Source organism: Polypterus senegalus, chromosome 5, assembly GCF_016835505.1.
Source record: "Polypterus senegalus isolate Bchr_013 chromosome 5, ASM1683550v1, whole genome shotgun sequence".
Lineage (NCBI taxonomy): Eukaryota > Metazoa > Chordata > Cladistia > Polypteriformes > Polypteridae > Polypterus > Polypterus senegalus.
Genome location: NC_053158.1, coordinates 67,904,794 through 69,058,226, shown reverse-complemented (window position 1 = coordinate 69,058,226; position 1,153,433 = coordinate 67,904,794). Strand labels below are relative to the sequence as shown.

The following is a 1,153,433-nucleotide window of genomic DNA, read 5'->3' as shown; positions in this document are numbered from 1 at the left end:
AACTTCTTTTTCATTTCAGGCACTGTGCGACATTGTGAACTTGAGCGTTCAAGTTTCTCCAACACTCTATGTCAGTCGATCAACTTCCTTTTGTTGTTTATACCACTGTTTAAACCAACAAATAGTAAGTTTTTCCTTGCCTGCATTTGGTATTCGCGGAAATTCTTCTATTTTCCCCTGTGCTTTTGCCATTACCTTTTCACAGAACGCTGAATTTAAGGGCTATTTATATTGATTTGCATATTCAAAGAGGCATAATTCTGGGTAGAGTTGGGGTGGGGCAGCAGGCACGTGCATGTGCACTACTTTTCACGCTGACCAAGATTTATGGTGCGGAAGAACGTGGAAGTTGCCGTTCGCACAGATTTATGCATCAGGACTTTTTTGTGCGTACGCACATTTCCGTTTTTGTCCGTAGGCCATGTGTTAGTGTGAATTCTACGTATGGCGTTATGCATGAGGCCCCTGGTGTTTTCCCACTCTGAAGTGAGTTTACAGCATCTGGTAATTCTGATAGTGTCAGAGGTTTATCCAATTCCTCTGCACTTAGAGTATGTAACTGTGGTATCCTTAATGTATCAGAAAATGCATTAGATTGTGTCTTGTATTCTTTAAACTGAGTAGAATATAAGGACTTATAGTGCTCTCTAAATGTGTGAATTATTTTTTTATTGTCAATGATTTTATCTATATCTGTGTTGGTGATTACTGATATTGCATTGCGAACTTCCTGCTTTTGGATTTGTTGAGCTAACATCTTATTAGCCTTCTCTCAATGTTCATAGTATTAATGTCATGATTTAAAAATGAGCTGTTCCGTTTCCTTTGTTGTCAAGAGGTTGAGTTTTGATTGCAAAGACTGCCTTTTCCTAAAAAGTTCTTCATTTGGAGACCTAGCGTGTTCTATACTTATTCTGGTAATTTCGCTGATTAACTCAGACGTGTTCTTGGTGTTCGATATATTTTTGTGGGACAGAAATGAGATAATCTGTCCTCTTAAAAATGTCTTTAGAGTTTCCCAGAGTATTTCTGCAGAAACCACTGAGAATGTATTTTTCTCTGAAAAAAAAAAATCAATTTGCTTGGATTCTGTACAGTTCTTGTTGACTAATAAGAGAGGGTTAAGATGCTAGCTATTAAATGAATATGTGGGGAATAGTAATTTGAGCTCCATGATTAGAGGGGCATGGTTGGAGATAACAATAGCATTGTCTTTGTATCTATAAAGAAATAATAAATTCTTGAATAGCAATGATGTACTGGTGAGAAGAAAAATGCTTTTAAGAATGGATTTGGTAATCTCCATGGGTCTAATAAGTTATGATCAATTAAAAACTGTGTGAGTATTTTTGCAGTATTAGATCTTATCACCCCTGTAGTTGAAGACCTATCCAGGTCTTGATTTAAAATACAATTAAAGTCTATGGCCATTATAATTTTATGAGTGCTCAAGTTAGGAATAGATGCAAATACGTTTTGGATAAAGTCTCTGTCATCTACATTGGATGGGTAAATTTTTATCAAAATCACTGTACAATAAAATAAATTAACCATCACCATCACTTATCACCCTTAAAGATCAGATAGTACATCCGATACTGCAGATGAAATTATTCTCTGAATTAAGATTCTCACACCTTTAGTTTTGTTTTTATAGCTGTACAGTTTTGGCCAGCTGCAAGAATACTTCTTCCTCTTTAATTCATGATTAGACCTTTGACATTCCAGCTCACGATGTTCACTGTTTGGTCATAGAGAGATTGCTTCTGAACTTTTGTTGTCATGTTATAGTCTTAAATTAAAGTAATACATTATTATATATGATTGCTTTAACCTTAATTTCCAATAGTGCCAGGAGTTATGACTATGAAGCCTATTGTGTTGACACTTAAAATTGTGGAGATAAAAAGGAGGGATCTTTCTCTCCTCACCCAGACCCCACATTTAGCCTCCTCAAGTAGGGCTAGACCACACTTCCTGAAGTCCCAATCATCTGATATAGAGTCATAGCACATCCATAACAAAACAAGCCCCAAGCAGCGGTATAGAAGGAATATAAGTAGAGATATCTGTTGGCAGTACAGTCCAAATACTATAAACTTAGAATATAATTTTCAACAGGACTGAAAGAATAAACCCAGGATATGATAACGTATGATAGTACAATCCTAGTACAATAGACCAAGGGTGTGATTTTAAACAGTCCCATTTAGGGAAAAGAAAAAAAAATGATACTACATAAATATAATTATAACTAGCAAAATACCCGCGCTTCGCAGCGGAGAAGTAGTGTGTTAAAGAAGCAATGAAAAAGAAAAGGAAACATTTTGAAAATAATGTAACATGATTGTCAATGTAATTGTTTTGTCACTGTTGTGAGTGATGAGTGTTGCTGTCATATATATATATATATATATATATATATATATATATATATATATATATATATATACATACACACATACATACATACACACACATATATACACAGAAATACATATATATATATATACATACACACACACATATATAAACATATATACACATATACATACATATCTACATATATACACACACAGCTATTTCGTATCAGTGCAATACGCTGTTTGTTAAAACGGATGACTCCCGCTCTTACGTGCAAGTCTGCGTGGATATTATGAACTATCAGATTTGTTCAAGTTCTATTTAAATTTTAAATAGAAGGAATTTTTATTTAGTCGACAGAAATATCTTTGGTAGGAATGGTAAAAACAGACAGGAATATTATTCCTGAATAAATCAACTCAAACCTTAAACTTATAATATTTTGCTCTCCATAAAAATATATCCTGTCTAAATTATACAAGTTAGAAATAAAGTAAACATTAAAAGAACAAACATTCAAATTTCTTTACTCTTATGTAATTTTATATTTTATAAAAAATAAACTAAGATTTTAAATATCCCAAAAGATTTTGCTCTCCATAAAAATATATCCTGTCAAAATTATACAAATTCAAATATGAACATGCTGCATAACAAAACCTGGAAATATAAATAAAATGTGTTCCTTTCAGCAATAACAAATCAAATCATTCAGTTGTCTTTGCTCATATGTCATTTTAGAGCTGGACGCCTGGCATCTTTTTTTGGCCACAGGTTCGTTTCTGTTTGGTGTGAGGTTCTGTGTTGTGGAGATTCTCAGGATGGATTGCAGGTGCTCATCAGTGAGGCGACTCCTGTGTGCTGTTTTGTTAGTCTTTATCACTGAGAAGAGCTTCTCACACAGATATGTGCTACCAAACATGCACAAGGTTCGAGCCGCATGTAGACGGACTTTTTGTTCTTCAAAGTCACCAAAGCGCCGTGCAAACTCAGTGCGCTCAGTTTATCAGCAAAGTGCGTATTTGGGAACACCGTAGTGACGACTTGGTTTAACATTACTTGGCAACAGGAAAAGTGGGGCAAGTGGTTTATTTCTCCCATAAAAGCAGCCTCAATTGAAATCACTTTGTGATTGTGCACGGGTAAAAACGTCCGCTGAAGTGTCAGATTCTTATTTAATTCTTCTGCTTTCTGTATCTTCTGCATTGCATTCAGGTCTTTCAGGTTACCCTGATGTTTTGTTTTATAGTGCCGTCTTAGATTAAATTCTGTAATTACAGCCACAATAGCTCCACAAATGAGACACACGGGTTCAGTAAACATATACTCAGCCTCCCATCGGTTTTTAAAGGCTCTATTTTCAGAATCAACTTTTCTCTTCAGCATCGTGTGAGCTAGCGTTGCATTATGGGATCTGTAGTTTATTGTGTTACCAGCGCTTCATATACCCGGGCTTTAATAACAATAATACAGTATATAAAATGATCTTGCGGGCCGGATATAATTACGCCGGGCGGATGTGGCCCGCTGCCCTTGAGTTTGACACATATGGACTAAATAGAACTTGAAAAGATATATTTTTTCAAATGTGATCGCAATTCAGATAGAGTTGACGCGCACTACAGCCTGCATGCCTCAATTAGTCATCCACCCCTCGCCCTTACTTTTTACCGTTCATCTAATGAATACACTGAGTATGGCTTTACCAAAACAATCATTGATGGCGAATAAAGTATCCATTATTCGAGTATGTAGATCGGGATATATATATATACATATATATATACCCGCGTATCGCAGCGGAGAAGTAGTGTGTTAAAAAAGCTAGAAAAGAAAAGGGAACATTTTAAAAATAACGTAACATGACTGTCAATATACAGTATTTGTTTTGTGAGTGTTACTGAGTGTTGCTGTCATCAAGGATTTGATTATCATTATTTCTTTCAATCAGGTTCGTATTTGTAGGATGTGTTGTGTTCAAGTTACATTCCGTGTTTGTCAATCGTTGTAAAGATGACAGGTTTCATTCATCGATTCGTTTCTTACTGCATCAATAAACAGCTCGTCTTCTTCTTTATCTGAGACCTGACACACTGCATGCACGGGTTTTTTTTACACTGTCTTCCTTTAGCGGGACATTGACTTTTTCCAACATGTGCTTTGTTTCCGCAGTAGTTGGATTTATGAATATGCTTGTATGTATGAGACGCTTCATATTTTTTGCTGCCTTTTCAATTGTGTAATTCGGTTTTGTTCAGCTCTTTGGAACTGTTGCCTTTTATCTGTGCACTGCGTCAGTTCACGTGAGCCTCGGTGTACATGCATCGAAGGTTCCCAGCTGTGCTGGTGCCATCTCCTGCTATGTCCATGGCTGTATTTAATGTTACCTTAGTCCTGGCACTTAAAACTTTCTCTCGCAGTTTCGCTGAGTTTGTGTCAAACACCACCCTGACCATCTCATCTTCCTCTCCATAAGCACAGTCCTTCACCCGTGAATATTTACCCGTGGCAGTTTGCTATTGGATTGCCGCTGACGGACGGCCTTATATGGGCAGGCACTAAATTACAAACGCCAGCGCAGCCTGTCTATGAACTTAATTTAAAGTGTAGGTTTACATCGTGCTTTGTTTCCGAAGTAGCAGAACTCATGAATATGGTTGTATATGTCACTCGCTCGCTTCTTATTGTTTCGCTGCCTTCTCAATTATATAATGCATGTTTTCTTGAGCGCTTTTTTGAGGTCTTCCTGGTTTTCTATGTACTGCGTGATTACGTGGGAGGCGTGATGATGTCACACGAAACTCCGCCCCACGGCGTTGAAGCTCATCTCCATTACAGTAAATGGAGAAAAACTGCTTCCAGTTATGACCATTACGCGTAGAATTTCGATATAAAACCTGCCCAACTTTTGTAAGGAAGCTGTAAGGAATGAACCTGCCAAATTTCAGCCTTCCACCCACACGGGAAGTTGGAGAATTAGTGATGAGTCAGTGAGTGAGTCAGTGAGTGAGTGAGTGAGTGAGGGCTTTGCCTTTTATTAGTATAGATTGTAATTAAAATATTAAAGTAGAAGGGAAGGAAATGTAATGAATAACAGCAAAAGTCTCATTGTAGAATGGCCAAATTGCAGGTAAAATCTTCTTTGCCTTGCCAGGACACGATGCGACTCATGATTGTATTTCACAAAGTGTCGGGATCGATTTTTTTAGCTCTTTTTCAATCAATTGTAAATGTGAAACAAACACTAGAAATAAAATTCTCACATGTTCAAACCCCAAAATAGACTAACTTCCAAGTATTAACTGTGACTAATTCTTCACTAATGATGGTCAAGTATGGAGGTTACAAAATACATTAAAGTGGATGACTGTAGAAATCGACATCTGATGTAAATAAATAATATAATTTGGGCAACAGTTGAAGACTGATGCAAAAAGGAGAAAAAGTTACAGAATTGTGATAATTGATACATGAGTGACATAAGAGTGTAAAAGCATCTTGTGCCAGTGGGATGACATAAAATAGGGAAGTATCACAGATGGCAGAAAAAATGGAGTGAGAAGTTGTATGGGATAAAGATTACATAAGTGGTCATTATGAAGTGTGCATGTGGTCTAAATTATTATTAATGACTAAGACCTGTTGTGAAGCTTGAGACTTCCCAAGCACCTTCAAAAAGGCAATACCAAAAGCAAACAAAGTCACATATCCAAAGAAAAGTCAAAATACAGATCACATAGGTCAGAAATTCAGTAAATTCGCAGTAAGCACAGAAAAATTACAAAAGAGCTCCCAAGCACATTAGACTGAAATACAAGAACTGTGGCATGCTCCCACCTTTATAGGGCAGAAGGCAGTCCTTTGCAGTGATGGGCAGATAGCCTGGCTTCTTGGGGACCACCAATAAAACACAAATAAACTGGCATTTGAACCCTGGCCAAGGGAGGAACCTTGGCTAAAATTCAACAAGGGGTGCTGTGTTTGTAAGGAGCATCTGTGTTGAACCGTGATGCCATCTAACGGATGTTGGCAGTGGTAACTACAGAGAGAAGTGACATACAACTGGTGCTGCGTTTGGGGAAAATGGTTGGGGAAGGATGCTGTCTTTTTAAGTCGAGTCTCTGTTCAAACGTGCTTGCATATAACGGACGCTGGCGAATGAAATACAGCACAGGTGTGTCAGGCGGTCACGTGTACTGGGTCATTCACATTTTACATCCATACGGCAGTTCCTCTTCTCCCGATCAAAGCAGTTGGCCTTCTCATACTTGGACACTTCCACCATCTCTTGGCAATTTAAAGAAACATGGGTAAAGAGCGACGCAAAGAGACCAAAGCTGCTGCTAGATGGCGTCACAGTGAACGTCTGTTGTAACGTGCCGTCATCTTGTCGATGATAAGTATATATTAGATATACAGTATGTGAACACACGGATGCCCTCAAGACATTACCAATAGATCAGAAGTATTACTAATAAACTGACTGATGGAGTTGGACTCCATATATATATATATTTTTTTTTTTTTTTCATTTGACAAACTAAATAACCTCCTAGCTGTAAATGGGAATACTAAGGAGATACTGATTGATTTGGAAATTGTAGAGGGAGAAGTAAAGCTCAGATTAAATTGGCTGAAATGAAACAAATCTCAAAAAACATAGAATATTTACCACAGAGTTCTTAAAGAGGTTAGCAAGTAATTATATAAACCCTTGACACAATTTTAGGAATTCGCTACACACTGAGGGAAATTCCAAAGGACTGAAAAATGACAAATATCCCATTGTATAAATAGGGTCCAAGCAACTATAGGCCAGGTTAACATGCATCATGGGAAAATTAATGGAAGGAATTATTAAGGCTAAGATTGAGCAGCATATGGCAAGTACTGTATACAAGTTTATCTGAACAGTTAGCATGGGTTCAGAAGAGGGAGGTCATATTTTACTAACATGCTGGAATTGTATGACAAAGCAAAAAAATGGTATAATCAAAGTGGAGCTTATAATATTATTTATCTGGACTTTCAGAAAGTGTTAGAAAAGGTGCCACATGAGAGGTTGGGCATCAAACTTAAAGAAGTGGGAGTTCAAGGAGATGCTTTTAGATGGGTGTTGAATTTGCTCAGATACAGGAAGCACAGTATTACAGTGCAAGTAACATTATCAGAATCGGCTAATTTTAATAGTGGTGCTCCACAGGGGTCAATGCTATGGCCGATACTATTTTTAATACATTTAATGATTTGGATAGGAATATAAGTAACATGCTGGTTAAGTATGCACACGATACCAAGGTAGGTGGATTGGCATTGCCAGAATCTTTGGATGGGGAGAGGAAAGTCTGGGCTCAACTGCTTGGCCTGCAGTTGCCACAACCCTCACCATGAAAAGTAGCTTGAGATGAGGTGAAGAAGTTTTCCAGTATTACCAATAGTTATGTATTAGGTGCAACAATAAATATATTAAAGTTTGTTAATACATAATCTGTAATTACTTTTTTACTTTGCCACTCTTTCACCCTGGCAAGATAGTGATTAATATACTAGCCACGTTATCTGTCAAAGACAGGTAATAGAATAAATTTAAAAATACTTTGTATGTCGTTCACTGCATGTACTTTAAGGTACTTAGCTCTCTTGACTGCTGCACCCTCTATTGAGTGCATTCTTACAAAGCCTGCCTCTCAGATTTTGTCATTTTGAGGCACCTTGCTCATCTCCTGTCCATTTTTATACTTCCCATTTTTGAAGGCAAATATCAGCATGCCACTTATGCCTTTACTCCTCCTTCTGTGTCTCACACTTCCTCTTCATAGGAAGCTAGCTATGTGGAACCTTTATATATAGTAGACCAACACTACACAACTATGAAAAGCATCAATAATGGAGTTAAATTTAAATAAAATGACTCCTGTATTTTATTTCTAAGACACATGACAAACTCTAAGACATTTGGTATACTTTTATGGGTTTAAGGGAAGCTGACAGATAGAATAAATTATCTTTCTTAAAATTCTAAATAAAGAGCAAAGAGAAAATGGCACTTGCTTACATACAAGGCCAAGAAAGGGCATCTGATTTTCCTTATTGCTAGACAGTGAGGCAACAACATAGCAAGGGGATGGAACAAAAGTGCAGAAGTGCTTTTATTAAAAATCCAACAATCAAAACAAAGTGTTCCAATTAAATAGGAGCAGTGCATTCAAAAATAGTCAATACATAAATAATCCAATAAAAGCAAGTGAAAACGTGGAGGTTAAAAACAATAGAAAAAAGTCTTCTTAAAACAACAAGGTTAAAATATAACAGGAAACATTCTTTTAAAAACCAACAACAAGAAGCCCGGTGCCTTAATACCTGCGACTCCCCTACTACCCCCCGTCTGGCTTCTCAATAGGGGAGTCGCCCTACTTGCAGCTGACCTTCTCTGCGCTTACTTCTGCTGTTAGGATTGCCTTCCCGATCCCTGGCTCCGGTCGGACAGCGACTTGGAATTCCCCCAAACGACCAGGACTCCCATGCTGGGGACACCACGTCCCAAGTCCCGACTCCCGCTGCCTTCCACGGCCTTACGCGAAGAGTCCTCCGCCTTCCAGTCACTCCTGCCCTCCAAAGTAAACTCTGCGGGAGCGACCACAACTACTACTCCCCTGGGTATCGGCCAAACACCCAGGCTGCCTGCTCAGCTGCCGTGAGCCTGCTTTCGCTCGTTTGTTCTCCCGCACTGGTTTTCTCTTTTTCACTGCTTCCTGCTTTCCTCTACAACCTCTTTCTTTCTTTCTTTCTTTCTTTCTTTCCGTGTCCTTAACCATCTCAGGCTTCTCTTTATAATGGACGTGTGGCAATCAACGGTTCCCGGAAACAACCACTGTGGACTTAGGTGAGAAATACTCACACCGCAAATCACCCCGAGAACTGCTTCAACCACACTACCACGCAACCTCGCTCAACCACAAGCACGGTGATTATTTATTTAAAAAGCTCCTCTTTAAGTGAGCTGTGGACCCGCTACACCACACTCTTTGACCTTTTTATTATTTCTACTTTATTTTCAATGGTGATGGTTTTTCTCTTCTTTACTGTATCACCAGCACTTGAATCAGATTTGTGTTTCAGAGACGTTCTTGAAGGGTGAAGACAAAAGGTTAAGATGAGCTCTTCTGCACAGCACTGTACACACAATCGCAGCAGGAAGGCACCCGTCATTAACACGTCTGATGCACTGACAAGAGACAACTTCCTGCTATGTGCGTAACAGTACAAGCAAGCTTGCTATTGAGAATGAATGGGGCGGCGAGGGGCGGTTCACTACCCACCCACCACACAGTCACTTCCACTACAGTATGCTGTCTGCAGCGTACGCCTACCGAGAATGAACACGGTGCGGCCAAAGGCGGGTAGTGAATCGCCCACCATTCAACAGGCCTCCACCCTATAATGTTACCCCCCGCCACCCTGTTCACCCTTAATGGCCTCCGTTCAGCCACAACTGGGTCACCGCTTGCAGCATTACCACACACAGCTGCCCCGTTCGTTCTCGCTAGGATGAGGAAGTAAAATGCCCCCTTCTGCTCCATCCAGCCTGCGTCCAGTCAGGAGCAGTAGCTGTGATGGCATAGTGGGCGGGCAGTGAACCGCCCCATCAAGCCTCTGTTCTGCACACGAGCAATAGATGTGGCCTTGGTGACTATGGACCACTGGTCACGGCTTTCCGCCGGGAGCCACCCAAGGGATACTACACTGCGCGAGCAGCAAAATTGCCCCCCTCCAGCCTCTGTCCAGCCACCGCTTGCAGTGTCCCCGGGCCGGAGATAACAGAGCAGCAATTACTGAGGCGCATGCGTCGCAGCTGCAGCCCCATTCATAACTCATAGGTCAGATGTCTGTAACCTGGGAACTACCTGTACTGTCATGCATAAAAATTAAAATGGAATTCTTACTTGCATGTGCAACCAACAAGCAACAAACACATCAACAATTTTTGGCTCTATAAACAAGACTGTATTGAAATACATAACTAGTTTACCTGATGTATTTCTTCCTGTCTCTTTGTTCCCACTACCTGAATATGCTCCGTTAGTGATACATTGCTTAGTTGTTGCCAAATCACAACCCCAAAAACCCAAGATGAAATCCTGCCCTGGTTACAGGTCACATTTTCTCCTGATTTTTTGTGAAGAATTTCTTTCCAAGCTCCAATTCTCTCTCATATTCCAAGCATAGCAGATTAGGTTACTAGCTGTCTCTAAATTAGTCTTGTATGAGTATGTGTGCCCTGTAAAGGATTGGTTTCCCATCCATGGTTTGATGATTTTGGGACATTCAATAGAAAACACAAGACCAGAAGAATAATGAATCTTCAGCATTGGAAAGGAGAAAAACAAAAGCTCCAAGTTGATTAAAAATATGGAAAAGTACAGTTCTAGTGGTCTCATCGCCCCAGAAAACCCTGCATGATCAAGGCAGCTTTCCAGACATTTCCCATGAACTCATTTTCCTGTGCAGTATTTTGGAGTGCAGTATATATGTTAAATAATTTAAAACTTTTAAATGTTTTAAAAATTTTAAAATAATTCTAAATTGCCTAAACATGCCAATCCAAAGGATTTAGAATAGGTCCATTTGACAATATATATTTAGAAATGTATTTCTGATTTTTTTCTGTGGAATATCTCTTTTATATTTGTGAGAAATGTCTCACAGACAACTAACTGAAAAAAAAATCCATCGAATAATTACTGACACCGGTACTAAGTGGGGTGCCAGTCCATCACAGGCCACAGTCGTGCATGCACCCAGTATCACTTATACCAGGATAATACACCTAACATGTATGACTTAGAGATTTGGGAGGAAAGCTGTTGTATCCTGAGAGAAACGCCCCACAGACATGGGAAAATATGCAAACCTCATATGGACAATGTCAAGGTGTGGACTCCATTTTACACACCAAACTGAAAAGTTCCAGTATAAATAAGTTACAAGTCATTTTATATTATTTTAAACATAATGGCAAAATATATTCTCTAAAATATAGTATCACACACAAAAACATCCAAACGGAAATAATTACACAACTTAAAATATTGTTCAGCTAATTTTTTTGTTTGCTTCTACTCATTTTCTCTGACAAGTACTTGTATGCTTGAGTATGAAATCTCTCGTTTAACAGCAATAAAGAAATGACTTTGTGCAAAGCCTTTGTACGCATCAGTGGTTAGGCCCAGGATTTATTGATTCTCTATGTCCTGAAATGATGTGCATTGCACTTTTTCCATAAGTGAAGTCAGATTGTGGTGTGTGCTGAAACAGAATTTTTCCCAGATTTCTTTTCAAATATCTACACTACGCTTTGATGTGGAATGTTGCATTATTATGACCGCAGCTTCAAGAAACAACAGATGGCCCCAAGCCTCACCCTTGGTTGTAGAATGTATATAAATAAAGCTGGAGAACTGTTTCTTTGCCAGAGAAGTTTACTTTTAAGTATACCCACAAAGCTGCCAAAAAACTGGTATCCACGCCTCATGAAAAATAAATGACAGCATGGAAAGACAGAGTCTTATGAGTAAAGCTCATGCCATCCTTAAAAACTTGTCTGTTTTACGTATTATGTCTGCATGACAGTCTGAAGAAGAAGGAATTACTTGAAAACAAGGCGGTGAAATATATCATTTTCAGCTCTTATTGCCATAAGGACATCGTTTTATAAGTCTTGCTGTTTATGCCAGTGCTCTTACAAAAGGAAAAAAAAATGTAAATTATTCAAATGTGATTTTGTTTTTCAATTAACTGCATCATAATTTTGGGGATATAAACAGCTTTGATTTGTAAATCGAAGGAGAATTTTTTCCCTTAACCTCCTTGGTCCCCAGATCCTTGGCTATTAAAACTGAATACAGTAAAAGCCCATACTTTGTTCCTTATTGATTGGAAATTCTGTCAAATATCTGCACCTTTGGAAATGGCCCTGGTTACCTTTTGTAATCTCTCATGCTAATAATTCTTCTTGGTAATATTTATCACAGAGAAGTGCTTCCCAATCCCGATACCGACGGAAGACCATAGCTGCTGGTTTTCATTCCAAAGAACTGGCTGCTCCATAGCCAGATTCTACCTTAAAATAAATCTGTGTTTAATTTACCTCTTTTTTCTGACAGTTTTTAAATTCATAAATACCTGTTTTTAGTTTAGTAAATACTGTATGTGTCATATGAGTACAATTTTACTTTTATTTACTAAATCATTATTTGCTAAATTTCACTTTTGAGAATGGCCACTATAAAGAATGTAGTTTTTTTTATTCATTCATTTCTTCTCATTTACAAATATGTGTTTGCTTTATGTATACAGTAGAAATATAACTTTATATTTCTGTCTATGCTGTCTTGTCAGTGCCACACACAGACTGACTGTTTTTTTACTTCCAAGTAAATGAAAGATGGTGTTGGAGTCAAAATTCTGGTATTAAATTAAATTCTGATTCTGATTCTGTGATGTTCAAAATGCTTAGAAAAGTCGATCGTAGCATGGTGTGTATGGAAAGTCAAAACTGATTTTCATATCTTAATGTTACAGATTTCATCAGAAAAATATGCATTTTTGTTTTGTGCAGAGCTCCTGAATGAATACATCCCAGTAGAGATACAAAAATGTAAAACAAATGATTTATGAATGCTGAGAAAAAAACGTACAACAATATATCCTGAAGCGATGGACATATCTTTTCAAACAAGTTGCATTGTATATGTCTTGTTGCAGGCTCCAGGGCTATTCTATTTTGGGCCAGTTTGGTCCAGCACTTACTCTCATGTCCTTCAAAAAATTGTGTGACCTGTGTCCAATGATAATTGCTGAGGAAATTGTTCAATTTAAGTGGGATTTTTGTACTCTGCTCAATTTAGTCAGGAGATCAGGCCTATTGATTTATAAACTTTTTGCATGGGTAGTTTTTGAGATACATAATTTAAAAATACATGTCCAGATTTACCTCTTGGGTCTGCGTATGGTGGCTTTGGAATGAACTGATGACCAGTCCAGGGTGGGTATTTTCTGAATCGGAGTAAGTGTATTTGAGTTTGTTATATTAAAAGGTTTAATAGCAATACACTTTTTCAGTTGTAGTTCAGCTGTAGTTCAAGTTCTTAAAAAGTTAAATATATGATGGAGTGTTTCCAAGTATTTTGCAAGGAACATTGACAGGGAGTTGAATAGCCTGAGAAAATCTGATTTAAGAAACTGTTATAAATATATAGTTAATATTCATTGATTTTTTTCTGGCCTGTCAGCATTTTCTCTCATATCCCAAACAAATGCATGCCAGATTAATGGTCAACTGTAAATTAGTATGAGGGAATGTGTGGGGGGCGCCCTGCCTGGGGTTTGTTTCCTGCCTTGTGCCCTGTGTTGGGTGGGATTAGGTCCAGCAGACCCCCATGACCCTGTAGTTGTGATATAGCTGGTTGGAGGATGGATGAATGGAATGTGTGGGTGCATGTGCATGGGATGTGGCCTCCAGTGGACTCTAGCATGCCAACCAGACATGATTCCTTTCTTAAATCTAGAAGGGACTCTACTAAACACAACAAATTGGATACAGTGAGTTTGAGATTTAATTGATGAATGGATAGATCGTCAGGTAGATGGAAATATACAATGCCTCTAAAAAGTAATCACCCCATTGGAAGTTCATTCATTCCCCACTGCTTATCTGAGATCGGGTCTTAGCAGGGAGGTTTCAAATCAGTCGTCTGGGCAAAGCTGATCAACTGTGAGATATATTTTTTTTGTTTCGCCTTATAATTTCTTGTATTAGGAATTTGTTAGTGTTCACATACCCCTTGGGGTCAGAGCGCAGGGTCAGTCATTGTACAGTGCCCCTGGAGCAATTTAAGGTTAAGGGCCTTACTCAAGGGCCCAGCAGAGTAGGATATCTTTTGGCAGTGATGGGGATTCAAACCAGCAACCTTCGGGATACCAGCACAGATCCTTAGCCTCAGAGCCACCACTCTGCCCCTAAAGTATCATGATTATCCCATGGTAATGGTCACCAACTTGTGCCAAGTTATATTGTACAACAGGATGGAAGAATTGAGAGTGAAAAGTTAACCTAGATTGTATAGACAAAATAAGAAATACATGCTTGAGGAAATGGTTGCACATCTTGTGTAAGTAATGGAACTTTTACAAGTATAATGGTAATTTTTTATTTGAACTCTCTTAATCCGGTTCATTAAATGCAACACAGGAATGAACCCTGAACAGGGAGTCACTCCATTGACACAGATGTTGCATATAAACATACTTATTAGAGATAAGGGAAAGCAAAGTTTTATAGAATTTTTTAAATTATGGAAAAAAACCCTTGCAATTTTTTCTTCATATACGAGCTGCATTTGCACCTAAACTTTGAGGTAAACTACTGAATCAGAAACAAAGTAAAATACCTCAAATCCTGATTAGTGCCAAGCAATAAAAATTGTAAAAGCATAATGCTTCATTGTTTATTTGTATATTGCATACACACCTTCTGTTGTTTCCTTTATATGAAGCTCCGGTATCAACAGTGGAAACTGTAGAGAAGAAGGTCAGTGCTCACCCTAGAAGATGGCTGAGCAGCATCATACTCTTTGGCCATAAACATTTTCTGTAATTTCCACTCAGATCCTTAGAAGAATTCAAGGTGACAAGAACCTGTGAAGTGTTGCTGTATAGTGTGTCAAATGACCCAAGAGTTACTAAAGCTGGAATTGAAGTGAGGAATGGAACGAAATGGTGAGTAAAGGAAGTGGTACAGCTAGCAGAGACTAAGTTGCACCAGAGAAAGCTGGTAGAAGTGGGGAGAGTAGCCATTCATGGTAGAGCTGGGCTTGTATCTTTCCCAAATTCCAAGATAGACACCATCTTAGGGAAGAAGAGGTATGACTTGGTCCAGATGCAAATGAGAGCAGTAATGGAGGAGGAAAGGTCCTACAGAATGATTGCAATGAGGTTACAGGGCTCTTGGACCAGATGGGACAATGCACGAGAGAGAAAGCTGAAATGGCCAGAACTTTGGAAAGGTGTGCTCCACTGGATCCAGTTCCTTGTTTGTGTATGATTTGCTTCTTAGCCCGGCAGATCATCACACATAGGGGTAAAGCAGAGACACCAGCAAGCCTGTTGTGTTCAAAATGTGAGGCCTTGGAGCATATCCTAAGTTGTTGCTGCAAAGCTTTTACAGAGGGGACATATTGCTGGTGACATGATCAAGTTGTGAAGGCGGTGGCAAAAACCATCAATGAAAGAATTGAGTGGAGTAAGCAGTATTGATCCACAAAAAATGAATCACCTTTATTGGAGCCAGGGAGAAGTCTAGGCCCACAGGAAAAACATCTGCTGGAATCATAGCCTCTGAAAGAGATTGGCAGCTACTGGCAGAACTAGAGAAGCAGCTCAGGTTTCCACAGCACATTGTGGTCATCACCTCGGGACCAGATATCCTCCTTGTGTCTGAATTCACAAATCAAGTTATCTTGCTGGAGTTAACAATTCTCTAGGTAGATCTCCTGCATGAAGTCTTTGAAATGAAACGTGCCAAATATGAGGGACTAGTGAGTATGGTGAAGGTACTTGTACGTTGATGGAAAGATACTACCTGACAGAAGTCAGTTGCAGGTTGCTTCACAGCACAATCTTTGGCCAGAGCTTTTAAAGCATTTGGGATAAAAAGACAAAAGAGTTCAAGTTCAAAGTTTATTTTCTTATGCACAGTAAGGAAACATGTTTCCCTGTACAATGAAATGCTTTCTTTGCTGTCCACACCAAATGACAAAACCAACGTATAAAGATAAACATAAATAATAAGTAGCAGATAGATAATAAGTAACAGAGGCAGCATAAAGTATAAAAACAGAATAGAAGTATAAAGTGTAATTGTGCAGGTAGGTGTGTGATGGACAAGTCAAATACAGTTGTGTGAGGTAGACAGAATGAGGTGAACCATGGTTATAAACTCCAGTCAGTTATTTAGGAGACTAATGGCCTTGGGAAAGAAAGAGTTTTTTAGCCTGGAAGTCCTGCATTTCATACTTCTATACCTCCTGCCTGAGGGTAGAAGTGTGAACAGTTTGTGTTGGGGGTGGGTTGGGTCAATAAGGATCAAGGCAGTTCTCCTGTGGACTCTGCAGTTGTCAATGCTCTGAAGAGAGGGCAATGGGGTCCTGGTGATCTTCTCAGCAGTCTTTACCACTCTCTGCTGGTGTTTGTGGTCCATAGCAGTAGTGTTGCCGTACCACACAGTGATGCAGCTGGTCAAGATGCTCTCAACAATGCAGCTGTAAAAGTTGCAGAGGATCTTAGTCAACATACCAAACTTCCTCAGCCTCCTCAGAAAGTACAGCCGCTGTTGAGCCTTCTTGACCAGCTGTATGGTGTTAAGTGTCCAAGTGAGGTCCTCACTGATGTAGACGCCCACATATTTAATGCTGCTCACCAACTCTACTTCAAGCCCTCGGATGAACAGTGGCCAGTGAGGTCTCCTCTCCTCCCTCATGTCCACTATCATCTCCTTCATCTTGTCTGTGTTGAGGGTGAGGTTGTCTGCAATACCACCAAAGAGGCAGACAGAGCCTGTAGAAGGCTGTGGCTCAAAAGAGGAGAATCACATGATAATGTAGTCAGCTACCCATATGGACACAAACTGAGCTAAAAATTGATCATCCTCAGCTGGGTCTCATGGAAGAGGGTGTATAATGTTGAAAGACCTGAAAAACCCAATGATTCCTGGAACATCACTCAGGATGTGTCCAAAAGCATCCACAGATATATTTGCTTACCTTATGGTTTACTATCACTCGTAATTATAGTATACTAACTTTTTTGTACATGCTTTTAATTATATTTTCTGTCTGTGTACTCAATGATACCTGTCGTTGAGATAGTGTTATGGTACTGTAATGGTTATTTTTACCACTAGTATATACCTTGCAGGTTGTATGACTATCTTTATGTAAGATATTCAACTCTGTAATTACCTCTCTCCATATAATCTGTAATTAAGTAAAACTGGCCACAAAAAAGGGGTGTTGCTGTGAACAAGCATCCAATATTTGAAGCAGGTAAACACAAGATTCATTCCAAATCATATGTAGGGGTTTCACAGTAAGCTAAATGCAGATTATCTGACAGATTTTCATTAGATTATATGCATGATTACATCTAACACAGGTGTTTAGGAAAGGCTCACCCTTTTACCTAAAGTGTATCTTGAGAGAGTTGGTTTGAAAACACGCTGAATTCCCAAAGACATTGTTTTCTTTCAGCTTTCAGTTAAAAACTTCAATGATCATTTTGGTAAGATTCGCCTTCTTGATGCAGTCACTTGTATTTCCCAGCTGTTTTTAAAATATACTAGAAATAAATAGTAATATTGTATTGTAAAACATGTTTTCTGACGTTTTTGAATCACAAGAGAAACAGCTCTTTTACAAACCTCAATAAAGGATGTTAAATTTTTAATTAAAATGAAACAAATACAAGATTGTTTGATAACTGGGTGTTTTTACAACGTGAATCCACTCCATTGGCATCCTGCACTTTTTCATAGGCACACTGCCACTAATATTCTTGGGCAGGCACTGTTTAAATGGTTGCAGATTTTAACATTTTTGTGTCTGGAATGTTTTCAGAACAGTTGGTGCACTTCACAACGTATAATTAGTTAAATTGTATTATGTTTGTCAGTGTTTATAGTGTGTCAGGGCTACCATTCTTGTTATCCCCATTTTTGGGAAATCAATGCAGAAATGTACTGTGCAAAGTTATACGCTTCAAAGAATTCCACTAATGTAAAATCCAAACCATTTGATGTTACTTTTAATTATAATTGAGGTTTTCAATTTCAGTCTTGGTATACTCTTGTGGCTGTAGGTTTTTATTTTAGCCAGTTTCTCAAATCAATGAGTCACACTAATTTCAAACTGGGTTGTCTAATTAGCTTTCCTTTTCCTCTTCTCTTATTTAGTGTTCAGAAAAGTATGCTGGTATGATATTTAGCTTTAGTAAGCCTTTCTTTACTATTTAGCACAAACTGGAGCATTCTGTGTCATTTGCACCTCTGTACTGTCTGTACTGCTCATCACTAATTGTTAGTAATTAAATATAACTTCACAGAAAAAAGTAGGAAAAAGAACACAGTAAGAGAAAGGTTGGCATTTAAACCTATAATAAAAAAAAAATCTGAATTTCTTCTAAATGAACATGAAGCTACAGATTTTCCATATCCTATTTAATTTAAAACATATCATAAAAACAACAAAATACATTGTGCTAATGGGATGGAGGGATATAGTTATTGAAGAAATAAATGATAAAATATGATAATAAGCCTATAGAAGGGTATTATCTTTAAAGCATTAAAACAAAATGTTTACATTTTACTGGACAGTGAAAAAAAATGGCTAATTCATTGAAAGATGCATGGTTATCGTAATATAGCAAAAACAAAAAACAGTACATGTCATTGCAGAATTTTGAAAACATATGGAAAGTTAGAAATTATGTGCAGTTAACATAAATAATCTACAAAACTTGCTACTGTATATTATAGGTCAAAAACATACTCAATATAAAAGAAATCTTTCTTTTAAATGTTAGAAAAGTTGCATTTATCAATTTGTAAATAATTGCAATATGCATAAGAATGTAAGAAGTGATTTGAAACAAGTTGACCATTCTTAACATTGCTTGTCTGTTCCTATTAAATTAATTTAGATTACCTAAGGGGGGCACGGTGGCGCAGTGGGTAGTGCTGCTGCCTCGCAGTTAGGGGACCCGAGTTCGCTTCCCGGGACCTCCCTGCATGGAGTTTGCATGTTGTCTGCGTGGGTTTCCTCCGGGTTCTCCATTTTCCTCCCACAGTCCAAAGACATGCAGGTTAGGTGCATTGGCGATTCTAAATTGTCCCTAGTGTGTGTTTGTGTGTGTGCGCACCCTGAGGTGGGCTGGTGCCCTGCCTGGGGTATGTTTCCTGCCTTGTGCCCTGTGTTGGCTGGGATTGGCTCCAGCACACCCCTGTGACCCTGTAGTTAGGATATAGCGGGTTGGATAATGGATGGACGGATGGATAGTTCACCTACTATACATATGAACACATTCATGTATCTACTGTTCTCCATGTGAAGAAGTGGTACCATAATTTTAAACATTAATTTTTGGTTCACACATTAAAATTCTCCAATCAATTTTCATGTCAATTTGAATGTATTCATCTTATATTCTGCATGTATGAAATATGTTTCTATCCTCTTAGTTTTATCTAGTTTTGCTTTTTGTTCTCATATTATGGAAGCTAAATCTGCTTGATGTGTTCCAGATGTAGCCTTGCTAGTTCATTAATCACCTCTTTAACTCGGCACAGTGTGCAGTATTACCCAGTATTCCTATTACCCATTTAGTCATTTCTGTACATTGAGGAAATATTGTAGCACTCAGCATTACTTCGAGCTGAGTTTCAGACAGCCTAATGGCATGCAAAATGAACTTATTGAAATAACTGGAACCTTAAATCACAGTAATAAGAATGAATTTCATTTCTTACACAAAATGTACACATAATAATAACTATAATGATCCTGCAACATAAATTTTAATTCCTCATATTAAGTAGAACGTGTTATACTGATAGCAAAATGTTACGTAATCTAAATCTTTGACTTGATCAGTCCCTAACAGAATATTTTAGAAGTGATTTCTTATAGGATTTAAGTATTCCTGACTTTTGGAATCATTCAATAAATGGTTGTTTGCCACCATTAGATATAATGATTACTGTTCTATACCATCATTTTCTTCCCCAATTTAAAATCACTACGATTTCCTTACATTTTAAACTGTCTACAGATGTCAAACAGCCACAGTGTTCATTTTAGCTAAGTGTTTAGCAGTATGCTGTAGGCTTTATTTTAATTAAATGAAAACATTATGCTCAATTCTTCAAAGTACCTTACAATAAAACTTGTTTAACATCACAAACCTATGTGAACTTGTGATTAATGAATGCTACTAAAAATCTAAGTGGTGCTATTTTTGTTGATGTCACCATAATTAACTTTCACAGTATCATTTGCTACTTCCATCAGGAATGCACAAACAAACGGCAAAGTGTGAGTTATTTTTTTCTTACAATAGTCTGCATGTTTTTTTTTTTTTCATTCAGTATTATTTGTGATAATAAACAGCAAGGAAAAGGCCACTGCGATCCATATATTTAAAATAGAAGATATATTATCATTATTTAAATAAACTTCATATTTTCATTGATTTAAGCTGTTGAACGACTTGGCTTTGAAGGTAATGGAATTCTACTAACAGTTTGCTAACAGTGGTTGGTCTATAATATAGGGAACACTTAGTACAGCATGTGGAGTAATAAACCATCCCATTATAAATGATTTCCAATGCTACACTTTTAGCACATTAACTAATCTTGATCTAATGGAAGAATCCTAAGGCACTCTCCATAACCCAATGGAAAAACAATGTTATATTAAGCAAAACTGGATAAAATCCATCTTTCTTTATGTGGAACTGTAGAGAGTTCCTTTAGAAGTATTTAATGTTGCTCTAAAATAAGTCTGCTGGGCTTGTGCTAGTGTCTCAGCTTTAATCAATAAGAGGAAGTATAATTTAATGGATTTTCACCACGAATTAGCTCTGTGCATTGGATAAATGAGTGGATTTCAGTGGCATTTGACAGTTTCTGTGATTTAATTAATTGATTTTGTTATTGAATGGAATGGTTTCTCCCCCCTTTTGTTCATAGCAATGAGTATTTTGACTGTTGTATTTTAACCGTTTTACTCTACTGCAAAGATCTAGGCAAAAAAAATTTCAAGGTGCAAAAGCAGTAAAAACACCTTTAAATCCATTTACTGTCAGAAATACATCTAAAGTAGGATTAACTAGTTTTCTATTTGTTTGTCAGGTGCAGTTCTTACATGAAGGAGTCTCTTTATGAATGATACACCATCTAATAATGAGGAATGATTTTCTCAGAAGAAAATTAATTTTTTCAGGAATGAACATAACAAGATATCTAACATTTTTAGTCCAGTGTGTTTTCTAACAATTGTTAATTATCAAATGAAAATGTCTTCTCAGAGTAGCTTGTTAGGAGTCAACCCACTGATGCTTGACTTTTGTAAGATCTGGGGAGATAAAGACATTAAGCTGAATTCATTGTCTGCTTACTTGAACCACTCTAGGACTTTCTGAAGACGTTCATCAGGATACACTATTGACATCAAGGGATATCCCTGATCAACAAATGTTTCTAGCCATTATTTGCTAGAAACCATAAGCCACATCATTACACAGTCAACAAGATCTTGTGTGTTTCTGAAATGTACTGTGTAACGTTTTCATTAAAGTGGCTCTATAAAGTGACAAGCTATATAAAGTGTAAAGCTATCCTTGGAAAATTACTTTGATGTGTTTAATGTACAGTATTCATCACTTAACAGGCATGAAAACATAGACAACAGAAGACTCTGTTTTTGAAGATTATTCAATTTGCTCATTTTCTTCTTTAAAGTCATGGTGTAGTACTTATGCTTGCTGCGATTAGCTGTCTGAATGGGCAGTACAGTGTTAATCTTGTTGAAGAAATGAAATATATCATTAATGACAAAATAATTATTTCATTAACTAAGACTAAAATAAAAATGAAAAAATGTCTGGAAACTAGAACTAAACAAAAATGAGAAAATAAAAACAAAAGCTAAACTAGCTTCTGGGTCCGTGTACTTTTTGGTATTTGAAATTTCATTTTAGAAGCAAAAATGAAAAATCGAAAATTAAAGGAATTTTCAGATTTTGATTTTTGATTAAAGAATAAAATGAGGGAAAATAAGGTATTTTTAAATTCTATGGTAACAAACAGCAGTCATAAACTTACAATTACATATACTTTTCTGGATTTATTTGTGATTCAGATAATGAAAGTGTAATAGCTCAAAAACAACAAAACAGATGCATTTTTGTGGTCGGAAACCGTAAGTATTTCTTCTTCCGCGCGATTTTTGATGATACGTGCAAACAGTCCTAACATCTGTACATACAGTTTGGTTATTTTTATATATTTTAAGCCCTTATAAACTCTCCCACATTGTTAACATTATTAGAGCCCTCTAGACATGAAATAACACCTTTTAGTCAAAAGTTTAAACTGTGCTCCATGACAAGACAGAGATGGCAGTTCTTTCTCACAGTTAAAAGAATGCAAACATATCTGCTCTTCAAAGGAGCGCCGTCAGGAGCAGAGAATGTCAGAGAGAGAGAGAGAGCGTGACAGAAAAGCAAACAATCAAAAAATCAATACTTGCTATTGGGCTTTTAAGTATGCGCACTGCGATAAAGCAGCCACAAAGAAGGCAGCAATGTGAAGGTAGTCTTTCAGCATATTTTAGAGTAGCGTCCGTATCTTCTAGGCAATTATCCTCTGTGCAAACAGCCCCTCTGCTCACACCCCCTCCATCAGGCGCAGAGCATGTCAAAGAGAGTGAGAGAGGACGAGAAAAGCAAACAATCAAGCACCGCTCGGAAAGCACATCGTATATCATTGAGGAGTTTTATTTAATAAGTAATACGTGCTCTGGGTAACTTCTAAGCTATCCGCCAATAGCGTCCCTTGTATGAAATCAACTGGGCAAACAAATTTAGGAAGCATGTACCATAAATTAAAAGACCCATTGTCCGCAGAAATCTGCAAACCAGTGAAAAATCCGTGATACATATTTAGATATGCTTACATTTAAAATCCGCGATGGAGTGAAGCCGCGAAAGTCGAAGCGCAATATAGCGAGGGATCACTGTATTCAGTATTTAATGTAAATTGTATGCTTGTAGAAATGCTGTATATACATAGGAAATTTTTCATCTCTATTTCTTTTGTTACCGTTATTAACACAAATCAATTCAAGCAGTAATTCCAACAGTATTTTAAAAAAATAACCAAAGCAAGAAAAAATACATGTTCAGAGTTTTGAAACTATAACTAAATAGAAAAAAAAATCAAAAATTAAAAGTACAAAAACAATGTGTGGTATTGCGTAAAAACAGTATTAGTAGAGGTGGTAAAATGGAATTGTTTAAACTTTTTTAACCAAAAGGTATTTTTTAACAAATAACTGCTTAGTTGCGCACACAGGTGCCTCTGTTATCTGTAAAATACACTTGTTAAGCTCTTCTCAAATAGATTTGAGACGAGGTATTCAAAAGTACAGCTTCTTTCTCACTCACTGTCTTGTTCCACATGTAGCGGTCCGGTGCCTCTAAGATTGATGATGGTGATTTTTTTTTTTTTCGGTTGAGATTCCAGGGATGCAGCCAGCCTTGGCACGACCTGCACACACTCCCTCACAGAGACAAAAAAGCAACCTGTAATAAAACAACAATTAAAGAATGTATTAAACAATAATAAATGAAATATAGGCAAACTACAACTATCCTCTCCAGTTCCCCTTACAGCGATGTACAATAAACACAAATAAAACAATAATAAACCACTAACAAAAACCACACACTATTAAGTCCATGAAAACGGCAACTGATGAAATGAAATGATGGTAGTCCAGAGATCAGCACGCTGTATTTGAATGTAAAGGTCAGTCTTACTGGTATTTCCTGAAGAGATGATGGTGTATGAATGGGATCAGGAGCGCTCCTTTCTTCGCAAGATGACAACAATTCAGCAGGAAGACACCAGACAGTCCATACACCCAAAACAGGAGACAATCCAGGACAAAACAAGAATCCACAAGTATCAACTGGGAAGACAAACAGACAGGCAACTCCTGACATGAAAACAAAAGACTTCCTCCTTTTTGTATCACTGGTCCTTTTGTAAATGTTGGGGCATCCTCCTTGCACCCAGCAGCCCCTGCACCCTCAGCCGACGACCAATCAGAGCCACTGCAGGGACTGCTGGGTGTTGAAGTTTCAATCTCCAGTAGCAGAGCTACACACTGCCACAGACAAAAAAACACAGTGACAAGGATCTCATTACCGACCTCCTGATATAAAGGAGCTCAGCTGAACAACATCGGATTGCATGTATATACATACGATTTACAAAAACCAAGAAGGGTCTTGCTACAGCCTGCTGCATTACATGACACTATCAATACATGACAGATGCCTACTTGATAGTCATCATAACTCCTGAGTAAGATAAACCTCCCACAACCCTAATCTTAACCATAGTGTAAAAATAGGTGTGGTCTGCCTTGAAATTGGCATGTTGAAAAAGATGGAAATGAATGGGTGTAATGTGACAGCTAAACTTTACTGGATGTGTAAAATTTGATTGGTTCATCAAAGGAGCAGAGCTGTGTAGGTCTGCACCTGAATACAGCACAAAACACAGCCTCTTCCTATCCTGTCTTCTTGTTGGCATTGATTCACCAATCAGGTTGAACTGCACGGCACTATGGGTAATATTTTTTAAGGGACGGCTCATTTATAATGTGCAGTTCACATTCAAGTCAAAACACAAAGACATTACTTTTAAGACACTTACACATTGACATAAAAATTAAACTTCCCATATCCTCTTCCATGTACATAATTGAATATTTTGTGTTGTGTTTAAATGTTTTTCAAATGATGGCCTAGTTACTGTTTGTGAGTAGTCTGCATGTTATTTCCCTATCCAAACCCATCCAAATGTCATTCCTGCTTTTAATTCAGTACTTCTTAAGTGGACACTGCTTGACTAAAACTGAATTTGTTACAGTTAGATGATGGATGGATGGATGTACGGATGGACTGAGAATAAACAGCCTATCCATCTACTTTTAGAGTACATTTTAGTTTGACCTACCCTAACTTGGGACCAGGCAGGGTTTGGCATATGCATTGGATGTTGGAAAAAAGATGGAGTAACCAGAGAAACACCCAGTCGTACACTGGAAGGGCTTGTAAACTCACAAACGAGGTATTTGTCAAAATTCTAGAATAGCTTAACAATGCTGTCCTGGAAAAATAATGAAAACAACAATTAAAAAAGGATTTTAAAACAATCACAGAATTTCTAAGCGGGAAAGGTACAAGATTTAAATGCTAACACTTTAACATACTCCAGTCATACCTCTGTTTCGTGCTGCAATGGGCTATATGAATATACTGGTCAGCTAGCGGTAGTGTAACGTTTACCTTTTTCAGCACCATTTTCATTCTGGATGTCATGTTTGGGATCGATAAGCCTGGTGCATGATTTTTAATGTGCTAACAGAATACATCTTAGGCTGGATTTTATTCTGCCGTATCTTCATGTTTCCAGACATACAGTGCTGAAAAAAGGCTGTGGGACAACTGCTTATGAAGGTTTGTGTCTGGTTTGGTATTCTGTTGAACTATGAAGAGGCGATAAAACCGTTGTATGAATGACCACCTGCTAGGGGCAGCATCCCAGCTCACCAATGTATTCATTAATGGGGGACACCAGGGTTTTAAACCCATTTCTCCAGCTGTCCATATATTTAAAATGCTTAAAAAGTGTGTTTTCCAGAATGAGGCTTTTATTATGTCATGCTCATAAGGCATAGTAGGAGCATCCTCCATGTATGTAGTATGTTTAATTACTCACCTTTCTCCTTTATAGCACTTTGTTTGGGACTGAGCTTATTTTGGGGTATAACAACAACAGCAACATTTATTTATATAGCACATTTTCATACAAACAATATAGCTCAAATACATCAATACAATCTTAAAAATCAGATGAATATCAAGAAGAAAAGTAGCATCATTATACACAATAACATGGTGATAAAGTCAGATGGGTTGGAAGACAGAAAAAAACAAAATCATTATATCTAACATAAATTTCCCTGTCTCAGGCTCTCTCTAAATTACTTCTTTCACACTTGCAAAGTTGAATGCATTTATATAAACAAAGCAAAGCCAAGAATCCCAGGCATTTTCCTAGATTAAATCCTAGTTTAAATCACATTCATTTCCTGGTTTGCAATATGTGTGAATAAAAGCAGAAACCTGTTGTGGAAAACATTCAAAAAGTTATAATGAGCACATTTACAGCAACCTAATGTTGAGGCCAGTGTACTAGTCATAAGACATTTGGTCAATGGTGAATATAAACCTGGCTGCATCTTTTAGCAGAGTTTTAGTTATATTAGGTTAACTGAGGTTCTGTAAATTGGAAGGATTTTGAAATGGAGGTGGGGCAGAAAAGGTAAAAGGAGTAAAATACAAGGACTATAAAATCTTTACGCAATAATACACAATATGAAAACTCCATCCATTATCCAACCCACTATATCCTAAGTACAGGGTCATGAGGGTCTGCTGGAGCCAATCCCAGGCAGGATGCCAGCCCACCACAGGACAATTTAGGATCGCCAATCCACTTAACCTGCATGTCTTTGGGAGGAAACCCACACAGACATGCAAACTCCACGCAGGGAGGACCCAGGTCTCCTAACTACGAGGCAGCAGCGCTACCATATACAAACTCTTGATCTGAAAAAAAAAATGTAATGTCCTGACTCCTTAAATTGATTTTTACTAGTTAAAGTTATGACAAAGAATTGCCATTACAAAAGTTTGTCATACAATCTTGGATACCAGGACTACCACAATGCCATTTTAAATACCATCTCCGTGATCATGTTACATGCTGCAGCTTCTGGGCATCTTGAGGTAGCAACAGGACACCATTTCGAACAACAAAGACATTGAATCCACTCAAGATGGTGGAACCTGCAGTAAATGTTGTGGTGGTGTAACAACAACACAATATCACCATCGTCATTATTTATAGCTTTTTTAATGGCCATTTTCTGGGATTTACTGTTTTTGTTTGACCAATATGTTTTTCACCGACTGTATGCAGTCCTGGTGATCCTTTTGTATGAGACCCATATTTTTATTTCACCTTTCACCACCACCACCATCCACATCTTCTTTGGTCTCCCTCTGGGCTTCATCACCGCTAGCTCCATCTTAGTGCACATCTTAACTTTTTCCTTTTGTTCAACCTCCCCAGAAAATAAGTCCACTTCTCCTTAGCACATCACCTATCATCTTCACATTTTTTTAATAACAAGATCAAAACGATCAACTAAATACAAGTTAATAGCAAAAACAAATTCTATATGGTCCAAAACCTTTCAATGATACAGAAGGAGCCATGCACTTCCTTTACTGACATTGTTTGCCACCATGGTTTACCAACATCATTGCAAGGGAGCTACGAAGCTGTACTGAAAAAATATGGAGCAGGTTGTTGTGAGTCCGATGTGTTTTTCAGTTTCTGTTGATATTATTACTTATAACAAATTCATCTTTGCAATTCAAGGACAGTATAAGGTGTGAAATAATCACAACAAACTTAGAAATCATCCAAGGCTGCTACTAAATGTATTTTCATTTACACAAGGGAAAAGTAAAACTATAGATTTTGCAAGCGTTCCTGGAATGAGAGGTTAATGTGTGGACCCTATTGTCTCAGTGTGGTCCTGATATGTTTAATGAATAAAACCCAACAAATGTTTGGAATGGCCAACTTAGGAGTTTCCCAGGTCACAGGTGATGAGAGGCTTTCTCAGTCTCTTACTTTGTGTGCCTCTGTTTGTCATACCTGTCAACTCCTGAGATATCCAACAAATTCCTTGTATGTTCATGGAGAAGAGCAGTACTTTCCCAAAACTTTTTATTGGTCATACTGTTATCTGAATCATTCCTGTTTGGAGTAAAACAAAGCCTTCTCCTGGATTATTTTGAGTCTCTATGTGCCCCACCATCAGATGAAGCGAGGAAGTCTTACTCTAATCAGTCTCATACACATTGTAAGCTATGGTACTAAAGTAAGGCCCAGAACGTCTTCTCAAAAAAAGTCATGTCCAAATTTAAACAATCCATCAGGGACTAGAAAATGAAGGCTTCATTAATAACTAGCCTGCTTTGAAATCTCCACCTGCTGAGCACAGGTAAAGGGTAACAAACTTTGCATTATCTTTTCGATAGCTCAGAGTGTGACTTTCTGAAAATTACAGATGAGGACTATTCGATTGCATACTGTACGTTACTTGTCATGCTGTGGTTATATGAATAGTGCCTCATAGTTATATTTATAACAATATTTGATCTTACACATGCTTTTGTAAATTGAATATGGGGTGAGCTTAAACAGTCAAACCTTTCTAAACCTAATTTGAACAGAATTTTTAATGATCCACTGACATTACCGAGCATCCTGGTAGTGATTATGTCTGAACATCAACAACAACAACAACAACATTTATTTATATAGCACATTTTCATACAAACATTAGCTCAAAGAGCTTTACATAATAAAGAATAGAAAAATAAAAGACACAATAAGAAAACTAAATGAATCAACATTAATTAACATCGAATAAGAGTAAGGTTCAATGGCCAGGGGACAGAAAAACAAAAACTCCAGACGGCTGGAGAAAAAATAAAATCTGTAGGGATTCCAGACCATGAGACCGCCCAGTCCCCTCTGGGCATTCTACCTAACATAAATGAAACATTCCTCTTTGGATTTAGGGTTCTCACGGAAAGGCTTGATGATGATGGTCACGTAGACTTCTGCCTTTTAATCCATCCATCATTGTAGGAGCATCATGAAGCTTTGAGTAGGTGGAGGTGGCGCAGGCCACCACCACAAAGAAACCGGAAAAAGAAACAGAAAAGAGAGTAGGGGTCAGTACGGATTTTAGAGCCACCATGAATAGTTATTATGATGAATTGAACATACAGAGTATCAGGATTAAGTTAAATTAAGTTAAATGAAGTTATAAAAGGCCATGTTAAAGTAATGTGTTTTCAGCAGTGTTTTAAAGTGCTCTACTGTATCAGCCTGGCAAATTCCTATTGGCAGGTATTCCAGATTTTAGGTGCATAGCAGCAGAAGGCCGCCTCACCACTTCTTTTAAGTTTTGTTCTTGGAATTCTAAGGAGACACTCATTTGAGGATCTGAGGTTACGATTTGGAATATAAGGTGTCAGACATTCCGATATATAAGATGGGCAGATTATTTAAGGCTTTATAAACCATAAGCAGAATTTTAAAGTCAATCCTGAATGACACAGGTAACCAGTGTAGTGACATTAAAACTGGAGAAATGTGTTTGATTTTCTTTTCCTAGTTAGGATTCTAGCAGCTGCATTCTGCACTAGTTGCAAGCGATTTATGTTTTTGGGTAGTCCTGAGAGGAGTGCGTTACAGTAATCTAGTCGACTGAAAACAAACGCGTGAACTAATTTCTCAGCATCTTTCAGTGATATAAGAGGTCTAACTTTACTTATGTTTCTTAAGTGAAAAATGCTGTCCTAATGATCTGATTAATATGTGATTTAAAATTCAGATTACAGTCAACAATCACCCCTAAGCTTTTTACCTCCGTCTTGACTTTTAATCCTAATGTATCCAGTTTATTTCTAATAGCCTCATTGTATCCATTATTGCTAATCACTAAAATTTCAGTTTTCTCTTTATTTAACTTGAGAAAATTACTATTCATCCATTCTGAGATACAAGTCAGACATTGTGTTAGTGAATCAATAGAATCGGGTCATCAGGTGCTATTGATAAGTACAGCTGTGTGTCATCAGCATAGCTGTGGTAGCTCACGTTGTGCCCTGAGATAATCTGACCTAACGGAAGCATGTAGATTGAGAATAACAGCGGACCCAGGATAGAGCCTTGTGGAACACCATATTGGATATCATGTGTCTTGAGTTGTAATTCCCACAACTAACAAAAATTTTCTCCCTGTCAGGTAGGATTCAAACCAATTTAAGACACTGCCAGAGAGGCCCACCCATTGACTAAGGCGATTTCTAAGAATGTTGTGATCAATGGTGTCAAATGCAGCACTCAGATCTAAGAGGATGAGAACAGATAAATGGCCTCTGTCTGCATTCACTCGCAAATCATTTACTACTTTAACGAGTGCAGTTTCTGTGCTGTGATTTGTTCTAAAACCGACTGAAATTTATCAAGAATAGCATGTTTATTGAGGTGGTCATTTAACTGCATAATGACTGCCTTCTCCAGAACTTTACTTAAGAAGGCAGGTTAGAGATGGGTCTAAAATTTTCAAGAGCAGGGGTCAAGATTATGTTTCTTAAGTAGGGGTTTAACTACAGCAGTCTTAAGACAGTCTGGGAAGACCCCGTATCTAATGACAATTTACTATGTCAGAACATTATCAATTAGCACGCCTGATACTTCTTTGAAAAACCTTGTTGGTATCGGGTCAAGGACAGGTGGAGGTTTTAATTGAGAGATTATTTTTGTAAATCAGGTAAATCTATCCTAGTGAAAGAGTTTAATTTGTTTATAACAGGATGCTGGGGTTTAGGAGGATCCTTAGTGTTGGGGAGATATACTATGTTATTTCTAATATCATTAATTTTTGATTGAAAAATACAGCGACAGCCTCACAGGTTTCACTGGAAGCACTTAGGAGGCATTCCTTTGAGTTACCTGGGTTTAGTAGGCGATCAATTGTAGAAAATAAGACTCTGGGATTACTAGCATTGTTATTTATAATCTTGGAGAAATAGCAGCGTCTCTCAAGACGGACAGTGTTATTGTATTCTGTTATTTTGACTTTTAATATTTTATGGTGGATAGTAAGTTTAGTCTTCCTCCATTGACGCTCAGCTCTACGGCATGTTCTCTTTAAATCAGACACTCTTTGGGTCTTCCATGGTATAACAATGCTAGAAGATTTTTTCACTGTCTTTTCAGGTGCAACTATGTCAACAGCAGCTCTCACTTTAGTATTAAATCTTTCCACCTTACTATTTACATTATCCTCGCTATTATAGCTGGCACTATAAAGGACTGATTGCTTAAAATGTTTGTAAGTTTTAAAGCTGCTGCGAGTCAAAGAAGCGTTTTTAACAATATGCTTCTCATGAGTGTTTTTATCATTATTTCTATATTAAAAAGTAGAAGAAAATGGTCTGATAGACCAATATCAATGATCTGTTTTATATCAACTTTCAGTCCTTTAGTAATCACTAAGTCTAACGTATGACCTGCTTTATGTGTAGGCTGATTTATGAGTTGTCTCAAATCAAAAGAATCCAGGAGGTTCATAAATTCTTTTACTTTTAGATCACACTGATTATCTGTATGAAAATTAAAGTCGCCAACTATTAGGAGCGTGTCATAGTTAGTAATTAAAATTGACATTAAGTCAGAGAATTCCTCAAAAAAAGACGCGTTATATTTAGGAGGTCTATACACGGATAATACTAGAACTTGAGAATCTCCATGAACAACAACGGCGAGATACTCAAAGGACTTGAACTTACCAAAACTGACATCTTTACATTTTAATCGGCTCGAGTAAATGTTAGCCAATCCGCCTCCCTTTTTCCCTGGCGGTCTGCACGAGTAAAACTGTAATCCGGAGGCGCAGATTTGATTAAAACAGCCGTGCCGTCTGAGCTAAGCTAACATGTGACATTACTACTATTACAGTGATAGTGATAATGAAAATGGAGTAGAATGTGAATATCAGACCACATAAACCAGGACTTGATGCTTTAGGCCTAGTCCACACTAATTTGGATACATTTGTAAATATATGTTTTTTTAAATAGTTTTGGCTTTCTATCCTTACTGAAATGGTGTTTTTGACTATCAAAAATGTGTTGTTTTGAAAGCTGTCTAAAGTGTGTAAATCTGAAAACACCAGGCCTAATGTAGCAGTGTGAATGGGGAAAACAAAAGATATTTAAAAAAAAAACTTAAATATACAGTAAATGTCTTCGAATCAGGTTCTGTTCTGATAATTCCCTGCGTGATCTAATTTTTTCTATCATTCCCTAACATTGTATCAACCAATGGATAGTATCTAAGCCTTGAAAAGCTCAAATATTTTGCTGTATTTATTTTGACTGGAGTCCCAGTCTATATTTTCCAAGGCTTTGGCAACCTTATACTGGCTGGTGAGCTTTAAAAGCAATTGTGTTTTATCATCTGTCCAGACAAAGAAGACAATTTTGTTTTTCCCTCATTCTTTTGCCATTTTGATTTACTCGGGTTTTTTCCTTATACAAATGGGATCATTGGCTGATAAACTGCCAAATTGGTAAGGTTTACATGTTGTTGCTGTTTTCAGTGTGGGTGACAAACTATTTTTAAAAACAATCTGAAAACACTAGTGTGGACAGAAACTTTTGAAATGAAAATAGTGTTTTCAAATGTATTCATGTTAGTGTGGATTAACCCTTTATTTGTGTTCAAAGGAATGAAAGGGTTTGTTCCCAAAGAATGTGAAAATCACCCCTCACTACTTTCCCAACTACCATTGCAACCACAAATTCAATAAAATCTATTCCTAGGACTTAAGCCATTTCTTGTCTTCTTTCCCTTAAAGTAAGGAAAGGGGGCTTTCCACAAACCAACCCCCTTTTTCTCACATCAAATCCATACTAACAAACACCTTCACTATATACTAAATAAATGCTCATTAGTTAACCCAACTTAGAACAGTGGTTCTCAAGTTCAGTCCTGGGAATCTTCTGTAGCTGCAAGTTTTTGTTCCAACCAATTTCACACCCCATCAGTCACCTTTTAATTGGTATCTTTATTTAAATATGTTTTTAAACATCTTCCTTCTCTTATTTTGCATTTGGGATGTGCAGTAGTGTGAGATTTACAGTATACTTATAAATGTAGAGAAAAGCCAAGCAAAATGACACTGAGTTGCCTTGAAAGCTTGCATATTGTAATCCTTTTAGTTAGGCAATAAAAGGTGTAATTTTGCTTGGCTTTTCTCTACATTCATAATGGCTAACACGGTACAACACCCTAGTACTACAGGACACTTATAAGAAACTTAAAAATGTTTTGTAATTTTGTCATATCATTAAAAGCTTAGGTCTGTGTACCTTTTGGCATTTGAAATTTCATTTTAGAAGCAAAAATGAAAAAACGAAAATGAAAGGAATTTTCAGATTTTGATTTTTGATTAAAGAATAAAATGAGGGAAAATATTTTTTAATTCTATGGTAACAAATAGCAGCCATAAACTTAAAATTACACATACTTTTCTGGATTTGTTTGTGATTCAAATAATGAAAGTGTAATAACTCAAAAACAACAAAACAGATGCATTTATAGCTTTTGTTACCTCTATCTCGAATGTGTGTCAGGGAGTCGACAGCCCGAGATTTGCTCAGTACAAATCTTTTTTGCAGAAAACCCTCTCTCTTCTCCGTGTTCATATGACAGACGCTCGGATATAATTTTCGATGACAGGCCTTGTTTTGCCATCTCTAAAATCATGTCTGAGTACTGTTCCAACGTCATGATGATGGTCCAGTCTATACACCAGTACCAGTGTTTGCTGCAAGTGGCGCATTACCTGACCAGGTTGTTGACCTACAAAAACGTCTGGTTCAGATAAAATAAATAAAGGGCGTTTTCTCATTCTCGTTTCTTGCATTTTTCTTTTCTGATGTGCGAAAGAACAAAAGGAAAAAAGTAATTGTGTTGTGTTGCTCATTTTTTCCCTTTTAAGTTGAAAATCAAATAAGTGTCTGTTTTTCTTTTTTAAATGATATTTTCTGAAACAAAAATTCAAACACCAAAAAGTACACAGACCAGCTTAACTCACCTTTGTCATTTTCTTATAATTTGCCTTTTCAGTGGAGTTTATTCTTTTAATTGTATCTGAATATTGAAAGTTAACAACAAGGAGAGCAGACACCACTGTAAACAATGCAGGATGCCAAGATGCAGCTGTTGCAGTTTTAGCCACTTATGTGCCTATTAATAAATAATGGCTTAAATAACTGGAATATTAAAAAAGATAAAAGAAATTTAAAAAGTAAAAGAATGAATTCTTAACCATTTAACATCCATAAATTCCTGGATCATTTGGTAACCAGTTTGTATTTTCTGGATTGATACACAAATATTGGAACTGGGAAACAGGAGCTTTTTTAAGTAACATAGAAGTCAATTAAAAGAAGGCACTGGTAGGAACAAAAGCCAGCAGCCACACAGGTGCCCCAGCACTGAACTTGAGAACCATTGACTTAGAAGAGCTCTGCCATGCACTATTTATATCTTAAATCTTTTCTGTATGTAGCAGCATGTGTGTCTCTCCTGAACTCAATTTATAAGTTACTCTACTCCTTTAAAGCATCTGCAGAGACTTCTGTCCTCTTATCAGAATGCTTAAATTATTTATTTCATTTTTTATGTAACTACACATGCTGTGCATCCATGGCTAAGCAAATCATTTAAACATAAGTATGATCATTGAAGGCCTAAATAATTACTGACTTAGAATACCCTTTTTTGACCTTGAAACCATCTGGGCGTAAGAGTACTGAAGCCTTGACCCTTGTCTTTATTTGGGGTCAGACATCTAAGTGTCAGTGAAAGACAGAGAAGGCTGCGTACTGTCAGCAGCAGCTAATTACTGGCTGATAATTTGAAAGGCTGTAAACTGCAGCCATAAATGGAATGTATAATGAGCTCCTGTGGGTAACATACCCAATCTACTGAGGAGATGAAAAACACAAGGTTGCAGGAAGAAAATTCCTCTTCCTGGGGTCACTTTTCATCATTGTACAACTGGTCACCTGCTTTCTCCCACTGCAATGTCCTTGAGTAGCAGGTAGCTTTGCAAAACACTAAGTCAAATCAATTTGTGCTACACTGAAAATGGCAAAGTAGCACTTTAGATTTAGTATTACAATTGTAGTAGTGTTACACTCAGATTCACACTATATTTTATTCACGCAAACCACCTTGTCAACCTTACCTTGAGTACAATGTATTAGTGAGCTCTCAAAGTAGAAGGATTTTTTCATTAAAAACTATAAAAATTTTATAAAAAAACAGAAAGACATTAAGAAATACTAAAACTTAAAAGTAAGAGAAAAGAAAAATGTTATATAACATCTATACACTTAGAAAGTATTGGCCATCTTGGCTTATTACTTACTTTCCTGCATTTAAATATGAACAGCTTTTCATGAGTAAATTCTAAATTGAAGTTGGAGACCATGACAACACAATATGCTAGATTCTTATTTCAAGCTGCTTGGGTCTGAAGTGGCTGATCTCTTGATATTCTCTCTGTCTGGGTGTTGTTGTGGCTGATTATGTGTTCTCTAAAACAGGGAGGACTCACTGTGGTCAACCATAGATTCCACACACAGTGTTATTGGTGAGACTTACATATGTTTGGGTGAGCAATACAAGAAGGGAATGTCCCTTAAATGCCTGTTAAGTAGTCGTTGCATTCTACAAAATATTATCTGATTAATACTTTGGACTTTCAATTATTTGTTTTTGATTTTTTTTGGATTGTTTTTTTAAGAGGAACAGTCTCATGCCTGTCTCAAAATAACCCATGTGATAAAATTATTCTGCTGTCCTCAAATAGAAGATGCACACCAACAAATCAATACAGTACAAATTAAAAGCATAAGGACAGAACACCCAACACGATGCAGTCCTTATGTCATTTTTATTAAAACTATAAGGTGTCATATAGTATAACCTGCTTTTAAATTTCTAATTGATTTGTTTTTAATTTCAATAATAGATCTAGACCCAGTGCTGTCACAACAAGGCCTGAGTCATTATAATTTCATGTCAATGGACACCATCCAACCTCTGCTCCTTAGTGACAAGCTGACAGAGATGGGAGTAGATTCATACCTGGTGGCATGGATCATGGACTATCTTAAAGACAGACCTCAGTATGTGCGTTTCGAGAACTCCAGATCTGACATCGTGCTCAGCAACACAGGAGCGCCGCAGGGGACTGTACTTTCTCCAGTCCTGTTCAGCCTATATACATCAGACTTTCAATACAACTCGGAGTCCTGCCACGTGCAAAGGTTCGCTAATGACACAGCTATCGTGGGCTGCATCAGGAATGGGCAGGAGGAGGAGTATAGGAACCTAATCAAGGACTTTGTTAAATGGTGCGACTCAAACCACTTAGACCTGAACACCAGCAAAACCATGGAGCTGGTGGTGGATTTTAGGAGGACCAGGCCCCTCCTGGACCCCGTGATCATCAGAGGTGACTGTGTGCAGAGGGTGCAGACCTATAAATACCTGGAAGTACAGCTGGATGATAAATTGGACTGGACTGCCAATACTGATGTAAGAAAAGACAGAGCCGACTATACTTACTTAGAAGGCTGGCGTCCTTCAACATCTGCAATAAGATGTTACAGATGTTCTATCAGACGGTTGTGGCGAGTGCCCTCTTCTACACGGTGGTGTGCTGGGGAGACAGCATAAAGAAGAAGGATGCCTCACACCTGGACAAACTGGTGAGGAAGACAGGCTCTATTGTAGGCACAGAGCTGGACAATTTGACATCCGTGGCAGAGTGACGGGCACTGAGCAGGCTCCTGTCAATCATGGAGAATCCACTGCATCCACTGAACAGTATCTTCTCCAGACAGAGGAGCAGCTTCAGTGACAGACTGCTGTCACTGCTCTGCTCCACTGACAGACTGAGGAGATCGTTCCTCCCCCACACTATGCGACTCTTCAATTCAACCCAGGAGGGTAAATGTTAATATTATACAAAGTTATTGATCTATCTATCTATCTATCTAAGTTTGGTTAGGTGGTCAAAAATGCACTATTGAATTAAGTTCGGATTCTCATTCTATGATGGTCAAAACATTGTAAAAGCATGGTGTCTGTATATGTGTGTCTGTAGAAAATCAGAATTGATTTTCGCATCTTAAAATTACACTTCTCCTTGGAAGATTATGCTTTTCTTTGGGTTGTGTAGTGCTCCTGGATGACTACATCTTAGCAAAGATAGATTGGTATAGACAGATATTTGCCCTGAACACAGAGACCTATATACAATGATAACTTCCAACAAGATTGACCTATCTTCTTCAAATTTGTTGTATAGTGTATCCAAAAAGTATTCACAGCACATCACTTATTCCACATTTTGTTATGTTACAGCCTTATACCAAAATGGATTAAACTCATTTTTTTTCCTCAGAATTCTACACACAACACCCCATAATGACAATGTGAAAAAAGTTTATTTGAGGTTTTTGCAAATTTATTAAAAATAAAAAAAATTGAGAAAGCACATGTACATAAGTATCCACAGCCTTTGCCATGATGCTCAGAATTGAGCTCAGGTACATCCTGTTTCTCCTGATCATCCTTGAGATGTTTCTACAGCTTAATTGGAGTCCACCTGTGGTAAATTCAGTTGATTGGACATGATTTGGAAAGGCACACACCTGTCTATATAAGGTCCAACAGTTGACAGTTCATGTCAGAGCACAAACCAAGCATGAAGTCAAAGGAATTGTTTGTAGACCTCCGAGACAGGATTGTCTCGAGGCACAAATCTGGGAAAGGTTACAGAAAAATTTCTGCTGCTTTGAAGGTCCCAATGAGCACAGTGGCCTCCATCATCTGTAAGTGGAAGAAGTTCGAAACCACCAGGACTCTTCCTAGAGCTGGCCGACCATCTAAACTGAGCGATTGGGGAGAAGGGCCTTAGTCAGGGAGATAACCAAGAACTCGATGGTCACTCTGTCAGAACTCCAGAGGTCCTCTGTGGAGAGAGGAGAACCTTCCAGAAGGACAACCATCTCTGCAGCAATCCACCAATCAGCCCTGTATGGTAGAGTGGCCAGACGGAAGCCACTCCTTAGTAAAAGGCACATGGCAGCCCACCTGGAGTTTGCCAAAAGGCACCTGAAGGACTCTCAGACCATGAGAAACAAAATTCTCTGGTCTGATAAGACAAAGATTGAACTCTTTGGTGTGAATGCCAGGCGTCACGTTTGGAGGAAACCAGGCACCGCTCATCACCAGGCCAATAACATCCCTACAGTGAAGCATGGTGGTGGCAGCATCATGCTGTGGGATGTTTTTCAGCTGCAGGAACTGGGAGACTAGTCAGGATAAAGGGAAAGGTGGCTGCAGCAATGTACAGAGGCATCCTGGATGAAAACCTGCTCCAGAGCACTCTTGACCTCAGACTGGGGCGACGGTTCATCTTTCAGCAGGACAATGACCCTAAGCACACAGCCAAGATTTTAAAGGAGTGGCTTCAGAACAACTCTGTAGATGTCCTTGAGTGGCCCAGCCAGAGCCCAGACTTGAATCCGATTGAACATTTCTGGAGAGATTTTAAAATAATGGCTGTGCACCGATGCTTCCCATCCAACCTGATGGAGCTTGAGAGGTGCTGCAAAGAGGAATGGGCGAAACTGGCCAAGGATAGGTGTGCCAAGCTTGTGACATCATATTCAAAAAGTATTGAGGCTGTAATTGCTGCCAAAAGTGCATCGACAAAGTATTGAGCAAAGGCTGTGAATACTTATGTACATGTGATTTCTCAGTTTTTTAATTTTTAATAAATTTGCAAAACCTCAAGTAAACTTTTTTCACATTGTCATTATGGGGTGTTGTGTGTAGAATTCCGAGGAAAAAAATGAATTTAATCCATTTTGGATAAGGCTGTAACATAACAAAATGTGGAAAAAGTGATGCGCTGTGAATACCTTCCGGATGCACTGTATTATGTTTGTTATGTTACAGGCTCCAAGCCTATTGTTTTGGTCCTGTTTCATCCAGTACATATCTCATATTTAGAAATGGATTAATTTAACTGGGATCTGATCCATTTGGTGATATGACTAGGCCTATTGATTTGCAAAATTTGTGCACTAATAGATTTTCAGATACATAGTTTATTTAAATATATATATGTATGCACACACATAGAAGGACGGATAAAGTATGTACACTCACACACTTGCATACTGAAAGAAATTTATACTGTAGGTGTAGGTTATGCTTGTATGTCCTACCACAGTACCTGCTTGATGATGAAAAGAAAGAAATGAATACACACACATACACACACCTAGATCTATAAAGGGCGATGTACACAGACACTCTAAGCCACCCCTGTACCAAGCTGTCTGTCTATACAGCATTTTATAACATTTGACCTAATGGGTTTAGTTTCAAATTAGATGTTATTGACGTTTTTCATTTGATTCAATTTGCTGTTCATTTCCCTCTAGTTAATGTACTTGATTGTATATTGTATTACAGTACATTTGGTATAAAACCTGCAATTGAATGAGTTCCTGCAGTTTCACTGAATAGACCATTCCATACCAATTTTATTAGATAGATAGATAGATAGATAGATAGATAGATAGATAGATAGATAGATAGATAGATGATACTTTATTAATCCCAAGGGGAAATTCACATAGTTTCCAGTCACAACTCTGGACACAAACAGTAGTGGTTCCCACAGTTTATCCATCCATCATCCAACCTGCTATATCCTAACTACAGGGTCACGGGGTCTGCTGGAGCTAATCCTAGCCAACATAGGGCACAAGGCAGGAAACATACCCCGGGCAGGGCGACAGCCCACCGCAGGGTGCACACACACACCAAGCACAATTTAGAATTGCCAGTGCACCTAACCTGCATGTCTTTGGACTATGGGAGGAAACCGGAGCACTTGGAGGAAACCCACACAGACACGGGGAGAACATGCAAACTCCACACAGGGAGGACCCGAGAAGCGAACCTGGGTCTCCTAACTGTGAGGCGGCAGCGCTACCGTGCCACCTGCTCCCACGGTTTAGCACAACTCAAATAGATTCCTGGCTGAAAAATAATTTCTAAATGATTATGTTTATAGATTTTAAGTTTTGTTTAGAAATAGGTTGAAATCTAAGATATCAACATAGACTTCAACATTAATATTTGCAGTGCAACATGCATTGCATATGTCTCTGTTATACGTTGCTTGCTGTGGGATTCGTTAAAGTAGTGTTAATGTTTGTGATGTGCCATCTTTTGGAATGACAAAAATATAGCAAATGAACAGACTCACAATTTTAATAAGGGTTATTCTCTGGTTGTATTATTGAGCTGCATATCATTACAGAGGTTTTTGAGGAATCTGATGAAATTATTTATTGTTTGATTCAAAGTTTTGTTTTAAAGTTCATTTCTGATTTGGGCTGCTTTCACTGTCATTTTCTTTTTTGTTCAGCTGTGGTAAATTGCCAGGTTTTGCCCAGTTAGTGGTGTGGCTTCAAAGGTCACGATCCTGTCATTTATTACTCATCTGGATAAAAGGGTCAGGCTAGGTTCACTTCCTTATCTGACCACTCTGATTCCAAAACCCTTCTTTTCTTTAATTTTGTTAATTATTGTTTGAAATCTTACTGATTTTGAACTCTGTAATCGTTTCTGAGTGTGATCTTGTCTTTGGTGTTTTTCTTGTTCTCTTGGTTCAGATCCTCGCTTTGTTTGCATTTTTTTCTTTATATTGTCAGGGATGCCAGGGGCGACGACCCGGGCGGGACGCCTTGAGGGACCGGAAGAGGGTGTGCGCCCATCTGGGATCACGTGGGGGCCACCACCCTGGTTGCTTTGGGGGCCACGGGTTGGGGACTTGGAAGCCCAACCCTGTAGGGGCCCGTGGTCACCGCCAGGGGGCGCCCCGATGCCGTGGGAACCCTGGACCTCAGTACTTCCGCCACACCAGGAAGTGCTGGGGGGCAGAGGAGCAGGGACACCCGGAATGCTTCCGGGAGTACAGCCAGCACTTCCGCCACACAGGGGTGTGTCGGCGGGTGATTGCCGGGGAGCACCTGGAGCATATCCAGGTGAGGATAAAAGGGGCTGCCTCCCTTCATTCGAGGTTGGAGTCGGGTGGAAGAAGGACTAAGCAGGAGAAGAGAGTGTGGAGGCGGTCTGAAGAAGGCATTGTGTTGTATTGGCCAGGACTGTGGGTACTTTGAGGGGTTTGTGTGCACTGCCTTTGTAAATAGTTGTTTGTAAATAAACGTGTGGTGGTGGAAACCAACATGTCTGCCTGTCTGTGCCCAGGTAACGTTCATAATATCTTTTCTTCCATTCATTCTCATTTTACTTTAGGCAGAATAGTTAGTCGGATCATTAAAAGTGACACCTAGATTAGGTGTCTCATTCTCAATGTTAGGGTAGTTCAGGAGGAGGTTAAGGTATAGAAAATTTCATACAGCAGTTACAGGGTGCATTAAATACTATTGCTGCAAGCATGGATGCATCCGCTAGTACCCCTGTTGTGGCCACTGCCGTTGCTGCTTCTAGTACCCCACAAAGAACCTGTGATTCTGCTCCCAACTAAGTATATGGGAGATCTAAATGAGTGTTGTGTTTTTTTTTCATTAATGGCGTAGTTCTTGAGGCACAACCTTAGGTGTATCTAGATGATTACACCCGTATTGTGTTTATTATGTCACTACTTAAAAAAAAGAAATTACAGTGGGCATCCACAATGTATTACACAAATAATCCATGTTGCTGCTCATTGGATCTTTTCGTTAAAGAATTTAGAAAATTCTTTGATTTGCCTGTAAGATCCGAAACTGCAGCTATTTGAGTGTTTATGTGTTGTCTGGTAACAAAAAGTATTGTATTTTGTATTTTGACTGTGTTTGCCTTGGATTGACTCTCCGTTAGACAACCCCTTTTGTACTCCACAGAGCGTCTTGGGCTACTGAGCATTTTTTGTTAAAAATAAATCTTTTCTCTTTTATTAAGGTTCTTTAAGACCCTGTTCATTTGTAGTTAGGTGTTTGACAGTAACTCGCCCCCAGTGGGCAATTTTGGAAGTATTTAAGGGACTTGAGTGTTTTTTGGAATACCGGTTTACAACAGACACACAGACACCTATCCTTTTATTAAGTTGGATGATCTTTATAATTTTACTAAGAAGGAAAACATAGCATGGAGGTGCAGTGGTGGACGCTGTGGGACTCAAAATTGACTCACTAATTCACACTCTCTGTGTAAAGTCTATGCACTTTCCCTGTTACTGTGCAGGTTTCCCCACCTACAATATTTTCCCCAACATCCAAAAATATGCTTGTAAAGATAACTGGCCTGTTAGGACTAAGTTTGGGTGCTTGTATGAGTGTGCAATTTAATAAAGTGGCATTCCATCTGGGTTTGTTTCCTGTCCTGCAATTACTGCTGCTGGGATAGGTGCCTGCTAACCAAGACCTTTATTTTGGATTAAGCATATTATTGAAGTGAACAAAGTGATTTAACAAAAATCAAAACTTAAAATGGTCTTGAGAGGCAGTTAAAGTAAGATATTATGTCAAGGAGTGACTTGCACCCATAGCTTGCCACTCATATGAATGAGAAGTATCAGTAAAGCCTGCAATGGTTCCCACCCAAGATTATTAGTTAAACATAGATACAATACCAAAGGATCCTGAAAAGGTAGATCTTTTGACAGTATCTATCACTTCTAAGCATGATTATGAGGACAGAAAATCAGCAATGACTGTGTCTTGTTTGACTTTTAAAGTTGTCCTCCACCTACATAAAGATGTAGATGGTCTGGTCCCAGGCATGATTCATGTTGCATGTGAGCAATTTGTTCATTGGTGAACTTTGGAATTGATGGCAAAAGTACTTCTACTTTTGTAATGAAAATTAAACTAAACAGTTGTTTTCCTGACTGGTCAGTACCGTGGCCCATCGGACAAATTCAGGGACACCATATTGTAGGTCGGCTCAGCTCAGAGTATGAAATGTTCATTGTAGCCTATCAGTAACTGTCCAACCAGGACGGATTGAACACACAGGATCAGTGTGAAATTTTGAGTGCTTTTACAAAGGCACATACAGACAACCTAGCTGAAGCAGCAGTGCCAATTTTGCATTGCTGTTTTTAAGTTTCTCATTACAGATGTTTACAGGTTTCAGTGTTACATTATAGGTGGTGCCTTGCTATCCTTAAGATAAATTTCGTCATGAAAAACGTTAAGTTCTGAAATCCTCAAGTAATTTTGAAACTGAATGACTTCTCTAGCTAAATTATGTTAATGCCAGAAAAAGTAACATGAGGTTCATATTTTTATTAGCCCAGAAAAGACATAAAATTTGAAAAATAGTGTGGCTACCACAGAGTCACTTTTTAAAAATTCAAGGCCCCTTGGTATTTTTTCCTGTTCCTATGCCAAAATATGGGGCAACTTGACAGATTATGATATATGTTTTTGTTAAAAAGTGCAAAAATAAAACACGCTTATTGACATATTTATTTTGGAGTCATCATTTCACTTTAAAGATCATAGGAACAAGCATTTTTAGGCAGTAATGAGCACAGGGCAGGAATCAACCAAGTCCATCATTCATACATGCCCAGTTTAGAGTGTCCAATTAACCCAAAATATACATCTTTGGAATGTGAACGGAAACCAAAATATGTGGAGAATACTTGAGCAAAAATGTGCAAACACCACACAATAAGTCATCGAGCAGCACAAACCACAGCACCACCTCATTTCATATTAAGTGAGCACAGTCCAGGTACTTTTTCCTTTCCTTTGAAATATCTTGTCCAAGTATAAATTTGTTACTATGATTATTCATCCATCTCCCTTATCCAGGGCAGGGATTCCATGATTATTGTTTATTAATTTTTGTGAGTTTTTCATAAACTGTATGTTTCAAGTACCGGTAAATTTTCCATTTTTTTACAGTTATTAACCTAGTTTTAATTCAGAGAGATAAATATATGTAATAAATCACTTTTATTGTTAAATTATATTTAATGTTCAAAAGATATTAAAATGTCTTCAGCAAGATAAACATAATAATATGAAGGTAAATTAAAAAGTAAAACCAATTTGAAAATTACATGGTAACGGCAATGAATAGAAGATGATGCAATGCAGCACATTTGCAGTGGCTTATGGAAAATTTCAAACATACACACTTTGTACATAACATAGATAGAACTTTATTTGTCCGACTTTTTACAGAAGCTCTTTAAATAAATAATTACATAAATATGTATATAAGTAAGTAAATAAATAAATATACACATAGTTTTGTCAGAACACACACTGGTGTAAATATAAAGCAAGACAAATTCTTAAGAAAGAAAAGTTCTGACTTGGCTGTCATAGTCACAGTGAGCTATTATGGATTGCTATTGGTGTAAAAGAGCCCTGGTAGAGTTTCTCAACACACTTCTGCTCAATAGTATGTTGGCTGAAAGTCTTCAATGTTAGTGTATCAGAGAGAGGATGTGCTGCATTGTTCATAATGGCACTCAGTTTTGTTTTACTTCTCTCCAGGTGGTCCAGAGTGTATCCTATAACTGAGCTTGCCCTTTTAATTAGCTTGTTGATTTGGTAGGCCTCTCATGAAGTGATGTTTCCAGCCCAACACACCATAGTGTAGAAAATCGCACTGGCCATCACAGAGTTATAGAAGATGTGGAGAATGTCGACTTCCAACAATAAAGGATGCAGTTTCCCAAGGAAAAAGAGCCTGCTCTGCCCTTTCTTATATAGTTTCTCTGTTCCGAGACCAGTCCAACTTGTCATTAATACTAGAATCCCTGTAGCCTATGTAAAAACTCATAATCCCGAGCCACCTTAAATTCCTTCACACCTCTCCATCAGCGTCTTTTGTTTAACAAATGTGTTGATCAGCACAAGCAGCAAGCAACCTGCTATCCCAACCCCCACCAATGGAGCACGACTCAGGCAAAAGGTTTTCCCAGCTCAAGTTTGTTTATCTACGTGTGAGGTGCCTGGTATTGTATAAGGTAAATAATATATCGTTATTTGGAATACATATATTTCATGTGTGTTCCATGCCTACAAGAATATAACCAAAGAAGAACAAATCATTCAATTTACATGTTGCAGTCAATGAGTTAAAAACCCAAGCTCAAATGTCAATCGACAGAAAGTTATATACTGTATATGTATTATTGGATGGTGCAGAGGTAAGAACTGCTGCCTTATAACCAAAAGGTTCCGGGTTCAAGACTGGGCACTTTAGTATTGCTCATGTACTAAAGTGACTATAGCTGCAGGTGGAAATCCCATTTTACTTATGGTTCCCAGCAGAGTTGCATTACGGTGCAGCAGTCTTTCAGCCAGCGAAAGCGCTGTGAAGAAGCTGTCTGTTGTTACGGTTCTGCCTTTCTCCAGAAACTGCTCCATAAGCTTTATAACCACAAACTCAAAAAGTCTTGGGTTGTAACTCAAACCACAGTTGTCAACAAAACGTTGCCAGATGTCCAAAATCGTAGCAAACCTGTTGTTTTTCACTCGTTCTGCATGGGTGTCTTTGTTCTCAAAGCTTAAATGCTGCATAATAGTCTGATAGCAGTCACTGGAAACCGCTGCTCTTGTGAAAAGAATGGAGATAAACGCCATCAACTCAGAGGGAGAGGCAAGTTTGTTGTACCATGTGAACGTCAATAACAGAATAAAACGGAATAATAAAAAAAAAGCACTAAGTTTTACAAGTAGCCAAACTTTTCACCGGCTGTTACAGACTGAAATCAAAAGTATGTTTTTATTACATTGTAGAAATAATAATAATAATAGCAGGTCACTACTCAAAACGCAGAAAACCCGGTTTTGAACCCAGAACCATGTGGTTATAAGGCAGCAGTTCTTACCTCTGCAGTATCCCAAAAACACCTATCAACTTTTTGTCAACTGGCATTTGAACTTGGGTTTTTAACTCATTGAGAGCAACATATAAATTTAATTTTTTTTTACTTTGGTTATATTCTTGAATAAAAGCGCATGTGTTTATTTGATATTTGGACTAAAGTCTTCACACTTTATACACTTCACATTATTATTAGTATAACATGGAAAATGTTTCTGCTTTAGGTACAGTATGTGTTCAGCATTTCTTGCTTTGAATTTAATTTAATCTTACACTTACACAGATCATTGTAGACATGGGACACACATGTTCCAAATAATGATATATTATTTACCTTATACAACTCCAGGCACCTCACATGCAGATAAACACACTTGAGCTGGGAGAACTGTTTGCCCGAGTTGATCTGCGGTGGTGGGGGGTTGAGACAGCAGGTTGCTTCCTGCTTGAGCTGATCGACACATTTACAAAAAAAAAAAAGATGCTAATGGAGAGATTTTAGGTGGCCAGGTATTATGATTTTTTTCCTAAGCTTCAGGGATTCTAGTGTTAATGTGCACCCCCTAATACTTGTAGGAGTGGACCATCTCTACATTCACTCCTTGAATAGTATTCAGACATAGAGGCTGTTTGGTGTGGCAAAAGTCAATTACCAGTCGCTTAGTATTGCTAATGTTAAGATGCAGACAATTCTCTTACACCAAAAAACAAACTTTCCCACCTGACTCCTATACAGTCATCCCCTTTATCAATGCACCCCATAATTACAGAATCATCTGAGAATTTCTGCAAGTGACATGACCTGCTGTTTTTTTATAGTCTGAGGTCTACAGTGTAAAGAGAAAATGAGAAGCATGTTCCTTATGGTGCACCAGTGTCGCTCACATCCATATGAGAGATACAGTCCTAGAGTCTCAAAAACTGAGGTCTGCCCGGAAAATTGTCCATTTTCCAGGACACCATAGGCTCATTCACCAGCATATCTATGAGCTTACTCCTTAACAAAGATAGCTGGATGATATTGAAGGCACTGGAGAAATCAAAAAACAAAATCCTCACAGTGCTGCCAGCATTGTCCAGGTAAGAATAAGCCTAGTGGAGCAGATAGATAATTGCATCCTCCACTCCAGTCTTTGTTCAATAGGTAAACTGTAGTGGGTCCAGATGGTCTTCCACAAGAGGGTGCATATAGTACAGGACCAGTCACTCAAAGGTCTTCATGATATGAGACATAAGTGCCACTGGTCTGCAGTCAATAGGTGAAAAGGCACCTGCCTAATTTGCTACTGGAACAAGGATGTTTTCCACAGCAGTAGCACTTTCTGAAGCCTTAGGAACAGACTAAACTGGTGACAGAGGACATCACAAAATTGGTCAGCACAGGCCTTAAGAACTCGAGGCCTGACTCCAGCTCGTCCTGCAGATTTTCCTGTCTCCTATCTTGGCCTTCAGTTTTGAATGGTCCACCCTGATGGTCAGAGGTGGAATGGTCACTTGCCATTCCAGTTGGCATGGTAAGAGTTGTTAATGTAGTAAGGATGGTGTGGGATGACTGATTATTGGAAGAAGGTGGCATTGAGAGGGAAAATCTAGTAAAAAATTGGTTCAGGGCATTAGCTTTGTCCACATCCCCTTCTAGCACCTGAGCCCTGATTTGCTTGGTCCAGTAATTATACTCAGTCCATTCCAGACATCCTTCATGATATTCTGAGTGAGTTTGTTTTCTATTTTAGCATTGTAATCATTATTTTTTTTGCTCAGCTTTTTCTTTAGCACATGCTGTACTTCCGTCAGAGCCTATTTCTCACTGGATATTATTTTCTCTTTATCTCATTCAGGAGACCTTTAAACTCCTTACTAAACCAGGGCTTGTTGTTTGGAAAGCAATGCACTGTTCTTGTGGGTACCACTGTGTTGACACAGAAATTAATACAGAAAATCATCTTCAACATTTTCTCTCTGCAGCCTTTTAAGTGCAAGGGTTCCTTTATTATATATGCAGTAACATGTTCTAAAGTTTTGGCAAGAACGGGAAAACTGGAAATAGGACAATAATTTCTGAAATTGTTGGGATTACTACCAGCATTTTTGATAACAGGGTTGATGGCAGCAATTTTAAAACAAGTAGTGACTTCACCAGAGGAAAGGGAAGAGTAAAAAACAGCATTCAAAAGAGGACTGAGGGGAAGTAAACAAGCTGTGCTCTGAGCAAGTACATGTGCAGACTACCTTGAACTCTGGAATGCAGATACAATGGGGTGGAGTGAGGTGGTTTGCGCAGGTACATTACTAGTCATTTTAATTTTTGGCTGAGGTTATTGTTATTGTTGGACTTCTTAAAGTTTGATGTCATTTAATGGTAAAGAGTTATTTTTTGTTTGAGTTTTCTTTTTTTTTTAATACTTTTATTGATTTTATTGAAATCATACAACATTCCATTAAAAACAGGATTGAATACAAATAAACCCTCACCCTGAGAAAGAGAGCATGGGCAGCAGAATAAAAATTAAAGCTAGTAAAAATAAGTAAATAGATGCATTAATAAGTGAATAAAGATAAATGGAGAAGAAAAAGAAATGGGAAGAGAATCTTCTTCCTCACTGCTTTAAAAGCTTATTATAAAATTTTATTGATTAGATCCTGCCAGGTTTTGAAAAATTTCTGCACAGATCCTCTAAGTGAGAATTGCCTAAGCGGACACTCCATCCTTTTCCGGCTGAGGACCATGTTCTCTGATTTGGAGGTGCTGATTCTCATCCCAGCTTCACACTCAGCTGTGAACCGATTCAGAGAGAGCTGAAGATCACGGTCTGATGAAGCAAACAGGACAACATCATCTGCAAAAAGCAGTGACCCAATCCTGAGTCCACCACACCGGACCCCCTCAACACCCTGGCTGCGCCTAGAAATTCTGTCCATAAAAGTTATGAACAGAATCGGTGACAAAGGGCAGCCCTTGTCGGAGTCCAACTCTCACTGGAAACGGGTTTGACTTACTGCCGGCAATGCAGACCAAGCTCTGACACCGGTTGTACAGGGTCCGAACAGCCCTTATCAGGGGGTCCGGTACACCATACTCCCGGAGCACCCCCCACAGGATTCCCCGAGGGACACGGTCAAACGCCTTTTCCAAGTCCACAAAACACATGTAGAATGGTTGGGCAAACTCCTATGCAGCCTCCAGGACCCTGCTAAGGGTGTAGAGCTGGTCCACTGTTCCGTGGCCAGGACGAAAACCACACTGTTGCTCCTGAATCTGAGGTTCAACTATCTGACGGACCCTCCTCTCCAGAACCCCTGAATAGACTTTTCCAGGGAGGCTGAGAAGTGTGATCCCTCTGTAGTTGGAACACACCCTCCGGTCCCCCTTTTAAAGAGGGGCCACCACCCCGGTCTACCAATCCAGAGGCACTGTCCCCAATGTCCATGCGATGCTGCAGAGATGTGTCAACCAAGACAGTCCTACAACATCCAGAGCCTTGAGGAACGGGCGTATCTCATCCACCCACCCCCGGGGCCCTGCCACCAAGGAGTTTTTTGACCACCTTGGTGACCTCAGCCCCAGAGATGGTGGAGCCCACCTCCGAGTCCCCAGGCTCTGCTTCCTCATTGGAAGGCATATTAGTGGGATTGAGGAGGTCTTCGAAGTACTCCCCCCACCGACCCACAACGTCTCGAGTCGAGGTCAGCAGCGCACCATTCCCCACCATATACGGTGTTGACACTGCACTGTTTCCCTTCCTGAGACGCCGGAGGGTGGACCAGAATCTCCTCGAAGCCGTCCGAAAGTTGTTCTCCATGGCCTACCCAAACTCCTCCCATACCCGAGTTTTTACCTCAGCAACCACCGAAGTCGCATTCCGCTTGGCCTGTCGGTACCTATTAGCTGCCTCCAGAGTCCCACAGGACAAAAGGATCCGGTAGGATTCCCCCTTCAGTTTGACGGCATTCCTCACCGCCGGTGTCCACCAATGGGTTCGGGGATTGCTGCCACGACAGGCACTGACCACCTTACAGCCACAGCTCCGGTCAGCTGCCTCAACAATAGAGGTACAGAACATGGCCCATTCGGACTCAATGTCCCCCACCTCCCTTGGGATGTGGTCGAAGTTGGAGGTGGGAGTTGAAGCTACTTCTGACAGGGGACTCTGCCAGACGTTTCCAGCAGACCCTCACAACACGTTTGGGCCTACCAGGCCTAACCGGCATCCTCCCCCACCATCGAAGCCAACTCACCACCAGGTGGTGATCAGTTGACAGCTCCGCCCCTCTCTTCACCCGAGTGTCCAAGACATGTGGCCGCAAGTCCAACAACACAACCACAAAGTCGATCATCGAACTGAGGCCTAGGGTGTCCTGGTGCAAAGTGCACATATGAACACCCCTATGCTTGAACATGGTGTTCGTTATGGACAATCCGTGACGAGCACAGAAGTCCAATAACAAAACACCGCTCGGGTTCAAGTCGGGCGGGGCCATTCCTTCCAACCACGTCCTTCCAGGTCTCACTGTCATTGCCCACGTAAGCACTAAAGTCTGCCAGCAGCCCTCTAACACACCCTCCAGTGACTCTAAAAGGGTGGGTACTCCAAACTGCCATTCGGCCCATGTGCACAAACAACAGTCAGGACCCATCCCCCCAACCGAAGGCGGAGGGAGGCTACCCTCTCGTCTACCGGGGTAAACCCCAATGTACAGGCTCTAAGTTAGGAGGCATTAAGTATGCTCACACCCGCTCGGCGCCTCTCACCGGTAGCAACTCCAGAGTGATACAGAGTCCAGCCCCTCTCAAGGAGATTGGTTCCAGAGTCCAAGCTGTGCGTTGAGGTGAGCCCGACTATATCTAGCCGGAACCTCTCGACCTCGCACACTAGCTCAGGCTCCTTCCCTTTCAGAGAGGTGACATTCCACATCCCAAGAACCAGCTTCTGTAGCCGAGGATCGGACCGCCAAGGTCCCCGCCTTCGGCCACCACCCAACTCACACTGCACCTGACCTCCTTGGCCCCTCCCATAGGTGGTGAGCCCATGAGAAGGGGGACCCACGTTGCCTCTTTGGGCTGTGCCTGGCCGAGCCCCATGGGTGCAGGCCCGGCCACCAGGTGCTCACCATCGAGCCCCACCTCCAGGCCTGGCTCCAGAGGGGGCCCCGGTGACCAGCATCTGGGTGAGGGAAAACACCGTCCAAATTTTTTATTTGTCATAGAAGGTCTGTTGAACCGCTATTTGTCTCCTCCCTCATCTAGGACCAGTTTGCCTTGGGTGGCCCTACCAGGGGCATAAAGCCCGGAACAACAGAGCTCCTAAGAACATTGGGACATGCAAACCCCTCCACCACAATAAGGTAGCGGTTCGAGGAGGGATACAGTACCATATCATCTGCATATAGAGAAATTTTCTGTTCAAGTCCTTCTCTGATAATCCCCTTTATCTCATAAACATTTTGACAGTGAACTGCCGGTGGCTCAATGGCGATTGCAAAAAGTAGTGGTGACAAGGGGCATCCTTGTCTGGTACTCCGTTCTAGTTTAAAGTAGTCTGAGTTAATGTTGTTAATACAAACTAAAGCTTCAGGATTGGTATACAGTAGTTTGATCCATGCACAAATGTTCGAGCCAAACCCAAATTTCTCCAATGTAGTGAAAAGGTAGTTCCCATTCAATCATATCAAATGCTTTTTCTGCATCAAAGGATAATAATATCTCTGGGATGTTTGACTTTGCGGGTGAATATATTACATTAAACAGGTGTCGAAGATTGGACACTAAGTGTCAGCCTTTAATAAACTTTGATCTTGTGATATTACCAAAGGCAGCACATTCTCCATCCTTCTAGCTAGAACTTTGGACAGTATCTTAACATCATTATTCAGAAGTGAAATTGGTGTGTATGATGTACATTGTAATACATCCTTATTTTGTTTAGGAAAGTCGGTGATTAATGCTTGGTGGAAAGTCTGAGGTAGAATTTTATTGTCTCTAGCTTCTGTGAATGTTGCTAATAAAAGGGGACCTAGCTGAGTGGAGAACTTGTTATAAAATTTGGCAGGGTAGCCATCGGGGCCTGCTGCTTTCCCACTCTGAAGTAACTTTATAGCATCTAGTAATTCTGATAGTGCCAACGGTTTATCCAATTCCTCTGCACTAAGAGTATCTATTTGTGGTATCAGTAATGCATCCAGAAATACATTATATTGTGTGTTGTCTTCTTTAAACTCAGTAGAATATAAGGATTTATACTAGTCTCTAAATTATATTTTTATGGTCAATGATTTTGTCTCCATTTGCGTTGATAATTGCTGGGATTGCATTGCAAACTTCTTGCTTGTGGATTTGTTGAGCTAAGAGTTCATTAGCTTTCTCTCCATGTTCATAGTAATGATGCCTTGATTTAAAAATGAGTTGTTCAGTTTCTTTAATTGTCAAGAGGTTGAGTTCTGAAGAGCCTCACTTGAACACCTGGCATGTTCTATTCTAGTAATTTCGCTGGTTAGCTTTGATACCTTCTTGGTTTCCAATTTATTTTTGTAGGAAAAATATGAGATAATCTATCCTTTTAAGAAGGCCTTCAGGGTTTCCCAGAGTATTCCTGCAGAGACCTCTGAGGATGTATTTGTCTCTAGAAAAAAACTGATTTGTTTTGATATAAATTCTGTACAGTTCTCATCTGCTAATAAAAGTGGGTTAAGACACCATCTGTGGGATGAGTATGTGGGGCATAATGATTTTAGCCCCAAGATCAGAGGGGTATGGTCAGAAATAACAATAGCGTCGTGCTTGCATGATTTAATCATAGGCAAGAAATTATTATCTACAAAGAAATAATCAATTCTTGAGTAGCAACGATGCACTGGTGAATAGAAGGAATATGCTGTTGAGTTTGGGTTTAGAAATCTCCAGGGTCTGATAAGTTGTGGTCAGTTAAAAACTGTGTAATTGTCTTTGCAGTGTTAGATGTCATCACCCCTGTCGCAGGAGACCTGTCTAGGTCTGGATTTAAAACACAATTAAAGTCCCCAGCCATTATAATTTTAGGAGTTTTCACATTGGGAATGGATGCAAATACATTTTGAATGAAGTCCCTATCATCCACATTGGGTGCATAAACATTTATCAAAATCACTTTACAGTTAAATAAATTACCCATGACAATCACATATCTCCCTTCACTATCAGATACAACATCTGATACTACAAATGAAACCTTTCTATGGATAAGAATTCCCACACCTCTTGTTTTTTTTTTGCAAAGCTGGAATGGATTGTTTGAGTTTTCTTTATTTTTATTAATCCAAGTTGTGTTTCATTATGTTTTGTACTTGCTCCAAAGGTTCCTTCAGGTGGAAATGGTGGATCCCTAGGGGAGGGATGTTTGGTGACTATAACTGGACTTCTTTTAAAAGGGATGGAGAACATATTAGGGGGAGGTACAATTTTGTTTGTCGTTGTTGGTTGATTAATGATTTGAGAGGAAGATTGTGAAAGCGGGCTAGGCACTTGTTGTGGAAAATAGCTCTTGTTAGCTTTATGTTTTTGAATATTCAAAGTATAGGAGCATTGTATCTGAGAGGGTTGAATCAGATCTCATGCTTTTCATTATTTTTTAAAGCAGTGATATTATCCATGGACAGGATTTGAATCAGGATATAACCCTTGAATTTTTGTTTTGATTATATTTGTTTATTGTCATACTGCATGGGAAGAAAAATGTGTTTTTTGTGTGTATTTGTCACTGTAAGTTTTTTTCACATGTAACTGTATATTGCAAAAAGAACTGTGAGTTCTTTTTAATAACAGTGGAATAAATAGACATTTGTTAAATAGATCTGCCACTCTTATTGTCTCATTTTGACACCCTTTCTGGTCAGTCACATCATAATTTGTCTATGGCCAGCAACACATGGAAAATGGCATCATTCACAAACAAAAAACAAATGGCGACTTGGTACTATTACTGTCACAATAATAAAATATTTAAAGACCATAAATTATACCACACATCCAAAATTCCAAATTTGAGGTAAAAAAGGATTCTAAAAAGTTAAAATTTGGAATTCATGATGGTCCAGATGTTCAGGTTGAACAATTAATTCTAAATCTGAAGCTGGTGTCTACTAAACTACTGCATTCATAATTTTAGGCAATTTAGTTATGTCACTCAGAAACTGACATATATTTCAAAAACAGGCCTGTAGTCCAAGCAAGCCTAAAAAATACAAGTAAATCTCAATATCACAAAGTAAGCCTGATCCTCAAACTAAAAAAGCAGGCCTGCAGCCTGCACATTTAAACAAGGACAAAACTTATGAATTCTAAAGAGATAGGGGAACAGTGAAGACTTTGGTTCAAATAATAAAACAAACACAATAAACAAAAAGACTCAAAAGGGCAAAGATAAAATAGAATCAACCCCAAAATCAGAAGCAAAAATGCAAAAACCTTAAATAAGAAAAAGTCCAAAAACCACAGAATCAAAACCTCAAAAGATGGGGCCGACTGGTGTGGCTGGCCGTCTGCACGTCTCTCTAGTCTATGTTTTAACTTTGGTTTTATATTTTATTTCATCCCAACAATCACTGTCCTATGATCGGGAGCCTTTACTTAACATATTTTCTGGCCTACTTTCCTCTCAATTTTCATCTTCTGATTGGATTTTTTGTGAACCTCCACCTTTGTTTTATTCATCTCCTGACTTCTTCACCTGGACGCCGGTGTTCACCTGTATCAGTCAGTTGAATGCTCCTCGGAGACGCAAACGCACTCGCCGCCATCGTGGGAAAAGAGCCGGAATGCTGTTAAACAACACCGACTCAAGTCCCAGAGCTTTGTTTCCCAATGCCTGCGAGTTGTCTATGACCCATCTTCTCCTGCTCAGGAATCCATCACTGATTCATGGGCGCTGGACACCGGATTTAATTTCTCCATTTCAAGGCAGTATCACTCTTCCTCGGTGTGCAATCGGGCAGTAAATGATGCTAATCTTCGCACACTCACCCATGCTCATCCTGCAACGAGCTCTTCTACTTCTATCAAGGCTGCTTTCCTGAACGTGAGATCAGTATCTAATAAAACTTTTATTCTGCAAGACTTTATTACATCAAGTAATCTGGATTTCTTCTTCATCACTGAGACTGAGTTTAAATGGTGACTCTTCATGTTTTAATGACTTGGTTCACTCAGGTTATTCATTTTTAAACTCTCCTCGTTTGACTCGTCATGGGGGTGGGCATTGCCACTGTTTTTAAAAGTATGTTCTTGTGTCGAGCCTTACAAGAGATCCGTTTAGCAGCTTTGAACTTCAACTTTTCGAAGTGTGCAGCTCCCCTTCTTTGTTGTTTGCCATGGTTTATAGACATCCTGTAATTAATGATACTTTCATTTCTGAATTCTCTGATCTCCTGGCTAATATCACCCTCTCCCATGACAAAATATTTATTGTTGGTGATTTCAACATTCACATTTGTTGTCAATCGAAACCTTTGGTCAAAGATTTTTTATCACTATTGGACTCATTTGATTTAATACAGCATATTAATACGCCATCTCACTCTCTCGGTCACACCCTTGATCTCGTTCTTACTCATGATATTTCAGTGAATAGTAATGATTTATGTGATGTTTCATTCACTGATCACTTTTCTGTAATGATGGATCTGCATATTACTGTTGATCTCCCGACTAATAGCCTTCCACCACGCTGCTTGCGCTTTTTAAATTCTTCTATTATATCTGATTTTAAAACCATTTTCTCTAGTCTTTATATGCATGACCAAAATAATGATATTGATGACTCTGTTGTAAAATTGAATTCCTCCTGTGAAACGGTTTTAGACGCAATTGCTCCGCCCAAGATACGCAGTAATAAGGTAAGACCTGCTCCCTGGCTAAATGAAACTACGCGATCACTGCGCCGCGCCTGTCGAACTGCTGAACGGCGTTGGAAAAAAGATGGACTGACTATCTCTAAACAGATTTTCAGGACTTCTCTTTTCAATTTCCAGGCTGAAGTTAAGAAATCGAAACATGACTTCTTTGCCGATTTAGTATCCGCCATTCAAACAATCCTAGGGTTTTATTTAATTCAATTAATGCGGCCATTCACCCTCATTCTATGATGGGATTAAATAGCACTGTTCATTCATGTGAGCAGTTTCTATCATTCTTTGTCAGCAAAATTGATACTATCCGCCGTGGCATTGTTCAAACTGGCTATGAACTTCCTACTGTTAATCATGACATTGTTCTAGATTCCTTTGATCAAGTCTCACTTTCAATGCTAAAAAGAACTATTGACACCCTTAAACCAGCTTCCAGCCCCCTCGATATTGTACCACCACGTCTCTTAGTGGAAGCCTTTGATGTGTTGGGCCCATTTTTACTAGCCATTATAAATGATTCTATTAGTTCGGGGTTGTGCCCTCATTTTTTAAACATGCTGCAGTCCGTCCCCATCTAAAAAAGGCAGGATTAGATCCTGGAGTTTTAACCAACTTTCGTCCAATTTCCCAGCTCCCATTTCTGGCTAAAATTCTAGAAAAAATTATTTATAATCAATTGGTCGATCACCTTAACTCCAATAATTTGAGACCTACGAATCTGGTTTTAGGTATTATGGTGTTGAAACGGCACTCCTGAATGTGTTCAATGACATCTCTCTTATTACTGACTCAGGTGATGCGGCAGTCCTTGTCCTCCTTGACCTGTCCGCTGCCTTTGACACCATTGACCATGAAATATTGCTGATGCGGCTCGAACATCTTGTTGGGATTAAAGGGGCTGCTCTTAACTGGTTCAGGTCATATTTAACTGGTAGACACTTTTCAGTGACTTTAAATTCCTCATTTTCATCTACTGCTCCTCTTAAATATGGTGTTCCTCAGGGATCCATTTTGGGTCCTATTTTATTCTCTATATACCTTCACCCTATTGGAGCGATTTTTAGGAAATTTAACATTTCTTTTCACTGCTATGCTGATGATACTCAGGTTTATATTCCCGTCTGCAACTCTGCAACAAATCAACTCCACAACTGTCTGTCTGAAATAAGATCCTGGATGGCCAATAATTTTCTTGATCTAAATCAAAATAAAACGGAGGTGCTTATAGTGGGTCCATCAGCTAAAGCCCAAATTGGTCTTGGACTTCTCGGCTCTTTCTCTGCCTTTTCCAAACCTCAAGTCCGCAATCTTGGTGTTACCTTTGATAGTAACCTCTCTTTTGAGAAACAAGTAAATTCTGTAGTCAAGAGTTGCTTTTTCCAACTTTGTCTATTAGGTAAGATAAAGCCTTTTTTATCTTCTAAAGATCTTGAGAAAGCTACTCATGCCTTTATTTTTTCTTGCCTCGATTATTGCAATTCGCTGTATTCGGGATTAGCAAATCTCTGATACACAGGCTACAGCTGGTCCAAAATGCTGCCGCTCACTTTCTGGTTGGGGCAAGAAAGTATGACTCTGTTTCTCCAATATTAGCTTCTTTACACTGGCTGCCTGTCAGTTTTCGAATTGATTTTAAAATCTTGCTGCTAGTTTTTAAATCTTTACATGGGCTTGCTCCTGCCTATTTATCTGAATTGTGTGTTTTACACCAGCCATCTAGAGTGCTTAGATCTTCTGGTCAGTTGTCTCTTGTTGTCCCTCGTACCAAATGTAAAACCAAGGGGGACAGGGCCTTTGCAGCTGCTGCCCCTCGCCTGTGGAGCTCTTTACCTCATCATATAAAGGAGTCGTCTACAATTGAACAGTTCAAAACAAGATTAAAAACTCACTTCTTTACACTTGCATTCAGTGACCTTCAGTAATACTGTTGGTTTTCCTCTTTGTGATCATATAACATTATTTCTATTTATTATCTATCTTATTTTATGTTCATATATTTTATTACTATTTATGTTTTATTGTTTATTGTTTATTGTTTTAGTTTTTTCTTTTATTCTATTATTGTAAAGCACTTTGGCCGCAGCATTACTATGTTGTTTTAAATGTGCTATATAAATAAATTGACATTGACATTTACATTGACAAAAACTGAACTTATAAAATCCAAATAAAATTTAGGACACTTAGCGGAACAATGTAAACAGCAGAGCTAATACCTCAGTAATGAACTGTGGCAAACAGAAGGAATATGTAAGGTATTTTAGGTTACACCAAAGATGCAACCTTATCATAAACATTGGGGAAGCAAAAATAATCATAGGCTGCAACGTAAATAATAGTAATTCAATTTGGTTATATTTAACAGTCTACTGTTGTTAAGACATATTGCTTATTTTAGGGGTACATGATATTGGCAAAAAATTATATCTCCATATTTTCTGGGACTTTGATGATAACGATAATTAGACAATATTTTGCATCCTTTAAAGAGTCTTATTGATCTGACTTTGTCTTGTTAATAGGATTTTAATTGTAGCTTACTAATGAGATTAATGGAAACAACAGTTAAGGAAAACAGTTCTTATTTGTTTACTTAAAACTAAAGTAAAATACTGTCCACAAAAACATTAAAATCACCATTCAAAGTAGTACTGGGATCAAACAGTGCAAGTATGAATAAAGCATTTCAAAGTGGCCAACAGGATTTACACAAACAATTGAGCTAATACCAACAAAACTATTAGAATGAGAGCATTTCAAACAGATACCTTAATGTAAACAAGAGATGTATTCAAAGGGAATAAAATAATAATCATAATTGAAATACAAGGCAAAGAAGATTATTGTCTGGATAAACATAAACTGCTCTGCTGTAGGGTGAATTGTGCAGCATACAAGCAAGAACAAAAACCTAAAATACTGCACTATAGTGTAAAAATTCAAAGTTCTGCCAAATACTGCAGGGGAAAAAAAAACTATAGCATTAGTAAACAAGTTGTATCATTTTTTGCCCAAAGATACAAAAATAAAACAAATCTATAACATTTTTAAACAAATTCACGTTATGTCCAATATTGCAGAAAGATATCAGAAAAAATAAAATAATTGTAAAATTTGACTGAGGAAACTTCATGGTGTGTGACAGAAACACCAGTCTGTCCACAGTTACATATTACAACATTTCCTCCCATGCTGAAAGCCCTCTCAGAAGGGTTACTTGAAGCAGGGATGCACATATTTTTTGCAAGTTTCCCCAATTTGGGGGAAATGTACTTGCTGTGTTTCCCACCACTGAAGTCGATTTACATCACTGTCCACCTCAGGTATCAGGTAGCTCTTGATCTGTTTTTTTAATGGCAGTGTGTACAGACTTGCCTTCACTGAATTCCTGTTTTCTTGTTTTTTTTTTTTTAAATAGCTGCTAAAAGACTTTTTTCTGTTGTGCTGCCTCCCTTGTGTCATCACCTCCTCCAATTTCTGCAGACATAGGAGCAGGATGGAGCAAGGTGAGGGTGCAGTGATCTGTGCAAGTGTTTTAAATAAAGAAAGAAAAGAAGTGCTTTAGAATCGAGGACCTCCAACCAAGATGGCTTGCAAAATAGGCATATGCTTCTTACTAAAATGAAAACAATCTATTTAAACAAACTATGTAATTTGCTTAAATGGACTAATAATTTGCCTAAACAAATTTTGCCTGACACCTGCAGGGCTTCATACTAGATAAATTTCACATAAGTTGCATTGTACCATGGGTGATTTAGACCTGTCATGGACAGCTGACTCCTGAAGCTTTTCGTATTCTTCATATTCTATGCGGTGGATAGTTTGCAGATGTTTAAATGAGTTAGAAGTCGAGCTGTCATTAATAGTAACTGATCTCTCACAGTTTGCAGATTGATGTTTTTTAAGCAACATCAGCCTCCACATGAGTGAGGATGGTCCACATCTTGCAGTTCAATCTAACGATGTAGATTGTGAGTCTGTTTTATCCCATGGTGCTGTTTGCACACTCATTTTTAGGCAGTTTTGCTAGCCTAACCTGCTTACTGTGCATGTCCATGTGTTCGCTTTGCGCAGTAGTCCATCTGATTAGGTTGCATGAAATAGTGAATGAGTGGACTCTGAATGTGTTATTTTGATTGTTTTTTGACACAGTTGATAATTTCAGCTCACACACCGTTAAACAAACAGTTAAGATATTATCGTAGATGATACATATTTCACATTCCTAGTTTGTTGAGCTTGGAGATTTGTCATTAGTATTGATAGATTAAGCAGCAGAGGACTGCAGTAAACCTTTTATTCAAAGGAATCATTAAAAACTCGTGTTTCAGGAGCCTAGTCTTTGAAACGTGAGAGAATGATATTTTGAATACTTGTTAAAAGCCAATAAATGCTGTGTTGGAGGTTATTTTTATTGTATTTATTTAATGTTCATGCTATTTGGAATTGTTTTGCTTGAAACTTCCATTTGTATTGTTTCATTTATCATAAAAGAACAACCGAAACAACACCAATAATGATAGTAATAATAATCCTCCAACTGGAATCGCAAAATAAAAGTAAATGGCCAACAGGACTGCGAATTTAGGTTTTGAATATACTGCTACGTAGTGATTTAATTCAGAGTATCAGCATTTCCCAAATCAGCTTACATTAAAGTAAGTTCTAAAACCTGGTCAATATCATCTTCAGCAATTCACTACCATGATCGATGATGGCATTATTCATATTCGATCCTGGCTTGTTAAAAAGTTTGCCATAGTCAGTTTGTTATGCAAACAATAATTTGAATATTTAAAGATGATTATTATACTTTGAATGAACTGAATTTTGTGATTATATTGGACTAGTCAGTTTATTTATGGGACGTTATTAAATTTATTAATTTAGAGTTTATGGAGCTGACTTGATATGATTTTGCTGTCACTGTAAATTGCTTTTAGGTTGGTGGTTTCAGCACAGATTTGTCTCTCTCTAAAGCCATGTTTACACTGTAGCTCATTTCACATTCTTGTTTTATGACTTTTTAAATTATCGGTTATTTTTTTATATTAATGTTACTTTTGCTATTTATTTACATTATTTCTTGTTTTTGATTTTGTGTATGGATGTAAGCCATTGTTCTGTGCCATGTGTTTCGTGGGTTCTTCCCTAAGTGGTGGGGCTGCCTGCCCATCAACGCAAGGTACTACCCTCAGTCCTATGAAGGTGTATTGTTTACCAGCTCCTGGCAGTTCATTTGAATGCAGTAGCGGTGTGTTGAATCTCCCATGTGTTTTCTGTGTTTTGTTTACTAATGTGATTTTTCTGTATTTTGCTCAATTCTTCAGCCACTCTTTTTAGATCTCTTCCTTGGATTGGCTTATGGGCAACTCGTTTTTTACCTTTGTGCTTTACAAATCTCTTTTGTAAAACAGCAATTTTGAATAATAAATATTTCATTTTTAAAGATCCTGTATTTGTCCTATTACTACCCCATTAGTGGGCATTTTTGAGGTTATCTGGGACTCTTGCTCTCTTAAAAGGCCCAGGCCAATTCACTGCTGCTAATGTGTAATGCATTGACAAACACCAAAAGAAAACAGTTGCCCATCCTCTCCAAGGGCAGAAACCAGTGTAACGCTATCTGTTTTTTCTAAGTTAGCACTGAACTCATCAATTTGCAAAAAGACAACATCTCAATCAAGGAATAAGAAAAAACCTCCCACACCTAAAGAAACCTACACCATTGTGGTCAGGTTCTTACTTTACATGGCACTTAGCTCAATCTTCTAGCCTTGTCTCACTCCAATTCTCACTCCAGTTTGCTGTATAAAATGCAGGTCTCTTGCACCACTCCTACATTTGGGTCCACCTGCTGCACTTTACGATGTTAGCCAGAGTCTTCTTCTCAATTTCAATAAAACACATTCCATGTGCAACACCAAAGTTGTGCAGTTTTCAAATCAAAACACATGATAAAATCTTGAAAGTTCCAAAAAAGCATTGAAAATTATTAAAATAATCAATTTGTTCTTAACTTAATTTTTCTCTTTGTAAAAACTTGATTGCTTTGTATGGATTGTAATAAAATTAATAAAAAATAAATAAAAAATGTAAAAATATTATCAAAATAAGAAAAAAATTATAAAAGGTCTTAAACCACAAGGCAGCTGCACTTCCCTTTCTTTCTGCTCCCACTTGCCCAGCCCCCTGTTTTCTGTTTCTCTTCTCTCTTCCCTCTAACCTCCAGCTCAGTTGTTATTTATCACCCTAATGTAACTTCACTTGAAAGAAATGAAATATCAACCCATTGCCAAATATCACTTAAGAAAAAAAAAAACAATTAGCCATTTTGTCATGAAACAGAGCCTTCATAAAAGCAGAATGGACATGAGGCCTCCAATAATAAGACACAAATAATAAGCCAGGATCCAGATAAACCACCTGCTGACTTCAAATCGGAGCAGGACCCAAAAATGGAGAGTTGGCAAAACAGCATATCTGTGAAGAAATCTATCAAAGGGCCCCACAAAATGGATGATAACTTTTAACCCATGGCTTGTGACCAGAAAAAGCATCAATTGGCAAAAATAATAAAAAAAAGGCAAAATGCACAACATAGGCAAATATGTTCAAAACCAACATCCAAAACATGCAATAATTTCACAATTAACAGAAATACAAACAGAAACAGCAATACACACAGAACTCCACAATGAATGAAATGGTCACCTACTCCTGAGCCTTTTCAGCTGATTTAAATAGCCATAGGGTGGACTCAGGACTCGGGGGGGGCCCGGCACCTGGGGCTACAGCCACATAGGACAAGGAACAGAGGTACATTAAGAAGACAGTACATAATAGTAGACTTATTAGAAAATACATAAAAATATATGACACATAACTCAAGCATTAAAAATAATAAAATACATATTAATAATAATATTATATTAATAATAATATATTCATTATTACATTAATAGTATAATATAATAATTTAATATTCTTAAAACAATGTAAACAATTCAAATTCTAATTAAAAAATAAATATTTCTAATACATTTTACACATTTGTCATTTTTTATATTGTAACATGTACTGTGAAGTCCTAAGCCTCCCATTGTGCATTCAAATCTAACATTTTTACTTCCTACATGTAATACTTTATATTCACTTCCTTTAAAATTCAACTGCCACAAATCAGCCCAAGTGCCTAAAGGTAGGATATTTAATTGGATAATAAAGCTTTTATGTTGGAAAATACTGACTGCACAATGGTGCACTCTATAATGATGTGGAATTTGAATTCATGGATTCCTCATGTCCTGGTAATTCTTGGTTTGGGTGATCTCTGTTTATAGTTTATATATGCTCTGAATTTGGAAGGATTTCCTCAAGTACAGTAGCTACTACATTTCAAAAACATTTGTTCCTAACTTCCTGACCCTATGCTTAGTTCTGGTTCCTACTTTATATCTTTTGCTGCTGTAATACAGAAAATGGGTGTATGGATGAGGTAAAGTAGGCAAAACATTAATCAAAAAAATTAATGTTTCTCTTCCTCTCTGGTGTACAGCATATCAAAATGAAGACAACAGTTTAGCAAAACCCCATCAAAACAACATATTTACTTAACACTTAAATGTTACAGACCATTGGATGCACATTTTTTTAGGGTTCCTAATTAATTAAGAAAATATATTTCAAAAAGAGTAGATGTCAGTTTTTGCATTTAAAAAATTCAGTAGGTCTCACCAGTTGTTCATTACATGCAGTGTGTATGTTATAGTTTACTTTGGCGTCATGACTTCAATTTTATCTTGGGATAATGAGTGCCGACATTTGTATTACAGAACAAAGCAAACGTAAACCAAATAAAATACACTGAAGTCCTGAATCCAGGCCAACAACATTTATAGAGAATGTGTTTCAGGTCTGAAATCTCAGTTTCTGGCCAAACTTAATTATTCATTGAAATATGACACATAAACCACTAGAATGCTAAGTGCACTTTAGCCAAATGCTTTTGGAAGCTGATACTGAACGCAGCAGCCTGAATTAAAAAGTAGCACAAAAAAGGTTTAGAGTAGTTACCAAGGAAACTATTAAACATTCTTAATTAGGAAATATCTTTTTACAAATATCTTCCATTTTACAAGCTTCTTCGCGTGGCAAACTTTATTATGCCATGAACTACAGGGGAATCCATGCTTGGCGATATAGATCATTGTGTTCCATAACAGAAGGATTATTATTTTATCCAAGGCTTTCTTTAGCTAAAATACAAGTTTGAGCTGAATTATTGATTCCATTGAGTCCATCATCGTTCAAAATCAGTAAAAACTGAATTCATCACCCAACACAATATACCCTTGCAGTGAATTGAGTTAGCTCTTTAAAGGTTCCCCAGGGCTCATGGGTTCATGAACACCAGGAGCTTCTAGAGAAAGTTGTTTAACTAATAAGGGCTTCCACTTACCACGAACATTACCCCGGGATGAAGTGTAATTGTTGTTTCAAGCCAGACATGTATTCAGTCTGGAGTGAAAGCTAACTGTTGGATCTATAGCTATACATTGTAAGCCTAGTCCACACTAACATGATACATTTGAAAATGGATATTGTTTTATTAGTTCTGGCCTTCTGGCCATACTGAAAAGCATTTTCGACCACCAAAAACTAACTTTTTTGAAAATGCTCTCTAAAGTATATATAGTTTAAAACTCTGGGCCTTGTGTAGTAGTGTGGATGAGAAAAATGGATGCATTTGAAAACACTGATGCTCTGACTTTGTTTTGACACGTTAATGCCATTTGTAATCATATCATTACTGCTGGGATAGTCCTTTCCTAACTTCTTTGCACCACCTGACGGGTAGTATGACTTTAAGCACTTAAATATTCAATTGTTTTGATTGTAGCAGGACTCCTTTTCTGTAATTTCCATGGCTTTGCCAACCTTATAATTATTTGTAACCGTCATTGCCTGGATTGTTTTTTCCTCATTCTTTGGCCATTTCAATTAACTTAGGGTTTGCTCTATAAACAAGCATTGTTCCTGGCTGGCAAATTGAGCATGTACAATGACAATAGAACTGAAAAAAAACAAAATAAACAGAAGTCAGGCAATAAACCATGGCTGTAACATGACAAGCATGTATTAAATAATCAGTGAGAGGAAGCTGACTTCCTTTTAGGAAATTAGTGTAGGGCTGCATCAGTGTGCTTTTGCAAAGGAAAAACATTAAAGGCTATTTCCACACTGAAAAGGATAGAAATTTAAAGACATGCCATTTTAACTGTATAGCCTTCAAGAGGTGTTCAAGTGAAAAGGAAAAAAAGTAGGTAACATATATAGAAGGGAATAAAGCCAGGACAGATGAAAGAGGAAAAGTGAGAGTGAGAAGAAGTTACCATTAGAGATAAAGGGAGACCTTAAAAAGTTAGTCAGTCATTAAGACCTGAAGAAATGTGTAATCCCAGGATGTTAATGAACTTAGCTCCTTCTTTTATTTTGAAAAATATCTTTAAAGCCCTGTGAATGAACACAACAAGAAAGATCAATCTGGCTGTGATCAAAGGATGTGAAGTATTCTATAACAGGCTTTGTTAGGGCTTTGATTTTAATAGCTTGAACATACTCCCTGATTCTAGCTGCTTCCCTGTTTCACCTATGTAGATGGTTTGACACTTCCTACAAGAAATGCAATAAAAAAGATTTTTAGAACAGCAAGAGGCTTGTTGTTCAATGTTGAATTCACCAGAGGGACCAGATACAAGGGTATTGCTAATTACTTATTTGCAAGTGACACCATGGCTCCTGTTATAGCTCAAAGTACTGTACCTGGTTGAAAATGTGCCTCTTGTGAAAGAATTTGACAGACAGCCACCCGTATACTTGAATTAGGCTGCCAAAGATGAAGGTTTGATTCCATGAACAATAGGTCTCAACAGACGTCAGTCCAACAATAGAACAAAATGACAGGCAAACATGGCGGTTTGACAGGGGAAGTGATGTCATCGGGGCAGGAACCAGAAGTGATGTCATCAGGCCCGGAACCAGAAGTGATATCAATGGACCCAGAAACATAAGTGATGTCCTTGGGCCAGGGCCAGAAGTGACATCCTCATTTCCAGGTGAAATTCCCCATGGTTGGTCGGCAGATGAAAAAGAGGAAGGATTAGTGCATTCTGCCACCCTGTCATCTGACATGGAATTACAGTATTCCTTTGTGAGCCATTCAGCTGCCTCCCATACGCATGTGTGTGATACTTTCCTCTATGAAGTGAACTGCAGAAGAGAAGCTTGCATAGGTTACTGTAAGTGGTTGATGGAAGAAGATCTAGGGACGATTAGAAAAAAATGCCCCCTGTGGAAAGAAATGGTCTGCAAATTTGGAAAGTTTTTTTGATGACCTATGGGAGAGTGTTAGGGTGGAATTCCTGGTCCAGTTGGATGCAAGTTTTCTTATTGGGGCTCCTCTTTGAGTGAATGTTACAAGTTCTGCTCCTGGCTTGATTGAGGGCCTTGTCTACAACATGAAAATTCATCTTCTGTAAATGAAGAAACTCCTCATTCTGAGAGCTTTGTAACAGAAGTCAACTTCATCACTGCAGGTGCAGTGGAGTCTTAGGAATTGTGAAAGATGTATATTGCATTTAGTATGCCAGGGATGGAAGGAGCTGTACAGAAGGTAACTATGTGAGCCAGTTGGCTTGTAAAAGACAAAGGTTTTAAGTCCTGGAAAGATGATAGATAGAATATCTAAAAAGTTGAAAGATGTGGTGGAATATCAAATTCAAAATTAAATTCAGCAAGAAATATTGCATAATATTTGCTGAAAAGATGGCCTCCATTCCAAACAGAAATTTCATAGAAAAGAGCCCTGCCTAACAAGAGTAGTAATATAGTAATTTTAGCCTTATTGGTTGGACACATCAATATTTTAAAGTTGATTACAAGGTTAAAAATTTTCAGAAAGACTTCTCTCACATGTTTAAAGAAGAGGAACACACAGTGTTTTTTTCTTATTGGGAGCTGAATTTACAGACAAACTTTTGCCCTGGAGACCGGACAGTAGAAGAACATCCATTCATTGCTACATGGAGCCATAGTTTGAGGCAGCAGTATTAGACATAAGCAGAAACCAAACTTGGACAGGGTACCAGTCAATCACAGAACACAGCGACACACCACACCAGCCCAATATAGAGTCACCAATTAAAATACTATGCAGTAGGATGAAAAGCATAATACCCATCAAAGAACTTAAACAACCATGGAGGATGCACAATCTGGACATATACAGTGAGTGCCACTGGAGTTATGAGTCAGTAGTGCTATTGATTGTGCCACTATATCATCCTCTGAAGAAAGTGTAATTCTACACAAGTAATTCTAATCAAGTGGATCAGATTTTCTCAAATGCACTGCATACAAATTCAGCAGTCTCAGTGTGCGTGTTCAGTTTCCTTCTCAGTTAGGTCAAACATGAGTTATTAAAACCCACGATTCAGGGACTCCCTGCTTGATGGATTTTAATATGTAGTGAGTGACTCAATTTTAAAATCTTGCATTACAACGTGGGATGAAAATCCTGCTACTATGTGAGGGTGTGAATTCAAAATAAACTACAGAACAAATGCTTTTTAAAGAGCATCTTAATTTGGGTTGCAAGCATCTTTAGTCAAGACAGGCAAGAAAAAGACATATGGACTACACTAAAGGACAAATAGGAGGTCAATAGCCCAATGTTGGGTACAAAAAAAAGAAATACCTGAACGTGACATGCAAAGATGAAGCAGTTAGAAACTAAATGAAGTTTGCTTTAAATATTACACTGATTAGTAACCTCTTAGGTTACTAGTAACTAGAGATATCAAAAAGGAATAAAGAATTGTGCATGGCCAGTTGAGTCTTCAGTATATATAAATACTAACGTACACATGCCAGCCACTGGCCTAATGGGTAGTATAACAATCTAGTCACTATGTGCTTACTGCAGTTCCTATCTGGATAGATTCCAAAAGAAAATAAAATAGTTTTTTTATTAATGTAGTTTAATCACAGCAAATATTGTATGACTCCATATTTAATGTAAAATTCTTGAAAAACTAATTTCTCTACTTTTAATTCATACTTCAGGAATCAAAGATTTCCTTATCTTACAGCTAGTCACCATCAATCACTTAGGGCCTTCTTTGAAGTAACAAAAAGAGTGGGTTGTACTGATTTTTCTTTTCAGTAGATACATTGTTCTGTTTAGTTAATGATTAAACACACACAAGCATATATCACAGGACCACAGGGACAAGTAAGACAGATAGGCTGATCAAGAAAGATGCTTTGTAAATCAGTTAATCTTTGATCAAGAGCATATCCATGATGGGAGAGAAAGGGCTACAGCAGGGTTACCTATTCATTCCTTGCTATTTAAATTGTATATTAACAGCATAAAAGCAGAGCGTGAAAACATTTTGCATTAGAGCACAACTGCATTCAAATCTAACCAGCAACTCAATGCTATACAGTCTTTTCAAATATAAAAAGTGTATAAAATAGTTTTTTAGATTAAATTGAGTATTACAAAGTAATCTATATAATGGACTGTCTGTTCGGTAGTTTGTGTGACTCAAGGACTGTGTCTCTGATCAGAGCAACACTTGAACAGTCCTGTCTCCCTTTTTTTTACACTGTATATCTCACACTATAAATACAGCATCAGGACATGTCACTTGCCAGTTTCAGATGATTTTCCACTTATGGGGTGTATTGATAAGGGGGATGCATCAGATGGAGAACTTTGTTTCTTGGTGCAGAAAGAAATGCAATCCAAGTAACTGGTTGTTGGCTTTTGCCACATCCAAGAGCCTCTTGGAAGATGTTCAAGGCTAAATAGCACAGAGACCTGAAGGAATGGACTAACTAACCAGTCGGAGATGTGATTACAGGAATTTTTCTGGACTTTCCCATACTAGAGGAAAAGAGCAAAAAAAAGTATGGGTCCCCAGTGTATTGTTTAAATTTGCTTCTGTGGGACTCTTGATATGCTGCTGCATAGGACATAGTTTTTGCGATGTGTGAAGAAAAAACAATTGTTTCGCATATGAGCATCAGGTGTGTCTCAGGGGTTTGGGTTCATCTAGAAATACAGGGAAGGAATTGGATGTGACACTGCCTTTAGGGCAATAACCATTTGGTTTAGAATGTAGGAGAACTTGCTGGATGTTATTCTGCCTTACAAATCCTCACCACAGGAAGATTGCCATCATTTCAGACCTTGTTTTTGACTGAGAAGGAGCTCAACAGGAAGAAGTCATTTATAGGCTGTAGCAAGCCCTAAAATCAGCACAAGTCACATATTGTTTATTTACCTTTACATTTTTGAGCATATCATCACAGGACATTAAATGAAGAAATCAGTGGTGCACTAAACCTTTCTCTGTGTATTGCTTATTCTGTAATGCCAAACATAATGTTTAATTTTTAACTAACCATTTAAAATATTTATAATTTTATATCTCTTTTACTATTTTATCTATCATTTATTTGTATTGTATTTATATTTATATTTCTGTAGCACTGTTATTTTTCATGTACCTTATTCTTTATATAAATTTTGCATGGTGACTATTAAATGAGTTATGTCAATGCATATTTTACAGTGGCATGGTGGTACAGTGATTAGGTCTGCAGCTTCACAGATCAAGTGCCCTGTGTTTAAATCCTGGGTTTGGAGGTTGTCTTTGTGTAGTTTGCATTATCTAACCTTGTCTGTCCAGAGCACCACAACAAAAGAATATAAAAAACAGTTCAAAAGAACAACTTGAATTGTGATATTATTCAGATATTTAATGTACACATAGAAACATACATTCTCAAAGTCACTTAATTCAATTTGGCTTATTCATATTGAACATTTAGCACTAGTTGGAATAATAAAAAAATGCAAACAACATAAATTGTGTACAGGTACAGTATATCCTAAGTGCTTGCACCATAGTTGTAACTTATTTTGCAGGCCGATGTTAATAAGAATGTTGGAAAAGAGCTCAAAAGACTGTTAATGATAAGCTGTCTTATGATATCAGCATTGTCTTTCTATAACTTTCAGTGATTGTCACAAAACCAAAGGTTTTCTACAACATTATGCATGAAAATGTGAAGTGAGTATTAAGCACTTGCTAAGCAATTGCTGTTTCTCTTAACATCCATATTTCTCCTTGTGCATGTAGTCAGTGTGGCCTAATGACTACGGTATTGGATTTTAAACCACAAAGCTTCTAATTTAATCCATGCTAACAACTTAATTTGTGATCCAGAATAATTCCTTTTATCTGCCTGTGCTCCAACTGCAAATCAGATATGGAAATAATTATACTACTCCATGTGATGGACTGGTTCCTGACTTGTGTCCAGTGCTGCCAACATAGGTTTATAGCCTCCACATCACCATACTTGGATTAACTGGCTTCAGAAAAATTAAATAAATATTTCTAAGGATCGCACTTTACTATTCGCTATTGGTCTCTATGTTTGGTAACACACTGGCAAAGAAAATTTTCTCTTACTGTCATTGTGGATTTTATTTTCTTATGAAAATTTTCTATTGGATAGACCATTATTCTGAGCTACCTTACCCTGGGCATCTCATGATAGCTGGGTCACTGTTCTCAGTTTATATACCAAAGCGTAATTTGCAGTCATAAGATAATATCTCCATTAATAAGTTACAATGGGAGCAAACTCCTTGGATTTGATGTTCAACTGCCGTGCCTTGTTTATGTCAAATCCTTCCTTTAGTGCAGCGTTTCTCAACCTTTAAGTTTTTGCGACCCGAGTTTTCATAACAGTTTTAATCGCGCCCCCTCTAACATTTTTTTGAAATGTAGATGCATATTTTATTATATCTACTTAACTTTTATCGACATTTATCTAACTCTATATTTATTGTTCTAATATCAGAATGTACAGTAGTTTAAGTTCATTTGTTTTGGTTTCAACAGATTTTTTTTCATATTTTTGATTCTTGTTTTCTTTTTTTCACATCTTTGCACTCCCCTTTTTGTTACTTCGCGCCCCCCTAGAGGGGCCCGCCCCACAGATTGAGAACCACTGCTTTAGCAGTATGATTAGTGATTTGTTTACATTTTTGGATGTTGCTGTCTATTTGCCACTTTTTTTTAACTTAACTGTTTTTTGTCTTCCAGCCCTTGTTGTTGACCTTCTGCTTGTTTTAGGAATGTACAATAATATAATTGTTTTCTTCATTTATCAGCACATTGTCTTTTCAGTCATTTTTTACTTATTGGTTACTTGTTACTGGAGCAATAAATAGTTTTGTTACATTGATGCCACATCAAAGTCTCCAAAATGGAGATGCAGGCCAAATAAAAAATCAAGCTTCCTCTTTTCAAGGATCTGAGCACATATAATAAACTTTGTCCTGGCAGCCTAGCCCTAAACTCAAAAGACAAGCTTTTGGCTTGCACCGGTCCAAAATTGGATCTAAGGTTTTAAACAGCAAAATCTCAAAATATTGCAATCCAACATTTCCAAAATCTAAAGAAAACAATGGGGGAAGCCTCAAAATAATAGCAAGATCTGAACTCCACAAATCTGAACCAAAGACTAGTCCTCACCACCTTAGGCAGCCAGGCCCCAAAGTCACATGGCAGGCTTCCAGCCTGCACAGCTCCCAAAAGTCTTTTGAACTCTAAAAAATCTCAAAGAGACAAAGGAAAAAAAAACTTTAAGTCAACCATTAAAATTAAGCAAAAAAAAAAAATCCTTTAAAATGCATGCATTTATTGAAAAAATAAGTAAATAAAAAGCAATAACAAAAAGGCAAAGCAAAAAAGAACAAATATACGTTTTGCCTAAATAAAAGACCTGAAAACAAATCAATCCAAAAATTACCAAACTAATAACAGTACCTTATGATTATATCAGAGATTAAAAATAGAAAATCCACACAAAACAAGAATTACAAATGAAAATTAAGGATCATAAGACAAGTAATTTCAAAGTCAGAACCCCAGCTACTATATAATTAGATAACCTCACCTCCTTGGGCTCCACATGCAGGAGAAACTGCAGATAACACAAAAAACTAATATATATATACTGTATATATATATATATATATATATATATATATATATATATATATATATACTAACAGAATACCAGCGCTTCGAAGCGGAGAAGTAGTGTGTTATTGAAGTTATGAAAAAGAAAAGGAAAACTTTTAAAAATAACGTAACATGATTGTTAATGTAATTGTTTTGTCATTGATATGAGTGTTGTCATATCTATCTATCTATATACAGTATATATATATATATATACTGTGTATATATATATATATATATATATATATATATATATACTCACCTAAAGGATTTTAGGAACACCTGTTCAATTTCTCATTAATGCAATTATCTAATCAACCAATCACATGGCAGTTGCTTCAATGCATTTAAGGGTGTGGTCCTGGTCAAGACAATCTCCTGAACTCCAAACTGAATGTCAGAATGGGAAAGAAAGGTGATTTAAGCAATTTTGAGCGTGGCATGGTTGTTGGTGCCAGACGGGCCTGTCTGAGTATTTCACAATCTGCTCAGTTACTGGGATTTTCACGCACAACCATTTCTAGGGTTTACAAAGAATGGTGTGAAAAGGGAAAAAACATCCAGTATGTGGCAGTCCTGTGGGCGAAAATGCCTTGTTGATGCTAGAGGTCAGAGGAGAATGGGCCGACTGATTCAAGCTGATAGAAGAGCAACTTTGACTAAAATAACCACTCGTTACAACCGAGGTATGCAGCAAAGCATTTGTCAAGCCACAACATGCACAACCTTGAGGCGGATGGGCTACAACAGCAGAAGACCCCACCGGGTACCACTCATCTCCACTACAAATAGGAAAAAGAGGCTATAATTTGCACGAGCTCACCAAAATTGGACAGTTGAAGACTGGAAAAATATTGCCTGGTCTGATGAGTCTAAATTTCTGTTGAGACATTAAAATGGTAGAATCAGAATTTGGCGTAAACAGAATGAGAACATGGATCCATCATGCCTTGTTACCACTGTGCAGGCTGGTGGTGGTGTAATGGTGTGGGGGATGTTTTCTTGGCACACTTTAGGCCCCTTAGTGCCAATTGGGCATCATTTAAATGCCACGGGCTACCTGAGCATTGTTTCTGACCATGTCCATCCCTTCATTACCACCATCCTCTGATGGCTACTTCCAGCAGGATAATGCACCATGTCACAAAGCTCAAATCATTTCAAATTAGTTTCTTGAACATGACAATGAGTTCACTGTACTAAAATGGCCCCCACAGTCACCAGATCTCAACCCAATAGAGCATCTTTGGGATGTGGTGGAACGGGAGCTTCGTGCCCTGGATGCGCATCCCACAAATCTCCATCAACTGCAAGATGCTATCCTATCAATATGGGCCAACATTTCTAAAGAATGCTTTCAGCACCTTGTTGAATCAATGCCACGTAGAATTAAGGCAGTTCTGAAGGCGAAAGGGGGTCAAACACCGTATTAGTATGGTGTTCCTAATAATCCTTTAGGTGAGTGTATGTATATGTATATATATATATATATATATATATATCAAAATACCCGGAATATATAAAGTCAAAACCTGAATATATAAAGTCAGCGTCGGAATATATAAAGTCAGCGCTGGAATATATAAAGTCAAAACCTGAATATATAAAGTCAGCATCGGAATTTATAAAGTCATTCCTGATTATATAAAGTCAACATCGGAGTATATAAACTCACTCCTGAATATATAAAGTCAAAGTCAAAATCTATTGATTGAAAAGACCCTGAACTGAACTAAGTTAACAAAACGTATTCAGAAAAATAAATTAAAAAAACACTGTTCGGTTAATGTTTTGAAAATGATGCATGTGCACTGCCCAGGATTGTTTCCTGCCTTGCGCCCAGTGTTGGCTGGGATTGGCTCCAGCAGACCCCGTGACCCTGTGGTCGGATTCAACGGGTTGGGAAATGGATGGATATTCCAGTGCTGACTTTGTATATTCCGACGCTGACTTTATATATTGAAGTTTTGACTTTATATATTGCAGCGCTTACTTTATATGTTCCGAAATATTCCAACGCTGTCTTTATATACTCAGGTTTTGACTTTATATATTTGGGAATGACTTTATATACTCAAGTTTTGACTTTATATATTCCAGCGCTGACTTTATATATTCAGAAACAAGTTTTGACTTTATATATACCGACGCTGACTTTATATATTCAGGTTTTGACTTTATTTATTCCGACAGTGACTTTATATAATATATATATTATATATAATATATATATTTGGGAATGACTTTATATATACAAGTTTTGACTTTACATAGTTAAATGTAGTCATCATTGCATAACTTTTTCTTTACCATAGAAATTTAAAGACTAAATTCAACTTCCATTCCTAACAAAGATATTTCTGGCGACTAAATAGAACCTACTCATATCCAAATTCGAGCTATTGAGCTGTCGCCTGCCTGCCTGAATAAGTCACCCTCACATCACTCTTACTTTTTTACCGCTCATTTAATCATGGCTAGTGGCGGGAAAAATTACAAAATGGAAGGAGGATTACACTGAGTATGGCTTTACCAAAACAATTATTGATAGCGTATCGATTATTCATAAAGCTTCAATTGGTAATTTGTTTTTCTGTGTTAACCTCATATTTTTTCATACTTGTTCTCAAACCAAGGGGGTGCGAGGGTAAAATGAATCGGGAAGCACTGATCAATGTAATCGGTGTACCAGGAAATCATGCATTGACAGAAGTTCCCCTTTGTTTGTATTGCAAAGTGTGATTAAATGTGTGATTTTTTAACGCGTTATGGAGCACATGCATCGAAGCTTCTCAGCTGTGCTTGTGCTAAGAAAAGGAAACATTTTAAAAATAACGTAACACGATTGTCAATGTAACCTTTTGTAAGTAGTGCCTGGAGGATTCAGTGTGGAGAAACTGTAGAGACAGCGTGTGTATTAACTTGTGGATTTTTCTGTGAGTATTTGGTGGCAGAGTCACAAAGTCGCTTCCGTAACACTGTGTTAGCTGCGGAGCTCATCTCAGAGCGAAATGAGGTGAATGGGAGGGGAGATGATGATGTGACTCCTCCACCCGCCTTAACTGTCAATCTCCCACAGACACAGTCTCTCGGAATTTACATAAGCACAGCCCTTCACCTGCAATTTTAACTTAGTTACAAAGTGATCAAAACTCTCGTTTATATCCTGAATCCTCTCATTAAACGTGTATCCCACATTACCCGTGGGCATGACAAACGCCAGCAGCAGCCTGTCTATGAACTTAATTTAAACTTTAGGTTTACACCGTGCTTTGTTTCCGAAGTAGCAGGACTCATAAATATGGTTGTATATGTCACTCGCTCGCTTCTTATTGTTTCGCTGCCTTCTCAATTATATAATGCATGTTTTCTTCAGCGCTTTTTGGAGCTCTTTCTGGTTTTCTACGTACTGTGTTGACAGTCAGTTCACGTGATTACATGGGAGGCGTGATGATGTCACACGAAACTCCACCCCCCACGGCTTTCGCTCAACTCCATTACAGTATATGGAAAAATAGCTTCCAGTTATGACCATTACGTGTAGAATTTCGAAATGAAACCTGCCCAACTTTTGTAAGGAAGCTGTAAGGAATGAACCTGCCAAATTTCAGCCTTCTACCTACACGGGAAGTTGGAGAATTAGTGATGAGTCAGTGAGTGGGTCAGTCAGTCAGTGAGGGCTTTGCCTTTTATTAGTATAGATATATATAGAGAGAGAGAAAATTGTAAGAGCCAATCTTAGGAAGTTAATGTTTAATGTTAAATTCATATAGGTGTTTGCTTAATTTTATAGAACATCAGTTTCTTATAGAGAGAGAGAGAGAGTTTAGGAGCACATGGTGAAACAGCACATTGCTGCACCCACCACATGATAAACCAACTCAGGATCCCAGATTAGGACCCGAGTGCGGCCATGCTGTGGGTGACACACCTTAGCACCACACTAGTTCAGATGTATTAGAACCAGTGTGAGGTTTTTTTTTTTTGGGTGGTTGGAGTGCCAATTCTGCCACCAACCCCCAGGTTTTTCCCTGTGTTTTACCCCCTTGTAAGTTAACATGAGATAGAATTTTCTTGGCTATATCTGTAGAACAGAGTGTTAATTAACCCAGAGAGGAAAATGTCCTACTGCTAGCATGGAATGTTTGCTGTTATTGCAAATAGAATAGAAGATGGCATATAGTTTTCTGACTGTGTTTTAACTCGCCAAATATGTTTAACTTGTTTAATGTGCCTCAAGCACGACTGTGTGACAAAACTTAAACAGTGAAACAAGCTATATAAGCCTTAGACTGTACTTTTCTTTTCTTTAATACCAATTTTTTCTTTATTTTTATGTGAACAGTTTTGCCTTGAAATTTACTAAAATTTAAAAAAAGAAGTTTTGGTCTATGGAATTATTTGAACACGCATCACACTGGTGCTTGAATCATCCTATGAAGCAGACTAAGAGCTGCAGAACTGTGGTAAATATGGAAAAACTCAGCTACAATAATTTTAATGTAATACAGCTGTGACAAATAAAAATAAATAACACCATTTACAACAAATAAAATATCATCAGAGCAAAACCAAAACCAGAATTAATAACAAAAGCCAGGAAAAGAATACTGACTGAAACGTAACAAAAAATTCCCTGAAACACAGGAAAGGAAAACCATTTGTCCAAGGGCACACAAGCAAAATTCTTTTATATATAAAGGATTTATCTTAGTAAACCTACATGAGCACAGAAAAAGTAAGGTATGTATAAAAAAGCAGCAAAAATTGGTAAAATAAAGTCCAAAAAATCCCAAATCAGAAACAGCTTTTAAGACTGCATGGATCAAAAGCTAGGAAAACCAAATATTGAAAGAATCATAAATCTAATGCAGGATTCACAAAACAAACACACCATGCCAACCCTGCTATTACAACTATAGCTTCTCCATTTATAATGCTGGAGAAGGGTCAGTCCTCCAGCTGGAGTATCAGGTGACCCATAAAACAGGCAGGGCAGAAAACTACTATATAATATAAATATAATACATCATGGCTAAATAGTAAATGAACAATTCATATTACATAAATTCAACACAAACACAACAAAACCAAAAACATAACATAATATAAAAAATAGTATTTTAAATATAACAAGCAGATTAAATAAACAAAGAATAAATGACGGTCGCTTTTAAAATTGGTTTACATGCTAAATTTGTGTTAGAAGTTTATTTTACACCACTATAAATATAGAATCAGACTTAAATCCAATTCAGCCATCTGTTTTTTCATCCTGCTTTTCCATTACAGGGTTGTGGGAGCTGGAGCCTATCCCAGCAGTTCAGATTCTGGAAGCAATCAACCAAAGAGGGAATCTCAGTACATCAAATTTGGGATTATTGTCATGTGCTCATAGCACAATCAAATTCTTACTTGTATTTATTTTTAGAACAGTAACCACGACAATACAACAAAGATGTAAGTACAATGCAAAACATTTATGTAATTACTGTATGTACAATATAAACAATATTACCAAACATTCAGTATCAGACTGGATATTCTAAGCATAGTGGCAACAATGGGACTTTACACACCTTTTTAGGTATATTGCATGACACACTAGTATATACACCAGTATTTGCACTCATCAGGTACATTTACATTTGCTTAGTAATCTTAGAAGCATGCCTTTTGATATGAGAGGGCATTAGAGCTCTTGCAAAAAACATATGCAAATACAGGATGAACATACAAATGCCGTACAACCAGTGATTAGACCAGGAATCAAATCCAGACCCTCGGAGCTGTGAAGCAGCAGTGCTAATGACTGCACCGTAGTGCCACCTCAGACTGTTAAAATCTGTTCTTTTAAATGAATATTAGGTCATAACAGATGGTGTCTTTAACATTGCTGCCTGAGGAACAAAATAAAAACACAGTTTTTGCAAGTGTTATCTTTCTCATAGTCATTTGAAAAGAAAATGAAGACTTGGAACTGATTTCTGTGGCAACATATGTTTCTTTTAAAATAGCAATCTATTTTAGGAGAAAAGTCAAGAATTACAATCAATTAAACACAGCTTAATAAAAAAAAATAATTATACTTATTTTATTCCTTCTTTATCATCTGCAGTACTGAAAAGGCTGTATTATCTCACTGTATAATTATTATTATTCAAAGAGTTTAACTGTAGCACCATAATGACATTTGTGCAATCATGATAGCTTTTTGCAGGCGTGGAATGTAGATCACCACCAATGAGATGTGTAACAGATCAGGTGAATGCTGGCTATGAGCCTCAGCTCCAAGGACCAGGCCTTTCTGATGAACCCCAGGTTGCATGTTGTCTCCTCCAAATAATACAGCAGGGTTACCTGCACTTTTTCTAGTTAGCAACAAGAGGACATTTTGCAGTTTTTAGGTAAGTGAATTTATGGCAGCCTGAATGCATTCCAGAGGTGGCCCTATGCATCACACTGAAAAATACTCATAACCCACTGAGTGTAGAATAGGAGACGAGTAAAGGCAAGCAATTAACAGGTGAAGTAAAGAGAGGATGGAAAGAAAGAAAAAAAGCCAGTAGTTGGGAGGTCATACTTTGAGGTGAGTAACTGAGGATGTTTATTGTTTTTTTCTTCCTTTTTATTTGCCATCTTCTTGTCCTGTCCTTATGGCCATCCATGTTCTTTTTTGATTAATAAATGCATCCATTTTGATACTTGAGGCCTTCTTGAGATTATGCTGGGTTTGGGGGTTGCTACAATAGTGCTCTCTAGTGTTCGCAGTTATAATGTAACTGTTTTTGCTGTGTGACAAAGTGGTTTGCTTCAGGACAGAACAAGTACCCAGAAAGATATCAGTGCAGTTACAAAGTATATTTTCCTAAATTGTGGGCTGTTGGTCTAGTGCTTACAGCTAAGAGCAGAAGCATCATCTAATTGAAATGAATTCAACAGAGTGTAACTATAAACCCCAATATCTACAATATCGCTCATGACATGCTCATTCAAGGTTATCATTCTTGACACACCTCTCCCAAGGCATTAGTTGCATGTTCTAATAAAACGCATTGTATTTTTCATTCCAACAGATGGCATATACAACCAACACTACAACCTAATAAATGAAACTTTGAATACAAAAAAATATCATGGGTAATAAAAAGGGCTGATAGAGAAAGTACTAACTACACTGCAACTCAATAATTTGGTTAAATGAGTTTAAAAAACTAATGGGTGGATGGTAAATGTCTATGTGCCACACAAATATGCAAAATAAGAAATTGTGAGAACTGTTTCCATCAAGCCTTTTGTCATCCATGAAGTGATCTATGCATCGGCAGATGGATGTGATTAGACTAAAAGAGGAACTACAATGTCTATAGCACTCACTCTTATATTAACAAATATAAAAATGATAACAGGAAGCATTTAAGTTAAAAGTTGGTATGCAATGCATTTTTTATTGCATCTCTGTTTATTTTTCTATTTCTTCCAGTAAAACACCAGTAAGGACAACACATTGGAGGTGATAATAAATGCAGTAAAGCTGGATAAGTATGAGCAATCTCCTTATTTAATGACTAAAGGAAGTCTGGAACAGTTTAGATGTTTGTAGAAAATCTCATTGTGCTTTGTAGAAATAATCAAGGTGTGCCAGGATTGTCTGTCCACCACATTATGCACAGTGAAGATGGAAGTCTGAGTTGTGTACCCTGGTACATTTCTGTACACTTTACCAGGTACATCCTTCCCTGTCTGACCATAACCAGCATTAATTTATCACATTGCTCTTTATAATGAAACAATGATTAACAGTTTCAACATGCATAACATTATAGTAGACACTATGGCCTTTTCTAAACTTTTTTTTTTTAAAGATTGATTAGCAAATGACAGCTAAATTCTGTAACTGATTTATTTGTCACTAAGCAAATCACAAAATCATATGCTTCTTGTCTACGTACAGTACCCCTAGCACCACTGAATCACATTTAGGTCACCAGGTAAAAACTATAAAGTTAATTTTGTAGGTGATTTTCAGAAAGATGCTGAAACAACATTAGTGGATCAACAAAACAAAAATGCACAGACCAGAGCAACTGTTATATTTTAGATTTTAACTTCCAAAACCTGATTTCACTAAAAATACTTTTTCAAGCTTATTAATACAAAAAGCTTAAAGTAGTGAACAATAAATTAGATATTTTCATGAAAACTGAAGACCTAGCAGTTCAACGGAAAACTGAAATAAGAACATGACTCACTTATTGGAAATGATCATAGGAAAAATGCAACACACACATATACATCCACATATCCTTGAACTTTAAATTATATTGCCTTGTTGCAGTGCAGGCAGTTTAAATGTTTCTCCAACAGTGGTCAGAAACCCGCAATGCATTTAATACAAATACTTTGTGTTTATTAAATTCAGTCTTTTTTGTCTACACTCAGTAAAATGTTGAACCCTTGCAGAAAATGTTGGTTGATGGGTTTACTGCAGATGCTGTTCTGATTCTGATTAAATAAATCAATCATGTAAAAATAAATCAAATTCCTAAAACTTTTTCGAAGCATGGCAAGAACATTGTCATGTTTTGAATGTGTTTTAACAAATCAGTATCCATATGTGTGCTAATTCTGTATATAGTAATTAGTATCATCTATACTTATATAGATTAATTTATTTTCAACGCTTTCCCCCTGCACTCAGTGAAGAGCAAAATGCAAAAATAAGTTGAATTGTATTGTTTACTTTTGGTAAGAGGCTGAATGCTAAGTTCTTTTCTTTGGACTAATTTTGAAGGAACACAGAAAAAGGTTTGACTTGGCCACCCCGTATACTTGAAGAATTCTGGCAGATTAAGGCAAAACAAACATTATTATGTCTTTACAGACGTGAGTCCAAAATATAACTGAGAAATTGGAGGTAAGATGACTGTTATATAGGTGGTAAACAGTAAGAGGTGGGCACATTGAGACGGGAGGTGGAAATGATGTCTTTGATAGGTAGTTCATGGAGACCGGATGCGGAAGTGATGTGCTGTAGCAGGTGGTTTCTTCAAATTGGTCTGCAGAGGACAAAAGAGTGAGTGTTACAATACAAACCCGTAAACTGTCTTGCACATGTGTATGACAATTGTTATGTTCGCAAATAAATAAAATCTATTATTTAAAGAACAAATTAATGACTATGTACAGTGGTAAGAAAAAGTATGTGAGCCCTTTGCAGTTACCTGGTTTTCTACATTAACTGGTCATGAAATGTGTGGTGTGAATGCCTCTCTTGAGGTCATTGGGATAAGGCCTAAGCTCTGACTGGGCCACTCCATATGTCAGATTTTCTTTTTTAAAACTCATTCTTTAGCAGATTTACTTCTATGTTTAGGGCCACTGTCCTTCTTTAAAGCTACCCTGACATTAAATTGTAAGATACTTTGATAAAGTTGGGAATTCAGTTTCCCCTCTATGGTGGCAAGCTGTGGAGGCCCCAAGGCCACAACCCAGCTTCACATTATGATGCTCATTCCACTGTACTTCACTGTTGGGATGATGTTTTTTTTGCTGTTGGTATGTGGTGCTCTTTTTACACCATATGTACTTCTGTGTATTTTTCCTGAATAATTCAAACTTAGTTTTATTAGTCCATAAGATGTGCAGTGACATTTTTATGGAGAGCTTCATCCTTGGTGTCCATGCCTGTTCAACATTTTACATATGTTAGGTTTCCTTCAAACTGTTACACTAAGTTTCTTTTTCACCATATTGAGCATTCCACATTGTGAGTTAAATTTGTACACAGTTTGTGTAACTCTGGACTGATGAACATCTGCGCCCTTTGAAATGACTTTCCAGCTTTATTGAAATGAACAATTCTTGATATTTATTTATTTATGATGTGGCATGTTTCACATCAGCAGATACTTCTTGTGAATAGCAAACTCAAAATGTCTGAATCTTTTTTATAGGTCAGAACATCTCTAAACCACACCTCCAGTCTTGTTTCATTGATTGGACTCCAGGTTTGCCAACTCCGCATTCCAATTATATTTTGTTAATGTCCTTAGCTTAGGGTTAGCATACCCCTTCCAGCCTACTGTGATTGTGTGAATGATGTATTCAATATGCACAAGATTGATTTAAAAACTTGTATGTTATTAGTTAAAACAGATTGTGTTTGTTCGTTATTGTAACTTAGATGAAGGTCAAACCAAATTTTAAGATCCATTTATATATTAATGTGGCTGTTTCCATAGCAGTCCCATTTTTTTCGTGCTACTAAACACTGCAGTAAAAGAGTATTTGTCCCATTCTTGATTTAGTCTATTATTGCAAATGCTTGATACTGAATATTTTCTGGGATTCATCCAAAATCTAAAATTAGATAAAAGACACCTGATTAAACAAATAACACTTTTGTAAAACACAGTTTATTTATCTAAATAACAACATTATCCAGCACCAATGAGCACTGTGTGAAAAAGTAATTGCCCCCTGTTAAGGGTTATAATCAGCTGACTGGAAACAATCAGGTTTGATAAACAGCCAGCTCTGATTAATACAATCTTTACTTATTTTGACCTTATCATCACAGTCAAGTAGCCAGTATAAAGATTTAACAAGTATGATCAAAGAATTTAGTAAGACATTAGTAAAACTTGTTCACGTCATTCAATTTGAAGGGATGCAACAAACAGCCTCATGTGTACTTTCCATCAATAGCCATTTGTTCCTGTTATGCTCTATTTACCATTTGAAGACTAATAAAGCAAAGCAGCTGTTTTCTCAGTAAAGCATTCCCAGCAAGTGATAATTCCATAAGACTAAATTGATAAATGTAAAAGTCAAAAAAAAAGTACAATTCCGGACATCAACTGAATGCTTCAGATACATTTTTTGCATTTGATTTTATTTGTCGATAAACTAGAAGATTGATGAATAAACAGAAGATAAAAAGCACTTCCTAATCTGGATAGAAACAGAATGTAACTGTCCACTGCCAAATGACTTTTCTTCTGCTGCAGCTAGAACATCAATGCAGCAGATGTTGAGAAGTTGAAAAATAAATCTACTATTTCAGATGAAATGAGGTTTTCAAATAAAATGAACAAAAAATTCAAAGAAATTATTGGACCCTTTGTGTATGTGCTTTCATTAGCAAAAGCTGGTGTTGCTGCTTAGCTGGTGGCAAGATATTTCTTAAAAAAACATTTTATGAAAGTTGAATGGCTATAATGATATTATGATCTTGTGACACCTCACACCTTGATGTAACTGGTTGCATTCATAGCTTCACTAATATTTGAAGCTTAATACCCAATAGTACTCTTTTATTTAGCCTTGTCCTATTAATTGTGGCTAAGTTAGCATACTTATTAACTGCCTTTAAATCTTAGATAAACCTACAAACTCAGTGTGTTTTATGATGATCTGGATGCTTCCTATGGACAATTTAAAAACCCTATCACATTTAAATTTACTTACAACACTGGATGCTGAGATTATTGCTGACTTTAAATACAGGTAAAATAAGAAGTATCTTCTAAACTCACTTAATAGCTTTTTAGAATTGCAGGGAGCCAGTACCGATTGCAGCAGAAATGATGAATGGATCACTCATTATGGTAGAATCTATTGAAAACATTTTCAGATATTATAGTTTAACTGTGTAATGCTTAATAAGATGTTTATTTAGGTGTAATACTGAAGGCCTTTGCTTTTCCCAGAGAGATATTTTAATCTTGAAATCATGTTCCTTCCCACAAAATACCAGAAAACTGAAGGATCAAGAAGCCTTATATTTACATGTATTTAGTTCTTTAAACTTCCATTTTATTTATGAAGTTTGCTTTCAGTCTGCTGTCAGGCATATGTGCCTGAGGACCACCTTCCTGACTCTGCTGAATAGTATGTGGTACTACAAAGACAAGAGAGGGCAACTGACCCAAAGCAGCACCCAGACCTTGCCCTATCTTTCTGGTCAGGGTTCTATAAAACTCGACAGTTCCTAGAGGAGGTTGTCTGACTTTGGACTCAATAACTGATCTGGAGCAAGCTCCTGCACTACACTGAAAAAAATGGCATGTCAGATTAAAATAAAAAAAAAAAATGTACATCGGCTGCACATAATAAAATTGTTTTTATCAAAAATAATTTAATTATGCTTAATGCACTAAATTATTATATTCTGAAACAACATGATATTTTTATATAAAATGAATTAAACTTTTTCATTCTCTGTTAAATTAATTATGTTTTTTTAAACATGGCTCATGTCAATGAGACAACTCCACGCAGGGAGGACACGGGAAGTGAACCCGGTTCTCCTTACAACGGGGCAGCAGCATTACTACTGCACCACCATGCCGACCTTGATAAAACCTTAAAAGAGAATACAAGAAAAAACACAAAATGGAGTAACGTTAGTCTGTGTGATGATGTATTTTAAATGAATATCTGAATATTTCTCGTTGTGTGTTTGTGTTTTATTTTTTTAACTTTTATTTCAACCTTTTGCTCTTAACCAGCGACAATAACTCAAACGAACAACCCGTTGCTTCTTTGAAAGTCACATGACTTTACCGCCAAGTTATCCAACCTCTGTTGATGATAAATCCTTGGTGCGTATTAATTTCTGGTGAGGACTAAATATAACTATTTTGATTTCTACCTAAATGACTGAAATTAGTTTATTGCACATCCCACAAGATTCAATAAATTAAACATGATCGAGTTATGTTCAAAAGTGGAACATAAACAATACATGTACTATAAAGTAAATACATTCTTGTAAATGTAACAACCTGGCATTTCCCTTTTTTTCACTGTATTAACGAGCCTCTCTAAGAGGAATCCTTCTATTTTGAGCTGGTTAACGTGCCATAATGATCTGTTGCTTTTACCTTTGAAAACATTTTTTGTTTGTTGTTTTGTCCCAGGGCGGCACGGTGGCGCAGTGGTAGCGCTGCTGCCTCGCAGTTAGGAGACCCAGGTTTGCATGTTCTCCCCGTGTCTGCCTGGGTTTCCTCTGGGCGCTCCGGTTTCCTCCCACAGTCCGAAGACATGCAGGTTAGGTGGATTGGCGATTCTAAATTGGCCCTAGTGTGGGTTTGTTTGTGTGTGTCCTGCGGGGGGTTGGTACCCTGCCCAGGATTGGTTCCTGCCTTGTTGGCTGGGATTGGCTCCATCAGACCCCTGTGACCCTGTATTCGGATTCAGCGGGTTAGAAAATGGATGGATGGATGTTTTGTCCCAATTAAATGGGGACACCTGGTTGGTTCCCCAACATTTCAAAGCAGCTTGTACTATTCTGTCCAGTTAGTTACACTGCATAATGTATACTGTAAACTTGAACCATAGCTTTGTCACAGATATGAGGTGTCAGTAACAGCCGGTAATGACTGCCTTATATCACTGCTGTTTTTACATATTAATTTGTCCTCAGTTCCTTTTTTTGTATGAATATGTGCTATATAAATAAATGTTGATTGATTGATTGAAATATTTCAGAAATAAACACTCCATACACAGCCCAAGGTAGTGCAGGAAATTTTTAATACATAAAATTATTTATTTATTCATCTTCAATTTAGAATTGTGGAGAAAAAAAACAGATTATATAGTATCTACACAAATAATTTGCTGATAGCTTCTGAGCTGACAAGGTGGTGTCTGTGTTTCTAAACAGAGTTAAGGTAGGTAGTGATGCTAAGGCACTTATTTGCTTCATTGTCTCATCCCATCTTTGTTTTTTTCACTGCTGGAAAGGCTGCCGAGTACCTTACTAAAAAAGAACAACAATTCTACCATGTAAAAAAAGAATATGCTCTTTTTTAGAAAAGTGTGATTTTCTTTTACGGTATGTATCCAACATTTTCTTTTGGGTCCATTTTAGAAACCATAACAATAGGTGAACATGTTTGTGCCTATTATTATGTTTGTCTTAATTAATTATTAAATAGTGATGTTATTATTTTCACTTCATATCAATTTATATACAGTAAATGTACACATTTCATCCCACTGGTGGACCAAAACATCACCATATCAGGCAAGAATTGCCAATTGATTGTTTTTCAAATGACTTACAATGCCATTTGCACACAACTTCAGGGAGGAGTTAACAAAGTGGCATTTTCATACTCGCTTTTAGTGTGGCTGATTAAGAGGGAAACACACACACAAGTCACATGTATGTTATGTATTTGAATCTTAAAGTTGCTCTTTAATCGCTAGAATTCATCAGCAGCACAGAGGGATTTCATGACAGTCACATGGGAGAGATTTAAGAAGTCACAAGTTTATCCTAGTCATGCTTAGATAAGGTACTCAGCATTTTACAGCATGTCCAATAGAGTCTGTCTACAGAAATCTGGTGGCAGACCCCTCTGTGTCTGCTCTAACCACAGGACCCTGTGATGTCATACAGGGCCTGTGGGTGGAGATGTGACATGCACTCTTGGCACAAGGCTGTTCTTGAAAATGTGTTGTTCAGTTGGTCCCAAGGACTAAAACATTGGTTTACTGGATAAAAATGTATTTACAGGTAAAGGCAGATATGAGTGTTAAGTATAAGCAAATATATTAAGTGTAGCTGCTTTTCACCAGAGACAGATTGGGAGAGTATGGGGGGTCATGAGGTCGCTGGAAAGGGGTGTGTGGCGCTCCCGATATCTATGCAAAAGGACGAAGGTCCAAGTCTTTAGAGTTCTGGTGCTTCCTGTCTTGCTATATGGTTGTGAGACATGGACGCTATCCAGTGACCTGATGTGAAGATTGGACTCCTTTGGTACTGTGTCTCTCTGGAAAATCCTTGGGTACCGTTGGTTTGACTTTGTGTCCAATGAGATGTTGCTCATGGAGTCCCGAATAAGGCACATTACCTGCATTGTGAGGGAGCGTCAGTTACGGCACTACAGCCATGTGGCTCATTTCCCAAGGGTGATCCGGCTTGTAAGATCCCCATTGTTGGGGACCCAAGTGGCTGGACCAGGCCAAGGGGTCGCCCACGTAACACCTGGCTGCGGCAGATGGAGGGTCATTTCTGGAGGGTAGGACTGGACTGCGTGTCTGCCTAGAGGGTTGCAAGTTCTTTCGCCGTAATATTTTTCATAACACACACACACACACACAAGAAACGATTGATATATGCTATTGCAAACTTTATAACAACAACAAAAAAAGTTAATAGACTCTGCCTGTAGACATAAAACGACAGACCCTTCTATGGTTGCTCCATCCACTGGATTATAGTATTGTAGCAGTAAACTTACAGTTGGCTTCTGCTATAGGTCTCTCAATAATGTTACAGGGTCCTGTGGCTGGAGCAGACACAGAGGAGTCTGCCACAGGAGGTCAGCAGCTTGACTCTTCTCAACATGTCTGTTAATGCTAATAATGAAATTGTTCTTCATTTGCAGTTCTATAGTTCTTAATACTGTAATTCTGAATTACAAAAGGCCAGCAGAAATAAGATGCTTTGCCTATACCAAGTGTAAGCAGAAGTTTGATTCTGGCTTATTGCTCCATTTCAAAACTAATGACATATTTTTTTTTCATTTGAAGTATTAAACAATAGCTTCATACTACTGTGTACCACAGCAAAAAGAAAAAGTTGAATTCTGACTAACCCCATATAGAAATTATACAGATAAGAAGGAGATTATAATTGTCTACCATGTAATTAGTGTTGGATGATCAGGAAGTGTAAATTCCAAGAAGAATTTTATGTAGAATCAGTAAACTTGAACGTGAGCTCCCCAACTTCAAGTTCTCACTTTTTTTACCAAAGTACATGAAGAAACACACATTTTTTTGTCACCTCAATATCTGTTAAACCTAAGGAGGGGAAACAACTTTTTAACTGCAAGAAGATCAATTCTTAAAATTCTGTTCAGATTCTGAAATGTTCTCCTAACCAGATGTACCATCTGTGACTGCTGAGAAAGAAATGGGTTTGGGTACTTGAAAATTTTAGAGAAAGTGTAATAGCAGTTCTGTTCCAGATGGTCTATCACCACACTTCTTACTAACATTTTGGGATTATTTTATCACCCCGCTCAATATTTGTAATTACTAAATTATTAACCACGTGTGACTGAGCCATCCACACTTAACGCTTTTTTTTTTGGTAAGCATATATTATGCTTGTGGACTTCAAAACAATGTAAATTTCCAATAAATGTATGTATTGTGGCACAATTCCCAAAGCAAGCAATTTGTTATGTCAGCCAGGCTCCCTTATGTTGAGCTACATGGACAACTGAGTTATTAAAATACTTTATATATATTCCTGTGCATGCTTCTTCCTAAGTAATGATTCTTTTCTAACAGCATTATTGATAATAAAAATAATGATGCAAACAAACAAAGCACATTCTGCGATGGTTGAGCATTCATCAGTTTTTAAGTTCTGATCAGTTTATTTCACTTTGTCACATGTATGAGTTGGAATACTTTCCATATATATTTGCCTAATTTTAAGTGCTTGCAATGACAAATTACAGAATTAATTATATATACTAACTTATACTAATATCTTAAAGTAGAAAAAAGTCTGTAGATAAAAAAAGAAACTGTGATGACATATACTGATAATGTGTGTAACTGAAGCTTGGAGGCTCGTCTTTGAAAAACAATTACAACTTTGAAACTATTGTCTCATTACAATGTGTATAATTTTCCCTTCATCATCTTCAAGATGACCCTTTTATTACTGATACTTATGCTTTTTGCATAATGTATATTACTGATACTATAGACACTATAGATTTCTTTATAGAAATAAAGTCTGCTTCTTTCACTATTCTCATACATAATTTAACTTTCCTATACACTTTTAAACTTTATTTTCAGGTAGCAAGCATGCATCTAGTGTGACCTCAGTGCATAGTAGTGTCATCAGCTCATTATTACACAAATTATTCCCTTTAAATTACATCATTAATGAAGCCCACACAAAGAACAGTGGATACTGCAATATTTATAATCTAGGAATATTTGGCATTCATGTTGGAAAAGACTACGGTTACAATGAATATGTTTTTCATTAATATCAATTGTCAGAGCCAATCTTTTGTTCAAATTAGATTGGGCTCATTTCAGCTATACTGAATGTAGCCAAAAAAGTTTTATTTAAAGTATAATATATATTAGAAAGTTTTTGCTCTAATTTAACTTTTGGACTTTTTTCATTGATTTATAAAACAGTCGCAAACCATTTTATCCTCCCTTTAAAAGTTGATGGCCTGCATCCGCATGACATATTAATAATGGATAATAAGTGCTTTAAAAAAAACTCTAAATGATAATCAGTTCACACCTGAATCCTAAAAACTTGTCTTTAAGTTGAATGATTTAATTAACTAAAGGCACTCTTGACTTTGTAGGATGAAGAACCTTAACCTGCCAAAATGTCATAAATTTATGATAATGCATTGTAGTCTTACTAGCTTTTGATCCACCTTATGGTGGTGTATGCTGTTAATATTGTTGTATAATATAAAGAGAGTTGCATACTTTTAAAGATAAATATGAGTATTAAAGTTGTACTCCTGCTCAGGCTTTATATAGAATGTTTACTTTAAAAATTGTAATAAATTATACAAACAAATAAATACATTAGAAATTAAAATACCTGTAGCTTCATTAGTAAGAATGCAAAAACTTTGGAAAATTCCAGATCATTTGCTAGACTGAGGAGTAAGGAGGGCATCCCACTCCTCCCTCATGCCTGTCTTTCAATGCCCACGTGTCCTAGTAAAGCACTAAAATATCCGTGGAAGTTCACTTACAGGATTAAAAAATATATTTTAATGTGTTTATAGTTGACACATTAAATATATACATATTAAATATTTATAGATTTCAATACATTAAATTAGACATCACTCTATATTTGAAGAGATTTAAATAAAAATGCACTTATAACTAAAACTTTAACATACTTCAATGTTCTGATTTATTTTAAAACTTTATATATTTAGAATATAATTAATATAATTTTAATTTTGTCCCCCTAAAATAATAATAATACAGTTAAATGAAACATGTAACAAGTATTTTTTTTAATTTCTTGTTTTGTTATTTTTCTTGCCTGAAACTGAATGTTATAATGAATAAATAAAGAAATATTATAACTGAAAAATCAGGATCTTTGTAAAATTGTTCTAATTACAAGTTTTATCTAACATAAAACGATCAAAGTTCAGACAATGAAATCTTTCCAGAATTTCACAACTCATCCAGAACCACATATTAGTGTCTCTGACTCCTTACTCCATTATTCTACCACCAGTTATTTTCTTTAATTAATAAGCAGTAAGAAGACACCAACATCTAAACATAGAAGGAAATTTGATGGTTTAAAGAATGATATTAAAGAACAATGAGAACGCGGGTCACCTCTCTCTTTTCTCTAGCATGTCACCTTGTCAACATTCAGTTTGATCAGCTTCCTAAATCATAAAGCACTTCTTTTAGCAATTCAATTTATGATGAGCACATATTATAATGTAATTATGTGAAATGTGTTTATTTGGCTTGAAAATTCTAACAATTATTATCACTCAATCTGACTTTAAGAACCAAACTGAAATCTGAAGTATGCAGGTTCTGAAACTGTACAGATATACAGTATAAACATCTCAAAAATGTGTTCTTCTGTTGTTAAAAGTAAATTGCACTTCATAGTACAATATGAATAAAACGGTAGTAGATATGAGCTTTTGTATTTTGTGTAAGTATGAGTTTTGCATATTTTGTATAGTCTGATAATTGAGAAAAAATAGCAAATAATAGATGAAGAGAAGGAGGCTCAACACAGTTTTGTGCGATATGTTAACCTTGAAAATGTGATGATTTTTCATTTAATTTAGAATTTTACTAACAATCCAACAAATAATTACATTGACTGTACAGTTGACATTAACATGTGTTTTATTTAAAAAGTTATTCATTTAAAATTTCAGAAACTAACATTTACTGAAGGGCAGCACAGTCTGCCTGTTCTGAGTTTATATATTTCCTGGGATTCCTTTACATACCCTAATTTCCTCACACATCACAATAGCACATACAGATTGTATTGATTGATGGCTTTAAATGGCGGCAGTGAATGTATTGTACCTGTGCATGCAGGAGTGGGTGAGACCCGTTTTGGACTTTGGCTCCTAATCCGGTTGTTTTTATGACTTGTATTTGATGCTGCTGGAATAGGCTCTGACTCCATGGAACCTGGTAAAGGATTAGGCAGGAACTGGATATAAAGGTGAATTGGAAGAATAGCTTCTTTGCAAGTAGTTTTCTCTGTGCTTCTTGTTCTTGTCTCACGTGGTGATTCATTGATTTGTAACTCTATAAACAGGTGTAAAATTTTTAGATATAATGTGTGCGGAGCAAGCAAGTAAATTCTTATTAAATGGAATGTTATTGTATTAAAAATTTCTCTAATTACAAGAATTCTAGTAAAAAAGACAAATGCAATATAAAAGCAGACACACCAAATCAAAGCCATAATGAAGTGGAACACTTTCAAAATGTCCTGATGATAATAACACAAAGCAAAAATATCATAAAAGTTACAAGAACTATGAGATTACAAACTATTTTGATAGAAACACTATTTCTTATCCTACTGTAGCATGTGATGTGCTTTGTTTGCCTAGTAATGAATCCTGGGAGGCAATAGCTATTCAGTGCTTACCGTTTGCTAAAAGCAATACTTGAGGGGGCCGTTTTCACTTACCAGTACTCAATCGTCATTATTCCTCGTATTTATATTCTGTGTTTTCAGTCATGTTTTGATGTTTTAAAACTTATCTCCAAGCACTTGGGTCATTAACTGCCTGTCTGCTCATGGACCAAGTCTTTGTTGTCTTCAGGCTTTCTAACTGCTGTTACATCCATGTTAACTCAGTCAGGTTTTGTTTGTCATCAAGTACAGCTACTTGTTAATGGTACCGATGTACTCAACCAAAAGTGCAGGTTATTGTTATATCAAAAAAAGTAAACACGTGGAAAAAAAAGAAACTTGTCTTATTGATAGCAAAACAAACAAAAAAAAAAAGGTTATGGCACTGTAGAGTATACGTGCAGTGCTCATGAAAATCAAGGACCTGCTATATCTAAGTGAACATTATTGCTGTACCATCAACTTCATATTCACTTGATTAGAATTCATCATTTCTCTTGAGGCTGCTGCGACCCTTTGTGGAGAAACAACTTGTATAATTTATAACTGTTTTTGTGAACAACATAGCTGTTTCATTTTTAAGGGATAATGCAACTATTCAAATAAAGGAAGTTTGGGGTCAACATACTACATAATCATAATCCTCCTCGGCAATGCTGAACATAAACAGACGGCACAAAGCTAGTTCAACTCGAACACTTAAGGGAGTACAGTAGGTGACCCAGTTGTATTTCAAAGCAATGGCTATGACTGCGTTTAAGCTGGCAGCAACAGCATCAGCGGTGGTAAAAGGAAGATAGTTAACACATGGGACAGAATCTTTGATGTGGCTCTGAGGAATGAATACTGAAAGTCCTCGGGGAATAAAAAAAGAAGAAGGCCTCTTTCCTCTGCTGAGACTGAAGTGGCAGAGACAGGAAAGGAACTCTGTCTCCCCAGTGAACGTATGGGAAGAGCAGGAAAGAATTTGCTTTCATAGCTCTGACAGCAAAGCTGGGGCATTTGTTTTCAATTCAGCAGGAATGAGTGTATGGCTAGAACAATTCTTTCGGGGTTCCTGGCAGAGGCACATAACTCATCTCATCTGGCCTCGTCGAGAGATCAAATGACAGAAAAGGCTGCTCTGCGAGTGCAGGGTGTCCTCCTGGCAGCCAGGGCTTTTGCACATCTTCAGAAATACATCATTCTTACTAGTGAAGCATCTAGGATCTGTGTGCTGTGTGAAAACTGCTTACAAAACAACGTTATTATTGCCAGATGTTAGTTTTGTTGGCTCTCTTTATCTAAATCCTACATTCCTTCTGCCAGAGACCAAGAAGTGTTTTACTCTCTTCTGGAACAGTTTTTGCTACAATTAAAAGATGAAAAAATATTATTATTCAAACAGCTCTGAGCTGAAAAAAATACAAGGTTTTAATTTGTGACATGCTAAGTAAAAATTAGTTACAGCATAAGAAGATTTCTTGGAAAACCTAAAATTACATTTTGACCCAATAAACATTTTTTGTTATATTTACAAAGTAATATTTTACTGGGTGGTATTTTAAGTTCTTCTGCAGTGCTTCAATGTGTCTGCATCTTCTTCTGCAATTCTATTTACTTTTTACAAAAGTCACACTGGGGTCACTGTGAGTCAGCCCCAGGGCTTGCACAGCCTGTCCCCACACATTGCATCAGTTAAGGAAAGCAGGCTGCATGTCGACTGACTGAAGGAAAAAAGTCATGGTTGAAAGAATTCAACAGGGATTTTGGAAAAAACAAAACAAAAACAAAGTGTCTCTGCCCATTTTCAGACCTGGAGATAAGGTGCTGTGAGGGCTGTCTCTTCCTGGATAATACAACTGAATAATTTGTTTAGATTGTTCTAAATTCACTTTAGTATAATGTAATGGGATATAATCTTTTCAAAAAACATTTTTTTTAATTTACCCATGTAGATGTTAGTCAGATGAGAGTGCTGGGAATGTCTTTGGAAAAAAAGCCTGATCCTAAATTTTCTACATGTATAGAATATACCATACCAGTTAATAATAGTCAAACATGGCTTCACCTTCTCTATGGTATTAACACGAATCTAATATATACAAGGGGGCTTCACCTTCTCTTCGCGTCTCTGATGCTTGCAAACTACAAAACATTTAATTACTGTGGATAGGCCTCTTCTTCGGGAAGAAACACTACTTTTCCCTGATGGCAACACAAATTAGACGATCTACAAGTATCTGACTTAAAGTTCAAAGCCAAACAATATCTACATACTTCTGTCAAATCACCTATGTCCATATATTCGATCTCTATTCGATTTTACCTTTTTGTCAGTATTGCATTGAATTTTGATTCCGTGTTTGGAATTGCATTGTGACAATGCAATATATAACTGCCCGTGAGTGAATATCGTTTCTTTCTCTCTGCATTAACTGTGTCTGACAATAGCATTCACACAAATGAGAAATGATTGAACTGTGTGCGTGGATGTAAATGCTTTAGATGTGGGCAAATCTTTTACAAATCTCTTTGCATAACGTTTCCCCTCGCGGGATTTCACTATCACCAAACAAACAATCTTTTAATTCTCGCGGATACGGCTCTTCATTGGGAAGAAACACTACTTTTCCCTGATGACAACACAAATTAGACGATCTACAAGTCTCTGACTTAAAGTTCAAATCTGAACAATATATTAAATCTCTTTTCGCTGTTCTGTTATTTCACCGAATAAAAATTTCTGTTTGTTTGCACTAATGTGATCTTTACTATAATTTTTTTGAGACTTTCGAATTTTTGAAATTCCATTATCTCTAACCTACTCTGCATGTGTATTGCACCAGCGTTTTTGAATTCTTTATGATGTTCTACTTTGTCTTTTGTTTCCGGCCCTGGGTGCGGTTAAATCTCTTGGCCCAATGTCTTCTCTCGCGGGACGTGAAAGTGTCTATCTTCAAAAGATCACATCTCGTTGCAGGATAAAAAGTCTTGTCTCCAAGATTTTTTTATTATAATAGAGAGATATATTGTAATAAGAAGAAATCACATGAATAACTTCAAGAAGAGTTAGGGAATTACCCCGTATAATGTACATTGAACTAAGTGCAAAAGAAATGAAATTTGGATCAAAAAACCAAGTCATTTGACAGAGTGTAATCATTTACATGGTGTTTTTATACAAAATGATGTCAGAAAATGACTTGGTAGGAAATGACAACAAAGCAGATCGACGGAAGTGATGTCATTATGGAGGGGCCGGAAGCGGCATCAACATCAGGGTCCGGAAGTGACGTCATCATGTTCGGAGCCGGAAGTGATGTCATCAATGGCATTCTGGGATGTATGGTGGCCATTTTGGAAAGCCAGAAGTACTATAAGTAAGTGAATGTTTGGATTATTTGTCTTCTTTGGTTCTGTAGAAATAGAGAGAGAGTGATTAGAACACACAACCCTTTGCCTCATGTACTTACACCTTAGGGCTTGCTGGCTCTCTCCTAAACGCACGTGTGTGACTATATATATATATATATATATATATATATATATATATATATATACACAAAGGTGGGTAGTAACGAGTTACATTTACTCCGTTACATTTACTTGAGTATCTTTTTAAATAAATTGTACTTCTAAGAGTAGTTTTACTGCACCATACTTTTTACATTTACTTGAGTACATTTGTGAAGAAAAAACGCTTCTCTTACTCCGCTACATTGGGCAACACTCGAATCGTTACTTTTTTTCCATTAGATACATTACGCTATATTTTTGCCAGAGAGGATCTGCCAGTGGATCTACTGCATGACTGTTTCACCAATCAGACATAGCAACAATAATCACAAGACTCCGTTTAACCAATTAGACGTAGCAACAATAATCACATGGCTCCGTTTCACAAATCACACATAGTCATGCAGTCACATGACCACACACAAATTGTCGCGTCCTAGTGGCACAAATTCCTGACAGATAGCGGACAGGGAAAGAAAGAATACTGTACATGAAAAATGAGAGCCAACTCCTGCTGCAGTTTAACTATCACTTCACTGAGTGAAGAACAAGCACGTTTTAACTAAACATGCACAGACACAAACAGTCAAGGCAAAGTGAGACTTCTTGTATGTACACAAGCTGCCTTGTTCTAATGTTATTTTCTACCAGCTGTGGTATTTGGAGGGCAAGTGAATATGCAATATTATACTGTCAGTGTACAGCAGGGGTGCCCACACTGTTTTCAGCTTGCGAGGTACTTTTAAAATGACCAGGTCAAAATGATCTACCTACATTAAAAATGTTTATACAGTATATATATATATATATATATATATATATATATATATATATATATATATATATATATTGTCACAAGAATGAGACATACTCAGATAAAGGTTTGGGGCAGCCACCCAAATAATCTGGTATCCTGGCTGCAAAGTCGTTTTTTATAGAAATACAGAGCACTGAAGTGCATACAACTGAGTCCAAAACAAGACTGAGGGAAAAGGGAAAAAGGGCAGGCTTTTAAAGGGGAAGACAGGAAGTGAGGTCATAAGGATCGGGCACGTGTTCATCAATCATTGGATCAAGCCCGGACGTGACATCAGAGGGGCCGGAACTGGTAAGGTCTATTTCCATTGGTTAGGTCCCGGAAGTGACGTCAAGAGAGCCAGGTGGAATCTCCCGGGAATGGTCTACAGGGAAGGGAGAAAAAGAGTCAGTGCACTCTGCCACATCCCGGCATGCCTCAGAACTGCCTTCACTCAAGCCCTTTAGCTGCCTCCCATGTGCATGTGTGTGACAATATATATATATTGCCCACTGGCAGGGCCCCTACAAAGTTAAGGAGAGGAAGGGACTGGTCGACTATTTGGTGAGTCAACCCAATCGTTGGACAAAGGAGCGGGTTTATCATGTGAACCTGCTGAAACCGTGAAAGGACAGGGACCCCGATCCCTCCTCCGGCCAGCCCCGCTCACTCTTCGTTTACACACATGACCTTAACTTCGGCACAGACTTAAGTCCCAGACAGCGGCAGGAGCTAGAAACAGTTATCCAGACCGTTCGGGAGGTAGTCAGTGAGAACCCCGGAAGGACCTCTCTGATTGAGCACAACATCGCGACAGAGCCCGGGGTTGTTGTCCAAGAACGCCCGTATCATCTTCCCGAGGCAAAAAAGGCTGAAGTGGAGCTTGAGATCAAGCGCATGCTGGAACTAGGTGTAATTGAGGAAAGTTATACTCTCTGGTCCAGTCCCATTGTGCTCGTCGGTAAGCCAGACGGTAGTTGGAGGTTCTGCAATGACTTCCGTCAGCTTAACCAGGTCTCCCAATTTGATGCCTATCCAATGCCACGCGTGGACGACCTCCTCGAGAGGCTTGGACAGGCTCAATATCTGACCACACTTGACATGACAAAAGGATACTGGCAGGTTCCTTTAATGGACTCCGCAAAGGAAAAAACTGCGTTTAGTACCCCTAGCGGACACTGGCAGTATCGTGTCCTTCCATTTGGTTTACATGGGGCTCCAGCAACCTTTCAGCGTCTGGTGGACAAAGTGCTTCAGCCTCATAACTCATACAGTGCTGCCTACCTGGATGACGTGGTCATCTATTCCAGCACATGGAAGGAACACCTACAGCATGTCCAAGCGGTATTACGGACACTTGGTGTGGCCAGGCTCCGGATTAATTCCAAGAAATGTTTCTTTGGATTAAGTGAGGCCAAATATTTAGGCTACTTGGTGGGTCGGGGTACCGTAAGGCCACAGTGCTCCAAAATTGATGCCATTCTGAAATGGCCCCGTCCGCAAACCAAACAGCAGGTCCAAGCCTTTCTCGGGTTAGCCGGGTACTACCGCCGGTTTGTACCCCGATTTTCGGAGAAGCGCGCCTTGACTGATTTAACAAAGAAGAGGGCCCGAACATTGTGGTATGGACTGAAAAAACAGGCGCTGCATTTGGTGACTTAAAGCAGGCCCTTACGTCCGCACCTATTTTGATGGCACCTAACTTTTCTTTGCCTTTCATCCTCCAGACAGACGCTTCGGACACAGGCCTGGGCGCCGTGCTGAGCCAAAGCGTCGATGGTGTGGAGCACCCCATCATGTTCCTGAGCCGGAAACTGTTGTACCGGGAGACCAGGTATGCTGCGGTGGAAAGGGAGGCTCTGGCGATTAAATGGGCGATTACTCAGCTTAGGTACTACCTGTTGGGCCGGGAATTCACCCTTGTCACGGATCATGCACCTCTACAGTGGATGGCCCTCCACAAGGAGTCGAATCCGCGGGTCACCCAGTGGTTTCTTGACCTACAGCCGTACAAGTTTTCGCTCGTTCATCGTCGGGGCGCTCTCCACGCCAACGCTGATGCTCTTTCTCGGGTTCACGACCTCTCGGTTAGGGTCACCCGACCCGACGGGTCTGGGCTAAGGGGGGGGCCTTGTCACACACATGCGCATGGGAAGCAGCTAAAGGGCTTGAGTGAAGGCAGCTCGGAGGCATGCTGGGGTGTGGCAGAATGCACTGACTCTTTTTCTCCCTTGCCTGTAGACCATCCCCGGGGGATTTCACCAGGCTCTCCTGACATCACTTCCGGGACTGAGCCAATGGAAGTCGGCCACACCAGCTCCAGTCCCTCTGATGTCACGTCCGGCTATGAACCAATGGTGGAAGACCACGTGCCGGATCCATATGACCTCACTTCCTGTCTCCCCCTTTAAAACCTGCCCCTTTTCCTTTGTTTCCTCAGTCTTGTTCTGGACTCAGTTGAATGCACTTCAGTGCTGATTATTTGATAAAAACGACCTTTTGCAGCCAGGATACCACATTATACGGGTGGCTGCCCCAACCCTTTATCTGTCCATGTCTCGTTCTTGTGACTATATATATATATATATATATATATTCATTGCATTCGTAGTCCCGACCTGATTGTCTGGGTGGTTACCTACCAGGTAACGCATGTGGTTGGTCTGCCATTCGGCAAACATCTGCCACAGGGCCCTCTTTCAGTTGCGATAAGCAGATCATGGAAATATATATATATATATCTTGTCACGCTTGGGTCACAGATTTGCACAGAGACACAGGTGGTTGTAGAAAACAGGAATTTTATTCAAACACTGCAAACAAACATTTGTTTCTTTTTCAAAAGCTTAAATGTCAGAGATGACAGTTCCACTAGGAGCAGAGAATGTCAGAGAGAGAGAGATAGAGAGAGATAAAAGCAAACAATCAATTCCAAAACTGACAGGCGCTGCACAAGACTTTTAAGTTAGCGGAGTATCGCGCAAAGCTTGTATTACGCGTTATAGCGCAAGTAAGAAGGTAAGGAGCAATGTGATGGTAGTCTGTGTTTCAGGGGTTGGGGTTTTCCCAGGGGTGTCTGTATCTTATTGGGGTGCGATCAGCCCTCCAGCTCACACCCACCTCCTCAGCTTTATTCACATTCCCGTGAATCAAGCGACTCTCTGTACCAGGTTCATATAGTCGTGATAATACGTCTGCGTGGATGTGTTCAGAACCTGGTCGATGTTTTACTGTGAAACTGTAAGGTTGTAAGCCCAGAAACCATCTCATGAGGAGAGAGTTTGTATCTTTCTGTTGGTATAACCATTGAAGTGGAGCATGATCAGTTACCAAAGTGAAGTTTCGTTCCCATAAGTAATAGCGAAGCGCTTCCACAGCCCACCTAATTGCCAAGCATTCTTTCTCAATTGTAGAATAATTACGTTCCCTAGGAAATAATTTCCTACTAAAGTATGTGATTGGATGTTCTTCTCCATCAAAAATCTGTGACAGGACTGCGCCCACACCAAATGCACTTGCGTCTGTTTGCAAGATAAAATCTTTTGTGAAATCCGGTTTCCTTAGAACCGGGTAAGAAGGCAATGCTTTTTTTAAATCACTGAAAGAACGTTCGCAATTTTCTGTCCACAAGATAGGTCGTTTTTTTCTGCCTCTAGTAAGTTCTGTAAGAGGAGCAGCTCTATGTGCAAAATTTGGAATGAATCTTCTATAATAACCAGCAAGCCCCAGAAAAGCGCGTACTTGTTTCTGTGTCTCAGGTCTCGGGTAAACAAGCATTTCTTCTATTTTCCTTAACTGTGGCCTAAGTAAATCCTTGCCCATAGAATAGCCTAAGTAATGAGTCTCGGACATGCCCAGTTTACATTTCTTAGGGTAAGGCCAGCCTGTCTCAAGCTTTCAAGAATGGCTTGAAGCCGCTCTAAGTGTGTTTTCCAATCATTGCTACAAATCATGACATCGTCAAGGTATGCCCCGGAATATTCAGAATAAGGACGCAGGATCTGATCCATCATACGCTGAAAAGTTAGAGGTGCCCCGTGAAGACCAAACGGGACTCTTGTAAATTCATAAAGTCCAACAGGAGTCGCGAATGCTGTTTTCTCACAACTGCTAGCCTCTAAAGGCACCTGCCAATAGTCTTTCTTGAGATCTAGCATGGAGATATAGCTCGCCTGACCCAGTTTTTCCAACAGTTCATCGACACGGGGCATGGGATAAGCATCGAATTTAGAGACCTTATTCAAGAGTCTGAAATCGATACAGAAGCGAACCAAACCGTCTTGCTTTGGGACTAATACGACCGGGCTGCACCAGTCACTTTTACTTTCACGAATTACAGCCAATGTCAGCATCTTTTTTACCTCTTCACGCACAATATTTCGCCGCGCTTCCGGTATCCGGAATGGCCAAATCTGTACGCGAACATCAGGTTAAGTAGTGATTTTATGTTTTGTAATGTTAGTCTTGCCTGGTAAATCTGAAAAGACATCAGTGTTCCGATAACAGTTCTGTCTTTTGTGTGTCAGTAAGATCGTTACCAATGGTAACATTAGTCTGAGAAACAGCAGCCAAGGAAGTGTTAACCTCTTGCCGGTCATGCCATTCCTTCAAGAGGTTAATGTGTAAAATCTGGAATGGTTTGCGCCGGCCTGGTATTCTAACCTTGTAATTTACCGGACTCATACGCTCCTCAATAATGGCGGGCCCCGCCATTTAGCTAAGAATTTGTGTGGGTCGGACGGACCCAGTACCAAAACATGATCACCAGGTTTAAATTCACGGAGCTTACTGCGCCTATTGTAGAGACACTTCTGAGTTTCCTGTTCTCGTTGTTGATGCTCCACAGCAGTAGAGGAAAGCATAGAAATTCTGTCTTGCAATGAAATTAGCCGATTTGCAAAGCTTGGTCCTTGAGCTGCTCTCTCGTTTCCTATCCATTCCTCTCGTACAACATCCAGGATGCCTCGCAGCCGCCTACTGGATTACAACTCAAACGGACTCAAGCCAGTGGATACCTGTGGTGATTCTCGTACCGCGTGCAAAACAAAAGGCAGGACAGTGTCCCAGGTTGTAGGATCTTTATGAGCGACTCACCTGATTATCTGTTTCAAAGTTTTGTTAAATAGCTCAGTCAAACCATTCGTTTGTGGATGGTAAACAGTGGTATTCAATTTCTTAATAGCAAAGCTGTCACACAATTGTCTCATCACACGAGAAGTAAAAGGTGTGCCTTGATCAGTTAAGATTTCTCTAGGGATACCAATACGAGTAAAAATATCACACAGAGCTTTGGCTACAGCTGAGGAGTTGGCCTTTTTCAGGGCCATCACTTCAGGATATCGTGTTGCATAGTCAACCAACACCAGCAAATATTGGTACCCATTCTTAGTCTTAGGTAAAGGGCCTAAAATATCTAATAATACCCGCTAAAAGGGAACTTCTAAAATGGGCATAGGACAAAGGGGAGCCCGAGGAGGCTTATAAGCAGAGATGATCTGGCAGTCTGGACATGAAGTACAAAACCGTTCAACATCTTTTCCCATAATAATACAATAAAATAGTTTTGATAACCCTCCCAAGATGTGAGAATGTGCCAGATGGAAAACATTTTCCCTATGTGCTTCAGGTACAACCAGTTGTTCAATAAATTCCCCGTTTAAATGATCTGAGATCACCCTGAAAAGGCAACCGTCCTTTTCTATGAAGTGCAGGGTTTTCACACCCACGGAATCACACTCTTGGTAATAAGAGTCATTGGCAGAGCGAGCCTTTTTTTTAATGCATATTCTAATGAGCTATCAGTGTGCTGCAAACGCACAAAATCTAATTGTTCGTTAATGCTCGGTTTGTGTTCGGAGGCGTTTGCAATCTGGGAAGATGTAGAAGGACAATTCTGGAAAATTGTTGGGGGTGACCTCCGTCTCACTGGAGAGATCGGGTTCAATATCTAAGTTGGGCTTTAGATTTTCCCTGGCCGCTACCAGTTCTTGGTTTTCTTCTTCTCCCACCCCACTAAGTTCAATATTGGACTGGACTACTGGTCCCTGACATTTATTAATCAATTTAATTACCCCACTTCTAGTACCACTTGTCACGCTTGGGTCACAGATTTGCACAGAGACACAGGTGGTTGTAGAAAACAGGAAATTTATTCAAACACTGTTGTTTCTTTTTCAAAAGCTTAAACGTGCTCCATGACAAGACAGAGATGACAGTTCCGCTAGGAGCAGAGAATGTCAGAGAGAGAGAGAGATAAAAGCAAACAATCAATTCCAAAACTGACAGGCGTTGCACTAGTCTTTTAAGTTAGTGGAGTATCGCGCGAGGCTTGTATTATGCGTTATAGCGCAAGTGAGAAGGTAAGGAGCAATATGAGGGTAGTCTGTGTTTCAGGGGTTGGGGTTTTCCCAGGGGTGTCTGTATCTTCTTGGGGTGTGATCAGCCCTCCAGCTCACAATATATACATACTGAGTATACTTTATACATAAAATATATGTTGTCATACCTTGCATAACTGAATAACCCTTATGGCACAATAACAATTCAATACATTTATGGTCACTACAGTATTTGGATTTAATAATCTTCATGTGGGAAAAGGCTGACTCGCATAAACAAGTAGAGCCGAATAATGCAGTCAAGGAGGTAGCACATTTCCTCATGTTTGGGTACTTTTGCTCTGTGAGTAAGTTCCAAAACTGTCCATGAGCCCCATACTTCAGCTGAATATCATCATGTAGTTTCAAACTCTCATCCTCCACTGTAAAGGAGTTTTAGGTGAAACAGTGTTGCAATTTTTGATGCGGATGAATCACCCTCAACATCTTCCCTAAATGGATAGCACTTAAATGTAGTGATTGGCTCAAGTAAAGCTGAGTCTTGAAACCGTCTGTCAATCTGCTCTGTGTAGTGTATGCTGTCAAGTTGCACACGCACTTTCCATTGCGTCTCCAGCTCTGACGTGAGGTTTGGGATGTTCCCCAAATCAAGGCGCTGCAGCTTTGAGGACAGATGCTGCATTTTTCGTTTGAAAGCATTAACTGAGCTAATCATATTGACCATGTTTTTCTCTTTTACTTCCATTTAGATCTGTTAACATCAAATGTAAACGTGGAAAACAATTTAGATCAGCTAACATCACATTATACTGTGACCTTGAGAGATGCTCTGGACACAGTGGCTCCCCTTAAAACAAAAGTGATCAAAGCACATAGAAACTCTCCCTGGTTTAATAAAAACACTCGAGCTCTTAAATTAGAGTGTCGAAAATTGGAGTGCAGATGGAGAACAACAAAGCTACATGTCTTTCAAATTGCATGGACAGAGAGTGTTAGAAAATATAGAAAAAAACTCTCTTTAAAGCTCGCTCAGAATACTATTCTACAATAATATATAGTAATAATAAAAATCCTCGGGTACTGTTTAGAACAGTGGCTAAATTAACAAATGGGAATTTAGATCTACAGTGCAAAATACCAACAGATATTAGCAGTACAGACTTTATGAACTTCTTCAATGAAAAAATTAAAAATATAAGATCCCCAGATCTCAGCATCAGAGTACAAACCAAATACTAGCTTAGCAGACCCTGTCTCACATTGCATTCAGCACTTGAGTAATTTTAATCCTGTAACTGAGCAGGAAGTCTTAACTTTAATTTCTAAAATGAAGCCCACTACTTGTTGCCTAGATCCAGTGCCAACAAAACTAGTAAAAAGTGCAATGGATGTCCTTGCAGCGTCTATTCTAACCGTTATCAATAGTTCATTATTGCATGTCACAGTACCTGATGCACTAAAAGTGTCAGTCATTAAACCATTACTTTCGCATTGGTCATAGTACAGAAATGGCACTAACACGGGTTGTAAATGACATTCTGATATACTCTGATGAAGGAAACTCCACTGTAATTATGTTGTTAGACTTAAGTGCAGAGTTTGACACCATTGACCATTCTATTTTACTGCAGAGGCTAGAAAATGATGTTGGGCTTACAGGTACCGTGCTTGCTTGGTTTAGTTCTTATTTAACAAATCGATTCCAATATGTACAGAAATGTGCTGACGGTACTCCATCATTATACACAGAAGTTCAATATGGTGTCCCGCAGGGCTCAGTACTGGGACCTTTCTATTCTCAATTTACATGCTTCCACTGGGATCTATCATTAGGAAACATAATGTTAATTTTCACTCGTATGCAGATGACACCCAGTTATACCTTTCATTTAGATCAAATTAAGTTTCTCCGATGTTGTCTTTAATTAGTTGTGTTATGAATTAAAGGAGTGGATGGATGAGAACTACTTGTCTTTAAGCATAGATAAAACAGAGATGTTAATTGTTGAAGGGAATGACGCAGATCACAACAATATTTTGTCATCATTTAACTCAGTTGGAATCACCATTAATTTTACTGAATCAGCCCGCAATCTAGAAGTTATCTTTGACTCTAGCATGTCATTTAAAGCGCATATTACAAAGTTGTCCAAATCATGTTTCTTGAAAAATGTTGGGAAATTAAGGCACTTTGTAAATAAACATGATTCTGAGAAATTAATTCATGCATTTATTTCTAGTAGGATTGACTGCTGCAATGCGGTGTTCACTGGATGTTCAAACTATGCTTTATACAGCCTCCAGTTAATCCAAAATGCTGCTGCAAGAATTATTACAAGAACAAGAAAATACGAACACATCTCTCCAGTTATTAAATCCTTACACTGGCTTCCAGTTAAGTTTAGGGCAGATTTCAAAATCCTCCTTTTAACATATAAAGCAGTAAATGGGCAAGGTCTGGCTTACTTGTCTGAACTTATCATGACTTACAAACCAGAGCGCACATTAAGATCTCAAGATGTCGGTCTGCTTAGGATTCCAAGGATTAATAAAATAACAGTGGGAGGTCAAGCTTTTAGTTACAGGGCCCCTAAACTGTGGAATGGTCTGCCTGCTACTATAAGAGATGCCCCTTCGGTCTCAACTTTTAAATCCCAGCTGAAGACTCACTACTTCAGTTTAGCATATCCTGACTTGAGCTGCTGATTAACTGTACAGACTGCATCTCTGCTGTCAGTCATTAGCACTAAAACATTAGTAACATGATAGTTATAATATGATACTAACCCTCACCTATTCTGTTTCTCTCCTCAGTACTCAAATGTAGCACTTGGTGCCACAGCCCACCTACCAAGTTGTTTTGCCTGCCTAAGGTAAAGTCATCCCTGATGGAGGATCGCAGGAATCATGGGGTATAGGGGTCCTTTTATCGGATTGGCTGGCTCAGTGCTGTTTCAGTTATGGAATGACCAAATGGGGAAGGCAGCTTGATGGCTGACGTCTCCAGGACTCTACACAAATCCAAATCATATTATGTGATATCATCCATCCATCCATCATCCAACCCGCTGAATCCAAACACAGGGTCACGGGGGTCTGCCAGAGTCAATCCCAGCCAACACAGGGCACAAGGCAGGAACCAATCCTGGGCAGGGTGCCAACCCACCACAGGACACACACAAACACACCCACACACCAAGCACACACTAGGGCCAATTTAGAATCACCAATCCACCTAACCTGCATGTCTTTGGACCGTGGGAGGAAACCGGAGCGCCTATGTGATATCATCTACTGTTAAATTCTACTCCGTACTTGTGAAATTTTTATTTTTATACTGTATTGAGGATTTGTTCTGTTCTGTGTATTGTATTGTATTGTATTGTATTGACCCTCTTCTTTTTGACACCCACTGCACACCTAACCTATCTGGAAAGGGGTCTCTCTTTGAACTGCCTTTCCTGAGGTTTCTTCCATTTTTTCCCTAAAAGGTTTTTTTTGGGAGTTTTTCCTTGTCTTCTTAGACGGTCAAAGCTGGGGTTTGTCAAGAGGCAGGGCCTGTTAAAGCCCAATGCGGCACTTCTTGTGTGATTTTGGGCTATACAAAAATAAATTGTATTGTATTGTATTCTGACCTGACAATGGATATGACCTCAGAGTGGTGGTCTGTAGCCTGCCCCTTCTCATGATAAAAGGCATACGCTGACTGCATTATTGAACCAAAATAATATGATGCCATTTTTTCAGTTATATATGCAGTATACACGTATATCACTGGAATTGTTCATGTGATTAATTAATTTCATAATTACCATTTTAGTTTGGCACAAATTTTATTCCATATTAGATACCTGTAAGTCTAATTTTATTTTCATAGAATTTTGCTGAATTTTATTAATTTAAATTTACATTCAATTTATTAAAGACCACATAAAAAAATCAAGAAATGTGTGAATTAAGTAAGATACTCCTGCTTCCTCTGTCAGCTTCCTCTTGAGCTCAATTAATGAGCAACTCTAAATTGGTCCGCTACAGTATGAGTGGATGTGACTGTGTGCACTTTGTCAGGTTAGACTTCTGACTTTTGCCTATTACTGCTAGAACAAGCTCAGGCAGATGCATGAATAAACTAATTATAGCAAAGACAAGCCAGATACTATAAATTGAATGCAACTAAATTTATCTTTATATAGGTTAAAACACTTCAGCAATTATTAACGTAGTTGCAATCATTGTAATAACACTTTAAAAAAGCAAAGCGTCAATCAATAAAATTAAAAATCAATGTAATCAAAAACACAAATACACACACCTATCTGTCTATCTATCTATATAAACTCTATATATTTGATTTTATGGAATGGAGTTAGTGTAGGGCTACAAAGGAAAAAAGGTTAAAAGTTGTTTCCATGGTGAAAAGGTAAAATACTCAACATTTCAGTTGTATAGCTTTCATCAGGTGCATATACAGTATAAACTTAATGCTGGCTATGAGAGAAATGTGTCAGTACAAACAGTGGATCTCAACCTGCTGTGCTTAGAGTAGTGTAGACGCAGACTGGTCAGAGTGCCCAAGTTAACCCCTGACTACAGCACCTACTATGGGCACAAGTGTCAGAACTGAACCATGGAGCAATTAAAGAAGGTAGCCTGGTCTAATGAATGACATTTTCTGCAGACAGCCAGGTACGGGTATATCATTTACCAAAGGAAGAGTTGGCAGCAGGATGTACTATGGGGAAAAGGCAAGCCAGCGGAGGCAGTGTGATGTTCTGGAAAATGTTGTGTTTGAAAAGCTTGGGTCCTTACATTCATGTGGATGTTACTTTGACACGTATCACCTACCTAAATTTTATTGCAGACAATGTACATCCTTTTGTGGCAACAGTATTTCCTGAAAGGAGTGGCCTCTTTCAGCAGAGTAAATTGCCCTGCCATACTGCAAAAATTGTTCATGAATAGTTGACAAAAAGTTCAAGGTTTTGACTTGGCCTCCAAATTCTTCGGTTTTCAATCCAAATGAGCATCTGTGGGATATGCTGGAAAAAAGACAGGTCTGATCCCGGGAGGCCCCAACTTGCAATTTACAGGGATGAAAAGATCTGTAGCAAATGTCATACAGCACACCTTCACAGATTTTGAGGAGTGAATGCCTTGTCTAGTCAGAGGTGTTTTGGTGAAACTAGGGGGACCTACACAATATTAGGCAGGTGGTTTTAATGTTGTGGCTCATTGGTGTACATATATATATTTTAATTTTATTTGTAGATTAGAAGCAACAGCTCCTACTTTTATGAATTTCTGATTTTTTTAAGTATATTATAGCAAAGTTGTGGAGTTTTTGCCCAGTTTAAATATTTTCATGTTCCTCCAAATTATTTTGCATCCTTTGTATATTGAAAACCTTATGATGAAAAGGATTTCTAGTCACCTGCACAGTGTAAGTAGCATATTTAAGACTACTTGAAGTTAATGTTATATTTTGATAATGGGTGGCACGGGTTTATGACAAAATAACATTTTTATAACAATTATTAGTTTGATAGAATTTAATCTATACCCTATGATTGGCTCATTTCTCTGTTTTCCTTAAGCCACCCCACTTCTGACATGCTGGAGTGTTAACTGCATGCAAATGTAGTAACTCACATAAATGCTGCACTTCTTTTATGCAAAATTCAACTTGAAAATAGAATCAAGAAAAGCAAAGGATTATGCAGATCAAAGCAATATGTAGATCAAAGGTTTGTGCAATTTCTAGAGACAGATAACCTCTTGCAAGGGAGGTAATGCATAAAGTACATGTCTGCCAGGTGGCATTACAGAGCCTCCCTGATTTTCCCAGTAGTGTGCAGACAAAACTGTCCAGACAAGTGTACACACTGTGGTGATAATGCACTGAGTGATGGAACAGATGCTCCCATATAATTACTTTGTAATGGCACACTTTCTGACACCTGCTGTCAGGTCATGTCTCATAGCATATGGAAGTTGATTGTCCAAAGCTTGAAGTGAAGACTAGATGTCCAAGAAGTTAGTCAAAGCAAAGTTGTGACAACCATTTCTTTAATGATAGACTAGACAAACAAATGTACAAGAAACAGTAATACATTATGCATCATCACAATAGTAGATCTTGTAGGTGCAGTAAGCTAAGCGGAAATATATAAATGTGACACTTATTGTAACAGGTCACTCCTAACTCCTAACTCTTTACAGTTCTTCAAGTTATTCAACCTGTGCTGTTTTTGGCATAATCTGACTCAGGTCAGATTGGCAAATACTCAGGTCTAGTGGGGTGTCCTTGACCCATGTAGAGAAGAGGGGTGAAAGTGACATAATAGGTGAACCTTTAGGGTCCCAAATTGATTATATCCAGCCATTTTCTAAATCTGTTTTTTTCTGTTTGAGAATTGTGTAATGTTGGTAGTTACAGGAGTTAGCAGAGGGAACAAGACAGGAATTAGTCCTAAATGTGACAGCAAGCCATTGCTGAACACAGTCACACACATCCACATGCAATCATCCTCATACTGTATGTAGTAGAGTCTCTTTTTACTTCTCATTAGAAACACATGAAAAAGTATTTTTTTTATTGGTCCATTTTATTTTACATGAATGAATGAATTTATTAATCTTTATTACCAGAGTACACAATTGCTAGGAAATTGTCTTGGTGTGACAAAACTAGACATAACAATAGTAACATATAAAACTAGTTATATGTAAAACATGCTTTCCAGCCTATGACTCTTTAATAATATTAATATAATATAGTAGATTTCAAAAAAAGAAATACTAATCAAGTCAGGTCAGGTTAGGGAGCATGCGCTGCTACAGCATGTTGCTGCACCCACCACACAATGAAACAGCTTGGGATCCTGGTTGGCAACTCCCCAGGTAGACACATGGTCCGGTCCATGCGGAAATGACCCTCTATCTGCCACAACCAGGTGTTACGTGGGAGTCTCCTTAGCCTGGTCTGGCTACTCGGGTTCTCAAAAATGAGTATCCTGTGAGCTGGATCACCTTCTGGGAATTGCGCCACATGGTCATACTGTCATAACTGACACCCCCTCACAATGCAGGTAATATGCCTCATTTAGGACTCCATGAACAACTATTTGTTCGAGGCAAGGTCAAACCAGCGGTACCCAAGGATTCTCCAAAGAAACACAGTACCAAAAGAGTCCAATCTTCATGTCAGGTCACTGGATAGAGTCCATGTCTTGCAACCATATAGCAAGACAGGAAGCACCAGGACTCTAAAGACTTGGACCTTCTTCCTTTTGCATAGGTATCAGGAGCGCCGCACACCCTTTTCCAGCGACCTCATGAGCCCCCATGCTCTCCCAATCTGTCTACTAACTTCAAAGGAAGAGTCACCAGAGACATGAATGTCACTGCCAAGGTAAGTAAATATCTCGACAAGGTCAACACTCTCTCCACAGTCAGACACACTGCTGATGGCTGTGCCTAAGAGGTCATTAAATGCCTGAATCTTGTTTTTTATCCCGGACACTTGCAAGGCCAGACACTCAGACTCCTAGCTTAATTTCTCAAGAGCCCCCGATCACAGCCTTCATCGACTCTGAAAAATTATTAATTTTTCATGCATTTAAGCCTGTTGCATGGGGGGGTCATGAGGTCGCTGGAAAGAGGTGTGTGGCGCTTCCAATATCTCCGCAAAAGGACAAAGATCCAATTCTTTAGAGTCCTGCTGCCCCCTGTTTTGCTATATGGTTGCGAGACATGAACTCTATCCAGTGACCTGACATGAACATTGGACTCCTTCAGTTCTGTGACTCTTCAGAGAATCATTGGGTACTGCTGGTTTGACCTTATGTCGAACAAACAGTTGTTCATGGAGTTCTTAATGAGGCATATTATCTGCATTGTGAGGGAGTGTCAATTATGACACTACAGCCATGTGGCGCGCTTACCCCGAGGGTGATCCAGGTTGCAAGATCCTCGTTGCTGAGAACCTGACCAGCTGGACCAGGCCAAGGGGATGCCCACAAAACACCTGGCTGTGGCAAATAGATGGTCAGTTCTGGAGGGTGGGACTGGACCATGTGTCTCCCTGTAGGGTTGCCAACTGGAATCCTGAGCTGTTTCGTTCTGTGGTGGTTGCGGCAATGCACGTTACCAATGCATGCTTTCCAACCTTACATGACCTAACCTGTATACCACAGGCTACCAAAGATCTGTAACCCTACTTCCATTCTGGAAACATGTAAGAATTGGAATAGTTAGTTTTGCAGACAAAGTACAAAAAAATCATCTAAACACATGATATTATTTTGACATAAACTAGTGATATATTGGAAATTCTCACATGGAAATGTGCTCTTCAAAATGTCGACGTTAAGAAGTTATTAGTATATTAAGACTGACTGAGCAGTATGTCCACACAAAAGGTGCCTGTGAACAAATCACACAGGCAAACATTAATGTTGAATGTCCGTGGCTGTAAATTACAAGTGACATTCTTCTAGATGATGATAACAGCATAGAAAGGAAAATAGCAACCCCATGAGGAGTTTTGCAATTAGCATGTCTTAGGGAGGCAGAGCTGATAATGCTTTTCCCTTTTGATATGGCATTACACTTAATTTGTTTAGTGACACAAAGCCTATCCCTTATAGTACTGCATGTCAAAAAGGAAACACTTGAATGGGAAAACAGTGCACACCATCACTCAAACTGCATTAGAAACTAGACTACCCAGGAGTTCACTTTTGAGAACAAAAGACATCATGACTTCATGACCCTGATTACATTTTGTAGTTTTCTGATACTAACACTAAGGCTGCATCACAAACATAATTAAAATGATAAACATATTCAAAGTATTAGTATAAGAAGAAGAAAATCATAATAAGGTAGGATATTATGCTTAAACTGATATAATTGTTGCCACTTTGCAACAATGTAAAGAATAATACTTGTAAGTAATAATAATAATAATAATAATAATAGTAATAATAATAGTAATAAGTGTGCGAGATTGATGACCAAGACACACACACACTGAATGAGAGATAATCACCAAATCCATCCATCCATCCATTTTCTAACCCGCTGAATCCGAATACAGGGTCACGGGGGTCTGCTGGAGCCAATCCCAGCCAACACAGGGCACAAGGCAGGAACCAATCCTGGGCAGGGTGCCAACCCACCGCAGGACACACACAAACACACCCACACACCAAGCACACACTAGGGCCAATTTAGAACCACCAATCCACCTAACCTGCATGTCTTTGGATTGTGGGAGGAAACCGGAGTGCCCGGAGGAAACCCGCGAACACGGGAGAACATGCAAACTCCACGCAGGGAGGACCTGGGAAGCGAACCCGGGTCTCCTAACTGCGAGGCAGCAGCGCTACCACTGCGCCACCGTGCCGCCCATCACCAAATCAGGCATGGTTATTTAACAATGAATGCTCCAGGGATTATTCTTGCCTTCTATGCATGCTGGGATAGGCACATGCTTTCCTGTGACCCTGTTCCGTATAAGCAAGCTTAGAAAATGGATGGATGGATGGATAGATGATAGGATGATCCATAGCTGTACTTTCAGGTGAATTAAATTCCTACTGTTACAGCCATGGGAAACCCCTCATAAAGTAACAGTTACTGAAATCTGCGCATTACCTCATGTGTTGTAAGGGCTCTTAAACTTTAATTCAGAATTTGAGAAATGGCTGGTTGTGACATATCCATATCAGTGTTATTGCAAATCTTTATTTTACAACTAATATTACCAACACTTTCATTTTGTCTGACACCACCTGGCTTCTCTGTATAGATGGAGCAATCGCATAATGTCAAACGTTTGTTATGAATATTATTCCACCTCTGTCAAATCAGTATCTTTTTTACTACTTCTAACTCTTGATCTCTCCTAAATCCTGGTGAAGTAATGTGTAGTTTCCTAAATTATGAGAATTTATAAAATGCTTTTATTCATACTCTTAGGAGTCAGACGAAATTAGCAAGCCACATCCTCTGATTTTATTAAACCATCTGCTAGTGTTATTATATTACAGTACATGCTACCAAATATTCACCATTCATATACACAAGGCCTGTAGTGTGTTATTACAAATTATATGCCTTTTATTTATTTGGATGTTTCTAAATTCTGGATAAGTGCAGAATCTCTGCTTAAGATTCACCTAATTAAATTAGGCAGGGGAGGGAATTTGAGTTATGGTTGGAACACTTTTTTTTGCTCCTTTTTTACACTGAATTCTGTCATATGTTTTGATTTTGTTCACTGACCATTTTGATCACCATTGTCTGTAATTTTCACTACTCTTAGCTTAAGTTCTTGTTTGTTCTTAATCTTCCATTTTGTCCTTTTTAGTACCAATCGAATGATACCTTGGTTATAATAAAACAGACATAGGGTCTAAATCAAAGAGTCAGTATTTAACCTAAAAGATTACAAACAACTTCATGTTATAAAAGAAAGCTTTTTTTCTGCAGGAATACTCTGGGAAACTCTGAAGGCCTCTTTAAGAGGACAGATTATCTCATATCTTTCCCACAGAAATAAATTAGAAACCAAGAAAGTAGCAATGCTAAAAAGTGAAATTAATAGAATAGATGAAGAACATGTCAGGCTTCCAAGTGAGGCTCTACATAGGAAAAGGCAGACTCTGCATTCAGAACTAAACCTCTTGAGAACTAAAGAAACTGAACAACTAATTTATAAATCCAGACATCATTACTATGAATATGGAGAGAAAGCTAATAAGCTTTAAACTCAACAAATTCATAAGCAAGAAGTCTGCAACGCAATCCTAGTAATCACCAACACGAACAGAGACAAAATCATCGACCACAAAAATATAATGCACACATTTAGAGACTACTATAAATCCTTATATTCTACTGAGTTTAAAGAAGACAACACACAATCTAATGCATTTCTGGATACATTACAGATACCAGAAATAGATACTCTTAGTGTGGAGGAACTGGATAAATCTCTAGCGTTATCAGAATTACTAGATGCTATAAAATCACTTCAAGGCAGGAAAGCAGCAGGCCCTGATGGCTACCCTGCAGAATTTTATAAGAAATTCTTTGCTCAGCTAGCTCCCTCCTATTAGCAACATTTACAGAAGCCAGAGACAATCAAACTCTTCCTCAAACTTTTCGCCAAGCATTAATCACCATTTTTCCTAAACAAAATAAGGACTTATTACAATGTGCATCATACAGACCAATTTCACTTTTGAATAATGACGTTAAGGTACTCTCAAAATTCATAGCTAGAAGGATGGAGAAAAAGCTCCCTTCAGTAATATCACAAGATCAAACTGGATTTATCAAGGGTCGACACTTATCTTCAAATCTTACCCTGTTTAATGTAATATACTCACCAACTAAGTCAAACACCCCAGAAATATTATTATCATTGGATGCAGAAAAAGCATTTGACATGATTGAATGGAAATACCTTTTTACTACATTGGAGAAATTTGGGTTTGGCCCGAACATTTGTGCATGGATCAAATTACTGTATACCAATCCAGAAGCTTCAATTTGTATCAACAACATTTGTTCAGACTACTTTAAACTAGAATGTGGTACCAGGCAAGGAGGCCCCTTGTCACTGCTGCTGTTTGCAATCGCCATTGAACCACTGGCAATACATTGTTGAAATACTGAACAGATAAAGGGGATTATCAGAGAAGGTCTGGAACAGAAAATTTCTCTATATGCAGATGATATGGTACTGTATATATCAGACCCACAAAATTCTGTGCCTGCAGTCTTAACAGCACTCACAGAATTTCAAAAGATCTCTGGTCTCAGAATTAATCTGAATAAAAGTGTACTCTTTCCAGTGAATTCTCAAGCATATAATATTAGATTAGACACCCTACCTTGTATCATTGCAGAACAGTTTAAATACCTAGGTGTAAACATCACAAGTAAACATAAAGCTCTATATCAACAAAATTTGCGTCTGCATGGAAAAAATTAAGCAAGACTTGCATAGATGGTCAACCCTTCATCTCACTCTAGCTGGAAGAATTAACACTGTTAAGATGAATATTCTTCCTAAGCTCCTTTTTTATTTCAAAACATTCCAATATACATCAATAAATCATTTTTAAGCAATTAGATTCAACAATAACCTCATTTATTTGGAACTCAAAACATCCACGCATCCAAAGAGCGACCCTACAAAGACAAAAGGCAGAAGGTGGCATGGCTCTACCTAACTTCCAGTTTTATTACTGGGCAGCAAACATACAAGCTATAAAACCTGGACACAAATAGATGAACATACACAGGCTGGTCCGCAATAGAAGTAAAATCCTGCAGTACTTTTTTATATTCCCTGCTCTGTGCCCCAAGAAATGCAAGGTATCGGAAATATACTAATAACCCAATTGTGCTTCACTCACTCAGAATATGGAACCAATGTAGAAAGCATTTTAAGATGGAGAAGCTTTTATCTGTGGCACCTCTGCAAGAGAACCACCTCTTTCAACCTTCGCAAACATATGCAGTTTTAATATCTGGAAAAAATTTTGGATTAATTTGCTAAGAAATCTTTATATAGACAACGTCTTTGCATCCTATGAACAATTACATTCCAAATTTAACATTCCAGCTACACATTTCTTTCACTATCTTCAAATTAGGAACTTTGTTAAACAGAACCTTCAATTTTCCTCATCTTGCACCCTCATCCATGCTGGAAAAATATTGCTCAATCTCAAGGACTCAGACAATCTCTGCAATATATAAAATTATTTTACAGTCCCTCCCTTTCAAAGATCCAAGAGGACACTGGGAAAAAGATCTCTCAATTAATATATCAGAAAAGGAGTGGAAAATAGCAATGCAGAGAATTCACTCGAGCTCCATATGCGCAAAGCATACAATTATTCAACTCAAAATTATATATCGAGCACATCTGTCTCGCCTAAAACTCTCCAAAATGTTTCCAGGGCAAGATCCAACCTGCGAACGCTGCAATCAAGTCCCAGCCTCACTGGGTCACATGTTTTGGGCCTGCACCAAATTAACATCATTCTGGACCAAAATTTTAATTACCTTTTAGACAGCCTTGGTCTCACAATCCCTTCTAAACCATTAACAACTGTGTTTGGGGTTCTTCCAGATGGGTTTAAAGTGGAGAAGACAAACAAACTGTGATTGCATTCACTACACTTTTGGCACGTAGACTTATTTTGCTTAACTGGAAGAATCCTAACTCTCCTCTTTTAAGTCAGTGGGAAACTGATGTTTTATATACCATTTGAAATTGGAAAAAATAAAATACTCAGAGGATCTGCACAGATTTTTTTCAAAACATGGCAGGATCTAATCAGTAATATTTTAGAATAAGCTCTTAAAGCACAGAGGAAGCAATTATTTCTGCATTTCTTTTTCTTCTCCATTCATCTCTAGTGCTTATCAAACTTATCAATTTAGGTATGTTTACAAGTCTTAAGTTTTTCTCCGTTGCCCATGCTCTCTCTCTCGGAGTGGGGGTCAACTTTTTCTCAATCCTACTTTTTGTAAAACTTGATTGATTTGTATGGAATGATTACAATAAAATTAATAAAATTAAAAAAAAAAAAGCCTTTTATTTAGAATCTGAAGTTTTTACTTACTCACTGCAGACTTTCTGGCTTGTCCTTTAAATTAAAGTTCTATATAGGATTGTAATCCTCTGTTACAGAAGACATCTAGTAATACCATTTTGCTATTTCATTATTTTTATAATTTGTAAAGTGCCATCCAAATTCCAAATCAGATCTCTAATTAAGATTCTGACATTTGGAAGCTCAGCAGTCGAAAGGTGCAAGTCAAAGTAACGCCCATGCTTACATAATAATGAAAACCAGATAAAGAAAAAAAATTGTTAACTACAGGTGGGCTTTTATTCGTTTGTAATTTTATAAATATATTATTTGTTTTCTGAACATCAATAATATAACCATGATTTATTATAAACATTCTTTGTGACACTATGTGTGTTGCCTACTTATTGCTCCAAAATCCTGGGTTCAGGTACTAACCAAGACACTGCCTGCATCGAGTATGCATGTCCTTTCAGTGTTCATGCTCAGTTTTCTCTATGTTTTAGGTTACTAAAGAAGACTCTCAATGAGTGTGGGTATTTGCTTGTGTACGTTCTATTAGATTGGCACCTAATCTAATTCCTTGCATTCTATGCTGCCAAGGTAGACATGACACCCTCCCCACCCATTACCCTATATTACAACTAATGGGTTCTGAAACAAAAAAGAATGAAAGAAGAAAAATTAAGTACATTAAAAAAGTAGGAAGCATCATATTTAGTAACAGCAAAATTATGTAAGATGCAAAAAAAGTACATGTGCAGTAACATACTGCATGTAAGTGTTTTCTAGTATAAAAGTGACGGTATTTAAATTGTTTTGTCTCCCACATGTCTACCAAGCAATGTATATTTTGCATAACCTTTAATAAAATTAAGGCGTAATTTAATTCCTATCAATTCAGATTACTCTTATACACACTTCAATTTATGAGCCCAGTATTCTACTCAATAATTACAAAGGTATGGAAAAAGAAGCATGGCCTTTTTATTTATTTTTCACTGATGGGTTTGAATAATCACATTCATCATTATAAATATTTTTCTTCTCTTTGCTAGAACCATGGGATATAACATAAAAAAATTCTAGGTTTCCCTAAAAATACAGAAAATGTGGAATTTGATCTTGTGAAAAGGAAAACCAAGAGATAATACTGTGTGATATGTTTAAACATAGCTGGTGGCAGACGATTGATAGACCAAGTATAATTTACTGTGGTCAATAATGAGTGTGAGATCAGAACAGAAAATTATAAGGTAGGCAGCTGTTGGCACTCCCTAGTTTGGCTCAGCTTAAAAACATACACATATACTTAGAAAATGTTAGTTGAAAACTGAGCTTCCATGTGTTGATTATTCATGACAGGCCACAGTTATTTTTTTCATACAGTCTTGGAATCATTGCCGAAACCAAATTAATTTTTTTTTTATTGTATGTCCGGCCATGTCCTTCAGCGCTTTGTAATTATATCACAGAAGACAGATTGCATAGTTTATTCAATTAATTGTTTTTTAAATTGTAACTTGTACAGTGGATGACTCAATAACCTGCAAAGGATGAGACAGTGGTGGTGTGCCGGCTACCTTAATTACTTAATGAAGTAGATTTCCCCATGACCCTCAACTCTCATTTAAATTCAGCTTTTTATTTCCCTTGTTATTCTTTTTCCTGCCAATAAGCCATTGCCTCATACGACGTAAATTCATACTCAGTGGCAATGGCTAACCAGTAATAACCCTTACAGACTATCATATTACTTTTGGTTAAAGGTCAGTTAGAAATCACTTAGGCTGCTTTATGCCGCTGCCTATTTGAGCCTCCAGCTGATATCACCCCTCCAAGTGTAAACCATAAAGGACAGAAAATTCCAGTAACCTTTAATCTTTTTGGATTTCTTATTCCTATATCATAGAAAGATGGTGGGTGAAATAATGAGCTTGAAAAATTTTAGTGCTCTGAAAATCTCATTGTAATGTGCTTATATAACTTCAGTCTTTTTAGATGAGTATTCGAAGGTACTGCATACATGAGGAGTGGATTACAAAAGAGTAATAATTGACATAAAAATAATAAACAAGTATACTGCAGTTGTGTCAGATATTTGCAATATTAAAATGTGCCCTGGGCAGCATGGTGGTGCAGTGATAGTGCTGCTGCCTCGCAGTTAGGAGACCCGGATTCACTTCCCAGGTCTTCCCTGTGTGGAATTTGCATGTTCTCCCTGTGTCTGCATTGATTTCCTCCGGGTACTCCGGTTTCCTCCCACAGTCCAAAGACATGCAGGATAGGTGTATTGGTGATCCTAAATTGTCCCTAGTGTGTGTGTGTCCTGTAGTGGGCTGGCACCCTGCCCAGGATTTGTTCCTGCCTTGTGCCCTGTGTTGGCTGAGATTGGCTTCAGCAGACCCCCCGTGACCCTGTTTTAGGATATAGTGGGTTGGAGAATGACTGACTGACTAAAATGTGTACTTTCATTAAAATTCTGAACATTCTCGGTTGTAATTCGCCATCTGATACAGGTCCATTGAGGGTTGGATGTCTAGTAATGGATCATAAATAACATCATATTCCTAAACACTGACCATGAAAAAGCCTAAAATGATACCCTACATGCTTATGTTTGAAATTTGTCGTTCTAAACATTCTGGGAGTGGTCTTAGAGGGCAAGGACCACCAGTAAAGAATCATATATCAAAAATATCATATTCATGATTAGGAACAATGAGATAGCAAAAAACAACACTCCATATGCCTATATTACCAATCCCCATTTTTTCAAAATTCTGTGAAAAGCAGTAACTTTAATCCCTAATATCTCATTAGGGGTGAACCTCTGGGGTCCATTGATGTGGCATGCCCAACCTGAAGTCCTTCTGATCATTTTTCCTGATGATACATATTGGTTTCCACTTTATCATGACTGTGTATTTTTCTGCTCAAAATATGGTGTCAAAAATCACTTGAAAATGAGGGTGTTTTGGGTCAAGAGGGCCAAAAATAGGAGACCTCAAAGACCTTGAGATCCTACATAACTAAACATAAAGACAATTCAAATGGTTTATCATATGTGGGATTTTCTCATACCGGTGAGTAAGGAGGTACCAGACATTGAATAAAAAACATAAGTAATTTCAAAGTGTTCATAAGTAATTCTTATGAATACAATAATATATGCAATTTGTAAACAAAACTAAAACATAATAATAAATAATGATTTTAAAGAATGTTCAGAGAATTTTCAGATATACTGTAACAAAATTCAATGATTATAAATAACAATACACCCATAATGCATGAATTAGACACGCTTGTCAATGTAACTTTAATGGGGAGGCAAACGTTGAGGTTTGCTTCCTGGAACACCCAACCTTCTCTGTTTTAGACGTTCCACCATATTCTCCCTTTCTGAACCTCATTGAGGAGTTCTTTTCCTAATATCAATCAAATACAGTAAGAGGCATTAGACTGAAATAAAAAAAGAATTAACCATCAAGTGTCAGAAGAGGGGAATGATCCCATAACTTCCAGGGTCACAAGGCCAACCATTTTTACAGTATTTTGACCACTAGGCTACAAGAACTGCTACTACCACCTCACTACCACAACAGAATGTATCTTTGGAGTGTATATATACAGTATAAGGGGAAAAGGCACACAATGGATGAATTAGACACGCATGTCAGATAGGGTTCAACCAATAAGTTTCCACATTGTTACTCCACTTGAGCAGTCAACTGAATATAAAGGAAACTGAAGAGGATTCTTTATATTTAGTTGACTGCTACACAACGGAGCACCATTGAGGCAACCGACGGTGTCAGACAGGAAGGGGAGAGGAGAGAGGCAGAGAGGCAAAGGAAATGCTATTTTGGTAACAGCGGGATTTTTGAAATCCATTCAGTGGTGAGATTCAAATACTGGTTGTGCCTCTTTTGAAATTTGCATGTTTTCCCGGTGTCACTTTTCTCCAGATTCTCTGGTTTCTTCTCACAGTCCATAGACATGCAGGTTCGTTGAACTGTTGATGCTAAATCGTTCTTTAATGTGTGTCCTCATTGGGAATAGCTGGTGCCTTGTTCAGTGATTGTTCCTTGTTCCCATTACTTCTGTGGATACAAACCATCTTCTCTGAATCCATGTTTCTGGATAAGTAGGGTTAGAAGAAGAATTTCTAATTTCTGACAATTAAATTAAACTGTAAACCCTTTCAAGTTCTACTGTAGCATATCAATGATTCCATCAGCTTCATACTTAACATCCCAAGTACTCAATCTGCACATATTGTGGTCTACTCTGCTTTTTGAACTATAAGAGATATTATTGATGATTGGTTCTGGTGGCTGCTCACTGTGAATACCATGATTGTGCTGATAAATGTGGATGGTCTACTTTGAGCTAACGAGAACCACATTGTGATTGTGGAAGTCATTGAGCCGTGAGTGTAAAATGAGGCTTATTCAAGTGATATTTACACAGCTAAATGTGTATCATGGGAAAAAGTACCAGACATGGTGTGGACTAATGGAAGGTACATTTGTTATTAAAAAGAAATTGGTCTGTATTACATTGGAATTGAACTCACGCTTCCCAGTTGATAACCATTTATACTAACCACTACACTACCATAACTGGTCTGGGTTTCTGTCTGAGTTGATACGGTACATCAGACTATCTTACTTGAATAAAGAACAAGAGATTGAAGTGGCAGCTAATTGTTTAACTTTACCTCATATTTGTGTTGAGTTCTTTCCTCACTTTTAGTCTATTTGGATGCAGATGGAGGCCATTTAATGATTGACAAAAATTTGAAAGTTCTAAAGTTGGTGTAGTGAGTAGGGTACCTGCCCTTAAAGCAGTGGTAATGGGTTCAGTTCCCAGCCATGTAAAACTTGTTTCTGTTTATATTTATTATTGTTTATATTATCAGTGGATGGGGCCTAATCTATCAGCAGGAGCAGGTATGAGGTGTCAGTGTGAAAGTATCATTGTAATCCTTTGGACACCAAGTAACTGATTGATTTTTATCACTTGGATTTTAAATAGATTGGCTGTGATCCTGGGCTGTTCCCAAGCTGCAGACTATAAAATGGAATGTGTGCTCTCATGTGTGATGTGCTTATATAGAAATGACATTAAATATACTTAATAGAGAAATGGTGAAAAACCATACATTGCCAAGTATTTTTACAGTATTTTGACCACTAAGCTATGGCTACTGCTGCTACAACCCCGCTATCACAACAGATTGTATCTTTGATGTGTACATGTATGGTATAAGGGGAAAAGGCACACAATGGATGAATCAGACATGCTTGTCAGATAGGGTTCAACCAATGAGTTTCCACATTGTTACTCCACATGAGTAGTCAGATTAATATAAAGGAAACTGAAGAGGCCTCTGTGACTACCTGCTACCCTATGTAGCACCATGGAGGCAAGTGGGGTGGGGTTCATGGATAGAGCAAGAGGAAGGGCTCTTTGAATGAGATAAAGTGTGTGAATTGAGATACAGGCAAGACTAGCTGTCCATGTCATCAACCATGACCTGGGGCCTCATGTATAAACAGTGCGTATGCACAGAAAGGTTGCGTAAGAACTTTTCCACGTTCAAATCGTGATGTATAAAACTTACACTTGGCGTAAAGCCACGCACTTTTCCACGGTACCTCATACCTTGTCGTACGCAAGTTTTCCGCTCGGTTTTGCAGACTGGCGGCACCCAGCGTTAAAGCAGTGCTACTATTCTTGTGTGGTTACACCTTATTTTCCTGACGAGGCTTTATAAATACACTGAAACTAACCGCATATTGTTTATTAGTGTAACGCGTCTGATTGTAATTAACTTGTAACAATATAATGGTCCATGGAATAGCCATAGTATTCCAAATACCAAAACTGCTTTAGCGTTGTTACTCTAACTGCACCTTCTTCTTCTTCTTTCAGCTGCTCCCGTTAGGAGTTGCCACAGCGGATCATCTTTTTCCATATTACTCTCACTGCACCACTCGGAGTATTTATATCACTGTATCTGAGTGTGAATCACAGCAGCAACTGATCAGAAAGAGAATTATCAGTATACAGCTTTAAGGACACGCTGTCTCAGCCACGGCAAAACGTTTCAAAACCTTTCTTGTACGGACCTCGCGGTTCAGTAACAGTTTCATCCCAATAACTTTAAATGCACTCAATCAATTGCACCTTGTAGAACTGTTTGTACTTATAAGTACAATCACCCCACTGTAAACTTGCACTACAGTTATAATATTACACAACCTGAGCCACTTTATAAAGCGTGTATTTACATATGATGATGATATCATTTTTAAGATGAAATGCAGCAAAATATGTTTATCTATACTAATAAAAGGCAAAGCCCTCACTGACTGACTCACTGACTGACTCACTGACTCATTACTAATTCTCCAAGTTCCCGTGTAGGTAGAAGGCAGAAATTTGGCAGACTCATTCCTTACAGCTTCCTTACAAAAGTTGGGCAGGTTTCATTTCGAAATTCTACGTGTAATGGTCATAACTGGAACCTATTTTTCTCCATTTACTGTAATGGAGTTGAGCTCGAAAGCCGTGGGGGGCGGAGTTTCGTGTGACATCATCACGCCTCCCACGTAATCACGTGAACTGACTGTCAACGCAATGCGTAGAAAACCAGGAAGAGCTCCAAAAAGTGCTGAAGAAAACATGCATTATACAATTGAGAAGGCAGCGAAACAATAAGAAGCAAGCGAATGACATATACAACCATATTCATGAGTGCTGCTACTTCAGAAACAAAGCAAGGTGTAAAGGCTGCCGCTGGCGTTTGTCATGCCCACAGGTAATGCGGGATACAAGTTTAATGAAAGGATGCAGGATATAAACGAGAGTTTTGATCACTTTGTAACTAAGTTAAAATTGCACGTGAAGGGCTGTGCTTATGCAAATTCCGAGAGACTGTGTTTGTGGGGATTGATAGTTAAAGGCGGGTGGGGAGTCACGTCATCATCTCCCCTCCCATTCACCTCATTTCGCTCTGAGCTGAGCTCCGCAGCTAACACACGCAGTGTTACGGTAGCAACTTTGTGACGCTGCCACCAAATACTCACAGAAGAATCCACAAGTTAATACACACGCTGTCTCTACAGTTTCTCCACACTGAATCCTCCAGGCACTACTTACAAAAGGTTACATTGACAATCGTGTTACGTTATTTTTAAAATGTTTCCTTTTCTTAGCACAAGCAGAGCTGAGAAGCTTCGATGCATGTGCTCCATAACACGTTAAAAAATCACGCATTTAATCACAGTTTGCAATACAAGCAAAGGGGAACTTATGTCAATGCATGATTTCCTGGTACACCGATTACATTGATCAGCGCTTCCTGATTCATTTTACCCTCGCACACCCTTGGTTTGAGAAGAAGTATGAAAAAATATGACGTTAACACAGAAAAACAGATCACCAATTGAAGCTTTATGAATAATCGATTCGCCATCAATAATTGTTTTGGTAAAGCCATACTCAGTGTAATCCTCCTTCCATTTTATAATTTTTCCGCCACTAGCCATGATTAAATGAACGGTAAAAAAGTGAGAGTGAAGCGAGGATGACTTATTCAGGGAGGCAGACGACAGCTCAATAGCTCGAATTTGGATATAAGTAGGTTCTATTAAGTCGACAGAAATATCTTTGTTAGGAATGGAAGTTGAATTTAGTCTTTAAATTTCTATGGTAAAAAAAAAGTTATGTAATGATGACTACATTTAACTATATAAAGTCAAAACTTGATTATATAAAGTCACTGTCGGAATAAATAAAGTCAAAACTTGAATATATAAAGTCAGCGTTGGAATATTTCGGAATATATAAAGTAAGCGCTAGAATATATAAAGTCAAAACTTAAATATATAAAGTCAGCGTCAGAATATATAAAGTAAGTGCTGGAATATCCATCCATTTCCCAACCCTTTGAATCCGACCACAGGGTCACGGGGGTCTACTGGAGCCAATCCCAGCCAACACTGGGCACAAGGCAGGAACCAATCCTGGACAGGGCACATGCATCATTTTCAAAACATTAACCGAACAGTGTTTTTTTAATTTATTTTTCTGAATACGTTTTTGTTCACTTAGTTCAGTTCAAAGTCGTTTCAATCAATAGATTTTGACTTTGACTTTATATATTCAGGAATGAGTTTATATACTCCGATGTTAACTTTATATAATCAGGAATGACTTTATAAATTCTGACGCTGACTTTATATATTCAGGTTTTGACTTTATATATTCAGAAACAAGTTTAACTTTATATATTCTGATGCTGACTTTATATATTCAAGTTTTCACTTTATATATTCCAGCGATGACTTTATATATTCATAAAATCAATTTATTTGCCTGTTTGGCTCCCATAGTAAATGTGTGTGTGTATATATGTACACATGTATGTATATATATATATATATATATATATATGCCAGCAACACTCATGACAATGACAAAACAATTACATTGTCAATCATGTTACGTTATTATTAAAATGTTTCCTTTTCTTTTTACTTCTCCACTGCCAATCGCGGGTATTTTGCTATATATATATATACTAGCAGGATACCAGCGCTTCGCAGCGGAGAAGTAGTGTGTTAAAGAAGGTACGAAAAAGAAAAGGAAAAATTTTAAAAATAACGTAACATGGTTGTTAATGTAATTGTTTTGTCACTGTTGTGAGTGATGAGTGTGGTTGTCATATATATATATATATATTTACACACACATACATAAACATATATATATATATATACATATCTATACATATACACATATATATATACATATATATCTACATATATACACATACATATACACACACACATAAATACATACACACATACATACATACACACACATATCTACATATATACACACACAGCTATTTCAGATCAGTGCAATACGCTGCTTGTTAAAACGGATAACTCCCGCTCTTACGTGCAAGTCTGCGTGGATATTATGAACTATCGTATTTGTTCAAGTTCTATTTAAATTTTAAATAGAAGGAATTTTTATTTAGTCGACAGAAATATCTTTGGTAGGAATGGTAAAACAGACAGGAATATTATTCGTGAATAAATCAACTCAAACCTTAAACAACTTATAATATTTTGCTCTCCATAAACATTTATCCTGTCTAAATTATACAAGTTAGAAATAAAGTAAACGTTAAAAGAACAAACATTCACATTTCTTTACTCTTATGTAATTTTATATAAAAATAAACTTAGATTTTAAATATCCCAAAAGATTTTGCTCTCCATAAAAATATATCCTGTCAAAATGATACAAATTCAAATATGAACATGCTGCATAACAAAACCTAGAAATATAAATGAAATGTGTTCTTTCAGCAATAACAAATCAAATCATTCAGTTTCTTTGCTCATATGTCATTTTAGAGCTGGACGCCTGGCATCTTTTTTTGGCCACAGGTTCGTTTATGTTTGGTGTGAGGTTCTGTGTTGTGGAGATTCTCATGTGTGAGGCGACTCCTGTGTGCTGTTTTGTTAGTCTTTATCACTGAGAAGAGCTTCTCACACAGATATGTGCTACCAAACATGCACAAGGTTCGAGCCGCATGTAGACTGACTTTTTTTGTTCTTCAAAGTCACCAAAGCGCCGTGCAAACTCAGTGCGCTCAGTTTATCAGCAAAGTGCGATTTGGGAACACCGTAGTGACGACTTGGTTTAACATTACTTGGCAACAGGGAAAGTGAGGCAAGGTGCACTGGTGCATTTGTGTCTCCCATAAAAGCAGCTTCACTTGAAATCACTTTGTGATTGTGCACGGGTTAAAACGTCCGCTGAAGTGTCAGATTCTTATTTAATTATGCTGCTTTCTGTATCTTCTGCATTGCATTCAGGTTAACCTGATGTTTTGTCTCATAGTGCCGTCTTAGATTAAATTCTGTAATTACAGCCACATTAGCTCCACAAATGAGACACACGGGTTCAGTAAACATATACTCAGCCTCCCATCGGTTTTTAAAGGCTCTATTTTCAGAATCAACTTTTCTCTTCAGCATCGTGTGAGCTAGCTTCGCAATAACTTGATTAACTCGGTAAGTGTTGGCAAGGCAGCTGAAGCGCTGCATTATGGGATCTGTAGTTTATTGTGTTACCAGCGCTTCATATACCCGGGCTTTAATAACAATAATACAGTATATAAAATGATCTCGGGCGGATATAATTACGCGGGCGGATGTGGCCCGGCCCTTGAGTTTGACACATATGGACTAAATAGAACTTGAAAAGATATATTTTTTCAAATGTGATCGCAATTCAGATAGAGTTGACGCAAGACTACAGCCTGCATGCCTCAATAAGTCATCCTTCCTCGCTCTTACTTTTTACCGCTCATCTAATGAATACACTGAGTATGGCTTTACCAAAACAATCATTGATGGCGAATAAAGTATCCATTATTCGAGTATGTAGATCGGGTTATATATATATATATATATATATATATATATACCCGCGTATCGCAGCGGAGAAGTAGTGTGTTAAAAAAGCTATGAAAAAGAAAAGGGAACATTTTAAAAATAACGTAACATGACTGTCAATATACAGTATTTGTTTTGTGAGTGTTACTGAGTGTTGCTGTCATCAAGGATTTGATTATCATTATTTCTTTCAATCAGGTTCGTATTTGTAGGATGTGTTGTGTTCAAGTTACATTCCGTGTTTGTCAATCGTTGTAAAGATGACAGGTTTCATTCATCGATTCGTTTCTTACTGCATCAATAAACAGCTCGTCTTCTTCTTTATCTGAGACCTGACACACTGCATGCACGGTTTTTTACACTGTCTTCCTTTAGCGGACATTGACTTTTTCCAACGTGTGCTTTGTTTTGGATTTATGAATATGCTTGTATGTATGAGACGCTTCATATTTTTTGCTGCCTTTTCAATTGTGTAATTCGGTTTTGTTCAGCTCTTTGGAACTGTTGCTTTTATCTGTGCACGCGCCAGTTCACGTGAGCCGCTCGTGTACATGCATCGAAGTTTCCCAGCTGTGCTGGTGCCATCTCGTGCTATGTCCATGGCTGTATTTAATGTTACCTTAGTCCTGGCACTTAAAACTTTCTCTCGCAGTTTCGCTGAGTTTGTACCAAACACCACCCTGACCATCTCATCTTCCTCTGCATAAGCACAGTCCTTAACCCGTGAATATTTAGTGGAGTTTGCTATTGGATTGCCACGGACGGACGGCCTTATATGGGCAGGCACTAAATTACAAACGCCAGCGGCAGCCTGTCTATGAACTTAATTTAAAGTGTAGGTTTACATCGTGCTTTGTTTCCGAAGTAGCAGAAGTCATGAATATGGTTGTATATGTCACTCGCGCCGCTTCTTATTGTTTCGCTGCCTTCTCAATTATATAATGCATGTTTTCTTCAGCGCTTTTTAGGTCTTCCTGGTTTTCTATGTACTGCGTGATTACGTGGGAGGCGTGATGATGTCACACGAAACTCCGCCCCACAGCGTTCAAGCTCATCTCCATTACAGTAAATGGAGAAAACTGCTTCCAGTTATGACCATTACGCGTAGAATTTCGATATAAAACCTTCCCAACTTTTGTAAGGAAGCTGTAAGGAATGAACCTGCCAAATTTCAGCCTTCCACCCACACGGGAAGTTGGAGAATAAGTGATGAGTGAGTGAGTGAGTGAGGGCTTTGCCTTTTATTAGTATATATATATATATATTGTCACACACGCGCGCATGGGAGGCAGCTAAAGGGCTCGAGTGAAGGCAGTTCTGAGCCATGCCGGGATGTGGCAGAGCGCACTAACTCTCTTTCTCACTTCCCTGTAGACCTAACCCGGGAGGTTCCACCTGTCTCTCTGGACGTCACTTCTGGGACCGAGCCAATGGAGACAGACCTTGCCAGCTCCGGCCCCCCTGATGTCACATCCGGGACTAAACCAATGAACAATGAACACGTGCCCGACCCTTATGACCTCACTTCCTGTCTCCCCCTTTAAAAGCATTCCCTTTTCCCTTCTGTGTCAGTCTTGTTTTGGACTCTGTTGTAAGCACTTCAGTGCTGGTATTTGAAAGAAAACGAAGTTGCAGCCAGGATACCAAATTACATGGGTGGCTGCCCCAAACCTTTTTTCTGTCTTTGACTATATTTATATATATATATATATATATATATATATATATATATATATATATATATATATATATATATATATATAGATATATATATGTATAGATATGAGAACAACACTCATATCAATGACAAAACAATTACATTAACAATCATGTTACTTTATTTTTAAAATTTTTCCTTTTCTTTTTCATAACTTCTTTAACACACTACTTCTCCGCTGTGAAGCGCGGGTACTCTGCTAGTTATATTATACAGGTAAAACTTTAACTTCATTTAAATAATCTATTGTATATTCTTCACTGGGAGTGTCGTGAAGGATAGAATAATTAAACATGTACTACGAAGATATTTCAATGTTCCTTAAACGTTTTGAAGAATCGACGCTCTAAGCTTACAGATGGCTTAACTTCTATTACAGAGCTGATTGTGTGGTGTTTGGGTATTTGGAGAAAGAAAAGCAAGGACTGCAGTGGCGGCTACGCCAATATATATTGAATAAAAAACAGAAAGAGAAAATAACAACACAGCTAAAAACGCAGTGACAAATTTCGGCAAAGGTTAAATGCTTGTGTCATGAGCACGAGGCAGCTATGCTGTGTCTGCAACGGACGTGGCCATCCACCGTGCATAAGATACCTTACTGACATTGGACTTTCTCTATTGAACATAGAGCCGCCCATGAGTACTGCTGCAATAAATTATTTCATCGAAGGTCGCACACAATCACTGCGCTATCGTGAAACCCATGTTTAATAATGTGCTTTAACTCCTATCATCATAAAAATTATATCACGTATACATCTCAGTATTTTAGTTATTCAGAGAGCTGTAATATCAAAAATGTAATGAATTCTGTGTCCTGTCAGAGGAAAAGAGCCGGTTTAAGAAGCAAGTAGTGATTCACACACATAGAACACATAGAAGATCAAATACAAAACAAGGCATTTAACGTGCTACTTTAATTACGATGTGATTTGAGAAACTGGTTAATTAAACGATCTTAAGATGAAGTTTTTATGATGTTCTACTTTAATGACAAATTAAACTACATGATTAAAGTGGAAATGTCGAGATTGAAGTTGACATTTCGTGCTTTTTCCCCACTGTGTGCCTTTTTTTCTCTGTACCCTAATAAGCTTTCATATGACACTCAGACGGTGGGCTACAACTCGGCTTTTCACGGCGACTTTGATATGTGACTTCTTTTTATTTCCGGCACTGTGCGATTTTGTGAACGTCAGCTTTCAAGTTTCTCCAACACGCTATGTAACTCAATCAACTTCCTTTTGTTGATTATACCACGGTTTATTTGAACAAATAGTATGTTTTTCCTTTGCCTCCACTTGGTATTCGCTGAAATTCTTATATTTTCCCCCATGATTTTCCCATTGTCTTTTCACAGAAGGCTGAGCTTAAGGGCGATTTATATTCATTTGCATATTCAAAGAGGTGTAATTCTGGGAGGAGCTGGGGCGTTACATAAAGTGCGTGCACGAGCTTTAGTTTTCACGCTGACCGGGATTTATGTAGCAAAAGAATGTGGAAGTTGGAGTACACACAGATTTCTGCATCTAGATTTTTCTGTGCGTAAGCACATTTCGGCTTTTGTGCTTACGCCATGTTATAGTGCGAGTTCTACGAACGGCGTTATACATGAGGCCCCTGAACATGAGAGAAGCAGGTCAACGTGTGTGGCCCCATGTGTCACGTTTCACAGTGGCTGGTACTGTATAATGTAATGTTTTGAAAATTAAAATGAGTACAGTAACGGTAGAGCAAAACTTAAGGTAAATGTAGATCGAAATATTACACATTTCACAAGAAATACAATAAGATGAGTAAATGTGTGTATTTTCAGAGTTGCAAAAAGACCCTAAAAGAGAGACAGATTGCAATAGTAAGTATGGTACTGGCCAACAATGCCACTGCATACTGAAATAGCAAAATGGATTGCAGTGTTTATCATTTATTCTATTAGTGTGCAGCTGATGTTTAGGACAAGCTATTCATGTGATGGTTTGAGTGTAAAATTCTGATGCAAAAATAACCTTATTTTAGAAGAGAATGGTTTTGAATGCAGTGTGTACTTTGTTGTCAGGTGTGTAAGTGTTTGCAGCTATTGTGTATAGAGTTTGTATAAGATGAGCTGTAGTTTCAGGAAATATATGTAAAAAGTGAGAAAGAACTGTAAACGAATGTGAATGGAGCCACACTGGAGAATAATGCATAGAGCCAGTGTACTGTCACACACATGCATTTCATCCTGGAAACTGTATCAATTCAAGTGCAAGTCTGAGCTTTTTAAATTTTGAGAAAACGTAATGACATGAATGTAAAACACCCTGTTTGGTGACTACTGTCTTCCATCTTCTATCGGCTCAAGAGATTTCTATTTTATAGAACCCTTAGTGAGAGACGTTATAGAGAATGCATTTTTTTAGTCTTTCACTTTGAATAACAAGAGTTTAGATATAAATGACAAATATTTAAGTCTTTAGTGAAATAATTAGAATCACTTTGTTGTTGACTCAAGTAAAGCATATGCAGCAAAGTGTGCATCATTGAAAACCTGATGAGCAGCAGCATACAATATTGACAAATATATCAAATTTTTTTGTTATTTTTCTTAGAGAAAATATTTAAGGTCATAAATGGGAATTGAATACAGGCTTCTTGGTTGATGGACATGTATGCTATCCACCATGCTACCTCCAAACCTGGTCAGTAGGTCTTTCTCAGTTGATACTGTACATTATATTGTATGATTGGAACAAAGATCAAGAGATTGACGTGGAAGATCAATGTAGAAGTGGATCTCATGTGGAATAACTTCAGAAACTGTGGTTATAGTGGTTAGGAAATCTGGCCATTAAATGAAAAGCAAAGGGTTCAATTCATGTCAAAGATCCATCCATCCATCCTCTTCCTCTTATCCGGGGTCGTGGGGGCAGCAGCTTGAGCAGAGAGGCCCAGACTTCCCTGACCCCGGTCACTTCTTCTAGCTCTTCTGGGAGAATCCCAAGGTGTTCCCAGGCCAGCCGGGAGACAAAGTCACTCAAGCGTGTCCTGGGTCTTCCCCGGGGCCTCCTCCAGGTTGGACGTTCCCGAAACACCTCACAAGGGAGGCGTCCAGGAGGCATCCTGATCAGATGCCCAAGCCACCTCATCTGACTCCTCTCGATGCAGAGGAGTAGCGGCTCTACTCTGAGCCTCTCCCAGATGACTGAGCTTCTCACCCTATCTTTAAGGGAAAGCCCAGACACCCTGCGGAGGAAATTCATTTCAGCCGCTTGTATTCACAATCTCGTTCTTTCGGTCACTACCCATAGTTCATGACCATAGGTAAGGGTAGGAACGTAGATCGACTGGTAAATTGAGAGCTTTGCCTTACGGCTCAGCTCTTTTTTCACCACGACAGACCGATGCAGAGCCTGCATCACTGCAGATGCTGCACCGATCCGCCTGTCGATCTCACAGTCCATTCTTCCCTCACTCGTGAACAAGACCCCGAGATACTTGAACTCCTCCACTTGGGGCAGGATCTCTCCCCCAACCCTGAGAAGGCACTCTACCCTTTTCCGGCTGAGGACTATGGTCTCGGATTTGGAGGTGCTGATTCTCATCCCAGCCGCTTCACACTCAGCTGCGAACCAATCCAGAGAGAGCTGAAGATCACGGCCTGATGAAGCAAACAGGACGACATCATCTGCAAAAACCAGTGATCCAATCCTGAGTCCACCAAACCGGACCACTTCAACACCCTGGCTGCGCCTAGAAATTCTATCCATAAAAGTTATGAACAGAATCGGTGACAAAGGGCAGCCCTGGCAGAGTCCAACTCTCACTGGAAACGGGCTCGACTTACTGCTGGCAATGCGGACCAAGCTCTAACACTGGTTGTACAGGGACCGACATGTCAAAGATAGTAAGGTTTTTTTTTTTAAATATTTTATCTGTATTGTATCCATCTATTGTACTTGAAAAGCAAGTATAAGGTGGCAGTAGGAAAACAATCTGTTTTGCACCCATCTTCTTTTTGAAGTGTGAGAGATGTTATTGAGACTGTGTGTTTTTTAGTCTCTCACATTAAATAGCAAGAGTTTAGATATAAATGTTGAATATGTAAGTCTTAAGTGAAATAATTAGAATCTCTTTGTTGTTGACACAAGTAAAGCATCTGCAGCAAAGTGTGCATCATTGAAAACCTGACGTGCAGCAGTGTACAATATTGACAAATATATCATTTTATTTTTCTTAGAGGAAACATTTAAGGTCATAAATGGGAATTGAACTGAGGCTTCTTGGATGATGGGCATGTATACTATCCACTATGCTACCACCAAACCTGCTCAGGGGGTCTTTCTCAGTTGATACTGTACATCATACTGTATGATTTGAACAAAGATCAGGGGATTGAGGTGGAAGATAAATGTAGAAGTGGACCTCATATGTGGAAAAACTTTACAAATAATGGTATAATTTTATTTTGCCCAGTGTGTAACTCTGAAGAAATAGAAAGGTGTGATTTTTTTTCCAAAAAAATAATAAGAAGAATTCTGCCCTTAAAGGAAACGTTGTGGGTTCAGTTCCTGGACATGATGTTTTTGAAGTATCTATCACTATCAATTTCTGTAGTAAATTTGTATTGTTCTTTGTTATCAGGCATTGCCTATTATTCTAGTGTGAGCATCTAAAAGTTTTTGTTTGGAAAAAATAGGAATGCCAAGAGACAAAGTAAAATATTGAGGTATAGACTAACATTTGGAATGTAATCAGGTTAGAGTGTGATCCTGGGTTATAAAAAAAATGGAAATGTGTGAAATGGAATGTATCCATTGATGTACAGTGTACATGTACTGAAATTTAAAGTACAGTACAGAGTGATCTGTAGAAAAACTGAAAAATCATTTGGGTTTGCAACATCAGCTCAGATGGTGTAGAGGTAAGTGTAATATGAGTCTCAATAAATCATGTAACCTTATTGTACAGGTTCAAATCCAGGAGGAGGAAGTCCCTGAAACATGGAAGGAGACTTAGTTCCTGAGGAACAAGGAGGAGGTGGAAGAAGAAAAAGTAAAATAACAACCAAAAAAAGGTAAGAGAATTCAAAAAAGTCTCAAGGGCAGAAGTTGCAGATGCTTCAGCATGCCTGGGGTCCAGGAGTGGATGGTGAGATTCTCAAAACACTATAGTGGGGTAACACTTTTTGTAACTGTTGGATAATCTCGTTTTGTTATAATAAACTAATTGGTGTCAAACTTGGGGCTTAACAAGCCCATCTGCAGAAAAATCAGGAAAGCAAAGAGTATTTGTGAAACTTTGTTTCTTGGCAAAGCCCGAAATACTGTATACTTTTCAACAGGAAATAAGTACATAGAAAAAAAAGAAAAAAGCAGGCACTGTTACATAATAAGAAGAAATATAAAAATAAAAAAAAATTGTGCCAACCAAGACACAGTAATGTATGTAATAGTAATGTGAAACATACACTTAAAACTATGGTTTCTTTAATTACACAATAAGTACTCAGTAGTGTAAAACTGCAATGTACTGTTAATGTTGCATATTAAATTAAAGCAAATAACTGTAAAAAATGTACACCCAACCCAAAATAATACAACAGAGCTTTCATTGAATAAAGTGCTGTAGAAAATGCAGGAATTCAGATAAGATAATACAGAACAAAATGACAGTTTGGCAAATTTCAGTGAGCATCGTGTCTCTTCTCACTGTAAGGCCACAGGTTTTTGTTGACATCAAACCATATGGATTTCCTAGTAATGAAAGGAGAGTAAAATGTTGCCATCTGTTGCAGTCTTCTTCAGTCATGTCACCCCGGCCTAAGCAGTGGAGAAAGCTGACTAAGAGACCCACAGTGTAGTCATTATTCTTTCTGCTCCATGTAATGATAGAGTGGTTGAGTAGTGCATATGGTGTGGGTTGTAATGTCCAAGTTGTGCTACCTGTCTGTATTAGTATTTATTATCACTCCCATTTTATCCTTCTGGGAGAATCTGAAGCTGATATTACCTTGCTGTGTACATCTTTACCATAAGGGAAAAATCAGGATGCTCAGAGAAAACCCACACAGACACTGGTGCAATATGTAAGACACACACATAGAGTGCATATGTTGAGGCTTGAACCGAGGGCTCTTAGGCTATGAGATAGGAGCATAAGTCAATGTGGCAATTTAAATATATACATTCATAACATAAATAATAAATGAGCATTTTCTTAGAAAATTGAAATCTATTTACTATCTTTACTTTTTGCCTTCACTTTCTTGTCAAGTGCTGTCCTAGGTAACTGATACTATGTATTGATTCAGCCATGGATTTTCTAACCTGTCAAGTCCAATTAAGGGTTGTAGATGGTTACCAGTTATTGCAGCAGCCTCCAGTACAAAGATGGGATTTATATAAAAGAAGCACAGTATTTAAAAAAAACATGAACTACCTGTATATCAAACTATTTATTATTTACTTCTATATGTACTGTGGTGGGCTGGAGCCTTGCCCGGGATTTGTTCCTGCCTTGCGCCCTGTGCTGGCTGGAATTGGCTCCAGCAGACCCCCGTGACCCTGTGTTAGGATATAGCAGATTGGAGAATGACTTACTGACTGACTGCACTGGTAACTTCTGTAGTAAATAATATAACATTCTTATATCTGCTTAATCCAATTCAGGATTAAGAAATTTTGGAGACGATTTTGACAGTATGAAGTGCAAGGCAAGAACCAATGCTTAACTAGGCATTAGCCAATTGCAGTGCCTATTCACACTACCAATTCATACATGACCCATTTAGAATTGCCAGCTTAACATATAACATATGTCTTAGGTATATAGAAAGTAAATCAAAGTGTCCAAAAAACAAAACCATGCATTCAAAAATCAAGTCAAGTCAAGTTGGGGAGCATGCACTGGTACAGTGCGTTGCTGCACCCACTACACGACTAAACAACTCAGGATCCCAGTTTGCAACCCCCCAGGCACACGCGGTACAGTCCCACCCTCCGGAAATGACCCTCTATCTGCCGCAGCCAGGTCTTACGTGGGTGACCCCATGGCCTTGTCCAGCCACTCGGGTCTCTAAAAAGAGCCAGATCACCCTCGGGGAAATGCGCCACATGGCCGTAGTGCCGTAACTGACACTTCCTCACAATGCATTTAATGTGCCTCATTTGGGACTCCATAAGCAACTGCTCATTCAACACAAAGTCAAACCAATGGTACCCAAGGATTTTCCGAAGAGGCACAGTACCAAAGGAGTCCAGTCTTCGTCTCAGGTCACTGGATAGCATCCATGTCTCACAACCATATAGCAAGGACCTTTGTCCTTTTGCATTGATATCGGGAGTGCCACACATCCCTTTCCAGCAACCTCATGACCCCCCATGCTCTCCCAATCCATCTACTGACTTCATAGGAAGAGTCACCAGAGACATGAATTTCAATGCTAAGGTAAGTAAACCTCTCAACAACGTCAGCACTCTCTCCACAGACAGACACACTGCTGATTGCTGTGCCCAAGAGGTCATTAAAGGCCTGGATCTTGATTTTTATCCAGGACACTCGCAAGGCCAGACACTCAGACTCCTCGCTCAGTCTCTTGAGTGCTTCAATCAGAGCCTCCATTGACTCCACGAAGATTATAGCATTGTCAGCAAAGTCAAGATCTGTGAATCTTTCTTCACCAACAGATGCCCCACAGCCGCTGGACCCCATGACCTTGCCCAACACCCAGTCCATACAAGCATTGAACAGAGTAGGAGCTAAAAGACACCCCGGATGAACCCCAGAATCAACTGGGATAAACGCAGAGGTCCTGCCTCCACTATGCACAGTGCTCACAGTACCAGTGTACAGGCTGGCCATGATATCCAGCAACCTTGAGGGGATCCTGCGAACCCTCAGGATGTCCCACAGGGCAGCTCGATCAACTGAGTCGAATGCTTTGCGAAAACCGACTAAGAAGTCTACCATCGACCGCATTCAAAAATAGATTGTGTAAAATTCACTCAATGACTGAACAGAACTACATGAGGGAGCAGCACCAACCGATCTACTGCTGTGCCACCCACATTTATAATCAACATGACATTCTCTCCCTGCTTAATCCAATTCAGACCTGCTGGAGGCTGGGCAAGTCTGGACATCATGTCAGCCCATTGCAGCATTAATAAACGTCTATTTAAAAACTCTTCACAAATAATTAAAGAAAATGAGCCTATTCATTTGTCCAAAACATTTCAATGTATGACTCTTTAAATTAAAAAGTCAAATAAACCTGCAGTCCCGGATGGATTCTTTACTTGTGGAGTTGGTAACTTTGACGTCCAATTAAAGATAAAATTTAAAGATACTAATGCATATTATGCCATGCACAACATGTTATCAATTATTATGTAGATAAATGCTGTGTCCTCATCTGATTGGAAATAATTTTAACATCATGGTAATTTGCAGGAAATCATGAGCAAAAATGTTAAAAAGTGAATGGCAGCCTTAACAGTTTCCTTTGAGACACTTTTTAAAACAGATAATCCTTACACAGCATTCTGTTTTTGATTACAGCAGCTGGTTGAGCACTCAAGCTTCTAAACTACCCTAATCATAATTCTTTGCCTTATGTCTCATTCTCAAATGGTTTCTCTCTGCTTGGTTCCAATGATTTGACCACACAAGATGAGGAGTTTGTTGAGGAAGTGCTCTTTCATCAGGCATCTTACATATTACAAAAGTTAAAATGTTCCATAGTGTAATGGAAAACATATAGCCATATAGGTTTTTCATTCATCAAATGCATGGCTTAATGGTCAGATGAAACAATTTTGAACCAGCATCAGCCTAGTTATAACTGGTAAAATTAGGGTCATTATAAAATATATATCTCCATATCCCACACATGTGGTGTAGGAAGAACTCCAATAATTTACTTAACATGACATTTTTATTTTGTTTTGAAAAGCAACTCCAGTCACAGCAGTTGTACATGCTTGATGAAATCTGAAACCAACGTCTCAAAGAAATCCCCATCTCTGCAGAAAGGATATTATTTTTGGTCAAAGTCTTTTGGTCAATCGTTTTTGCATTTACCACCAAGGCCGCATAGTCTTCAGATTAATCTTTGTCTATCTTGAAATCAAGGACCAACTAATCATTTTACTTGTGAACATAATGAGGGGAGTACAGACTACAGAGACCAAAGTTAAAAATGTTCAAGCACAGCCTTGTGCTATTTGCCAGAATTCAATTTTGATAATTATGCAAGTGTGATCAGAAACGTTATGTTGCATGAACTGCTAGTTTTTTAGTGCTTGTCATTCTTTCTTTCTCTCAGTAAATATTTAATCTTTACATTTTACAAGATAAAAATACTTAGCTATTAAGAGATGACACCAGTTGTTATCTTGTTACCAGTTATTTTTAAATATTCAATGGAATTTTAACATTATGTTTACCACAATTTCTTTTATTGACTTCATTAAGGGATATGTACATGTCGATCAGTTAAGCTCTAATTATTTTTGCATTAAAATTGATTCTGAATAATTTTATTTTGAGCATCAATGTAACTATGATCACTTTGAAAATATAATAGTACCTTTTATTTCTGTGTACCATTTAGTGTAAATGTAATTCCAGCACTCATATGTCCATATGAAGCGGTGTTAGCAGCATTATAATACTATACATGTATCTTATCTGAGTGAATTTACCTCAGTCAGGAATTAGTTATTTAGCCAAGCTTCCATCATCTTCCATGATCTGTGTCCCTGCCTGTTATAAAGCTTCCTGCAGTTCTCCCTATCCTGTGCCATTTCCTTCAGGTTTCTTCCTCTTGTTCCTTTGTCTCTTGCTTTCTATATCACCATACCTTTCTATGTCTTTCTTGGCCTCCTGCTGTTCTCCTTCTAAGCTTTCATTCAAGACTGATGGACTTCAGCATCCACACATATGACAGGTGAGGGAACTTTTTTGCCCACAATAAAATAGTATAATTTATGAAGATATGACATGATGATTAAATGCAATAATCAAAATAACATATATTAAGAATTGTAAGATGGGCAGTATATGTATGATACATGGACAACTTAAAGACAGCAAGAAGAGTAGAATGATGGATTCTGGTAGAAGGAGAATAGCAGGAAGGCCAAGAAAAAGGAGAAAAACTGATATAATAAAAAAGTGTGGAGTGTTATCTCTGAGGCTAGGGATCAGTTCTGGCAATCGGAAGGTTGCCGGTTCAAACCCCGTAAACACCAGAAGTGACCCGACTCCATTGGGCATTTGAGCAAGTCCCTTAACCTATGTTATGTTATGACTCAGGCACCGACGTGAGTGACAGTATTTCCAGCAGTTCGGTGTATGACTTTATCTTCAAACTCTTTTTCTTTATCTTTCTACCTTTTTCTCTATTTTTCTTTATTTCACTGTTAACTCCTACCACTTTCTTTTATGTGGACTCATTCCATGGACACTTTTTACTACTTGGAGATGGATTTTTACACACCGAGACTCATCTATTCAAGTAGTCAACTTCAAGCGTTGAGAACAAATGCACACGCCGGTGTGGTTCCCTGTTTAGCTGACGAGGTAAGAAGGCGGTATCGGGGCAGCAGAGCCGGTGCTAAGATAAAAGCCACGTGTCTAGCAAGAAAGTGGTGCTACAAACCTTCGGTGCCTTTTGTGATCCTGGGAAATGTGAACTTACTACCAAATAAGATCGATGAACTGGCTGCACTGGTGAAAAATGTCAGGATCTACGGAGAATGCAGTTTGCTGTGTTTTAGTGAAATGTGGCTATCAACTAACATCCCAGATGCTAACGTGGAGCTACCCGGGTTTAGCACAGTTAGAGCGGACAGAGACACAAGTACCAGCGGGAAGCAGAAAAGAGGGGGTGTCGCTCTCTATGTCAATACAAGATGGTGCAACTCTGGACATGTAAACGTTAAAATCTCCACTTGCTGCAAGGACATTGAACTGTTGGCCGTAAGTTTGTGTCCTTATTACTTGCCCAGAGAGTTTGGACACTTCATTGTTGTTATTGTTTACATCCTCCCTCGAGCGAACACGGAGATAGTGAGTGACGTCATTCATTCCGCAGTTGATAAATTACAAACACAGCACCCTGAGGCGCTTGTGCTAATCACTGGAGACTTTAACGCTGGACAAAACCTGCCTTCTCCCAGTATGTGGATTGTAACACCCGGGGAAATAGGACTATTGACCTACTGTATGCAAACGTTAAAGACGCATACAGTGCCACCCCGCTGCCTGCGCTTGGGAAAGCAGATCATAACCTGGTTTTGCTTCAGCCTCACTACAAACCAAGAGTGAGGGAGCTACCTACAACCAAACGCTCATTCAGGAAGTGGTCCCCCTGAGACAGAGCAAGCTCTGAGAGACTGCTTTGGAACTACAGACTGGGATATCCTGCAGGGATCACACAGTGAGAACATTGAGGAGGTTGTTGACTGTACAACTGATTACATCAACTTCTGTATGGACATTGTAGAACAGAACGCTGCTATGCTAACAAAAAGCCATGGATTACAAGTGACATCAAGGGCCTTTTGAACCAGAAGAAAAGGGCTTTTAAAGGCAGTGATCAGCATGAGCTCAAGCACGTGCAAAAGGAACTTTGAATCCAGCTCAGGGTGGCGAAGGAGCAGTACAGGAGAAAGCTGGAGCAGAAGTTGCAGAATAATAGCATGAAGGAAGTGTGGGATGGGATGAAGATCATTACTGGCTGCAGCTCGAAGCGGGGTGCCACTATCGAGAGAGACGTAGAGAGAGCAAACCAAATGAACAACTTCTTTAACAGGTTTGACCACCCTAACCCACCCTCACCTTGGAGTACTGCATCCTCCAGCCATCCTTCTGCTGATACCAGCATAGGAGAGACATCCCTACCCACAATTACAGCAGCGCAGGTGAGCAGAGAGCTGAGGAGACTTCGTGCCAGCAAAGCAGCGGGTCCAGATGGAGAATCACCATAACTGCTGAAGGCCTGTGTGCTGGAACTGGGGAGTCCTCTACAGCGCATCTTCAACCTGAGCCTGGAACAGGGGAGAGTCCCAAGGCTTTGGAAAACATCTTGTATCACCCCAGTGCCAAAGGTATCACATCCTAGTGAGCTGAATGACTTCCGGCCTGTTGCTCTGACGTCACATGTGATGAAGACCATGGAGTGGCTGCTGCTTCACCACCTGAGGCCACAGGTTCACCATGCCCTCGAGCCTCTGCAGTTCACATACCAGGAGAAGGTGGGAGCGGAGGATGCCATCATCTGTATACTACACCGATCCCTCTCCCACTTGGACAAAGGCAGTGGTGCTGTAAGAATTATGTTTTTGGACTTCTCTAGCACCTTCAACACCATCCAACCTCTGCTCCTGACAGAGATGGGAGTAGATTCACACCTGGTGGCATGGATCGTGGACTATCTTACAGACAGGCCTCACTTTGTGCATCTTGGGAACTGCAGGTCTGACATTGTGGCCAGCAACACAGTGACTGTGCTTTCTCCAGTTTTGTTCAGCCTGTATACATCAGACTTCCAATACGATTCAAAGTCCTGCCACATGCAAAAGTTCGCTGTTGACACTGCTATTGTGGGCTGCATCAGGAGTGGGCAGGAGGAGGAGTATAGGAAGCTAATCAAAGACTTTGTTAAATGGTGCGACTCAAACCACTTACACCTGAACACCAACAAGACCAAGGACCATGGTGGATTTTAGGAGGCCCAGGCCCCTCATGGACCCCATGATCATCAGAGGAGACTGTGTGCAGAGGGTGAAGACCTATAAATACCTGGGAGTGCAGCTGGATGATAAATTGGACTGGGCTGCCAATACTGATGCTCTGTGTAAGAAAGGTCATAGCCGACTATACTTCCTTAGAAGGTTGGCATCTTTGAGCATCTGCAATAAGATGCTGCAGATGTTCTACCAGACGGTTGTGGCAAGTGCCCTCTTCTACGCGGTGGTGTGCTGGGGAGGCAGCATAAAGAAGGATGCCTTACACCTGGACAAACTTGTAAGGAAGGCAGGCTCTATTGTAGGAATGAAGTTGGACAATTTAACATCTATGGCAGAGCGACAGGTGCTGAGCAAGCTCCTGTCAATCCACTGACAGACTGAGGGGATCGTTGCTCCTTCCCACTATGCGACTCTTCAATTTCACCTTGGGTAAACGCTACCATTATTCAAAGTTATTGTCTGTTTTTACCTGCATTTTTATTACTCTTTAATTTAATATTGTTTTTTGTATCAGTATGCTGCTGCTGGATTATGTGAATTTCCCCTTGGGATTAATAAAGTATCTATCTATCTATCTATCTATCTATCTATCTATCTATCTATCTATCTATCTATCTATCTATCTATCCATCCATCCATCCATCCATCCATCCATCCATCCATCCATCCTGCAATTGCTTAGACCTTGATATGATGTTAATCTGCATCCAGCCCTGCAGGCAGGTTCTCCAACTTGCAGGGTAAACTTGGGGTAGGTGGCAGGATTGGCACTCCAGCCACTGTCAAATAACCTCACACTGTTCTAGTGTGGTGCTGAGGTGTCACCTGTTGCACATCTGCACTAAGGTTTCAAACCGGGTAGTTTGTTGTCTAGTAGGTGTGGCAACGTGCTGTAATCAACACATGCTCACAACCTTGTTTATGATTTTACTGTTTATGGCTTACATATCTTATGTGAAAATGAATAGACTTAACACATTTAAAAAGGTTTGGAGCAGCCACCCGTATATTATTTCTTGCTGCAAAAGGCTTTTAAATAGCACAGAGATGTTCCCAATACAGAGTCCAAAACAGAACTGCTGAGGGTTTGCAAAGATGGTGGCTTTAAGGGATCAGACAGGAAGTGACGTAAGGGAACCGGAAGTGATATTCTTCTGGGCACCAGAACCGGAAGTGATATTCTTCTGGGCACCGGAACCGGAAGTGACGTCATCCGCTTCGAATTAGACAGGTTTTCCCGCGGCTGGTCTGCAGAGATAACAGGGGAAGGTTGTGTTATTTAAACTTTGCAGAAATTGATTAAATAATAGATGGCATATATTAATACATTCTGAAGATTCTGTAGCAAGCAATCTGAATGCTAAATGGCACTTTTATCACAGAAACATTTCAACACAGAAAAGTGTTACTTCTAGATTTGGCTTTTGCCACATTGCTGCTGTTTTAAAATATTAAACGATGATCCCCTTGAAAATCAGTTCCTTGTACATTGTGACAGGCTCTTCCCCCCACCATCATATTCATTAAAATTATTTCAATTATTCCAACCCCACCACTGAATAATCAAGATTAATTAACATTGTAATGCGAACACAGGTCTGTGTCCTTCATTTGTTTCCATGATGGTGGAAAGGTGGCAAATCAAGGTAGAATTTAAAACTGGACAGAACATATGTCATGTTTCAACTAGGATCACTCCTGGCTAGGATTCAGTCTTGTTTCATGTCATTTTCTGTTCATTTTATGCAGTTTATTTATGTTAACATTGCTTTTGTTGTTCTTTATTTTTGGTCTTGTCTATAAGCTGCCTGTGTTTTGTTCCATGTGTTTTATGGGTGGTCCCCAAGACACAGGGTCACCTGCCAATCACCACCAAGAACTGCCTGTCTTACACAGTTCCTGGCAATTCATTCTGATAGTGCCTTGGTGTGGTGTGTTTTTCCTGTGCTTTACTGTTCTTTCGGTAAGTTACAAATTCTTTGATGTTTTGCTATGTTCCTTTTGACAATGTTTTTGGATTCTGTATTGGTGTTTTGTTCTGAATTGCTTTAGTTTTAGGCAACTCCATGCTCCTTCATTCTTGGTACAAGCACTTTTGTGTGGAAATTAAATTAAACCTTTTTAATTTCATAAAGATTCTGTGTTGCCCTTATATCTAGCTTGGTTTGGTAGTATCCCCCCTCTAATGGGTTTTTTTGGAAATGTTTTTAGAACGTATTGAGATTTATGTGTTTTGGGACTCATGGTCCATGATATCATAAATGTACATTTAATAATGTTCCTGTGCACCAGGCCAATTTAGAAATGCTGAAGTCCCTGGAGGAAAGCACAAATATGAAGGTCACATGAACACACTGAAAGAAAATCAACCAAGTATTCAAGCATGGCGTGTGTATCAAAGATTGTCACACACAGTTATGTGACTTGGCTGTGAGTTGTTCTCAGTCCAAGGAAGGATGCAAAATCTGTCCTATCTCATTAAGGAGACTGGATGATAACTGGTTTAGCCAGCTGTAGGGAAATTTGAACAATATTATACATATAAGGCAGGGTTCCCCAACTCTGGTCCTGGCTGCAGGTTTTCATTCTAATTCTTTTCTTAATTAGTGGCCTGCTTTTGCTGCTAATTAACTCCTGTTGAGTTCATTTTAATTGACTTGCTTTTGAAGACTCAGACCTCTTAATTGTTTTTTTTATATAACTAGAAACCAAACAATAATGAGATACAAAATGAGCCAAAGCATGACTAGCAAACTATGACCATCATACAATATTTGAAAATAAAGAATGGTGAAGGTCTCACCTGCTGATCTGCTCAGGTCCCCAAAACATTTTAATAGTGCTCTTAGAAATGAGAAAATCGCCAATTTCGGAAAGATATGCCATTGCACAATGAGAGCAGCAACAAGCCATGAAATTAAAGAACAGGTTTAATTAATGACAAGAATTGGGGCTTAATTAACAACAACAACAACATTTATTTATATAGCAGGTTTTCATACAAAAAATGTAGCTCAAAGTGCTTTACATAATGAAGAACAGAAAAAGAAAAGACACAGTAAGAAAATAAAATAAGTCAACATTAATTAACATAGAATAAGAGTAAGGTCTGATGGCCAGGGATGACAGAAAAAACAAAAAAAAAAACTCCAGACGGCTGGAGAAAAAAATAAAATCTGCAGGGATTCCAGACCATGAGACCGCCCAGTCCCCTCTGGGCAATCTACCTCACATAAATGAAACAGTCCTCTTTGTATTTAGGGTTCTCACGGAAGAACTTGATGATGACGGTCACGTAGACTTCAGGCTTTTAATCCATCCATCATTGTTGGAGCATCATGATGCTTTGAGTTGCGCCACCACCACAAAGAAACCGTAAAAAGAAACAGAAGAGAGAGTAGGGGTCAGTATGGATTTTAGAGCCACCATGAATAGTTATTATAATGAATTGAACATACAGAGTATCAGGATTAAATTAAAGTGAAGTTATGAGAAGGCCATGTTAAAGTAAAGTGTTTTCAGCAGTGTTTTAAAGTGCTCCACTGTATTAGCCTGACGAATTACACAGTGACTAAGTGACTAAGCAACTGGTTGCAGTAAAATTGGTTGGAGTTTGAGGCCCTCACTCACTCCGTATTTCATTTCTGTTTGGGTGCCATTTAAGGAAAGAAATGAAGCAATTCAGAAGAACAATGAAGAAATTCAGGGGAGCAAATCTTAAAAAACAAGTCAATTAAAATGAATTCAAAAGTAGTTAATTAGTTGCAAAAGCAGGCCACTAAATCTTAAAAAACAAGTCAATTAAAATTAATTCAAAAGAAGTTAATTAGCTGCAAAAATAGTTCACTAATTAAGAAAAGGGTTAGAATGAAAATCTGCAGCCACTACAGCCCTCCAGGACCAGAGTCTGGGTCACCTGATATAAGGCAACTTAATTTTAAAACTAGTATCAGGCATTTCAGTGTTTACTAAAGTGGTTTGAATGACTTGAGTCAGTTTAGGGAAAACATCTGGATCATTGACTATCTGATTTGTTCCTGACTAAGAAAGAAATGTATCTAGTCCATCATCTATCCTACACCCTAGCCAAAACGCCTGGTGATCCTCAGTCCAGCACTATTACACACAGCTGAAAAGAAAACTGAATCAACATTATCTACTGCAGTAAAACAAGATTCCAGCCTGTGGTGACTAAAATAATTATTGCTCATTGTTTTTGTTCTGGGCGGCACAGTGGCGCAGTGGTAGCACTGCTGCCTCACAGTTAGGAGACCCGGGTTCGCTTCCTGGGTCCTCCCTGCGTGGAGTTTGCATGTTCTTCCCGTGTCTGCGTGGGTTTCTTCCCACAATCCAAAGACATGCAGGTTAGGTGGATTGGCGATTCTAAATTGGCCCTAGTGTGTGGATGGTGTGTTTGTGTGTGTCCTGCAGTGGGTTGGCACCCAGCCCAGGATTGGTTCCTGCCTTGTGCCCTGTGTTGGCTGGGATTGGCTCCGGCAGACCCCCGTGACCCTGTAGTTAGGATTCAGCGGGTTGGAAAATGGATGTTTTTGTTCTTTTAGTTACAGTAACTGGCTATCCTGGATGCCTAGAATAAAGTGTAGTTTAAAAACAAAACTGCGTCTCCAAATTATTTGTGCAATGCAAAGCACAAAAAATGACAATGGCAACCATAAATTTTGAATATAATTAGTGAAAAATCAACATACTGTATATGGAGTAGCTTTTAAATATATATAGTGTCACAGGTGGCTGGGTGTGGTCGACAATCAGCCGCCTATTTAAGGAGCCGCTGCCCTGCAATCAAGGCTGGAGTTGAGTGGAAGCAGGACGAAGCAGAAGAGAGTGTGGAGGCGGCCCGAAGAAGAAGGCATTGTGTGGCCAGGACTTTGTGGGGTTTGTGTGTGCACTGACTTTGGACTTTGTAAATATTGTAAATAAACTTGCGGTGGTGGAAAACAACATGTCTGCCTGTCTGTGCCCGGGTTCTGTTCACAATAGTCAATTCTAGTATATATTGTATTGGGTGAATTTTGAATATATAAAGCAAAATATGATATTTATGGATTATCTGTAAATAAAGTAAAACTTAATTTGCATGTGTGTCTAGTGAACGCTGGGGTGGTTTATCCAAACAGATTGGCAGTGCACCCTTACTACCCCACTTCCCAAGCCTGCAACCAATTCACGGAGCCATGCAATGAAATTCACCATGGTGTTCTGTTTTTAAGAGAGACATCTTTTTTTGTAACATCCCATGTATAAGTGTTATAATTAGTTTTAACTAATTGCCTTGTTTTGTATAAGTTCATTAGGTGTTCTAATAACACAATGTCAATAACAATTAATTTAGGCCTAAAATGCTAAACAATGGTTAAGCTGCAGTGCAATGTTAAAAGCATCCATATTTAATCAAAATCCCCAATTCCTAAACTACCCATTATAGTGCAGTGGAATATTTAGAGCATGGACAGTGGACGAGTACAGCAAGGCAGCAGCTCAAACCACAAGACAGGATGCCACTTAAAGCATCAACCAAAACATCACCAGATTGGGAAAAATGTAAAGGTTCTTTTTAATTATTCTAGCTAAATCCTGGGAGACAGGGAGCTTTATTTGAAATTCTATTTTGGCTGCTGTTTGACCCACACACTTGTTAATCTTCACAATTGTGCCCAACCTACAAAACCACATATCTGGAGGGAGATTTGCATTAGCTTGGTGCCTTACAGTTAATAATTACTGTAAAAGTCGTTTAGCTGCCCACCAATTGATGGTTTCACATTAACAACCTCCCATTTAAAAGTATTGACGTCAAATCATATATTGTATTGTTGGGTACATAATGAACCATACAGCTATGAGTGATAGATTTTAAAGGGAAAAATTTAAATGTCCTTCTCTCAGTTACATTAGAATGTTTTGGGCATTTTCTATGATTTAGGAATTTTAAAAAAGACTAATCCCATAAAGACTGTACAGTGAGATCATTTTCTACATGCAACCACATACTTAGTTAATGAAAAACAACAGATACTGCCCAAAACCTCAGTAATATTATATTTTGTGCTTGCATTTTACTTAAAACCACCCATTAATTACACAATCAAATACTTTTACATAAAAGTGCAATTGTTTAAAGCAATTTAAATGCAGCAACAATCAGCCTTCATTGTCACAAACATGTTAATTCACCACTATGTAAAAGGTAGCTTCCATTTGTTTGTTGTTTATCACCAGGTCTATTGTGTATATCTATCATGTAGAATTAATGCCTATTTTTTTCAAATGTTCTACATTTCATTTATACATTTATAAGGACATTAATCATGCATTTTCTGTAACAGCCTAATAATTGTTAGGGTTTTAGGGAGCCAAAGCTTGTCCCAAGTGCATCTTTCTCCACTCATGGTTGAACTGCCAATCAACACACTCACACATATTGTTACAAATTAGCTTGTCATAGACATCTTTGGAAATAGTGAAGAAACTGGAGAACTCAAGAAAGTCTTTAATATCTAATATAAATATGGAAACTTATTTAGACACAGAGATGATTGTGAAAAGTAACTATACAAGTGATCAAGCTTGAAAATGAACTCAGGTCAAAGATACTGCAAGAAAGCTACCTTAACCACTGCTCCTTAGTAGGAAGACCATGTTTTTGATAATTGTAGGTTTCAGGTTAGAGTCAACAGTAGTAATGACTTCATGAGCAGAGATTGCATGATTAATAAAAATATTTTATCTCTACCAGATGATCTTTAGAATAGCAGAAAGAGGCCATACATCATCATGATCACCACAGGTTTAATGAGCATTTTTTGGGTTTAGCCAGGTAAGCCAAATGATTTTCCTCCACATTCCATTGCTCTAAACATGGCTTGGTGTGAGACCCATTCGGTTCATATTATCCAACACAACCTCCAACCATGTCTATTTTGGCCTCCCTCTAAACCTCATTCTCTTAATCTCTATCTTGGTGCCCCTTTGTACCCAATTATCCTCTGCCTGTAAATGAGCAAGACATGAATAATTTTAAATTCTTTAATGTAGACAGTTCCTGCTACATATTCCATCTGTATCAGTTTCCCCATGCTAGGTTGGCCCCATTTAAGTAAGTATGGGTGTGTTGCTGCCTGGGATCTAGGATTGGTTACAGTCTTGTATTCAGTGCTGCCAGGACAGGATATTCTGGTCATTATACCACCCAGAGATGTGTAATAATGTTAGCTGCTGTAGTATAAAGTATGTAAGTCCTATAAATATATATTTGGTGTTCCAGAAAGAATTCATGGCGCCATTTCCTTATTAGGGACTGCTATTAGGCCGGCATATGTTCCTCTACCCAAACTTTATTCCAATGTCATTATTCTTTGTGCTAATCTCATCTAAGAACACTTAATGCCTGGACTCACCACTACTGGCAGGCCAGAGTAAACCAAGTCTTAGAGCCTATGTACTGAAATTCCAATATGTACAAAAACTGTATTTTAGTTAGACAGCTGAGAAAGATGAAAAAAAGAAAATCAGATATTTTAGTCAGATGACTGTGAAAGGCTAATCAAGCAGTGCAAGATCCATAGACCCATACAAAGCTGTATTTGTCAGAAACTGCTGGAACAGAAAGAAGAAAGACCAAAAGTAAAGCAGAATTCACTATCGTATTCTTGCTTTATACGGGTGGACTCATTGATTCATCACTGCTTCCTGAATGTTAATCCCCATCACTTAACGGGCTGTCTTTTATCTCAGCAGCAAAACTGGTGGAGGGTTACCTTCATTGATGACAAAGATAATGAAACTAACATCCTCTTCTTGATCCATCGACGTATAATACCTGCATTCAAACATACTGAGAATGTCATGTTGAGTATTACATATACCAATGGAAAAAAAACACAGCCTTCATTCTTAGACTTTTATTTATTTATTTATTTATTGTAAAATAACAAAGAAAAAGTGAGAATAACAGACAAAAAAATAGTCCAACAACTAAAACAACAGGAAAACAGTAACAATTGTCAGTGTTAACAACAGCTGTTGAGCAGTCCTTCATCAGTATCTTCTGTGACTACTTCTAGCAGCCACCACTGCCCAAAGAGCCTCTGAGTCTGCAGTTTTGTTATCACGTTGCAGCAGAGAGGCCTGACAAATCTGCAGGCGATTGCCTAGCAAAGGGTCAGATCTATGGATGCTGTAATCCAGGGCATCCCCAAGGTGCTCTAAGGAATTAAGGTCGGGAGAGAAGTCAGGCCATGGCAACACAAGCACGCCCATGACGGCAGCAGTTCTATGTGAAAGTGTGGCCTGGCATTTTCCTGCAGTAGGATATGTGAGGTGTGGGCAGAAGGGTTCTGACTGGTTGGCCTTGCTCTAAGGCCAGCAGCGGGGAGCATGCCTCTCACTGTTCAATCTCTGACATGGGCACTGTGTCTCTTATTTGGTGTGGTCATTTATGGTCTGCTGAAACTCTTCCTGCATTTTGTATATAGTAGAGTGGCTTAATCCATACAGTTTGGTATTACTGGCACATGACCATGACATACCAGCCTGCATCATGTCAATAGTGCTTTCCTGTCGTTCTATTGATATTTGGGGTGTTGTGAAATGCACTGGGCACTGACTAACATAGGCATATGTGTAGTTGTAATGTAAGCTGTGAAGTAAATAAAGCCTTTTAAAGGTGTCCTGACTAAGCATTGTTCTACCTGGACCTCATCAGGTAAAAGTACACCCAGCAACTCTTTTGTGTTGCAGTTCCTCACTGGCCAACGAAACTACTAACCTCAGGGTTAAAACACATTGACAACTTTTTGTGAAAGTACACAAGCTGGGTATACTGTATTAACTCATTTATTTATTTCATCAGTATACTGTATATTTTATGGGTGGCACAATGATGCAATAGTTATTCTCATGGATCCAGTTTCTTGGGTCTGATTTCTGCTCCTGGTCATTAGCTGTCTGCAGTTTTGGAGTTTGCATACTCACCCAAAAAACTTGCATATTAGGTTAATTGATATTCTAAAAATGGCCTTCTCTGGGAGTGTGCATGTGCATTGGTTGGACCCCTTGTCGCCCTGCGATGGACTAGCACCCCGTCCAATGTTTGAGAACAGCTCAGACATTCTGCAGATATGGTTTGGATGCATGTTTGACAACTTACTTACTGGATGTATATATCTATTGAGTGCGTATGGTAGTATAATATAGTTTCCTATATAAGGTACCAGCATTCAACCATGTTTGCATTCTTATGCATGTCTGCAAGTATATGCATTCAGTTTACACCACATAGCTTTTTGTTGCATTAAAAACTACGGGGACAGCAAAGTGTTAACACATTTCAGTATTGAAAACAACATTGTTCATGTTAAAATATTATTGTGAAGTAAACAGAAATATTTTAATTGTTGTTTTAATTTATAGATGGGGTCTAACCAGTATTTACTGCATTTAACAGAACAGAACTGTTGGTATGAGTTACAGGACGACTTTGGTAAATTAAAGCATTTTCAGAAAAATCATACAAGGACCACTGCCAGAATGTAACATGTGTAGATATTTATCAGCTCAGAAACTCCAAGTATGTGAGTAGTATGAAAGAATCTCTGCAAATGTGAGCGACACGTTGCCAAAAATTACTAAGACTTTGGTGTTACGTCAGAGGACCCAGACGTCTAGTGGCATGGAGGTGCAAGGAAAGAGAGGAATGTTGAAAAACTGTCAGCTATGAACAGAGCTCAGTCTGTGCTCCAGACACACACCTGTTGTTAAGGCACAATGATTTACTCATTTTGGGGAGGCAGCATTTCATTTGAATTCTGTTTGCCTTCCCGAGGCCTGGTAATCTTTATTTGACACATAACATAATATTAATATTTTATAGTCCTTGTAGAGAGCTTCTCCAGCAGAGATAGCAAGTTCACTTCACTGAGGAGCAAAACACATATTTCAAAAGGCAATGATGTGCACATTTTTGAAAGCATTTTAAATAAATATGCCATTTTGAATCTCATAGTAAAGAATGTGAGCTGTGTTTCTTCTGAAAACTATAACGTAGTCCATTTGTTATTGTTTATAGTGCTTTTCCTATTTGAGAGTCAATAGCCTTACATATATTTAAAATACATGTATCTATCTGTTGTGGGATTTGTAGTACGGATTATAGTTATATTTAAAACACACAATATAGCATAATAATGTAATTAGTGGTATAGTGAAATCTGGAACAAAGCCTACAACAACAACAACAACATATTTCTATAGCACATTTTCATACAAACAATGTAGCTCAAAGTGCTTTACATGATGAAGAAAGAGAAAAAAGACAAAATAAATAATTAAAATTAGGGAACACAAATTAACATAGAATAAAAGTAAGGTCCGATGGCCAGGGAGGACGGAAAAAAAAAAAAATCCAGATGGCTGGAGGAAAAAATAAAATCTGCAGGGGTTCCAGACCATGAGACCGCCCAGCCACCCTAACTAAAGAGCCTATAGAGAGTAGTCTAACTATAGATGTGCCCCAGCAGGATTGCCAGCACTGAAATGAAAGAGACAGAGAGATTTATGGCTTTGATTTCAGGAAATCCTTTCCCAGAATGCTATAGTGTATCTAACATTGTGTCTGGAATCCTTTGCAGAAGGTGGTCTTCTCAAAACTATCAGATGACCATGCAAGGTGGAATCATGGGGGAATAACAGACCTCAACCATGTTAAATATGGTAGACAGACAAAAAACATGAATAGTGTCAGGCCTTTAATTGGCATTAGGGATCAGGAATGCATGTTGCTCCATGCGGAACTGTAAAACTGTTTTATTCCAGATTAGATCCCTGTGACCATCTAATGGAAAAAACATACTATAAAAATGTTCACATTATTTTTCTACAGTGTCTGGCGTGCTAATTGATAATGTTCTTGACATAGTAAATTCGTCATTAGATACGGGGGTCTTCCTAGACTGTCTTAAGACTGCTGTAGTTAAACCCCTACTTAAGAAACATCATCTTGACCCATCGGCTCTTGAAAATTTTAGACCCATCTCTAACCTGCCTTTCTTAAGTAAAGTTCTGGAGAAGGCAGTTATTATGCAGTTAAATGACCACCTAAATAAACATGCTATTCTTGATAAATTTCAGTCGGGTTTTAGAACAAATCACAGCACAGAAACTGCACTCGTTAAAGTAGTAAATGACTTGCGGGTAAATGCAGACAGAGGCCATTTATCTGTTCTCATCCTCTTAGATCTGAGTGCTGCATTTGACACCATTGATCATAATATTCTTAGAAATCGCCTTAGTCAATGGGTGGGCCTCTCTGGCAGTGTCTTAAATTGGTTTGAATCCTACCTGGCAGGGAGAAAATTCTTTGTTAGTTGTGGTAATCAAATCTCAAAGACACATGATATCCAATATGGTGTTCCACAAGGCTCTATCCTGGGTCCGCTGCTATTCTCAATCTACATGCTTCCGTTAGGTCAGATTATCTCAGGGCACAACGTGAGCTACCACCGCTATGCTGATGACACACAGCTGTACGTATCAATATCACCTGATGACCCCGATTCTATTGATTCACTAACAGAATGTCTGACTTGTATCTCAGAATGGATGAATAGTAACTTTCTCAAGTTAAATAAAGAGAAAACTGAAATTTTAGTGATCGGCAATAATGGATACAATGAGGCTATTAGAAATAAACTGGATACATTAGGATTAAAAGTCAAGACAGAGGTAAAAAGCTTAGGGGTGATTGTTGACTGTAATCTGAATTTTAAATCACATATTAATCAGATCATTAGGACAGCATTTTTTCACTTAAGAAACATAGCTAAAGTTAGACCTCTTATATCACTGAAAAATGCAGAGAAATTAGTTCACGCGTTTGTTTTCAGTCAACTAGATTACTGTAACGCACTCCTCTCAGGACTACCCAAAAAAGATATAAATCATTTGCAACTAGTGCAGAATGCAGCTGCTAGAATCTAGGAAAAGAAAATCCAAGCACATTTCTCCAGTTTTGATGTCACTACACTGGTTACCTGTGTCATTCAGAATTGACTTTAAAATTCTGCTTATGGTTTATAAAGCCTTAAATAATCTCACCTCATCGTATATATCGGAATGTCTGACACCTTATATTCCAAATCGTAACCTCAGATCCTCAAATGAGTGTCTCCTTAGAATTCCAAGAACAAAACTTAAAAGAAGTGGTGAGGCGGCCTTCTGCTGCTATGCACCTAAAATCTGGAATAGCCTGCCAATAGGAATTTGCCAGGCTGATACAGTAGAGCAGTTTAAAACACTGCTGAAAACACATTACTTTAACATGGCCTTTTTATAACTTCATTTTAATCGTAATTTAACTTAATCCTGATACTCTATATGTTCAATCTCCTCAAAATAACTATTCATGGTGGCTCTAAAATCGGTACTGACCCCTACTCTCTTTTCTGTTTCTTTTCCGGTTTTTTGTGGTGGTGGCCTGCCACCACCACCTACTCAAAGCTTCATGATGCTCCAACAATGATGGATGGATTAAAAGGCAGAAGTCTACGTGACCATCATCATCATCAAGCCCTTCCGTGAGAATCCTAAATCCAAAGAGGACTGTTTCATTTATGTTAGGTAGAATGCCCAGAGGGGACTGGGCGGTCTCATGGTCTGGAATCCCTACAGATTTTATTTTTTCTCCAGCCGTCTGGAGTTTTTTTGTTTTTTCTGTCCCCCCTGGCAATTGAACCTTACTCTCATTCAATGTTAATGTTGATTTATTTTGTTTTATAATTGTGTATTTCATTTTTCTATTCTTTAATATGTAAAGCACTTTGAGCTACTGTTTGTATGAAAATGTGCTATATAAATAAATGTTGTTGTTGTTGTTGTTGTTTAAAACACTGCTGAAAACACAATACTTTAACTTGGCCTTTTTATAACTTCACTTTAACTTAATCCTGATACTCTGTATGTTCAATTCATCATAATAACTATTCATGGTGGCTCTAAAATCCGTACTGACTCCTACTCTCCCTTCTGTTTCTTTTTCCGGTTTCTTTGTGGTGGTGGCGGCGCACCTACTCAAAGCATCATGATGTTCCAACAATGATGGATGGATTAAAAGCCAGAAGTCTACGTGACCATCATCATCAAGTCCTTCTGTGAGAACCCTTAATCCAAAGAGGACTGTTTCATTTATGTTAGGTAGAATGCCCAGAGGGGACTGGGCGGTTTCATGGTCTGGAATCCCTACAGATTTTCTTTTTTTTTTTTTTTTCTGTCCACCCTGGCCATTGCGCCTTACTCTTATTCGATGTTAATTAATGTTGACTTATTTTATTTTCTTGCTGTGTCTTTTATTTTTCTACTAGCAAAATACCCGCGCTTCGCAGCGGAGAAGTAGTGTGTTAAAGAAGTAATGAAAAAGAAAAGGAAACATTTTGAAAATAACGTAACATGATTGTCAATGTAATTGTTTTGTCACTGTTATGAGTGTTTCTGTCATATATATATATATATATATACAGGTATATATATATATACACACACACACATATAAATATATATATATACATATCCATACATATATACATATAAACATATACACATATATATACAAACACACATATATACATACATATATATATATATATACATACATCCACATATATACATATCTACATATACACACATACATATACATACACACACATATACATATATATATATATATATATATACTGTATATATATATACACATATATACAGTCTTTGGGGTGCGAGCAACTGTTGCTGGGGGTGCCAGAATCCATGAAGGAAGAAAAATGAAAAACATTATTTGTACAAGATCTTAATTTATTTATCCATTCCTAAATAATTAAATGGGCAGGCTATTTCGTATCAATACAATACGCTGTTTGTCAACATGCACAAGGTTCGAGCCGCATGTAGACGGAGCTGGAGCATTTGTGCGGGAATGGAGTGAATAAACTGTGCGGGCCGTGCAGTATCGTACTTTGCCTTCAGTGTGCCATTACACTGCAGCTCAATCACCTCCATCTGAATCTGCACAGGTGCAGTTTCCACATCGACGCAAATGGGTTGTAAACAACTCAAAATTCTTTTTGTTCTTCAAAGTCACCAAAGCGCCGTGCGAACTCGCAGAGTTTATCAGCAAAGTGCGTATTTGGGAACACCGTTGTGCCGACTTGGTTCAACATTACTTGGCAACAGGGAAAGTGGGGCAAGTTGCACTGGTGCATTTGTGTCTCCCATAAAAGTAGCTTCACTTGAAATCACTTTGTGATTGTGCACGGGTAAAAACGTCTGCTGAAGTGTCAGATTCTTCTTTAACTCTTCTGCTTTCTGTATCTTGTGCATTGCATTCAGGTCTTTCAGGTTATCTTGATGTTTTGTCTCATTGTGCCGTCAGATTAAATTCTGTAATTACAGCCACATTAGCTCCACAAATGAGACACACGGGTTTACCGGCAATGTCAGTAAACATATACTCAGCCTCCCATCGGTTTTTAAAGGCTCTATGTTCAGAATCACCTTTTCTATTCGACATCGTGTGGGCTAGCTTCGCAACAACATGCAGCACCATAAGCTAGACTTGATTAACGTGGTAAGTGTTCGGCAAGGCAGCTAAAGCACTGCATTATGGGATCTGTAGTTTATTGTGTTTCCAGCGCTTCATATCCCCGGGCCATTAATAACAATAATATAGTATATAAAATGATCTCGCGGGCCGGATATAATTACACGCGGGGCCGGATGTGGCCCGTGGGCCTTGAATTTGACACATATGGACTAAATAGAACTTGAAAAGAAATATTTTTTCGAATGTGATCGCGCAATTCAGATCGAGTTGACGCGCACTATAGTACATCAAGCCCGCGTGCTATTGTGGTTTTGCCTGTGTGCCTCAATAAGTTACCCTCCCCTCGCTCTTACTTTTTTACCGTTCATCTAATGAATAAACACACTGAGTATCGCTTTACCAAAACAATCATTGATCGTGAATAAAGTATCCATTATTCATGAAGCTTCAATTGGTGATCTGTCTTTCTGCGTAAACCGCATATTTTTTCATACGTCTCAAACCAAGGGGATGTGAGGCTAAAATGAATCGAGAAGCTCGCGTACATACTTAGTGCATCCCCTCTTGGGAATCGAACCTCAGACGTCAGCGCTAGAGGCGAAGGCTCTACTCTTGCGCCACGGCGTGTGGTTTGTCTATTTGAGCGTAGCAGTGTAATTTGGTTTTTGTTCAGCACTCTTTGAAACTGTTGCTTTTTGTCTGCGCACTGCGTGAGTTCACGTGAGCCGCTGAATATGGTTTTATATGTCACTCGCTCGCTTCTAATTGTTTCACTGCCTTCTTAATTATATAATACATGTTTTCTTCAGCGCTTTTTGTAGCTCTTCCTGGTTTTCTACGTAATGCATGATTACGTGAGAGACATGATGATGTCACACGAAACTCTGCCCCCCACGGCTTTCGAGCTCAACTTCATTACAGTAAATGGAGAAAAATAGCTTCTAGTTATGACCATTACGCATAGAATTTCGAAATGAAACCTGCCCAACTTTTGTAAGGAAGCTGTAAGGAATGAGCCTGCCAAATTTCAGCCTTCTACCTATACGGGAAGTTGGAGAATTAGTGATGAGTTAGTGAGTCAGTGAGTCAGTCAGTGAGGGCTTTGCCTTTTATTAGTATAGATTCTTCATTATGTAAAGCACTTTGAGCTACTTTATGTATGAAAATGTGCTATATAAATAAATGTTGTTGTTGTTGTTGTACAGTATCTGTTTACTGAATCTAATTTTAAACATATTGTCTACAATATTTGGAATTATATATGTTTTTGTCTTGTCGCACTGCAAAGAAATGCACCCCTTGGCTGCTACATTGGCTTTAAAATACAGTCATTAATAATTGGTAAGAAAACTTACTTGAAACAATTTCAGAACTTATAACATTGAAATTACAGGGTTTATTGTGAAAAGAGGCTTTTTACTCTGCAGAACGTTTAAATTACCACCTGAAAGAACTAAGACCTAAGTCAAACAATGATTGTCCTTTCTCCTTAGTCTAACCCTTACTTTAAAGTTCTAGGTATGGGGCAGTAATCTTAAATGGTAACCCATATACTAATCTTAAAATGAAAAATTATTATCATGATCCTTTGTGAACCCTAATCTTAAATAATTTTAATAGAACCCTAATATTAATTGAGTCACCCTAATTAATTATCCTTTTAATTTATTTATCAGGCTTCAGTTAGTTGCTTATTTATTTATTTATTTTTGCCTTTTCTATTTATTTTATTTGCTTTGAAACATCCACAGTGAAATATTTAGGGGTAATGTTACCACTTGTTAGAGATGGGCCTATTTTAAATAATATTATTATGGAACTAAATATCAGTTCTTATAGGATTTTCTATAGTTTGATTATGTCCTTTATAAAACATTTATTTTAGCCAGTCTTATTATACTACATAAGGACTTTTAAGACCTAAATTGTAAGTATCACTTGATTGTAAGAAACACTTACTTCATTATATACTTGGTTAAGACCCTTTCTTCACAGAAAAGATGAAACCTATCTGGTAAAGTTCCTTTTTGTTATGAATGTGTGCCCGTGCCTCAATATCCTACATGCCTTCAAGTTTTGCAGTATGTTCTAATGCACAGTGAAGCAGAGCTGGGAAATGGGCAGCGGTGGTACACTGTCATTCATCATAAGAGTTTGGAAGGGATACCACTTTAATATGAATAGTATATGGTAGAAGAAATATATTCTTGTTCAGATAAGAGACATTTTTTAATTAAGTGGAGTAACAAACATAAAATAAAAATATTAGAATGTCTACATTATCCAAATGAATTTTCCCATCGAGATAAAGAAAAGAACACTTTCCTAAACATCTCCCAACCTTTCTCCTTTATGTCAGATGACAGCTTATCTCTGTCGACCTTTCTCTATTGTATAGACAGTGCTCCTGGAATAGAAAACTCTAGATGCCCTCTGCATTACCCTCTGTCACATGAGTTACTGTAAATGCCCTGCTGTTAAATAATGAATTTCAGAAGAAGTGGCCAATTGAAAGCATACACAGAAAAAAAAAACTACAAACATAAAATGAATAAGATATTTTATGTTAAGTCAATTAAGCTGCACACAGCTCCGGAAGCCAGCATTCTAATCCTGGCCTTGCCATTGTCTTTGTGGAACATACATGGTCTTCTGAGGTTCATGTGCGTTTTGCTCTGGTCTCCTTCCACATTCTGAAGATGTACAAGTTAAATTGACTTTAATTTAATCAGTCCAAAATAGGTGTATGAATTGCTGTGCCCTGCTGTGGGTAGCCACATTACCATGTCTTGGAACAAATGGGATCAGAACATGAATGAATGAATCCTTTTGTTATTTGAGAAACTAAGCTTCAGTGTGACTTCACCTTTAAGTTAGTAGACTAATCTTTTTAGACCCTACAAGAAAAACTGGCATCTTGACAAAGTATCATGTTATAAATAAATACTGTTTGTTCAAATTGTAAATGGCACATTCTCAAAATTGACCTACCTGCTTACTTACACTGAACCATAGCAAACACAGTTTATTAATACTAAACATCAGTGTGCACCAAACAGCTGTTACCACTCCTTTTATAAACTCGCTTCATCTCTTTGTTCTTTCTCATAAACTGTTTGTATTACTCAAAGAAAAGAGCCTGCATAATTCAAAGTAAATGTCTAAGGAGGCCACTTCAGTGGATTTATTTAAGCAGGCATAGTTTTTTTTCTAAACTTAAGCTAACAATTTGAACATTGAGTTAATAAAATCCAAAGAACACAAAGAGAAAATATGAACATTAAACAAAATCAGAGTTAATAATCTATCTGCTTAAGTTCAGTGAGGAAATGGACAAATACAGAAATAAATGTGATAAAGATCTTTCTCTTCAAAGCGTCCTTCACCTCCTGGTCTCTTTCTCACTCTTGTTTTTTCCTTTCTGTTTGGTCTCTCCCTGTAGCACCTTTAATAAGCTTTGTAACCCTCACTTCTGACTCTAAGCTAGAAGTATGCAAACAACAAATGTTAAAGCCGCAAACATAAATCAGAAATGTATAAAGTTGATTCACATTTCTCATTATAAATAATTTTCAAATTTACTGGCTTCTTTGAAACATTCACTAAGTTTCTTTGACACACAGACCTAAGTCATTAGCATATCTTTCTAAAAAAATTCACATAGGTCAGAAGCATGTATTCCAGACTAATAATCAGAAATCAATGTGCATGTAACCACAACACTTTTATATCTATATTTGCCAGGCTCGTCAGGTATTGTCCATATGTTTATCTAGTGTTTTTTTCTTTTTGTTTAATGATTTTATTGTACTTTATATATTCTTTTATGATTTATCTTTCTGAATAAAGTACGTTTGTGCTGTCTTTTGTTTTGTATCTTATTATTTTTCAAGTACTGTTTTGTATATTAATTTTGTAATTCTTAAGTATTTCAATTGAGTTTTCTTATTGTATTATGTTCCATGCTTTTTGTATGCTGAGCCTAAAGGGGGGTAATCTCTGACTTTTTCTCTGTCTTTATAATGGGTGGGAAAATCACAGTCCTTCTCTGAGACAATAGTTTTACCTCACTTGTATTGTTTCCTCCCCATTCTTGGATTCTTTTTTGAAATTTTGAAGTTTTTTGCTCTTAATTTTTTGTTTTACAGAATTCTGCTCTTGGCTTTAATTATTGCTATCTGGATTATTGTTTTTTTCTCTTTGGTTGCCTCTCAGAAGGTAACATTTGGTAGCAGATATATTTAATCTTTTGTGAATAAAGTATATAATTATTAAGAAACTATCTTTTGTTTTGGGTCTGTGATTTCACACTTCTCCTTTACCTTTTTTTTTAGATTTATATGCCTAACCTTTTTTCTGTTTGCATATCTGACCTGCTTTATGTTTCTTGGCCTGGCTGACATTTCCTTTGAGACTTTCTTGAAATTTTAATACCTAGATTTGAAATAAAAGCCTGTTTTTCAATGTCATGAGCCTGCTACTTGTGAAACAGCTACTGTCACCAAATTAAGTTAGTATTTCAGTTACTCGAACATGTGCTGAACCCAACACTGCCATGCATATTCTCAAATTAATGTTTGAAAAATGTTGCTTAAAATATATACAAACTACATAGAAAAAAACAATAATTTAAACTTGACTTGTGTATTGTGTTGGTGCATACAGAACTTAAAGACTAAGTGATAGTCACTTTTCATGCTTTACTGACAAAATTTACATAGTTTTTATTTTTAAAAAAATAGTTCAATTTAAATTATTGTCATTGTGCATTTTTCTTGCTAGTACCTCTTGTGTAGAAACATAAAAAATAGCAACAAAATAAACTGACAACAACAATGCCACAGATCCAAAACAATAAATGTTGCGAACCAAGAGACTTTTAGCATTTTTTTTGTCTAAATCTTTATTTTTTTCTATGAGGCAATTCAGGCTTTTATGTACTATTGAATATCAAGGATTCTACCTTTACGGTTATTTTTGTCAATATTTGTCTCTGTATCAATGCTGAATTTTGCTAATCTTGTATTTTGGTTTTTACCGGTTGCCATTTTGTTTTCCATGCCACCATTTTGTTATGAGTATGGTTTCAGGAAGTTGATCTGCATGACATCATCCACGTGGCACTTTAGATGTTGGTGCAATAGATTATATTATGTCAAAGACTGTGAATTCTGTATTAAAAATTTTACTTGTAATAATATTTTTCTCTTTGTTTTACCTTCTTGCAGTTCTCCTTTATACTTCATTTTTGTTATAGGTACTGTTCTTAAATGTGTTTTTTCAGAGGTATGAAATTTTCTTTCTGTCACCATTGCTATTTTGTGGAGAGTTACTCCTTCACTACTAAGGTAGTGAGTGACTGTGACATCACGGGGTTAGGGGGTTTAAAGTCACAACAATCACTTAATATTCATCCATATTTGCAGATTAACACTAGAATCCCTGAAGCCTATGAAAAAACTTGTAATCCCAGCCCACTTTAAATTCCTTTGCACCTTTCCATCAGCATCTTTTGTTTTGTAAATGTATCGATCAGCTCAAGCAGCAAGCGTCCCGCTATTCTACTGTTAACAACCAAAAACTACTGTTTGTTTATTTAGTCAGTGTCCTTCCGATTTATGTTTTTTAAACAATGTTTTAGGGTTTTGATCTTGCCTTGATGCTAGTGTTTAACACGTTGACTACCAGCTACAGTGATTTTCTATTTCATGTCCCAGCTACAAACAGATTTTTTGCAGTAGCAAATTAAATTTATCTATTATATTAAAATAACTCTCGATTTTATATTGGCATCAGGAACAAATTTAACTGTTGTGACTGCAGTCAAGGTGTTAATTAACTTCTTTGTTATAAATCTTTATTTGTCTTTTGCCTCACATCTCTTCTTCTTTTCCTGTATTTTTTTATTTTCAATTTTTTATTAAGTATACAGAAAATGCAAATAACAGTAAATCAAACATAACCATGAAAATATAAATACAAAATTAAACATCTATCCCATGGTGTCCACCCCACTCCACGGCCCTATTCTAGTCAGACAGTGCATGCGAGCAGATGGGCTTTTAAATCAAGTTTTACTCTGCAGACCTTATCCATTTTTTGTCAATCTCTTATTCACTTTTGAAACCTGTCCTGGGCAAAGTAGACTTTACATGCTCAGTCACTTCTCTGAATTCAGAAAGTTTTCTTAATTTATATGAAGTAATTAGATTGCTAAGGAATGTAAAGTATGGAACATGTCATGGGTAATTAATCAGTAGCTTTTTTGTGGAATGAAATCAACAATTGTCAGTTAAGACTCATGACAATGATAAATGACTTGTTATTAAAATGGGCAGGCATTTGAGAAAAGTTATTAAAATTAATTTGTTCTGATTGCAAGGTGTAAAATTCTACCTCTTGGAAGGTATTCTAAAATGAGAGATACATGATATACAATGGAGAGCTGCAAGTACAATCTTGATTGTGATACAATGGTGCCATCAATCATTTTCTTTGAAGAGAACTGTCACATTGAAGAGCATGCTTACACTTGACTAAATGACTTCTAAAAATAAATTCAGAAGAAAACACTTATATGTACAGAATTAACAATTCACCAATGAAAACATTTTATACATTCATCCATCTTTATAGTTTTATTATTTTGACACATGTTACAAACACTTCCATTATGGGGCAACACTCCTTATAAGCATAATAATTTATAATTAAGGACACCACGCCTGTAGTAAAATAGTCGTACCAGACTTTCAGCTCAAATCAAACAGTCCATCAATTTAACGGAACAGGTTGCTTTAAAAACACACATTAGGTATACCGCCTGTTATCTTTTATGGAAGACAGGTGGCTAGAAGCTTTCAAAGGTATCTGACTCTTTGCGAAATGCAGCAGACATTAAGGACTTGGCAGAGGAGGTTCTTGGGTGTCCATTGCTCTCATGTGCAGTTAATTTAGAAGGGAGCATACTGAGTTGGCAGCAAGGGGATTTCAAGATTCACCCTTATCCCTGAAGTTAGTCTCAGGTCAAGTATAGTGCCACAGCATGCCACAGCACTAGCAATCTTGGAATCAGGAGGAGAACTACAACAACAACATTTATTTATATAGCACATTTTCATACAAACAGAAGCTCAAAGTGCTTTACATAATAAAGAATAGAAAAATTAAAGACACAATAAGAAAACAAAATAAATCAACATTAATTAACATCGAATAAGAGTAAGGTTCAATGGCCAGGGGGGACAGAAAAAACAAAAAAACTCCAGACTGCTGGAGAAAAAATAAATAAAAAATATTGGGGACGAACTATAAAAGGCATGCAGACGGTGTCTCGATATAATAAAATAAGAACATGGAGGATGATGGGAAAGTGATACTGGGTTGCATTAGATGAAAAGTATAATGCCATATTTAAACTAAACAAAACTAAGAAAGTGAGCACTGAAGGACTCAGCTTTGGAGGTAATAATGATTAGTTTCAAAGTATCAGTTTCATCAAAGTCTTTTTCTTGTCACTTTATTAATGGGTAGAGTTACACTTAATTCCTTATAAGCAGGGAGAAGCACCGCAACATATGTAGGTAATATTAAACTCTGAACACAGACTGCATTACAGACTGGAATTCCTTATAGTACTAGCATAAATTCAGTTAGTACAGAGTGTGAGACGTTAATAAAGGAACCTTTTTAGTATATTTGTCACATTGGCTTTAATTTATGTAAGGTGCCTTATGCTTTATTGCTGTAAATGCCATAAGTAATTTAGAAATAAGACCAAAATAGCCAGAGAGTCAATACCTTTGGACAAGATTTGTAACCTAAATAGCTGTATCACTTGAGTCTCTGTGATGTATATGATAATTCTGGCCTCTGCAAATATTATGGAGAATGTAAATTTTTCGCACAAGACAAGTTTATAACTCTTAAGTCAACAAAACATTCCATTTTACCATGTGAAAAATCTCAGATGTTAATATGGTATGTAGTAAATGTGACAATTTTTTAATAAAAAATACAGTTCAGCTCCGGATATTAGAAAAGAGGTACTACCAAATTAAATGCTTCATTATCTCTGAGTGTGTTTCAGCAGGATCCCCAGGACATCAATGTTAATTTAAAATGACTCGGGTCTTGCTTGACTGGTATGCTCTAAATTGCTTTAAATTCTTAGATCACTGAAAATGATCCTCTGGCTTCATTCATTTCTTGTTAACCCCTATGGCCTCAAGCTATGTAGGTGCAGCCACCCCCCTTGCAATGTCTTTTCCTTTGAAATGGACAATGTTTTTATTTTGTCTTTACCTTTCCCATTCAGTGGTCCGGTAAGTAATATAATGAAAAACTATAAGTTTCTGTTTTCTCTAGGCAGAGCACCCCCACACCCGGTGGAGACTTATTAGGAAAGTATATAGACCACTGAGTTAGGTGTAGGCTCACATTGTAGATGAGGGATGTGCAGTTTTGTTTTCTTTGTTTCTTACAAGCTTTGAAGTGGTTTTTCAAAAGCCATTTTCTCAATAATCATGGACTGTGTATCACCAAGCAGATATTTCATTGTATATGATTCTTGGACTTCATGAGTATCTCCCTATCCGTAAGACATCTTTAATAGTTTTGCTTTTTACCATCTATATATATAATTCACTAAGACAAGACACCCATGGAAAGCACGCCAGAAGGTGCGTGGATTCACTAAGCCACCGACAAGTAAGACACCTATGGCGCACGCAGGGAGGAGCCACGCCCACCAACTCCAAGACCAATGGATACGACAACAACTCACAGAGCCACGCCCACCAACTCGGACGCGACGACACAGAAAGAACGCCGTCATTTATATTCGTCTGTCGTAGAGGCCTCATGTACCTCCGAGCCACCTTGACTGTTCATAGAGGCATGTTTCTCGCGGAGGTGAGTTGCCATATGCAGCGTGTAAAACGGTTTGCGAGGGGTATCCCATGGTATCCTTAAAACAATCCTTTACAACTGAGGTTAAAACACAATGAAGTAAGCGGACTTTAAAAACCGAGTTTTTGGTTGCGACGCACGACCGTGTGCACCATAGCAAACTGTTTTACACGCTACATACAGCAATTCACATCCGCGACAAACATGCGTCTTCTTCACTCACGGACAATTATATGTTGCTCTCTCCAGAGTTCCATCTTTTCATTCACTTTCTGTTGTATCCTCAAACCCTCCCTTTTTAGACAAGTGTGTCTTTCCAGAAGTGTTCAACCATCAATAAATAATTATGTGGCATTTGTTATGCTGCGGGTTCACTATTGTGTTGTATTTTGCTCTCTCCAGAGTTCCATCTTTTCATTCACTTACTGTTGTATTCTCACACCAACCCGTTTTAGACAACCGTGTTTTTCCAGAAGTATTTAGAATTCAATAAATAATTATGCATGAGATTGAGCGTGTGTCTACACGGCGCAGAGAGGCGTGGGTAGGCCGTTGAACCCCATTCAGGCTGCAAACCGTGGAATTCCCACTAAGTGCGACTCATACGCTCCCACTGGTTACGTCCCTACCCTTTGTACACACCCCCCTCCCACCTCGCTACTACCGTGGTCGGGTGTCTTGGTGAATTATATATAGAAAAGCTGACAAAGCCGCACAGACCAATGAAACGTCTACATGAGTCACAGGTGCATCTGGACTGTGTAAAGACGACAACGACTCAAGTGACGAGTTGGAGGTGGGCACATGAGCGGTCAGTGCATACTGAACGAGAAATCAGCAGACTAGCATGACGGAGGGAGCTGAATGGATGTCCTCCTCTCCTCCCGTTCCACACTCAGTGACTGAGTGCCGTGCACCCCCATCCCTCCGTCTGGCAGGAGAAGGCGCAATTGCGGTCTGCTAGTTTTCAGTCACGGACGATTGTGTGTTGATTCGTTCCGTGCATTGTTACAATGTTGCTTTTCTTGCTGATTTATTACATTACCAATTTTTCAAATGTTAATTTTCTCCCTGTGCTTAAAAATCATTAAAAAACCGGCCTGATTATGCGGTGTATGGTACGCCGCGGGTTTGCTAGTATAATGTATAACTCTTCACTCAGTTAAAACAAAAGTAAAAAAGGTGTTACTGTATAAAGAAAAAAGAGATTGTTTTGTTTGATTATTCATTGACATGGGGAGACTTGTTACGTTGGTGCTGTCAGGTGTGTGCCAGCATAATGCACTGCAAGAGACAGGCGGTTGATCAGTGTAGCCCCTCGGTCTTGGCTTCTCCATTGGAAATGGAAAATTATGGGACTGTGGCAGCACTGCACTGGCAGCGTCAGCCATGGTTAGTATACAGATCTGATTAAGCCAACTTCAAAAGACTTCAGCAAAGACATGAAGAATAAAATAAACAAGTTGTGGTTTATTAGCAAATCATTTTATTCTAAGAATAGCTGAACACAACAAAGACAGGATAATCAGTCACAATTACCTAAAAGGCACAAAAGAAAAGCAGAACCCAAAAAACAGGTCAGTGTATAAGAACAATTAAGGTTGTAGGTTTAAATTGGAAGCTTAGAAAGTTGGCTGCTTCATGGGCTCAAAATATACAGTGCTAGAAGGATGCCACCATACATGTTTTACCTTTTTATCTCTCCTACATTCCATACCAACAGACAATGATGGCAGGAGCCTAGGACAAATAAACAGTTGGCAAAAGGAAGGTGTAATGGGAGGATCCACAGTCAGTTCTTGACAGGTGCACTAAGAATGAGTTGCACTAAGAATAAGATGTAAGACAAATGGAGGAACACGATTTAGAAAAAGAAATTCTCAAGTGTATCTCTCTTTCTCTGTCCGCCCTCAGTAATCTGTTATTTGCACATGGCTGTCCTGAGTTATTGTCAACCATTAATGCGCTAGCAGTAACCAGTATAGTCAGTTTAAATTAGAGAGTCATGAAATGTTTTCCACAAAGTCTGATTTTATTCATCTATACATATAAAAGGCAAAGCCCTCACTGACTCATCACTAATTCTCCCACTTTCCATAAAGGTGGGAAGCTGAAATTTCATGTGGTCATTCCTTGCAGTGTACTTAGTTAGGTATGTTTCATGTCCTGTTGCAAAACCCAAGGAGGGGAAATGGGTGTACCCCCTAAACTGTATATATAGATAGGGGAAACCTCTCCTCACTATTTCTGCGACTTCCAATATACGTAGGAAGCCCAAATTTCCCATGCTCATCCTTTACACTGTACTTACAAACGTTAAGTATGTTTCATTGCACACCGAGCACCGTAACAAACTTTTGAAAATAATGTCTTCTTTTTGGCGGTTCTCACCATTATGACGTAAGGATTTTCGGAACTGACCTCTCCTTTTGGACGGTTTCATTACTTATTTCCATTAATTGAGGATTTATTTCATGGTAGAGACGCACAAGGGCCACCTCCAGTTCCCCGTCTTTTGTCTGCGCACCTACCACATGGTTGACTCCCTGCCTTGTATACATTAACGACATCCCACGCTCATGTGCCTCCTCACTCGCTTCCTTACTTTCCTCTGCTGTTCATCATGCTCACTGCTCCTTTCTTCTTTACTCCACAGCTTCAAGCCTGCTATTGTTAGCCTTGCTTCACGTCTTCCTGCTGGTGACTCCAGCCTTTTCATTTAGTTTCTTCACACTCTTAATCCTCCAGGCATGCCTCTGCATACTCAACTGTTGAAGGTTGGCGCACCAATTATGTTACTACGAAACTTACAACCACCAAAACGGCACTGTGGTTGTAACGGCACCAGACTTCAGATCAAATCTCTGCACAAGAACCTCATTGAGGCAACTGTCTTCACAGGAACTGGCTTAGGGGAGACTGTATTTATTCCTCGCATCCCTCTCACACCCTCTGACCTCCCATTCCAATTCAAACGCCTCCAATTTCCAGTAAGGGTCTGCTTCGCTATGACACTAAATAAGTCACAGGGCCAAACTCTCAAAAAGGTCGGCACTGACTTGACACAAGATTGCTTCTCACATGTCCAGCTGTAGATTGCATGCTCAATAGTAAGCTCAGCAGACAGCTTGGTCATTTTACAGCCATAGGACAGAACTGCAAATATTGTTTACAAAGAGATCCTTACATCCTAAAAATATGCATTTCTCATACAAAACCTTCCATCCATCCATCCATCCATTATCCAACCCACTATATCCTAACTACAGGGTCATGTGGGTCTGCTGGAGCCAATCCCAGGCAGCACAGGGCACACGGCAGGAAACAAACTCCAGGCAGGGCGCCAGCCCACTGCAGGGCACACACACCAAGCACACACTAGGGACAATTTAGGATCACCAGTACACCTAACCTGCATGTCTTTGCACTGTGGGAGGAAACCAGAGTACCCCCACGCAGATACGGGGAGAACATGCAAACTCCACGGAGGGAGGACCTGGGAAGCGAATCCAGGTCTCCTTACTGTGAGGCAGCAGCACTACCACTGCGCCACTGTGCCGCCCTTACACAATCTTTACAATCATAAATTAAACTTTTTACATTCATCAAATTCACACTCAATACTAAAATAAGCCTACGACAATTACATTGACAATCATGTTATGTTATTTTTAAAATGTTTCCTTTTCTTTTTCATGACTTCTTTAACACACTACTTCTCCACTGCAAAGCGCAGGTATTTTGCTAGTTATTGCATATTTTTCAGTGAACTTGTTCAGAAACTCTTTTAATTTAAAGTAATATACATATACATATACAGAGAAGAGTCTGACTCCAAAACACACTGTATCGTTTATGTGTTTGTTGTGCAAGCTAATTAAACATGCAGTCCTAAGGTATACATTGTTGCTCCCATGCTGAACTCAATTCAATAAAAGTGATAATTAGCTTCAGCTGTTTGAATACATTGGCCTACAACCAGGCCTACGTTAGGATAGGTTTGCCTAGTATAAATCTGACTAACTTTAGGTCTTACTATCAAAAATTAAGTTGTCAGCACACAGGCTTTTAAGGCACATAATGCCTTGATCAAAAGAAAATCCACAAAACATCTAAAATACTTAATGTCTGTCAGTCTGGGAAGAATTATATAGTCACCTTTAAGGCCCTTGGGCTCCATCAATCCACAATCAGAACCATATTTTCCAAATGAAGAAAGTTTTGGAGGACAGTCTTTCTGGCATGGCCATCCTGTAAAAAATATTTTCAAAGCAAGGAAAAAGTTTTCATGGATGTCACAAAAACACATTTGCTCACTTAGCATATGCTTTTATCCAAAGTGATTTACAGAAGAGGTCAACATAATTCAGTAAACATCACCCTGAGGTCTGTTACTGAATAAGTTTACAAAATTGACTATCACAAAGAAATAACTATAAATCAAACACAGCAACACAAGACTATATATATGTGTGTTTGTGTGTGTGTATATATATATATATATATATATATATATATACTAAAATACCAGCCAGAGGAGAAGTAGTGTGTTAAAGAAGCAATGAAAAAGAAAAGGAAACATTTTGAAAATAACGTAACATGATTGTCAATGTAATTGTTTTGTCACTGTTGTGAGTGATGAGTGTTGCTGTCATATATATATATATATATATATTTAAATATATATATATATTTACACACACACACATAAACATATATATATATACATATCTATACATATACACATATATATACACACACACATATATACATACATATATATATCTACATATATACACATACATATACATACACACATACATACATACATACACACACATATATACACACAAATACATATATATATATACATACACACACACATATATAAACATATATATACATATACATACATATCTACATATATACACACACAGCTATTTCGTATCAGTGCAATACGCTGCTTGTTAAAACGGATAACTCCCGCTCTTATGTGCAAGTGTGCGTGGATATTATGAACTATCGTATTTGTTCAAGTTCTATTTAGTCGACAGAAATATCTTTGGTAGGAATGGTAAAAACAGACAGGAATATTATTTCTGAATAAATCAACTCAAACCTTAAACAACTTATAATATTTTGCTCTCCATAAAAATATATCCTGTCTAAATTATACAAGTTAGAAATAAAGTAAACGTTAAAAGAACAAACATTCAAATTTCTTTACTCTTATGTAATTTTATATAAAAAATAAACTTAGATTTTAAATATCCCAAAAGATTTTGCTCTCCATAAAAATATATCCTGTCAAAATTATACAAATTCAAATATGAACATGCTGCATAACAAAACCTGGAAATATAAATAAAATGTGTTCCTTTCAGCAATAACAAATCAAATCATTCAGTTGTCTTTGCTCATATGTCATTTTAGAGCTGGACGCCTGGCATCTTTTTGGCACAGGTTCGTTTCTGTTTGGTGTGAGGTTCTGTGTTGTGGAGATTCTCAGGATGGATTGCAGGTGCTCATCAGTGAGGCGACTCCTGTGTGCTGTTTTGTTAGTCTTTATCACTGAGAAGAGCTTCTCACACAGATATGTGCTACCAAACATGCACAAGGTTCGAGCCGCATGTAGACGGACTTTTTGTTCTTCAAAGTCACCAAAGCGCCGTGCAAACTCAGTGCGCTCAGTTTATCAGCAAAGTGCGTATTTGGGAACACCGTAGTGACGACTTGGTTTAACATTACTTGGTAATAGGGAAAGTGGGGCAAGTGGTTGTGTCTCCCATAAAAGCAGCTCAATTGAAATCACTTTGTGATTGTGCACGGGTAAAACGTCCGCTGAAGTGTCAGATTCTTATTTAATTCTTCTGCTTTCTGTATCTTCTGCATTGCATTCAGGTCTTTCAGGTTACCCTGATGTTTTGTTTTATAGTGCCGTCTTAGATTAAATTCTGTAATTACAGCCACATTAGCTCCACAAATGAGACACACGGGTTCAGTAAACATATACTCAGCCTCCCATCGGTTTTAAAGGCTCTATTTTCAGAATCAACTTTTCTCTTCAGCATCGTGTGAGCTAGCTTCGCAATAACTTGCAGCATCTTAAGGTAGACTTGATTAACGGTAACTGTTCGCAAGGCAGCTGAAGCGCTGCATTATGGGATCTGTAGTTTATTGTGTTACCAGCGCTTCATATACCCGGCTTTAATAACAATAATACAGTATATAAAATGATCTCGGGCGGATATAATTACACGCCTGGCCGGATGTGGCCTGCGGCCCTTGAGTTTGACACATATGGACTAAATAGAACTTGAAAAGATATATTTTTTCAAATGTGATCGCAAAATTCAGATAGAGTTGACGCGCACTACAGCCTGCATGCCTCAATAAGTCATCCTCCCTCGCTCTTACTTTTTACCGCTCATCTAATGAATACACTGAGTATGGCTTTACCAAAACAATCATTGATGGCTAATAAAGTATCCATTATTCGAGTATGTAGATCGGGTATATATATATATACATATATATATACCAGCGTATCGCAGCGAGAAGTAGTGTGTTAAAAAGCTAGAAAAGAAAAGGGAACATTTTAAAAATAACGTAACATGACTGTCAATATACAGTATTTGTTTTGTGAGTGTTACTGAGTGTTGCTGTCATCAAGGATTTGATTATCATTATTTCTTTCAATCAGGTTCGTATTTGTAGGATGTGTTGTGTTCAAGTTACATTCCGTGTTTGTCAATCGCTGTAAAGATGACAGGTTTCATTCATCGATTCGTTTCTTACTGCATCAATAAACAGCTCGTCTTCTTCTTTATCTGAGACCTGACACACTGCATGCACGGGTTTTTTACACTGTCTTCCTTTAGCGGACATTGACTTTTTCCAACGTGTGCTTTGTTTCCGCAGTAGTTGGATTTATGAATATGCTTGTATGTATGAGACGCTTCATATTTTTGCTGCCTTTTCAATTGTGTAATTCGGTTTTGTTCAGCTCTTTGGAACTGTTGCCTTTTATCTGTGCACTGCGCCAGTTCACGTGAGCCACTCGGTGTACATGCATCGAAGGTTCCCAGCTGTGCTGGTGCCATCTCGTGCTATGTCCATGGCTGTATTTAATGTTACCTTAGTCCTGGCACTTAAAACTTTCTCTCGCAGTTTCGCTGAGTTTGTGTCAAACACCACCCTGACCATCTCATCTTCCTCTCCATAAGCACAGTCCTTCACCCGTGAATATTTACCCGTGGCAGTTTGCTATTGGATTGCCGCTGACGGACGGCCTTATATGGGCAGGCACTAAATTACAAACGCCAGCGCAGCCTGTCTATGAACTTAATTTAAAGTGTAGGTTTACATGTGCTTTGTTTCAAGTAGCAGAACTCATGAATATGGTTGTATATGTCACTCGCCGCTTCTTATTGTTTCGCTGCCTTCTCAATTATATAATGCATGTTTTCTTCAGCGCTTTTGAGGTCTTCCTGGTTTTCTATGTACTGCGTGATTACGTGGGAGGCGTGATGATGTCACACAAAACTCCCCCCGGCGTTGAAGCTCATCTCCATTACAGTAAATGGAGAAAAACTGCTTCCAGTTATGACCATTACGCGTAGAATTTCGATATAAAACCTGCCCAACTTTTGTAAGGAAGCTGTAAGGAATGAACCTGCCAAATTTCAGCCTTCCACCCACACGGGAAGTTGGAGAATTAGTGATGAGTCAGTGAGTGAGTGAGTGAGTGAGTGAGGGAGTGCCAGTTAGTATAGTATGATATATATATATATATATATTTATATATATAGATATATATATATATATATATATATATATATATATATATTGTCACAGATGAGTGGGGCCACTGCCCGGCCAGGACGCCTGGATAGTCTCCAACGTGGACAATATTACTCCTCGGCCACGAGAGGGCAGCCGCCTGGGCCTATTTGGGGGCCACAAGGAGGGACCTGGGACACTCGTGAGAGGACGTGGCCACCGCCAGGGGGCGCCCAGACAGTGAGGGAATCCTGGATTGCAGCACTTCCGCCACACCAGGAAGTGCTGCCGGAAATAATTCCAAGAAGACCGGGAGTGCTTCCAGGTGCTTTCCTGAGATTTCCGCCACACCAGGAAGTGACGTCAAGGGGAGCACCTGGGGCTTATCCGAGTCATGATAAAAGGGGCCGCCTCCTTCTAGTAGACGAGCCAGAGTTGGGAGGAAGGAGATGAAGCTTGTGAGGAGGAGGAAGGAGGTCAAAGAGAAAGAGAGAAAGAAGAAGAAGAGAAACAAGAAGAAGAAGAGAAAGAGGAAGAAAGGAAGAGAGTTGGTGAGAGAAGGCATTGTGGTGCTCAAAAATAAAATAAAGGAGTGTGCTTTGGACATCCTGGTGTCAGTCTGTCTGTGTTTGGGGTACATTTTCCACAATATATATATATATATATATATATATATATATATATATATATATATATATATATATATATATATATATTATGGGGTGCCAAATAGGCAATTACAATGATTTTCTGATTCTGATGATTTTCAGCGTCGGAATATATAAAGTAATTTCTGAATATATAAATATATAAATTCAGCGTTGGAATATATAAAGTCATTGTATGCGGAAGTGGAGCTTTCTTTGGATGGCGTTTTCAGAGCTGATGCCTGTATTTGTTCTCTTGTTTTCTGGTGAAGAAAATAGAAAGGCATTAATACTTTGTCTGATTCCCCCGTCTTGTTTCTTTTGCGCTCCATTGGGGCCACTGGCTGTCCCCTAATCATGCGTGTGTGACAATATATATATATAATGTGTGTAAATATATATATGTGTGTGTGTGTGTGTATATATATATATATATATATATATATATATATATATATATATTCTCACACAATCAATTTATATTGACAATAAAATACTGCTTAAATGTAAATATACATGCACTTTTATTTGTAATGATTAATTGCACTATAGCTTTTTGCCATTAAAATAGCCATTTACTATATTTATACAAGTGTACAGCCACCAAAAACAAAAATGAATTATAGTCAACCCTCGTTTATCGCGGTTAATCCGTTCCAGACTCTGCCGCGATAAATGAATTTCCGCGAAGTAGGATTCTTTATTTATAAATCGAATATTTTCGCAGTTAGAGCATAGAAAACCTGTTTACGACCTTCTAAATACAGTACTAAAATATTCTGATACTACAATAATCATCCCACTGGATGAGATGTTGGTCATTAACGTAAGTAACAATTGTACGTCTTTTAGAAGGAATTTAGTGGAGTTCCCTTTTGAATGGTAAGCCAACACACTAAATGAATAAAGCTTATTGCAGGGAAAAAATGAATTATTGTCTGAATAAAAAAAAACTTTGAAAAATGATAACAAACATTTGGTGAATAGCAGTCATATTAGTTACGGCTTCACAGTCTGAAAGCAATTGCAGTCATGTTTGTTTAGACTGTAAATTATCCGAAGGGAGTAACACTTTGATATAAAAATTGTTCTGCTAGCATTGATTATAGCTGAGTACATGAAATGCCTGCTAACTTCATAATTAGTTGCTGTGAAACAGAGACCCTCCATAGGCCTTTTTAAAACTCAGAAACAATTTTTTGGTGCAGTTAAAGACTTATTTCTGCACTGCACTCCTAATGTTTTCTGAAAGCATTCCACTGTAATGATATTCCAGTCTTTCACAAATGTCAGAACATATGGGATACATGTGGGTATATATGCTAAAACTGCTAACGCCCATGTAAACAGCCTTTAACTTCAGGCTCTCATTTCAGACTGCCTTTTATTACTCCCTCTTTATCAGTTATGTTGCTGACATTTATTTTACTGAGAAGTTTAAGAGGATTTTACATTAGGTAAAGTGAAGCCTGCTTAAGTAATAACTAGAAGTGGTCTTGTAAGTTATAAAGTAAAATGCACATGTATGGTGTCTTCATATACTACTAATATCACTACAAAAATGGGAGATTTGGTTTTACTATTAATGGAGGTAAAAAGACAGAAAAGTGGTTTTCATTCACCATAATTCTAAAGGAATGGATAGAAAGCAATAGAAGGCACTGAAACAAATCACACTTTAAGAGCTAATAGACAAGCGCATTGGGGTTAGGTCTTTTCCAGGCAGGAATAGAAGGCAAAAGTGTCCTTTATCATTGACTTTATTTACCAATACCATGGAACCTCTTGCCATCTGACTGCATAAAAAGAGCAGTTTATCGACTTAGGAACACAAAAATGTTAGATTTTACTTTAACAACCTGATGGTTGTGTCCAGCCACAGGCCTTGTTATCTGGCAATTAATATTATTTAAACCAATGATGTATGTACAGGTATATGTTTACAGTACAATCCTATGTATATCAGCAAATTCTTAGTGGATTAATACACAATAAGACTTTAATGCTTAATGAATAATCTTTTGTGATAATTTATAACACATTAAATGCATTCAGTCATATCATGCTCAACTTGAAGAGTACAAACCCATCTACCAGTACACAATTGGCAAAGGATGTCCTGTTTTATTTTAATTAGAAAAAATGAAGCCAAACAGAGAACCTAGATTTGATTAAATGAAATTCTTAACTTTTATTCATTTGTCAAGCAACAAAATGCAGCTCACTCTCTCTTCCGTGGTTTTTTCATGCTGCAAATGACAAGAAATTGGGTAACTAAAGTTTATATTTCTGAAAAATAAAGTTAAACCACAAACGTCATTGTTCTTTCTGTTTTGCTAGAATACTAGATAGATAGATAGATAGATAGATAGATAGATAGATAGATAGATAGATAGATAGATAGATAGATAGATAGATAGATAGATAGATAGATAGATAGATAATGTATTAATCCCCAAGGGGAAATTCACATACTCCAGCAGCAGCATACTGATAAAAACAATATTAATTAAAGAGTAATAAAAGCGCAGTGCAAGTTAAAAAAAATTCAAGGTGGAGAGTGCGAGGCAGGTATGACACTCTATAATCTTGTGTAGTGTTAACGTTTACCCCCCCGGGTGGAATTGAACAGTCGCATAGTGTGAGGGATGAACAATCTCCTCAGTCTGTCAGTGGAGCAGGACAGTGACAGCAGTCTGTCGCTGAAGCTGCTCCTCTGTCTGGAGATGATACCATTCAGTGGATGCATTGGATTCTTCATGATTGACAGGAGCTTGCTTAGCGCCCGACGCTCTGCCACGGATGTCAAACTGTCCAGCTCCGTGCCTACAATAGAGCCTGCCTTCCTCACCAATTGGTCCAGGCGTGAGGCATCCCTCTTCTTTATGCTGCCTCCCCAGCACACCGCCGTGTAGAAGAGGGCTCTCGCCACAACCGTCTGATAGAACATCTGCAGCATTTTATTGCAGATGTTAGAAGGCAGCCGCCAGCCTTCTAAGGAAGCATAGAGCATCAGTATTGGCAGTCCAGTCCAATTTATCATCCAGCTGCACTCCCAGGTATTTATAAGTCTGTACCCTCTGTACACAGTCACCTCTGATAATCACAGGGTCCGGGAGGGTCCTGAGCCTCCTAAAATCCACCACCAGTTCCTTGGTTTTGCTGGTGTTCAGGTGTAGGTGGTTTGAGTTGCACCATTTAACAAAGTCTTTGATTAGGTACCTGTACTCCTCCTCCTGCCCACTCCTGATGCAGCCCACAATAGCAGTGTCGCCAGCGAACCTTTGCACATGGCAGGACGCCGAGTTGTATTGGAAGTCCGATGTATATAGGCTGAACAGGACCGGAGAAAGCACAGTCCCCTGCAGCGCTCCTGTGCTGCAGACCACAATGTCAGACCTGCAGTTCCCGAGACGCACATACTGAGGTCTAGCTGTAAGATAGTCCACGATCCATGCCACCAGGTATGAATCTACTCCCATCTCTGTCAGCTTGTCCCTAAGGAGCAGAAGTTGGATGCTGTTGAAGGCGCTAGAGAAGTCCAGAAACATAATTTTTACAGCACCACTGCCTCTGTCCAAGTGGGAGAGGGATCGGTGTAGCATATAGATGATGGCATCCTTCACTCCCACCTTCTCCTGGTATGCGAATTGCAGAGGGTCGAGGGCGTGGCAGACCTGTGGCATCAGTTGGTGAAGCCGCAGCCTCTCTATGGTCTTCATCACATGTGACGTCAGAGCGACAGGCCGGAAATCATTCGGCTCACCAGGACGTGATACCTTTGGGACTGGACTCAGGACTCTCCCCTGTTCCAGGCTCAGGTTGAAGATGCACTGTAGAGGACTCCCCAGCTCCAACACAAAGGCCTAGTACTTCATAAAGGGCAAGGAAAAACTAGCTGCTAGAACTCATTTTTCGGCCACTAATTAATAACATTTTCACTTAAAGCCGATTTGGTGTCTACTTCATGAGTACCATTGGCATTTTCTGTAAGACAGCATTCACCCTGTCTTGTGACCTATTAACTGACTTTATTTCTATTTATCCCAGTATACTAAGCATCTTTTCTACACTTGAATTATAAAAGGCATGACTGTGTGATTTTTTTTTCCTAAAACAAATGCTATATGGTTATGGATATATTACAATACAAAAATAATTTGGGCCCAAATGCAATATTCCTCTACTCAATATTAAATAAATCTGGTTGCTGTTGTCCACAACTAGATGTCATTTTACGGATCAAAAGAACCTCTCTAGACAATCACCCGTCACCTAGCCTTAACTTCTTTTCATCCAAAGCTTTCCTGATCCCTTTGTTATTAACTCAACAGGGTCCATAATTCTCCCTGCACGTCTCCTACAGGGCTACAGACCAGACATTTGAATGGCTGAAGATTTCACTTGCATAAATAAAATGGATCAACTCACACTTATACTGAGTGCTGTACAGTATCTCTAATTAAAAGGTTTAGTAAATGGATAGCTGTATGTAGAAGAGACTCCCATAAAAAGTGTAGTCGTATATAAAATGGAACTAAATTTCTACAAATTAAAAAATATTACATAATATATTAGATCCAGTTTCATCCATTCATTTCCTAAACCTACTTTGCCCATTGGAGGGTTGATGCATGCTGGAATTATCAGGCGAAAAAGGCAGAAATCAAAGCTAAACAGATTGACAGTCCTTGTAGTATTCAGGAGGAAGAGACAATCTAGCACTAGGAGATCCGAAGCTGTGCCCAGTCTTGTTCAACAGATAGGAAAAGTTGACTCAAATTTTCATGGTCACAAAATTGTGACACCTATTCATAAATAGATACAAAATAGAACTGAGATGACTTCACCTCCTTCACATTAAAACATATTAATAACAAGAAAAACATTTTAACAATTTAACAAAAGTACACAAGGACAGCCCTGACACAGTTTCATTACTGTTTTTAGACACAGTTAATCCAATCCAGTGTCACTGAGTACTGGTATTTGAACTGATAGGATTAAGCCAAAGATTGGAGACAAGCTTGGACAGGGTACTAGTCCATCACAGAGCCCACTCTGTCACAGGACTAATTTTGAATCAAAAAATAACGAATCACAGCTCACATGTCTTTGGGGATGAGGGAGAAAAAGAAAGAAAATCAATGCAGACAGTGCAAATCTATAGATTCCACACATAACTGAGTGGCAGGCAGATGAATCCTTGGGGCAACCGCACTAATCACCATGCTACCTTTACTCTAAATCTCCCATTTTATATTCCAATGACTACAGCAAAAGGTGGAATAAGAGTTACATTTCTGTACAGGATTCTACTCCATTGGCGCACACCATAATGTACATATTTGTGATGAAAAACCTTTGCACTGTCAAATCAGGTTTAGAGCATGTATTGTTTTTATTAGTCACTGCTGCCATTTTCACATATTTGGTAAATGAAGTACCAGTTTAATTAAATCTGTGTAATAAGATGCTTGATTAGTGTTGCTCAAGAATGAATATAACTTCAGATGTAGTGTAATTTTCCGAGTGGCTAGTTATTTTTTCATCAAACATCAGCACTCCTAAGTTGAACAACCTTTAGAAAGTACTGAATACTTGAAAACCACATGCTTGGCTGTGATAAAGTTGAATTTTTCTACTTTTCACTGTGGAGTTGCCAATATTCTTGATCATTAATTTAAAATCTTCTTTTAACTGCTGTGTTTTAAGTACAGTGTGGAGATAAAAATCTTATTTATTTATTTTTTAGACTTGGCTCTTCTGTTAGAAATAGAGAGACATGTAAGGGTGAGTGGTTAATGCACAAATAGTCTTATAGTACATTTTGCTTTAATCATTCTAATCTTGCGATTTTTTTGACATTCAAGTATTTATCTTTTTTTTTTAATATATTCTTATATAATACGCTACCTTGGCTGTTCGTTTGTCTGTCCAGGATTTTAAATCACCTGTAGCTCACAAGCCGTTTCACCTATTGACTTGAAATTTGGTACACATATACTACGTGATGTCTACTATCCGCTCTCAGGGTGATGATTTTTATTACTCTTTTTATTTTTATTCTATTGTAAAATCAACTCTCGGCAGCGTGCGACTAGGCGGCCGTGCGGCGCATGCGTTTGGGCGCCGTTCTCATTCCCTACCACCTTCGTGGTCACTTCCCCTACCTCTTCATATCTTTAATCATTCTTGAGGCAGATTGAAGACATAAGTGCCAGCATAAGTGAAAAATTAAAGAAAATGTTCTAAGTGATTGCAACACAAAAACTAAATTAATCAGTTTTAAGGCGAAAAGATTCTGACAATAGGAGAGAAGAAGCGGCCCACTAGGGTGGAGAAAAGAAGAGCTGCTCAGGAAGTAGCAAGCACATTAACCTCTGAGTAAACGAATGCTAAACAGAGACAGAGAAAGAGGATGAAAACTAGGAATGCTCAAGTCAAGTGTATTCACTTCATGTTATCGTGTAGTGTGCAGTTACTGGTATAAAAGATATGCAAGATTTCAAACATTTTGTAACACTTTCAACATTTTGTCCAGAAACCTCAATGTTTAGTACTGGCTGGCTGCTCAGATAGCCAATATACAGTACATTCCAATTAATTCTTTAAAATAATAGATGTGTCTAATGAGTCTGCTTTTGAAGAGTGTAACTGAATTGTATAGGGTCTTTACTGCCATGTAAACAAAGTACAAATAAATGTGTATTTGCATATGCTAATCAACATTTAGCAAACCTTACATTACTTCTCTAATCAATTCATTATTCATATGCCATGTGTCAGTAGAGTATATATGGACAGCATTACATGTATATTGAAACAGCTTTCCTTAAAAATTTATGAATTTAGAAATAATGGAGCTCATCAGGCTAAATATAAAGGGCTAGCAAATACTGGCCTAAAATACAGCATATAATTAAATGTGATGTGAACATTATTGGCTCATTCAGCTCACATTACAGGTGCTTACTGCTCCTCAAAAGGGGAACTCATTGTTTCTTTGTTGAGAGTATTATGTAGGGTTGAGCGCTCCTTTCTCTCTCTCTCTCTCTCTCTAACAAAATAGACATTTTGTAATCGTGTGGGCTTCCAAAGAAGGTTCTCTCAAGTCATTGCTGGATCCAGAATTAACACCAAGGGGATTAAACCAACAGAAAATGATCTTGATTATAATAGAAGGGTGACCCTTTCACCACCTTACAGCTCATGCATGGTGAGCATACTGCCGTAAAAATGGCTATCACTACATCATTCAGGTGGATGCTGCACATCGGTGGTGGCTCCCCACTCACTATGTACAGTGCTTTGAGTACAGAGAGAGAGAACTATTATTATCATTATTATTATTATTATTATTATTATTTATTATTAGATGGAGCAACAAAAGTACAAAAAAGCTTCTCTGGGCTTTCCAACATAAATCTTACACCCATGGGGTAGATGGGACATTTCCCACCTCAGTATGACACACTCCTCTTTCTCACCTCTGTTTCTCTTTATGTAACATTTGGCCTCTTATACTCCAATATTTTATAATGTCTGTTTGTTTTTGAGCTTTAATTAATAAGCATGATTTATTTGAAAGCAGTGTGTATTTAAAGTAGAATATACAAAAGAATAAAATACGACAGATTTACCCAATAGCTTTAGATTTGGCAGTTATCTTAACATTGTCATCAAACATGTTATTTCATTGAAATGGCATTATCTCATCTCATCCACTGGTGTGGATTGTGGTTTAAGTCACATTATATGTTTTTTTTAATTGAAAATGTTTTGAGTACTTTTTAAAAAAACATGTTTAGCTAAGATTCATTTTGTTACCATTTATTTAATTGCACACAGTCATGCTTACATGTGCTGTAGGTGCCAAGGTGGATGGACTGGCTCCCTGACCAGAAAGGAGGGTAGGACCATACCCATCTGGGGTGTCTGTCCATCCAGATCCTTCCCTTATGGCCTGCCATCCGGGTAAGGAATCAACCTTCTTCCTGGCAGGGATACCAGTCTATCCATCTTGACTCCTACAGTACATTGTAGAAGTTAGAGGTTCTCTAAAACCATCCCGCCAATCCAATGTGAAAAAGGCACAAATAATATAAAAAAGGGTCTTTATTATCACTGATTAACAAAAGGTGCACCCAAAGTGCACAGAATAATTAGATTGTAGCCATTATGGGTTATGAATGGGAGATCCTGCCAAACCTCTTGTATCTGAGATTTCTTTTGAATGGCTAACTGCAGTGGCAGACAGAAAAGCTTACAGCACTCTTTACTTAGACTTTTGGAAAGCCCTTCATACATTTCCACACCAAAGATTACATTTGAAAATAAAAGCCATTAGAATTAAAGGTAATTACAAAACTGAATTTCATGTTGGTTAACCTGCCAGAGACCAAGAGTACAGATAAGATGAGAATGTCCTTCAGGGGTCTGTCCTTGATCTGTTACTCTTTTTTTATTTATATTAATGACATCAAGACTATTGCAGTTAGTTGAATTTTACACCCTGATATTGAAGGTAGAGCAGATGGCAAAAAAAAAAAAAAAATCAAAAAGAACTGGATATTATTCAAAAATGAGGCAACCCCTGGAAAATGAAGTTTAATCTAGAAAGGTGGAAGGCGCTACATGCAAGCAAAAGAAAAGCTAACGATAAATACAATATGGGAGACACAGTCTTACAAGAAGCAACCTCTTAAACACAGTTATCTTAATCTAGGCAATGCCAAGAACCAATTACAAGGGAAAAGAAAAAAATTATCATTATATTGCAATAACTGTTAATATATGCCAAAGAACATTATGCTGAAAGTATATAATGCTCCAGTGAAAGCACATCTGGAGTACTGTGTACTTGACTAAAGAAAGCAGCACTAGAAGCTCTGCAAAAGAGAATATCAAATGCATCTTGTGATTAGAATGGAATGCTCCACTCCAACTGGTTAACAAAATTAGCTCTGTTAGTTCTTGAGCAGGTAAAGTGAGCTTAATTGAGGACTTCAAAATTACTGTGTAATGCACTAGTAAGACCGCATCTGGAAGTGTCGTGCGCAGTTCTGGTCACCACAGTACTAGAAAGACATGGTAGCACTTGAAGCCATGCAGAGTAGAGCAACCAAGTGCATCTGAGGACTTAAGGACATGTCCTACATGGACAGACTCAAGAGAATTAAACATTTTAGCCTCATATAGAAGAGAATGTGTGGAGACCTAATCCAGGTATTTAAAATCTTCAAAGGCATTGATAAAGTAGATCCATCAGCAGTCTTTTAGGTTAAGGGTCGATCGAGGACATTGGTGGGAATTAACAGGAAGTGCATTTAAGATTGATGCCAGGAAGCACTTCTTTATGCAAAGAGTTGTGGGACTCTGGAGCAAATGACATGTTGTAGAAATAGAAACCTTGACAATCTTTAAGAAGAATCTGAATGAGATATTGGGAAGGCTTAGCCATTACCTAAACAAACAGTTTTGATGGACTGAATGGTCTCCTCTTGTTTGTCAAATTTCTAAAATTCTTATGTAATTCTCAAATGCATTGATAAAGTTGGTTCTGCGGAATTCCAACAATTACAATAAATAGTAAGTTATGTACTAGCAAGCACTGTCAAAAAACAAGGGGGAATAAATTTAAGAGTGAAAATAGGAAACCCTTTTTTTCACAAACAGCAGTGGAAAGAGGGAACATGTAATTAAAGTGAAAATCCTGGAACCTTTTTAAAGGTATCTGAATTAAATACTGGAACAACTAAGTTATTACTGTGGTGGGCCGCCTTCCTTCCCGGGGTTTGTTCCTGCCATGCGCCCTGTGCTGGCTGGGATTGGCACCAGCAGACCCACATGACCCTATGTTAGGATATAGCGGGTTGGAGAATGACTGACTGACTGACTAAGCTATTAGCTAACTAAATGAGTTTGAATGGATGGACTGAATGGTCTCTTCTAATTTGTTAAATTTTTAAATATTTTTACAATATTTAAAAGAAGAAAACAAAAAACCTGTTGCCTGTCTGGGGCTTTCTAAATCAATTAATGTTCCTGTCTATCAGTGATAGTGGCTGTCTCTCCTCCCACCTTAGGGCCTTAACAAGAGCTCACTCCTCTGTTATGTTGCTTGTTCTCTTTTTCTTTTGATCCTCTGGCTTTTCTTCCTCCCACCAGTTCAATGTTTGTCCTGACTCACTTTTTCATCACCAAATATACTGGCTAACTCACTGGAGCGTCTTGTGATATTTTACCTCTCAAGAAACATTTAAACTGCAAAAGGAAACCCCTCCTTAAACCAATTCCACAAAACAAATATTACATTAATACTTAATCTTTTAAAAAGAAAAAAGAATAATTCCAACACAAGAAAGAAAAAGCAAAGACAAAAGAAAGACAGACAGACAAAGAAAACTGGGAAACCTAATGTAATAAGAAAATATAATTAAAAAGGAAAGCCACTTTATACTCCAAAGAAACTCCTAAACAGCAAAGCAATGCCATTTTTAAAAAAATTAATACTAATCCAATATTCAAAATTAGACAAGTATTTGAAATTAGGACTGTAATGCTTTTTTCTGATTAAATTTTAGAGTTGATTATTAATTTTTTTGGAATGTCCTAAACACAATTCTGTACCTTTTGTTTGTTTTAGTGCAGCTGATTTTTTTTTAACATTTTCTTTTCTTTTCATCCAAAACCATTTTGTTTTTTGCATTTAGCAAAAGAGCTTCATTGCCGCCACATGACCCTTGCATTGAGACATTCTCTTCTGGAGGTTATTTAAGATGGTGTTGTAATTTGTTTAGTATTTAAGATTTTGGATTAATTAAAAAATGCTTTGTGTTTGGCATCTATTTAGTAAAAGGATTACAAGACTGATAGAATTTTGGCTCCATGTGTTATTGACTTTGAATATTTATTAAGGTGTTGTGTTTTGACAATCAATGACATTTTGACTCCCTATTTTTGGCCTAGGCCCATTTTAAATCTTCTCTTTTGATTTTCCCTATGTGGCCTTATGTCTTGATCCATCTTCAAAAAGTAGTCTTTTGGGACACGATTCTTCCATTAAACAACAATAGGAAGGAGTTAACTAAACAAAACATTTTAGGCTTGAAAGATGCACCGTAGGCACAGTGAGTAAAACCCATTAACAAACAATACCCCTGTGAAAAACCTAGAAAAGTGGAATACTACCACAATTATTAGCACACATAAGTAACTGATTAAAATTGGAGGCTCTGTTTTTAGCTGTAAAGGGAAAAATAATTGTGAAGCACTAAGGTGAAAGCATTGAAGGAATAGACCCAGGAGCGGAGTCCCAGTGAGAATATAACAATTCATTTCTTGGGCAGTCCAAGTAATCACTTCCAGGGTCTGGTATGGAGGTGCTCTAGAAGCCCAAGGGTCATCCTTCTAGATTTAGATCTGAGTGGCTCAGGTTGCTGCTATCACTCTAACCCTCTGCATTTCTTTCAAAGGTCAGACAACCCACAGTCCTCTGCAATATACAACAGGGATTCATATATAATACAGACGACACCTTGTTTTGCACTTTATATATTCCATGAAATAGAATAATTTGTTAGGGTTAGGGTTTTTGGCGTTTTACAAAGGCAGATTAAATAAATAATAAGACTATGGTCTAAACACATACCAGAATGGCTAAAAAGAAAGAAAAGTTCTGACTTGGCTGTGTCAGTCACAGTGAGGCATTATGCAGACATATTGCTGTTAGTATAAAGGAACCCCAGTGGCATTTCCTGACTCTTCAGCAATTCTTCTGAATTATTCGTTGCCTGTTAGTACTCAGTGTTAGTGTGTCAGAGAGAGGATGTGAAGCACTGTTCATAAAGGCACTCAGTTTTGTCTTCATTCTCTCCTCTGTTACTACTTCCGGAATTTCAAGAGTGCTTCCTATATCTGACCCTAACATTTTAAGGAGCTCCTCTCTCCATATGTCCCTTCATTAAATCTCTGTTCTGCCTCTGTCTGTCTGATGACTGTTCCTCCTTTTACCACACATGCCAAGGCTGGACAGTACTTTTTCATTCCTGCTCCAATTATATGCAATGACCTCTCTTTCTGTTTTAACTTCACCAAATGTACTGATGTTTAGGTGTCTTTTGAAAGCACTACATTTGAAAACACTGCTTAGTTTCTCTTCTACAGGATAGCTGTTGTTGTACTGGCAAAGAATTTAGGACACCATTTTTTTGTTAGTCAAATTGCATTTATAATTACTGTATATACAGTAGCAGTACTACTCCATCTTGCTTGTTTTTTTATTTTGTTCTCTGCTGCATTTTCTGATCATTCTTGTTTTGTAACTTGCTTCGTCTGCTGCTTTGGCTAAAGACATCTTCTTCTTCTTCTTCGTTCGGCTGATCCCGTTAGGGGTCGCACAGCGGATCATCTTCTTCCTTATCTTCTTGTCTTCTACATTTTGTTGTGTTACACCCAATCACCTGCATGTCCTCTCTCACCACATCTATAAACCTTCTCTTTGGCCTTTCTCTTTTCCTCTTCCTTGGCAGCTCTATCCTTAGCATCCTTCTCCCAATATACTCAGCATCTCTCCTCTGCACATCTTCAAACCAACACAGTCTCACCTCTCTAACTTTGTGTCCCAACCATTGAACTTGAGCTGACCCTCTAATGTACTCACTTCTAATCCTGCCCATCCTCGTCACACCTAATGCAATTGTAATAATAATAATAATACAATACACATACCACATAAAACTGACTTATGACTTCACCTAATCTGGGTGTAGGTGGTAGCAATAGTATTATCCCAGAAATGTATTATTATTATTATTATTATAGATCTTCTGTACAAAGCCAATTTTACTCCTGGAGTCATATAAAGTGCCATCTATCTGTCTGTTTTTTGAGCATAAACAAGTTATAAAACTTCCAATAACTGAGGATAGGGCATAAATAATTTTTATAGGAATCATTATGTATAGCAAAAATTTTTGATAACATTTACAATGAACAATTACATTTATGGGTTCAATTTTGTTTAATGTATGACAGGTATAAGGCATGTTACTTTACTTGAAGGTTTCATGAACAAAGAACATAACTGACCACATATTATGTAAACAGAAAAAAAAATGAAGCCATGGTATTAGAGACTGAAAACAAATGGCTTGCATTCTTTTTATCTTTAATTTTATAATGCAAATATTTACTATATATATGTTGTAAGATGAGCACTTTATAGCACCTGACCCAACACAGATTGGACACAGGAGGCACGGGTAAAATAAACAAAATATTTATTTTTCCTTCCCCATGAACCCCACAGGCAATACACAGTCCCAAAGCACAGACAGTAAATCACCACAAGTCAACACACTCTTCTTTTACCACCACTCCGCCCTGGTAACCTTGCCCTCTTTCCACCCAACTCTGGCCCTTGAGTGGTGGTCGCTGGCTCCTCTTACAGTTCACCAGGTACTTGATCACCGAGTCCCAGCTGCACTTCCGGGTGTGATGAACCTGCTTCCAAAACGCAGCGCTCCCCTGGCGGTGCCAGTGGGACCCAACAGGGCTGTTCCCAACTCCAATTCCCATGGAGCCCTGTGGGAAACTGAAGCACTGCTAGCGTCCAAGGGGAGGTATTGCAGTGTCCAGGGCTGCTCCCCCCGAATATAGTGTGCATGGGTGCCCGGCTTGGCATGGACCCCAGCCGCCTGCCATAATGTATTAATATATGTGTTTTTTATTTGTATATACAGTATATTATTTGTTCTGTTTTTACAGCAACCATACTTTTACTCAAATCCAATATTTAATCAATTCTTTTTTTGTTTTGATTATATCTTAATATTTCTTGTTAATAATGATTATACAGTAGAGGTTTATTTTAGAATTTTACAATTCCTGAAAACCATTGCCTTGCTTCCACACGTCAAACTACTTGCTTTAAGACTAAGGTCCATACATCACAAACACAAGAGACAGATGCTGCCTAACCAGAATGAAGTGATTAAGAGGAGCAGAATCAAAGGAGCAAATATTGAAAATTAAAGAACTGTCAAAGGCCTTTCCTTTCCGCCTTATAAAGAAGAATGCTTTTCATTAGGACCCAGTTCAGTTGCAACATTTAAATGCAGATGTGAATTCAGAGGAACCACCAAAGATGTGTGTTTAATAATTTTGTTTTAAAGTGAACTGGATATAATTTAAACAGAAAATGTTTCCGTGTGTGGGCTGTGGAGACGGATCAGCACAGATGCATTATGGGATCAAAAACATTTCTTAATAATGCCAGACATCTGGCTTCCTTACTTGCAGACATGCACTGGTGAGGTATTTGTCTTCTCAAAGAGTAATTAATAAAAGTGGAGCCAATCTGTATTTGAGGAACTATAAAAAGCTTAAAGAGTTGCTATAGCAGCAAGAGATTACTATAGCTAGTATAGTAAAAAGTAAGTGGTCTTGTGATATTATTTTAGATTAAGATTTCCAATAGTAATTTATTAGTCCCGAAGATGACTTATGTTTTTAAAATGTTCCACTAAAGTATGTATATGTTACTCATAAAATAACATTCTTAAAACCTGGTTAATGCAATTTGGGAGTGTATCGACACAGTAGAGCCTGAATAGGGCCCACTTGGATAAGAGTCACCAGTTAATGTCACAAACACTGACAAAAGGCGCTATATCTGCGGCAACCTGACACCGGAGGGCACACTTAAAAAAACAAATAAACTATTTTCTTCGTCTGTGGGCTACGTCTTCCCTGTACCCACAGACACAACACAGTCCCCACAAGCACAACACAAAAGTACAAATAAACACAAATCAAATCTTCTTTCCTCCACTCCTCCAGGCAGCTTTGTCTCCCTCCTCCCGACTCTGGCTCCTGGAGTAACGACTGCTGGCTCCTTTAATAAAATCCCCGGGTGTGGCAGAAAACCTGCCCAAGAAGGCTCAGCAGCTGTTGCATGCACACCCTGGCAGCACCCTCGGATCCCAATAGGGCTGTATCCAACTTCAACTCCCATGAAGCTCTGTGGGAGTCCAAGGCACCACTGCAACCCAGGGGGGCTGCCATCCAGCGACCTGGGGGAGGTATTGTGCAGCCCATGTCTGTTCCTTCGGACTATATACAGAAGGGGCGTCCCAGCCGGGCATGGGCCTCAGTCACAACACACATATTTGAGGTTGTGAGTGGAAAATCCACACAGACACGGGGAGAATACACAGACTCCACACAGACAATGACCAGGTATAGGTCTGCACACTGAGTCCATGAGGCAGCAGCACTAACCACTGCTTTTTCAAGCAAATCACCTATTAAATGTTTCTAAAAGAAAAAAACAAAAATTAAAAAATGTAGGAATTAATTCCCGAGGTGTTGGCTGCAACCTTCCTTGAGCCTTTAATGTACTTGTATATATACTGTTATTTAACTTTTCCCAGTGTAAACAGTATTTCATATCTTAATTTTGATTAACGGTGGTATCTGTTAAATAAAAGCACAACAGAGCATTTATTGGATAATAAATTTCTGTTTTTCATGATACCTGGCAGGTAGCAAGGATTTCAACATCATTTGACAGATACTGTATATACATTTTGATCATGAGATAAAATAATTTTATCATGGACAAAACATACAAATTCATATAATATTTCATTTTTCTTTTCAAGTGGGAATAATGTATATTGAATATGATGTGTATAAAATCTTGAAGTTACAAAGCCTTTTGCCAAGTAACTGAGTGTTTGATCTGTGACAGTATGACGTGAAGTTAAATGTATTTCGAGCAGATACTCATGAACCATCTAATCATGTGTGTGTGCAATTCAGAGTGAGCAAGACAAACATTTAAATAGCTTGAAAGCAGCATAATAATGGGTGCTGAACATCAGCAATGGCAGCCCTGCTGGAATTTTCATGCATGGTAGTGCAAGATGTATACTGAGAATATGTCACAACCACAAAAATATTTGGCCAGTGGTGGTCCTATAGAAGGAAAGGGACTTATGGAGGTTAACTCAATTTGTGGATCTTAACAGATAAGCTACAGTTAGCAAGTTAAGAGCTTAAGAAAAAGATGCATGTATAAAATTAGACATGAATCTTGGTTTAGCTGAGTCCATGTTCTGCACCTCGCTGTTTGTTTTTCAGTAAGGACAGGCCACATGGTTGTCTCTTCTATATTTTTATACAAAAATCCTTCAAGTCATCTTTTTTTTCTTTTTCTTTTTCCTTACTGCTATACTATCTACATGTACTGTTTCTTGAACCATCTCTGTTCTAAGTTATTAATTGGTTGGTAAGTTCATGCCTTGGTGGTCAATACTAATTAAGGTGTCCGTTTTCATTAGCAGAAAATATGAGACCTAGCACCCAACAGGTTCCTGCAAAATAATAATTTACATTAACTTATAATTTTGTTAGGAACAAGGTGAAAGCAAAACACAAAGAAGCCAGTACGGAGTAATCTAAAAAATGAATCAAATTTAGAATAAGCCCAGTACACACCTTCTACTAAAGTCAAATTGTTTTACACTTGCAGAGGTTTATGCCAGAATAACATTATAGGATCCTACATCCTCACAGAGAGCAGCTTCCCACTACAGGATGCCAGTACGGTCATGGTGACTCTGACCTTCCACTATTTTAAAAGGAACAAATAAAGGTGTCACTTCTTTTCATTTTAACTAGGGCATAAAAAATTATGAGACATTATAATAAACACATTTATTTTTTACAATCCTAATTTCACAAAACAACAAGCATGATATTCCTTAGTCATAGCACTGTTCTAACTTCTGTATTCGGATTAGCAAGACACCCATTAGTAAAGCTAGTGTCGTAGGTTAACTGAAAAAATAAACATCAGGCTGCAGCTGTTCCAGTGATTTTGGCATAAAATCTACATGAATGGATAATTTTAAGTTAATCAAAGGAGACTACACCAGTGTGGAATGACTCAGTCCTGAAAAAAAAAAACAAACACCAACAAAACATTATTTAGACCTATACAGATTAAATTTAATTCATATATTATTAATATTTAACTTAAATGTGTTTGGACACACAGACCTTAGTGATTTTTTTTTTTTATACTGATGATGCTTCACTTTAGAACACAATTTCATATGATAGATTATATATACCATGACTGTGAAGGAATAACTTTGACTCGAAAAAATACCAAATTTACCCTTTAAAACAGGGGTCCAATAATGAAGCATTACTTTAGTTCACTTTCCAGGTCTAGACTCATTGGGCATCTGAACATTGCTATAGAAATATTTGCAGTGATTGGAAGATGAAATATAAGTCTAACGCAAGTGAAAGTTTGTAAACATAAATCAGTCAAATCTTTTAACAATGATTAATCAGAAACCACAAACTAAAGCTAGAAGTCTGTATTTTGGTCAAAACAAACATAAAGGAAAGCACACACCACATGTAAAGAATCTTTATTCATCTCAGATGACCTGAGAATGCACAGCGATGCCCTTTTTTACTGTTGCACAACTGACAACGGTGTTGGATATTTTGTTGTCTGTTTTTTAACTTCCCCTGGCCCTTTAGGTATGAATTTCAAGTTGATTTGGGGGTTTTCTACCCCAGGGATTTTGGTGGTGACATTACTTTTTCACTTTAGAGCTTAGTTTCTTTTGTTGTGAAACATATTGGAAGGGTTTTGTTGACATGTTTGCATTCCCGTCATTGGGGGCTTGTCCGTTGAGGTTGTGAATAGGAAATCCATTCCCGGACGGGTTTATCCATTCCCAGGAATTCAGGAATCCCGCACGTCATTCCCGGGAATCCTGGGCTCCCGGGGATGACACAGTGCACGGGCATCTCACATGTGAATGGTTTTAGAATGACCCACACTTATTTTTAATAAAACTACTGCAATATGTTTATACCAATAAAAGACTAACCTTATCTACAAGCAGTTCATGCTGTCATATAAGTACATGTATCTAGTTCAGGGGTGCCCACACTTTTTCGGTTATTGAGCTACTTTTAAAATGACCAGGTCAAAATGATCTAGCTACATTAAAAATGCTAAAAATTGCATAGTTATACTGTCAAATAATGCAAAGAGTACGCAACACGTGTTTCGCCCTTTATGTTGTGCCACAGCGTTTGGTTCATTTATTTGACAGCATGTAGATCAGGGTAATTATATTCATGGCATATTCATGTAGTCTGAATCACAATCTGATTGTATGGGTGGTTACCTACCAGGTAACGCTTGTGTCAGCAAATATCCACTACGGTGCCCTCTTGAGGTGCAAGAAGCAGATCATCGAATGCTGCAAAGTTTAACTGTCAAATAATGCAAAGAATATGCAACACGTGTTTCACCCTAATTCTGGGCTCATCAGGCGTACACACTCACTGCACCCCCTCTTGGGGGATCAAACCTCGGACGTCAGCGTCAGAGGCGAAGCCATGGAGTGTGGTTAATTTCTTTGACAGCATGTAGATCGAGGTAATTACATTCATGGCATTCGTAGTCTGAATCACAATCTGATTGTATGGGTGCATGTGGGATGACCAGTGTGTTAGAAGAAAAGAGATCTCAGACTGGCCGCCCTGTATGTCAATCAAGTGGCAAATGCCATAGGAAGGATATATGATAGACTAATGTTTAAAAAAAAAAAATTTCCCCCTTTTTGCCTTTTATTCTACGTGTGTAACTTTTTTCTTTTATTCTTGTGTGGATTATTTGCTTTTAACTTTCACTAAATATTTGAAAACAAACTTTTGGACTGAGAGATTTCTTTCAGCACGCGTTTTCCCCATGCTTGACCTTACCTTACGCTCCGGCGGCTACAGATAGTTTATTGATCCCATGAGAAATTTAAGTACCAGTAGCTAAGGATTTTACCAAGTTAGATACAAGCATTTAAGTTTGCACTATACAAATAACATTAAGTAAGTACACTGGGGTTGTAATCTTACCGTCCAATACAGTTAATGTAGATGGTGCATACAATAATGCTAGTGCAATGGGAACTGTGCAAATAATATTACTACCAAAGTGACAGGTGGCACATAATCAACCAAAACTGCTGTGGGCTGTTTTATTTGCTTTTGTGTCTGTTCACTTATGTATCTGTTTAATAACCTCTGTCTCCACTTACTGTGTTCCATGCATACATGCCTAAGTCAAATGTAGAAATGTACTGTATATATTTTTATATATATGTAAATTAGTTCTGGTTATCCTATTTATGTAAGGCTTTTCATTAGAAAACAATATGAACCTGTTTCTGATAAGAGTAAATGCCCACATTGATTTTCTATTTAGTATATTTACATTTATTAGAAACTATTGTATTAATCAACGATATTATTTAAGTAACTAAGGTATATCTTTATTGTTTTTGTTGATTACTCTTTGGAAAGCACCTTGAGTTGCATTTAAATGTATGATAACGTGCTATATAAGTAAAGTTATTATTATTATTAAGTGACAGATACTAAAGTGACATAATCTTAAAATAAAAATAAAATAAAGTGACACGGGGCTTTGCCTCTTCCATGAACAGAGCCTTTGTGTTCTCTGGCCAGTCCAGCCTGTCATTCAACTACACTTTAAGATATTTATAGGTGTGCTGTGCTATAGGGGTGCTGCCAGTTTTGCAGCACTGGTCTTCCTAGGGCACAGCCTCCTCAGTTTTCCTCTAACCTGGTCAGCAGTGATGGAATGAGAAACAGGGAGCAGAGAAGCAGGGGGTCTGTTAGCTCCTTCAGATGTGCAACTATGCTGGTGAAGGGAGAAGGCTGCATGATCTATGCTGGCAGTTTGTGTGAAGGTAAACGGTGAGTTTATGGCAGTTAAAGCAGGAGCAGAGCAGTTGAACAAGTTGTAGAAGAGATGGAACTCATTTACTCTCTCCACATGGCCCTCTGCTGTGCAGCTGTTCCTTTGCTTATAACCTGTGATGGTCCTCATACCATCCCACACCTCCCTGATGATGTTTTACTGAAGCTTATGCTCTACCTTCTTTCTGTAGGACTCCTTAACCTCTCTTAGTCTAACCTTAAGACTGTTTTGTACACTCTTCTGCTAGGCCCTGTCCTTGTTTTTGAATGCTCTTTTCTTCTTGTTAAGAAGGCCGTTAACATCACTGGTAATCCAGGGCTTATTATCAGCAAAGCAGTGTAGTTTTAACAGGAATAACAGTGTCCATATAGAACTTCAGATCACACAGTCTGTCATACAGTTTGTAATCCCATTATTATCCTCTCCTTGTGGTTCCTGCAGATCACTCTAGTCGGTCGACTCAAAACAGTGCCTAAGAGCATTTTCAGTTTTTTTGAGACCATTTCCCGAAGCAGTGTTTAGTTGTGGGTAGTCTTTGAACTAGAGGCTTGTTTTGAGGATTTAGGTAAACAAGATTATTGTCAGATTTACCCAGTGGGGCAAGTGGCTTGGTAAGTATTCCTCATATTTCCTCATATTTGCATAAAGAATGTCAATTGTCCTGTTTTTTCTGGTGGGACAATCAACATACTGAAAGACTAAAGTGTAGTATGACTAAAATCGCCAGAAATAGCAATGAAAGCCCTGAGTGTTGCGTCTGGAGTATTGCGATGGTTGCAAGTATGATGTCACACGTCGTTCTTGAATCCACCTTTGGAAGTACATAAACAACAACTACAATGGTGTGAGAAAACTCCCTGGGCATGCAGTATGGACAGGCACCCACAATTAACAGTTTAGTGTCCTGAAAGCAGATTTTTTCCTTAACTATTACATACCCTGCGTTACACTAAAATTAATTTTGTTAAAAACAGAATTATATTCAGCACTTGTCAAATCCCATAAAACAGAAAAGAAATTATAAAAAATACTCCTGGTGTCATTAACATATTTATAAAAATATTTATTTCCTGGATTAGGGATGGGTGTGTAAAATCTTGGGGCCACCAAAGCACAGTGACCTCTGGTGGCTTCTGAGACCACTTCACTCCTGCAGTTATTATAGTCCTTAAAAGACAGGTCTCAGAGGTGACGTCTAGATGCCTTAACTTACAAGGGTCACATGACACTACTTTTTCAATTTAGGCACCATGGGCTGCCAGCTAACAGGCTGGAGGGAAACAACTGGCACCTGACGACTCCTCCAGCTTCAAGTGACATTATGGGCACCTTTGTCCAAGATGTACTCTACACTTCTGCCCAACCTCTGCAGTATCACTCTATTTCTACTCTTCTTTATTTGTATTGCTTATGTCTATGCCTGTTGACTTTTCTAGACCAATGTCAAAATTCTGTAATTAATTAATAAGGTATTATTTGCCATTTTGCTGTGATGCTATTTTGAATCTTCAACATCTAGATGCAATCATAGTTTGCTACAGGACACTTATCAACAGTTCTGCCATTCAGACTCTCTAGACACAATGGTATTTAAACTCCCATGTATGTCCATATTTTTAAAAAAAAAAAACATTTCTGTATTTTGTTACACACATGAATCTCTGAGTTTATCCATCCATCCATTTTTCAACACGTTATATCCTAACTACAGGGTCACGGGGGTCTGCTGGAGCCAGTCTCAGCCAACACAGGGCGCAAGGCAGGAAACAAACCCCGGGCAGGGTGACAGCCCACTACAGTCTCTGAGTTTATGACCTCATTTATTTGACATACCATGGTTAATATTTTGGCTTTGGCATTTCTCTGAGATCTGTCTTTCTGTTTTTTGACTTGTGCCTGATTTTCTAACCATCCGCCTTCTTCGTCCTTTCCCTGTTTCTTTACAGTTCTCATTAATTTGAAATAGTTTTGCATAATGTAGAATCCTAAACAGGAAAAAATAAAGAACACCATGCTCTCTATCCAGTCAAAAGACAATTTTGTGACCAAGAAATGATTATTACTGACATACTCACAAATATTATGGAATTAGCTATAGGGTTTCCAAGCTAAAAGGAGATGGAGCCTCCCAGTATCATTGACTTAAAGGTTGGTAACTCAACAGAACATCACTGACATTTAAAATAATGTTTTTCTTGTGGAAATTCTGGCCATTATTAATATAATAATAATAATTGCCCTAAACTGTTGAAACGATTGCTGAGTCAGTTCTTCTTCAGTTTGTGTGTACCAACGACAGGTGATTCTGCTCTGTTAGACAGTTAATTTGTTTTACCACTTAAACTGGGGGCTTGCTCTATTAAAACATGTATTGATTCTGGAGTAGCTAAAACTTTATTAGTGCCTGACTGATTTCTGATCTTCAATTAACATCCCCCCTTAAAATTAATCCCAACATTGTATTGATGGTAAACCTTTGTGAACAAATATTATTGAATACATATCCGCCCCATTATGTTGTTAGTGGGTGCTTTGCATCCGGAAACTATCACATTTTTATTATTTCCAGCACCATCCTTCATCTTATTCTTAGGTGAAAAACACAATCCTATTATTAGAACACCAGCAAAACCAAGGAGGCCCAGGCTCCTCATGGACCCCGTGATCATCAGAGGTGATTGTGTACAGAGGGTGCAGACCTATGAATACCTGGGAGTGCAGCTGGATGACAAATTGGACTGGACTGCCAATACTGATGCTCTGTGTAAGAAAGGACAGAGCCAACTATACTTCCTTAGAAGGTTGGCGTCCTTCAACATCCGCAATAAGATGCTGCAGATGTTCTAACAGGCGGTTGTGGTGAGTGCCCTCTTCTACTCAGTGGTGTGCTGGGGAGGCAGCAAAAAGAAGAGGGATGCCTCACACCTGGACAAACTGGTGAGGAAGGCAGCCTTTATTGTAGGCATGAAGCTGGACAGTTTGACATCTGTGGCAGAGCGATGGGCGCTCGCTGAGCAGGCTCCTGTCAATCATGGAGAATCCACTGCATCCACTCAACAGTATCATCTCCAGACAGAGGAGCAGCTCTAGCGACTGACTGCTGTCACTGCTCTGCTCCACTGACAGACTGAGGAGATCATTCCTCCCCCACACTATGCGACTCATCAGTTCCACCAGGGGGGTAAACGTTAACATTATACAAAGTTATTATCTGTTTTTACCTGCATTTTTATTACTCTTTAATTTAATATTGTTTTTTATATCAGTATACTGCTGCTGGATTATGTGAATTTAATAAAGTATTTATCTATCTATCTATCTATCTATCTATCTATCTATCTATCTATCTATCTATCTATCTATCTATCTGTTAATTGAAAACTCAGACTAATTAAAGAATGGAGTCCCTTTTGCCTTGAAACTAATTTATTAGACATATCAATCTCTATGGCACACACAAATCCAGGTCTAGTATGACCTTTACAGTATGAAGATTTTCATGATGTGTTTAGCAAATCAGAATTGATTAAATTACCTTGACAGTGGGATTATGATTGTTTGATCAACCTTCTTCCTGAGGCTCCACTTCCTAAGGCTAAAATCTATTCTAGGTTATGAATAGGTACATTAAAGGAAATTTGAAAATGGGATTCATTAGATCGTGTTATAGCCTGATTGCCATTAGATTTCTTTTGTAAATAAAAAAGACAGAGGTTTACAGCCTTATATCAATTATCACGAGCTGAGCAAAATAGCTGTTAAAAACAAATATCCTCTTCCCCTCAGCTCTGCATTACTTAATCAGATTATAGAATCAACTATATTTACAAAACTTGGAGCAAGTAGTTGGCAAAAAATAGGTCTTTCCAGGCTGTAGTCCGAAACAGAACTCTGAGACAAAATGAAAAAAATAAATAAATGAAATATACACACACACATATATATATATATATATATATGTCTCTGGCTGAGGTCCAACAGTAAGACAGTAAGGTAGAGTTTTTTTTTATGAAACAAACCAAAATGAAGACAAAAGTGCATTCAAGACACGTTATGCATATAACTAGAGAGACACACAGATCTAGGGATGAAAATAAGACCTGTTTATCATGCAGAAATGGAACAAAAAGCAACATTATCACCAAACTTCTAAATTTAGTTGCTGAACAAGGATTGCACTTGTTAGAGAGGCTATTCTGGCAATAATTGCTGTTGTCTGATTTGCAGAAGTCAGCGGTTGAAGACGACGTTCATGACACACCAGTCTGCAAGGCATTGCACAAAATGTTTTTTATGGAAGAATGTCACGAAGGAAGCCCTGACTGAAAAAAAGTCCTTAACCAAAAAGAAAAATAGCAAAATGTCATATGTAAGATACAGCAAGGATGAAGCAGAAAGTCTAGTGGTCTGAGGACACCAAATTGAAGCTTTTGGGGTTACACTATTAGTGGTATATGTAGCATAAGAGTGTACATTAGCTAAGTAACACCATCCCTCTGTAAAGTGTGGTGGTGGAAACATTACATTGTGGGGAATCTTTTTCAGGACAATAACCAAAAGCATACTGCCAGCGCAACAATGGAGTCTCTTAAAATGAAGACGTTGATTATCTTGAGTAGCCTTAACTTCACCAAACATCTTTCCAAATTTGCTTCAACGCTAACCTGGCATAGCCAGAGCATTTTTGCAAAGGAATGGGAAAATCTTATATTATGCAAAATTTTTAGAGACTTACCCAAAAAGACTAGTTGCTATAATTTCAGGAAGAGATTATTCAACGTTGTACTGAATGGGATGGAATAGTTTTTTTTCTTTATTAAATTTTTAATGGTTTATCATTTTCTTTCATTTTCTGATTTGTAAATAAAAGCTCCCAGTCAAATTGATAAAGCTCCTCGGGTTAACAACCATTTATGTGAAAAAGCATTTTGGGGCAGAATCAATTTTTCAAGGCATTTGTAGGTATTTACATCTTAGCCAAGATTCATTTTATTTTATTTCATTGAATTTCCTCCCACTATAATATAGCAATCATCTGTGTCATAAATTTCCTCACTACTCAAGACCTTTTGCTGTAATTAAAATGAAATATTTGTCCAAACCAGTCTCTTTTTATCCTAGCTTGGTCTTTGATGTTTACATTTGTCTTCTGCAAGAAAGCTATGTCTGACTTCAGTAAGTTAAGATATAGTAACTATTCATTTTTAAATAATGGGTGATTACTTTGATATTCAAACTCATAAAATTTGGAGAATGATCAGAGTTTCTAAACTCTTTTTATTTTGCAGTTTGTATTTCTTTGTAGTTAGTATAAATATTTATCGTCTCTCTTAGTTATTTTTGGAGTTTTACTGTAAAGTCATAATTTATTCGGCTTGCTTTTAACTGTTAAAACATTTCAAATGGCAAGGATCACAACTAGTGTTATCTTTTAAAAAATGATGTGGTTCCATAAGAAAGTAACTGAAAAAACTGCTATACGCCCAGTCTCTTTACACAGTCGCTTGCCTCCCAAACTATGCCATAATCCAATATCTCAGTCACTGCTGGCATTCAGCAGAATACATCAGAAACAGAGAGACCCTTCCTCAGGGAATGTACAGATGAAGAGCAACTGAAATCATTTCTTAAATGTTCAAATAGAAAAAATACTCTGGTACAAATAAACTGTTATTTGATATTAATATTGCGTTCCCATTCAACGGAATGACATGTCATAGGAGTAACATAACAAAGGAGTGAAACCTCAGATATAAATTTCAAAGGAGTGACAACTATCTAACCAACCATCCAAGTGGTATGGGAGGCGACAACGATTTTTTTGGCGAGTGTAAAATTTTAATCATAATTTGTCACTCCATCTTTATGTCACTCCAATAACATGTCACTCTTTTAATATGGTATTTATGTCACTCCTTTGTTATGTCACTCCTATGAAGTGTGATACAGACCCTAATATTGACAACAAGGGACAAGGAGGGGTATACTAGGGGTACACTGATACAATTACTGAAGCTTAGGAAATGATATAAATGATAATTGAAGTACCAATTAAATGTATAGTACTGAATTTACATTATAGCTAGAGAAAGTAAAAAAGAAAGGAATAAAAAAATTAAAAAGGAAGATAGATAAATTAAAGTGAAATAACAGTAAAATGTGAACATACGTTAATATAAAGTTTATCATATAAATAAATACAATACACAATATTATAAAGTGAGATATAAAATATTAGTTCTAGAAGAAATTTAGTTTCACATTGAAAAAGAGTGTACAATAATCAGCTACAGTGCCGATATAATACAAACCCCAGCTGCACAAAATCTATGATTTTTTTTTTTATATTTTATGGAATTTATTAAAAACACATACCATTCTATACAATCAAGTCAAAACTTAACAAAAACTAAATTCAAATCAAACCCCACCCATAAGAAATAGAGGAAGGCCAACAGCCAGAGTAAAGCAGTTGAGAGTAGTAAAGAGGGTAAGAAGTCGTTCTCCCCAATTTAAATGCTTATTCTAAAATATTATTGATTAGGTCCTGCCAGTTTTTGAAAAGGTTCTGCACAGATCCTCTAAGGGCGAATTTGATTTCCAATTTCAAATAGTATAAAATATCAGTTACCCACTGACTTAAAAGATGTGGGTTAGGGTTCTTCCAGTTGAGCAAGATAAGTCTGCGTGCCAATAGTGTAGTGAAGGCAATCACGGTTTGTTTGTCCTTGTCCGCTTTAAGCCCATCTTTGAGTACACCAAATACAGCTGTTAATGGGTTAGGAAGGATTGCGACACCAAGGCTGTCTGAAAGGTATTTAAATGATGAATGATGTTCATTTGGTTCAGGCCCAAAACATGTGACCCAGTGAGGCTGGAACTTGATTGCAGTGTTTGCGTCTTGCCCTGGAAACATTTTGGACAATTTTAAGCAAGGCAGAAGTGCTTGATAAAAGATTTTGAGTGGATATGGAGCTAGAGTGAATTTTGTGCATTTCTACCTTCTACTTTGTTTCTGAAATGTTGAGTAAGAGATCCTTTTCCCACTGTACTCTGGGATCTTTGAAATGTTTTTGTATATTATATAAATGCAGTCTGAGTCCCCAAGACTGATCAGTATTTCCTCTGAAATAGAAATAGGTGGGAGGTGAGGAAAACTTGGCAGATTTCATATAGCAAAGTTTCTAATTTGGAAATAGTGGAAAAATTGTGTTGATGGGAGACTAAATTTGGAGTGTAATTGTTCATAGGATACGAAGACATTATTTATATACAGATCTCTAAATGATTTAATCCCATTCATTTTCTAAACAATGCCATCAAATAAAATCTCTCTTTTCTCCCCAAGCACATTTCCTTTATTTTGGAAGTTAACAAAACGTCTTGGCGACTGTTAATAGTTACGCTATGAGCTGTTTCTGATTCTGGGTTTTCAATGGTGACATCTCCAAGAGTTTGGGTGAAATAGTCTGATATGAACATAGTGGACTTCCCCAGTCAATGCCTTCAGGTATTCTTAAATTCTTGTGACATACTCCATTTTCTGTTATGTTCTGTTAATGTGCCCCACATTGCCATAGTAATGTTTTCCTCAAGAGTCACCCAGTTGTTTTCCTCAGTTGCGGGTGTTACCATTTAGTTGTCTGATGTGGAAAGTTCTTGTTTATTGCCATGTATACTGTACATAGTGCAATAAAATACTAACTTACACAGATTAGTCGACAGTGATATAATATATAACAGGAAAAACCATAATGAATACATCAGTATACATTGAATGCAGTATCACATTTAATTATTAATTGTGACTAATCACATCTAACATTAAAATATAAAATATATAATATAAAATGAATACATAAATCCATCCATCCATTATCCAACCCGCTACATCTTAACTACAGGGTCACGGGGGTCTGCTGGAAGCCAATCCAGGCCAACACAGGGCACAAGGCAGGAAGCAAATCAAGAGAATGAACACGATTGCTATGTATTGACATGTGGCATATTGTTGTGAACCACGTAATACAAAATCTTAAGCCTTTAAATGCAAATTTTATTTTATAAAATTTTTAATGGTAGTATATAAATACAGTACTGGATGTGTATGCAATTCTTTCTTTACACACTGTGACTGATAGGGGGCGCTATCGCTCCCTTGAACCCCTGTCCAAGACTCCAGACACCAAGTAAAAGTCCAAATGTTGACTTTATTTAAATGCCACAGTGCACAAAGCACCCTCTTCTCCACTATATTCATAAACAAAACACACTACTAACAATAAACCAATCCTCCACTCCAAGACGTGTTGCCACCCTTCCACCCAGCTCAGCTCGCCATCCGAAATACTGCAGGAAGGGCTCCACCTGGCGGCTTGGGGGTATTGGCCGGGATGAACGGCCAGCCATACACCACAGTACTCCTCTGTCTAAACGACGAATTATGATTCGGAGCGGCCTGCCCTGAGAGGGAAGTTTTTCTCCAAGAGGATGTTCCAGTTGAGCCTTGACTGATCCTTGTATCTTGTTCCCTGGAGAATCTAGGGGGAATATTAGTCAAATTCGACAGCTTGTCCCCCTCTCTTCAAGGACAGTTTCACTAAATGTGGCCCAACCTTCGGCATCCGTAGCACTGCCTCCATCCTCCTGTTATTCTCCTCCTGCGGGACTGAAAACAATTTGGAAACGTTAGGTCCACCCCTTTTCTTGCTGGGAAAGAAACCCCCACCGCCTCTAACGGTTCACTCCCTCTTTTTTCTTTCTTGTCAAGAGAATAAGAATAAAACCCCGTTTTATTTTCGGAATCTCCTGTTTGCTTTGGGGGTTTCCCACAGTCTGAGCCTCTTTATTTAATAAAAAGAGACCCTTTCCTGTCTGCACCCCTCTAGACTTATTTTTTAACTGGCTCGGGGTCTTTAGGACCGACTCACACCGAAAGCCAGCAGCAATCAGCTGCTCCGGATTGATCGGCCCCTCCCCTGACCACTTGGTTACCGTTTCGGCCTCTCTTGTAGGGCACGCTGTGTATTGGCACCCACTATTCAATAAAAGCGGGCCCGGATCACACTGCGTCCCAATTTCATTATTTACGGTACCGGCATGACTCACCTGTACAGCCACATCATGTATTACGGGAGGCTCCCGTTCAATTCTCTGTAAGTACGCCATTACCTTCCGGATGGGCGCCTCGATTTCTCCCAAATCCTCGACGATCTTTTTAATGGCCGCCAGCATCTGGAAAATACCTTGCACGGGCTCGATTAGTTCTTTGAGTTCCCGCATGTCGACAGATTTAATTAATTCGACCGGAGGTATACTTACTTCCATATTCTTCATACCTACCAGCCGGGAGCCATGTAGCACGCCCGCTGTGGGCACGTGCTCTGACGGGTCTCATGGAGGCTTCTGGGAATTGTAGTTCTCTTTGGCTGAGGACCGGGTTTGCCTTCTCCGGTGAACTGCGGTCTGTCTTTATTACTTTTCCGACAGCCCGATCAGCTATTTCCCGGCCCTCCTTACCGTCTCGCGGAGTGAGCGGTGCTTCGTTCGCCTCCCTCTTCCCCTTCAGAAAGTCCAGGACCGTCTCTTCAATGGTGACGTCGCAAGCAGCGGGACATGGACCTTCTCCTTCCCACATTGTACTGGGTGCGGTCACGTGTCCCTCGCTAGCCGCTGACATGCGGAAGTACTTCTGGCTCGTCGGTTGGACAGAGAACAGAGCCTCTTCGTCGGGTTTTTCTCTCGCATCTCGCAGGACCTCCGGAGGATCTTTCTTCAGGTATGTGCACGGAACAAAGTGTGTTATTTTAAAGATTTTATTCATCGAATCCCCAGCATATACCTCTTGGTAGTCGTTCTTCTCTGAAGGCCATTCCCGACTCGTGCAGCCACTCTTCAGCTCATCCCGAGTGTCCTGTGACGAGCCTGGTACCTCCGCAGGCGCTCTGCTTGCCCTTGTTCTTCCCCATTACGGACCTGGAAAACGGGTTTTCTGGTGATGATACTGTGTATCTAGACATCGTCTTCTCGGGGTTCTCTGCCCACAGAAAATTTATGTACAGGTCCTCCACAATAGATGCGAGAGTATCCTGCCGACTACACCACTGTGACAGATAGGGGGCGCTATCGCTTCCTTGAACCCCTATCCAAGACTCCAGACACCAAGTAAAAGTCCAAATGTTGACTTTATTTAAATGCCACAGTGCACAAAGCACCCTCTCCTCCACTATATTCATAAACAAAACACAATACTAACAGTAAACCAATCCTCCACTCCCAGATGCAATGCCACCCTTCCACCCAGCTCAGCTCGCCGTCCACGCCCAGTCCACGTGATCTTCTATAACTTCTGGGTCAGATCAAAAGATCTTTTCTTCACCCCGGAAGCACGTCATTCCCCTTGTCCAAGTAACAGACATACTTCCGGGGCGTAGGGTAAATAAACACTGTTCCTCCCTGCTAGAGGCCCCCATGGTATCCAGCTGTGTATAAAAACTCCAATATCCATGATGCCCTGCTGGTCTTCGGGGAACCGCCATACTGCAGGGAGGGCTCCACCTGGCGGCTTTGGGGTATTGGCAAGGATAAACGGCCGGCCATACACCACAACACATAAATTACTTCCGTTATTGTTTCATAATGTTAAAAAAAAAAAGAGGCATTTGTCTTGTTTCCAGCCCTGGATACGACAATAACTTAAACGTGTTAAATAGGCCACATTACTCTCAAAAATGAATGTGCTAACTTTCCCAGGTAATGACAGCTTCGAAGAGAGCTAGGAAATTTTGGGGTGCTATCCTGGTCCCATTTATTATCTGGAGACAACATTTCAAATAAGGAAATACAAAAGAGATGCACATAGGAATTTTTCCCTTCAGCAGGAATGTCAGGAAACAATGAACAAAGGGTTGTCACTTCTAGGGGAGCTCCATCTGGACGGTTGCTCTGATCGGTAATGACGCCTCCTGGGTTTTATGGCATCTGGACCAGAAGGGGCGGGGTTAAATGCTTTCACAGGACGGGAACTCGGCATTGTGGGAAAAGTGTTAGCGGCAGTGCTCCCTCTCATCTCAGCAGTTTATTACATAGTCCAAATATATTAAAAAAACATACAAGAACTCTGTCAAAAGATACAATGTATGGCAATCAATCAATAAACACAAGTTATCAGATTAAGTTTTTTTTTGTTTTTTTTCTTTTGCCTGATGATTTGTTTTAGTCCATATCAGATGCAGAACATGTACTGCTCCATTCATGCTCTATCTGGTTAACCATTTTTATGAGAAAGAGAATATACAGCAGTTTGTTAATGTCTCTCAGTGAAGCCAGTTCTCTTTTGATATCCAACAACTAAGCATTGGCCAGCAAAATGCTGTAAAGAGGAGGTTAGTAGTTAGTCTCTTTCATCATTATTTCCTAGGTCTCCTTATAAAGTTATTTCAGGTTGACTCATACCAATTGTGTTGGCAATAAATACAGTAACGGACTAAAAAATCACTGTAAATAACAGGCTAAAAGCCAAATGCTAGCTATTTTCTCTGGTGTTTAAAAGGGCTTGGATATCACTAATTGTAAAAGTGGAAACTACATAAACAACAAAAACAATTGTATTAGTGTGTGCTTGCCTTGTGAAGGACAAGCGCCCTGTCAGGATCTGTTCCTGCCTTACACCCAATGCTAGTTTGAATAGACCACAGCACTCCTCACGACCCTGGTATGGATTAAGCAGGTTAAAAAATGACATGACACAAATATGAACGGACCCCACTCTCTAGCATGATGATGGATGTATTATGTATTTCATATACTGGAGCTGGATATAAATGACACTAATTTTAGACTCCACTTTCTGCACCATCTTGTTCATTTTATTTTCTGTTTTATATGCCATGCATGTTGTACATTTGATCAGTTGAATAATGTGCTCCTTTAGATCAATCACCGTTTTTTTCAAATTGTTTCATTTAGTGACATATGCTGTATTAATTTTTACATATTATCATGATTCTTGTTACAGAATGTGAAAATAAAGTGCTGTTCTTGAAAAGTGTGATGAAAGCAAGGAGTTCATGCTGTTGACTGGGATAGTAGCTTGGCTACAGGCAAGAATGGACTTTGGTACACAGCTCTCTGTTGTCACAGCAGCATTGTGCTTGTGTAGTCTTTCTTGGGCTACATCCATTTCTTCTAGATCTTCCCCTGCTTGTGATAGACTACTGTATACTGTATCTGGCCAATGTCTTCTTTGCCTTTGGTTTTTGTAAAGGATGTAATAAGTTCAGGCGGCATGGTGGCAAGTGGGTAGCACTGCTGCCTCGCAGTTAGGAGACCCGGGTTCACTTCCGAAGTCCTCCCTGCGTGGAGTTTGCATGTTCTCCCTGTGTCTGCATGGGTTTCCTCCAGGTACTCCGGTTTTCTCCCACAGTCCAAAGACATGAAGGTTAGGTGCATTGGTGATTCTAAATTGTCTCTAGTGTGGGAGTGTGTGTATGTGTGTGCCCTGCAGTGGGCTGGCGCCCTGCCCGGGGTTTGTTTCCTGCCTTGTGTTGGCTGTAATTGGCTCCTGCAGACCCCCGTGACCCTGTAGTTAGAATATAGCAGGTTGGATAATGGATGGGTGGATGTAATAAGTACTCTGTATGCTTGGAAGCCTTAACAATGGTATTAAAGTGCGAGATATTTAAAAGAAATAATACGCTATGAAGAATAATTTGATCGTTTCAGGGAAAGGTTGCTTAAAATCTCCATAAATGACAGAAGGACAACACCAATGAATTTTTAAGGAAATTCTTCTCACTATTATTTATTTCAAAGTGTGGTATTCCTTGTTTTCTATCCAATGTCTTCATGAGATATTTCTGGATTTTTTAAAAGTTTAAGAAAATCTGAGCACATCCAATTTTGCCTTCAAATATGTATATATATCCTGTAATTACAGATATGCAACCAAGTCAGCTCAACCATACTGAACTTGTTCTGAAAAAATGAATTTAATAAGTGACCGAATGACGTTAATTTCTCTATGTTATATGAACGCTTACAATTTGTTTGTGCGTTCCCTGTCCAAATTAAGAACATTTAACACAAAGGTATTAAGAATGGCCATTCAGACTCAAACTCAAACTCTGACTTTGCAAAAGTTCAAGGGCTGTGGATCACTGGATCCTGGTTCCAACACCCTGATCCGCATAGCTGTACTTGGTACTCCAATACTGGTGGCGCAGTGAAAGAGATCAATCACATATTTATAGGCAAAAGCTGGAAGCTCCCACAGAACCACAGGGTTTACAGAAGATACCCAGGTTATGAATTCTGGCCAGAGACTTGTTGCAAATCTGAATATCCATCTTAGGCCCAGGAGACTACCACTTACTAGGATAATGAGGCTGGACCTGGCCAGACTCCAAGATCAGGCTGTTTCTAATGTGTTTGCATGCAGTTTGTTTGAAGTATTTGAAGACTTGGGTGTGACTGCCAAAACTAATTTGATGTAGTAGACTTTCTGTGACAGGATCCTGAAGATGGCTGAGGGTTGTGTTGGTGTTGCCAGTAAGAGATATTTAATCTCACAGGGCACACTGGATATCATCGACAAGATTCGCAGTGCACGACTTGATGGCAACTACGGTCTGTACTGGAAACTGAGAAGGTCTCTGAGGTCAGATAAGGAGGTGTTTGTTAGAGAAATCTGTGAGCAAGTGACACACCATCTATGGTCTAGTGCCCACGGCCTGCTCACAGAGGAATAGAAGCATTACACACATCCAAATCTGTTATTCAGAGAGTCTGGTGACTGGTGATGGAACGGTCCTTACTAAAAACGCTGCATTTGTGACGTACTAGGCTGGCTTCTTTGAGCAACTGTTTAAAGCTGATTCTCTGACTATTACGTTAGACATATCTGGTTCCATGGTCCCTGAGGCTGATCCTTCAATTAGCTGTGAACCATCCAATCTCACTGAGATTGCACAGATCATGAACCAAATGAGGGTAGGGAAAGCTGCAGGGATCTGTGGTATATGGGGTGAATTTCTCCTGGCTTCTCCAGTTGATTCTGGGGTTTGTCAGGGGTGTTTTTGTTCCAACTCTGTTCATTGTATGCATGGACTGGGTGTTGGGCAGGGTCATGGAGTCCAGCAGCTGTTGTATCTGTTGGTGAAGAAAGATTTACTGATCTTGACTTTGCGGATGATGTTATGATCTTCATGGAGTCAATGGAGGCTCTGATCGGGGGCTTTTTAAAGACTGAGTGAGGAGTCGGAGTGTCCTGGATAAAAACCAAGATCCAGGCCTTTAATGACTTCTTGGGCACAGCCATCAGTAGTGTGTCTGTCTGCAGAGAGAATGTCGACCTCGTCGAGAGATTTGCTTACCTCGGCAGTGACATTCAAGGGGTGTATGGTGCTCCCAACATCTCTGCAAAAGGATGAAGGTCCAAGTCTTTGGAGTCCTAGTGCTTCTTGTTTTGGTAGTGAGACATGGATGCTCTTCTATGACCTGGGACAAAGACTGGACTCCTTCAGTACTGTGTTTTTCTTCGGAGAATCCTTTGGTGCCTGTGGTTTGACTTTGTGTCAAATGAGCATTTGCTGACGAAGTCCCAAATAAGGCACATTACCTGAATTGTGAGGTAGCATCAGTTATGGCACTACTGCCATGTGGTGCAATTCCCCGAGGGTGATCTAGCTTGTAGGATCCTGATTGCTGAGGACCCGAGCGGCTGGATCAGGCCAAGAGGATGCCCATGTAACACTTGGTTGTGGCACATAAATGATCATTTTCTGGACTGAACTATGTGTCTGCTTGGGGGGTTGCCAACCAGGATCCCAAGCTGATTCATCATGTGCTGAGTGCAGCAACACGCTGTACTAGTGCATGCTCACCAACCTGACCTCATTCAAACTCATAATATATAGTCTGTAAAAGTCAAACAGTCTTTCAAACAAATTCCAAACGCTGATCCAAAAATGAAATACCTTAAACAAAGTGAAGTATTCTTACACCAAAGAAATAATTATTTAAAACCCTTACTATAAAGATCTCAGATAATTAAGGGATGCATGCACAAACCTTATGTAATCACTATGGTGAAGACATAGGCTAGACTGCATAAATCCAAATGGCTTCCAGGTAAAATCCCGATGGAAACCGAATAACATGCAGAATAACAGAAGGTGGCAGCACCCGATATAAAACTAAGTTACATAGGTTTCGACATTAAGGATGAATATTGGATTCATTCAAGATTCAAGATTGTTCATTTGTCACATACAAGTAAAACATATAGTAAAATGTGCCATGAATCGACCATGAAACTGTTCAATAAAGTTAACCAATAAATAAATTCAATTCAGTTCAAAAAATTAAATTCAAAAATTCAAATGAAAGAAAATGAAAGTGTAAAACTAAGGTGATGCAAAATATAGAAAAATATATATCCATATAAGCATTACAATTATAAACAGGATCTGAGCAGTATGTAAAATGTAATAGAACAGAATATCTATGCAGTATAAGTGCAGTGGACTACAATCTTCTTAAATGACATGGTGGTAGCTGAGATACAGTGGGGTAGACAATTTGTATTGCATGTCCAGGTTAAGAAGTCTTATGATCTGTGGATAGAAGGTCCTCCTGAGCCTCTTTGTTTTGGCCATAGTATCTTAAAGCATTTGCCTGATTTCAATAAATCGAACAAAGAGTGGGTGAGATGAGTCTCTGATGTTGCTCTGGTCCTGCATTGTCTGGTATAAATATCCTGCAGTGAAAGTAGATTAGATCTGCTTTAGAGTTCTACCGCCAGGTTCAATCTCTGAAGTTCCTTAATGTCCCATACACAGCTGTTCCCAAACCAGGAGGTGAAGTTCAGTGTCAAGACACTCTCAGCACCAGAGTGAAAAGTCCTTAGGATCACGGAAAGAAGATCTCAGATAGTAAAGAAGCTGCCTCACCTTTTTGGACTTGGCTTGAATACAATGCAAAAAATGCATAAATTCTCAACAAAAATTGTAATTTTGATTTCTCACAGACATTTTTTCAATGTTTTGGACATCACAGAATTAGATTCTAAACTTAGATTTCTAACCCCATCATCAAACTTCCATTACAAGTAATAGTGATAAAAATAATACCTTTTTAACAAAGCTTTAAATAGCTTATTTAAACAAAACTAATGCCAGAATTGGATTCCCAGAGATAAAAAAGAGCAGAAAAAGATGCGTACTTTATTCTCATAATATACAGAAAACTAGTAAAAAATAATGTTCATCATAACAATGCTGTGATGAATCTGGAGAAGAACATGGGAACAGCAGTTCATGCCCAGAATCACTTTACTTACCCAATTAAACTGCCCTCTCCAGAACAAGAAGCCAAGATAATGCCTCAGCACTGATGGCAAACCTTATTTGATACAGTTAGGAACTTACGTCGATGCTAGGGCACAGGTCTGAAGAAGCCAACGATCCAGGTCTCTACACTGATGCAGAATAAGGAAATACCTGTTTACAAATGTCAGAAATCAGTGGCACTGGTAAATAGGTTTAGTGGTATTCTTTAATATTTTATTAAACATATTTCTGAAACTCGATTAAGTTGTTTATGCTTGCAAATCTGGAAAGTGCACAAATACCCAGTATTATTTTAAGAACCAAAATCTCATGTTTATGAGTTAACATTATAGTTCAGCAAAAGAAGCACAGAACTAATTTTTTAAAGAAATACTGCACTGTTCAGGAAACAGTACTAGCCAGTGTGAATACCAGTTATAATGAATGGTCTGCAGCTTTTAAAAGTCAGCAATTCTCGATAATAGTGATGCTTTCAGTGCAGGAAGTCCTGGATATATAATTGTAGAAATCTGCGCCTTCCCCCTTGGGGAGGACTTTGCACAAAGACTTAAAGTCACTGCCCTGACTCAAAGAGACACTGCTAAAACATATCAACAGTCATTTCCTTGTCTATTGCTTGTCCAAATTTCATCTGAGAAAAGTGATGAGACAAAATAATTTGATTGCCTTTAGGCCAGTGCGAAATAATACAAATGTGAACAAGAAGCTACTTGAAGGTAAATCCGTCAGTTTTAGAATGTGAAGGATGTTTAAGAGTGAAAAACCTAAAAAACTAAAAGACTGTGTCACAAGAAAACAAAATGTATCTTATATCAGTTTTCAGGAAAAATATATGAGCTAGGATTTCCATAATTCACATAACACAACATGACACCTCTGTATTACTCAAGATTTTAGTATAACAAAACACTTTATAAGGCATTATGACCTAAAGACCATTAAGAATCAGCAAGTATTGTTGCATATTTCAAAAATGCACCTTAGAACTCAGTGGCTAAAAAAGGTGATAGTATAAGTCCTAGATCCCTTAAACACTCTTTAACATTTACAGTATCTGTCTTTTTGTTTATCAAATAAAACTTAAGGCTCAATGCATAATTCTATAGTTATGGAATGGTCACGACTCTGTTGTTTTCTCCAAACATTTGTTTAGTTGTCCCTGCCAAGAAAAACCACTTCTCAATTTCCAGGTTTTGACTCAGCTTATTAATCCTTCTCTTTAACCAAACAGCTGCAACTTTACCAAGTACTATTTCATTGTTATAAGCTGTTGCTTTTACGTTCTGAACCTTTCATTTGCGCTTACTGCAAAGTTTCACTGCATAAGTCCTTTTTTGTTATTTTTTTTTTATACACTTTCCTACCCTGCCAGGTTTCAACAACACAAAGTGGCTCATTTTACAGGGTTCAAGTTCTAAGTCCCCATTTACTCCAGAGCATTAGTGAAGAAGTTCAATATAATTTACAGATGGGGAAAACTGGATTTTGGTGGTTAACAGATCATAATCACAATTATTTATATACTAGCAGAATACCCGCGCTTCGCAGCGGAGAAGTAGTGTGTTAAAGAAGGAAAGAGAAACAAAAGGAAACATTTTGAAAATAACGTAACATGATTGTCAATGTAATTGTTTTGTCACTGTTATGAGTGTCGCTGTGATATATCTATACTAATAAAAGGCAAAGCCCTCACTCACTCACTCACTCACTGACTCACTGACTCACTGACTCATCACTAATTCTCCAACTTCCCGTGTAGGTAGAAGGCTGAAATTTGGCAGGCTTATTCCTTACAGCTTACTTACAAAAGTTGGGCAGGTTTCATTTAGAAATTCTACGCATAAGGGTCATAACTGGAAGCTATTTTTCCCCATATAATGTAATGGAGTCTTGAGTTGGAGATGGCGTGGGCGGAGTTTAGTGTGACATCATCACGCCTCCTACGTAAGTACGTAGAGAACAAGGAAGAACTCCAAACAGCGATCAGCACAAAACGCCATTTCACAATTGAGAAGGCAGAAAAACATTATGAAGCAAATGATGCATACAAGCATATTCATAAGTACAGCTACTGCGGAAACAAAGCACGGCGTGAACCGTAAGTTTATATTAAATTAAGTTCATAGACAGGCTGCCACTAGCGTTTGTAATTTAGTGCCTGCCCATATAAGGCCGTCCATCAGCGGCAATCCAATACAAACACTGCCGGTAAATGTTCACGGGTGAAGGACTGTGCTTATGCAGAGGAAGATGAGATGGTCAGGGTGGTGTTTGGCACAAACTCATTGAAACTGCGAGAGAAACTTTTAAGTGCCGGGTCTTAGCTGACATTACGAGATGGCACCAGTACAGCTGGGAACCTTCGATGCAAGAACACCAAGCGGCTCCGTGAACTGGCGCAATGCACAGACAAAAGCAACAGTTCCAAAGAGTGCTGAACAAAAACCGAATTACACAATTGAGAAGGCAGCAAAAAATATGAAGCGTCTTATACATACAATCATATTCATAAGTGCAGCTACTGCGGAAACAAAGCACACGGTGGAAAAAGTGAATGTCCTGCTAAAGGAAGACAGTGTAAAAAAACCCGTGCATGCAGTTTGTCACATCTCAGATAAAAGGAAGACGAGCTGTTTATTGATGCAGTAAGGAACTAATCGATGAATGAAACCTCTTATCTTTACAGCGATTGACAAACACGGAATGTAACTTGAACACATCCTACAAATACGAGCCTGATTGAAAGAAATAATGATAATCAAATCCTTGATGACAGCAACATTCAATAACACTCACAAAACAATTACTGTATATTGACAATCATGTTACGTTATTTTTAAAATGTTCCCTTTTCTTTTCATAACTTCTACTTCTCCACTGCGGTACGGGTATATATATATAAATGTATATATATACCCGATCTACAATACATACTTTAGCATAGACAAGCCACGCTGTGGCTAATTGTAGAGTCTTAAGCCTCTACGCCGACGCCGAGGTTCGATTCGAGAGGGTGTACTGACTATGTACTGCGCTACCCATTCATTTTACCTTCGCATCTCCTTGGTTTGGGGCGTATGAAAAAATATTAGGTTAACGCAGAATCATGTTACGTTATTTTTAAAATTTTCCCTTTCTTAGCACAAGCACAGCTGAGAAGCTTCGATGCATGTACTCCATACCGCGTTAAAAATACGCATTTAATCACACTTTCAATTCCAAGCAAGCGGGAACTTTTGTCAATGCATGATTTCCTGGTACATCCATTACACTGATGCACACATCACAGCTACAAAAATGTTAGAGTCGGAATAAAGCGCGTTCCTACGACTGATCATTTCGACTACCCGGCGAAGCCTTGATAAAAGCATGGTTTTGTGCACACTGAAAAGCAAGCAAAATTAGATGCATTACAGAAAGCGGACTTTGTGGCTCTTACTGGGGATCATTGGACTTCCGTGACCGTTAGTAATTCTAAATACATCTAATTACAAAATGTTCAATGATCACACTGTTTTAGCCTAATGTACAAAATAATTTTGGCTAATGTTACTCAGAGTTTAAAGAGTAAGCTGGTCAAATTACCTTTTACGTTTCTGACTTATTTTTTAAGAAGAAAACTGCACTTTATGTTGAAATTTTGGTTATTATTATTTAAAGACAATACTATTCTGAAAATGTACTTAAAGTACTTAAACTACCACTTTATTTTTAAGTCTGCCCAATTTTAACCAGGGATGATATTTTTGTTTCTGTTTTGAATTCAAATGCAGTTTAAAAGCTTTTTTCAGAAATTAAAACAGCTTCAGTTTACAATATTCATGTCCATGTCTATTATTTGATTCTGTAAGCCCACTAAAACCGTTTTAAATAAAAAAAAAACATTTGCGATTTGGGGCAAATTTACGTGTGCGATTACATACGATTAATCAAGATTAATTCTTACACAGCCTCTAATTAATTGGATTAATTTTTTAATCGAGTCCCACCTAATATATATATATGTAGATATATATATGTAGATTTGTATATATATGTGTATATACAGTATATATGTAGATATGTATATGTTGTATATACAGTATGTATATATGTGTGTGTATATATACAGTATGTGTATATATGTATATGTATATATATGTATGTGTGTATATGTATATATATATATATATATGCCAGCAACACTCATACAATGACAAAACAATTACATTGTCAATCATGTTACGTTATTATTAAAATGTTTCCTTTTCTTTTTACTTCTCCGCTGCCAATCGCAGGTATTTTGCTATATATATATATATATTGTAACAACCCGGCAGCAAGCGCTGGCGGAGTGACGCCTCATGGGTAATTTATGTAAATAGTTTGCGGGGAAATTATGGGTAATTTATAAAAAGCTTATTGTATGTCGGAATTTACGTATTGTCATTTGTGTTGTAAATAATGGTGTGTTTGTATTTAATTGGTTGGGTGGGTTTGGGTTATCGCCGTCCGGGGTTATTTATTTTGTAAAAAGTACCAATTTATTGAAATGTGTCTTCGTGCTTGACCTTGGCAATGGCAATAATGTTGAGCTTTTGTTTCTGACTATCTTCTGTAATAAAAGATACAACAGGACAGAGCTGTTTATTTGCTAAGATGTTATCTAAGCAAACTACCGAGACACTCGAGGTGCGGTGTATGGGGCACGCAGTGTTCTCTTTCTTAAAGAGCTGGGTGCAGTTGCGTGCATGGCGCTGGCAAGCCGCTAGCCGACAGCTTCGAGAGGTGCACGGCAGAGTTCGGCTCGAAATCTTAAAAGACTCCTCCACGGGTCGCTACATTGGTGTCAGAAGTGGGAGACCAGGCTGTTAAGAAGACGCCGTCATGGAACAGAGTCTTGAAGAAATAGAGCGTGCCATCTCGGAAAATAGCGTTATGTTGGAGCGCCTGATCAGCAGAACTGCACGGAGAAAAGGACAAACTGGCCTGAGGGTGCCAGTATTCCCCGGACAGTGTTGCGATCTTCTAGGCACGGCGGAATGAACCTGTAGCTGCCGCAACGACACCCCAAATCACCAGTCGGCCGGTCCTCCCACACGGTCACCCGCTAAGCTGCCACGATACAGCGGGTTGGCGCCCTAGAGCCATACCTTGCACAAGTGGATCTGGCTGCTCTTCACAATGGTTGGAGCTGCGAGGAAGCTGCAACACACTTGGCCCTTGCCTTGGAGGGTCCCGCACTTCAGGTACTCATCGACCTGCCGCCTGAGGAGTGTCGTGATCTTCAGGCCCTCACCGATGCTCTCACCCGTCGTTTGGACAGAGAACCTCAGCGGAACACAACAGGGAGGAGCTGACAAACCGACATCGGCGTGAAGGTGAGAGTGTGGGAGCATTTGCAGCTGACATCAGGGTCTATGTACGGAAAGGTTACCCTACTTTCTCGACAGCAGCAAGGGAAGAACTCAGTGTTCATGCTTTCCTGCGCGGGCCTTACACCAGAGCGTCTCCGTCAGCACGTCTGTCTGCTGTCGCCCAGACATTTGAGTGAGGCACTACGGGAGGCTGAACGGGCTGAAGAGGTACTACAGCTTGGGTCTCCGGCACGTCAATCATCACGCAAGCCGGCTAACGAGAGCAGTTGAGCGAGTGGTAGAAAGGGACCAACCTGAGGGTGTGGAGGTCAGTCGCGCCCAGCCATCATCATCCCTCCGCAATGACTGCCCTAAAGTGGGGCTGTGGGTTTTCAGGTGGACTGTACCTAGACTGCATTATAGACGGACGGCCATGCAGTGCCTTAGTGGACACGGGGTCCACTATTTTCTATTACAGAGAGGAGTGTTGCCGAAACAGCTGGTCCTCTTCCAAAAGACTGGACTCCTTCTAACATCGAACTGCGCGCGTTACGGGTGAGCGGACAAAAATGCCGGAAAGAAACTATTGACTGTAGTAGTAGGGACGAGCCAGACCAGCCACGAATTCTGGCTCATGGACATTAAAGACAAATGCATAATTGGGTTAGACTTGCTGGCCCACTGGGGAGCATGTGTTGATGTGTCCAGGGCCATCCTCCGCGTAGGTAATGAGACTGTGTCGCTCCAATCGGGCTGGAATCATCCTGGAAGGGCTGTTAGCTTGGATTTGCCTGGACACCACGGCTCACCGGCTCCCGACCGTTGTTCGAAGATGCAGGGACTGAAGAGACCCCCAGGAGAGTATTGCAGCTCAGACCAGTGCTCCCCAACGGTTTTCCTCACACGACCACCCATCCACTGAGACGGTTGCTGCTGTGGAAGAATTGGGCCATCGAAGTGGTGAACAGCTGAGCACGCCACAGCAGGAGCAACTCCAGAAAGTATTGAACGACTTTGTGGACATTTTGCGGCTCGAGAAGAGGACTGCACCAGAACCTCGTTAGTCAAACACCACATTGACACTGGCCACGCCGCCCATTCGGTTGCGCCCCACAGATTGCCTCTTGCAAAACGCCAAGCTGCCGAAGAATTGATTCGCGAGATGGTAACCAACGACATCATTGAGCCTTCTGACAGTCCTGGGCCGCACCCATGGTCATGGTGCGGAAGAAAACGGGGTTGGCGCCTTGTGTGGACTTTCGTAAATTAAATGCAGTCACTCGAAAAGACTCTTACCCATTGCCTCGCATCGATGATGCATTGGACTATGTGGCTGGATCCCGTTGGTTCAGCACTTTGGACTTGCGCAGTGGATATTGGCAGGTAGAACTGGCAGCAGAGGACCGACCCAAAACTGCATTCACCATCGGACAAGGGCTGTGGCAGTTTAAGGTAATGCCGTTTGGACTTTGTAATGCGCCGGCCACGTTTGAAAGACTAATGGAGCGGGTCCTAAAGACATTCCCGAACCCGTTGTGTGGTCTATTTAGATGACCTGCTGATTCATGCCAGAGACTTTGACCAGGCGGTGCACAATTTAAGGGAGGTCCTGACCGCCATTCGTAGCGCCGGGTTGCGGTTAAACCCTGAGAAATGCAATCTTCTCGCCCGACAGACTCAGTTTCTAGGGCACGTAATCAGCGAGTGGGGTGGCTACAGACCCGAAGGTGACTGCCGTGAGCAACTGGCCCCACCAGCCAATATCACTGAACTGCGGAGCTTTTGGGTTTAGCCTCCTACTACGAAGATTAGTAAAAACTTTGCGACCATTGCCAGCCCTTTGCACCGACTAACAGTAAGGGCCAACAGTTTGGGTGGACGGAGGATTGCACAGCCGCCTTCCAACAGTTAAAGGCTGCCCTCGTCAGCGCGCCGTCCTGGCGTACCCTGACCCCAACCAACCTTTTGTGGTGGACACTGACGCTAGCAATGTGGGGATTGGGGCCGTGCTCTCACAGAAGGGGGAGGCTGGAGAAAGAGTGATAGCTTATTACAGCTGCAGCCTCAGTCGACGGAGAGGAATTACTGTGTCACTCGGCGGGAACTGTTGGCAGTGATCCTAGCGTGCGGCACTTTCGGCCCTACCTATTGGGCACTAGGTTCACACTGCGGACTGACCATGCTAGCCTCACCTGGATGTTGAATTTCAGGCAACCAGAGGGCCAGGTGGCAAGGTGGATGGAGATTCTACAAGAATATGACTTTGAGATACAGCACCGACGGGACGGCAGCATGCCAACGCTGATGCCCTCTCCAGGCGTCCATGCCTCAGCAATGAATGTCGATATTGCCGCCGACAGGAAGAAAGGGGGCTGGGGCCATCGCCGCATCCGCAAGGATAGATGACACTGTTGGAGTAGGGGAGCCGTACACTATTGACCAATTGAGGCAGTTACAGGCGAACGATCAAGCACTAGAAAAGGTAAAGGGCTGGTTGGAGACACAAGAACGTCCCGACTGGCAAACCGTGTCGTCACAGGGGCCTGAACTCAAAATACTCCACTCTCAGTTGGGCAACTTGGAGTTGCACGATGGCGTAATCTACAGGCGGTGGCACGCACGGGAGGAATTGACCGGCTACAACTACTGGTTCCCCAGGCTTTGCGCCGAGGTCCTCCGATGGGTCCACGGAGCGGCTGGATCCGGACATTACGGAACGCTAAGACAGTGCGTCGACTACGGCAGCGGTTTTATTGGCCGGTGTCGGCAAGGCGCAGAGCTACACGTCCACTGCTGTGACGTCTGCACTGCACAAAAGGACCTGGTCAACGTTCTCACGCGCCATTGCAGCGATACCTGGTCGGGCACCCATGGAGAGAATTGGCGTGGACATACTGGGTCCTTTTCCTGTAACGGAAGCCGGAAATCGCTACGTTTTGGTAGCAATGGACTACTTTACCAAATGGCCAGAGGCGTATGCAGTTCCGGATCAGAGTGCCCCCACAGCTGCCCAAAAACTCGTGGATGAAATGTTCACTCGATTTGGAGTTCGGACGAGCTCCACAGCGATCAGGGCGGAACTTTGAGAGCCGTTTGTTCAGAGAGGTGTGTCAGCGACTGGGGTGAAAAGACCGGACCACCCCTTCACCCACAAAGTGATGGATTGGTCGGCGATTTAATCGCACCCTGGCCACTCAACTGGCAATTCTGACCAGTCAACACCAGCGGGACTGGGACCAACATCTGCCTTTGGTCCTATGGGCATATCGGACAGCAGTGCAGGAGTCGAGCCAATGCACGCCAGCGGGCTGATGTTTGGAAGGGAACTGCACGCCGGTGGATTTAGTGTTTGGCTCACCCCCTGAGCCTGAGATTATTGGTGGGCCCGAAATGGATTATTTTAGACGGCTAAAAGAGCGGCTGGACACCGTTCATCGACTGGCCAGGGAGGCCCTGGAGGGAGCTGGAGCACGCCAAAAACGGGCTTATGACTCGCGGGCTCATGGCCCGGCGCTGAAGCCAGGGGACAAAGTGTGGGTATTTTGCCCGCAGCGGAAGCGGGATTGTCCCCAAAACTAGCCCACCATTGGCAAGGACCGGGAGAAATATTGGACAAAATATCGGAGGTAGTTTTCCGAGTCGAATGCCTGGGCGAGGCAGGCGGGTGGTGCTGCACAAGGACCGTTTAGCACCATACCACCCACTGGCCCCAGAGCAACAACAACTCGAAAATATAAGCGGTTCTCCAACCTCCACCCCCGGCACCGAGTCAGACAGTGACAGGACTGAGCCCGACACCAGTGATGGCACCTCCGGCAGGACAAAGCGTGTCCGTCGGCGGCCAGGACATTTACGTGATTTTATCTGTGATGAGTAGGGTTGTGGGGACACTAACCCTCTTAGGAGGGGCTGTGTAACAACCCGGCAGCAGCGCTGGCGGAGTGGCGCCTCATGGGTAATTTATGTAAATAGTTTGGGGAAATTATGGGTAATTTATAAAAAGCTTATTGTATGTCGAATTTACGTATTGTCATTTGTGTTGTAAATAATGGTGTGTTTGTATTTAATTGGTTGGGTGGGTTTGGGTTATCGCCGTCCGGGGTTATTTATTTTGTAAAAAGTACCAATTTATTGAAATGTGTCTTCGTGCTTGACCTTGGCAATGGCCGCGCAATAATGTTGAGCTTTTGTTTCTGACTATCTTCTGTAATAAAAGATACAACAGGACAGAGCTGTTTATTTGCTAAGATGTTATCTAAGCAAACTACCGAGACACTTTCGAGTCGTGCGGTGTATGGGGCACGAGTGTTCTCTTTCTTAAAGAGCTGGGTGCAGTTGCGTGCATGGCGCTGGCAAGCCGCTAGCCGACAACCGGAGGTGCGGCAGAGTTTTCGAAATCTTAAAAGACTCCTCACGGTCGCTACACAATATATAATATAAATAGATAGATATGACAACAACACTCATATCAATGACAAAACAATTACATTAACAATCATCTTACGTTATTTTTAAAATGTTTGCTTTTTCTTTTCATACTTCTTTAACACACTACTTCTCGCTGCGGCCGCGGTATTCTGCTATATATATATATAAATACCGGCGCCGCTTATGTTGTTTTAAGAAGATTATGAAAAAAGCATTATATTTATGAACAATATTGTTTTGTGTATTAGCGGCAGCGTCACAAAGTTGTTTTCATCTAGCTGCATCAGAAAATGTACCACGACGTCTGACCGCCTCCTTTTTACTGTTTTCTCACAGCTTGGATTGCTGCTGTCATAATGGGTTTGAGTCTACATATATATATATATATATAAATATATATATATACATACATATCTTCATATCTACAGTATATACATATATACATATCTATATACAGTGCATATCTACATATACACATATATATATATACGAACCTATCTACATCATATATACACACACATACATGCATACACACACACAAATTATATATATATATGTGTGTGTGTGTGTGTGTGTGTATATATATAATGTAGATATGTGTGTGTGTGTGTGTATATCTATACTAATAAAAGGCAAAGCCACTCACTCACTCACTCACTCACTCACTCACTCACTCACTGACTCATCACTAATTCTCCAACTTCCCGTGTGGGTGGAAGGCTGAAATTTTGGTCATAACTGGAAGCAGTTTTCTCCATTTACTGTAATGGAGATGAGCTTCAACGCCGTGGGCGGAGTTTCGTGTGACATCATCACGCCTCCCACGTAATCACGCAGTACATAGAAAACCAGGAAGACCTCAAAAAGCGCTCAAGAAAACATGCATTATATAATTGAGAAGGCAGCGAAACAATAAGAAGCGAGTTCTGCTACTTCGGAAACAAAGCACGATGTAAACCTACACTTTAAATTAAGTTCATAGACAGGCTGCGCTGGCGTTTGTAATTTAGTGCCTGCCCATATAAGGCCATCCGTCAGCGGCAATCCAATAGCAAACTGCCACGGGTAAATATTCACGGGTGAAGGACTGTGCTTATGGAGAGGAAGATGAGATGGTCAGGGTGGTGTTTGACACAAACTCAGCGAAACTGCCAGAGAAAGTTTTAAGTGCCAGGACTAAGGTAACATTAAATAAAGCTATGGACATAGCACGAGATGGCACCAGCACAGCTGGGAACCTTCGATGCAAGTACACCGAGTGGCTCACGTGAACTGACGCAGTGCACAGATAAAAGGCAACAGTTCCAAAGAGCGCTGAACAAAAACCGAATTACACAATTGAAAAGGCAGCAAAAAATATGAAGCGCCTGATAAGCATATTCATAAATGCAGCTACTGTGGAAACAAAGCACACGGTGGAAAAAGTGAATGTCCGCTAAAGGAAGACAGCGTAAAAAAAACCCGTGCATGCAGTTTGTCACATCACAGATAAAAAGGAAGACGAGCTGTTTATTGATGCAGTAAGGAACTAATCGATGAATGAAACCTCTTATCTTTACAACGATTGACAAACACGGAATGTAACTTGAACACATCGTACAAATACGAGCCTGATTGAAAGAAATAATGATAATCAAATCCTTGATGACAGCAACATTCAATAACACTCACAAAACAATTACTGTATATTGACAATCATGTTCGGTATTTTTAAAATGTTCCCTTTTCTTTTCATAACTTCTACTTCTCCACTGCATACACGGGTATATATATAAATGTATATCTATAGCCCGATCTACAATACATACTTTAGCATAGACAAGCGGTGGCAATTGTAGAGTCTTAAGCCTAACGCCGACATTGAGGTTCGATTCCGAGAGGGGATGTACTGACTATGTCGCGCTACCGATTCATTTTACCTTCCCATCTCCTTGGTTTGGGACGTATGAAAAATATTAGGTTAACGCAGAATCATGTTACGTTATTTTTAAAATTTTCCCTTTCTTAGCACAAGCACAGTTGAGAAGCTTCGATGCATGTACTCCATAACGCGTTAAAAAATAACGCATTTAATCACACTTTCAATTCCAAGCAAACGGGAACTTTTGTCAATGCATGATTTCCTGGTACATCCATTACACTGATGCACACATCACAGCTACAAAAATGTTAGAGTCGGAATAAAGCGCGTTCCTACGACTGATCATTTCGACTACCCGAGAAGCCTTGATAAAAGCATGGTTTTGTGCACACTGAAAAGCAAGCAAAATTAGATGCATTACAGAAAGCGGACTTTGTGGCTCTTACTGGGGATCATTGGACTTCCGTGACCGTTAGTAATTCTAAATACATCTAATTACAAAATGTTCAATGATCACACTGTTTTAGCCTAATGTACAAAATAATTTTGGCTAATGTTACTCAGAGTTTAAAGAGTAAGCTGGTCAAATTACCTTTTATGTTTCTGACTTATTTTTTTAAGAAGAAAAACTGCACTTTATGGTGAAATTTTGGTTATTATTATTTAAAGACAATACTATTCTGAAAATGTACTTAAAGTACTTAAACTACCACTTTATTTTTAAGTCTGCCCAATTTTAACCAGGGATGATATTTTTGTTTCTGTTTTGAATTCAAATGCAGTTTAAAAGCTTTTTTTCAGAAATTAAAACAGCTTCAGTTTACAATATTCATGTCCATGTCTATTATTTGATTCTGTAAGCCCACTAAAACCGTTTTAAATAAAAAAAAAAACATTTGCGATTTGGGGCAAATTTACGTGCGATTACATACGATTAATCAAGATTAATTCTTACACAGCCTCTAATTAATTGGATTAATTTTTTAATCGAGTCCCACCTATATATATATATGTAGATATATATGTAGATTTGTATATATATGTGTATATACAGTATATATGTAGATATGTATATGTTGTATATACAGTATGTATATATGTGTGTGTGTATATATACAGTATGTGTATATATATGTATATGTATATATATGTCTGTGTGTGTGTGTGTATATATATATATATATATATATATATATATATATATATATATATGCCAGCAACACTCATGACAATTACAAAACAATTACATTGTCAATCATGTTACGTTATTATTAAAATGTTTCCTTTTCTTTTTACTTCTCCGCTGCCAATCGCAGCTATATATATATATATATATATATATATATATATATATATATATATATATATATATATAGATAGATATGACAACAACACTCATATCAATGACAAAACAATTACATTAACAATCATCTTACGTTATTTTTAAAATGTTTGCTTTTCTTTTCATAACTTCTTTAACACACTACTTCTCGCTGGCCTTGGTATTCTGCTAGTATATATATATATACACATACATACAAACATACACACAGGTATATATATGTATATATATATATATATATATATGTATGTGTCTATATGTGTGTGTATAGCTTTGGTCACTGAGTGCAAGGGAAAAATAATAAAATATAGTCTATAAGTTATTAAACAGTAAAACATTAACGTTTTAAGAAGTACAGGTACATTGAGCACTACTGGAGTGGTTATGGTAAACTACATTTTAAGACTGTGTAACACAACAGGTAAGTAGTACTAACAGCAGCTAAAATGTATATGGATCATCTCTCGGTAGTAAATCCCTTTTGAAAGGTGCTACACGACGGCTGTGGTATAGAAATTACATTTTCTATGTGAACGTCCAAATTTCTGCCTCTGGTAATGTGCCTTACCGGCATTACCAGCAATTAAAGAAAGTTAGTTTTGTGTCCTCCGCAGTGGTAAGAGAGAAAGGCTTTGGTTTGGGATAAAAGGAAAAAAGGTGTAAAGAAAGGAAAGTTGCCTTTTTCTTTTATATAGTATAGAGAGATGTGTTCGCTGACATTATGATCGCCTTTTGGGGACAGTTGCGGTGGGTCTTGTGTAGACTGGTGAGACGTCCCAGCCATTAATCAGCTGTGATGGCACTGTCAGTCCTCCACTCATGTGCGTGTCTTCATAATCCGACCTGACGACCTCATAATCGTATACGTGCAAAAGAAAGTGGGAATCGCCTTAATATTAGTTTGCCACGGTGTTTGCACTTGTCTGGGCTATAGCTCAGGGGGCGGATGAAAAAAATTAAAAGTGCTCACTTTGACTTAAGGCAGAAGTGCAGTCAGCGTCTCAAATCCCGGCACAGCTATGCGCGCGCGCCGGCTGCTCGACTTTTGCTGGGCAGGAGACCCCAGTTTTTGCAGACACGTTCATGATATCAAAAGTCTCAGCTCTTTGGAGGTCATTCATATATATATATAGCAAAATACCCCGCCGCAGCGGAGAAATAGTGTGTTAAAGAAGTAATGAAAAAGAAAAGGAAACATTTTAATATTAACGTAACATGATTGACATTGTCATGAGTGTTGCTGTCATATATATGCCTGCCTAAATAAGTCACCCTCGCTTCGCTCTTACTTATTTACCGTTCATTTAATCATGGCTAGTGGCGGAAAAATTATAAAATGGAAGGAGGATTACACTGAGTATGGCTTTACCAAAACAATTATTGATGGCTTAATCGATTATTCATAAAGCTTCAATTGGTGATCTGTTTTCTGTGTTAACCTCATATTTTTTCATACTTCTTCTCAAACTAAGGTGGTGCGAGGGTAAAATGAATCGGGAAGCGCTGATCAATGTAATCGTGTACCAGGAAATCATGCATTGACAAAAGTTCCCCTTTGCTTGTAATGCAAAGTGTGATTAAATGCATTATTTTTTAATGCGTTATGGAGCACATGCATCGAAGCTTCTCAGCTGTGCTTGTGTTAAGAAAAGGAAAGATTTTAAACATAACGTAACACGATTGTCAATGTAACCTTTTGTAAGTAGTGCCTGGAAGATTCAGTGTGGAGAAACTCTAGAGACAGCGTGTGTATTAACTTGTGGATTTTTCTGTGAGTATTTGGTGGCAGTGTGACAAAGTTGTTTCGAAAGACGGTGTTAGCCGCGGAGCTCAGCTCAGAGCGAAATTAGGTAAATGGGAGGGGAGATGATGACGTGACTCCCCCACCCGCCTTAACTGTCAATCCCCCACAAACACAGTCTCTCGGAATTTGCATAAGCACACCTGCAATTTTAACTTAGTAACAAAGTGATCAAAACTCTCGTTTTTATCCTCCGTCCTCTCATTAAACTTGTATCCCGCATTACTCGTGGGCATGAGAAATGCCAGCGGCAGCCTGTCTATGAACTTAATTTAAAGTTTAGGTTTACACCTTGCTTTCTTTCCGAAGTAGCTGCACTCATGAATATGGTAGTATATGTCACTCGCTTGCTTCTTATTGTTTCGCTGCCTTCTCAATTATATAATGCATGTTTTCTTCAGCGCTTTTTGGAGCTCTTCCTGATTTTCTACGCACTGCGTTGACAGTCAGTTCACATGATTACGTGGGAGGCGTGATGATGTCACACAAAACTCCGCCCCCCACGGCTTTCGAGCTCAACTCCATTACAGTAAATGGAGAAAAATACCTTCCAGTTATGACCATTACACGTAGAATTTCGAAATGAAACCTGCCCAACTTTTGTAAGTAAGCTGTAAGGAATGAGCCTGCCAAATTTCAGCCTTCTACCTACACGGGAACTTGGAGAATTAGTGATGAGTCAGTGAGTCAGTGAGTGAGTGAGTGAATGAGTGAGTGAGTGAGTGAGGGCTTTGCCTTTTATTAGTATAGATATTTAAAATTCAATATCTGCCTGTCTGTCTGCCTGCTTTTCATGAGAGAACTACTTAGCAAATTTTGATCGGCTTTTTTTCTGTAATTTGCTTCAACATTCCAGTTGATTTTGCGAGTTCTTTCATCATGCCAAGTATCATAGTTTGCTTATTAGTGCAATTCTAAGAGACAGGCTGCAGGCTGAGGGGGAAGCGTAACATCAGGAGTGGGGAGCCAGGTGGGGCTCTCCTCACTCACGCTCCAGCCTCTGTTCGAGATGGTGTACTGTACGTCTCGCCACGTATTCGAGCGTACCCTGCCTCCATTTAGCGGACATTATCACCTAGAGATTGTTAACGAGTAATGTTTCATATTTTTGAGAAAGAGATCACAGCTATGTGTGTTTTACAGGGCAGCTGTTGATTGGCAGAGAAATCAAGGCCATGTGCTCTTCTCCTCACGTGGAGTACACTCTCCCATCAGAGCTGAACATGATCAGATACAGTGGCAACGTGTGACGTTGGAGCTTACCTACCTTCTGCTTAGCCAGAGATACCTTCCCAACTTTTTACATTTTTGGCAAAGAGATCACAGCTACATTCTCGCCCCTGATAGCAAAACCAAAAATATTGTATATGAAGAGGCCCTTGGATAAAAAAGCTATCAATATCAATTCTTTGCAATACAAATTACATTTTTTTAAAATTGATTTTTAAAGTTTGTTCTGTTTCACTACCACACGGGCGGAGCCACGGGAGACAGCTAGTTATGCAATAAATGTGAACAGTACACATCATGATTAGCTTGTTTTCCTTTCTCGTTTTTGGGTTAAGGTTGCACAGGCAACACACAGAGCTAGGCTGACCAGACCAGCATATCCTCACCAACTTCCTCCAACCCTTAATACAACACCAGTGCAGGGCACTCTTATACACACATCCTCATTCACTCATAAAAAGGCTAGTTTAGAGTTAGTAAAAGTGGTGTATGTGAAGGAAAATCTACATAGACAACAGAAGAAAATACAAATTCAACATTCTGTATACAGTAATTGGGCTAGGATTTGACACCTCCACCAACTCTACCACCATGCATCTCAAATAACATTAACAATGTTTATAAAAAGCATAAAAAGAAATGCTATTCACACATGTCAAAAACAGATCTTTACTCTTCAGTACAACCACAAAAGGAGAACTCTAAATAATTAAAATAAGATGTTTCATTAGGAAGATGGATTAGTAAAGGAGATGGCAGGACATTTGCTTACGTGTTTTGTGAAAGCCTGTCAGAATGGTAGTAGTGAAGTAGAGAAGGGCTCTATTTGAAGCCACGGATGATAAATTGCACCTAAAATAAAGATTTCAAAATGTTTCCTGGTGTTTGTCAAGTTCAGGTACCTGTACTATAAATTGGTTTCTATAATAAATTCTTCCCCCAACAACAATTCATATTATGCTGTCTGTGAAAGTAGTAGATTTTCAATTAAAGAAATAAACCTTTTGAAAGAATAATGATTACTTCAAATCATTTTCATTATGTTCATTCCCCACCTAACTGCATTGCCTGCATTTTTTCCTGATGTGTTATTGCATTTTATACATGAAATGTACTCCGGGCATATTGTTTGTATAGTTATGGATCTTCCATCTATGTAATAATTTGCACTTTTATTTTATTGTTTTGCACTGTTAGTTTATATTCTGTTTTGATGCTGGAGCACGTTAATCAATCAATCAATCAATCTATCTGTCTATCTAAACCCACTAATGAAACATCTCTTTAACATGCTAAATATATTTTAGTTTTGCTGCCAGTTATGATGTACTGACCACCTCTTGCCCTCATGTTGTTTCTTGTTCCTACTGTGAGGCAACGCACGTTTTATATGAAAACCAGGACAGTCCTGATACCGCAGATTGGAAAACTGTATGTATAAATGTCTGTGAAAGAGCTGCCCATTACTGTGGAATTTTTGATTGTCTAGTGTGTTGTTCTTCTTAGATTTACTATGTGTACCATGTTTATTATATAGTAAAAAAAGAGAGCAACACCATGTGATATTTGTGGTCTCAGTATGTAGCCTTGTTTAGTTTTGCTTAGGTTGAGTACTTAATATAGTTGAGGCAAGGGTAAAAACCATTGCTGCTTTGGATTAACAAATTTTAAGTTTCATCTGAGGTACACAATTTGTCACCTTCGGTTGCAGATTTATTAGTGAATGGTGATGTCCAAGGTTTTGCTTTCTGATATTGCCGCCCTGATGGAAGGAACAGGGTGTTCACCATGGCACCAGAGGTTCCATCATGTATCCTCTTGGCAGTGAAAACGTTAGAAATGACTAATGACTGTGTGTTCCCTTTCCCTGAAGGTGTGTAGGTATTCCTATAGCACTCGTGTACAGGATATATTCGTGTATATATACACATCAGGAGAGAACAAAAACTTAGACCATGCACTTTTCATGTATTCACATGTTTTAACCGTCATAATTTGACTACTGTCACACATGCGCGCTTGGCGAGCAGTTGACGGGCTCAACGACGCAGGACAACACAAAGAAAGTGGGTTTTGTACAAAGCACTAATGTCTCTCTCTCATTTAACAGAAAAGGAGAAGAATAAAATGTACAATAAGAAGACTGGCAGATGATTCCATCCACCCATTAAACCCTCCACTTAACGACCTTACCTGACAAATGCGCTTCCGGCTTTTCCATTCCACGTCATTTCCGCTCGACCTTCTTCCCAGCATTCCTCTGTTTTTCAATTTCCTATCAGTCTTCCTATATAAATGTCACTTATGCACTGCAATTTTGTCCGTTGTATGATTCAATGCCATTTTGAATGCATAAGCCAGGAAAGGCTATTCTGGACTATTCAGTATACAGGGCTCAAACCCCAAACCTTTATGAGTGGGTTGTCCACTTATTTTCACACTACTTTTAAAGTTATTCCTGTGTCTGTGCTGGAACCCCAACAATATTACAGCTCTATAGGCATATAAATATACCATAGGGAAAATGTTATGAATGTAATGTTTTGAAATCACTGCTCTGAGAGCAGTGAGAGTTGTTTAGTCAAAAGTTAAAACTGGTAGGGACACTTTCAATATTGTATATGAAAATTTTTAAATTGTTAAAGTATCTATAATACTATTAATATATGATTTCTTGAAAATAAACATAGTTCTTTGTTGTGTTTCCCTTAAAAATAGCTGAAGCTGAATTACTTTAAAATATAGTACACAAACTGTCTGTGTTTATAGAGACTGTATACACTATATGGCATAAAGCTTAAAAAATACACAGAGGTGAACAAATGTATATGAAATATCTAAACCTTGCTCCCATAAAATTCTTATCTAAGGTCTCATATTAGTCCTACAGAAACATAGAAGATAATTACTTTACCTGCAATGCAAAATCCTCCGTGGGATAATATACTTCAGGTTCACAAAATGCCATCTGCCTCAAGCTGTAGGTTTTGGTACACATGGTCAGATCAAGATGTAGTTCAGCTTTTAGCCTATGATTTCAGGAGATGTTCAGTTTAAGCACGGCTAATGTGGTAATACTTTGTGTTCAGGGAAATGTGTAGCAGCCAAGGGTGGATACTGTGTCCAGCCAAAAACAGTATGACATTAATAAGTGTGGGTTTAAAGTATATCCAGGCTGTTTTTCTTCAAGGCAGAGTAATGGTTCAATATAATATAAAGACATCTGAAGGATAGCAGTAGAAAATGTGCTTCCAAGGCATCTGGAAAAGACTAATAGCAATTGGTTTCATACCAGAAGCCATTAAAATAATTCAGAAGAATACAAATTTCCCTTATTTATTGTCAATTTATGTTCAAAAAGAAAAATTTTTTAAAACTTTTGACTAAGTAGACAATGATATAGGTAGCATCTTTTTACTGAAATAAATTCAAATTATAGTTTGACATACCTATGTATTATTAGATTGCCATAATGGTTCAGGTAATTTTTTTGTGTTAAGTTTGCTTGTGGTTTTTTTTTTTTTCATTCTCTGACATCCTTTTAAAAACATGCATGGTAGGCTAACTAGAGGATCTGTTTTCACCAAATGTAAGTGGGTGCACTTCCGAACAGATAATCCATCTGAAGCTAAGCATTTTTCGACTCGACCAGTACATGAATGGGAGATTAATCAGGTAAATCTTGGGGTGCTGCTAGAAGAGGTGTTGGCAAAGCCTTTAGAGGGCGCTTTCCCTGTGGTCTGAATGCTGATTCCAATGTGCTGTCCTTCTGATAAGATGTAAAATTGAAGTCCAATATCTGTGGTAAATTAGACACAGTAATACTTACCTGATAATTTAGTAAGTTTGATTAGTTGATTGGCAAAGGCAATACCTGTTCAAAATAATATGAAATTCTCCAACCCTCTTAAATCGGTTCAGGATTATGTGGTGCCCAAAGTCCATTATGGCAGCAGTGAGTACTAGTTAGCAATGAACCCTGTACAGAGCATCAGTCCATTGCTGGGCCCACTTACACTCACTTCCACATCCACATTGATACAAGGTCAATCTGGAGTAACAAATTAACATAACTAGCATTTCTTTCAGAGATGTGATAAGAAAATGGAACTGGAAAAGAAAAATTCATGTAGACACAATGAGAATGTGCAAACTCCACAGACACAATGACGAAGAGCCTCATGTATAAATGGTGTATACGCACAAAAATGGTGCATACGCCCATTTCCACACATCTAGATGTATAAAAACTAAACTTGACATAAAGCTACACACATTTTCACAGCAGCCTCAGACCACACATATGTACATTTCTGCTTGGTTTTGTAAATGGGCAGCACCCTGCACCACAGCAATGCTACTGCTTGGGTATAGTTTCCCTTTCTTTTTGAGGTTCGCATCCATGACGTGGGCTTTATCAAATACACCAAACTTAAATATACAGTCGATAAGAACCTGGACACAAATAGAAGAACATACACAGGCATGGACCGCAATAGAAGTAAAATCCTGCAGTACTTCTTTGTATTCCTTGCTTTGTGCTCCAATAAACACACGTTATCGGCAATACACTAATAACCCAATTGTGCTCCACTCACTTAGAATCTGGAACCAATGTAGAAAGCATTTTAAGACGGAGAAGCTTCTTTCTGTGGCACCCCTGCAAAAGAACCACCTCTTTCAACCCTCACAAACATATGCAGTTTTTAATATCTGGAAAAAATTTGGAATTAACTTGCTTAGAGACCTTTATATAGACAACGTCTTTGCATCCTATGAACAATTACGTTCCAAATTTAACATTCCAGCTACAAATTTCTTTCACTATCTTCAAATCAGGAACTTTGTTAAACAGAACCTTCCAGATTTTCCTCATCTTGCACCCTCATCCACGCTGGAAAAATTATTGCTCAATTTCAAGGAGTTAGACTCCATCTCTACAATATATAAAATCCTTTTACAATCCCTTCCTTTCAAAGATCCAAGAGGACACTGGGAAAATGACCTCTCAATTAATATATCAGAAAAGGAGTGGAAAGTAGCAATGCAGAGAATTCACTCGAGCTCCATATGCGCAAAGCATACAATTATACAACTCAAAATTATATATCGAGCACATCTGTCTCGACTAAAACTCTCCAAAATGTTTCCAGGGCATGATCCAACCTGCGAACGTTGCAACCAAGCCCCAGCCTCACTAGGTCACATGTTCTGGGCCTGCACCAAATTAACATTATTCTGGACAAAAATTTTTACTTACCTCTCAGACAGTCTTGGACTCACAATCCCTCCTAACCCATTAACAGCTGTGTTTGGGGTTCTTCCAGAGGGCTTAAAGTGGAGAAAGACAAACAAACTGTGATTGCATTCACTACACTGTTGGCACGCAGACTTATTCTGATAAACTGGAAGAACCCAAACTCTCCTCTTTAAGTCAGTGGGAAACTGATGTGTTATATTATTTAAAATTGGAAAAATCAAATACTCAGTTAGAGGATCTGTGCAGACTTTTTCAAAACATGGCAGGATCTAATCAGTAATATTTTGAAATGATTTCATAAAGCACATAGAATTTGTTGATTTAGGTATTTTTAAAAGCCTTAAATTTTACACCGTTTGGCTTGCTCTCTCTCTCAAGGGTGGGGATCGATCTGTTCTTAGCATAATTCTTTTTTTTTTTGTTAAAACTTGATTGCTATGTATTGATTGTAATAAAATTAATAAATAAAAAAAAAAAATACACCAAACTTAATTGCATATCATTTACAAATTTAAGGCACTTGATTTTAATCTTTCTCTAACAATATAATGATGCACAGAGTGGCCAAACTATTTCAACTACCATGAGTGCTTTAGCGTTGTTAGAAGACAATGAAAATGAAAGAATTTCTTAACTTCTTGTCCCATGATGATGACTGGCTTCTAAGCTGATTTAGATTTCCAAGAGATATTCTCTTGGAGCTGTGTGTTGAACAGGGGCCAGCTTTACAAATACAGTCTAGGAGAAGTTGTACTCTACCGGTTCCTTTGCAAGTTCTGTCCGACCTCGGGTTTATAGCCCCAGGAACTTTCAACGTAAACTAACTGATCAATTCTCACTCATCATTGAGTTATGCCATGCCAGCTGTATGGAATGGTATTATCCAATTCTCATCCAGATACCCAGTGGTTGAACAGGCAAACATCACAGTGCAATTTCTATCAGCGTCTGGTTTTCCAAATGTAATCAGAGCAATCAACTCCATGCACACTGCTATAAAGGTGCCACCAGACAATGAATTTGCTTATGTAAAAAGAAAGCATTTCCATTCTAATAATGTGCTGCTCTGTAGTCCACAGAAAGTATGTTGCATTGTGCAAGCATGTAACGTGCTGCTTAATGTTGCACACAATCATACCTTGCCCTTTCCTAAAGAGATGCTATATGATGAACCTGACCCACCAAATGATCAGCCAAATCAGACAGCATTATAACTTCATCTGAATATAATTAGCAAAATGTAAAAATGGGTAATCAGATTAAGAATTTATTTTTTAACCAATTCATTTAATTTGTGGTCAGTATCACATAGTACAGTAATCCCTCGCTATATCGCGCTTCGACTTTCGCGGCTTCACTCTATCGCGGATTTTAAATGTAAGCACATCTAAATATATATCACGGATTTTTCGCTGGTTCGCCGCTTTCTGCGGACAATGGGTCTTTTAATTTAGGTTACATGCTTCCTCAGTTTGATTGCCCAGTTGATTTCATACAAGGGACGCTATTGGCGGATGGCTTAGAAGCTACCCAATCAGAGCATGTATTACATATTAACTAAAACTCCTCAATGCTATAAGATATGCTTCCCGCGTGGCGCTTGTTTTGTTTGCTTCTCTGTCTCTCTCACTCTCTCTGCCTGACGGAGGGGGTGTGAGCAGAGGGGGCTGTTTACACAGTGGCTGTTTGCCTAGAAGATAGGACGCTCCTCTAAAAAATGCTGCTTTATCGCGGTGCTTCTGTATACTTAAAAGCACGTATTGATTTTTTGATTGTTTGCTTTTCTTAGCGAGCCTCTCTCTGACATTATCTGCTCTTCACGGTGCTCCTTTGAAGATAAGATATGTTTGCATTCTTTTAATTGTGAGAAAGAACTGCCGTCTCTGTCTTGTAAATTAAGCACAGTTTAAACGTTTGACTAAAGGGTGTTATTTCATGTCTAGAGGGCTCTAATAATGTTAACAGTGTGGGAGAGTTTATAAGGGCTTAAAATATATAAAAATAACCATACAAACATATGGTTTCTACTTCGCGGATTTTCACCTATCGCAGGGGGGTCTGGAACGCAACCCCCGCGATCGAGGAGGGATTACTGTATTTAGAAGGTCGTAAACAGGTTTTCTATGCTCTAACTGTGAAAATATTCGATTTATAAATAAAGAATTCTACTTCGCGGAAATTCATTTATCGCGGCAGAGTCTGGAACGGATTAACCGTGATAAACGAGGGTTGACTGTACAGCATTTATATCCTTAATTCTTTTCTCTAAATCTCTTACAGCATCCGCTATTGCATTTTGTGACTCCAGAACAGCATCCATCAGCACGCAGTCAGATGGTCGCTCAACGGTTCCCAAGGCTAGGGTGTGTGTGCAGCTAGCACCCCAAGATGTGCTCACCACAGCAGCATTATCACCATGTGGATATGTATCCCTGGCACAGGGGTCACCTTTTGTAATATTGTCTGCAACAGAATAAAAAGTAATACTACATATGCTGCCTGCTTGACTTATTAAGCATGCAAATTATTTACATAAATATATAATGGTAAGTGAAAAAAAAATGAACCCCCTCATCCACTAGTAAAATGCCAGTTATAAGTGTCTCGTCAATAACTGCAGTAGCTCACTGCTCAAACAGTGTGAGCATTGGAAATCCGCTACCTCCTTCATTGGTGTTCACGCTCAGACAGTGAGCTGCAACTCAACTTTTTATGTCGATTTCGATATCTGACTTCTTCTTATTTATTTAGGCCACTGTTCAGCTTTCTGAACTTGAACTTTTGAGTGCCTGAGCCACACTGTGCTACTCCATGAATTTCCTTTTGTTAAACCACCAAATAACACATTTTTTTCTTGCCTCCAATACACTGAGCCGGACCTCCATTTTGCATTCCCTGAAATTCTTTTTTACATGTGCTGTTGACATTGTCTTTTAACAAAACACTGAATGGAAGGGGCTATTTATATCAATTTACTTATTCAAATAGGCAAAATTCTGGGTGGAGTTAAGGTGAGGCTGTTGGCTCATACGTGTACGTTAAAGTTTATCTTGCTTGGGATTTATAAAGAGAAAGTGTATAGAAATTTGCTTACACACAGTTTGTGCATCTGCATTTTTTTGTGTGTACGCACATTTTTAGTTTTCTCCATACACCACGTTTTAGTGTGAATTCTACACAAGATGTTATACAAGAGGCCCTAGTTGTGTGGGATTCAAACCCAGGATGTTGGATCCATGAGCCAAAAGTGCCACTCAGTGTGCCATTGTGTGGTCCTCAACCTCCAAAATGATGAGCAAAAGCAAAATTGGATTTTTGATTCACAAAACTATCTTTGGAAAGTGGCTAGTTGTGTCTATGTTGTTTCAGCCAGTTTTACTGTTCAAATGTAGGACCTCACTTGGAAATCTCATTAACAATAAGCTTTTCAGACATTCCCAGGTAACATGTGAAACTTAGTTCCTGTTCAGGTTTGTTTGCAAAAGGTTAATAATATTGATCGTATGTAAAGGAAAGAAAAAATACCGTCTTGTACCTCTGTCTTTACTAATCTAAAGGCACAATAAGATATACATTTGATATCAGTATTACTGCTTTTTCTCAGTTGTGCTAGTTCTTTTAATTTTGCCCTTTCATTTGAAATAAGAAATAAGTAATCATTCACCTCAATAATAAGGATACGTGTCTGTGTGTCTGCTTGTGTGTTATGGATTTTTTGGTCAATATATATTCATTTTTAATTTATTATAGTATAAGTAGTAAGTTGTAACAATGAATTATTTAAACATAAGAGAAAGGACTAAAGGTAACTAAAGGGTTAACTGAACGTGGCTTAAACTTGAGATGTGAGGTCTGCCTTATCTCAGAGAAACCACTAGCTTGATTTTTCCAAGGTTAGAATGAGGTAAATGAGTAGGTAACACCCCTCTAGGAAGCAAGGATAAACTAGCGGGAAAGCCCAAACACCCCTTCTATAAATTGGTGATAAGACTAATAAAAGAATCCGTAGATCACCCCTATTTACAAGGCAGAATTAATGTAAATGAGAGAGTCAAAAGGAGTCAGAAAATACTAGTGTCACTAGATGATTGAATGAAATAATAAAGCTTTGCATATTGTGACAGATAGGGGGCGCTATTGCTCCCTTGAACCCCTATCCACAACTCCAGACACCAGGTAAAAGTCCAATAGTTGACTTTATTTAAATGCCACAGTGCACAAAGTACCCTCTCCTCCACTATACTCATATAATAACCAATAATACAATCCTCCACACTCCCAGACGCGTTTCCACCCTTCCACCAAGCTCAGCTCGCCGTCTGGGAGCTTCCATAATCCATTTATATTCCCTGACCCGGAAGTGTTCCCTATCCCCAGTCCATGTGATCTTGTATCACTTTCATGTCAGGTAAGAAGTCCTTTTTCTTCACCCCGAAAGCACGTCATTTTATGTGAAATAATTTGAAATGTCCTGCTTGTTATGGCAGTGCAGCAGATCAATCTGTTTCCTACCACACTCAAAAACTGAGAGAAATTCATCACAAAAAAAAACAATGCATTGGTTTCTTCAGAACAGAAGTGCATATTGCATGTGTCAATGTAGTAGCAACAGAACTATACCGAATGACTTATTTGTGTGTGATGAATGGAGTAACATGAGCATGGCAAGATTTGGGCAGATGAGTGTACAGGTCTTATCTGTCAAAGTCCATTTAGATAGTACCTGGTGCATGCAGAATAAAAGAGACAGAGATATATCAGATATGTAAAGTGGGATTAAGGTGGAAAGGGTCCGAGGTAGAAGCAGGGAGGAGGATTTAGAAAAGCAGATTAGGAAGGATTCAGACAATGGAATCAGAGAAACAAGGTTTTTGTTGTGTTCAGGGTACCCTAGCTTTTAAAAAACAGAATGATGCTGTTGGAAAATCAATATTTGTATATCACAGTGGTACAGAGGATGTGTTTCTTCTTTCTTTAATTACCATACAGTAAACACTACCAAGTTAACCATCACACACAAATATATTTATACAGCACCCTAATTAAACACATAACGTCACCCAGACTGTTTAAAAATAATGGTGGCTTCCTTCAATACACTACTATTGTCATCTTATCTTGAAGGAAGAATGCAAAAGTTGAAAATGATGAAGAATATTTTTATAGAGCAATGGATTTGGTAGATGTTCCAGAACATAACATTAATTGAGAATTGCAAACAAACCTAATATACACATATTCGGGGAAGTGGGAAGAAAAGCCAAATTCAAGGATAAAAACCCATGCACACATGAGAATGTAAAAACTAAACACAACAACTTATTTGAACCCACAACACAAAATCTACCAAGATAAAAGATGAGAGCCAAAAAAGTAAAGGCAGAATAAAGGATATGACTGCATCTTTAGTGGACCACTAGAAAGGTGAGCTTTAAAGTAACACATTAAAGTTGCATATAATACAAAGTGTCCAAAAGAGGTCATACACTCAATTACAGAAAACTTTGTTCTTGAGTGTCCTTTTGATCCTGTGTTTTCTGCAGAAGCAAGAAGGGTTTAAATATCACTCAGGCACATGTATAATTAAAGAGCTGCTTTGCTTTTTGAACTTGTGCCAGAATCTTGTAAAAAAAAACCACTAATCTTCCCTTGTAAGAAGATTTCATTATATACAGTATGACCCATTTTATGGTCTCTTTCTTGCATATTTATTTGCTCTTACAGCTTATGTCAGGAAACTGAAGAGGATTTATCATTCAGCCATAAGTTTAACATAATAGGCTTATTAAGACATAAAGGGATCTGAGGCACAGTGCAGTGAGCTTCATTTTGTATTTAAAAAATGAAAAATATCTTTGCTGCACAAATGACTAAATTAAAACAGCACTGAGTGCAGTAAATGAAGTAAATGTGAAGAATGACTTAGAAGGTTTTTAGTAGTTATTTGACCATAAGTAAATCACAGTGTAATAAAAGCCATGTAATCGAAGCTTGTATAATGAAATTAATATCTACAGTATGTTTATTGAGCACCTATTAAAAAAAATGCTAGAATTAACATGCCAGAAGCCATACCACATGAACTTCAGAAGAGGTCATCCACCTGAAACTAAGCATGTTCAGGCCTGGCCAGTCCTTGGAAGGGAGATCATCTAGAAAACGCTTTGGTTGCTGCTAAAAGAGGTGTTGGTGAGGCCAGCAGTGGACACATTCCCTCTGGTATGTGAGTGGATATCACTGCCTCAGTGCAGGCCCACTGCGCAGTACAATTTGGCGTTCAGATGGGATGTAAAACCTCTGTGGTTATCAAAGATCCCTGGGCACCCTTCATAAAGTGTAGGGTGTATCCCGATGTTCAGGCTAAGTTGTGCTCCATGGCCTAGTGATTCTGGCCCCCAAGTTATTTCCTGTCTGTAACTGGCTATCTCTCTTTCTTACCACTTCACCATTTGTGTACATGCACAATAATGGTTGCTGTCACATCATCCAGGTAGATGCTGCACATTAGTGGTGGCTGAAGTGGCTCCTCACTTATTATGTAAAGTACATTGAGTAGTGAGAAATGTAAAGAATTATTATTACTAATATACTATTGGACATGATGTTTGGACATAAGTACCACTTAATCACAACATGTCCTTGCTTGTGAATTACTACAATTAATTAAAAAACAGAACAGGATACTTTAGAAGCGATTCTTCAAATGGCCAGCCACTTGTTCCTTCGATCTTGTTCTAACTATATTGTTGATAAAATCAATAGCATTACTTTCTTAGCCCATACTGGTTACAGTTAATACAGTACATATTTATTAAATGGCATTATCCCTTATTTTTTCAATGTGGCCATTGTTAGGCCTCATTCATCTTTTCATTTTGTAAATTAATTAGTTTAAGTTCAGGATTTCACAAAGAACTCAGCAGCATTATGCAGCAGCACCAGCCGCAAGACATTTTGCAATAGTCCTAAAGTCAATCACACCAATCAACTTATAGTGAAATATCCCACACAGAGACAAGAAAATGATATAGAACAAACTCCATGAAGAGTGAATAGTTTGGGATTTAAACCTTTTCTTTTGGAGCTGTGAGGCTGCAGTACTTACTACTGTCTTACCATTCATCCCATTATTAAACCTGCATTAAACATTTCAGATTTAAACCTAAATGATTGACTTTGTGTAAAAGTGTGCCTGCAATGGATTAACACCCCAGCCAGTATTGTTTTCTATTTTACTCCTGGATGTTATGAACACAAGCAGAAAATGCCAAGTGTTGAGAAAAGAAAGGGAGATGAAGGTAAAATAATGGAAGCTACAGAAAATGTGTGAACAGATAATTGAATAATTTTGAACAAAATTATCAAAAGCAGAAAGATGCTAGCACTACAAATCTTTTGCCCTTACAATAATTTGGAATATAAAGCTTCTTAATTCATATTACTGTACCAATAATGGTGACTATGTGATGTCATGCTTGGCAGCACCCTCAATTACCTGACCAGAAACCAGAATTGTCAATTTAAACAGTATGGCCATGACAGTGAAAAACTACAAAATAGTAGCAACTACTATGAAAACGGTCAAAATTATATTGGGATGGCTTCACTGTAATAATGATAAAAATAAAAAATAAAACTAGACCAAAAGACACTGGGATACAACTGGATTTCATTATTCAAACAGTAATTTGGAATAAATGGGTTACAAAATGGATAGATGAGTAGAGGTTTTGAAAAATAGTCAGCCATTTTCTGATTTACCCGCTCTTTCCAAAGAGCTAAAAAAGTGTTGTATGAAGTTAAAAAACAGAAAATGAATAAGAAATTATAATGTGGCTTTCACCTTTATTCCAACACAGAAACAGACTTAACTTGTTTTGCAATTACTAAAATCTACTAATCTCTTATATAGAAAAGGCTATAATTACTGTCGTTTAAGACACAAGTATGGCTTTTCATGCTGAAGATAATAGCACGTAATTACTCAGGTTAATTAATTCAGTTGAGTTAGGTATTATTCTTTACTGTTTAGTAGTGATTAAGTGCTGTCAGAAAGTACTTGATCATTACTATCAGCGAAATTATTTTCACTGTCTTTATTGCAAATAAGGAAATAACATTCATTTAATTCACATACTGGTAACATTTAAAGGCATTAATTCATTAAATTAAATGATGCTTTTTCTAGCATGTAATCAATGTAACAAACTTGAGAGTCCCAAAGATGATTGCTCAAAATGCCCACTAGAGGTGGAAACCATCAATACAGACTAGTGACACAAAAAGGGTAATTAAGAATCTTTAAAAATAAAAAAAATTATTTTAACTAACATCTTTTGAACAAAAATAAGCTTTATGGAGTATAAAGGCACAGAAAACAATGCATCCAAAATAGGCATCCCAATAGCAAACAAAGTCTCAATATGAAATCCAAGAATGGTCGAAAAACAGCACAGAGCTCAAAAATCCAGAAATCACAAAGAGCACAGAAATAATTCAAGACAGCTCACCATGTGTTATATGCATTAATAATGAACTGCAAAGGACTCTGGGTTATCCTAGTCTTTATAGGACTGAGGGCAGCCTTTTGCTATGATTGTTAGGTGGCTTTGCCTCTTGGGGGACCACCCAAAAAAAAATATGGCACATAACAAAAGAAACTTAAAGATAAAGAAACTAAATAATCAGCAATGTTAACACAAACAATGAACAAAACAGGCATAAAAGTGGCATTTGAAATCCAGCCAAGGTAGGAATCATGGCTGAGATAAAACAGTTAATTTACTATTTTATTGAGGAGACACAGTGAATCAATAAAGAGTACATGTGTTTAAACTCTAAAAAAAAAAAAGTCAAATGTTTTTAAATTAACACGGCAAATGTTATGCATGTGTCCATAGTTTTGTGTATTTTAGGTTTTATTGTTGCTTTTGTTATTTTTGAATTATTACTTTTCATATTTTTATGTCTGCGGTGGGTTGGCACCCTGCCTGGGATTGGTTCCTGCCTTGTGCCCTGTGTTGGCTGGGATTGGCTCCAGCAGACCCCCGTGACCCTGTGTTTGGATTCAGAGGGTTGGAAAATGGATGGATGGATATTTTTATGTATTTTTCAAATAAACTTTTATCTATGTACTCTGTCTTTATTTATTTAAAATTTTATTGATTGTATTTAAATCATACAACATTCCATACAAATAGATCAATTTTACAAGAATAGGATTGAAAACAAATCAACTCCAACACCTGAGAAAGACAGCATGGGCAGCAGAATAAAGCTTAAACCTAGTAAAAATAAGTAAATAGATAAATTAATAAGTGAATATAGATGAATGGAGAAGAAAAATAAAGAAAAAAAAGGAATAGGGAGAGAATCTGCTTCCTCAGTGCTTTAAGAGCTTATTTAAAAATGTTATTGATTAGATCCTGCCTGGCTTTGAAAATTCTGCACAGATCCTCTAAATGAGAATTAGATTTTTTCCAATTTCAAATAATATATAACATCAGTTAACCCACTGACTTAAAAGAGGAGAGTTAGGATTCTTCCAGTTGAGCAAAATAAGTCTGTGTGCCAATAGTGTAGTGAAGACGATCACAGTTTGTGTGTCCTTCTCCACTTTAAGCCCATCTGGAAGAACACCAAACACAGCTGTTAATGGTTTAGGAGGGATTGTGACACCGAGGCTGTCTGAAAGGCATTTACAAATTTTGGTCCACAATGACGTTAATTTGATGCAGGACCAAAACATGTGACCCAGTAAGGCTGGAACCTGATTGCAGCGTTTGCAGGTTGGATCTTACCCTGGAAACATTTTGGACAAATTTAAGCGAGACAGATGTGCTCGATATATAATTTTGAGTTGAATAATTGTATGCTTTGTGCATATGGAGCTCGAATGAATTCTTTGCATTGCTACCTTCCACTCCTTTTCTGAAATGTTGAGTGAGATATCTTTTTCCGATTGTCCTCTTGGATCTTTGAAAGGAAGGGACTGTGAGATGATTTTATACAGTATATTGCAATGATGCTGTCTAAGCATCATTTTTCCAGCATAGAGGAAGGTGCAAGATGTGGAAAATTGAGCAGGTTCTGTTTAACAAAGTTTCTAATTTGAAGATAGTGAAAGAAATGTGTTGCTGGAAAGTTAAATTTAGAATATAATTGTTCATAGGATACAAAGACGTTGTCTATGTACAGATTTCTAAGTGATTTAATCCCAAATGTTTTCCAGACATCAAAAACTGCATATGTTTGCGAGGGTTGAAAAAGGTGGTTCACGTGCAGAGGTGACACCGATAAAAGATTTTCTATCTTAAAATGCTTCCTACACTGGTTCCATATTCTGAGTGAGTGAAGCACAATTGGGTTATTAGTATATTGGCGATAACTTGCATTTATTGGGGTGCAAAGCAAGGAATATAAAGAGGAACTGCAGGATTTAATTTCTATTGCAGACCAAGCCTGTATATGTTCATCTATTTCTGTCCATGTCCAGGTTTTTATAGCTTGTATGTTTGCTGCCCAGTAGTCAAACTGAAAGTTAGGCAGAGCCATGCCACCTTCTGCCTTAGGTCTTTGTAGGGTCGCTCTTTGGGTACGTGGATGTTTTGAATTCCAAATAAATGTGGTTATGGTTGAATCAAATTTCTTAAAGAACAATTTATTGATGTATATTGGAATGTTTTCAAATAAGAAGAGAAGCTTAGGGAGGATATTCATCTTAGCAATGTTAATTCTTCCAGCTAAAGTGAGATGAAGGGTTGACCATCTATGCAAGTCTTGCTTGATTTTTTTCATACAGACAGCGAAATTTTGTTGATAAAGGGCTTTATGTTTACTTGTGATGTTTATCCTTAGGTATTTAAGCTGATCTGCAATGATAAAAGGGAAGTTGTCCAATCTATGTCTTTAAATGTGATTCCATTCCGTGCACTTTGTAGGTGGAGTCCCAGAGGTTTGCCACCCTGATGTCCTCCCTCTGCCTTTATCTGGAGCTGTGAGTGAGAGACCCACTTAGTGGATCATTGTCAGCTTCTCGTTGGAGTTCTCTAAATTTTGTTTCCTTTTGATAATTTCTGGTTTGGGATTTTTGTCTCTATTTTGAATTTCACTTGTGGGTTTTGCATAAGAACTTGTTTACATTGGACTGACTTTTTAGGCACATCCTTTTTGCTATTTTGAAAATGTATAAAGATTACAGTTTGGAATTGCCTTTATACACCATAGCTTTCACACTTTTATCTCCCTTGTAATGTGGTTTTTTTTTGTATAATTCGATACTCTTTTTTTGAATTTTAAAGCCAGCTTTCCTTTTTTGAGTCCACTAGGCCAGAAGACAGCTGGTATTGTCAGAGGCAAACTGGTCTGAAGTGAGCCTCTTCTGAGCTGGCCAGGAAATGCTCCTGGCCTCCTTTATGGTGATTTTGGAGGCCTTAACCCACTTTTTGCCATGTTTGTGTCTCCAACTTTCAAAAACAACACAGACAAAATTCATTTCAAAAGATTCAAACTTTAGTTTGGCTGAATGTATCTGAAATTTAAGTGTTGTCATTGACACTGATTCAACATTTAATCATCAGTTTGCTACATTTTCAAAGTCTTTGTTCTCTCGAGTTTAGAAATACTTAAATAATAAAGTTGTTTCCTTAATATAAACAGAATCAATTACTGCAATTTGTAACTGTTTGACTGTTGACACAGATCTAAAAATGTGATAATCACAACATGCTCTGAACGAGATGGTCCAGTTGAAGAGGACATGCCCACACTACATCTTGAGAAACAAACGGATAGAATAGATTAATGCATAGAACCAGAAAAAAATCACACAGTTTATTACCTATAGAGATGCATTTTTCAAACTATACAGAGAATAGTTCTGCCTGGGTACCCTTGAGAAAAAAACAACGTTAAGAAAAAATGAGAAACCATTTTTGGAGTTCTTCTTAAAAGAAAACAGGCTTGTTATAGTTTTCCTGGTTAAAAAAAAATTACTTTTGTGATCGCGTAAGTGTAAGAACTGTTCATATGGCCTCAGATGTGATTATCGTATCTCTCTTACAGTACTCCAGATGTAGTTTGATTTGTGCATTATACAGTCTTAGTATAATACGTCTTTATGTACAGAATATTCAACAGTTTTTACACTGTAACCTCAGATTTTAGTTCCTTTTTTTATTTCTCCTATGCAGTGCTTAGATGATGAGAATGGAGTGGCAACACAAATCCCTACAGTAAATTCTTTTCAGAGGTAAATTGTTTTTGGTTTATGTTGCTCATCTGGCATTAATAATTAATATTTCTTCTTCCTGTATGTTGTTTTTCATTCACACATATCCATTTCAATTAATTTTCAATAAACCTGTTGCTAAATTGGGGCCCACCTGGTACCCCAGCTTATTTTTTGTTTGCTCCTTTAGTTTCTTTTAAAATCTACGTATTTTAAAGAGTGTGGAAAAAAACAAAAAAATGGGTGGATAAACCACAGGATAGTAGACAAGGCTTAAGGTAAAAAAGAAAGAGAATCAATTGGTGCTGGACAGTACCAATGTGGCTTCCTGCATGGATGACCTGTAAGTGAATAACAATCATGTGTTTATGGTGTAGAACCAGAAGATGAGGTGTCAGACCAGGGCTGGTTACTGGTGACCTGGTGGGGCAAAAATAAGACACATAAGTGTCTGTTTAGCACCTAATTCCTATGTGGATTTACCCTTTAAATTAGTTCTTGTAAAAAACACATTTAGCTTAATTATATGGCAATGTATATACTCCTTCTCATAGGAAGGATTCCACCTTAAATAATAGCACATCATAATAGCTGAAACACGTTCTGTTTAAAAGGAACTATTCTGTACTACAACCAGTACAAAACAGAAAGTAACCTTATCTCTCAGGATCTGTGGTGGTTTAGATAAGCGTATAAGTTATTGTTTAATAAAAGAAGAAAGCCTGAGATTGCAGCTTGTCATTTAGATTCTAAAGGGGTCAGGAGCAATTGATAGATTTATTTAGCTTTTGGAAAGAAACCTAATGGATACATTCATCCAAAACCTTGGAACTAGAGCTAGAATATCCTGTTTAATAGTTAATTGAAAGCTGCCAAAATATTGTTTCATCCACTATTGTTAATTCAAACTGTTCGTAACATCTGGCAGTTCTCATCTATGTTTCCAGTAATGCAAGAAACAAGGATTTCAGAGCAGTGAAGAAATGCAATATGCTCTACTGAGTCATTTCCCACCAGTTTCTTGATGAATGTTCTGAACTTCCATCATTTTAATTCCAGAACTAAATACCCTTGCAGTTCCATGATGTGGCCTAATTCTGTACATGAAACAGTGCAAAATAGTTGTGCCAAACTGATGCAGAACAGATGAATTTACTCATCTTACATAATGTGTTCGTGCTGTTTTGACTGCAAACATTTGCTTAACACCCTGTTGATTGATGTTCTGCTTCCTCTGTGTTTTAATTCACCCTCATTATAAATGTATTTATTTTTTTGTAAAAATTAATTGGAGTATCTGCGCAGTTCCATTGTGGCTAGGTGTATTTCTAAACAGATAATTCTACACTGGTAGCTAAAACTCTACTTCAGAATTATTATTTTAAACCATTCTTGTAGAAGTCTTATTTGTAAAAATATATATAATGTGTGCAGTACCTATAAAATGTAGTCGACACCCTGGGCGTTTTCACATTTTATTAATATAAAATAATTAATTACAGTTGTTTTAATATGGCTTTTTTGACACTGATCAATAGGAAAAGACTCTTCAATATGAAAGTGAAAACATGTTTCTGCAAAATGGTTTGAATTAATTACATAAAATACAAAAAAATGATGGTATAAGTATTCACACCGTTTAATATTATACACCTAAATCATCAATTGGGCAGCCGAATGGATTCATATGTCAAGTGATTAGTTACCTGTATGCAGTTAGGGGATTTTCAGTTAATAGTAGCATGAATGCACCTTATCTAGACGATCCAATTTCTGGTGATGTATAATGTCCTAATCTACAGAATTAAAAAAAAAAAAACAATCCAAGCAATTCCATGAAAAGGTACAGAAAAACAGAGGCTTGTGGGTGGATACAAGAAAACACCCAAAACACTGAGTGACTGAACAAGAAGAGCACTGTGAGGAAGGCCTCAAGAGACTTGTGCTGACTCTGAAGGAGTTACAAGGTACAGTGTGTCAGATTGAAGAGACTGAGCAGACAGCTGTTTCTCATATGTTTCACCAGTTGCAGCTTTAGGGGAGAATGCCAAAGAGAAAGCCACTGTCAAAAATGTACATGACATATTGGCTGGAGTTTACCAGAAGTTACACAAGAGACTCTGACATCAGCTGAAAGAAGGTTCTATGGTCTGATGAGACAAGAAATTAAGTCTTTTGGTCAACAAACTAAATGTGCCATGTTTGAACACTACACATTATCTGCAGCATGGTAGTGGCCAAATGCAGGATACTTGCACCTTAGAAGATTTGGTTTCCAGCCAGACACCAACCCCAAGCGTAATGCCAAAGCTACAAAGGAATGGCTTAAAAACAATAATAATTGTCCTGGATTAGTCAGAGCCCAGTTCTCAATCCACTCACAGTCCCCATACAATCTGACAGTTTTAGCAGTTCTGCAAAGGAGAATGGGGAAAAAATGAGTGTCCAGATATGCAAAGCTGATAGGTGCATCAATTAAATACCAACGTGAAAGGGTGAATAGTTATGTGATTAATTACTTTGTGTTTTGAATTTGGAATTAATTTAGACCAATTTGCAGAGATCTGTTTTCACTTTGAAATTGTCGTTTTCTGCTGATCTGCGTCAAAAAGCCTAAATCCACTAAATCCAATGTGATTTGATGTTATATAATAATAAAAAATTTGAAAACTTCCAAGGGGTAAATATATATATACTGTATATATATACATATTACATTACTGTAAGGTTTCTAAACTCTTATAGGACTCCCCCCAGTGGGATGACATACAGTACAATACAATACAATTTATTTTTGAATAGCCCCAAATCACTCTTTAAAATTAAACTGCAACAAAACTGAACTCCTGCAAATTGGGACTAAAATGCAACTTAATAAAATGAGCTCCTTGCCAGTCAATCTTGGTGGTGATCTCATCAGACCTGCCTCTACTGCAAAGAATCTTGGTGTCATTTTTGATTCCTCCCTTTCTTACTCCACCCACATAAGTCACATTAAGAAACTTTCTTACTTTCACCTCCGTAACATATCCCATGTTCGCTCCTTCCTCTCCTTTTCTAATGCTGAGAAACTTGTCTATGCTTTTATCACATCCCGCATAGATTATTGTAACTCGCTGTTGGCAGGTGCCCCTTCTAATCTTATATCTCAGCTCCAGCTTATTCAAAACTCAGGTGCAAGAGTCCTTACTCGAACCAGCAGCAGCGAGCACATCACACCCATCCTGCTCCGTCTTCACTGGCTCCCTGTGTCTTACAGAATCGAAAATAAAATCCTACTAATAACCTACAAAGCCTTAAATAACCTCGCACCAAACTACATCAGTGAACTTCTCCATCACTATGTGCCTACCTGCTCACTAAGGTCCTCTGATTCTGGCAATCTTGTTGTGCTGCACACTAATCTTCACTCCATGGGTGACAGGGCCTTCAGCTGTATAGCACCCAGACTCTGGAATGACCTACTGAAATTAATCAGATCCGCTGACTCCATGAATTCTTTTAACAAACAACTCAAAACTCATCTGTTTAGGAAGGCTTTTAGCTCTACTTGACTTCATTCCCCTTCTCTCAGTTTACCTCTATGTCAAGATGCTCATGTAACCTGTGTGTGTACTTGACCATCAAGTCTTTTGTCTGTTAGGCTTTCTCTGAATTTACTGTCTTAATCTTCTTTATTTATTTATTTGCTTTGTACAATGCTATATACTGTATACCCTGCCATTCTTTCTTATATTCTGTAAGGGCCTTGAGCATGGGAATGGCGCTATATAAATAAAATGTATTATTATTATTATTATTATTATTATTATTATTATTATTATTATTAATGTAACCAGTGGGGGGCACCGCTGGGGCCCAAAACCCAGACATAGTCACACCCAAATCAGTCACAGGTTCAAATATAGTGCCTTTTTATTAATAAACTTTATCTTTACTGATCATAATAAGAACAACCAAAGTAAACAGCTCAAAAAACAATCCACTTTCACACTTCACACTTATCCCAACAATCCTCATCCACCTTCTCCCAACTCTGCCTTTTGGTGAAGATGATGTGGCTCTTTTTATCTTTAACCCGGAAAACTTCCAGGGCTAGGACATAGTCCATATGAAGCACCATATCCCCCTGCATCGCACCCAAGGAACCCAACAGGGCTACTCCAATTTCCAAGATGGCCTTTGGGTACCAGAATCCCAGGGACACTGCCCTCTAGCATATAAGGGAACTTAGTATCCTGATGCTAGCGTCTTTCCTGGCCCTGCCATCATACTGGCCTCTCTGCTGGATAAAAACGCACCCTCTGGAACAGTGAAAGTGGCTGGGTATTATTTATTACAGATGATGGAGAGTCTAGAAACATATGATGCTTGTAAATTTCAGTTATAACTATCAGTTTCTCTGAAAAATACCACAAACTCAGAACTGAAGCTAAAAGTGTGATGGGCATTTATTTTCAACTTGGTATTAATCGAATTTCCAGCTGTCTGAAGTCCACAGAAACGACTAGACTTTCCAGTTGAATAGAATTCACAAGGAGTTCACTCTGCCAGAAACATGACTGAATAGCAGCAATATTTCAGTTGATATGATAACTATAAGGCCAAGAACTAGAAGATCCAGATTGTTTAATATTGGTGACAGGATGGCTATCGTCTTTTCTTATGATTACCAAATAGTAGAAAAGGGTAAACATGTATACATTAAACATTCTAATATGTTTATTGCCAGTAATTTAATGATTGAAAATGAGTCACATTAAATATAACATCTGTTTGCAAAAAAATAATTGATAGTTATAACTACTTATTTCTTAGATTGATGGTGAATTGTTTTTAAAATGATGTTATCTACAGTATAATCTGTGACAACTTACTACCACCAGAACAATGCCAAAAAGTCAAATACTAAATACCAAAACAGGTCTGCTTATTTTAATATTACAGCAATGGGATGGCCAAACCACTTGTCCTCAAATAAAGTACTACAAAGTACTGCTGCTTCATGTCTTAGTCTATGTGTCTCACTTTCTAGTTTCTAACCATCACTTTATATTTCTTCTTTCTTTTTCTCAATCAAAACCTTAGGTGAGGTTACACTTTAGAAACTAATATTACTAATACTAATAGTCAGAGGCTATTATAACAACTGATCTGGACAGCAAACAAGTATTTTCAAATATACTTTTCTTGAATGCTATAGAGACTTGGGTCAATCAGAATCATTTTCTTGTTTCATATGCAGTTATTCATATTAACTGCTGTCCCATTTAAAGTCTGAGAGTACTATAATACAATAATTAAAAGTACTGCATGCTTCAAAGACATGCAAAATAAACACAAATTTGGAAACATAAGAGTATGGATATAATACACAGGTATGTGCCAGCTAACATCCGTGATATGTTCTGTGAAATTGGGTGTTATTTGGGCATTGTGTGAACACCATATTTTATTCAGGTCTTTGCAATTATTGACATAACTAAATTAACTTTAGGCATTCCAATGGTGCACAATCAAAGTTATACAATAGTCTTACTGATACTATAAACTGAACAGATTTTGCAAAATTATTGCAAGACATTTACAGACAGTTGTGATGTACTATTCTTTTTGCTGATATAGTGCAGCAGTGGTTGCTGAATGTAGCTACTTTTGACTCTTTTTGCTTAACATTAGTCAGGTATGCTTAGGGTCTCCTCCTGGTTTCTGTTTGTTATTTTGTTTTGTGATTTTATTGTACTATTCAATTAGCATACCTGACGTTGAATTCTAGTCTTGCTCTCTTTGTAAAATCACATGATCATATATTTTGAAGTGTTCATGGTGCTATAAAAACAAAGATTGGTTTACTGAATTTATTGAAGAGGATAGTCTTGTATAATATGCGTTTTTGTTCAGAAAGATTTGTTTAGGATGTACTGCCTAAGGAAATGCCTGAAGTGCACAGAGGAACTGGAGGAAAGAAATGTGATATCTTGAAGAATACTAAAGAAAAGTAAGAAATTAAATCTTGGATCCAACTGTGAATGGTCCATTAATAGCAGACTCCTGGAGGTTTTTGCTCTCCTTTAGAACAAAAGTGGCTTTTATTTTTACACCAATATGTGTGGCCTCTCAAATGCAATAGTTTGAAAAAAAGGTAATTCTTCAAATGTTCTTCTTTCACTTTTAACTACTTAGATTCTACATGTTACCCTGAATGGTGAGCACAGTCAAAAATTGGTTTTAATTTAAAGATTTAATTTTTGTGGATGTACCGTATGTAACAGTTTGATATTTTAAAAAATGCAATCAAGTAAGGTCAAAAATAAATGGATCACACCAGAGCAAATATTTTTCTCTGAAGCTTGAGCTGATATTTGGGGAGGCAAAATAATGTACAAGTTTAATTACAAACTTTAGCAATAATCAATTCAGGGCTACAAGAGGCCAGAACAAGATGACAACAAGCTGCAAACAAAGTTTGAATCCATCACACGCTACAGCTACGCACTGGTCAGTAAGCTGATCAGTAGTTTTTATGAATAGCCTCCCAAAGACACACAAAAGGACTAGAAAAATCAAACTAAAAACCCAATAGTTTATTCTAAAACTAAGTAAATAATCCATCCATCCATTATCCAACCCGCTATATCCTAACACAGGGTCACGGGGGTCTGCTGGAGCCAATCCCAGCCAACACAGGGTGCAAGGCAGGAACAAACCCCGGGCAGTATGCCAGCCCACCACAGGGCACAAACACACACCCACACACCAGAGACAATTTAGGCTCACCAATGCACCTAACCTGCATGTCTTTGGACTGTGGGAGGAAAGCAAAGCACCTGGAGGAAACCCACGCAGACATGGGGAGAACATGCAAACTCCACGCAGGGAGGACCCGGGTCTCCTTCCTTTGAGGCAGCAGTGCTACCACTGCAAGTAAATAATCTGTTAACAAAAATTAATAAAAATACCAAATAAGTATCTAAAAATAAGAAAATATGGGGTTTATTGGCCTGTTGTGTTGTCCAATGTTATATGCCAACAATAGCAGCATGTTAGTGACTTTCTTGCACCTAATCGGGTCACATGAATGAGGTTCATAGCCATTATGTTAATGTCTGATAACTTTGTGTGGTGGGTAATGGATGAATGAAAATACTGATAAATCATCATGCATGTCAGGAAAACAAAGCCCCAATGCGACTAGACTAGAGTCGCTACACAGACTAGTGTAGCAGCAACTGCTGCATTTTCTCAGCAAAACACTTCAACTATAGGAGTGGTCAGTTCGACAAACAACACTGAGAGTAAGTGATGAAAATGGGTGGCTGTATCTGGCTGCAAGGGAAAGAGATCAGGTAAGTATTATAATATAAGACCAAATGGACAAAAAATATATCAAATAAAACATGAGATCTATATTGATTACTCAGATTTCAACCTATCTTAGATAGTGTAAGAAAGGCGTATATTGCGCCCAACCCAACACAGACTTGACACGGGAGGCACGTATAAAAGCCAAGAAACTTGAACCCCACAGGCAATACAGAGCCACAAGTACAGCACTTAGTACCACCAAAACACTCTTCTCTCTTTTCTATTTCTCCACCACTCCTCTACAGCTTTGTCCTCCTTCCACTCAACTCTGGCCTCTGAGTGGTGGTTGCTGGTTCCTTTTATGGCCCATCTGGAAGTGCTCCAGGTACTTGATCACGTGTTTCCAATTGCACTCCTGGGTGGGGCTGAAGATTAGTCCAGCTGGGCTCAGGGACCCATGCCATGCCCCCTGGCGGCCACCCCAGACCCCAACAGGGCCGTGGAGAACTCCATTTCCCATGAATCCCTGCGAGAAACTGTGGCATCGCTCCAACCCAGGGGGGCGGCCATCCAGCGTCCAGGGGAAGGTATTGCACCATCCAGGGCTGCTCCCCCTGAATACACATCGAAGTGGCATCCCGGCTGGGCCTCGGACCTGGCCATCCATCACAATAGGTAGCACAGCTGGATAATGAATAAACCAAGAAATTAGAAAATAAAGTTTAGATATCCCACAGGGCAGCTCGTTCAACTGAGTCAAACACTTTACAAAAATTGACAAAGGCTGCAAAGAAATTCTGCTGATATTCATGTTTGTACTCGATGAGAACCCTCAATGCCAAGATGCGGTCGATGGTAAACATGTTAAGTATGAAATGAGATTCCTGCCACTGCTAGTAGGTGAGCAAGTGATCATGGATCCTATTGAGGATGACCCTAGCAAAGACCTTACCTGGTATCAAGAGAAGTGTTTTCCCCCTGTTATTGCCTCAATCCAGTTGGTCACTCTTCCTTTTCCAGATAAGGACGACAAGTCCCGTTTTCCAGTCAGTTGGGATGACATCCGTCTCCTACATGGAAGCAAAAATTGCTTGCAATGCCAGGAGGACAGCCTTACCACCTGACTGGAGAAATTCACCTTGGATTCCACAGATCCCTGCAGCTTTCCCTACACTCAGCTGGTTCAACACCTGTGCAATCTCAGTGAGATTGGGTAATTCATAGCTGATTGGAGAATCAACCTCAAGAACCATGGACCCAGAGATTTCCAGCTGGTCACAACTGCTGTGTCATCCATAAGGACTGTTCCATCACCAGCCCAGACTGTGACTTATTAAGGAACAGATTCGGATATGCGTAATGCTTCAGTTCCTCTGTAAGCAGTATGAGGGTCACTAGACCATAAATGGAGAGTCACTTGCTCACAGATTCCTCTTATAAGCACGTCCTTGTCTGCCCTCAAAGCCCTCATGACTGTCATTCTCAGTTCTCAGTTCCCAGTACAGACCAGAGTTGCCTTTAAGCCATGCACTGTGACTCCTCTCGATAATATTCAGGGTGCCATACGTGATGAAATACCTCATTCTGGGAAAACTGGCAACACCAACACTACCCTCAACAACCTTCAGAGTCTTGTCATGGAAAGTCCCCCATATCACATTAGGATCGTCAGTCATGCCCAAGTCTGCAAGTTCCTCACACAACCTGCTTGCAAACTCATTCGAAACAGCCTGATCTTGGAGTCTAGCCAGGTCCAATCTCATTCTCTAGTAAGTGGTACCCTGTTGGACCTCAGCTGGATCTTCAGAGTAGCAGCAACAAGTGGTCAGAATTCACAAACTGTGTGCACTTCTGTAGACCCTGCAGTTCTGTTGGAGCATCCAACGTCGGCCCACGAGGATGTGATCTTCACACTCTTCTTCAATGCACCACCAGTATTGGAGTACCAAGTCTAACGATGCGGCTCAGGGCAATATTGAGATGGATTTTTTCAACTAGGAGAAAAAATAATGTAATCACCTGAGCATTTGGGAAGCTTATACATAAGCAGGCAAATACAGTGCAACAGAGATGGGTAGACCACAAAATCCTTAAGTGTAACCCAGTTAAGGGTTTACATGGCTGGTTACTGTGAAGAAATCTACATATGCTAACCTGGTTTCTCAGAGACCAATAACTGAGTTTATCTGACCGGAATACAGGTTACATGGCAGTTTAGTAAATGGGTTTATGTGAAAAACCAGGCTATTAAAGTGCATGTGAACACATGTACACTAGACTGATGTCTTCTCTGATAAAAACACAACATTTTGGGTGAAAATGTTAGGTGGACATAAAAATGATGACAGTCTTAAATATCATGGGGCCTATGTATTGACATTGTTGACAATTTCAGTAAAGTGGGCAGGAGTGCCATCATGTCATTCATTTTTTGGACTTTATAAAAATCTAAATCTCTGCTGCCCTTAGAAGGGATTGTGTATGGCAGGATTTTCCTAAATAGTATCACTTAACAGATATACAACATCTTATGATTTTTTGAAATATGATAATTTTTTCCTTTAGGATTTTTAAAGCTTAAACTTCTGATTGCTCTGAATAATGATCATCTGAATAATTATAATTATAAGTGACCATCATTTTTGAAACTTTTTTACACATGAAAGACTTCAATCATATTGTTCAATTTGGCAAAAAAATGTAAGTTTGAAATTTAAAATGTATCATAATTATACAGTATTATCTGGCCTGAACAAAATGTTTTATATCATGCATAGTTACATTCCTTTAAGGGGCATTTTTGTATACCTAAAAATAGTTTTTATTACTCAGATAGTTTTTAGATAGTCAAGTAATTATCTCATTAGTCAGTGAGTCAGACATACTTCTAGAGTATATCCAGTACTTAATATGTGTGTGTCTGTCTTAATAACGGATAACTTACTGGTGGGCATACTCCCAGTGGGGGCATGTGCGATGGTCACACAATCCCCATGTGAGTCATTATTCTCACCCTCTGAGCAACAGCAGGGAAAAATGCATTTTTTTCTGGAGTAAATGTTTGCATTAATGGAAATATAAATTACTTTCTTTTTTAAGATTTGAAAATGTGGCAATGTATTAAAACATAAAAATGAAGTATAAGAAATTAAGAGATTTAAAAGCTTCATATATGTCACAGAAACAGTTAAGATTTGTAATCATAAACCATACTAAAATTACAGCTACAAAATATATTCTGCAGAGAACTGCTGTGTGCATCTCAATATGTCTGGAAGATTAAAGACTGGCAATAAAGCAAATGCCAAGGCTAAGACTTACTCTTCTTGAGTTAATGTTTGCAGTTCCCTGTCAGCCATGTTCACTGTGTTCTGAGGAAAGGCACCTATGTGAAGCCAGTAATCCTGCCCACAACAACAACATCTATTTCTATATCACATTTTCATGCAAAGAATGTAGCTCAAACTGCTTCACAAGATGTCACAGAAGTAGTTACATGCAAAGAAAAACAAATAAAAATTAGATAAGAATAATAACGCATAAACAGTATTCAAAAAACAAATAATACACTCCTACATAACATCTTATATATAAACGTCTACGCATAGAAGTGTGTGTGTCTGTCTATCCAGCCCGAAAGTACGAGGCTACTACAGCATGAAACTCAGAGAGCCGGCATGGGCGGCCCCAAGTTAACGAGTCAGAAGAAGAAAGTGACTCTGTTGCCAAAGCAAAACTGCAGAGAAAACAGAGAAACACTTTTGCAAGTAAGGTGAGCACATCCGCAAAACGGTATCCCTTTTACTTTTCCTACTGCCACTAATACACAAGCGAGGTGAGCATGTCTCCAAAATGAAACCTAGGAGAGATATGTCCAGAGTAGTTCCTTTCAATTACCTGACATCTCTACATTTCAATATTTTTTTGACGATTTCAGAATATGAAAATAAAGGGCTGTTCTTGAAAAGTGTGATGAAAGCAAGGAGTTCATGCTGTTGACTGGGATAGTAGCTTGGCTACAGGCAAGAATGGACTTTGGTACACAGCTCTCTGTTGTCACAGCAGCAATGTGCTTGTGTAGTCTTTCTTGGGCTACATCCATTTCTTCAAGATCTGCCCCTCCTTGTGATATGCTATATTGTATCTGGCCAATGTCTTCTTTGCCTTTGGTTTTTGTTAAGGATGTAATAAGTTCAGGCGACATAGTGGCAAGTGGGTAGCGCTGCTGCCTCGCTGTTAGGAGACCCGGGTTCACTTCCCGGGTCCTCCCTGCGTGGAGTTTGCATGTTCTCCCCGTGTCTGCGTGGGTTTCCTCCCAAGGTCCAAAGACATGCAGGTTAGGTGGATTGGCGATTCTAAATTGGCCCTAGTGTGTGCTGGGTGTGTTTGTGTGTGTCCTACGGTGGGTTTGCACCCTGCCTGGAAATTGGTTCCTGCCCTGTGTTGGCTGGGATTGGCTCCAGCAGACCCCTGTGTTCGGATTCAGCGGGTTGAAAATGGATGGATGGATTTCAATAGTTTCTAGGACCCTGGGCTTTTTACAGCACAGGCTTACACAGCTAGTAGTATATAATTAAAAAAGACAGAGTCCTTATGCATGGATTTGTTTTTTTCTAATCTCAAAATGGGAGTTGGATGATAAGGTCAGAAAAAAATACTACAGTTAAGATGGAGAAAAAATCTGCAGGGGTTCCAATGCCAAAAGGCTGCCCAGCACTCACTGGGCAGTCTACTTAAAGTAACTTTCTTCAGTAATTCTTTATTGTTTGAATTTTTTTAGGCTTTGTCTTAGGGGGTTTGTGACAGGTTAGGGTATCTGTTTTCATTTAAAACTTCAAACATCACAGGTGGCTTCACATGATTTTGATCAGGTGAAAGATCCAGAAAAGAAAACAGAGAAAATGTAAAGATTACAGTAATAATGATTGAGGGTTCATTAAATAGTATGCTAATTCTATGCATATCTAGTTTATTAAAGGTAGAACTCAAATGTTGCGATGAAAAAGCTACATTAAAAATGTGGGTTTCTAGGAGTTTTTTAAAATGATCCATGGTGTAAGCCTGCATTTTAGTGCATAACGGCAAGGCCACCTCAACACTTCTGTTGTGCGTGGCTCTTGCAATAATAAACAGACCACTATTAGAAGGCCTAAGGTTACAAACTGGAATTTAGCAGGACAGGCACTCTATAATACACAAAGGAAAAAGATTATTTAAGACTTAATATACATTAAGCAATATTTTAAATTGAATTCTAAAGGTCACGGTAACCAATGTTATGATGCTAAAACTGCTGAAATTTTCTTTTTCTGGTTAAGATTCTTACATTCTGGTCTAATTGCAACCAATCAATGTTTTTCTTAGGTGGACCAGCAAGGAGTGCATTACAGTAACCTGGTTATCTAAAATGTGAATTTTCCTTTAGTATTAGTAAAGTTTATCGAATCTAATCTAAACTAAAAACAAAAGCATAAATTCATTTTTCTGGATCTTGCAGAAACTCTTATTATAAGAGTTCTAACTTTTTCAGTGTTCCTTAGATTGAAAATTGCAGTCCTATTAATATGGTTAGTGTGCAATTTAAAGTTTAGGTTAGAGTCCATGATTACACCTAAATTCCTTATTTCCAACTTGACTAAGGGATCAAATTTATTTTTAATAACCTGATTATGTGGAAGATTGTGGGTTTGCTTCCTGGTTCCTCCCTGTGTGGATAGCGCTTTGAGTACTAAGAAAAGCGCTATATAAATGTAATGAATTATTATTATTATTTCCATTTTTACTAACAACTAAGATTTTAGTTTTTTCCCTTATTTAGCTTGAGGAAATTACTACTCGCCCATCCAGAAATACAAGACAGGGTCTGGGTCAGATAACATAACAGGCTCATCAGGTGCTATAGGTAGGTCAAGCTGCATGTGATCAGTTTACCTGTGACAGTTCCCCTTGTGTTTTGAGATAATTTGGATTTATGGGAGGATATAGATTGAAGAAGACAGGGACCCCAGAATAGATCCTTGTGGTACACTATATATGATATCATGGATCTCTGAACTATGTGCAATCACCACAACTAACAAAGAGTTTTCTACCTGATAAATAAGACTGAAATCAATCTCAGACAATGCCTGAGAGGCCCACCCATTGACTAAAGTGATTATTACAATATTGTGGTCTATAGTGTCAAATACTGCACTCTGGTCTACCAGACCAAGAACAGACACCAGGCCTCTATCTGCATTAAACTGTATGACATTTTTAACTTTAAGCACTAAAGTTTCTATACTATGATTTGTTCTAAAACCTAACTGAAATATATCAGGAATAGAAGATTAATTTAAATACAGTAGTCACGTAATTGATCAATAACTACTTTTACTAGCATTTTACCTAAACAAGACAGGTTATAAATGGGTCTAAGGTTATCAAGCACAGGGGAGTCAAGGTTATTTTTCTTAAGCAAGGCTTTAACTACTGCAGTATTTAGACAATGTGGGAAGACCCTCATATGTAGTGATAAGATCGCTATGACAAGTACAACATAAATTAGCACTGCTGAGACATCTTTAAAAGATCCTGTTGGGTCAAGGACACAAGCAGAAGGTTTTAGGTTAATTAGAAAACCAGAATCATCCTTCTGCACCTGCAGCTGCATAACAATGAGCAGCTAAGTAAGTTGCTGTGTGGTGTGACCATCACTCAGGGTGGTGTGCTGCCTAGCATTCTGACCATGTTTTTCTCTATGAAAACCAGAAAACCAAGTAAAAGCAAGCAAGCTACATTTATCAACAACTGGATGTTTTGTCTTAGTTACACAACACAAACAAATAATTAAACAATGAAATTAGGAACCTACAAAAACAGATTCAATGACAATATTTTACAACAAGAAAAATCCTCAGCCAAAGGGTAGTAGTGACTTTAACATAATTTAAAGTAGAATATAAATAATTATTCTGAGCCATTAGTTGCAAATAGAGAAAGAGGCAATAAATTACTGTAAGTAAAGCATCATAAATTGAGCATATTTTCTAGAATGTTGTTCTGCCAACAGATAATGAAAGTTTAAAAGGACATCACAAGACCCGCTAACAGCCTAGAGAGCAGAAGAGGATATTTTTGAAATCCATAGCCACTAGGGGTGCTGGGTTAGTTGAATGCTCACTCAGCAAGCAGTGAATTAGCACCATAGTTACAAAATGATTGCTATAATATCTATTGAGTGTTCATTGTGTTTAATTTTCATAGTGGTGTACGCTGTTTACTGTTCTTGAAATATGAGAATAATCCCAGTAAATCAACATCTATATGAAGTAACCATTTTTATATTAAATGCTGTAGGAGAAGCAATTTTCTTCAATTTTGGTGCGGTTAAAACCTTTACGTGCAAAATCACGGCTCACCCAGGACTGCCAGCATATAACAGAATAAATGTATGAAGAAAGTATACCTCATTCCATGAAACACATGTATGCTTTGGCTAATATTAATATACCTTTAGAGTCCTGTAGCTTTCCTGCAACAGACTACAACATAAAAATTGTTAGGTTTTTCTCATAATTGAAGCAATTATGCAATTTCCTTGTTGATATCTTACCAGAAAACTTAATTAAAATAATGAAGATATATTCTTTTTATGCAGTTTGCTCTATATTTTTACTAACCTACAGCATTCTTAAACTCTACATTGATCTTTTTCTATTATTTTTGTCACAGTGTTTTCAAAAAAAGGTTTTTATTAATTCCAACTACATACATGCTGCACCTGGTGATTTAGTTAAAGGGACAACATTTTTTTAAATACTGGTTTAAAGATGATTAACATTTTTTGACACTTTATATAGTGTGGAATGATCACATGTGCTCCCTGTCAGTGGATCAGAAACATGACCTTTGGTCATAAACACCTCTGTGATAAAGGTCAATAACCAACATCAGAGGAGCAGCAGGCTTTGCATTTTTCATACACAAGGTCTTCACATTTCCACACTCTAAAAATTCCATCAACTTCAGCAGACAGGTGGATAAAAGTGCTTGGCAAACACAACATGCTGAAGGGAAAACTTTGAAGGCTCTTAATGTAAAGCCTGCTTCATAGAAGTACCAGAGTGGTTCTACAGATAATGGACATGCTGATTGACTTTAAATCAAGAGAGCAAGGAACCTTACAGTCCACAAATCACAGAAAAATGTTGGATTTATTATTGGAGTTTGACCTGAGGGTGATCATTACTGGCAAAAGCACATTCTCTTACTTCAATAATCTATTCCTCCATCCATTTTCTGAACCTGCTTTTTCCACTGCAAGGTAATGGAGCACTTCAGCATTAGACAAGGGCCAGGACACCACAAATACACACCAAATGACCCTCACAAATGCCAAGTTGCCAATAAACCCAACTAGTATGTCTAAGGAAATCTGGGACAATCCATATAGAACAGCAAAAAAACATCAAAAATCCAAACAAACTCCACACTAGAATTTCCATCCAGAGACCGCGCCAATATCCACTGCTGCCCTTAATAAATAATGACATGTATTGTAATCAGTTTCCTGCTAATTAACCATAAAACTATAAACTAATTTCCTACTCTATCTTGTATTGGCCGTCAGTTCTTAAAATAAACTGAGCATACATTTGCCCTCAAATACAGATCTGCAATCTAAGCACCTATGCCTGCCTTTGTCCAAACTGACTGAGGTCAGATAAAACGTACTGTAACTGAGAAAATTATCTTCCCAGAACCGGAGCTCACATGTAGTTAGCTATTGTGTTAGGGGCACAGCTTGGTTTTGACTCTTGACCCAATCATTTTGTCATGTGATTTTTTCCTTTATGGCTGTAACGTGTTTGAGAAACAAAACATAACTGTATTTATTGTCAGACCTAGGTCAAAGCATCCACACCTGGTATGGCACTCCAAAGTGATCAATGACAAGTGAGGAAAGCATTGGAGGAAATGAAGTTAGGGCTGATTTATACCTCTGCTTTGAGCCTACACTATAGCTATGTAAGGAGACTTTGCTGTGTTCTATGCTGCAAAGCAGCTTATACTTCTGTGTCCCACCATGCCATAGGCACATGCCTGAGACATGAAGCTCGAGAAAATGGGAAACGATAAGTGACACTTGACCAGGATGACTAAACCATAGCATCAGCAGTGAGAATGACTCAGACTGTGATTGTGCGCCATCAATGTATAACCTTGCATCAAACATTGCCTGTTCTGTTTTCAGGGTGAGGTGAAGTATGCTGGGAACGGCCGTGAAGACGATTAGCTGTTAACAAATCATCTCATATTTGGTTGGCATAACCACTAAAATTTAGCTTGATTTTGGTTCATAAATGTATTAAATGACTTTCTTCATATACATGAATTTTATTTTTGCTATTTCTTATTACTCTGACGCCTTTATTCAAGTCATTTTACAGTAAATCTGAGAGACATGATTAGCTACATTTCTTTTGTTTTTCCAATTAGAGCACAGGCAGGTGAAGTGACTTGCTCATGGCCACACAATGTCAATAGCAGGAACTGAACCCACAACCTCAGAGTTTGAAGTCCAAAGTCCAAAGCCTTAACCACTCCACTACACTATTAGAAAAAGGTTGTTTGAAATTCTGGGGAAGCCTATAATAAAATATGCACACTAAAAGTACATAAAAGTGGAATGAAATCCCAATTTAATAAATGAATCATTTGCAATGATCACAGTATTTTGTAAATGAAATATAACATTAAAATGAATGGAGAGTAAACTGATCGAATGAAATCTGTTGAAAAGTATGGTAAATGCACAATGAACAGTATGTTATCAGCGAATCGTACGAAGACATAGTTACCGTAACTAGGACTAGAAGTGGAAATAATGCCAAGGAATAACATAATGGTATCAGTCGAAGGAAAGCAGACCCTAGATCCTGTTGGGAGTTAAGGGGCCACCAAGGGCCATACCCTAAAAATAGTGTCTTGGTCCAAAGAAGGGTGGTTTCCAGGTGTCAGGCCCTATGGAGCTATATTCCTATATTGTTTTTTTTACAGTAAGTGTATAGCACAATATCAAAGGCAGATGTTGCCCTCGCCAGGTTTAAAGATGAAAGCAAGCAAAGAGTCCAGGAATGATTATGTGGGCCTGGCACTATAGAAAGTAAGCAGAAGAAAGGGAGTACAGAGAATCCAGGTGTAGTGTGCAGCAAATAAAATCAATAAGTGGTATATAACTCAGTTTGTCCTTTAAATGGCTCTATAGACCTACCTAAAGCTCCATTTTTTACAAATAGTTTTAGGTTTTATTTACATACATATAACATTATTTTAGCTTGAACCGTGAGTAAGAGACACTTAATGAGCTTCAGATCAAGTCCTTTTGAAAGAAAGGCGTCAAGAGATAAATCAGAATAGAAAAGTACAGATGCAGCCCTATAAATGGGCAGAACCTAACTACAGTGGGAATGAGAGGAATATTTAGGATTGCGTCACGTGTTGATCAGATGTAAGTAATATCTGATGGCGTTGAGTAAAGAGGGGAGCTACAATCCCCTTCTGCTCTTATCTATTGTGTCTTCATGGTTTAACATCCGAAGGCTGTCTTGCTGGAAGTCATCAAGCCATCCAAGGTTTTGGATCTTTATTAGAACTAAGCCACCTGAAAACAATTTAAGAGCCAGAAAGTAAACTCAGCAGCAGATGTAAGACTTCTTTATGTTCCTGTTATGCCAGTAGTTCATGTTGTGAAGATGATATGTTTCTTGTCTCTACAGCAACTTCAATGTTCCAAGTTCAATTGATATTAAAAGCAAACTTAAGTGTTCTATCTTTTTTCACTAATGTTTCTGTGTTTTTCCCTCTCTGCCTGTTTTCAGGGAAACTCAGGACCAGACATTTTCGAATTATCTCAGATTCAAGAGAAAAATAATTTCACTTTGAATCTTGCATCTGAATTTGAATATTGTAATTGATCAGATAAACTTACTGGCCATTAATTAAAAAGTCTGTTTTGATGACATTATTCAAAGACACATGCCACACTCTTTCAAGCAGATGACAACCAAGATACACACTCTGACATTCCCTCTAATCTCAGAATGTTAGGTCAAAGGTCAAAGCTCCAGCAAAGAAACTGTTTAATCATAGCTCTGCAATATGATACTTGCAGCGGGTGGTTGGGTTGTTTCCTTTTATTGTTTTTAACTTTGTTGCGATGTTGCTTCTTTAGCTCGTGCAACAAAATTAGGCTGCATACCTCAGGCATTCCACATATTAATTAGAATGAAAGGTTGTGATCTCTAGTGCATTTGAAAATCGCCCTCAAAACCTCGGAAGAGTAAAAGCAGACTCAAGCCTGTAATGCTAAGTCAGCAGGACTGCAGTTGGTGCCAACAGACGTTTTACATTGGTTGCTATAATGACTAAATGTAACTATCTGAAAAAGGCAGCCAGTGAATGGGGCATATGTTAATCCCAGCAACTAAAGCAACTACAGGGATATCACAACAATACACAAATAGTTGGCAAATGTCTATATGTTGATTTGTCACTGCCAAATCTTAAGAAGGAGGCAGCAATATATTCTAGTTTGTTTATTCAACTCATCGTTTTTTTTTTTGGGATTGTTGCTTGACTATTAGAAGATTAAAACAATTTTGATGAGAACTGTCCGTTTAGTCCAAAAATTCCTATTTACCACCCTCTTTTATACTATTTGGCAATTGGTTAAATGTATCTATGGTTCACTTTGTGAATAAAAACATTCTTGCATTTATGTGAAATCAAATTTAACAAGTTTCCATCTGTGCCTTGTTGAAATGCTTAATTTAAAGTAACAAATGGGATTCAGTGTACTAGTTCCTTTCATAATTAAAAAAATGTAATCTTCTCTGCAAAATACATTTCCTTAATCTGCAACCTTTTAATTCTTTGTTCATTACTAATAAAATGCATATTTCTGAAGTAGTAATGATAAATTGGCCATCTAGCTCTGTGACAAGGATTACTTGTGCTCTGTTTTGTGTATTGTAGTTACCCAATTTTTTTCACATCCACTGCATGCTCAGTCTAGAAAGGGGGTCTCTTTCTGAATTGCCTTTCTCAAGTTTTCATTCATTTTTTTTTTCTCTACAAGAGTTTTGTTCTCATCTTCTTAGGGAGTCAAAGCCAGGGAGCTGTCAAAAACAGGGCCAATTAAAGCCTGTTGAGCAATTCCTTTTGTGATTCTGAGCTATACAAACAATAAATTGTTGCTGTAATACCTTATGTTGGATTATTGATCAGGCAGTTAAACAGGCAGACCAGGCAGCAAGGCAACTCAGGAGTTTTAGGAGTGACGTTATGTAACACCTGTTGTTTCAAATAAGTTTGAAATAAATTTACCACTTAGGAATTATTCCGACTGGTTATTGGAATATTACACCTTACAATGCTGGAATCATCCTAGTCACTTTTCTCTGGACGTGTGTTTTTTTTTGGCACTATGGGGACCAAAATTGCTCAGGGTACTCCAGATGAAGCCTCACAAGTGTCTTATAAAGTGTAATCATAAAATGCTTTGACTTGTGCTCCAAACGTCATGCACTATAACCTAACATCCCATTAGCCTTCTTCTGTCTGGATGTAGATAGTGACAAGTTAACTATGGCTCCTAGGTGCTTTTCATAAGTTTTTCTTTCAAGTTTCAAACCTCCCATTATGTGTTCATTTCTAACATTATTTCCTACATGCAATATCTTATATTAACTTACAATAATTTTAATTTGTCAGAAATCTGCCCAAGCCTGTATGCTGTCCAGATCACTCTGTAATGATCTGGCTACATTATATCCATTCCACTTACATGAATAAAGAATGGTACCAAAACATCCTCCGAAAGCAACTTTGCAGGTGAATATATTACATTACTGCAGTGGGCTGGCGCCCTGTCCAGGGTTTGTTTCCTGCCTTGCGCCCTGTGTTGGCTGGGATTGGCTCCAGCAGACCCCCCTGACCCTGTAGTTAGGATATAGCAAGTTGGATAAAGGAAGGATGAATGGATATATTACATTAAACAGGAATCAAAGATTGGAAGCTAAATGTCGTCCTTTAATAACATCAGAAATAACAATTCAACATTAAAAAACTATAATACACTATAATACACATAACATCAAACAGATACATGATACCAACCTGGCGGTGGAGACTGCTAACTGCTGTCTTTCAGCCTATCTGGTCCCAAACTAGGAGAGCTAGCAAAATAACTAGAAAAATAACAAAATAAAGCAAAAAGTCCCACATGGAGGAGGATGACCATAAACCACCAGCTTATGTACAAATTGGCATCAAAAGAATATTTAAAAAAATAGAAAAAATACAAAAGTGCAATAATAGGCAAATGGGGTTATCTAAATCATAATCCAATTGCAAACAAGTCCAAATCTACTATCAGTAAGCAAAATCCAATGAAACAAAATAAGTCCAGAAAACAAGAAAAAAAAAATCACAATGCTCACAAGAAGCCTCCAGAAATGCAATGTTCTCCTACTCCTGAGCCTTCTCTGCTCTGGCTTAAATAGCCAGAGGGACTGTTCAGGAGTGATGATATTGGGGTGGCCCAAAAAAACACAAGGAATATAAGAACAGTTAAAGAGATAATATATAATTACAAACAAACTGAAATTACATAAAAATTATCATGTAAAAAATAACAAAACTCTTTAAAAAATTAAAAACAAACTCCTGAGCCTACCCCCAGGCACATGTCAGCCCTTTACTTGGGTACACCTTATCACAGCTCACGCAACATCAATTATATTTTATATTCAGTATATTTATAATCTTAAGCATTAGACTGTAGTGCAAATAAATGTAAAGTTTTTTTTATAAGCTGTATGATCTCTAGCTAAAGAGACTTTCAAATGTGTACTTTCACTATTAATTTCAACCAAAAGAAAAGATAAATCTTTGAAGCAATGATACTACTACTACAGAATTTTAGTGGTATAAGTGAATGCAGTAGGATTCCAACATGTTTGTAATGGCATTTGCTGTTTTTAATTATTTAGTTGTGCACAAATGTGGAGCTCACTTGTGGCATAGGTGACCTACACGATTCCCCAGGGTTTGTGTCTTTGGCTGGCATGTCCAAATGAAACAGATCACCTAGAAAACTGTGTCAGTTTTTAGGGTGAAATGTTTTGTGGCAGAATCCCAGATCTCCCGCACAGAGTAATAGTAAGCAACTTAGTGCATGTACTATTGGAGTTGCATGTAAGAATTTATGGACCATTTTGATGAAAAAATGTTAAGAAAGGACTGACCTTACTGAGCTTAATATTTTGGTAACACTGAAACATATTACATTAAATATTTAGATTTTCTGCACTTTTACTTTTTATTTCAGTAATTGTTTTTTTTTTTTGCTGGCATGATGACACAGTGGTATTTTCAGGTTTCACAGGTGGGTTTTTTTTTGTATTTTATTGTTTTATTTAATTTGTTAACTCACTTTTATGAATAGGATATGCTGCCATCTTCTGTGATTGCAAAATGACTGTGCCATACTGACAACATGGACCATGTCAGTATTTGTAGGCTTTCTGTGTGGCATGGGCACGGTCTGCTGGGAAAGTATCTGATCATACTCAGCATGTATGCCGCCATGGGTAAATGTTTAACATTGCTTTCAAAAAACAGGCAGGATAAAGATTCAGGTATTTTTGACTTTTTCTGATGTTACTAGAGAGTGGACTGAGTGGTGTAATTAATCTTTATGTTGGTTTTCTATTTATTTGAAAATTATTTTATGGGTTTATTGCTGTGCCATTTTGTTTGTGTTTCTTCCATGAGGACACCAGTTTGTTTGCTTTTGTTAAGCATAAGCAAATCATGCTCCCATTATTTAAGATGCTGCTGCACTGCATGAGATGTCCAAAATGTATCCGTTAAAGGAAAGAAGTTTGATTAAAAGAGATTAAATAGATTTACTGACTTTGAATATACTTTAATATCTGACTTTTCTTCTGGTTTTTGTTTTGAAATCTGGTTTGCCTGACTCACGTTAAAGACCCTTTGCATATATGAAAACTCATTTCAAATTATCCTCTAAATTGGTTTGCATATCTGTGTCTCTGAACTAAAATCCTTACAGCATTCTGTTATATATTAGCCAGGATTCCTCCACTGACTGGTGTTGAACTTTCCTTTTTATGTGTTTTTTCATTTTTTATTTTGTTTCTTTTAATATAGTTACTTATGTTAAAATGTGCAATATTCTGGGTTTCTATTAGTTTTGTGCATTATTTAATGTCTATATGCCTATACTTGTTCTGTTCTGTTCCTTGTATTTTGTGGGTGGTTCCCCAGGAGGTGGGGCCACCTGTCCATCTCCATCAAGGGATTGCACTCAACTCTATAAAGGCTGAGAAAACAAGCAGTCCCTTGGGGTACATTGAATGTGCTTAGTGGTGTTGGTGGGAGCGCTAGTGATTATTGAATTTTGTTAATTCCATGGATTTTTTACCACTATGTTCTGTTTTTGACTTCACCTTCTGGATTTGAATTTTTGGGACTTTTTTGTTGTTTAGACCAACTCCTTCTGAGCCTTTTGTGTTTTTCTGAGCTTTCTTGTTTCAAAACATTTTAAAAAATACATTTTTCATTTATAAACTTTCTTCATTTGCCTCTTTTCCATTTAAGCCGAAACAGCTTATTGCACTTTTATACTTAGGTACTCCTAGTTCATGACACATACATTGACATCCTTCTATTTCTTTCTATTGCTGTTTTTCAGAAAGTCTCACTGAGGTGTTTCATGGTTCTAGTAAGCCAGTTTTCAAACTTCCATATTTTGCGCCCCCCTTTTTCTACCTGGAATAATTCTGCACCCCCAGCATAATAAAACATAGATGAGAATAACCCATGATAGCAAAGGTATGATACTCGTGCGGTGTCGTGGTATCCTATCATTTTTACTTCCATAAGATTTGCATGTGTTCAGCTAACTTCGATGAAATATTTGCAATTTATTTTTTTAAAGTTCTTTAACAACTGTTAAAATGCCTTGTGTGGTTTTTAATAGTAATTCTAATCCCAAAAACAAAGAATAATTTATTTATTCTTTTTTAATTATTTTTTTATGGAAAGAAATTATTAAATATGTTTTAATTTTTAAAAATCTCGTAAACAAGGACTCAGATGAAGTCAATCTGCGTGAGACAAACATATTTTCATCTGACAAATATTATAACGCTGTTAGTTGTATCATGAAAATAACCCAATACGCAGTAAATTTGGCAATATTGGCTACGCTGCCAGTGTGGTGCAGTCACGCCGCATTATCACCTGATCTACTGTTACCTAAATGTTCGTGACAGATACCGATACGTCTCTAACTTTCTGGATAGAAAATACGCGACTATAAAAGCAGCAGCAGCTGCGTCACTCATCAGTTAGTCATTAGATCTATGCCTTAGAAATGTTTTATTTTAATTTTAGTTATAATGCATTTGTTGTGATTTCATGAATAATCCACTGCATCCACTTAGCAGTGTCATTTCCAGGCAGAGGAGTAGCTTCAGTGACAGACTGAGGAGACCGTTCCTCCCCCACACTATGCGACTCTTCAATTCCACCCGGGGGAGTAAATGCTAACATTAGTTTTATTTAAATTTTTTTCATTTTTATTACTATTTAATTTAATATTGTTTCTTTGTATAAGTATACTGCTGCTGGATTATGTGAATTTCCCCTTGGGATTAATAAAGTATCTATCTATCTATCTATCTATCTATCTATCTATCTATCTATCTATCTATCTATCTATCTATCTATCTATCTATTTGTGTCCTGACAGGAATATATGGTTAAATTGTGGATTCAAATTATGAAGTGGATATGATCTGTATACAGCCTACACGTACATCTGATTTCTGTGGTGGGTTTCTCTGAGCTTTTGATTTTCTTTAAATTCCAAATTTGTGCAAATTGTGTGAAATAACCAAGTGCAAGCAATTATGAGTGTCAGCATGAGTGGGACCAGTCATCCCATCCAAGGCTGGTTCTTTTCATTGCACTCAAGATTAGTAGGATTGGTTTTAGTTGCCTGCGAACCTTTTGCAGTGATAAAACAATTAATGGATTACATTTTTAAACTGTGATTCTTTTCAGCATAATAGGAGTTTCTTTGGGATAGTAATTGACCATTTTCTTAACAAGGCCAATTGAACTTTTCTTATTCAGCAATTAAACTTAAAGCATATTAGCTATAAACACCAGGAATGTTAAGTACAGTAATACATAAAAGCCACATGTATATCTTAAAGCATTCCTCAATTATAGCAATGAAATGAAAGCATAGCTTTGAAGAGCATGAAGCAGGAAGCAGTGTTCCTGCAGCAGCCTGTAAAGATAACCAAATAGACCCATCTTTGTTTCTCATGGCTGTGTTGTCTGTCAGTGGCCAACTGATGATATATGGCTGACCTGTGCTTGGCACTCAGCACTTAGGGCTGTTTAAACACATCTCAGCCTTAACAATGACTTTTCTGCTACAATGGGGTAGCTGTGTGAAGCTCTGAGCTGAGAATCTAAATGCTCCGTTTGTTTATTTTTGTGAGCTCATTTGTGGCCCTTTTGAAAGTGAATGTTATCTCTGTCATTTAGAGTTTACATTATGCTTTCAGTGGGAACTTTGAATGACCAAACTCTTCTGACATAAAAAAGCAGGCTTTTTAATAGTTCTCAGAAAAGGACTCTGACTAGAACTGGATAGAAATGCTCTTGGACAATTTTCTCATGAAGTTTACTTGTTTAACAAGCAAAATGTTTTCTTTTTAAAGTGTTCAAGTAAGGGTGTGGTAAAGACAACATGCACACCCTCCTCTGGCAAGTGGCAAGTAATGATAACACTATTTAATATCATCATCATTTTTATGAGCTATGTACATGCGGTGTAACAAGTGGAGATGAGACAAAAGTGCCCTTTCTTTAACTCTGGGGAAGACAAGACTGAAAAAACTTTTAATATTAGTAAAGATTTTTAAATCTTCTTCTTATATATTATAATACACAACCGTGGCTGTCCATTTGTCTGTCCAGGATTTTAAATCACCTGTAGATCGCAAACCATTTGAACTATTCACCTGAAATTTGGTAAACATATACTACGTGACGTCTACTATTTGACCTCCAAGGTCAAAGGTCAGACCAGGATGTCAAAAATCAAATAACCTGTAGCCTGAAATTTGGTACACATATACTACTCTGAAAATCTGCACTACAGCTTTATATTAATAGCGAACAGTTTTGGAATTATTACTCTTTTTATTTGTATTTTATTTTATTGTAGAATCAACTCTTGGCAGTGGGCAGCAGGGTGGCTATGCCTCTCTTCCCTACCACCTTTGCCGTCACTTCACCCTACCTCTTCATATCTTAAATCATTGTACACATATATGGTCAAGGATCAATGGAGTATGGTCAAGTCAAATGTAACGTGCAGTGCGCGTTACTGTCTAGTCTTATATAATACGCTACCGTAGCTGTTCGTTTGTCTGTCCAGGATTTTAAATCACCTGTAGCTCGCAAACCGTTTCACCAATTGACCTCAAATTTGGTACACATATACTACGTGACATCTACTATCTGCTTTCGGAGTGATGATTGACCTCCAAGGTTATTCCTCTTTTTATTTTTATTTTATTTTATTGTAGCATCAACTCTCGGCAGCGGCCAGCAGAGCCTTACCACCTTTACCGCCACTTCCCCTACCTCTTCATATCTTAAATCATCCTTGAGGCAGATTGAAGATTTATGTTCCAGCTTAAGTGAAAAATGAAGGAAAATGTACTAAGTAATTGCAACACAACAACTGACTTAATCAGTTTTTAAAATAAAAAGATGCTGATGAAAGAAGGGAAGAAGTGGGCCACTAGGGTGGAGAAATGAAGAGCTGCTCAGGAAGCAACAAGTGCATCAACCTCTGAGCAAACGAATGCTAAACGTACAGAGAAAGAGGATGAAAACTAGGAATGCTCAAGTCAAGTGTATTCGTGCAGTGCGCTGTTACTGGTATTTTGTAAATACAAATCAGAATACTAAGAAAGCAAAGTGTAGAAGAATGTACTTATTAAGGCTTTAAATAAATAAAGGGGAAGTAAACAATGGGTACAGTTGACAAAAGGAACAAAATGAAAAATAATAATCTATCTGTCTAAACCTGCTTTATTCTGAGAAGGGATGTGAGGAAGCTGGAGCCTATCCCAGCAAGCATAGAGCATAAGGCAGGAATAATCTGTGGACATGGCGCCAGTCCATCGTAGGGTGAACACACAGACAAAGGTCATTTTAACATCACTAATCCACTTAAACTGTATGAAACACCAAAGAACCAAAAGGAAACCCATGTGGACACATATATGGGGGGTGGTATTTGGGAAAACCCAATACAGTGAGGACCCTGGAAATGAATCCGGGCCCCCTTGCTGGGAGGAACCAGTACTATCACCAAACCAAGTATTGGAGTCAACTCTGATTATCCTCATAGTCCAAATTTATAAAGATGAAAATCAGAGTAAGTGCTGACATGACAAAATTAAATGAATTATTAAAATTATTTAAAGTGCAGAAAAGTAAAGTATTGATGTCATTAAATGGAAATATCAGGTGTTCTCACTGGTGATTTGATCATTATGACCATTTTAAAAACTGGAACAGATTTTAAAAACATTTCAACCAAGTACTGTAAATATTATATTGTGCATCCAACCACTTTCATTTGAATTTTTTTTTAAAACAAAAGTTGCAGTAATATAGATGTTGAAAATAGAATACATGAGAAAGGATCAAGTGGTGGGACAACCAAAAGTGAACCCTGTATAACTGATTAAAAAAAAATTATTTAACAAGAATGGCAAAGTAACGAGTGTCTTCTCAGATGCAAGTTCTGTCAACTGCCATATTACAGAACTGTTAAGTTGTTTCAGCCAGAACAGGCAAGTTCAGGGTGTCCATACCAGAAGTGACATTAGGCTTCCTCGTGCTTTAGAACTACTGGTCTGAAGGTAAAAGAAGAGGAGAGGCATTAGGTGATTGTGCCAACCCTTGACCTGGGGTGGAATTACATTTAGGGAAGACCTGAAGTTGTCTCCCAAGTGTGCGTGTGTCAAAGGGAAAAACTTTTCTATACAGTAAATGTAAGATGACTGCAGACTGGAAAAAATCTAACAAATTGACAAGGCCCTGTAAATTTATTTTAAACATTTTTATGAATGGAAAGTTTTAGGTTTTGGTGATCCTGTTCAGTGTTCAGTGAAATTGATGTTTTCACAAACATATTTAATAAGCAATTGAGTTCTAGCATTTGTTGTGAACTGTAATTGTACTGAACTGCCTGTAATCCATCCATTTATATAATAAAGTGCCACAGACATGTACAAATACCAACACACATTCACATAGAGATACTGCACTGGAAATGGTCAAGTAATGTTCTAGAGTGCCTAGAACATATAAATCAACAAGAAAATATGTTGGAAAAAAAAACAGAAAGTTGAAATTTCACTTTTTTGTCATACTATTTCCTGTAGAAGAACAGTAAGTAAAAACTGCATGTTATAGTTATGATTTGTGTGTAAGGTACAGATAACATAGTTAAAATTACAGTGGAGCCGTAGTAAGGTTTTATTGCTCAATTTGAAAGTTAATACTGACAGTTCAATGCACAAACAAGGAGTGAGTTTAAGAGAACAGCAGCTTAAATACTAAAAGAGCATTTACCAAGAATTACATAACAGTGCTTTTGTTGAACCAATCCTGTCTGCAACTTCATGCACTAACAGAGCTCCCTCCCTGCCAAAATACAATGCCAACAAAATTCTGTAATTACCAAAAATAATGTTAATTTAATATACTAATCAACAAGACAAGAAACAGAAAAAAAGAAAATCACACAAATACAAATAAAGATACATAAAAAACAAATTCCTGTAGTTGTTTGACTGTGAGGAAGCTACCCCATCTATCATGCAGGTGGGTTTCACTGAACATTTTTTTTGCCAAGTTAATGCTCTTTAGAGCTAGTGTATGTCAGTAGAAGACATGTTTTAAAAAATAATAATAACGGAACATGCAACTTTAATTTAATTACAGTATTCAGTATCTGAAATGAAATCTATTATTGAATCTACCTTAGTAATATCTTTGGAAAGTAAAACAGTAAACAGTATAATATCATACCAGTTACTAAACTCTTAGTTTGGGCCTGGAGTAGGGTCTAGTTTTTTTTTCAAACTCCGTTGTTGCCTTTCTGTATAAGCTTGAGCTTAGCGCATCTGCCTTACAAAGATGGTCTTCTGGTTCCTTTTTATGTAGGTTTTTGTAGAGGATTCTTGCATCGAAAATTTAATATGAAATAAACAATAATTGAGTAAACCTTTAATAAATTGTGGATACCAGGGGGCATACAGTTCCCCAAACCCTGAACAAAACAGACACAAATGCCAAGACATGTTTATTCAGCTGTGGGAAACGCTTTAGTCTTGTTCTCCACAGTACCACAGTTCCCAAGCACAAAATATAGTCTTTTTCTCTCTTTCTCTTCCTTTCTCTTCACCTCCACTCCTCCTCCAGCAAGCTTTGTCCTCTTCCACCCGAATCTGGCTCTCTGAGTAGTGGTGGCTGGCTTCTTGTATAGGATACCCGGAAGCACCCCAAGTGTCCAACGAGCTTCTTCTGGCAGTACTTCCAGGCGTGGAACAAACAGGATTCTGCAAATGTCCAGGCACCCCCTGGCAGTGGCCACGGGCCCAAGTTGGGTTGAGCTTCTATGCTCTAATCCCGTGGCCCCGCTGCTGTCCTCTAGTATTCCAGGGGAGATAATGTCCTGAAAAAGCTCTCTGCCCCATTTATTCCACTATCGAGGCATCCTAGCCAGATAAGGGCCCCAAAAGCCTGCCACAATATATAATATATAATGCTCTTTACAAGAATTGCTGTTAATCGCTTACCTTAAATAGATAGTAGCAAGTGAATACCTATGAATTATTACATTAAACTAACATACATTAAATCAAGTAGAAGGGGAATTTCTTGTATAATGTGTAATATGTAAAAATGGAAGTCTAATGACTCATCCATTTATTTCTTGACTCACTTATTCCAGTTAGGAGACGAGATAGACAGGTAGATACTTTATTGATCTCAAGGGAAATTTATGTCCAGACTTAAATTTCTGCACTTTGGAGCCTTTCCTGAAAGCATTAGGTGCAAGGCAGGAAATAATCATGGATTACGGACTAGTAGCTGCAGAAATGTAATTAAATAAAAGTTAGTGTCATTATTTTCAGTTTTTAACTTCAAATGTATTCCATCTAAAGCATGTCCTCTGTTCATCTTATGACAAATAGTTGATTTTTTATTCACTGCTCCTAAATATTACCCATTAATAATAATAATAAAGACTTTAATTATTTAAAACACATATTTTCTTTTTGATTAATGTAAAAGATTCCATCATTGCTAACATTTCATTGTACTTAAATAACATTTTCTGTTGTACTTAAATAAGTGCAGTATCTCTTTGGTGTACTTTTTCTGGTTATTTTTTTCTGCTTCTTATATAATGGAGACCAAACCCACACAGTGTTTTGAAACAGATGTTTGAAGTTTTGTATCTTTCATGCAACCTGTCCTGTCCTGAATTGTATTTCACATAGTGTCCTGTATAACTCACCAACCTATCTTTTAGCCTTTGGAAATTGATTCTGTACAATCCATAGTGACAAGCCCACCAAGACTTCCCCTTTTTTTTAAATTAAACTTCTTTCCAGCTCCAGGCTCCCATAGTCTAATTGTTTCCAAGATGTTTACTTCCCAAAAGTAAGACTTTATGAACATTATACTGTTAAGTCTGCCTAAAAGAGAATTTTGTATAAGCCTATCTGTAGAGATTTTGCTGCCTCACAACAAAACATGGTATAATACATCCTGAACCCCTTATTCTTTTACATTGACACTAATACTATTTTGTTATTTGTAGTCTTCACATTGGTATTTCTTTACTAATTGCTATAACAATTGACATGGTATTGGTAAACACTTCTGAAAAACACAAATTAAGTTGTTTTGTTTCTTCCTTTTCAGTATATTTTACTTCACCCCTGGTAGTACACTTCACCTCCTCCATGCTTTCACTGTTGCAATAGTTAAGGAAGCTATTAGGTTTGGCTTGACATTATTAATAATATATTACGCTTTGGGATTTTACTTTACTTTTAATTGATTTTAACCATTTTATATGCCTATAAGCACTACAAAAATGTCTTATTTATGGTATTGTAGAGCTTGCTTTTATTCAGTAATTTCCTTTTTAATCTCTATACTCATTCACTGAGGAGATATGTTAGGTTTTCTATTGCTTGTAATGTTTAGGTATAAGATTATACTGATCTGTGTAAAATATTTTATTAAATATTTCTTAATGCTTTTCTACTATTTCCATAACTAACAGTTTATCCTATACTATTTCTCTGAAGATTAGTCACATCTGTTCTAAATTACCTTTCTAAAATTTCCATTTTTAAGATTCAGCCAAGCTTCCTTTACTGCTTTATATTTGGATAGCTTTATATAATTGTATTTTATTTTTACTTCTCAGATTAAAAAAAAAAAAAACATTTTTATTGCTTTTTTTCCCCAACAGCTGGTTAATTTAAATATATCTTATCATCACATTCCTAGTTTTATGTATTTTCATTAATATTACTATCTAATACTTTATTATACTGTCTAGTATATTTTTAACCATTACAGATGGATTGTGTTGAGCATCCTGCTAACTCTTAAATTTTCTCACTTTCAATAGTCATGGACTATGCTATGCACATTTTTATCTGCATGTTAAACATGGACTGGGCATAGGGAAAAAAATGCAATGAGAAATTACCTGTTTCTACTCCAAAACATTTAATTGTTTCTTTAAAATTATCTCTGCAATGCTGGAAGGCTACACTCACTTATTGATAATTGGGACTTACTGAGCCACTGTCCACTAGCTTATCCAGACACCTAAGGAAGCCAGGAAGAAGGTATACAGAATGAGACTCCCTGTTATTGGTGCAAACCTTAGTGTATGTTTCTCAGATAAGTGAGACCTTACCATGTTGAATTGTCTCTTACCGAGTTTGACTTTAATAGTGATCTGCTGAACCTCATGAGCTCTGCTATGGAACCCCAGAGGTATGAAACGTTTTAATTCTGTAAGGCACTCAGAATGGTTAAAGATTTTGAATTCAGGGTGGATGTTCATATTCATCCCTTATATTGCACTTACATCTGATAGTCATCCATATGCCTGTACATCTCTGGTCTATCCTGTGATACAAATGGGGTATAGCTCATCTCTCCTTATGACATTGGGGAAAGCTTCTCTAATTATTTTGCAAAAAAATACTCATTTTCTCATTATTTTTAATAAACTTAATCTCATGCTGCTAGATCAGCTAGCATCCTTTGCAAATATAGTCTCTCAGCAAGTTAGCATCTATGAATTCAAAAATGATGCAGTACTGTTATTGCTTCATCATTGTAATTTTTGGGGTGTAACTGTTTTTCCCACTTTATTTAGCATTTCCGTATAAATTCAACACCATAAGGTAATTGTTTTGCACTTGTCTCTATCTATAAACGTGGTAATTAGTCTTCCCCATGTGGTAGGGTTTTGCACTGGTGTAACACAGCTACTATTTCATCTTCATCTAATTTATAGGGTGCAAAACTATCAAATCACTGTGGGCTTTGATCTGGCCTTAACTGGTTAACTGGAAGGGGCGGGGCTAAGTACCCCCACTGCATAGTTTCTCGGTGCTACAGGGAGAGAAGGAGAAGAGAATGTTAGTGACAGCATCCTTTCTCACCCCAGCAGGCTATCACATACCTCGAATGAGCCTATGAAAAGATCCTCTGACGGTCATGCATGACAGTACACAAAAAAATACCTGATTTTTGCACATTTCTATGCAATTTACCCATTATAAATCACAGTCACTTTGTCATTGTGCATACGTGAATATGCTTTAAACACCACCATAAAACATCCATACTGTATATGGAGCATGCTAATCAGTCTCATATTTATGCAATAATGATGCTGTAAATCTTATTGACTGGCAGAGCAGCCTCCCTCCTGACGCATCAAGACCCTACCTTTGAGAGTATTTCGCTGTGCTCAGCAACTGAGCACACAAGATCAAATATATCATTATAGCACCTCTCTTCTCTTTGTTCTAGGAGTCAGGGAAAGCCGTAATTACCTGACACAGGTAATGACTTAATTGCCATTACAATGAAAAATATATGCAATATATAAAAGTCTGGGTTCAACCAGTTACCTTACCAACAAGCCAGACACCATATATGTGCTATATTACATATATTTAAAATTTTAAGTAACCACAATGTAGAACAAATGTACCAAGTCTTCTAATTGTCATTGTTTTATTAGATTAAAATAGTTTGTTATCATGTCTGGCAATGCTGTCAATTGTGCTGAAAGGACTGAAAGGAGTGGTTCAATAGATTCTCCAATCCAAAAGATGCCAGCTTTTTAAAAGTGTTAAGCATCTATAAAAATTCCATGAGTATTAACAGTTCTTAAATATAACTTGATTAAAAGTTTATTAGCTTCACTACTAAATGCACTATATGAGTAATATCCGTCAGTCAATTATGCTATATTAGCACTCAATAAAGTACTCTCCATGTATTTATATGCTTACAAAGCTTCTGGCATTTACTGGAATATTTTTAAGTTAACAATAACTTGTAAACACATTGCAGCACAGTAAATAAAACAATTACAACATTAACAAATCTGAAATATATATTTATTCTAAGGTTATTGATTTTATGTTTAGCTTGACATTGAAAACATATATTTGCATAATATGATCATAATTTAAATTTAGTAACCTATTCAGACACTGATAATGAGAAGTAAAAATACTTTATGTATTTCTCTTTGATGTGCATAGTTATGTGATATGAACATAATATGTAGAATCAGAGTAGCCAAAACAATGCATTATACACATCTTTTTTCTCCCAAAATTCCATACAATGCAAAACTGAGGTCAAAAAAGACAAACCATAGTCACACATACTAATGAATGTCCGAACTACCCACTTTCACTTACACAACACAACTGTGCTAACATGCTAAGATACTGTAAAGAACCCATTAGTTTTCTTTTCCACATTTTCTCTCTACGTATATATATACATAACCTGAAAGGTGAGCTGAGATTTTATTTAGGAGCTGCAAAGAAGGCTAATATACCTCTGCTTTATAAATATTACAGTACATGTGAAGTCAGGTCTGGTGTGTCCACAACATTAAATCACAGTTAAGAAGGCAGCAGTTATCAACATAAAAAATGATCAAGCTCAAACCGAAATGTATAAATTTAGTGAATTATCAGTTTTATTGTACAACAACACATACAGTAATATGTCATACCTTTATTGTCATAAAACAAACAGGCCATTTGCAATTTTTAGGTCTATCTTAGGTGTATCTTAACTGATCAATAAAATCCGATGTCCTCACCCACACTTACGGTATTAGTACTACGGTATGGTCATATGCTGACAGAACCAGTCATGTCGTGTTTTGTGAACAGCATTTATTGCATGCAAGGAGCGTATATAATTGGAGGATTTTTTGATTATGCTTAACAAATAACAGATGACAGCAGAAATACTGTATTGTTTGAAGTTAACACATAAATACTGTATTATTTTCAAGCATGGCTCATGTGTAAATTCGAATACCAGTAATATTTCTACATTTCTCATAGACATGAATTTGAATTGTCTTTACCACTTTTACATTTAGGAGTGTACTGTACATTTCTATATTTATTGTGCATTTTATTGTCTAACAGAAAGAACCCAAAACGTGGCAGATTCACATCTGGAAAGCTGTTTGGTATTTCTCAATGAGCTGTTAGAAGCACTTCATTGTACTTCTTATGCCAGAGTTTCCAACTGTCGGGAAAATCAGATAGTCAGCAAAAAATAACTAAAACTGAATGCATTTGTGTAATTTGTTAAAGCATTCTGCAAAGTAAGAACTTTCCTGGTAAATATACAGTATATGCAAACTTATTTGAAGCAAAACTTACTCTACTGTAGGTTATTTTTTTTTACTTTGCACGTCTGCAATGTGCCACAGATTGGACAGATTTTTTTTTTTTTTTTTGTAAAATAACATTTTTAAACCCACTTAATCCAGTTCACAGTTACTGGAAGGCAGAATCCTATCCTGGAAGTTCAGAATACAAGGAGGAAACACCACACACTCACACAGGATTATTTGGAATCACCAATATCCAGCACAAAGGAAATTAGTATCTAATCAAAAATATTATGGGAAGGTGGGAAGGAAAACTGAAACAGACTTGGGGAGAATGTGCAAACTCCAAATGAACAAGTGGGCACAAAATTTGAACCAGAACACTGCATTCATGAGTATCAACTTTTTTACTTTCAGAATTTGGAATTAAATTAGATAAATTCTTAGTTAGACATTTGAATAACTGTAATTCTTATCTTTTCAGCCTATAAAAAATAATTTTCAACAACTGAGAAATTTGAGTACATTTTATATTGTAATTCTTCAAAACATGAGGTTCCAGATAAACAGTGAAAGCTAGTGTTAATTAAAACAGATCAGAGTGTAAATACTAAATTAGTCCTGAAAGCCAACACTAGGACATGAGAGTAAAAAAGAAGCATGACAGAATTTTATAGTTCTTAAAACTGCAAAAGAAGGAATGTAAGTTTTCTTGTAATGGTGCATGGCTGTATGTGGATTTTCCATTATTTTTTTATTTTTTTTTAGCATGGAGAATCTATTTATGGAGACTTCTAACAATTTTAAATTATTTTGGCAAGGTTTAATTTTATTTTCTTTCTTTGTTTACACAAGTCACGTGACCACACATAGTGATGGTATAAAAATCTTTCAGTACCCCTTGGTTGGATATAAACAAACAAAGTCTTTAGCAGGGTTGGTTTCTAAGAAGGAAAGCCAAAGATTAGGTTTCATCTTCTGTGCCCTTGACTTTTGATTCTATTTTTGCCCTCATACCTTGTTTGCTCAGTCTCTTTGATGATTCTGGCTTTAACCCTTTTCTGTTCCTCACTACAAGTTTGATATGAGGTCTTGGTAGTATGGTGGTGTATTAGGCTATTTGTGTAATACTAAATGAAGTATTACACATATGTGTCTCCTGTGAATGTGGCTCCTTGTGTATGCTGTTTTTTCAAGTTTTTTCAGTAGTAGTCTATCTCGCTTAAAGTACAGAATAATGCATAGACACTGGGAACAAGTTTAATCTTTGAGAATATTTTTATGAATTTGTATCAAAATGGTAGACTTTCAAGATAAAGACTTTTAAAATATAGTATCACTAGGTTGAAATATGGTTTAAATACTACATTTTTTCTTGGTTTTATTGATGTTTTCCCTCTTGTTTTAAAAGTGCATTATATTCAGTTGTATGTATTAATTGTGTGTGTCTTTTGTGGGTTTCTGTAGGCAAGCTGGGATCCTGTGAGAGATGAAGAGTGTTGAGCTTGCAAATGATTAGATTCTTCAGCCTCCAGCATTTGCTGAATTAGCTGTAATTCGGCTAAAGTCTAGTGAAGTATTTTAAGTCAAGAACTGGGAAATTCTGGGTCTATCCAGGAAGCATCAGACGCAAGCCAAGAATTAAGCCAGGATATGACAATAATCTATTGCAGGGAGCACTCACCTACATTCAAATTCCCTAAAATTACAACTGCCAACTAAGCTAGCATGAGCATTTTTGGAATGTGGGAGTACACCAAAAGCACTTGGTGTAACAAAACTCAGAGGACAAGAGTTGTGTTACCTCCACGGTTTAATGATTAAAAAAAGAAAACACAGGGTAAGTCAAAGCAAAGTTATGAGGTGTTCAATTTGAAAATGTATTTCTCTAAGAAAAAATTTCAGTTCAGAGTAAAAGTATATGTGGAGATATGCTTTTTATGTTTGGAATATTCCTATGCAGTTACAGTGTCTTCAGCACCTCACCTTAAGTAATTGTGTGAAGGTTCATTTGTATCCATGATTTTAAAAAATAAAAACTAAATGAATGTGGTGCAAATTTTTCTATATTGATTTTTGGCTTCTAAAGTTTTGGCTTTCCCTATGAGTTTGATTTCTGATTAGTGATTAGGCTTTGATGCAAAGGTTTTGTCTTCTCGGTTTCAACTTGCTTCTGCTTTTGACTATGTTTCATTTCCCGGTCCTCTTCCAGCCTTTGAGCAGATTTAAAGCTCTCCCAAAGTAAAATGCTCAAAACAAGTCACTGCAGCAGAGTAGCTCTGTCCCACTCAGAGACAGGTTCGTGAATGAACAGCAATTTCCGGTCCTGTATGGTCTTAAATAGTTGTAGAGGAAAAAGAAGCGAGACTTCCATGGTTGTTGAGGAAGTGACAGCATTTCTTCCATCTTCATGCTAAAAAGTACTTATAACACTACTCCTTTAGTATTTAGATTACTAGTAGTTATAATTTGATGACTCCAACGTGATTAGGAAGAGGCCCGAGTGGTTTCCTTGAAAGGTAAGCAGTTTTTTGCTATTAAATTGTTTGTGTCATTTTTGAAGCGATTTCACCCTGCCAACGAAGGTGTGGTAAGAATCCTCTATAATAGAATTAAAAGTGCAGGACAAACAGTGAGAATACAGAACTGAAGGATCAAATTGAGAGATTACTGTAAATAAATTTATGAATAAGTAAATATCCTATAGAGTACTTATAGTCACCTACGATACTGCCCCAATATAGACTAAGTATAATACTGGGATCTGAGTGGGCTGGAGTAACTCCTCACCTACCGCTTCACTGTTGGTTTTATTCTTCCAGTTAAACCAGTGAAGGGCTGTCAGAAGGCAAAAAATCTTGGTTCAGTAGGATACCTTCATTAAGCCAAGCCCTTTGTGATGTGATTTTGAACCAATGACTTTGCAATAGTTCTGCACCTGGCCGAGGCAGAAGGCCTCCTAAGTGAATTACACTAGTTAGTTCCATTAGAGTGAGTTGAGAGCAAGTGAAAATCATATAATACCACTCAGACACGAAGGTTTGCCATCGTTGGGTTCATTTTGGTAAGCGGCCATTGTATTTTAGATTATCTAGGAACGGTTCTGTTATCTCAGTATAGCAGACCTTTGGTTAATAGATTTACTACAAAAGTACTGGAGCACTTTGGTGTGTTGTCCCTAGAAAGCTCTAAGTGGAGCACCGAATGGCCTTATCAGAGAGCCGAATTTTTAAAGATACTAAAGAAACATCCAGTTAAGGAGGACTGAATTAATAGATCAAGAGAAGTGTAGTAAAGGTAAAAAAGGTAAAAAAAATAAGAGAAAAGAGAAAAAAAAGGAAGAAGAGTGAGTGCAGGTTTAGAGGAGATAATAACATTGTGGGTTGGGGATGTGGTTAGCAAGGACATATGAGAAGGAACTGTTTAGTGAACCCATGGCAACAATGTTGTAATCAGTCTGATTAGAACAAGGGACAGTTATTCCAAAAAATTGGCACCACCAAAAACCTGTTTTTGGACCAACAAACCAATGGTTTGAGTTTAATCAGGAAATTTAGGGCTTCCCAGAGAGTCTAATGGGTAAAGACAGTATGTAGTGTTAACAGGGTTTTCAGATAAAGAATTAATGATGAACTTTTTAAGTCAGAGATAGCAAAGATTTCAAATGAGATTTTAACTAATAAAAACTTAAACTGTGGAAATCTGTATTGTTGTCCGCATAATAATGTCTTGCACAATTTTGCACCAGATGCCATTCCTGACATAACTCTCCCCATTTATCCAGGCTTAGGACTGGCACGAAGAAACACACTGATGTTTTGCAGATGTTGACATCCGAGGTTCGATCCCCATAAGGGGATGCAAAAGTGTGTACACCTGACAAATCCCAATAAGGGCAAAACCTGTGTCGTGTATTCTTTGTATTATTTGATAGATACTATATAACATATCTATGATCTGCTTCTTGCAACTGAGCGGATGTAGAAGATGTTTGTTGACTGGCCAACCGTCCACAAGTGTTGACCACCTAAATAATCAGAATAAGCATTAGACAACCTACTTGCTGAAGCTCAGAAAATAAGACCAAAACTTGTCATACAAAACACCATGCTGAGATCACATTAACTAAATATCCTTTCCCTAACTAAGCTACTTTTATTTACAGATTTCTAATGCTTTAACAGGTCTGGAATGGCTAGTCACTCCACTGGATAGGTAGTGGAAATTATATCCATAAATAACATGGCAAGTGCCCATGAGAGAACCACAACCACAAAATGGTGCAGTGATGACTTTGCTTAAATAATAATAAAAATTATGCTAAGAATTTAAACATTTGTACAGAATGATTACACTTTCATGGTGTCTTGTTTGCATTATTTACTTTCTGAAAGTTAAATTAAAAATATAAATATCATCTCTTAAATTGAGGCCTCACCCGATGGTTTTAAATTTTTCTATAAATTGCATTGTGCTGTTAAATTCACATGCTATAAATTACAAAATATATGGAGTCCAAAAATTTTTATGTCTTCTAATTTAACAAAAATATTTAATGTGCTATGTCCCAAAAGACATTAGTAATTAATAGAAACAATTAAAAACTTAAATGTAGTTATAGTTATATTCATTGTGTGTGTGTTTTTTTAAATACCTTTATTGTGAATATTATGCTTTTGTCCTTTTTGAGTATTCTATGTTTATTGAATATTTATGTTTGTATTTTGAGTTTTGTAAATGTATTTTGATTATGTGTCCTGTCCCTTTAAAATAATGTTTTTGGGTTGAGGACACCATGTTGTAAAGCTGAAAGACCATCCTCTGCTTTTAAATTCCAGGCATAGGATCAGGTCGTCCAGATCAGAATAGAGAACTGAAGTGGAGACATCTTTTAGTGAGTACGTTTGTGAATTTTATAGTTTTTGATTTTTTTTTTTTTTGATTTGTGGATTGGATTTTGTCACTTGGGAAATGTGTTTTTTCCTGTTTTTTTCAAGTTTGATGATAAATGTTAATTTTAAACAGGCAGAATTGTTTTGTAGTGCTGAAGCCTACTTAACCTTTTAAGAAGAAGCCATTTTGAACATTAGGACCTAGAGTGAGGGCCTACCCTTACAGAAGTTTGGCCTAGCCTGCAGAGGTTTGGTGTGTTTGAGACATTTTCATAACAATAAATTTGTCTCTTTGAAAACCATAGATATTTTAGTAAACAGAAATCTGAGGTACAATGTATGATTTCTCCTATTAGCAGTAGTAATTTTATATATTTTTTAATTAATAAATAGGTAATATAACATTACAGATTGAAAATTCAGTCATTGTAAAAAATCTAATATTGATGGATGAAACTCTATCATGCTGAAATACTGAATGCTTAGCATGATGATTCAAAGCTGACTTCCGAACCAAAGAATCAAACTCTTGTGTCCTGAGAGCAACTTAGCCATGGTTAGGAGGCTACATGAGGTAGAATTAAACTTTAATATATGATATAATAATAATACTATCTTTACATATAATATGCTACCGTGGATGTCCGTTTGTCTGTTCAGGATTTTAAATCACCTGTAGCTCGCAAACCGTTTGACCGATTGACCTGAAATTTGGTACACATATACTACGTGACATCTTCTATCCGCTTTCAGGGTGATGATTGACCTCCAAGTATATTCCTCTTTATATTTTTATTTTATTTTATTGTAGAATCAACTCTCGGCAGCAGCCAGTAGGGCAGCTGTGCAGTGCATGCATATGGGTGCCGTTCTCATTCCCCAGCACCTTCGCAGTCACTTACCTTACCTCTTCATAACTTAAATAATTTTTGAGGCAGATTGAAGACTAAAGTGCCAGCTTCAGTGAAAAATTAAAGAAAACGTCCTAAGTAATTGCAACACAAACACTGACTTAATCAGTTTTAACATGAAAAGATGCAGACGAAAAAAGAGAAGAAGCAGGCCACTAGGGTGGGGAAAAGAAGAGCTGCTCAGGAAGCAGCAAGCGCATCAACCTCTGAGCAAATAAATGCTAAACAAAGACAGAGAAAGAGGATGAAAACTAGGAATGCTCAAGTCAAGTGTATTCACTGCACGTTATAGGTGCTATATGATAGGCAATAGCAGCTATGGGAGCTATAGCAAGAGAAGAGGTTGAAAGCCAGAGAGAAAAGTCCATAACAAGACTGGTGTTTAAAAAAGTAAAAGTACCCAATATGCTGTACAGAAGCACCACAGACATAAATCTAAATACTACAATTCTAACTGCTTCTGCAGAGGCAGAAAGGAGCAATGATACAATACACTACTTTAAAGCAGCCACGCTCAGTAGGATGCTTTTAATCCAGCAATCAAGCTAACTGCATGTTTATGAACTGCCACAGGAAATCTACAGTAAGTGCCCAGAAGAAACGGATGTGCCCAAATATGAAAACTACATCTACAAAGAGAATCTACATATTCCCTGCTACAGCACCATTCTGTTTTGAACAATAATTAACTTCTTAAGCTTTCCTTTAAACTAATCTTAAGACTTTGCTAATAATTAACAATGCAAAACTGAAAATTTATTCCCAGCTGCTATTTAAACACATGAAATGAAAATAATAGATTAGTATACTTACCTATTACTGTTGCAATGGAAGAAAGCTGGACGGGAGTACAAAATATGTCAAAACAGCACAATGCCTCGGCACAACAAACATTTAATTGACAAACATTGCAGCTGTCTTTCTTCAAAGGTTTATTATTTTTTCAACAAGTGTAATCAGCTGGATTTGTAAATGACAAATTCCTGTGTTACATTTGTGCCTGTAGCATGTCAATTGAGAAGATGGTCCCAGGACTTTCAAAGGATAGACCTGAACACAATATCTCATATGTCCACTTTAGCCCTCATATTTACACTTAACTGCCTGTTACAAACTAAAACAAGAGGACAGAAGTTTTAGGCTTTCATTTATGCATCATGTATCTATTTAAAGTTCCTAATTGGGCACAAAATAGAAGCAGAGTAATGAATATGACAAATTATACCAAATACAATCTGGATGGAAGGGTCTAGGTATCCAGTATGCTCAGATAACCAGTTGGCTATTCACCTTAGTCTGCTGATTGGTCTCTGATCCAGAATGGTCTCTTGTAAATGGAAATATAGAGAAACTACATGTCGCTGAATTGGCATGACCTTGGTATCAATGCAATGAGAGACTCATAGGCTTCTCTATTAGCTTGAATTTATCCTGGCCTTGTGCTTCCTTGATGCACCTCTTGGGCCAGTAGAACAATTTAGTGTAAGGCCAACTCCACTGTCCTGTTCAGGCCTCTCTTTGACCAGTCCCGTTTGGGCACGACTAATGACCTTGAGTGAAAATTGCTACCAACCCAGTGCTTTCCTGCAGCCCTCAGGCTAAATCAAACTTTTTTTATTGTCCTTGAAAGTTTACAGTTTTGCATATAACAATACTTATCTATATATATAATTCACTAAGCTTCGAAAGCTTGCATATTGTAATCTTTTTAGTTAGCCAATAAAAGGTGTCATTTTGCTTGCCGTTTTCTCTACATTGATTTGTCTTGAATTTTTCCTGTGAACAGAAGTGAGCTCGGGCACAGGCTCAGTTAGTAGGAGGGTACTGCAGCTGAAAGTACAGGAGAGACTGGGAATTGAGTGGGAAAGACTATTTTGTATTTTAAGGTGATCTTTCTGGATGGTGGGTAAGTAGTTTAGGCCATGTAATAGTTTAAGACCAGACTTTGTTTAGTTCATACTAAACTTTGACACTTCGTACCTTTAACTATCCTCTCTGTGTTTTGTTCAATTAACAACCAATTAAATAAAGACTGTGTATAAGATTGAGATGACAACAGCAATTGTAAATGAGTCCTCCATCAAAGTAGATACATCTTCCATGTTGTGCTCTGGTGCCACAATTTCTTCTTTTATTTTCACACTTCCCAGGGAAGAATTGCAAAAATAACAGAGAAAGTAGTGCTGATATCAAACTGCTGTCTGGCCTGCAGTTGTGGGGCTCCAAGCTGCCTAATAAAAGTTATATAAGACTTTAAATGCTTTGTCTTTGTAACGTAAATCTTCTCAAGATACATTGGATTAAAGCTTTCCAGGGATAATGCATGTCAAGATATTTTGTAGATAAGAAGGTCAAGATCGGTAACTCCAAACTCAAGAAAGAAGGATCTTACTAATGAGGCACCCAGACATGTCACATCAGTATTTCTGAGTTGAAACATATGCCTCGGAGGGAATGACAACACAGTTTAATTAAAGTGAAGCTAGAAGGCACTTTGTCATTAAAACAGTTTGTCAAAACAAAATAAAAAATAATGCTTCATTTTACATTCTTGGCAACATTTTTAAACATTTAAGTCTTATTTCATAGTTCATGTTCTGTTGTCTGGAGTCCATAATATAAGCTGGAACAGATAATTAGATTAATACTCAATGGCAAACATTTGGCTTTGTGCTAAACTCTGTGTTTTATGGTTTGTGGTGTATTTTTGCCAACTATGAAACCCAAACCTTTTTTGTTTTTTTATGCTGTATATTGTTCTGCTTTGCAAACAATAAATGTCCTCAATTCCTTATTCAAGTGTGGGTTTCTTTAAAACTTAAGGACTTTGAGTTTAATTATATAGACCATTTTTTATCTGTCAGATAATTTACCATACCTTCAAAGTGAATACACCTTGGAACCAACATGAGTAAAAACATTGTAGTTTGTGGGACATGTACACAAATTCTTACCTACTATACCTACAACTTAACACGCTGGATTTCACCATGGGGTGAGGACTTCGAGTGCACCCAGAAAGTATTCAGACCCCTTCAGATTTTTCACAATTTGTTTTGTTGCAGCCTTGTGCTAAAATCATTTAAATTAATGTTTCCCTCATCAAGCAACACTTAATACTGCAGAATGACAAAGTGAAAACATGATTTTAGAAATTTTTGCAGATTTATTACAAATAAAACAATGAAATATCACAATGACACAAGCATTCAAACCCTTTGCTATGACATTTGACATCTGGCTCAGATGCATCCCATTCTATTGATCATCATTGAGGTGTTTCTATACCTTGTGGCCAGTTCAATTAATTAATTGATTTAAAATGATTTAAGCACAAGGCTGTAACATAACAAATTGGAAAAAAGTCAAAGGGTCTGAATATTATCCGAGTCCACTGTACGTGACCATAAGCAAACAAAGCAAGTAGACTACAGATAACGCACCCTAAGCTGCTTTACCTTCCAAAGTTTGTCACCAATCTCCTTGGCCTTTCTACCTGTCTTGAGATGCCTATGACAAGAATTTGAAATATCTTGATGGCACTTCCACTGTTGGACTCATTGAAAATAACAATGAGACGTGTTAATGGAAGCGTGTCTGCTTGAGTACAGCCCAGTTCCTGGCCAGTGACCCCTTACCCAATGCTTCTAAAACCACAGAAATCACCAATGGCTTCCAATGAACCTTGCAATTTTAACTAAAGGCCTTTCTGTAAAGGCTACGGATTCTTTTAAATTTCTAGGTATACACATACACATTGACCTTAAACAGGCTATTTACACAAGACAGCTCAGCAGATGTCATTTTTTCTTAGGCAACTTAAAAAACACACAGAATGAGCTAATGATTCCTCCTTTAAATTTATACAACCATAATGCAAAGCTTTCTGACAGCCTCCATCACAGTTTGGTATGGGATCTTGGATAATTACTCAAAAGACAAACGGGAAAGGATTGTGTCCAAAGCTACAAAAAATGTTGGCTGTGAACTTCCTTTCTTTCTCAACCCACTACTTAAATCACATCATCAGTTGTGCCAAGAAAATTATCTCAGACCCCTCTCATCCAGCTTATAATCTCTTTCAGCTTCTTTCTTCTGGAAAATATTTCAGATGCTTTCTCTCAAGAACTGCTCACTTTAATCAGAGCCTGTGTCCTAAAGTTGTACAACTCAGAATTCACTTTGAACCATTAATATCACTATATTTTACTGCTACATATGAATAATGTTGTTTACATAAGTATATAATGTTGGTCTTTTGTCTTATGAATTTTATTTAATAACTGCTTCAAATTTGGCTGCAAACCTCAAAGATGGGGCTATGCCTGTGTAAATTAAACAGAATATGGCAACCATCATTAATTCAATGAAAACTCTCTCTCTCTATATATATATATATACAGTAACAAAGGGGCATAAAAGATCATTAAGGGTGTGCAGACCCTTCCACTTTTTCCTCTATAACTGAACACAAAACAACAAAATCATTTACTGAAAAAAACACAATAATGTATTTCCAGATGTGAGTCCAAACTAGATTGACTCCATGATGGCAGAAGCCCCTGTCATAAGATGCACAAGGCAGAAGAGGCAGGTCAGGGTGCATGGGATCACTTAGCATCCTGATGCCAACTGCTGGATGTGCAGGTAGAATGAGAGGAGAGGCATGAAATGATAGCACCAACCCTCGACACGGAGTGCTATTACCGTTAAACAATCCTTGAATATGTGTGTGACAGTCTATTTTTTATAAAACTATGTTTTGTAAACATATTTTTGATTGTTTTGTTCTTTAGATATGTTTCCAGAGCATCAGCATATATTCTGTGAACACTTAAATGTACTGAATTTATAAACCACTTATTGACTTATGGGTGTTGTAATAGGGTGCATTGAGTAAAACCATTTGATTTTGACCTGTTTTGAGTACATAGGATACATTTTTTAATATGTTTTATTGTTTTTCCCTGCTGTTTTCATTCTAAGTTTTTATTTAATGTGTTTTCAAAAAAAAATAGAACTAGGGTTTGTGTGTTGTGCTCATGGGGAAATTTATAATTAAAATGCAATGGTTTTTTATTCTTTTCCATACATAAAATAATTAATTATAACAGTAAGTTCACTGATCCTTATAATACTGAGACTGTCCTTAAAGGCATCTCATAATAATTAAAATACATTTAAAGATAACTTGTAACTTTCTTCCCATTCATTTTGAGATTACAAAAATTCAAACACCTAAAAAAAGAACTTCCACGTTTTTAGAAATAATAATAATAATAAACTTTTAGTTATATAGTGGGCAGCACGTTGGCGCAGTGGGTAGTGCTGCTGCCTCGCAGTCAGGAGACCCAGGTTTGTTTCCCGGGTCCTCCCTACATGGAGTTTCCATGTTCTCCCAGTGTCTGCGTGGGTTTCCTCCAGCTACTTCGGTTTCCTCCCACGGTCCAAAGACATGCAGGTTAGTTGAATTGGCGGTTCTAAATTGTCCCTAGTGTGTGCCCTGCGGTAGGCTGGCACCCTGCCCTGGGTTTGTTTCATGCCTTGCGCCCTGTGATGGCTGGGATTGGCTCCAGCAGACCCCAGTGACCCTGTAGTAGGATATAGCGGATTGGATATTGGATGGATGGATGGATAGTTATATAGAGCTTTTCTCACATACAAGGATGTTTTACATAATCTATAAAAAATAAGAGATCATAAACAAATAATAATAACAAAACAGAACAAACCAATCATAACACTACGAATGTTAAAATTCCAAAGGCGAAGAAAAATACTGACTAAACCAAAAAGTTTTTCACTTGGTTTAAACGAGGAAAGAGAAGGGTAAAGCATCCTGCATGCTTTGGTCTTCAAGACCATGAAGAGCACAGTGTCAGAGGACTTAAGGGAACTTGGAGCATTATACAAATAAAGAAGGTAAGCAAGATATGAAGGGATTAGACCTTATAAAACCTCTAAATTCATGAGCACAAACAGTGAAAGTGCCCACAAAGAAAACCTCCATAAGCAAATGCCCGGGTGATCACATTATTCCTTCTCTTGGTTGAAATAATCTGTCATAATATTTCAGAGATCAATAAATATATGTTGATGAGTTGACTGTACAGTACTAAGTTCAGCAGCAAAGTCTTGGAAGCAGTGTTGAAAGCAACATGTTAAAAGTTACATACATTGTAAATCTGATTACTTTTTAAAATAAAGAGTAATCTAACACAATACTTATTTTATTGAAGTGAAAATACCTGTGTTATTATTATCCCAGCATTACTGGGTGTAAGGTAAGAAGGAATTGTACTGGTATGGGTTCAATGGCAGGGTTCAGCTGCACAGACGAGCAGAAAGCTGTATGCTGCATGCAATCCAGTGAAAGAAACCTATAAATAAAGTGTCAGTTTTCATCCAGCTCTTTGCTATAAATATGTTGAAACAGTGTGATCAGTTAACGCAGCAGCCAGTGCTCACACCACAAATCTTTGGTGGCACAGTTCAACGGTATAAAAAGGGAATAATTGTTTTTTACTTTATAGTACATGAAGGAGTAATTCATACAACATAAGAAAATGATCATAGGCGTCATGCTTGTTTTCTTGTTTTTGGATTGAAGATGGCGGATTAGAGGAGTAGTGGAGGATTTATTTTACCAATTGTTTAAAAAATTTGACCTTCAGAAGGATAAGATTTAAAAAAGGACAGAACAGTGCCAGCAATGCCAATAAAGGAAAGCCGAGATAAAAATATTTTATGATTTACAGTGGGGAAAAGTCACACAAGGTTCAAGGAGACGAAGAACGTTGAGTGTTCCAGCATGGGTAGATAAAAAGCAACACTTTCAGCACAATGGTCTCAGTGCTGTGTAACATGTGAAAATAAAAGTTTGGAAAGGTTTGCAGAGATCCTATTTAGGGATGTAGGTTTGATGTTGCTTGGTGACAGCACCTCCATCACCTTTGCTAATATTGGTGTTATAAAGCACGAAACCTCCGTGACAGGCAGTGCCATTTTAGAGTCTTGTTGTCTGGATGTGACATCCTGTTGTTTGGATTATGTTTCTGGAAGTGACAGTGCAGCATCACTAGCATGATGCTTTGAAAGCCTGCACTTCATGTTCTTTGGTGTCCAAGATGGTTTTATGCTCTCAATAGTTTATTTTTAAAATTGTTTCATGCTTTTGGTAAACAACTTTAGCTCTACATTTTTGACTTTGATTTTTTGGCTTATAATTTTGATCAAGACAAAAGGTATATTGAATTCCCAGTTATGATCTCTGCTTGTACTTCTGGTACATATTTATTTCCTTGTCCCAAAACACTCCCTAGTGACTTGCCACTGCTGTTTTTAGGGGGTATAACAAATGGTTGAAGATGGATCAAGACCTGGTTTCTTGGCGTAACAAGCACAGAATAGGTGTAATAACAGCAATTTAAAAAAATAGAATACAAACATGAGCAAAAAATGTATTAACAAGTTGAGAAGGGTGACCAGAAATAACTGATGCACAAATCTTAGGGAGAGAAGTAAGAGTGGGATTGAATAGTGAAGTAGAGTTGTTGGAATCTATAATTAGCACAGAGATACAGAAATGACTATTAGATGCAAAATCAATCCAAAACGGTACAGAGACATTAGAGAGGTTGTCATGAGAAAATGAAAATGATCTGCAGCTAGTTATTACTGACTCTGCACTTAGAAAACTGTGAAAACAATTGACGTTGCTCATCAGAGCTAGGAGCAGATGATAGGGGAGGTTCAGAATGCTTGCTTGCTCCAGATAAAATATTCTTGGGACTTGCTACTACTGTACCTTCTTTTATGATTATATTAGAAAGTATTAAGAAGAACAAGCTTTATTTAAAATATCCTTAAGTCACAAAGTTGACAGTAAAACCAGATTTCCTAAAATGGTAATCAAGCCAAGAAACAGTTGTTTATATCACTATAAGTTGTGCCATGGGTGAGTGACCAGCAAGGACCACTGTGAAAATGATTAAGTACATTAAGGACAGATGTAATTATATCAAGAAACCATGTCACCTGTACAGCAGAGATCAAAAAAGTCCATAATAAAAGAGGCATAGAAGCCTGGGAAAAAGTGTCATGGATCAATGGACCTGCAAAAATAGATAGATAGATAGATAGATAGATAGATAGATAGATAGATAGATAGATAGATAGATAGATAGATAGATAGATAGATAGATAGATAGATAGATAGATACTTTATTAATCCCAAAGGGAAATTCACAAAATCCAGCAGCAGTATACTGATACAAAGAAACAATATTAAATTAAATAGTAATAAAAATGAAAAAATAAAAAGCAGACAATAACTTTGAGTAGTGTTAACATTTACTCCCCCAGGTGGAATTGAAGTGTCGCATAGTGTGGGGGAGGAACGATCTCCTCAATCTGTCAGTGGAGCAGGACAGTGACAAGAGTCTGTCACTGAAACTACTCCTCTGCCTGGAGATGATCCTGTTCAGTGGATGCAGTGGATTATTCATGATTGACAGGAGTTTGCTCAATGCCCGTCGCTCTGCCACAGATGTTAAACTGTCCAACTTTACTCCTACAATAGAGCCTGCCTTCTTAACAAGTTTGTCCAGGCGTGAGGCGTCTTTCATCTTTATGCTGCCACCCCAGCACACCACCGCGTAGAAGAGGGCACTCGCCACAACCGTCTGGTAGAACATCTGCAGCATCTTACTGCAGATGTTGAAGGATGCCAACCTTCTCAGAAAGTATAGTCTGCTCTGACCTTTCTTACACAGAGCATCAGTATTGGCAGTCCAGTCCAATATAACAATATTCCAAATATAACAAAAGGATAAAGTACTTTTCTCCCAGGGAAATAAAAAGGGTACATTGTATGTGTTTATGATCAAAAACCCCCACCAAGGAACCTGAAAACCAAAATAAAACAAAACAAATCAGACCTAATGTATGACCACAACCAAAGGAAGGAGGAAAATTAGCAGGTTGTGTCAAGTCAAAACATTCATCAGGAACCCGTTGACAAAAGGAAACTTCATATCCATATGGCTATAAAAATCCCATGGTGAAATCATTTACTTTGGAAAAAAAATTGGATGAAATTTTAGGAGGGTGATGTACGTAGTCAAAAAATGTTACAGTACATGGAAGAAGACAATCTCCATTACTTTTAAGTTGCCATGGAATACAGCAGCCTATCTACTTCCCTCATTCTTCAGATGAGGTTTAGGTAAACGGTTATACCCACAAAAGCATAATCAGGTTTAAAATCATATAACTATGTTTTTTTTTTATAATTAGACTAGACTAATTTTTTAGGAAGTGATACTTTAACACTGCAAATCTGTAGCAGCTTCAGAGTGTCCAGAAGCCGAGAACAACAATGACACCTGTACATAGTTCCACGTGTTTTAGCTGGCACTTTAGTTCCAACATTTAAGATGGGATTACAAACTCCTGTTTGTTCAACAAGACTGAGCAAATATTAGTGGGAGAAGAGCGATGTTCATAAAAATAAAAGGCTGGGAGAACAACAAAAATAAGAGTTATTTGTTATCCTTTGAATTTTACAGTGATAATAATTCACAGACTTAAGCCAAAGGTAAACATTCATACTTGTCAGGAGTAATTTTCAATCTGCAGTGTCATCTATACCATATCAAAACCAGACAAGATAGTGACAATGGCCCGACTAAATCACGTTCCAGAATTTTCAGCAAAAATCCAACCCCACTATCAACTTGATAGCAGTCGATCAATAGGTGGGATAACCTGACCAAACAACAGGCCAAGATAGTAAAAACTCATTGACCAGCCATGCTGAGTCAGTCATCCAGGTGAGCAAAACAGTTCATCAGGTTCAGTACTATGATAGAGGCCTTCTGAACAGGTATAATTTAAAAAATGTTCCAGAATTCCAATAAGGTGACAGCAAATTCAAAGCAGACGGGCAGATATGAACAACAGGAAAATGCCAGCCCAGAAAAACAGATCCAAATATACCCAAAAAATAATGGAATTGCAGCAGACAATCAGTTTGTGAACATGAACTGAGAAAACACCAACAGATGGTAAAGCAGAGTCTATGTTATTACATGATAATAATGTAACATAAAAGTGTGCTTAAAAAGCACAGATTAAGTTGGGTGGCTAATATGACAAAGGAAAAACAACTGCCTGGAAATATTTTTAGGATGATAAAAGTTTAAATCTTTTTTGACACAAGGTTTTCAAGAAATGAAACAAAAAAAAAGCTTTCTAAACAAAACAAAGCCTGACAGGAACTTTTACTAAGTTTTTAAGTTATTTTAAGAATAATCTTTACAAACTTTTGGATGTTCTTTGGACTAGAATCAGACATGTGTTTCTAGGCACTGCTGTGATTTTTAGAGAAAACATGATGACATCACATGCATTCTATCACGGTAATACAAAAAGTCTGGGCACACAAAATGGCATCATCCGTTCAATAAAATTACAACACAAAACTTATAGCAATAAAAGTTCCAGAACATTCATAAAATGATTAAAACCACTACACATAATATTTGCAAACCTGCCTAGTCCAAAAGAAGGATGAAATTTATAAGCTTCTTACATGGCAGTCAGTCGCAGTGAGTCGCAGTGAGTGCAGACATATTGCTGTTGGTATAAAGGAGCCCAAGCAGCATTTCTTGACACACTTCTGCTGAATAGTTAATGGAGGAAAGCACTCAGTGTTAGTGTGTCAGAGAGATGATGTGCAGCATTGTTCACAATGGCACTCAGTTTGGTTTTCATTCTGGCCTCCACTATGATCTTCGGGGTGCTGAGGGTGCTGAACCTTCTTATTATATGTGTGTGTATATATATATTTATATATATGTAGATACTCATAAGCATCTATATTATTATATTATTATCATAATTTTTATAGAATATTTTTTATAAATTGAAATCAAGTTAATTGTACGTCCTTTGTATTAATCCATTTTAATGACGTTTTTGGAAGACTTTCTTAGTTTGCAGGGATGGCATTACTCAGCGTCTTTCCACATCTGGTCCCCAGTTTCAACACACCACACCTCTAATTTTGGATTGTAATGTAAACATATGAAACCACAATACTGTCCTATGGGGATTATTAGAATAATTCAGAGCGCAAATGACATTGCATCATGGATTTGACTTTTATGTTTTTATGCTGAGTCCAGCTTTTAAGTGACATTCCCCTGTGTTCTTACTTTGCAAGAAGAATATTGTGCACAGTAACTAAAAAGAGATTTGAAAGTGAATTTGCTGCAATGAATCAACTATATGTGATACATGGGATGTTTTTTGACTTTCTGCTATCAATGGTTTATCTTTCCAACCAGTGCCTTTACCGACCACCCCATTTATGAATACATGAAATTAATTGTGTGTGAAAATTGCTTTATAATTGAATAATGGTCAGTCCATTTGCAGCCCTGAGAGACTCTGACTTGACATGACTAATAGCTAAATTTTAGGACAAATGGAGCTCAAAATCCACAACCAACCCGTCATGTGACTGCAGTGTAATTAGTGTGGCATAAACACAGATTAAAGAACTCAGGGTCAAAAAAGAAGTTTTGGGTAGACCCACAGCTTTTCTGACATTAGACAGTTTAAAATCTTCAAATGAAATCCATGACTGCTGCATGTTTTGTGTTCTCATTTCTCTTCATTAAACAAATCCATCTGTATTGAGGAATGGAAAGTAGCATGATCATGGCAAAATGTAAGTCTGGATTCCAAGTACTGGGATATTGTTTAACCTTTTGGTTTGTATGTTGTAAGCAATCATAACTTACTTTGATGTTAGTGTTAGTTTTAACATCATTGTGTATCTGGAATAAAATTGTAAAAATGGATATCTAGTGCAAACAGTGGAAGTTGGAGTACAGTGGTCAAGCCCAAAATGACACCAAAAAGACCAAAATACTCAAAAATTATTATTTGTTTAAATAATTGTCCTCATTTCTAATCCTGTCCATCCTTGTCACACCCAATGCAAATCTTAACATCTTTAACTCTGCCACTTCTAGCTCTGTCTCCTGCTTTCTGGTCAGTGTGTCCAACCCATATACCATAGCTGGTCTCACTACCATCTTGTAGACCTTCCCTTTCACTCTTGCTGATACCCGTCGGTCACAAATCACTCCTGGCACTCTTCTCCACCCATTCCTCCCTGTTTGTACTCTCTTTTTCACCTCTCTTTCATAATCCCCATTACTCTGTACTGTTGATCCCAAGTATTTAAACTCACCCACCTTCGCCAGCTCTACTCCCTGCATCCTCACCATTCCACTGACCTCCCTCTCATTTACACACATGTATTCTGTCTTGTTCCTACTGACCTTCATTCCTCTCCTCTCTAGAGCATATCTCCACCTCTCCAGGGTCTCCTCAACCTGCTCCCTACTATAGCTACAGATCACAATGTCATCAGCAAACATCATAGTCCATGGGGACTCCTGTCTAATCTCGTCTTTCAACCTGTCCATCACCATTGCAAATAAGATAGGGCTCAGAGCCAATCCCTGATGTAATCCCACCTCCACCTTGAATGTATCCATCACTCCTACTGCAGACCTCACCACTGTCACACTTCCCTCGTACATATCCTGTACAACTCTTACATACTTCTCTGCCCCTCCCAACTTCCTCATACAATACCACAACTCCTCCTCCTTTGTCATATGCTTTCTCCAGGTCCACAAAAACGCAATGCAACTCCTTCTTGTCTTCTCTATACTTCTCCATTAACACCCTCAGAGCATCTGTGGTGCTCTTTCTTGGCATGAAACCATACTGCTGCTCACTAATCATCACCTCACTTCTTAACCGAGCTTTCACTACTCTTTCCCATAACTTCATGCTGTGGCTCATCAATTTTATCCCCCTGTAGTTACTATAGTCCTGCACATCCCCCTTATTCTTAAATATCGGCACCAGTACACTTTTCCACTCCTCAGGCATCCTCTCACTTTCCAAGATTCCATTAAACAATCTGGTTAAAAACTCTACTGCCATCTCTCCTAAACACCTCCATGCTTACACAGGTATGTCATCTCGACCAAAAGCTTTTCCATTCTTCATCCTCTTAGGTGTCCTTACTTTCTCCTTGGTAATCTGTTGCACATCCTGATTCACGATCTCCACATCATCCAACCTCTTCTCTCTCTTGTTCTCTTCATTCATAAGCCTCTCAAAGTACTCTTTCCATCTGCTCAACACACTTTCCTCGCTTGTGAGTACGTTTCCATCTTTAATAATAATAATAATTCATTACATTTATATAGTGCTTTTCTCAGTACTCAAAGTGCTATTACCCTAACCTGCTGCACATCTTTCCCACCTCGGTCCCTCTGTTTAGCCAATCTGCACAGGTCCTTTTCTCCCTCCTTAGTCTCCAACCTCTCATACAACTCATCATTGCCTTTTCTATAGCCTTCGCCACCTCTCTCTTCACCTTGCGCCTTATCTCCTTTTAAGCTTGTCTACTTTCTGCATCACTCTGACTGTCCCACTCTTTCTTTGCCACCCTATTCTTCTGTATACTCTCCTGTACTTCCCATTTCCACCACCAGGTTTCCTTGTCCTCCTTCCTCTGTCCAGATGTCACGCCAAGCACCCTTCTTGCTGTCACCCTTACTACATCTGCTGTAGTTTCCCAACTGTCTGGTAATTCTTCATTACCACCCAGTGCCTGTCTCACATTCTCCCTAAACTCAGCCTTGCAGTCTTCCTTTTTCAAATTCAACCATTTGATCCTTGGTTGTTCCTCTTCTTGATCTCCAACGTCATCCTACAGACCACCATCCTAGGCTGCTTAACTACACTTTCCCCTGCCACCACTTTGCAGTCTTCAATCGCCTTCAGATTGACTTTTCTGCATAGGATGTAATCTACCTGTGTGCATCTTCCTCCACTCTTGTACGTCACCCTATGTTCCTCCCTCTTCTTAAAATACGTATTCACCACAGCCATGTTCATCCTTTTGGCAAAATCCACTATCCTCTGACCTTCTTCATTCCTCTCCTTGACACCATACCTACCCATCACCTCCTCGTCTCCTCTGTTCCCCTCACTAACATGTCCATTGAAATCCGCTCCAATCACCACTTCCTGTCCCTTGGGTACACTGTTCACACTTCATCCAACTCACTCCAAAAATCTTCTTTCTCATCTATTGTACACCCAACTTGCGGTGCATATGCACTAACAACATTCATCATCACATCTCCAGTTTCCAGCTTCATAATCATTACTCTGTCTGACACTCTTTTCACTTCCAAAACACTCTTGACATACTGTTCCTTCAGAATAACACCTACTCCATTTCTCCTCCTATCCACACCATGATAGAACAATTTGAATCCACCTCCGATCCACCTGGCCTTACTCCCCTTCCATTTATTCTCTTGCACACACAATATATCAGCCTTCTTTCTCTCCATCACATCAGCTAACTCTCTCCCCTTACCAGTCATACTGCCAACATTCAAAGTTCCTACCCTCAATTCCACACTCTTTACCTTCCTCCTCTCCTCCTGCCTCCAGACACGTCATTCCCCTCTTCTTCTCCTTCTTCTTCTTCTTCGGCCAACAGTAGGCCCATTTCTTCCAGCACCCTGTTGACTAACAGTACTGGTGGCGGTCGTTGTTAATCTGGGGCTCAACCGATCCGGTATGAAAATTTGTATTGTTGTCCGCATATTGATTTGGCAAAATTTTACACCGGATGCCCTTCCTGACGTAACCCTCGCCATTTATCCAGGCTTGGGACCGGCATGAAGAAACACACTGGTTTGTGCATCCCCTGTTGCTGGGTTAGTCTGTACACTACTGTACAATTTATTTAATTTTGCAGCTCGGCTTTCTGTGGCTCTTTTGTCATTCTTTTGACTCAGTGTAGTTGTGATCAATCTTTGCATACATCCTATGATGTTCACACTAACTTTTTACCCTTTGTGCATGATCCCTATAAAAATGGTGTCAAAGTTAAATGATGAGAGGTGTAACTGTATGTAGCCAGGCTGAATTCTGTTAGTGCTTTGCGTGTTTGCATCGCTACCCTCTAACACCGCAATCAGGTTTCACAAAGTCTGAGAGACTCCAAATTTGAAGCTCATTTTAAACATAGTCAAATAATCCATCTGTGTTAGTTCATAAACTTTAATATTTTTCCACATCATCTGGTCCCTGTGATTTAGTTTAAACACACCTGTCATATGGCTAAGCAGTATAATGTAGCAACATTGCACAAGCTTTGCATTAATTTCAAAAAAGTTATATGGAAATGGAAGTAAAAAAGCAGCATAGGTTACAGGACTCTCGGCCCGGCCACTACTCTTGTGAAGTTTACATATCTTCCTCATGCTCCTTTGTGTTTCCGTCAATTCCTTCACTTTCTTTCCACTTCCAAAGGGTATGCATGTGGTGTGTTAAAACTTTAAACAGGCCTGGCTTAGGTGAGTGTGATGTGTCTTAAACATCCCCTGTAACAGACCAGTATATCATGAATGGTTTAGCTTATGCTCACTACTTACAAACTTCCAGTGACTTTTGTAAGGGGGCTACAAAGATTATGTCTAAAGTCCAGGGATGCATGGCTTTACAGTGTCCTATGGTCAGATGTACACATTTTCCTGTGTTTTGGAGTATGCATATTTTCATGCTCAAATCCACACAAATTTTAGGTGCTTCAACTAGGCCTCCTGTTCTCTTGCTCTTGCTACAGCTCCTAACTGTTACACTTTCCCCACCAAGGACCACTGAATTTCTTCTATTGCTTCTAAAAGACCTTTTCAACTGGAAGTATGACTCTTTTTCTCGCTTTTGTGGGACTAAACCCTATGTTATAATAGTGATGGGCAACTCATTCACACATTGTTAAGGAAAAAGCAGGTAGTCAAGATGGATAGTCAAATAATGGAAACCTTTGAGGTCTTGTTACTTTTTTTTGGAAAATCAGCAGCAGGCAGTCATCTCTATATGCTGTATGTTAACCAGTCTTCAGTATTATGAATTGTAAAAAGTGTTGTGGACTAGAAGTTAAACAGTTGCAATGGAGCTATTGCAATCTCAACAATATATACAGTATAAAATATGTTGATAGTGACCCAGTGCTGGACAGAGTATGTTTGTTCAAAAACCTGATGGTCTATGGAAAATGGTTCAACTGAATAGTCAATCACTATTAAAATGATTGTAGATCTCAACAAAAAGAAGGAATTTATGTTATGCTTATTTGATGCTTTCAACTGGTGAAACAGTTGGTAGATGTCACTTTGAGCTGTTCTACTGTTAATCAATCCATCTATCCATTGACTGTGTCTGTATTGTCCAGTGCAGACTGACAGGGGACTGGAACCTTTCCCAGCAGCATTGAGTGTAAGGCAGAATTAACCCATGTGTGGGGTACCAGCTCTGCTGATTTCATACAGTTCAATTTAAGATTTCAGCTTTTGACATTATTTCAGTAATTTATAATGTTGATATTTGTGAAAAGATCTTCTCCATACATCACTAACACTTTAGAATTGAGCTATGTTAGTGAGTCTATTAGTCATTTAGTACTGTATAACAAGACTTTAACAAATGTTTATTTTGGTTTTAATCAGACTTAAAAAGCACCAAGGACCCGCAAAATAGCAATTGCCTTACATTGTGGATGCCAGCCCCGGACACAGACAGACAGACACCTGCATGTCTACAAAAGCAGACGTTTATTCACCCAACTATTTACAATGTCCAAACAAAGCACACGGTGCCCCTGCACCACACACCCTCGTCAAGGGCCCTCTTCTGTCCTTCACTGCCTCCACTCCACTCCACCGAGCTCTTTCTTCTTCCTCTTAACTCCAGCTGATGAGTGGAGGGAGGCGGCCCCTTTTATGTCCACCCGGACGTGCTCCAGGTGGACTTCCTGTGGCACTTCCTGGTGTGGCTGAAGCGCTAACGGCTGACGCTCCACAATCGTCTGGGCGCCCCCTGGCAATGGCCACGGGCCCCTGCAGGGTTGAGCTTCTATGCTCAAACCCCGTGGCCCCCAAACCAGGCAGGGCGGCTGCCTTCTCGTGGTCCTGGGGAAGCACAGTCCCTCTCCTGGTCCGTCCAGGTGTCGCAACTGGGCACAGCCCCCAGCTGGCCACCACAACATCTATAGTATTGGTCACTTACTACTAGATAAAAAACACCTTGACAATGGCTTTGTTTGTATTACAGAATTATAAGAGAATAGAAGATACATTAAAACAATCCTTAAATGCTCATATTTTGAAGTGTTTACCATAACGTTTCAGTGTTGTTAATTCTTTAATGTGCAGTAGAATCAACACGAAAGCAAACTTTATTCTTTTTTTTTTTGTTTTTGCTACTTCTACAACAAAACTGGTAGGTATTTTAAATTATCCCTCCATTCCTATCTCCGCTCACTGCCAACTACCACTAATTTGATCCATGTGTGCTGAAGTGTCTTAAAGAACGACAGCAGCATATTAAGCAGGTCATTCACAGATGAAGAACCTTAGGCCCCCATATTAGAATGCCACAGTCATATCAAACATTTATCCAGGTCAGCAGCTTTTAATATGATACAGATCTTGACTTTTATGTGTACGTTTTCTTTTGCATTTGCTAATAAGCTAAAATATACAAGTACTTCAGATTTTGTCAGCTGTTTAAAAAAAAAGCAAATATATTACTTACTGCATGCGTTACAATGCTGCATTATTAAAGGTTATATAAGGCTGTCAGCAAATATGGCAGGATTACTAAATAATACCAGTGACTAGGAAAACTACCAGGTTTTTTTAGCTTCACCATAATAGGTTTTTTATTTCACTTTGGTCTCTGTTGATAAGTTCGTTACATGTGGCTAGACAAGACTTTGCTTTTTAATTGGCAATGGATGAATATAAAAATGCAAAAATTAAAAAGAACATTTTAATAAGACAGAATCTTAACTAGAATTTCATAGGTATAGAATTGTAATCACTACAAAAAGATATGGAAGAGGAAGAACTGGAAAAATGTAGCAGGTAGCCTGTAAAATAATACCAATTAAGTATCAGATGTTTAATTTAACTTCACATCAGGTCAAAATTGCATGTTTAATTGATTTTAGTGTATTTATTCTGATGGATCACTGGAAAACAAGTAGATGTTGTCACTTGATTTTTATAAATTTTAAAAATTAAATCCAGCCAAGGTAAAAATAAAAACACATGATTTTTAGAAAATATTGAAATGAGATATACTGTATGGATAAAATACATTTTAACCATGCTTGTTTTGTTAAATTTAACATTATTATGATCATTTTATGTCTAATTACATACCTGACAGAAGGAATAACTGGCCAGGATAAATTTAGGGTGAATCATGTACTTGAGGATGTCAGTGGAAATTAAAGATAAGTGCATTTAAAACTGAAGACAGGAAGCACTTCTTTACACAAAGAGTTGTGGGACAGGAACACACTACCGAGACATGTAGTTAGAGCAGAATTCTTGACAACCATTAAGAAGAATCTGGATGAGATATTGGGACAGTTTAACTATTAGCTATACAAATGAGCTTCATGGACTGAATGATCCCCTCTCTTTTGTCAGATTTCTTATGTTCTTATAATCTTATGTCCTCTAGACTTTTTCAAAGATGGTCTTTTCTTCTTCACATTTATGCAAATAAATAATAAAAAGTGTACATGCAAGTTACTTTTCTAAAAAAAGAAAAAAGTTGGTTGACTTTCTCAGTCTTCTCTCAGTTTCTTCTGTGGAAACTACAGTTCTTTCTAGCAGTAATGAAGATATCGGTAGTATCAATAAACTACCATTTTTTAAAAAGAGTGCACTTCTATGTAGTCTAAAGTGGCTTTAGGAATGAGACCCTTTAATGAGAATTTCAAATAATGAATGAAAAACGGATGTTGATAATATATACTCTTCATCCATCCATCCATTTTCTAACCCGCTGAATCCAAATACAGGGTCACGGGGGTCTGCTGGAGCCAATCCCAGCCAACACAGGGCACAAGGCAGGAACCAATCCTGGGCAGGGTGCCAACCCACCACAGTATATACTCTTCATCATTTTTGCAAACCATTTCTTAATTTTACTTAAAACTGTCAAGACTAATGGAGAATGTTATCTCACTGAGGTATCGGTTATAGGAAAGTCCCATGATCATACATTACTTGGTTAAGATTTTCACATGTTTATCAGATGGTAATTCTCCAGTATTTCTGCTTACTTGACAGGACATCACTGCTTAAAGAGCAAGCTATAGTGGTGTTCTGTACTTATGTTGTTAGCTCATTGGCTTATCTTACTTAGATGGAAGAATGCTAATTCCCCTGCTATTAGAAAGTTGGAAAAGGATGTTCTGTTTTACTTAAAATGACAAAAATCAAATTGACTTTTTGAGTAATTATTTAAAACCTATTCAGAATTTGGAAGGTATGTATTAATTTTATCCTTAATTAATTAGTCATGATGAACTCCTGTAAACTTTAGGATATCTTTTGATGACCTCATACTATATCTACTATACTATACTATATGTACTATACATACTGTATATATATGGGGGGATGTCCGATTCCATTTGAACTTTATTTTAATGTAATTATAGAACCATTAAAAACATTTTAAAACATAATGACGAATAATTCCCATAATCACCCATTGAAATCATGGTAGCACTCACTCTTAAATGCAAGTGGGAATCCCTCACCACTTCTTTCTATAAAAAAAGTAAACATAAAACCACAATAACTTACTTTTTCAAATATAGGTGGGATGGACTGTGAATTAATTCACAATAATGACTTCACAAAGTCTTCTGCTTATTTGAATCCAAAGTTATTCTAGTGGTAAACCAAAACCACAGCTCATGGTCAGTGTGGATAGTAATTATACCAGGAAGAGGAACAGGTTTTCATAAATCAAAGCAAAAATATTTAAGTTAGACACACATTTTAAGGTTGCTTGTTAGATTTGGCCACTTAATTACAGTGGACAACAAAGATTTTTCTTCCTCAACACTTTTGGGTATATCTTAAGGATTTTGGTATGCTGATCATTAAAAACACTTTAAATGTTTCTCTCATGAAGTATTTTATTTCAATCGCATATTTTTGTGATTTCCTTCCATATTATAAGTGTACATATAAAATACAACAACTTCAATTGGAACTTCTTGTGATCTAACAGTCATGGCTCTGCTACTAGGAATGCGGCTCAGATATATTAAGTATTGCTTGGTTTGGAAATGGGATAGCCATTCTAAGGAGTCTCATTACATTAAAAGAATTGCTCAATCCATAAGCTTTTGGTTCTAGAAAAGAAAAGTATGCACATAAACTGATGAAAATATTTGTGGAAGTGATAATAAGCAAAGGTTAAGGATTTTGATAGCTGAGACAGATGTTTCCATGAATAACTGATGCCAATACAGTGGAACCTCGGGTCACGAACGTCTCGGACCATGTACAAATCGGGTTACGACCAAAAAGTTCGCCAAACTTTTGCATCTGTTCACGACCACACACTCGGGTTACGAACAAGCCAGTTTCACTTCCGGTTCGTACGCACCGATGATTTCCGCACGTGTTCAGTCTCTCCCTGTGCATTCCCTGTGCAGCGAGCTAGGGAGAGAGAGAGAGTAAGCAAGAGAGGGAGAGAGCATGAGCCCGCGAGAGTGAGAGAGAGCGCGAGAGAGCGAGCAAGAGCAGGCAGTTAAAGAAGGCAGTAAAAGAATACACCAGGCTTGTTTTTAAAGACACTGCCAGGCTAGTTTTCTCTGTTCAAGGTTTTCTCAGTGTTATTCAATGTTTTTACATTTAATTTACTGTTACACTGTGCATTCTATGGTATAATTAACAATTTTTGTGCTTAAAAATCTTCAAAAAAAATACATTTACATACAGTTCGTATGGTCCGGAATGGATTAATTGTATTTGTTTTGAAACAAATTACGGTTGTGCACTGAGGTTCCACTGTACTAAGGAAGACATTTTTATTGGTCCACAAACCAGACACTTAATCAATGACAAGCAGAAGAAATCGCATGGAAGGCCAGATTATTTTTGAATTTTTTTTTGGTATCTACTGAACACCAAACACGCAGCTAGTTGGCAACATGCTTCAAGGATGCAAAATCATGAAATGCAAGATGTCACTTAAGATTTATTATCTGGATTCACGTATGGACTTCTCTGTAAATCTTGGTGTAGTCAGTGTTGAACATGGTGAAAGGTTTCACCATTATATTACGATGATGGAAAAGCGTTATCAGGGCAACTGGAATCCATCAATGCTGGCTGACTATTGTTGGACATTGAAACAATAATGCTGAGATGCTGAATACAAATGACAATCACCAGGAAATATTTTTAGCTCAATTGAACTAATCCAATGTGTCAGCATCATTAAGCGGTTAAACACACTAAATTCAATAAAAGCTAATTTCATGTTTCTCCATGATAAAATCAATCTGAAATTACATTTCTGTCCAGCTTGAAACTGTGTATTATAATCGCCAAAAACTTTTCAGGAAGCAACATATTTGGGAAAATGTATTGTCCATTGTTATTATATTTGTAGGTCTAATAGCAGTGTAAATGATTTGTAAGCCAGTTTAGTTGCTTAGGTACCTGAAAGGAATAATGCACTATGATTCAATTCATACCTAGGATGCCTTCTTTGTGAAGCTTACATATGTAGCAAGATACATTATATATAACCTTTAGTTACACTCACCCTAATATTCAATCTTAGAACCTATTGTCCAAGCAGAATGTGAATAGAAAATCCAGAGTAGGAAAAGTAATGTTATTTACCTGTTGTATTTTTTAAACTGTTTCATTATAACAAATAAGTTAATTTCACTTAAACTCTGTTACTTTCATCACTGTTTAATTTCAACAGAATTGATGAAACGTTGTTCTTAGCATTAATGGTAAGGGCTTTATTTAACAAGTGAACACTCTTCTAATTCTTTGGCCGTATGCATAATGAGCTGGGTACACTTAACAGAAGGCTACTATCAAGCTGATTAAGTGACTACAGTATAAATAGTAAGATCTCAGAACTCATGAAGTTCATTTAAGAGGATACTTAAAACAATTATGGTAAACAATGGCATAAGTCTGACAAAATAAGCAAATTCAAGCAATTTGTTACTTGATTAGTTCAAAATCCGAAATGGAATCAGTGAACCCTTCCATATACTTAGTTAACTTTACTAGACAACTGTATTAAAGAGCTACTATTAATAGTACGTCCGCTACTACTAGTAGTACTACTGCACCAAAGGCTTGAAGTGGACAATATAAGTGCCCTCACTCCTCTTGTTGGCTTTGAACTAGCTGGGATCTAAAGTAGCTGTATAAAAACCACTCAGTCATGTTTCAGCTTTATGAACCTTTGTTTTGCCACCAAAACACTGTGTTAGCTATTAAACTGGCACTAAGCACTTCCTGTATTGCATCCCAACATTGTGTCTTCTACAATGAGCCATTCATTATAGCATTTGCTCTTTTGACCAACTGTCAGGCCATTCATCTACACTAATCATTCATTCATCAGCTGGCACTGCTGGGAGTGGTTCTAGCTTACTGAGGCTGCTCACTACCAGTTATGTATTTCAGTGTGTTTCACATAATTTAATTCACTTTGATTTTGAAATGAGGTTATGTCCTCTGTGTCAGATATTATTCTCTAATTGCACTTTTCAAGCCAAGCTAACAGTATGAAATGTTTGAGGTTTCTAATATCTAGTCTACTTACTACCAATAGAAATAAAAAAGATGAGAGAGTAAAGGGGAAAACAAATAGGAGAAGAACATGCCAACTTATGTAACTTAGTGCACCCTATCTAATGAATTTTAGTAAGGAATATTAGAAGGTACAGGTGTAGTCAGCAGGCTTTTGTTGGTGGTCAGCCTCTCTCCTTGAAGGGGGATAAAACAGTACCAGGAGGATATGAGAAGTGCTAGTATACAATTAAAAGTCGCACAACTAAGAAGAGCAAACCACAGAAATTCCCGTGAATACGAACTCACTCAAAGTACTGAATACATCCAAAAACATTTTTACAGTAAAAACAAATGAAAAACAAAAATAATCAAACAAGTAATAAAAATTAATGTGGCAGTCTAGTCCCTTCTTTAAGGTTACTCTTTTATTTCCTTTTTATCTTTATTCATTCACTACAATTGAGCAGGGCTTTGAATTTGTGCTAGCTGCTGTGTGCTATTGCTTATTTAAATATAGTCAAATAAAGCAGCTATGGTTGAGTGAGGTATCACACAAGTTCCAAAATAAATGTTGGGATACCAACCAGGTCACTCCATTTAATAATGGCACCAGCAACAACAGCAATAGAACTAGGTGGCAAAGAAAGCAAAAAAAAACACTAGACTGCAGTGATTCTCTTCAGCAGTCAGGTCTGGAGTAGAGCTCCATCCTGCACTGAGTCTACGACCAAATGATACGTCACCTTCTGGGAGCATCTTCAATTTATAGTCTCCGACTGGAAGGGGCAGAGTCAGTTGCTCTCATTGGGCGTCTTCTCAGAGCTGTGGGTAGAGAAAGAGAAAATACTGTTATCAACAGCACTCCCCACTTTGTCCCAGGTGGTCTTGCTTACTTTGGATGAGCATAGAAGGTGACCCTCTGCCGTGCATGTGTGACACAGCGAATAAAAGAGGAAGGTCTGTTTCTCTATCTTTCTATTGGGTTGCCCTGTGTAATAATAGAAAATACAAACAAATGTCCAGAACAAAGTAAATCAAACTGGCAGTATTAACGCTACTTTCGCTAATTCTCAGGATCAACTGCCAACTCGTCTCTGGTGTGTCCCAGAAGGGGCGGGGCTAGGTGCACTCATTGGGTGGTTTCTTGGAGCTCTGGGGAGAGAAGGAGAAGAGAACGTTAGCAACGACGCCCCATCCTGCCTTGACGGGCTAACAAGTACATGCTTTGAGCCTGTGAGGGTCCTCCAACGTGACACGAACTCTGAAAATGGCATCATGACAGGCAATGTGTCTATTTATTTTAACATGTTTCCTTTTAACTGATAGGTAAAGTCACACAATAGTGTAGAGTTAAAATAAGTGTTTTTTTAATAAAGGTTATGTGGAACTGACAACTGAGAGCAGCATGCATGTTAAGTCACAAGTGATTAAGTTAGTTCAAAGAGGTTCAAACAGTTTAAAAAACAGATACTCAAGACAAGTGAACTCTAATTTCCCTAACGTCAAATACAATGGTAAAAGATGAAACAACTAGAATAATGATAACTGAGGAGGATGTTTTTCATGGACATTAAGTCTGGTCTAGTCTGATTTAGTTAATGCAGAGTCTTGATTATAACACAGAACACCCATGTCACTCTCTGTGATAATTGTAGTCGTTTTCTAAGTAAGAGATCGTTTAAAATGCAGCTCTGCTTTCTATAGATGAGATGATGCATTTAAATGCTTTAAGGGGTTTTGTTTTTCATAGTAAGAGAATATGTCAACAACCCAAAAAGCACATGAAAAGCACATTTTAGAAAACGTACCAAACAAAATGAACACTGCTTAGTCTTCAGTGACAATCTGCTGCTCATAAATTTTTTTTGCCTTAGGCAGGCTCTAAATTGACATTTATTTTCGACTGGACTCTTAACCTTCCTACTAATCTTTATGCAAGCCAAAACCTCAAAGAGGGGGCCTGCTCTAATGCTGCCCATGCTGCTCACCTCTTTGTGCTTTGAACTACCCAGAGACCTTCTGAGCTGAAACAGAAAAGCAGCAGCCTTTGTGCTCATTAAATTCTCAGACTCCATCTGAATAGGCATGCACACTGTTGGTGGTTTCAAGTATAATTTACAAAATATCTATCTATCTATTGTGGAATACCAGGGGCGTACAGCTTCCCAAACCTGGACACAGACAGGCACAGAAACACTAATCCAAGGCAACACTTGTGTGGCAGTGCTTTTCCCCGCTCCCCAATACAGAGCACAGTACAAAAACATCAGCAATAATGCTCAGTCCCTTCTTCTTTCTTTTTCTTCTTTCTCTCTTTCTCTGCCACCTCCACTCCTCGCCCAGCAAGCTTTGTCCTCCGCCTCCCAGCTCTGGCTTCCAGGTATGGTGGAAGTCCATTATAGTGCTCTGCAGCTACCCCTGGTGGCCCCCATGGAATCCAACAGGGCTGCAGCAAACTCCAGCTCCCAGCATGCCCTGCAAGAATCTGTGGTGCCACAGCCACCCAGGAGGCCTGCCCTCTAGGTATTGCAGTAGTGTGGCTGCCTGTCACAGTATCCATCCATCCATCCATCCTCTTCCGCTTATCCGAGGTCGGGTCGCGGGGGCAGCAGCTTAAGCAGAGAGGCCCAGACTTCCCTCTCCCCGCCACTTCTTCCAGCTCTTCCGGAGAATCCCATGCTCCCAGGCCAGCCGGGAGACATAGTCCCTCCAGCGTGTCCTGGGTCTTCCCCGGGCCTCCTCCCGTTGGACGTGCCCGAACACCTCACCAGGGAGGCGTCCAGGAGGCATCCTGATCAGATGCCCGAGCCACCTCATCTGACTCCTCTCGATGCGGAGGAGCAGCGGCTCTACTCTGAGCCCCTCCCGGATGACTGAGCTTCTCACCCTATCTTTAAGGGAAAGCCCAGACACCCTGCGGAGGAAACTCATTTCAGCCGCTTGTATTCGGATCTCGCTCTTTTCGTCACTACCCATAGCTCATGACCATAGGTGAGGGTAGGAGCGTAGATCGACTGGTAAATTGAGAGCCTTGCCTTACGGCTCAGCTCCTTTTCACCACGACAGACCGATGCAGAGCCGCATCACGCGGATGCCGCACCGATCCGCCTGTCGATCTCACGCCCATTCTTCCCTCACTCGTGAACAAGACCCCGAGATACTTGAACTCCTCCACTTGGGGCAGGATCTCTCCCCCAACCCTGAGAGGGCACTCCACCCTTTTCCGCTGAGGACCATGCTCGGATTTGAGGTGCTGATTCTCATCCCAGCCGCTTCACACTCAGCTGCGAACCGATCCAGAGAGAGCTGAAGATCACGGCCTGATGAAGCAAACAGGACAACATCATCTGCAAAAGCAGTGACCCAATCCTGAGTCCACCAAACCGACCCCTTCAACACCCTGGTTGCGCTTAGAAATTCTGTCCATAAAAGTTATGAACAGAATCGGTGACAAAGGGCAGCCCTGGCGGAGTCCAACTCTCACTGGAAACGGGCTCGACTTACTGCCGCAATGCGGACCAAGCTCTGACACCGTTGTACAGAGACCTAACAGCTCTTATCAGGGGTCCGTACCCCATACTCCCGAGCACCCCCACAGGATTCCCCGAGGGACACGGTCAATGCCTTTCCAAGTCCACAAAACACATGTAGACCGGTCGGGCAAACTCCCATGCACCCTCCAGGACTCTGCTAAGGGTGAAGAGCTGGTCCACTGTTCCGCACCAGGACTAAAACCACACTGTTCCTCCTGAATCCGAGGTTCACTATCCGACGGACCCTCCTCTCCAGAACCCCAATAGACTTTTCCAGGGAGGCTGAGGAGTGTGATCCCTCTATAGTTGGAACACACCCTCCGTCCCCTTTTAAAGAGGGGACCACCACCCCGGTCTGCCAATCCAGAGGCACTGTCCTCGATGTCCATGCGATGTTGCAGAGACGTGTCAACCAAGACAGTCCTACAACATCCAGAGCCTTAAGGAACTCCGGCGATCTCATCCACCCCGGGCCCTGCCACCAAGGAGTTTTTGACCACCTCGGTGACTTCAGTCCCAGAGATGGGAGAGCCCACCTCAGAGTCCCCAGGCTCTGCTTCCTCATTGGAAGGCATGTTAGTGGGATTGAGGAGGTCTTCAAGTACTCCTCCCACCACCCATAACGCCCCGAAGTCGAGGTCAGCAGCGCACCATCCCCACCATATACGGTGTTGACACTGCACTGCTTCCCTCCTGAGACGCCGGACGGTGGACCAGAATCTCCTCGGCCGTCCAAAGTCGCTCTCCATGGCCTCCAAACTCCTCCCATGCCCGAAGTTTTGCCTCAGCAACAACCGGCCGCGTCCGCTTGGCCTGCCGGTACCTATCAGCTGCCTCCAGAGACCCACAGGACAAAAAGTCCTATAGGACTCTTCTTCAGCTTGACGGCATCCCTCACCGCCGTGTCCACCAACGGGTTCGGGATTGCCGCCACGACAGGCACCACCACCTTGCGCCACAGCTCCGTCAGCCGCCTCAACAATAGAGGCACGGAACATGGCCCATTCGACTCAATGTCCCCACCTCCCTCGGGACGGGTTGAAGTTCTGCCGGAGGTGGGAGTTGAAGCTACTTCTGACAGGGGACTCTGCCAGCCGCTCCCAGCAGACCCTCACAACACGCTTGGGCCTACCAGGTCTGACCGCATCTTCCCCACCATCGGCCAACTCACCACCAGGTGGTGATCAGTTGACAGCTCGCCTCTCTTCACCCGAAAGTGTCCAAGACATATGGCCGCAAGTCCACGACACACCACAAAGTCGATCATCGACCTGAGGCCTAGGGTGTCCTGGTGCCAAGTGCACATATGAACACCCTTATGCTTGAACATGGTGTTCGTTATGGACAATCCATGACGAGCACAGAAGTCCAATAACAAAACACCCCGGGTTCAGATCGGGGCCATTCCTCCCAATCACGCCTTCCAGGTCTCACTGTCATTGCCCACGGAGCATTGAAGTCTCCCAGCAAAACGAGGGAATCCCCAGAAGGTATGCCCTCTAGCAACCCTCCAGAGACTCCAAAAGGGTGGATACTCCAAACTGCTGTTCGGGCGATACGCACAAACAACAGTCAGGACCCTTCCCCACCCGGCGGAGGGAGGCCACCCTCTCGCCCACCGGGTAAACCCCAATGCACAGGCTCCAAGTCGGGGCATAAGTATGCCCACACCTGCTCGGCGCCTCTCACCGGGGGCAACTCCAGAGAGGTAGAGAGTCCAGACCCTCTCAAGAAGATGGGTTCCAGAGTCCAAGCTGTGCGCCGAGGTGAGTCCGACTATATCTAGCCGAACCTCTCACCTCAAGCACTAGCTCAGGCTCCTTCCCTTCAGAGAGGTGACATTCCACGCCCCAAGAGCCAGTTTCTGTAGCCGAGGATCAGACCGCCAAGGTACCCGCCTTCGCCACCACCCAACTCACACTGCACCCAACCTCCTTGGCCCCTCCCATAGGTGGTGAGCCCATGGGGAGTCTGTCACAGTATCTATAATAATTATATTATTATATGTTTTTTTTTCTTTTTTTTATTAATTTTATTGTAATCATTCCATATAAATCGATCATTTTTTACAAAAAATAGGATTGAGAACAAGTTGACCCCCACCCCTGAGAGAGAGAGCATGGCCAACAGGGTAAAGCTTAAGGCTTGTAAACATACCTAAATTGGTGAGTTTGATAGGCCAATAGAGATGAATGGAGAAGAAAAAGAAATAGAGAAATAATTGCTTCTTCTGTGCTTTAAGAGCTTATTCTAAAATATTATTGATTAGATCCTGCCATGTTTTGAAAAAATTCTGTACAGATCCTCTAACTGAATATTTGATTTTTTCCAATTTCAAATAGTATAAAACATTAGTTACCCACTGACTTAAAAGAGGAGAGTTAGGATTCTTCCAGTTTAGCAGAATAAGTCTGCATGCCAAAAGTGTAGTGAAGGCAATTACAGTTTGTTACACCCATCTGGAAGAACCCCAAACACAGCTGTTAATGGTTTAGGAGGGGTTGTGAGACCAAGGCTGTCTGAAAGGTAATTAAAAAGTTTGGTCCAGAATGATGTTAATTTGGTGCAGGCCTAAAACATATGACCCAGTGAGGCTGGGACTTGATTGCAATGCTTGCAGGTTGGATCCTGCCCTGGAAATATTTTGGAGAGTTTTAGGCGAGACAGATGTGCTTGATATAAAATTTTGAGTTGAATAATTGTATGCTTTGCGCATATGGAGCTCAAGTGAATTCTCTGCATTGCTATTTTCCATTCCTTTTCTGATATGTTGAGTGATAGATCTTTATCCCATTGTCCTCTTGGATCTTTGAAAGGGAGGGACTGTAAAATAATTTTATAAATTGCAGAGATGGTGTCTAAGTCCTTGAAATTGAGCAATATTTTTTCCAGCATGGATGAGGGTGCAAGATGAGGAAAATCGGGCAGGTTCTGTTTAACAAAGTTCCTAATTTGAAGATAGTGAAAGAAATGTGTTGCTGGAATGTTAAATTTGGAATGTAGTTGTTCATAGGATGCAAAGATATTATCTATATAAAGATCTCTAAGCAAATTAATCCCCAATTTTTTCCAGATATTAAAAACTGCATATGTTTGTGAAGGTTGAAAGAGGTGGTTCTCTTGCAGAGGTGCCACAGATAAAAGATTCTCCATCTTAAAATGCTTTCTACATTGGTTGCATATTCTGATTGAGTGAAGCACGATTGGGTTATCAGTATATTGCCGATAACTTACATTTATTGGGGCACAAAGCAGGGAATATAAAGGAGTACTGTGTATGTTCATCTATTTGTGTCCAGGTTTTTATAGCTTGTATGTTTGCTGCCCAGTAATAAAACTGAAAGTTCGGTAAAGCTATGCCACCTTCTGCCTTAGGTCTTTGTAGGGTCGCTCTTTGGATACGTGGATGTTTTGAGTTCCAAATTAATGAGGTTATTATTATTATATGTTACATAAAAGATAATCAAATATCCATTTATTTAACCAAAATACTTTTTGCTGTCCCCATTGTATATATTATATTCCATTAACAACAGAACCGCGCTCATATAAGACTTATGTGTGGCCATTCCAACATAAAAGTTTAAATTTGTTATTTAAAAATTCTGTCATGTGGAAAGGTCAAATAAAACTACAAATGGTGACTTGCTACATATTTCCTTTTCAGATTTCATCATTTTGCACTGCAAAAAGGCAATCATTGGCAGTGCAACTTCAGAATTTGAATTTGTTCTTCCAGTAACACTTCAAAGACACAAAGTAATCCGAAAAGTTACATCATTTAAATGCACAGAAATAAGATAATCATTTACACATGTAAATCATTTAATTCCAGAGGCTGCACAAGATAAGTTGATGCCTTGGGCCTAATGAGACACACTGTGCTACTTTGTGTTCAACTTCTTGTATGTACAACTCACTTAAAACATGTGAGTTGTGAGGAAAGTCGAACAGTGATTTTTGGGAAATGATCAATAGAACCTTTCCATTTGGTTGTCATTTGGCCTGGAAAATTCTAGGAATGTACAGTAAGAAACACTACATTAGAGAACTCATTTATTTGATACACATACGGCTGCCTATATCCTGTTACTACTTTTTAGTTTGATTTTTAACCATTACTAAAGATTATACCACATTACCCAGCTTTTCTGGTGATTCTTCAGTCGTAGGCCTCATTTACATAATCATATCAAGTCGAGAGCAGTCAATGGAGAAGTCTAATGACTACCAGCTGGGTAGTGTGGCATACAAAGCGACTCAGTCTAACAAGTCTGTGACTCGCCCCAACAAAATCCAACAGGCTGTGTGTTCATGAAAGCTAATAACCAATAAGTGCTCACCTGGAACTGCAATGCACAATAAGCAGCAACACTGAATAAGGAACACAGGTGTTTTAGACCTTGCAAACAGAAGAGAGGCTCATCTGTCTGATGTCTCATATTTTTTGTACCACGATAGACTGGAAAAAGGCGAAAAAATGCCAAGATTGTGACTGCACACGCTGTACCCGTAAACCCTTTGAATGGCCATTGGCTGTCAGAAACTGGAGCAAATTCATGATACTTTAGAAGTGTAAAACTATACTGGAAAATGATTACACAGTCACATAATTCGACATCTCCAGCAATTAATAGTTATACAAATTGACAGTGTCAGGCATCAATATCAGCAAATGCAGTCCTAAGGTTTGAAAATTCTCTCTGAGTAGGAGTCATGTAATGTAACATAGACTTTACAAATAGAAAAATACATTTGCTTTTCTGCTTGATAAATTCTGTTTTGAATTGGCTTTGTTATTTTTGTTTTTATACATCTATATATATAATTGACCAAGTCGCCCAACCATGTGGTACGCACGACAGAGCCCCACCCGCCAACTCTAACCCTCCTCCCGCGTCATGGGATACGCACGACAGAGCCCCGCCCACCAACTGTAACCCTCCTCCTACATCCACCCTCGCTATCGAGGCATGCGCACTGCCTGCTCATGTGCCCGCCCCCCAACACCTCACCAAACACATCCTCAGTCGCTCTGGTCTCTGCTACAGTCTACATGCACCTCTGAGCCACGTTGACTTTTCATTATTCTTTTCAGTTCTGGCTGCTTTTCTATATATATAATCGACCAAGTTGCCCGACCATGGGGTACACATGACAGAGCCCCGCCCGCCAACTCTAACCCTCCTCCCGCATCATGGGGTACGCACAACAGAGCCCCGCCCGCCAACTCTAACTCTCCTCCCGCATCCACCCTCGCTCTCGAGGCATGCGCATTGCCTGCTCATGTGCCCACCCCCCAACACCTCACCAAACACATGTTTACACGCTGCATAAAGCGATTCCCATCTGCGACAAACATGCTTCTTCTTAGATGGTCCTGCAGGAACAGGGAAAACCTTTGACTACAAAACCCTGATTCATACCATCAGAGCTAGGAAGCTAGGACCATCATCCTGCTTCCACCTCAAAACCGGTCCCACCCACACACAGCCAACACGGTATTTCTCGATTCCTATTTGTCCTCTTCCAAACCCCTCCCCATGCTGCCAGCGGCTCCTCTTCAAAACCGGTCCCGCCCACACGCAGCCAACACGGCGTTTCTCGCCAAGCTTCTCAAGTATGCTTACAAAATAAAGCAAACTCTACATGCAGCGAAAATTTACTTCTCCAGCTAGATTCCATGCTCAGAAACATCAAACCCTTCGCTAAATCATACAAACACTTGCATGAAATCGCTCAGTCCAATCCAACAGCATCTGTATTAATCCTTTTTAAGGAAAACCCTAGGCAGGATTTACGACGATACAATGCCCTGACATGTCACATCAATGTTGCAGTGATTTTCATCGGAGAACATGGCGAACCGCCTGTTGAAAGGGACATTTGCATCTGTCCCATAAGCAACTCCTGTAAACAGATTTCCATGCTCAATATGAATTGCGATCCAATGGTTTACCCACTTTTATTCCCTTACGGAGACATTGGCTGGCACAAAGATTTACATCATGTTCTCGATAAAAGAACCGACAAGGGAAGAAGGCTTACTCAATGTCAATTTTACGTGTACAGATTAGCAATGAGGAATACATTTAGTATTTTGCATTCCAGCGGTGAACTATTCCAACAGTACGTCGTAGATGCGTATGTTAAACCAGAGGGTGCGCGTCTCAACTATCTCAGATTAGATCAACAAGATTTGTGCGTGGAAAAATACAAAGGACTGTCAGACGTACTGCAAGCAAACGCTGAAAATAACAATGTACGTGTAGACAAAATGATCATATCAATGTCCACATTTCCAGGAAGTCCAAGATACATGCAACAAAACTAGCAGGATGCCATGGCCATAGTACGTAAATTCGGACAGCCTCATTTATTTATCACTTTCACATGTAATCCTGCTTGGCCGGAAATTCTACATGCACTGTCGGATACCCAAAGACTGGAGCACAGACCTGATATTGTAGTACGAGTGTTTTGGATTAAGCTGCAGGAATTACTTAGAGACATTCTACAACATTTTATTCAGGTTGTTATTGATTATATTTATGTAATCGAATTTCAGAAGCGCGGTCTTCCTCATACACACATGCTGTTTACTCTTCACAATAATTCTAACAACTATTCTTCAGCCACGGTCAGTTGTACGTGGCTTTTTCTAGGGTTAGATCTTTCAACTCATTATCTGTCCTCACCACCGAAACACCTATTCACAACTGCGTCTTTCAAGGAGTATTTATTTCTTCTTGATTTCTGAATTCCTTTCTCACCGTTTTCCATTCCTATTGTTACACCGCCGTAGAGGTCTTCTGCTAGTACATTTTACATTTTTCAAAGGAGTCTTACAAAAAATACACATGTATTATATGTCAGAGATGAAAAAGTACAAATTCAGCAGGTAATAGGGAACTAAATATAAAGTAGTATACTACAACAAACCTATTACTATAATAAGTCTGAAGGCTTCACTTCATGAGAACTAAAACTCAAAAACAAATTTGCTTAATACAGAAACATTTACATGAGTATATGAAGATATCCAGGAGGAAGGCACAGAAGGGAAAACCTAAGCAGTCCCAATGTGCTTTGTAAAGTGATGTGTCTTCAAGTTGCACTCCAATGGGATTTTTAGAGTGACTAAGAAAACAATTCCATAATGTGGGTGCAAGAAGTGAGAATTGTTATCCTTTTTTAACTATATCTGGTGAGGAACAGTTAATGATAGATTATAGCAAAAATAAGACCTATTGTAGGAACATGGGGAAAGAGGCAAAGCCAAGCAGGGACATGTAGGTCACAACAAGAGTTATAATTATAACCTACTTAAAGAGATTAGGACAATTTGAGTGCAACAATATCTGATTGGCCCCTTACTGTTCATCACTGAGTACCTGCAAACCATGAGTGATCTTTGTTTGACAATAAATTGCTTTAAACAAACATTAGCAGGGGTAGAAGAGATTTGAAGAGACAAACTGTAATTAGTGGTATTGGGCCTGAAATTGGGGAACTAAGTAAATTAATTACAAGGTTTATTTTCTGTAAATAACTCTGGTGAACTTGAAGGAAGAGTAATGTCATGAAATGAATAGTGCTACTATATACAGTAGTATAATTACTATGAGAGGTGCTATCTAAAATAAAATAAATATTGTTTGATTGGTACACTGGTATCCCCCAGTTATTACGACTATATTTTGTTTATTGCTTATGTAAATGTTACCTACTCAAACTTTTATTCAGTGAGATTTCATTACGATTATCTTTCAAAACATATCATAATTCCTCTCAGTATGCGTTCTCTGTGCATCCATTACCAGCACTTACCATTAACCTAGTAAGAATCCAGTGGTTAAATATTCACATTGAAAAAGATCACTTAGAAAATGATGCCAATACAGGAGACGAATTAAGACTCTGATGTTGGAGAATGGATTTTCATGTAAGTCAGCTTTAAAATTAACTATATCCCTTCTCGTATTGTACTACAAATAGCACCCAGCATCTTCTTAGCATTCTTAATATTCTCAGTACCCTAACAGGTTAGAGACAGTAATGAGTCCCTTTAGACTTCCTGGTCTTTAACATCATGTGCAATTTCTAATTATGTAATCATATTTCAAAATGTATTTTTCTATTTGTTTATCATAGTCCCTCAATAACTGAATACTTTTTACAATTTTATTTTCCCATTTTTTATCTTTACACGACATTAGAGCTAACAAATCTCATCACTTAGCTTCTTTACCATCAGGCAAGCCACAGGAAGAGTTGTGCTGTGGGCCAGGGAAGTTGGCATAAGCCAAGCCATACTACCATTAAATATAAAATGTACTAAATGATTACTGTTCAAGCAGAATAAAGCAGTTGAAAAACATGCAAGATGTAATTGTTTAATCTGCTACTACCACAACTATAGAAATACAACAAACTTGACATTTATATCTTTGTTTTTTTTAATAAAACTATCAGACTTCCTGCTTATCTGCAATGTTTTTTCCTATAGCTATAACCTCATCACTTTACAAATTCAACAACATTTCAGAGGTGGATTTATGAACTACAAACATTTTAAATAAGAATTGAGTTAAAAAAAAAATAATCATCTTTATAAACCAGTTTTTACCAATTATTGTAAATGTTATTAAATTTGGAAGAACTCTTCAAAGTTCTCTGGTAATATCTGCAGAAGTAAACTGATAGGGCTGCAGCAAAGTAAATTTACCCTTGGTGATCAAAAAAGTTCTATCTATCTATCTATCTATCTATCTATTGTCATACACATGCATTTAGGAGGCAGTTAAAGAGCCTAAAGGTGAGTGAAACATCGCAAGACAAGGGGTTGTCATGTGGTACTTACCCAAATCTCTTAATCTCCCACCAGGAAAACAGAAGAAAAATAAGACCCTACAATTCCGGATTCCAATATGGCCACCAAGACATCACTTCTGGAGCCACTTCCGGCTCCTGTTTTCGACTTCAGTTCCTGCCAACCACTTTCTGCCAACCACTTCCTATCCTCATTTTCAATAATGTATATAAACACCATTTTGTTTCATGTCATTTGTCAAATGTTACCATTAGAAATCCTTTTGATCACTTCAAACGTTTCCTTGCTTTATTTTGACCGTTGGACAATATACCTGTATGGGGACGGCTTTTTTGTGGAGCTTCTTTTTTTTCCTTTTATTTATGAAGTATTTCCACACTATCTATCTATCTATCTATCTATCTATCTATCTATCTATCTATCTATCTATCTATCTATCTATCTATCTATTATAAACATGAGAAAGGCTATGTTGAGAACAGGCCATTCAGCCCAACAAGCTTGTCCATCCTATTCATCTAGATTTACCACAATAACATCAAGTCAAGATTAGAAGGTCCCTGAAGTCCTACTCTGCGCCACACTACTTGATAATGTGTTCCATATGTCTGTGGTTCTGCCCTTAACAAATTTCCAATATGTCAGTAAAGTAACAACTGGGGTCAACTATATTAGTTCCTTTCATAATTTTAAACACTTCAATCATGTCCCCTCCTAATTTCCATTTGCTTTAACAAAACAGTGTCAACTCCTTTAGTCTCTCCTTATAGCTCATACAACTAAACTTTTGGAATCAGCCTAGTCACTTTTCTGAAACCTTCTCTAGCACTGCTATGTCTTTTTTCTAATATGGAAACCAAAACTAATCACAGTACTGTAGGTGAAGCCTCACTACTGCTTAAATATAACTTAAAATAGCCTCTCTTCACTTGTACTTCACACATTGTGCCATATAACCTAACATCTTATTACTTTTTTGATTGCTTCTGTATGATTTCTGGATGTAAATAATGACAAGTCCTGTACAACTCTAAGGTCTTTCTCATTAGGTGCTTTTCCAAGTTTTAGAGCTCCCATTGTGTATTCAAATCTGTATCTGTTCATCTATTTAACATAGTGCCTTTCATATGTATCTGTCTATCTACAAGTGTTTCCTCAGCTGTTTTCTAGACATTTGTTCATCTGCCCATAGTAAGTCATCTGACTTTCTCTTTTTTGGCAACAAACATGTCTGATCTTTTTTATTATGCCACAACAGTACCCCACAAAACTGCTACAGTCATAAAATCTTGCCAGTTGAATTGTGAAATCTTTTTATAGCGTGAGATTTTTATAAAGCCCAATGAGCTAAAAGATGCAGTTGCTAATTGTAACAATAAAAAATATTTTTAAATGGCACTCTGATTAAATTATTAACTTTGCAAATACAAAACCATCAGTCAACATACACAGTGAAACGTACATGGATATATGAAACTAAAGTACATTCTAATTTCATGCTGGAAGAATGGAAATTAAATATATGTTGGTGAGGAAAGGACTGCAAGCTCTATGGGGAAATGTTAGGGTGGCAACCAACTTGTCCCTGTTTAATCAAACTGAAAATAAGGCAAACAAAAGTAGTCGCTCTGGGCACAAACGAAACAGAAAAGTTCAAAGGAGCCATCAGGCTTTGTAATCCACACATTTCAGTCACAAGGTGGGAGCTCCATCCTGTGGTGTGCTCTGTAAAGGTTCTATCGCATTACCTGACTTTTCCAGTGATTTGCAGTCATAGAATTAATTTATATAATTATAGCAAATCAGAGGCAGTCACAGTGCACCTCTGTCGAATTGTCAGACATTCCCAGTGACTCAATCAGACCAGTTTGTACCTAATTCTGACAAAAACTCGCACTATGTATCTGCAAGAGTTGAGAACCAATAAGTGTTCTGTTGGAAGTACACTGCATGTAATGCAGCTAAAAAGATTAAGGAATACGGGTGTTTTGAGCCTCACAAATAGAAATGAGGTGCATCTGTCTGATGTCTTATGTTTTATATACCACAGCACAACGGGAAAAAGAAAGATTCCAGCTGAATTGTACCTGGAAAGCATTCATATAGTATCAGCTTTGTCAAGCAGCATTATTACTGGCTGGCAAAAAAATGTCAAGCTTGTGATACTTTGGTAATGTGTACCGTGATGGAAGGTCATCACACAGTCATGTAGTTTACCATGCAATTTCATGTTGTGTATTCAGACATCTTCAGGCAATAAAATCAACAACAGCTAGAAGTCATGTAATGTGCCTGTGATGGTGCAGGTTGACACCTTGCTCCCTGTTCCACTTGGGGACCTTTTGAACTGGCAACCGTCGATAGAGATAAACTGAGATGAGTCAACAACAACAACAACAACAACAACATTTATTTATATAGCACATTTTCATACAAACAGTAGCTCAAAGTGCTTTACATATTAAAGAATAGAAAAATGAAAGACATAATTATAAAAAATAAATCAACATTAACATCGAATAAGAGTAATGTTCAATGGCCAGGGGGGACAGAAAAAAAAAACTCCAGACGGCTGAGAAAAAATAAAATCTGTAGGGATTCCAGACCAAGAGACCGCCCAGTCCCTCTGGGCATTCTACCTAACATAAATGAAACAGTCCTCTTTGGATTTAGGATTCTCACGGAAGGGCTTGATGATGATGATGGTCACGTAGACTTCTGCCTTTTAATCCGTCCATCATTGTTAGAGCATCATGAAGCTTTGAGTAGGTGGAGGTGGCGCAGGCCACCACCACAAAGAAACCGGAAAAAGAAACAGAAAAGAGAGTAGGGGTCAGTACCGATTTTAGAGCCACCATGAATAGTTGTTATGATGAATTGAACATACAGAGTATCAGGATTAAGTTAAATTACGATTAAAATGAAGTTATAAAAAGGCCATGTTAAAGTAATGTGTTTTCAGCAGTGTTTTAAAGTGCTCTACTGTATCAGCCTGGCGAATTCCTATTGGCAGGCTATTCCAGATTTTAGGTGCATAACAGCAGAAGGCAGCCTCACCACTTCTTTTAAGTTTTGTTCTTGGAATTCTAAGGAGACACTCATTTGAGGATCTGAGGTTACGATTTGGAATATAAGGTGTCAGACATTCCGATATATAAGATGGGGCGAGATTATTTAAGGCTTTATAAACCATAAGCAGAATTTTAAAGTCAATTCTAATTGACACAGGTAACCAGTGTAGTGACGCTAAGACTGGTGTGATGTGTTCTGATTTTCTTTTCCTAGTTAGGATTCTAGCAGCTGCATTCTGTACTAGTTGCAAACGATTTATATCTTTTTTGGGTAGTCCAGAGAGGAGTGCATTACAGTAATCTAGTCGACTGAAAACAAATGCGTGAACTAATTTCTCAGCATCTTTCAGTGATATAAGAGGTCTAACTTTACTTATGTTTCTTAAGTGAAAAAATGCTGTCCTAATGATCTGATTAATATGTGATTTAAAATTCAGATTACAGTCAACAATCACCCCTAAGCTTTTTACCTCCGTCTTGACTTTTAATCCTAATGTATCCAGTTTATTTCTAATAGCCTCATTGTATCCATTATTGCTGATCACTAAAATTTCAGTTTTCTCTTTATTTAACTTGAGAAAATTACTATTCATCCATTCTGAGATACTAGTCAGACATTCTGTTAGTGAATCAATAGAATCGGGGTCATCAGGTGATATTGATACGTACAGCTGTGTGTCATCAGCACAGTCAAGCAAATGAGGACACACACATGCAGCAAGGGGTAGGTACAACACTGTTCAAGTGCTTATATTAAAAAATCAATCACAAAATAATCTTCTTAAATAAATAATCTATAAAACTGGAGCAAATGCAGGGAGGTTAAATATACATAATAAACATGTTCAGCTAATACTAAGTTAAAATCCACGGCACGTAAAAACTCTTTAAAAATGCGCTAGCCCTGGTGTCTACTTCTTAAAACAGACATCTCCCCGGCTTTCCCTTTGCAGATCAATCAGCATGGAGAGATTCACGGTCACCCCTATAAACCAGGCCTGGGTCCCAGCAGGGCTCCCATTCCGAGCCGAGCCAAGCCTCGCTCCTTCCGTCTATCTTCAGCCCCCTCGGGCGTCTGTCCTATGATCCCCTTTGGGGCTCTTCACCCAGCTGCCGGCCTCCATCCTACTGCACACTGGCTTGAACAGCCTTTTGCTGTCTCCATCCTTCCTTCTTTTTATCTCTGTCTCTTTATGCTCCCTTTCTCTCTCTGTCTCATATTTTCTTTCTTTCCCCCTCATGGTGGTGAAGGCTCCTCTTATACCAGCCTGATTGGGTGCAGATGCAAACCTTTGCTCATTCCAAGGTGGGAACACGGCACCTGACGGATCCACTCACTTTTGCACGTATGTGTGAAGCTACTGCAATCAACCATGGAGTGACACTGTCTTGCATACACACTGCCGGGATCTGATTATTTATTTAAAACCTGCTCTGTGCCACCATCTACTTCCAAATCCTTAAAGCAATGCAGCACTGCATTGTTTCTCCCTTTCTACTCACTTTTGGTGATACTTAGCTTTGCACGCTATCTACTCTGTTGATGTATCGACTGCAAGGGCTGCTTGTAAATGACTGGCATCTTCATTTCAGCGCAGTCTTCTGTTGTAGGCACAATGCAGATTTTTCGAGGAATTGTTTTCATCTAGTAAACTTATTAAAGTGGAATCATGTGAAAGCAAAGATATACAGTACATACAGAAGATAACTAGTAGGGACCATGGGTACAAAACGTAAATAATGTTTATAATAATTGTTACTATAACATTCTCAAGTCTGTTTAATCCAATTCAGTTTTACAGGGGGCTAGATTCTGTCCAAGCAGCACTGAGTGTAAATCAGGAAACACTGAGCACTTACACACCATTACATTTAGCCCATCTGCAAACTCCAATTAAGTTTATCTTCTCATCTTTGGGAATGTGGGAAAAAATAAAGAGTACCCGGAGGACAATCAAGCTTGCAAATATACAAGCTTCACACAAATGAACACCAGATTTGGGATATGAACACAGCTGTGAGGCAGCAGTGCAATCCATAGCACCACCGTATGATCCCAAAATTATAGTCACTCTGCAAAAATAAAACAAAGACATTAAACTAATACGGGGTTTTCTTCATCGTCCCAAAGACACGCACATTAGATTGATTTATAAATCTAGTACTGTATGTGTGAGCTCTCCAGCATTGATTCCTACCTTGCGCCCACACCACTTAATCAAAATAGGTGAATTTGAACATGGACATATTAAATGTTGTCAATTGAATGGGATGCTCATGTGCTGTCCTGACCTCAATCCAAGAAGGCAGAGTCATAGAAAAGAGGTTATTACTAAAAAGTGAATGAATAATTACAAACAATAGGTAACACAAAAGAACAAAAGGGCAGAAATAATAAAGACCTAAGCCTTCTTGACCTACCTGCACAAATACTATCCCTTGATTTCCACATGGAGGTGACTTGCACAGTGACATGCAGCATTCTCTCACTCTTCCTGATCACCACTCTTCTTTTTCTTCTTCCATCTGTCACCTGAAGTCTTTTCCAACTTTAAATAATGATCCTGCCTCACAAGTCTATAGACCAGAATGGACTTTAAAGCACTAGTCTATTGCACCCTCTGGGTATGCCTTGGGTACTACTTCTGGGATCCCACATGACAGACGCTCCACCTTGTGGTCCTACTCCTCCTGCACTTAGGGCCACCATTGATAAAACATAGTGGGTCCCAAATATGTGGCCCTGGAAGACCCCATTCACATGGTGGTAGGGCTTCACACAACAATCTAGCATCTTGGGGGAGTATATTTTAAAGATTAGTTTTCCACAGGTCTCCATGTCTTATTTTGGGCTTTGTAATTGGCTTTGTTCATCTGATAGCACATCCTTTATACTGTAATTACGGATTCTGACTTTATTCCATTCTCATTGCTTCACAAGATGTGTAAGTCTGTCTTTTCTAGACATAACTAGTTAAGATTCCCTTAAATTTATTGATTTAGTTTTATAATCTGAAAGCTATACACTTGTGTTTTCCTTCTATAAACGAAGACCAGTCTAACCACTGGCCTGCTTTCAATAAACATAAAGAAAGAGGCTGATAAAAGCGTTCTAAGCTTATGCTCCTTTTGGAGTCAGTTACTTTTATCAGTAACATATTTTTAACAGGATTACTACATTATGACCAAAGAAACTTTCTCAAACGAGAGGAGGTATAAAAACAAAAGAAAATCTGACTTTTAGAGTCATGTCTGTGTTTTATAAGTTTTTAGGGGAGCAGCTGTAAGTACTGCTATTGAAATTGCCTAACCACTTCAAAGAGCAAGCACACTTCCGATGCAGACAAAAAGAAACAGTCAGGTCACTAGAGTCAGACACTTTTACCATTTATGTAGGTTCCTGAGAGTCATTAAGTGCTGGCAGATAAATGGGGGAGGATGGATGTCAGAAGAATTAAATTCCATTAATTGATGGTTTATTGTTAGCTGTGGAATTGAAGAGTGTAAGCTTCAAAGAAGTCAATTAAATTCTACCCAATGTAGATGCATGGTTAATGGAAAAACACAGATGTTGCAAAAAAGAAACTTTTGATCATTTAAATAAAGCACTTTGGACTATTTAAAGTAAGTAGCCTTTGTAATGTTGATTCACCATTGGCTTTGCATCATATGACCGCAGAGCTAAACAAGAAAGTCTGTAGAGTCACTAATATGATTAAAGGTATAAATCACATTGCTCACCTAATAGTCAGTTATTGTGTACTTATAAAGCATATGCATTAATGATTGATAAAGCACTTAAGGGTGCAATACTCTGATCTAAACAGTAAGAGACAACTGAGTGTGTGGTAATACTTCATTTAACATTTTATGCCCATATATCTTTTGCAAGGTTTGTAATATTCATTTCTCCTAAATAAATATTGGAGAGAAATGTAGGTTTAATCATGTTTTCTATGATTACAACTCACACTGTCTTCCTTACTGCATATATCACTCACATATTGATTCAAGAGATGGACTGATTTCTGCTAATTTAATATTTCACCAAATTCAAGAATTTCTATAAATTAAAGGAGAATATTTAATCTAATTTAATGTTTGGTTATTTATTTCCTCTTTGCCATGTTCTGGTTTTGCTGCTAGCTAACTTTGATAAGAAATGGTACTATATTTTAATTGACTTGGGAGTTTTTGAAGTTGAAGATTCTCCTGTCATTAGTTGCTAGAAATTCCTGATGGCTTAGGTGTTGTGTTTTGGGTTTTTTTTGCAATGTCTTTGATGCCTTTTAAGGTTCTTGATCATCGCCATTTTGAGTACCTGTCATTAGAGCCACAGCCCACATTTCTAAGGGTGTGGCCTCAGAGGTCATAACTTGTTTGTAATCGCTGCGATGGAATAAAAGGTCTGCTGCGGAGTTCTCTTCCTTATCTGATCTACTGTATGGATACCAAAACTCGTACAAAAAACTTTGCTAAAAGACTTCCAGTTGCGTTTAGTTTTGACCATCTTGCTTGTACTTTGGACCAAGAAGCTTGTCTCAGACTTTGGCTTGGGTTACTATTTTTGATCAGCCGGCATTGACTATTTGTTCTGTCTTTATGCACATCTTCTGGTTCTGCTCTAAAGTTTACCTGCCAGCTCGGTGTCAGAACACTCCTAAATCAGGTCTAACTAAAACTAAGCCTGATTCCTGTTTTATTTCCATATTTTTGTTTTTTGTTTTATTGCAGTTTAAAATGTTTAACAATATTCATCATGACTTGGAAAACTTGATTCTTGGCAAGAAAATATATAGTCAAATATCAAAGAAGATTAAATAAGCTGAAAGGAATGGACATTGTATGCAGTAGAAAACAGTGACAAAAATATTTTTTTTTATTTAAGAAAGACATATGTTTTGAAGTAAGGTTAATACACTCAGATTTTGTATGTTGATTAATATATGCATGTAAGAATTTTACTCTACTCTGTACACTTGACAGTACTCCATATAATATAAGTAAAATAGTAATACCCTAGGTTTATCTTTTGAAATTTTCATCTTCATATGATGTTATTTATCAGATTAGAGCCCTAAGGACCAAATTTCAAGACACACTTTTAGGGCTCCTTTATACCAACAGCAATGCCTGCATAATGCCTCACTGTGATTGTGATAACCAAGTTAGAACTTTTCTTGCTTTATAATCATTCTGCTGTGTGTTTATTTAATTTTTAATTTAAAGCGTTTCTGTAAAAAGGCAAATTTCACCCTGGGGGACAAATAAAGTTCTATCTATTTCAACCCTCAATTTGTATCCTATGTCTTTTTTGTTAGTTTATAAAATGGGTGAAATTTTACATGTAACTTAAAATCAGCTAAATCAGTTTTCATGAAATTTTACATGTAAACTACAGCGGCAAGTCCCCCTGGCACCTTTCGTGCCCAACCCCCCGGTTGTGCCCAGAATATTAGCAAAATCTGAATATGTACAAAAAAAAAATGATCATTTATAGGGGGTTCGCCCCCCACTTGGTTTGCTCGCCAACCCCCTGGCCTCCATTACGTGCCAGCCACTTTGCATCTCTGCCGCTCGTGTTGTGAAGAGGGGGGCTGAACACACCCCAAGGAGACGCAGTCGCTCCTCTGAAACCCCCTTAAACAGTGATATAATGGGAAACAAATACAGTTTTTATTTACCTCCTCTTTGCTCGATCAGCTGCTGGATTGCTTCTGCTGCCGTGATGCATGATCTGCATCTCTCGCAGTGCTTCGAACATTTACAAGCCTGTACAGCAGCTGTCCTACTCTTTGTCTTTTATGTCCGGCCCCGGTCGTGGTTAAATCTCTTGGCACAACGTCTCGTCTCGTGGGACGTGAGTTCTTGATGTTTTTTAATTTATAATTTAATTTGGATAATGGATGGATGGATAGATAATAATAAAACTGTTTACATAGAATATTTGTAAGTTCAAAAAATAAACTAAATCATAATAAAATAAAATAAGACTAAAAAGAACATACTTAAAACAAAAACACTGAGCAACCAAAAAGCAAAAGACAAAAAAGAGGTACAAGCACATACAAAACACGCAGCAAGCAATATCACAAAGACAGCAGTTCCTTCCAAGATAAGCTTGAAGTTTTTCAGGGCAACTTCTCAATGTAGAGTATATATGCCACAAAGTTCAAATATGGCACCTCATCAAACCTCAGCCACTGTCAACAGAGAACACAAAAGCCTTTCAGCAAGCTAGATCCCAGTGACACAAACAGAAAAGGGGAGAAATAGGCAAGTGCCTACAAACTTGAATGATTAAACATAACTAAGAAAATAAATACAGTGAATACTTGGCTAACATTGCCAAATTGATTGAAAGTGCATGTAAAGAGTTGTACTAAAAGGGGATTGTCATTTATCAGATTCTGAAATAAAAGTGTACATCTTAGCCAGTTGGATTTTAATATACAGGGTGGGCCATTTATATGGATACACCTTAATAAAATGGGAATGGTTGGTGATATTAACTTTCTGTTTGTGGCACATTAGTATATGTGAGGGGGGAAACTTTTCAAGATGGGTGGTGACCATGGTGGCCATTTGGAAGTCGGCCATTTTGGATCCAACTTTTGTTTTTTCAATAGGAAGAGGGTCTTTTGACACATCAAACTTATTCACAAGAAAAACAATGGTGTGCTTGGTTTTAACGTAACTTTATTCTTTCATGAGTTATTTACAAGTTTCTCTTTGTGTACAGCCATTGACATGTCGCAGAGGTTAACACGTGAGGAGCGGATAGAAATTGTGTTGATGTCTGGTGAACGCAGTAACCGGGTCATTGCAGCAGATTTCAATGCAAGACACCCTACGAGACCACCCATCTCCCATGCTACAGTTAGCAAACTGCTCGCTAAGTTTCGTGAAACTGGTTCAGTGTTGGATTTGCCAAAATGTGGACGCATTAAAACTGTCACTAATGAAGAAACATCGTTGGCTGTCCTAGCTTCATTCAGCAAGAGCCCACAGCGTAGCACTCGCCGCATGTCACTGGAGAGTGGCATTAGTCGAACATCCCTTCGGCGGATATTAGCTACTCACAAATGACACCCTTACAAACTCCAGCTACTGCAGCATCTCTACGAGGATGACCCAGATAGGCGCACTGAATTTGCAGAATGGGCAAAACAAAAATTGGAACAGGACCCTCAGTTTACGCAGAAGATTTTGTTTAGTGATGAGGCAAACTTTTATGTGAATGGTGAAGTTAACAAAGAAAACCACCGCTATTGGTCTGACACTAACCCACATTGGATAGATCCCTCCAAGACTGCTGGAACAAAAAAATTGATGGTATGATGTGGTATATGGGGTACAAAGATAGTGGGGCCATTCTTCATCAATGGAAACCTCAAGGCCACTGGATATGCGAAATTGCTACATGATGATGTGTTTCCCTCTTTATGCACTGAATCTGGCACGTTCCCTGAGTTTTTCCAGCAAGATGGTGCACCACCACATTATGGGTGTCAGGTCCGAGCATTCCTAGATGAACAGTTTCCTGGAAAGTGGATTGGTCGTCGTGGGCCAGTTGAATGGCCCCCAAGGTCTCCCGATCTGACCCCCTTAGACTTTTATCTTTGGGGTCATCTGAAGGCAATTGTCTATGCTGTGAAGATACGAGATGTGCAGCACCTGAAACTACGGATACTGGAAGCCTGTGCTAGCATTTCTCCCTGGTGTTGCTATCAGTGTGTGAAGAGTGGGAGAAGAGGGTTGCATTGACAATCCAACACAATGGGCAGCACATTGAACACATTTTATAAGTGGTCAGAAACTTGTAAATAACTCATGAAAGAATAAAGTTACGTTAAAACCAAGCACACCATTGTTTTTCTTGTGAAATTCCCAATAAGTTTGATGTGTCACATGACCCTCTTCCTATTGAAAAAACAAAAGTTGGATCCAAAATGGCCAACTTCCAAATGGCCACCATGGTCACCACCCATCTTGAAAAGTTTCCCCCCTCACATATACTAATGTGCCACAAACAGGAAGTTAATATCACCAACCATTCCCATTTTATTAAGGTGTATCCATATAAATGGCCCACCCTGTACAGTAAGTTTTTCTAAAATGTGATTTCAGTACAGCAGCAGGCTCTCCATCAAATATATTTGTACATCAGTGGCCATAAAATGACAATAAGGCATTTGTTTGGTTTTGCACAGACACTATTCAATTATTAAATTGTTAAATTGGAAAGGGAAACAACCCTGGCTGAAGAAATTGAGACTTATATACCTAAGGCATAAAGAGCTCTGGGTAATTTTCACTTTTACTTAAGGTGGAAAATGTTTAGACTTTGAGATTCTTGAGTAAATCATATAATACTGAATACTGGCATGACCTCATCTTTACCAAATATGTTTGACTTTGGGCACCTGAAGTTTGACAAACATGTTAAAACTTTGGTGGCTGAGACTTCACTGAAAGTGTGGTATCAGTACAGATCATATATTAAGCCCGAAATATTACTGTCAATCACACCTTTAAAAACCAACTAGATATCTTCTCTTTCAGGAAAATATCTAGTATTTTGTTAATGGTATACACATAGTGTCAAAACCTCCAGAGAACTGTATAATCGTAAGGCCTTCATTTCATTTGAACAGCTTTACTGTAGGTATTTACTCAACAACACGGCCTTACATGCTCTGTAAAACCATTAGAAACAGGACTTTAAAGTAGATTCTTGGACAATATGTGGAAGTCAGCCATTGACAGGGCATCTAGCAGTTCCAGAGACTGGTTCAGTTCAATATTGTACATACTGTATGCACCTCTCCACTATCAAAAAGGTACCCAAGAAAAGATGTTATTTGCGAGAGATGTTTAAAATGCCTTTCTTTCCCTTACCAAAAATTGCAGCTATACCCTTGGCTGCCACCACAAAGGGTTCCTGTTTTTTAGTTAATTATCAAATACTTTTCAGGTTTCCATGAATCCTTATCCTTTTTATAGCCATTTTACAGTAGGATTATTCAGGACATCATGTTCATACTATATCCCAATATAGTGTACTAACCTTCATGAGACATGTAGACTATAATGGGAACAAAATGTTTTGTATTCCATGACGTTAGAAGAAAAAATGATTAGGCATTGTTCTCGTCTATACTGTACAAATGCTGTAGGCACCTTGTTACTTCTTGATTGCCTTCTTATTACTATCTATTTAGTCTATTCCAACAAACATGAAAAAAGTATGCAAAAACTTATTTTAAAGTATCCCAGCTGCCCTAACATTTACAGAATTTCTCAGTAATTCATCCTTTCATGGTTGGCAGCATCACAAAATACTTCACTGAAACAGAGAAATATAAGCTGTTACAAAATAAAGAAACCTAAGCATATAATTCAGGATGTTATGAAAACAAAAAATATTATACAAATGATGGGATAAGCCCATCCAGAATCATCCTTTGGCTCTTGCTTTTAAGGTTCTTATTTGTTCAAAATGCTGCTTTGACAAATTGCCGCAGACAGGGTCTTAATTTAAAACTTCATAACCTAATTATTATGCTTTTTTTGTATTTTTGGCTGGCTCTTTCACTACTGCAGCTGTCCCATCCATTTATCTAAACCATACTGTATGATTATGAAGATGACACATGAGAGCTGCTCTTCTCTTGTAAACTGTAAAGGTCATGTTCCTCTTACAAAATGTACAGTAGGAAAATCCCTTTAAACTACAGATATCATAATGTGTCTCAGAGAGAAAACTGAAAATAAAGGAGTCTCATATTTGTGGAATTAACTAAAACAACAATATACAGTAGTTGCAATTTAGACTGTTTGTTATACTTTTCTGACCCATTTAAGAGTTTCCATCAAGTTATGTAGCCAGTAATCATGATACAGCCACACCTTGAAGGCCTGAAAGAATGTTTAAAAACATACAAATAGAATGAGTTCAAAAAAGTGCTTTTTAGCAAAAAACTAACGTTTTTAAAGACATGAGTCTGAAAATAAACTGCCAAAGTTAGCAGCACTTCTGGTTTTATACAAGCCAGGCAAGAAGAGGCTGGTCCAGATGGCTGGGCACTGGAAGTGACATCAGAGGTTGCAAGGTTGTCAGTCATCCAGTCTGCAAATGAGGAAGAGAAGTGGAGTTAGTACATAGGGCCACCTGTAGCAAGGAGTTATCACATCTAGAGCATTTACGCTGTCTCCAATGCACACGCATGATAAAACATTATGGAATATGCACATAAGAAGGGTAAGGAACACTGCAAATCCAGCGTATTAACTGGCTAACCGCCAAAGCCTGGTAGTCAATAATGGCCAAAGGGTTTTGGGCTTCTTTAGCTTTCACCACTGAATACAAATAATTTAATTGGAGAACACATTCTTGGCTCTTTTTCTACTCCTCCTCTCTTAAACTCTCGCTTTCTCTGTCACACTCTATGTATAAAAGTCTAGAGTGTCTATCCTAACAGTCTTCCAAGGGATCGGGCGGATTACTATTTTTCCTATTGGATTTTTATTTGGCGACTTAGAGGTGAAGACATTTTAATGCCAACGTAGGGTCTTTGACTAGGATGCAGATTGGTTCTTATAGGTTAAGAAATAAAGTTATGAGTTATACATTAGGAAAAAGTGCCAGGCCTGTGTGGTGTTTACAAGCATATGTTCACCATAAGAGTATAGTACTGGTCATACTGTATCTAGAACAGGGAGCAAATTGTCTCACACTCTTGCGGACACTAGGAGCATAGTTAAAGTATTCCTGGCTGGAACTCTTGCAAAGAGAGATGAAAATGTATAATCTGTAAGTAAAGTGGCTTCTTCATAGATTCGGAAAAAAAATCACATATTATAAAGGAACAAAGAACAGTAAAGCAGAAAGATCAATAAAAATTCTGGATAAGCCTGAGAAATGCTTGAAGTAAAAAGCCTTAGTGTTTGAAAATAATCAAAAGCTAAAAAAAATCCTAAAATGGCAAAGACAAGACGAGGAGTTGTTTCAGCCCACATTGTGCCTTGTTACAACATGTTCATTCTCCCACACTTGCAGTAATTCTAACTTCATCCTTTTCCTGAAAGGTAATCAACTATAATTGCATCATTAAACTGGCACGTTTCCCATGCTAAGTGGCTTTACAACCAAAATACTAGCAGCTTTCCAGTATGATTGTAAGCATGCTTTTTTTGTTTCACAAATATTAAATTATAACCACTAAATTGAATGTTTTAATTTATTGAAAATAAGTAGTGTTTATCCCTGCTGTTTCAACATAAAACTCATAAACCTACAGCACTGAGATTTAATTGGATATTTGCTGGATTCTGAAGCCCTCATTGTAAGCTGTAGGTTTAAAACTCACCTCAGTAAGTCACTTAGATCAAGTTTTAAATATAGCTGTATAAAATACTGTAATGAACTGATGATTAGTTGATTTAACTTAGGTTATTTCAAGTCTAATTCTTATATTTAGTCAATTTTTACCTAACAGAATAGTTAAATTAAAAAATACTTATGTAACACCTAGCATAAGAAGCTGAATTGCAAAGCACTGAAAAGAATTCAAAGAACAGAAAAAACAATGTTACATTAGACTTTATATTATATACTTCAGTAAAAATACATCAGGATAACAAATCAAGGTGATCACTTTTACTCACTGTTAACTGTAAGATTGAAAAATAAAGTCAAAGTACTTTTTCATTTTGCGGCCATTTTGGTTTTTTTTGGTCTACTGTTCTGTTATTTTTTGGTTACTACACCTTCACGAACTAGCTTTACATTACTGTACATAAAGCACTTCTGGAAAACGCTCTTGCTTACAAACATGGAACACAAAGGAGCATTTGAACTGTAGACCTGCCTCCTCTCATTATATATCTATTCATAGCAGTAAGCCACAAACTGGAGTACTTCAGGATTATTTAACGGTAATCTAAAATTGTACGGGTGAACTGACATTCTGCTTGTTGTGTCTCAGATATGTACAAGTACGAGGCATATTGTCTTCCAGATGATGTTTACATTTGCTTTTCTTTTTAATCTTTAGTTATATATGTTGGTGAAGGCTTTTTGTTGATATCAAATGAAGTGCAATGTTAGCCAATGAATTAGCTATCACTGGGCTGGACTCCTGACCCATAAATGAGTGAGAATCAGTCTTAAATTCAGATGCTAATTCACATCTGTTATGGCAGAGTCACACTAGTAAGAAGGCAGGTATTGAAACCAGGAAATTAAATCAGGTCTGAAAACAAAACAAAATTCATTACCCGGAGGACAACGAGATTCACCTGTTATGCACCTAAAATCTGGAATAGCCTGCCAATAGGAATTCGCCAGGCTAATACAGTGGAGCACTTTAAAAAACTGCTAAAAACACATTACTTTAACATGTCCTTCTCATAACTTAATTTTAATTTAATCCTGATACACCGTATATTCAATTTATTATCATAACTATTCATGGTGGCTCTAAACTACATACTAACCCCTACTCATTCTTCTGTTTCTTTTCCCAGATTTCTGTGGTGGCGATCTGCGCCACCACCACCTAATCAAAGCAACGTGATGTCCCTACATTGATGGATTAAAAGCCAGAAGTCTATATGACCATCATCATCAAGTCCTTCCATGAGAGCCCTAAAAACAGGACTGTTTCATTTATGTTAGGTAGAATGCCCAGAGGGGACTGGGCAGTCTCATGGTCTGGAATCCCTGCAGATTTTATTTTTTCTCTCCAGCCTCTGGAGTTTTTTTTTTGTTTTTGCTGCCCTCCCTGGCCATCGGACCTTACTTTTATTCTATGTGAATTAGTGTTGTCTTATTTTAATTCTTACTTTGTCTTTTTTTCTCATTTCTTCATCATGTAAAGCACTTTGAGCTATGTTATTTGTATGAAAATGTGCTATATAAATAAATGTTATTGTTGTTGTTGTAAGCCAAAATGCAAAACAAACTCCAAATCAATAGGACATGCCAGAGAATTCATTACCAAAAAAACAGAATAAAGAAGCTCAATACAAATCAAAGGTTTTTTTATATTGTTTAAACATGGAATTTGAGATGAGCATCATGCTGGTATTTAACATGTCGAGCTGATGACATCACACGTCGCACTGTATGAAGGTACCCCCCCAATGACTAGCTGGCGTCTAGTCCAGCAACCAAAATAGTGTGGTTCCCATCAAACAACTAAACAGTGGTGTACACAAAGCTGTAAATAAAGTATAATCATGACAACATTGGAAAACATTGCATTTTTGTTCACAAGAGTGTTTTCTGGAAGTGATTTATTTAACAATATTTTAGAAAAATTATATTTGTTTGGGATGTTGTGAGCATATGAATGAATGAATAACATGAGTTGTTTTCCATTGACCTTTTTGATATTGTTTGCTGTTTTCCAGGCTTAGTCACCATAGACATCTATTCTGCCAGAAACTTTGAAACCATCAGATTGAAATGTTTTATTGGCCATCACTACAATCTACATGGGATAAGTAACATCTAAAATGATATCATTTTGAATGGAGTATTCATTTAGAAAGAAATGTAGAAATATTTATATTTTGTCAAAGCTTTTAATGCTTCACTCTCTTTTCTCACTTTCCTATTAATTTTGTGGAATTTGCTCCTTTAATTTTATCTTAATTATTACAATTAACTGAAAATTAGACACCTGGGTAAATGGCACCAAATGACGAAGTCAGTAGGCACATTAGTAAAAATAAATGCATACATAAATAGTATGCCTGGAATATCCATCCATCCATCCATTATCCAACCCGCTATATCCTTACTATAGGGTCACGGGGGTCTGCTGGAGCCAACACAGGGCGCAAGACAGGAAACAAACCCCAGGCAGGGTGCAAGCCATGCCTGGAACAGTGAAATGACAATCATGATGATGATGGCCTTTCATAGTAACAACATTTCTAATGTTTCCAGCACATGTTGCTAAGTATGGGAGTTTTCTTTTAACCATTTAATTTGCAGAAGGATCATTTGCAATAAGATTGGAAGCAGTTATCTAAAGAATGTGAATGTTAACAATCTTAGCTTTATATATACTAGTTCTGAACTAGTAAAATCAATAAATTACTCTTCTTAGGTGTTACACATTTGTGCTGAGACTTGTGAACTTCAGGAAGAGTACCTGCCAAGTAAAGCAACAACAAAAACAAAATTCCCATAAGGTTCTTTAAACTTGAAATTTTGACATTCTTGGAGTCCTAATTTGAGCTCATCTGATCAAACAAGAAGCTTGCCCCTCCTGGCAGTCATCTGATCTGCTTTGTTCAATGCATGTAGGCATTTTTCTTACAAAAACACAGCGCTTGCAATTACCTGTACATTGAAAAAATCAAACGTTTGGGAAAAACAGATTCTACCTATGGAACAAACCTAAAGTGCAAAGAACACACAATAGTTTTAGAGTATAACCTGCACTTCACCTACAGAAAAAAAACATTTTCCTGAATTTGATTGCAATGTTAATAAAAAAAAGAGTGCCAGCATTGCCATTTTTCCATACCAGACAACAACAACAACATTTATTTATATAGCACATTTTCATACAAAAATATGTAGCTCAAAGTGCTTTACAAAATGAAGAATAGAAAAATAGAAGACACAATAAAAAATAAACATAAGTCAACATTAATTAACATAGAATAAGTAAGGTCCGATGGCCAGGGTGGACAGAAAAACAAAAAAACTCCAAAAGCTGGAGAAAAAATAAAATCTGTAGGGATTCCAGACCAAGAGACCGCCCAGTCCCCTCTGGGCAATCTACCTAACATAAATCAAACAGTCCTCTTTGTATTTAGGGTTTTCATGGAAGGACTTGATGATGATGGTCACGTAGACTTCTGGCTTTCAGTCCATCAATGTTGGTGCATCCTGATGCTTTGAGTAGGTGGTGGTAGCACAGGCCGCCACCCCAAAGAAACCGGGAAAAGAAACAGAAGAGAGAGTAGGGGTCAGTACGGATTTTGGAGCCACTATGAATAGTTATTATGATGAATTGAACATATAGAGTATCAGGATTAAGTTAAAGTGAAGTTATAAAAAGGCCATGTTAAAGTAATGTGTTTTCAGCAGTGTTTTAAAGTGCTCTACTGTATTTGCCTGGCGAATTCCTATTGGCAGGCTATTCCAGATTTTAGGTGCATAACAGCAGAAGGCCGCCTCACCACTTCTTTTAAGTTTAGCTTTTGGAATTATAAGATGACACTCATTTGAAGATCTAAGGTTACGATTTGGAATATAACGTGTCAGACATTCCGATATATAAGATGGAGCCAGGTTATTTAAGGCTTTATAAACCATAAGCAGTATTTTAAAGTCAATTCTGAATGACACAGGCAACCAGTGTAGCGACATCAAAACTGGAGAAATGTGTTCAGATTTTCTTTTCCTAGTTAGGATTCTAGCAGCTGCATTCTGCACTCGTTGCAAGTGATTTATGTCTTTTTTGGGTACAACAGATCTAAGGAAATAAAACAAAGAAAATCAAAGCTGCTCACTGCTCTCCTGCTCTCCAGCTCCCAATTTCATAGTTTGTATTTAACACGTGTATTATTTGTGAATACTATAAACTTCCTTTTCATAATATAATCTCTGAGGTTTTCCTCAACTGCCCATTTTATAGGCAAGAAAGTACAATTTCATTGAACTAATGTGTTCCATATTTATCTCTGTGGGTTGCAGTCCTGTTCATGCATAAGCCACAGATTTCCTCTGACCTCTAATATCCTGGGACAGGACGGCCTCCAGGCCACACTAACTGGCAGTTGTATCCAATACTAAAATAAAAATTAATTCCTATTTTCATATTAATCTGTTGAAATGTAGAATTACTGTTGAAAAGGAATGTGGTAGTTTTCCTTTTATACATTTTTATGTGCTTTTTCTTTACCAAAGCTCTGTATTTTGAATGAACAACATACAGTAAACTGTACAGGTGGCACAGTGGCTCTGTGGCTAGTACTTCTGATCCATAAGTCCATTGTTTTTTGCTGACATAAATAAAAGTTAGTTCTATTGTTAGCTGTCATGACTAATCTGTAATGAGGCACAAGGAATTGTTGCACGTAAAGATCTGCTTTTTTTGGACTCACTATTTTAATCACCTCCTAACTGATTGACAGTTATTCTGCACATGATTGTCTCTTTTTATCAACTGACTGTTTTCAACTAGAGAGTCGATAATGGCAAGATGGTTTCTCGATACAGCTGCGACACCATTAAGCAGGTTTTCATGCTATTTCTGAAATTTTATCACTTATTCTTTGTTTAAAGTATAGTTTTATTTGGCTAGTAAACTCCAATTCCTTTCTGGAGTCCAAAATGGGTTTAATGTATGATGACATGTGTTGTTACGATATAAATAGTATTTAAATTTTTCAAAGATATTGTTTCACATTTAAAATTAACCTAGGCGTTGTTTTGAAGATTTAGGAGGCCAAAAACACAATAAATGTATTGATTTTTTTGCTAAGATACATGCTTAAAGTTTTAAAATAGAAGCATTTTGCAATAACACCATTTTGCTTGTGATGTGCAGACCACCATTGTGTGCATTCTGTTTGGTCTGGTTTCCAATCAGTTTCTAGGCAAGGTCAACAGGAAGTATGATGACATCATCAAGTCAAGTGTATAAAGGTCAGCATAGTACTCTTCCTGGTTTGTCCAAATTCATTGATACAACACAGAAAAGTCTAGCTATTCTCAGTAGTGTTTCAATCTGCTTTTTGGCAACAAACTCTTTTGTTAATTGACTACAACTTTTGTCTTACATTTTGGTTCATATTACATGAAATGATTTAAATTATTGACCTCTCCTCTAAGTTTAATTTGATTTACAATTTTGAATTTACATTCTGGGCTTGATTATTACAGTTTTGTCTTCCTAGTATCACCTTTGCCTGTTAATGAAATTCCAATCCTTCTGATTCCATTCTTATTTAAATACTGCTTCTGCCCAGTGGAGTCAGTGTCTTTCTGTTTTTCTGTGTCTGTGCATTTGATTTTGAGTTTTAATCATATTTTAGTGGAACTGTTTGATTCGCCTTTTTTACTCTCTTTTTCCTGTTATCTAATGTGTTTTGTGTGCTCATTAGGAGCTAGTTCCCAACAGAAACAGATGTTCAAAGCAAGATCTTCTTTTTGTAGGACTAGCAAAGGTACCACACCATAAATTTTTTAATCTACTTTGATACCTACTCTGACAGAAATGTCTATTTGTTTAGTTTTATGTGCTACAAATACTATACATAATGATCATAGACCATCACAGAAATTGAAATCAGGGAATCCAAAAATGTTGGAGCCACTTTTTCAACATATGACTAAGAGGTAATCTATATATGTGATGAAATGTGCACCACTATATTTTTGTCCAATTAAAAGTATACACTGTACATAATGTGTTAATGCTCAATGAGGAAGGAGGTATCACTGGCATGGGCACAATTAAGGTAGCCACAGGTTTCTTATGTAACTCTTAATACCTGCAGACACTTGGAGCTGCAAGGGCATGACACTCTGTGTCATTGTAGGGTGTGTGCATAAAGGTGAACAGTTATGACACAATGAATGGAAATATGGAATTATCTCCCTGCTCTCAAGCAAGCAGATAAGCAAGCACATGTCAAGAATACTTAACACTTTACTCAAAGAGCAAGAGCATAAAGGAGGTACTAAGAGATTGCAGTGTATGGTCATGACCAAGGAAGCAAGAAACTTTTCTGTTTAACACTAGAATTACCAGAGCCTATGAAAGAACTCCCACCTTAAATTGCTTCTCACCTCTCCGTCAGCATTTTTTGTCCTTTAAATGTGTTGATAAGCAGCAAGCAGTCTGCTATCACATCCCCCACCGGCGCACAGTTTTCTCAGCTCAAGTCTGTTTACCTGCGTGTCAGTTGCTTGGAGTTGTATAGAATGAGAAATCAAGCAAAATCACACCTTTTATAAATACTATATCGTTATTTGGAACACATGCATTTAATGTTTGGTCCATGTCTACAGCGATCTATGTAAATACATCATTAAAAAAGAAACATTTTTTATGTTTTAGTAATAATTGACAAAATGTAGACATGAAGTTCATAATGTGTGAAGCCTGAAGTCCAAATATCAAAGAAACACTTTTACAAAAGGTACAAATATAATAGAACAAGTGCACTTTTATTCAAAAATATAACTGCAGAAAAAGAACCCGCGTTAGGGTGTGACAGTGACACGCATTTACTACAACCACTTTGGTGCAACAGTATCAACTGTTGACTGGCAATCAAAACTTCATGGGTTTAATCCCCGACGTGTCTGTTCTTACTATTTTAAAATAAAAACATACATTTGATTTCAGTCTGTAACAGCAGGTGTAAATGTAAGATATTTGTAAAGGTTAGCTTTGTTTTATTTTTTTTTAATTCAGTTTCATTCTCTCACTTGCATTCACGGTCCTACCCTACCCTCCCTCTCCCAAACTGACACTGCTGTTTTCACATAAAGACGCACTATACTTGTGACTTCACACTGTAGGAAGTAAGTAAATTAACCAAGGTAAATAAGTAAATAACATTCAATCTGGCTCTTATATACAAAGTACAGCAACAGCAGCTTCCACCTGACTGGCCTTTCTTATCAATAGCACCTGATGACTCCGACTCTTTCGATATACTAACACAATGTCTTACTGGAATTTCTGAATGGATGAATAGTAATTTTCTCAAACTAAATAAAGAGAAAACTGAAATTTTAGTAATTGGCAATAATGGATTCAATGAGGTTATCAGAAATAAACTTGATGCATTAGGATTAAAAGTTAAGACGGAAGTAAAAAATTTAGGGGTAACTGTTGACTGTAATCTGAATTTTAAATCGCATATTCATCAGACCACTAGGACAGCATTTTTTCACTTACGAAACATAGCAAAAGTTAGACCTCTTATATCATTGAAAGATGCTGAGAAATTAATTCACGCTTTTGTTTTCAGTCGACTAGATTACTGTAACACACTCCTCTCAGGACTACCCAAAAAAGACATAAATCACTTGCAACGAGTGCAGAATGCAGCTGCTAGAATCCTAACTGGGAAAAGAAAATCTGAACACATTTCTCCAGTTTTGATGTCACTACACTGGTTGCCTGTGTCATTCAGGATTGACTTTAAAATACTGCCTTATGGTTTATAAAGCCTTAAATAATCTCGCTCCATCTTATATATCGGAATGCCTGACACGTTATATTCCAAATCGTAACCTTAGATCTTCAAATGAGTGTCACCTTATAATTCCAAAAGCTAAACTTAAAAGAAGTGGTGAGGCGGCCTTCTGCTGTTACGCACCTAAAATCTGGAATAGCCTGCCAATCTGGAATAGCCTGCCAATAGGAATTCGCCAGGCAAATACAGTAGAGCACTTTAATAAACTGCTGAAAACACATTACTTTAACATGGCCTTTTTATAACTTCACTTTAACTTAATACTGATACTCTGTATGTTCAATTCATCATAATAACTATTCACAGTGGCTCCAAAATCCGTACTGACCCCAACTCTCTCTTCTGTTTCTTTTTCCGGTTTCTTTGTGGTGGCGGCCTGCGGCACCACCACCTACTCAAAGCATCATGATGCACCAACATTGATGGACTGAAAGCCAGAAGTCTACGTGACCATCATCATCAGGTCCTTCCATGAAAACCCTAAATACAAAGAGGACTGTTTGATTTATGTTAGGTAGATTGCCCAGAGGGACTGGGCGGTCTCTTGGTCTGGAACCCCTACAGATTTTATTTTTTTTCTCCAGCTTTTGGAGGTTTTTTTTTGTTGTTTTTTCTGTCCACCCTGACCATCGGACCTTACTTATTATTGTTAATTAATGTTGACTTATGTTTATTTTTTATTGTGTCTTCTATTTTTCTATTCTTCATTTTGTAAAGCACTTTGAACTACATTTTTGTATGAAAATGTGCTATATAAATAAATGTTGATTGATTGATTGATTGATATACAGAGGTTATGGTTGCTGAGACAAAAGTCTTTCAGGCTTTGACATTTAGCACAGCCAGTCACACAGTCAGTTTGTTGTAAGCAAACAGAATAAGTTTTTCTGTTTTTTTTATTTATTTTAAATAAGACATTAAAGTAAATGAAGTCCTCTTGAACAAATGACAGATTAGGTTCATCTCTATCACCACTGAGACTTACTCTGATGATCAATATTACTGATTTTAGCCATTTTTGTCCTTGGTAGTTAAGAGTTTCACAACACATAATCTGATCCATTTGCTCACAAGATACCCTTACAGGCCTCAGTCTTATTTGTTACAAGCTAATTTTGGATCCCATTAAATTTGATATTTGATGCATGTGTCCTATTCATTCTTGATGCCTTCAGGGTGTTTTTGTATTAATTGAACAATCTTTTGAATGTATAAGATTTCTTATCCCTCTACTGGGGTATGATCTTGTATGCTTACTTCTTCTAACTTACTGTCTTTCTTCTTAAATGCTGAGAGCTATTCTCCCAGTTATATTCTTAAATGAACCCTGATATCTTTAGTTAGATTTTTAACTTCCTTTGTGGATGTCTAGGCATGACTGCTAAAATGAAAGATAAAGGCTACTCTCCCCCTTTTTGAAAGTTACCTTGACTCCATACCATAAATCAATATATCTTAAAAGCATTCTTATCTTTTTAACTGAAATGCTCTCCCATTTTTTATTTCCTCCCCAGCCTTCCTGCCACCAGTACAATTTTGCTATGACGTTTTAATAAATATAATCCAAACACCAAACCTGCATTCAAAATGGCAAGAATATTAAACTACGCAATTTCATGGTCATGAGAAATGCTGGCTAGTGTTCTACATTATTAATATATACTTAAACAACAGTACTTAGGTAACAGAACACTTTGTACTACAGAGCAGGAATTCTAAAAATCAACTGATAAACACATTAGTAAGACTTGAGGCAGGACTATGTTTTGGCAGAAATATTGTTTAGACACACATCAGCAGATCAGTATGTAATAAGCTGACAGCAAGTACTTGGAAATTAGCAAGTTGCTGAGAGACTCTGGAGAAGATATCTGGGGAACAAAGACAGGAAAAACATGGGACCCAAGAGCTCACATAAAGGCAGCACTCGGAGCTACACTACTATACTGTTCAAATTAAACCTGGAGATATCATTCAAGGGTTATAGAATACTGTGCAAAAGTCTGATGCACCCTAAATTTTTGTGGACACATTTTGTTTCAAATGTTTATATGTTTCTCTTCTGCATTAGTGTGTAAGCAGATGATATCAAATTTCAGATTTTCAAATGTTTGTTTTTAAAAAATGCCCTGCAGTGGGCTGGCGCCCTGCCCGGGGTTTGTTTCCTGTCTTGCGCCCTGTGTTGACTGGGATTGGCTCCAGCAGACCCCCGTGACCCTGTAGTTAGGACATAGCGGGTTGGATAATGGATGGATAGATGGATGTTTTTAAAAAAATTACACATTACAGACAAATTATTTTTTGTTGAAACAAGTAACATGTTAGCTAACAGAGCACTATTCAGGCTAAAATATGACTAGATTAGATTATTAGATTATTTATTTATAAAAGCAAATTTAAAACAACAGAGGTTGCTCCAAGTGCTTTACAAAAGAGCATTAAACACAATGTAAACAATCATGCAGAAGCAGATTAATAAAACAACCAATTATAACAATCACCACAATCCCATTATACACAGTAAAAGGCAGAAGAAAAAAGGAGGTCTTAAGGCGACTTTTAAAAACCTCGATAGAGGATGAAGACCCAATGTGAAGAGGCAAGTCATTCCAAAGCCTAAGAGCAACAATTGAAAAAGCTCGGTCTCCCCTCAACTTCAACCAAGATCTTGGTGCTAGAAGAAGCAGTCATCCAGATGACCTTAGTGCCCTTGGTGGCACATAGAGGAGAAGGGGGTCACAGATATATTTTGGAGCGAGACCATGCAAGCCTTTTAAAAAAAAACAAGATTTTAAAGTCAATGCAACACTTCACTGGTAGCCAGTGGAGAGAGGCTAAAATCAGAGAGATATGATCCTTTTTTTTAGACCAAATTAAAAATCTAGCTGTAGCGTTTTGAACCAGCTGAAGGCATGACAGAGCAGGTTCTGTCAGTCCCACATATAAGGAATTACAATAATACTAAAATAATCTAACCGAGACATTATATGTATATGTATATGTATATGTATGACTGTTTCTAATTCCTTCTGTGAAAGAAAGGATTTTAGTTTAGAAATTTACCTCAGTTGGTAAAAACAGGACTTTACTACTGTGGAGATTTGTTTTTCAAAACTCAGCTCGAAGATGATACCGAGGTTTCTGACATCATTATGAATCATTGCTGCCAAGGAGCCTAACTGAGTGCCGATTTCAACTGCAGATGTGGTAGGACCAAAAATAATGACCTCTGTTTTATTTTTGTTTAATTGTAAGGAATTTTGTGCCATCAAATATTTAATATCCTCAAAGCATTTCAGCAGTTTGTTTACAGCTGAAGTAATGTCAGGACTAACTTTGAGGTACAGCTGCGCATCATCAGCATAACAATGATACACAACATCATGTTAACTTTCTGGGTGTAAAGCTAAGTGCATTAAATAAATATAGCTGATAAGTGCAAATGATCAATGACAAAAAGCGTTGAACCAAACTAATAAACTAAAATAGAAACAGGTGTGGAAAGAAACAAACTGGGAGGAAGACATCAAACTAAAATGTGTGTGGCAAATGAGACTTTAACCTTCATATCATCAGTTCTTACACTATGGGAAGAACAAATATAGCAGGAAGACACAGGATGGTCATCCTGCATAAACAAGGTCTGTACCAAGCAGAAACTTTGCACCAGACAGGAGTTTCAAGACGACCTATTCAACCTCTTCTAAAACAGCACAAGGAAACAGCAAGGTTGAGGACACAGTGGTTAGACATTGAAATTTAGTGCAGCAAACAAGAGATACAGCAGTGCTATCAGCTCTGAAAATGCTGAAACCAATGGAACCCAAGTACACCTGTCTTCAGTCCAGAGAAGTTTGTCAAGTGGTCTTCATGGAAAACTTGCTACCCAAAAGCCATCCCTTTGAATTGAAAACAAAGCCCAGAGATCTACACATCATTGAAGCATTAAAAACACATAAATGGGATGCTAAATAATGGCAGCAAGTGCTCTGCACTGATGAGTCCAAATTTCAATTGGGAAGTGCTTACATGGATGTGTGTCTGCAGCATACTGGTGGTTCCCTAAAGATTTAGGCCTGTATTTCTGCAAATGCAGTTTGTGATCTCTTCAGAATTAAGTAAATCCTCACTGCTGAGAAGTGCAAACCAGTTCTCATCCATCATGCAATACCATCACAGACTTGTCTGATTTGTCCCAACTTCATTCTACAGCAGAAACACAACTAAGGTCATAAAGAACTATCCCCATCAAAAATAAGAACAAAGAGTTTGTAACAGATGGTATGGCCTCCAGAGAGCCCTGATCTAAACATCAGCGACGCTGTCTGGAAATATCTGACAGAAGAAAGACCTGGAGTAAGTTCTCGAAGATATTTGAAACAAACCACCAGGTAATTTTCTTATAAAACTACACGCAAGTTCACCTAAGAAAACTGATACAGTTTGGAATGCAAACTGTGGTCACTCCAAATATTGATCTGATTTAGCTTTTTACTATTTACTGCTCTTCAAAGTAATTATTTTACATTTATAAACTTAATGTAATTTGTAAATGCATCTTCACTTTACAGAATACACATCACTAAGTTACGCCAGTACAATATCTTATTCAAATAAGATCAGGTACTCCCTTAACTACCTATCTATTGGGCAGTGAAAGAAAAACACTTAATATGAAATAATCACTTTGAGATACTAAAATATCCAAAAGATTGACAATGGGTCTGGAAAGCTAAAGATCCCAGTCAGGTTTAAAAGAAATGTTCAGCTCAGAATGGTGGGACAACAGTTAAAAAAGGTGATTCCAAGAGAGGAAGTGTACACTTGATGAGCCCCAAGTTGTTGTGTGTTGTGTACTCTTTGTATTATCTGGCAGGTGCTATATAACATATATACTGTACGTATATATATACTTACTATCCATTATCCAACCCGCTGTATCCTAACACAGGGTCACGGGGGTCTGCTGGAGCCAATCCCAGCCAACACAGGGTGCAAGGCAGGAACAAATCCCAGGCAGGGCACCAGTTCACACACTCACACACACACCCATACACCAAGCACACACTAGGGACAATTTAGGATCACCAATGTACCTAACCTGCATGTCTTTGGACTGTGGGAGGAAACCACAGCACCTGGAGGAAACCCATGCAGACACAGGGAGAAATTGCAAACTCCATATAGTGAGGACCCAGGAAGCGAACCCAGGTCTCCTAACTGCGAGGCAGCAGCGCTAACACTGTGCCAAATATATATATATATATATATATATATATATATATATATATATATATATATATATATATATATATATATATGTGAACAGGGGGCGCAACGCACCCCAAACAGATATGGTTGCTCCTCTGAAAACCTCTTAAATGGTGATTCCATGGGAAACAAATAGTTTTTTACCTCCTCTTTGCTGGATCAGCTGCTGGCTTGCTGCTGCTGATGATCTGCATCTTGCGCAGACATCCTCTGCTCCAGTTAGGGGTCCCGCTCCCAAGGTGCGCTACTATGAAGAGGAAGATTTTCTATTCTTTTAATTGAGAGATGGAACTGTGCCCTCCAGGCACACACTGAGCTCAAATCACTCCTGAAAGTGTTTGAATAAAGTTTCTGTCTCTAGAATCTCCTGTGTGTATCTGTGTAACTCAAACACAACTCACACAAACGCGGACACAAGTTCAGCACAGCACACATTTTTTATTTACTAAGGGAAATCGCTGTTCTTTCATTCCCAACACAGCTGGTACACATCAAAGCACAATACAGTACTTTTCTTTTCTTCTTTCTCTCTCAGTCCGCCTCCACTCCTCCAATGGCAAGCTTTGCCCTTCTTCCTCCTGAATCTGGCTGCTGGAGCAGTGGCAGGAGGCTCCTTTTATCCTGCATAAAGAAGCACTTTCAGTGGCCCATTAGCATGATCCTGAAATACTTCCACGTGAGGCAGAACTCCAACTTAGTAGGGATCTTCAACCTCTTCAGCACCCATGAAACCCAACTGGCCACTGGCAGACTCGCTGGCCCTTCAGAAACCCCCTCTTAAACAGTTTTTCAATGGAAAAGAAACACACTCTTTCAGTTCCTCTTTGCGGGATCAGCTGCCGGCTTGCAGCACGACTTGCTCCTCACAAGGGGTTACGAATATTTAAAAGATTAAACCATGGCCATCCTGTGTTCTATCACTCTCCTGTCTCTTTTCCCCCAGACTTCCTCCACTCTGGCCATTGCCGCCAGTGTGCTGGATTCCCTCGAAGAAGAAGATTTTGTGCTCTTTTGAGCAGAAGTTGGGGCCAGTGTGTCACACTTGACAGCTGTTCCCTATGAGGCCGATTCGCCTCTATAAGAGACTTGTGTTTGTAACTGGCAGAACAGCAATAAAGTTTCTACTCCTTGAACTCTCCTTTGCAACTTGTGTGGCTTCCTCAGCTAGGGGGTTCAAGGCCAAAGAAGACACATTGAATAGACAACTCACTCTGTATGCATGATTTTGCTAAGCTCACCTGACACAGTACTGTTGGACCAAATGTAAAAATCTGTTTGAATGCAGAAATGAGAAAAAAAAATATGATATAATAGAAGCAAATAGTGACCAGTGCTGTACAATGGCAAACAATGTGAAAAATGTCCACGGAATAAAAACAAAATCTTGCCTTACTCATGTCGCATAATCCATATGTCAGTTGTCCAGTGGTATGGTTAAAACATGCAAAAAGCATGCTTTTTTTAAAAATATATACTTTTGGAATAATCTATGCACACCATAAACAGGAAACCAAAGCCTTATGGGACTGACTTTTTTGAATTGAAGACAGGACTGTTTACCAGTGAATGAGGGGGAATTTTTCTACATCAGAACATGGGATTAAACATTCCTCTCAGAATAGGGCAAGTAACATATGAAAAATTATGTTTACCTTTAAATGCATAATAATCTGGAAAGGGTTGCTATAACATGTTGGTGGTCTTGGAGGACCCACTCTTTGATAAACATTACATTTCTAAAAGGCAGAAAAACTACCAGGGGCCAGGGTGCTATGACAGCTGGGGTTGCCTTGGTGTGAGCACAAAACAAAACTTACATGATGGCCCAGAAAGTTACATATTTAAAAGAACTTTCTACTAATATGTCGTGAGCCCTGAGAGCTGTGTGGGGTAGAGAACAATTTTTGTATTATATCCCCATCTGTGCATAGCTGGTTTTGAAACCTGTTTTCTGAAGCTGCAAAGAAACAGTCCATTAGTAAATCCAGAGATTTAACATCATTTTGTGAGTTAAACCAAAGTGTGACATTGTGCCCTACATGTAAAATGTAATTACCTACACTTACACTTACACAAGATCAAAAGCAATACCACTGAAAACATTTAGATAAACAGATAATCAGTTTAGCATTGTTCTCAATATTTCCTTGATTTGTTAGCAGACCTATTGTATGTTAATAGACCCATTATCATCCATCCTGCCCAAAATCCATTTTACAATTCACTTTTTGCAGTTTCGGGGATGAGGAAAATGTACAGCAGCATTTGTGACTATATTTTTGTAAAATAAATATGCAAACTCCTTCACATGGGTATCTACTGAATAATTCAATGGGATCAGTTACTTCTACGTGCATCGTAACTGTCCGTAGCATATTGGTAGCAAGTTATTTTGGCTCAGATTTGTTGCTAATGATGAAAACTTCAGTTGAGTTTTGCAATAAGCAGCAGACTGGCTGCTTATAAATGAGTTAATACTTTGCTGGCACATTAATGTAAACACAGCTGAGGGATGTGGTTACTGTAATCAGATCACCTTAAACTGTTAGACCCAAAGGGATATTTAACTGTGTGGTCATACAGAAGGCATTTCAGGATTTGACTCCTGGAAGGTCACCACGAGGAAACGTGGCTGTACTTTGATTACAAAGTTTGACAGAAATCCATTAGATTAAACTGTCTTGAAAACTGCCTATTTCTAACCGAATAGCAGCTCTCACTAGTAGAATTTAGATTATTCACTAAGGACTCAAAGGCAACATTATATTTCACTGTTAATCTGTGACCACAACCAATAAAAATATTGCTTTTATTAAAGTATGATTAATAATCTAGTAACAGGTGTTATTTTGTTTAAGTATAAGGCATTTACCATACAAATGGTGCCATAACCTACAATTAAACGAGAGAAGATAATTAATCACTTTTGCTCAAAACATTACCTTATAAAAATGGTGCTTAATTTGGCATTTTCTTCACTAAAGACGTCTGAATGCCAATATTATAAATGGCACCACTTAAGGTATATAGTTCCTTAAATGTTGAGTTCTAAAACAGTTTGAACTCCTGAATACTTGACCAATTAAAACATTTTTAACCAGAGAGTCAATGACTAAAATTATGTTTTGTGATGTAAAATTTCCAAATTCATGATTAAAGTCACCCTGTCCATAATTACATATGATATTGGGCCTCCTCCAATTGCTCAGAATATAAGTGTATTTTTTACTTTGTTAAAAAAGAAGAAATTGATTAAATTGACAGCAAAATGTATTTAAATCTAAGGTTGTTAGCAAATGAAATCTACTGTTATTTTGAGGTTTAGCTAAACTATTACCAGTGTGACATATAGATGTCCAATACTCCCACTATAGAAACCTAAGCTTTCCTAGATGGCCACCTTTTCTAATTTGTTTATATAGGAACATTAGATGGTACTATAGTAGTTAATGTTAAATGTTCTTAAAAATATTCCTATTTTTTTTTTTATGATAACCTAGTACAAAGAGCCAGACTGTCGATCACAACTGTCATGGCTTGCCATTACATCCTTGATGACCTCTGATACAGAATTCCAAACAGCAGAAATTAAAGCCTTATCATTTCACCTTATGTCGTCAAAAAAATCTTTAAAGAAACATTTTCTTGTCATTAGGTAGTCTTCTTATATTTTCAAAAAATATATCTTGGGTGGTCTACACTCAAAAAAGATATAGTGTCATAGCATCTGTAGTAGAAAATGGGGAAACTGATGACACAGTCAGCAAACAAAAATATAAACATGAAAATTATAAAAATTAATTTCTGAATAAGGAATGCATATAAATGTGTAACAAAACAAGATTAACTGTATTTATATCCTTACAACAGTGATCTTCCCATTAAGCAGGTTCACAGGGAGAACAGGGCCTGTGATCAAAGGACTGATGAGGGGATGGGCCTGCCAGATGGTATTATTGCCATTTCCTGAATCCTCAAATTAATGTTGTTGACAGTCACCATTTGTGATAATCTTCCATTAACGACCAGAGAGATGGCTTCAAGTCAACAATAGTCAGTAGCAGAGAAAAAAATAAAAACAAAACCATGAAGAAGAAGATCATGCTGCTCTTGCAGTTGTGTTTTAGAAATTTAAATTTGTCTAACTTCCAGTATGCTAGATAATGTTATATTAATTGCCACTGCACTAAAGTTAGTGGTTTATAGAGTAACAATAGCATTATGTATAATGGTTTTGATATCGAGTTTTTTTAACAGATATTATCGAATGTCACAGTACCTAAATGATACATGGATGTGGATTGTTTACTACCAACATATAGACCTCAGGATGTCTTAGCATTGCTAAAAGCTGCTAACGTTAGGCAGCATAAGAAATGCTCTTGAGTGTTGTTGCATTGAGGACACATTTGTTAATTTCATCAACACACACATACTCTCTTGATTTAGTTATTGAATGAATCGTGAAAAAGCACAATGCAAGCAGCTTTGACATATTTAAAGAACAATTAGCTCAGAATAACTGTAATTGTTGGTTAATTTTATTGGCAGCTAATATCTGATTTAGTTAAAGCGTTATTGCAATCTGCTATCTTAACTAGGAAAAGAAAATCTGAGCACATCTCTCCAGTTTTGATGTCACTACACTGGTTACTTGTGTCATTTAGAATTGACTTTAAAATCCTGCTTATGGTTTACAAAGCCTTAAATAATCTGCTTCATCTTATATTTCAGAATGTCTTACACCTTACACTCCAAATAGCAACCTTAGATCTTCAAATGAGTGTCTGCTTAGAATTCCAAGTGCAAAACTTAAAAGAAGCGGTGAGGTGGCCTTCTGCTGTTATGCACCTAAAATCTGGAATAGCCTGCCAGTAGGATTTCGCCAGGCTAATACAGTGGAGCACTTTAAAACACTGCTGAAAACACATTACTTTAACATGGCTTTCTCATAACTTCATTTTAGTTTAATCCTGGTGCTCTGTATATTAAATTAATTATCATAATTATTCATGGTGGCTCCAAAATCCATACTAACCCCTACTCTCTCTTCTGTTCTTTTTCCGGTTTTCTGTGGTTTTCTGCGTCACCACCACCTAATCAAAGCACCGTGATGTCCCTACTTTGATGGATTAAAGGCCAGAAGTCCACATGACCGTCATCAAGTGTTTCCATGAGAACCCTGAATACAATGAGGACTGACTGATGTTAGGTAGAATGCCTAGAGGGGTGCTGGCTGGTCTCATGGTCTGGAATCCCTGCAGATTTTATGTTTTTCTCCAGCCGTCTGGAGTTTTTTTTTTGTTTTTTCTGTCCTCCCTGGCCATCGGACCTTACTTTTTTTTCTATGTTAATTAGTGTTCCCTTATTCTAATTTTTAATTATTTTGTCTTTTTTCTCTTTCTTCATCATGTAAACCACTTTGAGCTGCATAATTTGTATGAAAATGTGCTATATAAATAAATGTTGTTGTCATTGGAGGGACAAAATAAACTTTAGATATATTCACATGTTCATTTTTTAAATGTCTAAATATTCAGCTTCATTTTTAACCTGCATTTACTGCATTAATTACATTTAGTAAGAATGCTTAGTAGTAGAATTAGTAGTTTTTATTTTTTATTATTATTCTTAGCAGTGGGTTCTCCTTGTATAGACTTTGCATGTTTCTCCTGTGTCTGTGTGGGTTTTCCCTTGGTGCTCCAGTTTCCTCCCACAGTTCAAAGACACGCAAGTTAGGTGGATTGGCAATACTAAATTGGCCCTAGTGTGTGCATGTGTGTGTGTGTGTGTGTATGTGTGTGTTTGTGTTCATTCTGTGATGAACTGGCACCCTGTCCGGGGTTTGTTTCTGCCTTGCACCCTATGCTAGCTAGGACAGGCTACAGCACCAAACCCCCCCTCCAGACCCTGTTCAGCACTAAGTGGTTAGAAAATAACTGATGACTAACTATTATTATTAATAGTAGTAAAATTGTTGTCTTTGTTATTGTTGTATCTCATGTCAAAGGTTATACTGTTGGTTATAACAAACAAAAGGTAACAGCACATTGATACTCTGGACCATTATTATTATTATTACTAATTAGACCTTCATTTATAAAGGAAACAAATCAAAAAGATATCACTAATTTTGTGATGTGTGATTCCTTATTGTTTTTTTTATTTTCAATGTTGTATATATATATATATATTGTTAAAATTAAAGCTGTTATAAGAGATACTTATGTAGTGGATTAATTGAGGGGCAAGTTGAGGAGTTTGGGGAGGTTGGGGGCAAGAAGAAGGTTCTTCTTCAGGCCACAGTTTTCCTAGGGGTACCACTGACAATATTCATGTACAAACAGAATACACTTAAATATGCAGTAATTAATATATAAAATTAAAAATACATAAAGTATATATACTCTATACATCAATATAGATGTACAGAGTATATAGTGTTTCCAAAAATAAGTACTGTACTTTATATATACGTATATATACATATTGTGAGATTTTTGAGACCCAGACAATGTCCCAATTGTGCCATGTGCCGACACTCGGTTAATGAAGACAATGACAAGTTTGCAGCCTTCCCACGTAATGCATCTGTCACTCTCCAGTTGATGCAGGGAACATTTAAAAGCAGCCGCTGACCAGGCCGTCTGCTCAGTGTCTGTCTCCTCTCCGAGCAAGGCTATCTGGTCTTTAAGAAGGGAGCTCATGAAAGGGTGACATCAATACCACTGCCACTTGTTTGTGTTGAAATGACAGCTCCCGTTTGGCTAAATGATATTATTTGGGTCTTGACAACAATAAAGCTGCTTCTTTTTGGGAATCTGGACTTGCCTCCTCCTCTCTGGTGCAAGTCTGTGACCCATACATCAGTATATTAATATATATATTAGTGTGTGAATGTGTGTGTGTGTTCCCAAAAGATTGATGTATCGAATATATTTACTGTATCTATGTATAGATTGTCACCCTGCTAAAATAAGAGAAGCACCACATGCTCATTTTCTTACTGTGATTTTAGATGTTAAAGCTTCTGTTTACCTAGGAGTAGACTTGACTTTGCTTATCAGGTTAATTCAGTTACTTTTCACTAAATACCAAAGGGTTGTGGGCTCTAAATTCTTCCTAAGCCCACTTTGAATTTCAGTGGGTGCTCTATTTAGCACCAACATCTCCAAGATGTGTGTGTTAGGGTAAATGGTCACTCTGAAGTGGATCCGTATGAATTTGTATTACTATGTCCTTCAATTATAAAAAATATTCTGATGTTATAAAGCCCTTAGTGTTCATTTACTGGTCTTGCAAGAAAATGAGATAAACACACATTCAAATGAAGATTATTGTTAGGGTGTTTCCTTTTATTTTAGACTTCTGTACCCTTGAAATGATGAGCTTCATATATCCTAACACAATGAAAAGAGCAAAAGAAAACAAAGTTCCCTACTTATACATTTTTGATTTACCTTTAAAAAATTACAAAAGAGTAAATATGTGCTAGACAATGACATTTCAACAGAAAGTTTGCGGCTGTTGGGGCGAGTATCAATGACACTGTGGTGAGCGAGTTGGTGGTTTCTGCTCACTTAAATGACAGCACTCTACAGCATAAAGCTAACTGTAGACTTCACAGTTCCAGAGCAAGGTTTCAGCGTTTAGTGCCAACACAATATTTCTCACACTGTTTGAAACATTTAGGAAAAACTGTCACCTAGAGAAGGTTTTCAGGCTCCTTTTAACAGATAAAATGGCTGCCATGACATCACATGCCAGCCAAAGATATGCAATCATGATGATCCCTGTGATGAAGTTACAACTTGTAAACATCTTGGAGCTTCAGAAGATAGGAAACTGGAACCAGACAAACAGAAGGAAACCCAAGAAGATTACCAAAAAATGCCTGGATGGATGCCTTTTGAACCCTACACTAGGAAGTCTAAAACAGCCGGAAGTGCTTTGCAAATGCAAATGTACAATGTACGCTCACTTTGCATAAAGAAAGGTAACATAAAACGTTCAGCTGAGTCCTGTGGATAACAGTAACACAGAAACATTTCTTTCCAGTCCTAAAGAAGATGGACTCAGACTCCAGACCAGAATGTTTCTTTAATGCAGCAAAATTAGTTACTCAACAGCTGGCGTGGTCTGCATATATTCAGTTCAGAAGGAGAATAGCTTGTGACTTCTTGCCATACTTTGTTAATGTTGTCTGATGTTTCAGAATACTTTGTATGCGTTATTTTTATTTTTGTATGCACTATTCTTTTATGAGGATGACCTGTCACTGTTCCTGAGGCAGAATAACAAGAAATGCTTGGCAAAAGCTTGTGCAAAATTATAATAAGTCATACTAGCTAGGTAGATAAATACATTTAAAAAGTAAACCTGTTTCTTAAGCATTGCTCTTTTAAGTTTGTGTCATGGTGATGAACTGCTTCACATGCGTGAACCTAGACTAGAGTTCAAAAATTAAAAGCAGCCTTTGGCCTCTCGTAATTAGCCTCGTTTGCATTTGGCAGGCGAGCAGAGCGCAGCTCTAATCACCAGTGGAACACATGGTGGGATTCGGGCAGACTGTCAGGAGCTTAAGATCCAGATGGAACTCTAATGTCCTCAGCTTTGTTTCATCCTTGTCCTGAGGGCGCTGTTAGATTGCACTAATCCACTAATCATCAAGAACCTGGCTCCATTTCCTTCAGAACACAGCAACATCTAGTAGGTTTTTTATTGTTGTTCTATTTTTCAAATAAAGCATTTCTAAGTCTCCACTGAAACGCTGAAAAATGGAAATAATGTATTAATCAATTATGCAAAACCTAAAGATATGTAATACAATTTCACACTTCCTAAGTTGGAATGTGCATTTGTAAATATAAAGTTTGATATAATAAGATTACTGAGATAATGTGAGGCACTTTGGACAGATTTATTGGGGAATGTGGTTTTCTCTTGCATCGCCAGGCTAACAGATGTGTGCATGTGTGTGTCATGTGAAGGACTGTCTAAGGGTGGTTCCAGCTCTGGAACCAGTGCTGCCAGGAAAGGTTTTAGTTCTTGTACTCAGGTTTAGAAGATGGATGACCAAGGAGAGAGAAAGAGAAAGCTATAGTGATTGACGTTTTAAAACAAGGCTCCTAAACATGTCCTAATAATAATAAGATTAATACCAGTAAATGGCTTGTATTCATTATTTTGATTGAAAATATTCATGCTCTGACTCTCTTTCTGTTTTTGTTGATATTAATGTCTGCCATTCACTGCTAGGTCTTGTTCCAAAGTCAGCAGGACAATCTTGATTCAAGAGGCTGTGATGCCAAGCACCACCAGAGGACACCAAAAAAGGAAAAAGAATGGAAAAGACATAGTAATAGCCAACACAAGAACTGCCAAAATTACTAATACGCAGCATAAACAACTTTACCAGCCATCCCTTTTATAATATAATTCTATTGCCATTCTTAACTCTAAAAGCATAAAATTAATAGCAATGGAATGTAAGTTACGATATGAATTAAGCTTGTTACAGTACAGTAATCGGGGCAAAATGCAAGAATGACATTTTTCATAAATGTGAGTAGTAAGATATACATATTTTTTTCTAAAATATAAGCAAGAGATGATAGATTTGAAATTAGGCTATAATTCATAAGAACGTTATTATTTAAATATGATGACCCCAACTGACCCTTTGGCCATAGGACTCAGATGAATATGCAGATTACATTCATTGTACATAACCAGTGGTGTTTAATCCATCAGCAACACCCTCAGCAACTTCAATCATTGTTTCCAACATAATGAAGAGGTGGATTTATCATTTTGCTCAGCTGGCATGCTTTAGAGGTGCAGCTAGTGACTGACATGGAGACAAAGCTCAAGAAGTGTTTGAGAGCAGCGATTATGGCAGGCCTTATAGAAAATGTTGTTGTTTGATCTTCCATACAAACCAAAGATTAGGTAACTTTTTACCCTTCATTCAAGCCTGAATGTTCTACATGCTAAGCATACTTGGAATTATCAAACAATAGTGAATCCCCTTCAGCATTAATAACTATAATCTTGAAAGGAACTACTTTATCTAAAGCCTTCTTTATATGCAAAATACACATATTAGTAGGTATTAGTAGACTTGAGATTCTTAGAATGCCAATAAATATGGACTCTTATGAATTATTTATGAAGTACACACCTTTCTTGTTTCAGACTATTCAAAATATGATGTTGACAGGCGTTAGCACCATTTGGGGCAATATGCAACTAAACATTGCTGGTTAATGAATACTTAACTTGCACTTCTAACATTGTTTTTTCTTGCAAACATGAAGAAACGCTCATCTATCTCTCCACAATAGCTCAATGTGCTAATGTTTTTGTTTATTTAATGTTATAAAAAATATAAATCGCCTTCATAAGAAAATGTCCACAAGATGTTTAGAATGTGGCCGGTATTTATTATTGTTGTTTTCAAAATTGGAGCAGAACTGTTTCTAACGCTTTTGGACACCAGCTTTTTTGAGTGATGACTTTAAATAAAGGCTTGGGAGGGGGTGAGAAGATACACCAATTGTCACACAAGGGCTATGTCTTTCTTTCTTTCTTTCATTCTTTCTTTCTTTCTTTCTTTTATCTGTCTGTGGGGGAATATAAAGTTTGTAATGAATATATGATGTATTATAGAATACCAAAATTTTATGTTATCAAGTAGCATTGAATAAACTGAAATGCAATGCATAATCATTTGTGTATTTAATTTTTGCACAATTTTCGTGTTTTAAATAAAAATAAATCAATCAAATGATCCATCACTTGACAACATTTTGCTTCTCTGGCCAGTTATTAAACGTGTCAGATTAAATTAAACCAAATGACCAATCAGCATCAAGAGTAGGGGCAAAAGGCATCAAAAGTAGGGTTAGGCAGCATTCCAGTCATTACAGTATGTCCTTGAGGTCAGAGGTATTAACATAATGTATGATCCATATGTTATTGTAATATGTGAGCCTGATTTTTCATATACATAATTACATTTTAGAAATATACTGTAATTTAATAATTAAATAAAGATTTGCTTGCCACAACTAGGATGACATTTTATTTCAAGAAACTAAAGTGTGATCAAATGTTCAAATAGTCACTGTTTCTTGAGAACCTAACTTTCTTTTAAAGCAATCAGGCTGAGTTTACATTGATAATTACATTTCACCTTGATACCTAATGGCATAGATGATAGCAGCCACAAGCAGTAAACTGAAGATTGTACAACCATTGTAAGTGGAGATTTAAAAGGCAGAAAATATGTTCTAAAGGTTAATGAATGGTTAATCAGATTGCTGAAACTAATACTATTGTACTAATTGGTCTAAATATTTAATAAGAGCTAATGGACACTACAGTTAATTGAAGATGATGTAAAATAATCACAACAAGACAGTTCAGAGGGTATAATATAGCACATAGCCCAGTCACTCATTGAAGCCTTTCCTTTGGATGGGTGGAAAACATCATCTGTTGTTCATGCTTAGAAAAGTAAACTCCTTTTAAAATGGACATTCAATCATCAAAGACCCTACTGAAGCATCACATGACAACAGTTTTTTGTTTATTGGGGGTAAATGCAGTATTCAAATCTATCCTTACTTTTGTACCATCATTTTTTGTCTTAATAGCTTCAGCATGGTTACAGGGAGGGATATACTTTGTAAAGTATGACTATAGTACTAAAAGAACACACTCCCAGTGAGCATATGTCCTCTACTGGATAAAGTTCTCAATCAGCGTCAAGAGATACATGAACTTTTTCTTCTTTTGGCTGCTCTCTTTAGTGGTTGCCACAGCAGATCATCTTTTTCCATATCCTCCTTTCCACTGCATCTTGCTCTGTTACATCTATCACCTGCATGTTCTCTCTCACCACATCCATAAACCTTCTCTTAGGCCTTCCTCTTTTCCTCTTACCTGGTAGCTCCATCCTTAGTATCCTTTTCCCAATATACTCAGCATTTCTCCTCTGCACATGTCCAAACCAGCACAATCTCGCCTGTCTGACTTTGTCTCCCAACCGAACAACTTGAGCTGACTCTCTAATGTACTCATTTCTAATCCTATCCATCCTTGTCACACCCAGTGCAAATCTTAACATATTTAACTCTGCTACCTCCAGCTTTGTCTCCTGCTTTCTGGTCAGTGTCACAGTCTCCAACCCATACAAGAAAGCTGGTTTCACTCCCGTCTTGTAGACCTTTCTGTCACTGTTGCTGATACCGTCTGTCACAAATTACTCCTGACACTCTTTTCCACCCACTCAACCCTTCCTGCACTCTCTTTTTCACCTCTCTTCCACACTCCCCATTACTCTGTACTGTTGATCCCAAGTATTTAAACTCATCCACCTTCACCAACTCTACTCCTTGCATCCTCACTATTCCACTGATCTCCCTCTCATTTATACACATGTATTCTGTCTTGTTCCTACTGATTTTCATTCCTCTCCTCTCTACAGCATACTTCCACCTCTCCAGCGTCTCCTCAACCTGCTCCCTACTCTTGTCACAATGGCACCTGCAAAGAGATACAAGATAAAAAAGTAAGTAAATATTATAATGAGCACTGAGATGGGATAGACATATAAAGACATCATTCAGCATGAGAAGTTTTAGCTCATAGACTAACAGGTCTATTTATTATTTGTCTTCAGACAAACAAACTTTCCGTCTTCCTGAGGGATAACCCTCAGGCTCTTTTCTTTAATTGCTGCTGCAATCAAAGTTAAACTGCCTGCTATTTAAATCACCGCCATGATATCCTATCCCTGATCCCTGAGGATCATGGAGCCTTGGAACGCAGCACTTCTGAAAAAGCTGCTGGGAGAGGTTCCAGGCACACCCGGAGTGTTTCCGGGTGCTCATGTGGCACTTCCACCACACCAGGAAGTGCCATTAGGAGATCATCAGGAAGCACCTGGAGCACATCTGGGTGAAATATAAAAGAGGCAGCCTCACTCCATTCGGGGAGCTGGAGTCGGGAGGCAGGGGACGGAGCTTGCGACGGGAGGAGTGGAGGCAGCAGAAAAGAAGGAGACTGAGAATATTGGTGGTGATTTGTGCACTGTGGACATTGTGTGCAGAACTGTAAAAATAAAATGTGTGTGTTTCGGGACATTTGGCATCCATATCTGTCTGTGTCTGGGGTTCAAATTCCACAATACTTAATTATATGTTCAGAATTTTTTTTTTTTTATTAATAAGAAAAGTATTTTGGATTTTGAGTCAAGAAATGCTACCGGGGCTCCTTAACACCAACATTGCCACTGTAAACCTGGAATTTTTAACATTTTCCCCAGATATGTCACTTTCATTCCATCTGAGAGATGTGAAAAATTACTTGGATTGGCCAAATTGGCCAATATGAGTGAATGAAGTTGTGTATATGAATACATTAATGAGGTTGTTTATTGGAATTACAGTACATTCTAAACTGCTAGAACCTACAAGCCTGTAATGCAGGGGTGCCCAATGTGTCGATCGCGATCGACTGGTAGATCACCAAGGCAGTGCAGGTAGATCGTGTTGCAATCAAAAGAAATTTTTTTGAATGTTAGTCTATCATATATCCTCCCTATGGCATTTGCCACTTGATTGACATACAGGGTGGCCAGTCTGAGATCTCTTTTTTTGTAACACACTGGTCATCCCGCACGCATGATCAAACGCGCAAGCTACTGCAAAACTTTAATTGTGATCTAGTTAGCCTTCCAATTTATATCGACTAAAGAAGGGATTTAAAAAAATTGTTTGGGGAGGGTATGGGCTGGATGTGGAATTGGAAGAGGATTTTTTTTTCTCACAATGTCACAATCAAAGTGCATTTGTCTGATCTGTCAATCTATCATTGGTATTCCAAAGAAGGAAAATGTGGAAAGGCACTTTCGAACTGTTCATAAAAACTACGAAACTGATGTCCTTCCAAAAAGTGATCTGAGAAAGACAAAGGAGAGGGAACTAAAATCGCAGTTAATCAGACAGCCGTCATTTTTCACTCAGCTGAATTCAAAAGCTCCTTGACTGCATTATTCGGCTCTACTTATTATATAGCATTTTTAATGTAGGTAGATCATTTCGACCTGGTCATTTTAAAAGTGGCTCGCAAGCCGAAAAAGTGTGGGCACTCCTGCTGTAATGGAACGATTATCTCCTGGAAGTGAAAGGATAGATTGGGTAGGTAATGTAGTCCAGGCCTTTTATCACATAAGTCACATTCCTCAGGTGGCTGTTTTGGTGTTTGTTGTCTTTCTCTTCTCCAAGCTAATACAAAATATTTTTCAGTACCTTTCACCAACTACGCATTGCTTTTTTGAGCAATCAGGTTTAGAAATTAAAATTCTACACTACGAATCACAGTGCTACTGATTCAGTCCTTACTACAGTCATTCAACCCAACAATATTCTTAGTGTAGAAATATGTAAAGGATCACACTACTGAAAACTGCTTTAAAAAACTGAAATATCTATGCACATTTTTCTTAATATGTATTTCAATATCTATGTTTTAAAATGATGTGTTAATAAATTAAGTTGACACTTGAATCCACAGTTCCAAGATTTTTGTAGTTTAATATTACCATCCAGTTAGCTCTTTTGAAGGCATCTGTACTGTAGGACAGTATGGGGAAATGACAGTCCCTGAAATTCTTGGTTGTGACACATTTTTTATCGTTCTGTAAAGGTACGAGTAGAGTCTGTTGAATTTTTAATTGCTTTAATTTTAACCAAACAGATGCAAAGCATGTGTTCTTTCCTTTTCAACCATACAGTTCTAAGCTATTTACAAGGAAAAAGACGCATTTCAACTGCGTAACTGAATCAATAATTGCTAATCAGAAGGCTATAAATATGAAAAAGCTGTGAGTTCAATGCTAGAAAAACTCTGATCTAACTTCAAATTGTAAGCACTTAAAAGACCACCTGTCAGAACCCCAGGGGAGAGTTAGAAATTAGTCTGGCATTTGTTAGACGGGCAGCATGAACCATTTCATGTGGCAGGCTATCCTATTAACTATTTCCAGAAAGAACATGAAACACTTTTTTTTTTTAAATTATGTTGTCATGAGGTCCCCACCCAGAGGACGCGACAAGAACCCAGATGGGATTTTTGTTGAATACAACAGAAGACGCAAGCAAACCAGGAACTGTATTTCAGCCTAAGGATATAAATTGTTCTGTAAATGCAGCATCTACCTTTTGCTCATTGCTTATGACAAAGTGCTTTTTTTAACACTGTACTTAATATAATCATTCAAATTTTAAAATATTACTGTTGCATTTTTTATTTGTATAGCCTCCTTGCTAAACATTTCCCACCATTCTTTCCTTTTATTTTTAACTTTATTGAATTTTTTTCTGTACATTTTATATAATTTATTCTAGTCTGTATGGCCTTCCTTTGATGACCACACTTTTCTCCCATACTGCTGCTGTAGACTCATTGCTGGGTTGAAATATTCTCAGTGTTTGTGAACGTTTAAGGCCCTTCAAACTGGCTTTTCAATCACGTTGAAGTCTACGCTAATCAGCTTGGCTTGAACACCCTGACAAACCCTACCCAGATAGAAAATTTGAAAACTAGGGGGCTTTGTCACTTGCTCGCTTCGCTTGCCAACCCCTGTTTTTGTTTTTCCGGATACACACTTTTAAGATTTTTTTTTCTTTGAATTGTTGCTATTTCATTAGTTTCACTTTTATTTCAGAACTTCTGTAAAAACAATATTTGTAATCTTTTGAGTCCCAACGTTCTGAATCTTTTAAATGAGCTCCGTGAGACGCATTTAATGACTTTGTACTATAATTTAGAATAGGTTGCTTTGTTTTGAATTTCAGCACAGACAAAACGATCTACATCATCAGCAGTTAATAAATGTTTTTGCAAAGTAACCAATAAATGCATGTGAGGATGCATTTGAAATTCTCTTGACTTAAACTTCAAAGCCTTTCAATATTTTCTTTGTGCTAATGCAATGTTTACTTCTTTGTTTTGACACTGTTGTTTTTTTTTGCTTTCATATTCTGTATCTTGCTCTGCATGTGTTTCGCTCCTACGTTTTTTTTGAGTCTTTTGAATTCCAGTTTTCATTATCTCTAACCTGCTCTGCATGTGTTTGGCCCCCTTGTTTTTTAACCTTTTTATGATGTTTTACTTTGTTTTCTACTCTGTCTTTTATTTCTGACCTCACTTTATCTTGCTTTTTCTTTAATGACACCTGGTCCGTGGTGATTATTATCCCTTTTTCGAGTAATAATTTCTGTTTGTTTGCGCTCCTGCGATCTTTACTTCCTTTTTTTATACTTTCTAATTTTCCTACTTTCATATTCTTTAACTTTCTCCACGAGTATCGCGCCAACTTTTTTTTTCATCCTTTTGAATTTCACTGCTTTCATAATCTCTAACCTGCTCTGCATGTGTATAGCACCAACGTCCCGAATGAATGTGCTTTTTTTTCAATTTCACTTGTTCCGGGATCATAATTACTTTATTATCTGAATTTGCACCTAGATTATTCTTTTTCTTTTTTGTCTCTCCAACGCTTTTGAGTCTCTTTTCTCCACGCTGCTTTCTTCTTCACTTAGTTGTCTACGTTTCATTTATAACGTATTGTCCTTATATGCTTTATATGCACTGAGAACCTTGGATCTGTGTGAGATCAAAGCCAAAACACGACTGAATGTGCTGCTGGCTGTCCTTGCTCTTATTTATTAGTAAGTAGGGCGTGTCTTGCAAGAATCTCATGTTCTACGTCATCGCGAGAGAGTCCTGGGTCAATCTCTTGGCACAAAGTCTTATGTTTAAGGTCCCCACAAGACACTCCGTGGCCAATCTCTCTAGTCTTGTGAGTCTTCCGTGATCATAATGTGAAGATCACGTCTCGTTGACCTATTGTTTTTCTCCAGGATTTTTTTTTATAATAAAGAGATATATGGATGGACAGAAGGATTGCATCATAGCTATAAGCCTTTTTCACCACTTTCCCTCAAAATAAAGAGCATATCAAGAATAAGGAAAACAAACCATGAGACATAGTTCACCTTTAAAAAGGCTGTATTATTCTACCCAGCAGATGAATAATGAAGCTAAAAGCCTTGAGTACCTCTGGAGATATTAGCACATGTCCACCATTTTTTTGTATTGAATGGTTCCTCTCAATATAATTTATTTTAACTGCAGAAACCTAAACCATATCAAATTTATTAATTATACTTTTTGTGAAAAGTATAGGTGATAACTGATATAAAACTACCTACTAACTACCAGAATTGCACAGTCAATGCTCCATTTTTGTTTATATAATTTTTTTTTTAACAATATAATGGTGATGACAGCAATGGTGCCATTCAGAGAATATTGTTTTTACATGGGAGCTGCCATTTTGTGTTTTTGTTTGTATAGTTGGCAACATTTTATTACCACGTTTATTTTAACTTCACGTTTGTTGTCTGGTACAACAAATTGTTTAATTTAAGCCAAGTTAATTAAGAAATGAAATTTTCATATGAAGAATAGTTCAAGATTTCAGCAAGAGATGGCGCAAAATTATACTAAAACAAACCCAAGACTAAAAACTTGAAAATAATATAGATATATATATATATATATAGTGGAATCTCGAGATATGATCACCTTTGTATACGAGAAATTCAAGATAAGAGAAAAGTATGCGCGAAAAATTCGGATCTAAATACAAGCATTGGCTCGCGTAAAGAGCCACGAGCCAGGCTGTGGGTATGCGTGACACGTTTCCCGATTCACTTCGACTCAGGGATTCACCCAAGCTGACGCTGCCAGCCCGTCAGCTCACTCAGTGTTCCTTGTTCTCCCGTAGCGTGAGGATCTACGCGTTTGTGCGCTTGTGACTTCATTGTTTTGCTGTAGCAGTTCGGCGTATAAGCGTATCCAGAAATATCGTGGACATACAGACGGAGAATAGGAGACAATTGCCCTCAAGAGGAGAGAGAGAGAGAGAGGCGCGCGAGCGAGAGAGAGAGATAAGTAGAGAGAGAGAGGTGTGGGCAAGAGAGATAAGGAGAGAGAGAGAGAGACGCGTGCGCGAGCGAGAGAGATAAGGAGAGAGAGAGACGCGCACGAGAGAGAAGAACCATCAGCTCAGTTATGATCACATGACGCTCAGCAGACAAAGTGTATCCATACTACTTGTATTGCAAGACATTGCTCATTTTATCAAGTCAAAATTAAAAAAATTAGCCTGTCTTGCAAAACACTCGTAAACCAAGTTACTTGCAAACCGAGGTTCCACCTGTATATATTATTTATCAGTGTTATTTGTTAGGAAAATTGATTTTTATGTTGATATTTTGGGGGTGCGGAACGGATTAACTGGATTTCCATTATTTTCAATGGGAAGTTTGTTCTATATATGAGAAATTCGCTATACGAGCTCAGTGCTGGAACGAATTAAATTCGTATCTCGAGGTTCCACTGTATATATAAATACTTTCTAAAAACCATGCATATATTAAGTTAAAAAGTGTACTAAAAAGTAAAAAATAAGTCTCTCATGCATCACTTGTAAAATAAAAGCGTGGGTGCTTTTCATCAATCAACATTCAAAATACACTCCTTAAAATCTTAGCAAAAGCGCCCACGCTTTTGTTTTAATTCCATTTCCTTTCATTTTAATTGACTAGTGCTAAGCACTACACCAGAGTGTCACACATTTAATCAAAAACATACAAAAATCCAAATGAATAAGTACTGATTTAAAGATGCCATTTATTACAAGGCTTTAGTAAACAGTGCACACCTTTTCAATAAACAGAAAAGGTTAATATCATTCAGTCGCCCACATTAAATACAAAAAAGGTATTACCTGTGTTATTCCTTAACAATTGTAATGTATTGGGCTGAGTTATGGTACTTTATGTACTTAAGCCAGTTTAAGGTATGCATTGGATATTTAAAAATGTAAATGTTATGCTGTAATTTTCAAATAAATTCCTTTCTTTTAATTTTCTGTTCACATTTATTTATAAAAAGCATATTGGAGACAGCCTTAAAGCCATGTCACATTATGTGACATTTCCAAAGATTTTCAGATGTAGCCTTCATTCATATAAACTTAACGAGTTTGGGGCAGTTGATGGCACACTCCCATGAGGTCAGTTGCATAATATGATATGCCCAGAGACACAGTCCAACTAGTACACAACTCGCAAAGACAAAATCAAACTGTTGGGTATTTTCTTAATAATCGTCACTGGGGCATGAGGCCTTACAACCAATGAATACTCATCTGGAAGTACAAAGCATATAATGCAGTGACGAGGCATATGGAACATGGGGTCTTTGGACTGCACAAACAGAAGAGAAGCTTGCCTGTCTGATGTCTTGTATTTTACATACCATGACGGAATTGGAAAAAAAGAGGCAGAGATTGTGCCTGAACTCACTATTCCTACTGGCTGTCAGAAAAAGAGGCGAGCATGACTATGCTGGAAGGTTGTCACATAATCTGTAAATGTGACCAGGCCAGCGATTCTCAGTCATTTAAACTGATATAGTCCAGCAGCTGAGGTAAGCAAATCTGACATAATGTAACATCGGCCTTAACTACACCTTCTACTCTGGAATTCCTAGATGCTCCCAAGCCACCTTATAGACATCAGTTCCTTCAGTTATCTTGAGCCCTACCATTACAGTCTTTGAAAAATAGTCTGTAAACAATGCACCTAATGCAAATGCCAAAACCACCTCAAATAACTCTTTGCTATCCAGAAACGTTTGCACTATACTGTCTTTTCATGGAAGGTGCATTCTAAAGTCTTGCAGAGGAAACTTATTTTGGCCAGTGTGCACTTAGAGTCTCATTGATTCTATTGCAATGAAAAACTTATGACCATAAGTAATGGATGAGAACACGGACTGATCATTAAATCCAGAGCAACTTCCATTGCCTAACTATTCTTTTTTTCTATAAACTATGGGGAAAGAGTAAGTACATAGAGGGAATTGTGACAGTAATACCTGCACTGAGCTGACTTACTGGTATTTTAAGGTACTTTAATGAAGATTTTGCTTTTTTCATTTCTTGGTCAGTTAGATGTATTCAATTCATTCCCTCTGCAATTTTGAACATGAGCTGGCAGCACCTGGGGAGAAAAAAGATAAGCAAACCAGAGAAATCAAGAGCGATGGAATGAAAATTATGCAGGCGTATAATATGACAAAGACATAATCTCCATATGAATGCATTTTATACTCATTACTTCACTGCTGATAGTCAAGAGCCTTCTTAGAATATTTCATAGTTTATTTTTTTTAAAGCCATTGCTGCATTCCGTATCTATTTAGACTGTAATTGTAACTCTTCAAAAAAGCAAACAAGACTCTAGTCCTTGTCCCACTTCAAAATGTCAAATTTGAAATCAAATGAAAACTTCTTCCTGTGTTTCCACTTTTTGCTTCCTTTTCTCACTTAGGTGCATCACATTCCTGTATGCTTGGCTGGCTTTGCTTGGAGTCTGCTCTGTTATTGAGCACAATTCCCTGACATAGCAGTTTAGTCTTAGCTTTTCGTATGCCTTCATTCATTGAAAATAATAATTGTATCTATTTTTTTAATAGTCTTTACAAATTGCTACCAGAAACACATATTACAACAAGCATTCTGATACACCTTACATACAGTATCATGTCCAGCAGATGGGCTAACATTTTCAGTTTTATGTTTATTTCAAGCAAATTTCCATGCACCACTGCTCACTTACAAATTGATTCACAGTTTACCCAGAGTTCCTGAAGGTCTGCTATTTTAAGAATATAGTTTAAAGATGACAATTAACCAATCAATTCATCTTTATTTTATGAGTATCAGCACACACCATCACAAAAACTCTTTACAGAACTAACAATTATGATTACCCATGGAAACTGTCAGAAAATGATGGCCACAATGAAACTCTCAATTTCATGTATTAAATTAAATAAAGAAATAGCAAAAACAAAAGCAAATTCAAATACTAAATTCCGAAATAATAAACTACTAATTTAAAAAGAAAAATACTAAAGGCTAATTTCAAAAATTGAAAAGCAGGAAAAAGTGATAAAATTAAAATAAAAATAAATACCCAAAAAGTCAAAAGTCAACCAGGTAAAAAATTCAAAAGGAAGCATTTGTCCTGACCCCGTAGAGAACGGGTGATACTAATAAAAATAAAACAACATGAAAATAAATGTCCAAAATCAAACAAAAGGCAAAAATAAAAGTTAAAATCCACACAAAAACTCAAAACCAAAAAAGACAAAAAGAAAAGAGTAGAGATTAGAGCTTTTGTTTTTAAGGTATGGTATCCACAGATTGGACAAGGAAATGAGCTCCTAGTTGACCTAACAGATTAAAACAGTAAAATATATCACAATATATCACAAAAATTAAACCTGACTGTGGTAGTATTCTGACTCATAAGAGGCAGATTTAAAAGAAAATGATTATGTCCAGGAAATGTGGAGGTAAGGGATAGTCCAAGGTCAATACCAAAACAAGAGTGCATTCACAATATAAAAATCTAAGGTATACAACAGGGATTTGTTTGGTGGATGAAACTCAAAATAAATCTTTTTAACAAAGCAATCAAGAGATATATCTGTCAAGCTTGCATACTGAAGGATGTTTGTGGGCAAATGTGTGCATGTCAGAGAATAATTTTCATGTCAATGAGTGAAACAAAATGATGATGGTGCCAGCAGGATAAACAAAATGGTGTTGCTGCAAAATAAAAGCAAAATTGATGTTTACATGAAAGAAAAATGAATGAAAATACACTTCAAATTCAAAATCTTTGATATTCAAAAACCCATATTCAAATATAAACTAATAATGTAAAAAATAATAAAAATCTCACATCATAAAAGAAACAAAAGAAATGTAGAATTCTAATATGAAGCCAACACAACTATTAAACAAAGACAAAATTCAAAATGTTAATACAAAATCAACGAAATAGGAATTTCACTACAAAATGGTCAAAGGTCACAAAAGACAAAAAGCAAAACAGAACTGGAAAACATAAACCAACATCAATGGCAGAGCAAACAGTGGCTATGAGAGATTTAAAGAGCCCTAAAGCACAACAATGAAATTAAAAAGTGCACCAGAGGACTGCTACTAGCAGCAGTTATTAGAGGTCTCACCCTTTCACCTCAGCAATTAACATTACTGACAAAACACTGAGAAGAATAAACTAAGGAACCTGAGGAAAGAAAAACTATGCAATTATAGAACAATTAACAGAAAGCAATTCTGAAAAAGAAAATAAGTTAAAAAAAGGGCAAAACACAACATCCCAAGGCAACACCCACATGAAACCATAAAACTTAACAAGATTTCAGCACATCATTAATAACTCAAACAAATAAATATAATAACATTCATCCATTATCAAACCCGCTATATCCTAACTACAGGGTCACGGGGGTCTGCTGTAGCCATTCCCAGCCAACACAGGACTGTGGGAGGAAACCCACGCAGACACAGGGAGAACATGCAAACTCCACACAGGGAGGACCCGGGAAGCGAACCTGGGTCTCTTAACTGCAAGGCAGCAGCTCTACCCACTGCACCACAGCATATAATAATATCAAAAAAGTAAATGTAAAATATAAATAAAAAATTGATTACAGAATTATAAATGGAGCCAAGAAGTATACACTAACTTATTTTAACAAATATTGTGTCAAAAAGACCTTTAAAAAAAGTTACAATATTTAATCCCAATGAAACAAAAAGGAATTATTCACATTCCAAAAGTAAAGAGCATATTGATATTACCAAGAAATGTCTGACAATATTGAAATGAATTATATTGTAGTTTGTTGTTGCAGCCCAAAATGAAAGCAATTTCACGTTTCAGTTGCGAATTCATGCTATAGTCTAAGGGTTTTCCGATAGGGGCGATAGCTCCCTAGTTGGAATAAGTTCTTTTGTAATTGTGGCGTTTTAAGTAACCGAAAACTATATAGATATGATATTAAAAGGCGATATCCCTCCCATAGTGATACAGCGGTAAAAATCACATATGAGAAAATAAGTTAGCTTTCATTACTGACGATTTACGCGGCATTACAGATGGGAAGCCAATAGCAAGACAATACCATGGTGGGATTTTGATCTATACAGCCTGCCATTTCTCGTCGCTGCGCTGGAAGGCTTTTCAGGACGGACAACGATATCAGCCATCCGTCCGTCGGCTTCAAAGTGTTTGGCTGCTGTCCAAGTCTTTTTATACTGTCTTCTCCACGTGCAGGCCTTTACTTAGGTAAATAGTCCATTTCCAAACAAGAAATGAAGATTTTGTGCTGATTGTTAACAGAGGACAAAATAGTATACACCTGTCTTTAGGCTGACTATACATTCCTCCAGCTGTCTTTGTCTATCTTGTCCTATGCTTGGCCCAGCACTTCTAAATGCTGAGAGCCCCTGTGTGCTAACTTTGGCCTGGCCTGTACATGTCAATGGATTTATGAAATAATTTTTGTACAGAGCACAATGACATTAAACTAAAATTTTTATTACACTGAGACAATGGCTGACATGAACACGTCTTTTCAACAACATGCTATAATTGAATTTGTTATTAGAATTTGTTGTGAAGGAGGAAATCCCATGATTGAAAGAAAGAATAGCTTCAAAAATATTCTAGAGATGGCCAAGAGAGGCATCTTAAGATTTGAGGTCTTTTAATGTAGCATCAAAGTTTTGATGAGAGCTGCACATTTTTTGAAGCTGATGATTAAAGTAATCCCAACATTAGATCTGAATATTGCTAATGTTTTTTAAGTAGATAATTTGGTTTCATCTAACAGGTATAAAGCAAAAAGTAGAACCAAATGAGTGTGGTGTGTTATTAAGCTGCAGTGTTTGTAGTGTGAGAGACAAAAAGACAGGAGACAGAGCTGTAGGTGGCAGAGTTAAAGATGCTAAGATTTGCATTGGGTGTGACGAGGATGGACAGGATTAGAAATGATCACATTAGAGGGTCAGCTCAAGTTGGACGGTTGGGAGACAAAATCAGAGAGGCGAGATTGCATTGGTTTGGACATGAAGGTCTAAGAGAAGAGAGAGATGCTAAGCATATTGGGAGAAGGATGCTAAGGATAGAGCTGCCAGGCAAGAGGAAAAGAGGAAGGTCTAAGAGAAGGTTTATGGATGTGGTGAGAGAGGACGTGCAGGTGGTGAGTGTAACAGATGCAGAGGACAGAAAGATATGGGAGAAGATGATCTGCTGTGGCGACCCCTAATGGGAGCAGCCGAAATAAGAAGTTTATAATGAAAGAGTAAATAATTAGCAATTGAAAAAATATTTCATTCATAAAGAAAGAAAAACTCTCTGTAACCGAATAGTTTAAAATAATCTGACAGCCACTAATTCAAAAATATGTAAATAAAAAAAGAAAAACACTTCTATTTTTCCTTCATCAGCAATGAATTCTTTTAATTTTTAATCTTTAGAATGAAAACCTCAGTGCCCTTAATTCTTTTTTTAACCATTTTGCCATGACTGCCCCATTATGCACGTCTTGATGACTCTTTCTACTGCGCCTCTAAGATTTCTGGTATCTAGAACCTTTTGAGTTTTCCCCAGCTTGCCACTTAATGCCTCTGCTTTCCTCTTTCTCCACTATAAACAATTCTCATATTTCCAGCCTGTTCTGCTTCTACGGACCCACCACCAGTGCAACAGACCCATTCCTTTACATCTCCTTCTGTCCATCTCAACTGTTCCATTTTCAACCTCTCAAAACAGATTATGATTACTGAATATGTAGATTTTTTGACATTACTTCAGGGAGACATATTAATTTCACACCATTTACACAAACATGCTTAAGGAATGTAATGACCTCCACTAACTGTTAACATTCCTATTTTCATCAAACAGTAAAAAAATTACCACAAAAATATTCCTGAAGAATTTGTGAACCCAGTCCATTACTATTACTGTGTTATACTAGTACATATACAGTATATAATGTCCACACAAGCTAATAAAAATCATAATGCTTAAACAAATAAAACCAAATATTTGTATTGTTAGTAAAAAATGTATTCACGTAAAATCTATTAACCACCATGAAACATTAAACTAAAGTAATGCTTTTTAAAATTGAATTTAGGAAACTGTCAGAAAATCCTAATTTCTGCAATCTAGCAGGCGAGCAGGTATGGTGTATTTATTTTAAAATAATCAAGAAACAGATAAAAAAGTAACTTCAGACTGTAAGGCACATGAAATAGGTAACATTTAACAAAACAGATAGCCAACCCACACAACAGTCTGGGCCAATAATTGTTTTTCTAATTTTTGTTTTTTAAACCCTGTGTGGTTAATTTGTTGGTTGAAAAGTCCATTGCTTTATGTTCCTTTGTATTGTGGATTAAAGGATTACCCAAGAATGCTCTCTGTTTTACATAATACGTACTATGAAACAAAGACTGAAACGTTTTCATGAAGACAATAAATATTTAATGCAAACTCTTACTTACATTCGTCCACCCATTATCAAACCAGATTAATCCATCTTTAAATCCTAATGGTCCTACCGTAACCATGATCTATAACAGATTAAATCAGACTGTTTGCTACTTTTTCACTTCAAGATAAATTCCAGAACACTGGCAGTCAAAACCCTTAGACTTGCACTCAAAAGCAGTTGTCAACGCAGTTTAACATGTTAATTGATGATTGTACTCATTAGTCACGTCATATCATGTTATATATCTGTAAATGTTCGCCTGTGTTCCTTTTTGAACATGGTGATATGTTGATTTGTGTTATGACACTGACACTTACTAGACAGATACATTTCTCTAACTTTGACCACAATGAGTACATTTCTCAACGACAGTGTAGCTTTGGTAGTAAGGTTATTATAGTTTTGCCTTTTTGTATTAGTTTTTATTTCTATATTTTTTCTGACCTTACTTGAATATTTAGTTTAGTTTTAGTTTTCCTTCATCGTATATTTTTTAGTTTTAGTTTAGTTTTTATTTCACAAAAACACTTCTATTTTATTTATATATATATATTAGTTTCAGTAATTATGGCATGGAGCGCCTACGGAGTTTAGTTTTGTGTCACAATCAGACAGAACTGTACACTTAACGGATTTGGATATGAGTTTAATGTTAGTGGAAGCTTACTGCACTACTTGGTTTACTATCTGGTCTTGTTTTTGTCTAATAAAAACAAGCATAATCAAAACCAGATACTGAATATGAATAACTTTACACAATTTTATATATATTTTTTTAATATTTTCTACGTCATTTGTGCTGAACAAATCTGTGCTGACTGTTGGCACTTTTTATCTTTTTCTTTTACTGCCCAAAATGGGCCAATTTGTAATGAAATTTAGGTGAATTTTAAGGTTTGAGGGTTTTTCACTCAAAATGTGTACAGCACACAACATATCCTGCTCCAATGATAATGCGCTTATAATGAATACCTTCAATATTTAATTCAAAAATCTCCCACACTGGGCTTTTTTATTTTCTAACAGCCATACTGATCTCTGATTCCATCTCAGACACAAACAATTTATAGACAGAATTTTGCCACCTGCAGGCCTGAAAAGATATAAAAAATCAGAAAATAGAGTACAGTACTGAGTTCTGACAGGTGTGAGCATGAAAATCATGGGGGCTTAGAAAAAAAAGGACTCTTAGACTTGAATCAGTGTGCAGACCCCACCTAGCTGTATTGAGGGAAACAAAGAAAAACAAGGATGTATTGTGAAAGTTAGGAGTGGTGAGACTTGAATAGCCAACATAGAAGAATGGTAAACCCTTTATGAGCAGAGTAAGAGCCTGTAATATGAGTATGGACGGGCACAGAATAACAGAGACAGCATCTGAGATTAAGAGCAATATATACATTATCTAAACCTGCTTTTCCAGAGTAGGATCGCAGGGAACCTGGAGCCTACCCTAACAGGTTTGGCTGTAAGGCAGGAAAAATCCCTGGTATGCAATATGTATGATATGGCTGATGTCAAGAACAAAAGGAATATGATATTTCAACTATCTAGTCTGAGAGAGAGAGAGAGAGAGAAAAACATTAATAAAAGGGTGACAGATATTTTACAATATAATTCTGCTAATGGATTATTTTCACAATATCTGGTATTTTGAGTTGTAAAAATGAACTAAACAAAATAAATTAACAAATATAGAATAAATTCAAAAACACATTAGTATGTTTAGCTTTTCATCACTTGGCAGACTTTCTTTGCCTACCTAATTTGATTGTATTGCTTCATTGTTAAATTACTTTTTTAAAGCAAAAGTGATTGGTCAGTAACAATATGCTAATCTTGTATGATGACCTTGTCAGTTTCTCAATCAGTGTCACTTTATTTTCAAAAACCAAGAGTGGTCTCCCCTAGACTTTCTTGTGTACTCAGATATGGGGATGGATATTTGAGGAGTAAACCGCAAGACAATGATTATATTTTTATATTATATACATTAAAGAACCATCAGCAACAAATCAAATCAAATTAATAATATATTGAACAATTATTAGAAAAGTAAAATTGAATAAATCAGACTCTGCAGCTGCATGAATTAAAAAAAAAAAAAAACTCAGTATGTGTTCAGATAACGTATCACTTCCAGTTGATGGATTTGGCCCAAAAGTTAATACAATTTTGTTGTAACGACCACATACCAAATCTCATCCATCTATCTCATTGCGTTTTTGAGTTGTCATGTTTAAATACACACACACACAGATAATTCCAAAACACAATATTTTTGGACTCAGGGAGGTCTATAATGTCAAGATTCATCAAAAACTTGAGGTTGAATTTTTTCGTGATTACTATACTTTCTCTATACTTTGTATACGAGTAAGTAAAAATGATTTCTCCTGTGCAAAGTGGCAGGTGAATTACTGTCAACAAAAAAGCAGTCACCTGAGAAATAAACGGAAATGTTACTCACTCATGAATTTTCTGTCCATATGGTTAAGGTTTTGTTGACCAGCACATTCCAATTTCAGCCATTTAAATTACATCTTGATATACAACAAGTGCAAAGACAGGCGGTACATAAATCACTTTCCATTTTGCATGCTTTACACGCCCACATTCAGCTTGCTCTGTCACCACAAATGCTGTGTGAACATCCACCCTCCGTCACCAACCACCATTCACTTGATAAATATGTGTGGGCAGTTCATGGTGGATGACTTTCTGGTTTAGAGTTAAAAGTTACAAGGGTTAAAGACTAACGGCAAGAATATTCATTCAAAAACGAAAGCTAAAAATATTTTAGTAAATTATTATTTTCTTTCCAGCTACTTTAATAGTTTCATTTAGTTTTAGTTTTTCATTTCGGTTTTGTTAATTATTTTATTTCAGTTTAAAAAAATGTTTTTTTAATAATAATTTCAGTTTTGACTTTAGTTTTCGTTAACTATAATAATCTTGTTTGGTAGCATTTCTTTTTTCCTAGTGGTGAGGTTGAAATATGTTAACCAAAGTCTAGCTTGAAGTGTGGGCCAATTAATTTGGACAAACTTTACTAATAAAGCAAAAAAAAAAGCATAGCTATGAAAGCCTAATTCTGAAATTTGAAAATCTCAACAAATGTTACTTTTTCATGAGAGTCTTTATTTAATTTTTAGAGTAATGTTCAGAAAAGGAGACTCTACAATCCTTGTTCTTAAATAAGATGAAGCCTAACATATATTAATTGATGTATGCACACAGTGTTTCTCTAGAAATCAGTTTGAGGTTAGTACTACTGTATGTAATGTCATAAAGATATAATAAAAATAACACAAAAAATCTAATAAACCAAACCAGGAGAAATTTCCAAAAATACCTCAAAATAATCTTAAATAGTGGCACATCCTAACATTAACAGGTCATCTCCTGCTTTTTCCATCAATTTATTTTGAAGCGTTGATTTTTTTCTGAACCATATAAACATTTGCTAAAAATAGAGTATCATATTTGTGTTCATTCAGGTGCATTTTCCAAGTATTTTTATTGTTAATGTGATTTTTAACATGTGTTAATACACCTACAGTAGGCTCATCTGTTTTCAAGAATGAATTCTGCAAGCATCTGCCTGTTATTTTTTTATTTAAATAAAGTTTTATTAAAAAAAATCAATGAAGACATTCTGTGTAAACATTTTGCCAAACCATAGACATGTTATGGTGTCCTGGTAGTATGATGCCTTCTTTGCCATTTATGATAGCAAACATGATGATTACAGTCCTAAAGATGCATCATGGACAGAAATAAGATCACATGCACATTTGCAGCCTCATCTGCAGGTATCTGAACTTTTGTGGTCATTTTATAGTCTTAAATTAAAATAGTACATTATTACATATGATAGCTTTAACATTCATTTCCAATATAGTGAAGAGTTACGGCTATGATGCCAATTGTTGTGTTGGTAAGTACAATTGTGGGGAAAAAAGAGGACAGATTAGAAATAGCTTGTGGTCTTTCTCTCCTCCCCCAGACCCCCAGTCATCTGCAGGAATCTGGAAACAGAAAAGAGTATTTTCTAGGAAACAACAAGGGACAATCTTCCTGAGTGTGCATTTTCCTGCAAAAAAGCGCTAATGTTCACACTGGTGCATTTTGGTGCACAGAAAATGCATAGCATGTTACTTAAAAAACAAATTATATATATATATATATATATATACAGGTAGTCCCCAGGTTACAGTCATCTGACCAAGGACTTATGAACAGGGCCGCAGCTCTGACACATGCGCCTCAGTAATTGTCGCTCCGTCATCTTCAGCCTGGAGATGCTGCAAGCGGTGGCTGGTGGGGGGTGATTTAGCTGCTCGCGCAGTGTAGTTTCGCTCAGGAGGCTCCCAGCAGCAAGCGGTGACCCGTGGTCCATAGTCACCAGGGCCACAGCTATCGCTCATGTGCACGACAATGGTTCGCTGCCCACCCACTACGCCGCTGCAGCTACTGACTGGACGCAGGCTGGATGGAGCGGGGGGGGGTGTTTCACTGACCACCCAGCACACATGACTGGTAATGCTGCTAGTGCTGACCCGGTTGTGGCTGAACGGAGGCCATTGAGGGTGAACGGGGCGGCAGGAGTAGTGTAGTGTGCCTCGGATGGCTGCCTGTTGAATTGGGGTCAGGAGATTCACTACCCACCTTTTGCCGCACCATGTTCATTCTCGGTGGTCAGATGCTGCAGGAAGCATACTGTAGTGGAGGTGACTGTGTGGTGAGCGAGTGATGAACCCCTCCTTGCCGCCCCAAGTCATTCTCAATAGCAAGCCTGCTTGTACTGTTACACACATAGCAGAAAGTTGTCTCTTTACATCAGACGTGTTGACAAGGGGTGCCTTTTTGCTGTGATAGCATGGACAGTGCTGTGTAGAAGAGCTCTTCTTAACCTTTTGTTTTCACCCTTCAAGAATGTCTCGGAAACACAAATCTGATGCAAGTGCTGGTGATATAGTAAAGAAGAGAAAAACCATCAACATTGAAAATAAAGCAGAAATAATAAAAAGGTCAGAGAGAGGTGAAACTCCATCTTTCATTGGCAGAGCACTTGGTTACAGTCGGTCAACAATAGAATTTATTAAAATAATGTACCTGTTCCGACTTCCATACAAATTCAACCTAAGTACAAACCTACAGTCCCTATGTCGTACATAGCCCGGGGACTGCCTGTATATATATATATATATATATATATATATATATATATATATATATATATATATATATATATATATATATCTATACTAATAAAAGGCAAAGCCCTCACTCACTCACTCACTCACTCACTCACTCACTCACTCACTCACTGACTCATCACTAATTCTCCAACTTCCGTGTGGGTGGAAGGCTGAAATTTGGCAGGTTCATTCCTTACAGCTTCCTTACAAAAGTTGGGCAGCTTTTATATCGAAATTCTACGCGTAATGGTCATAACTGGAAGCAGTTTTCTCCATTTACTGTAATGGAGATGAGCTTCAACGCCGGGGGGAGTTTCGTGTGACATCATCACGCCTCCCACGTAATCACGCAGTACATAGAAAACCAGGAAGACCTCAAAAAGCGCTGAAGAAAACATGCATTATATAATTGAGAAGGCAGCTAAACAATAAGAAGCGGCGAGTGACATATACAACCATATTCATGAGTTCTGCTACTTGAAACAAAGCACGATGTAAACCTACACTTTAAATTAAGTTCATAGACAGGCTGCGCTGGCGTTTGTAATTTAGTGCCTGCCCATATAAGGCCGTCCGTCAGCGGCAATCCAATAGCAAACTGCCACGGGTAAATATTCACGGGTGAAGGACTGTGCTTATGGAGAGGAAGATGAGATGGTCAGGGTGGTGTTTGACACAAACTCAGCGAAACTGCGAGAGAAAGTTTTAAGTGCCAGGACTAAGGTAACATTAAATACAGCCATGGACATAGCACGAGATGGCACCAGCACAGCTGGGAACCTTCGATGCATGTACACCGAGTGGCTCACGTGAACTGACGCAGTGCACAGATAAAAGCAACAGTTCCAAAGAGCGCTGAACAAAAACCGAATTACACAATTGAAAAGGCAGCAAAAATATGAAGCGTCTCATACATACAAGCATATTCATAAATCCAACTACTGCGGAAACAAAGCACACGTTGGAAAAAGTCAATGTCCCGCTAAAGGAAGACAGTGTAAAAAACCCGTGCATGCAGTGTGTCAGGTCTCAGATAAAGAAGAAGACGAGCTGTTTATTGATGCAGTAAGAAACGAATCGATGAATGAAACCTGTCATCTTTACAACGATTGACAAACACGGAATGTAACTTGAACACAACACATCCTACAAATACGAACCTGATTGAAAGAAATAATGATAATCAAATCCTTGATGACAGCAACACTCAGTAACACTCACAAAACAAATACTGTATATTGACAGTCATGTTACGTTATTTTTAAAATGTTCCCTTTTCTTTTCTAGCTTTTTAACACACTACTTCTCGCTGCGATACGGGTATATATATATGTATATATATATAACCCGATCTACATACTCGAATAATGGATACTTTATTAGCCATCAATGATTGTTTTGGTAAAGCCATACTCAGTGTATTCATTAGATGAGCGGTAAAAAGTAAGAGCGAGGGAGGATGACTTATTGAGGCATGCAGGCTGTAGTCGCGCCAACTCTATCTGAATTGCGATCACATTTGAAAAATATATCTTTTCAAGTTCTATTTAGTCCATATGTGTCAAACTCAAGGGCAGCGGGCCACATCCGCCCGCGTAATTATATCCGCCCCGAGATCATTTTATATACTGTATTATTGTTATTAAAGCCGGGTATATGAAGCGCTGGTAACACAATAAACTACAGATCCCATAATGCAGCGCTTCAGCTGCCTTGCCGAACAGTTACCGCGTTAATCAAGTCTACCTTAAGATGCTGCAAGTTATTGCGAAGCTAGCTCACACGATGCTGAAGAGAAAAGTTGATTCTGAAAATAGAGCCTTTAAAAACCGATGGGAGGCTGAGTATATGTTTACTGAACCCGTGTGTCTCATTTGTGGAGCTAATGTGGCTGTAATTACAGAATTTAATCTAAGACGGCACTATAAAACAAAACATCAGGGTAACCTGAAAGACCTGAATGCAATGCAGAAGATACAGAAAGCAGAAGAATTAAATAAGAATCTGACACTTCAGCGGACGTTTTACCGTGCACAATCACAAAGTGATTTCAATTGAAGCTGCTTTTATGGGAGACACAACCACTTGCCCCACTTTCCCTGTTACCAAGTAATGTTAAACCAAGTCGTCACTACGGTGTTCCCAACACGCACTTTGCTGATAAACTGAGCGCACTGAGTTTGCACGGCGCTTTGGTGACTTTGAAGAACAAAAAGTCCGTCTACATGCGGCTCGAACCTTGTGCATGTTTGGTAGCACATATCTGTGTGAGAAGCTCTTCTCAGTGATAAAGACTAACAAAACAGCACACAGGAGTCGCCTCACTGATGAGCACCTGCAATCCATCCTGAGAATCTCCACAACACAGAACCTCACACCAAACAGAAACGAACCTGTGCCAAAAAAGATGCCAGGCGTCCAGCTCTAAAATGACATATGAGCAAAGACAACTGAATGATTTGATTTGTTATTGCTGAAAGGAACACATTTTATTTATATTTCCAGGTTTTGTTATGCAGCATGTTCATATTTGAATTTGTATAATTTTGACAGGATATATTTTTATGGAGAGCAAAATCTTTTGGGATATTTAAAATCTAAGTTTATTTTTTATAAAATATAAAATTACATAAGAGTAAAGAAATTTGAATGTTTGTTCTTTTAATGTTTACTTTATTTCTAACTTGTATAATTTAGACAGGATATATTTTTATGGAGAGCAAAATATTATAAGTTGTTTAAGGTTTGAGTTGATTTATTCAGGAATAATATTCCTGTCTGTTTTACCATTCCTACCAAAGATATTTCTGTCGACTAAATAAAAATTCCTTCTATTTAAAATTTAAATAGAACTTGAACAAATCGATAGTTCATAATATCCACAGACTTGCACGTAAGAGCGGGTGTCATCCGTTTTAACAAACAGCGTATTGCACTGATACTGAAATAGCTGTGTGTGTATATATGTAGATATGTATGTATATGTATATATATGTTTATATATGTGTGTGTGTATGTATATATATATATATATATGTATTTGTGTGTATATATGTGTGTGTATGTATGTGTGTATGTATATGTATGTGTATATGTATAGATATGTATATATATATGTTTGTGTGTGTGTAAATATATATATATATATATATTTATATTTATATATATATATATATATATGACAACAACACTCATCACTCACAACAGTGACAAAACAATAACATTGACAATCATGTTACGTTATTTTCAAAATGTTTCCTTTTCTTTTCATTGCTTCTTTAACACACTACTTCTCCGCTGCGAAGCGCGGGTATTTTGCTATATATAATAAAAGGCAAAGCCCTTACTGACTGACTGACTCACTCACTCACTCACTCATCACTAATTCTCCAACTTCCCGTGGATGCAAAAGGCTGAAATTTGGCAGGCTCATTCCTTACAGCTTACTTACAACAGTTAAGCAGGTTTCATTTTGAAATTCTACGCGTAACGGTCAACAACGTCCGCCATGTTGAACTTTCTTATTTACGACCCCATCTTCACGAAATTTGGTAGGTGGCTTCCCTGAGCGAACCGAAACCAATGTACGTACTTATTTCAGTGGTATGACGTCACTGTCAGCTGCCATATTGAACTTTCCAACATCACTAATTCTCTAACTTCCCGTGTAGGTAGAAGGCTGAAATTTGGCAGCCTCATTCCTTACAGCTTACTTACAAAAGTTTAGCAGGTTTCATTTTGAAATTCTATGCGTAATGGTCATAACGGTCAACAACGTACGCCATGTTGAACTTTCTTATTTATGGCCCCATCTTCTCGAAATTTGGTAGGCGGCTTCCCTGAGCTAACTGAAACCAATATACGTACTTATTTCGGTGGTATGATGCCACTGTCGGCCACCATATTAAACTTTTCAACAGTCTTTGTTACTTATGGGCCCATCTTCAAGAAATTTGGTACACGGGTTCCCAACGCTAACTGAATCCTACTTACGTACATATATATACGTCCATAGCCTGCAGCTCGGTCGCCGTGTGAGGCGGCGTTGGGATGGGGTACAAAGTTGTTGGCTGCCTGCCTATATAAGACCGTCCGTCGCTCCGGTCTCTACATTCCCTTCCTTGCTTCGCCACGGGATTCACGTCTCCCTACTGATAACAAAAGCCTTTTTGTTTAATCCACAGCTTCTCCGCTGTTTTATTATTTGTTTATTACAATTATAGTTATTGTATAGGTATTTTACACTTACTTTACATTGCTCAGGTACCTATTTCCTTTATCATTCCAACCCCCATTACCATGTCTATCGAGATGATCATATTGCACGGCCATATCAGGCTCACTCTTGATATCCGGAGGAACATTGTATCTTATGTATTGAATGACTGGGACAGGTTCAAGGTGTGGACTGATGACGGTACAGGAGATAATTATACTACACAGGAGCACTATAAGAGTGAAATGCTTAAGCCCTTCACCTGTGGTTCTGCATGTGAGTTGATGGCTGCCGCTGAATTGTTCGGTTGTTGCTTTCAAGTGTTCCGAAATGGCCAAATATTTTACACCTTTCAACAACCACCAATGCCTCTTAAACATCTTAGATTGACAGGTGACGATTTCAGTAGTGGACACTTTGATGTTTATGAATGTTTAAACTCTCAAAAGCTGGATGTGATTTTATCGATGAAACCGGTTGTGTGCTTACAACGCTTGACAGATGCCAAATGTCACTTCAACACTTCAATACTGTCGTAATTGAAACAAACCATGAAACTCAAACCGATTATGACAGCAGCAGCAATCCAAGCTGTGAGATGTGAAACAAGATTACTGTTCACATGGCCAACTGTACGTTGCATCCTTAAGAGTAAGCTCAGCGCACAGCTTGGTCATGTTACAACCGGAGGGCCGAACTGACAACATGGTATACAAAGAGATCCTTAACAAATAATTATTGGCATATTTTCCCTCAGTTTAAAAAGGCGCGGGTATTTTGCTAATATATATATATATATATATATATATATATATATATATATATATATATATATATATATATATATATATATATATATATATATATATATATATATATATATAAATATATATATATATAAAACTATCCTCCTTCACAGAGATGTGAAAGGGGGCCAAAGAAAATAGTTGATTTACCTACATTATCCAGCTGCAGAAAGTAAATGAGTATGTCTGAATGATACCTTAGGGGTACTACAGGATGCAGAGGTATCTCTTACAAGAAGTCCACTGTACAACGGCCAGGGAACCGAAAATGTCTCAATTCTGCCTCATCATACCTACCTTTCCCCTATAAATTAACTTGCTCACTTAGATAAAAAAGTACCTAGTGCCTAGCTTTCCACCAAGTCCCAGTTTTCTAAAAGTATGATACTAGTCATTCTATAGCAACAAAACAACATTTTTCAAATATGCATGTAATGTAATGGCAAAAAACACACTGAAAAGCTATGATCCATTTCAAAATGTCATAAAGTCATTCCCATTTTCTCTCCAAAATCTCAAAAACCTCCTTGGACTCATAGAGATCTGGAAATTGCATATTTTACTGTCTGCCTCCTTACATGTGTGACTGGTCCTTACTGTTAATTTTTTCCCAAATGCAGGGGTCTGACGAACTGAACAAGTAAAACAGCAAAAAATTTTGTGCATGAGAAAAGCCAAAGATACACATCAGCAGTTGGGCAGCACAATGATTAAAAGTTGACAATGTATTTTTTTTTTTTTTTTTACAGTAGAGAACAAGGAAGCATTGTTTCCATGGAAAGAAGTACTAAATTAGACTATGGATGAAGATGAAAGCAAAACAGTTTCACTCCACATAAATATAGATTTGTTGTGGCATGTACTGTATTCATTAAACAGGGCTGCTAAACCAAATTATAATTTTGAGAGATGTATTTACAGCGTGGCTTTCCTAACTGTTGAAGTGAAACACTCATGAAAGGTGAGAATGTTTTTGAGTCTTAAATAATAGACAATAAGTTACAGTATGGGAAAGTATTGTATTTTTACTGTGATATTTCAAGTACACTTTAAGCAGATTTGTAAATCATTTAACCATAATATGTGTCACACTAGTTTAAAACATTCTAAGGAATTTACTTTGAAACAGTGGTGTATACATGTGCATTTGGAGTAATACCACCATATTCATTAATACAAATCTTTTGGGGAGTTGGTATGATGAATGGGTGGAAATCATCTGAAAAACGTGGGTTTTCTACTCTTATGTCAGTTTGGAGAAATTCGGTAAATAGGATTGAAATGCTTAGTTGCCTGTATGCCCTGTTCTCGTCAAAACTGTTCTAATGTTCTAAAAAGAACACCAAAAAATTATCAAATGAGAGAAGGCAATTTCATTTCTCACATATGTTTGGTTTAGGCTTTTTTGCCATTTTAGGATGAGAGAGCTGCAAAATTATAAGAACGGCTTCATTTCCTGCAGGGCAATTTGGCCCATCTTCTATGACTTTATAATTAAAATTCATATTAATTGTACATACCATTTTACATTTGTCTGTATTACACATTTTCTACATGTTTCCCAGTGTTGAAGATTAACCAGATTTTTTTTAAATTGTTTTAGCCTCATCCTCATGATCTTCCCTGTATGTTGTGGATACCTGGAAAAAGAGAACAGCTGAGCCATCAGCTGATCACACCTGTGGTGAGCGGAATTAGAAGGTTATTTGTGCTTATCACCACCAATTGGTTGAGACCAGCAGCAAGGGAAGTAGTCAAGTTGAGGAAAGTGTCCTTCTGTATTATGTTACCAGGAAGGTCTCCAGATTTGACTGAGAGGTATCAGCAGGTTAAAAGGGTTTCAATGGTCAAAGTGAAAAACTAATACGTGAGTGGAGCTTTGCCAGGCCACGAAATACTGTTAGACAGCCCCAAGATTGGTGTTGCCAAAACATTTGATGACTTAAGAAAGATGGGCAAGAGGTTAAAAGGAGTACTTTGAGGAATTCCTAAACTTGGTGGATGAACACTTGGAGGGGAAAGCAGTGTCAAAAGAACTGGTTAGGGTTGAGCCCATCTCTGTGACTGAGGTTTCTCTCTTTAGTGGTTAAAAAGCTCTGCAGTGGCAAGCCATAAAGGTGGATATGATCCAAACAGAAATACAGAAAGGATGGTATTTTCGGGGATGGAGCATAACATGATCGTTCAGTATTACTTGGAAGGCAAGAATAATGCCATAGAACTGAAAGACTGGAAGGATGGCCCCCATTTTTAAAAAAGTGGACCAGAGGGGGTGTGTTCCATCTACTGTGGAATCACACTGCTTAGCCTACTCGAAAAGACTATGCAGGGAAACTTGTATGGAGACTCAAAGTGAATTTCATGCTGGCCACAGGGCAGGGGACCAGGTCCTTGTCTTTGCCCAGATGTTTGAAGCATTGTGGGAGTTTGCAAATTGTGTCTAGAAGTAGACTTACAAAATGCTAATGACTATATACCTTGATATATCTTGTGGAAAGTCCTTCAAGAGTATTGGATGACATGAGGTCCCATACTTCTGGAGGAAGAGGGGTTATGTTTGCATACTTATCTTCTGTATCTTCTCTCCTTTTGTTTTTGCAATTTCTTTTATCAAGGAGCAGCTAAGGCTTATAGAGTGCCCTATTTGAGAACATAAGTTGTCTGGCGATGATATTGGCCTCGTGGCATCATCAGACTCTAATCGTTCAAAGGCAACATAACAGCTTTCATCTGAGTGTGATGCAAATCCCCAGATCTAGGATCATGGTTCTAAGAGTAGAGTATCTTCTTCTCTTTAGGTAAATGCTGAGCAAGTGATGGACAAAATGTATTTCTATACCTTGCAGTAACAGTTTTGAAGATGTTGTACCAGGCTGGGAGAGTGAAGTACTGTAGGTGCTAAGTCATCAAAGTCTTTGGTTTACTGGTCAGTCTATCTCACCATTTTCATTCCTATGGTCTTGAGCTTTAAAACAAGATTGTAAGTGCATGAAGTTGAACAGAGGTTTTTGCACAGGTTTACTAGGCTCACTCTCAGTGGTAGGTTGAAGAGGTCAGAAGTGCAGGAGAACCTCAAATTATATATTCTGTTTCTCTTGATAAATGGGAGCTAGTTTAAGAGATTTTTTTAAAGGTAGTTAAATTGCCCTATGGTGAAGGGACAACCTGATGGAAGACCCAAATTCAGACCCAGGACACTCAGAGATTGCATATCTGTCTCAGGTGGTCTTGGTAAATCTGGGAATTATTCAGGAGGTGTTGAAAGAATTTGCAGAGAAAAAGGTGGCATGCTCAGCCCAGCTCAGCATGTCACTGTTGTCAACCCCATCAGGATAATTATAGTGAAAATAACAATGATTACAATAATGGTGCTTAATCAAAATCTAATAAACAAAGAAATGTTAAAACAGGTTAAAGGCTGATCAGAATCAGGCTTTAGGAAAAACAAACCAATATGTTGATTTATTTTTCTGTGAGCTTCACCAATAGGGATAACTCTGCCCTTAAGAAAATCTCTTTGTTGTGATTACTATCTGAAATGAAATTGCAAGAAGTGAGTACCCTCTCTACCATTGCTCAAAGAAATTTAGACCAAAATCCAGAGATGCATAAAAAACATTAAACCAAATTGTCCTCATGTGATGTTGCTGCTCACATAAGTAAATCAGGAAAAAGTGGATCTCCAAAATCTTTATTAAATATAAATAAAAGCAGAGGAACCAATGCACAGTATGCACAGGCAGAAGCAGATCATCATCTTAAAGCATCCCTCTCTGTTTAAATGTTTTCTTTTATACTGAATGTTAAGTGTTAAATAGCAGAGGGCTGCCACCTGGTAAGAAATAGAATTGGGAATGCTGGTAGCATTATATTTCTGTCTTTTTCATTGTAACATATTGGCTCAAATGTCTTGATGGTGTTTTCAAGCAGCTATGCAAATAAAATCTGATTGCCGGTGATGGTAGAATGGATTATTTTTTTCAAGGAAGATTATTCTTTGCCAGTTTCCTTTGTAGGACCTGCAGCTTTCTATATTTTCACCAGAACATTAGCTTGTTCAAAAAACACTAAATAAAAGAAGAACCCAAACCTGTGCAGGGACAGGATACTAAATGTGGTATTCATGCCCTGAATACTTAGGCACTTATTCTTGCCACTTTAGAGTTGCCAGTCAGGATTATATTTGGCACCACACAAAGAAAGCTGTCTGCAGTGAGGAAACCTGCAAAACTCATGCAAAAATCAACTACAGTAGAGTCTCACTTATCTATTCTAATAAAAGGCAGAACCCTCACTGACTAACTGCTGCACTACTAGTAGTATACATTATATCATTTTAATTTGGTAAATCTCAAAAACCTTATCATGGTTTCTATTATGTGTTTTTTGTTAAAAGGAAAGTGTATTTATATGTGTGATCTCCATGATTCTACACTACAACACTGTTGAGCCAAAAGTAGGGTTTCAAAGATAAAATTAGCGGCAAAAGAAGTAAAATCCAAACACCACAACGTTGGAGGAATATGTCCTCTTCACCCCTCTGTAGCTGCAATTTTCCACTCCCTCTGACCTCAAAGTCATCAAACACAGCAAAGGTTGGATTCCAACAAAATATATAAAATGATTTCTCCTTGATGCTGAAAACTGAAATTGAACACAGCATCATACATATGTGGAGTTTATCTCCTGTGGTTTAAAGCATACCATATGCTATGATAAAATTATACAATCAAACACAGTCTTGCTTTATATGCAGTAAGATGTCACAGCATGTTTCTTATTTTTGGTGTTTAATGTAGTTTGTTCCTAATTACATGATGAGAACTCTAATGGATATCCAACCCTCTGTTTTCTGAGATTGCTTTTTCTATAGTATTATTACTGGAAATCTGAACCTATTCCAGGAAGCATCAGGAAAAAGGCAAGAACAAAAACAATGAATGGAATAGCAGTGAAGTACACATTTTCAGTCATACTAGGACTCTTAAAGTCACCAGTAAACATAAGAGCGGAGCTGTGAGGCTTGGAATTACAATGTATTGGGTGGTATCTTGGACAGGAGTCTGACCTTACTGGTCCTGATTGGGATGCCAATAATTGAAGGATTCCTGAAAGTAATGGCTCCAGGGGTGAATTAATAATTGAAGGACAATGGAGGGCAATTTTTGGGAAAACATATTTCCGCAGGCCAAAAGATGGTTTCATTTCACTTGTTATTAACATGTGTAATGAGATTGGTCAGGCCGTGAGATGTGTGGTTAAGGATTGCAGAATCTCCTGGGGCTGATATCGGAAGATATAGAAGATTGGCTCCAAGAGTCCCCAAGGATTTAGTTGACAGCAAAAGTGATCTCTGTACCAGCTCTGAAAATTGAATCCAGGCAGTGTTCAAACCTACCTTTTAGGAATTAGGCTATTTTTAGCTTGAAGTCGGATTCTTAGTGCTGGTAAGGGCACACCTCACCTAGCAAGGAGGTGTGAAGGCCAGTGTGATAGAAAAAGGAAGAAAAGATGAAGATGAGTGTTTACACCCTTTTAATTTTATTTAGACACAGGGCTTTATTTTGGATTTGGGAAACTCATAAGAATGCCCACTACACGTCCCAACATATATTGTAATGGCAGTAACTGTTGAATTATTACTGGAATGTAGGAAACAAAGACAGGATCAGTGTTGAGTCAGCAAGAGAAAACAGGGTGAGCTGGCATTCTATTAAAAAAATGATGAGCCTGCAACTCTTCTGGGAAGAGTGAACAGTCATTATTTGGATAGCAAACTTCCTAAAAGAGCATACAATGAGCAACAATACATTGGGTTAGCTCTACAATGTGCAGCACTACAATATAATTTATTTATGCACATTAAAAGAGTCTATTTGAGCATGTAGTTAAATTTACCCATTGTTCTTTCTTTCCCATGAGAGTTGTATAAGGCACCCTCCTATTAAGAGAAGACTCAAGGGCTGACCCAGACAAAATGGAATAGTTATATGTGGGAATCCCCAGGAGGTGCTGAAAAAAAATTGCTGAGGGTAGATTAGCCTGGTCAACCGATCCTCAGGGTGTGTCTTTCATTTATGCATAAGACAAATATCATCAAGAAAATGGGGATACAGATGAAAATGTTTACAAAAATGTTAAAATCATTTTATTTAATGCAAAGAAACATAGACAAATGGAATAAAGTACAGTACCAAGTAGTGCAGTCAAGAGTGGTATGTGAGTATGGATCTTTAAGTCTTGACTCAATGTTGTTTGGGAGAATCTTGGTGAAAAGCATAGACAAATGGGGTGGGCTCAATGGCCTGTTTTCATCACTATTGTTCCAATGTTCTAAATAATATAAGTGCAATAACTGAAACGGTTAAAAAGAATATTTGGAAAGCTAAATGGCATGTGGAGAGAAATACTGCTGAAAAATGTGAAAGATTATTTAAAGAGATTCTTTCTGCATTTTAGCAGTAAAAGAACAGTCAAAGATGTATAGTGTTTTAGGTGCAGTAAGGATTAACTAAAACATAGGAACATTTTGCACATCTCTCTATTATAAAAGGAAATCCTGAGATGAGACCTTTTCAAAGAAATAATTTCAAGTCCCGTGAGATGAGACTTTGGCCATGAGATTTCTTTTAAGTCACACCCTTCTCTCGACCATATTCAACCAAGCACATGGCCCTCTCACCTCTCATGAATGCTTTTGTAAGACACAGTTCCTGCTCTCTTAGCTTTTATAAATTTTTACGTTTTCCTCACTTTAAGTTCCCAATAAACGAAGTCTTATTATGTCCAATCCTTATTGAAGAGTTTGATCCCGAAGGGTTATCAGCAGAAGAAATGAGTACATGGGCAATCCTAGCACCGAGAAACGATGAAGTCAAACGAATTAACGCAAAAATTGTCAATCGGTTACATGGCAAGTTGGTTGAATGTGTATCAATAGACTATGCTGAAACAGTTGGTGGTGATCGTACGGAAGATGAAAACGTCAACTTACAATATCCTGAAGAATATCTACAACAGTTAACACCGTACGGTCTTCCACCACCTGAATTACTGTTGAAAAAAGGATGTATCCAAGAAAGGTAATGTAGTAAATCTTCCGCGAATAACATTAGACACCAAAGGAGATTTTGATATGCCATTCATATTAAAACGTTAACTTGAATAGCTTTTGCAAAGACAATTAACAAATCACAGAGACAAATATTCAAAAAAATTGGTTTATTTACTAGAGAGAAAGAAATTAATCCACTCACAGTTATACGTTGCGTTGTCCAAAAATCCAAACACAGAATCAAAATTCAATGTGATGTTGATGAAAATTTTACAATTTTACAGTAAAAGTGTAAGTTTAGAAAGTATTTGCATGTTAATTTCAAATCCAAACAGAACAAAATCATATAACGCAACGAATAACCATAACGCAATATGAAACATAATTTACTTTCAATTTATTACGTTTTAGTATTTTTTTAATATGGTTAATTACTCACTGTAATTTAAAATAGTTAGTTCTACTATGCATATGTAACAACTCCCACGAAAATAACATTCTGTTTCAATTGTACATCTGCATCACCATACGTGAGTGGCTGAATCGCAAAGTGGCTAGCGCTACCGGGGATTGGCGAGCGAAGCAAGCAAGGGGGCAAAGCCCCTAGTGATGAAAATGATAAACACCAACCCCCAAACCAACAGTTACAGGGAGCTACAAAGGGATAACAAGAGATGTTTTTTCTACACTCAATACAATAACATCAATGGATCAAGTAAGAGAAATAAGTACTATAAATTAGAAAAGTACTTCAGTTATTAATCTCAAATGTTTGGAACACTAGATTGGAGTATGAAATGTTGAAGGAATAAAAATTGGTGTTTTTCTATCCATAGTAGGAGTGAAGATATATAGCTTGTTGAAGAATTTAGTAGTGCCAACTGCACCAGTACAAAATCAAATGCAGAGCTGAAAGAAGGGATGTTAGCACACTGCAAGCCGCAGCCTCCAATTATAAAGGAAAGGTTTCATTTCAACAAGAGAAACCATTGTAAGGAGGAAAGTATTGCTGAATATGTTGTGGCTTAGAAACAGCTTACAGTAAACTGCAGTTTCAAGACTTTCCAGGAAACAAGCACTGCATGATAAGTTAGTGCGTGGCATATGTTGTGAAGAAGCACAGAAAGACCTTTTGCCAGCGATAGATTTCATTTTTGAGAAAGAATGTATAATAGCACTGGCTGTGCAGCTTGTCACTAAAAACTCAAAAACACTTGTTCACAGATCGACCTTGGAAACTCAATTAGTGCAGAACTTTTATTGGTCTGAAAAGAGATCTGCGCTGTAACCATCTTGGATTTCATTTTGTGCTTGTAAAAAACAGGCTAACAAATTTCACCACTGTTGATGAAAAATATCATGATTATAAACAAATGTTTTAAATGGGTCAAATAGCTTCTATATGCAGAAATAAAATAGCAAATGGCAAGTGAACAATTTTCTTTTCAAAGAAGATGAGACAGATTTCTGTGATGGTGGCTTGCGAAGCTGCATGGTATTCACAGCTGGGGACGAAAGAAACACAAGTAGAATTAATGTTCAAATAAATATAAATAGATGGATATTAGTGCAGTGTTTCTCCTTCATTAGTGTTAAGAATGGAGTTTCCTCCAGTGCAAAATAGAAGCCAGGGAACAAGCCAAAAACTTACATGATCTGCCTAGCAGAAGCATACCAGCCAGACCCTTAAGGCACCTGCTGGGCTTAGCTGGATTTACATATGATGGCGATATCATTTTTAAGATGAAATGCAGCAAAATATGTTTATTACATTATACAGATAAAATGTTAATATCATTTAAATAATCTATATTTTTAAAAATGAAACATGTGAGGACACGGTGTCGCAGCGCTAGCAAAGAGCTGGTGCCCCGTTCATGGATTGTTCCTGCTTCACTCTGTATTCTTGCTGGGACTGGCGTGACCCTGGATGGATAGATGGATGGAATAATTAACCATGTACAAGAAAGATATTTCAATGTTCCTTAAAAGTTTTGAAGGATCAGAGTTCTAAGCTTACAGATGGCTTAACATCTATTACTGAGCTGATTGTGTGGTGATTGGGTACTTGGAGAAAGAAAAGGAAGGACAGGAATTGGTTAGTACGTTTGAAAGAGACAAGCATCTTGCGGGAGGCAGGAACAATCTCTGGACATGGCGCCAGCTCGTCACTATCACTGCACCACCGTGTTCCCATGTTTAATACAAGCTTTAATTCCTATCATCATGAAAATGAGAACAAGAAGTGTCTGCATGGGTTTGTAATCCTGAGAAGGGACAATAGTAAGCCTTCATAAAACTAAGGACAAAAGAGTATTGAATGTTCTTCAGTGCTAATAAGCTGCATTGGCCCTCCTAAAAGGCAACTAAAATACCTCCTGTTACCATCATAGTCTTCACTTTTGAGGTTTAATATGTTTGTCACACCAACGCACAATATAATAACAGCTCGGTGTTAGTAGATATTGTTGGTTTGGCTTCGGTTCCCTACTTTTCAAGGGTGTCATCATTTTCAACTTTCTCAGAAATGTTTTGTATCCAACTTTTGTAATCTGACTCCTACTGAGGACTGTAACTGAAGGCAAATGAACAAAATGCATAACATGAGTCAGGCTGTACAGTACCATCATGGCAGGATATGAAACCAACCAAAATGGTGTCACTATGCTCCAGTGTAATTAATGGAGACTTAAACCTAATTACAGGTATTTCCTTTCAGAGATGAGAATGCAGGGACACTTGTGGCCTCTAGAACAAGTTTTATTAGGAAGACCATAGACATCTCCTAGATCATTACTGACCTAGAAAGGAATGTCTCGCCTTCACACAGAAGTACTTAAAATCCCTTCTGACCATAAGGCCATTTAGCTTGGAGAATAAAGAGAAACTGTTAGGTCTGTGATTAAAAACAGCACAACTGAAGGCAGAGAACCTGAGGTCTGAGACAAGTAAGGGCCAAAGCCGGGAAATAAGAGAAGCCAAAATGTCCAAGCCCAAAACAAGCATCAAAATTTAAAGTTAAACTACCACACACTACCTTAAATTTCTTAAACTCTCTCTAACTACTGCACTGATGTAGTTTGTAAGAAACTTAGACAGTGAGACTAGTGCACTGCCATTGTCACCATAAAATCACACATCATACACCAGCTATCATGTGATAGTAAATAACATTATACTTGTAACCATTCGAGCAAACACATGATCAAAACAAAATGGGCAGTGCAGTGTTTATAAAAAACAACAGTTTTAAAACGGGGATAAAAATGCAAAATGTTCACAGACGTGGAATCTACAAGGCTCAAAACCCCAAAATCATAGATAGATAGATAGATGTCAACAGGGGGAAAATTGGCTTTTTACAGAAGCTCTTTAAATAAATCCTCTTTAATAAAACTCCTGTGTGTGTCCAGGTGTCCGTGTGTGTGTCTTCTGGTGAAGTGAGCATTCGCGGGGCCGCACGTGTTCAGTCTCTCCCTGTGCAGAGAGAGAGAGACACACACACAGGCGCGTGCATGAGAGAGACACACACACACACAGGCGCGCGAGACACACATACACACAGGCGTGTGAGAGAAAGACACACAGGCCGCGAGAGACACACACACACACACAGGCATGCGAGAGAGAGAGACACAGTCGCACGAGAGAGAGACACACACAGGCACGCAAGAGAGACACACACACACACAGGTGCGCACATGCATTATTGCAATGTTACTTTTCTTGGTTGTCTGTCTGGTCTGTTTTTCAAGGTTTTCTCAGTGTTATTCAATGTTTTTACATTTAGTTTACTATTACACTGTGCATTCTAAGATATAATTAACTATATTTGTGCTTAAAAACTTAAAAAAATTATATATGTACATACGGTTCATACGGTCTGGAACAGATTAATTGTATTTACATACAATGCTATGGGGGAAATTACTTCAGTTCATGACCAAATCAGGTTTCGACCAGGGTTTTGGAATGAATTATGGTCGTGAACCGAGGTTCCACTGTATTACTGTCAGAGAAAATTACAGGCATTTTACGGAAATACAAACCAGTACTACTGTGAGAGAAAATTAAAGGCACACAATACAGGGACGCATATTACAGCCACATACAAGGTCCCTTGCCAGTTAATATATACTGTTCCTACTAATGTTTATGCACTACTGTTTTAGCGCCCATTATTGTAACAGGCTTAATGTCTAGTAAATATATAAATATATAAAGATAAAGAAAAACCATCTCACTAGGCTGTACTAGAGAGGCCTTATGCAGGTGCATTGCTGTTGGTATAAAGGAGCCCCAGCAGCGTTTCTTGACGCTCTTCTGCTGTAAAATTTGTTAGCTGAAATTACTCAGTGTTAGTGTGTCAGAGAGAGGATGTGCATCAGTATTCATGAAGGCACACAGTTTTATCTTTATTCTCTTTTCTGCTACGATTTCCAGGCGGTCCAGAGTGAGTCCCATAACTGACCATTCCTTTTTAATTAGCTTGTTGATTCAGTGGGCCTCTCTTGAGATGGACAACTCTGGTGGGCCAATTTAGCAGCCCCCCTACATTAAATGACTCAAACTTATATAATGGTAGACCCAGAGAAGCTGTAGGCTTGTAGTGTTTTTTCTTTTTTATGTACTGAAGTCCACAACATACTGTATACTTCTACTTATTTTCATTTATTTTGTAATTAAACCCTTTTTAAGGGAAAGCTCTTCATTACTCAAAACATTTTAGTAGTGTGGGATGAACTACCAAGACTTGCACTTAAAGTAGAAACTTTGAAAACCTTTAAGAAGTGTTTGGAAAGATGTTGGGTCAGTCAAGCTGTTTACTAAAAAACAAGCTTGATGGACTGAACGGTCTCCTCTTGTTTGTTATGTTTCTTGTGTTTTTATGCTGTTTTATTTATTTTGGCCAAATAGGCATTCAGGGTCTGTTCAGAATTGGCCACTTAACTTCATAGTAAATATTCAGAATAATAGTTATGCAGTAATTATTAGTGTTAAGACTTAGAAAAACACAAATACTGAGAGCAAAATACCCGGGCAGGGCACCAGCCCATCGCAGATCGCGCACACACACACAGCACAATTTAGAATCACCAATGCACCTAACCTGCATGTCTTTGGACTGTGGGAGGAAACCCACGCAGACAATGGGAGAACATGCAAACTCCACGCAGGGTGGACCCGGGAAATGAACCTAGGTCTCCTAACTGTGAGGCAGCAGTGTTACCCACTGTGCCACTGTGAGAGTAAAATATGTTGTTTTTTATTCTTTTTAATTTAACAAAGCAGTTTACAGCACCACCGAGACAGGAGGTGGTGCTGTGTACTAACAACCTTTCTTCTTCTACTTCTGCAGAAAAAATGATTGACGCCATTCCATGTGAAGTAACTTCCGGAGTCCGTCCACCAGGACCCGCCTCTTCCTCCCAGAATGCCTTAAATCTGGAGGAGCCGCCATCTTGAGCATTCACCCTGAGACAACATTCTGGATTTCTCATTTCTTTGCATTTTATGCACTTTTTTTTTTTATAATTATACAGGGTTGGCTGCAAGGTGCCATAAATCTTTGACTTTATTCTGCTTTTTCTTTTACAGCAATAAGCCATCTTTCAAAAACCTTTTCTGTATCTGTTCAGTTTTAAATGTCCCTTTGTCTTAATTTAGTATTCTGTGTTAACAAAGAAAGCATTGTGCATCATTTTCTAATAATAGTAAATTTAATAAGATATATTATGCTTTTCTCCTTCATCCCAGATATGATGTGCTGATTTTAATTAAGCCAAAGCTGGGTGGTGCTTGGGGACCATCCTAAAAGTTTTGGGTTGAACTTGTTCTATGAAGGGAGGTCTGAGGTCTGGCAAGTGGTTGATGTGGTAATGGAAAGCTTGTATTTACAGAGACAGATGAAGATGCGGGCGACACGGCTCCAAGCATGTTAAAATCCTAATTAAATGCAGAAATGTAACTTTGCTAAAATGACAGCAGTCAGCCTTTTTTATCTTTTATTTTTGTCTTAGGGTGGGATTTCATGTCTGCTTGTATCAGTTAGCTAGTAGGTACATGCTTTCTGTGATCAAGATAAACTAACTTGATTTTTATACAGTATGATATGTTATATATTACTATAAAATTCAACACCTTTCTCTATTGGGAGACGTGGACATTTCATTTTACGTGTCACAAATGCATGTGACCATGCCTATGATACCACGGAGCCACCCCCACCCTACTCCTCACTCTAACATATGGAAAACCAGGACATGGTAGTCACTTTGGACACTTGAAAACCAATGAAGAAGGGAAAATTGTCTAAAACAGAAATTAAAAGTTATAGATAGATAGATAGATAGATAGATAGATAGATAGATAGATAGATAGATAGATAGATAGATAGATATATGAAATGGTTAAACAACAAAAATGGTTCTCAAGCATCTGTTAAATCTGACAGTTGCCATTGCCACCTAAAAGCACTTTTCTACAATGATCAGGCCAGGTGTGCTTGGCAGTGTTTAATGACATCTAAGGGAAGCCCCACATTGTTACCTTTCATCTGTGTAATATTGACATGCTGACAGGGAGGACTTTCTTGGGCATACCAAATGCTCATCCATCCATCCATTATCCAACCCGCTATATCCTAACTACAGGGTCACGGGGGTCTGTTGGAGCCAATCCCAGCCAACACAGGGCACAAGGCAGGAAACAAACCCTGGGCAGGGCGCCAGCCCACTGCAGGGTGCACACATACACACACTCCCACACTAGGGACAATTTAGAATCACCAATGCACCTAACCTGCATGTCTTTGGACTGTGGGAGGAAACCGGAGTACCCAGAGGAGACCCACGCAGACACGGGGAGAACATGCAAACTCCATGCAGGGAGGACCTGGGAAGCGAAACCAAATGCTCATATTATTCCAAAATAATTTTTTTAATTTTCTAAAACAGACCTTGTGCCCCTAGTGCACAGAGGTCCAAAGCAATCAGGTTTTCCCTAAGTGAATATGTGCAGTCAATGTATTGTGCCTGTTACCTTAATTTTTTTTTTGTTTGTTGTGCATCTGACATTAGGAAAATAATATCATCGGGCAAAGCATATTCTGAATTTCTATATACAGTACATATACAGTATATATATATCTTTTTTCAGATTAAATAACATCACTTAATATGTTTTGTTGCTACAGTGTTAATTCTTTTATCACATATGCTTAATATGCTCCTTGACTTTAGTTTAGTTCCTGTCACCCATTACAGTACAAAGGTTGTGGACACCAAACTTCTCTGTCCAGTCCAAACCTTGTCTATCCCAAATTTGACTTTCTTTCCTTAACACTTGGAACATATTGCTTCAGAACATCTGCTGGCCATCACTCCACTGAGTAATATTAGGAGTCTACCTATCAGGTCTACTTGAAGGTGATTAAGTGACTAATAAGTCAGCTCATATGCATTAAGAGGGAATGAGCAGAAGAAAAAATGACAGTACCTTCATTATTAGATTCATATATAACATGAATGATACATTTACACATTGATTTTAATAAATAAATACAAATTTATTATTTATGACTTTTCTTATAAATCAAAATAAAGAAACTTCTTCAGTGAAACTCAAAAGGTTTGTAAAGGATAGACGGAAGACAGAAACTACAAGACTTCAGTTCACGTAATTCGGTCAAGATGACCTTCTGTCCATGTCATGGACATTCTAGTGTCTTTTTATTGTCCTTGGTATACTCTTTTGTGGTTTACATTATTGAATATGTTTTTGATTTGAATATTATTTCTTAGTGAATGTTAATTTGTACACTAATTATTTTATATTATTGTATTTTCTTCATCTGATGTTCTTTGTGAATTCCATGTTGTACCTAATGGAGTGCAACCCCCTAATGCTGCAGCTAAGGGACCACCCTCAGTCTTTATAATGGGCTGCAAGCTGCAGTGCTTGGCTGAGGCATTTGTGCTATCTGGTTCACTTTCTTTTAAATTTCCTCTTTTTCCTTAGATTCTCATCTCTTGATCTGGACAAAAGAACAGGCCTCACCTGCTCAGGCAGTCTAGCGCCATAAACATTTTAAAGGCTTATAACTTACACAGACCCAAATATTGGGCAAAGATTTTGAAATTAAAGATTTTTTTTTTAAAAAGTAAAAACTCAAATCCCTCAAAACAAGGAAAAGTTCTTTTAATATTTATCAAGGAATCAAAGAACAAACAAAGCATAAAATGGTTTAACCAAAAATGGGTAAAATTATTTTCCCTCTGAAAGTGAATGACACAAATCTGAAAGCCAAAAACAGCAGCTTATAAAATATCCAGAAGTAAAAAGAACCAGGAAATCCAAACACAAATGTGAAAAACAGAAAATGTAATGCCAAAACAGAATGGCCATTTCTTTTTAAATAGTCCTGAGGGCGGTCCCTACTGCCACATCAGGTGGCCCCACCCTTAAGATGCAGTCTTAAAGGGACAGGGCAGAAGACAGTTATACTTAATGCACATATTCTTATTGTAATAGAAAATTGAAACAAAATAATTAACAAACAACAACATTTTAGTAATAGAAATAATATTAGATAAATACAAAGACAAATAGAACCTAAAACAGAATTAATAACTGAATATGAAAACTTAAATTTAAATTTAAATAACAACAAAAAGAATTAATAAAACAGAAAGAAACTGGAATGAGGGCCTCTAACTTGGCTGTACCATAACAGCCTGAATTTCCATAATATTATATTTAAGCCAGGGTTTTGTCCCTGGCTCAAGTAAAGTTTTCTTAAATGTAACATTTTGTTATTTATTACATATACTTTTGTACAATTTATAACTGGTAATGTATTTGGTCTCCTTCTGTATTATGTTTTGACTATTGTATTTATTTATTATGCATGCATAGTTATTGTAGGGGTAATATATTCATGTTTATTAATGTGCTGTGCCATCCTAAAATACTGGGATGTGGGACCATAGTGATGATCAACTGAAAGTCCACACTCTGTCTGTTTAATTGTGGCAGAGAGTCTGATCTTGCAAATTCGTATTGCGAGTTAGTGGAGTAAGTATTGTGATTGATTTTATATGTGTTCTATGTTTTTTGACTAAGGACTGGATTATGGAATGGATTTGTTTGTTGAGGGTAGCTTTTCTTTATGTAACCCCAATTGATTATCTTTCATGCTTTTCCTCATTTTTGTTTGCAAAAAATATACTGTATATTAAAAAAGATTTTTCACACACCTTGTCTTGGTGTTTTACTGTTCGTTTTGGGGCATATAATACATTATATTCATCTGGAGCACTAAAAGTGTATTTTTTTTTTACTTAAAAAGACTGCTCCACGTTTTTTTAGGCCAAAGCCTGTTTTTTCACTTTGGTGTCAGGCTGCCTGGGGTGAAGCCTGATTTTAGGTTTTAGACCAAGGAGATACTTGTACCATTTGGGTTATTTTGAGGCCTTCACCCAATTTTGCTACGTTTGGTGGATAATTCCTTAACAGATGGTTCCAATCTCCCTTTTTGGATTTACAAGCTTGGCCTCGTTTTTATGTATGTAAGCCACAAACCTGGTTCTTGAATGTCTGGGCTACTTCTTAATTTATGTTTCTAAACCTCACTGGAGTATAGTAAAGGCTGAATCACAGCAACAAATTGTACACCACCAACCTCCTGATGTGCTTCTAAATCAGGGGTCACCAACCTTTTTGAAACTCAGAGCTACTTCAAGGGTACTGAGTAATACGAAGGGCTACTTGTTTGATACAAACTTTCTGAATTACATAAAGTTGCTCGGTTCACCTTTAATGATATTATTAATGTACTGGAAATTTTCCTTAGCTTTTCTGCCATGTTTTTTTTAATTTTTAGGAGGTAAAAACTGAGTCTAATTCCCCATCATAGCTGAGCCCGTTTGCCTCTCTCAGCAAAGAGTGAGATGGAGGTTTGTCTTGCACACGATACTGAACTTTGACCACAGACTACCCCCTAATCTACATCAATGCAACTGTTATTGATTCAAAAAGAACATCAACACAATTAAATACATTTTTTAGACAGAGTTGCATGGTGTCTAGTGCTGTTTTTAGATTATGCCCTGTGGTCAACGCGCATGGTCCCTGAGGACAACCAGGTGCCCGCAGGCACTGTGTTGGCTACCTCTGTTCTAGAGTTTAAACCACAAACTGTCACCACAATGTCCAGATTCTCTGATCTTTATATGTAAGTTTCCAAAGCACTGAATTTGGTGCCTGTACATTGAGCCATGCTTGCTGCTGGTTGTCCCAAGAGCAGCAGCTATGCCTCCACTTCTCTCCCACCATGCCCTCTTCACAATTACGCTTGGCAGCAGTGGAAATCACTCTGGAGAAGATTCTACTTTAGGCTGTTGTCTTCTTATTTGCATTGATCAGACAATAATTCCAATCAGATACTTAGCATTCCTACTGATCATACATGTGCTGTTGTTGCGGCTTTTATTTTTCTCCAAATGTTCTACATCTCGTATCATTACATTATGCATTTATTGGTTAACTGCAACTATAAATGTAACATATTTAAGAAAAGCATTGTCACATGTAATTGAAATGTTACAAACTGTTTTTGTTTGTTTGATACTGAGCCATCTTCTGGTAACTGTGAAGTAGGAACCAACCTTGGTGGTGTGTTTTCTAGAACACTCATGTATATAACCACATTTCCTCATGACAGGCCAGTTTGCAATGTCAAGTCAATCTTACTTGCATGTGGCTGGAATGAAAACCTGAGTACTTGGAAAAATAGTCATGGAAACTTGAGAAGATTGCACACATACAGTGAGGTGGCTGGTATTTGAACCCAGGACACTGGAGCTGTGATAAAAGCCTTAGCCCCTGCACCTCTGTGCCACTTAATACAAACTACAGTTTTGACATATCTGTATGGACTAACTCTAACCTTAGTTGAATCTTAAACCTTTTAGCAGAACACTGCAGCTTTAAGAAAAGTATAATTCAGTGAAGCTGCATATTATGGTGAGTTTTCAGTTTTTGCTTTTTAATAAATTTACAAACCTTGATGAAAACTTGTTTTCACTTTCTTTTTATTGACTATTGAGTGTAGATTGATGGATTAAAATGGTAAAATTTATCTATAAAATTAAATCTACAACCGGGGCCGGCTCTACGCTGGGGCAAGGGGGGGCAATGCCCCCTTAAACAAACGTCTTGCCCCCTTAAATCAAACTTTTAGAAGTTGGGAAAGAAAATAATAGATAACCCACAAACTGAATATGGACAAGATTTACTACAGTAGCTGAAAAATCCACTGGAAAATGCACAAATGAGATGATAGGTTTCACCTCTTTTTCGCTCTTTCCCTCCGTGCACTGTTTGTCCGCAGCTCACACAGCACTCCGCAGAGATCCCCCACTCACCCTCCCCCCAGCTAAACATCCAATCACTGTTAGTATGCAAATGACCCGGTGTCAGGTTTCTCAGTAGGCAGGGCTGCGCAACAGTGGCAAGCTTTGAGGAAGCAGCAAATATCTGTCGTCAAAATCACAGCGACTCGTGAGATAATTAACAACAACTAAAAAATACATTTGTATTTGTGCAGTCAAAGGGGGACTAGTCCATTGTTTTTCTCACAGTTTCAGTCTGGTAGAGAAGTGTTTCTTTCTTCTTTGTGTCGGGGCCTGTATGCTGCATAGAGCCGACTGGAGGACCTGTGTCTGTCTGTCAGACCCCGACACAAAGCCCCGCCCCAGCTTTCAACTCTGCACTCAACAGTTTTCTCGTTTTATATACTGATGAAATCACAGCGATTTTAGTAAAGCTTAATTACTTTCCTCCCCAGCTTCCAGCAGTTCACAAAGGGAAAGTTAATGCTGTGAGATGCATCCTTTTTCCCAAGCTTTTAAAAAGTGTGACGCTGCTCCTGGCTGTACCAATAGCAGTAGCAATGATCATAGACAGCAAATAGCATGTCTGCTCCTGTGGCATCAACAGGCACTGCTTCTCCTGTACCTCTGCCGACAATTGCTGCCCCAAAGCAACCCGCTCAGCTACCCAGTGACTTAAATAGTAATACACCATCCCAGCCAATACTGGGTAGTTACCCCAAACGTGTATTTGGTGCTACAACATTAAGATCATTCAATCCTGCCTGGTACTGCACACTGTTGTGCGGGATGCATGTTTCTGTTTCCCGTGTAGGAAATATGGCAGCACAGTTAATGATAGGGATGTAGTTTTTACCTTAACTGGTTTTAACAACTGGAAAGCAGCACTTGATTGAGACAACAGGCTACAGAGGCATGTGTCCAGCCACAATCATGTGCCTATCTAGTTCACTCTACAACTTTTTTCACCACCACTATGTGCTCAATAACCATAATGCATCTTGTCTAAAAAGGCTGCTTGAGATCAGATGGACAAGCCACTATGAGGTGACAAGTTGCACTGTGGACAATCAAGAACAAATCCTTAGTATCCTATCTGAGGTGACAGAGAATGATGATGCTGAGGTTGACATGTGCACTGAGGCATGAGGCCTGCTATGCCAAATTAAGAGGCATCACTTCTTTGAGATTGGAAAGTTCCTAGTGCGGGTGCTTGGTGTCTTGAAACCAGCAAATGCTATTCTGCAGTCTCAGTCAGTTGATCTGTGCAGTGCTTCTGAGGTTGTTAGTGCAGCAATGGACTCCTTAAAAAACATCCGTGAGGATGACTGTTGGGGAGTGTCATCTTCTGCTGAGGATGAGTCACATCCAACAAAGAGAAGGAGAACGATGAGCAAACACCTGGGTCAAAGTGTTGTGCTCTCAACTTTGGACCATACAGACTCAGGTGACCCTACCATGTCCCCCCATCAGTCTCTGAAAAGATCCTTGATCAAAATCCTTGACAGGGCCATTTCAGAAATGGAAACTAGATTTTCACACAAGAATACAGTGGGATGCAAAAGTTTGGGCAACCTTGTTAATAGTCATTATTTTCCTGTATAAATCGTTGTTTGTAACGATAAAAAATGTCAGTTAAATAGATCATATAGGAGACACACACAGTGATATTTGAGAAGTGAAATGAAGTTTATTGGATTTACAGAAAGTGTGCAATAATTGTTCAAACAAAATCAGGCAGGTGCATAAATTTGGGCATCGTTGTCATTTTATTGATTCCCAAACTTTTAGAACTAATTATTGGAACTCAAATTGGCTTGGTAAGCTCAGTGACCCCTGACCTACATACACAGGTGAATCCTATAATGAGAAAGAGTATTTAAGGGGGTCAATTGTAAGTTTCCCTCCTCCTTTAATTTTCTCTGAAGAGTAGCAACATGGGGGTCATAAAACAAATCTCCAATGACCTGAAGACAAAGATTGTTCACCATCATGGTTTAGGGGAAGGATACAGAAAGCTGTCCCAGAGATTTAAGCTGTCTGTTTCCACAGTTAGGAACATATTGAGGAAATGGAAGACCACAGGCTCAGTTCAAGTTAAGGCTCGAAGTGGCAGACCAAGAAAGATTTCGGATCGACAGAAGCGACGAATGGTGAGAACAGTCAGAGTCAACCCACAGACCAGCACCAAAGACCTACAACATCATCTTGCAGCAGATGGAGTCACTGTGCATCGTTCAACCATTGGCGACTTTACACAAGGAGATGCTGTATGCGAGAGTGATGCAGAGGAAGCCTTTTCTCCGCCCACAGCACAAACAGAGCGCTTGAGGTATGCTCAAGCACATTTGGACAAGCCAGCTTCATTTTGGAATAAGGTGCTGTGGACTGATGAAACTAAAATTGAGTTATTTGGGCATAACAAGGGGCGTTATGCATGGAGGAAAAAGAACACAGCATTCCAAGAAAAACACCTGCTACCTACAGTAAAATATGGTGGTGGTTCCATCATGCTGTGGGGCTGTGTGGCCAGTGCAGGGACTGGGAATCTTGTCAAAGTTGAGGGACGCATGGATTCCACTCAGTATCAGCAGATTCTGGAGACCAATGTCCAGGAATCAGTGACAAAGCTGAAGCTGCGCCGGGGCTGGATCTTTCAACAAGACAACGACCCGAAACACTGCTCAAAATCCACTAAGGCATTCATGCAGAGGAACAAGTACAAAGTTCTGGAATGGCCATCTCAGTCCCCAGACCTGAATATAATTGAAAATCTGTGGTGTGAGTTAAAGAGAGCTGTCCATGCTCAGAAGCCATCAAACCTGAATGAACTAGAGATGTTTTGTAAAGAGGAATGGTCCAAAATACCTTCAACCACAATCCAGACTCTCATTGGAACCTACAGGAAGCGTTTAGAGGCTGTAATTTCTGCAAAAGGCAGATCTACTACATATTGATTTCATTTCTTTTTTGTGGTGCCCAAATTTATGCACCTGCCTGATTTTGTTTGAACAATTATTGCACACATTCTGTAAATCCAATAAACTTCATTTCACTTCTCAAATATCACTGTGTGTGTCTCCTATATGATATATTTAACTGACATTTTTTATCGTAACAACCAATGATTTATACAGGAAAATAATGACTATTAACAAGGTTGCCCAAACTTTTGCATCCCACTGTATTAACCTGATGAGAGCCATATCTAGTCTTGCACCCAAATCTAGTGCATGTTTAGATTCCACCCTGTTGCACCCTCTTGCTGTGATGGCTGGCACTGTAGCAGATGTTGTAAGTCTGAAAAATGAAGTTCTTGTGGCAAAACAGATTCTGCTCAATAAATGTTCAAAGGAAACAGAACTGTCCACTGTGTGTAAACTCCTGCAGGTGTACAAGGAAGCCTTTCCTGAGTTGCATAAATTGTATGTAAGAGCCCTGGTAATTGGTGTGTCTTCAGCATCGTGTGAGAGTTTCTTCTCCACTTTGTCACGGGTCCAAACCTCCTATCATCGCACCATGTTACATAAAAAAAGAGGAAATTGGTGATCTTGGCCCATGAGAAGTCCATAACAAATAACTTGGATATGATGAATTTGTAAGAGTGTTTGCAAAGGGAAACAGGGAACTGTTGTTGTAGAGTGGATTGAGGAGAAAGGAGAGTGGAGCTGTTCAGTTACAAACGGAGAGTTCAGTTGCTTGTAAAACAAAACAAGCTTAAAACAAGACAAAAAGACAAAAAAAGAAGAAAAAAGTTCAAATGTTCTGTTCTAAATCTGTTGTGTTCTACAGATTAGTTTGAGAATTGTAGGAAAAGACATGGTGAATTGTTTTGGTTTTAATTACTATGCAAACCCTTTTTAGTTTTGTAAATATTGGCTATATTGAGAGGTCTTATTTTATTCTTACTTTATTTTGAAAATTTATTTGAGAATTAGGCCATCAAAATAACATACATTTGATGTCGTTGGTTGTAAAGATCTGGGTGGATGTTTTATTTTCTTTATTTTATTTTTTTATTTTTCAAGACTTGGTGAATTGATTTTTTTTTTATAACTTGGCCTACCCTTTTTAGTTTTGTTAGTATTGGCAATAGTGAGAAGTGTTATTGTTGGGTTCTAATATATTTGATATAGGCCATCCAATTAAGGTAAATGTCATGTTTTTAGTTGTTATAATTTGATGAGGAATCTTTTATTTTATTTTTTGTTGTTTTATTTTTCAGTTTTCCTCCTGAGGGATTGCCACCTTATTGTGGTCAGGGGGTTTGCATGCCTCAGTGACCCTAAGAGCTACACCAGCAGAAGCTTAGCCTTAAGGTGGGACACCCAAGTTGGACAGGTCTTAGGGTAGAGGCAAAGTGCAATCCAATTATATGACAAAAACAGTTATCTAGAGCACCCCCACCCCTTTCCCGCCTCCGTCGTCACCATGTGCCCCCTTCACATTTCTGTCTGCCCCCTCATATATGCCTGTCTAGAACCAGCCCAGTCTACAACACAATAAAATGTGCAGAAAGTGAAGGGATCTGAATACTTTCTGAATCCTATCTATCTGTCTGTCTGTCTTGAAGTTTCCTCTTTTCATTTAGCATCTTTTGTCATGGGACTGTCTTTGTGGCACATGAGATACCCTGCTTTTTACATTGGAAGATGCTGATCAAGTCTCTAAATCAAAGTTAACTCTGGTATACCTGACACTCTTGTTGCATGCAGTATTTGCCCCAGTCTGGGACAAGTAAAAGGGCACATGTAGTGGCAAATCCAATTCAAGAAACACTACCAACACACACATCAAAAAACTTTCTCTAAAGTCTCTATCAGGCTATGGTGGACTTCTACTCCTTAGAGACACAAGCAGTCGGTCTTCATTGACGTGTCTCACATGTGGTATCATGTGTGTTCCAGTTCTTTTTAAGCTTTTGCTTACTGGCATTTGGATATCTGTCTCCTGTGATTTGGCTTGTGCAATTATTGGTGCCTACCGGAATCTGGAATGTGGAGCAGGAGTTAGAGGAAGCCCAATTATTTGCAAAACAATGCTTTAAATATGCATTAAAATGCATTAAAAAGGTTTATTATCTAACCATTTCTCACTATTGCTTTTTAGCAGAAAAAACAAGGAGAGGCACCATCTTAAAATGATATACTTTAGCAGGTCTTTAATCTTCAATATGCAGCCATGAGAAAAACATGTGATGTATACTTAGATAATTCCAAACAAGAAATGTCCTTGAAATTGTCTTTTTTTTTATTCCACAGAAAAAACTCTAGGGATATGCTGCATCTGGTCTTCTTTCAAATCCAGAGTCATAAACGACAAGTGTGGTAAAAGGATGACACCACCCTGTTGTGTGGAAAAGGCAGCCAAAAATAATAAAGATCAAATGATGCACAACCATAAGCAATTTATGATGGCATCATCTTCAGAATGACACCAACACACCCATGGGGACACTTTAATGAGGAACACAATTTTTCTATGCAATCCCTTAATTTTTTAAAGCTACAGTTTCTTGGAATTCTGAACAGATGATCCAGGAAGTAAATTTATTTACTGGTAAAAAGAAAATTCTAGGAAATGTATTCGTCTGTGATACTAGACTATTTATGTCAACAGTGTGCAAGGTTGCAGAATTTAAATGAGATCAAGTAGGGGAATGTGCATCATGTAGAGCATTGTGCTGTCTTCTGTCTGTTTATTTTTCCATAGACTTGCAGAGTTACTCAAGCACACACAGGGATGGGATAGAAGTCTTCTAACCATGAACTAGTGAAGATTACTGTTCTTCTAATTGGTTAGTAGTTTTTCACAGCTTTATCAAAAGAGCATTGGCCATAAATTATATTAAAAATCTGTGAATGAGGAAATTAATTGAAAATGTATTAAACATTATTTAATTAATCTTGTTACAGTGGTCTGTGAATTTCTGCATCACAACTACTGGATGGCTGACTACTTGCACACAAGTTACTTTCCTAGTTCTATTTGAAGTTCTGTGTGGATTTTAACATTTTCCTTTCAACAATGTTCATTCATGAAATGAGACATTACAAATAAAAACCAAATATATGAAAAAATGAAACACATTTTACCATGCACCCCAATGCTGAGGAACAAGGTAAAATCCCCACATCAGGCACTCTGGTGCCTTAGAGGAGCATCCCACAATTTACACAGCAAACCTAAAGCTGGAAAGGCCTAACACATCCAACCATACATCTATGTCTCCCATTGAACACTCTAGCATCCCTCACAAAAATAAAGCAGCTTTGGAAATGATTAACTATATCTTCAAAACATCATAAGAAGTTTTCCTTTAATTTGTTTTTAGTTCCTTGGTTTATCAGATCATGTTTATAAGCATCCATCCATCCATTATCTGAACCTGGCTGCAAGGCAGAAATTAATTGTAAGTAGGAAGCCACTTCACCACGAGGCACGCTATTAGGAAGTGAACTCCAACCTCTGGATGTGTGAGGCAGCAGTGTTAATTACTGTGACACCACTCTAGCTTCATTTAATTCATAACCTATTTGTGGTCACTGAGGAGCACTTTGGCCACCTAGGAAAGCTGTCACACCACAACTATTCCATCATTTTGATAAAATATCTGTTGTTTTTTCTGTCTGTGGCTGGAAGGTGGGTCTTTTATGAAGTCTTTAGTTTGGGGCAGTAGCATAACAATTGGAGATGCAAACAAGTATTCCAGGAAGGCTGGCTATTTCAGAGGTCTGGCTTAGACTTTATGGAGGCAATGACAGACACCAGGATGTTGGCTAAGCTGCTGGATATTATGAACAACATCTCGCAACTTCTGCATAGCACCCTGATCAACCAGTGGACAACTTTTAGCACAATTACCATGATGTTACATGAAGTGTGCGGAGATCTTTTATTAAACCAGCTGCCAGTAGATAAAACACTATAACCTCTGACTAGACTATCTTTTTATTTTATGTTTATGCTTTAATTTTAATTAATTTTGCACATTTTTTCACTTTATCTTTCTGTTTTATCTGGGCTGTGTTCAGTTTAATTTTTGTTTGTGTGAGAAGCAACACTACAATTCTCCCCTATCTATCTATCTATCTATCTATCTATCTATCTATCTATCTATCTATCTATCTATCTATCATGTAAAGCTGTGTTAGAATGGATTAAATAGGTTTTTTTTCACAATTGGAGAAAAGTTAGTTTAAGTGACACAGTGATAACATTTATACTGAAATTCCAAGGCCACCGGAGCGCACTGCCTACAGACTTTCCAAAAGCAGCATCCCATTAAAAAAATGATGTAAATGAAAATCATATTGTAAACATATTTCAAAATCAAAATAGATTTAGATTTTTTTAAACCATATTAATGTTAATCTCTATTTATTGTTAGCCTGGATATAAACAAATCCAGAATTCAAACCAGACTTATCAAATCTATGATGAAATGCACAACATAGCCCAAAATCTCTTGTTTATAAAAATATCAATAAGAATATTTTGAATTACTGTCAGTATAACAACCATTTCATTTTTTTTCTTCCTTTTTATTAATCAGGAATATGCAACACACTGTTTTGGTTACTGCACTGAAATCTAAGACGCTCTGTTGCTAATAAAATGGAGCCATCTGGTGTTCACTCTTGGTAAAGACTCACGTGGAAAGAATATTGAGACCACTTTATCAGTGTATGAATTAAACTTTAACATATTCATATCCACTTATCCATTCAGGGACTTGGGGACCTTTGAATCTCAGATGTGCCATATTGGGGTATTCATATTTTTATGGTACTTTCAGTTTAAAATAATGGCTATCAATAAAAAAATACATATTTGAAAGCCTTAATGCAGATTTGGTAATTGCAAATCAAACTTTTATGAAATCTAAAGCTGTTCCTTAAAGTAATTCTGAAATAAGGATTGTCTGATTAGACCAGTCTGGTGCCATTCTGTGACTGAAATTGAGCAGTGAAGGACTGTATCCAATGTATTTTTCCCAGAAAATCTAATGTATTGCCTAAAAAGCGAAATTATACTTAATGAATCATGTTATTACTATTGTAAAGGCGCTATATAGCCCGACCCGGCACAGACCACGCAGAGGCAACGTGTACAAAAACACACAGGTTTTATTTTCTTCAGCCGTGGGCACACGCCTTCCCCGTGTCCCACAGGCCCAACACAGTCCCAAAACACAATCTTACAATTCTCCACCACTCCTCCCAGGCAAGCTTCGTCTCCTTCTTCCTCCCAACTCTGGCTGCGAGTGGTGGTGGCTGGGCCCTTTTATAGCCCACCGGAAGCATTCCAGGTGATTAACCACCTGGTCCCGATTGCACCTCCGGGTGGGGCTGAAAGCTCGCCCAGCCGGGCTGTGGGAAGCAGGCAGCTCCCTAGCGGCCACGCCCGGGCCCCAACCAAGCTGTGGAGGACTCCATCTCCCATGGAGCCCTGCGGGTGGTTGGGGAGTCATCGACGGCCAGGGAGGCTGCCACCAAGCGTCCCGGGGGAGGTATTGGACTTCCCATGGCGGCCCCCGAACATAAGCAGCAGAGGCGTCCCTACCGGGCATGGGACCCGCTGTCCTTCACACTATGTATTATTATTAATATTAGTCTTATTATCATTATTATTTTTGACATATTCAGTCAATAGGGTCAGGTTACATGTCTAATGTATGAACTAACTTTCCCAAGGCTGATCTCATTTGCAACGTCTTTGTTTATTTCAGTGTTTAACTAACACATTTTACATTTTTCTCAACTATTATTTTCAATCTGCTCCTATATATCATAATTTCAGCAGCAGAGGCGTCCCTACCGGGCATGGGACCCGCTGTCCTTCACAGTTCCCTCCCTCAGATGAGGCTTGTGGGGATCATCGGCCTGCCCAGAGCCGGTCCTCTCCAGGACAGGAGTCGGCATCCTTGGCTCCGGCTGCGCCCTGTAAAAACATAATGAACAGGTCTGGGGGTGCTGCCCCGACGTCCCTGCCACTCGGACGTCCTCCTTGGACAAACCCTCCAGACATGACCAGCGTGACCACAAGAAAAGCACAACCGACCCCTCCAGCTCGACCCTTGCTGGAACGGAAGCAGGCAGGAAACTCCTGCCCCCTCGCCCACTCCGGGAGGGCTGGTGACGTTAAGCCCCTCCGCAGCGTAGCCCTCCTGCAGTGCCACGAACGGGCTTACGCTGCACTTGTCAGGAGTCCCGACCTCTTTGTCCGGTCCTCCTCTTCTTCTGGGTGCACGGACGGTCTGGGTCCCCTTATGGGAAGAAGAGAGACCCTGTGCCGCCTGCACCCCTTTAGACGATCAGAGACCGGTGCAGGCAGAGGGGACGGGGTTGTTTGGCAGCCAACATCCACCAGCTGCCTCTCCACACGTTCCTCTGCCACCGTATCGGTCCACACGGGCGGTCTTGTGTAGTGGGCGGGGCGACCTGGCAAGCAGCACTGATCATATCCGCAGCCGTTGCGCTCCGCCCCCTTTCCTCTACGGCCCAGGCTTCACCTACCTGAACCGCTGTGTCCTGCAGGCAGGAGGTTGACGCCCCCCGTCTCTCCAGCCATTTAACAACGGCCGCCATCGGGGCGCCGATCTTCCAGTCCAAGTCCTCCTTCGTCTCCTGCAGGACCTGAAAAACCTTAACTAAGGACTGCAGAGGAAGGAGAACATGTTTCAACTCCTCTACAGCCCAAGAAAAGTTAATGCGTTCGGTCGGCGCTGGACTTGAAGTCCCCTTGTTTCCTCCCACCGACCGCGAGCCAACAAGACCCTGCGGACCCTCCGCAGGTCCGTTTGGGAGTCCGAGAGGCTCGGGAGAAGGTCCGTCACCCCGCCTGCGAACTGTCCTCGGCGGGCGGCTGACACACCCCCCTTTACCTGTTTCGGAGAGGAGCTCCTGCTCCTCTAGCTGAGCCACCGCATCGGGAAACTCCTCCGGGTTCTCCTCCTCCGGCTCACTGGCCGGCCCAAAGGAAGACACAGCCCAGCCTCGCTCTCCCGTCGCTCTCTGCGCCGCCACGCCACGAACAGCGGCCATCTGCCCACCAACAGGTGGTTCGTCCCTCGGGTCCAGGAGGTAGGCTGACGCAAACGCTGAAAACCCTTCCCGTGGCCCTTCCCTCTTGAGCCCGTCACCTACCTCCGGTTGTGACCGTGGAGCGGGCGGCAGGCCGGCGTCTGGAGGCTGGCTTCTGTGTCCGCCCGGCTTTCTTTTTCCCATGGCGCGGTGCCTGTAGGTGGTTTTTTGCGGCCTCAGTTGCGCTGTGCTGTGCTGTGCTGCGCTGGCTGGCTTGCTTGCAGCTGCGAGCGCTCTCTCAGCGCTGTGCTGCGGCGTGTCCGCCCGGCAAGTCGTGCAGCGCGTGCCTCGCGCCGGCCTCGGTGGCGCGCCTCGCCGGGAGCGTGCCCTGCTGCAGTCCAAAGGCGCGCCTCAGCGCTGTACTCACAATAGAGCACGCTCTCTGCCTCGGGAGCGCCGGCACTGCGGTGCGGTGTGCGCTCCTGCGCTGAGCTACACGTGCCCCAGGTGTTGTGCCGGGCCGTTACACACAATTTTATGCAGGTCCGGTCCAAATGGACGGCCGGAATCCTGCCGACTACGCCAGATGTAAAAGGCGCTATATAGCGCCCGACCCGGCACAGACCACGCAGAGGCAACGTGTACAAAACACACAGGTTTTATTTTCTTCAGCCGTGGGCACACGCCTTCCCGTGTCCCACAGGCCCAACACAGTCCCAAAACACAACCTTACAATTCTCCACCACTCCTCCCAAGCAAGCTTCGTCTCCTTCTTCCTCCCAACTCTGGCTGCCGAGTGGTGGTGGCTGGGCCTTTATAGCCCACCGGAAGCATTCCAGGTGATTAACCACCTGGTCCCGATTGCACCTCCGGGTGGGGCTGCTTCGTCCAGCCGGGCTGTGGGAAGCAGGCAGCTCCCCTAGCGACCACGCGGGCCCCAACCAAGCTGTGGAGGACTCCATCTCCCATGGAGCCCTGCGGGTGGTTGGGGAGTCATCGACGGCCAGGGAGGCTGCCACCAAGCGTCCCGGGGGAGGTATTGGACTTCCCATGGCGGCTCCCCCGGAACATAAGCAGCAGAGCGCCCCTACGGGCATGGGACCGCTGTCCTTCACACTATGTATTATTATTAGCAATATTAGTCTTATTATCATTATTATTTTTGACATATTCAGTCAATAGGGTCAGGTTACATGTCTAATGTATGAACTAACTTTCCCAAGGCTGATCTCATTTGCAACGTCTTTGTTTATTTCAGTGTTTAACTAACACATTTTTACATTTTTCTCAACTATTATTTTCAATCTGCTCCTATATATCATAATTTCATTTGTCATTTTAAAGATTTTTCTCAGTTTACATTCCTGTTTTTGACCAGGTATTTAGATAGTCTTCTACTGCTTCCTTGTTACCTTGTTCATTTGAACTATATTTTTATTGCATATTCTAGGGAAAGTGCTTTATTCATACTTTCATACACTCACAGAAGGTGAAACATTTTTAATCACATTTAAAAGGTCTTTAAGTCTAGATTATTCATGAATGCAATGTCTCAAATCTGAGGTCCGTTCTTATTAAATGAAAATTCTGATGGTTAACACTGCTTTCATCCTGTTTTAAAAAGAACATCTTTTTAATGTTATGCATGTAACACATTTTGAAACAGGCGGCAAAGGACAAATAAAACCTTCAGATTAACAGTAAACTGTATTTAGCCTGACTTTTAATGCAGGTTTAATTTTGTCCTGGGTTGGACTTTAAGCAACATTAAGAGCAATCCACTGTGTAAAGGATTCATTTATGCAATTTCACCATACATGGAAATCTCTGGATCAGTGTGCTTCCAGTTCCACAACACGTTAATAAGGTGGCACAGTACCACAGTGGTTATGACAACAGGACATGAATCATGGTTCCACATTTCAAAGATATGCTAGTTAGTTTCATTGGAGACTTGAAACTAACCCTGTAAATGTGAGCATGAGAGTGAACTGCTCACATTCAGCAGTTGAACTGCTGCTTTGCCCAGTTTGGCATCTGTCTTGTATCTGATCATGCCAAGTGAGGGATTGCCTTCATTAATTGGGTTAAGTGGGTTGAAGAATTGAATGGATAGATACATGCTGTTAAAGCTGACGTAAATTAAACTTTTCACTTAACGTAACATATTCTTTTATTCCCCAGATCTCAGCTTCACCCCCACAGACAGCAGGCTTATCTTAGCAGCTGTTTGTATATGACACTCCTATAACTCTCCAGGCCATTTTTCATCTCGACACTCAAGTTCCAAAGAGTTGCGATAAATATTTTAAGTCTTTCCTTGATCCCTTAAGGGACATAGATATTTATTTGTTTAATAGGTTTTCTGTGCTTGCTGCAGTTCTGATTAATGGATCATTTTGCTCTTTATTTCCTTTTTACCATTGATTCAACTAAAGGGTGTAGTCTGCTGCTAGATTGGAGAGGTCAGAAGAGGCGGTAATGGAGACATACGGAAGCCTCTTCTCATTTATTCTAGTGCCAATTGTGAACATAATTCCCTGGCAGTAAACGAGACATCTTCTTGATAAGTTTCATTCAGGTTTTAGAACAAATCATAGTACAGAAACTGCACTACTTCAGGTTTTAAATGAATTGCAAGTTAATGAGGATAGAGGCCTCAAATCTGTTCTTGTTCTACTAGTGCAGCATTTGACACCATAGACCACAGTATTCAAATAAATCACCTTGGTCAATGGGTGAGCATCTCAAGGATTGTCTAAAAATTGATTTCTGTCTGATTTAACAGTTGGAAAATTCATTCTTAGTTGCAGTGATTCTAGTTCAGAGATCCATTATATTGTATACCTGTAATAACGCACTGCACGATGACTTGAACATTCCTAGTTTTCATCCTCTTTCTCTGTATGTTTAGCATCTGTTTGTTCAGAGGTTGATGCGCTTGCTGCTTCCTGAGCAGCTCTTCTTTTCTCCACCCTAGCGGCCCACTTCTTCTCTTCTTTCGTCGGCATCTTTTCTCAATAAAAACTGATTAAGTCAGTGTTTGTGTTGCAATTACTTAGTACGTTTTCTTTAATTTTTCACTTAAGCTGGCACTTAAGTCTTCAATCAACATCAAGAATGATTTAAGATATGAAGAGGTAGGGGAAGTGACGGCAAAGGCAGTAGGGATGAGAATGACACCCGTACACCCTGCTGGCCACTGCCGAGAGTTGATTCTACAATAAAACAAAATAAAAATAAAAAGAAGAATAACCTTGGAGATCAAGCATCACCCTGAAAGCAGATAGTAGATGTCACATAGTATAGGTGTACCAAATTTTTGGTCAATAGGTCAAACGGTTTGTGAGCTACAGGTGATTTAAAATCCTAAACAGACAAACTGACAGCCTCGGTACCATATTATATATAAAGATGGTGTACAATAATGTTTTGTTCTGCACCCACTGTTATTTTCAATCTATATGATTCCATTAGGCCAGATTACTCAAAACACAAGGTGAACTAACATGGCTAAGTAGATGACACACAGCTTTACCTTTCTATAGCACTTGGTGACCCTAATGCTCTGAGCTCTCTGACCCAGTGTCTGTCTTGTATGTCTGAATGAATAGTAATTTCCTCAAGCTAAATAAGAAAAGTACTGAAATCTTAGTCGTTAGCAAAAATGGAAATAATGAGGGTATTAGAAATAAACTTGATCCCTCACAAAGCTGTGAACCAGATAGGATGCTTCCAGAAAGTTTGCCACCAACCAGGTAGTTCCCAATGAATTAACCCTGCAGATATTTGGCTCCATGCAATTAATACATGCTTCAGTCGGCTGGCTGTTACAATAATAATAATTATACAACAAGCAATTGGGCAGAAATCTATTATTGGGGCATTTTGTTCCTCCGCTGGTGCAAATAAATATTGTGAAGATTCATAACAGGCACAGATTCATTCTTTCTGAAACCATTGGTAAAACACTGTAACTGAAAAATACATGAAATGGCAAGAAAAAAGTCATTTTTAAATATTGTTTATTAAAATTAGTCCAGTAGCAGAGACAATAAACTAAACACCTGTTCTTTTCGCAATTTCTCTTTGTTCATATAGCATCTAAGATTCATATTACAAGCTAAAATACTGTTATGTGTACTGTATCTATAAACACAAGCATCATGTATGTGTTAATAAAACATAATCATTAAATGCATGTAATATTAAACACTGTTATTCATGTTTTTATGTTTTCTATTATTTTAGTTTTGGGACATGACAAAAAGTTGATTTTTCATTTTGAATTAGTCTTGACAAAGGTCACTTGATTTTTCCCACTGTGTGTCTATTTTTTTTTTCTCTGTACCCTAATAAGCTTTCATATGACACTCAGATAGTGGGCTACAACTCGCCTGTTGATGGCAAATTTGATATCTGACAGCTTCTTTTTTATTTCAGGCACTGTGCAACTTTGTTTTCTCCGACACTCTATATCACTCGATCAACTTCCTTTTGTTGTTTATACCACCGTTTAAACCAACAAATAGTACGTTTTTCCTTTCCTCCACTTGGTATTCGCTGAAATTCTTCTATTTTCCCCCGTGCTTTTGCCATTGTCTTATTACACAACGCTGAGCTTAAGGGATATTTATCCTGATTTGCATATGCATATTAAAAGAGGCATAATTCTGGGAGGAGTTGGGGAGTGGCAGCAGGTGCGTGCACGTGTGTTACTTTTCATGCAGACCAGGATTTAAGTAGCAGAAGAACATGGAAATTGGCGTACTCATGAATCTGGATTTTTTTGTGTGTACGCACATTTCTGCTTTTGTCCGTACACCATGTTTTAGTGTGAATTCTACGCATGGCATTATGCATGAGGCCCCAGGAGAGTGCAAGGAAGAGCAGGTCAAAGCCCAGTGTTAAATGTTCTAAACATTGTGTGACAAGCATGTTACATGGTAAGCCTGATCTTGCAGAGGACAACCAATTGCTTTGCCCTTGGTTTACTGTTAATCAGATGCAGCAGAGCAGCTACAAAGAGTGTCCACAGCACAACACAACACTTACATACCCACTTTTAGTTTAATTCAGTGCACTAAGCGCAAGGCAGAAACTCACCCAAAGTGTTGGAAGTTTTCATAAGGTGCCAAACGACAGGTTACTTTTGGGATGTTAGAAATGCTTTTCTTAATATACATAAACAATCTGGACAAGAATATAATCAGTAATCTGGTTAAGTTTGCAGATGACATTGATTTGTTTCGAACCTAGTTTTGTTAAACTTGAATTGCTTGCATGGAATGTTATTTGATTTTAATAAAATTAATAAAATGTTTAAAAAAAAAGTTTGCAGATGACACAGAACTAGGTAAATAAATTACAATTAGCCCAATCTTTGCAGAGTAATGTGGAAAGAATACAGTCCTGGATAGATTGGTGGTGGCAGATGAAATTTACTGTAAATTACATTATACATATAAGTAAAAATCTTAGGTTTGGATATACAATGAAAGGTTTGAAACTTGAAAGTAAACCTTATGAGGTGGATCTAGGAGTCATAGTGGACCTGCCATTGTGTACATCCTGACATTGTACAGAAGCAATTGAGCAGGCTAGTAGTATATTAGGCTCCTGTATATATCATGAATAGCTGTCCCCCGTAGCTCCACCCACGTAGTAGTGAAACATGATAAACTTTAAAAACCAATAAAAAAAATAATGAAAAATGTAATTCTAAAACACATGTACTGTTGTTCTGATCTTTCTCTTAAAAACAGCAAATGTTACTCCTTAACAATCTGTAGATGATAATGTCTGTTGTATCTCTAAGTGGAGTCAAGGTATGCTCAAACACATGGCGAGAGGTAGACTGGCGTGTGAGTAAGGACTGCCCCGGAAACAAATGATTGTCATTAGCGTTGGAAATTTTTTATATATATATATATAAAACTGCTCAAAAAAATTAAAGGAACACTTTGAAAACACATCAGATCTCAATGGGAAAAAGAAATACTCCTGGATATCTATACTGATATAGACTGGGTAATGTATTAGGAACGAAAGGATGCCACATCGTTTGATGGAAATGAAAATGATCAACCTACAGAGCCCTGAATTCAAAGACGCCCCAAAAATCAGAGTGAAAAAATTATGTGGCAGGCTAGTCCATTTTGCCAAAATTTAATTGCAGCAACTCAAAATTGTACGCAGCACTTTGTATGGCCCCTGTGTTCTTGTATACATGCCTGACAACATCGGTGCATGCTTCTAATGAGATGACAGATGGTGTTGTGGGGGATCTCCTCCCAGATCTGGACCAGGGCATCACTGAGCTCCTGGACAGTCTGAGGTGCAACCTGGTGGCATTGGATGGACCAAAACATAATGTCCCAGAGGTGTTCTATTGGATTTAGGTCAGGAAAGTGTGGTGGCCAGTCAATGGTATCAATTCCTTCATCCTCCAGGAACTGCCTGCATACTCTCACCACATGAGGCCAGGAATTGTCGTGCACCAGGAGCCACTGTACCAGCATAGGGTCTGACAATGGGTCCAAGGATTTCATCCTGATACCTAATGGCAGCCAAGGTGCCTTTGTCAAGCCTGTAGCGGTCTGTGTGACCCTCCATGGATATTTCTCCCCAGACAATCATTAACCCACCACCAAACTGCTCATGCTGAATGATGTTACAGGCAGCATAATGTTCTCCATGGCTTCTCCAGACCCTTTCACTTCTGTCACGTGCTCAGGGTGAACCTGCTCTCATCTGTAAAAGCACAGGGCACCAGTGGTGCATCTGCCAATTCTGGTATTCTATGGCGAATGCCAATCGAGCTGCATGCTGCTGGGCAGTGAGCTCAGGGCCCATTAGAGGACATGGGGCCCTCGGGTCACCCTCATGAAGTCTTTCTGGTTGTCTGGTCAGAGACATTCACACCAGTGGCTTGCTGGAGGTCATTTTGTAGGGCTCTGGCAGTGCTCACCCTGTTCCTCCTTGCCCAAAGGAGCAGATACTGGTCCTGCTGATGGGTTATGGACCTTCTATGGCCCTCTCCAGCTCTCCTAGAGTAACTGCTTGTCTCCTAGAATCTCCTCCATGCCCTTGAGACTGTGCAGGGAGAAACAGCAAACCTTCTGCAAATGACATGTATTGATGTGCCATCCTGGAGAAGTTGGACTACCTGTGCAACCTCTGTAGGGTCCAGGTATCGCCTCATGCTACCAGTAGTGACACTGACTGTAGCCAAATGCAAAACTAGTAAAGAAACAGTCAGAAAAGATGAGGAGGGAAAAATGTCAGTGGCCTCCACCTGTTAAACCATTCCTGTTTTGGGGTCATCTGATTGTTGCCCTCTAGTGCATCTGTTGTTAATTTCATTAACACCACATCAGCTGAAACTGATTAACAACCCCCTCTGCTACTTAACTGACTAGATTAATATCCCATAAGTTTCATTGACTTTATGCTATACTCTGATTAAAAGTGTTCCTTTAATTCTTTTGAGCAGTATATATATATATATATATATATATATATATATATATATATATATATATATATCTGGGCTGGGCAAGTTAACACGTTATTATCGCGATAACACATTAATTAACACCAACAATTATTTTATAGCGCATTAACGCACTTTTTCTTCTTATTGTTATTATTTTGAAAGCCTCAGTCTCGCTAACAATCAAAAGTCAGAAGGAAAGAAGGACTGTGAAACTTTTAAAGACACAAATCCACTTTTAGAACTTATTTGAGGAATCCTCAGAGTTGGATAAGGAAGTGACCTGAGCTTTATACCTCATGACCCACAATGTCACTCAATTTATGACCTCTGATATATTCAACTATGAAACAAAACGATACAAAACAGCAACTCCTGTGGCACAAACAAAATGGCATCACAGGAGAACATGAATAAATATTAAACATTACCAAACACCTTTACAAAAATAAACCAGTGTCAGAGTGGACTTAAGCAACCCCAAAACTGTATAAAGGAAAATCATTTTTAAGAACTCTAGCAGAAGTAATAAATGAAAATAACCAGTCATGGCAATTGCTAGCTCTTTAGTAAAACACACTTACCTCAATGCAAATTATTGTTATGTAAATTATGTAGCATGTGATATCTGCTCAGCTAGTATAGTAAAGTTATTATATTTGTGTTTTGTGTCATTTGGTTGAACAACACATTTCTATCTGATTGGTTTTGGCTGGTGGCAGGGGTTGGGGGAGAGGGGCCTGATGCCTTGTCATGGCCAGGGTCAAATGGACTTGGGATCTATCCTTGAGTACAGTGGGCCTTGGTTGTAACTTTAAGGTAAATTCTTTAATGAGAACTGAAGAACAAAACAAATGAAGGGACAGAAGGAAACTTGTCTAAAGTGGATTTCACACTAACTTTAGAAAGTTTTTCTTCATACTCTGACCAACAGACATATGGAATCAGTTACCAATCACTGTGGTAGATTTTAATATTTTGAGGTCCTTCAAAATTTTAAGTTATTTTGAAGAAATTAAATTAACATTATTGGCAAGCCTGTTGGACTGAATGGCCTATTCTTCTCAAAATTTTTCTAAAGTTCTGTAAGCATATATCATTTCAGTACAAGCGGCAATTTTGCTGTTCACAGATGACTTGCCGGAAAGGCAGCTTCTGCTTCATTTCTGCACATCATTCATATCACCAGATGATAACTGAAGTCTTGTAAAAACTGCAAGAAGTAGAAAAGCTGTCAGTGCATAAATGGGCTAACCAAAAAGCTTTTGAAAACATAAAGCCTTTTTGAGTGTCATCAATCTTATTTGTGTTTTCTTTACTCAACTATAGTTTTTCTCAAATGGTGTAATTAGATAAGAGAATACAATTTCTTTGAAATAAGTAAAATAATCATGACAATTGGCCAGAAGTTTTCAATGTGATATGACATTTTCCCAATGTAAAGAAAAATCAGATTACATTTTCATATTGTGACCAAAGGATTGAACCATTTTCTTGGTTTGCCTGGATAAACTAAGCAGTACAACACATCATATATCCAAAAACCTATAATGTCTATAAAGTGGCTGTATCTTCTGCCAATGTGGTCCCACATTTCCAATCTTAATATATGGTTGGAGCCTCCAAAAATCTTTACTATATTAAAAGTTCTGATTGAAAACAAAATGGAAGAGTTTCAGAATTGTCTGGACCTCCAGGCTGTAGCAATTAATAAAACCTTAAAAAGACATTCTTTCATATTTTGGGTTGCCTTTTTTAGTTGCACAAATGAAGAGGACTCATCTTACTATGCTTCTCTCTTTGGTAACTAGCTGCAAGGCCTCGGGAGTCTGATTTGACCATGAAGCAATTTAATTTTTCTTATGATTCATTGCACTTTCAAAGTATATGTCTTCATAGTCACATTTTTCTCTCAGCTTCCGAAGGTGGTTTGGGGGGCTTATGGCAATGGACATTTAAGTCCCTTCATTATTTTCTTTCTCGTTTTTTTTTTTTTTACCATGTTCCAATTTTGTTTTCTTGCGGGTGCAGCCATTTTGTACTGCCATCATCATATACATATTGGTACTGTAGCGACCATGACATGTCAGGTTCAAAATGGAAGAAACACAGAAGGACGAAGAAGGGATCACAGAACGAATGACTTTGAACTTGAACTATTTACAGTTGTCTATGAATCTCTCAATGTTATGGCCTTGAGAGATGCTGTTAGTGAACCCAAAAAAAAACCAAAAAACGTTGATTTCACATGTATCACCACCTTCACATCCCCCAGCCTCTCCCTCAAACCATCCAGAAAAAAAATCCCTGCCTCAGTCCCCCGCCCTCTGTTCAGAGTGCCACCTCTTCTTCTCCCTTTACCATCAATGATGTCAGTCCTCTGCACTGTTCTCCGGCTTCCCTCAATTGACTCAAACAACTGTCACCACACCTACCTGGCTTCAACTTGGACAGGATGCTACAGTGTAAAAGCTGTTGTAAAAGAGCTACAATTGGAAATCTAAAAATTATTGTGTGAGTTGTTTTCTGAATTCTGGGATTCATAACTACAGCAGTCCATTTTTAAGTTTGATCAAGGTTAGTATTTGGCGTGAGTTACTTTGTGGCTAACGACTCATTTAGACTTACGATTCATCTCCCAGTCTGTTAAAATTTCAAATCTGCTCAGTTTTCAGTGACAGAGTGGCTGCCTGAGGAATTGTTCTCTGTTCTAAAGAGCCACTTTGCAGTTTGTTGGGTTTATTGAGTTTCAAAAGTTATTTTGAGTTTGAAAGTTTGAGATTGTAAGCACATAAAAGAGATTTCATATGAAGTCCAATAAGCACCACAGACCCCAGTGTAGCAACAGTATAGTTAAAAAAAAAAACCTATAAACTGTTTAAAAAAAAAAAAAGAATTGGAACCAATTGTGGATTATTGATGGTCTCAAATAGGAAATAGATCTGAATGGGTGCAACAAATAAAAGCTGAAATAAATAAGGTAATGCTCTAACATTTTCTGTGCTCTAACCCATGATTGAGATTCAACCTACATGAGGTCCTCACATTTATCACTTGGAGTAGCTGACAGTTCAATGAAACATACAGCTGTTCTCTCATATTTGTATGTATCTCTCCCTGCTTCCATCGAGCACTTTAAGATAAAAGAAGCCTGTCACCAAGGGACTGAAATCTTTTCTGTTTATCTTTTGCTTATGATCCTTTTTTTGACCTTTTTTTTCTTCTCACACACCATTGGAAGGTCAACTTCTCAGCATACCAATTAAGGTTATGAAAACAATTGTGGGCAGTGTAGTACATTTATATGGAAGAAGACAAATCTTTGATCAGCCTAGATCAATGCACCATCCTGGCTGTGGATGAAAGACAGAGGCTAGAAGAGAATATTGTCCTTGGATGAAGCAGCTTTTTTTCCTTCAGAAACAAGAGAACTTATATTTTTGCTGGATTTGTATCAGTTATGTTTTTTATTGGTTGCTGATCCAATAAGAACTTAGCAGAAATATGATGAACCTTCTTAGTGTAAAAGGACAAAGATTCTGCAGCTTTAATTTTAGTTAAATTTTTAAGAATTGTTTTTGGCACAGACATATCATAGTTATATATGCACAGATGTCCTAAACATTTCATCCATCCCTCCATTTTTAACCTATTTGTCCAGTTCAGGGTTACAGGCTGCCTAGAGTTTGAATCCAGGCCAGGTTGCTGTCTGTACAGGCAGGTCATTAATAATTACTAAGTAAGTCTAATTGTGAATGGATGATTTTTTTTTTCTTTTGTTATTTTCCATCTGAATTATTTGATCATTATAAATTAAACTCACTCTGAAATGAAGAGCTTGAAAATGCAACACGGACATTTGAGCGCAGTACTGGTATCTATAGGAATATAATCCTTGTCTGTCTTTTTAAATGTTTTAGCATCTTTTGATATTATGTATCCATTTTCCTCACTAAGGGCCTTATAGATTCTTGTCTGATTGTATGTCTTCTTGCGTGTTCTGCAATCACACAAGAGCTACTGAATTGAATTTCACTGAATTTTACGTGTAGGTTGTCATTGGTTTAACTTAAAATATAGGATAACTGGTGTTTCAAAAATTTCTTTGGGGAGGAAGATTGTTATGGGGCAAAAATTAAAAAATTACTGGTTATTCCAAAATAGCTGAGTCAATCTTAATGAAACTTTGTATTGAGCTAACTTACAATCCAGGCTTCATGGCATTTAAAAAGTTTCATTGGGTAATTTGGTTGTAATTTGGAAGGGGGGATGAAAAAATATATCACTCCAAAATGGCAAAGTTCATAAACTTTTGCATGCATATTACTGTTTATTTAACCTAAATTGTACACCTTAAGGCCTATATAAAGTCAGTCATTTTCTAGCTCACTGTGACGGACGGCTGGGGCTCTTGCCCAGCCAGGACACCTGGAAGATGGAACGACCGGGAGAAAGGCAATACCTTCCCTGGGTCACGAGAGTGTAGCCCCCCTGGTTTGCATCGGGGCCATGGGACTGGAGCTTGGAAGCTCTACCCTGTTGGGGACCATGGCCACGGCCAGGAGGCACCTAGGTGATCCCGGGACCCTGGACTGCAGCACTTTTGCCACACCAGTAAGTGCTGCAGGAAGATCGTCAGGGAGCACCTGGAGCACTTCTGGGTGAACTTGAAAAGGGGCCACCTCACTACATTCTGAGAGCTAGAGTCAGGAGGTGGAGGATGGAGCTTGTGGGTGAGGAGTGGAGGTGGAAAAAGAGAAACAGAAGAATAGAGAGAGAGAGAACAGAAGAAGAGACTGAGCCATTGTTATGGGTAATTTGTGTACTGTGTCATGTAAGGCAAGAAGAGAATAAATCCTGTGTGCTTTGGGACTTGTGGCATTGTACCTGTCTGCGCCGGGGGGGCTGGTTTTCCACACCACTTACATTTAATTATTTGGCTGACGCCTTTATCCAAGGTGACTTAGAACATTTATCATACAATTGATTACATTTCTTTTGATTTTCCAGTTGGAGTAAAAGCTGGTCAAGTTCCTTGCTCATGGTCATACAGTGTCAGTAGTGGGATTTGAACCCATAGCCTCAGGTATTGTAGTCTAAAGACTGAATAGAGTGCAAGGCAGGAAGAAATCCTGGACATGGCGCCGGTCTATCACAGGGTGAACACATACACATCAATCCCAACCATTCACTTCTGCCAAATTAGTATCACCAATTCACCTAACCTGCATGCCTTTGGACTGTGGTAGGAAACCCACAGAGACATGGGGAGAACATGCAAACCTCAAGCAGTTAAAAAAGGTTACATGAAAATGCTGTCCATACAAAAATGCTACCTGAGATGATCTCCTCATCACCACAACTAACCCCACATTCTCACCTTAATTCTGCAAATTGTAATAAGGAGAGATGTCAAGTGTATGAAAAGTATGTCTACTATGTAGCAAATCAGTGCACTTGCAGAAAGGCTATCATGTTGGATTATTTCTGAATAAAGTAAAGTAGCTCCCACTTGCTTTTACCATGTTGGATTTACCTTACAGAGAAAGCCAGAGGTCTTATTTGTCTTCTAAAAAGTATTAATGTACCAGCATATAATATACAACAGCACTGCTCATATTAAAGACAAAGCAGTGTTTAAACCTTAATAGCCTTTCAGTGAATCTAATGATTGAGGAACATGGGGGGAAAAGGCCAGACCTCTTGATGGAGTTCATTTCTAAAGACAAAAAGGAATAAAATAAAATAAAATCAATGCAAAAGCAACAGGCATTTGTCCATACACCAGAAATCCTAATAACAGCAAATAATGCTGTTATACCATACCAGAGACTAAGTTCAATAAATGACCAAGGTTCAGAAAGTTACCCGAGACATAGATAGGTATTATTCTTCTTTTTCCATCTTGTCTCATGACTGTTTTATCCACTCTATCCGTCCATGCTGCAACAGGAGCTTCTAGAAAGAGTTGTAGCTTGGTGCCTATTTAGCCATAGAAAGATCTCATCTAGCCCTAGAAGATACTTCTAGAAGGGATTTGACCTTCATTCATTGCAGAAGGCTCAGGAGCTGAGAAGACAGCTTTAGTCCAGGGTTGTGAAAGAGAGTGAAGAGAGAGAGAGAAATATAAAAACAGGACTTGGTGGTATGTTAGTGGTTGGAAAATTGGTGATAACCTAATATGAATGTTCTTGCTATATGGGAAGAATGTGCAGTACCTGGGGAAGCTCGACAAAGACAAAAGAAGAATCCAGGCCTTGAAACCCAGAGTTAGCAGGGATAACTAACCAAGGCACCACCATGCCTCACTAAATATTTGGCTGTGATGAGTCACATCCCAGTTCCATGTTTTCTGTTTATTTTTCATGAGCACATTACTCCTTCCCATCAGAGTAAATGTCTTAATTATAACCATCTGTTCAAAACAGGCTGGTTTCACTTTTTACCCCACTGCAGCACAGAAACAGCTCTCATTGTCACTGTGCCTGTGTGATCGACCGCTTCATAAAACCTGACACCATCCCAGGTGCTTTCTTTCTCAGTTTCACTAATGCCTTAACAGCACAGACCATAAGTTCCCCCTGAAGCCATTTGTTACATTCTTTGCAATTTATCATTTCTGCATATCTTCCCACATCCCCAGCCTTAAGCAGTTTGTTTAATATGGAAATTTAAGAAGTTTTTAATAACTTATCACCTGCAGCATGTCCCTAGCATTCTCTTCTTCAACATCTATATGTCCTTTTAGTGTGATCTGATTTGCCATTATGATGCAAAGCTCCATGTGTATGCTGATAACACACATCTGTTCAAGAAGCTAACTTCTGGATTATCCAAGGATAATTGTTTTGAGGCCTGAATGTTAGGAATCATTCCACAACTGTCAACCAGAAAAGGTGGACTGCTTCTTTTGTAGTAACAAAAGGCTTTGCTCTTTTTTCTTAAACAATGTTTGCCCCAAAAACCTTGACTTTGATCCAAGTGTGACACCCTGGTTGTTGATATCCTTTACTGTGGCATGGCAGATTGGATTACTGACATGGATAAAGACAATCTTATGACATTAACAGCTGACTGCCATCAGTGAAAAACCCTATCCATTTTGTTCATTTTTTATGGTGTCTTTCTGTATTGAATATAATGCCAAAGCACTTCACAAGTACAGACCTAAAGAAAGAATGTTTTCAAATGCTTTAAACATTTGGTGAGTGGGCAGAGTAAGTGGCTTCCTCAGTGTCACACAGTGAGTGACTGATATTGATTGAATTGGCAATCTTCATGTTTAAAGTCCTGTTCTGCAGGGCACACTGTCTTCTACCTTTCAATGTAGCCTTAGATTGGAAAACTCCAGATCAGATTATTTTGCAGTAAATACTACCCCAAAATCCACTGCTCTATTGTTTGTAAGCTCTTAGTTTTTGATTTTACAGCACAGACTAAATTTAGTAATATCCATTAAAATTGACTTCATTTAAAGGGTGGCATAATAGTGCCGAAGCTAACAGCATTGTTCCCACAGCTCCAAGGCCCTGTAATCTTGTCACCATGAGGCATATACAGTAAATATTCTTTAGATACTCTTCAATTCATATCCAAAAAGAGACACATATTCACTTATAGTAACTGATCATTCTAAAGTTGGTTAGCATGCATGAATATATCATCATGCTTTGCAGTGGGTCATAGTCCCATGTACAGATGGTTTGCAATATTGCTCCTAATGCAGCCAAAATAGCCTCTGGCTCTCCAAGATCTGAACATAACATAACATAACATAAAATAACATAACATACAGGGAGTGAGTCCAATCAATTGTTCTGCTATAGAAGCTGACCACTGCTTTTTTCCAGATGCTACTTTTTTTATGCAACTTAGAAAGTATACAGTAGATGCTGTTGTGCCTTCTTTACAATTGCTCAAATGTTCACTGCCCAGCTTAAATTTTTGGTGATGTGTTATCCAAGGAAATTGTTACAGTCGATCTGCTTAACTCCGGGTGCCATTATTGTAATGGCTGGTAAAATCCGGTTTTCTTCCAAAAACCCCAAATCAGTTCTTTTGTTTTTGGAACATTGGGTACTATGTCATTTTCATTGCCATATATAGTCTAGTTTTTGATAAACTGTCGATATTCAGTTTTTGTCATTTTATTGATAAAACTGGACTGTTGTGTCGTCTGCAACCTTAAATAACCTTAAAAAACTGTTGTCGTAAGTTGATTTACAGGTGTATAGTGAAAAGAGTTTTGGACTTAAACAAAAGCCTTGGAGTGTTCCTGTGCTTGCTGAGGAGGAGGTTATAAATCTTGTCCTGACTACTTCTGGGCTGTCCGTCAAGAAATCCAATATCCAATTGCAGAGAGAATTGGGAAGATCAAGTCCAGTGAGTTTCTGCACATGCTTGGTAGGCCTGATGGTGTTAAAGGCTGAACTGTAATCAACACACAACTTGTGAATGTACGTGTTTTGTTTTTCTAACTGTAGGACAGCAACACAAAGGCAACTGCATCATCCACTGTCCTATTCAGACAGCATGCAAACTACAAGGTATCCAGTGTGTCAGGAATTCTTCTGTTGATGAACATCAGTATTAGTTTCTCCAGCTGATATTTTTTAAATTTAGATTTGAAATGCACTTGTCCCATTGATAAAATACAAAACACATATTGAAATGCCCTAAAATACTGTAATTTAGAATTTGAGTATTATAACAAATTTGACAAGAACGGGCCAATCATCCCAACAAAGCTAATCATTTCTAACTTGCCACAGGAAAACAGCTATGGTCCATTCATTTTAAAATAAAAAAATGGAATCGTTGAAAAAGCATAATTAAATAATTTAAGCAATTCACATTTAATATTACATACTATATACTGTAGTGCATATAGCATTAACTGCATTGCTTCAGTCACAAATATTCTCTTAACAGTTGCAGGATTATGAAAGCCTATACTGGTAACAAGTAATCTGGGGAGACAGACCATGTGTTGGAGTGCACACTGATAAACACATGCAGGCACACTCACATCAGGTTAATTAAACTAAATGTGCATCTTTAGACTGAGGCAATAAAGGTACTTGAGCATGGGGAGAATATAGACATTCCTCACAGAAGTCAGTCTATTTAGGATTTGACAAAGGTCCGCAAATAGTGAGGTGGCAGACTAAGACTATCTATAAAATAATAGTAATAAATAATACTTCTGCTGTCTGTAATGGGCAAAAATAAGCTTTCTGGAGAAATGACTCTGCAAACATCAACTCTTTGCATTGGTTTGTGAATCACTGTAATATACAGTTAGTGACCAGAGGCCTTATGCATAATGCCGTACGTAGAATTCACACTAAAACATGGCGTACGGACAAAAGCAGAAATGTTCTTATGCACAAAAAAATCCAGATGCATCAATCTGTGCGTTCACCAACTTCCACGTTCTGCTGCTTCATAAATCCCTGTCAGCGTGAAAAGTAACGCACGTGCAGGCACGTGCCACCACTCCCCAACTCCTCCCAGAATTATCCTTCTTTGAATATGCAAATCAATATAAATAGCCCTTAAGCTCAGCATTCTGTGAAAAGGAAATGGCAAAAGCACGGGGGGAAATTGAAGAATTTCAGCAAATACCAAGTGGAGGCAAGGAAAAACGTACTATTTGTTGGTTTAAACAGTGGTATAAACAACAAAAGGATGTTGATTGAGTGACATAGAGTGTTGGAGAAACTCAAAAGTTCAAGTTCACAAAGTCACACAGTGCCCAAAATAAGAAAGAAGTATTCAGACATCAAAGTTTATTAGTGTACAAAAAAAGAAGAAACAAAATAAGGACACAGTGGGGAAAAAAGCTTGAAATGTCAACTTTAATCTCAAAATTTCCACTTTATTCACATAAGTTATTTTGTCATTAAAGTAGAACATCATAAACTTTATCTTAAAATCATTAAATTTACTAGTTTCTCAAATCCCATCGTAACTAAAGTAGCACGTTAAATGCCACACTCAGATACAGTGGGATAAATAGTCTGAGTGGTGTATTGAGAGTAACAACGCTAAAGCAGATATGGTATTTGAAGTAGTTTGGCTATTCCATGGACCATTATATTGTTACAGGCTAATTACAATCAGATGCCTTAAACTAATAAACAATATGTGGTTAATTTCAGTGTATATAATAATGCCACGCCAGGGATGTGGATCTAAAAAAGAAAGGGAAACCACACAGGAACAGTAGCTCTGCCTGACACTGGGTGCCACCAGTTTGCAAAGCTGAGCAGAGAACTTGCATAAGCCAGGGTTTGAGCTAGCGTGAAAATGTGCATGGCTTTACGCCATGTTTAGGTTTTATACATTGCGATTTGACCATGGAAACAGGAGTATGCAACATTTTTGTGCGTACGCACCGATTATACATGAGGCCCCAGGTCTCAATGTTCATGTTTTGGATCCCTTTACTAAATGTATGTATTTTTATGTACTGCAATGGAAGCTAAAAGGTGTTTCAGAGAAGATTTTACTATTAGGACTGTTTACTTTACTTTCTCTGATGTTGGTTGTGGTCTGCTGTTTAATATTGATCATAGTTCTTATTTTTCTTGTTCAGTTCTTTTCTCTCTACTTTGTACTCTAATGCTTCTGGTTATTTAACAAATGTTCCTAAGATCTATTACAGAGCTGATTGTGTGGCCATTGGTTACTTGGAGAAAGAAAAGGAAGGGCAGGAATTGAAGGTTAGTACGTTTGAAAGAGACAATACTGCTGCAATAAATTATTTCACGACACAGCAAGCATCTTGCGAGAGGCAGGAACAATCTCTGGACAGGGCGCCAGCTTGTCACTATCACTGCACCACCGTGTTCCCATGTTAAATAACATGCTTTAACTCCTATCATCATGAAAATTATATCAAGTATACATCTCAGTATTTAAATTATTCAGAGAGCTGTAAAATCATGAATTTAATGGATTCTGTGTCCTGTCGGAGGAAGAGAAAGCCCATTTAAGAAGAACGTAGCAATTCACACACATAGAACACATAGAAGATCAAATTTAAAACAAAGCATTTAACGTGATACTTTAGTTACGATTGGATTTGAGAAACTAGTAAATTAAACAATTTAAAGATGAAGTTTATGATATTCTACTTTAATGACAAAATAAACTACGTGATTAAAGTGGAAATTTCAAGATTAAAGTTGCCATTTCAAGCTTTTTTCTCACTGTGTCCCTATTATTTTTTCTTTTCTCTGTACCCTAATAAGCTTCCATATGTAACTTAGAACGTGGGCTAAGTTTTCATGGTGACTTTTCAAGGCGACTTTGATATCTGACAGCTTCTTTTTATTTCAGGCACTGTGTGACTTTGTGAACTTGAGCTTTTGAGTTTCTCTGACACGCTATGTCACTGGATTAACCACTGTTTAAACCAACAAATAGTATGTTTTTCCTTGCCTCCACTTGGTATTCACTGAAATTCTTCTATTTTCCTCCGTGGTTTTGCCATTGCCTTTTCACAGAACGCTGAGCTTAAGGGCTATTTATATTGATTTGCATTTTCAAAGAGGCGTAATACTGGGAGGTGTTGGGGTGGGGCAGCAGGCACGTGCACATGCGTTACTTTTCACGCTGACAGGGATTTATGGAGTGGAAGAACGTGGAAGTTGGCGTTTGCACAGATTTATGCATCTGGATTTTTTGTCCATACACCATGTTATAGTGTGAATTCTACGCACAGTGTTATACATGGGGCCCCAGATGTACCTTAGATTGTTTTACAAGATATCAAGGAAATGCTGTAGTTGCAAAGAAAAACAAATTAAAATTAGATAAGTATAATAATGTATGTATTGTATTTAGATACATCTCTGGATGCGCTGGGACACATCATCAGTGATGTTTCCTGGGATCATCTGGTGTTTCGGGTCTCACAACATCAGACACCCTCTCTCAGGTGACCCAGCCGGGGTTGATCACGCCCCAACTTGTGTCCCAGCAGCACTGGCCCACTTTGCGGACCTCTTGATCCAAATCCACCTCGAGGCTCTTTCTGCGGCTTCTGTGATGGACTTAATGGCTCTCCTCTTTGCAGCTCCTGTGATTCCAAGCCTGGCAAAGATCTTACACAGGGATCGAGCGGCAAATCCTCTGCACCCTACTTCTATGGGCTCACAGCAAGTCTTCCAGCCCTTCCTTCGGCAGTCCTCAATGAGCTCCTGATACTTGAGCCGCTTACGCTCATTTGCCTCTTCCATGCGGTCCTCCCATGGGACTGTCAGTTCCAGCAAAAGGACTTGCTTGGACGATGCAGATGTTAAAACTATATCGGGTCTCAATGAGGTTGATGTTACAAATTCCGGGAACTTGAGCTGTCTGCCCAGGTCAACCCGCAGCTCCCAGTCTGCTGAAGATGAAAGGAGGCTGAATGATTTGCTTTGCTTGCGCCTGCTCACCAGCCCTTATGAAGGCAATTCTTCTCTGGCTGCCAACATATTTGTTGTTGGCCACTGCATGTGAAATGGTCTCTGCTATACACTTTAGGACCTGATCGTGTCGCCAACGGTATCGGCCCTCTCCAAGGGCAGATGGGCAGCTACTCAGAATATGCTCCAGGGATCCTCGTCCAGGACAGAGTGGACACGTTGGAACTTCACTCTTACCCCAAACATGCAGGTTCGTTGGGCTGGGGAGCACGTCGTACACAGCTTGGACCAGGAACTTAATACGCTGTGGCTCTGCCTTCCAGATGTCGTTCCAGGTGATCTTCCTCTCCAGCGCTCCTTCCCACCTCGTCCATGCCCCTTGCTGCCGCATGCTCACCGCCCTGCTGGTCCTCACCTCCTCAACACCTGCTCGGACTTCCTCTAGGACCAATCCTTTTCTCGCCTTGCCCTGAGCCTTGTTGTACTGTGGCTTTGGGATTGCTCCCAGTCCTGCTCGCCCCGTTGCCACTGTGCCCACAAGTGCCTTGTGTCTCAGCCGAGACTCTGTCAACTCCAGTCCCTCTTGTGCTCTCCACTTCCTTCCTGTTCGCACTTCAATACCTGCTGCTGTTACTCTAGAATCTCCAGAGCCTTGGTAGACTAGGGCCTCTCTTATACGAGAAACCCTGAACTCCTCCTCCAGGCTGCTGATAGGAAGCTGAAGCTTATTACTCATGCCATATAGTGCTACACTCGTTAGACTGCGAGGCAGGCCAAGCCATCTTCGAAGATGACAGCTAATCTTCCTCTCCAGGGCCTCTACTGTAGACATCGACACTTCGTACACCAACAGCGGCCAAAGAATCCGTGGCAAGATGCCATGCTGGTATATCCATGCCTTAAATCTGCCAGGTAAACCAGACTTATCTACTGCCGACAACCAAGCTTCCAGCTTCTTGATCGTTGTCTGGACTGACGCAGTATCTCTGAGGCTACAGTCAAAAACCTTACCTAGGCTAGTGACTGGTTTCTCATTAATTGATGGTATTGTTACGCCATCCACTGAGAAGCGAAACTTGTCCACCATTTTCCCTCTCTTCAGTACCATAGACCTGGATTTTGTTGGCTTGAAGCTCATCCTAGCCCAAGAAATGAGCTTAACCAGGCCCTGAAGAATCCACCTGCACCCAGGCACTGAGGTAGTGGTGACTGTCAAGTCATCCATAAAGGCTCTGATCGAGGGCTGCCGGAACCCAGACTTGGACAGGGGGCCTCTGCACTCCGTTTCAGCAGCCTTGACCAACATATTCATCGCGAGAGCAAAAAGGATCACAGAAATTGTACAGCCTGTAATTATCCCTTTCTCGAGCCGATGCCAGTTTGATGTAATGCTCCCTGAAGTAACTCTCAGCCTGAAGTTACTATAATAATCCAGAATGAGATCCTTGATCTTACAGGGTACATGGTGCCGATCTAGAGTTGTCTCAACCAGCTTGTGAGGGATTGACCCATATGCATTGGCAAGGTCCAGCCAAAGCACAGCTAGATCTCCATTTCCCTCACGTGCTTCCCTTATCAATTGTGTGACGACTCCAGTATGTTCCAGGCACCCTGCCACTCCAGGAATGCCACCCTTTTGTACCGATGTGTCAATATAACCATTCTTCAGTAGGAAGTCTGTCATCCTTCTAGCTAAAATGCTAAAGAAGATTTTGCCCTCCACACTGAGGCTTGAGATGGATCGGAATTGCTCCAATGTTGTTGAATTCTCCTCCTTAGGGATCCAGACACCCTCAGCCTCCCTCTACTGTTCTGCAATGATCCCTCTTCGCCAAATCACTCTGAGAATCTTCCAGAGGATTCGAAGGAGTCCTGGGCAGCGCTTGTACACCTTATATGGTACTTGACTGGGACCTGGAGCAGAACTCGCTCTGGCTGCTTTTACCACCTCTTGAACTTCTTGCCTGGTGGGTCCTGAAGTATTGAACTCAACTATTGGTGCTGGTACCTTCAAGAGGGCTGTCTGTGGCCCTAACTCTTGCTCTCTGTCTGGATCACTCAAGATGTTATGCAGGAAGTGATCTACCTCTTCCTTAGGGCAATTCAAACGTCCACTGCGCTTCTCTCCCAGCAGTCTTTTTGTAAAGACAAAGGGGTCAGCTACAAATGAGGTTCGCTTCCTGGCTCTTTCAACTCTCCGCCTCCTATGCCATTCTGCTCTACGCATCGTCATGAGCTTCTTCCTAATAATCTGCCGAAGCTCACTGAGAGATGGCTTCTCCTCCTCAGCTGCTTTCCTGAACTGCTTCATCAGAATCCGCAGCTCTTTCCGGAGTTGATGGATTTTATCTGACCTGCGGTTCCTGGTATAGGTACATTTACTCAACTTAGGCACCTCTACGCCGAACCTCTCAGTCGCGAAACTTGTGATGATTGTGGTCAGATTAAGAAGTCGTCCTTCCACATCACCCTTTGCTGTTACATTGATGATTCTAGATGTATCCTCATCAAACTGGTGCCACTGCTTGTGCTGCTTTGCTGGAGGCCACTTGATATGTAGGACTACTCTGTCTGGACCTGGAGTGTTTGGCACTTGGAGGTTCTGGGCTCTGTGGAGTTTCTCCGGACCGGGCTCCTCCTGCGTCTCACCAGGCATCGATCCTGTGCGCTGTGCTGTAATCTCCTGTGTCAGACATTTCATCCGAGCTTGATGAATTTTTAGGCCCCTATCATTCTTGCAGACCTTTCCGCAGATGCATCTACTTATCATGGTCAATACATACCATACAAAAAATAAATAATACAAACATACATAAGATATGCACTGTATATAGTTACTTGAGAAGTAGAGACCTTATTCTGTATATAGAATCAGTTTTTATGTCTCTAAAGATGAGTTCAATAATAATGTCAGATGGCCGAGGAGGACATAAAAATAAAAAAAACTCCAGACAAGCTGAAGGAAAAAAAAAACAAAATCTGCAAGTGGTCCAAGGCGAAAAGACCGCCCTGTCTCCACTAGGCGAGTGTTCACTTCCACACTCCCACACACACACACTAGATGAATATAGTATGTCTAAATTTGTATGCCATTGGGATATAGAAGGAAACAGAAGTAACTTGAAAAAGCCCACATGTATATACGACGCGTATGTAAAACATGCAAACTCAAATAATAATAATACATTTTATTTATATAGCGCCTTTACCATGCTCAAGGCACTTACAGACTATAAGAAAGAATGGCAGGGTATACAGTATATAGCATTGTACAAACCAAATAAATAAATAAAGAAGATTAAGACAGTAAATTCAGAGAAAGCCTAACAGACAACATAATTGATGGTCAAGCACACACATACAGGTTACATGAGCATCTTGACAGAGAGGGAAACTGAGAGAAGGGTAATAAAGCCAAGTAGAGCTAAAAGCCTTCCTGAACAGATGAGTTTTGGGTTGTTTTTTAAAAGAATTCATGGAGTCAGCTGATCTGATTAATTTCAGTAGGTCAATCCAGAGTCTGGGCACTATATAGCTGAAGGCCCTGTCACCCATGGAGTGTAGATTAGTGTGGGGCACAACAAGATTGCCAGAATCAGAGGACCTTAGTGGGTGGGCAGGCACATAGTGATGGAGAAGTCAGTATGTGGGCAAACTCTAAAACTATAAGTCAGCAAGATTACCCACTTCTCTGATTTACCACAGAAATAATAGCATGGTAGTGAATAATTGGTTAATTACTCATAAAAAACTCTAGTGTGGGTGACTGGACATTCTCAAACTATCTCCTTGCCCAGAATCAATGTCACAAAGGCCAAAGAACTGTACATTTATTGATGAAATAAAACTCACTGTGAGGACAAACAAATGGAGAACACAAATACAAATGATCAGGAATAAAACAACAAACCTGCTGCCCCACTGGGAATGACTAACAGATCCTTAAACTTTTTCTAAATAGTGGGTTGGTTTGCCCATTTGGCCACCTGTGCCAGCACAATCCATTCTTCACTTTCTGTGCCTTTCTCTCTACAAACTCTTGCATCTCCCTCTACTTCTGGCTTCAAACTCTGGGCATCCAGAAGGGGGTTCATCTTTACTTAATCATAGCAAGATTCCCTTATTTACCAAGAAACTATTATACATATCTAATCCTCTCTACCATATTAAGTTCAATTTAAATTAAAACAAATATAATTTTTGGGGGGATATATTGCTACTTTACCTTAAGCAGATTGTGGAAAATCAGATTTTGCTCATGTTGCACCACAGTCTTGAAAACACTTCCAAATCAGGTCTACAGGGAGGTGGTTAGCATTTCATCAGACATAATTCTAAAACAAGCACTAATATTCAGCCTACATCAGGGCCATTTAGACATGTCAGGCAACCTAGTGTGCATGTGTTTGGGAGGTGGGAAACGCAGAGCACCCAGAGAAAGCATGCACAGGAAGAACTTCGATACTTACAATGACACAAGGGCAGGGTAGAGATCTGAACCCAGTTTAATTATAGGAATATGTACTTCTGTTCTTTTTGTTGTTTTGTTTTTTTTTATCCCAGATCTGCCAAATTTTGTTAGTGAATGAGTGGCTGCTACTGACTGGATGCAAAGCAACAAACAAATTAATAGTATGGAATATTCCCAGGCATCAGACCTGAACCTACTGTATGCATATGCCAAATAAAGTAATTAACCATTGAAAACAAGCCACATAGACAGATGTTACATAATATACTGTATACAATTACCAAATATGAAAACGTGTCTGTAACCTTTTTTCTTTTTTTCAGCAAGGTATTAACTTTTACTGTACCTATGTTTTCCTTATTTCCGTTGTACACGTACTTTCAAAACTAAATACTGAACAAAATGACACCTTTTGTTGGATAACTAAAAAGATTACAATATGCAAGCTTCTGAAGAAGGGGCTTGAGATGCCTCGAAAGCTTGCATATTGTAATCTTTTTAGATAGCCAATAAAAGGTGTCATTTTGCATGGCTTTTCTCTACATTCATAATAGCTAACACGGTACAACCACCTAGTACTAAAAACTAAATACTGTAGTTTTGATTGGTATTTAGTATATAAAATACAGATATGTAATTATTGGAACTGCAGTCAGAAAAGGAAAATGAGAAAAGTTATTTCTCACATGCATATTTTTATCATGTATATTTATTTTCGGAATTTTTTTTATTTATAATAGAATAATATAATAATTTAATACTAACAGTAAAATTACAATAGTTAAAGTATATGAAGAAATAATAAGTACAACAATCACAATAACAGACCATTAGAATAGGTTAAATAATTGATGAGTATCCTGTTCGGTTAACGTCGATAATATTCCTCAATATTGGTGCTTAGCACTATCCGTAGTGACGTTAGATGACGCGCTCGATCTACAGGAACAGACGTTGGGCACTTGCTTTCGGATATTAAAAAGTGTTCTTTTGCTTAGCCCAAAAAGGAGCACAATAATACCATGGCAGCTCAGAAGATTAACGAAGCACATGAGCACATTGCTAAGGCCGAAAAGTAGTAAGCAACATTTTTACTTTCACGGTGTATTTGGCATTCATGGTGATGATATGTAATGTAGTGTTTCTTTATTACGTTGTTGTGTTTTCCAGTCAGCGGACGTTTTTGTACCAACATACACCAGACATCAAAAGAGTAATATATTATATATATATATATATATATATATATATATATATATATATATATCACAGGGAAATACTTATAGTTTTGATTGTATCGAATCATAGCCTTGCTAATTTTATGACTTGCTGTGTTTAAAATGATGAGCGGCGAAGCGTAAGCGCTAAGAATTCTGGGATGTGTAGTTTTCTGCTGTAATATTTTCTTATTGCTGCAATTACTGAGCTTTGCCATGAAAATACAATTCCCAGTTCAATGTAATGTAGGAGTCAATGTTGCCGATATGATGTCAACAACCTTCTAAAATTTACCTTGATACATTTCATTGATGTACCATAAAGAAATCAATGTGTTACATTAAAGTATGGTCTTGGTGTCAATTCCTGATTGTTATTGAGATACTGCCAAGTCTGTTTTTATAACCCTGCGAAATACTTTATCTCTAATGATAACCTTTGTCTTTAGCTTCGTTTTCGTTTTAGTATGCTTTCTGTCACAAATTACCCCTTAGATAGAGTGAACCTTCCTCGACAGACTTGCAAAAGGCCCCTGTATGTCAAGCAATTCTATTGATTCCTTTATCAGTCGGACTCGGAGATTAAAATACTGTACATAAATATATAATACATACAAAATGCCCTGCTAGCCTTTTTAAAGTACGTACAAATGACAGGTTCAGGTAGTACCTTAGTGGTCATAATATACAAAACGGGCAATAATGCAATACCATTTTTCCATTGCAGCCTAAAAACCAGCTTTATGAAGTGGAAACCGGACTATGACAGTGCAGCTTCAGAATATGCAAAAGCTGGTGAGTAGGTTCTGTATTTTTTAACAAGACGGACATAACGTAATAATTTTTAAAACTTAAAAATGATGACGTTTTACTATAAAGTAAAATAAGAAACTGCCATAAGCTATATAAATTTGGATTCTGTGCCAAAATGTATTACATCAGAAAATATAAGTACCAAAAGTAAATGAAATTATGTTGTGTATAGTTATTTTTTTAAAGGTTTGTAGCATTTTCATAAATACTATTTTGTGTTATATATTTATAATAAACATTAAATGAGTAAAATGTCTGGGATATGGTAATTATTCTGTGCCGTTAACATTTACATTTTCTGAATGTACAGCATTAATAAAAACAGCAATAAATATTTTGATCTTTGCATAGACAGACTGTGACTTAATTTAATACATTTGTTGAGTTTTTAATCAGGCTTGGTTAGAGTTGTAGGTTTTAGTTTGAATAGTAAGGTGCTTTTATGTTTTGTTTTTTTTTCTTCTCTCTTAAAGGAATATTCCACCTAAAAATGATATTTTATATGTTATTTACCCCTACAATACTAGATTGTAGTATTGGCTGAGAAAAAAAAAAACTCCAGGCCAGAATAGTGACCAACAGTGGACAACGGCAAGCAATATGAAAAACAGAAAAAAGAAAATCTTGCATAACTCTTGTCGCATAATCCACACTTCTGTTATCTATTTTGTATGGTCAAAACATTCAAAATGCACCTATACTTGGCTATAATATTGTTAATACTTACTTTGAAAAACTCAGTATACAAAATAAACCAGAAAGGCACTTACATATATTACTGTGCATTGGAACTGAAGACAGGATTCTTGATCGGTGAATGAGGAGGAGAGGTGGATCTTAAATTCAATTTAGATGCATTTATAAGTTGATTATTTCTTTAAGGAACTTTTAGTGTCATGCTCCAGCTATTATTGTGTATTTTAGCTTTGAATTTTGTTTTTATTGACTTAAAATTTTAATGAATAATTTAATTTTCAGTTTTGCCATCTCAGCACAACTGAGCAACAATTATAAAGACTTAATTCCCAAAAAAGCTCCCTGAAAAAGTGGCATATGGCTCAAATTGGGGGTTATAAGAATTTTTTGTCAGTCATATATTTTACTTGACCACAGAGGTTGATCACAGAGTACTGGAGGGTTTAACTGCACTGATAACTAACTGTAATTTTCTTTCATTTACTGCTGTTTTGATTGCTTTTATTGGAATAGTTACTACTAATAGTAGTACTAATAGTTATTACATACAGCAAGGGTAATATATACTGTAGATGAATTGTTGTAATTGTGTTGAGTTTCAATGGTCTGTTTCTTTCCTCTAGCTGTTGCCTTTAAAAATGCAAAACAGTATGATGAGGCAAAAGAAGCCTACTTAAAGGAGGCTGAAGCTCACAAAGACAACAGAGCGTATCCTTAAAGCAAAGGTTTAAGGCTTTTTTATATACTTTTCTGTTTACAAAGTAAAAAACTTGCAATTTACTTTCCTTAACTTCATTTTTTTAATAAAACAGTCTGTTCCATGCTGCAAAGTAAGTAGTGTATACCTTATTTTTTTTTTTTAAAGTAGATGCTATAGATTAACTGCTTCTTACGTGCAGCAGAAAGCCTACAATCACAAGCAATAAAAGTTCAGTTTATTTCTTGACTTTTTTTATTTGTGGCATTTTATAGAATTCTTATGTTTGCCATTAGTAGCCACTATCATTGTTAAAAATTAACAGCAAACAGAGCAGTTAGAATTTACTGTAATTTTAGATAACTAACGTGTCTTTGTTGTCAAAAATATAAAAAGAAAAATACTTGCCACCATGATAAAATATGTTACACACATTCTGTATCATTATATGGTATTTCCACAAAAGATTTATTTATTTTCTTAAGTCCATAAAATGTTGTGCATTACACGTGTGAATTCTGAAAACAGAAATATCATTTATTGAGAACCTTCTAAAGCTAAAGTGTATATGAGTGAAGAACAACTATAGTTTTAAAGTTTGTTGAACTTGTTGAATAATAAAATAAAATAAAATGGAAGTGTTTGGTTCCAGGTTTTACAGATTTATAACAGTAATCTCAATCTCTTCATAGCACCTTCAAGACCAAGTCATTTACATAACATCTTTTGCACTGAACGTCCTAATTTATGAACTCTTATCATTAGTGTGAAATATTGTGTTGGAATGAATACGGGGGGTCATGAATGTTGTTGCTCATATCATTGTTGCTCTAGGGGTGTGGTATTACATTTTTTTTCTTACATCTGAATTCTCTTTTATAATTCCAGTTTTGAAACACAAACACACATCCTTCACTGCTTTGAAATTGCTCACCCATGAAACAATACAGTAGGCTTTCAAATCATATAAGCTTTGTACTAATTTACAAAATTATAATTTAAAAGGGTTCATTCATATTTAGATTTGCTGGGCTATTAATTCTCTGCCTGAGAACCCAGTTTTACACTTGGTAAGTGGTTATCTGTCTCTGATGACAGTATTTTTTATTTTATAGGGTTAATTTATTACATTGTTCCTGCCACTTTTTGTAACAGCATAGGCACATATGTAATAATTACAGCACATCTGATTGTTTGACTGTTGTGTTTGATTTGAACAGAATTAATGTGATTGATGTTTAAAGGTGCACACATGTACAACTAAGTAGGATCTGTGTGCAGCAGTGTAACTATCAGTTAAGCACCTCAACTTTGCATTGGAATTACACTTTGCATTGGAAGGTGCTGTAAAAATATGTTGTTGTAGCAGAGTGCATATTGCACAGCATACACTCCTCATAATTAATTTGAATGAAAGTTTTATTTTCTGTAAAGTAAGGGATAAAAGGTTAAAAATATGAGGGCTGAATAGAACTATCTCGGAACGTAATTGATGGTGTCACAATAATGAGACATACTCAGATAAAGATTTGGGGCAGCCACCTGTATAATCTGGTATCCTGGCTGCAAAGTCGTTCTTTTTATGTAAATACACAGCACTGAAGTGCATACAAACGAGTCCAAAACAAGACTGAGGGAAAAGGGCAGGCTTTTAAAGGGGAAGACAGGAAGTGAGGTCATAAGGATCGGGCACGTGTTCTTCACTCATTGGATCGAGCCCGGACGTGACATCACGGGGCCGGAGTTGGTAAGGTCTACTTCCATTGGCTCGGTCCCGGAAGTGATGTCAAGAGAGCCAGGTGGAATCTCCCGGGAATGGTCTACAGGAAAGGGAGAAAAAGAGTCAGTGCGCTCTTCCACATCCCGGCATGCCTCCGAACTGCTGTCACACAAGCCCTTTAGCTGCCTCCCATGCGCACGTGTGTGACAATGGCTGGTCACCCTACTTTCACTTCTGTTATAGAAATGTACAATCAGTTCTGAGTTTTCATAGTAGTACTTCTGCTTTCATTGTCATTCACTATCAATTATAAGATGATGACAGGTGTATTTTTTTTTTGCAGTAATATTAATTGGTTTAAAATGTCAACAGGCAGATTTTATTTTATTTCTATTGCTACATAACAGCATGTACTTCTAGTTAAATGTATTACATTTGGATTAGCAACAACATAAACTGAAACAAGAATACTTTCTCACTGTGTACAGTATTCTACACAAAATCAATATTTTGTAATATATCACACTGCAGACTAATTTTGGGCATATAGGTTGAGTGTAGAAATTGAAAACATTGGAACAAAAGTTCTGTGACAGTTTATTATTATTTTAACAGTTGCTCTGTTATTGGCATTCTGTTTTTCTGGAGTAGACAAAAAAAAGACTTTTCTCATTCTATTAACAGAGCCCTTGAACAAGCAGGAATGATGCTCAAAGTAAGTGATTGTTTTTAGTGTCTCCAGTCGTAAAATAAACTTTAGCTAATTTTAAAACACATTCCTGGGGTTAAAAAGCTCCACTATGAAAAAGAGAATTTTTTTGGAAGTCTGTATTGTGCTTCAAAAAATAAAACAGAAAATTAAATGAAGTAGCATTTTGATTGGGGAACAATATTGGGGCTTTCTTTAAAAGTGTCCAATAAGCAATTAATTACTCTGTTGTCTGACTGATGAGTTCTATTCTGATACAAAAATATATTTTGTGAGTGTATACTCAGTATATTATTTGTCTGAAAGTTAGACATAAAGAAAATTTAATGCATTATATGAATACATATTTAATAAATGTTAAGAGATACTTGAGAAACACATTACAATAGAAAAAAATTAAATAGTGGGATATATTAAGTATTCTCTGCATATTTTCTTATATCTGTGGTTTTACATTCTTAACTTATTTTTTCATTCATAAGTGTTTGTTCCACTGTTGTTCTCTAATCTGCTTTGTATAAATAAATGCCTGCTTAGTTGTCAGATTTAATGAGTCAGAGGCAAAGGACCACATAAGTCATTGAAAGCTCTGAACACTTCCACTACCAATTATGCTTTCAGTCAAAGCTTGCTATTTTATCAGATTGTTTCTGTATCTGGTATCAAAGATATTCTGCTGTATATATACATCTACGTGTTTACTAACATTTGTTTCACTTTAAATAAAACTGGATGTAATATAAAAACAGACAGTCAGACATTGTAATCATTTCCCATCAGGAAATGCAGCGACTACCTGAAGCAATCCAGCTTATTGAAAAAGCCAGCATGATGTATGTAGAAAATGGTACTCCTGATACAGCAGCAATGGCACTGGATCGGGCTGGCAAGTATGTCTACTTAAACAGAAGCACAGTTGTGCAGTTCTCATATCTATCCATTTTATACATTGTTACAGCTTTAGAGGACAGAAGATACGTTTTGTTCCATGCCCCAAATTACTGTAAATAAACAGAAAATGTGTATGTAGTGTATTTATATTTTCAATGAATAAATAAAATTTTTCATTTTTGATTTCCTGTTTGACATCACATATCCTTGAAATACTGACATTTGAACAAGTAAAACGATTGGTCACAAAATACTAAAACTTGTTTTTTAGTCTCACTCATACAGTGTTTGGTGCTAAAATTTTGCCAGTACTGTTTAAAAGTGGTATATACATACTACTAATGTCGCCCTTCTTGACATTCAGTTTTATTCATTCATCTGTCCATTCATTTTCTATGTTGCTAACCCATGGACTGCATTCTGTCTTTAAAATAATATTCTTTAATTTTTCCTTAACGTTATGCATTATTTTAGTGGATTACTAAGGACATGGCCTTGCTATTTGAGGATGCTTTCGTAATAGTACTGTAGTTTATGTAGCTCATTTTATTACTTATTACATTTCTAGTTAGAAGGCCATTATATATTTACTTTTTAATTTCCAGACTTTTTCTTTTATTTGAATTTTATGCAGTTGGAAGCATAGTTACTGATTGCTAATTATAAATAAAAAAAGTAAAATATGCAATCTAATTTGTTATCATGTATTAGAAATGAAATCTGTTTAAATGAAAATGCAGTCATTTAATGCTCATTATTTTTGGAATGTGCATTAATCCAAATTATGCCTTAGAAGTTCACTATGTCAGATTAATCATATATGTTGTGTTACCCTTCAGCTGATTCAGCATTGCATATACTGTAGTAGTTTATTACTAAAATTATTTAAAAAAAAATACTAGCTGCACTAGACTAAGACTGTGGTGTATTTCCTTTTTAATTTTTAGATTGATAGAACCTATAAATCTGGAAAAAGCAGTGGAACTTTACCAACAAGCAGCATCTGTATTTGAAGTAAGTTGAAAATAAATTTATTAATTTTTTCTGTCATACAGATGTTCCCTATACATTTTTTTTATTATTATTTATTACTGACTAGCTGTCTCCAGTGGCTCCTCCCGCGTAGTAGTGAAAAAGGACAAACTTTAAAATTCATAAAAAAAAAAGTAATAATTTGTATTGAGAAGAATTTATATTGATAGTGCTATAGGGGTGATAAGGTAGCTGTGATCTCTTTGCCAAAAATGTAAAAAGTTGGCAAGGTATCTCTGTCCAAGCTGTAGGTAGGTACACTCCAAAGTCAAATGTTGCCATTGTATCTGATCGTGTTCAACTCTGATGGGAGAGCATCTCCCACAAGACCATGATAACTCTTCCAATGAGCAGGTACCCTCTGAAACACACATAGCTGTGATCAAAAACGTTAAACATTACTCTTTAACAATCTCTAGGTGATAATGTCTGCTGAACAAACAGGTATCGCTAGCTAAGCGGAGGCAAGGTACGTTCCAACATGTGGCAAGAGGTAGAATGACTCGAACAGAGGCTGGCTCCGCCCATCTTCCTACTCCTGAGGTCCCACCTCCCCCTACCCTTAGCCCACAGCCTGTCTTTTGGAATCGTGCAAATAAATCGCTTCTGCAACCGAACTATAATACTTAATTCAATGACAGAAGTCGCAAAATAAACCGGAACGTTCAAGCAAATTATAGAAAAATCGTGATGTAAATCCATTAAGTTGTTCTCTCATGAAAAGCGGACAGACATACAAACAGACAGATGTTGTATTTTATATATATATATATATACATATATACAGTGGAACCTCGGTTTACGAGTAACTTGGTTTACGAGTGTTTTGCAAGACGAGCAAAAATTTTTCATAAATTTTGACTTGATAAACGAGCGATGTCTTGCAATACGAGTAGTATGGATACACTTTGTCTGCTGAGCGTCATGTGATCACAACTGAACTGATGGTTCTTCTCTCTCTCTCCTTATCTCGCTCGCTCGCTCGCCCAGTGCATCTTTTTCTCTCTCTCTCTCCTTATCTTGCTCGCCCAGCGCTTCTCTCTATTTACAGCGCTTCTCTCTCTCTTCTTATCTCGCTCACCCAGCGCCTCTCTCTGTTTACTATAGCATTGTGACTGTGTGTGTGCGCTGTGAAGTGCGAGTCCTCATCTTGCTCCCCAAAACACGAAGCTGAGTCTCAGTACTTTAACACCAGCTGAATAAACACCAGTTTATTCAGTTTGAAACAGTAACAGCGCTGTTATTTATTGCAGCGGGATCTTTATAATGTTCCTTGATCTTTTTGGATGCGCTTATATGGCGAACTGCTACAGCGCTGGGAGACTGCGATTGCTTTGGGACACTCTTCAGCGTGTCGTCCCGTTGGGTGGAATTCCACATGAGTTTAGAAACTCACACCAGCCATGATTCTTTTAAAGGTAAATTGCAGGTTAATTTGTATTATGTATTTTACTTTATATTTTGTATTAATCCTTTTTATATGAATAGTTTTGGGTTGTGGAGCGAATCATCTGAATTTCCATTATTTCTTATGGGGAAATTCGCTTTGATATACGAGTGTTTTGGATTGCGAGCACGTTTCCGGAACGAATTATGCTCGCAAACTGAGGTTCCACTGTGTGTGTGTGTGTATATATATATATATATATATATATATATATATATATATACTAATAAAAGGCAAAGCCCTCACTGACTGACTCACTCACTCATCACTAATTCTCCAACTTCCCGTGTAGGTAGAAGGCTGAAATTTGGCAGGCTCATTCCTTACAGCTTACTTACAAAAGTTGGGCAGGTTTCATTTCGAAATTATACGCGTAATGGTCATAACTGGAACCTATTTTTTTCCATATACTGTAATGGACTTTAGCTCGATGGCCGTGGGCGGAGCTGCGTCTCACATCATCACGCCTCCCACGTAATGACATCAACTGACTGTGAACGCAGTACGTAGAAAAGAAGGAAGAGCTCCCAAAGAGCGCTAAACAAAAACGCATACAAGCTTATTCATAAGTTCAGCTACTGCGGAAACAAAGCACGGTGTAAACCGTAAGTTTAAATTAAGTTTATGGGCACGCTCCCGCTGCTGTTTGTCATGCCTTTGTCAAATACTTTATTAGCGAGATACAAGTTTAATGAGAAGACAGGAGGTATAGACGAGACTTTGGATCACTTTGTAATGGAGTTAAAATTGCTGTAGCGAGAAACTTTTAAGTGCCGGGTCTTAGCTAACATTAAATGAAGCCGTGGACATTGCAACATCACACAAGAGAGCAGCTCACGTGAACTAACTAAACGCTGTACGAGTGATTACTTCCATGCATCAAACCTATTCAAAAAAACGCATTGCACAATTGAAAAGGTAGGAAAAGAATATGCTCCGAGCTGAGCTCCACAGCTAATGCGGTCTTATGTAGGCAACTTCGTCACGCTGCCACCAAATACTCACAGAAAACTCCACAAGGTAATACACACGCTGTCTCTCGGGTTTCTCCACACTCAATTTATTCCTTGTATGCCCGTTATACCCTCTGATCTCCCATTTCAATTCAGATGTCTCCAATTTCCAGTAAGGCTCTGCTTCGCGATGACAAGTAATAAGTCTCAGGGACAGACGCTACAAAAAGTTTGCCATTGATTTCAGGCAAGATTGCTTTTCTCCTGGACAACTATACCTTGCATTCTCAAGAGTGAGCTCGCACAACTTCGTCATATTACAACCGGACTGGTGAACTGACAACATGCTATATAAAGAGAACTATAACAATCGTAATAAACGAACAATAAAACAGTGGAGAACCCGTTGATTAAATAAAAAGGCAGCTTTCTTGGCGAAGCACGGGAAAACGATGGCCTTATATGTCGTTTGTTTATAAAACAGCGGAGAAGCTGTGTAAAGGCTGCTTCACAAAAAAACAGCTGAGCGCCTTATATGAGCAGACAGTCAGCTAAAGAGGGGAATCAAAAAATAACTATAATCGTAATAAATGACCAAAAAATAGCGTGCAAGCCGCGGATTAAATAAAGGAGATGGGTACCTAAACAGTACAGTTAGTCTCAAAATAGCTACACAATAACTATAGCAATCGTATTAAACGAACAATAAAACAGTACAGAACCACGAAGCAAGGAGAAACGATGGCCTCATATGGTGTTCGTTTATAAAGCAGCGGAGTTGCTGTGTGAAGGCAGCTACACAAAAAAACAGCAGAGCGCTACACTCTGAATGTTTTCCTCACATCACCGTTATACCCTCTGATCTCCCATTTCAATTCAGATGCCTCCAATTTCCAGTAAGGCTCTGCTTCGCGATGACAATTAATAAGTCTCGGGGACAGACACTACAAAAGGTTGCCATTGATTTGAGGCAACATTTCTTTTCTCCTGGACAACTAACTATACATTGCATTCTCAAAAGTAAGCTCAGTGCACAGCTTGGTCATATTACATCCGGGGATTTTGCTGTATACAGTGTGTGTCTATATATATATATATATATATATATATATATATATATATATATATATATATATATATATATATATATATATATATATATATATATGTGTGGTGTGTGTGTGTGTATATATACAGTATATAAAATATATGGGAGAGAGAGATCAGCGGATGTGCGTAACACACAACCTGGTACTTACCATTTACGACTGATTACTTCAGTATCTCTTTGAATTTGAAGCGGTGCACCAACACGCAGTGATGGCGGAGCAGTGGGTGCATTACCAAAGGGTGAAAGGTGCTGTATGGTTTAGGGGCTGTAACACTCTGTTGGTACCAGTATGTTATTGGCCATCATTATCACTAGACCTTTGTGCATTACTCACTGTGTTTTTTGCTTATTCTCTGTGTACAGTAAACTTTTGACCAGAACAGAATTTTGTAGGTAGAATAAAAGCCTGTTATTGTTTGTTGTTGCTGTTGTTTAACAGCTGATACATGTATTCTGCTGATACTATTGTACACAAACTTTTGCTTAATACAAAATTATTAAAAATAACCTTCAGGCTATGTGTATAAGGTATATATGAAGTATAAATATATTTCTGTATATTTTGAAATCCAAAATACTTGTGGTCCCAGGCATTTTGAATTTAGATACTCAACTTGTGCCAATTAACAAGACATTTTTGTCCACTCATGTGCAAAAAAATGTTAAACATATTTAATTGAGGTTAAGTATCTCATGATTGGTTATAATTAATACACTGTTTAGAATGAATCTGACAGTTTTCATCAGTAAATATCTGGTTCAGTGGTTTAAACATAGGTTAGAAATCTTGTCATATTTCCAGTCATCGGTCTCTCAGTTTTATGAACCCAATTTTTTTCAATACTGAACCTACTTCTGCATCAACATTTTATTGGTGCTATTCAATTTTCAATGTTTTAGACTTCCCAAGTTTGGTCAGTCGGTTCAATACAGAAATGTATTAATTTATTTGCTTTGTTTACCAACTTCACAATGACTGTTATTGTAATACATGATGTACAAAAATCAAGTGACATTCTTCAACAAAAATCCAATCTGACTGTTTAAAGTCAGATTAGATAAGGGTGATCAGAACTGAATTAGTATTCAGTACTTACGAAGGAGAGCAGTGTCTATCCGATCTCAGAAAATTAGATACCACGTGCTTATGTCAAAATCCAGTCTCTGTGAAATGTGTTGAGAAATAGAAATATCAGAGGGGGATGTGCAAATGTGGCCTTCGTAAACTTTGCTTCTACCCAGTAAATTGGGTTCTTTATTGAAAAATCCTTTCAAAAGTGTTTTGAAAGTAAAGTAGCTGTACATTTCATTACTTCAGTTATTTTTTTAGAATACAGATTTGTGTCAGGTTTAACTTATTAATACAGTCATGCACCAATTTAGAGCCCCTTTTGGGACCAGTTATTTGGCTGTATATCAGTCACAAAGTGTACTTTAACTGCTGGTACAGATTAGCACTAACAGATTTTTGAGTCTTGGTGGCCACACGCATTCACAGTGTGGGCCGAATGCGCCACGAGGAGCAACAACAATAAAAATATACCTTAAATTGCCCCCCCAAGAATCAGAAAACATATGACACTCTGAAAAACAAATAATAATAATAGCGAAAGATTAATCACTATTTATAGCGTGTTTTCAACTTCTTGATGGAAGAAAAAACTGTAAACCATCTGTACAGATTGGAAACAAAAAAAGACGTGCCAGCTATGTAGAACACAACTTCAATAAAATGTTGCGTGGCATAGTATATTTTTTTTTTTTTTTTTTTTACCGTGTCCTGTTCGGCTGTGAAGCAATCAGAATTGATGTCTGAATGCTGGCGACTAGCCTTACAGTTTTTCTCTCAGGTGGAGCGTTACAGCTTCTGCTGACGTCACGCCTGATACCAAAACTTTATTAAAAATATTTTAGATGTTTTAAGATTCGAACCGGACACGGAGACAAAAGTGAAAGAAAAAGAAGAGAGAGAAGGAAGAGATGGAGGTAAAGGGGAGGGGGGGGGTTTCGTATAGAATAAACAATAAATGAACCAGAATCCGCTTCTAGACCTGCAGAAAGAGAGGGGAAAAAAAAAAAACCACAAGACAAAAACATTGCTGCATCAGCTACATGAAGATATATAAAAGTAAAATGTTTGCTGACAATCATACAGTAATTATTACTGAGGCATTTAGGGCCACCACAACCTTAGATCATGTGCTGAAGATGTCCAAGTCATACTTATGAAATCACCATGTGAGCACCTGTGTGCGTACGCACGCTTGTATGTGTAAGGTTTCTCTATAGGAGCATCCAATAGTGATTGTGAAGGGCCACAGACCTGCCCCCAAAAATGTGCGGAAGATGGAGGGAGTTCCAAGCCCAGAGATCCAGAGGTCACCCCAGAGCGGAGACCCCAGGGAGGCCGTCACCAGAGAAGCCCCAACCCCCACCCGAGAGGCGCAGAGGATCACCCCGGGGGTCACAACCAGCAGCCGGCAGAGTCCCGGGAGATATCAACGGCAAGCCCTCAGGCCGCCCAGCAGCTCTCCCCGAACCCAGCAGCCCGGGACCCAAGGGCGACCCACCCGCCGAGGATCCAACAGAGCCCAGGGAACCAGATCCCACCAGGCAGCCACCGGGAGCGACCAGACAGATGCTTAAGGCAGGGGAGGGGAGGCAAAGATGTTGTAGTATTGCCAGATGTCCCAGGAGAGGGGAGGAGTCCAAAACCCCACCTGACATATACAGTCACACACAAACACAGTCATACACTCCCTCCCTCATGCTCTCACATACACATACAACCCAAGACTTACAAGGATGTACGCAGACACCCATTCACACTCCCCACACACACCCTACCTAACTCTGGTCCCGGTGCTGCCGTACCTGAGGTACAGCCATTCCTGGACGCCAGAGTTAGCCCGTTCCGCAGGGGGAATAGTGAGCAGGCACCCCGTCCAACGTAGAGCAAAGCAACCCACCACTCCAGACCACAGGCAGGCGGCCAGCTCCCACTCCTAGCCTCCAGCCCCGGCAGCTAACTGAGAACAGAGGTGTAATAAGACCTCTAGTCTCCCTCCGCCTGCTCTAATGTAGTGTTGGTGTGTGTTGATAAGGTGCATTTTGTGGTTGGGGGGGCGCGGGCAGTGCCGGCACCATGTGGCCTACACCAGCTGATGCCAACACACAGCCCCACCTCCCTCCCCAAAACTCTCCGTGACTAGGTGCAGTTTAAAATTGGAAGTGGACACCGGCACTCGGAGTGAGGCTGAAATTTCCCCCCACCGGATGCCGTTGAGTGTGCCCACTCCCAAGGCCCTAAGTGTGCATTTGTGTGGAATGTTTTTGTGGAAGTGTTTAATGTGCAAATAAAATTGGGGTGTAGGCTGCCACAGGACTGCGGAAACGGGATCCATACCGCACCCCTGACTTACCCACACCCCAAGGCCCTATGTGCATGTTTGTGTGATGATGTGAAGGAGCAGGAGGAGGGAAATGTCTGAGGATGGGGAGGAACGGCTGAGGGGCCTGAGCCCTCCAGGGAGCCAGCTCCCCTACTGGCCCCAATAGGCACCTCCGTTCCCAAAATCCACCCGGGCACGGAGGCCCCAGCCTATCTAGCCATGGCCGAAGCAGCAGCATCACAGAGCCCCACGGAGTCTGAGGCCACCAACCCACACCACCCCAGCAGAATATTTACTCCCATCCCCACATTTACTCAACATTCAGATTAAGTAAGACATAAGACACCCAGGATAAAGCTGGATCCTCCCCCTCCCGGACATCCCCTCCCCATGGTGGAACTGCCGCATGTTCCGGCCCTCTTCCCGGCAGCGTACATGCCAGGACCCAATCCCCAAGGCCCCACCCATATCCCCATCCGGGGACGGCCGCCCCCATACCCTAAGCCACCAGGCCCACACCCAGACCAACCCAGGGGCATTGCAGCCACTAGGCAGCGACCCGCAGCCACCGTCAAGACCCCCCTAAGGCCCCACACACAACCACCAGAAGCCCACCCCCGGAGGTAACCCAAGCACCACCAGAGTCGGGCAGCAGCCCCCCAGCCCAAGACCCCCCTAGTGAACCCACCCCAGGGATCCTCCAGATACTCCAAGCTCAGACTCTCCACCACATCAACCACAGCATCCCGCAGGACCATATCAATGACCCTCCATCATCGCTATGTGATGGAACCGATCAAAGGAGCCCAGAGAGATTGATTTGAAGTGGAGGCAGAGGCTGTCTCAAGTGTAATATGATCCAATAAAAGATTTCTATACTGGTTAATGCAAAGATTATCTTTCTTTTTCCAGTTTATGAGTATAGTTTTCTTAGCGATGCATATGGCAGTGAGAACCACGTGAACCAAATTTGTTTCAATCGGGACATCCTCTAGGTTCCCCAGCAAGCAAAATGACGGGGAAGTTGGGATATCACATTAGTATATTATTTTCATACAAATAGATTTATTTACTTATAATTATACCCTTGCTAATTCATAGTTATGCTGTATAAAAAGAAATGTTGACAATTTGAAATAGTTAACTTTAATATTAAAAGGAAAGGATCATGCTCACCATTATTCCAAGTTGGATTTTTGAATAAAAAGATGGACAGGTAAATAAATAAAACTATATAAACAAAATTAAAAATAAAACCCAAGTATGTTAAACCAGTAACAGCGCACTGCAGAATACACTTGACTTGAGCATTCATAGTTTTCCTCTTCTTTCTCTGTACGTTTAGCATCCATTTGCTAAGAGATTGATATGCTTGCTGCTTTCTGAGCAGCTCTTCTTTTCTCCACCATAGCAGCCTGCTTCTTCTCTTCTTTTGTTGGCATCTTTTCGCATTAAAATTGCGATTACGTAGTACATTTTCTGTAATTTTTCACTTAAGCTGGCACTTAAATCATTCTTGAGGCAGACTGAAGACTTAAGATATGAAGAGGTAGAGAAAGTGATGGCGAAGGTGGTAGGGTTGAGAACAGCGCCTGTATGCATGCACTGTACAGCTGGCCGCTACCAAGGGTTGATTCTACAATAAAATAAAAAGTGGAATAACCTTGGAGGTCAATCATCACACCGAAAGCAGATAGTAGACATCACACAGTGTATGTGTACCAAATGTTCAGGTCAATAGGTCAAACGGTTTGTGTGCTACACGTAATTTTAAATCCTGGACTGACAAACGAACAGCCACGGTAGAGTATTATATATGAAGTTGTACACTTTGAATACATGTACTGCTGTAAGAATACAGTGTTATACAGCCCCATGCAAGAATATTTATCAATATATTTTTAGGATTTATAAAAATACATTGCCATTTTTGTGCTTTGTAAAGTTGTAACTTTAAAATTGAAAACCTCCGATTGTAACTTGACTGTTTGTTTCTTTATTTTTCATAGAATGAAGAACGTTTGCGACAAGCAGTTGAACTACTAGGCAAGGCCTCTCGACTTCTGGTCAGGGCACGGAGGTGGGATTTTTTATCAGTCCAGCATTTTTAACATACTTACAAGACCACCATTGTTCTGATATTATTTTGGTTTCTTTTCAGATTTGATGAGGCAGCAGCATCCATACAAAAGGAAAAGAACATGTATAAAGAAATAGAAAATTACCCTACTTGCTTTAAGGTAAAGATAAAAGGTCTGGAGTTCATATTAGTACAATATTGATTACTTATATTTTTATAGTTAAAAATATTTTGTCATTTATCTAGGCAGCAATAAAATTAATCAATATTTAATACAGCTATAAAACGTGTAAATGCACATCCTAAGATCTCTTTTCCTAGAGAGAGGAAATGTTTCTTTTTTTTTTACGTAAAATATTTATCAACTTAATTTAGATCATTGTACAGCTTAATGTAACAGCTACCAACAACTGTCTGCACTGTAACAAAGTTGAGGTATCATGTTTCTGTTACGAAAATATATTTATCCTTCATGAATAACACATTTATATTTAATTTTAAATATTTCTTTCTCTGGTTCTAAGCTTAGTAATTACTCTAACTTCTATTTTTTTGTTTAATATTATAGAAAACAATTGCTCAAGTGCTTGTTCACCTTCATAGAAATGACTTTGTTGCTGCTGATAAATGTGTAAGAGAAAGTTACAGGTATGTAGGATTAAATATAATTATAATTTTTTTTGCTGTTTGTGGTTGGACTTAGACTCAGGATTGTAGTATTAGGGATATATTATTTGAATATTATGTTTTTTCCTAGTCTAAACTGTATTTTGGAACTGTATTATAACTGTTGTCTGCAAGTCTTAATCTAGACATAGAGTTTTAATATTCACTATGTTAGATGTGACTATAAATTAGCTTTGAATGAAATTGACTGGCATCATGTCTTAGGTTAAGTGTAGCCTTGTGATTGATGCTGCCAAGTTCAGAAAATGAGTGCGTTATGAAGTTAGTTGTCCAATAAGGACTGTTTAAAAAGCAATTTAATTTTTATATATCACTCTCAATATTATCAGTTCACAAAGAATATTTGCTGTTTGCCTGATAGAAATACCATTTAATAAATTAAAGCAAACAGAAATAGACAATGTTCTATATTCTACAAGATTCATTTACTATCAAAATTATTTTAATAGTAATTAAATTTTAAGATTGATAACTAAGTGAATTACCCATGAATATTTAACTTTATAACCTAATTGTTTTATATAAATAACACTGATAGATATTTATTTGTTACACAAACACACAAGCATTACAAAAAGAAAGAAAAGTCTTGTGAGATAAAAATAAGAGAGTAACCACAGTGAGGCATTATAAAGGCATATTGGTGTAGTATAAAGGAGCCCCTTTAGCATTTTTGACTAAAAGTACTCTATGTTAGTGTGCCTGAGAGAGGATGTACAGCACTGTTCATAATGGCCATCAGTAGTAATATCAATATCATCACGATTTTTCTTACCTTGTGCACATTCTGATTTTATTCTGACATTTTCTCTCCTGTAACTGAAAAATACTGCTTAAAATCCATACTAATCCATACTAAAAATAAAAATGAGTAAATTCCAATTTAATTGATTTTATTTTCACTTAAACAAATTCTTTAAAGCTGTCCTCTAACAACGTGCTTTTAAAATGTGGTTTGTCAGAGAATCCCATTGTTATATATATATATACACTGTGTGCACAATTATTAGGCAAGTGAGTATTTTGACCATATCATCATTTTTAACGCGTATATTCCAACTCCAAGCTGTATTAACTTGAATGCTTATTGGATTTAAGCACGTCAGGTGATGTGTATTTGTGTAATGAGGGAGGGTGTGGCCTAAGGAGATCAACACCCTATATCAAGGTGTGCAGAATTATTAGGCAGCTAGTTTTCCTCAGGCAAAATGGGCCAAAAGAGATTTAACTGACTCTGAAAAGTCAAAAATTGTAAAAAGTCTTTCAGAGGGATGCAGCACTTTTGGAATTGCTAAGATATTGGTGTGTGATCACAGAACCATCAAACATTTTGTTGCAAATAGTCAACAGGGTCGCAAGAAATGTGTTGAGAACAAAAGACGCAAATTAGCTGCCAAAGATTTGAGAAGAATCAAACGTGAAGCTACCAGGAACCCATTATCCTCCAGTACTTTCATATTCCAGAGCTGCAACCTACCTGGAGTGCCCAGAAGTACAAGGTGTTCAGTGCTCAAAGACATGGCCAAGGTAAGGAGGGCTGAAACCCAACCACCACTGAACGAGAAACATAAGTTGAAACGTCAAAACTGGGCCAAGAAATATCTGAAGACAGATTTTTTTCAAAGGTTTTATGGACCGATGAGATGAGAGTGACTCTTGATGGACCAGATGGATGGACCTGTGGATCAGTAATGGGCACAGAGCTCCACTCCAACGTGGAGGTGGGGTACTGGTATGAGCTGATATTTTTTAAGATTAGCTAGTTGGACCTTTTGCATTGAAGATGAACTCAAAATCAACTCCCAAACCTACTGCCAGTTTTTCGAAGACATTTTCTTCAAACAGTGATACAGGAAAAAGACCATGATTTTTATGCAGGCCAATGCTCCATCACTTGCATCGAAGTTCTCCACTGCGTGGCCAGCCAGTAAAGGCCTTAAAGATGAAGGAATAATGACATGGCCCCCTTCCTCATCTGACCTAAACCCTATCGAGAACTTGTGGGCACTTCTTAAACGCTAGATTTACGGGGGAGAAAAACAATACACCTCTCTGAAGAGTGTCTGGGAGGCTGTAGTCACTGCTCCACAAAAAGCTGATCGTCAACAGATCAAGAAACTGACAGACTCCATGAATGGAAAGGCTTATGACTGTTATTGGAAAGAAGGGTGGCTATATTGGTCATTGATTGATTGATTTATTTTTTTTGAAATGTCAGAGATGTTTATTTGTAAATTTTGAGGTGTTTGTTTATTATTCTCACTATAACAGATGAAAATAAACAAGTGAGATGGGAAAATTTTCATTCTTCCTTTAGTTGCATAATAATTCTGCACACTAATAGTTGCCTAATAATTGTGCGCACATATGTATTCCCCTGATGATGTTCACACTCACATTTCCGTTGTGAAACATTCAGGTTTCAGGTTTATTAACATTTTGGATTGACTGATAGCACTGTGTTTGTTTCATATTAAAATTAATCCTCAAAAATACAACTTGCCTAATAATTCTGCACTCCCTGTAGAGGTGTGGCAGAAAAGTAATGAGACTGATTTTTTATTTACCAAAGTTTTTATTTTTTTCAAACATCAATGTTATCCCCTTCAAAGTAGTTCCTTTGGGCAGCTACACACCGATGGAGACGTTGTTCCCACTGTTGGTAGCAGCGCTGGAAGTCTTCAACCGGTATGGTCTTCAGCATGTCCGTTACACTCTTTTGGATGTTTTCTAAAGTCCCGAAATGATGTCCTTTGAGGACATTTTTCAGTTTAGGAAAAAGGAAAAAGTCACACGGACAGAGGTCAGGTGAATAAGGGGGCTGGGGAACCACAGGAATGCCTTTTGAGGTCAAACATTCTGTTATGGAGAGGGCAGTTTTTCGGCACCATTTTGGCACAGACCTTTCGCATGTGCAAATGTTCAGTCAAAATTTGATGAACAGTAAATCTGTTCAAATTTAATTGTTCACTCAACATTCTTAATGTTAAACGACGGTCTGATCTCACAAGAGTGTTCACACGTTCGATGTTTTCATTGGTTTTCGAAGTTGAAGTCCTCCCTGAACGGTGTTCATCTTCAACGTGTTTTCTGCCTTCCAAAAATGATTTGTGCCAGCGAAAAACTTGAGCTTGGGATAAAGAATGTTCTTCATAGGCCTGTTTTAATTTTTCAAACATCACACTTGCCGTTTAATGGCACAACGTTGCTCCAAATTCCGCTGTTCCATTTTGCGTGACGCACAACCAAAAACACAACTTCACTAATAGCAGTCACAACTATCACGTAGTTAACGGAAGGAGTTGAAACTCGCACTGAGCTATGGGAGGCTACTGATACACGTGCTCTATCAAGGACAACAGCGCAGCGTTAGATCGCTTGCAGTGTTGCCAGTCTCATTCCTTTTCTGCCACACTACACCAATATATATATATATATATATATATATATATATATACAAACACACACATATAAACATATATACATATAAACATATCTGCATATACACATATCTACACATACACATATCTATATATACTGTATATATACACACATCTACATATATATACATATATATACACATACATACACACACACATATACATACATACATACATACAGATAAATATACATATTATACATACTGTATATAGCAAAATCCCCGCGCTTCGCAGCGACAAAGAACTGCTTTTAAATTTTTTTTTTATTATTTTTATTACAATCCATACAAAGCAATCAAGTTTTTACAAAAAGAAAAATTGAGTTAAGAACAGATCGATCCCCACCCCTGAGAGAGAGAGCAAGCCAAAAGCGTTAAATTTAAGGCTTGTAAACCTAAATTAATAAATTCTCTGTGCTTTATGAACTTATTTTAAAATATTACTGATTAGATCCTGCCATGTTTTGAAAAAAGTCTGTACGGATCCTCTAACTGAGTATTTGATTTTTTCCAATTTCAAATAATATAACACATCGGTTTCCCACTGACTTAAAGAGGAGAGTTTGGGTTCTTCCAGTTTATCAGAATAAGTCTGCGTGCAAAAGTGTAGTGAATGCAATCACAATTTGTTTGTCTTTCTCCACTTTGAGCCCTCTGGAAGAACCCCAAACACAGCTGTTAATGGGTTAGGAGGGATTGTGAGTCCAAGGCTATCTGAAAGGTAATTAAAAATGTTTGTCCAGAATAATGTTAATTTGATGCAGGCCCAGAACATTTGACCTAGTGAGGCTGGGACTTGGTTGCAACGTTCGCAGGTTGGATCATGCCCTGGAAACATTTTGGAGATTTTTAGTCGAGACAGATGTGCTCGATATATAATTTTAAGTTGTATAATTGTATGCTTTGCGCATATGGAGCTCAAGTGAATTCTCTGCATTGCTACTTTCCACTCCTTTTCTGATATATTAATTGAGAGATCTTTTTCCCAGTGTCCTCTTGGATCTTTGAAAGGAGAGATTGTAAAATGATTTTATATATTGTAGAGATGGAGTCTAAGTCCTTGAGATTGAGCAATATTTTTTCCAGCATGGATGAGGGTGCAAGATGAGGAAAATCTGGAAGGTTCTGTTTAACAAAGTTCCTGATTTGAAGATAGTGAAAGAAATGTGTAGCTGGAATGTTAAATTTGGAATTGTTGAAATTTGTAATTGTTCATAGGATGCAAAGACGTTGTCTATATAAACATCTCTAAGCAAGTTAATTCCAAATTTTTTCCAGATATTAAAAACTGCATATGTTTGTGAAGGTTGAAAGAGGTGGTTCTCTTGCAGAGGTGCCACAGATAGAAGCTTCTCCGTCTTAAAATGCTTTCTACCTTGGTTCCAGATTCTAAGTGAGTGGAGCACAATTGGGTTATTTGTATATTGCCAATAGCGTGTGTTTATTGGAGCACAGAGCAAGGAATACAAAGAAGTACTGCAGGATTTTACTTCTATTGTGGTCCATGCCTGTGTATGTTCTTCTATTTGTTGAATGTAGAGCCTGCCTCCTCCTATGTAGAATCTCGCTTGGCAGTCTGGCATGTTTTTCATCTATTTTAGTAATTTCGCTTTTTATCTCTGCTACTTTCTTGGCTTCGGATTTATTTCTGTGGGAAAGATATGAGATAATCTGTCCTCTTAAGAAGACCTTAAGAGTTTCCCAGAGTATTCCTGCAGAGATCTCGGGGGATGTATTTGTCTCTAGAAAGAATTTGATTTCTTTGGATATAAATTCCATATAATTCTCGTCAGCTAATAGAAGCGGGTTGAGGCGCCATCTGCGGGGTAAGTGTATGGGGCTTAGTAATTTTAGCTCCAAGATCAAAGGTGCATGGTCAGAAATAACAATAGCATTGTATTTGCAAGATTTAATCATAGGCAAGAAGTTATTGTCTATAAAGAAGTAATCAATCCTTGAGTAGCAATGATGTACTGGTGAGCAGAAAGAATACGTATGTTCTTGAATTTGGGTTTAATAACCTCCAGGGGTCTGATAAGTTGTGATCAGTTATAAACTTTGTAATTATCTTTGCGGTGTTAGATGCCGTTCCCCCTGTGGAGGAAATCCTATCTAAAAGTGGATTAAGAACACAATTAAAGTCCCCAGCCATTATAACTTTATGAGTGTTCAGATTGGGAATGGATGAAAATAAATTTTGTATAAATTCCTTATCATCAACATTAGGTGCATAAACATTTATCAAAATCATTTTACAGTTAGATAAGTCTCCCATGACCATTACATATCTTCCTTCAGGATCCAATACTACTGTACATCTGATGCTACAAATGGTACAGTTCTATGTATGAGAATTCCCACACCTCTAGTTTTCTTTGTAAAACTAGAATTGAACATTTGGCCAGTCCAGTCTTTTTGCAGCCGGAACTGATCCTTGCTTAGTAAGTGGGTTTCCTGTAAAAATACTATTTTAGCATTTAGACCTGTTAGGTGAGAGAGTACTTTCTTTCTCTTTAATTCGTGATTCAGGCCTTTAACATTCCAGCTTACGAAGTTAACTGTCCCATCATAGTGTCACTGATTCTGAGGTTTTGATGTCATTTTATAGTCCTTATTGGAAGTGAGACAGCTTCGGTCCTAATTTCCTATTTCCCCTAGAGTTGTTGCCATGCAGCTTATTATTACGTTGGTAGTTATAATTATAAAAATTGAGAGGATAGATTAGGTATAGATCAGGCCTGCTCTCTTTCTCTCCCCCCCTTAACCCACCACCCTCCCTTTTTGCCTCCCCAAGTGAAGCTAAAACCCACTTCACACAGTCCCAGTCCTCTGACATACCCAGAGACAGAGCACATCCAAAGCAAAACAAGCCCCAAAGCAGCGGCGTTAAATTTTTATTAAGAAGAAAAGAAAACCTTTTTAAACTGAGGGACAATATACCAATAACTATCTGTTAAGGATCTCTTTGTATACCACGTTGTCAGTACAGCAGTCCGGTTGTAATATGACCAAGCTGTGCACTGAGATTACTTTTGAGAATGCAACGTAAAGTTTTGTCCAGGAGGAAAGCAATGTTGCCTCAAATCAATGGCAACCTTTTGTAGGGTGTGTCCTTGAGACTTATTAATTACTAGCAAAATACCCGCGCTTCGCAGCGGAGAAGTAGTGTGTTAAAGAAGCAATGAAAAGAAAAGGAAACATTTTGAAAATAACGTAACATGATTGTCAATGTAATTGTTTTGTCACTGTTGTGAGTGATGAGTGTTGTTGTCATATATATATATTTACACACACACATAAACATATATATATATACATATCTATACATATACACATATATACATACATATATATCTACATATATACACATATACACACACACACAAATACATACACACATACATACATACACACACATATATACACACAAAGCTATTTCGTATCAGTGCAATACGCTGCTTGTTAAAATGGATAACTCCCGCTCTTACGTGCAAGTCTGCGTGGATATTATGAACTATCGTATTTGTTCAAGTTCTATTTAAATTTTAAATAGAAGGAATTTTTATTTAGTCGACAGAAATATCTTTGGTAGGAATGGTAAAAACAGACAGGAATATTATTCCTGAATAAATCAACTCAAACCTTAAACAACTTATAATATTTTGCTCTCCATAAAAATATATCCTGTCTAAATTATACAAGTTAGAAATAAAGTAAACATTAAAAGAACAAACATTCAAATTTCTTTACTCTTATGTAATTTTATATAAAAATAAACTTAGATTTTAAATATCCCAAAAGATTTTGCTCTCCATAAAAATATATCCTGTCAAAATTATACAAATTCAAATATGAACATGCTGCATAACAAAACCTGGAAATATAAATAAAATGTGTTCCTTTCAGCAATAACAAATCAAATCATTCAGTTGTCTTTGCTCATATGTCATTTTAGAGCTGGACGCCTGGCATCTTTTTGGCCACAGGTTCGTTTCTGTTTGGTGTGAGGTTCTGTGTTGTGGAGATTCTCAGGATGGATTGCAGGTGCTCATCAGTGAGGCGACTCCTGTGTGCTGTTTTGTTAGTCTTTATCACTGAGAAGAGCTTCTCACACAGATATGTGCTACCAAACATGCACAAGGTTCGAGCCGCATGTAGACGGACTTTTTGTTCTTCAAAGTCACCAAAGCGCCGTGCAAACTCAGTCGCGCTCAGTTTATCAGCAAAGTGCGATTTGGGAACACCGTAGTGACGACTTGGTTTAACATTACTTGGCAACAGGGAAAGTGGGGCAAGTGCATTTGTGTCTCCCATAAAAGCAGCTTCACTTGAAATCACTTTGTGATTGTGCACGGTAAAGCGTCCGCTGAAGTGTCAGATTCTTATTTAATTATTCTGCTTTCTGTATCTTCTGCATTGCATTCAGGTTACCCTGATGTTTTGTCTCATAGTGCCGTCTTAGATTAAATTCTGTAATTACAGCCACATTAGCTCCACAAATGAGACACACGGGTTCAGTAAACATATACTCAACCTCCCATCGGTTTTTAAAGGCTCTATTTTCAGAATGAACTTTTCTCTCAGCATCGCGTGAGCTAGCTTAATAAGTGTTCGCAAGGCAGCTGAAGCGCTGCATTATGGGATCTGTAGTTTATTGTGTTACCAGCGCTTCATATACCTGGGCCATTAATAACAATAATACAGTATATAAAATGATCTCGGGGCGGATATAATTACACGCCGGCCGGATGTGGCGTGGCCCTTGAGTTTGACAAATATGGACTAAATAGAACTTGAAAAGATATATTTTTTAAATGTGATCGCGCAATTCAGATAGAGTTGACGCAAGACTACAGCCTGCATCCTCCCTCGCTCTTACTTTTTACCGTTCATCTAATGAATACACTGAGTATGGCTTTACCAAAACAATCATTGATGGCTAATAAAGTATCCATTATTCGAGTATGTAGATCGGATATATATATACATATATATATACCCGCATCGCAGCGGAGAAGTAGTGTGTTAAAAAGCTAGAAAAGAAAAGGGAACATTTTAAAAATAACGTAACATGACTGTCAATATACAGTATTTGTTTTGTGAGTGTTACTGAGTGTTGCTGTCATCAAGGATTTGATTATCATTATTTCTTTCAATCAGGCTTCGTATTTGTAGGATGTGTTGTGTTCAAGTTACATTCCGTGTTTGTCAATCGCTGTAAAGATGACAGGTTTCTTTCATCGATTCGTTTCTTACTGCATCAATAAACAGCTCGTCTTCTTCTTTATCTGAGACCTGACACACTGCATGCACGGTTTTTTACACTATCTTCCTTTAGCGGGACATTGACTTTTTCCACCGTGTGCTTTGTTTCCGCAGTAGCTGGATTTATGAATATGCTTATCAGACGCTTCATATTTTTTGCTGCCTTTTCAATTGTGTAATTCGGTTTTTGTTCAGCGCTCTTTGGAACTGTTGCCTTTTATCTGTGCACTGCGTCAGTTCACGTGAGCCGCTCGGTGTACATGCATCGAAGGTTCCCAGCTGTGCTGGTGCCATCTCGCTATGTCCATGGCTGTATTTAATGTTACCTTAGTCCTGGCACTTAAAACTTTCTCTCGCAGTTTCGCTGAGTTTGTGTCAAACACCACCCTGACCATCTCACCTTCCTCTCCATAAGCACAGTCCTTAACCCGTGAATATTTAGTGGAGTTTGCTATTGGATTGCCGCTGACGGACGGCCTTATATGGGCAGGCACTAAATTACAAACGCCAGCGGCAGCCTGTCTATGAACTTAATTTAAAGTGTAGGTTTACATCGTGCTTTGTTTCCGAAGTAGCAGAACTCATGAATATGGTTGTATATGTCACTCGCTTCGCTTCTTATTGTTTCGCTGCCTTCTCAATTATATAATGCATGTTTTCTTCAGCGCTTTTGAGGTCTTCCTGGTTTTCTATGTACTGCGTGATTACGTGGGAGGCGTGATGATGTCACACGAAACTCCCCCGGCGTTGAAGCTCATCTCCATTACAGTAAATGGAGAAAACTGCTTCCAGTTATGACCATTACGCGTAGAATTTCGATATAAAACCTGCCCAACTTTTGTAAGGAAGCTGTAAGGAATGAACCTGCCAAATTTCAGCCTTCCACCCACACGGGAAGTTGGAGAATTAGTGATGAGTCAGTGAGTGAGTGAGTCAGTGAGTGAGTGAGTGAGGGCTTTGCCTTTTATTAGTATAGATCATCGTGAAGCAGAGCCTTACTGGAAATTTGAGGCGTTTCAGTTGAAATGGGAGATCAGAGGGTATTGCCAGGAATACATTCAGAGTGTGGCGCTCTGCTTTTTTTTGTATAGCTGCCTTCACACCGCTTCTCCGCTGCTTTATAAACGAACGCCATATAAGGCCATCGTTTTTCCTTGCTTCGCGGTTCTGTACTGTTTTATTGTTTGTTTATTACGATTCTTCTAGTTATTGTGTAGCTATTCGAGACTTACTTTACTGTTCAGGTACCCATTTCCTTGGCTTGTATGTTATTTTTTGTTCGTTTATTACGATTATAGATATTTATTGATTCCCTTCTTTAGCTGACTGCCTGCTCATATAAGACGCTCCGCTGGTTTTTTGTGAAACAGCCTTTACACAGCTTCTCCGTTGTTTTATAAACGAACAACATATAAAGCCATCACCTTGTCAATTGTGTAATGCGTTTTTTGAACAGGTTTGATGCATGGAAGTGATCACTCGTACTGCGTTCAGTCAGTTCACATGAGCTGCTCTCTTGTGTGATGTTGCGATGTCCACGGCTTTATTTAATGTTAGCTAAGACTCGGCACTTAAAAGTTCCTGGCTGCACTCGGTTGTAATATGACAAGCTCGCGAGCTCACTCTTGAGAATGCAACGTATAGTTGTCCAGGAGAAAAGCAATCTTGGCTGAAATCAATGGCATCGTTTTGTAGGGTCTGTCCCTGAGACTTATTACTTGTCATCGCGCAGCAGAGCCTTACTGGAAAATGGAGGCATCTGAATTAAAATGGGAGATCAGAGGGTATAAAGGGGAAGCGAGGAATACATTTGAGTGTGGAGAAACTCTAGAGACAGCGTGTGTATTAACTTGTGGATTTTTCTGTGAGTATTTGGTGGCAGTGTGACGAAGTTGCTTCCGCAAGACCGCGTTAGCTGTGGAGCTCAACTCGAGCATATTCTTTTCCTACCTTGTCAATTTGTAATGCGTTTTTGAACAGGTTTGATGCATGGAAGTGATCACTCATACTGCGTTCAGTCAGTTCACGTGAGCTGCTCTCTTGTGTGATGTTGTGATGTCCATGGCTTTATTTACAGTGACCAGATGTCCCGGTTTACCCGGGACAGTCCCTATTTTTGGATTCACCGTCCCGGCGTTTCCCCGAAAGATCAGGAAATGTCCCGGCCTGTGTCGTTTTGACAAAATGCGTACTTTTCCCTAGAGTCCTAGACCCCATTCAGTCTTTCTGATCCCAAATCATACTTTCTACCCATCATGACATCAGGCGGTTAGTCGACCTTCTTCTGAGTCTGATGCCTGCTGGTGGCTATTGTTTGTAGTATGGAAACGCGCGGAAGGCGAGAATGAGAAAGCGGACACATCGTCCGGATGGTATCGGCCATGCCTTGTGATACGACACGTTTTGGCTATGCTACGCTCTGAGCCAGGAATTATCTTATTATTCCTGCTCTGATCCTGATATAAGAGCTGATGCCTGATTCAGTCATTCACTCGTCAATACGGCGTTCGAGTTGAGCCGTTTTCACTGCAGTTAAAGCTTAAACTTAAAAGAGTTAAACTTGCCAATTTATTTTGTAGGACAAAATTGAAAGTGCTGACAAAGTTTTTTTTTACTTTCATTTTAGCTCTTTATTCTTTAAGTAAGTACTGCTGTACACACTTTACTGTATAGTCTTAAGTCTGCAGACTGTAGTCTCTGTAAATTTCGTCATAGTGGTGAATCTGATAATATTAATTTATTTATTAATTGTGAATGAATATTTGACACAAGTCTCAACAACATTTGCGGATGCTTGCCTGTTCCTTACACTTACAGCTGTATTTTACTTTGTTTTCCTTTAGTTTAGAGTGCAGAGTGACATTGCTTCTTCCCTTGCCTCTTTGGAATTTGGTTTGCTGTTTCTTCTTTTGAAGTCGGGACATGCACTAGCAGTAGCACATGTACATGGGATGCAATATTGTGAATGAAGCACGTTTATCCTGCAAGTGTAACTGACCTAATAATGTACACTAATGAGTTTATTTGCTCTTCAGGAAAGCGTGTCTTTCAGTCAATTTTTACGAACTGTTTTTGGCAAGATCTAGCCTGTAATTTCACAAAAAATAGCATACAATGGTATAGAACCCTTCTTTGAAAATGGGTATATGTTTGTGGTTTAATAATATGAGAGTTTCAAATGGAAGAAACTTCTTGCAGAATTAGATGCAGGAAACACGAAAATAGGCATTTCCATTATTAAAGTCTATCTGGTTTCTGGGGAGCTCCACCCGCCTGGTATCCCAGGTTGGCCCCAGAAAAATCTGGTCACTGTACTTTATTTAATGTTAGCTAAGACCCGGCACTTAAAAGTTTCGCTACAGCAATTTTAACTCCGTTACAAAAGTGATCCAAAGTCTCGTTTATACCTCGTGTCTTCTCATTAAACTTGTATCTCACGAATAAAGTATTGGCGTTTTCTTCAGTGCTCTTTGGGAGCTCTTCCTTCTTTCTACGCACTGTGGTCACAGTCAATTCCGCGTGATTACGTGGGAGGCGTGATGATGTGACACGCAGCTCCACCCCCCACGGCTATCGAGCTAACGTCCATTACAGTATATGGAGAAAAATAGGTTCCAGTTATGACCATTACGCGTAGAATTTCGAAATGAAACCTGTCCAACTTTTGTAAGTAAGCTGTAAGGAATGAGCCTGCCAAATTTCAGCCTTCTACCTACACGGGAAGTTGGAGAATTAGTGATGAGTGAGTCAGTGAGGGCTTTGCCTTTTATTAGTATAGATGTACAGGGCTTGAAATTCATATCTGAAATTGGGGCGGAATCCTGCCTTTTCAGTTTAATGCAGGTGGGAATTTTAGACAGCCAACAACATTTTTGGATCTTGCCTGTTCCTTACACTTGCTTATTTTACTTTTTTTCCTTTATTTTAATCGGTGACATTTCTTCTTCCCTTTTCCCCTTTTTGGTTTCTGTTTCTTCTTTAAGTGGGGCACACACGTAACATGACATGGGGTGCAATTTTGAAAGAAAAATTTATCCCAATTTAACTGACCTAATAATGTACACTAATGAGTTTATTTGCTCTTTAAAAGGGGGTTTTCAGTCAATTTTCGAACTTTTTGGGAAGATCTAGCCTGTAATTTCACAAAAATAGCATACAATGGATGAACCCCACTTTGAAAATGGGGATATTTTGTGGTTTAAAATAGAGTTTCAAATGGAAGAAACTCGTACAAATTAGATGCAGGAAAAAAAAAGGCTTTCCTTATTAAAGTTATCTGGTTTCTGGGGGCTCCCCCCGCCTGGTATAGGTTTAGAAAAAACGTCACTTCTTTATTTAATGTTAGCTAAGCCCCTTAAGTGTTAAAAAGCTAGAAAAGAAAAGGGAACATTTTAAAAATAACGTAACATGACTGTCAATATACAGTATTTGTTTTGTGAGTGTTACTGAGTGTTGCTGTCATCAAGGATTTGATTATCATTATTTCTTTCAATCAGGCTCGTATTTGTAGGATGTGTTGTGTTCAAGTTACATTCCGTGTTTGTCAATCGTTGTAAAGATGACAGGTTTCTTTCATCGATTCGTTTCTTACTGCATCAATAAACAGCTCGTCTTCTTCTTTATCTGAGACCTGACACACTGCATGCACGGTTTTTTTACACTGTCTTCCTTTAGCGGGACATTGACTTTTTCCACCGTGTGCTTTGTTTCGCAGTAGCTGGATTTATGAATATGCTTATCAGGCGCTTCATATTTTTGCTGCCTTTTCAATTGTGTAATTGGTTTTGTTCAGCGCTCTTTGGAACTGTTGCCTTTTATCTCTGCACCGCGTCAGTTCACGTGAGCCGCTCGGTGTACATGCAACGAAGGTTCCCAGCTGTGCTGGTGCCATCTCGTGCTATGTCCATGGCTGTATTTAATGTTACCTTAGTCCTGGCACTTAAAACTTTCTCTCGCAGTTTCGCTGAGTTTGTGTCAAACACCACCCTGACCATCTCATCTTCCTCTCCATAAGCACAGTCCTTAACCCGTGAATATTTAGTGGAGTTTGCTATTGGATTGCCGCTGACGGACGGCCTTATATGGGCAGGCACTAAATTACAAACGCCAGCGGCAGCCTGTCTATGAACTTAATTTAAAGTGTAGGTTTACATCGTGCTTTGTTTCCGCAGTAGCAGAACTCATGAATATGGTTGTATATGTCACTCGCCGCTTCTTATTGTTTAGCTGCCTTCTCAATTATATAATGCATGTTTTCTTCAGCGCTTTTTGAGGTCTTCCTGGTTTTCTATGTACTGCGTGATTACGTGGGAGGCGTGATGATGTCACACGAAACTCCGCCCCCACGGCGTTGAAGCTCATCTCCATTACAGTAAATGGAGAAAAACTGCTTCCAGTTATGACCATTACGCGTAGAATTTCGATATAAAACCTGCCCAACTTTTGTAAGGAAGCTGTAAGGAATGAACCTGCCAAATTTCAGCCTTCCACCCACACGGGAAGTTGGAGAATTAGTGATGAGTCAGTGAGTGAGTGAGTGAGTGAGTGAGTGAGTGAGTGAGGGCTTTGCCTTTTATTAGTATAGATCATCGTGAAGCAGAGCCTTACTGGAAATTTGAGGCGTTTCAGTTGAAATGGGAGATCAGAGGGTATTGCCAGGAATACATTCAGAGTGTGGCGCTCTGCTTTTTTTTGTATAGCTGCCTTCACACCGCTTCTCCGCTGCTTTATAAACGAACGCCATATAAGGCCATCGTTTTTCCTTGCTTCGCGGTTCTGTACTGTTTTATTGTTTGTTTATTACGATTCTTCTAGTTATTGTGTAGCTATTCGAGACTTACTTTACTGTTCAGGTACCCATTTCCTTGGCTTGTATGTTATTTTTTGTTCGTTTATTACGATTATAGATATTTATTGATTCCCTTCTTTAGCTGACTGCCTGCTCATATAAGACGCTCCGCTGGTTTTTTGTGAAACAGCCTTTACACAGCTTCTCCGTTGTTTTATAAACGAACAACATATAAAGCCATCACCTTGTCAATTGTGTAATGCGTTTTTTGAACAGGTTTGATGCATGGAAGTGATCACTCGTACTGCGTTCAGTCAGTTCACATGAGCTGCTCTCTTGTGTGATGTTGCGATGTCCACGGCTTTATTTAATGTTAGCTAAGACTCGGCACTTAAAAGTTCCTGGCTGCACTCCGGTTGTAATATGACGAAGCTGCGCGAGCTCACTCTTGAGAATGCAACGTATAGTTGTCCAGGAGAAAAGCAATCTTGGCTGAAATCAATGGCATCGTTTTGTAGGGTCTGTCCCTGAGACTTATTACTTGTCATCGCGCAGCAGAGCCTTACTGGAAAATGGAGGCATCTGAATTAAAATGGGAGATCAGAGGGTATAAAGGGGAAGCGAGGAATACATTTGAGTGTGGAGAAACTCTAGAGACAGCGTGTGTATTAACTTGTGGATTTTTCTGTGAGTATTTGGTGGCAGTGTGACGAAGTTGCTTCCATAAGACAGCGTTAGCTGTGGAGCTCAACTCGGAGCATATTCTTTTCCTACCTTGTCAATTGTGTAATGCGTTTTTTGAACAGGTTTGATGCATGGAAGTGATCACTCATACTGCGTTCAGTCAGTTCACGTGAGCTGCTCTCTTGTGTGATGTTGTGATGTCCATGGCTTTATTTACAGTGACCAGATGTCCCGGTTTACCCGGGACAGTCCCTATTTTTGGATTCACCGTCCCGGCGTTTCCCCGAAAGATCAGGAAATGTCCCGGCCTGTGTCGTTTTTGACAAAATGCGTACTTTTCCCTAGAGTCCTAGACCCCATTCAGTCTTTCTGATCCCAAATCATACTTTCTACCCATCATGACATCAGACGGTTAGTCGACCTTCTTCTGAGTCTGATGCCTGCTGGTGGCTATTGTTTGTAGTATGGAAACGCACGGAAGGCGAGAATGAGAAAGCGGACACATCGTCGGATGGTATCGGCCATGCCTTGTGATACGACACGTTTTGGCTATGCTACGCTCTGAGCCAGGAATTATCTTATTATTCCTGCTCTGATCCTGATATAAGAGCTGATGCCTGATTCAGTCATTCACTCGTCAATACGGCGTTCGAGTTGAGCCGTTTTCACTGCAGTTAAAGCTTAAACTTAAAAGAGTTAAACTTGCCAATTTATTTTGTAGGACAAAATTGAAAGTGCTGACAAAGTTTTTTTTTTTTTACTTTCATTTTAGCTCTTTATTCTTTAAGTAAGTACTGCTGTACACACTTTACTGTATAGTCTTAAGTCTGCAGACTGTAGTCTCTGTAAATTTCGTCATAGTGGTGAATCTGATAATATTAATTTATTTATTAATTGTGAATGAATATTTGACACAAGTCTCAACAACATTTGCGGATGCTTGCCTGTTCCTTACACTTACAGCTGTATTTTACTTTGTTTTCCTTTAGTTTAGAGTGCAGAGTGACATTGCTTCTTCCCTTGCCTCTTTGGAATTTGGTTTGCTGTTTCTTCTTTTGAAGTCGGGACATGCACTAGCAGTAGCACATGTACATGGGATGCAATATTGTGAATGAAGCACGTTTATCCTGCAAGTGTAACTGACCTAATAATGTACACTAATGAGTTTATTTGCTCTTCAGGAAAGCGTGTCTTTCAGTCAATTTTTACGAACTGTTTTTGGCAAGATCTAGCCTGTAATTTCACAAAAAATAGCATACAATGGTATAGAACCCTTCTTTGAAAATGGGTATATGTTTGTGGTTTAATAATATGAGAGTTTCAAATGGAAGAAACTCGTACAGAATTAGATGCAGGAAACACGAAAATAGGCATTTCCATTATTAAAGTCTATCTGGTTTCTGGGGAGCTCCACCCGCCTGGTATCCCAGGTTGGCCCCAGAAAAATCTGGTCACTGTACTTTATTTAATGTTAGCTAAGACCCGGCACTTAAAAGTTTCTCGCTACAGCAATTTTAACTCCGTTACAAAGTGATCCAAAGTCTCGTTTATACCTCGTGTCTTCTCATTAAACTTGTATCTCACGAATAAAGTATTCGGCGTTTTTCTTCAGTGCTCTTTGGGAGCTCTTCCTTCTTTTCTACGTACTGTGGTCACAGTCAATTCACGTGATTACGTGGGAGGCGTGATGATGTGACACGCAGCTCCACCCCCCACGGCTATCGAGCTAACGTCCATTACAGTATATGGAGAAAAATAGGTTCCAGTTATGACCATTACGCGTAGAATTTCGAAATGAAACCTGTCCAACTTTTGTAAGTAAGCTGTAAGGAATGAGCCTGCCAAATTTCAGCCTTCTACCTACACGGGAAGTTGGAGAATTAGTGATGAGTGAGTCAGTGAGGGCTTTGCCTTTTATTAGTATAGATGTACAGGGCTTGAAATTCATATCTGAAATTGGGGCGGAATCCTGCCTTTTCAGTTTAATGCAGGTGGGAATTTTAGACTCGGTGAGGGGAATAAAAATGTTTTGGCTTAAGTGGTCAAAAACCCACAGTTTAAAAAGTACTTTGGTTTTAGTATTTTAGGCAGACATTTTTTTATGTTACAACTTTTTCTTTCTGGTGTTTACAGTTTATACAATTTTGAGTGGGTAAAACTATTGGCCAGAAAAATAGTTTATTTCTGCTATGTTAACTTTATATAAATAATTGTTTAATTTTGCATGTTGGAATTTTCACTTATATTTAGCCAAAAAGCCAGACTTTCAGAAAAAAAATCAGGTAGTTTAAAATACTATATTCTAAGGAAAAAAATAAAAAAAACTTTCATTTTTTCATCCATACTATTCTGTATTTCCTGTCCGAGTATAATTTTCTGCAGCTTTAAGGCAGTTGATCAGTCAACCTTAAACTGTAAGTGTGTAATGCAGACTGATTATAGAGTGTGTGCACTAGGTTCGAATCCAGCACCTAATAGTCTGTGTAGAGTCTGCATGTTCTCCCTTTGTATCTGTGCTTTTCTTTTGTCCTTCAGTTTTTCACCCACATTCTTAAAGCCTCACAGGTTTGGTTAAATGGCTACAGTGTGGCTGTGTGCATGAGTGGACACTGTGATGGACTGGTACCCCGGAAAGGCTACTTCTCCCTGCGCCTTTGAATTGGAGTAAAATGGTTTGGGAATGCCTGTGACTAATAGTTCGCAAGTGAACACATTTGTTTTGAGATTACCATGACCTCTTCCCAAAACCAATCAACATTTCTGAAAAGCCATTCATATCATTTATATTAAAGTCCTCCTCTATATTCTGAAATGTCCTTCTTTTCATAGTTAGAGAACTTTCAGCTTTAGCCATACTACAGCTGAATTTCTTAAAATTAATCCTTGAGCAGTGTTAATCTTTTTGTTTCACTGACGTTACTTTTCACATTCACTTTTAAAAGGCAATCAGTACACCACAATCATTTTGAAGACATTATGATCAAGACCGTCTAATTTTAGTTGCAGTGCAGCCAAAACTTGGCAGTGTTCAGTTTATCAAATAAAAAGGAGCAAAATGAAATACAAATTCACTAATCAACATAAGTGAATTTGCTGAGTGTTTGTATTTATTTAGTGAAACAGTATACTTTAGCTTGTTTTTAAATTTAAGCATAAGAATTTTTAGTCCATTTTCTTCAAAGGCACATTTTAAACCAGGGCAGTGCGCACTGGTTAAGTCTTAAACTCCTGTGGTGGACCTGAGCAGCTCCATTGGACAGCTTATTGCCGAATTCTAAAGTGAAAAGCAACTGCGACAGGGAGGTAATATCCAATGCAATGTGAGCTTAGCAAAGCATAAACAAATAAAAAAATAATAATAATTCTTAAGCAATAAAGTAGGTTAAAAAAAAGACATGAAATATTATTGTAACAAGACTCATTGCTTACCAAATAAATGTGTAAGGAAATGAGCACATTAAAATTCTGGTTTGTGATAATTACTACATTTGTGTGGAAAACCTGCAATTCTTTGCCAGATTTCAAGCCCTGATGTAACGCATACATCAGAACAATAATTAAGCAGTCAAATACTTACTAAATCATGTAACACCAAAGCATCAGTAAGTGATTAGCAAGTTAAACAGCAATGAACTAAGGATTACCTTACCTTGAACTTTCTGTATAACAGCAAGTGAAGGGCTCAAAAATGACTGAGTAATTCGATGCATTTCACAATTTTGCTACAACTTTCTGCATATTCCACGGATACGGTAGTCATCTTCAACTGTTTTGAAAAATCATCTTTAAATGGTAACAATTCTGAAAAGAATAAAATTGTTTTAAATTGATTAAGTTAGTGCTTCTTTGTACTGTACTTTTAAAATTTGGTGGGGGTGGAAGGTGTTTGTTTTTTTCTTTGTTCAGTGCAAAAAAGTAATTCTGACTTGTATCTTTAGAAATTTCTTCAAAAGTCTTTTCATAAAATAATTTATTTTTATATTAAGAAATTTTAGTAGTGGTTCTATTTTTCTTTCTTTTGTTTTCAGTATACCTGGTTTCAGTGGTAGTGAAGACTGTGTTGCACTGGAGCAGCTTTTAGAAGGTTATGATCAGCAGGATGAAGACCAAGTCTTTTCTGTTTGCAACTCACCTTTAATTAAATACATGGACAATGATGTAAGTATTCAATGTGTATAACTAATGCAAAGGGGCCTTGAATACTTATCCTGGAAGCGTGCAGTGGGTGTAGGTTTTTACATTCCTGGCAGATTTTACATTTGTACTCTATTACTGCTGGTCGGGGACTGTACTTTTTTGCCTTCATTTGAATTTACTTGAGTTTATAGAGTTTATTGAGTCTTTTTTTATGCCAATAAAAGTTAAAAGCAAAGGTTAAAATAGCTTAAACAGCTGACGTGGTCCTATTAGCAGCTTAGTATATCATATGTGGCAGAATAAAAAAATCTTCAGAATGAAGTTCCTAATTGAAACATTGGCTGGAGCAAAAGCCTGAAGCCATTGTGCTTCTCCAGCAGCTATGCTTGCAGTCCGGTTATAAAATATAGGTTTTGGTTAATCATTTCTCTATTCAGTACAGAATTAGGCATTATAATTACAGTGCTTTTAGATAAATTCAGTAAAATAGTTATGTATGTACATGTCTGTTACTTGTTAAATTAGTTATGGTGACATGCAACTTTAGAATCTTGAATTTGATTTTGTATCTTATATGAAGTTAACTTATTGTCCTTGTTTTTTGTGAGAGGTCAAGGGAAACTTTATTCTACAGTTATACATATTTTGTCCATGTGTGTTACAAGTAATTAGATTGTCAAGATTGTTTTTTTATTATTAAATACCAAGTAGCCTGTAGACAACAACACTCTTCAGACCATTATTTATTTACCATATTTTAATGTTGTATTCAATTGTTTTAGAAACATTTGTGATCATACCGTTTATCAGTAAAGTTAAAGTGCAGCTGAAATTAATTTTGTTGTATTTTTAATGTTTACAGTATGCTAAGCTAGCTCTGAGTTTAAAAGTACCAGGAGGTGGGACAAAGAAGAAATCTCCTGTTACTCCCCAGGGTGTGGCCGGAACATCAAAGACAGAGGAAGATGATGATGAATATTCAGGGGGACTGTGCTAGTTGAAAATCTTAAATGTTGAAATAAAAAATGTGGGACTGTTCCTTAATCAGACTTTGTGCCATCAATGTGAAGGTCACGTGTTCAATTCTAATTTAAACCATATACTAACATGTATTTTTACACACAAATACATACTGTACTAAATTATATATAGTCTTTCTGCACTTAGTCCGCTATACCAAAAGCATGGGAAAAAAGAAAACTTAAAATAAACAATGCCTGCCTGCTAAATAAAAAATAAATATTTTTCATAAACATTGTGGACACATAAAATGTGTTGTGTAATAAGAATAAAATAGCCTTGGAGCATTAATAACATCTGTAAGGTTAGTAATGATACTTATAAGCTTGTTGTGGTTTTGAAATTATTAAACTGCTTAATAACTACGAATACTGAACATATTACTTTCTAGGCCTAAATATATTATTTTAAATGTTCATAAAAAGTAATAGCACAAACTGTATATTTCTATTTCCAAACTAACAAACTGATACTAAAGTTTATGTTAAAGATATTTATGTAATGCAGAAGGTCATCAATGTAGGTCTATAAATGCATTAGCAATTGGAAAAAAAAACAACTTAATACATTATTGGCAGAACTCAAGCAAAATTAATCAGCAAGCTTCAACAGGACCATGCCTGGATTTAAAAAAAAAAAAAAAAAAAAAGAAGAAGAAAAAACTGTTTACAGGTTTGCTATTCATGGGTTGAAGACTTAAAAATGACAACTAACTTTTTATGCAGGTCTGCAGTATTGCAATTAGAAAATAAAACATTTCAATATTTTAAATTATAAAAAGTCTTTCCAAGGGCTACATCAGATATTGCATAGCATAACATATATTTTACTATGTCTAATTTGATTTTGTTTTCTATTAATATTTTCGTCTACCTCCGATAAAAGTATTGTTTTGTGTCTCACATCAACACTAGCATTACAATGAAAACAAAATGTTTCATTAGTGAACACAGTCAGGCATCCTATAGTTACGTGCTCTAAGGGGACAACCTTCTATTGAGAATGACACAACTTAGAGAATGACACAACTTAGTGAGTGTTTTATTATCTTTTAATTTCCATCCTGCATAAATAATTTATTCGATACGTCTGATATATGCAGTGTTTCATCAAGCATCAACAAGTTTAGTTTTAGAAGCATTTTTACCTAATGCTTGTTTAAATTTGTTTTATCTGTTGTGTAAACATGCCATTTATTCAGATAACCAATGTGAAATGTAACTTCAGAGATTTGCTTCTGGTAACAACCAAAAAGTATTGGTGTTCCAGCATTTCCTATATGTCTATTCATCATTATAACTGAAGTTATTATTGTTAATTATTATCCTAATGTAATTAGTAATTACATGTATTTGGAAATCACTTCCTACAAATTGACCAATACTGTAGACCAATCTTGACCATGAAAAGTACTCCGTGTGTGTGTGTGTGTGTATATACATAATAAATTTTGTACATTATTCTTTTTTTCTCTCAAAAAAAGTTTGGCCCTTTAACTTCTTGTAGCAGTGACAACAAATACTATTTGTATTTGGCTCTCTTTGATGTCTCACTGTGCAATCAGTGTTCAGGAGCATCATTCAGTTCTATAATACTATATCGGCACTTTTGTGGTAATAGCAATTATCAAATAGTAACAGCTTTCAGGTTAAAGGGTTCTGCAAACGTGTAAAGGGAGTTACTACAGTAGAAAGTTGAAATACTGTAAATATCACACCAAACTGGGTCACTAACAAATGTCCATGTTATATGTATTACAGTGATTTTTATTCTTTTAAAGTTGTGTTGTGCTTCATAATAATTTGTATGGTTTGTACATACAGATATCTGTTTATGTAAGTGTACTTTGGAAAAGTAGCAAAAAGAAAAGAAATATCTAGATACAAACTGCTTGTTTGTTATTAGATTGCTTATTTTGGAAGATTGTAAAAAATAATATTTGGACAAAACAGCAATGCAGGTATAATTGTTGATTTTTAAAAAATATTTAAAGGATTGCAGAACCATATATTCTCAATTTGTATATGTAAATATTATATATTTTTTATTTGTTTTCATGTGGGGCTTTTTAAGTTTAATTTTCAATTGTATTGTTTGTGTTTATATTTGGTATGAAAATATTGTCTAAATCAATATTGCGATGTTTGGAAACCAAGCTTTTCTTATTTTGTAACCCTTAAAGTTTGGTGAGACCTTCATTGGAACAGTGCTATGAAAGTAGATATTAACTATTCAGAATAATATAATTTTGAATTAGCAGCAGAGTCCAGTATTGGCACCCTTGATAAAACAAATCAAAAAAATAAGCAGCACAGATAATTATGATAAAGTTTTGTGGTGAATTTTATTAATTTAAAACCATTTATTCTGAAATTAAATATAATGATGTTTCCTTTTTCGGGCAAAAAGCAAAGGTAATTATCTATGCTGCTTATTTTTTATGTCTTTTTTGTGTTTCTTGATCTAATTGTAGATAAACAATCAGTTGTACTACAATATATGCTATATAGCCTCCCAAGTGTTTATATTATTTAGTGATATATTATCAGAATGTTTACAGCTTATTTAAAACGTGTTTTCTTATAAATTGATTATTGTAAGTAAAATATTTAGTCTGGCAATTTTGTTTGTAACTTCATCATGATGAAAAGAATTAAACCTAGCATTAAGATTTCAGTTAAAAGGAAATAAAATACATTTCTATGGTGTATTATGAAAATTCATTTTAAAGTTAACCTGGTATGGGTGCACATTTTTCCGGCAGGTACAGTTCTTATCCCACTGCTTTTTGACCCAGTTTCAGTTCCTGGCTGATTGTTTTCATTGGGAAATTTGCATTTCTCCCGTCTGTGTACATATTCCTCATTTCAGTCATTTGTGCCCTGGAGCACACTTGCCTTACTTCTAGGTTTAGTTTATGCTTTGCATCTGTTGTGGTATCTATAGACTGTGGCACTCCATGAACCTACACTAGAAAAAAAATAGATTTACAAAATGTGTGAAATGTTTTATTTGTTCACACAATACAGCATATTTCAACACCACCAACCGTTCTTTAATTTACAAATTCCCAGTCTGAATCGTTTGTTTGTTTTTGCTTCATAAGTTTAAAGGCAATCCTTTCAAATTTGAAATTCTGATGGAATGTGACTTCTTTTTAGTCTGTATTTTTATTTCAAATTCACATGCTCTAACAGGTTTTATTTTAAATAAAATCTTAATTTATAGACATATCTTTTAAGTACTCATATCTGTTCTGGTAACTGCAAGTTTTCATGTATGAACAATGTTGCTCATTGTTACTGTACTGCCTGTGCACCATTAGTCACAATGTCTGGACAAATACTTTGGTCTATTTTGGAATCACTGGTCAAACCTTGACTCTGAAGGAAAATAAAAAATGCAAACTAGCACCCCTGATAAAAATTATGGAATAATAACTCTTGGAAGATGTTCATTCAACTGTTTTACTTTGTTGCAAAAAAAAAAAAAAAACCATGGATATGATACAAAACTATTTTATTTAATAGCAGAACATTTTTGCTTTGTAAAACATACCTTTGAGATAACGGTAAGATTAATGGTATACAGTTGTAATTAATGGCACATTTTTGGTTCAGACTAAGTAAAGGAAAAAATTATGGAATCATTTACCCAAAAAATTACAATTAGTACTTTGTTGCATCTCATCTGGCTTTTATGACAGTTTAAATTCTTTGAGGCATGGACTAATGAAAAACATTCTTCATCAATCAGGTTCCAACTTTTTTGTACAGCAGTAGACAGATCAGCTTTGCAGAATGAGCCTTGTCATGGACCATTTTTTTTCAATTTCCACCATAAATTTTTAATCGGATTGAGATCTGGACTGTAGGCTAGCCTAGTCATTGAGCTGTTATGCCGTTCCTGAAGAAAATCTTTAACGCTCTTTGCTCTGTGGCAAGATGCATTATCATCTTGAAAAATGACTTCATTATCACCAGACCTACTTTTGGTTAATGGAATGAGAAAAATGTCCAAAATTTCAATGTACACCTGTGCATTTACTGTAGAGGTAATGATTGCAATCTCCCCTGGTCCTTAACCTGACATACAACCGATATCCGCAATGAGTGTGAAAATTTGCTTGTTTTCTTCAAGTAGTCATAATTCATTGGAACAGCACCAAACAAAAGTTCCAGTATCATTTCATTGGCAATTACGGATTCATGATACATCAGTGGATATTACTTTCATCCAATCATCCCCAGTCAATAACTCTTTCTCTTTAGCCCACTGTAACCTTCTTCTCTTCTGTTTAGGTATTAATGATGGCTTAACGTTTGGTCTTTCAGTATGTACAGTAAGTCCCATTACAGTTCGGTCACAAACATTGACTACTGTTTCTGCTAATTTATTTTTCATTTCTTTTCTTGCGCATTTTCTATTTTCCAGGCATATTACTTTGAAGTTTCTGTCCTGATGCTTTGACATTTTCCTTGGACTTTTTTTTTTTTTGTACTTGCTCCAGATTTTAGATACAACTGACTGAAAACAAGCAACATCCTTTGCCACACTCTGTCTTGAATTACCTTCTTGAAGAAGCTTTATAATCCCTTGCATTGTTTTACCTGACATGGTCTCTTGTTGGGGCCATGTTTCCTGTCAGTCAGCCAGGTGCAACAGCTTGTTATGGTTAGCAAGTACTCTTTTAACTGCAAACTAATTGGGCAATTTAGATTTGTGTTTCTTGTTTTAGAAATGAAAATTACCAGGTGATTCCATAATATTTTCCTCTACTTGGTCTGAGCAAAAAAAGTGCCATTAATTACAACAATTGTATTTAAGTATTTGAGGTATGTTTTACATCGCTGGAATGTTAAGCTGTTAAAAATAGTTTTGTGTCATAACAGTGATTTGTTTTTTGGCAACAAAGTAAAACAGCTGAATGAACATCTTTCATGAGTAGTGATTCTTTATTTTTTGCCAGGGTTTGTATACATTCTAGGAATGTCTAAGATTAAGTGATAAAAATAAACACATTAGGATGAGAGTAACAAAAGTTTTCAGTTTCCATCTTTCTCTGAACACTGTTGACTCAAAAATTAAGAAATGGAAGTTGAATCACATTGTTGAGATGCTGCCTAGAGGACACATGAAAAGTCATCTCTATAAAAGGTATGTAGTACTCAGTATATGAGAGCGGGTTTTAAAAGTATAACCTTGACCGCTATGGGATAATGGTGCCAAAGAAACGATTAATCAAAATTAATCCTGTTAAGGTTCTTCTGGACTTTGCCAAAAGTAAACCAGCCAAGTTTTAGGAAAACGTCTTGTCAGATGAAAATTCAAATCACTGGATGTGGCAAAAATCTGACATGGCTCCATTCCTGAGAAATGCTACCTCTATAGTGAAGTTGGCAAACTCATTTAGAAGTTCTTAGCAGCATTGTGTTGTTGGGAAGTATTTCATCTTCCAATGTGTTGGAGTTAAAGAAAACATGAATGGACCATTGAGTACTGGGAAATACACTTCAAGGGAGTTTGTTTCAGACTGCAAAAAAAATGTAAACTTGTAAGATCTTTCCAGGCCTGGCACCCAAGCAGCTTAGTACATTATTAAGAAAAATTTTTGAGTGACCGAGTTAAAATCCTGAGCTCACTCTTGTTATGAATCCGAACCTGGATTGGAAAATGTTAGTCCATAAGCACTTCCTATTGAATTTGAATAAGCTAAATAAATGTGTCATGATGAATGAGCTAAAATTATTTCTCACCAATGTGTAAGGCTAATGCACAAGAATGTCAAAAGACTTATCTGTGATACAACTGTAACAAAGGGTGGCTCAGCTTTTTAAATTTATACTTCCAGAAAATAGGTCTCATCCTAATTGCCATTATGACCCAACTTATGAAAATTAACTCCTTTTCTTTCACTCTGTGTATTAATGTTATCCTTCCTTTCTCTTCTGTGAGGAACCTTGCTGCCATTTTTGATTACCACTTTTTTATGTGAGATGAATAAGTTGCACACAGAAAGCTTCCTAGTTTCACCCACACAACATATCACATGTCTGCCTGTTCTTTATTATATTGAGACAATGCCCTGTGCTTTCATTACAACCTGGACTGACGTCAGTCACTTTCTGCTAACAGGTGCACCTTCCCATCTTGCATCATTCAAAACTCTGCAGCATGAGGCCTCATTCTAGTCTGGCAGCAGCGAGCACATACAGGCAATGCTTACTCTGCTGTCATAATTGGCTCTCTGGGTGTCCTAGGATTGAATACAAAGTTCAGTTGCTAAATTATAAAGCTTTAAACAGCCTTGCAAACAAACTTTACCAGCAAACTGCAATCCAAAAAGTCTACTCTAGTTGTCTTGTACTAAACACTTACCTTTGGAATGGCCTCACTACAGTAAATTAATTAGATCTGCTCCTTCATTTTATTCTTGCAGGCAACATAAAACCTTTCTGATTAATACGGCATTTAATGTATCCAATCCCACTCCATCTAGATCTTTATGATAGAAATCTTTATCTTAAAAGGTGTTCATTGTCTCCTTGCACTGTGTGATTCATCCATTTGTGTATTTAATTATTTATTTTTTGCATGTTAAACACGAGTCCGGTTGCCTGAACAAGAAGCATCTCCTGTCAGAGTCGGGCGTTAAGTAAGGATTTAACTCTCAAGGTCCTGCCATGAATGCTCACAATTGTTGTTTGAAAATGGTGCCCTCTCAAGCGGTTAACTACATTATTTTGGCGTTAGGAAAACATCTAGTATCACGAGGAGTGCAATATTTGGCTATATATAATAAAAAGCCTGACATTATTATTCAGTATTTCCGCAGCTCTCACTCGCGCGTCCTGACCCTTTAAGGCGCGAGTTTCCGGTGCCTGGAGGGCGCGCAGCCGGAAAAGCGGTAGGCATGCGTGCTTGGGCTTCATCGAGGAAGCGTTAAACAAGACTGAAAACTGCAGGGTGTTCAAGCTTGACGCGTACCTGGGGGACATGGCTGCTGCAGAGTTGGAATTTTGCGAATGTTCGATGGAAGACGTTGATCCCAAGAATTGCCCGGTGTTGATAGTGGGTGAATTGGGAAAACTGTTGAAACTGCAGTGGACGCAGGTCCGGGGGAAGCTGCATCCCCGCGTTGATGAAGAGGTGAGTGTAGCTGTGAAACTTAAAAAAAAAAAAAAGAACTTAAACTGAAAAAAGTACGTTACTGCAATCACGATCGGTTCGCAAGAAGCGATAGGATTTAGTGTTACAAAACAAAACTTTTTAAAAGGATGAATGAGGCGGTAGAGAGTCTCCAAAAATATTTAGTAGAAGGCAATGGTATTGTATTTACCTGCGAGAGAATGGCGAGTTGCATTCCATGTCCTTGATTTTTTTTTCCTCTTTCAAAATGATCACTTCTGGTTGCCACCTGTAAAATCGGTACGAGTTTTTGTGTGTATACCAGCCATTGTGTGAAACAGTTTATACCAATTTAAGGCAGTGGGGGTCTCCTATAATTTGGCGTCAGGGATCGATGACAGAGTAAGAGTTGGGCGGGCTACCAGAGCACCGCAGAGCGCACAGTTAGTCCTGATTTAAAAGTACTAGTGAAGTTCGTCTACATGCTTTTTATGATATCGAAAAAATCTAATAGAAACCCTGGGAACATACAGAGCAGGGGTTCTCAAATTTTTTAAACTGAGGACCAAATAACACAGTCGATAATGTATTGGGGCCCAAGAATCAGATTATTAGCATAGTGACAGCTGAACAATACATATGCAAATAACAGTGGCCATATTATAAGAAAGTTGTTTATTTCCTTACAAGCATATTTCACTCATTAATGTTTCTAAAAAGAGAAAGTGGAAAGCAGACATATTGCTAACGAATACAATAGTTATCTTTTAAAACAGAAGACGGATTTCAGCAGTATCCTACTGCCAGTGTAAAATGCTCAGTGTAAAGATGAGATACCACTCGTTTAATGGTTTTTGAAACAATATGAATGGTTACTTAACTTGTCACTCATGGATCAGATAATTTAGCTTGTCTTAAATATTTTTCAAATGCGCTCCACCTTTAACAATATATGTTTCTAAATGAGTCTGCCAATTGTTCAGTATATACTGGTTTCCATTAAACAGCTCAAAAAACAGAGTTCAAAAGTTGAGACGCATAGCCAAATTACCTAATAAAATTGTAAACTCAATTTGTATTTTTATTTTGATATTTTTTGATTTGATATACTTTTATTCCCCAAGAGGAAAATTTATTTTTGCATAATTCTTTTATGGGTAATGGGATAGATTTTGATAAAGAATTTGAACAACCCAGTGTGAAATGTTTAAAGCTACTGACTGGCATGGCACAGAATGCTAAGGGTTTCACTCTGCTGCCTTTCTCACCCTTTTTGGCATTTTCTGGTGTCCTTACAGTTTTCAGTGGAAATTTATTGCCACTTTAAAATAGTGGCCAAAAGAAGGAATTCCTCCTTACCAAGACACATTAAACTTAATATGAAATCTTCTTTGCACCTCTGTTACTAATTTGGATTCAACATACGTATGTCATAGCAGCACATGTTCATAGCCACTGAAACTACACTTAGCATAAAATACTATAACACTATATATCTCACCCCAACATCAAAACACCACCCTGGAAACCAACACATCCTTGTTCCTCATCCAGTGATAAGCCTTCTAGAACTGTGAGGAAGAACACTTGTCACAAGGCATCTACTGGGCTTTAATGCTGGAGAACAGTAATCTTTACTGTAAGTATTAACTCAGTTTAATGACATTTTATACACAATCACTAATTACAGTAGTGTTTGGTATTGAGTCCACTGAGTTTGATTTTAACTGATTGTGGACAGCCTTTGGTCAGCGTGATAGCAGGCCGGGCAACAGCATCATGTTGACCTTCCATTAAGTAGTGGTCCTCTGACTAAACCTTACACAATATATTTATATGTGCATGTATGCAGTATATATCATTCTGAATTCATATATCATAATTCATATCAATCCCAATTTTGCAGTTGGACACACCACTAAGTGTGAATATTGCAAGTGTTTACATCTGCACACAGAAGAACAGTAAATTACCAAAACCCTAAACTAGATTCTTCTGAAGTATTTCACTTCCATCCTGTTGCTGGCATAAATTTTGGACAACAGAATAGGCTGATAAGACCAATTTTCTTATTTTTAGACCCTTATTTAGTATTTTGATAATTTTTGATTTTTTTTTTTTTTTTACCTCTTTCTAAATGTTTGCCTATTTTAAAATTTTCATCCTAACCCTAGCAACCAAAAGGAAACATAGATAGACAGCCACACGCACAAACATTTGTCTTTTTATTAAGGTGGATGATAATTATAGTATATTAAGCAACTGCAGTATGATTTACAAAAAACAGAAATGCTTAAGACAATAGAAGTAAGTTTTCAGTTGTTTCATAGTTCACTGCTCCATATATAATTCATGTATTATTCATATATAATGCTCCCAATAATAATAATTGTTTAGATTTACATAGCAATTTCTCACTACTCAAGCTGCTTTTCTTAGTGGGGAGCTACTTCAATCATCACTAATGTGCATCATCCATCTGTGTGATGTGATGGCAGACATTTTTGCACTGGTACATTTACCACACATGAGTTATTAGGTAGTGGAGTGGTGAGAGAGAGAATTAGTGATGGGATGATTAAAGGGTTAGAATGACCAGGCCATGGAAGGCAGTTTAGCATGGAAGTCTGGTTATACCCTGCAATTTATGAAGGATGCCCATGGATTTTTAATGACCTCAGAGAGTCAGAACCTCGATTGAATATCTCATCTGAAGGATAGCACTATTTTTACTGCACTGGGGCCTTGGGATCCACATTCAGACCACATGGTAAGTGACCCCTGCTGGCCTCACCAACACTTTTTGCAGCATCAACCAAAGGTTTTCTTAGATAGCTTCCCATGCAAGTACTGGCCAGTTCCAAACATGCTTAGCTTCAGGTGGATGACATCTTCTGAAGTGCATGTGGTATGGCTGCTGGTTACCTTATTTTAGTACATCATACTAAGTCAGTATCAAAAAGTCAATTATGGGTATAAATGTCTCAATTAGATTTGATCAAAATGTTATGTATCTGCTTAACAGAATCATATATTACACAAAGTAATAATTTGGTCAAATGTGTGCAGTTATGTAAAGGCTGAACTCTACCAGTTTGTTTTGCAAATAAAATAAATTTCTGAATAATGTTACATTGAGATGTCAGTTTTGTTATGCCACAGTTAAGATACTTCTACAAATGATTCAAGTTTTATAGCGAAGCATGCAGTATGAGAATTTGCAGTTACATGCACAAATGCAATTGTTGGCAATGTCTGCCATCATGTGCTTATTGTGTTGCTGTTAAGTACACCATAATGCTTCTGTTTTATTTTTGCATTTAAAAGAACCTGACAGGGGAATTTTAGGTTTCTTCACCATAACTGCTCAGATCTATACTGATTTCATGTTCATAGTACCTCTCCTTGGTTTTGGACAGATCACTTATTTGCAATACCTGAAATGATTTCAAAGAATACTTCACCCAAAAATTATATATTTTTTGTCTGTTACTTACCTTATCTCATTTTATTAATGGAGAATATATACTAAATGTAGAGATTTCTACAGAAATTCATAATTGTTTAAAAAGAAAAAAAAAATCTGACATTTAATTAATTCTGGTGTTGTGGAAAAATCTGATCATATTACAGCAACATCAGGTGTAAAGTAAAAACCAACATTGGGAGCAGTACCAATCCAGAGTACATTCAGACATGCAGAGTTAATTCAGAGCCATTAGTCAAAGTGATCTGTGCAGATTTTAAGTTATCTAAGTCCCCAGAGTGTAGCCCCTGAGGGAGAACAAACTGCAGCACTTCTAAGTGCCCTCCTTTGTACATAGACTGCAAGTTGCCGTATATGTTCTAATGCATTCATTCACACTTCTGGTTAAGAGTTACATGTCACCCTAAAATGGATATACTTGTGATGAAGCTGAGATATCGGGAGGAAAAAACAAAAACTGCACAGGTAAGGATGAGGGAGCAAAATTAACCAGTGGTGTAATTTTATTAAATTACTGATATTTACAATTTTTTTTTCTAGTTATGTTTAGAACACTGGTTTCTTTATTCCACATTAATGTTGTGTTTGAACCTTCAGCTTTATTATAAAGACACTTCACTTTCCTGCATCATCTTAAATAAATGTTTAATGTTTTATTGATTATTTTAAGTTGCTGTATTAGTGTTCTGTGATGGCTGATTCTAGCTTTGTACCTGATACTTTCAACATGGGCTTCTCGTCTCCCTGCAATAGAAGAAATGGGTTTAGAAAATGGAAGAATAATTTTTTAATTATATTCTTATTATCCTGAAATTGTACAAACTGCTTTATTTCTCATCTCAGATGACACAAGTTCTTAGGTATTACCTAATGTATACATTTTATGGATTGTTTAAAAGTGGGCATAAGTAGTAACAGCACTTTTACATGGATTTTAGTAGAGCTGTTTTGGTTGTAATTACTAAATTCCTGGTTGAGAGCTAGCAGCATGCCAAGTTTTCAATTTGTAAAAAAAGTTCTTTCTTAATGTGTTTATTAAAATTTTCTTGCTGTCATAGACATGGAAGACTGCTTTAAGCAACCTGAGGCCAAATCCAACTGACTCTTGCCCACTCTGGCTAGATAAGGCTACAGTGGCTGCACTTCCAGCAAAACTAAGCAGGCACAACACCCCTTCATCAGCCCACTTTCTGACACTGCTTGTCCACAGCTGTCTACCAGGTAGAGGTCATCAGTACATTGTGGTGAGTTGGGGAAAAAGTGAAAACTTTTATGTTGGTGTGTGCTCAATAAAAATTTGACCATTCATTAATGACACAGATTCATACATGGATTCCTAATAAGTAATTACTGTACTTATTTAATTGCCAATTATTTTGTTATACAGTTTATTTTTGTGCAGTTCTGCTCTTAACACTAGAATTACCAGAGCTTACGAAAAAACTCGTAGATCCCTCCCACCTTAAAATGCTTTGCACCTCTCCGTCAGCGTCTTTTGTCTTTTAAATGTGTTGATAAGCAACAAACAGCAAGCAGCCTGCTATCACATCCCCCGACCCCGCACAGTTTTCTCAGCTCAAGTCTGTTTACCTGCGTGTCAGTTGCTTAGAGTTGTATAAAGTGAAAAGTTAAGCAAAATGACACCTTTTATAAATACTATATACTATATTTGCATTTCATGTGTGTCCCGTGTCTACAACGATCTATGTAAACACATCATTAAAACAGAAACGTTTTTCATGTTTTAGTAATAATTGACAAAATGTAGACATGAAGTGTATAATGTGTGACGCCTGAATTCCAAATATCAAAGAAACACTTTCACAAAAGGTACAAATATAACGGAACAAATGCACTTCCATTCAAAAATATAACTGCAGAAAAAGAAGCCGCATTAGGATGCGACATTGACACGCATTTGCTATGACAGCTTCGGTGGCGCAATGGTATCAACTGTTGACTGTAATCAAAGCTTCACGGGTTCGATCCCGGACGAGTCTGTTTTGAGAAGTGAGCTGCTCGATTTCTTACTATTTTAGAATAAAACATGCATTTGATTCCAGTCCGTAACAGCTGGTGTAATTTATGATACTTGTAAAGGTTAGCTTTGTTTTTTTTTTTTTATTCGGTTTTATTGTCTCAGCCTCTTTCACAATCCCAACTCACCCACCCCCCGGCTCTAAGAATAAAAAGGATGGTGCATGTGCCCAAAACATTAACATTTATGTTACTTACATAAAAGCCAGATCGAATGTTATTTACCTTTATTTATTTACTTACTTCCTACAATCACAAGTAGAGTGCAGAGCTTCCCATGTACATATACAAAGTACAGCGATGGCTAAAGTGCATTTTTGATCCGATGTAGAGCCGCCATCATGATTTGAGTTTACCTCTGTTATAGCGTGTCTATGTGAAAACAGCAGTGTCAAATGGGGGGGAGGGGGCGTTGGAGTGAGTTGGAATGTAAATGTAAAATTCTTTTTCAGTTTAATTTGATGGGAGTGTACTTGAATTAATCACTAGTTTAAATTGCACATAGTGCTATAGGACAATTTGTTTAGTACTAATGATGATTGTTGAGAAAGGTATTTATGTATGGTTATTCAAACTTTTATAACTGATGCTGCAGTTCAGTTTAGTTCCCTTTTTTATCAATGTCATCTAGACCTATAACAGATGATCAAAAAGATTACAACCTGACCCTCAAAAGGAATTGTACATTTCTCATTTTATAGCTGGTCAAAAATGATGTCCTGTGTACTAAAATGTGAATTATAACTTTATAGCATATATGGTTTATAGAATTGTTTCTGAAAGAAGTCAACACTAATGTTGAAAAACACAATTATGAATATAATTGATTTTTCTAATATTAATGAACAATAAACCTTCGGAGACTGATTTTAGCCTAGAAAATATGTAGCCCCTTCATATACCACAGTCAAGTGATGGGCTGCAGAATACACTAAGGCACTATACGTCTTGATGAATAGCCATGGAATTAACAACCAAAAGAAATATTTCTGTAATTGAGTGAATAGTATTGGAGTATTAAAGAGTAATTGTGTGTGAGATAGAAGACACTGGTGATTAGCCAAGGATCCACTGAATCCATTCTCCAGAAAATTAGGTTTGCGAACATTGGTGCTCAGAATGTTAACTTCTAAATTGAAACATCTCTGCATCTTGTACTCAAAGCAGAGTTTCGAGCTAATGAATTCAAACAAGGAGAAGCATATCATAATTAGTAATGAAACTTAGATAATCACAATGACACAAATTTCAGACAACAGTGAAACAATGAAAACAAGGTCAATCTGAAACATCAAAGATATTCAAGTAAGTAATGGGAAACCCATGTGCACAATTGTTATGATGTTAAGTTTGTAGTTCATATTAATTACAAGCCTCAAAAGTCCATTATAACTGGTAAACTTTATGTTGAATTCCTTCAGCACTTGAGTAGGTTGATCAAAGGAAAAACAGCAAGGAGCCCTGTTGACAATACCCCATCTCAGTCTGCAATGACTCTGCACATGGTGAAAACTACATTTATAATCAGTTGTTTATGCAATCAAATTTATTTTTTCTCTACTGACTTTGTGGTTTATCTACTGTGAGGCTGATGATCTGTATAAATCTGAAAGATTAAAAAAAAAATGTGTTTCCCCCCCACCCAGGTTGTCTGTGAGCAGACTACAGTATTTCCCTCCACTTGTGCAATTGCTAGAGCATTTCCCCTTTTTAATCGGAAATTATCTCTTTCTGACTGCTGTGATAAGCAAAAAGTTACAGTCGAGTTCATCTTATGCGAGCCCAATGATGGTCCACTCTCCAAGTCAATGTTAATGGTAAGAGACTTTTCCTTCACTTACATACATAATATCCAGAAGTAATTTTAAGTATTTACAATTTTTTTCGAATTTATTGATTAATTTTCAGCTAATAATGCACTTGAATCAGTAGTTGAGAAATACCCAGATCATCGTGCTTTCAGTGTTTTAGCTACAGCACATCCGTTATTTAGAATTAAAGCCAAATTAATGGAATTGTTCGCGGTTTTTTCTCTCTCTGTTAGACTTGTTTTGATGTTAGAAATAGGAATAAATTATGTATAATCTAATATTTACAAAAATGAAGAAAATATGCAGTCATCAAGTGGATCAGATATGTAAACAACCAGTGAGCGTGTTGTCCATAGTCTGTATGTAGTGACATTTTTTTTGAATTATAGACTTTAATTATCTACACTGCAGAATTGTGAAATGCAAAACCCTGAACTGGATTCCTTTTCTTCTTTATTTGTTTAATTGTTCAAAATGGGAAGTCTTTTACTTCAAATTATTTTCTCTTTGTGAGCAGTTCAACTCAAGTAGCTTTATCAAAAATATGTTTTTGTAATTTTGGAACTTTTTCTGGTCAACAATTACAGTGTCTTTAATGAAAGGCTCTATTCTGTTAATTCTAAATAATCAGTTTCATCATATAAGAATTGCTTCTAAAATGGCCTTACATTTTTAATTATAAAATCAAACACTTTACAGAAATGTTGATGGTTTAAAAAAATAGATACATATTTAAGTTACATATTTAACTTAATTATGTATCTGTATGTATCTATTTTTTTAAACCACCCACATTTCTGTAAAGTGTTTGATTTTATAATCAAAAATGTGACATGTTAGTAAATAAGCAATATTCTACAAAAATATTCTTGTTGCTAAACTGTTAGATAATTTAACATAGTTTAGCAACAAGAAAAGATTTCTTTTTGTAGAATATTCCTTATTAACTAATATGTCACATTATTGTACCCTTTAACTTAAAAACACCTCTTAAGTGAAGTTCTGAAGTGTCTTTAATCATTGCTTTTTTCTGTTAATTACTTTTTCAGTGTTTGACAAATGTGGCAGAAAGCATTAGAATGGCTGCTAGAATAGTGGATACACCCTGCAGTGAGATGAACACTGATGACTTTCTCCAGGTACAATTCTTACTTTCACTTAGCTTTAAAACTTGGTATCGTAGAAGCTGGTAAACACTATTTCTGACTCCAGTTATAAGTTAATGTGATATTGAAATATTGCAAATTGGCTTATTATATATTGTTGATGGTTATGAGAGGGAGAATAGCTTTAAACCTGTATTATGCAGAATAGTTTCCAAATTCCCTAAGAGAGAATGGATTCATAAGAGTGTAGGGGACAAGAAAAATCTAATGGAGTTACACAAGAATTCTCAATTTTTCCTAGAATTCTTTTTAAATTTAAGTGAATGATAAAATGAAGTGCTAACTAAAGCAGTGTTTCCCAACCTAGGTCCTGGGGGCACACTGTGCCTGCAGGTTTTTGTTCCAACCAGCTTCGGCTTTTAATTGGACTCCTGGACTAGTGATGTGATGTGTTATTTCCAAAGTTCTGTGTTTTGGGAACAATATAGAAATTAGAAAACTAAGTTTGGTATTATATATAGTGGTGTGAAAAACTATTTGCCCCCTTCCTGATTTCTTATTCTTTTGCATGTTTGTCACACAAAATGTTTTTGATTATCAAACACATTTAACCATTAGTCAATTATAACAAGTAAACACAAAATGCAGTTTTTAAATGATGGTTTTTATTAAATATTCCTAAATGTCTTATAAATGTAAATATCATGCTGCTGTGCTTTTCTGAATCTATACTAATAAAAGGCAAAGCACTCACTCACTCACACACTCATCACTAATTCTCCAACTTCCTGTGTAGGTAGAAGGCTGAAATTTGGCAGGCTTATTCCTTACAGCTTACTTACAAAAGTTAAGCAGGTTTCATTTCGAAATTCTACACGTAACGGTCAACAACGTCCGCCATGTTGAACTTTCTTATTTATGGCCCCATCTTTACAAAATTTATTTACTTATTTCGATGGTATGACTCCACTGTTGGCTGCCATATTGAACTTTCCAACATCACTAATTTTCCAACTTCCCGTGTAGGTAGAAGGCTGACCCCATCTTCACGAAATTTGGTAGGTGGCTTCCCTGCACTAACCAAAACCAATGTACATAGTACTTATTTTGGTGGTATGACGCCACTGTCGGCCGCCATATTGAACTTTCCAATGTCATTAATTCTCCAACTTCCCGTGTAGGTAGAAGGCTGAAATTTGGCAGGCTCATTCCTTACAGCTTACTTACAAAAGTTAAGCAGGTTTCATTTCGAAATTCTACGCGTAACGGTCAACAACGTCCGCCATGTTGAACTTTCTTATTCATGGCCCCATCTTCACGAAATTTGGTAGGTGGCTTCCCTGCGCTAACTGAAACCAATGTGCGTACTTCTTTCGGTGGTATGACGCCACTGTCAGCCGCCATATTGAACTTTCCAACATCACTAATTCTCCAACTTCCCGTGTAGGTAGAAGGCTAAAATTTGGTACTTATTTCAATGGTATGATGCCACTGTCGGCCGCCATATTTAACTTTTCAACGGTCTTTGTTACTTATGGGCCCATCTTCAAGAAATTTGGTACGCGGGTTCCCAACGCTAACTGAATCCTACTTACGTACATATATACGTCCATAGCTTGCAGCTCGGTCACCGTGTGAGGCGGCGTTGGGTCCCACATCCCAACGCCTCCCATGTTGTTGGCTGCCTGCCTATATAAGGCCGTCCGTCGCTCCAGTCTCTACATTCCCTTCCTTGCTTCGCCACGGGATTCACGTCTCCCTGCTGATAACTACAGCCTTTTTATTTAGTCCACGGCTTCTCCGCTGTTTTATTGTTCATTTATTACAATTATAGTTATTGTTTAGGTATTTTAGACTTAGTTTACATTGTTCAGGTACCCATTTCCTTTATCATTCCAACCGTACCCGCATTAACATGTCTATCGAGGTGATCACCATCGATCAAAGAACTGTCACTTACCGAGTGGTTTCCATATCCAGAGATGGCTCCTGCCTTTTCCATTCTCTTTGTTGCATATTGCACAGCCATATCAGGCTCGCTCTTGATATCCGGAGGAACATTGTGTCTTATGTATTGAATGACTGGGACAGGTTCAAGGTGTGGACTGATGACGGTACAGGAGATAATTATACTACACAGGAGCACTATAAGAGTGAAATGCTTATGCCCTTCACCTATGCATCTGCATGTGAGTTGATGGCTGCCGCTGAATTGTCGCTTTCAAGTGTACCGAAATGGCCAAATATTTTACACCTTTCGACAACCGCCAATGCCTCTTAAACATCTTAGATTGACAGGTGACGATTTCAGTAGTGGACACTTTGATGTTTATGAATGTTTAAACTCTCAAAAGCTGGATGTGAAGTTATCGATGAAACCGGTTGTATACTTACAACGCTTGACAGATGCCGAATGTCTCTTCAACACAAGTCCTACAAATGCTGTCGTAATTGAAACAAACCATGAAACTCAAACCGATTATGACAGCAGCAATCCAAGCTGTGAGATCTGAAACAAGATTACTGTTCACATGGCCAACTGTACGTTGCATGCTCAAGAGTAAGTTCAGTGCACAGCTGGGTCATATTGCAACCGGAGGGCCGAACTCACAATGTGGTATACAAAGAGATCCTTAACAAATAATTATTGGCATATTTTCCCTCGGTTTAAAAAGGTTTAATTTTCTTCTTAATAAAAATTTTAAGGCAGTGCTTCACCGCTGCGAAGCGCGGGTATTTTGCTAGTGTAGAATAAAAGAAAAATAATATCAGCTAATTAAATGAGATCAGTGTTCTCAGGTGTTGTCACTGGTTAGGAATCTGATTGGAACAAAAACCTGCAGCCACAGTGTGCCCCCAGGATCGAGGTTGGGAAACACTGATCTAAAGCACCAGAAAATGGTAACATTGGCAATTGTGAATTTAAATTGTTCATGACTCTATAAATCTAAAAAATAAAAAGTACAATATTATAAGTAATGCTACTGTCTAGCTGACTGTTCATTATCTGTGCCTCTGAGTATCTCTTGGTAACAGTCGTTGAAGCTGGGTAACTATCCATTATTTTTTGCTATTAGACTCAATACTAATTAGATTAGTTTTTCTTCACAATGGGCACACTGTATCCAAGGCATTTTATGTGTAAGTATCTGTAATTAGTCTCTGGTAAGAATGCAACTGTTAGGTACCTGAAAGGATGCAATATATAAAATACAGTTTTTGTTATTTAAAACTAGGGGGCTCTGCTCCCTGCTCACTTCACTCGCCAACCCCCGTGCAAGCGATATGTGCTAGCCACTTCGTGGCTCTGACGCTCGTGAATGTACAATTCAAACAGATTATTTTCATGGGAATTGTTATATATGCATAATAGAACTATTTTACTTTACAGCGAGTCATTAATCATAGTAAAAAACAGTGAAACGTAATAAATTGAAAGAAAATTGTTTCATGTTGCATTAGAGGTAGTCGTTGCGATATACGTTTTCGTTCTGTTTGGCTTTGAAATTAACGTGCAAATACTTTTTAAACTTACACTTTTACTGTAAAACTTCAGTAAAAACAATATTTAGAATAAAATTTTTGTCAATATCTCATTGAATTCTGATTCCGTGTTTGGACTTGCATCGTGACAACGCAATGTATAACTGCCCGTGAGTGAAGATCGTTTCTTTCCCTTTAATAAATAAACCGAGTTTTTCAAATGTTTGTCCCTGTGATTTGTTAATTGTCATAGCAAAAGCTATTCTAACGGGAAAATTGTAAACATTTTAATACAAATTGCATATCAAGATCTCCTTTAGTGTCTGTTTTCTACGGAAGATGTACTACATTATAGTTAATATTTTACATGTCAGAATTATTCAACCAATTTTCAATACAGCTAATCTTGTCATATTGCATAGCCCATCTAGCCAAGTCAAGTTGGGGAGCATGCACTGGTACAGTGCATTTCCGCACCCACTACATGGCAAAAACTCGGGATCTCGGTTTGCAAACCCCCCCGTCAGACACGCAGTCCAGTCCCGCCCTCCGGAAATTACCCTCTATCTGCCCCAGCCAGGTGTTACGTGGGTGACCTCTTGGCCTGGTCCAGCCACTCGGGTCTCCAACAATGAGGAGCTTACAAACCGGATTACCCTCGGGGAAATGCGCCACATGGCTGTAGTACCGTAACTGACGCTTCCTCACAATGCAGGTAATGTGCCTTATTCGGCACTCCATGAGCAACCGCTCATGCGACACAAAGTCAAACCAATGGTACCCAAGGATTTTCCAGAGAGACACAGTACCAAAGGAGTACAGTCTTCATCTCAGGTCACTGGATAGCATCCATGTCTCACAACCATATTGCAAGACAGGAAGCACCAGGACTCTAAAGACTTGGACCTTCGTCCTTTTTCCAGCGACTTCATGACCCCCCCATGCTTCCCCAATCCGTCTACTGACTTCACAGGAAGAGTCACCAGAGACATGAATGTCACTGCCAAGGTAAGTAAACCTCTCAACAAGGTCAACACTTTCTTCGCAAACAGACACACTGCTGATGGCTGTGCCCAAGAGGTCATTAAAGGCCTGGATCTTGGTGTTTATCTAGGACACTCGCAAGCCCAGACACTCAGACTCCTCAGTCAGTCTCAAGTGTCCCGATCAGAGCCTCCATTGACTGCGCTAAGATCAGAGCATCGTCAGCAAAGTCAAGATCTGTGAATCTTTCTTCACCAACAGATGCCCCACAGTTGCTGGACCCCATGACCTTGCCCAGCACCCAGTCCATACAAGCATTGAACAGAGTAGGTGCAAGAACACATCCCTGACGAACCCCAGAATCGACTGGGAAAAATGCAGAGGTCCTGCCTCACCTTTGCACAGCACTCACAGTACCAGTGTACAGGCCAGCCATGATATCCAGCAACCTCGAGGGGATCCCACGAACCCTCGGGATGTTCCACAGGGCAGTTCGATCAACTGAGTTGAACACTTTGCGAAAATTGACAAAGGCTGCAAAGAAGCTCTGCCGATAGTCGCGTTTGCGCTCCATGAGAACCCTCAGTGCAAGGATGCGGTCAATGGTAGACTTGTTAGGCATAAAACCAGGCTGTTCCGGTCGCTGGTAGATGAGCAAGTGATCACGGATCCTATTGAGGACGACCCTAGCAAGGACTTTACCCGGCACCGACAGCAGTGTTATCCCCCTGTAGTTGCTGCAATCCAGGCGATCACCCTTCCCTTTCCAGATAGGGACGACAAGTCCCGTTTTCCAGTCAGTTAGGATGATGCCAGTCTCCCAAATGGAAGCAAAGATCGCTTGCAATGCCAGGAGGACAGCCTTACCACCAGCCTGGAGAAGCTGGTTCATTACCTGTGCAATCTCAGTGAGATTAGGTGGATCACAGCTAATTGGAGGATCAGCCTTAAGAACCGTGGACCCAGAGATATCCAACTTTGAGCAGTTGTTCATAGCCCATCACTCAGACATAAATTACTCAATAACATTACTGTACTATACATCCTTCGTGAAACAGTAATTCAGCCAGTGAAAGTCCGGACGGTGTTAACAGTTGTAGATATTCTATGGGATATTGTAAGTTGATGTTTTCATCTTCCGCACAATCACCTCCAACTGTTTCAGCATGGTCTATTAATACGCATTTAACCAATTTACCATGTAACTGATCGACAATTTTCGCATTAATTCGTTTGACATCATTGTTTCTCTGTGCTAGGATTGCCTGTGTATTCATTTCTTCTGTTGATAACCCTTCAGGATGAAATTCTTCATTAAGATTTGCACATAAGTCGTCTTTTTTTGGTAACTTAAAGTGAGGAAAATGTAAAAATTTATAAGAATTGAGAGCGCAGGAACTGTGTCTTACAAAAGCATTCACGCAAATGAGAGGTGAAAGGACCGTGGGCGTGTGCCGTTAACCGTAAATGGTTGAGAGGAGGGCGGTACTGGGAAAAAATCTCTTCAAAATAGTCTTGTCTCAAGATTTCCTTTTATAATAGAGAGATATCATTTTTAACTAGTCAAAATGTTACTGAAGTTATCTGTGTATATTTATAGATATCTTAAAGTGAAAGCAACATAATTAAACATTGTTCATCCCCTTGTTGATTAATTACTTCAGGATTTCTTTTCCATGCTACAACTTGAACATGAACAATCTTTCTCCTCAAAACATTCATAACTGGATTACAGTGGCTGTGCCAAAGCACAGGCTGATTTAGAGTACCTACACTACTTATAGCAGAAGTGGTTAAAACACCTAAATTATCCGAAGTTTCAAACCACCTACTAAATAAGAATAATTGGAGCATCAACATCAGATTAAAACTAGCAGAACTTTGTGCATTTTTCTGATTGCACACACCCCTGGGCAAACTGTAATTCTCATCCTCTGCCCTGCATGTTTTTGTTAGTTAACCTACCCAGCTGATTTAGACTTCCATGGAGAATTTTGTAAAGTGCCTGTACTATAAAAGTACAGATTTTCACAAATCTTCAGTCGAAATTAATTTCAATGAAAAATATTATTAGCTAATTTAAGTAGTAATTATTAACACTCCTAGTCCAGCATGGAATCAGCTAGCCTCTGACTGTCGTAATACCACTAATTTCATGCTCTGCCGTTACTTCTATAACAGACTTGATTTGAAGCATATTCAGATATCACAAACCTGGCCAGGACAGATATAAAGCTATGGCTGAAAGTGTCACTCAAAATAAATCTCATTATTCATGTTCACCTAAAACATGAAGCAGTCATTACATTCTGAAAACACAATTTGAGGTAGAAGAGTGACTTCGTAGATTTAGGTAACCAGACATCACTGGGGTAACATAGTGTTTCCGTAGTAGCTTTAAGTCCTGTTTGAGGTTTATGTTAGGAATGAGCATAAGCTGAAATCTTCATTTTTACAAATTGACATTTTATGATTAACAGAACCGGCAGTCACCCTATTTACTAATGATAACTATTTGTTTTGCTTTCTTAGGAGATTAAAGAAGTTGGCTCAGAGTTAGGAGTGGGTTTAACAGTTATACAAGGAGAGGAACTTAAGGAGAGAGGTTTTGGAGGTTAGCATTAGTTTATTTTCTTTAATGTATCTTTTAAATTACAACTCAATAATATTGAAAATGTAAGGCATAATTGAAATTTTCCCTCTTTTATGTTAATACATGTTTATTCCCAACTGTATTTTTTCTTTTGATACAGTGCCTATAAAAAGTATTCACTCTTTCTGAAGATGTTGCATTTAATTGTTACACATCAAATCACAGTGGATTTAATTTGTTGTTTTTTTTCCCCCACTGACCTTCAGAAAAAGACTCTCTAACATCAAAGCGAAAACTGGTCTCTGCAAAGTGGTCTGAATTAGTTGCAAATATAAAGCAAAACAGTTGATTGCATAAGTATACACTTCTTTTCATTTGACATACCTAAATCATCATTGATGCAACCAGTTGGTTTTACAAGTCATATAATAAGTTCAATGGAGATCACCTGTCTGTAGTCAAGTGGTTTCAGTTTAGTTTATTATAAATGCACCTTTTCTGGAAGAGTACATGTGTTTAGTATCATGGCTTGTGGCATGATGTTTATGTTTCATGTGCTTTAAAGAGTTTAGCCCGATTTTTATGATGTATATTATAACTATATGTTAACTATAAGCTTTCTGTACAGAAACCAGAATTGTTAGTAGAGACAGCAGGCTAAACTAAAAAAAATGGAAGCTTACCTTTGCAAAAAGGATAGACTACCAACATGAAAGGTCTGAAATTTTAAATTGTAAAATAGTAATTTTGTGGACTTTCTACATGTGTAAAACCAAAGCCTTCGAAAACCATTGGTTATCTTTGTGCATGCATACCTTTTGAATAGCGCTGGTCATCGAAATTCACCAAATCATTTTTTACAGCAAATTTGCTGGGTTTGCCCATGTTTGCTGAATTTTTCCCCTGAAAATTAGATGTGTAGCCCCATGATGCTTTGCAAAGCCAGCGTAACATCATAGAGATCCAGCAGCCAATATTGGATGGGAAATGCCTACCCCGAGTATATAATGTTGATTGTTTCTCATTGAGTATGCCTGCCCTTACTTATACTGCACATTGCAGTTCTGCACAAAAAGTTCAAAGTGTCTGAAATAGCAGCAACGTGGTCAGTATATGAAATGCACAGCCAGCATCAGTTTTTGTGAGGAAAGGAAAACATGAGAGATAGCACTTGCAATGCTTTCCCATACACAGCAGACATGACAATGTATGCAAATGCAAAAATAAACCACACATCTGCCATCAAATCAAATATGTGATTGAATGTGTGGAATTACTTGTATAAAATTCAGTACATGCACCAGCATTTCAATATAGTTGTACTCAAATCATATTGTTTTCTATAAAATGGCACCTCATTTTTCAGTAATGTACCACATTGCACTGGTCCTTCCATTTTCACTAAGAGAGCCCAACATTTATTCTCACTTGTGCATACATTGTTGGTTTCTACTGTGTCTGTTAGAACTTTGTGATTGAGGACTCGCCCTCCACCCTCCTCAGTTTCTGCACCTTTTATTTGGGGCTCAATCACTGTGTCCATTAAGTGCCACTTCACATATTAAAGTGCCAATTTAAGTGATTTTATATGTTTTTTAATTGAAATAACTGCAGTGCCAGCAGTTTTCTGATTTGTTTTTTCCTTCATCGAACATAGTGAAACAATGTTATTTTAAGTGTGACATTTTTTCGTTTCATTGATTATTTCATGGTTGTTTATTGAAGACAGACAGTAATTCACAAATGAGAAACAATGTTCAGTAATGGCAGGAGAGGATTTGTTGAGGTAAAAATGATATACAAATGTAGTCAAGTGAGACCTGATGGAGAGGGACAGCGATTCACACCTTTATACCAATGTTCAATGGTATTGCTTGTGATGGTAACTCGGATTTTGTGTTATTTTAAAAAAAAAAAAAACTGTAGAGAAAAATGTCATTAGCCATGTTTTCTTAGTAGAATCTAAGAGTTGCAACAACATAGGCATTTGCACTGTGGCAATTTTTATTAAAGTCAAAGGAGGACATGGGCATGACTTGCACACTGATGAAAGCATAAAAAATTTTAAAATACAATGCCAACTGTCGTCAGCTGTTACACTTCTAGTATTGTTATTTTCTCTCTTTACTTCTTGTGTAGATAACTATTCCTTTGCATTGAGGCTGGGCTGCAAGAAAGCAAATCAACAGGCAATCATGTCGGACAGGTTAGGGTGATTGCATCAGTCACTTATATATGTTTTTAATGACACGAGATATGAGACTTCTGACCATAGTAGTTCATCATTTCTCTGACTTCTGTCTATGTGAAAGTGTGCTTTCTCTGTAATTGATCTGACTCTAGAAATCAACAATGTCACATGCTGCCTACAGGAGTAGGTAGCCTGCTAGCAGTTTGACACTGAGCAGACTGGGAGTTAATGCCCGCAGAGTCAATACCAAATGTTATGGAATAGGGGAAGGATAAAAGTAAAACAGATGTTTATTACAACAGCCCCGGGGTGGGGGGTGGACAGTGTTGGTTTTGGGATTGGGGGAGTTCTGGTGCAGGAATAGAAAGAAAAAAAAATTTTTTTTTTTTTAAGAACGACTTGTCTCTAATAAAGTGATGAAAAAACAGAATACCCAAAAGTAGGGCTTTGCAACCAAAGGCAATTTTGTGATACTGTTTTAAAAATAAGGCTCTGAAACAGTCTTAAATAATTCAGCTCCTCAAACTAGAGGAGAAATCAGGAAACTGAACTGGCTAATAGGAGTCTGTTACACTCCAGTCAGACACGGTGCCACTCTCTTGCTGTTGAGGGCTCATCAGCACTGCTTTATAGGAAACTCTAGTCCTTATTTTCAAATTTTCTTCTGTCCCTAAGTCAGTTAATCGACCATTAGTGGATGATGTCTTAAACCTTATAAAGCTGATGCAATTTTCTTCTCGGGCTACCCAACTGCTGGATGAAACTAACTACATCCCCTTAAAGGGGAAAATGACCTAAATGACTCAAAACCGAACTCCATCTAACTCCACCTAATAGAAACAATAACACCAAAACTAATCTCACTTTTTTTCATGTGCACTCACTATAATGCAAACTCAGAAAAAAAAAAAGTCAAACCAACATAATATCAATACCTTTAAAAGATCTTCCCCCTCCTGACTGAATTTTCCCAGTTTCCTGTGCACTGCGTGTTTGCCTGATCAAAGCGCCACATTTCAAAATGGCATCTGGACTGGCACATGCATGCTTTTTTTAAAAGAAGACAGCCAGAGAATAAGGAACTACGGTAACCCCGCTTTCATTTGCAGACAACCGATGGCAAGTCCTTTTATTTAAATACCTTCATCCTCTGCTTTTCCCTGTTACAAGAACTGTGCTGTTTAAATGCCTTGTTGTGCTGCTGTGCACACAGAGTCGTGCCGGTTTCAACTGCATGTTTCCATGGGGACACGTCTCTGCGTCACAAACAATGCATCCCGTTACATGACAAAATTTTATCTCATGGAACCACAGTGTTAAGCAATGCTGCTTTATAACTCAGGTTACATTTTTGGCCACAAAAATCGGTCAAGCATAGTTGGCAGACACTTCCTTAGCCCTCAATGACACTTAAAAGACCATTGCACCCTTATAATCCACTCAATATTAGTTCAGTTTCTTTATCCTCATTGACTTCAATGCATTTGGCTGATTTAGCAAAATTACACTTTTCTGCATTTTAGCTGAACTTGTGGTGAAATAGGGTTTGCTAAACACAACTCACAGAGAGGGGCTAGGGGTGTTAATTTTGACCCTGACAAGCTTTAAGAAGTCAGCAGAGTCACCAGGAAGACCCAAGCCATGTGACACGGCAATAAAATGTATTAAGAGAATGAAAGCCACACACATTGGATGCAGCACCCCTGTAGCAATCACGTTAAGAAACTTTTTCAAGGGCCCTGTGGAGTAGGATCATTTCTGGCAGTAATGGGATTTGAATCGTCAAACTTTTTGATACCAATGCAAATCCTTAGCCACAGAGCCACCACTCTGCCTTAATGTGTGTTTTGGCACGTTAAGAATATTTACGAATGTTATAGGCTATAATGACCGAATGAAAATTTATTGCCTTCTCTCCTTGCTTACCTTGCTGCTCTGTCTTGTCCTCTGAGGTATATAGAACAAAAAGGAGTGTTTATCTAATATGAGATGTGAAGCACAATATCAGTCAGCCAGGGTGTAGTCAAATCTGTAGACCCAACAGCAAGTGTATTGCGTCTGTCTCCTTCCAGGCCAAGTGAGTGCAGGAATAGGAGAAGGAGAGTTTGGCTGGAGGACATGTGTGGGTCTACGTAACAAATAGTCTGTCTGTGGCTATAAAAGAATCTTAGAGTTTAGGATAGGGTCACCCCATAACCCTCCTATGGTAAAACATTGAAAACCTACTCGGTGAAAGCAAAAGAACACTCTAAGCAACTCTCAAAAAAACATTGAAAAGCACAAGTCGGGGGCTGGAGACAAGAAAGCATTCAATTTGCTGACAATCACTTGGAGTCCAGTTAAATCATTCTTTAAGAAATGGAAAGAGCATGGCACTGCTTTAAACTACAACCGACCATCCTCAAAAACTGAGTGATCTTACAAGAAGACAACTAAGGAGGGAGGCCACCAAGAAACCTTATGTAACTCTGAAGAAGTCGCATGCTACCGTGCATACAACAACTGTTGCTTGTGTGCAGGTTTATGGGAGAATAACCGAAAAATCCAGTGGAAGGGGGGACCAATGAGACCAAAATATAGCTTTTTGGCCATCAGTCTAAATGCAATGTTTTTGTTGGCATGAAGCATGGTGGTGGCAGCATCATGCTGTAGGGATGATTCTTTGTAGCAGGCACTAGAAAGCTTGTGAGGGTGAAGGGGAAAAATGAATTGAGCAAAATTTAGGTGAATCCTGAAGGAAAACCTGATATAGTCTGTAACACATCTATGCTTTGGGAGAAGATTTGTTTTCCAGTAAATCAGCAACCGCTAGAATAAAGCCAAAGCAATGCAGGAATGGTTTAAAACATCAATGTTAATATCTTTGAGTGCCATAGTCCAGAGTTGATCTTAATAGAATTGATACATTTTGTCTTGCCAAAGGCTCATCACTCACAATTAACATGCAACCTGCCCGAGACTGAGCAGTTTTGCAAAGAAAATATCAGAAAAATGACAATTTGCAAATGAACAAAGCTGACAGGGGGGAATACCATGCACACAGACTTTCTATTTTCTATTAATATTGTCTGTAAATGGGTAAATATTTATGCAAACAGTTATTTTGTGTTTCATATTTGTAATTAATTTAGATCACTTTGCATAGTTAAGCAGGTTTGGAAAATGGATGGGGAAGTCATTTCTGTTGATCAATGTCAAAAAAGACAAATTTATCTCCACTATAAATTCAATGTTGTATAATATTAAAATGTAGAAACTGTCCATGTGGTTGAATATTTTTTTTATAAGCACTATAAATGTCTTTTGTTTATATTTTGTAAGTTTTATGTTTTTTGTAATTTGCATTTTTATTACAATTTATAACCTTAAAATAATTTTAGTGTCTGTTCCATGCTTATTCATTTACTCATTGTGTGTAATTACGTTTGTAATTCTAAATTAGGGGTGTTTTTCAAATGTAGGAATCTATGGAGTGGGAAAGGCTGCATCAAATCCTCCAGCCCTTGCTGTTCTTAGCTACAAACCAGAAGGTGCTACTCAGACAATAGCTTGGGTTGGTAAAGGAATAGTTTATGACACCGGTGGCTTAAGCATCAAAGGAAAGGTATGTGTTTACCTTAATTAAATAAAGTTTAAAATGCAGGTAACTATGACAAATTACAATATGTGCTGGGGGTGTATCTTTTTTTGTTGTAGTTATCACCCTAGAAGTATTGTATGCATAATCATATGCATTAATATATTGCAACAATGTATTTGACATTGCTGTAATTTTCTAGAAATTATGTAACTTCCTAAAGTCATATAGAGGCTAAGTATGGAAAATAGCCTAAAATTTTTAAAGATTTTACACTGGGAGCTGCTGTATGTTACAATATGCTTTGTTTTCATAATTGTATATTTCTAGTAAAGTTCCGCCACCATCAATTCTACAAAATCTGTTATAACAATTGTAACCTCTTTTCCTTCTATAAAAAGCATAGTGAGCATAGGACAATACATTGTATTTTCTGTTGTTTTTACTGTTGGTGAGGGAAAATAATGGCATACAATAGCTGAACAAAGTTTAAAAATTTTGCTTTTGCTTATGTTTATTTAGCTTATGATTTTACCTAGAGTAACATACTGATTTCAAATATTGAGTAAATTAAGCTGATTAACTAGAAAAAAATGTGTAGAAGGAATCAAACTGGGCAAAAGACAAGCTAAAAGGTTAGGGTCTAGTAGATGTAACAGTTTAAACTTCAAATCATCAGTTCTTACACCATGATAAAAGTGAGCATGGAAATAAGATGCAAGGTGGTCATCTTCCATTAATACGTTCTCTCCTAAGCCAAACTTTTGTGGCAGCCAGGAGTTTCAAGATGTGCTGTCCCATCTCCTCTTAAGTAAGCTCAAGGAAAAATGGGCAAGGTTGAAGACCAGAAACATAGTGGAAACTACGTGCAACAGATAAGAACATACATCAAACAGACAACCCTTTGAAACTGGAAGAATTCTAGCACTGCTGCCAGCTCTGAACTCACCGAAATAATAAACCTAAAACACACACAAAAACACATAAGGACTGGTGAGAAGAATATAATGGCAGCATGTGCTGTGGACTAACAACTCAAAATTGGGCCCTCCACAGAGCCCTTAACTAAGCAGTGTTGAGGCTGTTTGGCATTACCTTGAAGGGGCAGAAGCAAGTAAGGCAGGCAATGTCTATAGAACCGGGGCAAGTCCTCCAACATGCTAAGGACAAATGTATTTATTTAAAACTGCACAATAATGTACATAAGAGAACAGATGCAGTTTTAAAGACACAGGATAATTACACCAAATATTAATTTGATTTAAATTTGTTTTACTGTTTACTGCTTTTTATAGTAACTTTTTTGAGATTTAGAAACTTTCCTTTTAATCATTTTTACAGAATTTTTAAATGTGCATAAAGTCTTTTGCACAGTATAAATATTTTTGTAATGTCTGTAATAATTAGTAATTTGTCCTCTTTCCAATGCTTTACCTATCTTTTAGACTATAATGCCTGGAATGAAGAGAGACTGTGCAGGAGCAGCTGCTGTTTTGGGTGCATTCAGATCAGCTGTTAAACAGGTAACATTGCAGATATTTAATTAAACCCTTTGACTTTATTAATGTAATTTTAAGTTGGGTTTTAACTCTCAAATTTTATATTATCTCTGTACAAGTTTATATTCATTACTGCAAAACATTTTGATTTCTTTGTTACATGTGTCATGTATTATACAATGAAGCATGCATTTTAGACTTTCTTAATTTATTTTTTTTTTTCATTCATCATTTTACCATCTTGAACCTTTTGGATATATTAGTTTTTATATTTTTAAATTTGAGTCATAGTTTAAAACTTTGCAGCTCCTTTATTTTCAGATTTGGAAAAAAATCATAAGATTATAAAGCATTTTTTGAAAAAGTTTTTTTAATTGTACTGTTTTTCATTGTATTATTTGAAAAGGAATAAAATTACATAACTCATAGCATGACAGTTTGTTGGACTGTTTTTGTTCTGCTATTCAAAACATTTTAAAACATTGAACTATTGCTTGATTGTAGTGTTATGTGACCCTGTAATTTTAATATAAATAATATTGAATTCACTATTCGAGCAAAGCACCTATTATCATTCATGTTCTCCGTGGTGGAAAATAAGGACTTTAGGTCCACACTACTGCCTGGTACCATAATGAATTCTGTATTTATATACTCTTCTGTTGACCCTGAATTACATAGAACTTTTTTATTTTACTCTTTATGCAGAATAGAATATTTCATGGAGTGTTACTGTACTTATTAGTGCTTTACATTTTGTAAACTAATTTTACCCCATCTTGTCAGTTTCATTGAAGATTCATTTGCAAATCAGTCATACCTTGATGGTTTTTGGTGCATGTGCACTTCAGTGAGATTTTTATGTTTATTTTCAGAGTTTTAAGTACTGTATGTACATCTTACCGATTTCTGAAAATACAAAGTTGAATTGAAAAGGTCTTCAGTAAATGTTTTTTATTTCCACCTGAACATGACAGTACTCAACAGGTTACTGTGTTTTTATTTAGATGTCATTCAAAACAATACTTTTTTTGATGTGTTGTGATTTGTCATTGCTTTAAACATATTATACAGTAGCTGTCATGGACGGAAACCACATGATGTATATGTTATTGGAAAACATTTTGTAGAAAAATAACTTATGATTATAGGGATACCATTTTTAAGTTTGTTTAGTTAGTATTTTGTTTTGCGGAAAACAATTTTTTTATTTGTTTAATATTTATGTTGTTTGTAAGAGGTGAGTTTACCTTAGTTGTTATTTCTTTGTGAAACTTGCCAAAGGTGCAATGTAATAATTAACTTAATTAATTATTAACAGGGTTTTAAAGAAAATCTACACGCGGTATTTTGTCTGGCAGAAAACTCTGTTGGTCCAAAAGCAACCAGACCAGATGATATTCACCGTTTATATTCAGGAAAGTAAGTGATGGTTTAACTCTTTAATGTTAACTTGGTTTGCTTAATTTGTAAAAGTTTAACAGGAAAATGAATACAAACTGGTTTTTATTTTGACTTCAGGTAATTGTTCAACTGGATTATTTTTGATGATGGATTGATAGGTGGCTGGGCAGTTAGTTACAATAGATAAATATATAACTCCTTTCCAAGAAGGATGGGATGTAAAATGCAAATGCAGATGGAAATGCTCTTTTGCCCATATTTAATTGAAGCAGTACAAAGTCAAGATATATAATTGAAACTAATTTTAAACTAATCAACTTATTTAGCTAAATAAACACTCATTCCAAATGTGATATCTACACCAAGTTCCAAAAAAGTTGGTACAGAAGTGTGTTTATCACTGTGTTGCATCACCTTTCCTTGTAATAACATTCATTAGCCATTTGGGAACTGGAAACGCTAATTGTAATGTTAAAAGTGGGATTTTTCCCCCATTTCTGCTTCATATAGGACTTCATCTGTTAGTATATTTTGCACTTCATAATGCACCACCTTTTTATTAGGAGACAGCTCTGGAATTCAGGTAGACCACTTTAGCACCCACACTCTCTAATTGTGAAGCAACACTGTTGTATTATGCACTGGATGTGGCTTGGTGTTGTCTTGCTGAAATATGAAATAAAAACTCTGTCTAAAAAAACAGCATGTTTCTCCAAAATGCATGTATACCCTTCAGAATTAATGGTGCCTTTAAAGATGTGCAAGTTTACCAAGCCATGGTCATTAACACACACCCAATACCATGACAGAAACTGGCTTTTGAACTTGGTTTTGGAAACCAAGCATAATCATTGTCCTCTTTGGTCTAGACAACACACTGTCCATTTTATCCATAAACAAGTTTGAAAGGCGGACTTATCAGAGCACAGCACACATTTGTCTTTTGTGTCTGTCCATTTCAGGTTAACTTTAGCCCAAAGAATTTTTTGGTATTTCTGAACGTAGAATGATGAATAGCTTTCACTTGCTTATTACAGTTTTCTGGATGTTGGGATGCACTGCTTTCTGACAATAGTTTTTTGAAGTATTACTGAACTCATGCTTTTACGTTCATTGCAGAACAGTACTGTTTCTTTATTCAGTACTGTTTGAGGGCTTAAAGGACCTGGACATTCACTTTGCAGCCTTGCCATTTACAGACACCAATATTCCCCAGATTCTCTGAATCTTTTAATGTAATGATAGACCATAGATGGTGAAGTATCTAAGATCTTTGTAATCACATTGCAAAATGTTTCTAAACTATTTGCTTATGAACTTCAGCACATATTGGAAAGTCTTAACCCATCTTTGCTTGTAAATGGCAAAAGTTTTAATGGATGCTCATTTTATACCCAGTTGTGATAGCATCACCTGAATCAAGAGTCAAGTTCAAAAGCCCACCCCGCATTTAAGAGTAATTGGTCACACTGTTTTGTCCTTCTTAACACCATCAACTATAAAACAAAAAAATCTGAACATAATTGATACAGTGGGGGTAAATTTTTTAAGTAACTTTTTTCTTGTATTACATTTAAATATTATGTGTTAGTATTTCGAAGCTACATTAATAACAGTTTAATTGTTAACTTGTAAGCCCTTGTAATAAACCAGCTGGATAGTTTATCTTGTTTTCTTGTAATTTGTCATATCTTTGCAATTCAAAGATCCAAGTACTACTTCTGAAACATTTTGTTACCTCACAGAACCGTTGAGATTAATAACACAGATGCTGAGGGTCGCTTGGTTTTGGCAGATGGAGCTGTTTATGCTGTCAAAGATCTTAAAGCTGACATCATTTTGGACATTGCTACACTTACTGGAGCACAGGTAATTAGCATTAGTAGTTATAGTTCACACCTATCTTAAGCAGTCCAGTAGCATATATTGGTAGGATGTAATATGTAAAGACCTGTTGGTTATATTTTCAGTTGATTAAGTTCTTGAAATAAATGTATATTCTTCAAAATACTTTTAAAAGAAATGGGCTGTTTTTACTAGGCCTTTTAGTAGTAGAAATAATGCACAGTAGAGGTGCCACCTGTCTTTGAGGAGCGATTGTCACTTCTGTTTATGTTCTGTTTTATGTTTTTGTTTGCTTTTTTATTTACTACCGAGTGTACCCACGATGCTTTACTGTTTAATGATACAATTATAGGTTAATGAGAACTAGACACAGAGGCAGCAGATCAGATTTCCAAAGTAGATGACACTAACCTTAACTAGTTTATGAGCCTGCCAACACCATTGGCCCCTTTTTTAATATTAATTGCTGGTGACATGGCTGGGCAGCCATTGCCATGGCTACTCCAGTGACTGTCAGCAAGTTCATTATTATTTTGAAGAAAAAAAAACTTTTCTAGGCTGCAGTGAAATTAATCATCTGGTCATAACAGTTGTGCAGTTGCTCATGCTGAGCTTTTAAAAAGTATAATTCCTGATCTATCCTGCACTTTTTACTTCCTGGGTGTACTCCTATTCAAACTCCCATATTTCATCTAAATATCCAGTAGAGTTTACAGCCTAGATAGTTTAATAACAGTGCATATTTAATGGCATTCCTAACACTATTCCTGGTAAAGTTAAGATAATGCCATAATTTACCTTCCTTTTCACATATGTTACAGCAATTTTGTTGTATGAGCAGTGTCTATCGTACTGTAACAAGTATTAAATACTTAATTTTTAATGTGGACAGCTCAACACTTGAGTTCCCAGAGACAACTGCTTGAAAGTGTGGAGTATCACTAAGCTTATTTTTGTGATTACTACTAGTAAAACCAAATGTTAAAATATGTCTTAAGTTATTTCGTACAACAGTAACTACACCTTTAAACCTTTAGTGCTAATAGACCCTTTAAAATATCTGTGAAAATGAAAATGCTAATGTAAAGTAGTAATCCTCATTCAGTGGATAAAACTTTAAATTTGAAAGTGATGTCTAACACTACAAGTAACCAGGAAAGGGGAATAGTAATACCATGTTAAGTCTTGGGTTTGTATATTAAGTTTCTACAGATTTATTGTGTATGTTTTTCTCTTTCATGTTTAAGGGCATTGTAACTGGAAAATATCATGCAGGTTTGTTAACCAATAATGAGAACTGGGAGAGAGCTTGTGTGAAAGCAGGCAGAAACAGTGGAGATCTTGTACATCCTCTTGTCTACACACCCGAGCTTCACTTTAGTGAGTTTTCTTCTGCTATGGCTGACATGAAGAATTTTGTGAGCGTGAGTAACTAAATATAATAAGGGTCTGCAGAACTTCAACTTGAACTTTCTTCAGAATATTATTATTTATTCAGAATATTTCTGAGAATCCACATTCTTTTAATTTCCACCTTTATTCATTTTTTGGACAAACCTAGTGGGGAAGATTTACACACATGATTGTTATTAAACAAAAACAAATAGTGGATTTTTTTTTTTCTGTTTTTCAGGGACGAGTTGTCACTTGTCACTAATTTTAAGGCCTCAATTTTGTGCAGGTTATTCTCCTGAGAAGCAGAATAGCTGTGCCACCAGATTTTGTTTCAGATCTGCATTTTACAAGAGGCACACACTCCCTAAAATATATCTAAGTCATGTAGTCTTCAGTAATTAAATAATCCTTCCATAGAACACACATCTCCCAAGTATAAGAGGCCAAGGAACAAAATGCTCAAACATTAGAGGAAAATAGCACTTAGCTAGACTTTTAGTTCTGACTTATAATTTAAGTCAATGACAAAATGATTGAGACAGATGACAAGCTAGTGAGAGTGTTTGTTAGCTGTAGTTTTTATCAACTAATATTGTTTAAAAGAACTATTACAGTAAACAAAACATTCTGGCAAGTTTTGGTTGTGTGTCTTGTGCTTATCATTTAGCTCTGTCTGGGTTGATAATTTGTCTCTGGATATTTACATTTGAATTTTTTTTTTTTTTTGTTGCCATATTCTGCATTGTGCATTTCAGTTACTGCAGAATGCTCCTTTGTCTTCATTTTTGCAGTGATTGTCGAACAAAGACTGTGGCCTGCAAAAAAGGTGCCTTTTATATCCAGCGAGACATAAAGAACTCGCAAATAGTACCTAATTATGTTTAATTATGGTCAAATGAGTGTCACCTTTGTACTGTTTGTGATTAATTTGTCGTTTATGTAAACATGAAAGCAGAGAGGTTTAAATTCTTAGGCAAGCACTAACTTTTGAGTTTTTCTTCTTAAGTTAAATATCTACAGAAAGTAGTTGTTACAGCATAGGCATTCACATGGGGGGATAGGGCTTTTTCCGTTGTGGCTCCAAGGCTCTGGAATTCACTGCCGATCCACATTAGACAGGCCTCCTCACTGCCCATTTTTAAGTCTGCTCTTAAGACCTATCTTTTTGGTTTGTCGTTTGAGCAGTTGATTTTACTCTGTGTTAACTCTGTATTTTATCTACTCATTTATTAGTTTGTTTTGTTTAAAATTTATTTTAGCCTATGTTCAGCACTTTGGTCAGCGGCTGTTGTAAGTAAAGTGCTTTATAAATAAAGTTGACTTGACTTGACTTGACATTAAAAATACCTAATGAACAAATGGGTACAAATCTTTTGTCATGCAGAAAAATATGATGACTTTAAAGGGGATTGAATACTTTTGCACATCACTGTAAATGAAGAAAAAAATAGTTTGATGTAAATTAGCTGTATTCTGTTTGACTCTGATTTGTATTACGCAAATGATGATTTTATTGTTACTTATATTTTTAAGAGTCTCTTTTTATGTTTTGTCCAGGTATTAGTAGCATAATTTGGACCAAAAAACTCATCTTTCACTCAGCTGGCATGTAATCATGAAATGGCTGTCTGATGCATTACTACAGAACTCTCTATATTCTGCAGAGGAGACAAGAATTGATTGGTATTAAGATAAACACAAAGTAAGTTTTTTCTGTTTTCTTTCTTTAGGATAGAAATAATGCCCAGAGTTCCTGTGCTGGTTTGTTCATTGGAGCTCACATTGGGTTTGACTGGACAGGAGTCTGGATTCATGTGGACATGGCATTTCCTGCACATGTTGTAAGTCAGTTGTGCTCAAGCTCGTGTTTTGTATGTGTCTGAGCCATTTTGTTTGTATTCAGGTGTTTTATGTGCTATCTTTACTATTATTCAAGTGAGGATGCTGGCCACCAATTTATACAGCTTGAGTTTTTTTTTCATTCAACAGATTTAAGTAACAACTCCTACGCACTGTATTATGCATTAACCGTTTGAACATCAATAGAATAATTATGAACAAAAACAAACAATTATTTAATTTCAAAATTAAATAGAAATGACAGATTACACAAAACTACAGAGGCTGAATTATATGGGTATTTAGATTAGGCTTGAAGTTTAATGCTAATGGAATCTCTCTTGGTTTCCCAACACCTAAGTCATATACTTAAAGGTCAATTTGTATTTTACAGTTCAGGCAATTCCCTCAAGGATTAATACGGTATAATCAAAATGTTAAATAATGAAGTCCCCAGAGTGTTCGATTGAGGGAATTACAAAGAAATGACCAGTTATGATCATTTTTCATTGTGTTTTTCCCCTTTTTTCTGTATCTATGAAAGCCAAACTTTCTAGGCAAAACAGCCAAACCAATTTCCATCAAAGCCAGTCACTGAACTTGAAGTAGAGTGTTCCACGTGGACACTGAGAATAAAGACTTTTGCTTTAAGTTGGCTTTTTCAGCCCAGAGAGTCTGTTGTGCTCATTAGTATTGAGCTTATTCATCCTAATATACAGTATATAATTGTGGTGATCATTCATATATCATTAGTGTTAAAGGGCTAAACTCTGCAAAATGTTTTTATAGTGAATATGCTGTGTTCGTTGGTTACCTTGATTTTAACCTCGACATTCGCTTTGTTTTTATGGATTATTTATTTAATGGATGCAGCACTGCACTATTTGCACTCTGGGACAAAAAATAACGTATTCAGACTGGCCACGTCACCACAATGACTTTGAGAAAATGAAAATTGAACACAGATCAGTTACAAATGGCAAATACTAAAACTGTCTGATTGTCTGTCTATTATAAAAGAAAATCTTGAGACATGACTATTGCCAAGAGATTTTTTCAAGTTCTACCCCCCTCTCAACCATTTTCATTGTCATTTATGGTCCTCTCACCTCTAATTTGTGTGGATGCTTTTGTCAGACACAGTTCCTGTGATCTCAGCTCCTATACATTTTTTACGTTTTCCTCACTTTAAGTTCCCAATAAAAGAAGACTTATTATGTCCAAATCTTATTGAAGAATTTTATCCCGAATAGTTATCAACAGAAGAAATGAGTACACGGGCTATCCTAGCACAGAGAAATGATGATGTCAAATGAATTGACGCGTAAATTGTCGATCGGCTACACGGCAAATTGGTTAAATGTGTATCAATAGACTATGCTGAAACAGTTGGTGGTGATGTTGCGGAAGATAAAAACATCAACTTAAAATATTCTGTAGAATATCTACAACGGTTAACACCATCCAGTCTTCCACCACCCAAATTACTGTTAAAAGAAGGATGTATCGTAATGTTATTGTATAAATTATGTGTGAGTGATGGGCTATGCAATAGGACAAGATTAGTTGTATTCAAAATTGGTCAAACAATTCTGACATGTAAAATTTTAACAGGTGACAAGAAAGGTAATGTAGTACATCTTCCGAAGATAACATTAGACAGAAAATGAGATCTTAAAATGCCATTCATATTAAATTGTTTACAGTTTCCTGTTGGAATAGCTTCTGCTATGACAATTAACAAATCACAGGGACAAACATTTGAAAAAGTCGGTTTATTTATTAGAGAGAAAGAAACGATATTCACTCACAGGCAGTCATACGTTGTGTTGTCACGATGTAAGTCCAAACACAGAATCAAAATTAATGCGATATTGACGAAAAGTTAATTACAAATATTGTTTTTACTGAAGTTTTTCAGTAAAAGTGTAAGTTTAAAAAGTATTTCTGTGTTAATTTCAAAGCCAAACTGAATGAAAACGTATAATGCAACAAATTCCTCTAATGCAACATGAAACAATTTTTTTTTACTATGGTTAATTACTCACTGTAATGTAAAATAGTTAGGTCTATTATGCATATATAACAATTTCCATGAACATAACAATCTGTTTAAATTGTACATCTGCTTCCCCCATATGTGAGCGACAAATGCCGCCTGGGGTTGGTGAGTGAAGCAAGCAGAGGGCAGAGCCCCTAGTATTTATTATGATTCATTTTTGTAAGCACTTTCAATTTGTAGCCTTTTATATAGTTACCATTTATAGGCTACAGTTTGCAGTGAAATGTTTGTTTACATAATGAATCACATTTTTCTATAAAAAATATCCAATACTTCTGCATATTCTAAAGGTATCATTTGTAGTGAAACAATGCATTGTTTAAACTGAAAATCAAAAAGTTTGCAAGTAAATGTGTTTTAAAATGTTTGTTTAAATGAAGTGATTCTACTGCTACAGTACCTTAATGTACAATTTGTACAATACAATCACCTTACCAGATAATTCTGTAATAACTGTTATCACATATATATTTTTTATTATCTGAATATGATAAACAGCCTACAACAGATCCCTATAGAAACCCACCCTGAATGGTACACACTCTCTTATAACCAGGTCATTTCTACAGTGTTTGTTTTGGGACATTCTACTTTCTCCAACAAAATGCCATCTTTCCTCTTGCAAAATTCTGTCCTCCCTCCAACCAGGTTCCCAAGCTGTTTCGTTGTGTGGTGGTGCAGCAACGCACTGTACCAGTGCATGCTCCCCAAACTGACCTCCTAACTCTGGCAGAAAGCAATCTGTCCTATTAGAAAATGTACTTGCTTCCTCTGGCAAACCTCTATCCTCACTTGTGCCACTTTCAAAACATCATCAATCTTCTTACCTCAGACAAGAAATACTGTCTGTATCCTCTGTCCAAAAAAACGTCATCCTCCTTCCTGTCTGATCGCTTCTAAAGTCTTTTTTTTCCTCCTACCTCAGACACAAAAATTATAAAAATGCAAGCTGGGTAAATTGGAAAGGGGTATGGTATCTGTCAGTCATGGATTTTTGCCAGAGGAAGTGGTGGTTTGTTGGAAGAGTTTAAATATATGATTTGTGCTTTCACTTTATGTGTTCTAGTAATAAATATTAGTTTGCCTTAAAAAGCTAAATGCATGACACAAATTCAGTGTTTTGATTTTTATTTAAAATGAAGTCTGCTTTTTTCTTGTCCTGCTAACTGTGTTTTGGAGATTGTGTGTCTGTTAACACAGTACATGTTGTTTTAATGGGGAAATGTGCCTTGTCCTTCGAATCATTGAAACACTTTCATTTAGATGTTATCACATGGAGCTGCTCATGTCATCACCAGTGTAGAAAAGTCAAATAGTCACTTTGTTTCATTCTTGTGTCAATGTTTATTTGATAACACTATGGATTAGCACTGCTAGTCCTCTGACAGCCCACAGAGTTATATGCATTAACTGTGGATGAGTGTGAGGCCCCCATGACCATGAACGGTATACGCTGGTTAGAAAATTGACAGGTGCTTGGACTTTTGGAAATCTGTAGAATTACCCATTACAATCTGAGAATGAATACATAGCCTGTTTATTTATTGAGACTGTCTCAGACACTGTATTAAAACGTGATTAATCTTTTTATCTCCTCTTACAAATGTGTGACACTACTAGTTAAACAATTACACCTCATCTGATCAGTAACAATAGTTTTATTCTCAAAGCACGTATAAATCTGTTTAAGAATGGGATTTAAGTGGCAAGATCGAATTCTAGCCTGGATCACAGACAGACGCAAATGACCCCAGTACTAAAGCACACATGATTTTTACTTAGTGTCCCCAACAGCCCAAACATACACTTTTTTCTTTACTCTTATCTTTGTCACTCTGTCATTCTCTTTTCTTTGTTTTATCTCTCAGTCCATCTTTGTCCTCCTCCTCCCGATTCTGCCTCCTGGAATACTGCTTGCTAGCCCCTTACATAGGTCACTCAGAAGTGCTCGAGGTGCTCGTTGACCTACTTCTGGCAGCACTTCTGGGTGTGGTGGAAGAGCTGCTCTCCAGGGCTCAGCGCTGCCTTTCTTGGCTGCAGCACTCCCTGGTGGCACCCATGGATCCTAACAGTGCAGCACCAAACTCCCACTCCTGTGAAGCCCTGCGGGAGTCCAAGGCACCGTTGCAACCCAGGGGGGCTGCCATCTAACGTTCTCGGGAGGTAACGTTCTGGCCACATTCGCTCCCCCGGACCTTTCAGTGTGGAGGCATTCCGGCCGGCAAGGTCCCCAGCCGTCCTCCACTATATACTGTTACGGCCAAAACCCGAAATCGACCAAAGTGGGGATTTCAGGAAATGGCCAATGTCGCTGTAAAGTGACCAGCCAATGTCTTTTCCTTGATTTCGGGATTTCACTAACCAGTTTGCGAAATAGCATGGGGCGATCGGTCAAAGTCGGAAGAAAAAAGGTATGAGCAGCAATTTGTTGCACACTTACTAGTGCAATTGCATTGGGTGTAGCCTTGGCGGCTCTCATTCAGAAAGCGGAAGCCACTTCGTTGTTTCACAATAATTAAGATTAAGTATATAAGTAGGTTTCACATTTCTGTTATCTTAGCCCTAAAATAGTGACTTAACATCAGTGACCTATTTTATTGACCTTAAGGTTAGTGTTTGGGCGAGGGTCAGGCCGTTTCAAGTGGTGTCTGCTTTCTGAACAAGACCCGCCTACTTATTCCAGTGTGAGCAGTTTGTTGTGCAGAATGGAAAACTCACTTCTGAATCTGCATGTGAACGTTTTAAGCATCTTTGCACTTTGAGCAGACAGTGGATCGAATTTTGGCCAGGGAGTTCTTGCCACTTCGCGAAATGGCCAGCCAAAGTAGCATATACACTGGTCGTTTCTAGTAATTCAGACTTTGGCCACACCTCTCGGCCAAAATGCGAAATGGCCAACCAATTCGGGACCTGGCTAAACTTTGGGTTTTGGCCATAACATTATATACAGCTGCCTTTAATCAGTGTTCAAGTGGTTGTCCTGTTTTCATTTTTCAGTACAATTATTCAATAATTTGGTTCCAGTGTACCACCACGAAGTCTCAAGCTTTTACTGATAGCAAGTCATACACGTTCTTAATGGACATTGGTTATAAAACTGGTAAATACTCAATAGAACAAAGTCAATGATACACACTATTCATTTTATAAGGTATTCTGTATGAAACTTTATTGTTAATTTCTGGTGGAGACCGGGAGAAAGATGATATTTTGTATTAAGTGATACATGCAAACAGTAGATGAAGATTCGCTTAATTAATTCTGTTTGTAAACATTTCTTTTACTGAAGATAATCAGGGAAGAAGTGAATATTTGCCATTTGTACTTGTCAGTTTTTACAAGTCACTTTAACAATCTTCTCTCTAGGGAGAGCGTGCAACAGGTTATGGTGTGGCCCTGCTGCTGGCACTGTTTGGTCGTGCAACTGATGATCACATGCTTCATCTGGTTTCGCCACTGGGAAGCAACAGAGAGCAGAAACTGAATGATGATGAACTAAAAGAAAAAGCACCAAAAAGGAGGAGACTGGTATAAGCATTGGGCTTGGGTGGCACATAGGACTATCAAAGTCTAGACTTGGTCCAGTGTGGAGCCTAACATGTTTATGCAGTTAAAGCAAATGCATTTGACATATGACTTCTAACCACTGACCGTTTTTGTGCTCATTGTTTTCATATCTGTGCCTTTGTCGTTCCATGCTTGCTTACTTTGTTTTTTGTAGTTTTTTATTTTTTTTTTTTCTTTTTCTGAAAGCTTTTATACCAACTGCTGTTAAGTACTTTTTTTCCTGTTGTATAACTGTAGACATTGAATTTAAATGTAATTTCCAAAAATGCGGATGCCTTCAATGTTTATGTATTGTATGCTTTAGTCCAGCTTTCTTGGAACTTGGCCTGTCTAGTATTGCATATACTCTACTTTCAAAATGAAGGCTGCAGGTTTTATTAAAGAAATTATTCATTATTATAAGATAATATACCACATGTCCTCAACTAGTTGGCCTCTTAATTAATTTATTTATACCTAATTCAGGTACTTAACCTGTAAGTACTCCCTTTATAGAAATGTATCGGCTGTTATGTTGTTCAGTACCTATGAAGTGCCTTGGCATTTTCAGTGCAGAAAGGTGGTGTACAAAGTTAGTGGTTATTTTGTAACACTGATAGCTTTAGATTATAAATGTGGCCATTTTGTTAAGGGTGGGAAATAGAAACATACTGTAAAGCATACTAGAATTTACTAGTTTTATTTTTTTAGTACCATTTTCTTCCAGTGTGCCTTCACTTTGACATGGTTTACAAACTGTGAATCTTGATTGCTGTAAACATGGGACTTGGTGAGACCAATCTGAGGAATATCAATAGACAGATGAGGTAAGGACAAATGGTTATTGTTTGGCATATTGGATATAAAAAAAAGTAACGCACCCTGGAATGGAAAACCAGCCCACCAGTTTACAAAAGAAGTCCTGTAGGGTCAGATTTTTTTTTCCCCTTGTTTTCTAATCTGAAAACTTCTTTATTTTGCAAACTGCTGTAATGATTTTAGTTAAATGCACTTAGCAGATGTAAATTAATATAACACTGTGTTACAGAATATTTCAAAATTTTGCAGATATCCTTTTTGTTACTACGTCAGATTTTTAGTATCATTTGTAAATATTTTTGAGTTGCTTATACCAGTAAATGAATCATTTTTACATGAAATGAAATCTATATAAAGAAATGTAATGTTGTGCGTAATAAATCTGATAATTGCATCTAAAGCCTTGCGGGGGGAGTTTTTTTTTTCTTTAATAGGTTTATCTATATTAAGGATGCAAACAAACATTGTTCGATTATCTTTCATAGAGTTTAAACTGAAATAATACGGCAGATTCTAAAATTAATTTAATTGGGAAATTTAATTGCTTTGCTCCATTGCAACAGCTGATACAGACTTACTTTGAAACATATTATTCATTTAAATAAACACACAAGAACATTGCAATAGGAAAATTTCACACCAGGGTTCTCTTTTATTAAACTTGTATTCAAGGTTGAAAATATGCATGGACCAAAAAGTGGACATGAGTAACGTACTGTTATTCTTTCATAGTGGAATGGGGTGAGAGCTTGGCGTGCCACGAAGCAGCTGCACAGGATCAATGAATGGGGTTGGGGTATGCTGGGAAGAGTAGGGAGTACCCCTTGAAACACTGAGTGCTGCCAAACAATGAAACACAGTTGACAAGCTTTAAACTCAGTAAAACAACACAATAACACCTGCTTTCACAAGGGCTGTGCAGCACTGTTAAAATTACATGGGACTTGTCTGTTAATGAACAAAAGCAGCTCCATTCTCACCAAGTGCCCTTATTGCAATATGAGATCAATAAATTGTTCCAACTATATTGGCAAAACTGGACACTGCTTCAAATTGCCTTTTTTGTTGGCAAATACATGTTATGTTTTAGATATGTATTGTAGCAACCGCAAGATAAACGCACGCGATTCCTACACTTCACAACCCAAAGGGAAGTGGACGATAAAAGAAGGTTAAAGCAGCATTACCATATTCGGTCCTCGGCCCCTCTTGTCTCCTATGCACGTACTTATATAACTGGGAGAAAAAAAAATCTCACGCAAAGGAAAGTGGGAATGAAAATATATTACATTTACTATTTACATTTACGTGCCCGGTGCCTGAGTGCTCATTAGTGAATCCCTTTCCCAGACGCCCTCCCCAGCACCCAAATCCGAATCCCCGGTTCGATGTAGACAATAAACAAAAGAAAATAATAATAATAAAAAAAATGTTCTCCGAAAACGGCAAAAAAGAAAAATGTACTTAATCCACGTATAAGGAAAATAAATCCTGCAGTTCAGTTCCTTCCGTAGGGCAGGAGGAAAACACAACAGTCCTCCGGTGGAAACGGCTTCTCCTCGGACTATCACGAGAAATGCAAATTCCGAAACTGACTCACCAGATGGGAGCACCCGGAGAACACCAACCTGGCCTCTTCTCGGGGATTCGTCACCGGATTATTTCTTCGGGGTGGCCACCCACAAATAGCAGACGTCCCTGGGTGAAGAAAGATCCAGAATGATCCTTTAAGCGTGGATAGTCTCTCCTTGCCTTTAGCCTTTTCCTTCCTTCTTGATTCTTTTTTTCCTCCTGCCTTGATCCGCCATTCCCCTTAAATAGAAAATATTTCCCACCAAAACATCCTTGCCCCTCTCGGTTGTTATGGCAACCTCACTCCGGCAACAGGCAGCTGGAATACTTACCGGGTGGGGTCCTCCCAGACTGGAACATCACCAAAGGTGCCTGAAGGGCTATTTACAAGCACCCTTCCAGCCAACATAATAAAGTGACAAACAGTCCAGGAGGCCAACCCGACTGTCAAGTTATGTAGCTTTGCTACAGTATAGCCCACACTATTTGAAAAGTGGATGTAGTGACTTGACAGCCATTAAATGAATACTAGCACAAGCAGGCATGATGGAGAGAAGGCTGGCTGAGATTTTCTTGACTTTGTCAGCCAATTCCCAGAGAAGTGACAACAAGTAGCTTATATAAACTAATATAAAAAAAACAGAAATCAGTGCAAATATGCAGTATTGACCCACTTAAAAGGAAGTAAAATAGCGTCTATATATCGTATAACTCACTAATGAGGTTTAATGTGTTTGTCATATCAACACAAATTTGAACTGCTTGATAATATGAATTCACTGGTTTACAAAAATATTTTTGTTTGCTTCTGGGAACTTCAGAGCAGCTCTTTATTAAGTTTTTTACACTGATCTCATATATGAAATAGGAACTAAGCTAGCACGTCAGGTTTTTGAGATACACATCATTGACGTTTTGACACTTTTGAATATCAATGTAATAATAATACATTTACTTGTAGGCACCTTTCTAAACACTCAAGGACACTGAACAATAGATAAAACACAAATTATAAACAAAAGTAAAATACAGAAGTTAAAATCAGACAGAGCAATGGTAATCAAAGAGAAAAAGCAGTCTTAAACAAATGAGTTTTAAGTTTAGATTTGAAACGTGAAAATGATTCAATATTTCTAAGCTCAGGTAGTGAGTTCCAGAGCTGGGGAGCAGAGCAACTGAATGCTGTGCTCCCCATAGTGGTAAGACGGACGAAGGGGACAGTCAAGTGGATGGAGGAAGAGGATCTAAGGGTACGGGAGGGAATGGCAACATGGAGGAGGTCAGACAGATAAGGAGGGGCAAGGTTGTGGATAGCCTTAAAAGTTAACAGAAGAATTTTGAATTGAATGCGGAACTTAACTGGAATCCAATGAAGCTGCTGCAAAACGGGAGTGATATGGTGAGGGAGGGAGTTCTAGTAATGATGCGGGCAGCTGAATTCTGGACCAGTTGAAGCTTATAAAGAGATCTGCGGGAAAGACCAAAGAAAAGGGAACTGCAATAATCCAGATGAGAAGTGACAAGGCTATGAACAAGGATAGCAGTGGTGTGGGGAGTGATTAATGTTACGCAAGTGGAGATATGCAGACCGGGAGATGTTATTGATGTGGGACTGAAAGGATAAAGTACTGTCAAGGATGACACCCAGACTCTTAACCTGTGGGGAAGGGGAGACAGAGGAATTATCAATAACAAAGGAAAAGTGATCAGTTTTGAAAAATTTCGATTTTGTACCAATGAGAAGAACCTCAGTTTTTTCACTATTTAATTTAATATATCAACGTGAGATCTGGATTTTGGACTATGTCCCACCAAAATTGTTTATTCTGAAAACAAACCAGAAGACAATACCAGAGACACGTTAAAGCATATTTATGTGAATTTACCTCAATATTAAAGGGAGGTCAGCGTGCCCAAAAATGTTGGAGGCACTCGCTTTTGCGCTTGTACTGCCCATCTGTCTGACTTTGCAAGAACCAACAGTAGTCACCCATCATGCGTGGATTTTTTCCCCGATTTTTGTTTTCCATCGCCTTTTATATCTTGATTAAAATCTTTCCCCATGCTCATCTCTGACATCGCTTAGATTTGGTGGAAAAAAGTCGAGATGAGAATATAAAAAAATGCGTCTCCAGTTCATTCTGGCTCCCGTAAGCTAATATACTTTCAGCATATTCTCCACAAGCTCAGCCTCTACTGTCCAGTCACCCTAGTTGCCCAAGACCTGGAACATCATAACTAAAAAATGGAACGTGCTGGAAGAATATGATTTTCAGATTGGGAGTCAGCAAGTGAAATTTGTTAAAGTACAGGTGAAAGAATCCCAGTAGCAAAATGCTTGTTGACCAGTGTTATTATATGTGAGTCGTCATTTAGCTGGTTTGGTTCCAGTTCCTTATGTGTCAAAGGTGTCTCGAAGATGTCTAATTATGTATAAACAAGTATTCTAAAATCTGAAATACTACTGGTCCCAGGCATTTTGCATTAAGGATACTCGGCCTTTTCAGCACAGCACACCAGAAATGCAGTGCTACAAAAAAACAAGCATTTTGGACCACAGCACCCTACCAGATATGCAACACTATCCTATCAAGCAAGACTTGTAATTAACAGAAGATGTTTACAATGAAAGACTGTTTTCATATTTTGTTCTTCTTTCGTCTTGAGCTATTTCATGTAGTGGCACTGTCACCACGTAATCACATTATCTGAAAGACAAAAGAGGAGAAAACCAGTTCATCACAGCCAAAAAGCTTGCACTAATAACTACATTTTGAACTTCACAAAAAAATTGGAAGTTATATCGCAATAATGTACCACTACAGATATGAACACTCCCAATCTGTGTATATTTTTTGGTAAATATTTTTTTTTGTAAGTTGAAAAAAAAAGAACAATCAAGAACCTATTTTTAAACATACAATAAGGGAGAAAGGAGTGCCCCTGCACAGTGGCGGGCAATGCACTAGGTGCATCAAGAGGAAAGGATGGAGGGAGGACTCATCGGGAAACACTTTGGCGTAGAAGGAAGGCGAGCACTAACTCATTTCATATGAGGCGTTAGAAAGCACCACGTTTGTGGAGCCATAAAGTTAATTTACTTGGTTTGGCTTCTGATGAATAATAGAGTGGGTACAATTAATTTGGGATTCATCTCTCTTTAAAAGATTGTCGTTGGCCCTATATGATATTCACATGGGGGTTAGATATTGAACAGCAGTCTCTTAAGCTCATTCAAATGATCCTGTGTTTGTAAGCCTTGTAAGTACTGAAAGCAGTGAAAGAAATTCCTTATGACACCTTTAATAGCCATTCATACAAAAGTAGGGTTATGTACCAAATTTACAATAACTTTGATTAAGTCATCCAGTTCTGAACAGATTTATTCTAAGAATTATGTGCATTCTAACACAGACGTATTAAATCACCAATGCATATTTCTGATGGGCAAAAATAGAAGTTGAGGGTTTAAGGTAGAAAATCTACGACTGGAGAAAAGAGATGAAGGATTCTAAAGCGAGATTTATTGAGTGCTTAAAAGAAAAAGAATTCCTTTGCAGATGGGTTAAGAAGTAGAAGTGAATCACAGACTTTACATTTTAATTAAACTTGGCCGGGGCAGATAATGTTGGACAGAGATGTTAAATGATCAGCATTAGTGACTTATCAAAAAATGGGTTCATAAAGGAAATTGCATCAATCCAAGCTAAAAGTTCAAAACCACCAATGCTATCACTTTTAAACATGTCTTAAAAGACATTTTGTTTTGTATGAGTTGGGGTCTTAAATCAAGAATCCTGCAACTTTCCTACTACTTAGCTCAACAACCAAACTGCAGAACCTTCTCCATCAGCACCGCCAGATGCGAGGTGAATCTTCAGCTGCAATGATTACTGGCCTAATTATAGCCACCGCTCTTGCAGTTGGATGCAGAAAAGAAGGCAGCAACAATTTGTATCTTTAGAAATGAGGCACATTTTGGGGGGACTGGCACAATGTCTGCCTTATTACATTGTAAAAGATTAACACCCAGTCTTTGCTGAGGGATGCACAATGACCCCGCATTCCATAAGAAATGTAAAGATTAGCCAATATAAGTATTACATTTACAGAACTGTTGTACTGCAGGGCGGGAGAGCAGTGGGGCGACTCACCAAGCCCTTAATTCTTGCCCTTCCAAACCCAATCATATTCTTTTTTTCGGCTGCTTAAGTTAGGGGTCGCCACAGCAGATCATCTTCCATATCTTTCTGTCCTCTGTATCTTGTTCTATTACACCCATCACCTGCATGTCCTCTCTCACCACATCCATAAACCTTCACTTAGGCCTTCCTCTTGCCAGGCAGCTCTATCTTTAACATCCTTTTCCCAATATACCCAGCCTCTCTCCTCTGCACATGACTAAACCAGTGCAATCTCGCCTCTCTGACTTTGTGTCCCAACCATCCAACTTGAGCTGACTCTCTAATGTACTCATTTCTAATCCTATCCATCCTCGTCTCACCCAATGCAAATCTTAGCATCTTTAACTCTGCCACCTCCAGCTCTGTCTCCTGCTTTCTGGTCAGTGCCACCGTCTCCAACCCATATAACATAGCTGGTCTCACTACCGTCCTGTAGACCTTCCCTTTCACTCTTGCTGATATCCATCTGTCACAAATTACTCCTGACACTCTTCTTCACCCATTCCACCCTGCCTGCACTCTCTTTATCACCTTTCTTTCACAATCCTCATTACTCTGTACTGTTGATCCCAAGTACTTAAACTCATCCACCTTCACCAACTCTACTCCTCACCATTCCACTGACCACCCACTCATTTACACACATGTATTCTGTCTTGTTCCTACTGACCTTCATTCCTCTCGTTTCTAGACCAAATCTCCACCTCTCCAGGTTCTCCTCAACCTGCTCCCTACTATTGCTACAGATCACAATGTCATCAGCAAACATCATAGTCCACGAGGACTCCTGTCTAATCTTGTCTGTCAGCCTGTCTGAAAATAAGAAAGGTCTCCGAGCCGATCCCTGATGCAATCCCACCTCCACGTTGAATGCATCCGTCACTCCTACCGCAGACCTCACCACGGTCACACATCCTTTGTACATATCCTGTACAACTCTTGTGTACTGCTCTGCCACTCCCGACTTCCTCATACAATTCCACAACTCTTCCTCCTTTGTCATATGCTTTCTCCAGGTCCACAAAGATGCAGTGCAACTCCTTCCAGCCTTCTCTAAACTTCCTCAGAGCAAACATTGCATCTGTGGCGCTCTTTCTTGGCATGAAACCATACTGCCTATCATTAATCATCACCTCACTTCTTAACCTAGCTTCCACTGCTCTTTCCCTTAACTTCATGCTGTGGCTCATCTATTTTATCCCACTGTAGTTACTACAGCTCTGCACATCCCCCTTATTCTTCAATATTGACACCAGTACACTTCTTCTCCACTCCTCAGGCTTCCTCTCACTTTCCAAGATTCCATTAAACACTTTTGTTAAAAATGCCATTGCCATCTCTCCTAAACACATCCATGCTTCCACTGGTATGTCATCTGGACCAACTGCCTTTCCATTCTTCACCCTCTTCATAGCTGTCCTTACTTCCTCCTTGCTAATCTGTTGCACTTCCTGATTCAATATCTCCACATCATCCAACTTCTGTCTTTCATTCTCTTCATTCATCAGCCTCTCAAAGTACTCTTTCCATCTGCTTGACACACTCTCCTCTCTTGTGAGTACGTTTCCATCTTTATCCTTTATCACCCTAACCTGCTGCACATCTTTCCCAGCTCAGTCCCTCTGTCTAGCCAATTGGTACAGGTCCTTTTCTCCCTCCTTAGTGTCCAACCTCTCATACAACTCATCATACGCCTTTTCTTTAGCCTTCGCCTTCTCTCTTTTCACCTTGCGCCTTATCTCCTTGTACTCTTGTCTTCTTTCTGCATCTCTCTGACTATCCCACTTCTTCGCCATCCTCTTCCTGTGTATACTCTCCTGTATTTCCTCATTCCACCACCAGGTTTCCTTTTCCTCCTTCCTCTGTCCAGATGTCACGCCAAGCACCCTTCTTGCTGTCACCCTTACTATATCTGCTGCAGTTGTCCAGCTGTCTGGTAACTCTTCACTGCCACCCAGTGCCTGTCTCACCTTCTTCCTAAACTCAACCATGCAGTCTTCCTTTTTCAACTTCCACCATTTGATCCATGGCTCTGCCCTCACTCTCTTCCTCTTCTTGATCTCCAACATCATCCTACAGACAATCATCCTATGCTGCTTAACTACACTTTCCCCTGCCACCACTTTGCAGTCTTCAATCTCCTTCAGATCAGCTCTTCTGCATAGGATGTAATCTACCTGTGTGCATCTTCCTCCACTCTTGTACTTCACCCTATGTTCCTCCCTCTTCTTAAAATACGTATTCACCACAGCCGAGTCCATCCTTTTGGCAAAAGCCACTATCCTTCTGACCTTCTTCTTTCCTCTCCTTGACACCATACCTACCCATCACTTGTTCCCTTCACCAGCATGTCCATTGAAATCCGTTCCAGTTGCCACTTTCTGTTCCTTGGGTAACACTGTTCATTACTTCATCCAACTCACTCCAAAAATCTTCTTTCTCATTCGTTGCACACCCAACTTGTGGGGCATATACACTATCAACACTCATCATCACACCTCCAATTTCCAGCTTCCTAATCATTACTCTCCAAAACACTCTTGACATATTGTTCCTTCAGAATAACTCCTACCCCATTTCTCCTCCCACCCATACCATGATAGAACAATTTGAATCCACCTCCGATTTACCTGGCCTTACTCCCCTTCCATGTTGTCTCTTGCATGCACAATATATCAACCTTCCTTCTCTCCATCATATCTGCTAACTCTTTCCCCTTACCAGTCATACTGCCACCTTTCAAAGTTCCTATCCTCGGTTCCACTCTCTCTACTTTCCTTCTCTCCTCCTGCCTCCGGAGATGTCTCACCCCTCTTCTTCTCCTTCTTATTCTTCTTCTTTGGCCAACAGTAGCCCAATTTCCTCCAGCACCCTGTTGGCGAACAGTACTGGTCGCGGTCGTTGTTAACCCGGGGCTCGACTGATCCGGTATGGAAATCTGCATTGTTGTCTGCATATTGATTTGGTAAAATTTTATACCAGATGCCCTTCCTGACATAGCCCTCCCCATTTATCGAAACACATTGGTTTGTGAATCCCAAACCCAGTAAAATTCCAATAACAGTTACTAATTTAAAAAAAATTAATCTCAGCAAAAAAAAAAAAAGAAATGCCAACGTGCCACAAAAGAACAATAGCTCCAGGCTTAAGGTAGACATGAAGAAAGTGTGGGACAAAGAAACCCATAAAACTACCACCACATCAGAATACAATAGTATACACAAATGAACCTTCAAATCTAAATAGTATAAATATGTATGAAGCTAAACAAACAAAATACCCTGCAGAGTGCTGGTTTCTGGCACACTGGTAGAAATTGTTGTGTATCTTTTTTACCAAGTGTGTTACTGCGATATTTCCCTCTACTTACCCTTTACCTATTTTGTTCATGGATAAATGTACTCATCAGGTTCATCACTGGGTTAGTCTACTGTTGCACTTCAAAATTAACACACACATAATACATACTGTAAATATATATACATACACACAGACCCTAACCACAAAATTACCTTGTGAAAGACGTATACACATACACGTTAGTCCTTAGCACTTTAACCCACACAAGTACCATATGAATAACTCATGCACAGTCCGCTATCCCTAGTAATCCAAGAGACTTATTAATCATACGCATGAACAACTTGCGATGTCTTGGACATATCTCAGACCTAAATATTACCTTTGGTCTCCAAGAATATATTCAGACATACAAAAGCTCAACATCCCTGGCTATAGGCCATTTATCAACCAGTAAATGTGTTGCTTTAGCACATTGTTCATTATTGGGCAGAGCTCTTTGTTTGCAGCTCGATAAACCTCGTGGTTTGGATCATATGGCAATTCCTACTGCTCCAGGTGCTCTTAAAAAATTACCTTATTACCTCAATCACTCCAGATATGAAGACAAAGTATAGAAAGGTAAAAACAATGTATTGTTTATTAAAGAGCAACAATACCAGTAGATAAAAGCATAAAAGAAAATGTGGGTTTGCAAAGTCTGGATATAGTCTCCTGATGTCGCTCTCGTCCCTTCTGACGTCGTTCTGTTTTCTTCTTCCAAAGCCAGCATCGGCCTGATGTGTCCTGGGCTCTGAGTGTGCAGCTTTCTCTGTCCAAAACGTACAGGCTCGTGTGTACTTCATATAATAACAGCCCTTCTGCTGGCTGCGTACTCCGTATTCCAAGATGTGCGGAAAAACAAAACACGTGAGGCTGCACATGGGGTTTAGAAGATTTTTGCACAGCTGCCAGATCGGTTTCATTCTACAAGTATTTATAATTTGGTAAATTTGTTCTCGGTTTGATCTGTGTAATTACAACTTAATGACTTGTCAAATATAATAAAAATATATCTTGTTTAATGTTAAGTTTAAAAAACAAAACTCCAGTAATTGTTTTGATATAATTTAAGTCAAAAGGACTTTTGTTCGATTTTTAAGTCTGACATGTAGTGTATACCATTACCGTGTAAAATTCTGTAAATATCATGACGTCACTCACCCCAATGCACAACATGTAGTAGACTGAGCTTGGCGATGATAACGGAAGCCTGGGGTCAGAGTAGCACCACTGGGAGTTTTAGGTGAACTCGGGTTTGAATGCTAGCACCGTGGGCCCTCGTGGTCTTAGGCGCTGTAGTCGGGGAAGATGAGAGTTGTGTTTTCTGGGCTTCTTGCAGTTTGATTTGCTGCTCATAACATCTGAAGAGTTCGACAGTCGCTGGATCAGGAGAAGTAACATCAGCCTTCACAGTATAAATGCATGGTAAGCCCTCATGAGTTTAGACTCGGAAGTTAAAAAGGTGTGGGACCAGAGCAGCTCTGTTGATATCGCAGCAGATACTAAGGTTGCCCCCCCCACCCCATGCTTTATTGTCTTTGTTCAGTTGATTTTAAAATGCAAAATGATCATTTCTAAGTGAAAGGAAGATGTACGAGTAGCGTCGTTCCAGCTGACTTGAAAGAAAGTTGAAGGATTTAGAGAGATTAGTCTTTTGTGCTTTTAAGGCAGTAGAGTTGACTCTTAAATCTGACATTAAGCAAAGCTTGCAATGCATCCCGTTGGCCTCTGGCATTTTTTATTTCCGTAATCATCGAGACTGACTGGCTGGGGTCGGCTGCCATGGCTGTCACACCTGATCTTAGGAGTTTTCTCTGCTAGAATGCTGTGGTAGTCGTTGTGCAAACCCCCTACAGTGAGTTGCCGCCTTCTGCCATTAATAACATCCATACTGTAGACAGCAAAGTTATTATATGTGAGTGCTTGGATATTTAATATTTGTAGAAAGTACATATAGTTTGCCCAGTATGTCATGAAACATTAGTCTATCCTGTATTTTTTGAAACTAATACACATTTTATGCAGTGGGTAGAAGTTGGAGAAAAGAAATGCCATGTAGCAGAACACATTTCCAGTACTTTTGTTAACGGAGGTATTCCTGTATTTTTATATTGTTTAGGACTGTGCTGTATGTTTGACAAGTGAGAGAAGACCACTCAGCTGATTGAGTTGATTTGGTTAGCTAATAGCAAAACTGACCTAATATTACAGCCAGATGATTTTTAAACTATTTCATTTTTGGGCTTTTAAGTATTTATTCCAGATGCTCACAACTCATCATGTCATGTATTCCTTCTGGGTGCACATCCCTTCCAGTTCACTGATATTGCCGATTACTTGGTTACGTGCTATTTGTCTGCGAGGAGTTTTTTAGTCCTGCAGTAGGAAGCCACTCAGCCTTTGCTCAAAACTGCAGAGGTTTAATTCTCTTAGTTGGGCAGAGCAGCAGATGTGGTCTCATTTCTGTTTGAGCACAAGTGAAGACTGAGTAGTGATCAGTGTGTCCCCGTCATCTGCAACCCTGGCTTCTTTTAGTGAAAGTATGTTAAGTTTACACACAAATATACAGAGTGTGTTTTTTATAATGTAATTTTTATACATATATAATGATGGATGGCTGGGATGCTTCGACAGTCGAAGGACCGTGGGGGATGATAGGGGGCGAGCTTATCCAGGGGATTATCTGCTCTATTTAGGCTGTAAATACAGAGAAAGTCAAGAGCTGACCTGACCACACGTTTCAGTTTGAAGTCAAGATCGAAGAATCTGTGGCATCCATTCATTTACTTTCTTCAAAGCTGCAGTGTTGATGGGGGATCGATTTTCTGTGCCCATCATACATATGACACAAGACTCTGTTTTCTCCTGTTAGGACGATCATCGAAAAAATCAAAATGCAGACGTGTGCTTTTTGTGACAAGCGGTTTTTACAGGCCTTTTGTATGTCACCTTCATTTATATTGCTGACCTGAACTGTAACCTTGAGTTTCATTTTCAACTCGCTGAAATACTTCAAAGTAAGATGACAACCGATTATTCGTGTTTTCTGTTCTGAAAGTGCCATGTTCTGTTTTCATTTGCAGTGCTCATCTTCTTGTGTTTAAGATGATGACAAGTCAGACATGGTTGTGGTTTTGCCTGAAACTTTCACTGGGGTTGGGAACCTTTGCAAAAATGCAATGGAAGCAAATGATAAGGTTCCAGATAGTGAAAAAGAACCACCAGATGTCTGCAAGCTGAGAAAGATATGTCCACACATCTTTTAAATAGTAACAATTAAAAATGTTTCCCCTCAACGATCCAGTATTTCATTTTGTACTTCTATACTGAATCTCAAACAAACTTATTCTGCCTCAGATCTACTGGGAGGTCACAAATCCATCCACGAGTAGCTGCAGAATCTCTACAATGAGTGTTAAAGTGTCCCTCTGCACTCCACCCGAGACCCTGATGAGACTTGAGCCATGTAGTGGAGTCCGAGATACTCGTATGTCTGTGTCTGCTTTTTAAATCAGCATTTGTTATTGGAGATCTCTGCAGCTCTCCAAGATGTAACACTAAGGTAAAGCCCCCATCACCTCCTTATACGTTCACGTTCTGCTCATAGAGGCCGAGGACTGGCGACTGTGAACGTATTTACATGCCAGCATCTTTCATGGATCTCCTCCAGCAAACAAAACTGATCTTTTCAGCACAGTGAATTCTGCATCAAAAGGAAGAGGCCAACACAACCACAACATCAACTATACTGAGAGGAGCGTGTAAGAGCGCAGAATGCAATCAAATGTGAAATATATCCGTGTGAGCGCTTCCACTGACTTGGAAAGAGGAACGGAACCCGGTATTTGCTCATTTTAATTCATGAATGTATTTAGAACTTTTTCAATTTTAAAGTTTGTATATATTTATTTTTTTTTAACTGAAATTTGTTAACAATTACACTAAACATTTCTGAAGAAGATGTGCTGCCTCGCCCTCCTGCTTGATGATCAACTGGCCGCCATCATTACACAGACTTTCAGTCACTCATTAGTGCTGCGTGAAGTTCCCTTACGCTTCAAAGAAGCCACAATCATACCAATCCCCAGTAATTACAGGCCTACTGCTCTGACTTCTGTCGTCATGAAGAGAGACTGGTGTTAGCTCACCTGAAGGACTTCACAGCTCTCCTGTTGGACCTCCTTACCAAGTCTTCACTACATCCTTAAACATCTTGACAACCAATGGACATACACAAGGATTCTGGTTGTGGACCTCAGATTGGCGTCTAACACAATCGTCCCAGAGCACCTCCACTGTAAACTTCTCCAGTTGTCTGTGGATTACCAGTTTCCTGACAAGAAATAGCAGGTGAACTTGGGAAAACTCATCTGTAGCTCCCAGACAATCCACACTGGTGCCCCTCAGTGACGGGTGATGAATGCACCTCCAAGGACCACTCTGTCAACTGAGACTGAGCACATGGCCCTTTGGTGTGGTCAAAACTAGGTGGAGCTAAACCCACTGAAGACAGTGTACTGTAAGAGGGTACCAAACCGAAACCCAAACACTTCCTCCATCTCCATACTTTTTATTAATGGGTGGATTGTGGAAAGCTTTGCATTAATGGGATCTAAAATTACATGGGACTGCACATGGAAGACCATCATAGATCCTTTCATAAAAAAGGCACAACAACCAAAGTACTTCCTGTGCCAGCTGAGGGAGTTCAGTCTACCACAGGATCCGCTGATTCAGTGCTACATGGCAGACATTGCGTCTTTTCTCACTCATTCATCACAGCAACTAAACCTGTTGAGAACAGACTACAGCAAATAGTCAGGTCTGCTGGAAAGGTCACTGGCACCAGGCTTACCAACTTGCAGAACCTATAAAATTCCAGAGTCATGAAGCGGGCACAGAAAATCCTCACTGAACCCAAACCCAGTCCCAAGGCACAACCTCCCTGCTAGGCATTCTAAACTAAATTATGGCAAAACAAGCAGATATAAAAACAGTTCTCTTTCACGGGCCTTCAAGCTCACATATTGTTAATTCGGCTCTGCTTGCTCAGTTTGCACCTGCGATATTCTTACATAAAGCTGATGCCAAATTCACTTTTTATTGCAGCATTTCTTGCAGTGCCTTGCACATTGTATACATAAGTCCCCATTCTTTGTCTTGTATCTATCTTGGGTGTGTACTAATGAATTGTTTGTTTGTGTGTCTATCGTGTAACAATACTTGGAGAGTCAGCAAAAAAATAAAAAATTCCTTGTATGTCCGCATGCTTTGCCAATAAATTGATTCTGATATCTCCTCCCACATTCACAGGGATGTCAGAAAGAGACAAGATGGATCTTGGTAGTTACAGATCAATAAGTCTTCTGTTCTGTGTATAATTATTGAAACTATAATATGACATAAAATAGAAAAGTACCAATATGAAAATAACATGCTAAATAACAGCCAGCATGGGTTTATGAGAAGAACTAATCTTTTAGATTTTTTTTGAACAGGCAACTGGAGTAGTTCACAGAAACAAACCATACAATGTAATCTACTTTGACTTTCATAAAGCCTTTGACACGTCCCACACTGAAGGTTACTTCTGAAACTTGAACTGTGGACATCAGAGGTCATCTACAAAACGGGATCTCTGGGTGGTTAGCTGACAAGAGTACAGATAACAGGAGAATGGACCACGTGAAGTGAGGTAATCAGTGGAGTCCCTCAGCGGTCTGTCCCTTTTCTGATTTACATTAATGATGTTGACTCTGGTGTAGTTAATAAACTTATGAAAGTTGCAGATGACACTAAAATTGGAGGAATGGTAGACACTGAGGAGGAGGCAGCAAAAACAATTCAAAAAGACCTGGAGGGTATTTTCCGTACGTCGCTTAAAATCATCCGAGATCAGATGCCTCATCTTGGATGAGTTAATGCCGGTGAAGCTCATCCGGGATAAGTCAGTTTTTCAAACGCAGCTGTGTAGTAGTTAGTCTAGCTCCATCTAATCATCCAAGATGAATGCGCGCGGCTGCGCTGATTGGAAAGCCCATATATATTGAGTCTAGAAAACATGATCAGCAAGTCTTTGATAGGCTGTAACAAAATGACGAAAGAACGGGCACATTTTTTTCACACAAGCGGAGCAGGACCTTTTATTCGAAGGATATGAAGAATTTCAAGATTTAATATGCACAAGGGGTAACACTGCAAAAGCAGCCCAAACCAGAAAAGACGGCTGGCAAAAAGTGGCTGACAAATTAAATGCTAAGTAGTGTGCATTGCACTTACTGAATGCATTGTTTCATTTCTTATGTGTCAGATTAATTATTATTTAATATGTCATAATTTCAGATCAAACGTGAGCACAAGGAGAACATGGGAACAGCTTAAAGTGAAGTACAAGAATATACTTCAAACTGATAAATATTGGGTATATAACTATTTAAAGAATTTTGACATAAACAATCATATATAGTATAAAAAACATTAATTGTAAAGCTAATAAGAAGGCTGACAAGCAAAAAACAGGTGGAGGTCCATGCGGTCCAGACCATAACCCCTGCAGAAGAGTTGGCTCTCCAGCAAAATGCCCATCGCGCTGTTTCTGAAGACATTACGGGGGAAGCTCCTCCTCATCCTCCTCAGAACCAGTGGCAGGATGCAGTGGTCACTTCATTTCAGGTAAAGGATGGTCATTGCATATATTTGTCCCTAAATGTGTGCCATAGGTATGTTCCATATAGCACTCTTTTTTTTGTTGGGTCAGTTGCAGGGAATGTCATATCCCTAGAACTTGTGTCTGACCAACGAGATATTGAAGACACTGTGTCTGATTATTCATGAGGAAGAGAGGTACATTTCCAAATAATGTTTGATCAAACTCCACTCTGATCAGTCCCATGTGCCCCAATCACATTTGGAAATCCTGGGTAATGAGAACGTTAGGCTGATTGTGAGATTCTTTATGAAACTGTGGGTGTTTTTGCCTGTGTACCTGCAATGGCATGAAATGCTTCTTTTATTGTCTGCACACACAGGTGTCCAGGAAACACTATGAAAACCCGAAGGAAATATTTGAGAGCCAAACAGACTATACGAATTGCCTGGCAAACTGCACTTTTAGATAGATAGAAAAAGTGCCACTTGCAAAAAACCTCAAACCAATGCATACCGTCTGTTTTTGGATGTGAAAACCCGACTTCGCCTGGTTTGACTTTGAATATAAGTTGCTAATAAATCTTTGAGGTACAGTATCCCCCCCACTCCCCCACCCCCCAGCTAAAGTAGTATTTTTCGAAAAAATTTTCTTCCGGGAGCAATAAAGGATCTTGCCAATCACGCAAAACCTTCTCTATATGAAATTCTCTTATTAGAATTTGTGCACCGATATCAATTGGTTGCAAAGCCATGACTGAATGAATTCCACGCACGGACACTGATTAAGTGTGTGAGCTAATCCTTGTTTACATAGAACAAACCTGAGGATTTGGATGTGCTGCTATGACAACACACCCAGCAAGAGTTTCGAAAAACCGACAGATCCAGGATCAGGCCAAATCGTCAACAATTACATCCGGCTAAACGAGTAATCCCTGTATGAAAAATACCACCCTGGACAAGCTTCCAAACTTGCAGTTTAATGTAGAAAAGTGTAGATAGGAGATGGTGTCCTAAAGGAAGCAACCTCTGAAAATGATTTAGAGGCTTATATTGACATGTTTGTATTGCCTGAGCAATATGCAGAATCATTTAAAAAGGCAAATAAAATGTTACAATATATCATAAAAACTGTTGAATATAAATCGAGGAATGTTATGCTTAGGCCATATGATGCACTAGTGACTATGTATTGCATCTTGTCTGTGCAGTTTTGGACACTGCAGCACTTGGAGCTGGTCAGGAATTGTAGAAAGAAAATTTTTTATAATAGCAAATCAACATATAAAGCCATAAAAAGTAATTAAAAGCTTCTAAAATATAAAGATTAAACAGAAATTAGAATGATTAAGCAAATAAGATATGTCTAGCAAATAGTTAACTAAAAAATCAGTTATATTGCATTATTTTTTAGGCTTACATTAAAATTTCCAAAGTAAGAAAGGAACAGCTAATTGATACACCGAGACCAGTTTTGGACAGGATAAGAGTTTGAGAACACCTGTGATTCAAGGCTAGGAAGCGATAGCACAGAGAAGATGCCTTTGAAAGCTGCTGGGCTGATGAATCAGCAGAAAGGCAACAAAAGGCTTTTGCTGTAAGCAGGGTCACGCAGACATAATGCATAAAGAGAAAATCTTAGTAAATGCAGGCATTAGCAAAAATACTATAAGGATATATTAGCAATTAACTTTAGTGTAGAAATTAAGACAAATCAAGCATGCCAAGAAATGATCAAATGAAATCACATACTATACTTCTTTTTAATTAAAGCTTAAGCTTCAGGTCACTATTATAAAAAGTTTGGAAGGCTTAAGAGAGGAAACGATGAGAGGAAACCCATATATGGAATTGAAGCCTTTGCCAGTTAGAGAAAAATGGGAACAGAATAGAAAAATAACAAATTCCATAAGGGGGCCAGTAATAGGAAAAGTAAGGAGATAATAAGGGTTCCCATGGAAACTCAAGGTTCGGTCGGACAGGAGTAAAGGAGGAGTCAGAGAAGGTGGATGAGGGAGCTTATTCGAGTGAAGTCAGAAAAGATAGGAAATGACATAAGAAAAAGCCCAAAGATGGTGAGAGGAAGCTATCCACCCAGTCTTAGACCAATCAAAATGAGCCGAACAGACACGAAGAGGAACAATGGACAGTAAAACCAGGTGCAGAATGAGCTAATCGAACGCAGCCAAAATGATAAGAAATTGTTATAAAAACTTCAATTGCTGTAATGATCGGGGCTCAATTTCATTCGGCCGAATTGGGTTGAGTCCGTGTGGTTGATTTATTGCAATAAAGCCTTAAAACTCTGTCTGTCTATCTCGAGTCCTAATAGCCTTTATTTTTAGGTAAAAAGCCTTGTGATGATGATTTTTTCGCCACCACAGAATGAGCTACCAAGTGCATCCCAGGAGTTATCGGTGTGTACATATATGTGTGTGTGTGTGTTTAGTCTCGATGAGGGGGACCTAATCCAAGTCTTCAAAAGGCATTAATAAAGTAGATCCAGCAGAATTCTTTTCGATTAGTGGTGAATCACACACTCAAGGATACCAGGGGAAATTAAGGGGAAGTGCATTTAAGACTGAAACCAGGAAGCACTTCTTTATGCAAAGCATTTTGGGAATCTAAAAACAAACTAGTGAGACATGAAGCTGAAACAGAAACTTTGGCAACCTTTAAGAAGGATCAGGGTGAGGTATTGGGACAGCTTGGCTATCGGCTGAATGGTCTCCTCTCATTTGTTAGATTTCTCACATTCTTATGTTCATGTTAGGTTGACTGGCATTCCCAAATTGTGTGGCACACACTGTTACAGTAATACCTACCATACAGTAGAAATACTCGGATGTGTGTGAGCATGGCCTCAGATGGACTGCCCTGATGCTGATGTCACCAGATTGTATTAAACAGGTTTGGATTATGAATAAATAAAACTGAGTTTAGGAGGTAAGGCTCAGAAAGCATATGCTCAAGATCCTTACTACCTTTTGGAAAAAATAGCATATGACAAAATGGCCAACACATAACATTCTCAACCAAATGCAGCATAAACAAAACCTACAGATACCCACAGAGCAAATGTTGTTACAGATCATGAAAAAGACTGGATATTAATGTGCTGTTCAAAAGTCTTTGCAACATGTGCTTTATTTTCAGGCCATTACTAAACCACAATTACACCGTATTTTTTCCTTTTTATATATAGATACCCAGTCACATTGTTTTTTTTGATTTTTTTTGTTTGTTTCTTCAAAAATGTATGTACATGGAATGAAAAATTAAACAGCAATTGTAACCTTACTAATCATGCTACAATGTTCTAATGCATAGTTAGGACTGCCTCGTCTCCAGTCTAATTCAAATGAAAACATTTACTCCTCCGAGTTACCTTTTAGCGCGTAGTTTTTCCTTTTTGACATGTAAACACTTCATTTTAGTAGAAATATTCAACAGTCTTTCTCCTCACCCCAATGCCAATAAAAATGCACAATGGGATTCCTGATGAAAACTGTTCACATAAAAGTTTATCATCAACATTTTGTTTGCCTTTCCAGGCAAAATGTTGGTTGTTTTGTTCCATGTGATGTTATTTTATATTAAACAAACAAAATCAAATAGACATGATACCCAAACGATGGCAATAATCAAGGTGGTGTTACACCCTGTATGAGATGTTGCTTCGTTTTTCCTGAGAAAGTTGTCCTTGATGTTCTACGTACGTCTAAATTTGACGGTACAAATAAAATAAGGCATAAAAGATTGTCATTAATTTTTTCCTCCACATTCACGTGAAACTTAGCGGTATGGACTTAAGTTTCCTGCAGAACCATCACTTGTCAAGGACTAAAAAAATGGCTTGCACTTCCTCAGATTTTTGTGTAGTGCGTCATATCCTTCCATGTTTCCAGCTCCAACTAGCCATTTTTAACAGCGTATTGCACAACCCATGTTTAGTATTGTATCAGTCAGCCTCCTTATAGTATCATAAGGTCCTCTGTCCAAATGGTAGGTGATTAAAGAAGAGCTACAGAATACAAAGGCATCCTGATAAAAAGTCCCAACCGTAACCCAACGATGAGCAAGTCGTGACCAAATTCAACGATTGGCATCTCAAATCCTTTTGAATAAAAAAACAAACAAACAATGAAGATCTTCAGCTTATTGGGCTAACTTGTAAAGGCAGTGGGAATTTCAAAATGTAGCCTTCTTTGTTCTCCACTGCGGGAAACGATCACCTCCATTGTGTTTCCAGGCAACTCTTTTCTTCTAAGAGTATTGTGCTTTAATTTGTATGTCTGGAAATAAAACACCCAAAGATGGGCTTCAGTTAGTCTTCTCCCTTGTCCACTTGATCATAGTCTCAGGAGATCGGTACAGGAAGATCAGCTTGGCATAAAGATCTTCTTCCAGCTCCAGTTCCCCAGTTTCTCGTACTAAGAAGATGTCTGTGCACAATTTGAGGATTCGGTCCACGTTGGGCAGCTCTTCAAACATAATGGAATGGGAGATTCCACTGAAGAATTCACGCACAAATTTTCCAATCACTAGCACCACAGAAGCATATAATCCCATGATTCTGTAACAATTTAAAAGAGATACAGATGAAATGTATACTCTTGTCAATTTTATGAGCACAGCATTTAGATAGATAGATAGATAGATAGATAGATAGATAGATAGATAGATAGATAGATAGATACTTTATTAATCCCAAGGGGAAATTCACAACAGTTTTCAGTTGACTTGCTAAACCGTTGCTAAGATGACCACAAAACTAACTGGAATTGTACAGGGAGTGCAGAATTATTAGGCAAGTTGTATTTTTGAGGATTAATTTTAATATGGAACAAACACAGTGCTATCAGTCAATCCAAAATATTAATAAACCTGAAACCTGAATGTTTCACAACGGAAATGTGAGTGTGAACATCATCAGGGGAATACATATGTGCGCACAATTATTAGGCAACTATTAGTGTGCAGATTTATTATGCAACTAAAGGAAAAATGAAAATTTTCCCATCTCACTTGTTTATTTTCATCTGTTATAGTGAGAATAATAAACAAACACCTCAAAATTTACAAATAAACATCTCTGACATTTCAAAAAAAATCAATCAATCAATCAATGACAAATATAGCCACCCTTCTTTCCAATAACAGTCATAAGCCTTTCCATTCATGGAGTCTGTCAATTTCTTGATCGGTTGACGATCAGCTTTTTGTGGAGCAGTGACTACAGCCTCCCAGACACTCTTCAGAGAGGTGTATTGTTTTTCTCCCCCGTAAATCTAGCGTTTAAGAAGTGCCCACAAGTTCTCGATAGGGTTTAGGTCAGATGAGGAAGGGGGGACATGTCATTATTCCTTCATCTTTAAGGCCTTTACTGGCTGGCCACGCAGTGGAGAACTTCGATGCAAGTGATGGAGCATTGGCCTGCATAAAAATCATGGTCTTTTTCCTGTATCACTGTTTGAAGAAAGTGTCTTCGAAAAACTGGCAGTAGGTTTAGGAGTTGATTTTGAGTTCATCTTCAATGCAAAAAGGTCCAACTAGCTCATCTTTAAAAATACCAGCTCATACCAGTACCCCACCTCCACGTTGGAGTGGAGCTCTGTGCCCATTACTGATCCACAGGTCCATCCATCTGGTCCATCAAGAGTCACTCTCATCTCATCGGTCCATAAAACCTTTGAAAAAATCTGTCTTCAGATATTTCTTGGCCCAGTTTTGACGTTTCAACTTATGTTTCTTGTTCAGTGGTGGTTGGGTTTCAGCCCTCCTTACCTTGGCCATGTCTTTGAGCACTGAACACCTTGTACTTCTAGGCACTCCAGGTAGGTTGCAGCTCTGGAATATGAAAGTACTGGAGGATAATGGGTTCCTGGTAGCTTCACGTTTGATTCTTCTCAAATCTTTGGCAGCTAATTTGCGTCTTTTGTTCTCAACACGTTTCTTGCGACCCTGTTGACTACTTGCAACAAAATGTTTGATGGTTCTGTGATCACACACCAATATCTTAGCAATTCCAAAAGTGCTGCATCCCTCTGAAAGACTTTTTACAATTTTTGACATTTCAGAGTCAGTTAAATCTCTTTTTTGGCCCGTTTTGCCCGAGGAAAACTAGCTGCCTAATAATTCTGCACACCTTGATATAGGGTGTTGATCTCCTTAGGCCACACCCTCCCTCATTACACAAATACACATCACCTGACGTGCTTAAATCCAATAAGCATTCAAGTTAATACAGCTTGGAGTTGGAATATACGCATTAAAAATGATGATATGGTCAAAATACTCACTTGCCTAATAATTGTGCACACAGTGTATATTAATGGGTGAGCGTACTTTCTATGGATCTCTGCTAACATGGTGCATTGGACTTCAGTTCTTCTTCTGTAGCTATGTGTCACCAGATTAGTCTGCGCCATGGAGCATGTCACCACTATTGCTTAGCTTCCTGCTCTATCCCTGTTTAGCAAACAGATGATGGCATGGTCTTTGACTTGTGGTCTGAGGTGTTAAGATTACTGTAGTAAGCTAGCTTGTGGTTTCTATTTAATCAAACATAATTCTGTATTTTACTAAAAGTAAATCCATCGACTTTGATGGGTCATCAAGACGTCCTTTCCATTTTTCATTTTCTTAATTTATTTTAATTCCCTACAAGTTCTTTGGGAGTTGGAGTCTATCCTTATTGCACTGGCTATAATAGGGCAGCCTGGACGGGGCCCAATTAGGATGTGCACTGGGAATGAACAGCTACTGTATTTGATCCTAATTATTATGGAACAACATCTTTGACTCTTCAAACAGCAGAGTCACTATTTCAACATGGATGGATTTAGTAGTAACTGCTGGTGCCTTGCAGCTGTTGGAGATGGGGATCGAATGCCAATCTGATCACTGTGCAGGGCTTGCATGTTTTCCATGTGCCTAAATGTTTTTTGTGGCATCCTCCAGTATCCACCCACATCTGAAAGATGTGCACGTTAGCTTAATTTTCAATTCTAATGAAGCGCTGTGTCAGTTAATTTGCCCAATGGTGGACTCAAACACTGCACTAGATTGTCTACTGCTTTGCAGCCAGTGTTGCTGTTGATTTGACAAATGAATAACACCAAGGTCAGCAATTTGCAAGTATAGGGTTGGCCCATGTAAGCCAGAGAGTCCTTACAGGCCTTCACAGTGTATCGAGATGGGCTTCTTTATCAGTAATTGTAAAGTCAGCCCTCCTGTTCATGCCCTCATCTCCATGGCCTTCTGTGAAGTGGTCTCTAGTCTCTTTGTATGCACCATGGGGTTACTGTGATCTCTCCTACTCAATTCTGTGTGAGTCTTTGAGGACTTGAACTGCTTCTGTGTTTCCTGAGGGGGGCAATAACATGACTGCACAAATAAGAATGGTGAATATCAGGTGGATATCAAATGGATATTGCAAAAATCACACATAGGTTTGAATGACTTTTCTAGATATCTTTATGATGTTTATCTATTTGATCAAATAATATATCAAAAATGAATTCCTAGTATTGTACTTGCTGGATCTCATTGTCTGAAAATAGCATGGCGATGTCAGTTTTTAAATTTGTCGTCTTATCTATCTGTTCTCCTATGGTGATACTTGTTTGTTACGAATTTGTACATCAACCACCCAATGTTTGTTGTAAAAGCAAAAGAAAAGCGAGAAAACATTCTACATTATGAAACAGAATTGTGAGAAATAGATCAACTTACCCATATCCAGCAAGAAATCCTAAACTTGGTGGACTGACTTTATCACTAAAGACATACATTTCCAGTCCGGCCTTTGAGCTGTAAGCTTTCTGCGTTTGATTAACAACCCACCACTCTTGATGTTGACCTGTTGAATTTGTGCTTCTCTTAAGACTCAAACTGATCGTACTGTAGTTACCATCTAAGGGAATAAACAAATGTAAAAATGAAATTCTTAAGTCAGTATAATACATTGAGGATGCACTAGCATTACAGAAGTCTGAAATGATACAAATATGTGTACATAAAATCTCAACGTTTAGAGCTATTATACTTCAGTATGAAGAGTATGAAAAATGCAATGCTCAATCAAAATGTGAAAGTAGTCTTTATGTAAGACTAAGAGAGCCTATGCCATGCAGTCGTCCCAAGTTGATTATACCTACGACGCTGCTTTGCAAGTGGAGATTCATCTATAATATAAACTAGTGGGTCTCAATTCAGGAGTGTCAGGCACAAGTAACAGCAGGGAGAGAGAGAGAGAGAGAGAGAGAGAGAGAAGTAGCTCCAATTTGAATTGCAGTTACACCTTAAGAAGCGCTTCTGCTTAGACAAGTGTCAGGATTTTCTCTTATTTCTCTTGGAAGGACACTGCCTCTGACGCCATAGGAGCCAATGAATGAGATGTTACTCTCTAGCACTCCTGACTGAATTAAATGTATTTTCAGTTCAAATGCCTGATGTCATTTTAACAGTCTTCCTTGTTGTTCACATGGGAGTTCTCTAGAAATGGCCAAATGTAATAATATATATTTTTAAATGTGTTTAGGACATTGTGAGCATATGAATGGGTACCTAATATTTGGAATGTGTGATATGAGTTATTTTGTTTTGGTTTTTTTTCAAATTAAAAGTAAAAATTCCAAATTGAAATTAAACATTTTCCACGCATCATTATAAAAATTGAACTGTGAGTAACACATTAAAAATTATTTTTTTAATTGAAGTAATTAGGAGTTTTTCCTCCCTCTTTTGATCTTTTTTGATGGTGTTAGGAACCTTTTCAGAACTGGCTGATGTTAAGAGTGGTGTTTCAAAGGGGTCAGTGCTAGTGCGGCTATTTTTTTATTTTATTAATTTTATTAAAATCAAATAACATTCCATACAAATAACTCAAGTTTTACAAAAAAAAATAAAAAGGTTCAAAACAAATCAACCCCGACATACAGTATCTATATATATATAAAATTCTTTTTGCGTGTGAAACGGAAATTTACGTAGGACCACAGAACATATTATAATACAGGAACTAATCACTTTGTTTGTGGACGCCATTTTTATATCGTCTTTACGAATTGTTATTATTTGTGTGTTACTTTACTGATATTGAAAAGAAGTAAACACAAACACGCCAATCTATCCCATTGAAGTGTGCCCCGCATCACCCTCTCCCAGCCCTCCTCTTTGGAGTCCAGCGCTAAGCCGTCTGCCGCCAGACACGTTCTGACAGAGAAGTTTTATTTATTCGTCCAAGTGACTGTCGCGGAAACTAACACATTGTAACTTTTTTTTTTAATTGGCAGTACTTGATAGTAGAAGAGATGAAGAAAACAGCTTTGCGTCTTTCTACTTTTTAACTGCGCCCAGCTGTAAACAATGTGAAGACGAGACCGCCTTCAGTGGCGAGGGGTCGTGACAACAAAGTGGATGGTGGGAGGTGCGGAATGTGGGGCTGCTCTGCCGGGTCAACACCTGACACTTCAAGTGCGCCGTCGGCTCCTTGGACAGTGGAAATCTTTGCAAATGAGTGTAACTGGCGCTATCGAAGCATGACTCTCTTGGTAAATTGTGGTGCACGGCTACTTACTGTCCCTTAAGGTGAGTTCAGGTCACTAAAACCCCGCAACATTTAAGGTTGCTTTTGTGATGAATTCTTTTAAAATGATGGAGGGTTTACATCTAAGAAAATGTACCAACCTCTTCATGTAAAGTAGTGGACTTGGGAATTGTTTGGACCTTCTGCCTGTTAAGCACGGAAGGGCAGCGTCCACATTTCTCAGAATAATTTTTCTCTTAAATCACAGGCACGTAGTGCAAGGTTGTCAAGCAGGTAGTTTTACCCGAAACCACTGCAGTAGTACTCAATGTATCTGTACTTCTTAAATGTTAATGTTTTACTGTTTAATAATTTATACACTTCTTATATGTTCTTCAAATTCTTTTATCAAAATGTTTTACTACTTAATAACTTATTTTATAAATACAGTAATCCCTCGCTATATCCCGCTTCGACTTTCGCGGCTTCACTCTATCGCGGATTTTAAATGTAAGCATATCTAAATATATATCACGGATTTTTCGCTGGTTCGCCGATTTCTGCAGACAATGGGTCTTTTAATTTATGGTACATGCTTCCTCAGTTTGTTTGCCCAATTGATTTTATACAAGGGACACTATTGGCGGATGGCTTAGAAGCTACCCAATCAGAGCATGTATTACATACTAACTAAAACTCCTCAATGATATAAGATATGCTTCCTGCACGGTGCTTGATTTTTGCTTCTCTCTATCTTTCTCACTCTCTCTGCCTGACGGAGGGAGTGTGAGCAGAGAGGCTGTTTGCACAGAGGACACGGACGCTCCTCTACAAAATGCCGCTTTATCGCGGTGCTTCTGTATACTTAAAAGCACGTATTGATTTTTTGATTGTTTGTTTTTCTTAGCGAGCGCGCTCTCTGACATTCTCTGCTCCTGACGGGCGCTCCTTTAAAGATAAGATATGTTTGCATTCTTTTAATTGTGAGAAAGAACTGTCATCTCTATCTTGTAATGGAGCACAGTTTAAACGTTTGACTAAAGGGTGTTATTTCATGTCTAGAGTACTCTAATAATGTTAACAGGTTGGGAGAGTTTATAAGGGCTTAAAATATATAAAAATAACCATACAAACATATGGTTTCTACTTCGCGGATTTTCACCTATCGCGGGGGGGGTCTGGAACGCAACCACCGCGATCGAGGAGGGATTACTGTACTACATTTTATTTTTTTCCCTTGCACTCAGTGAGCGAAGCCGCTGGGTAATCAGCTAGTTTTAAAATATATAAATGATGTGAATAGGAATATAAGTAACAAGCTGGTTAAGTTTGCAGATGATATCAAGTGAGGTGGATCGGGAGATGATTTGGAATCCGTTATATCATTACAGAAGGACTTGGATAGCACACAGGCCTGGGCAGATGATATTTAGTGTCAGTAAATATAAAGTATTAAACATAGGAAGTAAAAATGTTAGGTTTGAATACACAATGTGTGGTCTGAAAATCTTATGAGAAGGATTTAGTAGTCATAGTGGACTCTAAGTTATCAACTTCCTGACACTGTTCAGAAGCCATTAAGAAGGCTAACAGAATGTTAGGTTATATAGCACGATGTGTGGAGTTCAAGTCCAAGGAGGTTATGCTCAACCTTTATAATGCACTGGTGAGTCCTCATCTGGAATACTGTGGGGAACTTTGGTCTCCATGCTGCAAAAAGGACACAGCAGCTCTGGAAAAGGTCCAGAGAAGAGCAAACTGGGCTCATATCACGGTTACAGGGAATGAATTATGAAGAAGGATTAGCTGAGCCTTTTCACTTTAAGCAAAAGAAGTTTAAGAGGTGACCAAATTGAAGTGTTTAAAATTATGAAGGGAATTAGTACAGTGAATCAAGACTGTTATTTTTAAATGAGTTCATCAAGAACACGGGGACACAGCTGAAAACTTGTTAAGGGTAAATTCTATCAGACGGTTGTGGCGAGTGCACTCTTTTACGTGGTGATGTGCTGGGGAGGCAGCATAAAGAAGGCCTCACGCCTGGACAAACTGGTGAGGAAGGCAGGCTCTATTGTAGGCACGGAGCTGGACAGTTTGATATCTGTGGCAGAGCGATGGGCACTGAGCAGGCTCCTGGCAATAATGGAAAATCCACTGCATCCACTAAACAGTATCATCTCCAGACAGAGGAGCAGCTTCAGCAACAGACTCTTGTTACTGTCCTGCTCCATAAATAAATAGAATAAAACACAGTTTTCAGAAATATAGAATTTTACGTAAGCAAAAAAAAATCACAGTTAAGTGATTCATTTCTAAAGTATTTAATAAGAAATAACAAAAAGTCCAAAATAATCTATTTGATTGATTGATTCAATTAAAAAGTTACAATAATATTAATTACTTTCAAAAGTAAATATATAAACACTGTGCAACTATTCTAATTAGCTAAATTGTTGTTACTCATATTTCTCAGAATTGGCCAAAAAAAGGTTTTTTTTTTGGTCTGCTAATGTTACAAAATGTTTAGTAACTTCAGTTCAGTGTTGTTAATTTTTATGTCATGACTTTACTGACAGATCCACGTCGGAAGGCATTCATTCGCTTGCTTGGATCGGCCATAACGTCCGCAGGCTATGCAGGCTACTGGCTGAGACATTGGACTTTAAACTGCGAGGATCACGATTTTATGTTACCTTGTCACAACAGAAAGGCAATATATAAAACAAAGACCGTAAAAAGTTGTTTGATTTTGTTAGGCATAACACCTGGACAAATGCTGGCCTTTTTCCTACCTCGCTGTTTGTACTGCTAATCTTTTTTCATTTTATTGTTTGCTCTTTCTGGCAGGTGTTTAATAACATCAAATTGTACAACATGCTGTCTGCTGTAATTATAACATGTTAGCCTAAACAGGGTGTAAATACAAATAAAATATGCTGTTTATTACTGTACTGTGGGACAGCATTTTGAGGATTAAAACTTATTGAAGAACTACTTACAAATAACAATGGATAGATGAAGCAATTAAAGTAATTTCCATGACTGTAATTATGGATTTTTGTCAAACTATACGCAAGATAAATTCATCACTTACCCTTCACTGAGTAACCAAAATGACTTCAGGCTGTTATTTCACTAACGGAACAAGACTGTTATTTTGCTTTAATTTACTTTTGTAATTGGTAATTTTCTTTTCTTAATCCCTTCCCTTGTGTTTGGGTAAATGCAGTGTTTGTTTTTTGTCCGCACAGCTCACTACTAACAGTCAGTATCTGGATGTAACTGCATGCAAACTTGGCAGAAAAAAGTGAATTAATAAGAAAAGGATAAAAGAAAGATAAGTGTTTAAAGTTTTGGGGAAAAAAGAAAACCCTAAATGTCTTTTAAATGTAAATATCATACTAGTGCACTTTTCTGAATGTAAAATAACTGAAGAAAAAAGCCAGCTAATTAAACAATTAGATCAATTAGACATAAAAGTAACTCACTAATTTGTGAAAGTGGGTGGAATGAAAACCTGCAGCCACATTGGGACCCCAAAACGGAACTCAAGACCCACCAATATAGATACCTTCTATACCAGTGTTTGTGAGTTGGCAATGGGTTGATCACACTCGTCCCTCTCCTCCCACACAGACAATCGTGCTCGATTAAACCTCCTTCTCCACTGCAGTGATGATCGCACTCAACTCACCATGAAGGACCCCCATCCCCACCCCAATGTCTGCACTCATTTCACCTCCTTGGTGAGTTGCAAAGATACTTACATGGAAGAAAGCGGGTTGCCACACCAGAAATGTTGACAAATCCTGTTCCACAGCATTACTTGCAGTATTCTGCTTAATACTAAAATTCCACCTTATATTGTTATTAACATACTTTTCCCCTTTTGACCATTTAATTAATACAGTATGTCCATATTTTAAACTATTTGACAATAATTTTTACATTATCTGTAATGTTTTATTTTTAATCTGTTGGCTCTTCTAAATAATTTTTTTTAGCTATTAGCCCCCTGAACTCATGTATTAATATTAAAAATTTTCTTAGAATTGTCTTCAACCTGACTTTTTTCAACAAGTTGTTCTTATTTTCCAACCTATTCATTTTTAGGGAGATCCTTTCCAGTGATTATTTGCCATTTTTGGGATAAAATGTAGATTTTAAAGGATTTCTTTATGTTTTATGTATTCTCTTTTGCACTCTGCCTGTAGTTGGTTCCCACTTTAATTCCAGTGCAGCTGTGAAAGACTCCTGCCCCCCATGACCATTAATTCGACAATGTTAAGTTTGAAAATGGGTAACCTTTTTTTTCATTCTGAGTTTGGTTGGGTGGATTTTTAAAATAGGTGAATGGCTGGATAATGATTTCTAACTGCCATTACATCTTTAAGGGACCACCAGAGGGTGCTACCAGGGGACGACTGCCCTGATTTCTGCGCGACCCAGAAGTTCTCCAGATTACTGGGTCAACAGACTGGAAGCAATTCCTGGGTCAAACTTAAAAGAGAGCCCATTGTCTCATTTTGGTTGAGTCAGAGTCAGGAGACAGCGGGCAAAACTCAACTGGAGGAAGGAAGACGTACTGTGATTGTGTTATTTTGTGTTTTTAATTGTGAAGATGGTGTTGGGACTCAATAAAAAAAAACGTTTATTTGAGCAAACAGTGTGTTTGGGCATTATTGTGGTTGGGTTTGGGGCACAGTGGCACCCCCCCTTGTGGCCACACTATACTCTTGATATCCATCAACTCAGTAATTATGGGCATCCTTTGCTTTTGATTATTCCTTTATAAAGGAGATCATATTTACATAGCTTCTTAAATATGACTAAATATGAAAGGGACCATATGAAGAAGGTAATTATTTCAGAATATCATTTATAATTTATGTCTACTACAAACAACAATTATGTGCCTCTTTTTCTTGGAAATCAAATGTACTGGCACCAAGTAAATGATTCCTTTGGAGCAATTAGATTCACTTAGTGTTAATTTAGGGCTCTCTCTATTAGAGGAAACAGTTAGAGTAGGAACATTGATGGGTCTTTCTGTACATCTGCCTTTATTGTTGAATTACCTTCTTAAAATTATGTACCCTATATGCAGTCTCTAAGAAAAAAGAAAAATAATCTGAATCAAAGATGCAAAAAAATGTTATGCATATTTGTTTGATACTACCTGAGATATTATGTTATTTTCTACTAAAAGGAAATGTTAAAAATAAAGAGTAGTAGAGGAGTAGGGCTTGTAGTTGTTAGTGGCTGAAGTTCATGGTTGGATTATTTTATAATTTGTCTTTGTATCTGTTTTGGGCATTATTTCCACAGTGAAATACTACTTTATATCCCAATTTGGATTAAAATTCTTAATGAGGTCCAAACACATTACAGTTGGGTTTCCTTAAAGGGGCAAGCTGGGTTTTGTATAATTAAAATTATCTACATATACATATGATAAGTATTTGGGTGGAGGGGATAGAAAGCGACTAGTGAATGCACAGTGAGACATAATTTTGTGCTATTTTTTATTATTCCTAGTTTGTGTTTTTGGTGTGGTCACTTTTTGTAAGAACTTCATTACAGCCATTTAAGAAGGACAATTAAAATGAATTTACTGTACAGTAAATCTTATGTTACAGAAGATTTCCTTTTATTTGTAATAAAAATATAATATGGATAAACATGTGGTGCCTCATTTTCGTAAGCTTTCAGAGAAGCAGGCAGCAAGGCAGCACTGACCTCTACTGGTTATGCTTGTCATTATCATTTATTTTCCTGCACAATAATAAGTCTTTTCATCTGTGCAACACTGGCTTGTAAGCTTTAACTATCTTTATAGATATTTATACAATATATTAAGTTGATAAAATTTCTAATGAAAATAAATAATTTTAATTACTCCTTAATTATATTTTATTTTATTCTGAACTCTTCAGCTGAAGTGACTTGAAGAAAGCCCTCTGTTGAGGCTTGGCAAAACTTTAGAAGGCTTTTTAAAAATTTATATAGTGAAAATGACACTGAATTAAACAATTTTATACTTCACTACTAGAAATTATTCATGAGGCGCTTTTGTAAAAAAGACAGTCTTACCATTTTAAAAGTATTCTGATTTTTTTTTATCATTTTAAAAGTGAACTGATTTCATATGATGGCATGCAGATCAGTGTAATGCAGAGATAAAAGTAATGGTCAGTAGATGATTGCAGGTAAATACTTTGAAATCAATGTTATCTTGCTTTTTAACTAAGCAAAAATCTTTAGTATAACTATATGCAGGCACTTTTAGGAACAATGTGCTGAACTATGTTACATATATATTATACCAAACTCTTGTTTATTTAAAATTAATAAATACATTACCTGCAAACAGCTGTTTTACTGGTTTTGCATTGGAATCACTTGGAGCACGGATGAAGGTTGGAAAAACATTAACAATATTCCTGAAAAAAGGAGAAAATGCTAAATATTTTGTTTTGCCAGAAGTCATGTTTGCGTAATGCAAAACAAACAGCAACTTACACAGACTGGTTTCTTACTCCAGAAATCAGCTCTATCAGACCAATTCTTGTTGAATTATCAAGATCAGTTGTATGCTTATCCAGTGCAACTTCTGCCTTTGCACCAAGACTGACATTCCTGTAAGAAGCCAAAAAATATAACTAAAATCATTTTCACACTTTTTTATTCTTTAAATATATCTTATAGATTCCAAAATATACAGTGAACAACACATTACTTAGAAAAATCTTCAAAAAAGTACATTGTATCTATCAATGCTTCATTGATCTCTGGAGAATTGACTTTGGATGGGCTGCTAATGCCATGGCCAACACACACACACACAAGTGCACACTGCTGCCTCCCAATAAACCAACAAAAACATCTATAGAGTGTAAGAGAAAACTGGATTACCTAGAAAAAATCAAAGTAGAGGACTTGCAAACGTCACTGTGACCAGCCTTGAAACTAGCTCGAGTTTCTGGAGGTTTCAGGACGCACCACTAAACACCAAACTTTTTTTGCTGCCTAACAGCAATATTTAATCTGACAACTGGATTAAATCTCTTTTCTGACCGTGATGAATCTTTTTATCTTTAGTCAAACTTTTTGCTAATATACTGCATCGGAAAGGAAGAATCAATGTTTAATATCAAAAGCCACATCTAAATTAAATATTCATATACAGTATATTCTACTTTGAATCTTGGGGATAAATTTTGATGAAAGACGCCATATGTTAAAGACATACCGTTGCACAGTCCAAGAAATTGAAACTGGGAATGTTGCTGCTGTTTCCAGAACTTCGGTAAGCATTTGCCTACTTGGTGGACTGATCATCCATAATGCATTTGAATTTCCTTCTAACTCTGCCACTGTCACATCATCATGAGTATATGCTTCTAAAAACTGCATTGCACCCTACAATAAAAATGAAAAAAGTAAGTTAATAAGAGATGAAAACATCTCCCTGTTCTATAACTCAAAATACTGTCAACACTTACAGCTACAATTATGCCAGAGTAGAAGAAAAGGGTTTGTTTAAATTCTACATTTCAAAGTTTACATTTTAGAATATTAAAAATACATTGTGTTTTCTTGTTAAGAAGTTTCATCTTATTTAATTTTATTTCATAAAGGACTTCTGGGTTTTGGCAAAGACATTATTTCAAAAGGCACTAACTTTTATATTTGCCACATACTTTAAAAGACAAAAATACTCACAGGATTGCTGTTGTACTTTCTCATGATGCCACCAAAGTCTTTACCACTCATGGTTTTTAATTGTTCTTGCTGGGCACGCATTGTAAAGATGGGCTAAATTAAAAACAAATAGTCAAATAAATAATGATTGTTAGGGGTGACCAAAGGTTTTGAGTAGAAAGCTGAAATAGAAGTTGTGTGGTGCTGATTTTGTAAATAGGCAAAGATTAGCTCTTAGATACTAAAACATGCACATTAATTACAATTTATTACACTAGCACACTCTAGAACACCTTGGTGATATTAACCTGTTGCTAAAGGTGTTCCACAGCTGTGTGTCATTATTTATGACAATCAGCAGCTTAGTCACATGATGTTGCAGTCTTCAGTAGGTCCAGGTCAGTCTCTAGATCCTTCATGATTATATCATAAGGTCTGTTGGCATTTCCTATTCTCATGTAGTGCCCCAATGCACAAACAATCACTTACAAACCCTGAGTAGTAGAACATATCCAGAACTAGTCCACCAGTCCGCTTTAACCCTTGTTTAGTGTTTGTGGTCTGACGTGGTGTGACATATAATATTATAACAAAAGCATTCACTGTTCTTAAAAAAAACTGTTAGAAACTTCAGAAACTCTTTTCTTTTATGTAATGCACTGTATCTTGAGAAGAGGTCATTTACATGAAGATCTTGTTAACCATTAATACATCTTGAGTCAACCTGTTCTACAATGTGCGTCCACTCTATTCAGAGAATACCAGATAAGAATAAACTGACCTCTACATACAAGCCGCAAATATGACCATGTCTGTGTGGGGTGGGGCTATAGTGAAGGCCTGACATGGTCAAGGACATATGTTGCGTCTAAACATAATTAGTCAAAGGACATGAGATCTGAACCAGGGGAACCAGCCCTACACTATGATATCCCATTGGACCAAGAGGTATTTTAAGAAACCGCAGGACTGGTGTAAATTCAGGCTATAAGAGAAACCCAGACTCTGTCATTTCATCCACACAGAGGCTACAACAGAGAAACTAGTCAGCTTATTAAGGCCTTGTTCACACGGGCGTTACGTTTTTGGATAAACGAACTTGCTCTGAACGTCCTAGACGTTTATGTTGCATTTTGTGGTGGCGATCGATTGACTTCTACACCGGCGTTCGTTTGTCTCTGTCTAACGCCAGCCTGCAGCCCAAATTGTAGTTTGTGTGTTAACCTGTGGAGGCAGTGTCGGGAACTGGATATGAAAGCCCTTGTCGTTTTATTTGAGGTGCCTCCTTTCAATATGGACCATTTTGCTATGTTAGATATTAATCTTCTTGTTTTAAAAAAATCATCGCCACTACTGGGTTCATCCTCTGACTGCACAACGTCGGGTTAAATGAAGTTTTTTTGTGCTTTATGAAGAAATGCGAAAATTTCCGTGCAAGTTTTTTAATTACTGTCGGATGTCGGTTTCCACTTTTGATTGTCTGCTGCAGCTGGTGCAATGCCACATTGCACGCCGATCAACCAATATGCGACTTGGTGTTAGCCCCGAAGAGAGACTACTTGTCACTTTGAGGTAAGGAAACAGTAGTCGAGTGTGCACTTACACCGGCCATGGATTGCCCCCCCCCTACATAATCGTTATCAAATATTATATTAGAACATAAATTAATAGGTTCATGGTTTACAAATGACATGAGACAATAAAATAAAATAAGCAATATGAAAATATTGTAGCGACCCGTGGTTGAGTCTTAAAGTTTTCAGAGCCGTACTCAGCCGTGCGCTTCCCCCAAGCTGGTCGGCCAGCGGAATGCCAGCGCCTTGCATGCAGCTGTACCTAGCTCATTAAGCCAGCGAGCACTCGTGTCCCATACACCGCACGACTCCGAGTGTCTCGGCAATCATTGCTTAGATGAAATCTTAGCAATAAACAGCTCTGTCCTGTTGTATCTCTTTATTAAGCAGATAGTCAGAAAACAAAGCTCAATCTCATTGCATAGCCATTGCCAAGGTCATTAACGAAGCCACCTTTCTCATTGATGGTAACTATTTACAATTTAATAACCCCGGACGGCAATAACCCAAACCCACCCTACCAGTTGAACACAAACACATACAACAATTTCAACAGGAACAATAATTCGATTGCCTTGCTAATTTAACACAACAGTAACTTTTACATAAATTACCCACAATGCATCATGCCACCAGCGCTGGCTGCCGGGTCACTACAATATATATCCGGTCCTCCGAAGCGTAAAATAAACACGCAGAAAACGAACTAGAAGCGGTTTCCTTGCGTTCGTTGGGTTTTGAACGCCAAGAAATACTGCATGCAACGTTTTTTTGATGCGGTATAAACGCGCTGCCGGACAAACGCACGTCACCAAAGCCCATGTGAACACTCTCATTGACTCCTATGTGTAGAAAACACTCGGCGCTTGATCCACGCTCACCGGACGCTAAGAACGCAAAAAAACGCCCGATTTTAACGCCCGTGTGAACAAGGCCTAAAATGAAGATACACCTGGCTGTCTAGGCATATTGGATGCCTTGATTCCTAAAAAGATGAACTCCTACTCATTCACGTTGAATTGCTATTATTCTTTCACATTCATTATACTTTGCTTCTGTTCTGTACATGTTCAGAAACTTTAATAATGTAGGAATAAAAGTGAAAGCCTTCTCTTCTGCTTTTTTGGTGCTCTATCTTGTCATATGGGGTCATAGATAACATAAAAAGAGGAGAAGTGGAGCTATACATTGATGCTGTATCTTTGTAGTAGGCTGGTTGGTGTACACTTACTGTACAAGGGCTGTAGTGGGGATTTGTGTTCAGGTCTATGTAATAAAGTCTGAAAGTGAGAACAGGGTCACCCGAGGATCTTAGACAATATAACATTGCCAATCTTGATTTATGACCTGGGGCCTCATGTATAACGCTGTGCGTAGAACTTGCACTATAACATGGCGTAAGCACAAAAGCCGAAATGTGCTTACGCACAGAAAAATCCAGATGGAGAAATCTGTGTGTACTCCAACTTCCATGTTCTTCCGCTACATAAATCCCAATCAGAGTGAAAAGTAACGCTCGTGCACGCGTTTTATGTAACGCCCCAACTCCTCCCAGAATTATGCCTCTTTGAATATGCAAATGAATATAAATCGCCCTTAAGCTCAGCCTTCTGTGAAAAGACAATGGGAAAAGCACGGGGGGAAATATAAGAATTTCAGCGAATACCAAGTGGAGGCAAAGGAAAAATATACTATTTGTTCAAATAAACCATGGTATAATCAACAAAAGGAAGTTGATCGAGTGACATAGCGTGTTGGAGAAACTTGAAAGCTCACGTTCACAAAATCGCACAGTGCCGGAAATAAAAAAGAAGTCACATATCAAAGTCGCCGTGAAAAGGCGAGTTGCAGCCCACTGTCTGAGTGTCATATGAAAGCTTATTAGGGTACAGAGAAAAAAAGGCACACAGTGGGGAAAAAGCACGAAATGTCAACTTCAATCTCGACATTTCCACTTTAATCATGTAGTTTATTTTGTCACTAAAGTCATCTTAAAATCGTTTAATTAACCAGTTTCTCAAATCACATCGTAATTAAAGTAGCACATTAAATGCTTTGTTTTGTATGTGATCTTCTATGTGCTCTATGTGTCTGAATCACTACTTGCTCCTTAAACCAGCTCTCTTCCTCCAACTGGACACAGAATCCATTACATTTGTGATATTACAGCTCTCTGAATAACTAAAATACTGAGATGTATACGTGATATCATTTTTATGATGATAGCAGTTAAAGCATGTTATTAAACATGGCTTTCACGGCGCAGTGATTGTGAGCGACCTTCGATGAAATAATTTATTGCAGCAGTACTCAGAGATGGCTCTAGGCTTGTGGTGGCACTGGGCAGAGGAAGAATCGGTGGCTCCTTCGCCCGCCAATGTCAGTTATTTAGCTTATGCATGGTGGATGGCCACGTCCGTTGCGGACACTGCATAGCCGCCTCGTGCTCATGACACAAGCATTTAACTTTTGCCGAAGTTTGTCGCTGCGTTTTTAGCTGTGTTATTTTCTCTTTCTGTTTTATATTCAATATATATTGGCGTAGCCGCCACTGCAGTCCTTGCTTTTCTTTCCCCAAATACCCAATCAGAATTGGAGAGCGCCAATTCTTCAAAACGTTTAAGGAACATTGAAATATCTTCGTAGTACATGTTTAATTATTCTATCCTTCACGACACTCCCAGTGAAGAATATAGATTATTTAAATGAAGTTAAAGTTTTATCTGTATAATATAATATACATATTTTGCTGCATTTCATCTTAAAAATGATATCCTCATCATATGTAAATACGCGCTTTATAAAGTGGCTCAGGTTGTGCGATATTATAACTGTAGTGCAAGTTTACAGTGGGGTGATTGTACTTATAAGTACAAACAGTTCTACAAGGAGCAATTGATTGAGTGCGTTTATAGTTCTTGGGATGAAACTGTTTCTGAACCGCGAGGTCCGTACAGGAAAGGCTTTGAAACGTTTTGCAGTGGCTGAGACAGGGTGTCCTTGAAGCTGTATACGATAATTCTCTTTCCGATCAGCTGCTGCTGTGATTCACACTCAGATACAGTGATATAAATACTGGTGCAGTGAGAGTAATATGGAAAAAGATGATCCGCTGTGGCAACTCCTAACGGGAACAGCTGAAAGAAGAAGGTGCAGTGAGAGTAACAACACTAAAGCAGTTATGTTATTTAGAATACTATGGCTATTCCCTGGACCATTAATATTGTTACAAGTTAATTACAATTAGATGCGTTACACTAATAAACAATATTCGGTTAGTTTCAGTGTATTTATAAAGCCGCATCAGGAAAATAAGGTGTAACCACACAGGAACAGTAGCACTGCTTTGACGCTGGGTGCCGCCAGTCTGCAAAACCGAGCGGAGAACTTGCGTACAACAAGGTATGAGGTACCGTGGAAAAGTGCGTGGCTTTACGCCAAGTGTAGGTTTTATACATCGCGATTTGAACGTGGAAAAGTTCTTACGCAATATTTCTGTGTGTACGCACCGTTTATACATGAGGCCCCTGGTGTGCCCCCAGGTATTTATGTACCTGAACCACCCCTCCTTCTCTCAGGATGAACACTAGTCTTTAATGGTCAGCGAGCTGCTACCTCAGAGCTTTAGGAACCTATTTTATATTCCGAGTTCTAGCTGTAGGGAATTGTAAACAGACTCACCTTAATGGACTACATATTAGGTTGATGACGAATCAGTGAATTAGATCAGTGTGAGTGAATGTAACTTTCTGTATGACTATGATTTGTGATGAACTAATGTCATATTGGGGGCTCACTCCTGTGACTTGTGTCTGATGACTTTATGACCCTCTAAAGTAAAAGACAAGTTCAAATATAGATTCTGAAGTTGTTTTATTTTTATTCAGATTTCATATGGTGATAGCTAACACGTCTTTGAATGTATCCAGGGCTAATTTCAGACCTTTTTAGTACAGGAATATTTCCCATTCAGATTAACCCTGGATGGTCTGAACATGCCTTGTTACCTCTCCCTTTGACTTCATATGTCACTATTCCACAATTAGCACTGACAGAGGGATTATATAGTGAAATCACAGAATCAGTTCATGTTTCCAGCAGCTTGTTACCAACCAAAGTATTACCTAATTTAGAAAAATATTTCATGAAAATATGCTAGATTGTATTACTGGTTTACAAGAAATGCTTAATTAATTTAAAGCAAAAAAGTAAACAAAAGGGTAACATTTTTTAATCAAATGAGGTTCAATTAATCCCAAATAAAGTGCTTTCAAAACTTATTCAGACCTCATAATTTTTTCACATTTTTGCATGTCAAGCAACACTTAATAACCTAAAATGACAAAGTGAAAACAGGATTTTGGAAATATTTACATATTTATTAAAATACAAAGCTGAAATATCATATTGACTTAAGCATTCAGACCCTTTGCTGTGACACTTGTTTGGAGTCCACTTGTGGTCATCTGAATTGATTAAATTGGTGATCCTAAATTGTCCCTAGTGTGTGCTTGGTGTGTGTGTATGTGCTCTGCGGTGGGCTGGCGCCCTGCCCGGGGTTTGTTTCCTGCCTTGCGCCCTGTGTTGGCTGGGATTGGCTCCAGCAGCTCCTGTGACCCTGTGGTTGAGATGTAGCGGGTTGGATAATGGATGGACGGATGATTAAAAAGGCACACACCTGTCTATTGTAGTAAGAATTTAACTTGATCAATTAAAATTTTCAGTTTTGCTTTTATCTGTAATGGTAATTAAGTAAATAATTTGACAAGACTTCTACTTTATTTACCTTACCTCTCTCTGTTGTAGGAGATGTTCCCTGGCCACTAGACTTATACCAAGGTAACTGAAGCACACTTGTTTTAAGAAACAGAATACTGCAATGTATTGATAAACACAAGGATTATAGAAATATGATGACTGCATATATAGTGACACATAACAGACAGACATAGACAGACAAACATATAACACTGATGAGACTGGCTGTTTAATTGCTATTTAGATTTTTAATTTATCTTGGCACAGAAAAGCAGTTTTATGATACCAATGTCTCTAAAGATGATATCCATTGCTGTTGGAGATTTGGGTTCAAAGGGAAGATTCTTCTTGAGTTGGAGTGTACTCTTTCTCTTTGTGATGTGGTCCTTTGTTCATGGTGTGTCGCGCTTCTCAGACCTGGCTCAGTTACTGGTACAGCTTGGCTTAGAAGAGTGGATCTCAGCTTTCAGCTCCCAAAGAGACAGCAGTTCATCAGCTTTTAGGTTTCAGAGAGTACAGGAGGTAATTTCAGACAGAAAGCCCAATTTGTGGAATCTAGTTTTTGATCAAATGTGTAAATCTGTCATCTTAATTATTGGAGGAAACTAGGCATCTTTCACCATATGTGCAATATCATTTCAATGGTGAAGCATGGTGTTAGAAGCATCATGCTGTGGGTTTATTTCAGCAACAGGGACTGGGAGAGTAGCTAGAGTTGAGGAAAAGCTGACTGGAGCAAAGTACCGAGATACTGTTAATGAAACCTACTCCAGAGCGCTCTAGACCTTAGACTGGGCTGAAGGTTCACCTTGCTATAGGACAATGACCCTAGGCACTCAAAAATGGCTTAGGGACAGCTCTATGAAAGACCTTGAGTTGCTAAACCACATCTCCCACTTGAAACTAATCGAATACAGACACCTAAAAAGAGATATAGATATAGACCGACAGTCTATATTCAAACTGAAATTGCTTGAGAGGATCTGCAGAGAAGAATGGCAGAAAATTCCCAGATCCAGGAGTGTGAAGCTTGTCACATCATACCAAGCAGACTCCAGGTCATAATCACTGACAAAGGTACTTCAGCAAAAAACTGAGTAAAAAGTCTTAATAATTAGGTCAATGTAATATTTCATTTTTTTATATTTAACACAGCTGCAAAAAATTCTAAAAACATGCTTTTGCTTTGTCATTATAGGGTATTCAGCATTGCTTAATGTGAGGAAAATATTCATTTATATGACTTTAGCACATTGCAAAACGTTAAGGGGTCTGAATACTTTATGAGGGCACTGTATGTGGGGAAAGTGAACATCATTAGATTAAAAGGAAATGTTACCTTTTTTAATTGTACTGTAAATGCCAGTCAGTCATTAAGAATCCAACCTGCTATATCCTAACACAGGGTCACAGGGGTCTGCTGGAGCCAATCCCAGCCAATACAGGGCACAAGGCAGGAACAAATCGCGGGCAGGGCGCCAGCCCACCGCAGGGTGCACACACACACACACACACACACTAGGGACAATTTAGGATCGCCAGTGCACCTAACCTGCCTGTCTATGGACTGTGGGAGGAAACCGGAGCACCAGGAGGAAACCCACGCAGACACGGGGAGAACATGCAAACTCCATGCAGGGAGGACCCGGGAAGCGAACCCAGGTGTCCTTACTGCGAGGCAGCAGCGCTACCACTGCACCACCGTGCTGCCCCTACTGTAAATGTACTGATTGTTATTGATTTTCGCTGACTATGGAGACAGAATAAATCCTGCTAGTGCTGGAGGGATCTTCTACTGTCAAGATTCAATTTGATCCTTCATAGCTATTCTTGCATCCATGGCAACCTAAGACACCAACTGGTCTGAGCCACAATGTGCTTATGTATCAAAAATTCAACCTACAGGCTTGTTCATAATGTGGGCCTAAAGTACAGTACTTTTGTAACACATTTCTTTCAATATTAGGCATTACAGAAAAGGTTTTCTCCTGTACTGTAATTATATTTAATCCAATGTTAGGTCTGTAAATAAAACTAATAAAAAACTACATAATGTTGTATATTGTATTTAATACTTAAAATAATTTAGCCAATACATTGTCTTGAAAATTATTTATTATTTAATTGTTGCTTTGAGGAAATATCAACAGTACCTGGAATCCTCCAAGGGTTATTGTGATAGAGACATCCAAAGGCTTATTGACAACACCAGCCACAGACTTGATCAAGGACATGAAGAGCAGGGGAAACCAGACAATGCAGATCAACAACATGACAATCATGCCACCCATTCCATACTTAACCACTTTTTTCTTTTTCTGTCCCCGTGGTTGTGGGTATCTCTGAAACAGACAATAATACTATTATTTCAGTTTCATGTCAAAGTGGATTACAAAAAATTAGGATGAGAACCATTTAAATAATAAATTGCTGTGTTTTTACATAAGCATCATTGTATCAAACTGGATTAGTCTAGAGTATAGTGTGCAATTAATAATTGTTTCAATTGCCAAAAGTGAGTAAATTAACAGCACATATCTCTTTAGAAAATATATTTCTGTAGCTTTATTTTTTAAAAATGAAAATAACATTTACAATAATGCACCAGTTCTAATCTTGCAACTTAGATTTATATAAAAAATGTCTTACATTTGTGTATTTATTTAAAAAAAGTATCATTTTAATGTAAAAACTACGATAGAGCATAGCACAGAAAATACTTAGTGTATATGTATACCAAGAAAGTAACAGGTGAGGGGACCCTCGTGGCACCTCTCCCCCAGAGGTTAACCCAAGGAAGGCACAGAGGCAATAACTTGCATTCATTAAAAATAAAGCACCAACCTGACAGATGACAAATCACGAAGGTAACCTGAAGCAATCTACTTCAAATATGTATAGCGCACCATAGTCAAACCTCAGTTCCAAGAGCTGCTTGACAGACACACTAATTGTGTCATCACACTATAAATGATGTATCTTAATATGTACAATATCCCCATGTACAACAAATAACTTTGTGATTATGCCTTAATTCTCTTACAAAGATACTGTTTACCTTTTCAGACTCTCGCCAACATTTTAGTACAAAAATGTGAGCGTAAATATCTTCAACACAAATCCAGCTGGAGAGACTGAGTGTTGTGTCTGTCCAAACCCAGTCCATCACTGCCCTCAACTCTGTAAGGAAAGGCACAAGTCGGAACCTGTAAGCAAGAATATAAAAGTCATTTTATTTACATTAATTAAATTACAAGTTAAACTTTTGAATTAGCATTATTTTTGTTATTACTGTTATATCTGCTTTGAATGCTAGTTGTGCTTCATTCAATTGACACCATCTGTTTTTTTACCCAAATAGGAAGGTATAAGCCTAATGTGGAAATGGGGGAAAATAATTCCTCTCTATGTAGTCTGAGCAGTTACAGCAGTAGTTCTTGGAGAAGCAGATTCCCTTTGTGGCTGGAGTGGCGACCCGGCCGGGATGCCCAGGAGGACCAGAGGAGGGCTTGTGCCTTCCCCAGACAATGTCGGGGTGACCACCCTGGTACCTTTAAGGGCCACGGGTACAGAGCTTTGAAGCTCAACCCTGTAGGGGCCCATGCTCACCGCCAGGGTGGCGCCCCTATGCCTATGGAGCCCTGGACCTCAGCACTTCCGCCACAACTGCTGGGGGGAAGACGAGCAGAGACACCCGGAGTGCTTCTGCAGATGCAGCCGGCACTTCCACCACACTGAGGCTTGTCGGTGGGAGATTGCCGGAACACACCTGGAGCACATCTGGGTGCTTATAAAAGGGACCGCCTCCCTTCGTGTGATGGCTGGAGTCAGGAGGTCGAGAGACAAGGTCTGGGTGGAGAGGAGCAGAGGCGGCCTGAAGAGAGAATGCATTGTGTTGTGGCCAGGACTTTGGGGGGCTTTGGGTGTTGTGCACTTTGTAAATAATGAAGAATAAACGTGTGTTGGGTGACATGAACGTGTCTGCCTGTCTCTGTCCGGGCCAAGCTCCACACCCTTTAGTATTAAAAAAAACAACAACTGAGGGACAGATCTACGAAGACAGTTGTCAATGGTAGAAGCAGGCCCAAGTAGATGCACTTCTGACCTTCTCCGTTATACATTTGCTAGTAGCTCTGTAGGCTAATAAACAACTACAATGTGACACAGAGATTTGGGCTGAGCAATAATGTTGCAGACAAGTCAGTGAGTTTATAATATGGAGGAATATTATGGACAAGAATAAATAAATAGATGGTATGAAAATGAAGGCTGACATAATAGAACAGACAGTAAGAGAATGGAAATGGAAGGGGTTAAAATTTACAATCGGGGTGCTAAAAAATGCAGTGTATTCAATTTAAGATTTTAGACACTAGGTTTTATGGAGCAAAGGGTTAGACTCAGGACTCCAGTTAGGTGGTGAGGTATTTCTTTGAAAAAAAAAATGAAGTCAAGAAATGTACTCTCTCTATATATAAAATCCTAAGCCTAAAAGTGCAACGATTTTATGTGAGTTTTTTGTCACGCTTTAAATCTGGCTAATTTTAAAACTTACATATATATGTTTGGTATCATTCTTTTCAGAATTTATCAAACTTTAATGTGATGTTGTTAGATTTTTAGATTCTTATTCCTTTTTTAAATTATAAACTAAAATATCAAGAAAGTCGTAGTGTTTAATATCAACAAAGTCGTGGTTTTTATTTTTGATCGAGTAAACTTTCTTTCACAGGAACAAACTATTAAAAAAATATCTATTCATTACACCAATGTTTGTGATTTAGTTAGTTGAAAGTCAAGGCGCCAGGGGCCACCCTAGTTTATTCTACAAAGATGTGGTTATGTAAGCCTGCCAATATTATTGAGTGACTATGAGGTATACCATAAGGCTTCAAGAAAATGTTAAAAAAATAAAACAATTGCTATGTAAGGTAAGACAAACAACAAAGAGCATACTATAAAATATCATCAGAATAAAGTGGCAAAGTAATTAAATTAATGCATCATCCAAGTGTGTCTTTAAAAACAAAAAAAGATCAAATCAGATTTGCTCCAGGCCCCTGGTGCATTTAAGATTATCAAAATCCCTTGGCTCAATGTGATTTTACCAAATGTATTAAAAAAATTAAAAACATTATAAGCCTTTACAAAGTATATTATGTCAATCACATAAGATGGGAGAATGGCCTGCTAGAAAGTTGTACAAGTCACTCTAATCTACAAGAAAACAGACAGAAATGGAACATAGTAAATGCAGACCTACAAGTCTTACTCCTATCACTGTTAAATTATGGAAACTATAATCAGAAACAAATTATAAGTCTACCTTTATAAAATAATGTACAGTGATCCCTCGCTATATCGCGCTTCGACTTTCGCGGCTTCAACCCATCGCGGATTTTAAATGTAAGCATATCTAAATATATATCACAGATTTTTCGCTGGTTCGCGGATTTCTTAGGACAATGGGTCTTTTAGTTTATGGTACATGCTTGCTCAGTTTGTTTGCCCAGTTGATTTCATAATAGGGACGCTATTGGCGGGTGGCTTAGAAGCTACCCAATCAGAGCATGTATTACGTATTAAATAAAACTACTCAATGATATACGATATGCTTCCCGCGCGATGCTTGATTGTTTACTTTTCTCTGTCTCTCTCACTCTCTCTGCCTGACGGAGGGGGTGTGAGCAGAGGGGCTGTTTGCACAGAGGCTGTCTGCCTAGAGGATACGGACGCTCCTCTAAAAAATGCCGCTTTATCGCGGTGCTTCGGCATACTTAAAAGCCCAACCGCATGTGTTGATTTTTTGATTGTTTGCTTTTCTCTCGCTCTCTCTCTGACATTCTCTGCTCCTGACATGCGTTCTTTGAAGAGGAAGATATGTTTGCATTCTTTTAATTGTGAGAAAGAACTGCCATCTCTGTCTTGTAATGAAGCACAGTTTAAACTTTTGACTAAAGGGTGTTATTTCATGTCTAGAGGGCTCTAATAATGTTAAAAGTGTGGGAGAGTTTATAAGGGCTTAAAGTATATAAAAATAACTATACAAACATATGGTTTCTACTTCACGGATCTTCACCTATCGCGGGGGGTTCTGGAACGCAACCCCCGCGATCGAGGAGGGATTACTGTACAACATAATAGCCAACACAGGACCATGAGATGAATTCCCTGTGATCTGTGAACTGCAAATTACATGTGAAACTAGAAAACACTTACATCAGAAGTAACTTGCAGAAATGGAGTTTAAGTTGGTCAAAGAGACAAAGAGAGTGTTAGGGCACTGTAAAAACTGGTTACTTTAAACCAGTGTTTCCCAAACTCGGTCCTAGGGATCCCCTGTGGCTGCATGTTTTTGTTCCAACCAGCTTTTGTTTTTAATTGGACTCCTGGGCTAATTAAGTGAATGGTTATTTCCCAAGTTCTGTGTTTTGGGAAAATTATAGAAATTAGAAAACTAAGTTTGGCAAAAAATAAAAACAAAATATATTAAAATGTACCAAGCAGTTATATAGGAATAATGTATTTTTTTCTTTTTAACAATATTTTCATCTTGATTTTCATTCTACCTTTCAAGGTATTCTAATTGTTTAATTGATCCATTGTTTACTAATCAGTGGATCTAACGCTAAAGTAGCAGCCTTTGGTTATTCAGTGTTGTTTGGCACCGTGCCTGCACTGCTCATTTTAAATTCTCATAAATAAGATACAGAGAAAGGGCAAAATATAATGAAATCAACAAAAGAGAGTTAAGCATTTAAATCTATAGAAAAAGCAGAAATATTTCTAAACGTCTTATTAAATGAGATCAGTGTTATCAGGTGTTGCCACTGATTAGAAATCTGGGTCCCCAGAACCGAGCTTGGGAAACACTGCTTTAAACCAAGGGATGTTATGCTGAGACACTATAAGATGCTAATTAGACTGTATCTGGGGCACAGTGCACATCTCAGTGCTACAAAAAAAACATAACAGCTTTATAAACTTCATAGACATGAGAAACCTAGTGTGGCCCTATGTCAAAGGTAAATCTTCTGCCTGCAATGGAACGTAATCTTTAATGGACCTTGAAATGGATGAGATTTAAATCATAGTCAAAAACTAACTGAGGTTCATACCAGAAAAACAAAGTCCAAAACGCTAGCCAAAACTCCATTTGAAGTAAGTTTTTAGCCCTGAAGACATAACAGGAACACTAAATAAAATCACAAAATTTTAAAGTGTCACATTCCAAATGTCACATGCTGTGACTTCCAAATGTCATGTGGTAGTAAACAGGCTAGACACAGCACACAATCTCTACCAAAAATGGCACTGTCCTCAAGATAAACCAAATGGCAGCTACCCATCATGTACATTTTTAAGACATCCATAATGATGTTAAATCAGTAAATAAGACAACTGATCATTCTAATTAACTCTTGAAAGGTTATGAAAGTATTGCTTGTTTAAAAGTGGAAGAATCTCCTTTGGAAACCTATTAAAAAGCAATACTTTTTAAAACTTTAGGATGTGTCATCCCCTCCTACTCTGTATAAACCTTGAGAAGCCATGCCATGTACAACTAAGCATAAGATCAGACAATGTTGTGGTTCCTTTCTTTAAATATCCCTGTTTATATCTATCCATAAGGCTCATCAATCATAACGTTTAATTATCATCAGAAAAAAAAAATGTTTACTCTCTTTTACCTTTTAGATCTGCACAATATGCATAGGAGAAAAAAGTGGAACTTTTTAAAAAATATTTAGAAGTGTGATTTAAGGTGTAACTTAAGGATTTGTTGAAAGACACTTTTCCTTTTTCTGTGCTACAATAGCCTGCTATGTTATAAACAAATGCACCTCATCTGTACTTCATTTTTCATTCAGATACAAATTGCCTAAATATTTTGATAATGATGTGCTATTAAAAAATGTGAGCTGCATACAACAAATACAGAACTGCAATACGGATTAAAGTGTGGGCTGCATACAAATGAAATGGTAGCATGGTACAGAGTAATGTATGAGATGTATATCACCCAGAACCGTTAAATGTCAGAGCAAGTGCATTGTAACTGAGGACTGTACATTTCCAGAGGTTGGTAAGTATAAAATTGGGAAAATGAGAGTAGAGACAGACGTAAAAGATATACTGTAATTATGGGTCTGCAGAATCTGTGCATTTGACATTAAGTCAATCCTTTCAGGAGTGGTTGTTTTAGTCTTATCTATCATTTATTTGGCTGACAACTCTAATATAATGTCTTTTAAATCTTACTGTCAGTTAACTCCTATGTACATTCAGCTCTTAGATTGACACTGTACTCTGAACTAGATGTTAAGATATTATTAGATTTTTTCCAGTGCCGTTTTATTCCTTGTCATACATCTTTCATTTGCATTTTCCCTAATTCTATCTTGTGATCTTGTGTTGCTTTAAGCTATATTGCTTTGTGCTTCATAAAATGCCTTGCAATATTTTTCTAAAAATGTTTTACATAATAAACAATTTTGAATCAAAGCAGTAATAGTTTTGTTAATTAACTTGCTCATACATATACTTACCCTTGGAATAAAAATAGGTTGACATAGTTGTAACTTTTTGTTAAGAAGTTTCCAAGAACACGTGTTGGGTAACCACAACGAATCTGGTATGCAGACAATCCAAAGTATATGCATTTTACAAAGTACCAGAGCTGGGCCACAGTATTCTGACTGAATCGCCTGAGGATGAGGAAGGCAAGAGTCAAAGAAAAAGTCAAATAATTATTTACATTTATGTTTATATCAATGCTTGAGAAAGGAGCAGAATGAAAAAAAAATCTCTTTGCAATTCATAAAACTAAACTGTTTTTTTTAAAATGTAGTACTGATTTCACATAAAACCTTTACTTTTTCTAGAATTTACAATTTCAAATATTGGGAAAGCAGAATATGTAAATAGTTTTAAGAACAATTAACAAAACATTTTTTTGGTTTAGTTTACCTTTTAAAATAATTTTATTACTGGAATTTATTAATTTCTGAATTTTAAATGTCTATTATTTCCTGAGTATTCACGTTTTTATGTGTTGTCTGTAAATACTCTCAGCTGCAAATATGGTGTAAATGGTCCTATATGAAATTAATATAATAATAATAATAAAGATGATGATGTTGGTTATCCATCCCTTCATTTTCTAACCAGCTTATCCACTTAAGATTAAAAAATCATTCAAGACAGTGTCTACAGTATCAACTGTTATCTATATTACCACAGTTATTCTGTGCATTTAAATAAAACATTTACATGATGAAGAAATTTTATACTGTAAGTACATAAAAGAAAAGGTTGTTGACACAACAATATTTAAGTAGTTCACATGTTAGGCTAGGAACAAATTTCTTACTTACTGTAAATAGAAACCATACTTTAAACAGATGTCTACCACAACTTCCTATCTGCAGTCTTAGAAAAGTTTAAAATGATGATCATATTTTGCTATTAACTTTAGAAAGGTGCTTATTACAGTCAATGGTTTTTTGGTTAGTTTTAGTTCAGCATGCTTATTAAATGTATTTACACATCTTTTCCTAACCAGGTAAAAATGAATAATTAGGTATAAATAGCAGGATACTCAACAATATGGCTATAGTTGAAGCTCTCTCGAGGGAGTAAAATGTAGTAGTCTGGTCCACCTCTGAAAAGATTTTGTTGCTTTTTTCAGAAAAGTAAAATGTACACTAATACAGCAGAATCAAATGTTCATCAACAACAAGAACTGGCTTCTGATTAACAAACTGACCTATACCAAATTGCTCTAGTTTTATGTAATTTTGTGCTAGTATTGTAACGAACAGTGCAGACTACAGGTGAAGATCTGAAGTGGACGCAAGAAGTTGATTTGATTTTTGTGATTTTGAGTTTGTTAAATTAGTGTAGGTCAGGTGCCTTTTTGCATATCAGCTTATTTTACAATATAAACTTTGAAGTAAACTTAGTAAAGTAAAATTTGATTTTTGGAGGATTTATTTTCCAACTTGAATTACTGTACAATGAATTCAGTGAGTGTTTTCGTGATTTCAGTTCACACGAACAGGACTTTGCGCTGTTCTCTTACAACGTTGAGAATGTGCCTGAGAATATCCAAATGGAATTGATTGAACTGCAGTCAGATTCTATTCTGAAGGCAAAATACAACAAAGTTGGTGTGCCAGGCTTGTATGTTTACCTGCCACCCTCGTACAGTATGTGCAGATCCGTAAGTTGGCATCGAGAGTACTGTCTATGTTCAGAAGCACTTACCTTTGTGAAAAATTGTTTTCGTTAATGAAAGCTACCAAAATCCCAAATCACTCAAGACTTACTGTCGAGCACCTGTCATCCCTCATAAAAGTTGCAGCTGCACAAGATTTCAAGCCTGATTTTGACGAAATGGTCACTAACAAGAGATGCCAAGTGTCGGGACAAAAGAAATAAATCTCACACTGTAAGACTCCTATATAATATAATGAATATAACATAATAATATAAAGACCTAGCTAAGAGACTAAGACTCTAATTGTACGCTGTTGTACGGAGCTTGTATGGAAATAAATAGCTTTTCTTTAAACTTTAAGTGTTACATTTTTAACGTTTTCAGTATTGGAAAGAAAGCTACAGTAACTTTGTATAATAGTATAATAGTATTTGTTACAGTGCGGCCCGCTGACGCACAGACGGCAGTCGAAGCGGCCCACCAATAGTAGTGAGTTTGACATGCCTACGACTTGGTAGCTTATTTCAAGTGTCTATCGTTCTTTGTGTAAAGAAAAACTTCCTAATGTTTGTGCGAAATTTACTCTTAACAAGTTTCCAACTGTGTCCCCGTGTTCTTGATGAGCTCATTTTAAAATACAAGTCTCGATCCACTGTACTAATTCCCTTCATAATTTTAAACACTTCAATCATGTCACCTCTTAATCTTCTTTTGCTTAAATTGTATAGGCTCAGCTCTTTTAATTTTTCCTCATAATTCAACCCCTGTAGCCCTGGAATCAGCCTAGTCGCTCTTCTCTGGACCTTTTCTAGTGCTGCTATGTCCTTTTTGTAGCCTGGAGAGCAAACCTGCCCACAGTACTCAAGATGAGGCCTCACCAGTGCATTATAAAGGCTGAGCAGAACCTCCTTGGACTTGAACTCCACACATCGTGCTATATAACCTAACATTCTGTTAGCCTTCTTAATGGCTTCTGAATACTGTCAGGAAGTTGATAGCGTAGAGTCCACTATGATTCCTAAATCCTTCTCAAAAGGTGTACTCTCGAAATTTTCCAACCGCCCATTGTCATAGAATCTTGTGAAACAGCACAAGACAGTGGACTAATATTTTATAAGGTGCAAATACTTTTTTCTTCTTAACCTGTCTGGTGAAGAAGAATATTATACTAGACGGACTAGATGCAGTAATCTGAAATGCTAGTTCCTTTACCTAATACTGAAAAGCAATACACTACCAGTGGGGGTTCAAAGATGATTTTGGAGTAATGATATGATTTGCTAACCTAACTGATACTTTTTCTCACTCATGTGTTTCTGTTGAAAACACTGCAACTCTGCATGCCTGCCATTCTTAACACATTTTTCATGTTAAAATAAAACTGAAAATGTTACACATGCTATATGATGATATGGATAAGCATATTTTTTGCTACCATAACATTTCTAATTATAATTCTTCAACCTTATGTGGCCTTTGACCTTTTACTGAACTGAATGATTGCATACAGAATATCCATGTATTCTTTACAAATTAGACCAAATATTTGAATAGAAATGTTATTGTCTGCTCAGTTTATATGAAAGGCAAAAAAGAAGAAACCCCAAGTTACTGTCCATTTTATATTTGATGAGTACTGACTACAAATATGATGATTTTGCTTTTTTATATGAAGAAACGAAAATGTTTAATAAACATTAGGCCTCTCACAAGAGATCTGTCTCATACTAATCAAAGACAGTGAGATTTAGGGTTCTCAGCAATGCAATAGCTAAATTTAACAAAGATAATACAATACAGTATATGTATTTTGCACAAGGTAAGTGAATTCTATTAAAACGTCCACATGTAAACTCAAAGCAACTGAAAGCACCACTACATTTCATATGTACCTCTCAGTTACACTTGGCAAGATGAAAAACATCCAAAAGTGAATTCCAAAAACAAGGATGACTTGAAAAATAACTTTTCCCATGACTGTTTTCCTGAGATACAGAGCTCGATCCACTACCATAGTTCCAAATTGAATCAACACCATCACCAGAAAAGCCTCTGGAACTTGATCCTCAGAAAGAGAAGATGTTATATCAGCAGCTGCTGAATGTTTCTGTTAAAGAGAGAATGAACAGAACAGTCTCTGAATATTTACAGTAAGTATGGTAAGAAACATTAGGTAATTTTGTATCTTTAAGATTTTCTCTTGACTTTTTTTTGTGCACTAAATTTACAACTACACACAGGTTACCTTTATTAGACTACGGGTGATTTATAATCTCTAAAAATATATTCCATGAAAAATATAGATGCAGAAAATGCTAAGATTGCTACATAGTACTATAAATCTTGAAGTCCTTATTAAGCTGTAACATAAAATGTAAAGTTTGTCTTAAAGTACAGTACATAAACACCCAAACAAATTTTTCTTATGGCACTAATGCATTCATGATATTTCTTATTCAAACATATCATTAACTTAGTACAGTGAGTGAAAAATATAAGAAAATCCAAGTTTCAAAATAGTTCATAGAGAATCTAAAAAATGACAACATACCCCAAATGCCCAGAAGCCAAACACAATTATAATGAAATCCACTGTGTCAGCTAAAAACATCAACACATAGACGTCTGTTACTGCACTGTATTCTGGATGGATCAGATTGTAAAAAAATTGACGAATGGGTATATAAATCTCAAGTGTCCTGAAAGAAAAATAAAGGTTTGTAATTTTAGTATTGATAGGTCATTTTTAGCAAGTTGTCCTGATATGTTACAGAAATGGCCTGTAGATACAGAAGAAGAGGGAAGTTTTGTTAGAAAAGAAAATCTCTGCATGATGCAGTTAGTCTGAGTCATTTAAAAAATGGAGAACATCAATGCAGCCAAAACTGTTGCTCTGACAACAAATGAAGCAGAACATTACATGAAGTCCGGGCAGATTATCAATGAAATAGATATTTATTTTTTATTGTGACTTTAAATTCAAATGGAATCTAGGGTAGTTCTGCATTCCTGAAGTTAGTGTCATATTTAATTTAGAGATTTCTCACTTTGTAGTTAAGAATGCATCCTGGCAGTTTTCAATTTATATTTGCTATATGATACTATTAATCTACCTGTTATAATATTTAAAGAACTGTGTTTTAATTCAGTCCACATGCTACAGAAAATTGCCTAAGAATATTTAAAAATAGTGAACATGAGATCTTATGTGACAGTGTAACCAAATCATCTGCATGAAGCAGTCCTCTCCCAGCTGATTAAACTTAGATAGATAGATAGATAGATAGATAGATAGATAGATAGATAGATAGATAGATAGATAGATAGATAGATAGATAGATTTGGTTAAGATGGGTGTATTCCTTGATTATTGTTCCCCCAAATCAATAATTTCAGAGAAACTGTCAAAGTGAAAACTGGTTTTTAATTACAGTTACTTAACATAATACAATACATAGTACTAAAAATATGTTTTTGAAATGTAATTACTTTTTAAAATGTAAACAGAAAAGGAACTACGCTTCATTTTACTTTTAAATTAAGCACCATGGCTACATATAACTGCCTTTTTTGTTTCAGACTTTGTACACGGATGCTATGGAGACACAACATTTCCTGGTGTCTTTCACTACTTTCAAATAGTGAAATAAATAATAATCCTTAGTTTAAACACCTCAATAACTGTTCAGCTAGGAGAAACAGACATGAAGAGATATACAACTAAAAAAGTAAAAATGAATATTAGCTTTAAACTTTTACCTAGTAATATTTTTTTACATATGTGCAAAAAATTGATAAGGTTTTGCCTGAGCCGTAGAGTTAAAGTCTTTCTCTGGGGGGGAATGCAGTATTTACAACCTGACAAACTTTCCTTTCCATCTTGTCATTAAATAAATTACTTCAGATGTTAATTTTGGGCTTCAAGGAACTTTATTAATTGTTTACCCTATTTTACAAAAATGCAATTTTTAAAATGAAATTAATTTTTTATCAACTTAATTCTGTTTTAATGGACATGTGCCCTGTCCAGGGTTTGTTTCTACCTTTTGCATTATGCTAGCTGGGGTAGGCTCCAGCAAAGCTCCTCCATATACAACTCTGGTCTGGATTAAGTGGGTTAGAAAAATGACATAATATGGCACTTAATTTTAAAAAGCTTAGATAAAAGTTTATTTCACTTGGGGGAAACAATCTATCCAGGCAATACTAGTCATAAGATATGAAATAGCCCTGGACAGGGCACCAATCAAATTTGGAATTGTCATTCAACCTAATATGTCATGTCTTTAGAAAAGTGGGAGGAAAGCCCATTCAGACACATGCAGAATATGTCAATTCCAAATAAAAAACAACTGGGCTCAGGTTTCATGCCCGAGTCAGTGGATCTGTAAAGTGACAGTACTGGGAACATGCACAATACATGAAAACCCAAACATGACAAACCCCTTCATTAGGTGCAAGGACAAGAGGTCTGGAACTGCAGAGTGAATTTTAAGGGCACTAAAGTTAGCATTCCCTCCACATCTCTCAACCCTTAGTCTGGGAAAGAGAGACAGATGTCCTGTGTGCCCCCCAAACCTGGCTCTACTAGTCAGTGCACACACTCTACCGGAATAGCTATCATGCTCTTAGTAAGTTCTTTAGAATTCAGAAAACTGATGATATTGAAGTTCGGCAACAATCTACCAAGCCAGGAGAACAGTAAAATTAAGGGACCATTATGATTAAACCATTCATATGCCAAACACAGCACTTAAGCTGTTAGAGTAGTTGAAGCTAAACCTTCTTCTCTTTCATTCTTTTAAAAATTTACTTACTTTTTAATTGTATATGCTTTTGCCTTAATGAGCTGCTCTTTTAACTTTTCCAATATAAGCTCCTTTCGACTTTTTTTATGAACACTTAGCAAACTGCTTCCTTTTCTACTGCTGTTTCTCGTGCTAGTGCTACCTAAAGAGAAATTTGATTTGTTATCAGAAAAGGGAATATAAGCACTTTTATAAAACATTTAAGACATTGTTTTGCTGTATCTATTTTGCTGCATGAAAAAACTTTCAACATTTTCATGTACTTGTAACAGCAAACAAGTAAAAATATTTTCAAAATACAGATAATAAGACATAGCAGTTTACATTGTCGGTAAAATCTTTGTATATGAGTAGAAAAAAGTGGATGACAATCAAGTACATGTACAGTGAAGCATCAAATGTAGTAAGTACCAAGCATGATGCGTAGATCAAAAAATGGTAACTGTGTGTATTTAGTACTGCGTCTCTCTTTCTCTTTTTCAACTATTAAACCATAGTTAGCAAGGGAAAGTAAACTGCTCAGTCCTGCTCAAGTCACAGCATGGTGGTCTGTAATGATTAGTTTTATTAAAGACACAGAAAAGACAGAAGGCAACTTACTGGTGGTAATCTAATGGCTTATTAGTTTAAAATCACAAAGGCAATACTTATTATCTGCAGTTATGAATGGGTGATAGAGCTGATTAAATTGATTAAAACTGTAAAAACTGGTAACTATTGATAGAATCACTTCATAAACCTAAAAGAAATGAGCTGAACCTAGCAATATGTGGTAAGGGCACTGATTCTTTAAAAAAAGTTGGTGTTTCACTGTAAACAATGAAAAATTAGAAAATTCAAAATATTTTTATCGGAACATCCCAGGCTGTGTATTAGCTGTTTGTGGGGCAAGTCAAAAACGCATGAGCACGGACACATTTTTATTTGTAGAGAATTTTCATGTATTCTGAAATGACATTTCTATGCACATGGTATGAATGAGTGCACATTTTAGTAATTTTTTGTACAAATATATATAAAAAAAATATTTTTACCTCTTTTGGATCTGCAAGATGAGCGGTTTGACCTGTGACTAATCTGTGACCCACCACTGGAACTCTTTCTGCGAATTGGGGTTTGCTGCTCAGGGAAATGAACATGTACAGATTCTAAGGATGCTGCTAAGTTAATTGACTTCAGAGATCCAGCTGACCCTCTTCGCTCTGTGGCTATGGATTGCTCATCTTCTGACTCATCCCTGTGAGTTGCTTTCTCAGTAGCAGTAGTATCATCTTCATCCCAGAGTCCATGGCACTTTTTGGAGAATAAAAAGGAAATAAAAAATCATATTTATTGTATACTTATATTTGTTCAGAATGAAAAAAGCGAAACATAAAACATTTTATTATTGAAAAAGTTTACTGTGAGTCTGTGCTGTCTTTATTTACCAGTATACAAACATGCTCTGAGATTAGTCTGCTAAATGGGTGACATGTTGAATGTTGATAAGTGTATGCAAGTGTGATGGGAATATTTTGTTCAGCTTCAACAAACATTTTAATTAGGTACAGTAGGTTTATGCTCTGCTCTGTAATTAACTTACACACATGTGAAAAAGGGAACCATTAGAGTTTAAGAATGCTGTAACTTATATGTTATTGATCAATTGTTATTTTCTGTATTCACATGGTCTTAGCAGTGGAACCTGCTGGACTGAACATGCTAGGCAAGAAGGGATAGAGGAAGTCTTCAACATGCTGCCTCATTCCTGATAAAGCTTCTGTAGAAAGAGCCTTTTCTAGGTATGTAAATAGTTAATGTTGTTTTTAAAGAAACATAATAATAAATAAGTACACTGTACATATTTTGGAAAAGATTTTGAAAGTTTCAACATATCTTCTGATATGCTGCATTAATGATGTAATAATGTGAAAACTGCTTAATACATTCTTTATTGTGAAATGCACAATATAAATACATCATACACTGTATATGTTTGCTTGCTGGTGTTTTTTTGTTGCTCATTCAATGTAATGTTCATTTTTTAGTGCTTAGTTTTCTAAGTATAATTTGTCACAGGTAAATAAAAACTGTAATTTCTACATTTCTGTTACTGTAATTATATATATATATATATATATATATATATATATATATATATATATATATATATATTTTATTTTATGTCCTGCGGTGGGTTGGCACCCTGCCCAGGATTGGTTCCTGCCTTGTGCCCTGTGTTGGCTGGGATTGGCTCCAGCAGACCCCCGTGACCCTGTGTTCGGATTCAGCGGGTTGGAAAATGGATGGATGGATTTTATTTTATTTTTTTTTGTAGTATGCTGCTGCTGGAGTATGTGAATTTCCCCTTGGGATTAATACTGTATCTATCTATCTATCTATCTATCTATCTATCTATCTATTAGATTAAAGTGATAGACACTGGAATATCTACTGCAGTTAAATAATATAAAATTACAGAAATATTAGCAATAGTTTATCGCTATTAAGTTACCTGCAATTGATTTTTGTAATTGTGTTAACCTGTGAATATATGATGTATTGTGCAAAGTATAAAACAGAACTCCAAGTATATTAGTATACTAATTAATCTGGAAGACATATGTAAAGTGCAAATTTATATTAATATTAATTTTAAGATGTTTGATATGATCATCTTATTAAATTACTTTTAATATTGAATAAGTTTATATATATATTATTTCATTCCTGATGTAAAGTCTGCAGAAAGGTGTCAGGATTTCTGTTATTATTCTTTCTTTGCTAGACTAGGAGAGGTGTGACACGAGTATAAATTTTACTGTAATGCACATGATAGTGATGATCCTATGGCATATAACAGTTGCTAATCAGTTACATTTTTACATATGAAGTTGTGAGGCACTCGCATGTTCTTCCCATGTCCACATAACCTACCACATTCCAAAGAAGTACAAATTAGGGTGTCCCTCTATGACTTAACTCTAATATTATCTGTTTCAATTTAAATATATTTTATTTTGAATTTTGTTGTAGATTTTCTTTCATTGCAACTATATGAAAAGTTCCAAAATGTATGCATTATATAAATGGCACAATGTATAAAATAATGTTAGCTAAATAGTACCTTCAGTATTGATCTGTGAAAGAAGAGAGCAAGAAGCTGAACTAAATCATAGTGCACATAACCTTCCTTCTTCTCAATGCCAATAATATTTGGTGGGTGATAAGGCTTGTTCCTGTTAACTTCTACATTCTTATTAAAAGGGAAGAAACCAAACTGAAAGAAATATTTAATCACAATTGTAACCTGGAAAATAGAAACAAACAAAATTAAAAGGACAATAAATTGCTAAATCACATATCACATTGACAATCTTTAAAACAAATGCTAATGATTCAAAAATATCTTAACTGGACATGTTCAGCATGGTTTTTCGTTTGTACAATATAATAATTCTTATGAATCACAAAGGTTATTTTATGGCCTGATGTACATTAACATTATAATTAAGTTTACTTTATTAATAGGCACAAGGGTATCTCTGAAATTACATTGTCATGTCAACATCACATATTATCGAACATGTTCTAGAAAGTAAAACCATATCATGATAAGGAAGAAGGATTTAAAACTAATAAAATATTATGACAGAATATTGCACATGGATTAACAGTGCAAAGATAATTTTAATTTACAGTGAATAATCATGCCCGTTTAGATATTATTAAGCACACAGGCAAACTGTTGACGAAACAAATCAAGAAATGTTATCTTCTCTTTGTATGTTGTGAAAATGGATACAATAAAAACACTTATCTTTTTCAAATGTCATATATCTGCTGAGATAGATTATTTTTTCCTAGTATTTATTGCCTAACATCAGAAAATTTTCAAACAACTTCCTCACCCTAGAGGTCTAGTTATGGGAAAAAAGCAACTTGATTGAATTGATCAAGATGCTCAGTGCTATGAATTGCGTTTGACGATTAAAAATAATACATTAATTCACTGTGTAATTTCAGGAAGAAAATAATTAAAATTAGCATTGTAATTTTTTCACAAAGCATCCTATTCAGCACCACAAACTGAATTTTATTGAATTTTGTTGAACAGAATTATCATTTTAGTCTTTTTTTTTCAAGTTGTATGATATCTGGGATTCAGTTCTTAAATCTTATTTGCATACACTCCAAATTTGTGCAATAAAATAAAGGGTTAAACTTGGTACAAGGAACACACAAGAGAATTCCCATTACTGATTCCTGCAGTCTCATGAGTGGTAAACCCCAAGTTATTTTATACTACAAGTGTCATCTAACCCAAATGAGTCCCAGTTTAACTTATTGAATATGTACTTTTTTGCATAGTACAACAGAAATGGATTCTGGGTCACTTGCAACCTTGATTGTACTCAAATATTTAACATAACGAAAAGAATGGATATTCATAATAAACACTTTAAAAAACAAGGCAGACATCATAAACATGTCCAGAATTAAGTTATTCCTTAAAATAATACAGGAAACATTATAAAACAAGCAGCAATACCTCTGTGTAGACAATGGCTGTCATCCAGAAGCGCTTGCTGGGCCTGGGAACAGACAGCATAGCCCACAAGAAAATTAGAATTGGAAGCACCAGAGTGACCATGGATGCTGAGATCATATGATTTAGAATGATAACAAAGTAGCACACCATTTCAGATCGTGCTACTAGTGTGTTGTAAAGAGCATAGAACAGCTGAAGTATTTGAGGTTGCCTCTTGTAGAACCTCTCAGAACTCTCCAGCTCTTCATCATAAAACATCCTAAAATTCAAAAGAACAGAAAGGTGGTCAAATCAAAGACTTGTTTGTGTCACATTGCCTGGGGAAAAACATCAATCCATTTTGAAACACACAGGTCAATACATAGTTGTGCTGGGCTGAAGCATACTCAGGAAGCACAGGGTTTACTTAGTCTTGATTCATTCATAGAGCTCTGAAAATGCACAGAAAAAGTATTAACCAATAAGACATCAAGCTGAACTATCTCAAAATATGTGGATAAATTATTTTTTAATGTTAATGCAAGATCCCATCTTAGAAGGATAAAGCTTTAAGTTAACCTCATACTAATGTTTGTTTAAATAGATTAGAATATCATTTTCTTTCATAGTTATAGATTATGGTATTGCCTTTCACCGCCTTTAAGTTAATATGAGAGAGAACTTTCATGCTATATCAGTAATTCAGTGTGGTAACTGGGCCAGTGTGTGTTTGGAATTAGTTTCATTGCTAGCATGGACTGACAGACCCATTTGCAGTTTATGAACGGCATAGGCATACAATTTTCTGACCGTTTAGAAATGGTTCAACTGTATAAGCAAACTTAAAGAAATGAAACAAGAATTTTAAGTTTTAAACCGAACTTTTAACAAGAACTTTTCTTTTATTTGCTATTTAAATTTTCTCTTTTTTGTGTGAACTGTTTTAGTTTGAATTTCTAATAAAGTTTTTAAAATGTCTGTGGAATATTATTTCAACACATCAAGCCCTTGCTGAATCCCACTTGCAAACTACAACAACGGAACTTTGGTAATTCTGGGTAAACACAGCTACAGTTAATGTTAGCTTCCCTAATACTCTCTATGATTGTTAAAAATAGGTTTTTTATTCAATTACACACACACTATTGACACTATATGACATGTACATAGCTGCTGATAAACTATGTGGTAACAGGAAGGGTTATGTATTTCAGTAAATGGGTCTGAGAGAGCAGATCTTGACTTATAAAGGATAGACAGAACTATAAGGAGATGTGTGAATATCCGGGGTCCTCACTGTGTGAAGCCTGCATATTCCCTTCATATCAGCATGGGTTTCCTCTCATAGTTCAAAGACATGCAGGTTAGGTGGACTGGAGATACTAAATTGGCCCTAGTGTGTGGCTGAGTTGTGTTGTTTTCCCTGCAATGGACTGGCGCCTATCCAGAGTGTGTTCCTGCCTTGCACCCTATGCTAGCATCCCCGTGACCCTGTTCAGGATTAAGCAGGTTAGAAAATGACTGACCGAGTACTTTTTCAGGATAAAACACAAAGTAAGCCAATTAACAGAATTCAACTGAAAATGCAAAATCCTAATAGTTGTCTTGTGTGCTCCATAATCCAAATAACTAAGCTAACAACAAGGAACTGTCTGTTACAGAACAAAGAATAGCATTAAAGTATTGAAACTCTCCCACAACTGAGAGTCCTGATAAAGAGCTACTGTATGTAAATAAAATATATTATTTTATTACACTTACTTGTTTAGTAGCAGTTCACTGGCAGTCAATTCATGGGTAAGGGAAGGCAAGATGCCATCATCCAAATTGTCTGTTCTGCTGTCATCTGGAGTCATTGCCATTAGCTGTTTGTTATCGGAGTCCTCATTTGAACTAACTGACATCCTGTCAAAGCTGACAGCTTTACTGTAGGAAGGAGGAATGTCCACATTGATATCTGTGGGATAAGTTGCAGGCCCCTCTGTGTCTGGTGTTTGCAGCTGGATCTCACATTCTACGGGGTACATATGCTCTTCTGTAACAGATGGAAAATCTTTTACAGGACTGTACTCCTTCACATCGTGGTGCTCCTGAACTTCAGAAGGCTTTAAGTCAGAGTACTGCTCTTCTTCATCCTCAACAATCATGACTTCTTCTTGTTCAAGAACCTTCTCTGTAGACGATGGGACCTCCGCTTCTGATAGCATCTCTCCATCTGTATGGTGTACCACTGTAGTAACATCCTCATCTTCTTCATCTTCAACTTCTTCAATAGTGTCGGCTGTGCCCTGGCGAGAGTAGAGTGTAGTGCACTGTGTTGGCTCACTACAGAAAAGATCAATGAAAGAAGATTAGATAATGAATGGATAGATAAACAAAGATCATAACAAATTTTACTAAAAAAGGAAGGAATATATTCCAATGTACTGATAGTGTGACAAAATAAAAAAAAAATATAAATAATAGGACCAGAAAATATAGACAACTTTCAAAACAGGAAGCTTATATACAAGTGAGGGACAGTTATAAACTCTACCTAGCAATTAATTTTCTAAGACCCCCTTTTTCATTACATATTTAAGTAGTCCGATAACAATGTACACTCCCACACTCACTCAGGCCAATATAGATTCAGCCATTCACCCAACCTTCATGTATCTGGAATGCTGAAGCAAACCAAGATGGGCCATAGGTGAAGGGCTTAAGCATTTCACTCTTATAGTGCTCCTGTGTAGTATAATTATCTCCTGTACCGTCATCAGTCCACACCTTGAACCTGTCCCAGTCATTCAATACCTAAGACACAATGTTCCCCCGGATATCAAGAGTGAGACTGATATGGCTGTGCAATATGTAACACAGAGAATGGAAAAGGCAGGCGGCATCTCCAGGCATGGAAACTACTCGGTAAATGACAGTTCTTTGATCGATGGTGATCACCTCGATAGACATGTTAATGGGGTACGGTTGGAACGATAAAAGAAATGGGTACCTGAACAATGTAAACTAAAATAAATAAATAAACTAAAATACCTATACAAAAACTATAATCGTAATAAACAAACAATAAAACGGCGGAGAAGTCGTGGAGTAAATAAAAAGGCTGCAGTTATCAGCAGGGAGACGTGAATACCGTGGCGAAGCAAGGAAGGGAATGAAGAGACTGGAGCGATATATATATATTATATAGGCAGGCAGCCAACAACGTGGGAGGCGTGGGGATGTGGGGCCAAATGCCGCCTCACACGGCGACCGAGCTGCAGGCTATGCACGTACAGTATACATGTACATGAGTAGGATTCAGTTAGCGTTGGGAACCCGCGTACCAAATTTCTTGAAGATGGGCGCATAGGTAACAAAGACTGTTGGAAAGTTCAATATGGCGGCCGCCAGTGGTGTCATACCACTGAAATAAGTACATACATCGGTTTTGGTTAGTGCAGGGAAGCCGCCTACCAAATTTCATGAAGATGGGGCCATAAATAAGAAGGTTTAACATGGCGGACGTTGCCGACCGTTATGACCGTTACGTGTAGAATTTCTAAATGAAATCTGCTTAACTTTTGTAAGTAAGCTGTAATGAATGAGTCTGCCAAATTTCAGCCTTCTACATATACGGGAAGTTGGAGAATTAGTGATGAGTGTGTCAGTGAGGGCAACAAAGACCGTTGGAAAGTTCAATATGGCGGCCGACAGTGGCGTCATGCCACCGAAATAAGTACGGAGTTGGAGAATTAGTGATGAGTGAGTGAGTGAGTCAGTCAGTCAGTGAGGGCTTTGCCTTTTATTAGTATAGATTCACAATTAATACTGTGTCTCTTCGTAGAATCCTTGGATACCACTGGTTTGACTTTGTGTCAAATGAGTGGTTGCTCATGGAGTCCCGAATGAGGCACATTACCTGCATTGTGAGGGAGCGTCAGTTATAGCACTATGGCCATGTGGTGCGATTTCCCGAGGGTGATCTGGCTCGCAGGATCCTCATTGTTGAGGACCCGAGTGGCTTGACCAGGCCAAGGGGACGCCCACGTAACACATGGCTGCGGCAGATAAAAGGTCATTTCTGGAGGATGGCACTAGACTGTGTGTAGACCTGGAGGGTTGCCAACCAGGATCTTAAGCTGTTTCGTCGTGTAGTGGGTGCAGCAATGCTCCCCAATCTGACCTGACCTGATCACAAATATAATATTTTAGATATTTGATTAGTTACCAGTAGCCCTTGTTTTAGACAATTTCAAGGTCAGTGATTATGAATATAATGTCATTTTTTAATATCTCAACCTTTACTTGGGCTCTAGCCCTTTACTGATCTCTATCAGAGAGTGAAAATAAGAAATTTCTGTTGCAACAGAGAATATTTATACTTTAAACATTTAAATTAATGCACACATCACAATATTTCAAATATATGATGCAATTATTCTAGTTTATTATGTATTTCTGACCCATGAAGTAAATCATTAAATTTCTTATGAATACAAGGAATTAGGGTAGTTTACACTAATTTAGAGTTTTTTCTTTGTTAAATTGTAGATAATCTAAACAGCCTCTTCAGGGAAGTAATTTCATTCACGAGTGCTCTGCATTTCTCTCCACAACTTAGATCTAAAATAAATGGGTTATGACTGTATGAATGAATACCTTAGTCTGAGATGCATAAGCAGATGCCCCGAAAATCATTTTAATGATGGAAATCTTACTAAAATTTGTATTTGTTAGGTGTAATCTGTAGAATATCAGTACATTTACAAAGTGTGGGCAGAATTTCAAAAGGCAATGATCTAGAAAAAAAAAAATCACTATCCTATAAAAAAGGCTGAGATGGCAAGCAATGTAATTGATAACTGAGGTAGCTTCAAAAGCCATGGCTTCATCTAAGCATTGGAAGGTACCCAAACTTTCTAATACTCAATATACCCATGCCATATGAAAACCAAAAAAAATACTTAAGGAATGACTGTTGCTTTCCTCAGGATCATATTCTATCTATGGAAAATGTTGAAAGGTTGAATACTGTATAACTATTGTGTGTCATTCAAGGGTCTAAATAAACTGGAGAGAAAGTCAAAAAAGCAAAAGTGGTAAATGCTGTAATTAAAAGAAAGAAAGTTGTTACAAAATTTCCTTTCCCACATACTGTACAGTGATGCATAAAATCTCTTCTCTGGTTATAGAAGCTAGCTGTACCACTAGTTAAAAAAAGACTCAAGCAATCCCAGGATACATCGGAATGATTAAATATTTTATTGGGATAAAAGAACTGAGGATTTATCTAGCAGTATCTACAGATTCCATTTCTAGGGATACAGTTGACTCTTTGCCTATGTGGTCTTCACCATTGAAAGTGCATGTACACAGCAAATATCTATATAAATACAGGCTAAGCAAACATTGTTATAAAGTTGACAAATCAAAATCAGTTTAAGTGATGCATTTCAATTAAATATAAACATTTTATTTAATACTCTTCATAGTGAAACCTGACTCAGGTGATAAACAGTGTTGTGTTAACAGAGATGCATACTGTACTTTCACACAACTGTAGCACAGGTAAGTAACATTAATCAATACAGCTTTATATTGTGGTTTTCACAGTAATAACCATGATGCAGGTAGAGAACAAATTTAAACAAATTAAGCACAGTACATAATACTGTCTCAGGGTCAGGCAATGAACTAAGTCTGTAGATGACGACAGTGGATTCAAATCCATATCCAAGAACTGGATGCAAGAGCAAGCACTAATTGCCTTACCAATACTGCTCAGAGGCAATGACACAGTATGTAATATATAATAGTTTAGATCATTTCACATATGTTGCAAGCTTAAGGTTGTTATAATGTTTATATATTCTTAAAGGAAACAAATCTTCATTTTAGATATTAAAGTTTACCTAATCAAATGTTAACATTTTGATACCATTACTCAGTTTACACTGTTAATTTAAAGTGATTCTATAGTTTTATATGCAATTAGGAAATACTTACTAGGTATTGTAAAGTAGGTATAAGCTAATATCCATTTAGTGTACATTAGATACAGTATAAGCTTATATATATTTAGTATAAATCACATATAAGCTAATATTTAGTCACACATCTTCTCCTGGAAACATTAGGAACAATGCAAGGGCCAGTCTCTAAGCGACATCAGTCTATTAAAGGCTACATTCATGCACGTTTCTAAAATTCCCATACCAGGTTATTTTAGATTTGTCAGTCAAACATTATGCTGTTAGACTGTATCCTGAAGCTGGACTTCCCAGCTTGAGTAAAGGGAGAACATGCAAACACTGTACAATGGGCACTGTACCATGGGAATGGAACCCAGGATGTGTAAGCTGCTATTGGTACAATGTAATACCCATCAAATTGTCTGATTATAACAGTTTAAATCCTTTCTGCAGTTTTATTAATGCACTTTTTTTGATTATAAGTTCACAGTAAACAAAAAAAAAGCAAGGCAGGGATGAAAATCTTGATAAGAAGCAACAGGATTAGACAGTAAACAGGATACTAGGTACAGGCCACACTGGCACCCAATCACACACATTTTCTCATACAAGCTGAATTGAGAGTCATCCATTAATATATCATCCCCATCTTCATGGGTGGAAACCTGAGTACATGCTAAAAACCAAAATGGATAGGGGAGAACTTCATAAAGATAGTGATCAGGTTGGAAGTTACAGCCTAAAGTTATGAAGCAGCGGTGGTCAGTTTGAACCATTTTTTTTTTTGGGGTGCAATTCAAATGATACACTGTTACAAGATGCTTCATGGGATAAAAAGGAAGACGTAATGCTGAATGAATAATGCATGCACAAATTAAGCACCTTGAAATAAAGCTGCCACTGTCAGCAGATGAGGAGGACATGTCCATGCTGGGCATTTTGCGAAGCTTTGGTCGCGCTCGCTCACTTGTTTTAGGAATGCTGTCTGCAGGCCCATCTATATCATCTAGGGTAGACTGACGTGAGAACAGCATTGTGGCTTCAGTGTTGACGCTAGCAGCACAAATGATTAGAATGAAATGTAATTAGCAAAAATGATGCAACACAAAGACACTGAGGAAAGCAATAATACTGGCAGTGATATACTAACAAAAAGAACCAATACACATTAACATACATTAACACAACCAGCTAAATGGAGGTTGAATGAAATACAGTGACATTGATTAAAGTGATTAGAAATGGCAAACAGAGGATATTATGAGAGAAAAATATTTACAAATCAGTCATGGACCTTGAAAATGAACAGCACATTTAGGAATCACACTTACCACCTCATCGGCTCAAACCTAAATTACTGTATAAAATAAAATAATCTGAATGTTTGAGTGTGCTTGCTCAGAGTATCAGCTGGGACTAATATCCTGCCCTAAAAGAAAAATATTCTCTTGCCAAGTGTAATATTTGAAAAGATGTCAGTGGAGATTTTTTCACAATAGCAAAATTCATTGGGTACTTACTGTATGTTCTGTAAAATAAGTATTTCTTAGAAACATGAAAACATTAAATAGTTTTTAATCCACAGAAAACACAAGGTTTAGTCTAACTAACTTGGGGATAATTTACTTTTAAACAATATGCGCTGCCATGAAAGCAGCCTCAGTTTTAACAGTTGGAGAAAAAACAGTGTCCCTAACAACCTGGGAAGAAATAGGCCAGAAATGAGGGATCACAAAGCAGTGTCCTTAAAAGTAGGGTTATCAAAAGTATAAAGTGTTGCACTGGTAATGTAAGGCCCAACTTTATTTCTTTGGGTGGATTATATGGGTACAAGTCTTTGAGCAAAATTGGCTTGTATTGAAGGAAATCATTTGTTGAAAACAGACAGTCCAAAATGTGGTTTTAATGTCTTCTACAAAAAATGAGCAGAACATGCTAGGAACCATGTTTAACTGATCGATTTATTAATTTAAAAGCATCTAAACCAAAGTATTTTGAAGTTATCATAACCAAGTTTCCATAATTATAATATAACCAGGTTCTGTTTTGTATGGGTGGTGTTCTTACTACAAACCATCCCTACTAGTCTCTTCAAGTACAAATTTAAGTCCTCATCATGTGTAGAATACTAAAAAACACTTTCTTAGCAAGTCAAGCCAAAGAGGATATTCTTCTTTTCAAGTGAATATTCAGACTTGTGACTCCAAGGTGTCTTTGCTCTATAGTAGGCTCTTTTCACAAGCTCTGCTACACTTGTATGGGAATTAGTTTTAGATGAAATATTATTAGTAAGTGTCTTTTTTCTAATCAGTCAAACTCAGACTTTTTCATTGATCGCATTCTTTTATGCATTTAATATCTATGATAGTATAAAAATAAAAAAAATTAGTACCGCCTCTATCAGAGGCTAGTACAATACCTTGACAAGCTGTCGCGAGATAGAACAGAGTCTATACTATCCATTCTATGTGCACTACATCTTCTCTCTTCTTTGTGAGAACAGGAAGCTGAGAGCTCCTCATCAATTCTATCCAGTCCAGACTCCCTTGACAAATTCATCCGTAGTTGATTCTGGTAGTAAATATGGATGCTCTCTCGTGATGGGACATTCCCCTGTTAAGGGAGCAGAATAGTTAGTGCTGTCGTTACTTTGTTTTGCAAATAAATATCATTTTATCTTGTGCAGCACCTTATAACTCGAATGAATGTTGTTTTGAATAAATTATAATAGATTAATGGGATTGACAAGCTTTGTTAGCTTGAAAGGCCTATTCTTGTCAAAATTATTGTAGTGTTCTAATGCTCTAATAGCGAACACCACTCCAAGCTGCAACTATGCAACTATAACACAACTAATTCTTTTTTATATTGATAGGTTCACATTTTAGCTCAGGGTTATAGTTCTTAATCCAGTGCTTTAGTCATTTGACCACACTGCCTATCTACAAGTCTTAAGAGCTGCAATCTCTTCTATATGTTGTGCACTATTTATCCTTCCTGAAAAGCCCAAGCACTTACATAAATGCTTAAACATGTAATTTGCTGACTGACAGACTGGTATACTTCACATAAATACAGTGGGTAGGTGGCCATTGAAGGAGTTAAAGATATGTTCCTTTTTAGAAAAAGGTGTTAAATACAAAAGCTTTCCGAGTCATGAAAATGATAATACAGTATACACTGATTTATTTGGCATTTATGAAACATCACAGCCCAACTTAAAATAACATACTGTATAAAAGTTTCTTTTTTAATTGCTTTATACTTTCCCACTTTTTCAAAAGCACATTTCGGATATTAATTTTAGACCTGATCATACCTCTAAATTTCCTGCTCTCACAAATTTTCTTTAATCAACTGGCAATGAAGTAATATTTAGTATACACGAAAAAGAGTGAAATATTAATGATACATTTGAATTCATTTTTGGCAATCTCAAATACTGTACTTGTTAATTTATGAGGTGACCATTGAACGTGCACCTTTTTTGAGAAACACTATAAAATACATTGAGATTATAAACATTATTACATCCCAATTAAATTCAAAAGAAGTCATTCTCATAGGTTTGTGTCCTACCTTTTTGATTTCTCTAGTCAGCATGCATCTTTCTATACGTAGTACTGTTGAAATATCAAGATGCTCTCTAGAAATGGAATTAAGCCATTCAGTGAAACTGTCCAGAAGTGCCAAAAATAGAACCCATGTGAATTTGATGATATTGAACACCCTCTTTATAATATTATCTGTGAATAAAAAATAGAATAATATCAATAAAACAGTCAAGGGTTTACAATGTAACTTATTGCCTTTACAAGAACACCAATGAATTCAGTTAGTTAGTGCCTGATCAACTCATTCATTACTTACTCATGTAACCAAAATATACACTGCTGTTTTAGAGGTAAAAAACAAAAAACAATGAAGGCTTTGAGAGTGGAAAATCAACAAATTTGTATATATGAATACCATATCTTCACACAATATGAAAATTTCCAAATGAACACGGACTTCAGGTTCTTCACAATCCCATCATACTAATTACAATCACTAGGAATCCTGCACTTATTGGAATGGACAGAAAAAAGTTTTGCTAAGGGACACTGGCAAGCAATGCTCCCTCACAGTTCCAGGAGAGTAGGTTTGAACCTAATTCCGATCACTGTGTGAGTGGAGTTTGCACATTTTGCCTTTACATTTTTCTCAGAGTACTTCATATTTGCTCTTGTACAACAACAATGTGTATATCACATTAATCACTGGATTAAATTGTGAGTGTGACCTGCAGTGGACTGCCAACTCATCCATAGTTGGTTACTACCTTAGACCAGAGCCTTGGATGATAGTCCATAGATTCCGTAACCCTTGATTAGACTACGTAGGTTCAAGAAATGAATGAATAATTTGTTAAAACTACTTCAATACAAAAGTCAAAGAAGGAAGCTGTTTAGTTGGAGACATCATATTTTAAAAAAATGTGTTCTTTTAATTTTCATGGATCTAATACTGAAGTAATTACATTTGTACAATATGGTGCATTTAAATTTCATCTAAAGACATAATTTAGCGTTGATCAGGATATCATTTAAAGACTGCAACATTTTTTCCCTACCAACTATAATTGTAAATGTGGGAAAAGTGATTAACGTGAGACATAAATCATGTGGAAATACTATACGCTAACTCAACACTTTTAGATGTAAACTAAAGGACTTGACATAGCACAAGGACAAACACAAAAAGTGAACAACTGTAAAGGCAGTTCTGGTGTTCTGCCCAAATATCAATAGCCAATTTGTTACTCACTACACAAATAAGTGTTTTATAAACTTTTTTCTACCTGGGCCATCTGATTTCTTTCCTTCTTCGGACATCTCAGATTCTTGCTCTTGTTCCCCACATTCAATAGTGACATAATCTTAAGAAAGAATGCAAGAACAAAATATTTATTTCAAATCCAGTCACAAAAGATATCTATGATATCTAATACTATACATACTTTCATGTTAAATGTTTTTTTACTTCAAAACTGTTACATGTGTAGATAATAATTTTCTAACATTTGCCTATTAGGCTGGCATATCAAAGCATTTCTGAATAAAATGTTAAGAATAAAAGGGACAATTTGATCTTTGTGATTTTATTGTGGTTTTTAATGTTATGCATCAACTCATATCTTCCCAGTTCTAGGCTCAGTTGAATCAGATAGTTCTTTCCTAGGGCACTTGATATGTAGCAGAGAAAACAATGCCCTCTCCACTCTTGGCAGAGATGTTTCCTTTGAAATAAAATACTTTGATTAATGTAGGCTCGGTGCTCTGGATCTTAAAGAAAAAGTAATAGCAAAGTATTTTTTATTGGAATACAAAATGCCTTAATTACAGTGGGATGAAACACAGAAATCAAGAAGACCCTCGGTATCCTATACCTTGCACTCATATTAACTTTCTTAAAGGTGGATGAGAACTTGACCTGATTTTCCTTAGTTACTTTTATTGCTTCTGTTCTTTCTTTCTGAGTGCTCTTTTTGAAACAGATGTATTTATCTTATTGTATTTCCCACTAAAGCTTAATAAGTTGCTCTATGTGTTGCATTGCAATCATACATGCTCCTGTTCAGATGGCACTTCCAAATTTAAATGGCCATAAAAAAATGCAGTTCATTTGTGTGCTGTCAACTAATGCTGCTTTTGTAATCTTAAGATACAATTAACACTAGAATGTGAACAGAAAAAAAGTTTCTCTTTTAGGTATGTGTTCAACTTTTTTGCCTCATATTTCGTGTCATCCTACATTTACACAGATCGTTGTAGACATGGAAAACACGTGAAATGTGTGTATTCCAAATAACAATATATTATTTACCCTGTACAATTCTAGCCACCTTATAAAAGCCATTTGCTAGTTATTTAAATTATGTTAAATGTTTGCCTATAAAAAAGTGCATAGTATAAGAATAACCCCCACAAGTTGAATTTGTATATTCTAATCATTTCTTGTCTCTCTGACCATAGATTAGTCTCAGTTAGTGACCTGCCTTGCTTTGTGTAAGGCATGGAGGGCACATGGTTTTAAACCATGCCTTAACGTGCCCAATGTATGTAATGCAACACAGTTACAGTGCCGTACATTTAGTACATACCGAATGTGAAGTAAAGTATAGAGAAATATCTCATCTTTAAGTATAGAAACAATTAAAGTTTAACAAGAACAAACATTTTTCCTTTTTTGGCCTTTTATTCTATGTGTATAACAACCTTTGTCTTTATTCTTATGTGGACTGTTTGTTTTGAATTTTCACTAACTTTTTAAAATGAACTTTGGAACGAAGAGATTTCTTCAGGTACGCGTTAGACCCACCCTTGATCCTGCCTTACCTACTGGCAGCTACACACCTAACTCCCAGATAATGCGACTTCAGCTCTGAGAATTTTGCATCTGACTGGAGTTCAGCTGCCTCAGTGGGGGATGGGATAGCAGGCTGCTTACTGCTTGTGCTGACTGACACATTTACAAAAGAAAAACGCTGATGAGGAGGCACAAGGTAATTTAAGGTGGCCCGACATTACACGTTTTTCGTAGGTTTCAGGAATTCTAGTGTTAATGTAATTGGCAGCCATGAGTCTACTGAGCTGTCTGTCCCACTATATAATCTATTTCCTGAAACAATACTTTACCAAACCCTTAATTTTTCCATTAAGGTATATGGGTTCCAGTAAAATTCGGATGCATTCTGAGTAGGTTGTTCTGTGGATTTTTTTTTATTTTTCCAAAACCTGTATCTTCCAGTATTTTCAGTTTTCTAGCTTTTAATCTGTCGTAATGATTAAAACTTTTTTTAAGCATATCATCTTGGTAGCTCGCTTAAAAACTTGTCTTCTCTTCTGATCTTCACAGTTCGAAAGAGATGGCTATTTCTGGACTGTTTATTTAAATGAGCTATGAAAATGGACTTGTCATATGTGTTCTGCTTCTGGACCTTGCCTGACAAGGCTGCCAAGTAAATACAAAACACAGGCTGAATAATATATCTTTTATTTATTGCTCTATTCAGTTGTATTGTATTGTAATGTATGTTGCATTTTTATTATGAAATGTATGTCATTGAAACTGTTATATATGTTACATGAAGTGTTTTGGAAGTCTGAAATACATTTTTTCATTATTTTTGTTTTGGGAGCAGTTAAATTCATTTTTTATTACTTTATCATCATCCTGGATTACCATAAAAGAAAGATTTAATTTCTCAGTTGTTTTTTAATTTAGAAAAAGAATAATCAGCCCTTTGGAGTGGCCTTTTCCACATTACCATGATATCATAAGAATTCTGTTACTCTTGTGAAATTTGTCCTTAAAACAAGTAAAACTAATATATGAGTACATTTATTTGACTAGATGATTATATCTTAAAAAATCTAATAAAACAGCACTGATCCAGAGTTCACTCACTTTGCTAAGCATTGTTTAAGGAAATCCATACCTTCTTTTGCATCTCTCTTCCCATAACCTTTAGTGGTATACCTCTTCCAGAATCTTCGTTTCTCTTTGCTTCTTTCCTTAAGAGCACTTTTAGAGTCTGTGATCCAAGCTTGGTAAACAAACTAAAGAAAAAAGAATTTATGCAGTTGCACTTTGATGGTGTTGAACAAGCGATAATTCTGAAGTTGAAACTTACATGAGGCTAGAAACGTACAAATCAACACCTGACATAAGGTGTTCTATGACTAGTTTGGAAAGTTCATTGTCGCAAATGATCCGAATGAAGAGAACGAACTGAACCATTGTTATACAGTACATTAACATTTTATTTAATGCATGCCACAGTTCTTAATACAGCAAAATAAATCTACAACAACACTATACTGATTGCAATGCTTTATAGAAATTTATGGAAACAAAAGCAGAGTATGAAACTAAAATTACTTTCAAAAATCAATATAGTCATTTGCACCACAGTCACAAAAAGCATTATAGTCACTAGTGATCACTCAGAACAAACATAATATTTTAAAATATTTACATTCTATGACCAATTGAACAGAAGTTGAAAATCTATACCTAGAAGCTTGGCATAGGATTTACAGTATGAAATAAAATGAAATTATAATATAAATTTATTTCCAACATGACACATTAATAAAGCATATAGATTTATTTATTTGGTTTTCATTTATATTGTTATTTTCTGAACACAAGTGGAAAGTCCAATAAAATATTTGTATTCAAAACCTGGTTTCACTTTTAAAAGTATGAAATTCTTGTTCCTTTTTTTTCTGTAAAGTATATATTACAGCTACATATTTGTATAGCATATTATTATATCTTTAAGACTTCATATGGGTGCAAGAAAATAATTAGATTAGACAGAATGGATTCAGTTTGTGTGCTTGCAGTATTACATCTGCTTCTTCTTCATTAAACAACATGACTCATTTCCTAGTTTATTAAAAGAAAATTACTGTCAGCTACTTTAACTCTTTTTTTATTCTGAAAAGAACTATTATTGACTGGCTTAATAAATAACATCTTAAACTAGGTTTGAGACATTTACATTGAAAAGTGTAAATCCGTCTATTTTACCCTCTACTGTATATAAATAATGTGGAGCCTTGCAAACTGCTTAAAATTAAAACATTCCTCTTATAATCTGCGTTCTAACACAGAATAACAAGTAGCCATAATCTCTATTGGTGGAACCAGATTCTGCAATAGTTTGAGTACGTTGTAAATATAGCATGATGGTGTTTTCATGCTGTATTATCCATGCATTTTTTCAATTATTCCACTGTTATGTTTTGTTGGTTTTCCAAAAGCATCTTAAGATGTATTTGTTAATTAATGACCATTTCCCAATTAAAGTAGCATGTAAATGTGTGCGTAAATTAATGACCTAACAGTTGGACTTGTTATTCATGAGCAGCTTCTTGATTTGGAGTCTGCAGTTCTAACCACAAAAGTCATTCACTAACACCCAATTCAGTATAGTAAACCTTTGAAAGGAAAACTAGCTGCAAAGTTTATAGTTTGTGAATTTTATTTAATTAGAATACTTGCCTTCCAGCCTGGTGAATGAGGTTCAAATACAACCAAGAGCAAATGAGATGCTATACATATGCATGAAAATTAAATAGAAGCTATACAGTATGTGCAATTTTAAATTATCATAATTTATTTTGAACTAGCAAAATACCCACGCTTCGCAGCGGAGAAGTAGTGTGTTAAAGAAGTTATGAAAAAGAAAAGGAAACATTTTAAAAATAACGTAACATGATTGTCAATGTAATTGTTTTGTCACTGTTATGAGTGTTGTTGTCATATATATATATACAAAGTACACACACACACACAGACACACACACATATAAACATATATATATATACATATAAACATATCTACATATCTACACATACACATAACTACACATACACATACCTATATATATATATATATATATACATCTACATATATATATACATATATACACATACATATATATATATATACACATACATACATACACACACAAATATATATATATATATATGTACACAGACACATATATACATATATATACAGATCTACATATATATAGATATCTAAATATACACACACATATATATATACACTAGCAAAATACCCGCGCTTCGCAGCGGAGAAGTAGTGTGTTAAAGAAGCAATGAAAAAGAAAAGGAAACATTTTGAAAATAATGTAACATGATTGTCAATGTTATTGTTTTGTCACTGTTGTGAGTGATGAGTGTTGTTGTACATATATATATATATATATATATATATAAATATATATATATTTACACACACAAACATATATATATACATATCTATATATACACATACATATACATACACACATACATACACACACATATATACACACAAATACATATATATATATATACATACACACACACATATATAAACATATATATACATATACATACATATCTACATATATACACACACAGCTATTTCAGATCAGTGCAATACGCTGTTTGTTAAAACGGATGACACCCGCTCTTACGTGCAAGTCTGCGTGGATATTATGAACTATCGTATTTGTTCAAGTTCTATTTAAATTTTAAATAGAAGGAATTTTTATTTAGTCGACAGAAATATCTTTGGTAGGAATGGTAAAACAGACAGGAATATTATTCCTGAATAAATCAACTCAAACCTTAAACAACTTATAATATTTTGCTCTCCATAAAAATATATCCTGTCTAAATTATACAAGTTAGAAATAAAGTAAACATTAAAAGAACAAACATTCAAATTTCTTTACTCTTATGTAATTTTATATTTTATAAAAAATAAACTTAGATTTTAAATATCCCAAAAGATTTTGCTCTCCATAAAAATATATCCTGTCAAAATTATACAAATTCAAATATGAACATGCTGCATAACAAAACCTGGAAATATAAATAAAATGTGTTCCTTTCAGCAATAACAAATCAAATCATTCAGTTGTCTTTGCTCATATGTCATTTTAGAGCTGGACGCCTGGCATCTTTTTGGCAACAACTTCGTTTCTGTTTGGTGTGAGGTTCTGTGTTGTGGAGATTCTCAGGATGGATTGCAGGTGCTCATCAGTGAGGCGACTCCTGTGTGCTGTTTTGTTAGTCTTTATCACTGAGAAGAGCTTCTCACACAGATATGTGCTACCAAACATGCACAAGGTTCGAGCCGCATGTAGACGGACTTTTTTTGTTCTTCAAAGTCACCAAAGCGCCGTGCAAACTCAGTGCGCTCAGTTTATCAGCAAAGTGCGTATTTGGGAACACCGTAGTGACGACTTGGTTTAACATTACTTGGTAATAGGGAAAGTGGGGCAAGTGGTTGTGTCTCCCATAAAAGCAGCCTCAATTGAAATCACTTTGTGATTGTGCACGGTAAAACGTCCGCTGAAGTGTCAGATTCTTATTTAATTCTTCTGCTTTCTGTATCTTCTGCATTGCATTCAGGTCTTTCAGGTTACCCTGATGTTTTGTTTTATAGTGCCGTCTTAGATTAAATTCTGTAATTACAGCCACATTAGCTCCACAAATGAGACACACGGGTTCAGTAAACATATACTCAGCCTCCCATCGGTTTTTAAAGGCTCTATTTTCAGAATCAACTTTTCTCTTCAGCATCGTGTGAGCTAGCCGCAATAACTTGCAGCATCATAAGGTAGACTTGATTAACGCGGTAACTGTTCGGCAAGGCAGCTGAAGCGCTGCATTATGGGATCTGTAGTTTATTGTGTTACCAGCGCTTCATATACCGGGCTTTAATAACAATAATACAGTATATAAAATGATCTCGGGCGGATATAATTACACGCCGGGCGGATGTGGCCCGCCCTTGAGTTTGACACATATGGACTAAATAGAACTTGAAAAGATATATTTTTTCAAATGTGATCGCAATTCAGATAGAGTTGACGCGCACTACAGCCTGCATGCCTCAATAAGTCATCCTCCCCTCGCTCTTACTTTTTTACCGTTCATCTAATGAATACACTGAGTATGGCTTTACCAAAACAATCACTGATGGCGAATAAAGTATCCATTATTCGAGTATGTAGATCGGGTTATATATATATACATACATATATATATATATACCCGCGTATCGCAGCGGAGAAGTAGTGTGTTAAAAAGCTAGAAAAGAAAAGGGAACATTTTAAAAATAACGTAACATGACTGTCAATATACAGTATTTGTTTTGTGAGTGTTACTGAGTGTTGCTGTCATCAAGGATTTGATTATCATTATTTCTTTCAATCAGGTTCGTATTTGTAGGATGTGTTGTGTTCAAGTTACATTCCGTGTTTGTCAATCGTTGTAAAGATAACAGGTTTCATTCATCGATTCGTTTCTTACTGCATCAATAAACAGTTCGTCTTCTTCTTTATCTGAGACCTGACACACTGCATGCACGGGTTTTTTTACACTGTCTTCCTTTAGCGGGACATTGACTTTTTCCAACGTGTGCTTTGTTTCCGCAGTAGTTGGATTTATGAATATGCTTGTATGTATGAGGCGCTTCATATTTTTTGCTGCCTTTTCAATTGTGTAATTGGTTTTGTTCAGCTCTTTGGAACTGTTGCCTTTTATCTGTGCACTGCGTCAGTTCACGTGAGCCACTCGGTGTACATGCATCGAAGGTTCCCAGCTGTGCTGGTGCCATCTCCTGCTATGTCCATGGCTGTATTTAATGTTACCTTAGTCCTGGCACTTAAAACTTTCTCTCGCAGTTTCGCTGAGTTTGTGTCAAACACCACCCTGACCATCTCATCTTCCTCTCCATAAGCACAGTCCTTCACCCGTGAATATTTACCCGTGGCAGTTTGCTATTGGATTGCCGCTGACGGACGGCCTTATATGGGCAGGCACTAAATTACAAACGCCAGCGCAGCCTGTCTATGAACTTAATTTAAAGTGTAGGTTTACATCGTGCTTTGTTTCGAGTAGCAGAACTCATGAATATGGTTGTATATGTCACTTTCGCCGCTTCTTATTGTTTAGCTGCCTTCTCAATTATATAATGCATGTTTTCTTCAGCGCTTTTGAGGTCTTCCTGGTTTTCTATGTACTGCGTGATTACGTGGGAGGCGTGATGATGTCACACGAAACTCCGCCCCCACGGCGTTGAAGCTCATCTCCATTACAGTAAATGGAGAAAAACTGCTTCCAGTTATGACCATTACGCGTAGAATTTCGATATAAAACCTGCCCAACTTTTGTAAGGAAGCTGTAAGGAATGAACCTGCCAAATTTCAGCCTTCCACCCACACGGGAAGTTGGAGAATTAGTGATGAGTCAGTGAGTGAGTGAGTCAGTGAGTGAGTGAGTGAGTGAGTAAGTGAGTGAGTGAGGGCTTTGCCTTTTATTAGTATAGATATCCACATATATATATATACACACATATATATACATTCCTACATATATATATATATATATATATATATATATATATACACATACATACATACATACTTATATATCTACATATATATATACTGTATATAGTAAAATCCCCGCGCTTCGCAGCGATGAAGAACTGCTTTTAAATTTTTATTAAGAAGAAAAGAAAGCCTTTTTAAACTGAGGGAAAATATACCAATAACTATCTGTTAAGGATCTCTTTGTATACCACGTTGTCAGTTCAGCAGTCTGGTTGTAATATGACCAAGCCGTGCAGTGAGATTACTTTTGAGAATGCAATGTATAGTTTTGTCCAGGAGGAAAGCAATGTTGCCTCAAATCAATGGCAACCTTTTTTAGGGTGTGTCCCTGAGACTTATTAATTGTCATCGCAAAGCAGAGCCTTACTGGAAATTTGAGGCATTTCAATTGAAATGGGAGATCAGAGGGTATAACGGTGATGCGAGGAATACATTCAGAGTGTGGCGCTCTGCTGTTTTTTTGTGTAGCTGCCTTCACACAGCTTCTCCGCTTCTTTATAAACGAACGCCATATAAGGCCATCGTTTCTCCTTGCTTCGCGGTTCTGTACTGTTTAATTGTTCGTTTATTATGATTCTTATAGTTATTGTGTAGCTATTCGAGACTTACTTTACTGTTCAGGTACCCATTTCCTTTATTTAATCCGCGGCTTGTAAGTTATTTTTTGTTCGTTTATTACGATTATAGATATTTATTGATTCCCTTCTTTAGCTGACTGCCTGCTCATATAAGACGCTCCGCTGGTTTTCTGTGAAACAGCCTTTACACAGCTTCTCCGCTGTTTTATAAACGAACGACATATAAAGCCATCACCTTGTCAATTGTGTAATGCGTTTTTTGAACAGGTTTGATGCATGGAAGTGATCACTCGTACTGTGATCACGTGAGCTGCTCTCTTGTGTGATGTTGCGATGTCCACGGTTTTATTTAATGTTAGCTAAGTTTCTCGCTACAGCAATTTTAACTCTGTTACAAAGTGATCGAAAGTCTCGTTTATACCTCGTGTCTTCTCATTAAACTTGTATCTCACGAATAAAGTACTCGGCGTTTTTCTTCAGCGCTCTTTGGGAGCTCTTCCTTCTTTACTACGTACTGCGGTCACAGTCAATTCACGTGATTACGTGGGAGGTGTGATGATGTCACACGCAGCTCCGCCCCCCCACGGCCATTGAGCTAACGTCCATTACAGTATATGGAGAAAAATAGGTTCCAGTTATGACTATTACGCGTAGAATTTCGAAATGAATCCTGCCCAACTTTTGTAAGTAAGCTGTAAGGAATGAGCCTGCCAAATTTCAGCCTTCTACCTACACGGGAAGTTGGAGAATTAGTGAGTGAGTGAGTCAGTGAGGGCTTTGCCTTTTATTAGTATAGATTATGTCAAATAACCCCTAAATTCAATCTTGGTGCATTTGCCAGAGGGTGGTGGATTGTACAGCAAGTAAATTGTTACGGAAAATGCTATGGGAATTTGGAAGATTTACTTTCAATGACTATACATTTTATTGGAGGGACTTACATTCAATTGAAACTTTATTTTCTCAGCAAGACTGAAAAGCAAAACAAAAAAATAAGAATAGAAACTGGTGTTTTATCTGGTCTTCTGTCTACATGTTTCTGAAAATAAAAAGTATAAATGACATTGTTTCCTGTGTGTGTCATAAAAAAGTCAAAGTAAAGTGTACTGTATATATTTTCTTGAAATAACTCACTTTCACCTGAGGCCAGTATTACTGGTGCTGAAATGGTAAGACTGCTGTATTATATGCTGTATTATAACTCTATTATAGCTATCTGTTTCTCTTGGGTGATTGGCATCTCCAATCACTTCCTTCCATCAGACATAGTCTTCTCTCTTCTCCGATCTTCTCACCCTTCTCTTCATCACACTTGAAAAGTCTTTTGATATTTTTTGGTTACCTCTGTGCCAGAGCTACTAAGAATACTGTGTGCACTTAATCTCTTGATGATATCATTCTTTTTGTTTCCTTGTTAGCATTTGTGAGGCTGTCTTAAGCTTATAAGATATAATTTCCACCTTCTTCAGTAGAACGTGTAATTCTTTTTTGTATAAGGGTTGTTTTCTTTTATATCCACTGTCTGCTGTTCTTTTTAAATTATGAGAATAGTACTAGGGTGTTGTACTGTGTTAGCCATTATGAATGTAGTGAGAAGTCAAGCAAAATGCCTCGTTTTATTGGCTAACTAAAAAGATTGCAATATGCAAGCTTTCACGGTAACACAGGCTCCTTCTTCACATCTTGCCTGAAGAAGGGGCGTGAGTTTCCTCGAAAGCTTGCATATTGTAATCTTTTTAGTTAGCCAATAAAAGGTGTCATTTTGCTTGACTTCATAATTCATTTACGAGAAGAAACTAATGGATTTTTAAGTTTGTATATATTTATTTTATTATATGTTTTGGTGTATGTATTATTGATGGTTTTCTAAAACTTATTTTAAACATTTATACAGTATGTACTTTTAGGACATAATAATGAAAAATATATCTGACATTTAGTGTATTGATCATTCAGTTTTTAATTGCTGATGCTTTTCTTCATGCTAAAACAGGGGAGTAGTCAACAAAGGAACACTTTAAACTGCATTATTAAATATTGGATAATGAGGGGTTTTATGAAATGGTTGCAAAAGTTGCAAGTACTTCACTTATGTCTTTTGTTAGATTTTCATTAGTAACTAAAATGCATCATTTTTTAGCTTTTAATTACACATTTTTACCTTTTCAATTATAATTTTCACACCAGTGTCATGTGCATATTCATGCTTTATCTTGTTTTATCTTAATTGTAGAAGTAATCAGCTAACTTTCATTGGGATACAAGTGCATCATCTGATATGATTAACGTATGCCTTCACATTTACTAATAGAAAACCAATTTAGATTTGTGAATCAAATTAACATCACATCTCTCCATGCAAACCCTGAGAGAACATGAACATTTTACATAGAAAGTATATCAGTTGGGAACAGATCCTTTGACAAACAGCTACAGATTGGACAACTCTATCCAGAACAGTGGATTGTTTAGGCTTAATATACATTCTTCTCACACACATTTCCATAAAATGAATAGTACAAAGTAAAATTCTATTCCACACACACTGAATTAGAAAAAGTTATATGTAAAGTTAAGCGAATTAAAAGCTGTGTAAAATTGACGTACAACATAATTTTATATTTTTGAGTGTGATAAAAATTAAACTAAAGTTTTTACACTAGTATTTATTAATTTTATGACATTTAAATTAACCTTGAATATTTATAAAAGTATTCCAGTGAAATAAAACCTTTCTTTAAACCATGTGTGTTCCTGTAAGAGGATGATAAAATATGTATTTAACTTTTGACTTTAAGCCATGTGTATTCTTGTAAAATATGAGTTAATCTCCTAAGGTACAGCTCTTAAAAAAGCCTGCATTGATTGATACTAACTTTTACGGAAAGCAATAAAGGGGTCTCTTAGTAGCAAGGAATTTGTGAATTGGGTTCTTTTGTGCTTGTGCCAGTAGATACATTACTTGGCGTGTGTTAGAACCCAATCAATAAAAAGAATGAAATGTGCTCTTATGTCATGTCAACTTCCTATGAATGCAACATTCATTTCTAGCTGAAATGTACAAAATAAATGTGTTTCCACAAATATTTATAATAAGGGTAGTAAAGCTAACTACATTTTTATTTCAGTTATGAAATGTATTTCAACATGCTCAAAAATTCTTAAAACATTGATAATAAGGTTAGACATTTATTTTAAACTTTTAAGAACAGAAAATGCAGTTTATACTGTATCTCTATGAGCATTTTATTTAAAGATCAGGAAATGCACCAAACACACAGATAAAACACTAAGCAAGTACCTTTGCTGCTTTAACTACATACTGGAGAATTGTTTTGGGAAGTTTAATGATAGATTTTGGCAAGGCCAAGATTGCAGAAGCAAATTTTCCAATTGCTCTCTATAAAGAAGGACAAAGTGAAACAAGGGGGTTAGTTTGTTAGACAAGGGAGCATTAGTTTCTCAAACTTTCTCTATAAAGAAAGAAAAAAATTGATGAATAGCTGCTCTTTAATTAAAGTGAAAAATCAGAGAATCAGAAAAACACAGGGAAAAACATAATGATGTTAATGAAATTATTGTTAAATGAGACAGAAATACACAGAAATAGACATTATAGGGAAGAGCATGTGCTATTCCACATACAAATTTATTAAGAAAAGGAAAAAACAAAAAGAACCTTCAGTTTAGATTATTTTTATGTACTGTAACAGGTAAACTGTTTGCTGGCATTTGTATACCTGAAACGCTGATTTCTTTGGTGGTTCATCATCTTTTTTTTCCTCCTCCTCCTCTTCTTCACTGTCTGTCTCAAATAAGTAATAATCTCCACTGCGAACCACTGGTTGACACAAGTGTAAAAAATGAAAAAGGGGCAAGAAGACAGTAGTCTATATATACAGGTATATATTAACTGCATGTAACATACTATATATATCCACCTTAATAGCAGGACAAGTGTCTGGCTTGTTGCTATGTCTATGTCATTCCAATACATGGCGCATCACATTTACACTGATTTTACAAATTCCATACCACATGGCACATAACAGTGACATCAGCAGTGTCTAGTGTACTGCAAATATTAATAAATCTATGCTTTATATAAAGTATATATCATTATATACTTTATATCATTATAATCAGGTATAACATAACGTGATATACTTAATGAATATACGAGTTGAGAGGCACTTTCAGCCATTTTGTTTTGATTTATAAATATAAGTATATTGGCACTGTTCTTAATACTTCTCATTAAAATGTGTGAAATACATTATGTCTGCAATTGTTAGCTATTGTTTCCTACATGTTTTATTCTGATTTCAAAGAACTCAAAAAATAATAATTTTCACTTCATAAAGTCACACAGTCAGTGCTTTGGTCACACAGAATTCTAAAAACATTGTATTATACTTAGTGTTTCATAAGTTCACACATAATACCCAGTGTCCCAAAAAGAATATCAGAGTTTTAAAGAGCTGTAGCTTGGTGCCCATTCATCGGAGACTGCAGAGCAACCTAGTGTCGTCTTGAGGAATTAATCTAGTTTCATTTTGTTGCCAGTAGATGGTGCTAGTGCTTATCAAAAAGCTAACAGTGTGTTGTTTCGATTAGTTACGTTTGCAGTTATGGCTGTGCCACAACAAAAAGCTTTTTGCGTTTGCAAATTCGCCAGAACTCAATCAGTGTTACTGTGCAGTGGGTATTTCATCAAAAATATGTGACTGACCCTCCGAATGTCAGTAACATCCGTGGATTGGTACCGGTAATTTCGGAATAATGGGTGAATCTGCAAAGGTAAAAGCACCGGGCAACCTCGAACTTCCTCCTCTGCTGAGAATGTCGCCCAAGTGAAAACTGTGTTCACTCAGAGCCCATCGAAATCAGTTCGACGAGCAAGTCATGAGTTACAGATACCAAAGTCAAGAGTATGGAGAATTGGTTGGTTATGAAACCATATTGTCTGCAGTTGGTTCAGGCCCTTAGATGAGGGGATAAGACACGTCGAGTTGAGTTTTCAACTTTCATCCAGCAAAATTTGGAGACCAATGAAGATTTTTCTTCCTTATCTTCAGTGATGAGGCCACGTTTCACATTAGTGGGAAGGTAAATCATCATAATGTACGAATTTGGGGTGAAGAAAACCCTCATGCAGTTATCTAACATGAATGAGACTCCCACAAGACTAACGTTTTTTGCATGATTTCCAAGTCGAAAGTTTACGGGCCTTACTTTTTTGAAGGAACCACAGTAACAGTGGCTGTGTACCCGCAAATGCTAAAACATTGGCTGTTTCCTCAATTGGAAGATCAAGAACCAGCCAATTTCATTTTTCAACGGGATGGGGCACCACCTCACTGGTCTCTTCCAGTGCGGCATTTCCTAAATGAGACCTATCCCCAACGTTGGATAGGAAGATCTGGGAATCAACATTTGTCACTCCACCATTGGCCTCCAAGATCCCCAGATATCACTTCATGTGACTTTTTCCTTTGAGGATACGTCAAAGGATTAGTGTTCCAACCACCAATGCCTACAACTTTGGACGAAATGAAGTTGAAGATAACAGCTGCCATTCAGAGCATCAATCCCGATATGTTAGAGAGAGTTTGGCAGGAATTTGAATACTGCATCGATATTGTTACAGTTACTCGTGGGGGGCACATAGAACATTTATAGACAATGTGGGAAACATGTGAATATAACAGTTTTTGTATATGCTTGTATAATTCAATAAATATAGCTCTTTGAAACGCTGAAATTCTTTTTTTATCTACAAAATGAAACTAGATTAATTCCTCAAGACGCCACTAGGTTGCTCTGCAGTCTCCGATGAATGGGCGCCAAGCTACAGCTCTTTAAAACTTCGATATTCTTTTTGGGACACCCTGTATAATTCACTTATGTTGACACTGCTTTGTGGAATAAAAGCCATAGATCATATTAAAGTTCCAGGCCATTCATGACAATGAACTTTTTATTCATGTACCGAGTGCCAAATGTGTTGTGCTTCACCACGAAAATGACTATTTCTGTCACAAAAGTAGGTCCTGTGCTGCACACTTACCTCCATATAATGTATATACAACTTATTTTTAACAGGAAAAAAAAGTTTAATTCAGTTCACACTGTTTCTGAAAAAGTCAATTAATTCCTAGTTAGCATTCTTGAAAATGTGAACATTGTTCACACATGTGATAAACACTGATTATGCTAGAATAATTTTTTTCAGAAAAACTGCCTATATTCACAGACAGTAATGATATTATAATAACATATGCAATAACTCTGTTTCATTAATCATTTTTAAATAACAATTTAAAATTTCTTTTAAATATTTCTTACATGTTAAAATGTTTTCATTAGTGAAGTTAAATGTAGTTTGATCATTTGTAAATACAAATGTGAAATGTATAATTTCTCATTTTGCAAAATTATACTTACTATCTAGATTTTAAATAACAAAGACTAAATGAGAATACATACACCTCTGATCACATGTACAAAAATGCCATAAATAATACAGTTGGCATGTTTATAGTTAAAATATTATTTTAAAGAAACATTATTGTTTTAAACTTTACTAAGCAATAAGCAAAAAACAGAATTAACAACAACATATTGTCAGTACTTCCTGCAAGCACCATCAGTTGGATAATATTAAAAAATACATTTTTTGCATTCTCAGTTTCCATATGAGAGTTCCAAGCCTCCAATATCTAAAAATTACTTTCAGATTCATAAGGTGTTAGAAAAACCTTATATCCTTGAATAGAAGAGTTAGCATGGATACATCATGGGATGAAGGGGGGATGATGAAATCAACTGAATGAAACAAAAAGTACTGCTAATGAGGCTGTTCCTTTATCAATAACAGGCTACATTCTAAAACAGCATAATGGAGAGAAATTCAAAGCATCAGATGTTATTTTATTATAATGGTATATTAGAAATGATAAAAAGGCATTCATGTAAATGACAACTAAGGATTATAAATTATAACATATTTTACTTATCTTAAAACTAAAACAGTGCTCAAATTTATTTCAAAGTGTTTTGTAAGCTTCTTTCTAATAAAAACTTGAATTAGAACAGACTTATATTAGCAATGCAAAATACTTACATGTTAGTACAAACAGTAATAGTGGTGTAATCTAAACACGTCAAAAGCTTAAGGCTAGGTTCACCAACTGATAGTCTGTGTGGAAGTTTTTTCCGGGTCTATTTTTTTCATTTATAATATTATGCTAAATATGTAAATGTCTGGTATCATTTGCCCTAAAATTTCAGTGGGGGATTGTTGCTTTATTTATTTAATAATCCTGTGTGATGTAGCTCTTTCAAGGCAGAAAGACTTTTGTTACTGTCACATTGATTCCAGTCTGAATTATTCAGAAATAAAAATGACTTGTGCTTGTTTTCAGGGGCGATGGTGAGCATTTGTGACCAATCAGCTGAAAGTTGTAATTGCTTTAACTTGCATAATGTATTTGAATAAGTGAATTAATGCAGTATTATAAACATAGACTTAGTAAAAGAATGAAGTAATTAATTTGAATGCAGCAATGATGGTGACACTTGTCCATTCAACTGTTTATTTTCTCAGACACTTAAAAAAGTAAAGAGATTTGGAACATTAAAAGCATCAGGTACACTGAAAACAAAATGTGATGATTCACACTTAATATTTTCAATCTTAACCAATATAATTCTTTTTAGCTTATTGATTCCACAATTTTTAAGTTAACCAGGAAGAACTCCAAAAAGCGCTGAAGAAAACATGCATTATATAATTGAAAAGGCAGTGAAACAATGAGAAGCGAGCGAGTGACATATACAACCATATTCATGAGTGCTGCTACTTCGGAAACAAAGCACGGTGTAAACCTAAACTTTAAATTAAGTTCATAGACAGGCTGCCGCTGGCGTTTGTCATGCCCACGGGTAATGCGGGATACAAGTTTAATAAGAGGACGCAGGATATAAACGAGAGTTTTGATCACTTTGTAACTAAGTTAAAATTGCAGGTGAAGGGCTGTGCTTATGCAAATTCCGAGAGACTGTGTTTGTGGGGATTGACAGTTAAGGCGGGTGGGGAGTCACGTCATCATCTCCCTCCCATTCACCTCATTTCGCTCTGAGCTGAGCTCCGCAGCTAACGCAGTAGTGATGGGAAGTTCAGATCATTTTACCGACTCGGACCTTTGAGTCTCGTTAAGCAAAATGAACGAATCTTTTTTCGAGTCAATTCATTCAATTCTCTTTCCGGCTCAGACTGCATATGTTAAGCTTATGGGGCTGTCACGTAATGATCAAACGACTCAAACCCGAAGACTCGAGCAATGAACTAATCAATTCTGTTTCCGGCTCAGACTGAGTTGGTTAAGCTTATGGGGCTGTCATATGATGAATGAACGACTCGAAAAACCTGAAGACTCGAAACAGGTGAATCAATTCCAATACAGAAACTATAGGAAGTTGTGCAAATGCGCATGCGCGACTGAACGAATCACTCCCACGAGACGACTCATTCTTCCTGAGTAACATTAAAGATTAGTTCAAAATGAACGAATCGTTCAAGAACGACCCATCACTATAACGCAGTGTTACGGAAGTGACTTTGTGACGCTGCCACCAAATACTCACAGAAAAATCCACAAGTTAATACACACGCTGTCTCTACAGTTTCTCCACACTGAATCCTCCAGGCAACCTTTACAAAAGGTTACATTGACAATCGTGTTACGTTATTTTTAAAATGTTTTCTTTTCTTAGCACAAGCACAGCTAAGAAGCTTCGATGCATGTGCTCCATAAGGCGTTAAAAAATCACGCATTTAATCACACTTTGCAATGCAAGCAAAGGGGAACTTCTGTCAATGCATGATTTCCTGGTACACCGATTACATTGATCAGCGCTTCCCGATTCATTTTACCTTCGCACTCCCTTGGTTTAAGAAATTATGAAAAAATATGAGGTTAACACAGAAAAACAGATCACCAATTGAAGCTTTATGAATAATCGATTCGCCATCAGTAATTGTTTTGGTAAAGCCATACTCAGTGTAATCCTCCTTCCATTTTATAATTTTTCTGCCACTAGCCATGATTAAATGAATGGTAAAAAGGTAAGAGCGAAACGAGGATGACTTATTCAGGCAGGCAGGCGACAGCTCAATAGCTCGAATTTGGATATAAGTAGCTTCTATTTAGTCGCCAGAAATATCTTTGTTAGGAATGAATGTTGAATTTAGTCTTTACATTTCTATGGTAAAGAAAAAGTTACACAATGATGACTAAATTTAACTATATAAAGTCAAAACTTTTATATATAAAGTCATTCCCGAATATATAAAGTCAAACCTTGATTATATAAAGTCAGCGCTGGAATATATAAAGTCAAAACTTGAATATATAAAGTTAAAAACGGAGTATATAAAGATGGCGTTGGAATATTTCTGAATATATAAAGTAAGCGCTGCAATATATAAAGTCAAAACTTCAATATATAAAGTCAGCGTTGGAATATACAAAGTCAGTGCTGGAATATCCATCCATTTCCCAACCCGTTGAATCCGACCACAGGGTCACGGGGGTCTGCTGGAGCCAATCCCAGCCAACATTGGGCGCAAGGCAGGAACCAATCCTGGGCAGGGCACATGCGTCATTTTCAAAACATTAACCGAACAGTGTTTTTTTAATTTATTTTTCTGAATACGTTTTTGTTAACTTAGTTCAGTTCAGAGTCGTTTCAATCAATAGATTTTGACTTTCACTTTATATATTCAGGAGTGAGTTTATATACTCCGATGTTGACTTTATATAATCAGGAATGACTTTATAAATTCCGAAGCTGACTTTATATATTCAACTTTTGACTTTATATATTCGGGAATGAATTTCTATATTCAAGTTTTGACTTTATATATTCGGGAATGACTTTCTATATTCAAGATTTGATTTTATATATTCCAGCACTGACTTTATATATTCTGACGCTGACTTTATATATTCAAGTTTTCACTTTATATATTCAGAAATTGGTTTTGACTTCATGAATACCTACACTGACTTTATATATTCAAGTTTTGACTTTATATATTCTGACGCCAAATTTATATATTCACAAAATCAATGTATTTGCCTGTTTGGCACCCCATAGTATGTGTGTGTGTGTATATATGTACACATGTATATATATATATATATATATATATATATATATATATATATATATATATATATATATGCCAGCAACACTCATGACAATGACAAAACAATTACATTGTCAATCATGTTACGTTATTATTAAAATGTTTCCTTTTCTTTTACTTTCTGCTGCCAAACGCGGTATTTTTATATATATATATATATATATATATATATATATATATATATATATATATATATATATATATATATATATAGAGAGAGAGAGAGAGAGAGAGAGAGATAGATATATATAGATATGAGAACAACACTCATATCAATGACAAAACAATTACAGTAACGATCATGTAACGTTATTTTTAAAATTTTTCCTTTTCTTTTTCATAACTTCTTTAACACACTACTTCTCCGCTGCGAAGCATGGGTTTTCTGCTAGTTTGTTAATAAAAAGAACCCTGTTGTAATTTATGTTATTTTCATGCTAAAGAAAATTATCATTAAGCTCAGACAGTCATGGGAAAGTGGCTATAACTTATTATTATTATTATTATTTTCTGGTATAGTCCCATTGCTTCTACCTGTATCAGGCCTAGGCTAAGACAGGGCAGTTTTATGTGGTGTGTATACATGTATATGTTTTACGGCATTGTGTATGTGTTAAGTAATTTCCTCATGATGTGACATATACTTAAAATGGCTTCTTTCCATATTTACTGTATATGTAGTTGTATTGGTTTATATGTAATGTCTGCTTCCTTTTGTGTAGTGTGTGTGGAATGACACCAGTGATGTACACAATGATCACTTTGTTCATTCTCCACAAGCAATGTATTTCTTCTTCTTTTTTATTATTATTACTATTATTATTATTATTAAATAAATCATTATATTATTGTCATATAATGTTATCTATACTAATAAAAGGCAAAGCCCTCACTCACTCACTCACTCATCACTAATTCTCCAACTTCCCCTGTAGGTAGAAGGCTGAAATTTGGCAGGCTTATTCCTTACAGCTTCCTTACAAAAGTTAAGCAGGTTTCATTTCGAAATTCTACACGTAACGGTCATAACGGTCGACAACGTTCGCCATGTTGAATTTTCTTATTTATAGCCCCATCGTGGTAGGTGGCTTCCCTGCGCTAACCGAAACCGATGTACGTACTTATTTCGATGTTATGACGCCACTGTCGGCCCCCATATTGAACTTTCCAACATCACTAATTTTCCAACTTCCCGTGTAGGTAGAAGGCTGACTCCATCTTCACGAAATTTGGTAGGTGGCTTCCCTGCGCTAACCAAAACCAATGTACGTACTTATTTCAGTGGTATGACGCCACTGTCAGCCGCCATATTGAACTTTCCAACGTCACTAATTCTCCAACTTCCCGTGTAGGTAGAAGGCTGAAATTTGGTACTTATTTCGGTGGTATGATGCCACTGTTGGCCGGCATATTGAACTTTTCAACGGTCTTTGTTACTTATGGGTTCCCAACGCTAACTGAATCCTACTTACGTACATATGTACGTCCATAGCATGCAGCTCGGTCACTGTGTGAGGCGGCGTTGGGTCCCCCATCCCAATGCCTCCCACGTTGTTGGCTGCCTGCCTATATAAGGCCGTCCGTCGCTCCAGTCTCTACATTCCCTTCCTTGCTTCACCAAGGGATTCACGTCTCCTTGCTGATAACTACAGCCTTTTTATTTAATCCACGGCTTCTCCGCTGTTTTATTGTTATATTATATATTTGATTAAAGTCTTGTATTAACTGTTTATATGAATGTAGATTCATGTTTAAATTAGATTATTTGTAACAAAAATAATATTAGGTTACTAATTAATTTTAATTAGCTCTTTGAAATGGCTGAATTGCATTGTTATTCTAAAATAAATAACATATTATTGGAAAATCTCTTACAATTTAAGAGGAAATTTAGTCTGTTTGTTATAAAAGATAGAGGGAATTTTATTAATATCAATATCATTTTTTTTTCAGTCTTAAACAAATAGGCTAAAATAATCTAACCGAGAATACTAGTAGTGTTGTGATAATTTGTATAAAACAAACACCAACATATAGTTGTAGGCAGTAAGAAAGTATTTTTATTATTCTTAGATTAATAACAATAAACTACAATGATAAATGTTTTTGAATGTTGAAATATTAACCACGGTTAACTTGCAAAAAGTCATTAAATCATTCTGGCACACTCAATGAATATTGTTTCAGTGCATATGTATCACTGAAATTCAAATCATTAATATTAATGCACATGAACAGGGTTATCACTCACTGATAATAAAACTATCACAGCTGGAGTAACATGTTCATGATATGGATACTGGTTTCCCATCTAGAGTGCATCTAAATACTGAAAAATTAGCAAACATATGAGCTAACAGTTGAGCAATATTATGGACAATATAATACTGACATAATTGTTATCATGCAACTCACTCATTTGTATTGAATGTAATATATCGCTTCTTTCCTGAGGAACAGGAGAAGGAGGTGGGGATGGCTTGATCACACCCTGAGAAAGCTAGACACCAACATCACAAGAAGGGCCTTAACTTGGAACAACAATGGATATGGAAGCAAGAACAACTCAGAAACAGTTGGTGCAAAGATCTTAGTGCAAATGTCAAACAGTTTGTCTTGGGATGGGGGTCACTAGTGGTAGCAACATTGGATAGAGGATGCTGACCAATGGTCATCGATGATCTATACTCCAGGAGGGGCAAAGGGCTTAAGTAAGAGTAGTTAATATATTGCAAAATGTAACATGTAGTCTGTGGAACATTATAAATTATGACCAATTAACACTTTGTTTCCATTCAAATTTTACAGTAACAATTCAACTTTTTTTTTGCATTTCAGCACTGTTAAATGCTAAGGCTGCTTTGTTAACAAATATATGTTAAATAAATTATTTGATACATCTAAATTAGTCTGGTACAACTGAGTGCTGATGTGTGCTTGACTGTGCCCCATTTTGTGAGTTCAGTGCTGTGGAAAAAATTGGACACTTTGGATCTCTCCATTATTGACCAGTTGTAATAAAACAAGACATCATCCATTTCCTTTATTCCCAGTACAGTATTAGAAAGAACAGTTCCATTCTAGATACATTTAATTATCTCAAAACAGATTTCACAGGTGAGAATAATGTTTACTGGAGTACAGGAAAAGGATAGTGTCTACATTGAATAATGCTACAATTTCAAAGAGCATAAACAGAGTTGTTCTTTACTGATGGCTCTACAGAAAAGTGTATTTTTATAATTTAATTGTAAAATTTTTAGAAGAACAAAATATTTTATATTTTCAAATTAAAATATCACTTTTGCATTATCACTTTTTTGCTCAACTCTTCTGGAAATCATCCTATTTAAGGTGACTTTAAATTAAACTTGGGATGTAAATGTAATGTATCTTTTAACATTTTGCACATAAGTAACAACTACAAATGGCTAAATTACCATAATTTTGAAACCTTAAATAGGCACTCAAAAAGTGATAATGTGTCTTAAAAAATATCTAGAATCTGTAGAGTCATTGTCATGAAAAAAATCCATGAACTGTGCAGTAAGAGATTTCTCTGTGTTCTAGTCAAGGATATAAGGCTGTACTTCAAAAGACTTAGAGGATTGTAGGAAACCTACTGGAAGCATGGTCAACCCAGGGCCGCCACCACTGCTTTTTTTTGCCCTTGGCTTTTTCTCTGTCTGCTTCCCCTAAAATAAAATAGTGTTCAAACATGAATTAAAATAGAGAATTCAAATAAGTGCTGTATTTTTTACATACTTTAAAAAATGCTTTACATTTGTTTAACTGTTAGCGAAAGATGTGATGTCCTGAAAATATAAAATGCTTAAATCATTAGCTACCTGTTCATTCTTATTAAATTGCTTTAATTTTTAATATCAAATTACACTTCATTATTACAGGTCGTAGAGAAATGTACATTCAACTAAAGGTTATATTTTCTTGTTGTATATTAAAAGTATATTAATTCATTTTATCCTTGAGACGTGCAAACTCTAATGTGGAGATGCTACTAGCTGGACTGCCACTTGTGCGTATTCATGCCCTGATACACACTTTTAGGATACATTGTACTTTGACTTGTTCATTCTAAATGTGACTAAATGTTGTCTGCAATGAATCTTGATGTGCAGCCAGGGATATCATAACTGGTCCCAGTTATCCATGATTCTGACCTTAGAAAATCTGGCATAGAAAATGGATGAATGCATGAAGGTGACTATACTAAACATAGCAAATTTAGGGCCTGGGGTGTTTCAATAATACATATTTTATTTCATTTAAATATTAAAAGTTCTGAGTTTCAATAAGGAACAATGTTAATCTGCCTCCATGTCTATTTTCCAGAATTCATCAAAAACATATTATAGATTTGATGTAATCAAAGGGTACTTATATGAACAGCAATGCGAGTCTGATGTTTGTTATTATTTAAAGCTCAAGATTCACAGATAAATTTGAGTTGTATGTACTAAAATATTAACTGTCCTGTGATATGATAATCTTTTCCTGAGTTTTTTTCTTAAAGTGTCTTATATCTTATATTGATAAAATATAATATAAAGAAAATATTACATTAAAGAAATGCTTACAATAAAGATTTTTTACAAATGTTTTGTTTACCTCACATACATACATAATATAGTACAGCATATTACTGACATAACTTGTATATCATAAGGAATACTATTTAGTACCCTCAATCCGTTAATAAATACATGTTTACATGTGTGATTGTTATTTTATTAATTTAAGGTGTCACTATTAACTGAACCTTCCTTCATATTGCATACGCATGAAATGCAAAAGACAAATGTAACAGAGTGAAAGGATATTAGTTTGGAGCTGAGGAACATGTATTCCTAGTCATTTTATATTCTAGACAATTGTAAAAGTGGCACCCAAACAAGTATAAGCAGAACTGCAATATAAGCTCTCGTATGCTGAAACTGATGTTGAAAAGAAAAATGTGATGAAAGGAGAAGGTTACAGAAATAGAAAAATAATATGGAATAAAAAGGCCTTATGGTAAATGTAGGAAAAATGAAGGCTAGAGATAAGATAAGATGAGGTAAAGTATTGCTGGAGATGTGATAAGAAGAGAAGAAAAATAGGCTGAGATTGTTTAGATATGGTGAGTGAAAAGCTGAGTGAAGTGGCTGAATGGATATTGGCCCAGTGATGAAAGAGGAAGGAATAGGGCCCAAGAAAACCTAGATGGAAGAGTAAGAGAAGAATAAGAGGAATGCATTTAATTTCTAATGGTGCCCAATGAAATAAAAACAATTGAAAACAGGACTAGAAAAAGAAAGGGACAACCTAGGTAACACTATGGTACACAACTGTTAAAATGGCAGTTGTTTTAATTTTTATTAAAAGGAATTTAAAGACAAAAGTAGATAGGCACAATGTATACATAGCAGTGCTCTCTCCAGACCAATAACTAGATTTATACTTTTATACTTGAGTATTTTTGACAGATGAGCAACAAAAATATACGTACACTAATTTTAATTTAAAAATTATAACAGGATAAGCTCCTATGCAAAAGTGTTTTTTGGTGAACTTCTCTCTAATAGTACAGTATTTTATGTTTTCATTGTTCTATAGAGATTAAGAGCTGAGAACAGCCATTTTGTTTCTGTAAAAATGTTTAAACAGCAGTCTCTGTTGATAAATGGAATCTAATATGTTTGTATGATTCTGTTCCCTTCAATATGTATATAAAAATATATTTCTAAGATCAGTCATTTTTAAAGTAGATTTTGAACTTTGCGTTTTTAATACTGACTATCCTTGCATTTTAAAAAGCAGTTAGCACGCAAACTGGCAGATCACAGTAAAATTACCTTCATCATCATCTTCTTGCTGTTGACTGACGTTCTGCCCCTCTGCTGACTCTTGTGCCATACTCAGCATCCTCTCTTTGCCTTTCTTAAATTTCTGTTGTCGGGTTTTGATGCGATCCATTCTAATTTAACAGTAAATTCAATGACTTACAGTTAACTTAATGAAAAAAAAACTTTAGAACACCACAAAGTAGACTTAAATCTTTCCCTACAGCACCATCTCAATCATTAAATGAAATAAATATACTTATACTTTACACTTATTAACCTGACTGGGTAGACCATGGGTTCACTGCTTCAGTACTTTTAAGTTCATTGTTGTACACTGTGCTCACTTAATTTTCCTTCATGTCACATACTATGTGATGATTTCATCAAGTAAAAAACAAATAAACCACTCAAAACATTTTTAATATTCATACTCCACTCAGAACTCTGTAGTTAAGGCTCTGTCCTTCCTCAAGAGAATGCTTTTCTTAATCTCATTTAAACAAGCGATATTGTAAAACCAATTATGAAACCTAATTTCATGAGATACTTTATAGCAACATTACTGTGGTAGAATTTTGAAAATTGGTTGCAAACTAAGTGTAATAGGGAATTATTAAATAATTATTATTATCATCCATCTTTCCAACCCACTTATCTAGGGGTAGGATCACAGGGCAGCAGGAGTCTATCCCTGCAATCATAGGGAACAAGGCATCAACAGCACGTAGGCAAGACACCATTCTACTACAGGGTGAAGACATACACCAACTATGGCCAATTTAGCAATCCCAGGTAATTCAGCCTGCAAATCTTTGGACTATAGGTGGAAACTGAAGCACAGGAAGAAAATCAGGTAGATATGGGAAGAAAATGCAAACTCCATCCGGAGAACATAACAGGACACAAACCTCGGTTTCGGTTCTGCAAGATAGCTGTGCTACCACTGCACGACCATAGTTGTTATTATCTTCATACATCAAATACATTAAATCTGATATGAAATAGAATGTGCAACAGAAATATATCATGGATAAAAAGGAAGATATTTTTGAAAAATATTTCAATGCAACAAATTTGATGCTTTAGTGACATTGTTGTGAACAATGGAGATATATACAAAAGGCCAATTTTTGATCCATTTATAGAGTGGAACTGAATGGTAGGTAAATAGGACCCTACAGAGATGAGGTTTCCCTTATATATTATAAGTTTAGTTTTTTCTGCTGTGCCTAATGAACAAATATTCAGTAGATTCAGCTTGGAAATTAAAGGTTAACTTAACAATATCTGAAATGCTAAACACCTTAGGGTGTTGGATGCTTATGTCATCATCCTATCTAAGTTGTTCATTTCCACTTGTTATCTGTTACCTCACACTAATCAAGTCATTGAGATTAAGTAAGCATGGAAACAATTTCGGAGCAGCAAAGATGGTTCCTGTTTTGGTGGACACAATTAATGAACAATGCAGCAACAAAGACAAAACAAGTTAAGGTTATAAAAGACATTGAAGCAATAAACATATCAGCAATGGAGTAAATGTGTAAATGAAAATGAAGTTTAGAAACGCAACAAACATGAAACTTGATATAAACTAAACACAAGCATGCAGGATTCAATGAAAGAGGACTAAGTGCCTGAAAAGTGCACAAGCCATCCTCAGGTGACTGTTGAGTGAAAAAAATACCCAAAACAAAAAGACCTAAACATTTTTTTGAAGTGTCAAATCTGTCCCTAAAGTCTGGCTTAAATATAAACCTGGAAAACAACACATCCAACCACAGCAAGTATGTCTTCTTACTTAATTACTAAAGACAGATTGATTATATGAAGAAAACTAAGCTCAAATAATAATGACAGGAATAGTTTCCCCTGTTAGTCAATGGCATCACTATATTATGCACCAATGTAAGGTGGATTTTCAATGTATTTTTAACCTTCAACTAGCCAGAAGATGTTCAGAATCCTCTTACATCTGTATTAGGTTAATTATGTATGGAAACTAAAGAGATGAATTTAAGTAAACAGTTTTCTCATGGTACTCTTTTTTTTCTCTCACATCAGAAGGACAGGCATGTTAGACTGGCTGTTGAAGCTAAACTAGCTCAGTATGAGGGTTGGATCCTACATTTCACCTTGATAGAAAGAAGGGTGTTTGATTGGGAATCAATTTTCAGAAGTTTCTTTTTGTAACGTATACTTCCTTTGCATTATCGCTATAGCACAAAATATTGCATAATTACTTTGCTGTTATATAGTGATTCCTGGAGAGATATAATTGCACATAGGTTATCTAAACGTAAAATTTAGTATATATGTTCAAAAAAGACAGTTCTCTATCTCCACCCCTCAAAAAAAACTATTGGTAAGTAGCAAATGATTGTTGACCAAACGCCCATCATTAGTCAGGTCCTTGGTCAACGAAAGTCTTGGTGTAAAAATGTAAAATATATTTAAAACATTTAACATTTATAAACAAAATACTATTTGCAAGTGTTAATGCTATAATAGCACTTGCAAATAAGTACCTCAACATTAATACTTTATACAAATATAATTTCTATTAGAGCAAGATGCCATGATTTGTTATTTGATTACCGTGGATATATCTCTCTATTATAATAAAAAAATCTTGGGACGAGACAAGACTAATTCTGCAACGAGACGTGACTTTTTGAAGAAACTTTTTGGAAGGAAGTCAGCAAGACGGAGACTTTTACCATGAGATTCTTTCAAGTCACACCATACGTACAACCTTTGGAAGCAAGTCACATGAGTAGGAGTCTTTTTCTTTTGCCATGAGATTCTTTCATTGGCACCCTGCCCAAGATTAGTTCCTGCCTTGTGCCCTGTGTTGGCTGGGATTGGCTCCAGCAGACCCCCGTGACCCTGTATTCGGATTCAGTGGGTTGGAAAATGGATGGATGGATTCTTTCATGTCACGCCCTACTTACAACTGTTTTCAAACAAGACCACGGTCATCAGGTGGATTCCGGCACTTAACCTGGACAGACACCAATCCATTAAAGGATTAGTTTATAAACACACACACACACACTTATGAAGATCCAGTTTAGAATCGCCCATTCATCTAAATATGGGAGTAAGAAATGAAGTCAAATGAATTAACAGGAAAATTGTTGATCGGATACACGGGAAATTGATTAAATGCATATCAATAGAATATGCACAAGCAGTTGGTGGTGATCGTGCAGAAGATGAAAACATCAATTTACAAAATTCCATTGAATAACTACAAGCGTTAGCACCATCCGATCTTCCACCGGCCAAATTACTGTTGAAAGAAGGATGTTGTAATGTTATTGCGTAATTTATATGAGTGATGGACTGTGCAATGGAACAAGATTAGTTGAATTAAAAATTGGTCGAACAATTCTAACATGTAAAATTTTAACAGACAACAAGAAAGGTAATGTAGTACATATTCTGCGAATAGCACTAGACACAATAGGAGATCTTGATATAGCATTCATATTAAAATGTTTACAGTTTCCCATGAGAATAGCTATTGCTATGACAATTAACAAATCATAGGAACAAACATTCGAAAAAGTCGGTCTATTTATTAGAGAGAAAGAAACGATATTCACTCACGGGCAGTTATACTTTGCGTTGTCACAATGTAAATCCAAACATGGTATCAAAATTCAATGCAATCTTGAAGAAAAGTCAATTCCAAATATTGTTTTAATTGAAGTTTTAAAGTAAAAGTGAAAATAAGGCATATGTAACAATTCCCATGAAAATAATAATCTCTTTAAATTGTATATCCGGTTAACCAAACCCAGGAGTTGGAGAGCAGGGGGCAGAGTCCCCTAGTAAATGTATATAATTTTTTCCTGAATGCTTCACAATATATTCTCTCCACAGATGAGTGAGTTGTAGTCTTCCATTAATAGCATTTAATATTACTAATAGTTTTTTTAAAGAAATGCAAAAAATAATAATATCTTACACAAAGTAAAACATAATTGCAAGCTGCAGCAGCTTCAGTAGTAGTAGTAGTAGTAATGCCATAAATACAGAGTTCAATGAAATTCTTACTTGTATGACCAACCAAATACAAAACAATTCCATTTTCCCGTGACATGATAAAAACAGTAATATGTCCTTACTGTCTCTTAAGTTGGTCCATTGATTTCTTCTCTTCTTCAATTCTGGCCTTAACAGCTTTAACAATAGTAGCCTGAAACAGCTCGGCTCCTCTGTCACAAAAATGCACAAAGTTCAAAATGGAAAAGAAAAATAATTGGTAAAAACATATTTACATTATATAAAATTTTCTACCACAAAACTTTTGCAGGCATGTTAGTTTCATTGTTCATATCATAGGGTTTCAAGAGTATCATTTTAGCAGACATGGAAAGTGTACAGAAAGGACAAATTCCTTCCTGCTGTTTAAAACAACATTTTGTTCTAAAACGTTGAACTCCATTTCTGGAAATGTCCATTGAATGCGGTAGAGGGAAGTGAATGGCCTTCAGATATAACAAGATTATTTTCTTCTATTGAATAGGGCATCTAACAAAATTATGTCTAAGCATTATTTACTCACTCATCAGTTGCTCATCCACTACAAAATCATTCATTTACACTTTAAAAAATAATAGATTTGGTGAACTCCAAGCAAATAAATTATATAGATAGACATAGAGACAATTTACAATTTTAATGTCTTATGAGTGTATTTCAGTTAATTGAAATTTTACTTTTTAGCATTGAATTCAAATAGCATAATTCTAGTATTAATGTGAAAAGAAAGATCTGTGAGTATGCAAAGTCTTTAGAATTGTTTATGTTTTGGAATGAAGGGCTAATAAAATGAGCTCTGATCATCATCTAAGTCATAGAAATATACAAAGAGAGTGTAATTTAATAAATAGCACTCAAAATTATATCTTTGTTAACTACATTGTTTTATATTATTCAAAACTGAGGATGAAATAAAGTAAGTGAAACTCTAGGAATAAAAATGAATCTCACAAATTTATTTTCTGGCTGTTCACAACAGAAATATACTAAAGTGTGCAACAAACCCGATCGAAGAAGATTTTGGCAGATCTAGAAGAAGAGCGAATAAAGCTCATAAAGCAGCAAAAGGCCTCAAATGTATTTTTTAAGACTTAGGATTCCCATCAGTCTCTTGTCAAGTAAACAGTGCTCAAGTGGGAAAAATCAGTACAGCAGGATTGGTTGCCTTACAAGTGACTGGCATTGACAGAGTTTGAGCAATGCATCTGTAGACCTTTGGACATAACAACATCTGTGTCCATGAATCTATGATAAAAAGATTGCTCAACCGGAATAGCATTCATAGGAAGTTAACACCAAAAAATCCACCTCGCCTTCTAAAAATTGAGACTGTTCTAAATTTTACTAAAATCCACTTGGATAATGTTCAGTGGACCAATGAAACAAGAGCTGAAAATTTTGGTGCAAGGACATGGCGTTATATTACATAAATTGCATCATCGCAAGCTATGAAGTATAGTATAGAGTAGTAGAGCTGTATGGAATACAGCTGCTTTGTTATCTCAGGTCCCAGAAATTACTGAAGGAACAATGAAATCCAAGACGTTTAAGGAACAAATCATGGCATCTGACTGGGATACGTATCCCAAGTGAACTTCGGTCGTGTAGCAGACAATGATCCCAAGCATAAGAATAAATCAACAGAAAACATGCATTTAAACATATGAAATTCTACATTTCAAAATAAAGTGACACTTCTGTTATCAGTCCTTTTCAAATACTGTGTTATAATCTGAAGACAATGCAGAAACAGAATTAACTTGAAACAGCTCTGTAAAGAGGAAAGTCCCAACACACCATTTAAAAACTGAAAATGTCTGAACAACAGATACAGAAAATATTTTACTAGTTTTACTAGTAGTTATTACTACTAAATTAAGGTTCACTAGTTACTAAATCTAAGGATCCGGAAAATTGTTTTCATCCTAGATCTTTAAATGACATCTTCAACAAAGATACAAATTTGAAGAATTTTCTGTTTGCAATTTGTTTAATCAGGCTACCCTTGTCTGTTACTATGATGGCCTAAGACCATATCATATTTTAGGTATCATTCTCACAGCTTTACCAACTACCAAAAGGAAGAAACTGTACAATTACTGGAATTTGATATGTGTTGGCCATGTATCTATTAAGGCATTCAAATCTGTTATAATTGTATAAATGAAGTTTATACTATGTATCAATTGACAAGTTCATTCTGTCAAAAACAAAGAAAGTTGTTCTTTTTATGTATACAAAATGCTCTTATTTCAAAGCAGGCCTTCACAATAAAAGCTTTTACAATTTAAATAAGCATGAATATGTTTGAGATACTATATACCTGCTCCACAATGTACAAAACTAATAATGGCCTGCAATAAATCTATGACTTGAAGGCCCTTATCCTTTTTCGTTTTATAGACTTGGATTTTATTTTATGGTTTTCTTATTACAACCAAGTAACTTTCAAACCTAAGTTTAAGGTATAGATTAATCATTTATAATATATTGTTTTCCAAACTTGCTTGGGACTGTAGATACCTTTTCTATTTTCAGGAAGGCACAAGTAGGAAGTTTGATAAAGAAACAAACACAGAGGCCAACCGTCAGCTGAAAAGGGAGTGAAGAATGACCCATTCCAGGTATGCTCGCAGAATAGAATATCAAAGGATGAACAAAGGAATTTGAAGAACAATTACCCAGTTTTTTTTTTCTCAAGAGAAATGGATTTTGTCTAAGAACTGATCAAGCAGTCCCAGCAGGAAGGTAATCTTAAACTGAATTTATCACATGTAAATAGGTCACAAACTTACTGCAAGTACTATACATAAATACTGTCCTTATAGATATATTAATATATACATAGAGTCCAGTCTCTTGGTTTACAAAGCACCCACTACTGGTAACAGTTTCTCTGTGTTGCTGCATGAATTTTCACATTTTAGTTTTATTTTATTTTCCAAATAGCTAAAAGGTTATTTGTGAATGTATTCTTCTAATATATACAGTAATCCCTCGCTATATCGCACTTCGACTTTCGCGGTTTCACTCTATCGCGGATTTTAAATGTAAGCACATCTAAATATATATCACAGATTTTTCGCTGGTTCGCGGATTTCTGCAGACAATGGGTCTTTTAATTTATGCTACACGCTTCCTCAGTTTGTTTGCCCTGTTGATTTCATACAAGGGACGCTATTGGCGGATGGCTTAGAAGCTACCCAATCAGAGCATGCATTGCATATTAACTAAAACTCCTCAATGCTATAAGATATGCATCCCGCGCGGAGCTTGATTGTTTGCTTGTCTCTGCCTCTCTCTCATCCTCTCTGACATTCTCTGCGCCTGATGGAGGGGCTGTTTGCACAGAGGCTGTTTGCTTAAAAGATACTGACGCTCCTCTAAAAAAATGCCGCTTTATTGCGGTGCTCGGCATATTTAAAAGCACAAAAGCACACATATTGATTTTTTGATTGTTGCTTTAATCTCTCTCTCTCTGACGTTCTCTGCGCCTGACGGAAGAGATGTGAGCAGAGGGGCTGTTTGCACAGAGGCTGTTTGCTTAGAAGATACTAACGCTCCTCTAAAAAATGCCGCGGCAAACTTAAAAGCACAAGTATTGATTTTTGATTGTTTGCTTTTCTTTGCAGCTCTCTCTCTCTCTCTGAAATTCTCTGCTCCTGAAGAGAAGATCTATTTGCATTCTTTTAATTGTGAGAAAGAACTGTCATCTCTGTCTTGTCATGGAGCACAGTTTAAACTTTTGACTAAAGGGTGTTATTTCATGTCTAGAGGGCTCTAATAATGTTAACAATGTGGGAGAGTTTATAAGGGCTTAAAATATATAAAAATAACCATACAAACATATGGTTTCTACTTTGCGGATTTTCGTCTATCGCGGGGGGTTCTGGAACGCAACCCCCGCGATCGAGGAGGGATTACTGTACTTGTACTTATCCAACACACTTATCCAGCAATACATTATATTATTTGCATAAGGACTAAAATAAGGACCTCATATTTTCAGTTAAAATAATGTAAGATGTGAAAATCTTATGTGAAAATACTGTAGAATATACATGTACTAAACAGCACTTTGCTAGATATAGTTCCTTCTTTTACTCTATCTTTTTAAGTATTTACATATTTTATTACCTTGTTAAATTCTTTAAGTTCTTATAAAGTAGCAAATGTCTGATGTTCACAAAATGATATGGATAATATTATTGTTCTAAAATCATTTAAATTTATTTTTTCTCTCATCCAGCAATACCCCAGAATGACAAAAACAGAACAAAATGTTAACATTTTTTGCAAATGTATTAAAAATAAAAAACTGAAATATTACATTGGCACACGTATTCAGAAGCTTTGGTATGAAAGTTGAATTCTGTCTCAGGTGCATCACATTCTAATGATCATTGTTGAGACGTTTCTACACCTTGTTAGGAGTCCATCTGTTGTAAATTCAATTGACTGTACATGACTGAAAGAGACATGGGCCTGTATATAAGATCCCATTGGACTTGAAACTAATAAAACATCTGAGGAGAGACCTGAAAATAGTTGTCTACTGACGGTCTCCATCAAACCTGACAGACCATGAGAGGATATGCAGAGAAGAATGGCAGAAAATTCCCAAATTCAGGTGTGTGAAGCTAATCACATCAGTATCACTTGCATCAAAGTGATATTTCAGTTTTTTTTTATTTTTATTTTTAATAAATTTGAAAAAATGCATGTTCACTTTGCCATTCTGGAGTATTGAATTTTACTTGATGAGCTAAAAAATACATTTAAACGATTTTACCATAAAGCTGAAACATAACAAAATGTGTAAAAAGTGAAAGGGTCTGAATACTTTCTGAAGGCATTGTACGTTCAGAAAAAACAGGTTATATTCAAGTGTTGCAGTGGTGGAAGGATTGCAAATGGAAGAAAACAAGAAAAAAGAAGAAAGGTTTTGGAGGAAATGGGACAAAAGAACATTCTGTTTAATGTATATGAATGTATAAATGTATATGAATGTATAAATGTATATACACCCCTGTCATTCTGTTTTAGATAACAGCAGGCAATAGCCAAATCAGAAAACATCTTACCTCGATGCTAGAATCTGTGAAGCCCTAATATCTGCAACTACATGCAAAAAATAGTAGCTCATGAAGACTCTCCTCTGAAGCAAAAGGAATGCAAAACAAATGCTGTCCCAAATTATTCCTGCTTCATCACTTGGCAGCTCACAAGCACCATTATTAACAGCTAAAGAAGGAAATGAACATTGTCATTTTGATGTCTTAAGAAAACTAATTTTCATCTGTAATTAAATGGATATGATATGGGGAAATAACAATTTTGAGCAATATACAGCCTACTTGACTTGAGTAGCATCAAACATTAAGACAACTGGAGAATTGAGCCTTGACATTTTAGGAGTTTTGCTTGCAATAAATTAATCAATAGATAGATAGATAGAAAGATAATAATAATAAATAATTCTTTACATTTATATAGCGCTTTTCTTACTACTCAAAACGGTCTCCACACAGGGAGGACCCGGGAAGCGAACCCGGGTCTCCTAACTGCGAGGCAGTGGCACTACCACTACCAGATAGATAGATAGATAGATAGATAGATAGATAGATAGATAGATAGATAGATAGATAGATAGATAGATAGATAGCAGAAATGTAACTCACGCTTCTTATAATCTTTGATGGTACATGCAAGGCTTAGGGCTTGGATTAACCAACAACTATTTGTGATCAAGGAATTGATGTAGCCACATGCTGCTATCTGTGAAAAGAATAACAGACATAACATTAGCAACTCATGTAGAATTCATCCAGGAATGTACATTTTTCCATTGCTTGGATTGTTATTTATTTAATCTTTAATGCATTTTGAATCTAATAAATACAAATATGTGCTTTAAGCATTTTCTTGATTTTTTTATTTTGCTTTTAAAATGTATATAATTAATAATAAATATCAATCCTTTTAGAGAGCTCTCTTAATCCAATTATTGAGTAGTGAGAAGGCATAACTTATCCCGGAAGCATCAGCCACAAAGTAGAAACCAGCAAATGCACATTAGACTTAACATGTGCCAATTGAGGATTCCTAATTTCCTTAATTTGTAAATCTTTGAGAAGAGGAAGAAAATACAAACTCAGTGCACAGGCTTAGAGGTGTGGGACAGAAGCATTACTAACAACTGCACCTCCTTTTCTGTTATATTTTTATTATTTATTATGATACTTGTTATCTTTCTGTTTGTCAGTGAATTGTGACTTTATTTTGAGTAACTCTGATTACATACGTTGGTCATGTACAGTAAGAACATACAATAGAACAAAGGGCTGATTGTAATGAAGGCCTGCAAAGGATCATACATTAACCATATAAACTGAATTTCTGCTCTTTCAGAGAGTTTTAACTAGTTTTATGTTTTTAAGCACACTTACCGAAAGAACGTTCTTCATTGTGATCACAAAAATGTTGTAGGCAATAAGGAAGTCCCAGTAGCGGAGAATGCTCTTAATTGGCTTCAGTAACAGATCACCACCAAACAGGAGAAAATAGAAGCAAGCCACCAGATATCCCATGCAGAAAATGCTGATTCGTGTGGTTCCCGTAATGAAAATGATAGTGAGCACAAACCAAAACAAGTAGCTGAACATTATCACCTTGAACATGTCCAAATAAGACCTGTAAATCAGGAACACAGGTACAGCATAAGCATAAAGCAAAGAGTATTGGTTTAATGATATAATGTGTACAGAATCATCTTATACTGTATATAATAATAGTAAGAATCACCACTGTGTTTCAGAAACATTTGGCAAAATGTATTAATTTGCAGTTTCAGTTGCATATAAGAACAAACTATAGGAACATTTTATTGTGACTGGATTAAAAGGGTGTTACTGTTGCTGTGAGAAATGAGTAACAAAATGTCAGGGCCTTCAGATTACAATGGTTCATTCTGTGTGAAAAGGAAAAAGGCAAAATAAAGCAACACAAAATTAGGTTGAGCTCACACTTAGCACATGTAGCTTTTTATCACGAAAGGCTTGTTTCATAGTTGAATCAAAAGAGTAGAATTATTACTATTGTTAACCACCCCACTCATACAAACATTGTTAACAGTTTTAATACACTGTCACAGGAATGTTTATTGGAGACACATAGGAAGGTGGGAATATCCAAAGACAATCTCAAAGATGTGTTTGCTTTCTCCCCAATGACAAAACAACTTCAGATGACTAAAAATTATAAGGAAAACTGGGGACTGTAGCAAATACATCAAGGTATCCTATGAGTATGTTCAGACTATTCTATCATAAATGAGTGGCAGTAAAAAAGGGTTGCAAAACTTTCTGCCAGGGAATGTTTTCCAGTACTTTTTCTGAGATAAGAATAAACTAACAGTGTCTTTAAACTGAAATAATGGTAATGATTGATCTTTTAAACATGTCTGTCCACTGAGCCTATACCTACTGTTTTTTACATTTTTATTAATTGAAACAAACATTCTGGTCTGTTGCTAAGTTATTTGAAGCAATAAACATAATTTATAACATTTAATTGACTGTGATTGTGCAGATACTTTGTTGAATATCTAATATTGTACTTTTAACTGATTTATGAACAAACCACCTTAAAAGCAGATGTACATAATCATATAATAGCATTTACACAGCTACAATGAACACTATGTACTCTTAGATTTATTTTACTTACCAGAAATAGAAGAGTAAAAAAAAAAACCAAAATTCAGATAATTCCATAATGATAACTCTGTCCCACCCAGCTGTTTTCATTTGCATTCACAAATACAATAGAGGCTATCTCAGAGCATAAAATAATTCACAGAAACATATTGTCATAGATGAATGGAATCATCTTCAAAGGTCAGAAAATAATTATTCTTATCTACCTCAGGGAAGACATACTGCCACCTCTCAATGACAGTCTGAAAGATATGGAAACATGTAAGCATAGAATATCTGAAATAATGTTTGGTATGGGATTTGATGGAAATTTTCAGAAAAGCACCAAAAAGCTCATTGTAAGGGACAAGATTCTAGACATGCCAGATTTGCAGACCTGGAATAACAGTCTATGTCATTATCATGGATTACTAAAGAACGTGTTTCAGATTGGATATATTAGACATTTACCCTATAGAACATCAAACAGCTCTAATACTTTATCAAAGAATGAGAATTCACCCATTGTAGGTCCTTATTATCTTCTAAGCTGGACACATTTTTTGGTGGTAGGTTAAATTGCCAATAATGACTCACTGAGCTGTATAGAACCTTGGTGTTCCTGTGAATCCAGACATCTAGCATGTGGTAATGACAAACATTAATTTTAACAATAGTTGATTCAATAAATGGTTTGATCATAAAAAAGTCATTAAAAGCAATTCACAAATACCCATAACAGAGTCATTTTATACAACAATGTTTTGTCTGTGACATTATTCTAGTCATTAGCATGAAATCACTTGCTTCTGCACAAACTGTTATTATTAACTAAGATACTCTGGATGTCACAACAATTAATTAATTGTAAAGATTTCTCTCTGTTAATATACATCTATTTTTGGTTTTGGTAATTTTTAATTGTGAAAAGACATGCTCACAAATCCATGAACTGCCAGAAACGTATGCCATGTGTATAACCTGAGGGATGTACAGTCTGTAGAAATCAAGCAAAGAAACCTTTGATAAATTAATTTTGGAGTTAACCATTACAGCACTGGTTAATTTACTTCCAGTTGCAAGACTTCTGGAACACTCCCCACATTAATGGCAAAAAGAGATGAATATTTGCCAAAATCTGTCTTGCACCACCAAATGTTCTAAAACAGAAATTCAAGTTCACAATGTTGGATGGCAATCTGAGGTACATATCTAGCAAAGTCCATACGTCTGCCTGATCATGTTTCCTTAATATTGGGAATATTAACAGGTTTTTACGTGATGTAACCGACTCAGATTTTTGTAAATTTTGAAGAATGCAGAAAAGAATCATTTTAATTCTTTGTACCAAAACAAAAAAAGATTTCATCAGGATAGCAGTAAGTATATAACTCAAAGTAATTCTTCTGACTTGGCGATAATCTGTTTGAAAAACACACACATTGCCTGAAGTCATGGTTGGGAAGCCACAGCCAGTAACTACATTTTACTCCTGTCTCACCAAACAAGGACTGAAGTACAAGAATAATTGATTTTGTTCCATCAGATTAACCGAAAATTTCTCCACCTAACCTCATCCTTCTCTCACATTTATAAACCGTACTCTTATCATTGATTTGTACACTGACCTGGAGTCACACCTGAAGCTTTGCCTTTTACGGATACTGCTGCTAACCAAATCTATTGCTGATAAATTCAGAAACGCATTAACTCATATTGTTTTAATAACTGACATGTTAGTCAAAGGCAAGCAAGCAGTTAAAAACATGATCATTTACTATCCCATGTAGCAGTGCTGGAGACCGCTCCAATTCACATGGTAAAGTTGATTGATTTAAATATTTTTTGAGTTACATAGCATGGCAACTTATAACACACACACCAACTAACTGTTGCATCATCTTGTTAGTAATACCTCACATGAGTCTTAATATGATAGATTTTTACAAGAAACCTGCAGGCCAATCGCACCCATGCATGGACAGTGTGGTGGACAGCCAGAGCCCTTACCCAGCCGGGATGCCCTGAGTATGGAAGAACAGGGGGAGAGAATATTTGCAAGACCATTTCTACCCCAGACCAACAGAGGGCAGCCCCCTTGGTTTCCAGCAGCGCCACGGGTTGTGAGCATGTGAGCTAGTTGGACACCTGGAGTTCTTACGGGTGCAATATAAAACGGGGCCAGTTGCTAGAAGTCAAAGACCAGAATTGAGAAGAAGAGGACAAAGCCTGAGGAGGAGTGGAAATGGAAGGATTGGCAGAAAAATGGACTGTGTTAGGCTATGTACTTTAGGTATTGTGCTGTGGGGAGCAGGGTGAAATGCTCCCGAACTGTAAATAAACAGTGTGTTGTGTGCAAAACCTGTCTCCTGCCTGTCTGTGTCGGTGTTAGGGCAGCTGTACATGCCCTGGGCTTTCACAGCAGGAGCTTGCTGGCTGTAGTTTGCACATATATAAGTAGTATTTTTGATAAGAAATAAATGTAATTTGTAAAGAACCTGTTGGAAAAGGCCTGAGAAGACATAGATGGCCCGTACATTAGTCTTCCCACTGGATCATGTAGCAACTTATCAAGGAGATGGAGGCCACAATTCTCCAGAGGCAGCTCATTTTGTAGAATTTGAATGCTAAGTAATTATATTTGTATATAACATGACAGCTGTGCTTTCAATCCAAAGACACTACGTGAGATTATGCAGAGTGTAAATGTGTAGTAGTAACAGTAGTATTATTGCACAGCGATTTTACATTGCACAGAGTACAGTGAAATTCTTATTTGCTGGTTAAACACTGAATTAGTAAAACCGAATTAGCTGAAAGCTAGAATACTAACTTTATAGCAACAGCATTGTATAACAAGCTAAGTAGGACAACAAAGATTGTAACTAAGTATATTTTTAATTTCAGAAAGGGATAATATCTACTCAATGAGAAAATATGGTAACTATAATGACAAACATTTACAACCATAGTAAATACAATTTTGCCATTTTAGTGATATTTAACATGGTCAGATCACTTGAAGAATTAAATTTATTGCCTAGGTTTCAGTGTTATTTTTCATATAATTTGGATCTGATGTCAGAACAACAAAAAGAAATATATTCATATTTAGCAAATTATTAAATACTCAATGAGCAGGATCAGCCTCTGTCTTTGTCATTATGAAATGTGTAGTTAAGAATGAAAAATGGTAAAATACCATTAAGAAATGAATGTGTCATTGACAATCAATTTAGTAAACTAGTTTTATGTCTCACTTTTGTTGTTCATTGAATCAATCTAGCCTTTCAAAATGAACTACATGCCTTTTTCTGACCTTTAGTTCATATTTAATTTTTTCATTGCATCTTAAGTAAAGTTAAGTATTGCACAAGATGCTGATTACTGAATCCTGAACAGATCTGCATTAATTCTTTTAGAAACTGCCTGTATTATACTGGAGGTTTAGCTGATTTTATTATATCATGAACTGCATAAGTGGGTTGGAAAACAGATGGATGAATGAAAGATCCATCAACAACATTAAATATATTTTAATACCCTCTGCTTCACTCATTTGCTATTGTTTACTTTGTATCTAGTTACACACATCAGAAAAATCCATATTTTATTATCAGCTCATAAGGAATCCACCCAAAGCATGTAACTCTCTTTTCTTGCATATAATTCAATTAATAGCTTTTAACATTGAAAGTACTTTTTTCTGTGTGAGTGACCTTTCGGAAATCTGCTATATAAGAATTTTTATTACATTAAAGCAAACCAAGTACTGGTACTTTGCTTTAAAAAAACCTAAATATAGCTTTACAAGTTACACTTTGCATGTTTTGAACAGGCATTGTTTTACATTTTATATTATGCCAAAGTTAAATTTCCTTATGTTTGGAACAAGATCAATTTATATTATTTTTATGTTAATTATTATGTTCACAATTGTGTGCTTTTATTTCTAGTGCTGGTGCCACACTAATGCATGAACCTGGGTTCAAATCCTTGTGTAGACACTATTAATACGTGTTATGTAAGGCATATTTACGTAGGTTTTCTTGCAGTTATCAGGTTTGCTCTCACAAACCAATTGTCCTAATATGCAGTGAATATATTTGTGCCTGAGTTGCCCCTTAACTAAACTGCATTAAGATGGAGCCAGTTATCACATTTTTAACATCACAAAATATCAGAACACCTTACAAATTTATGTAAAATAATCATAATCATTTAATCATGTCTGGGAGTATCTATATAGAATATTGAATCAAAGGATGTAAAAGGTACATTTATAGGTGCCATATAAATACGCTTTCATAGTTAACATCATAACCTGTGTATTACAAACATTATAAAAAAAGATCACTTCATTTTTGATATGATTTATTGATGATAAACACTTATTGAACTTTACCTGCAATGAATAAAATCAGGTACTGGGTTGTGTTGACTAAAAGAAGCTGCATCCAGGTCTCTGCAGATTTCTACATTATCACCTGCCATGATGCGTACAGCTGCTTTGTTCTCCTCCTCAAACACTTGCCTTTGCAGTGACGCACAGAGTAACAACATGAAATCATCTAAAGACAGGAAGGGGAAAGTTAATCAATTTCTCCGAACTTAAAGAACTCCTGGAAACAAACTGCAGATATCATTAGGAAAAAACAGATAAAATAACAAATTATGACAATTACATGTTAATTTTCCCTATTGATACTGAATATATTAAAATCTAAAGGGCAGCTGCTGTGTGGCCTTTTTAAGTAAGAGATTACTCAGAATAGGCAATAAACCTAGTATGCACTGCTTTGGGATGTGGAAAAATACTTGGAGTATGCAGAAGAAAATGTGCTCAGACATGAGTAGATGTGCTAATTCCACAACCATGCACAGGACCCACACCCTTTGCTGGATCTACAGCAAAATTCATTGTACCATCAAACAACCCACATTAAATGTAGAAATAACATATTTAAACATACACTCAGTTACACTACAAATCCATTTTCACATTTGAATTAGCCCCTGATAGGGGACTGCTTTATTCAGAGAGATACTAGCAAGGGTGAAGACATACATAACAAATGTTTCCTTCTCAGAATAGTAAGGTAATTTTCTGGAAAAAATCTTTTCTATATTACTACATAATTAATTTTTACAACTTTTTACTTTTTTATTTTTTAATAGACAAGTAACTTTTCTATTTGTTTGTTTTTCAAAAGATACTTGGGCTGTTTTTTTTCCTTATGGCTGAGGCACGGATGTACATATAATTTCTGTGGGGATCACCATTGTAATCATACTAAAACTGATTGGTCTGCCCTGAAAATGTTACAGTATAAAACTGAGCAAACATGAAACATCAGTTTTAACGTGATTTGAGGACTAAAAGCAGTAAAATTACATATATTTAAAGTGGTCTGTATTTGTATAATCAAATATTAATGTGGAGCCTTTTACAAAATGCATAAACAAAATGCATCCAATATAACAATGCCGAAGTCATTATAAACACACTGATTCCACTGTTCAATTATACTAATTACAGAAAAAGGACACTTCACCACCATGAGTGTATTCTCCCTCCAGGAAACAAACTTGAATACTTGAGTTTGCCGTGCCCTCCCTGTGCAGCAGCTAATAACAGGCAGCACAACTAGCAAAGATAAAGGTGAGCTCTGATAGTTTTAATAACATTAGGGCTTTGGAATACATGGCAGGTAACACAGTCCTGTTATACAAGAAATGTACTGTATTTCAGATTTTTATTTTTAATATCCTCAATATGCATGGTGCTTTACCTTGCAAAGATCCACCTGAAATTATAAAGCTAAAGCAAAGCCAACACCAATTATTACAGTATAACCATCTCCAATGGTGTTGTTATTAATCCAACATACTGAGAACTATCTATGAAACATACACATTTTTTTATTTTTCCATTTTTATTCTGATTTTCATCCAACAAGATTCACATGTTAGACTAGAATATCTAAAATTAGCAAAGTTCAGGTGAGTGAAGATCTGTGCTTAAGTGTGCCCATGAAACACATATTTCTACTTTATTCTCAATACAATGATTTCTTGTATTCGAATAAGTAACTCACTAACCCTGGCATTATCTCAACAGATAATGTATAAATGTATTATGATGTTTATGAAAAATTCCATAATTGTGACATGATTAATTGATTGTTATGTAACTGTTGCTATGAGCAGCATAAAATATATTATTATAACAATTGTTTTGGTTTTGTGTCATCTTCCAGAAGCCAGCTACAAGAATTCATTAATGACTATACCAGTTTCTCAGGTCTCCACAGGTCCTTCCATTTTTGTCATACTAAAAACTCTCTACTTCTGTCACAGTTATTTTAAACTCTGTAGCCTGCAGTGATAAGATTGCCTTCTTCTGTAATGAAGCATTCAAAATGAATAGCTTCTTCATTGATATAAGATACCCTCCTCATATTGTGGACAGGGCCCTCAAATAAGGAGTAGACATTGTAACAACTACTCTAACAGGAACCCCATTCATGAAATCAGTCCTCCCATTCCACCCTAACACTCTTTATCTCTCCCGCAGATAGTCAAAGAAAATTTGTCAATTTTGCAGACTGATCTTTCCACAGGAAACTTTTTTCCCTAACCTTCCCTTGATTTCCTTCCATTGACCACCTAACCTATTCAAACTTCTTGTCTGCAGCTCAGTTCACAGAGGAAAGCTAAATTCTCCAACAGGCACTTTTAGCTTTAACAGAAACTGCTGTGTCACTTGCAAATGTGTTACCAATAATACCCTTGTATCTATTTCGTCTGGAAAACTTCAACATTAAACAACAGGCACCTTGCCTGTCTAAATATTTTACCTACTTTATCTCTTGTAGGAAGTGTACAGCCATCTGCATAGGTAAAAATGGGTAATGGCTAGCAGACCATGTTCGAGCCATTAACGCCAAAGGATTTACAAAGCTTTACAAAGCAGTACATTTCATATTCCTTGACTATAGTCAAACTTATCTGCCCTATACAGGCAAATTGTTGTATCTTTAACATTCTTTTCTTTTCAGTAGGGAAACAACCTTTAACTTTTTTTTCACTATTTAGATTCAATATATTACCAGCTCATCCATTTCTATGCAATAGATATACTTACAAACAAGGAAGACTGGATTGGGGCGTGTGTGAAAATCAGGAAAATACAGCCACTTGATGACATTTGAATCAACAGTGGCATTGGGAAACCTCCAGGGGTAGTCTGAAAAAGATACAGTTAAAAAAATATTTAAGGTAGGAGGCAAAATCACAAAGAAAATTTGGTAATAGTTCAATTGCATCTACGTTATCCCTGAATATGTTTCAGTCTGAGTATTGTACAAAAGCTAGAATACTGAATTTAACTGAACTGTATTGATTCAAGCATACCTTTACAAGCTGCGGGCGGAATGCCAATACAAATGAAGTATTGGAATGTCAAGATACATGCCAAAAAGCAGCAGTATTTGGGCCAGATTTCTGCAATAGCTTTTCTTCTGCGTCGATACATTACAGCAATTAAACAGAAAGCATGGATTGCAGCATAAAAATCCATTCGCTGGCCAATCACATTGACTGCTAAAAGAAGGCATGTCTGTGAATTAAGAATATATATTTTAGAAAATATTAACAGTAGTATTGTTTTGCAAATATGCAGCATAGTGCTGCACAATCTTTCACATTTTTCTACTTTAAATGACAGAGTTAGGTAAATTTTCTGTAAAGGTGAAATCAACAATAAAAATATTATGCTTAAAAGAAGGTAATAGACTCTTCTGCTTTAATTAACTTATTTTTTCATTCTTTAAAAATAAATAACTTTACTTAATGTAAAAGTGTCCTTTTTATTTTACTGTTCTGGCATTTTCAAAATTAACAGACATATTACAGCTATTGTAATGCATACAAGTTCAAGTTGTTAAGTGTTTGGAAATTATGTTGCTTCCTAAAGTCACTTTATTTTTGTTAATAGCCATTGTAACACATATGCATTTAGGATTCAATTAAAGGGGCCAGAAAACGCCAATTTCTCTCCAGGCCAGGGGGTGGCGGGTTGCACTGAATCTCTCTCTTTTCTCTTGACAGACCAGACAAGAGAAATTCTACCTGTCTCAGCCCCAAGGATGTCACTTCCTGTCCAACTCTAATGACATCACTTCCTTTGAGTCACCTTATAAACTTGCCATCATCCCTACCAAGACAGTTCTACTTTGGACTTGAAACTACGCACAACCACTCTAACTTAAGCCCTTTTGCAGCCAGGGAAAGTATACAGGCGGCTGCCTTAAACCTTAGTTGTGTGTCCAGTCTTTTATTTCACACCATACACACATACTGTATATTAATATCTATAGTATGAATATTGTTTTGAGTATACATGTGCAGAGAGTCATTTAAACATGCATCAACAAAAATGCTATACATGAGCAGTACAGAATACACAAGTGCATAATTTCTCTCTCAACAAAGACGCACTACTCTTCAACATACTTCTTTAAATACAACAAAAACATCTGTTTACTGTACCATCAGTCTGTGTATGTAGAAGTTTGAACGACTTTACTTGGATTTTATCATTATTATCTACAGTATTGATTACAACTGTCTACAGATAATAGTCAAAGTTGGAGTACATGTGTAGCGAAGTGGAGACCAAGGCAAGTGCCTTAACTACTACACAATACTGCCACCCCAAAGCAATGATCTCAGTCATGAATATTAGATCACACAAACCATCACGGCTTTTAAAGTGCTCTCTGCACATTTCACCATTCTACTCACAATGTAAATAAAATCCCTTACCGGTGAGTTTTACTGCAAAAATCTGAAGCCTCATCTGCTAGTTACTCAATAAAGAGACTTCAAAGTAAAGACCTCTCTGTGCAGTTTTTTCAAGGTAAGAACACAATTGCACATTTTTAAATAAGCTAAATAACTATTATAATATATTTATATTAAAATATATATTGTGTGGTTTGTTATTGAATTTGTATTGAGTATTAAATTTTGGTCTGCAAAAAACATAAAAGGTTATGCAACCATATTACCATAATATTAAAATATAACATTATACATTTATAGTTAATGCATAGGTCATCTAATTGATGATTATGTTAAATATTTTCTTTAAACAATGTTGAAAGATAAAAAGCTTTAAAAGATTAAGAGAAGCACTACCTTAGTTAGTCAGTCACCCTACAATTCATATTAAAATTCTCTAAAATTAAATTAATTAAATTAAACGGATTTAGTTAATCGCCGGTCACCTCTAAGCCAAACTTGTAGAAGAAGTAGTTGATGAAATATCTGGCACAGTTCACAATTCCATCATCTAAGTGTTGCCTTGTGATATCATGAAAGATCGTTCTTGTCACAGGAGCAGTGAGGTTATTCCTCAACCTGTAATATTCTTGATGTCGGTAAATGGTTACTTCAAAGGCTAATATTGCTAACATTAGTAAGTTGTTCTAGAAAAGAAAAGAAAGAATAGATTAAGCTAATTCAGTGGCAAGTCATTGATCACTTCTGGGAAAAGGTTAAAAAGTTAATAGAACAGTATTTTGTGCAAAAGGCAAAATGTATAACTGTGTGAGTATGGGTGCAGTGATTAGCCAACAGCTACTACTGCCAGGATTTTGAATGATTTACAATGAATTTAAATGTATAGTATTGTACTCCACAAAAAAAAAATAATATCAAATATAATAAAAAATAAGACTGGCATCTTTGTTTAACATAAACCAAATGTAGAGGTTTCTTTTAAGACTTTAAATTTAAATAAAGATTGACATAAAATTATACAATAAATGTGCATCTTACTCTCAGGTACTCCAAAAGAGGTGAAAACTTCTTCAGTCCAACCCATTCAGTAGGATCAATGGGGCTGCTATAAAGAATGGAATTCATCATCTCTTTTTTCTCTTCATCCTTATAATTCATTGGCTAAGCACAGATACAAGTTTAAATAGATAATAATAAAAAAAAAACAAATATATATGATTAAATGGAAAGGAACATAAAAAATATTTTTATTGAAATGGCTAAATTTAGTGACAAATACATTTAAATTTAAAAGCCAGGAATTTCATCTCAATATAAAGTCAATCACAGTAGTATTTATGCATATATTTCATTGGAGAACTGGTATTTGGTCCCCATCTGTATATAATGTTAGGAGAAGACTTTTCATCAGTTAAACAGCAATTATCACATACAACTGTAAAAATACCTTTGGCTCTATATAGATAAAGACACACAACACATACTCTTTTGTAATATGTATGATTACATTCAGGAAGCTAATACTTACTCCTGTCCCTGAACTACATTAGGTAGTTAAAGAGTATATGGATAATCTAGCTAACATCTTAAGCATGCATCTTATGTAAAGAAAAAAAACAAAAATTATATTTTTTGACATCTTTAAGTTGTGTTTCTTAATTATCAAACTTATATGTTGACTGCCAGACTTCCCATTTTCCAGAAAGTGCAGTAAAGTGCAAAATATTTTGACTCCATTCATGGTGTTTATGCTTTCAGTTGGCAAAAGAGTGAAAAATACTGGCAATGAAAAAGAGCTTGCACTTTTTGTAAGATATTCTGTCATAATGTTTGCATGACTTTCCAGATTTTATAATCTTCTCACAATAAGTTGTTTTTATTATGTTAGTCAAATAATGACAAACAAGATTTGTTAGGTAATGAAGAATGCAGACATTTTAGAGGTAAGGTAATTATACTCACTAATGCATTGTTGCATGTTGATTATCATATGATTATAATGTTGATAACCCTATAAATCTATAAAGAAATATTTATACTTAAACTAGCAAAATACCCGCGCTTCGCAGCGGCGAAGTACTGCATTAAAATTTTTATTAAGAAGAAAATTAAACCTTTTAAAACTGAGGGAAAATATACCAATAATTATTTGTTAAGGATCTCTTTGTATACCACGTTGTCAGTTCAGCAGTCTGGTTGTAATATGACCAAGCTGTGTGCTGAGCTTACACTTGAGCATGCAATGCACAGTTGGCCATGTGAAAAGTAATCTTGTTTCAAATTTCACAGCTTGGATTGCTGCTGTCATAATCGGTTTGAGTTTTATGGTTTATTTCAATTACGACAGTATTTGCAGGATTTGTTGTGTTGAAGTGACATTTGGCATCTGTCAAGCGTTGTAAGCACACAACCAGTTTCATCGATAAAATCACATCCAGCTATTGAGAGTTTAAACATCAAAGTGTCCACTACTGAATTCGTCACCTGTGAATCTAAGATGTTTAAGAGGCATTGGCGGTTGTCGAAAGGTGTAAAATATTTGGCCATTTCGGTACACTTGAAAGCAACAACCGAACAATTCAGTGGCAGCCATCAACTCACATGCAGAACCATAGGTGAAGGGCTTAAGCATTTCACTCTTATAATGCTCTTGTGTAGTATAATTATCTCCTGTACCGTCATCAGTCCACACCTTGAACCTTTTCCAGTCATTCAATACATAAGACACAATGTTCCTCCGGATATCAAGAGTGAGCCTGATATGGCCGTGCAATATGATCATCTTGATAGACATGGTAATGGGGGTTGGAATGATAAAGGAAATGGGTACCTGAGCAATGTAAAGTAAGTGTAAAATACCTACACAATAACTATAATTGTAATAAACAAACAATAAAACAGCGGAGAAGCCGTGGATTAAACAAAAAGGCTGTAGTTATCAGTAGGGAGACGTGAATCGCATGGTGAAGCAAGGAAGGGAATGTAGAGACCGGAGTGACGGACGGTCTTATATAGGCAGGCAGCCAACAACGTGGGAGGCGTTGGGATGGGGGACCCAATGCTGCCTCACACGGCGACTGAGTTGCAGGCTATGGATGTATATATGTACGTAAGTAGGATTCAGTTAGCGTTGGGAACCCATGTACCAAATTTCTTGAAGATGGGCCCATAAGTAACAAAGACTGTTGAAAAGTTCAATATGGCGGCCGACGGTGGCATCATACCACCGAAATAAGTACGTACATTGGTTTCGGTTAGCTCAGGGAAGCCGCCTACCAAATTTCGAGAAGATGGGGCCATAAATAAGAAAGTTCAACATGGCATACGTTGTTGACCATTATGACTGTTACGCGTAGAATTTTGAAATGAAACCTGCTAAACTTTTGTAAGTAAGCTGTAAGGAATGAGCCTGCCAAATTTCAGCCTTCTACCTACACGGGAAGTTGGAGAATTAATGACGTTGGAAAGTTCAATATGGCGGCCGACAGTGGTGTCATACCAACGAAATAAGTACAGACATCGGTTTCCGTTAAAAGTTCAATATGGCGGCCGACAGTGGCATCATACCACCGAAATAAGTACCAAATTTCAGCCTTCTACCTACACGGGATGTTGGAGAATTAGTGACGTTTGGAAAATTCAATATGGCAGCTGACAGTGGCGTCATACCACCGAAATAAGTACGTACTTCGGTTTTGGTTAGCGCAGGGAAGCTGCCTACCAAATTTTGTGAAGATGGGGCCATAAATAAGAAAGTTCATCATGGCGGACGTTGTCGACCATTATGACCATTATGTGTAGAATTTTGAAATGAAACCCGCTTAACTTTTGTAAGTAAGCTGTAAGGAATAAGCCTGCCAAATTTCAGCCTTCTACCTACATGGGAAGTTGGAGAATTAGTGATGAGTCAGTAAGTGAGTGAATGAGTGAGTGAGTCAGTCAGTCAGTCAGTGAGGGCTTTGCCTTTTATTATTATAGATTACGTCTTTGTGAAAATTGTTTGCATAGGTTTTGACTAAGTACTTGGATTAAATTCAGGTTAATTTAGTCTAGTTAATTCTAAATTAGGTTGGTAAAGAATAATGTATTCAGTGTACAGTTGTGGCCAAAAGTTTTGAGAATGACATAGGTATTGGTTTTAACAAAGTTTGCTGCTTCACTGTTTTTAGACTTTTTGTAAGATGTTTCTTTGGTATACTGAAGTATAATTACAAGCATTTCATACGTTTAAAAGGCTTTTATTGACAATTACATTAAGTTTATGGAAAGAGTTAATATTTGCAGTGTTGGCCCTTCTTTATCAAGACCTCTGCAATTCAATATACCAAAGAAACATCTGACAAAAAGATCTAAAAACACTCAAGCAGCAAACCTTGTGAAAACCAATACCTGTGTCATTCTCAAAACTTTTGGTCATGACTGTATAAAACATACATGCACAGACATACAGTATATAGTGTTTACTCTGGGTAATATTGTGTACCACACCCACATGAGAATGGTTGTTATCACACTGCCACTCCAGTAATCACTGAAAAACACAGATGACCTATTAAAATGTACATATGTTGAGGATGTACAGTATAACATATACTCTAATATTCCAAAATAGATCATTCAAGTGTGTATCTTAAAACCTGGAAAAACAGCATGAAACATTTAATGTCTAGTCTTAGGCGTTACTTAGTCTTACCACCATTTCTTGTAAGAATTAGATTACAATGAAGGTCTGAAAAATGGCATACATCCAGTACAGCAAATGGATAAGATATTTGATATCAGCAAAGCCATGGTGTCATTTAATGCATACCATTGAACAGTTTTTCGAGTAGCTTGTAGATTCAATGGAGTTCAGCTGGTACAACATTTTGCACACAATTATGATGCAGGTCCAGACAGTGCAGATGCTTGAGGCTAATTGACGAAACTGGCTATAGGGTAGCGCAAAAGCCCAACATATTAAAAATAAATAGTTGAATAAGGAGACCTAAAAGTAAAATAAAAAATATTTTTAATAGTGCATAATCTGATAAAGTACAAGACCATTAAGCAATAATGTAATCCATGATTAAACTTTGACAATATAGCGCATAACTTAAAATATGAGCAAGACAAATACTCAGCATTTAATAGAATGTTCATTTTGTAAAATGCTCGACTTCATATTTTCCATAATCTGAATTTGAAATTCCTCTTTTGACCCTTCTTAGCTTTTTATTCACCTGAGTATGTAGACTTCCCAGACATGCTCAATTGCATTCTTAGCCGGGTTCAAAAATGACTAGCTCTGAGTTTCATCTTCTTTTTAACATTTTACTGTTAAGACTGTTATTGTTATGAAAACCCCTAAACCATTCTTTGGTATGTATGAAAGATATGTTGAAGATTTTTTTATGTGTGTAGCCTAAGTATAAGAACTATGTTTTCTATTTACCATGGTTAAATACTGTCTGGCATAAATTATACATTTTAAGATGCAATGCCTATTTTCTTACCTCTTTCACTGTCATCCAGATAATATATGATGAAACGATCTTAATGATGTGAAGTTCTATTAACCACCACAGAAATAATTGCAGCTTATGGAAATACTCTAAAAACTTTAAGAACAACACAGTCAGGCGATCAATCACCAAATGCCATTTGTTCTTAAGATCTGAAATCAGAAAAAGACAGGGAAAAGTTTGCATTTATAGACACTGTATTATGGTAACAAGTTTTATTTCCATAGAATACAAAAAGGCCCTATATTTCCCTGGTGTTACTTTAAATTCCTGTACAGAATGGCCTGACAATAATAGTGCCATCAAAGTAAACTTTCCAATTATTTTCTGTTTTTGTAACAAAAAAACAAATGTTTCATGGAATGAAAAAATGGGCTTGTACTGAGGCTGTAACCAATGCTTTTTGATAACTTTGCTTTTGAGAAGAATCTGGCATGGGAGGGACAAGAGGGAGCGAGTGAGGCGGCTGCAATGAGCTGGGGCGGGATGGAGCGGGGTGAGGAGGTGAGTATGCATGCAAGTGTTTTAAATAATGAAAGAAAAAAAGTGTGTTGCAATTAAGGACCCCCAACTAAGACGGCTTACAAAATAAAACGTGACTGACAGGCATATGCTTCTTGTATATTCTAAATGTGCAGAGAGCTGGAATATCATAAATGTAATGTGTTCTGTGTGGCAATCCCTGCTGTCAATGCAGGAGGAAGCCCCTCCTCTCCTTTTCTTTGTGGCTCAAATTCACTGCCATGCATTCTGATGCTGTTGTGAAGGTGCAAAAAAAAAAAAAGATGGAACAGAAGATGGTATGTGAGATGGTATGTTGGGGTATATGCAATGCTTGAATATAAAAGCACCACAAATGCATTTCTATTTTGGCATTTTGCTTTTTGCACCACATCGAACCATTCATCAAACATCAAAGCACACACATCGATCCCGGAGGATCCTCAAAGCGGTCATGCTCCGACTTTTATCACACTGTGCCCCAGACTTTTTGCTGGTACTGTAACTTGCATACGCGTCGCATTAAGGTCTGTTTATATTTCACTCTCAAAACGAGTACGCATCATGGCTGCCACGCATTCCCAGTGTTAAATTTGTCATGTCCTTTGAGCACATCCTCAGAATTAACACAGTCAGGCACTGTCTATGTGAGTGTAGGTGTTGTTTTGCATGAAGCAAAAAGGCAATGAGAGAAGCAGAAGTAGAAGTGCTGTCCTCAGATCAAAGGCTGGTAAACATTTGCATCTACAGACTGTGAAAAGGGATCTCCCCACTCTATCCTCTGAAATCATTTACACTTACATGCAACTTTGAATGAGGATGCATCACCCCTCGTCCCCCCAACTATCCAAAATTCTTTACATAACATTTGTATCTATGGACTTTATGGGGTGGTGTCACATATAGCTGATAAAAACATAAAAACAAATACTTGAGTGAATGACAAAACAAATGAAAATCATAAACATCTAATAATGATAATAATATAGACTCAAATGTCACATCATTCCTACTGATTACCTGTTTCAATTCAGTTCAGTTACACTTTAATGTAAAACTGTGTTTTGCCATTACTATCAACAAAAATCAAGGTCAGATGCTAGGAACTGATTTACCACAGGAATGTTTTAAACATTTGCAATTGTTTATAGCAGTTTCAAAAATAAGCAGCTATAGTGACATAATACAATTTTTACTACTTATTGTTTGACTTATGCCTTTACCCAAGCCAGTTTACAACATTTGAGTTACAATTGGTTACATTGCTTTTACTTCTTCAATTGGAGCACAGGTAGGTGAAGTGACATGCTCATGGTCACAAAGTGTCAGTAACAGAATTTGAAATCACAACTTTTAGGTTGGAAGTCCTAGGCCTAAATCCTTAACTAGTGCACCACACTTCCCACCAAAAATGTTAGCCATTGTCAAAAGTACTCAGTTAGTTACATAGTACTCCTGCTATCACTGATTAAACAATGGTTTAATAACAGGCCCATTTTCTTCCAAAATGTACTGGGTAAAGGCTGGCAACACAGCAAGTATTATATGATAATACAAATGCACTACTGTTTGATATACATCATCTAGTCAAATATCAGTCTTAGTATTTTAAATTGTAAGAGAATTATTATGACATGTCTGGCAAACACTGACTGTGTGTACAGTTAGAACAAGAGTTAGCAAGTTTAAGAAGTGCTTAGCAATTAATGAGTCAGTCAGGGACCATACACATTACAAAGGGTTTAACGTGCTTCCTTGTTTACAATGAATTTTAAGAAACATTTGTAAATGAATGATTAATTATAAGATGGATAATGACAGTGACACAGTGCTTTCAGGAGATGCACACCAGAAATGTGGAGCCTTCCGCAGTTCAGATCACGGGATGACAACTTGTTGAAATAAGACTTCATTAAGTGTCCATTACAAAATCCACCATTTACCTCTTTCGTTTGCACACTACATTTGTACTGGTGATTCTCTTCAATGATAAACAATGCTTCTCCATTGAGGCTGAAGACCACTGACCACACATGCAGATCTTGTTGAAAATGGTGCTTTTTAGAAAACAGTTTTGAACAACAAGTAAATTTACTTTATGATGTTGCCTATAGTAGTTGTTCACCTCTGCTACTCTTTTATTAGTAGATTGACCTCAGATGCCATCTTCCATCGTATGATTCTTCTTCCAAGAATAATGACATTTTCAAAGGAGCAGTTCCTGAATTCTTTGTTGCATGTACCACAAGATACCATTTGGTATCTTCATGACTATAAACTATTATGAACAGCTACTCATAAAAACAGCAATGAGAGCTTTCACCTAAGGCTTTCAACCCGATTGTATAGCCCATTATGGACCAATACATTGTCCCTATTCCCAGGTTTTGGAATTAATTCTGACCCTCATCTCAAATTTTATTATAAAGGGGTCACTTTTCCTGTGTACAACTATTTTTCCTCACAGAATAATTTTAAAAAATGAAGAATAAAAAAATGATTCATATGCTTCGAAATCATGTCAAATTTTAGAACTGGGGAAACATTGTGCAAGTAAATTCCTTTTAGTTTAAGAAAAAGATCAAACAGTAGAGCAAACATTAAAACAAAGAAAGCATTATTCTAGCCAGTCTTAATGTAAAAAAGATGAAGAAACTTTTGTTTGGAATGTTGCCGCAAGTGACTCTGCCCTTTATATTCTACAGAAAATAACGCTTTAAGTCAGCAATCTTGCAGTTATTATTTTAAGCAATCAGAAGCCAGCAGACAGACTCAGTACAAAGAACAAAACTGAAGAAATTTAATACATTTTCGGATAGAATTTTCTGTCATATTTCTTTAATTTCCTTGACATCATTTTACACTGAATATACAGTACTTTAAAAATGTAAAAGATGGGCTTTGACCTAAAAGAAATTAAAATAAATACATTGACACCACATGATCTTCCTTCCGTTTTTATTATTGTTAAATATTAAAGGTAAATCACAAAATCTGGAAGCACAATGTAAAGTCTGATTATTTGGAGAGAATTGTAAATGAAAAACCTTAAGTGGTTACCAAACTGTGACCTAGAACTAACATGCAGCAGCTGTGAGTACAGTGAAAATGAAGACAATCAAGCAAATTCCGCTTAAGAATCTGACCATGCTTCTGTTCTGGTTTTAACGATGCAGAAGAACATCCTAAATTATTGTAAAAAGTGTGATTTTCATTTCTACAAGTGGATTTTATATGACATCCATCATTTATGGCATAGAGACGGAGACAGAATGATAGTAATTTTTTGTAACAATTCAAGAAATAATAACTCTTAATACTTAGAAATGTAATACTATCATAATGAACAATACAAGTGTTGAAAAAGTGAAACTGTATTATTTTCATTTGTTTGAAAAACAATCAACTATTTTCGACTGAGCACAGTGGTAGCACATTGACTTTATTGGACAAGACCTGCTTTGGAATATACAAGTGTTTACTGAGAAAATATGTTTATATAATCCCAGTTAGGTTTTGTGAGAAAGACTTTTCAGGTAGCATAGTGGCAAAGTTAATTAATTAATGCTGGGGACTGAGTGCCTGAAATAAACAGGGTTTGGATTTATATTTTTCCCTCTATTTGCTTTGTTTTTTCTCCTTGAACATCATTTATTTCATTTCAAATTATCTGTGTAGTAGGTTACCAGTCAACCCAAACATCATCCTGTATGAGTGACTATGAGTATGTGTGCAAGTGTGCTCAGTGATAAATGGATGCCCCATACAACTAGTTTCCCTCCTTGTTCCCAGTGCTGCAAAGATAGGCTCCAGCCAACCTTCAGCTTGATTAAGTAATCTGAAATTAAAAATGACAAAAATAGGGCAAAGTAATGATAACATTTCACCATATTCTGATCTGATACCAATAAAATTCCTTATGATCTTAAAAAAGTGGCGCACTAAAAAGAATAAAAAAAAAAACTAAATGATTGATAGTTTTGCATAGACAGTGATTAAGATATTCATGAATCATATAAAATATAGTATGTACTTTGTACTTAATACAAATTATCAATAAAATGGGTTAACCATTACTGATTTTGTATTGATATGTGATAGTTATTAATTTATGGGCAATCTGTACCACTTCTTGAAGATCACAAAGGCTACAGGTTTGGGTTAAATTGGACCCTTAACCTTGACCTATTTGCCTGATTCAAGCTTTGTTATATCACTTCAAGATTTGAGTTTATTTATTTATTATATAAATATAAAACAGAAAATCTCTTGTTACAGAACTTCTGTGGCTTTTATAACTAACCTCCAAATGAAAGTGGGAGTGGGTCAATTAGGTTTAATTATTTGCTTTGTATATTCTGCCAAGTATATATTCTTACAAAAACTACCAGTTTAAGATTTTAAAAGGCTTTGATTAAAAACCTCCAACCTTGGTGCTTCCATATCCACAGATTAATACAGTTTATTGAAGTTTCTATTCTCAGCTATTTGTTTTGTGGCTTGAAAAAGCTATGATTTTGGGGTTTAACAATGGCAGCCGATTCAGCAATAATGCAATTTTGATTAATTAGAAGCCTTAATGAAGCAGATCTAAAAAATATGTACTTTATGCTATTATGAGTACATTACTATTTTATCACTGTTTAAATCATTCTCCATTTAATGTGGACTCTTGTAAAAATATTACTTTTAAGAATATGGTGGGTAAATTACCTGATGGTTCTTCTGCAATATATTGAGAAACACTTGGTTCTTTTCCTGTACTACTGTGTCTGCTCCCTTCTTTACTCTCCTTCTCTTCCAATATTTTCTCATTTTCTTTGCTTTCCTCCTCCCCTTCATTTGTCTTTTTCTCCTCTGGATCTGTTGTAGTGCTGTTGATTACATTCATCATCGTGATATCTGCCAAGCTCCCATCCTGGTGCACAAGCCTGTGGGCACCAAAACAGTCTCAGATGGTGTTTGTGCTGACTCAATTAAAACTGAGATTGCAGGCAATGCTGTACATAATGAATTTGATGAGTTTTTGTGAACACATAAATGCAACTGAATAATTATTTAATTTTATTTAAAAATAAAAAAGTGCTGAGTTTGCAAGACCATCTATGTTCTTTTTATGTACAATTCTTTCCCAGTCCAGTAATTATTATGAAACTGAATATGGAAACAATGCTTAAACTTGACATTTTCCCCAAGGAGAGAAAATAGTCAGAGTTTAACATCAAGAAGCATGAAATGACAATATATCAATCAAGCATTTCATGTCTCCAATAGACTTACTCATTCTGGCGACTGGGAATTTTTTGCTTGATGCTGCTCAAGAGTAATTGACAGAAAGGGAGAAATCAGAATGAGAAGAGAAAATTCTTACAGTTTTATACCAAAGTTAGCCTGTTAGCATGGTCATAAGATTTCGAACAGTGCAATGCAGATAAAAGAATGACATGAAAAAGGGTACATCCACAGAACAGATGTTCCTATTATTTCTATAGTATCTGTTCAATATACAAAATAGGTCATTTAAACAATATTTAAAACAGACATAAAAACTGTATTTTAGGAAACAGGTCTAATAGATTATTTGTAGTCTCAAGAGCTAAAATTTCAGAATAATCTCAGAAACCTTTTAGGTGGGATATATTCAGTTAGAAAATATGTACTAACCATAAGCTAAAAAGTAAAATAGCATGAAACAAAAATCCGGAGAAACTATACTAATATAACATAATAATAGTGTTTGGTCAAGTACTTCATTAAAATTAAATTGCTTTTCTGGTAATACTCGTCATTTTACAAAGTATACATACTGTAGTTCATAAACCATCATTTCTCTTTTAGCACAGCAAACAAAATATTTCCAAATGTTTTCAAAACAAGTTCAGTGTCTTCTGTGCTTCTTATTCTGTCTATAACATTATAAATGAGCTGTATGTTTGCTTTGTTTTGTGTGTATCCTCCAGTCCTAGGAGCCCCTCAATAAGTAAGTTTCTTTATTTCTACTTTAAAATATGATTCCTTGTAGCACACATTTGGCTAAAGTGCTAAATAAAAATAATATTATAAAATAATTTAAATATACTACACACAAGATACTCTAAATATTATTTGCATCTATCTATCTATCGGATCCCTTATAATTTAATTTTAATTCCAAGAAATAGATTACCATTCAATATGAATTAACATTTGAAATGTATGCTTTCATATTTAACTGAAAGAGAAACTTAAATGATGGATTCAATAAATTAGTGTAAAGAACATATTTATTACATTACTGGTGTAAAGTGTTATTTTAGAATTTTACAAAACAGGTGATAAACTCCAGAGAAAACAAACAAAGCAGCTTGCCTGAGAAGACACATTTAACACTATAAAATATTGACTAGACTATAGCTTAAATAACATTTATTTCAAGTAGGTCATTTGGGTGATGGTTGAAAACTTTGAAACTTCTACAGATGCTAGGTTTTGCTACAGGCGTCATGTCCAGAAGCATTGAGAGATGCATGAGGTTAAAAAGGCAGCATGGAAATCAATAAAGCTAACCATCCCACTGTTTAGAAATCATTCAAAGTGAGAACACTAAAGCTTGTATTTAAACCAAAATGATATGAAAAAATGGGCATAATCAGGTATTTACAGTATACTGCAAGTGAAAAGGTGAAAATGAACAAATACCCACCTATTGACTATGAGATAAACACGACCATTGACTTTGGCATGGCTAAGAAATGCAATGTGGGATGGCATGTCAACAGAAAAATGAGAGACAGAGCATAATGTTAAAGAAAAGTGATACACACAAAAAGCAGTGCAGAAAGGCAGAATGAACAGGCCTGAATGAAAAAGATTTCAAGAAAGAGCAAATGGTAAAGATTTAACCTACACTTCTGGGACAGTACTATAAGGTATAAGGAAGATACTGTACTACCAAACATAACTGTTGTAATATATAGTACTGTTTGTATTTGGCTGATGTCTTTATCAGAGGTGATTAACATTATCAGTATGCAATATAGTTAATGGGATTTTGCAATTAGTGGGTACTAGACCATACACCTTGGGTTTTAGGGTCAAATTCATGATTTTGTATATTGCCTGCCTAATGAATTCACCACAAATTAAGGAATACAACATTAAATATATATTGCACTTTACCAAATATGAGTGGTAAAAGTAGGACTGAATAATTGCTCAGCAGATAGTAAATAAAATGAATTATGGTTCTGTTCATGTTGTCAACAACAATTGGAAGAATTTCAATGAAGTACACTTAGACAAAATCTTTGTCTTATGGTTTTTAAAAATGGATAATCTTCTGTATATTCAGCAATCAGACACTAATTCCTCCTACCAAATGGTTTACAGACAGAAATTAGGGTAGTTACATTTTAATTATTCATTATTAATAGTTTTAAAATAAATGTCATGCTGCATAATTTAAATTTATTTAGGTAACTACAATTGCAGCAATAGAAAATCATCCAATTTTGTTGTAGAAACTCATTTTAGCAGAATTCTTAGGATAATTTTTACTTTTGTCAAAAAACACTGAATTAATCTACATTTGTGCTTCCATCATGTATTTACTTCAGGAAACATTAAAATGCATGATATTACCCTGTTTGATATGATATACATTTTAATAATATCATATGTAAGTACATATCTTTGTTGTTAAATGAACGCTCTAACAGGATGAAGCTTCACATGTTCATATTCCAATACCAACACAATAGTTTTAGTGCCTCCACTATATATAAATGAATTTTCTATAGTTAGTTTAAATGCAGCTTTAAAATTATTCTAAATTCTTTAATTACTTTTAGGACACATTTTGACAATTAAAGACATTTCATTTTTAATTATAAAATAAAGAAAAATACAAAATGTCCACTTTTGCAATCAGTTTATTTTAAAACTGTTAAAGATGTAAATATTATTAAAAAAACCCTGCAATTATACCTCAAAACTGAAAGCTCAATAAAGACTTTTATACAATAAGCTGACTCCCGCATAAACACACATAGAAATCCACTGACATGATAATGAGCTATACTTGCAATTAATGGAGAGAATTACAGAAACTTTAAACAATTATTTAAAATTATTTAAAATGTCATTTCTATTAATTTCACAACATGTTCTTTCATTAATGGTTCTATGACTGTGAAAAAATGAAATATGTTTTTTCTCCTTACGTGGAATCTGTCTAGAAGAAAGTAAAAAACTTTAAAAATTCCTCTAAACTTAAAATGATTATGCATGCATAGGAGATCACTGCCTCATTGTGGCTGTCACGTTACCTGTAAATTGTATTGTCTTGTTTAGCTGCCACGGCTTTAAGATCAGTGAGCTGGAGGAAGCTGTCATGGAAATAGTGCAGGTGCAAAATGCATACAAGAAGGAAAGAAGTAGGGATGAATATCCGAGTAAACAAAGCAGATACAGAAAACTTCTCCAAACCTAAATCTTTTAATCTGTAAAAAAATAAAGATAAACAAAAATATAACACATATATGGCTCTCACAAAACCTTAAGATTTTAATTCAAGATGGCTGGCACATTTTTAAATAAACGTACAAGGCACCTTTTTTGGTGATCATACTCCTGTCATATCTGTCAAATTTACAGATTAACACATTCATTCATAATGCTTGGATTATTACACGTTTTTAATGAATGAATGCATTTTTTTCAAAAAATTGTAACTGTCAAGTGCTTGTGCAGGCTCTTCAAAAGGGTTGCAGTTTGGAATAATTGACAGGGTACATTGCTGTAGATTTCATTAACAAATTCTCTCATTTCTGAAATTCATTAATCTTGCTAGTCATACTGCTAACAGTTCTTGACCTGAAGTTCTTTCTCAGGACTCAGAATGATGTCAGTGCCTAGTCTTATGCAGATTGTGTATTCATGCACTTATAAGTGAGGGAAATCACTAGCTGGGTATTTTGTTGTTACCTGCTCAGCACAGTAAATGGTACAATAGACACATTGATGCAAGCTCTGATACTAATGAATGCTGAGAAAAAACTGCACACATTTATTGCAACACATGGTCCACAAGAGTAGAGTAAGGCAGACTGTTAACCTGCCATGCTGCTAACAAGATATGCCCTTTTCAGTACAGATGGATCACGGTCTTAAAAATATTTTTATACTTAAGGTTTTAACTTGCAAACCTTTCCCTTTTGATTTTTATTAAAACAGAATAAGGCAAAATTCACATGCAAAAGACATTGTATGCAATTAGAAAACAATCTGAGGTTAGTGGTTTAAATGAACATATTTTGAATACTCAGTAAATAGGTAGCTGGATAAGTAGCTGGTTTATTCATTATACTCTACATGCAGACATTTTCCATAATATATTTGATTATTCATTAACTGAAAAGGATTATAAATATTAGGTAACATATCATGGATTTAAAATTACTCTGACATGTAAAATGAAAATATTAAATTTAAACTGTAATGCATACACCTTAACACTAAAACTTTAAAAATGCTGACATAAATTTTGATTTACTACTGCAAATTAAAGGTCTTCTTTTTCACATCATTTTAGCTCCAAAAATTACTTCTACATTAAAAAAATCAGATTATAGAGCATAACATAAAAACTTGCTCTTTTAAAAAGCATTTTAGTTTATTTCCACATGTTTAGTTTTTCCTGTCTTTTATGTTTATTTCTGAATGTTAATGTTTACCGGTTTATTTTAATTTTTAGTTTTTTCACCCACAAAATAATTTTTTGAAAGTATTTTATATTTTTGACATTTGCAGAAATGCTTAAGTCATTAGAATGTAAGGAGGTTTATTATCTTAAGTTTTCAGATATAGAGTTCACTCCATAATGTCTGTGACAAAGACATATTTATCCTTGATTTCTTCCTCTGCTCCAAGGTTTAAAAGAACAAATCAGATAATTCAGATGTGATTAAAGTGCACATTGCAGACTTTCATTTAAGGGTATTTGCATATATTTTGGTCACACCATGTAGAAATGACAACACTTTTTCTAAATGGTCTCCCCTTTTCAGGGCACCATAATGTATGGGACATAGCAATGGTAGGTATATTAGAGCAGTCATTTTAAGTACTTTGTTGCTTATCACTTGCGTGCAATGACTGCTTGAAGTCTGTGATTCATAGATGTCACCAGGTGCTGAGCATCTTCTCTGGTGATGCTCTGCCAAGACTCTCATTCAACCATTTTCAGGTCCCATTTGTTTTCTTTTCAGCATGTGAAACGCATGCTCAGATGGATTTTAATTGGGTGGCTGGCTTGGCCATTCAAGAATTTTCAAGTTTTTAGCTTTGAAAATCTCCTTTGTTGCGTTACCAGTATGTTTGGGATCATTATCTTGTTGTAGGGTGAAGGTATTTTACTGGAACTTGAACAGATAAGATGTTTCTATGCACCTCTATGTACCACTGCCATCAGCTGTTACATTGTCAATGAAGAGAGTATGCCAATACCTGTAGCAGCCATATATGCCCATACCATACCACACCCACCACCATGTTTAATAAATAAGGTGGTATGCTTTGAATTTTGGGCAGTTCCTTTTCATCTCCACACTTTGCACTTGCCACCACTCTCATACAGGTTCACTTTTGTCTTGTCTATCCACAAAAACTTTTCCCAGAATTCTGCAGTCTCTTTCAAGTTTTTTTTTCTCAAAATAATCTGACCATCCTGTTTTTGTGGCTCAATAGTTGTCTGCATCTTGCAGTGGTGCCTCGGTTTTTCTGTTAATGAAGTCTTCTGTGGATAGTAGTATCTGACAAATGTACATCTTCCTCCAGAAGTATGTTTTTAATCTACTGGGCATGCATTTTTTTTTCATTAGTGGGGATTCTACTATCATCAGCAGTGAAGGTCTTCCTTGGTCTACAAGCCCCTTTGCAATTTCTGAGCTCACCAGCGTGTTGTAACTTGTTAATGATATTCCAGACAGCTAATTTAGGTAATCCTAATGTTTTACCAATGTTTCTAATAATTTATTTTTTAGCCTCATAATGGCTTCTTTGATTTTCATTGGCATAGCTCTTGTCCTTATGTTGAACAATGGTAACTACAGACTCCAAAGGATAGAAGAAAGTCTAGGTATCTTATGCCTGTACCAATGAAGCACTGAAACACTCATGAATAAATCACAATCACATGTGAGACAAATAGTCCCATCATTATGGTGCCCTGAATTTGCTGGACCATGTATAAAAAGTGTTGTCATTACTACATGATGTGACTGAAATGCACACAAATACCCTTAAATTGAAGTCTGCAACATGCACTTTAATCATGTCTGACTTGTTTGATTTTTAGTTTTAAACTGTGGAGCAGAGGGGTGTTCTTTGTCTTTGTCCTAAACATTATGGATGGCATTGTAGCTTCCAATGCTACATGTACGACACAGGATATATCATCTAGTATGACTCTGATCCGTTACATACAAAATCACTTTTGTTTATTCTGTGACTAGTTGTCCAAGCTTCCATTTGCATGAAACACTGAGCATCAATACCCGACCCCACCCAATTTTGTAAAGTTGTAAAGTATCCCTCGTCCTTAAGAAATCCATCAGTAAAGCCACATTTTCAAAGATCATAGGCATACTTTTTAAAAAACTTTTCTGAAAGGAAAATGACAACAGAAGGCAAACATTTCTTTTAAATGTGACCCCTCTCTATTTCAAAAAAAATCTTCAATAAGCAAAACAGAGCAAAGTGCCTAAAAACAAAAAGTGTCTTTAAAACAGAAACTCACTTACTTGTCCTCATCCATTCCTGTCATATTCATCCACACTCTTCTGGAAGAATCAAACTGATATGTGTAGACGAGGATTAATACCAGCATGGTGTAAACAACAACAGACATCCAAAAATATTTTAAAATTCTTCTCCACCAGTCATAATGTACCTGACCAAAAAAAAAAAAAAAAAAAAACAAACATATATATATATATACACACATACATATAAAAGACAAAGCCCTCACTGACCCAAATTTCCCATACTCATCCTTTACACTTTACTTGCAAACGATAAGTATGTTTCATTTCGTGCTGTGCCCCGTAACGAACTTTCGAAAATAACATTTCTTTTTGGTGGTTCTCACATTATGCCATAAGGAACTTTCGGAACTGACCTCTCCTTTTGGCGGTTTCACTCCTCATTTCCATTAACAAAAGATTTATTTCATGGGAGAGATGCACAAGGGCCACCCCTGGTCCTCCTTCCTTTTTCTGCACGGTCGCTGTCCGCGTACCTACCACGTAGCTGACTCCCTGCCTATATACATTAACAACATCCTGCACTCATGTGCCTCCTCACTTGTTTCCTTACTTTCCTCAGCTGTTTGTCATGCTCACTGCTCCCTTCTTCTTTACTCCAGAGCTTCAAGTCTGTTATTGTTCACCTTCCTTCATGTCTTTCTGCTGGTAACTCCTGCCTTTTCATTTACTCAACCACTTTAAGCCTGTTATTGTTAGCCTTGCTTCATGTCCCCCTGCTGGCGATTCCTGCCTTTTCGTTTACTCTGTCGCTTCAAGGCTGACATTGTTGGGTTTCCTTACTTCCTCACGTCTCCCCCCTCGTGACTGTTTTACTCCACCGTTTCAAGGCTGTCATTGTTGGGCTTCCTTACTTGCTCACATACGTCTTCCTGGTGCTGACTTCTGCTTTTCATTCCCTGCTCCACCGATTTTCGCCTTCCTTCATACTTTCTTTCTCAATGGGTGCAAGTTTACCCCAAATAACATATCTATTCCGGTGATCATCGTCAATCACAATTTCACTGACACGTACCCAGTGTTTTCTATGCCCCGAGATTGCGCCTGCCTCTTCCATTCTCTCTCTTACTTATTGCATGGCCATATCAGTCTCAGCCTTGCTATCTGCAGAGACACTGTGTACTGAATGACTGGGACAGGTTCAAGGTGTGGACTGATGATGGTATAGGAGACAATAATACTACACAGGATCACTATATGCATAGAAATGCTTAAGCTCTCAACTTATGGTTCTCCATGTGAACTGTTACCTGCCGCGGAATTGTTTCATTGTCGCTTCAAGTGTATAGAAATGGGGAAATATTTTACACCTTTGGACAACTGGGAATGCCTGTTAAACATCTTAGATTCTCAGGTAGCGATTTGGGTAGTGGACACTTCGATGTTTATGAATGTTTCAACTATGACAACGTGGGCACAAAGTTATCAATGACACCTGTTGTCTCTTTACAATGGTTGACAAACGCAGAATGTAACTTGAACACAAAACGTCCTCCAAATACGAACCTGATTGAAAGAAATAATGATAATGAAATCCTTGATGACAGCAACACTCATAACAGTGACAAAACAATTACATTGACAATCATGTTACGTTATTTTTAAAATGTTTCCTTTTCTTTTTCATAACTTCTTTAACACACTACTTCTCCACTGCGAAGCGTGGGTATTTTGCTAGTAGATAGATAGATAGATAGATAGATAGATAGATAGATAGATAGATAGATAGATAGATAGATAGATTACACTTCGTCTCCAAGTGAACAGAGATGCCCTGAGAGCACTATCCTATTAATAGTTTAATCTAAGTAGGACTGTTACAAAATGTTCACACTTTTCTTCTTTATAACATGCAAACAAAACATTACTGTATATTTTATGCAATTTGTTTTATGGATTCACAGAAGAATATGCAACACTGCATCCATAATATTTTAACTGTTTTTATTGTTTAACATAATATGCAGATCAGTTTGGTACTCATTGACTATGTTTACATTGTTATTGTAATGGCCAGTTGGACTCCTCTTTAAATACAGAAAGAACATTATACTATCATTTTAGACATAGCTTAAAATATTAACATTGTTTAGGGACCAGTTTTTCAAAAGCCATATACTGGTGAGAGCAACTAATTTTCCTAAAAAGGATGATGCACACAATCAAGCAAGAGAATTGGTGTGTCTTCTTAATCACCCAAGATTTTGTAAGATTGAATCTACAGTGCATCTGGAAGGTATTTACAGTGCATCACTTTTTCCACATTTTGTTATATTACAGCCTTATTCCAAAATGGATTAAATTCATTTTTTTCCTCAGAATTCTACACACAACACCCCATAATGACAACGTGAAAAAAGTTTACTTGAAGTTTTTGCAAATTTATTAAAAATAAAAAACATCCCCACAGCATGATGCTGCCACCACCATTCTTCACTGTAGGGATGGTATTGGCCTGGTTATGAGCGGTGCCTGGTTCCCTCCAAACGTGACGCCTGGCATTCACACCAAAGAGTTCAATCTTTGTCTCATCAGACCAGAGAATTTTGTTTCTCATGGTCTGAGAGTCCTTCAGGTGCCTTTTGGCAAACTCCAGGTGGGCTGCCATGTGCCTTTTATTAAGAAGTGGCTTGCGTCTGGCAACTGTACCATACAGGCCTGATTGGTAGATTGCTGCAGAGATGGTTGTCCTTCTGGAAGATTCTCCTCTCTCCACAGAGGACCTCTGGAGCTCTGACAGAGTGACCATCGGGTTTGTGGTCACCTCCCTGACTAAGGCCCTTCTCCCCCGATCGTTCAGTTTAGGTGGCCGGCCAGATCTAGCAAGAGTCCTGGTGGTTTCGAACTTCTTCCACTTACGGATGATGGAGGCCACTGTGCTCATTGGGACCTTCAAAGCAGCAGAAATTTTTCTGTAACCATCCCCAGGTTTGTGCCTCGAGACAATCCTGTCTCGGAGGTCTACAGACAATTCCTTTGACTTCATGCTTGGTTTGTGCTCTGACATGAACTGTCAACTGTGGGACCTTATATACACAGGTGTGTGCCTTTCCAAATCATGTCCAATCAACTGAATTTACCACAAGTGGACTCCAATTAAGCTACAGAAACATCTCAAGGATGATCAGGGGAAATAGGATGCAACTGAGCTCAATTTTGAGCTTCATGGCAAAGGCTGTGAATACTTATGTACATGTGCTTTCTCAGTTTTTTTTATTTTTAATAAATTTGCAAAACTCTCAAGTAAACTTTTTTCACGTTGTCATAATGGGGTGTTGTGTGTAGAATTCTGAAGAAAAAAATGAATTTAATCCATTTTGGAATAAGGCTGCAACATAACAAAATGTGGAAAAAGTGATGCGCTGTGAATACTTTCCGGATGCACTGTATATAGCTGTCATTCAGATGTAAAACTGTCACTTTACTACAGGCTTTACTACATATTTGTAAGATTTGAAATGATTATCAAATGAGTCAAAGACATACTACAGAAGTGAATGAAGGACGAAAAACTACTGAAAATACATACAGTATTTCATAGTAAGTGAGGGGGAAATAGTTCAACACATTGTTTACAAAAGCATGAAATTTACACTACAGCCTTCCTTTAAAAGGCAAACAAGACAGAGTGTCCCCTGACCACAGAAGTGCAAGTCATGGTTGCTCTAAAATGTCTTGTTGGTGTTTTTTTCTGAATGTTTTTGTATAAGCACCAGGAATGTGTATTTACCTGGTAACCATAGTGTGTGATTACATTTTACCTATAAACTGTTAATTTGAATAAAGTATGCAATTATTGCAAATTTGTAAGTTTAATATATGAATGTTATTTAGAAATGGTGCTTTCATTATTGTGACTGGCTGAGGGACATGGGAGGATAGAGACAATGAAGAAGAACATTATTGTGCCTGTAAAAATCTTCAACCTCCAACACCTTACAACAGTACTATAGTGCTGTGTAGTTATTCTGAACCTGACAATTGCTTTATGTGGGTTTTCAAATAGGATAGATATTGCTGAGAGCACACATTTGATTAAAACTCCCATCAAATATTTATAAAACTATGCTTGCAGAAAATGATGTCCTTCCATAAATGAGCAAATTACTTGTGATAGGAAGCTCGTTATAAGAAACACTGTGATCAAGGGCCAGGAACTAAACAAAAAGTGACAATATGGGTGAACAGCAATGCTAAGTGTCTGGCAGAAGAAGGTGAATTTTGCAGTGGGTGAATGCATGTATCACCTATTTCTCTACTTGTTGACACCACCGATACACCCATTTTACTTGGTAGAAGACAGATGCAAAAGTCTGGTTGGTTTGTAAAAAGGTTGCTTCAGGGCTTTCCATCTGTCAGGTGGTGCCCTACACAATTATCTGAAAACATATGTGACAGCATTGCCGTAGACCAGTATTTTTTTGCCTGATGTGCTGCCGTCAGTCTGCCTCTATCAGTTGTAGTCATTTATACCCACTATTGCCATCTGTTTGACGATACTTCAAGAACTTTACCACTCATTAGGGGGTTATTTTTGGACATTTATACCTCTGTAAAAAGAAATGGATATTGCAAATTTCCTGCACAGTTGCATTTGTGACGCTTTCCTTTTCCCAGACCATAATTTATTTAGAAGCTTTTAATAATGTCTTCCAAGTGAAAACAGTTTAATCCTGCAGTGTCTTATGGAGGAACAGTTCACACAAAATTAAATGAATAAACAAACAAACAAATAAATAAATAAAGATGCAAATAAGCAAATGCATTGTGATATGTGACTATTTAATGATAAATATATGTGAGCATAAATAATGAAATGTGTCATGAAACGTTTTTTGCTGCTTATTTACATTATTTATGTATTTAATTAATGCTTCATGTATGTATTTCAGTGACACCACACACAACATTAAATATATTTTCCTGAACACTTTTAAATGAAAACTGTTATTTTCACCCATTACATTTGACAGGGCTATAGCAAATGATATGTTTTGATTGGTTATCTATGGTACAGTAGATGTAAATCTTTGGTTATTAAGTTCCACATTTACAGCAGATACTTCAGGTGCAGACCTCTGAAGATATATTTAGAGCTTTTTCAATTAAAGTAGTCACATTTTGCAGTAATTCTGGGCATCTTTTTCTATCACTCATATCTGGCATGGATGTGCATTCCACACAGTCACATACACTTTGAATATGCACTTCACAGACAATTCTCCAATAAAGAAAACATGACTCCCTGAAGCCCACTCTCTCATGACAGTTAAAATGATTTTTAAATCATGAATTTTTCAAACCATATTTTATGTTGCATATGGTGTCACTGAAATAAATAAATGAAAATATAATTATATAAATACATAAATAAATAAACAACAAAAATGTACTTCATGAAACATTTAATGATTTATGCTCACATATAACTTATTGTTTATTAACTGTCACATTACACAATGCATTTTCTTTCTTTCTTTCTTTAACTTTGTCCAAAATATTTCTCCATGAACCTCTATAGTCTTATCTTTTTCATGCCATTTGCTTTTAGACGTTGTGTTTTAATTTTCTCATATATTTTTAGCATACTTCACATATAACAGTATTTTCTGTTTTTCTATTTTGAACATTTTAAATGCCATTATCATTGTATTGTATAATTTACATTGCTTTATGTCCCTTTGTTAAATAACCACTTTCCTCAAAGCTGTAGGTTGTTCACACCTCGTAGAGAGACATTTTTTCAGGCATGGCTTTATTTCACTGGCGTAAGGTTCTCTCTTTTCATTTGTCTTTTCACAAACCATCGAGGAACAGACAAAAGATTAGAAAAACCAGTGAGATGAGTATGAGTGAAACTTACACCATTTGTTATTGAGAAATCAGTCCTTATTATTCAGAGGTTTTCTCCAAATTGTTTCATATAAATGTACAGATAATAATTAATCTGAAGTTTGATTCTATGTCAAGGATTTCTTAAAAAATAAAATATGTATTTGAAAAAAAATTACAAAGAAATACATTTTTAGTGGGTAGAATTCAGTATTTTCTGACAAAATGAAATCTACGCTAAAATTTCAGCAATGTAAATTAGAAAGAAATTGTTACTGGTTAAAATTCTGTATTTTCTATCAAGATGAAATCTACGCTTTAGTTATTAGCTAATGCAAATTAGAAAAACAACTGTCAGATCAATATGTGGACAACAATACAAATTTTCATACCGGATCAGTCGAGCACCAGGTTAACAACGACCGTCACCAGTACTGTTAGCCAACAGGGTGCTGGCGGGAATTGGGATACTGTTGGCTGAAGAAGAAGAAGGAGAAGAATAGGGGGAGACGTGTCCAGAGGCAGGAGGAAAGGAGGAAAGTAAAGAGAGTGGAACTGAGGGTAGGCACTTTGAATGTTGGCAGTATGACTGGTAAGGGGAAAGAGTTAGCAGATAAGATGGAGAGAAGGAAGGTTGATATATTGTGAGGGCAAGAGACTAAATGGAAGGGGAGTAAGGCCAGGTGGATTGGAGATGGATTCAAATTGTTCTATCATGGTGTGGATGGGAGGAGAAATGCAGCAGGGGTTATTCTGAAGGAACAGTATGTCAAGAGTGTTTTGGAGGTGAAACAAGTGTCAGGCAGAGTAATGATTATGAAGCTGTAAAATGGAGGTGTGATGATGAATGTTGTTAGTGGATATGCACTGCAAGTTGGGTGAGCAATGGGCAAGAAAGAAGATTTTTGGAATGAGTTGGATGAAGTAATGAACAGTGTACCCAAGGGACAGAAAGTGGTGATTGGAGCTGATTTCAATGGGTATGTTGGTGAAGGGAACGGTGGAGACAAGGAGGTGATGGGTAGGTATGGTGTCAAGGAGAGGAATGAAGAAGGTCAGAGGACAGTGGATTTTGCCAAAAGGATGGACATGGCTGTGGTGAATACGTATTTTAAGAAGATGGAGGAACATAGGGTTACGTACAAAAGTGTAGGAAAATGCACACAGGTAGATTACATCCTATGCAGAAGAGTTGATCTGAAGGAGATTGAAGACTGCAAAGTGGTGGCAGGGGAAAGTGTAATTAAACAGCATAGGATGGTGGTCTATAGGATGACACTGGAGATCAAGAAGAGGAACAGAGTGAGGGCAGAGCCAAGGATCTAATGGTGGAAGTTGAAAAAGGAAGTCTGCAAGGTTGAGTTTAGGGAGGAGGTAAGACAGGCACTGGGTGGCGGTGAAGAGCTACTAGGCAGCTGGGAAACTACAGCAGCTGCAGTAAGAGTGACAGCAAGAAGGGTGCTTGGCGTGACATCTGGAAAGATGAAGGAGGAAAAGGAAACCTGGTGGTGGAATGAGGAAATATAGGAGAGTATACAGAGGAAGATAATGGCAAAGAAGAAGTGGGATAGTCAGAGAGATACAGAAAGTAGACAAGAGTACAAGAAGATAAGGCGCAAGGTGAAGAGAGAGTCGGCGAAGGCTAATGAAAAGGCATATGATGAGTTGTATGAGAGGTTGGACACTAAGGAGGGAGAAAAGCACCTGTACCAATTGGCTAGACAGAGGGACCGAGCTGGGTAAGATGTGCAGCAGGTTAGGGTGATAAAGGATAAAGATGGAAACATACTCACAAGTGAGGAGAGTGTGTTGTGTAGATGGAAAGAGTACTTTGAGAGGCTGATAAATGAAGAGAACGAGAGAGAGAAGAGGTTGGAAGATGTGGAGATAGTGAATCAGGAAGTGCAACGGATTAGCAAGGAGGAAGTAAGGACAGCTATGAAGAGGATGAAAAATGGAAAGGCTATTGGTCCAGATGACATACCTGTGGAAGCATGGAGGTGTCTAGGAGAGATGGCAGTGGAGTTTTTAACCAGATTGTTTAATGGAATCTTGGAAAGTGAGAGGATGATTGAGGAGTGGAGTCGATATTTAAGAATAAGGGGGATTTGCAGGACTTTAGTAACTACAGGGGAATAAAATTGATGAGCCACAGCATGAAGTTATGCGAAAGAGTAGTGGAAGCTAGGTTAAGAAGTGAGGTGATGACTAGTGAGGACCAGTATGGTTTCATGCCAAGAAAGAGCACCACAGATGCTGAGGTGGCACTGACCAGAAAGCAGGAAACAGAGCTGGAGGTGACAGAGTTAAAGATGCTAAGATTTGCACTGGGTGTGACGAGGATGGATAGGATTAGAAATGAGTACATTAGACGGTCAGCTCAAGTTGGACGGTTGGGAGACAAAGTCAGAGAGGCGAGATTGCACTGGTTTAGTCATGTGCAGAGGAGAGATGCTGGGTATATTGGGAAAAGGATGTTAAAGATAGAGCTGCCTGGCAAGAGGAAGGCCTAAGTGAAGGTTTATGGATGTGGTGAGAGAGGACATGCAGGTGATGGGTGAAACAGAACAAGATGCAGAGGACAGAAAGATATGAAAGAAGATGATCCGCTGTGGCAACCCCTAACGGGAGCAGCCAAAAGAAGAAGAAGATTCTGAAAAATATGTAATCTGACAGTGCTGGAATTTATTAGGAATTACAAGATACTGCTACATATTAAACTTTACCTGGTACAAAGCCACGCAGAAGAGGAAGAGCATCATGTAAATTATTTTATACATGACAATTTTTCCTTCAAAGCTGACGAAGAAGAACATTCCTCCACAAAGATAGATCCAGTACTTGACGAGCATTCCCATGACCATATTTCCTAACACTTCCATCACTTCATTTCCATGTTTTTCTTCTTTCTCTTCTACAAAACATACATAGGCAAAAAATATCAGAACACATCTGAGAGGTACTGAACATGAAAATAAATTATTGTCAGTGATTAATAAAATGAAGTATACATTTATTGAACATTTTTTTCATTGAAGATTGCATATCACAAACATAACTGCAAGTAGCAAGACTTATTTAATAAATGTTTACCTAATCTATTCAGAAATCTTCTAGTTATAGCATGAAGTTGCTATTATTGTTTTTCCATTTACAGGATAATGCAAAAAAGAATAAATATTATTTCACCAGATTAGAGAGACTCTCTCATATGTCTTACACATGGCCGACATAAAAATCTGATATGAACTTTTTCCTAAACAGTTGTTTTTATTATACCACTCTTTATGGAAGCATAGATTTATTACACAGCAATAAAAGTTACCACTTGTTACTATATACTGTAAATGTATTATGTGCAGAAAAAGTGTACCTTTTACTTCCTTATCAACTTTGATTCCTGATAACTCTGCTTCTTCCTCAGCTTCTTGTCTTTCTTTTCTTTCCATAAGATATTGTCGCAGTAGCAGCCAAAAGGTCAAGGCATATAAGACCTATAATGAAGACATCACATCAAACCTTGTTATACTTGTTTCATTCATATTCTATCGACATTTTTTGTGCTCATTAATATAGTGGCTATGCATTTGATTACGTCTATTAAAAAATGTAAAAAAACAAAGTGATACTATATTATATAATTTATAACATAATTTTTTTAATACTGCGTTTCAGTTTTTTCTTTCATTTGTTAATTCATTTTTAAATGCTCTGAACTTCTTTGCAGTAATGAGCATACAAAATATCTCAGAAAGTAATACTGTTTAATTTTAGGACATTTTACAATCAAGCCTGGTCAGGATGTGGACTCCTGTCTATTTCAGACTGTTCAGGACAGAAAGTGTGTTTTCAGATGCCCTTGATTAATAATGGAAGGAGTCCCACAAAAAGATTGTTTGGGAACATACACATAAGGAAAGGACAATGGGGGACATTATGTAAAAGTATAGGATTCCCCTAGTCCACTAGCTGACACCATATTGGACAGTCCTCTGAGGGGCTGCCTGGTCCTTTAAGGATGAATTATGGTGCAGGACTGCAGGGACACCTGAAGCCACAAGATGGAGTTTTAAAAGGGTGGCCCCAGATAAATTCTGACCTTGCAAGATTTTTAAAACAATTTATGATTTTAGTACAGTTAAGCTTGAAATTGGGGAGATGCCAAAGGTGGCAAAAAAGTTGTTGTAAAGAGTGCTCATGCTTGGACTAGGCAAACCATCTGTACATCAAGGAAGAATCTGTTTAAGAAGATCCATTGGGAATTGGTTATTGTGTTTATTTTATTTACTCCTTATTTTAATTGTTGTTTACAAGCTTTATTATGTTTAACAAAGCCAGCCTTTTGGTATTTTTGGGTTTCCTTGGTCCTTTTTAGGTTCATTGACAACTCTTAAGCACTTCCTACTGCCACAACAACTATAGAAACACACTCAGACTAGGTTAATTTAACTTTTGCCAGTTACTTTTACAGTGTATCTCTGAACTGTGTCAATAAGGTGAGAACATGCAAACTCTGTAATGAATTCTAATGCTTAATTCAACTGGACTATAAGTACAGTAATCAAATTAGTATAGTGGATCCTATCTATTACTTTACTCCAAACAAACATTCATATATGCATGGAATAAATTACCAAGAAGTGTGGTAGAGTGTAAAGCTTGATTGTTATTTTGGTGAGTCTAGGAGAATAAGATTGGCAAGCTTGTCGTTTGGAGTGGCCTGTTACTGTCATAGTTGTTCTCATTTTCTCACTAAGGAATGATCCCGCTGTGACACAATACTGTTTTTATGTTTTAATTTATTATTCTATTTTCAGTATTATGTAATTAAATACAGTATATCTGGCTTCTCAGAAGTATATGTATTTTTTTTTTATTTAGCAAACACATGAACTTTTGGGAACACAAAAACACAGTGATATTTGTACATGTATGAGCTCAAATGGTTACCTTTGATCCCAGTTCCTGAAAAGGTACACCTTTTCTGACCAGAATTCCAGGTACTTCTTGCAGTTCTGGCAGGTCTATGCTCCATATATACTGGAGCACCAACAGAAGATTTCCATAAAAGACCATGAATGGAGATGTGAGCATAGCGTATTTTCGTCTATCTCTGACCATCCAAAGTGTGCAGGACCAAATTAGCATAACAAAAGTAAGCCAGCTGTGATAGGTTATACTCCATGCCTGTCAGCAAAAAATAGAACATAACATATACGAACCAAGATTTCAAAATACCCAAAGTGATCTGAAATGTGCACTGTATATACAGATCATCTGTCCTCTTAGATACTTTACATCATATGTTTTTCAATCTATCTATCTATCTATCTATCTATCTATCTATCTATCTATCTATCTATCTATCTATCTATCTATCTATCTATCTATCTATCTATCTATATTAGTTTCATTTACAAGAAAGGAAAAAAGTTAATGGAATACAAAACAGAGGACCACAATACAAACATGGAGATCCACATAATGTTCTATTGCTTACCATCATAGCAATTAAAGCACAGATGTAGCTCTGCTTCATAATAAATCTAAAAATGGTGACTAAAACATGAATTTTAGGATTTTCTGTTATGATTGCTGGATCAGTTTCCTCCTCCTCTTCTTCCTCTTCTTCTTCCTGTTCATCATATGCCTCATTGTCTTCACAATCTCCATTTAGTTTTTTTTCTGTGGTACAAGAAAATGTAAATTGACTTTTGGTAAATATTAACCACATGATGAACTAAGCATTTTATTACATGAATATTTCAAAAGTACTTATCCTAAGCAATTACAAGACTAAAAATAATTACAAAACTTGTAAGAAAACAAGCTAGCCTTATTTGTTATAATACATTATTCAATATCAAAGGTCATTAAGCTAAAAGAAGAACTATTTATTGTCCAGAGGGTCTAGATTTAAAACATAGAAAGCACTACCCTTCTTACTTCTTTCATGTATTGTTAATATTCACATACTCATGGATTACTAAGACTGTGTAAAATTAAGAAATACATGTCACTCTGTCATTATAGAAATATATCTGATTTAATATCCAATACTTGCAAAATGTGTCAAATTTGAGAAATTTCAAATTGTCTGCTGTGTTGCAGAAAGTGGCTGTCATAAGTGCACCAGCTGATCATGTGCATAGCACACTCTCACAAAACCAGCTGTTTTAGGCTATGAAGAAAATCTGTACACTGTAATAAAAATGCATATACAGAAATTAAAGAAAAACTTTAAATGGAACTTGTTTTGCTTTACTTTAGCAAAAATATCTGCCAATGGGGTGAGAAAAGTTTACTTGACAAGATTTCTTAAAGTAAGCTAAAAATCGTTAATACAAATTTTTTGATAAGTCAATAATTCTTACAATAAGAAAAACAAGATATAATGTCATAATATAAAAACTTTTCACTTGCTTAGATTTCATTTCTTGCAGTGTATGAACTCATAAATAAAGAGCCATGACAAACAGATAATAAATTATGTTTTATTAAAAGCCATTCATCCGAAAGAAGTGCAAAACACAATGCAGTCAAGCATGCTGAAACATATCCAAAATGTGTGAAAAAGTGTCAAACCTGAAAAAGACAAAAAGATGAAAATCAAAAAAAAAAAAAAAAGACTACCATATAAAGCTTTTTGCAGAGACATAAGCACAATGCTCTTGCAAGGAACCTAACACATTAGTCTTGTCTGCTTAAAGTACCATCAAATACTGATATGAGGAACTGGAGCCAGAGAAAGACAAAAGGAGTGGCTAGGGATGGTGTACCATCCAAGTCCTAACAGGAAAAAGATTTCATTTATAAATATTAACTGTTATTGAACATGGTACGTGCTACATCAAACCTAAGCTTATATGCTTGGACAAAAGCTTCCTTTTGAAAAGTTACTAAAAAATGTATCACTGTACAAATACGGTAACAATTACTCCATTTACCCTTGCACCCTATCCAAGACTTAGTTCTGCCTTTTGCCAAATATGTCCAGGATAGACAACAGCCACGATGACCCTGAATTGGATGGTGTATGTGTGAGAATGTTTTGCTATTTATTTATTTAGATTTGCCTTTTCTAAATACTGCCACAGGATGAAAAACGTGGCAAGCACTAGGGTGACTGAAATGGACAAGAACCTGAAACCTAAGCCAGGACACAAACAGGGTTCACAACCAGAAAATCTAATCAACTGTGTTTCAGAACCCAAAATGTAAACCAAAAATCACAGTTTCAAGTAATAAGGTAGAAGTCAGTAATAGTGTTTATTCCAATAATTGCACACTGTCGGCTTTTGTAAAAAGGATCTGCAAACTTGGACAAATAAAAATACAGGACCCCAACTTAAATATTGTCACAAATATGACATTATTTGGTTTGACAGGGCTATCCCCCCTCGCAATGAGCTGGCACTTTCTTGAAATAAGTACCCAAAATGGAAAACATGGTGAAAACATTCTATAACAAGTGCAAAATCAAAATGAAAGTAAAGAACAAAAGCTCTTTGTGCATCATAACCTCCAAAAATTAATACATACAAAAGAAACTTGTATTTAACACTAGAATCCCTGAAGCCTACAAAAAAAAAATTGTAATCCAGGCCACCTTAAATTCCTTTGTAACTCTTCAAGTAGCGATTTTTATTTTGCAAATGTGTCGATCAGCACAAACAGCAAACAGCTTGCTATCCCATCCCACAGGTTCACAGGTCACAGGTTCAATTCCAGGCACTTCCTACATTTCCTGCTTTGAATAGCGAGCTGCTCTTATTTTTACTATTATAGAACAAAAACATGCATTTGAATTGAGTCTGTGAGCAGCCGGTGTAAATTTATGGTACTTGTAAAGGTTAGTGGTTTTTTTTTTCAGTTTTATTCTCTCAATCACGTTCATACTCCCCCCGATCTGAGACTGTTGTTTTCAAATAAAGACATGCTATAACAGAGGTGAACTCAGATGAGGATGTGGGTTCTATATCAGAGAAAGAGAACGGAAGCCCTCCCTGCAAGAAACATCCACTCACACATAAGAACAATGCAGCTGCACCAGGCGTAAAGGCAAAAGATGTCATCGTTTGGATACGGCAAGATGTTGGGCATCATCCTGCCAGTCAATCTGACACACGCATGTCCTTCAACGAAACAGCAGGGCATACTGAGCTCGCCAAGGTATCATGCAAAGTTCTGTTTGTGATTATGCTTCTTGATGGTCTTTATATGAAAAATATTTACATGTTACTTACATAAATGCCACATCAAATGTTGTTTACCTGTATTTATCTACTTACCTTCCTACAGCGTAAAGTCACAAGTAGACTGCAGAACTTCCTGTGTTTGATTGACATAGGCATGCTGACAAAGTGCACATGCAATGCCACTCCTTATTTAGGAAAAGATCAGTTTCGAAAAGTGTGACAGCAGCTTCCACCTGCAGCTCTAGACACTCCAGTATGCAAGCAAATCTCCATGCTAGGGTTTAGATCTTGCAGTGCCATGCTGACGGTGCACATGCCCAAAAAAAGAAGTCTGACTGCATTCTTGGTACCATTGCTTGCATACTGAAGTGTCAGCCAGGCATCTGAAGTGTCAACTTGTTGGCACCCATCAATCATGGAGCAAAAATAGAAAATAAAACTTTCCCTTATTGAGGCATCATTTACTGTGGTTGAAGCATACACTAAGACAACAGATAAGGCACTTGGATAGTGTCTTAATGCGAGTCTCATAATAAGCTCATTGAAGGGAATGATATCGGACACCATCAGAAGGATCCAATCTGCCACAATAACAGTTACTCCCTGAGTATGACAGCCATCAGAGTGACCAGACCAATATAAGGTATACTCACCTACAGAAGAGATCTGGCCAGTCTCTGGTCTGTGTATCTCAGAGAGTGCCGCAACTGAAATGGGGAGTTTATGAAGCTCCACTAACAGCAGAGGAAGATAGTCATCATGCTGGAGAGATAGGATGTTCCATGCACCTTTCCTGATGGGCTACTTCAGATTAGGACCCGAGTGCTGCCGTGCAATAGGCAACATCTCAAAACCACACCAGTTCCAATTCCCAATAGGCCTGACTCCATTGGCTCTCTGGTGGTTCCAGCTCTTCTATGGATGAAACTCCCAAAGGCTTTCTACTATCCCCTTCATAGTGTGAGCAGCCTTTCTGTGGGTGGCTGCAGCAGAGCTACTCCTGCAGAGAGCAGAAAGGAGTCCTGTCTGCTGTTTAGGACCTGCGTGAAGTTTTTACAATGGGTGGAGTGCCAATCCTGCCACCAACCTCAAAATTTTTCTCCCTGCACATTGGAGGACTGCTTGCAGGGCAGATGTAGTTTAACATCATACCCAGTATGACAGTTATGACTAACCATAACTAATTAATGTTGAAGTGCTAAAAAGGATATAGGGTTTCTCACTCTTATTTCACTATTACATCACATTACATAGACATGGAAAATCCTTTTATTAGCATTCTAAATAGAATTTGTTTCATCTATAGATGTATAAAAGTCAACGTATGTGTGTATGTATGTATGTTCCAACATCACTTCCAAACGGCTGGAGCAATTTTCATTAAAACTTGGTACACAGGGTTTTTCATTGGTCGACTAAAAATACTGTGAAATCAACCCTAACCCACCCCCTTCTGGGTAGGGTGGGGGATGAACTTATGGTCTTGTATGCATGTTATCATCCAGTTGACACTTGGAATGACTACTAGAGGGCGAACTGGAGGTGACTGTCAGCATTCTTTATGTTTGAGCACCATCATGCCCCTGTTGCTTTTGAAATTAAATAGAGTTGGCCAGTTCCGAGCATCAACTAGATGATAACACACATATAAGACCGCAAGACAAGCACATTAGTGAGTCTTCATTGTTTGTTAATTTATTTTTAAAGTTGTGTTTTTTTTAATTATATTTTTCTCAAACAATTAAAAAAAAAAACACTTTATTTTCCTCCCGGGCAATGCTGGGTATTTCAGCTAGTAAGGTCATAAATTTCCAATTTCAAAAAAAGAAATAATCTGAATGTAAAGGAATATAATATTACTCTATCATAGTTCTATAAAATAACACTGGAGATTTTTTTCCATTTAGTTTTTGAATACAATGCCATTTTTAGTCATGTATCTTTTTTTCTTGCATCAAATTGTGAAAAAAATGATTTTGGCAGTGGTCCTAGTTTAATTCATTATTATTTTTCTGTGGCTCCAGTAATATGAGAAAAAACTATGTCTTTCAGATAGCACAAACATGTACTTTGGTGAATCACTCCAAAAAACAATGCAAAAAATATCTGAAATAATTTAATGACTTTTAAGAATTATGTTCACAGTACTATCTTTCACATAAATTGTATAGACAATTCATGTGTTTTGAGTCATGTAACCAGTGTACAGTTACAAACTGTCTAACATTTCATTCTGGTTGTAAGATTTTAGTCCTGACCTGGTATACTAAACAAATTAGTATCTGCCTTTATACCCAATTAGGCTGTTCACCTGTGATAACAACTCTACTCATGCTCTAATCATGACTGTTAATAAAAATATTTGCCAGAAGTAAGGATGTTTTAAACCAGTTTTTTTCTTGAATACCTATTTATTTGTTTGCATATAAATACACACTCTGATTCAATTCAAAAGCCATTTGTCAATTGTCAACTGCACTAAATAGAAGAACAGTGGATAGACAAATCATAAGAAGATTATGAACCCTACACAATCAATGGGAGCGGCAAAAACACAAGTTTGTTGAGATATATCTAACAGTAAAATTATATCTATATCTATATGTGTTACATTGTTGACAAGTTGATATGATTAAAAGCATGGGTCCTTAATCATGGTCCATGAGGGCCGCAGTGGATACAGGTTTTCATTGTAGACAGCTTCCTAACTAGAACTCAGTCCTTGCCGATAATGAAACTTGGTATTTTACTATATATCTTGTTAGAGCTTTCATTCATCAAAGACAAATTTTAGTTACTTTGTAGATCCGAGGTCTTCAGTTACAGTCCTGGAGGTCTGCAGTGGCTGTAGGCTTTCACTTCAACCGCTTTATTAATTAGAACCCATTTATTTACCACTAAAGCAATATGTTTTTTGGGATTAATTTTAGTTAGTGTAGCAGCTACATTTAAGTTTTAATTGTTGCCTGATTCTTTAAATAGAAATTAGTTAATAATGAAATGAAAATAACCGATAAACCAGCAGATCTCTAGCTAACATACTTCCTTTTACACCTGTGTATATGAACCATGAAGTATCTGTCTTAAAAACTGTTTAGAAATAAATGAGAGGGGAACTGGGAGGAGCATTAAGTTCTAAATCTGTTCTCTTCCAGAAAAAAAGCATAATGTTCTCAGAGAAGGAAACTCTACAGTGAAACTAAAATTTCTCTTGGATGAATGAAAGCAGTAATAAGCCAAATAGTTAACTACCAAGTTTCATTATTAGCAAAGAACTGTTTTCTTATTAGCAAACTAGCTGGAAGGAAAACCTGCAGCTACAGGGGCCCTCCAGGACTGTGATTGAGGACCCCTGGCTTAAAATAAGAAGGCTGAAGTTTGTTAAAATATTTTTACATTAGGTTTCAAATGGACACTGAGTAATTTTGGTTTTAATGTGCTAATTTTCTGCAAAAAAGCCATTTTAGTTTATCAACTTACAAAAAAAACTTATAAGAAAATTAACCATGACCATTAAGAAAAATTACTCCATTCTTTTTTCTACAGAAGTAGCCTGTAAAAAATATTTGCAGTGTATAGATATCTGTGTCATATTTATCTCTGTTCCATGCAAAAGTAGACATTGATTTGAAAAACAAATGAAAAATGAAGGAAAAGTAACAATAAAGAGCTCATAGCACCACTGCACACATGTACTGAAATGTTAATAATTTGAACTATGTACAGTAATGTATCATTGATAGTATATACTGTAGAAATACACTAAAATAAGTACTGTTAAGTCACGTGAAAAGTGGTTGTGGACAAACATTGTAACTCCATCATACTCCTTTAATTTTAGAAATCTTCTTAGACTGAAAAGTATAGCAACAATGCAGATGTCATCTTCTCAATACACCTCCTTTATTTATAGTGCAGTAATTAGATTAATGCCCAATAATTTATTTATAGTGTCATTAATACACACGTCTAAATTGTTTTATTCTGCAATATTTACTATAAGGGGCAAGGATTTTATTTTTTTAATTTTCATCTGCATATTTTCAGAAAACATGTACTATAGCAGTTAGATCATATTTACATTGATTATTATTTACATATAGACAGTAAGACTACACTCACCCATTCTGTCAACCTTATATTGTGGAGTGGAATACATTTCCAGTTTTGTTGGACCATTTTCAATGGGTAAAGTCGGCAGGATACCATGATAGTCAACAGGAGTACCATTCACTGTGACCAGCAGGACCTGTTGTACAATATGACAAAAAGCATTTTACACAAAGAGCATCTAAGATATCCATAAAAAGACAATAAAATGGTTTTAAAATAATGAACAGAATGACATTTTAGTTAAGAGTGTTATTAACCTTCCAGGAATTTGACTTAAAATATAGCATAAAAGTTGAGATGTTAGAAGGAGACAAAAATCAATGCTTGGATAGCCTGAATAACATCCTGCTTCAAATCTTCTCAGTATGCCTCATTTTCTTCTGCAGGTAGCTCTAGTTACCATCACTTTATTAACAACACTTTATTAGCTGCACCCAATGTATGAAAATGTCCTATTCCAGGCATCTTTCACATATTCAGTGTTCAGCTTATAGATTTCACTAGGCGTCCAACTTTTTAGGCATCTTTAATACAGATGTTTATGCTTCTTTTGAACCGCTCTCTCATAAATATAGGATTTACCATATTTTTCTTAACTTTGACCAGTCACTATCAAAGAAGCAGTCCTGGCTAGGACTGATGAAGATGTGGGTAGTTACTTCTAAGTTTTATCAGCATATTCTAAGCAATTTACTCCTAGGCAGGGAAAGATGGCAAAAGCAGCTTTCTTTTGGAATTTCAGATCAGGAATAAAACTCATTTATTTAGAATAAATTGTACATTCTTTTTTAGTTTGTGAAAGGCATACCTAATTTCAGCTAAATATTGCACATTAGGCACACCTTTATCTATGCACTTAAAAGCACCAAAAATCATCAGGATAACATCCAAATTGTGAACATTGTCAACTAGTCCCCATCTTACCAGGTCATATGATTTGTGAGTGCTCTATAACCAAACCATTCTGACTTAAATTTTTTGCATTATTTGTATATCATTTGAACCTAAAGTCACTCAAAAATCCTTAACATCAATATCTGGAGTAAGATTATCTATTGTGGGATTCTATACTATACTGCTTTCACAAGGACTCATTTTGCTTAATTGGAGGAATGTTAATCCACCTATCATAAATCATAGTTTATCTTAAACTGGATCAAATTGAATTATCTCTCTAAGAAATGGTTTCACATTTTTTTTATAATTTGGTACAAATTCAATCATGTTATCAGAAAACAGTTTGTTGGATCTTTTTTTAACCCTGTCCATTATTTTAATTTATATGAGGATTCACATTAGGCGTTACTTGTCCTATAGCTCTCTTTTACAGTTATGGTAATAAGGATATGTGTTTCCTTTTAGTTTGTTATGACAGTATGACGGTGTAATTAAAATAAATGCAACTACTTTAACATGTTTAATAACTAAACATGATACATTCAGTAATGAGTTCAGTAAATGATTCATAGAATACAAATGTTTGAGTATAGTTTGCTTTATGATTTCTTTCAAGATTCTATAATTACTTATTGAAATAAGTACAATGCTGATATGGTGGGATTGCATTTCACTTACTGTATGTTTTGGTGTTTTTAATATTTTATTTACAGTACATACATTTTATTTTTTTTTAAAGTGTTCAAGGAATTAATTGATAGTCTGATCACAATATACTGTCTTCATCAAATTAATAAATGCTGTGGAATTATAGAAAACTAGCCGAAGCCCGCTGTAGCATACGGGGGTGTAAGAATAGGAACGGAAAACGGTGAGAAAGGAATAGGAATTCAGTTTAACAAAGGCTTAGGAAACCACCGTCGCAGTATAACGAAAATAGCAAGGAGCGAAACCAATGCCAATGGTCGAGAGAGTACCTTCCTGTAGCAGGCTACGGAAAACACAGACATATATAGATAGACGGCGCATTCACTGTATTGCCCAGTCGTCACGATAAGTCAGCGCATCCGCCCTATTGCGAGTGGTAAAAGTGCCATTTAAACTAATACAGGTAGACATGGAAACCGGGTTTTCTAATGAAAAAACAATAACGTTTTAAAAAGTATCATTTACATACAACAGATTTTGGCGAATCGCTTACATGCAATTATTTATATCCATTTATACAGTGTCACAGACGGCTGGGGTTCTTACCCGGCCGGGACGCCTAGAAGGTCTGGAAGGTAGCAGTAAAAGCTTCCGGGTCAGGAAGACACAACCACCCTGGAGCAGGAGAGGACCACGGGAGAGGAGGAGAAATTTTCCAACTCGTTGGGACCCGTGGCCACCACCAGGGGGCATCTTAAACGTCCTAGAACCTGGGAGAACATTACTTCCGCCACACTTGGCAAGATGGCGGAGGAACCTGCCAGGGACGCCCAGAGTGCTTCCGGGGCAAAGGACAGCACTTCCACCACACCAGGAAGTTCTCCCGGAAGATCTTCATCAGCCACCTGGAGCACATCTGGGCGGGAATAAAAGGCGCAGCCTCCCAACAATCTGGGAGCTAGAGTCGGGAGAGGGAGCAGGACGAAGCTCCCAGGAAGAGATTGGCGGCCAAGGACTGAGGAAGAGAAGTCTAATACTGGTGATTATTACTGACTGCATTGTGTGTGATGGTGGGACTGTGTTTATTAATGAAAAATAAATGTGTGACTTTTATAAAGATGTGGTCTCCGACTGGTGGTGTCCGGGCAAGTCTCACAACACTAAATGCGTGCGTATCCCATGGTCTTAGAGTTGGTGGGTGGGGCTCTCTGTCTTGCGTGCGCTCTCTGTCTTGCTTGCCCTTAGTTAGAGTTGGCGGGCGGGCTTTGGCGGGCGTGGCTCTCTGTCTTGCATGCACTCTCTGTCTTGCTTGCCCTTAGAGTTGACGGGCGGAGCTCTGTGAGTTGGCGATCGTGGCTCTCTGTCTTGCGTGCTGTGTAAAATCAACGTGGCACAGAGGTGCGTGTGGACTATAGCACAGACGAAAGCGACTGAGGCTGTGTTTGGTGAGTTGTTGCGTGCCTCGACAGCGATGCTGGACTCGGGAGGACGGTTACAGTTGACGTGCGTGGCTCTGTCATGCATATCCCATGACTCGGTAGAAGGGTTAGAGTTAGCGGGTGGGGCTCTGTCGAGCGCATCCCATGGTCTTAGAGTTGGCAGGCTGGGCTATGTCTTGCGTGCCCTCAGTGTCTTGTGTGCCCTTAGTGAATTATATATATATATAGATGCTTCGTAGAGAAGCACTTCTAGAGATTGAAAACTGACATTAACACATAGTCAAACAAGAGCAGTAGTCCCAACGCAAGTAAAAATTTGTAGCTAACGTCATTATAAGCACCCAGTTTCCATTCTATGTTAACAATTGTGGTGTGCTGTATAGATAAACGCAAGAGGATACCGAAGACATATTTTAATACTAGGTTTAAGTGAAATTTTTATATGGGCACAAACTATATACAAAACACACATTAAAAAACAACAATCATTGTGAGTGGTATATAACAAGTTTTGACTACTGATGAATTAAAAAAAAATTCAAGGGCTGGATCTGGCCTGTGGGCCTTGAGTTTGACATTCCGTCCTATAGAATAAAGTGTTGCCTATCTCTTTTTAAATTTATACCCTTCATTTAAAAGTATTAACAGTCTATTTTATTTAGTGGGGTGGTTTTGTCTCCATACTGTATTTTAACTTACTTTGAATGGGTGGCAACAAGTAAAGTCAATTAAAGAAACTGCTTCCTCTGAGACCCAGTGTCCTTCTTCTAAATGCATTCAGTGTGGAACTTTCATATTCTCCTCTTATCTGTGTTGGCTTTTTCATTGGTTTCAGTGTGCCCTGTGATAGACTGGCATCCCATCCAGGGCTGGTTTCTGTCCTGCAGCTGATGCTTCTAGGACAGGCACCAAGTGCTATGACCCTGAAATGTGAAATAGTATATACCAAACTGGACTCTAACAATGCTTTTTCATTTCTAACCACAGATACACTGCATCACTTAACCTATCTGTGATCCAATAATGAAAAACTGATGTAAAGAGCTATGCCTTAAAGCTGAGTTGCCTATGAATGGAAAATGAAATGTTTTGGGTGGAGTTCAATTATGAGGGTATGAAAATGTTAAACTACATTACTACTTTATATTACTGCATTGAAGGATATTCTCTAAATGCATCTGCTTATCCTGCACATTAATTTTGTGTTTATCATTACTGCCATTCCTCTATGTGTTATATTTTTGTATTGTAACTGATTTTGATTTGAAAGGATTCCTTGATAATGGTTTCTATTAAAATCTGACAGGTATACATCAAACCTTCTATCGGTGTTCCATTTTTTACTATTATTTACTGAACAGACCCTTTTATATACTTTATATTTTATTGCAATATATTGTTTATTGTAGAAGGCGCCTTATAGTGACACATTATATTACCAGCACTATATAAAATAAAGTGGAATCCACTGTTTCAACTGCAATACTTTACAGATAAAATTGGTTGCTTTATTCATTTTACAGTGTATAATAGTGTATCTACACTGTTTTACATTAATTGTTAGAAAGAATATTTAATTGTGACTAAATGAAAGACTATAGTATACAGTATAAAGCAAATCATACCTCCAAAACAATTCATGTGTCTTGTTATAAGCCACTTACATGATATTATACCAAGTTTGCTTAAACCTTTTGAGACATGAAAACATTATATTCACTTTACAGTTACGATGCACATAAGCAAGAACATGCTGAACATATACTAACATCAGATGTGTGGTATTCATCCTGAGTCATTGAGAGAAGCTGGAAGAAAAGCAAAGGTTGCAAGACAGGTTATTGATGAAAAGGCACAGCCTGAAGCATTTTCATTTCATTATCCTTTCTAAACAGAAACTATGCTGGCAAGCAGTATTTGGTAAATGTTATTTGTCATGCTGCAGGGCTAAATGCATTTAAATCTATTGTTAAAGCCAGGAAAAATATTACAGTTTATGTTACAGCGCTGTTTCAGTAACACTGCAATCTATAACACTGAAACAATAAAGGCAGATAAAAAGATAGTATGCCTCTGATTTCATATCCCATGTACCCAGGAGTGCTCTAAATAATATGGGTATGTGCTTCTAAATTAGATCTAGCTGTAAAACAAGCACTGGCAGCTCTTATTGTTGATTCAAGTTTTATACAGCAAAACAGTATAATATATCATGGTAAAGTGATTCTAGGTCCAAACAGGCACACAATAATGGGTGATCCTACACATCCAATGTTATAATATTTACATGAAATGAAACTGTAGACTAATCATAAAGAAGGAAACTATGCTGTTTAAATTATATATACATGTTACACATAGCAATGAAATTTTAATTTTTAACTGAGTGTAGCAACTTCAGTAAGGAATGAAAGCATTGGATTAAAGGAATGGTGCAAACGGTTAAGCCAAAAAACAGTCATACTTAAAAATAACTTCTGTCTATGTGTCTCAAAGGTACAGCACTTTGTTACTTTTTAGGTTTCTGATATTTACTTGTGCCCACAGAATTGATATCTCTTGCCTAGCCTTGCTTGCTGATGTGGAAAGAGTTGAACCAAATATTTTAGACAGGTAAATGAAGTTAGCCAATATGTCTCTCTCATCCGTTTCCTACTTTTCTCTCATCTGTTGTATAGCGAGCTTCACGCCACATTCTGCGTTTTTTCTCTGCCGTAGGAGCAATCTGATTGCTGAGATTATCTTTCTCTTCATCTTGCTCTTCTTCATTTTCTTCTTCATCTTCTTCATCCTATAATAAGGGCAGAGATGATGATTTTGAGAATATGTCAATAACTGCAGTAAACCGCTGTGCTTCACTGCACACTATATATTGTACAGTATATTTAACACAGTTGAGTTAAGTGATTTTTCAAGGCTAAGATGTCAGATTTATTATGATTCTTACTAATATTAAAGTTTATCACAGCTTGTTAGTCTAATGGTGAAAAGAAGATCTATATGTGATATTTTAGTGTTAAAGTGAAAACCATAGCCATTAAAGGATGACAGCAGAACAGTTTTAAATAAGGATCTACAGTACAGCAATGAATAATTTTAGAGTGAAAATGTTTTCAGACAATGAATGGTTGGAGCACTGAAAACTAAATAGAGATAGCCAAGTTAAAAACATTAAACTAAAACAAAAGAGATATTTTACATGATACTCCTTGTGTGTGATGAGTACAGAAAGATGCAATATCTAAGAATCAAGAAGCATTGCTTTTGAGGAGAAGTGTAGCTAATAAAAAGAACTGTCACGGACCATGAATGATTTAATGCTAGAAATAAACTTAAAAACGCTTTTGTAACAAGAGATAGAACTAATCTTGAAATGAAACATACAAAAAAACAAACTCTGAAGTTAAATTAGGGATTAATATTGGTGAAACTTCCTGATGCTCTAAGCCAGGGGTTCTCAAACTCAGTCCTGGGGGCCCACTGTGGCTGCAGGTTTTTGTTCCAACCAGATTCCTAACCAGTGACAACACCTGATAACTCTGATCTCATTTAATTAGCTGGCATTATTTATCTTTTATTCTACATTCAGAAAAGCACAGCAGCATGATTTTTACATTTATAAGAAACTTAGAAATATTTCTGGTTTTGCTATGGGTTTAAATGCTTAACTCTCTTTTTATTACATTTCACCCTTTCTCTGTGCAGTTTGCTCCCTTCATTGAATCTTAATAATGACAATTAAAAACTAGCAGAGCAGAAACCCAAGCAAACAACACTCATTTGTGAAAGGTTGCAACTACTTTAGCGTCAGCCCCACAAAGTAGTAAATAACAAATTAATTAAACACTTAGAACCCCTAGAAAAGTAGAATGACAATCAAGATGAAAATACTGTTAATAAAATACATATAACTGCTTAGTACATTTTAATACTTTTGTTTTAACAAACTCAGTTTTCTAATTTGTATATTGTTCTCAAAACAGGGAATCTGGGAAACAACAGTTCACTTAATTAGCACAGGAGTCCTATTAAAAACAGAGGCTGGTTGGAAGAAAAACCTGCAGCCACAGTGGGCCCCCAGGACCAAGTTTGAGAACCCCTGCTCTAAGCAATATGTAGATTTAATTAAAATGCCTACTAAAATGTTAAAATCATTCAACCAACAACTGAAATCAATAATTGTTATTCTGAAAGTCTATAAAGTACTTGTAAGTGTGCAATAGATGTATTGTGTGTATTTCTAATCACTAATATACAAAAAAAAAGCCATATTGTAGCACTAGACATGAAGAACCAGGATATTTATCCCTGGAATAAAGGGAAGAAAAATGTATATGTCCTATTATAGTTCTTATTATATAGGCTTATATAATGGATACAATTATATAAGATGAAATTTAACTTGGAATGTTCAAACTTGGGTTTTCATGTAGCAATTTGTTCAAGGAAGAATTCACTACTGTATGGGCACCAGTACATTGCAGGGCACATTCAAAACATTTAGAGATATCAGACAGTGTTACTACATTATGTCTTTGGTTTCTGAATGAAATTCAGAATTCTAATATATATTGAGCAATCAAGTAAGAACCAATTACCTGCTCAATAGGTTCTTGAAGCCATAGGCGAATTAGTGTTGCAAGAGTGTAGTACAGCACCAACAGCATAATAGGATTGATATAATGATACCATTCCAATTGTGGGTGAACTATCATTCGCCATGTTGTTGAACAATTTGTTTGGATAACAGGTGTAACACCAAACAGTCTGTGGAGAGAGGACAATTTTGGTGTAAAAAGATGTCATGACAATTTAGAAACAGAGTCAAGACAATTGGTATTATTTTTAACCTTTGAACCTGTAAGTAAAAACAAATCTATAACATGTTAAAGTCACATGTTTTGCTCTAAAATGTATTTCATATGTTACATCTATGTAGGATTGCTGTTGTTAACAATAATCTCTATCATTCTATACTATAATATACAATCTGACAATTAATTTCCTTAATCTTCTACCTTGTTAATCACTGGACCATTTCTATAAGAACAGATGTAATCCATGTAATGGAAAGTTAATAAACAAAACACGCCAGTCATTTCTCACTATGTTACAGTCTTTGAAATAGTGGTTGTTTTTTGGGATTTGATGATGGGGACTGATTGAATAATCATATGTCTCCTTGTGGATGACATCAGAAAAGCTATTAAAAGATTCTTTTTACATGCAGGCTGATCCAGAAATCCATTGTTAAATTGTCTGGTTGGGAGAATTTGTGAACAAATCTGAATTGAGAATTTCAGAACAGCTGCCAATTTTCAAGGTAAAATACCTGTATTGCTAATGTGAATTTCCTCAGTTGCTTTTTGCTTTTAGCTGACAACAATACTATTGCTGAACCAAAGTAAATGTGTTTTGCACAATTGTTCTGCAGAGGAAATTGGCATGCACCATTGTTTAGATTGAAGCATTTATATATTTCTGGGTAAATGAGAACAAAAGAGAACAGAGAAGTATGGTCTGAGACTAGTAACTGATGCCTGCTTCTTTTAGGCTTTTTCACCATATCGCTGATCTACAACCTGTAGCAACAGTGGCTTGTACCTGGCCCAGGTTCCCCTAGGCCTGAGGCCTGTAACACTATCAACTCAGGAAATTGCATGATCTTCTTCGTTATCTTGTGCCATTTAAACATTGCACTACCTGCTTAAAGGAGCCAAAAATACACTCTATACACTGTAACCACAAGCCTTGACTGTTTACATGGTATAAGAGACACATTGACTCAGGGATATTCACAATACTGTTGTTGTTCAAATCATTAAAAATCACCATTTCCCAGACCAGTCAGTGATTTTGTGTTCCTTAGCCAGCAACAACTTAACTTCCGTGTTTTTTTTTTTCAAATTCACTGTAGAGTTGCAAAATTTTCTTAAGATTTTGTAAATCTAAAAACCAAAATCTTGCTGTTTCTTAATCAGAATGTTTTGCTGTTACATTCTCGCATGAATTTTATATTAGCAATAGATGTACCCTGGCAGATTTTTATCATGATATTATGTAAATGAATAATGTTAATTGTTTTCATCCACTTAAACCATGTATACATTTTATATTTGTTGGCACATTGGCAATGTGACTATAGCTAAGTGTTTGAAACAAAATAGTTAAGCAGTCCAAAGCACTCGTATATCAAAGTGAATTTCCACATAAGAAATAATGGAAACTCAGATGATTCGTTCCACAACCCAAAACTATTCATATAAAAATGCTAAATACAAAATATAAAGTAAAAATACATAAAACAAATTAACCTGCACTTTACCTTTGAAAAGAATTATGGCTGGTGTGAGTTTCTAAACTCTTGTGGGATTCCACCCAACGGGACAACACGCGGAAGAGCGTCCTAAAGCAATCGCAGTCTCCCAGCGCTGTAGCAGTTCGCTGTAAAAGCGAATCTGAAAAGATCGCTGACATGTTATAAGCACCTGCCGTCGATGGGTGATACAAGAAACAAGGAACATTAGAAATGCACAGGGCACAGTACTGCTTGGCCACGACCCTGCCTGACTGCTGTGTCTGTGTATAGGAGAGTGGCAGATCCCGCTACAATAAATAACCACGCTGTTGCTGCTTCAAGCTGAATAAAGCTGGTGTTGTTAAAGTACTAAGACTCAGCTTCGTGTTTTGAGGCACAAGACGGGGATTCGCACGTCACAGCACACACGTGCGCGCACATAGACACACACACACAGTCACAATGCTGTAGTAAACAGTATACGCTTGTAAGGATGTTGACTATATGAGTGAGGCACTACGACTAAGATGGAGACGGTTGCCCACGAGAGGGAAAGAGAGAGACACACACACACACGTGAGAGAGAGAGAGAGAGACACACACACAAAATTTATTAAAAATTTTAGTTTGTCTTGCAAAACACTCGTAAATCAAGTTACTTGCAAACTGAGGTTCCACTGTATACAGAGTGCTATACAGTAAACTTGTAGGCATCTAAGAAAGTCCTTTCATTAAAAAACTTTTTGTGTATTTTTTTCTTACTTTCAATACGGTTTAGTTCTCACCTAAAAAATAAAATGTATGTTTTTTATTGCAGACTTCTGATAGTGTTAGGCATTATAGGTAATGGCTGAAATAAAAAAAAAATAAATAAATACACTATTACCAGTATCTAGAAAAGCTGGTCATTGAAAAATATGTTTCATGATAATGCACTGTCTTTGTCTATAGTAGTACCTGTATATCTATCCTTATATGACCCAACTATTAATATAGTATACTAGGGAGTTCGCTCCCTGCTCACTTTGCTTGCTAACCACCCGGTCTACGCTACGTGCTAGCCACTTCACGTCTCTGCTGTTCGCGTTGTGAAGAGGTAGGCTGAACACACCTCAAGGAGATGTGGTCGCTCCTCCAAAGCCCCCTCTTAAACAGTGATACAATAGGAAACAAATACAGTTTTTTTTACCTCCTCTTTGCTCGATCAGCTGCTGGCTTGCTGCTGCTGCCATGCCATGTGATCTGCATCTTGCATGATGCTTCAAACATTTAAAAGCCTGTACAGCAGCTATCTTACTCTTTGTCTTTTATTTCCGGTACAGGGTGTGGTTAAAGTAGTACTCTGGTTAAAGAGTATATTTAATTGTATACACACATTTATTTAAGTATTAGATTTATACAAAAAGCTTACAATGTCTACAAATTGATGTACAATATAATAAACAGGGAAGGTTACGTTAGGAAGGGCATCCGGTGTAAAATTTTGCCAAATGAATATGCGGACAACAATACAAATTTCCATCGGCCATGCCCCGCGTTAACAACGACTGCCACAAGTACTGTTAGCCAACTGGGTGCTGGCAGAAATTGGGCTACTGTTGGCTGAAGAAGAAGAAGGGGGGGAGAAGTGTTCGGATGCAGGAGGAGAGGAGGAAGGTAAAGACAGTGGAATTGAGGGTAGGAACTTTGAATGTTGGCAGTATGACTGGTAAGGGGAGAGATTTAGCAGATATGATGGAGAGAAGGAAGGTTGATATATTGTGCATGCAAGAGACTAAAGGGAAGGGGAGAAAGGCCAGGTGGATCGGAGGTAGATTCAAATTGTTCTATCATGGTGTGGATGGGAGGAGAAATGGGGTAGGGGTTATTCTGAAGGAACAGAGTGTCAGACAGAGTAATGATTATGAAGCTGTAAATTGGAGGTGTGATGATGAATGTTGTTAGTGCGGATGCCCTGCAAGTTGGGTGTGTGATGGATGAGAAAGAAGATTTTTGGAGTGAGTTGGATGAAGTGATGAACAGTGTACCCAAGGGACAGAAAGTAGTGATTTAAGCGGATTTCAATGGACATGTTAGTGAGGGGAACAGAGGAGGCGAGGAGGTGATGGGTAGGTATGGTGTCAAGGAGAGGAATGAAGAAGGTCAGATGATAGTGGAGTTTTCCAAAAGGATGGACATGGCTGTGGTGAATATGTATTTTAAGAAAAGGGAGGAACATAGGGTGACATACAAAAGTGGAGGAAGATGCACACAGGTAGATTACATACTATGCAGAACATTCAATCTGAAGGAGTCTGAAGACTGTAAAGTGGTGGCAGGGGAAAGTGTAGTTAAGCAGCATAGGATGGTCTGTAGGATGACGTTAGAGATCAAGATGAGGAAGAGAGTGAGGGCAGAGCCAAGGATCAAATGTTGGAGGTTGAAAAAGGGAGTTTAGGGAGGAGGTGAGACAGGCACTAGGTGGCAGTGAAGAGTTACTAGACAGTTGGGCAACTACAGCAGATGTAGTGAGGGTGACAGCAAGAAGGGTGCTTGGCGTGACATCTGGATAGAGTAAGGAGGAAAGGGAAACCTGGTGGTGGAATGGGGAAGTACAGGAGAGTATACAGAGGAAGAGGATGGCAAAGAAGAAGTGGGATAGTCAGAGAGATGCAAAAAGTAGACAGGAGTACAAGTAGATAAGGCGCAAGGTGAAGAGAGAGGAGGCGAAGACCAACAAAAAGGCATATAATGAGTTGTATGAGAGGTTGGACACTAAGGAGGGAGAAAAGGACCTGTACCGATTGGCTAGACAGAGGGACTGAGCTGAGAAAGACGTGCAGCCGGTTAGGGTGATAAAGGATAAAGATGGAAACATACTCACAAGCGAGGAGAGTGTGCTGAGCAGATTGAAAGAGTACTTTGAGAGGCTGATGAATGAAGAGAACGAGAGAGAGAGAAGGTTGGATGATGTGGAGATAGTGAATCAGGAAGTGCAACGGATTAGCAAAGAGGAAGTAAGGACAGCTATGATGAGGATGTAAAATGGAAAGGCCGCTGGTCCAGATGACATACCTGTGGAGGCATGGAGGTGTTTAGGAGAGATGGCAGTGGAGTTTTTAACCAGATTGTGTAATGGAATCATGGAAACTAACAGGATGCCTGAGCAGTGGAGAAGAAGTGTACTGCTGCTGATATTTAAGAATAAGGGGGGTGTGCAGGACTGTAGTAACTACAGGGGGAAAAATTGATGAGCCACAGCATGAAGTTATGGGAAAGAGTAGTGGAAGCTCGGTTAAGAAGTGAAGTGATAATTAGTGAGCAGAAATATGGTTTCATGCCAAGAAAGAGCACCACAGATGCGATGTTTGCTCTGAGGATGTTGATGGAGAAGTATAGAGAAGGCCAGAAGGAGTTGCTTTGCGTTTTAGTGGACGTGGAGAAAGCATATGACAGGGTGCCTCGAGAGGAGCTGTGGTATTGTATGGAGAAGTCAGGAGTGGCAGAGAAGAACGTAAGAGTTGTACTGTATAGTACAGTATATGTACGAGGGCAGTGTGACAGTGCTGAGGTCTGCGGTAGCAGTGACAGATGCATTCAAGGTGGAGGTGGGATTACATCAGGGATCGGCTCTGAGCCCTTTCTTATTTGCAATGGTGATGGACTCAGTAGGAACAAGACAGAATACATGTTTGTAAATGAGAGGGAAGTCAGTGGAATGGTGAGGATGTAAGGAGTAGAGTTGGCAAAGGTGTATGAGTTTAAATACTTGAGATCAACAGTACAGAGTAATAGGAATTGTGGAAGAGAGGTGAAAAAGAGAGTGCAGGCAGGGTGGGATAGGTGGAGAAGAGTGCCAGGAGTAATTTGTGACAGACAGTTATCAGTAAGAGTGAAAGGGAAGGTCTACAGGACAGTAGTGAGACGAGCTATGTTATATGGGTTGGAGACGGTGGCACTGACCAGAAACCAGGAGACAGAGCTGGAGGTGGCAGAGTTAAAGATGCTAAGATTTGCACTGGGTGTGACAAGGATGCATAGGATTAGAAATGAGTACATTAGATGGTCAGCTCAAGTTGGACGGTTGGGAGACAAAGTCAGAGAGGTGAGATTGTGTTGGTTTGGACATGTGCAGAGGAGAGATGCTGAGTATATTGGGAGAAGGATGCTAAGGATAGGTCTGCCAGGTAAGAGGAAAAGAGGAAAGCTTAAGAGAAGGTTTATGGATGTGGCGAGAGAGGATGGGTGTAACAGAACAAGATGTAGAGGACAGAAAGATATGGGAAAAGATGATCCGCTGTGGGAAGAAGAAGAAGAAGAGATACTGGAAACATCAGGTACAAAGCAAGTACCCATGTACCCAAAGACATGCAATTTAGAGCTGCCTGCAAGTTATTGTGATGCAGGAGAAATTCATGAAAAAACAGTCAGAACATACAAAGTCCAAAGAGACTTCAATCAAGCTGAGATTCAAAGTCATGTCTTTGGAGATGTGAGGAAGCTCGTATTTGGGTGTTTATGAGTGAAAAATGTGCTCTACAACCTTGTGTCCTGTAATATATTCGTCTAACAAGACAGGTATTTGTTAACTTTGTCTGCTTTTAACTGAATGTGCTAAACCACCACCAAAAGCATGCAGAATATACGAAGCATCAGTTCTAGCCAATGAACCACCTTATAATAACAGTAAAAAAATTGTGAAATCTGAATGACTATTTGATAACATCATTAATTTATATAGTGCATCCATCCATCCATCCATTATCCAACCTGCTATATGGAATTTTACACACCATACACCTTGGCAGTTGTTGATCCCGTTCTGTAATTTTATGATGCCTTCCTCTTCATGGCTGAGTTGCTCTTGGAGACTGCATGGCTAGGTGCTTGATTTTTTACACCTGTGACAATGAGTCTGAATGAAACACCTGAATTCAATAATTAGGAGGTGTGTCCCAATACTTTTGTCCATATAGTGTTTGCACATTTGTATTGTGGTATACTTGAGAAAGTACTCAAAATGTGCTTTCTTGATTCATTTTTAAGTTATTTATTTACAGTTATTAACAAGACAGAAAATTGCATTAAGCAAATTAACATTTTCAGAACATTTATCCTTAACTACATAACAGGTTATATAATCTGATTCTAGGTACTAAAGTGTCCTAGAGTATTTATGAAATACATAAAGATGAAGAAAAATCAACTTAAGATAATGAGCACAAACAGAGGAAGAATAAGAAAGAAATAAATTCATTTTGTTCTTAGACAGATCAGTTCTTTATTTTATGTCAAATCTTTCTTTTTCTGGTGAAACACAAAACTGCTGGCATGTATGGCATCTGGTAATATAGCCCACTATTGTGTACTTTTAATGAATTTTCAGATTTAATTATAATTTTATTATTTCCTTTGTAAAAGAGTATGTGAAGACGATCACTTCAAAAGACACATACGTAAATTAAAAATTGATCGGTCAATTGTTCTTAGCATGTTCAACATTTAATGATAATCGTATATTTGCATTTCTTCTTAGAAATGAATCAATAAAACATCTTATCACAAAAAATCATTACCAGTGAAAAAGATTTACTACTGGGTAGTTGTTATTGTGAAGCATAGTAATCAACAATAGATTCTCTTTGAAAATCTATTATTGGAACTCATTAGATTAGGCCTCCATTGCACCTAGATCTCATTACCCAGATAAACCAGTAACATGATTTAATATGTCTTTGGCTAAGAGCATGAACCATAAAAAATCCAAAAGTCTCCCTAGGCTCACAAGGGACAGATTGTTTAGACAACACAATGACAAAAGCCTAATTTATTTTGTCACCACATTTACTCAAATGAGATAATCAGGAACGCTGCTCTTTAAACTTTTTACATTAAATCAAACTTAGTGCTTTAGCTCCCAAACCATTCTGGTAATTAATAATGTTAAAACCACAGCAGCCACAAAAAATTTTATGTAAAAGAATGATCTCATAATAACAATTAATTTTAATTCCTTCCCTGGTCCACCAATTCTATGGATTTAAACCAGAACTCCTCCCAATTTAGAATATTTTTTTTCAACCTTTGCAGAGGTTAATATATTTGTCAATTTGTCAAACATAAAATAAAATTATATTTACTGAAAAGGGAAATTTCTACTCTGATATTAATTAAAACTTATAGTATTAGGGTGTTGTACCGTGTTAGCCATTATACAGTAAATGTAGTGACAAGTCAAGTAAAATTGGCTAACTAAAAAAATTAAATATGCAGGCCCCTTCTTCAGGCAAGGTGTAATCTTTTTAGCCTGCTAATAAAAGGTGTAATTTTACTTGACTTGTCACTACATGAAAATTTATATTAATAGTAAAAAAAACGTAAATTGTTCACAACACAATATATTATGAAATTAAGCAAGTACAAATATCAGTCAGTGTTTTATTTGATCAAGAGTGCTACCTGGGTAAAATTTGTCAAATATTTCCTCTTAGCAATCTAGAATGCAATAGTTTGCCATTGAGGACTGACTCCTACATTGCCTGATGCTGCTAATTTGCACGTTATTGCCCTTAACTGATGTGCTCCTAGGAACAACCTAGGAAGTAACTGATGTTATTTAGTAGCAATTATATAAAAGAAAAATATAAACAAGAATGGATACAGCTTAATTCTAAACAATCTGTTATATGTAGGAAACTAGAAACGGGTCTAGCTTTGGTTGTTATTTAGCTTATAATGCAGAAAGCAAATTTTCTATAAAGAACGGCTGTAGTTTGGAAATTCTATAATAGGCTACCTAGTGGATATGTAATTTCTTCTTGACATTGAACCTTTCTACTATCATTCAAGAAACAAAAGGAATTACACAAAAGAGCTTTTCTCATTAAAAATCATTGTACATATTATTTTATTATAGTTTACAGCACAACATGAAATTCAAAGTCTAATTCTGCATGATTTAAATAAAATGGAGTTTGTCAACTTGGAAATGTGAGAAGCTCATCAATAACCAAACCATGTGATGTGCAGTCAGATTATTATATTAATCAGTATTTAAACAGTAGAGAGTTCCACCAATATGTAAAAACTGTCATATATGTTTAAACGAAACAGGTCATTATTGATAACTGTTTTAGATGCCAAACACTTCCATTAGATAATAAGGCTTTTAAAGTGAAAATAATCTATCTTAGCAAGTTAAGGTTTTATGACAGATATAATTTCTCATTGAGTTCACCCATCTGCAATTAAATAGGGCCAGTAACCACTATCCATACATGCATGCATCTCCAAATATATTACAGGAAAGCTAAAGTTTACCTTAAAAACCTAGTGCACAAAATCAAAACCAACCTTTAAAAGGATGCATGTTCATTACAGAGTACACTAAGGTACAAACCCAAACTATTATTGGAATCATTACAATACCATATTTTTTGAGCTGTGGCAGATATCAAGAATAATTAGTGACACATATGTGAAACTGTAGAGGAACAAATCCTGGATGGCATGTCAATCTGTTGTGTATTATGCTATACTGTAAATAGTCAATGCAGAATTTAGCCATTTTTAATACTATGATTATAACACTAGATTATTGCTTAAACTATATCATTCAATATTTTACAATAAAGCTTGTCTGAACTTTATTTTTTAACTTAGAACGCTGTATTTATATCTGCTGTAGCTGAACTGCAACCCCCCCCAATGCATTGTTGGGAATGTAACATAAAAATTGAATTATTTAGGTAGGGAAGAAAGTACATTAAATGATTTGCTATCATACACCAATGCCCTTCAATACAGTATATTGATTTACCTTAATCTTAATGTCTTGATCTGAAATTCACACTAGAAAGAAGCACAGTACCATAAATAAAGACTAACAAGAGAAATGAAAACAGTATTTTACAGCTTCTTATTACATATCTGTTTATACTCAGGCTCTGCATATTTATTAGCTTTTCAGGCTTTTAACCTCAGGATTTTTGGCACTTTTATGAACTCAGTCAAAGAAAAAAAAGTGTTATTTTAAGTAAATAATAACAATAAACAATACTTAGTTATTTTCAATTTGTGTTTAGTTTCAAACGCTCCACTTTATTTTAGTCTAGTTTTTTAACATTAACATCTATTAATTTTATTTCAATTTCAATATCAATATTAGGTTAATCTTGTAAACCAAAACACTATTTCACTCTGCCACCCCCAGAACTGAACAAATAAAAAAATGTTTGAGTAAGTATGAATACTACTTTCTCAGCTTAGGCTCTTGCCTCTAAAACTAGCAAATGCACTGATGGCATCCAGCATGCCAAATAAATGACCTATAAACTCATGGCTTACCCTTAAACTTATTTAAATAAAAGATGACACTACTTTATCAATATTTATTTTATTTCAATTTTCTTGTTATGTTACTGTTTATATTACTGTATATGTTTAGGTTTTCTCAACTTCAGGGGTGTTTTGGCATGACCTTTTATGTGTTCTGACTTCACCAATGTTAACAATAAACTACATAACTACCTAACATCTGTCCCTCTTGTTAATGGCAAGCAATGCTTTAAGTTTTTGTACTGTTCATGTCACAAAAAAAATAAATCAAACAATGGGATGCTGTTGTCTGTTCTGTCTCAGTGGGCATCAGATTATTGCAATATCATCATCATCTCTGACAAAATACACTAATATAGCTTTAAAGATTAAAGTAAATGGAGCGTCTAAGAGCGACCCACTGCCCACGAAAAGAAACACAAAACTGTAGGACTGTTTGGTACCACCTCATGGCCAGCAAACAATTGGGGAAAAAAAAACTTTTTCTAACTGTTCTCTCCATACCAGTGCTCTCTGCTTCTTTGATATTGGGTTCATCATACATCTGGCTTTTTCAGAAAAAGATTTTCAAAAGAACAGCCATCAGACAGTTCCATTCTGATTGGCATAATGTTTTGTGCTCCATGCATTCATGATACCGATCAGTTTTCTCTTTTACAATTTATTGTGGCTAATTTTAAGTGTTCAAATAGTACTAGACTTTTTCTATTGCCGCTTTGCTAGTTTGTATCGTATAGCCTTGACTGGAAAAAGCTTGAACTGGAAGTGCAAATATGTAATTAAATAAAGGCAGTCATAATTTAAAAATGCAAGATAAAGGGATTCTAGTCTTCAAGCCCCTTTGCTAAATGGGAAAGGATAAACCTAATATACTAAAGTGCCAATAGAACTTACCCCTCAGGTAAAAACAGGCTTGTAACAACTGGCAAAAGATAATTTCACATACTACAAAAAGCAATACTTTTCCAGATAAGAAATTATATTGAGCAAATGAAAATTAGAAACAATGGGCCTTAATGAAGAAACATCAGCAATGAAGTCAACTATTTTGTTCTAATTTTACTAGCCAAATTATTTTTTGTCATAGTTAAAGGTTCAGTTTTTCATAAACATGATAATTCCAGTTGTTAAAGTGGTGGACATTATAATAGGTGTTGGAAAGCTCCTGTTGCACCCTATGCAACTGTGTTTCATTTTATTCAGGAAAAGATCCCAGTTGAACCACGGGAGAAAGACTTTCTGAAAACTAAGGTCATAAAGCTTATGAAACCGTTTCTGGACAAAGGCAGAACTGTAACAGCAGTTGCGTGGAGCTTCCACCTGCAGCCAACAGTACACATGTACTTTGTGAGCTTGCCTGTGTTGATCAAACAGAGGAAGCTCTTCAGTCTACTTGTGACTTTAGGAAGATATGTAAATACCATTCGATCTGGCTTTTATATAAGTGACATATAAATGTTTTTTTTATATAAAGACCATCACAAAACATAATCACAAACAGGACTTTGTATGATACCTTGGCGAGTTCTGCAAGTCCTGCTTTTTTTTAAAAGGACAGGTGTGGGGGCAGACTGGCAGGGATGACGCCCAACCTGTTGCTGCATCCAAACGGTGCCATTTTTCGCCTTTATGCCTGCTGCAGCTGTGTTATTCTTATAAGTTAGTTAACGTTTCATGCGGGGAGGACTTCTGTTCTCTTTCTCGAATGTAGAACCCTCGTCCTCATCTGAGTTTACCTCTGCTATAGCACGTCTTTCAGCCGTCAGATCGGGGGCGAGCGTGAACGTGACTGAGAGAATAAAACTGAATTAAAAAAAAAATGATAACCTTTACAAGTACCATAAATTTACACTGGCTGTTATACACTCAAATCAAATGTATGTTTTTATTCTATAATAGTAAGAATAAGAGCAGCTCACTACTCAAAATTGATTCCGAGTCAGCAGTATTTACTACTGCATCATCAAGTCGGCTTTATTAAGGGCATGTCAATGTTGCCCCCTAACGTGAGTTCTTTTTCTGCAGTTACTGTATATTCTTGAATAAAAGCGCACTTGTTTTGTTATACTTGTACCTTTTGTGAACAATTATTACTAAAACATGAAAATGTTTCTGTTTTAACGATGTGTTTACATAGATTGTTGTTGACACTGAACACACATGAAATGCATGTATTCTAAATAACGTGTGGGGTACAGCCCGGACACAGACAGGAAGACATGATGGTTTCACCACACATACGTTTATTTACAGTAATATTATTTACAAATAAGTGCATCAACCCAGTGCCGCAGCACCAATCACCCCTTTAAGTCCGGCCCTTTCACAAACTGCCTTTCTCTTCTTACCACCTCCACTCCTCTCCTCCAAGACTTCGTCGTTCTTCCACCCGACTCCAGCCATCGTATGGAGGGAGGCGGCCCCTTTTATATCCACCCAGATGTGCTCCAGGTGTCTTCCAGTGACTTTCCACTGACACGCCCATGTGTGGCGAAAGCACCGGCTGTGAACCCGGAAGCACTCCGGGTGTCCCCGTTCCTCTTCCCCCCAGCACTTCCGGGTGTGGTGGAAGTGCTGAGGTCCAGGGCTCCGAAGACAGTGGGGCACCCCCGGTGGTGACTACGGGCCCCTACAAGGTTGAGCTTCCAAGTTCCCTACCCGTGGTCCCCAAAGCAACCGGGGCAGTCGCCCCCACATGGTTTGGGGAAGGCAGAAGCCCTCCTACGGTCCTCCTGGGCGTCCCAGCTGGGTCGCCTCCCCAGCCGTCTCTGACAAACGATATATTATTTACCCTGTACAACTTCATGCAACTCACACACAGGTAAAAAGACTTGAGCTGTGAGAACTTTCTCCCCTTTTTGCATTGGTGGGAGTATGGGATAGCAGGCTGCTAGCTGCTTTTGCTGATTGACACATTTAAAACACAAAAGACGCTGACAGAGAGGTGCAAACGGATTTAAGGTGGGGCGGGAGTACGAGTTTTTTCATAGTATCTATCTATCTATCTATCTATCTATCTATCTATCTATCTATCTAAAACCAAACTGAAATGAAAAGGGAATTTCTAAGGAATTATTATCAACAGTTCTTTCCTTAATTATAGTTGCCAACTCACAACATACTTCCAGTCTAAAGGAAATTAATAAAATCAATTCCTTGTTTCATCATTACCAAAGAATGAAAAATGTAACTGAAAAATTGCAGAACGGTGTGTAAGGAATCCTCACCTTACTGTCAGTCAAGCCAAAAGCGTGTGTTTTTACTCTTTAAATTTCACCTTTTACCTTTGGGTAAGTAATGGTTTTAAGGGCTGTAGTAGGAGAATATTGAACTAGAATTACAGCAGAAGAGGAAGAAACAGAGATACAGGCTCAAAAATGTGGTTTGGTTTACAACATTGATTCCAAGATACTCCCTAATGAACCAGGTATTGCTTAGACTTTCTGATATGGCAGCAGTCAAGCAATTGACTGAACATTTAGATCTAGATACCTGTGTACAGCCAGAAACAATACTGCCACACTGAGCAAGATTGATGAAAGGCTTACAGAAAAGCCTAAAGTAGTAATGAGAAAAATAAACATTGAAATCTTCTCTACAGAAAGTATTAAATAATGGTAAGGAAAAGATTGAATTTTGCTACACCACATAAGCTATTCAACCAAGGAAAATAATAATGAAAACCTTACAGGTTGTTTAGCTACAGTATAATAAATGAACTTTGGACTGAATCGTGACTGTTAACAAATGAGCTCATGCAGGAAATGCAGCATTTTTCAAGAGATTTTGTTAAGAATGCATTTACTGATATGGACATGAGAAGTGGTACAGAAATGATGCATTTTAATTTAGTATGTAACATTTTCTGTCCATGTAGGTAATCATTAATTTTGTTATTCTTATTTTCCTATTTGTATGGTAGGGAGTAATAGATCATCAAGGCATAAGACAAGCATAATGTTCTACACATTCCAAATGTCAGTTTCTAGTTAGATATTGCTAAATAGTCCAAAGTATATAAGCTTTATGACACCTTAAGATGACATTATTGTGTTTAAGGCTGATCTATAATCAATAAATAGCATCCTAACAAAAGTATCTTGGCTGCCAAGATACTCAGGGGTAATCTGGGTCAAACAAATGGTGTTATGCTCCGGCTGTTAATTTAATACACATATCAGACTGGGTCTAAATAGCCAGGTATTAAGGCATTGATGAGGCCAAGCATTCTGCATCCACAGACATGAGTATCACTTTGCTTTGGATTTCTTTGTCAACAGCATTATGATCACTTTATTAAAGCACACAGCTATAATACGGATCATTAAAAGGGAGAAAATGTGTATGAACACAGGGGCTAGCTGCTCTGGGAAGACCCTGATGTTGTAATATGAAACTCCATCTCCTACTGACTTTGAAACCCCTGTAAGGTTATCATTTCTTAGGACATCTGATGGAAACTTGCGTTCATTGCCACAAACCTTGTTCTTCAATTTTTCCGATGAGTTGACTTTACTATCGATTTCACTGTCATTCCTTTTATAGATAGTGTTAGCACCCCATGACTGCTTTACTTCCGTTATTTATTTATACTGGTTAATAATTTTCTTCTTGCATCTAGGATCCTATGTTAAGAGTTGTTTCACTTTAATAAAGACAGGAAACTACTAAAATTGTTGACACATCATCACAATCACTTAACAGCTAGCCAAGCCAAGGCCAGGTGTATTTTAAAAATAGCTAAAAAAATACCAAAATTGTATGAACAATGGCTTTTAAATGAAAATGTCTTTTTTTCTTCATGCAATAAATAATAATTAGAATGAGATTTTATTTTAAATACTAAAAAAGTGCTTTTATATTTTATGTGAATTGTTTGATTCAACGGATGGGCTTTTGCCTAAGGATATTGAAAAAGGTGAACAAGATGTACTGTCAGAGTGAAACAAAAGGAACACCTGCATTTAAACTCTGATGACAAGGAGGAAGAATACCTGTCAAGAAATGTCACTTGACACCCTGCAAACATAGGATTTTCATCTATTACTCTATCCATAATTAACTACTTGATAATTTCAGTACTCCCTGTCAATAATGATTAAAATTCAGAAACTAACTGTTCTTTATTATTAATATAAAGAATTTCTATATTCAGTAACTTATATTTTCAAAACTATTTTAAATTATATCCAAAATTAATTATTTTTTTTATTTTTTAAATAAAGATAAAATGGTGCCTTGTTCAAAATGTATTAAACAATCACATAAAATTTGGGGCATATATTTGTTGTTCTATTTTTAATTTGTTGTGCTAGTTCACAATGAATCACAAACAATTAAACAAGATGCTTTACTATAGAAATCTGCATTTTGACCTAAACTTGCATCCATTCATCGTTCCATCTATCTACCCATCCACCAATCTATCCAAATCCAAACCCTTAATCCAGTTTGTGGTCATGGATGTCCAGATGCTAGTCCAGAATAATTTTGGTGACCTTAAACCAACATTAATTTAACATAACATAATATAATATTGTCATACCTGCACAGTTTAATTCGGGATTGTAGGAGGCTGGGGCCTATGATGAACACATTAGGTTTAAAGTAGTAGGTCTAAACATGTCTTACTAAAATATTTTCCCGTATAATATGTATATTCTGGGACTATTTTTTATATTTCCTGCATGCTAGTGTAAATATTTGAGCTGTGATGAAACTGATAATACTATCACTACACCTTCTTTTCTTCCCTATCTCTATTCATAAATTTGTTCTGGGCAACATCCTCTTGGAAGCTGCTAATCCTACTGAAATAGCAGTAACATGACTCAAAATCGTGGCCTTCAGATTACAGGACAGCCCTTCCAGACAATGGAACTCAAGAAGAACTTTTGGCCAATTGTGGTCCTATCTACAAAGGTGCCGCTTACTCAACTGCAGGGTCTCCCTGTCTAAACCTTGCTCTGCTTCCCCTTCCCATTTCACTTTTCCTAATAATAATTCACCAGTTCAATAAAGAGTAATATATTTTACAGCTCCCGTTTAAGAAGAAGCTTTTAAGATGACAGATGTCAATAGTGGGAGTAGTAGTATTAGATGTGCTAGTATTAAAAGAAATGTTAAGGGCTATAGACATATAACATAATCAAATGCCACTGTAAAACTCAAAGTGGAAAATCTTCCCATCAAAAAATAAACCAGTTTTGGTTGAGCTAAGCAGATTTGTTACCTGCTAATTTTTGTAATCAAAACTGGACAAAATGAACAGTTATGAAAGAGATAATTTGACTGCCATAACAAGGACTCGTAGTTTGAAATTTCAAGGTAAGTTATGTAACCTTTGACAAGGGCCTAAATGAAAAGAAAGCCCTGTTGTTGAAACTCTTTCTTAGCATAATAGCAAAAGCAGGGTATCTTCTTAAAAGATGTCGGAGAAAAATGAGATCTATTCACAATTTAGTGTAGTATTTTTAGTATAGGCAGAAATATAAATACACAGTCATTAAAGCATACACAAAACCATAAGGGAAACAAAAAAAATGTGCTACCTGAAATTAACCTGGCATTCCGAAGAAAATTTGCAACATATAAATTTCAATAGCATTAAATTGCTTCACAGCAAACAGGAAATGCAATAGTTATGTTAATTGATACCATATCACAAGAGCAACTACTGTAATGCTGCATTTAACTAAAACTTGAAACTTTGACTCAGAAAATATAAAGAAAATGTGCCCAGAACTTGGAATTACAACTTGCAAACTCTGGAGTTTATCTGACTATCTGACTTAGGGAGTCAACCATGGACAGTAAATACAGTAACACTTTAGAAGTTTAATCTGTTTATTAAATGAATTTAGCTTAAATTAATCACCATCATCAATGATACAGAATATTGAGAAGGTAAATGTTTACAATACCAGAATAAAGAATTTCGGACTAACCAAATGTTAACTTCATAAGTACATTTTTTGTACATTGCGCTCAATATTTGCTTTGTTTAGTATTTTATTATTTTATATTGCAGCTTCCAAGTAGAAATAGTACTATTTATCATTGCCAAGACCATATGAATCTTAGTTAGACAAGTCAATCTATGTTTTGTGCTTTTCTTGCTCTTCGTTTCTCCTTTGATCCAGACTATAAAACTATTACATAGGATTAGTTCCTGGAACAGCATTGAGGCATCCATGTTTACTTTCCCACTTAGTTAGCACGATCACAAATGGCATAATTGCAAGTTACATCTTAGCTCTGCTGCAAGACAAATGCAGTAGTTATCCCACTACTGCAAGCTTTATTGCAAATTAAGACATACCACATTCATTAGTTCCCATATTTGTTTAATCTGTAATAAGCCCCCACATGGGGAATGTGGGCCATCAAAAGTTCTTTTTCTGTACTAGCAGTGAGGTAGAGCTGACTGCCTGCAGACTTGGAGCAGTTAGCATCAGAGCACTAGCAAAGCATTTAAGAAGAGGAGAGTTAATTCCAATTTGAAAGAAGAATCTTTGATGTGCTACTGAATTGAGCTGAAACTGACCTTATTTAAAATATTTAAGATACAAATTTAGAAACATTTTGTTCACTCAAGATTATCAAATTGCATCTGTAATACATTCCAGGTAATGATATTCCCTAATATCTAAAGCCTATTATTTCAGCATGTCAAAAGGTCTAACATTTACATGGAACAATAAATTACACAGTCTTTTAGTACATTTGAGATTTACATGTCTAAACTTTCCTTGGAGTTATCACCAGTAAAATTTTAATTTTACAAAAATCTCCATTGACTGTTCATTTAGATAAAGGCACAGTATTGTTAGGAAGTTGGTGTTGATAGGCTCCAATTATTTTTATGCAACCCATTTGTCTTCATGTCTTCACATTCATTTAATTTCTTAATGCTTACTTCTTTTCGCATCATTGCCTAGTCAGTTTTTACTATTAGATAATACACGAGGTGCAGTATCTGTAGGTCAGATGGAGTATATAAAACATGTCTTACTAAAATATTTTCCCGTATAATATGTATATTCTGGGACTATTTTTTATATTTCCTGCATGCTAGTGTAAATATTTGAGCTGTGATGAAACTGATAATACTATCACTACACCTTCTTTTCTTCCCTATCTCTATTCATAAATTTGTTCTGGGCAACATCCTCTTGGAAGCTGCTAATCCTACTGAAATAGCAGTAACATGACTCAAAATCGTGGCCTTCAGATTACAGGACAGCCCTTCCAGACAATGGAACTCAAGAAGAACTTTTGGCCAATTGTGGTCCTATCTACAAAGGTGCCGCTTACTCAACTGCAGGGTCTCCCTGTCTAAACCTTGCTCTGCTTCCCCTTCCCATTTCACTTTTCCTAATAATAATTCACCAGTTCAATAAAGAGTAATATATTTTACAGCTCCCGTTTAAGAAGAAGCTTTTAAGATGACAGATGTCAATAGTGGGAGTAGTAGTATTAGATGTGCTAGTATTAAAAGAAATGTTAAGGGCTATAGACATATAACATAATCAAATGCCACTGTAAAACTCAAAGTGGAAAATCTTCCCATCAAAAAAATAAACCAGTTTTGGTTGAGCTAAGCAGATTTGTTACCTGCTAATTTTTGTAATCAAAACTGGACAAAATGAACAGTTATGAAAGAGATAATTTGACTGCCATAACAAGGACTCGTAGTTTGAAATTTCAAGGTAAGTTATGTAACCTTTGACAAGGGCCTAAATGAAAAAGAAAGCCCTGTTGTTGAAACTCTTTCTTAGCATAATAGCAAAAGCAGGGTATCTTCTTAAAAAGATGTCGGAGAAAAATGAGATCTATTCACAATTTAGTGTAGTATTTTTAGTATAGGCAGAAATATAAATACACAGTCATTAAAGCATACACAAAACCATAAGGGAAACAAAAAAAATGTGCTACCTGAAATTAACCTGGCATTCCGAAGAAAATTTGCAACATATAAATTTCAATAGCATTAAATTGCTTCACAGCAAACAGGAAATGCAATAGTTATGTTAATTGATACCATATCACAAGAGCAACTACTGTAATGCTGCATTTAACTAAAACTTGAAACTTTGACTCAGAAAATATAAAGAAAATGTGCCCAGAACTTGGAATTACAACTTGCAAACTCTGGAGTTTATCTGACTATCTGACTTAGGGAGTCAACCATGGACAGTAAATACAGTAACACTTTAGAAGTTTAATCTGTTTATTAAATGAATTTAGCTTAAATTAATCACCATCATCAATGATACAGAATATTGAGAAGGTAAATGTTTACAATACCAGAATAAAGAATTTGGACTAACCAAATGTTAACTTCATAAGTACATTTTTGTACATTGCTCAATATTTGCTTTGTTTAGTATTTTATTATTTTATATTGCAGCTTCCAAGTAGAAATAGTACTATTTATCATTGCCAAGACCATATGAATCTTAGTTAGACAAGTCAATCTATGTTTTGTGCTTTTCTTGCTCTTCGTTTCTCCTTTGATCCAGACTATAAAACTATTACATAGGATTAGTTCCTGGAACAGCATTGAGGCATCCATGTTTACTTTCCCACTTAGTTAGCACGATCACAAATGGCATAATTGCAAGTTACATCTTAGCTCTGCTGCAAGACAAATGCAGTAGTTATCCCACTACTGCAAGCTTTATTGCAAATTAAGACATACCACATTCATTAGTTCCCATATTTGTTTAATCTGTAATAAGCCCCCACATGGGGAATGTGGGCCATCAAAAGTTCTTTTTCTGTACTAGCAGTGAGGTAGAGCTGACTGCCTGCAGACTTGGAGCAGTTAGCATCAGAGCACTAGCAAAGCATTTAAGAAGAGGAGAGTTAATTCCAATTTGAAAGAAGAATCTTTGATGTGCTACTGAATTGAGCTGAAACTGACCTTATTTAAAATATTTAAGATACAAATTTAGAAACATTTTGTTCACTCAAGATTATCAAATTGCATCTGTAATACATTCCAGGTAATGATATTCCCTAATATCTAAAGCCTATTATTTCAGCATGTCAAAAGGTCTAACATTTACATGGAACAATAAATTACACAGTCTTTTAGTACATTTGAGATTTACATGTCTAAACTTTCCTTGGAGTTATCACCAGTAAAATTTTAATTTTACAAAAATCTCCATTGACTGTTCATTTAGATAAAGGCACAGTATTGTTAGGAAGTTGGTGTTGATAGGCTCCAATTATTTTTATGCAACCCATTTGTCTTCATGTCTTCACATTCATTTAATTTCTTAATGCTTACTTCTTTTCGCATCATTGCCTAGTCAGTTTTTACTATTAGATAATACACGAGGTGCAGTATCTGTAGGTCAGATGGAGTATATAATATTGATGGCTTCAAAAATAGAACAAGAGGTCCTGAAAAGGAAAACACTTTAGAGTTTCCATGATAATTGTGTTTCATCTGCCTCAGTATTAACAAAATAATGCACCTGGAGTCAGAACTGCTGGATTAAGGCATGAATTATTTCAGTCATGAAAAGACCTTGAATAACTGTACCGTCATGATTTAAAAATAACCGAAGGTCTGTTTTTCAGAACATCACATATAGGGTTCCATTTATAGTCAAATTAATAATGGATGCATTTACTAATCATAAGTACAAAAAGGAATTACAAAAATTAAAAAAAAGCTTTTCTTTAGAACTACTAGTGACTTTATAAAATACAGTGGAATAGATTTTAAATAACATGGAGTATTCAAATACAATACACTGAGAAAACCAGTCAAATGTTAACAGTTTTCCTCATTATTTTCCACATAGATATGATATAGATGTGAAACAAATAATAGTAAATCAAATAACAATAATAATATTCCTTTGCAAGCTTATTTTTTGTATATATATATATATATTGTGAACGGCACCCGGGCACAGACAGGCGGACATGTTGTTGTCAAACCACCACACGTTTATTTACAGAATATTTACAATAATAGGTCACTAAGACCCCAGTTCATTGGTCACACAGACCCAGTCACGTGCACAAACCCCAAATAGTCCTCAAAATCCTGGCCACAATGCCTTTCTTCGGGCCGCCTCCACACTCCTCTTGCTTCGTCCTACTTCCACCCGACTCCAGCTCCGAATGAATGGAGACGGCCCCTTTTATAGACGACCCGGATGAGCACCTGGTGTTCCCGCATTCCTTCTCTGACCACGCCCCAGCGTGCGGAAGTGTCGGCTGTCCTCCCGGCTGCTCTCCGGCATCCTCAAAGTCTTCCCCAGCACTTCCTGGTGTGGCGGGAGTGCTGGGGAAACAAGTCCCCAAGGCATTGGGGCGCCTCCTGGCGGTGACCACGGGCTCCTACAGGGAAGGGCTTCCATGCCCTTGACCCGTGGCCCCCAAAGCAACCCGGAAGGCAAACCCCACGTGATCCAGGCAGGGCTCTGACCCTCTTCCGTCCCTCCTGGCGCCCCGGCCGGGTCATGGCCCCTGGCATCCCTGACAATATATATACCTGTGTGTATATATATATATATATATATATATATATATATATATATATATATATATATATATATACAGTTAGATCCATAAATATTTCTAATTTTGGTTCTGTACATTACCACAATGAATTTTAAATGAAACAACTCAGATGCAGTTGAAGTTGACTTTCAGCTTTAATTCAGTGGGTTGAACAAAAAGATAGCATATAAATGTGAGGCAACTAAAGTATTTTTTAACACAATCCTTTTATTTCAGGGACTCAAAAGTAATTGGACAAATTAAATAACTGGAAATAAAATGTTCATTTCTAATACCTGGTTGAAAACCCTTTGCTGGCAATGCCAGCCTGAAGTCTTGAACTCATGGACATCACCAGATGCTGGGTTTCCTCCTTTTTAATGCTCTGCCAGGCCTTTACTGCAGCGGCTTTCAGTTGCTGTTTGTTTGTGGGCCTTTCTGTCCGAAGTTTAGTCTTCAACAAGTAAAATGCATGCCGAGTTGGGTTAAGATCAGGTGACTGACTTGGCCATTCAAGAATTTTCCACTTCTTTGCTTTAATAAACTCCTGGGTTGCTTTGGCTGTATGTTTTGGGTCATTGTCCATCTGTATCATGAAACGCCGCCCAATCAATTTGACTGCATTTAGCTGGATTTGAGCAGACAGTATGTCTCTGAACACCTCAGATTTCATTTGGCTGCTTCTGTCCTGTGTCACATCATCAATAAATACTAATGTCCCAGTGCTACTGGCAGCCATGCACGCCCAAGCCATCACACTGCCTAAACCGTGTTTTACAGATGATGTGGTATGCTTTGGATAATGAGCTGTTCCATACCTTCTCCATACTTTTATCTAGCCATCATTCTGGTAGAGGTTGATCTTGATTTCATCTGTCCAAAGAATGTTTTTCCAGAACTGTCCTGGCTTTTTGAGATGTTTCTTAGCAAAGTCCAATCTAGGCTTTCTATTCTTGAGGCTTATGAGTGGCTTGCACCTTGCACCTTGCCCTCTGTATTTACTTTCATTCAGTCTTCTCTTTATGGTAGACTTGGATATCGATACGCCTACCCGCTTGTTCACTTGGTTGGCTGTTGTGAACGGGTTTCTCTTCACTATGGAAATGTTTCTGCAATCATCTACCACTGTTGTCTTCTGTGGACGTTCAGGTCTTTTTGTGTTGCCGAGTTCACCAGTGCTTGCTTTCTTTCTCAGGATGTACCAAACTGTAGATTTTGCCACTCATCATATTGTAGCAATTTCTCGGATGGATTTTTTCTGTTTTCGCAGCTTAAGGATGGCTTCTTTCACCTGCATGGAGAGCACCATTGACCGCATGTTGTCTGTTCACAGCAAAATTTTCCACATGCAAGCACCACACCTCAAATCAACTCCACGCCTTTTATCTGCTTAATTGATAATGACATAATGACGGACTTGCCCACACCTGTCCATGAAATAGCCTTTGAGTCAATTGTCCAATTACTTTTGAGCCCCTGAAATGAAGGGATTGTGTTAAAAAAAATGAATCATGTATCATAAAGTAGTTTTTATTCCTGAGCTTTCAGCCCCTGCCAGGGGCCTTCATCAGAGGTTAATGCTTAGACTTATAAGAATCAATGCAATATATAGCAAAAATTACGTGTCAGGTGGGGGAGGCTAAGTCACTGTGATCAGGAGGGGGGATATCGGTTGTAAAGTTTTGTTTATTATGAACATGTTCTTCTTAAGTTTGCATATGCTGGGTTTATGTCCAAATGTCTGTTGATGGCGTTCTCGTTTGATAGCCAAGATTCAGCCAGCTCTCTGGCACTTTCAGTATTGGCCTTAAATCTTACTTGTACATTGTCCCAGTTAAATGTATGTCCTGTTGATTTAGTATGCGTATAGATCAGTGATTGTGAGTCCTGTCTTCTGACGGCGTTGCGATGTTCATGTATACGTGTTTCAATTCTTTAAGATTTAAGGCCAGTACTAAAAGTGCCAGAGAGCTGGCTAAATCTTGGCTATCAAATGAAAATGCCATCAACAGACATTTGGACATATTGGGAATTGGAGTTTGGTGTTGGGTTCCAGAGGTGGTGCCATGGGGCGCTGTAGGATCTCCTGAGCTCTGTTTGGGCCCCCACTTTACCTACTTCCAGGGATTACATAAAAGCAGCCAGCTATCACAGGTCCAGGAGCCAGACTCGGGAGGAAGGTGACAAAGCTTGATGAAGGGGGAGTGGAGGTGGACAGAGGCAGAGAGAGAGAGAGAGAGAGAGAATGAAGAAAAAGAAGCAAAGACTTTACTATTTTGTGCTTGTTGTACTGTGCTGGATGGTGGGAAACATTGTTGGAGCGACCCCCATAAGTCACGTGGTGTAATCGACAGGATTCCTGGATGACTGCGAGTCAGGAACCTACATTTTAATATATGTGGCAAACCCCGACACGGCAAGGCATCTGCACGCACCGTGGCAGCACACACAAAAAACATGTTGTAGCCCTGATGGGAAAGAGAAGGTCCAGGTATTCTGGGGTTGTAAAACCAACATGGGCTGGTCAGAGGAGACGATCACCAGACAGCAGGGCTTGATTTGAGGTATTTACTGGGCCCAGGGCTGATATACCCCAGGATTCTAATATGAATTATTCAACAACCTTCACCGCAGTAGGTAAGGGCTTGGGAAAAAATGTGCCAGAATCCCCCCAGTAAATTGGTAGAGGTGGGGCAGTCTGGACAGATGGATGGCCTTTCAAAGCTTGCAAGGCACCCAAAGGACCATGCTCAGAGACACACAGGCTCAATGGCTCACAGCTGCCAGGTAGGGACTGTCCAAATTACTCTGTTGTTGATGTACGGGAACTGAAAAGCCTGCTCCATTCCTTATGTACTCTTTTACAGACCTTTGGCCTTTTAAAGAAGGCAATTGAGGCATTGAAGAGGATGGCCGAGGTACCCCTGAAGATGGTGCATGGACTGTTTGAGGAAGCTTGGCGCAGGACTCTCATTAATGGTAGATGTGATGGTACAGGTGAGTAACTCCGGTACTGTAGAGCTAGAAACAAATTATCCTTGGGCTGTTCAAAAGGGAGTCAAGTAGACAGGATTCTGCTAGTGGACAAGAGTGTGATGACTGACCACCTGTTGGTGGGAAAGAAAGACCAAGGGCTGGACAAGACAGAGTGGCTTGTTGGTGCCAACAGCTGGGTTGTCCAGCCCCCTACCAAACTGGTGGCAGACACACACATGTCTATAGGGGTACAGACAGCATAGGATCTCTGTTTATCCCGATGAGAGACTCAGACTGTAGCTGTACGCCAGAGCAGAAAGGAGATCCATGAAAAAAAGACTGGGTCTCCTAACAAAACAGTGCAGGATCCAATGTGCTAAAGTGCATCAGAGGGCCCTCCACCAGCTGAGCATGAGAAAAACCAGGAATTCTTGTTCTGCTTTCATAGTTGCCTGATGCAAGCTCCAGACAGGGGGCGGCCGTTCTATGAATTCCGCCAGCCAGGCCATGGCTGGAGACACTACCCGTCCATAGCAAGAAAGAATGCCATAAGGCAAGACCTGCACAGCGTGTATTTCAGGGCAGAGCCATGGAGTGGCTGACAGTGACAATGCCTTCTGGAACAGACAAATTTTGTGAGATGGGATGCTCATCCCACAAGGCTCAGTTGGTGTTTGGGGAGCTGGAGTGCTCCCTGCAGGCCACAATCTAAACACACAATTATTTGAGACGGTCTGGTTGTTTAATAATATTTTGGTAAATGTTTTGTTTTTCATTTTTGTTTCCACAGAATTGCAGTTTGTTCCGATGTTTACTGTTTCTCTTTCATTATACTGATTTCATTTGTTGGTAAGGACCTTGAGCTGATGCTTAGTACAGTATGCCACATAATATTTACCATTGTCAATTGTATTTTTAAGATGTGGAACTGTCACAACCCCTCATTTAAACTTTCAATAAATTAAAATGAAATAAAAGAAAAAAACAGCAGGTTTCTGTGAGTATTAACATGTACCAATTATAAAAGCTTGTCCATTGCTTTACATTTCTGATTTTGAACTTACATATTGAAACTCTTACCTCTCAGTTTTTTTAATGGCACTTACAGCTTTTTATGGAGAGAACGTCTTACTTCCCTTGAATCAATTCTTTAAATTTGGATACCATGCTACTCTCATTCTGAATCACCTTGAAATGAGGTATATTTTCAGTCCTTCATTACCTGAGGTAAATGTTCTTTCTGTGGCCCAGATAAATATACTTTGATAATTTTCACTACCCAAACTCCTCTGAAGCTCATGTGAAGATACAAAAAATAAGTGCTTTCTGATAAGCCTTTCTCAGTACCATTGTTGTACTCAACTATTAGACTGATTGTGTGCTCAGTTTGTTTTGCCCTCTGTCAGACCCATTTGTTAACAGTCTCTGTCTAACCACAGGTCTTTTGTTGACAGGATGCTTTTCTAATGTTGGCACATTTTTTATAAACAATAACACTGTCATGCACAAAACCCCAGCAAGGTTATTGTTCCTTATACTGTTATACAATTCTGTGATACCATCTGTGCAATCTGTCATACTACAGTATATTCAAAGCTGTTTGAATCATTACACTTGTCCATGCTTTCAGTGAATTGAACAAAGACACAAACTCTTAAGACCAGCAAGTCTATTCTAAAAAGCAAACTATGCTATCACTAACTAAGAACTATAAGAATTTATACCTAATAAATTGACTTGCATGTGAATGTATTTATATATGAACTACAGGGACACTCTCGAGTATTCCCCATACCCAAAACACCAACACAGGAGTTTAAAATGACAAAAAGGGTTTTATTAAGATCATGCTGAATAAATAACACAAGGGAACAACAAAGTACAACAAAAAAGAAAAATAATAAACACCTCTGCCCTCTGGGCTTAGCTAAACAGCAGTAACCCCTGAATATTCTGTCACTGGTGTTCTCCCTGCTAATCTTCAAACACTATGGCTTTCCTTCCTCTGACCAGCAGAGTCCTTATTACTAGCCAATTCCCATCTCTAAGCTCACCAGACCAAGAGAAAAAGGTTGTTTTATACTGTGCCCCAGATTGCTTCTAGATACCCTGATATTAGAACTTCCAGGGACTTCGTTGCTACCATCAATCTTTCATGTCGTATAGCAGCAACTAGTCATACCAGCAAAAGTTGTTACTGCTGAGATGGCCTCAGTGCATATGCATACTGGATATGGCCGGGCAGATTGTTAGTCTTTCCCTGTACACTTGTTAAGACACATTACTCCATTGTAGCCTGATGAGCCTCAAAGAGCTTCTGTTACCACAAGGGGACCTTATGTGACCCCTGCCCTGATGGTATTATCCCGTGGTAATAAGGGTATCACTACTTTGACTAACTTTATAATAATTATAAATTAATATATCTCTTTTCTTGATAAATACTACAGTGATATGAGAAAATCCATCCTCTGGGAAACACTATGGCTGGTGACTCAGAGAAATGTTAGCCACAATTCTTTTTGTTGCTCCATATTCCAATCTTTAAATAATAAGCAAACTGTAAGTAGAGATTCTACTTTCTACTAAGCTGATTTAAAAAAAAAACATATGAACAGTAATTTATTTGAATACACTTTAACTGTACTACAGATGAATATTTTTTTTCATTATGTGATTGTATACAAGTAAATTTGCTCTATGCATCCCAGGAACTATGAGGGCACAAATGCCACTCCTGGCATGAAAAGATTGCAATACATAAGGCATTATGGATATTTTAAATGTGCACTAAGTGTATTTCATTCAAAAGTACAGTGGAACCTTGGGTCACGACCGTAATTCATTCCAAATCTCTGGTCGTGACCTGAAGTAATTTCCCCCAAAGGACTGTATGTAAATACAATTAATCCATTCCAGACCGTACAAACTGTATGTAAATATATTTTCTCTAAAGATGTTTAAGCACAAAAATAGTTGCTTATACCATAGAATGCACAGTGTAATAGTAAACTAAATGTAAAAACATTGAATAATACTGAGACAAACACCCAGGCTCCCTGCTCAGCTGCACGCGAGCTTGCGCTCGCTCGCTCGCTCTTTCTCTCTCTCTCTCACTCGCTTCCTCTCAGCTGCATGCGAGCCTGTGCTCGCTCTCTCTCTCTCATGCTTGCTCACTTGCTCTTGCTCTCTTTCTCTCTCTCTCTCTCCTGCACTGGCTTTCTCCTCATACTTCCTGCCTTCTCCTACAACCTCCCGTTCTTTCCTGTTCTCGTCTTTTTCCCTTTAGCCGACTCGTACTTCTATTTATGAAGAGGACGTGGTAGTCGTGGCAATTAGCAGCTCCTGGGAACAATTAAGGATGCGGACCGCTTCTCACCTGTGCACTTAGGTGAGAAACGCCCACATCACAAACTCCTCAGGAACCGCTTTGGCAACACACCACCATGCCCCCTTGCTAAGCCGCGAGTGCGGTGATTATTTATTAAAACTGGCCTTTTGACGGGAGCTGTGGACCTACTATACCACAGGTGGAAGCTGGGTTGAGAGGAGGTTACTGTTTTGAGGGAGAGTCCCTCTGCATGATGCACCGAGAACAATGTACAGTACAGGGAGAGACTGAACACAGAGGGGAAACTAGCTTGCTTGTCACCCAAGTGTGTGGTCGTGAACAGATGAAAAAGTTTGGCAAACTTTTTGGTCGTAACCCGATTTGTATGTGTTCAGAGACATTCGTGACCCGAGGTTCCACTGTAACTCATTTTAAAAGAAGCACTCCTTGTTACTGCAGATAGCCAAGTCACATTATTAGAATAAGCACTGTTTGAACACAATACAGCATCTTCTATGGCATGCTAGTCACTCCTATAAGTAAAACCCTATACATGTAAACCACCAAGTCTTAACACTGATAGATATTCATGTAATGTCTGTAAGATTTAAAACGTAAAATTACACCATTAGCAAAATCTCACTTACCTTGCATAGTAGTCTCTAGGTGGAACAAGCTCCTGAAAGAACTGAAACTGGTACAAATAGAGTCCAATCAAGTGCCCTGCACTGAATATAGCCATTAAAACACAAAGGCAGCTGAATATCAGCGGGTCAAATGTTCGACAGAAAGACCACCATGTACACAACCCCAAAAATACAAAGAAATATACAGCTGAGGTCAAAGATGGTAACATGATACCTGAAACAAAAAGAAGAAATGATTAATTGATAGAAGGCATGCTGTGCTGAATTTAGTTTTTTTTTAAGTACTTGAACGCATGGTTAAAATATATCATTTTAAGTAATAAAACATCCTCAAAGTAAATCATTTTTTGCAATAGCTATATGCATGGTAGTGCTAAAACGTTCTCCAAAAAATTAAAAAAAGGAAACAATTCCTTGATAGATTTTGAATCTAATTTGATTTAGAACCAGAAAACATTTATACCAGTAGTATTTCATGATTTTAGGCCATCTGGGCTCATAAATAGTACTGCTAACAGCAACTCAGCAGATCATTACTTTAATGAAACACTTTCGATTAATACTGGAGAGCAAAACTCACACCGTTCAATTTTGGATATTGCTGAGATATATATGTGTATGTAATGAAAAACTAGACCAAAAGTCACAATAAACCATTTATTTATAAGTTTGTGATTATTTGTAAAACTCCCTTGATAAAAAAAAAAAAATTGTTTTAATATTTTGTGTATTTTGAAAACTTGTTTAGAACTTCCTCTTAGATGTTTTAAACTATTTTCACAAATTTCAATAATGCACTTTATTAGTGATCTTAAACAACCAAGGTTTTTATGGTTTTCAGTATCTTCTGGTTTTCTGTCCAGTCACTATCTTAACATTGGGTTGTGTCACACTTCACTTGCTTTTCTTACTGATTTAGAACTAAACATATTGGCCACTTTACTAGATGCTATTAAAAAGCACTATTCAAAAGTATACAATATATTTTAAACATGTCTGAAAGGTGCATTTATTCACATACCCGTCCTCACCAAATCAGAATGTATATGGCAGTTACTGAAAAACCACAAAATAAAATTAATGTAGACATGACTTATCTAAAACAGAAAAGAGAAAAGGGTTTTGGTGCATGAATTGAGTAATAACAATGATGAGACCCTTCCACATATTCAGGGAGAAAGAGAGGGAGCAAGAGAGACAGTGTTCCACAAAGTGATCCACAAAAGCTAAATGAGTGCTGGCTAGGATTTGCTTATCAGAGCTTTGCTATAATAAAAATGGCATTATGAAGATCTTATCTGTATGACAGATTAATTTAAGAGAAAGCAATAATCACAGGAAGTCTATTATTTTGGATTTTAGGTTTTGTAGGTCAGAGCCTTAGGTTTGCAAATTAGCTTAGACTGAATGTCAAAGCTGTCAAGCTATTTGAGGAACTATGTTCTTACTGGTTTTTGCTGAAGCTACATTTACAACCTGCTGTACAGCATTCTAAACCAATTTCAATCCTTTTAGAAGTACTTCAAATAATCATTTGTGACAATACAACTGAGAGATAATCAAGGCAGGAGATTTTCCACAATTAAAGAGGACAGGTATTGTTAGACTATGTTTTAATATTTACAGATGAAACACATTAATTATGACCATGCCCAAGACATAACATTCAAAACTCCCAGTGATGTCTGTTATATTTCAGCCAGGATTCGTTGCCTGGCTTAGGTTTGTTCTAATTTGTTATATCTGATTTTTTTGTCATAGGTTCTTTTTAATTTTGTAATTTTTATTAATATTATTTTGTTAAAATATTATTTAATATTTATGTATTGTGTATTTGTGCTTTTGACTATGTTCCTTGTATTTCACAGGGTAGAACCCCAAGAGGAGAAGGGCCACACTCATCATTTACATTTGGGCTGAGGAGTGTGAATTAATATTATTACATACTTTTTAGATTTTCTAGGTTAGAGTAAATTTTGCTTTAGATTTTGGTTTCTGAATTATGGACTGGTCTTGGGATTCCATTAAGACAAACTGCTTTGCATTATTTCATTTATTTTTCCTACATCCTCATTTTTTAAGTGCTTAATATATATTTTTTTAAATTTAAAGCAACATTGTTTTGGTTTATCCTTCAAGCCAAAAGGCTTACATCTGTCTTCCCCCTTGAGGAGCATTTAGATTATTCTGATTGTCTTTTAAACTTTCAAAGCCTGTCCCTCATTTAATGTCTGTGCAGACAAGAAAGCCTACCTTTTGAATCTGGGGCCTGGCTACCAGGAGTACTGAGACACACTCAGTAAAGTCTTGGTCAGGCTAATTTTGGGGTCTCTTCACCTGTTTTTGACAATTTTATATTGAGGAATCAAACCATTTCAATTATGACCCAGAAGAACATGCAGAGTTAATTTTATTCAGTAGTAGGAGATGAAGTAGAATTTTTTGAGTAAGTATTAAAAGTCTTGAATTAAGATGTAGATATCACAAGACACAGTTCAGCTTTTCTAGTGCTCTTCAGTTTTTTAGTAATCATCCAGGCAATAATGTTACTGAGACAGGGGATAAACATATATATGGTTAATACACATACTGTTTTCTTATAAGCAGAATATATGGTCACATTCACAAAGCAGGCACTCTAAAAAAACAACATTTATTATTGAACACTGTGGTGGACAGGACCCCTATGTGATGGAAGGACAGGGGGGAGAGAGGGCTCAGGACATTATATCCCCTGGTATGCTAGAGGGCAGCCATCCTGCGTTGCAGCGGTTCCATGGATTCCCACAGGGCACACTGGGAGCTGGAGTTTGCTGCAGCCCTGTTGGGTTCTGTGAATGTCGCTGGGGTAGGTGTGGGATTGACAGAGCCTTTCATGGCGGGAAAGCCGCTCAGAAGTGCTGCCAGAAGGAGATCACCGGACACCTGGAACACTTCTGGGGGTTCCATTAAAGGAGCCAGCTGTCACTACTCTGGAAAGGGTAGGAAGAGGACGAAGTTTGCCAGGAAGAGGACAAAGCTTGCCAGGAGTAGTTTAGGTGGAAGGATGAGAAAGAAAAGAAGGAAGAAAAGTGTGCTGTGTGCACTGTCTGTGTTGGGTTTGGAAGCTGTGTGTCCCTTGCAGGCCACAACACACATGGACTAAGCATCAAATCTTGAGGTACACCATAAGAAAGAAATGCTGCAGAAAACTGGATTCGCCACAAATCAATGAATGTAACAAAAGAAAAGCTGGAGTACTTTGAGGACCAGCATGTTTCAGTAAGTTAAAAATATTCCTTCAGACACTTCAGCATGAGTGCTATTTTTAATAGTGTCAAAGAATACAGTGAATTCAATAAGCAGAAACACTTTCACAGATTATGATAACAGTAAAGAAAAGAGCACTTCACGTAAAATACATGTCACCCTTTAATTTCTTCAGTTTTTTGTATATTACATGCTGTATTACGGCAGGTTACCCACCTTACTTCATTTTAAGTTAGGTAAGATAGGTAGCCTTTACATAAAGAGAAGAAAGAAATCCATGTGTCATGATATTGTCTAGTATTTATCAGGATGCATTATGTTCATATTGGAAATTAACTTATTTATGTAAACAAAAATAATGTAAGCAGTGCCCTTCTTAACCAGGCTGAAGATCCTCAACTGAATTCAGCATAGATGGATAAATAAAATGGATTGATAAACACTAAGAAAATTTTTAGAAAATACATTGCAATCCACATTCAGTGATAGAATATATTTACATTCAAACTTAGTGGTCCAGTTTGCATGATATGGTAAGGAAGCTTGGCCAGGAAAGCAAATGATTTGGTAAGAATAATGGCAACAGCCTTTATGGGGAAACTTTTTGGATTCACTATAAAAAATAATATGCCAAAAGGGCCAGATCAACATAATTGTGGAGCACTTGCACTGCTGCTGCAAGATTGTGTCAAGAAGGCCTTAGACTCTGTTTAATCAATGTGATAGAAGCTTATTTGTTCGGAAAGGAGCTCAGTGTAGTAAAGAAAACGGAATCTAAAAGAAACACACCATAGGAGGACCACCAGATTGGATGACAAAACATAATTTGGACTATGTAAATGTTTCTAGCAATAACAAAGATGTGGGGCATTCCGTTAATCATTGGAAAAAATCACTGATGGACTAACCACTTGCACTTGTGGGACCAAACAGTCTAGAATACTCCTCCAGCATGAGAAACCCATCTTAGCTAGATGTGAAAATTACCTCAACTGGCTCTTTTAAGTCTTGAAAAACAACTGTTTAATTGCAGTATATATCATTAGTTTTGATCTCTCTACCCTAATACTGAGACCCTGGATAGAAACCTCATTTTGAACCCCTATACTTGTCCTCTCATTCTTTCTGGTACTACCGACAGCTCAAGACCAGAGATAAGGATGGTTAAGTAGACTTTAACTCCCCATTGACAATCAAACTATGTTACAAAGTTCACTGAACTGTTGCTGTAACACCAATTCTTTGGTCAATCTCACAATTACCTATCTCCCAACTCATCAATGATACAATAAGGCACCTGACACAGCTGCTTACCTTTACTTACTGAGAACAAGCCACACTTTTCTGGAAGAATATCATGACCTTATACAACATACTGTAGGTTATCCCAGGGAGGCTGAGGAGTGCGATATCCTTGTAATCAGAGAATAACTTATTTGCCTCACTTTTTAAAATGGTAACAAACATTCCAGTCCACTAGTCCCAAAGCACTGTCCTCATGTTCCATGAAAATGGATACATCCAACAAAATCCAATGTTTTCAGCATTTCAGGTCAGAACTATTCCACCCAATGACGTTGCCAATGAAGTGCTCCCCCCATCTCTTCATGATATTACTAGCTGAGGGCAACAATTATTTTACCCTTTCTGGGTACAGCCTGAGCAATGTTCCACCTACCCTTAAAGTGTGAAAGTCATTTTTCATGGCCTCACCAAATGTCACACACATGTGACCCTTCACTTCACTCACTGCTGTAATTGCAGCCTTTTTGCCTGCCAGTACCTCACATTCAAATTTAGAGATCCTCCCACAGATCTCTTTCTTTAACTTGACATGTTTTCTTCTGGGGCCTCATGCAAACGCTGTGCGTAGAATTCACACTAAAACATGGCGTGCGGACAAAAGCGGAAATGTGGTTATACACAAAAAAATCCACATGCATAAATCTGTAAGTTCGCCCACTTCCACGTTCTTCCACTACATAAATCCCGGTGAGCGTGAAAAGAAACTCACGTACACATGCCTGCTGTCCCGCACCGTCTCCTCCCAGAATTACGCCTCTTTGAATATGCAAACCAATATGAATAGCCCTTAAGCTCAGCGTTCTGTGAAAAGGCAATGGCAAAAGCATGGGGGGAAAATAGAAGAAATTCAGCAAATACCAAGTGGAGGCAAAGAAAAACGTACTATCTGTTGGTTTAAACAGTGGTATAAACAACAAAAAGGAAGTTGATCGAGTGACAAAGAGTGTCGGAGAAACTCGAAAGCTCAAGTTCACAATGTCGCACAGTGCCGAAATAAAAAAGAAGCTGTCAGATATCAGTTGCCATGAAAAAGTGAGTTGTAGCCCACTGTCTGAGTTTCAATGAAAGCTTATTAGGGTACTGAGAAAAAAAAATAGGCACACAGAGGGAAAAAAGCATGAAATGTCACCTTTAATCTCGAAATTTCCACTTTAATTACGTATTTATTTTGTCATTAAAGTATAACATCATAAACTTCATCTTAAAATCGTTTAATTTACTAGTTTCTCATATCCCATCGTACCTAAAGTAGCACGTTTAATGCTTTGTTTTGTATTTGATCTTCTATGTGCTCTATGTGTGTGAATCATTACGTGCTTCCAGGCTTTCTCTTCCTCCGACAGGACACAGAATCCATTATATTCGTAATATTACAGCTTTCTAAATAATTAAAATACCAAGAGGTATACTTGATATCATTTTAATGATGATAGGAGTTAAAGCATGTTATTAAACATGGGAACACTGTCACGTGATGATGTTCATTGCCTCACGCAAGATGCTTGCTGCGCCATGTGCTACCTTCAATGAAATAATTTATTGCAGCAGTACTGTCTCTTTCAAACGTACTAACCCCCAATTCCTGTCCTTTGTGGAGGCTGGCCCAGACACAGACAGGCAGATACGTTCATTTTTCCCACCACACGTTTATTTACAATATGTACAAGTCCATAAGTGCACCACAAAGCCCCAAAGTCCTGGCCACACAATGCCTTACTTCCTTCAGGCCGCCTCCTTGCCTCCTATCTTCCAGCTCAGTCCACTCCGCTCCCGACTCTCGCCCTGAATGAAGGGAGGTGGCCCCTTTTATTATCACCCGGATGTGCTCCAGGTGGGTTCCGGCAATCTTCCACGGACACATCCCCAGAAGCACTCCGGCTGTACCTGCTCCTCTTCCTTCCAGCACTTCCTGGTGTGGTGTAAGTGCTGAGGTCCAGGGCTCCAAAGGCATGGGGGCGCCCCAAAGGAACCAGGGCAGTCGCCCCCAGATGGTCTGGGGAAGGTGCAAGCCCTCCTCCGGTCCTCCTGGGCGTCCCAGCCGGGTCGCCACCCCAGCCACCTCTGACACCTTACTCTTCTTTCTCTAAATACCCAATCACCACACAATCAGCTCTGTAATAGACGTTAAGCCATCTGTAAGCATAAAACGCAGATTCTTCAAAACTTTTAAGGAACATTGAAATATCTTCGTAGTACATGTTAAATTATTCTATCCATCCAGTGTCGCGTCAGTCCCAGCAAGAATACAGTGTGAGGCAGGAACAATCCGTGAACGCCAGCTTATTTATTAACAATATAGATTATTTAAATTAAGTTAAAGTTTTATTTTGCTGCATTTCATCTTAAAAATTATATCGTCATTATATATAAATACGCGCTTTATAAAGTGGTACAGCTTTTGCAATATTATAACTGTATCGCAAGTTTACAGTGAGGTAATTGTACTTATAAGTACAAACAGTTCTACAAGGAGCACATGATGGACTGATTGAGTGCATTTATAGTCCTTGGGATGAAACTGTTTCTGAACCACGAGGTCCGTACAGGAAAGGCTCTGAAGTGTTTGCCATATGAGAACAGTTCAATAGACAGCATGGCTGAGTCAGTGTGTGCTTGATGCTGTATACCGATAATTCACTTTCTGATCTGCTATACATCTGTGATTCCCCACTCAGATACAGTGATAGAAATACTCTGAGTGGTGCAGTAATATGGAAAAAGATGATTCGCTGTGGCAACCCCTAACGGTAGCAGCTGAAAGAAGAAGAAGGTTCAGTGAGAGTAACAACGCTAAAACAGCTATTATATTTATAATAGTTTGACCATTCTGTGTACCATTATATTGTTACAGGTTAATTACAATGAGATACATTAAACTAATAAGCAATATGCGGTTAATTTCAGTGTACAGTATTTGTAAAGCCGCGTCAGGTATATGGATCTAAAAAAGAAAGAAAAACCACACTGGAACAGTAGCACTGCTTTGATGCTGGGTGCCGCCAGTCTGCAAAACTGAGCGCGGAACTTGCATACGCCAGGGTATGAGCTACCATGAAAATGTGCGTGGCTTTACACCAAGTCTAGGTTTTATACATTGTGATTTGTACGTGGAAACATTCTTACGCAACATTTTCTGCATACACACCGTTTATACATGAGGCCCCTGGTGTCTTCCAATGAGTCAATGAGTTTCCAGAGTGACAGGAAACAAAAAACTTTGGACGATAGACATGAATTGGTTGGATCTATTATTTTGGTTTTCAAGCAAACTGGATAAATGTTACTGGTTGCAACTATTTTTAATTCTGCAAATTATGCATTTACATGAGCGCAGAAAACTCTAAAAGACTGATTAAGCAAAAACCTCAACTAAAAGGAGAAATTTGCACTGAATTAAAAGCTTGGCTAGAAGAAACACATTTTGCATACACAGACATCAAGAACTTTAACCTGAAATCGCTGGTGAAGATGCAATCAAAATTTATTAGTGATTCTTCAGTTGTATTCATCTTTCCTGAAATAAAAAACATTTCAAAGAATGTACAGGGGTGGGAGGAAATGTATTACCTCCGTTTTCTCTCTTCTAATTTTCTTTGTTATTTTATATGTTTAATTGGGCACTGAATACATATTGATGAAATTTAAGCAATCCTTCATATAAAGTCTCTCATACCATACAAAACTGGTGTTACGAGATGATTTCCATTATGATATCCATAATGACTTTTTAAAAGCAAAGGAAAACCATTATGGGTATCAACCTAGTTGAGAAAAACAGTGCTTGGTGCTCTCCTGTAACTACCTCACAGAACTTTCTGAATGTTGGCTTTAGTATGTGGAGCTATGTGATGATTTTGTTGAAAAATAAAACCAAAGAAAAAAGCATTGTATTACATGAATGATTTCTGTATTTCTTCTGTATTTCTGTATTACAACAGAACTGAGATGGGTGGCTGTAAATGTTTCATTATTTTATTTTTAAAAGACTATTACCTGTCAAACCAAGTAATATTGTCACAACTACTTTTCCAGCAGTGGTTACAATATTGCCAATAATTTCTTTGAGTTTTGATGCCACTCCGGCTATACGACGTAGCACTTTCATCTTTGTGCTCTCCTCTTGCTCCTCAGTTTCCTCCAATTCATCATCCTCTATCTCACACACCTCCCCTGTTTCAAAATCTTCTTCAAACATCATCTCTTCCTCAATCTCCAGCTTCTCTTCATCCTGTAGAAGATAGAAAAAAATTACATACAACAAAAATGCAATTGAAAAACAATTCCACAATGTCCGTATTATTCTACTTATTTTCCTTTTCACTCTTCTCTGTTGCATTACAGAAATTACCATTTATTGGACTGTCCTTGACAGTGATTCTTTTTAAGAAAAATGCACAGCTTACCAAATAAACAACAGTAAAACTTTCCACTTTTCAATCTAGTGATGTGCTGATTTATCATTTAGACAAGTTTATAAAGTGAGAGATGTTCCCTTTCTAAACTAACAGACTTCACTTATTCTGAACGTTAACATATTCCAAAATCATAGCCAGTAAAATGTAAATTGTACCTATATTGATCCCTCGCTATATCGCGCTTCGACATTCGCGGCTTCACTTCATTGCAGATTTTAAATGTAAGCATATCTAAATATACTGTATATCACAGATTTTTATCTGGTTCACAGATTTCTGCTGACAATGGGTCTTTTAATTTATGGTACATGCTTCCTCAGTTGGTTTGCCCAGTTGATTTCATACAAGGGATGCTATTGGCAGATGGCTGAGAAGCTACCCAATCAGAGCATGTATTACATATTAAATAAAACTCCTCAATGATATACGATGTGCTTCCTGCGTGGTGCTTCGCATACTTGAAAGCCCGAACAGCACGTATTGATTTTTGATTGTTTGCTTTTTCTCTCTCTGTCTCTGTCTCTGTCTCTCTCTCTGGCATTCTCTGCTCCTGACGTGCACTCCTTTGAAGAGGAAGATATGTTTGCATTCTTTTGATCGTGGGACGGAACTGTCATCTCTGTCTTGTCATGAAGCACAGTTTAAACTTTTGACTAAAAGGTGTTATTTTATGTCTAGAGGGATCTAATAACGTTAAAAAACGTATTTAGAAGGTCGTAAAGAAGTTTTCTATTCTCTAACTGCGAAAATATTCAATTCATAAATAAAGAATCCTACTTCGCGGAAATTCATTTATCGCGATAGAGTTTGGAACAGATTAACCGCGATAAACAAGGGTTTACTGTACATGCATATTTTTTGTCAAAATAATAAAATTCAAATACCATACATATAAATCTATATTGTGGCCTGTAGGGGGCGCTCCAGCTCCCCAAACTTGACACTGACAGTCACAGGCACAGGTTTTACACAGAACACAAGTTTTTATTTTGTGAGAAACTAAGCGCTAGAATGAAGCACACAGCAATAAAGCACTTTGCCTTCTTTTCTCCTTTCGTCTTCTTTCTCAATCTCTCTCTCTCGCTATCTCTCTTTCTCTCATACTCTGCCTCCTCCAGCAACAAGCTTTGACTTCTTTCTCCCGATTCAGGTTCCTGGAAACTGCATTTCTTTGTACTTGTACAATGACAATAAAATTGAATTGAATCTAATCTAATCTAATTAGAATATAATTGTATTACTCTTATAATAAAATGCACACATTATTCATTTTGAAGCCCTGATGCTTAATGGCTTCATTTGATTTTTTTAGGTATACAGGTGAAAACTTAGAATACTGTAAAAGGAAAACATTAATATAGTAGTCTTTATTTTACTATATATTAAATTGAGAAATGTACATGTCTTCACTTGCTATAAACTAAATTTATTTTCAGTTTCTCTTTTTATTGTCCAGCCTTATTTGCTTTGTGCTACAAATAAGCAGAATGTTTGTGGTGAAGAGTTAGGTTTCTTAGTGTTTTTGCAGCAATGTGAAAAGTTGGAATTAAATATCCATTATGAGGCACTCTATTGAACAAACACAATTGCAATACATATTCAAATATACAGAATGAACAGTACAATAACAAAATCAAAAGAAAACAAATGCAAGAAATTAACACAGGGTAATGGGAATAAATCCATAATTATAAGACAGGCTAGATAAAACATTTAGAAGACTATGAATAAACAAGAAACATTTCACTACCTAATTGGTTTATTTTTGTGTATAATATTTCAAATGATGACAAATTAATCTAAGATCTGCTACCATTATTTTTCACGGGTTAGCAGTATAAAAATGAGTTAAATTCATTTGATTTTCTGCCAGTGTGAAAGGGATTACATTTTTTTTTGAATAATTATCACTTGAATATTATAAAATACATTTATCTCATTGCTATTGTTAGACAGACATAGCAGTTTAAAAATCATATTCAGACAAACAGAAATAAATACAAAAGGAATAAAAGCAAAACATGAAATTGTGATTACAAGAAAGTGGAGTTTCCATCTATTCTAACATGGACTTAGACAATCATAAAGTAATAGGACCTTTCTATTTTGGACCTTCTCTGGGCTATACATTCTAAAAGAAAACGTGATTCCCTGTCTAGCAGTGCACATAACTCAAACAATGTTGCCCAGATGCCCTCATATTTAAATAAAGAAGTTACTACCTTTGACTCACTATGAAGGTGAGATTATGTTTACATTCTATGAATTACTGAATATATTAGATGTTACATTTCTGTTGTACAGAAATGACCAGGTAGCAATTTTTTTTGTATACATGTTTCAGTAGTGATAAATTGACCATACTGTGTGCATTTGGGTTAGGAAGATGGATGGATGGATAGTTCACTTTCATAACCCAACCTTAATATTTATATTAAACAGAGGCTGTATAACTTTTGGAAAAAATATTCAAGTTCTGCATCTAAGGGTTTTAAAAATAAAAATACAGAAGTACAGGTCTGTTTTCTTTACCTGTACGTGGAATTGGATGGAAATGCTATGTACCTGGCTGATAACTATAGGCTGGTTTTGATGGAAATTAAAATGGATAATCATGTTACATTAATCTACTGTAGTGCTCTCTTCTGTTTTTGTACTTTTTAACATTTTCTTAAATGGTAAAGAGGTACCATATTTCTAAACACTAACTATTGTGAATCCTAAATCACAGTGTTTAGTTAAAAGTACATACTTTTTTAAGGAATTTGAAAATTAGATAATTCAAGAAAGGTGAACTAAATGGTTGACACACAGTTTATTATGTTTCAAATCATAAATTTTATGTTTAATAAATCCTACTTACTAAACTTCAGACAACAGTCACAAGCAAAATTTAAATGAAATAAACTAGCCTCACAAGTAGTGTATACAAGTATTTGGAATAATACTAATATTACAAGCCAGTGCCATTAGTTAGCTTCATGCTAACAGTTCCCAAGCAATGAGCTCAGTATTAAGATAATGAGCATACAGTTCTTCAGAACAGCTATCAAAAGATTTTTTGTAAGAAATTAGTCATCAAACTACCATCTGGAATGCTGAATATGGTCTCTCACTCTCATAGTAGTTGCTACCAGCAAAAAAACTGTTTTCCAGATACATGAAAAAATATGTCTAAATATTTTAACAACCTTACATACTGTAACTGTGATCAATGCCATTGAAAAAATAATTGCATTGCTGGGGTAATGTTTATCCCCAGATAAATAAAACACAATTCAAGACAGATAAATGTCTTGCCGTTATATTTGCAAATAACAGTTAAAAGCAGAACAGTATATGTGATAAGTATTGATTATGTGTTCCTTTAATGAGTAAACTGAATTTTAATGCGGTGATTCTGAAGTAAGGGAGTTTTCAGTGTGTTACTACTGTGATACTACTGCACTCTGGTTTAAAGGTTCTATTTGGTGAAACCTTATATTACTGAAAACAATAAATAGTTCAGGTGTGTAATTCCAGGAGCAGCTGATACACTTTTCTGTGCATTATAAAACAAGGTGATAAATTGTTACAATGGATCCATTTCTGTGTAGTTTGGCATATGAAATGTCCTTCAGCAGAGTGTTATGTTTGTCACAGAAGAAATATTGCAACTACGATGTCGTTTTTTTCCTGAATCTGGCTAAAATGCAAGCGTGTATACAGCAAATTGAAACAAAAGGCAAGAGCCTCCAAACAGGATATACTCATATAAACAAAGATAAACATGCATTTCTCTGTGTATACTGACAAAAAAAGTCAAGTTACAATAGACTTAATTTTACTAAGAAAGGACTATTTTTCTATGTTGCATTTGTACTTCGCTACATACTGAAGGAAAACTTATTAGTAGTGCAATTATTAGTAGTGATAAGTGGTTCCAGATATTCAGGTGCTCATACTCAAGTTCAGTACTGATAGAAAAAAACTCCATATTGACAGAAAACAAACTATCATGTTTACATTAACAATATTCTACCAAATAAATACAGCTGTGGCATATTTATTAATTCTTCAGACGCGCTGAGGTAAGTAATGCAGTTAGGCTCATACAGATTGCTCCAAAGAGTGGTGACGTATGTATGTTGATTAGCACATGCAAGTAGAAATTTCAATGTGCTCTGTACATCTGTTTATAATGACCTATAAATCCATCTTCCTAACCTACTTATTCGGGCAAGGGTTGGGGCAGCTGGAACCAATCTCAGCAATCATTGAGTGCAAAGCTGGAACAATATCTGGAGAGGGTACCAAATCGTCACAGGATGAACACACCCAAACTAGGCACAATTTAGCAGTGCCAATTCACCTAATTTACATGTTTTGAACTGTGGGAAGAAACCAGAGCTACTGGAGGAAACTCATGCAGGTACATGAAGAACATGCAAGTTCCATGCAGGGAGTACCCAGGACTTGAACCCTGGCCTCCTTAATTTTAGGCAGCAGTGGTAACACTGCACCACTGTGCCACCCCTATTAATACTGGTAAAGAATAAGATCTCTGATACCCAGAATGAGCTTACAATACCTTTAAAGGTCTTTGATCTAAGCAAGTATAGAAATTAATGTATGCATATAGTCATGCATAATTTATTCTTCACTGTTAGATTCATGTTACTAAGTACCTGCATTTATTTACTAAACCACAGCTTTTCAAACTAGGTGTCAAGATTTGGCTTGAGGCTTGTTAACTAGGTAATTTTCAAATTTTTACTTTATATTTTGGTGCTTTTTTGGTCTCTGTTCATTAGCAAAGAATGAAACACCTATAACTTGTGTGCAACTGCTTAAAAGAAGCAGGTGAAAATCTGAATCCTCCAAACAAATGTGACATTTGAAAACACAGCCTTTCACAAAAACTGGATTTTCTGCATGAATAAAGTGATGTAATCAATTAGAAAGCTTACAGGGAAAAGTTCGCACTGAGTTATTGGAACTGCCATGGACAAAAAAAGATAAAATTGTTTATGATAGCTCAAACATGTCAAACACAGTCATTAATTGGTTCTTCTTCCTTTTTTAACAGTCTTAAAAAAAACTCTCAATGTATCTTATGTGGAAAGAAAACCGGAGAACAAAGAGAAACACCTACAAAAAAAGGAAGTTGAAATCCTCAAACAAAGAATGAATACTGGACCTTCAGTTCACAATGATAAATTTGGAAAACATATGTCACATGAATTAATAGGAAAATGATAAAAGTGAAATAGGAATGCAAAACAGTGGTAAAAATACAAATACAGGTAAAATTCTGTTACAATGAACTCCCAGGGACCTAAAAAATATTTTGTTGTAACGAAAATTTTGTTGAAATGGAGATTCTGTATTTGTTACTATAGTGCTTTCTTTAACTTGCGTCCAGGCGTTTGCAATCATTTCAATAGCTTCTTTCATGTTAATTTTAATCACCTCCTGCCTATAAGTTATTCTGACAAGAATTTTTCTCAGCATTTCCTTGCCATAATACACTTTCAGGGTGCGAATGATGCCCAAATCCAATGACTGAAGCACTGCTGTGCAATTGGGTGGGAGGAATTCAACGCAAACATTATCTAAATGTAGAAGCATGTTGTTTGCAGCACAGTTAGCAATCAGAAGCCGAATCATCCTTTTCTTCTTCCTTATATTGTGAAGTTTCTGAACACTTTTGGGATCCCCCCCACTCCCCACCCAATGGGAATGACCCACTGAAGTGTGTCCCGAAACGCGATTGCAGTGTCTGTGGAAGATTGTTTGTCTGTTGCCAGGGCAGGGCAACAGAAGGCTCACATTGCTTCAGTGAAGCGCCACAGAAGCAACAACAACAACATTTATTTATATAGCACATTTTCATACAAACAGTAGCTGAAAGTGCTTTACATAATAAAGAATAGAAAAATAAAAGACACAATAAGAAAACAGAATAAATCAACATTAATTAACATCGAATAAGAGTAAGGTCCAATGGCCAGGGGGGACAGAAAAAAGAAAAAAAAACTCCAGAAGGCTGGAGAAAAAAATAAAATCTGTTGTGATTCCAGACCATGAGACCGCCCAGTCCCCTCTGGGCAGAAGCAAATCATAAAAGATCGGGGTCGCGCTATAAGTCCTTGTCTTGCACCCCAAAACCAGAGGCTTAGTCTCAGTACTTCAGTAAAACCAGCTTTATTCAGCTTGAAACAGGAACGGCACAGTTATTTATTGTAGCGTGATCAGCCACTCTGCTATACACAAACACAGCAGTCAGGCAGGGTCGTGACCAGGTCAGTGACCAAGTAGTCCTGTTATCTGCATTTACAATGTCCGTGCGCCTAACCTTGCATCACCCATCGAGATCTTTTCTGTTTACTTTGGCGAAGAGACGCAGCATAGCTGTGAGCCTGCTGTTGCCCCACACCGACGCGGAGATCGCACTTCGGGACGTTCTTCGGCGTGCTGTCTAGTTATGCGAGATCCCAAAAAAGTTTACAAACCTCACATTTTCTTGAATGAGTGACACATTAATAGTAATGTTTCTTGAGTGAGCATCACTGAACCACATAAAAACTGCTTTTTCGACGTCTTCAAATGCACCCGAGATTTTTCTTCTTTTTTTGCTCAGTCTTTCAAGAAAGTCGAGAGTGGCAAAATTCCGAATACACTGGCAACGTCTTTTTTCTTTAGCTGCAATTGAGAGCTGCAAAAAGGTATCAGTAAAAAAGCACTGAAAACAAAACCAGCAAAAAAAAAAAAACAGTAAAAAACAGGAAAGTTTGAAGAAAGAAAAACAAATTTATGTTTCTATTTGGGGATCATTGTGCACAACTGAGCTACGACCACAGAACTAACTGCTCTGTGGATGATTCATTCAGGCATTTCAAAGTCTTTTGTGCAATGCATTGTAATGAAAGTATCTGCTGAATGTACTTCGTAGTAACCAGATTTCTTTAGACTCGTGTCATATGGGGAAGCTGTCGGGACCATAAAAATACTTCGTTGTAATGAAAATTTCATTGTAAAGATATTTGTTGCAACGGAATTTTACCTGTACTTCTAAATTTTGTATCAACAAGAACACTGCTACTCTTTTCTAAATGCAGAATAAGAGAAGAAGAAAAGAAAGAAGAAGACAGGAAAATTACCAGATAATTAATGAGTTCAATTACAGGTGAAATGACTCATTGATTGCGAAAGTTGTTTAAACAAAATCCTGCTGCCATAGAATTTTTTGGAAGATTTAAAAGTGATTTCAAATGGTTTAACAATATTTTTTTTATCAAATTTATAAAGATATCTTTGCAATTGAAGTTATCTTCAAATTATTTGGAGTTATGTTTATATACATTTAAGATATCTTTGAATCTGATTTCATAACAAAATAACTTTGCCAGAAGCCTTTACTCCAGTTCAGGGTCACAGAGCACTGAAACCCAGCATGGAAGCCTGGGGAGCAAGGCAGAAAACAGCCCAGAACAGGATGCCAGAATATTGCAAGGCTCATTAACTCACTCGTACACACACACTCACTCTCACACTTAAACTGGGCCAATCAGTTAACATAACAGGTAAATCTTTTGAGATGTGGTATGAAAGCCAAAATCTTAATTCAGATATCTTCAAATAATAATTTAGTTTGCCATAAATGCCTTTACTCTTTAAAATCTATATTTAAAATTAGCTATCTGCAATTTTCCACATAATTATTCTTGTCTGTGGTAGATAAGATTTTGTATATCAGATATGAGACTGACATAAGAAAATTACTTAATTTACTGCCCAATATTTGTTTTAGTGGAATAAGTAATAATGTTTGTTATCTGCTGAAATGACAGCAAAAAAAGTAAAATAGAAGCAAATGTCAGATGTAGTCAAAGATCAGAAATATTCAAAACTGTTTTTCATTTTATTTTGTGACACCATAGTTTTGTTGTTCAGATACTAGGCCACCATCTTTTATCAGAGGTCATGGACAATGTGCTTAGCAATTTGGGTTATTGTTATAAACAATATGGCAGCACCTATAAAAACAGACAAACAAAGTGGTAACATGATAGTATTAGCAGAAAACACTGAAATACAGTAAATCAAATACTAAACTATTAATAAATCTCACTATCCTCTTTAATAAAACCCCTGTGTGTGTCTAGGTGTCCGTGTGTGTGTGTCTTTTGGTGAAGTGAGCATGCGCGAGGCTTGGTGCGACACGCACGACCGCCATCGTGGACGCACACACACTGGAAGCTGAGCAAACAGTGAATGGCATAGCCGCGGCCGCGCATGATAAGCAAATAAAGGACAGCATTGCTGGGGAGAGTGCTGATTGGGTAGTCGCGGCCGCGCACATAAAATCCATTGCTGGGGAGACGCCACACATACTGCCCCGTGCATGTTTACTAACTAACTATCTACTAACAACATGCCACCCAAAAAAAGGACACGTCAAGTAGGACAAAAGACACAGACACTCAAATCGTGTATAAGCAACATCTCCTGGAAGAACGGTCAGCTCAGTAAGTAAACGTCAACAAAAGAAAGGCTGAAAGAAAGAAAAATACGAGCAAATAGATCGATTGTGAAAAAGAAAATGAGCGTCAGATTATTCCCCGTATTGATTTGGCTCTATCCTCTACTAAATTACCCTTTACCATAAGAAGGCGACAATTTCCAGTTACATTAGCCTTTGCCATAACAATTAATAAAGCTCAAGAGCAAACCTTAGAAAAAGTTGCCATTTACTTGCCAGAACCAATATTCAGCCACGGTCAGTTATATGTTGCATTATCAAGAGTTAGAAGTTTTACAGATGTTGTTATCAACGTTGTAGATGGTCCTGAACAAGAGTGTTTACAAAAAATGTTGTCTATAATGAAATTTTATTGAAAAATTTCCTGAGGTAAAAAAATAAAAACATTTTCCTAAATATCTTCTTTAGATATTGTGTATTACAGATTGTTATAAAGTTTTACACTAAGGCAATATTAATTACTAGCCAACCCACGGCATACCATACGCCGCATAATCAGGCCAGTTTTTTTAATCATTTTTAAGCACAGGGAGAAAATGTAACATTTGCAAAATCGGTAATGTAATAAATCAGCAAGAAAAGCAACATTGTAACAATGCACGGAACGAACCAACACACAATCGTCCGTGTGGAGTAGTGAGGTGGGAGGGCGGTGTGTACAAAGTGCAGGAGCATCTAAGAAGATGCATGTTTGTCGCGGATGCGAATTGCTGTATGTAGCGTGTACAACACTTTGCTATGCTGCACTCGGTCGTGCGTCGTAACCGAAAACTCGTTTTTTAAAGACCGCTCACTTCATTGTGTTTTAACCTCAGTTGTAAAGGAATGTTTTAATGATCCCATGGGATACCCCTCGCAAACAGTTTTACATGCTGCATATGGCGATTCACCTCCGAGAAACATGCCTCTATTAACAGTCAACGTGTGGGAGGGGGGTGTGTACAAAGGGTAGGGAGGAAAACAGTGGGAGCGTATGAGTCGCACTTAGTGGCAATTCCACGGTTTGCAGCCTGAATGGGGTTCAACAGCTTACCCACGCCTAGACACACGCTCAATCTCATGCATAATTATTTATTGAATGGTAAACACTTCAGGAAAGACACGGTTGTCTAAAACAGGTTAGTGTGAGAATACAACAGTAAGTGAATGAAAAGATGGAACTCTGGAGAGAGCAAAATACAACACAATAGTGAACCCGCGGCATAACAAATGCCGCATAATTATTTATTGATGGTTGAACACTTCTGGAAAGACACAGAAGTGTCTCGCAAACTGTTCTACACGCCGCATACAGCAATTCACATCTGCAACAAACAAACTGTTTTAAATACTGCATACAGCGAATCACATCCGCGACATGATTTTTCCTAGATGGTCCTGTCGCGTCCACCCTCGCACTCGAAGCATACACACTGTCTGCTCATGTGCCCGTTCGCAAGCCGCGTCCAGCCTCGTTCTCGAAGCATACACACCACCTGGTCATGTGTCCGCTCGCAAGAGAAACTCAAGGAGAGCCGCCCACCAGCTGCCTGTGTGTGTGCCTGTGTCTGTCTCTGGCGTGGCTTTCTCTTGCGCTGCCTCTGTGTGAACCGGTCAGGCACAGAGAAGGTCAGCTGCTGACAGAGCGTCTCGACTGTTGCAGGGCCTGCATTGGCGAAGCAGGTGAGACGGTAATGAAACAGAGGCACAGGGCTTATTGGTTTTTAAAGACTGATTCCTTCATTGTGCTTTAACCTCAGGTTTAAAGGATTGTTTTAAGGATCCCATGGGATACCCCTCGCAAACCGTTTCACACGCTGCATATGGCAATTCACCTCCACGAGAAACATGCCTCTATGAACAGTCAACGTAGCTCGGAGGTACATGACATTAACCTGACCTGCACTGCATGTGGCCTCTACGACAGACGAACATAAATGACGCCATTTTTTCTGTGTCGTCGTGTCAGAGTTAGTGGGTGTGGCCATTCGAGTTGTCGTCGTATCCAATGGTCTTGGAGTTGGTGGGCGTGGCTCCTTCCTGTGTGCGCCATAGGTGTCTCACTTGTCGGCGGCTTAATGAATCCACGCCCCTTCCGGCGTGCTTTTCATGGTTGTCTTGCCTTAGTGAATTATATATATAGATACTTGCTGTATTGTCATATACGTTTCTATTTTATTTTTAATATTATTTTACTTTAGGCTTCTTGCAAAAATATTTTTAACAAAAAAATTAAGACAACAAACAGAATGAGGTCAAGGTCCCTTGCCATTTAATATAGACTGTTCCTAATAATGTTTATGCAATACTGTTCTAGCGCCCGTTATTGTAACGGGCTTAATGTCTAGTAAAATATAAAAATGTTATAGAATGATCCCAACAAGATCCTTGCATAGCCAATAACTCAAATGAATTTTTGACTAGAGCTGTGACTTTGACCAATTTAAATGTCTTTAGCAAATAATTTAGCTATACAATGGCACAACAGTTATCAATACTGCCTCAAAGCTCTAGGGACTTGAGCTTGAATGGCAGCCTTGTCACTCTCTGCATAATTATAAACTTCCTCCTTTCATCTCACAAATGTGCATGTTAGGTTAAATAGTAACTTGCAGATGGACCTAGATGTGTTTGTTTGCCTTGCAAAATTATATGAATAGATATATTTACCTTGTAAAATGGTCCATAGTTTTAGAAACATGCAAAGCTTTTTTTTTTAATTTTCTTCTTCATCTATTAAAGTTAAATTTACTGTATAACCACAGAATAAATTTGATGTTTTCTTAACCTATCAAGTAAATTCATAGGCAATCTCTTTAAAAAAAGTCTAATTTTTTAATAAGCCTCAATATTTCATCTGCTGGTCTTGACAGAATTATTGTTGTAATTCAAGAAGGAAGGCGAAAACCCTGTTTTTTGTTTAAAATGGCTAGAAGGCAAGCAACAGTAGACAAACACAAAGCCTGACTGAATTTTCAAAATATAATACACGGCAAGAATATAAAATGCATTTTTCTCACACTAGTGTCCTGGGTATGATGTTAAACTGCATCCTGGTCTGTACCGGGAACTGAGAAAGACGGCTGCAAGGGCTCTGAGGGCAGATAAAGAGCTGTTTGTTAGAGGAATCTGTGAGCAAGTGACACACCATCTGTGATCAATCGACCCACGTCCTGCTTACAGAGGAATCAAAGCATTACGCACATCTGAATCTGTTCCTCGGAGAATCGCAGTCAGGGCAGCTAATGGAATGGTCCTTACGGATGACACTGCAGTTTTGTCCCTCTAGGTTGGCTACTTTGAGCAGTTGTTCAAAGTTGATCCTCCGGCTAGGACATTGAATCTCTCTGGTTCCACGGTTCTTGAGGCTGATCCTCCAATTAGCTGTGAACCACCCAATCTCACTGAGATTGCACAGGTGGTGAACCAGCTGATGGGGAGGCTGCAGGGATCTGTGTTATTCGGGGTGAACTTCTCCAGGCTGGTGGTAAGGCTGCCCTCCTGGCATTGCAAGCAATCTTTGCTTCCAGTTGGGAGACTGGCATTATCCCAACTGACAGGAAAACGGGACTTATCGCCCCTATCTGGAAAGGAAAGGGAGATCACCTGGATTGTAGCAAATACAGGGGGATAACACTGCTCTCGGTGCTGGGTGAGGCCCTTGCTAGGGTCGTCCTCAATAGGATCCATGATCATTTGCTCACTTACCAGCGACAGCGAACAGTCTGGTTTTATGCCTAAGAAGTCTACCATTGACTGCATCCTGGCACTGAGGGTTCTCGTGGAGCGCAAACGCGAATATCGGCAGAGTTTCCTTGCAACCTTTGTTGATTTTCGCAAAGCATTCGACTCAGTTGATCAAGCTGCCCTGTGGAACATCTTGAGGGTTCGCGGGATCCCCTCGAGGTTGCTGGATATCATGGCTGGCCTGTACACTGGTACTGTGAGTGCTGTGCAGAGTGGAGGCAGGACCTCTGCGTTGTTCCCAGTAGATTCTGGGGACCAAGATCTAGGCCTTTAATGACCTCTTGGGCACAGCCATCAGCACTGTGTCTGTTTGCTGAGAGAGTGTCGACCTTGTAAAGAGGTTTACTTACCTTGGCAGTGATATTCATGTCTATAGTGACTCTTCCTGTGAAGTCAGTAGACAGATTGGGAGAGCATGGGGGGTCATGAGATCACTGGAAAGGGGTGTGCGGCGCTCCCGATATCTATGCAAAAGGACGAAGGTCCAAGTCTTTAGAGTCCTGGTGCTTCATGTCTTGCTATATGGTTGCGAGACATGGACACTATCCAGTGACCTGAGACGAAGACTAGACTCCTTTGGTACTGGGTCTCTCCGGAAAATCCTTGGGTACCGTTGGTTTGACTTTGTGTCGAATGCGCGGTTGCTCATGGAGTCCCGAATGATGCAGATTACCTGCATTGTGAGCGAGCATCAGTTACGGCACTATGGCCGTGTGGATCGTTTCCCAGAGGGTGATCCGGCTCGTAAGATCATCATTGTTGGGGATGTGAGTGGCTGGACCAGGCCAAGAGGTTGCCCACATAACACCTTGCTGTGGCAGATAGAGGGTCATTTCCGGGGGGCGGGACTGGGCCGCGTGTCTGCCTGGGGGCTTGCAAACCGGGATCCCGAGTTGTTTCCCCATGTAGTGGGTGCGGCAATGCGCTGTACCAGTGCATACTCCCCAACTTGACTTGACTTGAGTGTGAATTAGTGGGACTGAAAGTGCCCCAAAAATCCAAGAGTATAAGAGACACATTTGCTGCAATGACAGATCATCAGTATGAGAGATTCTTTTTGTACAATGTGATAAACAATCACTTTACCTTACACCATGCCAAATTAATTTTGGCACTCTAATTCTGTTTTTTATTTTTTAGCATCTGTCCCCAGTTCATGTAAAGGTGAATTCATGTAAGCTGATGTTCTACTGTGCAAAAAAAAAATCACCTAATCTATTTGATTTCCCTTATATAAACCCATATAAAGCAATCATAGGCTTGTCTTTGACAGATCCATTGTTTTAGTCTTCAGTTGAGGTAAACCTGCTTTGGAACTACGGACTGGGATATCCTGCAGGGATCATATAGTGAGAACATTGAAGAGGCTGTTAACTGCACTACTGACTACATAATTCTGTATGGACATTGTAGTTCCAGTAAGAACAGTACATTGCTATGCTAACAACAAGCCATGGATTACAAGTGACATCAAGGGCCTTTTGAACCAGAAGAAAAGGGCTTTTAAAGGCGGTGATCAGCATGAGCTCAAGCGCGTGCAGAAGGAACTTCAAGTCCAGCTCAGGGTGGCGAAGGAGCAGTACAGGAGAAAGCTGGAGCAGAAGTTACAGAATAACAGCATGAAGGAAGTGTGGGATGGGATGAAAATCATCACTGGCTGCACCTCGAAGCGTGGTGCCACCATCGAGAGAGACGTGGAGAGACCAAACCAGATGAACAACTTCTTCAACAGGTTTGACCACCCTAACCCACTCTCACCTTGGAGTACTGTACTCTCCACCCATCTTTCTGCTGATACCAGCATAGGACAGAGTTTCCCCCAACCCACAATTACAGCAGCCCAGGTAAGCAGAAAGCTGAGGAGACTTTGTGCCAGCAAAGCAACGGGTCCAGATGGAGTATCACCATGACTGCTGAAGGCCTGTGCGCTGGAGCTGGGGAGTCCTCTACAGTGCATCTTCAACCTGAGCCTGGAACAGTGGTGAGAACCCAGGCTTTGGAAAACATCTTGCATCACCCCAGCCCCAAAGGTATCACGCCCTAGTGAGTTGAATGACTTCCGGCCTGTCGCTCTGATGTCACATGTGATGAAGACCATGGAGTGGCTGCTGCTTCACTACCTGAGGCCACAGGTCTGCCACGCCCTCAACCTTCTGCAGTTCGCATACCAGGAGAAGGTGGGAGTGGAGGATGCCATCATCTATATCAGGCATGCGCAACCTTTCCGCTATTGACGGCCGCACTACAGACTTTTTACTTTACTAACGGCCGCACTACAGACTTTTACTTTAATAACGGCCGCCAGTAAGTCCAAGTAAACTTAATAATGTTTTATGATTTATGTAAAAATTTACAGATTACACATTAAAACAGAGTATGATATATCTGACAATATTCAATTTACTGGTCTACATATGTAAAAAAATGTCTACGAAACGTCATATAGGACAAAAAACCGGTACCTGTTTTTCAGATATTTCATTCTGGAAAACGCTGCTTCGCACAAATAAGTGCTTCCGAAAAGAACGAGAATGTTCCTGGCCAGTTCTCGTAGTTGTGGGTATTCTACTGCTGATTTCCACGTATCCGGCAGGTCGCTTTCTTCCGTAATTTTTTCACAAGCTGCTCATTGTTCTTCAACTCTACTAGCTCCATTTGTAGATGTAACGGTGCACTCTCTGTCTCCACCAGATGAGGAGAAGCAACGAGTCTTATTGTTGCTGAAATCTTTTCGAAATCTTGAAAACGGTTAGCGAATTCCTGCAACAGCCCGTCTAAAGTGCCCGAAAAACGGACGGTAGGAATTTGGTCAGGCTTTACTTCTTTGCTGTCAATCAGAGCCGTCACTGGAGTCCAGAGACCCTACACCTGCACGGCCGCCATTACGTACACTTTTATATACACGTCCACGGCCGCCAAAGTCCTTGCCCACGGCCGCATGCGGCCGTACCGCCAGGTTGCGCACAGCTGATCTATATGCTACACCAAGAGTTCCCAAAGTGGTCGATATTGACCCCCTGGGGTCGATTTGAACTTTCTAGGGGTCGATAGTTTCAATAAAAAAATTTGAAGGTCGACGACAGCAAAAATAGACCCCCCTTACTACTGATATTTGTTTGTTACTTCAAAATATCTATGATTCCAATAAGTACCTAATTAAGAAGTAACATAATTCAAAAAAACACTTTTTTGATAAAAACACATTACATACCAAACTTGCGAACCAAAAGGTATAATGTGTCATTAAAAGAGTCACATGTAAGAATGCATGAAAATACATGGAGCACAAACATGTCTGTGCATCGTCTTATCGAACGTATCAAAGCATGTGCGGACATAAAAAACCGTTGCATTTGACTAGGGGGTTGACGGATTTAAAAGTTTTTGGTAAAGGGGTCTGCGGCCAAAAAACGTTTGGGAACCCCTGTGCTACACTGATCCCTCTCCCACTTGGACAGACAGACATCAGTTTGTGCATCTCTGGAACTGCAGGTCTGACATTGTGGTCAGCAACACAGGAGCGCTGCAGGGGATTGTACTTTCTCCAGTCCTGTTCAGCCTATATACAGTGGTGTGAACAACTATTTGCCCCCTTCCTGATTTCTTATTCTTTTGCATGTTTGTCACACAAAATGTTTCTGATCATCAAACACATTTAACCATTAGTCAAATATAACACAAGTAAACACAAAATGCAGTTTTTAAATGATGGTTTTTATTATTTAGGGAGAAAAAAAATCCAAACCTACATGGCCCTGTGTGAAAAAGTAATTGCCCCCTTGTTAAAAAATAACCTAACTGTGGTGTATCACACCTGAGTTCAATTTCCGTAGCCACCCCCAGGCCTGATTACTGCCACACCTGTTTCAATCAAGAAATCACTTAAATAGGAGCTGCCTGACACAGAGAAGTAGACCAAAAGCACCTCAAAAGCTAGACATCATGCCAAGATCCAAAGAAATTCAGGAACAAATGAGAACAGAAGTAATTGAGATCTATCAGCCTGGTAAAGGTTATAAAGCCATTTCTAAAGCTTTGGGACTCCAGCGAACCACAGTGAGAGCCATTATCCACAAATGGCAAAAACATGGAACAGTGGTGAACCTTCCCAGGAGTGGCCGGCCAACCAAAATTACCCCAAGAGCGCAGAGATGACTCATCCGAGAGGTCACAAAAGACCCCAGGACAACGTCTAAAGAACTGCAGGCCTCACTTGTCTCAATTAAGGTCAGTGTTCACGACTCCACCATAAGAAAGAGACTGGGCAAAAACGGCCTGCATGGCAGATTTCCAAGACGCAAACCACTGTTAAGCAAAAAGAACATTAGGGCTCGTCTCAATTTTGCTAAGAAACATCTCAATGATTGCCAAGACTTTTGGGAAAATACTTGTGGACTGATGAGACAAAAGTTGAACTTTTTGGAAGGCAAATGTCCCATTACATCTGGCGTAAAAGGAACACAGCATTTCAGAAAAAGAACATCATACCAACAGTAAAATATGGTGGTGGTAGTGTGATGGTCTGGGGTTGTTTTGCTGCTTCAGGACCTGGAAGGCTTGCTGTGATAGATGGAACCATGAATTCTACTGTCTACCAAAAAATCCTGAAGGAGAATGTCAGGCCATCTGTTCGTCAACTCAAGCTGAAGCGATCTTGGGTGCTGCAACAGGACAATGACCCAAAACACACCATCAAATCCACCTCTAAATGGCTGAAGAAAAACAAAATGAAGACTTTGGAGTGGCCTAGTCAAAGTCCTGACCTGAATCCAATTGAGATGCTATGGCATGACCTTAAAAAGGCGGTTCATGCTAGAAAACCCTCAAATAAAGCTGAATTACAACAATTCTGCAAAGATGAGTGGGCCAAAATTCCTCCAGAGCGCTGTAAAAGACTCATTGCAAGTTATCGCAAACGCTTGATTGCAGTTATTGCTGCTAAGGGTGGCCCAACCGTTATTAGGTTCAGGGGGCAATTACTTTTTCACACAGGGCCATGTAGGTTTGGAGTTTTTTTCTCCCTAAATAATAAAAACCATCATTTAAAAACTGCATTTTGTGTTTACTTGTGTTATATTTGACTAATGGTTAAATGTGTTTGATGATCAGAAACATTTTGTGTGACAAACATGCAAAAGAATAAGAAATCAGGAAGGGGGCAAATAGTTTTTCACACCACTGTACATCGGATTTCCAATACAACTCGGAGTCCTGCCACGTGCAAATGTTTGCTGATGACACTGCTATCATGGGCTGCATCAGGAGTGGGCAGGTAGAGAAGTACAGGAACCTAATCAAGGACTTTGTTGAATGGTGCGACTCAAACCACCTTTAACTGAACACCAGCAAAATCAAGGAGCTGGTGGTGGATTTTATGAGAACCAGGCCCCTCAAGGACCCCGTGATCATCAGAGGTGACTGTGTGCAGTGGGTGCAGACCTATGAATACCTGGGAGTGCAGCTGGATGATAAATTAGACTGGACTGCCAATACTGATGCTCTGTGTAAGAAAGGACAGAGCCAACTATACTTCCTTAGAAGGCTGGCGTCCTTCAACATTTGCAATAAGATGCTGCAAATAACCTATTATTTTACTTCAAAACAATTACATTAAAAATAATTATAATTATAAAAATAATTATAAAAAATATCATTTTAAAAACAGTTATTTTAACAAATGGTTTTGCACATTATAACTTTTTTCCTAAAAATTTTGACTCTTCTGAGTAATATTATGTTGCAATTTTTATATCTGTTCCAGAAACAGCCAGTTTTCATTTTATTAACTATCTGCTGCAGTGTTTTCCTGCCGTAAAACCCCACTAGATTTATGATTTTTTTATATGTTAAGCTACAAAAATAATAGCAACAAATTTTTAAATACTACCAGAGAAAGGTGGCAACTATTATAATCATTAATAGAGTTAGAGCACAAATGTAAATTGTTACTCAGTTCATTCTGAGGTTTTTAGGATTTTTCATGCAGTAGCAGCTGAGTAAACAAAACAAAGACTTTTCAAATTTGTGTTAAAGCATCAAGGACAGTAGTATTTTATTGAAATGTGCACATTCATTCTGTCTTAAAAAAAGCTTCACTTTTTTCCAAAACTAATGGTGTTTCAGAACTGAACAAAAAGTGTGGTTTTAATTAGCATTGAGTCATGAAGGGGAAAAGCCTGCCAGATGCCAGGCTAACTTCCAACTCATTACCACTCTTAAATGGTTGCACACTTGGAGGGAACAAGTCTACAGACCATTTTTAATAAAGAACAGAAAATTTAAAGCACAATAACTTTGCTGGCACAGAGCCCAGATGGCATGCTCTTGAGAGACAGCATAAGCTAGGCACACAGCAAAGGTAAAAAAGGAGACCTAGTTATTCTAATGCCTCTGCCACTGAAAAAATAACACAATCTAATTCAGTCCAGATGTACATGCTGAATGATGGAATATAACTGTGTTATTAATGGGAATTTTATAGTTAAGAGTAGGAAGTGCAAGTACTCTACCACATACAACCTTAGCAATGTAAATATCCAATTATAAAACATTATTCAGGCTTAGAAACAGAATGCATTAAAGGAATCTTTGTATCATTTTGGTAAGCCATTCTTACAATTCATAAGCATGCTTTCATCTAAGTAAACTTTGTGATAACATACTAAAGTTTAGTAACGAATGCTTAGTTAATGATGCACAATCTGTCTGATTAAAGAAGAGGTTAAAACTAGAATTTAAAAGCCTGTAATACAGTATGTCTTGAATGTGTGTTTAACCATAACCTCTGAGATGCCACTCATTTAAATTTATTTTATTTTTGAAACCCACAGATAGAAATATTTCACTGCATACCTTGAGATTTTAAACACTTGAGCACTTAATTGGCAATCTATTAGTTTCTCAATTATTTCACTAACAAAAAAAGAAAAGAATTATTTGCACATTTACAGTATATGTGCCAAATTTGCCAACAGCTTCAACTTCCATTTTAAACAGTACATATTAAGTCTCAAACCTTTTTTCACATGGCCAGAATATCAAATATCCTGAAAAAGAGCTAAACATTTACACACTTCCTTCCACCTTCCAAAGACCACCTGGGCAGTTTCCTTGTTTACACTGTTATTGTTGTGCCAGTGAACGAAAAGATAACATAATAAATACCACACATGTTAATATTACCCTTTCAAACAAATCTAGCTGCAGCACCAATTGTGTAATATATACATTTTTATTGGTTTATAGGGTCATTATTTTTATATGAAAAGAATATAGTGAAATTATTACTTGCATGTGCTAATCAACTATGGATAATATGTATTTTATATATTGGTAAAACTGTTTTGTCCAAACGGACACCAGACTGCTGAACAGAAAGCACTTTAATTTTCTAATTTACTATTGGATATTGTGAAACCACAACCAAGTAATGGATAGTACAACAACTATTTGTTACATGTGGAGACATTCTATATTTATAAACTGAACACTTGTAATCCTAATGAACTTAATGAGATTAATAACCTCGGTTGTTTTCTTCCCATAACTTGACCTGTCTGTCTCTGTCTATTACATTTTTAGATATTTTCTTTTTATTCTTCTTTAGTATTTAACTGCTTTTGCATCATTTTAACACTCATCCATCCTCTTCCGTTTATCCGAGATCAGGTAACGGGGGCAGCAGCTTGAACACAGATGCCCAGACTACCCTCTCCCTGGCCACTTCTACTAGCTCTTCCAGGGGAATCTCAAAGCGTTCCCAGGCCAGCCGAAAGACATAGTACCTCCAGCATGTACTGGGTCTTCCCCAGGGCCTCCTCCCGGTTAGAAGTGCCCGGGAACACCTCACCAGGGAGGCATCCGGGAGGCATCCTGATCAGATGTCCGAGCCACTTCATCTGACTCCTCTCTAAGCAGAAGAGCAGTGGCTCTACTCTGAGCTCCTCCCGGATGACCAAGCTTCTCACCCTATCTTTAAGGGAAAGCTCAGACACCCTGTGGTTTTAACATTTTAATTGCAATAAAATTTCATGTACATATTATCATAAATGTGGGCTAGCATAAATGTTCTTGTTGTGTGGGGGTAATTAAACTTACTATTCCTTTTCGATAATCCTTATACTGTACAGTATATCTGATACCATCTAACTATTTCTGTTCTTTGCCCAGAAAACATTGGAGTTCTTAGATACCATAAAAAACAATTTCTATTAAATATACATATTCCTTAAATGTATTTTATTGGAGAGAACACAAAACCTTAGACTCACAAGAATACTAAGGAGATCAACCTGTAGAGTTGCACTCTTTAGATCTGTTGCTGGAGGGCTGCAGTAGTGAAAATTTTGCTAATTACTAGCCAAGTACTGCTGTTAATAGAACTGTTTAGATGAACTTCCTTCCTAAGCTTTTATTTCAATTTTACTACTGGGTGGTAAATATACTGTACATACAGTAAAGACCCGGAAATGAGCACAATATGATGAATTTACACCAGCCTGGTCAGCAATGAAAATGAAATCTTGCTGCACTTCTTTATATACACTCAGGATTAAGGCACTAAGAGAACTGCAAATAGATTATGTATTTGCATCTTATGAGCAATTAATGTTCAAATTTAACTTGCCAGAATCACTATTTCACTATTTTAAAATAATAAATTTTGTTAAAAAAAACCTGCAGAATTTTCCGAATCCAAGGGTACACTGTGAAAAGGACCTTTCAATTAACATCTCAGAACCTTTCAATTAACATCTCAGAAAAGGAGTGGAAGTCAGCCACACACAGAATTCACTCTATCTCTTTATGCATAATCCCACTCAATAATGGTCTATATATATATATATAATCATATAAGTTATCTCATTTAAAATTGTTCAAAATGTACCCAGAAGAAAATCCAACTTGCAACAGATGCAATCTAGGACAAAAAAAAATCTTTAAATAATTATCAGATAGGCATGCTGTCACAATCACTCCTAAGCCATTAACAATTATATCTGACATACTCCCACATGGGCTTAAAGTGGATAAGGACAAAATAATTTTAATAGCCTATACCAAACTAATAGCATCTAGGCTTATGTTGCTTAAATGAAAGAATCCCAACTCATCTTTTATAATGCAGTGGGTAACTGACATAACTTAACAGTATTTAAAATTGGAAAAAAAGAAAATTCTCACTTAGGGGATATGTCTATTCTTTTTAAAACAAGGCAAGACTTAATTGAAAAAAATGAGAAAAAGCATTCATATAGTTGTTTTTCCCCTGTTTTGTTTCTGTTTGGTTTCATTTTTTTCTATGTTTTACTTATTTTTTTAATTTTCTGGGAAGTATTCTTTTCACATAAAATTATGAATTTTTTGAAAAAAGTGACCAATATGTAGGCAAAACAGAAATTTGTAATCTATAATAGACTAGAATTGTAGGATACTAACAGATCAAAAAAACCTGAACTTAGCCTGTGTTATAGCAGGCAGCAAGAATTCTTTTAATAATCATGTACCTGTAGGTATTGCACAAATTTGTAACCATTTTTTGTATATTTATGTATAGTCAGAAATAAAAGGTTATTTCTGGATGTGGATACTTTCCCGTGGCATTGCTCTGAAAAATAACTCTGCCCTCCTCCCCCTTCATTAAGAGTGTAAATATTTTGAAAATCATGTGCGATATCTCAAAATGCATTAATGATATCTATGACATATTTTGAAAGATCATGAAATGAGATTCAGATACTCGAACACAGTATTTTCATTTTAAGATATATGAAACTTATTTACAGATATCTGGCATACCATACAAGGGAACAGCTTGGAATTGATCCTTTCAAAACAGATGTCATCAAATATCATTTTCCTCTTATCTTTCCCAACATAAATATAATAATCGTAGGAGTAAAGAAAAAAATTAACAGGAAGCAAAGCATGCTAATAGATAGTCTTTGCTTTAGTAGTGACAGGAGGACAAGTTAAGATATTGTAACTTTGTATTGTAACATTGTATTATAACATTGTACCAGAGGCCTTAACAAACTCCATATAGCAGGAGGAAAAATGTTAACAGTAGCTGTAATATAGCCTACAAGTGAAAGGTTTACACTAGTACCTCTCCACATTTATAATGCTATTTACTGTTTCCCCCACTCCTTTAACTTTAACTGGTTCACCTGTTGAAGCTTACCTTTCATTGTTTTCTGTGATAGAAAGATAGGTCCCTGATTGAACTGCGATTCTTAGGTACTATGGTTACTAGGTGTGCAATTAAATGCTTGCAGTTAGCAAGCTGCTTTTGTGTTCTTTGGAAAATGTGTTTGCTTTGAAAATTGAATTTGGTATTGTTGGCTTTTGAAATGTAGCTTTGTTTTGAGAATTTTGAGTTTTTCATGTTGAATCTGGGTGGCACGATGGCGCAATGGTAATGCTGCTGCCTCACAGTTAGGAGACCTGGGTTCGCTTCTTGGGTCCTCCCTGCATGGAGTTTGCATGTTCTCCCCGTGTCTGTGTGGGTTTCCTCTGGGTGCTCCGGTTTCCTCCCACAATCCAAAGACATGCAAGTTAGGTGCACTGGTGATTCTAAATTGTCCCTGGTGTGTGTGTGTGCCCTGTGGTGAGCTGGCACCATGCCCGGGGTTTGTCTCCTGCCATGTGCCCTGGGATTGGCTCCAGCAGACTCCCGTGACCCTGTAGTTAGGATATAGTGGGTTGGATAATGGATGGATGTTGAATCTTGGTATTTAACTTAATTTTGCCTTTTACCCCTTTGAAGTTTGACGTGTTTAGTTTTATTTATTTTCTTTATTTTCTTGTTTGGTTGTTGAATGTTTCAATTTTCTTTATTTAATAAATGAAATACAAAATTTAGACTGTGGAAGGATTTTTTCATGGATTTGGCTGGTCCTGTTTGGACAGGTCATAAAAAAGGATTTACTTCGCATGCACAATACTGCACAACCACTGCAAGCACGTATTTATGTAAAACTAAGTTCAAAAGAAATAAAACTACCTTAATGTTGTTGTAAGGCTATATAATTAAAGTAAATGGCTATCTAAAAAGCTGACCCTTTTACATTGTTTACAGGCTTGTTTTATGTAGAAAAATGGTCATGACATCACAGACAAGTGTGCATCCTGCATCAATAATACTACCATACACACGTGGCCTACAATATGCACAAACAATACAATTAATACCCTGATGTTAGATTTGTGCTTCCATGTAGAAAGACTGAAATGAACAGACAGCAATGAGATAACAAAAACAAAATAAAAAAAAATGGCACAAGGACCGATGATGAACCTAACAGTAACCATTTGTTTGAATGTTTCTAATTATGGATTCTAACTACAGCAAAACAACTCCAACAAATTCTGCTTTAAATTGTAGATTTAACTATTCTTTTGCAGTTTTTAGAGCACTGGCTACAAAATCTTTCTGAAATATTAGTATAAACTCTAATATAGACTCCTAGAACTTATCATGGCAATTTTTAGATTCTTTTTGTGCATCATGACTTTTTCCATATCTATTGAATTTCATTATTCAGAAGAAAACTAAAACATTCTACAAGTAATTTTATTATACTCATCTTCACCCAAAAACTGTCCTGAAAGTAATTTGGCATCAGAACACATCACAAGATTTTCAGATATTTACAATAATAAGATAAACTTCTGCTGTCTCTATATTGCAAAACACACACTAGTAGTACTCACACAATGGTTCTCTTTCTTCATTGGAATACAGTTTTGCACAGTTCATTTTATAATTCTTTCATCAACTTTGATATCCTTTACATTTGTTAGAACCCTCACACTATCATCACCATATCCTCGAGCATAATTGTTTCTTCTTGATTACAGGAAAGAGTTTCCAGCACTTCATTAGTTCTTGATTGGAATACAACAACAACAACATTTATTTATATAGCACATTTTCATACAAACAGTAGCTCAAAGTGCTTTACATATTAAAGAATAGAAAAATGAAAGACACAATTATAAAACAAAATAAATCAACATTAATTAACATCGAATAAGAGTAAGGTTCAATGGCCAGGGGGGACAGAAAAAACAAAAAAACTCCAGACGGCTGGAGAAAAAATAAAATCTGTAGGGATACTGCAATTCCCTACTACATTCTGTTTGAGCAGAAAGTATAAATAGACAACAGCTGTTAATACTAAAGTTTTAATTTACAGAAAGAGATTTGAGCATTTAGTTCTTTTTGTAGTTACATGGTATTAATTCTGCTTTATAATTTTCTTCCAAAGCCTGCAGTTCCTATATACATCTTATTTATACAGTAGCTCTCTTTGACTCTTTTACCTAATGAATGTTGGTGAAATTCCTAAGGTCCAAGCATTTTAAAAAAAATGGATAAGGGGGCTAACACAGAAAAGGAGGAAACAAGATGGCATATGCCTTTCTAAAGGGCTCATTATAGCCTTTTTCTGTTTCTTTAGGTTTTTTGTCGTACCATCATTTTAGGACATTTTGTAATTAATTATATTGATTACTGCAACTGTTATATAAGTTTAACATTGGTTTCTGTACTATTTGTGTAAAGCATTTTGTGATAATACTTATTATGGCAAAAAAGTGATTAACAGATTCATACTAAAATTTTAAATATTCTGATTAATAAAATCATGCTTTTAAAACAGTATTATTTATAACCCCAATGCATTCAACATTTCCTGCACTGTTCATTTGTATTGTGTACTAGTTGTGCTACCTGTCTAAGACAAGGCTGAAATCTAAGTAATGAATGTACACCTCAGCGTTAACATCTGGAGTGCACCACACAATGTATATGTCTCAGTTATATGTCATTTGGTATGGGACTTGTTAAAGCAGTGTTAGTGTTGTGTAATGCTATCTATTGAAATAACAAATGCAATGCAATGTATTACTAAAAATTTTACTGGTGCACCATTTGTTGTGACAGAGACATAGTAATTAAATGGACACAGACAGACACATAATTTTATATATATATATATATATATATATATATATATATATATATATATATATATAATATATATATGTGTATATAATATATATGTATATAATATATATATACAGTACTACAGAACTACACAGGCATAACACAGTCCCAAAAGCACACAATCCAAACAACACAACACTCCCTTTTGGCACCACCACTCCTCCTTGGAAACCTCGTCCTCTTCCTCCTGATTCTGGCTGCCGAATGGTGGTTGCTGGCTCCCTTTTATTAGGCACCCAGAAGTGCTCCAGGTGGTTGATTGCTGACATCCAGCTGCACTTCCAGGTAAGGTGAAACCAGTGCCGAAAAGGGGCCAGCTGCTCCTGTTGCAGCACCCCCTGGTGATGCCTGCGGAACCCCACAGAGCTGCACAGAACTCCAACCCCCATGAAGCCTTGGGGGAGTCCGAGGCACCTTTGCAACCCAGGAAGACTGACATCTAGCGTCCAGGAGGAGATAACGAGCTTCCCACACTTGTCTCCCTGGTAGATGTGTAGGAGGGGCGCATGGGACCCGGCCACCCGCCACAATATATATATATAAACTAATTTTGCATTTAGGTGGTATGACATTGATTTGATCTTCTTACAGAAATATGACATGAAAAAAAGAGACCATAATTTTTACCTTTGCTACTTTTCATTACTATTGCTCCAGGACTACCATAAACCCCACTTCCACCCGCTCCACTGCACCTAAGTCAGCATGTATAAATAAAAAAAATGAACACCAGTATGAGGTGATCCCCTTTTTTAACATTTAATATTTTTTAACAGGTTAAACTGGTCACAATAACTGCCAAAAATTAACAAATTAACTTTCCCAGGCCTAATATACAGATTTATATATATATATACTGTACAGTGTAAATATATGATAAATATAAACTGCTCAAAAAAATTAGAGGAACACTGAAAACACATCAGATCTCAATGGGAAAAAAATCATGCTGGCTATCTATACTGATATGGAGTGGGTAATGTGATAGGAACGAAAGGATGCCACATTGTTTGATGGAAATAAAAAGTATCAACCTACAGAGGGCTAAATTCAAAGACACCCCAAAAATCAAAGTGAAAAAAATGATGTGGCAGGCTAGTCAATTTTGCTGAAATGTCATTGCAGCAACTCCAAATTGTACTCAGTAGTTTGTATGGCACCCATGTGCTTTTATACATGCCTCCTAATGAGACAACAGATGGTGTCCTGGGGGATCTCCTCCCAGATCTGGACCAGGGCATCACTGAGCACCAAGCCAGTCTGAGGTGCAACCTGGCGGCATAGGATGAGCCGAAACATAATGTCCCAGAGATGTTCTATTGGATTTAGGTCAGGTGAGCATTGGGGCCAATCAATAGTATCAATTCCTTCATACTCCGGGAACTGCCTGTATACTCTCGCCACCTGAGGCCGGGCATTGTCATGCACCAGGAGGAACCCAGGACGCATTGCACCAGCATAGGGTCTGGCAATGGGTCCAAGGATTTCATCTAGATACCTAATGGCAGCCAAGGTGCCATTGTCTAGGCTGTAGAGGTCTGTGCGTCCCTCCATGGATATGCCTTCCCAGACCATCACTAACCCACCACCAAATCGGTCATGCTGAACAATGTTACAGACAGCATAATGTTACAGACAGCATAATGATCTCTACAGCTTCTCCAGACCCTTTCACGTCTGTCACATGTGCTCTGGGTGAGCCTGCTCTCACCTGTGAAAGGTACAGGGCTCTAGTGATGGACTTGCCAATTCTGGTATTCTATGACAAATGCCAATTAAGCTCCTCGGTACCAGGCAGTGAGCACAGAGCCCTCTAGAGGATGTCGTCCTTCAGGCCACCCTCAAGAAGTCTGTTTCTGATTGTTTGGTCAGAGACATTCACACCAGTGGCCTGCTGGGGGTCACTGTGTAGGGCTCTGGCAGTGCTCATCCTCTTCCTCCTTGCTCAAAGGTGCAGATAACAGTCTTGCTGAACGGTTAAGGACCTTCTACGACCCTGTCCAGCTCTCCTAGAGTAACTGCCTGTCTCCTGGAATCTCCTTCATGCCCTCGAGAGCATGCTGAGAGACACAGCAAACCTTCTGGCAATGGCATGTATTGATGTGGCATCCTGGAGAAGTTGGACTACCTGTGCAACCTCTGTAGGGTCCAGGTATCGCTTCATATTACCAGTAGTGACACTGACAGTAGCCAAATGCAAAACTAGTGAAAAAACAGTTAGAAAAGAAGAGGAGGGAAAAATGTCAGTGGCCTCCACCTGTTAAACCATTCCTGTTTTTGGGGTCGACTCATTGTTGCCCCTCTAGTGCACCTGTTGTTAGCCAAAGCAGCTGAAACTGATTAACAACCCCCTCTGCTACTTAACTGACCAGATCAATATCCCAGACGTTTCATTGAATTGATGCTATACTCTGATTAAAAAGTGTTAACTTTAATTTTTTTGAGCAATATATATATTGTGGTGGACGGCTAGGGCCCTTGCCCGGCTTCGACACCCCTGTAATGGAAGGACCAGAGGAGTGGACAGGTTTATGGCAGTACCATCCGCGGAACACGAGAGGGAAACCCCCCCTGGATTGAATTGGCTCCGGAAAGTCCCGGATACCTGGAGTGGAGCACTTCCACCACAGCCAGAAGTGCTGCCGGAAGAAGGAGGCCACCTCACTCCGTTCGAGGAGCCAGAGTCGGGAGGTGGTGGACAAAGCTTGTGAGAAAGAAAGAAAGAAAGAAAGAAAGAAAGAAAGAAAGAAAGAAAGAAAGAAAGAAAGAAAGAAAGAGTAGGGACTGAGCAGTATTGTTTGCTGTTAAATTATGTACTGTGCTCTGAATTGGGGAGCTGAAGAACAGAGTTCTTATGCAAATGAAGAATGTAGCATAGGTGATTGGTGGCCACATAGATACCACCACTGACCAATAGGGATTAATGTTGATGGGGCAGTGTCCTAGGCATAAAAAAAAGAAGTGAACATGATATAAAATGGAAAAAGAAAGTTTGGTGATCTACAATGACCATGCAAAGCTCAATGGATGCCTAGTGCTATTTTTTTCTGTTGGCAACTAGCACTTTTAGATGAGCTACGTTGACCTCCAGCCCAAAAACTAAATTTACTCCTTTCCCCCTCTATTCAATTGTGGCAATTAAAAACAACATCACTCCTCTATCACGGTGCTGCAAACTCCAAGTGAGATACGACACTGTTAAATAGCGAAGGATTAACCTCTGCTGGAGAAGCCACCTAAATTGTGCTGTGATCCTCAAAACTGGCAAGTATATTCACCTCAAACATTGCTTTGCAAATACATTCACATTTGCAGATGTTAAAAGGGAAATATATACAGCTGTAGAAAAACAGAAATACTGTACTTGAGTGAATGGAAATGCAAATGAAAATCGTAACATGTCCATAATGATAATAATACAGTAATCCCTCCTCGATCGCGGGGGTTGCGTTCCAGAATCCCCCGCGATAGATGAAAATCCGCAAAGTAGGAACCATATGTTTGTATGGTTATTTTTATATATTTTAAGCCCTTATAAACTCTCCCACACTGTTAACATTATTAGAGCCCTCTAGACATGAAATAACACCCTTTAGTCAAAAGTTTAAACTGTGCTCCATGACAAGACAGAGATGACAGTTCTTTCTCACAATTAAAAGAATGCAAACATATCTACTTCTTCAAAGAATGCGTGTCAGGAGCAGAAAATGTCAGAGAGAGAGAGAGAGAGAGCGAGAGAAAAGCAAACAATCAAAAAATCAATACGTGCTTTTGGGCTTTTAAGTATGCCGAAGCACCGCGATAAAGCAGCATTTTTTACAGGAGCGTCCGTATCCTCTAGGCAAACAGCCTCTGTGCAAACAGCCCCTCTGCTCACACCCCCTCCGTCAGGCAGAGAGAGTGAGAGAGACAGAGAAAAGCAAACAATCAAGCACCGCGCGGGAAGCATATCGTATATCATTGAGGAGTTTTAGTTAATATGTAATACATGCTCTGATTGGGTAGCTTCCAAGTCATCTGCCAATAGCGTCCCTTGTATGAAATCAACTGGGCAAACAAATTTAGGAAGCATGTACCATAAATTAAAAGACCCATTGTCCGCAGAAATCCGCGAACCAGCTAAAAATCCGTGATATATATTTAGATATGCTTACATTTAAAATCCGCGATGGAGTGAAGCCGCGAATGTCGAAGCGCGATATAGCGAGGGATCACTGTATATACTCAGATTTCACATTATTCCTACTGATTACCTGTTTCAATTTAAAAACAAAACACATTCCTGTAAAACTGTGTTTTTCAATGACCATCAACAAAAGCCAAAAATAGAAATTTTTTACTCATGGATAAATGTTTATAGCATGATTAAAAGTAAGCAGCCCCAGTACCTAATATTATCATTATTACTTATTATTTGACTACTGCCTTTATCCAAGGCAATTTACAACATTTAAGATAAGATTGGTTACATTTCTTTTGTTTTTCTAATTTGAGCAGAGGCAGGTGAAGTACTTACTCATGGCCACACAGCATCAGTAGCAGGATTTGAATCCACAACCTATGGACTTGAGGTCCTAGGTCCAAAGCCTTAATCACTACAACACACTGCCTGCCAATAATATTAAACCATCATAAAAAATAAAAAAATAAAAAATACAAATATTGTATATATCAAAACCATTTAGTCACATAGTACTTCTGATACTCCTGATTTACGAATGGCACTATAACTGACAATCATTATCTTATAAAATTTCCTGGTAGTTCACTTATCATTTAAGAAACAAGTTATACTCTTTAGGGTCCTTTGAAATCTGTTTTATTTTTTCTACATTTTCAGTTATTCTTTATTTATTTATTTTTAATTATTGGATTTTATGCATTTTCAGTCAGATCATTACTTTAGATAAGGAACACAGCAATTTCAAGGTATGGTAGTTTGCTGATGATAACTCCTTTTGTAATAAAAGAAATGTTAATAATGCAAAATGTGGTTATAATTTTTTACCTGTTCTTCACATTCAAAGTCTGTGTTATACTGGGCCATGTCTTCCTTGAGGGAGTTCTGAACCAGACTTCGACACAACAGCCATGTTGCCAAGCCTGCAACAAACATCCCAATATCTGGAATGAACACCCTGATTCCATTCCCTGCATCGGCTCCCCTTACACTGGAAAGAAAACAGAGAACATTCCTTAATTTTATTTTCCAAATTCTATTAATGCTGCTTTCATTTTAATCAAAAGGCAACATATAAAGATAAAATATATGCACTCTTCATCAAATTGCTCTTGCCTCAATGACCCCAAACACTTAATTTTTAAAAAATAATATTTTATAACTAAATCAAAAAAAGAAAAAAAATATTCTGAGATAATTTAGGAGCAGAGTTTGTTTTAAATTAAGCAAACAAAAGATGACATAACAATATTGTGATTTTGTGTAATGTACGAACCAAGCTTCTATTTTTTGTTTTGTGGTTATAAATATGATTGAAATACAATATAAAATATCTACTGTAGCTGTATGCCTTTATGTTTTGTGCTTATGATGCAGCAAAAGGACAGTTACATTAACCTTATATTACTTATAACTTGACATCAGTAAAATTCAAATAAAAGCAAGTATGAGTTGGGTTATCAAAAAAAAAAAGTAGAAACAGAAAAAAACAAACAAAATAAAAGCATGTCATTCAACACCAGCCAAATCACGAGACAGGCAAAACAGTAATTATATTTGATGCATCTACAAGAAACAAATTCCTTTTACTAATGTAATTGTGAATGCCTATCCAAGATTTTTTTGCCTCTGAAAACCATATGAAAAATAAAAGAACTCTCAACTTATTTACTCCGTTATGTCTTGCTGGTACTATTTCACAATTCATAAGAACAATGAGTTAAAGAATAATATCCTTTCTAATCTCTTCAATAGGGCGGCACGGTGGCGCAGTGGGTAGCGCTGCTGCCTCGCAGTTAGGAGACCCGGGTTTGCTTCAAAAGTCACAAGTTTCCTAGAAGGGAAATGCAAATTAATCTTCAAGAATGAGATTCTGCCCACTTCTGTGTTCCCTTAAGAACAATTTCTGCAATATATAATCACTGATTATATCTATGCCAGGATAGACACAAAGTGTAAAATAAACTTTTTGAAAAGGACCTGAGAGACCTTTTGTATCCATCACTGTCCGTCACCAATTAAAAACAAATAATATCCTGGATTATTTACCTCAGTGTGTGCAGATTTGTGCTTAACACCCATAATGCTCTTGTCAATTTACATCTAGAATTCTGTCTTCAGTTCTAAGTTAACTTCCACATAACTAGGTTAATACTGGAAGAGATTAGTCTCTCATATATGAGGTACAGAGAGAGATGAAAAAAATATATGATAGCTGAGTGTTTAAGTACGAAAGCAACAAATAAATAAAAGAAAAACTAATGTCAGCTATTATTTTATAAAAAGTTTATCAGTGAGGTAGATAACATACAGTTACAAGCTCACTCATTTAAATAAATTGATTGAACAGTGCTGTTGAAAAAACCTTTTTGGCATCTTTGAAATCTTGACTAGACCTTAGATAATGTAGAAAATAATAGATTAATTGATAGTAGCCAAAGTCATAAGTCTTTAAAAACTAAACTTGATACCCAAAAGCCTGCATAGAAGCACTTGCTAATATTACAAAGATTTTTACTTTCAATTTAAAATACTGAACACCAGGAGGAGTGTGCCACTATTTTATATACCCACAAGACAATGTCATTTTATCACAGAACTTCCAGATGTCGAATGATAACAATGGACAGCTGATTTTAACTACAACACAGCCACAATGCCAACAATAACCAACTGGAGAACTGTGAAACTACTGACTCAAGAAAACAATAATTTAATACAAAATTTGCTTCACATAAGTTCTAAAATAAATCCAAGGTAAACACAGCAAAGATGGAGACAAATTTGAAATCCAAAAGCCATGCAAGAAGTTCAAAAAAATATAAGGTGCAAATGAGAAGGTCAAATGACCAATGAAACATACAAAATTGAGCCAAACAACAGCTAACATCTCAATTCTTTAACTTGGTCACAGGCAGCCAAAGCTGTAATGGAGCCATCCCCTTTGGCTAAACATATAAAATACAAAATAACTAAAAAAAAAAAAAAAAACAATAAACAAATGCAAAGAACAAAAATTACGGCTAGGGTTATCAGGCTTGAGCAGGGAACAAAACAAACAAAGAAATCCCATGATTTTATCATTCTGGACATCAGAGAACATTTTTCACTTGTTTTTTATAATCATTTCATTCTAATATGAATTTTTTTTTGCTTTTTACATTTCACTATCAAGCTGCCAATCTGATTAATGTGTAGAGTATTGGTGACTTTTGTTGTAGTAATTATACACCAGTATTTTCACATATTTGTCACACGCAAGAGGAATTGATGAAATCAACTATTGAATATTTAAGGATGAAAGCAGTACCTGCTTTTAGTCCAACTTCCTGAATTTTTCCTATAAAGTAATTTCAGACAGTAAGATCTTTTTCTTTAGTTAGAAGATTTAATTTTTTTTTTCTTTGGTTCTTCCCTTAGCCTGTTTTAATTATTCTCTCTAATTTAAGTTGCCATCAACATCATGCAATTGTTGTGAACCCAGTGCCCAGTGATTACTTTGAGCAAGAATTGACCGGTAAAATAAATGAAGGCAAGAGATATCAGCAGAAACGAAGGGAGGGTCACAATACTATAATTCAAGATGAGATGAAATAATAAGAAAAAAAGAAATACAACATTATACATTAAATGCAGAAGAAGTTAAAACCACAGCACCAAACCTAATGGAAGGGCCTACTTGAGGTAAATCTAACTAGCACTAAAGAGAACAAGATATTTTGCATTCTCTGAGGGAAAAGTGATATTTACTTTCTTATATTTATAAAGTAACTTCTCATGACATTACAAACACAAAAATCATTGTCATATTATCGATTCGAAAGGCATACACTAAATAAGGAAAATCAAGGCATTAATGAAAAATGACATTTTAATCTTGAAACAAATTCCATAACAAACATGAAAAATAGATTGCAAAAGTGTAAAAACTCCAAATAATTCAAAGATACACACACATATGATTGTGTGTATACTAGAGCCACATGTAAACAGAAAAATGAAAAATAACAAATACAAGTAAACTTCAAGATAACCAAAATGTTAGGATTTCTGAGTTAACATTTATTACCGTGTTAATGGTATAAACTGTTATAGTGTAATAGTGTATGTGATGTTTACCTTGCACACATCTGGGCTCTTTATACCAGCTAAGCACCATTTGAATAACATCATGTGCCTAACACTGTTATTTACCATGTTCATTCCATTATGGCCACATTCTACCCTTTTTCAAATGGATAACATCAATATGCAATACCACCGACCATGCATCATTTCAATGTCAGTGATTTTTGTAAGGTAGATTTTATGCTCTATTTTTTGTTTGTTCAAGTATTTTCAATATGCTAGCTTTTTAGCTTTTTTGTTATTTGTAATTTTGACATGTTGTTCAATTATCATGTGTCATGTGCTTTAGTATAACAACATGCACTTGCTTTTACCATGTTCTCTTTTTAGTTTAATCACCTGGCTTTTCAGTGAAAATATATTACTTAAAAAGTTGTTTTTTTTTTAAATCCCACAAAAACAGTGTATACTCATTACCAAATTATGAAGTAAAACCATGTCATGTCAATTTTAAAGTAGTGTTAATTCTAATCTCATCTGCACATTTGTAAACTAAAGCTCACATAAGGCAGCAAATCCAGGTAATATTAAACTTTAACATGTGCTAGATGAATGATTGATGGAGAAAATGTGTGGAAAGGACCATCACATAACCATCTTTTCAACAGAACCAGTGTAATTATCCAAAAACTTTGAGTCCAGATATTGATGAGTGAAACTATCATCAAATGACTTGATAACTGCACTGATGAAAGCAAACCAACACGTCTGAAAATAAACACTTAATTTCCTCATTCGGTCCGTATGTACATTCATTAGGAAGTAAAAAATTAAAAGCAAAGGAGTAAGTGTAGTTCCTCCTCTTGCCGCATAAAAATCCTACTTGCAACAGTACTTAATCTAAATAATCTATTGTCATAACTTTTGTTTTTTTTTGCAAAAGCTCATTAAAAGATACAATTCTGGAATGACTGTTTGAACATTTTAACTTAGTTACATTTTTTACTATTTAGTAAGATTTTTAATAGTCTGTAAAAAATGTGCAAAACGCATTATTTAAGTACCAATGCTTTTGGGTTGCTCATATGTTCAATTTGAGGATCAGGAAATCAGAAGGTTGGCTAGACAATAAAGCTAAACAGAAGATGTGTTGACAGATCTTTTTTTTATGTGGTGGTGGCATCAGCTAATAAAATGAACTTTTTACAGCAAATTAAGGACAATGTTTGAAATGATTAAAGCTAGTGGTTTCGGTAAAGTTAAAAAATTTTAAATAAGAAAATAAAATATTTATATACAGATCAAAGTGTTGTTAATGCGTGTCTATTTGAAATCTGTTTAGTATAAAACATTTTAAAGAACTACAATATACTCTACAATATTTTAATGTTCAAAATGAATGTGTTCAAAACAGGACAAATAAAAAATTAGAAATGGAACTAATAGACAAATAGAGGACCATGAGAAATATTCCAGAATCACACCAAACCTCCCAAAACTTAAAATGGAAAAGACAATATGTAAAGTGCTAACATTACCTCTTACTCTTGTAATTAGACAAGGGTTACAGTTTTTGTAATTGCTTCTAAACTTTTGTTCACTATAGTTATTGTAGGAGTTGATTAATACTCTTTATTAATGTACTTTCATTTAAAGCAATTATGCATAATTAAAGAATAACCTTGATTATTATGTACTAGTACAGAGAGACACATAATAAAACATACATTTATTGACTAACCATGTGGGCCCAAAAGCCCAAACCAGTTTTGAAAAAAAAAAAAAAACTAAATTTAAGAAATGCATTTTATGAGAACAGGCCTGCATTTCCAGAATCCATAACCCTGGCACCCCTGCATGTGAGGAGCACTGCCACCTGGCATATTGGGATGGAACTGCACCCTATTCCTGGCTATCGCAGGTCCATCTATTAAATTATACCGGCCAGGTACCAAGTTATTTTCTTGTCCAGCTGCCCAGCTGATGTGTTTTTCTTCTCAGGCCTCCCATCTGGGTAATGAATTCTCCTCCTTCCTGTTCAGAATGCCCATTCTCCTTTCCTGTCCAGCTGAAAACATGTGCACTGGACTCATTAGTTTTATCCCCATTGCTGATTCAGCATGTGAACCTAAACCAGATAACCTGCCTGTGTCATCCGAAAAATTTGTTAAAACAAATATACTATGGAAAGGTGCTTTAGATCATAAAATGTTTTGATGTCACAATGTTTACATTAGAGTACTGTATTTTTAAGTCTGCACTGTGTAATTAAGCAAAACGTGATAGATTCACCTATAACTTGCTGCATCTCATCCATAGGTTCATAGGTACATAAGGTCAGTATTGTCACATGTACAAGATACAGTGAAATTCTTAGTTGCATGTGCTAATCAACATGCAATATATTGGCAGACTCTAGCACAATTCTGGAAAATGCAACAGATTTAAGAAAAGCAAATTTGCCATAAACCTGAAAATTGAGTATGTTATTTGTTTTGTGCAAATCTCAGCTTTTAAAGCCATTGAGGCACATAATCATTGTTATCACTTATTCGATCATGAATTACACAAGAGTTATATCTTCCAGTATGCTTAGTCGGGACTAAGGAACACTGGTTGCGGTCAATGGACTTTTAATGAACCAATAAGTTGACCTTCACAACTATAGAGGCACACATACTGTATGAATCTTTTTAAAAGAAATTATCTTTGCTTTTTGCTAGAGAATTAAATCTTTGTAGTGTCAGATCACAATCTAAATCAGTTTACACACAGATATGGACACATACAGTATGTTTAGATTAGATTGTTTCAGCTTTCTCCTCAGGACTGCCAGCTATTACAGTCAACTGGTCACTCTCCTCTCTGTCTCCCAGGTACAAACAAATCCTTGCTAATAAATTAAGGAGGTATGATTCACTTAAACTGTCGTCTCATACAAAGTCAATTTTCTGAGAAAGTCAGTGTAATTGCAGTTATTACCTCTCTGCTATTGTTTGTATGTTCTGCTATAATGGACAGGTGTACCAGGAATGGCTCATATGGGGAACGTACAGACAAATTCAGGACTGGAGCAATAATATTTCCCAGCTGGGTTGAGAATTCCTGAGAACTGCCCAGAGGTAACAGTGTAATGTACAGTGAAGTGAAAAAATACCACATGTAAATTTTAATGAAAACACAGTAGAATATACAGAGAGAAAAACATATTTTTGGTGGCATGCTTGTGCAGTGGGTACTGTAACAGTGTCCGGAATGCTGCTTTTGAATCAAACACCCAGGTCAAGCTAATTGGTGATTCCAGATTGGCCCTGATGTGGCTGTAAGCACAGGTGTGCCCTGCTATGGCTCCATGCCTGGGGCTGTATCCTGTCTTTGCTGTTGATTGATTATAGAATCACAGCACAATATGATTAAGTGGGTTTGAGAATGAGAAGACAAATGAGTAGTTTTGGATTAAAATCTGCCTGGTATCAGAAAAACAACACTTTTTAGAATTAAATATAAAAAGTATGTCAATTATGGATGGAAATTAGAAGCACATTAATTTTCCAATTAATGCAGTAAAACAAGAGCCTCATTATCTTTAAAATGGGAAACATTGACAATGCTATTGTGTATAAGGAGGAAATGTAATAATAGGCTGTACGGTAGTTTTTCCAAGTCTTCCTGTGTACCTCATTCACAGGATTCTTTGGAGCATCAAAGGTCGTATCACATGTGTTATGCTCATTCCTGCTTATGATATCACAAGAATGTTTTTCTCATATAAGTTAGGAAATATTTTTAATATGAAGAGTAAACATATATTAGATGCAGTGTAGTCTAAAGAAATATTGCATGCTATCAGTTTATTTGGGCTTACAATATAGCTTATTTTAAGATTGCAAGTTCTAGTTTAAATTAATAATTGTATGTATACAGTACAGTAAAACTAACCACATTAAACCTGTGAAAGAAAACAAGAGCACCATTGGGAAACAGAAAAAATCTAGAAACTATGCAGATTGTGACTGAAATCGAAAATGAATCTGTATCTCTTAAGCTGTTAGGAAACAGAGCTAATTACCTATTACGGTAACTGTCATGACACTCAATTTTAATTCAATCCATTACTACTAATTTAGAAATCATAAAATTTAATAGGGGATGGAGAGAGAGAGACAGAGAGAGAGAGAGAGAGAGAGAGAGAGAGAGAGAGAGAGTTTGTTTTAAAAAGCTGAAATAAAACAGAGATTAGGGGAATTGAGGTTTTTGTAAACTGGATCGAGAACATGTGAGTCTTTGTAAGAGACTAACAAATATCCTGTTAGAGAAATGTTGGAAAACCCTATAATTTAGACACCATTAACACTATTTTATTTCATTACTAGCAAAATACCCGCGCTTCACAGCGGCGAAGTACTGCCTTCAAATTTTTATTAAGAAGAAAATTAAACCTTTTTAAACTGAGGGAAAATATACCAAGAATTATTTGTTAAGGATCTCTTTGTATACCAAATTGTGAGTTCGGCCCTCCGGTTGTAATATGACCAAGCTGTTTGCTGAGCTTACTCTTGAGCATGCAACATACAGTTGGCCATGTGAACAGTAATCTTGTTTCAAATCTCACAGTTTGGATTGTTGCTGTCATAATCGCTTTGAGTTTCATGGTTTGTTTCAATTACGACAGTATTTGTAGGACTTGTGTTGAAGAGACATTCGGCATCTGTCAAGCGTTGTAAGTATACAACCGGTTTCATCGATAACTTTACATCCAGCTTTTGAGAGTTTAAACATTCATAAACAACAAAGTGTCCACTACTGAAATCGTCACCTGTCAATCTAAGATGTTTAAGAGGCACTGGCGGTTGTCAAAAGGTGTAAAATATTTGGCCATTTCGGTGCACTTGGCTGTGCAATATTTAACAAAGAGAATGGAAAAGGTAGGTGCCATCGCCAGGCATGGAAACCACTTGGTAAGTGACAGTGCTTTGATCGATGGTGATCACCTCTATAGACATGTTAATGGGGCTACGGTTGGAATGATAAAGTAAATGAGTACCTGAAAAATGCAAAGTAAGTCTAAAATACCTACACAATAACTATAATCGTAATAAATGAACAATAAAACAGCGTAGAAGCTGTGGATTAAATAAAAAGGCTGTAGTTGTCAGCAGGGAGACGTGAATCCCGTGGCGAAGCAAGGAAGGGAATGTAGAGACTGAAGCGACAGACGGCCTTATATAGGCAGGCAGCCAACAACGTGGGAGGTGTTGGGATGGGGGACCCAACGCCGCCTCAAACGGTGACCGAGCTGCAGGCTATGGATGTATATATGTACGTAAGTAGGATTCAGTTAGCGTTGGGAACCCACGTACCAAATTTCTTGAAGATGGGCCCATAAGTAACAAAGACCGTTGAAAAGTTCAATATGGCGGCCGACAGTGGCATCATACCACCGAAATAAGTACCAAATTTCAGCCTTCTACCTACACGGGAAGTTGGAAAATTAGTGACGTTGGAAAGTTCAATATGGCGGCCGACAGTGGCGTCATACCTCGAAATAAGTACATACATTGGTTTCGTTAGCGAGGAAGCCGCCTACCAAATTTCGTGAAGATGGGGCCATGAATAAGAAAATTCAACATGGCGGACGTTGTTGACTGTTACGCATAGAATTTCGAAATAAATCCTGCTTAACTTTTTTAAGTAAGCTGTAAGGAATGAGCCTGCCAAATTTCAGCCCTCTACCTACACGGGAAGTTGGAGAATTAGTGACATTGGAAACTTCAATATGGTGGCCGACAGTGGCATCATACCACTGAAATAAGTACGTACATCTGTTTTGGTTAGCACAGGGAAGCCACCTACCAAATTTCGTGAAGATGGGGCCATAAATAAGAAAGTTCAACATGGCAAATGTTGTCAACTGTTATGACCATTACGCGTAGAAGTTTGAAATAAACCTGCTTAACTTTTTTAAGTAAGCTGTAAGGAATGAGCCTGCCAAATTTCAGCCTTCTAGCTACACGGGAAGTTGGAGAATTAGTGACGTTGGAAAGTTCAATATGGCGGCTGACAGTGGCGTCATACCACCGAAATAAGTACGTACATTGGTTTTGGTTAGCGCAGGGAAGCCATCTACCAAATTTCGTGAAGATGGGGCCATAAATAAGAAAGATCAACATGGCGGACATTGTCGACCGTTATGACCGTTACGTGTAGAATTTCGAAATGAAACCTGCCCAACTTTTGTAAGGAAGCTGTAAGGAATGAGCCTGCCAAATTTCAGCCTTCCACCCACATGGGAAGTTGGAGAATTAGTGATGAGTGAGTGAGTGAGTGAGTCAGTGAGTGAGTGAGTGAGTCAGTGAGGGCTTTGCCTTTTATTAGTATAGATGTGCTTTACTCCTTCTGTTCTGAGCCTACAGTCTTTTTCGGTCGCGGAGTGAGACACGGAGAATCTGTCTCAAGCATCGCATTTGGAAGGCCTCGAGCTTGTTGAGGTCTGGCTTGAGCAATGTCCATGTTTCCGATCCATAAAGAAGAATTGGAAGGATCAGCGTCCTATATAGGCGTATTTTGGTTTTGATCGTAATATTCACCCGCTTCCATATGCACCACTTGAGTGAAGCGAATGCTGCTGTTGCCTGGCCGATCCGGCTGTGAACTTCGGCTGCCGATGCTGCTTTCTTTTCCGTGACCAGTGATCCCAAGTACTTGACCTGTGGTACCTGCTCGATTCGAGTTCCATCAAGGTAAACTCTGGCTTTCTGTTGTAAGTACTTTGGTCTTATCCACATTGATTCTCAATCCGTATGACTGTGCAATGCGGGAAATGTCATACAAAGTGTCCGTTGCTTCAGTATCCGTGTCGGCGAAAACAGCACTCTCACCGGCGAACATCAGATCGGTTAAGAAGTTTGTGTCGTCGTATTGAACTCCGTGTCGCCCATCAAATGCTTTTTGCATAATCGCGTCGATCACAATGTTGAAAAGAACCGGCAAAGCAACGTCTCCTTGCCGGACTCCAGTTCGAATCGGGAACTCCTCAGACATAACGTTCCGGATACGGACACTGCTGGTTGAGCCGTCGAATAATGCTTGAAGAAGATGAATGATTTTCAGCGGCACATGTTCGATCTCTAGGGCTCTCCACAAACTGGTCCAATCGATGCAATCGAAAGCAGCACCGATCGTGGAGGAAATTTAAAAACGTCGATTAAGATGGTTCGGCCACGTCTGTAGGATGGATGAAAATCGACTACTGCACAAACTCCTATGGAGAAAACGCCCTCCTGATTGGAGGATACAACAACAAGCACCGAAGACGACATGGTTGAAACACGTAGAGAACGACCTAAAGAACCAGCGACTGACAACAATCGAAGCAAGAACCGTCTCAACCGATCGACTACAATGGAAGAGTGTGGTGAATAGAGCACGGAATCCAGCGGCACCAACAGCAGCGTATTGGCTAAGAGGCCAACCCCCTTTCCAAGCGCCAGCTATGGAATAAAGAAGAAGACAGTCTTTTTCACCTAAACAAGGAACCGAATGAATACACTTTATTCTTTGCTCTGCAAAGTCCTTTTGTGCTACTGGCTTTTCCATCATCCACAATTTATAAAAACATCTGCATTACTTTTCTCCACATCAGCCTCCTCTGCTCTGCTACATTAGCTTAGAGGTAATTGATGTACAGCTATTAATAAAGACTGACAATAAACTTCACTTTCTAATAAATGGCACTTTTGTTAGTATATAAGAATTAATAAACATATCATTAAGAAATGTGGCATAACACCTAAGCAATTTTAAGTAATTATTACCATAAGTGTTTTACAGTATACATGTATGACGTATGTAGTGATAATATTACTTTATAGTTCCAATATAATTTGGAGTCTTTAAATGTTATCTATACATTTACAGTAGTAAATTGCTTAAACCATAAGGAAAGGAGGTGTGTTACTTCAGTCACCTATAGAGGGCAGCAAGTGATACTTTGGGTTTGTTACAGCAAAGAACAGGTTTAGAACAACAATGCACGATAACGTTTTCTGCAGTAGGGTTTTGAGTAGAGTACATATTTAATAATCAAAGGATGAAATCCTATTACTATGCTACTTTCAGTTCACTGCAATTGATCAAATCAGACCAATCAGTCAACTGTCTTATGAAACATAAGAATCATAAGAAATTTGACAAATGAGAAGCGACAAGTCCATCACACCCGTTTGCTTATCTAACAGCTAAGCTGTTCCAATATCTCATCCAGATTCTTCTTAAAGGTTGTAAAAGTTTTGGCTTCAACTACATGTCTCAGTAGTTTGATCCAGAGTCCCACAACTCTTTGTGTAAAGAAGTGTTTCCTGGCATCAGTCTTAAATGCACATCCCCTTATTTCCCACATGTCCTCAAGTATGTGATTCACACTTAAGCTGAAAGAAGTTGTTGGGTCTAGTTTATCTATGCCTTTATAGATTTGAAATACCTGGATTTAAAGTCAGGTGGTGAAAACTGGAAAGAGAAATTATATATATATATTTTTTTTCAGTAAAATAGGTAAAAAAAATAATAAACCAACGAAGTAAGTGTGTACAAGCGATTGTGATGTTACTTGCATCAAATTGACAATCTTTATCTAGCATTCTGAACCCGCAATAGGGATATGTCCTTGAAACTCGCGCCTAGTTCTCAACCTATGTCTATTTTTTTTCAGAGCTGTTTTTCTAGATAAATTGCTGGATTACAACACAAATGCAGTGCTAATCTTCTGAATGATATACATGCATGGTCATTTTTGTCTAATAGCTTGTGCTTAGACTAATAAAAAACCACAGTAATTCCACAAACACATGTAAAGCAGGATGGTTTTACAGAGGTCTACATTTTAATACAAGATCTAAGAGTTAAAGCAAATATACCACTGTAGCCATTGTACTGGCCACCTGTAATTGTAATTTAGTTAATTATTTTATTGAAACTAATTAAAAATAATGAATTAATTAAACATATTTAATTAAAACTGTTTAGCTTCATTGTAGCACTGTCTGTTTACAGTTTCAATTGTTACTTGCATATTGTATGTAACCTGTATTGCAGAATTTCAGCTCTCTCCTTTCCACCAAAAAAAAGTTTTGGCATGATATTATTCTTTTTATTTATTTATTCATGTTTTTACAAACTACATGTTTAGCCAGTTTACATTTTAGGCCATATTTCTCATTAAACTTATAAACAGCAGATGTCTTAAAAGTAAATCTTTTTACTGCTCCTTTCCAGCTGTGAACAACCTGGTCATTAGGCTTTAGTTATTTGCTTTAGCGAAGTCTGAATATTTCACATGCTTACCATTTTTTATGTAGCAACACATTTTTTACCTTTATTCTATAGCACGTATATAAAAAAGAGAAGCATATACCAAGATGTTGAGCATCTCTAACTCTGAACAACATTTTCAACAATTTGTACTCATTTTTACCCAGTGTCAATTTTAGTAAGGAATATGAAGCTTACTACACTACATGGTTTACTGTTTGGTTTTGTTCTTGTCTGATTAAAACACGCATAATCAAAACCAGATACAGTACTGAATATGAACAATTTTATACAGTTTTATGCTTTCTATACATTTTAAAATAGTTTCTATGCCATTTGTGCTGAAGTTACCTAGTACATTCAAAGCAAAACCATCACCTTGGTACGCTACACTAACACTTGAACTAGAACCTATCATGCTGTCACTACCAGCTCCTGAAGAACTGTCAATATTTTCACACAGTAAATCGCTTTCTTCGACACGCACTTTACATGCCCATATTCAGCTTGCTCTGTCACCGCAAAGTGCAGTGTCAACACCCGCTTCCATCACCAGCTGCCAATCTCTGTACGAACAGATGCGGGCGGCTCTTGGAAGATGATTTTCTGTTTTAGATTTAAAAGTTTACAAGGGTTAAAGATTAACGGCAGGAATATTTATTCAAAAACTAAATATAAAAATTCTTATCAATATATTTTGATTCATTTCGGGACTCCTGCAGCTCAGGTTAGCCCTTGCGTAAGTCTGGTTCTCACAAAAACTAAAAATATTTTTAGTAAATTATTATTTTATTTCAGTTAGTCTTTTCAGCCATTTCAAGAGTTCTGTTTAGTTTTTCATTTCAGTTATGTTAATTATTATATTTGAGTTTACAATTATTTTTTTTATTAATAGTTTCAGTTTTGCTTTTAGTTTTCATTAAATATAATAACTTTGGAGCATGGCCATTAGTAGTTTGTCTGTCTGCGGAGAGATTGTTGACCTTGTCGAGTGGTTTACTTATGTTGGCAGTGATATTCATGTCACTGGTGACTTTTCCTATGCAGTCAGTAGACAGATTGGGAGAGCATGGGAGGTCATGAGGTCGCTGGAAAGGAGTGTATGGCACTCCCAATATCTTTACAAAAGGACGAAGGTCCAAGCCTTTAGAGTTCTGGTGCTTCCTGTTTTGATATATAGTTGCAAGACATGGACACCATCCCATTTCCTGAGATGAAGACTGGACTCCTTCGGTACTGTGTCTCTTCAAAGAATCCTTGGGTACCACTGGTTTGACTTTATATTGAACAAATGCTTGCTCACAGAGTCCCAAATGAGGCATATTACCTGCATTGTGAGATGTTCCATGGAGCAAAAGTAGTTTGTTGAAGATTGACAAAATGGATGGAAAAATACTGCAAAACATAAAATGAAAATGAAATAACCCCATTTGCAATTTAATTTTTAAAGTCTGTGTACAAGAATATTGCAACCAATTTCAAGGGCTTTTCCAGCTAGTGCGGCAAAAGACAAGCAGTCCTTTTAAGGACAGGGGGCTATTTAAAGAGCCATGTAAACAGTATTGAATCCAACCGATTGAAAAATGTGAGAATGAAATGGAGGTATTTCATTTTCTTTTTAATTGTTGCAGCATTTTGTGTGCAGACTTTGAAAATTAAATTACAAATTTTGCAGAAAATATCAAGTCAAGAGAATATGAAACATTGTGACTAGAGGAAGCATTGAGCATTACTATGCAGCTTATGTGCTAAAGGTAAAGTTATTGTAAACCAAATTTTGCTTCTGCTTTGTCCACATGGTAGATCTAGAACCCAATATTAATATATTTACACAATATATTTTTAATAAATCTATGTGTTTTGTTTCTTGTATGTATTATAAAGGATGCAGATGGTTGAACTTGGAAGTGTGATGCAGCACAAAAACAAAAGCCTTCCGCTTAGTACATTCCTTAATGAAGAAAATGTAAAAAGCAGAAATATAACTGACAACAAAGGTATTAGTTATTAGAATGGACTTCCTGGAAAATGAATGTTTATCATTCAACACTTGAAACTTTCCACTTAACTTGCAGCACTAAACGCAAATGAATTTAAGTATGTGACTCAATGGTAAAGAAGCAGGAAGTGAAAATTCACAACAATTTAGGGAAAGGTCAAAGAAGCAATTAGTATTTATCAAATGAAGAAACACTACAGAAAGCAAAAAATGATAACTGACACAGTTCTTTAGTTTTGGTAACAAATTAAACTCCAAGCCATTTTTTCACTGCGCCTGACCTGCCATTGTTTTTCATGAAGCTAGCTAGCTCTCAATATGGTTCTGTTTTAGTCAGAAAAAGGCCAGATAATTAGGGTCAATGATCAGTGAAACTCAGCTGCCTTCATATAGTGAATCCAGATGTTTTATGCCTTTTTATTAAAACCTTAATGGAAATCTACTGTGTTTGTCAGACAGAGCAATGACATCTTAAGACTGTAACTCTTCCCCCTCTTCTTTCCTTATGGTAGGTGCACAAACTTAACTGTTCTCACTGTAGCAAGAATAGGAGAGCTGAAGTCATTAAATGTAACAAAGTTCATTCGTTTGATTTTACAGTTCATGTAGATACAAACATAATGAAGACTTGAGGAGATACACAGACAATCATACAGATAGGCTTTGAAGTTGCAATTACTTTCTTGCTATAGCTTTACTGCTTTTGCTTGGCTACTTTGTGCAGTTTTTCTATACTGCCATTTTAAAATTAATTCATTCCCTTACTGTTTGAATGCTTAGGTCTCATAGTGTCTGGTCATAGTGCTGGTCATAAATGGGCATGGGGCTGGGGAAGGAATCTTAACCTACTCGTAGACATGACTCACAAAACCCCTTATATCTTGCAAAAGCTTTTTAAAAAGGAACAACACCAATATGGACTTAAATTGATACCGTAATTATTTTGAACAAAATGAAATATTTAATGTATCTCGATATATACCTTGAAGAATAAAAATAACAGCACCATAGACATTTACACACATTTTGTATACAAAGCCCAACACCTGTTTTTTCCCCAAAATGTAATATTTTCATGAATGGCCTTATTTTAAAGAAACATCTTAAATAAAAATTTTTTGCCAGCCATTTTTGTTCTATGGCACTTGTATTTATTTTTCAGTTTCCATTGTATTTATTGAGTTCAACACCTTACCATCCTAGCTGATATCTGTGTCTGATTTTTAGTAAAAATGCCTGTCTGTCTGTCTCTTTTATATAACACTAGCAAAATACCCACACTTCGCAGCAGAGAAGTAGTGTGTTAAAGAAATTATGAAAAAGAAAAGGAAACATTTTAAAAATAAAGTTAACATGATTGTCAATGTAATTGTTTTGTCACTGTTATGAGTGTTACATTCCACGATTGTCAACTGTTGTAAAGATACAACAGGTTTCATTAATAACTTTGTGTCCACGTTGTCAGAGTTGAAACATTCATAAACACATGTCCACTACCCAAATCGCCACTTTACACTTCACGCTCAGAACGCATATGCACACGCAACGCATCATGGCCGCCACACGTTCCCAGCATTCATTTGATGCGTCCTCTGAGTAGGTCCTCAGAAATTAACACGACGTATGCGAGAGTTGCAGTACCAGCAAAAAGTCAAGGGGAGCAGTGTGATAAAAGTTGGAATGTGACGTCAGAGTCTGTTTACTATACGTGACAGAAAGCCTCTATGCAGATCCTATGGGATCAAAGTGCGCGATTCGATGTTTGATGAATGGTTCGATGTGGTGAAGCAAAATGTGACAAACAGATGTATTCATAGTGCTTTTACATTGTAACAAGAAGAGACTCGAGGCAGGGCAAGATTTGAGGCAGCCACCCGTTTAATGCGGTTTCCTGGCTGCAAAAGCAAATGATTCATGTAGTCAAGTTTACACGACAGAGTCCAAAACACAACTGCCTCCCAGAGCAAAGGCGGGAGGCTTTATAGGACGTTGGGTGGAAGTGACGTCGTACTCGGGGCCGGGACCGGAAGTGATGTCGTCCTCGGGGCCGGGATCGGAAGTGATGTGTCCCGTCTCGAGGTGGTGGCTCCTGGTGGGATTTCAAGGGAAAGACCTGTAGGGAACTTAGAAAGAGCGTCAGTGTACCCCACCCCCCCGGGCAGATGTAAAATCAGTCCTTTCTAAGCCCATCAGCTGCGTCCTATGCACACGTGTGTGACAACATTCAAGCGTCGCATATTCCCGATTGTAATGACATGATACATTTTAAAAGTCTCACATACCATCTATTGTGCCGTCTTTTTTTTTGGGGCTTCCTCCTGACCTGACAGCAGCAGCAAACAGCAATAGATCACCACACTGAGCACTTTACATTTATGGTATTCCAACTCTCTGCACATTTAAGAATCTCCACTTGCTACAGGGACATTGAACTGTTGGTCGTAAGTCTGCGTCCCTATTACTAGCCTAGAAACTTTGGACTGTCATTGTTGTTATTGTTTACATCCCTCCTCGGGCGGAAATGAAGATAGCGGGTGACATCATCCATTCCGCTGTTGCTAAATTACAAACACAGCACCCTGAGGCGCTTGTGGTAATTGCTGGAGATTTTATCCATGTGACGCTGGACAAAACATTAACTGCTTTCTCCCAGTATGTGGATTATAACACCCGGGAAAACAGGACTATTGACCTACAGTATGCAGACGTTAAAAAAGCATACAGCGCCACCCCGCTGCCTGTGCTTGGGAAAGCAGATCATAACCTACAAAGTAGTTCTGCTTCAGCCTCACTACAAACCAAGAGTGAGGGAGCTACCTGCAACCACACGCTCATTCAGGAAGTGGTCCCCTGAGGCAGAGCAGGCTCTGAGAGACTGCTTTGGAACTACGGACTGGGATATCCTGCCGAGATCATATAGTGAGAACATTGAGGAAGTTGTTGACTGCACTACTGACTACATCAACTTCTGTATGGACATTGTAGTTCCAGAAAGAACAGTATGCTGCTATGCTAACAACAAGCCATGGATTACAAGTGACATCAAGGGCCTTTTGAACCAGAAGAAAAGGGCTTTTAAAGGCGGTGATCAGCATGAGCTCAAGCGCATGCCGAAGGAACTCCGAGTCCAGCTCAGGGTGGCAAAAGAGCAGTACAGGAGAAATCTGGAGCAGAAGTTGCAGAATAACAGCATGAAGGAAGTGTGGGATGGGATGAAGATCATCACCGGCTGCTGCTCGAAGTGGGGTGCCACCATCGAGAGAGATGTGAAGAGAGAAAACCAGATGAACAACTTCTTTAACAGGTTTGACCACCCTAACCCACTCTCACCTCGGAGTACTGCACCCTCCACCCACCCTTCTGCTGATACTAGCATAGGAAAGAGTTTCCCCCAACCCACAATTACAGCAGCCCAGGTAAGCAGAGAGCTGAGGAGACTTTGTGCCAGCAAAGCAGTGGGTTCAGATGGAGTATCACCATGACTGCTGAAGGCCTGTGCGCTGGAGCTGGGGAGTCCTCTACAGCGCATCTTCAACCTGAGCCTTGAACAGGGGAGAGTCCTGAGGCTTTGGAAAACATCTTGCATCACCCCAGTCCCAAAGGTATCACGTCCTAGTGAGCTGCATGACTTCCGGCCTGTCGCTCTGACGTCACATGTGATGAAGACCATGGAGTGGCTGCTGCTTCACCACCTGAGGCCATAAGTCCGCCATGCCCTCGACCCTCTGTGGTTCGCATACCAGGAGAAGGTGGGAGCGGAGGATGCCATCATCTATATGTTACACTTGGACAAAGGCAGTGGTGCTGTAAGAATTATGTTTCTGGACTTCTCTAGTGCCTTTAACACCATCCTACCTCTGCTCCTTAGGGACAAGCTGACAGAGATGGGAAAAGATTCATACCTGGTGGCATGGATCATGGACTATCTTACAGACAGACCTCAATATGTGCGCCTAGGGAACTGCAGGTCTGACATTGTGGTCAGCAACACAGAACGCTGCAGGGGACTGTACTTTCTTTGGTCCTTTTCAGCCTATATACATCGGACATCCAATACAACTCAGAGTCCTGCCACGTGCAAAAGTTCGCTGATGACACTGCTATCGTGGGCTGCATCATGAGTGGGCAGGAGGAGGAGTAAAGGAACCTAATCAAAAACTTTGTTAAATGGTGCGACTCAAACCACTTACACCTGAACACCAGCATAAAAAAGGAGCTGGTGGTGGATTTTAGGAGACCCAGGTCCCTCTGGGACACCGTGATTATCAGAGGCGACTGTGTGCAGAGGGTGCAGACCTATAAATACCTGGGAGTGCAGCTGGATGATAAATTGGACTGGACTGCCAATACTGATGCTCTGTGCAAGAGAGGACAGAACTGACTATACTTCCTTAGAAAGCTGGCGTCCTTCAGCATCTGCAATAAGATGCTGCAGATGTTCCATCAGACAGTTGTGGCGATGCCCTTTTCTATACAGTGGTGTGCTGGGGAGGCAGCATAAAAAAGAAGGACGCCTCACACCAGGCCAAACTGGTGAGGAAGGCAGGCTCTATTGTAGGCATGGAGCTGGACAGTTTGACATCTGTGGCAGAGTGACGGGCGCTGAGCAGGCTTCTGTCAATCATGGAAAATCCACTGCATCCACTGAACAGTATCATCTTCAGACAGTGGAGCAGCTTCAGCGACAGACTGCTGTCACTGTCATGCTCCACTGACAGAGTGAGGAGATCGTTCCTCCTCCACACTGTGCGACTCTTCAATTCCACCCGGGGGGGAGTAAACGTTAACATTAAACAGAGTTATTGTCTGTTTTACCTGCATTTTTATCACTCTAATTTAATACTGTTTTTTTTTTTATCAGTATCAGATCGATTTATCTATCAATCTATCTATCTATCTATCTATCTGGGAACTATAAAGAACACACTGTTCAGTTTATCTATGGTGTCTACAAAGTACAGAACTCCATAATAATGTGATTTAATTTATCTTCTTTTATATACTGTATGTAATATATATATTTTATTGAGGTACACTATATTTGTGACTAAAGACAACACTTGCATTATGAACACAGGAACCAGGGGGTAGATACCTTATTGCTATCTGGCAAACAAAAAATAGAATCTAGAAATTATTGCTAAAACTGTTTTCTTATTATATGTTAAATACTTTGACCGCCTCACATATTCATTGACTGCTAATTTTTGACTTGTATTTCTTGCAGAATTTTAATACATAATGTAGCCTTCAAGATTTTTTTTTTATTTTTGTAAGTAGTAATAGTAGTAGTAAGTAGAATATTCTAGCCATTAGATTTTAATGGGGCATGTCACCATTGTGTCAGTCTGAGTAAGCAAATGTTTGGTCCTGATAAAGAAAAGGGTTACATTGTGAAAGATAATTATCTTTAATTGCTTTAAGGCAGATTAAATCTAGCTGTCCAGATAAATTTAAGTCAATGCTACAGGGTTGACAGTTAAAATCAGGAAACTAGACTGTGTGGATAAAAGTATTACAGTTTCAATGAGAAATATTTTAAAAATTAACTTTATTGAGCTAGACAATAAAGCAAAAAAAAATGCCATATGGTAAATAGGTCAGAAAAAAACTGTTTGTAAAATAAATGCTTTAGAGAACCAATTAAACCTTTAAGCAAAATTGAAGCAAAAACTATTTTAACAAGATTTTCATGGAGAAAAAGGAGTCTGTCAGTCCTGTTATTTTTAGTGGAAACCATAAGTTTTACTGTGAGCAAAGTAGGAAGCCACCACACATTGTTTTTTGTCCTGAGTTTTTAGAAGAGTTTCGGCCAATTGGGTTATGTAAAGTATCAAGTTAAGTAGCTCAATGATGGGGAGAATTGGGGTTTTGCACATTGCATGAAAAGGTATTTGAATAAGATACAGCATATTTCATGATTTTGTGCCCTTTACATTTTATTCTGGTTCTATTTGTCTTGACTTTTTCTTGCTTTTCAGCGTTTTGAAATAAAAAGAATTCACTCTTGTTATATTTTTTTATTTAAAATTGAAAAATGTTTGTTAATTTTGTAATTCTGGAATTCCTTATTGTCTTGACATGACACTGTCTTGATTTTATGGATATTTGTGTACTTTTGCTAATGGTGTGGCTAGGATGTCCATGGTATTACTGTTGTGAGATTGTAAACATCAGCATTACATACTTCATAGTTGTCCAAGAACCTGGATAAATTATAAAAATGTGCATAAAAATAAATATAAATAAATAAGTGTGTATATACAGTAAATAGTGTGTTTGATCATGTGGCTTTGCAATATCTCTGTGCTTTCTCATTTAGATTTATGGTTAAGGTTTGGCACTAATGTTAACCAACCCCATTTGGCACTCATTAAAATGGAGCACAATATGCAACCTCAAATTTAAAAAAAAGGAAAAAATGAGATTGCAGCCAGAGTGTGAGACCTTCCACTGCACACTATACATCACAGGATAATCGCAACCTAAAATCTGAAACACAAGTCACTACACCTTCAGCAATAAATGTAATCCAAATTTAAATCAGTGGAAATAAACAGACAACAGATTAAGTGATGCAAAAGACATTTTATAAAACATAAGACCAGTAAACTGGATAAACAAGTCACATAAATTAATGTAAATATTAATTAAATGCTTATTTCAAAAACTGAAATAAACACAGTCAATAGTGGACATCAAGCATTTATGAAAGATGCTGAATGCGTTTAATAGGTGAAACCTAAAATAAAAACCTGAAAATCTTCATGCTATATGCCCAATAGATGAGGTACTGCTGAAACCTTAGACTCATTAAGCTCTTATGCTTTCAATGACATTGCAGTCTAGAGCAGGAAGACACTTCAAAATATTCTGCTCAATTAATGTTTTCGGATCGTTGCCCTCAACATCTTCAGCTATGCAAGGTTGTTCCTTTTATACTGGTCTTCTTAGTTATTTTATAAAGTAACACATTCAATATAAATTTCAATGTTGCATTTACGACATTACAGTATAAGATGTAGAAGCTTCACCCAAGAGTGATATTGTCTTTATTGTGTTTTCTTATTCTTTAAGAGCAGCAATTTTTGCATTATTTTTTGCCATTACTGTTAAAATTCAATTAACTAAGAAGCAGTTTCTAGAATTAAATTAGGTAAGGTCTCCTTGTGTTAAGGACCTCATGCTCAAACCCGTGATAACAGGATTTTTTGGGTGATCAAACACTGTTGAGTAAGACCTTTTAGCAAAATTAGACTTTGTCAAGTGACTTTGTAGAAAGAGCTTTCATATGGGGAAAAAACAGATAGATCACTTCCGATGTGAATTAGTAATGATAGGAAGTTAAAAGCAGTGACATGGAATGCAAGATACAGGCAGCCATCAATATCGAGGTACTATATAATAAACTAGAGGATCAGTAAAAGTGCTTAAAAAGACTCCCTAAGAGATTACCATTTATATCCATAGCTATTATCTTTTAGCACTAATGACGCATTCTGGACTGATCATGCATGGTTTCATGTACTCAAGTCAATATGAAATACAATTGACTCCTTAGTGATTTCAAATTTTATGTATATTTGAAAGATTAAAAGACTGGAAAGAGAATCCTATGGGGCTATATACAGTACAATTTCAAATGCTGAGCTACAATCATCTTAGTACAATGCTGGTACTAATTGAGATGCAAAGTATACCAAATTAGAACAGCGCTATTAAAAGTAAGAACAAAAAAGTATTAAAGTATTGTCTGACATATGTTGTAATTTAAACATAAATTATCATATATGTAAGAGTGGTACAGTGGTGAGAAAAGATGGCTAGGAGCGCAAGATCTCTGGACTTGAATTCTGGGAGTGTATAGGTAAATGTTATTAATTCTCATCATGTCTGCATGGGGTTTACCTCATCTACTTTGATTCTGCTCTGCACGCCAAAGTTATTTGGCCTGTTGAGATTATGTGTGCTCTTCAATAGGCAAGCACCACCCTGAAGTCATTTCTTGTCTTGCACCCAGTGCTGCTAGAAGATTCTAAAGTGTTTTGTGACCATAAAATTGGATTAAGCAGGTTTACTGCATTATTATGGTATAACTGCATATATAAATTCAGGGGAGAGAGACATTTATGCCATCCGAATTGCATTGAAAAATCATGCTATTTAGCAACAAATATTGTATTAATCAATTGTAGTTTGTTTTCATTTTTATATAAACAGTTACATACACTAAAAATAAATATTTCTTTTTTCTTAGAACACTTTTTAGTCTAAAGAACGAACTGAGTTCTCTAAATAGTTAACTTGGTTAATCCAATCTATGCATTTGGTGCAATTTCCATCCATTATCCAACCCACTATATAAATTTACTATGTAAATTTAAACTGATCTGATGCAAAATAAGTGTGTGGATACTATTGTGCCCTGCAAGTCACTGACATCTTATCCAGAGTTGGCTCCTGCTTTGCACCCAAGGCTGCTAGGATAGACTCTGGTCACCTGTAACCCTGAACTGTATTAGTCCAATTTGAAAATGACTGCATGGATTGTAAATTGTGGCAACTGTACTATAGGTTAAAGGTATGCTAGTTTGAAAAATATCTCCTTAGCATGAAAACAATGGGCTTATCTAAAGTGTACTGTATTTGTAACAGTATCCTGCTTTTGATAACTGTTTTCAATTTTATGCCAGACTAGCTCTTACTTTTCCTCATTCTGTCAGAAAAGTTATGCACCCTTTATCAATGGGACTGAAGATAGCACCAACTACCTATCTGACATTTAGCACAATGCTTTTGAGTTAATTAGGGTGAAAATCTCAGAAGTTGCAATTTTTGTATTTATTCATAGAAACCCAAGTGACCTATTGTTAGGTCTTTCAACCTAAGCACTTAGGTTTCTAAGATAAGCCACATTTAAGAAACACTTTTAAACAAATACCCATGATATTCTTTCTGTACTCAGTCAGACAAAGACTGTATGAAATGATAAAGAGAACTGTAAGATTAACTCTATAAAATATATGATTGATAGCATTGCACCGCTGTGCTTAATATGATACCCTCAGCTACCAAAATAAATAGAAAAGAAATTACCACACCAACCTAAAGTAAATTCTCTTTCTACGGGCTAGACACTAAAGTCTAGCTTTAACATTCACACAGGGGGAAATTGCTGTTTAAAATCTGTCTTCAATTTCTACATATGTATAGACTTCCTGTTTCCTTTGATATGTATGCTGCCTGCATGAAGTCTGTTATTATTGGTGTAAATGATGATAACTGGCATCTGCAGTTGAATTTGTGATAATAAACCTTCACACATCTCCTGCAACGGCAAGAAAGACAATAAGGACTGAGGCCAGATGGTACCAATTTCTTACATATGTATTTAATTCATTTGCAAAAGAACAAAAAATGATCGAAATAATTGAGCAATGAAATGTAACTTGCTTGGGTGCATCAGTCATTTTGATTGTGGAAAATTAACCTTCAGTAATCCATTTCACTTAAATAGCTTCACATTTGTTAACCCATTACTTTATATATAAAGAACCAGATTCTCAGTGGAAGGTTATGGTAAAACATATGACATTGATATTTTACCATTTAAAAATTTCCTCTTGGGGATTAATAAAGTATAAATTAAATAAAAAAATAAAAATTACAAAAGGACACTAAATATGATTTCTTTGTAAAAGTCTATTTTCTCAAACTTTGGCATAATGTTTAAAGTTGGTGCTTCACAGCTCTTGTGGTACTAGATTCAGATTCACAATGGGGGACTAATAATATTGCAACAATATATATGTGTCCCTGAATGACACTTCGGAGAAGGCAATGGAGAAATTCAGTTCAATGGAAGCTCAATTTTCAGCAACAGTCATTTATGATCTAGTGTTTGACTTTACACATAAAAATATGATAATATTTTAATTAACACTATTCACTAACAGGAAGTGTACATATGTTGCATTTATTCTTCATGGCACTTTCACATCAAGGTACCCTAAACTGCAAGACAGGTTAGTGAAAAATAACAGAAAAATAAAGAGCAGGCAGTAATACATTTGAATAGAATAGAACCTTGAAATGCTGGATTGAATAGTGTAGAACCTTTATGTGCTGGATGAAGCAATTGTAATCTCTATTGTCAACCTAAAACATTGCACAGCAAATCTTTAGGTCATAAAGCCACTAAAGAAAAGTAGATGTCATTTTTAAAATTGTGAATTAAAGCAACATGAAGGACTTCGGGTAGCATAGGTGGTAGCACTGCAGCCTCCCAGTAAGGAAACTAGGGTTTGCATCCTGGGTCCTCCCTGCATTGTTCCTGTGTCTGTGTGGATTGTCTCCTGATGCCAGGTACTTCCGGGGAGCCTCTTGTATCCACTACAGCGATAACGTACCTGAGGGATGACGCTAGCAAATGAGGACACTAGCACATAGCAAGGGGTAGGTGCAAAGTGAGAAGTGCTTTTATTGAAACTATCCATCAACAAAAAAAAAAGTGTCCAAAAAAGTCCAATGCTCTCTTCAATAAATAAATAAATAATCCAGGGACAGTCCATGAGGTTAAAATCCAGATTAAAACAAGATTAAAACCAACACCCATCAGGTCCTTCATATTCTGTTGAATGAGCCCAGCACAACTCCATTTTCATCTCCCTGGCTTACCCATTGCTTGCTCAGCCGCCAGAGACTTAAGGAGTCATGGTCCTCACTACCCAGCCTCTGTGTTAGCTGCCTCCAAGCAGATCAGGCCAGCCCGTTCAGAGTCAGTTGACCTCTCATTTTCCTTCTTGTACCCCTGGAGTACCTCGGATCCCGGGGGGTAGGATGCCACCTTGATTGTTTCCACTCCTCAACAATTAACCAGTGGGGACAATCCAGCCCAAGAATGTCACTCCCTTGCACTTACAACTGCACTGCCTCACACCCACACTGCCTGGCTCCTCCTGGGTATCTGTCTCCCAATCTCTCTTTCTCTCTCTCATTTTTGTTTCTCCCCTCTCAGCCCATGCAGGCTCCTTTTAAAATGACACTTCTAATGGGGCACAGGTTTGCACATGCCGCTCCCTCGCAGGAATTAATGAGGCACTTGCCTTTGCAATGAGGCAGGCACCACCCCCATCTGTCCCTGGAGTGAAGCGCATTCGCCTTATTACAGCCTGCACTGTGCGGGGCGTGAGTACTTATTTAAAATTAGCACAGCACCATGGACAACTTAACACAGCATATGTGTTCATCTTGTAACGGACTGGCTCCCTGTCCAGGGTTTGTTTATGCCTTGTGCCCTGTGGTAGCTGCGAAAGGCTCCAGCACTCTCTCCAATGACCCTGGTCTGGATTAAGTGGCTTAGAAAATTACATGACATCTAAGACCTCAAAATTGCACGTAGTGACTACATATTATTATAAAACCATTGCCTATTTGTATCATCCTGTACATTTTTCTTTTATACTGAATTATTGTTCTGGAGTTCAATACCATAACACACTAAAATAAAATCTAAACACTGAATGTCTGCATTTAAGGTGAATGTGTGTTCTGGCATCCAACAACTATGAACTTGCTACAAAGAGAAAAGAAGCGATTAATAATGTTTGCAATTCAGCTACATCTTGTTTAGATCTGGGAATCCATCAGCCTCCAACAAAATAAACACAAATTGGCATAACCAAGGTCCTTAATATCTAGTCAAGGGATATCTATTTAAAGCACTCATTTTGTACCTTCACCATTTTCACATTTTTTATTTACTTTGCATCATGAAACAGATCAAATATGTGTAAAAGAACACCAAGATGAGACAGCATGAGACTCAAAAGGCCAAAATGGCATACATTGCCACAGTTTTTTCAACTGTGCTTTACTGTTTCATGCACCATAGATTCTACTACAAATCATTTCCCAAATAACATCTTTGGTGTCGATTTACAAGCTCTACTGAAAAACAGAAAGAGACATTTTATTATATTTTAAGAACTCCCTGATCTTTGATCAAAATAAAAAGAGACATCTTGTTTAACACAAGAATTACTGGAGCCTATGAAAAAACTCGTAGATCCGTCCCACCTTAAATCACTTCTTAAATCCATTCACACTTCTCTGCCAGTGTCTTTTGTCTTCTAAATGTGCCGATAAAGACAAGCTGCAAGTAGCCGGCTATTTCATCCCCCCACCGACTTAGAACGTGCACGAACTTCTCCCAGCTCATGCCTTGATTGATTATCTGGGAGTAAAGTGGAGTTTTAGAGCAGAAATAATAAATCGCTATTTGGAACACACACATTTCATGTGTGTTCTGTGTCTACAGTAATCTGTGTAAACACATTTTTAAAACAGAAACGTTTTTCATATTCTAGTAGTAAATGACAAAATGTAGGCATAAACTAGATGATGTGTGAAGCCTGAATTCCAAATATCAAAGAAACACTTTCACAAAAGGTACAAATCTAACAGAACAAATGCACTTTTATTCAAAAATATAACTCCAGAAAAACAACCTGTGTTTACCTGCGACATTGACATGCATTTGTTAGCACAGCTTTGGTGGTGCAACAGTATCAGCCATTGACTAGTAATCAAAGCCTCACGGGTTCAATCCCTGGAATGTCTGTTTTGAGAACTGAGCTGCTTGTATTCTTACTATTTTAGAATAAAAACTTACATTTGATTCCAGTCTGTAATAGCCGGTGTAATTTATGATACTTGTAAAGGTTAGCTTTAAGTTTTTTTTATTCTGTTATTTTCTCAGCCTCGTTCACGATCCTAACTCCCCATTCCCCTCACCCCAACCTGCCCCCCCGCATTTGACACTGCTGTTTTCACATGGACACGCTATAACAGAGGTAAGCTCAAATCATGACGACAGTACTACAGCGGATCAAAAATGCACTTCTGCCATCGCTGTACTTTGTATATGTACATGAGAAGCTCTGCATTCGTGACTTTACGCTGTACATCTGGCTTCTTGCATACAAAGGACAGTGCATGTGCCCAAAACATTAACATTTATATGTTACTTACATAAAAGCCAAATCTAATGTTATTTACCTATTTACCTTGTAAAGTCACGAGTGCAGAGCTTCCCATGTACATGTACAAAGTACAACGATGGCAAAAGTGCATTCTTGCTCCATTGTACAGTAGAACCCTTGTCATGTAAGTAAATAACTCAAGGTAAATAGGTAAATAACATTAGATCTGGCTTTTATGTAAGTAACATATAAATGTTAATGTTTGGGGCACATGCACCGTCCTTTGCATGTAAGATCCAGATCTACAGCGTAAAGTCACGAGTGCAGAGCTTCCCATGTACATATACAAAGTACAACAATGGCAAAAGTGCATTTTTGATGTAGAACCGTCGTCATGATTTGAGCTTACCTCTGTTATAGCGCGTCTATGTGAAAACAGCAGTGTCAAATTCGGTGGGGCGGGATATGGGGAGTTGGGATCGTGAACGTGGCTGAGAAAATAACAGAATAAAAAAACAAAGCTAAACTTTACAAGTACCATAAATTAAACCAGCTGTTACAGACTGGAATCAAATGTAAGTTTTTTATTCTAAAATAGCAAGAATACAAGCAGGTCAGTTCTCAAAACGGACTCGAACCCTTGAAGCTTTGATTACTAGTCAATGGCTGATACCGTTGCGCCACCACAGCTGTGCTAACAAATATATGTCAATGTCGTAGGTAAACGCGGGTTGCTTTTCTGCAGTTATATTTTTGAATAAAAGTGTATTTGCTCTGTTATATTTGTACCTTTCGTGAAAGTGTTTCTTTGATATTTGGAATTCAGGCTTCACACATTATATACTTCATGTCTACATTTTGTCAATTATTACTAACACATGAAAAACGTTTCTGTTTTAATGATGTGTTTACTGTACATAGATTGCTGTAGACACGGAACACACATAAAATGCAAGTGTTCCAAATAACGATTTAGTATTTATAAAAGGTGTCATTTTACTTAACTTCTTACTCTATACAACTCTAAGCAACTGACACGCAAGTAAACAGACTTGAGCTGAGACAACTGTGCGTGGTGGGGGATGTGATAGTAGGCTGCTTGCTGCTTATCAACACGTTTACAGGACAAAAGACGCTGACGGAGAGGTGAAAAGTGTTTTAAGCTGGGACGAGTTTTTTTGTAGGCTCTGGTAATTCTAGTGTTAAAAATATCTATCCAGCTCAATTCAGCCTATTGGGAACATTTTTAATTATTAATTATTTTTTTGATTACCAGAAAATGCTTTTCTATGTAAATTTTGCTGTGCAGGGCAGTAAAAATATTTTTTCCCTCTGCTTTTTCCTTCTGCTAAACTTTAAAGTGAATTGGGTCAATACCTGGCGCCATACAGATTGATAACCTAGCGGATTGACTATCTGTCAGAACACAGCAATACAGGAAATGATGGTATTTGAAAAAATAAAAAGAGTTTGGTAATAACAAAATAACACTGTGAAAAAAAAATGTGTAGCCTTTGTTATCTATCTATCTATCTATCTATCTATCTATCTATCTATCTATCTATCTATCTATCTATCTATCTATCTATATACTGTATATTATATATATATGACACATCCAAGACGCTACATGGTGTCTTCCCTGCAGCATGGAGGTGCCCTGGATTCCCGCAGGGCACCATGGGAGATGGAATTCGGCTTCACAGCCCTGTTGGGTGCCATTGGTGCCATCGTGTGACGCTGCAGGGAGACGCGGGGATTTTTATTTCATCTGTAGCCCAGAAGTACCCCCAAGTCACGGGGACGGAAGAACAGAAGTACTTCCAGGTTGAAGAAGAATATAAGTCTTCATCTGACCCGGAAGTGTCATTGAATTACATGGACAGAAGAACAGGAGCACTTGCTGGTCAAGGACTATGTAAAGTACTATGGGAATCCCAGCAAGCTGAGCCGGAGTTGGAAGGGAGAGTGACGGAGGTGCTGGGAGAGGAGGATTGATTTAGTGTATTGGAATTATTGATTTATTGTGTATTGTGATGGCGGAGGTGCTTGAAAAGCACATTATTTCAAGATTAAAAGAAATTTTAAATATTTCTAGTGCTTTTACCTGGTGTCTGGACGTTTTGTCTGTGGTGTTTGAGGAGCAACGGTGTCCTCTAGTGTCACAATATATATATGTAAACAGCTCAAAAAAATTTATGGAACACTTTGAAAACACATCAGATCCCAATGGGAAAAAATCATGCTGGATATCTATACTGATATTGCCTGGGTGATGTGTTAGGAAAAAAAGGATGCCACATTGTTTGATGGAAATGAACATTATCAACATACAGACGGCTGAATTCAAAGACACCCTAAAAATCAAAGTAAAAAAAAATGATGAGGCATGCTACTCCATTTTGCCAAAATGTCATTGCAGCAACTCCAAATCTTACTTAGTAGTTTGTATGGCCCCAACGTGCTTGTATGCACACCTGACAATGTCGGGACATGCTCCTAATGAGATGACTGATGGTGTCCTGGGGGATCTCCGCCAAGATCTGGACCAGGGCATCACTGAACTCCTGGACAGTTTCAGATGTAACATGGTGGCATCGGATGGACTGAAACATAATGTCACAGAGGTGTTCTATTGGATTTACGTCAGGCAAGTGTGACGGCCAGTCAATAGTATTAATTCCTTCAGCCTCCAGGAACTGCCTACATACTCTTGCTACATGAGGCCAGGCATTGTCGTGTACCAGGAGGAACCCAGGACCCTCTGCACCAGTACAGGGTCTGACAATGAGTCCAAGGATTTATCCTGATACCTAATGGCATTCAAGGTGCTGTTGTCTAGCCTGTAGAGGTCTGTGCGTCCCTCCATGGATATGCCTCCCCAGACCATCACTTACCCACCACCAAACCAGTCATGCTGAACAATGCAGGGCATAACGTACTCTACAGCTTTTCCAGACCCTTTCATGTCTGTCACATGTGCTCAGGGTGAACCTTCTCTGTGTGAAAAGCACAGGGCTCCAGTGGTGGACCTGACAATTCTGGTATTCTATGGCAAAGGCCAATTAAGCTCCACGGTGCCGGACAGTGATCGCAGGGCCCACTAGAGGACATTGGGCCCTCAGGCCACCCTCTTGAAATCTGTTTCTATTTGTTTGGTCAGAGACATTCACACTAGTGGCCTGCTGGAGGTCATTTTTTAGAGCTCTGGCAGTGCTCATCTTGTTCCTCCTTGCCCAAAGGAGTCCAAAGGAGAGGTTACTGGTCCTGCTGATGGGTTAAGGACCTTCTAAGGCCCTGTCCAGCTCACCTGTGGTACAGTAACTGCTTGTCTCCTAGAATCTCCTCTGTGCTATTAAGATTGTGCTGGGAGACACAGCAAACCTTCTGGCAATGGCACGTACTGATGTGCCATCCTGGGAAAGATGGACTAACGGTGCAACCTCTGTAGGGTCCAGGTATCGCCTCATGCTACCAGTAGTGACACTGACTGTAGCCAAATGCAAAACTAGTGAAGAAACAGTCAGAAAAGATGAGGAGGGAAAAATGTCAGTGGCCTGCACCAGTTAATCCATTCCTGTTTTGGGGGTCGACTCATTGTTGCCCCTCTAGTGCACCTGTTGTTAATTTCACCCAAACCAAAGCAGCTGAAACTAATTAAAACCCCCTCTGCTACTTAACTGACCAGATCAATATCCCAGAAGTTTTATTGACTTGATGCTATAATCTGGTTAAAAAGTGTTCCTTTAATTTTTGAGCAGTATTTATATATAAGCATTTTTGGTACTTTTCAAAATTATAAAATATAGATATAGATATAGATATTAAATCACAATTTTCCAAGATGTATTTTATTGAGAATATTAAATAATATATTTTAAAAATTAATAGAATTCAACATTACATAGTTGACTGTTTTCAAATATTCTGTGTGACAAGTTTGGTGGCGCAGTGGGTTGCGCTGCTGCCTTGCAGTTAGGAGACCCATGTTCGCTTTCCGGGTCCTCCCGCGTGGAGTTTGCATGTCCTCCCTGTGTCTGCGTGGGTTTCCTCCAGGTACTCTGGTTTCCTCCCAAAGACATGCAGATTAGGTGCATTAGCAATTCTAAATTGTGCTTGGTGTGCGTGCATGCCCTGCCTGGAGGTTGTTTCCTGCCTTGTTGGCTGGGATTGGCTCCAGCAGACCCCCATGACCTTGTAGTTTGGATATAGCGGGATGGATGTATGACAAGTTAAAAAGCTGACTTCCTGCTGCTTAAAGCAAACCAAGTACTGTGTTTTACTCAGTTTACCTAAGGGTTTTGAATATTGGCTAGAAGATAGCAAACCTAATATTTCAACATTTGTTTAAAGTGACTTAAAATGTGCTATGTTAAATATTTAACAGATGGATTCATTACACAGAATCTCAATTGGGAAAACATATTAGGTACAAAAGATGTCTTGTTTTATGGGCCTTAAACAGGATGTTGCCCTTCCATCCAAAAACTGTGCTGTACATAAAATTTGATTCAAAACCTCTCCCCACAAACACATTTAAAAGTCAACATTTTTTTAGAAACATAATAAATAATTTGAATTTAGCTGCAACTAGTGATGAAATGTGGCCAAATGTTCAAAGGTTAAGAAACTGAGCCACTGTAACTGCTTCTCTTAGGTTCTCTCCATTTGTTTAACTCCACTGGCTCCACTTTAAAGGCATATCTAATAAATGGGCAGCTTGCCCTAGTCACACACTCTGACCTTGATTATTTCTAACTGCCAATCACTACTGCAAAAGTTTTTAACCCGTTTGTCTGTGGTCTGTAGTACTCATAATTCCACACACTTTATCCCAGTACTTTTTGAAATGCTGAACTTAGTCTGCATTTTTTCTTGCTTAAATGCCCTTAATCTAAATGATACAGCTGCACATGAATGCACATACCTTTTTGCATATTTTTACTGACATTACTCTCTTCCTTTAAGATTTTCTACATTACCTCAGACTTCTCTTGTCCTTGTTGTGTTTACATTCCCTGAAAGGTCATCTAAGCTTCTTCTAGGGTCTCCATCTGTTGGTTTTGTTTTGATTCAGCACATACTGTCAGCCTGTTGAGGGCTAAATGTCTAGTTTAATGAATATAAATATTTGGTAGTGTAATACAGAGTTGCTGCCAAATTAAATCAGGTTAATAAAATATGTTTTTTTAATCTGCAATCACTTTCATTTACAAAATAAAATCTGAGTAGATTTTTTTTTTCTGGGTAAAGTACTGCATATAAAACATGGAATTCTTGAAATAGTACAGCTACCTCATACCATAATGTGAATGAGTGATTTTTTTTTAGGAAACTTATGAACTATTTTATAATATAATAAACAGCAAATTGTTATAATATTTAAATTATGATTCAACATGTTGTTGAAAAGAAATATGTTTTACAGTATTTAACCAAAAATAATAGAAGCACTTAATTATACAGTAACACTGAGTCCAAAATTGTACCTATTAGTTATATAACAACTTTATGTTTTGTAAAACATTGTGCATGCTATAAAGAAGCAAACACTCTGGATCTGTTGTACTAACGGCTTAAGAGTGAAAGTAGTTTAAGTGGTACCGTTGGTAATACCCAAAATAGTTACTATGTTATATGGCCTTGTGATAGAGTTCTTAATTATGTGTTAAAACTCATTCATGTAAATTCCTGAACACTCCTCAGTAACAGGTGATCTTTCACTGTTACAGTTATTTAGATGCTTAGTTTCCATGTTTTTATTAGCACTTTTTTACTTGCTGTATACAAATGACTGCACTTTACATGCTATTCTGAAAGAAATACCAAGTTTATTGATGGCACCTTATTTTTGGAAAATTAAAAAGAGTCTTTGTAGAGGAATGAGGTAACTGAACCGATTAACTGATGAAACCTAAATCAATCGGAAGCTAAATGTCAATAAAAGAAAAGAATTTTTGTTAGACTTGAGGCAAGTAAACTTTTACGTTTATATCTCAATGGCCAGGTTGTACAGGTAATGAAGAATTTCGAAAACTCTAACATTGGAGGTCAACACAATTGTTGCCGTGAATGGCTACCACAGGCTATTAATTCTGAGACAGTTAAAGCAGTTCAGGGTGCCACAGGGCCACAATAACAACTTTATCAGGGGGAATTATTGAAAGCATTTTTACCTTCATCAGGGTTTAGTATGGAAGCTTCTCTGCTAAGAAAAGGAAGAAGTTAAAGAGATGTGGTTGCTTTTCGTTCTCACCTCTCCATCACCTTTTGTCATATAAATACTGTGGATTCACTCTACTTTTCATGACTAAAAACGAACACAATGATGATCTGTTCCAGCCTGTCAGATACCACAAACCCTTTCGTTTACTGTACATCTGGTAAATGGTTTAGGTCGATCCTGACTTTAAGAGTCTTCTAAAGTAATTTGATAAAGATGTCTAAGCATACTTGTGTTAAATTGTTTGTTTGTTGACTTTTGTGGAATGATTCTGATTATTTCACTTTTGTCTAATGTTTGAATTGTTGTTTTATTTGCATGGATTATGAGAAAAAATCCCCTACACCCGGGATTGTTAACACAGTAAAGTATAGAAAGAAAAAAAGAAGAAAAAAAACTGAAATATTTTGCATTTTTACTCAACTATAAATCTTTGAATTCTACAATAGCCTGTACTGAAATTAGTGATTTCAGGAAAAGGAGGACAAATACTGTGAGAGTTCTTATGTAATTGATTCATGAGTAAACACTGCAAAGTTTGATTGTTGAATTTCCATATTTAAAAATAACGCCACATATTTAAAATGCAGCAACAGAGAAAAACAAGAAGCTTACATTTCACCTTGCTGCTTTTATTTACTAGATATATTTTGTCAAGACTAAGAAATAGTTGTATAATAATGACACACTATGATCAGCTATGGCACTGTAACAGAAGAAGAAACAGACGACAATGAAGCAATGAGTCCAGAAATTACAGAACCATGTAACACAATCTTATTTTGTCAGAAAACACCCTCAACAGAATAATAACAAAAGGAAGGAAGATTAAATTATATGAAGTATTCCTTAAGTTTGCATTTTACCTTATTTTGTGGTACACTCACCTATACAAATTAATTTGTATGCTATTAAAAAATCCTAACTAACATCATTTGGTAAAATCAAATACGATTACTGCTGTTCCTTTGGTGTTCTATTGGAATAATGGGAAAGTGGTACTGTAGTGTTATCAATTACTGGGTCAGTCATATATCCATTAAAATAGTTACGTACATACCTATATATAATTGATTTTAGTTATGTTTACATATTCACACTATCAGTCTATATTATACTAGATGCTACATGAACTTTAAGACAAGGCTTTTTTCAAAGACAATCATCCAGAAAACAGACTCAAAACAAGATACTTACAATCCAGAGCACAGTTGTTTATGTATCAGATAACTTAAAGGAGTATTCCATTTAAAAAAAAAAAGACTGAGAAGGAGGGACGTCTGGGATAACTAAACTGACTATTTTTTTACAATAATGTTAGAATAAGATGGTAAAAAGCAGTCAAAATGCTGTTCTAACCACTATTTATTTATATGTTTTAACATCACACTAATTCACTATATCAAGAAAATTATACTGTACTTTTGTATCACTTTTCTGTGAAACAAGCAATCTCTGCACAGTTGAAAAGTCAACACTTAGTAATAAACGTGCTCATGTTCCTGTTGTATCTCTCTCATTACAATGATGATGAAGAAGATGATATTATGCTCCTTGTGCCTACAGCTGCTTGTATGCATGATCTTAAACAATATTAATAGTCAAGCTAAGTGCTGTTGTTTTGTGATGTTTGAGTATATTGTCCTTCACTGCCTTTCTGAGACATATTTATGTGGGGCAGCAATTGGATACAAGAAAAAAAGCAAAAAAAAAAATATATATACATATAGGAGTATGTGATTCAGGTACTGTACTTATTTATTTTTAACTTATTTTAAATTTTTTAAATTAATCATTGAATAAACATTTTGTTTGTATTGATTTAATATATAGTGGAAAGAAAAATGATAAAATTAATAATTCCTTCAAGTAGGTTAAACTGGTGTCATGGTATTAAGACAATTTGCTAATAATTTACAATTGTAAACAAACAATCACTTGCAAATATTTTTACCATTTACTGTATTTTGACCTCTGCACACCCAGAAATGCATGTAAAAAGTAAAAAGAAGTTATTCTGCATGAATGTTTTAAGAAAACTAATATTTGAGCATATGTTTGTAATTCTACCTCAGGATTTGTTTACTGCTGATAAATGAACTTTTCTAAACAACATGCATCTAATTGTATACCTCTAAAATTAATTAAAAGACATACATATTACTTTTAAACAAGCATAGCATTTGAAATAAAATAACTTATTTATTGTAAGTATTCTAATTTAGTTATTTAAATAATTAGGTTAAAAATGATATTGTGTACTTGATGCACTGTATGATAAGGTGGGCATATGCCCTCTGTGTTAAACAGGGTATATTTAGCAATCCCAAATCATATGACAAATTTCATGGAGTTGTGGCTCATGTAAAATAAAAATAAAATCAAAACAAAAAGAAAAGGACAACAGTGAACACTGGCAATTAGGAGAAAATAGAGATAAAAATGTAAATACATACGAGAAAACAGAAGAAAACAGTTGTTGAGTCGTTATCTGCTTTTTTTCATGTAAATCCATGTCTAAATTGATTTCCTACATTATCAACTTCATACTGAATGTTCATTATTTCCATTAGTATTATGTCAACATTCAATAGCCCACTGTTTCATTTATCAGTAGCATTATTTTTAATTTCCTCAACTGCCTCCTCTTATCAGTCACTGCAAACCTTGTTAATTCCTTAAATATCTGAAGTGGCTTGGACAATAAACCAAAAAAAATTACCTTAACTGTTTAACTATGCAAAATTACCAGCAGTTTAAATTTGTGATTGTTTTATATTGTCTTTAATGCATTAAAGACATTATTCATTAAGTACAAGAAGATCTTTCTTTAACATAATAATTTCTACTGCCACCAAAAGAAACCAAACATGATCTTGAGTCTTATAAAATTAACCTCTAAGAAACACCATAATTTTGATCTTTACCCAACATTAGCTTTCCTGAACCACAGTTCAAGTGTTCCTTACCAATCTTACATCAAGGTAAAGAAAGTCATCAATCACTACCAAGGGTAATAACTTATGTAAAAGAAAAATAATAGCCATTAGCTAAAATGATAGCTGGGATTATGAATGATGGATGCAACATAATTAACTTTTACAAGTGAACTGTCGAGAAAAATATGTACAACATAATTTTCAAGTATCTAAGTAAATTAAAAATCTAGTTTCTAAATGATAAATCATACTGTATTCAAAAGTGAGACAAGCAGATTAGATGCAGTATTTCTAAGAGCAAAGACTACTTTATATATTATAATATATAACATATACCATTTATAAGCCTTCTTAGATCTAAGAAGGGTCACAGAGGGTTGAAGCCTATTTCAAAAAGCATAGGGAGCAAAGCAGGAGTAATATCCTGGACAGGGTACCAGTCCATCACAGGGTGAACACACCCACCTACATGCAAATATCAGACACTAGGGCCAATTTAGCATTGTCAATTCAGCTAACTTGCAAGTCTTTGGACTGTGGGAGAAAACCAGAGCACATGAAGGAAACCAATATAGACACAGAGAGAACATGTAAACTCCACACAGGGAATTTGCAGGATGCAAACCTTACTAACCATTACTTCAAGGCTGCAGTGCAAACCATTATACTACCCTGTCCCCTCATAAAATTTATTCTATATACAGTAGTACTTGGAATAGCTAAAGGAACAAGGAAAAGAGGACAGAAAAGAAGATGGTTGGATGATATCCAGGAATAAACTACAATGGATATCCAGTGCAGTACATTTGGCTCAATAGAAGAAAGGACCCTGTTCAAAACAGAATGCTTGCACCATTGGCCCTGACGGTCCATAGGATTATGGGGTGCAAACAAGAAGAAAAATCAATATTCATTGAGAATTTATGATTCATATTCTGTGTACTATATACATAATAAATCAATACATAGAACATTTAAAACCATACTAAAAGTAAAAACTACTAAAGTCATCCCTCCATATGAAACTTTGCCAGAATAAAGTCCTATCCAACAATTATCTTAACCACTAGAATATATACTGGGAGATAATCAGAAAGGTTACAGTTCTCTGAAATATTTGTAAAAGTAATTCCTCACCTTTCAAAGCCTATTTGTCTTATTGATTTCTCCCATACAGAACCTGAAAAAAATGAGAAAAGACAAATCCACATGATGTTATATTAGAAAATATTTTACTGTTCCAAATGAATAATCAATTTATTTCAAGGGCACTTAAAATAAAACTGACAAAAGAGTAAAAATGCATTACTTCCTAAATATATCTGTGCATTCTCTAGTCAAACCTGTATAATCCAGGTTAAGGTGGTGGGGCTAATGCTTATTTCGACAACTGTGAAAAGCAGTCAAAAAAAACCAAACAAACTTGGAAACACCCACATTTACTCATACTAGGTCAATTTAGTGTTACCAATAAATTTGACATACATATTTTTGGTATGAGAGAGGAAACATACAGAATACACCGGGCACCATCCTTTCTCAGTTGTGGCTGTATATGTCCCTGTTAACCTTTTATAATCTTACAACCTTCTCACAGTGTCGGAGTGGGGGTGGGAGTATTCTGTCTTTTTACTTGTAGTATGCAATCTTGAAAGTTATCACAATTGTTTTCCTGTTAATCCCAAAAAAGAAGAGGAGAACATACAATCGCCATATTTAAAAAAAACATATTACCAATCACCTAATAAGGAAATTGGAAAATGGATAAAACATGCCAAAGGAAAAATCAAAAGAATAAATGTTAAAGAAGGACACTCAACATGTACTTTTATCTTGCATATACCAGTCTTGATACATCTTCTTTGTATTAAGTTTTTATACATTTTGGAGCTTCAGTGCAAATGACTCTACTGTTTTTGTTCTTATTTTGGAACTCTGGTTTCCAGTACATTTTTGGTTATTTTTTGCTGTTTTTCCTGTAATGTCCACATAGCCAAAAGCAAACATGGAATAATGGTAAAGCAACTGAAGGCCTATTTTTATAAGAAAAACCAAAAAAAAATAATTCAGCCTAAATGCTCATATGCAAGTATTAAAAGTCAATACAAACATTTGCACCGGATCTTAAAAGGTCAGAAAAAGGGTCCTTATGTTACAAGTTACTGTCCATCCATTAACTGTGAGATGTGAAATGATGTGTCTTTTTACATGTTCTGTGGATTATTCTTTTATGACAGTGAGATAGTAGCTCAGGGCAACTGATGCTATGGGAATGTTCTTAAACATAAATAAAAACACAAAGATAATCAGTATAAAGTCTTTTCCAGGTAATTTAATTTTGTCTGTTCTATTTGAAGATTGGGAAAATAGCACTACACAGATGTAGAGACTTCCTTGAAAATAGATTATATTTATACACTTACTCCAAAATAAGCAGCTTGTCCTTGCTTTAGTTCAACAGGAACTTGGTATTTGACAAATACAACTTTTTGGCCCCCTTCTCTGCTTCTTGCAGTAGTAGGTTCATTATTTTATTTTCAATTTGCAATAAAAATAAGAAAAAAATATCAAGATATTGATAGTTCTGCCTCTAAATTCACTTCACTGCTGCCAAAAAATGAGCATCCCTGTGCCATAATAGAGCATCACTTTATGGTCTACCTGTACTAATTAATAATATAAATCTGCTTTCATGTATTGTATATTTTATAAGGTGACTGAAATACTTATGGCAGTTGTAGGTACACAGACATTCTTGCTATTCATTCTAGGTTTTATAGTTTTTTCTTTTAATTACTAGTATTTGTGTAACAAATAAGTCCAAAGAGATACAGTATGGAGCAATTCACCTAACAACAGTGCAGTGAAAAAGTGACATCCATTCTCTGGCATTCAGCATGACCTATATTTCCATTTTATAAACATGACACCAACTAATAGCGATTACATATCTACTAGCAATCCCACTATTTGAAAGGTTTATTGGAGCACTTCTTGAAACACACAACTATGCAAACATTGAAAGTACAACACAGAGACTTTGGTTGGGATTACAGTGCAGCAGTGGCAGCATTAGAACCTGTAACCTGATCTCAGTTCTTTTAACATTAAATCATAATTCTTCATTGATAAGATGAAGGCAGCAAGGATGTTCATGTTTTATGTGCCTATACCAAAAAACCTATTAATGGCTTCTTGGAATAAGGTGTTTTCACAGGGCAAGATGGTTAAGTTGATCTGAATTTTCCATGTTTCATGTGTCTGTAGATTCTTGCCATTACATAGAAACATGTTAAATAAAATGTATTTGTAATAAGCTAGCACCTAGCTCAGAGTGAGATTTTTCACTTTTTTTAAATATAGAACAGGATAATGTACAGTAGAATTATTAATATTCCAGTTTTTTACAAGTAACTCCCAAATACTTTTTATGTTATTAAATTTGTGTTGCTATCAGGGGTGTGCCAACCAAGACCACAGAGGTGGCAATCCCCCAGGCAGACACATGGTCCAGTCCCATCCTCCGGAAATGACCATCTATCTGCCACAGCCACTTATTATTTGGGTGTCGCCTTTGCTTGGTCCAGCCGCTCAGGTCCTCAATAATGAGGATCCTGTGAGCCGGATCACCCTCGGGGAATTATGCACATGGTTGTAGTGCCGTAACTGATGCTCCCTCACAATGCAAGTATTCTGGACACTCTAACACTCTGGACTTCGTGAGCAACCGCTCATTCGACACAAAGTCAAACAAGCAGTTCCCAAGGATTCTCACAGTAATGAATGTTAAAAGCTGACAAAGCTGTTTTGTTATGATGGCAGGTTATTCTTACAGGCGTCTGTCATAAGACAGGGTGCAGTAAGCTGACCTAGGACAATTTCTTCTTTAGGAACACGTCTGTTAGACACAGGAAAGGTGACCTTTCCTTCTTTAGGGTCCATCTTACATGTACACAAAACAGAAAAAGATGGTCCATTTGTGTAATAAAATGAAATGCTTAGGTAAACAATATTATACTTTTTGATAAGTAAGGGGAAGAGGAAGTGGGAGGGAGAAAATATAAAGAAGGGAACTTTGCTCTTCTGCCTTGAAACACATGAATCCATATACTCACCGGTGCCTGAATAAAGACTGATTGATTGAAATATTCCTGTCCTCCTTGGGGCTTCTTCCACAGAAAGAGTCCTGTCTTCGTCTTAGTACACCGGATAGCACCCATGTCTCGCAACCGTATAGCAAGACAAGAAGCACCAGGAATCTAAAGACTTGGACCTCCATCCTTTTGCATAGATATTGGGAGCACCACACACCCCTTTTCAGTGTATCATGATCCCCATGCTCTCCCAATCAATCTACTGATTTTATTTGAATAGTTACCAGAGTCACGAATGTTGCTGCCGAGGTAAGTAAACCTCTCAACAAGGTCAACATTCTCTCTGCGGACAGTCACACTGCTGACAGCTGTGTCCAAGAGGTAATTAAAGGCCTGGATCTTAGTTTGTATCCAGGACACTCGAAAGCCCTGACTCTCAACTCCTCACTCAGTCTCTTGAGAGCCCAGATTAGAGCCTCCATTGACTCCACGAAGAATATAGCATTGTCAATAAAGTCAAAATTAATTAATCTTTCTACATCAACAGATACCCTACAGCCACTAGACCCCAAGACCTTGCCCAAGACACAGTCCATGCAAGCACTGCACAGAGCAGGAACAAGAACACACCGTTGATGATTCCCAGAATCAACTGGGAAAAACACACAGGTTCTGCCTCCACTCTGCACAGCACTTACAGCACCAGTGTACAGGCCTGTCATGAAAACCAGCAACCTTGAGGGGATCCTGCAAAGTCTCAGGATGTCTCACAAGGCATCTCAATCAACTAATTCCTACACTTTACAAAAATCGTTAAAGGCGGCAAAGAAACTCTGCCGATATTTGCATTTGCACTCTATGAGAACCCTAAATGCAAGGATGTGGTTGATGGTTGACTTCTTAGGCGGAAAACCAGACTGCTCTGCTTGCTAGTAGGTGAGCAAGAGATCACGGATTCTATTGAGGATGACCCAAGCAAGGACTTTACCTGGCACCAAGAGCAGTGTTATTCCCCTGTAGTTGCCACAATCCAGGCAATCACCTGTCCCTTTCCAGATAGTAACGATAAGTCCCATTTTTCAGTCAGTTGGGATGATGCCCATCTCCCAAATAGAAGCAAAGATTGCTTGCAATGTCAAGAGTAAAGCCAGGAGGTTAACACAGATCCCTGCAGCCTTCCCTACCGTCAGCTGGTTCAGCACCTGTGCAATCTCAGTGAGATTGGGTGGTTCGCAGCTAACTGGATAATTAGCCTCAAGAACCGTGGACCCAGAAATACCCAACATCCTAGCCGGAGGATCAACTTTAAACAGCACATACTGCTGTGTGGACATTTTTGGCATGCAGGGATTGGGAGACTACACAAGGTTGAAGGAAAGCTGAACAGAGCCAAGTACATATATATCCTTAATTAATTATCCAGAGTGCTCTAGCCCTCAGACTGTGCTGAATGTTCACCTTTCAAAAGGAGTTTGGCTCTAAGCAAAAAGCAAAGTGGGAGTGACTTAGGGACAACTCTGGGAATGTCTTTGAGTTGCCAAATCAGAGTCCAAACTTGAACCCTTAACACCTCTAGAGAGACCTGAAAATATCTGTCCAACAATTTTCTCCATCCAACCTGACAGAGGATGTCAGGATCTACATGGATGAATGGCAGAAAATTTTAAAATCTAGGTGTACAAAATTTGTTGCCTCAAATCCAAGAACACTCCAAGATGGAATTGTTACCAAAGGGACTTCAACTAGGTACTGAGTAGACAGTCTGAATAACTGTATCAATGTAATATTTCAGTTTTTTATTTTTAATATACCTGGGAAAAATTCTAAAATCCTGTTTTTGCTTTTGTGTCTAAGGTATTTAGTGTCACTTGATGTCTGAAATCTGAATCTGAAATATGTGAAGGGATCTAAGTACTTTCTAAATCCACTGTAAACAAAAGGCCTTGAAAATACTGCAGAAACAAGTAAGCAGTACAATTTAACAAAAAAAAATCAGCCTTAGTGACATATTCCTTTACAATACAGGGCTACTAACTTGTTTATCAAGTATAAAGTCATGAGAACCTGAAGATGTGATCAACAAGAGCAGCGAGTACAAAACAGGAATCAGCCTAGAATGGTATATTATAAATTGTACAGCACACTCGTACACACATATACATTGGCATGATTAACTGCCACCAGTTAACAGCATGCCATTGGACTATGGGAAGAAGCTAAACTCAACACAGAAGGCAATTAAGACAAGCAACAACAATACACAAAGTACCAACCTGGCAGTTCTTAGCTGTGTACAATGTTATTCAATAAAAATACCTAAGCCTATATTTATCAAATGAAGTTACCTACAAATTAATTTTTTTTAAATAAAAAATAATAACTACCACTTATTCACAATAACCATCTGTGCTGGGAAGGAAAGATGACAGAAGTCTGGAAGACATCTCCCACTTACTGTTTATTGTACTAAATTAAGGATGTATTTGCAGATACAAAATTTATAGCTTAGAACTTCTGTTAGTGACATCTAGTTTGATTCACAAATCACAGTTTAATCCCATTAAAACAGACATGAGCAGACATGAACTCTATAATATATTTACTCATCTACTTTTTCTAACACTGAGCAGCAGTACTGCTGATTAGTCACATTGGTATAAACCAACCCTTAGCAGGACACACTCACTCATTCACTCACACCTAGCCAGTTTTAAATTACCAGTGAACTGAGCATGTACATTATGAAAGAAAAACATGCAAACTGGAGATATACTGCAAACAGTCCAGGAGATGAATCCTTAAGCTATGAGTACTATTTATCACACAACTGTAGCACTTAAATAACCTAAAGTATTAAGAGTACAATTTTAAGAATGCATAAACATGAATTCAGTTCATTGCATTTGTATATAGAGCCTTGGGTTACTAAAATAACGCAAAAACCAAAGAATCGTGGTCAACACTCATCTCCAGGGATTCTGTAGATAAAATTGATTTTACAAAGTAATATTGGATTACACAATTAATTACTGTAAAAAATCTTTTGGAATGGGTTCAAATTTTAAGATTAAAAAAGGAAAAATCATTATCAATACACCAGCCCATCAGAACAAAACCCTTAGATGGAAATTTAATTTAAACTTCAAAGGCCATATTCCATTATAGAGTAAACAGGAAGAATGTCTTGGTTCTTTTTCCTGCAGTAAATATCTGAAAGAGTAGTACAAATGCGCCTCTATAGGACAGGTGACAAACTGCATGTAGCAATGTGTTGGGAGTAAATGCAGATTTTATGAAGTTCAAGATGCAAAAGCAACAATGGCCCTAATTAACCTTCTTAAAACAAGGTACCCATTACATATCTCATCGTTGCAGAAGAAGATCATAAGATGGTGCCATGGCTGTACATTTTCTGTATATACTGCTTGATTTGTTGGTGAGTTTACAACCTACTGAATTATGTTAAAATACTAAAAAGGAAAGCTGCTTTATGCAAAAACAAATAATTTTGCCAGTCATTGGTCTTTTTTAAAACACATGGAAATATGCAGTACTGGTAAAACAGTACACCAAATCAGCATCTGGCTATACTATTAGTACATAAATTAGGAAACTCTGAATCTCTCTTAAACTTACACAAATTTTAACAGCTGCCACCTCATTGTTTTTCCTGTATACTTCAACCTTATTTAAACATCATTTGTTGTAACTGAATTATAACCACAACCATGATAAAATTAAAAAAGATATATAAGATGACAACGTTGCTGTGCATAAAAGGCAACCTGTTTGATTTTAGAAGTAGTAACTGTGATTCTTACAAGCAACCATCTGAAAAGGAGATTACAGTATATGAAATTTCAATCAGTGTTCATCTAAAACCAAAAACATCATATTTTGCATTAAGGGGCTGGGCTAGGACTGTTATTTATTTTAGTGGACATTATACATTTAGTGGACAGAGAAATAGTCATCTGAAGATTGTTATATACAACAAAAAAGCATAAAACAAATATGCTTGAGAGTGGGAACTAATGTCACAATGTGGAGAAAATTATAATTTAATTTTGTTTATCTGACATCCAACGTTATTCCTAATACAAAATATCTTTCAGTCTCGAATTAGTTTTTCAGGTTTTTTTCATTATTTTCTAATTTCTTTGTACTTTAGCAACTAGCTTGTGGCTTCACCAGTGGCAAAATGTGACCCCATGTACATTATATACCAATTTCAGAATAGTGTATACTGTAACTATTACACACTGATCAAATAAATAATAAACTGTTAGATTAGCGAGAGGTTGTACAAACAAATTAAAAACACAACATTCTGGCTATTTAGCCTTCATATAGTGGAGATGTTTTGTCTCTAGCATTCATTTTATTATTGCTGCATTGAAGTAAACTTTTTCCTAATTAACTGTTGTTTTCAAAGTATACTAATAAAAATATGCATGTACATATGTTATTAGGGATGGCACAGTGGTTAATACTGCTGCCTTACAGATCCAGCATTCTGCAGTGGAGTCTGCACATTCACACATCACTAAAGACTTGTAACTGGTGACTCTAAATTGATTCCAGGTGCAAGTGAGTGTGGATGTGTGTCCTGCAATGTAGTGGAACCCTGTTGTGACCTGTCTTGAACACAGAACTGTTATATTAGGCTGCTTTCCTGATACCTGGACTAAACTGGGAAAACAGTTTGAGAATGTATGAATGTACGTATTTATGTACAAGGACCGGAAAATGGCACAATGATTAGCACTGCTGCCTTACACTTCCATAATTCAGAGTTTTAATCATAGTGTAGTCACTGCCTATATGGAGTTTGCACATTCTCCCCAGTTCTGCATGGGGTTTTCTCTGGATAGCCCACTTTCTTCCACAATCACAAGGACACATAGGTCAGGTTTGTGTACCTAGTGGTGGGTATATGGATGAGTTGGCCCTGAGTTGGAGTGGTGTCCTGTACTGGGTTGGTTCCTGCCAAACATCCAGTGGTGCCAAGTTAGGCTACAGTGCCCACGGCCCAGAAATGGCTTAAGCTGCTTGATGAATTGATATTTTCTTCTAGCTTAACTTTTAATTAGTCTAACAAGCAGGTTCAGAATATATATGGGTGGGCAATCAAAAAAATTTAATAAATGAAATACTAAACATGGAAACCTCACCTTTTTTGGACCGTACTGCTGATATGGTTGTGAATTGAGTATAATTTCATTGCATAGTAAAATTAAAGAAGAAAAACACCTGGGCCCTTTTTTATAACACTGTGCATAGAATTCACACTAAAACATAGCGCATGGACAAAAGTAGAAACGTGCATATGCACAAAAAAATTCAGATGTACAAAACCGTACATAAGCCAACTTCCAGGCACTTCTGCTCCATAAATTCCGGTCTCTGTGAAATGTAGCGCATGTGCACACGTCTGCTGCCCCACCTAGATTCCTCCCAGAATTATGCCCCTTTGAATATGTAAATCAATATAAATAGCCCCTTGCGCTCAGCATTTTGTGAAAAGACATTGGCTAAAGCATGGGTAAAATAGAATCTCAGCAAATGTGAAGTGGAGGCAAGGTAAAACATGCTATTTGTTCCATCCATCCATTATCCAGCCCGCTATATCCTAATTACAGGGTCACAGGGGCCTGCTGGAGTCAATCCCAGCCAACACAGGGCGCAAGGCAGGAAACAAGCCCTGGAAAAGGGTGCCACCCCACTACAGGGCACACACAAACACACCCACACACCAAGCACACACTAGGGACAATTTAGAATCACCAATTCACCTAACCTGAATGTCTTTGGACTGTGGGAGGAAACCGGAGTACCCGGAGGAAACCCACGCAGACACGGGGAGAACATGCAAACTCCATGCAGGGAGGACCCAGGAAGTGAACACGTGTCTCCTAACTGCGAGGCAGCAACACTACCCACTGCGCCTCCGTGCCGCCCCATGCTATTTGTTGGTTTAAGCAAATTCAGAAATGTGGCACAGTGCCCGAAATAAAAAAAAAGTGGTCAGATATCAAAGTTGCCTTGAAAAGGCGGGTCATAGTCCATCATCTGAGTGTCAAACGGAAGCATATTAGGGTACAGAGAAAAGAAAAAAAAATAGGGACACAGTGAAGAAAAAAAGCTCAAAATGTTGAACTTAATTTCAAAATTTCCACGTTAATCTCGTAGTTTGTCATTAAAGTAGAAAATCTTAAACTTCATATTAAAATCGATGTTTAATTTACTAGTTTCTCAAATCCCATCTTAACTAAATTAGCACACTATATGCTTTGTATTTTATGTGTTCTATGTATGTGAATCACTAAGTGCTTCTAAATCCGGCTTTCTCTTTCGTAGACAGGAGCACGCAGGCACTGATCTCCACACAGAATAAATTACATTCATGATATTACCAATATCTGAACATTTCAGAATACTAAGATGTATGCTTGATATCATTTTCATGATGAAATGCATTAAAGCATGTATTAAACATGGGGGCATGGTGGCGCAGTGGTAGTGATGAGCTGGCACCCCATTAAGGGATTGTTCTTGCCTCTCCCCTCCAGGGATTGTTCCTGCCTCCCACAAAATGCTTGCTGAAATACTTTATTGCAGCAGTTTAGTGTCTGTCAAACGTACCAACCCCCAAAGTCCTGTCCTGTCCTATTGTGTTTCTGCCACACAATAAGCTCTGCAATAAATTTAAAACCAGCTGTAAGCTGCAACAATTCTTCAAAACTTTTAAGGAACATTGAAATATCTTTGTAATACATGTTTAATTATTCCATCCATTTATCCTTCCAGGGTTGCTCCTATCCCCTCACTGTTGTGCCACTGTGCCCCCTCATATTTAATTGTTAACAGCATACACTATTTAAATGAAGTTATCAATTTATCCATATAATGTAATATACATACTTTATTGCATCTCATTTTAAAAATAATATCAAGTATATATCATAGTATTCTAACAGGTCATAGCTCCAAAAGGATAGCGTTTCGAAATCTAAATCTACTTAAAAGCCAGTATGGAAAATAAAAATCTATGTATTAGCATAAAAGTAATTAACAGCTTCTGAAGCATCTGAAGCATTAGATTTAACTTAAAATAGACATGTTAAGTAAATAAGATATGTCAAGCAAATAGTTAAATAAAAAACAGTCATATTGCATTTCTAGTTAGGCTTGAAGCAAAACTGCCAATTTTGGGAAAGGAAGGACAGAATAAGAAGAGAATGACGCACAGAAACTATCAGGGACAAAAGAAGGGGGAATAAGAACACCTGTTGTTTGAAGGCTAGGAACATACCAATGACATAATACAGAAAATGGTCATGGTAAGCACGTGAGAAGCCAGCTGGAATAGTGAGCCAGCAGAAACAGCAAAGGTATTGCTACAAACGAGGTCAAGATGATGTTATATATAAAAAAAAATAAAATTAGTATATTCATGTATTAGCAAAAATAAATATAGAAAAATATATTAGCATTAACCTTAGTGTAGAAATTAAAGCAAGTCATGCATGACAAGCAAATGATTAAATAAAGGTACATGCCATATTTCTTTTTAATTAAAGCTTAGTTTTGGCCATTACTATAAAATAGCTTGAAAGCCAAGGAAGGGGAAATGAGAAGAGAATGCCCAAAAATGGAAGAAGGGAACATCTGCCCGGCCGAAGCCAATCATAATAAGCAAAACAGAAAATAAAGATGGACAATAGACAGTAAAAATACCAGTGGCCGGCTGCAGAAGGAAATCAGGAGATAATAATGGTTCCCATGAGAACTTAAAGTATCGGCTGGACAGGTGCAGAGGGGAGTCAGAGAGAACAGCGAATGAGCTAATTTGAGCGAGGTCGGAGTGATAAGAAATTATTATATAAACTTTGATTTTTAGCTTGTTCGGGGCTCAGTCTGATTTAACCAAATTGGGTTGAATCTGTGTTATTGTTTTATTGTAATAAAGCTATAAACTCTGTTTGCCTATCCTCTGAATCCTAATAGCCTTCATTTCAGGTAAAAACCTTTTAGTGACAATTTTTTTGCCACGACACCAGTCTTCATCATTTGTAAATACACACTCTCTTCTATTGAATTTAATTTAATTCCTTTATTTTCATATAAAATGATAAAATAACAATAATAATAATGTGATAAAAACAATGAAAAATGTCCAATATGAAAACGTTAAGTACAATATACATGTGCATATAGTGTAAATAGTGCAAATGATTCATGATTGGCTCAGGTTGTGAATTATTACAGTTGTAATGCAAGTTTACAGTGAGGTAATTGTAGTTATAAGTACAAACATTTCTACTGGGAGCATTTGATGGACTAATTGAGTGTGTTTAAAGCTCTTGGGATGAAACTGTTTCTGTGCCTCGACATCTGTGAAGAAAAGGCTCTGAAGTGTTTGCTGGAAAGGAGAAGTTCAAATAGACTGTGTGCATGGCTGAGTGGAATCCATGCAGATGCTAGTGGCTTTCCAGAGGAAGCATGTGCTATAAATTTCTTCCAGGGCAGGAAGCTGTATCCCAATAATCCTCTGTGCTCTCAACACAACCTGTAGTAGAGCTTTCTGATCAGCAGCTGTACAGCTGTGATTCCACACTCAGATACAATGAATTAAAATACTCTGAGCAGTGCACTGAGAGTAACAATGCTAAAACAGCTATGGTATTTGGAATAGCTTGGCCATTCCGTGCATCATTATTTTGTTACAGGTTTATTACAATCAGGTGCCTTATATTTATAAACGATATGCAGTTAATTTCAGTATATTTGATAAAGTCTGCATCATGAATGTGAATCTAACAAAGAAAGGGAAACCACACACACAGGAATAATAGCACTACTTTGAACCTGGATGGGGCCTGTTTGCAAAACTGAGCAGAAACATGTGTACACAAATGGGGAGGCTGCTGTGAGAATGTGCGTGGTTTTATGCCAAGTTTAGTTTTTATACATCGGGATATGAGCATGGAAATGGGCATCCATAACATTTTTGTGCATATGCACTGTTTATAGATCAAGCCCCTGGACTCTATTTTTTTCAAAATAAACTTCTGAAAACACCAACCTAAAGGATATTTCTTATGCTCTCATAGGAATATTAAATTAAAAAAATTATACACACTATGCCTCTACTCCATTGGGTTACTCGACTGAGTTATTTGTTCGCGGCATGCCATTAGCAGTTATAACAGTTATAACCTAGCACATAATGTGTACATAATGTGCATGTACGCGTCTCACTCTCTTGGCCTCTCTCACGATTTTGTCGTGGCGATTTTGTTGGCGCGCATTTGTCGAAAACCAGTTAGCGGGTTTGTCGGCACTAATTTGTCCATCGTGGTTTTGCCGGGGCGCATATGTCTATTGCGCTTTTGTCGGTGAACCCAAGGTAACAGGCTTGCATGTTAATTACTGCCACATTATCATTTTTTTGAGTTTGTAAAGTTCTTTTAATACCTCAGCAATATCTTGTGAAACCTTAGAAAGTGTTATATTGTAATGTGATATTATTCATGCAATACCTTTGTTTCTTAAGGTATAAAAAAAATTCTTAGAAATTGACATTGTGGGTGAGATGCTAGTTTAAAGTTGAAAAAAACAAATTATCCAAATAAGAGACACTACCTGTAGCTTAAAGGAGTAAATGTTTTGAATAGAGGAAAAAAAAAACAGTAATTTCACTGAAAAATTGTGACAATTACTTAGGTCTGGGATGTCCTCCTTAAGGAAGTTTAGCAAAATAAGCAGGTGTAAGAGAGAAAAAGTTATGAGCAAAATAGTTATTTTTTAAAGGAAGACCAAAGTAGTAGTCTCACGTGTAGTGTGTAAATATATATTTAGTGGAGCATATTTTGCACAACCACCAACATTCCTCCCTCAAGTTGCAGAGAGTCCTAACACAACTCATTTCCTATAACCGGGTCATGCCCAACTACCGGGCACTGAATGGGACTAAAGGTAGTTTTTTAAGCTCTAGTCTTTATTTAGACCTTTAATTCATGTGCTCACCTGCAATAGACTCCCAGCAAATACATTCTAGAAAACAATACTGACACATATGTAAAGTCTACACCACACAATATGAGAATAGACTGTTATAAAAGACATGTAAAAATAGTTCAAGCAAAAGAAACTCACATCATTTAATTCTTTATAAATTTCATCTCTTCCAGTCCTTAACAAATACTGAATTGCTCATTGTAATGATCTGAGTTGTATTCTTATTTAATGTAACGCAATTTTAATGCAATTTTATTGGTGTTTAAAAAAATAACCGAAGGATTTTTTTTTTTTATTTAGATGCTATTTTAAATAAAAAAAAATAAATAGATTTTGCCATGGCACCATTTTGTTTGTGATATAGGGGTCAAATTGTTATGTATCCTCTTTGGTCTTGTTGACAAGCTGTTGCTAGGCACTGTGTGTGTGGCACATGACATCACCATGTCAAATGTGTAAAGGTTAGTGTTGTGCATTACCTGGCTATCCACACTTGTAGATTCAAATTAGAACATTAGAATAATCTAGACAAGAACAGACCATTCAGCCCAACAAAGATCGCCACTCCTATTCTCATAATTGTTCCAAAATAATATTGAGTCCAGTTTTGAAGGTCTCCTCTTAATTACCTTTTGCTTAATCTGAAAAGGCTCATCTCTTTTGGGGTGCACTCACACTAGGCACGCTTGTTCCATACCGTACCCAAGAGTAATTGTCCCCCCTCCTTTTTCTTTTTCACTTTTCTTGCCAACTACAATTCGCATTCATCTCTAAGGAGAGAATAAAAACCTGTTTTTAACTCATATTGTATCAATTGAAATGAGAAAAGTTTGTTAAATAACTTGTTGCATCATTGATGTCATGTCTGTATTCTGTGTTCGGGCATGTTTAGTGATCACACTGTCTCCGAGTCTTTCTTCAAGCGGGCTAAGGCATTTTAAGGTTGGTTTGGCATGGAGTGATCATATTAGTCAACTAGACTTTGGGGGGGCTACATGCAGACAAATGTGCTCGAGCATGGAAAAAATTGCTAGCGTGAGTCTTTCCCTATAACACATCCCCTATAGCCTTAGAATCAACCTGGTAGCTCTTCTCTGGATTTTTTCTAGTGCTGCTATGTCTATTTTGAAGCCTGAAGACCAAAACAGTACATAGTACTCCAAATAAGTCCTTACCAGTGCATTATAAAGCTTGAACATAACTTCATTTGACTTGTACTCTACTCATTATGATATATAGCCTAACATTCTGTTAGCTTTCTTAATGGCTTCTGAACATTGCCTGGAGGATGAAAGTGTTAAATCCATTACGACTCCTAAATCCTTATAAGGTATATTTTACATTTTCATACTTCTCATTGCGTATTCAAACTGAACGTTTTTATTTCCTAACTGTAATACATTTACTTACATTAAATTTCATCTGCCATAAATCTGCCCAAGCCTGTATGTTGTCCAAGTCCCTCTGAAAAGATTCGACTCATTCCAGATTATCTGCCAAAGCAACAAGTTTTGTATCTTCTGCAGACTTAACCAACTCATTATTTATATTTTAATCCAAATCATTTATATATATATATACTGCTCAAAAAAATGAAGGAAAGACTTAAATAAATCACATGTTGGTTCCCGATGAACAAAATATTCAAGTGGAAAATCTTTATTGAGTAGTATTGTGTAATTTGTTGAGAACAAATTATTTAACAACAGTCAATAGAAACCAGTAACAATAGTAACTCAGGCCCTACTGACAATGGGTCTGAGGATTTCATCCCTGTGCAACCCTCCAAAAATATGCCTCAACAGACCATCTACTTCTTTAACATCTGTCACATGTGCTTAGTCTGAACTTGCTCTCATCTGTCAACAGAATGGGGTGCCAGTGGTGGAGCTGCCAGTTGTGTTATTCTTTTGGGTTGTGAGCATAGGTCCAACTAGAGGACGTTTGGCCCTCATGCCACCCTCATGGAGTCTGTTTCCGTCTGTGTGGTCAGAAACATGAACACCAGTAGCCAGCTGGAGGTCATTTTTAGGGCTCTGGCAGTGGTTCTCTTGTTCCTCCTTGCACAAAGGACTACATACTGGTCCTTTAGCTGGGTTGATAACTTTTTGCCACACTGGACAGCTCTCCTTGTACAACAGCCCATCCCCTAATATCTACTTCATGCCTCTGAGACTGTGCTGGAAGATACAGCAAACTTTATTGCGACAGCACATATGTATCTGCCACCCTAGAAGAGCTAGGCTACCTGCGAAACCTAAATGAGTTGCAGGTAGTACCAGTAGTGACAAGGACACTAGTAAAACACAAAACTGGAGAAGAGTCAGTTTGGAAAGATAAGAAGAGAGCAATTGTCTATGGCCACCACCTGCAAAGTCATTTCCTTTTTGGTGGATGTCTTGCTGATGCCTCTCCATGGCATCTGTTGTTTCTTTCATTTGCATCAAAGCAGTTGAAGTTGATTCACAATTGCTTATGCTTTCTAACTGGACAGATTGATATCCCTGAAGCTTAATTGACTTGGTGTGAGACTGTGACGATTAAGTGTTCCGTTACATTTTTTGAGCAGTGTATTAAAATAGCAGTGACCCTAGAACTGACGCCTGTGGAACACCATTCTTATTATCACCCAGTTCTGATAAGGTTCCTTGCACCATAACCCTCTGTTTCCTTTGTCTACACACTACACCCTGAACTCCTAATACTTTTAGTTTAATGCCCAACCTCTTATGTGGTACTTTGCAAAATGCTTTCTGAAAGTCAAGATAAAGTATATATCGTATGTACCACTTTGATTGTATCCTTTTGTCGCTTTCCAGCATGTTAGTAAAACACTACCTCCCATATCTGAACCCATACTGACTGTACAGTAAAACTCCTGTTCTTGCCATGTGTTGCTTAATCTTTGCCTTAATAAGGCCTCCCATTAATTTAAATGTGATTATTAAGCTTACTGGCTACCCAATATTAGCAAAAGTGAAATAATCTCTCTGTGGACATTGTTGGAAAAATTTCTTCTGCCCTGCACAAAGTAAATATCTTAAATGATAGGCCAAATTTACTATGTTTGTATAAAATCTGTAGAGGGTTTATAAAGTGAGTTTTAAAGAATATACCCTAAATCAGGGGTCCTCAATCACAGTCCTGGAGAGCCGCAGTGGCTGCAGGTTTTTGCTCCAACCCAGTTGCTTAATAAAAAGCACTTAATTTTGTCTTAAACAGCTATTTTAATTGCTCCTTATTATTAATAACATGCAAATAACAAGAGAGAGCAGCATTTCTCCATTTAGCTTATTTACATTTATACCTGTGTGTATTTATCTGCACTATTGGGTTTAATTAAATACTTGGAAGAAAAATGAAGAGAAAAAAGTGAAGGACTGAGAATTACTCGTCCATTTTAGCCTTCAAATCATTTGCATGATAGAAAGGGAAAGAAAATCTAGGATATGAGAATGACCTGACATAGCAGAGTTAATTTAATTTCATAGCTTGTTAGTGCTTTATTGGCAAGAATTGCTTTCTAATTAAGCAACCAGGTCAGAACAAAAACCTGCAGCCACTGCGGCTCTCCAGGACTGGGATTGAGGACCCCTGACCTAAATGTATGTAAACTTCTGAGTTCAACTCTATGTAATCACTAACCTCTTTAAGAACTCAAAGATAGACATTATTTGATCCTGGTGATTTGCTTCTATAGAAGAAAGGAAACACTTGTGTTCTCATTAGTTTTTCAATATGACTTTCAGTAATAAATTATTTTGATTTCTGACTATTATTATGTGTCTGGCTGAGTTTACGTGTACTTTCTGTTTTATAGTATGTTTTTTTTATTATTATTCATATTTTTATGTAATTTCTGTTATGTTTAATTATGATTTAACATTTATATACTATCTCTTTAAATATTTTCTTATGTACCTTGTATTCTGTGAATAGAAACCAAAGATGTGGGGTACCCTGATGTCACTGTTGCTGGGTCCTACTTCTGGCTTTATAAGTCTGCCAGAAAGTGAAACCCAGCAGTTTGTGTTCTGTATTATTTTTCTTTTAACTCTCTTGAGCATTTGTGTTTTAAATCTAATTTTGTAAATAATCTCCCAATTTATAAAGATCATATGTGTGACAAGCACAGTGGCTCTTTCCCTTGTGAAATATTTTTGTAACGTTTGGGACTTCATCATAATTGTAACTTTAATAGCAAGTACTCCTTTGTAAAAGACATTTAAAAGAAATGGTGAGGTGGCCTTTTGCTGGTATGCACCAAACACCTGGAATAATTTACCAATATAGATTTGCTAGGATAATACAGTTGAACATTTTGAAATATTGCTAAAAAATATTTCATGTTTTTTTTTCTCCCATCTACATTTTAATTGTACTCTTAACAGACAATATTTTAATAAAAGTATCATGCTGATACATGGACTTAAAATCTTTACTAATCTCTACTTTTCTAATATTTTTTTGGTTCTTTTGTGGTGCTGCTTTGTGCCACTACCACTTGACCAAGGCACTATGCAGCCACTTGTGATGCTGGAATGAAAGCAGCTCTCCACAAGACTAACTGCATCAAGTCCTCTAAAGATGAAGCCAGGAAAACATGAGGATTATAAGCACATTTAGTTGGGTAAAAAGACCAGTGAAGGCTTGTAGGCCTTTTGGCCTTGGAACCCCTGCAGATTCAGATTTTCCTCCAGCTTAACTGGAGTTTTTCTTTGTTTCACCTATTCTTCTGACCTTATCACCAAATGCTTTTACATAGACTTATATGATACTGTATATACTCTTCTAATAATTAAATATCTTGTAATTGTCTCTTTAACAGCTTGTAAAGCACTTCAAGCTACACTGTTTATATGAAAATGTTATATATAAATAATTGTTGTTGTAAGGCCAGTGTAGAATACCTTGGGGTAAGCCTCTTATGGGCAGGCAAGTGAAGTTCCTGGCCTGTTTTATGGTAATTTAGGAGGCCCAAGCCCCTTTCATTATGTTCATCAATGTGGAATCCCTAGATGGAACATTAACACTCTCATATTAGTGCATTAGAGTCTGAACAAGAAATACCAAGACAGCAAGTTAACCAACTTACTCTGGACACATACTTCTTTTTGATCATGGTAATTGCGTCTTCGTAAATACCTCTTCTGAGTGGGGAAAATGGGCTAAATGGGCTTTGGTGTGTAGGTTCATTTTAAAAAGTTTCTTGCCAGTGACTATAGTAATTCATGGTCAAGAGATATTGGCCTTGCTTGATTCAGGGATGACAAAAACTTTATTAGTACAGCTTTAATAATGAAATTAAATATCCCTCAGATTTTGTTAAGAATAAACCCCGATTGGTAATGGCATTTTGGAAAACATTAACTCAGCAATTGCTCTTTCAAATGAGGTATTGTATGAAGTAACTGACATATTTTGTCATTCAATCACCAATACCTCAAATAATTTTAGGGTTTCCCTGATTACACCAGCACAACCCAATAATAGATTGGAGTGAAAAACAAGTCATTCGGTGGAGCCAAAAAACTGTTTAAAGCACATCCTTGCACCAGTTCTTTGCTGTAGTGATGAAAATGTACGGTATATTTAAGATAATTTACTGAATATATTTATTGCCCCAACCAATAGACCTGCAAGTGCAGATTTTTTTTTTTGTTGAGATGGAAGTTGGGGTATTTTGTTCCTGTAATGATTATCAGGAGTTAAACAAAATTACAGTGGAAAAACAACTACCTATTTCCTGTCATCTCTTACTTATTAAACTAAGTCATTGGCTCCACTGTATTCACAAAGGTAGATTCACTTAGCACCTAGAATTAACTAGCATTAGTAAAGGGGAGGACTAGAAAACCATGTTTAATACTGCTAATAGTCATTACAAATACCTTGCAGTGTGTTATAAATTGTTTTCTCAGTCATTTGTTAAAGCCATTTCTGACATTCATATCTTGTGCAGCATGTCCATGATGTTCTACAATGACTAAGAGATAAACATTTATTTGACAAACTACAGAAGTCAAAATTGCAAGGTTAAATTTTTGGGATGTGAAACCAAATTATACAGGGTTGACTATGGGTCCAGCTAAAGTAAATAAGTAATACTTAATTGGAAAACCCTTGAGAAACTTAAACCAGATACTTGATATGCAAGTGGTATTTGATTACTAATCACAACCAATACAGTATTAATTAAATACCATTATTATTTAGGAGAGGTAACATGCCTACATGCCATTAAAAATGATCAAGACATCCCTTGTGCACCATTGCCACCAAACCAACATTATCAGCACAAAACAAATCTGAGACTTTCATAGCAACGGAAAACAATCTTATAGATTATCAGCAACCAAATGGTGTTAGAGCAAGCCTTTCATTTCTGACCAAGCTATTCAGCTACCAAACAGTAAGAAATGGAATAGGAACAGTTGTGCAATGTGAAATTTGTACTAGCATATACACTGAAATCTCACTGACTTGATTAGGGTCACACCATGAGTTACTGTAGATAACATGACCACTCCTTCATTTATATACAACTGCACAAATCTTTATTTCATGATCTTCTAAATGTTCAAAAAGTCCATTCTATCTATCTATCTATCTATCTATCTATCTATCTATCTATCTATCTATCTATCTATCTATCTATCTATCTATCTACTGTACTGCTTCTTTGTGATCTTTTAATGGCATCATCGAATATCATAAAATAAGTCTTTGGGATATTAAATGTTTATCCATTTTTACTGTTAACTTCCAGAAAGCTCCTTGACTTTTGTCATTGTGTATCAATGTTATCTGTTGTTTTGTATTAGAAAAGAAATGAATGCTGAAGCTTTTATACTGCTGGGGAAAGAAATAAGTAACAGTATACAAAATTAGCAAAAGTGCTAGAGCTTGGCAGAATTTTCCTAACTTTGTGTCTCCTTGCTTCAACTCATGAACCGATAAATTACAATATCTTATTCTGAGCATTCAGCACAGCAGAAACCATAAACCTTACTAAAGTATAGAAAATCAGTGCTCCATATCTTCTATTACTTGATAGATTGTAAGCTATATTTTTCTGTGTCTGCATTTTATAGCTTTCATAGATCTCTTCAATTACACTTTTTTCTTTTTCTTACACAAAAAAGCTGATGTGTTGTTTTTACTGGCAAAGAGAAGAAAGTTTTAGAAGGTTGAATTGATCTATCATATTTAATCCAAATGTTTAGAAGTATTTATTGCATGTTTGACTACATTTTTCAAATTCTTAACACCCAACTTTGTTTCCAATCACACTCATCCGTATTGAAACCTCATGTGAGCTTTTAGCTATAAGACACTTTGAATACCTAAGCAGAATATTCCCTTCATTTTCTGACAAAACTTATTTTCAAAAGTTGGTTAAAAAGTGTAAAGAAAAACAACAAGAAAAAAGTTATTCTTGAACCTGATATAACACACCCTAATAAAAAGCTAAGTGAAAACTGAGAAGATCCATGAGTATACTTGTAATAGACAGTAGTTAACTGAGGAGTAGCTGCAGTTTACATTGTTTCCCGTCCTATTTCAAATCTTCACTTGAAGGGCAGTGTGTTGTTGTATTAATTTAAAGCTTGTAAATACAGACCCATCTCTGGGACCACGATTCTTGAGACTGATCCTCCAATTAGCTATAAACCACACAATCTCACTGAGATTGCACAGGTGGTGAACCAGCTGAGTGTAAGGAAGACTGCAGGGATCTGTGGTATGCAGAGTGAACTTCTTCAAGTTGGTGGTAAGACTGTCCTCCTTGCATTGCAAGCGATCTTTCTTCTATTATGGAGACAGGAATCATCCCAACTGACTGGAAAACAGGACTTGTCGTCCCTATTTGGAAAGGAAAGGGTGATTGCCTGGATTGCAGCAACTACAACACTGCTCTCGGTGCTGGGTAAGGTCCTTGGTAGGGTCATCCTCGATAGGATCTGTGATCACTTGCTCATGTACCAGTGACCTTAGTACCAGGATCTGGAGATGTTTCATCATGTGATGGGTGTGGAAACTTGCCGTACCAGTGCATGCTCCCCAACCTGACCCGACCTGACCTTGTAAATACATCTTGTTCATGCTAAAAAAAATATAATTATATTATTTAAAATCCAATTAATCCAATTCAGAGTCACTGGGTGCCAGCATCTGCACAAGAGCCAAACATGGATAGGGCTCCAGTTCATCAAAGGGACCACTCACACACAATTTGGAATCACCAATTCACCTAACACAAATGTCTTTGGGCATGAGTGAAGCAACAGCAGATTAGTGGAGAACATGCAAACTCCACATTAACACTGATCATGGACAGGCTTCAAACCCAAGATGTTAAATCCATAAGGTACAAATGCTGACCTCTGCATCATCAAGCCACCCTAAAGTAAATAAACTGTGTAAACCAAAATTCATCAAATGAAAGTCTTCTAAAATACTTCTGTTACTTTTAATTCTACAGTACATACTGATATTTAGCAAAATCATCTATTGTAACTGTCTTGGAAACCGAAGGCCAAGTATTATGTTCTTTGTTGAGGTTTTCAAGTCAATACTACAGTAACAGTCAACATCTATAATTTTGACATTCAAGCAAGGCTAATCAGTGAATACTAGAACTATGGCTTCAAGGTCATTTCTCTGAAAGTGGTCTGATTATAAGTGTTAGGTTGATTGCTTGTGGGCTATTATAAGGACACAGAAAGCAAAGTAAGAAAGGTTGATTGCTCATGTGCTATTACAAGGATGTAGAAACCAGAGTAGGAAAGCAACAATTTTAAATTACACATAAACAATGTATGTACAATACTGTGGATTATTGGAATGGTCTTTAAAAATGTGTTGTCAAGGAAAAAATGGGACTTGAAAGAAATGTTGGTCTACTGGCCAGGCCACCCTGTTCACTTGTAAAGAAAAAGAACAGAAAATAACAGGCTCCTGGTAGCAAAATGGATTAACAAATCAACCTCTTAGTCACTGTCTTTGATTCGACAGTCTCTAGAAAGTGGCTCAGTCACAGGGTCGAAGCTCTGTCATGCAGGTAACTCATCTCCTGAATGATATGCCACCTTTTGGGAGTGCCTCGCTTTTATAGCTCCCAGACACGAAGAGGCAGGTCAAATGCCCTGAGTAGTCACTTTTTCTGAGCTGTGGGTTATAAGAAAGATAAGAAAATTAGCAATAGGGCACCCTGGTGTCCTGGGGCCTCATGTATAAACGGTGCGTACGCACAGAAATGTTGCGTAAGAACTTTTCCACTTTCAAATCGCGATGTATAAAACCTACACTTGGCGTAAAGCCATGCACTTTTCCACGGTACCTCATGCCTTGTCGTACGCAAGTTCTCTGCTCGGTTTTGCAAACTGGCGGCACCCAGCGTCAAAGCAATGGTACTGTTCTTGTGTGATTACTCATTATTTTCATGACGCGGCTTTATAAATACACAGAAACTAACCGCATATTGTTTATTAGTGTAATGCATCTGATTGTAATTAACTCGTAACAATATAATGGTCCAGGGAACAACCATAGTATTCCAAATACCATAACTGCTTTAGCGTTGTTACTCTCACTTCTCCTTCCTTCTTCTTCTTCTTCTTCTTCTTTCAGCTCCTCCCGTTAGGAGTTGCCACAGCGGATCATCTTTTTCCATATTACTCTCACTGCACGACTGAGAGTATTTATATCACTGTATCTGAGTGTGAATCACAGCAGCAGCTGATCGGAAAGAGAATTATCGGTATACAGCTTTAAGGACACGCTGTCTCAGCCACTGCAAAATGTTTTAAAGCCTTTCCTGTACGGACCTCGAGGTTCAGAAACAGTTTAATCCCAAGAACTTTAAATGCACTCAATCAATTGCTCCTTGTAGAACGGTTTGTACTTATAAGTACAATCACCCCACTGTAAACTTGCACTACAGTTATAATATCTCACAACCTGGGCCACTTTATAAAGCGCGTATTTACATATGATGCGATATCATTTTTAAGGTGAAATGCAGCAAAATATGTTTGTTAAATTATACACATAAAACTTTAACTTCATTTAAATAATCTATATTCTTCACTGGGAGTGTCGTGAAGGATAGAATAATTAAACATGTACTACGAAGATATTTCAATGTTCTTTAAGCGTTTTGAAGAATCGGCGCTAAGCTTACAGATGGCTTAACGTCTATTACAGAGCTGATTGTATGGCGATCGGTTACTTGGGGAAAGAAAAGCAAGGACTCTTGGGCCAATATATATTGAATATAAAACAGAAAGAGAAAATAACAACACAGCTAAAAACGCAGCGACAAATTTCGACAAAAGATAAATGCTTGTCATGAGCACGAGGCTCATGAAACACATGTTTAATAATGTGCTTTAGCTCCTATCATCATGAAAATGACATCACGTATACATCTCAGTATTTTAGTTATTCAGAGAGCTGTAATATCACAAATGTAATGGACTCTGTGTCCAGTTGGAGGAAGAGAGCCAGTTTAAGAAGCAAGTAGTGATTCACACACATAGATCACATACAGTAGAAGATCAAATACAAAACAAAGCATTTAACGTGCTACTTTAATTACGATGTAATTTTGAGAAACTGGTTAATTAAACGATTTTAAGATGAAGTTTATAATGTTCTACTAAATGACAAAATAAACTACGTGATTAAAGTGGAAAATTCGAGATTAAAGTTGACATTTTGTGCTTTTTCCCCACCGTGTGCCTTTTTTCTCTGTACCCTAATAAACTTTCCTATGACACTCAGACAGTGGGCTACAACTCTTCTTTTCACGGCAACTTTGATATGTGACTTCTTTTTTATTTCCGGCACTGTGCGATTTTGTGAATGTGAGCTTTCAAGTTTCTCCAACACGCTATGCCACTCGATCAACTTCATTTTGTTGATTATACCACGGTTTATTTGAACAAATAGTATGTTTTTCATTTGCCTCCACTTGGTATTCGCTGAAATTCTTATATTTTCCCCGTGCTTTTCCCATTGTCTTTTCACAGAAGGCTGCGCTTAAGGGCGATTTATATTGATTTGCATATTCAAATAGGCGTAATTTTGGGAGGATTTGGCGCGTTACATAATGCGCGTGCACGAGCGTTAGTTTTCACGCTGATCGGGATTTATGTAACGGAAGGACGTCGAAGTTGGAGTACGCACAGATTCCTGCATTTGGATTTTTCTGTGCGTAAGCACATTTTGGCTTTTGTGCTTACGCCATGTTATAGTGCGAGTTCTACGCACGGCGTTATACATGAGGCCCCTGGAATGGTAGTAATTACCTTAGATGAGCCCAGAAGATTACTCTCGGATGTGCATGTGTGACAAATGCTTGATATTGATGGAAAAATTAACCATTTACCCTATATACAGTACCATTCAATTTCCATTTAATCACTGCTGAGGAAATGATTTATTCATTTTCTAGCTTGTTTTTTCCAGTTCATGATTGTAAAAAGCTGTTATCTATTCTGACAAGACTAGGCAAAAGGCAAGAATCAGCCTGGGCAATATACTAGTTAATCACAAATTAAACACACACAGACACACACACACACACACACACACACACACATTGACTCATACAGAACCAATTTACAGTAACCAGTTAACATACGTTTTTGGTATTTGGCAGCAAAACTATGACACTTGGAGAAATCATGGAGAGAATGTGTTAACATGTCCTGGATTTGAAATGAAAGTATGAGAGTTGTGAGGCCACTGATCTATCCACTTCAACATAGCTTCTTTAATATTCATATAATTGATTTTTATTGAAATGGATACCGATGTGCTAGCATCCAATGTCCAATCCTGGTTCCTGCTTTTGTACCAATGCTGCTTGAATAAGTATTGGCTGCAACAAAATGAATAAGCAAGATAGAAAATGGATGGCATAATACAGTAGCTCCACAACACTCTCTTAAGGGTTTGCTCCTGCCATAACTTCTAATATTGTTTACATAAGGTTTCACCCCTTGGTCCTGAACGGGGGTGAGATGGCTTTGAAGAAGAATGGACTAAGGAAAATTCATAGACATGTCAGACTACTGCAGGGGGCACACTCAGATTGGTTTATTGTCACTACAATAAAGTACATTTTTTTCAAATTACAATTTTTATTCTTATCTACTTGTGAGTTTATGTTCACCCTAATTAAACCACCCAACAATATACAGTACATATTTGCACTTTAGGTTGTTATAAAATCAGGGGACTAAAAGACAGTGAAAGTGGTGTGTTGTTTCAGTGAATTTTATAATAAGTTAAGTCTCACAGCTTCTAAACCACTTTGAATAATAATAATAAGCAGGTACATAGCACTTTCTTCCAAATGATGTGAAAAAAGTTACCCCTCCCCTACATGCCTTTTTTGAGGACTGAAAGATAAATTTTTAAAACACTTGAACACCAATCATTTATCTTAAGAAAGGGACCAAGTAGTAGGTCATTTTTTTAAAATTGTTAAATTTTACCATATGATTAAAAAGTACTCTTTCAAATGAGCTATATCCAAGTAATTTAGCTTTGAAAGGAGAAAGCTACAACTCTTAAGAAAATACTCTAAATTATAACTGCACTGGGTGAAGAAAAGTGCCCGTTGTGTATTTCAAGGGGAACATTTTTTTTAAATATGCAACAAACATTTCTGTGCTCTGCAGGGTAGATGCGATTCATATGCATAGTTTTAACAAAATCAAAAATGGTGATGCAAAGGCCATTTGTTGAATTAAAATGGAATGACTCTTATACAGCATTCTGATATTTTGTTTACACATATGCTAATTTATGGCTGCTAATTTGCTATGGTAAGCAAATTGGTTAATATGCTAATTTATGTACAATTCTCATTTGGCTTCCAGATTATTTTTATTGGTATTTGCATACAAAAAGAATCAATCAATCGTTATTAGCAAAGTATAATTCACAAGCATTCAGGAAAATGCATTTTTCTGAAAAGCAAAAATACAATGCAAAATAATGCAAGGTTAAAATGTAGACTCTAGTAGTATTAGTAGTAATTAAATTCATTGAAATTCATATATTCAATTCCTGCATACATTTAATCAAAGTGAGGAACATTAAAAATAAAATTAAGCCACCGGTCTTTCACTGGGCCCATTCATACACATTCCCATACTTACACAAGTCTGGCCAATTGTTATCTACAGTATATCTTTGGGATATGGGAAGTACCACCCAGAGAACAAACTCACATACATACTTGGAGAAAAGGCAAAATCGACAAGAATGTACTCAGGCTGGAATTTCAGGCCAAGGTCCTGAAGTAGTAATAACAGTGACAGTAATCACTGTGTTTTACAGCAACCCAAAACACTTACAGTATAAGTCAAACTCAAGAGAAACTACATAAATTAATTAATTGGAAAGTAGAGGCTACAAATATCCCAGCTTCTAAATAAAATAGAAATTAATTATAGAAATATATTATGTCACCTGAGGCTACCAGTGGTGTAGAGGTTAGAGTAGAGTGCTTTGCCGGTTCATGGAAAAGAGTGTTCACATTTTAGCTTTATCAGTGGCTGTATGGGATTTACACATAGTGCTTATGTCAGCAATGTTTTTTGTCCTGGTACTCTGGTTTTCTTTTTGCATCCTCAAAGATTTACATTAATTCAAAATTATGGGTGTTGGTTTTACGATTGGCACCCTGCCCATGGTTGTTTCCTGCTTTGCACCTAGTGATGCCACAATAGGCTCCAGCTCTCCTGTGATTCTAATCTGAATTACAGATGATGTATTTCAAGATAGGAATCTAGTGTGGTTAAGTGAAATGAAGATTGATATGGCCTTTGCTGTTAGTCTGAGTTAGGACTCTAGCAGCAACACTTTGAACCAGTTCTAAACTTTAAGTATTTTAAGCAGGAATGGAAAGAAAAAAGTAGTATCTGTAAGAGTGAGTTGGACAGGTAGTTTTAGATTCTGGAATACGCCCTCAACCTTCTGCAGTTCACATACCAGGAGAAGGTGGGAGCGGAGGATGCCATGATCTATATGCTACACCGATCCCTCTCCTACTTGGACAGAGGCAGTGGTGCTGTAAGAATTATGTTTCTGGACTTCTCTAGCACCTTCAACAACATCCAACCTCTGCTTCTTAGGGACAAGCTGACAGAGAGGGAGTAGATTCATACCTGGTGGCATGGATCATGGACATGGATATTACAGACAGACGTCAGTATGTGCGTCTCGGGAACTGCAGGTCTGACATTGTGATCAGCAACACAGGAGCGCCGCTGGGGACTGTACTTTCTCCGGTCCTGTTCAGCCTATATACATTGAACTTTCAATACAATTAGGAGTCCTGCCACGTGCAAAGTTTCACAGACGACACTGCTATCGTAGGCTGCATCAGGAGTGGACAGGAGGAGGAGTATAGGAACCTAATCAAGGACTTTGTTAAATGGTGCAACTCAAACCACTTACACCTGAACACCAGCAAAACCAAGGAGCTGGTGGTGGATTTTAGGAGGCCAAGGCCCCTCATGGACTCCGTGATCATCAGAGGTGAATGTGTACAGAGGGCGAAGACCTATAAATACCTGGAAGTGCAGCTGGATGATAAATTGGACTGGACTGTAAATACTGATGCTCTGTGTAAGAAAGGACAGAGCCGACTATACTTCCTTAGAAGGCTGGCGTCTTTCAACATCTGCAATAAGATGCTGCAGATGTTCTATCAGACAGTTGTAGTGAGTGCCCTCTTCTATGCGGTGGTGTGCTGGGGAGGCAGCATAAAGAAGAAGGATGCCTCATGCCTGGACAAACTGGTGAGGAAGGCAGGCACTATTGTAGGCACAGAGCTGGGCAGTTTGACATCCGTGGCACAGCGACGACCAATGAGCAAGCTCCTGTCAATAATGGAAAATCCACTGCATCCACTGAACAGGACCATCTCCAGATAGAGGAGCAGCTTCAGCAACAGACTGCTGTCACTGTCCTCCTCCACTGACAGACTGAGGAGATCGTTCCTCCCCCATACTATGTGACTCTTCAATTCTACCCGGGCGGGTAAACGTTAATATTATACAAAATTATTGTCTGTCTGTCATACCTTTATTGTTATCACTCTTTAATTTAATATTGTTCTTTATCAGTATGCTGCTAATGGAGTATGTGAATTTCCCCTTGGGATTAATAAAGTAACTATCTATCTATCTATCTATCTATCTATCTATCTATCTATCTATCTATCTATCTATCTATCTATCTATCTATCTATCTATCTATCTATCTATCTATCTATCTATCTATCTATCTATACAGTAGACCCCCGCAAAGTCACAGTTCAGGGTTCGCGGGCTCAGTCATTTGCAGATTTTTCCTTAGAACCTAACTATCAATTGTTAGTAGAAAACGCAAATATCCTCCGCAATTTTTAACGTCTTTTTTAGTGCCAATACTGTGCTGTAGAGAGAACAGGAAGCAACCACTGAGGGAAACATAGTTTGAGATGGTGAAAGTAGCCAATCCAAGAACGTAATTCATTTCTCCTTGCTGCTGATTGACTGCAGCCCTGTGACGTGTCTCCAGGTGAGAGGGTTTACCACCGCTGAGGGAAATGCAGTTTCGGATGGTGAAAGTAGCCAATCTGAGAGTGTTATTAATTTCTCTTTGCTGCTGATTGATTGCTGCCCTGTGACGCATCTCCAGCTGAGTGCCCTCGTGTTTTCCATTTTGTTATTGTTTTCATTTTGTTATTCTTAAACGCACAAGATGTCGCCGAAATGCCCTGCGCATTCTAGAGCCTTTGCCTCTGAGTCAAAGCGCCAGAAGCATTTTAAAATACTCCAGGAGAAGGTTGAACTACTGAATTTGTTCCGGATACTAAAAAGTTATGCTGCAGCAGCGCACCACTATGTCATTAATGAAAGCACTGTACGTATAAAAAAGAATGAGGCAGCGATCCGGAGTACTGTATCTGTAAGTTTCTGTGATAGTGCCAAAATGGTAACAACCGTAAGGAATAAAAATATCGTCAGATTGGAATCTGCCTTGACATTGTGGATCAATCTGTGACAGATTATTCGGACATGGAAGGAGTAACAAGGGATGATTGAAGCATGGGATAACTATATGGTTCGGGCTCTCACAGTTAATAATGGCATCAATGCTGCTATTCAGACATATAAAACTCTCCTCGCCACCATGAAGAAATAACGACAGCAACTTCCCACTACAATGTTCCTGAAATCTATAAAGAAAAGCCAGCATGAAACCCCACCAGAAGAAAACCCGTCCAAAGATACGACTTCCTCCTGAAGCACCTGAAGAAAAGGCGGCACCTGAGGAATTTTAAATCCTCTGCATCGTACTGCACGGCTACTTCATCTTCAGCATCAATATTATTCATCATTGGTGAGTACCATCCATCCATCCATCCATTCTCTTTCGCTTATCCGAGGTCGGGTCGCGGGGGCAGCAGCTTGAGCAGAAAGGCCCAGACTTTTAGCTATTCCGGGAGAATCCAAAGGCGTTCCAAGGCCAGCCGGGAGACAAAGTCCCTCCAGCGTGTTCTGGATCTTCCCCGGGGCCTCCTCCCGGTTGGACGTGCCCGGAACACCTCACCAGGGAGGCATCCTGATCAGATGCCCAAGCCACCTCATCTGACTCCTCTCGATGCGGAGGAGCAGTGGCTCAACTCTGACCTCCTCCCGGATGACAGGGCTTCTCAACTTATCTTTAAGGGAAAGCCCAGACACCGTGCGGAGAAAACTCATTTCAGCCACTTGTATTCGCAATCTCGTTCTTTCTGTCACTACCCATAGCTCATGACCATAGGTGAAAATAGGAACGGAGATCGACTGGTAAATTGAGAGCTTTGCCTTACGGCTCAGTTCCTTTATCACCACGACAGACCGTTGCAGAGCCCGCATCACTGCGGACGCTGCACCGATCCACCTGTCGATCTCACGCTCAATTCTTCCCTCACTCGTGAACAAGACCCCGAGATACGTGAACTCCTCCACTTGGGGCAGGATCTCACTCCCAACCCTGAGAGGGCACTCCACCCTTTTCCAGCTGAGGACCATGGTCTCGGATTTGGAGGTACTGATTCCCATCCCAGCCGCTTCACACTCAGCTGCAAACCGATTCAGACAGAGCTAAAGATCACGGCCTGATGAAGCAAACAGGACAACATCATCAGCAAAAAGCAGTGACCCAATCCTGAGTCCACCAAACTGGACCCCCTCAACACCCTGGCTGCGCCTAGAAATTCTGTCCAACCCTGGCGGAGTCCAACTCTCACTGGAAACGGGCTCGACTTACTGCCAGCAATGCGGACCAAGCTCTGAAACCGGTTGTACAGGAACCAAACAGCTCTTATCGGGGGTCTGGTACCCCATATTCCCGGAGCACCCCCCACAGGATTCCCCGAGGGACACGGTCGAACGCCTTTTCCAAGTCCACAAAACACATGCAGACTGGTTGGGCAAATTCTGCGACCAGGACGAAAACCACACTGTTCCTCCTGAATCCGAAGTTCGACTATCCGACAGACCCTCCTCTCCAGTACCCCCGAATAGACTTTTCCAGGGAGGATGAGGAGTGTGATGCCTCTGTAGTTAGAACACACCCTCCGGTCCCCCTTTTTAAAGAGGGGGACCACCACCCCTGTCTGCCAATCCAGAGGCACTGTCCCCGATGTCCATGCGATGTTACAGAGACGTGTCAACCAAGACAGTCCTACAACATCCAGAGCCTTGAGGAACTCTGGGCATATCTCATCCACGCCCGGGGCCCTGCCACCAAGGAGTTTTTTGACCACCTTGGTGACCTCAGCCCCAGAGATGGGGGAGCCCACCTCCGAGTCCCCAGGCTGTGCTTCCTTATTGGAAGGCATGTTCGTGGGATTGAGGAGGTCTTCGAAGTACTCTCCCCACCGACCCACAACGTCTAAAGTCGAGGTCAGCAGCTCACCATCCCCACCATATATGGTGTTGACACTGTACTGCTTCCCCCTCCTGACATGCCGGATGGTGGACCAGAATCTCCTCTAAGCCGTCTGAAAGTCGTTCTCCATGGCCTCCCCAAACTACTCCCATGCCCGAGTTTTTGCCTCAGCGACCACCAAAGCCGCATTCCACTTGGCCTGTCGGTACCTATTAGCTGCCTCCAGAGTCCCACAGGACAAAAGGGTCCAGTAGGACTCCTTCTTCAGCTTGACGGCATTCCTCACCGCTGGTGTTCACTAACGGGTTCGGGGATTGCTGCCACGACAGGCACCGACCACCTTACAGCCACAGCTCCGGTCAGCCACCTCAACAATAGAGGCACAGAACATGGCCAATTCGGACTCAATGTCCCCCACCTCCCTCTGGACATGGTCGAGGTTCTGCCGGAGGTGGGAGTTGAAGCTACTTCTGACAGGGGACTCTGCCAGACGTTCCCAACAGACCCACACAACACGTTTGGGCCTACCAGGCATCCTCCCCCACCATCGAAGCCAACTCACCACCAGGTGGTGATCAGTTGACAGCTCCGCCCCTCTCTTTACCCGAGTGTCCAAGACATGTGGCCGCAAGTCCGACAACATGACCACAAAGTCGATCATCGAACTGAGGCCTAGGGTGTCCTGCTGCCAAGTGCACATATGAACACCTCTATGCTTGAACATGGTGTTCGTTATGGACAATCCATGACGAGTACAGAAGTCCAATAACAAAACACCACTCGGGTTCAGATTGGAGGGGCCATTCCTCCCAATCACGCCCTTCCAGGTCACACTGTCATTGCCCACATGAGCAATGAAGTCTCCTAGCAGTACGAGGGAGTCCCCAGAAGGTATGCCCTCTAGCACCACCTCCAGGGAATACGCACAAACAACAGTTAGGACCCGTTCCCCCCACCCGAAGGCAGAGGGAGACTACCCTCTCTTCCACCGGGGTAAACCCCAATGTGCAGGCTCCAAGTTGGGGGGCAATAAGTATGCCCACACCCACTAAGCGCCTCTCACCGGTGGCAACTCCAGAGTGGCAGAGAGTCCTGCACCTCTTAAGGAGATTGGTTCCAGAGTCCAAGCTGTGCGTTGAGGTGAGCCCGACTATATCTAGCCGGAGCCTCTCAACCTCGCGCACTAGCTCAGGCTCCTTCCCCTTCAGAGAGGTGACATTCCACATTCCAAGAGCCAGCTTCTGTAGCCGAGAATCAGGCCGCCAAGGTCCCCGCCTTCGGCCACCACCCAACTCACACCAGTTTGCCTTGGGTGGCCCTACCAGGAGCATAACGCCCCAGACAACAGAGCTCCTAGGATCACTGGGACACACAAACCCCTCCACCACGATAAGGTGGCGGTTCGAGGAGGGGTCATTGGTGAGTACCCGTACATTTTACTGTCTTTTAATTAAATGAAATTATTATGTATTTACTCTACTTATAACAAAGAACATGACAGCGCATACCAAAGAAAATGCGCTTGCATGAATTACAGTACATATAGTGGTAACATTGGTATTTTACGTTCTAGCACCACAGGAGACATACAGTGCATCCGGAAAGTATTCACAGCGCATCACTTTTTCCACATTTTGTTATGTTACAGCCTTATTCCAAAATGGATTAAATTCATTTTTTTCCTCAGAATTCTACACACAACACCCCATAATGACAATGTGAAGTTTACTTAAGGTTTTTGCAAATTTATTAAAAATAAAAAAACTAAGAAATCACATGTACATAAGTATTCACAGCCTTTGCCATGAAGCTCAAAATTGAGCTCAGGTGCATCCCGTTTCCCCTGGTCATCCTTGAGATGTTTCTGCAGCTTAATTGGAGTCCACCTGTGGTAAATTCAGTTGATTGGACATGATTTGGAAAGGCACACACCTGTCTATATAAGGTCCCACAGCTGACAGTTCATGTCAGAACACAAACCAAGCAAGAAGTCAAAGGAATTGTCTGTAGACCTCCGAGACAGGATTGTCTCGAGGTACAAATCTGGGGAAGGTTACAGAAAACTTTCTGCTGCTTTGAAAGTCCCAATGAGCACAGTGGCCTCCATCATAAGTAGATGAAGTTCGAAACCACCAGGACTCTTCCTAGAGCTGGCCGGCCATCTAAACTAAGCGATCGGGGGAGAAGGGACTTAATCAGGTAGGTGACCAAGAACCCGATGGTCACTCTGTCAGCGCTCCAGAGGTCCTCTGTGGAGAGAGGAGAACCTTCCAGAAGGATAACCATCTCTGCAGCAATCCACCAATCAAGCCTGTATGGTAGAGTGGCCAGATGGAAGTAATGCGCTGTGAATGCTTTCCGGATGCACTGTAGCATTACTGTACTGTACAGTATACGGGTTTACCTTTACATTCTGTTTTTAGGTAATGTATTAAGGTAATTTTTTAGGTAATGTATTAATGTATTAAGCTGAGTTTGCAACAAAATTAAAGTGCTTTGGGAGCATGCTGTATTTAGGGTTTAAACTATAAAAATAGGAATTTAAAATGCATTTTTTAACCACATCACAATTCGCGGGTGCTCTAGGAATGTAACCCCCGTGAATTTTAGGGGTGTACTGTAATCTATTCTTGCATTTTGCCATGAGGGTTGTTGTGGCACTCTCAGCCTGCATTTGGCATTGTATTTCTGAGGTGGTAATTATTGACTGGCCATCCATCTCAGTGACGATTACTTGTGGTGTTTTGTGCATTGTATTTACACAGTTTTGACACCTTTTGCATGTCCAACCACTCTCTCTGAATTGCTGTTCCCAAGATTTCTTACATTTTTTTCTTTCATTTTGTTGTGAGTTTTTTTCTTGTCTTCTTAGGGTGTCAAGGCTGGGGGACTTTCAAAAACAGGGCCTGTTAAAGCCCATTGAGACATTCCTTGTGTGATTTTGGGTTATACAATTAATAAATTATTGCTGTTGTTATTTAGGAAACTTCCGGGGTCATACTCTTTCAACCTTTTCAAACAGGTTTCCCCACAATCCTGTATCTCCCTCATAAAGCCAAGCAAATGTTAACTCCCTTTTCCTTTAACATGGAAAACAGGGAGCCATCTCTTTTCTCCCGTCCTGGTCAGTGTCTGTGTGGAGTCTGCACATTTTCTACTTGTCTGCATGGGTTTATCTTTAAGAAGTCCAGTTTTATTTGTACATTAATTTAATTGGTGATTTGAAACTGGCCCACTGTGGAAGTCCTACAATGGACTGGTGCCCTGAATTGTGCTCAATGCTGCCAGGACAAGCTTTGGCCCATGCAGTCTTAAATTGTATTAGGCAGTTATTAAGCACTGACTATTTAGAAAAAGATAACCAGAAAAAGAACAGTTGGAGATCCATTCCATACAACATTTATTGAATATTAAAAAGTAAGGATTCTGAGACAAACTACAGATAAGACAGTGTTTGATGTTTGAGTGATCAAACAATACTATGACAAACTATCTGATGACTCAGGAAGGGGTATCCAATAGAGACTAGTTAAACAGAACAACAGAAAGTATTAGAAACCCCCTCACAAAACACAACCAGAAAGTGCAGCCAGTCACTGCATTGCACGTCATGTTTTATTGGAAAGAGGTGTATAAAAGTAACCAGATAAAACAAAATACTGTATATATTCACCTTATTGAAGTGAGTTTTATTTAAAGCACCAGTTTTCCAGTTGTCTCAAACTGAGCCTTATCTAATATTTTCTTTTTTTAATTACTTGTTGAAATGTAACAGTGAGAATATATTTTAGAGGAAGAGTGCTGTTGCTATATTAGTTGTATGCATGATCTGAGATGTTAAAACCTGAGAGGTGTAACTTCCATTAAATTAATTTTTTTTAATATGAGTTGCAATTCCTGTCTGTTTTCAATAATTTGTGCTGTGACAGCAAGGCAATACATTTAATTGCTCTTTACCCTTTTATGTACCGGTAAATCTAAACTACTTTGTCTGATTGTGTATGATAACTGGGTTCATTTCAATGATGTCATTAAGTGGTTGATGAAAATTCAGTGAATTGGAGCTATTGACAGAAAAGATAACCAATTATCCTTCAGGCACAATTCTGGATATTCTTGGGCAGTTACTGGATGAAAGGATGAAAAGTTGAGTTGCTAGTGACTGAACAGGGTGAACGAACTTAGTGGACAAAACACTGAGGAGGCTAACAGGCAGTAATTAACAAAAACCCCTGAGACTGAATTAAAACAACAATTTGAATCTGACAAAAATTTGGTATACAGGTAAGTCAAAACAAATAAACAACTTCTGCTTTAAATGGCAGTGAAACAAGGAAAGTTGTAAATGAATACTTAACTTTCACTGTGCTCTCCTGATCAAGGTCACAGTGGCATCAATTTGAACTGGACAGACATGGCCACTCTGCCCTTAACATTTTCTTCTGTCAGTTTCTAGAGAATTCCAAAATGCTTTAGCTTTATAAAAATAGGGGAAGAATGACACATAGAAATAGCTCTGAAGCCCATCTCCAGCTCCAAAACGGCAAGGGGAAATACTGAATGTTGTTGTGCGATAAAGTCCCAAAAAATCCAATAAATGACAATATATCTGACAGTGTGGGTGGAGGGTTTGACATGATATTTGGGAGGTTTATCCCAGCTAAATGACCCCCTGGAGCTGGAGTTGCTGGTTCCCTATACTCTTGAAGATATCTACAAGATACCATGGAGTATATAGTCTAATGTTTATTCATGTCCACAAAGTACATGAAAACAGAATTAGCAAATTTAATTACTAAAGAGTTGGTCCATCTCCTCCTACTGAAAATGTGATTAAACTAATTGAGCCACTGTGCCAGTGCCCCTGCATTGACTTCACCAGGAAGCCTGAGGAATGTGATGTGTTCATAATTGGAACACACCCCCTTCAACATTCTTTTAAAATATGGGGACCAACACTCCAGTTTGCATGTACTCAGACACTGTCCCCTCCTTCCATATAAAATTTATAACACCAATAACATTCCCACAGTATTCAGTACTTTAAGTTTTTTCTTGTTGGATTTCAATGACCTCTGCCGCCTAGCCACTACAGACCTTTTTAATCAGCATAGCGATCTTAGTCACAGATGTGAACCTAAACCCAACCAATGCTCCCGGTTCTGTCAGTCTATAAGGTCTGGGAATGTCTCAAACTCCTTCCACCTGTCAATGATATTCTCAGTAGAGCTAAACGTTTCTTAATGCTCACTGAGAATTGCCTAGGTTGTATTCCAATTACTCTTCCTGAGTCATTGAAAGGTTTGTCAAAACAAATTTTAGACAAATTACATTCCCCATAGTCTTACCAAAATCCACCCAGAATCAGACTTTCACTTTATTCAATTCTGTAACTGTTGTCTTTTTGGCCTAGTGGCACTTCTAATTCAAATCTACAGACGCTCTTGTTAACATTGCATGAAAAGCCTTGTACTTCAGCTTGACAGATGCAGTGGCTTAATAATGAATAACGAAAATATTTTTCTCTGCTGACCTTATGGAGTTTATAATATGGTTTCAGCATTTGAGCACTGTTTGGACAACATAAGGAAACCACATTCAAATATAATTCTTGCATGGTAAAACCTAAGCAAATTAAGAACATTAATCCTGCAAATGTGGCATCTTGACTGTTGCAGGTTATAGATATTTATAAAATGCAAGTGGTGGACTTTTAATAGAAATAATTTATTCATAATCATGTTAGACTTCTGGCAAAAAAACTCTTTTAGGTACTACAATGTAAATAGTGTGCCATATAATTGTCAAATAAGTGAACAAAGCTTGGGAGTGGCCCCTATTCTGGTAGCGCTGGGTACACTGCAGGTAACATCACCTGACCAGTTCATCACAGTACACATTCGCACACACCAAAATGAAGTCACCAATTAACCTAACATGCACCTGTTTGGGAAACGTCATGCATACATTGCTCAAAACCTTTCACCAAACTAGGATTCTGGGGCAGTGGGGCAGCAGCTTTAGCCACTGTACCACCATGCTCTCAAATAACTGTATTTGATATACTTGTATAACATTTTCATTAAAAAGTCCTATGCTACTTTAAAATACAGGTAAAATTCCGTTACAATGAACTGCCAGGGACCTAAAAAATACTTTGTTGTAATGAAAATTACAGATTCTGTCTTTGTTGCTATAGTGGTTTCTTTAACTTGCATCCAGGCATTTGCAATCATTTAAATAGCTTCTTTCGCGTTAATTTTAATCTTCTCCTGTCTACAACTTATGCTTATGAGAATTTTTCTCAGCATTTCCTTGTGATAATACACTTTCAGGGTGCGAATGATGCCCAAATCCAATGGCTGAAGCACTGCTGTGCAATTGGGTGGGAGGAATTCAACGCGAACATTATCTAAATGCGGAAGCATGTTGTGAGCAGCACAGTTATCAATCAGAAGCCAAATCATCCTTTCTTCTTCTTCATATTGTGAGGTTTCTGAACTTTTTTGAGATCCCCCACACCCAACGGGAACTTCACGCTGAAGTGCGACCCGGAGCGTGATTACCGTGTCTGTGTAAGATTGTTTGTCCGTTGCCGGGGCAGGGCAACAGCAGGCTCACAGCAGTGCAGTGAGGTGACATAGAAGCGAATCCTAAAAGATTGGGGTCACGCTATAAGTCCCTGTTTTACACAAGGCTGAGTCTCAGTACTTTAGCAAAAGCAGCTTTATTCAGCTTGAAACAGGAACAGCATGGTTATTTATTGTAGTAGGATCTGCCACTCTCCTGTAAACAGACACAGCAGTCAGACAGGTTCGTGCCCTGTAATCCTGTTTCCTGGATTTATAATGTTCCTTGCATCACCTATTGATTTTGCTTTGGTGGAGAGACACAGTAGAGCTGTGAGCCTTCTGTTGCCCCCGCAACATATAAACAGTCTTCCACAGACACAGTGATTGCACTTCGGGACACTCTTCAGCGTGTTGTCCAATTGTGGGAGGTCCCAAGAGAGTCTAGAAACCTCACATTTTCTTGAATGAGTGCCACATTAATAGGAATGTTTCTTGAACGAGCATCACTGAACCACATAAAAATGGCTTTTTCGGAGTCTTCAAATGCAGCAATTCGCATACATTTGCAACCTGAAATTTTTCTTTTTTTTTGCTTGGTCTTTCAAGATGGTTGACAGTGTCAATGGCGAAATTCCAAATTCACTGGCAACGTCTTTTTTCATTTTGCTGCAATCAAGAGCTGCAAAAATATAAAAGTTTTTTTTGTAATATGAACTGTTAGCGTTTTTTTTGTGTCTACTGTTTTTATAGGAGAGTGACAATAGTTAAATTCCAATGGATGTTTTTCAAATGTTGATGAGCAATAAGCAAAAGGTGTCACTGAAAACCACCGAAAATAAAAACAGCAAAAAAACAGTATGAGCAAAGTTCAAAAAAAGAATTTTTTTTACAATGTTTCTGCTTGGGGATCGTTGTGCACAACTGAGCTGTGACCACAGAACTGATTGCTCTGCGGATGATTCATTCAGGCATTTCAAGGTCTTTTGGGCACTTCATTTTAATGAAAGTATCTGCTGAATGTACTTCATAGTAACGAGATTTCTATAGACTCGTGTCATATGGGGAAACTGTTGAGACCATAAAAATACTTTGTTGTAATGAAAATTTTGTTGCAAAGATATTCGTCGTAACAGAATTATACCTGTAAATGGCTTCAATGATACAATAATTGTTCTTGTTTGTAAGGGCAGCAACACTGGGATATTGCTTCAATGGAGATTAAAAAATCAGCATTTTTAAATATACATTTGCAATAAAGAAATAAAGCTCCATAAGAAACTCTACAGATTGTGAGAAAAATGGACTGGAAAAAAATCCCTTTCTTTTCTTACTGTGGGGAGTGTGGAATTAGACAAAATAATCTATATTTTTAATATAGAGTTCAGATTGCACAATTCAACTAAGCATTAAATAATAATAATAATTTGTTCATGCTGGCACAGCGCAGTACCATGCACAGACTGCATTCTAATCAATATACTAAATTGCATTTCATTGTGTGTAAAATATTTTTCTAAGAAATAAACAACCTTGAAAACAAGTATATATTTCTTCAGCCTTTACTGACTTAACAGAGACTTGTAAACCATAATTATTTTGCACAAAAAACTACTGTATGTCTTCTTCTGAAATATGTGTTTTTGGGTCAGTGACTGCTAGCTTTGGATACAATCCAATAATAGCTCAGAATCAGGTCCATCATGACATGTCTGCCTCCACTTTATTTCTGTAAAATGGACTTTTTAGAATGTTTGCTTAAACAGCTCCCAGTACATACAGGTAAAATGAGAACAACTTGATCATTACTATACATACATATATTTACATATATCTGCTTAGTAGATAATGGTTGTTAAAACAGCAATCACACCCTTCTGAATGCTGACATACAAACTTTCATTTTCAAAATCTTCAGTCTGAGTTTTTTTAATTTTGCCAAACGTCTCTACTGAACTTTCATGTAAACCCCTCAGTGCAGAACAGCTGTAAAATAATAAATTAGCCTAAAGCTAGGCTTCTTCTACTTTTTGCTTGTGTTTTACTGTGATCTAATGCTGTTAGTATGATTTAAAAAGTAAACTTTAACCAGTGGCATTTATGCTCCATGGGCAAGTGAAGCTCTGCTTCCCCATTATTCAGCAGATGGGGTTGTTGTATAAAACGTAAGTAAGTTGTACACTCACCTTATAAATTTAATGTATTATTAAAGATTTTTTCAAGCATATATTTTTTTAAATTTTACATGATATACAAAATAAAATATAAGGCCAAAAGTATGTGACACCCCTCCAAAATATTGAATTCAGTTGTTTCAGCTGTAACCAAATGGTATATAAAATCAATCACATAGCCATGCAGTCTCTAATGACACACATACTTAAGAGCTCAGTGACTTTAAACATGGTACTTTCATAGGATGCCACCTTTGCCATAATTCAGTATGTGATATTTTTGCTCTGCTAGAACTGCCCAGGACAGATGTGAGTGCTATTATTGTGAAGTAGAAGTATCTAGGACTAATAATAGCTTAGTTACAAAATGGTAACCCATGCTAATCCACTGGTAGATCAAGAAAACTTAAAGAGTGGGGCCGTCAAGTGCTGAAGCATATAATACATAAAAATCACTAATGCTCTGCTGCATCACTCACAAACAAAGTTCCATACTGCCATGGTAGCAACATCAGCACAAGAACTATGTAGCAGAAGCTTGATGAAATGGGTTTTAATGACTGGGCAGCTGCATACAAGCCTAAGACTAAATGTTGGCTGGAGTGGTGTAAAGTTCACAGCCATTGGAATCTAGAATAGGGAAACCTAGTCACATTTAAATGGCAGGCTGATGGACAAATCCAGGTTGAGATGACAGGAGAATGCCACTTTCTGGATTACATAGATAGATAGAACTTTGCATCCAGGGGGAAATTTGGCATTTTATGGAATGTCTTTAAATAAATAGATAAATATACACACACCCTTGGTGTGAACAAAGTACACAGTTTCATGACACACCTCTGCTGAATAATTTGTTGGTTGAAAGCACTCAGTGTTAGTGTGTCGATGAGAGGATGTGCAGCATTGGCACTCATAATGGCACTCAGTTTTGTTTTAACTCTATCCTTTGTTACTATAAAGTTTGGTGGAGGAGAGATAATGGTCTGGGGCAGTTATTTTAGGGTTTGAGTGTAACCATTGGTTCCAGTCAATTGTACTATTAATGTGAAAGCATACAAAGACAAATTTTAGACAATTGTGTACTTCCAACTTTGTGTCAAGGGAAGGGAAGGCCCTTTCTGATCCAGCATACCTGTGCCCTTGTACTCAAAACCAGGTCCATAGTAACACGGTTTGACTTAAATATACATACAATATGTTTTAGATTAGCATACAATTGCATTAATTTGATTTTCTAGCTGTCTTGTTCAGTTGTGAATTGCTGGCACCTTAGCTGTTGTGCACTCTTGCATTACTAGGAACAAGGTGGAAACCAACAGTGCATAGGAAGCCAACTCATCATAAAGCACATTCTCTTAACTACATTCACGCACAAGGGGCTAGTTTTAGAGTCACCTAATTAACGTAACCTCCATGTCAGTGGGATTTAATTGGAAAGCTGGAGAATGGGAAGGAAAGAACATACTAACATAAAAAGAACTAGTAAACTCCAGTCCACAAAAATCACGTTCTAGTGCACATGACAATAAACTCTGAACTTGAACTATATGACAGGGACACAATTGGCACAACCATCCCACCCAGAACAACATACATACAATCATAAATTAAATGTTGGTACTGTTAAAATGCCTATAAACTATTTAAGAAAGGTAATCATTTCGTGTAAAGAGTCTAGTTTTCAACATCATTATGAAAGTAATATTTCTGATCTTTTTTTTTTATTTCCAAACTCATTACTTTTCCTCTGCTTCAGCCAATCACCTGATCTAACAAGAATCACTGTCATGTCTATTACCATTGGTCACTCTTTGTGTAGGTATTACTTCAGCCACATTCTGATGCTCTATTCCTAGTTCTCAATTGCCTTTCTTTTTTTAACATTTTATTGAATTTATTAAAGGCAAGTTAACATTCCAAGTCAAACAGCAAAGTCAAATTTCACAAAACTAAGTTCGAATCAACCCCCACCCATTACAAAGAGATAAAGGACAACAGCCAGAGTAAAACTTTAAGAACAGAAGAAAGGGGGAGAAAACCCTTTTCCCAAATTGAAATGCTTATTCTAAAATGTTATTGATTAGATCCTGTCAGGTTTAAAAAAGGTTTTCAACAGATCCTCTAAGTGAGAACTTGATTTTTTTCCAGTTTCAAATAGTATATAACATCAGTTTCCCACTGACTTAAAAGAAGTGGGTTAGGATTCTTTCAAGTTAAGCAAGATAAGTCTACATAGTGAAGTAAAGGCAATTACAGCTTGTTTGTCCTTCTCCACTTTAAGTCCATCTGGGAGTACACCAAACATTTGCATTTGTAAAAGGCGCTATATAGGTGCCTGACCCGACACAGATTCACACCGGAGGCACTTGTAAAAACGAAGAACTTTTATTTTTCTTCACCTGTGGAGCACATCTTCCTCGTGATCCCCACAGGCACAACACAGTCCCCAGTACATTAATGTCACCCAAAACACACACTTCTTCGGCACCATCACTCCTCCTCCAAGCGTAGTCCTCCTCCTCCCGACTCTGGCCATCGAGTTGTGGTTGCTGGGCCCTTTTATAGACCACCCGGAAGTGCTCCAGGTGGTTGATTGCTGAGTTCTGGCTGCACTTCCAGGTGTGGCAAATATATTGCCCATTCGGGCTCAGGAGTACCAGCTGCAGCACCCCCTGGCGGTGCCTGTGGGACCCAACAGGGCTGCACCCAACTCCAATTCCCATGGAGCTCATGGGAAACCGAGGCACCGCTCCAACACAGGGGGGTGACCATCTAGCATCCAGGGGGAGGTATTGCATAGTCCATGGCTGATCCCCCTGAACATATAGCGAAGGGGCATCCCGGCCGGGCATGGACCCCGGCTGTCCGCCACACCTTTTTTTAACCTGTCCAATTCCCAATCCTGTCAGATATAAGGACATATTTATCTCTCAGCATCTTATCCCTTTTTTTACTCTGATGGGTTCAAAAAATGGATTGTGTTAAGCATTACCATATAGAAAAAAACAGGTTCACAGATAAATTGCAGTGTTACATGTTCATTGTTGTACCTTGCATAACTGTTAGTTTCTGATTAGACAGTGTAATACAACAAACATCACTTGGAGAAAATACATGCTTGTGAATGTTTATAATCGTAAATCTCTGAAAAAGTATATCAAATAATTTCTCACTTTCTTTATATTTTGGTAGCAATGTTTGAATAAAAAAGATATCTATTATGTAATGGCTTACTGTGCTACAACAGTATAATAAAATGTGCATATTAATACTTTGGCAGTGGATTAAACCAGTTCATTAACATCAGTTTTGTTTTCATTTCTTTTGTACTAAGCTTTTGTGGCTGATAAGGAATTGTCTTCCCTAGACCACATTTTGGTGCAAAAAATATCAATAAGACTTCCTCTTGAAACCTCTGGATGCTATTACATAAACACTGTTATCACTTCACCCTGATGAATAAACAGTTCAAGTCTAGTGTGCACAACATTAAATGCTCCTGGTAATTAACATTTAAGTTGCTTTTAATTGCAGTAATACGTGAAGTCTGGGTGGTCAAGCATTGAATTTCAGGAATGGCCTTTCAACTGTGGATAAGAATATTTAATTGCCTTTCTCTGGTTCTGCTTACACTTGGCATTTTAAATTCAGTGCAGGAGATAACAGGCCAACTTCTGACAAGCCTCTGTATAACTAGAGCAGGTAATAAACTAAGCCAAGTCTCTGGCATTGACCTGAAGTTTCATTATCAGGTCCCTTAATTAATCTTTCCTCTATAGTCATAAACCCAAATGTACACAAAAGGATTAGATTACACTTGCATGACAGATTATTCTGAATTAAACCAATTTGTGCTATTTTATCCAAAACATAATACAGCAAATGTGTTTGCTTTATAGTTTGAGACAATTCAGAATTTTTCAGATTCCATAATACTACACCACACTAAAGAATATTGTAATGCTAGTGTATTCAATGGTCAATCAAGCACAGTCAGAGTGCTGCTTAGGTCATAATGAACGAGCTTAAAAAAGGAAGCACGATCAAACTTCACGTGTGTTACTCGAGCTTTCAAAACAAAACTGAGCCCCAGCTACACCAGAAACAGCTAGTGAATCCTCAGCCAGAGTTTGTTATATCAGCCTATATTATTTAGGCACAGTAAATAAACAATTTACATCAACTTCATTATTCTTTGACCTTAGTATCTGTAAAGTATTGTATAATTAACCCTCAAAGAAAAGATTGCACTGACTCATAATGTCAGACAAAACTACCTCAAAATCAAGAATTCTTCATCTACATCGCATAGTCAGAAAAAACATGCTGTACTTAGTAGCATAACATTCTCAAACCTGCTTAATCCAATTCAGGGTGACAGAAGGCCAAAGGTGTCAGGACCAAGGCGAAAAATAGCTCTGAACCCAATACCAGGCCATTACAAAACAACACATTCATTTACACTACTACAGAAAGTCAATTTAGAAATGCTATTTAACTAAACATTTATGTTCTATCTGTCTGTTCACACAGAAAATGTTCCAGCACATAATACAAACCCAGGACACTGAATCCTTGGGGAAAGTTAACCGCTCCATGCATTGTGCCTTAAAACATAGTTTATACATTCAAAAATATATTGTATCATCTTATATGTAATCCTGTCGTGAAGGTAATAGTCAATTTAAAAACAACTAAAATAAAGTGGTGCTTTGACAATGAATGAAGAGCAGAAATGAATGGATGGAATAATAAATGACACAATATAGCCTTGCTTTCAACCAGACACAATAACCCAGCCACAAGCATAGAATTATATATAATTATACTCAAAGTATAAACGTTCCAATTCAGATTTAAGGTTTTTTTAACGTTTAAGGGTATATTCTACCTTATGATTTTATAGTTGAGTATAAACACTACACCATCAAATTAAAAAAAGATTGAATGATTTGAATACCAGTTTACTTGAACAATATTTTTTATTTACTGTCCAAACCTGTTAATTCCATTACAGAGTCACAAGGTGCCAGAGGTTATCCTGCTAGAAACCAGTTGCAAGAAAGACATCACCTGTGTATTGGGTGGTATTCTATTGTAGGGTAGGGTCTTGTCCACACACTAGCAAAGAATAAACCCTTAATACTCTGATGTCCTGTTCAGACTTTGATCTTGCCTTGCACCTGATGTGGCTGGAAGGGCTCCAGTTTCCTAGGTTCTGACTTGAATAAAGCAGATTCAGGAAATGGATCAATGAAAGAGTTGTAAGTAGAGAATATGTATTAACTTGTCACTGCCCATGTTATATACGGTAATAATTAATTTAACTGCATCATTTTTCAATCCTTACATCATTCTCAGGTCAAATTTGACAGTTTTGTGTTTTAAATGTGTGAAACGTTAAAGCAACCTAAATTTTATCGGTTCAGAGAAAAAAAATATTTGTAACTTTTCTCCACACCTCCCCACAATTAGCGAAGAATAATACAACATTTAAATGTTATAATCTAAACAACTATTAAAAAACTTTTACTTTGCCATGTCCTTCAGTTTTGATCCACCATTGACTTTAATTGATTTTCCATTGCATTTAGTATAGTTTGTTTGTTCACAACCCAAAAAATTTACTTTCTGAAAGCACCATTCACATACTTTGAATGTACTTGATGAAAAAACTTGAAATAAAGCAAATATGTAAATGTTATATTTTTGTACAACTGCTACACATTTTGAACACTGTGATGCCATTCAGGTAAATTTTGATCTACAGTATACTTTACTGGATTTTAATTCTCTATTTAAAGTACTTTCTTTGTTTACAACCCATAAAACCCATCTAAATCAGGGGTTCTACATCTTGATGGCCTTAGACCCAGTTTTACCGTTTTTGTTCATTGACAACTGAACTGGGAAATTTTAGTACACTAGAGGACTTGCTTGGTGAAACAAACACAATTAAAAAATGAAAAATGTATTTGAAGAGAGACCCCTTTGATGAAATGACTGTAAACACTAAAACAGCTTTATTTTATGAGCTTGCAATGCAAAGATGGTGTCTCACGACACAGGAATAGTAATTCTCAACCCAAAAATGTGAATCACAATACAGTGTTTGAAAAACACTGATTTAAATGCCACCTATTCTATTAAAACTTAGGATCCTAATTAGAAAAGGTTACAATGTTGAAACTAAATAAAATAGTTTTGGGTGAATCTTACGTTAGGTGCACCTTAGGAGGTACAAAAAAGACCCTTAAAACCCAGCATTGAGACAGAATAAGAAGTCATTTTAAGGGTTTAGAAATACTGAATATTACTTGAAGGATTAAGTTTCTGTTTTGTCACACATAAGTGAGTATGGAGCGTGTTTAAAGCTCCTATAATCACTGTAATTCTTTTCGGAAGATAGAGATCTTTGACAGGTATGGGGTGTCTGCTGACCAGCAGTTGCACCACCTATCATAAGTTGACTGTTTAATTCCCAAAGACCTTCCAGGTCTCAGGCATTTGCCATATATAATGGTTGAAACTAAGGAAGTGGCTAAAATTATATTAAACATTTCATACTATTATTATTATTTTTATTATTATTATATTACTAGCAAAATACCCGCACTTCACAGTGGCGAAGTACTGCCTTAAAATTTTTATTAAGAAGAAAATTAAACCTTTTTAATTAACACGCACACGTACCGGTCCCGGGACATAACAGCGTTTTGACGACGTTACAGTAATGTGTGCATGCCCATCTGCCATGCATCTCGACATACTACCCATCAAATGAAACTTCAAAGTCTCGTCTTACCGATGATATAAACCATTTTGACACACAACAACCACAGCACTGACACTAAAGCCTTTTTTACAGAGAAGTACATACTTTTAAGAGTTGACTTTCCCTACCTTTGAAGACCCCCTGCAAGTCAAACATCAATATTTCCGAGCAGTATTGATCTCATTCTGTCCGTAAGGCTCCAGTGAATATAATCCAGTAAAACGATTAGGTCCAAAACACACGATATATCCTCAAAGGGACAAAAACTCCAGAAAACGTTTCATAACTTGAGATTAGCTACGTAATTTTTTTTCATTTCTATTGATCATATCAGACGTAATTTGTTTCTGTCGGCGATAACCATGCTACAGCATGTAACACGGAAGTGTTAGCTTCTGATTGACACCTAAGTTGGCCAATTACGACGTGTCTGGGGTTGACTGGCACCTCGTATAACCGAGTGTCACAGACAGCTGAACGATGACGTACAACTCCAAACCCTTTTAGAATCTACCAGTTTGAGTGGACACTGTGAGTGACACTCAAAACTTACAGCCAATGAGCAGCCAAGCATTTTGATATGTAACTTGCCATACTAACTTGTAAACAAAACGATCGAGCTGCGCGAAGGTGGCATTTGTGCCAGTCTGCAGACTTGGTGCGTGGTTGTTTATTGTGATTTCGCCAAGTTTTTTCGTATTTTAAATATGAATAAAGTACGATAAACGTAAATACACTCTCGATTAAATAATAGATGCATGTACGCGGCGTGGAAGTAATCAATTGGCCCAGGAGACGTCTAATGGCAGAGAGCGACATGTGAAACGACCTTGTGCTTTCTGCTTGCTAGTGATTGCTGCCATCAAGTGGCACATGGAAAAACGCTGAGCTGTGTTGTAACAGTTTGTAAAAGAAATGTATATAGTTTGTGTGCATTTTATAAAAAAAGTAAAAATAAAAATATATATATATTTTTGGCCCATAAGACTTGTATTGACTATTTTTACATAGAAATGTGTATTTTTTATTGTTTTTATTATTTTTATAACTAATAGAGTGACACTGTGTGTAGATATAGATTCCTTTAGGTGTAAGCTTTCAGTAGAGCCCTCATTGATATATGTGGGTTGAAGCATTCAAAAGTTATTACACTTTTTCCATACGTTCCAAAATGTGCATAATGATCCCTCTAAAAAGGACCTGAAAATGCCCACATAAAAACTGGTGTAAAAATGTCATTTTTACAGATATTCTTTTCAAATTTGAAATGTGAGTAGTCAACAAGTTATTCTGTTGGTACATAGTGTGTTTCTGTCCCCACCTACCTACTGCAGCTTTATTTTCCTTTATTTTCATAAAAAAACTTAGGCGAGAACAAAAAAATTCGTTTTTTTTTGTGAGTTCTAATGTGCATAACTTTTGATCAGTCACACCTACAGTGATTCTGACTACTAAGGGTGAAACTAGAGAATGTTACCTTTACAAAGAGACCAAACATGTGTTTATACTCCAGATAGTTCAATAACAGCAATGATTCTAATTTGGAGAGGTCGAATTACAAGCGATTTAGCAAAAATGACTTTGTATACCTTTGTATACCACATTGTGAGTTCGGCCCTCCGGTTGTATTATGACCAAGCTGTGCGCTGAGCTTACTCTTGAGCATGCAACGTACAGTTGGCCATGGGAACAGTAATCTTGTTTCAAATCTCACAGCTTGGATTGCTGCTGTCATAATCGGTTTGAGTTTCATGGTTTGTTTCAATTACGACAGTATTTGCAGGACTTGTATTGAAGAGACATTCGGCATTTGTCAAGCGTTGTAACCATACAACCAGTTTCATTGATAACTTCACATCCAGCTTTTGAGAGTTTAAACATTCATAAACATCAAAGTGTCCACTACTGAAATCGTCACCTATCAATCTAAGATGTTTACGAAACATTGGCGTTGTCAAAAGGTGTAAAATATTTGGCCATTTCGGTACACTTGAAAGCGACAACCGAACAGTTCACCAGCAGCCATCAACTCACATGCAGATGCATAGGTGAAGGGCTTAAGCATTTCACTTTTATAGTGCTCCTGTGTAGAATAATTATCTCCTGTACCATCATCAGTCCACACCTTGAACCTGTCCCAGTCATTCAATACATAAGACACAATGTTCCTCTGGATATCAAGAGTGAGCCTGATATGGCCGTGCAATATGTAACAAAGAGAATGGAAAAGGTAGGTGCCATCTCCGGGCATGGAAACCACTCGGTAAGTGACAGTTCTTTGATCGATGGTGATCACCTCGATAGACATGTTAATGAAGGTACGGTTGGAATGATAAAGGAAATGGGTACCTGAACAATGTAAAGTAAGTCTAAAATACCTACATAATAACTATAACTGTAATAAATGAGCAATAAAACAGCGGAGAAGCCGTGGATTAAATAAAAAGGCTGTAGTTATCAGCAGGGAGACGTGAATCCCGTGGCAAAGCAAGGAAGGGAATGTAGAGACTGGAGCGACGGACGGTCTTATATAGGCAGGCAGCCAACAACATGGGAGGCGTTGGGATGGGGGACCCAACGCCGCCTCACACGGTGACCGAGCTGCAGGCTATTGACGTATATATGTACGTAAGTAGGATTCAGTTAGCGTTGGGAACCCGCATACCAAATATCTTGAAGATGGGCCCATAAGTAACAAAGACCGTTGGAAAGTTCAATATGGTGGCCGACAGTGGCATCATACCACCGAAATAAGTACCAAATTTCAGCCTTTCACCTACACGGGAGGTTGGAGAATTAGTGACGTTGGAAAAGTTCAATATGGCAGCTGACAGTGGCGTCATACCACCGAAATAAGTACGTACATTGGTTTCGGGTAGCGCAGGGAAACCGCCTACCAAATTTCGTGAAGATGGGGCCATGAATAAGAAAGTTCAACATGGCGGATGTTGTTGACCGTTATGACCATTACGCGTAGAATTTCGAAATGAAACCTGCTTAACCTTTGTAAGTAAGCTGTAAGGAATAAGCCTGCCAAATTTCAGCCTTCTACCTACACGGGAAGTTGGAGAATTAGTGACGTTGGAAAGTTCAATATGGCGGCCGACAGTGGTGTCATACCACCGAAATAAGTATGTACATCGATTTTGGTTAGCGCAGGGAAGCCTACCAAATTTTGTAAAGATGGGGCCATAAATAAGAAAGTTCAATATAGCGGACATTGTCGATCGTTATCGACCGTTATGACCGTTACGTGTAGAATTTCGAAATGAAACTGGCTTAACTTTTGTAAGTAAGCTGTAAGAAATAAGACTGCCAAATTTCAGCCTTCTACCTACACGGGAAGTTGGAGAATTAGTGATGAGTGAGTGAGTGAGTGAGTGTCTGAGTCAGTCAGTCAGTCAGTGAGGGCTTTGCCTTTTATTAGTATAGATTTATACTATATTATATTATGTGATTTCCTGATTAAAACACACCCAGAAAGTCTTACCTGACAGGTATGATGCAAAAATTGGGAGAATATAGATTGCTTGGTTGAGACTAATGAATGCTTGTGGAAAAATCAAGGGAAAGACCTGGGGCCTAATGTATAATGCTGTGCGTAGAACTCACACTACAGTATAACATGGCATAAGCACAGAAACGGGAATGTGCGTAAGCACAGAAAAATCCAGATGCATAAATCTGTGCATTCGGCAACTTCCACGTTTGTCTCTTTCTTTTTTTTCTCCATGCTGCATTGACATTGCGCACCAGAAGGCGTGAGCTTATTCAGTGCAACAGGATAAACGCACATGTACTGTGAAAGGCATGTGTGGGAGCCACTGTGAAAAGAAGAGTATTCATTGCTCATATTGCAGAGGAACTTTGTCGTTGTATCTTACTAGAAAAGGCGATGGAAAGAGAAAAGGATGCAACATCGACATCATAAACCGTAAGGTGCATACTAATTCTGCTTTAGCAGGAACACTCATAAAACTGAATAAAAAAAAAATTAAGTGACGGTGAGATACGAAGAAGGCAGATTTACCAGCGTTTATGTGTCAGCTTTTATCTGTCCAGATCAGAGAATGTCCAGTTCCATTGCCTAAAAACACCACTCACATCTACAGTTATTCCCAGTTTCAGATAAAAAGTAACAGATCTGGGGCGGGGGTGAGTGTTGTATCGTGATTGTGACTGAGAGAATAAAAATGAAAAAAAAAAAAGTTAACTTTTACAAGTACTATAAATGTACACCGGCTGTTACAGATGCAAACCAAATGTAAGTGTTAACTGTATAATATTAACAATAAGAGCAGGTCAGTAAATAAAGGAGGTAGTCAGGATTGAACCAGGCACTCTTGATTACAAGTCAGCAAATCTTACTGCTACGCCATGGAAGCTATTGTATCGTCCTTAAACCATTTATGAAAGTGTTTATTTGATCTTTGGACATTAGGCTTCACACATTATATAATTTATGCTTAAATTTTGTCATTTATTACTAAAATATGAAAAATGTTTCTGTTTTAACAATGTGTTTACACAGATTATTGTAGAAACGGAACACACATGAAATGCATGTGTTCTAAATAACGATCTATTATTTCTACTCTAAAACTCCAGCACTTCACTCCCAGATAATCAAGGCATGAGCTAGGAGAACTTTGTGCATGTTCTGCGGTGGTGGGGGGATGGAATAACAGGCTGCTTGATGCTTGTCTTGGTGGGGGGATTGAATAGAAGGCTGCTTGTCTTTATCGGCACATTTACAGAACAAAAGACGCTGATGGAGAGATGTGAATGGATTTAAGTTGGGCTGGATTTACAAGTTTTTTCGTAGGCTTTGGTAATTCTAGTGTTAATGAAGCAATTTGTCAATGCCCTATTAAAAGCTGGATCCAGTTTTATGTATTTCTGCTTAAAGTTTCTGGGGTCAATTTGAAAGTGGCCATTTTGCCAGACCTGTGCCCATATTTATCAATTGTCTCAGAGTAGGAAAATAGTTTTCCTAATTTTCGACACTACTCCTAACTTGCCCCAGTAGTGTCTTAACACAATTCTGCTGAAAGGTGGAAGTACATAGTGTTAGTAAGTCAGACAGAATATGTGCAGCATTGTCTACAATGGCACCCAGTTTTGTTTTAATTCTCTCCTTTGGACCTCCAGAGAACCAGAGTTCAAACTATAACTGAGCTTGTCCTTTTAATTAGTTTTTTGATTTGGTGGGCCTCTCTTGACGTGATGTTATCAGCCCAGCACAAAACAGCTTAGAAAACTGCACTGGCCATTACAGAGTTCTGAAGATGTGAAGGATGTTGTGACTGTGCGCATCCGGTCCACACTACCATGTCCTACTGGGAGCCCCTTGAACCCACCACTGCCAATAATGTACCTAAGGATGAGCCAGATAAATGGGAACACACATGCAGAAACAAGGAGTAGATGAAAAAGTGACAGAGCTTTTATTTAAAACAAACAAAACAAAGTGTCCAAATTAAACAGTGTTTAAAATGGAGGTCTCCCCGGCTTACCCAGCTCAGATCTCTCAGCCCAGAGAGATGTCAAACCAACAGGTGCAGCCAAACTTCTTCCATAGGTTTGGGTCCCTACTGGTATATGGCTTCCTGCAGGGCTCCCACTTGAACCCAGGCTTAAGTCCATACCGTCCTTGACTCCAATATTGCCCATCATTTGAACCTTGCCAACTCCCACTGCCTTCCCAGACTTATGCAGCTAGTCGTAACATTCAGAACCGCATCAGTTTAGCCCCCTTAACTGCTCAGCCAGAGTGATTCACTTTAGCAGCCCCAGAGAGTTGGCCACATGCTCCCTTGAGGGCTCTCCTCACGGCTGCCTGCTTCCTCTCTCTCAATCACTTGCACTAGGCTCTCTCTGCTTTCCTGACTCTCTCTCTCCCTTCATTAACCTCCATTCTTTCGTCTTTTCTTTTTCTTTTTTTAGACTTTGCTCTATTTTTTTCTTCGTCTGTCCCATGCAGGCTTGATTTATTTAGTTGCCTAAAAGGCACGGGTGCAAGGAGCTGTGCCCTCTGTGGCATCAATGAGACAACCTGACTGATCTGCTCACTTTTGCACATGTACAGGTATGTGGTGTGATCAGCCAGTACCTCAATTAACAGCGGAGCGAATCGCAGTCACGCACACATGCACCCAAATGGTGCCTTCACTTTTCTAGGTTCACAAGCATTTATTTAAAAATGGACCTGTAATTTCCTGGCCACGGACCCGCTATACCACAGATGTCAATACCCTAATTAAAGGAACGCAGTCTCCTAAGGAAAAAGAGCCTGCTCTGCCCTTTCTTATATAATTCCTCTGTGTTCTAAGACTAGCCCAAGCCTGTCATTAATGTGGACTTGTAAGAATGGACCACCTCTACCTCTATTCCCTGAATAGTAACTGGACAAAGAGGCTCTTTGGTACAGCAAAAGTGAATAATCAGTTCCTTGGTTTTGCTGATGTTAAGATGAAGACAATTCTCTTTGCAGCAAGAAACAAAGTTCCTGATTTGTACACTCTGTCTCATCCCCTTTATTAATACAACCCATAAGAACAAAATCATCTGAGAATTTCTACAAGTGACATGAACAGGAGCTATATTTATAGTCTGAGGTGTACAGAGTGACAAGAAAAGGAGACATGACTGTTCCTTGTGGTGCTCCAGTTTTGATTGCATCTATATCAGAAATATAGTCTTCACTTCTCACAAACTGTGATCTGTCTGACACAGAGTCCATTATCCAGTACGCTATAGACTCATCCACCTGCATATCTTAACAGTGATGGCTGGATGTTATTGAAATGAAATGCCAAAATGAAAGTGTTACTGTTGTGTTACATGTAAAATGCAGCGTTACATTAGAGATGATTACAGTATGTCACAACCAACTATTTGTCGAATTCTACACCAATCTTTGAACACACCTACAGCATGTGATGCAATATGCAGATTAATACCTACCACTCCACATTAAGTAATGTTAAAGCAAGTTGCATTCATGTAATGATTACATCTTGCCATAAGAAGGGGCCTGAGTTGCCCCCAAAAGCTTGCAAATTGTAATCTTTTTAGTTAGCCAATAAAAGGTTTAATTTTGCTTGACTTCTCACTTGTTCTGTTCATGAATGCAAAAAAAAAACACTATTTACAATTAGAACAATATTTTATGAGTTTCATTTTGCAGACCCGAGATTTCATCTCGATTATGAATGTCCACCACAAACAGCACCTAACCAAAGATTAAAATCTATAATTACTAATCATACCTTTTACTTCAGAACAATGGAGTAATTTTCCTGGACAGCCACAATGACTGAACTTTTTCATTGAAGAACATTTTTTTCCTGACACTTCCTCTGATTTAAATTTTACTTTGCTCAGAAAAATCACCCAAATTTTCTAATTACAGTTTGGATTATCATCCATCAGTCACCAATAAACTTATGAATGTAGCGTGGCCAGCAGGCCACATGCAGCTCAGAAGCAACATTAGTGACCCAGCCTGTGATCCCACCAGAAATGCAGAGAAAAAATGAAAAAACAGTTTGAGAGCCTTCAGAAATTCCTACACAAATTCCTACAGTAATACAGACCATGAATGCAAATTCCATGTAGCCTAGCAACATTCAACCCATAAAGCAGTGCCTTGTTGTAGTGGTGGTAGTAGTCTATGATACAGTGATTTTTTTTTTTTGTGATGGTACATGCCGGTATATTGTACCAGCACCTCGGCCACAACATCTGGTCATGGCATGAACTACATATTAAATGATTCTATAATCAACTGTATGCTGAATCTTAGTTGAATTCCAGTTTCACTCCAATGAGTGTCTCGTTACTGACAAGCACTGTCTTTGCACTTCTCCTCATACGATTGGTTGGCCCTCCACTCACACGCTTCGATCCTGCGGATTCATGGCTTTTATGAGGAGGATGATCAGTCATTGACATTCAAAGCAAAGAACGAAATTAGACAGACTGCATTTGATGAAAACATGCAAAAAGTTTGGAATTTTCTTTAAAACTGACAGTGATTGCTTTGCGGGACTACATAACAACTTTATGTAGAATGCAGAGCTCTTCAGTCACCTGCACTTAATATTTTTCAATTTCGGAAGTCCTGAATTTATCATTTTAAACTATCAAGCACAATATTATGCCGCCCAGTACAGCTGCACAGCTGGTGTAATGGAAGTGTTGCTACCTTGTAATAAGGAGATTATAGGTTCATGTCCTTGCTCCTCCCTGTGTGGAGTTTAAAAAGGGCCTGGCTCAGTGAGTAAGGTATTATTATTCTTATATTTGATGATATATCAATTTCAAATTTTAAATGTTACATTTTTTCACCAAATAAACAAAACATAGAACTAGGACTCTTTGTCTCTATATACCTTCACAGTACCATAAACTTGATCTAAACACAACATATCCATACCGCCACTTTTTTGTTTACAAAAACAGCCCTGCTAATCACATATTTGGTGATTTAAAACAAACCTGTGTTCCCGCATGGTGCAGTAGGCATTATATTCTTGTGTGTTAGTCACTGTTATTGATAGTTCTTTTTCATTCTGTTAAATGCACTTTGTGAAGTTCCCAGGTCATCCATCCATCCATTCATTATCCAACCAACTATAAACTAACTACAGGGTCACGTGGGTCTGCCGGAGCCTATCCCAGCCAGCACAGGGCGCAAGGCAGGAAACAACCCCCGGGCAGGGCGCCAGCCCACCACAGTGTCATATAACAAACACACAAATTATCCTGAGCATTTGGACAGAGAGGTAAACTAAAAGAAGGTGCAGAATGTTAGGTTAAGTTAAAAGCTATCCTGAACAAGCAAGTTTTAAGTTGTTTTTTAGAAGAATGAATGGAGTCAGCTGATCTAATTTTGGGAGGTCATTCCAAAGCCTGGGCTCTATACAGCTGAAGGCTCTGTCACCCATCGTGTGCAGGTTAGTTTGCAGAACAAGTCTGCAAAAATCAGAGAACCTTAGTGTGAGGTCGAACAGGAGCATAGCGATGGAGAAGGTAATTTATGTAGTCTGATGCAAGGTCATTTAAAGCTTTGTAGGTTATTAATAGAATTTTATACTCAATTCTGTAAGACACAGGGAGCCAGTGGAGGTGAAGCAGGATGGGTGTTATGTGCTCGCAGTTGCTGGTTCATGTTAAGACTCTTGCAGCAGAGCTGATTGTTGATTTTCTCTTTTCTAAGAGCACAGTTAAAATGTTTTGGAGACCTGAGCTGATTAACATTCCTGAGACCTTCATCTTTCTTTATTTTCAGAAATCTTATGATGGACACAGTTTACAGGTCATGTTTTGGCTCATTTTGTATCTCAGTGTAGTTTGACAGCTAATTATGAAAAAGTCTGCTGAAAAAACTTTAATTGATTGGTTTGACAGGATTTTCCTCTCATAAATCCAAGTCTTGATGTTATTTAATATACTATTTTCATACAAATATTTTTCTAATTTATTTATTGTTATGGTTTCCATAATTGTCTATGATACTGATAGAATAATTATTGTTCTGTAACTTCCAGGAGTCATTTTGTTTCCCTTCTTTCAGATTGGATTCACATTTATAACTTTCAAATCATCAGGTACTTCTGTCACCTGCGGGGACTGTTGAAAAAAACTAGCTGTGCTTTCCATCAAAGACAGGTTGAAATCTAAGTAATTAACACTGACCTCAGTGTTAAGGTTTGCATTGTGCGATGCAATGCATATGTCTTTGTTATATGCCTTTGTTATGGGATTTGTAAGATCAATGTTAATGTTTGTAATATCATCATCTATTGGAATGACAAATGCAGTGCATTTTACTACTAAAAATGTTTCTGATGCACCATCTTTAGGAATGACAGAGGCATAGAAACCAGACAAACACACAGACAGATACATGGACACTTATCTTTTTATTAAGGTGGATAAAGATTTATATATAATATCTTTCATTTATTTCAATTCAACAAGTAAAATCCCATCAGCTGTATCTGTAATTTATCTGAAATAGCCTGAAGCATGTCTGACTCTTCTTTTTTAAAATCTGTATACCCAGTTTATTTATACTTTTGACTGAGGCATTTAACTTATTTCTTCTTTTTCAAATAGCTGGATAAAATACTGTAGTTCTGCAACTTTTTAATTACATCTCTTTTTCCAAATCTGTGTATTCTTAATTTCTCTGTTTTCTGCTTGTTACTGGAACAATATTTGTAAAATTGTTGTCTGTTTCTTTTTGTTTCACTAGCAGTTTTTTTTTTCCTTCTCTTTTGACCTGTTGTTCTACAGTGATTTTGTCTAATTGGTTTTTGGAATTTATTTATTTTGAGCCTAAATGAGGATGTTTTTAAAGTCACATCGTCTATCATTTAAAGTTGCAAAGTTTTTACTTTATAATTCTGTTTTCTAGGCAATTGCTCATCACCATAAAGTTTGCTTTACTCAGATTATGCCTTTGTTTTGGTGTTCATTTGTGTATTTTCAAAGACTATTTCAGATTTAACCATATTGCTATCTCTGCTGCTTAAATATTCAATAACTTCTGTTTTTGTTATTCTGTCTTAATTCTTTGAAAAGACAATTTCTAGAAAGATGTTTTCCCATACTGGGCTTGAAACAAACTGAGTGTAAAAAATTTGCAATGAACTGCATTTTGTCTTTTGTGGTTTCCAATCAAATTTGTAAAGTTAAAATCCCTATTAATCACTACAGTACATCTTCTTTATTTCAGATATGTCTTCTGTGATTACATAATAAGATACCTTACAACATATGTTGGCCATTAGCTGTTATGATTTGCCCAGGTGGCAAAATTAAAAATGAGGCTTTAATTAAAAAAATATAAAGGCTGGGGAAAAAGCAGTCCTTGGTGGTTCATTGAATGTGCTTGGTGGTATTACTGGGTTATCTTGTGATTATTGCTTTGTTTACTGTTAATTTGCTGGATTTTCTGATGTCTTTCTCTGTTTCTTGACTGCCTATTATGTTAAGGAAACTCCTTCTGGGTGCCTTTTTTGTTCTTCAGGGCAATTTAGATAAAAAAAATATTTTTATTTTATAAAGATTTTTTGTTTGCATTCTTTTGGTTAAGTAGCCGAATGTGGAAGGAAGCTTTATACTTGTGGGGAATTTTGGTATATTTTTTGGGGCTAAATGCCAAGGAACTCCCTAGGTCATGACAAAATAAAGCTAAGGATGATAAAGGAAGAAGGGAACCATTAATCCCCTGGTACACAATAACATAAATCAATTTCTTTAACAAATTTATGGAATATATTTTAAAAAATCTCAAATTCAGAAACAAAACAGAAGCATCAAGATAGTTATTCAAAAAGCTACAAACAAACAAAGCCAAGTCAGTAATCCAAAGCCAGAATTAAATATCCTAACCAGTGTTCGTAAACCACAAACCATCAAAACTCTTAATACTCACAAACAAGCCAAATTTTAAAAGAACAAGAGAGAAACAAACAAACATAAGCATACACAAAACTTTTGCAGCTCTGCGGTGGGAGAAGGGAGCAGGGCTTGCAGGGCTCCGGCAGACTCCACAGGATGGCAATGGGGTACAACAGCCAGTCAAAGGTTGACTGCACTTGCCATAAAGGATCTTCTGCCATAGAGCAAACTGTAAGGCTTGTGTTTTTCTTAATGGGGTGGGCCCGAGTGTGTTTTAACTTTCATTTTAGCTTGTTTGTGGATTATTCCTTGTTATTGCTTGTTTCTATGTTTCCTCATTCACCTTAATCCATGTCAGTTCACTATTGGTTTCAGATTCAACAACATACAGTACATGCAGTGCATGACCCGACTTTATTAGAAATAACACATTTACTGCACCAGTCAACTAACTGAACAATATTTTTCACATTGAGTTAAATTACTTCAGAGATGTTCTACAGAACATTAGAATAATATGGATGAAAGCAGAATATTCAGCACAACAAAGCTCACTAGTCCTATCTACCAGATTCTTCCAAAATAACATCAAGTCTGGCTTTGAAGGTTCCTAAAGTCCTTCTGTCCACTACACTAATTACCAACTTATTCCATACATCTGTGGTTCTCTTTGTAAAGAAAAGTTTCCTAATGTTTGTGTGAAATTTACCATTAGCAAGTTTCCAACTGCGAACCTGTGTTCTTGTTAATAAAGTAACTATCTTGATCCATTGTATTAATTCCCTTCATAATTTTAAATACTTCAACCATGTCACTATTTAATCTCCGTTTGCTTAAACAGGAAAAAAACCTGTTTTAATCTTTCCCAATAACTCATCCCAAGCAGCACTGAAATCAGCCTAGTCTATATTCTCTGGAATTTTTTCTAGTACTTCTATGTCATTTTTGGAGACTAAAGACCAAAACTGCACACAGTCCTCCAAATGAGGACTTACCAGTCAGTTAAAAAGCTATATTAACTTAACATTCTGTTATCCTCTTTAATGGCTTCAAAACACTGTCTGGAAGTTGATAATGACAAGTACATTATAACTCCTAGATCTCTTTCATAAGGTGTACTTTCAATTTCAGACTTTCCAGTGTATGTTCAAACCCAACATTTTTACATTTAGTTTTAGTTTGATGCTCAGCCACTCATGTGGACCCTTATGAAATGCTCTATGAAAGCTAACATAAATAATACAATATGCACCACTTTGATCATATCCTTTTGTTGCTTATTCATAGAATTCCAGCGTTACTAAAACACAACCTCCCTTGCAATGTGATGTTTGATCTTTTCCTTAATAATTCCTTCCATTAGCTTACCTGTGATGCACAGATATAACTTTCTGACCAAATTTATTTAATGCTATTAACTTATAGCTCTGTTTGGTCCTGCCCCTCTTTATCTTACAGCACAGTTTGTCAAACATGCATTAATTGTGGTGTGCTGAATTACATAACAATCACTGAAAGAAAGCAAATGTGTTAATTATCTGAGAGCTAGTGCCCACAAATGCTGAGAAATGGGACATGTACATTTATAATAGCAAGTGCTCTTCACAAAGTTTGACCTGGTGGATGTACAGTGGAAATCACTTAAAACCTTCTTTCATAACCACAATATATAGTACCATGACCTGACAAGCACTAAAATGGCAAACAGCCTACTGAACATTAGTTAACTTTATCTTTTGTATACATATTCTGCAGATATAGCTCTCTTTAGGTCTGCTCATGAAGCTTCACCAGTGGTTAACTGCAAATCACACTTTTCTCTCTTCCATTTTAATAGACTACACCTATAACTTTATCTTAATTATTTGAACCAATTGTACCTTTATTGATTTAACAGAATTATATTCTTATTCTTATTCTGCTCCCATTCACAGGTCATGCTTACTTGCATTAACTTCTAAAAGTATATTCTTTATAATTCACATTATAATGACTGCATTTCTGTTGTTCCTGTTGTAAAGTGCATTTTATGGTGTTTTGTGAATGGCACCACATTATATAAATATTAATGGAGTATATTATATTAGACATCCATCAATAAAAGCAAACATTTTCTACAATGTTCATCCTACTGACAATTTTCATACAATAATATGTTTTATTGGAAATGTATTTGAAGACAGTGGTAGAATTCAAATAATAATATAAAAAATACTGTGAAAATAAGTTATATTTCAGAACCTTCCATGTCTGAACTTTAATTAATTAATCAAAACAGAAAGATATGATAGTTATAAATAACACTAAATCAACACTTACAATATAACTAATAAATTGTTTCACTATTTTGTAAATGTATTATAATGAACATTGGTACAGAGACCTAGTTTTGGTAGCCAGACAAGTAAATATTTCTGACAAATTGTACATTTGTGTGTTCTCCAGTTACTCTCTTTTTTTCTCCACATCCTAAGACATGAACATTAAGTTCACTGGAACTTCTAAATTGACCTGGTATGAGTGAATGAGTGATGGTGTCTGCCTGAGTGTGCTCTGCAATGGACTGGCATCCCTTCCAGAGCCTTACTCCAGAATCTGCTGGGATATGCTTCATTTTAACTTGAACTTATTCATTACTAAAAAAAAAAAAAACACAAACCGAGTATGATAAGTATAATCTGTTAGTAAGCAGTCTGCATTTCATAAAATTCACATACACTAATTTGCATACTTACAGTTAAACCCAGGATCAATTGTGTTTCCTGCCTGGAGGCTGTTTATTGTAATTTGAAAGATAATGTGGAGTAGCAGAAATGTGAGGCTTATAAAACACAAAGATTTTAGTAGCCTTCCTGTATGTCCTGCAAAAAGAAAAATAGAAAAGTTTTTTAGGCTTTCATATTTACATAAACACAATACTTACATTATTAATAATGACTTGAGAGAGAAACAGTTGTGATTTCAGGCTGTCACTGAGATTTTAACAAGTTCTATTTTTGTTTCTATTAAAAAGCATAGCTGAACAAGGTTAAAGGCACATACTGCATATTTGGTATAGTAATAGTTAAACACCACAACCAACTCAGATTTTTCCTTAAAGAAAAATAATTTACATCTTTCCTAGCCTTATCAGCTCAGGATGTTTCTGTTATTTTTCAAAAGCAGCTAAAATAGCATGGCTGCATGTGCCATATTGTCTTTCCACCATAATGCGATCCAACATTGAATACTACTACAACATGCTCACTACATGGATCTGTGAAATTGTGGTGTTTTTGTAATAGAAACCAAAAGAGAACATATTAGATATCTAGATATCTAGATATCTATTGATGAGAACAGGTTATTCAGACCAACACCACATCAATTGTTACTCATTTAGTTTTTCCAAAATAATGTTCAGTCCAGGTTTGAGGATCCCTTAGGTGCCACATTCAACTACACTACATGGTAACTTGGTCCATATGTCTACAATTTAGCATATGAAGAACAAATGTGATGCAACCGATCTACCATACTTATCTTTTTAAATTCTAAACTGCCTCTGTCATATTCCATCTTATTACACAGTCATATGAAAAAGTGTGGAACCCCTCTCAGCCTGCATAATAATTTACTCTGCTTGCAACAAAAAAGATAACAGTGTTATGTCTTTCATTTCCTAGGAACATCTGAGTACTGGGGTGTTTTCCGATCAAAGATTTTTAGTGAATCAGTATTTAGTTGTATGAAATTAAATCAAATGTGCAAAAATTTGGGTACCCTTGTAATTTTGCTGATTTTAATGCATGTATACTGATTACTTGCAACACCAAATTGTTTGGATTAGCTCGTTAAGCCTTGAACTTCATAGACAGATGTGTCCAATCATGAGAAAAAGTATTTAAGGTGGTCAATTAAAAGTTGTGCTTCCCTTTGACTCTCCTCTGAAGAGTGACAGCATGGGATCCTCAAAGCAACTCTCAAAAGATCTGAAAACAAAGATTGTTCAGTATCATGGTTTAGGGGAAGGCTACAAAAAGCTATCTCAGAGATTTTAACGGCAAGGAATCTAATCAGGAAATGGAAGGCCACAGGCACAGTTGCTGTTAAATCCAGCAGGTCTGGCAGGCCAATAAAAATACAGGAGCGGCATATGCTCAGGACTGTGAGAATGGTTACAGACAACCCACAGATCACCTCCAAAGACCTGCAAGAACATTTTGCTGCAGATGGTATATCTGTACATTGTTCTACAATTTGCACAAAGAACATCAGTATGGCAGAGTGATGAGAAAGAAGCCCTTTCTGCACTCACGCCACAAACAGAGTTGCTTGTTGTATGCAGATGCTCATTTAGACAAGCCAGATTCAGTTTGGAACAAATGGCTTTTGGACTGATGAGCCAAAAATGGAGTTATTTGGTCATAATAAAAAGCGCTTTGCATGGTGGAAGAAGAACACCACATTCCAAGAAAAACACCTGCTACCTACTGTCAAATTTGGTGCAGGTTCCATCATGCTGTGTGGCTAGTTCAGGGACTGGGGCCCTTGTTAAACTCGAGGGTCGGATGAATTCAACTCAATATCAACAATTTCTTCAGGATAATGTTCAAGCATCAGTCACAAAGTGGATATTCCATCAAATCAATGACCCAAATCTACAAAGGCATTCATACAGAGGGAGAAGTACAATGTTCTGGAATGGCTGTCACAGTCCCCTGACTTGAATATCATTGAAAATCTATGGGATGATTTCAAGCAGGCTGTCCATGCTCAGCAGCCATCAAATTTAACTGAACTGGGGCGATTTTATATGGAAGAATGGCCAAAAATACCTCCATCCAGAATCCAGACACTCATCAAAGGCTATAGGAGGTGTCTAGAGGCTGTTATATTTGTAAAAGGAGGCTCAACTATGTATTGATGTAATATCTCTGTTGGGGTGCCCAAATATATCCATCCATTATCCAACCCACTATATCCTAACTAAAGGATCACAGGGGTTTGCTGGAGCCAATCCCAGCCAACACAGGGTGCAAGGCAGGAAACAAACCCAGAGCAGGGTGCCAGCCCACCGCAGGGCGCACACACACCCACCCACACACCAAACACACACTAAGGACAATTTAGAATCGATAAGGCACTTAATCTGTATGTCTTTGGACTGTGGAGGAAACTGGAGTACCCGGAGGAAACCCACGCAGACACGTAGAGAACATTCAAACTCTATGCAGGGAGGAACCAGGAAGCATACCTGGGCCTCCTAACTGCGAAGCAGCAGTGCTGCCACTGCACTGCCCCACCCAAATATATGCACCTGTCTAATTTTGTTATGATGCATATTGCATATTTTCTGTTAGTCCAATAAACTTAATGTCACTGCTGAAATACTACCATTTCCATAAGGCATGTCATATATTAAAAGGAAGTTGCAACTTTGAAAACTCCAAAGAATTAAGAGGGGTCCCCAAACTTTTTCATATGACTGTATGTATGCTTAAACTGAACAGTCTTTACTACTTCAGTCTTTGTTCATAGTTTACACCACTTCAGTTCTGGGATTAATCTAACAGCTCTGGACCTTATCTGACTTCTAATATGGATACAAAAAAACTGCACACATTATTCCAGGTGTGGTCTCACACTAAATTATATAGTTTAAACAAAAATCTATCCTGACATTTAGTCTGCACAATTAACCATTGTACCCACAATACCATTAGCATTTTTCATTACTGCTTTATGGTGTCTTGGTGCTGACAGCAATAAATTTACCCAGAATTCCAAAGTTATCTTTTTTTTCAATAAGGAGCACTTTCTAGCTCCAGATCCCTTTTTCTGTAATTATAATATTTGTACACCTCATGTATAAGATGTTTTCTTTATTAAAGTTCATTTTCTACATATCCACCTAAATTTGAACTTTGTATGGATACTTCTCAAGGTTTTTTGTGGCTCTAGCACAATTCAAAATCTTCATTTATCCTAATTGACTAATTTGTATCTAGTTTGTATTAATTAAAAAGAGCAGTGGCTCCATCCCTGATTTCTGTAAGAGCCTCATTTGTAGCCCCTTCTAGACCAGATATTGTTAATCTTCTTCTTTTTTAACAAGTAGAGAGATGCATGGAGCTGGAATAGAACCAATGCTAAATAGTTTGACAGCTGATTAAAGTGCACACTTGAAGAAACTCACATTCTGTAGTCATCATTTAAACTAACAAGTTTAGATTTTGGGAGAAAAACAGAGCTCCAAGGGCAAACAGAAAAATGTGACCCCACACCAAGTAAAAAACAATTAGACCTCAAAATGCCACGAGGCAATAATGATACACCTTTCTCCACATTGCAACTCCAAATTACATCAAAATTATGATCAGGTGGCTCTCTTTTTAAACTAAATGGCTAGCAGGTTGGAGATTTTTAAAGATTTGAAAGATATAAATTAATCTGAAAGTAAATATCAGATTTTAAATCTCTACATTAAATTATGCATTTATTTTGTGAATCACTTAAGACAATTTGCAGTCATGTGTGGCTGTAGCTTTTCCAAATGAGGCAGAAACAAACGCTGGATGATGCAACAGTCCATCATAGGCCACAGTCACATACACCCACTCACATTAGGTCAATTTAGAGACACCTGGGATTATACTTTGCAAAAGGCTGTCTGTTCTGTCCCTCTCACTGTCTCACCATTACTCACTCACCAGAGTGAGTACTTACAGTAGCCTGCCAGTGTTGCAGATGTAAAATGATATATTTGCATATACTATACGCCAGTAAATCAAACTAACCTGCACATCATTGGGACACAAGAGGAAGACAAGAATATCTACAGAAAATGTGAATGCGTTTATTGTTTTCCCAAACAATTTTATACTGTTGTTCACATTTTAACAGTTTGTATTTTTCTCCAACATGTTCATTTTCATGGCCCTGAACTGGGTTACTTGCACTTAATAATGAATGGAAGGATGGATTTTGTACTGTGTCATTTAAATTCTTTTGTATTATATACTGTCTTATTTTCTACATCCTTAGACCATAATGAACATTGTATGGTTACACCACCCATAGTATTTTGTTTTTAATACATTTTTATTTAACAGTCTTTTTTATCATTATCCTACAAATTGATCAAGCAAGAGATTTTTTGTTATCTGCCACACTTGCTTCTAATAAAGTCAGTGTATAATACCACTCTTGTATTAATCAGAAACATCACCATGTTAATACCAGCTATTTCCCCTTGTCTTGCCAGTTCAGGAAACAGATGAACATTTCTGTCTGAACAGATGTCAAGAAAGACAAAAGAAGAGTAGAGCTACATAAACAATAGGGAAACTAGGAAACCACAGGGTGGTGAGTGGACAACTTAATGCATTTTCATGAAGGTTATGATTGAAGAACTAGAAGTCTTGCCAAAAAGGAAGTGTTCAGCCACTCTCTAGTGTACATCAAATGAGGATGGTAACATGAAAAAATGTCCTTTCAGTCTGGCAGGAGTTAACTAAAAGTTGTGAAAGCTAGTTGATAAAGCAGGTATTCACAGGGACAAAACAAAGTGTACAAAAATGTATAAAACAAATGCAGATCACACCTATATTGGAGTACAATGTAAAAGTTAATGGGATTTAACTCTAACAAACTCTCATATTTTTGTTATATTTCTCAGACTGAAAATTAATTTTGTAGTTACAAATTACTAGTTAGTTGTTTATACTAAAGGGTGGTATGATAATAAAGGTGTTATTGTTGGTGGTCCTAGCTTCATTTCACAGTCCAGTCATTACTGCTGTATAGTTTGCACATTCTATGAATTTTATTGTGTAACTCATTGTCTCTTGTGTTTCCAATGCATGCACATTAGATTAACTGGAAAATGTGTAAATGAAGGTCTGTGTGTATTTGTATGCCCTGTGATGGACTGGTACAATAATAATAATAATAATAATAATAATAATAATAATAATAATAATAATAATAATATTATTATTGAGAAAGGTATAATTTATATAATTAATTATTATTATTATTATTATTATTATTCATTTTGTTTATATAACATCTTTCCCATGCTCAAGGCGCTTCACAGACTCTCAGAAAGAACAGCAGGTTATGTAACATTGGATACAAATATTTTTTTTATATAAAACACTACAGGACACAAGATAGATAAAGCATAAATAGAATAAAAGACAATAACACAGAGTAAAACACTAAATTCTTAACTAGAAGAAAAGCCTGAACAAATAACAATTTTTGATATAATACATACACAAAATATCCTGAGCATCTGGACAGAGAGGTAAACTAAACTTGGTGCTGGATTATGTGAATTTCCCCTTGGGACTAATAAAGTATCTATCTATCTATCTATCTATCTATCTATCTATCTATCTATCTATCTATCTATCTATCTATCTAAACGAAAGGGCAGAATGTTAGGTTAAGTTACAAGCCTTCCTGAACAGTTGAGTTTAAAGTTATTGTTTAAAATAAATAATTGAGTCAGCTGATCTAATTAATTTAGGGAGGTCATTCCAAAGTCTGGGCACTATAGAGCTGAAGGCCCTGTCACCCACAGAGTGCAGGATAGTGTAAGGCACAACAAGATTGCCAAAATCTGAGGACCCTAGTGGATGAACAGGAACATAGTGATGGAGAAGGTCACCCATGTAGTCCGGTAGAAGGCCATTTAAAGCTTTATGGGTCATTAATAAACAATTATATTCAATCCTGTACGACACATGGAGGCAGTGTATGCAAAGCAGGATGGGTGTTATGTACTTGCTGTTGCTGGTTCATGTAAGGACTCTTGAAGCAGAGTTTTGACTGGAGCAGTGATATAAGATGGCACTTGCCATTTGAGAGTTTAGATGCAGGATATGATAAAAGCATGGAAAAGTTTCTCAGCATTAGAAAAGGAGAGGAATGAGTGAATATGTGTTTCTTAATGAGATTTATGTGAGTGGAATAAAAATGGAGGAATCAAAAATGACACCAATATACCTTGCATTAGAAGAAGGTATGATGAGATCATTGTCAAAAGTGATTGAAAAAGTTATGTGCCATCCAGGTTTTCATTTCACTGAAGTAAGCTGTGAGCTGAGAAATCTGTAATTAAATTTCACTTTTAACACTGAAATATAGTTGAGTATCATCTGCATAAAAATGATAATCCAGTCCAAAGCAACAAATAATATGGCAAAGGGTAAGCATATAGATACAGAAGTGCACAGGGCTGAGGACAGAGCCTTGTGAAACTCCTTGTGTGACTGGCGCTAAGCTGGACCTGCTGTTGCCAAGACTAACAAACTCTAGACTATCAGTTACATACAGTAGGTCTTAAACCACTGGAGGACAGTGCCAGAGATGCCCGGAATGTTCTCCATTCTGGAACTGCGCTCTGAAACCAGACTGGAACGGTTCAGTAAATTCTTCTGGAAGTTTCTGGACAAATGCTGCGGATGAACTTTCCATTCATTGGCCAGGGTGATGGTGACTTGCCCCACGATGTAAATAAATCCTTATGTTTGTAATTTTTATTTAATTATTTTGGAATGCATTTACATATTAAAAAAGTTAATTTTGTTATCTTAATAAAATGAAGAAATCTACCTGTTAAGATTTTCTGTATCATTTTTTTCTGTCCTGAATGTACATATATAACGTGTTATAGTACATTTACAATAACTCAACCCAATCAGAATGATTGTAAAACAATTTAAATGTTATTGTAGTTTATTGTTTACATGACTATTATTGCATTTGATTATCAAAGAAAAGGAAAAAAAAAAACAAATCAGTCACAACATCTAACATCACACAGTGGGACCAAAAGCAGTAAATTTTAAATTCACTACCAGAATAAATGAATGCAGAAAAAGGATACTAGGCTAAGGAAATTCAACCAGGAAACAGATGCCCTTGTGATTTAATGATGTCAGAAGTGTTGTGTGATGCATTGTACTATCAGCTATAAGGAGCAGTTTACTGCTCTCTAATTAAATATTTTTTATATAAAGTTTTTAATTTTTCCTATTTTTAATAAATTTACAAAAATTTCAGTCTGTCAGTCATTGTCCAACCCGCTATATCCTAACACAGGGTCACGGAGGTCTGCTGGAGCCAATCCCAGCCAGCACAGTGTGCAAGGCAGGAACAAACCCTGGGTAGGGCACCAGCCCACCACAGGGCACACACACACACACACACACACAAACAAAGCACATACTAGGGACAATTTAGGATCACCAATGCACCTAACCTGCATGTCTTTGGACTATGGAAGGAAACCGGACCACCCGGAGAAATCCCACAAAGACATGGGGAGAACTCCACGCAGGGAATACTCGGGAAGCAAACCCAGGTCTCCTTACTGTGAGGCGGCAGCGCTACCACTGCGCCACCGTGCTGCCCACAAAAAATTCAATAATCTTTATTTCTCTTTGTCATTCTGGGCTATTGAGTGTTGTTTAACGAGAGAGAAAAATAAGCAATTTTAGCATAGCCTGCAACATAACAAAATGTGAGAGGGTATGAATAACTCTCAGAATACACTACCATCCGTGTTCAAAACAAGTTTGCCTATTGTTTTTTCTGTTGGCAGGGCCAGCTGTAGCAATTTTGCCACCCTATTCAAAGCTGTAAATGTTGCACCCAAACCACTGCTATACATATATTTATTTCAAAGACCTCTCACTTGGAGTTCTGATTTATTATTAATTTATTATTTTGATTTATGTATATTATATCAAGTAGATGGGGGATGGGGTGGTGGGGAATCACTCTTATTGCAGTCAATGTTTACAAGTTTAGAGAAATGACAATACCACCACCCACAGACTTTCTTGACCTCTTAGTTTGTGTAAATTGTACAGAAGGCCCTGTCTGTAGGTACTTATTTTTCATATTTTATATAATGTTTTTAGGAGCAAATAAACACTTAATGTCCAGTTAACTGGCTTTAAAATGTAACTTTCTTAAGTGGTACAGTACTGTACATAGTTATCCATAAAACCTCTTTTTGGTTGCATGATGTTTTCTTCTCACTTCATTAGACCTGGCCAACACAAGTATCAAGAAACCTGAATACCAAATGCACACTTGAGAAGTGTTATTATGCCAGAGTCCAGTAACCTACAGAGTAATGCAAACAATTAGAAACCAGTAACAGACATTTATACATTCATCCTTGCATCCTTCCATCCATTCATTTTCTATGCACTCCACCCAGCAAACATATCTTTGTCATAATGGACAGGGAAATATAACCACTACATTAGGAATATATTAGTTAATAAAGCATTAGCATCAAAGGTTTTCATACAAAACAAGAGAGATTATTAAACTTATCAAAATATTATATAAGGAAAAATATTGATATTTCTTTGGTCAATATTGAAAAAGGCCCACCATCAAAATAGCTCATCCTAATAATTACACTGGATCAGAAAATGAACTGTAGATTCACATCTACCAAAGGAAGGAAATCATTGAGAAATATGTAATCCAAAATAAAAGACACAAAGGAGCCACCTCACTTAGTGTTTGGTAATCTCTGGCAGTTTGTTTACTTTATAAAGTACATTCCATTAAACTACTACAGTGTATAAAGAGGAAAGCATTAATTTAAAGGTCTCTTTTTCTCCTTGGTTTTTATTATGTGAGTAAATACATTTTAAACCATATATTTTAGTATAATAAATAAGGACATTTTATACAATTAGTTTTATTGATCTTTTGTGATGAATGTTAACTCAGAATGATATGGTAAAAAAATGAAAAATATAATTAACAATACAATCTATTTATAATTTATAGTAATCGTATTAAGATAAAACCAAAAAAGAGAAAGTGTTATTAAAAATGTTATGCACAGTACAGTACAATGAGGTGCCAAAATGATTGGGAGTAGAGTTTCCTTTTGTTAACAAACTCCAGACATTATATAATAAAAATGTATACTTGAAGAAAATTATTGATGAGATAAGAAAATTTCTCAAATGAAGACAAAATGGCAGAATCTCTGTGACAGTGAAACAAGACTGTAAGAGCTATTACATATGTTATCACTAAAGACACACAGTTAGGATTCTGTGTCTGTGTCATTTAACTGGCTATAGTTAAGATGGGCATGATGGAAGGAAGCATTATACAGTCTAATGGCTATTTGCAAAGAAGAACTATGGTAGTACCTTTTTTGCATGCCATTGTAGTATAAACCACTGGCTAAAGATGCTCCAACATATCATGGACAGGATGGGGAGCATTAGTTATAATGATTATTATTCTTTTTATGACCGTATCTCAAGTGAGTCCAGGGTGCATCCTGTAATACAGCTGATCTTGCTGATCAGTTTATTAAGGTGACTGGCAACCTCTAAGCTGATGTTGCCTATCAAGCAGACTATAGCTGCTATATTACAGGCAGGGCTTGTTCCCAGCTTATGTTTGTTTTTCTTTTTGAGTATTCTTTGTTTAAATTCAATTATTATTTTCGTATTTTATTGTAATTATGTATTTTTGTCAATATTATTTTATTTATTTATTACTTAATATTTATGTATCGTGCTATGTTATCTTGTCTTCCTTGTGTTTTGTGAATGGAATCCCAAAAAGCAGGACCACCCTTCATGTCACCACTGAAAGACCACCCTCAGCCTTTATCTTCAGAAGCTTACAGCAGATTCTTCAGTGGTTCATTGTCATTTGGAGTGTGTTTCATTCCCTGTGAATATTGATTTTCTGGCTTCTTGAATTATTCCTTATTGTTCTTGGATTTTGCTCTTGTTTTACAGATGTGGACTTGTCTCTACAACTAGCCAGAGTTTTACAGTTTCTTCTCCTGTTTGATTTTGTGGGTCTTTTTGACAGCCTCATCTGTTTGCCATTTATTTTGCTGCTACAACACAACAACAGCACAGAACATTGCACTAGCAACTAGGGACTGATAGATGATTTCCAGCAGCTTGTCACACATCACTCTTCTGGTGTACAATCTAAGTTCAAGTCAAGTCAAGTCAAGTCGCTTTATTGTCATGCCATCCATACACAGTATTGCAAAACACAGTGACGCTGCCCAGAACTGTGATTCAAAATATACATAAACACAAGACTAGTGCAAGGGGTGGGAGCAGTCCTTCACAATGCTGTAAGCTTTGAGGATACAATGTTTTACAAAGATGGCTTAAATGGAAGGCAATCTTTTCTGCAGTTTCCACAATTCATTGTAGTTCCAAAACCAGTTTAGAATGCTCTCAATGGTGCCCCTGAAGGAAGTAGAGATGCTATTGCACGTTTTTCGTTATGGAAGTGGTGTTAATTGATGAATTAAGGTCAGCAGCATGATGCACACAAAGCAATTTGGTGCTCTTGGCCAGTTTCACTGCAGAGTCCGTGTGTAGTTGGTGTGGGCAGCATGGGCCTCACTAAAGTCAATCATCTCTTTTGTCTTGTTCACAATCTGAGACAGATTGTTGCACTTGCACCAGTCCACCAATTGGTGTCTCTTCATTCTGTAAGTTGACTCATCTTCATAGCTGATGAGACCCACCACCACTGTGTCACCCACAAACTTTCAAGTGGCCCAAGAAGACTAGGCTCTCAAAGAACTTCATGATTACAGGTGTGAAAACTATAGGGCAATAGTCATTGAGGCAAGAGACAGAGGGCGACTGCCTGCCACTGGGAAATATTGAAGATGTCTGTAAAGATATCCAACAGCTGATTTGCACATTCCCTACGCATTCGGGCAAGTCTGATCCAAAAGATTTGCATGGGTTTACATTCAACAAAGTTCTTCTGGCGTCAACACTGGAAAAGCACAGTACCTGTTCTTCCTGAAGAGGGATGGACTTCCAGATAGGTATGTTGTTCAGGGCATCAAACCATGCATTGAAGTTGTTTAGGACATCGGGAAGGAACTGCAAATAGGTGGTGTGGACTTATAGTCTATATGGCTTGTACACCGTGTGTCTCTGGTGTTCTGAAAAGTGGCTGTGGATTTTCTTGCCATACTCTCATGTAGCTGCTTTATCTGACCCAAGATAGGTTTGCCTTCACTGTCCTAAGAGCTACCTTGTCACCTGATCTAATGGCAGCATTACAGGCTTTTAGCAGTGTTCATGCTTCCAATGTTACCCACAGTTTCTGATTATTCTGACAATATTAAATTAAAGAGTAGTAAAAATGCATGTAAAAACAGACAATAACTTTGAATAATGTTAGCATTTACTCCCCCGGGTGGAATTGAAGAGTCGCATAGTTTAGGGAAGGAACGATCTCCTCCGTCTGTCAGTGGAGCAAGACAGTGACAAAAGTAAGACAGTTACATTATCTATGCACTTGTTAATGTAGCCAGTGATTGATGATGCACACTCCTCTAAATTGATCTGCTGGCTGTGAGTTGTAGCTACTTTAAACATGGTCCAGTCTGGGTGACCAAACAGTCCTGCAACACTGAAACAGCTCCTGCTAGCCACACGTCAACTTGAAAGTCTGTTTGGATGGACACATTTCAGCAGTGTTCTTTATGTAGGCAGTAGCATCACAGAAACATGATCAGAAAAAACAAAATTTGTTTTGCAGGCATTGCAAGATTTTTTTAAAAACTAGGTCTAGTTTGTCTTCACCCCGGTTGGAAAGTTCATGCATTGATAAAAGTTGTGAAGAATCATCTTCAGATTCACATGATTAAAATCTCCAGCCACAATAATAAAAGCACAGAGATGCAGCTTGAAGCTATGTAACAGTTCTGTAAAGTGCTGAATGCTTATTGAGAATTAACTCCCAGAAGGATATAAATGGCCAGCATGAAAATAACCATTTACTCCTGTTATAGGTAGAAAGGATGGCACTTTACAATCAGGCATTCCAGCACTGGAGAGCAGTGGCTTGACTATCCTGCAGTGTTTCGGCACCATTTGTTTTTCTTATAATCAAAAAGACCACCTCCATGAACCTCATAGGTTGCTAAAGCAGCAACTGAATGGCTGCATCAGGTATGTTGTTATGCAGCCATGTTTCAGTAAAAATAAAAATTGCAGAGTCCCAAATCTTTCACAGGGTTATCCGATGAAGTCTGAGGTCAACCAGTTTGTTGTCCAGTGAGTGAATATTTGAAAGCAGGATAGAAGACAGTGCCATCCTGATTGAACTTTTTTCTATCCTGATGTGAACACCACCAGTTCATTTACCATCCTGTTTCCTACTGTTTTCTTTTTAGTGATTCAGGTGAGATGCATCTACTTAGAGGATGTATTGTATTCAAAGGCAAATCAGGATACAGTATGGTAAATATAGTCTTCAGATAATTCAAACCAGGAGCTAGTTCTGGGGTCTGTAATTGTGTAATGAACAAAAAGATCCCTAAGTAAATGGCTTCCTCCATGCTTTTCATCAGCCTCTCTTGGAAACTAAGACAGATAACCTAGATGCAACCCAAGGCCTTGCTTTTGATACAAAGAAGTAAAATTAGGACAACTTGAGCCAATGTGGTAAAAATGTAACACATGAAATTCACTGACTCTGATTAAGGAATAAATATCTTGCTCCATTACATCAAATTTTGTTTTATTATACTGATCCATATAAATTCTTAAATTCCACTTGTTACTGATCATTGTCGCATCTCAATTTCCTTTCAGTTATCTTGGTGAGGGCTACAGTAATAACAAGCTGAGAGGTAACACTAGCTTTTCTTTCTCTAGTTAACAAGGTCTGATTTGTACTGGGGGAATCTCCAGGCATGATGGAAGATATAATCCCAAATTCCATTTTTTTCCAAAGAGGTCTGTTAGTTCCCATAGGAGACAATCATTCAATAAAAAAAAATGTAATTTTAGTTTTTTTTATATATTTTCAAGCTCCTCATCTTACACATAAAAGTGAATTATGCAACTATTTTAAGACATTCACGTTTCAGGTATTCTTTACTTGTCAATCAGTATTTCCATCATTTTCCACAAATAATTAACATTAGTGAGGCCTGAGAAGTAAACTGATAAATTACATAACCACCACCAACTGAAAAAAGATCTGAAGTTAACCTCCTCAATATAAGCCATTTAATCCATCCCTCGACTGCAGGCAGAAAGAAAGGTCAAACAATTTTAATTTTAAGAAGTTTATTATAATCCCAATTTGGCCTTGACTGACTGAAGATCCTTTCCAATCATCAGAAATGGGAGGGGTGTTATATGTCCTATGTTGTGCTTAAGCCAATTCAAAAAAATTTTAGAATGGAAATAGAACTCTCTCCTTAAGTACTTGGTACTTGCACAAAAGTGGCCTCAGAGCCTCATTCCCTTGTAGCTTTACAGATACTTTAAGATCATTACACCTTTACAAAAAAATTGTAAATAACACTGGTAAAGTGCCATGACATATCAAAATATTCACGAAAGTCTTTCTACTTCTACTTTCTACTTTCTCAATCTTTCTACTTCTCATCAGCCATAGAGCAATGTGTATTGCCTCTACTGAATTACCATTTACACCATTCTGAAGAATTTTCATACATCCTTTAACCATGAATGACATGAAATTGGCTTTACAGAGGACTTTTGTGTTCATTAAACATGTACACCGGAGAATCAGACAAGTCACATGTTTTAATAGCCGTTTTGAGATAATAATTAACATCAGTCACATCACATCAGTCATGCTGTTAGTTCCAATGTAATTTTGTAAACTATAGAACAATTTGCAATACTTCTGCTTCCCGGAAGAATTTACCAGTAGTTACCATGTTGCCTTTAGGATCAAACAACACAGGTTTCAAACCCAATGCCCAATTGTTGTCTGTCTGGATGGCACATACAGTATTCTCCACCTATCTGCATGATTTTTTCTCTGGGTATTCTTGCTTTCCTCTCACATCCCAAAGAATGTGTGTTAGGTTAACTGTAGATTCTAAGTTGTCTCTGTTTGAGTATGCAAACAGATTTTTGTGGAGTGGACTGAATCCCACATTCAAGGTTGTTTCCCACCTTGAACCTCAGGCTATTTTTATTGGGCATTCCCATCTACAACCATATTCCTAGTAGAAAATTTTCAAATGACAACAGATGCAGCTGTACAACCAAATTCTTCCTCAAAAGCCCATTTCTGTCCTGATTTAACATGTTTAGTTAGACAAATACAATCAGGTACACTGTGTTTTTTAAAGATTGAGCAATAGATATTCCTATATTTGGCATTTGTACACATTTTAAGCACTAATGAGTGAAAAGATGAGACTTTCATAAAAACAGTTGTCATTTTACTTCACAAGACCTGACCTGTAGAAGAAAATCTATCTTGCTTTCCAGAAAATGTATTCTTGTAGCCATTCTTTATATTTTCTTCTTTCAGTTACTCCCATTTAGGGGTCTCCACAGTGGATCAACCATCTCCATCTATCTCTGTCTTTTACATCATTTTCTGCAACATCGACTGCCTTCATGTCCTACTTCACCATATCCTTCCTCTTGCGTGGCAGTTCCAACCAAAGCATATACCCCTCATCTCTCCTTTGCACGTACCCAAACCATCTCCATCTAGCCTGGATCACTTGGTCATCAAACTGTCACACCTGTATTGTCCATCTAATATACTGTCTACCCTCGTTACTCCGAGTGAAAATTGTAGTGCCACTTCCAGGTCTGCCTCCTGTCTTTTTGTTAGTGCCACCGTCTCCAAACTATACAGCATAATTGGTCTCACCACTTTTTTATAAGCCTTCCATTTCACTCTTGCAGGGACTCTTTTATCACAAATCACTCCTAACTCTCTTCTCCACCCAGTCCACCCTGCCTACACTCTCTTCTTCACCTCTCTACTAGACTCTCTGTTGCTTTGGATCTTTGAAGCCAAGTATTTAAATTCATCACCACCTCTGCTCATTGCAGTTGCATCCTTCCACCACATTCCATCTCATTCAGGTACATATACTCTGTCTTATTCCTTCTGACTTTCATTCCACTTCTCACCAGTGCATACTTCCACCACTCCAGGTTCATCTCAACCTGCTGTCTACTCTCACTACAGATCACAATGTCAGTGTCATCGTAGTCCATGGAGACTTTTTGTCTAACCTCATTTGTCAACTTGTCCATCACCATTGCAAATAGTCAAGGTGTCAGAACCAATCCTTGATGTAATGCCATTCTCATCTTGAACCAGGCTATCATTCTTACTGTACAACTCACCATAGTCTCACTGTCCACATACATATCCTGCACCATCCTCATATACTTTCTGCCACTCCCAACTTACAGTACCATAACTTCTCTCTTGGCACCCTGTCATAATCTTTCTCTAAGTCCAGAAACACACAGTTCTATTCCTTCTGACCTTCTTTGTACTTCTCCATCAACACTCTTCAAGCAAACATCACACCAGTGGTAATCTTCTTGGCATGAAACCATATTGCTGCTCACAGACTGTCACCTCTCCTCTTAGTTTAGCATCCATCATACTTTCCCATATCTTCATGATTTGGCTGATCAGCTTCATACCCTTGTAGCTACTGCATCTCTGCACATTCCATTAATTTTTTATACTTTCTGCTAATATACTTCTTCTCCACTTCTCAGACATCTTCTCACTTTTCAAGATTTTGGTAGCCATTCCATGTATAGTATTACAAATCTCATGTGAACTATACAATTCAATTCTGACTGATTCTCGGGACGCACAGTATACTGTACTTTGATTGAGGCTGTTCTGCCTTTTGAGTAACAGTACCTGCTCAGTGTATAAATATTTTATGGTTATTGAACTGTAACTGTATAAGATGGGAACAAGAACATTTCCTCAAAATTAATCTTGACAGAGTTAATGTGCTATTGTAGAAAGTATAACAAGGCTACACTGTATAGAGCAGGGTGTGAAATTAAGTTCCAAATTTTAAATACTTTTATTTTTAAATGAATTACTGTATATGAGGCTGGTGTCTTTATTCAAAGTCATACATAAGGTCTGGATACTTCACAGTTGCTTTGTACATTTCTCATAATAGGAACAATAAGTGATTTGATCATGGTGAGTTAGAATTGGAAATTAAACTCTCAGCCCTGTGGTTTAATATATACCGATGTGTCTATCACTCTGTTGGTCATATATGAAAGCAGCATTTGAATTTAAAAGGAATCCTGCAACATCAGCATGCCTTTTTTCATTTTCAGACAAACATGGAAGGCTGTGTGCAGAAATGATTTAGTCTGATACTATGGATCAGTAGATCTAACCTAGGAATCTTTATTTTTGCTTCCTCTTCTGATATACTTTTCCATTTTCTTTTACTCTGTTACATTTTAGGAGAAATAGATACAAGTATGAGTGGCAGATGTGCAGTGGTTAGTACTGCTTTCTCATGATTCTAATCTCATTCCAGAAACTTTAAACTTACTACTGTACTCTCTAGGTATTCCTAGCTCCTTCCAAATTGCATAGATATGTATGCTAAATTAACCATGAATTATAAATTGAGCATTTGTGTGTAAATGATTTTGACTTGTGAAAAATTGACATCTCATCCAAAGAGGGTTGTAGCCTTTTTCCTAATGGCAGGATAGGGTCTGGAGATTTTTCAGTCTCTTAAAGGAAAAAGGGAGCAGTGAAAGTAGATGTAATGAGCTTTGGTGCAAGAAAATAATACATTGTGAAAGGGCATGCGCAGGTATGGGCATGCACTGTAAAAATATAGGGATACACATGTAATTCAGTTTCTATAGAAAATCTACCAGAATCTGTTTGAACAGGCAAATTAAAGAGTGAAAGAAACATGTTTTAAAACTATAGTTTGTACCACAATAACAAGATGAATAAATTAGAAACATAACAAAATACGTATTTGCATAATGATTGTGATGGCTAAAATGGCTCTATTTCAGGGCCTTTGAAAATGAGCAGTTTTCCTACAAATATATAATATGGCTAGAACTTTGAAAAGGAAATAATTTTATTGCCAATTAGCCTCTTTAGGGATTATTAGCTAAGTTCTCATTTCTTTTTTCTTATTTCTACTTTTGGAATACAACACTGAATTTAAAAAAATGCAATCAGTATGTAAATGAAAGGTGCTATATTGGCACCTGACCCGACACAGACACATGCGGGAGGCACACTGATAAAACAAATAAATGTTTTATTTCAATTTCTTCGCCTGTGGGCAACACCTTCCCTGTCCCCACAGGCACAATACAGTCCCACAAACAAAAACACAACACTCTTCCTTTTCTGCCACCACTCCTCTTCGTCAAGCTTTGTCTCCCTCCTCCCAACTCTGGCTCCACAAGTAGGAGCTGCAGGCTCCTTTTATAGCAGCCCCGGAAGTGCTCCAGGTGCTCAATGACCTACTTCAGCCTGCACTTCCAGGTGTGGCTGCAGTCCAGCCCACATGGGCTCGTTAAGCCATGCAGCTACCCCGGGTGGTGGCCATGGAGCCCAACAGGAATGAGCTCCAGTGTTCCACCATTATAGCACCGATGCAAACCAGGGGGCCTGCCACCAAGTGTTCCGGGGAACAAAGGGTGAAACCCATGGGTGTTCCCCCAGATACAGTGATAAAGGGGCGTCCCAGCCATACTTCATACTTCAATGATCCCATGAGAGTTTGTGTTGATGTTAATAGTAGTAAAAACTTCATGAAAATGGTGTCTTTTTGTTGTTTCCTATTATATTCTAGAGGATTCAGACATTCATGGAAAAGGAAGATATGCTCTACTGGGTAATTAGTATTAGGATTAAATGCAAAGTTTGGATATTAGCTGTCATGTGAAGCATTATTGTAAAAAGACCAAAACATTATTCTTTACTGAATGGTGACAGACCTTTAAATCCAGACAAGTGGATGGCTTGTTGAATCATTTTGGGGTGGAAAAAGTAAATTTATTGGTTAAATTGATCACTATAAAAAATATATACTTATATTCCTGCCCTAAAAGCATACATTTTTATTAGCTTTTCAGGTGACTGCACATCAATGGTATAATCTCAATAGGTCATTAAGTATTCGCCCCGAAGACATCTTACAGGCCAAAATCTATTCCAGGCTGCCCAGTCAAGTGCTTTAAGAAAGACTATAGTCAACAAAAAAAGGAGAAAAATAAAAGACAAAATGCACAGCTGATTTAACACGTTTGTACATTATTGTGGTAGTAAGGCCAGTGTAAGTATCAGGTATAATTTAATTGGCAATTCAGTAACTATCAGTATCTAATGTGGGTATAATGAAAATGTAAATAAACAATTCAAACAGACCATTAGAAAAAAAATTAAAAAAAAGAAGTCCATATTATATGATAAGACCACATTGAAAAAAGAAATTATATAAAATGAATAAACTATGCATCAATTAATACTATATGTGTGGCATCATAAAACAGTACTTAGTTCATTAGCTAGTCATATCAATGCAATACCAGGAAATAATGTTTTTTGTTCTTTAAAAATACTGCTTATGCATGCATTTCTCTCTGTTATCATTGTCTTTGTCTGTTTGCTACAGCTATTAGAAAGCTGATTACAAAATTTAACCAGTTATTTCAAATTCATTGGCTGGACAACTGTTTGAATACTGTCCAGACTAGATCAGGATTAATTCTCAGATAAGTTTTCCTCAGTTCCCTCTTTTATGTTTTCTGCCTACATCATAATCTCCTTTAGTTGTTTTTCCCTTCACTTACTTTCTGTGTATCACTGCCAATCATGTACTGTACATTCAAAGTAAGCAATCATTGACATCATTTATCTTTTCCTGAAACTTTCCGAAACCCATCTACCATTTTTGCCAACCACATGAATGATATGAAGTTTCTAATCAGATAAAAAAAAATTGATGCTGCTTTAACTGCATAAAACAAACACACTTTAAACCATCTACATGTTGGCAAAGTAATTTTTTTGGCTTTATTTATAAAATCTGGAATCTGTGCATATTCTTTGCTCCCCGTTTGATTGTTTCAATAATGACCGAACTCTTGGTTTCCTCTACAGGTATAATAATAACTTGTGAATATTGAGCACTAGCTTTCTTTCAGCTATGTCATCAGTGTAGCCAAGATGTGCACATTTAGTTTGGACAATCCCTGTTTGGACTGCTCTGTTGCTGCCTTGACAGTCTGTATTATAGTATTTAACAGATTCATTAGGATAGCAATATAAAGTATCTTAACATAATCAGCATTAAATTTTGCATTTTTTTTCCCCAATAACCAAACTTGTTAATTGGTTCATTAGCAATCAATATTTACTCCTTATATAGTGCTTAAATTCAAGGTTTCATTACAGAGTGCATACATAGTCTCATGTAGTACTACATTCTCTTTGGGTTTGAGCATAACAACATATTATATCTTCTGTTATAAGTGGCTGCACTGTTTGCCATTGGCAAAAGCTTTGTTATACTCTTCTCATACATCTCACCATGAAACTAACTATGGAATCGTCCATGTACTTGTAGTGTTATTATTTCTTAAAATGGAAAAGAACAGCTCAAACATTCTTCTTGAAGTGGTCTAGAGTTTAGAAGTTATTTTTAGGTGAGATTTTTGTCAGTAATTTCAATGGCAATATTATTTAGAGAATTCCCAGTAGCTCTATGTGCCACTCGGTATTCTCAGATCAATAATTTAACATCAACAGTTTCATTGTTGACACTGTACTACTGTCACTGATCTGTGTACAACATGCAGAAATAATTTAATTGTACCATGTATACTTTGCAATAAATTTTAAATTGAATTTGAAGTTCAGAGTACAATGTGCAGTAAAAGCAATAATCAATAAACTCATTGCATATCAGCCTTGAGGAGATTCTACACAAACATATGGTTTTGCATTGCTCTTAGCCCATTTCACCAATAACTATGCATTTGTCAAACCAAAATTAAATTACAAGTTAAATTCTTCTTTCTCTGTTTGCTATGAAAAAATCTTAAATCAGTCTCGGAGGCGGTGGTAGAGCCAGCCAACTATGTTACTATTCTGTTCTATCCAACTAGTTAAAACAAACTAAAAGAATTTTTAACATTTGCGATCATTACCACAATGTTTAGAGCTTATTTGGTTCTCCCTTCTTTAATGACAGAATGAATATCAGGAGATATTAAATTTCAACAGTTTAACTTTGAACTTTTTTTTGAAAAACACTTTAAAATGTATTTGCTACACCCGAGCAATACATATATCTTTACAGTGCTTATTTTCTAAAATATACTTCAAACAACAGTTATCCATATTGTACCAATTTGTACTTCATTTAGAGCTATGCTTTAACATAAGCTACCTAAAACCAGAATTATTAAAATAAACAAGAAATCTATTATTAAATAATGTTTCTAATATATATACTATAATATTATCAATACAAAGTCGTCAAACTATAATTATATTCCATAAACAACTAAATATTAATTTTCTAAATGCCAACTTGAGTGCAGCCAGGAACACATTTGCATGATTGCAGAGCACTGCAGAACATCTAAATAAAACCTCTTAGAGTACTGGTAAACAGTAGTGGAAATAATGCAGAAATTAACTTAAAGCAATCTCTTTCTTACGAGTACAAGTAATCTGAATTATTCTGAGGCAAATACATTTATGTATGACACCAATAAAAAAAGTTTAGAACCACTAATTGACCATGGTTGTGTCACATCCTGCCATCTGTTTTTTATGGTGCATAGGTGACTTTTCAACATCTGGTTGCCATATTTCTGCAGTCTCATCAAATCTATACTACAGACTATTTGGGAGAAAACTTATGCCTACTGCCTGTACATTAAATACTTAGAAATACACTGGTCTACATTTTTATAGCAGAAGGGGAACTTTAGGCAACAGGAACCAAAACGCAGTGTCTGGGCTATGTGTTAGAGAATGCTAACAGCAAATATCATGAGTTAAGCCCTTCTGATTTGGCTGAAGTCAAAAACCATGAAGTACATTTTTTTCTCTAGAACTGGTGAAATATTATTGGCACATTAATTGAACAATGCTCCTAGGTAGCCATATCTCTAGGTATGAGTAAAATGAGTAACAACAAAAAATAAAATTTGTTGTCCCTCTGTCTAATCTGCCTTTAACAATTCAAAATGATCTCCCTGTTGTGCCTCATTGTTGGTCACCTCAGGCATTTCCTTTATATCTATTCAATAAACAAATACATTTTTAATGGTACTGGTAGACCATTCCATCATGCCTCTAAGATGAAAGCTGCCGCTGAAAGAAAAATGTTATGTGTTTGACCAGGAAAAGAAAATTGTGGAAAAGAGAGCCATGGATTAAATCGATTATTACCTTACAGGTAGATATTTTCACTGGTTACTGACCATGCTTCATGCTGATAGCATAAATAATACAGAAAATAATATGGATATTCAAACAAGTAATTCTTTCAAACTTTATGTGATTCAAAGTAAAGGTGTTTGAGTCACTACACCAGTAAATCTGTTTTGATAAATCTAATCCTCATGGTGTCTTGTATCAAGTATTTGATTGTCTAATTGGCTCTATCTGAGAAAAAACAGGTTATGTAAAAGATGTAGCTTATGTCACTCTTTTAAATGGAAGAGGTAAGAGTAGAGACTTGAAGGGGCTTAGACATAAACTATTAAGATTAGATTGGCATATGTAGGGATTACCTAAGAATAATCATCACTTTAAACGGCTGGTTCTCCTATCTCACCATAAGTAGGCTGACCAGATTTTCCACCAGAATTTGTTTCTAAAAGGAACACAAACTAGCAAATGTGTTAGACAACATTTTAAACAGAAAAACACTTTCTAAAATTTTAAATGAATCAATTGGTCTTCCTTTATGTGCCATGCAGGAACGTAAGCCAAATCGAAGAGTGGTTGGTCCTCCTTTGTCTTTTGTCTGGCTAAAAATGGGACATTTTGATAAATTACAGGAAATTTGGATAAATACAGGACATGATGCATAAAACAGGACATGATGCTTAAAAGCGTCACTGTCCCTAAAAATTGCCTGGTCGGCATAACAATAAGAGACCTATGGCTATGTTCAGCAAAGTGGTGACCTGGAAGATAGGAACAAGACTCTTGGACATAACTGGATAAACTCTGAGGAAGAGTTTTCAGGCTCTCTCCTTAAAAATCAAAAGGGTCCAAGGTGTGCTGACAAGAGGCTCCAAATGCTTCAGGCCAAATGGTGACAATACATGACCAGTAAGTGTCAAGGTGGGGACAAATAATCAATTTGAGGATTAATTCATGGAGTGCTGACAAAAGAACAGCACTGACCTGCCTAGCTGTAAAAGGGAGGAACAAGGTTCCCCTATAAGATATAGGGAATGGGAGCTGTTTAAAATTCCTTATTCTTTATGGTATAATGAAGGCTCGGGGTTGTAGGAGCACCTGAAGGTGCAAAGGAAATTTTCACCAAGGTCTCATTGTAGCAAAAGTTGAACCAGCTCTGATCCCAGAAGTAATTCAGGTGCATAGGCCAAAGTTATTATGGAAAAGGATTTAAAACCATCACAAGCCTGAGTACACAATTTTTGCACCGATGGAAAGAGAACTAGATCAAAAGCTAACTAGGAAGAGAAAATATCAATGTTCTGTTTAAGAGGGAGAAAGACAATATGGGATGTAAGGAAAAGGCTGGTTTGGTAGAACTCTGAGGATGGCAACTTGGGGATAGGATCAAGACCTGTTCAAGACCTGTATATTCATGCATACAGTGGCAGCAGTACTTTTTTTGCTTGTGTTTATTTTGATACTTTACATTTTCCCTTTTGTGTATCCCTCTCTATTGTGTTTTATATTGCAAAAACACATCCTTTTTTATATATTCTGAGTGTGGGTGGCTCTTATGAGGGTAAAACATCCTGTTACATCTAACATACACTGATGCTTTTCCATTTTAAAATTTTAGTTATGATAACAAAACAACAGCCCTTCATTAATAATTAATTATTTATTCCTTACTGATGGGGCAACATCAACTATAACCAGTAACCGTGTTTAAATGGTAAGAATCCAGATAAAATTAATCTGTTTTGCTTTCTCTGTACTGCATATAAGTCAATAAAGTCTTGATGACCATGAACTTATTGATTTAAAAGTACTTTATTGCTCCATAAACTTGTTAATAAGAGCCATGGCCAAATCCATGTCAGTTGAGCAAGAAATATTTTATGGAAGGCTATTAACACCTACAAGACCGTGATGACATGTTTATTTTCTGTCAGTTCTATATCATAGCCAAGTTATTGTAGAAAATTAGAAAACAATTGCATGATGTGGCAAGAACAGATTTTATAAAACCTTTGCTCCAAATGTAAAAAAATGTATGTTAACAATTGTAGTTGATCTTTTGTTTTGGCTTAAAACATTTCCTAACTTAGGTGCACCAAGCAATTCAATATTTCAACTCAATCCAGTTTCATTTTCACATATCCAATTCAACAAATTATTGCAACTCCTCGAAATCTTTTCATTTTAGCTTGTTTGTTTGACTTAAGTCATCATCCTAAGTTAAGTTTCGGCCTCTGATCTTCCCTCATCTATCATGTGTTTCCTCAATAATTATTCTTCGACCTATGAGGTGCGATTTAAATACAGTATAATCACCAATGTTAGAAAGGCTTATCAACTCAGTTTACTACTACAGGATATTTGCAAATTGAACAGTCATTTGGGGTTAAAAAACAATAAATCAGCAATGCATATTCAGAAAGAACAACAACAGAAAAGCAAAGAATGAAAAACATAAACAGAAGCATTGCCTCACTGAGTTTTTTTTTTTTATTTTGCTTTATATTACTCTAATTTTGGGCCTTTAACATTCATAGTACGTTACTGGAGTTTTTTACACCTCTGTAAGATTAAAAAGGCTATGGGACCTTATCTGCATTTTATTGGATACCAAGAGATTTCTGAAATCTCTGTTTAGACAGCTGGTTAGTTTTATATTAAAACAACATAGCAGTAGTCAATTGAGGAAATAGAGAGGAATTCATTTCTTTCTTTAAAAATACTGTATGTACATTTTTTAGTAAAAACATTTTTTATTTATAGAAGATTAAGATTACAGTATACTGCTAAATGTTTATCTTAACAAGTATCAAAATGGCACAGTAGTTTGCTACCTGAATTTTCTGTAGATGTTCTGGTTTTACTCACACGTTTACAAAGGTATGCATGCCAGTTTAACTACCAACTCTAAACTGATCCAGTATAAGACGGAGGGTTATATTGTCCCCAAAAGGACTTGTAACATATCTGATGCTGGCCTTTGCCTTCTGTTAGATGCTGTTGACACGGGTTTAGGTCAAAGTGACCCTGGAATGGATTAATCTAATGAGATTATAGCAATACTACATGTAAAATAGTTATTTAAAAGATCATTCATATTAGTTGATGTTATTTCATATATGCACTGTCTTTATTTTATCTCTTATCCATTCTTTTTTGTGTCCTATTATGAAATAGTACTTCTAAATTGTTGCTCCCCTTAACATTGAACTAGTAAAGTCAATATAGCACATACTTGTATTTCCAGTGTTAGAGTCAAGGATTGTGTGTGGCTCGATTCCTCTTGAGTCTGTGTTTAGATCATACTCATCAGCCTCTAACTTCGTGGCCAACATGACAGACGATTATTGTGTTTTATTTGCTGTACCTGAAGTCCCTGTTTCTCAATGTAGAACTTACCTAATTTGCATCACAAACTGTGGAGTTGTATCTTTGAGGGAAAAAGGTAATTGGTATTGTATGTGGATTTGGATTTAGGTTCTAACATTTTATTTGTACATTAGATTTACAAATCTGTGCCTTGGGTTAACATCACATCTCTCCTTACATGGTTAAGTGAAATGTTGCAAGATACAGTATTAGAATTTTTGCAAAATATAGGTATACATATTTTGATTTCTTTTCTAAATCAATTTTAATTATTGGTGAGAAATTAACACAATTTTTAAAATGGATTGCCACATTGTTCTTGAAACTCATTCTTGACAGCAAGATCTTGTTCATCTTTCTAAAGCCCTTAGGTAGAAGAATAATTAGATTCTGGAAGGGTGATCATGTGCAAAAAAACATCAGGGCTTAGTTAACAAATTGAACAATAAAAGCAACATTTTTCTCATGGACAAATTTACTGAAGACACAATTGTAATCCATCCACAGCTGAAATCCAGAAAGTGCCTGTGGGGTAACTGTGAACAAGCTATATTATCATATTAATATTTCAGTGGCTGGGTGGGTTTAGGTTGGCTCTTCAACAGTATAAGAGCCTCTCACAGCCCTGAGATGCAGTTTCCTACAGTAGGCAATTCTTTTAACACCAACACAAAATATGTTTCACCAAGGGTGACTTGCATTATCTCTTGCATGCAAATGAAGCATATGTCTCCTGTTCTGTACAGACGTAATTAGATCACTGGATTACAAGGCGCAATACCAGCACTTCCTGCTTACTCTACCTACCAGCCTTTATTTCTGAGCTCATGCTATGTTTTCAAAGCAGCAAGTATATTACTGCATATTTTTTGTTCTGCTTTTTTTAAAAAGGGAAATTATTTAGCTATTAATCCACCATCTTCTCAGCAAAGTTGTTAAAGTAAACAGCAGCCTCAAGTAATTAAATTCTGAATAAAAATATTTTGCTTGCAATAAAACTGAAGGTTAATGCTGTAAATATCAGAAACCCCTAGGTATGTGGTAAGGTGCTAAAAGTAGGAACTCTGCTATCCAGCAGGCAGAAGAAACACATAATGTTGATGATAAGCCTTAAACTTCCCCATCTTGAATGTCTAACACAATTTAATACAACACTGCACAAAAATTCTAAAAGTGAGAATTGACATTGAAAAGAATAAGCAATCACTAGTATAAAATATATCCTATAAATTCAACATATTTAAATCAAACTCAAAAATAATAGAATTGAAAAATTAACCAAGATTAACTATCAAAATGCAAGTTCAAATATGGTTCAACAATTTGTAAAATGTGATACTTGAGTATCAGCGTTTGAAATAAATAAGGAATGGACTACTTCAAAAGAAAATAGGAACTGCGTACAATATTTCTTGTTATACTTTTTTACTTTAAATTGACAGGTGATCACTCTAATTTATTTAGTTTTAATTTATTTATTTTAATTTATTTATCATTTATAGTACTAGGTTGTTGTACCGTGTTCACCATTATGAATGTAATGAGAAGTCAAGCAAAATGACACCTTTTATTGGCTAACTAAAAAGATTATAATATACAAGCTTTCGAGGCAACTAAGACCCCTTCTTCAGGGAAGATGTAATCCTCAGTTGCCTTGAAAGCTTACATATTGTAATCTTTTAGTTAGCCAATAAAAGGTGTCATTTTGCTTAACTTCTCACTATACTTATCTTTTATATAAAAGTTTCATTTGCTTATTTAATGGAGTGCAAAATGAAAATGCTTTTTATTATCTTGCTAGGGCGGCACGGTGGCGCAGTGGTAGCGCTGCTGCCTCGCAGTTAGGAGACCTGGGTTCGCTTCCTGGGTCCTCCCTGCGTGGAGTTTGCATGTTCTCCCCGTGTCTGCGTGGGTTTCCTCCGGGTGCTCCAGTTTCCTCCCACAGTCCAAAGACATGCAGGTTAGGTGGATTGGTGATTCTAAATTGGTGTTTGTGTGTGTCCTGTGGTGGGTTGGCACCCTGCCAAGGATTGGTCCCTGCCTTGTGCCCTGTGTTGGCTGGGATTGGCTCCAGCAGACCCCCGTGACCCTGTGTTCGGGTTGGATAATGGATGGATGGATGGATTATCTTGTTATTAAACATCACCTGTTGCCACCATTACTGTAGGTTTAGAATCCAAAAATGAAATTGTCTTGACGAGAGAAAAAGGAAGAAGCTGCATTTAAACTATTATGACTGTGGAAAAACATATCAGACAAATTTTTACTATCACATGGTGTAGTCACTCTGAGCACCTTTAGTCTTTGATGTGCTCAAATTTTTAGAGTGCTGTATTCAGTCACGCGATGTGGCTCATGAACCACACTCTAAAGCCTGATGAAGCTATAACAGGTCTATATTTCAGCCTTTACTCTTTGTATGATATTGAGAAAATTAATTGGAATCATCTCAGACATTAAACATCTGTGGTTACTTTTTATGTAAATATTTTTTTAGTTGTTGGTACCATGAAAAGTAATTAATAAATGTGGAATGTTGACCTTTTTTAAAACAACTTTGTGCAACTCAACTCAATGTCCAAAAAACTATTAAAACGCTTATGCTGCCTGCCTTTCTTTTTATCACCCAGGACCCTGTTTTGCATGCATAAATAAAGAGAGTCTGTACCCTTCATTTTATGTCTTTCTCTAGTATACCTTTTTAACACTGGGATCCCTCAAGAATCCACTATATACAGTAGTACATGAAACAACCTAATTTCCCTAGTGGCACTCCTTACAAGTTTTCTCTTCTTGCATGTGTCACATTTTCTTTAATAAAATCCTACCCTATCTTCTAACTTTTCAACTCCCTGTTCCCTGTGCTTTAGTTAGCCAGACTTCAGTCTGTTAAATAAAGCATTTTAAAAAACAAAATGTTAAATATTATTATATTAATCTATTTTTTTAATCTAGAAAAATAATGATGTATAAAAACAAAAGTTCCACTAACAAACAATCATACACCTTTAAACTTTATTGTAATACAAAGCACCATGTACATGCTCATGATTCATTAAGCTGAGTGACGTATATAAGGTCAGACACTTTCACATTGTGATTCTTTTAACATAAACAAACTTTGTCAGAACATAATATCACATCACTTTTACTTCTTTTGTTTTACCGTGAAATATATATACATGGTAACCGTGCAAATATTCACATTCCATACATAGGCAATGTTTCACATTATTCGAATAAATACTAGTTGGATTTTTGAAAATCAATCAAACACTAAGGAATGATTAAATTAAAGAAAAGCTATTTTCTAATTTAGAAAATTATAAAATGATCACTTTTGTAATGCAAACTACCTGACTCAGATATTTTCATTTTCTATTGTTTTATAGTTATTGTAGAACATGCTATAGTTATTGCATATGTTCCTGTCCCATACATGTAAAGTAATGTTAATTTATAGAGTAAAAGCAACTTGACAAAATAATTAGATTAAATTTTAAGAGCAAAATAACAATAAGTAAAGGTGGCACACTGCTGCTTCTATACTACAAACTGTGATTCTACTTTGAGAATCTTTACATTTTCACTTACATGTTACTCTTCCTGTAATATACCTGTATAACGGCACACTATTCACACTGCATAGTAAATTCACTATGCAATGTTTTTAAATAATTCCTCATGATTCATGGAAACCCGGGAGCCCAGAGAAAGCCCATGTAAATACAAGGAGATCTTTAAAATTCCAGATCAGCCATGTGTGGGTCAAGAATTAAATCTATGTCCCTAAAGCTCTGTGGCTGCTGAACTAACTACTTAATTTATATCTACTAGCCAACCTGCGGCGTACCACCAGGCCGTTTTTTTAATGATTTTTAAGCACAGGGAGAAAGAATAACATTTGAAAAATCGGTAATGTAATAAATCAGCAAGAAAAGCAACATTGTAACAATGCACAGAATGAACCAACACACAATTGTCCGTGACTGAAAACTGGCGGACCACAATCGCGCCTTCTCCTGCCAGACGGAGGGATGGGGGTGCACGGCGCTCAGGCGCGGAGTGTAGAACGCGAGGAGAGAAGAAAGACGTCCATTCAGCTCCCTCCGTCATGCTAGTCTCTTGAATTCTCATTCAGTATGTACTGCCTGCTCATGTGCTCACCTCCAACTCGTCACTTGAGTCGTTGGTTGCTTTTCTAAATATAATCCACCAAGACACCCGACCACGGTAGTAGCGAGGTGGGAAGGGGGTGTGCACAAAGGGTAGGGACTCAACCAGTGGGAGCGTATGAGTCGCACTTAGTGGGAATTCCACAGTTTGCAGCCCGAATGGGGTTCAACGGCTTACCCACGCCTCTCTGCGCCGTGTAGACACACGCTCAATCTCATGCATAATTATTTATTGAATGCTAAACACTTCTGGAAAGACACGGTTGTCTAAAACGGGTTGGTGTGAGAATACAACAGTAAGTGAATGAAAAGATGGAACTCTGGAGACAGCAAAATACAACACAATAGTGAACCCGTGGCATAACAAACGGCGCATAATTATTTATTGATGGTGGAACACTTCTGGAAAGACACAGTTGTCTAAAAAGGGAAGGTTTGCGGATACAACAGAAAGTGAATGAAAACATGGAACTCTGGAGAGAGCAACATATAATTGTCCGTGAGTGAAGAAGACGCATGTTTGTCGCGGATGCAAATTGCTGTATGTAGCGTGTAAAACAGTTTGCTGTGGTGCACGCGATCGTAACCGAAAACTCGGTTTTTAAAGACTGCTTACTTCATTGTTTTTTAACCTCAGTTGTAAAGGATTGTTTTAAGGATCCCATGGGATACCCCTCGCAAACCGTTTTACACGCTGCATATGGCAATTCACCTCCGCGAGAAACATGCCACTATGAACAGTCAAGGTGGCTCGGAGGTACATGAGGCCTCTACGACAGACAAGTATAAATGACGGCGTTCTTTCTGTCTCGTCGCGCCCGAGTTGGTGGGAGTGGCTCTGCGAGTTGTCGTCGTATCCAATGGTCTTGGAGTTGGTGGGCGTGGCTCCTCCCTGCGTGCGCCATAGGTGTCTTACTTGTCGGCTTAGTGAATCCACGCCCCTTCCAGCGTGCTTTCCATGGGTGTCTTGCCTTAGTGAATTATATATATATAGATGTTTTACTAGTTGTTGGTGTTAAACAAAGTCTTCTTATTTAGCTCAGCCAATGAGGTTGCTTGGGTAAGAACTTAGGGGGCTTAGTTCAAACTCCAGGTGGGGGAAAAACAACAGAGGGTGCTAAAGGCAAACTGGCCTGGCTACTGCATCAGTAAGTCATTCAGTTTTATTTGGTGAATACAAGGTAGCACAATGAAATTTGATATATCCCTTTTTCCACCCTTATGCTTATTTATTTACTTTTATATGCATTATGTTGTAATGCTATTGGTACAGACATCAGTTTTCACACAATTTAAAAGTAAAAAGGTCTTGGGTCAATGGCTTACAATGAATATATCAGGAATATGTAAGCACAGCAATGAGTGAAGCAAATCCTATCAGACAGAATGAAAAAGGCCAAGTGGTTCATTTTTATCTTAAAATACATATAATAAATTCTTCCATAAACTGTGTTTGCACTGGAAGGACTGATACTATCAGTAGATCTCTCTAATTGGGCACGAGTCATTTGGCGAATTTCAAAAAATGTGTAATTTTAAAATAATTAGTAATGTACTAAACATGTTTTCTACACTTATTTCATATGTGTGGGCATATTCCTTTAATATCATAAAGTAAAACAATTTCTATTTTCTCAATAACCTCAACATCTACCATTTCTGTTGTAAGAACATGTGGCTGTAAGCCACTATTTAACTTGTTGCTCTTTCTTCTACATCATTTATTTTTAATTACACTGTTGTAACTCCTGAGCTCTATTTTTCCTGACAAAATCTATTCACTGATTATTTAAGTCCCAAATATTGCTCAATATTAGGCCCCATATAAATTGCTGTTTAGTCGTTAATGCTTTTTAATATGCTTACAAATTCATGGGTGCATTTGTCATGTTTTTGAAATAAGGAAAAAGGCTTGATGTATAAGGGCTGATGCATAATCTTACACTTGGCAGTATATGGAAAATCACACTGAGTCTCCGTATTCGTAATGCAATCCATAACCTCATTGTCAGCATCTTCTTTTAAAACATGGAGTGTCCTCAGCACTCTCTGCTTGTTTTGCCCTCAAGGGCATATTTATTATTAGATGAACTATTTCTGATTCAAACTATGACTTAAATATGTCCAAGAAGTTTATATTAAACCTCTCTTAGCAATATGTTTTAATCTGTGAACAAATAAATCCACAAATATTATTTGAACATATCTACATGTAAAATAAAAAAGATATTTTTGGTTTTATTTTATAGGTAGTTGTTACTGTTGTCTCAGTTGGGCAAAGTCCTGAGCTAAAATACCAGGTAGAACATGGCCTGTGTGTAATGTGTACATTCTGCTCATGTTAGTCTGTGTTTTTACTGGGCACTTTGGCTTTCATTCTTTTTCAACAAACATATAGGATAGGTTGATTGGCAATTTTAAACTGGCTTAGGATGAGAGGGTATAATTGTGAGGTGAGTTTGTATTGTGGAGAAACTATGTCCATACTATGTATACATTACTTCAGGTACAGTGTTCCCCTGGCCCTGTAAGGAAATAAACAAGTTTGGAAAAATCAATTAAACAGTAAATCAAACAAAATATACTAGTAGTTAGCTTTCCTTGTGACTAACTTTTTTATATTTTTATTTTACTTGAGAAGTTGTCACAGCACTCTGTTCCAGCACTCAGTGAAAAGCAATGTATAAAAGTAAACTAAATTGAATTTGAAACCTTTACATAAGCATCTTATTAAACCAGCCACCATGGGTCGCACAAGCCAGTGTGGTCTTAGTGCTGGTCCCAAGCCTGGGTAAATTGGGAAGGGTTGCATCAGGGAGAATATCTGGCATAAAACCTGTGCCAAATCAAACATGCAGATGAGACACAGAATGCTAATACCAGATTAGTCAAAGCACAGATTACCAACAACTGACACTTAAACTGCTGTCCAGCTGAGAATTGGTGGAAAATATCCAATTGTTGGACAAAAAGGCGAAGGAGAACAAGAATGGGAAAATGGATTCAAGGACAATGGGAGAGGAGGATGGGAAAGATTGTGGAGCTCACAGTCAGAACTTTATATGCTGACACTTTAACTGGTAAAGGGAGAGAGCTGGCTGGCCAATAGGTCAGAGCCAAGAAAGGTAGATGTACTGTGTGTACAGGAGACCAAGTGGAAAGGGAATAATGCCAGAAGCTTCAGAGGTGAGTGTAAATTGTTCTACCATGGTGTGGATGGGAAGAGAAATGTGGTAGGGTTGATTATACAGGAAGAGTATGTTGGGAGTGTTTTGGAGGTGAACAGAATGTGATGACAGAGTGATGAGCATAAAATTGGAAATCGAAGGGATAATGTTAAATGTCATCAGCTCATATGCTCTGCAAGTGGGATGTGAGATAGAGGAGAAAGTAGATTTCCGGAGTGAGTTAGACAAAAAGGTTGAAAGTCTACTCAAAGAAAAAAGAGTAGTGATTGGAGCAGATCTTAATGGGCAAATTGGAGAAGGAACTAGAGGAAGACTATTGTGTGAAATTTAGAGAGGAAGTGAGAAAGGTGATGGGTGGTGGTAAAGATATGATATATAATTGGGACACCACAGTTGAAGTAGAAAGGGAGAGCGCTAGGAAGGTGCTTGGTATGAAATCTTTGTAGAGGAAGGAAGGGAAGGAGACTTGGTTATGGAATGATAAAGTATAGGAAAAAATTGGGATCAAGAAAGAGATGATGAAAGCAGACATGTGTACAAAGAGTTGCAGCGAAAGGTAAAAAGAGAGGTGTCAAAGGCTAAGGAAAAGACATATGCCGAGCTATATGAGAATTTGGACACAAAAGAAGGAGAAAAGCTCATGCACTAATTGGCGAGACAGAGGACCTTAGCTGGGAAAAATGTGCTGCAGGTCAGGGTGATAAAGGCTGCAGATGGAAATTTACTGACAAACAGGACGAGTGTGTTGAAAAAGTGGGAGGAGTACTTTGAAGGACTTATGAATATAGAAAATGAGGGAGAGTATAGGTTGGATGAAGTGGAGACAGTAAATTACAAAGTACTGGGGAGAAGCTAGGCTGAAGTGAAGAAAGCTAAGTGAAGAAAGAGGATGAAAACTGTAAAAGCAGTTGGCCCAGTTGATATACCAGTGGAGGCATGGAGATAATTAGGTGAGATGGCAGTAGATTTGTAACAAGATTTTTTAACAAAATCTTGAAAGATGAGAAGATGCCTGAGGAGTGGAGAAGAAGTACATTAGTACCACTTTCAAGAATAAAGGAGATGTGCAGAAATGCAGTAACTACAGGGGTATAAAGTTGATCAGCTACACAATGAAGATATGGGAAAGGGTGTGGCTGAGAGGAGAGATGGCGATCTTTGAGCAGCAATATGGTTCTATGCCTCTAATCCACATTTGCTGAAATTCTTCTTTTTACACGTGATTTTGCTATTGCCTTTTAACAAAACACCAAATGGAAGATGATATTTATATTGATTTCCATATTAAAATATGCAAAATTCTGAGAGGAGTCAGAGTGGGGCTGTAGGTGTATGCACATGCGTTAAATTTCATGTAGTTTATAAAAAAGATGGATTTTTCTACCACAATCAAGTGCTTCTTGGTTAACGGGTATACTAACAACATATTTTAAATACTTCTTCAGTGTCCAGTATCCTAAAAATATATTTTACCCTGGATCCAGTTGGTTCACTCTTGAACATGAGATTCCTAATTTGCTGTTGTTGTATATTAAAACCATTAAGTATTAGGTAGGAGTGAGATACTGCGAGAAGCACAGATTTCTGAGAGAGGCTCGGATTAAAGCTGCTAACCTTCCACATTTAGAGCAGTCAATTGAGTTGGTTTGGGCATTTGATACATATGCCTCCAAGAAGCCTTCCTGTGGAGGTTTTTGCAACCACAACCAGCTGAAAAGAGACCCCAGGGAAAACCCAGGGCTTGCTGGGAAGATTATATCTGGCCTAGGAATGGCTTGGGATCCCACAATATGAGCTGGCAAGTGTAGCAAAGGAAAAGGACATATGTGCCTCACTGATGAAATTGTTGTCCCCACAACTCAGTCTCTGATAAGTGGTGGAAAATGAATGAATGAATGAATTTTTCAAAGACTTCATTGTAACAAACATAAGCTGGTTTCCTTTCTAATTGAACATAATGTTACATAACTGCCATATTTCTAATGTTTTTTTTATTATTAACAATTTTAAAATCAACATTTTAAAGAACATTTTCAGTGTCAGAAAAGATACCTCAACCAACGAGTATGTTTTGGGAGGGAAATCTGGGCCTCTCTGCTCAAGCTCCTGCTCCCGCAACCCGACCTCGGATAAGCAGAAGAGGATGGATGGATGGCTGGATGGATGGATGGATGGATGGAGCCTCTCCAAACTTACCAAACTGGGCTGCTCTACACACTTATAATATGTGCTTGGTGTGATTTGTTCTGAAGTTTTGCTATGTATTTTTATAGTTAGTTGCAGAATTCTTAAGGGGATACTTAAATACATTACAATGAAACATTTAGTTAATTCAGTAATTCTATTTGTGAAATATAAGAAGACTAACAATGCCTTGACTTACATAAAATACAGATAAACATTGACTTAGCAGAGACAAGGGCTGGAAGGTGGAGGAGTGGGCAGGGTGTGTGGGGGACTAAAGTAAAGAGTGCATTAGTTTGTTTTAGGTAGTTAGGAATGATGTTGTAGTCCCACAAAGCATCATGGGGCACTGGGGGAAAATAAAGCTTCCCTAAGCCTGCTGTATGGTGAATTGTCAGGAAACAATTCAGTGCACAAGGTCTGCACAAACTCAGCAAATTTGCAGCATAAAATTTCCTTTTTAAGGGCCCTCCGAGACCTTGATATAATATGGCCATGAAAATAGGAGAGAAGATTCACATTCCACACAGATAATAATAATTCAAACCCAGAGAGACAACAGCATAAACCCGTGCATAACATTGCTACCCATATTCAGAAATACATAAAGTAAAATATTATTGTCATATAATACATGATTATCATATTTATTATTTGTAAATATACTTGAAAATGTATAATCAAAACTCAAAAAATAGTTAAATGTAAACCTTTACATTGTTTAGAGAAATGGGTGCAAATTCAATACAGAACTTCTGAAAACAGGAAATGACTCACTAAAATTTAAAGAAGTGTTCACATTTGGCTTCTTTCTTATTTTATTGCTTTGCTACCCTTGTCTTTCTAACATGATGGGACAATCTGAGTACATAATTACTTTTTATGCCAAGTAACTTTGATTTTATGTACAAACGTACTGGTATGTAAATTTTGCTTTTTTAAAATGCTAACATTTTTAGTCATATGTTGAAGTTCAACAACTCCATGCTTTGGTCTTCTACTGTACATTAAGAAACTTGATGACAATATGATAATACACCCACAGTCTAGTCTGTAGTTTGGGTCCAATGAGATTTTGCCAGTTTAGAAATGATTAAGGTGGTTTGTTGATATTAATGACACAGAAATCTGAATTATTCATTTATATCAAAAAAAAGTTTGATTTTAATGTATAACTTGTCTGGCTGTACAAATCATTTCATTGCTGTTTTATCACTAATTTAAAAATGGCAACAAGCATAATAACAAGAACTCAGAAGAAAACTGACTTGTAATTAAATTTTGGTTGGTCTTTAAAATCTTCCTTTTAAAATATAAAGTCCTAAATATAAAGTGTCTGTTTTCCTTAAAGAACTTAATGCCAGAATGCTCACTGCCATCACAAGACTTCAGAGCTTTTAGCTATATAGGATTCCCAAAATCTTCAATCTTCAATAATTGTACCTGTCACCATTAAATATACCCTATCAGTCTGGACATTGCAATAAAGTATGAAGATTCAATATCTTAATATATCATATATTGTCAAAGCTACTGGTCAGGCTGTTGATATTTCTTCTTTCATAATTTTGGAAATTGTTATGATTGTTCTAAAATGCATACCAAAAAAAGGCTTAGCTAACTCCAGCTATTTACCCTGTGAGGCACCTTTGCACCTTTCAGAAACCCTTCATTAAAGCATGCTGGTCCAAATTCAACAAGAGTCTAACTACTGGGTTTCCATTGTTACTTTTTACTCTGAAGGCCTTAAGTAAAATCTTTAATTAAAAAAAGTACCTACTTTGGATAATCAAAAATAAGTTAATGTTTTCCTTTTCAATATCCCATGCCCCATATGTTCATATAAAAATACAATTCATAATTATTTACATTATCAAGATAACTTAGCCAATTGCCTAAAAGAAAGTAGTAAACTTTTCCCCATTAAAATTCCTTTTAACATGTATATTAAAATGCTTAACTACCTAAGACACTACTCATTAAAGCAAAATTCTTTTGTGATTAAGTCTCTGTTTTATTGGGTTGTAAATAAAACTTCCTACTAAATACCAAAAGGCCATATTTATGTGCTCTAGTAATATATCACATACAAATTTCTGCAGGTGTTGCCAGCAATCAGGAACTCCACTATCAGTATACAAACATCTAGAAAACTCTTTACTATTTTCTGTTAGTCCCTGTTATTTTTAACGCAGCCGCAGGGGATGCACGAACCAGTGTGTTTCTTTGTGCTAGTGCCAAGCCTGGATAAATGGGGAAGGTTATGTCAGGAAATGCACCTGGTGTAAACTTTTGCCAGATCAATATGAGAACAACAATACAGATTTCCGGGTTAACAACGGCCACCACCAGTACTGTTAGCCAACAGGGTGCTGGCAGAAATTGGGCTACTGTTGGCCAAAGAAGGAGAAGAAGGAGGGAGAGATGTGTCTGGAGACAGGAGGAGAGGAGGAAGGTAAAGAGAGTGGAACTGAGGGTAGGAACTTTCAATGTTGGCAGTATGACTGGTAAGGGGAGAGAGTTAGCTGATGTGATGGAGAGAAAGAAGGCTGATATATTGGGCGTGCAAGAGACTAAATGGAAGATGAGTAAAGCCAGGTAAATCGAAGGTGGATTCAAATTGCTCTATCATGATGTGGCTGGGAGGAGAAATGGGATAGGGGTTATTCTGAATGAACAGTATGTCAAGAGTGTTTTGGAGGTGAAAAGAGTGTCAGACAGAGTGATGATTATGAATCTGGAAATTGAAGGTGTGATGATAAATGTTGTTAGTGCATATGCCTCACTAGTTAGGTGTGCAATGAATAACAAAGAAGATTTTTGGAGTGAGTTGGATGAACTGATTACAGTGTACCTAAGGGGCAGAAAGTGGTGATTTAAGCGGATTTCAATGGACATGTTGGTGATGGGAACAGAGGAGTTGAGAAGGTGATGGGTAGGTATGGTGTCAAGGAGAGGAATGAAGAAGGTCAGAGGATAGTGGATTTTGTGAAAAAGATGGACATGGCCGTGGTGAATACGTATGTTAAGAAGAGAGAGGAACATAGGGTAACGTACAATGGTGGAGGAAGATGCACACAGGTAGATTATATCCTGTTCAGGAGGGTCGATTTGAAGGAAGACTGCAAAGTGGTGGCAGGGGAAAGTGTAGTTAGGCAGCATAGGATGATGGTCTGTAGGATGATATTGCAGATCAAGAAGAGGAACAGAGTGAGGGCAGAGCCATGGATCAAATGGTGGAAGACGAAAAAGGAAGACTGCAAGGTTGAGTTTAGGGAGGAGGTAAGACAGGCAGTGGGTGGCAGTGAAGAGTTACCAGACAGCTGGGCAACTACAGCAGAAGTAGTAAGGGTGACAGCAAGAAGGGTGCTTGGTGTGACATCTTGACAGAGGAAGGAGGAAAAGGAAACCTGCTGGTGGAATGGGGAAGTACAGTACAGGAGAGTATACAGAGGAAGAGGTTAGCGAAGAATAAGTGGGATAGTCAGAGAGATGCAGAAAGTAGACGTCTACTATAGGTGCAAAGGCTAAAGAAAAGGTGACTGATGAGGGTTATGAGAGGTTGGGCACTAAGAAGGGAGAAAAGGACTTGTACTGACTGGCTAGAAAGACGGACTGAGCTGGGAAGGATGTGCAGCAGGTTAGGATGACAAAGGATAAAGATGGAAACATACAAGCAAGGAGAGTGTGTTGAGCAGATGGTAAGAGTATTTTGAGAGGCTGATGAATGAAGAGAATGATGAGAAGGTTGGATGATGTAGTGATAGTGAATCAGGAAGTGCAATGGTTTAGCAAGGAGGAAGTAAGGATTGTTATGGAGAGGATGAAGAATGGATAGGCCATTGGTCCAAATGATATACCTATGGAAGCATGGAGGTGTTTAGGAGAGATAGCAGTGGAGTGTTTAATGGAATCTTGGAAAGTGAGGAGATGCCTGAGGAGTGGAGAAGAAGTGTACTGGTACCAGTTTTTAAGAAGGTTTTTGTGCTGAGCTGTAGTAAGTACAGGGGGATACAATTGATGAGCCATAGCATGAAGTTATGGGAAAAAGTAGCGGAATCTATGTTAAGAAGGGAGGTAATGATTAGTGAGCAGCAGTATGGTTTCACGTCAGGAAAGAGCACCACAGATGCAATGTTTACTCTGAGGGTGTTGATGGAGAATTATAGAGAAGGCCAGAAGAAGTTGCATTTTGTCTTTGTGGTCCTGGAGAAAGCATATGACAGTGTGCCTGAAGAGGAGTTGTGGAATTGTATGAGGAAGTCAGGAGTGGCAGGCAAGTATGTAAGAGTTGTACAGGATATGTAAGAAGGAAGTGTGACAGTGGTGAGGTATGAGGTAGGAGTGACATCAGGGATTGGCTCTGAGCTCTTTCTTATTTGCAATGGTGGTAGACAGGTTGACAGACGAAATTAGACAGGAGTCCCCATGGATTATGGTGTTTGCTGATGACACTGTGATCTGGAACGAGAGTGGGGAGCAGGTTGAAGAGACCCCGGAGAAGTGGAGATATGCTCCATGTAGGAGTGGGATGAAGGTCAGCAGGATCAAGACACAAGGGAGGTCAGTGGAATGATGAGGATGCCGGGAGTAGAGTTGGTGAAGGTGGATGAGTTTAAATACTTGGGATCAACAATACAGAGTAACAGGGATTGTCGAAGAGAGGTGACAAAGGGAGTGCAGTCAGGGTGGAATGGGTGGAAAAGAATGTGAGGAGTAATTTGTGAGAGACGGGTATCAGCAAGAGTAAAAGGGAAGGTCTACAAGACTGTATTGAGACTAGCTATGTTATATGGGTTGGAGATGATGGCACTTACCAAAAAACAGGAGACAGAGCTAGAGGTGGCAGAGATAAAGATGCTAAGATTAGTACTGGGTATGACAAGAAAGGATTAGGAATGAGTACATGAGAGGGTCAGCGCAGGTTGTATGGTTTGGAGACAAAGTCAAAGAGGTTAGATTGCGTTTAGACATTTGCAGAGAAGAGACATTGGGTATATTGGGAAAAGGATGCTAAGAATAGAGTTGCCAGGCAACAGAAAAAGAGCAAAGCCTAAAAGGAGGTTTAAGGATATGGTGAGAGAGGACATGCAGGTGATGGGTGTAACAGAGCAAAATACAGAGGACAGGAAGATATGGAAAAAGATGATCCGCGGTGGCAATCCATAACAGGAACAGCCAAAAGAAGAAGTCCCTGTTATTATTGCCTACAGTCATAAAATATACTCTTTATTCGATGGTTCCCCATCCTTTCTCCCCAATCTCCTACTGACAACTGAGAATCACCAACATAAGTATAATAGGATACATAGAATAAAGTCAAAATTTTAAACAATCTTAAGAAGCATGTCACACTGCTAGATTACACACAACATTGACAGCTCAAAATAAACAGTATCAGGTCATGGTATTTATTGCCTGTGAGGTGGGCAGAGGGCAGCTGACTACATTCTTCTTCATTACTGGTACCTTAGCAAATGTGTCTAAATTTCCCCATAAGGAAAAGAGCATCAGCAAGTACAGATGAAAGCTGCAGCTGCCTGCTGCAACAGAATCATATACAATCAGACAATGTGAAGTAAGGATTAGACATTTTAAAACATTTTCTAAAAAGGGTTTGAAAAGTTGTCAGTCTCAGTATATATTCACAAAGTAAACAAAAAGCAGAAAGTTGAAGCTTTAGTTCTTTTTTATTTACTTGGAATCTGGGGTCAGTGGCTTACAATGCAACTCTAAGAAAACCAATCAACAAGGACATCTTCCTCATTAAAAAGATAAAAATAAATAGTATGGTGGTAGAAAGCATTTAATGACAGTACATACAATGATGCAGTACTTCTGTATACTAAATGTAAAACTTCATACATAAAGAACAACAGAAGTAACATATGGTTTATGTTGACATTTTGACCATAATAATTATCCTAGTACAATATTAATAGTCACAGTGAACACCACCATAAATGTGAGTAAATATTTTTTTTTAACTTTCATATAATTTAAAAACAGCATTATAATATGTTATACACAGATTGATTAGCAGCACAATGTGTACAACATTCTGAAAAAAGTATGATGTTTTTAATTTAAAATGAACAATTCCTACACTTTAAATCCTAACCCAACCAGTTCAGAGAATTATGAGAACAAAAGGCTCAGTATAAGAACAAAAGGAAAACAGGACAGAGATTACATTATCGCTTATGTTACACTGATAACTAATGGCATGCAGTTATTTTCTCAATTGATTATGTACATTGGTTTAATGAGACATCAATCAATTACTCATTTTTTAAATAGTGCTAAAACACATGCAATATTATACAGAATAAGTAAAAAAAAAACCAAATGTATGAGTTATTGATTTGAAATTATGTTTTGTATACAGCAAACTTCACACTGTTCCAGTGTGGTGCTAGGGTGTCACCCGATCCACCTGGGTGCCAATCCAGGTCATTCATTGTGTGGTGAGTGTGGCAACTGCTGTACCAGCACATGCTCCCATCCTCCTCCTCCTACTACTAATCTCTTTGGAATATGTAATACTTATGTATCATTCAGAAATGTGTCACTAAACAGAGGCAAATCAAACAATGAATCGACTTGGCAGAGAACAAATGTAATCTCCTTCAGGAGAAAGTATTGGTTATAATAGATTATTGGATCACCACAATAACAAAGAAATTCTGTGAAATACGAGTCTCTTAAGAGCTGTTTTGATAATGAAGTTCTTCAATGTGCAGGCTTCATTTTTTTTTCTTATTTTAACATTAGTATTACTTTTATCATTATTTCAATGATGTCACCAGAACATCACTGTTTCAGCCTTTTTCAGTATTTTCATTTGTTGTGCTACCTTCAAAAAGCAGTTACTGAAGTGTATCACTCCTATTCTTTTATAATGCTGTCACCACCTTTCTTGACAGTAGCTACTGTGCTCTTTGGGAAATGAGTTGTGCAGGTTATGTGTAACATTTAACCTTTGGAATTAAGGCAAAAATGTTCTACTTGGTCTTTTCAGGTCATAGCATGTTTTCCTAGATAGTTGTAAAAGACCAAATTTTAATACGTTCTTGCAGGATATGTACTGGCTTAGATACTGTATTCTTTTTCATGACTTATAACGCTTATATAGCCATGCATACCTCCAACTTAGGAGAATACACAAAATTGATTAAATATGCAATAAATGGCCAGTTATTACCATAAATTTATACTGCATCTGCAGTTAGCATCTTGGTAGCCCAACAAACTTTCTCTTTGTCTTTCTCTTTCTCAACAGTTTTCAAGTGACATCATTAAAGTTTTCTAAATCCTGGTTGTGCTATACTTCTTCCACTTCTTAATGACAATCTTCACAGTATTCTATGATATATGGAATGCCTTCAGTTTCCCTCCAATGATGTGTGCTTTTCAACAGTATGATCATATAGCTGTTTTGTTAGTTATTGGTGGTTCTTGTTTTATCTCTGCTCTATGCATCCAAGAACCCTCCAGAGAAATTTCACAGGGTCTGTTGGTTTTATCTGGAAATGGCTGGAATTAATGAAATTGATGACAGCGAAAGGCAAATTACCTTTGAACAAGATATGGAATGTTAGACTTGAACACAATTACATCCTCTCATTTTAAAGTGTTCACACTTAGGCATCTATGGCAATTAAAGATTTTTTTAAGTATTATTTTCTTAAATAATGATACTGTTTTCATTTAAATATTGTTGGCTACAAGATGTTATTAAAGTTGAAAGGTCTGACCAGGTTTGTTTTAAGGTTTACATCATGAAAGCTAAAATTTCATTAAAAAGTGTGTAGACATTTGTTATCTATTGCATAGTATTACTATGCACCCTTTCCAAGACTGCTTCCTACCTTGCAACTGATGCTACTGACCACCAAAATGGATTTAGTAGATCTTATATTCTTATATTATATTATAATTGGATGTACAGCATTATTACAGTCCAGGACTGACCTGCAGTATGTCACTGATTGAAAACAGATATTTAAAACTCACTTAAAAGAATAATTCAGGTAACATTTTTCTGATTCTTTACACTATTTTACGCTTTCAGTGGTGTTATGAAGCTTTGGTAATGTTTGGAGAATTAAAATAATATTAAAGCATCTTTGTGTAAATAAATAATAACTTCAATGCATTATTTATGAATGTGCAAGCTGTAGATTTTCGTTAATGCATGTATGTCAAGAAAGTGTTTTCATTTCTGATATTTATTGACCTGTCAGTTAAATCAATTATATCTGTAAATTATGCTTCATTATTTTAAAACGTGAATCTTTGCTAATTTTACAATGATACTAGATGTAAATTTATTAACCACTTTACCAGTTGTCTCAGAAAAGGAACTACAAATGATTTTAAAACAATATAGTATATTTTCATTAAAAAGATATTCTGTTACTTTATCAGAATACATAGGTTTTATGAAAATAACCAAACACAATAATGTATGCAGTAATTTATTAATTATACTGTAAATATATCTGCCTGAAATTCTGCTTAAACTACAGGTATAATGTTTTAAGGTTGTTCTGAAATTTTTAAGGAATGCTTTGTCCATTATGGAATCGTAACACACTGTACAGCCAGCAGTACATGAACTCTGAACACTAATGGACATTTTCCAAATCCTTCTTACACCTCTATGGTATACAAAATAAAAAGGCAACACTAATAAAAACAATCAGCTGCACTGTTCCCGCTGTCTTTGAAACTTAAAGCCATGTTTTTAGTGTACAAGAATTCCTCTTTCATGAAAAGTCACAGCAGGCTGAGACCTGCCCTGGCATGGTCATCTCAGCAGATGGAGAGCAACAGTCATAGACTGTAAACATCTTTTTCTGCTAAGTATATCTAATGTAATTACAGCTGGGGGTACTGTTGAGCAGTTGACAATATAAGGGAAGCAAACTGAAGCTCTAACAGGTAAAAGGTGAGAATATATATGTGTGTGTGTGTGTGTGTGTGTGTGTGTGTGTGTGTGTGTGTGTGTGTGTGTGTGTGTATGTGTGTGTAAGGTATATCAGAGAGCTTTATTACCTTGTCACTCCTAATTTCTGACATCCACTAGAATTTTTAAATGGAAGTAAATTAAGAACAAAAAATATGGTAATGTGAAGAAAAGAGGTTCTCCAGTAGTGCAAATTGCACTTGCTATAGGTTTCATGAGATGTCTGTCATGAGATAATCAATTCTGGTCCCATCACTGCAGTATTTGTGTGCTCATAAACAAATTAAGTCTGCTTATCCTCTTTCTCTTCCTGCTTGTAACAGAAATGCCAACCTCTCAACCCTCCTTATATGTTTAAGGAAGAGGTGTTGGATGATCACTCAGTAATATCCCCTTGGGGATTAATAAAGTATCTATCTATCTATCTATCTATCTATCTATCTATCTATCTATCTATCTCTATCTATCTATCTATCTATCTATTAATTATCAGTTTTGCCTTTGGCTGTGCCAGTAATTAATTGAAACAGTTAACAAGTGCTGACTAAGGAATGCCAAATAAATGTAAGTTGAGTGAGGGATCTCTGTTTCACTTTCCACCCAGGACACCAGAAATATGAAAGGATCTATAAAATTTATGTGAGAGGGTCATAAATCAGTGAACGTCTGCATTAACCACTTTCACTCTCTCTATTGTGATGCAGTTGTGGTGAGAGACTTATTTTTTATCTTTTTTAGTTACAGTGATACCAATACTACAATACACTAACTGGCTTTGTCCTAACTACAAAGTTACAATTAATAGTTCTCAGTAATCAAAGTAGGCAAACTTATATTTCTGGTGTAAGTAATCGTTTGGTTAGGTAGAAGAAATTTAATTGTGCTCTCTTTCATTGTTTTCAGAGCTCATCTCCTTCTTCACACTGATTGCAACTTTTAATTGCAGGTGATACTGCAGTTTCTATTTTGAGGTTTAAACATCAGTCTGCATGTTGGTCTTCTTGTTGCTTGCAAAATCACGTCTTTTGGGAAACTGCGTATATTTGGAACCTTTTCATTCCAACTTTTCAGAAGTTTACAATTGCTCATTGCAAAAGCTCAGTTTAATGTTGGGGATTAGAGAGAGAGACACCGTCTCATTTACAAAGTAAAATTGTAAAATGCAATAGTTAACAGTTAGTTTAAATCTCTACATATGTTTCTAAATTATACATTATTCAGGATGAGTGTTAAAACAAACTCTTGAAAAAAAAACTATCCACCATGTTCCCACCAATCACTTTCAGACAGGACAACAAGAAATAATTAAATAGTATCATACTTCATATATTCTTTTTCCCTGTGTGTATGTGTTGTGTAGTATTTGCTTCACCCATATCATAAGCTACCATGCATTTTCACATCAACAACTACCTGTATACCCATACACGCTTCCATGCCAGTTCCGATGAGGATGAAAGTGCATCTTTACAATTCGAAGCTTTGACTTTAGTGTGCTTTCCTAACTCATTCAGTAGTATTTTTCCTAGTTCCTTGATTTCTGAGTCTCTTTTTGTTCTTTTGTCTTTGACTGCAACCTTGAGACTCTGACCATGTTTATGAGAGTACTAAATTAAAACTAAAAGATTAACTATTACAGAAGATATTTAATTAGATATAAGCAACTGAATGCTGCTATCAATAATAATAATAATAATAATAATAATACATTTTATTTATACAAGGCACCTTTCTAAGAACTCAAGGGCACCGAACAATAAATAAATAAAAAACACATTATAAACAACTTACAACATCAGAAAATACAGAAAATATACAAATTAAAACTAAACAAAGCCACTGTAATTATAAAGAAAAAGCCATTTTAAACAAATGCATTTTAAGTTTACATTTGAAGGTTGCAAATGATTTGATATTTCTAAGCTCCGAAGATAGTGAATTCCAGAGCTTGGGAGCAGAATGGCTGAATGCTCTGCTCCCCATGGAGGTTAGACGGGCGAGAAGGATTCTGGACTAGCTGAAGCTTATGGAGAGATTTATTAGAGAGACCAAAGAGGAGTGAATTGCAATAGTCCAGACGAGAAGTAAAAAGACTGTAAACAAGAATGTCATTGGTATGGGGAGTGAGGGAGGGGCGATTAATATTACGTAGGTGGAAGTAAGCAGACTGGGTGATGTTATTAATGTGAGATTGGAAAGAGAGTACTGTCAAGGATGACACCCAGACTCTTGATTTGAGGTGATGGGTCAAACAACAGAGTTATCAATAACAAGAGAAAGATTATTGGCTTTGGATAATAATGATTTTGAACCAATGAGGAGAACCTCAGTTTTGTCACTGTTTAATTTAAGAAAATTTGAAGAGAACCAGGATTAAATTTTAGCAATGCAGTCAATAAGCGAAGATGATGGAAAGGAAGAGATGGGTTTACTAGCAAGGTACAGCTGGGTGTCATCAGCATAACAGTGAAAATTAATTTTATATTTGTGAAAAATATTGCCAAGGGGAAGAAGGTAAATAATAAAAAGAGGTGGCCCCAGAACAGAGCCCTGAGGCTAGGGAATCCATCCCTGGAAAAGTTTTATTTATTCCCAGGAATTCGGGAATCCCGCATGTCATTCCCAGGAATCCTGGGCTCCCGGGGATGACACAGTGCACAGGCATCTCACACGGTTTTAGAACGACCGACACTTATTTTTAACAAAACTACTGCAATATGTTGACACCAATAAAAGACTAACCTTATCTACAAGCAGTTCATGCTGTCATATAAGTACATGTATCTAGTTAGTTGCAGTAATAAGAGCGTAGAAAGCACAACGTGTCCAGGGTGCGGTCGTCCAGGCGACAGCGCACCTTCATGTAGATTATGCCAGCCGCTGAGAAAGCAAGCTTTGCCTCCACTGAAGTAGGCGGGGCGGTACAGTCATCAGATACTAATACACTTGTTCTTAACAACGCCCGCGCTTGCCGTTGCTCTGAAACACCACCATTTCAGCTTTTACTGATGCATCCAGTTTCTTGTCATCATTCTGTGATGGCAAGTTTCTTGGCACAGATAATGCGGATGCAACAGACAGCTGTTGTCTGACAGACGTCAATGAAGTCTGCCCCGTCCCTGTGCCACCACCACCTACTCAAAGCATCATGATGTTCCAACAATTATGGATGGATCAAAAGCCAGACGTCTACGTGACCATCATCATCAAGTCCTTCCGTGAGAACCCTACATCCAAAGTGGACTGTTTCATTTATGTTAGGTAGAATGCCCAGAGGGGACTGGGCAGTCTAATGGTCTGGAATCCCTACAGATTTTATTTTTTTCTCCAGCCGTCTGGAATTTGTTTTTGTTTTTTCTGTCCACCCTGGCAATTGGACCTTACTCTAATTCTATGTTAATTAATGTTGACTTATTTTATTTTATTACTGTGTCTTTTATTTTTCTATTCTTCATTATGTAAAGCACTTTGAGCTACTTTTTGTATGAAAATGTGCTATATAAATAAATGTTGTTGTTGTCCTAGCATTCGTGAGCTACAGATTGCAGACTCCTTCCAGTCCACTGTGCTCAGTCTTAGTGGGAACTGGGAGACTGACTGCTGCTGGTCTGTTGTTGACTGAATTAATCGGCAACACACTACACCGTGGGCCAAAAAAATGTGCCACTTATTTTTAACTATAACTCTGTTATTTCTTGATTGATTTTTACACTTTTACATGCTATATATGTGAGCTTGGCCGTTCCCGGTTTCCCGGGAATTACAGCAGTCTCATTCCCAGGAATGCAGGAATGAAAAATGTCCGAGAATCCTGGACTCCCGAATGGATTCCCTACCTGGGGGCACACCTGAAGTAACAGCAGTGGGTTGAGATGTGAAAGTTTTAAGCTGAATGAGCTCAGTGAGGCCCAAAAGGTAGGATCTGAACCAATCAAGAGGAGTGTGGGTAATTCCAATCAAAGATAATCTATTAAGGAGAGTGGTATAACAAATAGTATCAAAGGCCGCACTTAGATCAAGGTGGATGAGAATAGTAATTAAACCAGAGTCAGCAGCCATAAGAAGGTCATTGGTAATTTTAACAAGTGTCATTTCTGTACTGTGAAGGGGGCGAAAACCAGACTGGAACTTTTCATATACAGCAGATTATTTTTGATAAGTGGGAGTGAAGTTGGATAGCTACTATCTTTTCAAGAATTTTGGAGATAAAGGGCAAATTAGAAATAGGGTGAAAATTATTAAAGTTAGTAGGATCAGCACCAGGTTTTTTCAGTATTGGGGTTACTACAGCAGTTTTAAAAGATGAAGGGACAGTACCAGTAGCGAGAAAAGAGTAAATTATGGCAGAAATGAGAGGGACCAAAGAGGGGAGGCAGGCTTTAATCAGAAGTGTATGCAGCTGACAAGTAGATGACTTAGATTTGCAGATGAGATCTGAGATTTCTGAGGAAGTGGGAAGCTTGAAAGAAGAAAAAGAGTGAATAGGCGATGTATCCTCTGGATTTTCTCATTAAAAAAGGACATAAGAGAATTACAGAAAGCAGTAATTCAGTTGAGTAAAGGTGAGATGGCAATGAGTCTGGAGGTTGTGTAACATTATTAAGTAGTGAAAACAAAGACTTGGTATTACCTTTATTACAAGAAATTAACTGAGTGTAATAGTTAGATTTGTTTGGGCTATACAGTCCTTATAATAAAGTAAATGATTTTTATGCATCTCTTTGTGGACAAAGAGTCCAGTTTTTTTTATATAACCATTCAAGTTGCATGCCCTTAGCTTACAGAAGCCGAAGTTCAGGCGTAAACCAGGGGGCAAAAAAGGAAAAAGAAACAGATCTGGTTTTTAGCAGAGCAAGAGAATTAAGAATACCATTGAGACCAGTGTTATAATACGAGACTAATTCTTCAGGAGTGGATAAATTATAAAAGTCCACTTAGGAATCAATGGCAAAAAGAAAACAAGATGGTACAATATAGACAGTTGTTGAAACAAAATTAAATATTATCAAAATATATTATGTATACATTATATTGTGTTTCGAGTTGGTCTCGTCCGATGCGGGAGATGGACGTCTGAAGTGGAGCTCCGCTAGCAGTGGTGCTATTTTTCATATTATTTGCTTATTATTCTGAGATATCCTGTATTTATTAGGCCGAGAGGGACCGCTACAGTATATGTAAACACATATAAACATGGCCAACAAGAAGGAAAGAACGAAAGAATCGAAGACTAAAGCTACATCCAAGCTGCGATCAGCAAGCCCTAGCTCGAGATACGGCCTGTCAGAGACAGACCTGGATCAGATGGGCGAAAGTACAGACTCCTCGGGACCACGGTCCGCTACATCGTCGCCGGCTGAGAGCGAAAAGGGGAGCGAAGGTGCGATCGCGAGTGCAGATGTGGATAGCTCGCCAATTGGAGAGGATTACCTGAAACTGGAAAAGGCGGGAGGTCCGCGGCTTCAGTTACGCATTACGCGGGACTGGAGCAGCGGGACACCGCTTCAGCAGAGTCTGCTGCTTCATCTACGGCACAAGAAGGCACATTTGAGCTATCTGAACTGAAAGTGTTGCTAGCTGAGCTCACGCAAGATATAAAGGAAAGCGAGAAGGCTAATGAGAAAGCAACGGCAAAGGCACTTGAGAGACTGAAACAGGAATTAAAACAGGAGATGAAACAGGCCAATGAATGTCTGCGACAGGAAATCCAACAGGCAAATGAAAGGCTGCACAGGAATTCCAACAGGCAAATGAAAGGCTGCGTCAAGAGGTCCAACTTGAACCGACAGGTGCTGGGCAAAATTGAAGAGCGCATTGAGAAAAACTCGGCTAAACTGAGCACGCTTGCTGATCAATTGGAGCATCTTAGTGAGACATTCACGAATCGGATCGAAATAGCGAACATCTAGCTTCCAGTGCCGAGGAAAGAGCAGTAAATGCCAGTTCGGAATGTAAAAAACTCGGAGAAAAACTTGGAGACAGACTGGCTGCTTTAGAAGATGGCAGTAGAAGGTATAATGTCAGAATTGAAGGCCTGCCGGAGAATCGAGAAAGTTTAAACCCTGTGAAATTCGCAACTGAACTTTTTTCTAAAATAATCGGGGGCGACTTTAAAGCAGAATCTGAGATAGCAGCGGCTTACCGCGTACGCGGATCAAACACCATCAGACCCCGACCAAGATCTTTTATAGTTCGTTTTGAACGATTATCATTTAAGTTAGAGGTGATGGAACTCCTCAGAAAAAAGGAAAATATTGTAACAACCCGGCAGCAAGCGCTGGCGGAGTGACGCCTCATGGGTAATTTATGTAAATAGTTTGCGGGAAATTATGGGTAATTTATAAAAAGCTTATTGTATGTCGGAATTTACGTATTGTCATTTGTGTTGTAAATAATGGTGTGTTTGTATTTAATTGGTTGGGTGGGTTTGGGTTATCGCCGTCCGGGGGTTATTTATTTTGTAAAAAGTACCAATTTATTGAAATGTGTCTTCGTGCTTGACCTTGGCAATGGCCGTGCAATAATGTTGAGCTTTTGTTTCTGACTATCTTCTGTAATAAAAGATACAACAGGACAGAGCTGTTTATTTGCTAAGATGTTATCTAAGCAAACTACCGAGACACTCGGAGTCGTGCGGTGTATGGGGCACGAGTGTTCTCTTTCTTAAAGAGCTGGGTGCAGTTGCGTGCATGACGCTGGCAAGCCGCTAGCCGACAGCTTCGGAGAGGTGCACGGCAGAGTTCGGCTCGAAATCTTAAAAGACTCCTCCACGGGTCGCTACATTGGTGTCAGAAGTGGGAGACCAGGCTGTTAAGAAGACGCCGTCATGGAACAGAGTCTTGAAGAAATAGAGCGTGCCATCTCGGAAAATAGCGTTATGTTGGAGCGCCTGATCAGCAGAACTGCACGGAGAATAAGGACAAACTGGCCTGAGGGTGCCAGTATTCCCCGGACAGTGTTGCGATCTTCTAGGCACGGTCGGAATGAACCTGTAGCTGCCGCAGCGACACCCCAAATCACCAGTCGACCGGTCCTCCCCACACGGTCACCCGCTAAGCTGCCACGATACAGCGGGTTGCCGCCCTAGAGCCATACCTTGCACAAGTGGATCTGGCTGCTCTTCACAATGGTTGGAGCTGCGAGGAAGCTGCAACACACTTGGCCCTTGCCTTGGAGGGTCCCGCACTTCAGGTACTCATCGACCTGCCGCCTGAGGAGTGTCGTGATCTTCAGGCCCTCACCGATGCTCTCACCCGTCGTTTGGGACAGAGAACCTCAGCGGAACACAACAGGGAGGAGCTGACAAACCGACATCGGCGTGAAGGTGAGAGTGTGGGAGCATTTGCAGCTGACATCAGGGTCCATGCGGAAAGGTTACCCTACTTTCTCGACAGCAGCAAGGGAAGAACTCAGTGTTCATGCTTTCCTGCGGGCCTTACACCAGAGCGTCTCCGCCAGCACGTCTGTCTGCTGTCGCCCAGACATTTGAGTGAGGCACTACGGGAGGCTGAACGGGCTGAAGAGGTACTACAGCTTGGGTCTCCGGCACGTCAATCATCACGCCCAAGCCGCTAACGAGCAGTTGGCGAGTGGTAGAAAGGGACCAACCTGAGGGTGTGGAGGTCAGTCGCCCAGCCATCATCATCCCTCCGCAATGACTGCCCTAAAGTGGGCGCTGTGGGTTTTCAGGTGGACTGTACCTAGACTGCATTATAGACGGACGGCCATGCAGTGCCTTAGTGGACACGGGTCCACTATTTGTCTATTACAGAGAGGAGTGTTGCCGAAACAGCTGGTCCTCTTCCAAAAGACTGGACTCCTTCTAACATCGAACTGCGCGTTACGGGTGAGCGGACAAAATGCACGGAAAGAAACTATTGACTGTAGTAGTAGGGACGAGCCAGACCAGCCACGAATTCTGGCTCACGGACATTAAAGACAAATGCATAATTGGGTTAGACTTGCTGGCCCACTGGGGAGCATGTGTTGATGTGTCCAGGGCCATCCTCCGCGTAGGTAATGAGACTGTGTCGCTCCAATCGGGCTGGAATCATCCTGGAAGGGCTGTTAGCTTGGATTTGCCTGGACACCACGGCTCACCGGCTCCCGACCGTTGTTGGAAGATGCAGGGACTGAAGAAGACCCCCAGGAGAGTATTGCAGCTCAGACCAGTGCTCCCCAACGGTTTTCCTCACACGACCACCCATCCACTGAGACGGTTGCTGCTGTGGAAGAATTGGGCCATCGAAGTGGTGAACAGCTGAGCACGCCACAGCAGGAGCAACTCCAGAAAGTATTGAACGACTTTGTGGACATTTTGCGGCTCGAGAAGAGGACTGCACCAGAACCTCGTTAGTCAAACACCACATTGACACTGGCCACGCCGCCCCCATTCGGTTGCGCCCCCACAGATTGCCTCTTGCAAAACGCCAAGCTGCCGAAGAATTGATTCGCGAGATGGTAACCAACGACATCATTGAGCCTTCTGACAGTCCCTGGGCCGCACCCATGGTCATGGTGCGGAAGAAAACGGGGGGTTGGCGCCCTTGTGTGGACTTTCGTAAATTAAATGCAGTCACTCGAAAAGACTCTTACCCATTGCCTCGCATCGATGATGCATTGGACTATGTGGCTGGATCCCGTTGGTTCAGCACTTTGGACTTGCGCAGTGGATATTGGCAGGTAGAACTGGCAGCAGAGGACCGACCCAAAACTGCATTCACCATCGGACAAGGGCTGTGGCAGTTTAAGGTAATGCCGTTTGGACTTTGTAATGCGCCGCCACGTTTGAAAGACTAATGGAGCGGGTCCTAAAGACATTCCCCGAACCCGTTGTGTGGTCTATTTAGATGACCTGCTGATTCATGCCAGAGACTTTGACCAGGCGGTGCACAATTTAAGGGAGGTCCTGACCGCCATTCGTAGCGCCGGGTTGCGGTTAAACCCTGAGAAATGCAATCTTCTCGCCCGACAGACTCAGTTTCTAGGGCACGTAATCAGCGAGTGGGGTGGCTACAGACCCGAAGGTGACTGCCGTGAGCAACTGGCCCCACCAGCCAATATCACTGAACTGCGGAGCTTTTTGGGTTTAGCCTCCTACTACCGAAGATTAGTAAAAACTTTGCGACCATTGCCAGCCCTTTGCACCGACTAACGAGTAAGGGCCAACAGTTTGGGTGGACGGAGGATTGCACAGCCGCCTTCCAACAGTTAAAGGCTGCCCTCGTCAGCGCCGGTCCTGGCGTACCCTGACCCCAACCAACCTTTTGTGGTGGACACTGACGCTAGCAATGTGGGGATTGGGGCCGTGCTCTCACAGAAGGGGGAGGCTGGAGAAAGAGTGATAGCTTATTACAGCTGCAGCCTCAGTCGACGGAGAGGAATTACTGTGTCACTCGGCGGGAACTGTTGGCAGTGATCCTAGCGGCACGGCACTTTCGGCCCTACCTATTGGGCACTAGGTTCACACTGCGGACTGACCATGCTAGCCTCACCTGGATGTTGAATTTCAGGCAACCAGAGGGCCAGGTGGCAAGGTGGATGGAGATTCTACAAGAATATGACTTTGAGATACAGCACCGACCGGGACGGCAGCATGCCAACGCTGATGCCCTCTCCAGGCGTCCATGCCTCAGCAATGAATGTCGATATTGCCGCCGACAGGAAGAAAGGGGGCTGGGGCCATCGTCCGCATCCGCAAGGATAGATGACACTGTTGGAGTAGGGGAGCCGTACACTATTGACCAATTGAGGCAGTTACAGGCGAACGATCAAGCACTAGAAAAGGTAAAGGGCTGGTTGGAGACACAAGAACGTCCCGACTGGCAAACCGTGTCGTCACAGGGGCCTGAACTCAAAATACTCCACTCTCAGTTGGGCAACTTGGAGTTGCGATGGCGTAATCTACAGGCGGTGCACGCACCCGGGAGGAATTGACCGGCTACAACTACTGGTTCCCCAGGCTTTGCGCCGAGGTCCTCCGATGGGTCCACGGAGCGGCTGGATCCGGACATTACGGAACGCTAAGACAGTCGTCGACTACGGCAGCGGTTTTATTGGCCGGGTGTCGGCAAGACGCAGAGCTACACGTCCACTGCTGTGACGTCTGCACTGCACAAAAAGGACCTGGTCAACGTTCTCACGCGCCATTGCAACGATACCTGGTCGGGCACCCATGGAGAGAATTGGCGTGGACATACTGGGTCCTTTTCCTGTAACGGAAGCGGAAATCGCTACGTTTTGGTAGCAATGGACTACTTTACCAAATGGCCAGAGGCTATGCAGTTCGGATCAGAGTGCCCCACAGCTGCCCAAAACTCGTGGATGAAATGTTCACTCGATTTGGAGTTCGGACGAGCTCCACAGCGATCAGGGGCGGAACTTTGAGAGCCGTTTGTTCAGGGAGGTGTGTCAGCGACTGGGGTGAAAAGACCGGACCACCCCTTCACCCACAAAGTGATGGATTGGTCGGCGATTTAATCGCACCCTGGCCACTCAACTGGCAATTCTGACCAGTCAACACCAGCGGGACTGGGACCAACATCTGCCTTTGGTCCTATGGGCATATCGGACAGCAGTGCAGGAGTCGAGCCAATGCACGCCAGCGGGCTGATGTTTGGAAGGGAACTTGCGCGCCGGTGGATTTAGTGTTTGGCTCACCCCCTGAGCCTGAGATTATTGGTGGGCCCGAAATGGATTATTTTAGACGGCTAAAAGAGCGGCTGGACACCGTTCATCGACTGGCCAGGGAGGCCCTGGAGGGAGCTGGAGCACGCCAAAAACGGGCTTATGACTCGCGGGCTCATGGCCCGGCGCTGAAGCCAGGGGACAAAGTGTGGGTATTTTGCCCCAACGGAAGCGGGATTGTCCCCAAAACTAGCCCACCATTGGCAAGGACCGGGAGAAATATTGGACAAAATATCGGAGGTAGTTTTCCGAGTCGAATGCCTGGACGAGGCAGGCGGGTGGTGCTGCACAAGGACCGTTTAGCACCATACCACCCACTGGCCCCAGAGCAACAACAACTCGAAAATATAAGCGGTTCTCCAACCTCCACCCCCGGCACCGAGTCAGACAGTGACAGGACTGAGCCCGACACCAGTGATGGCACCTCCGGCAGGACAAAGCGTGTCCGTCGGCGGCCAGGACATTTACGTGATTTTATCTGTGATGAGTAGGGTTGTGGGGACACTAACCCTCTTAGGAGGGGGCTGTGTAACAACCCGGCAGCAAGCGCTGGCGGAGTGACGCCTCATGGGTAATTTATGTAAATAGTTTGCGGGAAATTATGGGTAATTTATAAAAAGCTTATTGTATGTCGGAATTTACGTATTGTCATTTGTGTTGTAAATAATGGTGTGTTTGTATTTAATTGGTTGGGTGGGTTTGGGTTATCGCCGTCCGGGGGTTATTTATTTTGTAAAAGTACCAATTTATTGAAATGTGTCTTCGTGCTTGACCTTGGCAATGGCCGTGCAATAATGTTGAGCTTTTGTTTCTGACTATCTTCTGTAATAAAAGATACAACAGGACAGAGCTGTTTATTTGCTAAGATGTTATCTAAGCAAACTACCGAGACACTCGAGTCGTGCGGTGTATGGGGCACGAGTGTTCTCTTTCTTAAAGAGCTGGGTGCAGTTGCGTGCATGGCGCTGGCAAGCCGCTAGCCGACAGCTTCGGAGAGGTGCACGGCAGAGTTCGGCTCGAAATCTTAAAAGACTCCTCCACGGGTCGCTACAATATTATATATGAAAATTGCCACATTCGCGTCTTCCCTGACTTCTCTCCAGCAACAGCTATTAAACGCGCAGCCTTCTATAATATTAAACAGCGGCTACGGCAAGCCAATGTCAAATACGGCCTCCTGTATCCGGCAAAACTGAAAGTGGAATGGCAGGGTCATTTCTATGTTTTCGCTAGCAAGGAGGAGGCAGAAAATGAGTTAAGAAAGCTGATCCCGGGACTATTCTGATACATAATTGTGAGTCATGGCGGTAAATGATAAAGCTAGGATTAATAATCTACTGTCTGATCTATTTGTTTTAAAATACGGGTTTTTATCAGCATATATTCTCATATTCTTATATTATTATTACTTACTTATTACTTATCATTACTTAGTATTACTAGGGCTAAATGTTTATGTTTTATTGTGCTTAATTACGTTTTCCTCCTCTTTTTTCTTTTCTAATTATTTCATGTGTACCCTAAATGAGACTGTTCAATATCATACCCTTGGTTTGCTGTTATTGCTATTACTGCATTAAGACTTGTTATGCTTGTTTTGGACACATCTTTAACACCATCACCTGGGTTTATTATCTGGGGATATCATCTTAATGCACTAAAATTGATGAAGATTATATGTATGTGTATGTATATATGTGTATATATGTGTGTATGTGTATATATATATATGTGTGTATGTATATGTATATATATATATGTATATATTAAGTGCAAAATTCTTTTTTCTTTTTTTTTCTTTTTCCTCTTTTAAAGACTATATTGGTAACAGATATCTCTATCTTTTAACCTTAAAGCGCCACTGCATGGGGGCTTGATGTGCTTTGGGCGTGCTCTGTCTCTGGGTATGTCAGAGGACTGGGACTGCATGAAGTGGGTTTTAGCCTCACCTGGGGAGGCAAAAAGGGAGGGTGGGGGTTAAGGGGAAGAGAAAGAGAGCAGGCTTGATCTATATCTAATCTATCATCTCAATCTTTATAATTATAACTATCAACGTAATAATAAGCTGCATGGCAACAACTCTTGGGGAATAGGAAATTAAGACCTAAACTATTTCACTTCCAGTTAAGACTATAAAATGACACCAAAAACTCAGAATCAGTGTCTCCATGATGGGACAGTTAACCGTAAGCTGGAATGTTAAAGGCCTGAATCACGAATTAAAGAGAAAGAAAGTACTTTCTCACCTAACAGGTCTAAATGCTAAAATAGTATTTTTACAAGAAACCCACTTACTAAGTAAGGATCAGTTCCGGCTGCGAAAAGACTGGACTGGCCAAATGTTCCATTCTAGTTTTACAAAGAAAACTAGAGGGGTGGGAATTCTCATACATAGAACAGTACCATTTGTAGCATCAGATGTAGTATTGGATCCTGAAGGGAGATATGTGATGGTCATGGGAGACTTATCTAACTGTAAAATGATTTTGATAAATGTTTATGCACCTAATGTTGATGATAAGGAATTTATACAAAATTTATTTGCATCCATTCCCAATCTGAACACTCATAAACTTATAATGGCTGGGGACTTTAATTGTGTTCTAAATCCACTTTTAGATAAGACTTCCTCCACAGGGGAGCGGCAACTAACACCGCAAAGATAATTACAAAGTTTATAACTGATCACAACTTATCAGATCCCTGGAGGTTTTAAACCCAAATTCAAGAACATATTCTTTCTACTCACCAGTACATCATTGCTACTCAAGGATTGATTACTTCTTTATAGATAATAACTTCTTGCCTAAGATTAAATCTTGTAAATACGATGCTATTGTTATTTCAGACCATGCTCCGATGATCTTGGAGCTGAAATTACTAAGCCCCATACACTCACCCGCAGATGGCGCTCAATCCGCTTCTATTAGCTGACGAGAATTGTACTGAATTTATATCCAAACAAATTGAATTCTTTCTAGAGACAAATACATCCCCTGAGATCTCTGCAGGAATACTCTGGGAAACTCTTAAGGCCTTCTTAAGAGGACAGATTATCTCATATCTTTCCCACAGAAATAAATCCGAGCGAAGAAAGTAGCAGAGATAAAAAGCGAAATTACTAAAATAGATGAAGAACATGCCAGACTACCAAGCGAGACTCTACATAAGAGGAGGCAGGCTCTACATTCAGAATTAAACCTCTTGACAACTAAAGAAACCGAACAACTAATTTACAAATCCAGACATCATTATTATGAACATGGAGAAAGCTAATAAGCTTTTAGCGCAACAAATTCACAAGCAAGATGCATAGCGCAATCTCGGTAATTACTAACACGAATGGAGATAAAATCATCGAACACAAAAATATAATGTACACTTTTAGAGACTACTATAAATCCCTATATACTACTGAGTTTAAAGAAGACAATATACAATCTAATGCATTTCTGGATAAATTACAGATACCACAAATTGACGCTTTTAGTGTGGAGGAACTCGATAAACCTCTGTCATTATCAGAATTACTGGATGCTATAAAGTCACTCCAAGGTGGAAAAGCAGCAGGCCCTGATGGCTACCCTGCAGAGGTTTACAAGAAATTCTCCGCTCAGCTAGCTCCCTCCTATTAGCAACATTTACAGAAGCCAGAGATAACCAATCTCTTCCACAAACCTTTCGCCAAGCACTAATCACTGTCTTTCCAAAACAAAATAAGGACTTATTACAATGTGCATCATACAGACCAATTTCACTTCTGAATAACGACGTTAAAATACTCTCTAAAATCATAGCTAGAAGGATGGAGAAAGTGCTCCCCTCAGTAATATCACAAGACCAAACTGGATTTATTAGGGGCCGACACTTATCTTCAAATCTTCGACGCCTGTTTAATGTAATATACTCACCAACTAAATCAAACACCCCAGAAATATTATTATCATTGGATGCAGAAAAAGCATTCGACATGATTGAATGGAAATACCTTTTTACTATTTTGGAGAAGTTTGGGTTTGGCCCGAACATTTGTGCATGGATTAAATTACTGTATACTAACCCAGAAGCTTCAGTTTGCATCAATAACATTTGCTCAGACTACTTTAAACTAGAGCGTGGCACAAGACAAGGATGCCCTTTGTCACCACTGCTGTTTGCAATTGCCATTGAACCACTGGCAATACATTGTCGAAATACTGATCAGATAAAGGGGATTAGCAGAGAAGGACTGGAACAGAAAATCTCATTATATGCAGATGACATGGTACTGTATATATCGGACCCAGAAAATTCTGTGCCTGCAGTCTTAGCAGCACTCACAGAATTTCAAAAGCTCTCTGGTCTCAGAATTAATCTGAATAAAAGTGTACTCTTTCCGGTGAATTCGCAAGCATATAATATTAGATTAGACACCCTTCCTTTTATCATTGCAGAACAGTTTAAATACCTCGGGGTAAACATCACAAGTAAACATAAAGCTCTTTATCAACAAAATTTCGTCGTCTGCATGGAAAAAATTAAACAAGACTTGCATAGATGGTCAACCCTTCATCTCACACTAGCTGGAAGAATTAACACTGTTAAGATGAATATTCTTCCTAAGCTCCTTTTTATTTCAAAACATACCAATATACATTAATAAATCGTTCTTTAAGCAATTAGATTCAACAATAACCTCATTTATTTGGAATTCTAAACATCCACGCATCAAAAGAGCGACCCTACAAAGACAAAAGGCAGAAGGTGGCATGGCTCTACCTAACTTCCAGTTTTATTACTGGGCGCAAATATACAGTCGATAAGAACCTGGACACAAACAGAAGAACATACACAGGCATGGACCGCAATAGAAGTAAAATCCTGCAGTACTTCTTTGTATTCCTTGCTTGTGCTCCAATAAACACACGTTATCGGCAATACACTAATAACCCAATTGTGCTCCACTCACTTAGAATCTGGAACCAATGTAGAAAGCATTTTAAGACGGAGAAGCTTCTTTCTGTGGCACCCTGCAAAAGAACCACCTCTTTCAACCCTCACAAACATATGCAGTTTTTAATATCTGGAAAAATTTTGGAATTAACTTGCTTAGAGATCTTTATATAGACAACGTCTTTGCATCCTATGAACAATTACATTCCAAATTTAACATTCCAGCTACAAATTTCTTTCACTATCTTCAAATCAGGAACTTTGTTAAACAGAACCTTCCAGATTTTCCTCATCTTGCACCCTCATCCACGCTGGAAAAATTATTGCTCAATTTCAAGGAGTTAGACTCCATCTCTACAATATATAAAATCCTTTTACAATCCCTTCCTTTCAAAGATCCAAGAGGACACTGGGAAAATGACCTCTCAATTAATATATCAGAAAAGGAGTGGAAAGTAGCAATGCAGAGAATTCACTCAAGCTCCATATGCAAAGCATACAATTATACAACTCAAAATTATATATCGAGCACATCTGTCTCGACTAAAACTCTCAAAATGTTTCCAGGGCATGATCCAACCTGCGAACGTTGCAACCAAGCCCCAGCCTCACTAGGTCACATGTTCTGGGCCTGCACCAAATTAACATTATTCTGGACAAAAATTTTTAATTACCTCTCAGACAGTCTTGGACTCACAATCCCTCCTAACCCATTAACAGCTGTGTTTGGGGTTCTTCCAGAGGGTCTTAAAGTGGAGAAAGACAAACAAATTGTGATTGCATTCACTACACTGTTGGCACGCAGACTTATTCTGATAAACTGGAAGAACCCAAACTCTCCTCTTTTAAGTCAGTGGGAAACTGATGTGTTATATTATTTAAAATTGGAAAAAATCAAATACTCAGTTAGAGGATCTGTACAGACTTTTTTCAAAACATGGCAGGATCTAATCAGTAATATTTTAAAATGAGTTTATAAAGCACAGAGAATTTGTTGATTTAGGTATTTTTAAAGCCTTAAATTTTACACCTTTGGCTTGCTCTCTCTCTCAAGGGTGGGGATCGATCTGTTCTTAGCATAATTTTTTTTTGTAAAACTTGATTACTATGTATTGATTGTAATAAAATTAATTAAAAAAAAAAAAAAAAAAGATATATTGTGTTTCAATTATCATAATCACTCAGTCTACTTCTTAAGATTTTTAGGGCAATTTCAAACCCTGTTTAACACTATGTAGAATAGGACTCTGTGGGAGAAAAAAAAACAATTGAACACTGTTGCTATTCCACTTCTCAAAGAGGAAAATAGTGTAACATATGGCATGGTAACAATGGAAACTGTATGTAGAATCTATCATTCGTTCATTAGTCAATTTTCTGACTTGCTTATTCCCTTTCAGGATCCTGAGAAGTATAAACCTTTCTCAACAGCAATGGGGCGCATTAATGTAGTGGATTTTAGTAGATTAATTTTGAGAGCTGTTATAATTTGTTACCAAAATATTGAAAATATGCTTTATTTTGGAGAACATTTGTAGTAAATATATTCACTGCGTGACTTTATGAACTAGGGGCCTTAATGTTTGTTGACATGCCCACCTACAGTGTATGGGCACACTGCCCAAGACTGCTGCCGAACAAAAGGTCATTGCACACTGCATGATGCCATTTCCAGTCTTTTCCAAATGAGAAGGCATTCATATTTCACAGTAGTTTCAGGCTCCTATGTACCTTTCTATAGTAAGCAGTAAATCTTTCCACAAATTTCTATGGTGTTTTGCTCAGATTGTGAAATTTTACATATTCTAAACAAAGCTACCATAAAACACCATAAATACATCATTGAACAGACTGTGTTACTTCTTCTTAACTTATAACTAGCTGACTAGCTGAAATTGTTGAACACTTGCTATACTTGTATTTAAACATAACAAATTGTTTTCTGGTGTATGATAAATTATGCTGTCTAAAAAATGTTTTCCATTGACAAAGATATGCACAAACACTGAAAGGTTCACAATTGTGTCATTTGAGTATATCTAACCAGTCAAACAGCAGCCCACAAAGCCAACAGTTAAGCTGCTCACATTCAAGCAATACACAGGAGCATATGCCACAGGAATGTATTTCTATGTGACTTTTTTCTGAAAGAATGGATAAACCCCATAACTGATCACTTTCTTATTTCATTCAATGTTAAACTTGCACTTTCCAACACTAAGCATTTCCGTCTCATGTCTTTCCGTAATATTAAGAATATTAACTTAGACTCTCTTTCCTCTAGTATTGATTCCCTTATGAACATTGACAATTTATCCACTCCTGAAGAACTGGTCTCACAATATAACACTGGACTAAATGGTATTCTTAACTCTGTCGCTCTGTTAAAAACTAGATCTGTTTCTTTGTCATTTTCTACAATTAAATTCAACCAGGAGATATACAGCTTGTGAAAGCCTGCATAATTAACCAATCATGCAAGATTTTCTTTTTAAGAATTAGTTTAATTCTACAAAAAATACAAACAGTGATATTTTGCATTGAATAGTTCAATGATAGTGGTAGTCTACAGCAATTGTAGAATAATACAGATTGCAGAATGCCTGACTGCAAGTCAGGAGTGTTGTGGTGAAAGCGCTACCTGTATTATATTTTTTAATCTAGATCTTTCTTTTTCACAACTAAAAAATATGAAGAAGTATAATTGCCAGTACTATTTAAGCGACATCAAACATAACGAAATAGTTATTACTATAAAATCATCAATTTATTAATTTTTACTATTTTTAAGTTTTAGTCTGTTGGCCATGCTCTCTTTCTCAGGGGTGTGGGTTGATTTATTTTCAATCCTATTTGTTTTGTAAAAATTGATCTATTTGTATGGAATGATTACAATAAAATCAATAAAATATATTAAAAAAATCATCACATCATAGAAAAATTAATTTCCCACATTGCTGTAAAAACATAAGATATTCAAACTGTTCAGCCTTATGTCTGTTTCTTATGCATTTATTTTATATTATTTTTTTGAGTCAAATTTCTTTTTATGTTATTTGAATTGTCTTCTCTAATTTAAACAGGCTCTGCCTCTACTGCATTGTTTTTAATGGTTCTGACGCAGTCCTGCACAGTTTAATTTTATCACTACAGGTCATAAGTACTTCATTATTATTAAATAAATTTCCCAATTCCTATATGTACCATTATGACAACTGTGTTAGCCATGTCAGAAGAAAAATAAAATTGCTTGAAGTAAGCAAACAAATTACTTTTATTAAGTATACAAAAGTATTATGCTTGTACTAGTCAAAGCATACTACTGTACTTAAGGCAGACACTATACAAGAATGATCTTTAAGTAGCAAGAAAAGTGAATTTTCAACAATAAACATCCAAACAATAACTCTAAATGTCATTTACTAGGTTAAATTTTCCAATAATTTGCTAAAATGTTCATGCTGCATAGAGAAGAAGGGTGTTTAGATCATTTGTATCATTAACTGGAGTAAGTTATGTAAACAGTATTTGAAAAAAATGGTAACAGCAGCCGCCATACCCTTCTTCATTTTGACTTTCTTATGCAATGGTTTAACATCTGTTTTCTTTGAGGCCACAGGCATAGAAATGGGATTCTTCTCTTACTGGAGACCAGAGTACCATTGGTTAAGATGGGAAATGTTATAAAGACAATTCAAATATGACATATGGCAAAAGGAAGAAATTTAAATTTTATGTACAGTAATTTTTTGAATGTTATATATTAGAATAATAGCCACAAACCACTAATGGAATCAAAGCACAAAAGCAGAGTAGCTTCATTACATTCTGAATGATGCTTGCCAAAAACATACTGCACTTTAATTTACAAATAATTTTATCAATTCATACATCCACTATTGAATCCACTTAATCCAAAATTTCCAAAATTCCTGTGTCACTGGGAACACCATTCTATTTTGGCAGTAAAATATATTTGGGACAGAAAGTAGGAATCTGACCAAGACACAAATACAGTAACATCTTAAAAGATGACAAAAAAGATAACAGAAAATCATAACTTTAGAACCACCAATCAAACATATGTAGCTAGTGATAGACACAGTCATATTACATAATTAGAGGATATTAATAGGGCACTATCACTGTCTACAGCTATCCACTCATTTCATGTTGGACATTTGAAGTTAATATTTGCCACCAGGCACAACAGTTTTTCATAATAAATTTGACTAAATTGGATTTTGCTAAGCTTAATGTTTGAAAAGTCCTGTTTTTTGATTTAGGTAAAATCTGTTATCAATAAAGTAAACACACTGCTCATAAAATTAAGGGAATACTTAATCATTACAGTCTAACACCAAGTCAATTAAACTTCAGGGATATCAATCTGTCCAGTTAGGAAGCATAAGCAAGTGTGAAGCAATATATCCAGCTTTGGTGCAAATGAAAGTGACAACAGGTGCAATGGAGAATCAAAAGAAAGACTACTCCCAAAAAGGGAATGGTTTTGTAGATGGTGGCCACAGATAATTGCTCTCTCCTTATCCTTCCTGGCTGATTCATCTCTAGTTTAGCATTTTGCTAGTGTCCTTGTCACTACTGGTAGCATGATGCAGTACCTGAAACTTCAGGTTACACAGGAAGTCTAGCTCCTCCAGGATGGAATATTCATACATCTTTTCACAGGAAGGTTTGCTGTGTCTCTCAGCACAGTCTCAAGAACACGGAGGAGATACCAGGAGACAAGCTGTTACACAAGGAGACATGGACAGGGCCATAGACAGGCATCAACCCAGCAGCAGGACCAGTACATGCTCCTTCGTGCAAGGAGGACCAGGAGGAGCACTGCCAGATCCCTAAAAAATTACCTCCAGCAGTGTGCTGGTGTGCGTGTTTCTGACCAAACTGTCAGAAAACAGACTCCATGAGGGTAGCATGAGGGCCCGACATCCTCTAGTGGAACATATGTTTAAAGCCCATCACTGTGCAGCTCGATTGGCATTCGCCACAGAATACCACAATTGGCAGCTCTGTCACTGACGTCCCATTCTCCTCACAAATTAAAGCAAGTTCAGACTGAGCACATGTGACAGATGTGAAGGAGCTAGAAGACACTGAGGTGAATGTTATGCAGCCTACAAAATCATCCATCATAACTGGATTGGCGGTGAGTCAGTGATGGTCTGAATAAGCATATCCTCATTGGGACACACAGGGATGAAATCCTCAAGAGCCATTGTCAGAACTTATGCTGTTGCCTTGGGCCCTGGGTTCCTCCTGGTGCAGGACAATGCCTGGCCTCATGTGGCCAAAGTGAAAGTATGTAGGCTGTTCCTGGATGACAAAGGCATTTGTGCCACTAATAGAATTACACATTCCCTAGACCTGAATCCAAATGGGATCCTCCAGAACACTATTTATTGGTGCATCTGACGTCGCCAAGTAGAGCCAACATCTATCCAGGGGCTCACTGATGCCTTGATCCAGGTCTGGGAGGGGTATTTCAAGACACCATTTGTCATCTCATCAGGAACATGTTCAGACACTGGGAGTGCATACAGGCACGTAGAGGCCTTAAACACTAATGAGTCACATTATGAGTTGCTGTGATGAAATTCACGCAAGATGGATCAGCCTATGATTTGAATATTTGATTTTGATTTTCGGTTTGATGTTGAATCCAGCCCTCAATGGGTTGGTTATTTTGGTTCCATTGATCATTGTTACATCAATTTGTTCTCAATGAATTTACACAATATTACTCAGTAAAGATTTTCTACTTGTGTCATTTAAAGGCTCCCTTACAGAGAACATAAATCAGGCAACTGTTATGTATTTGTTTTGGTTCATGCACTGTTAGTTGGTCCAGAGTTTGTCTCTGTTCTTGAGGGAGAAAATCAAAATTAATATGAAAAAGGACAATTTTACACATTTTATTAATAAATTTAATATTTCTTTTTACATAATAGTAGTAGATATGCAGTGCTTTAGTGGGTTTTCTTACTGTTGTTTGCATGTAATATGTGGCTCATCTACTATATAATAAAATAATAAGGTCTATGTGTCCAGTCCTTCAGAGCAATCTGATTGTTCAGTTTAGCATTGGTGTGATTGGTCAGTTTGGCTTTGGTGATGCAACAAAAAAGGAAGTGAGAGTGTAAGATGCAAAAAAAGGAGTAAAAGTGTAGGAGGCACATTGACGGAGTCGACTTTAAGGATGCTAAGTATAAAACTAGACAGGAAGTGCGAAAGATGCCTCGAAAACAATAACAGAGTCTGAGGGGCAGACTTATGGGAATTTTTTTATAGTATTCTATTAAATGTTGTAAGAGCCATTTGCCGGTTATTTAAGTCATGTTAAGTTGATAGAAGTATTTTGTTAGTTATGTTATAATGTTTTCCTACAAATTAGTGTATAATATATGGGGGTTCTTATAACTCCCACAAGCTGAATTGAAATGGGATAATCTAACTATCTCTTGTCCCTCCGATTGCAAATTAATCTTAGTTAGTAACCTACCATGCCATGTGTAAGGCATGGAGGGCACATGGTTTCAAACTGTGCCTTAACGTGCTTAGTAGTATGTGCAGAGCCATACGTTTAGAACGTACTGAATGTGAAGTAAAGCACACAGAAACAACTCAATCTTAATTGTGGAATCAATTGAAGTTTAGAAAGAAGAAACATTTTTCTTTTTTGCCTTTTATTTTACGTGTGTAACAACCTTTCTCTATTCTTTTGTAGACTGTTTGCTTTGAAATTTCACTAAAACTTTTTAAAACAAACTTTTTTGGACTGAAAGATTTCTTTTTGATATGTGTTTGGCTAATGCTTGATCCTGCTTACTCACCAGCAGCTACGCTTGTCTTCAACATATACCATGCCAAGTAATTTTATATTTTTTGAGATGTTAGCAGTATACTTTCCTTAAAACATTTTCTCAGGACTCTGCATCTAGCTATCTATCCTTTCAAGTATTTTTCCATATTAATCCACATGCACAAAGCCAAACAATTAAAAACTTAGCAATAGCCAAGAAACCTGTTCATGCTCCTGTTTGCATAGTTGGATAAGAAACTCTTATTCTAATGATGTGCTGCATTCCTGTGTCTTAGCAGTTTTTTGTTTGAAGAACTTAAATGACATTAAAAACATTATTATGCTACTTCTCTAATGTGATATTATCATGCACGTGCTAAAGAGCTCAAAAGAGAATAACTGCATGCCGGACCAGGGAGTGGCAGAGCGCACTGATTCTCTCTCTTTTTCCTCTGCAGACCAACCATGGGAAATTCTGCCTGGGCTCAATGATGCCCAATGATACCACTTGTGGTTCAGATGAGATCACTTCTGGTTCCAGCCCAGAGGATATTACTTCCTTAAACTGCCCGGATGACGTCATTTGCCCTGCCCGGCTTTAAAACCACCATGTTTTGTCTGTCTCGCCTGTTCTGTTTTGCACTAATGTCTGTTAAGACCTGTTGAACTACTCTTTGCTTTTTTGACAGCTTATTTCAAGTTTATGGGTGGCTGCCCCCAAAACATTTCGCAGTGTAGTCTGAATTCTTTCACAGTGACGTAGTCGGCAGGATGGTTGACTCCACAAGGAACAGGTATCAGGATCTGATATCTGAACTCCAGCCATTCAGGGTCCAGGTGGAAACGTACCATAACTATTTTGTGTTGCCGTGACAATGACTAAAAGTTAAGACCAATCTGACCTGCATTCATGGAGATAAACGTATGTACTGGTCTGCCTCCTGTTTCATTGGCTATGAAGGATCTCCGAAAAAATTAACTGTACCGGCCCTTCGGAATCCTCCTTTTCCAGTGATACACTATAAACAAAATTTGAGCATAGTAATAGACGGAGAAAGTATACCCCAAGCTGTCTCCATGCTGTGTATACAGCCGGCTGTGAGAGGACATACGACTCCTCAGAGTGACGTGTCGATACCTGGGACAATGCACAATGAGATGTCATCATCAGGCACTACGACAGAATAGGAAGAAACCATGCCCCTTGAGGTCACAAGGATCCTCTCTCACAGCTGCACTTTCAATTTAAGTAGTCTCCAGCTTCCTTGAAGTGGGTACAATGGAACGATGATTCCCTTAAATTCGCAAAAAATGAAGTTGTTCTGGACAATGGCCATCACACTCAACATCCTATGCCACAGGGTCCTCACTTTGTATTAAATAACAACCTTCTTTATCGGGTAGCAGAGCATAAGGGGGAGGTACAGTCGCTGCTGTTAGTCCCATGGTCCTACCAGTGACAGGTCTGTGAACTAGCACACACGCACCTCCTTAATCAGATTTCACAATTTGACACCTATCTGATGCCATGAATGGATGACCTCCTTGAGCAACTGGGACAGGCTGAATTCTTGACAACATGACAAAAGGGTACTGTCAGGTTCCTTTAATGTACTTTGGGTTACACGGGGCACCTGCGACCTTCCAACGTCTGGTGGATAAAGTGCTCCATCCTCATAACTCTTATACTGCTGCCTACCTAGGTGACGTGGTCATCTGAAAGGAACATCTACAGCAGGTACAAGCAGCATTGCAGGCATTAGGGGAAGCCAGTCTTCATATTAATCCAAAAAAATGTTTCGTTGTGATGAACGTAGTCAAATATTTAGTTGACCTGGTGGGCCGGAGTACTGTGAGGGCACAGTGTTCCAAAGTAGATGCCATCTTGAAATGGCCCTGTCCGAAGACCAAGAGGCAAGTCCAAGCCTTTCTTGACTTAGCCTGTTACTACCGCCGGTTTGCACCACAATTTTCTGAGAGAGGGGCATCCTTGACTAATCTTACAAAGAAGAGGGCCCAAACACTGTGGTATGGCCGTTCTGGGGGCCGTGCCAAGTCAAAGTGTCAATGGTGTTAAGCACCCTGTCATGTTCCTGAGCAGTAAATTGCTGGAACGGGAAACCAGATATGCAGCAGAAGAACGGGAGGACTTGGCGATCAAATGGGTGATTACACAGCTGAGGTACTACCTCTTGGGCCATGAGTTCACCTTAGTTACAGATCGTACACATTTATAGTGGATGGCCTTACACAAGGAATCAAACCTATGGGTCAGGAGGTGGTTTTTAGGCCTACAGCCTTACAAGTTTTTGCTCGTTCACCAACAGGGCTCTCTTCATTCAAATGCCAATGCTCTTTCTTGGGTTCACAACTTCTCGGTCAGGAACACCCAACTGGATGGGACCGGGCTGAGGTGGAGGACTGTGTCTCGCACGTGCACATGAGAAGCAGCTAAAGGGCTCAAAAAGGATAATTTCATGCCAGACCAGGAGTTGACAGAGTGCACTGCTCCTCTCTCTGTTTCCTCTGCAGACTGACAATGGGTAATTTTGCCTAGGATTGAAGATGCCACTTCTGGTTCCGGGCCCAGAGGACATCACTTCCGTTTCCTGCCTGGATGATGTCATTTCTCCTGCCTGGCTTTAAAACATGTGTTATCTGTCTCGCCAGTTCTGTTTTGAACTAAAGTCTGTTAATACTCTGCTTTTTTGACAGCCTTTTTCAAGTATACGGATGGATGCCCCAAAATCTTTTTGCTGTGTAGTCTACATCCTTCCACCATATGTATTTTGAGTGCTGTGCCCACCTTTAATGTTTTGGACTATGGGTGTATGTGTGTGAGGTGAAATGATCAGGCATTTAGCCAAGGCTTCAAAAAAAAAAATAGAGTGTTGATAATGCCCAAATTTCCAACTGGTGATGGTTTTGACCATCAAACAAAACAGCTGTTGTTTCATGCAGCTCCTATTTGCAGTGAACACTTTGAAAAGTATATATGGATAGTGCAAGTGTTTGCATGCATTTTCATATTTGGGGCACAGGTAGGGTAAGTAACTCGTTCATTGTTTCACAGTGAGTTAGAGTTGGGAATTAATAAACCGATAAAAGTGTCATTGACACTACAGTGGATTAGCGACTATAGACTGTAACCAAAGAAAAACTGTTACCTGTAAAATAAAAAAATGTCAATGCAAAATAAAATGTTGATAAGGAAATCCTGATGTAGTGTTTGTTAAATGCAAAAAATTATATGTTTATCCATGACACATACGTTTCATAATGCACAGAGGAAATAGGTAGAAAAGATTTAACAAATGCTAAAATGAGCGATAACTTAGTAGACTTTTAAATATTTCTAAGAGTGGTGAAAGGAAGGTGGAATTTGGAAAGAGTGTTTTATTTTAACTGATATCATCTTGGATGAATAGGATAGATAGTCTAATAGATGACAATCTGGCTTTCAAACATACCTGTTCTTTTGACCTAAAGCGCTGATGAAGTAGCAGTTATGTAGCCAGAAGATCAATTTTAAATGAAGTAAACAAATGTAGAAAGGGTCTTATTTGATACTGTTGTTCATGATGGATTATTCAGGGTTATAAGAATGATCAGGTGTGCAAGCTACCTGGTTGAAAGTAATTACCTGGAAACTGGAAAGAAAACTGAACATGGAAGCAGATTCTACTGAAAGAGCTACAAAGATTTGATTTTAGTTTTTTTGTGGTTGCAGTATCTGAGAAAGCAGGTATATAGATTTCTTTGTACAGTCTATATACAGGAAATAAAACTGTGAATAAAATGGAATATCACTCAGAAAAAGTGGGACACTAACAATTAGGTATCCAGATGTGCTTATTATTATTATTATTATTATTATTATTAGTAGTAGTAGTAGTAGTAGTAGTAGTAGTAGTAGTAGTAGTAGTAGTAATATTAGTAGTAGTAGTAGTAGTAGTAGTATCATTGTTGTTGTTAATGTAAGCCTACAGTATTGGAATTTGTGTGGACACCACTTGCAAACTGTATGATGCTTCAGCAGACAAGGTTCCCAGCTGCATTATCCAAAAACCCATTGTTTGACCCTGCATATTATTATTATCATTAAGGCACATGGGAGGAGATGTGAATGAGAATGAAGAAGACCACCGAAGATTTCTCAGTTAACACACATTGCAAAAAAATAATGTAAGTTTCTTCCAAATGTATATTATCTGAATAATAAACAACCACCCATTAACGTTTCCACCTCTGAAAACAATTTATAGTCAAGAGGCAGCAGGAGTTCTCCTAGTTGTATTGGGTGCCAGGTAGAATTCAGTCTAGGATGGGGCGCCAGTCCATTGCAGGGCAAAATAAGAATCTGTATGAACAAACACAGCATTTGCTGCACTAGCATTCCAATGACTTTAAATGGTCCAAAATAAACAGTTTTCAGATTTGTCCTTAAAAAAACTTTTATGTACTTCTGATAGTAACTAAGATGCAAGGATGAGAGAAAGCAAACACATATTTTCTCATACAGACATTATGTGCAGGACAAGCTTGTAAACAATGAGTCAAGCTGTTGAGTGGTCTCTAATTACTTCTTATGACGTGACTCATGGTTTAGCTATGTTCCAGAATATAACCATACAGAAGCCCTAGAAAGATCAATTAAAGGACAGGCTTAGAATCTGTAAGAGCTCTGTGTGGAGTAGCAGCAGGACGATGACCTCAGCAATTTTACCACAAGGTTTCATGAATGAACAAAGAACAGTTTGAATGCGGGGTAAATTTAATTTTTACTTTTCTGGCGCATTCCTCTTTTTTTTGTATATTAATGCTGCATCAGGCCCTAGATGAGGACTATGAGAAGACATATTCTGCATTTGTTCTGTGCAATGTCATAACCAGTTGATTAATTTGGTACTAGTATGAACCTCTTTAAGCTTTACAATAATTTCTACTATTCATAAACAATATTTTTTTTAAATCATTGTAGGAGGAGAATGGGCATCCTGGCTGGATCAGAGAATGTACTATTACCCAGACCGAAGGCCAGTGCAACAAACCAAACAAATTGGGAAGAAGAAATAAACTTGCACCCGGCCAGGATGGCACAATGGATGGACTGGGAAAAGCCAAGGATCAGGATAGGTTCCATGCCCCACAAATTAGGTGGCAGTGGTCCTCATATGGTAACCCGATTGGGACACCTGCAAGGGTGCTTGGGACTAGGAGTCCTGAACTACAGTTCGGTCGGGGTCCCAGAGGATCAATAGAAGGCACTGTTGTAAATCGGACTCCCTACTTTTTCTATGGCCCAGAAGTGCTTCCCAGTAGACATGGCATGGCACCAGAAGTATTCCTGGGTCAGACATAAAAGGAGTCCACTGCCTGAGAGTCATAAAGCAGCAGGCAAAACTCAGTGGAGGTGGAGAAGGAGGAAGAATTTTTGGTTTACTGTGTTTTATTTGTGGTTTATTATTGGTGAGCTGATTGTGAAATGTTCTTTGGTGGAGTAATTTTATTTTTATTTTATTAACACAATGTCTGGTGAGTTACTGTGTCTGTGGTTTGGGGCTCTCAGGAGCACCCTTGTGGTCACACCATATATAATGGTCCTGCATATACAGTGTATTAAACATAACTTAATCAAGATTAAGATTAATCAAGATTTTTCAATGTAGGGCTCAGTTTGGTGCTACTAATATGTAAAAAGAAAATGTGTAATCTCTAGAAGAACTAGGACAAAAATGTCTGTAAAGCAAACACATAGTGTACCTAATAAGTTAAACTTGAAAGTAAACAAATCCAATCCAAATACAGTTACTTTAAATGAAAGCTAGAAGTCTATAAACCCAGGAATCCAATAATAAATACAAAATCAAACGTAAAAACAACAGGAGATCAACTTAACACCGAAGTGGCCATTTCATGTGCTGTTGGCTCTTAAACAGCAATGAGGGCAGTCCCTCTGCTGCAGTCAATTAGCCCTGTCCCCTTTGACTCAACATAAAGAACACAAGAGACTAATTTAAAGAACTAATAAATATACAGTACTATAATTATAACAAAATAATAAGTAAAAAAACAAAACTATATTCATAATAACATGATCAGTCACAAAATACATCAAAAAGAAAAAAACAAGATCCAGGGCAAGGTAATAGGATGTAATCAATGCTATTGTCTCACAGCTGTAGTGATATGAGCTTGATTTCTTTCTCTGTATCTGTCTCTGAATATTTAGCACATTAAATCTATGTTAAATACTTTGGCAATCTCCCACATCTTAAAGATAGGTAAAGTAGGATAATTTGTGAGTCCAGCACAAGCTTTGTTCCTACATTTTGCTAGATGCAGACAAGATAGGTGCTATCACTTATATATAGTATACTAGGGGGCTTTTTTATAATAGAGAGATACTGTATGTATTTGGAATGGTGGGTGGATGAAATACAATATTTTTACAGCAGACAACAATAAAGTATTATTCCTAATGTTACTGTCTGTAACTAGCTCAGGTGGACAAACCTGACATGCCTCGGTAACTATTGTTTGTGGAGTTTGCATATTCTACCCATGTCTATGTGAATTTTCCTCCATGTACCCTAGTTTTCCTCCTGCATTCCCAAGACATGAAGATTTTGTTATATGGTAACTCTGATTTAGCACAGTATGAGAGAGTATGAGTTTGTATATCCCCTGCAATAGACTGCTGTCCCATGTACAGTTGTACAAGTTTGTGAACCCTTTAGAATTTTCTATATTTCTGCATAAATATGACCTAAAACATCATCAGATTTTCACTCAAGTTCTAAAAGTGGATAAAGAGAAACCAGTTAAACAAATGAGACAAAACTATTATACTTGGTCATTTATTTATTAAGGAAAATGATTGAATATTACATATTTGTGAGTGGCAAAAGTATGTGAACCTCTAAGATTAGCAGTTAGTTTGAAGGTGAAATTAGAGCCAGGTGCTTTCAATCAATGGGATGACAATCAGGTGTGAGTGGGCACCCTGTGTTATTTAAAGAACACTGAAACTAACCGCATATTGTTTATTAGTGTAACGCATCTGATTGTAATTAACTTGTAATAATATAATGGTCCAGGGAACAGCCATAGCATTCCAAATACCATAACTGCTTTAGTGTTGTTACTCTCACTTCTTCTTCTTTCAGCTCCTCCCGTTAGGAGTTGCCACAGCGGATCATCTTTTTCCATATTACTCTCACTGCACTAGTATTTATATCACTGTATCTGAGTGTGAATCACAGCAGCAGCTGATCGGAAAGAGAATTATCGGTATACAGCTTCAAGGACACGCTGTCTCAGCCACTGCAAAATGTTTTAAAGCCTTTCCTGTACAGACCTCGCGGTTCAGAAACAGTTTCATCCCAAGAACTTTAAATGCACTCAATCAATTGCTCCTTGTAGAACTGTTGGTACTTATAAGTACAATCACCCCACTGTAAACTTGCACTATAGTTATAATATCGCACAACCTGAGCCACTTTATAAAGTGCGTATTTACATATGATGACAATATCATTTTTAAGGTGAAATGCAGCAAAATATGTTCGTTAAATTATAAAGATAAAACTTTAACTTCATTTAAATAATCTATATTCTTCACTGGGAGTGTCGTTAAGGATAGAATAATTAAACATGTACTACGAAGATATTTCAATGTAAGCTTACAGATGGCTTAACTTCTATTACAGAGCTGATTGTGTGGCGATCGGTTACTTGGGGAAAGAAAAGCACTGACTGCAGTGACGGCTACGCTAATATATATTGAATATAAAACAGAAAGAGAAAATAACAACACAGCTAAAAACGCAGCGACAAATTTCGACAAAAGTTAAATGCTTTCGTCATGAGCACGAGGCGGCTATGCAGTGTCTGCAACGGACGTGGCCATCCACCGTGCATAAGCTACCTTACTGACATTGGCGGGCGAAGGAGCCACCGATTCTTCCTCTGCCCAGTGCCACCACAAGCCTACAGCCGCCACTGAGTACTGCTGCAATAAATTATTTCATCGAAGTGAAACACATGTTTAATAACGTGCTTTAACTCCTATCATCATGAAAATGATATCACGTATACATCTCAGTATTTTAGTTATTCAGAGAGCTATAATATCACGAATGTAATGGATTCTGTGTCCAGTTGGAGGAAGAGAGCCGGTTTAAGACGCAAGTAGTGATTCACACACATAGGCACAAAGAAGATCAAATACAAAACAAAGCATTTAACGTGCTACTTTAATTACAATGTGATTTGAGAAACTGGTTAAACGATTTTAAGATGAAGTTTATGATGTTCTACTTTAATGACAAAATAAACTACATGATTAAAGTGGAAATGTCGAGATTGAAGTTGACATTTCGTGCTTTTTCCCCACTGTGTGCCTTTTTTTCTCTGTACCCTAATAAGCTTTCATATGACACTCAGACAGTGGGCTACAACTCGGCTTTTCACGGCGACTTTGATATGTGACTTCTTTTTTATTTCCGCACTGTGCGATTTTGTGAACGTGAGCTTTCAAGTTTCTCCAACACGCTATGTCACTCGATCAACTTCCTTTTGTTGATTATACTACGGTTTATTTGAACAAATAGTATGTTTTCCTTTGCCTCCACTTGGTATTCGCTGAAATTCTTATATTTTCCCCCGTGCTTTTCCCATTGTCTTTTCACAGAAGGCTGAGCTTAAGGGTGATTTATATTCATTTGCATATTAAAAGAGGCGTAATTCTGGAAGGCGTTACATAAAGCGCGTGCACGAGCGTTAGTTTTCATGCTGATCGGGATTTATGTAGCGGAAGAACGTGGAAGTTAGATGCACGCACAGATTCCTGCATCTGGGTTTTCTGTGCGTAAGCACATTTCGGCTTTTGTGCTTACGCCATGTTATAGTGCGAGTTCTACGCACGGCGTTATACATGAGGCCCCAGGAGTGGTCAACCAACAAAGATCACTCCAAGAGTAAGGCGTGTAATAGTCGGCGAGGTCACTAAGGACCCCAGGGTAACTTCTAAGCAACTGAAGGCCTCTCTCACATTGGCTAATGTTCATGTTTATCAGTCCACTATCAGGAGAACACTGAACAACAATGGTGTGCATGGCAGGGTTGCAAGGAGAAAGCACTCCAAAAAAAACATTGCTGCTCGTCTGCAGTTTGCTAAAGATCACTTGGACAAACCAGAAGGCTATTGGAATAATGTTTTGTGGATGGATGAGACCAAAATAGAACTTTTTGGTTTAAATGAAAAGCGTTATATTTGGAGAAAGGAAAACGCTGCATTCCAGCAAAAGAACTTTATCCCATCTGTGAAACATGGTGGTGGTAGTATCATGGTTTGGGCCTGTTTTGCTGCATCTGGGCCAGGACGGCTTCCTTTCATTGATGGAACAATGAATTCTGAATTATATCAGAGAATTCTAAAGGAAAATGTCAGGACAACTGTCCATGAACTGAATCTCAAGAGAAGGTGTGTCATACAGCAAGACAACGACCCTATGCACACAAGTCGTTCTACCAAAGAATGGTTAAAGAAGAATAAAGTTAATGTTTTGGAATGGCCAAGTCAAAGTCCTAACCTTAATCCAATCGAAATGTTGTGGAAGGACCTGAAGCGAGCAGTTAATGTGAGGAAACCCACCAACATCCCAGAGTAGAAGCTGTTCTGTACGGAGGAATGGGCTAAAATTCCTCCAAGCTGGTGTGCAGGAATGATCAAAAGTTACCAGAAACATTTAGTTGCAGTTATTGCTGCAAAGGGGGGGTCACACCAGATACCGAAAGCAAAAGTTCACATAATTTTGCCACTCACAAATATGTAATATTCGATCATTTTCCTTAATAAATAAATGACCAAGTATAATATTTTTGTATCATTTGTTTAAATGGTTTCTCTTTATCTACTTTTAGGACTTCAGTGAAAATCTGATGATGTTTTAGGTCATATTTATGCAGAAATATAGAAAATTCTAAAGGGTTCACAAACTTTCAAGCACAACTGTAGGGTTGATTAGGAATAGACTTCATTTACTTCATCCCCCCCTTACTTTAAAAGATTCGAATAATGGATACATTTAGTTTCTTTGTATAGTATACAGCCCCCTCTCACAAACGCATTTAAAATTGAAGGTCCCTTTGACAGATGAACGTCAGACTTTGCAGTTCCATTTCTTTCATGTGTTGCCCTCTTTTCTATTTCTTCCAAAGTAACTACTGATTGCAAGATTTTCAACAAAATGTAAAAGTTACAGAATCTTGTCAAGTCATATTTTAAAATAACTATAACTTTTATTAATAAAGAACAATACAAAGATATTTATGAAACTGCATGGCCACACACACATGGCTGTAGGTTCTTTCTGTTTTTTTCTCTCTTTTGTCAACTGTGGTTATAGCACTGAACAGCTTATATACTAGTACTATGGGATAGAATAATTAAAATCTTCATTAAAAATATTATAAAACCAGCTTGGTGAGTACTGTGACAAACACAATCTAACCTTTCACGGTTTCAGAGCAGAATGCTTCAGGCAGTTCATTGTATGCCTGTGGGAGTAGTGAGCTGTTCTCTATCCTCAAAGGAACATTTGTGCAAGAGGCATGCTTAAGTTACTGTAGTCGTTGTAAGCTTCCACAGACTATTTAATTTCCTGAACCATTTTAAGCCACCAGCTGCACACTAGGTAAAAATTCAGTGCTCAACAAATCTGACATAAACTTGGTTTGTAAACCACCTTTGCCTGAACTTTTTTGCTTGAATAGTGAAGCACAACTTTGGACAATTATGATCACGTTTAGCACTGCTTGTGGAGCAACTTGTTCTCTTTTCCTGAAAAGACTGAGATTTTGTGCTAAATCAGATTTACCAGAACATTTTAAAATGATTGTAAATTACTCATCCATGATATGTCCAGTTGTGATGGATTTAAAATTTTCTAATTAGCAAAACTACAGTAAATCAGTAGTGTCTACAGCTTGAAAGTGTGTAGGTGTCCTTGGAATGATAATCTCTTCATATGAGAAAATGACAAAGCAGAAATGAAAACTAATAATGGGTATATTTTTCATGCATTTTTATACCTGCTTTTTCATGGGATATAGCTAGAAAGATATCAATATACATTTTCACAAAAAATGTCTGTGTAGTACAGACAATTGGTTCATAAATTGATTGCTAGCTAGTTGTAACAATGACAGAGGGAAAGCTACAGCCTGACTGATTGCAACTGCTGTTTATCTGTGGCAGCCATAACACTATATTACTATAATGTAACAAGATATATAAATTAGGTGAATCAAGCTTAGACATTGATTTGGTTTTAACAGCATATTAACAAGTTACTATCTCAATACCTTTATGAATCAGGTCTGTTCCACATGTGTGGAATTTGCCCTGGTAATATCTATATTTTGTGTGTGTGTGTTTCCCCAAGTTTTTCTCCCAGCGATCTTGTTTGCCAAATTATTTCCTGAAAATGTGATATGAATTAGGCTTAGGCAAACTTTATTTTCCAGAACACCATTATGCTTTGTGTGGCCAGTGTAGCAGCTATTTTGGATGGAGATGTGTACTCCACATCATACTTTACAGTACTGCCAATATGCTTTCCACATAAATAATAAATAATAAATAATTCACAGTGTACTCACACATGTGGGATGTCACAACCCAGGTTGTACTCCAACCAGATTGTACCCTGCATGTATTGAGGGATACATTAGTAAAACCATAATAAGAAAATTATGAAAATACTTTGTTCTTCTGCATAGATTGTACATACATTGTGTCTTCACTGCTGGATCAAGAATGTTATGGTTCTTGCTATATAGGCAGATTGGACAGTGACAGGGACAGCCCTCATGTATATAATACTGATCCATTCCATCGCAGGCTCTGTGAGTGTGCCAGTACACATTGGTACAAATACATTTACTGCAAGTAGCCTGAAGCTCAAACAAGGAAATGCCAGTACGGAGTAACAGTGCAAATAAACCACTGCCACCGAGTACAAAACTCTGGTCTCTGAGCACTCACTTACTCGCCACCATGCAGCATGGCTAATTGCACATGCCAGGTCAACACATATGCAGTTAGCCACATGGCCTAGCAGTAAATAAAAAAAAACTTCACCTCCCAGTTTCTGACACATTAGATCCTGTGAAATAATAATAATAATAATGGAAAGACGTACTATTTGCAAGGCAGTTCCATCTGTATTTGTAGCATTTGCAAAAACAGATTGAAAACTAAAAAACGCAAATATAACATGGCATATCCAATCAGCGCCCCAAAAGTTGTAACTATGTGAATGCAATTTTTTTTTTTACTTATTGCTAGCTTGTGGCCATCTGTTGTACTTTGTTTATGGATATTATTCCATCAGCATCATTTGATGTTTGTGGCATCGTTATAAAGTGGTTAGCACTGCTGACTCACAGCTTATTTCACATTTCTGGCAACAATAATTGGTCCATCATAGTTTTCAGAGACTTTCCTAGACCTCAGGGAGAGCTAATAGACCATTGCACCATTAAAATCCACTCAAAATTAGTTCAGTCCATCTATCGTGATTGACATCAATGCATTCCCTGAGCTCAGAGAAGTTCCCAAACATTTCTGAGATTTTTGTGCATGCCTACTCCTAAACACCAAAGAACAAACACAAATTTGAGTAGAACAAACCATTCAGCCCAACATAGCCCAACTCAACTTAACAAGAAATTTGATTACTACAAATCTATGATTACTACACTAGTTGGTGACTTATTGCATGTGTTTGTGGTTCAAAATGTACCCATAATCAGGTTCCATCTGTGTTTCCACTTAATAGTAGAACTCAATTTATAATAAAAAATAGAATAACTCATTTTAAAATATGTAATAGCTAGTATCTGATACACTGATATCCTAAATTGTAATTCTGAACACTTCTATATCTTCTTTTAACCTGCTTTTGGTTAAACTAAAAAAAAAGATTCATTCTTTACCCCATATTTCCTACCAAGGCCAGGAATGCCTCTTTAATCTGTTTAGTATGATTGCTTTTCTTCCCACGCAATACACATTTTTACTTCATTTGTTTATACTTTTTGCAATTAGTTTGTAGTATGAAGTCAAGCAAAATTATATCTTTACTGGCTAACTATAAACTCAGGCCTCTTCTTCAGGCAAGATGTAAACTACATTGTATTTATAGTTGCCTCGAAAGCTTGCATATTGTAATCTTTTTAGTTAGCCAATAAAAGGTGTAATTTTGCTTGACTTCTCACTACATTAATAACCCAACCCAATGAGTAAATATGTCTAATAGTTGGCTTTGTATGAGTAACCCTTTAAATTTATTAATATTAAAATCAGGCCCCGATATTTGGTCTCTACACTGATATTACAGTAGAGTCTCGCTTATCCGACCGTCGCTTATCCAACATTCTGCATTATCTGACGTCCCACCTCAAAAAAAAAACACATCAATCGGCAACAAGAACTGCAAGTTGTTGCTAAGTTCATTTTTTCACTTAAATTTTGATGTTGTTTTGTAAAATATGATTACAGTGTATTATGTGGCCAGCCCTCTCTGGCGTGTGTGCGTGCGTGTATCTCTCTCGTGCGGGCGCAAAAACCGAAAGGGAAACTGGCTTGTTCCTACACCGAGTGTGTGGTCATAAACAGAGGCAAAAGTTTGGCGAACTTTTTGGTCATAACCTGATTTGTACATGTTCAGAGACGTTCATGAACCAGTACACTGTATTAGGTTCGTAATGTGTAAAATTATAACATAGTTTGAAGTTTATAGGCTTTTTCTTAACACCTCCCATTATCCGACATTTTTGTTTATCCGACGTTCTGCCAGCCCGTTTATGTTGGATAAGCGAGACTCTACTGTATATTATGATGCTAAAACTCCTCCCATCAACACATGCTTATCACATTATTTTTCTAGTATAAAATACGTTGACTGATACACATAATGGCAGTGACAATCTTAACATTAACATTGTACCTGCTAAAAATTCCATGCGCTTAAAAATGCTAATCTTTGCCCCCAATCATCCCTGCACCCCACCCCAAGAGACCAACAATAGCATTGTTACAGAGGATGCATAAAGTCATTTGTTTACTCAAGATCATACTTGAAGTTACCAATTTTCCTATTAAATGTTCCTATTAAAATGTGTTTTTCAATATTTACCCTTCCAAAATGACTGCTGCACAGCCTGCTCCAAGTGCACAAAAGGTTTTCACACAGTAACTAAGATCATTTTTGCTTCAAAGGTCAGGGGCTTCATGTATAAACAATGCGTATGCACAAAAATGTTTCCACACACACATTGCGATGTATAAAAATGAAACTTGGCAAAAAGTCATGCACATTCTCACACCAGCTCAGATCATTGCGTACACAAGTTTTTGTCTCAGTTTTGCAAACTGGCGGCACCCAGTGTCAAAGCCGTGCTAATCCCTATGTGGTTTCCTAGATTCACATTCCTGACGCGGCTTTGTCAAATACACTGAAATCAACCACATATCGTTTTTTAGTTTAAGGCATCTGATTGTAATCAACCTGTAACTATATAATGTTTCATGGAATGGCCAAACTTTTCCAAATACCAAAGTTGCTTTAGCATTGTTACTCTCAGTGCACCACTCAGAGTATTTTAACCTATTGTATATTGAGTGTGGAATCACAGCTGTACAGCATCTGATTGGAAAGCTCTATGGCTGATTGTGTCAGGAGGTGAGAGAATTATCAGTATACATAATCTACCCTGGAGAACATTTATAGCACATGATGCCTCAGCCATGCACACAGTCTATTTGAACTTTTCCCATTCGGCAAACACTTCAGAGCCTTTCCCGTAGGAACATCGCAGTTCAGAAAAAGTTTCATCCCAAGAGGTCTAAATGCACTTGATCAGTCCATCAAGCGCTACCGGTAAAACTGTTTGCACTTATAACTACAATTACCTCACTGTAAACTTTCATTACAGTTGTAATAATGCACAACCTGAGCCATTTATGCTTTCATTTTGTATATTTTTCATTGTTTTTATCGTAGTATTATTATTATTATTATTATTATTATTATTATTGTTGTTGCTGTTTTACGATTTTTTAGGAAAATAAGTTTATGGAGGATTTGCATATTGAATCTCAATGTACCATACAATAACAATAAAGGAATTCAATTTAATTAAATTCAATAGAAGAGAGCATGTATTTACAGATGATGACAACTGGCTCCTAAGTCGATTTAGATTTTCAAGCGCTATCTTCTTGAAGCTCTTAGTATATTTTTAAAAATGAAATGCAGTAACGTATACTGTATATATTACATTATACAGATACATTTTTAACTTACATTATACAGATAAATCTTCATTTAAATAATCTATACCGTTAATAATTAAACAAGTGGACACAATGGACAGCGGTAGCGATGAACTGGAGTCCCATTCAGGGATTGTTCCTGATTCGCACTGTATACTTGGTGGGACTGTCATTACCCTGGATGAATACCTGGATGGAATAATTAAACATGTACGTTTCAAAGAGACAGTACTGCTGCATTAAATTATTTTATTGAGGATCGCGCAACAAGCATCTTCCGGGAGGCAGGAACAATCTCTACCACCGTGCCACCTTGCTCCCATGTTTAATACATTAATTCCTATCATCATGAAAATAATATCAAGTATACATCTTAGTATTTAAATTGTTCAGAGAGCTGTAATATCATGAATGTAATGTATTCTGTGTCCTGTTAGCATAAGAGAAAGCCCATTTAAGAAGCAGGTAATGATTCAGACACATAGAGCAGGGCTATTCAATTACAAATTCAGTTGGGCCAGATTGTCAAACCAAGAAGGTTAGCTGGGCCAGTCATTTTAGCAGCAAAGCAGCTCGTAATGACACATTTTAAAACCAACACAAACAAATTTATTGAAAAATATAAGGTTTATTCGTTGTTTTTCTTTTAACTTTGGTCAGTTTGCAGAGCAAAAGGTGCATACAAAAAGAGCTGAATTAACAGAATCTGAGGTAGCTCCTATTTTTTCCACTTACAAAAGAAAAAAAACTGACCTAGGCTACATATCTGACCTATCTGATCACAAAGTGCATAAAACAAAATAGTGCACAGTAGTAGGCTATTAGAAATAACATTGTTTCCTTTTGAAACAAAATAAACAACTTGCACACATTTGACCCAGGAACATCTCAAAGTGCATAAAATAAAAAGTGCACAGTATTCACAACTATAACAACACTGAGGGAACATATTTTAAATCACCATGTGTGATTAGGCATGCCTCTGTTACGCATCCCACATTATTGTGATGTATTGTAGGCTACAGTTACCCTGCTGACTTAGTGGGAGAAGTGACATTTTTTTGTTTTGAACGAGAGCAGTGACTTTAGGCTCGCAAGTTGTCAATGCAATTCGAAGGCATTGGCGGAGAGTATGGTCAGTCAGGGAGCAATGAGAGTTGCTTTTTATAGAGTTCATGTGTGAAAAACTTGACTCACATGTATACGTTGATCCAAACATACTGAGCATGACGATCGCTACTTTCTTAATGTTAGGGAACTGATGTGCGTTGACATCAGTCCAAAACATTGCTGGCCCGTTAGTGGAAATCTCCTGTGCCATGGTTACAGATGACTGCATGTCAACAAGTTCGAGTGTGAATTTCCCCTCGTCAATGGAAGGGACCAGTTTCTTAGCTATGGCGGATAAGTCCCCTTCTATTGCAACAGTGAACGGGTCTCTGACAAAAACGGCCAACTCTGTGGGCAGATTAAGTCCATCCAATCGACCACCAAAGTTATTTTTCAACATCGCAATGAAATCCGTCATCACATCCGTGATTTGTGCGGGGGTGAGATGCATTTGCGGAGTGTCGGAAAATGCAGCATTCGCCTGTGCTCAAATCATTTGCGAAAAGGTCCAGCTTAACTTGGAATGCGCGCATCTGTTCCACAAGGTCGATGACAGTTTTGTCTCTGCATTGTAGTCCCAAATTGAGATCGTTCAGGTGTTTGAATATGTCGCTCAGAAAGCAGGCATCGGCCATGAAGTTGTCGTCCAGTATGCGACTCAAGTGCGATTCTGCCTTTTTTTGCTTGCTGCCGCGGAGGAAAGTTATGATCTTTCTCTGAGACCGCAGAAACGCTCCAGTGCTTTGCCTTTGGACAGCCACCTCACGTCATTATGCAAAAGAAGGTCGTGGTGCTCAGCAGACATTTCTGACAGCAGCATGCGGAATAAGCGGTGTTGGAGGCTTGATGTGGAGCGAATAAAATTAATTATAGCCATAAAGCTGTCCATTGTCGTTTTGAGCGCCCCGCTTAGTTTTGCGCACAACACCGCCTGATGCACAATGCAGTGTAAGGAGATCAACTGAGGTGCAACAGCGGACCAACGTGCTGCCAAACCATTTTTTCCTGTCATGGACGGAGCCCCATCTGTCACAAGCATGCACACACGCTTCATATCAAGACCACTGTCATTAAAAAAGGCGGAAATTTTCCCAAAGACTATATCGCCAGTTGTGTGTCCTTCTAACGGCAGTAGGCCGAGCAGCTCCTCTCGGAAGCATTTGCCATCAAAAACGGACATATATGCACAACTGAGCAGTATCAGTTTTGTCTGTGGGACTCATCTACTGCTATAGACATAGTATCAGCTTTCATCAGGTCTCCTAACAGCGTTTCATACACATCTGCAGCAAGAATTTCAACCCTACGAATGTTTGAAGTATCTGACAGGGGTACGTTTTTCATAGCAGATACCACACTCATTTTAATTTTATCGTCATTTATCACCTCACCCACGACAGCCAGCATACAGTCCTTCACTGTTTCAGAGTCTGTGAATGGCCTTTTCTTTTTTGCCAGTATCCAGGAAACACGAAGGGATGCTGCAGTAGCTCTCTCTTGGGCTGTGAATGACCGCACCATGGTAGTACTGCTCCGGTTGTAAGATGTAATCAAACTGTGCACTTTTGCAGCCCTCTCTTGAGATCCCTCTGGAAAATTGGTGCGAAAAGTGTGGTGTTTCTAAACATGATGCCTCCGCACATTGTAATCTTTAAATACTCCAACGCACTCATTACAAATTAAACACATCGGTTTGGCGTTTGGATGTGGCGGTAAAATAAACAAGTATTTGTCGGTCCAGGCAGGGTTAAACTTACGGTTTTCATTGGCAATTTTACGTTTCAGTGTTGAGAAAGACATATTGATAGTAATCTAAGCTACTACCGGCACGCTCTGCATTGTTTGCGTGTTGCAGGCTATGTAATTTACGTGGGAATGCGCGTTTTTGGCGGGACCATAGACATAATAAATACTTTATATTAATATACTATATATTTATATTAAATTATATTAAATAACAATTTATGAATAATATATATTAATTCATTATCTATGGGCGGAACCACGGGCTGGGCCACTCGGAGGTTGATTCTGGGCCGCATTTGGCCCGCGGGCCGCCAATTGAATAGCCCTGACATAGAGTATATAGAAGAACACACAGAATACAAAGCATTTAACGTGCTACTTTAGTTATGATGGGATTTGAGAAACTAGCAAACGATTTTAAGATGAAGTTTGTGATGCTCTACATTAATGACAAATGTGGAAATTTAGACCTTTTTTTCCACTGTGTCCCTGTTTTTTTCTTTTCTCTGTACCCTTCTACGCATTCCATATGACACTCAGACAGTGGGCTACGACTCGCCTTTTGATACCTGACCACTTCTTTTTTATTTCGGGCACTACATGACTTTCTGAACTTTAACTTTCAAGTTTCTAAGCCATTCTATGTCACTCGATCAACTTTATTTTGTTGTTTATACCACTGCTTAAACTAACAAAAAATATGTTTTTCCTTGCCTTCCCTTGGTATTTCTTGAAATTCTCCTATTTTCCCTGTGTTTTTGCCATTGTCTTTTAACCAAACACTAAACAGAAAGGGCTATTTATATTGATTTGCACGTAAAATGGGGCAGCAGGCATATGCACGAGCGTTACTTTTCACGCTGACCGGGATTCATGTAGTGGAAGTGTGTGGAAGTTGACTTATGCACGGTTTTGTGCATCTGAATTTTTTGTGCGTACACACATTTCCACTTTTGTCCGTATGCCATGTTTTAGGGTGAATTCAACACACAGTGTTATGCATGAGGCCCCATGTGTTTATCTACTAAAAAACTTCACAAGTTTCACTTTCAAATGGTTATACATTTGTCTCTATATGCTGCAGAGAGAGAGCACTTAAACTGTAGGAGTTTGCAGTGAATAATCGCCCTTCTAGCATCTTTTTTCTTATCACAGTGACATATGAAGTTATTATTCAATGTGATTTTTGAAATTCTCAGTCTGTCATCTTTAAAAAAAAGGCATACATGATAGACTTGCTTCCGTAAATTACAAAAATTGTTTAATTAAAAAAATTTTAGTCAATAATTGCAAGCCAACTTATGTTTGTCATCTACTCATAGTGTGTTTATAAACAGGCAAATCTATCAGTAGAATAGTCAATGAAATACTTTGCTTTGAAATACCCTGCCATTCTTACTATGGCTTGAATCATTTATTTTTATGCAAATAAGAAGCCTTCCCACAATGCCTTGCTAGCTATGAATTTATTGGGATTGGTCAAACAAATTGCATATGCGCTTTAAAGGAATGTTTGATATGGTATTCATTTTTACAAGGCAAAAATGTTTAATTTTACACAAAGCTAAAAGTGGAAAAATCCCTTTTTTTTTGTAACTCTCATTTTTTTGTATCAAGTGGCTTTATTGTCATACCATCCATACAAGGTGTATTTTATGTTCCTTATTGGCCTTGCATAACCTGTAAGAAAAGCTGTCAAACCAGTTATATGGCTTCTGTCTGCTGAACATGTGTTGATTAATAAAGTTTATACAAGCAGTTGATTAGCACACCAACATTTTTCAGTGAATATGGCCATTTTGCTTGGCTCACATTCAAACACCACGGGCCTCATGTATAAAAGGTGCGTACGCACAAAAATGTTACGTATTAACGTTTCCACGCTCAAATCGTGATGTATAAAACCTAAATTTGCCGTAATGCCACACAAATTTCCACGCTACCTCATACCCTGGCATATGCAAGTTCTGCACTCGGTTTTGCAGTCTGGCGGCACCCAGCGTCAAAGCAGTGCTACTGTTACAGTGTGGTTTACCTTTCTTTTTAGATCCACATGTCTGACGTGGCTTTATAAATATATGTTTGTTAGTTTAATGGATCTGACTGTAATTAACCCGTAACAATATAATGGTCCACAGAATGGTCAAACTATTCTAAATACAATAGCTGCTTTAGCGTTGTTACTCTCACTGCACCTTCTTCTTCTTCTTTCATCTGCTCCCGTTAGGGGTTGCCACAGTGGATCATCTTTATCCATATTACTCTCACTGCGCCACTTGGAGTATTTATATCACTGTATCTGAGTGGAGAATCACACCTGTACAGCAGCTGATCGGAAAGAGAACTATCGGTATACCGCATCAAGCACACACTGTCTCAGCCATTCTGTCTTTTGAACTGCCTTCATACAGCAAACGCTTCAGAGCCTTTCCTCGCAGTTCAGAAAGTTTCATCCCAAGAACTATAAACGCACTCAATCAGTCCATCAAGTGTTCCTTGTGTAAGTGCTCCTTATAAGTACAATCACCTCACTGTAAACTTGCGATACAGTTATAATATTGCACCACATGAGCCACTTTATAAAGCGCGTATTTACATATGATGACAATATCATTTTTAAGATGAAATGCAGCAAAACAAAACTTTAAGTTAATCTAAATAATCCATATTGTTAATAACTAAACATGTGGGAACACAGTGTCGCAGCGCTAGCAAGGAGCTGGCGCTCCGTTAACAAATTGTTTTTGCCTCGCACTGTATTCCTGCTAGGACTGGCACGACAATGGATGGATAGAATAATTTAACATGTACTACGAAGATATTTCAACGTTCCTTAAAAATTTTGTAGAATCGGCGTTCTAAACTTACAGATGGCTTAATGTCTATTACAGAGCTGATTGTGTGGCAATTAGGTATTTGGAGAAAGAAAAGTAAGGACAGAAATTGGGGGTTAGTACGTTTGAAAGAGACAGTACTGCTGCAATAAATTATTTCATCGAAGGTTGCGCACAATCACTGCGCCACTGTGTTCCCATGTTTAAGAATATGCTTTAACTCCTATCATCATAAAAATGATATCAAGTATACATCTCAGTATTTTAATTATTCAGAGAGCTGTAATATCACAAATTTAATGGATTCTGTGTCCTGTCGGAGGAAGAGAAAGTTGGTTTAAGGGGCACATAATGATTCACAATACAGAGCAGATAGAAGATCAAATACAAAACAAAGTATTTAACATGCTACTTTAGTTACGATGGGATTCGAGAAGCTAGTAAATTAAACGATTTTAAGATGAAGTTGATGATGTTCTGCTTTAATGACAAAAAAAACTACGTGATTAAAGTGGAAATTTAGAGATTAAAGTTGACATTTCAAGATTTTTTCCCACTGTGTGCCTATTTTTTTTGTCTGTACCCTAATGAGCTTTCATATGACACTCAGATGGTGGAAAACAACTTGCCTTTTCACGGCGACTTTGATATCTGACAGCTTCTTTTTTATTTCGGACATTGTGCGACTTTGTGAACTTGAGCTTTCAAGTTTCTCCGACACTCTATGTCACTCGATCAACTTCCTTTTGTTGTTTATACCACTGTTTAAACCAACAAATAGTACATTTTTCTTTGCCTCCACCTGGTATTCGCTGAAATTCTTCAATTTCCCCCCATGCTTTTGCCATTGCCTTTTCACAGAACAATGAGCTTAAGGGCTATTTATATTGATTTGCATATGCAAAGAGGTGTAATTCTGGGAGGAGACGGGGTGGGACAGCAGGCGTGTGCTCATGCGTTACTTTTCACTCTGACTGGGATTTATGTAGCGGAAGAATGTGGAAGTTGGCATTCGCACCGATTTATGCATCTGGATTTTTTTGTGTGTAAGCACATTTCTGCTTTTGTCTGTACGCCATGTTAGAGTGTGAATTCTATGCACGGTGTTATGCATGAGGCCCCAGATCTGCTGGCTCCTAAACAAGTTTTTATTCAGGAAAAGTACAGTTTTTAAATGTCAATAAAATTTTCAAATATTATGACTTATGATTGGTATGTTTGTCTTGTTTATGTTATTAAAATGTTTTCAAATACTGCTACTTTTGCAACTGTCTCTCATTTTGTTTTCTAGACTACTGTCTTAGCTTATTCTCCTTCCTGCTCATTTGTGTTTGCCTTCAGAATCTGCTAAATTTAGAGGTTGGTGTTTGTGTCATGACAAGTGGGAGTCTGGGTGATATGCAAATTTAAATATTCCAGTAAGCTATCAAGTTTAATAAGCAGTTACTCTTTCCATTAGCTATCATAATATGTGCAACTCAAACTGGTAAAGCATATAAAAGCTAAAAAAAGTAAACATAAATTAATAAGGCTGGATAAGCTATATCAAGCATACTCATGGTTGTATAGCAAATAATGATATTCATTAGGTACATATTATATATACAGTATATATATGCAGATAAATATATTTCAATTTAATTAATTTCATTAATGCACCCATCTCTCAGGATATATACGTGTGTACTAATTTATTTTATTCATTTATTAAACCCCTAAAAAAATTCTTGGATCATGAAATCATCAGATGCGAGTGAATGTTATAATCACTTCAAAGTCATATATTTTTAGAACATTAAGACATAAGAACATTAAAACAATCTAGACAAGTACAGATCATTCAGCCCAACAAAGCTTGGTAGTCCTATTTACTTAATTCTTCTACAAAAATATTAAGTCTAGTTTTGAAAGTCCCTAAAGACCTAATGTTTACCACACTACTTGGTAACTTACTAAGTGTCTATGGTTCTCTGTGTAAAAAAAAAAACTCTTTATGTTTATGCGAAATTTACCCTTAACGAGTTTCCAATTATGTTCCTGTGTTGTTGATGAATCTATATATAATTCACTAAGGCTAGACACCCATGGAAAGGCAAGACACCCTTGGAAAGCACGCCGGAAGGTGCGTGGATTCACTAAGCCGCCAACAAGTAAGACACCTATGGCGCACGCAGGAAGGAGCCACGCCGGAGATGAATCGCCATATGCAGCGTGTAAAACGGTTTTCGAGGGGTATCCCATGGGATCCTTAAAACAATCCTTTACAACTGAGGTTAAAACACAATGAAGTAAGCAGTCTTTAAAAACCGAGTTTTCGGTTACGACACGTGACCGCGTGCACCATAGCAAACTGTTTTACACGCTACATACAGCAATTCGCATCCGCGACAAACATGCGTCTTCTTAGATGCTCCTGCAGGAACATGGAAAGTCTACGTGAGTCACAGGTGCATCTGGACTGTGCAAAGATGACAAAGACTCAAGTGACAAGTTGGAGGTGAGCACATGAGCAATGGCGGTCCGCCAGTTTTCAGTCATGGACGATTGTGTGTTGGTTCGTTCCGTGCATTGTTACAATGTTGCTTTTCTTGCTGATTTATAACATTACTGATATTTCAAATGTTAATTCTCTCCCTGTGCTTAGAAATCATTAAAAAACCGTCCTGATTATGCGGCGTATGGTATGCCGCGGTTTGGCTAGTTCATTATAAAATAATAGTCTCAATCCACTGTACTAATTCTCTTCATGATGTTAAACACTTCAATCATGTCTCCTCTTAATCGTTTGCTTAAATGGAAAAGGCTTAGCTCTTTCTTCGTAATTCATCACCTATAGCCCTGGAATCTGCCTATTCGCTCTTCTCTGGACACAGCACCGTTATGTCCTTTTAGCAGCCTGGAGACCAAAACTGTACACATTTCTCCAGATGAGGCCTCACCAGTGCATTATAAAGCTTCAGCAGCTTCAACATAAGTTCCTTGGGCTTGCACTCTATATATAAAACCTAACATTCTTTTAGCCTTCTTAATGGCTTTTGAAGTGTCTGGAAGTTGATAGTGTAGAGTCCACTACATACAGTATAACTATTTGTTGATACAACAGTGGTTATTTACTTACAGAGATGCCGGTGTCAGCTACTGCTGCTTACTGCCCTGCCGCGCAGACAATAGTCGAAATACAAATAACAACAACAAGTACACTTAACAAGTAATTTTTTAAACACACTCCCAAACACCCAACTGCCTTTTTTCGCGTGTGGGTGAAAAAAAAAAAAAACTCTACTAGAGGGAAAAACAAAGCTTTATAAATTCCCACACAGCTCCTTAATGGCAATGAAAACACAAGTTTATAGGAGCAAAATGTGTTTTTTAACTAATTTTCACACCCCAAAACACAACAAATCTCAACAACTCTCCGCTGCTTTTCTCTTGATTGCAAAGATGATGTCAGCATGTCAGTACAACTCTCAATTTACGTCAACATGGGCAATATTATTCTCTTAAAAACATCAATTCAGTAATTAGATGCTTCTGCTCAAAGCACATGCAGTGTTCATGTAAGAGAGAGTGATAAATGACAGATATCTCTGTGCTTAGTGTACATTAAAAATATTGTCATTTAGCGTGTTTAAATGTTAAAAAACAATAACGTGAAAACACCATACACCTAACCTTTTTCTTTTATTCTGTTTTTTTCTAGGAAGACCTAATACTTAAATACTTCAAGAATATCGGTACAATATGTATTGGTCAGTTATCTTTGCTGCCTTAATAATAATATCATTATTGGTCTAAAAAAATCTGAATTGCTTGAGTACTAGTTCAAATTATTCTGTCACATATAAACCAAACACTGAACTCTGTACAAAGTCTGAATACTGTCCAAAACACATTAGGGTACATGATGAGTCTAACCTGGCCCATTATTTTGTTCCTCTCTTGCATCCAATGGCACTGTGGGGCCCTAAACTTCTATTAAAAGGGTTCAGAAGATGAACTGATGTATTCTACTCACCATTTAAATATTTGGGATGGATATCATATTAGTTTAAACCTATAATAAAATACTTTCAGCTTTGAGCTAAAACTCTAATTTGTAGTCGTAAAAGGACATTGTCATTTTTCTTTTTTGTCTTAACAGAAACCTTACCAAAATTAACATTTTATTTATTTTGTTCTGAAATGTAAAATGATTCTTGGTTGATGAACAGATAGCCACCAATCTGTTGGTTAAGTCTGAAACCCTTAACAGATGTGTGTCTCAGTCTAACTTCCACAATTCATTCAGCTACACTCCCTTTTATCACAGATTTTTCAGCACTTCCCTGTAAATTAACACCACTTTATACTTTTTACAACTTAGCTCAGAAATGAACAACATGTATTGATAGACATAAAGATGCATTTAGATTGGTACCATTTTAGCCTGGTTTGGTTATGCTGAAGCAAACCACTAGACAACTACTGTAAGCGAACTTGCCTTTCACATCTTCATTGGGCACATCACCATCCGCGCACTATTAAAGGTGTTGACTTCTATAATGTGCCAGTGGCATCAAGATCATTAGAAAATTTGTCAAATTCAGTAATGGGGTAAATAACTCCTATATGCATCTCCTATACATATTTCTAAGAGTTGGTAATGCATTCAGAGTTGTGCTTGCTATATCCTTCACATCTTTATGAAAACAAAGTTGTTAAATTCCTATTCTGTAAGTCTCCATCTTACAAGCAATAACACATGATATATAATTATTTGTTTCACTGCATTCTTCAGAATGATAGGTATTATATGTTTTCATTTTTATTACATTGTTTTATTACAAGAAATAAAAACAACTTTTAAACTAAGTCTGTTAAATTCCTACTTCTTTCAGTAGAAAAATAGATTGTAAATAAGATGATAGAAAACAAGCTGACACAGCATTTCAACAACAACCAGTTCCCAGTTGCTTTTAAGCGTTACTGCTTTCACTTAGAAACATCTAAACATGTCAGACCTAAAGCAAATACATTAGTGGCTTGCTTTGATCAAATTCAATTTGCAGCTCTCTTAACACTTCTTTAGTGAACATTAAAGCCCACTTGTTAACATGGCATGCATTAGCCAACAAAATCTTGATGATCTGAGGCTAGACACTACATGTGATTGACAGCCTTTCTTTCCTAGGTGGTTGTTCATATTGCATTTTTTTTAAGCTGGATGGGCAAGCCAGAGGTATGTTCAGGAAATTGCATATTTCCATATTATCTTGCCTTTCTCACCCAATATTTTACCATTTTTCTGTTGTTTTAATGTTTTTGCAGTGTTTTCACTACTGTAGATCTGGAGGCTACCTTTGCACTACTGAGTATGAGGTACATTTTAGAAGTAGTAAATTTTAAAAGTAGAAATCAGTGTGGGGAACAGGGGATAGTAACATCTAAAGTGAATGAATGAAGGGTGAAAATGGAGGACCATAAAGATGTATAGGGAGGTCAGAACCAGAGCACATAAAGAAAGGAACTGGGAATTTTAAATTACAAATTGAGTTACAGGCTAAATCCATTAAACACCATTCTTTGAGGGTTGTATACATTCTAAGAACAATTTTAAATCCAGTAGAATATATTGATGACAAGAGGTTCTGGAAGATTTTAACTACATTTAAAAACTGAATCCCAATTTAAGGGGGAGGAGGGGACAAAATCTGGACCTCACTTTAGTTATACAACCCAGTTACAGGTTTGACTTTAATCTCGACATAAACAGCGAGATTAAGTGGAATTGTTGAGAATAAAGTCGACATTTCGACTTTAATCTTGACGTAGACTATTTTTGCTCACTGTGTCCTAATTTTGTTTTTTTTTCTCCATGACCCTAATACACTTCTGTAGATTACTAAAGCCCATCTCCTGCAAAATGTTCTGTAAATAACTCCAGTTCAGTCTATCAAAAGCCTTCCTGGCAAGTAGTTTCCTCGATTTGCCTTCTGATAACAAATATTTAGCATCAGGTCAGGTTAGGTTGGGGAGCATTCACTAGTACAGTACACCACAAGATGAAAGAGCTCGGGATCCCCCCAGGCTGGTGCAGTCCCACCATCCAGAAGTAACCATTTATCAACCTCAGCCAGGTGCTACGTGGACATCAACATCAACATCAACAATGAGGATCCTGTGAGGCAGATCACATTCAGGGAACCTGCATGGCCGCAGAGCCGTAACTGAAGCTCCCACACAATGCAGGTAATGTGCCTCATTTGGGACTCCGCAAGCAACTGCTCGTTCAACACCAATCAAATTAGCGGTACCCAAGAATTCTCCGAAGAGACACAGTACCAAAGAAGTCCAGCCTTTGTCTCAGGTAACTGGATAGCGTCTGTGCCTCACAATCGCATAGCAAGACAGGAAGCACCAGGACTCTAAAGACTTGGACCTTTTTCCTTTTGCAAAGATATCGGGAGCACCACACACCCCTATTTAGTGACCTCAAGTTCCCCCATGCTCTCCCAATACCTCTACTGCAGGGGTGACCAACCAGTCATAGACCAAGAGCCACATTTTTTATTGTGTTACTGCAAAGAGCCACATCATACAAATGGGCACACATGAACATCACCCATCCCTTCCTCACACACACACACCTCTGTTCAGACAGATTTATTGTAAATGTCACACACCAACATGATAATGACAGAAATTGACTCCTACAGTACTAAAACCACAGGCCTGTCATTTTCAACAATGAACGTTGTGTGCACTGTCTCACACAAACAAACTCTCAGTTCAACCAAGTCCACAAACAAAAATATAATAATTTACAATAGTGTTTTTCTTTTAATATGCATGTTGCTTAGTGGGACTTCTGGCATTCCTTGCCTTGAACAATCCTCTTCAAATCTGGCTTGTATTCCGTTGTTGCCACTCAAAGCAATTCTTTCACATGGGTGTCAGTCAGAATAGATTGATGCTTTGATTTCACGTGTTCCAGGGTAGAAAACACAGACTCGCAGACGTATGTTGACCCAAACATTGACAGTATCTTAAGCACAGCCCGTTTGACATTGGGGTATTTTTCCATTGGCACACTTTTCCAGAACTCAATGGTCCCTTCCCTTAAAGCAGGTTTCAGTTGGTCCTCCTCACAAAGATCGATCATCTCCAACTCAGCCGCAGCCTCATCTGTGACTAGCGGGGCTTTCAAACAGTCAGTCTCCGCTTTATATGGGTCGACGTGGAACGTAATTTGTGGCCTTTTCAGTTGTAGATCACGGAACCTGGTCACAAAGCTTTCGTGCAGGTTTTCAACCAGTGTTGCATATCTGGCTCTTTGCTTATTCAGGGTGGCGCTGGTGACTTGCCCGCTGGCTTTTAGAAGAGTGGGAAAATGCGTTAAATCTCCCTTTTGAATATGCGCCTTGAACACCTTCAGTTTGTTAACAAACGCAAACACACTTTGCACCAGGCCAGGCAGCATTTTTAACTTACCCTGCAGGGTCAGGTTCAGTCTGTCCAAGTGACACAGCATGTCGACCAAAAAGGCCAGATCCATAATCCACTTGAGGTCAGAGAGCTCGGGATAATCCTTGTCCTTCTCTTCCATTAACAGTTTCACAGCATCCAAAAGATCAAAGAAGCGAGAGAGTACTTGGCCTTTTGACAGCCACCTCACAGTGCAGTGCAGTGGCAGGTCACCTGGAAGCTCTTGGTCCAGCTCAGCGATGAGATTCTTGAAATGCCTGTGGTAAAGCGCATGTGTGCAGATGTAGCTGACGATTTCCATTACAGGCTTCATGACGTTGTCTAAATTCAATGATTTAGACACGAGTTGCTCCCTGTGGATGATGCAGTGGAAATTCCAAACCTTGGGAAATGTTTGGTCAGCTTTGCACAGCCCCACAAGCCCGTTCACAGATCTGATCATGGCTGGCGCTCCATCCGTGGCTGTTGCAGTTAGTTTCGGTATAGGCAGATTTGCTTTCGCAAATACAGCCATCATTGTTTCTTTCACATCTATGCCACGGGTTCTTAGATTTTATCCAGAACTCTCGCAAGCCTAGACACTCAGACTTCTCCAGAGTTCCAATCAGAACCTCCATTGACTCTGCGAATATCACAGCATCGTTAGCAAAGTCAAGATCATTGAATCTTTTTTCACCAACAGGTGCCCAGCACCCAGTCCATGCAAACATTGAACAGGGTAGGAGCAAGAACACACCCCTGACAAACCCCAGAATAAACAGGGAAAACAGCAGAGGTTCTGGCTCTACTCTGCACAGCACTCACAGTACCAGTGTATAGGCCGGCCATGATATCCAGCAACTTCAAGGGAAACCCACAAAGTCTCAGGATGTCCCAGAGGGAACCTCGATCAACCAAGTCAAACACTTTGAAAAATTGAAAAGGGCTGTAAAGAAACTCTGCCGATAATCGTGTTTATTCTCGTTTGTGCTCAATAAGAACAGCCAGTTGCAGAATGCTGTTGATGGTAGACGTCGTAGGCATAAAACCAGCCTGCTCTGATTGCTGGTAGGTGATCACATATCCTTTTGAGGATGACTCTACCAAGGACCTTACCCGACACTGACAGCAATGTTATCCCCCTATAGTTGCTGCAGTCCAGGCGATCACCCTTCCCTTTCCAGATAGGGATGATAAGTCCTGTTTTCCAGTCCAGAGTTCATGGCTCACCTTGCAGAGGAACTTCATTATCATTTCTTACAAGAAAAGGTGATGGATAAAACAAAAGAGGATGCAACATCGACAAGCTTCTGTTCCAAGACCGCCGCTTCCCCCAGCCCCTTTGTTGTATTGTGATCGTAACTGAGAGAATAAAATAAAATAAAAAAAACGCTAACTTTTACAAGTACTATAAATTTATACTGTTATAGACACAAATCAAATGTATGTTTTTATTGTATAATATTAACAATAAGAGCAGCTCACTACTCAAAAGGGGAGCAGGTTTTGAACTCACGACCTCCGGATTATAAATCAGCAGATCTTACCGCTACACCACAGAAGCTGGCATATTGTACCTGCACCTTTTTTGAAAGTATTTATTTGATATTTGGCCATCAGCCTTCACACATTATACAGTTCATGTCTACATTTTGTTAATTATTACTAAAACATGAAAAACGTTTCTGTTTTAACAATGTGTTTACATAGATTGTTGTAGACACAAAACACATATCAAATTATTTCCCCTTACAATTCTGAGTAGCTCACTCCCAGATAATCAATCAAGCCAGGAACTGGGAGAACTTGCCCGTTCTGAGGTGGTGGGGGGATGATATAGCAGCCTGCTTGCTGCTTGCTGCTTGCTGCTTGGGCTTATCGACACATTTAGAAGACAAAAGAGACTGATGAAGAGGTGCGAAGGGATTTAAGGTGGGCTGGGTTTACAAGTATTTTTGTTGGCTCTGGTAATTCTAGTGTTAAAACTATATAATTTAGGGCTACAGCAATTAATTATTCAAGTAATCGAGTATTCTATCAATCGATTAGTCGAGTAATTGGATAAGAAATAATTTTGCTTTATTTAAAAGCAATAGTAAATATACAAAAAAGAAAATAAGACATCTCTTTAAAATGAACAGCTAATTGATTTCCTTTATAGAAAAAGCAATATTTTTATTGCTTAACTTGCATACAAAAAAATTATTTCTCAAAACCCATTTGCCCATTTAAGTGGCATATTACATTCTGGGTTTTAAAGAAAACATTTTCTGAAATGCAAAAACAAATAAATACACAAATAATATATCAATTGCAAAGTACTTTTAAAAAGGTACATATATATAGACTAAAACTAAAGCATAAATAAATAATAACAATAACACATTAAATTGCCTTTAAGTTGTGCAGCTTAACATTCAGAACGACAAGCTTCAATTTAACTACAGCTCAGGAATAACGTAAGCCTTTACTGTCTTCTTAGAAAGTTTTCTGGCATTCGTAGGAGGCAAAATAAATAAATAAAAAAGTTCTAACAATATTGCATCCTCTGGATAAGGTAAATATGGTGTGTGTTTGTATGGGTAAGCCTTTAAAGGAGCATGCCATGGTTGCAATGAAGAAAGTAAGCATATTAACATGCTCAGAACTGAGGCTTGCTCTGCACTTTAATGCGATGTTTTCAGTTGCAGAAAAGAGATGCTCCAACAATGTGGATGTTGCTGGAATATATACTCAGCAAACAAAGAAACGTCCCTTTTTCAGGACTGTGTATTTCAACAATAATGTTTTAAAAATCCAAATAACTTTACAGATCTTCATTGTAAAGGGTTTAAACAATGTTTTCCATGCATGTTCAATTAACCATAATCAATTAATTAACATGCACCTGTGGAATGGTCGTTAAGACCTTAACAGCTTACAGAAAGTAGGCATTTAAGGTCACAGTTCTAAAAACGCAGGACACTAAAGAGACTTGTCTACCGACTGTGAAAAACACCCAAAGAAAGATGCCCAGGGTCCCTGCTCATCTGCGTGAACGTGCATTAGGCATGCTGCAGGGAGGCATGAGGACTGCTGATGTGGCTAGGGCAATAAATTGACATGTCCGCACTGTGAGACGCCTAAGACAGCGCTACAGGGAGACAGGAAGGACAGCTGATCATCCTCGCAGTGAAAGACCACGTGTAACAACACCTGCACAGGATCGGTACATCCGAATATCACACCTGCGTGACAGGTACAGGATGGCCACAACAACTGCCCGAGTCACATCAGGAACACACAATCCCTCCATCAGTGCTCAGACTGTCCGCAATAGGCTGAGAGAGGCTGGACTGAGGGCTTGTAGGCCTGTTGTAAGGCAGGTCCTTACCAGACATCACCAGCAACAACGCCGCCTATGGGCACAAACCCACCTTCGCTGGACCAGACAGGAGTGGCAAAAAGTGCTCTTCACTGATGAGTCACGGTTTTGTCTCACCAGGGATGATGGACGGATTTGTGTTTATCGTCGAAGGAATGAGCGTTACACCGAGGCCTGTACCCTGGAGCGGGGTCGATTTGGATCGATGGCTAGGGCCATTCCCCCCAGAAATGTCCAGGAACTTGCAGGTGCCTTGGTGGAAGAGTGGGGTAACATCTCACAGCAAGAACTGACAAATCTGGTCCAGTCCATGAGGAGGAGATGCACTGCAGTACTTCAAGCAGCGGGTGGCCACACCAGATACTGACTGGTACTTTTGATTTTGAGCCTCCCATCATTCAGGGACACATTGTGAAACATTTTTAGTTTATGTCTTATGGTGTTGACTCTTTTAGTGTTCATACAAATATTTACACATTAAGTTTACTGAAAATAAAAACAGTTGAAAGTCAGAGGATGTTTCTTTTTTTGCTGAGTATATATGTCTCTTTGCTTTGCCCCTCACTATTCTGTCTCTCCATTTTGCAATCTGCACCATTAAATCACATATTCACATCATGTATTCACAGCATAAGCACAATGTAAGTTAATACTAATGATCTGTGCAAAATACACTGAGCTTGCTGAGATATAGTTATATGGATTAAACAAAGATAGAATGATTTTTAGTAATCAAATTACTAAAGTTTCTCGTGGAATTGTTTCAGCTCTACTACAATATCATCTGTTCATGGGTGGGATATATTAAGCTGAAAGAAAATTCAGTTCTTGAAGGTAATTTGTTGGAAGCAGGAAAAATGGGTAAGTGTAAGGATCAGAACAACTTGGACAAGGGCCAAATTGTGATTGCTAGATGACTGGTTCAGGGCATCTCCAAAACGGCAGGTCTTGTCGGGTGTTTCTGGTATACACTGGTTAGTACCTACAAAAAGTAGTCCAAGGAAGGACAACCAATGAACAGGCAAGATGGTCATGACACCCAAAACTTACTGATGCGTGTGGAGAGCGAAGGCTATCCTGTCTGGTCCAATCCCACAGAACAGCTACTGTAGCACAAATTGCTGAAAAACATATTGCTGTGCGTGGGCTGCATAGATAAAGACCAACTAGTGTACTCACATTGACCCTTATCCACACCGAAAGCACCTACAATATGCATATGACTGTCAGAACTGGACCATTGAGCAATGGAAGAAGTTGGCATGGTCTGATAAGTCACGTTTTCTTTTAGATCAGGTGAATGGTTAGGGGGATGTATGTCATTTAACTGGGGAAATGATGGCATTAAGATGCATTACGTGAAGAAGGCAAGGTGCAGAGGCAATGTGATGCTCTGGGTTGTGTTCTGTTGGGAAATGTTGGGTCTTAACATTCATGTGGATGTTACTTTGACATGTACCACCTATCTAATAATTGCTGCAGACCATGTACACCCCTTCATAGTAACGGTTATCTCCCATGGTAGTGGCCTCTTTCAGTAGGATAATGCACCCTGATGCAGCAAAACCTGTTCAAGAATAGTTTAAGGAAAATGATAAAAATCCTCAATCCAATCGAGTATCTGTGGGATGTGCTGGAAAAACAAGTCCAATTGATTGAGGCCCCACTTCAGATAGGACTTTAAAGATCTGCTGCTAACATGTTGGTGCCAGATACCACAGGGCACCTTCAGAGGTCTTGTGGAGTTTATGCCTTAACAGTTCAGAGCTGTTTTGACAGCATAAGAGAAACCTACATGATATTAAGCAGGTAGTTTTAATTTTGTAGCAGATCAGTGTATAAGATTCATACTGGGAGTCATATATTAAACAGTAGACTCTGTTAAGTTCATTCAAAGAGTATCCATCCATTTTCTAACCCACTGAATCCGAATAGGGTCACGGGGGTCCACTGGAGCCAATCCCAGCCAACACAGGGCACAAGGCAGGAACCAATCCTGGGCAGGGTGCCAACCCACTGCAGGACACACACAAACACACCAAGGCCAATTTAGAAACGCCAATCCACCTAACCTGCATGTCTTTGGATTGTGGGAGGAAACCCACGCAGACACGGGGAGAACATGCAAACTCCACGCAGGGAGGACCCGGGAAGCGAACCCGGGTCTCCTAACTGCGAGGCAGCAGCGCTACCACTGCGCCACCGTGCCAACCCCTCAAAGAGTATTAACAGATATAACTTTATATGCTTTGTGAAACATTGTCAGCAGAGAAAGCTATGTACAGTATGTAGGAATCCTTTATGAAGCCTTTTTCAGTCATCCATACAAAAGCAGGATTTCTAACCAACCTTACTTTGTATTTTTCATTGTAAATGCAGTGAGTTCTCATTACTTTTGGTTTGAAATTGAAGAGATAGACACCTCTGAACTCAACAAAGCTTGCAGTGTATCATTTTGTTCTTTGAAAAAAAAATTGAACTAGGTAGGATCAGTTGCCATAGTGTAATCATGCCTAGCCTTGAAAGTTTTTTTTGCAGGTGAAGATTTACTGATTTACGTGGAGTTCTTCTAACTGTGCTAGGAGCAATACAGGGACAGAAATTTTATATGGTAGAGTCTAAAGACCAAGGGAAAAGGTACGGAGAGCAGCTAATGTGCCACTATTCACCAGTGAGAACTGCATGGATTTTTCCACATTCTAATACTTCTAAATATTTTGCCTTTTATAATGATAGTGACAAGAGTAGGCCAGTAAGTCTAAAAAGCTCATCTTGCATCAAGATGCACTTTTCATTGTAACAACTATAACAAATTTAAAAAATAACGTCAAATCAGCACTATTATAAAAACAAAAAAAAAAACAAAGTAATTATTTAATAGTTTTTTAAAAGCACCTTCAACTTCAGTTAACTTAGTCCCACAGATTATGGCTTTATGCTCGTCGGAAGCCTCCAGTATTTTTAACTCTGTTAAAAGTTATGATTGAAAAGAAAGTGACAGAGCACCAGAAATTTCTAAACCTCCAGGTTCTCATTGACATAAATAATTTCTTAAAAGATGCTAAATCATGTTTTCACTTGCACCTTTTGATTACACTCAAAAGGAGGACTATTTTGCCAGGCTTCTTTCTTTCAGAAAATTATAGGCTGTCCTGGAAACTTGTTGCCAGAAATCCCTGGGTCTGACAGCGAAGAACATATCATTGAATGCTACCGAGCCCTGGCTGCCTGTGATCAGCACACTCTGTTACAATGAGCCATTTTCAACAAAACCTTATTGTTATCATTATTTTTTGTAAAATCTCATCAATATTGTAGAGTAATACTTCATCATTTAACAGAAACCTTTAATAATTATCATGTAATTAAATGGATTATTAAATCATCAAGTAAAATGACCATATATTTATTTGCCTACAATATTAAGTCATGTAGTGCAGTTAACTAATTGGGAACCCCCAAGTCATATCAGCTACCCCATGTTTCTAATTTCCTTTCTAAAATAAGTGATAGCTTCTATGAAATGGAGTGTTGACATACAATGCTGGTTTGCTGATCCTCTCATAATCTCCTGGTTCACTTACTGAATTTCCTAGTGGTGATTTCATCAACAAATGTGAAAATGTCCACATACTCTGCATTTGCATGTTTTTTGCTTGCTATTGGGAAAAATGCGCTATCAATTCAGGAGATACATATTTAAAAACTTTAGTAGCACAAACTATATCAGAATAGAAAGACCCAAATATCATTGGAAAACATAATTTCTATATAGGTACAGAAATCTTCATCATTCATTCATTCTTTAATTCAATAATTCTTCCAATAAAAATAACAATATAATTGGACATCATAGTAGTAAAAGTTGCTGTTTCGTGAAACTATTATCTTTGACTAGAATCTAATGGCTGGTCACTCTCTGTCTAGGGGTTACACTGGATACAATGGATTCTTTCCACATCCCTAAACAAATGGGTGTTAGGTTAATTGGCAATTCAAAATGGACCCTTTGTGGATGTGTGCATGAATACACCTTGCAATTAACTGCTGCCGGTGCAGGGTTGCTTCCTTTACTGCATCTAATGCTGGCAGGACGTCCTCCAGCTCTCTACAAAGAAATTACACTACAATTTGTTAAGTGGGTTTCAAAATACTGAATTATAATAATGATTTATTAAATCATTTATGTATTCAGTAACTTTCTATTATTCATAAGTACTCACAGTATAATTATTTTTATTTCAAACCACATGTCAGTCCTTTAAACTATTACTGTCCTGCTGATTATTCTCTTATTGAAGTATTCAAAGAGGCTTTGATTTTAAGAATCAACACCTTGATGCATTTGGAAATTATATTTGAATCCCCCTCCTCACCATCTTCCACCTTCTTAATTCTATAAACATTTGAAAGCATATAATCTCCAAATACATGATGGCATTAATTCCTTAAACTGCTAGCTACTGGATGACTGTCATTATATGAATGTTGATAATCAGATGTAACAAATGGCTACTTGTTTATCAAACTATGACAAGGTTTTTATTTATATTAGCTTTTAAATTTAATTAGCTATCTGTTTAAAGTCCTGAAGTTATTAAGACATTTCTAGAAGACTCAAGAAATTTTGGATCGGGATGCATCAACAGTATATACACCATTTGTAAAGAACATAAAAAATTCCTTCATCTCTTAAAAAATGTGAATGGCAGATTTTAAGGTTACTTAAAACATTCAACAAGAACATTTGATCTGCTGTTATCGATTCTACCTATATTTGCTATCACTCACCTTTCTTTCAGTTTAGTATTTATTTTAGTATTTATTAATTTTCACAGATCATTCAGTTTCTGACTCTGCTATCTCATACTGGAAGTCTATTTCTGTGTACATTAATTTTTTCTTCTTATTATTATTATGTTTTAAGACTTTCTTAATCTTTGCAACCCTACAAGTTATATGTATGAGGGGAAATTGAAAAAAAAATTGCTTTATTAAATTCAACTTACTAAAACTTTAGTCTCCTTCAAAGTACTCTCCGTGTGAATGAATGCACTTGTTTCAATGGTTTTCCCACTAGTGGAATCATTTTGGGAATTGCTGAAGAGGAACGATGTCCAGGGCCTGCAGTAATTTTTCTTTGAATTTCTCCACCGTACAAAAATGCTTTTCTTTGAGTTATGCAGGAACAAGAACAAAGTCTCACATAGCAAGATCAGGGAAGTAGGGAAGGTAGAAAGACCTCCAAGACACACAAGACAATTCAAAAATCTCTTCAATAGTCCGACGATGATCTTCGTAATTATAGTACGACCTTTTTCAAGATTTTTGTCATTCCTAATTGTGGAAGGTCGGCCAGATCTTGATTGGTCTCAAGTGACATTTCCCCTTATTTGAAATGTGAAAATCACTCGTAGAACTGTGTTTTAGTTAACGCTTCCTCCTTAAAAGCAGTTTCAAGCATCACTACAGCTTCAGCATCTGATTTCCATAAGAGAAAACAGAGTTTAACAAAGACTTGCTGTTCTTTATGATTGACCATCACAAAAAACGTAGAACACTTTTAATAAGCACCAAGAAAAACCGATACAGAATGCATCATGAACAATACAGAGCAACGCCACTTGGCAGACTGCCACAGAATACTGTAAGTATGTTATACCTAGCGGCGAAATTCGCAGCTAAGTCTAGATTGCACACCAGGTACACATTCCGGTTATTTTTAGGTACCCTCTTATATGCGTGTCTGTATATATATATATATATTTAATTTATTGATATATAAAATATTACTATGTATACACAACCAAGTTTAAAAAGAAAATTGATTTACAGCAAATTGAGTTTGTTTGCAGCAGCAAAAGCACATATTTATTTTTTTAATGTATAGTTTATTTTCACTTATTTTTATTTATTTTTTGCCACTGCATGCTGACATACATGCTAACGTATCCCTCCACTAAATTCAGGAGCACATTGTGGAATGCTTATCACTAATTAAATATTTAAAAATAGAACATTTTGCAAGCTATTTTTGGACACTCATCTCTTTTTTGAAACAATATTCCAACTATAGCATTATCAAATTTACAAAATTGCCTGTTTTTTCCAAAGGACAAGAAAACAAAAATGCGCCATTCTTAGGAGTGAGAGAAAGACTTGTTTTCTTGAACTATGATTAAATGTGCCTTTTGTATGAGCGCTCATTCAAGGGTAACCTTTGCCAAGTGGAGTAAAGAGAATATTGCAAGGAAACAAAAGACTACTTTTCCAGTAAAAAAAAGTATATTACCAAACTGAAAAGTTAAACAACTGAAGTCTCCACAGCCAATCAAACCAAAATTGCCACTGCTAAAGTAAAACGTAAAACTGTACATGTGGGGCTATTTTTCCTATATACTGTACTTACTTTCAAGTAATTGGAAAATAGTCTCACTTGCATAGTGTAAAATTTTACTTTAGCACTTGCAATTTTGCTGTGATATTTTTCTAGGCCTGTCTTTAGGGTACAAGTACAACATTTACTAACATTTTTCTTTTTGTCAATTTATTTGCAGTTCCTATTTTTTAATTTTTTGATTCTTGTTTTATTATATTTCCCAGATGCCACTGGTGTGTACAAGGAGCATTAACTACTTTTTTTAATAAGCCAATGAGTAACACATAAAAGTTGCAGTAGTTCTACTGTCCACTCCAATTAACTTGAGAGCAAATTCTAATGCCAGGGTTGCCCAATAATAGTTCCTTTTCTCATTACTAAATATATGTAGTACTAGTACTCTTCTTCTTCTTTTGGCTGCTCCCGTTAGGGGTTGCCACAGTGGATCATTTACATTGTTCGCATATTGACTTGCATGCATGAAAACTTTAACAATCTAATGTGTGTGTGTTTTTTGTATTTTCTTAAAATAACTCTACTTTGGTTTTCACAAATTACAAAGTTTTATGTAATTTAGACATTAATGAAAAAACACTTTTCATCCACAATTACATTTTCTAATCTCTCTTAGCTCAACTCAGGCAATAGAGAGAAAAGGCTGATTCCCAGAAAAATTGAGCAGAATTACTGATTGAACTGGGAAACATCTATTTTATTTACCATGTCTGTGCACGAGGTTAAACAAAAGTGTCTATAAGGCAATGGTGGCAATGAAACAACAATTACCATGTATGTGCAATGTTTCATGCTTCTATCCATGTACGGAATCCATTTCTTCTATTAAAGGGTAAGAGTGCTATTTTAGAGTCTTTGGAATGCAGAGTAAACTAGCATGAACCACATTCAAATGTAAAACTAAAAGGCCTGGGATTAAAACCCTTGTCAAGAGCCTGTCAAACACAAGCACTGACTAAACTTGCATCCTCATAATTAGCTGTTTTTAAGTTGATTTCATATACTGTATACAGTTTGAGTTAACACTTATGTGATAAAAAGACAGTCTGGTTTTATGTACAATTTGTCATATATTGTACTAGAACCTATATAATGGGTTATAAATGTTAAACGGATAATGAATTTCATATGCAGTTTACTAAATATATGATTAGTTAAAATCATGCATAGGATGGGAAAGGTATATGCACAACCTAGACTATTGAATTCATCTAACATTTCAGCATCCTGTGATTTTGTGCTCTGTGAAGCTTTCTGTATACAGTAAAACAAAAATTGAGCAACATGTGACACTGGGGCCAGAACTGCTCTTCTATATCTCTTCTATGTTTGAATCCCAAGCTAATCCTTGTCTCTGTAGAGTTTACTTATTTCCTCCATGTTTATATTAGGTTTCCTCTAGATCCCAAGATACTGTATATATGTACCTGGTAAACTGTTGAATCTAAATTGATTCTGTGTGAATAAATATGGTCATGTATGTAAGTGGGAATTGCAATGGAATGTAGTCTTGTTCAATGTTAATCCCAAATTGCTCCTTGCCTAACTCATTTTTACTTTAGAAGCAGAACATTATAACACAACACAACTTAACCAAACAGTTGAAAATAGCATAGCAACTACTATAGTATGTTTCTAAAGTAATCCATTAAACACAAGTGTTTAAATTCACACTTGACAAAGAGAGCTATACAAAATTCCTCTCAAAACTGTATCTTTGCATAGGATAAAACAGCTAGTGAAATAAAAAGGTTGCCCACAGGCTTACTTCACAATTATATTAAAAACCTCTTGCTAAGTTCTGATGACATTGAGAGGTTAGACCTTGCTTTGCATACATTTTAGAAAATTTTACATAAGATATATGTGATCGATGAACAACTTTTAGTTGAATTATAGCATGTTATTACATACTGAACTTGAGTTTATTTTATGAATAGCTGAATTTCATTCTGAAATTGTTATTTATTTAATTGAGAGATTCCTGTCCCATCAGAACCTAAAAGGTGGGTTCCTTAAAATTGTTTCATATACTTTGGAGATTATTATGCTGCTCAAAACTCAAAAACAGTCTGAAAACCCATGTGGGTACCCACCACCTGTTGTCTTTTACAAAAACGGACCACCCTAAGCTTCCTACTGGTTTTTAATGAACTTTACTTCAGAAATAAATTTGAAAATAAATAATAAATTCTTAAGAGCACACGACTAGTTTTTAAAATCAGACAGCTTAGTCTTAATCATAGTCATAAAGGAAATGCAAAAAGTCAATCACCAAATAAATGCTATTCAATAACTAGAGCCAAAACACTAAGACATAAATCGTGTCAATACAAAGAGTAAGAGTCAAAACCAGAATACTGAATACTGAACTTTTTAGTCTATGATCACTTGAATATGAATATAGAAAAAGCACACTATGCTGCTACACTCCAATTTATCTGCTCATATTAGGAGGACAGAACCTAGTAAAAAGGCAAGATCCCATGCCAACTGTATCGACCCATTGTGGTTTACAATGTGTTGAGTTGCAGTTAAAATTTAATTTAAAACAATACTCATATATGAAAATGAAGTTCCCAAAAATAAAATTTCTAAATATTAAATTACTCTCAAACCAAAATAAACATTTTCTAAAGCACAAAAAAAATTAAGTGAAAAAATGGGTTTCCCAGTTCTCAATATGGATGCTGTCTGAATCTTTCTGCATACAAGCCAGTATTACCACAGGGATAGATATAGGTGAAAGATGAGGGAAGTTGGACAGATTGTGTTTTATGAACTACCTAATTTGAATACAGAAGAAAAAACTGTGTCATTGGAAGATTACACTTAGAGCTTAAGACTTCAAAAGAGATTTCTAAATGCCACATTTCCCATAGACAAGTATCTTCCATAGACTTAATACTGTATAGGTTAAAGAAGACTGGAATTGGTGAAGGGGAGTCACTTTATATAGGTGCTTGTGTCCAAAAATGTGTCCTGTATTGGTTCTATATCTTTCATACATGTATTGATAGTAAATTGATGATAATTATTATTGACTGGATTATAGAGTAGATCATTTAATGAAGAATTTAGAACAGGATTTTCTTTCCTTTGCTAACCAAGCAGGTGTAGATTAATGTATTTCCGCCAATTCCAACATTATATTATATGAATGTTTGCAGCTCTGTAATAGAACTGAAAGATAAGGAGTGCAAAGCTGCCTTCTGGTTTACAATGTTAATCTTTATAAAGTAATCTTTTCAATGCATGGTCATTTTGAGATCTGTACAAATGATGTTACCATTCAATCCATCTATCTTCTGAAAGAGATGTTTGTTGATGTACTGTATATAAGGTTGCTATTTGCACCCTGTCTAGGAAATTGTTTCTGCCTTGCACCCTGTGCTTGCTGGGATAAGTTCCAGCCACAAGATTAAACAGGTTTAGAAAAAGGTATAATATAAGGTTGCTCTAAAAGAGATATAGGAGTATGGGATATTTATTTTAACAATTCTCAGGGCATATGATGTAGATCTTTTAAAATCTTGTTCGATGTTTTCTATTGTACTACCAAGATTGTTCTGAGATCTTTAAATTTCTTTACAGTAATTATTCCCAGGTATTTAAACTGTTCTGACAATAAGTGAAAAGTGTTGTCTGATATTTCTGAGAATTCAATGGAAAATGCATGCTTTTATTTAAATGAATTTTTAATTAGAGATCTTATAAAGTTCTCTAACCATGTTTAATACTAATAGCATAAATGAATCTTGGTCTGAGATATAAATTTCTCTATCATAAGGAAATATTTTCTGTGTATGCCCTTCCTTTGTGATTCCATATGTAGTATCACTGACTGCTTCCAGAGAAAAGTAACCTAGTTCAGTAACAATTATAAAAAGCACTGGTGGAAATGGACTCTCATGTCTTGCTCTAATTTGAAGTAATCCAAGTTTATAATATTAATACTAACTAAAACTTGTGGAGTAGTATAAATGAATTTTATAAATGCTGTGGACGCGGCCCGGGCACAGACAGGCAGACATGTTATTTTTCCACCACCACACGTTTATTTACAAAATCTATTATTTACAAAGTCCTAGTGCACACAAACCCCCAAGTCCTGGCCAACACACAATGCCTGTCTTCGGGCCGCCTCCACTCTCTCTTCTTCTGCCTTGTCCTGCCTCCACCCAACTCCAGCCTCGGATGAAGGGAGACGGCCCCTTTTATTTCACCCTGGATGGACTCCAGGTGTTTCCTGGCACTCCACCCTGGACACGCCCCAGTGTGGCGGAAGTGCTGGCTGTTCTCCTGGAAGCTCTCCGGGTGTCCCTGCTCCTCTTCCCCCAGCACTTCCTGGTGTGGCGGAAGTGCTGAGGTCCAGGGTTACCAAGGCATTGGGGCGCCCCCTGGCGGTGACCATGGGTCCCTACAGGGTTGGGCTTCCAAGCCCTCTACCCGTGGCCCCCACGTGATCCAGGGTGGGTGTAGACCCTCTTCCGGTCCCTCAAGGCGTCCCGGCCGGGTTGTTGCCCCTGGCATCTCTGACAATGCATATATATATTGATGCAAAACCCAAATTTGCACAGTATGGGAAACTGATATCCCTGTTCAATTCTACTAAAGGCTTGCTCTAAATATAAGATAGTAACATATTTGGAGATTCAGATTATGTAGGTATATATATTAAACTAAACAAATGAAGAAGACTGTATTCTAAAATTCTGTCTTTAATAAATTCAGTTTGATTTTGTGATATTACAAAAAAATACAATTTCTATATTTTTCTAGCTAAAATGTTTGCCTGGGTGTCAACATCATTATTTGTAAATGAAATGGGTCTATACAAGTCACACTATTGTAAGTCTTCACTTTTTTTTTGGAAAACAGTAATTAACACTTGACATTGCTGACAATAATGGCTCTAGCTTAAATTAATAATTTTAATAAAAGTCCACTGGACAGATATCTCCTTTGGGATGAGTTTATAATTTCTTGAACTTCAGAGAGCCTTACAGGCTTATAAATCTCTTCTGCTCAGAAACTATCAAGCTGTGATATTGTATTTTATTTAGAAAGTCCTTCATATTGAAGATCACCTTCTTTACACAATGAGGAATATACCAACATATAAGAAGTTATAGTAATCCTTAATACTTGAATTCCTGAAGTCTACGAAAAAACTCATAACCCCAGTCCACCTTAAATCCCTTCACACCTCTCCACCAGCATCTTTTGTTTTGTAAATGCATCGATCAGCACAAGCAACAAGCAACCTGCTGTCTCATCCCCCTCCTTGATGGAGCTCAGCTCAGGCAAAAAGTTCTCCCAGCTCAAGCCAAGGCTCCTTATCTGCCTGTGAGGTTCCTGGAGTTGTATTGGGTAAATAATACAGTATATTGTTATTTGGAATAGATGCATTTCATGTGTGTTCCATGTCTACAAAGATATGGGTAAGTATAGGGTGAAAGGAAATAAATGAGAGGGAAGAAATGCTGAAGACATGCCTAAAGCAAAAACATTTTCAGTGTTATATTAATAATGACGTGAAGTGTATAATATGTGAAGAATTCAGTCCAAATATTCAAGAATAAAACCAAAGAAAAAAAACATTTGATTTACATATTGCAGTCAATGAGTTAAAGACCCAAGCTCAATTGACAATCGACAGAGAGTTTATACGTGTTCTTGAATGTGTAGAGATAACCCAAAGGTCCCAGGCTCAAGAGTGGGCACTCCGCATTTTGCGAAGTAAGCTGCTATTATTATTATTATTATTATTATTATTATTATATAATAAAAAACATACGTTTGATTTGAGTCTGTAACACCCAGTGTAAATTTTGGCTACTTGTAAAATTTAGTGCTTGTTTTTTATTATTCAGTTTTATTCTCTCAGCGACGTTCATGTGGTACAAAGAACTTGCCTCAGCCTCTCTGAGTTAATGGCATTTATCTCCATTCTTTTCAAAAGAGCAGGGCTATAACTGATGCCTGCTCAGAACTATTTGTTGTACTGGCAATCAAAGATACGATGACTGGACAGGCAGGACCATAACAACAGACAGCTTCTTCACAGCGCTTTTGCTGGCTAATAGACTGCTGCACTCTGCTTGGCAGCATAAAGTAAAATGGGACTTCCACCTGCAGCTGAAGTTACTTCAGTATGTGAGCAATTTGCCACACTGCTGTTTAGATCTGGCAGGGCCATGATTTGAGGTGGGTCGGGATTACAAGTTTTTTGTTGGCTTTAGGAATTCTATTTTTAAACGTGTCAATTATCTCTGTATTTTCCCTAATTTTACTTCACACTAAATTTTTAATCTTCATTATTGCATTCTACACTTCCTGTTTATTGTATTTGTTGTACAAAAATCGTATTGTCTTTTTCAAAAGTAACTTGTTCTGTTTCCTTTGTATTCAAATGATTACATTCTGGTTGTACAGTCAACCATTTTGGCTGAGGGCCTCGCTTGGAAATATAGCATATTCCCGGACAATTCTAGAACTCTTGATAATCATGTGTCACACTCTTCTAGTCAGTCTGCAATTTATTTTTATGTGAAATATGAGATAATTTATCATCTTAAAAGTGCCTTCAGTGTTTCCTGTAATGTTCCTGCAGAAAGTTTTGGAAAAGCATAATTTCAACAAAAGCACAAATGTGGGTGTGAATTCTACAATGTCTTCATCATCTAGTATTAATGGGTTAAGCCACCAGTTGTAAGTTGGATTTGCAAGGAATAATGATTTGAGGTTCAAAATAAAAGAAACATGCTCAGAGATAACACTAGCTTCACATTTGCAAAATGGTATTGAGAGTATTCAATTATTATGAAAATAATCAATGCTTGAGTAACTATGATATATAGATTAGAAGAAAGAATATTCTTATCAAAATTGGATACAGATCAGATTTGGATCAGATCAGATTGCTGTTGCAATTTTTGATGCTATAGTTTCAGGTAATGAGGATTTATTTAAGTCTGAATTTCATAAAATAATTAAAGAAATAATGCAAGTAACCTTGGATTCTGTGTAATCCATATTTGGTGTACTTATATTAGTCAGAATTACTTTAGTTTTTTTATAAATTCCCACTGGTGGGCTGGTGCCCAGCCCGGGGAATTGTTTCCTGCCTTGCGTCCTGTGTTGGCTGGGAATGGCTCCAGCAGACCCCCGTGACCTTGTAGTTAGGATATATAGCGGGTTGGGTAATGGATGGATGGATAAATTCCGCACCATCATCATAATATATCACCCTATAGATAGAAAATATTGGCAAACGCAGTCTTTTCAGGTGAAACTGATACTTATTTATTAAGTAATAATATATTTGTCTTTATGGATGTGAGATGTGAGAACACTTTTTTCTTTGTTAATGCTTATTGTCTTTGTGCAGTGCAAAGCTCATAGATATGGCCTTTTGTTTCCACCCAGGGTCAAAGTTATTGTGGATGATCACCCCTATATATTTGCAACTCTGCAGAAGAAGTTGAAAAAGTGTTAAAAAGAATTATTCCCATGATTTTTTAAAACATGAATTAAGGATTGGAGCACGATTGCAAATTCACTGCCTTCATTGAAGAACTCGAATATTTTCTGAATGCCTTGTTCAGAAAATAATTCTTTTCCTTTTTTTCTTAACTAATAGTACTTTAGTTTGATAGAGACACATATCCCAACCCTTATAAAATGCAGTTATACTGAATGCTGTTATATAATTAGATCAGATGAGGATGGTACAGTCAACTACACAAAACCTGAATATTTTTTTTGTTTTACATCTATTTTTTTTCTCTGAAATATCTGAGGTGATATACATGATAAAATTACTAATGTAGCAGCTAGTATAATATTAATTTGTTTAGCTTTATTCTTTTTTTTTTAATTGTTAACCTCTCACCCTATGCTAGTTCTACTTCCACTGTATTGCACCTCTGCTTAAGTCACTTCACCAGGGTGGGACACCTAAGTATGTAATTTTAGACTTTTTTTAAGTTTAGGAATCAAAGCATTACGCACATCTGAATCGTTTCCTCGGAGAGTCGCAGTCTGATGGAACAGTCCTTACAGATGACACTGCAGTTGCGACCCGCTGGGCTGGCTACTTTCAGCACTTGTTCAAAGCTGATCCTCCGGTTAGGATGTTGGATATCTCTGGGTCCACGGTTCTTGAGGCTGATTCTCCAGTTAGCTGTGAACCACCCAATCTAACTGATATTGCACAGGTGGTGAACCAGCTGAAGAGGGGAAAGGCTACAAGGATCTGTGGTATCCAGGGTGAACTTCTCCAGGCTGGTAGTAAGGCTGCCCTCCTGGCATTGCAAGCAGTCTTTGCTTCCATCTGGGAGACTGGCATCATCACAACTTGACTGGAAAACGGGATTTGTCGTCCCTATCTGGAAAGGGAAGGGTGATCGCCTGGATTGCAGCAGGGATAACACTGCTCTCGGTGCCGGGTAAGGTCCTTGCTAGGGTCGTCCTCAATAGGATCCGTGATCACTTGCTCACCTACCAATGACTGGAACAGTCTGGTTTTACACCTAAGAAGTCTACCATCGACTGCATCCTGGCACTGAAGGTTCTCATGGAGCGCAAACGCGAATATCAGCAGAGTTTCTTTTTCAGCCTTTGTCGATTTTCGTAAAACGTTCGACTCAGTTAATCGAGCTGCCCTGTGGGACATCCTAAGGGTTCGCGGGATCCCCTCAAGGCTGCTGGATATCATGGCCGGCATGTACACTGGTACTATGAGTGCTGTGCAGAGTGGAGGCAGTGTTTTTCCCAGTTGATTCTGGGGTTTGTCAGGGGTGTGTGTTCTTGCTCTTACTCTGTTCAATGGTTGTATGGACTGGGTGTTGGGCAAGGTCGTGGGGTCCAGTGGCTGTGGGGCATCTGTAGGTTAAGAAAGATTCACAGATCTTGATTTTGCTGACGATGCTGTGATCTTCACGGAGTCAATTGAGGATCTGAGAGACTGTGTGAAGAGTCTGAGTGTCTGGACTTGAAACTATCCTGGATTAAAACCAAGATCCAGGCTTTTAATTACCTTTTGGGCACAGCCATCAGCAGTGTGTCTGTTTGCAGACAGAGTGTCGACCTTGTTGAGAGGTTTACTTACCTCGGCAGTGACATTCATGTCTCTGGTGACTCTTCCTATGAAGTCAATAGATGGATTGGGAGAGCATGCCGGTTCATGAGGTTGCTGGAAAGGGGTGTGTGGCGCTCCCGATATCTATGCAAAATGACGAAGGTCCAAGTCTTTAGAATCCTGGTGCTTCCTGTCTTGCTATATGGTTGCAAGACATGGACGCTATCAAGGGATCTGAGACTGGACTCCTTTGGTACTGTGTCTCTACAGAAAATCCTTGGGTACCGTTGGTTTGACTTTGTGTTGAATGAGCAGGTGCTCATGGAGTCCCTAATGAGGCACATTACCTGCATTGAGAGGGAGCGTCAGTTACGGCACTGCGGCCATGAGGCGCGTTTCCCCGAGGGTGATCCAGCTCGTAAGATCCTCATTGTTGGGAACCCAAGTGGCTGGACCAGGCCAAGGGGTCACCCAAGTAACACCTGGTTGCGGCAGATAGAGGATCAATTCCGGAGGGTGGGATTGGACCGCATGTCTGCCTGGGGGGGGGTTGCCAATTGGGATCCCGAGTTGTTTCGTTGTGTAGTGGGTGCGGCAATGCACTATACCAGTGAATGCTCCCCTTGACTTGAAAGTAAAAGAAGAGAAGAGAAAGAAAAAAATTCCCCTACTTTCTTATTTGTAACTTACTGGTTTTGGTTTATGGGTTACAAAGCCAAACAATGATGTTAAACTATGAAAATGTTGCAAAAAAATCTTTATTTTTCTCCTCTAGGACAGAAACAGTATACTTCTGATTAATCAATAAAACTTTTAAATAGGAACATCAAAGGTCTCGATCACTGCCTTAAAAGAAAAAAAAAACGCTGCTGGGTGAGGCCCTGGAAAACCCTGAACCTGTATTACAGGGTTTAGATGACACAAAGACCAAACAGGTACCCAAATTATTCTAACGGATAAGGTTGCTGGTTCAGTTCCAATCTCTGACTCACTATGTTGCGTGACTAATGAACAGCCTGCACTTCCTCATATAGTTATGTGAGGGGTAAAATGACATAAAACAATAGAATAATTCTAAACCATTATTTTCTATCTGAAAACTCTTAAATAACATTTTACCCGATACTTCATTAAAAAAGTGTTCTTCCACATTAAACATGCAGGTTCCTAGTAAAGGCAAAGAAGCATAACATTGACCTTTTAATTGTACTGTCTCCTGCTACTGTGTTGTTCAGTCAGCAGAATAATTAATAAAGATAACATAAAAGTTGCAGTAATCATTGTTTTTCTTAAGAAATGTAAATTTAGTAAGTTTTAACAATCAACAAAAGAGCATATAACGCTGTCAATTGATTATGCAGCATGGATCTGTTGCAGCAATATTAAAAGAAAAAAAATCAGAATCTTACCCTGCATTGTTGTTTTTGTTGGTTCGGAAAAAAGTGGAATGAGTAAAAGGTAGATGAGGTAGACAAATGACAGCCCATTGTAACGAAAGACACATGCTGAAAGAGAAAACAATTGTACATCAGTCCTCACAGGCAGCACTGACTGATTCCACATTAAATGAAATGAAGATTTTAGTTGAATGACACTAAGCGTTCTCTGCTGCCATGCTACCTTCTGTATAATGGAGCTGGCTACGTAACACTCATCCATCCATTCATCCATCCATCCATTAACCGTTTTTTAGATTTGAAATATATTCCAGAGGCAATTGATCCAATTTTAGGGTCATGCAGTGATAAAGAACAAGTATGCAGACATATTTCTTCTATTTTATTGTTAAGTAAGAACAAAATTCAAATTACATTTTTGAACATTTTAGATATTAGAAGCTCTATAATGTATGTAAGAGCTTGTTCATTGACATTGTAAGGTTAGTGTGCTCATTATTTATTTACAAAGCATAAAAAAGAAGAAGCTATGTGCTAATATGAGGCTTTTACAGTTCTTTTAGTATTTCCTGCTTTCAGGTAGTCGCACAACAAAGGAAAATCCTCAAGGCCTCAGTTTCCCTAATGGCTTTAAAGCAGATGAGCAGTAAATGAAACCTGTATTAAGAAATATTGTAAATTTAAGCAGTTTCATATTCGGACTCAGTTTTATTTGCACCCCATTGTCTGTACAGATAACAGCAAATGTACTCACCTCTGTGAAAGAAGTTCATTTGTTTAGTTACATAAAGCATTGTGTGTCACTGTTTAATGGTGTGGCTGAGATGATGTAGTCCACTGTTCTTCTATGTCAATTTGGAAAAGAGCTCAGTTAAGGGTTAAGGACAAAGCAACTTCAGTTTCTATAACTATTTTATTTATTTATTTATTTTTGTAGACACTTCTCTGTTTACAGGAATATGTAATGTAAAGGACCTGGAGAAAAGTGCTCTTAATCTAACTTTTTTGTGGTTATAGCAGAAGTATAAAAACAAATAAGTGAATAAAAAAAATAACTATTAAATCATTTTCTCTATCTATTTTAATATTGAAGGATATTGTGTGAGCAGAAGTGACAGGAGGCCAAGCCATTACAGACTCACTCTTTGCTTCTGCTTAGCCTAAAAAGCTGGTTCTTTATTTTCTGAACTTTTTTATTTCAGCACATGGTCATAAGTAAGTGCCCAGGGTCTATCCCAGCAGCACTAAGCAGGAGTAAATGCAAGATAATGACAGAACACATTCACATACAAAGCCACACTATAATGTATGCCAATTCAGAGATATTAACTGTCATAATATGAATGTCTTTGGAATATGAAAGAAACATTTTATGGGGAAAACAGAAGAATGTGCTAATTAAACCTTGGTGTCTGACACACTAATAATTGCACCATCATACTTTCCTAGAAAAATCCCAATCATATGTTTGTTATAACACTCTACACAGATAAATCATTTTATCACTTTCATATCACCTTCTTGGTCAACCATCAATAGCTCTGAGTATCTTGAAAATGTATTCTTTTTTGTGAGGTTATTAACATATCATCAATATTCATGAAAAGTTATCTAATTTCACTTCAGTTGTCTTATGATGCTCCCCTCCCATTCCATGCATTTTCAAAAGTAATATAGATAAGCTACATTAAGCCTCATTTCTTGCAAATTCTGTTGGTTTAATCTGAATAATCTGTGCAGACCTACTACATTAAAAATACATTACATGATTATTTTAAATTCCTGATTCTATCAGAAATAAACAGAATGGAAATCAATGAGAATATAAATTATTCTAATACTTAATTTAGTAAAGAAAGCAATTGAGAAACTTAACCATCTGATAAGATATAAAACATGCAGTCATCAATTCTATAATTCTTACTGTTCCCCAGACAGGAGTAAAGGGTTTGATGGAGCCTGTCCTGCAAGTAATTGACTCAATGAAGGCGCACATCTTGGGATGAGATGCCTTGCTGATTAATATTAGTTTAATTTTCTTACTCGATGTGGATGCAGTGTCTTCCCTGTGGAATTTATCCATTTTCTCTGGGTTTACAATTAGTGTTCTGGTTTATTACATCAAATTACCTTTAGTACAAATGCTACCCAATAATCTGCACAGGCATTTATGTTTTATTAATTATGGATATCTTTACCCCAGAAACATATTTTATAATCGGAGTACAGACACAAAGATTAATTTTGTCAGGGGCATTCAGTGCGGTAAAAGCTGAGATTGACCACTCATCCATGTGATTCAGATATTAAATATCTTATTATAATATTTTGCTATTCTAGGTTAAAATCATTAATTCAATTGTGAATTCATAGAGTAGCTGCTGTAACACTTTAATGAGTTTTCTGTCTGTTTCACCCTCCTACTTCTTTCTAGTCAAATATCTCAGAATGTGCATTAAAACCTAAAAATATCTAAAATATATATCATATATATTTAAAGTTTATTGAACAACAACATATTATACAAATCAAATACATATAACTCCATAATTTTAAATAAAATGTACTTATCTCCATAAAATTTTTATTATATTTAAATATGCTGAAACTAAAAGCAGTATCTTAGGCATCCATGCACATGTAGTTTCCTCTGCTTGTTAATAAAACAAACAGAAATGGAAGCATAACATTTACCACTGGAAGCATTAAATTACAAAAACTGCACTCAATTAAAAATGGCTTATCCTTCTACCTGTGTCAATAGCCCTATTCATGTGTGGCTGACTCAGAACAAATATTTCTTGTTGTTTTGGTCACGGGGCATAGCAAGCAACATGCATAGACCTTGCATGCTTTTGCTCACATTTTGTCAGTTATTTCTAAATGTTTTTTCCCAGCAGTATAGGTTTTTTAAAGAGACCACACTGCTGGGAGACAAACACATCAAGGAGTTGCAAATAGCATTTCAATGGATATGTGGAAGAACAGTTAAAACAGATCAACCCCTTCTTATGGGATGCATTAATCAAGGTTATAATTTGCTGTTGCACAGGAGCTGAGGCTCTGCAAAGCATTTACTGTTGGTGGTGTTGTTCAATCTGCTTTATATAATATTAACTAAACACATCCGTAGTGACTCATAATGTCAAAGCTCTATCCATACCATCAATTTTTGCCCCATTATAACATATTTATTCACTAATCAAACTAATTAAAAGAAAAGAAAATACTTGATATCTACTCAAATCAAATATGGTCAGCCAAAAGTGAATCAAAAATAAACCAATTAATTCAAATTAACTAAATCATTGAAGTGTACCAAGTACTGATTGGTTAGTCTTACACTCCCAATCAGAACATTTTTGCACTCTAGATTCTTGGCAAATTTAGAACTTTAAAGCAGTCTTGACAGAAGCAGGACTACTATCTAGTATGCTGCTTCGGCAACTTACACCATGTATAAATGAGAAGAAAATATTTTTTGTTTGTACAAAATTTTGTTGTTTGTACAAATTTACTTTTAACAAGTTTCCACCTGTGTCGCTGTGTTCGTGTTGAAGAAACACCTGGAATCTACCATACTAATTCTATTCATTATTTTGAATATTTCAGTCATGTCATGTCCTCTTTGACCTTGTTAATTTTTTCCTGGTTTCAAATCATTTATTTATTTGTTTTAAAGTTTTGAAGGATGCTCATTTTAGGATCACTGTCGTTTCTTTATAATTTACAGTTTTCCTTGATCATTATCACTTGGCATCATGTCAGGTTTTCTAAACAGGCTGCCATAATTTTCTACAGCTGATGGTCCCCACTACGATGCTGTTTCCCAGAAGTTACATTGTTTGATGTCATCAGCGCAACACTATTTAAATTCACATCATGTGTAAGGCATCATCCATATTTGTGTTATGCTTTTATTACCTAATTGCTTGATGAAAAACACGCTATCCCAGCTGTTTTCTCTAGATGTGTTTTAAGAAATTTTAGGAAGGTTTCGACCTCTCAGGGAAAAGGGATCTGGTAGTTAACAGATAATTAGATCTAAGACAAGGTTCTAATAATGTCTGCAATTGTATTGTATGTTTTTAGACAACTGCAGCTGATTTTGGGTGGGTGGTCTACACTGGTGTCATTATTCAAGGAAGGGCTCTCAGATGAAATGAACAATGAGCAAGCCAGTCAAGATTTTGGCACTCCTCTACATGATTTTATGAATTTACAGCGCAAAATGGATATTCACATTAAAAGAAGGAATGATAACGCACAAGCCCAATCTATTAGTTGCAGTCGAAGATGTTAATGAATGAAAGAATGTCAGTATTCCTATGGAGATGGGAAAAAAACACAGATTGCATAAAGGAAAGAAAAAGTTGGGCAGTACAGTAGTGCAGTAATGTTTCTATTGTAGTAACTATGGGTACATGGTTGCCTTGTGCCTGAAATTGTAAGAAAACTAATTACGGTGGGATCAGGTAGGAAGATGTAGACAGCCACTCTTGAATAACTGTTTTACTACACTTGTTAAGATTACAGTCGCAGATTGTCATTGATCCAGGAACTGCAGAAAAGTTCATAAGAACTAGATTATTACAGATATTATGGATTTCAAAAATACCTTTAAAATGCAAGCATAGAGTATTCTCTATAGATTATTCTATTGGTAGTTGTTTCTTAGAGTTCACAACCCCTTAAAAAAACTTCAGATTAGGCTTTTGCATTTTGAAAACCTCACCTTTTTGTTATTCAAAGTCAAACTCCACAACTAACACTAGGACTTCCACCGTTAATGGAGCATAATCCCAAAATAAATTGGATTTTCAGATAATTTTGAAATCTCAGATGCTTTGAATATTGTGTACTCCACATTCAAACTCCTTCTGTACCATATATTTCTGTAAAGACTTTTCACTTAAAATGTAATGACTTCGGGGATATGTTTGGCAAGCATGCATTAAATATTATTATAACTACTCCCAGAGGCACCTTTTCCAAAGAGAACAGTTTATGTATTATCACATCTGGAGTCTTTATTTAAAAACTAGTAGTACATTTGGTGCTGCTTTTATTTTGTGAAAAAGAATAATGGTTATTTACCTACATGTATTGACTATTGAGAATTAATCAAAATCGTTTTAAAATATTAAAAATTTCATTCAGCGCAGCCCCTATATTAAGACACTCTTATGTATCTCTGCAATCTGAAGTCAAGGTGAAAGCCTCTATTCTGGGTGCAGACGCAATTCTATTCCAAACCTTTTCAGATATGTGAAAGTTACAGCTATTACAGTATTGTTCTAAACCAACATCTATGGAGCAAAATTATGATTAGGAAAATTAGGTGCTTTCTCTGTGTCCTAGGACGTGAAACAGAAGTGGAAGATGGCTGTCTGCGAGCAACAGCGTGTCGATGAAGAACTCCAGGCCCTTGAGATTCATATTGAACAACGTCTTGCCAGACAGATAGACCTGGATTTGAAAGCTCACCTTTCGATGCAGCAGCATCAACAATGTTCCATTCAGCTCACTCCCTGGGAAAAGTGAGCTTTTTCACCCACTCCTTGTTGAAGCAATGACAATGATGGAATCTGACTTCTCCGGTATTGCAGGCAGAAGCTCAATTCTAGATCACCTCCATCAGCTCAGGCAAGCGTTGAAGTCCAAAACTGCTTTGATCCTCTCCACTCCCCCACCGTGCAGACAGACTTTGGTGATAATGTTATTATTGGGGATTCAATTGTACGTAACCTAAATATTTCATACCCTAAATTTTTTGTTTCTTGTTTTCCTGGTGCATGAGTTTGAGATATTACAAGAAGAGCACCAACAATCCTCGAGAAGCACAAGGACAGGGCAGTGAGAACCATTGTCCTCCATGTATAAGTAAATGGCGTGTGATATCGACAGTTGGAGGTCCTAAAAACTTTGAAGCTTTAAAGCAAACCATGAAAGAGAGGACCTTGCAGCTAGAATCATCATTTTAGGTTGTCCACCGTTAGTTTGGTTGGATGAAACCTGAAGACAGTCGACTGCTATCATTGAACAACTAGTTGAGAGGCTTCCGCAGGAAACAAAACATTGGTATCATGGACAACTGGGACCTTTTCTAGGAAAGACCGCGTTTCTTCAGACAAGATGGTCTGCATCCTAATAGATTTGGTGCCCCTGTCGTCTCCGACAACATTTCAAAGGCAATCGGTCCTACCTGACTACATAATTTTGGTCCTCATGCTATGTTGTGATGTGATATTTCTGTAGTGAGCTTACCTGTAGGTGTACACTGTATTAGCACTATAATAACTAACCACAATTTAACTAAAAAACACAGACAAAGTGGTGTAAATGCTAATAATTTAATTACCATTCCACCCATTGATGTGCACCATTTAGAACAATAACTACAGATTATAGATTAAATAAAATCCGCAAAAAAGTGGCCTTAACGTGATTAAAATAATTACCATTTCAAGCTACTGTAACACTCCGATTTCAGCAGTGCTCTTCTGAGACCTTAAATATGGCTTTACTAAATATTAGAGTGTCAACCAGCAAGATGTTTTACATTAATGATCATACCAAAGATAGAAATATTGACTTTTTTATGCTAAGTGAAATGTGGCTCTGCTCAGAAGGTGCATCAGTGTTAATTGAAGCAGCTCCTCCGAATTACAGCTTTGACCATGTGGCTCGCCAAGGCAAAGAAGGTGGTGGTTTAGCAAGTATTGACTTGAGCCCATTAAACTGTAAAAATGCTGGTTTTGGTACTTTTACATCTTTTGTGTATCTCAACGTTGTTTTTCAAGAAGTGTTCCAGTCTCTTAGTTTGACCATTTATAGACTGCCTAAATATAATGCATCTTTAATTGAGGAATTTTTGGACTTAGTATTGTGATAAACCCCAGGGCATCAGCGAGCCTCAAACCCCAACTCGAACACACTTATACAGTCCCGGGTTCCGAAGGTTTTATTTTAAATATCTCCAAATGTGACACAAGCACAAGCAAAACACAGGTCTTCCTCTCACAATATCTCCTTCCTACCACACTGCTCTCCTTCACTCAAGCATTGCTCCACTACCTCCCAGCTCCGACTCGCCTGAATAAGGGAGTGTGGTCCCTTTTATTACAGACCCAAGAGTACTTCCGGTGCCAGTGTGAAAGCACATCTGGGTAGGAAGTCCATAATAGGCACCTTGTCTCCCTACAGCACCCTCTCATGGCATACAGTGATGCTAGCAGGGCTGCTCTGCTGGACTACATATCCAAGCATGCCCTGCTGGTTCTCTAGTGTACACCGACCTCTGGAGCTACTACCATCTAGCATGTTGGGAGAATAAAAAACCTCCATCAACATCTTCTCTTTTTAATGGGCTGTCTGTCCACCCTTTCTGGTCCTTCCTTCCAGGTCTGCTCTCTGTCCTGGCCTGTGTGGCATCTACAGCATCTATAATAATAACTATGACAGCTTCCTAACTGCAGGCAACTTTAATTTTCATGTGGGTAACCAGTGTGACCTGAAAGCAAGAGAATTCCTGAACTTACTGCACTCCTTTGATCTGAGCCACCATGTCAGCCAGCTCACACATAAGGCAGGACACATGCTGGATTTAGTGATTTCAAACGGATTAAAAGTTGACACAAGGCAGGTTGTATATATTAGACTACTTTTGCATATCATTTAAGGTAAAAATACTGATAACTGCAACAAATGAGTAGCAGGTTGTTAAAAAGCATTATTTTAATACATCTGCAGCTTTAATGCTCAACAGCACTAACAGTGTTAACAGTAAGGTGGAGAGTTTTTACGATGAGAGATGCAGCTAACACAGTGTCCCCTGAAAAGACAGTTAAGAAATCCTCTAGCACTATTATACCTTGGAAGACACAAAAAATGTCTGATTTAAAGAGAACATGCCAGATAGCTAAGCATAACTGGAGAAAAAATAAACTGATATTCCACTATTTCCACTATGAAATACTGAAGGCTACAATAACTGAATATAACAACATAGTCTGCCTTGAGAGGCAGTCCTATTTCTCTAAAATAATTAATTATAATGCTGTTAATCCAAGAGTTTTATTCCCAACTATTGATAATCTTCTAAACCCAGCTATCTCAATGGAATGCCACCTAAAAATCACTAGTGAAACTTGTGAGGCTTTTGCTTTATTTTTTAAACACAAAACAAAATATTAGAAATAATATAGTACATCTCCCCAAAGTTAATCTGATTGAATCCCAGCATTCAATTTTAAGTTAAATTCTTTCAATGGAATAGATCTACCCAAAATACATCCAATAATTTCTGAAATGTAACCCTCCACCTGTGCCCTTGACCCAATTCCAACAGGCTTTTTCAAAGAAGTTTCCAATGTGCTAATTGATATTGTACTCGTAGTAAACTCAATATTAGATACAGGGGTCCTCCCTGACAGACTTAATACTGCAGTTTTGAAACCGTTGCTCAAGAAAAATAATCTTGAATCCTTTGTTTTCAACAATTCTAGACCAATTTCTAACCTGCCTTTCTTAAGTAAAATTATAGAAAAGGCAGTAATTTAGCAGCTAATTGATCACTTGATTTAACATTCTGTTCTTGACACATTTCAGTCAGATTTTAGAACAAATCACAGTATAGAAACTGCACTGGTTAAAGTAAATGATTTGCGTGTTAATGCAGAGAGGTCTGTTCCTTGTTCTTTTAGACTTGAGTGCAGCATTTGTTAATCTTGTAAATCACCTTAGACAATAGGTGGGCATCTCTGACTGTGTCTTAAGTTGGTTTCAGTCTTACTTAACAGGCAGAAAATTCTTTGTTAGATCGATGATATTGTTCATGGTGTACTCAAAGACTCTATTCTGGGTCTTTTTTCAACTTATGTGCTTTCATTAGGTCAGATTATCTCAAAGCATAAGGTGAGTTACGACAGCTATGCAGATGACACAGAGCTGTATTTATCAATAGCACATGATGACCTTGATGCTCTTGGCTTTCTAATCCAATGTCTTACTTGTATTTCTGAATGGATGAGTATTAACTTTCTCAAACTAAATAAGGAAAAAACAGAAATCTTAGTGATTGGTAAACATGTGAGAGTATTAGAAATAAACTTGATCCCATACGCTTAAAAGTCAAGAGGGAGGTAAAGAATTTAGGGTTAATTATTGACTCTGACCTAAACATTAAATCGCATATTAACCAGATCACTAGGTCTGCATTTTTTCACTTAAGAAATATAGCAAAAGTTAGACCTCTGGTTATATAGCAAGACACTGAAAAATTAGTTCACACCTTCGTTTTGAGACGACTAGATTACTGTAGCAAGACTACCTAAAAAAGACATCAATTGATTGCAAATAGTACAGAATGCAGCAGCCAGAATCTTAACTAGAAAAAGAAAATTTCAGCACATCTCACCAGTTTTAGCATCATTTCACTGGCTACCTGTGTCATTCAGAATAGACTTTGAAATACTACTAATGGTTTACAAAGCCTTAAAAAATCTGGCTCAGTCCTATATTTTGGAATGCCTATCCACCTACACTCCAAGTTATTACATTTGATCATCGAATGGAGGTCTGCTTATAATTTCAAGTGCCAAATTTAAAAGAAGTGGCCAGGTGGTCTTTTGCTGTTATGTGCCACCACAACCTGATGAAGGCACCATGCAGCACCCTGTGTTAAGAGAATAAAAGCGAGCGTCCCAGTTGTCCACAAGACCCACATCATTGATTACTGTGATGTGATGCCTGAAGAGAGAGAGGATTCATTTACAAACATTTATGTTAGGTAGAATGTCCAGTCTAACTAGAGATTTCTACTTTTTCTGTCCTCCTGGCCATCTGACCTTACCTTTTGTCTTTGTTACTTATTCTGTAATATTATTGCTTAATCTTATTTGTTTTTAATTTCATTTTACTTTCTTTTAGTTGTCTTGTAAAGCAATTTGAGCTACATTGCCTGTATGAAAATGTGCGATATAAATAAATGTTGAATTTTGCTATAAATTTAGCTTTAGAGAAGTGGCATTTCTGTCTAGAAGAAGCAGAACATCTCTTCTTAATCTACACTGACTATAGAAAGTTGCTTTATTAGAGATCCACTAAAAGGTTAAATTCTGCACTGGCACAATGGGCATTATTTTTCAGTCTGTTTGATTCTGTTATTGATAAGGTAAAAACAACAGAAAACCTGTTGTTAAGAGCTGCAGTGTTAATTGTATGCTATTTGTGATTATGACTGCTAAAATATGCTATCTGCTAAGAGTGATGAATACTACATTCCATTTAGCACTCCAACTCTGTCAGAGATCAAGCTTTCCCAGTTACAGACTCCTCAAAACACCAGAAATGTGCTGTCCTTCACCATTGATACATTCACTGTGTGAGTACATTGGCGATTTTAAGGGACTTGCAACATATAACTATTGTAACCAATCTAAATGGGCTGATTTTGATCTGACTGCAAGCTCATTCTCTGACATTATTTTGGTACTACCCAGGCCACAGAAGCATTATTAGTGGAAGTGCAGCAGGCCCTACGAACATACTGCCGCTGAAGGCACCCGGGACGGTGTTGCGTCTAGGAAGGCCACGCCGAGGCAGCTGCCTCGGACAGACGGGACCTGGGAGGTGAGTTCCCTGCTCGCCGGCAGCTGGTCCTGGGGGGGCGCACATGTTTTGTTTTATGCAGGCAAGGACTACCCGGATCCGCATCGGTGGCAGATGCGCACCGATCTGCTGGGCTTCGTAGATGCGGCAGCAGCAGGGAGAGCTGCCTATTGAGGAGATGTTGCAGCTCAAAAAGCCGTGGCAGCTATGAGTTAAACAGTGATGTCACACAAATCCCGCTAGTGGAACTGATCAGAAATAACAACATTGCAGAGGTGGTAGTGGAGCAATTGCGGATAAAAGTTTCAGCATGTCTCAGCAATGTTAAGCCCCCTGCACCCAATATCAGTATTGAGGAGTGGAAGGCACTCATGGCACTCAGTAAGGATGACAACGTCATCATCCTTTCGGCAGACAAGGGGAGGTGCACAGTGGTGCTAAACCAGATGGAATATCATGCGAAAATGTCTCTGCTTTGTGACAAAAACACAAATGAACTCCTAAAATGAGATCCAGGTAGTGGTTATAAGAAAAAGTTGATAGATTGTCTCAAGTAGTTAGTGCATGACAACGCTATTGCCCAGACCTCAAACCATAGATTATACCCAGGGGAAGTTACACCAAGTCTGTATGGTTTACCGAAGATACATAAACAGGATGCACGGTTAAGACCCATTGTCTGCATGATCAATTCGGTTACATATAACATTTCAAAGTTCCTGGCCGCTGTCTTCAAGCCATTGGTAGGCAGCTCAAAACACCATATTAAGAACACTTTGGATTTTGTGGAGAAGGTGAGTGATGTCATTATGGAGGCAGATGACAATATGGTTTCATATGATGTTACATCTCTATTCACTTGCGTTCCAGTTATGGAAGCAGTGGAGGTGGTCCATAAGAGATTACAGGATGACCCCACACTCAGAAAAAGGACCACTCCCAGCACCGACCAAGTGTGTCTGCTCTTGGAACTGTGTCTTCAATCCATATATTTCATATACAAAGGCCAATACAATAGGCAGAAACATGAGTGCACCATGGGTTTCTCCGTTTCACCTATTGTGGCCAATCTGTATATGGAAGAAGTGGAAAAGAGGGCACTATTATCCTATCTTGGAATACCACCGAGCCACTGGTTCAGGTATGTGGATGACACCTGGGTGAAAATCAAATCTCAGAAAGTACCACAATTCACTGACCACATCAACTCAGTGGACAAACACATCCAGTTCACCAGGGAGGACATGAAACGTGAAAGGCTAGCTTTCTTAGACTGTGAAATTTCCATCAGCAATGAGGGACATTTGAAGGTTGATGTGTACCGTAAACCACCGCATACGGATCACTATTTAAGATTTGACTCTCACCATCTGCTAGAGCACAAAATAGGTGTCATGAGGACTCTACAACACAGAGCAAACACCATACCCACAGACACAGCGGCCAGGGAAGCAGAAGAACATCATATCAAAAAGGCCCTGAGTAAATGTGGTTATCCCAGCTGGATTTTTGTCAAAGCAGGGAAGACACCTAAAAAATGCTCTAAGCAATCCAGAAGAAAGGAAGGGCAACCACTGCCTAAGTGAAAATCTTTGGTGATCCCTTATGTATTAGGAAGTACTGGAACAGCTGAGACGCATTTATTCAAAACACCAGGTCTCGGTGGCTTTCAAACCCCAAAACACAATACAACAAAAATTGGTTCACTCCAAGGATCGGGTGCCCCGGCACAGACAGAGTAATATAGTTTATGCAGTTAAGTGCCAAGAGGATTGCCGTGAATCATACATCGGGGAAACCAAACAACCACTGGCGAGCGGATGGCACAACACAGAAGAGCTACCTCATCAGGCCTCCGCAGTCTATTTACATCTACAGGACAGTAGTCACTCTTTCAGTGATGAAGATGTGCACATCCTGGACAGGGAGAAACACTAGTTTGAGCGAGGAATCAAAGAGGCCATTTACATGAAAAAGGAATGACAATCTCTTAACCGAGAAGGGGGCCTAAGAGTACATCTTTCACCATAATGCAATGCAGTGATTGCAGCCATTCCCCAACTCTCTGTGAATGGTACTCATGACCATTGATCAATGAACAATTAGCATATCATTGATCACACTGCCCATTGTTAGCCAATGGTGCTAGTTCAGTCATTAGGCCAAGGTACTGTTTATAAGGTTGGAGAAACCTGCAGTCAACTGAGACTGAGGAAGTCACTTGGATGAGTGATGAAACGTATCGGAAAAGAACTATGTACAGATGAACAGAATCAACTTTCTAGAATTACTGATATCTACCACAAAGATGTATTCATCTTACATGGTTTTCCAACATCCATAATTTCAGATACATTCTCAGTCATTTCCAAATTTTTTCAATTCTTCTGTTCTAACATTGGGTGTAAGATGAATTTGTATTTGGCTCACTATCCCAAGAGCAAAGGACAAACCATGTGGGTGAACAGCGCTTTACAGAAATTTCTATGATGCATCATAAATTATTTTCAACTGAAGTATAAACCCCTGATACCACTGACTGACCTCATAAATGTTTTATATAATTCACCAATACACTGTTGCCATGTAGATGCTATGTGGATTTAAACTTCTGCTACTCAAAGATTCTCACTATCCTTTCACAGACTTGGAAACATGTCTGGGACTATCTGTTGATGGCTGGGTCCTCTGAAAAATGTTTCACCACCAGCCAATGTAAAGTAGCCTCAGAATTTTGAGTTGGGCAGAAGGTCTGGCTGGCCACATGAAGCATTCATCTGAGGACAACAAACAGGAGTTTATTCACAGATACATCAGCCCTTATACCTCTGGATAGAAGGCTGATCTGGTAGCATATAAACTGGCTTTCCCTTGCCAAGAAAGAATTCTTCTGTCATTTCATGTGCCATGTTTAAAAGCCATATCTTCGTGTTCTTACAAAAAAAATTCATGGCCCTCCTAAAGCTTGAGTGAGAGGGGAAAATTTTGGTTTCAAATCATTTGGGCACCTAGGAATTTTAGCCAGTGTAGTGATGCAATTAAGAATTTCAGGACTGTTCAGAGGGGCCTGGAGAGGTTTAAATAACCCCAAGTTTTTGTACCAGTTTTATCTTCTACACCCTTAGAAGACAGAGTGGTGCACTTGTAGTCAATACCTTAGTTGGGGAGCTCTGTTATGAATTTTGAGTGTAGCATTTAGCTTTGAGGATGGAAATGTGTTTTTTTTTATTTTCCATCATCAATTTGTTTATATTACAAGTCCCCATTTTGTTTAAAATAGGCGTAGACATTTTATATTTACCTATTTTTGGCATCAGTTCCCATTTGCAGTGCATCATTTGGAAGTTACTTCATCAGCATATGAAGTTCAGCAGTTCATTGGAAGTTACTTCATCAGCATATCAGCACTAATTAAAATGGCATTGAACCAGTCCTCCTTTCCCAAGATTATGGATATCAGACAAATTAATTGAGAATTGCTTCTGAATGTTTTTCTAAAGTTCATTTTCTCAACTTCCATATTACTTTGATTTTTGTTCACATTTTGGCCTTAGGTGTTTGCCCTCTTTTCTTTCTGGTTTGTACCTTCACCCTTTCTAAAGAACACAATTCTCACTTGGATCTTGGTCCTTTTACTAAATTCTACTACTTTCCTTACTGGATTTACAACATCTAGATGACTCGTACTTCCTGCAAATGACACAGAAAAATTGGCCTAGTTGAAAATTGTACAGTTGAAATGGTTATTTGTATCCATGCACTTATGTGAACATAAAGAATGTTTTGACAATAATGTTATAACCTTGTCAGCTAACATATATAATTTCATTAGAGTTTTGTAAAAACACTGCTTCCTGACTTGTTCTGTGCATGTAGTGGTCTGTGGAAGAAATGATATTTCCAAAATTTACTTTTAAACATCTTCCATCTGAACCCTAGTAGGCATGTCAACAAACTTTAAGGTAACACTGGCATCCATTCGCATTAACCTTGACATTAAAATGAAATGTCTTAACTCTATCAATTGTTTGTTATATCTCATTTGTCAGAGCTCTAATATTACTGCTTTATTGATTTCCACAATTGCTGTTGTGTTTTTCCTATAATATAGAAACAAAAATTACACACTACATTCCAGATGTAACATCACAAGTATATATTCACACTTTAATAACTTCTTTTAGCTTGTAATGAACATAGTGTTAAACAGGCATGACATTATGCTTTTTAATTGCTTCTTCTAGGTCAATCGTTTAAGTGTTACTGTCTAAAACTTCACTTTCTAATTATACAGCATTTTTTTCTTCCCTGAGCATAAATTTATAATAAATATTCCTTGCCAATATCACAGATGCCCCCATCACATCCTTGAATTTTTGTCCTGGTCCATCTAGAGTGGTTTTGCTGATTCTAGAATATATGCTAATTTAGTAAACAATATCGCTAGTATGTGAAAATGATATAAGACAACCGCCACCTTATTGTGGTGGAGGGGTTTGCGTGTCCCAATGATCCTAGGAGCTCTGTTGTCTGGGTCTTCATGCCCCTGGTAGGTCCACCCAAGGCAAACTGGTCCTAGGTGAGGGATGAGACAAAGAGCGGTTCAGCAAATGTTCTATGAAGAATGAAAACTTTGGATGGCATTTTCACTCGCCCGGACGCAGGTCACCGGGGCCCTCCTCTGGAGCCAGGCCTCGAGGTGCGGCTCGATGGCGAGCACCTGGTGGCCGGGCCTACACCCATGGAGCTTGGCCGGGCACAGCCCAAAGAGGCAACATGGGTCCTCCTTCCTATGGGCTCACCACCTATGGGAGGGGCCAAGGAGATCAGGTGCAGTGTGAGTTGGGTGGTGGCCGGGACCTTGGCGGCCCGATCCTTGGCTACAGTAGCTGGCTCTTGGGATGTGGAATGTCACCTCTCTGAAGGGGAAGGAGCCTGAGCTAATGCACGAGGTCAAGAGGTTCCGACTACATATAGCTGGGCTCACCTCAACGCACAGCTTGGACTCTGGAATCAATCTCCTTGAGAGGGGCTGGACTCTCTACCACTCTGGAGTTGCCCCCGGTGTGAGGTGCCAAGTGAGTGTGGGCATACTAATTGCACCCCGAGTTGAAACCTGTTCATCGGGGCTTACCCCAGTGAACGAGAGGGTAGCCCCCCTCTTTCCCTTTAGATGGGGGGACGGGACCTAACTGTTGTTTGCGCGTATGCACCGAACAGCAGTTTGGAGTACCCACCCTTTTTGGAGTCTCTGGAGGGAGTGCTAGAAGGCATACCTTCTGGGGACTCTCTCGTTCTACTGGGAGACTGCAATGCTCATGTGGGCAATGACAGTGAGACCTGGAAGGGCGTGATTGGGAGGAATGGCACCCCGATCTGAACCCGAGCAGTGTTTTGTTATTGGACTTCTGTGCTCTTCATGGATTGTCCATAACGAACACCATATTCAAGCATAGGGGTGTGCATATGTGCACTTGGCACCAGGACACTCTAGGCCTCAGTTCGACGATCGACTTTGTGGTTGTGTCGTCGGACCTGCGGCCACATGTCTTGGACACTCGGGTGAAGAGAGGGGCAGAGCTGTCAACTGATCACCACCTAGTGGTGAGTAGGCTTCAATGGTGGGGGAGGATGCCGGTCAGGCCTGGTAGGCCCAAACGTGTTGTGTGGGTCTGCTGGGAATGTCTGGCAGAGTCCCCTGTCAGAAGTAGCTTCAACTCCAACCTCTGGCACAACTTCGACCACATCCCGAGGGAGGTGGGGGACATTGAGTCTGAATGGGCCATGTTCCATGCCTCTATTGTTGAGGTGGCTGACCGGAGCTGTGGCCGTAAGGTGGTCAGTGCCTGTCATCCCCGAACCTGTTGGTGGACACCGGCGGTGAGGGATGCCATCAAGCTTCCCTTTTGTCCTGTGGGACTCTGGAGGCAGCTGATAGGTACCGGCAGGCCAAGCGGAATGAGGCTTTGGTGGTTGTGAGGCAAAAACTTGGGCATGGGAGGAGTCTGGGGAGGCCATGGAGAACAACTTTCGGACGGCTTTGAGGAGATTCTAGTCTATCATCCAGTGTCTCAGGAGGGGAAGCAGTGCAGTGTCAACACTGTATATGGTGGGGATGGTGCGCTGCTGACCTCGACTCAGGACATTGTGGGTCGGTGGGGGGAGTATATCGAAGACCTCCTCAATCCCACTAACATGCCTTCCAATGCCTTCCAGGACTCAGAGGTGGACTCCCCCATCTCTGGGACTGAGGTCACCGAGGTGGTCAAAAAACTCCTTGGTGGCAGGGTCCCAGGGGTGGATGAGATATGCCCGGAGTTCCTCGACGCTCTGGATGTTGTAGGACTGTCTTGGTTGACACGCCTCTGCAACATCGCATGGACATCAGGGACAGTGCCTCTGGATTGTCAGACCGGGGTGGTGGTCCCCCTCTTTAAGAAGGGGGACTGGAGGGTGTGTTTCAACTACAGAGGGACCACACTCCTGAGCCTCCCTGGAAAAGTCTATTTGGGGGTCCTGGAGAGGAAGGTCTGTCAGATAGTCGAATCTCAGATTCAGCAGGAACAATATGGTTTTCGTCCAGGTCACGAAACAGTGGACCAGCTCTACATCCTTAGCAGAGTCCTGGAGGGTGCATGGGAGTTTGCCCAACCAGTCTACATGTGTTTTGTGGACTTGGAAAAGGCATTCAAACGTGTCCCTCGGGGAATCCTGTGGGGGGTACTCCAAGAGTATGGGGTACCGGACCCCCTGATAAGGGCTGTTCGGTTCCTGTACGATCGGTGTCAGAGCTTGGTCCGCATTGCCAGCAGTAAGTCAAACCTGTTTCCAGTGAGAGTTGGACTTCGCCAGGGCTGCCCTTTGTCACCAATTCTGTTCATAACTTTTATGGACAGAATTTCTAGGCGCAGCCAGGGCATTGAGTGGGTCTGGTTTGGTGGCTTTTTGCAGATGATGTCCTGTTTGCTTCATCAGGCCGTGACCTTCAACTCTCTCTGGATCGGTTTGCAGCTGAGTGTGAAGTGGCTGGGATGGGAATCAGCACCTCCAAATCCGAGACCATGGTCCTCAGCCGGAAAAGGGTGGAGTGTCCTCTCAGGATTGGGAGTGAGATCCTGCCCCAAGTGGAGGAGTTCAAGTATCTCTGGGTCTTGTTCACGAGTGACGGAAGAATGAAGCGTGAGATCGACAGGCGGATCGGTGCGGTGTCCGCAGTGATGCGGGCTCTGCATCGGTCTGTCATGGTGAAAAACGAGCTGAGCCATAAGGCAAAGCTCTCAATTTAACAGTCAATCTATGTTCCTACCTTCACCTATGGTCATGAGCTATGGGTAGTGACCAAAAGAACGAGATTGCAAATACAAGTGAGTTTCCTCCGTAGGGTGCCTGGGCTTTCCCTTAAAGATCGGATGAGAAGCTCAGTCATCCGGGAGGGGCTCAGAGTAGAGCCATTGCTCCTCTGCATCGAGAGGAGTCAGATGAAGTTGTTTAGGCATCTGATCAGGATGCCTCCTGGACACCTCCCTGGTGAGGTGTTCCGGGCACATCTAACCGGGAGGAGGCCCCGGGGAAGACCCAGGACACGCTGGAGGGACTATGTCTCTCAGCTGGCCTAGGAAAGCCTCGGAATTCCCCCGGAAAAGCTAGAAGAAGTGGTCAGGGAGAGGAAAGTCTGGGTATCTCTGCTCAAGCTGCTGCCCCCGCGACCCGATCTCGGATAAGCGGAAGAGGATGGATGGATGGATGGATATAAGACAATATAATCGGACTGTTGTATTGAATCTGGGTGTCCGTACGTCTGTATTGTTTAAAAAAGCCCTCCAAATTTTGTCTTCTTAGGAGACTGCCTAGTTAACTTAAAATGCCCTGCTTAAAAATGTTACTAAATTAAAAAGTGTATGTGCTGTGACAGGCTTTGGTAAGCAACAAAGAACATCACACTTTGTTGTATTCATTGGATCCTCTGATACATGTACAGAAACATTTGAATGCAGGCCAGATGTCTTAATTAATGTAGATTACCAATCTGATATTTATTTTTTTTCCTAGCAGGATACAGCTCAATGTCATAAAATGCAGAAATCATAGAATGGTCCTATCAACAAGACAGCTTAAAGCACGTTCTTCCTTAGCACCAGATCCTGCTCTAATCAAACATCTGAGAAATAAGATGGAAGCAAAGATTGTCTGCCTGTTAATTTGCCATAACTGTTTAACACAGTGGAGTCAAAATAGGCCTGCTTTCTTCTATCAAACTTTCAAGACCTTGCTGAGTTATTGGTGTGATTAATTTATTCTGTAAGGAGAGCAAATACCACACCTATTTTCCATAAGTAAGGTATACATAATAATGTAGTACCTCAGTACCATGTATGTTTCATCCACCCATTCCATTTGTTTTCTAAACATGCATATCACAATACAGAGTACCAAGGGGCTATGTTGCCAGACTTGATGCCAGACAAGAACCAAACCTGGATCTAACATGATTCTTTTACAGGGTATAATCACATGCAAGCTGAAGTTCTTAAAGTCACCATTCACCCGAAATATAGACATCTTTATGATGTGAAAAGAGTCCTGAATACTGTGGGAAAACACATGGAGAAACTGCACACACAGTTGAATTTGAACCCTGTACCGCAACACTGATGCAGGAAAAGGCAGCAGTGGTAACCACTGTTCTGAAATGTATAAAGAAATAAAAAGTCTTTCAAACCATTGTGTTCTTACCAGTGTGGAAATGTTCACTATGTTCCAAAGGCATCCTGAATGGAAAATATACTGTTTTAGAGATATCACATTGCAAATAAATTACTACTGGATAGTAAAATGGAATTACATTATATGCATTATAAGAGGAATACTTTTTGTTTTCAATATTATTATACTATTTAAATTGGTTACTCCTGTTGGAGCCAATTAGGAGTAAATTACATGATGGTTTAATTTTTACCATACTTAGTACTAGGGTGTTGTACCGTGTTTGCCATTATGAATGTAGAGAAAAGTCAAGCAAAATGACACCTTTTATTGGCTAACTAAAAAGATTACAATAAGCAAGTTTTCGAGGCAACTGTAATCTTTTTAGTTAGCTAATAAAAGGTGTCATTTTGCTTGGTTTTTCTCTACCATACTTAGGTTATTTAATCATTGTTTACAATTTTGTGCTTTACACCACATATTACCATATAGTGAAAATGATAGAATGGGATATGATTGATCATTTAATTTGTAGTTTTGGGATAGTAATGTATCACAGTTGTACTATTTTTAATTTGAAAATCTTGAAACTGTTGTGAAACTGTGCTCCTCAAAACATAATCTAACTATCAGTAGAAGAGAAACTCTCTCTTTGGTTGACATGTAAAATTGAGTAGTACCTGCAGTGAGGCTATCCAATTAAAATATGCTTTATTTAAATTTTCAACTTGGCTTCTGGCTGACAGACTAGAAAAGTTTTATGCAAATTGTTTGTTTTACTTTATGCCTTGCTGTACTTTAAAACTTTCAAGTATGCATAATACATCCTAGGTTATATTATATTTCAAGTTGGACATTGCTGAAACTGCAGAATGCAGTTTAATCTCCTACTGTGAAATGAATGTTTTGCATAAAAATAAAATATAATTTCCTATGTATATTAATCAGTATTAAGGTTGTTGAAAGGTCTCAGTGCAAGGTTTGTTATATGGGAGTTATATTTTGAAAAGTATCTAAAGTAAAAAAAAAAACGGCTAACCTTTAGATAAGAAGTACAATGATGTTCTGAAAAAAGTACAGTGCTAGCACACACACACACACACACCCAAACCACACCTCTGATTATACTTGGCTAATCCCTGCAGCATTATTACTTAACAAATTAACAACAGTACTGACTTACGCCTAATGCATTATTTATAAGACGTGTATATGAGGTAACAACTTAAACTACAATTCTGGATGGATTGCTAGTTCTTCTGAGACAACACTAACACATACACACCCACATAGGACCACCAATTTAACTGTCATACCAATTAAAATTGGAATATAATTAAAATACTTCAAATTTCCTTTTGTTTTCATATTTATTTCTCTGCTCTTAACATAATTTATCTGTTATCATTTTAATGCAACCTGAAGTTGTAGTTTGCATTCTACTTTTTAACTTCTGGCCTCTATTTCATTGAGTCTGCAGATAACAACATATAATAAATGGTACACAACACAACCCATTCTTTAAGTATCAGAATTGCACTCTTTCTTTCCAAACGTTTTGTATTTGCTATTGCTAAATTTCATTCCTTTAACTATTTTTAGATAATATTATGCTAATACAAACCTGGCTATTCTGTCCAGAACTTCATTCTGACTGTGAAGTCCTACAGAACATACATTCTTTTTTTTTTCATTTTTTACTATTTTCATCCTAATATGATTGTAGAATATTTGCAGGCTCTAATAGGAGTCCTAGTGCTTTTCTGTGATGTTGCAAAATATCCTGAAATCTAGTTTATATGGTGTCTGGACTACCTTACTCTGCAAATGCCTTGTGGAAGTGAAGGGCAATATAAAAAAAGATTGACTTATCATTGTACACACGGTAGGTGGAACATTTGCCTTTAAAAGCTATGGTATGAAAGCTATGTTTGACAAACAGGATGACTGGTAGAATGATTATTTTTATAATTATGCACACACACAAATATACTGTTTACAGTATATATAGAGAAATAGTGGAGTGGATAACACTACTTCCACACATATCCCCCACCCTGACGTTGAATGCAAAGCATACATTGTTAATGTGGATTTTGCATATTCTTTCTATGTGTGACTGGGTTTTCCTACTATGACTTTAGTTTTCCTACCATATCCCCAAGAACATTTTTATTATGTAAACTGTTGATTTTAAAATGGTTCCTCAATGTGAGTGAACATGGGAGTGTGTTCTCTTAGAAGTACTGGTATCCTATGTATGGGTATTTACCTTGTGCCCTTTGTTGGTAAATATATATTTATATTATATTTGACTAGAGAACAGACTTGCACAAGTCACTTTGCAATGCTGGGGCAGCAACTAGGAGTTCCCATTTAACAAAACCTACTAAAACAAAGCTGGATTTTATGGCATTATTAGCCAAATAAACAGATGAAGTTTACAGAAGCTACAACAACAAGATGGATGTTGCTCCGGGTCCAACAGCAGACACTGTCCTCTGGAGACCATTTGGCTTTATAAAGCCCTGACTGGAAGGGGAGGAGTCAGCTCTGGGTGCCTGTCTGATTTCACTCACTCAGTGGCTTCTTGCAACTGTGGGTGGGAAAGGAAAGACAGTTAGGTTGAGTGCCTCCTTCCCTCATGGAGTGGTATCGCTTACCTCGGCAGAGCTAGGAAGGTGATCCCCAGCCACCCATGTGTGACTATATTATATATATGGTGATCATCCCAGGGCATGATGGATCAAAAGACAAGATAAATGTTGTGATGCCAACCCAGCTTTCTCTGCTTACTTGCAAACTGAAAAATAATCAGTGCTCGATGGAACGACTACAAACAAAAATGCTGCCCTCTGATGTTCTAACAAAATAAGGTCACTTCCTCATAAGGCTTCTTTAAATGTTTTTTTTCTTGGCTTGAAGGAGCTCTGTCTCTTCTGCTCTCCAGTCAACAAGTGATGCCTACTTCCAGGTAGCTGAGCTGTTAAGATCTTGGTAACAGTATTGTCAGTTGCCCTCACTGAGTGGTTTCTCACCACTGTGGAGGCAAAGGAAGATGACACAGTAAGGGGCAGAGCCCCCTCTCAGCCCACGGTGGTATTACAATGCCTAGGATGAACCCAGATGGTGACCCTCTGAAGTGCATGCATAACTATGTATATATGCATGTTTTTTCGGCTATCAGATCCAACTACAATTCAAATGAACCTATCTCCACCAAATTTTGCACTGATTCTTTACTTGTTCTAGGAAAGACAAAATTTGCAAAATGCATGTTTATTACCAGGTACCTCTGATGGTATCTATATAAATGCATTGGCATTGTTTCTAATAACAAAACACACAAAATTGCCATCTCTCATAATGGGAACAAAATGTCAACCTATAATATAAACAAAACATCAATAAAAAGTAAATAAATACTAGAAAAAAGTTTTAAACTAACAAGTATAAAAAATAATTCTGCTTTAAAATAAACTATAAAATTCAAAACAACCTAAGCTATGGTGACAGAGATTCTTATAAAAGTGTGATTCAAAGTTATATCAATGGTAATGCCATTCATAAAACAGGTACAATTATCTTAGATATTCATACTTCTAATCTGAATAATATTTAAACTATTTGTTTACACACCAGAAATAAAATAATGAACTTAACAAGACAGCAGCTGAAAATACAACTTTTCACTTTAAATATATAGTTACTTTTTTATTATCATTTACAATATGAATTTAACCACAAGATAAATGCTCCTAGAACACATATGCTTGATTTTTTATTATTAGAAGTTTAGTTAAATAAACTGAAAAATGTTTTATAGATATACCTTACAATCAGAGTCAACATAACTTCCCATCTTAAAACATTAAAAAAAGTCCAAGATTACTGAACAATCATAAGTCAAAGCTAAAAAATCTGAGCCTACAAATATATACATACGTTGAGAAACACCAGGCCCAACAGACTTCACTTACTGCATCATTTTAAAGTGCTTTGTAAATATGCCCCAGGTAAAAAGCTGAATTTAATATGAATGTGCCTTGTTGCTCAAAGCAATTGTGAAATTAACTAACTACTCTGACATATGGGACATTTTCACTTTAAAAAGGAATGTTACATGTTAGCAGCAAAACAAATGAGTCTTTTCACATACTGAATTTACTACACCCTGATATAAAATTCTTTGAAATTCTTTAGACCGCACAGATGCTTAAAGAAAAGCATGTGTGATGTGGTGCTTATAAGACATGAATGTGTTTAGATCCAACTTCCAACAAATAGAAATACAAGCAAATCAGCTTTAAAAAGCATCTGGAACTTATTATTATAAATGGCATTTTGCCCGGGGCTTTTAGATCTCCTACAGTTTCAAATCCTGCTGTATTTTTAAACTTTACTAAGTTTAACACAAAGAACAGTGAGCATACCAAGTAAATAAAATAATATGCTTACATTTAAAAAGACATTTATTTTATCAAAAATGGCTTCCACAGCCAAAACAGATTAAGTGGCAATAGAATTTTGAAGGATGAATAAATACATCATCAAAAATAACTTTTTTTCAAGCAGGTCCTGTTTTAATAGATTTGCAACATCTTATAAAATGAACATAAAACAGATATTTTGTAGTATCTGTTAGTCTGGTAATTTTTTTTTTTTTTTATTAATTTTATTACAATCCATACAAAGCAATCAAGTTTTCACAAAAAGAAAAACTGAGTTAAGAACAGATCGATCCCCACCCTGAGAGAGAGAGCAAGCCAAGCGTGTAAAATTTAAGGCTTGTAAAAATACCTAAATTAATAAATTTCTCTGTGCTTTATCTTATTTTAAAATATTACTGATTAGATCCTGCCATGTTTTGAAAAAGTCTGTACGGATCCTCTAACTGAGTATTTGATTTTTTTCCAGTTTCAAATAATATAACACATCAGTTTCCCACTGACTTAAAGAGGAGAGTTTGGGTTCTTCCAGTTTATCAGAATAAGTCTGCGTGCCAAAGTGTAGTGAATGCAATCACAATTTGTTTGTCTTTCTCCACTTTAAGCCCTCTGGAAGAACCCCAAACACAGCTGTTAATGGGTTAGGAGGGATTGTGAGTCCAAGGCTGTCTGAAGGTAATTAAAATTTTTGTCCAGAATAATGTTAATTTGGTGCAGGCCCAGAACATGTGACCTAGTGAGGCTGGGGCTTGGTTGAAACGTTCGCAGGTTGGATCATGCCCTGGAAACATTTTGGAGAGTTTTAGTCGAGACAGATGTGCTCGATATATAATTTTGAGTTGTATAATTGTATGCTTTGCATATGGAGCTCGAGTGAATTCTCTGCATTGCTACTTTCCACTCCTTTTCTGATATGTTAATTGAGAGATCTTTTCCCAGTGTCCTCTTGGATCTTTGAAAGGAAGGGATTGTAAAATGATTTTATATATTGTAGAGATGGAGTCTAAGTCCTTGAGATTGAGCAATATTTTTCCAGCATGGATGAGGGTGCAAGATGAGGAAAATCTGGAAGGTTCTGTTTAACAAAGTTCCTGATTTGAAGATAGTGAAAGAAATGTGTAGCTGGAATGTTAAATTTGGAATGTAATTGTTCATAGGATGCAAAGACGTTGTCTATATAAAGATCTCTAAGCAAGTTAATTCCAAATTTTTTCCAGATATTAAAAACTGCATATGTTTGTGAAGGTTGAAAGAGGTGGTTCTTGCAGAGGTGCCACAGATAGAAGCTTCTCCGTCTTAAAATGCTTTCTACATTGGTTCCAGATTCTATGTGAGTGGAGCACAATTGGGTTATTAGTGTATTGCCGATAGCGTGTGTTTATTGGAGCACAGAGCAAGGAATACAAAGAAGTACTGCAGGATTTTACTTCTATTGTGGTCCAAGCCTGTGTATGTTCTTCTATTTGTGTCCAGGTTCTTATCGCCTGTATATTTGCTGCCCAGTAATAAAACTGGAAGTTAGGTAGAGCCATGCCACCTTCTGCCTTTTGTCTTTGTAGGGTCGCTCTTTTGATGCGTGGATGTTTTGAATTCCAAATAAATGAGGTTATTGTTGAATCTAATTGCTTAAAGAATGATTTATTAATGTATATTGGGATGTTTTGAAATAAAAAGGAGCTTAGGAAGAATATTCATCTTAACAGTGTTAATTCTTCCAGCTAGTGTGAGATGAAGGGTTGACCATCTATGCAAGTCTTGTTTAATTTTTTCCATGCAGACGCGAAATTTTGTTGATAAAGAGCTTTATGTTTACTTGTGATGTTTACCCTAGGTATTTAAACTGTTCTGCAATGATAAAAGGTAGGGTGTCTAATCTAATATTATATGCTTGAGAATTCACTGGAAAGAGTACACTTTTATTCAGATTAATTCTGAGACCAGAGATCTTTTGAAATTCTGTGAGTGCTGCAGGCACAGAATTTTCTGGGTCCGAAATATACAGTACCATATCATCTGCATATAATGAGATTTTCTGTTCCAGTCCTTCTCTGCTAATCCCCTTTATCTGATCAGTATTTCGACAATGTATTGCCAGTGGTTCAATGGCAATTGCAAACAGCAGCGGTGACAAAGGGCATCCTTGTCTAGTGCCACGTTCTAGTTTAAAGTAGTCTGAGCAAATGTTATTGATGCAAACTGAAGCTTCTGGGTTAGTATACAGTAATTTAATCCATGCACAAATGTTGGGCCAAACCCAAACTTCTCCAATGTAGTAAAAGGTATTTCCATTCAATCATGTCGAATGCTTTTCTGCATCCAATGATAATAATATTTCTGGGGTGTTTGATTTAGTTGGTGAGTATATTACATTAAACAGGCGTCGAACATTTAAAGATAAGTGCGGCCCCTAATAAATCCAGTTTGGTCTTGTGATATTACGGGGAGCACTTTCTCCATCCTTCTAGCTATGATTTTAGAGAGTATTTTAACGTCGTTATTCAGAAGTGAAATTGGTCTGTATGATGCACATTGTAATAAGTCCTTATTTTGTTTTGGAAAGACAGTGATTAGTGCTTGGCGAAAGGTTTGGGAAGAGATTGGTTATCTCTGGCTTCTGTAAATGTTGCTAATAGGAGGGGAGCTAGCTGAGCGGAGAATTTCTTGTAAAACTCTGCAGGGTAGCCATCAGGGCCTGCTACTTTTCCACCTTGGAGTGACTTTATAGCATCTAGTAATTCTGATAATGCAGAGGTTTATCAAGTTCCTCCACACTAAAAGCGTCTATTTGTGGTATCTGTAATGTATCCAGAAATGCATTAGATTGTGTATTGTCTTCTTTAAACTCAGTAGTATATAGGGATTTATAGTAGTCTCTGAAAGTGTGCATTATATTTTTGTGTTCGATGATTTTATCTCCGTTAGTGTTAGTGATTACGAGATTGCGTTGCACTTCTTGCTTGTGAATTTGTTGAGCTAAAAGCTTATTAGCTTTCTCTCCATGTTCATAATAATGATGTCTGGATTTGTAAATTAGTTGTTCAGTTTCTTTAGTTGTCAAGAGGTTTAATTCTGAATGTAGAGCCTGCCTCCTCTATGTAGAGTCTCGCTTGGTAGTCTGGCATGTTCTTCATCTATTTTAGTAATTTCGCTTTTTATCTCTGCTACTTTCTTGGCTTCGGATTTATTTCTGTGGGAAAGATATGAGATAATCTGTCCTCTTAAGAAGGCCTTAAGAGTTTCCCAGAGTATTCCTGCAGAGATCTCAGGGGATGTATTTGTCTCTAGAAAGAATTTGATTTGTTTGGATATAAATTCAGTACAATTCTCGTCAGCTAATAGAAGCGGTTGAGGCCATCTGGGGTGAGTGTATGGGGCTTAGTAATTTCAGCTCCAAGATCATAGGTGCATGGTCTGAAATAACAATAGCATCGTATTTACAAGATTTAATCTTAGGCAAGAAGTTATTGTCTATAAAGAAGTAATCAATCCTTGAGTAGCAATGATGTACTGGTGAGTAGAAAGAATATGTTCTTGAATTTGGGTTTAAAAACCTCCAGGGATCTGATAAGTTGTGATCAGTTATAAACTTTGTAATTATCTTTGCAGTGTTAGATGCTTCCCCTGTGGAGGAAGTCCTATCTAAAAGTGGATTTAAAACACAATTAAAGTCCCCAGCCATTATAACTTTATGAGTGTTCAGATTGGGAATGGATGCAAATAAATTTTGTATAAATTCCTTATCATCAACATTAGGTGCATAAACATTTATCAAAATCATTTTACAGTTAGATAAGTCTCCCATGACCATTACATATCTCCCTTCAGGATCCAATACTACATCTGATGCTACAAATGGTACTGTTCTATGTATGAGAATTCCCATACCTCTAGTTTTCTTCGTAAAACTAGAATGGAACATTTGACCAGTCCAGTCTTTTGCAGCCGGAACTGATCCTTGCTTAGTAAGTGGGTTTCCTGTAAAAATACTATTTTAGCATTTAGACCTGTTAGGTGAGAAAGTACTTTCTTTCTCTTTAATTCGTGATTCAGGCCTTTAACATTTCAGCTTACGAAGTTAACTGTCCCATCATGGAGACACTGATTCTGAGTTTTATAGTCTTAACTGGAAGTGAGATAGTTTAGGTCTTAATTTCCTATTTCCCCAAGAGTTGTTGCCATGCAGCTTATTATTACGTTGATAGTTCTAATTATAAAGATTGAGAGGATAGATTAGGTATAGATAAGGCCTGTTCTCTTTCTCTCCCGTTAGTCTGGTAATTTAAAGTGATTGTTCGCCATGTATGATATTTGGTTGCAGTATAACACTTTCAGAATGAGCACTGATACCCCTTTATATACATTGCTTATGTAAAAATATACACACTTAATGCTGGGCAGTATATCGGTTCATACCAAAAAACGTTTTTTATTTTTTTTATGATATGGATTTTTCTTATACCACAACACCAGTTTAAATAGCCTAAACAACGTTCAGAACGTGGTGCAGTGGGAAACTGTTTAAGGGGGGACCTTTTTCACTGCTGCACCGCTAAATACACATGCAACGGAGTACATGCGTCAGTGGAGGTATTGAATGGTGAAAATGGACAGAGAACATTCCAAAACTGAAGCTGTACCAGACGATAAAGTTGAACATGATGACACAGAAGAACTTTTGCCAAAAAAAGGATTTGTGTCTATTGTCTGGAGATTTTTTTTCAATACTGTGTAATGTACCTGGGTACTGTGTAATAGTATGACAACATGTTGACTTTATTCTCAACAATTCCAGCAGACCCCCGTGACCCTGTGTTAGGATGCAGCGGGTTGGGAAAAGGTATGGTATGGTATTTCCACTTTAATCTCGACCCTTATGTCCAGAATAAAGTCAACATGTCGACTTTATTCTCAACATTGCTACATTATTTTTGCCGTTATGTCGAAATTAAAGTTGACATGTTGACTTTATTCTCATAATTTGTCATTAATGTAGAACATTGTAAACTAAACTTCATCTTAAAATGAATATTTCATTTACTAGATTTTGTCAGACCCTGTCATAAGTTATGTATTACATTAAATGCTTTGTGTTAAGTGTTCCCTGGGCCATATTAATCGCTACGTGCTTCTTAAACTTGCACTAAGAGGAGGTGCAGGCAGCGATAGCTGCACAGAATACATTCACTTCATGATATTCCTGCTCCCTGAACATTTAGAATGCTAAGATAAATACTTAATATTTTCATGATGAAATGCATGTATTAATCATGTGGAGGCATGGTGGCATGGAGGTTGCACTGCTGTCTCGCAGCAAGGGGGTCCCAGGTGTTCCCTACCTTGAATTTGCATGTTTTTCTGGTGGGTTTACTTGGCGTGCTTCAGTTTCCTTTCAAAGTCATGTAGGATGTGGGGTTTTGTTATGCTATATTGATCCTAGTGTATGTATTGCTCGTATTCTCCCTGCGATGTACTGGCCCCCTGTTCAGGATTTGCTCCTGCCTCGCACACAATGCTTGCTGGGATGGGTGCAACCCTGAATGGATGGCATAATTAAACATGTATAACAAAGATTTTTTTAAAATTCTGAACACTCCGTTGTCTAAGTTTATATCTAGTTTTAATTTCACAAAGACGTTTATCGTGTGGTGATTGGTTATGTGGAGAAAGAAAAAGGAACTGGGGGTTTAGTACGTCAGACAGAGACAGCACACATGCAATAAAGAAAGCCCGCTTAGAACATCCATTGAATTCTCCGACCACCAGATTACGATCCCTACATTTACACAATATTTAAGTTAAACCTGTGCAATACCCATTCATACATCCAGTTTTTTGAATCGTCGTCACACCTGTCATAAAGTTCTCTACACTGAAAGTACACCTGGGGAACCCTTACTGCGACGGAGCAGCACTACCGCCACACAACCGTGCATGTTTAATACCTGCTTTAATGCATTTCATCATGAAAATGATATCAAGTGTTTATCTTAGCATTCTAAATTTTCAGAGAGCAGGAATATCATGAAGTGAATGTATTCTGTGCAGCGATCGCTGCCTGCACCTCTTCTTAGTGCAGAGGAAGTCAGTTTAAGAAGCACGTAGCGATTAACAACTGGGATTTAATGTGCTACATTAACTTATGATGGGGTTTGAGAAAATCTAGTAAATTAAACATTGATTTTAGTATGAAATTTAGTTTACAACAATCTGCTTTAATGACAAAATAAACTATGAGAATAAAGTGGAAATGTCGACTTTAATTTCGACATATAGTTTTTTTTTCTTCCGTGTCCGTATTTTTTTTTCTTCACAGTGGCCTTAATATGCTTCCGTAGGGCTGTACCACAAATAGCACTATAAATGCAAGTTGCAGTTTTATTATTTATGTATATAGCTTAGCTTGAATCAAGGTCCATATTAATGCAATTTTCATTAATGATGGTTCAGTTGGTAAAGATGTCATCATCAAGTTGCACTTGTTTTATTTTATTTTATTTTTATTTGGTGAATACTGTGCCATGCACCTGGGCTTGAAGTCTTGAAGTAATCGTATTATTACTGGAAGTTGCACTATTATTTATTTTATTGTTATTATTTATTAGTTTAAATATTATGCAGTTTAATGATGGTAAAGTTGTTTAAAAAGTCACTTTAACGTGTCAGTGGACAGAGACTGTTAACATTAACAGAAAGTGTAGTTGATTTACAAAAAATATTTACTATTTATTTATTTTCTAAGACATGTTCAGTACAATACAACCTTTGACAAGCACCTCTGAATATTTTACTAAGTCTAAATTCCTCTTTGGATGGTTGAAAATATGTTGTAAAAATTTTAGTTTAAGTTGTTTGAAAATTTTTTTCAATAAAAAGTGTGATATTTGGGCTTTATAGCACACGACCTGGCACAGACTTACACAGAGGCACGTGTCAAAGTAACAGAAACCTTTTATTTTTCTTCAGCCGTGGGGGCACGCCTTCCCCATGTCCCACATGCCTAACACAGTCCCAAACACAAATAAGTCACAGACCACACTCTTTCTCTGGCACCACCAACACTCCTTCCAGGTAACCTTGTCCTCCTCCTCCCAATTCTGGCCCTGAGTGGTGGTTGCTGGCTCCTTTTCTGGCCCTTCCGGAAGTGCTCCTGGTGCTTGCTCACCTGTTCCCAATCACACTCCCGGGTGGGGCCGATAATTAGCTGGGCTCAACAATCTCTGCCACGCCCTCTGGCGGCCATCACAGGTCCCCACAGGGTTGGGGAGAACTCAACTCTCCCATGAAACCCTGCAGGAAACTGAGGCATCATTGTCAACCAGGGAGGCTGCCACCAAGCGTCCCGGGGAGGTACTGAGGAGTCCATGGTTGCTCCCCCGGAACATAAGCAGAAGGGGCGTCCTGGCCGCGCATGGGACTCGGCCGCCCGCCAGAAAAGGTTCTATATTTTGACTGCAACTGTCATGCAATGTGATTCCTTCTCTTCATTAGTGCCACCCCCTTGAAAACTATCACTTTATGGGGCCATGCAAACCTGTATTAATACTTGTGTGCACATTAAAATGTTTTTTGTACAATGTACAATGCTCATTACAGTGGAATACGTTATTCTTAGCCAGTCTACTGCAGCAATTGCAGTGGAAAATGTGGTTAACATCCATTCACGTATGGGAAAAAAATACCGTCAAATACTGTGAAACCGGTATAATTTTGAAAAATGCCGTGATATACAATTTTGGTCATGCCACCCACCACTATATACTCTCTTATTAAGACATTCAAAATCAAACCCAATGTAAAGTACATAATATATGTGAATAAAACATCAATGTCATTTTTCATCTATTTTCTGTTGATTTAAACTTTAGCAAGTATCAAGGACAGGAGAATTTTTAGCACTATTGACTAATGGTAATAATTATAGTAGCAATACTGTCAGAATGTACATCAAAGGGTCACCTTTCATGTTCCTCACAGGTAGGTGATATCACCCCAAGCGGATAGGGGGCACTGCCTCTGTTAACTACCTTGTCCTCTTTATTCTGCAACAAGGAAGGACCACCCAGTAACGGCAACTAACTCTGCCCTTTCTCTTCCCTGGGCTATAAATTCAAGACCATACTGAGGAAAGTGTCACTTATGGAGTAAGCGACCAAGGAGAGAAGCTTCACCAGCTGAAGAGAAACAAGAGAGAGAAGCCTTTATTAACTGATCATTGTGGAACAACCTTATTTTGTTTATACGTGTGTTAAACTTCATTGAACAATGTTTTATTTTGTAAAATATTGACAAATAAATGGGGACAGCTGTTTTGGCACCCCAAAGAGCTGCAATTTGTAGCGACCTGTAATTCCTCGCACAACTACAGATGGTGTAGTCAGCAGGGTGGCGGAAAAGATTAATTTAGCCAAGTTGGTGCACCAGCTCGTACACCAGGTCAACCAGCTGCAGATACGGCAAGCCGAGTTGCTTGAGGCAGAGGCTCGATGTGAGACAGTAGATGTTCACCATCCCAGCAAGGGGCAAGGGCACGCACAACTTCATATCCTGATGTGCCCTCAGGACGATGTAAAGACTTTTTTTGCTAATTTTTGAACACATAGCCACTCATCAGCAATGGATGCAGCGTGAATGGGCACACCTGCTTGCTCCTTTTTTAACAGGCGAGATGCAAAGGGTGTATTATGACCTACAGGAACAAAAAGCGACTGACTACAATACTATGAACCAGTGAGGGCCCAAGCCTTCAATTTGCAGGGTAGGATGACCCAGTGACTACACCCAGGTGAACTGACGGCTGAGCGTACCATCAAGATGGTGGCCAGCTGAGAGGAGGAACTTGACCATGGACAGTGACAACCCTGATGCCCCGCCAAACAAAAGATCACATAAAAGCAGGACCACCCAATATGATGTGGCCAATCTGGGAGTATCGTCTGTGGACCCACACCCCAATTTAAGCACATCTGCAGGAACTACACCTGACCAGTTGGTAAACCTGCAACTGAGGTTTTGCTCCATGCCCGCCTCATTTAAGTGCACACAATGGAATGATGATTCCCTCAAGTTTGCAAGGACTGCAGTCGCTGTGGTAGACGGTCACCCAACTACTGGTTCCATACCACCAGGGCCTCACTTTGTTCTCAGTCAGGATCTGTTGTACAAGGTGACGGAAGCTCAGGGAGAGACATGGAGTGAACTCTTGGTTCCCTGGCCTTACCGCCAGGAGATCTGCACCTTGGCTCACGTCCACCTATTGAGAGCTCATCTAGAGGCTGATAAAACCCTAGAGAGTATCATTGCCCATTTCTAGTGGCACGGCTTGCATGAAGAAGTGTGTCATTTTTATAGGTCCTGAGCTAAATGCCAGTTAACTCAAATACCCTGGTGAGATTGCACACCTCTTGTTCCCCTGCCACTAACTGACACTCCATTTGAATGGATCAGGATTGATTTAGTCAGTCCACTCGAACCATCTGTATGGGGACATACAGTAAATACATTCTCATCCTGATGGAATATGCCACCCAGTATCCAGAGGCCATAACGCTACAGGTGGCGATTATGAAAAGCATTGCCTGGGAACTGGTAGGGGCCTTCTCACAAGTTGGTATCCCTAAAGAAGTACTAGCAGACCAAGGGACTCCTTTTATGTTGAGTACCTTCAGGGAAGATGCCAGACTGCTGCTCATCACCCACCTCAGTATTTTTGTGTACTACCCTTATACATACGGGTTGCTAGACAGACTCAGTCAGACTCTCAAACAGATGCTGAGAAAGGTGGTGCAGGCCTAGGCAGGGACTGGAAAAAGCTTTTGCCTCTGGTGATGTTAGTGTTCCAGGAGGGTTTTCTCCATTTGAGCTTCTTTACAGAAGAAGACCTCATAGAGGGATGGGAGGAGTAAACAACACCCTGTCCCTTAACATTATTGGATACGTTGCAGCATTGCACGACTGCTTCTCAAAACTATGGCCCCTCGTATTGGAACATTTTGCTTTGGCTAAGCGATTACAGGCCTTCAAGAATTCTGCCCCAAGGATAGGGTTATGGTGCTGGCCCTCACATCTCATTCAAAACTTATGGCCCATTGGCAGGGGCCTTATGACATTTGCAAGCGGAAGGTGCTCCTTGGCTATCTTCTGTATCAGCCTAATTAACAGCCCAGGGAACGCGTATACAACATAAACTTATTAAATCCATGGCACGATCATGACTCCGACGAACCCATGGCCACTCCCACCACATTGCTTCTGATAGACACTGAACAACTAAATTTGAAGGACACTCTGACACCCAGGCAAAGGAAAGCATTAGGGGCCATGATAGCTTCTGTCCATGATGATCAGCAACATATTTACAGAGCCAGGAGTAGTGGACAGAGAGAAGAAATAAGAGGTGGAGCTGGAGATACAGTGAATGCTGGACCTCAACTTTATAGACACCAGCCAATGTCCATGATCCAGTCCAATTGTGCTAATACCCAAACCTTATGGGAGCTGACACTGCTGCAATGACTTCGGTCATCTCATTCAGGCCTCCCAATTTGATACCTACCCCATTCCGAAGGTACATGACCTTCTAGAATGCCTCAGTGGCACCAGGTTTCTGTTCAGTCCTGAAATATCCAAAGGCTACTGGAAGATTCCCCTGATGGACTCGGCTAAAGAAAACACTGCGTTTAGCATTCCTAGTGGCCACTGGTGGTGCTGAATCCTCCCTTTCAGGACTAAATGTTACCCACGCGACCTTCCAGTGTCTGGTGAATAGAGTATTCCGGCCCCACACTACATGTTGTGCCACCTATATCAATGATATTCTCGTCTATTCCAGCACCTGGGGGGAGCATCTGCAGCATGTCTCGGTCCGCTCACTACATGATCAGTCCCAAAAAGTGATATTTCAGGTTGAATGAAGCTAAGCACTTAGGTTATATGGCTGGGGGAGGACAAATCAAGCCTCAGTGGTGCAAAGTTGTGGTCATTCGCGACTGGCCCAGGCCTCAAACCAAGAGACAAATACAGGCTTTCTTAGGGCCACCTAGGTAGTACCGCAAGTTTATGCCCCAGCTCTCTAAGAAAGCCGTGCCATTGACATCCATTTAAAGAATAAGGCTCATAACAACGTAGTATGGAACCCCGATACCAAAGCTGTATTCAGTGACCTGTAAACGGAACTCACATTAGCACCCATTCTACTCTCACCTAACATTTTCCTCCCTTTCCTCCTCCAGAACAAAGCTTTCATATACTGGCCTCTGAATCATGTTGAGCCAAGTTGTTAACAGTGCAGAACACCCCATCATGTACATCGGCCAGAAACTGTTGGACTGGGAGACAAGGTATGTAGTGATTAAATGGGATGCCCTTACCATTAAGTGGGCCATCTTTCAACTCCAGTTTTTACCTCCTGGGATGTGAATTTACCATGATTACAGACCACACACAACTCCAGTTGTTATGTGCCCACAAGGATTCCAACCCCAGGGTGACTCATTGTTTCCTCGGTCTCCAAATGTGACAAATCCAAGGTGCATACAATACAGATGTTACAATCACCCATAATGATAAGAAACAATGTATAGGTTAACACCAGATTTCATTATCAGTTTTATAGGCAAACGCTGGAAGGACATCATCCATTCAATAGTTACTTGTTTGTTCAGTTCAGATGTAACACTTCCAACCATACTGCCATTCTAACCTGAATTGTGGGACATGGCAAAATAAACATTCCCAGACAGAGTCACGTCATTTAGAAATGCAAACTCCTCAGGTTTTTCTTTTGTTTGTTTGTTTTTATGTGACATATAAAGACTACAGCAATGATTCAGATAGTTCTAGTGCTAGTTTCTAGTGAAGAAAGTTCATTGAACACAGATCCATCATTGCAGCTTATTTCAATACAGACCAGATTTGGTATATTACTCTTGTTAAAAAAAACCCTGTGCAGGACGGCATACTTCAGGATTATGACTGTTGATGAATTCCCAAGTACAGCCTGGTGATGTCATGATCTTGAGTTGAAAACCTTGCAGTATTGCAGTATTACAAGTATGTTAAGATTATTCCAGTCTAATCATTTGCTATTGATGCAACATGATAGTGTGACAAGACCTCAGTCTGCAACATCGCATCACCCACGTTAAAATACCAGTACATAATAACCTGATCAAATCTAAATAAATATGTGAAAGTTCAGCTCAGTTGATAACACTGACTGCAATGCTACATGTCTGCGTAATCTGCTTAACTTGTTACTGTGAAAATACAAGCAAGCAAGCAATATCTTCTCTTGATAAGGCAGGCAGTCATTTTCTTTTTTCCCCCAGTTGTGTAAATATACATATGTAGCTAGCAACTATGTTCTGATACACACACGATGTTCAGGGATCTTTTTAATTCTACCACTTTATACAGATTTATAGCACAACATTACTATGTAATATAACAATACCTTTTTTGCAGATAGCAAAGCTAACTAACAAATGTTTACAGTCATGTGTTTTCATAAACTGGAGCTGTAGGCCATAGATGGCGGCTGCTGAAATAACTGCCTTTTTTCCGTAAAAAGAAACATTTTTTTCAGTATACTATAAATATAGACTGAATTTAAGGCTGGGGTGGATGTTTGAGCTGGACAAATATTCAATGTCTCTACTTTTCAGACTACTTAAATTGATCTTCCAAAGTAACATATGACATGTTTCAAGCACCTTTTTCTTGAAGTCTGATTCTAGAGGCCTTTGTTTTAACACAAACTAAATCACTGTCTGTGTTGAGTCTGAGGGTACTGTAGTTTCCTTTCCACATACCAAACAGCATGCAGGTTTGGATAACTGGTGACTCTAAAGTGGTCAAGTAAAAGTCAGTGTGTATTGCAATAGACTGGCATTTCATCAGGACTGGCACCCAAAACAATGACTATGTGAAACATTTACAATTGATGTTTCAATTGAAATGAAAACAAACTAAAGAAAATCAATTGAGTTGGATTTAAAAAAAGAAAAAAACAGATAAGTTAAACTTACTACCACAACTAACAAAACATAAATAATATAAAGGCTCTGTCATTATTAAGACAAAATAACACAAAATAAGTACAATATAAATAAAGAAAATGGTTAAGCAAAGAGATCATGAGCTCCAACAAAAGATGCATTAGCAATAATATCTTGTAATCATCTGACCTCTGAAAATGAAAATAATAAATGAAGAGGAAAGCAGTCTATCAACTGAAACATGAAAAATTTAGGGTAATGAAGAACAACAGAAATGTGGCTATTATACTAAAATTAATGTGTGAGAAACCTACTGAGTGTATAATTCTAATAGTAAAAGACTCACTGACTATATGAAAATGTAACTAGTTTCACTTCACTTGGGGTTACAACAAGAAACAAACTTGGGCCCACATCCCACACAAAGTGCAGAATACCAGTTAAGTGAAAATAGAATTCAATTGACTAATTTCTGTGTGCCATTCAGTAGCAGCAGAGGACTACAGTTATTCTCCAGTCAGATGTATGGGTGGCTGTCTCTTTAAAGAAATAGCTACAATCCACTTAAGAGGTTAGGGATAACCTGGACACACTAGCTGGTCAATTTCCCATGACTCCAGAAATGGCCTTGCAGCCTTAAGAGCTTGGAGTCAGGAGAGGAGCAGTGACAAAGACTCACCTGGAACAATGATGAACTAACTCTAGAACAAGGATTCGAGAGTCAAGGTAAGATTAAAAAGGGATACTGTGCAAAGTAGAGATAAGCCTGACTGAGGCTAGTTTTGTCATGCATTATGCTTCCATCCTTCTATTTATTTTTTTTAGTTGTTATCTTACCCCATCCTCAATAAAATCCTTTATTATTGGTGCCCATGTGTTCCTTTGGGTTTGGAAACTTTGACAACACCCCATGCAATTCACAAAGTCTAATTAATGAGAGATCTGGGAGTACAAAAGTATGTTGATCTGAGTAATTACCATGTTTAATCAATGCTACAGTTGCTTAAACTTCACGGATTGTATAGTAAAATCAGATGCATATTGTGAATATGTTAGTTCATTAAACCAATAATAAAAGTTTTAAATCATAACAGTTAGCGTCAATTAATTGCACAGACAAAGGCATTTTAGTTTTTAATCAATGTTAAATATATTTAGTTTAATTAATTTAATTTAATTAATAATTAATTTAATTAATTAATTTATTCAATATTAAATGGAGGCAGAAAAGTCTTTCATACTCTTGTGGTCCGATAGTTAAAATAATGCCTTCTGGTTCGGGTTTGAATGCACTATGCCTTTATATTTTGCAAGTAACTTCCAAAATATGTTTCAAACTTTAGCGGAAAGAATACTACATTAATTTAACAATAATTGTTAGACTTGGCTAAGGTGTATGAAAACTCTTCTCTTTTCAACAGCACATGGATGTTTGGCTATATTTATAAAGGGTTTAGAAATCTAGACATCTTTTAATTGCAAATCAAGACTTGCTTCTTTTTCTGTAAAGATTCTGCTCCAATAAAATATTGTTGTAGAAATAAGATAAGGACTGGGAAATATTGATATATAGTACTTAAATCCATAAAACATTTTAGTGAAGATGTCTGGAAAGGTTCATTTAAAAAATTACAAATGTCTGATATGGAAGAATGAGCATAGATAAGCCATGTAACTAAGTAAAATTTATTAGCTTCTTACTTAGAAACACATTGGAGTGAACCTGTATCTATTGTTGCCCCCAAGCAATGGTTTTTGACACATGTGACTTAGGCTGTCAGAGAAGAATACGACAAGTAATCCAAAGATGCACCTGGCTTCTCTTCCTTACATAGCTTCAAGAGATTTTTTGCAGAATAGTCCTGCACATAATACTCCAAATGTGGTTTCATTATTTCATTTTAAAGGTTGGCTTATATATTCCATCTATTCATTATGAAAACATTTTTATCCACTTAAAGATAACAGAGATGACAGAGCTTATCCTGGTGGCATTAGACACAGTTTGCATTATATAACGTACTGGTTTCTTTGTCTTTTTTTATTGTATTGATTTTATTAAAAACAAATAGCATTCCATAGAAATAACTCAAGTTTAACAAAAAAAAAAGGTTACAAATATATCAACCCCCACCCCTGAGAAAGAGAGCTAGGCCAGCAGATTAAAACTTAAAGCTAGTAAAAATATGTAAATAGATAAATTAATAAATGAATAAAGATAAATGTAGTAAAAGAGGGGAGAGAACATGCTTCCTCAATTTAAATGCTTATTCTAAAATGTCTTTGTGCGAATTTGATTTTTTAAAGTTTCAAAGAGTATAGAGCATCAGTTACCCACTGACAGAATAGGAGAGTTAGGATTCTTTCACTTGACCAAGATGAGTCTACATGCCAACAGTGTAGTAAAGGCAATTACAATTTGTGTGTCCTTCTCCACTTTAAGCCCATCTGTGAGTACTCCAAACACAGCTGTTAGTGTATTAGTAGGGATTGTGACACCAAGGCTTTCTGAAAGGCACTTAAAAATTTTAATCGAGAATGATGTTAATTTGATGCAGGCTCAAAACATGTGGTCCAGTGAGGCCGGGACTTGACTGTAGCATTTGCAGGTTGGATCTTGCCCTGGAAACATTTTGGACAATTTTAAACGAGAGATGCGCTTGATATATAATTTTGTGTTGAAAAATTCTATGCTTTGCAGATATGGAGCTCGAGTGAATTCTGTGCATTGCTACCTTCCCCTCCTTTTCTGAAATGTTGAGTGAGAACTCCTTTTCCCACTGTACTCTCGGATCTTTGAAAGGGAGGGACTATAAAATGGTTTTATATATTACGGAAATGCTGTCTGACTCCTCAACACTGATCAATATTTTTACCGGAATAGAGGTAGGTCAGAGGTGAAGAAAACTGGGCAGGTTTTGTTTAACAAAGTTTCCAATTTGAAGGTGGTGAAAGAAATGTGTTGCTGGAAAGTTACATATGGAGTGTAAGTGTTCGTAGGATGCAAAGACATTGTCTATTTACAGATCTCTAAGTTATTTAATCCTGAATGTTTTGCAGACATTAAAAACTGCATACATTTAAGAGGGTGGGAAAAGGCTGTTCTCATACAGAGGTGGCACAGATAAAAGATTCTCTATCTTAAAATACTTCCTACATTGGTTCCATATTCTGAGTGTGTGAAGCACAATTTGGTTGTTAGTATATTGGTGATATCCTGTATTTATTGGGGTGAAAAGCAAGGAATATAAAGAAGTACTGCAAGATTTTATTTCTGTTGTGGACCAAGCCTGGGTATGTTCATAAATTTGTGTCCATGTCCATGTTTTTATAGCTTGTATATTTGCTGCTCAGTAATAAAACTGAAAGTTAGGTAGAGCCATGCTGCCTTCTGCCTTGGGTCTTTGTAGGGTTGCCCTTTGGTTATGTGGATGTTTTGAATTCCAAATAAATGAGGTTATGTTTGAATCCAATTTCTTAAAAAAAGATCTAATTACGTATATTGGAATGTTTTGAAATAAAAAGAGAAGCTTAGGAAGGATATTCAACTTAAAAACATTAATTCTTCCAGCTAAAGTGAGATAAAGGGTAGACCATCTATGCAAGCCTTGCTTAATTATTTCCATACAGACAGCAAAATTTTGTTGATAAAGAGCTTTATGATTACTTGTGATGTTTACCCCTAGATATTTAAACTGATCTGCAATGATAAAAGGGAAGGTGTCCAATCTAATATTGTATGCTTGAGAATTCACAGGGAAGAGCACAATTTTATTCAAATTGATTCTGACACCAGAAACCTTTTGGAGTTCTGTTAGTGCTGTTAGGACTGCAGGCACAGTATTTTGTGGATGTGATATATACAGTACCCTGTCCTCTGCATGTAGAGAATTTTTCTGTTCCAGTCCTTCTCCGATAATTCCCTTGATGTCATAAGCATTTTGGCAGTGAATTGCCAGTGGCTCAGCTGCAACTGCAAAAAAGCAGTGGTGACAAGGGGCATCCTAGTCTGGTACCACGTTCTAGTTTAAAGTATTCTGAATTAATGGTGTTAACACAAACTGAAGCTTCTGGACTGGTATACAGTAATTTGATCCATGCACAAATGTTCTGGCCAAACCCAAATTTCTCCAATGTAGTGAAAAGGTAGTTCCTTTCAACTATATCAAATGCTTTTTCTGCATCCAACGATAATATCTCTGGGGTGTTTGACTCTGTGGGTGAATATATTACATTAAACAGGAATTAAAGATTGGAAGCTAAATGTCTGCCTTTAATAAATCCAATTTAGTCTTGTGATATTACAGAAGGCAACACTTTCTCCATCCTTCAAGCTAGGACTTTGAAGAGTATCTTAACATCATTATTCAGAAGTGAAATTGGTCTGTATTATGCACATTTTAAGTCCTTATTTTGTTTAGGAAAGGCAGTAATTAATGCTTTGCGAAAAGTTTGAGGTAGAATTTTATTTTCTCTAGCTTCTGCAAACGTTGCTAATAGAAAGGGAGCTAGGTGAGAATTTTTTTTTAAAATTCGGCAGGGTATCCATCGGGGCCTGCTGCTTTCCCACTCTGAAGTAAGTTTATAGCATCTAGTAATTCAGATAGTGCCAGAGGTTTATCCAATTCCTCTGCACTAAGAGTATCTATTTGTGATATCTGTAATGCATCCAGAAATGCATTAGATTGTGTCTTGTCTTCTTTAAACTGAGTATAACATAAGGATTTATAGTCATCTCTAAATGTGTGCATTATATTTTTATGGTCAATGATTTTGTCTCCATTTGTGTTGGTGATTGCTGGGATTGTATTGCAAACTTCTTGCTTGTGGATTTGTTGAGGTAATATCTTATTAGCTTTCTATCCATGTTTATAATGATGTCTTGATTTAAATATGAGTTGTTCAGTTTCTTTAGTTGTTAGGAGGTTGAGTTCTGAATGCAGACCCTGCCTTTTCCTATGAAGTGTCTCACTTGGACACCGGGCATGTTCTTGATCTATTCTAGTAATTTCGCTGATTAGCTTTGATACCTTCTTGGTTTCCAATTTATTTCTGTGGGAAAGATATGAAATAATCTGTCCTCTTCAGAAGGCCTTCAGGATTTCCCAGAGTATTCCTGCAGAAACCTCAGGGGATGTATTTGTTTCTAAAAAATATTGATTTGCTTGGATATAAATTCTGTACAGTTCTCGTCTGCTAATAAAAGTGGATTAAGACACCATCTTTGTCTCTTTAATTGTTTTTGCACTTCACCTAGAGGATGAGAATGCTCATTGTGTTTCACGTGTTTAACTTACAGTTACAGTTCACACTTAAGAGCATTGAGTTTCAAGAGCATTGACTTTCTTTTTTGCTTTTTTCCAGTTTTTACTGCTTGCTGATGTGCTTATATGATCATCTAAACAGAAAGATCATTACAGACCAAAATTGAATAAGACACAAAAGGTTATATTTCAGAGGAATTTGCAAGAGAAAAGCCGGACAGGCTAAGTCAGTACATTTTAAATCATAAAGAAACCTATACCTAACTGGGTATGCCTGCTATAAGACAGGCCAGTTGGCAATGCCAGCATGGGTGACTGCTCATAGCTAAGTGAAGGTGGAAAAATCTGAGTGGATTCAGTAGAGAATGTTGAATTGAAGAAAATGAGTTAACCAAACTAATATAGTTGATACATGGCGTCCACTCAGAGTGAGTCAGAAGTATCAGAAATACTGGATCAGGAATAAATAAGAAATACTAGGACCAGGAATAAGATGGTGTAGGGGAAATAGTAGTTGTAATCTACTTGGATTTACTGTTAGGCGGCAAGCAGTAGCTGTTACTTCCATTTCAAAATTAATAGATCTAGAAGGGAACCTGATGTTGCCGTCTTGGTTGGCAGTAATACAGCAAGGTTTCTGAAAGCACTGCTTAAAAAGGAAGCTGATGTTGAAGTGGGTTTAAAAGCCATTTAATAGTCTGATGAAATCGTTCCACACCCCAATTTGCGAATGGGTAACAGAAAGTTTGGCAGAAAATATGCTTTACACCTCTCTGCAAATGAAAGGATTGGAATTTGATCAATATACAGTGTCATTTGTCAGTTATTATTAGTCCATAGGGCAATCCACAACAACAAAAAAACAAAACAATGAGTTTAAGTGTTATTAACTGCACCAATAAAATTGTAAACAACTTAGAATGCAAGTTATCACAAAGGCTCATGACCTGGAGATAAGAGCAAAATCAAGTCAAAAACGGGTTTAAATGAAAATCAGAAAGCTGAAATACCAAAGGTGTGGCATGGCAAAAGTGCTGCCATCATTTATAGTTTTGATGACACACATTGTACTTTCTGCAACCACTTGATTGCAATCAGAGAGCTGTTGCCAACAAAAAATTATACAAAATGGCAGCGCATGCAGTTTTTATGTAGCCTTGACAATTATTCATGAAGACTGGACACAGAAGAACTTACAATAAAAGAGTTTTAAAACCATATAAACTTTCAAACAGAGATGTACTAATGGTTGAATCAAACAAAATATTACAGGCAACTCTGCTAATGGTAGTACAGAAATTCTAATTAGATTGGCAAGACTTTTCTAACTCTCGATTAGCCTTTTATGTCTGAACATTACTTTCCAAGAAGTGAGGTTAAATTGTACCTCAACCTTGAAACAAAAGAATCACCATAGATGAGATTTAATTGTGGACTATTGTTTCAAAATAAGTTTTTGGTAAAACAATAGTTTCAAGAAATCCATGTTCCACTAGAATGATAACATAAATATGATGAGGTGGAAACAAAATGGCATCAAGTAAAAAGTAAATAAGACAATATTAAAGGTAATCTTCCTTTCATCTCCTTCTCTGATGAAAATTAAATTCTAAGAACATCTAACTTTGTGAAAATGGTAGAACAAGTAACCTGTTTAGGTATAAATGATACTTGCTCTTGATGCTAATATCATTCAGTTCTCTGTAACCTATATATGGGTGTAAGGTGCAATTTATCTTTTCAACAAAAAAAAAAATCCCTTTAAACCTGGTGAAAGCCACAATGAAGCCTTTCTCAGAAATGGCTTCTCAGAAATTCACTTCCTCATAGCCTTATATTCTAATCAGGATAAAGAATAAAATTTTCTCTTGGGCAAAGGCGCATCAGATAAGAGGTCTTTGCCACACTCATAGTACTTAATTGGTGGGGATAACTTGCTAAAAACATCATCAAAATCATAATATGGAGTGGGTAGTGTTTCAGTAGTACCGCTTCATCAGTAATACCATATACTTCATTAGTTTTTCTATCATGAAGTGGGCTTAACAGAAATTAAACCATGTTTGAAACAGTTACCTATGCCTCAGTTTCTTCAGCAACCTACTTGATTTGTGGGTTTAAAGTGTTAAAAACAAATAAGCAGAACATAAGAAAAGTAGCAAGTTTCAAGTACCAAACAATTGTCAAAAATTTTGACTACAACTGCACACCTCAAAAACCCTAATAAAGGGTGAGTATTCTAGTTTTCTACAGTTTGCAACAGAAAGTTACTATATAGCCTCAATCTGCACAGTAACAACAAAGTTTATCTAATATACAGTATGTCTTTAATATTCTTTGACATAATGAAAATGCTATGTTTTTTTCAAGTTCCATAGGAACAAAAGAATCTTTTGAAACAGAAGGAGTATTAGGAAGTGTGGGCTTAATGTTTTTCCATTTCAGTTTCTCTCTGATACTCTAAAAGCCTGTAATGACTGAACCAAGCAGTCAAAGAAAAGGGCAGAGTAAAAACTAGGAGACAGAATGGAATCAAAAACAAAGTAAAGATCAAAATTGGAAGTCAAGGAATAAACCAAATTGCAAACCAAAGTCAAAGCCATGAAAGAGAATACTTTCAAGAGTCAGAAATCAAAAATAAGGACAATCACAAATCATAGTATTTTATACAAATCTCAAATACAAAATGGTTGTCAATATTTGGTATTTGTTATTTCATACACTGTATTAATCCCCGAGAGGAACTTGTCTTTTCATAGGATCCTTGGAGGTCAGAGCGCCGGGTCAGCCATTGTACAACACATTAACAGATTTTAATAGATTCAGTAATATAGTTACACTCTAACAACCTATTAATGACAATAACTGCTCTCAGGTTGATTAAGAAAAGTCTGAAGTTTAATCGAAAAAGTCTTGAGAGAAAAACATTATTAGTGGTTTGATTCATAAAGAGTGGATGTCCACAGACTAATCATTGAGTAAAAATATTATAAATGCTATATGCTTATATAGAAAATTACTATATACTTATTTGGAAAACACCTACACGTTTATTGTGGGGTAAAAAATCTGTAAATTTTAGTCTATATTTTCATTATATTTTACTCAAGACAACACTAGATGAACTTACAAACAGGACACATTACAGCATATCTTTTTTCCCAATTGTACCTCACTTTTGAGACAGCTATTCCAGCAAAACAATGAAGACATGCTGGTGCCAAAGGCTATCAATTAGTTTATAACCTGGGCATCTGGGACAACAAGTTGCTAAATTGGTTTACAGCCTGGCAAAGGAAGACATGCCAATAGGTACTAAGCAACTTCAAAAAGGTTTATTGTTTGGGAAAACGGACAAGTGAATTAATTCATCATATTGACAGCCAGCCAATCAGAATATTTAACATTCCCATCTTGCTCAGTAGAATTTTATTATAAATATGCTCTGTCTGAGGAAGAAGCAGAAGAGAACAGAGCGACATCACAAGAGAACAGAGCGACGTCAATGTGCAGCCATTTCCATGTGATAGTCAGAAAAGCATCTAATGAACAACTACGAGTGCCAGATCAAAAACCACCTAGGACATTCATCCTTGTCATCATAAGCTTTTTCTAGACTATATATATTTATATCCACACTTTGCTATCCATATTTTCTATTAATCTTTGTTCTATTTGGTATTATTATTCATGTAATAAATACCACGCTGCTTTTAACTTTCTAAGCTTTGTCTTCATGTCTACAGTGATTGAAGTAATAAGGTAGATTTGGTGACCTGGTGCAGCCGGAGGTTTGCCATTACCTCTGTGCTGCAAGGTTTACCAAGCTGCAAACGAAGAGCTCTGTCCAGTAATGAACAGTAAAAAAGTAAAACACTCACTGGTTGGTAAATGGCCTATAGCCAGGGATGTTGAGCTGTTGTATGCTTGAATATATTCTTGGAGACCAAAGGTAATATTTAGGTCTGAGATATGTCTAAGACATCGCACATTGTTCAAGCCTAAGATAAGTAAGTCTCTTGGAGAACTAGGGAAAGCGGACTGTGCATATGTTATTCATACAGTAATTGTGTGGGTTAAAGTACTAGGGCAGGAGTCCTCAATCACGGACCTGGAGAGCCGCAGTGGCTGCAGGTTTTTGCTCCAACCCAGTTGCTTAATAAAAAGCACTTATTGCTAAAGTAACACTTCTGCTTCACTTTAGTGATTTTGAGCCCTTATTGCTTAATTTTGTCTTAAACAGCTATTTTAATTGCTCCTTATTATCAATAACATGCAAATGACAAGAGAGAGCAGCATTTCTCCATTTAGCTTATTTACATTTACACCTGTGTGTATTAATCTGCACTATTGGGTTTAATTAAATACTTGGAAGAAAAATGAAGAGAAAAAAGTGAAGGACTGAGAATTACTCGTCCATTTTAGCCTTCAAATCATTTGCATGACAGAAAGGGAAAGAAAATCTAGGATATGAGAATTACCTGACATAGCAGAGTTAATTTAATTTCATAGCTTGTTAGTGCTTTATTGGCAAGAATTGCTTTCTAATTAAGCAACCAGGTCAGAACAAAAACCTGCAGCCACTGCGGCTCTCCAGGACTGGGATTGAGGACCCCTGTACTAGGGAATAACGTGTATGTGTATACGTCTTTCATACGGTACTTTTGTGGTTAGGGTCTGTGTGTATGCGTATATCAATGTATGTGTGTGTTAATCTTAAAGTGCAACAGTAGACCAACTTATTAACGGACTTGACGAGTATACTTACTCTTAAAGAAAAAAGGTAAAGGTTAAGTAGAGGGAAATACCACTATAATACAACGTTTTTCAAACCTGATTGCACCATTAGCTGAAGAAATGGGATGAGGTAAGTCATCCACCTTTCTTTGGGGGTGAGCCAAATTCCAAACCATATCTTTATTTAAATTTTGCAGATTCCCAATATCCTTATGTACTTGTTTTATGTTTGCAAAAATCATCTTCATCTCAAGGTCACTCACTCAGTTACTCATTTTATCAGGTACATGTTAATGTTCTGCCTGGACTGAGAAGGCAGATCATAAAATGCACAGGACAAGTGAATAAGAAAACAGTCAAATAATAAACAGGTCTATGGTCAAAACCAGCAATCACAACAGTAAAATACTAAAACCAAAGTACTAACCAGAAATTGAAGAATAACATAAAAAATCAAAACTCTGAGTCAAAAGCAAAGCAAAATCACACAAAGGTCTTATAGATACCAGGGCACAAGTCAGACAACACTCTCATCTTTAGTATGTTTGACTTAATAACATCACACATCATACTTCCAGATGTCACAATTTGGACTTAACATTATATTTTTTTTTCTTGGCTTCTATAAATGATGTCTGTAGCGAGTTTTAGAGCCCAAGGAATGCAATGGTATGATTGGTTTTCTGATTAGAAGACTATTTTTTAACACTTGTAGGGCTATTTTTTTTTTGTTTCTTTTCTCCCAGGGCTGAATATTTTTCCAAAAACAAACTTTTAAAAAAAAAAGAACACAAAGCAATAGTTTAACATATCAAATCAACAAAAAATATTTACTTTTGACTAATGTTACTGTCTTGCATGTTGTATGAGCCGGCATACTATACGATTTCACATACTATGATTTCACATACATATCACATACACGTTACACAGCAAAGTCCTGTAAAGTTTGATATCGCTCAAAGCAGCCAATTGCATGCATTGCCACATTGCACTGCTTACAATATGTGTTGAACTGCTGTTTCCTTTTCAATTGTCTGTTGCTGCACTTTCTCACATATATTGTTAGTGTGTACTGTAGAAAGACAAGTCACCCGTTTGACATTGTGTCATGCCACTGCCACCGTATTTTCCGCCCGCATGAAAACCATATTGTCACTTCTTTTCATCTTCAGCCTGTCTGGCTTCAAGTGTGAAGGCATGTGTCTCCTGTTCACCCTTACTGTGCCACAAGCTCCAATTCCCCTATTCTGCAGCTCTATGAACAATTCTGGGCATGTATAAAAATTGTCCATGTACAACATGACCCAAATGTTCATAGCCCTGAAGCAGCTCCAGCACAACCTGACTTGTCAAGGGACAGTTTTCTCTTTGAAAGAAAGAAATACTTTCCTGTATATGTAATTACTTTCAGGCAGAAGTCAGTGTTTGCTTCTGCCAGTACAAAATCTTTTATGCCATACTTTGTGGGTTTGTCTGGCATATATTGGCAGAAAAAAAGGCGTCCCTTTTATTTTATCATAGATTCATGCACAGACAAATCACGGCCAGGCTGATAAAATTGTTTATATGTTGGTTCCACTTGCAGAACTTTATACGTGGGATTAGAGCCTGGCTCACCTCTTGGGATTTGCTTTTGGTTATCACAGAAGTGAATAAAACTTTGCAGCAGCAGCACATACCTATCACGCAGCATAACCTGTCCAAAGCAACCCGGGGACAAAGCAAATTTGGACCAATACTCCATGAAGTTATATCACCAGTCTAGTCCCATCTCTATTTGTAATGCCACAAAGCCCTTCATCTCATCTTTTGTTGTTGGTTTCCACTTTGAAAAACAAGAATGCAGTGCAAGCGCAGCCCGTGATTCAAAAAATTGCTCTGCATACCTGTTTGTCTCGTCTGACAGTAGCTGAAAAGCAGTATCAGAAGAGAGCAGCCTAAAGTAGTCCAGCGGCTGGTAATCTGTCATGTCCAACAGCTTTTGAAGTCCAGTAGCCAGTTTGGCTCCCACGGATCAATGTCTTGGTATTCTTCTACACGAACCTTGCTGTAGGTGCGTCGGCTGCATGAATGCGTTCAGCTGGCCAGTTCCTCACTCTCTTGCTTGATCTCCTGACTACTGTCAACAAAATCAGATTCTGAAAAATCAGAGTCCAACTCAGCGATAATGCACAAAGCATCATCTTCTGAGGATTTTCTTTTCTGCACTCGCTTCGCTCCCTCGTGAGATGTCGATGCCATCTTGCCTTTGTTTACATTTGTTTACATTTCGTAACTCATGCACACACAAGGATTAGTTGCCGAGTCATTCCTCCAAGCAGAGAGGGAATGCCTGTGACGTAACAGTGAGTTTTGTCGCCATTAACAGCTGATTGTCGCCCTCTACCCCTGGATGTCAACTTTTGTCGACATGTGCCCTAAACCCATCCTGTCGACAAAAGTCAACATCGGACCTAAAAGAGTTAATAAGTCTTGCCACAACGGCATTTTCTTTTTATTACAGTTGCCACCACTGTTAACTGTTTCTAATGCATAGTTAGAATGCAGGTAAGACATCAAGAAATGTGCAATACACAACATCACTACCATGATTGTAAAAAAGTCACTGTCATCCACTTCATGAATGTCCAAATTGGTGAATAAATCAAAACACCAATATTAAGGAGCAGGAAAATTGACAAAGAAGAGCAACAATTGTGTAAAGCCCAAAATTATAATTGCAAAGAAAAAAAAAGACCTATACGATCTGTTAAATTGGGTGAAAGCTAATCAACTAATAACATCATCTTACTTCATAAGTATATAAATAAAGTGTGATGAAAGAAATACTCCAGTAGTTAAAGATAGTAATGGACATGAAGATACACTGTAAAAATATATTAAACAGAAAAAAACAAACATCAAAAATAATCCAAACAAAACAATAACCAGGGAATACTAAGAGGACCATTAATGGTCAACAGAATTCATCATGGAAAAAGAGTAACAGAACATTAAATGTAATTAACTAAATGAAGTGAAATTTGACAAGCATCATTGACAATAATAGGATTTATACAATAAACTATATTCAAAATTGAAAATATTAAAATAATAATAAGATACAACGTGGTTACATAGGAATACTAATATAACATCCACTAATTCAAAAGAGAAGGATGAAAAATGGAACAGAATACCAGATTATATAACAATGATAGTAATAACATTATCATTTTGTAACGTCATCATAAAGTAATAACAAAAATAGTTCAAACCTCAAAATGGCAATAACCAAGATCTTTAATTATAATAATAAAAAGCCATGCAGTTCCCTTCAAAAATATCAAATTGGAGAAGGCTATGATGGTTGGTTGATTCTATTTATTACTTAGAGACCACAGGTTCAAGATAGAGGAAACACTACCAGTGATGCAGAAGTTAAAACGGACAGGGAACAGAAAGGTTATGAACTAATACATCAAACAAAACATAATTTCTCAAGCTATAATTCCTATTTGAAACAATTTTCATTGTAATGCAAGATGGTTTGGTAGAGAGTGCAAATAATAAGTTAGCAATCCTGAGAAGGATGCAAACTTTGAGGACTTAAGATTTTAGACACATAGTTGACATACTCGGTAGTTAACAATAAATGGCAAAAACAGACATGTATTTCAGGGGGCACAAACTGTGTAGCTCTCACTGCTAAAACATGATATTCAGATAAAGAAATAGACAGCACACAAACATACTTTATCTACTTTTTCCAACAAACAACTCTTTTCTTCAATTCCAATAACAGCATAGATCATGTGTTACCAATTAATGTCCTGTCCCCCAATAGCATAACTAGAAAATCAGTTAGTAATACATTGGGTACTCTGTAGTTTAGGATGAAGGTGGAGGTGGTTAATCAGAATAAAGTCTTATCTGGTAGCATTTGTTGCAATGTCGAAATTAACCTTAAAGTATTTCATTGTTAATTATGGCTGTAATATTTAAATCAACCAACTTAGAAAACCATTTATTTGGATTTGCAGAGAGAGCATATGCAGAAATGCTAAATTAGACAAGGCTGTTCTGCACTGATGAATAAAATGCCACATCATAGGATTGTGAAAGTAAATCCAGCTATCTTGAGCAAAGCATTACAAATGCAGAAAACATGCAAGCTTCACACAGAAAACTTTGAAAGCCAGATTATAAACTTAGAGTAACACTGAATGAATTTTCCTTAACACCTACTGACAAAAACATAAGTCAACAAGAGTTATTGCCTGGTTACTGGCCAAAATGTGAAGATACAATATGCTGGTTTACATTAATGACCAATGATGTGTTTTTGTAATGTTTTGGCAGCTTTGGAATATTGAAATGTAGCATGTTAAGGAGGTTAATTTTGCTGGAATTTTAACAAGCAGAGGTTAGTCACCTGTCAAAAAAATCTGAATTTTCCTAACATTCCAGAGACAAGCACTAAATCTCACAAAGACATCTCGTAATAACAGCTGTGTCTGAACAAGCATAGGTAATCCATTTGTTGTTTGGTACTGCCACAGGCTAAAATACTGGGATTTCTCTCTTTCGTTCAATGTATTAAAAGCCTAATCCATGGAAATTTTAATAGCAACACTTAAAAAACTGAATACTACATTACACACGAAACTACATTGCACATGATTTAACTTTAGAGAAAGGTGAACCAAAAAGTGTAATTCACAGTTTGTCTGCTATTATCTGGATTTACCCAGACAGTTGCAATAAACATTCCCTTCTTATCAAGCAATATGTACATTACATGTACAACAGGCTGACATTTATGTATCTTTTGTGCTTAATAATCTTGCAGCAATGTTTTTAAAGATTTCATGGTGTGAACATAAGAAGGTACAGCAAAAAGAGATATGCTATACAAAGCAAACTAACCGCTATGTGATGTCACAGTACAATTGACTTGTAAAACTGAATATTTTAAGACATACTTTAATGCCAAAGAGGAACAATTAATTACTAAGGACATTCCAACTCCTAGGTGTATTTCATTATATAAACTGAGAGATTGGTGGGATACTCTAGACATTCTGGATGTGTACTATAAGAGTAGCATGTCAGAATAGTATTAAGTATTAGACACAGTTTGTCTGTTTTTTTTAAGTGCTTAAGTATAACCATCTGCCTGCTTTCTGAAAGTATATTTTATTATTTGGAGTTATGACTATCATTACAAAAATGGACTCAGGTGAACACTGCACCGTGCCTTTGTTCAGGTCAACTCATTCAGTTCTGCACCCACACTTTACAAGGCAATACAATGTAGCACTTTGCAACAATTTAGGTCAGGTGGGCCAACACTGAGAGGCTGTGCTTTAAGTTTTGTCATTTCTGTGGGCAAGCATCCAGACTGAATAGTCCTTATAGTTACTATAGAGGGCACTTTGATCTGGCAGAACTGTGACATAATTCTATAGGAGGCTCAGAACGTAACTATTCAGTTCTGTTTGTAAGGCCATTCTATACCAGCCAGGAAGATTTAGGACTATGCTTTGATAAGCAGAGAGGTAGAGAGGCCACACTGAAACAGAAAATGTCAACTTTGCCTGGAACAAAAAACAGACAGACTTCAGACGTATAATTTATTGTATGTTAGATAATACTACAATGACTTAATACTAAAATTCCATCTTGTAATGGTACCAGTGGGCACAGCATGTCATTGAGAACATTTTTTCAATAGCTTTTTAGAACAAACATAAGACAATATGGAAAATAAACAAAACAATACAAAAAGACAAGATGACACAACAAGGGCCTCTGGAGAAATGGTTTTCATGGCCTCTTAATTAGGATCTTAGTCAATATACCATAAACTGTTCCATCACAAGTACTGCATCTATACACTCACCATAACACTGTGATACAGAAAAGAACAGAAATGAAAAAAAATGCAAATGAGAGAATGGAAGTTAATGAAGGAGGAAGGAAGAGGATTGAGGGAGCCCGTGCTACAGCGATCATAGGCAGGTGGTCGGGTGAGGAGCCTGGGGTTGAAGAAGGGGTGTTCCTATTGAGCGATTGTCAGGGAGTAGGAGAAGCTTGATATGTGGTGTTTCCTGCAGATGCTGAGGGCCAGGTGGCAGGAGACATGTTGTGAGACTGACATTGTGAGACTTGGTACTGCGCCCCACTGTTGCCGAAGACCCAGCAATGGTGACCCCAGCCTGGATATAAAGGTTGACTGCATCTGTCAGTGGGCATCTTCTCTTACTGCAAGGTCTGGATAGGATAAGTGAAGGAGACACCAGATTTTAGAGGGAAGCACTTGGGCTCCTGTTTGAGAAGGATTTTATTTTAACCTCATTTTATTGGAATATTTATTGACCAGGTTTTAACTTCTACAAATTCTCACTAGTTTTTACAGATTATTAATTTATTGAGGAACATTTTACTTGAATTACTATACTCTGGACACTGTTTGTTTTTGGATTATTTTAATAAAAGCACTTGAAAACTTTTCAACTACCCCTTGGCTGGGGTGCATGTGTCCTCATTTGCCTGGCTCATCTTTGTTATGACTATCAATGGTGGCAGGTTAAAGAGACTTCTAAATGGAACAGGGAGAATGGAGCTGACCCACACCACCTGATACATTTTAAATGATACATTTTGAAACTGTAAATTAACTCTGACTGAGAGTGGACACATGAATGAGTGTGCTACATGGTGTATTTATGCTATGCTATGCATTTGTTCCTACCTTATTCCTGAATCTGCCAGGGTGAACTTAAACTCCCTGTAACCCTATGCTGAATTAGCAAATTAGAAAAAGAACAAGAACAATTCAGAACAGTACCTTCGAATCTGGAGCTAATAAGAACTGATCAGATCGTTAACGAAAATAACTATTCTGATTATATGAATAGTTGAAATTGTTTTATGGTCCATAAATTCAGGACTGAGAAATCTACTGTAGGACAATAAAAGTAAACCAATAAGATTTTAAAACAAAGCATTCATACAGTAATCCTCAGATATTTAATATACTTTGACTTCTTTACCTTTTGCAGCTTTGAAATAAACAGTGAAATATAAGTCAATGACCCAGTTAATTAATGAGTTTTCAAATATGTTTTTAATGAACAAGAACATTTTACAGAGGCAATGATATTATGGTTTGATGTATTTCATAAAAGCTTACATAAATTAGGGCTGTTGCAGTGGTTAATAAGTGTGTGTTCTGGGTTTGAGTTCTACTCTCTGTCCCTGCCGGCACAATCTGCACATTCTCCCCATATTATCTGTGTGTTTATTTCTCCTGGTACTCTGGTCTACCTCTCACATCTAAATGCATACAAGTTAATTTGATTGGTGATTCCAAATTGGTCCTCTTGGTGTGTGCTTAAGTGGTACTTGCAATGGACTGGCAACCCATTCAGGACTTGCACCCAATGTTGTCATGATAGGTTTTGGTTCAATGTCACTTTGTTGGATTAAGTAGATATGAACATTTTATTTTATGTTCAGTTGATTAAAAAAAATATTTTCATCACAACAAATACAAACAAAAAATTATTCATAAATCTAAAGCCAGATCACTTCAATATCAGATTTTCCATTACAAAAAACGCAAGTAAATAATTTTTGATAACTACTATTTTTTATTAATTTCCATCCAAAAACAGTGTGTTACACATCAAAAGCAACTCTATTTTAAAATTTACTTTTGAAAACACACTAAACCTGCAAAATTCTAAACTTTTCATATGTGCCTACATTGCAAATGTAAGAACACAATATCAGTTATTGTCTTAGCATTAATTTTGTTATAGATGCTGATCCCACATTTCAACAATTATTTCACAGGCATTTTTAAAAATAACTGCTTTAAAAATGTAAAATGTAAAAATGCATTACGAGCCAAGGATCTGGACAAATCAATGTCTGCCTGGATTTGATTCCAGTCAGAAACTAATCAATTGTGGCTAAACACTTACTGAAATAAAGAGGTACCACCCACTCCTTATAGTAGGTAGCAGGTGTTAAATAAAGAACTTTTCTGTTCACATGGTACAGCAAATCCAAACAACACTTACTATGCCTTAAACAGCTTCTTACAAAAGATGCAGATGCAGTACATTTCTCTGAAAAGCAAAGAGAAGCAAAAAGATATGTTGACATGTCCTCATATTGCAATTTCTGCCAGACAGGTGCTTTACAGGGCCAGATATTTGAAATGCTGAAAGACTTATTTCTTTTTCTTAAGCTATTAAGGAATATTTTAACATTAAAACATTTGCATTTTGTTGTCCTTTTTTCCAAGCTTTGAATTAGTTCATTCTTCACAGCACATCTATTATGAAATATTCAAAAAATTAATCAATTTTCCCTGAATATTCATAAGCAAAGATTTTCACAGATGTACAGCATAAATTTAAAAGTGAACCTGAAAGGAACACCTTTATGATAACACAATCCAGGAAAAGAACAGGGCACATATAGTCAGCACCTCTAAATCCATGGCCTTGGTTCTCAGCTGGAAAAGGGTGGAATGCTCTCTCCAGGTTGGGAACACATTACTGCCCCAACTGGAGAAGTTCAAGCATCTCGGGGTCTTGTTCACGAGTAAGGGAAGAATGGAGCGGGAGGTTGACAGATGGATCGGTGCGGCATCCGCAATAATGTGGGCTCTGCAATGGTTTGTCAAGGTGAAGAGAGAGCTGAGCCAAAAGGCGAGGCTGTCTATTTACCAGTCAATCTACGTTCCTACCCTCACCTATGGCCATGAGCTTTGGGTAGTGACCGAAAGAGCAAGATTGCAGATACAAGTGGCCGAAATGAGTTTTCTCTGCAGGGTGGCTGGGCTTTCCCTTAGAGATAGGGTGAGGACTTTAGTTATCCGGGAGAGAATTGGAGTAGAGTCGCTGCTCCTCCACATTGAGAGAAGTCAGTTGAGGTGGTTTGGGCATCTGGTCAGGATGCCTCCTGGATTCCTTCCTGGGGGGGTGTTCCAGGCATGTCCCACTGGAAGATGGCCACGGGGCAGGATTATTTCTCCCAGCTGGCCTGGGGACACCTCGAGGTTCTCCCAGAGGAGCTGGAGGAGGTGGCTGGGGAAAGGGAAGTCTGGGCTTCCCTGCTTAGGCTGCTGCCTCCGCAACGCGACCTCGGATAAGCGGTAGATAATGGATGGATGGATGAAAATTACCAGCACATTAGTAAGGAACTGCATTTGACATAGGTAGTGTTGCCTCCAAGGCAGAAGCTGAGGAAATGTTAGGAATTTTTATCAGTAAAAAAATGTGTCAATGAAAGATTACATTTGAGGCATAGTTGTTAACAGGATATACATATTGTCAATATAACAATATCGTGAAGTCTCATCCTCTTACACTTTCCATGTGATATAAACTGTGTAGTTTGTGGATAGTATACAGTAAATGTATGACTGCCTTGTGTCTCCTGAACTGATACCATATTCTGAGTGAGGCATTTTGTGCTAATTAGACCTAAACTTTCAGGTGTAATGGGCCCACCAGAGTACAGGTATTTTCATCTTTAATAATATTAAATTACTTTATTTCATTCAAGTACTGTAAAATACCCAAATGGGTCTGGGCAATCTTGTGGTCTTGGAACCACTAGAGGTTTATTTTTTCCAGAACCCTTTCCAGCTGGAGTTTTTGTTTTCCTATTCTCACTAGCCAACCAACCTTATTAATGTATATACAGTACTATCAAAACAGACATTGACTTTTACTGATTTAACACTGAGAGACTTAGAAAATAGGAATTCTTCCATTTCACCTCTAACTTTACCTTTTACTTCATATAAAACACAATCAGCTATATACTTAAGAAATGTGCTAAATGAGTAAATATTGTTGTTATTGAGTTTGCAATTCTAACTTTTAGTTGCTTCTAATTGTGTTTGCACTTTGAATTTAGAGTTTAAATACCGTTTGGCATAGACCTTTCAGAATAAGGATATTTAGTGTTTCGTTTATCTGTCTGTTTTACCAGCAGGTTCTCCATAGGTTTTTTAACTAGTGTGTTAATTGTGTGATAATCATTCTTCTGTTAATAAAAATGTCATAATTTCATACTTTATTATTTTGTTAATTGGACATGTTTATGTGGTAAGGTGTGATGCTATTTTAATAATAAATGGCCTTCAGGATGTAACAGCAACACATTTTTAGCAATTTCAACAATATAGTCTTTGAAATAGCACTTTCTATTTTTCATTCTAACCTTGCCCTTTTCATTTTTCAGTCACCTTGACCATGAAACATCTGCAAGCTGCACAACCTTGAATTGCTGTAATAATGTAAAAAGAAAAAAAAATACTCTGCAAAGGTCAGTCTGATTACGGTCTTTTTCAATCAGAAAGGTAAATCATGAGGTGTAACGAAAATAAACTTTAAAAATCCATCCATCCACCACTTTTTCAATATTGCATCTTTTAGTTATGTGATGTAGGGGCTAGAACTTGTCTGAGCAGCACTGGGTACAAGGCAAGAAATATCCAACCCAATGTTGGGTTGGACAAAATCGTGTAGCCAACCTACTCCATCTCTACATCTGCATCTAAATTAATCAATTATTACTTAAAACATTGTTATAAGTGTCGAAACAAGAACTACAAAGAACTACACATACGTGAAATAGCAATAATGTACCTTTCAACAAAAAATTGATGTAAGAGTTTTTTTATTAAAAAGATATAAATACATTTATTTACAGATGTTTCAATGACTAAAATGTCTTTACTTTTTACTTCATGTACTGCATTTCTGCGTTTCTGTGTCAGGAACAAAACTCTACTGCTTGTGCAAAATTTACCCTTACCCAGTTTTCATTTCTGCCCTTGTGTTCTAGTTGATGGTGCATGTATACCACAATGGTAGCCACAAGAATGTTTACTGTCAAATAATGCAAAGAGTACACAATACATGTTTTGCCCTTATTTGGACTCATCAGGCATACACACTCAACTGTACCCCCGAGGGTGAAACACTTGTCGCGTACTCTTTGCATTGTTTGACCGCAAACTATGTAACATTCTATGATCTGCTTCTCGCAACTGAGAGGGCCCATGGTGGATGTTTGCAGACTGGCAGACAAACCACATGCGTTACCCGGTAGGTAACCAGCCATACAATCAGATCGAGACTCAGACTACAGATGGTACGAGTGTAATTACTCCGATTGCCAGGCTGTCAAATAAATGTGGCACAGCGTAAAGGGACTTTGTCTCTGATGCTGACGTCCGAGGTTCGATCCCCGCGAGGGGTGCAATTGAGTGTGTACGCCTCATGAGCCCAAATAAGGGCGAAACACTTGTTGTGTACTCTTTGCATTATTTGACAGTAAACTATGTAACGTTCAATAATCTGCTTCTCGCAACTGAGAGGGCCCGTGGCAGATGTTTGCAGACAGGCAGACCAACCACATTCGTTACCTGGTAGGTAACCACCCATGCAATCAGAGCGAGAATCAGACTACGGATGCTATGAATATATATACATACATATTTATTTATATATAATACTCAAAAAAATTAAAGGAACACTTTTTAATCAGATTATAGCATCAACTCAATGAAACGTCTGGGATGTTGATCTAGTCAGTTAAGTAGCAGAGGGGTTTGTTAATCACTTTCAGCTGCTGTGGTGTTAATGAAATTAACAATAGGTGCACAAGATGGGCAACAATGAGATGACCCCCAAAACAGGAATGTTTTAACAGGTGGAGGCCACTAACATTTTTCCCTCCTCATCTTTTCATTAGTTTTGCATTGGGCTACAGTCAGTGTCACTACTGGTAACATGAGGCGATACCTGGACCCTAGGTAGTCCAACTTCTCCAGGATGGCACATCAATATGTGCCATTGCCAGAAGGTTTGCTGTGTCTCCCAGCACTGTCTGAAGGGCATGAAGGAGATTCCAGGAGACAGGCAGTTACTCTAGGAGAGCTGGACAGAGCCAGAGAAGGTCCTTAACCCATCAGCAGGACCAGTATCTGCTCCTTTGAGCAAGGAGGGATAAGATGAGCACTGACAGAGCCTTAAAAAATAACATCCAGTAGGCCACTGGTGTGAATGTCTCTGACCAAACAATCAGAAACAGACTTCATGAGGGTGGCACTGTGGAGCTCAATTGGCATTTGCCATAGAATACCAGAATTGGCAGATCCTCAACTGGCACCCTGTGTTTTTCACACATGAGAGCAAGTTCACCCTGAGCACATGGGGCATACATAAAAGGGTCTGGAGAAGCCGTGAAGAACGCTATGCTGCCTGTAACATCGTTTAGCATGTCTGGTTTGGTGGTAGGTCATTGATGGTCTGGGGAGGCATATCCATGGAGAGACACACAGACCTCTACAGGGTAGACAACAGCACCTTGACTGCCATTACGTATCGGGATGAAATCTTTGGACCCATTGTCAGGCCCTTTGCTGGTGCAGTGGGTCCCTGGTTCCGCCTGGTACACAACAATGCCCAGCTTCATGTGAGGAGAGTATGTAGGCAGTTCCAGGAGGATGAAGAAATTGATACCATTGAATGGCCCCCACACTTGCCTGACCTAAATCCAATAGAACACTTCTGGGACATTATGTTTTGGTCCATCTGATGCCCTGATCCAGATCTGGGAGGATTTCACCCAGAACACCATCCGTCGTCTCATTAGGAGCATGTCCCAACTTTTTCAGGCATGGATACAAGCACATGTGGGCCATACAAACTACTGAGTACGATTTAGAGTTGCTGCAATGAAATTTTGGAAAAATGGACTGGCCTGCCACATCATTTTTTCACTTTGATTTTCGGGGTGTCTCAGAATTCAGCCCTCTGTAGGTTGATAATTATCTTTTCCATCAAACAGTGTGGCATCCTTTCATCCCTAACACATTACCCAGTCCATATCAGCATCGATATACAGCACAATTTTTTTCCCATTGAAATCTGATGTGTTTTCAAAGTGTTCATTTAATTTTTTTGAGCATTTATATATTGCCCTACCAGGAGGCCTGGAAAAGCAAAGGACCAGGAGAAGGACGATTCATACCCTGGAACATGAGAGGGCAGCCCCTCTGGGTTGCATCAGGGCCACAGGCTTTGGGCGTAGAAGCTCAAACCTGTTGGGGTGCATGGCCACTGCCAGGGGGCACCTGAACAGCTCTGGATACAACGTCGGCAAAACTTCCGCCACACCCAGAAGTGCTGCTGGAAGTTAATCGGGAAGCACCTGGAGCACTTCCGGGTGCAGTATAAAAGAGGCCACTTCAATCCAGTAGAGGAGCAGGAGCTGGGGGGCAGAAGATGGAGCTTGCGACTGGAGGAGTAGTGGCGGCAGATGGAAAGGTAGAGAAGTAAAAAGGGACTGAGCATCGTGCTGATTTATGCATGGTGTTGTGTAAATAAGGAAGAGTATAATAAACGTTTGTGTTTTGGACATCGGGTGTCATTGGTGTCTGTCTGTAGCTGGGCTGATCTTCTACAATATATGACAACTATATATATATATATATATATATATATATATATATATATATATATATATATATATATATATATATATATATATTATAGAGTATATATATATATATATATATACTAGCAAAATACCCGCACTTCGCAGTGGAGAAGTAGTGTGTTAAAGAAGTTATGAAAAAAAAGGTAACATTTTAAAAATAACGTAACGTGATTGTCAATGTAATTGTCGTAGGTTTATTTTAGTATTGAGAATGATGAGTATGATTGTAAGATTGTGAGAAATACACATTTTTAGAGAATGTAAGGATCTCTTTGTAAACAATGCTTGCAGTTCTGCCCTCAGGCTGTAAAATGTCTACTGAGCTTACTCTTGAGCATGCAACGTACAGTTGGCCATTAGAGAAGCAATCTTGTGTCAAGTCAATGCCGACCTTTTTTAGAGTCTGGCCCTGTAACTCATTTATTGTCATAGTGAAGCAGACCCTTACTGGAAATTGGAGGCATTTGAATTGGAATGGGAGGTCAGAGGGTATGAGAGGGATGCGAGGAATAAATACAGTCTTCTCTGAGCCTGTTTCAGTGAAGACAGTTGCCTCAATGAGGTTCTTGTGCAGAGATTCGATCTAAAGCCTGGTGCCATTACAAAGTTTTGGTGGTTGTAAGTTTCGTAGTAAAGTGGTGGAGTAAACGAAAAGGCAGGAGTCACCAGCAGGCAGACGTGAAGCAAGGCGAACAATAACAGGCTTGACGCGGTGGAGTAAAGAAGAAGGGAGCAGTGAGCACGAACAGCTGAGGACAGTAAGGAAGCGAGTGAGGAGGCACATGAGCACGGGATGTCGTTAATGTATATAGGCAGGGAGCCAACATTGTGGTAGGTGTGTGGACAGCGGCTGTGTGGAAAAAGGAAGCGGGACAGGGGGTGGCCGTTGTGTGTGAAATAAATCCTCTTTTAATGGAAATAAGGAATGAAACCTCCAAAAGGAGAGCTCAGTTCCTAAACTTCCTTATGGCGTAATGGTGAGAATCGCCAAAAAGAAGACGTTATTTTCAAAAGTTCATTACGGAGCACAACACGAAGTTAAACATACTTAACGTTTGTAAGTACAGTGTAAAGGATGAGCATGGGAAAATTGGAAGTAGCAGAAATAGTAAGAAGGGGTTTCCCCATCTATATATACAGTTTAGGGGGTACACCCATTTCCCCCACTTGGGTTTTGGAGTAGGACATGAAACATGCCTAACTTTTATAAGTACACTGCAAGGAATGAGCACGCAAAATTTCAGCTTCCCAGATATATGGAAAGTGGGAAAATTAGTGATGAGTCAGTGAGGGCTTTGCCTTTCATATGTGTAGATAGCAAAATACCCGCACTTTGCAGTGGAGAAGTAGTGTATTAAAGAAGTTATGAAAAAGAAAAGGAAACATTTTAAAAATAACATAACCAGCGGTAAAGCAAGGAAGACTCCGTAATAAGGATGGTAGGGTACACGTAGAAAGGGTGCCTGCTAACCTAAAAGGGATATTCGGAGCTGACGGCCGGATACACTGCCGACTTCCCAGGCCGTGTGATTATAAAGTTTTATATAGGTTAAGTACATGTGAATATATTTGTGCCGTTTATAAATAGATTCTTTCCTTTTGTTTACCTTGCTTTCTTTCTTTCCTGCTTTCTTGCATTCTTTCGTTTTTGGCAGCGTCTGTATGAAGTTGTGGATTTGCATGCGAGTATTTAGTGACAGCGTATTTATTAAGTTGTGGATTTTTCTGTGAGTATTTAGCGACAATGTGACAAAGTTGTTTCCGTCTAGCTGCATCAGAAAATGTACCACGATGTCTGACACACTTCCTTTTTACTGTTTCCTCACAGCTTGGAGTGCTGCTGACGGATGGCCTTATATGGGCAGGCAGCCAATTACGTGGGAGGCGTGGTGATGGGGGACGCAACTCCGCATCACACGGCAACCAAGCTGCAGACTATGGCCGTATATATTTACGTAAGTAGTTTTTAGTTATGACCGTTATGCGTAGAATTTCGAAATGAAACCTGCTTAACTTTAGTAAGTAACCTGTAAGGAATGAGCCTGCCAAATTTCAGCCTTCTTCCTACACGGGAAGTTGGAGAATTAGTGATGAGTGAGTCAGTAAGTCAGTGAGTCAGTGAGTCAGTAAGTCAGTCAGTGAGGGCTTTGCCTTTTATTAGTATAGATATATACATATATAAATATATATATACAAATACATACATATGTGTGTGTGTGTTCTTTATATATATATATATATATATATATATATTGTCACACACGTGGGAGACAGCTAAAGGGCTTAAGTAAGGGCAGTTCCGAGACATACCGGGATGTGGCAGAGTGCACTAACTCTTTTTCTCCCTTGCATGAGATTCTACTTGGTCCTCTTGACGTCACTTCTGGGACAGAGCCAATGGAAGGAGACCTTGCCGGCTCCGGCCCCTGTGATGTGAAGCCTGGGCTCGCACCAATAGCAAAAGACCTTCATGAGCCCGACCCCTTTGACTTCACTTCCTGTCTTCCCCTTTAAAAGCCTCCACCTTTTCCCTGTTCCCTCAGTTCTGTTTTGGATTCGGTTTTGTGCACAGCATTGCTGTATTCATTTGATCAACTTTGCAGCCAGGAAATCAATTATACGGGTGGCTGCCCCAAACCTTTTCATGACTAATATGTCTGTTTTTTGCGACAATATTTATAGATTTATATTTATAGATATAGATATATATATAATAACAAGTCACAAACAGTAGTAAGTATATACATATTGTCACACACGCACACATGGAGAAGTCTAAGGATTTAACGAAGGGTAAGAAGCAGAGTCAGGGTTAATGAACTGCATTAACACTAGAATCTATGAAGCCTACAAAAAAACTCAGGCCTCTTTAAATTCCCTTGCACGTCCTCGTCAGCATCTATTGTTTTGCAAATGTGTCAAGCAGCACAAGCAGCAGGCAGCCTGCTATCCCATTCCCCTCCGATGCAGCTTTAGTCGTAGACCAAGTTCTTCCAGCTCAAGTCTGTTTTTCTGGGTGTGAGGTGCCTTGAATTGTATAGGGTAAATAATATATCATTATATGGAACACATACTTTTCGTGTATGTTCCGTGTCTACACCGATCTGTATAAATGTAGGAATACAGGAAATGTGAGGCAAGAAATGTTGAACACATAGCTAAAACAGAAACTTTTTTCATGTTATAGAACTAATGATAAAATTTTGACATGAAGTGTATAATGTGTGAAGACTGAAGTACAAATATCAAATAAACACTTTAACAAAGGGTACAAGTAGAGTAGACCCACAAAAAAGTCGCGGTTCAGAGTTCGCGGCCTCAGTCACGTATTTTTCCTTAGAACCTATCTAATAATTGTTAGCGGAAACCACAAATATCCTCCACAATTTTTATGGCTTTTATCTTGGCAATACTGCACTGTAGAGAGAGACCAGGAAGCAACTGTATTGGAAAACGCGACTTGGGATGGTGAAAGTAGCCAATAGAATTTGAAACTGCAACTCTCAGCACTCCCAGCAGTGGCTCTGGTTGGTCTTCTGCTGAGGGTGCTGGGGCTGCTGGGGGTCAAAGGACATCAGTGTGTCTTTTAAAAAGGGGGCCAATGACCATAAGCAAAAAAAAAAGTTTTTGTAATTTGTGTTACAAGTTCCTGTCTGCCTGCCTTCTGTTGGGTCACCTGTACTTATTCGTTTTGTCCTGGATCGTTTCATGCATCTGGATTGTCTGCCCTCTGCCTGTGTACATGAGGACTGCAAGTGGATTCATGGCCATCCTACAAAGAAAGGAGCGTTCCTGAACCCATCCTCCCATCTTCACCATTTCAGAAACTAGTGGTAGGACTATCTTTACATTCCCATTCAACATGCAAATCTCTGGACTATTTTTATCATTATATTTCATCCATTGCTGTTTTCATGAACGTTTTTTATGATTTACTGTGTGTTTTTTGTTTGTGCTTTGTTGTATTTAATGTGAAATTGCCTTAAGGGGAACAGGGGTGGTATCGTTGTTTTCATTTACTTCATTTGCTTTCATTACATTCTTTATTTGCTATTTGATTACAAGTTTGCTTTGTTTTTGTCTCTGTTTGTGAGTGCATGTGGATCAGGTCAAGGCTGGGTGCGTCCTTGGAATCTCCACCACAAAAATAAATAAATTGCCATCTTCTCAATGGTGTGAATCTTAGTGGCACCATACCGCTACAGCGTTATTCATTTCTCCTTGCTGCTGATTGACTGTGATGCATCCCCAGCTGAGTGTTTTTCAAAAAAACCCTCTTAAAAAACGCTGGAAGAGTACCTTCACATTGCTCCCTTACTTGCTGGGCTTACTTGCGGCTGCTGTGTCGCGTGATATACTTCTCGCATGACGCTACACACACTTAAAAGCCTGAACAACACATGTCCTTTTTGGCTGATTGCTTTGTTTCTGTCTCCTCCCACAAACATCCTCTGCTCCCGTTGCGGGTCCCGCTCCCATTGTGCTCCCCTATTATGTTTACCTAGTCTTTTAATTGATAACTAACTGCATACTGAGCTCCTTTTACATCTGAAAGAGACATGTTTGTTTGAAGTGTTTGAATAAAGTTCCTGTCTCTACAATCTCCTGTGATTCTGTGCAATTCTGTGACCCAAGCGTGACACCCTGCAGCACTGCAGCCTGACTGTCTCTGGGATTGAGCCGCTGCACCATAGCCTGCCAGCATCAGGGCTTACATCTGTGTGCTTGCGTGCAGCCAATTTAAGTGCAGTTGGCTCGGTGATTTCATTCATGGCATCAGCTACACCTTGTACATATTGTTCCAGTAGTTTTTTTAAATAGTTTTTACAGTTCATTTGTAGTGTGTAAAATGATCAGTGTTGCAGCAATTGTGATGCTCTTTGCATGAAAAAAGTGTTCCATTAAAATGTAACTTTTTCATGGTGAATTGTGATGTTTACTTAAAGTGCAGAAAAAAAGTATTTGGTGTCCAGGGATGCATTAACCCCCAAGTATGTGGCAGTTTAAGAGTTAAAGCCCCAAGATGCCGCCAAAAGGCCCTGCATTTTCTAAGGCTTCTGGCAATGAAAACGCACTTGCATGAATTACAGTACATATAGTGGTAACATCGGTATTTTACATTCTACCAATGCAGGAGACATAGCAGTACAGTACTGTGCAGTATACAGGTTTACCTTTACATTCTTTTTAGTTAATGTATTAAGCTGAGTTTGAAACTAAATTAAAGTGTTTTGGGGGTATATTTAAGGTTTAAACTACAAAAATAGGCATTTTTTTTAACCACATCCAAAATTCAGTTTTTCACAATTCGCGGGTGCTCTAGGAAAGTAACCCCGGCGGATTTTGGGGGTGTACTGTATAACAAAGAATTTAAGAATTTCAAGAATTTAACAAAAGTAAAAAAATTGGGATAGGGTGCAACACACATACCCACATTTATGTCTGATTGACTGATGCAGAGGTAAGAACTGCTGTCTCCAAGTTGAGAGGTGGCGGGTTCTATTCCGGCTCTTTCATTACTATTATAAAATAAAAGCATACATCTATTTATAGAATTCACTAAGGTAAGACACCCATGGAAAGCACGCCGGAAGGGGCGTGGATTCACTAAGCCGCCAACAAGTAATATACCTATGGCGCACACAGGGAGGCGCCACGCCCACCAACTCCAAGACCATTGGATACGACAACTCGCAGAGCCATGCCTACCAACTCTGGCGCGACGACACAGAAAGAACGGCGTCATTTATATTCGTCTGTCGTAGAGGCCTCATTTACCTCCGAGCCACCTTGACTGTTCATAGAGGCATGTTTCTCGCAGAGGTGAGTCGCCATATGCAGCGTGTAAAACGGTTTGCGAGGGGTATCCCATGGGATCCTTAAAACAATCCTTTACAACTGAGGTTAAAACACAATGAAGTAAGCAGTCTTTAAAAACCGAGTTTTCGGTTACGACGCACGACTGCGTGCACCATAGCAAACTGTTTTACACACTACATACAGCAATTCGCATCCGCGACAAACATGTGTCTTCTTCACTCACGGACAATTATATGTTGCTCTCTCCAGAGTTCCATCTTTTCATTCACTTTCTGTTGTATCCTCAAACCCTCCCTTTTTAGACAACTGTGTCTTTCCAGAAGTGTTTAGCATTCAATAAATAATTATGCATGAGATTGAGCGTGTGTCTACCCGGTGCAGAGAGGCGTGGGTAAGCCGATGAACTACATTCGGGCTGCAAACCGTGGAATTCCCACTAAGTGCGACTCATACGCTCCCACTGGTTGCGTCCCTACCCATTGTGCACACCCCCCCTCCCACCTCGCTACTACTGTGGTCGGGTGTCTTGGTGACGAGTTGGAGGTGGGCACATGAGTGGGCAGTACATACTTCAGCAGACTAGCATGACGGAGGGAGCTGAATGGACGTCCTTCTCTTCTCCTCCCGTTCCCCACTCCGCGCCGTGCACCCCCATCCCTCCGTCTGGCTGGAGAAGGCGCGAGGACGGTCCGCCAGTTTTCAGTCACGGACGATTGTGTGTTGGTTCGTTCCGTGCATTGTTAAAATGTTGCTTTTCTTGCTGATTTATTACATTACCGATTTTCCAAATGTTAATTTTCTTCCTGTGCTTAAAAATCATTAAAAAACCGGCCTGATTATGCGGCGTATGGTACGACGTGGGTTGGCTAGTTTGATTTATTTCAGTCTGTAACAGCCTGTGTAAATTTATGGTACTTGTAAAATTTACTATTTTGTTTCATTATTCCTGATCAGAGTTCACTTCTGTTATATCACGTGTTTATGTGAAAACAAACAGTGTCAGATCAGGGGAAGCGCGAACGTGACTAAGAGAATAAAAATGAATAATGTTTTTCCAAAACAAAAGATGTGCGAGGGAATTTAAGGTGGCCTAGAATTACAAGTATTTTTGTAGGCTTCAGGTAGTCTAGTGTTAATGCTTTTTCTCCCTCTTCCAGAGAACACCAACTTCTAGAGCTCCACCCACTTCCATTCCCAGACCATGCCCACCTACCAACGTCTGTCCCATATAAACCAGCCCCTTTCTGTCTGTCCTCTATAAAAACCGAACCCTTCATCCTGCAGTCAGTCATTGTCTTGACTCAGTCCTTTGTGGTTACTCACTTAATTTTTTTTTTTTTGCTGCATTTGTTCTTGTGTCTTTTACAGTATACAGGTAAAATTCCATTACAATGAACTCCCAGGGACCTAAAAAATATTTCGTTATAACGAAAATTTTGTTGTAATGAAATTCTATATTTGTTACAATAGTGCTTTCTTTAACTTGCACCCAGGCATTTGCAATCATTTCAATAGCTTCTTTTGTGTTAATTTTAATCTCCTCCTGCCTACAAGTTATGCTGAGGAGAATTTTTCTCAGCATTTCCTTGCGATAATACACTTTTCCGAAGCACGATTGCAGCATCTGCGGAAGATTGTTTGTCCGTTGCCAGGGCAGAGCAAAAACAGGCTCATAGCACTGCAGTGAAGTGACACAGAAGCAAATCATAACAGATCGGGGTTGCGATATAAGTCCTTGTCTTGCACCTCAAAACATGAGGCTGAGTCTCAGTACTTTAGGAAAACCAATTTCATTCAGCTTGAAACAGGAGCGGCACACTTATTTCTTATAGCGTGATCTGCCACTCTGCTATACACAGACACTGCATCACCCATCAATATCTTTTCTGTTTGTTTTGGCGGAGAGACGCAGAATAGCTGAGAGATGCAGAATATCTTTGGGCAAACTGTTGCCCCGGCAACAGATAAACAGTCTTCCATAGACGCGGAGATCGTACTTCGCAATGCTCTTCGGTGTGTCATCCAGTTAGGGGAGGTCACAAGGGAGTTTAAAACCTCACATTTTCTTGAATGAGTGCCGCATTAATAGGAATGTTTCTTGAATGAGAATCTCTGAACCACATAAAAACTGCTTTTTTGAAGTTTACAAATGCAGCAGTTCACATATATTTGCAACCCGAGATTTTTTTTTTTTTTCTCAGTCTTTCAAGAAAGTTGACAGTGTAGATGGCAAAATTCCGAATTTACTGGAAAAGTTTTTTTTTCTAATATGAACTGTTATCGTTTTTTCGTGTCTGCCGTTTCTATAGGAGGATGACAATGAGCTAAATTCCAATAGATGTTTTTTAAATGTTTATGAGCAATAAGCAAAAGGTATCACTGAAAACCGCAGGAAACAAAAAGGGCAAAAAAAAAAACAGTACGAGGAAAGTTCAAAGAAAGAAAAAAAAATTACAATGTTTCTGTTTGGGGATCATTGTGCACAACTGAGCTGCGGCCACAGAACTAGCTGCTCTGCGGATGAATCATTCAGGCATTTCAAGTTCTTTTGGGCACTTCGTTATAATGAAAGAATCTGCTGAATGCACTTCGTAATAACAAGATTTCTATACACTCGCGTCATATAGGGAAACTGACAGGACCATAGAAATACTTTGTTGTAATGAAAATGTCATTGTAAAGATATCCGTTATAACGGAATTTTACCTGTACAACATATCTGAAACAGAAGTAAGCCAAACAAATTCCATCTACAACAGCTTTGCAAACATATGTTTTTACTTGCCTGTAACAAAGAAAACTTTGTCTTCCATGTGCAACAGTCAGGATCAATAAAGCTGCATTCGTAACTCCACCACAAGGAATAATAATTGCCACTAAGTTCTTAATGAAAAGTAATTTACTACTTTTGTTTGATGCAAATTGTCTTATGTGTTTTGGTAAACAGTTTCATGTTCTGAAACATTTATGATCAATCACAGCATATACTACTGATTCTTGTTTTGAAATATATCTGTCTCACCTAATCTTTCTTTTAACAGTACTAATACATGATGTTTGGCAAAGAATACTATATATGAAACAGTGTTTAATGTAGAAATGTATCCTCATAAAGTAGAACCCTGCTCAATGTTCAAAATTACACTGTTGATAAACCCCAGGCTTGCTTTTTCCAGGAAAATTCACCCTTCTGTGCAGAATAACCCTACCTTGAGTAAGATTTATTTTTAAACAACTTTGAAAGAATGTATTTTACTTATCTCTATCAAATATACAGAGAAATTGCTTTTTTCTAATTTATTAGAGATATGTTGCACTATTTGAGACTATCTGAGAAACCGTTTTATTGTATCTATATAAACAGCATTTGCCTCATATTTGTACAGCACAATTGTTTTTGTCTGAAATACAGATTGTTGATTTTCCTCTCCTCTAAGTGGCTGCATCCCATTTTGGCTGCAAATTAGCTTCAGTAATTTAGCCTCGCACTTATGGAATTTTTGTCCGGGTAGGGTTGCTGATCCTACTGTTTAGTAGGAACATTTAAAAATACCTCAGTAATATCTGTTCAAGATTAATTGGGAATAACGTTAACGCAGTCTGAGGTTTCACAACTTTAATTTTAGTAGCTTTCATTATCGTGTGGTGTTCCTTTTTGGGTAAAATTGTTATGTATAAACATAAATATAGCTTCAGAGAAGCTGGAAATTTCTATATGGTTTTAAGACAAATTAACCATTTCTTAAAAATCCAAACCATGACTTTTAATCTCACTATTTCACTGTGCACAAATTTTAAAATTTTGAAAATTGACTCAGTAGACTAACTTATGGCACATTTGTACCAAATAGTATTAAAGAGGCTGAACTTTACTGGGCCCTTTCCTGTGAGTATGTGCATTTTACAGTTATACATTAAGCAGAGTAAAGCAGTCATATTTTCTGCAACAAAGACCTACTATTCAATATTTCAATTTCATTTTGTAGAAAAATGTGTAGAAATAGTGATTTCTGTAAAATTAAATAGTACTGTAAATCATATGACATAATATTTTTCGCATGCAAAAGTTCTACTTCTTTTCATCTTACATAACATTTAGATTTTTATCTAGCAGAAATGTTACATTTGATCAATTTACAACAGGACAGCATTTTTTCATATACCATGCTTGTCAGAGTGGAAGGAATTAGAGAACACATGAAGGACTGGGAATAGCCAAAGAAAAAACATTAAGGCCAGCCATAATCCATTACCCCTTCAGGTGTATTATTAAAATCATAGCCATCACTTTAATGGATGATCCCCCTTGTACTTAGCACAATTAAATACCAGCTGTGGATGCGTTGGATATATAAGAAAAGTTGATTTGCTTAAGTAAAAAAAGACTGTCTATACTGGAAGTTTAACACTAGAATTACCAGACCCTATGAAAAATCTCGTAAATCCGTCCCACCTTAAATCGCTTTTTAAATCCCTTCACAACTCTCCGCCAGTGTCCTTTGTCCTCTAAATGTGCTGATAAAGAGAAGCTAGAAGCAGCCGGCTATTCCATCCCCCCACCAATTTAGAACGTGCACAAACTTCTTCCAGCTCATGCCTTGATTGAGTATCTGGGAGTGAAGTGGAGTTTTAGAGTGGAAATAATAGATCGTTATTTGGAACACACGCATTTCATGTCTGTTCCGTTTCTACAGTAATCTATGTAAACACATTGTTAAAACAGAAACGTTTTTTATATTCTAGTAGTAGATGATAAAATGTAGGCATAAACTATATAATGTATGAAGCCTGAAGTCCAAATATCAAAGAAACATTTTCACAAAAGGTACAAATATAACACAACAATTGCACTTTTATTCAAAAATATAGCTGCAGGAAAAAAAGCCGCCTTAACATGTGACATTGACACCCACTTATTATGACCGCCTCCATGGTGCAATACAGTCAGTTACTGACAAGGAATCAAAAGATCGTGAGTTCGATCCTGCACCTCTCCGTTTTGAGAAGTAAACTGCTCTTATTCTTACTATTTTAGAATAAAAGCATACATTTGATTTCAGTCTGTAACAGCCGGTGTAATTTATGATCCTTGTAAATGTGATGATTTTATATAGCACGGAATGGAAATCAGCACTTCTTAGTATTGCACCATGCAAGCTGTCATATCAATCGCCTACTGTAACTTGCTTTCTTTTTCTTTGGTTATACAGGTAGTCTTGAATAGAAGTACACTTGTTTTGTTATACTTTTACACCAACATATGTTCCTGTGTTTGAGCATGCTCAAAAAATACACGTGTAATGCCACGAAAGTGCACACAGACACTTCATTTCGCAAACATTGGTACGAGAATGCAGTCACAAGTACACCGCAGAGCTATAGCGTGTCTTTATGTGAAAACAGCTGTGTCAGATGGGGTTGCATGGATTGATTCTGAAGCGTGACTGAGAAAATGAAAAGTGAAAAAAAAAAAAGCTAATATTTACAAAGATCATAAATTACACCGGCTGTTACAGACTGAAATCAAATGTATGCTTTTATTCTAAAATAGTAAGAATAAGAGCAGTTCACTTCTCAAAACGGAGAGGCGCAGGATCGAACTCACAACCTTTTGATTCCCAGTCAGTAACTGATTGTATTGCACCACAAAGGCGGTCATAATAAGTGGGTGTCAATGTCAAATGTTAAGGCGGCTTTTTTTTCTGCAGCTATATTTTTGAATAAAAGCGCAATTGTGTTATATTTGTACCTTTTGTGAAAATGTTTCTTTGATATTTGGACTTCAGGTTTCATACATTATATAGTTTATGCCTACATTTTGTCATCTACTACTAGAATATAAAAACGTTTCTGTTTTAACAATGTGTTTACACAGATTACTGTAGAAATGGAACAGACATGAAATGCGTGTGTTCCAAATAACGATCTATTATTTCCACTCTAAAACTCCACTTCACTCCCAGATACTCAATCAAGGCATGAGCTGGGAGAAGTTCGTGCACGTTCTAAATTGGTGGGGGGATGGAATAGCCGGCTGCTTCTAGCTTCTCTTTATCAGCACATTTAGAGGACAAAGGACGCTGGCAGAGAGGTGTGAAGGGATTTAAGAAGCGATTTAAGGTGGGACGGATTTACGAGATTTTTCGTAGGCTCTGGTAATTCTAGTGTTAAAGTAATGAAAATTTGTTATCTTCTCTTTATCCTATTACCTATACTCTATTCTGAAAACACACATACTACAAGTGGTATATACACATTAAATTTATTCATGCTTACTCTCTCACTCTCTTTAGCAGACTGCCTTAAGTGACTTTGGTGAAATGAATAGACTGGTGCACTGTACAACTGGTTATTGCCCTGTGTATATTGTTATGATAAAGGCTCTGCCCTCTACAAATTATTTATTAACTAATTCCAGAAACAATTCAAAATGCTGTAGCTGATTGTGGAGCTAATTCTACTACCTTATTTTTATGTCCATGAGATCTACCACCATAATCTTTCAGGCTTAATTCCTTCATTCTCAAAAGTTATATGTTATATGATTATTATTTTATCTTTTCTACTGTTTTTGGCACTACTTTAAATGGTGGTTATATGCTGGATAATTTAAGACAATAAGTGATGTACACAATAAAGTTAGCTTTATTTTATAATTTTGCTACATAATGAAAGTAGTACTTTGCAAAATTTAGTAACGTTCTTTCCTGGAATTACATGAAACGGGGGCAATTGGATAATTTTTCAGCTAAGGTGCAAATGATAATACAACTACTACTAACATTACCACTACTACTACTATTACTACTACTATCACTAATTCTTTTGTTTGTAATTTGCATATTTTGCCATGTGTTCTTAGGTTTCTCCCAGTTTGCTAGTATATGTAGTAAGGTTAATTTGTGCCTTGTGCATTTTCCTACAATCAGTGAGTATGTCCTGCAGTTGAACTTGAAAATTATCCAGGGTTGGCTCCCTATGACTCTGTACTAGAAAAAAACACAAAATGAATGGGATGAAAAGATAATCCTACTGTATGAAGAAATAATAGAATGTACCACTTAAATACTGTGTACAAAATATAAAAAAACAAAAAGACAAAAAATATATTTTTTTAATATTTTAGGTGGCTCACTATCCTTAAAAGAACTGCTCACCTTTTGCTGCTTTAGCTGAAAAAACATTCAACTTTGCATGCTTGCCAATTGTTATAGGCAATCCCTTCCACCAGTGATGCCATGCCAGCTCATACATGGGGGACTCATCCCTGGCTGATGTAACTTGTCAGTGCAGTTACAATATTATACCTTAAGCAGTCAACAGGGTTGGGTGGGTAAAAGTCACTTTTCTGTCACTTAAAAAAATAATTTACTTTGGCAAGCTGTCCCTCCCTACTAGGGACCCTTTATTTAAATTTTGTCTTTTCCAAAACTTGATGATTCATGAAAACCAGCAGAGTGTATGTTAGCTAGTGTAATAGGATTCTCCTCTTTATACCTTGCTCTTAGCCATGCCCAGCTTCACCTTCCCCTGGTCCCACGTCCCTCCTTCCAATTCATTTCTTGCCCTTGTGACTGTTTCAGCCTATTTACTATTTGCCTCAGTGTAGTGTGTAGACCAGAAATCTTTCCTGACTGAGACTTGTATGTTTTAAATTTTGTGTGTATTTTCCTTTTTTGACTTTTATTTATTACTTACAGCTTTTTACCTGTTTCTGATGACATTCGCATCTGTTTCTTTGTATCCGTATGTTATCAAAAAGGCTTAATAATCTTACTTGTCAGTCTTACACATCTATATACATTTATACAAGGTTGAGACCAATGAATTCTCAAACATCACCTCCATGGAGGACTAACAGAAATTTGAGGAAATCCAGTATGGTTTGTTACTAGTGTACAGCAATGACTGTCCCCTTCCAATTTAAAGAGTTAGGAAACCTAAATATAGGTACTGCTCAAAGCTGTGCCTAGTAATATTCTAGGATTAATCACATGGAACAATTTTCTGTAAAACTAAGACCTTTACTGTTTCACCATTCTGGTAAGACCTTACCTTAAAATCATGATATTATTCCACCAAATAACAAACATACATGAAACCTACAAGTCAGAATTTATTGCACGATGTGTTGTTTTTTGAAGGTAAATCAAATATGTACCCCCAGAGAAATATCAGGTATTACAAGGGAACCTTCTCTCCCTCTATTTGCGGTGGGTTATGGTTTTGCATGGCCTGTGACATGTTCCTACTAAATCCCTACAAAAAGACCAGAATATAGTCTTTGGCTTTTGGCCAGTTTGCTGACCATGGACACGATATTAATGCTGACAAGAACAGTCATAACTATACACTTGAGAGAGTTTAGGAACACAACTCTTGTAGCAGTCATTATTGTTAAACTTTGTGTCATTTGTTTGTTCTTGTCAAAGCCTGAAGAACCAAATGATGGTAGAATTATAGCATTTTTAATAAAATTCTGATTAGCACTCTGTCAGCAATAATGTTTTAATTTTTTAATTTTGCTCTTCCTATACTGCATCTGCACAGTACACTCAACCACTATAATACGTTACTATAAGTAGCTGCTAGGGCTCACTTTGTTTTTCTGCTGGAGGATATCTTTTGAACAATACAAAACAAAATATGCACAAACAATGGCTTTAACAATTATTTCTGCTACTGGTACCATGCAACACTAGAAACAGAAAAAGAGGTAACAGACCTAAGCAGATTTTACCTAATAAAACATGTACAGGTAAGTTATGTTTTGCTTTGAAGATGATGCACAGATCTGACATGGAGCAAGGTTTACTTCCGTGCATCATGCTTGAAATTAAAGCTCAGGTACATTTCAACAAACAACATTTCAGACAAAAGTGAGGTTAGGCACACAAAGTTGAGCACAGATCAACCTTAAAAAACAGAATCAGACAAAGTCTAATTACTTACCACTGATCAACTGACCTTTTCAGTTACAAATAAACATTTTCTCTCTAAAAATGTAAGTATTTCTAATTATCAATCATCTGAGTGTTTCTAGTGTGAAATTCAACCATCCAGCAGTACTGCAATACTTCAAGGTTCAAATTTCAGGTGAGATCACATCCAGATCTTTTGCCCTGCTGATATACTGAAAGTCTCATAAATACCCAAAATGCGATAATAAATGTAAACAGTCAAAAATGTAAAAAGGCTAAACCTGTTGACAATTTTCTGTTTAGTATAATGCTTGCTTTTTTATAAATCACTTAAAAGCTACATCAAATGCACAACATATGTAATATCAATACATGATGAAGATGATTTTCATTAATGTAATTTTTGTTATTAATAATAATAATAATAATTCACCTTCCAAGTACATGCACTTGATAATCAACCAATCAATCTGTCTTTTGCCAACTGATTATGAAATTGTTCCTGGAGAGTTTAAACATTTTAGAGTAAGTATTCCTAAAGAAAATTCAGTATTTGTCATATCCTGGCCAGGATAAAGAAAGAATTTGTTACCGGCCAGGAAGATCATTCCCCCACGCAACAGTTGGCAGTGTCCCTCTGAGCTAAACCTGATCAGGGCACCTGCAGGGAGGCATGGAAGTTGAAGTCCAGAAATTCAGCTCTGACTGGGGAGGACTACCCTGGCTTCCACACAACCTAGTAATGCTCTGGACATCCTGGACAGAATGCCGTAAAAAGTTCCCAGGTCTAGTTTAAATGGAAGCCTGCTGCCTCACTTAAATGGAATCAGAGTCGGGATGCAACGGGAAAAGCTTTTTTGAAGAAAAAAAGAAATTGTGATTGGTTTATTTTGCTTGAGTCTGTGTGAAAAAGGTGTCAAATAAGAAAATCTGAACAGTGGAACTCTGTTGGGTATTGCCGTGTCTGTGGTATGGGGCTCAGTGGCAGCCCCTGGAGGTTATAAAATGTACACGGTAACTTTTCAACAGCCATTTCCTGATTGCTGAATTGAAATTTTAAACTTGCACAAAGAACTAAATTATAAGTGTTAATTCCTACAGAACTGAAAAAAAAATATATATATAGTATGTGATACAGTACCTGCCAAATAATACAAGGAGTACACAACACGTGTTTTGTCCTAATTGGGGCCATCAGGTGTATGCACCTTTGCTTCCCCTTATGGGGATCAAACATCTGTATATATAAATGTATATACTGTAGACACCAGGAGACGCACAGCTCCCCAAACCCCCAACAGATAGAGGCACAAGTCCCAGCACAAACACAGGTTTTATTTCAGTGGGGGAGCACTTTTCCCTCATTCCCCACAGCAGTACAGCACATATAAGTATCAGAAAACCCCAAATACACAGTCCCTTTCTTCTCCTTGTCTCTTTTGCCTCCATTCCTCCCTCAAGCTTTATCCTTTACCTCTGCACTCTGGCTTCCTGAATGGACCCAAAAGTGCTCCAGGTGTTCCACAATCTCCTTCTGGCTGTACTTCCAGGTGTGGTGGCAGCCTTGCAGAGGAGGGCTCAGCCATTCTCCATGCACCCCCTGGCTGTGGCCATGGGCCCATGCTGGGTTGAGCTTCCATGCTCCAAACCCATAGCTCTGTAGCAAGCCAGGGGTCTACCCTCTGTCGTTCCAGGGGAGGTATTTCCCCAATCCTTCCGTTATGGAGGCGTCTCGGTCAGGTAAAAATCCCAGCTGTCCGTTGCTATATATATATATATATACCGTATTTACTCATGTACCACGCACACATTTTTTCCCGAAAATGAGCATTAGAAAATCAGGTGCGTGTCATACACGAGGAAATGGTGCGCGTCACACACGAGGAATACGGTAGTTTTTGGCGTCGTCATTCAGCATGGATAGTAGCAAGCGTTTACGCTCCTTCACTGCGGGAGAGAAACTAAAAGTGATTTTGGAAGCAGAGAAGATAGGAAATCGGGCAGCAGGTCGCATGTACGGTGTTCCAGAGTCATGTGTTCGAGATTGGCGGCAGAAGAAAGAAAAACTTTCGTCATGCAACATAAACAGACGGGCATTTCGCGGAAAATGTGCCCAGTTCCCACAAGTTGAAGTTGCACTCGCTGATTACATTCAAGGCAGGTGTCTGCTTGGATATGCAGTGTCCACGGAAATGATTCAGGTGAAAGCTCGTGATATAGTGAAAGAACGTGGAATACCAATCACTCAGTTCAAAGCAAGCCGCGGATGGGTTACGCGCTTCATGAGAAGAAATGGCTTATCAATAAGACGCTGCACAAGCATTTTGCAGCGTCTACCGGACGCATATGAAGAAAAGCTACTAGCTTTCCAAAAATACGTGATTCAGTTGAGGCAGCAGAAAATGTATTCAATGGGGCAAATTGGTAATGCTGATCAAACGCCAGTTTATTTTGAGAACCCCTCAAACACTACTATTAATGCAGTCGGAGACAAGAGTGGGAGGCAGAGAGAAGCAGCGGTGTACCGTGATGTTGACGATTCTTGCGGATGGAAAGAAACTACCACCGTATGTAATATTTAAAAAGAAGACCTTGCCGAAAAATTAGAAGTTTCCTCATGGGATCATTGTCAGAGCTCAACAAAAGGGTTGGATGGACAATGATCTCATAATCAATTGGCTGAAATGTGTGTGGGAACGTCAGCCAGGCAGTCTCCTGAAAATGCCACACATGTTGGTCATGGACAGCTTTTGTGGCCATTTAACTGAAGGTGTTAAAGAAAAACTGAAAGATGGGAAAATAGATCAAGTGGTAATTCCTGGAGGCATGACTTTGCGCCTCCAACCTCTAGATGTCTGCATTAATTGACCTTTTAAGGCTCAAGTATCAAGAATGTACACCGATTGGGCTACAACAGCAGTACACGAAACAATACCAACTGGCAAAATGAAAGCCCCAACATTGGCACAGATGTGTGCCTGGATCATCGCTGCTTGGATACTTATTCCAGAGGATTTGGTTGTGAAAAGCTTCAAAAAGTGCAGCATATCCAACAGCATCGATGGAAGCGAAAACGACACCTTATGGGGAAGCGAAGACGACACCGTATGGGAAGTCAGTAGCGTTGGCGAATCCAGCAGCGAATCGGAAGATGATGATTAAACTGGAATATTCTGGTGAGCACAATAATTTTCCACTTGCCGTTACAGTCCTTTACCGATTCTCTCTATATGGTTCTTTCTTTTCTCATTTCACAGGGCTATTTGTTATTCCCACCTTTCGCAGCATGGTGTGACAAACACTAAACGTTCTGCAGTAGGGGTACTGCTTACAGTTAGTACAATATAATGTATCATGTGCAGAAAGAATTAAACGAGACATAATTATTCTCCATTACAGTTATTCACGTCTGTGTCTTACTCCAACCTCATTCGCTTCCTATACAATCAAAATGCGTGTCGTACACGGGGCAAAAGATTTGTTCCCGATTTTCTTTGTAAAAATTAGGGTGCGCGTCTTACACGAGGGAGCGTGGTACAGGAGTAAATACGGTATATATATACTGTATATATAGGCATGGAAAATTTAATGCGTTAATTTTTTCGATTAATGTGGCCTATTTCACACGTTAAAAAATACTGTCGTATCCAGGGCCGGCAAACAGGAAAACACCTCTGGCAGTGCTTTTTTTAAACGTTACAAATTAGTAATGCTGTAATGATCCGGCTAGAGATTCAGAGGGCCATGGGGCTGGATAGCTACTGAGTACTGTGCTTGTAGAAGGTGCAGTGCGAAATGCTAATGAAACATCTTAGCAGGATCAGCGCAGAATGAATGATCAAGCAGAGGGGAACAGGAGTCAAAGAGCAGGGTGCTTTGGGGCTATAACACTAAAACGGAAGGCAAGCAGTATAAACAAGCCAAACAAATCTGATTGCAAGTAGAAAAGCAGAGGCGTCTCCCACGGCTAGAATGGTGGGAGTTTACCTGGGAAACAATCAATAAAAGCTCTTCACTTTCAAACTCCTGAAACATGCACTGGTATTGTTCTTCCATTACTGTTTGTGGGTGTTACAATACAAATAAATGATTTAAGTGTGTACCTAAAGAATTATATACACATCCAGTAACATATTTATACACTACCTTTAACATTTAAAGGTTTAACATTTCGTATTGCATGGTTCACAATGATATGTCACATGTCAATACATAGCAGTGGTGCTCATTTTCTTGATTTATACATAGTGATATAGGTGCAGGAGAGTGAGAAGAAGTGGGGGAGATGGGGTTTACAGAAGTCCTGCTACAATGGTAGAGAAAAGTTGCAAAGGTAAAAACTAAGCTTTCTTTTTTTTCATTCATGTTCCTGTATGAAGATCAAATCAAAATTATATCATATACTGTAAGTGCTAAATAGTGCCTCTTAAAGTTATCTTTGAGAGGCATTAAAACCAAAATAAGTCTCTAGTACTTCTGTATTTAACTTGATGTTCTGTCAGGTAACATGCAATCCTGACTACCCTAATATAAGGACAAAATTCTTCAAAAAAGAAGTGTAATGAGTATCCCTGCCTTTTATTCCTGTTTGCAGTATATTGGCTAATTTATGCAAAGAATGCAACATAACCATCCAAGTAATGCATGGTGTCAGTTTTTAAGCAAGATAGCAGCTATAGAGAACTTTTTTAGCATGCTATGAGCAAAGGTAGGTAGAGCAGTTTTTTGCAAGTTTTTTTTGTTTTGGCACACTTTTTTTAACCCAACCCACCACAATTCTATCAACAACAAAGCATTAAATCTATACGTGTGCTAAACTATATGAAGGAGATTGCCATTCTCAGACACAGCACTATGTGAGCATTTTTGGAAGCATTTACCAGTTGCTTTGTGACTTTTCCCACTCATACAGGTGATCCTCTCTCTGACTCGCTCCATTGACCTCTGGTCAGACCCAGCTCGTATGCCCACTGTCCCTCTGGAATATGCACCCAGGCAGACGGACCCCCAACACGTCTCCTGACGGTTAAAGTGCTCTCCAAGTGCTGTGTCTGCAAAACAGCGATCAAAGAGCTGCTTTTATGTCAGCTTCTCCAGATAGTCCTGTCCTTCTCAGACAGGTTTTGACCACCTGAGGAGTGTGTCTCTCTCAGGTAAGGACCCAGGGGCACCACACAGTTATTTCCATGGCACACCAGTGGAAAAACACTTGTGTAGAATGTAATTATCAAATTGCTGATGGTGATTAACAATTGAGGATGATATTTAGTGAGTTTTAACACAAGTTCTAATGTATGCCTGTTTAAGACATGCATATTCTTTCAATAAAATCAGTCTTCAGCTGGGCATTCAAAGTCATCAGTCATTTATAACAACAACAACAACAGTTTTATTGTAATCACCTATTTTTGTGATTTTCTCTCATATAAGTATTGTGACAAATAGTGGGCGCTATCGCTCCCTTGAACCCCAGTCCAAGACTCCAGACACCAAGTAAAAGTCCAAACGTTGACTTTATTAACACAGCACAGTGCACAAAGCACCCTTCTCTCCACTATACTAATCAAATCACACAAATACACAATAATAAACAATCCTCCACTCCCAGACGCGTTGCCCTTCTACCACCCAGCTCAGCTCGACGTCTGGGAGCTGCCACAGTCCTTTTATAGTCTGTGACCCGGAAGTGCTTTTGAACCCTCTGTCCATGTGACTTCATAGCACTACCTGGTCAGATCAAAAACTCTTCTTTTTCTTCACCACTGAAGCACGTCATTCCCCTTGTCCATGTGACTTGGACGTACTTCCGGGGCGTAGGGCAAATGATATTCATTGCTCCTCCCTGCAGCTCCATCTAGCGGCCCCTGGGATATCCAGCAGGGCTGTGTATGAAAACTCCATTGTCCAGGATTCCCTGCTGGTCTTCGGGGCACCTCCATGCTGCAGGGAGGGCTCCACCTGGCGGCCTGGGGGTATTAGCCGGGATGACAAGCCGGTCATAGACCACAGTATACATATACAGTAAATCAACCACAACTGGAACAACTGTGGAGATCTAAAAGTAGTGGCACTGCTACTAGAAATGCAGCTCAGTTTCTTTTGCAAATGAGACAGCCATGCTAAAGAGTCTCAATACATTAAAACAGCGTTTCTCAACCTTTACGTATTTGCAACCCGAGTTTTAATCATGCACCACTAACGTTTTGTTAAAAGGAGCCCACTAATGCTAATTTGTTCTTTTTTAATAAATGATATATCATAGATGCATATTTTATTATACCTACTTAACTTTTATTGACATTTATCTAACTCTATATTTATTTTTCTAGTACCAGAATGTAGTTTAACACTAGAATTACCAGAGCCTACGAAAAAACTCGTAATTCCGTCCCACCTTAAACTGCTTCTTAAATCCCTTCACACCTCTCCGCCAGCGCCCTTTGTCTTCTAAATGTGCTGATAAAGAGAAGCCGGCTATTCCATCCCCCCACCAATTTAGAACGTGCACGAACTTCTCTCAGCTCATGCCTTGATTGAGTATCTGGGAGTGAAGTGGAGTTTTAGAGTGGAAATAATAGATCGTTGTTTGGAACACACGCATTTCATGTCTGTTCCGTTTCTACAGTAATCTGTGTCAACACATTGTTAAAACAGAAACTTTTTTATATTCTAGTAGTAGATGACAAAATGTAGGCATAAACTATATAATGTATGAAGCCTGAAGTCCAAATAGCAAAGTAACATTTTCACAAGAATAACACAATTGCACTTTTATTCAAACATATAACTGCAGAAACAAAAAGCCGCCTTAACATGCGACATTGACACCAGTTTACTGTAACTGACTCCGTGGCTCAATAGACTCAGCCCCTGCTTGGGAATCAAGGGGTCGTGGGTTTGATCCTGCGCCCCTCCGTTTTGAGAAGTAAACTGCTCTTGTCTTACTGTTTTAGAATAAAAGCATACATTTCATTTCAGTCTGTAACAGCCGGTGCAGTTTATGATCCTTGTAAAGGTTAGCTTTTTTTTTTATTCACTTTTCACTCTCTCAGTCGCGTTCAGAATCAATCCATACAACCCCATCTGACACGGCTGTTTTCACTAAAGACGCGCTATAGCTCTGCAGTGTACCACGATGCATACTAACGCACAATCACTCCCCCCCGACACCAAAAAAAAATTTGGTCAATCCAACAAATCATTTTTCACTCCTCATATAAATATTGGACTGATGAAACATTTTGTGAAAGTGATTAACAAGGAAGTTGAAGGATTTCAATATTGGAGACATATATTTCCAACAAACATGGATGCCAAGATTAAGGAAGACTTTTTTATTTGTCCACAAATAAGACAAGTCATCAGTGATCTGTAAATTGACAACTATAAAAAACACTATTTTATTCAGTATCTGCTTTTCTAAGCTTAACTGTAATTTAGTTGTAATGTTCCTTTACACATAGCATTATGGAAGTTGAGCCTATGCATATGTCTTTTTTGCTGCTGTAACTTCTTGTAAACAGAGAAGGCGGACTTTAGCAGAGAGAGAGAAAAGCAAATCACTGACTTTTACTTTAAACAAAGTGGAGTAATAACCTTTAATTAAAACAAAAACCATTTGTCTCAATGTAAATGTTGAGCAAGATTGTGTTTAGGATAGAATCTCAAATTTTCAATTAGAAAAAGAACAGATACAAAATAATTTGAAATTGCTGCTTAATAAACAATAGGCATGTTAGCATAAGAGCAGAATTTGTCTTTTATACTTTTTGAGCATATTAGCCTTGTATCTTCTTGTTAAACCCTATATGAACATTTGATCAGATTAGCAGCTTGTTTTTAAGAGTTTGTAAATTGTTTATTATTTGTGTGTATTATACAGTACATTATACAATTTGGTAAAAGATAATTACTGCAGAATTAAAAAGCTAATTCAAATTTATAATTACATTTCAAAAATTGGGAATGTCTAGCTGGTACACTAAAAAAGCACCCACATAAATACAGTAAATGTATATTTTAACAGCAAAAAACTGTACTGCAACTAATGTTTAAAAATAATTTAACATGTATATGTGAATGCATATTTACACTGAAGCAGTGCTTAATTGTTAGTATCAATTATTTAATCAATGTGTGAGAATTTTATATATTTATATTCTGGAGGAAGCTGGGGTCATGCCCAGCCAGAACGCCCAGAGAGTGGAAGGACTGGGAGAGGAGCAGTATCTCCCCTGGAACCTGAGAGGGCAGCCGCCTTGGTGGGTGTTGAGGGAACAGAGTTCGGAAGCTCAACCCTGTGGAGGCCTGTGGCCACTGCTAACTGACCATTTGCTAAGCCCTGGACTACAGCAATTCAGCCACACCAGGAGCTTGTGAGTGGAGGAGTGAGGGTGGCAGAGAAGAAGAGTAAAAAAAGAAGGACTGAGCTGTATTGTGGCTTTTGGTGCACTGTGTTTGGACTTCCATGTGTCCTGGTGTCTGTCTGTAGTCAGGCTGAACCTCCACAATGGCATCCCAGATGGGACTGCCTGCCTGTTAACTGGCAGGGGATATGTTTGAAAATAATTTTGTGGGCAGCCCAGGCACAGCAGCGTGAGGGACGCACGCGCACGCAGCAGAGCAAAACACACATGCTCCTGCGCCACACACACGCACTTGCTCTGCAGTAGTGCCGCACCTTATATACCACCATGGCTCATGGAAACACACAGTGTCCCCTGATGAGAAAAAAGAAGGCAAGGTGTAACTGGAAGACAGCAGGCTATCTGAAAAAGGCCGTCATTGGCAAAGGGATCGGTTTACCTGAACAAGCGGCCAGGCAAGGGAAGCGGCCTCCAGGAAACAGGATCCAGGAGGTAGGTAATGGACCCAGGGACTGTTTCCCCGGGAATGTTGTAGCTCTGTTCCGTGCACCTACCTTGCAAAGGGAGACCATCCGGGCAGGTATTGCTTGCCGAACGATGCTGATTCCAGGGAGGATGATGGGATGAGGTCCGGGGAGGACAAGGAACCGCTGTTCACAGAGGAACTGCAGCTGGCGGATGAGCGCCTGGAGCCTTGTCCCGACGGGAGTAACCCAGCAGAGGACCAGGCGGTGGAGCGCCAGGAAGCACTCCAACAAGCAGGTAAAAGGGTGGAGGAGTGTGTGCTGAGATCCCACCGCCAAAGTTGTACAGGTGGGGACGGTGAACCTCCACACTACTCCCGAGAAACACCCAACAGAGCCTACGCAGGAAGCACACAGCTTTAATGGCTGTGGCAAGAATATTAACGGTCCTTCAGCCCGTACAGTCTTTGTTGTAGGTCCTGCGTCTGCTGCAGTAGACGATCGTGAGGCTGGAGAAGGTCAAACCACATCCTAATTGGCCTCAGAGGAAATCACATGGAATGCATTTAAGAATGTTGCTGAGAATCTTCTTGGCTACTACAGACCAACAAACTATATCCAACTGGTTAACAGTATGCTGCAAACATACAAAACCATCAAGTGCAACATGTCTAAAATGATTTACTTTCTTCATTCATGCTCAGAATTTTCCCACACTAATCTCAGTCTGTGACAAGAATGGTTTAAGATTTCACCAGGGTACTGCAACAATGGAAAAGCAGTATCAGGGTAAGTGGAATCCATCAACGCAGGCCAACAATAATTGGACACTAAAAAAGGAAGCATTAGACACTGAGTACAAACAAAAATCAACAGCAACAAACTTTTAGCTCAGCTGAACTAGCGCAATGTGCCAACATTATTCAGTGATTAAACTCACTAAACTCAATTAAAAGTTACTTTCATTTTTCTCCAAATTCCTAAGTAATATAGTCCGATCTGAAATTATATTTGTGTTCAACCTGAAACTGTCTATTATAATAATCAAAAAAATTTTCTGGAAGGAAATGTTTGAAAAATTTTAATGTCTATTACTCTTGGATTTTAGCAATGCACTCCTCATTCTGACCAGAAGACTAGACAAAGCTTAAGACTTGCTTCATTACTGTAGGCCATTTAAATTCACACTTGGTTTTACTTGTGGTCTCATGAGTTTTCCAAATTTCCCATGACCAGTAGTCCCCACTGACTCTTGACAATCAGTACACATATTACAACCCAAGTTACACATAATGTCAGTAAAGCTTCTGCCTGCACTACCTGTTAAAGAGGTACAGGGGACTGTTATTTTGTAATTTATGATTTCTCTCATACTCTGTTGACATAATTCCTATCATTTCTGTTTTTGGGCTCATTATATACCTTATGGTAAAGGTGTTAATTATCACAAATTTCACATCTACATTACTTTATTGTTGCTAATTAGCCTTTCAATATGTCTTTCAGCTGTGGAAAAAATGAAGTATCCAGACAGAATTCACAAGAACACCAGAAATAAATGCAAAATTCATGTACTATAACAGTCATCACCATCCACACTCATTCCTGGGGTGTAAGCACTGTGAAGCAAGCCACTTTTTCTGTTCCTAGATATGTACCACAAATAGTAATTTAAGCAAGGGTCAGGGAGTTAAAGTTCTTTTTTTTAATTTGCCAGTATTTTTGGCTTTCAACTTTGCAATGTTTCTAAATGTATACACATAAATGCAGAGTACTCCTTATCTTTTTAAAAAAACCTTTCTTAAGTTTAATATGTACTGTTCAACAATGAACAATATATGATTTTGTTTGAAACACCTTTGAGAGTTCAAACCTCAGCATGTCTTTTCACTATGCTATGCATTTAATTGCTTAAAATGAATTCAAAATGGGCAAGCAGTGGAACTTATGTACAGTATTAATTCACATTGCTGATTTTGTTTAAATAGAGGTGTTGTCACATTACTGACAGGAAACATTTAAAAAACATGAAAGCTCTCTTTATGCAATAACACTCAGTGGAGTAAAAATCATAATTTAGCATGAAGGCGCTCTAAATCAGTCATAAGGCAATGTCTTACTTATACAAGCAATTGCCAACTACCCTAACAACCACAGACAAAGAAAGAACCTGAAGATCTTAAATGGATTGCAACCAGGCTATGTGAATCACACCCAGGTCCCAAAAGCAGTGCAGCAGCAGCATTACCATGTACCATCATGTCACCCATATTAAAACTACCGTTTATAACACATGGAATGCATCATTCTGTACATAAACTTCCTAAGATATTTTTGTCACCGTCAAAAAAAAATATGATTCTGAGCATGTACTTTGTCTGAATCTGTATTGCTTTGTATCAGTTTCATACTACTACTACATATTGTAGTAGAACATTTCTATAAGCTTTTTGATTAACTGCATTTAAAAGGGAGGTTAGTGTGGTGGGCTGGCGCCCTACCCAGGGTTTGTTTCATGTCTTGCACCCTGTGTTGGCTGGGATTGGCTCCAGCAAACCCCTTACCCTGTAGTTAGGATATAGCGGGTTGTATAATGGATGGATGGATGAATAAAAGGGAGGTTAGTTTCTAAGATCATGTGGTACTGAAAAGGTTAAGAACTGCATTCAGGAAAATAGTGTGCACAAAACCCAATAATAGATCTTTAAAAGTACAGCCCTTAAGGGCAGATTCCACAAGCAAAACAAACTTGAATGGCTCTTGGCTTATACTACACAATATGTCAAAATTGTGCGCACATAAATACACATGCATTTTAAATGTGATAACAGCTATTCATTTGGATGTTTACAGAAGACTAACAAAAGAAAATGCTTTATGTAGCTTTGACAAAAAATAGAATTTGACTGTTTTTTTAAACATGAACAAGAAAAATAACTGAATGAAATTCTTTGTTTATGTGTGGCTGCAAAATTTGTTGAAACATATTATTACCTGATGCCTGGCAAACTCCTCCAGTTAGACCACAACTTTTACTCTAAGACTGAGAAATATTTTCAGAAATATTGTTTGTGGCCACATCATTATACAGGTGGACGTTTATTGCCATCTGTGGCACCACAATTTTGGCATATCCAATCTAAGAAAGTAATGTTTATTGTGAAAGCAAGAAGCACATTGCAAATAACCCCTCTTTTCATCAATAAAAAAGGCAATGCCTTATCCTGTTTACTGTTCCACTAGGCTCCTCTTTGTGGTATTATTTAGCTGACCTGTAACTGCAGATGTTTTTGCTTGAATTAGTGACTCACTGCCAGGACTAGTACTGCAAAGAAAATTTTTGTTAGAGCAGAACATGGATCCTTCAGTTTCTCTGAACTACAGGCCCCTGTTTTTAATACAGATATTGAAAATGCAGTCGTTGTCATGATTCTGTTACAATTTTCTTTATTTTCCCTTAATGGATACATGTTTACCTGAGCTCTATTGTTTTGCTCCCAAACCTCTGAATCATGGTGATTTTAGATTCATTTTTGTTTAGTTCCTTCATTTTGTTTTTAGACTTATACATTTCTTTAATCATTATTATTTACTATCGGATATTTTCACCATTGGCTATGAGAATGCTACTGCTGTATTTTCCAGACATCATGGTGTGTAAGATCTTCAACGTGATGCTACTTAAGACAGTGAAATATAAGAATCATCATTCCAGTTTTTTTATAAAATCTAAAAATTCTTTTGAGCAGATTCCTTTAAAAATTCTTTGGTTATTGACTTTCTGGCTGGGTTATACTGACTTTGTTTGAGATTTACATATTGGACTTTGAGGCATTATCATTAGATTTCTCAGTTTAAGATGCATTGTCATTAGAATTGTTCCTGTGCTGATATAAAACTGACCAGAAGGTCAGCACTGGCAAAAATCATTCATAAACTGGCATACCAGGATCTAATAGTCAATTTTTTATCTCTATGATTCTGCTTCATGTCCATATCATAATTATTGGTCTATGGTAAAGTTATATAGACTCCTTATACACCAGGTCGCTTATTGTGACCCCTCTTGAAACTAGGCCAGAAGATCACTGGTAAGACCATACAAATTAAATGCAATGCAATTTACTATTATTCTGAGATATTTATGGCTTCGTAAAGTTTTCATTCCAAATACAATATCTTGTAAGGAAATTGCTAAGCTACATAATGAACTAGCACACACACATTCCCATTTGTAATAGTAATGAGTGGCTCATGTGCTAAAAAACAGCAAAAAATGTTGGGAAATTAAGGCATTCTCTAAATAAGCAGGATTCTAAGAAATTAATTCATTCCATTTATTTCTAGTAGGATTGACTACTGCAATGTGGTGTTCACTGGATGTTCAAATTGTTCTTTATACAGCTTCCAGTTAATCCATATAATGCCTTAAATGGCCAAGGTCCAGCTTACTTATCTGAAGTAATCATGACTTACAAACCAGAACGCACATTAAGATCTCAAAATGCTGGCCTGCATATGATTCCAAGGATTAATAAAACAACAGTGGGTGGTCATGCTTTTAGTTACAGGGCCCTTAAACAGTGGAATGGATGCACCTTCAGTCTCAGCTTTCAAATCCTGGATGAAGACTCACTACTTCAGTTTAGTATATCCTGACTAAAGCTGCTGATTAACTGTACATACTGCATCTCTGCTGTAAGTCATCTATATATATAAAAGTCAATGTGTGCATGTATGTATGTTCCAGCATCACTTCCGAATGGTTGGAGCGATTTTCATGAAACTTGGTACACGTTTCTCAATGGTCGACTAAAAATACTGTAGGGTAAAATCAGCCCTAACCTACCCCCTTCTGGGTGGAGGGGGGGGAGGTGATCTTGTATGCATGTTATCATCCAGTTGAGACTCGGAACGACCAGCAGAGGGCAAACTGGAGGTGACTGCCAGGATTCTTTATGTTTGAGCTCCACTGCGCCCGTGTTGCTTTTGAAATTAAATAGAGTTCGCTGGTTCCAACCGTCAACTGGATGATAACATACATACAAGACTGTAAGACAAGCACATTAGTGAGTCTTCATTCTTTGTTAATCAATTTTTATTTTTAAAGTTGTGGTTTTTTTAATTATATCTTTCTCAAACAATTAAAAAAAAAACACTTTATTTTCCTCCTGGGCAACGCTGAGTAGTTCAGCTAGTTAGCACTAAAAGTAATATAATAGTTATAATTGTTACTAACCCTTACATATTCTGTTCCTCTTCTTGTTACTCAAATGTGTCACTTAATGCCATTGCCCTAGTGCCAGGTTGTTTGGCCTGCTAGGGTAAAGTCATCTCTGATGGAGGATCACAGGAATTTTCAGGTAGAGGGGTCCTTTCATTGGATTGGCTGGCCCAGCACTGACTCAGCTGTGGAATGGCCAATAGTGGGAGGTAGCTTGATGGCCAAGGTCTTCAGGACTCTGAACAAATCTGAATCCTCTTATGTGATATCATCTACTGTTGAAATCTACTCTGTACTTGTAATATTTCTATTGCACTATTGTATTGTATTGAGGATTACTTGTGTTCTTTTCTGTGTATTGTATTGTATTTATCGCCCTTTTTTTGACACCCACTGCACATCCAACATACCTGGAAAAAGGTCTCTCTTTGAACTGCCTTTTCCAAGGTTTCTTCCATTTATTCCCCCTACAAGGGCTTTTTAGGGCTGTTAAAAGCAGGGAAAAGCCCATTGCGACACTCCTTGTGTGATTTTGAGCTATACAAAAATAAATTGTATTGTACTGTATTGTACTTGTAAATACCCTCTATGGTCTCTTAAGGGTGTATACTTTTTACGCCTCATTTTTTTGATGATGCAGAGATACATAAGTTCCAATAACAGATCTAGTACTTTCACCTTTCTCCCTCATTTTTCACTCTTCACTATGCACTGAAAACTTCCCAATTAATTTTACCTCTCCATTTACTTGCCACTAATGCAGGATTTTAGTTCCTTCTTAATTCTATATTACATAAAGCTGCCTAGAAAACTCTCCCAATCATTAAGATATAAAAATTAAGTTGCCACACTTCTAATGCTGCTTTCTGCATAGCTTGTATATTTTATAATGTTGCTGGCTGATCCAGAAAACCAGGCTACCAATTAGGGCTGGTTGAGAAATTGATAAAGATAATTATCACAAAATAACTTTTCCTCAATAGAAAAATAAGACATGGTCGAAAGAAATTCAATGTAAGTTATTTCATCCATGTTTTGACAGACAACACAAAAAGCCAATAATGATGCAAGCAGCGTCATGCTGAACCAATTATGTGGTGGGAATAGAGTTACAGCCACATCAGGCTAGGCTGATGCATATAGCACAGACCCGGCAGTAGCACACTTGCAAATGTTTTGGTTGCAGCAGCCACACACCAGCAGGTCAAGAATGGGAGCAAGATAAAACAGACAATAATGCAGAATGTTAATGAAAACTCGAAAAAAATCAGCATTACCGAAGAAGACCCCCCCAATGAACACAACCAAAGCTCAAAAAACAAGGACAAAGTTGAAAACAACGTGCAAGGAATTCAGTACTGTGGAGATATTTTGGTTATTTAAAGTCTGACACGAAGCTGAGTAGTGTGCACTACAAATTGTGTTGAAAGCATGTTCCCACAAAGATAGGTAATACCTGTAATCTTTTATACCATTTGATGCAGTGCCATCCTTTAGAGCATGCACAATTAAAGACTTTACAGTCCCATCCATCCATCCATCAATCCATCTTCTAACCTGCTGAATCCAAACACAGGGTCACGGGGGTCTGCTGGAGCCAATCCCAGCCAACACAGGGCACAAGGCAGGAACCAATCCTGGGCAGGGTGCCAACCCACCGCAGCTTTACAGTCCCAGACCTAAGCAAGTACAGCACTAATGGGTATTTCTTATGCCTTTCTTTTATTTTGCCTTGGAGTATAAGCTGACCAAAATTGAGTGAATATGTCAGTTTTGTTTATGTTGTCCTTCGTTTACATTTGAAAGCTGCTTGAATTTGTACTGAGGATATATACAGAACGTGCTTTGTCTATTTATGTGTGGGTTTGTTTCCCAACCATTTAAAACAATTTGAATCTATACAAAAGAAAGGAAACAGTACACATGTAGTTTTTTGTAGATTTTATTTTGTATTAATAACTACTTTATTCATTTGGAACTGACCAAGGAATTTACTTTGTGTTCTCCTGTAAAACTTGAAAGTTTTAAGATATTAATTTTAGATTTAAGATTTTAGAATTTTAGAATTAAGATATTACTTTATGTAGTGTGCTCTCAAGTAAAATTTGAAAGCTTTTCATTGGTCAGAACATTTTTATATTGTATTACCTATTTTATCTATTTGGAATTGACCAAAGAATTTAGTTTTGTATTTTGTTCTTGTAACACCTGAAACTTTTGATTGGTCAGCATGAAGATTTTAGTTTATTATATATACCTATTTTATTGACTTGAAATACAGCTGTACAATGTTCTATAGTACGTTTTTTCATGTTCAACTTCTGACAGAAAATAAATTATATTTACAAGTTTTAAGTTTGCCCGAAATATTGATTTAATTTATAACATGATATACATCAATATTGACTAATATGAAAAAAATATGATAAAAATTTAACCCATATCACCCAGCCCTACTACCAATATACAGTCATCCTAATAAGTACACATTCCCTGGCAGAAATTGTGAAACATTGGCCATTGTTTGGAAAATACAATTAATCACGCAGAAAGCTTTCTTTTTAATTAGGGAATGTGCTTAGGCAAGGTAATGTATTATCACATAACTGTGTGTACCTTTTTAAAACATAATGATAACTGAAATCACCCAAATGGGTCTGATCAAAAGTTTACATACCCTTGAATGTTGGGACTGATAATATAACACAAGTTGTCTCACACAGGTTCAAATTAAGAGTAACTCAGGGAGAGTGTCCTCACCTGTAACCTCTTAGATTGTAATCAGCATCAGTTTAGTCAGTTTACATTAATTCACAGCTGCACTGACTTGGCTGGATACTAAGCCATGGGGAAAGCAAAAGAACTGTCAAAGGACTCGCAAAAAAGGTTGTTGATTTGTAGAAATCAGTAAAAGGATACAAAAAGATATCTGGAGTTCTGAAAATGCATGTCAGTAGTGTTCAGACTCTGATAAAAAGTGGAAAGTTAAGGGTTCTGTTGTTACCAAGCCACGTTCAGGTAGACCAATCAAGATTTCAGCCACAACTGCCAGGATCATTTGTCAAGTTGCCAAGAAACACCCGCAGGCAACTTCAGTTCTGATACAGCCTTATCTGCAAACAAGTGCCATTGCTGTTTCAAGATGCAAAATAAGGAGGTACTTGAACAAAAATCTGCTTCATGATCAAGTTGCAAGAAAAAAAGCTTTTACTGTGCCAACACCACAAAACAGCCCACTTACAATATGCAAAACATCATCTAGACAAGCCTCAAAATTTCTGGAACAAAGTCCTTTGGAGTGATGAGTCCAATATTGAACTTTATGGTCACAACAATAAATGCTATGTTTGGAGAGGATGCAACAAGGCACATGTGAAGCCTGGAGGTGGATCTCTGATGTTCTGGGCGTGTGAGCTACAGCAGCACAAGTAACTTTGTGAAAATTGATGGCAGCAATATGTAACATATTATCGTAAAATATTGGAGGACAACATCCATCAGTCCTGATGTCGCTCATGGGACACACTTGGATCTTCCAACATGACAATGAGTAGGGCTGCAACGATTAGTCGATGTAATTGACGACATCGAGTACAAAAAATCGTCGATGCGGATTTTTTTATTGTCGACGCGTCATAAACAGAACCTTCAATTGAGGCTCCAGTCACAAAGAACCACATTGGTTTTTGTAACTGAAATGCAATACAAGAACGTCTCGGGGCAGTATCATTTGTTATTATTTGTCAAGACTGCACACAGTCCTACGAACGAAGAAGAACGTCTGAGGAGAAGAATAATGTAGAGGAAAATAAACGTGGTTGCAATGGTGAGTCGGATAGAGGAGGGGGAAGGAGATGTAAAAAAATTGAGAAAGAAACTTTCAAAAGTGTGGGAGCACTTAACTGAAAAAGAAAAAAAGTTGAATGCAGATTATGCAAAGTGGAGCTTTCTTTTCTGTGTATATCAAGATTTCGACAATGATACTTACCCCTTAAACCGACACATACTTGGGGGTTAATGCACCCCTGGACGTCAAACACTTTTTAGCGGTGCTTTTTAAATAAACATCACAATTCACAAAGAAAATGTGAAATTTTAATGGAACACATTTTTTTTTTCATGCAAAGAACATCACAATTACTGCAACACTGATCATTTTACACACTGCAAATGAACTGTAAAAACTATTAATAATTCATTACATTTATATAGCGCTTTTCTCAGTACTCAAAGCGCTATCCACACAGAAAGTAACCGGGAAGCGAACCCACAATCTTCCACAGTCTCCTTACTGCAAAGCAGCAGCACAAAAAAAACTATTGCAACAATCTATGTTTAAAGTGCAACTGAAGCCATTGATGAAATTAAGTAAATCAATGAACCAACTGCACTTGAACTGGTTTCATGCAAACACACAGAAGTACAGTAAACCCTTGTTTATCGCAGTTAATCTGTTCCAGACTCTACCGCGATAAATGAATTTCCACGAAGTAGGATTCTTTATTTATAAATCACATATTTTCGCAGTTAGAGCATAGAAATCCTGTTTATGACCTTCTAAATATGTTTTTTTAAATTATTAGAGCCCTCCCGACATGAACTAACACCCTTTAGTCAAAAGTTTAAACTGTGCTCCATGACAAGACAGAGATGACAGTTCACAGTCTCACAATTAAAAGAATGCAAACATATCTTCCTCTTCAAAGGAGTGTGTGTCAGGAGCAGAGAATGTCAGAGAGAGAGAGAGACAGGGACAGAGAGAAATCAATAGGGCTGTTTGGGCTTTTAAGTATGTGAAGCACCGCTGGACAAAGCAGCTGCAAGGAAATGAGCAATGTAAAATTAGTCTTTCAGCATTTTTTAGTGGAGCGTCCGTATCCTCTAGGCCAGTGTGATAACAGCCTCTCTGCCCACACCCCCTCTGTCAGGAGCAGAGAATGTCAGAGAGAGTGAGAGAGACAGAGAAAAGCAAACAATCAAAAATCAATACGTGCTGTTCGGGCTTTCAAGTATGCGAAGCACCACGTGGGAAGCATATCTTATATCATTGAGGAGTTTTATTTAATACGCAATACATGCTCTGATTGCGTAGCTTCTCAAACATCCGCCAATAGTGTCCCTTGTATGAAATCAACTGGGCAAAACAAGTGAGGAAGCATGTACCATAAATTAAAAGATCCATTGTCCTCAGAAATCCGCGAACCAGCGAAAAATCTGTGATATATATTTAGATATGCTTACATTTAAAATCTGCGATGGAGTGAAGCCGCGAAAGTCGAAGCGCGATATAGCAAGGGATCACTGTAAACGCTGATGATTGCAGGCTCATCTAGTGCAGCGGCTGAATACCAGAGACTGAGGCTGCAGGGGCAGGCAGTGCTCATGAGCTGGATACTAAACGAATATACACAGTGACTGGTCAACTCTGGTGTGCTGCCAAATTGCACTGAGAAACAACTTTAGCCGGTTGCGGAGTTCAATGAATGTACGTCGCCGCATATACTCGGCTTCGGCGTGCTTCCAAATTGCACTGGAAACCAACTCTAGCCGGTTGCGGCGGTTTAAGGGTTAAGTGCATACAACTTCAGTTATGTTTGTTAACGTGTTTGAAGCTGTAGTAAAAGAGTGAATAGGAGTAGCTGAGCCGTTCTGGTTTTTTTTTCTTCTTTTTTCGTACAATATTTGAGTTCCTATGAATAGTAAACCATCTCTAACTAACGTTAGGTAACTTGTGTTTTGGAGTATATCAGTAATTAGCTTGTTACACATTTTAGTCCGTTATTTTTTATTTTAGCATAATATAGTACATGATGTGATAAACTACAACACTTTTCCTTCAGAGTGTGATGATTAAAACATCTTTCTCTGTCTGCAAAATCATTCTTGTGTATTCCTGCTACCTCTACTCCCTCTGAGTGTCTCTTCTCAGCAGTTGGGAACATTGTCTCAAAGAATAGCGGCAGTCTCATACCACAGCATGTCGAAATGCTCACATTCCTGCACTGCGATCAGGAATATATGAACTGAATCTTTTATAAACTGTACATTATTGTTTTATTTTATTTGTATTGAAGCTTTATTTAAACTTTTGGACTTTGAGACACACCAGTGGCCATTTCTGCTTAAGTTAAATGCACTTTTTTTGTTTAAAGACTATGTGCACTTTAGTTTGTATTGTTTAATGTATTTATTTTTTATTGTGATGACAATGTTTAATATAAAACATTGATTATTTTCAAATTCACATTTCGCTGGTTGTTATTTTAATTTGATTACTTTTTATTTTTAATCGTGTTAATGCAGAGACATCAGGGTGACATTCACAGGTGGACATACGTGAGCAGATGAGTTAAGACATGCACTGGAGCCCGGAACAGGATGTGCAACGACAGGTCACAGGCATCAAAATAGTTAGGCATGAAATAATCATGACTAAGTGACTAATCAGAAAAAAAACTGAACAATTAGTCGACTACCAAAATAATCACTATTTGCAGCCCTAACAAAAAGCCAAAAAGACATGGCGAAGTTGATCATTCAGTGGCTTCAGCAGAAAAAAATGAAGGTGCTGGATTGTCCATCACAATCTCCTGACCTCAATTTCATTGAGCCTCTTTGGAGATATCTCATACATGCAGTTCATGCAAGGCGACCCATGAATTTACAGGACATAGAGGCTCTTAGCCAAGAAGAATGGGCAGCTCTACCACCTGAGAAAATCAAGGGCCTCATTCACAACTATCACAAAACACTGCATGCCATCACTGATGTTAAAAGGGGCTGTCACACACATGCACTTGGGAGGCAGCTGAAGGGCCTGAATGAAAGTAATTCCACACCAGACCAGGGGGTGGCGGAGTGCACTACTCTTTTTCCTGCTTTCCTCGAGACCGTTCATGGGAAATTCTGCCTGATGACATCACTTTGCAGTTCCAGGGCCCTGTTATGACATCACTTCCAGTTCCGGGCCCTCTGATGACATCACTTTCAGTCTCGAATACATGGATGAAAACCCTCCCAGTTCCAGCACTTTTAATGACATCACGTCCAGGCCCGACCCTATGGAGGAGGAACCCTCCAGTTCTGCCCTAGATAACCTCATTTCCTATTCTGACCTTTAAAGCCACCATCTTACCTCCATACCATCAGTTCTGTTTTGAATTCAAACCTATGCATATCAGTACCATAACATATACCATTTTGCAGCCAGGGAACAATATACGGGTGGCTTCTCCAAATCTGTTTTCGACGTTTTGTATCTACTTATTGTGACAGTGCAATAAATAGTAGTAAGAACTAATGGTGTGCAAACTTTTGAACAGGGAACATATTATTATTTTCCATATTACTATGTTTATTTAGTAGTTGTGCTGGTCTGTGATTCCTTATAATTTCATTTGGATTCCATTAAAAGTAAATGAAATGTCTTTTGCCTGATCAGTCTTTAAAGTATGGTACACATCTTACAAATTCTGCAAGGGTATGTAAACTTATGAGCACACCTATATGTAGAGGTATCTGATTTCATGAGAACCTCATGAAATGTGTTTAGTTTCTAACCCCATATATCACTTTTCAGATGGCTTATGGAACCATCTTGTAGATGATGTGGTGTGTATGTTGGTCTTTTCTTTTTTTACAGAATTTATTTTCTGGTTTGACAGTGCTTGTTCGCCTTTCCATTACTCATTTCCTCCTGATCATCATCTTACTTTAATTATTTTTTCAGTTCAATTAATTTCTCACCAGTGGAAACCATTCTACATTAGATCAATTACACAAAAACTTAACATGGTATATGTGAGTGGGCGTTTCTTGCGGGGAGGGCTGCTGTTCTCTTTCTCCGATTTAGAACCCTCATCTGCATCTGAGTTCATCTATTATAGCACGCCTTTATTTGAAAACAGCAGTGTCAGATCAGGGAGAGTGTGAAAGAGACTGAGATAATAAAACTGAATAAAAAAAAATAGAAAAAAGCTAACATTTACAAGTACCAAACATTTACACTGGCTGTTCCAGACTCAAATTAAATGTATGTTTTTATTGTATAATAGTAACAATAAGAGCAGGTCACTACTCAAAAGTTTTATTTTGGGAAATGGCCTGGATCGAACCCATGACCTGTTGATTATGAGTCAGTAGTTCTTCTTGCTGTACTACTAAAGCAGTTGTGTCAAAAAAAGTATACTAAACCAATTTCTTTATCTTCAGTTATATTCTTGAATAAAAGTGGACTTGTTTTGTTATACTGTACTTGTAAATTTTGTGAAAGTGCTTATTTGATATTTGGACTTCAGTCTTCACCTTCACATATTATACACTTCATGTCAAAATTCTGTTGTTAGTAACAAAACATAAAAAAAAATTGTCTTTTAGGTATGTGTTTAACATTTCTTGCATTTCCTGTCATCCTACATTTACATAAATCTTTGTAGACACAGAACACACATGAAATGCATGTGTTCCAAATAACAATTATTTTATTTACCCTATACAGCTCAGGTACCTCACTCCCAGATAAACAAGGCTTGAGCTGGGAGACCTTTTTGCCCTTTCTGCGGCGGTGGGGGTATGGATGGGGGGCTGCTTGTGCTAAATGACACATTTACAACACAAATGATGCTGAATGGAGAAGTGCAAAGGGATTTACAGTGGGCTGGGATTAGAAGTTTTTTCGTAGGCTTCAGGAACTCTAGTGTTAAAAGTTTAGCTAATTTATAAGTAAATGCTATGTACCAATGTACTCCAGGATAATAAGTTTCAGAGCCTTATATAAAAGCGAAGAACCATCTGTAGCCAAACACATGCCTTAAACATGTAACAAGAATGTAACTGACAACATTATGAAGTAAACACTTCGTTAATTTGCCAAACTAGCTTCAAGCTCTGGGCCTAAATGTATTCTTAAAAATATAGCAACACTGATATAGAATACTCTCTTATGTTACCCAACAGGATTTTCATCTTAACACCAGTGTTATATACTTCAATCCAAACATTGAGCCTGTAAAATTAGATAACTTAAAATTATATCATAATATCAAGTATATCCTGAGAAAGTAACGAAACCTCAGTTTTAGGTGTTACACCAAGAAATACACCAAAATGATGTATTTCTTGCTCCCATCCACACACTGTTACAGAAAAACTTTTTATTAAAATGTTATCATAAAAATTAAAATGACTAAAAATACAATTAATTGCCAATTAACAATACACCATGAACTGAAAATATTCAGGTCACCCCAAAATCTTTAATTAAATAATTTCAGCTTAGGCTTTCCAATTTTTTAATGCCACAAGGAGATTACTCATCAGTTTGTTTCATATATGAAAAGCTAAATATTACTCACAGGGCACCATTGAGCAATTTGCACTTTAGGTTTTTTCAGCTGTGTGTGAAAAAAGAAAATGCATAATGGTAGTTTTAAAGTAAACAGGATACAATTCTGCCAGAATTCAAGTAGACTAGGATTTTTGTTTTTATAAGGGATTTTCTCCCTGTAAATAAGAACCATTCTGTAAAAAATATACATAATAACTATAATGCAAAAAGGAACAAAATAAGCAAGGTAAATCGTTGATATAACATTTTTAATAACACTGACCTAAAAACTGTGTTTAATGGGTCAGAGTTTAAACCACAAAATTACCATTTTAATTCCCAACTCTGATTGACTGTATAACACTCAGTCCTTCTTTAAAATTGTTACACGGCTTTGTACATTTAAAGAGTATTGTGTGAACATGAGAGAAAGGTGTTACAAAAGACAGAAAAGAAACAGTTCAACTTTTGTAAGTTAACTACGCCAACATTTTTAATTTGTTGAAAAGCTTATAGATAGCTATAGCCATGTGAAAGAAGAACACACATGAATCAAGTACATCACTACCAGAAGAAGCAAAAGAAAATTACATAGGTTACTTACCATGAACAAAATGTATGGACCCTTTAAGTAAAATAAAAAAGAAATATTGATGAAAGTATAAAAAGACAAACAAGGAAGACACAAAGGTCAAATTTTGCAATGGAGGAACCAAACGCAAACATTTTTAAAAATGCTATCATCATAAAAATTTACACAGTCAATGTACAAGAAATATTGAGAACCGGAAATGCAAGAAGAAGGGAAACAAGGCTGAGTAGGGGCAGAGGAAATTAGATTAAATTTAGATAAAATATGATAAAATATTTGAATGTAAATTCAGCAAGTAAGGTAAAACTGAAAAAGTACATAATCATTCCTGTAAAGAATACAGGTTTAACAGTGGAAGATCTTGAAAGGGCTAACTGTCATGAACTTTGGAGTACCGTTTGTATACATAAAGGGAAATGAAGATTCTTTAAATATAAAATATTTATTACATAAAAACGGCACAGTAAGAGTTGCCTGAAATAAGCAGGTCAGAAATCCAGAAAATTCACAAAAACATAATAAATCACTGAAACAACCAAGCACATTTAAGTAACCACAAGGGACTATTTGTTTTCTCATCCTTTATAGGGCAGAGGGCAGTCCCTAGATGGTAATAGTCAGGTGACCTTGCTTCTTGGCAGCAGAGGCAACAATGAGTGAAGTCAGACCAAAGTGAGAACTGTACTAACCTGCAAATTCCTAAATTAAAAATATTTAAATTTTAAATTACCATGTGTAAGATAGTACTAGGGTGTTGTACCGTGTTAACCATTATTTTGCCCAGAGGGGACTGGGCGGTCTCTTGGTCTGGAATCCCTACAGATTTTATTTTTTTTCTCCAGCCTTTGGAGTTTTTTTTGTTTTTTTCTGTCCACCCTGGCCATCAGACCTTACTTATTCTATGTTAATTAATGTTGACTTATGTTTATTTTTTATTGTGTCTTCTATTTTTCTATTCTTCATTTTGTAAAGCACTTTGAGCTACATTTTTTGTATGAAAATGTGCTATATAAATAAATGTTAATTGATTGATGAATGTACAGAAAAGCCAAGCAAAATGACACCTTTTACATCTTGCCTGAAGAAGGGGCCTCAGTTGCCTCAAAAGCTTGCATATTGTAATCTTTTTAGTTTATTTTTTATATTTAGCCAATAAAAGGTGTCATCTTGCTTGGCTTTTCTCTACATGTGTAAGATGAAAGGGGTAATGTGATATTCCTTTATAACTATTCTTTTCCTTAATGTTTGCTAAATGTAATGCACAACTATCAAATACGATTTTGTTAAATTCTTAAATGCTTAGTAAATACAAGTGTGAAGTGCTATTATTGGTACTCCAAATTAATGCAGCCCTCCTTACAGTCAATGTGACAGACAGCTAACTTTCTTTATGCCCCCGCTTCCACACTCTTTAACCAAAATATCAAAGTTATGCATCTATTAAACATTTCTTTAAAAAAACTTTAAAACCTTATCTTTGTGTATGTATCTTCTACCTTTTATAATTGAAGGACAAGGCTTTACTGACAAATCAACTACATAGTAATAGCTGTAATTAATTAATAAGGAACTTGTTGCTTTCTTAGAATGGTTGTAAATGATAGTATCATCTTTATACATGACCACAGGTCAGGTCAGGTCAGACACACAGTCCAGTCCCACCTCCCAGGAATGACCATCTATCTGCCGCAGCCAGGTGTTATGTGACCCCTTGGCCTGGTCCAGCCTCTCGGGTCTACAACAATGAAGATCCTGTGAAACAAATCACTCTTAGGAAATCGTGCCACATGGCCATAGTGCTGTAACTGATGCTTCCTCACAATGCAGGTAATGTGTTTCCATGAGGAACCGCTCGCTTGACACCAAGTCTAACCAGTGGTACCCAAGGGTTTTCCGAAGAGACACAGTACTGAAGGAGTCCAGTAATCTTCATCTCAGGTCACTGGATAGTGTCCATATCTTGTAACTAAAAAGCAAAACAGGAAGCACCAGGAGTCTAAAGTCTTGGACCTTCTTCCTTTTGCAAATATATCAGGTGCACCACACACCCCTTTCCAACGACCTCATAACCCTTATGCTCTCCCAATTCATCTACTGACTTTATAGGAAGAGATAAAGATATGAATGTCAAAGATATGAATGTCACTGCCGAGGTAAGTAAACCTCTTAACAAGGTCGACGCTCTCTTTGCAGATGGACACACTGCTGATAGCTGTGCCCAAGAGGTCATTAAAGGCCTGGATCTTAGTTTTTATCCAGGGCACTCGCAAGCTCAGATATTCAGACTCCATGCTCAGTCTCTCAAGATCCTCCACTGACTCTGTGAAGATCACAGCATCATTGGAGAAGTCAAGGTCAGTGAATCTTTCTTCACCAACAAATGCCCCACAGCTGCAGGACCCCACGACCCTGCCCAACACCCAGTCCATGCAAGCACTGAACAGAGACAATGCAAGAACAGTATGCCTATATAAAGACAGGGGGAAAAAACTGGTAATGTAGCAATTGTTTTACTAAATGCATCCTGGACCATTTAATTTCCAAACAATACTGGTTGCAAATTCTGACATCAACCATTTATATGGCAAATTAATGAGTAAAAAAAAAAAAAAATTATTGAAATCAGAATAAAGCTCAGAAAGAATGTTGGTAGAATTTGTCAGGGAAACTGGTCATCAAAAGAGTCTAAGTGAACTGTAGGAGTTCAACTCCAAATTCTGGTTGATCCTCTTGACTTACAGTAATTTCACTGAGAACTTTAAGTTAGTATCTTCATTTTGTGAGTTTAATTCATTAACTCCTTTATTCTTTCAATTGCTTTGACTCATTTTTAGAATTTTACAATTTTTAAAATGGCAAAGAAAGTGCAGTTGAAAGCTAACTAATCTTAAAACATCTTCAAGTCGGAAAACATTTAAATAAATTCTTTAACTAGTCCAGCTGTAAGAATTTTAAATTATATTAACTATACAGCACATACTATAGAAGACACTGCAATTTTGATTAATGAACAGATTCAGAATATATTTTAGTACCTGCCTAATTTCATTCAATAGGAAGCATTTCAAGAAATGAATACAAATTAAGTAGCAAATACAATAGACAAGAATGAATATAGATTCTACTTTAGTGGGCCCCTTCATATTCCATACTTCATCAAAACAATTTAAGCAAGGATGATCAATACAGTGGAGCTCACAGAAATGTGTTGTAGTGTTCTCTGAGAGAGCAACCTTACATACAGTGCTGAAAATTTTTATTTTTTCTATTATAAAACTGGTGTGATGTGTAAAATAGTGCATGGTGTTTAACAGTTAACTAGTTTACAGTCATCAACTAATGATGCCAAATATACCTAGTTACTACAGTAACTAAAATGACTATTTAATATTTACTTACAAACATAAATGGCTCAATTCTGCCATTAGGCCAGAAAAAAATCTAAAACTGATGATTGTGCTGGATTCACCAATGGGGAACAACTTCCTCCTTGGTGGGTCGCAAAGACATTTATATGGAAAAATGTTGGTTGTGACAGCAAAATGTTTAAGAAACACTGCACTTCTCATGTTCTGTTATAGGACAGAATGGTGATCCAGTGGTTGTCACTCCTGCTGAGTTTGTTTTCTCTTACATCTGGAAGATATGCATGTCTTGTGAATGGGTACCTCCTAATTGACAATGAATGAATGAACCACCAGTCAAATGTTTTAGAACATTTTCATCTATACAGGTTTTGTTACAGTTTAAATGTAAGCAGTAAATTGTCAGACCTTAAAAAAGTACAGTTACATTACCAAAAAAATGGAACACAAAGCAAATTTCAGATTTATGCAAAACGTTTTTTTCAGGGACTGTTGTGAACTGGATAGTTCCTAAGTACAAAAGTTTCAAAAAATGATTTAAAATGCCTACTAGAGGTGAAACAAACATCATATTCCTGCTAGTCACAAGCTGGGCAAACATTGAATCTTTATAAATAAAAGATCTATTATAAAAATCCTCTAAAACAGGATGCTACAAGGAGCATAGAAAAACACAGAAGACAATGCCTTCAAAATAGGCAAGCCAAACAGCAATCTCCATCCCAATGCAAAATCCAAGAAGCAAAGTCAAAAAACAGGCCAAAAGATCATAAAAAACAGAAAATCAATAAAACAGCTAAAAACACTGAAGAATTTACCAACCACCTAATAAATTCAATGAATGGCTAGTCTTTCTAAGGCTGAGGGCAGTCCCTTGATGGTGATCAGCAGGTGGTTGCTACACCGTTCAAAGCAATATTTGGAGAATATAGTACAGTATATTGCTATCATAATGGTGAGAAAAAGGAAATTAACAAAGGAAGACACACTGATCATTATCATCCTTAAAAATGTAAATTTTTCCTTTCTCGTATACATAGTATAGAGAAAGTTTAGCAATCATGAAAAAATTCGACCCTGAGATTTTGATGAATCTTGACGTTTTAGACCTTGCTGAGTCTGAAAATATCATGTATAGATAAAGTATACGAATCATGAAAAATATCAACCTTGAGATTTTGATGAATCTTGATGTTTTAGACCTTTCTTGACCTTTCCAAAAATACCATTTTTGAAATTATGTCCGTCTGTGTGTAAACACAATAACTCGAAAGTGCTTTGACCTAGATCAATGAGATTTTGTACACCTGCTTATACCAAAAATAAGGAATCCTGTCAACTTTTCAGCGACATCCGGCAACCAGAAATGCTACTTTAACAGAATACTTTTACAAATTTTCAAGTAAACTATGGTTATAATTACAGATATATGATTCAATTTTTATATAGATATTTATAATGATAAAAAGCAAACAGATATTAAATTTGAGAAAAATTACTCAACCAGAAGTAGTATTTTATTTAAACAACCATCTGATTTTTTTGTATCATGAAAATATGTGTACACAATATTAAAAACTGTATTCAATATAATGCATATTCTTTTTTTTTTTTTTTTATTAATTTTATAATATAATGCATATTCTTTAAAAAACTTCATGTTCCTGGTAATACATTTAATTTAATTTTTTTATTTCCGCCATCATTATCATAATTAAATGTAGCTAAATGCAGTTTAACCTATAGCAATTTATTGCAACAAATATTATATAATACTAACATTTTTACTATATTTTTAGGTGACTATTACTCTTTTTATTTTGCACGTAATCTAGGTAATGCAAATATAATCATGAAAAACTTGCACCACTGTTTTCAACCTTCCTAAGTACGAAAATATGATTTTAATATAAAGTTTGATTATAAAAGAGATAAATAATTGTGTATCGATATTATCAATTAGTTATGATGAGAAACAGTGACATATGATATTTGAGAAATATTGTAAAACTAGAAGTGGTTCTGATTACCTTTTCCTCTATTTCAGTATATGAGAAAGGCAAGAGGAGCACACTCCTTACTCTCTTTTAGTGAAACTGCAAAAAAAGCCAAAGTGTTAGTAAGTATAGTTTCCTACACCATCAAAAGGAAATTGGAAACTGGAAGACACTCAAATATGAACAGCTCTAGCAGACCAAAAGCTACAACAGAATCAGGAAACAAATTTCTGAGAATAGCATGCATGATAGGTGCTTCATATGGTCGAAGTAAGCAAGTGTCACTTTCAACTGTGAAGAGAACTATGTGTTATATGCTTCAGTTTCAGAGTACATTTAGACAAGGCAGTTTCACTTGGCCCAGGTCACCCTCTTTTTCTTATTTTGCAATTTTAGCAATGGCCTTCCTACTGCCATGCAACCTTGCCAAACCTTCATCTCATAGTCTTCTTATCACAGAGAAGTGGATCATAGGTTTTTCCACTTCTAACTTCATCTATTGAATTTATGCAGCACTAATTGCTATATATAACTGTAATAAAATCATATTCCACCATTCCTATATACCCTCTATTAATGTTTGCATGCTGAGAGTGTCTATATGTTACTTTAACATTCAACTTCCCACAATTCTTTGCAAAAGCTTTTGCTAAAATTGAAAGAGGATGGTACATTCAGCAAAGGATTAACTTTGCCATCATATAAGTCCTGTTTTTATCTCTTCTATACTGTAGTTTATATAGATGTATGATATATTGTTCAGTTTAAAATCCACAGGTAATGAAAAATACATTCTGAGACTTTTCAGGTAATCATGATTCTGGAGAATGGTGTGTGTTGCATGTTAAACAGGACATAAGCAAGAAGGCTCTCATACCTGCTTCGGAAAATGAACCAGAGGATGCTGTACAGGTCATCACATGGCTTATGTCAATGCTTATCACCACTTATCAACATGAGGTGGATTAAAGGCCTTAAGGTATTGGTAAATTAATTACTATGACTGGAAATCTACCAGTAACTGCTCACAGTTGAGGACTATAAGTCCTAAATTGATCCTAAATTGTCCCTAGTGTGTGCTTGGTTTGTGGGTGGGTGTGTGTGTGTGAGTCCTGCGGTGGGCTGGCGCTCTGCGTGGGATTTGTTCTTGCCTTGCGCCCTGTGTTGGCTGGGATTGGCCCCAGCAGACGCCAAGCATTAGGATATATGGAAAATTATTGACTAACTGACTGACTAATCACTGTATCATCTCATTCCAGAGACATGGAGAATGAACTTGGTTCAAGCAGCAATGGCACCTAGCCACATAATAACATTACACTATTCATGCATCCATCAATTTTTAGGCAAAAAAAAATGTTTTCCCAAAATACAGTTGAGGATTGCCAGAGCTTATCACTGTCTCATCAGGTGTATGGGAACAATCAAACCTAAACAGGATTACAGGACACCTGAATGTACACAGCCACTTGTGCCAAACCAATTTAGAGTCACCCTTAATGTATATTTAATAAAGTATCATACAGCTGAAAAAATGTAAAACCTTGATAGACAGTTAATTTCAAAGAGGCTGTATATGAGAGTGCTGGGGCATATTCCACTATTTTTTGTAAATATTTATTATATAATCATACTTTGAATAATATTGAAACTTTGAAGAGCTACTTACCTATGGAACACTAAATGTGTGTATGCTGTAAGTGGTGACAGAAATATGACCTTCAGAAAAAAGGTTTTCCAGTGTACACATTACCTACAACCATCTTACCACATCTTTCATTGCTCATTAATTATTTCTGTCACTTCAGCATTCAGCTTGCTTTTTTTCACAAACCAGTAATTAATACAGACACCCATAGAAACATTTTATGTGGAGTATTCTCTTTTTTCCCCTTAACAAATGTTTTCATTTCAGGTAACCACACATTTTAAATGCTTTATGACAGAAACACAATTTTGTGTGAGCAGCTTTTCTGTCTCTTTAAAGACAACAGCTGTTGAATTGATTATTAATAAAAAAGTAACATATTAAAATTATTTCCTTTGCTAAACAATCACAAAGGAAATAAAAATTTCATGGATCACTGTTTGCTGCTTAAGGGAATGGTGCATTACTTAATGTGTAGCATGGATGTAAATTCAATTCCAAATCTGGTATATTATGTTTTGTAACACCACTTTCCATATGAATTCAAAACAAATCAAATTCAAAAAGGAAGTTTAAAAGCATTTAACTTATACTCCAATTAATAATACACACATATATAAAAAGACTTTTGGGTAATTTATTTGTGAAAAGAGCTCATTTAGCTATCATTGTGTTTTAGACATTTTAGTCTTGAACAGAAACGTTTTTGCCTTGCTCAATTGCTGTTTTCATTACAGCAATATAGTCACTAAGTGACAACAAGAAGCAATAGTCCAATTACTGTAAAAAATCAGTATGTGAGATCAACATTACAAGGTATGCCAATGATTAGATTTGCATATCCATACACATTATGCAGTAAAAGGTGATTGGATCATGGTCACCTTTATACATGTATATTGCCACTACAAACACCTGTGCCCTGTTGATTATGCATTTAGGAGACATCTGAGCAAGTTTCATAAAGAAAATTAATAGGTCACTGTGAGACTGGGTGGTCAGGATAACTTTCTGAGCACATGCTTGCTGCATGAATTTTACAAAGGGTCAATGCTGATGATGATGATTTAAAAAAAGAAAGTTTTTAAACCTATTTGAGCAGATGCAGGACACCTAAATAAACAATGCCACCAGTGTTGTTACAGACCATCACCTTTGTCAAGGTTTAACTCTATTAATATACGGTGGCTTACACAGTAATGCATTGAGTTACAGGTGACTTTTAATCAATTAATGCATTTACATGCACATCAATAACCTGATTACTCAGAGAAGTTAGATTTCTAAAATACCATATAAATAATCATTCAGATTAGAGAAATTGGGTTATTGGCATTTGAACAACCTGATTAACAGATGTACATTTCTCAGCAAATAATCTGATTGTGCAGCCATATAAACCAATAACCAGGTTATTGTTAAGAATTTTGTAGCCTGCACATGTTTGTTGCATTCTACACTATCAGCCTGCATATGTATTTACATCGCATATGCTTTCAAAAGGTACAGGTAGAAAGCAACCTCAAAATACATCCAAAGGCAAATGTTTGGGTGATTGCATTATTGCTTTTACTGGCTGAAATAATATGTCATAATATTTCAGAAATTACAAAAATTAGGCCTTGTCCACCTGGGCGTTCAACTCTTGGTTAAATGAATGCACCCTGAGCGACCTAGGAGTTTAAGTTGCATTTTGTAGTGGTGCTTAACTGACTTCAATATGATGTTACATTCATGTTATTTGTCTCTGTTAAATGACCACCTGCAGCCCACATTGTAGTTTTGTGTGTTTTCCCGTGGGACAGTTATCAGGCAATCTAGAATGTTTTTAACCTGTGGGGTTTGAGGCTCATCCTTCATTGGATTCATGAAATACGGATCAGTTGGCTTTATTAGACCTGAACATTGACTTCCATATGTTAAAAATCCTCCTGATACGGCGACACAGGCAGAGAAAACATCGCCACCACTACTGGGTTCACCATCTGAATGCACAGTGTGTATATGTAATCTATAAAGAAATGCTTAAAAGAAAAGCAACACCATATTACACACCAGTCAACCAATATGCGAGTCATTGTTAGCTCTGAAGAGAGGCTACTTGTCATCTTGAAGTAAGCAAATATACAAACAGTAAATATGCACTCACCCACCGGCTTTAATAATCCATAGTAGCTAAAGTTACATCATTAGCACAGACCTACAAACTGTTTTGAATTCTCCATTATTATCATTGTTATTTTGATGATAATGTGTGTAAATGTGTGTATGTATGTATAATTGTATAACCTCAATTATCCATCACTCAATTAGCCGTCAGTCTCTGTTAAACATCAGCTCTGTGAGCTCTGCTCATTAGAACAACACTTCTTTCTGCTAGCATGTAGTGTTCTTCCCCAGCACCACGTGTCTGGCCACAATTTGAAATCACAGTGTCAGTTACGTACCTTCAGTTTTGATAAAGTTTCATAGCTTTTCTTTTTTGTTATTATTAATCTACTATACATTATTATGGATGAAAAACGTATGCATGTGGTGTTGGAATTGTCACAAAAAACTGAAATTATTAAACATTTACAAAACAGCAAAAGTGCTTCAAGTATTGCTTCAATTTACAGAGTAGGAAGAACAACAGTTAACAATACAAAGCGTAATGCCAACATAATTGAAAAGAATGTTGAAAATGGAAACCACTGATGGTAATGTTAATACACATCTGTTAGGAGATGAGTGACAGGAGAAGTCAGAAGAAAAAGGAAATCGCGGCAGAAGGAAGTTTTGAGTAGAGAGTCAGGAGACAATAGTCAGGAATTTTTGCGGTACACAGAAAAACATGCATATGTTTATCAACCATAGCAATATGTACTACCTGTAGTTTAATTGTAATAAAAGAGAAAAGCTACAAAACGCTATTAGAGCTGAAGGTATGTAACTGACACTGTTATTTCAAAATGCGGCTTGACACTTGGGGTTGGGGAAAAACACTATGTGCTAGCAAAAGGGAGAATTGTTCCAATGTGCATATTGTACTGCATATAGTGCGGCAATAGTAATATCGCTGTGTGCAATGTTTTTGGGTTTTTTTTGCTTTGATGTTTAATGGAGACTGACAGTTAATCGAGGTTTTACTGTAGATAATTCTGAAATTCTTACAACTTTTTCAAAACTCATTTCATATCCTGAAGTAAGTGTCCAGTGTCTATCATAGCTCAGCACCTCTGCTGTATGTTAATGCTTGTTTGTTCATTTATACTAATAAAAGGCAAAGCCCGCCCTCACTTACTCACTCACTCACTCACTGACTCACACATCACTAATTCTCCAACTTCCCGTGTGGGTGGAAGGCTGAAATTTGGCAGGCTCATTCCTTACAGCTTACTTACAAAAGTTGGGCAGGTTTCATTTCGAAATTCTACGCGTAATGGTCATAACTGGAACCTATTTTTCTCCATACACTGTAATGGAGTTCAGCTCGATGGCCGTGGGGGCAGAGTTTCGTGTGACATCATCACGCCTCCCACGTAATCACGTGAACTGACTGTGAGCGCAGTACGTAGAAAACAAGGAAGAGCTCCAAAAAGCGCTAAAGAAAACATGCATTATACAATTGAGAAGGCAGCGAAACAATATGAAGCAAGCGAGTGACACAGACAAGCATATTCAAGTGCAGCTACTGCGGAAACAAAGCACGGTGTAAACCGTAAGTTTAAATTAAGTTTATAGACACGCTCCCACTGCCGTTTGTCATGCCCACCGCTAATGCGGGATACAAGTTTAATGAGAGGACGCAGGTTATAAATGAGAGTTTTGATCACTTTGTAACTAAGTTAAAATTGCTGGTGAAGGGCTGTGCTTATGCAAATTCCGAGACACTGTGTTTGTGGGGGGATTGACAGTTGAGGCGGGCGGGGGAGTGACGTCATCCTCTCCCCTCCCATTCACCTCATTTCGCTCTGAGCTGAGCTCCGCAGCTAACGCGGTCTTGCGGAAGCAACTTTGTCACGCTGCCACCAAATACTCACAGAAAAATCCACAAGTTAATACACACACTGTCTCTAGAGTTTCTACACACTCTGAATCCTCCAGGCACTACTTACAGTGGGAGCCACGTCAAACAGCCGCCTGGAGCATGACAGGACCATGCACGATCCGTGCACGGAATGTGATCCCCCGCGATGACGCAGTTAACGATGCCCCGCCCCATACACGCTCCCATGCGCTTTCTAAAAAGATGGTTGCAATGTTGTATAATCCCGCCAGATGGAGCATTGACTGCTTCAGTTAACTGCAGTGTCCAGGAAGCCCTATACCGTATCTTTAATATACTGTACAGGCAGTTCTTGTATTGTCAACATAGTTTCATAAATAGATGATGTGGTAAAAAAGGGAAAAACGATTAATAAAACAGATTTAAATCACTCAATACACAACCCATGATGCTCATGCTATTTTTAATTAATTAATTAATTAAACTACTTATTACAATATTTTTCACGACATCCTTCCCAGATAGCACAGGTACATCGCGGAGACGTCTGCTAAAGAGCGTATCATCTTCTAAACATCGTGTTCGTTTTGAACAAACGCCCTCTGCCAGATGAAAAAGATGACGTCGCAACGTGTGTGTGCTATCTGGGTTAACAATCCTTAAAGACATGGTAACATCTGCAATTTATCTATACCGGTCGTTGGAGGTACGGAATACAAGTGCGGGCTATGTACAGTATTTAACATCACGGTGTATTTTATCTACTTCCGTTCAATACACTGGTAGATAATATTTTGCTGCAAAGTAAAGCTTAAATGTAACTTCTGCTTGGGTTTGGTTTTGTTATATTTTTGATGTTTTCGCTGATGTTTTTTTCGCTGATAGTCAAAAAATGGCATAACAAATCAATTAATGGCGCATAATATCTGGAACAAATATCTGTCCATACGGATCAGTATTTCTTTAGTCATTTAACCAGCATAACGTTCCCCCATCAAAGATCTGATGGGCCATTAATCACTTATCACAACTGTGAATAGATGCGGCAGCAGAGACAGATTAAATCCCCATAAACATTTACACTTGAAAACAATACTAACAGAACTAAACAGTTCCAGAGGGTTAGTGCCTGTTATCGCAGGACAGGAATCACCTACAGGATACTACTGTATTTTCACTGCTTATATATTTTTGCCATAGTTTCATTTGGTTTTACGCGATTTCATATATTTGTGTGTGTGTGTATGTGTGTGTGCAAGAAAGAGTGAGAGAGAGAGCGCATGTGCGAGACAGGGCTTTTATTGTGATTTGTCCACGGTTAAAGCCTGGCTTACTACTAATAATAATAAAACATTTCAATGTAACCCATGGGTCTCAATCACAAAATCAGCCAACACTGTAAACAGATGACACAACAAATTATATACTCTGAAACGTTCATTTGAACATTTAAAAATATATACAGAAACATAAATATAAAAACAATCAACTATTATTGTTAAAGTCAGTCCGTGGCTGTTCAGGATCAAGTTTACGGGGCTTCGTTTAACGTTGAAGCACTAACGGTTAAAGTGCCACCGGTGTGTGTGTGTGTGTGCTCCGGCATTCGTCAGGTTTGTCTGAGCTGGCTTTAACACAAACACATTTGCGCGCCGGGAGGACGAAAAAAAACATTTTAGCACCATCTAACAGTCAGAAATAAGGAGAAGTAAGTACATTCTCCGTTGAGATTTCTCACATTCCACTCCTCCTAAGTTTGTCTTTTAATGAAGTTCTAAGAAAACTAAGAAAAATATTTTGGGTCACTTAAGCACGAAATAGCACGGACGCAAATGTGATCAAACATGATTTTCCAACTTGGTGTTTATAAAGATTCAGACAGACTGAATTTAGGAATGCACCCCTAGTAACCTAAAAAACAAACACACCGAAGAGTAAAGCGGAGATGCGCATTCACACCTCAGACCGTCTTTTGTCTTGTAAATGAGGTATCCTAATTCACCTTCCAATCCCCACCAACACACACACTCTTTGTCTGTACTGTACACTGTTGCTGTTTGTTAGGGCACTTGGTTATAGGCCTACAGAGTACTTTAATGTATAAAACACTTACTTCCTGGTTTGTTTTATTTTAAATATAGCTTATTACCTTATTCAGCAAAATAAATAATGTTATCTTTGTGTTAATTATTAACGTATTGATGTCTTTTAATTAAGGATATGGCAAGCCAAATTAACATTTAGAGATATCTCAAAATGAATTTTGGATATCTTAAAATGTAATTTACTTTTTAAGATATCTGAAACTCGCTTTGAGACATCTTAAAATAATTTCCTTTACATTTTAAGATATCTGCAATACATTTTGAGATATCTCAAATGTATTTCAAGATATCTCAAATACAGTTTCAGATATCTCAAAATAATTGTGTCTGCATTTCAAGATATCTCAAATGAATTTTCAGATATCTTAAATTGACCTTTCATGCATTTTAAGATATCTTAAATGCATTTCAAGATATCTCAAAATCATTTCCTGTAAAATTGCCTATTATTTCAATGGGACTACTTGTTTATTATAAGATATCTTAAAATGTATTTGAGATATCTTGAAATGTGCAGGAAGTCATTTTAAGATATCTTGAAATGTATTTGAAATATCTGAAAATGGACAGGAAGCTGTTTTAAGATATCTGGAAATGTATTTGAGATATCTTAAATTGTATTGTAGATATCTGAAAATGCTATTAAGATATCTTGAAATAATTGAGTGTCCTTTTAAAGATATCTTAAAATGCATTTTACATATCTTGAAATACAATTTGAGATATCTTGAAATACATTGTTAGATATCTGAAATGGAGCAGAGACCCATTTTAAGATATCATGAAATTAATTTTAGATATCTAAAAATGTATTTCAGATATCTGAAAAAATGAATTTCAAGATATCTTGAATGCTTTTTAAGATATCTAAATTATATTTCGAGATATCTCAAAATAACTTCCTTCTCATTTTAAGATATCCCAAATTCATTTTGAGATATCTGAAATGCATTTTCAGATATCTTAAAATGACTTCCTGCACATTTCAAGATATCTCAAATACATTTCAAGATATCTTAAAATAACTTCCTGTGTATTTCAAGATTCAAATTCATTTTGAGATATCTCGAAATAGACAGGAAGTCCCATTGAAAGAATAGGAAATGTTACAGGAAGTGATTTTGAGATATCTCAAAATGTAATTGAGATATCTTGAAATGCACAGGAAGTTATTTTAAGATATCTCGAAATGTATTTGCGATATCTCAAAATGCACAGGAACGTATTTCAAGATATCTCGAATTGCATTAAAGATATCTTAAAATGCATTTCAGATATTTCAAAATGTACAGCATATCATTTCAAGACATCTTGAAATCTATTTAAGATATCATAAAATGCTTTTTAGATATCTTAAAATAGATGCATTTTTAGATATCTGTAAGTCAATTTGAGATATCTAAAATGCATTTCCAAATATCTTAAAATCCATTTTGAGATATCTCTAAATGTTAATTCGGCTTGCCATATAAGGACAAAAATAGACCATGCGCTTGTGTTTAGGACTGCTGAACAGCTGCGTTCATAGGTTTAATCAACGATTTACAAGACAACAGTTAAAGCATTTGTGGATGAGAGGTATGTGTGTGTATACGCTCCTGCATTTCTCCGTTGGCTTTAACACAAACACATTTCCGCAGACAGGTCTAAAGAACCCCTCCCCCCGCCAAAAAAACACACACAGAGCAATTAGCACCATGTCATAGTCAGTATTCTCCACTGAGGTTTCTCACCTTCCACTCCTTCTAAGTTTGTCTTTGCTCTTTTGATGGAGTTCTTAAAACCCAAAAAATTATTTATACTGAGAAAAAATTATTATGGGTCACATAATCACAAACGCAAACTAGCACAGATACATATGATCAAGTGTTTAACTGTTGTTTTCATTTGTTTCTATGACCAGTAATAATATTAATAATAATAATTATTATTATTAGCCCAACTCTTTGACTATTTAAAACAAAGGCGTCTCCCATTTTTTGCCCATTTACTGTAAATAGTTGGTTCAAGTAAATGTTTTTTTAAAATACCCAAACAATCCCCCAACAATTAAAACACGCACACACGACTTTAGAAATAAAATTTATTAACATGCGACTTTGACAATAATTATTAAGACTACCTCTGTGGTGCAATGGACTCAGCCACCGACTGGGATTCAAAAGGTCGCAAGTTTGATCCTGTACCTTTCCGTTTTGAAAAGTAAACTGCTCTTACTCTTACTATTTTGGAATAAAAACATACATTTGATTTCAGTCTGTAACAGCTAGAGTAATTTATGATACTTGTAAAGGGTAGCTTTGTTTTTTTTTTTTTTTAGTCAGTTTTATTATTTCAGCCGCGTTCACGAGCCCAAACACACCCCACACCCGCATCTGACACTGCTGTTTTCACATAGATGCGCTGTAACACAGGTAAACTCAGCTCCCTTCTACATCAGAGCAAGAATGCACATACCATTGCTTGCATAATAAAGTGTCAGCAGGCACTTTTCGTGGCATTACACACAGTTTTGAGCATGCCCTCTGCACACTACTTGTGACTTTAGGCTTTAGGAATTAAGTAAATAAATAAAGGTAAATCGTGTCATAAAATGATTTCTTCAATGTCTATGTGAAAACAGCAGTATTTTTAAGTCTGCCCAATTTTAGCCACGGATGATGATTCTGATTTGAATTGAAATGCAGTTTAAATGCATTTTTTTTTTCAGAAATTAAAAGAGCTTGAGTTTACAATATTCATGTCCATGTCTATTATTTGATTCTGTTGCCCACTAAAACCCTTTTAAATTAAAAAAAACATTTGCGCTTTGGGGCAAATTTACGTGTGCGATTACATGCGATGAATCAAGATTAATTAATTACAAAGCCTCTAATTAATTAGATAATTTTTTTTAATCGAGTCCCACCCTAATATATATATATATATATATATATATATATATGTGGATATGTATATATGTGTATATATACATATGTTTGCATAAATATGTATATATGTGGATGTATATTTATATATACTGTATATATGTGTGTATATGTATATATATGTATATGTGTGTGTGTCTGTGTATGTGTGTGTGTCTGTGTCTATATATATGACAGCAACACTCATATCAGTGACAAAACAATTACATTAACAATTATCTTACGTTATTTTTAAAATGTTTCCTTTTCTTTTTCATAACTTCTTTAACACACTTCTCCGCTGCGAAGCGCGGGTATTTTGCTAGTACAACAATATACCAAGCAGGTTATTGTCACCCAATTATTTTGGTGGCATGCCTGGTGCCATTTTTGAAAAAAATAATGCCTAATGCACACAAGTTCTTTCTGCCAATGATACCAGCATTGGTATCAATGACCTCTTTTGTCCTTGGTCCTGTGCTTGATAGATGTGTATAATATTTGGGAATGCCTGCTAAATTTCACTAGATGTACTCTAAGTAATATTGTCTTTCTCAAATCAAATCTGCACAATGATTAGTTAACCATGCTATAGGACACCAATTGACACCTGAATGGTTCCATGCCTAAATGCACAACGACAGTAATTGTAAAGTAAACCATTATGTTTTTACCCAATACAATTGGCCTGCATATGTGTTACCATCGGTGCCAGTCAACAATATACAGTAGTGACGCTATTTTACAAAGACTTCTTAATCATCTCTTACTTGGACTCTTGATTCTGAGTGCCGCTTCTGTTTTAACAGAATGCATATGTGAATGCATCTTTCAACATAACCATTGTTTTTCTCCTAACCGTAGAATCTCTTATTTTACAGTGGGATGCAACTGTTTGGGCAACCTTGTTAATAGTCATTATTTTCCTGTATAAATCGTTGGTTGTTACGATAAAAAATGTCAGTTAAATATATCATATAGGAGACACACACAGTGATTTTTTAGAAATGAAATGAAGTTTATTAGATTTACAGAAAGTGTGCAATAATTGTTCAAACAAAATCAGGCAGGTGCATAAATTTGGGCACCACAAAAAAGAAATGAAATCAATATTTAGTAGATCCGCCTTTTGCAGAAATTACAGCCTCTAAACGCTTCCTGTAGGTTCCAATGAGAGTCTGGATTGTGGTTGAAGGTATTTTGGACCATTCCTCTTTACAAAACATCTCTAGTTCATTCAGGTTTGATGGCTTCCGAGCATGGACAGCTCTCTTTAACTCACACCACAGATTTTCAATTATATTCAGATCTGGGGACTGAGATGGCCATTCCAGAACGTTGTACTTGTTCCTCTGCATGAATGCCTTAGTGGATTTTGAGCAGTGTTTCGGGTCGTTGTCTTGTTGAAAGATCCAGCCCTGGCGCAGCTTCAGCTTTGTCACTGATTCCTGGGCATTGGTCTCCAGAATCTGCTGATACTGAGTGGAATCCATGCGTCCCTCAACTTTGACAAGATTCCCGGTCCCTGCACTGGCCACACAGCCCCACAGCATGATGGAACCACCACCATATTTTACTGTAGGTAGTAGGTGTTTTTCTTGGAATGCTGTGCTCTTTTTCCTCCATGCATAACGCCCCTTGTTATGCCCAAATAACTCAATATTAGTTTCATCAGTCCACAGCACCTTATTCCAAAATGAAGCTGGCTTGTCCAAATGTGCTTGAGCAGACCTCAAGCGGCTCTGTTTGTGCTTCCTCTGCATCACTCTCGCATACAGCATCTCCTTGTGTAAAGTGCGCCGAATGGTTGAACGATGCACAGTGACTGTGGGTTGACTCTGACTGTTCTCACCATTCGTCGCTTCTGTCGATCCGAAATCTTTCTTGGTCTGCCACTTCGAGCCTTAACTTGAACTGAGCCTGTGGTCTTCCATTTCCTCAATATGTTCCTAACTGTGGAAACAGACAGCTTAAATCTCTGGGACAGCTTTCTGTATCCTTCCCCTAAACCATGATGGTGAACAATCTTTGTCTTCAGGTCATTGGAGAGTTGTTTTGTGACCCCCATGTTGCTACTCTTCAGAGAAAATTAAAGGAGGAGGGAAACTTACAATTGACCCCCTTAAATACTCTTTCTCATTATAGGATTCACCTGTGTATGTAGGTCAGGGGTCACTGAGCTTACCAAGCCAATTTGAGTTCCAATAATTAGTTCTAAAAGTTTTGGAATCAATAAAATGACAACAGTGCCCAAATTTATGCACCTGCCTGATTTTGTTTGAACAATTATTGCACACTTTCTGTAAATCCAATAAACTTCATTTCACTTCTCAAATATCACTGTGTGTGTCTCCTATATGATATATTTAACTGACATTTTTTATCATAACAACCAACGATTTATACAGGAAAATAATGACTATTAACAAGGTTGCCCAAACTTTTGCATCCCACTATAATTAACCTTCTTATTTCATTTCAGGGTTAAGGCAATTCCTTAACTCTCTTAAAAACTGAAAGCTGGAGCATTCTACTGCCTGGTCCATGTTTAACAAATGCAAAAATAGGAGAGAATTCCTCTGTAGTAATAAAGGCAAAGGCTAGTTTTATGGAAATGCTGACATTGCAAGGTTCTACTTCTGACTTCTTGATTGACTGATGGTTAGGATATTACTTGATTGACTCTGAATGAAAAAGTATATCTTGTCAATGTTTCATTGGCATAATTGCAAATCACACAAATAAAATCCCCACTGGATTTTCTTCAGGCATTCCAGTTACCTTTCATCTCCCAATGATGTGACTGTTAGCATTACTGGATGTCTTAAACTAGCCTGGTATGAGTGCCTATGAGTAAGAGCTTCATCCTGAATTAGTCAGGCAATAACATCCTTTACATCAACAACAAAATACAATGACTTGGTAGCATTTTGGAACCTTTCTTTCAGATTTTACCATACAGCATAAATAGACAATGTAATACACTGTTAAAGGGCTTAATTTTCCCAACATGGTAGCCCAAAGAGACAAATTAAATGATGTAAACAAAGGCTGTACAGTACTTGGATTTCATGCTCTTAGGATCATTAAAATTAATCCCATTTAAATTCCAAGAACCTAGTATCTGAAAGAAACCTATCCCTGAAGGCATGAAAATGGCTCCCATGGTTAATAATTTAAAACAATTTACTTCAGAAGACATGTGCTGAACAACAGACTCTTTAAATCCTTGCTAATGGAAAGAGTATGCAGCAATGAGCTGGACCAACATCACCAGGGACTAATGCACAGCAGTGGACAAAACGGATGTTTTTTGTTTTAGATTTAGCTACTGAGTATTTATACACTACTGGAAGAAATGCCGCTATAGTGGTATAGGTATTCCTTACACTTAATGGCACCATGAAATAACCAGTTTTGCTTTAATGCTGATGCTACCACACATGCGACACAATGGTCTGCCAGTCTTCTGCATTTTTACAGAATGTTGGTAAAAATGCATGAAAACACATCTATAAAATTCTAAAAATAGTATCATAGTCATTAAACATTTCTTCTCATGTCTGTGTGAGTTTTTCTCTGGATATCATTTTCTTTCCATTGCTCCTCCTGCTATATTAATGTGTCCTACAATAAGCTGGTGCCCCATTTTCAGGGTTCACAGCTTTCTAGCACAGGCTCTGGCCACATGGGACTCTACACAGGATTAATCAGGTTTGATATTGTGATGTCCAACTTAATACTAAGGTTTTACTTATTTATTTTTCGTAAATAAAAACATTATATTATGTTCACACTGCAAATTCAAGCTTGCAAACTATTTTTTTGTGTTTTTTGACAAGTATAGCGAATATGTTTTTAACTAGCACTACATGTACAGAATAGCAGAATTTTTTTAAATATTGCAATGTTTAACTACCTAGGACCTCGCGTATAAAACTTGGTTATGCTCAAAAATGTGTTTAAACCATTTCTTATAAGACAACCATAAATAACATGTGAGTAAAAGTCCAGCGGGTCAATATATCCAAGGTATCTAAGAATTAAAATTTTGTTAGTAAATATTCATACGATTGTCCATCAGGCTGATGCACTTCAGGACTCAGTACTAGAAACTAAAGACAAATAGATTTCTCATCTTATTAAAAAAATAATTCCCTAACAAAAGTTCAATTCTTGGATACTTTGGATATATTGCCCCCTGGACTTTGTTACTTGCATGTTATTTATGGTTGTTTATCTGACCTATTTATACTTTAAAAAATGTTTATAATAATGTTTAAAATGTTGGAAGCCTTTATGCTCAAATGAATAATGTTAAATATTTAAAGAATTTTGTGATATGTAGGTTGGGTGATCTAATTGTTAGATAAAATGATTTTTGATGAGTGACCTGGCTGTTCCCTAATTTGTATGTTTGTAAACTTGCAGCTGGTTTGGCATAAGTGGATGGTTTTTGTGATTAAAACTTGTAACAGAACATGGATCATGTGTCTTCTACATGACAGTCTCTGTGATGTAGGCACCACTTCAGCAGACAACTCCAATAGGAAGTTTAAATTTGCTTATAAGCAAGTTATTATCATCAGCTAAAATTCATCATAATCCCTGAAATCTCATTTGTTGCATAACCTGCCCCACTGCTGCAGAGCCACACAAAAAGCTGGCCAAGATGAGAATATGGATGGCCCACATCCTGCACCTTAAAGACATCAACACAATGGCAATTGCAAGATGTCAAATGTAAAGAGACTTGTATGTAATGCAATTTTGACATTTACTTAGCAACATTTTTTGCTCTTTCCACTCAGCTGCTGTCACTTGCTCCCATTTCCTGCTTTTTTCTCTCATTTGTGACACATGCAGAGATAATGGCAAAAGGAATGTTTTTGTGGTCTCCATTTCAGCCAGTAATACCTGAAGTTCACATACACTGATGGCCAAGTCTTCAGGGGCCTGGTGTTTCCTGTTTTGCTATATGGTTGAGAGACATAGACATTATCCAGTGACCTGAAACAAAGTCTGGACTCCTTCTGTACTGTGTCTCTTCAAAAAATCCTTAGGTACCACTGATTTGACTTAGTGTCAAATGAGCGTTCGCTCATGGACTCTCGAATGAGACATATTACCTGCACTGTGGAGGAGCTTCTTTTACAGCACTACAGCATGATTCACATAGGGTGATCTAGCTTACAGGATCCTCATAGCTGAAGAGGTGAGCAGCTGGACCAAGCCAAGGGGACACCCAAGTATAACACCTGGCTGCGACAGAAAGATGGTCATTTCTGGAGGGTGGGACTGGACCACATGTCTGCCTGGAGACTTGCCAACCGGGACCCCAATGTGTTCCGTTGTGTGGTTGGTAAGGCAACGTGCTGTACCAGTGCATGCTCTCCAACCTGACCTGATGTGACCTGATACGTGTAGATCCGGGGTGCCCAATACGTCAATCGCGATCGACCAGTAGATCGCAAAGGTAGTGCAGGTAGATCGCATTGCATTCAAAAAAAATTTTTTTAAACGTTAGTTTATCATATATCCTCCCTATGCCATTTGCCACTTGATTGACATACAGGGCGGCCAGTCTAAGATCTCTCTTCTTCTCACACACTGGTCTTCCCGCACGCACGATCAAACGCGCGAGCTACTGCAAAACTCCGGATGTGAACTAGTTAGCCTTCCAATTTATATCGGCTAAAGAAGGGATTTAAAAAAAATTGTTTAGGGAGGGTATGGGCTGGATGTGGAATTGGAAGAGGATTTTTTTTTCTCACAATGTCACAATCGAAGTGCGTTTGTCTGACATCCGAGGTTCAATCCCTGATGTGAGGTGCAGTGGAGTGTGTACGCCTGATGAGCCCAAAATAGGGTGAAACACGTGTCACGTACTCTTTGCATTATTTGACAGTTAACTACGTAACATTCTATGATCTGCTTCTCGCAACTGAGAGGGCACCCGTGGCGCATGTCTGCCGACTTGCAGACCAACCACACGCGTTACCTGGTAGGTAACCACCCATACAATCAGATTGTGATTCAGACTTCGAATGATATATAAATATATATATAATTTTGAATGTAGGTAGATCATTTCGACCTGATCATTTTAAAAGTAATTCGCAAGCTGAAAAAGTGTGGGCACCCCTGGTTAGATTTTATTTAGTAACCTTTTGTAATCATTAAAATTTAGTTCTAAGTAAACAGCAGAATAGAAAAACTTAAACTAAGATAAAACTGGCTTAGATAAGGTCAATTTGCAGGAACAAAATAACATAAATTACACTCCACTCCTTTCAGCACATGCAAATTTCAAAATATGTGGACACCCTTCCAATTATTGAGCCCAGATTTTTCAGCAGTAGCTATTGTTAACAAGTGAATAATATCAAGCACATTACCATGCAATCTCCACTGACAGTAGAATGTGTCATACAAAAGAGCTCATTGACTTTAACAATGGCTCAGTCATAGGATGCCACTTTTACCACAAATCAGTATATGAAAATCTGCCCTGGTCAACTGTAAGAGCTATTGTGAAGTGAAAGTGTCTAGGAGCAACAAAACCTCCATCACAATGTGGTAGATCACACAAACTCAATAAATGGGGCCGCCAAGTGCTGAAACGCACAGTGTGTAAAAATCGCCTATCCTCTGTTGTATCACTCACAGGAGAGATTCAAACTACCCCTAGAAACAACATCAGAGCAAGAAACATGGATCAAGAGCTTCATGAAATGGATTCCTATGGTCAAACAGCTGCACAATTCTAAGATCACATTGTGTAATGCCAAGTACAGACAGGACTGCTGTGAAGCAAGCAACTATTGCAGTCTGGATTAATTAATCATGCTTCACTATAAGGCAGTCAGAAAGGTGAATCTGGGTTTGGTGGATGCCAGGAGAACACTACCTTCAAGGGCCTCATGCATAACGGCGTGCATAGAATTCACACTAAAACATGGCATATGAACAAAACGGAAATGTGCGTACACACAAAAAATCCAGATGCATAAATCTGCAACATACGCCAACTTCCACATTCTTACGCTCCATAAATCCCAGTCTGTGTGAAAAGTAATGCTTGTGGACGTGTCTGCCACCCCTCCCAGACTCCTCCCAGAATTACGCCTCTTTGAATATGCAAAAAATATCCCCTTATGCTTTGTGATCTGTGAAAAGACAATGGCAAAAGCACAGGGGAAAAAGAAGAATTTCAGTGAATACCAAGTAGAGGTAAGGAAAAGCGTACAATTTTTTGGTTTAAACAGTGATATAAACAACAAAAGGAAGTTGATTGAGTAACAGAGTGGCGGAGAAACTTGAAGTTTCAACTTCAGAATGTCGCAAAGTACCCGAAATAAATAAGTGGTCAGATATCAAAGTCACTGTGAAAAGGTAAGTCATAGCCCACCGTCTGAGTGTCATATGGAAGCATATTAGGGTATAGAGAAAAGAAAAACAAAATAGGAACATAGTTGAAAAAAATATCCTCTTTAATCTTGAAATTTCCACTTTAATCACGTAGTTTATTTTAGTTTAAAATTGTTTAATTTACTAGTTTCTCAGATCCCATCGTAACTAAAGTAGCAATTTAAATGCTTCGTATTGTATATATTCTTCTATGTAGTCTATGTGTGTGAATCACTACGTGCTTCTTAAACAGGGTTTCTCTTCCGTCGACAGGACACAGAATACATTACAATCATGATATTACAGCTCTCTGAACAATTTAAATATTAAGATGTACACTTGATGTCATTTTCATAATGAAGGAAATTAAAGCATATATTAAACATGGGGACATGGTGAAGCAGTATTAGCAATGAGCTGGCACCCTGTTCAGAGCCTCCCCCAACATGCTTGCTGCGCCATGCACAACCTTCAATAAAAATAATTTATTGCAGCAGTACTGTCTCTCTCAAACATACCAACCCCCAATTCCTGTCCTTCGTTTTCTTTCTCCAAGTAACCAATCGCCACACAATCAGCTCTATAATAGATGCCAAGCCATCAGTAAGTTTAGAATGCCGATTCTTCAAAACTTTTATGGAACATTGAAATATCTTCGAAGTACATTTAATTATTCCATCCATCTATCCATCCAGAGTTGCTACAATCCCACCGAGCATATAGTGCGAGGCAGGAACAATTCCTGAACGGGGCGCCAGCTTGTCGCTACCGCTATCCACCGTATCCTCACGTGTTTAATTATCAACAATATACAGTAGATTATTTTAATGAAGTTTAAAACTTATGTGTATAATGTAATAAACATGCTTTACTGCTTTTCATCTTAAAAATGATATGAAGAGCTCCAAGAAGATAGCACTTGGAAATCTAAATCAACTTAGATGCCAGTCGTCATCATATGTAAATACACGCTTTATACAGTGGCTCAGGTTAGGCAATAGCATGGCTGAGACAGCATGTGCTAGATGCTGTATCCTGATAATCTGATCAGCTGCTGTACAGCTGTGATTCCACACTCAGATACAGTGGGTTAAATACTCTGAATGGCGCACTGACAGTGACAATGCTAAAGCAGCTATAGTATTTGGAATAGTTTGGCCATTCTGTGCACCATTATATGATTATGGGTTGATTACAATCAGATGCCTTAAACTAATAAATGATATGTGGTTAATTTCAGTGTATTTGATAAAGCCACGTCAGGGATATGAATCTAAAAAATAAAGGGAAACCACACAAGAACAGTAGCACTGCTTTGACGCTGGATGCCGCCAGTTTGCAAAACCGAGCAGAGAACGTGCGTATGCCAGGGTTTGAGCTGGCGTGAAAATGTGCGTGGCTTTACGCCAAGTTTAGTTTTTATACTACGCGATGTGAGAGTGGAAACTGGCTTATGCAATATTTGTGTGTGTTCGCACCATTTATACATAAGGCCCCTGGATTCCTGTAAAGTTTGGTACAGATGAAATAATGTTTTAGAGCTGTTTTCCAGTGTTTAGGCTAGTCACGTTGATAACAGGGAAGGGCACGGTTAATACTACGGCATAAAATTACATTATAGACAATTGTGCAATTTCAAATTTGTGGCAACAGTTTGGGGAAGGCCCTTTTGTGTTCCAGCCTGACAATGCCCCTCTGCACAAAGCCAGGTCCATGTAGACATGGTTTGATGAGTTTGGTGTGGAGGAACTCATATGGCATGAACAGAGTCCTGGCCTCAATACTGTTGAATACTTTAGGTATGAAATGAAATGCTGATTGTGAGTCAGGCCTTCTCGTTCAACATCAGTACCTGACCTCACAAATGCTCTTTTGGTTGAATGGGCACAAATTCCCACTGACACACTCCAAAATCTTTTGAAATGCATTTCCGAAAGAGTTGAAGCTGTTATAGCCCCAAAGGATAGGTTCATATTAATGCCCATGGTTTTGGAGCAGGATGTCCAATAACCTAATATAGTTGTGATGCTCAAGCCAAAAATAAAAGATTTGATTTTCATTAGAAGTGATGTCTCAAAATAAAGAAAACTCTTTCACTTACCACATGGGTAGTTTTCATAAATAACAGACAAATCTCTAGAAATAATTCTTTTTGTTAAAATTATTATTTTTTTTACATGTCTCCACTAATAGCTTTTAGTCTTACTAATCTGTACTAATAAACAAGTCTGTAAAATGCATGGCTGGATAGGGGACTAAAGTCAGATAGATTGGTGGTACTTACAGAAAATCATAGTGGGTTTCTGATTGGTATACAGAAATGGTTGTTTTTAAAATGGTTCCAAAAAACGCTTACATGACTCTAAAATGTTCTTGTCCAATCATCCCACAGCATACAGAATCCTTAACACATTTTTTAATGTATTATAACTGTCATAAGTGCCATATAAATCCCTCAAAGTACAAAAAGAAAACTGTGGTTCTTATACACAGAAAAACTGGAAATTACTTATTTGCCAGTTCAAAGTGTCACTAAATATTTTTTTCAGTCCATTTTTATCAATTTACTTACATGGGTTTCTTGCTGAATTTAAAACTGAACAAAAAGCTAAGAGCTATTGCAAAGAACAACATGAAATATTAAATGTATGTTTATGACAACAGGAAACCCATTCTTCTCCACATTATTAATTTACAACGTTAAAGCCACTTCCCATAAATTAATGGCAATGTTTTCCTGCCATAGTAAACATCATGAATGGCCAACTGGATAGCCATTCCTTTCAGAATGTAAATGACTTGTACATATTTTAGCTTTTTCTTCCTTTAACCGCATAACCCCTGGACAACAATGGAATTGCATATTTCTTTGAAAATAAATAGCGACGACCGCAGAAATTAGTCACAGCTCTGTATGAAGTTGTAAGTGATGTGATAATGTACAATGGTTTACCATTCCATTAATTATTTTGCATTAATATGATTTCAAGGGACCCAGCGGTTAAAACAGATGCATCAGAACTCCAGAGACTAGGGTTCAATTCTCAGATGGGGGAGTTTTGTTATTATCCACAGGAATTTTTTATGTGTAATCCAAACATGTTAAGTTGATTCTAAATCATGAAAAAGTGTGGGCATATGTGTGTACTATGCTCTATAATGGCATTGTGTTTAAGGTTGCCTAAGGCCTTACATTAAAATGAGGTTCAGGCTTGCACCAACTCAGTAATGAAATAAAGTGAATAAAAAGGTTTGATTTTTATAAATCTATATTGTCGTTGGTCATATTGAATCTTTAAGCCACTTAAACTGTCTATATTTTGAACCTTTACTAATTAAAAACATGGCAATTTATTTCTGAAAATTAAAATGTAAAATATGCTTTGGGTTTCCTGTTTTTGACGATTCTATATAGTCTTAAATCCAATTAATCTAATTCAGGGTTACAGGTTCCTGTACAGGGGAACAGTTGATCACTGGACGCACTCATACACTTACCCATAGAGGGTCATTTTACAGTGTAATCTCCAATCAGTCTAACATATATGATTAGGGTAAAAATTAGAGAAAAACTAACAAACCTGAAGAAAAACCTACACAGACTTTGGGGATGTACCAGCTCTACACAGACAGTGACTGGATATTAGATTTGATTCCAGGACATTGGATTTATAAACCAGCAGTACCAATTAAGCTGGCCTAGATTTTCTGTCAATTTATTTAAAAGAATGTCTACAAAACACTGTTAAATAATTTGATATTGGTGTAATCAAATTTTTTTGTGAAACTACCACATAGTATATCTCTGCATGCTTTCTTATATCCAAATAATAGTATTACTGTAAAAATAATAAATGAAAATATGTTTTTTGCATTCCCATCCATGGTAGGTTCTTTGCAATCACTGCTGTTGGTTACCTATATGAAATATTAGCACTGAAAAAGAATGAACCAGTGGCAAACATGTACAGGACAGCACAGCATAATGTGTATCACTTTGGGCACTGATATTAAAATTCCATAAATCCATATCAAACCCACTTAATTGGTCACAAAGCAGAACTGACCTTGCAGGACACTGTCCCACATGGGTCTCCTTTGGGATTTTGATGAAAATTCAGTCTACCAAAAGAAAAATCTGCTCAAACATGGGGAGAAGATCCACATTTCACATAGACATGGACCAGGCTAGTAAATGATACTTGGCTCTATCATTATGGTACAAATGCCCTAACTACTACAGCAGTTGTAGTAGTTAATACAATGACACAAACTCACACCACAGCACTTATTTACAAATTTCATGTTATCCTGCGCCCAGGAGGACCAGAGGAGGGCTTGTGCCTCCTCCAGACCGCGAGGGGGCGTCCGTCCTGTTTATGTTGGGGGCCTCGGGTACAGGGCTTGGAAGTCCAGCCCTGTAGGGACCCGTGGCCACCGCCAGGCGCCGCCCATATGCCGGAGTATCCCGTGTGGGACCCAGTCGGGGCTGGAGCCCGGCTGGGGCCAGGAGGACCAGAGGAGGGCTTGTGCCTCCTCCAGACCGCAAGGGGGCGATCGCCCTGGTTGTATTGGGGGCCACGGGTAGGGGGCTTGGAAGCCCAACCCTGTAGGGGCCCGTGGCCACCGCCAGGCGGCGCCCTGGTGCCTGAGGAACCCTGGAGCCCAGCACTTCCGCCACACCAGGAAGTGCTGGGGGAAGATGACAGGAGACACCCGGACGGCTTCCGGGTGCGCAGCCGGCACTTCCGCCACACTGGGGTGTGGCCAGGACTGATTGCCGGGAAGCAGCTGGAGCCCATCCGGGTTCCCATTTAAGGGGCCGCCTCCCTCCAGTCAGCACTGGATGTTGGGTGAAGGAGGACAGAGCTGGAGAGAGGACGGGAGGCAGTCGAGAAAGAGGCACAGTGACTGAGAGTGTGGCCTGGACTTTGGGGAATTGGTGCAAGAGGCACTGGGGTTTATGAGCACGAATTGTAAATAATTGCGTAAATAAAATAGTGTGTGGTGGAACTATGTTGTCCGTCTGCCTGTGTCCGGGTCCCAGTCCACACCTGTTATATTTAACCTAAAGCACGACACAATCAGTATAATGAAAGAGTGGAAGCACAGTTTGGTAGTATCGCACATATTGTTAATTGGTGTTCTTATATCAATATAAAGCAGAAAAATATTTAAATTATTCTTGCTATTTCCTTTTATTGACACTTTCATTAACTACATTAAAATTAACCTGACATTGTAATAGTAGTAAATTACATTTATAATGTTCATATAGTATTATATACATGAAATATCAGGCCCAATAATATGGATTATTTGTGCCTAAATTAAATGCAGTTCAACGTGGTAACTACATTGCAATGCAATATACATGCACATGGTGCATTCCATTTTGGCAGTTTTGATATTTTATTCTCTGCTGGCTGATGTGAAGGGCCAGTGTAATAGATGTAGCAATAGTACAAGAATTTGCAAATACTGCTACAATAACAGCCTTAGAAGATATTCAACAGCTAATGTCAAAAGGACTACAGCATAAGATTATGTAGGTTATCAACCTGGGTGCCTGTACACTGATAGTCCCCTCAATATGGGTTTTAAATACCTTTAAATGGGAATGACAGAACCAGTATCTTGTTGGGACTATCAAGGGAAGAATGGAACAAATTATATAAGGCAAGCATAACACCTTATTTAGACAATGTAAGAGTGAACTTTTTTGCGAGACTTAAAAAATACTTCACTGTTTCGGTTAATCATTCCACATTGATAAAATATATGGTTGCCAGCCAGAACAGAGAAAAGTTTAGAAGTGGAATATCTCTTACCCCAACTGTTGATGCTTCTTATGCTACCTTTTGATGCTGCTTGGTAATTTTATTACATTCCATTTTAGAATGATTAATGTGTGGTCCTGATTTGAAATGGAAAACACTCAGATCAGCTGCTAACAGGATTGCAATATGTTAGCTCTGGTCTATGGACATGAATTAAAATGCAGTATGCCCTTTATTGCATTTTAGACTCATATGAACATTTTGCGTGCCAAAATTAAATTCACAATGTGCAAATTTTGATTCTGTTTGTTTTTATACAGTATGCTTCTATTGACTGAGGCCAAGCTCAGAGGAATAATACAGACTTAAAAAGTAAGATAAAAGTACAAAATCATGTAGAATTAGCAGTCAAAGCATAAATATGTATGTAAGGTTTCCATGATAAACTAACTAAACGTCTAGAGAATGTGGTCTTTAAACTAGCAACCTGAAAAACATCCAATACAAATACAAAGAAAAAATAGTTATATTATTAATATTATGATTACATTATTAAGGATACTAGGGAAAAAGAAGAAACGACCAGATAGCACTGGATTAGAAGAAAGCAAATGTTCCATTTAGCTTTGTTCTAAAAGAAAAAAAACCTTTAGGGTATCATAGGATGGAATAGGTAGTCAAGGTCAAGGTCTTGCTAACGTAGATATACTAGCCAATCACCTCTTTCCAGGAACACTACAATAAAGTGTAATGGTCTACTTGTCTTTTTCAGTGCAGTAATTTATCTGCCATTAATACATTTGTTAATTTTCTATAGCTACTTTTTCTAAATCAGGATCATTGGGGTATTAAAGCCTACACTCCAGCAGCTGCAATAAAAGCAAAAAAGGAACCAGATGAAGATATGTCACTTGTCTACTGTATGGGACACTGGCACACTTTTCCATGGAAGCTTTTTGATGCTTAAAAAATTTATTTAGACTCTCCAATTAAATGGCTCCATAAAGAAATTCAAACAGAAGCCTGGGATCTTCTTTCTAGTTTTTATAAGGCAAACTAAATGCATACATTCATTATCAATCTCAGTTAATGTAATTCATGGTGGTGACTTGTAATCTAGAGTGCAGGGGGGATGCCAAGTGTCTAGCAGCAACATCATCTCAGCCACAAAGTGGTAGACCATGACAACTCACAGAGCAAGGCCACCAAGTGCTGAAGCAAATAGCACATAAAAATCGTCTATACACTGATCCAAACCTATGAAAGCAACATAAGCTCAAGAATTGTACATTAGAAGCTTCATGAAATAGGATCACTATTTGCAATGCTAGTGGTAGTGTGTAACACATACTGACATTGGACATTGCAGCAGTGGAAATATTCTCTGGAGCAATTAATCATATTTCATTATTTGGCAGTCTGATGCTCAAATTTGTGTTTGGCATCGGCAAGGAGAATACTACCTTCTGGACTGCATAGTGCCTGCCATAAAGATTGGTAGAGGAGGAATAATGGTCTGTTTTTCACTGTTTGGGATAGGCCCTTTGGTTCCAGTGAAGGGTATTGTTAAAGCCGCATCATACAAAGACATTTTAAACAACTTGCAACTTTGAGTTTGGGGAAGGCCCATTCCCGATCCAGCAGTGCTCCCGTGCAGAAAGCCAGGCCAATAAAGACATGGTTTGAAAAGTTTGGCATGGAGGAACTCAAGTAGCTTGCACAGAGCACTGACCTCAGTCCTGCTGGACACCTTTAGGATGAACTGGAAATAATGATTGAGAGACAGATCTTATCCAACAACAAATGCTCCTTAGGCTGGAGAGTGTTAGTAACATGTAGTTACCCACAGACACACGCCAAAATCTTTTAGAAGGCATTCCAAAAAGTAAGAAAGCTATTACAGCCACAAAGAGAGGGACAACTCCATATTAATGCCCATAGTTTTGGAATTGGATGTCGAACAAGCTCATATAGGTGTGTTCATGTTGCAGAGTATTTAGAATGGGTAGAGGAATTGATCGAAAACCATAGATTTCTAAGGAAGTAGCACTAACCACTGAGTCACTGTTTCACCCAACTAATATGCAAAGGATATTTGCTCTTGTAATGATTCAGAGAATACACAGTATTAGTATATCAACTAAATGAGGTATGGGATAACACAGTAGTAGTGCAATGGTTATTGCTGCCACTTTATGGACCCAGCAATCTGAGGTTTGAATCCTGCCCGGCAGTTTTCTTTGTGGATATTGCACATTCTTCCTTTGATATGTGGAGTTTTCCCCCCACATTCCAAACGTTACATAGGTTAACTTAAATAGCAATTACAAAATGGCCACTGTGTGTGAGCAACAAAAAACAGTGCCCAACATAATGTTTGGGACAAAGACACATTTTCCTTGATATACCCCTCTGCTCCATAATTTAAAATTAAACAATTCAGATGTGACTGAAGTACACATAGCAGACTTGAAATTGAGGTTATTTGTATATACATGTGCAATCCCATTGTAATGAAATTCATGTAAACATAAAAATATTTTATTATAACAGAAATTTCATTATAACAATTATGAGGAAAATAGTACACTATTGTGACTAGGGTTGCCAGTGATTTACCATCTCTAACGGCAGCAGCGCAATGACAGCTCCATAGCTGCTCTACTCCGTCTGGTAAGCAGTTAACCAAGGGCAAAGCAATCTGTTGTCCTCTGTAGGATCAGACTTACTGCTTAACGTGGTGGTCGCACAAAATGTTTAGCACATTTAACACTGGGCTATGACTTGCTCTTCCTCGCTCTCTCCTGGTCTGCCACAGTGGTGATTACAAGCTGCTGGTGTTCTTCTAATCTGAAGACAGCTAAAGCAGGACATTTGCCCCATGTTGTGGCTTCTATCTTGTGTGCTTAAGTACTGAAGCCACAGCTCCTATTTTGAATGAACGCTTGAAACTGCACCTGCCTTCTCTATAAAGTAATAAAATACCTGTATTTTCCTTGGAAATCTGGACTCAACTTCCTGTCTCTCATGCAACTTTGTGACCCAAGCTTGACAATACGTGTATAAATAAACTGCACTTCTTAAACTGCAAAATATACTGTATTTGAAAATGAGACATTAGATGTAACTTTTTTTATATAATAAATAAAACCATTAAAGATATTGGTAAAACCTAAGGATTACTGATATTAATAGTATGGAATACTATTAAGAAGAAAGAATGCACTTGTGAACTCAGTAATCACAATTGGGCTAGTAGGCCAAGGAAGACCTTCACTGATGATGATGGAAGAGTCCTCACTATGGTGAAGAAAAAGCTCCAAGCACCCATTCGTCAGATCAAAAACAGTCTTTAGGATGCAAATGTGCATGTGCCATAGACTACAATTCACAGAGGTCTTCATGAACAGAAATACACAGACCACACTGCAAGATGCAACCCACTAGTTAGCCACAAAAACAACATGTTCAGATTACAGTTTGTGACAACCTAATTAAAAGAGCCTGAAGAATTCTGGGAAAAGGTCTTGTTAACAAATAACACAAAGATGAAGTGGTGGCAAAAGCAAAGTGTGGAGAGGAAAAGGAACTACCCAAGATGCAAAGCATACCATCTCATCCGTTAAACATGGTGCTGGAGGTGTTATAACTTGGGCAAGTATGGCTACTCCAAATAGCAGCACAGTTCTCTTCAGTGATGACATAACTGCAGATGGCAGTTGCACAGTGAATTCTGAGGTGTATAGCAACATGCTATCTGCTTAGGTTCCAGTAAATGCCACCAAACTCATTAGACAACATTTCATCCTACAATAAGATAACGATGCCAAACATATTGCTAAGACAACAGGGGAGATTTTCAAATCTAAAAAACTAAAAATTCTTGAATGGCCATGCCAGTCACCTGATTTAAATACAAATGAGCAGGACTTCCTTACACTGAAGAGAAAATGTAGGACAAGCCCCTGAAACAAGTAGAAACTGAAGATGGCTACATTAGAAGCTTACCACAGCATCACCAGAGAAGATACTCTGCACATCATGATGTCTATGAATCACAGACTTCAAGCACTCATTGCATGCAAGGGATGTGCGAATACGCCGCATAATCAGGCCGGTTTTTTAATAATTTTTAAGCACAGGGAGAAAATTAACATTTGAAAAATTGGTAATGTAATAAATCAGCAAGAAAAGCAACATTGTAACAATGCACGGAACGAACCAACACACAATCGTCCGTTACTGAAAAATGGCGGATCCCCATCCCGCCTTCTCCCGCCAGACAGAGGGATGCGAGTGCACTGCACTCAGGCGCGGAGTGTGGAACAGCAGGAGAGGAGAAGGACGTCTACTCAGCTCCCTCCACCATGCTAGTCTGCTGATTTCTCGTTCAGTATGCACTGCCCGCTCATGTGTATGCACTGCCCGCTCATGTGCCCACCTCCAACTCACCACTCAAGTCGTTGTCGTCTTTACAGAGTCCAGATGCACCTGTGACTCACGTAGACGTTTCATTGCTGCTTTCTATATATAATCCACCAAGACACCCGACCACGGTAGTAGGTGGGAGGGGGTGTGCACAAAGGGTAGGGACGCAACCAGTGGGAGCGTATGAGTCACACTTAGTGGGAATTCCACGGTTTGCAGCACGAATGGGGTTCAACGGCTTACCCATGCCTCTCTGCGCCGGTTAGACGCTCAATCTCATGCATAATTATTTATTGAATGCTAAACACTTCTGGAAAGACACGGTTGTCTAAAACGGGTTGGTGTGAGAATACAACAGTTAGTGAATGAAAAAATGGAACTCTGGAGGGAGCAAAATACAACACAATAGTGAACCCGCGGCATAACAAACGTCGCATAATTATTTATTGATGGTTGAACACTTCTGGAAAGACACAGTTGTCTAAAAAGGGAGGGTTTGAGGATACAACAGAAAGTGAATGAAAAGATGGAACTCTGGAGAGAGCAACATATAATTGTCTGTGAGTGAAGAAGACGCATGTTTGTCGCAGATGCGAATTGCTGTATGTAGCGTGTAAAACAGTTTGCTATGGTGCACACGGTCGTTCGTCGTAACCGAAAACTTGTTTTTTAAAGACTACTTACTTAATTGTGTTTTAACCTCAGTTGTAAAGGATTGTTTTAAGGATCCCATGGGATACCCCTCACAACCCTTTTTACACCCTGCATATGGCGACTCACCTCCGCGAGAAACATGCCTCTAATAACAGTCAAGGTGGCTCGGAGGTACATGAGGCTTCTATGACAGACGAATATAAATGACGTCGTTCTTTCTGTGTCATCGCGTCCGAGTTGGTCGGCATGGCCCTGCGAGTTGTCGTCGTATCCAATGGTCTTGGAATTGGTGGGTGTGGCTCCTCCCTGCGTGCCAAAGGTGTCTTACTTGTCGGCGGCCTAGTGTATCCACGCCCCTTCCGCCGTACTTTCCATGGGTGTCTTGCCTTAGTGAATTATATATATAGATTGAGTTGCCAGGAGAAAGAAGGAGAGAGAGACCAAACATCAGATGGAAGGTTGTGGTAGAGAAAGATACACAAGGTAATGGCTGTAAACAGAATGCAAAAGAAAAGAGAGATACATCTCCACTAGGGTGACCCTGGAGAAAGTAGACGCTAGAGAGAAAAAAGAAGACATCTGTTTTCTCCCACATCCCCAAAGCATGTACTGGCTAAGTGATGATTCCAAAGAGTGAGCATGAATCTGTGATAGACAGGTGTCTTGTTCAGGACTTGTTCCTGTCTAGTTCCAGTACTACCAGGATAGGGTCTAGCACCTCACAGAAACAATGACGAAAGGTGAGAATATATTTCTGACAGGACACCAATATATCCTAAAGTGCACACATATAGATACAGTATACAAACAATACACAAAGGCTCACAAGAATACGAACAAAATTTAGTTTTGATTTTCAGTCTTAATTAATATTTTTTGGATGTTCTTAAATTTTTCATTGTTGGATCTTCTTCAAAATAAATATTTTGCTTGTAGTATGTGAAGTTCACAAAGTATTTGCTTAGTACTCATTTATAACTGGAATATTTAATATTTGGGCATAATTTTACTGTACTAAAAGGGGTTCAAAGTCATATCTTGAATTAATCTAGAAGCAAATGCATTAAGAATGGTAGATGCATTAACAAAAGTGCACCAGTTATAAGAATCAATGCAGAACTCTAATCCATGAACAGAAGCATCCATCTACGCACTTACCCATTTGAGTTGCAGAAACAAGCCAACAACAAGGGAAGTACTGTATTTTGTAAATAGTTTCTGGTTACTGGCACTGTTAATGGTATAGAGGTAGCTCGGAATTAATATAAAGTGCTAAAGAACTCTAGTAGGTTGCCCCATTGCCTTCAAGTGAGTATCAACTCTGACCCAATGACAGGTTACTTGGTTATTTAATAAGTAGCACAACAATCTGAGTGTCAACACTCTGTTATTTTCAGTGAATGATGGTGGACTAGATAAAAAATCATCTGGTTTATAAAGTGTACATTATAAGAAACTGGTGGTCCACTTACTGTTTGCTCTGGCCTTCTACTCAAAACTGTTAGTATAGTCTCCAATGCTAACAATTCTAAGCTGTATTAAGCAGATTCAATAACCAACGCATTGATGGATATTATGAAGACTTAATGAACCTCCTAAAATGTTACCTTGTCTGGACACAAGAATTTTAACAGCTATTTTAATTGCATCATAATTGCATGAATTCTTTGCATGTAATAAAAATATCTCCTCTACCCAGTCCTTTATTTTTGACAGCCTTTATGGTGGTTTTATGAATCAGTTTTGAAATTGGAGGCGAATTAATTGTTGCACTCTAGAAGAAGACAGTATGCTTCTACAATATGCAATAAGAGATTATAACTTTGTAAATTAACCCGTAGCCAGCCATAATCTAAAGCATTTCTGAAAATGAAACATTTTTAGAAACATAGGGTTTTTTGTTTTGCTTTACTTTTTCTCAGAAAAAAACAGAGTGTGGAGTTTTTATTAGTTTGATTCTTCTGAATTGCTAATTTTTATAAGCATTTAAATTCAGAATGACCCAGGAAAAAATATTCTAAAATCAAACCATTAAATACAATGCATGCCTTCATGCAAACAAGTGTTCTTTATCAAGATGACATTTCTTATAGTAATTTAAACCTTTTAAAAAAGTAATAATTAGGTATCTATTTAATACCTAAAAGTGTATGTGAAAACTGCTAGAAAGAAAAAAGAAAATAAAAGAAATATCTACATTTTCAAAACAAAATCTATTATTCAAACAGATTTTATAAAGGAAGCTATGACTCAGGTCAATATAACATAAAGGTTAAACACAGCTTTCTGTCAGTTATGCTGCATACAATTTTGAAGTATAACAGTAAATCAACAGTAGCATTGCTTCAATGGTCTGTGGTCTCTCAAATGATTTTAAAACATCAGGTGTTATTCCAGCTTTACGTGTTACCTCACAGATATTAATACAATGTGTTTTAAAAGCATGTAATAATTCATATTACTTAAATAATACCATAGCAGCACAAAGAATTTTAATGTATTCAACACATTAAACTGTTAAAACAGTTATATATCCTATAAGTTACACCATTTTTCACATTCTGATATACACAGAGTAAGAAAAAAATGGCAATTTTATACAAAGAAAAACCATGTATATGACCTTTAAGACTAGCAACCAGCAAACATGCTTCGGTAAAAAGTACCTCATGGATGTGAACGTGGTGCAATTCTGTTTGACTCATACAAAAGTAATAATTTTCTAACTGGAATGGTATTTCCAGCATTGACTCCTTCTCAAACAACTCACCTTTGTGAATGCTAGGACCTATAAAATGTATTACACTGCTTATTACAAACTGAGCCTAAAAAGGCCGATCTTAGACTCTCCACTTTATACGCACCCGTTATTCTAAATTCTGGAGCACTTTAGAACAGCTTTAAGGGCGATAACGTATTTATATGACACATCGTCATGTGACACAAATAACCCCCTTATAAATACCATCTTTACGTCGTAGTTGGTGACTAACAGATTAACTGTACTTAGTCCTCATTTGTATATTATTATCATTAGAGCCGTATTAATGTAAAGGCGCTTTATCCGACGTCGTTTTAACAGACACACTTGGAAAACATCGGACCCTATTCCATACTATCACCTAAATCTCCACCTTCACACTTGAAAAAATTACTGACATGTGGTTACGGACACCACAGCAGGGCTCGACGGCTCGGGTATAAAAATATGAAAGTGCCAAAATGTCAAAGAAAGAAAGAAAGAAAGAAATGATGTAATCCCTGATAAAGTAAAAAGTTCCAGTTAAATTAACCATTTTTCATTACACTTGCCCTCTCAAATAAGTTTGTGTAGTGTGATATGTCGATAAAGCGATATTTTAAATAAAACGATTAATGCCTAGAGTACAACTGAGCATATTACCTTCGAGTTGATACTGTTTTCTTTAATTCAGCCAGGTACCCAGAGTGAAACATGAAGATAAAAAACATAACGTGCAAATATGCACTGGCCACATTTCTGAATATATGCATCATAATTGTCACGTTGCTGAGCGTCGTGGCTGTCTGGCCAGGGTTGCTTAGCGCCTTGAGCCCAAATTTGCCCGGATGGAACCGACTGGCCGCGCAATTGACCTCTATGTGCGGATAAGAAAATGGAGGGATCCATGGGTACCCTGGCTTAGGTTCATGTAAATAAACTGAAAGGAATTTAGAAGGTAAAAGAAAAAAGTTAAATTACCCTAAATGTACATTAAAAGTAAAACTCAGTTTGTGCAGAATGAACATATTAAACGAACATCAAATAAACCAGTTAGACAGCTAAATAACTTATCGATGCATAAATAACCAATGTACTCATGAAAAGGGACATTTTCAAGCAGCTTTCGTTACTAGCCAATAATTCAAAGCTAAGAGTCTCTAAATAGTTATCTGTTAACAGCCTGATTGGACAATAATAACGGGTCAAATACTTACAACACGTACATGATGTCTGCAATGGTGTTTATCCTGTTACAGTAATTAATACCTATGTGCATCGTGGGCAATAGTAAATTTGCAATGCTTGTGTCTTGCTCAAGTATGCATGCATCTTTCACGATGTGGCACAGTAAATATAATCAGTTAAGTACATATTTAAAGTAAACTGCGCCGACTTATTGTTTTTATTATAGCGTCCTAAAAACACTCCAGTCTGAGACAGCAGCGAATCATTCTTATGTTGACACTATAGTTTGAATCAAGTGTTTTATTATACAATTACGTAAAGCTGAACACGCGTAGCACAGCATAGCTCCTGCTTCCAGGAAGGTACAACGCATTAAAATTTGTAATTACCTTCAGTGAACGTTGCATGTCAGTGGCAAAACGATATCCACATGTTTTTTTTTAACTACGGCAAATACATAATAGTATTCTATATTGTAACCATTCGCCGTGGTAACGTATATACAGTGTTAAGATGTATCTCGTTTTTTTGGTATTGTCCAAAAGCAGAGATGGTACTCAATACAGTAGTAATTTATAAGTAACAGACACACAAACACATAGATAGATAGATAGATAGATAGATAGATAGATAGATAGATAGATAGATAGATAGATAGATAGATAGATAGATAAAGAAAGTCTGTTTCAACTAAGATTTTGAATAGTATTATCGCTAGCATAGCATTATTATTTTGATCGCTATATTCTGTATTTGCTCCGAACATTTTTGGGTTATTAATACGCCGTTCTTTTTGACGGTCAAGGTACAATGCTAAGGAAAAAGGTATAGAGATGAAGCTCACAAAGATATACCGGCTGATTAAACCGTGGTGAAATATGTCCTATCTCGGGCCAACGAATAGTGCATAATCTAGGCTATATAAAATCAAATATAATTTAATAACCATTAGAAAATTACTTTACAAAAGTAACTATCGCCTTATTTGGGATCATACTAAAATACACTCTTTTCGATTGTAAAAGACTCGGTGTCGAAATCAGCATATCTTTACAATATGTACAGAAATGAAACATTAGCATGCCACATTGAAGTCGTCGCAATATGCAAAAACAACTGAAATCAGGTAAGCTGTTAAATAAATACATACAGTACATGGCCGAAAGAAAGAAAGAAAGAAAGAAAGAAAGAAAGAAAGAAAGAAAGAAAGAAAGAAAGCGAAGGCGTTTACCTGCTGCTAGACATATCGGGAGTACCAGCCTGAAGATGAGCCCACACACCACTTCTGATGCCATCCCTCGCGCCTTTACCTCCTCGAAGGATTAACAACAGGTTTGAAGAGGCACTTGCTGCCTTCTCTCTAAGTGTCCGCGATTCTGTGGCCAGTGAATCCTTCCAGCTTTCAGGTCCAACTTTGCCCCGACCGCAAAGAGCCGAGCATTGCCCTGCGGACAGTTATCTTTCTTGCTGATAGAAGCTCATCCTCGTATGACAAGTCCGCGGTAAGCCATTATGCAAAGCTGAAACCTTCAGCACTTGTCTACTTCAAGAGGTTTAAAATTGATTTAAACGCCCCATTTTTTAAAGATGGCAAGAAGATCTAAAACAAAAATGCCTTGAGACATTTAAATGTAACCGTAACACCTCACTTATGCGTGTATCATTGGCTTGCTTACTGAAGTTTCGGATTAAAATCCTCAGAACAGTGTAAGTAGTGCCATCTCCTGTAACTGCGTTTTCTATACACTTCTCTGGCTGTACTTGTAGAATAAATCACGCAAAATTATCCGCGAGTGTCTACCACAAATCCCAGTCCTGGGAGAGAATTCAGTAGCCGCACCGAGAAATAGCAAAAAAAGAGACATACAAGTCTTTTTCTTATCCGGACCAGCCCCGACTAGTCACTTGCTTACTTGTCCCAGCTATCACATATCCTTAGTCGTAGCTTCCTTGCTTCACATCTGACTTCGAAGCTCTCCTTCTCAATGAAAACTTTACGGGACCACCCTGTGAATGACATTTAACTCAGCCGCTCACGAAAGAGCGACTTAGGGCTGGAGTATAAAGTATTACCAATCAGCGCGAAGGAAAGGCGGGACAACGCACTTCTTGAAAACCGAGGAAGATGGATGGGATTCAACAGCAGCTGCAAGGAACGGCTGGCAGTATAGCGGAGGCCAGGTATAACGTAGTACTGAGAATATCAAGGCGAATAAGAATTCTTCTGTATATATAATTGAAATGATTACCCATAACCTATAAACGTATTAATGGTGTTTACACAAACAATTCTTTAATGTAATGCAATGAATGTGTTGTAAAACGGTTATTTCAGTCTGCAAAGTTTTAAAATTATATCCCCAAATCAAAGAAATTGTTACCTTTTTCAGACGTATGTTACTGTTTATGTTTTTTATCTTTTTTTTTTAAGGTTCGCTTAAAATAATTTTGCAACGTAGATCTAGCACTGCTAAAACTTACTGTAGCTGTGGCAGAGAACCATCTGGCACATGGCGATAGCTAACTGAAGGGGTAAATATTGTCAATGATAACCTTATTGCTAAAGGGTTTGCTGTAGAACAGATATTGAGGGATAGGTGAGACAGTACTCCACGCTCACTAATCGTTCAAATGCTTTTTACCGAAGTGGTTGAAAGGATATCATTTTTCAAAACATTTGCTAGCATCAATGTTATCCCTAACGGATCACTGTAGTATGTAACGCATTAAGACTCTAGTCAATATGAAAGGGAGTACTAAATGGAGCAATTTGATTTAAAAGTATCCTTATTAGTTTTATTTATTTTCCATTTATGAAAAGTCAACAAATAGCACATAACAGTAGATGCAATAAGTCTGTCCTTTTGTTTTGTTATTTTTTATTATGTTTGTCGGATTTTAACAGGTTTTGAATTTTTATTAATTTTAACAGTTTTGAAAAGTATTTTTATTAATCATTCATGGTTCCCAAAAATCCAAGAAGTGAAGAGAAATGCACAATGGTGACTGTTTTCAAAAGAGCTTAGACCCTTGAGATGATTCGCACAATGTAACAGCCCCACCTACTGATGCAATATGTGTCATATCACAGTTTGATAGGGAATGCTTCGATTTTTTTGACTGGTAAATCGTTAAAATGGATTAAACAAATTTGTGAATATATAACATACAAGACACGGGGATTTGGGGAAAAGGCTGTTGAATATTACGAACAAGAATATTTAAATATAGAAATGAAAACAGAACAGCATAGATTGTTAAATCAAATGTAGTATGTTTCTCCGATTGGTTGTAGTGAATGCAGCAGGCAGGCATAGTGTTCAGTTTCTGTTAGATATAATGATAGAGATGAAGGTTCTGATCCTCCATTCTGAAATACCAGACACCAGAAAAACATTAGGCAATTACAGTTACCTAAATAGTCATTACAAACTGTCATTTTAATTGTGAATGAATTGAATGTTTTTGTAATAACAGCAGAAATAAAAAGTCATTGGTGCACAAAGTGTTTTCATTGACGGCATTCTGCCTTTCTGGAGAATGAAATTAGGTAGGCTTACTTCTATTTTCTGCCCTTCTTTGTACACAGCATAGCACTGGAAACTTTAAAGTGAGTGACTGTTGTAAATAGACCAGTCATGGAAGGCAAATTAAAGAGGGCAGAGAGATTAAAAGAAGATTACTTTCCATGACATGGAGATGAAACATGGGGCATTGTGAGAAATGTGGTGCATAAATAAAATCTCTTTATAAAATTAAAATAGCTCTTTTTGAAAATATTAAAATCAAAAACGTGACAGATCTACATAAAGAATAATGGACTTTAAGCTGTGTTTAGTCACACAGTCGTAGATGAACAACAAGTAATCAGGAGGCTCAGCACACCACTCTGTGGGGTGCCTGTGCTGAGAATCAGTGTGGAGGAGGTAATGGTTAGGATCACAATAATATTTTTCTTCAAGCATTCCATTCTTTCCATGTCAAAGCAAGTTGAAATCTGAAACTACAATTTTTGCAAAACAGGTCTCTAGTTACATCAGCTAGTAATAAAAAGTTCACTTAAGTCTTTAGCAAGCCTAACAATTAGGCATCATTTTGCTAATAGTAAATGCGAAAAGCAAGGGTGGAAATCAACAGCAATTGAAATAAGAAATGCAGCAGATATTACAAGTCAAGAGATTAAAGGAAATGATGATGTTAATATTTAGGCTAGAAATACATCAAATCAAAATACAATAAAAGAACATTCATTATTAGTATGCAGACTGAAAGATATTGTAATGAAACAAAGATCATCAAATGCTTCATATTTATTTTGTTGAAACTTTCACCCAGATTGATTCACAAGTCCTTAATATATATCCTTCCACAATTCTACAATAAGATCATTTGCATGAATGGTGCTGAGGTTTCTACAGTAAGCCGTTGCTGGAGTCTGAGGTGAAATTCTTGTGGTTGAAAGTGTAGAGCTTTACCTATTCCTTGATCACATTACTTTTATCTTGGAGCCTTTCATTTAGGAAACTATGTTTGCAACATATTAATACTAGGTTAAGTATGTTCTTTCAGCTAAGGTATTCCACTATCATTTAAGTTGGACGTCCATATTAATAATTAACTAAAATCTAAACCTTTAACTTTAAGCAGAAAAACTGGAAAATATTCCATTTACTTTTGGCTTTCAGCAAAGTAATCCAACAGCAGTATACTGATACAAAAAAAACATATTAAATTAAAGAGTAATAAAAATGCATGTAAAAGCAGACAATAACTTTGAATAATGTTCGCATTTACTCCCCCGGGTGGAATTGAAGAGTCGCATAGTGTGGGGGAGGAACGATCTCCTCAGTCTGTCAGTGGAGCAAGACAGTGACAAGAGTCTGTCACTGAAGGTACTCCTCTGCCTGGAGATGACACTGTTCAGTGGATGCAGTGGATTCTCCATGATTGACAGGAGTTTGCTTAATGCCTGTCGCTCTGCTACAGATGTTAAACTGTTCAGCTTTATTCCTAAAATAGAGCCTGCCTTCTTAACAAGTTTGTCCAGGCGTAAGACGTCCTTCTTCCTTATGCTGCCTCCCCAGCACACCACCGCATAGAAGAGGGCACTCGCCACAACCGTCTGGTAGAACATCTCCAGCATCTTATTGCAGATGTTGAAGGATACCAACCTTCTAAGGAAGTATAGTCGACTCTGACCTTTCTTACACAGAGCATCAGTATTGGCAGTCCAGTCCAATTTGTCTTCCAGCTACACTTCCAGGTATTTATAATTTTGTACCCTCTGCACACAGTCTCCTCTGATGATCACGGGGTCCATGAGGGGCCTGGGCCTCCTAAAATCCACCACCAGTTCCTTGGTCTTGCTAGTGTTCAGGTGTAAGTGGTTTGAGTTGCACCATTTAACAAAGTCATTGAATAGTTTCCTGTACTCCTCCTCCTGCCCACTCCTGATGAAGCCCACAATAGCAGTGTCATCATCAAACATTTGCACGTGGCAGGACTTCGAATTGTATTGGAAGTCTGATGTATATAGGCTGAACAGGACCATGGAGATTCAGGTATATTTCATGTCTAGTTTTTAAAAGTGAAACTGATGCAACTTTATGAACCATTTGATTCAGAGAGCCACAAGGAATACAAGTAATCAAAGAAAGCATAAGATGGAATACAGTTAAAACAGAAAAAAAAACTTAGACATAAAGGATAAAGCAAGCTCAAAGATTAAAAACAGTGAAAATATTAGATGGTTAATGCAGGGTATGGTAAAAAAAACAAAAAAACTAGATTGGCTCCATTTAGTTGTTCAGTATTTTAAGATTCTTTTTGTCTTTTATATTCTGCTTTTAAATTCCCTTTTTCTTTTTGTTCAGGATACCCTTTACTTGCTAAGCTACCATTCACAGCTAATAAATTAGTCTTTGGTTTCAGATGAGAACATATTCATTCCTCATTACTCAAGTAAGGTCTTGGCTCAAGTGGATTATACAAACACAAAGTTCTGAAAGTTTTAAATGCTTCTGTCATTTAGAGCTGGTGGATACAGCCTTATGCAACAGAAGTATATTCAAGTAAATTCAGATAATGTGCTCTAAACCTGTAAACAAGAGGGTGGAATTAACTCCTTTAATACATAGTTTGATGAATTATTTTATTTAAAGCAGATGTTAAAGGATACAGTTGAGTGCAACTGTTTTCCATTTCACCTTTTATTTGTACAGTACTTTCATGGTAGTGAAGTTAATGTGTGCTTTTTAACATTTTTAGAATTTAGGCTTTAAAATGCAGCATCACAAATTAATAAGACAATAGACCTCTAGTAGCCTTGAGGAAATTAAAGCAAACATTAGAAAAATAAGCTAACTCTACGCACATTTGTGGACAAGTGGGAAATCACACCTTGTCCTGTTGTTACTTTCTATGTTATTACTTTCCTTGCAATAGCCTTACATTGTTTCTGTTTTTAAATCTTCTACAGAAGATGCATCAGTAAACAGCTCAACAGATTCCATTTTCCATTAGGCCCAGGTCAGTATAACACCTGCAGTAAAGGAGGCTGATGTGGTAATTTTTATCTAAACAGTAGTGATTTAAAGCTTTATGAGCAAAAACAGCAACCTAGCTTTGATATTTCAAAGGTGGTCGTTCATAAAGCAAAAGAATGTTGTTTCATTGTTGTTACTGACAACAGAATTCAGAATGGAAATATTGTAATAGGTGATAATCAAATATTAGAGAGAAAGATTTTCTAGAACAGGGCAAAATACATAAAGTGAAACATTTTTGAGAACCTTTTCACTTTTAATTAATGTGTATAGTTAAGATCAGCAAAATACCAAATCATAAATGACAGCCAAAATAAAAAAAAACTGATACAGTCAGGTCAATAACTATATGGGCAGTGAAACAATGTTCATAATTTTGGCTCTGTGTGCCACCACAAAGGATTTGAAACAGAGCAATCATTATGTGATTGAAGTGTAGACTTTCAGCTTTAATTAAAAGAGTTTAACAAAAATATCATATTAGCCATTTAGGAATGACAGACATTTTCTGCATAGCCCATCACCCCCATTTCTAAACAATATTTGAACAAACTAACATAATTATACATATAATGATCATCTTCAACATTTGGTTGAAAATCCTTTACATTCAATGACTACCTGAAGTCTGGAACCCATGGCCATCTTCAAGTGCTGGGTTTCCACACTAGTGATACTTTGCCAGGCCTTTACTGATGCTCTCTTCAGGTGCTGTTTGTTTGCTGGACTTTCAGCCATCTGTTTTGTCTTCAGCAAGTGAAATGCATGTCCAACTGGGTTAAGGTCAGTTGAGTGACTTAGTCATTGAAGAATCTTCGACTTCTTTGCTTTGAAAGTGCTTGGTTGGCTGTTACAGTATATTTTGGCTTGTTTTCCATCTGTACTGCGAAACTTTGACCTATCAGTTTTTCAGTATTTGTCTGAATCTCAGCAGACAGGTATAGCCCTCTACATTTCAGAATTCATCCTGCTAGTTCTATCAGCAGTCATATCATCAGTAAATACTAGTGACTGACTTCCACTGGCAGTCAGGCATGATCATGCCATAAAACTACCTCCACCCTGTTTCACAGATTATGTGATATTCATCGGATCATGAGCCATTCCTTATCTTCTCCATATTCTTCTCTGTCCATAATTCTGGTACATATTGATCTTAATTTCATTTGTCCAAAGAAAATTGTTCCAGAACTGGGCAGTTTTTTAAAAAAAAATTTCTGGCAAAGCCTAATCTGTCCTTTCTATGCTTGAGGATTACCAATGGTTTGCAGCTTGTGGTAGACCCTCTGCCTTTACTTTCATGAAGTCTTCCCTTGATTGTAGACTTTGGTAATGATAGGCCTACCTCTTGGAGAGTTTTCTTGGTTTGACTAAATGTCGTGAAGGGGTTCTTCTTCACCAAGGACAGTATTTTGAAATCATCCAGTACAGTTGTCTTCCATGGCTATTCTGACCTTCTGATGTTGCTGAATCCACCAGTGTGTTCCTTCTTTTTAAGGACGTGCCAGATGGTTGATTTGAAAACTCCTTATGTTTCTGCTGTGTTCTCAGATGGGTTTGTTTAGTTTCTTCTGCCTAATGATTGCTTGTTTTTACTTGCATGGACAGCTCTTTGGACCTCATATTGAAAGTTCACAGTGACAGCTTTGAAATACAAATCCCACACTTAGAATCAATTCCAGACCTTTTACTTGCTTAATAGTTAATGAAATAATGAGAGACCTGCTCTAACCTGGCTTTGGAACAGCTCGCCAGTCAAATATTCAGATACTTCTGAGCCCCTGTAAAAGGAGGAATCATGTGTAAAAATGACTGTCATTAATAAATGGCTCATATGATATTTCTGTTAAACCCTTTGAATTAAGGCTAAAAGTCTACACTTCATTCATATAATTACTGTATTTGTTCATTTCAATTCCATTGTGGTGGCATATAGAGCCAAAACAACGAAACACTGTCACTATGGCTATATTGATTGGGCACTTATTTATTGGATAATTGTCGAGCAAGAGTTATTAAAAAAAGATCATGCCACATTTTACACTAAAAAAATCCCAGGCTTTGACAAGATGTTATAAAAGTGCTCTGACTTCATTACTGATAGGTAAAGGAACTGGACATATTGCACGTTAACACACAAAACACATGTTAATGAGCAGTATATCTTTGAGCAGCACTATTTAGAATAGTAATACTTAACAATTTGTTAATATGGAATATCTTCTAGGGATGGCAGCAATCAAAATTAAAAATTTCAAAAATTATAAAAAATAATGGTATTAATATTTCAAATGGTAAAGAGAGGTGAAAGATGGAAAAACCAAAGTAACACAAAAATGAGCTATTTAGTCTGCTTACATTGGTACGAAGCAGTGATTAGCAATGTGACTTTTCCTCTGTCTTTCTTTGATAAACATTTTCATATGATCGAAAAAGGTTGGATTAAAGAACTAGACTGAGACGGAATGATTTTAGTGCAAAAATAGGAAGGGTAAAATAGATAGAGATGAACAGTGCTCTGGCAATACTGTAGAGGACAGAGAGATCAGAAAAAAAAATCAAAAGGAACAAAACAGCTCAAAGTCAGGAAAAAGATTAGTCAAAAAACCCATAAATTAAATTTCCAGGGAAATTAACATTCTCTCCTTAGAAAGAAAGTCAAACCCAAGTTCAGATGATAATACAGCATAATTGAGTATATTTTTGTATAAAATGTCTGACAAAACCTATATTAAATGTAAAATTAATTTAGAATTTTTTCTTTGTTCCTTTAGATTTGTTTCCTGATCATACCTTGTAATGCCAATGTATGTCTGCACAAAGGACATTGAACCAACAGTGGATGGTGTTATTTGAAACTAAAATCCCAAATGGAGCCACAATGACCTCATTGTCACCATGCAATGTTAAAGGAGTAAAAAATAAATAATGAAAATAAATGCAAGCAAAAAGATATAATCTCTGCTTAAATCATGATGGTACCAGGACCTTTTCCGGTGCAAACGTTGTACCATTTGTGTTCCCAACAACAACAACATTTATTTATATAGCACATTTTCATACAAACATTAGCTCAAAGTGCTTTACATATTAAAGAATAGAAAAATGAAAGACACAATTATAAAACAAAATAAATCAACATTAACATCGAATAAGAGTAAGGTTCAATGGCCAGGGGACAGAAAAACAAAAACTCCAGACGGCTGGAGAAAAAATAAAATCTGTAGGGATTCCAGACCATGAGATCACCCAGTCCCCTCTGGGCATTCTACCTAACATAAATGAAACAGTCCTCTTTGGATTTAGGGTTCTCACGGAAGGGCTTGATGATGATGATGGTCACGTATGCTTCTGCCTTTTAATCCGTCCATCATTGTTGGTGCATCATGAAGCTTTGAGTAGGTGGAGGTGGCACAGGCCACCACCACAAAGAAACCGGAAAAAGAAACAGAAAAGGGAGTAGGGGTCAGTAGCGATTTTAGAGCCACCATGAATAGTTATTTTGAGGAATTGAACATATAGAGTATCAGGATTAAGTTAAATTAAGATTAAAATGAAGTTATAAAAGGCCATGTTAAAGTAATGTGTTTTCAGCAGTGTTTTAAAGTGCTCTACTGTATCAGCCTGGCGAATTCCTATTGGCAGGCTATTCCAGATTTTAGGTGCATAGCAGCAGAAGGCCGCCTCACCACTTCTTTTGTTCTTGGAATTCTAAGGAGACACTCATTTGAGGATCTGAGGTTACGATTTGGAATATAAGGTGTCAGACATTCCGATATATAAGATGGGGCAGATTATTTAAGGCTTTATAAACCATAAGCAGAATTTTAAAGTCAATCCTGAATGACACAGGTAACCAGTGTAGTGACATTAAAACTGGAGAAATGTGTTCGATTTTCTTTTCCTAGTTAGGATTCTAGCAGCTGCATTCTGCACTAGTTGCAAACGATTTATATCTTTTTGGGTAGTCCTGAGAGGAGTGCGTTACAGTAATCTAGTCGACTGAAAACAAGCGCGTGAACTAATTTCTCAGCATCTTTCAGTGATATAAGAGGTCTAACTTTACTTATGTTTCTTAAGTGAAAAATGCTGTCCTAATGATCTGATTAATATGTGATTTAAAATTCAGATTACAGTCAACAATCACCCCTAAGCTTTTTACCTCCGTCTTGACTTTTAATCCTAATGTATCCAGTTTATTTCTAATAGCCTCATTGTATCCATTATTGCTGATCACTAAAATTTCAGTTTTCTCTTTATTTAACTTGAGAAAATTACTATTCATCCATTCTGAGATACTAGTCAGACATTCTGTTAGTGAATCAATAGAATCGGGTCATCAGGTGCTATTGATAAGTACAGCTGTGTGTCATCAGCATAGCTGTGGTAGCTCACGTTGTGCCCTGAGATAATCTGACCTAACGGAAGCATGTAGATTGAGAATAACAGCGGACCCAGGATAGAGCCTTGTGGAACACCATATTGGATATCATGTGTCTTGAGTTGTAATTCCCACAACTAACAAAAATTTTCTCCCTGTCAGGTAGGATTCAAAACAATTTAAGACTGCCAGAGAGGCCCACCCATTGACTAAGGCGATTTCTAAGAATGTTGTGATCAATGGTGTCAAATGCAGCACTCAGATCTAAGAGGATGAGAACAGATAAATGGCCTCTGTCTGCATTCACCCGCAAGTCATTTACTACTTTAACGAGTGCAGTTTCTGTGCTGTGATTTGTTCTAAAACCGACTGAAATTTATCAAGAATAGCATGTTTATTTAGGTGGTCATTTAACTGCATAATGACTGCCTTCTCCAGAACTTTACTTAAAAAGGCAGGTTAGAGATGGGTCTAAAATTTTCAAGAGCTGAGGGTCAAGATTATGTTTCTTAAGTAGGGGTTTAACTACAGCAGTCTTAAGACAGTCTGGGAAGACCCCAGTATCTAGTGACGAATTTACTATGTCAAGAACATTATCAATTAGCACGCCTGATACTTCTTTGAAAAACCTTGTTGGTATCGGGTCAAGGGCAGGTGGAGGGTTTTAATTGAGAGATCTTTAAATCAGGTAAATCTATCCTAGTGAAAGAGTTTAATTTGTTTATAACAGGATGCTGGGGTTTAGGAGGATCCTTAGTGTTGGGGAGATATACTATGTTATTTCTAATATCATTAATTTTTTGATTGAAAAATACAGCGACAGCCTCACAGGTTTCACTGGAAGCACTTAGGAGGCATTCCTTTGAGCTACCTGGGTTTAGTAGGCGATCAATTGTAGAAAATAAGACTCTGGGATTACTAGCATTGTTATTTATAATCTTGGAGAAATAGCAGCGTCTCTCAAGACGGACAGTGTTATTGTATTCTGTTATTTTGACTTTTAATATTTTGTGGTGGATAGTAAGTTTAGTCTTCCTCCATTGACGCTCAGCTCTACGGCATGTTCTCTTTAAATCAGACACTCTTTGGGTCTTCCATGGTATAACAATGCTAGAAGATTTTTTCACTGTCTTTTCAGGTGCAACTATGTCAACAGCAGCTCTCACTTTAGAATTAAATCTTTCCACCTTACTATTTACATTATCCTCGCTATTATAGCTGGCACTATAAACGGACTGATTGCTTAGAATGTTTGTAAGTTTTAAAGCAGCTGCCGAATCAAAGAAGCGTTTTATAACGCTAACCCACAACCCTCTGTGCTGCTAGGTCTAGTCGTTATGTAAAAGTTAGAGCCTAAATCTGAACGTTAATTTGCAGTGCCCTCAGGATGGAATGGCAACCTTCTGCAATGGACACTCTGCACAAGTAAAATTAACTAGCACCAGAGTGCCATATGTTTACAGTCTTTGTATATTAGAAATCCACTCAGACACATAAATCACGTAAATACCAAACAAATGAGGCAAGCTGATTTTGAAATGAACTGAAGATGTGAGGGTGAAGTAGATATGCCAGGTCTTCTTAGTAGCGATTTGATGTACTGCTAATAATCTATTGGTGTCACTTTAGTTTTTTCTGGAAAACAAAATCACAATGACCTAAACAATTTTTCACTGTAGTAAATGCAAAATGATAAATTGCTGGAAGCATTAATACAATTTTGGTCAAGCTTTTAATTTCATACCAAAAAATATTTTTGAAGGTATTTTTGAAGGTTACTAAAAGCAGTATACATATTCAGTAAAAAAGATTTTCATTGTACTGATTTTGGTTAAAATCAAAAGGTTTTTAGTGTTTTAGAATTGCAATGATAATAGCAAATTTGATCATGATTTGATCAAGCACTATAGGGCATTAGAAAAGTTAAACAACATGAACACATTTGAACAAAATTATATAATTTTAGGAAAAATCAGCATGCTCAGATGGGATATATATGCACATCCAAAAATTCTTTACTCTCACTAGCTTTCCTAAGTGAAAAATACCATGGCAGTCACACCCTAACAGCAACTCAAAGCATTGTGATGTGTGCCATAGATATGAGTTCTCATCTTGTATCTGTGGAATAATCATATCAAGTAATTACATTTACAAATATATGTTATTTAAAACTTTAACACTTTATTTACCTAGCTATACTGTTACACTGTAGACTGATCCTTATAGACTGGAGAGGGCGTTCTTAAGTTGTCCCAAGCGCAGAATGATTTCAAGGAAACCCAGAGCAGGTTAAACAAAGATGTTTTATTAAATGAAAAATAAATAAAAGAACTGGAGAATAAGAATAAGAATGTGCCATTAAAGCATCATGTTGGTGAAATCACAATGTGCAACCTTTGGGGCCAGCATCACAGAGATTTAATAATAAAATAAATAACAATCCAAAGAGAAATGATATAACTAATAATATAACTATAATAATAGAACTAATAATAAATATGATTATATCCAAACATTAGGGCAAAATGAGAAAGATAATGAGAAAAGTGTTAGCAACTCAAAATAAATTTAAATAAGGAGTATGTTATATGCCAAATCATAACAAAGTATGAAAAAGTAAAAACATTAAACTGACTTGCCTCTTGGTACTGTCTAAACAAATTTTGGGTCCCTTCTTATAAGATTGAGCTCTAGTTGCACTTGGTCTTGTCAAGCTTGGTAAATAAAACTTCTGTCTCACCTATAATACCCTCTTTTTACTCGCCCTAGTCTCTCTTCCTTCCACCAGATAAATTCTTATCTCAACTCCAAGCTTAATGTTGCTATGAAAAGAATGGCCTTTTAAATCCCAGTCCATGACTGTTGCCAAAGTCACCTTCAGTCTTGACACAACCTCCATATCAACGTCAGGCCTCCATCTTGACTAAGCATACAAGGCTAGTAGCTCCCCTACTGGCTTCTGGTGTTCCTGCAATCCCTGACATAATATTGGCCTTAAAGGATCAGAACACCATGACAAGATAATGGAAGGAGCACCATTGGTTCTTTTTGCTTCTTGATTCCTATTCTATACTTACTGTATTGTATTGCCATCCTGACCCTTACCAAAACCATTTCCATAATCAAACATTGCCTGCAAAATACTGCAGGTACATATGTACTATCCTTGCCACAAAGCTTCTTAACAACAAGTGAACTATTTTTGCTACCACATCAGCTTTCCATGTGCCTTACATTCATTCAAGCGCAACTATCCAGTGTTGCATGCAAAGATAATAACTCTTTGGAACACATTGGGTACTGCCAGATGAATTTTATGTTCCTGTAAGATCATAAATCTCCTTTAAAGTTTAAAGAGCCAGATTTGATTACTTTCTTTATGACTTTTATACTTAACTATTATTGTTTCAAGAGAAATTAGTGTTTAATTCAACAACATTACCATAATCAATGTAGAAATCACAGTATTGATACAGTAAAGAAAAATATCCATCCTTATTCCACATGGTAACAAATAACTTTTGTGTGTTATCAGTCATTGAATCACAACTTCTTTTTTCTCGTCTCCAAACATTAAACAGGATTAACTAAGAATCAAAGTAACGAATAATGAAAAAACGCTATGTCTCCATGCTGATCAATTTGATTTATAATTATTAGCAAGCAAATACAGCACCAAACACACTAGCAGTTAGTACTGTTAGATGTTAATACAGAGCTGTTTTTTTTTTTCAATCTAACTCTCATGAATGTGAGAGAGCTGAGTATCACACTATAGCGCCTCATCTTCTATACCTTCTTCGCTGTTCCGTATTGAGGTGGTTAGATCTTTATCATAAATTGTCCTATCCCAGATTCCAAATAGGGATAGCTAATGCCTTATTAACACAAGAGGCTAACTGATCAAGATGCATTACATTTGTGAAAATGTAAAAGGCCATGAACAAGTTACCATTTCTCTGGTGGCCCACCTTAAAATAATACAGATTTGGTATTAGTGATGCCTACAAAGTGGCAACCCTGAATGAATGATGGTCAACTCTCTAACTAATGGATGAATGTTTATTACTGTTTTCTATGACTTTTTATTAACAACACTGTATGTGCTAAAAGGGAATATTACAAAATAAAATAAAGACAAATTACAATATTAAAAACATGTAAATACTGTATATTAAAGGCAGTTTACATTTAAACATATAATGACTGTTTACACAGCAGAATTTTATAAATATCAACATGAACACACAAACATGAAACACATAAATAACTTGATATAAACCTTTGTATTTCTCATTTTACATTTCAGATGGGGGAAATTTGACTTTTTACAGACAGTCATTAGATAGATAGATAGATAGATAGATAGATAGATAGATAGATAGATAGATAGATAGATACTCTATCTATTGGTTTGAGCACACAACATTAGGACTAAAAAGGAAGAAAATTAAGAAGAAAGAAAACTTCTGACTTAGCAGTCACAACTATAGTGAGACATTTTGTAAGCGTATTGCTGTTGGTATTAAGTAGCCCCAGTAGCATTTCTTGACACACTTCTGCTGAAAAATTCGTTATCTGAAAGTACTCATTATTACTGTATCAAAGAGAGGATGTGTAGCATTGTTCATAATGGCACTAAGTTTTGTTTTGTTTCCCTGCCAAACTCCTATAGTATTAATTATTGTGGGGCTGTGTAACAGAGCATGTCTTCTTTTTCTCTTCTTTTTTGTCTCATTTTATTAAAAAATCTCACTGTTCTGGGTGAGGATGGAGGTTTTAATGTGGTTAATGATTACATATTTTAATTGTTTCAGTGATATTTTGGATTGCTTGTAGTTCAGATTGAACAGACCTGTTTAAATTTTGTTACTGTTTTGTTGTTTGTGTCTTACGTTAGATTTACACTAGAATGTCATACTATTTAACTTCTTCTGTACTGTATTTATCTGGAAGATATAACATAATTAATAAAAAAAATCAAAAGCAGACAAGAGAACCATGAAAAAAACAAGAAAAACACAAACAATGCTTCTTTGTATTTCAAGATCTATTTCCCAGAAATCCAAGGACAAGGAAGTACAAAACCAAAAACCAAGAATGGGTATACATTAAAGGCAAACTTAAGTAGACAAACCCAAACCAAGAACCAGTAATTAAAATTCTTAAGCCTAAAACTGAAAGCCCATCAAAAAAGTCAGAAACTAACATTTGTAGAGTGAAATCCAAAAATACAAGAGAGAGAACCAATAAGAGAAGGAGATTCTAATAATATCACAGTGTAGCCCTGTGGCTTTTTCAGGCTTATACACAGTAGTCTTAAGGGGTGAGCCCACATTTGCAGTGCTAGGAGACTCAATCACTTTAGGCTAAACATAAAGGGGTCAAAGTTCATAACATGAGGAACACATGACTACATGATCAACATGAAGAAATATAGAATAATCAATAAAGCGATGTTCAAAAATAAAGAAACTAAGGAAAAAAATGAAACTCAAAAGGTGACAAAATAAATAAGGATTAGACCCTGGCTATTTCCTAAACTGCAGGATGAGCACTTGCCTAAATTAATCTTCCCGACTCTAAGGGCATCACTATGGACTTTTAAATCCCAGCCATAAACTACTTCCAAGGAAGACTTGGAAACCACTGGCCTCATTCAATGTAGTTTTTAATTTTTTTTGAAAAGATTAAAGCTTTCTTTGTGAAGTTAAGGCTCTGCTTGTGTGATTTTGAAAATTAGGAATAGTAGACATTAGTTATTTCTTCTATGGAAAGTTATTTTGAAAAAATGTAAAATTATTGAGGTTGCATAATGAATTTCCCATGACAACAGGTTGTTTTTCTATTAATGTCATAATTCTGGACCCAGGTGTCAAGCAGTTATTAGAGACACACCAACTCAGACTTTTGATTATTATGTAATTCCACTTAGTTATAAATAACATCCAGATAGATTATTCAAGTCTCCAGCTTAGTGCGTACCTTTTCAAAACATTTTGCTGCACTTTAATCTTGTATTTATTTTGCCCCAACCTCGTTTTTGTTCTTACTACAGTTCTGACCTTATTTCTGGTATCTCTTTGTTTCAATCCTTGCTTGTTCCTCTATACTCTCTCTTCCAGGTGATTCTATTTAATTTCTATGTGTCCTAGATGACAGCGCATTCAGGTAAGAGTGTGTTTCAAGCTATCTCAATTTATTCTTACAACTCTGGTCCCTAATTTCTACTTAAAAGGTGTCACACACGTGCGAGTAGGAGGCAGCTAAAGGGCCTGAGTAAGTGTAATGAAAAATCTGACCAGGGGAGGCGGAGTGCGCTGACTGTCTTTCTTAGTTCCCTACAGACCTTTCCCGGGAAATCCTGCAAGGTTTCAGCGCCTCGGAAGACGTCACTTCCGAAGCCGGGCCCTTTGCTGACGTCACTTCCGAAGCCGGCCCCTTTAATGACATCACTTCCGAAGTTGGCCCCTTTGCTGACGTCACTTCTTGTTCCGGCTATTTTGATGACATCAGTTCCTCTCCAGGCCTTTAAAGCCTCCATCTTGGGCTACTATAGCCAGTTCTAGTTTGGACTCTGTGAAATGCATTTTGTATTTCTGATACAACAAACCCTTTTGCAGCTGGGAAAAACCTGATGAAAAACATGATGTCTTTGGCGTATTATTATCACAGTGGCGTGGCCGGCAGGATGAAGTCCCAGAAGAAACTGGGACATGAACATGAAATCAACCAGGTAGGAATATACCGGGGCCAAGTTTTGGGGAGTGTGTTTGAGGGTCAGGAAGGACTCAGTGCAGGCTCCGCTCCTCAAATACAGCACCAGGCATATAACTTACCAAAGGGAGAGTGTGAAGGGGACGTACAGACGTAGGCTGGTTTCTGGGGATGAAACGAAAAGGGCTTATTATGCTCTCTCGGAGGAGAGAGCTGAGCAGCCCATTGGGGCTGAGGCCCCAGATAAATGTGGGCTATCCCCAGTCCAGCAGGCAAAAATAATACAAAATTGGGAATTTGATCCAGAGAGATCAATCCAGACACAGGCTATGACCCTCTGGGAGCAGGTGGCCTTATGGCTAAGGCCATTTGAACTATCCACCAGCCAAATAGTGCAGCAGGTAGCCTGCTTTATTTTTTTAAAGAGCCTCCCAAAAAACTTTGCCCAGCCGGACTGGGGAGATTTCCATTCTATGGAAGAGCTTATAAAGCTTGTAAAATCATCCATGCCAGTCTCAAAATCTGGGAGAGCAGAACCATCCTCTGGTGGATTGCCTAGAAATTACGTCCTACAAAATAAGTCTCTTCCACATAAATCGGAGCCTGTTTTTGAGTTCCCGGGCCACTGGGCGTGCAACCTACCCGGGAACGAGGCGGGATGCAGGTGGAAGGGGGTAGACGGTTTGTGTGCTCTTGCCAACCCTCTGACGATATCGAATATGGGACCCGTAGTCATTAATGGTAACAAAGTCAATGCCTTGTTTGATACCAGCAGCAACATTTCCATTGTTGATTGCCGTTATGTCTTACCGCAACAAAGAATTAAAGAAAAGACCAGTATTAAATGTATTCACAGAGACACCCGGATGTACAATACCGCCCTGTGCTTTGTAAGTCAGGGAGGATCGCTAAAAAGAATTCCCATGGTGGTTCACCCCAATCCTCCCTTTCCAGCGATTCTAGGGCGGGACTGGTCGGAAAATAAAAGCGGTAAACTATTGATTACTACCGATAAAAACTTAGGCCTAGTTATAACTCATAACTCATCTCAAGCTGTCTCCACGCCGTGCACACAGCCAGCAGAGAGAGATATGGAAGCCCACGAGGAGGACTGGGAGATTCCTGGACAGTCACAGGCAAATACATCATCAACCCGCGCCTCAACGAGTCGGGAAGAATACCCTACCCTTGAGGTCAGACCGGATCCTCTCTCCGACATTCACTTTCAGTTTAGACAAACACAGGCTTCTTTTAAAAGGGAACAGTGGAATGATGACTCCCTAAAATTTGCAAAAAATGCAGTAGTCCTTGTCAACGGCCAACACACACACCAGCCCATGCCCCAAGGACCTCACTTTGTAATAGAAAATAATCTATTATATCAGGTCGCGGAACATGGGAAGGGGGTTCGGAAACTGTTGTTAATCCCACGAACCTACCGGCGGCAGGTTTGTGAATTAGCTCACGCCCACCTCCTTGGAGGCAATTTAGTCTCTGAAAAAACTTTAGAGCGGATTAAGCTCAGATTTTATTGGCCGAGAATTAACAAGGAGGTTCGCCGTTTTTGTATTTCTTGTCCAGAATGTCAATTACGGCAAATTCCTAGGCGGTACCGGGGTCCTCTCGTTCCCCTTCCCCTAGTTGATGTCCCCTTTGAACAAATTGGGGTCGATATTGTAGGACCCTTAGAGCCCTCAGCCCGAGGACATAAATATATATTAGTCCTCGTGGATTATGCGGCCTGATAGCCGGAAGCTGTTCCCTTGCGCTCAGCTACATCACATACATAAAGCAAATGCACGGGAACTAGTAGGAGTATTTGCGCGTGTCTGTATTCCTAAAGAAGTCCTAACAGACCAAGGAACACCTTTTGCCTCGGAGATGTTCAGGGAAACTGCCAAGTTACTGAAAATAAAGCACTTAAAGACCGCGGTGTATCATCCTCAAACTGACAGTCTAGTGGAGAGGTTTAATCAGACTCTCACGCAGATGCTTCACAAGGTGGTCAGCGGGGATGGGAGGAATTGGGATCAACTTCTCTCCCTTGTTCTCTTTTCATATCAGGAAGTCCCACAAGCCTCTACGGGGTTCTCTCCTTTTGAATTGTTATACGGACGACAACCCCGAGGTATATTGGATATTTTGAAAGAAGGTTGGGAAGGAGAGTCTCTTCCCTCTACAAATATTTTGGAATATATCGCACAGTTACACGATAGATTTGGGAAAATTCGACCTATTTTAAAAAGTCATATAGAAGAGGCACAAGCAGCACAGGCCCGTTATGACCGTGGCACGACACTTCGAGAATTCCATCTGGGGGATCGTGTTATGGAATTAGTTCCCACCTCCCATTCTAAATTGCTCGGCCATTGGCAAGGCCCTTATGAAATTAAGGAGAGAAAAGGATTCGTCGACTATTTGGTGAAACAACCCAATCATAGACCAAGTGAGTGGGTTTATCATGTGAACTTGCTGGAGCCGTGGAAGGAGAGGGAACCAGATCCCTCCTCCGCTCAGCCCTGCTCATTCTTTGTTCACATAGACACCCTTAATTTTGGCGAGAAATTAACTTATAGACAAAGATGGGAGATGAAATCAGCTATCCTGTCCGTCTCAGAGGTGGTGAGTGAAAAACCCGGAAGGACCTTTCTGATTGTGCACGACATAGTGACTGAACCAGGGGTTATAGTCCAGGACCGCCCCTATAGACTTCCTGAGGCAACGAAAGCAGAAGTGGAGCTGGAAATCAAGCGGATGCTGGAACTAGGAGTGATTGAGGAAAGTTATAGTCCCTGGTCCAGCCCAATTGTCTTGGTTAGTAAGCCTGACGGCAGTTGGAGGTTTTGCAATGACTTCCGTCGGCTTAACCAGGTCTCCCTGTTCGATGCTTATCCCATGCCTCGCGTGGATGACCTCCTCGAGAGGCTTGGACAAGCTGAATTTTTGACCACACTTGACATGACAAAGGGGTACTGACAGATTCCTTTAACAGACTCCATGAAGGTCAAGACCGCGTTTAGCACTCCTAACGGACACTGGCAGTATCGTGTTCTTCCATTTGGGTTACACGGGGCTCCTGCGACTTTCCAGCGTCTGGTGGATAAAGTGCTCCAACCCCATAATGCGTATAGTGCTGCCTATCTGGATGACGTCGTCATCTATTTCAGCACATGAAAGGAATACGTACAGCAGGTCACTGCGGTATTGCGGACACTAGGAGAAGCCGGGCTTCGTATTAATCCCAAGAAATGTTTCTTTGGATTGAAAGAGGCTAAAAATTTGGTCTATCTGGTGGGCCGGGGTACCGTGAAATCACAGTGTTCAAAAATATATGCCATTGTGAAATGGTCCCGTCCGCAAACCAAGAGGCAAGTCCAAGCCTTTCTTGGGTTGGCTGGGTACTACCGCCGGTTTGTACCTTGGTTTTCAGAGAGAGTGGCGCCCTCTTTTGATCTTACAAAGAAGAGAGCTCCTAATCATGTGTTATGGACTGACAAGGCGGACCCTGCATTTAGTGACTTAAAACAGGCTCTTACGTCAGCACCAATATTTAAAGCTCCTAATTTTTCTCTCCCTTTTATTCTCCAGACTGACGCTTCGGACACAGGCCTAGGTGCCGTGCTGAGCCAAAGCGCCGATGGTGTTGAACACCCCGTCATGTACCTAAGCCGGAAACTTTTGGATCGGGGGACCAGGTATGCAGCGGTGGAATGGGAAGCCATTGCGATCAAATGGGCGATTACGCAGTTGAGGTACTATCTCTTGGGCCGGGAGTTCACTCTGGTGATGGATCATGCACCCTTAGAGTGAATGGCCCTTCACAAGGAGTCGAATCCACGGATCACTAGGTGGTTTCTTGACCTTCAACCTTACAAGTTTTTGCTTATTCATCGTAAGGGTTCTCTCCATGCCAACGCTGATGCTCTCTCTCATGCCCACGACCTCTCGGTGCAGGACGCCCGACCCGATGGGTCTGGGCTGAGGGGGGGCCTTGTCACACATGTGCGAGTAGGAGTCAGCTAAAGGGCCTGAGTAAGTGTAATGAAACATCTGACCAGGGGGCGGCGGAGTGCGCTGACTGTCTTTCTCAGTTCCCTACAGACCTTTCCCGGGAAATCCTGCAATGTTCCGGCGCCTCGGAAGATGTCACTTCCGAAGCTGGGCCCTTTGCTGACATCACTTCCGAAGCCAGCCCCTTTGCTGACGTCACTTCCGAAGCTGGCCCCTTTGCTGACATCACTTCTGGTTCTGGCCATTTTGATGACATCAGTTCCTCTCCAGGCCTTTAAAGCCTCCATCTTGGGCTACTATAGCCAGTTCTAGTTTGGACTCTGTGAAATGAACTTTGTATTTCTGATACAACAATCCCTTTTGCAGCTGGGAAAAACAATATATGGGTGGCTGCCCCAAACCTTTATGATGTCTTTGGCGTATTATTATCACAAAGGACAGGCCAAAACAAGGACACCTGGTGGATATAGTCACAAGCCAAAGTCAGAATTTTAAGTCAAACCAATTTTTATCTCCAAATTTGGATACCCTGGAAATGCCTAGGCCAACCTTTATACTGTTGCTCAAAAGACATCACAAGTGTCACACAATTCAGGAATTGCAGTGTAATATTACTATTGAGACAAATATTCTGAAATGGCAGTGCCCATAGAAAAAACAAAGATCTTGGCAAAATGTAACTTAATCTATATGCATCAAATGCAAAAACTAATGTTAAATTTAAAATCTTTGGGCCCAAACAGCTCTGATTAAATATATAGGTCACTGAACTCCATACAGGAATTTATAAACATTACTGCTCAAAATACATAGCAGGATGTCATGTATTGCTGCCACATTCTTGCTTGGGAAGCTCTTTGTACTTCCTCCATTGTTTCCCATACTGTATGTAATTATGCCTGAGGAGTAATTATCTCCTGCTCTCCCAATGAGACATATCATTCCCAATCAGAGGCAATCTTGTGTTACTGACAATGTTATCACTGTCAGCGCAATTAAACCACCTGGGCATCCATCTGCATGATCTCTCTCATTCACTATTGCATTTTACTTGTACTTGTGTCCTTGATAAATTGTCCATTACAACATCTAAACAGGGTAATACCATCTCTGGCACATAATCCTTCACCTACAAGCTTGGTTCTTCTGTACTGAAAGAAGACCATTCCATGCTACAATTGCCAATGAAGCATTATCAATGCTAAATTGATGTTACCAGAATAGAAGAGAGAGACAGCTATGGCATCAGTCAGAACATTAGTTCCACCAGACATAGCAGCTATTTGAATAATTGTGATACCAAGCAACACTGTGTCCACTTGAGAATGTATACATTTTCTTTAAGATATGGACTTATGCCCATTGACCTACCTTGCAGTTTTTTGTGATCATCAATCAATAGACTTCAATCAACACGAATAAAGTAAGCTGCAGTATTTGAATTGTTGCCTCTGTGTAAATGCAGAATCTTTGATGTCCCTCAACGACATCATCACGCAACAATATGCTACCTACACCCCACTGAAAAAATCATGAATGGTGTTAAAGTAACACTAAAGAAAACAGTAACATTAAACATGACAATAATAACACATGCTTTATAAATTTCCCCTAACTACAGCAGTTATACTAGGCCAAATCTATTTTATAGTCTATGACTAAAAAAGCATAGTTCTTTACAAAAAACTGTGAGACATTGCATGGTGCAGTAGTTAAGGCTTTGGACCTTAAATCTTGAAGTTGTGGGTTCAACTCTTGCCACTGATACTGTGTGACCCTGAGCAAGTCACTTCACCTGCCCATGCTCTAACTGGAAAAAGAAAAGAAATATAACCAATTATATCTCAAATGTTGTAAGTTGCTTTGGATAAAGGCATTGGCCAAATAAATAAATGTATCTGGGTTCTCTACAAGGATAAATTATGTAAGGTAATGCACTGTACAATCATATTTGTGGAGACATTTCCATAATTTGAACCAGGTCAACCAGGACAAGTGATCACAGATCCTATTGAGAATGACCCTAGCAAGGACCTTACCTGGCACAGAGAGCAGTGTTATCCCCCTGTAGTTGCTGCAAACCAGACAATCACCCTTCCCTTTCCAGATAGGGAAGACAAGTCCCGTTTTCCAGTCAGTTGGGATGATGCCAGTCTCCCAAATGTAAGCAAAGATTGCTTGCAATGCCAGGAGGACAGCCTTACCACCAGCCTGGAGAAGTTCACCCCGGACACCACAGATCCCTGCAGCCTGCCATCAACCCCCCCAACTGGTTCACCACCTGTGCAATCTCAGTGAGATTGGGTGGTTCATAGCCAATTGAAGGATCAGCTTCAAGAACCGTGGACCCAGAGATATCCAACATCCTAACCGGAGGATCAGCTTTGAACAACTGCTCAAAGTAGCCAGCCCAGCGGGTCACAACTACAGTGTCATCTGTAAGGACCATTCTATCAGCTGCCCTGACTGCGACTCTCTGGGGAACAAATTTAGATGTGCGTAATGCTTTGATTTCTCTGTAAGCAGGACGTGGGTCGCTAGACCACAGATGGTGTGTCACTTGCTCACAGATTCCTCTAACAAGCGGCTACTTATCTGCCCTCAGAAACCTCGCAGCTGTCCCTCTCAGTTCCCAGTATAGACCAGAGTTGCCATTGAGCCGTGTACTGCGACCTCTTTTGATGATATCCAGGGTGTCCTGCGAGATGAAACACCTCCTTCTGGGAACATCGGTGTGGTATAGTGGGTCCACAGCTCACTGAGCAAAGGCCATTCATTTTAAATAAATGATCACCGCTCTCGCGGCTTAGTGAGGGGACGTTGGGCCGAGTGTACAGGTGAAGAACTGCCCACATTCGTGATTGTCTCATGGCTAATGCTGCAGCTGCTGTGGCCCGCGTCATTTTAAAAAGCGCGAGGCGGCTGAGGGATGAAAAAAGAACGAGATCAGGAAAGAAAGGAAAAGAGAGGACAGAGGTTACAGGGAGCGAGGAAGCAGGCGGTGCAGGAGAGACAGACACGCGGTGTGTGGTGAGCGCGCGATCGAGCGCTCGAGGGCAGCTGTGAGGAAGCTGGGTGTTAGGCCGACACCCAGGCGTTTGAGTTGATGTTGCTCCCGCTGAGTGACCAGGTAGCGGGAGTGACCAGGTGAAATCGACGAGCCGCAGAGGGCCGCGGAAAGGCAGCGGAAGTCGGGAGGCTTGGTGGTGGAGTCCCCAATGTGTGCGTCCTGGCCATTGGTGGAAACTAAGTCTAGGGGACTGGGATGAGTGCCAGACCGAAGCCAGGGATCGGGAGGTCTCCAGTCTCACGTGTGTGTAAGAGGAGGGCAGCTGCAGAGAACGACTTGCCTGCTGCTAAGCCCTAACAGGATAAGCAGGTAAGACGCTACCAGAAAAGCACTGGACTTGTTGTTTTAAGAACTGCTTCCTAAAGAAGATTTTAACCTCTGGTTTTTAAGGATTGTGTTTTTCTATTGTTTTAACCTCCACGTTTTCTTTTAATGGATTATTTATTTAATGAAGAACTTTGAGAACTGCACTATTTATATGGAACACTGTTTTGTGTTTGACTGTCTTTTAATAAAAGCACTATTGCACTTTTTGCACCACCCCTTGCTCAATTATTGCCTTCACTAACTAGCTCACTCGGTTACGTTATCGACGGTGTTGGGTTCAAGGGTTCCCAAAATCAGATGGGAGTGTGGAGCCAGAACCCACATCGTCACATTTGGTGGCAGCAGTGGGATGAGCTAGCAGTGGAGGCCAGAAGAGGAGACAGAGCAGCAAGCGGGATTGGTAACTGACTGTGGAACCCACGTACCCAAGCCAGAGGAGGACATTTTTAAGAGACTGAGCTTTTTTAAGTACATTTATTTATTGCTGGTTTTTATGTCTTTTAAAGTTCTTATTCTTTTAATGTCCTGTTTTTATGAAGGGGGCTTGGGTTGGTTTGTTAAAGTGGGATTGTTTTAGTGCTTTTATTGGTTTTAGTGCAGTGTAGAGTGGCCGAGCTGTGGACTTGAGCTCCAGTTGCATTGGGTTGGCAGTGGTGTGGAGCCTTCCCATGCAACTGGTGTTTTATGGGGGGTGGTATGTGGTATAGCGGGTCCACAGCTCACTGAGCAAAGGCCATTCATTTTAAATAAATGATCACCGCGCTCGCGGCTTAGCGAGGGGACAATGGGCCATAGCGGGCCGTGGGGCAATCTGTAGGGTGTGGGCGTTTCTCACCGAGTGTACAGGTGAGGAACTGCCCACATTCGTGATTGTCCCATGGCTAATGCTGCAGCTGCTGTGGCCCGCGTCATTTTAAAAAGCGCGAGGCGGCTGAGGGATGGAAGTCGGGAGGTTTGGTGGTGGAGTCCCCAATGTGTGCGTCCTGGCCATTGGTGGAAACTAAGTCTCGGGGACTGGGATGAGTGCCAGACCGAAGCCAGGGATCGGGAGGTCTCCAGTCTCGCGTGTGTGTAAGAGGAGGGCAGCTGCAGAGAACATCTTGCCTGCTGCTAAGCCCTAACAGGAAAGGCAGGTGAGACGCTACCAGAAAAGCACTGGACTTGTTGTTTTAAGAACTGCTTCCTAAAGAAGATTTTAACCTCTGGTTTTTAAGGATTGTGCTTTTCTATTGTTTTAACCTCCACGTTTTCTTTTAATGGATTATTTATTTAATGAAGAACTTTGAGAACTGCACTATTTATATGGAACACTGTTTTGTGTTTGACTGTCTTTTAATAAAAGCACTATTGCACTTTTTGCACCACCCCTTGCTCGAATTGTTTATTTGCCTCCATTGACTAGCTCACTCGGTTTCATTATCGACGGTGTTGGGTTCAAGGGTTCCTAAACAGCCATGGGAGCGTGGAGCCAGAACCCACATCATCACAAGCGGTAACACCAACACAACCCTCAGCAACCTTCAGGGTCTTGTCACGGAAGGTCCCCCACATCACATTAGGATCAGCAGTCGTACCTAAATCTGCATGTTCCTCACACAAACTGCATGTAAACTCATGAGAAACAGCCTGATCTTGAAGTCTGGCCAAGTCCAGGCTCATTTTCCTAGTAGGTGGTAACTTACTGGACCTAAGCTGGATCCCAAGTGTAGCAACAACAAGTCTGTGGTCAGAATTCACAAACTGGGCACTTCTGTAGACCCTGCAGTTTTGCAAGAGCCTCCAGCGTCTGCCCACGAGGGTGTGATCGATCTCCTTCACCACGCCACCAGTATTGTAGTACCAAGTCCAACGATGCATTCTGAGCGCTCGAACCAGGATCAAGCGATTTGCAGCCCCTGACTTTTTGCAAAGTCAAGGAACATGGAGCCACTTTCACCATCGTCACCAGACCCACGGGGGCTGAGACAATAGTCATAGCTGGCCCTGTCAGTGCCAGTGGCTGCATTGAAGTCACCCATGACCAGAAGAGTTTGCTGGATTGCAGCAACTACAAGGGGATAACACTGCTCTCTGTGCCTGGTAAAGTCCTTTCTAGGGTCGTCCTCAATAGGATCCGTGATCACTTGCTCACCTACTAGCAACCAGTCTGGTTTTACTCCTAAGAAGTCTACCATCGACCGCATCTTGGCACTGAGGGTTCTCAAGGAGCGCAAACGCGAATATCAGCAGAATTTCTTTGCTGCCTTTGTTGATTTTCGCAAAGCGTTTGACTCAGTTGATTGAGCTGCCCTGTGGGACATCCTGAGGGTTTGCGGGATCCCCTCAAGGTTGCTGGATATCACGGCCAGCCTGTACACTGGTACTGTGAGTGCTGTGCAAAGTGGAGGCAGGACCTCTGCGTTTTTCCCAGTTGATTCTGGGGTTCATCAGGGGTGTGTTCTTGCTCCTACTCTGTTCAGTGCTTGTATGGACTGGGTGTTGGGCAAGGTCGTGGGGTCCAGTGGCTTTGGAGCATCTGTTGGTGAAGAAACATTTACATTATTATGTAAAGCACTTTGAGCTACTGTTTGTATGAAAATGTGCTATATAAATAAATGTTGTTGTTGTTGTTGTTGAAAGATTCATGGAACTTGACTTTGCTGACGATGCTGCGATCTTCAAGGAGTCAATGGAAGCTCTTACCAGGGCACTCGAGAGACTGAGCTAGGAGTCTGAATGTCTGGGCTTGCAAGTGTCCTGGATAAAAAACAAGGTCCAGACCTTTAATGACCTCTTGGACACAGCCATCAGCTGTGTGTCTGTTTGCCGAGAGAGTGTTGACCTTGTCGGGAGGTTTACAGTACATACCTTGGCAGTGGCATTCATGTCTCTGGTGACTCTTCCTATGAAGTCAGTAGACGGATTGGGAGAGCATGGGGTGCCATGAGGTCACTGGAAAGGGGTGTGTGGCACTCCCGATATCTATGCAAAAGGACAAAGGTTCAAGTCTTTAGAGTCCTGGTTCTTCCTGTCTTGCTATATGGTTGCGAGAGCTGGACACTATCCAGTGACCTGAGATGAACATTGGACTCCTTTGGTACTGTGTCTGTCTGGAAAATCCTTGGGAGGCATTGGTTTGACTTTGTGTTGAATGAGCGGTTGCTCATGGAGTCCCGAATGAGGCACATTACCTGCATTGTGAGGGAGCAGCACGATTCCCAGAGGGTGATCCGGTTCGTAGGATCATCTTTGTTGTGGACCTGAGTGGCTGGACCAGGCCAAGGGGGTCGCCCACGTAACACCTGGCTGCGGCAGATAGAGGGTCATTTCCAGAGGGTAGGACTGGACCGCGTGTCTGCCTGGAGGGTTGCAAACCTGAGTTGTTTTGTTGTGTAGTGGGTGCGGCAACTTGACTTGATTTGATTCTATTGTGAATTAGGAAGCTGTATAGCGCCCGACCCGACACAGACTCAGACAGAGACATGTGTAAAAACACAAAGACTTCTATTTTTCTTCACCCGTGGGGCACGTCTTCCCACCACTCCTACCTGGAAACCTCGTCCTCTTTCTCCCGATTCTGGCAGTGAGTGGTGGTTGCTGGCCCTTTTTATAGCCACCCGGAAGTGCTCCAGGTGCTTGATCACCTATTTCTGATTGCACTTCCGGGCGGGGCTGTATAGTTATCCAGGTCGGTTCAGAGACCCGGGCAGCCACCCCAGATCCCAACAGGGCTGTGGAGAACTCTATCTCCCATGGAGCCCTGAGGGAAACTGAGGCACCATCGTCAGCCAGGGAGGTTGCCACCAAGCGTCCAGTGGGAGATACTGAGATGTCCATGGTTGCTCCCCTGGGACATATGTAGAAGGGGCGTCCCGGCCGGGCATGGGACCTGGCCGCCTGCCACACTATACAAGGATAAATTATGAAAGGTAACACAAAATGCTCATACACTTTCTTTTTTCATCTATAACAATGCAGTGTACAATCATATTTGTGGAGAAATTTCCATAATTTGAATCAGGACAGGATCCAGATTTACTGTTAACATTCAAAGACATCAAATTCTACACTGAACACCTGAAGGCAATAGAACAGGCTTTAAACCTATGTTTTTGTTGGCCATGTTGTAAAGCTTTGATTGTGTTCCAGTTAATTTGTAATTGGCCTGGACTGAAAATGAATGATCATGAGACACTGCTTTAGTACATTGTAGCTCATAGACAAGTTTGGGTTATCATCTATAACTATCCAATGTGAGAGCTGTAGGCAACAAATTAATCTCAATGATGAGCTGCCTTACAGGAAGCCATACATTTAATGCAAGGAAATGTCATAAAAGACTTGGATCAGCAAAGACAAGGAGGATATCATTAAAATCCCATGACAATAGGGTATGCTCTTATCCTACCGGAAAATCAGTCTAAACACATTTGTTGAATAAGTCTGTATGATGTTTAACAGGTTAAAAGCACAATCAACAAATAAATGGGCATTTATGCCCCACAACATTTTGACAAAGCATTAAAATGAACACCAGTGTCTCCTGGCTGTTCTGCTTTTGTTAGTGATGTGATGAATATATCTCTGTAGGGGGGGTTTAGATATCCAGATTTCTGAGGATTAGGTCCAACACAGTACAAAAAATCAATTACTCAGAATTAGTGGAACACCATAGAGAACCTGTTTTTGAATTGCAGCACAATAAATTTCTTTGCAAATCCACTGAGAGATTGAATGCAGTAAAAAGTAATGTACGGCAGGCATGCCCACTAATTACATGGATCTTAATTGTGTGGTTTTAATGTTATGTGGTTGGCTTTTGCACCCCTCCATTCTTCTGTTGTGGAAAAAGATCTGTTGTTTTTTTAGCTTTTGCTTTCACTTTCCATGTCTTTTATCATAATCCCTTGGTGTGAATATGGACCCAAAACATAAGGTGAGTAGGAGTAGCAACATCAAATTCTCCCCCCACCGCCTGAGAAATGCAAAGAGAAATCATTACAGGAATACCGTCCAACGCAATTCAGATTCTGGGAAGTGTCAGCAATGTTATTTTTATACTTTATACTATTTTTATCTATTATCATCTGAGGTAAACAGTATTATTTTAGCCATTGAACACAGTTATTTTACATGCAGATTACATCTCTATACACTGACCACACCACCAGCTATATAGACTTTAGCTAAGAAGCTTGTTACTTATTTTACCACTCAGAGGCTGAGTTGAAAAGTAGAAAGCCACAACTTCAGGTCTACAAGCTGACCAAGCTGTAATGGGCATGGCATAAAGTTTCTTACATTATAGATGGAAAAGGTGTGATTCATTTCATGAGGTGTATTAGACTGTGTTCAGAAGGTAGTCCTTTCTTTGTAATGTGCGGTAATATGGTACAAAATAAAAACTGATAAACTAAGATGAAGATGTGAAAACTGTCGAAACAACTTTAATTTTCTAAAGTGAAATCATACCTACTTCAAATAATGCACTTTTCAGACACCTTTGCATATAAAGCCATTACATTTTGAACTATTTTGAAATTCATCGGTATATATACAGTATACATACTCGCATAGATTTTATGTTAAGAAAAATTTTAATAAATATGTATAACAGAAAATTTGCATTGCTTGCAAACATAACTATCCATTCTTTAAATTTATTTTGTCCATTTCAGGCTAATGGTAAGCTTTGTACCTTACAACCATCATCGGGTAAAATGCAAGAAGCAAGCCAAGGAAGTAGACGAGTTCATCACAGAGTACATTTAACATACACACTAATTCATCAATCATTTTATCTTGTATACCTCTAGAAAGGCCATACAGACATGGGCAGACATGCAAACTCTAGAGAGATAGTGACGAGGTTGAACCCAGGTACAGGAACTGTGAGAACTATTAGCACTACAGTGTCTCAGGTTTACAAAGACATCATTAAATAAATATTCCAAAATATATTCACATTTTTTTATGTAATTCCTTTAGGCACAACATAGAAAATTCACCATAAAAGCACAAGGTCAGGAAGGGTTATATGAAATAAAATCACACTATAAAACACAACAGGTGTATTACACCACAAGAGTTTCCGTTATGAGTTCACCTTGAACTGACACCAAAATAATTTCAAGTGTTCCTTATCCCATCCACCCCATAGATGTTCTCTTATTTTAGTGTTTGGTGTAGACATTATTTTTTAAAAATTGTTTACACTACTGGCTGTATCACTGTAACAGATTTCTAAGCATCCATTATTTATTTATTATTAATTTATGTCCCCTTTAAGTAACCATATTTGTAAGACCAACAAAATTATTCTGTGCATTTCCAAGAAAAGTCTGCAGAATCATCTAATTAACAGATATGCATAAAGTGCATGTCCTGCTTGGTTTTTCTGTAGTTCTGCTTTTAGATCTGAAAGAGAGCACTGTAGAAATCAAATAGTAAGATTCTTCAGACCTCTCACACCAGAAGACGCAGAGTCATACGCTGTTTTCATCTGCCTGTTTACTTAAGATAGGCCATATCTTTGTCTTGCCAGTTGTGCAGTGCATTATTTCTTACCAGGATGAACCTTTTTGATCTCTTCTTTACAATGAAGGCATACTCACTGTAAAAACTATCCAGCATTTCACAGGAGTTTATTGTAAATTTTCCTAATAAAACATTGTAACCAAAAAAGTAGAGAGTCCAGCCCCTCTCAAGGAGATTGGTTCCAGAGTCCAAGCTGTGCGTCGAGGTGAGTCCGACTATATCTAGCCGGAACCTCTCGACCTCGCGCACTAGCTCAGGCTCCTTCCCCTTCAGAGAGGTGACATTCCACGTCCCAAGAGCCAGTTTCTGTAGCCAAGGATCAGACCGCCAAGGTCCCCGCCTTCGGCCACCACCCAACTCACACTGCACCCAACCTCCTTGACCCCTCCCATAGGTGGTGAGCCCATGGGGAGGAGGACCCACGTTACCTCTTCGGGCTGTGCCCGGCCGAGCCCCATGGGTGTAGGCCCGGCCACCAGGCGCTCGCCATTGAGCCCCACCTCCAGGCCTGGCTCCAGAGGGGGGCCCCGGTGACCCGCGTCCGGGCAAGGGAAAACGTCGTCCACAGTTTTTATTTTTCATTGGAGGTTTATTGAACCGCTCTTTGTCTCATCCCTCACCTAGGACCAGTTTGCCTTGGGTGGCTACCAGGCATAAAGCCCCGGACAACATAGCTTCTAGGATCATTGGGACACGCAAACCCCTCCACCACGATAAGGTGACGGTTCAAGCCGGAAAAGGGTGGAGTGCCCTCTCAGGGTTGGGGAAGAGATCCTGCCCCAAGTGGAGGAGTTCAAGTATCTCGGGGTCTTGTTCACGAGTGAGGGAAGAATGGAGCGTGAGATTGACAGGCGGATCGGTGCAGCATCCGCAGTGATGCGGGCTCTGCATCGGTCTGTCGTAGTGAAAAAGGAGCTGAGCCGTAAGGCAAAGCTCTCAATTTACAGTCGATCTACGCTCCTACCCTCACCTATGGTCATGAGCTATGGGTAGTGACCGAAAGAACAAGATTGCGAATACAAGCGGCTGAAATGAGTTTCCTCCGCAGGGTGTCTGGGCTTTCCCTTAAAGATAGGGTGAGAAGCTCAGTCATCCGGGAGGGGCTCAGAGTAGAGCCGCTGCTCCTCCGCATCGAGAGGAGTCAGATGAGGTGGCTCGGGCATCTGATCAGGATGCCTCCTGGACGCCTCCCTGGTGAGGTGTTCCGGGCACGTCCAACCGGGAGGAGGCCTAGGGGAAGACCCAGGACACGCTGGAGGGACTATGTCTCCCGGCTGGCCTGGGAACGCCTTGGGATTCTCCCGGAAGAGCTGGAAGAAGTGGCCGGGGAGAGGGAAGTCTGGGCCTCTCTGCTTAAGCTGCTGCCCCCGCGACCCGACCTTGGATAAGCGGAAGAGGATGGATGGATGGATGGAACCAAAAAAGTACCCTGTAATCACAGAAGGCCAAGCAATTTTCCTTCATAATACAACAAATTACTGTAAAATTGTATCTGGACTGACCTGCATTGCATTCTGGTACATTTTCATACCGTTTGACTGATATGTGTGAAAAGAAGTGAGTTAAAAGTGAAATCCTGGCCACATGGACACGGACAGGAATTTATTTTTTATACAAACATTAGAAGGTTTTCATTCACACAGAGAACCACAGACACAAGGAATACAAGTCCAGACAGTGAGATGGACATGGGAAAGACTTTAGGATCCTTCAGGTAATATTTGTGGAAAATAGGTGAATACACTGTAAAGAAATCCTGTAAAAATTCATTATATTAACAGCATTGTTTCACAGTCAAAACACTTTAATAAAATAAATGGCTAAAATAATGATTTTAAATAGATAATTGCATGTAAACTTACATTTAAGCAGTGTTTAGCTTAAAAAATCAATTAATTGTTTCAATATACAAGACTTTTTTCTGAATAATTATTATACTGCTGCAACGTCACAATGGCATAGAAAACTAAATGTGCATAAAGTTAGTATATTTGCATAAGGAACTCCCCCTTTTGCAGTAACACTGTAAATTGTTCATGATGAACCCCATATGTTTGCAGTGTGAGAGTTTTTTTATGGTTATCTAAGCTGATTTATGGTGTTTTTTGTTTCAAAAAAACTGGTGAACCTGTAGCACACCCTACATCACAAAAGCAACCTTTCCTTTTCCACCAGACAACATGAAATAAATCTACTAGTTGTTCAAATTGCGTCAATGGATAAAAATGATGTTGTAAAAGTCAGCTGACAAAATGTTTGGTAGCTGACTTGCTAATCATTGAACTGTTAGGAGTAGTAGTAAAGTAGTTTTTTTAACTAAAATTGTTTTAGGAGATTTACAGTAAATTACTGGCTACTGAATTGCTGCACAATTACAGTTAATGTCAAAATTCACACAATTACTGTAATTTAACAGCAGTTTACTGGTACATCACATTAATTTTGTGGCCCAGTTTACTGTGAAGTCACTGTTGTACTTGAAACAAGAGGACAACAATAAAGAATTATATAATTGGATTACAAAAGAAAAAGAAAACAAGCAATGATTGGGGAGATGGCTTTTCAGATGCGAGTTTAGGATAGAACTGACTTAGATGGCAGAGCTTCTTTTTTTATTCCTACTGGCAGGAGAGATGGTTCCAAGTGTACAGTCACGGGAAGTGGCATCAGTCACTGGAACTAGCCATCAATTACCCAGACTGCTGAGGAAGGAAGAGAGAAAAGCATTTGGACACAGTGCCAGCCCCTGCTGTGGTGGTAGAATTACAGTCACTAGAGCCCTTCAACTGTCCCCAATGTGCACAAGCATGACAATATATTGTATTCTATTTTGGTTGTAATATATAGTAATATGCTACAGTAAATACTGTGGAAGTAATGCAATTAGTAGCTAGTAATTTATTGTAAATTTACAGCATAGCGAGAACTTTATCCCCATACTGAGCACACATGCAAAGATAAATTTGTGCTCCAGGCACACCTTCTGCCTACAAAAATCATCTGATAAAAAAAAACGGTGTTCCTCTTAGGTGCAATTTATAAGTTTCACAGCCATCTTCACCACAGGCTGACAACTCTTCTACTGTACTAAACTACAAGGGCAGCCGGCTTGCCAGACAGAACTAGTCACATGACACTCTCAGACACAACCAATTACTGCTCTTCCCGCCTTCATCATTTCCATTAAAAATATAAAAGTGCGGAAACTCTTTGAACAACCCTTGTACTCTTTACATATTTACTGCATTTCTTTGGGGATATTGTGCAGTTTTAAGCTATATGCTACTTGGTACTTTCAAATTTGTGAAATTCACAGTATCATCCATAAACTCTACATAGATATCTATTTGCATTTATTTGCAGGCACTTTTATCCAAAGCCACTTTTAAAAACATAAAACATTAAACATAATTGAGTAACATTAGGCTAGTGCCTGTTTTTTCAGCACATGAAGTAGAACAGGTAACAAAAGATGATTGCCAAAAGTGAAAAGATGTAATAACTAACAAATTTACAAAGTTAGATTAACAATCGATAAAGTAATTAAACCTAATGTAACAACAAATCAACCAACAGTATGAAAGATCACAGAACAAAGGTAGTAGATTTCTATCAGTTTTCTTCAATTTGTCTTCATCAATTTGACAGATATTCACAGAACACATGGCTTATCAATTGCTTCTTAAATACATTGAGGGAGTCAGCAGTATGGATGGAGATGGGCAGCACGTTCCACAAACTAGGTACTACACAGGAAAAAAATCTGGATTGAGACATGATGCCACCCAAAGGTGACATCTCCAGACTTTGTTCCCTGGCAGGCCCTAGTGGATGAAAAGGAATATAGGTCTTCATCAGTTTTGCCATAGCACAGGTGCTGACCCACTGACTACTCTGCAGGCAAGCATCAGGTATTTTAACTTGATTAGTGCTGCTACAGGGAGACAATATAGCAACCTGAAGAGAGGAGTGACATGTGCCCATCTCAGCTGGTTAAATGCAAGACAGGCCTCTGCATTCTGGACCATCTGAAGTGGCTTGATAGCACATGCAGGTACTCCTACCAGAAGTGAGTTGCAGTAGTCCAGACATAACAAGACCAAAGCCTGGACCAGAAGTTGTGCTGCATACTCTGTTAGATAAGGTTTGATCTTCCAGATGTACAGTGTGAACGTGTATGAATGAGAAACAGTAGAAATGTGGTCAGAAAAAATAGCTGTTCATTAATCACCTCCCCAAGTTTGTGTACTGACAGGCAGGCGTTAGTGACAGTGAGCCAAGCTGTACAGAAATGGGGAGATGAACTGACTGACTGGTCAGGATCACAAGAAGCTCAGTTTTTGGCAGCTTAAGCTGTAGTTGGTGGCTCTTCATCCAGGTTGAAATATCATTAAGAGATTCTAGCTGATCCCACATTTCCTCTGTAGAGAACAACAGGTACAGCTCTGTATCATCCACATAGCACTGATACGAGAAACCATGGGACTGGATAATGGGACCCAGCGAGGTGGTGTACAGAGAGAAAAGTAGAGGTCCCAGCAACGATACTTCGGACTTCCCTGTGCATGTCTGGTGTTCCTTTAACAGCTCTCCTTGCCAGGACACACTGTAGCATCTGCCCGAGATGTAGGACTCAGACCATCTGAGAGCAGTCCCAATGATGCCAAGGTCAGAGAAGGTGGCAAGAAGGATGTCGTGGAAGACCATGTTAAAGGCAGAGGAGAGGTCTAGAAGGATCAAGAACAATGACATGTTGGTAGCTCTAGGAAATTGTAGCTGGTCAACCACAGTTAGTAGAGCCGTCTCAGTAGAGTGGTTCCTCTTGAAGCCGGACTGGTGGGTCAGGATATAAGGATGACATGTGTTATTGAATGCATTACTATGTTTCACTTTCTTTGATTTATTTTTTTACAGGGTATAGAAATGAGAGTAGTTCATATGATTACAATCATATAATTTTTGCATATTTATGGTACGTTATAGATATTTATATTCTTTGTTTGAATATACCACAATAATCGGCTGCACTTGTAAACAATGTTTTATTCAAACCCCAAATTCTTGATGATTTATTCTAAAAAAACAACATATACAGAATGACTTGTATAATCAGTGTTATTACTTGCTCCTGCTGCATTAGGATACACATTCTGTTTAGGAGCGAAAATAACCATAAATATTAATATTCGCAGATCTTATTTGCTGTGACTTAAACAGATCTGTGTGGTTGTGATTTTCTCAAACTGAGTAATCAATTAATGCAGATATTTTGAGGAACGGTTATATGCAGCATTCTTAAATGCCTTTATAAGTGAACAGATCAGAAGAACATGATACAAAACATACAAATGGGATGCTGCTGAAAGATTGAAAATAATTTGAATTTCTCTTATTCTTTTTATTGTACACCTTGGAATGCTATTAGCTGAACTTTAATGATAACAAGTTATTCATAATTTGTCAAGCTGCATTGTGCACAGGCACATGTGTTTGTAACTTTCTAATCACAATTACTATCTTTTGACATTTTTTACTTCCAAAACTGGGAGTGTACTGTGTAAAAGTAAATTTAAGGCATCCAACCTTTTTCAGTTCACTCTGTTAATGTTCAACTTTTTGATATGTATTAGCATAAGACTTTCATCTTTTTATGTCACTTGACAGATCTGCTCTTGATTGATTTATGTTTATACCCTTCTTTTGAATAATTCACTCAATACCCATCCATCCATCCATTATCCAACCAGCTATATCCTAACTACAGGGTCATGGGCGTCTGCTGGAGCCAATCCCAGCCAACACAGGGCGCAAAGCAGGAAACAAACCCTGGGCAGGGCGCCAGCCCACTGCAGTCACTCAATACAGTTTCCTCATAGAGGACAACCAACAATAACAATTTATTTTTAATTAGACCAAAATCACACAAGATTGTCTCAAAGGGATTTAATAGGTCCTATTTATTGACAGCTCCCCAGTCTCAAAGAAGATGAGAAAAAAAAACTCCTTAAAACACCTTCTAGGAAAAAAGGAAGAAATCTTAGGAAGGGCAATTCAAAGAAAGACCGTCTTTCAGGTATGTTGGTTGTACAATGGGTGTCACAAAATAAGGAACTACAAGACAGGAAACAGAAGGCAAGTGTTCCTCTTCTCAGAGCTCACTGGCTGTTATTGATCTCATATTAAATGAGTACATAAAGAAACAGAGCATACTGCATTACTCAGAGGTTGCATTGTTTTAGTTGTAGGTCCCTGAAGGGACGAAGGAGGATTAGTCCACAGATATTTCAGTAGAAGACTTCTGTTGGCAATTACACTAGTCTTCCTTCAGCACACACTCCCAGGGGGAGAGGATGGCGTGCTCTAAAAAGACCTCAGGATGCTGATTCCAGGATAGTTCATGAGAATAAAGACATTTTGAGTTTGTTAGCAACATTTGAGCTGAACATTCATTCCATAATATGATTGTTTCTGAGTGCAGTAGTCAGCTCTGGTATTCCTGGCTAGGCCAACTTCACTAAAGGAGTGAAGAAAGAATGCAGCCTCGGTCAGAGGCCTTTCTGTGACATCAGCAGTTCTCCACCACCACTAAGGGATACAGCAACAGGAATGTGACAGAACCAATCTTCCATTCTGCCAATTCTCTCTATGGCACATGGACAGTGACACCTACCCCCAGGGAGGAAGAGACAGTTTCACCAGAGAGGTGACAGTTATGGGTCCAGCAAGAGAGGAAAATCTTGAAGTGTAAGAAGGGGCTGACAAACATGTGTTTGAGTAATAATCTCTGGTAAACTGATAAGGAATAATTAAATACATGCTAGACTAAAGAAATAAGTACATGAGATTACATGAATAATCTTATTCTTACACTGCTCTGATTATAGTGGCACCGACTTTTATTTCTTCTTGTCTCAGAGTCCTTCACATCTATGCAAAATTTCTGGTCCAACCAGTACTCATGACTCAGTCACAGTTTCAAATCCTTCTACTTCTAACTTAAAATCACTCCATCCACAATTGCTAAAAATAGCTAAGGAACATTAAAAGAAAGCTTGTTCCACACAGCATTTGAATGTCACATAGCTGTTGCCCTGCTGTCCAGCAATGAACCCTTTAAAAAACTCATAGCATACCAACTACAGTCTGCTGTGTGCATAATGCAGTGATGAGACTCTGACCTCTCTGGTGCACCTATGATAGCATGATGAACTCTACACTGAGGAAAGCTTCCTTAAAATCTCCTATATATGCCTATGAGTAGCTCCACTTTGACCACAAGTCTTCACTGACAGGATATCCTGATTAAGGGCATTCCTAAAAGATTTATGAAATGCAGACTTTTTATTGATTAAATATTATTTCCTTGCTATTTTTAGATTTTGATTGATATGAGAGCTCAATCTGGTTGTATTTTGGTCTGATATGCTAATTCAATTACATTTACATTTGTTTTTAGGTGTCATGGTTACTGTTTCCTGCACAATCTCATTTGTCATAGATTTCTCTGACCTAAAACTTTATAACTTGCTGTTTAATTACATGTGTATTTTAATGCTGAAAGAGTTACAATTTATGTCTTCTGCCTTATACATTTTTTTCTGTTTATTACCATTTTCAGCTATTGTTTATTATATTATTGTCATATTTCTTTCCATCTCTAGTTCATTCCCATCTACTATACACCTAGCTTTCCGTATGTGTCATATACAGTAGATCTATTTCCCTTTGACATCTTCCAAGTCACTTAAGAACATTCCATTTTTATCTTTAATGTACTTGTAGATGCGCTTTTTCCAACTATTTTGTTGTTCCATGCCAGTTCCTTTTTAGTCTTTATTTATTGCCATCAAATTATTCATATAATGCATATATTCCAGATCAATAACACTACAATTATAAACTCTGCCTAACAGTTATAGTTAGCTACCTCAACTGCTCCCCATCAAGAGACAGCAGAAAGGAAACATATTAAATATGTTTAATGGGCTAGAAATTGGTGATGTCCCAGAGGGGGAAGCTATAGAGGTACGCAGATTGAGGAGGGAAAACTTAGGTGGACTTCCCACCCATTTTAGAGAACAAAGAAGATTAAAACGATTGTCCAGGACTGACAATGGTTACGTTGGGCTAGGGGGGCAGTGTCAGAGGGGAACATTTTTTGTACAATGGATGGTTTTCTTTTTCTGTTAAGCAAAAAACATGCAAATAATACATGTAAAAGCCAATAGGGGAAGGGGCAATGGACATCCTATTGAGACCGGGATGATAGATGAAAAGGCAAGTTTCCTGAATAATTTTGTTACAGGTTATTGGAGGTAGCTGTCTTGCAAAAGAGTCACCTGCTTTGAAGATCAGACTGCTTTGATTGGTATCTCATCCTCAAACAATATCATGATACAGGACTGCCTGCTTCCTTTGAAAATTAATGTCTTGTGGGGAAATTAATTTTGAATCAGCAAACAGTGGTAGTAAATGGACATTTTGATATCTGACAGGAATACTATTGTTTAACCAATGAGAATGTGTTTACACTATTGCTAAGCAAAGGAAATTGTTATTTACCATTGTTTAATTGATCATTATGTTGATCTAGGCAAAGACTGAAGCAGTTATATACTTCTGGTAAGTGGGTGGTGTAAAGAGAGATAGTCCACTGAGAACACTGCCAAGATCACTTGTACGGAGCACAGGGACTCGCAGGCAGATGAGGGTACCTGGCTGACAAGACACGAGGCACACAGACAGTGACACCTGTCTCCAGGGAGGAAGAGACAGTTTCAACAGAGAAATACCGGTTGTGGGTCCAGTAAGAGAGGAAAGTCTCACAAGAGGACTGATCGAAGCCGACGTACAACAAGCGAGATGTGCCAAGGTCATCATAGCAACACGAGGAAACCAGAAGTGAAAAAGAACACTGACTCCATGAAGGAGAGATGAAACAGGGATTTGACAAGTCAGCATGACTTCTGTTGGCAAACAAGCATTCGGTGAGCAGAGTGTTTCACTGGGACAATAGGAAAATTAACTGTTGTGGTAACACAGCATGCAACTTGGGCTTCGCACAACCAAAGGTTGTATCTTTCAATGTTAGGCTTTAACGGACTTTAAAAGTGTGGTCTTTCTGCTCTTTTTAAAAGGTTTTCATCCCTGATATTTTAGACCATTATCTACTTTTATGGTTTTGGTGGATTTTATATTGTCTGGTGTAAAACACTTATTATTGTTTCTCTGGAAATTTCTACCATGTCTTTCATTGTGTGTTAACTCACTGTCTAATTTAAAGAAATCTGTCTGCTATTCTCTTTAAATTTCAAGAATTCCCATACTCTTGATAAAAGTACTTGGTGTATTTGGATATTTTAATTGTGTTTAGGTTAGATTATCTATAATTGTGACCTAGACACCCGTCACATATGAGGTCAGTGTGTGGAAATAGTGACAGAACCAGAGGATTAGTAATTGTTCGGCATGTTCAGTTAGTTAGGTAAAATACTGATAAATGTTTGCCTACTTTTAAACCTTCCAATTATTTATAAAGTAAGTGTGTTTTTTCTCATTTTTCTATAAATAAAATTATACATCAATTACCCATTTTCTGATTTAGGGTTACAGGGAATCAGTTGGCTTTACTTATGTATTTATTTATTTTCTGCATTCACTTTTTCATTAATGCCATTTAAAATTTAGAATGCTGTGGGTCATGTGGGAGGCACAGTGGTGCAGTGGTGTAGCATTCCTTCTTCACATGTACTAAATCCCAGGCTAAGGTGCACTACTTTCAATATTATCTTTGCATTGTCCTTTAACATTACAAAGACTTGTGGTCAGGTTGATAGGTGACTCTTAAATGGCCCTGTATGGGTGAGCACTGGTGTCTGTTGGAGTTTATTATGTAATGGAATGAATGACCTACCATCCTGGTATACAATCAGTACACAATTAGGTATAATATTAGATGGTGTAGGCTGTGTCAGTGTGCGTCTGCACAGGTAAAAAAAGTGAAAGGTTATTTCAATACTAAAAAAGAAAGCCATTAACTAACACAACATTTTGTCAGCAAAGCATTCATCATGTATGTAACTGAAGAGGAAAGAGTAGGTGATATACAGTATATAGGAGGAGAAACAAAAGGAGTGTAAGGTAAGAGTAAGACTGAAAATCGGCCATCAGAGAACATGAAGGGAGATATTAAAAAGTTAGTTGATTACTGAGACCTGGAGAAATATGTGATCCTAGTTTGAGAATGAGCTTAGCTTCTTCTGTTTTGAGCTGAAATATGTCTTTGAAGCGCTGTGAAAGAACACAAAGAGAGACCTCAGTATGGCTATGATTGAGGGATGGGAAGTGTCCTCCAACAGGCTTTGTGTGTTGATCTCAACAGCTCGAACGTGCCCCTTGAAATGGTGTGCTAAGCTGTCTCTCTCTTTTACCTTTGCAGAAGTCTGGACTCCTGCAGCAAATGTAGTACTAATACTTGTGTTGTACCATAACTCTGTGCTAATAAAACCTAGATGCACTGTAGTAACACAGGTAATTGCTGAATTATTATAATGTAGGCATTCTGTAATGAGAGACACTTAACATAAGGTGATATCATGATTTATTTTTTGAAATTCTGATGGTCTTTATATTTTTTCTAAAACATTTTCTCAGAGTTTTTTGCATGTTATCCTTTTAAGTTCTTGGTATCATTTTTTTTTTGTTAAAAAAGAAATTCCTCAGGATGAAGTACAGAATGGTGTTTGTGTAAAGGATGCCTGCTCTTCAGAGTGTGTTTTCTTTAAGAATTTCACTTTCCTGCCACATCCCAATAAACATGCAGCTAGTTTGATAGACAATACTAAATTGGCCAAGGGTGTGTATGCGTGTAAGAGTGCCCAGTGGTGGAGTTTTCTTCTGTCTTGTGCTTTAGATTCTGGACTGGCTGATAGAATATCTGTAATTGAAATAATTGATTCTGAAAAATGGATGAAGGGCTGGTTAGTTATTTTTGAAAATATAAGTGGCCGTGACTTTCAAACCAGTGCCCTGTCCTGCTTCGTGCCCATTGCTGTGAACATTACCCTAACTCCTTGAAATAAGGCCCAACAAAAAAATCACTTAGATGAATTAAGGGTAATCAGAATAGCTTTGAAATGCCATCACACATTAACAAATAATTGTCTTATTTTCTCATTTATTAATTTTCCTGTTTTATTCCTTTTATCTGTGAATTTCACTAAATAGTCAATAGTTGTTTACAATTTTTATTTTCTAGGATTGTGTTAAACTTTCCAAATTGCCATTACTACCTAAAATGATAAACAATATGCAGTGCAGTTATCATACAGTGCACATTATATTCCTTAATAATGATCTTAATAAATTGAAAAATTATTGCACTCAATTTTAATATGTTGGTACAGATTTTTTTTTAAGTCTCACCAATATTAGCTGTTAGTTCACTTACTTTAATGTCTGGATGAGCTACTGTGATATATAAATAAAGTTTACGATAGTGAGCAATAGCAATGCTATCTATAGCCTGGGGGTATTTTGTCTGCTTATTTGATACAGATAATGCACTGTCAGCTTACTGCAGAAAACCTGTAATTTATTATACATTTAGTGTTTTTGTTGAGTCTTCAACGTTAGTGTTGCATTATCTTTGTAAGGCTCTTGTTTGATTAGGCGCAATGGAGCATGGCAGGTCATGTCAATATTTCAAGTCAGAGAAAGAGATTAAAAAAATAAAAACACATTTTTAGAAAGAGTAGATGCTTATAAAATGAATTTAGCAAAATATACTGTTGTAATGGTGGACAATGGTTTTGGTGCATCTAATAAAATGGGAAAGGTTGTATGGTGACACACTGGGTGGATACAGTGCCTTAGGTTTAAATCCCATGCCCATGTGAAGTTGGCACCTTAACTGCTGGGCTGCATCCAAAGATATGAAAGTTAGGTTAAGTGGCAATTCTAAGTTGACACTTTGAGTGTGAGTGGGCAATGTGAAGGACTGGCACCTGAACTGTTTCCTGCCTTGTACCCCATGCTGCCAGGATAAACTTCAGCTCCCTGCAACCCTGAATTGGATTAAGAATGTTACACTTAAATAGTTAATATCATATCATCACTCCATTTTAATACTGTATAATAAAATGTAATAATGGGAAGCATAATAGCACAGTTATTAGCACCATACCTGGGAGTAAATCTCTCATCCTTTTGGAATGTGCATGTTCTTCCCACATCTGCTTGTGTTTTCTGGTTCTTGTTATGTTACATTATGATACAATATATTATAATTATTTATAATGCAGGGACTATGAGTGATATTTCATAACTCCCAAATTCCAGTGTCAAATCCAAATCTAAGATTTGTCTTTGCCTACATTGTATTTTCTCCCAAGTCCTAATGTTGTTTCTCTTAGTAATTCTGATTCCTGCCACATATAAAAGGTATATAAATTATGTTTATTGGTAAATATATATTGGGCATTTGTAAACGAGTACAAGTGTATAGGGTAGATTTCTGTTCTGCATTCAAAGTTCTGCCCCCCAGTTGGATTAAAAAAGATAATGAAAATGGATGAATGGCCAATATGTTAGTTTCTTCTTTATTGCATGTTTTAAGAGTGTTTGTTATTATGTGAGCTTTAAACATAATCTAGTATTAAAAAAAGAGCCCAGCATTACATATTTGATTACTCTATGCAGTTTACAACTAAAAGATGCACCTGACTTTGTCCTGTGACTCTCCCTTATTTATTATTAGAACAAATAAAGCAACTTGACACATTCACTATAAAAGCATACATGTAATGTCTGACTAGAGTGAATCAATGAAGAAAAATCAGAGAGGCATTGTGTCATATCCTTTAATTTTCTAACTTGCTTACATAGTTCATTGATGTGATATGCCATTGCCTATCCCATCAACATAGCAACGGGCAAATTGCAAACGAACTTTGTAAAGGATGCTGTTCAATCACAGAGGACCTAAAAATGAGTCTATGTCTCATGATTTGCAAGACACAAAATGTCGAAAGGAGTATAGACCTCAACATATCTTACACCAGAGCAGTACACACCTGAAACACAGACTTCACCGCAGGCAAGCTGACCCCAAACTCAAATGGCAGAGAAAACTTTAAATGTCCTAAATCCACAAAAATTCCATTCATGGGAGAAGAAACCAAAAACAAACACCATATGCTTCAAAGGACGAGGTGAATGAAGAATCTTTATAAATAAATTTATATGTTAACTAAATTAAGCAAACAATAGGCAAGGCATGGAAGTGGCAAAAAATAGAGAAAAATTGTATGCCTAAAAAGACATCCCAAGGCAAACAAGTTCAGTGCATAATCCAGTAATTAGAAACAAAAAATTAAGCAAAGACCCACAATAAACCAGAAAATCAAATACAATACTTACTGAAAACATTATTCTAATGATTTTCTATGAAATACTGAGAGACTCATTTACTGCACCTGAATATAAAAGCAGAAGGCATTCCCTTCAGTGGCAACATCATTGGGACCTCATCTGTTGGGGTTTCTCTCACAGAAAAAAAGGAATACAACTTAAAAAGGTCATGTCTATATTACATAATGATGATGAAACATGTATATAAAGCAATAAGAACAAAAATTACATAAAAACAAAAAATACAAGGAAAATAATTCAAAAACCACAATAAAAAGAAAAATATACTTAAGACAGAGGATAAGCACTGGCTGAAACTTAATACTCCAGAGGTGACTTCACCTTGGTAAACATAAGCGCCTCTCTATTTAAACTAGCTCCTCATCGGCATAAGTAAATGTTCACAGTTGTTGAAAAAAGAAAAACAATTCAAGGAAAAAAAGGCACAAAATAAATAAAAATAACACGAAGTCAAATGTCAAAGCGGTGTTGCTTTCCAAACCAGATCGGACTATTTGATAAGCCAATATTTCAAACTTATAATATTCATTGTGTCAAATAGCCACAAGTCTCTAAGTTACAGCTTCCTGCAATCCCTGGCAGATCCTGTCAAGCTCTCTCAGGTTCAATGGAGACCATTGGTGGGCAGTTGTTTTCAGGTCTCTCCAGAGATGTTTGATTGTGTTCAAGTGTGAGCTTCGGCTTGGCCTCTCAAGGACGTTTGCAGAGTTGTCCTTAGCCACTACTGTGGTGCCTGTGCATTGTACTGGGATATTGTCTTATTGGACCCTTCGGCCCAGTTTGAGGTCCACAGCACTCTGAGGCAGGCGTTCATTAAGCATATCTCCGCTCTTTGCTCTGTTCAGATTAGATGTTGCCAGCACCATTCTTCACCATTGAAATAGTATTGCACAGGTACTGAGTGATCCCAGGTGTTCTTCAGATGTGACACTTAGAACATGGGCCAAACAGTTCAATGTTGGTTTCATCAGACCAAGGAATTTTGTTTATCACAGTCTGAGAGTCATTTAGATGCTTTTTTTGCAGACTCCAAGTGGACTTTCATGTGACATCTGACCACTATGCTAAAAAACCCAAAATAGTGGAGTGTTGCAGTGGTTCTTCTTCTGTGATTGGTCAGTTTGGCCAGGCAGCCAGCTTTAAGAAGAGTTGTGGTTGTTCTAGCCTTCTTCCATTATACAATTATTGAGGCCAATGTGCTCCTGGGAGTACTCAGATCTTTAGAAATGGTTTTATACCCTTTTCCTGATCTATACCTCAGCACGATTTTATCATAGAGATCTACAGAGAAGTCCTTGGACTTCATGGCTTTGGCTTTTGTCGTGACATGCAGTATGAAATTTGTGGGAACTTATATACACAGGTTTGTGTCTTTCTAAACTATTACCAAGCTCTAGACACACCTCAAGGAGAATTAAACCAAACAGGAGTCACCTGACAACAATTTGGGGTGCCACAGCAAAGGGTCTGGTTACTTACAATATATAAGGCACACCCTATGTCTTTTAAATAGTTTTGATACTTTTAATCATATGGTCCTATGGAGAAAAGAATTCCTGGAGCAGTTTCTGTGAGTATTTAGGACAACTATTCTATCTGATTTACTAGCAGTAAGTGCTGCATTTATGGTATCTATGACAAGGCTCAGTCACACTCATACCTATACAGGCCAATGCAGAATCACTATTTTACTAAATTACCCATAGAAAAACCCATGAAGTTCAGGGTGGGGATGTACAAAGCCCATGCACAAAAAAATCCAGGTATGGGATTCAAGCCCAGCAGCACTGCAATGCCATCTTGCTGCTTCTAAAGCATCACCTATACACTATTATAAATGTTCCTCCAAACTTTAACTCATCTAACCACTTAAATGTTTAATGTCCATTTCAGAAAAACTCTTTGATCAATAGGACAGTTCCCAATTAGTATATGATATTTTTTTTATTTTGCATGTGGTTTTATAATTCTTTTAACTTCCTGTCAGAACTTTTTTGTTAACCCTTTGTCCTCTGCATCTTCTATTTTACCATTTAAATGGTGAATTGTCACCATAAGAGCTTGATGGTTGTAATTAGCTTTGTCCTCAGGCCAGGCTATGTATCTCCCATCTAGAGATTATTCTGTTGAATCCAGCCACTTATCAAGAAAGTATTATGATTAAAAACATAATTGAAAACAAAATTGATTGGCCTTTTCTTTTACATACACATTCCTATTTTAGACAACATGCTACATTTGCAAAATTACAAAGATAAGTTTGTATTGGTAACACCTTAGCTTAAGTACTGCAAAAAGGCATCAATTGCTCATTTACTCTCATGTAAGCCTTAACAAAGGCTCCTTTGCGTCTTCATTGCATTTACAAAACATCAGTAGATAGGTTATTCATGTCTGTGCAGAGTGGCATAATGTCATGATGATAAAATTACTTATTAATATGAAGGATTCACAGGTCTTATACTAAATATGTAATATCAATAGAAATGTGTCTCCGCTAAGCCACCTCAGACCATTACAAAGTGAAGTTTTATTAGTAAGTCACATTGCAGAGATGAATAAATACTTGAGTGATGCTTTGTAAGTGTTATGAAGACCAAAAGAAGAGTACATTAGGGTCTTGTTATGAAAAAGATGCATGTTTGCAGTACCCAAACTAAAGTGTTACCTTTTTTTCATTAGGTAAATTACAATATACAATATATAGTAAATATATTAATTAGTTAATTTGCACCAATCAAATCTGGCTGATTATCCTGAAGACTGGGTCAGTAGTATGCAAAATCTGCTATGCTTTTGTTTTATAATTTACTTTATTTCCTCACCATTCTGAAACATTTTCATGCGTGTCTCTCAACACCATGAGGCTACAGATGCACAAGTAATGCGACCTATGACAATAGGGTGACATTTTATTAACATTCACTGTTAATATTTTAATGCACCCAGATTTTATTACAAAATAAATCAAAGACTTGGCAAGAAAACGTTTAACTCTGGATATAGTATTTTCTTTATATGTGAGTTTAGCGACCTCTGTTTAAATCTGATGAACAATTTTCCTGGACCATTACAATACAATTCAATGCTGAACTGCATTCTTTTGTATAGTTATTTATATTTATTAATGCTTAACCGCTTAACTATTATGTCATGGAAATAAAAATCATCACCAGGGCCAATCTGTGTGACTTCAACACCAGCAGCAGTGCATGTATGCTAGAATTCACTGGCGTGCAGGAGTGAACAAGCCATGTCCAAAATCTGTAACCAAAAAAATACAAAACAAGTATGCGAATACACACTGCATAAAATGTCTGAAATATAAAAACTTCTGCATGAATTTTTTGAATTAATATATTACTATATAAAAAAACACTATTTTTCAGAATTTGTTTCACACAGAAATGGCCACAATATCTACAATACATACAACATGAATTATAATGCAGGATACCTTTAAACTTCTTTTCCACTAAAAAACTAAGACATAACCTGAAGCAAGTGAAAATGTGTTATGGAGTCAGTCACTTAATCAAACAGCCTTTCTGCTTTCCATCTTAATTGAGAAGCCAGAATATTTTATGAAGAATCTGCTTTTTCATTAGTCCTTTGATACAGACTGAGGTACCAAGGCAATGCTGTTTTCCATGGATTGATTTTATTTAATGTCATTCATTATGGAAATAGCCAGACTCCTTATTGCTGGTGTAATGAATCAATGCATGGTTGGAGCCAAGCAGTAGGTAGGAGATGAAGCTGTATATGATAAATGAAGCTTTTAACAAGAAAACTCGAGTAAATTACACCACAAATTTAAACGTGGATTTAAACAACAGATTGTTGAGCACTGCAGGTATTTATCAAGGTACTACAAGTAAAGATAAGTCATAGTCATTACAAAGGATTGAGAGTGTAAAGATGTGACAGTTTTGTGATGTTATAAGTTATTTAAAATATGAACAAACTCTAACAGTAAATATTGTGATAAGTCGTCTGTCGTAGAAGTGTTTGTTAAGCAGGCCAGGTGGAAATGGACATGGGTAGAGACACATAAGTGGACTAGGAGAGAGAAAAAGAGAGAACATGCCAGCACTAATGATGCACAATATCATGTCAGGATGAAAGGAGAGAGCCTGTGGTTGATGAAAGAAAAGATCGTTGGTAAATGACTGGAAATCCTTGCAGATTTCTTCTAGACCAATAGTTGGGGAGTAAAGGGCCCCTGCATGGAAGGTACATACTCCTTCTATATACTATTGAGAACATGCAGTCTGAGAGTTACCAAACATTTTTTTGTCCTTTAATTATGAATTGGGGTTTCGGTATGCAGAGATACCTGGCACAACCAGAGGGAACTCTGGGAATATGGCTGTCTAATACAAAGCTTTGCAACTCCAGGGCCACTTGAGTCTGGAGTAAAGGGGCAATGACTCAAGTGGCAGGAAGAAGAAAGGTCAGCATAGTGTGTGTGTTAAAGAGAAAGAGGCAAAGAGGCAGGAAGTGGCGAGGAATACAAATTAGATACGATAACATTCTGTCACAGAATACAATTGTTTTGATACCTTATATATTATTGCTTGCTCATCTCCTTATCTTACCACAACTCAGCATTTAACACTCTCCTTCCACTCATTCCAAAAGCTTAGTCTTCCACCTCTCGACGCTGACTCCACGGGCCATTGCGAATCGGCTCCTTTAATCTTTGACTCAGGCATAATTCTAGGGCTTGGGCATGGTCTGTTGGGAGCACTAGCAGGCCAGACAGGAGTCCCACAAATAGGGACTATATCTCGATGTAGCACCCCCTTGTGTGACCCACTGAACCCAACAGGCATGTAATCCGGGACTCCAGCTCCCAAGATGCCTTGTGAGTACCTGAAGGGGACCCAAACCCCAGAGACGCTGCTCCCTAGCAAATCTGGGAATACAGTACTCACATGCTGTTATCTCCCCCAGCCCTTCTAATGTTCTGGCCTCCCTGCCGGATAAGGAATCTTGTTCTCATCCGGTTGGAAAGCCTGTTTTTCTATTCTCCTTTACCATGGCATCCCAGAGGGACATTACTTGCCCATTCTGCGGCTCCTACAACGGTAAAACCCCAAATCATTGCAGACTTTTTGCAATGAAATAATCAAATACAGTACTTTAATATATACCCTGCCACACTTCCATTCTATACAAAATAAAATTAGTGTGGTCACTTATGCTTTAAAATATCGTGCCTGCACTGATTCAACTAGATTGTAAGTAGCTAGGGCATGAATGGTTCATGTGACATAAAGACTCATGATTAGGTTGCAATTCTAAAATTATTAAATGTGCATAGGAAACTCTTGTCACGATGTGTAGAATGGCTACATTAGGCACACAGCCTAGCTAATGAAATTTCCAACTACTTATAAACAATATGGAAGTTTAATAACAAAATATTCGAGGTTTCAGACATTGTCCCCTAGTTGTGACAGAGGAGCAGCAGGAGACTTTTCTACATGATGTAACCTCAAGTGCAGCATGGCTTCTCTTGTTCGGCACTACACTATCGACCTGGGTCAGTGTTTTTATGCTGAGTTGGCCTACTGTAAATATAAACATCTGAAAAGCAAGTTACAAATGTAAATATTGAACAGACTGTCTGATTTGGGGTGAAGTGCACTGAATGAGATTACTTCACATAGCATAACACTGAAACACAGCTGCTATTATTGCTTTTGTTAGCGGTAAATTAAATTGACAGAATAGCCCATTGCCATAAGAAAACTGACCCCATTACTAATGGACAGAATAAAAATAAGACAGGAAATGTGTTAAGGGCCCACTTATCAGAAAAACCAATGTGGGTTGCAATGTGGCTGCTTTTGCTATTCAAAGTTTATTTTTTTCCGTTGAAAGGGACTTCATCCATTTTTACTCTTTTAATTTTTTTCTTGTATTAAAACTGCAATATTTCAGGCTAAGTGCAGACAACCACACCAAAAGCACCAGAATGAAGTGGGGGAAAAAGGCACTGATACCAAAAAAACTGGGCAATGAGATGAGAGATGTGTTCAAGATAGTTGGTGTTTCTCGAGTTTAAGAGAAGCAGCCACCTGCTAAGTTTAGACTCCAAAACCTTATTCTCTTCATTTCCTTACACAAAAAACATCAGAACAAGCTCTGTTGTGGACTGAAACCTAAAATAAGTACCATGACACGAGAAATCTATGCAGTGTGGTAACATTACCAGTAAATTAACCAAATTGTTACATTTGTTAATTTGTTTTAAATTATACACATACCATCTATACAGTTTATGATAATAATACTTTTGGTGATAAAATATAAAGAGCAGTTGCTACTGAATGATATTATATTTATGACCAAATATTTTATCCTTATGAAGCAGTATCACTTTTAAATATTTGACATCATAAAAGTGCTGATTTTCTTTTGAAAGGTTTACTAATTTTGCTTTCTGTTTACAATGACCATGGGGATGGCAAACACAAAACATCCACACTTTTCATATCCAACCCTGTATTTACAATTCTGACAGGTAAAACATTTCATGTCAGAGCGTTACATATCCAACTAATGTTCCCAAAAATATTTTAAGAAATATTTGCTAGATTTCGGCACAATGGCAATTTTTTTTGGAAATTCAATAGTTTTGTCACAGAAAATCTTTTTGACAACCTCTTCTTTAAAACATGAACCCCTTTTCAAATGCCTGGAATCTTTTCCATGGACTTACATCACGCCAGCAGTAAAACAGAGCTAACATTCAGACAGGAAAGCAGGCTTAATAAGTTTTAATCTTTAACCCTTATTCTATTTGCTAGTGACATAAATGAAAGCAAATAACATGTTTCAAGTTATCCCATATGACATGGATTGTCCTGAGGTTGTGTAAAGCAGATGAAGATCAGCAATACATCCAGTTTGTGGGCCAGTGTCCGAGCAGCAGGTGTCTTGTAGCTGAAGTCTCAGCAGTGACTCAAAGCGTTTTAGATTTTTTTTTTTAATTTTATTGATTTTATTGTAAACATTCGATACAAATACATCAATTTTTACAAAAAATAGGAATGAAAATCAATCCCCACCCTGAGAAAGAGAGCATGGCAAACAGGGTAAAACTTAAAAGCTAGTAAAAATAAATAAGGTTTTACTTTATTCTCTGATTATCTTATTTTTCTCAAGTTATTTGCATATTCCTTTCCCAAATAGTGTTTTTCTGTCTGTCTAGAGTTCAGACATTTACATTCTACCTGTACCAAATAGGAAGTTGTATATTGAGGGGCTCATTCAGCAAACTCAGTGTCCCCTGAGGGGTTATTCAAAAGTATGTACAAATGAGGTACATTTTGCTTATAACATTTTCATTATAAAAATTCTTGTCATGTTGTGATGTAAGATTTTGTGTATAACTTGATAAATGCTTTGTATGTCTTTATTTATAATTTAGGCAAAGCAATGTAATTTAGTATTACTTTGGTGAGAGGCATTCATGTTTGCCCCCAACCCCCGTTTACGACTGACTCTCTTTGTAATTTTACGACAGGATTTGGTGGATGTGACCAGTTTGGTGAATGTTTCTTTGCTAAAGTCTTTCAACCCCCGCAAGTAGGCTAAGGTGTACTTTAACATATGGTTTGGGGGCAGGTGTTAAGATGTACTATTTCCCCCCATTGGTCTGAGGTATGGCTGTTTGGAATTGGCTTGTCTCAGAGGCCTTTAAGTACCATAATGTCCTATTGGCTGTAGGGGTTGGACAGAAAACCCATAAATTTGCTTGCTCAACCACATTCTCTCTCACTCTTACTAACATCTGAAAGAAGCAACTCTTTTGCTAACAACTGATGAAGACCATCACAGCATGAACTAACAAGAACAGCACAATGAAGAGCACAGCTCAGCAGACATATTGAACAGACATGTGGCTGAAAGCTGAGCACCAATGATGCCTTAACTAGAGACATTTTAAGTAACAAAAAAGTCTGTGTGCCACCTGAAACTACACATCACCATTTAATCAGGTTGTATGGTTGCCAATATTCAAATGTACTTTGCATTTTCTTATTATTTATGAATATTATCAATAATACATTATTTTATCTGTAACTTAACTCCTGCTTGTCTTTTTACTACATATAATTGCCTGAGGTTATAGATATTGAAGGGATGGTGGGGATAAGTTATATACAATAATACCTTAGAAACAGTGGTAAGTCTGTGAGATTAAGTATTCTAAGGCAACATATTAATAATAAAATAGGGGAAAGTACAGCAATATATTACTCTACCAAGATAAAACATGTCACTTTGTCATATTTTTAAATATTACAAGAAAAAGTCTGCTATGTTCTGAAAAATCTTCCTCCTTCCTCCAATACTAACATATTATTTTTTTCCATTTTTATTCAAGCATACTATTTCCCTAAAGAAATGAGGATCACTTAAATAAAGCATAAGGATATTGCTGAGCAATTCATACTATAAGTATGAATTGTAAAATAATCTGATTTATGTAACATTTTAAATTTTCAAATATCAAGCTTACAAAAGCTACTTACTGTATGTACATATTACAGTACATATTTAGATATCCATATTTGTGGTTGCAGACCTCAACCTTGGCATTGGTTTTTGGATCAGGCATAATTTTCTGGCACCATCTTTCTTTTTATGGGTGCCGCCATTTTGTGTATTAATTGTTATGCGGTTGCTATGCAACAACTCTCGGAAGTGTGTCATACTGATGTTATCTTAATTTTAGGTTTAGTGATCAGGGTTGATTAAAAAGTAAGACTGTTTCTCAGTATTGAGTTTTTGTCCAGCATTTTGTCCTGGTCACCTCTAATATTCTAGTGTACATTGCTTTTTTTAGGTGAACAGAGAGAGAGAGAGAGAGATGTAGCTAAATGAAGTCGCCACACATTCATATAATGAAGAAAACCAACCTTCACTTTTTGGCTTCATTACTCAATATGTGTTTTCTGGCATTTTGTTTTTATTTGTTTCTGCTGTAGGTCTCCATTTATCTAATCTCCCAACGACTAGAGTTAATCCCATAGGAATTGTTTGTGGTAATAAAACACATACTATCATTATGAAACTGTAGTCCTTGCTTCTGAATAATTTTGTTAGCTGCTCTAATTTACATTGCTGTGTGCCAATTAGATCATGCTCATTCCGGAAAAAATATAAAGTCTTGAAAGAGATTAGTACTCTAGCATTGTGGTTTAAGCTTTAGTTTGAATCCCACTACTGACACCATGTGACCATTAGCAAATCACTTCACCTGCCTGTGCTCCAGTTGGAAAAACAAAAGGAACTTAACCAGCTGTATCTCAAATGTTGTAACTTACCTTGGATAAAGTAATAAGGCAAACAAATCTCACAAAACCTAACGTGCTTCTTCAAACCAAATTCTCAATTTTGACTCCTTTTACCTCAGTTGTATCTCATGTCTCCTTTTCTTCTAAAGCTGTTTCTCCTAAGGGATTTTAGGAGAAACATCTGTAACAAAGTTGACTCTTAATCTCCTTAACAATACATTTTTTCTTGAAAAAATATGTTAAAAGCATTGTATTTTTGTCTCAAAAAATTACATATTTATTAAATCTCATCTTTCTATTGTAAAATGTACAACACTAAAAGTATAAAGTCAGAAGTGTAGAAAGTATAATAATGATACACATAATAATAAAAATAATAATAATAACTAATAATAATAATAATAAAATTAATGCTAATATCATATATCTCTTTATTATAATAAAAAAATCCTGGGACAAGACAAGACTTTTTAGCCAGGGACGAGATGTGGCTTTTTCAGAGAGATACTTTCACGTCCCGCGAGATGAGACTTTGTGCCAAGAGATTTAACCACGCCTGGGGCCGGAAATAAAAGACAAAGAGTAGATAACAAAGTAGAACGTCATAAACAGGTTCAAAAACATTGGTGTGATACACATGCAGAGCAGGTTAGAGATAATGAAAGTACTAAAATTCAAAAGTCCCAACAAAGTGAGAGTAAAGATCACATTAGCGCAAACAACGGAAATTATTACTCGGTGAAATAATGGAACAGCGAAAAGAGATTGAATATATTGTTCGGATTTAAGCTTTGAATCGGAAACTTTTAGATCGTCTAATTCGCGTTGCCACCAGGGAAAAGTAGTGTTTCTTCCCAGTAAAGAGGCGTATCCACGAGAATTAAAAGATTTGTTGTTTGGTAAAAGTGAAATCCACTTACGCAAGCAGCAAAGATGCGAAGTGGCTGGCGCCAGTAGTGTAGTGGTGTCTGGAGAATTGGGAATATTGTAAATTTAGCCCCCTATTGTAAATTTTTTAGCGGCCTACACAGCAAAACAAAAAAGTGCCCCGTTAATAATAGTGACAGTCTTACATATTTAGTTCCCACTAGAAAGGGACAGTACTATTTACAACAGCTGCCTGACTTCATTCACTTCAAGGATCATTATGAGTTCAACAAACCAGAGATGCAGATTTTGGAGATCTGTCTGGTTCATAGATTACTATAATGCATACATTTTCTTAGTCCATGGGGAAAGTAGATTCTAAGACAGTGTCTTAGAATATCTAATCTGCAACAGATAGTGAAGGCCAGAGAGTGACACAATTATAAAATTAAATGATTTGTCAGTGACAGTATGCGAAAATTATTTGTGGTAAAGAGGCCCATTTTATTAATAGTAGATACATTTAACTTGAAGCTAATGCCTTTTCAGTCAGAGATACATTTATTTTTACAAAATTTAAACAGCTGATTTTCAAAATAAAATACTGTACTTGGATTTGACCATTCTGAATATTCACTAACTTATTAGCGTGAAAATGGTACCAACACACTAACAAAGTTTAAAATCAGCATTTCTCAGGAAGAATAGCATACCTAGCTAGAAATGCTTTAATGTCCAGGTCGTTTGGACACCGGCTAGTGCTCGGGGAAAACAGTGTAACGTTATAAACTCTTCCCAACACCTGTTAATCTGTCTATACTCAAAAATAAGCACTGATGTGAAAGTCAGGTTGAAATATCTGCGTTTAAAAATGCAACCAACCAGAACTTGTTGACAGCTAGCAGCTTTGATGCTAATGAAAGTCAAGGAAGCTAATTTATCACTAGCTACAGCATGAGCAAATTGGAACAACAAAAAATAAACAAAACTAAATAAAAAAGCTGCTAGTTAATACCATAGAAATGCTGTATTAACACAATTTACAAATCTTGCTATTATAAAGTACTCACCATGGTTGACATGTTCTTCTATTGAATTTGCAATGTCGATCGGAGATTAAGCGCCTCCACCATCAGGGGACTGAGAGACTGTGGGCATTGGTCTGTGGCTACCTGTCCAGCTGGATAGTAGCAATAATGTAGCTTCACAAGGTCGTTTGTTCTGAAAGCTAATTTTTGTTTGTATGGTTTGCTTCATTTTCCCTATTAACTTGGTTATATTAACTTTTCACGTGAGGACATATTTTGGTGTGTAACAATGGACCAACAGGAAGGTGGCGGCAAAGGATATTTTTCCCTTTTTTAGCAAAGGAACAGCATGTCCCGCCCTACTCTGCCTCTGATTGGCGTAATCCATTTGCCCTAATCAATCGTTAGTTCTCCCAAAACATAACCAAAACAGACAACAATGGCAGAAAAAAATTAACGTGCCTGCAGCACATAAATGCTTATCTGGGTGTCAGTGTGGATGTAGACTGCCACAATGTGTGGGCTGAAAAGCGGCGTATACCCGCATATACCTTGTATTACACTGCAGCGTATACCAGTAACAGGGGGATTTAGAAGTGGGTATACGCTGTGACGACCTATTAAGAAGTGAGTATACACCATATACCTGTGTATACCCTGGACTACACTGGTACATAACTCAGGCCGGGGGGGTTTGGTGAGTGAAGTGAGCAGGGGGTGAAGCCCCCTAGTAGTGTCAGAATTTTTCATTTGTGTGGTATATCTAGAAGCACGGTGAAATACACAATCCAATGTCACAATATTACCATGATTCCTTGCAGATTTTTTTTCCAGACTGATCAGCTTTTGAACAGCACACTGCACATGTGCGATTGACACGAACATCACTTTCAGATTCATCAGAATCACTTTTGATTTCACTTTCCGTTTCAATTTCACTGCCTGAACACAGATTCACTTTGTTATCACTTCTCGTATCACTGTCAAGAGCATGCAACACCTGGGGCCTCATGTATAAACGGTGCGTACGCACAGAAATGTTGCGTAAGAACTTTTCCACGTTCAAATCGCGATGTATAAAACCTACACTTGGCGTAAAGCCACGCACTTTTCCACGGTACCTCATACCTTGTCGTACGCAAGTTCTCCGCTCGGTTTTGCAGACTGGCGGCACCCAGCGTCAAAGCAGTGCTACTGTTCCTGTGTGGTTACACCTTATTTTCCTGACGCGGCTTTATAAATACACCGAAACTAACCGCATATTGTTTATTAGTGTAATGCATCTGATTGTAATTAACTTGTAACAATATAATGGTAGAGGGAACAGCCATAGTATTCCAAATACCATAACTGCTTTAGCGTTGTTACTCTCACTTCTTCTTCTTCTTCTTCTTCTTTCAGCTCCTCTTGTTAGGAGTTGCCACAGCGGATCATCTTTTCAATATTTCTCTCACTGCACCACTCTGAGTATTTATATCACTGTATCTGAGTGTGAATCACAGCAGCAGCTGATCGGAAAGGGAATTATCGGTATACAGCTTCAAGGACACGTTGTCTCAGCCACTGCAAAATGTTTTAAAGCCTTTCCTGTACGGACCTCGAGGTTCAGAAACAGAAACGATATCATTTATAAGGTGAAATTCAGCAAAATATGTTTATTAAATTATACAGATAAAACTTTAACTTCATTTAAATAATCTATATTCTTCACTGGGAGTGTCATTAAGGATAGAATAATTAAACATGTACTACGAAGACATTTCAATGTTCTTTAAACGTTTTGAAGAATCGGCGCTAAGCTTACAGATGACTTAACATCTATTACAGAGCTGATTGTATAGCGATCGGTTACTTGGGGAAAGAAAAGCACTGACTGCAGTGACGGCTACGCCAATATATATTGAATATAAAACAGAAAGAGAAAATAACAACACAGCAAAAAAAGGAAGCGACAAATTTCGGCAAAAGTTAAATGCTTGTGTCATGAGCACGAGGCAGCTATGCAGCCATCCACTGTGCATAAGCTACCTTACTAACGGGCGGGCGAAGGAGCCACCGATTCTTCCTCTGCCCAGTGCCACCACAAGCCTAGAGCCGCCCCTGATTGTACTGCTGCAATAAATTATTTCATCGAAGTGAAACACATGTTTAATAACGTGCTTTAACTCCTATGATCATGAAAATGATATCACGTATACATCTCAGTATTTTAGTTATTCAGAGAGCTGTAATATCACGAATGTAATTGATTCTGTGTCCAGTTGGAGGAAGAGAGCCGGTTTAAAAAGCAAGTAGTGATTCACACACATAGAGCACATAGAAGATCAAATACAAAACAAAGCATTTAACGTGCTACTTTAATTACGATGTGATTTGAGAAACTGATAAACGATTTTAAGATGAAGTTTATGATGTTCTACTTTAATGACAAAATAAACTACGTGATTAAAGTGGAAATGTCGAGATTGAAGTTGACATTTCGTGCTTTTTCCTCACTGTGTGCCTTTTTTCTCTGTACCCTAATAAGCTTTCATATGACACTCAGACGGTGGGCTTACAACTCGGCTTTTCACGGCGACTTTGATATGTGACTTCTTTTTTATTTCCGGCACTGTGCGATTTGTGAATGTGAGCTTTCAAGTTTCTCCAACACGCTATGTCACTCGATCAACTTCCTTTTGTTGATTATACCATGGTTTATTTGAACAAATAGTATGTTTTTCCTTTGCCTCCACTTGGTATTCGCTGAAATTCTTATATTTTCCCCGTGCTTTTCCCATTGTCTTTTCACAGAAGGCTGCGCTTAAGGGCGATATTATTATTATTATTATATTGATTTGCATATTCAAATAGGCGTAATTCTGGGAGGATTTGGGGCGTTACGTAATGCGCGTGCACGAGCGTTAGTTTTCATGCTGGTCGTGATTTATGTAGCAGAAGAACGTGGAAGTTGGAGTACGCACAGATTCCTGCATCTGGATTTTTCTGTGCGTAAGCACATTTCAGCTTTTGTGCTTACGCCATGTTATAGTGCAAGTTCTACGCACAACGTTATACATGAGGCCCCTGGGCTGCTGAAAAATGTTTCTTACGAGATACTATTATGAAGCTAGAAGAAGACGTGTCTTCTGTTGCCCATGTAACACTTGAGCCTGTTGCTTACACAAGACACGCCTATATCATTTCCTAAGCAATGCTTGGCACTAATGTTTTTAGCATTTTTACAGCCCAAGTAATCCTTGGGTCTAATGCTTCTGCGAGACGCGCCTATACAATTGCCTGAGTGACGCTCGGGACTTTGCTTTTAGCACTGTTTTAAACAGCCTGGGTCTAACTCTTAGGAGATTAAATGAAACATGAATGAGAAACTCTTAAAGTCTCATGAGCCATCAAAAGATCAAATTCTAGCAGTAAAAGTTTCCTATGGGATGTCATATTAAAGATATCCTTAAATTTCTCTTCCACAAATGCTTCTTGTATTGGAGTTACTCCTACTATATGTTACTGCTTATTTTGCACATGGAATCAGGGAACACTGGGATAGAAATCTGAAAGTCTGCCTTGATTTAATATGCAGTATTAAATGTAAAAGTGTAATGTGCATCAAATAGATATATACGTAAAAATACTCCCAATTTCAACTGCAAACAGACTGTGACTTGGTGTTCTTTTGTTCATTTTGACTGTTTACACATTTATCACAGCTTCTCAGGTAAAATCTGAGTATTTTGTCACTAAATGTGTCCTACAGGTGAGCACAGAAGCCACTGCCAAGACAAATTAATTTATGGTGATAAATAAAGTAATATTCTGCAAGGTATACACTTTACCTTTTAATAAAAGGATTAAAAAGGGGCACTAAGCTGCGAGCATTAAAATGTTAATAAGCCTGGATTAAAAATGTATACAGTCCATTTACTGTTAAAAGCCACCATTAAGAAGTCACTAAACTCTCCCTGCAAATCAAAATTCCTCTATGCTCATTTAGTCTTTATTAAGGCATCCCTGAAACAAACTCTGATGTGCATTGACGTTACTTGGCTGGATTGCTTATTAGCTATTGAGTATCAAACAGCAAGGCACATTCTCTGCAGAGCTCCATATCTATGGTTTCCTGCAGATTCACAACATAACTTTTCCTCTTAAGTCAACATTATGTAACTTTCCTGTCAATCAAACCCCAAATAAACATCATCTCCTTACCATAGAGCGCACCGCAAGTCATTAAAACTGAACAGTCACAGTCAAACAGGATTAATACCAGCAGACCACAGAAGAACTGCTAGCCAGATGAGAGCATTTGGCAGTAAATACAGACCCATGTATGAAGATGATTTACATTTCTAATAGCATTTCCTCACTACTAAGACTCAAAAGCACTTTGCATATTATTATTGCATTTTTATTGCCTATATTTTAAATGAAAAAATAAAACTCTTGTCAGGGTATTGTAACTTGTTGAAACAACAGGCTGCTAAATTGTTTCATGTCACGTAATTTAAACAGCCTGACTCTAGCTGTAACTCTGTCTACTTAGTTTGACATAGCACCTGCTTTGACAAATAAATATTGAAAAATCAGAAGTTTACAAAAAATGTAATAAAAGTGGCTGAACTAAACAGACTAGCACAAGAATCCATCCATCTTCTGTACCTGCTTTGTGCAGAGCAGGGTCCTGGAGTACTGCAGCAATGGGCCCAAAGGAACAACTCACCTTAGATGACACACAAATTCCCACACCCGCCAATACAGTTAAATGAATGGCATGTTACAGGAAACAAGAGGCCCAAGAGGAAACTGAAGACTTGAGATGAAACATGAAGAACTTTTAATTCTATCTTCCTATTGTATATACCTAGAAGGGAATAAAACTGGGAATTAAACTGCCATGGGGTTGCAATACTAGCACTGTGCTACTGTGCTGCTGGATAAAACACTTTACAATGATGTTGAAATGTATTTCAATACACTTTCATACTTTAGGTTAGAAGACACTAGCTTTGTTTGATTATTGTCTCTTGTTGTTGCCTAAAACTCATTTTGGGTTTGACACCTATGTAGTAAGAGGGCTGTTGCCATTGCTTAAGGAGTGTTGGCAATTCATGGCATAGCTGACTTTATCTTATAAAGAAATAATCGGGTATTTTTATAACTCATCTGAACTTTTTTCTGTTCATTTCTAAAAATAAAATCATCAACGTTAGAATTACACATTCTTTGACTTTGATTTAATGACTTTGCCTTTTTGTCTCACCCTGTCATAATTAAAATGCCAATCAACTGATTCATGTTTGTTTTCTCCTCTTGATTTACTTTAATTTCTCATTCACCTCTGCCAGATGGTGGGCTTTTTGCCAAATGCACATGACTTCAGTGACAGATTTATGTGGTGGCCATATATAGTAAGTTCATTAAACCACGAAATTAAACAGCTCATATCATATAGAAATAGGATCCCTCCATCTCAGCCACATGCTTTTAGGCCAGTTTTGCGCTACTATTAATCATTCTAGCAGCGCATTACTTTAATTTGACTTATTCTGCTTATTAATAATTGATGGTGGAATTCATGACTGATATATGTTCCAAACTTGATTAATTTCTGTATCTTCATATTCTGCTGCTGAATAGTAGGGAGACAGAGCCTAGTCTAGCAGCACTCGTGGAAAAGTAGGAACCTACAATGTATGAGATGTCAGCATAAGTTATATTAGACATTAGCATACCCATTCCATTCAGGATATATACAACACTCACAGCCTACGAAAGAAAAACAGGACAAATAAAGACATTGGTTTCTTTTGTTATTTCTTTCTTCTGATAAACAGCACAGGGCCATTGGTACTTATACCAGTAGATTCAGGGGTCATATTAATCCACAGGTTGTAATATTGCTGAACAGTCAATCAGAAGACACATATACATGTATCTACCTTAATAAAAGGATATGTTTGTGTGTGTGTGTCTGTGCCCATCTGGTTGAAATCTTTAATATGCCATTTGGTATGGAATTTGTAAAGGCAATGCTAGTGTTTGTGATGCACTGTCTGTTGGAATGAAAAATTCTCTGTATTACTACAAATGTTTGTATTGTGCCATCTGTTTGAATGAAGAATGCAGTGCATTTGGTACATTTCAGACCTTAATGTTGAATATGCTGAGGTTTACATTGATTCCTTAGAGATGAACCTGTGTTAGATTGGTACCAATTACAATGGGCATCTACATCTATATAAAATGAGGGCGGAGTGGTGGCTCTGTGGCTAAGGATCTGCGC

The 1,153,433-nt window shown here is 37.8% G+C and overlaps 4 protein-coding genes and 1 long non-coding RNA gene across 9 annotated transcripts; 3 read left to right on the top strand and 2 right to left on the bottom strand.

Annotated features, from left to right (window-relative positions):
• Positions 1–428,800: 428,800 nt before the first annotated feature.
• LOC120529873 lies at positions 428,801–432,218 on the bottom strand. Its single transcript, XM_039754093.1, is given in 3 exon segments — positions 428,801–428,821; positions 429,011–429,443; positions 429,445–432,218. Coding segments are annotated over 3 exon segments (3,228 nt in total).
• A 2,607-nt stretch (positions 432,219–434,825) lies between these two features.
• On the top strand, positions 434,826–474,405 carry napgb (N-ethylmaleimide-sensitive factor attachment protein, gamma b). 2 transcript variants are annotated; one of them, XM_039754761.1, is made up of 12 exons: positions 434,826–434,997; positions 435,864–435,931; positions 437,269–437,353; positions 437,458–437,475; positions 439,747–439,777; positions 440,552–440,661; positions 441,610–441,676; positions 450,607–450,677; positions 450,759–450,837; positions 451,246–451,325; positions 470,569–470,698; positions 471,540–474,405. In XM_039754761.1, exons 1-12 carry the CDS (start codon positions 434,942–434,944, stop codon positions 471,672–471,674), a joined length of 930 nt encoding a protein of 309 aa, XP_039610695.1. In that variant the 5' UTR covers positions 434,826–434,941; the 3' UTR covers positions 471,675–474,405. The 2 variants fall into 2 exon arrangements, with proteins under 2 accessions (XP_039610695.1, XP_039610697.1); XM_039754763.1 differs by lacking the exon at positions 434,826–434,997 and adding an exon at positions 435,679–435,776.
• Positions 474,406–478,599: 4,194 nt separating this feature from the next.
• Positions 478,600–514,903, top strand: LOC120530342 (probable aminopeptidase NPEPL1). Its single transcript, XM_039754760.1, has 12 exons — positions 478,600–478,846; positions 483,371–483,556; positions 485,996–486,166; positions 487,210–487,299; positions 494,266–494,347; positions 499,979–500,121; positions 501,540–501,617; positions 502,915–503,015; positions 504,743–504,866; positions 506,090–506,266; positions 507,968–508,078; positions 513,505–514,903. Exons 1-12 carry the CDS (start codon positions 478,694–478,696, stop codon positions 513,670–513,672), a joined length of 1,584 nt encoding a protein of 527 aa, XP_039610694.1. The 5' UTR covers positions 478,600–478,693; the 3' UTR covers positions 513,673–514,903.
• Positions 514,904–533,365: 18,462 nt separating this feature from the next.
• LOC120530341 (piezo-type mechanosensitive ion channel component 2) lies at positions 533,366–1,092,903 on the bottom strand. Of its 4 annotated transcripts, XM_039754759.1 has the most exons (54): positions 1,092,175–1,092,903; positions 953,756–953,851; positions 839,177–839,302; positions 778,577–778,619; positions 740,750–740,912; positions 710,058–710,292; positions 701,511–701,724; positions 673,012–673,180; positions 671,070–671,204; positions 670,183–670,221; positions 665,439–665,565; positions 658,619–658,803; positions 658,069–658,305; positions 656,492–656,612; positions 655,845–656,032; positions 647,266–647,414; positions 643,792–643,965; positions 640,199–640,416; positions 634,976–635,136; positions 634,291–634,467; positions 630,519–630,641; positions 629,966–630,166; positions 628,089–628,293; positions 627,820–627,921; positions 625,078–625,243; positions 619,425–619,668; positions 618,657–618,753; positions 618,060–618,219; positions 613,059–613,148; positions 608,932–609,053; positions 606,700–606,771; positions 596,601–596,701; positions 596,162–596,260; positions 586,792–586,912; positions 584,152–584,229; positions 582,891–583,057; positions 581,731–581,924; positions 580,194–580,364; positions 575,119–575,682; positions 573,379–573,637; positions 571,954–572,136; positions 569,882–570,140; positions 568,857–568,989; positions 566,591–566,738; positions 565,932–566,146; positions 562,367–562,525; positions 556,876–557,023; positions 555,971–556,159; positions 547,507–547,599; positions 547,034–547,203; positions 546,304–546,420; positions 546,145–546,224; positions 537,987–538,167; positions 533,366–534,825 (listed from the first exon to the last, which is right to left on the bottom strand). In XM_039754759.1, exons 1-54 carry the CDS (start codon positions 1,092,236–1,092,238, stop codon positions 534,573–534,575), a joined length of 8,685 nt encoding a protein of 2,894 aa, XP_039610693.1. In that variant the 5' UTR covers positions 1,092,239–1,092,903; the 3' UTR covers positions 533,366–534,572. The 4 variants fall into 4 exon arrangements, with proteins under 4 accessions (XP_039610693.1, XP_039610690.1, XP_039610692.1 ...); XM_039754756.1 differs by lacking the exon at positions 596,162–596,260; XM_039754758.1 differs by lacking the exons at positions 580,194–580,364; positions 596,162–596,260.
• A 150-nt stretch (positions 1,092,904–1,093,053) lies between these two features.
• Positions 1,093,054–1,100,443, top strand: LOC120529981. Its single transcript, XR_005633844.1, has 3 exons — positions 1,093,054–1,093,124; positions 1,097,422–1,097,471; positions 1,100,263–1,100,443. It is a non-coding gene; the product is annotated as an uncharacterized LOC120529981 (long non-coding RNA).
• Positions 1,100,444–1,153,433: the final 52,990 nt, after the last annotated feature.

What these genes read in the sequence shown, in the direction of transcription:
- napgb (XM_039754761.1), top strand. Translation starts at nt 434,942, where the DNA reads ATGGCAGCTCAGAAGATTAACGAAGCACATGAGCACATTGCTAAGGCC. An exon ending in AAGCAGGAATGATGCTCAAA is followed by an intron (nt 439,778 to 440,551) that starts GTAAGTGATTGT and finishes ATTTCCCATCAG; the next exon opens with GAAATGCAGCGACTACCTGA. An exon ending in ATTACCCTACTTGCTTTAAG is followed by an intron (nt 450,838 to 451,245) that starts GTAAAGATAAAA and finishes TTAATATTATAG; the next exon opens with AAAACAATTGCTCAAGTGCT.
- LOC120530341 (XM_039754759.1), bottom strand. Translation starts at nt 1,092,238, where the DNA reads ATGGCATCAGAAGTGGTGTGTGGGCTCATCTTCAGGCTGGTACTCCCG. An exon ending in CCTGATTTTATTCATTGCAG is followed by an intron (nt 619,669 to 625,077) that starts GTAAAGTTCAAT and finishes CCTGATTTACAG; the next exon opens with GTCTTATTTGGACATGTTCA. An exon ending in TTGCCAAGTGTAACTGAGAG is followed by an intron (nt 562,526 to 565,931) that starts GTACATATGAAA and finishes CCTCATCCTCAG; the next exon opens with GCGATTCAGTCAGAATACTG.
- LOC120530342 (XM_039754760.1), top strand. Translation starts at nt 478,694, where the DNA reads ATGGCTGCTGCAGAGTTGGAATTTTGCGAATGTTCGATGGAAGACGTT. An exon ending in ATCCCCGCGTTGATGAAGAG is followed by an intron (nt 478,847 to 483,370) that starts GTGAGTGTAGCT and finishes TTGCTGTCATAG; the next exon opens with ACATGGAAGACTGCTTTAAG. An exon ending in TCTCCAAGTCAATGTTAATG is followed by an intron (nt 486,167 to 487,209) that starts GTAAGAGACTTT and finishes TTACTTTTTCAG; the next exon opens with TGTTTGACAAATGTGGCAGA.